Source organism: Macaca mulatta, chromosome 4, assembly GCF_049350105.2.
Source record: "Macaca mulatta isolate MMU2019108-1 chromosome 4, T2T-MMU8v2.0, whole genome shotgun sequence".
Taxonomy (NCBI): domain Eukaryota; kingdom Metazoa; phylum Chordata; class Mammalia; order Primates; family Cercopithecidae; genus Macaca; species Macaca mulatta.
Window position 1 is genome coordinate 146,952,038 of NC_133409.1, and position 1,145,132 is coordinate 148,097,169.

The following is a 1,145,132-nucleotide window of genomic DNA, read 5'->3' on the forward strand; positions in this document are numbered from 1 at the left end:
ACTTCTTTTGGATTGGCAATTTTGATCTGGGCCCTGGACCTCTTGCACATTTTTTTTCTTTCTTTTTTTTTTTTATAAGATGGATTCTCACTCTGTAGCCTAGGCTGAAGTGCAGTGGCGTGATCATAGCTCATTGCAGCCTTGACCTCCACACGCACCACACCTAGGTAATTTTTTTAAAAAAAATTATTTTTAAATTTTTTGTGGAGATGGGGTCTCGCTATGTTGCCCAGGCTGGTGTCCAACTCCTGGCCTCAAGGGATCCTCTCACCTTGGCCTCCCCAGTAGCTGGGACTCTAGGCACATGTCTCCACACCTGACTAATTTTTTTTACTTTTTGTAGAGACATGGGCTCACTATTTTGCCCAGGCTGACTTTGAACTCCTGGTCTCAAGTGATCCTCCCACCTTGGCCTCCCAAAGTGCTGGGATTACAGGCATGAGCCACTGCCTCCAGCCACCTTGCACATTTTTAAGATAACACGTAGTATTTTTCATCATTAATTTAAAATATTATAGTTACTGGCCAGGTGTGGTGGCTCATGCCTGTAATCCCAACACTTTGGGAGGCCAAGGTGGGTGGATCACTTGAGCCCAAGATTAGCCTGGGCAACATGGTGAAACCTTATCTCTACAAAAATACAAAAATTCACCAGTCTCATAACCCAGTCTCAAAATAAATAAATAGATTAAAATTTAAAATAAAATTAAATTTAAAAATTAAAAAAAAGAAAAACAAAAATCAATCGTTACAGAGGATGGATACAATTTCTGTCTTTTTTTGAGACAGGGTCTCACTCTATCACCCAGTCTGGAGTGCAGTGGCATGATCACAGCTCATTGCAGCCTCAACCTCCTGGGCTCAGGAGGTTGTACTTTTTGTAGAGATGGATTTTTTCCATGTTGCCCAGGCTGGTCTTGAACTCCTGAGCTCAAACAATCCACCCACCTTGGCCTCCCAAAGTGCTGGCATTACAGGTGTGAGTCACCGCACCTGGCTGCCTTTAATCTCAAATCCCAGCTTCTACCTAAAACTTCCCTTTTCTCTGAATTCCTACAGCACTTAGAGTTTGAGCTTCATGGCTCATCCTTGAAATCTGCATCATTATATTAGCAGCTTTGTTTCACGACACTTTAAATAGACTGTAATGAAGTTCCTTGCAATCAGGTTTAGTGTACTTGCAAAGTCAGGCACAGTGGCTCACACCTGTAATCCCAGCACTTTGGGAGGCTGAGGCAGGCAGATCACTTGAGGCCAGGATTTCGAGACTAGCCTGGCCAACGTAGTGAAACCCCGTCTCTACTAAAAGTACAAAACAACAACAAAAAAATGCCAGATGTGGTGGCACACGCTTGTAATCCCAGCTACTCCAGAGGTTGAGACAGGAGAATCGTCTGAACCTGGAAGGTGGAGGTTGCAGTGAACCAAGATCAGGCACTGCACTCCAGCCTGGGTAACAGAGTGAGACTTGGTTTCAAAAAATCAGATACCACATAAACTGCAGGAAGGCAGAGACTCTGTTTCTGTTCTGTACAATATAGCCAGAAGCTGGCATATAATAAGAGCTTAATAAACATTTGTTGATTGAGGGCAGAGTGCATTGGCTCCTGCCTGTAATCCCAGCACTTTGGGAAGCTGAGGCGGGAAAACTGCTTGAGCCCAGGAGTTGGAGACCAGCCAGGTTTTGTAGAGACCCTGTCTTTTATAGAGACCTGGAAAATGAATGAACTTGAATTTGAATTTCAGCTACTCCATAAATTTTTGGATTTGTGACACCTGAATTATTCACTTCAGAATTTATTCATTCATATATGTATTTGACAAATATTTGTTGCATGCCTCCTAAGAGCCAATCACCATGGCTCTTAGTTCAAGAAGATATGTCCCTGACCTTGAGGAGCTCAAGCATTTAGTTATGAAGGCTGTTACAAGGATGGGGGAAAGGAAGTCAGTGTGAGGCCTAGAGGGAGCTGCCAATAGCTCCATGAGGCAGAGGCATAGGAGGCCCTCCTGGGACAGATCGCCATGGGCCTCATCTGCCACATATGGTAATGTGAATTTAAATATCAAAACTCTAGGATACCACCAAGGGACTGGAAACTGGGAAGAGTGAAGGACAAATCTGCATTTTAGAAATCCTATCCAGGTGGCAATGGGGAGAGGGGTTGACAAGGAGACCTGGTTACTGCTCTTACCTAGTTGGGAAGTGACAAGAGCCAGAATAAGGCAGTAGCCATGACAGACGTGGCCTCAAAAGTGTGGATCTGAGAGTAATCAAGGAAATGCAATCAGTTGGACTTGGTGAGACAGGCAAGGCGGAGGAGGAGTTAAAGGTTAACAACCAGGTAGAAAACACAAAGGCCTCAGCCATGGCAGTAGCCATGGGCATGGAAAAGGAGGGACAGATATGAGAGTAGGAAGGAGAGAGGATCTATTGGATTTGATGATGGGTTTGGACGAGGGGCTGAGAGAGAGGACATGAATCTCCCAAACACCCAGATCTCTGTCTTGGGTAACAAGGTCAGCGAGTCAGAGATTACAGGAAGAAAAGCAAGTCTGAAAGGCTTTGGGAAAGTTACCAAATCTCCCCGAACCTCAATTCATCCATTTGTAAAATGCCAATGATGATTTCCAGTTCTGAGAGTTGTCATGAAAATTAAATCACCTGGAAAACTGTAGTACACACTTAATAAACACTTTTGGCTGATACTAATAATGGTGCTCGCTCATGTGCCAAACAGTTAATCCTCATATAACCCTATATGGTAAGTATAATCATTATCTGTATTTTACCAACATGGGAACTGAAACACAGAGATATAAAGAAAATTGACCAAAGTCAATCGGTTAGTAAGTAGCAAAGCCAGGTTCAGAACCCAGGCAGTCTAGCTGCAGGGTCTTTCCTAACCACTTTATTATACTTTTACTGCCCTTTGGAACCTATAACTGGGCTTGAGGGAGGAAGGGAGGAAGTGGCAGGAGAGATGGACAGACCTGAGCCAATAATTCATTCTAAGAGCAGTTTTTATTTAGAAATGTGCTTCCACAACTTGGTGGCCACCTGGGGGCAGGTGGCCCCAGCTTGCTTGTTCACTCTTTCCCAGCCCAGGGGTTGGGTCCTTGGGTCTAAAGCACAGGGCAAGTTCTCAAGGATCAACACCCCAGACAGTCCCCATGGTCTGGGGCTTGGAGCTGGTATGAAGGGTGAACCAGGTTCCATTCTGGACTGTTTATGGTTGGAGGCTGGGCCCCTGGCACCAGGACCTCAGCTCCCTCTCCTAGTAAGAGCTGGGATCACCCACAGGCCAGCTGTGGCCAGGTCCTGGTGGATATGACATTGGGAAGAACAAGGGGCTAGGAGAGGCTAATTTTCTGGTGCTGGATCCAGTTTATCTTCCTGAGGGGTGGAAGCCGGGACAGGAGCCTCATCCCCACCGTTGAGGGACTTCTGCTGCTCATTGCTGTTGGGCGAAGGGGTCCTGTTGCCCTGGGATCCCCAGCGGGTCAGGCGCTTTAGGGAAGAGTCACGGCGGGCAAGCAGAGGGGGCTGGAAGCCTGTGAAGGAGCTGCTGGTGACCGGACGCTTATCTGGCAGAGAGAAGGCAGGCAAGTAAGGAGAAAGGCATGCAAAGGCAAGAGGCAAGGGGCCTTGCCTCAGCCCTTGGAGGAGAGGGGAGCCTCCTGACTGCCAGTCCTACCTTTGCTGGCCCTAGGAGATCTGGAGGTATCCCTTTCTCCCTCTTTTCTCTCGCCCAGCTCCAGGGAAAGCTCCAGAGTCTATCCCTTCTCACCTCCAGGCTCAATTGGATGCATGAGCCGGTTCATCTGGACATTCCAGTGTTTCACATTGGTGCTGGCCTGGCGCAGTTTTCTCTGGGCAGCCTGTGGGGGCAGGGCCAGTGGGGAGTGATCAGAACCATCATCCATGGCATGGAGTCTTGATCTTTTCAGGTTCACAGGCTGCTTAAAATCTGACCAAGACTACTGATCATCTCCCCAGAGAAGAACCATGTATGCTCATGAAGAGTTATTAATATATACATGAATAGAGTTTGCCTCCAATTTCATGGGACTCATGGACCTCCCAAAGGTAAAATGTAACCATAATAATAGTTTCCAACCAATATCCCTGATGAACATCAATGCAAAAATCCTCAATAAAATACTGGCAAACCAAATCCAGCAGCACATCAAAAAGCTTATCCACCATGATCAAGTGGGCTTCATCCCTGGGATGCAAGGCTGGTTCAACACATGCAAATCAATAAACGTAATCCAGCATATAAACAGAACCAAAGACAAAACCACATGATTATCTCAATAGATACAGAAAAGGTCTTTGACAAAATTCAACAGCCCTTCATGCTAAAAACTCTCAATAAATTCGGTATTGATGGAACGTATCTCAAAATAATAAGAGCTATTTATGACAAACCCACAGCCAATGTCATACTGAATGGGCAAAAACTGGAAGCATTCCCTTTGAAAACTGGCACAAGACAGGGATGCCCTCTCTCACCACTCCTATTCAACATAGTGTTGGAAGTTCTGGCTAGGGCAATCAGGCAAGAGAAAGAAAGAAAGGGTATTCAATTAGGAAAAGAAGAAGTCAAATTGTCCCTGTTTGCAGATGACATGATTGTATATTTAGAAAACCCCATCGTCTCAGCCCAAAATCTCCTTAAGCTGATAAGCAATTTCAGCAAAGTCTCAGGATACAAAGTCAATGTGCAAAAATCACAAGCATTCTTATACACCAATAACAGACAAACAGAGAGACAAATCATGAATGAACTCCCATTAACAATTGCTTCAAAGAGAATAAAATACCTAGGAATACAACTTACAAGGGATGTGAAGGACCTCTTCAAGGAGAACTACAAACCACTGCTCAGTGAAATAAAAGAGGACACAAACAAATGGAAGAACATACCATGCTCATGGATAGGAAGGATCAACATCGTGAAAATGGCCATACTGCCCAAGGTGATTTATAGATTCAATGCCATCCCCATTAAGCTACCAATGACTTTCTTGACAGAATTGGAAAAAACTGCTTTAAAGTTCATGTGGAACCAAAAAAGACCCCACATTGCCAAGACAATCCTAAGCCAAAAGAACAAAGCTGGAGGCATCATGCTACCTAACTTCAAACTATACTACAAGGCTACAGTAACCAAAACAGCATGGTACTTGTACCAAAACAGAGATATAGATCAATGGAACAGAACAGAGCCCTCCGAAATAATACCATACATCTACAGCCATCTGATCTTTGACAAACCTGACAAAAACAAGAAATGGGGAAAGGATTCCCTATTTAATAAATGGTGCTGGGAAAATTGGCTAGCCATACGTAGAAAGCTGAAACTGGATCCTTTCCTTACTCCTTATATGAAAATTAATTCAAGATGGATTAGAGACTTAAATGTTAGACCTAAAACCATAAAAACCCTAGAAGAACCTAGGTAATACCATTCAGGACATAGGCATGGGCAAGGACTTCATGTCTAAAACACCAAAAGCAATGGCAACAAAAGCCAACATTGACAAATGGGATCTAATTAAACTAAAGAGCTTCTGCGCAGCAAAAGAAACTACCATCAGAGTGAACAGGCAACCTACACAATGGGAGAAAATTTTTGCAATCTACTCATCTGACAAAGGGCTAATATTCAGAACCTACAAAGAACTCAAACAAATTTACAAGAAAAAACCAAACAATCCCATCAAAAAGTGGGCAAAGGATATGAACAGACACTTCTCAAAAGAAGACATTCATACAGCCAACAAACACATGAAAAAATGCTCATTATCACTGGTCATCAGAGAAATGCAAATCAAAACCACAATGAGATACCATCTCACACCAGTTAGAATGGCAACCATTAAAAAGTCAGGAAACAACAGGTGCTGGAGAGGATGTGGAGAAATAGGAACACTTTTACACTGTTGGTGGGACTGTCAACTAGTTCAACCATTGTGGAAAACAGTGTGGCGATTCCTCAAGGATCTAGAACTAGAAATACCATTTGACCCAGCCATCCCATTACTGGGTATATACCCAAAGGATTATAAATCATGCTGCTATAAAGACACATGCACACATATGTTTATTGCAGCACTATTCACAATAGCAAAGACTTGGAATCAACCCAAATGTCCATCAGTGACAGACTGGATTAAGAAAATGTGGCACATATACACCATGGAATACTATGCAGCCATAAAAAGGGATGAGTTTGTGTCCTTTGTAGGGACATGGATGCAGCTGGAAACCATCATTCTCAGCAAACTATCACAAGAACAGAAAATCAAACACTGCATGTTCTCACTCATAGGTGAGAACTGAACAATGAGATCACTTGGACACAGGAAGGGGAACATCACACACTGGGGCCTATTGTGGGGAGGGGGAAGGGGGAAGGGATAGCATTAGGAGATATACCTAATGTAAAGGACGAGTTAATGGGTGCAGCACACCAACATGGCACATGTATACATATGTAACAAATCTGTACGTTGTGCACATGTACCCTAGAACTTAAAGTATAATAATAAAAAAAATAGTTTCCATTTATTGAGCAGCTAAGATGTGCTAAGCGTGCTTATTATCTTATTTAACTTCCAGAGCAGAAGTTAACAACAAAAAGGTTCAAAAGAGGTTAAGTGACTTGCCCAGGGATACACTTGAGCTCTAAGCCACTGCACTACACCACCTTTCCAGGACCTAATCCAAGAACCTCTGTTCAACATTTCACGGAGCCATTAGCAGTGGTTGTGAGGTCGGGGGGATCATGGAGGAACTTTCCCTTTCTATGTTACATATTTCTGTGTTTGAATTTATGGAGATTCAGGCTCCAAGGAGTAGAACCAAAGTACAAGGATAGCAAGACAGGGGCTTGGAAGGGTAGAAGGAAAAATTTTTGCCCAGATTAATAATAATGTGAACAAAGATAGCAGCAAATGTTTCTTCAGCACTTACTACATACTAAATATCGTGTATCATCTCATTTAATCTTCATAACAACGCTATTACCAGTTTCCTTTCCCAGGCGAGAGACTAACTCCAAGAAGTTTGGGAATTTGTCCAAAGTCGCACAGCTAGCGGCTGCTAGGGCCAGGGTTTCAGGGAAGGCAGCCTGGCTCCACAGTCTGTGCCCTAATGAGCTTACCCTGCCAGCCTCACCCCATCCCACTCCAGGCCTCACCTCTACATCCTCGTCGGCCCTCTGCCGGTTCTGCCGCACCTCCTCCAGCTGCTGCTGGGCCTGCTGCAGGGAGCGGCTCTGCTGTGCCATCTCCTGCTGCAGCTCTTCCTTCTCCTGCTGCGCCCGTTCGATGTAGCGCTCCTGCTCCTCCTTCAGCTGCATCAGCTGCTTCAGCTTCTCTTCCTCCTCTTCCAGCAGTCTGCCGGGCGAGTGTGTACTGTGTGGTCTCTAGTGCCAAGGCACCTTGCAGGTGCGCGGCAAGCAGGAAAATTGGGGTGGGTTCCACGAGGGGTGGTGGGAGAACCTGAAGAAGTTCCTCAGGCCTACCTGGTCTGAGCGAGTCGCACAGATTCCTCATCTCGCCGAGCTTTCACCTCTAGTTGCAGGGCCTCCTGCAACCGCTGCTGCATCTCCTCCAGCTCCTTGATGCGCTGCCGCTGCCGGGCAGCCTCCTCCTCCTTCAGCTCCATCTCAGCCTGCATGGAGGCCCGGGCCTGTGGAGTGGGGAGGTGGTGGACCCAGAGCCAGGTCAAAAGGGGCACGTGGGGGCAGGGGAGGAGGGGGTGGGCATGTTGCCCTTCTTTCCCCAGGACTCTGCTAAGCTGCCTAGGGGTAACAGTCTGGGGAACGCCTTCATGTTGGGGTTTCCTGATCTGACCCCTTTCTGAGAGCCTGACTGGAACAGATAATGGTCAGTGAACAGATGCCACTTGGGGGAAACGGGCTAAAGGTATTCCCTTTCTAGTACCAACCTTAATCATAATTATATAATATGTAATTAAACAACATTATATAATTAAATAAGATACAAAAATATAGTCATCTCCTTCCTAGCACTAGCTTAATAATTATTATAATATATAACAATATGTTATAATCATGGCTGCTGCTAGGAAGGAGGTGACTATAACCCAATTATAACAACGAAAAGTTACTGGACACTACTACAAGTGTTTCCTCATTTAACCCTCACCGTACCTCTGTGAGCAAAGTTCTATTAGCATTAGCATTTTACAGATAAGGCTCAGTAAAATGAGCCTGCCTGGCATCACGGGGCTCGTAAGAAGCAGAGCTAAGATTGAATCTACATGTTTCTGACTCCAGATCCAGGTTTCTTAAATCCTAAATCTAATTGCCTCTGCACGCTTAGTCCGCCTCCATACACGTCCCGCTTGCCTCTCAAACTGGTTTCACTGTAAACTCAGTTCAAGTCTAGTCCAAACTTGGTCCAATCTAATCCCCAATCACACGGTCTTCAACGGCTCCTTCTGCCCAAGCCCCAACCCACAGCCAAGGTCTCCAAACCAGGCCCATCCATCCACCGGCTTGGACCTCGCCCCACACCCCTTCCTTAGCCTCAGGCCCTGCCCCCGGCGGAAGCTCCATCCCAAATCTCTTTCAAACCCGCGGACTCTGTCCCAACAATCCCTCTTTCCAAGTCCCACCCCAGTGCGCGCCCCTCAACCCAGGAGCTCCGCCCTCTGCCCAGGCCCCGCCCCTGGCGCTCCCCCGCTGGCCCGCCCCGCAGCCTCCCAGCCCGCCGGTCCAGTCCCCCGCGCCAGGAGCGAACCCCACCTGCTCCGCCTCGCGCAGTTGGCCCTCGAGCGCCTGCTGCAGCTCGCGGTGCTGGCTGCGGCGCCGCTCCTCCTCCTCCTGCAGCAGCCGCTCCGCCTGCCGCTGCGCCTCCTGCAGCAGCTCCAGCTCCTGCAGCTTCCGCTCCTTCTCCTCCTGCAGTTGCTGCAGCCGCAGCAGCTCCTCCTCCTTGGCCGCCCGGCGCCGCTCCCGCTGCTCCCGCTGCTCGCGCCGTTTCTGCTTCAGGTCCTTATGTAGGGACTTCTTCCCCTCGGCCTGCAGCCGGATCGCCATCTGGATGGCTGCCGAGGAGCGGGAGCGGGTCAGTCGGATCCTCGCACACGGCCCGAGTCCACTCTCCAACCTCCCGCTGGACAAAGTATTATCACCCCCTTTTCCCAGATGAGGCGCCTAAGGACCAGCCAGACCCAAGCCACCTAGCGAGCACTCACCAGCTGTCCACTCCTGGCGCTGGCGCGTGTCTGAGGCGCTCATCTCATACGTGCGGGTGGCTGTCTTCACACAGAACATGCAGCGCTTTCCGTCGCGGTCTGGCAGCACCTGGGACAGGGTAGGTGGCAGCCAGGCTAGCCTCACTGGGTCAGGGCCACACCTGCCCCAAGGATGCTCCAGCTCAAGCCCCTAGCCCTCCTGGCTATCTTCCCTGGGGACCCCATCTGCCAGGAGCCTGCATGGCTTGCATCGTAAGTTATGGGGGACTTATGTCCCCACAACTCTGTAGCCTTTGCTCTTTGAAGGCTAGGTGGGTGCGTTTTCATCTTGTTATTATTTCACGGGGCCCAGTACATAGTCGCCACTCAGTGTTCATGCAGATCACGCTTGAACACTGCCAGTAACAGGGTCCTCACTATCCATGACAACGCACTTTGACATAGCCCTGCTTGTTAAGAGTTAATTCATTCATTCTGCAGATATTTTTGGAGTGCCTACTGAGTGCCACTCACTGCTCCAGGGGTTGGGATACTAAGGTGTGCCTAACAGACCAAATCTCTGCCTCCACTAAGCTTACATTCTGTGGAAAATAATAGCTACCACATTCTAGAGTCTGTACTAACATTTTATATGCATCATTATCTTCACTCCACCTATACAGCCTAGCCAGGCAGGCATTATTAGCTCCACTTTACAGAGGAAGAAACTGAGGCACTAAGAGCTCCAGGATTGTCCACCTCACACTGTTAGTCTGTTAGTGATGAGGCTGGGACTTCTGCGTAGATCTGCATTCCTTTACACAGTAACACCTTATGTGACAAAATTAGACGGATCCTAGGATGGCTATGATAATTTTTTTAAATGAAAAACAACTGTTGGTAAGGAAATGGAGAAATTGGGATCCTCACACACCATTAGGGATATCATCCAGCCTTAAAAAGGAATGAAATTCTGATATATTTGACAACATAGATGAAGCCTGAAAACATTTCTAAGTGAAAGAAACCAGATACAAAGGGACAAATATGGTATGATTCTATTTATGTAAGATACCTAGAAAAGGCAAATTCATGGAGACAGCAGAATAGAGGTTACTAGGAGCTGGGGTCAGGGAGTATGAGGAGTTACTGCTTGGTGGGTACAGAGTTTCTGTTTGGGGTGATGAAAAAGTTTTGGAAATAGATAGTGGTGATGGTTGTACAATATTGTGAGTGTAGATCATTCCCCATGATCAGATGGGATTCATCCCAGGAATGCAAGGATGGTTCAACATGCACAAATCAATATGCATGACACATCATAGTAACAGAACTGAGAGCAAAAACCATATGATCATTTCAATAGACCCTGAAAAAGCTTTCTAAAAAAATTCAATATTGTGTTATGATAAAAGCCCTAAAAAATTTGGGTATAGAAGGAACATACCTTAAAATAATAAAAGCTATCTATGACAAACTCACAGCTAACATTGTAATAAATGGAGAAAAATTGAAAGCCTTTCCTCTAAGATCTGGAACAAGACAAGGATGCCCACTTTTACCACTTTTATTCAACGTAATATTGGGAGTTCTGGCCAGAGCAATTACGCAAGACAAGGAAATGAATGGCATCCAAACTGGAAATGAAGAAGTCACATTAGCCTTGTTTGCAGATGGCATGGTCTTATACTTAGAAAAATCTAAAGACTCCATGGGGTGTGGTGGCTTACACTTGTAATCCTAACACCTTGGGAAGCTGAAGTGGTTGAATTGCTTGAGGCCAGGAGTTCGAGATGAGCCTGGGCAATACAATGAGATCCTGTCTCTCTCTTAAAAAAAAAAAAAAAAAAAAGAAAAAGAAAAAAAAAAGGCCGGGCGCGGTGGCTTATACCTGTAATCCCAGCACTTTGGGAGGCCGAGGCGGGTGGATCATCTGAGGTCAGGAGTTTGAGATGAGCCTGGCCAACATGGTGAAACGTTGTCTCTACTAAAAATACCAAAAAAAAAAAAAAAAAAAAAAAAAATTAGCCGGGTGTGGTGGCGGGTGCCTGTAATCCCAGCTAACTCGGGAGGCTGAGGCAGGAGAATCACTTGAACATGGGAGGTTGCAGTGAGCCGAGATCACGCCATTGCACTCCAACTCCAGCCTGGGCGATAAAAGTGAGACTCTGCCTCCTCAAAAAAAAAAAAAAAAAAAGGACTCCAACAAAAAACTGTTAGAGTTGATGAATGAATTCAGTAAAGTTGCAGGATAATTCAACATACAAAACTAGCTGGGCGAGGTGGCGGGTGCCTGTAGTCCCAGCTACTCGGGAGGCTGAGGCAGGAGAATGGCATAAACCCGGGAGGTGGAGCTTGCAGTGAGCTGAGATCTGGCCACTGCACTCCAGCCTGGGCGACAGAGCGAGACTCCATCTCAAAAAAAAAAAAAAACAAACCCAGTAGCATTTGTATACAATAACAGCAAACAATCTGAAAAAGAAGTGAAGCACAATCTCATTTCCAATAGCTACAAAGAATGTAAAATACCTAAGAATCAATGTAACCAAAGTGAAAGATCTATACAAGAAAAACTATAAAACTGATGAAATAAATTGAAGAGGATGCAAAAAAATGGAAAGATATCCCATCCTCATGTACTGGAAGAATTAATATTGTTAAAATAACACTATTACCCAAAGCAATTTATAGATTTGGTGCAATCTCTATCAAAATAGCAAAGGTAATCTTCATAGATATAGAAAAAAAATCTTAAAATTTATATGGAACTACAAAAGGCCTCAAATAGCCAAAGTAATCGTGAGTAAAAAGAACAAAGCTGGAGGCATCACACTTCCTGATTTCAAAATACACTACAAACTGGCCACAGTGGTGCACACCTGTAGCCCCAGCTATTCAGGAGGCTGAAGTAGGAGGATCCCATGAGCCCAAGGAGATTAGGCTGCAGTGACCTATGGTCATACCACTGCACTCCGGCCTGGACACCAGAGCAAGACTCTGTCTCTAAAATAAAACAAAATACCAAAATGTAATACAAAGCTATAGTAACCAAATCAGCATAGTACTGGCATAAAAAGAGACACAAAGACCAATGGAACAGAATAGATCACCTAGATATAAATCCATGCATTTACAGGGAACTCATTTTTGACAAAGGCGCCAAGAACACACAATGGGGAAGAACATTCCTTTCAATAAGTGGTTCTGGGAAAACTAAACAACCATATGCAGATGAATGAAACTAGACCCCTATCTCTCACTATATAAAAAAAATCCAATAAAAATGTATTAAATATTTAAACGTAAGACCTGAAACTATGAAACTACTAGAAGAAAACATTGGAGAACTATTCCAGGACATTGGTCTGGGCCAAGATTTTTTGTGGAAGACCTCAAAAGCACAGGCACCCAAATCAAAAATAGAAAAATGGGATTACATCAAGCTAAAAAGCTTCAGGACAGCCATGGAAACAATCAACAAAGTGAACAGACAACCCATGGAATAGGAGAAAATATTTGCAAACTATCCATCTGACAAGAGATTAATAACTAGAATATATAAGGAGCTCAAACAACTCTATAGCAAAAACCAAATAATCCAATTTAAAAATGGGCAAAAGATCTGAATAGATATTTCTCAAAAGAAGACACACAAACGGCCAACAGAGATATGAAAAAATGCTCAGTGTCACTAATTATCAGAGAAAAGCAAATCAAAACTAAATGAGATATCATTTCACCCCCAGTTAAAATGGCTTTTTATTAAAAAAAAATAGAGAACATCTTTTTTTTTTTTGGAGATGGAGTTTCACTCTTGTCGCCCAGGCTGAAGTGCAATGGTGCAATCTCGACTCACTGCCACCTCCACCTCCCAGGTTCAAGTGATTCTCCTGCCTCAGCCTCCCGATGAGCTGGGATTACAGGTGCCCACCACCACGCCCAGCTGAGTTTTGTATTTTTAGTAGAGACGGGGTTTCACCATGTTGGCCAGGCTGGTCTCAAACTCCTGACCTCAGGTGATCCACCTGCCTTAGCCTCCCAAAGTGCTGGGATTACAGGCATGAGCCACTGTGCCTGGTCAAGAATATCTTTTCTGTAAAAAGATGCTGGAGAAGATGTGGAGAAAAGGGAGCCCCGATACACTGTTAGTGGGAATGTAAATTAGTACAGCCACTATGGAAAACTGTATGAAGGTTCCTCAAAAAACTAAAAATAGAACTATCATATGATCTAGAAGTTCCACTGCTGGGTATATATCTAAAAGAAAGTAAATCAATATATTGAAGAATATCTGCCTTCCCATGTTTACTGCAGAGCTATTCATAATGGCCAAAATACGAAATCAACCTAAGTGTCCATAAATGGATAAATAGATTAAGAAAATGTGATATATATAAAGGAATATTATTCAGCCATAAAAAGAATGAAATCCTGTCATTTGCAGCAACATAGATGGCACCATAGGTCATTTTGTTAAGTGAAATAAGCCAAGCACAGAAAAACAACTATTGCAGGTTCTCATTTATATGTGGGAGCTAAAAAAGTGGATCACCATGAAGACAGAGAGCATATTAGTGCTTACCAGAGGCCAGGAAGTGTCGGGGGAGGATAAAGAGAGGTTGATGAATGGGTATAAACATACAGTTTGATAGGAGAAATAAGACCTAGATTTCGATAGATCAGTAGGGTGGCTATAGTTTACAATAATCTATTGTATATTTCAAAATAGAAGAGAATAATGTGAATGTTTCTAGCATAAAGAAATATTTAAGGTAAAGGATACCCAATGACATGATTTGATCTTTACAAAATATGTGAATGTATTAAATTATCACATGTACCCTGAAAATATGTACATCTGTTGTATATCAAAATAATTTTTTAATTTCATGAATGTATTTAATGCCACTGAATTGTATACTTAAAATAGTTAAAATGGCAAGTTTCATGTCACACACACACACACACATATATATATTATTTAAAATAGTAAAGAGGCTTGTGTTTTAAGCCTCTAAAATAGTAATGAACACAAGGGAGGAAACAGAAGGGGAAGACAGAGCAGAGGGGTGTGGAGGGAGAATAGGGAAGTATAGAGTTGCTAAAGAGAATGGAATATGGGTGAAGAAGAAAAACGTTTAAAAGGGATTTTTTTAGAAAGATTTGCTGTGTAGTATAGATATAAGCCACTTCCTCTGAAATATTGAGCAAATTCCATATTATTCACCAATTACTTTGGTGTTTGAGTTGCAGTTTTAGTTTTAAGTGCTGACATGGATGAGAATGGCCTTGAGGCATCCAGATATATTTGGGTCACACTAATCTAAGCAGAATTTGTGTCACCGTGGCTTTTCTCCATTTGCCCCTCTCCTGACCCCCTTGTCTTCTCATGCCCCTGAGGACGCTCTGGGCCCTGAGGTGTCCTCCACCCCCATCCTGCCCCTCACCTCCACGCAGCAGTGTGCATCCAGCGGGATAATGCCTCTTTTCTCTTTGCACTCTTCACTCCCAAAGTAGCAGAGGCAGCTGGGCTGCAGCTGGAACCAGCGTTCGGTCCAGTTCCTTCTCAGGTGCCCTCGCTTCCACAGGTAGCCCTGCCAGCCAGAGTTACGTCAGAGGCTTCCCAGGCCCCCCTTTGCCCTGCACCTTGTGCGCCTCCCCTAGTTCCCAGTTTGGCTGACCTGCTTCAGAACATCTTGGATGAGCTCCTGGTAGACCTCGTGGATGGCCATGCTGAGGGTGTCCCGGCCCACGCCCCGCAGGCAGCGGCCTGAGTTGAAGAGCTCCAGGAACTGCCAGACGCTGAGCCCCCCGGTGGTCTGGGCCACCTGGGCCTCCTGGGCCAGAAGCTCCTCCAGTTCACCCAAGCTCACCTCCAAGCTCATGCTGCTGAGTACCTTTTTCAGCAGGTATTCCACCTGGAGCAGGAGAAAGAAGGCCTGGTAGTTGCAGCAAGCGGTGTTGCCAGCACCAACACCAGGGAGTGCTCTATCTGGCTCCGAGAGCCTGGGCAGAGGGAAACGGGACAGACCGTTGAGGGGGCCAGAGGACCAAATGCTATGGAGACCAGGGAAAAGACCGGGGAGAGGATCCTGGAGCCCCAACCCCAACTCCGAATTTCTCTCCCCCTCCACAACCTCCCGTCCCACTCGTTCCTATCTTAAGGGCAAGGTGAAGGGGACCTGAGATCTGGGGTCCAGGAAGAGGCAATAAACCACAGAAAGTGTCAAGGGAGTGCAAAGGCCCTCTCATCCAATCACTCATTTTGCAGATGACAAAACCAAAGCCTAAACAGGGAAGTGACTGGCTCTAAGTCACACAGCAAACTGGGGGCAGCCAGAACCTGATTCTGATCTCCTGAATCCCATTCAGGTCCTTATTGCAAGCCCCAATCTCCAACCCTGGGGATCCTTCCCTTGTGGGAGGGGAAGGGGATTTGGGGTAGGGGTAGGTGGTAGGGAGTGGGGAGTAGAGGTAAGCTGGGCAGGGACAGGAAACCTGTTACAGAGGAACCGGAAGTGGTGGCTGGGGTACATCCTGCTGCAGTTGTTAACTCTGTATGTTGATCACAGAAGCAAGCAACCACCTGGCCTCCGAGAGGCCACCTTGCCCTGACTGGCAGGGGTCTAACAAGGGCAGCCAGCCAAGTGTCCGTGCAGATGGACACATGTCCCTCACCTGCCCCAGCAACTTTTTGGGACACTCTGTTTAGGACTTTCTGGGGGCTCCTGGGTCTTGTTTGGGCATTTAGTAGAGGGCACTGGTTCAGGGCTCAGATGGTTCCCTTCATCACCCTTCCCACAAACAGAAGCCAGAACAAATGTGAGTGGAGCTTGACATGCTAGGGCTTCTCGTAAGTACAGAGGTTCCTTCTCCTGTAAACCCCACTCTAGAGACCTAAAGTCACCCTGGCATCTCCACAGCCACCAAAAGGACTAAAGGGTCACAAGGCCAAATGGGCAGGGGAGGGAAATGAGGATAAGAGGGAGCGTGCAGGTGGATGGGAAAATGCCTTCCCTGGCTTCACCCAGGAGTGAGGAGGTAGGGACCAGATTCCTGGCCTTTTCTCCCAGGATGCCCTCCCCTCCCAGGATGTCCTCTCCCTGGGTCTTTTAGCTGAATCTGTCCTAGCTTTCCAGAAGAAAGGCAGAAAGGGAAAATCTGGAACCAGAGTAACCTCCTGTCTCAGAAAGGTCTCCCTTTGCCTTGTAAAGCATCCTTCCTGTCCTGGAAGAAGTGGCAAAAGGTAAAGGGGGAAAAAAAAGCACCCTTCCTAGATTGCCAGTAATGCTCAGTAATGTATCTGGCATTTAGACCTCTGTGTAAACAGAATGTGCAGATCATTTTCCTACAGTGAGGACCAGCAGAACCCTCATGAAAGTTTAATTTCAGTTTTCCTGGAAGAAGGCACAATTACTCTGACACAGGCAGTTCTAGGCATCTGGAGACAGCTGGGTGAGGACAGATACCAGCATGGGAAGACAGTGAAGAAAGAAAGGGATGTGGGAGGTACCAAAGGTGGTTTGGTCTCATTCATGGTTTTGCTTAGGTCTGGTCCCAAGTGATTCAGTCCCTGGGGCTGCCATCACCCTCACCTCATCAGGAACCATGATCAGAGGGTACTTGTCCTCAGACAGGAAGTTGAAGAGGCACCAGAGGCGGAAGGCATCCTGATTGGAGAGCATACTGTTCCCGTTGCTATCTGCCCGATAGTTCTTCTTGGCCGTCAGGGTCCAGCACAGCTCATCAAAGTGCTCTTTAACAAAAGCCCCCTCCTCCACCTGCCACCAGGGCTGCAAATCAGCTGGCTGCATATCCCTGCTCTACCACGACACTAGGCTCCAGCTGGGTTTCTGGGGTTCATCTATGCCCCTGCTCCCCACCTGGCCAAGTCCAGGGCCCTAACTCAAGGGATCCCTGAGCTGATTACCAGGTAACTAGCTGGTTCCAACCACTCCACCCCCCACAACACACCCACACCCCCCAGGCCCCCTGACAACAGAGTAACTCTAGTCTTTCAGCCCAGAGGAGAAAGGAAGAGAAACCCAGCAGGAAGCTAAGAGCCAAGAACCTGGAAAGACAGTGACAGATTGGAGGAGTTGGGGGGGGGGGTCAGGGGGACAGTCTGGGAAGGGTGGAGAACCCTTTATAAAGGTTATAGCTGGAAGCGGGAGGAGGGCCAGGCAGGTGTTCAGTGAACCCTTTGTAGAGGTTATAGCTGGAAGCTGGAGGAGGGCCAGGCAGGTGTTCGGTGGAAGGCTATGGGTAGGGTGCGGCCCACCTCATTAGAGATGAGGGACACCGAAGGTGAGTTGAGGGGGACAGGAAGGAGGCAGGTGGCTGGGATGTGAGGGATATGATGGGACAGCAGGCATGGACACAGCAGGCAGAAGTAGGAGCTTATGGCAGGGGCAAAGAGTTGGAGTGGCAAGGTATTGGGCTGCTGGCCAGGCTGGAGAAGTGGGGAGAGGTTACAGATGCCCCCTACAAGCTGGGCCCCACCTTGTCCAGGATGTACTTGTTGAGGTAGGGCATGTATCCCTGGCTGGACACAGGGCCGTCGTCATCATCTCGGAAGTGTTCCTCCAGGGCCACGGGGTCATGCGGGATGTGCAGGACCGTGTACAGGTTGTGGGACAGCACCTGAGATAGAGTAGTGGCAGTGTGTCTTTCTGTACCCCAACCAAAACTAGGCCAGAGGACTGCTCCTCACCTCTCTGCTTGTCCCTACCCCATCCTGGCTGAGTTCTCTACACACACGGTTCAGTTCAGTAATAACTAAAACTTAAATACTATGTGCCAAGCACTGGGCTAAAGCACTTTACGTATCATCTGCTTACCCACCATAAAAACTACTCACATCCCCATTTTACAGATGAAAACTCCTGCAGCCCTGAGATATTTCTCACCCAAGGTCACAACTGGCAGAACTGGAATTCAAACCCATGAAGTTATACTCTTAGCCACTTCATTAGGTATTGGTGTCCTCTTTCTACAGACAGGGAGACTGAGGCTCAAGGGATTCAGTACCTTGCCAAAAGACCCACAGTGAACACCTTGGAGTTCAAATCCAGCTCTGTCAGATTCCAAAGCCCAAGTGCTTCCCACAATGCTGGACAGTTTGCAGGGTTTGCAGGGACTTGGTCTGCTACCCCAGGGCAGAAGCTGCCAATTTATCATGGTTTCCATCAAAGACTCAGTGTTCTGGCTGCAGTGTGCCTATCACCTAAGTGTGTCTGCTCTGGGAGAGGAGAGGGCTCAAAGAAGGGTCATGAAAAATGGCCCATGACGTGGAGAGGGCAAGGCTTAGAAGGGATAGTGGTCATAATGGTGTGCAGGGGAAATTTGGGTTTGTTGAACAAATCCATGATATTAGAATAAAGGGGTTGAAATCTGAAATCTGGTGAAAATAAAATCGCCTTGGGGGTAATTCTATTATACCTATTGTCACAGGCAGTGTGAATGATTAAAAAGTCACTAGTCACTATTGCACACTCACCATATGCCAGTCACTGTAGGAGGTGGTTTTTTTTATTAAAATTTTTATTTTGTTTTATTATTATTATTATTTTTTGAGACGGAGTCTCACTCTGTCACCCAGGCTGGAGTGCAATGGCATGATCTCGGCTCACTACAACCGCCACCTCCTGGGTTCAAGCGATCCCCTTGCCTCAGCCTCCTGAATAGCTGGGATTACAGGCACCCACCACCACACTCAGCTAATTTTTGTATTTTTAATAGAGACAGGGTTTCACCATGTTGGCCAGGCTGGCCTCGAACTCCTGAACTCAGGCGATCCGCCCACCTCAGCCTCCCAAAGTGCTGGGATTACAGGCCTGAGCCACCATGCCCGGCCAAAACTTTTTTTTTTTTTTTTGGTAGAGACAGAGGTCTGGGTGTGTTGCCCAGGCTGGCCTTGAACTGCTGGCCTCAAGTGATCCTCACACCTGGACCTTCCAAAGTGCTGGGATTACAGGCATGAGCCACTACACCCAGTCAAAGCACTTTTTATACCCCATTTCTAGTCTTCACAATCACCTATATACACAAATACCATTAAGCCTGTTTTTCAGGTGAAGATACAGAGGTTTGGAAATTTTAAGAGTAAATGGCAGAGCTGAGGTTGAAACTAAATGTGCCTGGTTCACAGGTTGCCTTCCTACTAGAATATTGATGTCAAGTCTCCCTCCTCCATTGGATTGTGAACTCTGGAGACAAGGTCTCTGCTTATCTTTATGTCCCTCAGCATCTATGTCCTCTTCTGTACATCAAGTGCAACCAATACATGCTGTATTGAAGGACTTCTTCCATCTCCAGCAGTTCACCTTGGAATCAGTTCCTTGGAGGCAGGAGCTGGCACTGTCTCCGAGATGGTGTGTATGCTAAGCCTTCATTTTATTCTCTTTTCAGAGAGGAGGGGGAGAAAGTATTGAGACTTTGCCTCAGTGTTCTCCTGGGGCTCAGTTCTCCTTGGCAAACTGGGAAGTGGGAGATCCCAGGAAGGGAGCATTTCCTTTTTTTCCCTCATTTCCCTCTGGGCAGCTATCCCTGGAGTTTTTGGTTATGTGAACCAATAAATCCCCTCTCCCTTAAGCCATGTGAGTTTTTATCACTAATTCCAGGAAAGTCTTCTTAACACATCTGTGGTCACAGGATACCAATCCCTACTCTAAGGGGTGCCACTGGCTGAATGCCTAGTACTTAAAACCCAGGGTGACCACCTCAAGAGAATAATGCCAGCATACACTGACCACTTCTGAAGTGACAAGTGTTCAAGTTTTATATATTCTCATCTGCTGTTTCTTGGCCTCTTTTCAAACTACCCATGTCCTTATCTTTTTTTTTTTTTTTGAGATGGAGTCTCAATCTGCCGCCCAGGTGCAGTGGCGTGGTCTTTTGAGATGGAATTTCTCACTGCACGCCCAGTGCAGTGGCGCGGTCTTGGCTCACTGCAATCTCCACCTCCCAGGTTCATGTGATTCTCCTGCCCCAGCCTCCTGAGTAGCTGGGATTATGGATGCGTGCCATCATGCTCGGCTAATTTTTGTATTTTTAGTAGAGATGGGATTTCGCTATGTTGGCCAGGCTGGTCTCAAACTCCTGACCTCAGGAGATCTGCCCGCCTCAGCCTCCCAGAGTGCTGGGATTACAGGGCATGAGTCACTGCGCCCAGCCACCCCAGAATTTCTAATCATCCAACCCACAGACACCCATGGGAGATATACGTTACAAGAATGCTCATTAAGCATTGTTTATAGTATGAAAAATTGGAGACAAACTGAGGCTCCTTCAGTAAGAAACAGATATACTATGTCAGGAACCACTGTGTGTAGTTGGAAAGATTTCACTTTTCCCACTTGTGTGCTCGTGAGCAAATGTTTAATTCTCCAACACCTTAGTCTCCTCTTCTGTGAGGATAATGATAGGGTCTGCTCCAAAGGCTGTTTTGAGTGAAGAGTACCTGGTGCATAGTGCCCTGCTTAATAAAAGTTGTGGGTGATCTTTATTATGTTTGTATGAACAGACATTGAAAGATACACATACTACACTGGCATGTAAAAAAAGCAAGCTACAGAATGTTTGTCAAATACACATGCAAAGATTAGGTCGAATTATATAAAACTAGTATTTTAGTAGGTCAAAACAATCAAGTGTCAGAAATTTCATACGGTTCAACCTGTTTATTTGTATACAGAAAGAATCCAGAAGATTCGCTTACTATTAACAGTGATCACCCCTCCAGAGTGAGGGGAGGAATTTTCATCTTTTTTTTTTTTTTAAGATGGAGTTTCGCTCTTGTTGCCCAGGCTGGAGTGCAATGGCATGATCTCGGCTCACCCCAACCTCTACCTCTTGGGTTCAGGTGATTCTCCAGCCTCAGCCTCTTGAGGAGCTGAGATTACAGGCACCCACACCATGCCTGGCTAATTTTTGTATTTTTAGTAGAGACGGGGTTTCGCCATGTTGGTCAGGCTGGTCTCAAACTCCTAACCTCAGGTGTTCCGCCCGCCTTGGCCTACCAAAGTGTTAGGGTTACAGGCATGAGCCACTGTGCCCAGCCAACATTATATTCCTCTTTACTTCAAAAATTTTTGGGGCCAGGTGTGGTGGCTCAAGCCTGTAATCCCAGCACTTTGGGAGGCCGAGGCAGGTGGCTTACCTGAGGTCACCCACCGGGCCAACATGTTGAAACCCCGTCTCCACAAAAAATGCAAAAAATTAGCCGGGCATTGTGGCAGGTGCCTGTAATCCCAGCTATTTGGGAGGCTGAGGCAGGAGAATCCCTTGAACCTGGGAGGTGGAGGTTGCAGTGAGCCGAGATCGTGCCATTGCACTCCAGCCTGGGCAACAAGAATGAAATTCCATCTCAAAATTAAAAAAAAAAAAAAAAAAAATTGGCCAGGCGTGGTGGCTCACACCTGTAATCCCAGCACTTTGGGAGGTCCAGGTGGGCGGATCACTTGAGGTCAGGAGTTCGAGACCAGCCTGGCCAGCATGGCGAAACCCCGTCTTTACTAAAAATACAAAAATTAGCCGGGTGTGATGGCAGGCAGCTGTAATCCCAGTTACAGGGAGACTGAGGCAGAAGAATTGCTTGAACCTGGGAGGTGGAAGTTGTGGTGAGGCAGGAATGATAGTGCCACTGCACTCCAGCCTGGGCGGCAGAGTGAGACTCTGTCACACACACACACCCCCCCCCAAAAAAAAAGTTTACCACTAACATGTTTTAATTTTACAATAAATTTATTTTTATTTTTGTTTATTTATTTAGAGATGGGGTCTCGCTCTGTTGTCTAAGCTGGGGTGCAGTGTCATGATTTCTGCTCACTGCAGCTTCCGCCTCCCAGGCTCAAGCGATCCCCCAACTTCAACCTCCCGAGAAACTGGGACTACAGGCATGCGTCACCATGCTCAGCTAAGTTAAAAAAATTTTTTTTGTAATACCAAAATTAGCCGGGTGTGGTGGCACACTCCTGTAGTCCTAGCTACTCAGGAGGCTGAGGTGGGAGGATTGCTTGAGCCCACGAAATCATGGCTGCAGTGAGCCAAGATTGTGCCACTGCACTCCAGCCTGAGTGACAAATCCATACTCTCTCTGGGAAAAAAAAAAAAAAAAAATTTTTTTCTTTTTTTTTGTAGGGATGAGTTCCCATTATATTGCCCAGGCCATGGTGGCTCATACCTGTAATCCCAACACTTTAGGAGGCTGAGGCAGGAGAAGCCCTCCTGGGTTCAAGCGATCCTCCTGCCTCGGCTTCCTAAAGTATTGGGATTACAGGTATGAGCCACCACAGCCCAGCCCTGAATTTCTTCTTTAACATTGTATTCTTCTGTGTGTTTTCTTTTTTTAAACCAGGAGCATATATTGTCTTTAGAATAAAATTTAAAACAATAGGGATGAAAAAGGGTGCCATTAACCACAGATACTAATTTGTCCTATTAAGTTGCTCTATAATAATATTCTTTTGCTGTTCACTGTTTGTGTGAGCATTTCTGGGTGTTCTACATTCCTTGAGGGCAGCAATGAGTCTAATCTCAACCTTGACTCCAAAGGTAGTATAACGTCCCCCATTCACTGAATTTTTCTGACTCCTAAAGTCTAACTTGAATGTTCCAATGGTTTCCCATAATTTTCAGAGTAAAAGTTTGAGTCCTTCTACAGGCCTCCAGGCCCCATGTGACCTGGCCTGCTGCACCTTCTCTGACCTCATCCCTCTTGTTTACTTGCCTCCAGCCACTCTGCCTCCTTAATGTTCCTCCAGCAGGTCAGGCATATTCTTGCCCAAGGACGTTTGCACTTACTGTTCCTGCAGCCTGGAATATTTCTCTCCGGGTCACTGCATGGCTCAAACCCTTTCCTCCTCCCTGGTTTTACTTCGATGTCACCTTCTCAGGGAATGTGTATTCCCTGACCAGGTGGAATATCCTCTGATCACCTTACTTTTTGAGACTGAGTCTCGCTCTGTTGCCCAGGCTGGAGTGTAGTGGCACAATCACAACTCACTGCAGCCTCAACCCCCCTGGGCTCAGGTGATCTTCCCACCTCAGACTCCTGAGTAGCTGGAACTGTAGGTGTGCGCCATCACACCTGGCTAATTTTTGTGTGTATGTGTGTGTGTGTTTTCTTTTTTTTGCGATGGAGTTTTGCTCTTGTGCCCAGGCTGGAGTGCAGTGGCATGATCTCGGCTCACTGCAACCTCTGCCTCCCGGGTTCAAGCGATTCTCCTTCCTCAGCCTCCTGAGTAGCTGGGATCACAGGTGCCCACCACCAACGTCCAGCTAATTTTTGTATTTTTAGTAGAGACGGGGTTTCAACATATTGGCCAGGCTGGTCTTGAACTCCTGACTCAGGTGATCCACTCACCCCGGCCTCCCAAAGTGCTGGGATTACAGTCAAGAGTCACTGTGCTGGGCCTAATTTTTGTATTTTTTGTAGGGACGGGCTTTCACCAAGGTGCCCAGGTTGGTCTTGAATTCCTCGGCCCAAGCTATCCACCCACCTCAGCCTCCCAAAGTGCTGAGATTACAGGTGTGAGGTACCCTGCCTGGCCTGATCGCCTTATTTAAACCTGTAACCCAATCCTGCCTGACCTCCATGATTCCTACCCGTTTCTGCTTTATTTTCTTCCATGTCATGTATCATCTTTCATCATATTGTACATTTCATTTAGTTTATTATCTGCCTCCTCTGACTAGAATGTCAGCACTACAAGGGTAGAAATGTTTGCGTTTTTTTCACTGTGGTATCAGGGGGCCTGGCACCTAATGGATGCTCAATGAATATCTCTTGAATGAACTTAAACACTTCATGGGAAGAAGCAGACAAAATACAAAAGCCAGAGATTGACTAAATCCCACTGAGCATATTAGCCTTACTGGGCTTCAGTTTTCATCTCTCTAAAAAGAGAGTTCTAGGAGAGGATCTATGAATGCCCTCTCACCCCAGGACAGAACCTGCCACATAACAGCACAGTTGAGCTTAGTTCTGTCATCGTGTACTGTCCCTAAGACCTGCACCTCACCTGCACTTTTGCCACTGGATTCTGAAAAGCCCAGGGCAGAGACTCTGACCTCTGCGAGCTGTCAGATACCAGGACAAGGAAGAATTAAATGCCCAGACACTCAGGGCCTCTCTCCAGAGAGCTGGGCCGACCTCAGACTGTCAGCTTCCTGTTCCTGGGTGTGGTAGGGGTTGGGGGTGGAGAGAGGGTGTGACTAGGGGAGGGGTCATGCTGGAAAGGAAATGACAGTGACAGAGGAGTTGTGAGCAGGAGCTTGTTTGCAGATCTCCATCAATCCTCAGCCCTGGAGGAGGGCACTCTCATTATCCTCATTTTACAGATGAGGAAATCAAGGCTCAAAGACAGGAAGCATCTTGCCCAAGGTCTGACTCCAAAGTCCTGCTCTTGATCTCTATAGTGCACTGGCCCTGGCTGAGCACCACAATCACCCAGGGAGCTGGTGAAACTGAAACATGCCCGCCCAGCCCAGACCTACTGACTCAGAGTTTCCAGGGGTGGGGTCCAGGTGTAGTTTTCACAAGCAGCCATTCGGGTTTCCTCAGAGAGGACTCCCACAGTCTCCACAAACCCAGGGAGCCCCTGGCCTCTGAGTTGGCAGTCACTGACATTTGAGATGCTTCATCTATTCACTCTTTCCTCTGGAGGCATGTAGGGGAGTAGTTCTCCTCTCGGGACTTGAGGGATCCTCTAAAACTCAGATGTGGGGACTGGGGATCCTAAAAACTCAAGTGTGGGTGTCAGGTCCATGCTGGCAACAGTCAGCAAGAACTGATTCTGTAGTTTCCAGCCTTCAGGATCCCCAGGGTTTGGGAATCCATAAAAGCACCCAGCAATGATTTCAGAAAGATTTCGCTCCTAAATTGACTTTTTTTTTTTTTTTTTTTTTAAAGAAAGAATCTCACTCTATTGCCCAGGCTGTAATGCAGTGGTGTAACCACGGATCACTGCAGCCTTGACCTCTCCCACTCAAGCGATCCTTCCACCTCAGCCTCCGGAGTAGCAGGGACTATAGGCACGCGCCATCATGCCTAAATTTTTCGTTTTTTGTAGAGTTGGGGTCTTGCTATGTTGCCAGGGCTGGTCTCAAACTCCTGGACTCAAGTGATTATTTTGCCATGGCCTCCCAAAGTGCTGGGATTACAGGTGTGAGCCACGGTGCCCAGCAAGGTCTTTAAATGAAGTGACCCTTTTAAAAGACACAGATCCAGCCAGGTGCGGTGGCTCATGCCTGTAATCGCAGCACTTTGGGAGGCCAAGGCAGGCGGATCACCTGAGGTCAGGAGTTCAAGACCAGCCTGGCCAACATGGTGAAATCCTGGCTCTACTAAAAATACAAAAATTAGCTGGGCGTGGTGTGGGCACCTGTGATTCCAGCTACTTCGGAGGCTGAGGCAGGAGAATCACTTGAATCTGGGAGGTGGAGGTTGCAGTGAGCCAAGATCACGCCACTACACTCCAACCTGGGTGACAGAGCAAGACTCTGTCTCAAAAAAAAAAAAAAAAAAAAAAAAAGACACAGCTCCTTTTAAGAGTTACCAAATGTATTCTAGTGAGTTACTAGAAAAGCATAACTACTATCATGGAGTAACACTGGAAATTTTAAAAGGTGGGAATCTTTGGATTAGCTGTGCCACCTTCTGAGAGGGGGCTGGCGGGGTTGGGTGTGGGCGTCAGAGGAGACAGAGGCCCAGTTAAGGGAAAGGAGAGGCTGCATCACAGACCAATTTTACCTATTTGAGGTACAGAATTTATTCTTTATTTTTGTAGGCTGGCTGGATGACTTGGTGATCAATCCCCTGGTTTATAGATGAGAAACTGAAGACCGACAGTGACTTGCTTAAAGTCACCCAGATGGGGAGCAGTACGGATCCAAGCCTGTGTGGTTCTGAGTCAAGTGCTCTGCACATCATTAAATCATCCTCCCTTCCCTACCCACAAATCCTAGCTTGGAGAGACCAGTAGCACACAGGGGTCAGGACAAAGCTGATGATCCTAGCCAGCAGGTTTTTGGACTGGAGCTGTTCTTAACTTTTCCTCCATTAAGGAGAAGGTGGTTGTCCCTCTCCGGAGGCGGCAAAACCTGAAGCTCATTGACTCTCAGTGGGCAAGAGTCTCACTCTGGGCTCCAGGAATGCTCTGAATGTCAGCTGGAGGTGCAGGAGACTGGAAGGACCCTGTCTACCCTCCCTCCCTTCCCCCAGCTCCTGTCAGTCAAGGAGGAAGTGGTAGGCCTGGTGCCTCCTTAAGATCCTCATCAAACCAGAGACACACTGCTCCATCTACATACCCTTCACCCCACTGCCTGATAGTCAGGGGGGAAGGAGGCCAAATTATCAACTGATTCTCCACTAGTCCCGAAATCAAAACTGCTCCCCTGGGGAAGAGGGTGTGGTCAGTAGGACACACATCATTCCCAAAGGCTCCCCTCTTTACAGCCCTCTGTCAGGATGGCTACCTTTTAAATGTTTTTAGAAGTGGTTCTGGGGCCGGGCGCGGTGGCTCAAGCCTGTAATCCCAGCACTTTGGGAGGCCGAGACGGGCGGATCATGAGGTCAGGAGATCGAGACCATCCTGGCTAACACAGTGAAACCCCGTCTCTACTAAAATACAAAAAAAAAACTAGCCGGGCGAGGTGGCGGGCGCCTGTACTCCCAGCTACTCGCGAGGCTGAGGCAGGAGAATGGCGTGAACCCGGGAGGCGGAGCTTGCACTGAGCTGAGATCCGGCCACTGCACTCCAGCCTGGGCGACAGAGCGAGACTCCGTCTCAAAAAAAAAAAAAAAAAAAAAAAGAAGTGGTTCTGGGAACCTTGCAAAAACTCACAGCCCTCAACTCCTGGGAAGTTTTGTGTTCAACCTAAATCCATCCTGGGCAGGAGTGCCGTTCCTATTGGTTTACTTTCTCTGTTCTCAACCCAACTGGACGAAGCCATTGTGCTTTCTTCAAGAAATCAAAGAGAGGAAGAAGTATCTGTTTTTTCCCTCAAGCCTTCTCTTCTCCAGGAGAAACAACCCCACTCCTTGGGCTTTTCTCAGAGGACATGCTGTTCTTCCTCCTACCCTCTGGCCTCATCATGGGTTTGCCCAGGATAGCCACTGGGAGCCCCTCTACCAACACATTAGAGGAGAAGTGGCAAATGTCACCCACCGACACATCTTGCCCTGGGCTAGTGCAGGTCTCCTGCCAGGTCCCAACCCAGGACCCTACGGCTAGGGATGGTTTTAGTAACCAGCCCAGTGAGGTGGCTCAAGACTATAATTCCAGCTACTCAGGAGGCAGAAGCCGGAGGATCACTTGAGGCCAGAAGTTTGAAACCAGCCGGGACAACATAATCAGACTCAGGCTCTAAAAAATAAAAAATAAAAAAATTAGCGAGGCACGGTGGCATGTGCCTGTAGTCCCGGCTACTCAGGAGGCTGAAGTAGGAAGATCGCTTGAACCCAGGAGTTTGAGGCTGTAGTGAGCTATGATTGCACCACTGTACCCAGCATGAGTGACAGAGCAAGATCTCATCTCTAAAACAACAACAACAAAAAACCAGATTGACTCCAAGGTCTTTTCCCTCAGCCCCAAGTCTTTTCAGGGGAGAGGTGGGCCCTGCTTGTATAACTCTCTCGTCTGCTTCCTCCTTTGCCTTTTGACCACTTCTCTATTACTCCTTTGCTTTGCTGGAATCCCCACCCCTCGACACTATCACTACTTCCTCCCCTTCCAATATTCACTATTATGGGCTTGAACGGAGCCCTGCCATTTCTGCCCCACCCCCACTTGGCCCCTGAGACTCCCACTGTTAGCTCAGGCTTCCAGAGTGGACAACTTTTCTGTCAAGTAGGAGTGAACTCTATCATTGATCCTGTGTGACCACAGATGTTGCTGGCATTAGGCTCAATATGAGCTGTGATGAGGTACAGACAGTGGACAGTTCAAGCATGCAAGCTCTCCATGAAGTATTTCCCTAGAAATATGCAACCTATGGGGGTGAGGGAGTGGGTACTGGCCCTTTTAGAGGGCAAGACAGAGGCTCAAGCTAGGAAGTTTTACTGGCTGATGGCACCAGGAAAAGGGAAGCCAGTTAAAGGCTGTACCTTCCATATGTGAAGGGCAGAGAGAGCCTGGAGAGGTTTCGGGGCCACAGGTAATACGGAGGTGAAAAATGTTACCCTGGAAGCAAAGAGCCACGGGGGCTGGTATTGTCTGGCAAGATATTAAAGGGGCAGGGTGGGAGATAGGGATGGGATACAGAGTTTGCAGAAATGGATTTTGGATGATCGACTTTTTTCCATTTATACTGAGAACCCAACCAAATGACATGATCTACAATACAAGAGATTTAAATAGGATGTAAGGAAGAATCTGTTAGGAAGTTCTCCCCAGGTGACAAAAGATGGTAGTGGGCTCTCCTTCCTGGGGGAGTGAAATCATCTATTAGATTTTCGCAAATCCAGGTAAGGAACTGTAACATAGGACCAGTCTGGGATATTCAACAGGCAAGAACCCTGCCAGTTGCTCTGGCAGTGCTCAGAAGCTCCACTCCCTGCATGGGAACTGGGGACCAACTCTCTGAGAGAGGGAACCCTCGTTCTATATATTCAAGTCTGGGATATTCAAGTTCCTCACGTCCAAGTTCAGTAAAGTCGGGGGTTGGAACTGTAGTGGGGCACAGTAACTATTCTGTCCCATTCATCTCCCAGGCACCCTCTACCTCGGTCATTAAGAATGGAGATTTCCTTGAGACACACACATCTCCTTTGGAGGATGGGGTAGGGAGACACCAGGAGTTTAGTGCCTAGCCACATGCCAGGCACAGAGCCCCACGAGGGGCACTCAAGTACTTGCAGAGTGAATGAAGGCACCCCTATGGCAGGTCCAAGAGAGCTGAGGCCTACCTTGCTCCTTTCCCCCAGAGTTCACTGGTTCTAGTGGCTGAGGGCCTTGCTTCCTCCCCACTAACTAGGGTAGGGAAGGCAGCACTAATGGACGACTAGAGGAAGAGAGAGAAAAACTCCTCAGTCTTCCAGAAATTGTCTAGGCCAGATGACTGACTTCAGGACAATCATTGATGGGGATTTTCCTGGGCTTAGATTCCACCCCTTCCCTACCTGAGGTCTCAAGGCCTAAGGTAAGTTTACCAACCCGGTATGTGTAGGGGATAGGGGGGTGAGCTGGGTAGCAGTATAATAGGGTCCTCAGTCCTCACCCACTCCGCAGCTCTTTTCTACCTGGGGGGCAGGGTTAGGCAGGCCAGACTGGTTTGGGACTGGGGGCGGCCCCTTTGTGCCTCTCTCAGCTCCAAAGGAAATGACTGCCAAGTACTGGCTAACTGTTTCTCTTGAAAGTCAGGAGGAAGCGGCAAGAAAGAGCAGACTGCGTGCCCAAGCATGACTCTGTGGAGATGTGTGTGCTCATCACATGGAGTCTGGGATGTGGCCTGGCTCCTGGCCCTCAGAACCCCATGATGGCCCTCAGAAACCCCTGGCCTCCAGTTGTGGGGCCCAGTTCTGCACAAGGTTTCTGCGCATACTTCACTAGGTCTCTGGAGGGTGGGCAGCGGCATCGACCAGGCTATGTTGGCCCAGTTACCCAGGACCAACCCCCTGACCCTGGGCCCGGGACACTGGATGGCTGGGTGCCCCTGGAGTGGCACAGTGTCCACACCTGGCTCCCAGGCAGCAAGGGCTGGTGTGGTGCATCTGCCCTCCTCCCCTGGGCCCTGGGTGCCCCTCACCTTGAGCTGGGACTTGGAGACTTTGCCGCTCTTCTCCACGTCCAGCGCGGTAAAGGCGTACCAGATGGACTTGAGCAGTTCCTTGCGCAGGGCCATGGCTGAGGCGCCCGCCCGGCTGGGGGCGGCTCTGACACCAAGATCCGGTTTCAGGAAATGCAAACGGCTGCAGAGACCGCAGAGGGGCTGCGGTGGAGCGAGAGCTCCACCTGCCTGCTCACTCCGTGAGGCTCCGTGCTGGCAAGAACCCTGCCTGTTGCTCTGGCAGTGCTCAGAAGCTCCACTCCCTGCATGGGAACTGGGGACCAACTCTCTGAGAGTGGGAACCCTCGTTCTGTATCCACCTGGCTCCTGGGGCATGTGAGGCCCTTTTAGAAGCCTCCTCAGTCCTGGAGCCTTCTGGAGCCTTTTAGGGCTCCCAGAGGCAGCTTGCTGAGAAAAAAAGCAAGCTCATCCTGATATTGGAGTCAGACAGACTAAAGGTCCAGTCCTAGTTACACATAGGAGGCCTTGGGTAAGTTACTTAATCTCCTTGAGCAGTTTTCTGATTGGTAAAGCAGGAAAAATGCCTCCGTGTTGTAAGAATGTCTGAGAATGGATGTAAAGCACATAGTAGGCTCTGGGTAGAGCTTTTGGTGCTACTTAATATTACCACGGTGGCGGGACTCCATCCAAGTGGAAGGAAACAAAGGCAGTATCACAAAGCTGGAGAAGGAAATGGGCCAGGGCACCTCTCCAGGTCAGGATGTGGCACTTGACTTGCTGGCTCCCTGTCCCCTCAGCATTGGCTCTAAACAGTATTCTGAGCACTGCCCACTGTAGCCTCAGAGGCCCTGAAGACACTAGGGACTTTCGGAAACACGCAGTGGTGAGCCTTGTGGTGCACCTCAACTTTAAGGGTCCCAGCAGCAGCAGGCTTGGGATTCAGGGCCCTCCACGTCAGTGCTTCCATTTCTTCAGATCCAGTGTCCAAAAGGACTGGGACACACCCACACCAGGAATGGTGATCACAGATGTTGAAAACATCTGCTCAGGCCAATTCTGAGACACTTCCCCTTACCCCCCAATCCAAATAAACATCCCTCCAACTAAGGTTCTGGGAATACCCCCTGCCTGGAAGCATGCCCCTGCCCCTATCTTCCCAAGGAGCTGGTAGCAAGAGTAAATGGGAGCTTTCTAGGCATCCTAGGAGAGGATGCCTGGATCAGAGGAGGGGGTTCCAATCCTAGGAGGCAGGAAGGGGTTGGGGCATATCCATCACAGCAGAGAGAGGAAAAGAGGCACCTCTAATCCCTGCAATGTTCCTTTCTAGGCAGAGTCAAACCCAGAGCTTCTTCCCATCAAGTGCCTTCCCCTGTATCCCTTCCTCCCGCCAAAGCTGATCTGGTCTCACCAACTCACTTTTGGGGCGTGGTTGTGGCTTTGAAATCCAATAGCACAGTCCTAGATACCTAGGTGGGCACCCACAGAGCTGGGTAATAGAGCCAAGACCAGCTCCAGAGGCATCAGACTCTGCTCCTTGAACCTCAGTAACCTTGGCAAAGGTGCCCCCCAGCCTCACTCTAACCTGGGGCTTTGCCCTCTTGGAGAAGCTGACTGTGTGATTTGGGGGTGGCTGGGTTGGAGGGGCTCTGACTAAATTCCACAAGAAAAGGCAGGAAAAGAGTTCCTCCAGATTAATCACCTGAGGCCCGAGATTCAGCCAGAGCCTGGAAGCAGCGGTCATCCTGGTCCTGTTTGGCCACCCTGGAGCCCACCTGCTTAGCTGTGGGCAAGAAGCCACCAGCAGCTCCTCAGGGCTTTATCTTATACTGGGCTTCCTTCCCATCTGTGTCCCTGGCAGGCCAGCCCCACCACTCTGGCACCAAGGCTGAGTGGGGTTTGTGCCAGGGAGACAGGGCTGAGAGCCTGACTTGACCAACCCTGCCACCCGGGCCTAGAGCTGAAAGGATGGAGGACCCAGGTGGAAATTTGGAACTTTTATTAAATACTCATTCATCCATGTGCCACCACCACCCAGAGCAGGAAAAAAATTATCAAAATGGAATTTAAAAAAAAACAAATCAAACCCAATCCCCAGCAGTCTATGTACAGGGCCACTCCCTACCTCTCTGCCATAGAGAGGTTGGGGGGCAGCTGAGGAGTGGTGGGGGCTGGGCACCTTTTCTCCAGCCACAGGCCCCTGAGGAATTGACTGACTGTGGTGTCAGGAAGTCCCTGGTGCCAAGTACAGGCATCTCAGCTGGCCTCCAGAAAGGTGGTTATTGCTGGGAGGGCAGGACAGGGCCTGCTCTGCTGCTACTGGGCTGAAGAGCTGTCTGTGGCTCTCCCCTAGGGCCAGTTCCCATAGCAGCCCCAATCTCTACCTGAGAAGGAGAGCAGATGGAGGGCCAGAAGGGTGTTCTTTAGGAGAGCGGGCACCCAGCTGATTTTGAGAGGAGGGCACCCTGGTGTAGCTTGGTTTGTTGTCAGCTCCCGGGGATGATGCACTCCCGTGATTCCAGCTGCCTGGCCCCCATCTTGGGCAGGGTCCCCATTTCCTTCAGTTAGGCCATTTTCTTGCTGTCTTCTCACCCCAGAGACCTATGTGGCCACCTTCCATGTGTCAGCCACAGCTTGGGCCCTTGGGGGCAAGAGTGGCCATGCAGCATGGCACTTCCTCCAGCATGGTATGAGACCCAGCCCTCTTGGACTCAGCAGCCACTCTCCGACACTGTTGTCTCCAGGGTCACGGCCCCTTGCTGCATGGCCGCGGTGGCCACACTGATGGCCTCCTCTAAGGTCTGCTGTTCCTCCAGCTGTGGGGAAGGGGGTGCAGAAGGAAGGAGTGAGATCCTCCCTGCTAGATTCCAGTGTTAGTAGTATGTGGCCTACTTTTTTTTTTTTTACTCTCCCCCATCTATCCAGTGCCACACACTGAGCACTTAGTAGGGCTCCAATAAACATGAAGTTCACAGATGAAGAGTCCTATTAGGCTAGGCATGGCCAGGGCGCCCTGGAATAGTCAGGGTCAGAGAGACCAGCTTGCTCACGGAGGAAGGACTGGCTGAAGAGAACCGTGGTGATCATCTACTTCAGCCTCCTCAATTTCCAGATGAAGAAATAGAGACACAAAGAAAGACTTGGACCACAGGTAGACTGCCATCGGAGTTATCCTGAAGGCCAGAAGAGGCTTCAACATTCTGCCTCAGCCAAGAGTGAGCCTGAGACAGATGCATGGATGCAGGAGGAAAGGGATCTGTCCTCTGAAATGGGCTCTTTTTGAGTCAGATACCCTTCTCTTCAAGATCCTCATCTAATTCCCCTTTATTCCTTGTTGCCTTCTCTGGCCGTGGGATGCCCTTTCCTCCCAGATCTCTACTCACTTGCACTGCAATGTGCGTTCCGTTGGCTGTGGCCAACAGTGCCACCTGTTGATGACGAAGAGATGCTACACCTGAGTCCTCAGCCACCACAGCCCCAGAGGTAATGATTGTGACCTAAAAGGCAAAAGGAGGTCTTCCATTCCACCCGCAGTATACTCTCCCTCCCCACGATCCAAACAAACATCCCTCCAATTACGGTGCTGGGAACAACCCAGAAGAGAATGGATAAAACCATATGGGTCAGATTAATTAGCCTGAGGCTCAGATCTGAGTAAGGCTGGGTTTCCTCCCAACTTACAGCCCAATTTAATTTAGGGATTTTGAATCACAGGACAGAGCTGTAAAAAATTCCAGAGATATTTTAATCCTCTCACTTGAAGATGGACAGAAGTCCATGGAAAAGTGATTTGCCTAAGGTTGCAAAACAAGTCAGGGTTGAATTGAGATGTATAAAGTGTCTCTTAACCTCCATTCAACTGCTTTTAAAGATGAGAGCTGCTCATGGCCCAGGAACTGTGGGGAATCTTTGTCCTGGTAAGAAAGCTTGACTAGTTTAGAGTGCACTTTAATGCCCACCCCATGGAAAGGAATGACAAAATAAGAAACCCCAAGCAAACCCCCTGGTCATACGGGCTGCGTCTGGGTGCCATCGGCGCTGACCATGGTGACTGTATGTGTGCCAGATGTGGCCAGGTCGGCATCATGACTGGGGATGGTGAGAGTGGTGCTGCTGTGCTGGGTGACCATACTGATGGCACTCCCCAGGGCCTGGAGGTCTTCCGGGGACAGGCTGACCTGCCAACAGGAGGGGGAAGATGAGCTGGCAGTGTCAGTGGAGGGTTGTCTGAAAGTCCCTAAGGAAGATATACCTGCTCTCCCAGACAAGGTCAGCTTATTAGTTTCATGTCACAGTGGTGGAAGGGATGGGTGACAGGCAAACAAAATGGGTCCAAGGCTGCAAAGAGAGGCCACACTAGAAGAATTCCACTGCCTACTTCTATTTATCACCATTTCGCCTCTGGGCCCTGTTGTATGTAGCTCAGGGTCGCCACCTGATTGTGTCCTAACAACTCTAGAAAGCACAGATGCACTTTCTAACAAGAGTATGGTTAGGTTATGCAGCTGGCTAGTACACTGGTAGGACCAGACCCCAGCTTTCAGACCCCATATCATGTTCTGGCTGCTATACGCACATGCCTCTCTTGAGAAGGACATCCCATGTCCTGTTCAGATGAACAGGACCTGTCAGCCTCCAAGTAAAAAGAGAAACTACTAACTGTGCTCCAGAAGCCCCAGAGACTGAGCTGGAAGCACAGGAGAAGAGGTTGCGCTACAAGATATGGTCCCCTCAGCCTCAGCCTCCGAGGTCTATAAAACTGAAACAGGAAGCTGGGTGGCAGTGGGGCTGTCAGAACTTCAAGGCTCCCAGAGTCCCCAGAGAGAGTGGAGAGTGCCAGCTAGTGTGGCACCTCTGTACTCCAGGGCCTGTACCTGCTGGGCACCATCCTGAGTGATCAGAGCCACCTGGGGGGCCCCATCTTCTTCGGTCACCATGGCCACTTGGGCTGGGATGTCATCACTCTCTTCCTTCACCTCCGAAAGGTAAGCTATCCGGGGTCGTTTGGGTGGCGGGCTCTCCTCGGCTGCAGAGGCGGCTGGGAGAGGAGAGCCAAGGCTGACACCTGCTACCAGATGCCATGGGGAGGCCTGGCTTGTCCCCACTCTCACTCCCTGCCCACTCCCCTTACCCTCAAGCTGCTGCTGCTCATAGAGGGCCTGCTCGCTCTCCTCCGTGGCCTCCAGCTCACCGTGGGCGCTGCGCTTGTGCATGGCCAAGGTGGAGGTCTGCCGGTAGGTCTTGCCGCAGGTGCTGCAGGTGTAGGGCTTGCAGTGTGTGTGCACCACGTGGTGCTTATACAAGCTCGAGTACTCGGTGAAGCGTTTCCCGCAGCCTGGCACCGTGCAAACGTATGGCTTCTCCCCTGGGGACACTGGGCTGTGAGGGGGGTGGGAACTGGGGCTGGCAAGGGGGAAACTAAGGGGACAGGGGTCAGGGACAGGGTTGGTGAAGGGAGAGCCAGAGGGAGGGAGAGGGACTGAGACCTGAGACTCTGAATGGACAGGGTTGGGGAAGATGGCCAGTGGAACACAGAGAGGACAAGAGTGTTGAACCACTGAATCCAGAGACAAGGTGGAAAGGAAATGGGGGACAGGGCAAGGCTGGGGCTAGTGAAGGGGCTGGTGGGGGCACTGGGGCTTACAAGGTTGAGGGTGGGAGGGTGAGAGTGGTGAACAGCAGAGGCAAGAGGCAAGGATGACTGAAGTATCAGTTGTGATGGGAAAGAGGGGACACACATGCTGAGAGACAACACGGAAAGCTGGACGAGGGCACACAACACTGGGGAGGGTGAGGATACACAGGAGTCATGGACGGCGGATAAGGTGAAGAGTTGAAGGCAACAGTTCACTCTGCTTCTTCCCCACCATTCCTGACCCTGGCCTCTTTTCAGGAGCTCAGTCAGAGTTGGAGAGTTCAGGGTGGGTGTAGAGGGGTGGTAGAGAGCTGAGGGACCCCAGAGAGGACTGGCAATACCTTTCAGATTGGATCTAACTGGAAATGGAGGAACTGCTCACTGCAAGTGGAGTTGTTCTGGAGAAACCCCGCCCCCAGACCAGCCTGGAATGGCTGGCACAGAAGGGTTCTGGGCTGGGAGTTGGGAATGTGTCTTAGATGGGAAGACTACAGTAGAGGGGTTGGGGCCTGAGCGAGGGTAGTCCTCGCATGCCAGCTAGCCCACCTGTGTGGATGCGCACATGATTCTTATAGTTGGTGGCACTGGTGAAGCCGCGGCCACAGTGGGGCTCCGGGCAGGTGTAGGGCCTCTCGCCTGTGTGGGTGCGCACATGTACCTTGCGGATGTTGGACGTGGTGAAGGAGCGGCCACAGCCCTCAAAAGGGCACCGGAACGGGCGTTCCCCTATGCAAATGGTGGAATGTGAGGAGGGGTGTGGGAAAGAGGGCCATGCCAGAGCAAGCAGGGGATGGTACCGGGCTCCAGGTCTAAGTCTGAAAGGCAAGCTGAATTCCTTTTGCCCAGGGAATGGGGTTGGAGTGGGCAGGGCCCAGCATACCAGTGTGGGTACGGACATGCTTCTGCAGGTCTCCTGAGGTCTTGAAGGCCTTGCTGCACAGCTCCTCTGGGCACTTGTATGGTTTCTCACCAGTGTGGGTACGAACGTGGCTCTTCAGTCCATAGCCTGTCCACATGTGGCAGGGAGGGGTGAGATGAGCACCCAGTGGGGTCTCATCCTCCACCATCCACCTCATGCACAGGCTCTCCATCTCCTTTGGCTCAAGAAACCCATGTCTGCCTCTATCCCACCCCTGCCTGGGCAGGGGCTGGAAAAGCCCACTCTGCCCTGCTTCCCTCTCCAGGTGCAGTTGGAGCCATACCAGAACATAAGCATGAAAGAAACTTAAGAGAACTCGTGACTAAAGGTCCTAGTTTCACAGAGGGGAAAATAAGCCCAGAGAGATGCAATGGCCCACCCAATAATCCACAGCTGGTTGGCATCAGAGCTGACACAAGAGGCTGGGTCTCTCCACCAACCCTCCAGGCTCCTTCTGCTGGCCTGAACCATGCTGCCTTTCACTCCCGTAACAAGGTTTCCTCCAGAGAGAGCACCCTGCAAGTCAGAGTACTCTGACGGTAGTTTCTCCAGGAAAGCAGCCTGCTGTTGGGTTCCCTTCACGGAGATCCCAAACAGAACTAGAACCTTCCACCCTCAACTGGAAGCAGCCCACCAGGCAGGTTACCTGTGGCAAAGGCCTTTCCACAGCTGGGGAAGTCACATCTGTATGGACGGTCACCTGTATGAGCTCGTTCATGCACCTGTGAGGACAAGCGATCACATAATTCAGAGGAGCAAGAGTATGACCTGGGTTCTTTGGTTTTCTTTAGGACCCTGATTCTCTTCCCTCCTGTACCACTCATGTGTGTCAAACGCTCTGTCCTGACATTCCTGTGTACCCTCATTTCTTCCCTCCAGCAACTTGAGGGCAGGGACCAATTCCAATCAAAGTGGAAAGGTAGAATTACAGCCTGGAAGGGAAGACTGCAGAGCTGATGGCTGTCTACCAGCAACCTTACCTTTAAGTGATGAGCGGTGGTGTAGAGACGCCCACAGCCCTTGTAGCCACAGCGGAATGCTCTGTCTCCAACTTGCTGTCCTTTTCCATTATGCGGAATCTGGCTGTCATGAAGAACCTGGGGGAAAAATCTTGAGATCCCTATATGTATTCTCCCCAGTGAAGAAGGTGGGACACAGGGCCCTGCTGACAGCTTAAGACCCAATAGGCAGGGTTAAGCCTGTCAGGGGCCTCTGGGGCAGAAGAACATACCTAGACAGACAAGGAACAGATGCTGGGGCATGCTACAGAAGAAACAGGGTGGGCATGGGGAGTCACCACCCATCTCTGATGGGATAAAGGGAGACCTACAGGTTATAGTGGCTGTGACAGCTATTGAAGAAAGGATATCACATAGACAGCTAGGTAAGGTGGAAAGGGAGGTTGTCTGAATGGCCATGATTGCACTGGGCCAAGTGCCAGAAACCCTCCTTCTTAGCACACACGCCTAGGAGCCTGCAACTCTCAAGACCTCCATCTTCTGATGGGAGGGGTCCCCTTACTCCTGGCATGAAACTAGTGCTTAAAAAGTACATAAACAAGGGGGCTTGCTGTGGAGATGAGCTCACCCAGGTTCATCTGATAGGACATGGGGCCTAGAGTGAGGTGGCCACGACCAGAAGCACCCAGGGGAGTGCTGCAGTTCCCACCAGAAATGTCAGCTCTAATGACAGCACCCAGCTGACAAGTCCTCCCCTTTTGTCTCCTCTTCTGGGGATATTGCTGAAACCACCCATCTCACACCAGCCCCTGGATGCAAAGAGCCCTTATTGCTCTTTTGCTTGCCGGGGCAGGGTCCTGGTGGGACTGTTCCTTAGTCTTTCTTTCTGGAATGTTTCAGAATCACACTCTGGTCTTTCCAGGAGCTCCTGAAACTGAACTCTGCAAGTCACGGTGAGCAGGGGACACAGGGGTAACGCCAAATTCATGGCAAGGTCTGTCTAGTTAGGCTCCAGCTCAGGGGCTCAAGCAGCTGCGAGTTTCATAGACACTTAAGCAGCTTCTGGGTAAAGGGTAGGGTCAGAGGTGGCCAGACCTGCTTGGCGGGCTAACCCACACAGGCACTTGGATTTCATTCCATGTCTCACTAGCTCCTGGGGTAATCACGGGAATCAAGGAACATCGGGGATAAAAGTGACCTCTGAGATCATCTTGTCCCATCTTATCATATTAGGAATAAGCTGAGGTCTGGGAGAGGGACTGACCCAAGTTTGGACTAGGTAGCGGTAGAGCAAGCACAGATCTCAGGGCTCATGAGTTAAATAAAATCCACTTCTCTTTACATCAACATCGAATCTCACATTTGGTCTTTAAAATATACCTCAGGGAACTGGGGTGGGAGTGAACGTAGCCTGCTGTAAAATTTTGTGCTGCTGCTGCTTTTTTTTTTTTTTTTTGATAGGGTCCCCCTCTGTTGCCCAGGCTGGAGTGCAGTGGGACAATCTCAGCTCACTGCAATCACCGCCTCGTGATCCGCCCACCTCTGCTTCCCAGTAGCTGGGACCACAGGTGGGCACCACCATGCCCAGCTAATTTGTTTTTGTATTTTTTTTGTAGAGATGAGGTTTCACCATGTTGCCCAGACTGGACTCAAGCGATCCACCTGCCTCAGCCTCCCAAAGTGCTGGGATTACAGGTGTGAGCCTCTGCACCTAGCCTGTGCTTCATTTTGAAAAGACATAGGGACTTCCTTTTTTCCTCCACCATTCAGCCACACTGGTTTCGTTATAAATAAAAAACTTCCCCCATCTTCGCGTAAAACTGCTGGAAGGAAGGAACATGCAGGAAGCCCTGGTACATTCAGCCTGAGGCTCTGCAGTCATTCCAGGAAGGGAACACCCTGGTTTGGAAAGCTCAGAGATCTCTGTACACTTTTCCCCACAGGCAGGACCATGGTTCCGGCAGAAAGAACTTGGACTAACTGGTATTTGCAGAGCCAGGACCCTTATCCTTTCCAGCTGAGCTACTGTGTGGGCCTCATAATCCAGGAATCCCAGCTGTTCTGTTGCACATGCCCTTGTCATAGCTCACTGAGGTTAATTTTCCAAATGACTAAGTGAGTCACAGAGAAGAAATAAATACAATTACCTCAGTGGACTAGAAAGCTCATACAAGGCACTGGCAGGGCTTTCCCAGCTAGTGCAGAGGATTAGTACAGCAGCCAAAGTGAAGCTATGCCTAACTCCCCAGCATAAGGATGTCACTGTTTCTTATGGCAGCCTTCCCTCTGCAGAGACAGCGTAAACAAAAGTGAGCGTAAACAGCTGTCAGCAGCCAGGCCAGGCTGTGTTGCATGCCCTAGACAACGATGTGTGACAGGTGAGTTGGGGGAGCTGGGGTGGAGGGGCAAAGGGAATATCCCACATGGTGCCCAAGCACAGGGCTGCCCTTACCCTCTTAAGAGGCGAAGTTCTGGCAGGGCCAAGAGGCAGTGCACAGGCAAGGCCCCGTTGTCTAGAGAGTGACAGACTGTGTCAGGCTCTGCATGCTCACCTTGCTGGCATACTGCTCTAGGGCCACCACTGTGTCTGCACTGAAGCCCTCATCATCCTCTGCTGCCAGGTCCTCCAAGCCCACCTCTGTCTGTACGGCCAGGATGGTGCTCTCCGATGGCACAGCCACAGGGTGATGAATGTAGGCAGTGGAGCCATCTTCCAGCTGGACGGCTTCCAGGGTGCTGGGGTCATAGCCTTCTGCAGGGAACACGCGGTTAGCCCTGATGCCACACAAGGGGAAGAGATACAGCTGGGACCCTACCTTTAAGTTAATGAGAGATACATATACCAAGGAGGGTTTCAGCATCCAATTTCTCATGGTCCTTCACTTTGTGATCCACTCTTGCTGTTCCTCCTCCTGGGGCTGTCTCACCTAAGGACGAGGTCTCCTATGGTACACTAAATGGGAACTCACAAGCTCCTTGAGGACCTGACAGGGGCCCATGATCATCTTGGCTTAGATGACCACAAGAGCCTCCTGACCAGTCACTCCTCACCCCCTCTAGGTCCCTCCAGGCAGCACAACATCCAGAGGGATCTTTGCAGGACACAGTTGTGACCATGTCACTTAACTGCCTAAAGAGTTTAAATGCTTCCCACTGGTCTCATGATAAAGACCAAAATCCTCACCCTGACACTCAAACCCAGAGTGCGCCAGCGCTGTCTTTCTCTCTCCAGTTTCCTCCTGCTCATTCTGCCTTTGCTCCCAGGGCTCTTGCTCCTAGCAGTTCCTGGAATGTGCTGTTCTTTCTTCCCCCAGCTCTAGGCCTGCACATGCTATTCCTTCTGCCTGAAGTACTGAACCCTCCCTGCCATCCCTTTTCCCCCGGCTAAGTCTACCTCATTCTATACTTCTCAGCTCAAGCATCACTTCCTCAGAGAAGCCCTCCCTGAGCCTGATCTCTCTTTGTATGATCAGTTCATCACTGATGGCTTGTTTCACTTCTATTTCCCCCTCTAGACTCTAGGAGAGCAGGGACTATGTCTGACTTTGTTCTCTCTTGTATACTCTACACCTAACACAATGCCAGGCATGCAACAGTCACTCAAGAAACTACCTGCAGAAGGAATAAATTGTTATTCTTCAGCACCTTAGGAGCTTCATTCTTAAATACTAGTTTTTTATCCTCGTCTTGGATGATATCCTCAGGTCCTATTTAAAGCCCTAAGACTTTGTGGCTGTGCTGGAGCCAAGGCCACCATCAAAGTCCATGTGACTGATCCCCAAGGCTCACCTCCCGGTGGCAGACATAGCTGCTCCTGTGGTCTGCACCAGGGAAGGTGGGCAAGGCTGCTAATCCAGGTGAGCATGTGTGTACCGTGGAGATGACAGCTCCCATGTCTACACCCCAGTTGTGTGCCACCCCATCCTCCTGTCCGGCCTCCCATCCTTTCCCCAGTTGTGATGATGGTGACCCTACCTTTGGGTGTGCGGTGTATGTAAGCCATGCTGCCATCTTCCAGCTGCACAGGTTGACCATCCTCAAAGGAGAGAGATTCTGTAACGGGAGCAATGCCTGCTTTTCCCTGGGGCTCAGTGTCATGGAGGGGTCCCTTGGTGGGGGCTGTCAGGCTTCCCTCCACAAGGCATGGTGTGTTGGGGTGCCCTCACCTTTCTGTACCGTCACCTGGTGAATGTATGCAGTGGTCCCATCCTCGAGCTGGATCACCTGCCCTTCAAGAAGCTTTTCTCCTGTTAGGGTGAAATGGAGAGAAATGGGCCAGGACCAGAAGAGGGCTAATAAACACCTGCCTGTTTTTAGCTGAGATTTATTTGAGTCTCTAGGCATGAGGCTGCAGGTCTAAGCATGGGTAACATCTTCCTTGTTCCCTTGCTCCATCTCCCTAGGCCTGGGCCTTGAGACACTAAGGGTGAAGACACTTGCCTTGCCAGAACCCATCATCTCCCAACAGATTCCCTTCCAGTTACTGACAGGAGGAGTAACTTCATTTATTATTCTATCCATGCCCAGCCAAGTGGAAACTTCCAACCTAATAGTAAGTTGCTGAGACTTGAACTAATGGCCCTTAAACCTGGATGGGCCCCAATGGGTCAAAATTCAGATATACCTCAAACTAACAAAATCAAAACATATCCCCTCATCCCTCACTATGACAGTGTGCTAAGACCAGGAGTCCCTGTGAAGGCAGGCTACATCACTTAATGGTTAAAAACAATAGACTCTGGAACCGGGCCAGGCCTCCTGAGTTTGAATTCCAGCTCTACCTCTTAACAGCTGTGTGCTCTTGGACAGCCTATTTAACTAACCTCGTGCCTCAGTTTCCTTTTCGTAAAATGGGGATTGAAAACTGTGTCTTTCTTATAGGGTTTCTGTTAGGGTTAAATGAGTTAATGTATATAAAAGACTGGGAATTCCGAGTGCCAGGTATATATATATGGTCAGCCCTCAATAAATTCTAGCTTTTATTATAAGCCCAATATGCATTTTAGAAGAGATGGAAAGTAAAGCAATAGAGAACTATGTGAGTACAACTATTATGCTATTATGTGTCCATGTAGGTCTTATTCTACTGCCACTGTTGAGTAATGGTTCCTTCATTGATCTCTGATATTTTCATTTCAATTTTCTAGTAAAAAATTAGATCACCTAAGGCAACACAACAAGCAGCATAAAAATGAACAAGACTCCAGACTTCGAAGATATTACTCTTCTTTTACCTAACTGGAAAGCACTTCTAATAAGGCTCTTTAAATTAGAACTAGACGACCCTTCCTTGTGTCCAATGAGTCTGAGAGAGGGGGAAGGAAGAGGAGAAATGAGAAAGGAAAGAAAGAGAGATTGAAGAGGTAATGATGGTCAGATTTGGTGGCTTATGCCTATAATCCGAGCACTTTGGGAGGCCAAGGTGGGTGGATCGCTTGAGCTCAGGAGTTTGAGACCAGCCTGAGCTATGTGACAAAACCCTGTCTCTACAAAAAACACAAAAATTAGCTGGGTGTAGTGGTGCATGCCTGTGGTCCCAGTTACTCAGGAGGCTGAGGTGCGAGGATTGCTTGAGCCCAGGAGGCAGAGGTTGCAGGGAGCCATGATTGTGCCACTGCAGTCCAGCCTGGGTGAGAGAGTAAGACCCTGTCTCAAAAAAATAAAAAATAAATTAAAAAAAGGCTGGGCATGGTGGCTTACATCTGTAATCCTAGCACTCTGGGAGGCCGAGGCGAGCAGATCACCTGAGGTCAGGAGTTCGAGACCAGCCTAGCCAACATGGTGAAATCCTGTCTCTACTAAAAATACAAAAAAATTAACTGGGTGCAGTGGCGGTGCCTGTCATCCCAGCTACTCAGGAGGCTGAGGCAGGAGAATCACTTGAACCCAGGAGGCAGAGGTTGCGGTGAGCTGAGATTGTACCACCGTACTCCAGCCTGGGTGACAGAGTGAGGTCCTGTCTCAAAAAGAAAAAAAAAAAAAAAAAGTTAGGCTGGGTGTGGTGGCTCACGTCTATAATCCCAGCACTTTGGGAGGCTGAGGCAGGCGGATAACCTGAGGTCAGGAGTTCAAGACCAGCCTAGCCAAAATGATGAAACCGTGTCTCTACTAAAAATACAAAAAAATTAACCAGGCATGGTGGCACACACCTGTAGTACCAGGTACTTGGGAGGCTGAGGCAGGAGAATCGCTTGAACCTGGGAGGTGGAGGTTGCAGTGAGCCGAGATGGTGACACTGCACTCCAGGCTGGGCGACAGAGTAAGTAAGACTCTGTCTCAAAATAAAAAAACAAAAAACAAAAAGAAAGAAAGAAAAAAGAAAAAAAAAGTTAATGACAAGTGATTTGTCCTTTCCTTAGAAGACTGAGGTTTAGGAAACTGAGCACTCAGGTGGGAAAGACAGTTACTTCCAGTCCAAGTCTCTGCTGACATCTATCCTTTAGAGGAATACCCAAACTTGTTCCCAAACTGAGTCTTCTTGGGGTCAGTAACTAACAGTCCTACAACTAACCAAAGGCAGGTAAGGTGGAGATAAAGGTAAGAAATAGGAAAGGCAGCTGAGATGGGGGGAAGAGGAACCCATTTTCTTCCCTCCCACCCACAGAGCAGTAGGCTACCCTCATTTTAACAATTTATCTGTCCTGGCAAGGGCATCAGTACTTGGGGTTCTGAAAGCATTGGCAAGCTACTGCCAGCAGAGTGGGTACTACTTCAAGGTAGAAAACAAAATGTTGAGAAGAGTTGTCTGAAGAAAAAACTTAGCCTACTATTTCCTCAAACAACTAGAGACTACAATGGAGAGAGACAGTGGGGAGAACAGCTGACTGACAAGGGCCTCGTATCCCATTACAGAGGTGACCATATGCCCCAGTTTGCCTGGAACCATCCCAGTGCATTTATTAATAGCACACTCTTCCACTTTTAAAATGCTGTATTTGAATAATACATTTTATATTCATCCTAATTAAAGATAAGTCTCATACAATTTTAGGGTTTCCGGCAGAGAGAGACAAATGTGCCTCAGTCAAAAGCTTCAGAGGAGCTCACCAGTCAGAGAAGCCTTTCAGGAAAGTGTGGTTCTGGTCTCTGAAGGACAGCTCTACCCTGAGCAGAGGGAAAATCTGTTGTGAGTGAGTGAGTGCGCATGTGTGTAAGTGCACATTGCAACACCACAGAGTGGGCACAGAACAGCCAGGAAGACTGACACAATAAAGAAATACATAAGACAGACAGATATAGGAAAGAGTGGCTCTCTCAGGTCAGCTGTGGTCACTTCCTTTTTATTCATTCATTTGACCATTAATTCTCAGTGGAAGACTGAGGCATAGGAACTAACTGGGTCCAAGGAGTAAACACAACCCTAGCTAGAGTTCTAAGTTCTTCCATCCCACGGAGACTGCACTGGAGGGGCAAGACCTGGAGTGGGAAGTCTGCAAACAGAGAGTTTCAGGCTTCAAAAGTATTCTAGAGAAGTTGCATTCTCAAGAAGATGAAGCCAGCAAGAACCCACATGTCACAGACAGCTCTTGACAAGAAACCTTTCCAGAAGGGACCCCCACAGACTGTCATATGGAAAGAGCTTACTGATGAGATTAAGGGGCCTCCTTAGTCATCACCAGGAAACAGACAACTTAAAATGAAATCAATAAACAACTTATCTGTAAACACAGGAGCGGAAATATATTCTGATAGTGTGTTGAAATGGAGGGCAATGTTGCAATGACAATGCTTTATGAGGACAGTGACAATCAAGGAGTCCAGAAAACGTAAAATGAAGAGTAGGAACAAGGCAGTATTTGCCCAGTGCTGTCCAAGGAAGACATGAATGCTATCTGGCTGCCTGAGAACACTGGCAAGAAAGGAAGAGTGCCCCTGGCCTGCAGGCCTTGCCCTAAACACTTTATTCTGACTCCACACCTACCTTGATTTTAAGTACCTTGAGAGTGGGGGTAGGATTGCCAGATAAAATACAGGATGCCCAGGTAAATCTGAATTTCAAATAATACATTTTGTTTTTAGAACTTAGTATTATTATTTTAGTATTTTATAGTATTTAACACTCCCTACTTTTTTTGAGATGGGGTCTTGCTGTTGTCTAGGCTGACCTCAAACTTCTGGCCTCAAGAGATCCTCCCATCTGAACCTCCCAAATAACTGAGACTACAGGTGCATGCCACCAAGCCCAGCTTAATCCCATGTTTACATATGTCTATCCCTTATATGAGGTATATGTATGTCCCTCGTATGTAGTATACATATGTCCCTACAACATTTGGGACATACGTATCCTACAAGAGTATTCATTGTTATGTCCAATTCAGATTTAACTATGTGCCCTATATTTTAAATTCTGGCATCCCCTAGTAGGGATTAGGGCATGAGATCTCTGCTTGGGTGTTCCTCTCTGAATCTGGAAGAGTATCTTTTTAAAAAAAATTTTTTTAGAGATGGGATCTTGCTGTGTCACCCAGGCTGGTGTGCAGTGGTGCAATGATAGTTCACTGAATCCTCAAACTCCTGGGTTTCAGTGATCCTTCTGCCTCAGTCTCCTGAATAGCTGAGACTAAAGGTGCATGCCACTGCACCCAGATTATTATTTTTATTATTTTTTTAGAGACAGAGTCTTGCTATGTTGCCCAGGCTGGTCTCCAACTCCTGGCCTCCAGTGATCCTTTCATCTCAGCCTCCTAAGTGCTGGGATTATAGGCATGAGCCACTATGCCTGGCTTAGAAGAGTATCTTGTACATGGTAGATGCTTAGTAGTTTGAATGTTTGAATATACTTGAATTAAGATGATAAACTGCTTCTAGAAAGCACTAAAAAACTGTGACAGGGGATATGAAAAGCAGGGAGTCATAACTAACACTGTGTTCATTCCAGAAATATTTATGAACTACTCAATACATATTAGGAATTCTGTCTTTGAGAGGTACTGGTTCCTATGACTGGGATTGTCTGACTTGTAGCATTTTATTTTAGAGTTCCCTTTTCATCACGCACCACAGGAGATTCTAATGCAGAGCAAGTTGTGCTCGTGGGCAAGGGTAAGCAGGCGGGAGGGCAAGGTGATGGTGGGACTCTTAGAAATGGACACTCCTTTCCAGAGGCTGAGGGACAGGGCAGGATCCTGAGGTCTCCAGAAATACTCACCTTTGACAGCTTGCTGGACGTAGGCTGTTGTCCCATCACTAAGGGTCACCGTCTGCAGCCCCAAGCTCTCCATGGCAAACTGCTGCTCGTGCACTCAGACATGAAGTTGGCTTCTGGCCAGCACCAAGAGCCACAGCCGAGGTCAGAGATTTCCTTCTGGGTCACAAATCTAAGAAAATGAACAGTACCACATTATGAGTTAATCAGCTTTCTCCTACTGCAAAGATACTCAGGGAAGGAGTTACATGAGGCCAGCCAGCCAAGAAGAAAAAAGATGAATTCTTCAAAGTAGTGAACTATATTGGTTTTTATGAAAAGGGCTCAAAATATACATTATCTAAGAATTCTAAAAGTTGAGCGTAGAAGAGAAGCATGCCAATCAAACTGGTCATAAAGTAAGAAATCACTGATCAAAATTCATTTCTAAACTTTCTCCCCTTAGGAAGGAGCCCTGCTGAAGGCAGGCAGTCAACCCCACTGCTGATGGTTCTCTCTGCCTACTCCAACATCTCTCCTGTGCTCGGAGCCATCTATCCACTGGCCTTCCTCAGGGAACATCCCACATGTACCACACATGGAATAAGTCCCTAACAGAACTCACAATGTGTCCCAACCTTCCAGAACTATTTTACTTCCAGTATCCCCTATCCCAGGGATGGTATTGCCTTCCACCCAGAATTGGCAGGGGATCATGCTTGAGTCCCCCTTTTCCCTCAAAAGTCCAGATACTTATTTCAGGCAAGTATTACCTTTCACCTCCTGACTACTATAAGGAGTCTTCTAACTTATGTCCTCAGATAAACTTTTGTCTGTTTCCAATTCATTTCCTTTTCTTTCCTTTTTTAGAGACAAAGTATCACTCTGCCACCCAGATTGGAGTGTAGTGGCTCCATCACAGTTCACTGTAACCTCGAACTCCTGGGCTCAAGTGATCCTCCTGCCTCAGCCTCTTCCAACTATGTTCTAACATTCATGTTTATGCTGTCAGGGTGAATTTTTTTAAAAAGCTCTCTTCCTACCATCTTGGAGCCTGTAGAGGCCTGCTGAGAACAGGACTTCTAAAAGGCAAATATGAGCAGGGTGTAGTGGCTCATGCCTGCAATCCCAGTGCTTTGGGAGGCTGAGGCAGGAGGATTAATTGAGGCTAGGAGTTCAAGACCAATGTGGGCAACACAGCAAGACACTGTCTCTACAAAAGAAAAAAAAAATTAGCCAGGTGTAGTGGCACATGCCTGCAGTCCTAGCTACACCAGAGGCTGAGGTGGGAGGATTGCCTGACCCCAGGAGTTTGAAGTTGCAGTGAGCTATGATTGTACCACTGAATTCCAGCCTGGGTGACAAAGAGAGACCCTGTCTCAAAAATAACAGTAATAATAAGATAAATACAATACATTTGGAAGGCTGTAGTCCAAGGCCATTTTCTGCTAGCTGTAAGTCGGGCCTCCAGAATGAAAGGGAGGACACAGTTCTTATTAAAATTGAAGGTATTGGCTGGGTGCGGTGGCTCACGCCTATAATCCCAGCACTTTGGGAGGCTGAGGACGGTGGATCACAAGGTCAGGAGATCGAGACCATCCTGGCTAACGTGGTGAAACCCTGTCTCTACTAAAAATACAAAAAAATTAGCCGGGCATGGTGGCGGGTGCCTGTAGTCCCAGCTACTCGGGAGGCTGAGGCAGGGGAATGGCGTGAACCCGGGAGACGGAGCTTGCAGTGAGCCGAGATGGCACCACTGCACTCCATTCTGGGTGACAGAGCCAGACTTTGTCTCTGAAAAAAAAAAAAAAAAGAAAATTGAAGGTATTTATGCTCGAAATGAAACTGAATTCTATTTAGGCAAAAGATGTACTTACATGTACAAAGCAAAGAACACCACACTGACTGCTGGCAGCAAACTGAAGAAAACCAGCATAATCTGGGGAAAGGTAAACTCAGCCCTGTGGAAACAGTGGCATGGTTTGTGCTAAATTCCCAAGCAATCTTGCTAAGGCTATTGAACACAGAATCTGTGTGATGCTGTGCCCCTCAAGGACTTAAACTAATGAAAAGTAAATAAATAAAAGTGGGTTTGTAAGAAAAAAAAAGAGTATAAATCTAAACATACCACTTCCTTGACTAAAACCCTTCTATAGTTTCCTACAGCTCTTAGAGTCCACCTTGCAGACAAGGCTGGGTCCTGTTATAAACTCCCACAGCCTAGGTACCACCTTTTTCTAGCACTCACACCTCTGGGCCTAACCTACTTCAGTACTTATCACTATCTGTTTCATGTCTGTTGCCTTCACAAGGCTTTGGGCTCTAGTCTGGTTTCTGCGTCACAGTGGTTTCTGCAGCACCTCACACTGTGGGCTCTCCACAAATCCTGTGAGTCCACAAACCCTGGGTCCCTCATGTGCAAGGTGGGAAGCACTGAAGCTTCCTGCTGGCAGGACATCCTCTGTACCCACTGTGGTATGGAGCCTGCTCTAGCTGGGACCCCAACACTTGTGAAACCTGCAGGAAGCCCACGGCCTCTAAACTCAGTGCAGTCGTGAAGACTCTCTGACACCCATTCTCAAAATTCTCCTGGACTTGGAATCTGGATTGCCTACTGGATTCTCATGACTTACCAACTGATATCCTCAACTGGTACTACCCAAACCGTTTTCGTGTCAGGTGACCGAGAGAGACAGATATTTGTACATTGCATTGCAGATGCTGCTGCTTAAAGTCAGAAGTTCACATTGCAGATGTCACTGCTTGAAGCCAGAAGCGACCAACTGGGGCTTTCACAGCCCTGAGGGTTGAGCGGATCAGTATCTTGGCAAAACTATAGACCATCTGGGAGTTCAAGACCAGCCTGATCAACACGGAGAAACCCCATCTCTACTAAAAATACAAAATTAGCCGGGCGTGGTGGCACATGCCTGTAATCCCAGCTACTTGGGAGGCTGAGGCAGGAGAATCGCTTGAACCCGGGAGGCGGAGGTTGCGGTGAGCTAAGATCGTGTCATTGCACTCCCGCCTGGGCAACAACAGCGAAACTCCGTTTCAAAAAAAAAAAAAAGAAAAAAGAAAAACAAAAAACTGGCTGGGCGCGGTGTAATCCCAGCACTTTGAGAGGTTGAGGCGGGCGGATTACGAGGTCAGGAGATCCAGACCATCCCGGCTAACAGGGTGAAATTCTGTCTCTACTAAAAATACAAAAAATTAGCCAGGCATGGTGGAGGGCGCCTGTAGTCTCAGCTACTCGGGAGTCTAAGGCAGGAGAATGGCATAAACTCGGGAGGCGGAGCTTGCAGTGAGTCGAGATTGCGCCACTGCACTCCAGCCTGGGCAACAGAGTGAGACTCCATCTCAAAACAAACAAACAAACAAACAAAAAACCCCAAAAAACCTATAGACCATCTGCTACACGCTGATTGGCATGCTCTACCCCGGGCTTGGCATCTCAACTAGAATTATTCATTCATTCTGTCCATAAACATTTACTAAATAGGCTAAGGTCCGAGGGCAGCAATACTACTATTATATAGTGAACACTACTATAGAGTTAATCACGTGCTAGGAATGTCACACACATTAACTCATTTAATTCTAACAACCCTATAATCAAATGCTATGATTATCCTCATTTAAAAGTTCCCTCATTGAGGGAACTGGAGGCCCAAGACCAAGTTAAGTAACTTGCTCAAGGTTACACAGCTAACTAGTAAAGGAGGATTTGACCCTAGGCCATTTAATCCAAAGTGTGACCTTAATTACTATGCTGCCAAGCACAGAGGTGAAGCTGGGGGGGTTATGAACCTTGAAGCTACTCCAAAATACTTTTTTGGTGTGTGAGCTTTTGCATTTTCCAAGAGAGAGGGAAGTCCAAGGCTGTCATCAGGATCTGACAGGGATTAATAATGAAGAATCACTGGTCAAGGTGGGGATTCTGACATCTGACATCTCTGGTCTATTAGCATCCTTGCCCAGAGCCCTGATAACCTCCACATGGTCCCTATCTCGAAAGAGCTCTGCTCCTGGCCTCTCTTGGTCTGGTCTATCACCTTCAAATTTCACTCTCTTCATCAGGTAGATTCTTTGGGTAACCTGTTTTAGTGTAACTGCACTGTGTCAGAAGACACATAAGAGAAACCAGGTCTAAAAACAAAGCAGGCCGGGTACGGTGGCTCATGCCTGTAATCCCAGCACTTCGGGAGGCCGAGGCAGGCAGATCACTTGAGATCGGGAGTTCGAGACCAGCCTGACCAACATGGTGAAACCCTGCCTCTGCTAAAAAAAAAAATACAAAAATTAGCCAGGTGTGGTGGTACATGCCTAGCTACTTGGGAGGCTGAGGCAGGAGAATTGCTTGGACCTGGGAGGCAGAGGTTGCAGTGAGCCGAAATTGCATCACTGCACTCTAGCATGGGCAACAACAGCAAAACTCTGTCTCAAAAAAAAGAAAAAAAGCAAACAACAACAACAACAACAACATAAACAAATAAATAAAAATAAAAGCAAAGCAGATATAGGTTGAAAAAGGATTGCAAAATACCTTTACATTCCCTGGGCCCTGTGGCTCCTGCAGCTCACCTTTGTCAAATACTCACATGGTTTAATTGAGCACAACCGTACTCCACTGAGACTTTCTAAGGAAAATCAGTGGTGTGGTTAAGAGCACAGGCTCTGAAGTCAGAGGTCTGGGTTTTAATCCAGACTGAACTTCTCAGAAGCTGTGTAGCCTTGGGCAGGTAAATGAACCTCTCTGAGCCTCAGATATCACTTATAAAAAAATGGGGATAATAGTGGCATTTGCTTCATAGCCTGCTGTAAGGGATTAAATGAGGCCACATATGCCTGTACTCTAGAAATACCAGCTATAAGGAGGAGGGGAAGAGGAACCTAAAGGGAAATGCTTTTGAAGCAATATGGATTCCTAAAACAGCTAGGACTAGCGGCAACCACCCTGGACTAGAAGTCTACAGAATTGGCTTCTAATCTCAATTCTATCTCTATGTTTGCCTCCTTATCTGTAAAATGAAATGCTGGCCCAAATTACCCTAAGATCCTTTCTACTGCTCATGCTAATCTTTATTTTTATCACATATAAATGTGATTAATACATACCAGACACTTTTTAAAGCACCTTACCTATATTAACTCTTAAACTTAAAAATAACTGATGAGGAAGTAGGTATATTATAGCCATTTTACAGATGAGGCAACTGAGGTTTAGAGGTATAGTACTTTGTCCAAGCTTCCAACGCTACTATGTGTTGAAACCAGGTTTTAAAGTCAGGCTGGCTGCCCCAGAGCCCATACTTCTCAATGTCTGGCACACTTCTTCCTTCTGCTAATCCACTGTGACCGGCACACTGTCAGCACTCAAAACACTTGAATACGGGTTAACTTCCATCTCACCCACTGTAACTTAAACCCAGTCCTTCTTGGCCTACCCGCAATGGAAAGAGGAAAGAGCTGCTGCTAGCCACGCTTCCCAAAATAACCCCTCTTAGACTCAAAGAAAACAAATTTCCACTCCTTTTTGTGTTCTTGCATCCAGGCTAAATAACCTCAACTCATTCACATTTCCTTCCTAAGTCTCATAATACAAACCTTTAAGAGGCTACTGTTGTTCCCTGACCTTTCCGTCTCTGAAGCTGCCTTACCAAAAAGCCTGACTGCAGAGGGTGAGGAGGAAGCTTTGTGGCTGCCAGGCATCTACCAGTGCCCTGATTGCTGTTTTTCTCCCTGTACTTTCCTTCAATGGTGGTTTACTCTGAATCCTCCCGTGCTGGCACTGAACTAACAACAGTGACATGGGCAGAGCCAAAGAAAGGCTTGTTACTGCTTCAGGATGGCTATGTGTGAGTTCTGCCTGCACTTGACGGTTCAGACTCTACTCCTGCAACCCTCCGAGACAGGGCAGAGGGGCAGTGAGGGTGGCTGCTCTGTTTTCTCCTTGTAGGGTATAAGGTTTACTAGCTCTGCAATGACCTAAGCTGGGAATAGGTGAGAAACAGACTGGGACAGGGGAAGGTGAGAAAAGAGTGAAGACAGAAAGGAGCACTCTTGACTTTCTCAGAACTAGGAGCAAATCCAATTCTGTTGGCCACTTTTTTTTTTTTTTTGAGACGGAGTCTCGCTCTGACTCCCACACTGGAGTGCAACGGCGCCATCTCAGTTCACTGCAACCTCCGCCTCCTGGGTTCAAGTGATTCTTCTGCCTCAGCCTCCTGAGCAGCTGGGATTACAGGCGTGCGCCACCATACCCGGCTAATTTTTTTGTATTTTTAGTAGAGACAGGGTTTCACAATGTTGGTCAGGCTAGTCTCGAACTCCTGACCTCTTGATCCACCCTCCTCGGCCTCCCAAAATGTTGGGATTACAGGCGTGAGCCACTGCACCCGGCCTGCTGCACTTTTAAATAAACTTAACCCATTATTGGTCCTGATGCAGGGAAAACAACCCTTCACCTTTGCAATGTATCGATGTGTTTCTTAATGTTAAAACATAAATTGTAATTATTGAGGAGAGATAACATTTAGAAAAAACTTTTATTTATTTAGAGACAGGATCTTATTCTGTTGCCCAGGTTGGCGTGTAGTGATCATAGCTCCTGTAAACTCAACCTCCTGGCCTCAAGCGATCCTCCTGCCTTGGCCTCCTGAGTGGCTGGGACTACAGGTGTGTGCACTACTCCCAACTTTTTAGATACTTTGGATATTTAGGTCTCTCCATGAATCAAGATGTGCTTAAACTGCCTCCCCAAAGGAGAAAAATAAGGGATGTGAAAGATAGGAAACTAAAGAGTAGTCATGGTTTTTGTGTTTCTCCACTTTATCACAGTTGAGACCTACTGTGCTCCACACATGAGCTGGGCTGTGTGGACTACAGGCACCTGTTCGCTATTCTATCGTCTTCTGCCAACCAGAACTCTGGACAGTTGGAACAAGCTTTCTGTACTCTGCCTCAGCCAGCCCAGTAGGCAACTGTATTTAGAAGTCAAAAAAAGAGAACAAAAACATTTGCCTGAAAAGAATGTTCAATTTTGATTAGAAAAATAATTATGACTTAATCTTCACTCAGAAACTTCTTCATTTGTAAACACAGAAAACTTCACATGAGGACAAAGACACATTAGTTTGGGGATGAAGGCTGATGAAGATGAGTGGCAAACAAATTAGAACCAGATTTGGAAAACTTGCAGTAAAATGATTCAATGTTCACTACAGAAAAATACTTCACTACACGCAGAAAAACCTAGTGAACAGACCTGGTTCTGTGGGTTTCTAAACACTGATGAGAAAACAGGAAATTAGTAACAGAAACTTGCATTAACATAACACAAGTTTAACACAGCTAAACACATCTTTGCATAAATCATATTGATTAAAAAAATTTTTTTTCTTTTTAAAAAAAGAAGCGCCATTTAAAAGAAATCCCAGCACTTTGGGAGGCTGAGGTGGGAGGATCCCTTGAGCCCAGGAGTTTGAGACCAGCCTGGGCAACATAGTGAGACCCCCATTTATTTTTTTGAGACGGAGTCTCCCGGGTTTAAGCAATTCTCCAGCCTCAGCCTCCTGAGTAGTAGTACAGGCAAGAGCCACCAAGCCCATCTAATATTTGTATTTTTAGTAGAGATGGGGGTTTCACCATGTTAGTTAGGCTGATCTTGAACTCCTGACCTCATGATCTGCCTGCCTCGGCCTCCCAAAGTGCTGGAATTATAGGTGTGAGCCACTGTGCCTGGCCCTGACTTGGGCTTTAAAAATCAACGTCTGGCCAGGCACGGTGGCTCACACCTGTAATCCCAGCATGTTGGGAGGCCGAGGCAGGCAGATCATTAGCGGTCAGGAGTTCAAGACTAGCCTGGCCAACATGGCGAAACCCCGTCTCTACTAAAAATACAAAAATTAGCCAGGTGTGGTGGTGCACACCTGCAATCCCAGCTACTCAGGAGGTTGAGGCAAGATAATCGCTTTAATCCAGGAGACGGAGGTGGCAGTGAGCTGAGATCGCACCACAGCACTCCAGAGTGCACTGGGCAACAGAGTGAGACTCCTAGCCTACTGCAGCCTTGATCTCCTGAGCTCAAACGATCCTCCCACCTCAGCCTCCCGAGTAGGTGGAACTACAGGTGTGTGTCACCATGCCCGGCTAATTTTTTTTTTTTTTAATTTTTAAATTTTTGTAGAGACGAGGTCTTATTATGTTGCCCTGGCTAGTCTCAATCTCCCAGGATCAAGTGATCCTCCCACCTTAGCCTCAACAAAGTGCGGGAATTATAGGCATGGGCCACTGTGCCTGGCTGTATTCTTCAAACTGGGATGTGCCATGTTTCGTCTGTCTTGCGGAATAGTGTCACAGTGGGATCCCATGATTCAGTATCCTATGTTGATCTTCAGGGAATCTGCTATATATATATTTATCATTTATTTATTTATTTATTTATTTATTTATTTTTTTGAGACGGAGTCTCATTCTGTTGCCCAGGCTGGAGTGCAGTGGCGCAATCTCAGCTCACTGCAACCTCCACCTCCAGGGTTCAAGAGATTCTCCTACCTCAGCCTCCCAGGTAGCTGAGACTACAGACAGGAGCCATCACACCCGGGAAATTTTTTGTATTTTTAGTAGAGACGGGGTTTTGCCATATTGGCTAGGCTGATCTCTAACTCCTGACCTCAGGTGATCTGCCTGCCTTGGCCTCCCAAAGTATTGGGATTACAGGCATGAGCCACTGTGTGGCAGAATCTGCTATATTCTTAACTCGAAGCAATGTCCATGAGGCTATGGAGAAACAGGCACAGTCATACACTGCTGGTGGTGGGAGAACATACTGGCACAATCTCTATGGAGGAGAGTTTGACAATATCAACCAAAATTACAAATGTACATGTACATATTGTCTGACTCAGCAATTTCACATCTAGTCTACAGGTAGATGGACGTGTGAAAATGGCACATGTCTAAGGTTATCTATGGCATCCCTGCATGTAATAAAAGCAAAAAATTAGAAACAGCATAAATGTCCATCAATATGAAACTTCCATACTATGTAGACATAAATGAGGAAGCTCCTTACATGCTGACATGGCAAGATCTCCCAAATATAATGAATAAAAATGGCTAGGTATAAAACAGTGCCATTTATTTATTATTTTTATTTATTATTTATTTATGAGATGAAGTCTTGCTCTGTCGCCTAGGCGGGAGTGCAATGGCATGATCTAGGCCCACTGCAACCTCTGCCTCCCGGGTTCAACAGTGCTTTTTATATACTGTCACTGCATTAAAAAATCTGTGGGCTGGGCGCGGTGGCTCACACCTGTAATCTCAGCACTTTGGGAGGCTGAAGCAGTCGGATCACCAGGTCAAGAGATCTAGACCATCCTGGCCAACATGGTGAAACCCCGTCTCTACTAAAAATACAAAAAATTAGCTTGGCAAGGTGGCATGCACCTGTAGTTCCAGCTACTCGGGAGGCTGAGGCAGGAGAATCGCTTGAACCCGGGAGGTGGTTGCAGTGGGCCAAGACTGCACCACTGCACTCCAGCCTGGTGACAGGGCGAGACTCCGTCTCAAACAAAGCAAGCAAGCAAGCAAGCACGCAAACAAACAAACAAACAAACAAAATCTGTGGAAGCATAGTCAAGAAATTACTAACCAGGGTTGTCTGTGGAAGGATGACTGAGTGGCGATGATGATGGAAGGGTGACTTCTCAGGGAATATCCTTTATATTCCATGAAAAAAAAAGTGGCTGGGTGCGGTGGCTCACACCTATAATCAGCATGCTGGGAGGCCAAGGCAGGCGGATCACGAGGTCAAGAGTTTGAGACCAGCCTGGTTAACACAGTGAAATCCCATTTCTACTAAAAGTACACAAATTAGCTGGGCATGGTGGTACATGCCTGTAGGCCCAGCTACTTGGGAGGCTTAGGCTGGAGAATCACTTGAACCCAGGAGGCAGATGTTGCTGTGAGCCGAGATTGCACCACTGCATTCCAGCTTGGGCAAACAGAGCAAGACTTGGTCTCAATAAAAAAAAAAAAAAAAAAAAAAAAAAAAAAAAAAAAAAAAAAAAAGCTTTGAGAATGTGTTACCTATGCAACATAAATAAAAAACTAAAAATAGAAAGTCTAAATGCATGCTTTGTACTCCCTTTGTTGGTCATAGGAATATCTATGATTCTCCATACATAAGCAATGGAGAGTCCAGTGCTGATATGATGGATTCCATGTTACTGACCTATAGCAAAAGCACATCTGACAACTGAGCTTCGTGATTCATGGAGGCCATTCTATAATATCATATGGATGGCCGGGCGCGGTGGCTCAAGCCTGTAATCCCAGCACTTTGGGAGGCCGAGACGGGCGGATCACGAGGTCAGGAGATCAAGACCATCCTGGCTAACATGGTGAAACCCCATCTCTACTAAAAAATACAAAAAACTAGCCAGGCGAAGTGGCGGGCGCCTGTGGTCCCAGCTACTCGGGAGGCTGAGGCAGGAGAATGGCGTAAACCCGGGAGGCGGAGCTTGCAGTGAGCTGAGATCCGGCCACTGCACTCCAGCCTGGGCGACAGAGCCAGACTCAGTCTCAAAAAAAAAAAAAAAATAATAATAATAATATCATATGGAAAGCTGATCAGCTGAGCATGAGACAACAGCAAGTCTTTACAGGACCTGAGGACATGGTGGCTTCAATATGTGTGTCCCCAGCCTGGTCACAAGGGTGTGTCTGGATGAAGCGGTAGCCTAAGCAGGGACTACGTTTCTCCTTCACTGCTCCATGTGGCCGCAGGACAGTATTTCCTAGGCTGAGAAGATGATCTCAGAGAAAGAACTCTGGTCTTAGGCACACCTGCCAAATCCCCCATATCGAAGCCTCAGGTCAGTTCTACAATCTCAAAGAGCTCCCAGTTCCTTGGTTCTTATCTTAACTGTATGGGTCTCATGCTTTATCAACTATCCAAAAGTAGCAGGAACTCCCAACAAATGAAGTGGTGAAGTGAGATAGTACCAGGCTAACAAGTTATATCTGGCCTTCTTAGGGATGAACTATTCACCAGAGGGCCAGCTCTAGGGGAGTGTCAAAGAGGCACTAGAAAAGAAGTGCTCTGGCTTCCAGTAATGACAGTATAATGAGCCTGAGACCCTGAATGACCTGTCCAACATCACAAATCCTTCTGATTCGGAACTGGAAGTGAGGAGCCTGAGTACGCCTCTTACTTTTTTTTTTTTTTTTTTTTTTTCTGAGACGGAGTCTCGCTCTGTCACCCAGGCTGGAGTGCAATGGCACAGTTTCGGCTCACCGCAACCTCTGCCTCCCAGGTTCAAGCGATTCTCCTGTCTCAGCCTCCTGAGTAGCTGGGACTACAGGCGTCCGCCACCACGCCCGGCTAATTTTTGTATTTTTAGTAGAAATGGGGTTTCACCATGTTTGCCAGGCTGGTCTCGAACTCCTGACCTCAGGTGAACCGCCTGCCTCGGCCTCCCAAAGTGCTGGGATTACAGACATGAGCTACCACACCCGGGTTACTTCATACTTTTGCCAGCAAAAGAGACAACTGCATAGGATTTGTGAGACCATCACATTTCTATATCTTGACTGACAGCTGCCAGGGTAAAAGGCGTTTGAAGTTTGTTGGCAGCTTTGGGAAACAGCACCCAAAACAGGTTAGGGCCATCTGTTAAAGAAACTGGCTTCAGCTGCACTTGGATTTGTATCTCAGGGTTTTTTTCTTTTCTTTTTTTTGAGATAGGGTCTTGTTCTACAGCCCAGGCTGGAGAGCAGTGGTGCGATCTTGGCTCACTGCAACCTCCACCTCCCGGGTCCTGGTTCAGGCAATTCTCCTGCACGCCACCATGCCCAGCTAATTTTTGCATTTTTAGTAGAGATGGGGTTTCACCATGTTGGCCAGGCTAGTCTTGAATTCCTGACTTTGTGATCCGCCCACCTCAGCCTCTCAAAGTGCTGGGTTTACAGGCGTGAGCCACTACGCCCGGCCAGGTTTTTTTTTTTTTTTTTCTTCACTCTCCAGGACAAAATTTCCCATTCCATTATGTGGTAGATGCTGACTACGTCTCCTCTAAACTAGTTTTGTGGGTGACTAATTTTATCGATTAGGATGAGCTATATCTTATACTCTCGTTTATCTGGTCAAAGAGACTCTCCTCACGATATAATCGTAGACATCTAAATGACACAAGAATAAACACAGCCGCAGGGACAGTTTCCAGATGCAGTTAAAGGGATACACTGCCACAGAGTGTGTTTTCCTTAACACTTGACTCTTTTAGGGGAAAATAACATTCTTACTCTCTCTTATAGTGATTATAATTTAAGTTCCTGGAGAGCATACCTTTCAGCCTAATTAGCACCTAACAAAGAATGTGCCCACAGATACCAAATGATTAATACTATTAGGGTACATAGCTAACTGAGCTCTTTAGTTCAAATTTGAATCCTGATTCAGTTCTGCTTACTGTAAATTATCTAACTTGAACTCCTGAGACCAGATTTGAAACTCTTCATCTCCCACAGAACTGTGAGCTTCTAAGAGAAGCTCCTGGCAAGGAAGTACATGTTGAAAGAAAGAATGGAGGAGGGAAGGAAGTGAAGTCCCCATCACTCAACCCTTCCCAACCACTCCCAACTCTTCCCTAGCCCAGCTAAGTGGAAGACTTTTCCCTCATCTGGAATACCATCTTGCCTCATCTCTAACGTGCATGTTCACTGCTTCCATGGAGACCCAGGTCAGGAACAAGCTTTCCCTGGCTAATGTCACACTTCAGCCCCATGTGCTGTCTGCACTTGGCAGTGAAGCCACACCGGGAGGTTGTCTGAGGTGCTCCCCGAGGGCTCAGATTCATCTTCTCCATCATCATATCTCATGTGATATAGCACCCAGCACATGGCAGGCACTCACTGGGTATTACTTTAGCAAATGAAGGAAGAAATCTTATTGCCAATACCACTACCTGGTGTAGAACTTAACAGTTTCAAAAATGCTCTTAGATATACATATATTATCATGTTTATTCTAAGCACTTAATTCATCAACTCCCACCATAGGAGGGGCTGAGAAGACAGCTCATTTCTAGTCTAAAGTGGTCATTTTGGCTGGGTGTAGTGACTCATGCCTGTAATCCCAGCACCTTGGGAGACCGAGGCAGGAGGATGGCTTGAGCCCAGGAGTTCAAGGCCAGCCTGGGCAGCATGGTAAAACCCTGTCTCTACCAAAAATACAAAAATAAGGCAGGTGTGGTGGTGCCCACCTCTGTAGTCCCAGCTACTCAGGAGGCTGACATGGGAGGACTGATTGAGCGGGAGAGGCTGCTGCTGCAGTGAGCCTCCATGATTGCGCCACTGCACTCCAGCCTGGGTGACAGAACAAGACCTTGTCAAAGAAACAGATAATAAAACAAAATAAAATAAAGCAGTCATTTTGCAGATGAAGAGACAGAGGCCTGCGTTGCCAGAGGAGTCCCACAGGATCACATAGCTACCAGTGTTCTTCCCATACTCCGCTATCTCTTGCCAGGTAACAGTGTTCTTTAATTTCCTGAGAGTAGACATTTCCTAGGCTCCGACAGACTTGAATATCTAGCTGCTTACTCAACATCTCGACTCTGATATCCAAAAAACACTTCAAACTTGACATGTTCAAGAGTAAATTCCTTATCTCCTCCTTCTAACAACCTGCCCTCCTTCCAGGCTCCCCAATTTCAGTAGATTGGAATTCTACCATTTTGTTACTCAGGCCAAAAATGTGGGAGCCGGGCAGGTCACAAGGTCAGGAGTTTGAGACCAGCCTGGCCAATATGGTGAAACCCCATCTCTACCAAAAATACAAAAATTAGCCGGGCGTGCTGGCGTGCACCTGTAGTCCCAGTTACTTAGGAGGCTGAGGCAGATGAATCGCTTGAACCCAGGAGGCGGAGGTTGCAGTGAGCCGAGATCGTGCCACTGCACTCCAGCATGGGCGACAGAGTGAGACTGTCTTGAAAAAAAAAAAAAATTGTAGCCATCTTCAACTGCTATTTCTTTTACATATCACATCCAGTCTATCAGCAAATCCTGTTGGCTCCTTTCCAAATATATCCAGAAGACAACCACTTCTCACTTTTCCATTGCTTCACCTTGGGTTCAAGCCACCAACTTCTCTTGCTTAGACTATTGTAGTAGCCTCCTAACCAGTTTCTCTCCTTCCATTTTTACCACATTATAGCTTATTCTCAACACAGCAGTCAGAATGACCTTTTCAATATGGCAGGCCATGTTATTTATCTGCCTAGAATTCTCTAATGGCTACCATCTCACTCACAACTCACAGTAAAAGCCAGTGGCCTGTGTGATCTGCCCCCAATTCACCCTCACCGAAACATCTGCCGTTTCTTCTCTCACTAATATACTGTAGCCGTATTGGCTGGCTTACTTATGTTTCTTGAATATATAGGGCACATTCCTGCCTCAGGGCCTTTGTGTTTGCTGTTTTTCCTGACTGGAATAAACTTACCCTAGATGTATGCTTGACTTACCCCCTAACTTCCTTCAGGTCTTTGCTCAAATGTTACCTTTTTAGTGGGACCCCCTTCAACTACCTTATTTAAAATTTTAACACCCAGAATCCTGGCACTTTCTTCTTCTTCTTCTTTTTTGAGACAGAGTCTTGCTCTGTAGCCCACGCTGGAGTGCAGTGGCGTGATCTCGGCTCACTGCAAACTCTGCCTCTTGGGTTGAAATGATTCTCATGCCTCAGCCTCCCAAGTAGCTGGGATTACAGGTGCCCGCCACCACGCCTGGCTAATTTTTGTATTTTTAGTAGAGCCAGGGTTTTGCCATGTTGGCCAGGGTGGTCTCAAACTCCTGGCCTCATGTTATCTACCCACCCCGGCTTCCCAAAGTGCTGGGATTACAGGTGTGAGTCACTGTGCATGGCCTACTCTTGGCACTTTCCATCTTCCTTCTCTGCTAAATTTTCTCAATATATATTTTACTTATTTGTTTATTGTCTGTCTCTACCCTGTCCATTCCTCAAACAGTGAGCTCATTGCTCTATTCCCAGTACCTAGAAAAGTACCTGGCACACAGCAGATATTCACCAAATATTTGTGGGATGAATCAATCAGTGAATGAATGAATATATATACCTTTAGGATCTCCCAGTAACCTGAAAGCTTTAGGCAAGAAGGGGAAGACCCTAGTCGAGCTCTGGTCTCTCTCCAGCCTGGGATCCCTCTTTCCTCCTTACTGCCTCACCTGCTTCTCAGGTCCAGTCCAGCCCTATTCCACCAGAAACCACACCTAAGCTGAGAAGAAGGGCAACAGGTGCTTGATGCCAGGATGTTACAATTCCCAGGCCACCAGGTACAGAATTCTGCAGGGTGCTAATTTTTAAATTTAGCATCCTGATATCTTACAAACAGAAGAGGTCAGAGAAAGGTTAGGACTAAATATACTACTTAACCTAAATAACAGTACTGATTCAGAAACAGCAGCTTATTTGCTCTGAGGTGTTTTCCAAGGAACAGTGCTAAATTTGCACTTGTTCACCTAGCTGCCCCTTCCTTTAATCTTTTTATAATGGATTTCCAACATACATAAAAACAGAAGGAATGGTATAATGAACCTCTTGAACGCATTACCCAACTTCAAAAATTACTAACATTTTGCCTCCTTGGTTTCCCCTGTTTCTTAATCGTCTCTGCAACCCACACTAAATATTTCAAACTAGCTGTTTTCTGGAGAACAGATTTATATAAGACAGCCCCTGATGCTGTTACCACTGTATTTGAGCAACCACGTCAAACAATCTATCTTACCAGAAATAGAGCAGGGAAAAAAAAAAAAAAAAGCACTTATACCCATTCCCCTACCTGAGCAATGACTAAAAAAGGAAGTGTCTAGCCGGGCGCGGTGGCTCACGCCTATAATACCGAGGCCGAGGTGGGCGATCACAAGGTCAGGAGATCGAGACCATCCTTGCTAACACGGTGAAACCCCGTCTCTACTAAACACACAAAAAGAAATTAGCCGGGCGTGGCAGCGTGCGCCTGTAGTCCCGGCTACTCGGGAGGCTGAGACAGGAGAATGGCGTGAAACTGGGAGGCAGAGCTTGCAGTGAGCCGAGATCGGGCCACTGCACTCCAGCCTGGGCGACAGAGCGAGACTCCGTCTCAAAAAAAAAAAGGAAGTGTCTAAATTCCAGACTGTTTATATCAAGGGACATGCCCATTATCATGTTTGGAGAACTTTGGGGAGGGGTATTGTTGTGTCCACAAAATGAATGTAGACATGAACCGTTTTTACTTGTGTACATCTGATGCAGAATTTCTGAGTGAGTTTATTTAATCCAGCAAGTATTTACTGACTACCTGCTAAATATGAGGGATGAGATGAAGATAAAAGATAAAGAAAACCGGCCAGGCGCGGTGGCTCTTGCCTGTAATCCCAGCACTTTGGGAGGCTGAGGTGAGTGGATCACCTGAGGTCAGGAGTTTGAGACCAGACTGGCCAACATGGTGAAACCCCGTCTCTACTAAAAATACAAAAATTAGCTGGGCAGGGTTGCAGGCGCCTGTAATACCAGCTCCTTGGGAGGCTGAGGTGGGAGAATCACTTGAACTCAGGAGGAGGAGGTTATAGTGAGCCGAGATCGCACCACTGCACTCCAGCCTGGGTGACAGACTCCATCTCAAAAAAAAAAAAAAAAAAAAAAGAAAACCTAGTCTCTGTTCTCACGGAGCTCACAGGGTGGGGGTGAGACAGGTACACAAATAACTCAAATACAAGGCAGAATAAGTTCTGTGCCCTAAGTAAATAAATCTAAGGCAAGAGCTCCTTTTTAAAATCCACCCACAGCAGTTGTAGAACCCAGGGTATACCCTTTCCTCAACTCTAGTTTTAGTTTCTGTTGTATTTATTGCTGTAGAGCCAATAAGTACACTATAAGAGACCTGGGAATTTGGTGACCCATAGAATAGACTTTTGGATGTGGATCTTTGATGTCACATTTTGCTACTGACTCTCCAGACTTCAGTGGGTGGGGATTATCAAGTTTTCCCAGGGCTTGGAAAACAATGGGGCTAATTCAGTGCCTGCAGAAGCTGACACCCAAAGCATTCTACCCTGAGGGTATATACAGCAAGCAGCTTCATAACGGGATAGGACAGTGGGAGGGTGTCCAGGAGACACAGCTAGATTGATTCTGAAGGATATCCAAGGGCTCTCTCCCTGCCCTCTAAAAAACCGAGATCCTTTGGTGATCTATTATTAGAAGTCATCAGAAGTTCCCAGAGTAGAGTGTAGTTCTCTGGATAAACCGAAGAGACTGATGAAGTTTGGTGGGACAGTGCAGCATATGAAGGAAGCAGAGCTGAAAGCAGCAGGGGCATATGCATGGCCCTGGAGTTAGATGCACAAGAGAGTGGAGGAAGAAGGGAGCAGAGCTGAGATGGAAGGGAGATTTATATTGTAATTGGTTATCAAGATTGGTGAGGTGAGGATGGCTGAGGGGACAAATAAGAGGAAGGCAGGAAGGGGAAGGCCCTGTGGAAGGGTGAAAGACAATCCAGGTTTGAAAAGGTGATCACTGAGGGAGGAACCTGAGAGGCAGGATCTCGCAGGATACTGGGCAGGGGTATGAGAGGAGAGGCCTTAGAATGGGAGGGTGTGCAAGTTATACAGGATTGGTTCATGCTGGGATGGAAGGGGCTGATTCCATTGAAGCTAGTCACATCAAGAGGTCACTAAATGAAGTACAAATTATATGAAAGTTTCAGGTCACAGAATGTGGCTGAGGATGGCAGAAGGTGGGTTGGTGGAAGTAGAACACTGAGACTAAAAATAGGATGAAAGACTACTGGACTAGAGGGGTTTAGAGCATACAGACACGTGGATTCCTGGGGCTAAGGGACTTAACAAGATGAAAGGATTTGGGGTAAAGTGCCAATGAGGTGGGAGACACTGTACGGTGAGTGAGCTCATGGGGTAAGGGCTGGGAGCATCAAAGATTCATAGAACAAGAGATATTTGGGCAAAGGATGAAGAGAGAAGTTGACTGGGTTCAAGATACTCCAAAATAGGGCAACTTGAAAAAATGGCAGTAGGAAGGTCACTCTCTCTTTCTCCAAGGCTCTTCTCCCCTGAAGCAGATCACAAAACCTAGGAAGGATTTTTCTGACTTTCCCCTGAAGCAGGTCATAATACCCTCACAGAGAGGTGCCCTCCCTGCACTCAGAGGAAAGGAGTATCCTTATCTGTGAAGACACAGGGACGCAGACAGGAGTCTGAACAAACAGGCCTTGCTAAGTTTCTCCCAGTTTACTACTATTTGATATTACCCTTTTTGCATTTTTTTCCCACAACTATCCACTCTTCATCAAATCTAGTATAAAAATACACAAGTTTAATCATTTCTTTGGGTCTTCATTTCCTTATGAAGGCTCCTGTCACATAAAACTTACATTAAATAAATGTGTATAATCTTCTCATTAAATCTTTCTTTTGTTATAGGGGCCTAAGCCATGAACCTAAAAGGATACTTTCCCTCCCCTACAAGGTGCAGGGGTTTCAGGGGATATGAGATCAAAAGTTATGAACAGCAGGATGAGAAACTCACCAACTTATGTGGCAAAGGGTAACAGAAACCTTGAGGGTCAGGGCCAGTATCGGTGGCTCATGCCTATAATCTCAACTACTTGAGAGGCTAAGGTGGGAGGATCCCTTGAGGCTAGGAGCTCAAGACCAGAAACCTTGGGGATCAAGGAATGAGCTGATGTTGGATTTAGGAATTACTAGAAAATAAGGAACAAGGAGCTGAGGTTGAGTACGTTTGGGGGAAAGACAGGCAATGGAGTAGGGTTTGGTTTTGTTCTGTTTTTTTTTTTAAACTGTGGGTTCAAATCTTAGCTCTGCTACTTAGCTGTGTGAGTTTCTGGTTCATTTCTCTAAAACCAACCAACCAACCAAACAAAAATATGGGAAAATGGAAGACATAATAATAATAAACTCTTGGCCGGGCGCGGTGGCTCAAGCCTGTAATCCCAGCACTTTGGGAGGCCGAGGCGGGCAGATCACAAGGTCAGGAGATCGAGACCACAGTGAAACCCCGTCTCTACTAAAAATACAAAAAATTAGCCGGGCGCGGTGGCGGGCGCCTGTAGTCCCAGCTACTCAGGAGGCTGAGGCAGGAGAATGGCGGGAACCCGGGAGGCGGAGCTTGCAGTGAGCCGAGATCGCGCCACTGCACTCCAGCCTGGGCAACAGCATGAGACTCCGTCTCAAAAAAAAAAAAAAAAAAAAAAATAATAATAATAATAATAAACTCTTGGGGCTGTTGAGAGGTAAATTTAACTTATATATCCAGAGCTTGGCACACAGTAGGTATTCAGCAAGCCAATCGTTATTGAAGCAAAAATCAGGGTAAAGAACCACAGAAGTGAGGCTACAGCAGAGATGAGAAGATAGGGATTCCAAGATGTCAGTAGTAGCAATATAATGCAAGGTATGGGCCACATGTTCAGTCTGTTGAATCCCTAGCATTCAGGACAGAGTAAGATCCATAGGAGCATCTCATTTCTAACAACAGCTCATGCTGAGTTCCCATGTGCCAGGCATGGTGCCTGGTGCTTTACATGTGTTATGTCAGGCACCACTATTTTCCTCCCTTAGCAGAGGTGGGGACTGAAGTTAAGACAGGCTAAATAATATACCCCAAGTCCCATAGCTGGAGGGCCAGAATCAGACTGGAACCTAGGTTTGTTATGAACTCAATGCCCCCAAATGAAGCACTCTGCTATGCTGCTTTGCAAACATGTTAACTAATGGGGCCTGATCAAGGGAAATAGGTATGCACTATTAAGAGTGAAGAGGGTGATCTGGGAATGAGGGAGTAAGGTTCATGATGCAAGCAGATCCTGGGGTGAGGTTACAAGAGGAAACTTCCAGGGTGGGGTACAAAAATGATTGCAAAAAATTATTATCTTGACTGAGAATTGCAGAATTTCACAATTTCACAGATGGAAGGAAACTCAAAGATCATCTAACCCAACCTCATCACAGTCATTTTGAGAAACTAAGGTCCAGACTGAGGAGGGGACTTCTCCCAGGTTTCTAAAGCACAGCAGTGACAGAGTTGGGACCACACACTGGATTGACTGGACTCTGGATTGATCCAGAATTCTCTGATGACTCCAATTATTACTACTTCATATTAATCTCTACATCCTCCTCAGCACCAGAAAGGTGCTGGACGCTTGTAAGTCATGTGCTGATTGACACTGAAGGGCTGGGAGGGCAGAGAGAGATGCCAGTGGGGGTGATTTTAGGATAAAGGCAGACGTGGAATGAGGGTCATAGGGCTACAGGGCAAGGATACTGAGGGCTGTGTAGATGAGTGGGTGGAAAACTATTGGAGTAGGGCTTAGGAGTTGCCAGCAGTTTTGAAGGGAGTCACCGAGTTTGTGGGGAACACAGGGTCGAATTGGAGGGTTACCGGGCCAGGAGGGTCACCCAGGTTTGGGGGTCACTAAGGAGGAGTGTGGGGATCTTAGGGTCATGTGAGTTATCGGATTAAAACCGAGGGAGTCAGTGGTTGGTGGGTCTCTGAGAAGTGCTGGCGAAATTCCTGGGTTAGCAGCCAATGAATAATAACCAACGGTTACCTGGTGAGGTCTTGGGGTCAGTGGGTGGGGTGTGGGGTCACAGGGGTGGAGGCGGGCGCCGTCACGGGGTGGGGTTTGGGAGTCATGGGGGAGGAGCCGCAGGGCGGAAAAGAGGGGCAGGGACCCTGGGTGGGGAAGGGGGCCCGGCCGCGGTCCAGCGGCCAGGCCGCCCTGCTAAGGCCGGAGGGAGGTGGGCACGCCGGGCTCGGGACCTTCCCGGGGCCCTGCGCCCGCCCGGACTCCCGCCCTGGGCATGGTGGACCCATTCTTCCCGCAGCCACCAACCTGACAGCCCCCGAGGGCGACTCCGCCGACAGACCGCCATGCACCGGGCCCCGCCACCAGCGCCGGCCCCACAACCCGCCTGCGCCATAGCCCGCCCGCCCGCGCGCAGCTTGCCTCGCGCGATATCCAGGTTCCAGGGCCGCCGCACTTTCCTCTCCTCTTGGCGCGCCTCTACCGGGCCCCGGAACCCGTATAGAAAATACCGGGCACGCTCCACCCCGCCCCCCGCTTCGCCGCGGCAGCCATCCAACTTATCCTCGTTCCGGGGCTCCTGGAGCCCAGGCCGCCGAGATCTGAACCGAGCTCCTCGGAGCCCCGCCCCTCCCCCAGGCCGGGGTGACGCATGGCCAGAGAGGCTGAGCGCCCAGGGAAGGCGTGCTGACGTCACGACGCCCGGGTCAGGGCCCGGGCGCAGCTCGGAGCCGGGTCGTCGCTATAGCAATCGGAAATCGCTACCTGTCCTTTCCAAGGATTCGGTCCATCTGAAGCGTGAGGAGGTGGCGGAGGCCGCAAGGGCTCTGCGCTGTCACTTCCGTGGCCTGCGGGCGAGAAGGTGCGCTTCGGGAGTAGCGCAGGAGGACTGGAGGCGCAGGTTGTGAGGGACGCAGGCCGGGGCTTCCGTCTCTGTCCTCCGAGCTCAGAGCCCCCAGGCTTCTTCCCGGCCGCGCGCTCAGCAGTCACTGTCTTACGGTCCCGAAGCGCTTTAAGGTGCGCAGTCCGCAGGCCTTGCCTACTGATCTTCGAGCCACCCCTTGAAGGAAGCAGTTGCAGGTATTAAGAGCTCCTTATTGCAAAGGACGATATAGAGGGGCGGTGAGGGACTCGCCTCCTCAGGGAGGGCGCCCTGGCGGTCCTCTCAGGTTCTCTCTCATTCCCCCGTCAGCCCCACCGTCAGGCTCGCAACCGGCTACTCCCTTTTGTAGGCTTGCTTTGGGGTGAACATAAAAACCAAGCCCCTTTACTGTTTCCCTGCTAGGAGGGGCTGCGATTGGGAAATTTTCAGAAACCTGAGGGAAAATTAAAAGGGAGCGAGCTTTCAGTAAAAAATCAAATTAAAAGGAGGGGAGTTAGAGAAGGAACTGGTAAAGATTGCCTTTTAGGAGAGGAACTGGGTGCCTGGAGGAATGAGGTGAGAAACTTTCCCCTTTCTATCCTTTCAGAACTTCAACTGGTTTCTTTTGTGTCTTCCCCGCTCCGAAAACAATTTAACTTAATAAGAATAATTTTTAAAGGACGTAAACTAGACACAGTTACAAAGTACGGGGTTTGGGGCTTGTGGCAGCTAAAGATGTCTTTGGGGACACGGGCGTCCTTTTCCTCTCCTGCCTGAAGAGCTTAACTAGGAAGCCCCACTTTTAGTCTTAGACATCCCTTCTTCCTGATCTGATTTGTTCTGGCTGGGACCAGAGTTAAGTTTAGGTAGGCCAGTGAGTGGCAACTGATGGTTAGAATTCCTGTGATTAGAATTAATCCCTTCTATATCTCTCAGTGTGGAAATAAACTGCCTGGCCACTATGCTGCCCTCTTTCCATTCCTTTTTGGTGGAAGTTTGACAAGTTATTTACCATAGAAAATAACTTACAGGCCGGGCGCGGTGGCTCACGCTTGTAATCTCAGCACTTTGGGAGGCTGAGGCGGGCGGATCACGAGGTCAGGAGCTCGAGACCAGCCTGGCCAACATAGGGAAACCCTCTCTACTAAAAATACAAAAAATACAAAAAATGGGCTGGGCGTGGTGGCGGGCGCCTGTAATCCCAGCTACTTGGGAGGCTGAGGCAGGAGAATTGCTTGAACCTGGGAGGCCGAGGTTGCAGTGAGCCGAGATCGCACCATTGCACTCCAGCACGGGCAACAGTGTGAGACTCCGTCTCAAAAAAAAAAAGAAAAGAAAAAGAAAATACCTTATAGATACAGAGAGAGGATTAAGTAGCTCCTCTAATATGAATTGAGGGTTAGAAATACAGCAGGGAATAGAACTCAGGCTGTACCTGAGTTTGTCCCTTTCGAACCACCCTTTTTCCATAGCAATATATATATTGTGGATCCCGAGGTCAGGAGTTCGAGACCAGCCTGGCCAAGATGGTGAAACCCCGTCTCTACTAAAAATACAAAAATTAGCCGGGCATAGTGGTGTGTGCCTGTAGTCCTAGCTACTTGGGAGGCTGAGGCTGAGGAGAATCACTTGAACCCGGGAGGTGGAGGTTGCAGTGTGAGCTGAGATCGTACTCTAGCCTGGGTGACAGAGCAAGACTCTGTCTCAATAAAAAAAAAAGTATCCGGTGGATTCCAAGTACCGTAAAAATCTAATGCCTACCATCATCCACTTAAAAATATATGAACAAGTGCTTCAACAGAAATTTCATATGGTTCTCTTTCTCCTTAAACTTCTAATTCCATTCACTTCCTGTAATTATTAGTATATAATTTACTAAACTTTTTTTTTTTTACTAAATATTACTAAATATTTACTAAATTTTCCTAAATATTTTTAACATTTTTATGACTTGTGAAACCTAAAAAGTACAATTTTTATTGAAACTGCATCTTTTAATGAGAAATATGGTGTTTCTCCCCAATTAGTTCAGGTATTCATGGATTAATATTACCTAATGGTAGAAGGAGATAAGGTGCAACATCAATCCTTTACCTGTTTTTTATTTTTATAGATATGAGCATTGAGAAACCTTGTTTCCACAACTGGGAAAGGAAGAGATTTGTTACAATGATATTTTTTGAGTCTTTGAACTTCTAAATTATATGCCAACAATCACAGAGTGATCTATTAATATTATCAAATACTATCAAATAGAGTCTTTTAATTTTGTTAAAAGCAAAGGATTAGAAACCATTGAACTTCCAAAAGGATTTAGAGTCTCAGTTTCAGTTTTATTAAACATGATTATTAATTATCTGTGACATTTACACTCAGAGACACTTTGTTAATCAGATATTGATTTCCATACTTCTTTGCCAACACAATATTTTTTGATAAAATTCTTTTATTATTACATGTTTTCAAGATCTTTTTGTTAAACTGAAATGCAGATTCAGCTCATTCACTGTATAGAAAACAACTGCCATTTGTGGAATTGGCAAAGCCAGTTTTCATTTCAAACCAATCAGCCAAATCAGACCTACTTTCTGTTAGAAAAATGTCTGACTTTATTCTTCCATTCAGATAAATATGTTAACATTCATTTTGAGGAATATTATAACAATTATTAGGGAATAAATGATTATAGCTTATAAAATGGACCAGTAATAAACCAGTCAATATTAAAATTATTTAGACCTACTATTAACATAGTAAATGGTAAAAATGAGATAGTACTGTTTGTCATATAATTAGGAATAATGCTGTATAATGTATAGTTAAATCCATCAGTTTTGAGAAGTCATATAGGAGGCATATATTCCCTTCGTAAATGTGTGTACCTGCTGTCATCAAACTCTTGTTGTTCAGCTTTTGGGAACAATTAAATGAGAATCATGTCTAAAAATCAGAAATAACTAATAATCTTGTTACACAAATTTTTTTCTTCTGTATTTTTTAGAAAGGAAAGCTATATTTGCTAAGAAATAATTGAGCAGCTAGCAATTTCATTTTTTACTAGGAGGTAGAAAATAATAAACATTTTATAAGATAAAATAGGAAAACTGATTACAATGGGAATATTTTGATATGAAGTGGAAAATAATTGCTCCCTCCCAGCTCCCCAGTTTTTTACACCCTGGACCATGCATCAAAATTCAGTGTAGGGGAGAGATACTACCTCTTTTGTAAAGTAGGACAAGGACTATGGTGAAAGTGGGGGCAGTGGTAGAATGGAGAATGTGCATGAATATGTCAGCTGGCTCCCAAACGGATTGGTTTTAGATTTTTTTTTTTTTTTTTTTTGAGACAGAGTCTCGCTCTGTCACCCAGGCTGGAGTGCAGTGGCCCGATCTCAGCTCACTGTAACCTTCGCCTCCCAGGTTTAAGCGATTTTCCTGCCTCAGCCTCTTGAGTAGCTGAGTAGCCACCACGCCCAGCTAATTTTTGTATTTTTAGTAGAGATGGGGTTTCACCATGTTGGTCATTCTGGTCTCAAACTCCTGACCTCGTGATCTGCCTGCCTCGGCCTCCCAAAGTGCGAGGATTACAGGCATGAGCCACCGTGCCTGGCTTTTTTTTTTGAGATGAAGTTTCGCTCCTGTTGCCCAGGCTGGAGTACAGTGGCACGACCTCGCCTTAGTGCCACCTCTGCCTTCTGGGTTCAAGCGATTCTCATGCCTCAGCCTGCCAAGTAGCTGGGATTACAGGTGCCTGCCACCACACCCAGCTATCTTTTTTTTTTTTTTTTTTTCCTGAGATGGAGTCTTGCTCTGTTACTCAGGCTAGAGTGCAGTGGCCCAATTCAGCTCACTGCAACCTCCCCTTCCTAGGTTCAAGTGATTCTCCTGCCTCAGCCTCCTGGGTAGCTGTGATTACAGGTGTGCACCACCACACCCGGTTAATTTTTGTATTTTTAGTAAAGACAGGGTTTCACTATGTTGGCCAGGCTGGTCTCGAACTCTTACCTCAGGTGATCCGCCCACCACAGCCTCCCAAAGTGCTGGGATTACAGGTGTGAGCCAGTGCACCTGGCCTGGTTTTAGAAAATATTTTATAGGGAAGATGAAGATCTGGAAATTTATTCCTTTAAAACTCTCCTCAGACTGATTTGAGGCTATTGCCTGGGTATTCCTTGCAGTCTTCACATACCCTAGGAAAATCTTCATGTACCCCACTTGGAACACTTCTTAATATAGGAATATCAAAACTCCAGTGTCCCTGACTATACATTATTTTGAGACGCCAAAGCAAATGTCCTAGGAAGTAAGGAGGAAGACTTGTTGTTCTTGGAATAGAAGTGACTTATGAGAGAAGTCAAAGAGAATGGCTCCAAGTTCGTATAGTGTGAAGGTCATGGATACAGTCCTTGGCTTTGCAGTTCTAGAAGTGTGATTTTGGGTCAGTCCACACAAAGGTGTTCATGTTTTGTCACATTAAATCAAACTCATAGGAAGTTAATGTACATAATAGAATGCTAGTGCATTCTTTTATACTTATAGCCAGCAAGTGAACTGGATTATTGCCCCTGTTGGGGAAATCTTATCTGGGAAGATCAGTTATAATCAGAAAGTTACATGAGGAGTGTGGATCTTGAGCATGGCTATTGTCAATGAGCTGATGAGCAAGTGCTCACTACCTGGCATATAATAGGAGCTCAGTAATTATGGAATGAAGGTACTTCATCTATATCTTCATTATAGATGCTAAAGGGTAAGTTTAAGATTCTGATAGGCCACCCCAACATGTTTTTTGATTAGGTAGATTTTTCCTTGTTCCTCAAGTTATACTCTTAAATGGCTATATCATGTAGATATTAAATCCAATAAAATTTCATGTCAGGGAATTATATAATTGCGACAGCTAAGTTTTATCTATCATCTCTGAGCCTAGAAATTGGGACTGTTCATTGATAAAAGAGATTGGAGATTGCTTTCTTGTGCCCTGTAGAAGTAGTGATGGTGGTAGTAACCAAATGATCTGTATGTCACAATACTATTTGGTGGCTAAGAGTGTACTGCATACAAAGATTGACACTGGGTGACCCTCAGTGCTGGCGCTTTCCTAGAGGTGGACATCTTGACTAGGGAGGTGCTGAACCACCTGTGGGCTGGCCAGCTGTTGTGGACTATACTGTGGTGAGGCGGAACAATAAATTTCCCCCACTCCTTAGATTCCCCTCAGGAGATAATACTTGATACTGCTTTTAAGGATAGACAAAAGACAAGCCTTTTCAAATTTTAAAATCATTAGGGATGAGTTGCCAAAAATTTTGGGTTTTATCTGGAAGCTAGAAGACATTGTCTCCTCAAGGCTTTTTCTGGCTCTAGGATAAGCTATTGAGATAGAGGAAAAGATGCCGGGCTGAGGAGTTTCATTTAGTATTTTAATAATAATAAAAAAGACATACAAAATCCAAACATTTCTTTTTACAATTCAGATACATATTTTTCCCCAAGTGCAAAATACTCTATGAACTGCATCATTTGCTGTTTATTGTTGATTGTGTAGGAGATGCTTACTAAATTGGCAGCAGTGGAAGGCAGATATAAATACAATATTTTGAGATTTCTTCTGCATTTAACAAAAAGCCTCCCACATGGTGATGATTATTCTGAAACTTGAGTTCAGCTCACACAGGAGAATAAAGTTTTCAGTTTGTTCAAACTGCTACAGCCTGTGGTGTCTAAAAAAGCTGATGACCACTGGGGGTTCTGTTCCTTCTAATCATATATTTCCTTGTACAAATAATGGCACAAGGATAGGGTGTGCTACTTTTGAGACGGGTCAAATGTAAAAATATGCTTGTGTTGTTTGCTCCCACTTTTCTCTTACTGTGCTTAAGAAAGAAACCTGGAGAGTTAACATGTTCTGCTTATGGTCAGTTATACTTTGTCTTGGTACTCCTTGTTTGTGGCTGTAATATTGAGGTTAAACAGCAAATACAAAAGTTTGAATGCCTCTATAACGTTTTCTGACATTTTGAGATATGACCTCATAATCCATTCCAGAGTCACCTCAAACATGTATATAGAGAACATTTCTCATATATAAAAAGTTTCTCTAGGGCCAAAGACCAGGACTGTGTTACTGAACTTTCAGCAACGAATCTGAGTCTCTACCACCTCAAACTGACCAAATCTTGGGGGCTGTTAAAGCAGTCACAGCTCAGTGCCAGCCTTTGGGGATTTCTAGGCCTGGGGCAGGCAGCTCACAACCAGGATCTGGTCAGTTTTCTTCTGACTCCAAGAGTTGTCTCAGGTTGCAGGAATAGGCATGGCCTGATAATATAGAAAGAAGGAGGCAGAGAAGTAAAGAGGAACTGCCATGTTGCTGAGGATATAAGTGCCTTTCTGGTATGCATCACTTGGTGCGTGAAGCCCTCCCATTTCCAGGCTCAGAGCAGGTGAGGTTTTGGAGGTTTTGTATTAAGATGAATGGAGGCCCCACAGTACTGTAGCCCCACACCGTACCCTGCAGAAAGGCCTCTGGGTTGCTTCATGAAGGGTTCCTATTTATACCATCTTTCCATTTCCCTCCAATGGTAGAAACCTCTCCTGTCTGACCTGTAAAGACCTAGAACGTCCCTGAGCATTGACTCCTCATTCAATCCACTTAACCCCTAGTTTGATGTCCCAGGGCCAGCCTCCTCCATAGGTTCAGCAGCAGCTTTGCCTGGGTTCTGAACCCTCCAACTTGGAGGACCTAAATTAAACTTGGTGGACAATAGCAGGTTTTTACCTGCTCACCAAGATCTGCCTTGACATCAATTAAGAAGCCTAGTGGTCTATGCCTTCCACACTGTGGAACTCATTTGCAGGTCTCATAAACCATGGAATAAATGGTTGGAGGATGTGTATTTGTATATATGTATGTATGGTGTCACAGCAAAGGAAGGGAGAAAGGAGAAGCCAGACCCTGAAGGCATATGTTGAGAAGCATGGTCACTGTTTGGCTTTCCAAGAGATGCAAAACGGCTGGCAGAGAGGAATCAGAAAGTTATCCTAGGCTGGGCGCGGTGGTTCATGCCTGTAATCCCAGCACTTTGGGAGGCCAAGGTGGGTGGATCACCTGAGGTCAGGAGTTCAAGACCAGCCTGGCAACATGGTGAAACCCCGTATCTACTAAAAATACAAAGATTATCTGGGCTTGGTGGTGCACACCTGTAATCCTAGCTACTGGGGAGGCCAAGGCAGAATTGCTTCAGTCCGGGAGGCGGAGGTTGCAGTAGGCCGAGAGAGCACCATTGCACTCCAGCCTGGGCGAGAGAGCGAGACTCCATCTCGGGAAAAAAAAAAAAAAAAAAAAAAAAAAAAGGTATCCTAGCTTCTGGTGGAGAATTAGGATAGTCAGAGTTGATTAAAGAAGTTTTCATGGTGCTTCCTGGGAAGTACAGAGACACTCCTACTAAATGACCATTTCCCGTGTTTGGAAGCAGCCATTTTGCATCTTTACAGTGGCCCTCCTTGACCCAGAAAGACAAAGGTAGCCAGACACTTTACCCACAAGGGCCATGATGTTGGCTAATGGTTGTCAGGGAATCTAGCTGTGTCATTGGCTACCTACTGCTATGGCCATTTTGGCTGATGAATGCTACCGATGGGAGGGTAGGGGGTCAGACTCCTTTATTTAGTGTTGAGTCTCCTGGGGGAGCAGTAGCCTAGGACAGTCACCTAGAAATGAATCTGAGCTGTTCTGTGAGTTACCAGGGGAGTTAAAAAAATAAAAAAATTTTAAAAAGTAATGAACCTGAGGAGTCAGTTGGTAGCCTTTGATTGATTGGGACTACAGCTTTGGGGGAGCTAGGGTGAGAAAACAGAAAATAATTTTATAGGCAGCATTTGGATTAAGGGCAGAATGTGTGCAGGCTTTGGGCTTGGGCATGGACTTGATTCTTCTTCCATTTGATTCTTTCTTCATTTTGAAAAACAGTAGTTGAGGAAGCTAAGCTTGAAGTCAACTTTAAGAGGGAAGTGACCAGAGCCAGGCAAATAATCTGATGCCTTCTGTCTTATTCTTGGCTCCCACAGCTTTGTCTCTGGCCTCAGGACCCTGAGTCAGCCCATCCCCAGGTGGTATGTCCTGGTCCTCTTCCATGTGTACACCAGGGGATAACAGAATGAAGACAGGGAAAAGATGGAGGTTTTCCCTACTTGGGGTAGAGAATCACTGACCAGTTCCATTGGCCTCTACAATCATGAGGTCCATGCTGACTCCATGGAGAGGCATAGGGATAGCAGGATTGGTTTAGCAAACATAGGTCTCTCTCCTTCCTGCTCCATCAAATCCCCAGAATTACTTTCCTACACATTAGATGCCTCTGCACAATTACCCTGGATTACCACAGCCAAGGGCTCTAGGTGGCCAGTTGGTGGCACAGAGACAGATCAGATGCTCCAGCACTCAAGGTTCATGAGATTCAAAACCGATTTTCTTCCACTCCAAACATATACTCTTTTCTCTTGGGCAGCTATAAATAGGGTTTTGCTAGTAGAGGAAAAAGAAACAAAAACAAAAAACAAACCCAGAAAACAAAAACCCCTCCGTCTAGACAACATAGAAAGACTCAAAATGATTGCACTTATTAGGTGTGGACAGGGTGGGCAGGAGGCTCGCCAAGTGCACACACATTCCTTTTGCTGCCCACAGCCTGAGGCCAGAGGTAGGTGGCTCCAGGCTGGCTGCAGAGTGGGGTCCTCTTTGGTGAAGCCCACAAGCCAGCTGGGGCTACAAGGGAAAAACAACTGTAGGGCAAGGCCTAGGCTGGCTTCAGGTCAATAGCCATGTTTCTTTAAGGACAACATGTAGCAAGAGGAGTAGGGCTCCCCCAGGGAGCATCACATGGGGCCGAGGAGGTGGCTGGGCCAGGGAAGACAAGTAAGAAAAGGGATTGGTGTTTGAAGTTGACTTCCAATTGTTCTGTGTCTAGTCCTTTAGATGATACATTTTTTTCTTTCTGTTTTCTTTTTTTTTTTTGGCAATGCTTTAAAACCTGGTTTCTGTCCTGCAGAGCTACAGTCCTTCTCTCAGGGAGCTACAGCGGGGCATTTAACATGACAATGCCTGCTGCTTTTCCTCATTTAGCCGGTGTCCACTAACTCAGTGTTGTGGGCCATTTGTAAACCCTTATGGAGTAGACCCCAGGCAGACATGTGGGGAAAGAAAGAGAGGATCTGTATAGACAAGAAAGCTGGCCATGTGGGAAGTACAGAGCTCAAACCATGTGCCCCAGAGGACTGGTGCTGGCATTAAGCCTGTACATCAAAGGCTTCTTTGGCAGGACCCTGGGCTGTTAGAATCACCCTAGGGAGCAGAGCCAGGGGACATTTTGGCTCCTGACTAGCAAGGCACAACCCTATAATGGCAGAAGCCCTTCTTTCCCCTCCCCATTCCCCACCAGACCCACTTCCTTCATGGGCCTTTTAGCACCCTTCCAAGCTTATGGGGTCAGGAATGTGAGCTGGTAAAATGGGCAGTGGAAGGGGCTGTACTGTTTCTTTACTTCTCAGGGGGACTAGAGCCAGTACTGAATGGCTTTTCTAGGGAGCATGTTAGAAAAGGGAAACAGTAGAGAGGCAGGCAGAGAGAGACAAAGAAAGGAAACTAGAAGGACATAAAGGGAGAGTGCCTGGTCTGTGTAGTGATACTTTTTTTTCCCTCCAAAAAGAGAGGAGAGAGTTCCTTGTCTGAGAGTAGGGGGCTGCCGGCTCTGAGGGCTAAGGAGTCTGGGGGCTTAAAAAATTGGGTCTCTGAGCCTAGGATTACTATTTGTAGGGCCTCAGGAAGCTGGAAACTTTGGAGCGGAGCAGCTTGATGAAGGATTTTGGCAGCATCTCCTTGTGTTTCTCTGTGTACTTGAAGTAGTTCTGGGGGTGGGCTAGCACCTCAAAGAAGGCCTTGATGAGCTTCTTGTCCTGCAAAGGATGGCAGGGATCAATGTCAGCCTCAGCGTCGGGGGTGGGAAAGAGGAACACCATGACTCAGCAGCCCTTCTTGATGTCTACTAGGCATCCTACACTGAATATATCCAGAGGGCAACTCTGGATTCCCATTCCCAACATCTGCCCCTATTCTGGAATTCCGCAACTGAGTCAGTGGCAGCTCCATCCTTCTGTTGCTTAGGCCCCAATCCTTGGAGCCATCCTTGAATCCTCTTTCTTGCTTACAAGTATAGCAAATCCTATTCACTCTACCTTCAAAATATGTCTGGGTCTGACCACTTCTTATCATCTTCCCAAGCCACCATCATCTCTGACTTGGAGTACTGTAGTAGCCTCCTAACTGGTCTCCATGTTTCTGTCTTTGTCCCTCCACAGACTCTTCTCCCCACAGCAGCCAGAGTGACTTTTTGTGTTTTTAATTAGTTCATCTTTTTCCTGTTTGAAAGTCTTCTTTGGTTTCTTTTATCACTCAGAGTAAAGCTGAGTCCCTTGCATGGTCCATAGGCTGAATGTGATCTGTGTCTTGCTTTCCACCTCCACTCTTGCTCCCTCTGTTGAGCCACACTAACCTTCTTGAGATTTCTGAACACACTAAATTGCTCCCATGCTCCTTAGCTTGGAATGCTCCTCCCTCATCTAATGGGGAGCCCTTTTACCTCATTTGGGTCTCTTCTCCTTAGAAACCTTTCCTGACCACCCTGTCTGCAACAGCAGCATGGTATGTGGAGAGCCTACTAGGTGCCAGGCACTGTGCATTAAAACTCAGATCTTCTGGCTCCTAGGCTGGTGCTCCTTCCACGGCATCAGTGGATTTTTCAAATAAGAAGTAGGGGTTTCAGCCTCTTACCCCACTTTAATCAGAACAGCTATACTGCTTTATGTGTTGGAATTCCACAGTACATTTGATTTGAATGAAATAAGGGTTCAGATGCTTTAAAAATGTTTGAAAAGTATTGTTTAAAGTATATTCTTTGAAGTCTGCAAGTTCTAGGCAATTTTTGTTGTCAAGGCTTTTATTTTGATGATAATATAAAAAATTTTGCTACTACTTCTTTGCAATGATAATTTATGAAGGATAATTCTATGACTGTGACTATAGTTTCTTTTCTTTTCTTTTTTCTTTTTTTTTATTTTAGACTGAGTCTAACTCTTGCTGCCCAGGCTGGAGTGCAATGGCATGATATCAGCTCACTGCAACCTCTGCCTCCCCGGTCCAAGCGATTCTCCTGCCTCAGGGTCCCGAGTAGCTGGGATTACTGTAGGTGCCTGCCACCACGCCCAGCTAATTTTTTGTATTTTTAGTAGAGATGGGGTTTCACTACGTTGGCCAGGCTGGTCTGGAACTCCTGACCTCAGGCGATCTACCCGCCTGGGATTACAGGCGTGATCCACTGCGCCCAGCCAGACTATAGTTTCTTTGAGACGGAGTCTCGCTCTGTCACCCAGGCTGGAGTGCAGTGGGGCGATCTCGGCTCACTGCAAGCTCCACCTCCCAGGTTCAAGCAATTCTCCTGCCTCAGCCTCCCGTGTAACTGGGACTACAGGCGTCGCCACGGCACCCGGCTAATTTTCTGTATTTTTAGTAGAGATGGGGTTTTACCGTGTTAGCCAGGATGGTCTCAATCTCCTGACCTCGTGATCCACCCACCTCGGCCTCCCAAAGTGCTGGGATTACAGGCATGAGCCACCGGGCCTGGCCAGACTATAGTTTCTTAAGGAAGATTTTCTCAAATTGGGATTCACTGACCCAGGGCATCTAGTTCATTCTTCAATGTTGGAAGTATTTATTTTCCTTGTCAAGTCTGTACATAAATTGATTCTGAGAAAGCTGTGCTAGATCTGCTGCTTTTTTTGTTTTTGTTTTTTTGAGACAGAGTCTCACTCTTGTTACCCATGCCCGAGTGCAATGGCGCCATCTTGGCTCACTGCAACCTCTGCCTCCTGGGTTCAAGCAATTCTCCTGCCTCAGCCTTCTGAGTAGCTGGGATTACAGGCGCCTGCCACTGCACCCGGCTAATTTTGTATTTTTAGTAGAGACGAGGTTTCATCATGTTGGCCAGGCTGGTCTCAAACTCCTGACCTCATATGATCCACCCGCCTTGGCCTCCCAAAGTGCTGGGATTACAGGCGTGAGCCACAGTGCCCAGCCGATCTGCTGCTGCTTAATGGGGCCTGGGGAGGGCATAAGGGAAGGAAGGGACTTATGCAAAAGTATCTTTCTATACTTCATTTTCCCTATGTCTCTTGGAAGAGGTAGGTACATTTCTTCTCCTCACTTTCCCTTTTTCTTCCAAGTTTTCCCCAAGGTGTAATATAGTGTGGGTGACGCTGCAGTCGGATGGGTTTGGGCTCAAATCCCAGCTTTACCATGGGGCAGGTTCTTTAACTCTTTATGCCCCAGTTTTCTCATCTGTAATGAGGAATGGAGAAATGGAGGCAATGGAGAAAGCACCTACCTCATAGAGTATTGTGTCTATCAAATGAGAATATTCATGTAAGCACTTAGCATATTGCCTGCACATTGTTTTGTTACATGCTCATTAAATGTTAGCTATCATTATTGTTAATATTCACTCACCTTTAAAATCTCCTGGTGGTTTTCAGAGGCATAGAGCCGGCCATCTCGCACAATGTCTTCTACCAGCTGCTCATAATCTTCTGCAAAGTCAACCAAGGGGAGGGGCTCAGGGGCGGGAGCTCTTCCTGCTCTCCTGGTTCCCTCTCAAAACTGATGTACCTCCCCTTCTCACCCACCTCCTTGGCTCACCATCATAGGTAACATAGGGGATCTGGAAGCCACGGGCGCTGTTGGCCTCGCTTGTCTTGAAGTTGATCCAGAGCTTCCTGGAACGGGCAGTGAAGGCAATGGGGCGCTCGTAGGTCTGGCAGGTCTCATAAGTGGTAATGGAGGATGGGGATGCTGGGAAGGCAAGCAGCATGTCAGTAGAGCAGCAGGGCAGGCTACCCAAGCCCTCCTAGAACGTGGGCTGTAGAGCTGGTGGTGGGGGTATGGGGCAAGAGAATCATTCTGACAAAGGCTCCCCCTTCACATACACACACCCTACCCCACACCCTCTCCCATTGCCCACTGGGCTCATTCCACAATTCCTCCTTGATACCTGGGCGCTCACATAGTGTAATAAATTTGACATTTAAATGAATAGAATGACAAAAATGCCAGGATAGTAAAGTGACACATGTAACACCATTGGAGTTCTAGCTCCACTGCTAGCTTTCTTAACTCTGTTCTCTATCAAACATGTATCATTGCTGTTTTCCTTTGTTAGCTTCTCTATTCCCAAAGGCCTCTCACTGTTTCACCCTCATAGATCCGTGACTTCACTGCCCCACTTCTTCCTGTATCAGTCTCTCTGTCTCTCCACCTTAACCAGATTTGGACTGCCCTTCCCTGGCCCAGCTCTGCAAGCCACCCACAGTTCTTTCTCATGACGAGGACGTCCCCACACTCATCCTCAGATGGCAGGAAGATCTCGGGTACCACGATAAGGATCTTGCGCTTGGGTGGGGGGTTGATGTTCCAGATGCACTCCACACCAGCTGGGTAGTTGCCCGGGTAGTTGGGGGACTCAATATAGCCAGTGAACTCACCCAGCTCCCCACCACACTGACGATCTGCAGCCAAGCCCCAATAGATAAAATAAGAAAGAGAAGGGAAGTCAGTGGGGAAGTGCACTGGGGGAACTGAAGAGTTCTGAAGTAGAGGTCAGACATTTATGAGAAGACTGCATCCTAGTTCATCATTATTTTCCAAGCTCTGGGTCCATCTTCCTTCCTGCCCTTTTAGTACCTTCTCTTCTCACTTCACCTGTCTCTGCTTCCTCATTACCTGTCTCCAGGGAGAGGGTGCTACAGGGTCTAGCCTAGCAACTGGCCTTGAGATTGAGTGAGTTGGGGAGAGGTGGAAGGTGGGGCTTTCCTGCCCCTCCACCCCCCAGCCCTGCTCCCTGTTGGTTTCACACCCCTCCTTTAGATGTCCACTGCTCCCAGGCGCCTCTCCTCCCTTTTCCATAGCCTGGCTTGCCACGTACTCTTGCATTGGGCCACACTGGTAGAGCCATCAAAGTCTGTGCTTGTGTTTCCTGGACAGCGGGTGCAGAAGTTCTGACGGAAGTCGGGCTGATAGGAGCCCATGGCACAGCGAATACAGCGATGGATGCTGGTGTTATAGTAGTGCCCTGGGGAGCACTGGACTGCATGCAAGGGAGAAAGGCAGGAATCAAGATGGTGGGCAGGTGGGAGTTATGGGGCATGGGATGGACAGGATACATTCATCTTGGAGAATCAGGAGATCAGATACATCAAAGTTCTTTCTAGGGTCTCAACCTTTCCCAGTCATACCAGAATTTAAGCCCATGGAAAAACAGAGTTTACAGAGTGGTTGGCTACAGTGCCAATCCTTTTCTTTCAGACGCTGAGCACAGTGCCAAACCTAGATAGAAACTCATTTGGGATATGCAGGAGAATATGCCACCAGTTCTCCAAAGTGGAGGGGTAAGTGGGACTGTTAATTATCTCTCAGTTCCCAAGCTTGGAACTAGTGGAGGGGCAGGGTGGGTCCTGGAAGCAGGATGGTATGGTTGGTCAGGTAGCTGGGCCTATTACTGGTTTGGAGAAAATGGTGGGTCAGTGTCCACTCTGGGGACCTGGAGAGTTTTTTGGGAGTAGTTGGGGTTGGGGCATCCCCCACGGAGGTGAGTAGCTTACTCACCTTTGGTGTCACAGTCTTGGAAGGAAATGGCCCCTTCATGCTTGGTGGTGAGGCCCCCACCACAAGGGAAGCATAGGGTCCGTCCTGCTTCAGGTTGGTAGGTGCCACGTGGGCATGGCTGACAGGGCTTGAACCCATCTACAGAGTGTTGGCCAGGTGGGCACTGACCTGCAATGAATCAATGGCCCAACTCTGATGGGGATGGTCCTGAATCGTCCACATGGGGTCACCCGATCTCAGAGGGCAAAGGTATACAAACAGGATGTTGACTAAGAGAGTGGCCTGGAGCCTGGGCCTGCCTTTTGGGAAATCCCATGCCCATGGGCGTCCCAGTGCCCACCCTACCCCACTCTGTATTTGTTCCCCTGGCACCTGCACACGTGGTGACGTTGGTGGCTCCAAGAGGCCCGTGGGCATCACTCCCAGGGCAAAGGTCGCAGGAGAGCTGCCCTTCTCTCTCCTGGAAGGTGCCCGCTGGGCATGGCACACACTGCTCCGTCTGGCCGTGGTAATACGTTCCCTGCGGGCAGCTGACTGAGGGAGAGTCGGCCGTGCTAGCCACCCACCCCCGCAATTCCCACCACCCAGGCCTGGGACTCCCCTTCCCACTCCCCCCCACAACCCCTAATTCAGGGAGAATCTCTGGGAACAAACACAATCCTACTTGGGGGGATAGGAGGGCCAGAGCCGTGTGCAGGAGGATTGCCGGCCCCACCTGGCATCCTTCTAGATTTCAGCCTGGGACCAGGGAAGGGAGCATCCTGGCTGCCTCATAATTTGAGAAATGCAACTGAGGCCACAAAGGGTCCTGCTCTGAGCCAGGCCCAAACTGGGTCCTTCCTATATCCCTGCTCCCCAGTAAGCTCCCTTACCACACTTGGCCCCAGCACGGTGCTGCCCAGGCCTACAGGACTCCATCGGCTCTGCTCGCTCCCCGGCTACCAGGCCCGGCTTGTGGGCCAGCTCATAATCAAGGCCTGCCAGGCGCAGCAGGAAGCGGTCCTGGTTGATGGACTTTCTGAGCATCTTCAGGGATCCTTTCAGCCGCCGTTCCATTCGCTGTCGGAGGCAGGGCAGCCCACAGCTGGCTGGTGGTGGATGGCCATGTGTATTGGGGAGGAGGAGAAAGAGTTGCTGTGAGCAGGAGGGCAGGGGAGCAAAGCTGGGAGCTAAGAGGGGCATGGTAAGAGGGACTAGCTTTTAGGCTTGGCACCAGGCAGGGTCTGCCCCTAGTACAGGCTCCATCCCTTCTTTTTGCTGCTGAGGCCTGTGGTTTCCCCACCTCTGCCCTCCCCTTCCAGTCCTCTTCCCAACAGTGCCCCCAGTCCCACCTGTGGTTTCTTCGCTTCTGACCTCTGCCTCCAGTTCCAGGGTGAGCCTTGTGACCTCTTTGCCTGGAGGGGTCCGGGCTCGTCGGCCCTTGCCCTTCCGAGCGGAGTCACACTTAAGGTGGATGAAGGTGACCTGGCATTCAGAGCAGGGGGCACCACCTGGGAGAGATGCCTTGTCAACCCCAGGGACATCCCCTGGAAAGTTCTCATTCCCAGCCCAGACAGACCTCCCCAGATCTCTTAACTGTAACTATCTCTCAATCCTGTTTTAGTCTAGGGTCCTAATTAGTTGGTGGAGAGGAATAGCGTGGGACTTCCTTGGCTGCTATGCCTACAGCTGCTCTTTCCTCTGTTCTGCCTAGAGTTCAGGATGCTGGTGGGTTTTTGAAAGAGATCTCACTAATCAGAGGAGCTGAGGGGTAAGGAGGGTTTAGTGGCCAGATAGCCAATTGGAATGGGGTCCCCAGTCCAAACCTGGCCCTGCGATTCTGCCAGCCTCCTCTGTTTTGCCTTTGTTTCGCAGGTGCAAACGGCATTTGGCATCCTTGATCTTGAAGGAGGCCCGTTGTTTAATGGACAGCACTGCAGCCTCTAGAGGGATGGTAGAAACTCAGCACAGTATGGGATGCCCATGGAGGTCAGAGGTGCCATGGGGGATGTTGAGAAGCTGGGCAATAAGCCAGGGGCTTGGCTGGGGGAGTGAGATTATGAAAGCCAAGGGGATCAGCTGTTAGGGCAGAGGGAGTGAGGGAGCAGGGGTGGAGAATTACAGGGCAAAAAAGAGGATCCAGGAGAAAGGCAGGCCAGGGGATTGATGAAGAACAAAAATAAAGGATTAATGTTAAGAGAGTAGGGTGGGAACAGGGCTTCTGGGCTGGTGCTCACCATGGCATTGGTTGGAGTTCGTGCTGTTCCCATTGTGGCCAGCTCGGGCTGGAGCAGCCCTGGGGCTGGGGGTCCCACAGCTCACCGTGAAGCCATTCTCAGACTCTGAGAGAAAGAGCCTGTCACAGTTCTGACCTGCCTTCCCAATCCCCACTGGCTGGAGGAATCCAAAGGGAACGAAGGAGCTGCCTGAATGGCCAGTCCTTCCTCTTTTCTCCTCCAAAGCTCTCCAGCACCCTCCTCCCATGTACCTGGCAAAAACCGGGCCATGGAGGGACAGGTCAGGGCACAGGTATCCTTCTTGCCAGACCGGTTGCAGCTGAGCATGGCTTTCGAGGCCCCAGGACTGCCCTGACACTTCAGTGGCTCTAGGAAGGGGAGAGAGGCCTGAGCAAATGAGTACATTCCTTTCCCACCCTCTCCCTCAGTTGGGTAATTTGGAGGAATCAGCTACTTGCATAACTATTGTTGTACCCATGGAGACTGATGATGGGATTGTTTACTACAAATTTCATGTCTTTAACTCAAAATGGCTACATTCTCCACCCTTTCACACCTCACACCTTTCCCCAAGATGATACTGTATGTTTTCTAGAACCCCAACTGCCCCCTGAAACTGCAGTGTCATCTTTGGTCAGCAGAGGGCACTGCCCACCTGTGCAATCTTTGCCATTCCAGTGCAGCCGGCCCTGGCCTGCTGGGCAGGTACACTGGTAGCTGCCAGCAGTGTTGATGCAGCCAAAGCGGCAACCTCCCCGGTTGATGCTGCATTCATCCACATCTGGGGGAAGGAGTAGGGAGACAGAAAAACAACGATGGAGTTTGAGGAAGAGCCAGAGAGTGGGCAGTGAGTGAGGGCCTTTGGTTAGAGTTCCAGGTACCCTGCGTTATGCAAGATGAGTAAGTTCGAGAGATCTACTGTACAACAATGTGCCTATAGATAACAATACTGTAGTGTACACTTAAAAACTTAAGAGGGTAGATCTCATGTTAAATATTCTTACAATTTAAAAAAGTTAAAAAGGTATTCTAGGCACTGTAAGATGACTACTGGCTTGAGAAGAGCTCAAACCTCCTTCCGTTATCTCTGTCCCCAAAGGAATGATCGAGAAGGGGCCAAGCCGATAAGCTTTTTAAAGCCTTCCACTCCTCCCAGCCAGTGAGACTGTCATTTGGGAGCTGAGAGTGGGGTTTCAGGGACAGTTATAGGAATGGGAGATAGGAATTTTGGAGGCAGGATGCTGTTTCCCCAGTCTCCCAGTTCTTCAAAAGCTGTCTTAATTCCTCCTATTTTGTCACAGTGGATGAATACATGGTGCATGCACCAGGGATTGCCCATAGCCACAAGCCAACACAGGGACCTGTTCAGTTGGAGGGTGAAGAGGTGAGGGGCCAGGGTGGCTGGGGGTGCAAGCTTACTAGCTTACCCCCACAGTGGGTGACACCATACAACAGGTAGCCACGATGGCAGAGACACTGGAAGCTTCCTGGTGTGTTGACACATATGTGGTCACAGGTTCGATCAAAGGAACACTCGTCTATATCTGGAAGAGCAAAGATTCAAGCCACTGAATCTGTCTTGGAGCACTTGAGCCTTGCTCAGGTGAAGGACCCAAGTGAGGGGCCTTGGCTCTCCCCCTTGAACTGAAGAGTCCCTATTCACGTCCTTGCTCTAGGACCAGTGATTTAACAATGCCAGTCCATCTTCTCTGCCCCCTCTATTGGAGTCCTTGGAATTAGGAACTGCAAGATCTAGTGCCTTTAAGTCAGGGCCCACCATGTGTGGTTAGGTACGTCCTACTCTGCCAAGGATATGAATTGGGGTGAAATCCATCCCTCAGTCCTTGCCCAGCTGAGTGCTTTGATGTGGAGCTGGTCCGCTGAGGGGAAGGAGGGAGTACCATTTGCTAATTTGCAGGATGACACTGCCTATAGAGACTCTGCATGATATCTATTGAGTTTCTAAGACTTTAGTCCTCTGGCCTCCTTGAAGCTCTCCCATAAGAACCTCTCCTACAGCTTTCACCTTTGCCTGAGTCTGCTCACCCTGGCAGTTCCTCTCATTGATGAGAAGCTTATAGCCTTTCTTGCAACTGCATTCGAAGCTGCCCACTGTGTTCCGGCAAATGTGGTCACAGCCCCCGTTGTTTAAGCGGCACTCATCTATATCTGAAGAAGGAGGACAAAACAGGATAAAAGATACTATCAAAGGCTGAGAACAAACAAGGAGAAAGGTCCCTCCCTCACTGACAAGAGACATGCAAAAATGAAGGAGTCCTGGGCCTGCCTCTTCTTGATTCTCTCTCTCTCTCTCCCTCTCTCCCCCCTCTCTCTCTCCCTCTCTCCCTCCCTCTCCTCTTTCTCTTTCCTGTTCAGGAGATCTGTGGCCATTAGTAACACCCTCTCTTCTGGGGTTGAGTGTTCTTATAAGGGGACAAATTGGAACCAAAACTAGAATCAGGCCCTCAGGGAATTACCTAGAGGAGGGGGCAGGTGGGCATTTGACCTAACAGGCTAGCCCTTAGTCTCCAGCTGATGGCCATTCCCAGAAAGGCTGGTGGGTAGGGTTATCTCTTTCCTGTCTCTCAGGTTGGGGGGTTGCGGGCGTGCGGGGCAGGGAGAGGTGGAGAGTCAAAAGGGACTCACTGAAAAGGGGCAGCCTTTAGGGAAGAGGAGGAGCTGGGAAAGAGGCCAGGCAGGGAGGACCTCCAAGAGAGCCAGTGAGGCTGGGTAGCTGATGGGGGAGGGCTGGGGGCCAGGCAAGGGGCTGAACTGGGAGAGATCTGGAGAGACTCAGGCCTGAGGCAGCTTTCAGCACTAGTAAGGGAAAGGGGGGCTGGTGAATGGCTTCCTTCCTGAGGTCAAGTTCCCCAAGCTGGTGGCAGACAGGACCCAGGCTACTCACCCCTGGGTGGGGGAGGGGGCAGGGAGGCAGCCTTCCACTTCACTCTTAGCATACCTGTCAACAGTTCTTCCAAGCAGGAAACCTCTCAACTCTGGCTGGCTGACCTGCTGCCCTAGCCTCCCCCCTCGTCTCGCGGCTGTTGGGCCAAAAGACACAAAGAACGAGCCCAGTCCTCCTAGTCCCCACTCCTTGTGACTAGGGGATATGGACCTAATGAATCATCATTTTCAGTATGGCTACTCTTCCTTTTTCCTCCTCCCTTCCCCCCCATTCTTCCTCAGACCTGGCTAATTAAAAGGAAGGGAAACAGAATGGATAATGTGGGTAACTATACTGTAATAACAGTATAGTTACAGTGTATAAGTATACTGTAATAACAGTTAACACAAAGTGTTTCCATTTGCCAAGCACTATTCTAAGTACTTTTTATATAACAACTTTTTAAATCACAACACAGTATGAGGCGAGCACTATGGAAAACTGAGGCACAGAGACATTAAGTGACTTGCCCAGGATCACAGAGCTAGTAAGAGACAGGGCTGGGATCTGAACCCAAGTAGCCAGGCTCCAGCTTCAGTCCTCCTAACTAGTATCCTACTCTCCCTTTGACCAGTACAGCCTTTCGAGGGGGAAAGATTGTTTCCCCAGAGCCCACTGGGAAGGTCTGAAGAATGTGGGGTAAGAAGATTATGGAACACACCTGTGACCTCATGCACACACAAAGTCAGGGCTCAAATATCCTTCCAGACCCAGGGGCAAATGTGAATTGCATGTCCATTAACTAAGAGGGTTAGGGACCCATGGGGGATGGGAATGAGAGTAGGGAAACAAGGTTGGGTAGGGGAAGGGGGCACTAAGGAACTGGCTGGACGTCTCTGTCCCTTGAACTGAGATGGAACGGGCAGATAGGAGACAACCCTTAGCTATGTCCTAGGTTCTTCATAAGAAGGAGGCTAGGGAGGTGTTATTCCATAATAGGCACCCTATCTCTGGTCCCAACCTCAGGCCCTTACCAAAGGTCACTCTGCTTCTGTCCTCTCAAAGTCCTTACCTTTGCATGTCTTCCTGTCTGGCTGCAGCATGAAGCCCACAGGGCAGGTGCAGTGGACACCAGTCGCTGCATCGTGACACTTACTGTCACAGCCCCCGTTGTTGACAGCACAGGTCTCTGTTTAGGAGGGAGGTGGGGGATGGTAACGAGGTTACAAGCCTGGAGGAGTCCCAAACTCTGAGGGTAGTGGAGACCACAGAGGCCCAAGGGAAGGCCTCAGCTGCCTCTCTGTGCTTTAGAAGGAGCATTAAGCTGAGGGAGGCTCCTAGCCCCTTTCCTCCCATCACTCCCAACCCCCATCCCCTCACAAGTACAGCCAAGCAGTCCACTTCCCTGCCCCCTACTTGATTGAAACAAGGTGGACAGCAGTGAGGCAGGTACAAGCCAGAGCTGTCAGGCAGGAATGTGCCGAGGGGGTGGAGGAGGTTGCGGGGGGGGGGGGGGCAGTAGGGAGGGATGGGAGCTAAGTGAGGGTGGTTCTGGCCGCCAGGGAACCAGAAGGGACAGATAGGAGTTTCTTCCTCTTTCCACTATCTCTTTGGTGGGTGGGTGGGGATTGTGGTGGGACAATCTTATTGTAGGTGGATTGGAAAGAATGAGCCTGGCCATTCCTAAGGCAACTGAAGAATACCCATCAATTTATCTTCCTGTTCCCCGCTGCCTAGCTGTCTTAAGAAAGATCGCACTTCCAGGACCAACTGACTGCTCATCCTCAGAGGAGGTAGCACATACTGGGTTGGTTAATCTACCTTTGACTCCTCCCAAACCTTCCTTTTAGTTCTAGATGGAGACAAGCTGGCTGTTTTGTTGTTTTACTTTGCTAATGGGGAGATGTTATATAGGAGAGGGGAGAGTCAAAAGAAAGAGAAGAATCCAGAGGAGAAGGAAGGGTGTAAAAAGGTTAGTGAAAGAGAGAACCTCAGAGCTAGGTAAGACCTAAATCCTTATTTTGGCTAAGTCTCTTATGCTGTTCCCTTTTAACTAGTAAGTTTTCCCTATCACTAAAAGGTCAGAGTAGGAGGAGTGTGGATGGGTCACTCTCCCTATTTTCTGAATTCAGAGCAGGAGAAAAACAGGTTTAAATGGTAGCTTGGGAAAGTCAGATGTGTCCAAGGAAAAGCCATTAGTTCAAACAGTAAAGGCCCCTGATACAGAGACTGTGGAGGTGGTGTGGACTGTCCTCTTGGGGTGACTAGAATTCTCCCATTAGAGAGAGAGAATCCCAAGGCCTCCACTAGGGAAGATAGAAGAGTGGTTCTCAGAATCAAGGGAATTGAATAAGAGCAGTACTGGATGTACTGTCATCTTCTTGAGTCTCTGACTCCCCACACTCAGGCCCAACTCTTGTCACCAATAAGAACAGGAAGGCCAGGGCTCTAAAAGAAGCCTAACTCTACGTGTCCCTGGCCATACCCTGGTCCCTCAAATGCCCATGTGTGGAGCAGCTCAACGTGGAGTGGGATATCCTCTGTGCCATTTCCACTTTAGTCTCTCCTGAGGCTCTCCAAGACCATGGGAGGAACCTAGTAGGGAACCTTGAGTTCAGGTTCCAAGCCTAGCCACCCCCTTAAGAGTGCTCTTAGCATAAGAAGAGGTCCACTAAGCCCAGGAGCAGGGGGAGGGGCACGGATATCTTATGCCAAGGCCAGGTAGCTTCTGAAGGATGTAGGACAGGGAATAGCAGAGCTGGCACAATGTCCATCCCAGGCTGGACAGGAAGCTGGGCATAGCTGCCCACCTCTGCAGGATGGCATTCTCGAGAGCAGGGTGGGGCAGCAGGACCAGATAGTCTCACCCCTTTGCTCTCTAGGTCACCATATTAAAACCACAAGTTACTCTGTGCTTACGCTGTGCCAGGCACTTGCCAGGTAGATGCTCTACATGCACTATCTCAAGCATTACAACCCTAAGGGAGGACTGTTATTTTATAGAAAAGTAAACTGAGGATCAGAGAGGAAAGTAGCTTGCCTGAGGTCATACAGTTAGAAAGTAGTAGAGCCAGTATTCAAACTCAGGTCTGCCTGAACACACATGCCATGCTCTTAATCATTATGGTGGGAGAGAATGGTGAGTGATGCTAGGACTGTGAACTAATGTGCGTAAGAACCCAAGAAAGAAGCCCCAAGGAGGGGATGGCATCTAACCCTATCGCACCGCTATCTCAGGTGGCACAGTGGGCATGATGGGGAAGATGAGTCTGGTGGGTAGAGCGGGGGTGGGGAGCAGATAGCTGGGAGTGGGGTGGGGTGTTAGAAGGTGGGTGTGGGAGGAGACAGCAGAAGAGGAAGGGCAGAGGGAGAGTGACAGGAACAAAGACGAGACCAACATGAAAGCTCCCGGGCCAGCTCTTAGGGACTCAGGTTTCTTGTCACCCAGTGGGCCCAGTGCCCAGGCTGCCAGGATAGCCCTGATGGCAAGTTGAGGCCCAGTCAGGCCCAGCGGGCATGCAGTTAGTGGGAGCCCCAGCGGGTTAGCCCTTCCCCTAGCAAGCCAGTGAGAGCAAGCGGAGAGAGCAGACATATTTACCATTAGAAACGGCTTGAGTGGGGATGTGCTGCTCTAGCCGCCTTTCCCCTGTTTGACATTGTAAAAAAGCTGTTTAGGTGCTGGGCAGAAGCCACTGTGGCCCTCTGGGCCCCGGACCCCTCCCCACCCTCTCCTCCCCACTGCCAGCCCAAACCACTAGCCCCAAATGATGAGCCCTGGGACCCTTGTGACAGCTTCACTCCTCATCCTTATCCTGTCTGGTGGTATCCCCAAAGATGCCAAGCTCCCCTCAAGTGACTGAAAAACTGAAACGGTCTCAGAAAGGGGCAACCAACCATGGGCCCAATACCACAGAGCCTGCCCAAGCCTAAGCTGGGATGCACCCTCAAGTCTTACTAACCACAAAATCCCAAATCCCAAAGGGTGCCGCCCTTTCTGCTAAACTATATTGCCTTCTCAGTCTTCCCACCGAATCTGAATGTCCTGATGGTCCCAGGCAATGATGTTTCCTCTTACCAGGGATGGCCAGAAAAATTAGATATAGGGCAAGGTAAAATAAGTTCTATTGGAGAAGAGGAAGAGGAACTAGGAAAGAATATAGCTGTAAACTCAGAATTGCCTCATTTGCTCTTTTCTGCCTCATTTGGCCATGGCCCAGTAGTGGAATAGGTCTTGAGTTAGAGAAGAGCCCAAGCTCAATAAGGGTGTTTTCAGAAGCAACCATGTCTGGAACTCTGAACAGAAATAAATCAGAGAGGAATCAGACCTTCACATCCCTGGCCCCTGACTCATGCATCTTTTCTTTGGGGACTGCAAACAGTCTCTTTTGAGAGACTGGGGATGTGTGAATGTATCCAGGAGGTGGTGGGAAGTTTGAAAAGCAAAATAACTAGACCTATGAGTAAAAAATGAAAGGAGCTGAAACACACCAGCCCAAAGAAGGCATCGAGAAGACCTAAAAATGTTCTGGGGTCTCTGAAGAGTTAATTCAGAGGGAAATGTGGCAGGAGAGATTTTAATTATATAGGGACTGTAGAACTGGACATGCAAGTCTCTGGAGCAAGTGCCTGAGGGAGCCCTGTAAGAGCATCATCTGCTCTCCAGTTCCTGTTCCTGCAGTGAAAGGGACAGGTCTCTGGAGAGTCTAGTTCTTCAGTTAATGTCATGTCTCTGATATACATAACTTCATACACAGTGACCGGGTTCACATACCCCCATCCTCAGCATGCCATAGCCCACTAGATGGACAGTCATTCATAAACATCTATGCCCACACAGCAAGCTTGTGCCCTGCCTGGGTGAAAACACAGCCTCTCTCTCAGCCAAACCTCTTCATTTTATTTCCCACTTCTCCAAGAGGAAACCTTGTTCCATTATCTTTCTCAGCACTAAAGACCTAAAGGCTGAGGGAATTAGGAATTAACTTTAAGGAATTAAAGTCATCTAGGGTACCTGAAAATATATGAGATAAGGCCTAAGAATTCAGGAAGAGGGATCCAGGTTAAGAGGGCCTCAAATCAAAGTGAGAGATGGAAGGCTGGAGTTGGTGAGGAAGAAAGAGGATTGCTGGTGGAGCTGAGAGGGAGTACCACTGGTATCTGGAGGAGAGAGAAGGAAATGGGGGCAAGGGTGAGGTGAGTAGAAAGGGGAGTTGCAGGAGGAGAGTGAGGAGAGAAAGAATAAAGAGGAAAAAGATACCTGGAGCCAGGAAACCCCATCTGTCAGTTCAGGGATGGTTGTTCCAGGAAGGAGCACTCTGTCCCACCCTCAGGTGCAGAGTGGGGACACTTGGCTTTGACAATTCCTCTCTTATCACACTAGTCAACCAAGGGCCTCTGGTCAGGCCTAAGGAGATGCATTTCCCCAGCTCTCTTCCCAGTTCTCAACTACAGCCTTGGTCAATAAGCAACTCTGCTAATTATTCCCAGTTTGGCAACACTTTTTCCGGGGATGAAGAGTATGGTGAGGCTCCTGGAACAGGGTGGTAAAACCACTGGGTTGGGGAGGGGAAGAGGGCCAGGGAGCCCTTCAGTCTCTCTTAGAGTTGTCCCTTACTAGACCTGGCATTTTCTGGGTCTTAACTCCCTCACCAGTCCCTCTGTTCCCAGCACCTGGGCCCCATGCACTCCTCCACTTCCCCGGTTCCCAAGGGGTCCCACCGTCACCCCCATCTCAGGTGGACTGAGTTCTCCCCTGGCCTCACCCACCGATGCATGTCTTCCCGTCGGTATGGAGCACAAACTTGACATGGCAGCCGCACCGGGGACCCTGCTCTGTGTCATCACATGTGTGTTGGCAGCCGCCGTTACCGTAGTTGCATGTCACTGTGCACAGAGAGGACAGGGCCCTGTCAGCTTGCTCCTCCCTGGGTTCCACAGTTTTCTACAATGTGGGTACTGGCCCCCTTGCCTAGTTGCCTCCCCTATACTCCCTTTTCCTCCCAGCCCTATCCTCTTGCTCCTAAGCCCTATACCCCTCCTCTTTGTTTTCACCCCTGACCCCACTGCCCCACCTGCCATCCCAATTATCTCACATTTACAGTCCCGTTGGTTCTTGGTAAGCTCAAAGCCAGGACGGCATTCACAGGCAATACCCCCCTTGGGCGTCTCCCGGCAAATGTGGGCACAGCCATGGTTCTTGTTCATGCAATTCATTCCTTCTAAAAGAGAAGAAAGGGGGGTGAATGCTCTGTACCCCTGGATGTCTAGAAGAGGAGGACTACAAGGGGCAACTGGGGACCTAGAGACCTGGGAGAATTCCACTGAGGTTGAATTCAACACAAGGAGGGGACTGACTCTCCTTGTCCCAGGCCTCCTGTCTTCCCCACAGACCTGGGTGCTCATGAGCAGAGCTCAGAGCTGTTCTGAATGATGTATTAATAGCTAGCTATTGATACTCATCCGAACAAATGATCACCCTCTCCTTCAAACAACCAAAAAATTGTGTATAATAGGTATCCAGCACTGTGCTGGAGATGGGGTGGATTTAGGAAGGTCCGAAAAAAATACAAGGTGTGATTACTCCCCTCAAAGAGCTTACAGTCAAACTGAGAAGAAGATCAGTAGAAATCAGATCTACAATGCGAGTGGAAGGTAACTGGTATAGATATTTACTATGCAATTTTATTCAACAAACATTTATTAAACTCTCACTACATGCTGGGCAGTATGTTAGGTGCTGGAGATACAACAATGAATTAGACATAGTCCCTGCCCTCAGGGATGTCACAGTCTAGTGGGAGTGGGGGGCATGAGTCATAGAAACAGACAATATAAACCCATTATTCCTGCCTGACCCTCCCAGGCCAATACAAGGGAAAAGGTATTGGTGAGGCCCTCTCAGATAGGCAGCAGCTTAGAGAAGCTCAGCCACCTACAATTAGGGACAACATCCACCTCAGGTCTGGACACAGAGGATACTCCATAGTAGCCTTAATCCCATATTGACCCCAACCTCAAAGTAATTTCTCCAGATTTTGCCCTAACAGGGTGTCTGTTCCTAGATCCTTTGGGGTGTGATTGAATTGAAGGACAAGAGAAGGAGGAGCTAGCTGAGGTGAGAACAGACAGTGAGACTTAGGGGCTGTTGAGGGACAGCTGGGAAGAGAAGCCTGGGGAGGACAGGGATGGGGCCATCCCAGGTCATGGGCTGACCTTCTGGCCGCTGGATGCAGGTATGCTGGTTGTCGCTGAGGAAGAAGCCTTCCCGGCAGTGGCACTCATAACTGCCCATCATGTTGACGCAGCTCTGCTGACAGCCGCCGTTGCCCTCGGCACACTCGTCCACATCTGTGCAGGATAGGTAGTCGGTGGGGCCATGGGGTGCAGGCAGGGTCCAGGGTGTATCCCAAGACTTCAGCACCAAAGGCAGTCTTAAGAACTACCACCCCCTAAGCCCAGCCTTAAGCCAGGAAGTCCTCACACCCTTGTCAGCTAATATTCCACTAAGTTTTAAAAGGCTGCCCTGAGGGCAGAGCTGGGAAGCTAAGCAAGGGGGGGAAAAGGGGACCTTTGAACCTCACATGTCACCTAGGTGAAGCCATGCCTCCCTTTCCCTCACCTGTGTAAACTGGGTATGAGGACAGAGGATACCAGGAAAGAAGCCAGAGCAAGAGGAACAGTAATGAAGGTAAGGATGGAGATTGGTCACATTGGTTGGAGAGGTAATAGGGGGTCACAGCTGGTTGCAATGAGCAGCCAGGGAATGTAGGAACCTGGGAAGTGACTCTGGGTGCAGGCAGAGCTATGGCCATGGTGCTGAGGTTGGAGGGGCAGGGTGGGGAAAGGCAGCTGAGCCTCAACTCCTTGTGGGTCAGGGACCATTTCTGTGGACAGGCCACGGCCCCATCCTTCCTCCCCTCCCCCCTCTGCCTGGGCTTGCTGCCATATTTTCTAGCCTTTCTCCTATTTTGGTTTAACAAAACAAAGTCTGACAACTTGGCGGGGAGGGATCTGGGGAGAGCTGCCAGGCCACACCCTAGATGGTGGGGGTTAGGGGCAGGAAGAACAGTAGGCTCTCACCCCCAAATCACCACCCCTAGGTTCTAGAGCCAAGCTCACCCTGGGGCCCCAATTCAACACCTTGACTCCATCTCTACGCTAGCTACTGCCCTCCCAAGTCCATGGCCCTTCTCAGTTTGCCTTGGCCTGGGAGGCATCATGCAGATTGGTTGTCAAATGGAGCAGCTAGAATCTGGGCTCCTGAGGGCTTCATCTGCCTTCCCACTCTCTCTGCTGAGATCCTGAAACCCTCTCTTCCCCTTCTGGCCAGGGCAGAGGGACCCAGATCCAGCTGGCTCTTGCCTGAGAGGTACACCTGTTGGAAGAGCTAAGGTGTACCTTCCTGTGCTTTGCTCCTGTCTCCACCCTATCTTTTGCTATTCTCTTGACTTCTCCCCCATCCCTGTCTTCCTGCTCTTGCCACATCCTACATTCTATCCTTCTGTCTGCTCCCCTTACCATCTAACCTTGTGGCTTTGCTACTGTAGCCAAGCTCTTTCCTCCAATTCTCAGTGGGGAAGCTAAGTCCCAGAGCATGGACAACTTTCTCAAAATTCCCCTAAGAGCCAAAGGTAGGGGAACCCTAACCCTAGGTAATCTTTGTCCCTTGACCCTCTCTATACCTAATCATTCTCTTGTTCCTCTGGTTGGTTCTCCCCAAAACACTTATAGGGAAACAAGATATGGTGAGAATCAGGGGCCTAGAAAAGTCAAAGGCAGCCAAAGAACTCAAAAGCGTATGTGCATGTCCTGTAGGCAACTGTCCTGGTCTAACTGCCACAGTTTCCCTTCCCAATTGAGTTTCATAAGAGGCCCTCAAGGGTGATTGGGCAGATATGAGGCCCTTCCTTGGAAGCTAAAATGGTAGGAGAGGTGACCAGGGCTGGGATTAAGGGCTCAGCAGATACCAGGGTTTGGAGGCCTGGATTGGGTGTAGAAACCTATAGCCTGGGTCCAGTGATGGGTTATGACTAGGTTTGGAGGCAGCTCTGCAGTAAGGAGGTTCTTCTCAGCCAATAGGACTTCAGATAATTCATCTGTTTGGTCAATTGGTGGGTGGGGACCAGCCCAGCCTGCTTTTATGGGCATCATTCCTTTTGTTTCTCTTCCTTTCCTGGTCCTTTCTGCTGCTAGTGCCTGTTTTCTGTTGTGGCTACAGGGCAAAGGAATTTAGGAGAAGGCCCTGGGTTCAAATTTCAAATCCTTTTCTGCTATGAGCTTCAAATTTTCTACTTGGGGAAGAGTCAAAGTAATTTTCCAAAATGACAGAGACCAAAGTTGAGTTCAGTTCCTTAGAGATTCTCTTATCTCTGATCCAGCTCATGGGACAAAGGAGATCAGTGAGGAGAGGGTGAGACTGGAGATTGCAGGAAGAACTGGGAGAAAACAAGCCTGCAAGGGTCAGAGGCTCCCTGGGGCATACGGATGCCCTGTCATCATCATCAACAACATTCTTCCCATTACTGAGCTCCTACTACGTGCTAAGGATTGTACAGGGCTCTTTTCATATGTTGTCTTGTGGTGATTCGCACAGCAGCCTTCGAGTGAGTTATTACCACCCCATTCTATTTTAGTTATTTTTTGAGATAGGATTGCTCGGTCTGGAGTGCAGTGACACAATCACAGCTGACTACAGCCTCGACTTCCTGGGCTCAAGCCAAGGAAGAGCTCCCAAGTAGCTGGGACTACAAGTGTGCACCACCACGACTAATTATTATTATTATTTTTTGTAGAGACAGGGTCTCACCATGTTGCCCAGGCCTGTCTTGAACTCCCGGGCTCGAGCAATCGTTCTGCCTCAGCCTCCCAAAGTGCTGGGATTACAGGTGTGAGCTACCACACCTGGTCCCACCCCCATTTTAGAGAGGAGAAAGCTGAGATTTCCAGAGATTGGCTGATTTGCCCAAGACCCAAGGCTAGTAAGCAGCAGAACCAAGATATCTGTGTGGAGCCAAATCAGCTTCCTACCATGCCTCACCACTGGCTAAACCCCTTATTCCCATCTCCTGGCCCTTGCCCTAGGAGCATTTCATAGCAACTTCTCCTCTAATGTTTTTCATCCAGCAGGATTTTTCATTCCAAGTGGCCAGTCTCAAAGGGGAGGCTGACCTTATTCTCTTGTAAATGTAGCTCTTTTTGATCACTCGCTCCTCCTTCCCTGGGAAATAGGAAATGCTGAAAAGATCTCTTTCTCCACAAGACATCCCTCCACCAAATCCCCTCTCCTTTGCTTACCCAGACAGTTGTGTCCGTCATGTGCCAGGTGGAATCCATCATAGCAGGTACACCGGTAATTGCCAGGGATGTTGACACAGTCATGCACACAACCTGCATTATCCTCTCGCTCGCACTCATCCACGTCTGTAGGCAAAGAGAAGCTGAGACAGATGAACCCACCTGTGAACCCACTGTCCACCCCCCAGACTCAGCCTTATTGTTGTGTTTACATAGTAATGTTCATAGCCTATAAGCCATTTAGCATTTTTCTGTTTTCATTTAAACCTAAGTCATAAACGGGCCGGGCGCGGTGGCTCAAGCCTGTAATCCCAGCACTTTGGGAGGCCGAGGCGGGCGGATCACAAGGTCAGGAGATCGAGACCACAGTGAAACCCCGTCTCTACTAAAAATACAAAAAATTAGCCGGGCGCGGTGGCGGGCGCCTGTAGTCCTAGCTACTCAGGAGGCTGAGGCAGGAGAATGGCGGGAACCCGGGAGGCGGAGCTTGCAGTGAGCCGAGATCGCACCACTGCACTCCAGCCTGGGCAACAGCGTGAGACTCCGTCTCAAAAAAAAAAAAAAAAAAAAAAAAAAAAAAAAAAAAAAACCTAAGTCATAAACATTTTCAGGTCTCCAGTCATTCTAATTACCACTGTAGGTGGTTGCAGAATATTATTTTTCTATTCTTATAACTCTTTTTTCTCTATTGTTACAGATTTAGACTTATTTCATTTATTTTACAATCATAGATAATGCATCAAAGAACACCTTCTCCCATTTATCATTTTGTTTCTTTGAATAAGTTCTCAAGAGTAAAATTTCTGGATCAAAGGAAACACCTTTTAAGATTCCTGGTAGGTATTACAAAATTACTTTTCAATTTATAATGCAACTAGGAATTAACAAGTGTACCCTGTCCACTAAAGTCTCACCAACACTGAAGCTCATAAATTTAGTATCTCAAGGCTACTTTAATTTGCATTGATTTAATTATGAGAAGAAAATGTGTTTACATTATGAACTTCCTCTGAAGCACACTTTCTGTTCCCGTCCATTGTGGACGTGGTGTAAGGGTCTAAAGATAAAAGTTCCAATGCCAGGGAACCTCAGGCCTAAGTCTCATGATTTTCATGCTCCCACCCCAGCCGGGTTGTGGGCTGTAAACTGTCCCCACCAGGACCTCTGCTAGCCTGCATGGTGCCTTTGTGCAAATTAGAAAATGGCACCCTCTCTGGGAAGATGTAGTTGCCCCCCTCACCCCCCCCCCACTACTTGACCAGTGGAATTTCTAGCCTTGGTGTGATGGAGAGTGGCCAACTGAGGGCAGTGGCACTGGTGTGCCCTCTTCCACAGGTCCCTCTCCTCCAGGTGCCCTCCCAGCCTCACCTTTGCAGTGTTTGCCATCCCCTGTGTAGCCAGACTTGCAGATGCACTTGTATGACCTCGGGGTGTTCTGGCAGATAGCATCGATGTGGCAGTTGTCAGTCCCTTCCACACACTCATCCACATCTGGCAGGGGCAAAGGGGGCACATGAGAACCTCTTGGCACCCCTAAGGGGTGTCTTGAAGGTGGGCTTCCAAGGGCAGAATCCCCTCTAAAACAGAGGCAGTGACCCCTCCAGAAACAGGTGCTGTCCCACATCTCTCTGATTTCAGAGTGGGCAGACACTGATTTTGGGAATTCAGAAAGAACCCCCACTGCCCTCAAAAATACTTAATTCACAGTGACAGCTAAAACTCCATCATTCGAAACACTCCTTTTTAAAATTTGAAAACAAACAAAAAAACCCTTAGAGTGGGTAGTATACTTAACTTGATTAGGAATAATCAACTTAAAGTGAATGAGTTTACGAACGAGGCTTAGAGGGAGGGTTAAGGGGAAAGGCATGGGAACAGTGGCCTCTAGGAAGGTGGCAGGGTCCAGCAATCATTGGTAAAGGAGGAAAAAAGGGAGATGGGGCATCTGAGGGATCTTCATCTGTCTCATGATTCTGCTTGAGACCAGGCCTGCTTCCACTTGCCCACCATGGAGCCAAGAAGCTTTACAGGAAAAATGTTCTATCCTGGATGATTTTCCTCGGCCCCTGTGCTGCCAACAGTAGAGACATCCAGAGCTGGCAGAGGTTGGCACCAGCTACCTGAAGCCTAATAAGTGCAGCCCTTTGGGCCCTAATCCCCAGTGTTCCTCTGTCTCCTGGCCCTTGCTCTAACAATAGGTGCTATACACAGAGCTATACTTGAAGGAAGAGGCCACTCACAATCTAGCAAAAAGAGGATGGTTAAGAAAGGACATAGATGAGGCCGGGCGCGGTGGCTCACGCCTGTAATCCCAGCACTTTGGGAGGCCGAGGTGGGCGGATTAGCAGGTCAGGAGTTCGAGACCAGCCTGACCAACATGATGAAACCCCTAAAATACAAATCTACTAAAAATACAAAAATTAGCCAGGTGTGGTGATGCGCGCCTGTAATGCCAGCTACTCAGAAGGCTGAGGCAGGAGAATCGCTTGAACCAGGGAGGTGGAGGTTGCAGTGAGCCGAGATCACACTACTGCACTCCAGCCTCAGTGACAGGGTGAGACTCCGTCTCAAAAAAAAAAAAAAGAAAGAAAGGACGTAGAAAAGAGTCTTTGGGCAAAAGATTCCAACTTCTGAGGCAATATTATGGTGCCCTTAAATCTGAACTGAAATAGAGAAACATGTTATTCAGTTGAAAACGCCTTATTGCGTGTGTTTGTGAAAGGCGCCATAATAGCTGTGGAGGCTCAAAGGTGACTCAGCCCAGCCCAAAGGAGAAACAAAAAACATGGAGCAGGATGTGGCACATGCCCTGAAGGCATGAGACATAAGGTGAGGGGGTCCTCGACCCTGCACATCAGAGTCAACTCTCCTAGGAGATGTCCAAGCTGCAACCCCAGAGATTCTGGTCAAATAGTCTGGACTGGGCCATCAGTATTTTTCTAAAGCTCTTCCAGTTATTCTAATGTGTAGTCAAGGTTGAGAACCTGTGTTACAGGGCAGATCAGAGGAGAAAGAGACTACTTCCAGTTGTAAACTGGGAAACCCAAAATAGTGTCTTAAAGTAGCAGCCTGCAAGTGAGCGAGCACTGAATGGGAGGCATTACTCTCCTGTGATCCCACAACTGAGCACAGAAAGGAGATGAGATTTGACACCAAGACAATTTGATATCCAAGTGTGATCTATGGGCCATAGAATTGCCTGGGTTTTATTAAAATGCAGATTTTCAGGACTCATTATAGCCTTTTTGAATCCAAATCCTTAAGTGACTGATTATTTTTACTGAGTGAATGGATGCATGAACCAGTATTCTCTCCAATTTGTAGATACCCAGAGTCCTAGCTTGAGACAATTACCTGTCCTCTGGTTTTATGCTCTGAAGCTTCCTGGGGCTAAGAAGAGAACTGAAATCCCCAAACACCCTGCCTCAAATCTCACAGGTTTCCATTCAGCTCTGCATTCTACCCTTCAACCCCTCTGCAGCCAACCATCATACCAGTTGATTCTAAGTGCTGGGAGCTTCTGTCTACACTTACTCTCCACCTCGCTCGGGCTCCGTAGTCATGGTGTCTACCTGCTGGCCCATCCTGGGAAGTCATCTCAAAGTGAAAGAATGGAGAAGAGAGGGCATGGAAGACTAGTTCATAGGTAAGGGCAAGAGGGTCCTCATAGATGCTAAGGTGCTCTGTGGAGAATCAGTTTGTGCAACTGATGAACAGAAAACAATACAAAGAAGTATGCTATCACAGAACGATCATAAGTACTGGAACCAGTCAGTCCCAGATTCAAATCTAGCTCTACCCCTCTCTAGGGATGGTTTTCTTATTCTCCATCTCCTCCCCCTTAAAATGGGGATGATAATACCTCTTTATGAGAGGCTGTGAGTAGATGATGGGATAATTTGTGTAAACTGGCTAATAAATTATCTGGTAAACAGTAGGGTCCCAACACAGGAAGCTTGAGATGGTATTAAGTCACTGGTCAGGCAATAGATGCTCTACAGTATGACAGCCACTAGCCACATGTGGTTATTTAATTTAAAATTCACTTCCTCAGTTGCACTAGCCACAGGCCAAATGCGCAATAGCCACATGTGGCTAGTGGCTACCATGGTGGAAAGCATAGATATGGAACATTTCCAACACCACAGAACTAGCACTGCTATTAGCACACCACAGGATAGCACTGCTGTGGGGTTCTGAACAAGAGATGCTCCCTGGGTCCAGCAGCATGGATACTGGTCTGGAACTGCTCCCCTGGCCATATCAGAGGTATGTGACTGTCTCTGAATCAGCTGATGCTTCACTAGAGACTGTGTCAGACTATATGGGCTCCCAGTTCTTCCCTTTGCCTCCCATTCAGTGCTCATCAGTACTAGAGTGGATCTTGATGCTGATCACCACAAACCAGGCCTCCTAGCAGATTTTTTTTTTGAGACAAAGTCTCGGTCTGTCACCCATGCTGGAGTACAGTAGTGGTGTGATCTTGGCTCACTGCAACCTCTGCCTCCTGGGTTCAAGCTATTCTGCCTCAGCCTCCTGAGTATCTGGGATTACAGGCACGTGCCACCACACTTGGCTAATTTTTGTATTTTTAATAGAGACATGGTTTTGCCACATTGGCCAGGCTGGTCTCAAACTCCTGACCTCAAGTGATCTGCCCGCCTCAGCCTCCCAAAGTGCTAGGATTACAGGCACTGGGATTACATCACACCTGGCCAGATTCTTTAGACCCCTCCTACAGCCAGACCTCTGCCACCATCTAACCCCTCTCCCTCACCTCCCTGCTCACAATGCTTATCCCTCTCCAGCAAAGAGGCTCTGCTCTGGAAGACATTATCTCTTCCTGTTCCCTCTACAACGTCTAACCATCCTATTCCTTTCTATGCATTTGCATATTTTCATTATTCACATTGCAGATGCATTCCTCACTTTTCTGTTCCAGCCACACTATGCTCAGCTTCCCATTCTGGCTCAAATTTTTCTTCCCAAAAGCTATTCCTTGTAAGCCCCGTTCCTGGTGAGTTCCTGGTCCAAGGGGACTGTTTTCCTCAGTTCATTTACAGCTGTCACTGAATTGCTCTGCTAATACTTTGAGGCATATTCAGCTTTCCTTACTTGGCTGGGTACCTGCTGAGGAAGATGTCCCTTCAACGTTTGGTTGGAGTCTTTCCAAGCAGAACAGACCTAAGACAAAGCTGTGAAAGAGGGCCCCAAATTATACCCAGTATCTCCTCCTTCTATCAGTCATTCTTCCAGAGCTCCCTCCTACCATACATGCCCACCCAGAATTTGTCCTTGCAAGGACCCTTCAACACTCACAGCACAGTCTCATCTTAGTCTGTTCTCTCAGGATGCAGGTGTTACTAGCTGGAAAACCAGTTGATGCTACTGGGTGTGGACTGGTTTAAACCAGTGGTTCTCAACCCTGGGGCTGCACACTGGAATTCCCTGGGGGCTTTTGAAAAAATGTGAATGTACAGGTGCCCCCTAGACCAGCTGTATCAGGATCTCCAGGGTGAGGCTGGGGCCACTATCTGTCTTCCTTTCCCAACTCAGGTAATGCAAATAAACTATTTGCCCAAGCTGGGAAGAGATTAGGGGCAGCCACATGACAGAGTAGTTAAGAGGTTCTGGAGCAACATGGTCAGTTCAATTGCTTTCTCTACCTGTGTCTGTGTGGTCCTGGGCCAGCCTCTGAACTTACCTGTTCCCTCCTCTGTATGTGGGAATAATATTCATCATAGTACCTCCCATGGGGATTCCAGGAACATCAGGTGAGTTACCCATCAAGTACTTAGCACCACAGTGTGGGCATACAGCAAGTGCTCAACAAAGGTTTGCTATTTTTTTTTTCTTTCTGAAACAGAGACAGGGTCTTGCTCTGTTTGTCCAGGCTGGAATGCAATGGCATGAACATAGCTCACTGCAACCTTGAAATCCTGGGCTCAAGTGATCCTACCACCTCAGCCTACTGAGTAACTGGAACTATATATGTGTGGCATCATGCTCCGCCAATTTTTTAAAATTATTTTTAGAGGCAGAGTCTTGCTATGTTGCCCAAGCTGGTCTCAAACTCCTGGATTTGAGCAACCCTCGTGTCAGCTTCCCAAAGTGCTGGTATTACAGGCGTGAGTCACCATGCCTAGCCAAGGTTTGCTACTATTATTCCTTCTCTCCAACCTTCTCTTTGTATTCTTTCTGAACTCCCATTCCCTATCAAAGCCCCATTTCAGGCCTGGTTTGGGGAAATGCAGCACCAGTGAGCATGTGTTAGTGGGGAGGATTTGGGGAGACACATCCCCACTGCTTATTCTCCCTTTGGGCTGGGACGGCCCAAAGAATGGGGATGAAGTGGGTGAGAGGCCAGTTGGGAACCCAAAAGCTGTCCTCTGCAATTCTTTTTGAAGGCTAGGGAGATCCCACCCCTACTTCAGGCCATGCATTGGAACCAAAGTTGAGGTGGGGAAGAGTGGTGGCTGCAGAGATACCATAGACAAGCTAAGACCTCCCTGCCTCACCCTGTCCTGGCACAACGGCACAAGTCTGTAACTACAGCAGCTTTTCCCAGCACCATCTGCCATTTCTTCTGAATTTGCTTTCGCGCCTAGCAGAGCACTCCATAAACTCTCCTAAATGTAGGTAGAAAGGGTGGGGTGGGGTATGGGATATGAGGGTCAGAGGGTCAGACCAGAAAGGGTGGATTATTATAATACAAGTAGTCCTAAGATTCTGAAGATGGGCAGGTGTGCCCTAAAAGGGAAGCAGTGGGATTCCCGAGTAAATACTTCATCTACTTCACAAGTTTGCCTAGGCCCAGCTCAGGAACAGTAACAAATGGAAATGAGCAGGGATGCGGGCTGTGGACAAGCAGACCCCCTAGGTAGAGTCCACCCCACCTTCCCATTACCACAGGAATTATTACCTTACCACCCACAGGGGAGGGGGTAATTGTGGGCAAATTTGATGGGCCCAGTGAGACAGTCAGAAACAGCATGCCTAGAGCCCTAATGTACCCACCCACATGGCTGTGACATCCCCAGCCCAGCCACGCTAGCCCAGGATATATGGTGTGTGTACGGCACTCTGCTGTTTTCCTCTCCTTGAATATCCTTGAGGACCAAGTTCAGGTGCCTCTGCTGGGACACTCCCTGTGACACTACCAGCCTTCTCTGATCTACTCTTTCTCCTTACTCCTAAGACTTACTGTCAGGCTCTGTGGTCACCTGATCAATCCCAGGCTTGCGATACCTCATATGCTGCCTTGTACGATTATTTAACTTTTAATTCATGTGTATAATTTTCCTACTGAAGCAGTAAGCTCCTTGAGGCCATGGCTCCTAAAGCTTTGAAACCCACGCAGCAACTGGAATAGGGCTTAGCATTCATTCACTCACTCAATAAATAGTTATTGAGCACCTCCAACATGTGAAGCACTATGCTAGGTGCTGGGGATTTGGCAGTGAACAAGAGATGAATTCTACATTGAAGGCACTTAGTAAATATTTGTTAAACAGGCGAGTGGATGGAGACATGGATGTGTTAGTAGTGAGTAGATGAGGTCTCTATCTGTGGCATCCCTTCTGCTCTATGTTACCTCAGAGAAAAATCTCACTTCTTTACTCTCTGTGATTCCACAACTGTTCTGGGTGGAGGAAGTCCCAGGAAGTTTAGTCTCAAGTGAAGAGTAGGGAGACAGGAAACTAAACTCACAGAAGGGTAGTACCCACTTAAAAGTATCCATATGCTGAGTGCTGGGGCCAGAAGAGGCTGGGACTAATGAGTCATAGGGTCTCAGGGTCTTCAGACATCATGTGGGACTGCTACAGGGATCTTTTCAGAGCATCCCCTTCAACACATGTTCCTCAGCCTCCATGCTAACAAACACCCAATGATGGGGCACTTGAGACAGGCATTCCACTGCTTGCCCCTGGTGAGTTCCCTCATTCTCACCTCTAAGTTGCTACATCTAAGTGACATCCAAAATAAAACCAGCCCAGCCTTGGGCCATGATATCCTAACCCACAGCATGTGCACATGTACCCACACCTGTGCATATCTGCTCTACCTCCAGGTCAAAATAGCAACCAGGGAGATTGGCAGAGCCTGGAGTAGCAGGCTGTCTTCCCAGTTTGGGACTGGCCGAGGCACTCTGACCTCAGCTAGAGCCTGAGCCCCTCCTCAGTCTAGAAAAAGCTTATGCAATGATGAGGGTGGCCTAGAGAAAGTCCAGAAAACCACACAAATAACCACCTGTTGATTCCAAGGAGGAGACAGAGCACTTTCTCCTTTTAAAAACAGTATCCTCTCCTCTCACTCAGGCTTAGCCTGCTCAACTCAACAGCCAGGAAAAGCTGCTGGTGTTTGGTGATTTGAAGGGAAGGGGGTCTGAACCTCAAAAGCTTGTCACTTACTGGGGACCCTGAGGAGTTCCTCTCTGATGTCCTGCCTTACCCTTAATCTAGCTCCTTGATCATTTGAATGTAACCTTAATTGGACAAGAATTTTCTCCCTTTCAGTATGGACAAAATCAACAACCCTGAATCAGAAGCTTTTAGAGGATGGGTAGTGAAGTGGGGGAAGAACAGAACATTGTAGAGTGAGGGGCAGGGAGGCAGACAGTGGGCATAGGTAAGTTCTGGTTTTGTAATTAGTAATATTATCTCTTTAAATTAATTGGAAAAAACATTTCAGATTTGTATAATTTCACTAAGTGTACAGTTTTTTCACGCAGGTTGGTTCACTTGGTCTTCAGACTGTCCTCTCTCATTGAATAGATGAGGAAACTGAAGCCCAGTGAGGATACCTCAGGAAAGAGCAGATAGCTAGTGTACAGCAGGATCCAGGTCTTCAGACTCCCAGTCCAGTGCTCTCTCACTACCCACTGTCTTCTCTAAGCACTTGAGGGAGGAATCCACGCCTTAGTCATTAGTGTACCTCCCCCAACTCCAACTCAGCACTTAGTTCAGCATGAAGCATGCATCCAGTACATAACCATGGAGCAGAAGGAGCTGAAATGTGGATGATCCAGGGAGGAAATCAGCAGTGGGAATGCAGATGCTCTGAGGCTTTGGGCATGGGAGCAGCAGAAGAGAGCAGGGCTGAGTAGTGGGCAGGGAGGGTGCAGACACAGTTGCAATAAGGAAAGGGTGGGCGGTACAGCAGTGGGCAGGTGTTGCCTGCCCTTGGATTCACTATGCTGGGGCCAAGCAGCTGGTTAGAAACAAAAACAAACACCAGGGATACAGGTTCCTGCTGTTAACAGCTTCAAACCGCCAGAGGAAAACTCCAAATAAATATAATTAGAAACTTGTAAAAACGTCCTCTCTGTAAACCTGCTCCCCAGGGTCTACCCTTCAAGCACTCCCCTTCCCCAGCCCTCCCCCCAGTGCCCACATATCCCGATACTCCGCCCTTTCAGAGAGATTCCTTAGATGTGTTTCCTTATCCTGGATCTTCCCTCCAGCCCTGCAGCCCCTGCCCAGGTCTTTTCTCAGCTTGTTACCAGCAGTGACCAGGCCTGAAGAGCCCCTGGTGTAGGGCTCAGAAATCCAAACCCCACAGCTCTCTAGGGCTATGGTTATAGCCACAGGGAAAACCAGAGGTAAGAGCAAGGACCACTGTGCCCTATATAGGGGTCATCATCCCATTTGTGCAGCCAAAGCACAGCATCTAACAGCAACTACAAAGCAGTGCTTGATCTGTAGGGGGACATGTCTAGGCTAGGGCAGAATACAGACAGCTAGTCTCAGAGCTAGAAACATATGGAATCCTGGGGCCCAGCTCCAAGAATATTCAGTTCCCATAACACAGATATTTCAGCTCCACTTCCCAACTTTGTTTCATACACACATGCAGAAACACACACGTGTTCTTCAGGGGCTGTTTCCAGGGATAAATACCCACTTTATGGACACAGTAAGAACTATCAGCTACTTGGGGTTCCAGGAAACGGGTGGGGGAAGAAAGGAAGAGTATCCAAGTGACCTAGCCTCATGAGGCAGGCAGAAGTGGACCAGCATCCAGGGAGGAGAGGGCCTGAGATTTGGGTGAGTAACCTGTGGAGGCCCGGCGCCTTCTGCCTTCAGCAGGAAGGATTTCAGTGAGATGTGCAGAATCTCAGGGCTGCAAGGAACCCTACTGATATTTTACAAGTGAGGAGAGGGATTTCAGTGATTTCCTCCGAGGCTCAAATCCTTAGGCTCTGCATTTGTCTAAACCCACTGGCACCATATATCTCTATATCCGTGGTGCCACTTGAGGCTGGCATTGGGTGGGCATGGGAACAGGAGAGTAGCCAGTCCAGTGTCAGGTGGCTGGTGGGGGAGGGGAGTCTCTGTCCCCTCTTAGCCCAGGTGACTAGCTCCTGTACCCCCCAAACGTCTCTGGGTTGACCGTTGTTTCTCTTCTATACCCAAGGCCCAGCAGTCCTTCTGTTTCCAGACTCTAGTCTTCTGAGCTGAAGAAGCTGTCCCCAGGTCTGGGCCTCTTACGGGCACTGCCAGCCTCAGAGCAGCTCTGCAGTTTCCAGCCCTGACAGGGACTCTTTCTTATAAGTGGTCATGTGCTAGGGATATGGGACGTCAAAGGAGGCCCACGCCCTGACATTTGGGGACCAGAGCTGGGGGCAAGGACTGAGTGGGATCAGGCAGCAAGCTCTTCCAGCTCCATCTTCTCAAAAGGTCTGAAGCCCTTTGTTCCCTTCCCCTGTCCTCAGTTCAAGGCACTGGACCAAGCCATTCCACTTCTTTACTTCTCCAACTAAAACAAAACGCACATTGCCCCCACTTCCTTTTTTCTCTCACCAGAGCACTTCACACACACACACCCGCCCTGAGTCATGCATACACATTCACATGTGTGTGAATGCACACTTCACATTCCCAAACTCACACCCAGGACCAGCTCCTTTTACAACAGGTCCCAGCTGCTCACATCTCAAACCGGTTCTCATGCTCTCAGATTCCTGAAGGTTTCAGAAAACAATCTCATTTGAGGGCTGCTGATGACTGTCTTCTTTCTCTGCCTGCAGTAATTCTGGCCTTAGTGTCTTCCAGTCCCCTTTCTCTTATTCCACCCTGCAGAGACTCAAGGAGATGAGAAGGAAGGGGTTGAAAACAGGGAAGAGTCTCTGTACTCTCCCACCCTGAGGCTTTCCCCACCTCTGAGACATGTCATGAGAGAAGAGAGGTCAAAGGGATTCCTGAAGATTTTCTAAGCAGTCCACCCTCTTCTCCACCTTCTGGAAAAATGGGGGGTGGGCTTAGAGGGAACTGACTAAAGATTAGGTTCTGAGTGGGGACTCTCCCTCTCTCCAGTGTGGCCTGGATGGGGCACAGGCAATAGCCGGCTGCCCACGGGGCCACCCTTACCCGCTGACACGGTTATGGTTTTCATTTCATATTTTGGAGGGAGGGGCTAGGAGGAACAGTCCCCTCACTGTAAGAGCTGGCCACAGGAGCCCAGGGAAGCGGGGAGGAGAGGAAACAGCCACATTAAAGAGGAAGAGAAGGGTGGGGGAAAGAAAGAGACACATACACCCAGACAGAGACCCGGAGAGACACACCGAGACAGAGAGACACTGTTTGCCACCACACGAACGCTCTCAGTCCCAGGGATGGGGTTACTTGGAAATTCTAAATGCATGACTTTATCAAAACTCTATCCCTAACAAGGAGAGAAAACTACCAGGTAAACTAAACGGCCAGGCTGGCTCTCCTGGAGCCAGCCCTGGGGACAAGTTTCCCTGGAGGCCGAGAGACCTTTTCATTCAGCTGTAACCTGAGCCCTATGCCAGGATTAGGTCTTTTTAACCACTGCTTCCACCCCCCCCCCCCCACCAAACACCCACCCCCCGACCAAAAGCAAAGCAAATTAATGCTTTTAAGTTAACAATTATCTTGGTTATCCAGTCTGTCTACTTTAAAATATACAGACAAGCACTTGAAAAACACTCAAAACCATGTCCCCTCATGCTCCCTCCTTCCCAGTCACACAGGCTTACCCACCCACTCTTCCATACAGTTCTCACAGACACTAAAACAGCAGTTTACCCGTAGCAACTACGTTACAAGAAACACAGACATCCAGCTATGTTGCCTGTTGGTAATTGTGGTGAACCTCTCATGTGTGCACACTCGCACACTCACCTTTACACTTAGGGCTCCCTTCCTTGTCTCCCCCTTTTCCCCCTTCCACATGACTTTGGTTTTCCCACTGTGGGAATCACTGATGAAAAGGGACAGAAACCCAGATACCCCCAGAGGTATAGTAACTCTGTACAAGATACTTGCCAAGGGTATTTGATTTTAAAAACCTGCTAGTGCTTCATATAAAGCATGTGGCTGGCATTAAAGGCACACTTTCTGGCACTGCTGATAACCAGGAGATAGTTTGAAGGCATGTCCTCCCTGATGCTCACAGACTCTGTCTATGGGTAAGGCTGTAAGGCTGCCCCGCCTGGTCAGTACTAGTTCTTCCTGCAGCATCTGCCTGCAAATTTGTGTCCAGAGACATCCCTGTAACCCAGTAAACCTGCTATTAGGCAACCTCTGGCAGATGGGGTTTGTAGATTTCCTGAAGAGAAGGGTCAATGAAAGGCTTCCATTCTAGGCCAAGCTTAGGGATCAGAAGAAAAGGAAGATACCAAGCTAACTGCAGTCCAGTCACAGGAAGGGTGCCTGTGAATGAGATAAGCTGGAAACAAAACTACTCTTCTATAAGTTCCTTGAGGGCAGGGGCCTCCACTCTGGCAGCATGTTCCTCAGTACCCAGCAGGGAGTCCAACGAAAGGAAGCCCTGGAGTACCATGGAGGGATTCTGACTGCCGTTCCTGAATCACCGGTGAGCTGATCTCCCGTACTTGAATGCCTTGGCTTGATGGCACCTGTCCCTTGGAGGGGTCTCCATCTGCCCCTGGGCCCCCCTCGAATACACTGCTTCTCCTTTGGTCCGCAGCCTCACTAGGCCACTGCAGACACTGGCTCCAACTTGAAAGAGGCCCTTATCTTGTCTCGAGGTTACTTCATGAAATCTGTTCCTTCCTTCAGACTAAACTCCCTAGCTAATTCCATGTTATGAGTAAGTCAGCACACACTACAAAAGCCAGCTTTGTTTATGAAAACACAAATCCACAGTGAGGAGAGGGGCTGCTCCCAGGTTGGGGGTGGCAGTGGTGGTGGGCTGTCTGGAACCAGGACTGGAAAAGAGGCAGTGTGGGGTTGGAAGGTGTGGGGGTAGGGTCCAGTATTTGACAGCTGAGGGTCTCTAGTGTTTTAGTTCTGTGAAAGGACAGATTGGAGGGGGAAGAGGTTAGCTGAAGAGGCAGTGTTTGGGGAGAGGAAGGCGGCATTGATACAGCACCTTCCTTTTCACAGAGCAGGAGTCCATCCAATACAACAGAGCAGCTTAAGAGCCAAACGCTCAGGCTCTGGGACACAGTGACCTGTGTCGGACACTCAGGCTTCCCCAACTCCCAAGTTCAACTTTCCTTCTGGCCCAGCCACCTCCTCACCCCAGCTGGCTTCAGGAGTCCCTGGGACAACAGGCAGAATCGTACTCTCCTGGGCAAAACCTTGCCAGGGGGAATTTTCTTTTTGTCCATATAAATCTCTTGTCGGTGAGGACACGATGGGGGAGGGGTACAGCAAGAGGTCAAGGGGGAGGAGAAACTGTCCCGAGAGAACTGTGGTACATCAGCCTAGTCTGTGCCTGCACAGCCTTGGGACCTGCCAGGCGATGAGCTGGGGGTCAGGGACGGGGGCGGGAGGCCTCCCTGTCTCTCTTTAATTCCTAGAGGGATCTGTCAGAGCTCCCCAGCCTGGAATTCTACTTTGTTATTTTAATGCAATTCTGACCTGGATTTAAATGGAATTGGAAACCCGAGGCCTTAATAAATAAATATTATGATAAGAAATGAAAGCCATGCAAGACGAAAGAGATTTCCCCCCAAAGAGGCAGAAACGCAACATTCCTGTCGGGAGCCAGTCACAGAAATTTTCTTCTCTTCAGCCCCCTACCATCCGGTGAGAGATGAGTTGATTTTTCCATAAAAGATCCTATTTTTCTTCAACATTTTTCCACTGATAAGGCATCAACTTAGAAATGTCTAACTTTGCATGCGGGTTGGGGGTAAGGGAAAGAAATATACGGCACGGCTGAAAAGTTTTCATTATTCCCTTAGTCTCTCCAGGCCACAGCGTAAGTTTCTGGCAATGTTTGAGAGAAGAGAAAATTCTCTCTCAGATTTTGGAGGACAAGAAGTCTTTCGAAGATGCTGGGGGTGGATGAAGTCGGGCGGAATTCTGAGGCGCGTGGTCTCTTCTGCCCACCGCCCCCAGAGCTTCTCACTTCTCTCTGCCGCCCCCAGCTCGTCCGGCTTTTCGCTCGGGGCGCAGTGCCCAGCGGTCGGGCCCCTGGCCGGGGAGTCCGGGTGCACAGAGCCGGGTCCTGACAGCAGCACGCTCCCCAGCACCTGCCCTGCCCCTCGGGAATCACGCCTAGGCCCTGAGGCCCAGCAGCCGGGACAGCCCCCAGGCCGCGCGCCCCTCCTTCCTTACCTTGCGCGGCTTTGCTGTACTGGGCGGCGCGGGCGTGGACCAGCAGGACAAGCAGGCAGAGCCCGGGTACGCGCCCCGAGCCCATGGCAGGAGCTACTGGCGGCCCAGCCGCCGGGGCCGGTCTCGCGGCCAGGGGAGGGCGGAAGCCGGCCGGATCCCAGCGCGCAGGAGGGGGAGGGGAGGGGGCGCCCCGCCGGGGCCAGGCCGGGGGCTGCAGTCGCGGGGCGCGGACCGCGGCGCCCTCGGCGCGAGGCTCCCGATGCTACCGGCTCCTCCTGACCGGACGTCGTGGAGAGCGAGGCGCAGAGTGCGAAGAGGCGAGGGGCGCCCGGGGCGACTGACGGAGGGGAACCCCCGCCCTCTCCAAGCCGGCCTCTGCCAGCGGCGGCGGCGGGGCTGCTCCGTCTAATCCCACCCAATTCCCAGCTTCGCCGGGAGAGAGCTGCAGCCGGAGAGCGCGCAGAGCTCGAGCGAAGGACCTGAGAAAGGGGAGGGGAAACGCAGCGCCAGAAACACGCCCTTTCTGCCTCTCTTTCTTCCTCTCTCGCTCTTTCTCCGTCTCTCAGGCTCTTTTTCTTCGCCTTTCTCCTCCTCCTCCTCTTTCTCCTCCTCTCCTCGCTCCTTTTCGTTTTCTTCCTCCTCCCCCTCCTCCTCCTCCTCCACCACCTCCTTTTTTCGTGCCCTTTTTTCTTTCAAATGGGGCCTCGGCGCGGCGGCCGCTCCCCCTGCGCGCCCGGGCGCGGTGGCCCCCTCCCCAGGCTGCCGGGCCGCTGCCTGCAGGAATTTACAATCCGGCGCTGGGGGAGCGGGCCCGGTCTCCATGGAGACGGCTTCCCCGGGAGCAGAGAGGTCAGGCGCAAACCGTGCACAATCAATGGATCAATGCAAGCTCCGCTCGGCTCCAGACCAAACAGCACCGGGCTCCGACTCGTCCTCGCTCCCCTAGGAAAGAGTCGAGGAGCGACGGTGCGTCCCCGCGCTCACACGCGAGGACGGCCGTGCGGCGCAGGTTTGCACGCACACCTCCACCCGAGACAAAGAGGGAGCGAGGTGTTCGGGAGGCCAGGGCAGACGTGGACACACGGGCACTCGGGCGTGTCCACCGACACAGCCTGACAGGGGACATAGGACCTCGGAACACACCGCCTCCGACACCAGGCCGAGTAACACCCTCTTAACTTTTACACCTACCACACCCCTACTCTCAGGACTCAGTCCCCATTCCTAGATCCGAGTCCACTTTGAGGACCAAAAAGAAAGTAGCCTCCGCCTGCTGAAACTGCCAGCTCCAGGACAGACTCCCTTGCAGTTAGGGCCTTGGAGGTAAGCCCACTGAACCACCCTACCCATAGAGACTTGGACTCATATACAGACACTCTCGTGTGCTCAGCACAGGGGCAAAAGCTACCCAACAGAATCATGTCTATGTGTATAAACACAAAGACATAAAGACAGGTACAAGAGGCTCCTCCAAACCTGCACGCCGCTTCAAGAGGTGGTCCTGACTGGTCCATTCTTAACCCTTCATCCCTCCAATTGAAGGGGAGCAGAGGAAAGAGAAAGGATATTTTTAAAACAGGGGCAAACTGTGCAAAAGGAGCAGTGTCTTCCAAACATGGATGCTGCCTCTTGACTGTTCACCCACTCTGTATCTTCTTTCCTTCCATTGTAAGGGAAAGAGGAAAGACCTCTTGAAAGGTTGTGAGGACTTTCTTGGAGTGTGAGGCTGTGTTCAGAATGAGACCAGGCCAGGTTCAATTTTCTACAGGGAAGACGCTGCTAGGACCCAGACTAGCCTCACAGAGCCCTCAGCGTACCCAGGAGGAAGAGGCAATGACCAAGATCTCCTCAAAAGAGATTCAGTTCTGAGACCCTCAATATTGGCTGCCCACATCAGCTGGGGCAAGGGGAGGGCTTTGTTGGCAGTGGTCCTGTCCGCTGGAGGGAAGAGCTGAGCCCTTCCTTTCCTAGGGATTCAGTGGAAAAGTAGATGGAAACAGACTCAGACTTCTTATCCTGGGATGAAGATTACTTTTGAACAAGTCATATCTCAATGGGCTTCAGTTTCCTCAGAAAATGAGGGTGGTGGATTCACTCAGTGGTGGAAAGGGGGCAGTGCCCCAAGGAAGCCTGGGGGAGGAGGCCTGGAGAACCTTGCATAGCATCAAAGATGACCTTTGGGATGCGAGCACATAGATCATGGGAATGGTGTGGAGGCCACAGAAAGGCTGGGTCAGATGATTGAGGTCCCTCCCAGCCCTGTCACTCTAAGATGCCCTCCCTCCTTCATTCCACTGGCAAAACCCTCCCCTTGCAGCAGTTTTGCCTGCTGCCACCAATTATGTGTAGGGTTGGAGGACAAGTGTAAACTTGCCATCCTTTTTGCCCCAAACAAGAGAATGGTTTCAAAAAAAGAGAAAGAATTGGAGGTTGCCAGATGGTGCCTGTGATCTCCATGGGGGCACAGGGAGAGAGAGCCGAGGAGCCCCCCGCCAGGCTGGGAGGGGAGATGGCACGCTGCCTTGCTTTGCTCTGCCTGTGCCTTCTTTGGACACTAGTGTAGCTCCTCTGGGTCCCTGGGGGGATGGAGGGAGGGCCCCTACATCCTCCTTGAGGTGGGCAAGGAGGATTCTGTAGGGGAATTGTGGGTTATTTTGGGCCTTCAGTTCAGGGTGATTTCCTGGCCCTCTGAGTACGGATATTTCCCTGACTTTCAGGGAGGGAGGCTTAGGTGGGTTCTTCCACCTAAGCCACTATGTCTCTGGAAGATTGGTTTTTTTTGCCCCCTAGTTGCCTTTTATCTCATCCTACCAGTTTTCCTCTGATGATTTCCTCTTTTCCTCTTGGACCAGGTGAGCTCCTCCTCCACATCTGGGCAAAAAAGGCTGTTCCCTGCTCTTCTCTCCTGCTGCCACTCACCCAATCTGATTCCAGAGTACCCTCAGCCCTTCAGAATATTCTATAAGAGGAGAAGCAGGGCTTATATTACCAGGACACTGTGAATTGAGGTGCTGGTCCAATTCACATTGCCTTTTGCCCTGTCCTCTTCTGCAGGGACTCAGTTGGACAGTAGCTCAGGAAGATGACAGGGAAGGAATAACAAGATGGCACTTGCAAGTGGTACTACAAAAGCAGCAGCAGCACGTGCCATATCATAACTAGCAGGGGCAAAATGTCCAGTGGGCTCTGGGCCTCCCACACTCATCTCTAAGGTTGCAGTATGCTTTGGGGCTTCATTTTCCTTCAGGGATGCTTCTGACATTCGTTTCATTCTACTTGCTCCTAAAAATGTCTGGGGAGAGGACTGGCAGGGGTCAGGGATCCCATAGCTGATAGATCTTGGTTCAGGTCCTGTTTAGGGATCCTTCTGCCAGGGCCCACCAGACTCAGGGGTTTCCCCTCCCCTGCAAGGTCTCCTTCCATGAGCTTTGCTTTTTCTTTCTGCTCCTCAGTTTCCTCATATATAAAATTAGTCTAATGACCCTACCTTGATGGGCAGTGCCGTATAGTCTAATGGAGAGTACATACAAGCTAGAAGTAGACTGCCCTGAGATCAATGTTAGGCCCTACCATTTCCCAGCCATCTATTTTTCTTGGAGAGTTATTTCACTTTTCTGAGCCTCACCTTCCTCACCTGGAAGATAGATATGGTTATATGCCCTCAAAGATGTCCGACCATCAGTGTCTGTGTGGACTCTAAACAAACCTGCAATTCAAATCTCAGCTCTGTTACTTTCTATCTCTATGACTTCAGGCAAATTAATCTCAGGAGTTTCAGTTTTCTCATCTGACATAGGGGATAAAAACCTTATAGGTTAATGGTGCTAATTAAATGAGATAATAGGTGGAAAACACCTGGCACTGGCACATAGTAGGCATTCAATAGGTGGAGGCTATTGTTCTTTCCACTACTTCTCAGAAGAACAAAAGCCCAAGTGTTTGGGGCTGGGTGCAGTGGCTCACACCTGCAATTCAAGCACTTTGGGAGGCCAAGGTGGGCAGATCATTTGAGGTCAGGAATTTGAGACCAGCCTGACCAACATGGTGAAACCCTGTCTCTACTAAAAATACAAAAATTAGCCAGGTGTGGTGGTGCACACCTGTAATCCCACCCACTTGGGAGGCTGAGGGAGGAGAATCATTTGAACCCGGGAGATGGACGTTGCAGTGAGCAGAGATTGTGCCACTGCTCTGACCTGTGCAACAGAACTCAAAAAAAAAAAAAAAAAAAAAGCCCCAGTGTTTGATAACAAAGGTATAGTAGTGCCTGGTGGGAAGAAGCAGCCTTGTCCCAGATTAGACTTTGGTGCCACTGGGTGTGAGCACAGTCAACTGGGCTAGATTCTCACCACCCCCAACAGGTTGCTGTCTATCATACATTCCTACTGAGGAGGTTCCAAAAATTCCATGCATTCCAGCACACCGCCCTTGTCAGCCACACTTATACATTATGCAGTTAGAAGAATATTCACTTGCCAGCTAGGTAGCTCTGGAGTCTCTCCATCCCTACTGTCTTGCACCTCCTACTTTACCTTAAGAAGATATAGACACCCTGAAACACAAATTAGAGCTCATAGCTACCATTTACCGAGTGCTTTCTATGTTCCAGGGACTGTACCAGGCACTCCATCACGAGCCTATAAGGTAGGAATTGTTATCCCCATTTTATTGGTGGGAAAACTGAGGGTCAGGTAGATTAACTTGCCCAGGATGACATACTAAGAAAGAACAAAGCCAGGACTTAGGCCCAGGCCTGACTCTGAAGCTTGTATACCTCCTCAGCTGTCCACACTGCCTCCTCTGAATTCACAGAGACTTGATACACTTTTGCCACTCACACTCTAATCATTGGGATCAGGTTGAGGGTCACAGACCAGCACCTTCACATACAGGGCTCTTTACACATATCCTTGCTCTGGACAGTCATTTAGCAATAGAACTGCAGAAGAGTTTAGCCATCACCTGTCTGGTGATGGGAGGTGAAGTGGCTTGCCCAGAGTCATACAATATTTAAGAGACAAAGTGGCTAGGCACAGTGGCTCACGCCTATAATTCCAGCACTTTGGGAGGCCGAGGTGGGCAGATCACCTGAGGTCAGGAGTTCGACACCAGCCTGACCAACATGGAGAAACCCCGTCTCTACTAAAAATACAAAATTAGCCGGGCATAGTGGCGCATGCCTGTAATCCCAGCTACTCGGGAGACTGAGGCAGGAGAATCGCTTGAACCTGGGAGGTTAAGGTTGCAGTGAGCCGAGACTGCGCCATTGCACTCCAGCCTGGGCAATAAGAGTGAAACTCTGTCTAAAAAAAAAAAAAAAAAAAAAAAAAAAAAAAAGGACAAAATAGACACATAAACAAAAAATCAGTAATTGACAGATGGAGAGGAAAAGAGAACAGTCAGAACAGCAACAAAAAAATAGAAGAAGGGAGGGAGGGGATCTTACTAGGCTGGTGAATGGGCTGTTTTGTACTCCTTCAGGGTAGCTCAGGAGTCATTTTGCCATGTAGGCAGAGGCTTGGAGGTAACCATCTCTCAAAGTCTGTTTCTCAGCTCTGGGATTCTAGGGGTACCTTGTTCCCAGGTCCTTAGTGTTGGCTTTACAGAAAGGTCCACAGGCAGCCCTGCCAGGACATGGGGCAGAGGTAACCCAATCCAAGCTGCCCCACACCTGTTCCAGCCTCTCCTCTGGACACTTAGGCCACCTTCAGTTTAGCTCTCTTGGCCAAGTCACCCCAGTTTCCTCCCACCCCTCCTCTCTACCCACATCCACTCCTGAGTTACCTTGCCACCTGCTTCCTCTCCACCTGCGCCCAGCTGCTTTCACTAAGGAAACAAAAATCTCTACCCTGCCAACTGGCATTGTCACTGATGTGTGGTTCCAGATCCCTGCACATCACAAGGCAAGTCTCCAACCACCCCAGGCCTGCACCCTGACCCCTTCCACACAGCTGCCCTCCCAAACTTGTTTCCCTCCTGCCAACCCCAGCCCCCATACTTCTCCAATCAGTGTCCTCAATTCCTGTTTCTCCAAAAAGCCAAGAGCCGTCTAACCTGAGCCTCCTATCCCCTGCTCCCTTCTTTCTCCACTGCTGGGAGAGGGGTCCATCCTTTTGGCCAAGACTAATACCATGTACATGTACCAGGATCTCATCCCCTCTTGCCACTTCAGGGAGCTCGCTCTGTCAGTTATCCCCTCTTTTGCCTGAATGTCTCACCTCAGCTCCTCCTGTAAACACAATAAGATCTGCAGCATCCTATAGAACTTCCCAGCATCCCGCAGGGAAGTTCCACAGACCCTGCTGCCTCTCATCCTTCCAGGCTCCCAACTTCTCTGCCCTAGGTCTCCATGTCACTGCTTCCCTTTCACCCCTGGCCCTAATGCATTCTGTCCCAGGCTCCCTCTGCCACCCCTCCCCCAAAGTTTCCAACAACTTCCACATCTTCATATCCAGGGCTGTTTGCCAGTCCTTATCTAGCCTGACCTCTCTGCCTCATCCAAAACCTCTGAACATTCTTCTTCCCCTTCTTGGAGCACTTTCTTCTCCTGCATCTACTGCTGGCTGCTTTCCCTCCACTGGCCTCTTAATTGCTAGACAGTTTGGGCTTCTAGCTTGGCTTTTTTCACTTCTCACTCTACATGACCTCCCTAGGGGACTCTGAGGGACAGCAAGGGTGATGGAAAGAACATTGGCTTTGTGGTCAAATAGTCCCAAGTTTAAATCCCAGCCACGTCAATGGGTGAGCTTGGGCAAGTTTCTTCACCTCTTTGAGCTTTATCATCCTCATCTGGAAAATAGGGAGGATAAACTTCTGACCTTGCAGGTTGTTGGAGTGTTACTGATGATGACTCATGTGGAAGGTCACTCACAAAATAGGTGGACAGCACGTAGCGGGGCATTATGGCTCCAGGCACCACCAATATGCCAATGACCACCAAATCTATATCCCTAACCCCATTTTTCTCTTAGCTCTAATTCTGTATGTTCAATTTGCAGATCTATAGCTCTAGCTCCCTCCTCTCCTTCCTATCTAGTCCTACATTGCCACCTACTTATAGATACTTCCGATGGTATTTTTCAAGACCTCAAGCTGAACCTGCCCCCAACTGAACTCATGCCTCACAACACTCTCCCTTGACCTGTCCTCTTCCCATGATCTCCATCTTGAGGTTAATGGCTCATAACCTACTCAGTGGCCCCATTTGGATTCCTCAGAGTCCTAAGGACAGTCCTCTTCCCGATCCCTCTTGCTGCTGCCACAGTTCAGGTACTTCCTGTGTCTGCTGTGGGCCACTGCCTGACAGAGCTAAGTTCTAGCTGCCTGGCACAGTGTATGTGGCCTTCTGTGCTAGTCCTGAGCCTTTCTTTTCAATGACATTTCATGGTTGTCTTCTGACTTCACCATCACTACACCCTAGCTACACCATGCCTGGCACACACCATATTCTTGTCAGCTGGAGAACTACTGCACTTTAAAATCTTGTAGTGGCTCATGCCTTTAATCCTAGTGTTTTGGGAGGTTGAGGCAGGAGGATGACTTGAGGCCAGAAGTTCAAGACCAGCCCAGGCAACATAATGAAACCCCGTCTCTACAAAAAATTCAAAAATTAGCTGAAGTGGTGATGTGCACCTGTAGTCCTAGCTACTCAGAGGCTGAGGTAGGAGGACTGCTTGAGCCCAGGAGTTGGAGGCCACAGTGAGCTGTGATCTCACCACTGCTCTCTAGCCTGGGCTACATAATGAGACCCTGTTAAAAATAAAAATAGAAAAGATCCAGCTTCCATGGTACCTTGGTGGGGAAGTCTTTTTACTGCCCCAGCAGACTCGGAGCTCAGTGGTCCTTGAAACCTATCCCAGTGATGGCCCTGGCTATCTGTAATGGTCTGTTTACCTTCCACTAGTTCTATCAAACCTTTGAGGGCAAGACCCATTTGAGTCACCTCTGTATCCCCAGCTCTAAGCATATGCCTGGCAGATAGTTGTGTTCAGAGAATTATTTATTGAATAGCTGAAAGAATGAAGGAAGGGTGAGCTCACGCAAACCCCAGAGGAGAAGTGAAGCATTCCCTGACCTTGTCTCCCTGCCTCCAACCAGTCTGAGGATGCTTCAGGTTTCCTGGAGGACCTAGGGCAGCAGAGGGTGTTGAATGGAAGGGCAGTGAAACCCCCACTGAAGAAAGACCATGGACACAGAGGGGGCCTAGGAGAGGACTCCTGCTAGAGACTTTCAGTGTCTGGAAGACACAGATGCATATCTGGAACCTTCCAAGCCAGAGCTCAGGATATACCCGAAGGTCTGAAGAATTGGGTAATGGCAGCCTAGATAAAGCAGCCAGAGGTAGGAGACTGGGCAAGAAGAAGCCTGAGTGGTAAGAGGTCTGGGGCCAGAGCAGATGAAAGGGGTCTATAGGCAGCTCTCATATGAACTCTGGGAGGCAGGTCCAGGAAGGAGAACCCTAGGTGAGGCCACTTGAAGGTCCCTGGGGGATTCTCTGCCACCTCATCAAAGATCTTTCTGACTGATGCTTAACATGCCATTATTGGAGAATCACTCCTTTGAGCTAAACCTTATGTTTTTTGGCTCCAAATACAAATATTCCTGTGAGAGAGGGTGACGGCCTTTGCCAGTTAAAACTGTAGTTATCAGTTGACACCCTAACAAACATGTTGTGAATATCAGAGGAGGGGCTGTAGGAACACTCATAAGGAACTTCCTAATTTGGTTAAGAGGTGGCTTGCTTTCCCTCCCCCTACCCTATTCTTTATGCCTATCCTCTCTTAGATCCCCACTGGGTTCCCTCCTCAGAGGAAAAGATGGAGAGGTGGAGAAGGACCACTTCATCTACCAATACCACTCCTATGGATATCCCGGATTAAGGAAAGGATAGGTGGAAGTATTGGGGCAAAGTTCAAGGTATCCATGAACCAACTTCAAGTAGACCATAAAGCAAATTGTTGTAAAACAAAACTCAGTTACCCAATAGCTTCTATTACATTTTCAGAGAAGAGCTCCCATTGGGCTGAAAATCATTCTAGGAGAAACTGAAAACTTGCAATAAGGAAGGATCGTCGGAATGTTTGCCAGCTATGTGCTTGTGCTGAGTGTTGATATCCTTACAGAATTTTGCCTCCCTTTCACGGCAAGAGGCTCTCTTCGTCATGCCACGTCTCCACTTCCCAGCCAACTTGGCAAAGCTGAGGAACATCACAGTCAGGCTGAGATTCCTTGGTGCCCTGCTCTGGTCCTGCAAAATGTAGTCTGTAGGAAGCTGCAGTATGCTGGAGAAGAACGGGCTCTTCCCTGGGCCCCTGACCCGGACTCAGCGATGTTCCACCTCTTGATCAGCGTAAAGGCTACTGAGGAGGGAGAGGAGCTCATTTTTTCTTTCTTTTTTTTTTTGAGACGGAGTTTCGCTCTTGTTGCCCAGGCCGGGGTGCAATGGTGTGATCTCAGCTCACCGCAACCTCCGCCTCCCAGGTTCAAGCGATTCTCCTGCCTCAGCCTCCTGAGTAGCTGGGATTACAGGCACCCGCCACCACGGCCGGCTAATTTTTGTATTTTTAATAGCGATGGGATTTCTTCATGTTGGTCAGGCTGATCTTGAACTCCCGACCTCAGGTGATCCACCTGCCTCGGCCTCCCAAAGTGCTGGGATTACAGCTGTAAACCACCGCACCTAGCCCAAGAGGAACTCATTCTAATCCTTTTCTGTCTTCACCCTCTGTCCCCAGTCCCCGGTCCAATGCTGGGATTGATTGAGAAATTTGGTGGCTTCTCTTTGGTAGATCCAAATTGTAATGCCACCCTTTACCAGTAGGTGCCACCATCTAACATACCATCTTTCAGCCTTGGTGAAGTCCTGAAGCCAGACCTCTGGGAGTCTGTCTACTCAGGGAACCCACTGCCTCCAACAAATTTGCAAATAAAATTATTATATATGAAATAGGCCCACACTGGTGAAGTTAAGATGTGGAATTAATTGTATGTGTATTTCTTTGTAACCACAGACTCAGTGTTTAATGTTTGACATATATTGTGCACTTACTATGTACCAGGGACTTAAAGGATATGGGGATTCAAAGATGACATGGTTTCTCCTTTTACGTTTATAATTTGGTAAGAGAAATTCACATCTAAGTCATTGGAATATAAGGCAGAATGTGGTAAATGTCCAAATATGGAGGTGCCAACATAAAATTCTAATGAGGGCATAAACAGCACAGATTAATTCCAGCTGGAAGCAGGAGGACGACTCAGTGGAGGAGGAAAGGGTTTAAAGCTGACCTCAAAGAATATATAGAATTCTCATACAGGGAGTTGGGTGAAGAGAGTGAGGGCTTTCCAGGTGGCAGGAACAACGTGAGCAAAGACTTAGAGAGGAGAATGTCTTCAGGGAATTAGTAATGTGGCTCAGTTAGAGACAAGTATTTCAGAGAGTGTGGAGGAAGATCTGAAGGGTGGGATGGGGCCAGACAATAAAGAGCCTGTTGCCGTCAGATGCTCAGCGACTGACAGTGTTGCATAGGCTCCAGGAACCCGGCGACTTTACAGCAAAGTAGCAGCATGGCGGGCTCAGCTTCATGAATTAGCTTTATGTGTGCTGCAGGATTTCTTCAATGTGTTGATTTTTAGTGAATTTATTTCATCATGGATGCAGGAAGAGAACAGAAAGAAAAAAGGGAAAAAAGGACATAAAAAGAAATGGGCTGGGCACGGTGGCTCACGCCTGTAATCCCAGCACTTTGGGAGGCCAAGGTGGGCGGATCACGAGGTCAGGAGATCGAGACCATCCTGGCTAACACGATGAAACCCCGTCTCTACTAAAAATACAAACAATTAGCTGGCTGTGGTGGCGGATGACTGTAGTCCCAGCTACTCGGGAGGCTGAGGTAGGAGAATGGTGTGAACCCGAGAGGCAGAGCTTGCAGTGAGCCGAGATTGGGCCACTGTACTCCATCCTGGGCGACAGAGCAAGACTCTGTCTAAAAAAAACAAACAAAAAAGAAGTGACAGGGAAGGAAATAATGGACAGAAGGAAAAGAGAGATGGAGAAGGAAGAGAGAGAAAGAGAAGGAGGCAGCCCTGGAGGAGGCAAGGCAGAAACGCCCTCTGGCTTCTTGCCCTGGCCAACCACAGAGGACAATGTGAGGCGAGTTTGGTGATGTGTTTTCTGCTGGCCCTGTTTGTTTTTCGTTTTTCTGGTGTTGGACAGATCTGGGGTGAAGGAAGAGGGGGACAGGGTTGTGGCTGGCATTGATAGTGGTCCTTGGGCTGGGCTCTGGGCTGGTGGGATCCTTTAGTGGGGGCTTATAGGCATTGGAGCTGAACTTTTGAAGTCCCTGGGAGGGGGCCTCTTTGTAGGTGTCCAGAGCCAGGTGACCTTCCTCAAGCCTGGAGATGGTTTGCCCTAAGCTCTTTGTCTCTGTCTTTCCTGACCCTGGCAAGAAAGAATTAGTCCTTGAGGCCTGGGCTCCTTGCCTGTGTAGCCAGGATGTCGTGCTGGGCTGGGGAGCCCATGGGGGTAGCAAGAGCAGCTGCTTCCAGACTGGCGCTGGGGAACGCAGAGAGAGTCCATGAGAGCCAGACTGCTCCCCGGCCCCGATGATGAGTCTGGCTTTCTCTCCCATCCCATGGCCCTTGGAAGCCAACCTAACAAGCTCTATTAAAGTTAATGAAACGCAATGATTCCTCTGTTTGCTCGGTTACAACTCATTACGAGTTGCTCTTGCTTGCTCAGCTCTTGCATGCTCAGCTCTTGCAGAGGAGATTCATTTGAGTAGCCAGGGCTTGGCCTTTGTCCCCCTAATTTTTATTGGCCCATTAACAAGATCAGATACTTTGGCTGACCAGGAGTAAGTATCTAGTACCCAAGTCCCAACAAACCCCATTGGGTGGAGTTTCAGATGATCTTTTGAGTCTAAATTAGCCTAAAAACATGCTGTTGCCCTTCCTCCCTCTGTTGCTTCCCTATATCCAAACTGAGTTTTATATGTAGGTACAGCAGGAGTATGCAGAGATTTCAGAAGTTAGGAGATGCTTTTCCAGCCTCTTTAAAATGTATCTCAACCCACTGATTTAGAGAAGTTCCCTGGTAAGAGCTCCAGCTCCTTTGGTTTAAGGGCTTTCCTCCCCCATTTAAATGGAAATGTACTGAACATTGTTAGTCGTTTATACTTTGGTGTGAATTAGTTCATATTGTCACTTTAAGGGGATTTGGGAGTCTCCTAAATTGTATACAAACTTTTGTCCACACTATTCATTCTTCCAGAGAGAGGTTTTCTATAGCTTTCTTCAAAATTTCCATAACCGCCCTCCCCCGCCACACACGTACACATGCACACACGCACTCCTTCTCTCTCTCAAAAGGTTAACAACCTCTATGTTAGTAGAAGACTGGGCCGTCACTGGAATTACAGAAGACAAACTCTCCTTCCTTCACCATCTGCTTGGCCAGTCCTGCCTCTAAGGAGGGACCTTCCCCTCGTCCTTAAGTTCCTTATCCACAGACCTCCCATTGTCACCACAGCTCAATCATGTGCTTCCCAAATCTTAAAACCAACCTCAAGTTGGTGGGGAGGAGTCAAGAGGAGAGCCCTTGAACTCTATGTTGATTTACATGCTGAGGCTGTAAATGATAGGTTTACATGCTGGTGTAAATACTCATAAACTCACAGTAAGTGCAGGACATCACATGCTTTCAGTGTCCAGATCCTCTGCAGCCCGTACAGGCCTGGCATTCTCAAGGTCAGCAGGAGAGCACCGAGTTGGCAGCAGCTAGCATGACAGGAGCCAACTGTGACTATGGAGGAAAAAGGCGTGCTTGGAGTTGGTCTCTAAACCCTCATCCTCTCCTATACAGCAGGTGGCTTCTGCACAGTGATACCTTGGCATGACTCCCCCTGCTGCTCAGCCAGCCTGACTGTTCTTTTGGGTTAAAGCATTGTCTCCAGAAGGTCCCTGTTAAAATGCAAAGGGGCTTCTTGCAGGGTGACTTGGGCTGGTTGGCTGACTGGCTGTCACTCAACAGAAAGCAGAGACCCCAGATCAGGGAGGTTAAAGTTTGGGAGAAAGGTTCAGGTGGGTCAATACTATAGCTACATGAAGTTGATTTAAATGGCTTTCCAGGTGCTCTCCCTAATTCCACTCTTGGGGGCTGAGAATCTATCCTTCATATGGCAGCCAGAGTCATTTTAAGGCTGGGCCATACAACCTCAACACAATAGACATTTGTTGGGGGGCCATCCTATGCATTGTAGCATATTTAGCAGCATCCCTGGCCTCTACCCACTAGGTGCCAGTAGCACTCCCTCCCCAAGTTGCGACAGCCAAAAATGTCTCCAGACATTGACAAATGTCCCCTGGGGGAGGGGAGTGAAATCATACCCCCATCTCCCCTTCCCCCTGCCCCACTGAGAATCTCCATCATAAAGTATAAGTCAGCCCATGTTACTCCCTGATCAAAAATCCTACCATGTCTTCTCATTGTTCTGAGCATGAAATCCAGTTGTTTGGCCCAGCCTTCAAGGCCCTGTGTAGTCCAGCCTTGCCTCCCTCTCCTGCCCCACCTTGTACCCCTTTGCTGTCATCTACCATCACCCTTTAGCCACACAACCCTTTTTGACAAACCTAGATAAACCAAGCTCTTTCTTGGACAGGGTGGAAGATGGAGAGATATGGGCAGATTTGGAGTAAGTTTCAGAGGCCCTAATTTCTTTGGATTTTACTGGGAGGCTTTTTCTTTTCTTTTCTTTTTTTTGAGACGGAGTTTAACTCTTGTCGCCCAGGCTGGAGTACAATGGCATGATCTCGGCTCACTGCAACGTCCGCCTCCTGGGTTGAAGCAATTCTCCTGACTCAGCCTCCTGAGTAGCTGGGATTACAAGCGCCTGCCACCATGCCCGACTAATTTTTGCATTTTTTAGTAGAGATGGGGTTTCACCATGTTGGCCGGGCTGGTCTTGAACTCCTGACCTCAGGTAATCCACCTGTCTGGGCCTCCCAAAGTGCTGGGATTACAGGCGTGAGCCACTGTGCCGGCCTAGGGAGGTCTTTTCATATGCGCTTACAACAACTTGTAAATATTTAACTTACTGAGTTATTTACTTTTGTTTTTCCCTTCTCCCCAACAAGAATGTAAGCTCCATTAGAGCAGGGACCATGTCTGACTTGTTCACTATCGTGTCCTCATCATCTCTGGTACTGCCTGCCACATGGTAGGTCCTCAGTGACCACCTGTGGAATGAATGAATAAGGGTGGCAGGAGTTCAGAGAGGGAGAGGGACTCTTCTGGAAGGGTAAGGGAAGGTTTCCTGGGCACGCTGAGGCTTGAAGCTTGGGTGGGAGGCGGGGAGGGTAATCTGGGACAGAATTTAGGGAATGGAAGAAGCAAGGGCCTAAAGAATTTCACAGTGGCCCAAATGTACTGCAATGAACCCAGGTGACATACAGGCAGCACGAACTTGTCATGAGGCAGAAAAACAAGTCTGATGTGAATATGATTCTCAGTCTGAGTGGGTCCAAGGGGGTGAAGTAGTTGAGTCCCCTAAGTTGTTGGGGAAGTAGGGAGGGAAATCAGTTAGGCTAGAGCCTAGCAAAACCAGGGCCAAACCAGGAAGGGTTTGATTGCTGAGACTGGAGTGTGGAATTGGCTGAGCCACTGAAAGGTGATGATTATTCCTCACCTGGTATCTGATGTTGCTGACCTTGACTTCTCTGATCCCCTCATATCCCCAGAACCAACTCTGTGATCATAAGTGAAGTCAAGGGACTGACCAGACACATGAACCTAGATCTCTACAAAGAGCCCTGAGACCCAAATGGGAGAGGTCCAGGGCCTGGTTCCATCTTCCCTCCCTCTCTTGATGTGTGGCCCTGCTCAAGGCTTTGGACTGCAGTGGACCTCCATGTCCTTCTTTTGGAAAACAGAGTTAACAATACCTGCCCCGTTCAGAGGAGAAATGAGGTCATGTTTGTGCAGCATTGTGAGCTCACTGGAGACAATGAGTGTATTCTTCTTAACAGTAACAATAATAATCATTACTGCAACTCTAACCAGTAAATATATCTCCTCAAAGCTGGAGTTGGCCCCTCAGTAGGATAGCAATTAAAGTTTTTCAAAAAATCTCTAGGTGGGGAAATTTTCTGGCTGCATTTTGATCTCTGGGGTTTGCAGAGTTGATATCATTGTGGGAGGGAGAGAGGCCTGCAGCAATCATTCATCTCAAATCCATTCAGTTGTACTTTTCGTCTCTCTCTTGTCCTTGAGTTCTACCCAATGGGTTTTGCAATTTCTCATCCTCCATTAGTCCTAAGGGAAAGAAGTCCCTAAATTCCCCTTTTCCACACTCACCCACTGTCCCATTCACTGACGTAAATAGTGACCTGGCTACTGGAGATCCTGCGCATTTGAGCATTGGCCACAAACTATCCTGCAAAGAAAGTGGTCTGTCTTGAGTACTTGATTCTCTTTCCTGTTCATCCCACTTAGCGCGCCAGTGATTCGCAAGCTGAGCTGTGCATTCAAAGGCCCCAGGAGTGGGTCCATGGATTATCAAGTGATTCTAAGTTAGCCAGCCCAGCGCCTGTCTGAATTTGAGAATTGCAAGGTTTTCAACCATTAGTTGTGAAATGTGTGTACAAGGAGCAGAGTGGATATACAAAGGCATTTGTTGCAGTTTGGGTCAAGCTGGCAAAAGACCGTCTCTCCTGCTACAATCCACAAAATGACAGAAAAACTCTTGGAACAAATAAAATAGTAAATCCAATATCGTGTGATAAAACAAAAGAGAACCATCAGCAGATCAGAAATGTTGGATCTCTGAGAAAGATAAACAGCATCAAAGCTATAAAGAGGCCGGGCATGGTGGCTCACACCTGTAATCCCAGAACTTTGGGAGGCCAAGGTGGGCAGATCACTTGAGGTCAGGAGTTCAAGACCAGCCTGGCCAACATGGCGAAACCCCATCTCTACTAAAAATACAAAAAAAAAATTAGCCAGGCATGGTGGCATGCGCCTGTAATCCCAGCTACTCAGGAGGCTGAGGCAGGAGAATCGCTTGAATGCAGGAGGTGGAGGTTGCAGTTAGTCAAGATCATGCCACTGCACTCCAGCCTGGGTGACAGAGTGAGATTCTGTCTCAGGGAAAAAAAAAAAAAAAAAAAGCTATAAAGAAGTAAAACTGGAGGAAACCAAAGCTAAAACATGCAGGAGAAGACTGCTATGGAGAAAAGAGTGGTTTGGGGGTCTCCAAACCTGAGTCAACAGACTCAAAGAAACCAGAGGAGGTTCCAGGGGTATTCCTGAACACCAGTGTTCAACAGCTAGCAGCAGTGGATTTGCCCCAAGGTGCTGGGCTAGAGAAGTGAGCAATACTCCGAGTAGCTATTGACACTCTGGGAGAGGAATAGGGAGCACTGAGCCAGGAGAAAGGCTGTCTGCAGGTCACTCACCTCTCTCCCACTCCCCGTAGCAGAGACAGGCTACAGTGAACAGAGAGCTGGCAAATTAAGGATGAGCAGAACATCAATAATCACCAAAAATTTAATGAAAAATATAACCATGACAAGGAGTAGCTCTAAGCCAATATTGTCCAATAGAACTTTCTGTAATGATGGAAATGTTCTATATTTGAGCTGTCCAATATGTAGCTACATACCACATGTGGCTATTGAGCACTTGAAGTGTGGCATCTGCAACTGAGGAACTGAATTTTTAATTTAGTTTTAATTAAATTTAAGCAGCAAGGCTCTCCTGTATTGGATAGCATAGTTCTAAACATATGGAAGAGTTAATGCCCAAAGTAATAGAGATAATAGAGCAAACAAAAACAGAAACCAGTTTAGTTGAGGTATAATTGTTATCTTCAAGAGACGCAAAATAATATTAAATCCCTTTAAAAGAATCAGGAGTCTAAGAAATTTAAAAATTGATCATTGAAATTCAGAACTCAGTAGATGGTCTAGATAGGTTTAATGATCAGGAAGACTGACCTGAGAAAGTCTCCTTAAGCACAGTAAAAAAAACAAAAAGATGGAAAGTCTGAGAGAAAAAATTAAGAACCATCTGTGGGATAGGCATTACAGAAAGCTAGAACTTCAGAGAATAGAAGCGGGAAAATAATTAAAGAAATAACAAAAGAAAATTTCCCAATTGTTGAAGAAAGAAGTTAATCATTAGCTTGACCTTTCCCAGGGAGAAAGACTCACACCTAGACATATTATAGTAAAACTTCATAACAACAAAAATAAAGAAAAAAATCCAAGAAGCTTCTGGAGAGAAGAAAAGCAGGTCTTCAATAGAATAATATTAAATTGGCATCAGACTGGGTGTTAAAAGACAATGAAATATTATCTTCAAGGCCCTGAAGGGAAATGAAGTATTCAAGTGGGAGGAAAAAATTAAGATTTTTTTTTGTTTTACAAGAAGAAAGTTTGCCACTCTCGTATTCCTTAAAGAATTTCCAGAGGAGGTGCTTCAGTAGAAAAATAGTGAATTCAGGAAAGAGGAAGACGTGGGATGCCGAAACTGTGGTGAACAAAGAAACTAGTAAAACTTTTAGTGAAGTCTGAGTAATTATTGAGGCATAATGTAAACATTTTAAAAACAACAATTTGGAGCAATAATCTACCCAGATGATCTCAACTTGGGAGGTGGCAGGTGGGGGAGGAGGAGGAAAGTTAAATAATGCTATGGGAGAAAAAGTTCCTGATCAGCTCTAGTCATTTATAGAAAACTAGAAGTTAAAGGATTCATCTGCCTCAGAGGGTATGGAAGAAAAAAAAAATAGGATTCATATTTGAAGGTAATCAGCAGAAGATGGAGAATTGGAAAATCAACTTCTAGATCAATAGAGCAAGTTAAAAAGATGGGGAAGGGGGCAAAGAAAACTTGATCAGTCTAACAAAAAGCAGGGAAAGAGAGGAAAAAAATAAGAAGAAAACAAGGTAAAGAGGAAGCATAAAATAAAATGACAGGATAAGTCTAAAAATATTAATAATACATGAGAAAAGAGAAAATTCCCCATTAAAGAGCAAAATCCTTCCATACATATGCTTTTTACAGAGATGTATTGAAACTGACAAGATCATTTTGAATATGAACAGATGGGGGAAATATATCAAGCAAATAATAACAAAAAGAAAGGAAGTACGTTAGTATCAGACAAAATGAAATCCAAAGACAAAAAGCATTAAAAGAAACAAAGAAAGGCTGGGCATGGTGGTTCACGCCTGTAATCCCAGCACTTTAGGAGGCTGAGGTGGGCGGATCACTTGAGGTCAGGAGTTCAAGACCAGCCTGGCCAACATGGTGAAACCCATCTCTCCTAAAAATACACGCCTGTAGTCCCAGCTACTTGGAAGGCTGAGGTGGAAGGATCGCTTGAGGTTGGGAAGCAGAGGTTGCAGTGAGCTGAGATTGCACCACTGCACTCCAGCCTTAAAAAAAAAAAAAAAAAAAAAAAGATACAAACAAACAAAGAAGGAGATATATTGGTAAAAATTACAATCTTCCAAACACATACAATTTCCATGATTCTTTAGGCACCTAACAACCCAGCTTCAAAATATATAAAGCAAACACTGATACAAACAAAGGAGAAATGAACAAATCTATGGCTATGGATGAAAGTTTTAATACAGCTGTCTCAGAAATCTGTGGATCAAGTAGGCAAAAGTCATAATGAAAATAATAGAGGATTTGAGTGACACAATTAATCAACTTTAATAAATATTATATCCAACAAATTGAGAGACATTTTTTTCAAATAAACTTTTAGCATTCACAAAAAGAAATACTCAAAAAAATATGGAAACGATATTACATCAGCCATTTTCTCTGTCTATAATACATGAATATAAGAAAATAGCCTCAAAATGCTGGAGTGTGATTGCACTCCATATTTACCTGGAAATGTAAACGAATTTACAGGAAATTCCCTGGAACCCAAAGCCTGGCTTATCTCTGCTACAGCTTAGCTCTGGGGTGTACTTATGAGTTTAAGTCTCACATATGAATGTCACCTTCATGATATCCCAGTAGGGAGAACATTATCTCTGCTCCCAGTAGTACTCGGCCTGGTATTTAAAGCCCAGCCCCCACAATCAAACCCCAGTCTTTCCTTTTTCACCTCTCCTGCTTCTCCAACATGCAAAATGCCATAAGCTCTTGGTACACTCACCACCTCTTGGGTATTCCCAGGATATCTGGGAGGCTGTACTCTTGGTTCATGACACTCATTCAATTGCTTAACTCGTGCCCCGTTACTTAACTCTTCCATCTCTGTAAATCTCGCCTTCTCAAACAGCAAACTATGGATCAAGGGTCAAATCTGGCCTGACTCCTATTTTAATAAATAAAGTTTTATTGGAACACAGTCACATCCATTCACTTACATAATCTAATGGCTACTTTCCCCATAGTTGAGTAGTTACAAGAAGATAATATGGCCTGTAAAACCCCAAATATTTACTATATATGGCCCTTTATAGAAAAACTGCTGTGTAGAGATATTTTCTTCTTGTAGTCATCTTACCAAGCTGGGGCACAAGAAGAACCCTTATTGCTCACTACATGATGAATAAAAAATAACTGGTTAAAGGACTGGGTGAGGTGGCTCACACCTGTAATCCAGTACTTTGGGAGGCTGAGGTGGGTAGATTGCCAGAGCTCAGGAGTTCCAGACCAGCCTGGGCAACACAGGGAAACCCCATCTCTACTAAAATACAAAAAATTCACTGGGCGTGGCTGTGTGTGCCTGTAATCCCAGTTACTGGGGAGGCTGAGGCAGAAGAATTGCTTGAACCTGGGAGGCAGAGATTGCAGTGAGTTGAGATCATGCTACTGCACTCCAGCCTGGGCAACAGAGCGAGACTCGGTCTCAAAAGAAACAAACAAGCGAACAAACAGACAAAAACTGGTAAAGAATTGCCCGTGCAGGAAATAGCAAGGATGCTCATTGCGCCTCAAGAACACTGTCATGGGGAAAGAGGAGGCAATGTGAGCAGATAGGTATCACTTTGCCGAAGTGGCAGGAAAGCAGGCTTTGGAGCTGGCTGACTCGGGTTTGACTACTAGTGTGGCCACTTTGTAGCTGTATGACTTTAGGCAGATTTTATGCCCTTTCTGAATTCTCTGTAAACTATGAATGATAAAATCTACCTCTAGGATAGTTCAAGTCTCAAAAAATAATGAACAGAAAACACCTAAATCTAGAAGCCCTAATAAATGGTCATTCTTTTTCATTGTAGACACAGAGTCTGTTCCAGGATTGATCTCCAATTACTCCAGGCCAGTTTCAAATGCCCTCATCCAACCCTCACAAGGCATAAGTTTTTTATCTGGGTGGCCCTCCCTGTAGAAGACCACCACTTCTCCACCCCTTTCTTTCCATGGCTTCCCATGGCTCCCTTCCTTAGCCTTCCACGTTCCACACTAGTTGTTATCCAGCCCCAACCTCCCTGACTTCGCCATTCCCTCACCATAGCACTTAAACTCTTCCTTACTCTGTTTTTGTTTCTGTTTTTCCTTGAGACGGAGTCTTGCTCTTTCACCCAGGGTGGAATGTGATGGCATGATCTTAGCTCACTGCAGCCTCCGCCTCCCGGGTTTAAGCAATTCTCCTGCCTCAGCCTCCTGAGTAGCTGGAATTACAGGCACCTGCCACCACATCCAGCTTATTTTTGTATTTTTAGTAGAGACGGGATTTCACCATGTTGGTCAGGCTAGTCTCGAACTTCTGACCTCATGATCCACCTGCCTCGGCTTCCCAAAGTGCTGGGATTACAGGCGTGAGCCACGGTGCCTGGTTGACTGCTTTAAATGTCATTATTGACTTCCTGGAATCATTCTCTGGGTGTTTCCTATGAACCCAGATACCTGTCCACACCAATTTGTCCCCACCAGGGGTCTAGTGAGCCCTTGAGGGCTGGTCACTTGATTTGACAACAGTGGGCAGGGGCAGGCAATAAGCAGGCTCAGCCTTGCTCTGGGCTGAGTGAGCACAAACCCACTGGGCACCGCATCCTCATTCCAAGCCACCCCAGCCAGCTTTGCCTGCCTGGTGTCCCAGGGCTTGAAATTTCTGCCACCAGAGAGGCATTGCTTTGTGATTATTTTTATCCTCAAGATATTCCTCTGTTAAACTACAGGTAATTCCTAGAAGGAGGCCAACTGTGTCCAAGATCTTATCTTGAGTCACCGCCTGTGGGATCTTAACCTTTCAATGGTCAGCTAATCCCTGGGTTGTTGCAGCCTCAAATGAGATCATATAGCTGAAAATGATTTCAACATTATGAAGAAAAATATATAAGCAAAGGATTATTCTCAGTCAGTGTTGGAAGGTATTCACAATTGTCTCCCCACTTATTGAAAATGGCATTTGAAACAGGCCCCCAAAGAGTGAATCTCTAGTGATGGAATTCCAGACCACAAAGTAAGTCAAAGACATTTATGGTGCCAGGGGCAGGTACTTTCCCACCCAAAGCCTGCTGCCTAGGTGGATACCAACTCAGCCACTGCCCAAATTCTAGGCCAGTTCTGAACACTGGAGTCTTGGAGCAAAGAAGTGGCTGTTGATGTGACTGAGCTGTTGAGTCCAGAGGCACAGAACCAGGAAGTCTTGGAAGCCTCTCATTTTACAGATGAGGAAATTGAGGCCCACAGAGAGAAAGCTGCTCACCCATCCAAAGTCAGGGAGCCTAAAGAGAAAATTACGCCTGTGCCAGAATAGCTGGGATGGGACTGGGGGCCAGGAGGGAGCCAAAGACAGGAGGGGGCTGACCTCTCTCAGGGGCTGTCCCTATGCACACCCAGCACAGATGGACAGAGGACTCCACTCAGCCTCTCATTCAGCCCTCCTCCACCATTGCCCCACCCCCACCTCCCAGTGCAACCAACCTCTCCTTGCCTGGGGCCACTCGGCCAATAGAGGCCTCCCATCCAGGCCCTTGGCCCACAGAGAGAAAGTCCGAAACAATGCCTCTAAACTGAAAACATTTTTGTCTTTCTTCACAGAACAATGGCCATTAACAGGCATGGAACTGGAGCAGAAATGGAATGAACCCTAGGGGCCTGGGAGCCTGGAGGGGTGTAGGAGTGGGGAGGGGATTGGGGAGACAGCCAGTAGAGGAAAGCGCCTGCCCCCCCTCACCGTCTCCTCCCATCACCCCCTGTACCCTTGTCCCTAATGAGGTGCTTCTGGCAGCACCTGACTTGTCCATTGCAAACACCACTTGACCCCCGGCCCCTCACACTCTCATGAGGTTCTGAGGGGCTGTACACGTGCCTTCCACCCCAGCCATGCCCTGGGCACTCACCACACACCAGGAAGGCCAGGAACTGCAGCAGGGGGACGGCTTAAAACAGCCCCACCAACACCCCAAAGTGGTTCTCCCAGTTCCCCGGGAAGGCCTGGATGCCCTGCTGAAGGGTGAGCAGGGCCATGTGGGTGACCTGGAGGACCCAATTCCCTGGCCATGGGAACCCCCAGCCTGGGCTGTCTTTGGGGGTAGCTGAGACAACGAGCCCCCACCCAGAGCAGGAGATGACGCATTTTTTCTGTGGCCACAAGCCACTTTGACGGGTCCGCCCCACTGGAGAGCAACCGAAACCTCATCCCACCCAGCGCGGCCTTTGTCTGCACTACATATTTGTCTTATTTGGAAGATTTTTGTGGGTTTTCCTGTCTTTCTCCAGAGCTCACTGCCCTGAGGGGGACGAAGGCAATGGCGGAGCTGAGGGAAGGGAGTGAGAGGCATTCTTGGGGCGCTGTGCCTGGTGGTCTGCAGCACATTTGGGGGTGCGAGAGAAATCCGCTCCACACACCCGTGGCACCCCAGTGATGCCCTAGCCCCAGGCCACACTCTGGGCCTTGCCTGTCCTCTGTGGACTCCTCCGTGCTCTTCCTGGTCCTCCCAGGGCTGTTTCCTCTGCATCTTCTCTCAGCCTCCTCAACTCGCTCTCCAATACTCCTGTTTATTCCCTCATGTTCCATCCTTCTGGCCAGCTTGGCACCTCATCATTTCCTACCTCCCCCGTCGCCGGACCCTCCGCTTTCTTTCTACCTGTCTGAATTCTAAAGACTCTCCCAGGGCTTGTTCCCCGATCTTGCCTCCTCTTGGGAGCCTCGCTGGATTACTCTAGCGCTTGGCAGAATCTCCTCCTTCTGAAATCCAAAAGTTTGTGTTTTCTATCCTTTCTGTGATTCTAAACACACCCTGCCCCTATACCACCTGCCCAGCTAGACAGAGGCCAGAGGCCATGACTTTTGTTCCTTGGCCTTCAAGTCCTATCCTGCCTTGTACAAAGCAATTGCTCAACTAATATTTGTTGGTTTGAGGCTTCTTAAGGGCTACCTATGAGATTATCAACAAATTAGAGAATTTCAGTGATGGAAGGGACCTAAGAGCTTGAATTCTTGCTAAGGGATGTCTGGGTTCAGCTTACATGCCTCTAGTGACAGGGATCTTACCACTTCCTGGGGCAACCCATTCCCTCACCTGTAACTCTGACCATAAGAAAGTTCTTCCCCACGTTGAGCTAAAACCTGCTACCCTCTGACTTTCCCCACCTTACTCCCAACTAGGTCACATCAAACTATTCCAGTCCTCTTACCTCACGACCAACCTTCAGATATTTGAGGGCGGCAATCTCCTACCTCCGCAGTCTTTTCTTTTCCAGGGGGAAACACCTATAGTCCTCACCTTCAGTGCCCCAATGCCCCTGGTGGCCATGGACTTTGGGTATTCCCCCCACCCCCGTGCTGGGCCTCTCCCACATCCCTGCTGAACTCATTCTCCTCACAAAATCCCCCTTCTTTCTAGGTTAGAATGGATGTTACAAGCTTTCAAATGGGGTTTGCCTCCATGTAGTGATTTGAGACATCCTAAAAGAAGGAAATCACTCTGTCACGGGGTTTTTAAAAAAATAAGGAGATGAGAGGAGCCCAGCAGCTGCCCTCTCCTCTCCTGAGGTAGCAGAATCCAATAACCAATTTTACCTGCACATGTCAGTGGAGGTAAAATTGCCACACACTTCAAAGGTTGTCTTGTGGGTCATTTATGTACATTTTACTATGGCTATTCCAGAGGGACTACCAAATGTTTTAAACCAAAGGGGTGACTCATGGTGGCATTTCAGGCCAATGAAATATTTTGGGAGAAGCAGGTCTTGTGGTGCCTGGCCTGCCTCTGCCTTGGCTCTCTATGGGTGATAGAGCGCTTCCTGTCACAAGTATATTGGCATTAGGACCAGGTACTTCCCAAGAGGCTGCCCCCTCCAGACCCTGGCCCTCATAGCCTGTGCTAATTATTGAAACTTATGCTTTCCTGCATTGTAGAGTTGACTATCTTTCTTATGTATCTTATAGCAAATGAAGGACTCCTTGAAAGAAGTGGCAGGGATCTCAAAAATATTCTTTTTTTTTTTTTTTTTTGAGATTGAATCTCGCTCTGTCACCCAGGCTGGAGTGCAGTGGCTGGATCTCAGCTCACTGCAAGCTCCGCCTCCCGGGTTTACGCCATTCTCCTGCCTCAGCCTCCCAAGTAGCTGAGACTACAGGCGCCCACCACCTCGCCCGCCTAGTTTTTTGTATTTTTTTTTAGTAGAGACGGGGTTTCACCGTGTTAGCCAGGATGGTCTCGATCTCCTGACCTCGTGATCCGCCCGTCTCGGCCTCCCAAAGTGCTGGGATTACAGGCTTGAGCCACCGCACCCAGCCAAAAATATTCTTATCGATGTTCTGTATCTTGATCATAGTGGTGTTTACACAAGGGTATGCATTTATGGAAACTCATCAAACTGGACACTTTAAGTCTGGGGTACCCAACCCCCAGACCAGTACCTGTCTGTAGCCTGTTAGGAACTGGGGTGCACAGCAGGAGGTGAGCAGCAGGCAGGTGAGCATTACCACCTGTGCTCCACCTCCTGTCAGATCAGTGGCAGCATTAGATATTCACAGGCACTCAAACCCTATTGTGAACTGCACATGCAAGGGATCCAGGTTGCATGCTCCTTGTGAGAGTCTAATGCCTAATGATCTGAGGTGGAACAATTTCATCCTGAAACCACCCTCACCCCATTCCTGGTCCATGGAAAAACTGTCTTCCACAAAACCGGTCCCTGGTGCCAAAAGAGTCGGAGACTGCTGCTTTAAGTGATTGCATTTTATTGTATGTGAATTACAACTTGATTAAGGTGGTTTTTAAAAAATGTTTTCATATCCCTTAGAGACTCTGGAGTCACATCCTGCTGATACGTGGGTTCAATGTGCATTTCTGGATTGATTTTCTTAGTTAAGCTATACCCAGAGCTATAGCCAAGAGCCATTTTAGCTTTTATTCTCAACTGCTGACTTGACGTGGCTCCTCAAACAACCAGACAGAAATAGAGCTCTCCATTCACTGGCCTTGCCTCTGACCTGATCCTCCTACCTGGTGGCTCAGGCCCAAATCCCAGGAGACACACTTGATTCCTCACCCTGCCTGTCTTGCAGGATTGCTTTAATATGATTATTGGCAACACTAATACTGCTGTGATTACAGTTCCTTCATACACCTGCCCCTGGCCTAGTCTTGCCAACTGCTTACCTAGAGAACTGAAGGCTTCTTGTTGGCCTTCTGAATGCAGGGGCACTACTACCCAAAGGTGATTCACCAGACCATGACTGTTGCCCTGAGCCTTCCAGCTACCCTGTTCCAGAAGCCTGAGGGGCCACCACCTTTAAGGCAAGGTTCTAACAATCCTGTCTGAGCTTGGCTCAAGGTGTTTGGGCCCTCAGATGTAGGCCCTTCTGCCCAAGCACCTGGCTTCTTTGTCTTGTCATGAGTTTATGAGCATGTCCTTTAAAAAGAAGACAGTGGTTTCCTGTAGGTAAGAGAATGGGGTGATTGCCCACCAGACTGCAAGCTCACTGAGGGCAAAGACTGAGTCCTATCCCCCTTCATTACCCTCAGCTTCTAGTTGTGTGCTTGGCATGTAGGTGGTGTTTGATAAACATATGTGAACTGACTTAATGAATTCAATTTAGGCCAGGCACAGTGGCTCACACTAGTAATCCTAGCACTTTGGGAGGCTGAGGTGGGAGGATCGCTTGAGCCCAGGAGTTCAAGATCAGTCTGGGCAACATGACGAAACCCTGTTTCTACAAAAAAAACACAAAAAAACTAGCAGAGCATGGTAGCACACACCTGTAGTCTTAGTTACTTGGGAGGTTGAGGTGGGAGGATCACTTGAGCCTGGGGGCAGAGGTTGCAGTGAGCTGTGATTGCACCACTGCACTCCAGTCTGGGTGACAGAGTGAGACCCTGTATCAAAAGGAAAAAAGAGTTCAACTTTATTAAAACCTTTGGGGAATGTCCCACTCATCAAATAGAACCAAGTGATGGTGAGGATGTGGAATGACTTGGTAAAACCATTTTAGAGAGCTATTTGGCAATATGTCATCAATAGGAAGATACCTTCCTAAGTCTTTACTCTGAAGAAGCTGTCCTTTGTAGGTGCATAAGAATGTTCATGGCAGTGCTGTATGTAATCATGAAAAGCTGGAAGCAACTGACGTGGAGACTGGACCTTGTGGTAGTCACACAATGGACTGTATACAGCACAGAACCAATCACAGCTTCACTCATCAACCTGGGTGGCTCTCAGAAATACACAGTAGATTAGAATAGAAAGTTGCAGGTGAATATATACAGTATGATACCACTTGTATGGTCTTTAAATACATGCAAAACAATATTACATATTGTAAATATGGAAAAATAGTAAAAAACAGAGAAACACAGGGAGTGACAAATATCACATTCAGGAGAATGGTCACCTCAGTGGGGGGAGCAGAGAGATGGGATTGAGTCAGGTGCACAGCGGGATTCCCTGGTATTGGCAAAGTGTTATTTCCTAGGTTGGTAGGTACATGGTGTCTGTAATATAATTCTTTATTCTGTGGTCATCATTACTGTTGTTTACCAAGCATTTCTGGGTCCTTCCCCTTCCAAGCGCCTGGTAGGATAGTAATTTCAGGTTTTCTGTGGTTGGGAGAGGCCCTGTGACTAGTTCTGGTCAATGACTTGTGAGCTAGAGTATTAACTGCCTTTTTGAGACCGTCTAGATTCCTTTCTTCTTTTCTTTCTTTCTTTTTTCTTTTTTCCTTTTTTGCGAGAGGGTCTTACCCTGTCAGCAGACTGGAGTACAGTGGCACAATTACAGCTCACTGCAGCCTCCAAGTCCTGGGCTCAAGTGATCCTCTTGCCTCAGCTTCCTGAGTAGCCTAGACTACAGGTGCACACCACCACACCCAGCTAATTAAAACAAATTTTTTTAGAGACAGGTTCTTGCTATGTTGCCTAAACTGGTCTTGAACTTGGCCTCAAGTGATCCTCCTACCTTGACTTCCCAAAGTGCTGGGATTACAGGCATGAGCCACTGTGCCTGGCATCTCTTTTGCTTCTGACTGCTTCAGATGGTGGCTGTTCCACCAGCCTGGGTCCCTAAGTGATTTCAGTGGTCAGAGTCCCCTGCTTATCCACAAAGGACATGTAGCAGAAGTGAGAAGCAGTAAGTAGCAGAAGCAGAAGTGTGTGTCAAGCCACTGAGATACTGGGGTTTTTGCTGCAGCATAATCTAGACTATTCTGATATATATCTTTTAGTGTGCCTAGAATAGGCAAGTTTAATTGAATAGAATTCAATTAAAAAATTAAATGAGGAAAATATCCATAGCTTTCAGGCAAGTTCTAAGATAGGACAAGAGAAGGGGGCTTAAGAGAGTAGAAGGCTGCATTTCCATTGCTGTTTCCTAAAGAAAAAAAAAAAAAAGACATTTCCTAGCTCCCTTTTACTCCTTGGGTGGTAGCAGCAATGAGTTCAGGAAGACTTCTGACTGGGGTGTCCCTGGCATTTCATTACACCTCTCTTGGAAACTCATTTAGTGCCACCGTGCTTTCTCCTGGCCAGGCCTCAGCTTCAGAAAAAAAGCCCAGCAATCCCCAGGCATTAGACACCTGCAGGGCAGACTTGGTTTTGGCACATTGTTTGGGCTTCTAAGCCCCCACCTCCCCAAAGCTGCAGCAACATCAGCCAGAGCAGATACATAAGATCAGAGCAGACAGGATGTGAGGGAGTTCTCGCCTTAGGTGCCTGGCAAGAATGTGAGCCTGGGCTCCCAGGAGCATGGGGCTGGATGACTCCATCACACAGTCTACAGCCCACTGACACTTCAAACGCCAGCTTCCTGCCTTTTTGCCTCCGGAGGAAGCATTCCTGGATTACCTTGCCTGGAAGGGAGGGGAGGAGGAGCTGCAGGTAATACCTGGATTTCTATGGTGCTTTTCTTCCTAAAGGTTCAAAAGACATCGCTTCTCTGATCTCCTGTGGCCTCCCCCAGAAATAGGGTAAGGAGAGGAAGACTCTCATTTCCCAGTCCAGGTAAGGAAATGAGGGTCCAGAGAGGGTAAGCAAATGGCCTGAGGTCATATAGCAGGACAAGAATATGATTCTGGTGGGAAAGGGTGTATGTCTGCACACTCCATCTCTCCCCACCCACTACCCCAGACCAACCCTGCTGGGCTAGCTGGCCCCCATATGTGGACAGCAGCCTTAGTGCTCTCAGTTGCCTTTGCAGAGGGGTAAGCTGGGCCCTGAGCATCCATTCAGCTTGTCCTGGACCTGAGCAGAGAGGAAGAAGAGGAGGAACCAGGAGAGGCTAAGGTCAGCCCCCCCTCAACCTCCCAACAGAGCAGTGATGACAGGTTGGCCTTGAGCCCCGTGGTCCTGCAACTGGGAGGTCAGGCCAGGAGGCTGCCAGAACACCAGGGCTGAAGAGGCTCCAGATAATGCAAATGGAGCAGCCTCTGTGGGTGGAAATGACATTTCTTGACTTTAAATAGCTCCATCTCCGGAGCCTCGGCAGGGCTATTAATTCCTGGACTCCTGGGGCTGCCTAGCCCTGTCATTCTGTTTGCACAAGTTGTGTAAGATCTCAGGCATTTTTCCTGCCACCCGTCTCCCCCACCTCCCTTCAGGTTTCCTGTGCGATTTTAACAAGGGGTTAGTTTATTTCCAGTTGCAGTCCTGGGATTCGAGCTGACCACATACATATTTTGTCCTTCTTACAAGTGACACTGCTCAAGTCAACAGCAAACTCTTGAGGGTTTTCTTTGTAACCTGGTGTCTCTGTAATGAAAGGTAATATGTATGTGAATGGATGGCAAAAAGAGAGGCCATCTCTATGCGTGTGTGTGTGTGTGTGTGTGTATCAAGTTAATTAATCAATTGATTAATCAAACCCCCAGATTATTTTTGAGTGCTTACTATGTGTCAGGCACAGGGTTAGTGCTGGGTACAAAGGGTAAACAAGAGTCCTAACTGATTAAAAAAAAAAACTGTTACCACCCCCAGGGCCTGCCCCTGGTGGTGTCTCCTGGCCCAGCTGGGCATCCCTGACAATAGTTCCCAACATCTATGCATCCTGCCCACCCTTGCCAAGCCCCCGGTTATGTGCCATGCTGAGAATGATGCAGAGAAAAAGATGGTGGTGGGTGCAGGAGGTTCTAAATGCAGAAAATCAACAGGTCGTGGTGGCTGACTGGCTGGAGAAGTAAGAATCAACAATTAGTCAATGACAAGTCCAAAGTGTTCAGCCTGAGGACACTTAGACTATTGGACCTTTGAGGGCAGACATGGCAGCTCCTACATATGGGGAAGGCACCTAGTAGGTTCAGCATTCCCCATTCTCCCCTGTGTCCAGGATGGACATTTCAAGGACAGCCGCAGGGAAGACACATTTTTAATCATTATGACCGGTATGTGTGTGTATGTTTGTGGGTCTGTCTGTCTGTCTGCTATTGACATCTAGTGGGTGGAGAATAGGGGTGCCACTAAACATCCTCTGAGGCACAGGACAGCCCCACCCACAACAAAAAATTATCCCGCTCAAAATATGAATAGTGCCAAGATTGTGAAGCCCGAGTTTCTGTGAATCTGATCACTGGGTCCACAGGAAACTTAAATCATCCCGGTTTCACCCAGACCCATGCAATGTGAACTGACATTCAAGCTAACCCTAGGTCTCTAAAAGGCCTGTTTAACCACAGAGGAAAGCCTAAACCATGCATATCATACCTGACTTCGTTTATTGGCCATTTATGATGTCTCAGGTTATTTATATAAATTACTGCTAAGCTCTTCCACAACTGTAAAGAGACAGGTGGCACAATCATCATTAACTTTATTTCACAGATGAGCAAACTGAGGCTCAGAGAGGTTAGATAACTTATGCAATAGCACACAACTTGTAAGTAACCCAAAAGCCCACTCTATTCTCTATACTGTTACTATACATATAACTGCTTATAGTCTCATCTTTTGAAAGCTCATAATTGGGTGTAACAGATAAAAGAACTCTCTATTATCTAATCTTTCCATAAACTCCAAGCACCTCCTTCCCCAGCCATTCTGGGTGAGTGGGAATCTCTATGCTTAAAGCATGTAAAGATGTATCAAGAGGATGTGGTTCCCGGAAAAGCAAAGCCCATGGCCAGCAAAGAGATGAAAATTTGCTCAAGTTTATTAAGGGGTCAGGGAAATACAAATTAAAGTAACAATCAGATACCTCAGGGTGGTTTCAGAGGACTGAGAAATCACCAAGGGCTGTGCCACCTATTTGCTGCTGGGGTGTGGGGAGAAAAAGCACCCTCATTCATTGTTGGCTGGGACATGAACATGAAGTGTTAGACCTTCTGCAAAAGCAATCTGAAATATTTTCTAAAATTAAATCCGGGGACAATTCAGCCTAGCAATCCAACTTCTGGGCACACAAAGATATGTGACAAGGACTTCTATCACACTGTTGCTCATAGTAGCAAAAAACTGGAAACACAGTGGATGCCTGTCAGAAGGGGGTAGTTGAATAAATTATCCACACCATGGGGGTGAGGAGAGAGGATCTGCTGCAAAGAGGCAGAAGAACTGTTTAGGGTGAGGGAACTGTTCATTAAGTACAATTACCCAAATTCATGCAACTATAAACTTAAAATGGGTGAATTGTATGTAAATAATTTTTAAAGAAAAGACTGCTATGCAACCATACCAGTTCCTATGAGGTATTAATGGACAAGAAAAGATATAGAAAAATGTCTCTCAAGATCCCATTTATATACCTTTGTGTGTATGTAAATGTGTAGAGAGATGTTCGCATATGTTTATATGAACATGGAGAAAAAGAAAGGTTCATTCTAGGGTCTTAGTATGGGTTACCTGGAGATGGAGGGCAAGAAAAGTCAAGAAAAAAGAAAAGGAAAAGAAAAGAGAACAGACTTTAAAAATATGAGTGATATGGTTAAGAGATCGAGACCATCCTGGCCAACATGGTGAAACCCTGCCTCTACTAAAAATACAAAAATTAGCCGGGCGTGGTGCCCTGCGCCTGTAGTCCCAGCTACTTGGGAGGCTGAGGTAGGAGAATCGCTTGAACCCGGGAGGCGGAGGTTGCAGTGAGCCGAGATATGCCACTGCGCTCCAGCCTGGCGACAGAATGAGACTGTCTGAAAATATATATATACACACACACACACATATGTGTATATATATGTATATATATGAGATATGGAATGTATGTATTTATGCAACTGTTAAAAGTATGTTGGACCCGAGCTGGGGAGGAAGTGCGGGCCCTCGGGGTCCCCTGGGGTCCGCGGGCCAGAGACTCGCACTCCGGGCGGTGAGTCACAGACAGGCCCGGCTTGGCCGGCGCCTGCGGGCGCGTTGCAGCTGCACCTCATCGGGGGCGAGGAATCCCTCACCTCGAGGAAAGCAGACGCCCGCCGCCCGGGAGACCGACCGCGCGGGGGTTTTCCAGCGGGGGCGGAGGCTCCTGAAAGGCGCATTGTCAGCCTGGGGAGGCGGCGCGGCACGGGGACAGCGGGACAGCGAGGCTGGGGGTGGGGCTGGGGACCTCGGCTGGGCGCCCGTGGCTGCGTCTCAGAGCCCTGGCCCGCCACGTGGGCCCTGATTCTCCTGATGCTGAGTGGGAGGCCCACAAAGCTCCTACTCCGCGCAGAGGCGACTACCGCCTGCACGGGGTCTGGAGCTCAGTGCCCAGAGTGTCCCCGGATTTGTGCACAGTTTTGCCTCACTTTAGAGCCCAAGAACAGCTCCAGCAGGTCTTGGGATTTGTCTGTGTTTGTGGCTCCCTCCTTGGGGCCCAGGAAGGAGCCTGGCACGTTACGAGCGCTCAAGAAACATTTGCATGGGGAATGACAAGGGCCTTCGGCAGAAGTTGCCAGGGAACATCATCCTGAACTCTGGGCTCCACAGCCACACCCTCCCTCGAGAACCCTGTGCAGCCTTCTTGTACCGTTAGAATCGCCCTTGCTTGATGGGCTTGATCATTAGGCTTCCACAGCTGTGTCCAGCCTCCTCAGCCCTACAGGGAGGCCCTGAGGGCAGGGACTGTATCACACATGTGACCACTTCCCAGAGCAAAGCTGCAGGCCACCCAGCACACAGTAGGTGTCTTTCAGCAAAACACTGTGACAGGGCAGAGAAAGAGGATGCTTTGGGTCCAGTGGTTCTCTCTGTGTCCCTGAGTAAAAATCCAATTAGGTCTCAGAAATTCTGTTGTTTTTTTCCTACCAAGAGAGAAACTAAGAAATGTAGCCTGAGCTCTGGGCCACTCAGGAGGCTGGTGGCAGGAGGGCAGAAGTATGGCATAACTTTGTAGCTTAAAAAAAACAACAACCAAATGAGAGCACTAGTTTAAGGGCTGAGTCAAGAGGGCCAAGAAGCGTCTCTTGTTACCTAGTCCTGGGCTGTTTGCCAGGAGAGGGGAAAATGCTTCCAGAAAGTCCAAGTCCAGGTTTAGTGGCTCTAAGGGAAAGATTTTTCTACATGGAACTAAAGCAAGAACTAGGTCGTAAACCAAAATCTTCTAACTTCCTCCATGACCAGGGTTGCAAGAGAGAAACGGGAGTAATGGAAAGAATAAGGGACTTGAGGTCAAAAGGTCTCAATTTGAGCCATGGCCTCAGCCTCTTAGATCAGTCCCATGACTCTGGGAAAATTCCTTGGCTTCTCCAAGCCTCCGTTTCCTCATCTGTAGCCTGGGGATAATAATTCCGCTTCATTCACATGACACTCTACTAGTGAATGGGTGAGTACCTATCTCAGCTCATGACACACAGCAAGTCCTCAGTAGAAGTCTGTGGGTCAAACAGATAAGCATACAACAGTGCTTACTGCAGCATTATTCACAACAGCCAAAAGGTAGACACAATCCAGATATTCATCAGTAGATGAATGGATAAATAAAATGTGGTACTTCCATACAATGGAATGTTTTTCAGCCATAAAAAGGCATTAAGTTCTGATCCATAGTAACACACAGATGAACCTTCAAAACATTATGCTAAGTGAAAGAAGACACAAAAGTACATACATGGTATGATTCCACTTATATGAAGTATCTAGAATAGGTGAATTCATAGAAATAGAAAGCAGAGGCCGGGCGCGGTGGCTCAAGCCTGTAATCCCAGCACTTTGGGAGGCCGAGACGGGTGGATCATGAGGTCAGGAGATCGAGACCATCCTGGCTAACACGGCGAAACCCCGTCTCTACTAAAAAAATACAAAAAACTAGCTGGGCGAGGTGGCGGGCGCCTGTAGTCCCAGCTACTCGGGAGGCTGAGGCAGGAGAATGGTGTAAACCCGGGAGGCAGAGCTTGCAGTGAGCTGAGATCCGGCCACTGCACTCCAGCCTGGGCGACAGAGCGAGACTCCGTCTCAAAAAAAAAAAAAAAAAAAAAAAAAAAAAAAAGTAGATTAGAGGTTACCAAGAAATGGGGAGTCATTACTTAATGGATATAGAGTTTCTGTTTGGGATGATGAAAGAGTTTTGGAAATAGTTTATGGTGATGGCTGCACACACTGTGAATGTAATTATACCACCGAATTGTATACTTTAAAGATGGTTAAAATGGCAGAATATACATTATACATATTTTACTACAATAAAACATTTTCAAGGAAGACTATGGAATCTGATTGTGAAAAGAAAGTTCTGCTTTTGGCAGCACTTTTGTGGTAGCTCCCAAATGGAAACAGCCCAACATCCATCTATAGCAGAATGGATGAAGTGCCTTCTGGAGTGTTATGTGGTTGTGAGAGTAAATGACAACCATACACAACAAGCTGAGTGAATCTTAATGTTGAGTGAAAGAAGCCAGACACAAAAGGCATCCTGTATGCTTCCTTTTATACAAAGTTCAAAAACAGACAAAACTAATCTATGGTGCTAGAGGTCAGGACAGGGTTACCCTTGGGGAATAATTATTGGAAAGGGGCACTAAGGGGCTTCTGGCATTGGCAACGTTCTGCTTCCTGATTTAGATGCTGTGACCTGGGTGTGTGCACTTTGGGGAAATTCTCCAGCTGCTTTACACTAATGTGTGTTCTTTTCTGTACATGTTTACTTCCAGAAAACATTTTCTTTTTTTTAAGTTCTGGTTTGAGTCTTGAGTGAAGGGAATGGCAAACTAGAAAGTAAAGCTACAGAACCCTGATTTATATACACTTAACCTGTGCCAAGCCAAAGGGACTGTGAAACAAGACTTATTCTCTACACTGCTTGTAATTCATACTCCCCCTCCCCAGGACTCCATGAGCTGTAACCAATTAGTTTTTGGACTCCAAACAGCAGACTTTCTACAGCTCACACTGGGGGGCATAGGGGAAATGGGGTACACTGGCATCAAGAGAGGCCCTGATCCCAAGCTCACAGTCCCTGGAACAGAAACCTACCATCACCCTGGGCTTGCAGACAGGGAGTAGGCATTCAGCATATTTGTTGGTGGACTGTGTCATAAAAGGTCTTCAAATGTACCCCTGGTTTCTCACTGATCCCTCTCACTACCTTCATTCAGAAATGGGCTGTTTGCAGCCCCTTGGAGGTGCTGCTGTCAAGGACATGGGGCCTGGAGGCCTAGAGGAGAAGTTGCCCCTTCCCCTGACGTCGGGAGTCTGCCTCCCAGACACCCTCCTGGATGCTGTGGAGAAAGCCAGTCTGAAACATTGACTTGGCCTGGGCTGACCCAAGGTGAGGCCTGACACCAAACAACCCCGTGGTTGGGGTCGGGGGCAGGGGATAATTTTTAGTTTTGCTTGGTGGCAAACTGCTAAATAATAGATCTGGCTGGGGTTTCAGTTTCTCTCCCACTGGCTTGACCAACGTGTTTTCTGATTGACTCAATCAGCAGGTTATTTTGGCCCTGTGGGGACCCAGGCCTTGGTTTCTGCTCCTGGAGCCTTTCCCCTCTCCCCAGGGTGTTTGGGCTTCCCCCGCAGTGTTGGGTTTGTTTGCCTGCCTGTCTGGGGCCCTGAGGACTGAAGCAGGCAGCACAGGCCTTTGCCAGACTGTAGGTGTTTACATGACGTGGGCGTGTGGCGCTGGGGGAATAGACCCCTGTTGCAGAGGTGTTCCTCATGCACAGCTAAAGCAGCAGCATCTCCTCCCTTTTTTTACGTCCCAGTAAATGCCATCCTCCTTCTTCCTCCAGGCTCCTCTGCCTTTCTCCCTGCAGAGCACAGCCAGCTACTCTTACTATTCATGACAGCAGTAGCAAAAACAGTAATTCGTTACATGGGAAAAGTGCTTAATGGTTTAGGAAGCCCTTCCACAGCATCGTTTCATTTGACTCTCCCATAGCACTCTGTTTGAGGCTGAGGCTCAGTGAGGTTCTGAGACCCACTCAAAGACACAGACTCATCAGCAAGCTTAGAGCATGTCCTTTGATTTCTGGTCCCATCTTTTCTCTTCTGACCCGAGATGCCTCTTGCTTTTGGAGACCAGGGCAGAAGGTGCTAGTTGCCACTCCAAATCCACTTCTTCCTTAGCAACAGAACCTCAATTATATTCAAGGCAGCATTGTACCCAGGCAAAAGAAAAATTCCCAGACTTACTTGCTGTCAGTAATATGTAAGCAGAGACCTCAGGAAAACTTCTTAAAGGGGTAGAAAGGATGGACCCTTTTTACCTTTCCTCATTGCCTAGAATTCAGATGTAGGAGCTGGAGCTCAGCAACTGTCTTGGACAATACTTTGAAGATAAAAGCCACTAGGATGGTACAGCAGAAATATAGATAGGGCAGAGTCTCAGATGACCAGAAAGCCATCGTATCAGTCCAGATTCCTTACACTCAGACTTCTTTTACATGACAGAGGAGTAAACTTCTATCTAGTTTAAGCCACTGCAATATGATTGTCCTGTCGTTTGCAGCCCAGTTTAATCTCTTCAGAGGCAGGGACCTTGTTTCTGGTGACACACAGTCTCCTGTTCCCCTTCTACTCACCTGCATGGAATGCAAAGGGCCCTCTCCTCATAGTTCTCAGCTGTCATAGTTTCTACCTGCTGGACTCGGGTCATAAGGGCTATCCCAGGAAAGCACCTTTCTGGGTCCCTTAAACCTGCTGAGAATTCTGGAGAATGAGAATTGACATAGGGCACACTCTTCTGTGAGTTTCTTCTGTGAGTTTCTATAGCCGAGCAAAACTATTGGGGGAAAATAAGAGAATTCCAAGCACTTAGCAGTTTGCACAGATTGGATTCTTCTGAGAGCCAGTTTACAAGCCCACACTTCCAATCCCCCTGTCACTCCCCCAGCATTCCAGAGATTGAGACAGAGTTCATCATTTCGGGCCTATTCGTCAGCCCCCTGTACCCCAGAGCACAGCAGAAAATGGTAGAGTTTATAGTTTTGTGAGCCCTATCACATGAATCCATCCCAGTAAAAAAATCTGGGCATACATCCCTAAGAGATGCACATTTATAGACTCCTTCCTATTAGTCAGTCCGGATGCATGAAACTGCAAACAACTGAAAGCCCAGGCAGTAATCGTTAGATTTCTGAGGACCTTTACTGGTACCTAAAAAGAGATCAAGGAGAGGATCGTCTGAGGTCGTTTCATCAGATCAAGGATATCATTAAGGACTGGGCTCTCTCTCTCTCCAGCTTTCTGAAGTTCCTCCATCCTTAGTGTGTCGACTTTTGTTCTTAAGTCTGTCCCTTCAAAATCACAGGTTAATATTGCACCTGCCTTTTCAGCAGGAAAATGGGGGTGGCAGCAGTGCCAGCCGGTCATGCTCTGACACTTGTCCCCTTCCTAGGAAGCAAAATGTCTGTCCCATGATGGATGTACCCTGATGTCTCATTGGCTATGTTGGTCACATGGCTTCACTGGCCACAAAGGAGTCTGGGTAAATGTTAGGCAACAAGGAAAGTGGGACTGGGGTGGGCTGTTGTGAGGCTGCCCTGTAGAGTCTGCATACACATGAACTAGTGGGCTAATGTTTTGGGTACATTATAAAACCTACATAAAAAATAGGGATTTAGTCAGGCAGGATGGCACACACTAGTAATCCCAGCAACTTGGGAGGCTGAGGCAGGAGGACTGCTTGAGCCCAGGAGTTCAAGGCTACAGTGGGCTATGATTGCACCTGTGAATAGCTGCTATACTCCAGCCTGGGCAATATAGTCAGACCCTACCTCTAAAAAAAATAAAATAAAAATTTTTTAAAAACATAGGGATTTAAAAGGGATAAATAAAAAATAGACATTCTAATGTTACTTCCCACTCAGCTTCTGGGTCACAAGCACCCACTCTGGAAACCACTGGTACAGCATAAACAGTACAACCTCTGTAGCCAGAAGGACCTAGTATAAATCTTGTCCTGTTACTAGCTGTAGCCTTGGTCAAACTCCTTATTCTTTTTAAGCCTCATTTTTTCTAATCTGCAAAATGGGAATAGGAATAGAACCTACCTGACTGGTTTTTGTAAATTTCCTAGCATGGCACTCAGCCTTGTAAGAAACAATAAATAGTAGGTAATATGTCTCCTTTCAATAACGGCTTTCCATTTATGGGGCAAGAGATGGTGTGGGAAAGAGATAAAGTACTGAAAGCAATGGTAATCCCTCAAAGAACATTTTAATAATGCCCATCATTTAAGTATCCAGGTGTTTTTAATTTCTATAGCAACAGAAGCCACATCCTGAGGATTCCTGTCAGGGTACAGCATGGGATCAGGAGTCTTGCCAATACTTCCCCAGCTCTGCCACAATGAGTTGTGAGCCCCAGATCCTATTACTCCCCTCTCTGGGGCCCAATTTCCTGAGCTAGAACATGGGAGCTCCTAAGCCTGTCTCCTCTCCTTCGGTTCAGGGCACCCCATTGTCAGCCTCTACCTATGCAACATCTGCTCTGTCCCCGCCCCACTAGACTTGATTTCTGAGGTCCTGCCCCTTGTGGCTGGCTTTCCCTTTCTCTAACCTGTTTGCCTATCATTCTTCCTCCAGTAGTTTGGTCCTTTTGGAAGTGCTCTCTGTCCTGGTATCCTATGAGATTCCATGATCTCTCTAGGGAGGAAGAAGCATGAAGTTCTGGTCTCTGCTAGAGATCGGCCTGGTTTCAGATGTTTTCCCTAAACACATTTAGATCACTTTCAGTGTGCTAGGCCTTGCCCAAAGGGCTTTACATTTCAACTCACGTAACACCAGGAAGTAGATACTGCTATTGTTATCATCATCATCATCCCCATCTTTGAAGGGAGAAGAATGGGGCACAGAGAGGTTAAGTAATTTGCCCTAGGTCACACAGCTGGCAAGGGGTAGAGATGCATGTTTTTCCAGGCAGTCTGGCTTTACAGCCCATGCCCCCTTTTTTTTTTTTTGAACTGAGTCTCACTCTGTCGCCCAGGCTGGAATGCAGTGGTGTGATCTCGGCTCACTACAACCTCTGCCTCCTGGGTTCAAGCAATTCTCTACCTCAGCCTCCCGAGTAGCTGGGATTACAGGCACATGCCATCACGCTCGGCTAATTTTTGTATTTTTAGTAGAGACAGGGTTTCACCATGCTGGCCAGGTTGGTCTGGAACTCCTGACCTCGTGATCCACCCGCCTCGGCCTCCCAAAGTACTGGCATTACAAGCTTGAGCCTCTGTACCCGGCCTCTATAGCACGGCACAAAATAATAACAGTTTCTCAGTTATAAGAAAGGACAAAGTTAAGAAATTGATTATTATTTTGCTAAATAACTTGGGCAAGTTATTTAACCTTGTCATAGCTGTAAATGCTGAACCATTTGAGAGTATGTGGCAGACATCATGACATTTCACTCTAAATATTTCAGTATATATCTACCAAGAACAGAGACACTGCCCTATATGACCTGAGCACTATCATCACTGATCCTATCATCTAATACACTGTTTATTTTCAAATGTCTCTAACTGTCTTGAATCTAACTCTGTTGCCCAGGCTGGAGTGCACTGGCATGATCTCGGCTCACTGCAACCTCCACCTCTGGGGTTCAAGCAATTCTCCTGCCTCAGCCTCCCAAATAGCTGGGACTACAGGCGCGCACTACTACGCCTGGCTACTTTTTTGGTATTTTTAGTAGAAACAGGGCTTCACCATGTTGGCCAGGCTGGTCTCAAACACCTGACTTCAAGTGATCCATCTGCCTCGGCCTCCCAAAGTGCTGGGATTACAGGCGTGAGCCACCGCACCCAGCCTCAATAATATTCTTTATAGCCTTTTTTTTTTCTTTTTCAGTATAGAGTCCAATTAAGGACTACACATTGTATTTAGTTGTAATGTCTTTAAAAATTTTTTAAATTGAGATATAATCCACATTCCATAAAATTCCTTCCTCTAAAGTGTATAATTCAGTGGTTTTTAAAAAACATATTCACAAAGTTGTGGAACTATCACCACTAAATAATTTCAGAAAGTTTTTATGCTCAAAAGAAACCCCATGCCCATTATCAGTCACTTTCCATTCCCCAAGCCCATAGCAACCACTTACCTACTTGTTTCTATGGATTTGCATATTCTGAACATTTCATATAAATGGAATCATACAATATGTGGCCTTTAGCGACTTGCTTTTTCACGTAGCATAATGTTTTCAAGGTTCATTCATGTTGTAACATGAATCAGAACTTTATTCTTTTTTGTGGCTGAATAATATTACACTCTATGCATATCCATACAGTGGAATATTATTTTATGTTTATCCATACATCTGTTGATAGACCTTTGGGTTGTTTCTGCTTTTTGACTACTGTGAATAATGCTGCTATGACACTGACTTTTTGAGTCCAGGCTGTTAGTTGAGAACGTCCCTCTGCTCGGATTGTCTGATTGTTTTTCTTGGGATTAGTTTCAGGTTCATGGTACCATTTTTCATAGCCTGACAAATGACTTTCTTTTTCAGCTGAGCCCAACTATGGGCCAGCATCTCTGCTCAGCTATGTCTCTGGCAGGTGCCACAGTCTGGTGGAGGCAGAGCTTCTCACCTCCCCAACAAAGTGGCACTGTGCTCATTTCCACTGCCCGCAGTCCCTGCCCCTGCCCTCCTTGCCTCGTGGGCATAGAACCTCAGAGCTATTTCAGGCCCCTTCGTGGTAGACCTGGCCTGGGAAAATCTGAGGTCTGGCTGCTGGACACAACTGCCTTCCTCAGAGGCATGAAGGTCATTCCCTGGGCTTGGCTCCTTCAGTCTGGAGGCTTAGCCCCTTGTTTCTGGTTCCCACTGGCCCCCAGCAATCACCCCTGGCAGAGAGCAGGAGGGAGAGAAGATGCATCACAGGGATGGGCTTCCTGTTGACAAATGCCGGCTTGTGGCACTGGGTGTGGTTATGGCTCAAAAGAGCATCTATCTAAAAATGGGCCCTGGCTGCTCAATGGATCCAGAGCACGTGTGTCTTTGAGTCACTGCTATTTACTTCCCGCTGACAAAAACAACCGTTCTTCCTGGCTGGTTTCCTCTGTGCAGCCCCTAGGAGTCCCACCGCTGTGAAAATCTAGCGTCTCTTCCCTCATGGACCTCTTCCCCAGATGAACAGCTCAGCTTTCCTGGCAAGACCTGCAGGGTGGTGGAGACTGGCACCATAGCTGTTTGTTTATTTGTTAGAGCTGAGGGACAGGGCTTTTGAGTTACTTTCTCACTTGCTGTGTGGCTTTGAACAAGCCACTTGACCACTCTGTGCTCAGGTTTCCCAGCTGGCAATTATAGGAAGAGTGACTTCATTCTTTGCAGCATTTATCCACCGACTGAGACTGAGGTTTGTTTACTTAATGGAGATAGGGTGAACCTCCTTCCCAGGATGGGTAGACATTTAACAATAGGTTAGATCCCCTGTGGCCATTCTGGCAGATACAGAGGTGGTTGTGGGAAGAAAATGAGCTTTAGGGCCAGACATTCCTGAGGCCAAAACTTGTCTCATTGCATCTTACTAGCTGTGTGGCCTCAGGCATATTGCTTCATTTCTCTGATTCTTTGTATAAGGGCAATAACAGTTACAGCTTTTTTGTGGGGTTAATAGAGAGGTTGAAGGAGGTAACATCTATAAAGTGCTAAGGACAGTTTCTGAAATGTAGGTGCCCAATAACCATAGATATTGAGAAAGTCAAGCTGAATAGGGATAGTTTTACAAAATATATTAAAATCCTTACTCCTCTGTGTTGGTGTTTCTCATGCAGAGATTTAAGACAAGTAATTTACTGTTGCCAAGTGAGCACCCCCAAAATTTTACTGTTGTATTTTTCCTGAAAATTAAGGCCCCCTTATCTCTCACCCTCCTTTGTGGCCAGCCCAGATTTCACCTCCTTGGAAAACAGAACCAATCAGAAATGTGTTTCAAAAAGTCCCAAGTTATTGCAAGGAGAACCTTTTGGAAGGTGAACTGCTGCAAGGCCAGGCTTTGAACCCTGCCTGGGGAGCACTATCTCCCTGGGAGGCTTTGTGGGTTCTGGCCTCCCTGGTGGCTCTGGTGGGCCCACCCACAGGGTGAGATTTCAGGACTGGCCACCTGCAATCCTCGCTGTCTTGCAGGCTAATTCTTGATAGTCCATGAAGCTCCATTGACTTAAAGTTTTTATCCCTGCTGGAGAGAGATACCCCTGGGAAAATACATCATTTTAATCCTCTTCAATCATGTAACCATTAGTGTATGTAACTATGGCAGAAATTGCTGGTTATCCCCCGTACCATTTCTCTCCTTCATTTTGTAATAGAAGTTCTGGCTGCCCAGTTAGAGTAGGGTTCCTCAGCCTCGGCACTCTTAATATCTTGGGCTGGATAATTCTTTCTTGTGGGGGGCTGTCCTGTGCATTGTAGAATGTTTAGCAGCATCCCTGGGCTCTACCTACCACCAACCACTCTCCCAGTTGTGACCAAAAAATGCCTCAGGCCAGGCACGTGGCTCACACCTGTAATCCAGGCATTATGAGAGGCCAAGACGGGTGGGGGTGGATCACTTGAGTCCAGGAGTTCGAGACCGGCCTGGCCAACATGGTGAAACTCCATCTCTACTAAAAATACAAAATTAGCTGGACATGGTGGCGCATGCCTGTAGTCCCAGTTACTCGGGAGGCTGAGGCAGAAGAATCTCTTGAAACTGGGAGGCAGAGGTTGCAGTGAGTAGAGATTGCACCACTGCACTCCAGCCTGGGCAACAGAGTGAGACTCTGTCTCAAAAAAAAAAAACCAAAAAAAACCAGTCTCCTCAGTTGAGCATCACTGAGTTAGAGATACATTTCCCAACCTCCTTTGCAGCCAGCTATAGCCATGTCACCAAGTTCTGGCCAATCGCATGTGACTTGGAACACTGCGGTTGACGTGTACAAATGCCAGGTCAGGCCTTTAATGGGAAGATTAAGCCCTCTGCTTCCTGTCTCTCCTTCACACTGGCTGCAATGTGAAGGCAATGGCAGGAACTGGGGCAGCCATCTTAGGCCCTGAGATAGAAGCTGGGTGTTAAGGTGGCAGAGCAGTTACAGAGAAGGAACCGTGGTGCCCAACCTTGTGGAGCTACCATATCCAGCCTGTTGCTCAAACTCAAGCTGCTGTGTGAGAGAATAATAACCTGCTGTCTCGTTGGCGCCAATGCTACTTTGGTCTTTGTCACAGCAGCCAAACCTATGTCCTAATTAACATAATGAGTTCTTTTGCTTCCTTACCTGACTGTAGAGTCTGACACAAGCAGCAGGGAGGACCAGAATGAATAAAGGAAGGAATGACTAACTGGCCTCTATGGAGCCCCTCCTAAGTTTTAGACACTGTGGTGGGGGCTTTTGTGAATTCTCCAAGTAACTCTCCAAGGGAGGGACCATTATCCCTGTGTTTTCAGAAGAGGAGGCCAACGCTCAGAGAGGTTAAGTGCCTTGTCCACGTCATACAGCTCCCAAGAGACAGAGCCTGGATTCAGCCCTAGGCTTGAAAGACCGCCACCCCCCGCCCACCCCTACCAGGCTGCTCCTTTGATTGAGAGACTGAACAAACATGAGCCTCCACTAAGGATGCTGCTGCCGTCAGGATGAGCTGTCACATGAAGCCTTGCTCCCATCTCCACCCAACACTGTCTCTACCCCTTCACACCCCATGTTCCGTTTGTTCATCCCCTAGTGGCCCGGGCTTGTCTGTTCTTTGGTGACTCTGCATCTTGGCTTAGGTGACCCTGTGGCCTGGGATGCCTTTAATATCCTTCCAAATCCCTACCCCCCATACCTGCTGGCTCAGAGCCCTGCAGCAGGATTCTGCTCAGACATCCCCTGCTCCAGGAAGCCTTCCCTGACTATAACCTTCTCAGACCAGGTCCCTCTCCTCTTGCTCCCTCCACACACCTGTACCATCCTCTGGTGGCACCCACCACATGGTCTGAGGTGTAATGTTTACTGTGAGAGAGTTCCTTGAGGGAGGGATTCTGTCGTCTGGGTCTGTACCTTTGCTGATCCGCATGAGGTCTGAAACATGGTGCTCACTTGAGGATGGAGGGGTGGAGGGAGAGATGCTAGGATGCAGCAAAGCGAGGGACCAGCTCAGAACTGATCCATCCATTTATGCATACATAATGAAAAGTCAGCTGATCATTGCCATGAAGATTTTCGCAGAGAGAAAATGTCCTTGAATTTTCTCCTCAAAAAGCTAAGATACTAGAATGAAGCTAAGAATAATTCAAATACAGAACACACAAAAAGATGAACTGTGAAGGTTCTGCTTCTATCTATGGAAAGGGTCCCGTGGGGCCTCCAGCAGGCCCTGTCTCTCTTCACCCCATCAATTCCTAGGAAGGCCAACTCATTCTAACATCAGTCTGAGTCAGACATAGTTAGGAAGAACCATCTGCTGCCAGAGAGCAGCACACAAGAGATTCCCACGCTGAAGAGAAAGATCATGTCCCCACTGCCTTCCTGCCCCCACTCACTCCTCAGGTGGTGGGGGACTGGCTGTGTGTCTTGTTCTGGGGGACCTGCTGGCATTCAGGAGTAGGGAAAGCCCTTCTCCAGCCCTCTACTCTTGAGAAGCCTCCCTGGAGAACAAGGATGGGGCAACATGTAAGACAGGATGGCTTCCCTTTCTCAGGGGCTCTGGAAGCTCAGAGGGGTATCTAGAGAGCCAGAACACAGGCTGGGCACCTCAGGATGTCAGCCTGACCTCCCCTACTATGGGGAGCCACCATGGATCCAGAGTTTCCATAGGGTACTCTTAAGGTCCTCTGATCAGTGGATTAAAAGTCTGGGCAAGAAGTTCAGTAATGAGGCCACCTTTTGCTAGAGCAACTTTCCTGTCTCCCAGGGGAAGGGAGGAAGGGTAAGCCTTGCTGGCTGGATCAGTCCTGAGGGTGGGTAAGAACAATAGCTGTCCTGGTGATGGTGATGGTAATGGTTGTGATGGTGATGATGGTTGTAATGGTGGTGGTGGTGTGATGGTGGTGGTGGTTGTGATGTGTTGGTGATGGTGGTTGTGGTGATAGTGATGATAATGGTGGTGGTAGTGGTGGTGATGGTGGTGGTGATGGTCATGGTGGTGGTGGTTGTGATGGTTGTGGTAGTGGTGGTTGTGATGGTGGTGATGGTGTTGGTGATGTTGATGGTTGGATGGTGGTGGTGGTGATGGTGGTGGTGGTGGTAGTAGTGATGGTGGTTGTGATGGTGATGGTGGTGGTGGTGGTGGGGTGGTTGTGATGATGATGGTGGTGGTGGTGATGGTGGTCGTGGTGATGGTGATGATAATGGTGGTGGTGGTTGTGGTGATGGTGATGGTGATGTTGATGGTTGGGTGGTGGTGATGGTGATGGTGATGGTGGTGGTAATGATAGTGGTAGTAGTGATGGTGGTTGTGATGGTGATGGTTGTGGTGGTGATGGGGGGTGGTTGTGGTGGTGATGGTGGTGGTGGTGATGGTGGTGGTGGTGACGGTGATGATAATGGTGGTGGTAGTGGTGGTGGTGGTTGTGATGGTGGTGATGGTGTTGGTGATGTTGATGGTTGGATGGTGGCAGTGGTGATGGTGATGGTGGTGATAATGATAGTGGTAGTAGTGATGGTAGTTGTTGTGGTGATGGTGGGGTGGTCGTGGTGGTGATGGTTGTGGTGGTGATGGTGATGATAATGGTGGTGGTAGTGGTGGTGGTGGTTGTGATGGTGATGTTGATGGTTGGATGGTGGTGATTGTGATGGTGATGGTGGTGGTGGTGGTGGTGGTGATGGTGGGGTGGTTGTGATAGTGATGGTGGTGGTGGTAGTGGTGGTGGTGGTTGTGATGGTGTTGGTGATGTTGATGGTTGGATGGTGGTGGTAGTGATGGTGATGGTGGTGGTAATGATGGTGATGGTGGTGGTAATGATAGTGGTAGTAGTGGTGGTGGTTGTGATGGTGATGGTGGTGGTGATGATGGTGGGGTGGTTGTGGTGGTGATGGTGGTGGTGGCGATGGTGGTGGTGGTGATGGTGATAATAATGGTGGTGGTAGTGGTGGTGGTGGTTGTGATGGTGTTGGTGATGTTGATGGTTGGATGGTGGTGGTGGTGATGGTGGTGGTGGTAATGATAGTGGTAGTAGTGATGGTGGTTGTGATGGTGATGGTGGTGGTGGTGGTGGTGATGATGGGGTGGTTGTGGTGGTGGTGGTGGTGGTGGTAATGATAGTGGTGATAGTGATGGTGGTGATGATGGTGATGACAGAAGCCAGCCTTACTGAACCACAATTCTAAGCACTTATTTAATCCTCACAACAACCTTACAAAATTGATTCTGTTACTTCCCATATATTACCCAAGTGATTTTAAAGCCATTTTCCAGGGCAAAACACTTCCATGGAAGCATCCCACCTGCTCTTTGAGACCTTAGGCAGGTCAATTCACCTTTCTGGTAGACGCCCCATTAGCAAGACACCAGCCCTGATGAGTTCCTCCTGGTGTTATGGGACTCAGTTGAGAACAAAAATGCAAACGTGCTTTGAAAAAGTTGTGAGGACTCATCAGACTTATGCTGTTATCCTCCCCTCCTCAGCCAGCCTGGCCTGTGTGTGGACACCAAGGCCTGCCAGGCGTCCTCCAGGGAGGAAACTTGACCCTTCCATGTTTCCATTGTCCTTTTTATCTTTTTCCTCCCTGTCCACCTGCCATTCTGTATAGCACAGGGAGGGTCTAGCCAGTGTGGACAAATGTCCCAGCACTGGTTCTGCGCCTCACCAGCTATGTGACCTCAGGCAAGTTACTTCCCCTCCCTGGGCCTCAGTTTCCTCATCTGTGTATAAGGGGGTTACACTGAGCTATCCCTCTGAGCACCAAAATCCTAATGTCCTGTGATCAAAAGCCAGTGGAAGGCCTGGGGAACTCAGACTGGAAAGCTCAGCTGAGCCCGGCTCCGATTCCCATGTTGATGGCTTTGCCTAAAGGAGGCCCTGGCCATAGAAGCTGTTTTATCGAAATGTGTTCCAGCTCACTTAGATTACACTTCACTCCACTGAACTTCAAAAGGAGCATAAGAGCTCCTCTGCAGACAATTGCTTATGGAATGTCAACCCAGCCAGGCAGGCTCGAAGGGGTCACCTCATTGCGCAGCTGGGCAGGCTTTTAAGGACCCACAAGGCGGGAAAGCAGAAAGATGCAGGCAGGAGCCTCACACGGCTAAGTCTTTGTGGTTTTCACATGGTTATCGTCTTCCCCTGGTCTCCAGATCTCCAATCCAGAAGAGAGTCTTGATGGGCCAGAAAGATAGGCAGCCTCTAAAAGGATGAAAATAGTTCAGGGAGCTGCAAGCTCGAGGGGGAGAATGAAGCAAAACAAAATTGTGAGAGGACACATTAGGGGTGAAATGTGTTAGCAGTTGTGTATGTGAAAAAGGGACACAAGTTTTAGTTCATGATAAAAGTTGGTCATGTGATATGGCTTCCAGAGAAACAAAAACTTCGGTGCTGCATTTAGAGAAATACAGTATGAAGTTGAGGAAAAGGGAGAATATTGGCCTGGTGTGATGGCTCACACCTGTAATCCCAGCACTTCAGAGGCTAAGAAGGGAGGATCACTTGAGCCCAGGAGTTTGAGATCAGCCTGGGCAATACAGGGAGACCCATCTCCACAAAAAAACAATATTAGCCAGGCATGGTGGCATATGCCTGTGGTCCCATCTACTCAGGAAGCTGAGGTGAGAGCCTCTGCTTTGTTGAACCTGAGAAGGTGAGGCTGCAGTGAGCCATGATCACACCACTGCACTCCAGCCTGGGTGACAGAGGCTGTCTATATATTTTAAAAAGTAAGAATATTAATTATTCCCCTTTATAAGTGCTTACTCTGCTAGATCCTGGAGCTAGCCAGTAACGTAGATAATCTCATCATTTTGTGATCCTCACAAAACCCAATGAAGTAAACACTAAGCATGATCTCATCATATTTCTGATGAGTAAACTGAAGTTCAGAGAGGTTAAGTCATCTGCCCAAAGCCACACAGCAGATAAAAGGCAGAGGTAGGCTTCAGTCTCAGGTCTGACCATCTAGTCTGCACTCCAAATGCATATTGCAAGACAACATCACGTGAGGAACAATCAAAAGAGCGGCAGTTATGAATCTTCAACTTTAAGGGTGTGAAGAAGGGGCCCCAGACTTGCCCTGGACTGGGTGAAAGAAAAGCATCTCCCACTCAATAATCAGAAGGGATCTCTAGCAGCCAGTTGTCTGAAGACAGAGGGCCATCTCAGGAGAAGTGATTTATTTTACTTGGAGGTGTTTGTGCATAACCACCTGGCAGGGAGGTAGGTGTGTGGATTCAGTGGGTGGTTGAATGAAGGCCCTGCTGCTGATCCTGAGATATTAGCAATTGGGCTGAGGGACGTTTCACGCAGACAAATCTTGGTCTCTGGCATCCAAACATCATCACGTAAAGGCCTTCTCCAGGTGTATTACTGGAGGTCTCCCCATACTAAGTGGTCTCAGGCCAAAGTGGGAACTAATACAGCTTGAAACTAGCCTCAGAGTCAGGAGACCTGGTCTTTTGCCTTCAACTTTCAGCTGTGTGCTCTTGGGCAAGTCATTTGATGTCTCTGGACCTGAGTTTCTTCACCAGAAAAATGAGCTTGGATTGGATCAGTTCTGTGGTCCTGAAAAATAAATAGTTGTAGAGGAACTTGGGACACAGACAAATCCTCACTGGGTCTCAAGGCAAGTGTTAGAGAAACAGAGGCCGTGGAAGTCCGGACAGCTGAGGACCGGCCCCAGGGCAGTCTTCCAAGGAAAGGGGTCTTCTCAGTCAGGTGAAGTGGTGCTGGCCTAGGTTAGGGCTCGGGAGCTGGGCTGGTGGCCCAAATGGGGAAGCCCTATCTTGCATTTTTATTGTGGAGGAGCTGGTAGAAACGTGCTCAGCAGACAAAACAAACATAGCAAGGTGGGGTGCTGGTGAACATGTGTGGTTTGTCTGCTGAGCACTGACGCCACCAGTAGGCTCCTTCCTGCACAGAGAGACAATCAGACAGGCTTGGAGAGGCCCTCAGTGAAAGAGAGGAGGAGAGCAGGCACCCAGCTCCCAAAGGGCTGCTGAGACTTTGGAAATCATGCCCCTGAACCACCTTTGTTATTGTGAATGAGGAGAAATTGCCCTGGGGTCTGCTTTCTGAGCAGAGGAAAACCAGGATTTGAATTCCAATTCTGCCACTCACTAGTGGGGTGAATTTGGGCAAGTCACTTAACTTAGAATGTCCAAACGGGGCCCTTATGAGAATGAAGGGAAAGGCTATTACCAGTTATGCTGAGACAACAGCATAAATCAAAACTCTTTGGGGCAAACTAGGACATAGGTCACACTGCTTAAAACTCCCTAAGCCTATTTCTACATCAGGAAAATGGACATTGTGATAGTAATATGCACATGCTTCATGGGGATGTGCTAAAGATTCAGTGAATGACACACATTTATGCTCAGTAAGAGAAGGCTCCATGTGGCCCTCCCTCTTCCCCCATTCTCTGTGTTTCTGAGAGGGGCTCTGAAATGGGGGCTCACTGGGGTCCCAGAGATGTGTGCTAGGGCCTCCTTCCAATCTGTGTGTTCTTTCCTGGAGGGCCGGTGCCCAAAGCCAGTTAGGGTTTGGGCTTTCTTTTGGGATCTGTTTGCCTTTTCATAAGCACAGCCCCAGGATTTTTCTTGGCTGGGCCTGTCTGCTCACAGCTCACAGATTGTACCTTGAAGCATTTGCTCCCAGGTGATTTGCATCAGGATCTACCAGGAAGTTTGTTTTTCAAGGCCTTAGTCAACATGTGGGTGTGGAAACACCAACCAATTTCAATGTAGAGTCAACTCCTTTTTAAATAGGGACTTTCACATTAGTCAGACTTTTCAAAACAACATAATATTTAAACAAAATTCCATTTCCCCTCCTATCACCAGCAGCAGTTACTGAAGATATTTCTGTTCCGACCAGAGGCTTCCCCAACCCACGTTTCAGCTGGTTCCCTTCCTATGTCCGGAGCCTGGGTCGTGATGTCACAGTACTGGAGTATGAAATCATTCTTCTGTGGGTCTCAGTCTCCCTTCTGGCTCCTCAGGTGGATGCAGAGGACTGCTTGGGCCAGAGTCTTAATGTATGTTGATTCATTCTGATCCTTGGTTTGTTGATTGCCTGGAATAGCAACACTGCATACAGCACGATCCTCCACCGTAAGCCATGGCACAGTCCCAGGAGTTCCCATAGGTCAGCATTCAAACCTCATAGCTCAGATTGTCTTTGAGGTACCATGATTTGGTAGGAAAATTTTTTGACAAAGTATCATGGGTCCCAAACGTGGTCACCCTGAGCAGGCCCAGACTTATACTTTTCTGAAACCTACACGTTGGCTTGTTGCACATGGACCTGGTGACTTCCCCTAGCTTGGGGCCCCTGTCTGTGTCTACTCTGGTCCCTTCTCTCCTAGCTCCTATATTCCTGGCTGGGCAAATCAGGCAGTCTGAGAACCCCTCAAGCAACTTGTTTGTTGTGCACTCATGATGTGTCCAGCACTCTGTTAAGCATAACAGGCAGTATTCCATGTTGTGAGCAGTGGTCTGGCTAACCCTGAAGATCTCAGGCCTTGGGTAAGCTACCAAGTAATCTCTCTGTGCCTCAGTTCTACCATTTGTAGAATGGGAATAACAGTCCCTCCCTGGTGGGATTGGTGTGTGAGAGTTTAGTGAGTTCATGAGCATAAAATGCTTAGAACCTGTGTATGACATAGAGGAAATGCTTAATTGCTGTTAGCCATGTTTATGACAAATCCTTACCACAGACCTTCAAGATGGGGACTCTGACTATCCCCACTGGCAAATGAGGTACTGAGATTCAGAGGTTAAGTAACTTGCCCAAGTCATATGCTAGAATGAGAGGCAATAAGCATGATTTAGGAAGTCTGGAGCCCTGCTCTCTGCGACATGAGAGGCTAGGTTAAATTCTAACTCACTACCTTCTGCATATAGTTCTAGAGAACCAATGTACCAGGCTCTGTGCCAGGAGTCAGGGGAAACAGTGATGAGATCAAACGCAGGGGACCAGCGGGGAGCTCCACCCCGTTTTCAGTCCAGCCCATGCAGGCAGGCTCTGGACTAGGCACAGTTAATCTCCAGCCATCCCCACTGGCTTCACCTGGCTCATTAAAACCAGACACGTTATGAGTTTACTTAGCATCTGCAGAGAGCGTCTTTCATCTTCAAAGGCTTCCCGAAGCACGAACCAATTAATCCTTACAACACCCTCATCTCATAGACAAATATTTATCCTCATTTCATACCCAGGAATACTAAGGTGCAGAGAGAGAACAGACTGGGCAGGAGGAGGAAGAGTGAGTGGCAGAGCTAAGCAGAGAATTCCGGAGCCCCAGACCCCTCTGGCTGCCCAGTCCATCTGGAGGCTTCGGGGAAATTCTTCCCGTAATACTTTTTTTTTTTTTTTTTTTTAATGGCAGCAGAACCTTTTGCAAGTTCAGAAGAATTAGATTTCTTTAATAGTAACCTGCAGGAAATACATTAAAAACACATTCTATCAGTTACAAATCTTAATGTCACCAGCCAAGGATGAGGGAATTAATGCCGGGCCCAAAAATACATATAGTCAGCAACTCCGGGGCAAGGGCAGAGACAATTTATAGAGTGCGAGGTCTGGACGTCTGGAGCAGGCAGGCTGAGCTCAGCGGTGAAATGGAAACAGGGCTGTTTTCAGATGGGGCAGAGCAGGGGGAAGCTGCTCAGGGTGGCTTTGATTCAATCACTGTTTCCCATTTCTTCTTAATGTAAATTACTTTTTTTAATGCTATAAAAGCCAGGTTCCGGTCTGTCACGAGAAGACTGTTTTCATTAAGATAAGCGCCTATCAAGGGCATTTTTAAAAGAATCAATCCCCAAAAAGAAAGCCACCTCCATCAAAACAATCCCAACCCTGATTATCTCCTCGGTCTACATGGATTGAACAAAGGGTATATCCAAGCAATAGGCTGGCTGGAGAATCTGGACAATGAAGACAAAACATATGTATAATTTATAGAATTTTACTTCCTTTACAGCAGGTATTTTTCTTTATATTGTAAAATAAAACACAGGAATAGAAAACCATACTAAAAATGTGTAGCCTAAATTATGATAAGGGAAACAGTGGGTCTTTTAAATTGCTTTAATTTTTGGACTCAGTGCTCATTTTGCCAAACTTGAACACAGTCTTGGAAAAGTCAAGTTTCAGATCTCAGGGATATAATGTGCTTATTTTAGGAAGGAAAGTGATCTAAAGAGATATGTACAACACTCAGCTGGTTAGTTGAGGGCTGACACATTCCCACCCATGTGCTTCCTTCTCACAAAGAAAGAGCATTAAAGGAATCAGTGGACACCAAGGAGCTGAATCCCACAAGCAGGGATGGACTTTGGTCCCCAGTGTGTCCCCACGCTGTGTGTTTTGCCACTCATTGCAAAGCACACAGCATCCCCCCTGGGGCTGGGCAAGTTGATGGGCGTGTCTTTGCAGCCATGTCTCCTGGAGGAAAGGTGAAAAGGCATCATGTCACACCGCCTCCCTTTGCAGGTGAGGAAACTGAGGCCACGGGTCTGATCTGAAGTCAGTAGAGAGAGGCAGAGCCAGGAATGACAGCCTGGATCATAGGACTCCTTCACCTCTGCCACACCACTGCGCCCCTTTTCCTAAGATATGCCCGTGGTAGGTCAATAACTGCTTGACAGGAACTGTAGCCAGCACTTTCCAACCAGCCCAAGGACATGTTAGGGTGATCAACCATCCCAGTTTGCTTGCGATTAGGAGGGGCTCCTGGAACATGAGATTTTCAGAGCTAAAACGAGGATAGTCTAGGCAAACCAGGAAAAGTTGATTACCCTCCTAGGCTGTGTTCATGTAGCTGATGCTGAATGACCGTGGCTGTGTGGTGGGCACCCAACAAAAGTTAGACAGGAGGAAGAGGAGTATGGGGTCTCTCATGCTGAATGAGTTGGCTTGGAGTAAAATTATTCAAATAATTGATTTTTTTTAACTTACTGAAAGGCGAGTAGGGGTTTGTTCTTTATCATTTTAGTGCATTTCACGTTCCAAATCTTAATTATTTGGGCTTTAACGGCAATCAATTTTATGGAGTGGGAAACTGAAGCACAGAACTGGCCGAGCAGTCTAGGTTGGTCTGCCTAGCTGTGAATGGTGGAGCTTGGAAAACTCCCCAGTTTTCTAACCTTTGGTTGGTGCTGTCCTTCCAACTCTTCTCTGGTCAGCAACCCTGGCTAGAGGCCAGTTCTCTTTTTAATTGTTGGGAAACAGGAGGCCAGAGGCTAGGGGTTTCTAAATTCAATTACAAGGACCTTGGATTAATAGCAAAGTAATTCTCTTACTGGAGAAGGTTCTTAGCAAAGAACCTCAGTGGGGCCAGAGAATGATCCTGGTTTGATCAAGCAAGACTACTTGCTTACCTTTACCCTTCACAGTCTGAAAGCCAAGCTCCCTCTGAGATGACCCTAAAGCTTTCCCTCCCCCGTTGGTATTCAGACAGTCCCCAGCCCCAGTCACTGCTTTCCACTCACAGTGGAGCAGCTGGACTCCACACTTCTGAAATTGGAGCTGGAGGTGAAACACTTAGCTGAGCTTTGCTTTCCTTTCAGTGCCTTTCTTCTCTCTCTTGGGTTTAACTGCTTTTTCTGGCCTCAGGGAACCCCTTACAAGTTAATAAAACTTACTACATCAAAGGGCTCCACAGCCATTACCCAATTAAAACCTCACAGCACTCCTGTAGCAGGTAAGCATTATTAACCCCATTTTACAGATGGGGAAACTGAGGTTAAGTGGTTTGCCCCCAGCCACTGAGGAAATGAGTGTCTCAGCTGGCATTAGAACTGGTAGCTTGTTCAGATCACCCAGGGGTGCTTGTTTCTGCCTAAATCTGTTTTTCAAAGCACTTGGATTCTTAAGGATTTCTTTTTCCTCCAGGAAAACAATTCCTTACCAGCTTCACCAAGGATGACGGATTTCTCCAAAGCTGGTTTGTCAGAAAGCAGTAGCTCCTGCCTTCAACCAGAGAGGTGCCATAAAAACAGATGAAAGGTAAGAGTTCAATGTAGTAATTTAGGAAACAATTTAGGCCTTTCTGAAATTAATGTTATTTAAAGACGCGGATTCATCCATCCCAGCAGCCTCCTGGGAGTGCTTCCTGAACCATCTGGTTCAATCAACTCATTTCTTTCCTCTAATCCTCCTGGCTCTTGTGTGTGTATGTACAGCAAAGGCTCCTGGGAAACTCACAGCATGAATAAAAAACAAAGATCTTTCTCGTGTGCCAGCCACCTCTCCTCTTTTCCAAACAGCATAAAATTCCTAATCCTGTTTGTTCTTAGAGGGGGTATAAAAATTCATATCCCAACAGACCATGAGGAGATCCATGGAGGCTCCCTCCCAGGGCACCTGTCCTCTCAGTCCAGTCCAGATGATGGGGTATCTTCAGCCCATCCTCTGAAAGGACCTAGAAAACCTGGTGGTGTTTGGGAACAAATTTGCCCAGGCCTGCAGGAGGAGGAGAAAAGAATGTTTTTTTGGTCTGGTTAAAGCCATCCATGAGCCACAGGGAAGATTTCAAAGGCTCAGGTGAGTATTTTCAAAAGAAGGGTTTCAGTGCAGCCCCAACTGTGTAAGTCCCTGCTTCTTGCTGTTCAAGTCCAATTATAATCCACAAAGGCAGGATCCTGTGTTTACATAAATAATTACCAGATTTTGGATAGCCAGACGTGTTGTGGCACACAGGAGGCAAGCCCATAAATTACATTTAAGGAATTAAGGGTCAGATTGATCTTATCTCTGTAAATCCGGCCAAATTCCGGCAAGCTAAAGGAACATCCGGTTGACTGAGCCTCAGAAGGCAAGGGCCCCAGGAACCAGTGATCCTGAAGCTGTCGCTGCCCCCCATGCCTTCCTTTCTACCTCTCCCTGCTCCAGGTTGCTGGCTAGCTCTGAGAGCAAGGGGTGGTAGGAAGAAGAGCTGCCCCAACTTGTTCGCTGCCCAACCTGCAAGGGAGGAAGGCAGGAGAGGGGTGTGGGCATCTCACTTCCTAACCTCTTTTCCCTCCTGGACCACACAGGATCTTGCTCCTGAAACAACAGCAATGATGTGCAAGTAGTGATGGCAAACAGCAAAGCTGTAAGTGTAACAGAACAGGGCCTCCTCTGGAGGTTTCTCTCCAGCACAGGACAAGCCTCCATGTTTTCATTCATTCAACAAAGCTATATTGAGCAACTACTGAACACCCAGTGCCACGGCAGAGTGTAGGGGTTGAGGGTGGCTCAGGCTCTGCTCTCAGAGTGCGTGAGTTTATATCCTGGCTCTGCTAACTGACCCAACTCCCCTGGTCTTCTGCTTCCTTATCTGGAGAGTGGGATTGTAACAGCATTATCCCCTTTGAATGGGTGAAAGTTAACTGAAGTCATCCATAACAAGCTCTTAGAATAGGGCCTGGCATATGGTAAGTACTCAATAAATGCTGGTTATTACTATTATTATTATTACTGTTTTAGGCACTGTGGGCCTCCCGTCTGAAGGTGGTTACAAGCTGGTTGAAACAGATGCTCTGACTAAATACAAAGGGTATGACAAGGCAGTACAGTCGATTAGGCACCAGGTGAGTGGAAAAGACAATGAAGTTCTGAGGAGCAGGTAGAAGGACAAGATCACTGTGGCAGTAGGCGTCACAGAGGAAGGAAGGCTTAAGCTGGGCTGGAAGGATGCGCAAGGTTTGGCTGGGCCACAGAAAGAACTTGACGAGAAGGGCCTGAACCTCAAGATTCCACAAGAATTAAGCTAGAAGTCAAAGTGTTATGCAAGCCTGAAGTTTCCAAGAATATAAGCCAAATTTCTTCAATGAAGATTTCCAAATCAGAATGTCAGCCTGTCTTGTAGAGGAAGAAATATTGATTTGTCTTAACTTCATCTGACGAAAAATGTTACAAAGTGAGGGCTAACAGAGCACACTCTAAAGAGACCAGAAGAGACATTAGTCTATTAGAACTAGAGCTTCAATTTATAAAATGGAAAGAGGAACATCAGATAGAGATGTTATTGAAATAAAATTACATTGTTTGGTAAAACAAAAAGTGTTCTAGGTCAGGTGTGGTGGCTCACGCCTATAATCCCAGCACTCTGGGAGGCTGAGGCGGGCAGATCTCTTGAAGTCAGGAGTTCGAGACCAGCTTGGTCAACACAGTGAAACCTTGTCTCTATTAAAAATTAGCCAGGCATGGTGGCAGGCACCTGTAGTCCCAGTTACTCCGGAGGATAAGGCAGAACTGCTTGAACCTGGGAGGCAGAGGTTGCAGTGAGTCAAGATCACATCATTGTACTCCAGCCTAGGTAACAGAGGGAGACGCTTATTTAAAAAAAAAAAAAGTATCCTACCCATTCAAGCATTCTTTTTTGTTTTGTTTTGTTTTGTTTGTGTGTGTGTGTGTTTGGTTTTTGAGATGGAGTCTCGCTCTGTCACCCAGGCTGGAGTGCAGTAGCATGATCTTGGTTCACTGCAACCTCTGCCTTCCGCATTCAAGCAATTCTCCTGCCTCAGCCTCCCAAGTAGCTGGGACTACAGGTACCCGCCATCATGCCTGGCTAATTTTTGCATTTTTAATAGAGATGGGGTTTCACCATGTTGGCCAGGCTGATCTTGAACTCCTGACCTCAAATTATCCACCCACCTCAGCCTCCCAAAGTGCTGGAATTATAGGCGTGAGCCACCACACCTGGCCCTACAATTGAATTTCTAAACAAATTTTTACTTGGATATTATTACTTAAAAGATGAATGCACTCAAGAAGCATTCAATCAATGAACCAACCATGTGCCCAGCACTATTATAGTTGTTACAAAGGATAAAAAAGAATTTGAACAGAAAGGACTTTTGCTCCCAGCCAAGATGGAGCAATAGTGACTGGATTTCCTCTCCTTCCTGAAATGAAAGAAAGAAGGATGGAGGAAAGGAAGAAGTGAGGGAGGGAGATAAGGAAAGAATGAGGGAGATGAGAGAGGGAAGGAATGGGAAGAAAGAGGGAAGGAAGGGGGAAGAAAGAGGGAAGGAAGAAGGAAGGAAGGAAAGAAGGTAAGTTGGTTTTCAAGACTGTTTCAGGCAAGAAAGGACATTTACTGAGAGATGGAAAAACAAGGGAAGCCCCACAACTCCCCCACAGCTTACTGCTTTATGAAGGCTTCCAGGCTGTGGTAGAGGGAGAGAAAACCAGGCACATCTCAGCCAATTCTGAGCTGAAGAGACAGAGCTAAGAGTCCAAGGATACCAAGGTAGCCAGAGTTTTCAGGACAGAATACTAGACAGGAGAGAGCGACACAGTGGCCTGGAGTTGTGCAGAGGGTCTCCCCCAAGTATCTGGCATTATTGACCCATAGGGTGAGAAAACTACCCAAAGCTAGGGAGAGAACCTTCTAAGAGGATGAGAGAGCAATGTTACGTGTTCACACAGAGGTGGGAAGAGTGTTTCCACCAGCCAGACTGGAAAACTTCCTAATTCATGAGGCATGGGTAAAATACTCAAAAGGGTATTGCCTTGGTATTGAGGAATAATTACCCCAATACAAAACACTGCTTTGGTCCCACCTAATAACCCTTTTTAATTTTTTTGGAAACAGGGTGTCACTCTGTCATCCAGCCTGGAGTGTAGTGGCACAATCTTGGCTCGCTGCAGCCTCAACCTCCTGGGCTCAAGCAATCATCTCACCTCAGGCTCCCGAGTAGCTAAGACTATAGGCCCATACCACCTTGCCTGGCTGATTTTTATATTTTTTAATAGAGATGGAGTCTCACTATGTTACCCAGGCTAGTCTTGAACCCCTGGGCTCAAGTGATCCTCCCGCCTCGTCCTCCCAAAGTGTTCAAAGTGATGGGATTATAGGCATGATCCACCTTGCCTGGCTCCCACCCAATAACTCTTAAAAGACAGACCAAAAGAATCAAACTGTTGCCAAGTAACCTAATCTAATCCTATAACAATCCTACAACAAAGCTCAAGAATATTGTAGAAATACCAAAATATCCTGTACTCAACAGGTAAAATTCACATTAGGCATCTAATGAAAGAATACCAGGCATGCAAAATATAACCTATAATGAGAAGAAAGATCAATCAATTAAAATTGACCCAGAACTAGCCAGGCGCGGTGACTCACACCTCTCATCCCAGCACTTTGGGAGGCCGAGGTGGGCGGATCACGAAGTCAGGAGATCGAGACCATCCTGGCTAATATGGTAAAACCCTGTCTCTACTAAAATTACGAAAAATTAGCCAGGAATGCTGGCACATGCCTGTAGTCCCAGCTACTAGGGAGGTTGAGGCAAGAGAATTGCTTGAACTCGGGAGGTAGAGGTTGCAGTGAGCTGACATCGCGCCACTATACTCCAGCGGGGGACAGAGTGAGACTCTGTCTCAAAAAATAATAATAAATAAAAATAAAATAATAAAATTGACCCAAAACTGACAAAGATGTTAGAATTAACAGATGAGTATGTTAAAACAATTATTATGGCTGTATTCCATATGTTCAAAAACATGCATAATATTTCAACGATGCAAAATGAAGTTTTGAGATGAAAACTACAATTAGTAACATGAAAACTACAATGAGTAAGATGAAAATTGCATTGGCTAAGGTTGATAGCAGACTAGATGTAGCAGAGGAAAATTTTATTATTAGAAAGACACAACAATAGAAGCTATTTCAAATTAAACATACAGAGAAAAAAGAAGCTTAAAAAGTTAAAAGAGCACAGTGAGCTACAGGACAACTTCAAGCAGGCTCATATACCTGTAATTGGAGTCCGTGAAAAACAGGGAGTACAGAAAAATTATTTGAAGAAGTAACACTCAAAATATTTCTATTTTATGAAAACTATAAACCCACAAATTCAAGAAGCTCAATGAGTCCCAGCACAATAAGTCTGAAGAAAATTACACCAGTGCATATATAATCAAATTGTTCAATATATGTAATAAAGAGAAAATCTTAGAAGCAGCCAGAGAAAAAAGACATATTACATATAAAGGTACAAATATAAGGATAGCAGCAGATTTCCCGCTGGAAACAGGGCAAGTGAGAAAACAGTGCAGCAAGATTTAAGTGCTGAAAGAAAAAAAAATCTGTCAATCTGAATCCTATATCAGCAGAAATATCTTCAAAAATGAAGCTATAATAGAGACCTTTTCAGATATGCAAAAGTTGAAAAAATTCATCACTGGCAAAACTGTACTATAAAAAATGTTAGGCTGGGCACGGTAGCTCATACCTGCAATCCCAACACTTTGGGAGGCTGAAATGGAAGGATCTTTTGAGCCCAGGAGTTCAAGAACAGCTTGGGCCACAAGATTAGACCCCATCACTACAAAAAATAAAAAAATTAGCTGGGTGTGGTGGCACATACCTGTAGTCCCAGCTACTCAGGAGGCTGAGGCAGGAAGATTGCCTGAGCCCAAGAGGTGAAGGCTGCAGTGAGCCGTGATCACGTCACTGCACTCCAGCCTGGGTAACAGAGTGAGCCTGTCTCAAACAAACATACAAGAAATGTTAAAGAAAATCCTTGAAGCAGAAGGAAAATAATACCAGATTGAAACATAGATCTACCCAAAGGAATAAAGGTAAATATATGGGCAAATATGTAAGATTTATAAAATGATAATTGACTGCATCACTTTCAATGATAATTGACTGCTTAAATAAAAAATATGACATATTGTGTGGTTTATAACATATGAATAAGTAAAAGTATGATAATGAAAGCAGAAAGGTCAGGAGAGGAGAAATGGAAGTATATTAAAATTCTTATATGTAAAGTGGTGAAGGCAGACTGTGATAAGATATACAAGCCATAAACCCTGAAGCAACCATTAAAATAACAAAACAAAGAATTACAGCTACTAACCCAACAAAGAAAATAAAGTGAAATTATTTTTAAAAAATCCAAAAGAAGGGAGAAAAAGAGAAAACAAAGAAACAAAAAAGAAATGGAACAAATATAGAACAAAAAGAAGCTGATAAGCTTAAACTTAACCTGTCAATAATCACATGATAAGTAAATGGTCTATACTGTAGGATTCCACTTATACGAGGTATCTAGAGCAGAAAGTAGAAAGTAGAATGGTGGCTGCCAGGAGGTGGGGAGCAGGGAAATGGGGAGTTGTTGTTTAATGGGCAAAGAGTCTCAATTTTGCAAGATGAAAAAGTTCTAGAGATTGGTTGCAAAACAATGTGAATATACTTAACATTACTGTACTGAATACTTAAAATGGTTAAGATGATAAATTTTATGTTATATATATTTTACCACAATTAAAACAGAATAACCCGCATGTTTCTTTGAGGTGAGAAACAAAAGCAAGTGGTCTAAATGTTCTAATTAATAGGCAGAGATTGTCAGATTGGATTAAAAAGCAAGACATTATATAATGCTTATAAGAAACACAATATAGACACAATATGTTAAAATGTAAAAGGAGGTTGGAAAAAGATATGCCAAGCTAACATTAATCAAAAGATAGAATGGCTATATGAGTATCAGATGAAGATTTTAGATCAAAGAATATTACCAAGTGTAAAGATCATTTCATAATTATAAGTCAATACATCAAAATTCTAAAAGTTTATGCACCTAGTAACAGAGTTTCAAAATACATGAAGCAAAAATGGATAGAGCTGCAAAGACAAATAGAAAAATCATAATTATAATCAGAGATTTCACTACTCCCTCTTAATAACCAATAGATAATTGGGTAGAAAATAAGCAAGTATATAGAGGATTTGAATAACCCCATCAATCAACTTGACCTAGTTGACACTTATAGAACACTCCATCCAACAACAGCAAAATGCACATTCTTTTCACATGCACAAGGAACATTTAACAAAATAGGCCATATTCTGGGCCATAAAACAAGTCTCAAACATTTGAAAGGATTCAAGTCATAATAAAAAAGTTATCTCACCACAATGGAATTAAATTATAAATAGTGAATAATAGAGTCTTAGAAAATCTCCAAATATTTGGAAACTAGATAAGGCACTTCTTAATAACCTATCAGTCAAAAAGGCAGGAGGGATCAGAATGTATTTTGAATGGAATGAAAATGGAAACCCAACATACCCAAATTTGTGGGTGCCACTAAATCAGCACTTAAAAGGTTTCAAGTCAATAACTTCAGCCTCTACCTTAAGAAATGAGAAAAAGAAGAGCAAATGAAACCCTAAGTAAGTGGAGGAAAGGAAATAATGAAGATCAAAACAGAAATTAATGAAACAATACTGAAAAACAATGGAGAAAAATCAATGACACCAGAAGCTAGTTATTTGAAAAGATCATATTATTCAACTTCTAGGCATGGATCAGGAAAAAAGAGGAAAAAAACACAAATTAAGAATATCAGAAATAAGAGAAGTGACTTAATGACAGATTTTACAAGTAATAGGAGGATATTGTAAGGGAATATTATAAACAACTTTGCCCGGCCGGGTGCGGTGGCTCATGCTTGTAATCTCAGCACTTTGAGAGGCCAAGGTGGGTGGATGATTTGAAGTCAGGAGTTTGAGACCAGCCTGGCCAACATGGTGAGACCCCGTCTCTACTAAAAATACAAAAATTAGCTGGGCATGGTGGCAGGTGCCTGTAATCCCAGCTACTTGGGAGGCTGAGGCAGGAAAATCACTTGAACCCGGGAGACAGGGGCTGCAGTGAGCCGAGATCGCACCACTGCACTCCAGCCTGGGCGACAGAGCAAGACTCCACCTCAAAAAATATATATAGAAAATTAAAAAAAAAAAAAAAAGTTTGCCAATGCCAATTTAAACATGGGGTGGAGAAGGGTGATGAATAGGCAGAGCACAGAGGATTTTTAGGACAGTGAAAACTCTGTAAGACACTATAATGATGGACACACATCATTATACATTTGTCCAAACTCACAGAATGTACACCACCAAGAGAGAATCCTGATGTAAACAATATACTTTGGGTGATTGTGATGTGTCAGTGTTGGTTCATCAACAGCAACAATTTGCACCACACTCATAGGGGATATTGATAATGGGGGAGATCTACACATGTTGGGGCAGGGAGTAGATGAGAAATCTGTATCTTCCTCTCAGTTTTGCTGTAAACCTAAAACTGCTCTTAAAAAAAATAAAGTCCTTTTAAATTATTTTAAAAATATATATATTTTTCATAGAGATGAGGTCTTGCAATGTTGCCCAGGCTGGTCTCAAACTACTGGGCTCAAGCGATCCTCCTGAGCCTCCCAAAGTGCTGGGATTACAGGCATGAGCCACCACACCTGGCCTAAAGTCTTTTTTAAAAAGAAAGAAAAAGTGCAAAAGACTTGCACAGACACCACCAAATGAGACATTTGGTTGATAAATAAGTACATGAAGAGATGCTCAACAATTGGTCATCAGGGAAATGCAAGTTAAAACCACAACAAGGAACCATTACTTACTAGAATGACTTTTTTTCAAATTGACAGTCCCAAGCATTGGTAAGGATGTGGAACAACTGAAACTTTCATACACTGCTGGTGGAAATATAAAATGGTACACCCACTTTGGAGAAATGTTTGACAGTTTCTTATAAAATTAAACACAATATAATCCAGTAATCCTACTCCTGGATATTTAACCAAGATAAACTAAAATATATGTCCACAAAAAGATATACTAGAATGTTAACAGTTTTATTCATAATAGTAAAAAACTGGAAACAGCCCAAAGTCCATCAACAGATAAAAGGATAAATAAACTGTGATATATTCATACAATGGACTTCTACTCAGCAATTAAAAGGAACAAGCTACTGATAGATGCCATGGCATGGATAAATCACATAGACACGCTGAGTCATAGAAGTCAGACACAAAAGGCTACTGTTATGAACTGATTGTGTCCCTCGCAAAATTCATAAGTTGAAATCCTTTCCTACAACGTGACTGTATTTGGAGATGGGGCCTTTAAAGAGGTAATTAAAGTTAAATGAAGTCAAAGGGCCAATAAATCAAATCCGATAGGGACCTATTGAATTGGGGCTCTAACCCAATAGGACTAGTGTCCTTATAAAAAGAGGAAGAGACACCAAGGATGTGTGTGTCCTGAGAAAAGGCCATGTGAGGATACAGCCAGAAGACAGCCATCTGCAAGCCAAAGAGAGGCCTCAGGAGAAACCAAACCTGCCGACATCTTCATCTTGGACTTCCAGTCTTTAAAACTGTAAAAAAATAAATTTCCATTGCTTACACCACCCAGTCTGTGGTATTTTTTTGGCAGCTCTACCTGCCAAATACAACTACATATTGTACAGTTCTATTTATATGAAGTTTTAGAACAGGTAAAGCGGATCAGTGGTTGCCTGGGCCCTGGGATAAGGAGACAGATATTGACTGCAAATGGGGACAAGGAAACCTTTGGGGATGATGGAAATATTCTGTTTGACTGTGGTGGTGTTTTCACGAATATATGTATTTGTAAAACTCATCAAAAGGTACACTTAAAGTTGGCACATTTATGAAAATTATACTTCAATAAAGTTGATTTAAAAAAAATTCTCTGTGGAATGTGGATATCTGAAATTCAGAAAAAGAAACGAAATATTTGGTAAAAAGCATAGACAAACTATGGAATGGAATGTAAGGGAGTTGTGAAGTCTGCCAGTGCTTCATAACTTTCATTCTGCAATTTTGAACGTTTAGAGAGGTGCATTCCCAGCAAACAAGGCTTTGCATAGTCTCACCCCTACGTCCAAAGTGGGATGCAGATGCAGCTCTATATGCTAAAAGCCCCTGCAATCATAATCATATATTTCCTAAACTTTATTCATCAAAACAGCCAGCATTAAACATTAATCAACTAGTACAAAAATTGTATGTTCTTTAAAAAGAAAAAAAAAGAGGCTGGGCGCGGTGGCTCACGCTTGTAATCCCAGCACTTTGGGAGGCCGAGGTGGGTGGATCACAAGGTCAGGGGATAGAGACCATCCTGGCTAACACGGTGAAAACCCGTCTCTACTAAAAATACGAAAAATTAGCAGGGCATGGTGGCGGGCGCCTGTGGTCCCAGCTACTTGGGAGGCTGAGGAAGGAGAATGGCGTGAACCTGGGAGGTGGAGCTTGCAGTGAACTGAGATCGCACCACTGCACTCCAGCCTGGGCGACAGAGCAAGACTCCGTCTCAAAAAAAAAAAAAAAAAAAAAATTCTAAATACAAAATCTTGTATCTTTCTTCTTTCTTACCAACCCTCTATTTCTATCATCAACTGACGCTGAAGTTTTATTTAGTTGGATCCTCCTGGGTGTCCTGTTCTCCAACTTGAACCGGGCGTGGCATCAGAGCCCCTCTGGGATGCTTGTGTTACAGTGACCAAAGATCCTCATTATGGCACTAGAGAGTGCCCTAGTTAGGATAACTGTGTTCTAACACTGAGCTCCTGTTTCTTTTCTTACTGTAGAGTAGAAAAGAGAGATGTAGATTAGATTATTTTCAAAGTGTTTTTCAGCCAACTACCCACCCTGCCCCGCTCTGAGCTTATATTAGGTTCATTCATGACTTCACTCATTCATCATTCAGCTATATTATAAGGTATCTCTCGGTGCCCAGCTATGTATAAGGACTGGGGATGCAGCAGTGGAGACGGACAGGGTGCATGCCCTCATGGTGCTCACATTCCAGCGCGGGTGGGGAGCGGCAAGCATCCCAAAACAAGCTAGCTTCAACAAGAATGTACTGGTTGGATGCTGGGGAATCTCGGGCAGGATGGGCTTCAGTGGGCTCCCTGCCTCTCTCCGCTTAGTGAAGCCGGTAGTCAGGCGGCTTCCCACCGCAGCAGGACAAAGTCCAGAGCAGGAAGGACTCTCACAAACGCCTGAGGAAGTACAAGGAAGAGGGACGCTACCGGAAGCCGCTAGCTGACCTCTCCTTATGCCTCGTTGACCTGACTTGTGTCACGTGCTTTTATTTGACCCAATCACTGTAAGGGAGGCGGGACCTGTGGACCAATCAAGCTTCTCCATGGAACTGGGTGTGGTGGGAATCAGCTGGGCGTGCCTCGGGGGACCAAAAATTAGATACTGCTTATTCTAGTTGGCTTAAATTAACTCGAAGGTGCACGTAATAAACTTAAACAGTAGTTCAAGACAGCTGATAACCCTTTAGCAACTTCCAGAAGTACTGACTTCAAATATTGGCTTTAACTGCAAATCAGGGAGTATCTTAACACGAAACAAATCAGGAATGTCAAGAGGTTTCACTCCATGTCTGCTGTGAGAGGCCAGGAAAGACTGCTTTCGGGAGGCAAATCTTGAGCTGTCTTTGGAAGCACACAGCTTGGCTTTGAGTTCCCAGCTGGCTAAGTCCCTTAAGTTCTTGAAAGCTTCAGTTTCCTCTCCTGTTAAATGGGCACTATAATAGCTTTTATGCAGGATTTGTAAGACGACTAAATGAGATACTATACGTGAAGTCTTTTTAGTACAGTGCCTAGCACATAATGAGTGCTCGATATATTTTGGGTGTCATTACTATTTAACTTGTGCAGAGCCATCCCAATTGCCAGAATCGCTAGATAGAAGTGGATAGTTCTCTGTTTCTGACCCACACCTTCATCTTCTCAGAATCTGATTTTAGGTTGCAGTTGATCAAGTATAGGAGTACTTTGTTACAGGTATTTGTCAAGATTCTGTCCACTAGTATTTCTTTTCTCCCATGCTTCTCCACCACTGTAGCTTCAGAAGGTGATAGAAAAGTCAGACTCCCTGGGTTCAAGCCCCTGGCTTACCACTTACTCGTTCTATGGCCTTGGGAGGATATTTAAGTTCTCCTCATCTGTAAAATGGTGTAAAAATAGCATATTTGTCATAGGGTTGTTGTGTGTATGGTAGGAACACGTCTATGTGAAGGGCTCCCCAAGGTCCTGGCACATGGTAAGCACTTGATAGGTGTGTCTTGTATTATTACCATTTCATTTATCAACCATGACTCCTGACTCTTCCTGTTGTCAGTCCCAGTCCCTCTTCTTAACTCCAGGTGTTTATTTCCAGATGCCTGCTGAACAATTCCTCAGAAAGACACAGCCATAACTTAATTCTCAATCTATCCTAAAATACACCTAAAAACACCCATCCACTCTCCTCTTTCCCCAAATCTCCTCCTCCTTCTTACAACCATTCTTTCCATTAAGGTCAGCACCTATGGGAAACAAAAGGCTTTGTTCCCTGTTTTAAGAATTCCAGACATTAGAAAGCCTTGCTCCCCCACCCCCTCACCCCCAAATTCTCAGAGTTGCAGGGCACTTCCACTCAACATAAGGGAAATGAGGCCAGAGCTGTGACATGACTTGCCCAGGGTCACTAGCAAGTGGGCAGCAGAAGAAATCCATGCCTCCTGCCTTCGAGGTGACTATCCTTCCACCACCCCATGGTTTGCAGTTTCTCTGAGCCATTGAATCACCATGCCATGGTTGTCCTAAGGGCCCCCTCAGCAGGCTCACAGTCCTAGAAGTCGGGGAGGGATGACTGGGGGTGCCCAAGTATTTCTTGAAACAACCAAAAATCAGATTTTTCATAAACTGAATCTCTTGTTTATCCTGAGTTGTGTGAGGGTGGGGGAAGTGGGGGAAGTTAGCTCCTTTGAGAGTTTCCAAGCATTATGAGCAAAGTGAAACCCAAACTGAAGGATATGAGTCATTCTGAGTCTGCCTCTGTCGGCCACAAATGGGTACAAGAGATGTAAATTCTGCAGAGGTTGTGAGTAGCTTAGCCAGTGTTTTTCAATGAGAAATTCCACAGCCTGGAATTTGAGGGTGCCCAAGGGAGCTCTCTATGCCTCTTACTGCAATCCCATCTCTCTTAGCCCTGACAGATCTCAGGTGAGTAACTCTGCAACTGATTGGTGCTAAACGGGGGGGCCACATAGGCTTCAGACACCAAAACAACCATCTAGCTCATCGTGTTCCACTTCCTCAGACTATTGAAGTCAGAAAATTCCTGCCATTCCTGAGCTTGTAACACAGACTCAGACCCAGTGACCTCCTTTTGTTCCCGCTGGGGACTGCAGCCCCTCTGCAAGTTTAAACCTTTCAAATGAGCTCCAGCTTCATCTTAGAGACGCTGTCAGTGAAGGAAAGGGGAGTGGAGAGGAGGCACTGGGAAGGGCCTACAAGGTGAAAAAGGATGGCCACGACTTTCCCCATTCCCCTGCCACACTGTTGTGGGAAGAAAAAAAGTCCCAGAGAAAAACTGGAGTATAAAACTGTTCTCTCTTTATGGAGACAGAAAGTAAAATAGAGGTTACCAGGGTCTGAAGGGAGCAAGGGACGGGGAATTATTGTTTAATGGTTACAGAGTTTTTGTTGGGGATGATGAAAACGTTTTGGGTATAGATAGTGGTGATGATTACATACCATTGTGAATTTAATTTATTTAATGCCACTGAATTGTACACACTTACAAATGGTTAAAATGATAAATATTATGCTATGTACTTGGCCACAAACAAAACAAAACAAAACAAAAAAACTACCATAATGTCCCAAACACCCTCCCCCACATTTCTTTTGAGATGGACTTCAAATAGACTGGCCCTCAAATCTGTGGGGCTGGGTTCTTTGTCAGGAGATCATTATACTTTGCTTTAAGCTGGTGGTTCTAAAGAATTATGGATGACACAAATGACTGAAACTGATTTACTTCTCAAGTGTTTGAGGTTCCTTCATCCCTACCCAACAATGTCTAGTCAGGAAAAGCTTGTCTTAACCAAAGTCAGAAAAATAAAAGAAAATGCACAAGCCATCATCTAAAGTGGACCCTGGTTTAAGAAAATCTCAGATTTGGAAAACAAATTGGAGACTGATGATTTGCCTTATGAAAGATTGCATCCCTTAACAAAAGAGTTTACTCAAAAGTTCTTTCAGAAGAGAGCCCCCTGGTGCATTTAATGATATTATTGGATTAAAAAAATCATCTGGACCATTGAAGGGCACTGCACTGTAAATATATGAATACATTGTATTGTGTTGTAAGAGTGGGAATAAAAGAGTCAGGATTCTTTGACAAATGGAGCATTTTGGCCCGAAGTAACACAAAGAGAGAGCAAGATGAGTTTTCTTGGCCTAAAATCCTGGCGGCTTTCTGGAAAGGCTTTGGGAGTTTATGTGATTTATTTAAGACCAGCTAAGCACAAGGCCTGTGATATATCCATTTTGAGAAAGGGCCTGTGCCAAATTTAGGGTCAAAGTTCTAACGCTGCTCATGCTAACCCCCATCACCTGCCCATTTAATCATAAAGGTTCTGAGACGTGAGCTCAACTCTGTCCTGCAATGGCAGAAAAATATATCTGTTGCCAGAAAGTGGATTCTCCAGTGATGAAGAATGATCCTTATTTATGTCTGCATAGGTACATTCTGGGGCCCATAAAGGTTTAATTGTCCCTCTAACTAGTTTTTTAAAAAACCCACAAAGAGGCTGCCAGCTTTCCCCAGAGTTTAAAACCAACTGAATGCGGTTCTGTGGAAACTGCTTTAAGTGTGTAACTCGCGCCGTGTCCTGGGGCACAAGGCGTGATTGTTTTGGGGACTCAAAAGATGCAGCTCTTAGGAGGACTTTTAAAGTCAGTTTTTGTGGCTTTCGGCTGCTGCTGACCCTGGATTGCTCTGCAGAGAGAGAGAGAAACTCTTTCATCTAGGAGCCAGGCTCTAAGTTACTCCCATGGTGCCACTGCCCCCTGCTGCCACCTTCTGATTGGGGGTGGGAGGCACTCCAGTGTCACGGGGCCTCAAAAGTCTTTTTCTCTCAGACATTGTCTTTGCTGGTTTAAAAGGCTCTCTCAGGAAGCTAAGGACAGAGGAGACACAGAAAGAGAGAAAACATGTCTATGTGTTTATGAGACAAAAAGAGAAAGACGGACTCTGGTAACCAAGACTGCATCCAGAGAGAGACACTTTGCTTGACCTCTTGGGTGTGTGAGGGGAGCAGTGGCCCATTCTGTCACTCCCCTTACAATGCAGTCTCCCCTGTTCATTCATTCCATAATTATTGATTGGACGCCTACTATGTCCCAGGCACAGCAGTTAATAAAATGCACACAGTCCCTGCTCCCAGAAAGCTTAGTCTCATGGGAGAGTCACATCTCAATAAATGTTAAGTATGCCAACAAACACGTGATTACAAAATGTGATGAGTGCTATGGAGAAAACATGCAGGGTGTTGAGAGAAGCTAATGGAGGGCCATGGAAGGTCCTCTGAGGAAGTTAGGCCTTGTAAGCTAGTTCTGAAGGATGAGAGTCAGGGAGGCAAAAGGGGCTTTTAGAGCAGGGAGAAGCATGCTAGGTAGAAGGAACAGCATATGCAAAGACCCTGAGGTCGGAACAGCAGAGCCTGTGAGGTGTTGATAACGGAGTGAGCTGTGGCTAGAAAAGGAGGCAGTAAACATTGCTCCCAGAATCTTCTTTGTCTTCCGCTTTGAGCCTCCTCCCTTAAAGATTTTTAATGGTTTCCCCATCCATCACACTTCACATTCAGCTTCAAAGGACCACCTCCAGACTGCCCCCAGATCCTCTCAACCCTTCTCCTATTCTTGGGTTCTGTGGAGAAAACACATTTGTCAAAAGACTAAAGCAAATAGTTTGGACGTGCGGTTCTGTACCATAAGGGAGGCTATAATGAAGTCAGTCCCAGTTTACATGACTCCAAATGGTTCCATTTAAATGTCCCACCCTGTATTTATGTGTCCCTACCACTTTAGTTGACTGTTTATCTTCCAGTATACTCGACTGTACTTGCATCTTGGCCTTTATTTAACTTCATCCCTTACTTTCTCCATTCCATGCCCTATCATTTACATTTTTCTTTAGGAAATGTAAATATTTATTTACAGTATTAGCTTTTACTCTTGCGTACCTCTATACATTACAGAGTAAACAGATGGTGATATGGGTTCTAGTCCTGAATTTTCCATAAACTGGTGGTGACCTTAGCCAAGTCATTTAACCTCACTGAGCCTAAAATATTTCTTTGTAAAGTGAGGGGTTTTTCATTTTTGTTTTAGTTAGCAGATTTGTATCCAGGATTCCTCTTAAATTCTGTGATTCTGTACCTCTTACAGCCACCTCCAAGTATTTCGCTTGTATCTTCGTCTTTATACACTCCTCTTTCAGAATGTCTTTGTGGATAGGACTGACTTCCTACATAATGTGCTTTTGAGGGATAGTGTACACAGAATAGTATTTAATAACAAGAATAGATCACACTACTGGGCTTGAGTTAAAGCTCTCATATGTGAGAACATGGTTAAGGAACAGGAAAATTCTAGTTGCAGGCCTGAAATTACCATGAGCTGCTTCTCAAACTGGGTTGTAGGCACCCATAGGGATATACAGAGATGTACCAACAAGTACAGGAAGCCCTTCTTCTGGAACAAGAATTCTACTCAAAGATTTGAGGGAGGGGCCAGGTGCAGTGGCTCATGCCTGTAATTCCAGCACTTTGGGAGGCCCAGGTGGGCAGATTGCTTGAGCTCAGGAGTTTGAGACCAGCCTAGGCAACATGATGAAACCCCGTCTCAACAAAAAATGCAAAAATTAAGTGGGTGTAGTGGCACACACCTGTAGTCCCGGCTACTTGGAGGACTGAGGCAGGAGGACTGCTTGAACCCAGGAGGTCGAGGCTGCAGTGAGCTGATATTGTGCCACTGTACTCCAGCCTGGGGGACAAAGTGAGCCCCTATCTCAAAAAAAAAAAAAAAAAAAAATTGAGGGAAATAGACTTTAGTATTAAAACAAATGGATATATTATGAATAGAAGAGAAAGTCATACAACATCTTGGTAGGAAAAGGGAACCCTGGGCTGGACAGCTTTGGTCATACTTCAGTGTAAGAGGAAACAGGGCTTTTCTTCTGTTCCTGGGTTGCTTGGAAATACTTGCATTATGGGTCATTTGAGGTATGTGCACTTTAATAGGGCAAAGGTGTGAAGTTATCCAGGATGGGCATTCCTGCTAAATAATGGACATACGTAGAAACTTCAGTTTCACCCATTAGAAGAGTTTAAAGAGGGTCCTGAGGTTGAGGGAGAGCCAGGCCTAACATAAGCCAAAGACCAAATGAGTTAGAGAATCTTTTTTTAAATTTATTTTTAGTTTTTAATTTTTATTTTATTTTTTTTACAGGGTCTTGCTGTGTTGTTGAAGCTAGTCTCAAACTCCTGGCCTCAAACTCTTGGCCTCAAGTGATCCCCACCTGCCTTCCCTTCCAGGAGCGTTTTTTTGTTTCGTTTTTTTTTAGATGGAATCTCGTTCAGCTGCCCAGGCTGGAGTGCAGTGGCACGATCTCAGCTCACTGAAACATCCACCTCCTGGGTTTAAGCGATTCCTCTGCCTCAGTCTCCTGAGTAGCTTGGATTACAGGTGCCCACCACCATGCCCAGCTAATTCTTGTCTTTTAATAGAGATGGAGTTTCACCATGTTGGCCAGGCTGGTCTTGAGCTCCTGACCTCAGGTGATCTGCCCACCTCAGCCTCCTAAAGTGCTAGGATTACAGGCGTGAGCCACCGAGCCCGGCCAAGTTACAGAATCTTACTGAGGACCCTGGCTAAAGGCTAGGCTTGAACTGACCCAAACACCAGCAAGATCTTTCACCCTTTCTCAGTCCTCAGGTAGCACTGAGGTACTTACTGAAGTACTTACAAGCCCCAGCCCTGGTACTTCCCATGCCATTATATGTTATATTTTATTGTGTACATATAGATACCAGAGTCAAGGAGGTGGTGTGAATTAAGAGAAAGTATCTAATCAAGAGGCAAGACCTTGCTTACTGTGTGACTTTTGGTTACTCTCTGAAATCTCTTTGATCCCCAACTTGTTCACCTTTCAAACAGTACAATATGACACCTGCCTTGCCTACTGAATGGTATCGTGTGCAGAGCATATAGATCTGCGATGTAAAAGCATTCTGTAAATCATTACACAGAAATCAGTTATTAACTAAGACCCCAAAGGGAAGAAGTGCATATCTCTTACTTCATCTTTCTACTCCCCTCAACCTCTAACTTTTGCTTGGTTGGTTCTGATGACTGTTAACGATAAAGATCATGAAATGCTGTACCTGGGCTGACCCTGGGAAAACTAATTTTGTCTTTCTCTGCTACCTCCTCTCCCTCCTCTTCTGGCTTCAGTCCCCTCCCCCACACCCACTACCATGTGCTCCTGGACTGCTATTTCTTCCCACTGACCCTCCCAGACAATTTGGATATTAAGAGAATACTTAAATAGACAATTTAACATATATGAAAGAATTGTTAGAGGAATTTCAGACATCAGTAGGCAGTTTTACAGCAATGCAATTTTTGTGGGGGAAACGAACTGGTATTATTCTGGAAACTTTCTCCCAGAAATAAAAATGCCAGATGGAATTCCCAATTTGCATTTTTAAAGAGAAATCAGTAACCCAGCCTAAATATCTCCCTATGTAATAAGGAAGCATCATATTTCATTGAACTCTTTGCTGAAGTCACTGTGCAACTTCCTCCCACTTCTGGTGAGTTTAGGGTGAAGGCTGGCCTGCTTCACAGTTGGCATCCCTGAGGGAAACAGCAGGAGAGAGCAAGGAGGAAAGGGTGGGTTTGGTAGGGATGAGTCTGAGATGCTCTGGATAAACAGTAACTTGGCTAGGCCACTCCCCTAGTATCTGCCTGGGCCTCAAGGTGGAATGGACTTTTTTAAAGCACAGATGCTCTTGGGCGTCTTTATAATTTACTCCTCCAAACCCAAGAGTTGTGCAAGAAACATCCACACATCCACACTCCACACTAACAAGGCAAAGGTTGTCTTTTTTTGTTTTTGAGATGGAGTTTCACTCTTGTTGCCCAGTCTGGAGTGCAATGGCATGATTTCGGCTCATCACAACCTCTGCCTCCCAGGTTCAAGAGATTCTCTTGCCCCAGTCTCCTGAGTAGCTGGGATTACAGGCATGAGCCACCACGCCCAGCTAATTTTGTATTTTTAGTAGAGACGGGGTTTCTCCATGTTGGTCAGGCTGGTCTCGAACTGCTGACCTCAGGTGATCCACCCGCCTTGGCCTCCCAATGCCCTGGGATTACAGGCTTGAGCCACCGCGCCTGGCCTTGTTTTGTTTTTTTGAGATGGAGTCTCGCTCTGTTGCCCAGGCTGGAGCACAGTGGTGCAATTTCGGCTCACTGCAACCACTGCCTCCCAGATTCAAGCGATTCTCCTGCTTCGGCCTCCCGCATCGCTGGGATTACAGGCGTCTGCAACCATACCCAGCTAATTTTTTGTCGTTTTTAGTAGACCCGGGGTTTCACCATGTTGGCCAGGCTGGTCTCGAACTCCTTGACCTCAGGTGATTCACCTGTCTCAGCCTCCCAAAGTGCTAGGATTACAAGTGTGAGCCACTGCGCCCGGCCAAGGCAAAGTTAAGGATAACTCATTCAAGGCAGAGTTTCTTTCTTTTTTTTTTTCTTTTTCGGAGACAGAGTCTCGCTCTGTTGCCCAGGCTGGAGTGCAGTGGCGTGATCTCACTCACTGCAACCTCTGCCTCCCGGGTTCAAGCAATTCCCTGCCTCAGCCTCCCAAATAGCTGGGAATACTGGCGCCCGCCACCACGGCCGGCTAATTTTTGTATTTTCAGTAGAGTCGGGGTTTCGCCATGTTGGCCAGGCTGGACTCGAACTCCTCACAGGAGATCCACTCGACTCAGGTGTCAGCCACCGCACCTGGATTCTTACCGTAATACTTTCATCTTTTTTGTTTTGTTTTGTTACTGTACACTTTTATGGTAAGAAGTCAAGTGTAATAAAGAGGGACGGGAACAGGTGAAGTGGATACGCTTCCTTTCCATTTTCTCAGGCAGGGGCACTCCAGTTCTTCACATCACTGCAAGGGCGACAGAGTAGATTCAGAGTCAAGAAAGGCAAGGGCTGGAGCCCAGCAGGCGGAGGGCGGCCACGGGCGGAGACCCCAGTGAGCAGAGCCTGGCCCCAGCGCTGGCGGCTCCTCCGCTTCTCCTACATGGGAGGAAAGAGCGCGGCCCCTGCGCCCCTGTGGCGGTGGCGGAGGACACGCTGTGAAAACAACCCTCCTGGGTGTGGCTCCGCTTCTCGGCTGTCTGAACAGCCTGAAGAAAAGCCCCACGCATGCTCTCGCCTCGTCTCAGCAGTTCCAGGCCATCTTTCTCGAGGGGCGGAAGCTGACCGGCAGGAACCGGCCCCAGCGACCAGCTCGAGGCCTGGTTGGCTTCCAGCTCAGGAAGGACGCACCAGCCTGCCGCTTCCGGCCCTGGCGGGCCGCACGTGCCCGGCCCCGTTGCCCCGGCGACCGCGGAGGTTTGTTCTCAAACCCCGGCCTCTCGCACCGCGCGCCGCCCCAACCCGCCGCTCCGCCGCGGTGGTACGGTCCAGGCCGCTAGGCCGCGAGGCCCCCGGAGCGGACGCCAGTGGGCTTCCCGCGGCGGGGGAGGAGGAGGTGAGCAGGAGGTGACGGCCTGGGAGCCGGAGGCTGGCCTGGGCCGGCGTTTCGGGTGAGGGGGGCACCTCGCCGCGGAGGAAGAGGCCTTCCCACGCGGCCCGCCCTGCCAGGCTTCGGTGGCCTTAGTTTCCTCGTTGCCGCCCAGGGCTCCACTTCTGTCTCACTTCCTCCACACTCCTTTTCCCCTGTCTGCCGCTCAGCACCCCCAAGACCCTCAGGCCGCTACCCTCTTCCCGCCGCCCCCAGGGACCCCCTTGGCAGTTGGGGAGGCCCCTTCCCCAGCGCCAACAACACGCCTTTCTCCCTCACCCAGATACCATCAGCAAAATGCCAGACGTCGAGGAGAGTGTGCCCCCGAAGGACCTTGGCGACTCAGAGGGCAGGTCCTGTAAGCCCGAAACCTCAGGACCCCCCCATGAAGACAAGAGCGGCCCCGAGGACCCCCCTCCCTGTAGGTCCAGCTCGGCGGTCCCTGTGGCCTTCTAGGGGGGTGCTTAGTGTGGGGGGTCCGCAGACCCCCCCATCCCCCAAGTTTTCTCTCTTCACCGTCCCTCTCTTGTTTGTCCTTCTCCGTTTCTCCCCCACCCGCCTTTACTTACAGGCCCGAGGGCAGAGGTCTTCAAAGAGTTTTTGGTCTCAGAGAAAGAAGTGACCCAAGCGTGATTACTTTAATCTGACAAGATTTGAGACTGAGTCGGTTCAAAGCTCTCCTTTGTATTGTATTTTGAATATGTAGGGGGAATTGGCAGATAGATCTGGGGTTGATTTTAAAGAACCCAAATGATCCCAGACGGGAATTGGGTTTTCTCAGCACTTTGCTGACTCAAGAAGTAGTAGTGTCCTGGGCCCAGTCTCTAGCTCGGTTCTGTAGTGGATGTTCTTTCGTGTTCTTATTGGGGCACAAGGTCTTCTCCGCGCTTTTTGGTGGGTCCAGTCTCACTGGGACTCATGCTGTATTTCTCTTAATCTCCAGAGAACGTAACTAGTCATCAAACTGAAGAGCTGTCTGCGTGCAACAACTCGAGAGAAAATTCTTGACTATTGAAATGCGAAAAATTAGATTGAGGCTTTGAGGCTGAATTAGTTTCTCTTGTGGCCACATGGGGTCGCTGCTGGTTAACAGAATGGCACCAAAAGGCTTACTGGGGCCATTTTCAACAGCCATAGAACCTGATGTAGGATGAAAAGTCCATTTTTTTTGTACATACAATTTAAGTTTTTTAGGTGTCTATTTAAATAAGTCCATATATAAAACAACTCTCAGTAAAATGAAAAATTCCTTTTTTAAAAAATTTGAAATTTGGTATATTAGGTTGACTTGGTTGTTATATTACTTGAAAATGTCTTTGTCCTTGGGATGTGGATTTTTAAAATCTATTTCGGTTAAATTTTATCTCTGATTTCTCTTTGAGCTCTCTTCATTCCTGAATTTTAGTGCTGTTTTGGAATTGCTTAGTGCTATGTAACTTTTGAGCAACAGAACAGTCTTATCAAGGCAGGCTATGAACTTTGATCTGTTGTAGTTGGAAAGTGTTTCTGTGTCTATTTCCCGCCGTCCCTCAATAAGCTGCTGCAGCTCCATCCCCTTCTGAAGATTTTCTCTTAGCTCTCATTTAGCATTCGTGAATTAGCAGTGAATCTATTTACATATTTGATTGTGTTTTGCCATTTTGGCTGGAACTAAAGACTTCAGAGAGGCTGCAGAAATAAAGGGTCCACTTAAATCAAGCATCCACTTAAGGTCCAGTTCACCTTCATGTTTACCTAAGCAGGGACTCAGTGGATTTTTGCTAATGGTCTACAATCCCCTTAACTTTTTATTTTTAAATATCCTAAGTCTGCTGAAAAGTAAAAAATAATACAGTGAATGCCCACATTGTTAATATTCTGCCATATTGCTTTTTCTCTCTCCCTGTATTTCCCCCTCCTGCCTTGTAAAATTACAACGTCATGACTTCTTTTAATTTTTGTTGTTGGTGGTGGTCTTTTTTGTTGGTTTTTTGAGACAGAGTCTCTGTCACCCAGGCTGGAGGGCAGTGATGCGATCTCGGCTCACTGCAACCCTTCTGGGTTCAAGTGATTCTCCTGCCTCAGCCTCCTGAGTAGCTGGGATTACAAGCATGTGCCAGTATGCCCAGTTAATTTTTGTATTTTTAGTAGAGACAAGGTTTCACCATGTCAGCCAGGCTGGTCTCGAACTCCTGACCTCAGGTGATACACCTGCCTCAGCCTCCCAAAGTGCTGGGATTATAGCCAAGAGCCACAGCACCTGGCCTTGACTTCTTTTAATTTTAAAATTTTTGTGGGTACATAGTAGGTATGTCTATCAGGTACATGGGATATTTTGATACAGGCATACAATGTGTAATAATCACATAAGGGTAAATGTGGTATACATCATCTCAAGGATTTATCCTTTGTGTTACAAACAATCCAATTATACTCTTTTAAGTATTTTAAAATGTGCAACTAAATTATTGTTGACTATTGTCATTCTGTTCTCTCAAATACTAGATCTTATTCATTCTATTTTTGTACCCATTAACCCACCGTGCTTCCCTGCAACCCCCCAACCCCCCACCCAACTACCCTTCCCAGCCTCTGGTTTTCTGTCATTCTATTCTCTATCTACATGAGTTCAACTGTTTTAATTTTTAGCTCCCACAAATAAGTGAGAACATGTGAAGTTTGTCTTTCTGTGCCTGGCTTAATTCGCTTAACATAATGACCTCCCATTCCATCTGCGTTGTTACAGATAACAGGATCTTGTGTTGATTTTTTATTTTTGGCTGAATAGCACTCCATTGTGTATATCTACCATTTGTCTGTTGATGGACACAAGTTGCTTCCAAATCTTGGCTATCATGAATAAACATGGGAGTGCAGATATCTCTTTGATAGATTGATTTCCTTTCTTTGGGGTATATACTCAGCAGTGGGATTGCTGGATCATATGGTCGCTCTATTTTTAGGTTTTTGAGGAACTAAACCAAACTATTCTCCATAGTACTGATTTACATTCCCACCAACAGTGTACAGGGGTTCCCTTTCCTCCATGTCCTCAGCAGCATTTGTTATTGCCTGCATTTTGGATAAAAGCCATTTTAACTGGGGTGAGATAGAAAGTCATGACTTTACCTCTAAATATTTCATCATGTATCTAAGAACAGGGGCATTCTCCTATGTAACTTTTCTACAGTAACCTTATTTTTCCTTTTTACATTTTTAAATCTTTTTACTATAGAAAAATTACACATTTATATATTAGTAACACATAAATTACACATTTATGTATTACACACTAATATAATGAGCCCCCATTTATCCATCATCCAGCTTCAACAAGGATCAACTTGTGGCCAATCTTTGTTCATCTACATCTCCTCTACATGTTGGAGCCAAATAATTTTCTGTGAAAAATCATGATGCTTCATCAAAAGAGAGTGATAAAATATGATGTATTGTATACAGCTTCATTTTACCGACCAAGTAATCATTGTAACTACCATATATATCTATTATGTGTGAATGCTATGAGCTGTACTATAGTTCTGCACTAAAAACTTAGAACAGTGGTTGCCAAATGCCCATGCTGGTCTGTGACAAAATTCTTAGCACTATTTAGTGAAATTAAATCATAAAGATATTGTAATGAGTTTTCCTAAAGTTAATTCGATTTAAAGGACTGCTTTTTATTTTGATAATATTTCCTTTCTGGTTTTTTTTTGGAGGTTAAGCTATCTTTTCTTTGATGAAATTATGATTTTGGTAGTGGTAGAGGGATTTTTATTTGCTTGTTTCACTGTCCATACTAGACAAAACAAAAAGTTGGCAAGTTGTTTTCAGTTGCTTAAAATATTTTCGGAAATTTTATTAGTCTGTGAAATCCTAAAATCTGAGAACTACCGCTTTAGAAGACCAAATGACTTTGGCACTATTCAGTAACATCTGAGTATTATCTGTAGGGAGAGTTTAGCTTTCATCTGTGTAGCATCAGAGGCAGGAACAGGAACGTGGAACCTTAATACTTAGATAAATGTTTATTTTTGCAAATTTCAAATTATTGTTTCTTTGCTGCTATAAATACGATTTCACTTTTTAAGAGAAAGTTTTTCATCTGTTTCACTTCCTCCTTTTTTTATGAACTAGCTATTTGTCCTCTCTTCCCCCAGTGTGAGACTACTATTCTGAAAGTTTCTAGCGCTGGCGTGGGGCATACAGTGCAGAAAACATAAATCACTAGAATAATTGGGTGAGTCTGTGTAAGACCAGTTTGATTAATCTAAATTTGGGGCCTACTAGATTGAGTGAATCTCTGACTAAAATAGAAATTCAGACTTGCATGGGCTCATTGTTGTCCACCATCAGTTCTTTCTGTCACAGGTCTGACAGAAACCGTTAATGAAGTTTCCAAGCTGAGCAACAAGATTGGGATGAATTGTGATTACTACATGGAAGAGAAGGTTTTACCTCCAAGCAGGTATAGACTCTTCTTCTTTCTTCATGTTGCTCATCCTGGCTTAGGTACTTAGCACTAATGGCTTCAGATCAGACTTGAAGCATTTTTATTTAATGGTACAATCAGTATTTAAACTTGAGAGGTCTCAACAACTTAAACAGAAGAGTACTAAGTTGTAATTATTGGTACCAAAGAAAGTCAAGAAGCAAATGTTACTTAGCCAACAAATAAACCAAAGCAACACTTGTTGGAATAAATAGGATGGATTTCAGATCTCTGACAAACTTGGAGGAAGCAGCCTGTAGTACTTAATCTGTTGCTGCATAACAAATTACCCCAAAATTTAGCAGCTTAAAATAATATTTCATTTTTCCATTTTGGGTGGTTTTATTTTTTTGGAGGCAGGGTCTTGCTCTGTTACCTATGCAGGTATGCGGTGGTGTGGTCATGGCTCACTGCAGGCTCCACCTCCTGTGCTCAAGTGATCCTCCTACCTCATTTTCTGATTTTTTTTTTTTTTTTTAGAGATGGGGTCTCACTGTGTTGCCCAGGGTTATCTTGAACTCCTAGGCTCAAGCAGTCCTCCCGCCTCAGTTTCCCGAAGTGCTGGAATTACAGGCATGAGCCATTGTGCCCAGCACAATAATATTCATGATGTCATAGTTTCTGTGGATGAGAGCTATGGGCATGGTTTAACTGTATACCTCGGGCTTATAGTCTCTCATGGGTTGTAGTCAGTCTGCTGACTCTTGGCCAGAGGCTCCCTCAATTTCTTGCCACATGGGCTTTTCTATAGGGCAGCTCTAAACATGGCAGCTGGCTTTCCTCCAAGGGAGAGAACAAGAGTGTGTGTGAGAGATGGTGCCCATAACAGAAGCCAGTCTTTGTTACCTAATCTCAGAAGTGACATCCCATTGCTTCTGCTACATTCTTTTTTTTTTGAGTTGGAGTTTTGCTCTTGTTGCCCAGGCTGGGGTGCAATGGCGCGATCTCCGCTCACTGCAACCTCCGCCTCCCGGGTTCAAGCAATTATCCTGCCTCAGCCTCCTAAGTAGCTGGGATTACAGGCATGTGCCACCACGCCCGGCTAATTTTGTATTTTTAGTAGAGATGGGGTTTCTCCATGTTGGTCAGTCTGGTCTCGAACACCCAAGCTCAGGTGATCCGCCTGGGCCTCCCAAAGTGCTGGGATTACAGGCGTGAGCCGCCTTCTGCTACATTCCATTTGCTATAAATGAGTCATTAGATCCTGCTCACCCTCAAGGGGAGAGGCTTCCACAAAGATGTGAATGCAGTTGGCCCTTATATCTGTGGGCTCTGCATCCCGTGGATTCAACCAACTGCATATAGAAAAAATTAGAAAAATGAAATAAATAACACAATAAAAATAATACAAAATAATACAAAATTAAAAACCAATATCGTATAACAACCACTTACGTTGAATTAGATATTTAAGAGATGATTTAAAGTTTATGGGGCCAGACGCAGTGGCTCACGCCTGTAATCCCAGCACTTTGGGAGGCAAAGGCGGGTGGATCACGAGGTCAAGAGATCGAGACCATCCTGGCCAACATGGTGAAACCCTGTCTCTAGTAAGAATACAAAAATTAGCCGGGCGTGGTGGTGCGAGCCTCTAGTCCCAGCTACTCGGGAGGCTGAGGCAGGAGATTGAACCCAGGAGGCAGAGGTTGCAGTGAGCCAAGATCGCGCCACTGCACTCCAGCCTAGCGACAGAGCCAGACTTCGTCTCAAAACAAAACAAAACAAAACAAACAAAAAAGCTTATGCGTGGATGTGCATAGGTTATATGCAATACTATGCCATTTTGTATCAGGGACTTGAGCATCCGTGAATTTCCGAGGGGGATCCTGGAACCAATCCCTCTTGGATACCAAGGGATGACTGTATCAGGAAGCAGAGATCTTTGGGGCCGTCTTGTCAGCTGCCTACCATATAGCTCCTATCAACTACCCTTTTAAGTGGTTTCATACTAAACAGGCACAGATAAAGATTTTCTGTTAGTGGTGTTTTGACTCGGGATTTTTTTCCCCCCAGCTTCATAACTCAGCTTATTTATCAAAATCTGAACTCTGTTGATAAAGAATGCTTCCACACCCACACCAGGCTTTATTTTTATTATTCTTAGTTATATTGACATTGTGGTAAAGAAGAACCATTCAGTAAGTATGAATTGAATTGGCTCTGCTGGTTTATTGACAATTAAGTGGGTAAATTTTAGTGTCAGATTTTTTTTTTCTGAGACAGAATCTTGCTCTGGTGCCAAGTTGGAGTGTGCAGTGGCGCGATCTCGGCTTACTGCAACCTCGGCCTCCTGGGTTCAAGCAATTCTCTTGCCTCAGCTTCCCGAGTAGCTGGGACTACAGGCACGCGCCACCATGCCCAATTAATTTTTGTATTTTTAGTAGAGGCGGGGTTTCACCATGTTAGCCAGGATAGTCTCAATCTCTTAACCTCATGATCCACCCGCCTTGGCCTCCCAAAGTGCTGGGATTACAGGTGTGAGCCACCACACCCGGCCCAAATTTTATATTTTTAAGCAATTCTTGGTCAGGCACAGTGGCTCATGCCTGTAATCCCAGCACTTTGGGAGGCTGAGGTGGGAGGATCACTTGAAGTCAAGAGTTCAAGACTAACCTGGGCAACATAGTAAGACCTCGTCTCTACAAAAAAAAAGAAAGAAATATTTTTAAATTAGCAAGTTGTGATGGTGCATGGCTGTAGTCCTAGCTATGCAGGAGACTGGGGTGGGATGATTACTTGAGCCTGGGAGGTCAAGGCTACAGTAAGCTGTGCTAGTGCTACTGCACTCCAGCCCAGGTAACAGAGCAAGACTCTGTCTCTAAAAAAACAAATTGTAAATATTGTATCACAGATGAGGCTGAGAAAAGAAAACACAATTAAAAAATAAAATTGTTCTAATTTTCCACCAAAAGACAAATAAATAATGACAACTTGTGATTCATTTGCATCCTTAAATGCTTTTGTCAGAGGGCCACTGCGGGGTATCTGTTACTAAAGGGCCTTTCTCCATCACATGTTGCTCCTCTGGTCTTCATGCTCCTTTGATTTGTTCTTGACTGATGTTAGCAAGTTTCCATGCCAGGCACAACTCTGGGAACAGGTGTTTACCAAACTCGGGTCTCTCAGCTTCTCTCTCACTGTTTAGATATGTTTATTGCTCACAGGGGAGGAGAGAAAACTGAAACTGGGAGAATAAGGTCTGTGATAGGGTGGTGGTGAGGGAGTTGCAGGTGCATGGAGGTATAGAGGGGTATGGCAGGTAGAAGAAAAGAGAGAGGGAGAAATGAAGCCAGAGAAATAGTAGTATTGAGCTGGGTTTCCAGGTATGGTGATATAAAAAATTATGTTGGGAAAAAGGCTGAAATTGTTTGAGGTTAGTCATTATTGGCAGTTGGCTTTACCTTAGGTTCATAGGATGATTTTAATTACAATTGTAGGTTCCTAAGGGAAATTTCGTTCTCAGATATTCATTTACCAGGCATTTATTGAGTCCTTACTATGTCACAGGCAAAATGCTGGGTGCTAGGGATAGAGATACAGATAAGGCACTGTTTTTGCTGTCAAGAAGCTTTTGTAGGGGAGACAGTTGAATAATAGAAAATGACTAATTAGACTGATAAGTTCACTTGTAGCTGCACATATATAGAGTTTAATGAGAGTGTTCAGCTACCTATGGAGGATCAGGGAAGATTTGCCTACGGAGGAAGATTCGGCCTATGAACACTTGAGTTTTGGATGTTGAGTAAGTGCTTTCCAGGTGGTCTCGGTGCGAAAGGTTGCACCAGGTAGTGGTGACAACATGTCAGAGGCAGAGAATGGTGGTAGAACATGGTATGTTCTTTCCAACCAGCTTGCAATGACTGAGCACAAGGTGTTACAAGGTGGAAGAAAATACATTGGAAAGAGAGGGCAGAGTGTATGATATAAGGTAACATAAGACATTTATCTTGCTGGTGATGGGGGAGCCCCCAAAGGACTTTAAATAAGCATTACTTCATGTTGAATATGGCATCTTAGAAAAAGCATTGTTTTTAGAATGAATTGGTGGCAGCGTGGAAAACAGATTATAAAGGAACAAAACTAGAGGCAGGGAGACTAGTTAATTTAAGAGATGATGGTAGGAAGGGGCCGGGCATGGTGGTTCATCCCTGTAATCCCAGCACTTTGGGAGGCCAAGGCGAGTGGATCACTTGCAGCTAGGAGTTCGAGACCAGTCTGGCCAACATGGCAAAACCCTGTTTCTACTAAACATTTTAAAAAACGAGCCAGCTGTAAACCCAGCCACTCAGGAGGACTTTTCCAGGAAGTCGCGTTGTTGGAATCACACAGTATGGACCCTGTTCCGCTTAGTTGTTTCACTTAGTAATTTCATTTAAGTTTCCTTTATGTATTTTTGTGGCTTGATGGCTCATTTTTCTTTTCTTTTTTGTTGTGTGTTTGTTTGTTTGTTTGTTTTTTTGTTTTTGAGACGGAGTTTTGCTCTGTCACCCAGGCTGGAGTGCAGTGGCACAATCTCGGCTCACTGCAACCTCCGCCTCTCGGTTTCAAGTGATTCTCCTGCCTCAGCCTCCCGAGTAGCTGGGATTATAGGCGTGTGCCACCATGCCCCTGCTAATATTTGTATTTTTAGTAGAGACAGGGTTTCGCCATATTGGCCAGGCTGGTCTCCAACTCCTGGCCTCAGGTGATCCCCCCGCCTTGGCCTTCCAAAGTGCTGGGATTATAGGCATGAGCCACCGCGCCCAGCCTTCTTTTTGTTTTGAGATGGAGTCTCACTCTGTCGCACAGGCTGGAGTGCAGTGGCACAATCTTGGCTCACTGCAACCTCTGCCCTACTGGGTTCAAGCGATTCTCCTGCCTCAGCCTCCTGAGTAGCTGGGATTACAGACATACACCATTTCACCCAGCTAATTTTTGTATTTTTAGTAGAGATGGGTTTTTACCATGTTGGCAAGGCTGGTCTTGAACTCCTGATCTCAAGTGATCCACCTGCCTCAGCCTCCCAAATCATTTTTTTATCATTGAATAATATTCCATTTTATGGACAGTTTATCAGTTGAAGGACATTTTTGTTTCTCGTAAGTTTTGGCACTTATGAATAAAGCTGCTATTAACATTTGCATGCAGGTTTTTGTGTGAACATAAGCTTTCATTTATTTCGGTATATACCCAGGAGCGTGATAGCCAGATCATATGTAAGAGCATATTCAGTTTTGTAAGAAACTGCCCAGCTGCCTTCCAAACTGGCTGTACCATTTACATCTGACCAGCAGTGAATGTGAGTTCTTATTTCTCTACATCCTGGTCAGCAATTAGTGGTGTCAGTTTTCTGATTTTGGCCATTCTAATAGGTATATAGCGGTGTCCTTTTTTTTTTCTTTTTGTTGTTTTAATTTGCAACTCCCAAATGACAAATGATGTTGAGCGTCCTCTCATATACTTATTTGCCATCTGAACATCCTCTTTGATGAGATGTCTGTTAAGGTCTTTGGCCTATTTTTTAATGGTTGTTCATTTTCTTATTGTTCCATTTTAAGAGTTCTTTGTATGTTTTGGATACGTATCTTTGTCAGATATGTATTTTTCAAACATTGTTTCCTAGTGTGTGGCTTTTTTTTTTTTTTTTTTTTTTTTTTGTTCTCTTAACAGTGTCTTTCACAGAGCAGAAGTTTTTAATTTTAATGAAGTACAAGTTAGCAATTTTTTCTTTTGTGGATTATGTTTTTGGCATTGTATCTAAAAGGTCATCACCAAACTGAGGGTTACCTAGATTTCCTCCTATGTTATCTTCTACAAGTTTTACAGTTTTGTATTTTGCAGGTAGGTCTGTGATCCATTTTGAGTTAACTTTTGTGAAGGGTTTAAGGCTTGTGTTTAGATTCTTTTTTTTTTGTATGTAGATATCTAGTTGTTCCAACATTATTTGTTGAAATACTCTCATTTCTAAATTGAATTGCCTTGGCTGGGTGCAGTGGTTCATGTCTGTAATCTCAGCACTATGGAAGGCAGAGGCAGATGGATTGCTTGAGCCCTGGAGTTCAAGACCAGCCCGAGCAACATAGCAGGACCCCCATCTCTACTAAAAGTAAAAATAAAAAAATTAGCTGGCATGGTGGCTCATGCCTGTGGTCCCAGCTACTCAGGAGGCAGGGGTAAGAGGTTTGCTTGCACCTGGGAGGTTGAGGCTGCAGTGAGCCTTGATTCTGCCATTGCATTCCAACCTGAGTAACAGAGTGAGACCCTGTCTCAAAAAATAAAATAAAACAAATTTCCTTTGCTCCTTGTGTTTTTTTCAAGGTGAAAAAAATAGACTTCTTTCTAGCTTCCATTACTATGTAGATGGTAGTGCCACTGAAATTGAGAATACAAGAGGAGCAGGTTTGGATGAGGAAGATAATGAATTTAGTTTTAGATATGCTGATTTGGAAATATCTGTGGACCTTTGGTATTTTCAAAGAAGCAATACCCTTTCCTAGATTTCAGGAGTATAAGAAAATGAAAGATCATTTAGCTCAATGCTATGTGTATACACAAATTGAAATCAAGTTACATATCTAGGCTAGATGCACAGTCAGTGCTAAAAGTCAGCCTGACTTCTCTCCATTCAGGGTTCTTCCTACTGCAGAGGGAGGGCTGCTCTGGAACCACAAGGAGCCCTTCTGGGAGGTTTTGCCGTTACCCTTGAAATACAAATCTAACCCTAGCTTGTTCAACTCTGCTGCAGTTCCAACATAGTTCCTGGCCTTTCCAGGAAAGGCCTTTTATAATGGCCTTTTACCATACCAAATTCAGTTTGGGGTTTAGGAGGTTATGACACTGTAACTGTTTTTGGGGTTGAGAGAGTAATCTGCTCATTTAACCCTCTTATAGTCTGGAAGGCAAGGTCAAGGAGACAGTGCACAATGCCTTTTGGGACCATCTTAAAGAGCAACTATCAGCAACTCCCCCTGACTTCAGTTGTGCTCTTGAACTTCTGAAAGAAATTAAAGAGGTGAGTGACCTTCCATTTGTAAATGTAAAGTTTCTAGACATCTCCAGCTCATTGGAGTGTCAGTGACTAGCAAATCTTAACTGAACATGGTCCATGAATCAGTCAGAGACTAAGCAATAGACAGAAATCACACAGTAATTTCAGCATGGAGGGTTTCATATAAAAATTATTATAATAGGGAATTGGAGAAATGAGGGCTTGACTAGTAAGAGTAAAGAAAACTAAAGAATACTTGAATATCACATATAAAGGGCATCTATCATACCCTTAGGGCTGAGAGAGGCCAACCAAGGACCTCATTTGAGAGGGCATAGCTATGCCATGAGAAGTTGCTGGCCTGTGCATGCTGCTGACCACAGTGTACTGCAGGAGCCAAGCACTGGAGAAGCTATTCATGCTGCAGGAGCCAGAAACTGCAGGAGCCTACCGAGTGAACATACCAGAACCAAGAATAAAAGCTCTTGCCTTTGCAATGTCTTTCTAGTATGTGGCAGACATGCCTTAAGGTGACCCACAATGTTGGTACCCTTGTATAATCTTCTCCCCTTGAGTGGATGAGATTTGCAACTTCTAAGCAGTATGGCAAAAGTGATAGGATATAACTCCCATGATTACATTTCATCACATAATACTCTGTCTTAGGAGACTGGAGGGAGAGATTCTCCTGCTGGCCCTGAAGAAGCAAACAGCTGTGTTGTGAACTGCCTATCGAGAGGGCCACATAGCAAGGAACTACAGGTGGCTTCTAGGACTTAGGGTTAGCATCCAGACAATAGCCAGTAAGAAGCTGGGGCCCTCAAGTGTACAGTTGTGAGGAAATGAATTCTGCCAACAATCTGAATGAGCTTGGAAACAGAATCTTCCCCAGTCATGTTTCCAAATGAGAATGCAGCCCAGCTAACGCTTTGCTTGCAGGCTTGTGAGACCCTGAACAGAGGACCCAGCTAAACTGCATCTGTACTTCTGACCCACAGAAACTGAGATAATAAATGTGTGTTGTTATAAGTTGCTAGGATTATGGCAGTATGTTATACAGCACAGAAAACTAACACCCGCTGATGAAGCTTAAAATGTGCCATCTGGCAAAGGAAAGATATGGAAAGGACTTAGCTCCATTTTCACAGAGCAAAGAACAATGGATTTGGATCTGTGAGGCAATATATTAATAAATGGCACAGTCCACCCCTTTGGCTACTCAGCTTCCACATGCAGTCTTCTATACACATTTGAATTCCTGAAAAGAACTCTTACAAGACAAATAGCTATTTATTATTTATCCTCCTCCCCTGCAAATGAGGAGACATGGCCCAAATAGTTATTGTATCCATCACTGGTCACTCCTCAAATTCAGTCAGTTTCACTGAATATTCTGTTACCTGAAGGCTAAATCATAAAATTAACTTCTAACAACTTGTATATAAAATAACAATGGAAAGAAAGAAAGAACAAAATGTTGACATATATAAATAAACATACATATAATAAGCAAAGATAATTTTTATAGTCCTTGTTTCCATAACTGGTCACAAGGCTATAGTTGTTATCTATGGCTTCCTTCTTCCACTGTTCATTCATTCCATATTTCCCTTGTCCTTGGCCAGAACTTCAGCTGGTTGGGGTTCTTTATCTGGTGCAGTGACCCAAACCTTCATTGCCAAAGAGTCTGAGACATTTTGCTTTATTTGTTTGCTGTGGTTTTCCATTAACCTTTAATACTGAGCTTGGAAGTACTAAGAGGCAACTCAGAGAACCTCCTGGGTTTCAGGCATAGTCTTTCTTACCCCCATAGTGTGGCCACAGTCCAGTTTCTCATTGGTACTCAGGAGCAAGTACTGCAGCCAGTACAGTGACTCCTTTTTTAACCCTTTTGGTTCAGTGGTATAAGGAGCCCCCAATGGCCAGGTGACAGTTTCATCTTCTATTTCATTGGAACCAATGCAAGTATTTCACACAAATCAGCAGATCTCAAAGTTGGCAGGATGGGAAACAAAAATCGTGCAAGTGGGGTTATCAGGTGTACCAGTAAGAGGAACCAGTCCTACTTCTACTGCTTGGTTCCTGGACCCATGTATTCTGGCATTAGGGTACAGCACCATGGAATGGTCTTTGAAGCTGGGCACAGTGGCTTACGCCTGTAATCTTATCACTCTGGGAGGCTGAGGTGGGCAGAATGCTTGAGTCTAGGAATTTGAGGCCAGCTTGGGCAATGTGGTGAAACCCATCTCTACAAAAAATAGAAAAATTAACCAGGTATGGTTAATGCCTGTAGTCTCAGCTACTCAGGAGATTGACACGGAAGGATTGCTTGAGCCTGGGAGGCAGAGGTTGCAGTGAGCTGTGACTGTGTCACTGTGCTCCAGCCTGGGCAACAGAGAAAACCCTGTCTCAAAAAAAAAAAAAAGTTGTTGATTCAAAGCATATATTGCATCCTATAAGACCAGTTCCCTTCCTTTCAGGTATTGTTGCTCACCTAATGCTGTAATTGAGTCTAAAATAAGCCATTCTGCTTTTTCGTTAGGCCAGTTGATTCTCAGTGAAAGCTTTGGTCAGACCAGTTAATTTAGTAGGTATGAATTCACTGCATTTCTTTTGCTATGAAATGAGTTCCTTGAGCAATGCAATGGGGCATGCAAAGACCCAGGACAGCTGATAAGGCATTCTGTGATTATGTGGATGCTGGCACACACATATTCTGGATATGGCAACTCCATATGTGTTGGCTTCCACATGCAGTCTTCTATACACATTTGAATTCCTGAAAAGAACTCTTATAAGACAAATAGCTATTTATTATTTATCCTCCTCCCCCGCAAATGAGGAGACATGGCCCAAATAGTTATTGTATCCATCACTGGTCACTCCTCAAATTCATGTACCCTTGTATAATCTTCTCCATATTCAGAATATGTGTCTATCCAAGTAAGGATGAATCTCGCCGTCTCTAAACTGTTAGAGGTCCAGTGAAATCATCTGCCATAAGATGGCTGGCTGATCCTCCCTGGGTAATGGGCCATATTGTGGGCTTTTAAAAAATTTATTTAATTTTTTTTTAGGATTTGTTTTTGTTGTGGCAAAATATTCATAACAAAATTTACTATTTTTTAGTGTTACAATTTACTGGCATTAAGTAAATTTACAATGTTGTATAACCATCACCACTATCCATTTCCAGAACCTTTCAATCTTCCCTAACAGAAATTTTGTACTTATTAAAGAATAATTTCCCTTTCTCCTCTCCTGCTAGCACCTGTACTTTCTGTCTCTATGAATTTGACTACTGTAGGTACTTAAAAGTGTAATACAATATTTGTCCTTTTAGTTTTGGACTTGTTTAACTTAGTGTAATGTTTTAAAGGTTCATCCATATTGTAGCATATATCAGAATGTAAATCGTTTTTATGGCTGAATAATATTATGTGGATGGATTACATTTTGTTTATCCATACATCTGTTGATGGACATTTAGGTTCTTTATGGGTTCTTTTTGCCTTTTGGCTATTGTAAATAATGCTGCTGTAAACATTGTATAGAAGTATATATTTGAGTCCCTGCTTTTAATTTTTCTGGGTATATACCTAAAGGTAGAATTGCTGGATCCTATGGTAATTCTGTTTAACTCTTTGAGGAACTGCCAAACTGTTTTCTGTTGTAGCCATACCGTTTTATATTCCTACCAGCAATGTACCAGGGTTCCAGTTTCTCCACATTCTTGCCGGCATTTGCTATTTTCCATTTTTTATAATGGCCATTCTAATGGGTGTGAAGTGGTATCTCATCGACTTGCATTTCTCTTAATGGCTAGTGATATTGAGCATCTGTTCATGTGTTTGTTGGCTATTTGTACATCTTCTTCAAAGAAATGTTTACTCAGGTACTTTGTCCATTTTTAAATTGGGTTGTCTTTTATTGAATTTTATGCTTTTGGTGTCGTATCCTGCCAAATCCTAGATCATGAATATTTACACCTATGTTTTCTCCTAAGAGTTTTGTAGTTTTAGCTCTTATGTTTAGGTTTATTTATTTATTTATTTATTTTTTTGATACGGAGTCTTGCTCTGTCACCCAGGCTGGAGTGCAATGATGCGATCTTGGCTCACTGCAATCTTTGCCTCCCGGGTTCAAGCAATTCTCCCACCTCAGCCTCCTGAGTAGTAGCTGGGATTACAAGTGTGCACTATCACGCCTGGCTAATTTTTAGTATTTTTAATAGAGACGGGGTTTCACAATTTTGCCCAGGCTGGTCTCAAACTCCTGACCTTGGGTGATCCGCCTGCCTCGACCTCCCAAAGTGCTGGGATTACAGACGTGAGCCACTACCATTTTGAATTAATATTTTTATATGGGGGTAAGGTAAAGGTCCAACTTTGTTCTTTTGCATGTGGATATCCTCTTTTCCCAGCACCATTTGTTGAAAAGACTGTCCTTTCCCCATTGGTTCTTGGCATTGTTGTTGAAAATCATTTGACCATATATCCAGGTTTTATTTATCAGCTCTCTGTTCTTTTGGTCTGTGTATCTGTTCTTATTACCAGTATATGCTTGGTCTCTTATAGGCCATTTTCATTTGATAATAGATTGCTGCTGTGCATGTCCAGTCTTGTAGCTATGTAAGTTAGACAATACCTAATTCCTGATGGGAAGCTTAGTCCACATGGTTACCCAGTGTTCTATAGTAAGGTGTTTACTTTCTACCAAGGCCCAAGAAGTTGTTTCTCAAAAGGTGAATAATTATCAGTAAAGAAGGAATAGAGTTGCTTCCAATTCCTAAAGGTCCATGTGTGGTTCTCTTATTGGTGCTTGCAAGACATTCTATACAGCACCCTTATTTGCTATGGACACTTAAAGTGTCATTGGATCTGCAGGATCATAAGGCCCAAATGGTAGAGTGGCTTGTACTAAGTCTAAACTTGCTGCAGAGCCTACTCTTGCTCTAATTAGTTAGCACTCCCCTACCCCCCCCCCACAACAATGGGTAACCTGGAGTGATTGTAAATAAATCAAAATCACTCAAATGAATGTCAAAGTAGCAAACACAGATGTGGTGCATGTTGCCTTAAAAATCCAAAAAGGGGCTGGCTGTGGTGGCTCAGGCCTGTAATTGTAGCACTTTGAGAGGCCAAGGATGATAAGTTGCTTAAGCCTAGGAGTTCAAGACCAGCAGGGACAACACAGCAGACCTCCATCTCTAGAAAAAAATAATCTTTTTAAATAGTTGGGCATGGTGGTCATACCTGTAGTCCCAGCTACTTAGGAGGTTGAGGTGGGGGGATCATTTGAGCCCAGGAGGTTGAGGCTGCAGTGAGCTGTGATCATGCTATAACACTCCAGCCTGGGCAACAGAGCTAGACCCTGTCTCAAAAGAATCCAAAAAGGAGGACCAGGTGTAGTGGCTTATGACTGTAATCCCAGCACTTTGGGAGGCCAAGGCAGGAGGATAGCTTGAGACCAGGAATTTGAGGCCAGCCTGGCAACACAGTGAGACCCTGTCTCTACAAAAAAAAAAAAAAAAAAAAAAAAGGAAAGAAAGAAAGAAAACAAACTAACCTGGATATGGTGACATGTGCCTGTAGTCCTAGCTACTCAGGAGGCTGAGGTGGGAGGATCACTTGGGCTCAGGAGTTGGAGGCCATGATCATGCCACTGGACTCTAGGCTGAGCAACAGAGTGAGACTCTGTCTCAAAAGAAAAAAAAAATTCTAAAAGGCCTAAGTATTATGCCTTTTTTTTAATGGTGGGTGGTTCAGGTACAGCAATTTGTCCTTCACCTTGGAGGGCATCACTTGAAAAGCTCCTGACCACTGAAACTCTAGAAACTTTACTGAGGTGACAGGCCCCTGAATTTTTGTGGAGATCATCTGCTATCCTCAAGTTTGCATGTGTTTAAGGCATCTAAAGTACTTGAAACTTGCTGGTCATCAAACCTCACTCATGGTACCAACTTTTTACCAGAGTCCAATCAAGAGGCAGAAACCATGCAGTCAATTTGAACAAAGAGAAGCTTCCACAATGCAGGAACTTGCTGAGAGGAGCATACCAGAGCCAAGAAGGAAGGCCCTTTTCTCTTGCAGTTTCTTTTTAGCACCCTCTTTTGACAAAATCTAACATTGTGCCAGCTAGGAAAGGAAAAATAATTCAAAGGCCCAGCTCCGTTTTTGCAGAGTAGGCACTGAAGGGTAGATTTGGAGCTGAGAGGCTCCAAATTGGTAACTGGCAGAGCTTGGCAATTAAAATAGATAGTATGGAGCAACTTTGATTTTATTTGTTTAACATGAAGGTAAACAGTTGAGATCTTGCTATGACAACACCATATTCTATTCAATTAAATATTCATTGAATCCTATCCCCTAGGCCCCCACCATGTCCTGTGTGTTACAGAGGCACAGGGATGAATGAGTCCCTGTTTACCAGGAACTTATTTTGGGGGCTAATAGGCTATTTCAGTGACTTGGAACAGCTCCTATGCCTATTTCATCCTTGCCCTTTAAAGCAAAATAATCTAAAAACTGCCTCCCTTTTAAAGTTAAGAGACCTCATCACCATGTGATGGTGGGTATTTTCTATTTGTTGTACCTTGTATGTCTTTTTACCACACTCCTTGATTTTATTTATCTCTATATCTCATTCTGCCTAGAAAATGATATACTATTCCTGTAATTGATCCCCTTGAGCCTTGAATTATCACTAGCCTCTAAACAAAGATAAATAATATTCCATGGGAAATTTAGGGACCCAACTTCTTGATCCTTAAACAACATAGGCTGGTATGCCTTTAGCTAAAGGGGTTGCCCATTGGATAAAGTTTGGGGCTCTAAACAGATCAACTCCTTTGACTTTCTTTCCTGGGCAGATCTTGCTATCACTGCTATTACCACGCCAGAACCGCCTGAGAACTGAGATTGAAGAAGCTCTGGACACGGACTTGCTCAAGCAGGAGGCAGAACATGGGGCTCTGAAAGTCCTCTATCTCTCTAAGTATGTTCTCAACATGATGGCTTTGCTGTGTGCACCACTTCGAGATGAAGCAGTGCAGAAACTAGAAAACATTACAGATCCTGTTTGGCTACTGAGGTATGAAACTTGGTACTGCCCCCAGAAACCTGCTTTAGCCCCTGAGCCAGGAAAAGCTGGGCCAGACCTAGATTATAGCCATTGTCTTGACCAGCTCTTCCCTGCTGAAGACCTGACTAACACCTTTTCTCTCCTTTCTGGTCAATTCACTCTTCTTTTCCAAAGATGGCCCTGCAGGGCCTTTTGGTTATCCTGGCTTGATTGGACCCCCCCCCCCCCCCCCCCGTATAATACCATAAGACACTACAGTACATACTTCTTTCTTTTAAGGAGTTAAAATATCCCTTTCCTAGGTTTTCTTTCTTTCTTTCTTTCTTTTTTTTGAGATGGAGTTCCACTCTTGTCACCCAGGTGCAGTGATGAGATCTTGGCTCACTGCAACCTCTGCCTCCTGGGTTCAAGCGATTCTCCTGCCTCAGCCTCCTGAGTAGCTGGGATTACAGGTGTGCACCACCACACCTGGCTGACTTTTGTATTTTTAGTAGAGACAAGGTTTCGCCATGTTGGCCAGCTGGTCTCGAACTCCTGACCACAGGTGATTCACCCACCTCAGCCTCCCAGCCTCCCAAAGTGCTGGGATTACAGGCATAAGCCACCATACCCGGCCCTCGGGCTCTTTCCCAGGTTTTCTCTTCTTCCAGTTCACATACTATGAGGAGACAGTGATGGGTGGTCATCCCTATTTCACAGCTCTAGGAACCAAGACCCAGAAAGTTAAAAACAAAAACAAAAACAAAAACAATTGGCCCAATGAGTCAAAAATAGCATCACCTATAATCCTACTTCCTGAAGAGAATTGTTAGCATGCTGGTGTATTTCTTTCCACTGACTACCCTTTTTAAGAGACAGCAGAATGACCATAGTGAAGGAGATCTAGACTGAAGGCTTCAAGGTCCAGAGACTTAGCTGTTCCCAATTCTGCCACTGACTCACGCTGGGTATTGGGTTCTGGGCCACATGTCATCTTCTGAAAATGTAGGAGGTAAGACTAAGTTAGTCTTAAGGCCCCTCCTTACTCTAAAATACAGTGATTTAATGACTCCTTGGGTGGGTTTCTAGCTTACTAGGTTCCATTTCATAGCATAAATATTCTCTTTCCCCTTGTGTCAGAGGAATCTTCCAGGTTCTGGGCCTGATGAAAATGGACATGGTGAACTACACTATCCAGAGCCTTCAACCCCACCTGCAGGAACATTCCATTCAGTATGAACGGGCTAAATTCCAGGAACTCCTCAATAAGCAGCCTAGTATGTATATAATGTGAGGGCAGGAGTGGGAAAGGTACTACCTTGGGTCTGACTTTTATAATGTTAGAGAGTACTCTGTCTCTTTTTAGGAATAGAAAGTTGCTTATTAGGTGAGAGAAGGGAGCATTTATTTATTGACCAGGAGTATATCTTGAAAAGAACCTTGGTCTTGAAGCCTCAGAGATGAAGATGCTAAAGATGCTTACACACTCCCTTACCTGTCATAGGTCTCCTTAATCACACCACCAAATGGCTGACCCAAGCAGCAGCAGACCTTACCATGTCACCTCCGACTTGCCCAGACACTTCTGACTCCTCCAGCCTGGCTGGCCCCTCTCCCAACGAGGCAACCAACAACTCAGAGCCCCTCAGCCCCACAATGGTGCTGTGTCAGGGCTTCCTGAACCTCCTTCTCTGGGACCCTGAAAATGAAGAGTTCCCTGAGGTAGGAATGTCTGGGGGCATTGCCTTGTTTTGTATTCAGGGCTTCCATCGGGACTTCCCCTGACAGCCTATTCTTCCCTGGTTCCCAGACCTTGCTGATGGACAGAACCCGGCTGCAGGAGCTGAAGTCCCAGTTGCATCAGTTAACCATCATGGCCTCAGTCTTGCTGGTGGCCAGTAGTTTCTCTGGCAGTGTTTTGTTTGGCTCACCCCAATTTGTAGATAAACTGAAACGCATAACCAAATCCCTGTTGGAAGACTTTCACTCCAGGTGAGCTGCATAGTTATTTTTTAGAGCAGAAGGTGATATGTGGTATTTAGAACATAGGCAGGTAATGAACGATTGCTTACTGTCTACCACAAACCACAGAAAGGTCCTTTGGAACCAACTACAAAGATTGTTGGTTTCTTCCCATAAGTGGTCATAAGGCTTGTAACAAAAAAAAAAAAAAAAAAAAAAAACCTTTCTTCCAAAAAGGGTAGTGTGGAAGATAGTTTGCTGCAAAAGGGTCATTATCTAGTTGAGTGCTAACAGTGGGCTGGTATCATCACATATATCCAGGACTTGGTCAGTCAGTCAGCAATATTGATTAAACATTCCACTGTGTGCAAGCCATCACACCAAAGGAGAAAGAGGAATCAGAAGGCCAGGTTGTAGTTATAATTGATGAGGTGGGACAGATGATTCTGGAAGATACCTAAGAAAGTCTTAAACATGTATATGTAAAAATCAAGTCCATGGGACTAAAGAATGCTGAGCGGCAAGGGCACAACTAAACACTTTTCCAGAGTTGATTTTATTATTTACCTTGTTTGCTAAGAAGTAGAATACAAGGCCACATATAGAGAATAGCTGGTGTCTTGAGGGTTACAGTGAGGACATTGTACCTACCCACTGGGCCCTATAGCCTGCCAGGGGCTGGGGTTTGGGGGTGGAGAGGATGGCTGACATTCTCCCTCAAGTGGGCCTGGCATCTGGTATACAGCATGCTGGATCCTGGGCCTATGCCAGGGTTACCTGGTAGGTGCCAGCTTACTTTCTTTCATGGTCTAGGCCTGAGGAAGCTATACTGACTGTGAGTGAACAGGTATCTCAGGAAATCCATCAAAGCCTCAAGAATATGGGCCTTGTTGCTCTGAGCAGTGACAATACAGCATCTCTGATGGGACAGCTCCAGAACATTGCCAAGAAGGAGAACTGTGTCCACAGTGTTATTGGTGAGTATGCTTGTGGGGTAGTGAGAATGGTGAGGGAAGAGAGAGATCCCGACCGTGGAACCTCAAACTTTAACAACTTGAAGCATGGTAATTGGGTACGTCATTGTTTAGCCTTGAGTTTTTTCAAAATGCTGGTTGAAATCATATCCATTTCAGTTTGAAGACTAACTGTGGTTCTCAGCATGATTTGCACCCAGAAATTCATGACTTCTAGGCGTGGGATATATCCAGCCAACCTGGTTAAGTCACTTGGGCCTACAGGTCATTCTCTAACTGCACCCAAGAAATCTGACATTCCCCCATCTCCCAACAAGAAACTAGTGCTGAATTTAGCTGGAAGACATGTTCCTATAGTGGGGAATCCCCTACCCTCATGCTGGAGTGGAGGCCATGAACTTGGCCAGCTTGCTCCTAACCTTAGCCATCTGAAGGATCAGTCTAAGTTCCTCCTGCTAGGTCAGACACTCACTAGGATCTAACTGATGGCTACTTAAACAATCTTTTGAATAGTCTGAAATTTACTAACACACTAGGTTTTTATATTTGTCCTTGAGAGCAAGATAGCAGCCCCCTTTCCAAACAAAACAAATTTCCTTATCTATAGGTAAGTGGGCAGGTTGGTACATATCTGTTAACTTAGAACATGGGTGAGTAGAGCGCAGGGGGAATTTTCTCCCTGAAGTCTGTTTGCTCTTTCCCTTATCACTGTATTTTTCTGCTCACAGATCAGCGAATCCGTTTGTTTCTCAAATGCTGTTTGGTTCTTGGTGTGCAGCGGTCTCTGTTGGACCTTCCTGGAGGTCTTACTCTCATTGAAGCAGAACTGGCAGAACTGGGCCAAAAGTTTGTCAACTTGACACATCACAATCAGCAGGTGTTTGGTCCCTACTACACTGAGATCCTAGAAACCCTCATCTCCCCAACCCAGGCACTGGAAACAAAAGTGGAGTCTGTTTGATGGCATCGGCTCAGAGCCCTGGTACCTTGGACCCAAGAGGAGGCCTATCATCTTCCTGGAGTAACATCACCAGTGACCAGCAGACAGTGAGCTTCTATCCCAGGCCCTGCAGCCAATACACTAAGGCTGTAGGGATCAAGCATGTAAACACCAACTGGCCCAAACCCATTCACTAATAAACTTCTTAAGTGCAAGAAATCCTCCATTTTTCCTGTCCTGCAGGCTGAGGCCAAGCCCTATGACTTTAGCCCTCAGCTAGCTGAGAAGCCAGCAAGCCCTCAGTTTTCCCCTCTCTGGCTATGTGTACCTTTCAACATATAGAGCTGAGCAGCCAAGACAACCAGGTGCTAGCGTTATTTTCTTTAAGGGTAAAGCATTACTCTGAGGGAGCTCTTAAAACTCTGGAATTATCCAAATTGTGAATATAAGGGCTTCTTTGGAAGCCTTTGTTTTGTCCAGTTCACCTCAGGAGAGGACATGGTTTAGGGAAGTTAGCTCATTTCTAGGACCAAATTTCAAAGAATGCAACAAGAAGTCAAGGGATATTAAGAGCCTCAGTTTCCTCTTCTGTTGCATGGTCTGAAGCAGTGTGCAAACCCGGGGCTGGATGAAAATGGATGTTGGCTACAAGCAAGCATTCTGTTGAGGACAAGTTCAGAGATCATGGAACCTCTCTCCCAAGTTTTCCAGAGTTCAGACTTGGACAGTTAGGTCTGTGACTGACTTGTGTCAAGTTTATTCTGGTCCTGTTTTTTAGCCCAGTAAGTCTCCTTTCCCTCATCTCTAAGCTTAGAACACCTGGTTCTTCCAGACAGAGGTGATGTGGGCATTCAGAGGTGGAGCAGCCTCTATCCTTCTGGCTTCTCCATTCTGAGCAGTTGTGGTTGTAAGCTCTTGTTGGCATCACAAATGAGAGATGTTCTCGGAAGGATTTGGGCTTGTCTCCTGAGATTGTAGAGACCAACTCATTTTCAGACTGACTGTAGCAGACCACCTCCAACCTAGTATGCTGAAATGAAGAAAATGTTTGATTCAGATTTAGAAAATGGAAATTCAGTTATGTGTTCTCAAGGCAAGGTGAAGAAAAACAATGTTCTCATCATTTCAGGTGATGGAAGTTGCTGAGTGTTACACACCTAATCTAGGAAGAACAACAGAAGGGGGATTTGAGTTCCATTAGGCCCAGAGTTTCCTTCTAATTGATTTCCTTTTTTAGAGGGTCGATCCTAGGTAGGTGACAGAGCTAGGTCAACACAATGTGACTTTTACTATGACCAGAAAAGCTGGAGGGCCTGAATCATTCACATTTTTCCAGTCTTATAACTAGACAGCTTCAGGATGGGGAAGTCCAGATAAAGTGGTGTGTTTAATAAACAGTGAGGCTTGCCCAGTTGTATTCTCTGATTTGCAACTATTAATTTGAATTTTTAAAAAGTCCGCATTTTGGAAACCTCATTATTTTAGAGGCAAAAGTACTCTGAAGGGATTCCTGGGAAGAAGATTGTCCGGTTAGCAGGTGCAGACCCTGAACTGACAATGGAACCTTGGTTTGTACTTCACAATTAAAATTGGGACTCATCAGTACATTAGAAAATTTGAATTTATTTTCTTATGCTTTCTCATGGAGCAGACAGGGATCTTGTCCCTAAACAAGGAAAGATAGCTCCATTCAATCCTTCCCACTGGTTTGAGGGAATTTTTAAAAATGTGTATTTGTATTTTAAATTGTGGAGAAAATACACGTAATATGAAAGCTATTAGTGACATTGAGTACATTCAGAATGTTGTACAACCATCATGATGAACTAGTTCTAGAACATTTTCATCACCACCAAAGGAAATCCCATTCCAGCAACCAGTCACTGCCCATTTTCCCCCCTTCCCTTGCCCCTGGCAATCATTAATCTTTCTGTCTCAGTGGGCTTTCTGACTCTGAATATTTCCTATAAATTGAATCATATGTAGCTTTTTGTGACTGACTTCCTTCACTCATTTTTCAACATTCATTTGTGTTCTAGCATGTTCATTCTTTTTATGGCTAAATAATATTCTGTTGCATGAATATACCACAGTTTGCTTATCCACTCATCAGTCCATGGGTATGACTTCAACCCTCAACTAGCTGAGAAGCCAGCAAGCCCTCAGTTTTCCCTTCTCTGGCTATATGTACCTTTCAACATATAGAGCTGAGCATTTTGGCTTTTGTAAACAATGCCACAGTGAACACTTGGCATTATTTACAAAACTCATATATAAGTTTTTGTGTGAACACCTGTCTTCTGTGTTTTTGAGTGTCTACCCATATATCCAGGAATAGAATTGCTGAGTTCTATGGTAATCCCTGCTTAATTTATTGAGAAACTACCATTTTGAGTTAGTATTTGTATATAGTGTAAGGAACAGGTCCAACTTTATTCTTTTGTATTTGGACATCCAGTTTTCATAGCAGTTATTTATTGAAGAGACTGTCCTTTTCCCATTGATGAATGGTCTTGGTGTTTGACTGTTGTCAAAAATTGATTGACCATATATGCAAGGGTTTATTTCTGGACTCTATTTTATTCCATTCATCATATGTTTATCCTTATGACAGTAACACATTGTTTTGATTACTGTAAGCTTTGTAAGTTTTGAAATTAGGAAATATAAGTTCTGTAGCTTGGTTGTTTTTCAAGATTATGTGGCTGTCACTTGCATTTCCATATGAATTTTAGGATCCATTTCTGTAAAACAGGAAGTTGGAATTTTTGATAAGGATATATATATATATAAATTTGGGGAGTATTGCTATCTTGTCCTCCCATCCATGAACACAGAATGTCTTTTCCTTTCATTAGGTCTTTTATTTCTTTCAGCAACATTTTATAGTTTTCAGTGTATAAGCCTTGCACTTCCTTGGTTACATTTATTCCTAAGTATTTTATTCATTTGGATGTAATTGTTAATAGAATTGTTCTCTTAATTTCCTTTTCATATTGTGCATTGGCAGTGTATAGATATAAAACCAATTTGTTTGTTGATCTTGTACCCTGCAACTTTACTGAGTTTACTATATCGAATACTCTTTGTGTGTGAATTCTTTAGTATTTTCTACGTATGAGATCATGTCATCTGAGAATAGGAATAGTTTTGCATCCTTTTTTTCCTAATTCTGATCCCTTTTATTTATTTTTCTTGCTTAATTTCTCTGGCTAGAACTTCCAGTACAATGTCTAATAGCAGTGATAAAAGCACTTGTCTTATATCCTGATCTTAGGGGGAAAGCTTTCAGTCATTCACCATTGAGTATACAGTTAGCTGTGGATTTTTCATAAATACCTTTTATCATGTTGAGGAAGTTGCCTTCTATCTAGTTTGCTTAATTTTTTTTTTAAATCATGAAACAGTATTGAGTTTTTTGTTTGATTTTTTTTTTTTTTAAACATAGGGTCTCTCTCTGTCACCCGGGCTGGAGTGCAGTGGGGTGATCACGGCTTACTGTAGCCTTGACCTCCTGGCCTCAAGTGATCCTCCTGCCACAGCCTTTTGAGTAGCTGGGACTACAGGCATGTGCCATAATGCCTGGTTAATTTTTGTATTTTTTGCAGAGATGAAGTCTCACTATGTGGCCCATGCTCGTCTCAAACTCCTGGGCCCAAAAGATCCTCCCATCTTGGCCTCCCAAAGTGTTGGGATTATAGGCATGAGGCACCACACTTGGCCTTGGATTTTGTCAAATGCTTTTTCTGCGTCGATTGAGATGATCATATGCTTTTCTTCCTTCAGTCTATTAATGATATGTTGTTTGATTTTCTTATATTGAAGCAATACTGCATTCGTGGGATAAGTCCCATTTGATCATGGTGTGTAATCCTTTTAATATGCTGTTGGATTCAGTTTGCTAGTGCTTTGTTGAGGATTTTTGTATCTGTATTCATAAGACATATTAGTCTGTAGTTTTCTTACGGTGTCTGTCTGGCTTTGGAATCAAAGTAATGCTGGCCTCTTCTATTTTTGCAGGGAGGAAGAGTTCGAGAAGGATTGGTGTTAATTCTTTTTTTTTTTTTTTTTTTTTTTTGAGACGGAGTCTCGCTGTGTCGCCCGGGCTGGAGTGCAGTGGCCGGATCTCAGCTCACTGCAAGCTCCACCTCTGGGGTTTACGCCATTCTCTTGCCTCAGCCTCCCAAGTAACTGGGATTACAGGCGCCCACCATCTCGCCCGGCTAGTTTTTTGTATTTTTTTTAGTAGAGACGGGGTTTCACCGTGTTCGCCAGGATGGTCTCGATCTCCTGACCTCGTGATCCACCCGTCTCGGCCTCCCAAAGTGCTGGGATTACAGGCTTGAGCCACTGCGCCCGGCCTGGTGTTAATTCTTTAAGTGAGTGGTAGAATTCACCAGTGAAGCCATGTAGTACTGGACTTTTCTTTGTTGGGAAGTTTTGATTACCAAACTCTTACTTGTTATAGACCTATTTAGATTCTCTTTTTCTTCCTGAATCCATTTTGGTAATTGATATGCCTAGGATTTTGTCCATTTTATCTAGGTTATCTAATTTTTTACATACGGATTGTTCATAGTATACTCTTACAATCCTTTTTGTTTTTGTAAAGTTGGTAATAATTTCCCCACTCTTATTTCTGATTTTTAATTTTATATATATATATATATTTTTTTTTTTTTTTTTTTTTCCTGAGACGGAGTCTCATTCTGTCACCCAGGCTGAAGTGCAGTGGCACGATCTTGGTTCACTGCAACCTCCGCCCCACCTCCTGGGTTCAAGCGATTCTCATGCTTCAGCTTCCCGAGTAGCTGGGATTACAGGTGCCTGCCACCACCCCCAACTAGTTTTTGTATTTTTAGTAGAGATGGGGTTTCACCATGTTGGCCAGGCTGGCCTTGAAGTCCTGGCTGCAAGTGATCTGCCTGACTTGGCCTCCCAAAGTGCTGGGATTACAGGCATGAGCCACCATGCCCAGCTGTCATTTTGTTTTTTTTTTGTTTTTTGTTTTTTAGATGGAGTTTCACTCTTGTTGCCCAGGCTGGAGTGCAGTGGCGCAATCTCAGTTCACTGCAACCTCTGCCTCTCAGATTCTCAGCTTCCTGAGTAGCTGGGACTACAGGGGCATGCCACCACACCTGGCTAATTTTTTTATTTTTAGTAGAGACAAGGTTGCACCATGTTGGTCAGGTTGGTCTTGAACTCCTGACCTCAGATGATCCACCCACCTCAGCTCCCAAAGTACTGCAATTAGAGGCATGAGCCACCGTGCCCAGGCTCCAGCCTGATAATTGAGTAAAAACTATCACTTCCTAGCAGGCCCAAGAACCTTAAGACTATAGGTAAAATCTAAAATCTGCCTTGATTTGGCTTCTTAGCCTCAAAAGGTTTCTAAATCTGAAATTCCTATGTGACCAATGTAGATATTTTATCAACATTGCATAGTTTTTAACGTACAAGTCTAGTATATATGTTGTTAGATTTACACGTATGGATTTCATTTTTTGAGTGATTGCAAATGGTGTTTATTTTTAAATATTAAGGTTTGTTGAAGTATAACGGATACACAAATAATGCCCATATTTAATGGATACATCTTGATGAGTTTGGACATATACCCATGATACCTTCACCACAAAGTACCAAACACATCCGCCACTTCCAAAAACTTCTGTGTGTTTTTTTGTTTTGCTTTGTTTTTTGCTAAGAGCATTTAAGTTTTAGCCTCTTAACATAAAGTTCACAATACCATATTATTAACTGTAGGTACTTTGTTATACAGCAGATCTCTAGAACTTACTAATTTTGCGTAACTGAAACTTTACATCTATTGGATAATTCCCCATTTTCTTCTCCCCTCAACACCTGGCAACCACCACCTTACTCTCTGCTTTTATGAATTTGACTATTTTAGATACCTCATATAAGTGTAATCATGTCATATTTATCCTTAATGGTTTTTTATTTTAAATCATATTTCCACATATTCATTTCTAGTATAGAAATACAGTTGCTTTTTGTATGTTTGTCATGTATCCTATGACCTTGCTTAACTAATTTATTCTTGTTTTTCTGTAGTTTTTGTTTTCTTTGGAATTTTCTATATAGATGGTCATATAAGCTGCAAATAGAGACCATTTTCGTTCTTTCTGATATGAATGTCTTTTATTTCTTTTTCTTGCCTTATTGCACTGGCTAGAACTTCCAGCACTTTGTTTAATAAGACTAGTGAGAGTAGACATCCTTTCCCTGTTCCCAGTCTTAGGAGGAAAAACATTGAGTCTTTCATCATTAAATATAATGTTAGCTGTAGGTTTTCTGTAGATGCTGTTTATCAAGTTGAGGAAGTTCCTGTCTGAATTATCGTATTGCTATTATAACAATATACTGGCCAGGTGCGGTGGCTCACGCCTATAATCCCAGCACTTTGGGAGGCCGAGGCGGGTGGATCATGAGGTCAGGAGATCGAGACCACAGTGAAACCCCGTCCCTACTAAAAATACAAAAAATTAGCTGGGCGCGGTGGTGGGTGCCTGTGGTCCCAGCTGCTCGGGAGGCTGAGGCAGGAGAATGGCATGAACCCGGGAGGCGGAGCTTGCAGTGAGCCAAGATTGTGCCACTGCACTCCAGCCTGGGCGACAGAGCTAGACTCTGTCTCAAAAAAAAAAAAAAAAAAATATATATATATATATATATATGTATATATGTATATATACACACATATACATATATATACACATACACCACTAATTTAGTGCTTTAAGATAATGCAAATTTATTTTATAGTTCTGGATGTGAGAAGTCTGAAATGTGTTTCATGGGCTAAAATTAACGTACGGAGTTGAATTCCTTCTTGGGGCTCTAGGGATGGACATAAATGTTTGCTTTGGCTTCTGTAACAAATCATCACAAGTTAGGTAGCTTAAAACAACAGTAATGGATTATTTCACAGTTCTGGAGGCGATAAATCAGCTTCATCAGGCTAAAATCAAGGTGTTGGCAGGACCGTATGTCCACTGGATGCTCTATGGAAGAATCTGTTTCTTGCCTCTTCCAGCTTCTGGTAGCTGCTGACATTCCTTGATATGTGGCCCCATTATGCCAATCTTTGCCTCCATGGTTACATGGAAATCATATGGTTCTTTTCTGTGTATACCAAATCTCCCTCTGCCTTTTATAAGAATACTTGCAATTGGATTTAGGGCACACTTTATTCCTTGGCTTGTAGCCCTTTCCTCCATGTTCAGAGCACATCACTACAACCTTTGCTGACATCATCACTTCTCCTCTCTTTTCGTAGCCCTTGTGACTACATCAGGCTCTTCCACATAATCCAGGGCAAACCCTCGATCTCAAGATCTTTGATTTAATCACATCTGCAAACTACCATTTCACATAAGGTAACATATTCACAGGTTCTGTTGATTAGGATGTGCATACATTTGGGGAGCTTTTGTTCATCCTCTATTTCCATTTTTCTGAGAGTTTTTATCAAATAGGTGTTGAATTTTGTCAAACATTTTTCTGCCTCAATTGATATATTTTTGTTCTTCTTTAGTTTATTAGACTAGATGTTGGATTACATTGATTGAGCTTCAAATATTGACCAGCCTTACAGCCCTGGAATAAACTACTTGGTCATGATGTATAATCCTACACACACACACACACACACACATGCACACATACAAATTCTATTTGCTAATATTTTGTTAAGGATTTTTTTGGTGCCTATATACTTGAGGGGTGTTGGTTTGTAATTTTCTTTTTTCTATTTCCTTTGTCTGGTTTTGGTATCAGGGTTATGTCAACTTCATAGAATAAATGAATCAGGAAGCATTCCCTTCTATTTTCCAAAACAGATTACATGGAATTGGTTTTAATTCTTTAAACATTTGATGGAATACTCTGGTGAAATTATCTCAACTTGGAGATTTGTAGTTTTTTAAATTATGGATTCAGGCCAGCATGGCGGCTCATGCCTGTAATCTCAGCACTTTGGGAGGCGAAGGCAGGAGGATCATTTGAGCCCAGGAGTTTGAGACTAGCCTGTGTAACATAGTGAGACCTGTTTCTACAAAAAATTTAAAAATTGGCTGGGTATGGTGGTGCATGCCTGTGGTCCTTGCTATCCAGGAGGCTGAGGTAGGAGGGTAGCTTGAGCCCAGGAGGTCGAGGCTGCAGTGCCTGGGCAACAAAGTGAGAACTTGTCTCAAAATATAAAATGAGATAAAAAAATAGAATTATAGATTCAACACTTGTAAGGCTTGAATGATTTATTTCACACTGAGTTGTGACAGTATGTTTTTTGAGGAATTGGTCTATTTGGTCTAAGTTGTCCCATTTATGTATGAAGAACTCTGCATAGTATTGTCTAATTATTCTTTTTTTTTTTTTTTTTGAGACAGAGTCTCGCTCTGTCACCCAGGCTGGAGTGCGGTGGCGCAATCTCGGCTCACTGCAAGCTCCACCTCCCAGGTTCACGCCATTCTCCTGCTCAGCCTCCTGAGTAGCTGGGATTACAGGCACCCGCCACTACACCTGGCTAATTTTTATTTGTATTTTTAGTAGAGAGGAGGTTTCATGGTGTTAGCCAGGATGGTCTCAATCTCCTGACCTTGTGATCTGCCTGCCTCAGCCTCCGAAAGTGCTGGGATTACAGGCGCGAGCCACCGCGCCTGGCCTCTAATTATTCTTTTTTTTTTTTTTTTGAGACGGAGTCTCGCTCTGTCGCCCAGGCTGGAGTGCAGTGGCCGGATCTCAGCTCACTGCAAGCTCCACCTCCCGGGTTCACGCCATTCTCCTGCCTCAGCCTCCCGAGTAGCTGGGACTACAGGCGCCTGCCACCTCGCCCGGCTAGTTTTTTGTATTTTTTAGTAGAGACGGGGTTTCACCGTGTTAGCCAGGATGGTCTCGATCTCCTGACCTCGTGATCCACCCGTCTCGGCCTCCCAAAGTGCTGGGATTACAGGCTTGAGCCACCGCGCCCGGCCTAATTATTCTTTTGATGTTTGCAGGGTCAATAGTGACAGCCCATTTGATTTTGATATTGGTCATCTATGTTTTCTCTCTTTTTTTGGGTCAGTTTGGCTATCTAATATCTAAATATCTAAATTTTATTGATATATAAAACCAGCTCTTGGTCGGGTGCGGTCGCTCATGCCTGTAATCCCAGCACTTTGGGAGGCAGAGGCAGGTGGATCACGAGGTCAGGAGTTCGAGACTAGCCTGACCAATGTGGTGAAAGCCTGTCTCTACTAAAAGTACCAAAAAAAAAAAAAAAAAAAAATTAGTCGGGCGTAGTGGCACGCACCTGTAATCCCAGTGACTCAGGAGGCTGAGGCAGGAGAATCGCTTCAACCTGGGAGGCGGAGGTTGCAGTGAGCCAAGATTGCACTACTGCACTCCAGCCTGGGTGACAGAGTAAGACTCTGTCTCAAAAAAAAATAAAAAACAACAAAAAAACAGCTCTTTGTTTCATTGTTGTCTTTTTTTTTTTTTTGAGATGGAGTCTTGCTCTGTCACCCCAGGCTGGAGTATAGTGGCACGATCTCAGCTCACTGCAACCTCTGCCTCCTGGGTTCAAGCAATTCTCCTGCCTCAGCCTTCCGAGTAGCTGGAATTACAGGTGTGCACCACCACATCTGGCTAATTTTTGTATCTTTAGTAGAGATGGGGTCTCACCATGTTGGCCAGGCTGGTCTCAAACTCCTGACCTCAAGTGATCCACCCACCTTGGCCTCCCGAAGTGCTGGGATTACAGGTGGCAGCCACCACGCCTAGCTCATTGATTTTTTTCAATTATTTTCTGTTTTCTATTTCATTGATTTATTATTTTATCTTTAGTTTTCCTTCCTTCTGCTTGTTTTGAGTTTATTTTTATTTACTCTTCTTTTTCAAGATTCTTGGGAGAGGAGCTTAGATTATTGATTTGAGGCTTTTTCTCTTTTCTAATGTTTGCATTTAGTGCTATAAATGTCCCTCTCAGTGCTGCTTTGCCTTGTCCTGCAAATTCTGAAATATTTTCATTCATTTTAATGTATATTTTTATTTCCCATGAGATTGGCTTTTTGACCCATGGATTATTTAAAAGTGTGTTGTTTATTTCCAAGTGTTTAGAGACTTTCCTATCTTAATTGCTACCGATTTCTACTTTGACCCGACTGTGGTCGAAGAACACACTGTATATTATTTTAATTATTATTAGTATTATTTTTTTGAGATGGAGTTTCACTCTGTTACCCAGGCTGGAGTACAGTGGCGCGATCTCGGCTCAGTGCAACCTCTGCCTCCCAGGTTCAAGCGATTCTCCTGCCTAAGGCTCCTGAGTAGCTGGGATTACAGGAGTGTGCCACTACACCCAGCTATTTTTTTGGTATTTTTAGTAGAGATAGAGTTTCACCATGTTGGCCAAGCTGCTGTCAAACTCCTGACCTCAAATGATCCACCCACCTTGGCCTCCCAAAGTTCTGGGATTACAGGCGTGAGCCACCACATCTGGCCAGTGTATGATTTTAATTCTTTTAAATTTGTTGAGGTTCGTTTTATGGCCCAGGATATGGCCTGTCTTAGTGTATGTTCCATGGGCACTTAAAATGACCATATGTTCTGCTGTTGTTGGCTAGAGTGTTCTATAAATGTCAATGAGATCCTGTTGGTTGGTGGTGGTGGTGAATTTTTCTGTCTCCTTGCTTATTTTCTGTCTAGTTCTATTGATTGCTGAGAGAGGTGTGTTGACATCTCCAACTATGTTTGTTGTATTAGTCTGCTTAGGCTGCTGTAACAAAATACCATGAACTGGGTGGTTTTGACAACAGAAATGGATTTCTCACAATTCTGGAGGCTGCTAACTAACTCTCTGATGAAGGTCTGGCAGGGTCAATTGCTGGCGAGGGTCGTTTTCATGGCTTGTAGATGGTTGCTTTCTTCTCTGTCAACACATGGCCTTTCTGTAATGCATATGCATGTGTGTGGGGCCTTCTATAAGGCCACCAGTCCTATGGGGTAAGGACCTTATCCTTATGACTTCATTTAACCTTAAGTGTAGGGGATCTGTCAGAGTGGTGGGAAAAACTAGGGAAAGGATGCAAACCTTCTCAAAGGTCAGAAGGTTCTGCAGAGCCCTGGGGGAGAATAGCTGAAGGCAGCTGTTACAGATAACCCTGAGGCAGAGGACAAGGAGTAGGTATAAGGGAGTAGGGGGAATTTATCTTAAATAGGCTTGTTTACTTATGTTGACCAGAAACTGACTTTTTTTTTTTTTTTTTTTTTTTTTTGAGACAGAGTCTCACTCTGTCACCCAGGCTGGAGTGCAGTGGCTGGATCTCAGCTCACTGCAAGCTCCGCCTCCCGGGTTTACGCCATTCTCCTGCCTCAGCCTCCCAAGTAGCTGGGACTACAGGCGCCCGCCACCTCGCCTGGCTAGTTTTTTTTGTATTTTTTAGTAGAGACGGGGTTTCACCATGTTAGCCAGGATGGTCTCGATTTCCTGACCTCGTGATCCGCCCGTCTTGGCCTCCCAAAGTGCTGGGATGGAACTGACCTTTTATCATCTGCAAGAATGACATTCCCTGAAAGGGGAACAATAAATGTTAATTACCTGCAGGTTGTGTTGGCTCCCAGTTTTTGGCATTGTGCATGCGCTGAATAAAAGCAAACAGCTCCAGGGCTGGGTGCGGTGGCTCACACCTGTAGTCCCAGCACTTTGGGAGGCTGAGGCAGGCGAATCATGAGGTCAGGAGATAGAGGCCATCCTGGCTAACACGGTGAAACCCCATCTCTACCAAAAATACAAAAAATTGGCCAGGTGTGGTGGCACGTGCCTGTAATCCCAGCTACTCGGAGGCTGAGGCGGAAGAAACACTTGAACCTGGGAGGTGGAGGTTACAGTGAGCCGAGATCACGTCATTGCATTCCAGCCCAGGAGACAAAGTGTGAGACTCTGTCAAAAAAAAAAAAAAAAAAAGCAAGCAAGCAAGCAGCTCCAGCTTCTTGGGGCTGCTCTGTAGCCACTAGAGCCAAGCAGTCACCTAGCTGCTCTTAAACTGCACACCTGTATCTGAGTACTCGTTTCATCCATCGGCCAGGGTCTGTGGGACAGACCTGGCAGGTGGTGCCCCATGTGAGGAACACTGTAATGGATCGTCACAGAACCCTCGAGAACGAAAGTGAAGTGACTGTGCAGTAAGTAATTGGTGTCCGCTCAGGATTTCCAAATTTGAGGGGATTTTCAAGCTAGGGTTTCATCATGGGACAACAGTTATCCACTCAACAGCAACAGTATATAAAAGTATTGAAACAGCTGCTTAAAGTGGAGCCTTGGTCTCGGAGGCCCAATTAAGGGACCTAATGCAAACTGTCATTCTCCCAGAAGAAGGCACACTAGACCTAGAGCTCTGGGAACAAGTGGGAAGAAAGTTTAAACGACATCATGGACAAGGGCAACGGGTCCCAGTAACACCTTTAATGTTATGGGCCTTAGGGCTGCTTTGGCTCCACTCTACACAGAAGAGCCTAAAAAGGAAAGGGAGGAAGAACCATCATCTACCTTACCACCTCCTCCTTCTCCTCCCTCAGCCCTGCTGTTACCGGGTAAAGGTGCCACAGAGGAGACAGATTTTCCCTGAGCCCCCTGCCCCAGTAAATTGGAAAAAAGATAAGGGATACACTACAGTTATGGGACCCTGTCTGAGGCCAGTGGCATTAGAAGGGGAGCTCTTGGCCTGCCTGGTGATGCAAGATCAACAAGGCAATCAGGTACGTGAACCCATTACTTTTAACACTTATAAAGAAATAAGAAAAAGCATTAGAGAAAACGGAGCTGCTAGCCCATTTATGAAAGGATTGATTGAGGCCATAGCAGATAACTTCCATATGACCCCATGGGACTGGTCAGTGCTAGCTCAAACAACTTTAGAGGCCAGTCAATACCTACACTGGAGGGCAGAATATGATGAGTTGTGTGAACAACAAACCAACCAGAATCAATTGGCTGCGCAAAACATAACGAGGCTGCTATGCTCCAGGGGCGGGGTCCCTATGTCAATGTGCAATAACAGTTTTGTCCCCCAAGCCTATGCACAAGTGTCCTTATGCGCCTGCGGGGCTTGGGACCGAATTCCTGAAGGCAGAGTTCAACAGGGATCTTTTGTAAATGTTCGACAAGGGCCTCAGGAGCCATTTGTTGAATTTATCAATTGGTTAACCCAGACAATTAAGAGACAAATTAGTCATGCCCAGGCTGCTGATATCTTATTGTTGCAATTGGCTTATGAAAATGCTAATATAGAACAGCTGCCTTCAGCTATTCTCCCCCACCAGGGTTCTGCAGAACCTTCTGACCTTTCAGAAGGTTTGCGTCCTTTCCTTTCCGTATAGTTTTTCCCGCCATTCTGACTGATCCCTCACACTTAATTACTTCCTAAAAGCCTCGTCTCCAAATATAGTCATATTGGAGGTTTGGGCTTCAACATATGAATTTGGGAGGGACACAGTTCAGTTCATGACATTTGTAGATTTGTCTACATTTCTCTTATTAGTTCAGTTTTTCCTTCACATGTTTTGCAGCTCTTTCATTTAGTGCACACACATTTACGATCGCTATGTCTTCTTGATTCATTAACCATTTTATCATTATGTAATGCTCTTTATCTCTTATAGTTTTCTGTGCTCTGAAGTGTACTTTATGATCTGTTAATATAGTCACTCTTGGCTGGGCATGGTGGCTCACACCTGTAATGCCAACACTTGGGGAGGCCAAGGCTGGAGGATTGCTTGAGCCTAGGAGTTTGAGGCTGCAGTGAGCTGTGATTGTGCCACTGCAATCTAGCCTGGGTGACAGAATGAGATCTTGTCTCCCAAAAAATAATGAAGTTCCTCTTGCTTTCCTTTGATTAGTGTTTGCATAATATATCTTTTTCTACCTTTTTACTTTCAACCTGCCTATATTGTTGTTATTTGAGGTGAATTTCTTACAGACATCATATAGTTGGTTCATGCTCTTTAATCTACTCTGTCAATCTCTTTATTTATTTTTGAGACACTGTCTCACTCTGTTGCCCAGACTAGAGTGCAGTGGTGCAACCTCAGCTCACTGGAACTTCTGCCTCCCAGGTTCAAGCGTTTCTCATGCCTCAGCCTCCCCAGTAGTTGGGATTACAGGCATGCACCACCATGCCCAGCTAATTTTTGTATATTTAGTAGAGACAGGGTTTCAACATGTTGGCCAGGCTGGCCTTGAACTCCTGACCTCAAGCGATCTGCCCACCTGAGCCTCCCAAAGTGCTAAGATTACAGGCATGGGCCTCTGCACCTGGCCTCAATATCTTTTAATTGGTGTTTTCTACCAGTTACTTTTAATATAATTATGATATATTGGGGCTTAAGTTTGCCATTTTATATATTTTCTAGTTATTCTGTTTTTTATTCTTTTGCCTGCCTCCCTGTGAGTTACTTGACCAATTTTTAAAAACCAATTTTGATTTACCTAGACTGTGTTTGAGTATATCTCTGCATAACTTTTTAGTGGCTGTCTTGGGTATTTGTTTACACATATAAAACTTGTCAAAGTCTACTGGTGTCACCATTTACCAGTTGAGTAAAGCACAGAAGCCGTACCTCCCTGTATATCCCTTTATATCACGTTACCCTCTCCACTTAAGATATAATTGTCTTAAATATTTCCTTTACATACATTTAGAGCAACATTAGACAGTGTTACAATTTTTGCTTCAACCATCAAGCATAATTTAGAAAACTCAAGAGAAGGAGAGTCTAGTGTATTTACCCATATTTTTGCTTGAATGTTCATTCATCCTTCCTCATGTTCCAAGGTTCCTTCTTTTATTATTTCCATTCCTTCTTTTTCACCACTGGGCATGGTGGCTCACACCTGTAATCCCAGCAGTTTGGGAGGCTGAGGTGGGTGGATCACTTGAGGTCAGGAGTTCGAGACCAGCCTGGCCAACATGGTGAAACCCTGTCTCTATTAACACAAAAATTAGTTGGGCGTGGTGGCGTATGCCGGTAGTTCCAGCTACTCAGGAGGCTGAGGCAGGAGAATCACTTGAACCCGTCAGGAGGCTGAGGCAGGAGAATCACTTGAACCCGGGAGGTAGAGGTTGCAGGGACCCGAGATCACACCACTGCACTCCAGCCTGCGCAACAGAGTGAAACTGTGTCTCTCTCTCGAAAACAAAAAAAACCAAAATCTTTTTCACCAATGTTTTAGCGTAGATCTGCTGCTGACAAAGTTCCTTAGTTTTCCTTCATCTGCGAATGTCTTGATTCCCCTTCCTTCCTAAGGAATATTTTTGCAGGGTATAGGCTTTTTTCTTTCAGCACCTGAAAAATATTGTGTTAATTTCTTCTGTTCGCCACAGTTTCTGAGGAGAAATCCACTGTCATTCAAATTGCTTTTCCCATATAGGTAAGGTGTCATTTTTCTCTAGCTGCTTCCATGAATTTTTTTTTTTTTGTCTTTCATTTTCAGAAATTTAATTATGAGGTATCTTGGTGTGAATTTCTTTGGGTTGTCAACCTACATAATAACAGAGAGAGGTGCTCTAAAAGAAAATTATATTCATTCGGGAATAGGGCATTACAGTGAGAATATGCATGTGATAGTAAACTATGTGCATATTAAAAGAAGAAAAAGATTTCTAAAGGAAATATGAGGATTACAAAATCCTTTTAAGATAATTATCCTAGCCAGGTGTGGCGGCTCATGCTTGTAATCCCTGCAGTTTGGGAGGCTGAGGCAAAAGGATCACTTGAGTCCAGGAGTTCTAGACCACCCTGGACAATGTGGTGAGACCCCATCTCTGCAAAAATAAAAATAAATTAGCGGGGTATGGTGGCATGTACCTGTACTCCTAGCTACTTGGGAGGCTGAGGTGGGAGGATTGCTTGAGCCCAGGAGTTTGAGGTTGCAGTGAGCTATGATCACACCATTGCACTTCAGACTGGAGACAGGGAGAGACCCTGTCTCAAAAGGAAAAAGAATAAAATAAAATAAAAAAAATTATCCTTGGCTACAAGGGTCAATAACAAGGGTGTGCCAATTCAAGGTTGGACAGTCAGTTGTTGAGCAGATGTCCTCGCAGAAGTATTTTTTTGTGTGAGGTTGTGATGGCTTTTGTGTAATGTGGTTTTTGCAGTCTTTTGTAATAGTTTTTTTATCAGGCATATATGTATGACCCTTCTCTTCATGGCCTACCTTGGCTCTATTTTTCAGAGGTTTTTTTTTTTTTTTTTTGAGATGGAGTCTAGCTCTGTTGCTCAGGCTGGAGTGCAGTGGCATGATCTTGGCTCCCTGCAAGCTCCGCCTCCTGGGTTCACGCCATTCTCCTGCCTCAGCCTCCCGAGTAGCTGGGACTACAGGCGCCTGCCACCACGCCCAGCTAATTTTTTGTATTTTTAGTAGAGATGGGGTTTCACCATGTTAGCCAGGATGGTCTCGATTTCCTGACCTCGTGATCCGCCCACCTCGGCCTCCCAAAGTGCTGGGATTACAGGCGTGAGCCACCACGCCTGGCCACCAGAGATTTTTTTTTTTTTTGAAAAACATAAGTAACTCCATTTTAATTCTGACAACTTTCACATTTCCCCCTTTTGATTAAATTCTTCCTCTAAAAGCATCAGTGATCGATCATTCTGTAGTTAGATTTTGATATCCCTCAGTGCCGAGATGAACCTGTCCCAGGTTGCTGATCTGGTCGTACATTAGAAGGAGTTTTGGCAAGTAGGAGTCAATGGCAAAACCTTTTCAGCCACATTTGAGCAACAAGGGAGGTTTGAGGGAGTGGCTCTCAGGTTAAGTCTACCTGGAGTCCATTATTAAGTTCAATTTGTCTGTTCTGTGGTCTTGCTATCATCTCAAAGTGCTGGACCAGCATTTCTGGTTAGAAGCATATTATGTTAGGAGTTGTACTTCTGCAAAAATTTGACAAGTAACATAACAGATACACAGTTTAAAAAGGGAAAATACAAAGTAAAATTCATAGTAATGACAATCTCAGTCTGCATAATGGTTTTGAGCAATGAACCCCAGCTTAAAAAGGCAACCAATTGTGTAAATCAAATGATCATTATCCTGTCAAGTGAAAATGGCAGGCAGTAAGTGGGTAAGAGTCTCATGATGCTGACTCTTATAGAAAAGCTGTCTATAGTGTGAGAACGTCAACTTCTCATCTCAGTTTGTAATTTGAATGTCTTTGTCTTTGGTTATGGCATCAGGTGGTTTGCTGAACTTTTTTTTGTGGCCTATAAATCTGGCATGACATTTGTTCCTTAAAATTAATCTAGTTTCAGCTCATAGGGCTTTAAGAATAGAGTGGTAGAGTAGCTGGAAGAATTTTTAATAATTAATATTTTTTTAAATTCCATGGAAGAAAGTTAGATTGGAAGAATCTAGAAGAATTTAGGTTTAGGATCTAGTCTAGCTTATAGGTAGACAATAAGAACTTGAAAACAATGCATAGAGCTAGAATCTAATAACAGGTATGTTATAGCATTCTTTTTCTTTTTCTTTTTGAGACAGAGCCTTGCTCTGTTGCCCAGGCTGGAGTGCAGTGGTGCGATCTTGGCTCACTGCAACCTCTGCCTCCAGTAGAAGTAATTCTTCTGCCTCAGCCTCCCGAGTAGCTGGGACTACATGCACCTGCCACCATGCCCGGCTAATTTTTTGTATTTTTTAGTAGAGACGGGGTTTCACCGTGTTAGCCAGGATGGTCTTGACCTCCTGACGTCGTGGTCCTCCCTCCTCGGCCTCCCAAAGTGCTGGGATTACAGGTGTGAGCCACCACACCCGGCCTTTTCTTTTTTGAGACAGGATCTTACTTTGTCACCCAGGCTGGAGTGCAGTGGTGCGATTATAGCTTACTGCAGCCTCGGCCTCCTGGGCTCAGGTGATCCTCCCACCTCTGCCTCCTGAATAGCTGGGACTACAGGCATGCGCCACCATACCCAGCTAATTTTTTGTATTTTTGTAGAGATGAGGTTTTGCCATGTTGCCCAGACTGGTCTTGAACTCCTAGGCACAAGCAATTCACCTGCTTCAGCCTCCCAAAGTGCTGAGATTACAAGCATGAGCCACAGTACCTGGCTATAGCATTTCTTTAGAAACTTAACTTTTTTCTTTCTGCATTGATCACATAGGAATTTCAGATTTAGAAACCTTTTGAGGCTAAGAAGCCAAATCAAGGCAGATTTTACATTTTACCTATAGTCTTAAGGTTCTTGGGCCTGCTAGAAAGTGACAGTTTTTACTCATTAACTATCAGGCTGGAGGCTGGGCACAGTGGCTCATGCCTGTAATCCCAGCACTTTGGGAGCCGAGGTGGCTGGATCACCTGAGGTCGAGACCAGCCTGACCAACATGGTGAAACCCTGTCTCCACTAAAAATGCAAAAATTAGCTGGGTGTGGTGGCACATGCCTGTAATCCCAGCTACTCAGGAGGCTGAGGCAGGAGAATCTCTTGAACCCGGGAGGCAGAGGTTGTAGTGAGCCGAGACTGCACCATTGCACTCCAGCCTGGACAATAAGAGTGAAACTCTGTCTCAAAAATGAAACTGTCAGGCTAGGAACCCTTGAAGGGCATTCTGTGTTCTGAAATACAATGTTCCAGTCAAAACCTTGGTAATATAACCAGTATTTTCAATTGCATTCTATTAAAAAAGAGCAGATTTTTATTGAACTTACGCACATAACCGTGTTGCCATAAAAAAAATAAGAATACTCCCAAGTAGTTTCTAAATTTTGGAAGAATCAAGTAGGGAAGAAAAGAAAATGCTTCCATGTTTCTTCACAAAAGCGTATTTTACCAAACTCTTATAAACTATAGATAGCTTAAGAGAAAAAAATTTCCTTAAACTTGAAAATAAAACATTTAAGGAAAGAACTAATGATATTTTACATAAAAGTAAAAAAAAAAAAGGCCGGGTGCAGTAGCTCACACCTGTAATCCCAGCACTTTGGGAGGCTGAGGCAGGTGGATCACCCAAGGTCAGGAGTTTGAGACCAGCCTGACCAACATGGTAAAACCCTGTCTCCACTAAAAATACAAAAATTAGCCAGGCGTGGTGGCACATGCCTGTAATCCCAGCTACTTGGGAGGCTGAGGCAGGAGAATCACTTGAACCTGGGAAATGGAGGTTGCAGTGAGCTCAGATCGCACCACTGCACTCCAGCCTGGGCGACAGAGCAGGATTCTTGGGGGAAAAAATAAAAAATAAAAGGTAACAAAAACATTACCTTCATCAGTGTTACTTAATCTTACGTAATTAATTTTTTTCTGCTTGATCTTGATTAGCAGTTTCGTGAATTCAAGACTCTTCATTAGAGTTCTGAAAAAATTTTATTCAGTCTTGATCTTATAGTTATTAGTAACCTAGACTTAAGAGTTTTGTTACAGTCTTTTCTGTGAATCTGATTGCAGGTATCTTTAGAAAAAATCAAAACGGTTGATGACAGAGACTTATCATGATTAAAAATTGAATGGAAATTCATTATAATCAGCAATTGACAAGGAAATTTGACTACGTTCTGGCTTATGACATAATAACCAGATTTATGACTGATATATTAGATTTCTAAGAGTTTTATACAGTTTTGGAACATTCTTATCAATAACTTATCCATTCATGTAACTGAAAGAAGATCTTGCCTCACTATTTGACAAGGTTTCCCAAACCATTTTCCAAATAATCCTGATTTTAGTAGCTCCACAGGATGAGAGAGACATTCTTCTACCTTCTCTGTGGCCCAGTGGGAAAATCCCAAAGTTAAATCTAGCTTAGAAAGACTTAACTTAGAATTTTGATATTGGGGAAGCCCATCAAAGATGCCAAAAGATAGAAAGCACTTGATCAAAACAGGCACAGTGGAATAATAGTCATGCATTTAACCACAGTGATAATCAAGCCTTTGAAGAAATAGAGAAAATTACATGGATGTAAAAACAATCCTTTCAAAGCTCTGTTTTCCTAAGTAATAAAAGCTAAAACCTACTAAAGACAGCATAGGAATTTATCTTGGTAAAACATAATATCTTTAGATTTTATTTGTTTTTATTATTATTATTTTTGAGACAGGGTCTCACTCTGTCACCTAAGCTGGAGTACGATGGCACAATTTTGGCTCACTGCAACCTCTGCCTCCTGGGCTTAAGTGATCCTCCCACCTTAGTTCCCTGAGTGGCTGGGACTACAGGTGTGCACCACCGTACCCAGGTAATTTTTGTAATTTTTTATACAGATGGGGTTCCGCCATGTCACCCGGGCTGGTTCAAACTTCTAAGCTGAAGTGATCCACTCACCTTGGCCTCCCAAAGTGCTGGGATTACAGACGAGAGCCACTGCACCTGGCCCAAGATTCTTTCTCATACAAAATTATTATTTTTAACTTTCCTTACCAAAATTACTTTTCATACCTATAACTTTCTTCATCTCTCTCACCCCTACTTACCAGTTCCTTTCTATCTTGTTTCTAGTTCCTTTCTAAATTTACTTTTTGAGATTACCTTTAAATAATCTCCAAATTAGACAAAATTATTCTTTTTTTCTCAAAGAGAATCATTTTATAATTTTTAGAAACATGTTTCCCCATAACATAATTTTAAATGTGTACTAATGGACCAAAATATATTTAATCTTTCTATAAAATTTAAGAAGCAGGAACACAGATATTTATGTTCAGTCATTTGTTTCAGTTTTTTATCTTATTTGAAAATGACCCAGACATTTAATGAACATCTATCATTTCATTGAGCATAATTTTAAATTTCCAATTAGCCAGGTGTGGTGGCACACACCTGTAGTCCCAGCTATTTTAGGGCAGCTGAGGCAGGAGGATTGCTTGAGCCCAGGAGTTTGTGAACAGCCTGGCTACATAGTAAGATGCCACATTAAATAAAAAATAAAAATAAATACACTTTAAAAAATTTCAAATTACATGAAAAGTTTATTTATAAATGTTTATCCTCTTTATATTTACATGATATATTTATTTTTAACAGTTTACCTAGATTACTTGTGAAAACTGAGATATTAGACAAAGCTTGTCATCATTTCAAGTTATTTCTCTGTTAACATTTTTATAGCCTCTGAATATCAAGTGTTCACCTAAGAAATTTAAAGTTAAATATATGGGTATTTTGTTGATAACACAGGAGATACAGCTGATTTTATGAAACCAACAATATTAAATTAGCCTTATTTACCAAAGGGTTACACAAAGGTTATTCTGTTTTAAAAATGAATTTATAGTTTAATATCTAACAGATACCAGCATGCAGCTAAAAATGCATACCGACAGTTTTGAAGACATTTCTATTTTTATGTTACTAATAATTTAAAAACCAGCTTATTTATTAAAGATTTACTTCTAAAAGGCATGAGGGTTAATTACTATATATTTTCTATGAGTGCTCATTTATCTAAGCCAATCTGAATGGAATTCCCTAAGGGATTGCTGGCTGATTATGTCAGATTTTACCATGTAGACACAACATATTACATAATACATGTACATATGCATAAACATACCAGATGCTTACATATGCACACAAATCTTACAGCTTTCATTTTAAAATTTTAGTTATGAGAGAGTAATACAAACTCACCAGTCTATAAAAGATGGTTGGATCCAACTTCTACTTCTGACAAAATGGGACCTGTTCACATGGCTAAATTTTGCTCCAACAACTAATCCAGTGAAAGCTGTGGACCAAAATTTTCATAAACAGTTTAACTTTTTAAAATCTCTTTCATCCTTTTCCTTTTTTCTGTTTCAATGAGTTTGGGGTAACTCTTCAATGTTTACATTTTAACTAAGACCAACTGAATTGTATAAGAAAAACAAAGTCTCCAAGTGGCCTTGAATTAGTAGAAAATGTATCTTTTGTTTGCTGGTCTGGTTTACTTGAATAGTCAGTGGATGGGCAAGCATTTTGGCTGTGTGTGTGTGTGTGTGTGTGTGTGTGTGTGTGTGTGTTTTGTTTTTTTCTGGCGCCTTGTGTCAGACTAAGCAATTTTTATGCTGGACAGAGAAATATTATTGCTCTGAGCTCATGATTTTCACCTGTTTGGTCTAGAAGCCCAGCTTTTTTTTTTTTTTTTTTTTTTCTTTTGAGACGAAGTCTGGCTCTGTCACCCAGTCTGGAGTGCAGTGGTACGATCTCGGCTCACTGTAACCTCTGCCTCCTGGGTTCAAGCGATTCTCCCGCCTCAGCTTCTCAAGTAGCTGGGATTACAGGTGCCTGCCACCATGCCTGGTTAATTTCTATATTTTTAGTAGAGATGGGGTTTCATCATGTTGGCCAGGTTGGTCTCGAACTCCTGACCTCAAGTGATCTGTCTGCCTCGGCCTCCCAAAGTGCTGGAATTACAGGTGTGAGTCACCAAACCTGGCCCTGAGAACCTAACTTTTATAAACATTTACCTAGTTCTTTTTCTTTTAGACTATTAATCCTTCAATTAACTGTTCTATCACCTTAAGTGGTTGTTAGACAAACCTAAATTTACATTTACAAAAGGTATCTAGGTTGTTGGCTGCTATGAAGCTGTTGTAATTTGTAAAGCCATTAATTTGAAAGACCTTTAGGACCCCCCCCCACAAAAAAAAAAAAAATCTTGGCTGGAATGCCATTAGGAGAGAGTGTTATCTCAACACCAGGAGAAAAGTTAGCAGATTCAAAGTAGAGATCTTAGAAGGATCCATATGTTAACATTGTAGTTGGAGGGTTTGTGTGCTTTTTTTCTTTTTTAGAGAGTTTGACTAATGACTGAATTTTCCTTCAAGTAATTTGCCCATCATTTAAAAAACATGCATAAGCATAGGCCATATTATATAGCTGGCTGGAGTCTCAGAAAACCTGGCGTGCCTTAGCGTTTGTGAGTCCCATTCCATTTCTTATTAATCTCTCAAGAGCAAAGATAATCCTATAAATCCACCAGAGAATGTCAGGAGTCTGGACTGGTATTTTAGATCATGGCAACTGCCCTCATGGCTTTTAATTAGTCATCCACTAGTGTCTGCCATTTGGAATGTTTATTTTTGCTCTTGGAGGATTTCCAGAAATCAGCAAAGGAAAAGGGCCAAGTCACTTACAGACACGCATAACCGAACCAAAATGAGACCAAAATTAGTGTTCACAATACTTTTAACCCAGCTGTGCAGATTAAACGCACTCTTAAATTAGGCAGGCAGGAAGAACCAAAAGTAAATTCTCCAGAAAAGACTTGCCTCACAGATAGGATATAAATTCTCTAGAAACCAGAGCACTCAAACCAGAAGGGCACTTGTCCTCATCCCAGAAAGGACTTTCCAGAAAAGACAAAAAGGCTTTTATCATCCCAGGAGGATGTGATGTCCTTTATTAAAGGCAGACTTGTAACTGAAACAAACCCTCTATAAAGTGAAAAACAATTCACCAAAGGGAGGGAGTCTGAGAATCCTACAGGAGATTCACCCGGCTGGAAAAGGCAACTCATGAAGATGGAGAGCACAAAGGGCTCAGTCAGTATACACTCAGTTTCAGGGGCCTCTGATTCTTCTGAAGTGAGCTTGCCTCATCCCACTTCTGACACCATTTATGTCAACCTCAATAACAAACGGAGTGAGGCCCTCTAAAACAAAATGATATTTATTTGGTAATAAGGTATTGCAATGGGAATACATGTGTGATAGTAAACCATGTGCATATTCAGGGATTTGAAGGAAGACAAAGGTTTTCAAAGGAAAAATGAGGATTACATAATTGTTTTGAGATAATTATCCTTGGCTACAAGGATCAATAACAACAGTGGTGCCAGTTTGGGGTTGGACAGTCAGTTGCTAAGCAGATGTCCTTGCAGAAGTGTTTTTTTGGCATAAGGTTGTGACGGTCTTCATGCTAGGTTCTGGTTTTCACAAGGTTGTGGTCTTTTGGAATAGTTTTTGTTACCAGACATTTATGCATGAGAATGAACTCTCCAGTTCTTCTTCTTCTTTTTTTTTTTTTTGTAAACACAAGTGACTTTTTTTTGTTGTTATTTGTTGTTGCTTTCTTTTCTTTTCTTTTCTCTTTTCTCTTCTCTTTTGTCTTCTCTTCTTCTTCTCTTCTCTTCTCTTTCTTTTGTGACAGTCTCCCTCTGTCACCCAGGCTGGAGTGCAGTGGCAAAATCTTGGCTCACTGCAACCTCCACCTCCTGAGTTCAAGCAATTATCCTGCCTCAGGCTCCTGAGTAGCTGGGATTATAGGCACGCACCACCATGTCTGGCTCATTTTTCAGGGTTTTATCATGTTGGCCAGGCTGGTCTCAAACTCCTGGCCTCATGTGATCCACCTGCCTCAGCCTCCCAAAGTGCTGGGATTACAGGTGTGAGTCACCATGCTTGGCCAGAAATGACTTTTTTTTTTTCCATGAAAGAATTTAATAGGGAGTTGATTTTGTTGTAGAATCATATCTTCCTGTTCTGTGACACATTAGAAACGTAAACTTTAGGGCTTTTTCATCTCCACAGCATAGAGGTCTGATCGCTTCTGTCTAAAAACGGGGATTTGCTGGCGTATTTCAACCAGCTTCTTCAGGTCTATGTCTGAATACACGATTGCTTCTTCTGTGCCAGCTTTGGCTAGGACCTCCCCCTAAGGGTTCACCATGGTGCTGTGTCCCCAGGCAACGTAGGAGGCTTTGTCATCCCGGGCAGGAGAGGCTGTGGCCACATACACCTGATTATCAACAGCCCGGCTTCGCTGAAGCAACTCCCAGTGGGCTGGTCCAGTGGTCAGATTAAAAGCTCCTGGATATACCAACAGCTGGCAGCCTCTCTGTGCTAGATTTATGCAAGCTCTGCAAACCGCGTGTCGTAGCAGATGCCCAGACCCACTCTGCAGTAAGGAGTATCAAATGTGGAGAAACTATCACCCGGACTCAACGTTTTAGATTCTTGAAATGTAATTTTTCCAGGAACATCAATGTCAACAGATGGATCTTTCTGTACTTTGCTAGTAAAGTTCCATCAGGCCCAAACACAGCACAGGTGTTATATAATTTCCCAGCATCCTCTGCAGGGATAGAGCCTCCAATGAGATATATGCTGCATTCCTTTGCTACTTCAGAAAGCTTCTGTGTGGATTCACCAGGAATTTTCTCTGCATATTCAGGAAAATATTTCGTTCCATATGGAGAATTAAAGCATTCCGGCAAAGCGTTGCTGCCTCCTGGATAAAGCTACAAGCTCGAGTGACGTTATCTGATTTGATGGAAGAAATTTGAAGCTGGATGAGAGCCAAGTGGAAAGTGGCCATGGCTCTTCAGACAAGCACCACCTCCAGAAATGACTTTTAATTCTAACCACTTTCACAGAGTTTATCTGGTTTGGGATTTGCTCGGCTTCTTGAATCTGAAGGTTTATATTTATGTTTGTTGCCAAATTTTGGAAGTTCTCAGGCATTATTTTTTTGAGTGCTTTTTTTTTTTTTTTTGAGATGGGGGTCTCACTCTGTTGCCCAGGCTGGAGTGCGGTGGGGTGATCACAGGTCATTGCAGCCTCAACCTCCTTGGCTCAAGCAATTCTGCCACCTCAGCCTCCAGAGTAGTTGGGACTACAGGCACACACCACTACACCCAGCTAATTTTAAAGTTTTTTGTAGAGTCAGGGTCCCACTATGTTGCCCAGGCTGGTCTTGAGCTCCTGGACTCAATCTATTCTCCCACTACAGCCTTCCAAAGAGTTGGGATTACAGACATGAGCCACCGTACCCAGCCTCGAGTATTTTCTTAGCCTCCCTCTTTTTCCTTCTTGTTTGTTGACACAAATCTTAGATCTTTTGTTATGGTCACACAGACCCCTGAGACGCTGTTCATTTTTTTTTGTCTATTTTCTCTCTGTTGTTCTGATTGGGTAATGTCTGTTGTTTTGTTTCCCAGTTTATGGTGCACCTTTCCTTTCCCATCCACTCCACTCTTTTTTTTTTTTTTTTTTTTTGAACTCTGAACTTTTTATTGGCCTCCTGCTCCCCAAAGGGTGGCTCCTGCTGGCTTAATGCCTCAGAACTTTGGTGTCATTGGTCTCAGACACCACTTTGCCATCCACTATCCGGTGGGTGGTGGTCTTTTGGATGGTTTGCATGGAGTTGCTGCTGTCCAAGGCATCACCAAGATTGAATTCCTCGCCATCTTCCAGCAGGCGGCGGTAGGTGGCGATCTCAGCTTCCAGCTTGACCTTGATGTTCAACAGGGCCTCATACTCCTGGGCCTGGCGCTGTCCCTCTGCCCGGGTCTGTGCCATCTCTGACTCCAGGTGCAGCAGGATCCCATTGAGCTGCTCCATCTGCAGGGCATAGTGGGCCTCCACCTCCCTCAGGTTGTTCTCCAAGCTGGCCTTCAGATTTCTCATGGAGTCCAGGTCGATCTCCAAGGACTGGACTGTATGTCTCCGTTCTGTGAGCATCATCTCAGCAGCTCCAACTTTGGCAGACTGCGTGGTGACTGCTGTGGTGCTCTCCTCAATCTGCTGAGACCAGTACTTGTCTAGCTCCTCTCGGTTCTTCCGAGCCAGCTTGTCATATTGGGCCCGGATGTCTGCCATGATCTTGGCGAGGTCCTGAGATTTGGGGGCATCTACCTCCACGGTCAACCCAGAGCTGGCAATCTGGGCGTGTAGGCCTTTTACTTCCTCTTCGTGGTTCTTCTTCATGAAGAGCAGCTCCTCCTTGAGAGCCTCGATCTCTGTCTCCAGCTGCAGTCAAGTGACATTGGTGTCATCAATGACCTTGCGGAGCCCATGGATGTCGTTCTCCACAGACTGGCGCATGGCCAGCTCTGTCTCATACTTGACTCTAAAGTCATCAGCAGCAAGACGGGCATTGTCAATCTGCAGAACGATGCGGGCATTGTCCACAGTATTTGCGAAGATCTGAGCCCTCAGGTCCTCGATGATCTTGAAGTAATGGCTCCAGTCTCTGACCTGGGGTCCCTTCTTCTCCAAGTGCTCCCGGATTTTGCTCTCCAGCCTCCGGTTCTCGGTCTCCAGGCTCCTCACTCTGTCCAGGTAAGAGGCCAGGCGGTCGTTCAGGCTTTGCATGGTCTCCTTCTCGTTCTGGATGCCTCCCATTCCTGCCAGACCCCCGGCCATCCCTGAGGCCAGGCCCCCGGACCCCATGCCGCCCCGGAAGCTGGTGGAGCGGGACACGGAGATCCGGGAACCAGAACTCCCGGCGCCTGCATAGACACTGGCCGCACTGCTGACCGGCCGGGCGCTGTAGCTGGGCGCCTGGACAGAGCCCAGGGACCGGTAGTTGGTAGAGAAGGTGGAGCGAGTGGTGAAGCTCATGCTGTATGGGAGGAAGGCGAGACGACAGGACTCAGGCTTTGCCGACCTCCACTCCACTCTTAAGCCCATCTGCTGAGCTTTGTGGTTATTGTATTTTTTTTAGTTCTAAAATTTCCAGTAGGTTCTTTATATCTTTTATTTCTTTGCTCAGACTTTCGACTTTTTCATTTTCTACAAGTGTGTTTATAATTGTTTGTTGAAACATTCTTATCATGGCTGCTTTACAAATATTTTTCAGATAATTCTAATATCTGTGCCATCTTGGTGTTGATATCTTTTTTTTTTTTTTTTTTTTTTTTTAAGATGAAGTGTCGCTCTGTTGCCCAGGCTGGAGTGCAGTGGTGCAGTCTCAGGTCCCTGCAACCTCCGCTTCCCAGGCTCAAGCCCTTCTCCTGCCTCAGGCTTCCGAGTAGCTGGGACTACAGGTGTGTGCCACTATATCCGGCTAAGTGTTGGTATCTATTGATTATTGCCTTTTAAATTCAGATTGAGGTTTTTCTGGATCTTGGTATGACAAGTGATTTTCTATTGAAACTTGGACATTTCTATTTCTCATTCTTGTTTAAACCTTCTCTTTTAGCTGACTTTGACACCACTCTAGCAAGGGAAGAGGAAATAGCATATTGCTGCCAGGTTGGGGGTCAAAGCCCAGTTTCCCCCCCTGCCTCCACTGATACCTGAGGTGGGAGGCTGCTTGTTACTGCTGGGATGCCATGGGACTCCCAGCTGCCCCTGTGGTTTCCACTGACTCCCCAGGCGGGAGCAGCCGCACAATCCCTGGGTGCTGGTGAGCGTTCTGCCTCCTCACCAGGCCCCTCTGACACCACGCGTGAGGTTGTTGGGCACCTCATTATAGCTGTGTGAGGGTCGAGGTCTTGGCCTCTGCTGATCTGGGCGGGGCCTCATTTTTGCTGTGGTGTTCGGCTGGAGTAGAGCAGTTATTTATTGTCTGAATTTTCTGTCTTGCTAAGCTGCCCCTTTCCTAGTCCTCTGGTTGGAAAGAACAGGTTTTTGTGCCCACGGGTGTTTCCACTGGGGGTTTTAATTGTACTTAGTGGGAAGAACAGGGAAAAGAGCATCTACTGATCTTCCGAGACACAGGCGTTAGTTTACTTTTGGTAGCTGTTGTCAAGGTGTCCATGTTACATGTGGTGCACACGTTGCTTTCCATTGTTTCTTTTTCTTAAGGGTGCATTTTGCTATGCAGAAATGTTTGGTTTTTAGAGACTCAAATATATTAATCCTTTTTAAAAAATGGATTCAGGGTTTTATAACATGTTTGGAAAGGCCTTTCTCAAACCAAGCTTATATATTTAAAAAAAAAAAAACCTCCCATTTTCTTCTAGCTTTAAGGTTTTATTTTATTTTATTTTTTTACATTTAAATATGTGAGCCATCTGGAATTTATTCTGGCATAAGTTGGAACAGGAATCTCCCTGCACTCCCTCCCTCTTGGCTACCCAATTGTCCCAGCTCCATTTACTGAGTAATAAATATTTTACGGTGTTAGGAAAATTCTGTTTGGTAAATGGTTGTTTATAATAGCGTTCCTAACAGCTGAGTCCTGAAAAAAGTGGTCTCAAAGTCCTGGAGGCCGCACGGAGGAAGGCAGGGGTCAGCCTTGAGCTTTCCTCGTTGTTAGTTGATGACAGTGGGTGCAGTGTGAGCCCCAGGCTGAACTGCAGGACACACTAGATGGTCAGCCTGTCCCTATCTGTGGGACTTGGATACCCTCTGGGTTCAGGAAGCCAGGGGTGGCCATGGCTGACTAGAGGGTGTTTTGAGCTGCCTTGGAAAGTGCTCCAGCTTGAAAGTTCTTCCTCCTCTATGGCCTGGTCATTGCTGAGGGTTGATCTATCCCAATTTTCAGTAGTAATAGCCCAGCTGCCTAGGAGCCTGAGCATCTGTGAATGGGAGGCTCATGACGACGTGGAGGAGTATGACAGAAATGAGCCCTTGGAGGAGGAGAAAGGAGTGAGTGGAAGAGGCCGGGGATTCTGCCTCCCACAGAGGCAGGCAGAACGTGTAAGGTGGCCCCAGAAGGGATGATGAGAGCAGCGGTATGTCCTGGTGCCCTGATGACACTAGTTATGACCCGACCTTTCTCTTCTGGCTGTCAGGTTTCTTCTGCTTAGGAAAGAGCACCATAGCCAGGGAGCCAAGGGATGTGGGGATGAAGAACCCCTCTGGAATGTGAGGCCTTCCCCGACCGGGCCTCAGTGGACTTTCCCAATTCAATGCAGTGTGGCCTACAAAGCTCTAACTGGGAGTAACAACCTGGGATTTGGCGCTCTCTCTGCCATTTGCTGACAGGCTGGCTAGAAGAAAATCATTTTCCTAGTCTGGACCTTGTTTTCTTTACAAATAAAACTGGGTATTGAACTAGATAAGTGATTTTCTTTTTTAAGGCCCTTTTAAGAAATGGAAGAGTCCACAGAAACTCAGGAATAAAAGCGTTCAGTGTTAGGCAGCTGGGGTTGAAGCAGGCCTAGGAATAGGGGCTCTGGCAGCTGGAGCCACTGGACCAGATGGGGCTTAAGGTCCCTCCCGCTGGCCCTGGGACCTGCTTTATGAATAGAGGTGACAACACCTGTCTGGAAAGGAGGGGGGCTAATGAGATGGTTGCCTGGAAAGCTAGCAGAGCTGGAACATAGGTGCTCCATCAATGAAGGGGCTGCTATGACCGCTTGTACCTTCCCAAATTCTCCCCTCTAAATACAGCTCAGTCCTTCCTCTCCCTGCCACCAGCCCTCAGGGAACACTTTGCCCTCTGCATCCCAACCACAGCACGGCTTCGGGCTGGTAGCTAGTTGTTTATGTCTAAAACTTAACCACTGCAATCCAAGCAAGTTCCTGAAAGGAGACCAATTTCTTTCACAGCTCTAGATCCCCCAGGCTGCCCGGGAGGCAGATGTTCGACTCATGTCTGTGGGTGGACAAGCCCAGACCAGGATGCAGAAGAGATGCAGCTGCAGCAGTATCAGGATGTGGCCCTGGCTTGGTGTTCACAGCACGATGCTCCTAAGGAGGGGAGGTGAATCATGGGGCCCTTGCACCTCACAGGGCAGCTGTAACAGTTAGAGAGTGCGAGACAGAAAGCCAAACAGCGTAGGACGCGACTCACCGACCCTGAGCCTGCATCTCGCCTGTGCCCACGCCTCTGCCAGAAAACCATCAAGACGCTTTCCAATTCAAAGACTCAGAATTAAGGCTGCGTTCATGTCGCTTCTCATTTATTAATTCAGTCTAAGTTGTACAGTTATGAAAATAACAAAACCAAAGCTGGAAGCCCAGGAATATTTACACTCTCTTGGGTAGTGAGGTCAGTCTATGTTGTTGCACAGATTGGTTATGTTTGGTACCTCAAAATGTTTATAATTCAGACAAAATCAGACAGATTAACAATTTTATGTACAGTAAAACAAAAGGGGAAGTCATTCAAGTATCAAAATACAGAGACAAAGATTAAATAACATTTTTTATTACAGTTCAGTCCATTGCCACACCATGAGCAACAATACTTGTGAGCTGGCCTGGGTGTCTCACAGACAGCCCCCGTTCAGACTGGCTTTCTAATGTCTCTGCCTGCTGCCTGCTCCAACCTGAGCGTCTCGGGAACTCCCATTAGTGTCTGAAGCTGGAGGGCCCAGGAGGGACACGGAGCACTGCACACGCAGAGCCTGTCGGGAAGGTCTTATGCGCTGAGCAGCTGGTGGACAGGGAAGAAGAGGTGGACAAGAAGCCTGTGGCTGGAACAGGTACTGAGCCCATCTGAGGTCTCCCACCCTAATAGGCTCCTTCACAGTTCAGAAACGCAGCGACAGGGTCTGCCCCTGGTGTGACCTGCACTTGGAGAAGTGCAAAAGTAGGGGCCTTCCCACTTGAAGCCTGTCCTTAAAGTTACAATAACCCTTTCTAGGAAAGGGAGACTACCTGCCCCAGAGGAGAAGAAAAGAAAGGCCCAGTCATTTTCCTTTCTTGAATATTCAGAAATAAACCAATCTCTAAACAGAACCCAGGGCCACAGCAGACTAGCCAAGGCTTCCAATATGAAAATACCCTGAATAAATAAAGACGATATAGCAGCTTCAAGCAGAAGAAACACCTATGGATGATCTAAGCACAAAAGACAGCTTGAGGAGTGCATCGTAGTGTCTGCAGTTTCTTTCCGACCTGCCGCCCCCAACAGAGGCCCACTTAGACATGGCCTGGCCCCTCAGGAGGAAGACGGGCACCAGCATGTGCGCAGCAGCAGCGCAGTCTACTCTGGATGCTTTAGGGTTCCTGGTCAACTCTGGGAAGAAGAGGCCTAGTACTGTACAGCGTTAGCTCATGGGAATCCTCACAGGCCCTGAAAGGAGCAGGAAATGAAGTGAAACTGCAAGGTGTCGAGGTCTTCGTTTAGTACCAAGAAGTGGAGGGGGGCCCGCCTCTGCCGCAGAGGGAGCTGGGTCCCAGGCCCCAACCTGCTGGGCACTTAGCAGATGGAAACCCACAAGGCCTGGCCTCTAGCCAGCCAGAGACACAGCCCCACTTCTGATTTCTGGCCAACCACATGGGTTAAGAATGTGCCTAACAGTACTCCCTGCACATACACACCCACAAAGAATTTAAATTCACAGCCTTTGCGGGGAAAGAGGAGTGTTGCTGAAGCCTGGACTATTCATCCTGGGACCAGATTGACCTATGCCAGGAAAGCTCAGAGCCTGCTAAAGTGCCCACAGGAGGAACTGGGCACACAACTGAGCTGAGCCAACTTTGCCTCTCAAATCCACAGCAGTTTCCCCTGCATTTCTACTCTAGTTCAGAGGAAAGACTGCAACCCAAGTTACTTTTAAAAGCAAAGTGAGCAGTGGGAAAGCTTAAGAAGCAGAGGCGCACTAGGATGCCAGCCTGCCCCAAAGGCCACGCGGGGGAGCATTGATGATGCACTGTCACCTTATTTAGCCTTTTCCACACCAGGGGCCGGGGATGAGCCCAGCTGCCGAGAGTGTAACTGTCAAACCAATAATTCAGAGAAGCAAAATGAGCCCCAATCACACAGGCTGATTAGACAAATCACAAATCGGCAAGTAGCAACCTTAGCTGACCTACTCCAAACATTAACGCCCCAAAGCTGCATTTCCTGTTCTCTGACACAATGCAGGCAGTACAGCGCCGGCCAGCCCAGGGCAGTGCTCCGGTCACTGACGCGTAAGAGGCCAGGGAGAGGCCTGGCGCTCTGGTGCTGGCTAAGACTTCCCAGCACTAGAAACTGCACACTTATCTTCATTTGGCCACTGAACCTTCCCATCGGGAACCCCAGAAATGGACCGGAAACCTTTGAGTTGCTCAGGTGCCTCTAGGGCTGTGTTCTTACAAGAAGCCTGTGTCCAGCCCCTGAAGGGGACAGGAAATTGGGCAGTTCATAAAGAGCAGCAGCTGACATGGTCAGGTTTGAAAAGCAGACGCACCGTACTCACTTCTGCCCGAGCCTGCTCCGTTCCCCTCACCCACAGGCCACCACCTTCTCTTCAGACCTGCTGAGCTGCACCCAGGTCCCATCCTGAGGACAGAGGCTGTGCAGGCTGGCCTCTGAACCAACCTCAGCTCCCCTGTCCTCTGCCCCATGGCCATTTGTCTAAAGATTGGCAGTATGACCTAGAGGTTTGAGCCAAGTGTTAAAAGTTCACTTTATAAAAAGATTTTGTTTCTGTTAAAAACAATGTGTTCTGAACAAGTCACTTCTTGACCCTCTGGAATGCCAGTCCCATCTGCTAGCGGCCCGGAGTGCTTCCCCACAGCCAAGGCAGGGCTCGTTCTGCAAGACGTGGTGGTGGCAGGCCCAGGCCAAGTGGCCAAGAGGAGGTCCTGCAGGTGGAGGTGAGGCCTGGGTCTTCAAAGCTGCAGGTGAGGCGGCGGCGGTGATGGCAGTGGGAGCCTATGCCCCCACGTCTATGTTTCCGCAGCACAGTGTGGTTCCTCAGTGGCTCAGCTTGGCAGAAGCAAACAATGGGGGGAGGAAAGGGTTAACCAGTGGGGCCTGTGGACGGTGGAGGAAACGGAAAGGAAACACAGCAGGACAGAAGATCCCTCACAGCCTCCCCTGGGCACCCTCCACGCCTGCTTTGAGCACCCACAGCCCGCAGCCTCGGCCGCCTCTGGCTCAGCAACTCTGCTCAGGAAGGCACAAGGATGGGTGGGTGCGCAGGACCCACCCGGTTTATCGACTTGGGTTTGGACTGCCCTGGCCGACTGGCTTTCCTAGTGGACCCTGCTCTATGTGCACGGCTGCCTTCCTGTCTCCTGCCATCCAAACTGATCTGCCCACATTGGAGAACGGGGGCCTCTTCAAAGACTCAGCTCCACCATCCCAGCTGCTGAGCTGCTGTGAGGGAACGGCCTCTCCTCTCAGAGGAGTCAGGAGGCTGAGGGAGGTGTTCAGGGGCGCGCTGGACGGCGCTATCTGTGATCCCCCACTGTGAAGAAAGTCAGAAAGCTCCCAGAGGACAATGGAGGCCACTTGGTCCAGGTCCCTGTCCTCCAGCAGCTCTGCTCTGTGAGGGAAGAAGGTGCGCCGTGTGTGCAGGGCACAGGCCGCCTCCTCGTTGGTTCTACAGAAGGCTTTCCTCCTCAGTGAGCTAGACTCCAGAGCCAGGCCCAAGGCTGCCAGGGCTTGAGACTCCGTGGTGAAGATAGAGGGGCTGTCCACACACGTGCCACCCCCCTCCTTGGAGGGGAAGGCTCATCAGGACTGAGACACCTGCTGTGTGAGCCAGCCTGTGAGTGTTCAGATACCCAGAGCCCCAAGCGGGATAGTCAGCACGGACCCAAGGGCCTGGTGCGTATCTTGGGCCCTCACAGAAAGCAGTCTATCCCTGGTCCAGCCACATCACTGAGCTCAAGGTCTCACAAGGGCGCAGCCATGAGAGTGAGGCCAGCTTCGCAGAGGAGCAGAGGACAGTGGGGTGGGGCTGCAGGTCGGCTGTGAGCAGAGTGCTGGGGACTCTGGCACCGGGTGGTCACAGTGGTTGGTTGTTTCAGGAGAGGTGAGAATAGTCAGCTAGCTCTTGGCAATGGTGCCCAGCTGTGGCTCAGTACAGCAGACAGGAGGAGGGAGCCACACAGAGCCCAGCCCAACCCCAGGGAGCTATCAGTGCCATTGGGATTCTCTGGAGACTGCCCTGCCCGTCGGGGTTCACAGTGCCTGCCCGTGGAGGCTTCTGGGGTGCAACAGAACCCCTGAGCCCTCTTGGTGCCCACCTCAGAGGCAACTCACCCCCTCAAGCTGTCCTCAGCCCAAGGGGGAGAATTCACAGTGTTCGGTGGTAGTAGGTACGAGAGCTGCGAGTGTACAGCGTCTACGCTGCCGCCCGCCCAGGAGGAGCAGGTCCCAGTGCAGTTGGGGCCTTGGCATCAGCAGCTGGAAGGACAGAGTTGAGGACAGCAGAAAGATCGGATGGCAAAGGCACAGTGAGACTAGTGGAGACAGGGAGTGGGTTGTTTTAGAAGATAGTGGTCTCATACTTGGTGCTGAGGCTCCGCTTAGAGTCTGGTTTGGGGTCCACAACCCAGGAGACACTGGCATGGGATTGGGCATCTTGGTCCATATCGGGTGGTTCCAGCTGCCAAACAAGGAAGCAGTCAAGAGTCAGGGAGCTCTGTGCCAGGGCTGGAGGCGGCAGGCCCCTCCCACCCCCAGGCTGGGCTGTGGCCCCTGTGCTGGGAGCGGTAGCCCTTATTCTCCTCAGTCAAAGAGCAGGCCCCTGGGGGCGGGCGGAGGAGGGACACCCTCCCGGAGCATCTTGGCGAGGGCCACCTCTAGGCACAACCTCTCTCCAGGATTTCTCGGGATTGCTCAAAGGATCCCTGTCCTACCCAGGTCTCCTGCTCTAAGCCCCAAACCCGCTCACACTGGGCAGGAAAGGGATATGGGGCTTGGAAATGTCAAGCCTCAGGTCTCTCTGGTAGGGCCAGAGAGCTCACCCCAAGGCAAGACCACAGCAGTCACCCCAGACCTCTGGAGAGAGGACACACAACAGAAAAACAAAGAGGGCTGAAGCACACACAGGACGGGCAGAGGGCATCTCAGGAAGAGGGGAAAGAATGTCACAATGGCAGAGGGAGAGGCCACCAGAGGCTAAGAGCGCTCACGGTCACTTCGGGGAGACTGACACACAAGACAGCAGGAGGCGTAAAGACCTTGACTCCAGGACTAACAGACGGCAGCGGTAGGTAGGAAGGACGGTGGGTGGTGCAGGTGTGACAGTAACAACAGCGACTATCGGGGGGCAGCGGCACCTGGGGTGCAGAGCAAAGCAGACACAGACACAGGGATGGCGCAGTTACTGGGGGCTGCCTGCGGGCCGCTCTCTGCAGCCCCTTGATGGCCTTGCCCTTGGGGGAGCCCGGCGAGGGAGGGCATTGGGGGCACCAGAGGCCGGCCCAGGCCAGAGGAGCTGTTGCCTTTCCAGGGCGAGACCTGGCAGGGGTGGGAGACAATGAAGAGGGTCATTTCCCTGGGGGGCCAGCTTTCTGGAAGTGCCAGAAGACCCTCCTCGTGCTGGCCACCCCGAGCCCTTGAATCCCCGGGGCCAGGGAGGGGGGGTCTTGTCCAGCGGGGCCCACGTACTGCGGATTTCCTCACGCCGACCCGAGGCTTAGGCACCGGTTTGGAAGATTTTGTTTCAATCATCTCAGCTGCAGAGGCGCCCATTGCCCTGGACTTCTGGGCCTGCAGGGCCAACTGATAGGCCACCTCGAAGGCCTGCCCCAGTGTCAGGATGATCTCGTAGGTCAGGTTCTGGGAGGAAGCAGATCACCACTTAAGTGCCTGGTTCAGGAGCCGCTTCACCCTTGTCCTCACCCCCACCCTGAGCACACAGGCAGCATCTGGGGTAAGAAGAGAACACTGGTTTTGAAAAGACACAATTTGAGCATAACACACTGTTTCCTTCTGCAGGATTTCATGGGATAGAAACACCAGGCAAATGCAAAAACTGCTGCCAGCTGAACCAAGCCCCCAGGAGAGAGAGACACCCCCCACCCCACCACACCTGGTGCCATAGCTTCACACTGGATATGACCTTCCTCGCAGGGACCACGTGTTCCCCTCTAAGTCTACCTGGGAGCGCTCCTACCTCCCTTCAACTTTTCCCTCCTTTCCCTCCTTTCCCTCTCCCTAGGTCTCTGTTGTTCTCCCCGCTCTACACAGGATGTGGCCGGGAGCTGAGCTGTGGGGAAGGCAGGTGCACACTGCTACAAGCCCACGGCAGGTCTTTTCCAAGGCAGGGTGCCATGCCTGAGGTGGTACTTGGGTGTTTCTTAGCCATTTAATATAAGTGGTGCTAGTGCTTTTGTTTTTAATGTGTCACCGACAAAGTTTGTGAGTGCTGTGCCCCTAACTCCGTTTCCCCTTAAACCCTGTGGTTTTTAGTGTGTGATTTTTACACAGCACAGTGGTTAGGAGCACCTATGTGGCGTTACAGCAGAACTGAGTGTATGTGGGAAAAGTCAGCAACAGGTTAATGCCACTGACTGTGCTGTGTGGACCACCTCATCCATCTCACAGTGGCCCCTGAGGTGGGCCACGTTATATCCCCTCCAGACAGATGAGGAAGCAGGCAGACGTGATGTTTCCAAGCTCACACAGCTAGCAAGCGGCAAAGCCTGGCTCCTCCTAACCTTCACTGGCCCAGAGCAAGCAGAGGACTGGGATGGATGAGGTCCTGGGAGTGTGAGGATGCCCAGAGCTGCCTGTATTCCAGGAGCCACAGAGATTCTGGAAACAGCCGCTATCTCTGAGGACAGCAGAGACCTGGACCCCTCTGACTTCCTCCTGGGGTGAGGAGGCAGCCTGGGGCCACTCCCAGGCTTTGTTGTAGGTTACAGGGAACCCCTGCCTGTGGCTGTCATTTCTGGTCTGCTCCCTGTGGGCAGCTGTGTGAGGATGAACTCTCCTCGGCCCAGTGGCACCCAGAGCCGAGCCTCAGCAGGAATTTGAGGCAAGAAAATCTGCCAAAGAGGGCACAGCTGCCCTTAAGAGGGAAGTAGAGGGCATGTCTGGGAGGTGGCCCAGGCAGAGGTTGGAGAGCTAGGGCAGGGAGCCGGGGAAGACAATCGCCTTGCCTGACCTAAGAAAACACTCGCCGAAAACCTGGAAAGTCAGGGGCGGTGGCTCATGCCTATTACCAGTTATGTGGGAGGCTGAGGTGGGTAACTTGCCTGACCCCAGGAGTGCAAGGCCAGCCTGGGCAACATAGCGAGACTCCATCTCTTTAAACAAAACAACAAAAAAAAGCTGGAACCCCCTGTCCCTAGTGCCCTGGGCCGGTCTCTGTTCTTCTGTGCATCAGTCTCGTCACTGTGAAAGGGGACTGGCCTGGTGTGCTGCTGGGCTCCATTCATGAACCAAACATTTGCCAGGCACTGGCCAGGGGCCAGGACAGCGCGGCATCTGTGCCCTGCAATGGGGCTGGATGCCTCAGGGCTAGTAACCCAAGCCCGCCCCGCCCAGACCCAGGACCCCACCCACCACATCCACGGTGCTGAACACATGGCAGTAGTGGTGGCTGGTCTGCAGGTCCTTGGTGATGTAGGCAAAAGTACAGAGGTCCTCCGGGTCCTGGGCCGCACAGGAAATGTTCCGGATCTCGTGCTCTGCGATGACGTTCTGCTGGGCAAGGCCGTGCTCTGGAATTCTCAGGCTCAGGCATGCCTCTGGCACCCCCCACCCCAGCCTGTTACCATGTCACTGTTCTCTGTCCCAGCCTAGAGCATCAAGCGAACCCCTCTTCATCTTCTCATTTTGTTTATTGGTGGGGGTGGGGGATGGTATCTAACCTTCCCCGATTTCGGTTTGAGGTCTCCACCCTTGACCACAACAACTAAGGCAGTAAAATGTTCACACCCAACCACAAGCTCTCCCCAGCCTCTCCCACCTCCCAGGGTGGGGGCAAAGAGAGAAGGGTGTCAGGTAGGTGGGATCCCACGCGGTGGCGCACAGGGGGGTCCTTTGCTCACGGAGGGAATCACACCCGTGAAGACCTGTGAGCAGGCACGTGGCCAGCGGAGCCCAGGTGGAGAAGCTAACAGCAGTCTCCACTAGGGCGGGACGGGGCTGACAGCAGGCACCCAGGCCAACAGACGACAGACATGCTTCTTGGAGAAGTGGGAAGTAATAAGAGGACTGGGGACCCTCCAGGGAGATAAGGGATGACAGAAGGCAGCCAGATTGCTTGCCCTGGAGCCCTGTGGGTCTGATGGGGACGTGGGTCCCACTCCAGCCAAGAGTCCCTATAAGCAGCACACCTTGTTGGAGGCATCGATGAACTTGACACCTTTGTATGTGATGGACAGGATGATGGTGGGGATCTTCTTCATGTGCTCGGTAGATTTCTACAGGAAACAAGGAGTGGCCCTGTCAGTGCCCCTACTCAGGGCTAAGCCTCCTGGGCTTCCGCAGGTGCCAGCTTCCCTCCCATCCTTACATAGCACGGCAGGGCCCAGGCAACTGTAGCTACTGTCCCCATTGCTGCCTTCTGTCCTAGCCAGTCCCATGGCACCCTCCAGCCCGCACAGATACCCTCCAACCCATATAGGCACCCTACCCGCATCTTGGCACAGGCGTCTTGTGTGGATTCTGTCCCTCGCAGATCTTTGATCAGCATGGAACCCAGATACTGTGGGGATGAGCAGTGGCCAGGCTTAGGAAATCCTGCGTTTCCATGCAGGGGTGACCCAGCCAATTTGGGACTGTCCCACACTCAAGTAGTTACCCGTCCCGGTAACACCCCCTCCCCTGCCCCAGCTGGAGAGGCCCTCCATTCAACTCTGGCTAAAGGACCCAGAGGCCTCCACCCCTTTGCCTTAGCCACCAAGAGTGGCTGAAGAGTGGAGAACAGCTCGCAAGTCCTGGGCCTGGCTTTGTGGAGTCCCTGCTGGGACCTAGCCGCAGGTGCCTGGCCGAGAAGGAGCAGGGAGGCTGGCCCTGCTGGGAGGGTGAGAGCAACTCACATTGGCTTCATAACCACAGGACTCGAAGATGAGTTTCTCTGGCTGGTGTTGCCAACTCTGCACTGGGGCGTAGGGGGCTGCCAGGCTGGGGGGCCGCAGGGTCAGCTTGGCCTCGCGGTGCTCCTCCTGCAGAACACACGCAATTGGACACCTGCTCCTTGCTCCACAGGAGCACACCCAAGGGTGAGATGCCAGTGACCTCAGCAAGTTCAGGGGTCAAGTGGAGATGGCAGGGGGCAGATCAGCAATTCAAACCCACTGCGGGAGAGGGGAGGTGCTAGCCACAGCACCGCCTGAGAGCAGGGCTCGGGAAGGACAGTCTCTGTGGTGTCCGAGACGAGTCTCAAAGGAGATGGGAAATGACCAGAGAGGAGATGGCAGAGTCTGTGGGGAGGGCGGGGTACAGGCTGCCAGGCTGTTCTGCATATAGACCAAAGGAGAGAGCGGCGGTCATGAGACCCTGGGATGCCTTGGGGCCCAGCCCAGGGCCTGGGAGGGATCTTCAGAGCTGGGAAGCCAGTGAAGCCCCCGTGCCTAGGAATGCATTTCAAATGGATCCTTCTGGCAGCAGCTGGAGGGAGGGGGAGGCCACTGCGGTCCAGGCAAGAGATGATGGGTCCCTGCCCAGGGTGCTGGTAGAAGGAATGGAGAGGAAGGAAAAGATTTAGGAAACACTGAGGCCCTCCCTTCCCAGCAGTGTGCAGAGCCTCTCAACAGCCATCGGAATTGCTGGACAATGTGTTTTCCTTTAAAACTCATGGCTGTGCTTGTAGAAAGGGAAGGGAAGTCCCCAGAGCCAGAAGTGAAAAGTGAGAGTCAGAGAAGCAGGCAGGGGTGAAGCTGAAGTCACCCAGAGGGGCCTGAGGGACACCTGCCAATCCTGTGTCTGACAGGCCAAGAAGAGGACAAAGGACAAAGCCAGGGTCCGTACAAGGCGAGAGGCAGGACAGGCAGGTCCTGAGTAAATCCAGGACTCCTGGAAATGATGCCCAGAGGGTGAGCCAGGAATGTGAGACGGGCCCACCTCGGCCAGGGCTGGAGCGGGCACCGGGAGCACAGGAGGTGTCTCCAGAGGTGCCCCCATGGCTGCAGGCAGAGAACGGGAAGAACAGAGTCTGGTCTGCGGCGGTTTTGCTGGGCAGGAGGAAGAGAACGCTGCAGAGGTGAGGCTGCAGGGAAAGCAGTTCTCTGGGAACAATGCAGGTAAGCAGAGAAGGAAGGGGCCAAGAAGGAGCTCAGAGAGGCCAAGAGAGCACAGAGGGCTCTGGGGCCAGCAGGGCAGGATGCAGGAGGCCACAGAGAAAGAGTGGACACGGGATCTGAACCCCTGAGGGAGGGAAGTGCAGGCCACAGGAGTGGCCCTGGCAGCCGACTGCTGAAATGAGTTGTGCGGCCTGAGCTCAGCACCATGGGGGCTGGGTGAGCCTTACACGAGGCGGCTGGGTGTGGGTGAGCAGAGCAGGCTGGTGCCTCCTGACTCTGGTGCCAGCCCAACTGTGCTCGGGTACAGGGCAGCAGGTGGTTCTGGGAGGCCCTGTCCCGCCCAGAGGAATGAGGTAGACCCTGGCCGCTGCTCCACTCCCCACCCCCTACCCGCAGCTCCACTCCCCACCCCCTACCCGCCCTGCCCCACCTGCATCCTGAAGCGCTCGGCTCTGGAGGGGGCCGCGGGGTCATGGAGACTGTCATGGCGCCTCCTGCCTGTGTCCCCTGGAGGCAGCAGCAGGTCAGCCGACCGCCCAGTGCAGGAATCATTCTGGCTCAGCGGGGATGACGTCTGGGAGAGCAAATCTTGGCACTGTGGAGGGAGAAATCCAGGTGGAACTTGCAACCCTCGGCCCAGTGCCCGGCTACAGGTGTCAGCCAGCCCCGCTGGTCAGGACGGCACAGGGAGCGGCACCAGGAGAAGCAGCAGGGATCGAAGGGGCCAACGCCACAGGGGTGTCAGACAAGTGGCACCACGCAGCCACCGTCCACTAGTGTCCCCAAAGAGGGTGGGGAAGCCACTTTTGCGTTTATAAGAGATTAAATCTTCTGTCCTGATCCATCGCAGGCCTCTGCGCATGACCAAAGCACCCTCCTGAGAAAAAATGTAGCCCTGTCAGTCAGGGCCCTAAAGCCACTGTCCCCCACAGAATAAAGACCGGGCTTCGCAGTGTCTATATTTGAATGTCAGTTGTGTATTTGGTTCCCAGAGCAAGGCTGGGCCTCCACTTTCTCATCTGTAAAAGGAGGATGAACAGGACCCACTTCACGAAGCCCCTGAGGGTTCAATGGGGTGAGACCTGCCCAGTGCACCCGAGGGCTCCCTGCCCCAGTTACCGCCATTCCTGCACGCTGTGGCCTGGGGCTGGGGGAGAGCTCTTCCTCAGCCGCAGGCTCTGGGTCTAACCCGTTTCTGCAGTCAGGAATTACCGGCAGGAGCAACAGATCACTGGTGAGGTTTTTAAAATGCAGCTGTCTTAGCCACCTGAGCCTGGGAATTCGAACTCAGATCTGGGGGCTGCGCAGGAGGCTGCAAGTCCTGGCTGTTTGGATTTGTCTCAGGTGTTATCCGACCCAGCCCCTGCCTGTCCCCAGGCACAGAGCTGAGTTCAATGCCCAGGCACGGCCTGGTGTTTTCCTACTATCCCCCAAGTCTTATGTGTTTGACAGGCCATCCCCAAATAGAAATGGGTGGCGGGGAACTTCTCTAAACCCCCTCTCCTGTGCTCCTCTCTCCTTGTTGCAGCTGCTTTCTCCTACACTACAGCGGCGCAGTCTCTGAAGAATCCTAAAGAATTCTATGTAATTCCTACAAATACAGAGAACAGACAGACATTCCTTTCCATCCCTCCCTGACTCACCCTCAGCTGGGAGAATCTGGGGGGCTTCTGGGGCGGCTCCTCATATGGCCTGTCTGCGAGGGAGGCGATGATGCGCTTGCGATGGCCCAGCAGCTGGACCTTCAGGACCTGGGTGATGAGGAGCGGGGAGGTGACGGGTCAGGTGGCCAACTCACTCGGTCTGCTCCAGCCCCCAGCACTCTTCCGCTGGGCCAGGCTGCCCCTAAGGGAAGCTCAGGCTTCTGGAGGGTCCAGGCCGGGCCACGCAGGGGCTACTCACGTTGACGAGCTCCAGCTCCCAGAGGTTCTTCACGGTGTCGATGGAGCTGTAGCCACTTGACAGGAAGGAATGAACGTAGTCCTGCAGCCCCAGGGAGTCCAGCCAGGAGGGCACGGAAGGGGGGCTGTTCCCATCATAACCCAGAGCCTTCACCTACAGGGCAAGGTGGGAGGCAAAACTGACATCTCAGCACTCACTGAGATGGAGAGGGACCTGAGGACCACAGACCCAGCCAGCTCACACAGACTGTGGCCAAGGGGGTCCTGCATGTTTGGGGTCCTCAGCACCTTCGAGTCCCTCTCTTCACACAGCCTCTCCTATCACTCACTGGTCTCGGCTTCCCCATGGGGAAAGCAGGAGCCGCTGGAGCACCGACAGGGCTGGAAGATGGCCCTAGCAGACAAGCCTAGGTAGGGAGGAGGGTCTGCAGAATGCCTCCGCCCTGAGCTCCGCTGAGATCACGGGCCTGGAGGGACAAGAGGATAGTGTGTGCCCTCAGAGCAGGCACTTCCCAAGCTCTGGGCAGGTAGAAGGGGCGGGGCCACTGGACTCAGCACAAGCGCAGGGCACAGCCTCGAGCCCACCAGCTCCTGGCTCCCCAGGGAAGACGGTACCTCCCTCAAGCCCACCTGGGGAGGGGCCTGGTGCCAAGGCTCAGTGCAGGGTGGCCTGGGCTCCGGTGAGCCAGAGAGACCCTGAAGGGGGCTCTGGGTGAAAGGCCAAGCCAAGCTCCCGAGCCCGGCAGACCCCCAGAACCTCCTCAAGACCCCGAGGAGCCACTCCCTGCCCTAGGGCTCTGCTGGCTCTCCAAAGGCCTTAGGGTGTAGTGAGGAAGCAAACAGGGTTGTGTGCGGCCCTTCTGGAGCTCCTAGGGTGAGGGGTAGAGGCCCCGCCATGCCGGAGCCCTGCTCCTCCCCTGTTCATGGTGCAGGTGGTGCTAGGGAGGTGGCCCTGGCTCCACACAGGCTGAGGCTACAGGGCTGGCGACAGTCACCTTGGGCAGGGAGCGTGCCGCCTGGAGCAACTTCCGCCGGTGCTGTGGGTCACTGATGCCGATGTCCCGCAGGTCCTGCTCTTCCATCACATTAGACCCCTGAGAGCAGAAAGTGGATGTCAGGGCCCCTCTTGGATGGACAGCTGGTGGCCCTGAGGGGGTCAGGTGGGCCTTTCAGGGCTCCGCACCAAATTCTCCTTCACTGCAGGCACCAAGAGGGCATGGGGACAAGTCTGCCCAGACTGCCCACGCCCATCCAGGTGGCTCCCAGGGGAGCTGGGCAGAGCTGGGGCTCCAGAATATGCACAGGGTGCTGAGGCCGGCAGGGCACACAAGGGTGGGGGCGCCGCCTGCCCAGGCCCAGCCACAAGCCCTGGCCCCCCGAGTGTATGTCCATTTTTCTGGGGAGCAGGTTCCAGGTATCCAAGATAAAGAACGGGTGGACTTATCCCAAGGTTCCTCTTGGACAGGATTTTATAATTCTAAGGCTGTAACAACCACCTCAGGCGGACAGCTGGTGACAGGGGCAGCTACCCGAGGAGCCAGCCTCACCCCAAGAAGGAGACTGTCAGAGAAGGGCGTCCTTGTCCCAGGGAGAAGGGTGGGTCAGAGCTGAGCCCAGTCCGCGCTGTTCTCTGCGGCCTCCACTGGCCTCAATGGAGCAGCTGAGGGTGGAGAGGCACACGGAGCGCCCACCGGCAGCGCTAAGCACGATGAGAGGATGTGGGGATGGAGGCTGGTGCTCCTGCTGCTTTCTCACTCTATGACAGGGCTGAAAGCTGTCACCTGGTGCATCTCACTTCATGCTCACAACCTGCATGTTAGGGTCTCTGTTAATCCCATTAATCTGTTTTAATAGATGAGGAAACTGAGGCACACAGAGGTCAGAAATTTCTTGACATCACATATCTAGTGGTAGAGCTAAGATGTGACCCTGGGCAGCCTCTTTCCTTCATGCTCCTGGCCCCTGCAAGGACGTCTCTAATTACAATAGTCACAAGATAGTGTGAGCAGATTTAATTTTAAAATACACAGTATGGCCTATGATACAAAATTCACAGGTCCTGCCCATCCCTCAGCCACGGAGCCCCTTGCAGTTGCAGCTGCTGCCACTTCCTGGACGTCCCCAGAGCCCAGCTGGGCACAGACAGGCAGGTGCCTGCACACAGCATTTTCACACAAACGCCATTCTCGCACACGCTCGGTGCCTTGTTCTTATCGCTGAATAGACACAGGAGATTGCTCCGCAGCAGCGTATGTGGCCCACCTCCTCTGGACAAAGCTGCAGCATCATCTAGGTTAGGAACACGCTATAATTTACTCAGCCAGTTCCCTGTTGAAGGACATTTGCTTCAACTTCAGCTACTGCACACGGTGCCGTATGAGCACCTCCCTGCGTGGGTCGTGTCGAGGCCTGTTACGAGGAAGGGCTTCTGCTTGCTTGACGGGTGTGCGCACTTAACATTGACAGCTCTTTCTGCTCTTAGTGACGCCAGTGCTCGATCCCCCACACCGTCAGCAGCACAGCAGGGAAAGAGTCTATCACTGCGGTTTCAATTTACACATTTCTTACCGGCGTAGGATCATCTCATCCAGATGTGACGCTGAGCATCTTCCGACGTTTTATCTATCTAGCATTTCCAAAGCACTCCCTCCCTACTCCATGCTGGACCTGCCCAAGCCATTTAGTAATAGGGACTATTGTGGCGGGGCACGGTGGCTCACCCCTGTAATCCCAGCACTTTGGGAGGCTGAGGCAGGCAGATCATGAGGTCAGGAGTTCCAGACCAGCCTGGCTAACATGGCGAAACCCCATCTCTACTAAAAGTACAAAAATTAGCTGGGTGTGGTGGTATGCACCTGTAATCCCAGCTACTTGGGAGGCTGAGGCAGGAGAATCATTTGATCCTGGGAGGCGGAGCTTGCAGTGAGCCGAGATCCCGCCACTGCATCCCAGCCTGGGTGACAGGGTGAGATTCCACCTCAAAAAAAAAAAAAAAAAAATTGGGGCTGTTGTTATTCCCACCCTACAGCTGAGGAAGCCGAGGCCCACAAAGTTTTGGCGACTTTCTAAGGTCATATGGTAAGTGCATTTGGAGCCAGACTCAGCCCCAATGCTGTCCACGTGGCCCTGCTGCCACACACTTGGGGACACCCAGAGCTCCTTTTCCAGGAGTTAACTTGCTTACAGCCTCAGAGTTTTTCTATGAAGTTGTCGGTCTTTTCTGCATAGCTACGTAGCAGTTCTTTACATGGTAAGAAAACTGGCCCGTTGCAATGGCTCACGCTTGTAATCCCAACACTCTCGGAGGCCAAGGCGAGGTGGGAGGATCACTGGAGCCCAGGAGTTTGAGGCCAGCTTGGGCACCATAGTGAGACTCTGTTTCTACAAAAATAAAAAAATTAGCCAGGAATGGTGCTGTGCACCTGTAGTCTCAGCTACTTGGGAAGCTGGGTGGGAGGAACACTTGAGCCTGGGAGGTTAAGGCTACAGAGAGCCACGATTGCACCACTGCACTCCAGCCTGGGTGACAGTGAGCCCGTCTCCAAACAGAAACAACAATATATGTGTGTGTACGTACAACAAAAAATAAAGCAAATTAACCTTTTGGCCGGGCACAGTGGCTCACGTCTGTAATCCCAGCACTTTGGGAGGCGGAAGTGGGCAGATCACGAGGTCAGGAGTTCGAGACCAGCCTGACCAACATGATGAACCCCTGTCTCTATTAAACATACAAAAATTATCCAGGTGTGGTGGAGGGCACCTGTGATCCTAGCTACTTGGGAGGCTGAGGCAGGAGAATCGCTTGAACCCAAGAGGCAGAGGTTGCAGTGAGCTGAGATCGTGCCACTGCACTCTAGCCTGGGTGACAGAACAAGACTCCATCTCAAAAAAAAAAAAAAAAAAAAAAAAGAAAATTAACCTTTTATCTATGAAATGAGTTAGATATTTGTTTTCTGGTTTGATATTTATCTTTTGGCTTTTATGCTGGCTTTGCTCATGTAGAAATCTATTTTTTTGTAACTAAGTGTACCCAACTTTTCTTGTAGAGCTTCTCAGTTCTGTCAGGCTTAAAAAGATCTTGCCTGTCCAAGACTGTTTTTTACATTCTTCCTTATTTTTTCCTGTAATTTGTTGTTTTTTTTTTTTGAGACGGAGTCTTGCTCTGTCATCCAGGCTGAAGTGCAGTGGCGCGATCTTGGCTCACTGCAAGCTCTGCCATTCTCCTGCCTTAACCTCCCGAGTAGCTGGGACTACAGGACTCCCGCCACCGCACCCTGCTAATTTTTTGTATTTTTAGTAGAGACGGGGTTTCACCGTGTTAGCCAGGATGGTATCGATTTCCTGACCTCGTGATCCACCCGCCTCGGCCTCCCAAAGTGCTGGGATTACAGGCATGAGCCACTGTGCCCGGCCTAAGTTTCCTTTTTTATAGCTAAATCTTTAATCTATCTGGCAATTATTTTGATGTAAGGTGTAAGAGTCAAGATCCAACCTTATTTTTTCTCCGGCAGCAAGCTGTCCATTTCTTGATGAGCTATCTTTTTCCCCCATCTGGAATGGCCTCTATGGTATCTGAAATTCCTGTGTATTTCTGGGCCTCTTTCTGGACTTGTACTCTGTTGTGGTGGGCATTACTTTACACTTGGAAGGCTAAGTGACTTGGGCCAGCTCATGCAGACCATGACTTGCTTGGCCCCCGCCCCGTGTGGTGACTGCTGGCCACAGGAGTCTCCTCAGAGCCTGTGCATGGTGACATAAACTTTGTCCCACAGAGGACACTGCCAGCCTTAAGCTTCAGAGAGCCCAGGTGAGGAGAGCCCCGAAGCCAGGCTGGAAGCCCCCACTCCGCTGCACCTGCAGAACACACCCCGTGCTGGGCACAGGCGAGGCCTGGGCACCACTCCAGGTCTGAGCCCAGCCAAGCCACCCCCAAATCTGAGAGTCACCACAGAGTTCCTACAGCAGCTCTGGGACCAAATCTAATGTCTGCTGTTGCAGAACGGCAGAGAGAGGCAGCCGCCTTCCCAGATGTTTTTTTTTTTTAAGTGGAGTGCAGTGGTATGATGGCTCACTGCAACCTTGACCTCCTGGGCTTGAGTGATCCTCCCGCCTCAGCTGCCCGTATACGTAGCTGGGACCATAGGCATGTACCACCATGCCCGGCTATTTCTTTTTTTTTTGTAGAGATGGGGTCTCACTATGTTGCCCAAGCTGGTCTTGAACCCCTGAGCTCAAGTAATCTTCCTGCCTTGACCTCCCAAAGTGCTGGGATTACAGGTGTGCACCACTGCGCCTGGCTCTGGCCCAGACTTTCTACCTGATTATGAGGATACCAAAGCAAAGAGCTGAGCTGAGCCTGCCTCAAAACTCCAAGAGGACGTGAATGTCCAAGAGTGATTGCGGCACCGCAGTAATGTTCTAAACTCCTGCTCAACCCCAGCATTGACTCAGAAACCTTTGTAAGCTTTCAGGGCACCTGAAGGCCGACAGCCAGGAAAGCCAGATCCGCCGGAGACAGGCCCTTTGCTAACCAGACCTCGGCCAGCAGAAGGGCGGGCTGTGTGCAGTTTTGAGGAACAAGGGATGAATGGAAACACACAAAAATAAAGGAAATGACAGAAAAGAAAGGCGAACCGTTGCCAAAGTGCATTCCAGGACGGGTCCTCCCAATTCCTGAAGCAGCCACATCTCCGCACCGGGGGACGAGCTTGTGTGGTGACCACCCAGGGCCACAAATCCTCAAAGGGCAAGAAACGCTTCTGGAAGTTACCAACCCTCTTTACCCAGGGAGAAGGGACCACTGGCTTTTAGAAACCTCTTCACGAGGAGGGTCATGCATGGGGAAAAGAGATTTTCTACTTTACCTGCTACCACGCTAACATTTACTGAGTGCTTACTAGATGGCAGGAACTTCTATAATTAGGAAGCGAATAAAGTACAACAGTTCAGTGTCCTAGGGATTGTAGTTAACAGGGATTGTCTCAGCTTGGATAAAAGCTTCACAACTCCAAGTGACATCTGAAACACACAACTAGTCTTCCAGCCTTGCCTGGTTTGGGTCCGGTCCCTGAGGAAGAGGGGACAGGGCTCCAAGCAGCCAAGCTGGGACAGAGCACGGGTCTTCGCCTGGGATCTGGGCTTATCCCTGTCCTGACTCGCTCAGACCTCACATTGCCGGCAGGCGTCCAACTGCTCCCTGCTTTGCAGAGGAGAGAGTGCTCCCACGGAGGCGGCAGAGCCGGGATGGCCCCTGGCGGCCTGGCTCCTCAGCCTGGGATCATGGCCCCGGCCGGCTTTTGAGAACTCAAGGGAAGGGGACAGCAAGAAGTGCTCCCCTGGGTCACTGAGCTCTGGGCATAACAAGAGTTCCCTGGGCGCCCTCTGCGGGGCTTTGTGGGAGGTGATGCACGGCCTGTCCTGGCTCACCGTGAAGACGCAGGCCAGCGACACTGAGTTCTGACCACGGTCCAGCCTGTGCTGGGGGCTTCACACCCATGACCTGCACAAATCCGCCCAATAAACCTTTCAGATAGGAGCTGCCCACATTACACAGAAAGAAACTGAGGCTTGGAGAGCAGACTGGACTTATCCAAAGCCATGGTACTAGAGCATGGCAAAGGGACTGCTCAGGCCCCGTCTGACCAACCCCAGTCGTCTTCCTCGTCTCTTCCTGCTGGGGCAGGCAGGGTGTGCTGAAGACAAAAGCACAGTGTGGGGGTGCGGGCAGACCCTGCCAGAGAGCAGGAGCAGGACACCGCCCTGGGCTGGGGCACAACCCCTGCTGAGCTGAGCCAACGCTGCCTCCCTCCCTCTGTAGAATCCCGTCTCAGCATCACGTATAAATGCTTCTCCCAGGACCCCCCTCCTGGCCACCTCTTCTCCACCTCTCAGGGAAGGGACATTGTTCCTTTCTTTTTAACTGTACAGAATCCAATTCTTAGAGGTGAGTGGGTTCGAAATGCCAGGGCCTCCAATAAGGGAGAAACAGGGTCAGGATGTGGGCCCAGGCCTCTGGATACACAGCCTGGGCACTGTGCCGAGGGCCAGACCGACTCTGGGAGAAGGCAGCCTGGCCTGTTGGGGTTCGGTAAGGGGCTGGGTTTGTAGAGTCACCCACGATTGTGGCTGGGTGCCCTTCCTCGGTAAGGCACATGTGAAGCATCTACCATGGTGGCTGTAATTAGTGTCACTTTCCATCAACCTAAGCCATTTGAATGCTTTCTCCTTCCTGCCAGTATCTGTCACTGGGCTCCACCTGAAGATGCAGGAGGTGGCTGAAATCGTGGAGGCCCAGGCGAAGGGAGCACAGCAAGGGTCAGCCCTGGGCGTCCTGGGAGAGCAGGAGGCAGAAGCGGCAGGGCCACTGCAGGACCCACACTGCTTTCTTCCTCGCATTCTCCGGCCCTCCGGGGCTCTAACATCTTCAGAGTCTTCCTGCCCATGTGATTTTAGAAGGAAAATATCCTTTTGCATCTTGAAAGGCATCTCACTTGTTAATATTTTGCTTAACTGTAGGTGAGGTCTTCATTCAACAAAGTGGCAAAGGCCTAGGAAGGGGACTGTTCGGGGGTGGTAACGTACTGGTATAGCCCCTTTCAGCCAAAGGGGAAACAGGGGCTGTCCTAAGTTACCACTGAGGGTTGCAGGGCAGCCCCTGGATGGGGAGGGGCCGGCCTGGCCTTGGACTGCCTCTGCCTCCACACTGGTTGCTGGCTGGGCTGCTTCCTGCGGCCCTGTCTACAGGATGGGGCAAATGGCAGGGCCGCAGGAAGGCTCCATGAGGCCGGGGTAGGTAGGAGTTTGCTTTGGCTTTAACGGATCTTCTGGAAACAGGACCCTGACAAATCCAAACCGCAGAGAAGTTCTGATTGGGAGCGTGTGGCCAGCTGGGGCGTGTGGCTCTGCCAGAGACCATCTGTTGCCTCAGCGGTATGAACTAAAAATAAAACCGTCAGCCCCTCAGGAAACTGAATGGACCCCTCCTCTAGGCCAAGGGGATCCCACAGAAACCTGAAAAACTGGTTCAGGCCATGATGGCAGGGGGCATTGGATCCGCCTCATTATACCCTCCTCCCTTTGGAATTCAGGCACAACAGTCCCGCATTATCATTAAAGCAGAGATCCTAAGACTGACCAAGCAGACGCTGCAGCAACAAGACACTGAGTGCCAACCTGACTCCAGTTCAGATCGCATGACAGACAGCAGCCCCAAAAGAAAGCATTTTACCCCCAAATATATTTCTGTAGCATATTCTGAAATGGCCCTGCAAAGCCCCTCTTGTGGGGAAATTTACATTCTATAGAGGATTCTCTTCTGTTTGATTTCATACATTTTAGGGAGACATAAGACATCGAGTGCTATATGTGAGTGCTATATGTGAGTGCACTGGTTCGGTCTGGAAAGGAGGGACAACTCAAAGCTGAAGTTTGGGGGTGGCAGCCTTACAGGTCACAGGTGGATTCATAGATTTTCTGATTGGCAATTGGTTGAAAGAATTTATCTAAAGGCCTGGAGTCAATAGAAAGGGGTGTCTGGCAAATCAACCTCATTAAGGTTGATGACAACAAGAAACTAGGGGAAGGGGCAGGCCCTGTAAAACCGACAGAGGGGAAACCCCGTAAAGTGGTTGGTTGCAGTTGTGTAGTAGTTAAGGACTATGGCAAGGAGTCTCAGGCCAAGGATGTCATCAAGGAGTCCTTCAAATGCAAGAAATGAAGAAATAAATCTTTGGCTCACACATACACACACACACACACACACACACACACACATAAAAAAAAAAGAAAAGAAAAGAAAAAAAGAGAAAGGGGTGTCTGAGTTAAGATAAAGGCTTGTGGGCTGGACGCGGTGACTCATGCCTGTAATCCCAGCACTTTGCGGGTGGATCACAAGGTCAGGAGATGGAGACCATCCTGGCTAACATGGTGAAAACCCGTCTCTACCAAAAATACAAAAAACTACTGTGGTGGCGGGTGCCTGTAGTCCCAGCTACTCAGGCGGCTGAGGCAGAGGGATGGCGTGATCCTGGGAAGCAGAGCTTGCAGTGAGCCGAGGTCATGCCACTGTACTCCAGCCTGGGCGACAGAGTGAGACTCCATCTCCAAAAAAAAAAAAAAAAAAAAAAAAGGCGGTGGTTCACGTCTGTAATCCCAGCACTTTGGGAGGCCGAGGCGGGCAGATCACAAGGTCAGGAAATCAAGACCACCCTGGCCAACACGGTGAAATCCCGTCTCTACTAAAAATACAAAAAATTAGCCGGGCGTGGTGGCGGGCGCCTATAGTCCCAGCTGCTAAGGAGGCTGAGGCAGAAGAATGGCGTGAACCCGGGAGGCAGAGCTTGCAGTGAGCTGAGATCGTGCCACTGCACTCCAGCCTGGGTGACAGAATGACTCTGTCTCAAAAAAAAAAAAAAAAAAAAAAGATAAAGCTTGTGGGGACCAAGGTTCCTATTATGTAGATGAGGTCTCCTAGGTGATTCGCCCTTAGAGGCAATAGATGGCAAATGTTTTCTATTCAAACCTTTGAGAGGTGCTAGACTCTCAGCTAGTCTCTTCAGGATCAGAAAAAGACCTGGAAAGGGAAGGGGCGTGACGGGCAAGGAGGCTTTCTAGGAAGATGGGGGTTAAGCTGGGAAAGAGTAGGTGGAAGACCCAGCAGAGAGGCACCAGGCTGCAAGAGCTGAAAACCACGACACTGACACCAATACCAGTCATAGTCTAAACACAGGTGACAACTATTGATGGCCCTGTAGGGCCAGGCGCAATGGTTCAACGCCTATAATCCCAACACTTTGGGAGGCCGAGGTGGGAGGACTGCTTGGACCCAGGAGTTTGAGACCAGCCTGAGCAACATAGTGAGACCCCCAGTCTCTTAAAAAAAAAAAAAAAAAAAAAAAAAAGCCAGGTAGGGTGGTGGGAATGTGGTTCCAGCTATTTGGGAGGCTTAGATGGGAGGATCACTTGAGCCTAGGGGGCAGGTCAGGGCTGCAGTGAGCTGTGATTGCGTCACTGCACTCCAGCCTGGGCAACAGAGAGACTCTATCTTTAAAAAAATAAACAAAATTAAATTAAAAAAAATTATTGTCAGCCCTCTGTGTTCCAGGCACTAGCTAAGTGCCTTGCACTAATCTCATTTAATCCTCCAAACAGCTGCACTGTAGACAGGGGTGAATGCCCCATTTGACAAAGCAGGAAACCAAGAGACCAAAGTTACTTGCCCAGAGTCACCAAGCAGACTATGGCTGGAGCTGGGAGCCTGATCCAGAGCCTGCGTGCTGAGGCCTGTGGGTGGGGCAGGGACAAGGGATAAGGGACAAGGGACAATGGTGGGGTTTGGGGGACTGCAGGAGGGGGGTCCAGCAGATAAAAAGCAATTTGGGAAAGCAGGCTTCATTCATAGCCACAATCAGAAAGCCTAGCGTGTGGGGGACGTCACTCTTCCTGCTCTTGGCTCTCCAGAGGGAGCCTGGGAAAAGGCAGAGGGCCCAGAGCTCACCTACCCCGAACCAGCGGGAAAGGCCTGGGACCACCCTATCACCTGCCCCGCTCTGTCCTGGAGAGCCCGTGGAAGGAAGGGTTGGGTCTTGTGATGAAATCCATGGGCCGCGGTGTGGAGAGGCAGTCCTGGGCCTACCAATGGCTGGACGTCAGCCCTCTCTTGTGTCGGACCTTCACCCAAACCAAGGCCACTAGATTCTGATGGCAGAGTGACTTGGGGCCAGAGCTGCACTAGCCTGGACTCTGGCTCCAGACTTTACACTCGGCCCACAGCCCCCTCCAGCCTCCTTTCCGTGTTCAGTCTGCCCGTCTTTCCTCTGACGGTCACTTTGCCATTTCTGCTGACTGCCCCATCAGTCATAGAAAAGTCAAGGCTGAACTCTACTCTCTTGGAAGAGAAGAAACGAGACAGAGCTATGGTCCTGGTCTGACAAGGTGCTTCTCCCTGCAGCCCTCCAGCCTCTCCCCTCCACCACCCATTCCCTTTCTCAGACTCAGAGATCAGGGCACTGTGGGAAGGGACCCTCCCAAAAGGGGAGAGTGGGTATGTGGCAGGGAGAACCTGGACACACGAGAAATTGCAAATTACGGCCACAAGGGCAGATTCTGCTAACCAAGAGTAGGGAGGGTAGGAGGAGCTGAGTGGGGACAAAGCCACACCCTTGCTGGGCTGATTTTTGGGGCCTGCCCATTCTGGGAGAGGAGCTGCCAAAGCTTAGTAACAAACCGGGGCAGACGTGGGAGGCATGGCCGGCCCTGCCTTTCTCCCTGCCTGCTCCTCCCCATCCCCAGGCACGGGCTGGTTCAACGTGACACTGTGACACTGACGATGGCTCTGCCTCTAAGAACGTGATGGATTTCTCCTGGGCCCTCGATCTCTTCCCTACACTATAAGATTGAGTTTCTTGAATAATACAAGTTTATTATTAGAAAAATTTGAAAATAGGCCAGGTGTGGTGGCTCACACCTGTAGTCCCAGCACTTTGGAAGGCCGAGGTGGGTGGATCACTTGAGGTCACGAGTTCGAGACCAGCCTGGCCAACATGGTGAAATCACATCTCTACTAAAAATACAAAATTTAGCTGGGTGTGCTGGCGCCCGCCTGTAAGCCCAGCTACTCAGGAGACTGAGGCAGAAGAAATCGCTTGAACTGGGGGCGGGGCAGAGGTTGCAGTGAGCTGAGATTGCGCCACTGCACTCCAGCCAGGGAGAACGGGCGAAATTCTGTCTCAAAAAAAAAAAAAAAAAAAAAAAAAAGGAAAATAAAGTACAAAGAAAAACGTAAAAGCCACCCATAAGTCCATCACATCGGGGGAAACATAAGGCCACTCTCCGGTGTATCTTCCTAAGTTAATTAATTTTCTTAAAAAAGCAAGACTGGGATCACTTCTACCATTTTGGTGTATTTTTCTGAGCTATATATTAGGAAGAAAACTTTAGCAAAATTGGGGTTATAGGCTGAATGCAGATAGTTTCTTTAATTTTTCTTTTTCTTCCCCACCACTTGCCACCTGTTTCTTTAACCTGCCTCTTTTCACATGCCCATCTACTGCATGCGAATATCCCCCGTGACAGTTCACTGTCTTTATGAACACCTGTGGTGACCGCCCCAACTCAAGCACGCCCGTCACTCACCCTGCCACTGGGCACTCAGGCTTCTCCGGCCTTTGCTAATGCTGCCGCCTGCCACTGCAGGTGGTTTACGCAGTCCCCAGAACATGTTACTCGGCACATTTGTCTGGGGTGCAGGTGACTAAACACAGACCAGGTTTCTGTTCTCAGCCAGGACCAACTTCTGAGGCTGGGGCTATAATGGCCATGGTGTGTGGGCCTGGAGGGGAGGGGAACACATGCTTCCTCCCAGTCCCAGGGCATCTGCTGTGGGGCTGGCCTGGGGGTGGCCGTGGGGGGGCAGGAAGAACCATCGGAAGAGGAGATAGAAAGCAAAGAGGAAGGGACAGGGCTGTCTGATACTCACCACTATGGCCCCAGATCTTAATAATGATGGGAAATAGAAGCCATGCTCCCTGAGGCCTGCGGGCAGTCACCCACCTGGGGCGAGGGCTTTCCCAGTACCAGTTATTATGTAAGGCAGCTGTGGTAGAAAGGGCTTCCTTCCGGTTCAGCTGCTCAAGGTTTGTTTGTTTATTTATTTATTTATTTATTTTGAGACGGAGTCTCGCTCTGTTGCCCAGGCTGGAGTGCAGTGGTGTGATCTCGGCTCACTGCAAGCTCCGCCTCCCGGGTTCACACCATTCTCCTGCCTCAGTCTCCCAAGTAGCTGGGACTACAGGTGCCTGCCACCACGCCTAGCTAATTTTTTGTATTTTTAGGAGAGATGGGGTTTCACCGTGTTAGCCGGGATGGTCTCGATCTCCTGACCTCGTGATCCACCCGCCTCGGCCTCCCAAAGTGCGGGGATTATAGGCGTGAACCACCCCGCCTGGCCTTAAGGTTCTTAAGAAGGCAGGGCCTGCTCAACAAGAGTGGAGCCACCTGCCAGGCAGGGTTTGGTGCCCAGCATCAGCCTGAGGGCAGGAATCAGGCTCGGTGGGTGGCTGCTTTGTTCATCTGCTCTGCCGGGACTTTGCAACAGAATTTCCCAAAGTAGCCCCTCACTGACACCTCCCCTCAACGAACAGCTGGAGGAAGGAGCAGGAACCGCTTGGCCTGGCCCACCCACAGCTCTCTGCTTTCCTACCCATACCCCAGCCAGCCCTTGGCCTCACCTCAACAGATACAACTCAACAGTGACGGCCACCAGGAAGAGGCCAGTGTTACCAGTTCCCAAAGCCTCTGCAGGTGACTTCTGAGACCCTCGCTACCTGTCGTGTCATGGGAAAGGCTCTCAAGGATGGATGTGACAGCACATGGGTTTGGGAAACTCTTCCCCGTTTCATGAAAGCACCGCCACCGACCCCTGTTCTCCCAAGCAGGTCCTTGGTGCCCCCATTCTCTCTGTGGGCAGACACGGCAGCCTTCCCACTCATCTCCTGCCTGCCATCCTGAAACACCCTCCTCTTGGAGGTCTTGGCTGAGGTCAAGGTGCCACAGTCACCCCCAAATCAGCCGTGTAGATCTGCTGGGACCAAGTGAGTCTGGAGTCAGAGGCTTGGTCCCGAGACCACCCAAAGCAGCTTTAACTCATGGCTCTGAGGACAAGACAGAGACAAAACCGACCTCTGCGGCCTGCAGAGAAAGACTGCTGCCCACCGCCTTTGTCAGAGAAAGCACCACCTTCCCACCTCTCGTCCTTACATGCGGTTTTGCTGTCTGACACGATGTCACCACACGTAACGCTGTGTCCTCTTCGGAGTTTATGCCTCATAAAGTAAGTAGGTCAAAGGAAGGCCCGCGTGACAGACGACGAACGGTGCCCAGAAACTGCCGCAAGTCACACAGTGCGGGGGCCTGGAGAACCCGGCTCTCCCGACTCCTGCTCCAGTTCCCTTTGCCACTAAGTAGACTCTTGAGTTCTCTCTTAAGCTTCCCCCATCCAGTTTACTTAACTACCCTGGAGATTCACAGAGAGCGGGCTGGGGAGGAGGCAGAGAGAAGCAATGGGCCAGGCAGTGGTGGTGGCTGCACAGGCCCAGAAGAACCTGGGGGGCCTGAGTCAGTGCACGGAGACGCCCTACATCTCATTCCTTGCCAACTCCTTTCTCAGCCTTTGGTTGAATGGCTCCCAACAGGCAGTGGGTGGAGGTCTGACCTGGGCCAGCCTGGGGGTGATGCACTCGCCTAGCCTGACGGGCCCCGGGGCCAGGCTCCAACCCTGTGAGGGCACAGGGGCTGCACCTTCCTGGGAAGGGAAGACTGGGAGGTGGGAGCACCACTCCAGGTCCAGGGACGTGGCTTCCAGTCCCAGCTCCAGGCCGCCTGAGGGGTGACACTGGGCACATTACTGTACTGAGAGCCCTGGTTCCTCAGACCCCAGAGTTCTCAGATGATGACTGTGAACTGTTAGGTCTATAGCTTTGACGGAGAGACAGGGGCCCCGCTGCCCTGGCCCCTGGGCTTCACTCTCTGCCCGTGTACAATGCGGTGTTTGGCTGAGTGAGTACCTAGACATTCGAGACGCCACGAAAGACGCCTCTGCTGCTGCTCACAATGAGGCCAGCAATCAGGTGTGATGGAAGAGGGTCTGCCAGCCAGTCCAATTCCACTTTAAAGAGCAGCTGGTTAAACCAGCAGGCATGAAACAGGCATTCAGAATGTTCCCAAAGTTCCTTCTACTGTAAAGGGGACTGGAGAAGGCCAGAGCGGTACCCGGGGCAGTCAGAGGAGGGCTCCTGAGTGGTTCCAGCTGCGGTCACCCTGAACGCATGTGCTGCAGTCAGGCTGTGAAAGGGAGGGGGAGCAAGAGGAGCACTCGCTGGGAACAGGCCCCAAATGAGCCTGCCCCTTGTCTCACTTGCTAAAAGGGCTGCCCTGGGCCAGGCTCCCGAGACCAAGGGAGGGCCTGGCAGAGACGGTGAGGCCCTGGTGCAGCATGAACTCCTGGGATACAGAGGAATTATATTCTTAAGTGACTACAGAATTTAGCTAGTCCAGGAGGCCGGATCCACACTTGTCTAAGAGGATTCCTTTCCTTTCCAAGCCTCAGCTCCACTGATCCTCCTATTTACGGCTCTGCTTCAATTGGGCAGGCAATTCCAAGATAGCAGTCAGCTCATAAGCTGCTGTGCAGGGAGATGGGATGCGGGTGGAGGTGGAGGCTGGGGAGAGCGCCTCTTGGCCACGACCATTCTGATAATGGTGCCCAGTGGCAGCTCGCTTAGGCTGGCAGTGTCCTCTTGGGCCTGGGGTGGAAGAAGGCAAAAGGAGGGATGTCATAGGAGGTGATGACAGCCCCACTGTTCACGTGAAGCCGATTTAGAGGGCTAGAGAGAGAGGAGCAAATCCAGGGGACAGGAACAGAAAGGGAGCCTCAGGGGCTTGTGGACCTGGTTGGAAAGTTTCACAGAAGCCAGTAAAGAAGAAGCTTTTGGCCCCAGCTTATGCCTTTGGCCTCTCTTCACCTGTCATCTCTCTCCAACATGTAGGAACAAGCTGGCACCACCTCAGAAACAGACAGGAAGACAGCGGGGGCCTATCTGCCACGTGGCAGGAGCCTGCAGAGAAAGAAATTGACGGGAGGAGCAAGCGGCCTCCTGTCCAGCCTGGCTGACTCAGTGTCCATTTCTAACCCTTCCTGAGCCTGCTGCCAGCCTCATTCCCATCTTCCATTTGTCCAATGCCCTGAGCCATGACTGCCTGCTACACGTGGGCTCTCAGCCACGCCCTGGATGTCTAAGGTGCGCCTCTCTCAAGGGGCTTTTGCCCGGTGTGGGGCACTCGCAGAGACTGTCCCCCCATGCCCAGGGCTCAGAGACCTTGGGACTTCCCACATGTGGCTTTTGAGAGCCCTGAGGTCAGGCCCAGCCGTCTCTCCCGCCTGGTCAGGGCCCTGCCCGTCACTGCCCCCCAGCAGCCTCCTCACTCACCACATACAGGTTGGCCCCTCTCAACAGGCCTTTCCTCTCTCTGTGACCTTTTGAAGTCCCACCATCTCTACGAAACCCCTGGGACAGACAGCAGAACCCAGAGGTTCAAGGTTGGACTTGGCTCTGCACTTGGGCAGCAGCAGCATCTCTGCCATCCAGGCCTCCTCCCTCTGCTGGCAGCGCTTGCCAGCCTCCGCTGCACTTGACACTGGCTGCTCTTTTATGTGCTTCGTTTTCCCAGCTGGACCATCAAGTTCCTTAAGACACCTACGTTATTTGCTTTTCTGATTTCACATCTATTCATGGTGGGAAACGGAGAGAAACTATTACACTCCGAAGAGGAACTGAAGCCCCCGGAGTCCTCCTGAGACAGCCACTGAAAGCATCTTGGCTCACTCCCTCGCACCTCCTATGCACAGGTGTTTTCTTTTTCAGAACTTCAGATCATATTGTGAATTTGTGTCAGTTTCTTCACTCAGCACTACAAGGTGGACATTTCCCCACATTAGCAACTCTTTAAAAACGTTTTTAAATGTCTACTTAGCGCTCCAGCATCAGGACCACCATCGTTTATTCAATCAACACTTCTGTGAAGGGCGTCAGGCTGAGTCTTCACTTATGAGACCTGCGCTAGCACGCCCGGAGCTACACATTTGCCAACCACCAACTACCTTCCTTCCGCGCCGATTAAATGCATTTCCTCCCTTCTCCTAAGAAAGCCCATTTCCTGTGGATAAGATTTGTGGTGAAAATGGAACCAGCTATGATGCAGGTGCAGTGTCGTGGGCTTGTGGGCTGGCAGGCTGGCAGATGTGTGAGCCACGTTTCCCTCTCTCCCTGCGTCTGGTGTCAGTTCTGCCATCCTAGGGAGCACCTGGCAGCCCCCACTGCCCTGGCCCTGCCCCTCTAAATCAAAGGCCCTTTCTGTCTGCAAGCAAGAGAGTGTGGATAAAGTTCAAGTTGCCTGCCTGTCCAGCTCAATCACCACCTCACAGGAGGAAGAATAAGAGGGCATGGCACCTGGTGGCCAGGGCAGAGGTCTTCAATTTTCTGAAGGGCTTAAACATGTCCTATGTGGTCCCAAAACGTAAACCCGGGACCAAGAGACAGAAGCCAAAGGAAACAGATTTTGACTCAATATAAAGAACGCTCTACAGCAGCCAGCACAACGCAAAGAATGAATGGTGACTTCTTTACAAGGTAGTGAATTCCTTGTCACTAAAAATCTATCATGGCAGAGACTACCTGGAAGGGATTTGGGCAGAGAGGACGATCAGACCACATGACGCTACAGTCCCTTCCAGCCTGAGAGGGAGCTGTGTGATGTGCACAAACGCCCTGTACTTCTACGACAACTCGCGGGGGGCCCTATCACAGGCGATCCCACAGCAACACCTCGACCGTCAAACAGCCTCAGTATCCAGATGCTCCTCAGACACGTCCAGCCTGGCTTCCTGGAAGCTACTTGTGCATCTTGTAGAACAGCCTCCAGGGCATTTCAGAACCAAGGGAAACATTGTAGCCTATTAGACACCTAATCACATGGGATCCATCACAGCTAATGTGATGTAAATTATCCACATGCAATGAGGGAATATTTCAATAACAGAAACGCTCCCCTTTCCAGGTTTCCTTCTTTTTTCCAGGCTGCTAAAACATAATTTGCCTGACAGCCCACCTGGTCATTCACACGTGGTTACTCAGGATGCTGTGCGCAGGAGGCCACTCTAGGTATCTGACGTTCCAGCTCAACCGAGGCGTGCTTGACGTTCCTTCTTGTACAGACTCCACCTGCCAGCACTGAGAGCCCCTGGAAGGACTGAGCTGCAGGCCGCCCTCAGTGAGGGTCCTTCCAGCATAGAAACAGACGCATCTTACAGACGCCCTGCCCTGTGCATGAAGCTTTGGCCCAAGGCCACACTTCCTCAAAGGCCTGCTCAGCTGCTCTCTGCTCCAGTCCTACGGAGTCTCGGGCTATTCAAGGGGTAGGAACCCTGTCCTTTCCAAAATCAGCAGAAGGAGGGGTGGCAAGCAACAGCTCAGCCTCTAGCATCTTGAAGTACAGGGAGGAAACACCCTAAGACCACCCCCACTCGCCCATCTGACAGCCAGCCTGAGGAAGGGGTGAGCTGAGAGAGGGAAGGCCCCTCAACGCTCCGAGCCAGGGGCCAACCTGGGTCCCCACGCATGGCTTGAGCCCCCGCTCCGTCCTGAGTTTGTCATCCTTCCCCGAGGAACATGGTGAGTCTGGAGTCAGGTCACAAGAACCATAAATATTTTAAAAGAACCATAAATATACTCAGTTTAACTTTTAAAAGAACCATAAATATACTCAGTTTAACTTTTAACAAGAAAAAAAATGCTATTTTAAAACTTAAGATTTCTAAAAGCTGAAAATTAACTGTCCCAAAGCTGGCTTGGGAAGGGTGCTCTGTTGCACATCACAGTATCTTTTGCCCTGGAGCTGGAGATGGCTCTGGGTGAGGTGGGCCCCTCCTGGAAGCCTCAGGCCAGCTCCTGGGCAGGCCACTATTCAGGAGGCCCCAAACACAACCTGAGAACAAAGCGCAGGTGGTGCGAGCTGCGTGCTGACTCTGCCCCCAGCCCTCAACTGAGGCAGCAGAGCGAGGCAGGCAGAGGAGACAGATCCCCTCAGAGCGAGTGGGTCTAACTCAACCAAGATGACTAAGACTAGAAGGTGATGTAAAGCACATAGGTGGCCACACCCCCATCCCTGTTTCCATAGAGAAGAAAGAGGCTGTGCAGCAGAGTGGCTGGAGCCGGATCTCCAGATCCAGAGCACTGGACGCACAGTTCCACCCTGCCAATGACTGACAGTGTGACCCTGAGCAAGTGACCTAGCCATGCTACCTCATTTCCTTCATCTGGGCAATGGAGATTAATACAAGTCCACATCCCAGGGCTGCTGGGAAGACTCAATGAGCTAATTCATGCAAACCACTAAGAACGGCGCCAAGCACATAGTAAGCACTAGTAAGAAGTGTCAGTGACCAGCACTGAGAAGTGTCAGCGATCATGATCATTAACTTCGGCTCAAATGCCTGCTCCTGGGGGCAGGCCCGGCCCACGCAGAGGCCTCAGGAAGGGCTTTCAAGAGAGGGACAGTGACGGGTACCCTGCTCAGAGCTACTTTTCTGAAATGACAGAGGGTGCACCAGATCCTAAGCCAGGGTCCTAACTGGGTCCCTATTCTGTAGGGATCCAGATGAAACACCCTGGTTTCTCTTTTCTTTTTATTTTTGGCCCTTTGTGTTTTGTGAGAGAGCTTCTCAAAGCAACCAGTCCTCCAAGCCATCAACTCAGCCTTTCCTCTGGGCCATCTCTGAGGCCACGGGTACATAAGGCTGTGTAACTCTGGACTCTACCCCAGGCTCTGGGCCTTGGCTGGGCAGGGAAGGGGTCTTTCTGCTGGAGGCAAGGCCCCTTGCTTCAGTGACAACTCACTTGAGATGAAGTTTTGAGAAATAAATAAACTCCTCGTACCCAGCCTTGATGGGTACACAGCCAGGGAGGGGACACAGGGCTGAATCAGGGACCCCCTTCTTGGGATGCAGATCTGCAAAGAGAGCTCCTTCCGGGGCCGTTTCTGGGGCAGAGGGAGAGGGAGAGTTTGGGAAGAAGGCACATATCATCGGCTGACTTCCTGGTGTCTGAGTGACCTCAGTGAGCTGTCCCCGGGGTTTGGGTCTACGTACTGTTGCAGACTCCTGTGGGGCCAGAGGGGAGGCCAGGGAAGCCTGTTTCCACCGAGCAGCACCCTGCCATTGAGGAGGCCTGCAACCACTTACCAGGAAGCGGACATCGTCAAAGCCATTCAGAAGCAACTTGCTCTCATACTGCTGCAGCCCAATCGACTCCAGCCACTCCCCGACACTCTGCTCCAGCGTCCGCGAACCTGACGAGAGAGGAATCGGCAGACGCTTGAAAAGGGAAAAACCATTAAGGCGGTAGCAGCGGCACTCAGAGGAAGACAGATGGCATTGCCACATCATAGTCATTACCATGAAACAGCCAAACTATATACAAGAGACCAGAGAGCAGCGGACACGCAGCTCCTCTTCTGTGTACAGCCAAGGACAGGACGACCTGGTGCTGTCCACACACTGCCCAGCCTCGGGCAGCTGCTGCCCACTCACACCCCCAGGTCTGAGCTGCTCCAGGGCCACGGCTGCACATGCACCATCTCTGCCCACAGGTCGGGGGTGGGGGAAGCCAACCCCCAACAGTCTCCAGGTCAACTCCTCATCAGCGTACGCGCTGAGACAGTTCAGAAAGTCTGTCCCCACAGGCACTAGAGGGGGCTGAGGGAGCTCCTAAGTGCCCACAAGCCCCGCCGCTCCTCTCATCCATGCAACTTCTGGAGCCCCTGCGGGGCTGTGGCGAGGGGCAAGTTCTGCGACCTTGCAGCACAAACCAGTCAGGAGAGAGCACACATCTTCATGCAGCTGAGGGACACAGGCACACAGCGAGGGCTCCGGGAGGGAAGCAGCAGCGGCGGCTGTTCACCGGAACCCAGCACATGCAACACAAGCAGCACAGAACACGGCAGGGGGAGAAAAGAGACTTTTACTTGTTTTCCCCCAGCAGTCCCGGAATAAGCAAACCATGGCCACCGGCCCTTTGTGCTCAGAGGCTCAAGGCAGCAAGGGGCTGAGTGGGGCACATGGGCCGGGGCTCGGGGGTCGGGCTCAGGTGTGGCTCTGTTGGGACGGCAGCATCGCATTCCGCCGGGCTGCGCGGCCAGTGGGCCAGGAGCCTGGTCCACAGCTAGACTCTGGCAGCTGGCGAGCAGGGCGTCTCCTGGGCCAGCACGCCGTCTGAAGTGCTGCTTTCTTGGGCTGGGCTGGCTTTCAGGGGCTGGGCATTCATTTTCCTCTTCTGATAGCAGCTGTTCCAGTGACTCACCTGCCTGCTCAGGTAGAAAGCAGGCAGGCAAATTCAGTTCTTGGGTAAAGAAGACAAAACCCAACCAGATAAAAGAGAGAAAAAGGAAGTGGTCCTCTGTCAGCTGAGCTGTGGTGGCTTAAGTCTATTCACGTCCTGCGCTGTTCTGTCTTTGGCGGAGTGATAAAGACGGCCACAGTCGTCCCAGGGTCTCCGGACCTTGGCGCTCTCCTCTAAGGATGAACAGGGAAGGGAGGACATCTATTTGCTCCTTGGTCAGGATGGGGATCGTGGTGGTGCAGGGAAGACAAAAGTTCAGCCCCTTCTGGCAGACCTTGGATGTTCTGAGCTGGATGCCTGAACCCCAACCTACTTCTCTGATTCTTGTGGGCAAGAACAGACGAAAGAAGGAAAAAAGAGAAAAGGAGGAAAAAGAGGTACAAGGAAGGAAAAAGAAGGACCAACTATAAAAACATCACCTCCAGTGAACTCCTGACACGGTGAAAGTCATTCTGCCGTTCCCAGTACTTTCTGCCCCTTGGGGCAGGACAATGCCAACTTCCTTGGTTATCTACAAGACCCTGGTGACCAACTGTGCCAGCCTCCACTCCCTCTCCTCTGTCTCCTGCAGAACAGATGGTGGTCAGGGACCCGGCGGCCTTCTGGATGCACGCTGCCGCAGCGCTCCAAGATGCTGAGTCTCGGGGATACTTGAGCTCCCCTGCCCTTGAATGGGGAAGTCTGCTCCAGGAGCCTACATGGCGGGTTCTTGTATGCCCATGAAGTCAAGTGTCCCCGGGTGCTGATTCATTCTTGCTTGTAATCCCCCAGCCGGGCAGCTGTGGTCCTGCCTGCTGCCGGTGGATGTGTGCGCTGACAGAGCCGCAGCAGAATGCTTTGTCTAAAGGCTCCTGGGCTCCACGCTGCCTGCTGCTGGCTCCACAGTCCTTGCTCACTCTCGTAATGTCTGGCCCTCCCCTTCCTCCCCTCCTCACCCTCCCCCTTCCAAGCTCAGGAAAATACATCAGGGATCGGACATCACATCGGAGCAGAAGCGCCTGCTGCTGTGGCTGCTGAGGGAGAAGGAGACAGCAGCACTAGCATCAGAGCGAAATGACAGATTTCCCAATAGCCGATGTTGGCTGCACAAATGCATATGAAGGGCGGAGATGTGAAACTTTACCTCCAGCTCCAGGGGCTGGAAACAGCCTGTCAGGAAGAATAGAGAGGGACTGCTCCTAGAGCTTTGTTCGACAGTTTCCAGGACAGCCAGGAGAGGACAGAAGAATGACCAGACCCAAAGGGCATAGCCCACAGGTAAGTGACCCCCCCACTTGCCACAGTAGGAATGACTGTGCTTCTTATAAAAACAGGCAATAAGGCCGTTATACTTGATGTTCCTCAGGTGAGTATACCAAACCAATTGGGGACAGATTTCTCTTGGGGTCTGTTAGAGCCCAGGGGAAGTGCTCCATTCCCACAGCAGGCCACTCACACTCTGGGGGAGAAGAGCAATGGCCAAGGGCAAGGGGGAAACCAGGGCCAAATCCCAAGTACAGACGCAGACAGGCAAAAAGATAAAACAGGTACAGGGACACAAGTCCAGGGGTCACCCTCTAAATATGCTGGGAGATACTGGTATCCCAACAGGCTATAGATGAGCCCTGGCAAAGAGAGGGTTCTCATCAGGCCCCGGAAGGATCCTGCTTGACCAGCTACTCAACACCTAACACAGCTGGCTTTATCAGAAGACAGCCAAGCAAGTTCCCTTCTGCTTGACGGAGAAGGCCTTTGTTGACAGAGCCAGAGTGGCGTTGGCCAGTGGGGAGGCATACCCTCCTGGACTCCTGAGAATGGGAGTTGGCACAGGGATGAGTTAGCTGCAAACGCTTCTGTTGGGGATTCAGATAACTAGCTCCAGTGGTGGCAGCCCAGGGGCCTGTGGCCGTAAAACAGGACTGAGACTCCAATGCTGCGGTCGTGCCCTTCGGCTGGGGGTGCGGGCGCCTCTGCAAAACCAGTGGCGCTAAGCAATCCTACACTTTGTGCAGGGCTGCCTGCTGGAGGGCCTGCTCCTCCTCTACCCAGGCTAACCCCAGAGCCCAGATCTTTTCTCCCTGATCCTGACGCCCAACCCAAGGACAATCCGAACCCTGATACCGACCAGTCAAAATAAACAGTGATTCCGTTTTGGTCCGAGCCGAAGGCGGTACTCCCTGAGATCCTGGGGAAAGCCCCCTCCAGACCCATCAGACAGGATTCCCGGGCAGGCCTGGGCCCATCCTCTCCACGCTTCAGCACCTGGCAGTGGTGCAGACACAGCAGCCTGGGGCTCTGCAGCCCGAGCGGATGAACCCTCTGTTTAGGTGGTCCCCCACAGGTGCCTGTTCTTGACTTTTCCAAGCTGGACTACAGAGGATGGTTCAAGAAAACGAGGACTAAAACAAGACTGTGTGCTGGGATCCAAAAACCCAAGGGTAGAGACAGACTGCCTCTCTACACTCATATGGGTTCATGGGGGACAAAAACTGGTAGGCGGGCTAGGCGCAGTGGCTCACGCCTGTAATCCCAGCACTTTGGGAGGCTGAGGTGGGCGGATCACAAGGTCAGGAGATCAAGACCATCCTAACTAACATGGTGAGACCCCGTCTCTACTAAAAATACAAAAAATTAGCCGGGCGTGGCGTGGTGGAGGGCGCCTGTAGTCCTAGCTATTCAGGAGGCTGAGGCAGCAGAATGGTGTGAAGCCGGGAGGCGGAGCTTGCAGTGAGTGGAGATCACACCACTGCACTCCAGCCTGAGCAACAGAGTGAGACTCCGTCTCAAAAAACAACAAAACAAAACAAAACAAGAAAACTGGCTGGTGGGATCAGACAGAAGACCAGATATCAAGGGAAGAGCTCAGCATTAACCCTTCCAAGGGGAGGGCTCTTCCCAAGGTGCTGCCACATCTCCCGACTTATCAAATCCAAGAAGCAATGGCTGTTTCTGACTCAGTTCTCAAGCGCATGCAAGCGATTTTGGCTCCTGCTCCTTGGACACAGAAAGTAGAAAGCATCCTCAATGGAACTAACTGTTATCCCTCCCATCCCTGTTGTCAAAGCACAGCTTTGAAATGGTAATAGTGTTTGTCTCAGTCCTGAACATCCATTTCCTGCAAACACTGGACCCTTGGAAAAGCCTACAAACTACAACAGAGTGTGAGATGGCTTGACTGAGTTGTAAGCAACAGATCCTGAAAACAGATCCACAGATTTAGCCAGGAAAGCCACCTCTGCAGACTCCAGTGTAATCCAAGACTGACAAAAACAGACCAAGCTCAGCTCAGCCCTCTCTGCTAGCACCCAGGGAAACATTGCTGCTGGAGGGATGGTGGCTCTGGGAACCAGGACTGAAAACTGTGGAGGGAGGCCAGCCAGCGAGCAGAAGCCTCTGTTCTCTAGGTTTCTCGATATGAGTAAGTAATGATTTCATGGACAAAAGGAACACAGGGCTGGGCGTGGTGGCTCACGCCTGTAATCCCAGCACTTTGGGAGGCCTAGGCGGGCAGATCACGAGGTCAGGAGTTCGAGACCAGCCTGACCAACATGGTGAAACCCCGTCTCTACTAAAAATACAAAAATTAGCCAGGTGTGGTGTTACATGCCTGTAATCCCAGCTACTTAGGAGGTTGAAGCAGGAGAATCGCTTGAACCCGGGAGGCGGAAGTTGCAGTGAGCCAAGATTGTCATTGCACTCCAGCCTGGGTGACAGAGTGAGCGAGACTCCGTCTCAAAAAAAAAAAAAAAGAAAAAAAAAGGAACATCTTTTAACTGAAGTATTTGTATCTACTACTCATTCACAGCAAACCTGTGAGGTTGACACTATTATCCAAAGGTTGCAGATATGGGGTGAGGGGTGCAGAGACATTAAGTGACTTGCCAAGACACGTATGTCTCTAGAGCCAAGATTTGAACCCAGGACTGTGAGGCTCCAGAGCCCAGGCCATCCCCACCAGGCCCCACGGTCTATGATGCTCCTTTCTCCCTGATGTGCACACTCAAGCCCACCCATCAGACTTCCTGCCCAGGGCCACAGAAGCCCATGAAGGAACCAGAGGTGTCACTTGAGACTGACAGGTCAATCCTGGATGGAGCCTCCCGAGTGAGCAAGAATTTCCACCCCTTCAGTGCAGAGAGGCATTTCCATGAAGGTGAAGACAGGCCAGGCTCCCGGCTGGGCTGCTTTCAGCCTGGATGCCCGGGTGCCCGAACCATCCTCGAATGCTTGGGGGAAGAGGTGTGAGACCTGCTCTGAGAGGCACGTTCGAGAGCATCTCACCTGAGAAAGCAACACAGTACAATCCTATTATCAGATAAAACAGCTCAGATGGCCTCCCCGTTCCATGCTTCAAACAAAGAAAACAGAAGCTGACCTCACTACTAGGGCTTAGAAAAGAATGACCAAAGTAGCAGTGATACAGTGTAAGAATGGTAAGTGACGAAGTAAACTGAGTCAGGCACAAGGAGCTGTGGGAAGAGGAAACAGCACAGTCACCCTCCCAGGCAATTCACATGCATGCTACGAGTCTGAGACCCCGGTCTAACCCAGTGCTCTGCCACCATCACGGATGAGACCCTTGAGAGCCATCTCGGAAGCTGCAGAGACCAACGCTGAGGTGCACTCCGATTTAGGCGCATCTAAGAAAGTCCATAAAATAATGAATAAGTGACGATTGTTGATCTAAACATTTTTCCTAACAGGCAGCTTAAAATTCATTTTGTACCCTTTCCCCTCCCATAGGTAAAAGGAGTCACGGCTCTAAAAATAACAGCAAGATGGGGCTGTCTAGGTATTGGGGACTGTGAATTACAGGAGCATGACGTGGTCTGAAGCTGACCTCTCCCACCCGCTGAACATCTGTCTTCTGTGTGAGAGGCAGGCCTGAGCCAGAAAGGAGCCAGACTGCCGGGTCTGTGGGGAAATGGCCACTTGGTACGGTACCTGAGATCTTCTGCCGCTCCTGAGAAAAGTCAATCCCTTCTCCAATAGAACTCATGATTTTCTCAATCTGAAATGGAAGAAAGAGCAAAGAGGAGAGGTAGTCAGGCTTGGGGTGAACGTTGCCAGCTCACCACAGTGCCAGTGGGGGCTGACCTCCAGGTCTCTTTCAGATGCTTCCCAGCACCAGCACCAGCCTGCAAGGTATCAGCACTCTCTGCTGCTCAGGTCTAAGACAGGCCTTCTCCAGCCCCAGCCCACAAGGTCTGAAGTACTGCTCTGAAGGGAGTGTGACGGTGACAGTCTGGGCTTATTAGCTGCTAGAAACACCGAAGAGCCTCTCCTCCAAGGCATCTCTATTTCATTCCCCAGCAGTTCTCCCAGACCAGCAGAGACTGGGGAGAGGCCGCAATCACAGGCCAGGCCTGACCATTTCATAGCTCACGCTAACATTTCAATTCCATGAGAGTGGAGACTTTCCATGCTACCCTGAGTGCCCAGGGTAGTGCCTGGCAAGTCATCAGCATTCACCAGATAACTGACACTGTATGACCACAAGCTCTGGGGAGTGAGGATGATTTCCAGAGCGCCCGCACACAGAAACCGCTGAGAAGGAAAGACGAGGCAGGCACTGATGCCCAAACAGAAGACCTTTTGCTTCTTGGAGGCCAGCAGTCCTGGATGGAGCGCTGCGTTCAGGGGATGTGATGGGGCACAGACACCTGTCCCTCTTCTGGACCACATCAGAGAAAGCTAGTCTCAAAGCATCCAGTGGCTCTAGTACTGCCCCCAGTATGGACCACCTGTCCCAGCCATCTGGCCTTGGTCACTCTGGACCAGATCCAGCCCCCTTCCCCAGGAAACCTGGCCAGGGGCAGAACTAGGCAGTGGGGTGCAGCCACCTTCTCTTCTTCCCCTCCTCCTCCTTTTTGGGTTGCAGTGATAATGAGCTCATTCACTGCTCTTTTTCCAAAGAAATGAGAAAGAGGACCTTTTGTACCAGGGCTTGGATGCTCTTTCCTCTAAGTGCAAGTAAGGAGCCTGGGTCAGACAATCGGAAAAACAATTCTCTAGCCAGCCGGCTGGCAGACAAAGCCGTGCATCTGACACCCAGCAGAAGAGCAGAGAGCAAGCACCACCTGTCCTCGGGCAGCTGGGGGTTCGGGAAGGTATCTTCCTCCAGCCACAGAAGTGACTGCTGGCTCAGGCTGTCACCTGACCGTTGTTAACCAGACTGCAAGCTCCTTCCCCGAGCACAGCAAGGCAGAGGGAAACAAATCTGACCCCAGGAGCAAACTGAGGCTGCGTCTCTAAGCACTGGAACCAGCAGCCCAGAAGCACGGGAGGGACAGTGGCAGAGCAGGTTGGCTCTGCCCCTTGAAGAAAACGCCTCCCTCCACCCCCATCACTTTCTTTGGCCCTGTTTCAAGTGCTGCCTCCTTCAGCAGGGGCAGCATGATACAAGGGAAACTCCCCAGACCTCCCAAAGCGTCCATTTATTGTTATTTTTATTATTCATTTTTTTTAATAGAGAAGAGGTCGCCGGGCGCGGTGGCTCAAGCCTGTAATCCCAGCACTTTGGGAGGCCGAGACGGGCGGATCACGAGGTCAGGAGATCGAGACCATCCTGGCTAACACGGTGAAACCCCGTCTCTACTAAAAAAATACAAAAAACTAGCCGGGCGAGGTGGCGGGCGCTTGTAGTCCCAGCTACTCGGGAGGCTGAGGCAGGAGAATGGCGTAAACCCGGGAGGCGGAGCTTGCAGTGAGCTGAGGTCCGGCCACTGCACTCCAGCCTGGGTGACAGAGCGAGACTCCGTCTCAAAAAAAAAAAAAAAAAAAAGAGAAGAGGTCTTGTTATGTTGCCCAAGCTGCTCTTGAACTCCTCGACTCAAGTGATCCTCCCACTTTAGCCTCCTGAATAGCTAAGATGACAGGTAGGTGCCACCATGCCTTATTATTTTTAATTTTTTAATTTTAATTTTGTTTTTTGAGGCAGGGTCTTGCTCTATTGCCCAGGCTGGAGTGCAGTCATGTGATCACGGCTCACTGCAACCTTGACCTCCTGGGCTCAATTGATCCACCCACCTCAGCCTCCCTAATAGCTAGGACTACAGGCATGCAACACCATACCTGCTAATCTTTTGTTATTTTTTTGCAAAGGCGGGGTTTCGTCATGTTGTCCAGGCTGGTCTCAAATTCTTGGACTCAAGTGCTGCGCACCCTGGCCTCCCAAAGTGCTAGGATTATAGGCATGAGCCACTGTACCTGGCTATTTTTTCTTTTTTGTAGAGATAGGGTCTCACTATGTTGCCCGGGCAGGTTTCAAAATCCTGGGCTCAAGTGATCTTCCTGCTTTGGCCTCCCAAAGTGCTGGGACTACAGGCGTGAGCCACCGTACCTGGCAAGCTTCCATTTAAAATAGATAAAAATGAGGATGATACTGCCTTTGTCCAGGGTTGTATGGATTAAAGGCATCATGTACATAAAGCACTTGGCTGAAGGTCTAGCTCACAGTAAATGCTCAATAAAAGGTTAGTTTGTTTCCACTTCTCCTCTGTTGTCCTGTGAGTGCTCCAGCCCAGTAAAACCTATTTTTAAAGTTGTAAAAATATTTTTACTTACACTTATTTTTTGATACATTCACATGATTCAAAATTCAAAAGATACAAAATGTTATTCAGAGAAAAGTCTCCCTTACCCATCTCCCAGTTGCCTCTCCTGCATTCTTCTATTCTACTCACATACAGAGCTTACCACCACTGTAGACACCAATGAGGGTTGGCATCAACCATATTTTATTTGCCTTGTCACCCGCTGGGCCTGGCACATGGTAAATGGACAATCTATTGAATGAATCTGTGAATGAACCAAAGTGTAGTTTCCGTTTCTTTAGAGTCTGCACTGGAAAAGCTGTTCTCCACGGCCATGCAGCGTGCCGGGGGAGGAAAGGGCTGAAATGGTGGGGTGACTTCAAGGTATCCTTTGAAATAAAGTCATATTATATATTTCATTAGCATCATAATCACTTAACATCCGAAGCCCCAGCTGACCTGTCCAATCAGCATCCCTTGGTGGTACAATTTGTGAAATTTTGCCAAAGGGCCTTTTGGCATCAGAGTGAACAGAGTTGAGCACCCCCGCTGCTTCTCCGCTCCGCTCTTTCCTGCTTGCCCCAGGAGTCACCCACTAGTCAACTGACATAGGCCAGCAGAAGCCCAGGTTTTTAAAATTTTCTTTTTTTTTGAGACATAGTCTCACTCTGTCACCCAGGCTGGAGTGCAGCGGCGCAATCATGGCTCACTGAAACCTTGAACTCCTGGGTTCAGGGGATCCTTCCCACCTCAGCCTCCCAAAGCGCTGGGGTTACAGGTGCCTGGCCCAGAAGCCCGGGTATCCAGAGAGGTGTTCCAGGCTGCAGACAGGCTGGGAAATGCTAATGGACGCTCTCAGAACGATTTTGCCCAGGCTAGGAAGTTGTTTTATTGTTTCATGAACTGCCGTGGCTAAGTCAAGCTGAGCTGGTTCTAGTTCCAGAAGAACTCAGGGTCCTCGGCACTGGACTCACAGCCTGTAACCCTGGACTCCTTCCTCAGCAACTGGAACCTGTCTTGGTCGAAGCTCAGGGCCAGGAGGGACAAGGCAGCAAAGAGATCCTGTTTGGGCAGAGATTGGCAGGTCCCTGCCCTGGCACCAAAGCAGAATGTCTGGAGCTGTGGTCTGCCCAAGCCCTCAGCCTGAGCTGTGGAGATAGGGAGGAGCTGGAGCTCATCTTTTCTCCTTGCTTCAAACTCACCCTCACGGCCCAGAACCAGCAGAGAGGAAATATGATCATTTTAGTCTAGACAAAGAAGAGCATTCAGACACAGCAGATATCATTCTGATCTACACACTTCATGCAGTTTAACCTCCTAGGCTTGAGTTAAAAAACAATCTGAATAGGCAGCTTTCCCAGAAATGTTCTGCATTTCAGGGGAAGAGACAGGTTAGATGTAATGGAAGGGAACCATTTAGTGTTCTCCTCTTTTTCTGTGGTTTTGGATGAGTGACATTTTTGGAGAGAGATGAGAAATGGCCATGCTTCCTTACTACTGCACTTCACGTGAACTGACTGAAAACTTACACTTGTGTTTGTTAATATAAGGTCTTGAAAGTTATCACCATAATGGACTCTTGTCTTCACAAAATGCTTGGAAATACTCCATTTTCAGAAAGTTTTCAGGATGACTCTGTTTAGACTATTTTTCCCTGCCAGGGCTGTGAAAAATGGATTCCCCATATGGCTGAAAACAAGAACAAAAACAAACACTGGAGATACTGCTGCTCAGGCCATCTGACATCTGCTTGTTTAGACCACAGGATTCTGGTTGCCCACGGGCTGGTGATGGGAGGTGGAGATATGCATGGAGAGGCCTCCATCCCCCATCACCAGGCGGCAGAGCCATGCAGATGACACCCAGCTTTTTAATAAATACTGGGATTTGAAGGAGGGGGAAGAAAGAGTTTTGATGGGTCTTCTGTATGCCAGGAAGTGTGCTGGGCACAGGCAGACCTCAAGCTTTGGTGCAACTTGGCTCCAAGGCCCGTGGGAAACCTCCCTTTAAGGAGGCAGTACAAGTCACGGCTGTGTGCAGGGCTACCACACGGGGCCAAATATCAGGACAGCAGGAATCAGTCTGGTCAACATGTCTAGAAGTTGGGGCCCCACATAGAGGAGGATGGGAAAGGAGCCACTTTCCTTTTACTTTTCTTTGGTGTAAATGGGAGCATGAGAGAAGTTTCTACAGCTGACTTGGCTCCTGACATCAGACATTCCCTCCCAACACCCTTTCTGCTGCCTGGGAGTTGTTGGTGCCTTAGGACCCCCTGGCAGTTGGAAAATACACACGGGTCTCCTTAGGCCTGAGCCACTGAGCCACGGGGCCGGAGACACCTTCCACCTCGCCTCTTCCACCCAGCACTGATGACCTTATTGGGCCAGAAACACCTTCTGCTTTGCAGGATTACTTCCCTGATTAAGTGTTTTATGGTGTGTCCCAGAGACACTAAAGAACCATTGAGGGTAAGAACCCTGCGTCACGCTGTTTACTTTAGGTCCCACCATATGCCTTGTACACAGCTAGCACACTGGTGGTGTTCGATGACAAACGTTTGTTAGCTATCGCTAATACACCGGTCACTTTTACACTAACAGGGAAAGGGGGAAGGCAGCCAACAGTCTCCCTCTGCACCAGCCTGAATTCTCTAACTCCCTTTCCCTCCTCATTTTTACGTTTCTCTGACTCTCTGAGTTGCTGGCACAAGGTTGGCACTCCCCCAAAGCACCTCACACTCCAAAACTTCCAGCTGATCCCTTCTCTGAGCAATCCTGCAGAGCCTTGACTCGCAGCCAGCCAAACATTATCCCACTTTTCATGTGAGGAAACTGAAGCTCTCCTCCATGGGCACTCCCAAACTGCCCACAGAGGGCACTGCACTTTCACAGGTGCCACTGGCAACCGAGCCTGATTCCTGCTACAGGGGGGCAAAGTGGCAGACCCTCTCCTCTGGCCAGATGGCCTTGCTTGGACAGTGCTCCCCATTCCCAGGAGCAGGGGGCCGAGTGGCTGAGCCACAGCCTCCTCAGCCTCACCACATGCTCTGTGCCCATCCCATCAGGCGACTGCTGACGTCAAAATCGGTTCCTTAGGCTGTGCAAAGAACTCTAAAGACTGCTGACAGCTGCACTCCCAGGCCCAGAAACCACATAAGAATTCATCACCATCTCTGTCTTCTGCCTCTTAGCAGCAGACAGGCTCTCAGCCTAGAGTGGGCTTTGATTCCACATCTGAAAAAGGGTCACTGGCCAGGGTCTGGGTGATTTTTTTTCCTTCTCCTCCCAGACTGAATTGCGCATGGCCTCAGGAAAGACAAAGACGGATTGAAGTAAATTATTTGTCCTGATTTTCTAACCTTGTCAACTGCTTTTAGGAGAGGGAGGCAGAATGGGGTGGGGGAGGGGAAAGGCGCATGGCAGGGAATGAGTAACTATCTGCCAGCGGGCTCAGGGCTGTCCTTGCCGAGGCGATCAGACATGGCCGCTAACAATGAAGAACTCCTTTTCCACAGAGCGGGCTCGGTCTCCACTTCAGCTGTGTCTCACAGGGCGGCACTCAGGTTGTTACCATGTTCATTGCTGTGTCCCCCTACTTCAATCCCCTTTACATCTTCACCTTCTTTTTCAACTCCCCTTTTTCTACTAGGCTGAGAGACAACAGAGCTGTTTTGTTTCAAAAGTGCTTTGTCCGTCTTCCCTGACAAAGGCTCCTATTAAAGCCTGTCTTTTGTGTTTGCCCCAGGCTAGGCTGGTGGAGAGAGGAAAGCCAGGGAGCTCTGGCTTCCAGAGCACGGTCTCAGGCTCTCACCTCCTACCTGCCCCCTCATTTTTGTCTTTCCTATACCTCTTGGGTTGCTGATATTGGGTCTTGCTCCCTGAAAGCACCTCGCACCCCGCAACTACCAGCTGGCCCTTTCCCTGACCCAGAGGTCAGGGCTTAGACCCACATCTGCAACTTGACAGAAAGGAAATACATGGACATGACATGAACATGACCGAGAAGAAATACGTAGCCCTGACTTGCCATGACGTGAAGGAAACACACGGAACTAATACTTGCCAAACGACCTTCTCATACCAGAACAGCCTACTGTAAAAGCAATCTTTTACTCAAAGTGCCAAGAAACTGCTGAAAGAATAAAAAAGTTGGGAGACCTAGATTCCAATTAACTTTATTATTGCTTGCCACATAACTCTGGGTTATATGCCAAGTACTGGCTTTAATAAGTGGGTCAAGAATCTAAAAGATTAATGAGGATTATGTATTTGGGTTCTAGTTCAATGTACACAATCTACTTTTCATCGAGGAGCAGGCTTATCTTTTGGCATGGTGGGGAGGGGTGAGGAGGAAGTACACAAACCTCAGAAAGCCTGCAGTTACCTAAAAACACTGGTTAACCTGCCACTTGGTCCTTCAGGCACCCCCACCAGCCTCCAAGTAACCTTCCCTCCGTCTGGTTCTTTCACAATCTGAATGTCATTACGGCACACTGCTAGTCTGGCTATGGATAAAACCAGGCCAACGAAAACATCCTAAACTTTCACTCAGAATCAATTTCCTCAGTAGTGCGGCCAGGGAAACGGGTCTTAGCTCCTCAGATTCTACAGGGAACACCTGTCTTATAATATCAGGGTGGTGAGATGTAGGATTCTCAGCACTGAATTATATATACTTACGGTTTAATAATACATACATATATACTTAATACAAATACACTATCAGGATCCATCAGTTGCCTTGAGATTTCCTGCAGTTTGCCACTCCTAATTACCTCTGAACTTGCGAAACAGGAAGAAGGTGGGTAAACGAAGTTGACAGAGTCCCTAAACTTCAGTTTAAAGCACTAGTTAAAAGCTTTCAGATACGACCTACGAAAGAGCACGTGCCGCAAAGATTCCATTTATATGAAGTTCTAGAATAGGCAAAAGTAATTGAGAATGGAAAACTACCAGAAGAGGCTGGGTGAGGACTGGCTGGCTGGGGAAGGCACTAGGGAACTTTCTGGGAGCGATAGTAATGTTCAGTATCTTGATAGGAATTTAGGTTAGACAAATGTATGTATTGGTCAAAACTGATGGATTTCACTTTGTATAAATTTTACCCCCCCCAAATAACTATAAACAAACATCAAACTCCAGTTAATCATATATATGTTAAAGTGTTTGGGGATGGAAGTACTGATGTCTGCAACTTACTTTGAAATGCATCAAAAAATAACATGATTGCTAAGTGCACTGAGGGGTAGACAGATGGATAGATGCAATAAAGCTCGTACAGCAAAATGCTAATTATAGAATCCATGCCCTACGTGGTAGATATACAGGCATTCACTATTCAAGTCTTTCAAGTTTTCTGTAGTTTGAAAAGTCTCATACTGAAATACTGGAAACATCTTTCAGGATCAGATCTTTTAGAGGATAATAAATTGTAAGATTAACACTAGTCTGAGTTTCATTTGTGATGAACTCTGCTCAACATGCTAATAAGCAAAGACATGCCCGAGAGGCGAAGGAAACAAAGAGAAAGGAATGTGGGAAAGTCGATGGCACCATTATTCCCTGTCACAAAGCCTTCTGGGGTAAGGGCTCTCAGCACAGCTTCTGTGTTGTGGTGTGGCTTTCTCTATTTTGGAACCCAGGCTAACCCCAGTCTTGACAGTCTGAAAACTCAATTATCAGTGTTCCCAGGATGAGTAGACCCTGGGAAACTGGCTCATATTAATCAGGGTCAAAAGAAATTGATCCCTACATCTGAGAGTTCCTTTAGCATGGTAAGCAGCACATTAGAATACTTAGCTAGTAGAATATGTGTGTATCCTCTGTCTCCTGAAATCAAATAAAATTACAAAATCAAATACACCTTCAAAATTCGGGAGTATGTGAAAGCTGTGTGAACTACACTGAAGGCTCATTCATCTTTCCTGAAAATAGAATTCATGTGCTCACAGCAAGGTCGACCACCGACCCTGAAAGCACTTTTGTTCAACAATGTGAAAACTCAAGACTTGCACGGTGTGAGGTTCTGGGCTGGGTTCTTTCAGTGGGGTCCTTGCTGCACTAGGCACCAGCTGACTGCCCTCCTGGTGATTCAGTTCCTCCTCACAAGCACCCTGGTGGGGAGCTAGCATTCTTCCCACTTTAAAGAAGAGAAAAGCAAACATGAGAAAATCAAAATAACGTCCATGGGTCACAGCACTAGCCATATGTGGGCATTGCTCAATTCATTATCTACCTAATTCATGGTGTCCAGCTTGTTTCAAGCCTAGCTTTCACTCTATTAAAGCTCAGCGTAGGATTTCAAATGCACTGGATTGAGAACATTGGAAAGGCAGTGTGTAGGGGTGGAAAGAACAAGGACTTATGAATTAAAAACTTGAGTTCAAGTTCTGGTTCTGACACTTAATTAGCTGTGGAACCTTGGATAAGTCATTTAACTTTGTTGACTTTCAATTTCCTCTTCTATAAGGTGAAAAAGAGTCCTCACTCATGGGATCATTGCTATGGGCAAATGACCTGACTTCTCTTCCTTAAGATTCAGTTTCCTCAAACACAAAATGCACATACCAACAGAGGCCTGCTGTAAAGATCTGACACAATGTACAAGAGGTCTGAGTGCAGCCTTTGCTTTCAAGGTAGGGCTATAACGAGGAGTTAATTTATTATGACACAAGTCTGAGCAAGCTGTGCATTGCCTAAAAGACACAGTTTTGGTGTAATTCATTCATTCCCTGAATGACATCATCCTAAAAGGCAAGGTTCTTGCTGCTGTAAGCACGGATGGTGAGATCTGTTCCTCGTTCAAAGGCAATGCCTGTCCGCCTCTGTTGCTGGGGGATTTTAGTCCCTGCCATTTCCCAGGGCCATAGCAGGAGATACTGCGCCTGTTTCCCTCTGTAACTTGACCAGATGCCAGCCTTACTTACTCTGGGAAACATCTGTAGTCCTCGTAAAACTACAGATGCCAGGCAAATAGTCCACACCACCCTCCTCCCTTGCACGTTTCAGTTTACAGCGATTAGACAGGGCTTGTACTTGCCATTCACATTCATCTGGTTCCAAAATAAACAAAATTCTATCTAAAAAACAAGTTAATCAAAACCCAGGTTCCTTTGTTTTTTGTTGTTTTGCTTTAAAAGATACACCAGAGGGAAAGGGCTTCCTTCTGGCAGAGAACGTTTAGAACATGCTGTGTGAACAATAGCTCACTTCCTGGACACTCAGCTGGAGGCAGCTTCTCCATTCAGGACAAAACGTTTTCTGTGAGGGAGTGACGCCTTTCTCCAAGGCAGCTCTTGGGGTGCGAACCAAACAGGAGGATCCAAGACAATACTGAAGCGAGGAGAGGGAACAGCGTCTCAACTCAGGCCTGCTCCTTCTCATGCAGGCTGTGGGTCGCCTCCAGCCCCTCACCTCAGAGACAGCTGGCTCCCACAGGGCAGGGTCTGCAGGTAGCGAAATGCCTGAGACTGTGGAATCGGCTTTGCCGCTTTCAGCAGCGCTGCTGTGAGCAAGCAACTTGTTCTTCCCACACCTCCGTTTGGTCATCTGTAACAGGGATAACGACACCTACCTGGCAAGCCTGTTATCGACCTCCGCTTAAGTGACCTGCCAGCGAGCTAACTGCACGCCACCCCATCCCTCAGTAAGTGATGCCAGCGGACGGCTATGTCCACACTGGGCAGGCTCGCTCCCCACACCCATGGTCTTCTGCTTCCACACACTCAAGTGTTACCCTTACCAAGAGTCAGCTGGGGTCATTTCCAAAACTGCTTAGGATGGTTATATTTGTTGATGAAAATAGAAAATTTAATTAAACATTACATAAATTATGAAACCAGTGTAAAAGAACCTTTCTGTGACAACCAAGTAAGTACTTTGAAGAGACTTAATAATGAGATCATTTTTTAAAATGTGCTCTTGAATTAAGTGTGGTTGGGGAAGTTGTAAAAAATTCCAAAAGAAATCTATACTCAGCTTGCTTCACAAGTGGTCAAATTCTGGCTTTACTTTTAAGAAGCAAACTGGAAATTTTCGTCAATGGTATTTTATGGATGTGGTTCATGTAATAAAAGGAAGGCAGAGAACCCCAAATTAGCAGATCTACATTGGAAGAAAGGGCCCAGCTCCACATCAAAAGGGTACACATCGATCCATTTGGGGTTAAATTGTTTGATTCTTTTTAAAAAATGACTTCTTCCATTAACAGGGTTTTGTTTTTAACCAAACCAAACCACCCTCATCCCAAGTGGCCATGTAAGAGGCTTCTACTGGAACAATGGCACATGCGGAAAGCCTCTGGAGGAAGTGGCAGCAGCGTCTCATAAACAAGATAGTCGCTATGACTGCAGAAACTCTCAAACCACCTTCACCATCCAATAAGTCAACTCCCAGAGACACAGAACCCCTCTCTGGCTGCTTTTTCCTAAAAAGTCTCTCCCCTGCGGGGCGAAATTTTCAGCTCTTCTTTCTTCCTCATCGAGGTTCCTGTTTGAACAATGCCTTACACATTATTGATCACTGCCTCTGTCCAGGGCCAGCTAGCCAGGCCATGATCTCCAGGTTACAGACCACAGGCATTAGCAAGTCATGGGCTCTCATTGTCTGTCAACTCAGGTGACCTCACACAAGTCAAATTTCCAGCTTCTATTCATCTGCATATGGCAAGGGGTGAAAAGAAACTGCCCCCAGCCCACCTAGTTCACAAGCTGAGTGCACAGAGACAGAGGGTCACTCGGTTAACTAAGACCCTTCTCCCCAACACGGTCCTCCTACCTACCCTGACAGACCATAAAGCACGGAGGCAAAAGCAGGGGGAATCCTCCAAGTCTTGCAGACATATTCTGAGGCTCAAGGGCATCCAAGGTCATCCAAAAGAAAATGTCTGAGCTAGGAACCAATGCGTGCCCTGCCCCACCCACAACCCCATTACAGACAACAATTAATTATGGAAATGGCAACCTTATGTCCCCCATATATAACCATGGAGGATACAACGATTAGAAACATTCCACCGGAAGGAAAGGTACATGGAAGATAATTATTTTCAGTTTCCTATGTAACCCTCACCTGTGAACAGGGATGCTAATGCCTGCTTCCCAGGATGGTGTGGGGAGGATGAGATGACACAGGGAGGGTGGCTGGCACACAACAAGCACTGATGAGTACTGGTGCCCTACCTGCACCCTTTGTGGACTGACTGCATCTAGGGTTTGTGCTTTAGAATTCTTGCAGCAGAGGCAACCTGGCTGTACCGCACTGATGCAAACCTGCTCACGCATACATAAGGTCCGAGGACGGTTCCTGGTCTTTTGACACATGTGCATGCCTCTTCAGCTTCTTTTGTATTTCCCACTAGTGCTCCTATCAGGTAAAGCACTGGGTGGGCTCAGTCAACACCCAGTGGATAAAACAGACAAAGAGCTTTTAAAAGTGGTTATACCTTAACTGATTTTAGGGAGGGATTTGTTTAGGACATACATCTTTCTTGGATCTGAGATTTTTCCTGAAGAGAAAATGAGAGGGGGGAAATGTGGTGGCTAACCCAACAAATGTGTGGCATCTTCCCACCTGATATTCCTCCAACTGCATCCTTACTGCCTCACTGCCCAGTTCCTGTGTCAATATCCTTTTAGATCAGCCCCATGCTGACCTCAACGACAAGGAACTGTGTTCTTTCCTCTTTAAAAAAATGAAATGTTTCTTAAATTCCAAAGAACGTATTTTATAGTATTGTGATTTCAACAACAATAATAAATGACCCATTCACATGCCTCCTACTTGGTTTAAGAAATAGAAAATGCCCTTCCTAGGATCACTTCCCGCCATTTCTCTGCTCCTCTGAGACCACACCATCCTGAATTAAATGTTATTATCCTCTGGCTTTTCTTTAACCTACCATCTATGTCAGTATCCCTAAACCATATAGGGTTCTGTCTTTTTTTCTTAGCCAAGCGGACAGGAGCACAACTTGATGTCCTCAAAGTAGCCCAATAGGTTCTGGAACCAAAGTTCAGATTGGTCACCTCCCTCTGGCTGGCAGGAAAATGGGAGGCCACAGAAGAGCTCAGCATCTGAAGAAAGGGTGGTGCTGGCAGGCAGAGAGCAACAAGCCCTGGTTTCTTGTTGGGCTGGCAGTGTGAGGACTCCTGAGAAAATCCATTCCCTATATGGGCAGCAACATGCAACAGCTGGGGGCTAAATGTCAGGTTAAAGTGTACAACCCCATGGGATTACTAGAAAGAACACAGCCTTTTCAAAACAGGCCAGTGAAAAGTGCCTATTCCAGGAAAGGCCCTGTGGACTTACACTCTTGGGTTTGTTGGCAAGTGAGTCTTACAAGTTGCAATTATGGAGTGTACAAATTTTCTCAGGAAAGACATCAAGAAAAGTGGCATGAAGGGAGAGGAAAGGCAGAAAAGATGGCCATGCAATCCTCTCCACTTTGTGGGACCTTTGCAGTGGGAGACCCCCAAGCTGCCCACAATTCAAAGGCCATCTCCAATCTCAGCCTGCAAGAAGATTTCAGAGTAATTACAGCCCACCAGTCTCAGCTGTTTTGTAAGCGCTGATTGCTGCCAACAGCTGTTCTCTAGGGGCTTTGTGTATGTGCTAGGAGGTAGGGCCCTTCAGAAAACGAGTGGAAGCTACAACCTCAAGACAATATCTAGAGAGAAGGCAGTCAGAAGAGCCAAGGAAAGAGCTAGTTTATTAATGTTTGACCAAGACCCAGGACAACTATTATTTTTAGTATTTCTCATAACTTTATAACATCCCCATTGTTGGCTATTTATTGGCTATTTTTCGCAAACCTCTGTTTCCCATTTTTGTTTTAACATGCAATAAAATCTTAAAAAGGGGAAGCCTACTGGGACCCCAAAGAGTCCCTGGCTAACGGCCAGAGGGTCCCAGGCTGGGCTTCTAAGCTCCACTGTCAGTCAGGGCATAGGAATCTTATGTTCGAAAATTCTGCCTCTTGTAGAATCAAATGCTTGAGTAATAAGTGAACTGGTGTAGAGAGAGTCTGAGACTGAAGGAAATAATCAGTAAGAGCCTTGTTTTTCTCAAATACTTTTGTGCTCAGGCCATGTGTGTCTGTGTGTAGGCACATACATCAGAATCTCAAATATGCTTCTACATAACTGAAAATAAACAGGATGGCTCTGGTCAAAACTGTGAAGTTCAAAATCTCAAACTCCTCTTTTTTCCTTTGCCCCCAGAAGTGGGAATAAGTAAGAACAGCTGGTACAGGGATCAACAAACTCGGCCTTTGGGCTCTCACCACCAATCAGTGGAAATGGAGGAAAGGAAGACGAGGGTCACAGGAGGCAGGCAGCTGCAGATTCAGCAAGCAGGGCCTCAGACATCATCCACACGACTCTCTCAGTTTTGCAGATGAGAAAACTCAGGCTTGACGGGGCTAAATAATTTAACGAAGTTAACAAGGCTGGCAATACAGGGCCTAAACCTTTCTTGTTGCCTCTCTGCCAAGATACTCCACTGATTTTGCAATTGAGGAGATGGCAGAATATGGAGCAGCCCTTGATGAAGATACTTTCTATGGCCTGAGTTCTGTTCCCTCACATTTCATATACTGAGGCCCTTACCCCCACTATGAAGGTATCTGGAGATGGGGCCTTTGAGAGGTAATTAGGGTTAGAGGAATTCATGAGGGTAGGGTTTATAAGAAGAGGGAGATACATATATTTTGCCATGTGAGATTACAGTGAGAAGGCAGCTGTTTCTAAGCCAGGAAGAGGGTCCTCGTCAGGGGCCATGCTGGCTGGCATCTTGATCTTGGACTTCCCAGCCTCTAGACCTATGAGAAATAAATGTCTGTTGTTTAAGCCACTCAAACTATGGTATTTTGTTACAGAAGCCTGAGCTGTCTAATATATGACTTAGGCCTCTCGAGGGCTGAGTACTGAAGGAAAAAGACCTGAGAAAAATGATCTTTCTCACCCTTCCTTCTCTATAGCCCTGGGCAGAAACACACACTTGCCTCTTTCAGGAGAATGGCTTCTGTGCAGAGCACTGTGCTGTCCCACTTCAACAGGGACACAAGTGGCAGTGACCCCTTAATTTGGTAAGTTTTTGGGCCATTTTCCTTCCTAACTGGGAGAAAGAAATGTTATAAAGCTGTCAACTTTTTACCAAGGGAAATGACTTTAAAAATTAACAGGATGGGCCAGGCATGGTGGCTCACGCCTATAATCCCAGCACTTTGGGAGGTTGAGGCAGACGGATCACCTGAGGTCGGGAGTTCAAGACCAGTCTGACTGACATGGAGAAACCACGTCTCTGCTAAAAATACAAAATCAGCCAGGTGTAGTGGCGCAGGCCTGTAATCCAGCTACTCGGGAGGCTGAGACAGGAGAATCGCTTGAACCAAGGGGGCGGAGGTTGCAGTGAGCTGAGATCGCGCCATTGCACTCCAGCCTGGGCAACAAGAGCAAAACTCCATCTCAAAAAAAAAAAAAAAAAAAGTATGAGGGAGATCTTTGTGGTGAAAGAATAGTTCTGCATCGTGATTGTGGTGGTGATCACATGAACTTACACATGATAAAAATGCATATAACCCCCCCCACACACACACACACACAAGTACATGCAAAACTGGTGAAATGTGAATAAGGTGTGTGGATTGTTCCACAGTCAATCTCCTGGTTTTGGTATTGTATTAGAGTTAAATAATATAGTACCATGGGCAGAAACTAGGTGAGGGGTACTAAAAAAAAGGACCTCTCTGTACTATTTCTACAACTTCCTGTGAATCTATTATTATTTCAAAATAAATTTAATAGAGAAAAACATTTAACAATCAACACGAAAACTATTCCTTTGTTTTATAAAAGAAAGAACAACGGAAGCATAGAAAAAAGAAAAAAGGCCAGGTGCCATGGCTCGTGCCTTTAATCCCAGTGCTTTGGGAGGCTGAGGCAGGAGGACCTCTTGAGGCCAGGAGTTCAAGACCAGCCTGGGCAATACAGCAAGACCCTGTCTCTACAAAAAAACAAAAACAAAAACAGCCAGGCATGGTGGTGCACACCTATAGTCCTACCTACTGGGGAGGCTGAGGCAGAAGGATCACTTCAGCCCAGGAATCTGAGGTTATAGTAAGCTGTTGTCACACCACTGCACTCCAGCCTGGGCGACAGAGTGGGACCCTGTCTCTAAAAAGATAAAATTAAAAAAAGGGAAAGAATGAACATAATCAGAATAAAGGTGGTTGGCAATCAAATACCATCAGCACCATCACAGCACTCTTCACTGTCCTTAACTTTCTCCTTTCATCATGGACCGGTTGAAACTGTATTGAGGACTATCTCAGTAAGAATGCACAGTTCCAGTTTCCCCATCTTCACCACTGTGGCACGCAAACAACATGCCAGCAGACCCACCCACAGGGAGGCCAGGCATAAAGCTCCCTTTCTTCCCAGCCTGACTGGCTTCTGACAGTTCTCTCAACCTAGAGAAAATGGAAAACAACAGTAGGACAAGGTGGGGGTGTGGGTTGCAGTTAGAGGAAAGGCACAGGCTGGCAAGAAATTTAAGTTTCTCTTCTGCCTTCTATTCCTCTTACCAGTGCCCAGAACCCTCTGCTTTCCTTTTCTCCTCCCCCAGAGACAAAGAGACCTGATACCAGCCATCTGTGTGCCCCAGGATTTTTCATTCACTCCATCCTGCCCTGTCCCTGGCCCAGACTCTGAGACCCAGAGTCTATTCTCATAGTGCCCTCTCCCTTTTCTTGCCACCACCCTTGGCAGCTGCTCTCAGCCCCCAAGTGCTTGCCTGCCCATGTCCCCTCCAGAACAGGAACCCCAGGGAAAACCCTTCCTGTGCCAAGAGTGACAGCACTGGTGCGCCTCAAAGACCTGGGGGCAGTGTACACATGAAAGCCTGAGAAGCCCCAGCCCAGGACCACTAATGGGTGGTAAAGTAGACAATATGCATTCGTCATTTCTAAACCCTCCTATCTGCCAGTTTCCAACTGCAAGCACCTGTGACTCTGAGGATTCTCTCAGGCTGCCAGAGCCCTCTAGACCTACCTGTACACTGGGTAGACTAAAAGCGAGAGGGAATTAATGTCCTGTCCCTACTCCCACTAGGTGAGCAGCCCTCATCCAGACTGACTGGAAGTGGTAGATAAATACCCCAGCTCCCTTGATCTAAAGTAAGTTTCAGTCTCCCAGACTTCCGCAGCAGGTCTAAGCCCCAGGGCCCAAGGGGTAACCTGCTTGATAACAAATCCTTTATTGGTTTCCTTTCTTTCTCACTCCCCTACTCCCCTACCAGTGCTTCCTGGGATCACCTCCCAAATAAGCTATTTGCATTTAAATCCTGCTTTTGAGATTTTAAAACTCAACCAGAGATAGGTGGTCACAGGGAATCCTAACAATTGGGAAATTTGAGCCAGAATTTCATATATGAATGAGTATATTTCTGTGAGTGAAGAATGTACATCTGTGTAATTAGGGAAGTCACCAACAGTAATGACTGCTAGCAGATACTAAAAAGCTATAGGGAAAAACTATAAAAACTTGATTTGCCTAGGTAATATTCATTATGGCCATTTATATGAACTACTTTTCATTTGCCTAATTACCACTGGCACAGGAACTACCATGTATATATTAACTATGTCAGATAAAACTTGCATTACATTTTATTTGATTGCTAGTGTTATGTAATCCCATGCCTGGTTCTTGCGTGTTCATAACTGGGCGCTCACATGCACAGTCTATTCACGAGTAGAGGGAACACTGTTAGGACCTGGCTCTTAAAGCCTTGGTTCTCAAACCTCAGCCTTGGTTCTCAAACCTCCTCTCAAACCTGAGGAGCCTGTAAAAACATTACCGGGCCCCAGCCCCAGAGTTTCTAATTCAGAAGGCCTGGGGCAGGAGGGAAGAATTTGCATTTCTAGCAAGTTCCCAGGGACAGTGATGCTGCTGGTCTGCAATTGCCCTTTGAGAACCACTGCTTTAAGATACCACATGAGAGAAAGAAGGAACTATAGGGTTAAACTTGCCACTCAGCATTAGCAACATGAAAGGCTGACCAGTCTGTCTACTGTTTCTACAAAACCGGCGGAATCCTCTAACACCCTAGATCAGTCACTGAACCAAAACCAGATTTGGTATGTGGACAGTTTAAACCAAAAAAAAGTTGACATAACTGTTAAACAAATCTCGAGAGACCTGGGTTTGCTAATTTATTCAACAAGTGGGTATCAAGTACCCAGTCTGCGCCAAAGATGTTGCTATGCAGCAGAGGTTTGGACGCTGTCAAAGGTCTCATGAGACTCTGAGTAGGTCACATCCTTAATGGGCTCAGTTTCCTAACCTGTAACGAGAGAACTCACACTTAGGGAACCTTCTGACTCTGATGTTTTACAATGAAAACCAACGCAGCATCACAGCTCAAAGCAAAAATATTCTGCCTCGTCGCCTGGGCAGCATGAAGTCAAACGTGAGTAAGATCCTAGACGCCGATCCTAGATGCCCCAACAGGCCAACTGTGACAGGACAGGTGAAGCCCTGGCAGCAGTCCTCAGTCCCAGACCCTTCCAGCTGCTCAGAGTCCAATTCAACTCATGAATGCCCCAATTAAAGGTGCTGCCAAGGTAAGTTAGTACTATGCCCAACACCAACCAAAGAATGTAAAAGCACCCAGCATGAAATCCATGTTCATAATTGGTACTCCCTTGATATATTATGACATTTAATCACTCCAACTGCTGAAGGGAAAACCAGAGCCATTCACTAGAATTAAGGATGCTATGATAACCTCCTCAACTGGGGTTTTAAATGAACCTTGTGCTAACAGCTTTCCTGCTCTGAATGTAAAGCAGGAGGCAAGCGGAGAGAGGTGGGGCAGCCACCTGTGAAGGGCAGTCACTGAGGACACTGCTCTGTATTTCCAAGAGGCCTGGTTTCTGAATGAAGCCAACAAGCACTGGCCTGCCACACTCCACAGGGAACCGGCAGGAAACACTCTTGTTTTATTCTGTTTAACAGACAGACAAACTGATATGCAGGGATGACTAATAAATCAGCTGTGGAACTGAGAAGTGAGGCTGATTCCTGACTCACCCAGGTTGGCAACCTCTAAGCAGTTTGCAGCCAGGCTTGAGGTAGAACTCAAAACAAACATCTAGGAGACCCATGTGTCAATGTGACATGAGGGATAAACAGGTGGAAACAGAGGCCAGTAATGGCCATGTCAAGAGGGGTACCCAGGGGATGGGGCACATTTACCCACCTATAAGCTCAACAGCCTCCTGCCAAGCCAACACCAAAAAACAAAAACAAAAACAAAAAAACAAAAACAAATGCTTTTACATATAAACAACTAATGTTTTCTTAGTCTTATTTAAGGTATAAATAAACGTGTATTTTAGAAATTCTTTTTGTTCATCTAAGACATAAAACAGGTAAAACAAAGCCAAACAGTGAAGCACATCATTCAGACGAGCCCCCAGCCCCTACTTCAACCAGACTGCTTCTCTTAAGCCTTTCTTAGATAGAATTCAGGAGCCACTTGACTTCCTTCAAGGAAACTTCCTAAGAGAAGGAACTGTGTCCTTTAACTCTACTCCCTGCACCCATCACCTAGCACCAAGCCTGACACATAATTGGCACCTAGTAAATACCTGCTGATAAAGTAAAGCGCACGGTCCAGGCCAGCCCGCTCAGCCACTGGCAGTGCAGCTGAGAACAGGGCTCCAGGGAGGCCCGCCAGCGCGTTTCTGCCTGTTACTCAGGGCGAGGCCGTTCCCAAGCCAACATCCACCACTTACTCACGGGTAATGAGTCCCGCAGGCTATCACCACCAATGTCAAGAGAGCTGTTTCCCTCACTTGTTGTAAAATATCCCCTTCAAGTTTTTGCATCTGGGTTTTGGCTCAGGATGCCAGGATTCGTGATCAAGGCTGTCCTTAGCTCATGTGTCCTTCTGTGATGTCACAGGGATCAATCATCACTCAGCTCAGGCTTCCTCTCTTCAGCCTCACTTTTGTAGATCCGATTGCCTCTGACCATGCTCACTTCAGATTTATGATGTTTCATTTCCTTTTCTAGCACAACAGTGAAGAAATATAGACACAATTACCTTATTACATAAAATTTAGCAAATGATACAATGATACTGGCCTGAGTAATACCAAGCCTACAAAGGCTTAAAACTGTGTTTTAATTAATGTTAAGTGAGAGGCACTGTCTAAACTAAACTAAAAGGCACAGCCACAAATTTGACAGAGGTACATGGTGCTCCCCGGATGCAGACAGAACTTCCCATAAGCCGGGTCTAGACCCGGGAATCTTGTAATTTCTTGTTTCAGATGCTCTGACTAACGTCAATGAGTGCCCTGCAGGTCCACTTGCTTTCCCCAGTGCCACTTAGGCTGTCCCTGAGAAACAAGGCTGGCTGGGGCTAGTGACTGTGGGAGAGCTGATCCCACACTATTCACTTTCCAAGTCTGTCTCGGGTTTGACTCCAGACAGAGAACAAACATTCAAGAAAAAGAACCAAAACACTTACGGTGATGTCAAAATAGAAAAACACCCACAAAAGCTTATACACAATTTGCAGTGGATCGCTGCAATGAAACACACACACACATGCTATTCCTTAAAAAGGAGAAAGCAAAACTAAGTGGCAAAAGGTACCAAGGTAGCAAACTAATACACCTCTAAGAAATTCATCAGTAGACACACAGATACACCCCTGGTAAAAAGTACACAGCAAACCTAAACCTGCAACATTATGTTCTCATAATGCCACATACAGCAGTTGAAAGCCCGGTAATAGTGGGTGCTGAGGAAATGTTGCTTTGTGGAACCACTGACCAAAGGAACCTGAGTGTTAACACCACTGATGACTTCTAACAAGTACCTTAGTGGAGTTCTCTTCCAGGAACAGGACCCGATCCTGCCGCTGAATAGGCTGCAACATCCAGCCTGCTCAGGTCCACCTGGGGAAGTGAACCCCTTCCAGAGCACAGAGAGACGTTAATGCATCTCTGCACGAGGACCAATAGACTCGTTCTTCACTGAGATCAATCTGTGTTTCCATCCTCAAGGGGCTGGCAGATTTTACATTGAAATCTTTGTCAGCAGTGAAACAAATGCATCCATCACTAAGCTCCTGCCTTAGAAATGGGCAGTTCTTGAGTTGTTGCCCAAGATGAAAAAAGGCCAAAATCTAATTGAACCTACAGGAAGAATTTAGTACAGAGACACAGCGTTATCTGAACTGGAGCATGGCCAGACCTCTAGGTTAATACCCCAACAGGAGAGACTCATCAAAGACCTTATTTCAGGATCAGCAGTAATATTTTCGATTCTTAAAAAATGGGCCTTGGAAATTTTTTCTTTAACCCAATGAATTCCACCAGCATCCTACACGTCTGAGATGCTCCTCTACTACTAAATGCCTATAAGGCCCGTAATGGCTGTAAGCACATGGACCCAGCTGAGGATTTGTTTAGTTCTGCTTTGCTCTGCTACAGCAAGTCCTTCTGGAGACCTGTGGGAACATACGGAGCTACCCCAGCAGGAGCTGACATTTTAACAAAAATATACCATATCTGGTTTGGTTCTTTTCTTCTCTCAATCTAATTTGGAATAATAGGGGCCAAGAACTGTCCAAACTATTTCTGTTCTTGACTTACATATATGATACTTAGAAGCAGAAAGACTGTTAACACCAATGTGACATTATCAAGGGGAATTCTATCTGCATTCTTTATAAATGTTAATTATGTATGGAGGCAGGACCGGGCAGTGAATGAAGTTAGCTTAAAACATGCATTTGACATTTAAATGCCAAATTCATCTCCCCCTTTCCAAACCAGCTTGTTTTAGTGAAATATTTTTACCTTTAAAAAATGGGTGAGGGAGGATTAGTTTATTAATTGAGAAAGTCATAAGACATTCAGTATATGTCTCCCAAAATCTGCAAATTTCTGTGCTCACATCCATGAAGCAAATTATTCTGAATATGCTTTAGAATCCCTAAGTTGTGGCATAAAAGGGCTCTTTACCTTATTACTAAAGAAAGAAAAAGAAAATAAAATTCCAAATTTAAGGGCGAGGTAAAGGAGAAGGGCTTAATTATTGTATCTCCTTCAAAAAGAAGAAAAACAGGTATCTATCTATGCCCAAGCGGAGCACGTCTTTAGCAATCCATACCTTGAGTTCTTTGGGGGAAAACATGACATTTTAAGGACTCAGGACATCCCACATCCTTCTGAGGCCCTTAATCAAGGCCTTGCATTTCTAAGTACCCATTTAGGGCTGGGGAGCTGGAGGGCTTGTGAAAATGAACTGTGATTACTACTCTGGAAAAGGTCTCTCATCTGACTGGGGAGAAGGACCATGCACACAAACAAGAGTAGCAAAGCATGCAGTGCCAGCAGAAAGAGCTGCTGATGGAAAGACCTCTCAAGCTCAAAGTGCAAGGGGGCAGGTTTTACGGCAGACAGAGACTTGACCCCATCCTCTCCTGAGCCGCATCACTGTTTACTGGGCTACTGAGCTCCTTCAGTCTCCCTAAGCCTGACTGCAGAGAGGCCTCAGGGCCAGTCCGTCTAATGGGGCCTCACCGCACCTCCCACACCTTGCCCAGCACTCTGCTCTTTTTCTTCAAGAGCACTTATTTTTGCTTGGGGTCATATTTTTATTTGGACTTATTTAATACCTATCTCTCCCTTTAGGGTCTAAGTCCCTCAAAAGCTGCATGTTGGTTTACAATTTCACTTCTGTATGCCCAGCTTAAGCACACAGTAGGCTCTCCCTAAGTGTGGTGAATGAATGACTAAGCCTCTAATTAAGAGTGGAATTTCAACAAAAAGAAGTGGAGAAAGCCACCCCAGTAGGGAGAATAGTATAAACCAATGTGTAGGAGAAAACAGTGAGTATAGGAATTAACTGAGCTGGAAAAATAGGGTATGAGATGAAAGAGAAGGCCAGTTACAGAGGCTGGGCCATGGGCTCATTCTCTGGCGAATCACGCACTCCAGGCTAAGGAGTCTGCACTCTGAACCATAGCAATAGGGAAGCAAGGACGTTTTTTTGTTTGTTTTGTTTTTGTTTTTGTTTTTTCCCCCGAGACAGAGTCTCGCTCTGTGGCCCAGGCTGGAGTGCAGTGGCACGATCTCAGCTCACTGCAAGCTCCGCCTCCCGGGTTCACGCTATTCTCCTGCCTCAGCCTCCCGAGTAGCTGGGACTACAGGTGTCCGCCACCTCGCCTGGCTAGTTTTTTGTATTTTTTGGTAGAGACAGGGTTTCACCATGTTAGGCAGAATGGTCTCGATCTCCTGACCTCGTGATCCGCTCGTCTCGGCCTCCCAAAGTGCTGCGATTATAGGCTCGAGCCACCGCGCCCAGCTGCAAGGACGTTTTTAGTCAAGGGAGGATAACACAAAATATTTGAGGAACATGGTAAGGCAGCCACAAGTAAGAGGAGCTAGAGAAGCCCAGAGGCAAGCAGGGAGATACTGAGGTGGTGGCTGCTGAGGATCCCAGATAGGTGAGTGTGAATGGAGGGGAGAGATTTTGGAAGGAAACCCTGGTGACTGGCACAAAATGGAGAGAAGAGGAAGGGTTCTGGTCAAGAGCACAAGGGGACTTGAGTGACCCTTTACAAGGCCTAGCTCAGGGTCATTTAGACAACATAGGCTTTCCCAGGACTCATCTGTCCTATTGATTTCAAATGAAAAATTGGTACAAAAGCATCTTTACCTGCAAATTAAAGTTATGGTGAGTCATGTAGCTGCTAAAAAATGCCTGAGCAAGTCTCATGGGCCCAGAGCAGGCCATTATGCTGTTGGGTGGAGAGTAGGTAGAGTCACTGTTATGTGATGGGGCACAGGGAAAAGCTATATTGATTTTGCCAAAAAAGCACAACAGGGGAGAGGCTGAGCTGTATCTCCAGGGCAGAAACCACAGGATAAAGCTTTAAAAGGCAACAAGCACTTCCACTCCACAGAACCGCTTTCTGTATGGCCTCCTGATGGAGGTTGTGGTACCTCTGGAAGCATTGTGCACACTGTCTTTGACTTGGGCTCACTGACAGATTGAACCCTTAAGTTTTCAGGAGACTAAGAAGCCCATCAAACCCCTTGATGAAGCATTATCACGTGGCCTGCGACACGTAAATCTCATCATAGTGTACCATGCAATGTACATCATATACAAGCATCTGTAACAATGTCATACAATTTTAAGAGGATGTTCACCAAAGGGCCAAGACAAAAGCAGTTTGAAAATAAGCCATCTGAGGTGAGAGAGAAGAAACTGGGGTGCCTGGCAAGGAAATGAGAAGGTTTAAGGGTAGGAGGACATAATTGTAGCTTCAAATATCTGAACAACTATTATGGAGGACTGCGTGCATGACCTACCAAGAAGGTAAAACCAGAATTGATGGAGTGGAAGTCACAGATTTTAGGTGGATATGAGAAAGGATTTTTCATTATTTCATAGACGTAACGGTGGATGGCAGAGGGGGTTACTTGTGGTTTACAAGCAAAAGTTGGAAGATCATTTTTATTTATTTAGTTACTATTATTATTTTTAAACCAGTCAAGTATAGTGGTAAAGAAGATCACTTTTAGACAACACAGAAGTGACTTTGTTCATAAGGGAGCTGGACCACGTGGTAACTAGGATTCCTTCCAAATTCCGAATTTCAGAATTTGCTGGAAATCATCGCCTCACTTTTCAAGTCACAAAAGAAAAAGCTAACAGCCCCCCATCTTAGAAAGCAGTAAAGGGAAGAAATGCTTTGAGTCTTAATATTATAGTAAAAAGGAAACACATGCTTCTCCCAAGAGACGCCTTTCCTAAGTTGCTTTCCTTCGTAAACAAAGAGAAATATTTTTGTCTGCAGTTAGAGGGAAAGAGTAAGCTAATGCTGCAATAATTTGGGTTGAAACAAGAGGAAATGAAAAGTAACTGCTAATTAATGCCAAAATAAAGGTTTAGCTCACCTATATTCTAAATACAGTCTTGTGTATTAGAAGATGTAGTTTCAGCTGGTTTCCCTCATTTATCAACCCTAACATCGTAGGCAAGTCATTTCAGCTCTCAAAGCTTTAGTTTCTTCACCTGGAAAACTGAATCAAACAGTGGGCTGAATCAAATTGTTGCTAAAAATCAACAGGATGCCTAGCACGCCTCATAGCAAAATGAATTCCGAAGAAACAAAGATTTACACCTGAAAAATGAAACCACAAAATACTAGGAGGAAATTATGTGTTTGTGTGTGTGTGTATATATATAGAATGTGTAACTATATATATATAAAATATATTTGTAATCAAATAATATATATTTGTATATTACATATAAGTATATATTATATATGTAATTATATAGGTATATGTAATATATAATGTAATTATATATAATGTATATATACAAATAATATACATATATTTATAATCTTAGAGTAAGGAAAGTCTTCTTAACTGGGATGCAAAATGCAGAAGTTGGCTGGGCGCAGTGGCTCACGCCTGTAATCCCAGCAATTTGGGAGGCCCAGGTGGGTGGATCACCTGAGGTCAGGAGTTTGAGAACAGCCTGGCCAACATGGTGAAACCTTGTCTCTACTAAAAATACAAAAATTAGCTGGGTGTGGTGGTACACGCCTGTAATCCCAATTATTCAGGAGGCTGAGGCAGGAGAATTGCTTGAACCCAGGTGACAGAGGTTGCAGTGAGCCGAGATTGTGCCACTGCACTCCAGCCTGGGTGACAGAGCAAGACTGTCTCAAAAAAAAAAAAAAAAAAGCAGAAGTCATACAAGATTGATAGATTCAACTATAAAAATTCTAAATTTCTACATGTTAAAAAAAAACACATAAAAATGCCACAAGGCCAAAAGACAAATTATATCACAGATAAAGGGCTGATTTTTTCCAAATATAAAGATCTTCTACAAATTAGTAAGAAAGAGATCAATTCAATAACAACGTTAAAAAAAAAAGAGAGAGAGAAAAGGAATCTAGAAAATAGTGTTTTGTAAACATGTAAAGAGATGCCAGTGTCACTCATAATAAGAAACACACTTTAAAACTAACCCAAGATAACATTACCAATCTGTTAACCAAAAAGAGACTAAAAGGCTGACCACCCCCATGTTGATAAGGTGTTTACATGTTGTGGGTAGAAAAGTAAATTTAACACGCACAAACTCTTTCACACAGCTGTTCAGCTTCTGGAAACATCTTACAATGACTCTGTACAAGGATTTGCATTGCAGCAATGCTTTAATCAGTAAAAGCCTGGTAACATGTAGAATGTCCATCTACAAGAAACAAAAATAAATGATAGTATATGCACACCACGGAATATTATGAACAATAAAAAAGAAAACTCTTCATGTACTTAATTAGAATGATTTTCCAAAAATTACTATTACATGAAAAAAGCAAGGTTCAGAGCAATACACATGAGACAGCACCATTTTGTCTTTTAAAAAGAAAAATGCTTAACATGTCAGAAATGCTTCTATATGCAGAGAATATTTCTGGAAGGATATTCAAAACACCAAGGAGAAGAACCGGGAATCTGGGAGACTTATTTTTCACTATATAGTCTTTAGTATCTTTAAAATTTCACCTAGATTCAGGTATTATAATTAAAAAAATACAAAATCCCTAGGGCATAAACATTCCATTTCTAGGGTTAGCTTTGCCTAGATTTCTACATACAGTTAGATATGGAGTAAGATAAATATTCCCTCCAAGGACACAGAAACAGCCTAAGACCTTGAGGCTGGGAGATCTCCACCCCTGAAGTACAGTGTGAAGATGGGATGCCAGTCCTCTGCCACCGCACCCAAGTTCCATGGCGTTCTTCACTGTCCTTTGGCCCAGTACAGAGGGCCCCAGCTGCAAAACCAGGACTTTATGCCCACTGCACAACGGATATAAGGCTCTTCCATGCTTTTGGGGGAAGTTCTGTTGAAAATAACTAGATCCAAAGTGGACAGGAAAGGAACCAGAACATTTACACAAACCACAACTTTTTAGCTGAGTTTACAATGGCTTCCTGCCTGTTTAAATCAGGACAGCCAAGAACAGACTGCCAGACAAATTGTCATTTGTAGGCCCCTACTGAGCTTAGGCAGTTTTCCACCTGTCCAGGCAAATAAACAGGCCGCCTTGAGTTATGGACAGGTGGGCCCTGTGGCGCCAGAGACTGGGCCATTAAAGCTTGTGAGCAAGAGTAGGATGCCTGGGAAAGATACGCTCAGCATCTTGGCCCTGCCCAGCAGCTACAGGCCACAGGCATGCTTCTTACCCACTGGCTACTCACCTGATAGCATCAAAAGGAAACATCTATGGAGAAGAAAGCAGGACAAAGGAACCCTAGGCAGGGAGGGTAGTTGTCCATGAAAACAGAGTTGAGATCAGAGAGCACATCTTTGAGGATGTTGGCATAACACTGGGGGTCAGGAAAAGAGCCTGTGTTGTTTCTGAGGGTCACACATTTCAAAGGAAGTGAAAATGAGGTCCAGATTAATTGTTTTCTCAGAGTCCTATATAATAAAAAGCCTATCCCCCAATGTCTGGCTGCCACTCCGACCACATAGCACATCTCTAAACAAATTAAAGTTCTCTGGGATATATATACACACATGCGTGCACACATACACAGACCACCTTCGTATCTGTTCTCTAAGAAGCTTCCTCTACCCTGACGTCCCCGAAGTCCACTCAGGGTCAGAGAATGTCTGAGGCCGCCAGCATCTCCCTCTCTTACTGGTTGTAATTACCTATGGGTCTGGCTCCTGAGAGGATGTACTTAAGATTCATTGGGGCGAATTATTTGTGGTCAATGCTCTTTTAGGACATTAGCACCATTTCTGTGTTCCAAGTGGTGGTGGCATACCCTGAACTCACCTTCGCTGCCTCCATGAACACCCAGTCAGTCGGCCTCCCTCACTGGATCTCCCATTTCCGAGATTTCTGGCCATCTTCTGGTCTTAGCAATTTTGAATTCTCTTCCCTTTGCTTCACGATCCTGGTTTTCAGATTTTATTTCTGCCTTGAGTATGCAATGAGCTCATGGAAAGGCATTTCCTAAGACAATGACCTATAACCCAGCCCCTCCGCCAGAACTCACCCAACATCCTTGCCCAGGATGACAACAAGAACAATGATCAAGTTTGAGAAATTCTGATTTCACTCTAGTTCAACAGCTTTTTAAAAATGTGTGTTTTTTTAAACACATGTTTAAAAGCATGCACCCAACAGCTTAAAATAAAGAAATCAAGGGAAAAAACCAAGATGAGAAAGGCCACAGGTAGCAATCATGACTAAAGAAAAAGGAAGTTAAAAGTAAAAGTCAAGTTATAAGCTATATTTGTAAGACAATATTAAGTGTAGGGTAGAATTTTCAATTTCTCCTACAGGAGAAATTAAGAGAAAGTAGCCCAATAACCACTCCTGCTTCTCCCTCCCTACCCCAAGCACGCATGGCTTGCTCCCTCACGTCCTCCTCAAAGGGGCCTTCCTTGGCTGACTCACCTAATGGCAACCCTCCTCCCACCGCACCCTCTAATCCTGTTCTTAGCTGTATTGTTCTCATAAGCACTCCCATCATCAACTACATACTATGATTTTTACCTATTTATTCTTTTTAAATTCTCATTCCTCTCTAGCTTTCTAGAATGACAGCTCCATGAGGGCAAAAGGATTTGTCTGTTTTGTTCATTGCACTTAGAGCCTACCTGGAAAAGAGCAAGTGCTCAACAAATTAGCTGAATGAGTAACTGTAATACAAATATACTTCAATTTTATACTATTATTACTGATTATGTAAAATACCGCTACTTGTTCTTAGACACAATTGCTTAGAATAATATAAAATGAACTATTATTCCAAAAGTCATGTAAAGTCACGCACTCTGTATCCTACTGATACTTTATTAGAAAAACAAGATACGAAACCACAACCGAAGTATAAAAAGAATATACCAGAAAATGTTTCCTTCTGTGATTCTCAGCATTTGTATGGACTGAAATAAAGGTCAAATTCCTCTCATCTATATTCACCTACATTCATTGTCACCCAAACTTTCAGTCTGGGGTTAAAAAAAAAATGTAACAAAACAAAAAAGAGAGAAAAGGAAAATTCTCCTTTTGCTGGCGATTTTGCAAATACCCCAAGTCCCTCCCTGGGCTTGATGGTACCTTCTTGCTGCAGCTAAAGGGAACCAGGCTGTTTAGTGGGGGACCGAGGCTGGCGGTATGCGTGGTAGCCTGCCGACACCACAAGTGGTAGAAATGCTGGTGCAGAATAGAAATGTGAGTCAACCCTGGAAAAAATGTTAAAAAGAAAAAATAAAAGCAAAATCCCTCTGGCGCAGAGGGCTGAGAGGCTGGAAGAGAAGCCCATCCTTAACTCCACCTGTAAAAATAAGAATGAAAAGGAAAAATGAATGAGAAAAGTAGGGAGGAAGAAAAAAAGACAAAAAAGCATAAAAGAAAAGGGGAGAAAGAGCAAAGGGAAAAAGAAAAAGGGAAACGGATGAGTGACAGACAGGGACAGCAGCAATGGGGAGATGCATCGGTGGGAAGTGAAGTGGCAGCGGCAGGGAGGGCGCATTCCCCTTGCTTTCCAGCACCTGTCCAGTTAGAGGCATGATGGCAGCAAGGGACCAGCAAGCGGGAGAGAACACACCAGTTTTCTCATCACCAGTCAATTGCAGAGCCAGGACTAACTCCCGCTCATTCACAACACTGTGGAGTTTCTCCTGTTAGCATCAAGACCATGGAAATGCACATATACATACATATATACACACACACACTGCATATATATACACACACACGCATATATACACATCTATAATCTAGGCTAACAAAAATCACTTCGATAGAAAGGCCAAAACTGTTTGTTTACGGCTGCCTATAAAATAAATGAGATTATTTTTAAAATATGAACAAATTACCTCAATATTACCACACCACCTAAACCCAATGGAAATTTAAAGGGTGTTTCATCTAGGATAAAAGTTGTGACTACTGCGAATACTTGGAAACAACTTAAACAGACATTCCAGGCCCTAATCTTTCCCCAGAGGTAGGAGTGTCACATTCTTCTTCAGGGTGGGAGGGCTTTGCTCAGCACAAAAGACTACACAGCATGCTTGTTTACATAACGAGGAACAATGCACACTGCAGAATATGGCGTGGGAAATTTAGTCATCATCAGTGGAAATGCAAATCTCCTTATTTTACATTCTTCTTTTTGCACACCTAACCCCCAAGGGTTAAACGCAGCCAAAGCCTCTACGGAGTTGAACCAATCAGCTTGTCTCTTGATGACATCATGCCTCCAATGGGACAGAGCTGGAAAGGGCGAGGCAGCGAGGCCACTTCTGGACTTGGCCTGAAAGGGTGCCCTCCCAGTTGCTGCCACTTCACTTCTCAGGAAAAGGATTCAAGAGCCAAGGGTCTCCTCAACTACCATTTCAGACAAAGCCAGGACATTCCCAAAATCCTGTGCCAGAAATTATTCTCAGCTTATACAAAACGCATACAAAGCAAGTCCTTGCTCTTCACCCATCTCCCACTTATTTAATATTTATGAAAGCTGATTACAAAACACAAATTTATCATTTAAGCCTTTAGTCAAGTTTTAAATGACTCCAATGTTTATGCTAAGCAGAGAAACAGCCTTCTGTGGTTTTCTCTTTCATAAACTTCAATCCCATTCAAAGCAGGTGGGAGGCTGATCTGGTCATCACAAACTTTTTATCCATTCAAACCACAATATGACCAGAAAGACGTTTTTGTTCTTCCTACAAGGTATTTATCTCAGATGTTAATTGGTGCTGGTTCTGTGTGCTGTGGGTACCTCACACTGTGCAAGAGACAGAGGATGAAGACACACAAAAAAGAAATTCTGCCACAGGAGCACACAGCTGAGATGCCGAGGACACTGCCAGCTTGATGAAGGGAAAACAGGTTTCTTTCCTATAGTAGGAAGTGGGAAAGGCTTAAAGTTTTGGATTTTTAATTTTGTTAAATTTACATATTTTTATTTGGAAATATCTGTATCAGTGCAGAAAAACGAAGTTTTAGAGACACTGGATGCCATTACTTTATATATCATTAGTTTATTATAAAGAAAGAAAGTTTAAATAAAATTTATGAATTTATTATAAAGACAGACATGGAAATTATTTATATGATGAAATATTTCAGGACTTCAGTGGAAGGAGCAGCTTCACGTGATGTCATTTCAATAGTGATTTATTTCTGTCTGCATTCTTTCCAAGAATGTCACCATCTTTAAATAAGAAATAATCCTGTCACCTAGAACTACTTTGGTGCCTCTATATTCTGGCGGAAGAATTTTGTCTCCAACTTCCACGCTAATTGATCGAATCTTTCCACCCTTTCCTTTACAGCCTGATCCAACAGCTACCACTGCTGCTTGTGATACTTTTCTGTGAGACTTTCCTGGAGGCATAATGCCTCCTTTGGTCACAGTTTCAGCTGCACTCCTTTCAACCAATATTCAAAGAGTGAAAGAAACTTTCTACATGCTGGTCCCGCCATGACTCCACTGCCACAGCTTTGGTGCTTCCAGTTAAATGATGAATTTCTCCTGCTTCCCAGCACTCTCAATATCTAAGCCTTGCAGTTCATTTGCAAATGAAGATTAATTTACAATTTACATGCTAGAGCCATGTTTACTGCTCCAGCATACAGCCATCTATGCTTGCTCAGAGTTGATAGAAACAGTGCCAAAAACTGCTGTGTCACTCAGGGTCCCTGCAGGAAAAGATGGCACAAATTGTGCACCTGAAGGAACTTAATAATGGGATTATTTACACAGGGCGGGGAGCTAGTCACAATGTGGAGCCTTAGGTAAGGTGCAGGGAGGGGAGCTAGTCACTATGAGGAGCCTTAGGTCAGAAGGGTCAAAGGGAGGGACCATTTACTAGAACCCAGAGAGAACAGCTATTGGGAGAAGGTCCCTCCAGGAGTGGTGGCTTTCAGTAGAGGAACACAGCCAATCCAACAACCCCTTGGCCTATTAATGTACATAGGCAGATAGAAAAGGGTAGGAACTGGACCTGAAGGGCAGGTGGAAAATGACCTGTGCAGCATCTAATGGTTGGAGAACAGTTTCAACAACAACAAACCAACCAACCTTATGATATAGCCATACAAGAGAACACAGCCTTTTTAGAATGATGGTCTGAATCCAGATCTTATTGATGCTGTCATGGTAAAATATCTACAACATGCAGTAACTAGGTAAGAAAAGCAAATTATAATTAGTAAATACACTAAGATGCCAAATTTGGATATGTATTAAATGTTAACAGAGGTTAAGTGTGCATGGAGGGATGTAGGTGAATTTCCCACTCCTTATCTATATATTTTTAAAGTTTTATTTATGTACACCTCAGTTTGTCCTCTATAATGTCCCAAGCATCATTAAGGCAACAAAGAGTGCTTTGACTTGACTGGAGAACACAGAAAATAACTAGTGAAGCTTGGATTCAGATCTCCTCTTAGGCTGAGCTCTTTTAAAGGCAAACTATGACTTCTTTGTCACCAAAAATACAATAGAAAATAAGGAGAACACTAGTGTCATTAACAGATACGATCACAGAGGTTTACCTTAACCAGGCCATCTTTCAGAAGTCAAGTTGCTCAGGGTAGTTCACCAGGGCTGCATTAACCCACAATAAAGAGCAGTCTCTATTTGGAGAAAATGACTCCCAGATCTATTAGACATACATGTTCCCCAACTGGAGAACATCATCCCAACCAACCAACCAACCAACCAACCAGCCAGCCATTTGCTGGCCATTATGTGGAAGAATATATTTGAAAAATAAATTGTAGAGAAGGCTGCAGATTTCTCTCCAACCTCTCTTCTCCTCTCAGGGAGTTCAACAGAAAGCTCGTTAACTTCTCAAATGAGAACAATGGGGAAGGTGCCTGCCCTACTTTCTCAGGCTGGGTGGGCTCTCCCATCCCTGCAGTGAGGCAGAGCTGTGTAGGAGGATCACCAGTTGAAGGGTTTGAACTCCAGTGGTTCCCCATGACTCTGCCACCACTGCAAAGAACCTCCTGCAAAGAGCTCTGCCTTTTTGTTTGTTTTGAGACAGAGTCTCACCCTGTCACTCAGGCTGAAGTGCAGTGGTGTGATCTCCGCTCACTGCAACCTCCGCCTCCTGGGTTTAAGCAGTTCTCTTGCCTCAGCCTCCTGAGTGGGTGGGCCTACTGACACATACCACCATGCCCGGCTAATTTTTGTATTTTTAGTAGAGATGGGGTTTCACTATTTTGGTCAGGCTGGTCTCGACCTCCTGACCTCAGGTGATCCACCTGCCTCGGCCTCCCAAAGTGCCTGGATTACAGGCGTGAGCCACCATGCCCGGCCTGAGCTCTGCCTTTCTTAAGGTCTGAAGGCACTCCAGGCCTCAGTTCCCATTCTCAGAAGCTCCAAGCACAATAGTAACATTAATATCTACCACTTAGTCAACACTTCATGCATGCTAGGAACTATGCTAGGCAGTTAAACACAACTCTAATTGGTAAAACACTCTGAAACACAGATCTAACTGCCTCAGTTTCACAAATAAGAACAACAACAGTGAGCTTACTGAGGTCATCCATGCACCGAGGTGGAGATGGTGGAGCTGGGGCTCAAAGCTGGACCTGCTGACTCCCGAACCTGAGCCCATCTGCTGTCCTGCACTTCCTTCTAGGAACAGCGTGAGGGGCTCCCACCCCACAGCCTTCCTTCTGCCTCCCCAGGCCTCACAGTGAGGAGCTGAGCTAGGCCCAAGCACTTTCAGATCCTTCAGAGCAGAGTTCCCCACATCCCGGGGTCCAAGGACAACAAAGAAAAACATCAGTAAGGACAGGATATGGCAAAGCAGGCTACGGGCACTGGTCAGGGATAGGGTGGGAAGCAGCCATTAACTAATGCCCCATTCCAGGAAAGCATGCCAAGGCCCTGGGTTTAGGGCCAATCACTGGGGGAAACACTTTCGGAGTTTCTCTTTAGAGAGCGATATCCACAGACACCAAGTACAATATCACTAAGAAACAACACTGAAGGGTTACACATAAGGGGCCCTGTTAATGTTTAGGATGTAAGCAACCTTGATCTTCTGAATTCTTTCCAATAAGACCTCAACTGCCTTTAAGTTTTTTCAAATTTAAAATGTAGCAGGGCTTCTGCATTTCAGTCACACTAGAGAACTGGCCCACAACACCTAGATCTTGGATAGATCTAGATCCCTGGGCCATTGCATGCACCTGCAATCTTTATCTGCACAGGTGATATCAGCAAATGAACCTCCTCTCGATGCAAAGAGACACTGGCTTATGAGCCCACACAGCCAACCTCAAGCCCAGCTTTGCCCAGGTGATTTTGTATTTCTTGGCCAGGAGGAAACAGTGGAGCCCATAAGACTGCCCAGAAATGCTGCATGTTAACAGGACATAAATATCCTGTGAAGAATCGGCCAGCACTGCTGACCTCTCCGGGTGGGCATACGCTCAGAAGGAGCCATAAGGAAGAGGTGATTCATTGGACTGGTAAAGCTGATTTCCAGCCCGTTTAAAGGATTCTGAGATACTGCCTTGATAGCATATCTAGGAGTCATCCCTCAGTATCCACAAGGGATTGGTTCCAGAACACCATTTGGATATCAAAACCTGTGGATGTTCAAGTCCTTGACATGAAATAACATTGCATATAACCTACATACATCTTGTATATTCTAAATCATCTCTAGATTCCTTATAATACCTGATACAATGTAAATGCTATATGTAAATAATTGTTATACTGTATTTTTATTTGCATTATTTGTTATTGTTGTTTTATTTTTTTCTCCCAAACATTTCCATCCACAGTTGACTAAATCCACAGACGCAGAAAACCAGGGATATGGAAGGCTGGCCGTACTCATCTCTTGGCCTGATGCTCGAGGCCCTCTCACTACCTGGTGCAAATCTCGCTTTCTACCCTTATTTCTCATTCTGCCCTTACATACACTCAGCACCCTAGAGAAACCAAACGACCTGAGCTTTCCTGGCTCCATGCCTCTGCTCATGCCGCTCTCTCCACGCACCTCTCCTCGTCCCACCAGCTTCAATCTGGTTTTAACCATAAGACTTAGTCTTTTAATTCCATGTCAAATCCCACTGCTCTAGTGATCGTTCCTGAATCTCTTCCCACCCTCTCATACCTCCTGTCTCCACTCCCCCACCCACTGATTTTTTAAAAAATCTCAGACCTGGGTGAGAGTCACTGATGTTTTTCTCTCTTGACCTCTGCGGCCATTTCAGAGCACACTGCACTTATCTTCGCCCTCCTCTTAAATTTATCTTGAACTTTTCCTACAGCTGACTGTAAATTAGTAAAACTCTGTTTTAAAAAACAAAGGTAGAGCACACATTCCTACAAATATACATACTCCAGTGTGTAATCTCCTGGCACCCCCCTCCCCCAAGCTATCTCACTCATAGTGATTTTCCACGAGTGGCCAGGTATCTAGCACAGGCTCACCAAATCTTTGTTTACTAAGCAATGAAAATCTTCTGCACAGGATTCCTGTCTCTGCCTAATCAGAATCTTAAGCTTCATCTTCTACCTTATCTGGAGGTAGTGCTGGAAGCACAGCCCCCGCCCCCAACCCCGTTCCTTCACTGGAAACAGATTGGCTTTGGTTTACATAACTTTCCAGCACCTACCCAAATAGAGTTGGGTAGGGCATTAAGTCTACAGATTGTTCAAATGGACATGTCAGCTGTAGTGTTCGCGTCCTCTTGAAGAGCTAAATGCAGTTCTTGAAATTATTCCTCAGAGACAGACCCAGTCCACTTCAAAGGCAGCTTCCACTCAGTAAGAAGCTTGCAAGGGTGGTACTTTAACATTCCCAGGGTGTTTACCTATCTTTGAGAAACACATTCTTCTGCTCAGCGAGACATGCCATAGGTCACTGAGACATACTTCAGTACATATTTCCAACTAATAATGGCTATGAAAGAAAACTGGGCCTCCGACTCCCAATGTTTTCTACTCCCTAATCTTCGTTTCCCGAACCACTTAGTCCTCTTCTGCCTGACCAATCTGGGAATGTGGGATGGGCAGGACCCTTCTGCTGGAAGAAGTATTTGGCCTTCCAGGACAGCACAGTAAGAATAACCATGGAGAAGCAGGGACTAGAAAAGCCTTCCTCTTGCAGCTGTAAAAAAGAATGAGATCGTGTCCTTTGCAGGCAACATGGATGCAGCTGCAGGCCATTATCCTGAGTGAATTAACGCAGGAACAGAAAACCAAACAGTGCAGCATGTTCTCCCTTAAACATTGGGTACTCATGGACATAAAGATACAATAGACACTGGGGACTACTGGAGAGGGGAGGGAGTGGGGGCAAGGGCTGAAAAACTAACTACTGGGTACTATGCCCACTACCTGGGTGATGAGATCAATTGTATCCCAAACCTCAGCATCATGCAATATACCCATGTAACAAACCTGCACATGTACCCCCTGAACCTACAATAAAAGTTGAAATTATATATATAAAAAAAGAAAAGCCCCCTGTCCTCCCCTAAACACCGCATCACACCTCTCAACTAACCCTGGATCTTCTCTCTTCCTCCTGAAGGACTCATAGGAAGTACTCCAGCTCATCTTAAGCATCTCCAGGGTGAGCATGATTCTCTCAATGGGGCTGATGGGATCCAAATATTTCCAAACAGCATGTCATTTCTAGAAACTGCCCCTCCCTCAGCCCTGCTCTGCCGGGGCCTCCACCGGCTAATTTAACCATTAATGGACCTGTCCTCTGTGATCCACGCTACCTGAGGCTCGCCTCTTCCTATGATTGTCCGAAACACATTAGTTACAGAGTGAAGGAACCAGAGCAACCTTGCCCAGATCCTGGGCCTGACAGTTGGCACGCAGGGGAGCTGTGGTGGGCTGCGGCCAGCCTGGCTAGCCCAGCTCCCTGTGACGTCACGTCGGCCTTACCTCATCCCACTCCGAGGCGAAGGAGGGTGACTTCTCCAGCCTCTTCTTCCCAATGCTGCAGTTGGATAAGGACTCGCTCCGACTCCCCATGGTAGCGTCCTCTGTGGGTGAGCAGGTCAGGAGATCAGAGTCAGACTTGGACAAGCTGCGGCTGAGTTTGAGTTCAGCTTTGGGTTTGCTGGTGGGAGGGGCTCGGCTCCTGGTCCCACTCCGGTCTCCTTCCTCAGCACCGCCAGGGTGCGGAGATGCTGTGTGAGTCAAAGTTTCAGGGTGTGAGCGGCTGTTGGTGGTGGACAGGCCTGTTAGGTAGCCCACTCTCTTGCTCTGGTCCAGGGCACTGGGTTGGGAGGCTCCAGGAGCATGCACACCCGTCTCCTCCAGCTGCATGCTGGCCTTGTGGCAGGCGCCCTGCTGGGGGGACCCGTCTGGATGGCTCTGGCCAGCAGTACAGAGCAGCTGGAAAGGGTCCTGCCCCACCTCGCACACCGGGGAGGAGCCGTGGAGGAGGCCTGAGAACTGCTCTGGGACCTGCCCGTCCTGCCCCTCCGCAGAGTCCTGGCTCCGGCTGCTGCTGCTCCGCCTGTGGTCTTGGAGTGGACGGAGAGACAGAGAAATAAAAAATTAAACGTGGCAAAAATCAACAAAGTTCCAATGCAGCAAGCATACGGCAGAGCAGAGGAATTCACAGAGAAACAGGAGAGAAACTGGATAGGCTGGGGAGGGGGAGAGGAGAGAAGAAGAGAGAGGAAGGAAGACAGTTTTCATATTGTTCTTAATGTTCAATTTGTACCCAAAGTCAGAGCATTTATGAAATTCCAAACACTGGCCTGATTAATGCTATCTGGCAGCCTTCCCTGTTGTTAGATTTCTGTTAACATTAACGACCAGACCTTGCTATATAAGGCGAGAAGAGTGTTAACTATAACCTAGAGAAAGGACACAAGTCAGGACAGAGTGAGTGAACATGGAGTAAAAGTGAGAGCGCCAGTGAGCAAGCGCGAGCAGTGAGACTCACTCCTGGAACATCTGATACATTTCCATAAAGGCCAAAGTGTTATTTAAAGGCCACCCGCCCTCCCTTCCTCTGGCAAGCAGCAACAGAAAAAAAAAAAAAAAAAGAGGTCATGATCCACAACCTGCAACTTCTGGAATTCCTTAACAGAAACAAAACGGCAGAGAAATAACTGCTTCCTTCCTCCGAGGGGGCCATTCCGAGTTCCACGCCTCATCCTTCCTTCCTCAGGGAGCACAGACTTTTCTTTCTCTCTCTTTTTTTTTTTTTTTTTGAGAATGTGTACAACTTGCTTCTTCCAAAATCTCCCAGCTGCTCATATTTGTTTAAGTTTAACCTTAGTTGATCCACTGAAAACAAAATGGTCTAATTTGTCAATGCCAGGAGACATTTGCAGTTCTCTCGAGACTTCCCCAACATCCTAGAAATCTGACACTACTAGCTCATGAGGCCAACTACTACTGTACACTCAAATACCTCGCCCTGAAGTAGCATAAACAGTTGGCCAAATCAGAATCTAACATCAGCACTACACTGGCACACCCAGGGGGTTCCCTTGCATGAACTCAGTCCCATTAAAGATTTTAACCCACATCATCAAAGTAAATAATACTATGTCCAGCACTAGCTCACATTCCATAATATTCAACTTTATCTTCTCTATACGTGGAATCTGTTGCACCTACACTAAACAATTCCCTAGTCTGCTCAAAACTCTCAAGAACTATTCATGAGCTCAGAGAATCTTAGAATCAAAAGGGTCAACTATGTTTACAGATGAGGAGTCTTAGTGGTTACCCCAGGTGGTGGGGGAGAAGACTTTAACCCAGGAGCCTGAAGATCTGGCTCTGGTCCTGGCTGAGCTGTTCTCTAGCTGTGTGGCCTTGGTAGTGAGTTCATCTTATTGGGCCTCAGTGTCTAAAGTAAGTGGGCTGGGCTACATGATACTTAAAAATCCCTTTAATGTCACGATAGTGATGAGAATCCAGGTCTCCACCATGTCATGATGGTACACTTCTCCCACTTAGGGACGCGAGACCCCTGTTTGGGTACCTCTCCTGTTGCTGCCTACACAGTATCCACTCTCCCTCATCAGCACGCCTGAAGGCCCAAAGCCCCTTCTTGAGGTTCAGTTCTGCAACTGGAGAGGGTAGCCAGATGAGGAGAACTGCAAAATGAACAGTGCTTTATAAACACAATGTACTAAAACACAGTCTCCAATGCCCACGCATGACGCTACTGCCCTGTAACAGTGGTTCTTCCAAAACAGGCTTTAAGAAATAGTCTCAACAACCAGCTCTCACAGCGAGCCCAACTCGCTGAGGTCTGACCGGCGATACATTTCCCCCATCCCTCTCCTCTCCTCCCGGCTCCAGAAGAGCAGTTCGGTCTCCATAGTCTGTTCAGCTTTTCACGAGTCTAGAGAAGTGGCCAAGGGCAGCCAATTAGCTCCACTTTATAGCTCTGATTACTTATCCACAGGAGCACAGAAGCACCAACTTTGGCATGTCCCTCCTCTCTCTCTCTCTCTCTCTATATATATATATATATATTTTTTTTTTTGAGACAGAGTCTCGCTCTGTCGCCCAGGCTGGAGTGCAGTGGCCGGACCTCAGCTCACTGCAAGCTCCACCTCCCGGGTTCCCGCCATTCTCCTGCCTCAGCCTCCCGAGTAGCTGGGACTACAGGCGCCCGCCACCTCGCCTGGCTAGTTTTTTGTATTTTTTAGTAGAGACGGGGTTTCACCGTGTTAGCCAGGATGGTCTCGATCTCCTGACCTCGTGATCCACCCATCTCGGCCTCCCAAAGTGCTGGGATTTTTTGAGACCAAGTCTTGCTCTGTCACCCAGGCTAGAGTGCAGTGGCACACTCTTGGCTCACTGCAACCTCTGCCTCCTGGGTTCAAGTGATTCTCCTATCTCAGCCTCCTGAGTGGCTGGGAGTATAGGTGTGTGCCACCATGCCCAGTTAAATTTTTTTGTATTTTTAGTAGAGATGGGGTTTTGCCATGCTGGCCAGGCTGGTCTCGAACTCCTCAAGTGATTTACCCGCCTTGGCCTCCCAAAGTGCTAGGATTACAGGCGTGAGCCACCGCTCCCTGCCACTCCTCTACACTTGACCACTTTGAGACTTTCACACCCCAACTCAAAAATGCTATACCCCAAAGGTCAGGTCCTGAGCAATGAACAAGCCCTGAAAAACTTGAATCCTTTAGGGAAGAAGGAATGTTGATTACACAAGAGTTTTGCATAGCTTAACCGAGGCCCCAGGAAGCCACGACTCATGGCTATGAATATTACATACAACAACTGGCAGCCAGAACAGAGCTACCCAGTGGTGTTGCACGGTGGGGCTACAGTCAGGATGACACATGACCACTTAATGTGGCTCAGGTCAACAGTACTTCGTAGGAGAAACTGATGGGGACAGTTAATCAGGCTACAAAATTTGCCATCTCTGGGACCACATTCTAATGACCAATTTCCTACAGATCCTGGCCCATGGTACAATGTCCCTCTGCCTATATTTGAATGCAAGGTGACTTTGATAAAAGGAGCACAGACTTCTACTGCTTTGTATCAACTTCCAGCTTCATATTTAACAACTAGGAGCTAAGGGACCAACAATGAAAGAAAACACCATAGCTCAGAACTGGGGGCCAGCCTGGCTCACACTGCCTGGGTGGACCTCAGAACCCAGGCCACAGAGAATGTTCGAACTGCTGCTGTGGGAGCCAACAATGCAGGCCCTGTGAAACAGCCACCCATTCATGCTAGCTATCAATGATGAAAGAGAAACAGATGCCAAGGGCTCAATACCAGACACATGCCAGGGGGAAGGAAGTGGGCAGAAGGAAAGAATGGAAACTTATGGAGGAAGGAAATATGTGGTGTGGAGGAAGAATCTCTGAGGGTCATAATCCTATCGGAGAAGCCACAATCCACCAATATTGTGTGGAATATAAGAAATGATGGAAAGAAATTCTTATAATCATATGACTTAGCCAGGCAATTCCTAAGAAAGACACTTTGGTATCTGAAAAGCTTGCCGAGATCTAAGAGCCTAAGGCTGGTATTCTCGTTCCCGTTAAAAACTACATCCAAGGCCAAGAGGAGTTTTTTTGGCAGATCAATGGGTGGGAAAAGAATTACTCAATGGTTTCTTCCTTCTGCAAAGTAAGGATAATATAAGGTCTCTTAGGGACAAGGTGCTAACAATAGAGTACACTGATCAAGAAGCAGTTCTTAAGCAAATTACTTCACTTCTTTGTGCAATTCTGGGATCTTAATTGGGGGATTGTTGCGGTAATTAAACTATACGTGTAATGCATTAAGAACCATGTCTGGCACATGCCACACTCTCAATAGATGTTAAAATTGTTATTATCCTCCACACAGGATCTGTTACAACACACTTTGCTCACAGATGAGACCGACTACTTCTCCGTTCCTCACAGGTCTGTCACAAGGATCATCAAAGATAAGGCACATGAAAGTACTGTGTAAGATATAAAGCACTTCACAAGCATTCATTACCTTCACCATCCTCGTAACTCTGAACAGCAGAAGGAAGGGACAGAAGGTAATATGGTGAGAGGGCTGAAGCAGGGGGCACCCAGGTGATATGAGGATAAAGAAGCCGGGTGTGGTGGCTCACGCCTGTAATCCCAACACTTTGGGAGCCTGAGATGGGAGGATCGCTTGAGCTCAGGAGTTCAAGATCAGCTTGGGCAACATGGTGAGACCTCATCTCTATAAAGAATTCAAAAATTAGCTGGGTGTGGTGGTGCACACCTGCAGTCCCAGCTACTTGGGAGGTTGAGATGGGAGGATAATTTGAGTCCAGGAATTCAAGGCTGCAGTGAGCTATGATTATGCCACTGCACTCCAGCCTGGGAGACAAAGCGAGACCTTGTCTCCCCCAAAATAAAATAAAAATAAAAATAATTTAAAAAAAAAAAAGACACCAAGTCTGCCTCAATAGATGCTTTAAGACAGGCAAAAACCATATGCATGGCAGACAAAAAGGAAAGCCTGATTACTTTGAACCAGAAGGTTTCTCAGATGAGGTAGCTTTCGAGCTGAGCACTGAAGGAGAAGTAAGACCTTGTCAGGCTTACAGAGAAGTAAAAATACACTAGAAAAGGCAGAGAAGGGGCAGGTGTGGCAGCATATGCCTGTAATCCCAGCACTTTGGGAGGATGAGGGAGGAGGATCACTTGAGCTCAGGAGTTAAGAGACCACCCTGGGCAACAAACCTCATGCCAGGGACTAGTGAAGTTGCAGAAGAGACCCTTGGGCCTTTCTCCTACGCTACTTCCCATGTTCCCCGAGCTCTGTCCTTCCCACAGTCTGCCCTTCTAGGATAGAAACAAGGAGATAATGGCACACAGGGAGGGAGGCCTGTTTCTTATGCCACCCATACATCAAGGCCAGCTGCTCTACTCAATAAGGCACACCAGCATGCTAATTCCCAATCCCATCAACTTGTGATCCTCATTCATTTTCCTTTTACCCTGTGAGCTACCGAAGCAAGGGGTCTTCTGTGCTGCATTTTAATTACTATGGTGAGCTATGGGATCTCAAGGGCTTTTGAATAATAACATTGTAACATTTACACATTTTCATTCACCTCTGCCCACTTAAGGCTGAAGAATGCAGCTCATGTGAGGAGTTGCTAACTCAAATCAACCCTCAGGCCCAGAGAAGAAGGCTGGGGGACCCAATGTCCCATGTTGTTTTGTGTTCTCTGTATCATTAGGATTGGAATCCTCCAGCTGCGTAGTGACTACGGTGAGCGTCAAAAACCATGGATGTGCAGGAGAGCTCCCCCAAGTACATGGCTGCTTTCAGAGGGTCACCAGGCTCTCCCTGGAAGGAAGGTCCCGACTAGGTTATTCAGACATTTGCTGAAGACTGCAATTTGATAAGACAAATAGACTGAGAGTTCGTTTTGGTCCATGCAACATGAGAAATAGAATAAGAGCTAGATGGGGATTCAAGAAGCCCAGCCCTGTGACTTTTCCTCTTTAGGTCTCTTTCAAAAAATGAATGCCCGGGATGCATTCTCCAGGGCTTTGGGATTTAGGCTGGTTTGAATCTGTGATTAAATGACCTCTCTATGGTCCCTTCCAGTTCTGTGATGTCAAGAACATGAATAGCAGCAAGGCTTTTGATGAAATGGTTTTAGCCTCGTGGTTAAAAGTATAGGCTTTGGATTCAGTCACACTAGGGTTTAAGTCTCAGCTCCAATACCTAACCTTTTCTTCCTCAGCTCTGAAACAGGGACAAAAATAGCCCTACCCTGAAGATCTGTCACGAGATATACAATGACATAATCAACATAAATGAAATCAGCATGGCAGCTGGCCCGTGGGAAGCATTCAGTAAATGATAGCTGCTATCATTATCACCATTTTTCATTTACAGTCATTTCTGAACTCTTAGCTCATCATGCTAACACTGCACACAGAGGCTGGTTTCCCTTCTCCTGACTCTGCAAAGGAGACTGATTTCTTCTGAGTAGCCCTGTTAATGAGGCAGAATAAAATTTAAATGCCAGGGAAGGCCAGTATTTTTGCAAGTTTGGTTTGGGATTACATGTAACAGCACAGTGGAAAATCTTCAGACTAGGAGCCATCTGTACTCACCTTGGGGCCCGTAGGTATAGCCCAGCTTTGGGACTTAAGACTGTTTCACAGTGAGTTGGTCTTGATTATCTCATTACATCTCCCCCACCTCCCTGAACTCCTGAAGAGTCTGTTCTCTGCCTATCATTGGACCTCTGACCTCTGGCCCCCAAACTTCCCCAGTTTTCAATATACCAGCTTTGCCCGGATCAGCTTCCAACCAGCCATGATTTCTAACCATGCCTAATTTAATAGCACATTTGCTGTCTTTGCTCCCCTTGATCTTCTGCCAGTTCCTGTACTGGGTATTCATAGCCATTTGCTTTCTCTTCTCCAGTTGCTGGAATGTTGAGCCCTTTTAAATACTCAAGAAACAACTGACTTGAGTCCTCTACCAATTCACCTAACTCAGTTGGCTTCCAACAGCTACTACTTATTAAGTACTACTCCTTCTGTGCCAGACACTATGGCAAGCATTTTCTTTCTAATACTCACAACAACCATGAGGTAAGAATTAGTACCCCTTCTACATGTAGAAACTGAGGCTTAAAGAGGTTAAATGATTCCCTAAATAATGGTCACCATCCAGTAAGTGCTAGAAAAAGAATTCAAATGCCAGCCTGATTACCAGGCCCAGTAAGCTTTTCACTCATCTCTTGAAAACTATGTAAGATCGATTTCCTCATCTCTTCTGCTCTCTTTAAGCCATCATCTTTACCCACAGCACCTGTACTTTTTGGAGGACAATCACATCAATTTCCTGAGAAGACAGATCAAACTTTTTTAATGACTACTCTCAACACCATGTAAAAATTGGGGGGTAATTTCATCACTTCTCTCCTACCTTAGAAATTAGACCCCATTTAGGATTTACCAATGGTCTTCTAACTGCCTCTTTTTCTAGTTTTCATCCTTCTAGCTCTTTCTATAGCAATGGATACTGTTTGCCCACTGCCCCCAGTACCCATTCCACCCTTCCTGCCTTGGTTATGGGACTTTTAGACAGGTTCACAGCCACCTAGACTAAAGACAATTACTTCCTACCTCCTTTGTAGCTAGGTGTAACCACATGACCAAGTTCTGGCCAGCGGGTTATAAGTGAAAGTGGCACATGTAACTTGTGGGAACTATCTTTAAAGTGCCATTCTCCCCTTTCTTCCTTCCCATGCTGATGGCTTGAACTTGGATATCCATCTTGAACTATGAGATGGCAGAAAGGAGACTGGGTCCTTAATGGTCATAAACTGCCATTAGGCCCAGCACTCCCACTCTGGACTTCTATCTTGTTCAAACCACAGTTATTGAGGGTTTTCTGTCACATTGAGCCTTGGCTCCTAAGATATTGCGTTATCCCAGTTATCTTCCTACGTTTCTTTCCCCTTGTGCCTCTAAATATAAGCTCTACTCTTTTAAAAAAAAAATTACTATTATTTTAGAGACAGGGTCTCACTCTGTTGCCCAGGCTGGAGTTCAGGAGGCTTGACCACCTGGGCTCAAGCAGTCCTTCCACCTCAGCCTCCAAGCAGCTAGGACTACAGGTGCACACCATTACACCCAGCTAATTTTTAAAATTTTTTTATTTTCATAGAGGCAAGATCTCACTGTGTTGCCCAGGCTAAGTGCTGTTTTGGACCTCTTCAACCTCTCTCGTCTCTCAGCAAAGGATTCTTTTTTTTGTTGTTTTTGAGACGGAGTTTTGCTCTGTCACTCAGACTGGAGTGCAGTGGTATGATCTTGGTTCACTGCAACCTCTGCTTCCCAGGTTCAAATGATTCTCATGCCTCAGCTTCCCGAGTAGCTGGGATTATAGACGTGTGCCACCACACTCAGTAAATTTTTGTATTTTTAGAAGAGATGGGGTTTCACCATGTTGGCCAGGCTGGTCTTGAACTCTTGGCCTCAAGTGATCCCCCCATCTCAACCTCCCAAAGTGCTGGGATTACAGGTAAGACCCACCATACCCGGCCTGGATTCTCTTTTATGTTAATAATCACCTCAACTTGGATGATTCCTAAATCCGTATTTCTAATCTTCACATCTCTCATCAGACTCATATTTCCAAGTGTTTATGAAGTATCTTTACTTGGATGTTCTCTGGTACCTAAAACACCTCAAACTTAACACATTCGAAACCGGACTTAACATCTTCCCTCAAACACGCCCCTCCCTCGATTCTCTATTCCTGTTAGTCGTACATTATTTTCTCAATTAACTAAGCTCAAACCTCGGAATCATCCTGAAATTCCTCTCCTGATTCCTATACATTTTGTTCCATGGTCCTGTTAATTCTGCTTCTTCTATACCTCTCCCACTCATACCTCCCTTCCTATAACTTCCTACTCTTTCTCTAGTCTGGGCTCCAATTACCTTCGAGAGACTCTGTGAAGTCTCTTGACTTTAGGGCTTTCCCGCCTCCAGTCTCTCCCAGTCTAAGCAATCTAAGAGTCCACAATTATATATTTCTGAAGTGTGGCTCCTATCGTGTCACCCAATTCAAAAAGCCTCAACAACACTGCATTGTCTCGGAAATAAACAGTGACGCTGGAGATCCAATGCTCTATGACAAGTTCCCTTTGTTCCAGCCAAACCAGATTACTCTTACCATTCTCCAGACATGTTCTCTATATCTCCTCCCATCCTCTCACTGTTGTCTATGCCACTCCTCCTGCCTGGAATGCTCTCTCCTTATCAGGTATAACTCTATCTAGGTATAACTCTATCAGGTATAACTCTATCTAGGGGTTCAGCTCAACTGCGATTTCGTTAATAAAGCCATCCATGATCTCCTACATAGACATAATTTATCCCTCTTTTGGACACCAAAATTACTTTTGTACCACTTTTATATGAATTTAACATATTCTGTCATCTTTCAGTTATTTTACATATGTCTCATGTATATAAATGCATAATATACATGTATATAAACAGCTGTCAATACATTTGGTGGAGGAAAATTTAGAAGCACAGTTCATAAGGCTTGGACTTGTTCCACAATCAAATTGAACTATTCCAACTCAGAAACATAAATTAATAAGAAGATAGTTATACAGCAGGACTTTGGGCAGGAGCTCCTCTAATGCAAGAAGATGAGAAAAGTAAAGTGCAGTGGCTTGTGCCTGTGACCCCAGCTACATGGGAGGTTCAGGTGGGATTGTTTGAGGCCAGGAGTTTGAGACTAGCCTGGACAATACAGTGAGAACCCATCTCTAAAAATTTTTTTTAGCTGGGCATGGTGGCACATGCCTTTAGTCTAGCTATTCAGGAGGCTAAGGCAGGAGGGAGGATTGCTTGAGCCCAGGAGCTGGAGACTGCAGGGAGCTATGACCACACCACTGCACTCCAACCTAGCAATGGAGCAAGATCCTTGTCTATTTAAAAAAAAAAAAAGATGGCGAGAGAAAAGGAAGCTGCTGAAGATAAGGCTTAATTGTCAAACTGTCTCATTTATATGTTTTCCCTTTGGAAAAAGCATCCAAACGTACTCCTGGGTATTTATTTTGAAAATCTAGCCTGGACTTCTTGGTAAAGATGACAGATCAAACACAGGTACCTATTTTCTCTTCTTCCTGAAATCTCATTAAACCAACAGTAAAAGTGGGACTACAGTTGGAAGCACTGAGAAAACAATCCAAAACTGGCACAGGGAAAAGCCAAGACTTACACTCTAGAATTCCCCAATGGCTATGGAATTGGTACTCTGATGTAGGAGTAAAGGGAGAAGCTAAAAACCATTTCCTCCCCTTTGGAAGGATTAAGGTCTTCATACTGATGCATGAACTGTGTACAGACTCAAATGCGTAGCTCTTAGCAATTCTGAGTTAATCTCAAAAACTTCTGAAGTGTAGCTGCACGCCAAAAAGTCCACATGTATCACTGTCTTCAGATAATCATTCATCACTGTCCTCTGTTAAGTACCACTTTACCTGGACCCAAGCACTATTAGTGGATGCTAAAGCACCACAGAAAACAAGATGGCTTTTAGAGCTCTTGGCTACATTCCCATTTGCTATCAAACCTGGAAAGTTGTCCACTATTTCTCTGAGTGGCAATATGTCCAGAACATCCAGCGAGCAAAGAATTAAACATGAAGGAGAAATAAATGACTATGCTATACAAAACAGGAATCACTGTTCTTGGTTATGCTTGCCCTGTATGATAATTTCAGAAGACTTTTTCTACATTTGAAATAATTTAACAGGAATACCCAATTAAATAAAACTACCATAAAATCACATGGGCCTCAAGTCTTTTTGGAGGATGGGCTTTCAAATTCATAGATCTATTAAGGCTTCCCACTTCTGTCAGCTTTTGTCATTTCTATAGGCACAAATGGCATTTCTTTTTTTTTTTTTTGAGACGGAGTCTCACGCTGTTGCCCAGGCTGGAGTGCAGTGGCGCGATCTCGGCTCACTGCAAGCTCCGCCTCCCGGGTTCCCGCCATTCTCCTGCCTCAGCCTCCTGAGTAGCTGGGACTACAGGCGCCGCCACCGCGCCCGGCTAATTTTTTGTATTTTTAGTAGAGACGGGGTTTCACTGTGGTCTCGATCTCCTGATCTTGTGATCCGCCCGCCTCGGCCTCCCAAAGTGCTGGGATTACAGGCTTGAGCCACCGCGCCCGGCCAAATGGCATTTCTTGGTGGGAAAAGTATTCACTGTGAAGGACTGTCCCGCATAGTATAGGATGCTTAGCATTCCTGATCCCCAGGGGAAAAATGCCAGTAGCAACCCCACCTTAACCAGTCATTGTGACGGACCAAAACTCTCCCAAAACAATTCTAAACGCTCCCAGGGGATGGCAGCAACTCTGATTAATCACATAAAATTTATTCCGATAAATCATCTTATTATTAATTTTTAAAATCTCTTAATTTGACGTTATATATTCTTTTTTGTCTTTTTTTCTATTCTTTTTTGTGGAGAACAGGTTCTCACTATATTGCCCAGGCAGGTCTCAAACTCCTGGACTCAAGCTGTCCTTCCGTCTCTGCGTCCCTAAGAGTTGGGATTACAGGCGTGAGCCACTGTGCCTGGCTATATTCTTTTTTGAAGTTTTAATTTTAAAAACTTTTTAAAATTTTAATTTTTGTGGGTACATACTAGGGTACATGAGATTTTTTTTGTTTTGTGTTTTTGTTTGTTTTTTGAGACAGAGTCTCGCTCTTTCGCCCAGGCTGGAGTGCAGTGGCGCGATCTCGGCTCACTGCAAGCTCCGCCTCCTGGGTTCACGCCATTCTCCTGCCTTAGCCTCCCGAGTAGCTGGGACCACAGATACCGCCACCACGCCCGGCTAATTTTTTGTATTTTTAGTAGAGACGGGTTTTCACCATGTTAGCCAGGATGGTTTTGATCGCCTGACCTCATGATCTGCCCGCCTCGGCCTCCCGAAGTGCTGGGATTACAGGCGTGAACCACCCGCAACCTGCCGAGATGTTTTGATACAGGCATACAATGAGGAATAATTACATCATGGAGAGTGAGGCATTCATCCTCTCAAGCATTTATCCTTTGTGTTACAAACAATCCAATTATACTCTTACGTTATTTTAAAATGTACAATTAAGAATGTTCTTTTTTTTTTTTTTGAGACAGAGTCTCAAAAAAGAGGCGCCTCCTGGGTTCAAGCGATTATCAGCCTCAGCCTCCTGAGTAGCTGGGATTACAGGTGTGTGATATCACGCCTGGCTAATTCTTGTATATATATTTTTTTGAGATGGAGTCTCGCTGTCACCAAGGCTGGAGTGCAGTGGCGTGATCTCGGCTCACTGCAACCTCTGCCTCCCAGGTTCAAGCGATTCTCCTGCCTCAGCCTCCTGAGTAGCTGCGACTACAGGCGCGTACCACCACACCCGGCTAAATTTCTGTATGTTTAGTAGAGACAGGGTTTCACTGTGTTAGCCAGGATGGTCTCCATCTCTTGTCCTTGTGATCCACCTGCCTCGGCCTCCCAAAGTGCTGGGATTACAGGCATGAGCCACCACACCCGGCCAAATTCTTGTATTTTTAGTAGAAGCGCGGTTTCACCATGTTGGCCAGGCTGGTCTCAAACTCCTGACCTCAAGTGATCCAACCACCCTGGGCTCCCAAAGTGCTGGGAATACAGGCATGAGCCACCGTGCCCAGCCAAGAATATTCTTTATAGCATCCTCACGTGTAGTGGTTTTTTTTCTCTTTCTTGATCAAAATTGTCAGAAATCTTTAAAAAAATACAAATTCATTTTAATGATCAAGTCTCTCTTTTTGGTTTCTTTACTTCTACTTTTCTTTCTTTCACTAAAGTGTAGCACACATAACATAAAGTATGAGAAATATACTATCTGCTTTTATCTCAATAATTCCCTAACAATCTCTTATTACTCTCTGCTACTTTCTTTTGGTTACATTTTAATCTTTCTTGTTGTTTAACAAATGAATTTAAGAATATAAACTTCCCTCTGAGCACTACTTTGGCCAAATATTACAGGTATTTAAACAAAGTGTTTCTACTACCACTAATTTCTATGTAGAAAAATAGAAAAAAATAGGCAACTCATAGATTAAACACATAACGCTAATCAATAAGGTAAGTTGCTCAGTTCCAATGACAAATAGCACCTTTTTTGCTTGTCATGGTGGAAGACATTAAAGACTGATAATACACCACATTGGTGAAGGTATGAAGAGCGTATTTCTCTTCACCATTAAGGGAGGGCAATTTAGCTCCACCCATTAGATCTAGACATGCACATATACTCTGACCTGCTAATTCTACTTTCTATCAGTCTTTTTTAGAGACATACTTTTACATGTATTTAAGAACACATGCACAGAATGTCCACAGAAGCGTAATTTATAACAGAAATCCTGGCGACAACTTCAATACCCATGAACTGGAGAAGGAAAAAATGAGCTATGGGATATTTAGCTAGATTTTAAGAACCAAGATAAAACTGTATCTGTGCTCTATAGACAAGGCAAATACAAAATGCAAGTTCACAGAAAGTTTGTAAAACACAATCCCATTTTAGCTTAAATACAAACAAAGAATTTCACATAGTCACTTTTGTATAAAGATAACAAATGGTCTGAATCATATATACCACACTTTCTTTTTGAACTCTGTGGTTATGTTAGGATGGTATTATTTTGCTATTAAAAGCCAGTTACTTAAGTTTTTTGTTTTTTTGTTTTTTTTTTTTTTTTTGCATATATGGAGTCTCACTATGTTGCCAGGCTGGTCTTGAAACCCTGGCTTCAAGCAAGCCTCCTGCCTTGGCCTCCCAAAGTACTGGGATTACAGGTGTGAGCCACCATGCCCAGCCTACCACATTTTCAAACGATAGTCACCTCTAGCAACTGTGAGTAACAGGGAGGTGAGAAGAACCTCAGCATTTATTTATATTCATTTCTGTATTGTTGGAATTTTTTTTTCTTCCTCAGTGAGCACATACTAATAAGCTAATATAAAAATGTAAATTTTAAAAATTAAAAAAAATTTATTTTAGAGATGGGGGTCTTGCTATGTTGTCCTGGCTGGTCTCCAACTTCTGGGCTCAAGTCCACCCACCTCGGCCTCCCAAAGTGCTGGGATTACAGGAGTGAGCCACCATACCCAGCCTAAAAATGTAATTTTAAAAATTTCCTACCCCAACCCTTACACATTGTAGCTTTTTGAATTATACTAAGGCGGGGTTAAAAGCTCTGGTAGTCTCACTAACATGGCCTTTTGAAAACTGATCAATTAATTCATAAAAGCTGCATAAGACAAGACATTAAAGGAAATGTAGAAAAGATTCAGTAATACCTGCAACATGGTCTGCTGATGTGCCTCACTTATACCAACCTTAGCAGGCACTCCTTCTAGGCTAGCTTTTCCTGCCAGGCTGCCAAGATAGGCAAGGCTTCTGAGAAACTAGCAGAGCCCATTTTCATATTTAATGTCTCAGCTATTTTGTCTGAAAGCTCTTTGAGTGATCTAAGCAGCAAGCCTTGAGGCAGGCGCATCCCACAGTCTGTGGTTCAATTAAATCTGCTTCTATACCACCTACTCACAACACTTATCCCAATATAGAAGAGTTGGAAGAAACGAAAGCATAGGAGGACCAGATGTGTAGCCAAAACTCCTAATTGTTAGTTCCCTCCTTAACCTAATGATCTCTTGATATGGGGATACAAAATCCCTTTCAAGCACACTTGGTAGCTAAGGACACCAGCCCCGCTTATGAAATTAGTCTAACCTTCCACTCTTCTTTCTTCCAAAGGTTGAGTCAATTATCTTGTAGTGGTTCCAGATGAAACTTTTGAAAGAAAGAAAGAATTGGAATCTCCCTCCTCCATGAAGCTAAACATTATTCCTTCACTAAGAACCATTTTCAAACAGAGTATTAATTAATTGCTTGTTTTTTAAGGGTTAGTTTATTAAGTGTAATTTATTATCAATTTTATTATCAAATGACTAGAGAGGGCATTGGTGCCCTCTTCACCTTTTCTAAATGTTTTAATTAAAAATCTACCAATATGGCCAGGGTTGGTGACTCACGCCTGCAATCCCAGCACTTTGGGAGGCTGAGGCGGGTGGATCACCTGAGGTCTGGAGTTCGAGATCAGCCTGGCCAATGTGGCGAAATGCCATCTCTGCTAAAAATCAAAATTTAGCCAGACATGGTGGCGGATGCCTGTAATCCCCTCTACACGAGAGGCTGAGGCAGGAGAATCACTTGAACCTGGGAGGTGGAGGTTGCAGTGAGCCAAGGTCATGCCACCGCACTCCAGCCTGGGTGACAGAGCAAGACTCTGTCTCCAAAAAAAAAAAAAAAAAAAATCTACCAATATGATTGGAAGGCTCAATATAGTTATCAATTTTTCACTATCAATATAGATTCAATATAAACCCAATCAAAATCCCAGCTGGACTTTTTGTAGAAATCAACAAGTTGTGCACACTGACTAAGAACTAGGTGGTGGGGTGGGGAAGAAATCAATAAGCTGATTCTAAATGGGAACGACAATGGAACTAGAATGTCTAAAACAATTCTGAAAAAAGTAACAAAGTTGCAAAGACAATTCAATAGAGAAAGGAAGGTCTTTTTCAACAAATAATGCAGAAACAATTGGATAGCCATTTGTAAAACAATGAAACTTGATCCATACCTCACACCATATATAAAAATTAACTCATAATTGATCATAGACTTAAATGTAAAACCTAAAGCTATAAAATTTCTAGCAAAAAAACATAGAAAAGATTGGTGGCTGAGCACGGTGGCTCACGCCTGTAATCCCAGCACTTTGGGAGGCTAAGGTGGGCAGATCATGATGTCAAGAGATCGAGACCATCCTGGCCAACATGGTGAAATCTCGTCTCTACTTAAAATACAAAAATTAGCTGGGCGTGGTGGCGCGTGCCTGTAGTCTCAGCTACTTGGGAGGCTGAGGTAGGAGAACTGCTTGAACCCAGGAAGTGGAGGTTGCAGTGAGCTGTGATTGGGCCACTACACTCCAGCCTGGTGACAGAGAGAGATTCCATCTCAAAAAAAAAAAAAAAACGATTGGTGACCTTATCCATATTTTAAAAAAGGATAAATTGAACTTTATCAAAATTTAGAGTCACTTCTCTTCAAAAGACACTGTTAAGGGAACAAAAAGACAAGTCACAGATGGGGAGAAAATCATGTATCTAATGAAGAATTTGTATGTAAAATATATAAAGAATTCACAACTCAATAATAAGAAAACAATCTAATGTTTTTAAATGAGCAAAAATTTGATAGACATTTAATTAGATATTAAGGATGGTGACTAATCACATTAATTGATGCTCAACATCATTAGATATTAGGAAAATGCAAATTAAATCCATAATGAACTAACATTGCATATCTATTAGAATGGCTAAAATTTTAAAAACCTGACAATATTAAGTGCTAGGGATGATATATATAGCAAGTAGATGTACATCACTCTCATACACTTCTGATGGGAACGCAAAATGGTATAATCACTCTGGAAAATAGTTTGGCAGTTTCTTATAGAGTTAAACATTTTACATATTTCACGTGAAGTTAAACATCTATTGCTGGGATACCCAGCAATCCCATTCATAGGTATATATCTAAGTGAAATGAAAACTTCTGTTCACACAAAAACCTGTAAGTGAATGTTTATTATGATTTTATTTATAATTGTCAAAAACTGTAAATGACCCAAATATCCCTCAGCTAGGGAAGGGGTAAACTGAGGTATATCCATACAATGGGATAATAGCAATGAAAAGGAACAAATTATTGATATATGCGACGACGTGGATGAATTTCAAATGTATTAGCTAAGTGAAAGGGGCCAGGCTCAAAAGGCTACAGATTGTATGATTCCATTTATATGACATTCTGGAAAAGGCAAAACTATTGGGACAGACATCAGAGCAGTGGTTGTCAGAAATAAGGGAAAGGAGTGGGGTTGACTACAAAAGAACATGGGAAAATTTGGGGGATGAAACTGTTCTATATTTTTATTGTGATGGCAGTTATACAACTCCATCTGTCAAAATTCACAGAACTATACACAAAAAAGGATAAATTTTACTGTATCTAAATTACAATTTTTTAAAAGCTCAAAATGGAAACCATAAAATACAAAACAAAAAAAATCACTATGAAAATGACTACAATGTCTGCATGCAAGAGAAAACCTTTTAAATAGGACCATTAAAAATAAAGTCTACAATGTCATACGCATATGCACACGTTCTCTTTGCCACCCTCTAAGCACTGACAGATCTAAGCAAAGGGCATTTCAAAGGAAACCATCTCATCCTCTGTTCTTACCTGAACCATGGAATGTCTTAGGGTTGAAAGAAGGTACGCATACCCCATGAAGGCCCTAATACCTGCAAGCTGTAGAGAGCTGGGAAAGGTCACAAGAGTTCCTTCAAACTGCAGTGGGAACTGCATTGCCCCTTATTCTTCCTTAGAACAGGGGTTGACACAAATTCCCCAGCAGTGCACACTCACCTCTGTTGTGACTGCACTTATATCGACGGGCTGGATCTCAGTACTGCAGCGCTCACTCCCTTACAGAGGAAACTGAATTTTGCAGAGGCAATGAAAGTAGGCCAAGGCGACAGAGCACTCTAGTTACAGGGTGGCAGCCAATCACGGGCCCCTCCCCAGGAGTGCCTCACTCTGAGGTCAGGACTCAAAAGCAGAGTCTGTGCCGTCAGCCTGAACCCAAAGGGACTGACTTGTTGAGCTTGTTTTTCCACAGCATTAACTTGAGGGTTTATGATTTAAGACCCCAAATCAATCTCTGCCATGGGGCTGGTCTCTCCTCCCACAGTTTGCACCTAGCCTGACTTAACCTTCTCCTTGCTTCGCATGCTGAACGTGGCAGCCAACTCCAACCTAGAGCATATAGGTCACGTATTGGAAATGAAAAGCCATAATGTACCCACCATCCCAGACCATCATGAAACCCAACCGCCACAACCCAAAGAGTATCATAGTTACAACATCTTCCCCTTCCACTCAGGATCACAAACTTTAAAAATCCCTTTGGAGTTGGTTCTGCCAGGAGTTGTGGGGAACGTACCTTTTGTTTTTCCATCCACCGACACCACTTTCTTTGTCTCTGCTGTTAACAAGAGTTCATAAGGATGTTCGTCTTCTTCCTGGGCTGCACTTCCATGAATTCTAGGTCTCATGGACAGAACCTAAGGGAGAGAAACATCCAGTATATTTTGTGCATGTGGCTAATATCAAGACAGGAGTGTGGAACAAATTCGATTATTGGCTCTTTTTACATCTAAGAAGAAGAAAGGTGGAAAAGAGAAGGTGAATAATTCAAGTGTCACATAGAATCACAACTGCACTTCTGGATATATACCTGTACCTCTAATCTGAACGGCCTTTGACTAGAATATACCCTTTTCTGAGGATCACCTGAGCCTGGAAGTTTGAGGCTGCAGTGAACCAGGATTGTGCCACAGAACTCCAGCCTGGATGACAGAACAAGATCCTGTCTCTAAAGAAAAACGAAAACAAAAACAAAAACAAAAAAACAAAAAACTCCCCTTTCTTTGATTTTAGTCTTCAAAAAGTGCAAGTAAAATCCAAGATCCTTCCTTTCTTGCATCTCCCATGCCTACGGTGTTCTGCATGATCTCTTTTCTGAGGCTAATACTTGCCAAGCAGCTCTTAGCCATGCTCCATTGTGAAGGAAGACCTCTTCCTCTCTGTTTCTTTTCTAATATGCACATATACTATCCAAAGACTGGAATCCTTCCCACCTCCTCAAGAGGAAACCAAAATGACTTCCAACTGACCCTCAACACTTAATGTTTACTAGAAACAAACCTGTCGCTAAGTCCATCTCTATTTTTGTGAGCCTTTCTTCAGAGGTCCTGAGGGTTATAGGGAAGGATATCCCCAAAACTGGATTCCTATAACCTTTATGATAATACAATTTTAAATTGCTTCCACCAATCTCTGCTCTGAAGAGTCAAGTGGCCAGAAAGTTTGAATTTCAGTGAGGGGGAAAAAGCAGCTGTCTACTGAGAAATCCCTAATCCAGGCAGTCAAGTATCTCTGATGAAATAACGGAACCAGAGCTGGCTCCTCTACCTGGCAACTGTAAGGCTTTGACCAGCTGAGGGCCTGATGGCCACAGCTAGCCTTGGTACCACAGTAACCATGCTTTCCCTTGAATCAAGCTGCAGACACCACAATTAGTGCTACAGCCACTCTAGGAGAAAGAATGGATATCCTTACTTTAGAGGATAATTCTGGCCCAGCTGTCCTAAGAATCCAATCTGTTTCACAGGCAAAATAAGAAGAAAAATAAGAATAAGCTAGTGTTAAGACAAATCCTACTTACTAGAACAGCAAACCAAGGCTCAAGATCTCTTCTTGATCAGTTTGGATCGGACAAGTAAAGTATTACAAACAAGGGGGTGGGGCGGGGGGAATTCCCAATTCCATCTAACAAATAATGCTGCCCTACAAAGGTGATTCCTTGGCAAACACAGAAACTTCCTCCCATACTGACATGTCCCTCAGCCCACTGGAAAGGCATCAGGTTTGTGGTTCATCAGGTTTTTGCTTCTCAAGGCATAGCTCACTGTGTTATGGGCCTAATGAGACAACAAGGACTCTAGTAGCCTCAGACTAAATGAGAAACTGCAGCTCCCGTTTGTTAACAAGGCTGCCACTCTAAAGGCAAAAGGACTGTCTCCTTCCAAAATTCTGCTAAGCACTGCAGGAACCTCCACTTATAGCAAGCTATCTGGAAGCTAAAAGCTATTTCATTACAATGAGCCATTTACTCATATTACTTATTCCTTTGCCTCTTCATAGGAACACAATTAAAGGAACAAAGAGGGGCCATTAAGCAGTTCACATTGTGTCAACTTAATACCACAGGCAGTACAGACAGGATTTGTGTTCTGCAGGTTTACACACCTACAGCTATCACTTACACAGAGCCCTGGAAATCTGATTGAGTGTTCCACACACGGGAAGAGCTCTCATATAGCCTCAGGCATGCTTCCTTCAGAGGGAGGTAATTGACAGCCTGGATGCCCAGCCTATAATATCCTTTCTTCTCATGCAGGAGAGGGCTGATGACTTCCATGTGGAAAATCAGGCCCACTGGACCTGCTTTCTCTCTGTGCCTAGTTCTTGTGCAGGACAAATAGAGGCAGAGAACCATCAAATGCCAGAGCTGGAAGGGATCCTAACCATCACAGTAACATCCAGAGAGCACCTGGTTCTGCTCTTTCATTTGTAGATGACAAACCTGGTTCCCAAGAGGTCCAGGGACTTGTCCAAGGTTATACAGAAAGCTCACAACAGAGCTATGGCCATAAAAGTCAACTCTCCTGATTCTGGACCAGTTTGGCCTCATTCTCCCTCAACTTTCATGTTTTTCTTTATCCAATTGCTCATACCCAGACGACAAGCAGAGTAATATTTTCTTCTTGGTGCTGGCTTCTACCAGCTATGGGATTAAAAATCCTCACAATAAAGCAATAAACTGCTTTTCTTTGAGCCTTCCTAGCTCCCACTCCAGAAGCCCTATGTCACAGTCAATATGGCAATAACTGATTTTCAACAGAAAGGATTCTGCTCTTTACTAAATTACTCCTTAATCTTTTTTTTTTCCTTTCCTCCAGGACTGGCAATAAATCAAAGCCAAATACACATACACACACACACACACACACACACACACACACACGTATACACATATATATACATATATACACATATATATACATATATAATATATATATATATTTTCTGCTATGTGGAAAGCAACATTTCTGCTGCAGAGCAAAGCTAAGAGCAGTCACCACCTAACTGTGACCAATGGAATGTCCAGTTGGGGTGTGGGAGCCTTCTGGGAAGAGCTACTCCAGCAGCTGCAGCTTCCATGAATACTTAGCACATCTGAGCACAGAGAAGACAACAGCCAGTCCTGATGCAGCTGGCAGCCCCTTCTATGGGCAAAAACATCTATACAGCATGTGTATGTGCGTGAGTATATGTGTCTAATGTTTATAAGCCAGTTTCATGATCAGGTCATTAACCTGATAAGCACTCCTACGGCTAGGTATACTCTGGCTTCCCCTAAAGGCTTCTGTGAGTCATCTGACAATGACCAGGCTTAGGAATAGGAATACAAATATTGGGGCAGATTGCTTGCCAAAGACAAAAGCCTAAGTTTGATGAAGTCAGTGTCTCCTGAGATATGATATGGTCTAGGGTATTTAAGCTTTAACAGTATAAGGAAAAATGGTGAAAGACAACAGAGTCCAAAAAATATACATAATTGTACACTTTGAAGAAGACCATTCACACTACATTCAAACTATAGTATATGAACAAAATCTGCCTGGATCATATGCAGGCCATATACCCTCTATATTCAGGTACCTATAATCACCAGTAAATTAGCAAATTCAGTGTTTCACCATCTTCCAAATACTGACTATGCTGGTCCAACTGATCCAGAATTCCAGGCTATTCAGAAGCAAGTTTTAGAGAATGTATCTCAGCCGGGCGCAGTGGCTCACGCCTGTAATCCCAGCAATTTGGGAGGCCGAGGCAGGTGGATCACAAGGTCTGGAGATCAAGACCATCCTGGCTAACACGGTAAAACCCCGTCTCTACTAAAAACACAAAAAATTAGCCGGGCGTGGTGGCAGGTGCCTGCAGTCCCAGCGACTCGGGAGGCTGAGGCAGGAGAATGGAGTGAACCTGGGAGACAGAGCTTGCAGTCAGCTGAGATCACGCCACTGCACTCCAGCCTGGGTGACAGAGTGAGACTCCGTCTAAAAAAAAAAAATACATATATATATGTGTGTGTGTGTGTGTATATGTGTGTGTGTGTGTGTGTGTGTATATATATATCTCTCTCAAACTTTCCCGTCTAGGAGAGTAATATGAAGATTCCCCCTTCTCTCTTCCAGCCACCACTTCTTGACACTGTGTTACTGCCACATTGTATGCTTTAGAAAACCTTGGGAGAATAGAAAATTCTGGATATAATCCAGTGTTTCTTTAAGAGCTTTGCCCAAGCATTATGAATTTTAACTCAAGTCCTTGTTAAAGAGGGGCAGAAGGCATTTACAGAGACCCAGTCCCAACTGAATATGCTCCATATTATTAGGCTTCTCCTTGTTTAAAAAAAAAAAAAGGAAGGGGGGTAATGAGACAAACTTCTATTTATATAAAAGTATGGAAGGATTTAGTGCATGCACTTGGATCTACTAGAAATGTGTTATTATCCAGGGGTGGTAATAACAGGCTGCAAATCTAGAAACCCTTAGATGAGACATCATAATAAGCATTTTGTAATTAAAGGAAAGAATTAAGGACAGAATTTGTGCCTAGCATAGAAATCTTCCCCTATCTCCAACACTGACTTTTACATAAAAGGGCTTCCTGTATTTATACATTTTGTTAAACTAAAGCCATCTCTCTGGTTCCATGTGTTTATACTGAATAAAAGAATCTGCCATGGTCTGCGGCAATACCGTAAAAAAACCATTAACTCTAACTTCTAGGGATAAAGTGATGAGAGTAATTAATTATTTTATATTAGCTGATTTTTAAATTAGAGAATAGGGCATTGAATGAGCTACAAAATGACTATTAAAATTATATAATATTTTCAATAAATATTCCATAGATATATTCTCCTAATGGGAGGAAGTGATAGCAGAGAGTTTTTAAGATGAAAGATTAAAGACAATTCAATTTTTTCACACTTCTAAGTGAATGAGTTATTTGCCTCATGATAACATTTCCTTTTCAAAAGGGTAGACTATTCTTTTCAAATAAACTTCTTTGATCTTCCAGCCCTGGCCATCCCACATAATTCCTATGTCTTTTCTAATTGAGTCTTCATGGCTCAATTCATGTTTGTCCTGGTGTAGAGTCTTCATGTGAAATGAACAGGAAAAAATACAAAAACAGGAATAAGATGTTTGGGGCAGAAGCACTAAAGCTTGCTAATGAGGTACAGTCTAGGGAACAGTGATTAAAGGGAAGCACTACATCTTGTATCAAAAGACAAGAGGCTTAAAAGCAAAAAGTGAGACTGTTCAGCTTATTGGAGCCAGGAGAAAATGTACATTTTACTTTCCATATGGTGTGGTATGCGAGTGCTATATTAAAATTCTTTGTGAGTTTGAAAGGTCTTATTCCAGATTACTAGTACACATAATACAAATTTATAATCCAAAGAGTTGATGAGAAGATGAGAAAGCAAAGTCTTTTAAAGTACCCATCGATGCACTTTTCAACAAACTCAAATTTCAGCAATGGGAATAAACCCACAACCCTCTACCTCAGAAGCTGTCAAGGGAAAATACTTCTTATCTATGCGGTCTTCTTCCTCTTCATCCGGCGGTGGCTTTGCTGGAGGCGGTGGACGTTCCCTCTGCAGAAGAGAAAAAAACAAATATTTTGCTATCTCTTTTATCAAGTATCTAATTTTTTGGTTTGCCCTCATCTTAGCCCTTGGAAATGAAAAAGAATAATGTACAGAACTCCCCTGAGAGACTAAAGTCAAGATTTAGTCTCTGAACAGATGGAGAACTCTGTGCACACATACACAATTCAATTAGCATGCTTTACAGTTTTCGAAGTCTGTGGCAGAGATCATAAACACCTCTTTCATATCCTGGACCACAGTGAGAAATGCCAGTACTGAAAACACATAACTGCCTTGTTAGAAAATGTCCTTCATAATACTGATACATAAAACTTTACCTTAGGAAAATCAGTGGCTCACTTTTCAGTCTACTCTAGAAAGAGGAAACACTGGATCAAAAGAAATCAACCTGTGAAATTTGTTCTAAAGAATCAAAGTTATTGAAGAAGTAATGAGGAAAGTAATCAAGGACAAAAACGTTAATTCCTGTTGAAACGTTAATGCTCTGATACTGGTCTATTCCCATTTATTTTATTATTATTATTTTTTTTTGAGACGGAGTCTCACGCTGTTGCCCAGGCTGGAGTGCAGTGGCGCGATCTCGGCTCACTGCAAGCTCCGCCTCCTGGGTTCACGCCATTCTCCTGCCTCAGCCTCCTGAGTAGCTAGGACTACAGGCGCCCGCCACCGCGCCCGGCTAATTTTTTTTTTGTATTTTTAGTAGAGACGGGGTTTCACTGTGGTCTCGATCTCCTGACCTTGTGATCCGCCCGCCTCAGCCTCCCAAAGTGCTGGGATTACAGGCTTGAGCCACCACGCCCGGCTGGTCTATTCCCATTTATTAGCAAAAAGCTCAAACTGTTCTCTTATCCTTGGTTGCCTCCTTCAATAATAAGTATTATATGAAACTCTATTTCATCTAAACCCATTTAAAAAATTTTTTTTCTTTTGAGATGGAGTCTCACTCTGTCACCCAGGCAGGAGTGCAGTGGCGCTATCTCGGCTCACTGCAAGCTCCGCCTCCTGGGTTCATGCCATTCTCCTGCCTCAGCCTCCCGAGTAGCTGGGACTACAGGTGCCCGCCACCACACCCAGCTAATTTTTTGTATTTTTAGTAGAGACGGGGTTTCACTGTGTTACCCAGCATGGTCTTGATCTCCTGACCTCGTGATCTGCCCGCTCGCCTTGGCCTCCCAAAGTGCTGGGATTACAGGCGTGAGCCACTGTGCCCAGCCCATCTAAACCCATTTTTAAAAAGAAAAGAAGCTTTTTCTTTAAGGGCCATATAGTGAGTATTTTAGGCTTTGCAGTCAACTCTGCCATTATAATGCAAAAGTAGCCACACATGATATGTAAATGAACGAGTGTGGCTGTGCTCCAATAAAACGTTATTTACAAAATCAGACACTTGTGGACTGTAGTTTGCCAACCCCTGCTCTAGAATAAGAAAGCCACTGAAGAGGTGACACAGGATAAGTTAGATCATGGGTGAACAATTTCAGGAATGCACAGGAGGATCCTGATGAAGGAAAACTGAAAGCTGAAGAGATATTTACCATTGTACCTGCAGGGCCTTTAGCACTGTTTATATTCCAAAGCCCTGGTCATGCTTGAGAATCAGTGTTCCTACTAAAGGGAGTGGGGGACCCAAAACCAGAGCTGTCCTGCAGGCTCATTCCCTGGCTTGTAGGTTTGTTCACTGTGTTGTTAAAACAGGAGTATTTCAGAAAGTCAAAGCAGAGAATGCTGAGTTATGCGAGAGCCCAAGCAAAATCTGCATGGAAAGATGTTTCTCATGTTTTAGGAGCTACCCGCATTAGCATTTTGGCATCCATAATCTCTCTCTTAAAACAGGCTTCACTGTTCAGTGTTCTATCTTGATAAGTCAGTCATTCACATAGACCCTGGAACCAGATGGATGCCCAATGGCAACGACTTCAAAACAAGTCTGTATGTTCAAGCCAAACAAAGCTATTTATATCAGATGTCCCACTAAGTCCCACTTTCCCTACCCTTCTTTGCTCCAGAAGTGCAGGAACCTGGTCCCACTGTCACCTTATGAGGAAGGGAACAGCAAAAGGAGCAGGCCTGTATCCATCACCAGTTAACTAACCTTGGGACACCAAGTAACTGAGGGGAAAAAACAAAAAGGAAACACAACAACAAAAAGAACTCATCCTAGAAGCCTTCCTAATGCTAAAAAGGCCTAGAAAGAACAATATGGAAGCCTTTTGTGGAAGAAACAATCACCAGGGACACGGGAAGGAAACAGAAATACCTGTGTCTCTTTTTTTCTAAGGTGAAAACTTTGGAGCAGGGCCTAGAAGTACAGTGGTGATTTACACATACCATCATTCATTGTGTTTACCAAGAGGTAAACACGCCCTTTGCCATAGTTAATTACCAAGGGCCTGGAAGACAGCACAGCCACAACATACACAAGTAAAAATGGCAAAGCATCCACCCATTTCTGCTTAGGACCACAGCGGGGAGAGCAGGAGGCAACCAGGAGAGCAGGAGGGAACAAAGAGACCTGTGGAAATCAATCACAAGAACTCATTCTCAGCTTTCTTCAGTAACCCTGAGCAGCTTCTTCCAAAGACTCCAGCGCCCCCTAATGGGCATCACCTATAAGTACCAATTAAAACACCACCTCCCTCCAAACCTGGATTTTCTTTCTTCAGTTGTGCCTAAAAGCAAAATAAGTGAAAAAACTAGCTGTCTATAGAAGCGCTATACTGGTGGTGCTCGGCACATGCACTTGCTTTCATCACTCACAAGGAGTTTTGTCACAGTCCTTGATAACACCCACTCTGGTGGACTACCACTAGACTGCGGGCCTTTCCCAGATCCATACTAAAATGGTGTTTCAGGGCACAGCAGGGCACAGCAAGGAGTCTAACGAAAAAGAACACTCTAAGAATCATAAGGCCATTCCCAGGGCACACCTGCAAGAAACAAGAGTTACCTGCAGCCAAAGAATCATCAAAATGGTCACAAGCCAGATTCAGACCAAAAGGGAAAGGCCAGCCCCTCCAACAGGAAGAAATAACATAGGCCTGAAAATATGTCTCTAGATGGGCTTAGCACTAGGATCTCATTAGAGCAGTGGTCAGTTTAGCTAATGGGCAGTGCTCAGAACCTGAAATTGTTGTGCCTGGCAGTGGAGGAAGGTCAGTGGGACCAGTGATTCAGGCCTACACTCCCAACATAACCCTAGGGGAGAAGCCAGGGGTAAGCTATCTCAGGAACGACGCACAAGACTAGAAGTAAAAGCAGGTACAGACCGTCTGACCTGCGATTGTACAATGTTCCAACCTTATCATCGAGGGAAAGCAATACGCATTCAGTAGAAACTGTCCTTCCAAGGACTCACAGAACCATTCTGTTTTTCACTTTCAGTGCAGTATTCAAAAAATGATATAAGCTATTCAACACTTTATTATAAAACAGCCTTTGTGTTAAATGATTTTGCCCAATTGTAGGCTCATGTAAGTATTCTGAGCACATTTAACCTAGCCTAGGCTAAGCTATGGTGTTTGGTAGGTGTATTACCTGCGTTTTTGACTTATGAGATTTTCAACTTACGATGGTTTTATCAGGATATAATCCCATCGTAAGTCAAGGAGCATCTGTACCAGAGAAAGAAACAGAAAGATGGGAAAGTCGACCTTGAGAAGGGAAAATTCAGAGTTGTTCTCATCCTATTATCTCAATGGCTGGAGGCATTATAATTAGATAAAATAGGAATGTCACATACTAATAAATACAATGTTAAGCCCTGCTACAACCCTGCTGAATCTAGAACCTGCCCAAATCCAAATGGAGAATCCTTTCAGGGTAAGTGGATGGTGAGCATATGCTCAGGACAGATAGGAACTCATTTCAGTGAGCTTCTTTCACCATATGTTTCTGCTTTTCAGAGAGAAAACAGACAATATACAGCAAATATTCCAAAGACAGAAGCAACACTAAGGCTAAACAGAAATAAAATGCTTTAATTTGCTCTAAGGCCAATGAAGTCACGTAAAGATGCAAGCTGGTTATACTGAAAATTAAATTGGAAAAAATAAAACTCTACCTCAGTGTGATCTGTATAGTTTTAGGACACTCAGCAAGAGAGACCCAGCAGAGCCCCAAGAAGAAGAGAACAAGTGGGCTCCAGGCCTCGGAAACATGAGCTGGCACCAGGGATCACACTTCCTTTCCCTGTGCCCCATCACCTCACGGGCCAGCCTGCCAACACAGCCCCCAGAAGGTGCAGGCCCTGGGTCACATACAGGCCTCACTCCAGCAGGTTTCACTCCTGCTGCCTCAGCCTCCTTGTTCGTGGAGTCTCGGTCAGACGATCGCCCGCTGGCCGTGCTGTCCAACGAATGGCAGGAGACAGCGTTATACAGAGCTTCGTAGGGACCTTCTTCTTCAGCATTTGCGTCAAAATCGATAATCAGTTCAGTCACTGCTTTCTCCACGTCACCTGAGAGGAGGATGGAGGATGGAGGGCAAGAGAGTCACTAAAGGGGACCTGAATCTCAGGTTCCAACCAGTGCAGCAACCCAAAGCCTCTTTAGTCACCCGCGCTCACAAACACTAACCCAGAGCAAGAAAATGATTAGTTTGTTCCATGGACAAGAATACATATCGTTTCAGCTGTTCTTTATACCCTGAGATCTAAACAGATTTTTCCCTAATTCAGTATGAAAAACCATTGACATCTATAAGGGATACTCCCAAGACCTTTATAAAGTCCCAAAATACCTCAATACCATAATGACATTAACTTAACCCATAAAATATAGCAAGGTGTAACTGAAAAACTTAAGTTACCCTTTACATTCTTTAATAAAAGCCTCTACATGCTCAAACAAAATAGAAGACGGCAAAGGCTTTCTGAGCTGTTAGCCTGGCCTGTTTGATAACTATCAGCCTCGGAGCACCTGCAATCCAAACGTGTGACTCTGCAAAGTTACCAATGGTTAGAGCCCAGGCAACTCTGGGTTGCCTGTAAATAATCAAAACTATAAATGTAAAATCCTTGAAGAGGTTAGTGAACTACTAATCCCCTTACTAGCAGATTATGAAGTCAAGAAAAAAAGTGCATGTGGGAGGAAGACAAGGACTCCATAGTACAGAGAGCTGGGCACCCTTTAGCCCTTATCTCCCTACACCCCTCTGGGAAATCCCTTTCCCTTTTTTCACTTCTAACTTTGTTCTGTTTTTCTAGCCTTCTTTATTGTGATCCATATTGGGGGAAAGGTGTCAGTCTTTATTCTATCTTTGTATTCATCATATCAAGGACCCAAAAGTTTGCTAAATGCATCTGAAAAGGTGGATCCTGACTACTGATAGTTAGGCTGGACTCCCTAAGCTCCCATCCAGACCACATTTGTTGCTCATATGTTATATTATCAAAATCTGCCATGTACCCACCTACCAATCAGATGATACTTATTAAATATTGGCCAGGCACAGTGGCTCATGCCTATAATCCCAGCACTTTGGGAAGTTGAGGCAGACAAATCACAAGGTCAGGAGTTCAAGACCAGCCTGGCCAACATGGTGAAACCCTGTCTCTACTCAAAATGCAAAAAAATTAGCTGGGCATAGTGGTAGGTGCCTATAATCCCAGCTACTCAGGAGGCTGAGGCAGGAGAATCACTTGAACCCAGGAGGCAGAGGTTGCAGTGAGCTGAGATCGCGCCACTGCACTCCAGCCTAGGCGACAGAGTGAGACTCTGTCTCAGAAAAAAAAAAAAAAAAAAGAAATTATTACTAGTCAACTATGCACAAGGCACTACATTATGATTATGTGTTAGAAAAAGAAGGTTTCACTGATATTTGAGTTCATCTTGAGATGATCCTCCCTACTACACATCCCTGAATAGATCTCATAGAGCCAACTGGAAAAGTAGAGGCTAAAATAAAGTAGGAAAGAAGAGGCCCGGCCGGGCGCGGTGGCTCAAGCCTGTAATCCCAGCACTTTGGGAGGCCGAGACGGGTGGATCACAAGGTCAGGAGATCGAGACCATCCTGGCTAACCCGGTGAAACCCCGTCTCTACTAAAAAATACAAAAAACTAGCCGGGCGAGGTGGCGGGCGCCTGTAGTCCCAGCTACTCGGGAGGCTGAGGCAGGAGAATGGCGTGAACCCGGGAGGCGGAGCTTGCAGTGAGCTGAGATCCGGCCACTGCACTCCAGCCTGGGTGACAGAGCGAGACCCCGTCTCAAAAAAAAAAAAAAAAAAAAAAAAAAAAAAAAAAAAGAAGAGGCCCACAGGCAAAAGCATAAACTATGTCCAATAAAACTTCATATAGTAGTTGGCAAAAAATGAACTTAATATAAACTTACTAAGTAATCACAACCCCCCCAAATTATTATTTAAATTAAGATTTTTCCATTCTGCCCACGAATGTTCAACTCTTTCCAAGCTGAGCAACCCTTTACTGATAGGGGAGAGTTGCCTTACCCTGAGACTTCTGTGATATGGAGTCCATACTGGAGATGAGAGGTGGCTGGGGTGGGGGGGTCTTATCTACTTCTCTTGCACTTCTTTTTCCAGTCATGTGATCTACATGGCAAGATTAAAAAAAAATAAACAAAAAACTGCTGCACCAAATACAAATGCCTTGGTTCAATTCGTGTGTCCCCTGGTCACCCAGACAGGGAGAAAGGAGGATACCTTCAATTAATGCTGCTATCTGCTGGCTCTTTTGAGAAGGCAGTTCCCGAACAGTGTCTAGGGCAGTCAGTCCACGGTTATCTTTTATGTTGACATCAGTTCCTAGAAAGGCACACCAGGTGGACCAGGGGAGTGAGCATTTTCAAGCCAGCCTCCAAGAGGTCAAATTTTAGGACATTTAAGGCTGTCATCAGTATGGCCAACATTTTTCATCCAAAGCCATTTAATCCAGCTATTCAAGAATAGTTTACACACTTGTACTCAACCAGTGGAGATACACGTACATTGAGTTCAAACATGGCCAGCAAAACTCCCCCTAGGGGATGAGGGAGAAACAGTCCCAACCCTGGCATGCTGTGTAGACAAGAGCGCTGCCGACCTCTCACCTGCGGCCAGCAGGATTTGCACCACATCGGTCTTGCCAAACAAAGCAGCCTCATGCAAAGCACTGCCCATCTCCGTCTGGAAAGCAAACAAGAGCGCAGAGCAGGATGTCATCAGAACAGTTTGGTGCGGCTTCACATGACAAAGGGGACACAGACAAGAAAGGACACAAAATAAAACAAACCACACAAAGCCCTCTGTCATTATCTTTCCAGCTTTTCTTGTGTGGATTCCAAAACCATGATTGTGGCCCATACACCAAGGCCATGTCTGTGCCACCAACAGGCCACACGTGAATAACTGAACAGTTACTCTTAGAGCCATCTACTGGTGAAATGCCTCAGAACTCTACCTTCCTGGGTGGAAGGAGTAATGAGAAGAAAAGTACAAGAGAAACACCCTCACTTCAAATGTGGTTTGGTCAACACAAAACCTAAGGAATCATTCATCTGAATGGGAGAGGCTAACAAAGAAAGGAAATGTGGCATTTCTTGCTGGCAACGTCAAGCTGATGAGACTTTGGAGGCGCTAAATGGTGGCAGTGGGAACACATGGATAGGAAGATAATGAAACTTTTCTGGTTTTGAGAGCCAGTCCATAAGCACATCTTTTCAGGGTTTAATGACTACGGATTACCCCCTGAAAAGAAACAAAAAAATAATAGACTTGCTTGAGGAGTTCATTTGTTTTTGAAGTGTCACATTAAAATGAGTCAGCAAAAGGAAGCATTTGAAACATGATGTGAAACGTGCTAAATAAAGAGCACAGCCTAGGCCCAGCAGCATGGTCCTTGTGCCTTCTGCAAAATGACTGAGGCTCTTGAGATTGGAGGAGCCCCCACCCGCCCCGCTACCTGGTAGTTGCTGTCCATGCCAGCATCGAGGAGGACCTGGACCACGGCTTTGTGGCCATTCCTTGCTGCCAAGTGCAGAGGGGTGTGCTTCTTAGTGTTGCAGCTCAAGAGGTTGGGGTGTGCATTAAGGAGCATTTTCACCACCTCCAGTCGCCCGTACAGTGCTGCCAGGTCCAAAGGGGTCTCAAATTTGTTGTTGCGCATGGTGGGGTCCGTCAGCTCCTCTAAGAGCACCTTCACCACCTCTGTGTGGCCATACTGTGCTGCACAATGCAGGGCCGTCTCGTTGTCATTGTTCTAAAGGGTTAACAAGCAGATCACATCAGAAAGGTGACTGGCAGATGGGCACCTGATCAGGACAACCACACGTAAAACCACTGAAATTTAAATGAGAAAAATAGCAGCAATACTTGGGGGCTAATAAAAGTCGGAATCCAGGCATATTCCCCCACAAACAAGACTGACTGGTCTAATCAGCGACACCTTCCCCCAGTGATTGTGAGAAGGGAGAAGTCATCTCTTAAACACTGGCAATCCCCTGTGTGCCATGAAGGAAGGGTCTCCAGGTTGTAAGGAGAGTGAACAAGAAAATGTGGCAGGCATTTGGTAGAAGCCCTGGCAAGATGAATACCAGTAATATCACTGCTATTATTTCAGTTTAAACTTCAAATGGTTTTACAATTTGTATGTATTCAACCCTATGGTTCTGATTCTGGATTTGTCAACCATCCACTGCCTTACACATAAGCTTTTTAATAAAAGTTTTTCATCTGCGTAGCTTCTTGCATGCAAATCAATCAGCCAACAGTGAAAGTAACAGAGCAGACTAAAAATCGCCCAAGGTATCAGCCAAAAGCCATTTCCAGGGAAAGGGGGCACTCGGGCTTAGTCACAGAGAAATAGGGGACCCTGACGCTGCACTGTGCCTACTCCAGGAGCCTGCATCAAGCAACGCATGCAATATCTACTTCATTAAAATGGCAGCCAGCACAGGAAGATGTTTCTTACGTAAGAAAGAGGCAAACGCTGGCATGTTTTGTGTGAGAGGTGCAAAATATTCAGATGTAATATTGCTATCAATTCAAGCTCACAACCCACGGTCCTCTAATGCCAATTTTGTTTCAAACTAAAGACAGAATTTGGGATAAAATGGGAGAATTGTGTGCTTTATCAACCATCAGAGGCAAAATGTTAGTCATTCCAATTATGCTCTTTTACTACTGACAATGTCTAATTAGAGCAGAAATAAAGTAAGTCCCATGACCTCTCCTTTTTGAGAAGCACTGATGAAAATAATTCTCCCACAACATTTTGAGATTCCTAAATTTATCCAGGAGGCTTCTGCTACTTTTGGGAAAGAAAGCTTAAGAGGGGCTTTGTCAGTCAAGTCAATATTGTGCACCTTTCAGTGGTCAAAAGGTCGAAATTAAATGTTTCTGCAATTGCTTTAATTCTATTCATAACACTAAAAGTAATGGATTAGGAGTTACCCAAACATGCATATGCAATTCCATCTGCTTTTGATCTGGCATTTGACTGCATCATTTTTTCCAACTATACCAAGTATACCAGAAAGATCCACAGCTGCTGGGAGCAAGCCCCCAAAAGGTGAGGACAATGGCAAAGAAAAATTTTTACATGAAATAAGGACAGAAAAAGTAGTAGCAGGACACATGCAAAGATAAATGCACACAAATAAACAGAGGATGCAGAGGAAGCTGCACTGAGCTCAAACATAACTCAAGGAGAGCAGCTGCCAGGAAAGTGCCGACACCCTTCGCTGGCCAAAGGATACAGCCAGCCTGCCAGCCACAGCCTCCTATAATATGACTGGGCCCTAAGGGGCAAATTCCATGTAACCTAAAAGTCTGGAGGAAGGGGAAATGCTGGGCAGAAAGCAAGTCTTTGAGGTCCTCCCTGTGCCAAACAAACCTTTTAGGATACCCATTTGGAAGGCCTATTTCCTATTAAGCTATGGCATGAGTTTCCTAAGCAAACTTAGAGCTGTCCCTTCAGTTTCTCTCTTTTTTAACCCAACATTTCTCTGGTTGATTATCACTTTCTCTTGATGAACCAACACCATTAACAAAAACTCACAGGATCTTTCTATGGAGTAATTCTGGGGCAGAGTAGTAACCCAAAGTTTAAAAGGATTCTCCAGGTTGTACATCTCAAGATGAGTGTGATAGAAAGAGCCATGAAAGTCAGCTTATTCATATTAAAACTCCAATCCAGAAAAACTATTTACTCTGATGCAAATACTACTGTCTCTTTTAGATCCAAGTTGTCTCCCAACAAACAGAATAAATTGTCCTTGATTTTATAAAAAGTATGCCATTAGGGCTAAAGAACTGTAAAAGTCTAAACCATCCAGCAAAGAAAAAAAAAAAAATCTTCTCTATGTCTTCTTTGCCAGAATGAAAGCAGCTCTCACAAAGCTGCCCTGCTAAAGGCAAGGTCATAATCACTACTGGCAAACTTCCTGCCTCATGTTAAAAATACATCTCTGCAGAAAGTTACACTCATAGTCACAGTACAGGGAGCATCTTACTTAGGTTTCAGCCATGCCAGACATGGTCTGGTAACTATAATACCCAAGTTTCTTATATCTATGGTGATCACATCCATCACTGACACAAGCCATCACAATAAACTCTTATTACTGTAGGCTTTTTGAGCCTGACAACCATCAGGGCAAGAACTATCAGTGACTCTCAAACTGGCTTCATTTTGGAATTACATGGGAGCTTAAAAATAACTTGTAGGAAGTCCAACCTCACACTTGCCAAAGTAGTACCTCAGAGGGTAAGGCCCAGGAAACGCTTATTAAGTGCTGGTTAACACACTGACAAGAAAAGGAAGGATTCTAAGGAGCAGCACAGACTCCTGATCATCTGGAATGTTTCCCCGTCACACCTTCCAAATCTCACTACAGGTGTTCACAATACCTCCAGAGTTCCCAGAATCTCATTACTACGAATCTGGACTGAGAAAAGTGAGAGGAAATAGCCCAAATTTCCCCCAATGCTTTTGCACAAATTCTCCATTCCTACCCATCTTAAGACCTACTTCTGGCTGGGCGTGGTGGCTCATGCCTGTAATCCCAGCACTTTGGGAGACCGAGGCGGGCGGATCACAAGGTCAGGAGATCGAGACCATCCTGGCAAACACGGTGAAATCCCGCCTCTACTAAAAATACAAAAAATTAGCTGGGCGTGGTGGCAGGCACCTGTAGTCCCAGCTACTCGGGAGGCTGAGGTAGGAGAATGGTGTGATCCCAGGAGGCGGAGCTTGCAGTGAGCTGAGATTGCGCCACTGCACTTCAGCCTGGGCGACAGAGCAAGACTCCGTCTCAAAAAAAGAGAAAGTGTAGGCCCTAGAAAAACATACCATAATGGGAAGAAAGGAAAAACTAAGTCTGAGATTGAGAGGACACAGGAGAAGCATGAAAGCAAGTCCATCATGTGGAAGAAGAGTTAGATTTATTCTGTACTGTTCTGGAAAGCAGAACTCTAATCCAAAAAAAATGGAAGGTTTAGGAAGATAAATGCCAATCAAACTTAACAAACCAAAACTCAACAGAATCCAAAAACAGGCTGCCAAGTAGTAATGAGTTCTGTTTGTTATTAGGGAAAACAAGCAAATAATTAGAATAAGGGGTAGAGGGTCACCTTTCAAATGATAAAAAGATTCCTGCTCTACGTGGAAAGTTGGCCTAAATTGGTGGTTTTCAAATTAGTTTTATTTTGGAATTACATGGGAACAACAACAACAAAAAAATGCTAGTAGTAGGTCCAACCCCAGATTTGTAGGCACCGACTTCAGCAATCAATCATAATCATCAAGAATGAGACAAACCAATGTCATGTGCCTTGTTGATGCAAGGCACTAAAAAGGACGTAATACCACTTCCGTGGTGCTCCTGCCAAAAATGTACACCCAGAATCTAACCATGAGGAAATATCAAACAAAGCTAAACTGAAAGACAGCATACAAAACAACTGCCCTGTGCTCTTAAAAACCATCCAAGTCATGAAAGGCTAAGAATGGCCAAGGAACTGTTCCATACTATTAATATGTATGCTCCTGGACTGGATTCTTGATCATAAAAAAAATTGCTCTAAAGGGCATCTTTGAGACAACTGGTAAAATTTGAACATAGATTCTATATTAGATAATGGTATTGTATCAATGTTGAATTTTCCAAATGTAATAAATGTATTGTGGCTTTATAAGTAAATGTCCTTATTCTTAGGAGATTTAGGTCAAACAACTAACTAATACCAAAACGGAAGTGTTTAGGATTAAAGGGTCATAATGTCCATGACTTAATATCAAATATTTCATCAGTGACAACAATTAATGCATACACACACACACACACACACAGAGAGAGAGAGAGAGAGAGAGAGAGAGAGAGAGAGAGAGAGAAAGGAAAGGTAGCAAAATGTTAACACTGGAGTATCAAGAAGAGTGTACTATAGTTCATGGCATTATTCTTACAACTTTAAGTTAGAAGTTTTTTTTTTTAAATAAAAAGTTTTTTAGAAGCTTGCCAGGTGATTCTAATGCAACTGGAAAGGTTGATTACATTTGGAGGGAATTGGTCTAGATAAAATTCCAAGTCCCTTTCTGTTCTAAGACTGTGAAATAATTTTAAATGTACCAAAAAAATAGATGTGCCCTAATATTAATTTGATTGTTGCTCATTTTATGATACTCAGACTAAGGAAGAATTGTTAAGAGGGGGTAAATGAGCAATTTTCATTTGGCTGGTTTAAACTGACTTGTTGAAAAAGGCCCCAAATATCGAAGAAGAACATGAAAGCTCCTAAAAACTACTTCTGCTCCCAAAACAAGCCATCTGAGTCTTCTTAATTTGTACAGGTGCCTGACAGAACTTAGCACTCAAAAGTACTTTAACAAAACAATTCCTAGACATAAGCCAGATCTATAAAAATTCACTGAATCAGAACAAAACCTAGGGAGATCAGTTTTTGGTTTTTTTTTTTTTTAGACGGAGTCTTCTCTGTCATCCAGGCTGGAGTGCAGTGGCGTAACCTTGGCTTACTGCAACTTCTGCTTCCCGGGTTCAAGTCATTCTCCTGCCTCAGTCTCCTGATTATAGGCATGTGCCACCACGCCTGGCTAATTTTTATATTTTTAGTAGTCACGGGTTTTCACCATGTTGGCTAGGCTGGTCTCGAACTCCTGACCTCAAGTAATTCACCAGCCTCAGCCTCCCAAAGTGCTGGGGTTACAGGGGTGAGTCACCATGCCTGGTCAAGGGAGGTTAGATTTGAATCAGCTCAAGACGGGTTTGCATTCTCAGCACAACCCAAACAGCTTACCTCTCTGTCTCTCTCTCTCTTATTATTATTATTATTATTATTACTATTATTTTTGAGACAGGGTCTCACTCTGTTGCCCAGGTGACAGTGATCACTGCTCACTGCAGCCTCGACCTCCTGGGCTCAAATGATCCTCCCACCTCAGCCTCCCAAGAATTTGGGATACAGGCATGTACCACTATCCACTATGCCTGGTTAATTTTTTATTTTTTCTAGAGATGGGATCTCATTATGTTGTCCAGGTTGGTCCCACATTCCTGGGCTCAAACAATCTTCAGCCTCGGCCTCCCAAATTCTGGGATTACAAGTGTGAGCCACTACATTGGCCACCTTTACTTTTTTTTTTTTTTTTGAGCCTGTCGCCCAGGCTGGAGTGTAGTGGCACGATCTCGGCTCACTGCAACCTCTGCCTCCTGGGTTCAAGTGATTCTCCTGCCTCAGCCTCCCAAGTAGCTGGGATTATAGGCACACGCCACCACATGCAGTTAATTTTTGTATTTTTAGTGGAGACAGGGTTTCACCATGTTGGCCACGTTGGTCTTGAACCCCTGACCTCTGCTGATCCACCAGCCTCAGCCTCCCAAAGTGCTGGGATTACAGCTGTAATCGCAGCATCTGGCCTCAGCTTTACTCTTAATGTGGTTTGCAACAATTGGCCTTTCAGGGTAGAGGCAAAGGGAATTATTTCCAAAGAAAGAAGTATGTTCTTACTACATTTAAACAAATTTTATTTTATATGTGCAAAATTAAAGGATAGGAAAATGTACTTTCAAGAACCAAAGTCTTACCCTTTATCAAAGCTTTACAAGCTCACTACACTAACCACTATTGGGAAAACAATCACTTCAAGTTTCCTCCCCATAAAAGAAAACTGAATAGACTAACTGCATAATGTTTCATTAAGTGTCATCTACTAGTAACAAAAACAGATTCCAAAAATGCCTTTGCAGAAATACATTATATACACTTCAAAAAATTAGCATCTCAAATATTACTAGTTACCAGATATTTTTACTTTATATATGTTATCTTAAACTCCAAAACAATCCAGCAAGGTAGATGGTAGTGCCGCATTTTACAAAAGAGCAAACAGGTTCAGAGAAATTAAGCAACTTGCTCAAGTCAACAAAACTAATAAGTCGCATCCCAGAACTTAAATTCTGGTCTACATGAACGCCTATGATTTATGAGTTTTCCACTCTACTACTATACTTCCAAAACAAAAAACAAAAAAACTAAGAGTATCTTCCTATTCTGAAGACTAGAAAACACAATACAGAGAGCAGGCCAATCACTGCACTTCAGCCTGGGCAACAGAGGGAGACCCTTTCTAAAATGAAAGAAAGAAAGGAAAGGAAAAGGAAGGGAAGGGAAGGGGAAGGAGGTAAGAAAGAGTAAGCCAAAACAAAGCTGATGTGCTCCACTACCTAAGGTCAAATTGCTTCTCTACCATTAAGACCCAACAGCTGAACAAAATCTCCCACAGGGCCTTCCCAGGTCCAGCCCATAGGCGGCTTCCTTTGCTAAATCACTATTTCTCAAAAGCATGAAATATCTGCCTTGTTTGGAAACATACAGAAGAACCTTATGTTTCTCTTCCCCAAGGCAGCTGTTTCCAGAGCAAGTAAAAGGTAGCTAATGTGGATAATGCAGTGTCTTGAGCACACTCCAGACTGTTGCCAAAAAGCAAACTTCATCTGAATAAAATCTCTGACCAAAACCAGCGGGTGAGAGCACCAAGGAAAGAGACTAACACCATCACCCAATGAACAAGCTCTGCTGCTCAGAAGTGGTAAAGGCTGAGGGGCAGACAGGGCTGGCCTGTTCATCACCAGGCACATCAAACTATGCTTTGTCCCAGCCTCATGGGGAGGGAGACTAAGGCAGGTGCCCACCTTGGTCCTGCAACATCGTTTCCTATTTCAGAACCCTTCCTGGGTCAAGCGTGATCGAGCAGAGAGAAGCGAATGGCTGGAGATACTGGGTGTGGTTTTAAAGCATCAGGCAGAGATGCACAAACTCCAGGAAATCAGAGAGAGGCATGCAACCGCTTTTAAAGGAATAAAATGGATCACGCTTGTCCTTTCCTCCACATCTCCACCATTAGCTATTGAAACCTGAAAATCAGATTCCATTTCAAAAGACAAATAGAAAGTAGGCTAAAAATATTTTTTTAATTCCGGGAAGTACAACTGAATCACTTTTTCTATGCTTATTTAAAAAGTAAGATAATTTGACATCTCTTAACTACATTTAAAAATTTTTAAGAATCAAAATTGTAAATTAAGTATGTAATATGGTCCCTTTTATTTCCCCATTCCTGCCATTTCAAATATTCCAGAAAAAACCACCCACCGTTTCCCAAATTAGTATGGGTTTAAAAAATAAAGTCAAAACCCACTGCAGCTGCATTTTCCCATTCCCAGACAAGCCAAAAGCAGATGGGCTGAAGCAGACAACAGTCAGCGTGATGAGGAGGAGCCTGAGTGGACAAGAGTAGAAGCGGAGAGGACCAAAGAGGAGGTACAGCTTGGAGAAATGATGCAGAGAATTCCTGGCAGCAAAGTACACACCTTGGCATTGATATAAGGGTCAAAGGGGCCGTACTTTTTGAGTTCTTTGATCTCAAGAGCATTCTACAAAAAGGAGAGGAAAAGAAAAAGTGATGACAAAATGGATGAAATATATCAAAGCAATACACAGCCCTGAGGGAACCCAACCCTAGAACTTGAATCTGCCCTCTGGATGCCTCAAAGGGAAGTTAATAAGAAAGACAACCTCCAGGGCACCTTACTCTTACCCCCCTTTAATCTAAGCATCCTACTGGAACCACATTAATGGTTTTAAAATGAAACCATATAGTGCTTGTAACCACTAGCTAGATCCATTAAAGTCTTCAAGCCACTGCAGACATCTTGCCCAGCTCCTGCCCACCCACCTGCCTACCAGATACTCAAAGCACTGGGCTGGGGTCCCATCTATCAACTGATACTCCAGGCAGGAGGCAGCTGTGAGCAGGTTAAGCTAGCACACTCAAGTAGCTCAAAAATCCATGCAGCTGTGTTTCAAGGCAAAAGTGAGCAAAGAGGATTAGAAATGGTTGCTGAACATTTCTTAAATGAGAAGGACTTTAATGGGTGACCAGTCTTTCCAACGTTGAAGAATATTAGTTACAAGCACACTTCATTATGCATTTCCTCCAGAGAAGAGACACGACCACTTTAGCTAGGAGGAGTAAAATTGCACTTAGATTCTAAAGAGGTAATTCTAAACAGCTACTTTTCATTCCCAAATGTTATAAACAAACATCCTCATTGATGATTTCAAATGTCTGTTGCTCACTTACCCAAAAAATACAGCCCAAAAGGGGAAAGGAAGGCTGATTAACAGTTATATACACACAATCTCCAAATCAAGAGATTTGGGAGCACTACATTAATTTTCTCATGTCTCAGAATGAAGCTGCCCTTCTCAGAATCAAAGTCATGCTCTTAACAGCTAACTAAGAACTGCATGAGTCTCCTGACAGATGGACTCGCCAGGATAATTTCCTATTTTTTGAGGGAAAACCTTGATCTAATCCTACAGGTAATTTAACAATCCCCTCTCGGCAAAGTCATTAGAAAAACAGTCCCTAAGCTTACTGAGAAACATCAACATCTCCCTCCTTCAAGGAACTGAGAAGAGTATCTACTTCAGTTCAGAGCAGAGAGTGGAAAGGGGAGAATGGCTTATCATGTAAGGAACGCCCGTCTCCTCTCAAACTTGCACACAACCTCCAACTCAAATAACAGGGAGTTGTATTTGTAAGAGGCAAGTTTTAACTTGCATAATCCAAGTACAATTTTTTCCAAAGATATACATGTAAAGAAGAGGAAGTATATTCTCAGAGTAATTAAATCCATGGCCATTATAAGGTTATTTTTGCTCAAATCCAGCCTTTTTCATTTTCTAAGAATCACCTCTGCTTTTTCAAAGCATGCTCATTTGGAGGACATCATGGAAATGATCTTCATTCCACTGAATCACCTCTGCCCTCCACTCACATGTGTTTGATTTGTGAGTTCATTTTTTGGCACTAGCATGAGTACTTCTACTGCTGCAAGTTCTGATGTATGTAAAACAACAGCATGGTTTACACAGTACTGACAAACACTGGGAAAGTTACACTGCCATGTCAAAGGCATAAACACAATTTATTTCTGAGACAGGGTCTCACTCTGTCACCCAGGCTGCAGTGCAGTGGCATAATCATGGCTCACTGCACCCTCAAACTCCTGGGCTTAAGTGATCCCCCGCTCCCGTCTCAGCCTCCTGAGTAGCTGGGACTACATGTGTGTGCCACCACATCTAGCCTTTTTTTTTTTTCTTTTTTTAAAATTTTTTATAGAGATGGGGTCGGGGAGATGGGGGTGCCTCACTATGTTGCTCAGGCTGGTCTCAAACTCCTGGCCTCCTGGCCTCAAGCAATTCTCCTACCTCAGCTTTCCAAAGTGCTGGGATTACAGGCATGAGCCACCACACCTGGCCTACAGTTAATTAAGCTCACTAGCTTGAAACTGACTCCATGCAATTTTGTAGGGTTTGCATTATTTCAAATTTTGCACATAAAGTGAATACAGTTGGCCCTTCATATCCACAGGTTTCCATCCATGGTTGGTAAATCTGCACATGTGGAACCCACAGACAGCGCTAATGTTACTTTGCCGTTTTACTTTGCCGTTTATAAGAGACTTGAGCATCCTTGGATTTTGGTATCTATGGGGAGGTCCTGGAAACAAAGGGCTGACTGTGTATACATTTTTTATTCTAGTACTATCGCAAATATGCATGAGTCAAATGCATATAAAATACATCCTCACAGTATAAGATCTACTAAGAAGAGTACAACTGGGAAGAGGGGAGTCATATTTAGGGTATGGAAGAGGTGGTTCCATGCTAAGGAACTGATTATCAAAAAAACAAACGAAGAGCTGGTTCTCTGAGATTTGAATTGTGGGGCTAAGATGGTGACGGGGTTGCCACATCTGGCTACAGCTGAATGGAGGGAGGAAAGCCTCCCTTCCTTCCGACCTGTTCATTGACTCTGGTGTGTGAAGGCCCTTGATGGATGAGCAACCGCACTATCTGGGCATCTCCTTTCCAAGCTGCCAAATGCAGAGGGTAGCAGCCTTTCGAGTCAGCCACATTGGTCAGTGCATCGTTCCTCAGAAGAACCTCGACCACATCCCTAGAAGGTAAAAATCAATCATGAGTTAGTAGAACTCAGGAGTCTTTCCAGCTAACAGCTCTTTACACCTGTATGGCACAAAGCCTTTTCACAGATATATCTCATTTGGCTCCTGCGTCTCTACCTGACCTCACCGCCCAGGCTTTTCCTTTTATTCCATGAGCTACTTGTACAGCTGATGATACGCAGCTGAACCACCTTGAGCCATGCTATACTGACTCATCACCTCTCTGTTTAGGCTTTCTTGGTAATCTATTTTTTTTTTTTTTTTTTGAGACAGAGTCTCGCTGTGTCGCCCAGGCTGGAGTGCAGTGGCCAGATCTCGGCTCACGGCAAGCTCCGCCTCCCGGGTTTACGCCATTCTCCTGCCTCAGCCTCCCGAGTAGCTGGGACTACAGGCGCCCGCCACCTCGCCCGGCTAGTTTTTTGTATTTTTTAGTAGAGATGGGGTTTCACCGGGTTAGCCAGGATGGTCTCGATCTCCTGACCTCATGATCCGCCCGTCTCGGCCTCCCAAAGTGCTGGGATTACAGGCTTGAGCCACCGCGCCCGGCCCGGTAATCTATTTTCTACTACTTTGAAAATGTCTGGGCCGGGTACAGTGGCTCAAGCCTGTAATCCCAGCACTTTGGGAGGTTGAGGCAGGCGGATTCGAGACCAGCCTGGCCAAGATGGTGAAACCCCGTCTCTACTAAAAATACAAAAATTAGCCGGGCACAGTGGTAGGCGCCTGTAGTCTCATCTACTCGGGAAGCTCTGGCGGGAGAATCACTTGAACCTGGGAGGCGGAGGCTGCAGTGAGCCGAGATAGTGCCGTTGCACTCTAGCCTGGGTGACAGAGCCAGACTCTATCTCAAAAAAAAAAAAAAAATGTTTGGACTCTTTGTCCAAACCTGTTTCCTTGTTTATGATGTTTAAACATCATTCAGGTGTTGAATTTACATAAAAGTAATCATACAAGACAAATATAATTATTCACCACATTATTCAGAGCATGTAGTGATGTAGGCGCTGAAAGCAGAGAGGTCAAGCAGAATAAAAGTTATTGCAGTCTGGGCGGAGTGGCTCACGCCTGTAATCCCAGCACTTTGGGAAGCCGAGGTGGGTGGATCACCTGAGGTCAGGAATTCAAGACCAGCCTGGCCAACATGGCAAAACCCCGTTTCCACCAAAAATACAAAAATTAGCCAGGCGTGGTGGTGGGTGCCTGTAATCCCAGCTACTTGGGAGGCTGAGGCAGGGAGAATTGCTTGAACCCGGGAGGCAGAGGTTGCAGTGAGCTGAGATTGCGCCATTGCACTCCAGCCTGGGCGACAGAGCGAGACTCTCTCTCAAAATCAATCAATCAATCAATCAATAAAAGGTTACGGCAAAAGCAAGCCAGATACATATGTTATCATTTGATATCCCCAGAAAGAGGAACTTGCTTTTTTCCTGGTGACAGCACTAATTAAACAGATACCAGTATATAATTATCCCTATGAATGTGAGGTCAAAGAAAATCCCCACTGTAAATAGAAACAGCATCTGGAAATGAATTTGGCTAGCAAACTATAGCCATTTAAGTTCAAGATTCACTTTAATTCAGATATATTCAGATATATGGGAACAGTGTTCTCTATAGATTTCTTTTTAGCTATATCTAAGATGGCTACAGAAAAGACTTAACGATTATATTCAGTGTACTTTATAAATGTTTAATGCTGAAGGAAACAACCATTGCCTCTTTCTGGTATGTTGGAGTCAATCAGGGTGGGTCAAATATTGGACAAGTGACACAAAATACTCTAAGGGGGTGAGGGCTCTGGAGCTCCTTGCTCAGCAAAATCTAAAATGATTCCAATAATCCCTCCTCATAAAAACTACACTGGTGGCCAGGCGCCGTGACTCATGCCTGTAATCCCAGCACTTTGGGAGGCCGAGGCGGGCAGATCACCTGAGATCAGGAGTTTGAGACCAGCCTGACCAATGTGGTGAAACCCCGTCTCTACTAAAAATACAAAAATTAGCCGCGTGTGGTGGCAGGTGCCTGCAATCCCAGTTACTTAGAAGGCTGAGGCAGGAGAATTGCTTGAACCCAGGAGGTGGAGGTTGCAGTGAGCCGAGATTGTGCCACTGCACTCCAGCCTGGGCAACAAGAATGAAACTCCATCTCAAAAAAAAACAAAAACAAAAAAACTACACTGCTGCTACTTATTGCCTATAGTACTTGTTTTCCTTTAACACCACCTATTTTGTTACACTCTGGTTTACATTCTTTGACATCCTGGCAAAACCACTCACTGTGCGCCCTGACAATGCCTGCCCCTTTGCTGAGCAATCTGAAGGGCAGTGCCCCATCACTTAAGCCTCTGCCTTCTCTCTCAAATTCTCCCCAAAGCATGCCTTCTCCAGAGAATGTTGCACACAAATCCCACCCAGTTCCCAATAACTTCTCTATACTCGGGAGAATTACATAGGCCATTTAATGTATTTTTTCCCCTTAAAAAGGGTTCTTGTGTACAGGGCTAATTTTATGAGGAAAGAATGGCAGGCAAGAAGAGAGAGTAAATAAATAACTATTGAAACCGAAGACAGCTTTCTCATGACCACTCAGTCTATTTTCAGTTTATCGAGCAGTTAGTTACCTAATAGATTCCAGCCCCTTTATGTTCTGGCTGCCCCAAATGTGATCATCATACCTAGAACATTACGTAGCACTGGAACATTCCAGAGGGGAAAAGAACAAGCAGAAGTAAAGGTAAAACTTAACTCTTGGCTAAAGATTTTTTGGTGGATGGGGTGGGGAAGGATGTTTAAATAACACATGAAAGAAAGACACAGAAATCCTGAATGAACTGAACTTAGGTTTGTTTTTCTCTGTTTTTCAGTGCCACCGCTTAGCAAACCTTTGTTTTGTTTTCGTTTTTTACAGATAGGGTCGTTCTGTCACCCAGGCTGGAATGCAATGGCACAATCATAGCTCTCTGCAGCCTCAAACTCCTGGGCTTAAGTAATCCTCCTGCCTTAGCCTCCTGAGTAGCTAGGACTTCAGGCACGCTACCACGCCTGGTTAATTTAAAAAATTTTGTGTGTGTTTGGAGATGGAGGCTTGCTTTGTTGCCCAGGCTGCTCTCAAGCTCATTTTCATGTGATCCTCCCACCTCGGCCTCCCAAAGTGCTGGGATTACAGGCATGAGCCACTAAGCCCAGCCAGCAAACTTTTCTAGAAAATGAAAAGGCAACGTGAAGGCCTGGGTTCTGTAGGGTGAGGGCAGGGATGCAGTACATTGATACTTACTTATGGCCATTCAAAGCAGCATGGTGCAGGGGTGTGTAGCCAGTGCTGTCAACACAGTTCACATTTGGCCCTCTCCACATGCTATCAGGGAAAAAAAAAGAGAGAGAGAGAGAGACATAGATTTCACAGACTGGAGTTGCAAACCAAAGTTAGAGATAGCTAGCTAATTAGTAAAGATTTCTGTGTGGTGTTCAACCAGACCAGTTACTTCTGAATGACCCCTGATAACGTACAGCAGCTATACACTGCAGAGATGCATAGCACTGAGGGTACACTTCAATGGTTTGCTAAACATAGTCAAGTGTCAAGACAACAGTGTCATCGCTTAAGAGTTTGTTCTTCTAGTACTCCCATGATTGCAAAAACAGCTCATTGAAAGGTCATCAAAGACAGAACAGGTATTGAACACCCACTCCTGTGCTGGTGACTGAAGGTTTGAGAGAGACTTCAACACAGATCAGATAATCAAGATGAGTCACCGAGCAAGGACCAAGATCAAAAAAGCACCAGGAGATGTGTCTTAAGATGAAAGAGACAATTTTGCCTTTCTTTTGTAAATATGTCTTATTAGTAATTAAAAAAAAAAAAAAAACAGAATCTATAATCACAGTGTCTTATCTGACTTAAAAACACCATAGGAGGGAAGTTGAAATGTTACCTTACTTAATCCTCAAAGCCTTAGTTCTTATTTCTGTTTCTGCATTGGCCTTACTGCATTGACCAGAGCTTCTAAAATAATATCAAATAATCCTAAAAGCCTTAGTTCTTATTTCTGTTTCTGCAAACCTTACTGCATTGGCTAGAGCTTCTAAAAGAATATCAAGTAGCAGAGGGCAAACTTGTTTTGTTCCTGCTTCTAATAAAAATGCCTCCAATGGTTTGAGGTAGATACTCTGCAACTTGTAAAAGAAGTATCCTATTTTTTTTCCAAAAAGTGTTATTAGAGATTGTTGGTTAAATGTATTTTCTGCATATATGGAGATAATAGCTTTTCACATTTAACAACCTAATATGTTGTTATCAATAGGTTTCTTAATATTAAGCCATTCTTGGAGTAAACTTAATTGGCCATTTCCATTATAATTCTACTTGAGAGCATCTATTTGAGAGTAGATTACTTAGAATCTATATTCGTAATTGAGGCTGGTTTAAAGTTCTTGCTTTTGTGCTATTGTTACTGGATGGCATCAGTGTTAGGTTTAGGTCACAGGTCAGCTGGGCAGCTGTCTACTCATTTCCATATTGAAGAATCAATGACAGGCCAGGTGTGGTGGCTCACGCCTATAATCCCAGCACTTTGGGAAGCTGAGGCGGGTATCAGTTGAGGCCAGGAATTTGACACGAGCCTGCCCAACATGATGAAACCCTGTCTCTACTAAAAATACAAAAATTAGCTGGGCATGGTGGTGTGCTCCTGTAATCCCAGCTACTCGGGAGGCTGAGGCAGGAGAATTGCTTGAATCCGGGTGTTGGAGGTTGCAGTGAGCCAAGATCACACCACTGCACTCCAGCCTGAGAGAGAGAAACTCTGTCTAAAAAAAAAAAGAAGACAATGACAGAGCACTAAAATTACAAAGAATTACCAGTAAAACCATCTGAGCCCAGAGCCTGTATGCTCAGTGTTGGAAGCAATATTATTTATAAAATTTTGGCCGGATACGGTGGCTCACACCTGTAATCCCAGCACTTTGGGAGGCCAAGGCGGGTGGATCACCTGAAGTCAGGAGTTTGAGATCAGCCTGACCAACACAGTGAAACCCATCTCTACTAAAATATACAAAAATTAGCCGGGCATGGTGGTGCGCACCTGTAGTCCTAGCTACTCAGGAGGCTGAAGCAGGAGAATTGCTTGAACCCAGAATGCGGAGGTTACAGTGAGCCAAGATCGTGCCATTGCACTCCAGCCTAGGCAACAAAGTGAGACTTGATCTCAAAATAAATAAATAATAAAGTAAAATTTTAGCAATAGGCATCAATAGACAAATTATTGTAACTACAGTACAGAGTAGAATATCATATGCCAGTTATACTGCTATGTAATAAGAAAAAAAGATCATAATGTTGAGAAAAAAGAAACAAAATTGTAAATATTATAGTCATAGCTCAGAAAGGATGAAATTTATCAGGATAGTAGATTAAGTGCACAAGTTTACTCTACCCCCTGCCTAAAGTTCTCCGAAGTGACAGAAAAGATATCCCACCCTACACAGATAGCTACAGACAGATTCACACCAAGAAAATTTTAAAAAGATACCATCAAGTAACCGGCAATGTTGAGGAATTACTAAAAGGCAGAAAGTAGACAAGGTCAGATCTACAGAGACACAATCTAGAAGAATGCAAATTAAAACATTCATTGACAAAAATGAACATAATGACATCATCAAGTGTTTCTAAAGATTAGGAAAACAAGCAATCTTAAACACCACTGGTAAAGTTTAAACTGGTAAATTCCTTTGGGAAGATAATTTGGCACCATTGATCAAAACCAAAAATAGGATTCACTTTGAGGCAGCAATTCCACTTACAGGCAACTACCCAACAGAGATACTTATATATGTGCACAAAGACACATGTTGGTACAGGATTGCTTCATTGTAAGAGTTAAAAACTAAAAACTTAATGTCTATCCATAGGCAAGCAGTAAAATATTAGGTATACTCATAAAATAAAATACTACATAACCGTCAACAACAACAGTAATAACAAAGGAAAGAAAACAAATTGAACCTTTAAGTCCTGACATCAAAAGACTTCCCAAGACATACCGTGCTACAAGAAAGCGACAGAAGAAGTCATTGTATAATACACACCGCTGTAAATGGATGGTGACTAGAAGAGCACTCACCAAATGCTGACTGTGCTCACCTCTGGGGAAGGAAATCTGTGTGTTAGGGAGCACTGCAGATGATGGAGAGAGACTTTCCTATTGCGTCTGTATTCTACCACAGTTTAAAACGCTTACAGTGAGAATCTACTCACATAGTGCTTTTACAATAATAATATTGTAAAAGAAACAGGGGAATCATCTGTGCACGAGGAAAAGAAGAAAAAAAGTCAAAATGTTAATAAAACACAGCTGTATATGGGTGACAAGCCACTATAATGAGCATGTAGATATTAGGTTTACAATCTTAAGATACATTTTAAGTAGGAAAAGTGGGCTTCTGTACAGCAAAGGAAACCGCCAGCAGAGTAAAAAGACCACCTATGGAATAGGAGGAAATATTTGCAAACCATACATCTGCTAAGAAGGTTAATATCCAAAACATACAAAGAACTCAGAACAACTCAATAGCAAGAAAGCAAATAACCTGACTGAAACATTGGGCAAAAGATCTGAAAAGACATTTCTCAGAAGAAGACACACAAATGGCCAATAGGCATATGAAAAAATGCTCAAACCACTAGTCATTACAGAAATGCAAATTACAACCAAAATGATATATCACCTCATGCCTATTAGAATGGCTATTACCAAAAAGACAAAAGCTAAATGTTAGCAAGGATGTAGAGAAAAGAGCACCCTTGTACACTGTTGGTAAAAACAAAAATTAGTACAGCCATTTATAGAAAACAGTACGAAGTTCCTCAGAAAGTTAAAACTAAAACTACCATATGAACCAGCAATTGTACTACTAGGTATATCCAGAGGGAGTAAAATCAGTACCTGGAAGAAATGTCTGCACTTCCATGCTCATTGCAGGATTACTCCCAGTAGCCGAGATATGGAACCAACCTACCTGTCCATCAATGGACAAATGAATAAGAAGATGTGGTATATATAAACAATGGCATATTTTCCTTAGGAAAGGAAGGAATATCCTGTCATTTGTAATAACATTCATCAACCTAGAGGACATTATGGTAATAAAATAAGCCAGTCACAAAAAGACAAATACTGTATAATTTCACTTACATATGGAATCTAAAAATGTTGAACTCACAGAAGCAGAGAGTAGAACGGTGGTTACTAGGAGCTGGAGGGGGTGATGTTGGGGAGATGTTGGCCAAAGGAACAAAATTTCAGTCAGGAGGGATAAATTCAAGAGATCTACTGCACAATAAGGCAATTATACTTAATAACAATGTATTATAATCTTAAAAATTGCAGCCGGGTGTGGTGGCTCATGCCTGTAATCCCAGCACTTTGGGAGGCCAAGGCAGGCAGATCACCTGCGGTCAGGAGTTCGAGACCAGCCTGGCCAACATGGCGAAACCCCATCTCTACTAAAAATACAAAAATTAGGCGGGTGTGGTAGTGCATGCCTGTAATCCCAGCTACTCGGGAGGCTGAGGCAGGAGAATTGGTTGAACCCAGGAGGCAGAGGTTGCAGTGAGCCGAGATCATGCCATTGTGCTCCAACCTGGGTGACAGAGCAAGACCCCATCTCAAAAAAAAAAAAAAAAAAAAAAAAAAAAAGCACTAAGAGAGTTGGTGTTTTTTGTTGGTTTGTTTTGTTTTGTTTTGTTGTTGAGACAGAGTCTCACTCTGTCGCCCAGGCTGGAGTGCAATGGTGGAATCTTGGCTCACTGCAACCTCCGCCTCCCAGGTTCAAGCGATTCTTCTGCCTCAGCCTCCTGAGTAGCTGGGACTATAGGTGTATGCCACCATGCCTGGCTAATTTTTTTTGTATTTTTAGTAGAGATGGGGTTTCACCATGTTAGCCAGGATGGTCTTGATCTCCTGACCTAGTGATTCACTTGCCTTGGCCTCCCAAAGTGTTGGGATTATAGGCATGAGCCACTGCGCGAGAGTTGGTTTTTAAGTGTTCTCACCATAAAAATGATATGTGAGGTAATACATAGGTTAATTAGCTCAATTTAGCCACTCTATAATGTACAGCTATTTTAAAACATCATAATGTATACAACAAATATATAAAGTTTTGTCAATTAAAAATAAATTTTTACAAAGCAAGTTACATGTATTTTGATATCTAGGCTATTTGTTCATTGTCAACTAAGGATGGTAAAGACAAGGTGAGGAGCCTGAGGGACATCGTGATACCCCACCCTCCACTAAGCCTGAACTTCTACAGCACTTTCTAAACAAGGAGCTAAATGCAATTAAATCTCTAACACATTTGTACAATGATCTCATTTTCCAAACCAAAAAGTATATGACTATGCCTGACAATGGATCAGGGTGACGGCAAGTGACATGGATCTGGAAAATCTGTGAGGTGCAGTTGTCACACTTATTTTCAAATTGCCACACAAGAGGAAATATCACCATTACAGTATAGGTGACACTAAGAAGCTAAAAACAAATTATTTGCCCCAAATCACATGCCAAATCAGTGGCAGATCAAAAACTCTCTTTGATGGAGCTCATGGCATTTGGCCAAACAAGGACTGTCTGATCTAACTGGAACGACAACGTGAAGCGAATATGTAGTGGACATAATTCAGCAGCAAGGTGACTAGAATAACTAAGAGGAGCTGAGAAAAGAAATACTAAGGCCGGTTAAAGTGGCTGAGAGTGCGGGCCTATCAGCTACTAATTTAGTTCTATTAGAACTCAACTATCTCAGCCCTCTCAGTCCATGTCACCAAGAAACCCTGAAACTAAGATTTAAACTGCCTTTGATTTTAACAAAAAGGCAGGATCAAGCAAGCCTCTCATCATTTTCTAACTTTTGCCTCCATGACTGGTTTAAAGGTGATTAAGTTTGGACATCCTATGTCAGCACTAAAACTTCCTCAAAACAATCAGAAAAGGAAAAAAGATAGTGACTTCACTGCAAAAAGCTGCAACCTTTCCAACCACAGAGGTCTTTTTTCCTTCTTTTTCTCTACCTTCTCCTTCAAAAGCCCATCTAGAAGTTTTGGGGACTGGGGAACATATTAAACAAAATCTAAACGAAAATAGAGAACTATAATCTCCTTGTTTGGAATTTCAGCTTCAGACAGGATGGTAGTAACATCCCCCTCCACCCAAGTTTCTTCCTTTTTGGCAGCTCAAGAAAAGAGTTATTTACAATCTAGGTCTTCCTCCCTATCACGGCTGTCCTATTAGGTTTTCTAAAACTGTAAGCACCAGAGGGCTACTCACCGACAAACAAAAGCAGCATATAATGCACCAGGAACTAGGGAAAACAACTTTAACCACAGCCGAGGAGATTCCTAAGCAAAGTTTAACCTGTAGAGATTGTACAGAAATGCAATAGCTGCTCTTGACTTGCAGGACAAATGCTCAGACTGATCTTAATGGGTCCTGGAGCAGTCACAGCAAGCCTGCGTGATGAAGCTATGGAACCTAGGTTAGGAGCGTGGGCTCTGCGGTTAGCCGACCTGACTTCAAAACTCGCCTCCGCCACTTGTCACGTTTTTTGATCTTGGACAATTCACTTGATTCTCCACGGCACTGTCTCTGCATTTGTAAAGTCTACTGTGATGGGCTCCCCAGGACTTAAATCATCCATGGAAACTTCTAGAAGCTTGAGCAAGTATAATAGTATTGAGAGGCCTAGCATGTCAAAAAAAGCTTACCTGCTTTCACATGATGCTGAAACACAGCAAGCCTTGCCCTATGCGCCTCGGTGGCACCTACGTTTTGGAATGGCATCTAAAGCACTGCGGAGGGCACGGAAGAATATGACTGGTGAGGCCCTGTGGCTTTTGAATCCCCCCTCAAAGGCCTCTCTCCATTCCTTTAAAAACTGACTGTATGTGTAGACATGCTGGGCTCTGTGCTGAATTTGGAGGTTTTGATGCATAGAAACAGCCCACTCTATTTGGTGAAGGTGCCAAATGAGGTCCTGTTTGTGGAGCTACTCACGCATGTATTCAACAGACATGTGAAGTGCGCCTTCTAGGGGCTGGAGCTGCAGATGGAAAAAGACAAAGTCTCTGCCCTCATGGAGCTTGATTTCTAGGAGGAGGGAGTGAGTGAGTGAATAAGCAAACAAATAGATCCTATGACGCCTATGTGGTGTAAGGCCCAAAAGTGAGCAAAGCAAGCAGAGGCAGCAAAGGAAGGGGATAAAAAGGAAATGAGTGATATTTGAGATAAGGTCATCAGGAAAGACCTCTCTAAGAAGGTGACCTTTGAGAAGAGATCTGAAGAAAGTAAAGAGCCGTGAGGGTGTCTGAGGTAGACAGGCAGAGTAACATCAAACACAGGAGCCCTGGGAAGGAACGTGCCTGACATGTGGCTGGAGAGGGGAGTAGCAGGGAGCTCTGCCCACAGAGATGCCAGAGGACGTTACAAAGGACACCAAGGAGAGTTCAGTCCCACAGGCATCCGCTGAGCACCTATTAGTGCTCACTGCCCGGGGCAGAAAACGGAGGAGGACGTAAAGTCCACACTTGAAGGAAAGGGGAGCACTTTCAAACCAACGGGAGGTGCAGGCTCTAAAGTCTAAACTGAGGTGATCAGAAACCAAATCTCTTAACAGAGAATCAGGGTTCCTCCTACCTGATTTCAAAAATCCATCAACACTCATAGCTAAATTTACTTACCACTCTTCAGACCCAGCAACACTCAAGCGAAAGCTTGAGGTAAAATTGCTTAAAGACTCTGTGAAATCAAGTAAGAATCGCAAAAACAAGATAAATGGGATATTTATTCTGTCGAGTACAGAAAGTGGCCCAGCTCAAATGTCCCCTGATCCTCAACACCTTTCCTGATTACACTGGCTGGTATTAATTTCACCCGTCTCAGATCTTCCAGATCATCCACTGCACCTTCCACCACATTTATCCTATCTGATCCTGAGCCGCAGTGAATTCTTTATCCTGCTCATTCATACCATGTATTATAAGTCCTTTAGGAAATCCCTCATGTTTCCAAGAACAGAGCACTATGTAAGGAACTGGCCCAGGGCCACCAGGGTGCAACTTCTAACATTCAGTTTTCAGCAGCCTGCTCACTCCCTCTTGCCAGATCAGATTCTTGCCAACCCTGAACCAACACTACCCCAGTGTGACATGGTCTCTATGCAGTATAACAAACCTAGTCCATTTATATCCATTAAGAATGGCAAAAATCTCTTGATGGGACATACAAGAACACTGCATCTGAGATGTCTATACATAAAACACAGAGACAGAAGAACCATAAGTTAGAACCAAAGTGCCCAGGCCACTTTTGTGTGTGTGAGGTCAGATTTCTGGACCAAATGATACCCTAAGTGGCTCTTAGCTGGCAGTAAACATGATTCATGTGGTGGCCCAGCTACTTTATTGCTTACTTTACACAGACAAGTAATGGTATCTCAATGGGCCAGAAGACTGTCCAATCCAGTTCCATCCAATAAATGTTGATGCCACAGTGCTGGACAGTCCCTTCCCTTGAGTTCAGTGAGGAAATCAGACCAGTAAACAAATGACAATACTACACAGTGTGTGACATTCTGGGAAGGAAGTACACAAACTGGCTTAAGGGAAATGGGAACAGGGAGGTTTTACAGAAGAGGAGATACTTAAGTTGAACCTTAAAGTTTAGGAGGAAGCAGCCAGGCAGAAACGAAGAGGCAACATCCAAATTCACTGTCCCCTGAGTAGTCTCAGCAAAGTGGGACACCTGCAAGTAACTATGAGTGGCTGGAGCATACAACTGGAAGGATGGTGAATGCAAGGTTGAATAGGCCAGCAGAGTCAAATCAGAAAGGGTCCTGTATGCCGCTGAAGAGATTCAAGCGAGGAATGATCAGATGGGTGTTTTAGAAAAATCCTTCTGTTGACAGCTGGGAGGCAGGTACTCAGATGGTCCATTTGTTATTCGCTATACTGTTGTGATGGCCTGACATATTTCAGAATTTTTTTCATCATTATGCTGAGTGGGTGTGTAAATGATACACTAGGAGAAGTGTGTGACTAGATCCAGGGAGCCCAGATGAAGTTAGTAATTCAGGCATGAAGTGAACACCTAAATGACAGCAGTGCAAAGAGGACAGAGAAAAAAGGATAGATTCAATACAAAAGACAGGACCTTGTCAAATGCAGGTTGGGGTGCAGTGGCGGCTGTTTGAATCAGGCTACTCGGTGAGTAGTGAGAATTCTGGAGGAAAACCAGGGTTGCTTTGTTTTGTGATTGTGGTGACATGAGGTAGGGGAGAAGAGAAGGGAGCAGGAGGGAGTTTTATTTTGAATTTGTTGAGGCTGAAATGAATTTTGACTCCCATATGTAGATGTCTGGTCAGTAGGTCAATATGAAGGACAGGAACCCATAATCCTATGTTATATAAAGCCCATCCTTGTTTGTACCATGGTTATATACCAAATAACTTAAAGTGACAATGTCTAAATGTTTACATGCATTTGCATGCATGTTACCCATACTTGGCTCTTACAGGCACACTATGAAGAAGGAAAACAGATACCGGTATTTCCATTTCATAGGTAAGAAAACTGAAGTTCAAATGACTTGCTGATTGTCATATAGTTGGTTACATGAGAACAGAAATAAAATTCCACATCTGACTCTAGTGCATGTTCCTTCCAGTTTCTCCAGGCCCTTGACACTGAATGTTTACAGAAAACAATGTGCATCTCTGTGGGTCAAGGTCAACGACTCAAAGCATCAAGTCAGATAAAGGCCTTCTGGATCACAGACCCTGTAAAGAGGGAGCAATAAACTCAAGGGGAAAGAGAGGTCCTAGGCAACTCTCCAAAAATTCTTCATTAAATCATAAGGTCTAAACAGGAGTTTGTCTCATCAGCCTTTTTCTGTCAAAAGCTTTCAATGTTTTCTTCTTTTGGTTATCCTTGCAAAGGGAGATTTATCTCTGAACCTCAGGAAGGGCTGGCAGTTTTCCAACACAAGGAAACACTCTCTCAAATCAGTCTAATTTAGAAAAGATTTCATCTCACTCAAATGAATTTGACACATCCTTCCTAAAATGCTTTCTACATACTTAACAGTTGAGGGTAAAAGGAGAGATACAAGGAGTCTATGAAACCATCCCCACTGTCAGAGAAGCTTGTAATCTTCAAGGGAAGACAAAACATACAGACATGAAACAGTCAGACACAAAAGCCCCACAACAGTGCCAAAAGAGTTCAGTTAACTGGGCAAAACTGAGCATGTACTTTTATTTCTGCTCCCTCCTGAAACCCATTAAAACCAGAGTTAAATAAAAAGGGTGAAAGGAACAGAAGATAACTGAACATAAAATGTTGATCCTTTTTGAAAGATAAAAAGTAGGTAAGTTAGTAGAGCTGAGGGAGTGAATCTCTGCAGCCCGTGAAGGGGATGCCAATCCACACAGACACCCTTGGGAAGGCTCAGGGATTAGAGGCACCAGGTGGCAGAGGAGGCCAGGGATGGGGAGGGGCTGAAAACCAGGACTTAATACAAATTCTGTATAAAGAGGTGTTATACCACCAGGTTTGCTGTCAACATCCAGGACAGCCAGGGACTATCACTTCTCTACCTACACAGGAGAAGGTTGATTTATTCTGTAAGAACCAGCTCAGATCTAGATGCAGGAATATTAGGAACAGCAGAAGGTAGGGGAAGGAACTGTACTGAAATCAGAGGCCCTGATTGAAAGTCTCTATCTTGAAGGATGAGATCCCAGCCTCCCTAACCCACTTGGCTTCCAGAATGCTGGCAGCTCCACTCCCATCCCCACACAGGAAAGTTGAGGGATTCTTTCCTGGAGAAAACAAATGATACCACAGAAAAGTTCAACAGATGATGGCTTTGGAGGATTTCCCAACAAAACAGGGGTGCTCCTCCCCCATAACCCTATATAATACTAATATAAAGCCCATCCTTGACAATCTCTTCCCACCTCTATACAGAACATCCAATCAGCTTTTTAGTGTCTTATGCTTTAATACAAGTGACAACCAAGGATTGCCAGACATTTGAGGAAAAGCCTTTAACATGAAGACAGAACACAAAATAAACAGAAAAAAATGACTCAAAGAAATGAGACAAGGAGCCAAATAAAACCTCAAAAATCTATTATCACAGAATAGCATCCAAAAAAAAACCCCAAAAAACAAAAAACAAAACAAAACCAAAAAACAGGATCAGTGAAAAGTTCTTGGAAATTAAAAATAATAATATAAATAAAAATATAAATAATGATCCAGAAGATAAAAGTGAATAAATCTCTCAGAAAGTAGAACCAAAGATAGAGGTTGGAAATAGAAAAGATAAAATTCGAGGACCAAAAGTTCCAGAGGAAAGAGAAAAAGATCATCAAAGAAATAATTTAAGAAATTTTCCTTGAACTTCTGCTTATAGGAGTCCATCCTGTGCTCAGTATAAATGAATAAGAAATTTTTAAAAGTCACATTGTGAAATCTTATAATAAATGGGATAAAGAGAACACAGTTTGAGAGTAAAAAAACAGCTTGCATACAAAGAATTAAGCGCCACCAGAATTTTCAATAGCACCTCTGGAAGCCATAAGACAAAGGAGAAATGCTTTCAAAATTCTGAGGTGAAATGACTTCCAATCAGTCAAGTATAAAAAGAGAATGGATATTTTTAGACATGCAGGGTCTCCAACTTTACCTCCCACACACTCTTTTATCAGGAAGTGACTGGAGGATGTGCTCTACCAAACAAATGAGCAAACCGAGAAAGAGGAAGACGGGTATCCAGGAAACGGGGTGAAGGGAATCAGCTACGCAGCCTAGAGACCATATCTGGAGAATGCTGGGAATCCAGGGGGGAATCTGCAGGAGGAAACGAAACTAACATGATCAACTGATATATCTGCCTAGGATGTAAAAAAGAATACTTAAAAATTACAGTTGTGATTTGGGAAGTAAGAATAAGCTGGACGTAGAAAACTCAGAAAATGGTCGGGCACAGTGACTCACGCCTGTAATCCCAGCACTTTGGGAGGCCAAGGCGGGCGGATCACCTGAGGTCAGCAGTTGGAGACCAGCTTGGCCAACATGGAGACACCCCATCTCTACTAAAAAATACAAAAATTAGCTGGGTGTGGTGGCAGGTACCTGTAATCCCAGCTACTTGGGAGGCTGAGGCAGGAGAATCGCTTGAACCTGGGAGGTGGAGGTTGCAGTGAGCCAAGATCACGCCACTGCACTCCAGCCTGGGCGACAGAGCAAGAGACTGTCTAAAAAAAAAAAAAAAAAAGGAATAAAGAAAAAAGAAAACTCAGAAAATCAACGGGAAGAAAATTAATTAATTGTACAAGAAAAAAACAGAATTATAGCATAACTGGCTCAGCAGGTAAATAATCCTAACAGTCATAACAACATAAACATAAGCATTGAATACTGATGTAACTAAAAGCTGTGATACACTTGAAGGATGAAGGGGGAGGCAGTGGACAGAGAGTGTAAGAAGGCTAACAGTGACTAATGGAGGATGTTTAAAATTTTTAAATAAAGAAATAACAGCAGAAGCCTAACAATCAGAAATATGGAGGAAACACCAGAAGAAGAAAACACTAAGAACTGGAAAGGGTTGCTTTCCCAGGAAGGGAATGAGGTGTGCACAAATGGCCTTCCAGTGGGACTGATGCAGAAAGGATGCTGACACTGCGTGACAGGTGGGCAGGCCCTTGTCAACTATGAAATCTATAATTCTAGGAACCTTGTGGTTTTGTGTTTAAACACGCTCTGCAAAGCAGTGACTTTGAAAAGTTTATTGTCTCTTAAGAGAGACACAAGCAAGAAAGGTGACACTTCATTTTAATTGCACATGTGACACAAGTCACACGAGAAACTTGGAAGGATGGCCTCCTTGTTCCACAAAGTCAGCAAGGAGTTCCTTCTTCTATCCTGCCAAGGACAATTATCTTCAGGATAAACATAGCAGTTATATCCAATGTTGCTCTTCTCACTATTCTGTTCTAAGCCCTTCTGTTTCTTGTCCGCAATTTGAATGCACACACACAATACCACACACACACACACACACACACAAATCCACAGGTTTCCCAAGAGCAATGACGAACTGTTTGAAACCTCCGTGTACATTTGCTCTAAGGATTGTTATTTTAAGTTATCGCTATCCTGGTCAAGCGAGGCACTGGCTCCCTCTCAATCTTCATAACAGAAAGGTGGATAGTGAACAGTACATGAATGAGTACAGTGTGAAACCGTCATTCCAATATGGACACAGACAGGACAGCCTGAGAAGCACACCGCCACAAAGTGGACAACACTACAAGAGTTCTCTGCTGTAATCAGGATGTGTTCATGAGGATTAACATATACATCATATTTTTACAAGCCTTATTTCTCCAGTGCCTTCACTATTATTTGGGTGGCCTTTATCTTACTTCATTCGACTTACTTTATTAGTGGCTTCTTAACACTTGAGCATTGATTGTTTCTGTTGCACAACTGTAAAGAAGGCACAAAACTGCTGAAACTCTATGAAAATGGCCTCCAGAGTCCACAATTCTGATTCTAAGGGTGAATCATTCAGCGTATTTACTCAGTGAGCAAAACAATCATCACAGTGCATGCTCCATGACAACAGGCACTGTGCCTGTCTTGTGCCCCCTTCCCAAGGAGCAAGCACACAGTAAGTACCTGGCACTATGGGGAGAGGGAAAAAGAAGAAGAAAGGCTACTGTGCTTTTCTAAACATCTTACAATGAATAAATAAGACCAAGTCCCTGTCCTAAAGGATGTCAGAGACATGAAAACAAAAAAGTATACTGTAAAGTGATGATGGATGAATGGAATGCCATTAGCAAGAAAAGGGACAGCAAGGGCATTGCAAACAGCAGGAAGAGTGTGGGATCACAGTGGAGCCTCCCTGATTTTTCAAAAAACAGACATTTCCCAGTTTTCCGCATTCCACATACAGAACCTTTCCTAGAAGACCATGCTCCTTTCTGCCTCTTCCACAGCCCCCCATCCCATCTTGCCATTTTAAATTGACATTCAGTGTTGAGCACAACTCCCTTCAGGGAACTTCTTCCTCACCTTCCCAGGCCGGGTCAGGCTCTTCAAGAACTTCCTGTAGAACTCCTTGTACTTTGCCTTCATTACAACAAGCTCAGTTTAGAGCTCTGCATTTTTCATTACTTGATTGCCTTTCTCACTGGACAACAAGCAACTCAGGGGCAAATTCAAATATGTTTTGTTTACCATTATATCCTCGCCACCAATTAAGCATTGCACCTGGCACATGCTGAGAACTCAACAGGTAAGAAAAATCTACACCTAAAGGCATGAGGAGAACTATTTAAGACGTGTCAAAGTTATTGTTTTTAAATGACAGAAACTACTTATAAGAACTTAGGCCAGGGCAAGGTGGCTCACGCCTGTAATTCCAGCACTTTGGGAGGCCAAGGCGGGTGGATCACCTGAAGTCAGGAGTTTGAGACCAGCCTGGTCAACAAGGAGAAACCCATCTCTACTAAAAATACAAAAGTTAGCTGGGTGTGGTGGTACGGGCCTATAATCCCAGTTACTCAGGAGGCTGAGGCAGGAGAATCACTTGAACCCGGGAGGTGGAGGTTACAATAAGCTGAGATCATGCCACTGCACTCCAGCCTGGGTGACAGAGTAAGACTCCGTCTCTGAAAATAAATAAATAAATAAAAAGAACTTAAATATCTTCTTCAAAGCGATTTCTTGGGTAAACAATACTGCACAAATATTTAGTAAAATTTGTACAGACTCATATCACTTTAAGACATGTTACCTAGAAAGAAAAAGCAAAGTTTCTTCTGTGATTTAGCGAGTGAGTGAGTGTGTATTTGTCTATCTGTCAAAGAGTTTTTAAGAATGATTTGCTCCCTGGCTTGTCAAAGTCCAGAGGCCTAGCTTAATTGGGCTGAGGTAGGAAGGAAAGCTGCCTTAATCAGTCACAGTTTTGGGGGCACAGATGCCTCCCTCATTAGGGAAATAATAAATACTGGCTAATATTTGTCGTCCCACAATTATTAATAGCATCCTGGCCTGAAAAATACAGTATATGGTCATTTTACTGGATCCAGACTTTCAGACTCCTTTCTTGCAACTTTGCATCTAAAAAGCCTAGAAATAATAGCTAACATTGATTAAATGTTTACTAGGGGCCAAATATTCTTTAAGTGGATTAGATAACCCACTATTTACTTCTCATAAGAACTCTATAAGGAAACCCTAGGAAATTGACAAGTATGGACAGAAATAACTTACCTAGGGTCACAGAGCCAGAAAGGGTGACATTGGATTTAACTCAAAATCTTCACCAGCATGTCATACAGCTTCTTGAGAAATGGCTTTTCCCTCGCTGTTTTTCCCATTCCTGAATAAGGTGAATTCCCACAACTCATATTCTTTCATTTCCGCCCTGCCTCACATTCCCCACTCCTCATTCATCCTGTCTTGCCTTTTCTTTCTCTCCAGGGTCCCAGGAAACCAATAAAGAATACTGAGAGAGGTGTGATGTTCCAGGTAGGAAATGAGTCCCAGAGGGACATGAGTAGAGGTAGTTAACTGAGACACTTCCATTAACATTTTCAGAAATCCAATTAGCTGACTAAGTCTGTTACTTAAGTATTGAAAGTATTGCTACAAACTGACTGAATTCATTTAATCTTAATATTTGAGATGATTATTTTGTTGTTTTGAGGACATTAAAATGACAAGAATTTTCAATATAGAAATTAATAATACACGTAAAAGGGATAAACGTCTCAAATGAAATTTATTATCAGAGTCTAGGTACTACATACACCACATATATTTCCTAAAAGTCCCAAAGCACCACAGACAAAAACAGTATTCCACATGTGGTTTATATGTAAGCTGAATGTCAAAGATCTAAAATTGTTTTCATATATGCAACTGACACGTATGAATCCTGGACTTGACACATATTAGCTGCAAAGTCTCTAATAAATCATGTAACCTCTATGTAAAATGGAAATATTACCTGCCCTATCCCCACCCTTAGAGGATCATTTTATGGAACAAATGGGATAATGTATGTAAAAAAGTTATAAACTGGAATTTAAAATATAAATATAATTTATAATATAAAGTAATGAATATAATTTAAAATATAAAATATAAATTACTTCCAGTTTACAATTTTTGTAAATATCATCTAAAATGAGGCAAGGCATTCTAAAGACTGAGACCAGGGTATGCGTGCTGACATGAAAAACACTGAAGATCTACGATGTGGAAAATGCACCTGCATAACAGTATGTACAGTGTGATCTCATTTCTGTAGGAACAGAGTATTTTTCTAAGCTTATACTAACATATGGAAGGCTACATACCAAGCTTTGAAGACAAATTAGTTCTGGAGGTGAGGCATATATTACTTTTGTAATAAAACACACGCTGGCAAAGACTCTGCTTGACCAAACTTCAGTCAGGCTCCTCAAAGCCCTCTAAGGGCCTGACCTTGCCTCCACGCCACCTCACCTTTTATCTTTCACCTGCCCAGCCTGGTTTTAGCAAGAATCCCGCTAAGTAAGTTTGAGTCCCCGCAAACAGCCTCACCCACCACCTACCCCTATCCTTGATATCTGATCAGGTTCCTCATCCTCCACTGTTGATGTCTAAGTCTTTGGCCTGCCTTCAGCAAGAATCCCGTAGGTCAGTTTAGCCAGAATCCCCCTACCCTCGATGTTTCCTTTAAGTCACTTTCCACCCACTGACCCCTTCGCCTTGCTCCTTGGCTATCAATCCCCACTTGCCCTTGTCATATTTGGAGTTAAGCTGGATCTCTCTCTCTTATTGCAATAGTCTTGAAAAACATCTTCCTGGCCGGGTGCGGTGGCTCACGCCTGTAATCCCAGCACTTTGGGAGGCTGAGGCGGGCAGATCACCTGAGGTCAGGAGTTCAAGACCAGCCCAACCAACATGGTGAAACCCCGTCTCTACTAAAAATACAAAAATTAGCTGGGCGTGGTGGCGGGCGCCTGTAATCCCAGCTACTTGAGGGAGGCTGAGGCAGGAGAATCGCTTGAACCAGGGAGATGGAGGTTCCAATAAGCTGAGATCGAGCGACTGCACTCTAGCCTCAGCAACAGAGCGAGTCTCTATCTCAAAAAAAAAAGAAAAAAGAAAAAAATCTTCCTTACCTTTTTTTGTTTGTTTGTTTTAAGAGACAGAGTCTCACTCTGTCACCCAGGTTAGGGTGCAGTAGCATAATCATAGCTCACTGTAACCTCAAGCTCCTGGGTTTAAGGACTGAACCATTTTAAGAAGTGTCAGAAGCAATTTTTTATTTAACAACATACGCACAAACACTTTTTAAAAGTGAAGACAGATCTAGTCCAGAGAGAGAAAGGGTTCCGGTTATGAGATTTAAGAATCCTTTTAAGACGGAGTTCTGGAGAAAATTTATTTCTGGGTTTGGCCTCCTTTATAAAAAGCTTCCTGTGGTCCTTGATTTTTCCAGCCTCTAGAGGATGAACATCAATTACTCCCCACTGCTTCTGAATGGAGCTCTTCAATTACAGAGGCTAAGAACAAGCTTGCCCACACAACTTCAGTACCCATCCCCAGGGGAAGGAACCAAATGGCTCAGTGATCTCAAAGGCCAATGGACTTTACAAGACATTGTACGACTTGTACCTAACAGTTATGTACCCCAACCTAAACCAGCCATGGCTGAGGTTAGGGGAAATGAATGGGTCAATTTGAGGGTTACCAAATCCCAGATATTTATTTTGTATCCTAAAACAGCTCATAAATTTGTCCCTTCCTCTCTAAGTCACTGCTTTACTCTTGAAATAACTTCCAAATGAGCTTGACTGCCTCAAGTCTCTTCCTCCATGGAAAAAAAAAAACAACAAAAAAAACATTATCTATGATGCTGTCACTATTCTACTTTTTAAATGCTAACTAATCAGGTTTTCCTTCTACTTAAGAGCTTTAGAACTCTCTCTTACCAATGGGGAAAAACTTCTTAGCCTGACATGCAGTAAAGACCTCCCCATCTAACCCCAGGTACCTTTCTGGCTCCATCACCCTCCCCACTCTTATTATACCTTGGGTGTCAGCTATGCACCATCCATCTCTTGGTACATGCTGTTCTCTCTGCTTTCCCCCATCTTACTCTTTGTGAAATCTCAAGCATTCTTCAAAGCCCCACTGAGTTAACTATCACAGCTCTTCTTTAAAGACTCCTACTTAAAACATCTACAATACTACGTTTTCTTTGTTTACAACAAGCTTGTTTCCTTTATCAGAAACATCCTTGTCTTATTCATCTCACTAACCCCATGCCTAAAACCATCTTGTCCAAAACATTTACAGATGAGGAAACAGACACAGTGAGGAGAAAGGACACTGAATGGTTGAGCCAGACTGTAACCAAGGCCTCCTGTCTCCCAGTGAAATGTTCTTGTCACTACACCATGCCCAGGATAAATCCTCTTGACTTCCTTGGATGACACTTGTCCTCAGCTCTTCTCTGATCATCTTCCCTGCCCACTTCTCTTTATGAAGTGACCTACCAAGAGCCCTGAACATTCAGTCCACCAGACAGATAAACAAAACAGTTGTTTTGTTTACGTGTCACAGCTCAGAATCATTTTCATATTGGGTAAGTCTCTAAATCTGGGTGTGAGGAATGGTTTTTGGTAATCTTGAAGTTAGATGAAAGGAATGGGGGTGAGGTTACGTTTACAGGGTTTTTGCAAAGGACGCTAGAGTACTTTGAGGGGACTGATGAACAGCAAGTAACCCCTCAACTGGGGCTAAGCTCAGGCCTGCCTGGCACTTAATCCATGGCAAAGACTTCTTACTCAAATGTCATTATTTACTTTGAATCAAGAGAGCCAGGATATGAGGAGCTACCCGCTTCTCAATCCTTTTACTGGCCACCTCCTCTCTGCTTTAGTTCTATGTAGCCAAAGTGACTTCCCCAAGTGGATTCTTTCTTTTCTAAAAGTTATATTCAGTCCTTGAGGGAGACATTTTATTTCTGAAAATATATACTTATAGGTTATACAGATCAAATTTTGCTGCCTTAAAGCTTTTCTGCTTAAACTAATTTTTAAAAAGTTGTTTCTCCATAATTTAGTAACAAGCGCTGTAGCCACTTAGTTGCAACTTGTTAGTGAAAATAGTGAACAAAGCACATTACTTTGGAACATTAAAAAAAAAAAAAAAAAAAAAAAAACCTTCAATTTTAACTACGTCCAGGTTTTTCTCACTTTCTTTTGTCTCTAATTGTAATATGTTTAAATTTAGTTTAATCCCAGAGCCTGTCTCAGGACCTCTACTGAGATATGTATTTAATCAACCTCCCAAATCTGCTATATTTGCCAAATTCTTTTTCTGGTTTTCTCAAAAGGCACCCAATACCCTGTCCTTGGAGTAGTTCTAAAAATAACTACTCACTTGAGATGACTAAGAACCTAGAAAAACACCTAGCTAAAAGGCAATGCGATGGATGCTGCTACGTGTAACATCTCCCAACTGAGGAGTAAGAGACTTGACCCTGAGGGCAGAAAGGAAACCGGTTCTCAAACTAGAGGGCTTTTCCATAAACAGCTTTTTGCTTTCCAGATTTTAAATTTACAAGAGACAGCCACTTACAACAATCAAAATTCTATATGGGAAGAAATACAGCTTCATGTATCACAGAACAAGAGGAAAGTCCTATCACCTCCTAATGGCTTGATGGATGAAAAAATTCAGAGATTCTTTAATGAGTCTAATAGATATTGTATTTCAGAAGCACAAGAGACTCAACAGAGAGTCTACTATGTACAAGCTGAGCGTGGTGGCTCACGTCTGTAATTCCAGCACTTTGGGAGGCCAAGGCAGGCAGATCACTTCAGGCCAGGAGTTCAAGACCAGCCTGCCCAACATAGTGAAACTCCATCTCTACTAAAACTACAAAAATTAGTCAGGCATGGTGGCATATGCCTGTAGTCCCAAGCTACTAGGGAGGCTGAGACAGGAGAATCACTTGAACCCGCGAGGCGGAGTTTGCAGTGAGCTGAGATGGCGCCACTGCACTCCAGCCTGGATGACACAGCGAGACACCATCTCAAAAAAAAAAAAAGAAAAAAAGAGAGAGGTCTGAACAGATACCTCCCCAAAGAAGATGTATAGGTGGCAAATAAGCATATAAAAAGATACTCAATATCAAATTCAAATGTCATTTATGGAAATGCAAGTTAAAACTATAATAAGATACCACTAAATATCTGTTTGAATGGCAAAAATTCAAAACATAACACCCAACGACAGTGAAGATACGGCATAACAGGAACTCTCATTCATTGCTGGATGGGTGTACAAAATTATATAATTATATGTCCACTTTTTTTTTTTGAGACAGAGTCTTACTCTGTCACCCAGGCTGGAGTGCAGTGACATGATCTCAGCTCACTGCAAATTCTGCCTCCCGGGTTCACACCGTTCTCCTCAGCCTCCCGAGTAGCTGGGACTACAGGCGCCCACCACCACGCCTGGCTAATTTTGTTTTTGTATTTTTAGTAGAGATGGGGTTTCACCATGTTAGCCAGGATGGTCTTGATCTCCTGATTTCATGATCCGCCTGCCTCAGCCTCCCAAAGTGTTGGGATTACAGGCGTGAGCCACCGCGCCCAGCCTATATGTCCACTTTAAAAGACAGTTTGGCAGTTTCTTACAAAGCTAAATATACGCTTACCATATGGTTCAGTAATCGTGCTCCTGGGTATTTACCCAAATGAGCTTATGTCTACACCAAAACTTGCACACAAATGTTTATAGCAGCTCTATTCATAACTGCCAAAACTTGGAAGCAACCAAGATGTCCTGCATACAATGGGCTTATTATCCAGGGATAAAAAGAAATAAAGTGTCAAAGCTACAAAAAGACTTCCAGAAATCTTAAATGCATATTGTTAGGTGAAAGAAGCCAGGATGGAAAGGCTCCATACTGTATGATTCCAACTAGATATTTCAGTAAAAGCAAAACTATAGAGACGGTAAAAAGATCAGTGCCTGCCATGGGATCGGTGGGTAGGGAAGACAGGTGAATAGATGGAGCACAGGGCATTCTTTGGGCAGTGAAATTATTCTGTATGATATAACACTATAATGGTGGATATATGACATTACGTATTTGTCATAATCCATAGAACTATATAACACAGAGTGAGCCCTAATGAACTTTAGTTAGTAACATATCAATATTGGCTCATCAATTATAACAAAGGTACCACACATTAAAGATGTTAGTATCACACAGGCAAGGTGTTAATAATAATAGGGGAAACTGTGTGAGTGGGAGGGAGAAGAAGTATACGGGAATTCTTTGTACTTTTCGAGCAATTTTTCTGTAAAACTAAAACTGCTGTAGGCTGGATGCAGTGGCTCACACCTGTAATCCCAGCATTTTGGGAGGCCAAGGCAGGATGATCACTTGAACCCAAGAGTTTAAGACCAGCCTGGGCAAAGGAACAAGACCGCATATCAAAATTAGCTGGGTATGGTGATGCACACCTATATTCCTAGCTACTTGGGAGGCCGAGGTGGGAGTAGGCCCTGAGCCTAGGAGTTAAAGGTCATAGTGAGCTGTGGCTGTACTACTACACTCCAGTCTGGCCAACAGAGGCAGACCTTCTAAGAAAAGAAACAGGGGAGGGGATGGGAGGGGAGGGGAAGGGAGGGGGGAAGTCAGGAGGAGATGGGAGGGGTAAAAGAAAAGAAACAGCAACATCAACAAATACAACTCTAAAAAAATCAAGTCTAGGCTAGGCGTGGTGGCTCATGCCTGTAATCCCAGCACTTTGGGAGGCCGAGGCAGGTGGATCACGAGGTCAGGAGATTGAGACCATCCTGGCTAACACAGTGAAACCCCGTCTTTACTAAAAATACAAAAAATTAGACAGGCGTGGTGGCGGGCGCCTGTTGTCCCAGCTACTGGGGAGGCTGAGGCAGGAGAATGGCGGGAATCCAGGAGGCGGAGCTTGCAGTGAGCCAAGATCGCGCCACTGCACTCCAGCCTCGGTGACAGAGCGCGACTCCGTCTCAAAAAAAAAATAAAATAAATCAAGTCTATTTAAGAAATCTCACACTCCCTAAGAGTAAATATCAATGACAGAATTAAGTGTACAATACACAATTCAAAACACAGGAGAAAAAAAAAATCAGTATCAGGATGAAAAGAGACATGAATCAACAAGGTCAGCACAATTTACACATAAATCAAGATCCTAACTTTACATCCCCTGCCTGTAAGACCTCAGTTCTCAACTAAGGGACCAGTCTAAGAGAAGTGGGTGCATTCATACAAAATCAAACTCTCATAGAGCTCAAAGAAACTGTTAGCGATCATCCACCAAATCACTCACTCTTCAGATCTGGAGCATGAAACTTAAACATTGGAACTCCATCTTAGCTCCTAGAAGCCAGTAAATCACGCCATTTAAGCTACTAACCTCAAATCTAGACCTTAAACTCAAGTGAGTACCGAAGCTCTGGCTACTTGTGACGGCTGTTCACAGCAAACCTCCATTCCTCTGTCATACATTGCCAAGTTCACCAGTTGTTCTAGAGAGAGTTGGTAAAGTGGAGAAAATGTCCACTTCCTCGAAAGAAATAAGAGATGGCCAAGGTTTGGTCTAGTGCTCAAAAGAAACACAAGTAGTTTAACTGGGGAATCGTATGAGAAACTTCATCTGACTATTAAGCGATCCTCAAAAAACTATGACAGCAAATGAAACACAATAAGCCCCCAAAACTGAAGACAGTCAAAGCACTTTAAACCCCTCAGTATGCATAATCCTCAAGATTGCAACTAGGACAATGTTACTTTGAATCTAATACTTCGTAGGCTAATGATATTATTAACCTCTAATTAATAGCATCACCTCTAACAACTACAACCACATAGAGAACAGTTCCTAGAGGTGCTGGATCTCAGTATCATTTCCTCTGGCTCCAAACAGTACATCGTACATCGTCAGTCACATTCCCAGCGCAAGTCAGACCATGTCCCTCTCAGGTTTCCTAGCCCAGGTCGTATATTCTGCTGCTTTCTGACATCCCTGAAATGTTGACTAAAGTTATCCCCAAGGAATGTCAGGAGTGTTGACCATCAGAGAATCCAATGTACCCATTAATAGATTAAAGAAGAAAAGCCATATATTCCTTTCATTAGATTTTTTTAAACTGCTGATTCAACATTCATTAATTATAAAAACTCAATTAATGTCAAAATGTATTCAGTTTGGACTGGCGCAGTGGCTCATGCCTGTAATCCCAATACTTTGTGAGATCGAGGTGGGAGGATCACTTGACCCTAGGAGTTCAAGACCAGCCCAGGCAATGAAGGTAAATCCTATTTCTACAAAAATATTAAGCATTAGAGACACAAGAGAGGAAAAAAAAAAAGGGAAAAGCCAAGTTGTGGATTATGTATCATCATCAAAATAAAAATGGAACATATTTGTATAAGCATGGAAATAATCTAAAAAATATATACATAAAATTGTTAGGCCGGGCACAGTGGCTCACACCTGTAATTCCAACACTTTGGGAGGCCAAGGCAGACAGATCACAAGGTCAGGAGTTCAAGACCAGCCTGACCAACATGGTGAAACCCTGTCTCTACTAAAAATACAAAAATTATCTGGGCATGGTGGCCCCCGCCTGTAATCTCAGTTACTCAGGAGTCTGAGGCAGGAGAATCACTTGAACCCCGGAGGCGGAGGTTGCAATGAGCCAAGATGGTGCCACTACACTCCAGCCTGGGCAACAGAGCAAGACTCCACCTCAAAAAAAAAATTTTTTTTTTAGAGGGAGAGATACTACAGATTTTGACATTGACTTTTTTATCATGAGGATATACTATTTTAATTTTAATCTTTTTTTTTTGAGTTTCATCCTTGTTGCCTAGGCTGAAGTGCAATGGCACGATCTTAGCTCACTGCAACCTCCGCCTTCTGGGTTCAAGCAATTCTCCTGCCTCAGCCTCCCAAGTAGCTGGGATTACAGGTGCCTACCACCACACCCAGCTAATTTTTTTATTTTTAGTAGAGACAGGGTTTCACCAGGTTGTCTGGGCTGGTCTCGAACTCCTGACCTCAGGTGATCCATCCGCCTTGGCCTGCCAAAGTGCTGAGATTATAGGCATGAGCCAATATTTTAATAATTTTTAAATAATATTTTTGTCTTAGAAAAAAGTTAGACTCAATAGCACTACTAATCTTGGTTCACTTAATTTTGTATCAAACATATAGAAAAGATTATCTTACTAAGAATCATTAGAAAAAATATTTCTCCAGTATATGGACTGATGAAAATTAAATCATCTCTCATTTCTGTTTTTCTCCCAAATTCTCATCCTTGTTATGTGTGACACAAGCAGATTCCCACAGGTGCCTCAAGAACAAAGGTCATTCCAATTATATCGCCCTGAACACTCTGCACATTGGTTATGGACATTTTTCAACAGAAACAATGTAAAACATCACATTCCAGGTTTCCGGGTTCCATCTTCAGGTCAGTGAACTATATTAGTCAACACAGAGTGCTCCGCAAGATAAGGAATGTATAATTAATCTTTTCTTTATCTTCCGAATTTACCAGCAGTTGTTTTCCAAGGCTCACTATGTGGAATCTCAACTTCGGAGACACAATGTACTCATCAGACAGTGCAAAATACACTCTGTTTTTAAATCCATTGCTTATCTTGCAACTATTCTTGGCCTGAAAGACAAGTGAACAGTCTCTGAGAAGCTAACTCTGGAAATGAGAGTATTATAGGCCATCTAACCAGGACCAAGATGACCGAAATTCATTGTGCTCACACGACAGCGCTTCCCACAAAGCCACTGCCCACAATGGCTGGGAGCAGCAACCATATTTCTTAGATGAGCAGGATGTGAAAAAGCCACAGAAGCAGAAAATACTCCTGAAATCTTCAAGTCACTATTGTTGATTTTTGCACCATCATCTACTTTGCAGCTATTTCTAAGCAGAACAACCATTAACAAATACCAGGGGAATACTGCAAATGAAAAGCATTAAGTGTTCTTAGCATATTCTCAAATCTTTTTTTTTTCTTTTGAAGAAACAGGATCTCACTCTGTCATCTAGGCTGGAGTGCAGTGGCACGATCATAGTTCATTGTAACCTTGAACTCATGGGCTCAAGCAATCCAACCACCTCAGCCTCCCAAAGTGCTTGGATTACAGGCATGAGCCACTGTGCCTGGCCCCAAATACTTCTTATTTCCGATTACTTGAAAGCAAATAGCAGAAGGCAACTAATTACTTCACCATAGTGTATATTAAAGTATTGCTGAAACAAACTGCACTCATTCACAATAAAAATATTTACTGAATGCATACCACAACTAAGGTGCCTACTGAATCAACAAGATCTGCAGGCAAATTCCACAAACCTGATGAAATGCACAGGATCAAATTAAGTAAATTTACTGAGAAGACTTGTGAAATCACTCCAGTGAGGCTGCTGGAAAGGTTCCATTGCCCTGTCCACAGGAGGTGTGCATTCTGATCTGCTCCATCCTGTGAGGTAAAGGGCCTGACCCTGCAGGGAAGGGCTCCTAGGACAGCTGGGCTAGTGACCAGTCTGTAAGTGAATTGATTCCAGATGGTAAATGTTAGGGAGCTCATTTGGCTTTAGATCAAAATCCGCAACTGTCAGTCATTTTTATTGATAGTAAAAGTGGTATCTCTCCCTCCCTCCATCTGACTCTGTATTTCACTTTAATTATTTCAGAAACAATAAAGAAAGGTATTCTTTAATGGCTGCCTTATACCCCTTAAATGCTACCTCCAAAAGAGCCTAAAATCAGTGCTCTAAGCCTTATGTAATCTAAAATCAAATCTTTTTAGAAAATTCATAATTATTAGGACAGTCAAGTAATATTCGAATTTTGCAACTACTTACGAGACGAGTTTCAAAGAAATACTTGGGTTGGTTGGTTTGTTTTTCCGAGATGGAGAAACACACTCGCTCTGTTGCCCAGGCTGGAGTGCAGTGGTGCGATCTCAGCTCACTGTAACCTCCACCTCCCAGGTTTAAGCAATTCTCCTGTCTCAGCCTCTCGCGTAGCTGGGATTACAGGCGTGCGCCACCACACCTGGTTAATTTTTGTATTTTTTGTAGAGATGGGGTTTCACCATGTTGGCCTCTCTGGTCTTGAACTCCTGATTTCATGATCCACCTGCCTTGACCTCCCAATGTGCTGGGATTACAGGCAAGAGCCACCATGCCCGGCCCAGAAATACTTGTTTTATAAGACTTTCAAACTCAGAGATGAGAAAACAAACAAAAACAATGTGGGGACCACTGGGATATCCCAGAAATCAGAAAACAAATAAAACTTTAGTAAAAAATAAAAGTTCAAATGTGACCAAAATAGACATCTTGGGGGAGGGATGGAAGAATGAGTGTGTTCAGTTATGTGCATGGCACAGAGCCATGGCCATTAGTGGCACGTGACACACACACACACATTTATCCACTGAGGGGCAGAAGTCTATGTACACAAGGAACAGGCTGATTTGTGCCAGGGCCGGGGCAATGACACGGCCTCTTCCACAGAGCAATTTCACTCCATTCCTCAAAGGAGATGACAGCTGTCTTTGAGGAGGATATTGGAGACTCCTCCTGCTCTCTTATTCCAAAAAAGCCTAAATAAGATTGATTTTTTTAGGGCCAGTTGAATAGGCCTAAAAGGATTGTTCCCAATGTGCTTGATGCCTGAAATTCTTCTAAAGAAAACTCTTTTAAACTGCAATTAAAAATAAATGGCTTATAATGTGCTTTAAAATGGATGAGAAGTAATGCATTTGCTTTGGCTGCATTTTATTTAATTATGAATAAATGATGTATCAGACCCTTCCCAGCTTAGATGGAGGGAAAGAGAAAAGAACAGGTCAATAGGTGCCTTAAGTAGAAGAGAGGTCACTACAGAGGGACGTGTGGGGTGGGGTGGGAGAAGAAGATGTGGAAGCATCATTTTAAATCATATACTAGGAAATTCAATGACAAAACAAAGTGTCCATGATATAAACTGGACCAAGTTAGGCAGCAATAAATGCTATCAGGTAACTGACTTTGTCCTAATAAATTTTCCAACTATAGACACTGTAGACTGTTGTCAGATTAATTCTAATGCCAGAGTCTGATCATTACTTGCCCACTCCAAAACCTTCAGTGGCATCCTTCAATCTTGAGATGAGGTCAAAACAACCCAGTGAAGGATTTCATGCCTTGTGTGAACCAGCCGCAACTTTTTTTTTCTGATCTTACTATCTTTATCTCTCCTTTATACCCCACTGATTCACCAAAATTTAGCTATTCTCTAAACCAGCACAGTTTCTTCTGCCGTCCTCATCTCTTTCTCCCCACTGTCCCGTGCCTCAATCCTCCTCCTCCTTCAAAGGCCACAGCCTCCACAATAGCATGTCTGATCTTTCCACAGTAACAAGGCCCATTATATGCCGGGTGCTCCGCTAAGGGCCTTACCTACATTATATTGTTTATGCCTCACAATTACCCTGTGGAGTAGGTACTTATTATCCCCATTTACCAGATGAGGAAACAGTCTTAGAGAAGTAAAATAATCATCCAAGGGCCCTAAGATAATAAATTCTAAAACAGGATTTGAATCCAGGCATTCTTTTTTTAAAAAACTATACATAAATTTTTAAGATGGGGTCTCGCAATATTGTACAGCTGGTCTCAAACTCCTGGTCTCAAGGGATCCGCCTGCCCCTGCCTCCGAAAGTGCTGGGATTACAGGGTTGTGCCATTACGTCCCGTCAGAATCCAGGCATTCTGACTCGAGTCCAAAGCCATAATATCACTGTGCCTTTCAGCACTACATGTCCAAAAGGACTATCTTCTCTCCTCTGAATTCCCCTTGCATTTAGAGTAAAAATGATATAATATGTATGTATGTACAGGAATGTATACGGATGTATGTAACATGTATGTGTCTTTCTAGACTCTAAGCCTCTTGAGATCAAGGTTCACCCACATGAGATTCATCTTTGTATCTACTTGGTATCCAGCATAGTAGTGCCTTGCGCATAGTAGATACTGGATCAAATGTTTGCTGAATAGATGAAACTACATACCAGTTTCAAGCTTTATTTTGAAATAAAAGTAGTTTCTTATAGAATTTTAGCTCCCAATGAATTTGCTTATCTAGGTGTCATGGGGAATATATTTCACATGAATTATTAGCAAAGGGGCCATTCATCTTGTACATGTTGGAGATGGAGTGAATGAAAAGTGAGGGAACTGAATATCTTTGGGAGTTATCACCTACATTACAATGTATTAGAGACTTCTTGTAGGAATTAGAAACCCAGGGTTTGTTTAAAACTATGGTAGTACTTCGACCATTAAGGAAGGAAACATATTCTAAGCACTAAACATTCTCATAAAAGGCCTGGCAATGGAAGCAAATGAACTGTTGAAAGAAGACTGGACATGTTTCCCTCAGCCTGGGAGGAATATAGAAAATCTAAAGATAATGACCTCAGTACTATATCCTGAGCCATCAACAGTTGGAGGACCTTCACCAGCTTCTGCTTGACAGTCACAGACCTGAGTGTTCCCACCCACTACAAAGGCAAAAGAGGCCCTCCAAAGGCCCACCTCCACTGTGAGGACAGGCACAGTCAGTAACTTGCGCCCTCCAGAGTCTCTACCTCAGTGACAGTGGAGGTCTTTCTACTTCTGCTGCTGCCCTAGCCTGAATTTCTCCACTGAAGGTAAGAGCTGGTTGGCATAATACGTACTCTTTCAATGCACACGGCAGATTAGGGGGTTCTCTGCACTCTAAAACAAGTTCCTGAAATTCCCTTACCAGCAACTAGGGACATGCTAATATCACCACTTCACCAGGAGAGAGTATTTTAAATAAGTAATTTGCACCTTCTTTCTTTCAAGGTTCTCCTCATGCAGCTGGCAGCTTAACATGTTAAGTACCAATGAAGCTTTTAATATTATAAAGTTGTTGTGTATTTTATCCACTGGGCCTTTAGCAATATATTAATTTAAATGTTATGCCTTCAGCATTTGGTTTAAAATTGGAAACAACTAAAGCTACCGGAAAGAGAGCCCAAATATTTTAAGCAGTTCCCTTTCTCATATTTCAAGTACAGATGACAAAGCCCAACAATATCAGCAAGTCCTAGCTCTGCATAAATCTCATCTCAGCAATTTTTAATGCAAACTAACACCAGGGCAGTCCCAATTTTGATGCTGAAGATGGGCATTAAAAAATGTAAACCAGCCAGGCCAAGTGGATCGCCTATAATCCCAGCATTTTGGGAGGTTGAGGTGGAAGGAATGCTTGAGCCCAGGAGTTCGAGACCAACCTGGGAAATTTTAAAAATTAGCTGGGTGTGGCAGTGTAGTCCCAGCTACTCAGGAGGCTAAGGTGGGAGGATGGCTTGAGCCCAGGCGTTGGAGGTTCCAGTGAACTATGACCACACCACTGCACTCCAGCCTAAGCGACACATCAAGAACCTGTCTTTAAAAAACAAGAGGAAACCAGCCGATCACTGTCCAGAAGAATGAAAACAGAGTTAAATCTCCTAAGCATGTCCAACAGACAAAACTCAAAATGATTTTCTTATATTAGAGTAAATATGAATGGCTTCACATGGCCACTCTTCTAAGAAGGAAAATAAAAACAAATGAAAGAAGACACCTGAACAATCCAATGTTTGAAATAACTAGAAAAAGTGACCCACAACAGTCTTATAAAATAAAATGGGAAGGAAAAGGAGAAAAATAGGCTGGGGGTGGGGTGGGAGGTGAAGAGAGGGGAATAAGACTAGATTGTTTTAGCTGAGATGTCGACAGGTTCTTGGCCTTAGCCAAAAGAAACAGGTTTCACATGTGTAAGAGCAAGGGAAGCTTGGGTCAGAGCCAACCTGTCACGACGCCCACTTTCCAACACTTACTATGAAGCAAAGTTGCAAGGATTTCTTTTTCTTGCATGAGGTTCCAGGGAAAGGGATGTAGGCACGACCCCTGAATGATATGTAACTGCAAATGAGAAAATTGACAATAACCAGACAGGGTCCTAGAGTAATGCCAAAATAATTTAAAGCTAACCAAGCTCTTGGCAAGTTCAAAAGACTTCAGTGACTAAAAAACCAATTTCACCTAGTGTTATAAAGTACCTGGGGGTGGCCGGGCACGGTGGCTCACACCTGTAATCCCAGCACTTTGGGAGGCCGAGGCGGGCAGATCACAAGGTCAGGAGATGGAGACCATCCTGGCTAACACAGTGAAACCACATCTCTACTAAAAATACAAAAAAATTAGCCAGGTGTGGTGGCAGGCGCCTGTAGTCCCAGCTACTTAGGAGGCTGCAGCAGGGGAATGGCGTGAACCCAGGGTGCAGAGCTTGCAGTGAGCCAAGATTGGGCCACTGCACTCCAGCCTGGGCGACAGAGTGAGACTCTGTCTCAAAAAAAATAAAATAAAATAAAACAAAATAATAAATAAAGTACCTGGGGAACTAAATTGAGGGCTTCCTTCCACATCACTTCTCTGGAAAATGCTTTAATTTGTATGGAGTATAAGAGAAAAAACAAAGCTTTTAATTCTCCAATATGTACAGTTATCTGGTTGGTTCTTCCATTCTTCTCCTTTCTCCAATTCAGTCCTCCTAACATCATGGTATGCTGCTTTAGGTCCACAATTTTTGGAACAGCAGCCCTAAAATATCAGCTATTGACTCATATTCAAAGAAAACCACAAGACTCTCAAATAAAAATAATGTTTAATTGCATTAATTCCCTCTAATTTGTCAGTATTTTTTCAAAGGCATTAGCCCTGACAATTGTTTTGGAAGATGTCAGTCAAAGCCACAAAAGGGTTGGAAGAAACTAGAACACTGGTATGCTATCCAAGGAAGTCAGCTGTTTGAAGGAAGGGCAGTCGCTTCCAAAACACTGTTACGGTTTTTCCATGTATAAATTTATATCCAAACAGCCTTTTCCCTTTGGGAGGCTGAGGCGGGCAGATCACGTAAGGTAAGGAGTTCGTGACCAGCCTGACCAACATGGAGAAACCCCGTCTCTACTAAAAATACAAAATTAGCCGGACGTGGTGGCGCATGCCTGTAATCCCAGGTACTCGGGAGGCTGAGGCAGGAGAATTGCTTGAACCCGGGAGGCAGTGGCTGACATGAGCTGAGATCGTGCCATTGCACTCCAGCCTGGGCAACAAGAGTGAAACTCTGTCTCAAAAACAAAACAAAACAAAACAGCCTTTTTTCCATCATTCTATGCATTTAAAATCTTTCTATGCTTCCATTACTAATAGCAGGTGTCAAAAAAAAATCTATTTCGCCAATGACATTTAGTCCACAAAAGTAGTGATAGAATGATCACAGACATAAATTTAAATTCCAGACTGCCAAATAAAACTTCCAAAGAGGAACTAGTCATACAACTCAACAATAAAAAGGCAAGTAACTCAATTCAAATATGTCCAAATGATTTGAAAAGTCACCTTTCCAAAGAAGATACACAAATGGCTAAGCAGCACAGAAAAAGATGTTCAATAGTAATAGTCATGAGGGAAAGACAAATCTAAAATCACTTTATACCCACTAGGATGGCTAAAATAAAATGGACAATAACAAATGTCAGTGAGGATGTGGAGAAATTGGAACACTCATACATTTCTGGTGGGATTGTAAAATGATACAGCTGCTTTGAAAAACAATATAGCAGGTCCTCAAAAAGTTAAACAGAGAGTTACCATATACTCAGCAATTCACTCCAAGATAAGTGAAAGCATATGGCTACACAAAACTTTATATATGGATGTTCAAAGTAGCATCATTCACAAAAACCAAAACATGGAAACAACACAAATTTCCATTAACTGATGAATAGATGAACAACATATGGTATACTCATACAATGGAATATTATTTGGCAATAAAAAAGAAGTACTGCTGGGCATGGTGGCTCACGCCTGTAATCCCAGCACTTTGGGAGGTTGAGGTGGATAGATCACTTGAGGTCAGGAGTTTGAGACCAGCCTGGCCAACATGGTGAAACCTCATCTCTGCTAAAAATACAAAAATTAGCCAGGTGTGGTGGTGCACGCTTGTAATCCCAGCTACTGAGGAGGCTGAGGCAGGAGAATCTCTTGAACCTGGGAGGTGGAGGTTGCGGTGAGCCAAGATCGCACCACTGCACTCCAGATACTCAGGAGGATCGCCTGAGGTCAGGAGTTCGAGACCAGCCTAGCCAACATGGTGAAACCCTGTCTCTATTAAAAATACAAATAGCCAGGCATGGTGGTGGGCGCCTGTAATCCCAGTTACTTGGCAGGCTGAGGCAGGAGAATTGCTTGAACCCAAGAGGTGGAAGCTGCAGTGGGCCAAGACATGCGCCACTATACTCCAGCCTGGGCAACAGAGCCAGATTCCATCTCAAAACAACAAACAAACAAAAAACAATATGGTTAAAAGAGGAAAATTACTCTGTCCAAGGCAGATGTGAGGCTCAAACTGAAGTCAGGCTTACTCCTGTGCCAGGTCCTCCAATTTCTGTATCTTGAAATTTGTCAGAACTACCTCAAGGCCATCCAACTGGCCATTGACCACTGACCTCAGCCCCTAACAGTCCACCCCATCCCTTCTCTAGAGGCTATCAACTATTTTAAGGCAAATCTCTCTTGTATCTGTAATATATGCTCACTAAATTTTGAATACTGAAAGGAATAATCACACATTTATTAATCTACTATTTTGTACCTCTTACTCACCAACTTTCCTGCCCTTTAGATCTCTGGAAGTATCCTTCACAGAAAGGGGTGTTATTTAATGAGCCAACCTATGTGTTCATCTGGGCCTGAATTTTCCCAGACTTGCACCTAGATTATATAGGGTATCCTCCATGAAGCAAAGAGTGCTACACAAACTGGGCTTCCTCCCTTGCCCTAGACTGGCTGGAAGAAAAAGTACATCAATTTCCCTCGTCTAACCATTTTGAGTCCCCCAGCTTTTTGAAGTTTTAAAAACCATATAAGATTGTGGCTCCATGAAGTAATGCCATATGTAGGGAGTAAAAAAAGCAGATGGGGAGAGAGTAGGGGTCCTCTATGCAAAAATAAAACTTGCTTCTGAGAACTCTCAAAGCTAAGAAGGCAGAAACGGTCCAATATTGAAAACAGCCTTAGGCTGGGCGCGGTGGCCCACTCCTATAATCCCAGCACTTTGGGAGGCCGAGGTGGGTGGATCACCTGAGGTCAGGAGTTCGAGATCAGCCTGGCCAACATAGTAAAATCTCATCTCTACTAAAAAATACAAAAATTAGCCAGGTGTGGTGGCAAGTGCCTGTAATCCCAGCTACTCAGGAGTCTGAGGCAGGAGAATCGCTTGAGCCTGGGAGGTGAAGGTTGCAGTGAGCTGACATTGCACCACTGTACTCCAGCCTGGGTGACAGATTGAGACACTTTCTCAAAAAAAAAAAAAAAAAAGAAAGAAAAGAAAACAGCCTTGGGATGCCGAGGCGGGGGGATCGCCTGAGGTCGGGAGTTCGTGATCAGCCTGACCAACATGGAGAAACCCCATTTCTACTAAAAATACAAAATGAGCCGGACCTGGTGACACGTGCCTGTAATCCCAGCTACTCGGGAGGTTGAGGCAGGAGAATCGCTTGAACCCGGGGGGCGGAGGTTGCAGTGAGCCGAGATCACGCCACTGCACTCTAGCCTGGGCAACAAGAGTGACACTCCATCTCCCAAAAAAAAAAAAAAAAAAAGCCTTTTTGCAAGATAAAATTCTTCCCTCAACCCAAGTAACAAAGAAGTGTCATTTCTGATGAGCAGCTTACAAGCGAGGAAGGGGTCCCAGCTACATCAGTGGCTGTGGTAATAGAAATGAGGCAAGTTGATACTTCTTAGGAGATATAAAATTCCCAAGTTTACAAAAGTATAAATAATTTCCATGAGAGGAACTGCACAAAAACAGAGAAAATGGCTTTGTCAGAAACAAGCAGAACAGAGAGAAAAGATAAAGGGAGGAGGAGAGACAAACTAGAGCCCACCAGAGGACATTTCACTCAACCCTAATGCAACTCTATGTGGTAAACATTAGCATCCCTTTTTTACACAAAAAGCAACCTGGGATTTGGAAGAATAAGACAGCTTGTCCAGGTCACACACACAGAGAATGTGCAGCAGGGCCGAGTCTGAACCCCGTTCTGCTAAGGCTCCACAGCCTGGGCTGGCAGCACCACATAGACAATCCGTTCACCTTCCTTCCTGCTGAAGCTTCCTTCCCTCATTCCATCCCTCTGTGCTTCGTCCACTGACGTTGTTGGGCCTCCAAACACAGCCCAGGAGAGAGGTACCTACCACCTCTAAGTCCCCTCACAGTAAGGTAATGAGAAAAGAGTAAAGGTCAATATTAAAAACAAGATGATGAATATTCCAATAGACTTGGAGAGAGTTCAGAATCATTGGGAAATGATCACATTAGATGTGAAAACCTACTTCCTGTGCTGGAAACTACCCATTGGCATAACAGGAAGAAGACTAAAACCTTTTATTTAGTAAAATGGTCTTCTGGAATCCAAGGCGGAAGGTGTAACAGCTATCGATGAAAGATAACTGAAAAGAAAAATCCCATTCATGAATTTCAGATGTCATAGAGCCAGGACTATAGGGGAAATAAGTAAGACAGAAAGTAAGGCCTATGCAAGGGAGGATAGGAAGCAACAAAGCAAAAGAAAAGAAAAGAAAAGAAAAGAAAAGAAAAGAAAAGAAAAGAAAAGAAAAGAAAAGAAAGAGCAAGCGCGAGAGAGAGAGAAAGAAAGAAAAGAAAGAAGAGAGAGAAAGAGAGAAGGAAGGAAGAAGGAAGGAAGGAAGGGGGAAGGGGAGGAAGAGAAAGAAAGAGAGAGGGAAGGAAGGAAGGGAGGGAGGGAGGAAAGGGTAAGGGGAAGAAGAGAAAGAAAGAAGGAAGGAAGGAAGGAAGGAAGAGCAAGGAAAGAAAGGAAAGACAGACCTAATGGAAAAGGCACTTTTTAGGAGTGTGATTATGAATCTTCATAATTTGAAAGTCATGGTTAATCAGGATGGTCTTTACAATAAAAAGACAGGTAGAATATTTCAAAAGGATAAAGAAATAAGAACAAAAAATCTAAGCAAAGTGGCAGATAGCTAAGTATTCCAAATGACATTGATGTAAAACAAAACTGCTTACTAGAATAGATATCTGATGCCAAACTAGGCGCATGTGAACCACACAGGTGAACGGAAGGCAAGTCAAGTTCCCCACCTAGCATATCTGCAAATATGCTCGATAATGATGGGAGCTTTTCCAGGCAGATACTGCTAAACAGGGAAATCAAACATGGGTGGAATACATGTATTCATTCATCTATTATAATCTTATCAACTCCTACCATGCAAGGTACTTTTGCTTATAAGAGTCAAAAGTACAAAAAATGTAACCAAAAAGGACCAAATGAAACCATTACTACCACCACACACAAAAAAAGTACTGAAAGCCTGCTAGTACCAACAGTACTCATTCCTTACTCCATTCTAGATCTCATTCTAAGTGCTTTGTAGTAAAGCCCTTATGAAGATAGGCACTAGCATCTTCACTTTATAGAAGAGGTTGAATAACTAACCCCAAACCTCACAGCAGCTAAACATATACTTGCTCATTTTCCATAATATCTTTAATTCACAGATTTCTGAGAAACTGAGGCTTAAAGAGGTGAATAGACTTGCCCAAAGGTGCATAGCCAGTAAGTGGGCACAGCCAGTGTTCAAACCAGGTCCATGGGACTCAAAAAAGCACCTGCTCCCTCTTATGTTACCATGTGACTTTCCTAAAACAACTTCTTCAATAGAACTCAAAAGAGGAAACAGAAAATGCCACCTTGAAAATGGTGGCTCTGGCTAACTGAAGGGAGATGGTGAAACACAGTGAGTGAACAGAGACCCCAGACTCCCCTGCCAGGATTCAAATCCCAGCCACGCCAATAACCAGATGTGCAACTCTGGGCAAACTTAACCGTGCTGTGCCTCAGTTTCCTCATCTGCAAAATAGGGTAACAATCTACCCTCCTTATAGAGGTGGGCTGTGAAAACCAGAGATTAAATGGAAAGTATTAGAACAGTGTAGGACACAAAGCAGTGAGCAAAAAAGAAAAAAAAAAAAAAAGACTGCTCTAAAACTAATTGAGACAAAGCAAACATGGATAAGGTCCTTACCTCAATCCACCCTGCTGTGATAATGCTTTTACTTGTGAGTTTGGGCTAAAGCCTTGACCTGGGGGAAACCAGGGCTCTTTCTTATCGTAAAATTACAGCCTCCCGTGACAGAGTGCTCCTGACAGTGATTCCGAGCATGAAGCTCCAAGTCCTTTCAGAGGATCCTGTGAGGCCTGGGGCTCTAAAAGACTGCTGTCTTCTTCCACTGTGCTGCGTCTTCTAAGCAGAAGGGCTATGCAGAGATTGGAAACAGCAGAAGTCTGTGGTTCATGCATACAGAGATGGGAAGACAATATTCCCAATCTCCATCAAAGTTCACAGGCTTCCTGTGAAGGGAAAACAGGTTTGAAGCCCAAGTCCTACTGGACACTCTGGAAAGTCTGTGGCTCAAGAGGATCAGAGGGAGCTGGCAACAAGGTTGAACAGTAGCCACTAAGAAGCCAGTACTGCGTGTGGGGTACTGCATCAAGTAGACCTTGTGGAAAGTACACCCTGTAAATGAATAGGGAAAATGCCAGCCTTGCCTACTGCTCCTTGCCTACTGGGATTCAAACTGAAGCCCAAAAGAAGTAATCTCAGTTTGGAAAATGAGCTCCTCTTGGTTGTAAGGGATGGGTGAGGAACTGCTCTCCTGTTTATACTAAACCTTCCCTTAACCAGCTCCTCCTGCCCACTCTCCTCCCTCTGACCAGTTTTTCACACGGCCATTCACACAGGTTTAGAGGCTCAGGTCACCTTGCACTTGTCTCCCTTGCGCCTCCATCAGTCATCAAATCCTGTACATTACAGCACTGTTTCAAAACAATATCAAGACTTACACCTTCCTCTTTACACTCAAGCCTGTCACTGAGTCCAGCCCCAGTGAGGTAAACTATCAGAACGGCTTCCTGGCTGGCTTTCCGACTTGTGCCACTGCTCCTCACTTCAGCCCACCCTGAAAATCCACACTTGACTCATCTGCTTGAACTTCCAGTTCCTTTGGTCATTCCACAGCTCAGAAATCCCTAGTGGCCCAAACGAGCATCTGGTGCCCCTCTATAAAAACTAATCTTTAGTGCCCATTTATCAATATCCCTCACCTCCCATCCCCAAAATCACATACTCAATCCAATTTCGCATTACCCTAGTCAGTTTCCTTATAGAGTCTAGGACATAACAATTTCTTCTGCATCCTTATGCACATTGTCCCCTTGTGTGGAACACCATCTACTATTGTTCTCTCAGAGTCTGACTCAAATCTTCAACCCATTTCAAGCCCTACCAAGAAAGCCTTTCCTGACCACACATCCCTCAACTTACCTTCTCCATTTCTGAATTCCTCCAGCACTTATACTCTGCACCAGACCATTTTACATAATATGATTTAGTACTCTGTATATACCAGGTACCATTCAAAGTGTTCTACAATTATTTAATCCTTACAACTATCTGATGGAATTATTCTCATTTCACAAATGGACAAACTGAGGCACAGATAGGCTAACTGGCCCAAGGTCACATAGCAGGTAATTCTGGAGCCAGAATTCAACCTGGTGCCAGAGTCACACACCTAACCACTCTATAATTATAAAGTACTTCACACTGCACCATAATTAGCAGTGACTCAGTACCAGCATCCATGCTCCTGAGTCACTTATATTCCCCACAGCCAAGCCCCAAAGCTGCACACTATCTAATATTCCGTAACTGATGACAGGAAGCAAGCTCAAGCCCCCAATCGGGGACTGGCTCTGGTGCTCAGCAGCAGCTGAAAAAAGAGCTTTTCTCCTCCTGGAAGAGTGAGGGGCGCCCGTGTAACAACAAGGCTGCGATGAGCCATTGCACCTTTCAAATAACATGTACCTAATGTGAGTGTTCCAATATAAAAATCTACCTCAAGCACAGAGACAGAACACACTTTGTCTGTCTTTGTCTGCATACTTTGCACCTCAAAGTCCACAGCCCAAGGGTCAAGGATTCTACAATGAGAAATTGTTGTTTTAAGGTATTCAGATTAGCTGCATGCCAAGTCAGAAGGGGTCACCAAATACAAAAGTTTCCATTTTGGGAACTCTATGAATAAGAGAATCTGAAGGATTCTCTTTCTCCCTTAAACACATCCCATCACAGGCATGAATGGTACAGGGAAGCCTCAGATGGCCCTCACAGTTTCTCAGCCACCACAGGAAAGTTTCCCATGCTGCTGCCACCCAGAGAATGGAGGTTTGCCCCTGAAAGTCCAAGACCCCAGCATGCCCTGCCCTTCTCACAGGTGAGCATCCTTCACCTGTGTCCTCTGCAGGGTGGCACACTCATAGCTGGGAATGTCAAAGCTTCTTTACTATAATTTGTCACCATCAGAAAATACAAACCATACCAGAGAGAGAACTACACAAATCTGGTCCTATTTATAATTTTACTTCACGTTGGCCTAGGACAGGTTAACACATATAACAAGATCTGAGTCTTTTACAGCCTCCTCTCGTTTTACTTCCTAACTCAAATTCCATTCCTGATGAAAACTTCTCCAGACTCTCTAAAGGAGAGTGTGTCAACCTCGGCCTACTGACATCTTCAGTCAGATAATTCTTGGTCATGGGAGGCTGCCTTTGTGTGCTGTATGAAATTTACAGCACCCCTGGTCTCTATTCACTAGATGCCAGTAGCACCCCACTAAGTATGACAACCAAAAACATATCCGGACATCGCCAGTGTCCTGGGGTGACAAGGGGATGGGGAAGGTGCCAAAATTGCCCTCCCTGAGAATCACTGCTCCAAAATAACTAAAGAAAGCTCATTTGCGTCTGAATCTCAGAAAGTATCCCTCTCCGCACCCAGTATCAGACTAAAACCATTTTTCCCGCATATCCCATACACCAGTCTCAGGGTTCTATGGACAAAGTTTCCCTGAACTAGATTCTCCAGTTCCTGGCAAGGAGGCTCTTCCTCCATGTCTTGTCATCTAAGCCTCGTTCAGGCTTTCTCAGCTACTTCTCTAGAAAGGTTCTAAGTCGGCTACCCAGTTACCCCGGGTCCAACAGTTCACACTCCTCTCACATACAGAGCGTGTGAAGGCCTTTGCCCCAAGGCCCAATGACATGCTCATTTGCTGCTCATAGCCAGGGCCCACCCAGACTCTCCTTCCCCTTACCCTCGATGTCATCTGCCATAGAGGACTTGAGGAAAGCCATTCTATGGGCAGAGACTATGGGGAGGAATGACCCTACTTAAGGGAGAACACTGTACTAAAAGAGCATTTATAGAATGCCCAAAACAAAAAGATTTTTAATTAATCATTTACAGAAGATAGGAAGGAAAGAAAAAGCCTAATAAGATAGTCAAACCTGAGAAAAACAAGACGATAATATGAAACTATGGCTAATACAGACCAGTAAGGTGAACTAAGTCTCCATGTAAGTTAATTCAAGGAAGAAATATAAGAACACTTGAAAAGCCCAGTAGAAATAAATATTACAGCAACTATTGAGTTGCCTGTTTTAAAAAATTAGTCTTCAACAATAAAGAGACAAAAGATCTATATAATTAGGCAGGGGGAAAAAAGTCATAGTAGAGGCAATTAAGACTCCTGAAATCGGCCAGGCGTGGTGGCTCACGCCTACAATCCCAGCACTTTGGGAGGCCGAGGCAGGTGGATCACTCAAGCTCGGGGAGTCTGAGGTTGCAGTGAGCCAAGATTGCGCACTGCACTCCAGCCTGGGTGGCAGAGCAAGACCCTGTCTCAAAAAAGATTCAAAAAGGACTCCTGAAATCAGGAATCCTGAATATTCCGATGCTTGTTCTAATTTGTAAACAATGAATAAATACACTAACAGATTCCTCCATCTTTGTTTCTCCAGTCATTTTGTCTTCCTCCACCTCCTTTGTCATTTCAGACCGATTTTCTTGAAATGGCAGGAGCCACCGATTTGGAAATTGAAAAGCCCCTGTGCCAATAGTTGCCAAACCACCTACAGAAACAGTAGTGCTGCAGGGAAATGAGAAACTTAAACTAAACCAGTTACCCCAAAGAATATCTCCTTCAGATAGGGTTAAAGGCTGAGAAAAACAGGCAAATGCCTTTGTAGAAGCTTTTTGAAACACAGTTAGCTATGCTCACCACTGCAGAGGCTTTTGGAATAAAGAATGTATACAAATCTTCAACAGTTTTATGAGGACTATAATGACAACTGAGGGGTATAACATTCAGGTCTCTGGAACCTATAAATGCATAGTAACAAGAAACCTGAAGATAGTTGAAAGAAAAGCTAAAGGAAAACGTATTTAAAAACCAGACCCGGACCAACTTCTCTCAGCCTTCACAGACCTGGCTGGATGGTTCATATTAACACCCACAAATACAGGGGAAAAGAAAAATACACACACACACACACACACACACACGAAAAAGACCCCTCTATTCTATGCCAAGTGCAATAGATCCTGGGAGGCCATGGGGCCAGGCCCACATTCCCAGTGTATTCACTGTCCACACAGCTATTTTTTTTGAAACCTCCTCTAGATTTCTAAAGCCCCTGACTCTGCAAGAAGACTTGGCCATCAGAAAAAAAGTGTAGACATTCTGCAAACACTTTGCTGGCTCTTTGAGTATGCAGCAGTGAGGGGCCATGGGGAACAGTCCTGAGCAATGAGCCAGATATTGGGCACAATACATGCACTTAGAAAAGGGTCAAAGAGTTGGTCCATCTTCCTCTCTCCATCTGAATTCAGGGGTCGTTTCCTCCGGTCTCACAGGAAGAAAGGCACCTCTCTTCTCAGACTCTATCTCCCCCATAATTTGCTCACTCAATCGTATCTATGATATAGCTTGACAGACCTGAATTTAAAACTATACAATTTAATAGTAGTCTTGGCAAGTTGTTTAAACTCTAAGCTTCTGTTTCCTCATCTGTAAAAGGGGGTCTGGCTACCTACTTCCCAGGGTTGCTGTACAGATTGAATAAGATAGAACAGGAAATGCTCTTCTGCCAGTACCTGGCACACGGTAAGCATTCAATATGTGATAACTACTAACATTATTCCAGAAATCTTCGATTGCTCCCTTTCCATCGGGTTCTTCCATTGACTTTAGACATGGTCAGAACGGGGCTCCCAAAGATGAAAAAGGCTTCACTGGCCTCAAGGCCCCTCAACCTACCACCTCGTTTCAATTATTACTGACCTTGGAACACAAACTTTTGAAGTCAGTGTTCTATACTTGATACCCTGACAGTAGACTCCCTACCTGTGGCTTCACTGCAAAGACCCTCAAGGCAACACTGGCTTTTCCCCAACTTAATGGAACATAATCTCAAAGGCCAGGATTGTATTCAATCACAAAATCCAAATTCTGTTTTTGTTCTCCTTGATCTCTGCAGCCCTCAATACGGTTGGCCAAGCTTTCCTCTCACCCTTTCCTCTCACCATGCATCGTAGTCTTTCTAGACGTCTTCTTCAGCTCCTACTGGTTTTTGCTGTGGTGTCTTCTATGGCTCCTACCTTTGCCCCTGGGCTAAAGAAATGGCCTGGAGGCCGGGCACGGTGGCTGACGCCTGTAATCCCAGCACTTTGGGAGGCCGAGATGGGCGGATCACAAGGTCAGGACCATCCTGGTCAATATGGTGAAACCCTGTCTGTACTAAAATACAAAAAATTAGCCAGGCGTGGTGGTGCATGCCTATAGTCCCAGCTACTCGGGAGGCTGAGGCAGAGGAATCACTTGAATCCAGGAGGCGGAGATTGCAGTGAGATGAGATCGTGCCACTGCACTCCAGCCTGGCAACAGAGCAAGACTCCGTCTCAAAAAAAAAAAAAAAAAGAAAGAAAGAAAGAAAGAAAGAAATGCCTGGATTCGGTCCTCCGTGCTCTCTTTCTCTGCACAAGTTTGCTCACAGGGGACATAGTCACCCTCACAGCAGAACCTATCTCATCGTCATCAGGATGAATCACAGAGCTGTAAGGGCTTTTACGTTGTGTGGAGGAAAGTCTTCATCCTGCAAAGACAGATATGACCTCTGCAAAATTGCTTAAAAGGCAAAGCCAGGTGTGCTCATTGAGGTGGGAAGGCAATGTTTGTGACCAAAACAATGTTTGAAAACAATAGCTTGAATTGGTAGGTTTACAAAATCTCCAGCCCTGACAGTACAATGTAGTACTTGGAATGTGAACTCTGGTGCCAGAATGAATCCTGACTCATCCACTCAATAGCTCTATGACCTCAGACATATTACGCAGCCTCTCTCGCCTTAGTTTCCTCATCTGTAAAATGGGGTAACAGTGTCAATGCATATGGCTTTGTATGGGGTACATGTAAAGCATCAACACAGTGCTTAAAATATAATAAGTGAACAAGAAACTTTAGTTGCAACTGCCTTCTTCTTACTTTTATTTTCAGAGTCTTGGTCAAAAAAGTATGTCATCCCAGCCACTCAGGAGTCTGAGGTGGGAGGATCACTTGAGCCCAAGAGTTTGAGCCCAACACAGGAGGACCCTATCTCAAAAAAAAAAAAAAGAAAGAAAAGAGAAAAGAAAGAAAGAAAAAGAAAGGAAAAAAAGTGCATTAAAAAATAAAAAATTTTAAAAAAAAAAGGGAAGTCAATTAAGATGTCCTGGCCAGAAGCAGTGGCTCACACCTGTAGTACCAGTACTTTGAGAGGCTGAGGCAGGAAAACTACTTGAGGCCGGGAGTTCAAGACCAGCCTGGGTAACATAGCGAGTCCTGTCTCTCCAAAAAAAAATTTTTAAATTAGCTGCGCATGGTGGTGTGCACCTTAGTCCTAGCTACTCAGAAGGCCGACGTGGGAGGATTGCTTAAGCCCAGGAGTTCGAGGCTACAGTAAGCTATGATTGTGCCATTGTACTCCAGCCTGGATGACAAAGTAAGACCCAAAGTCTCATCAGCTGCTACATTTGGAAGCTCCTCTGAGCAGTCCTTGTGCCCCTCAGCTTGGGTGAGATACTAACGACAAACCAGATAGGGTGAAGATTCCTTTGGTACCAGGTAGGTCCACCAAGCCCACTGCACTAGAAATAGCTCAGCAGGTGGATGCTAATCATCTGAGACTGTGTCATTTCTAAGTTATTGTTTTCTAAATATGCAAATAAAAAATTAAAATGTAATGATGTTATAAAAAGGCTGGAACTCCAGCAATTCTTAGCATAGAAAGCAGACATCATATTGCTTCATCAGCTTATCCTACTACTCCAAAGGCTTTCTACAGGGAAAATAAACCCTAGTTTCCAAGCCCATGTATTTTGTTGCTTAAAAAACCATGTTCATCCACTAAGAGGCTTAATAAAAATAAAAAAACAAAAACGTGTTCAGAAGAGACTATGATTTGACCCAAAGGCATATTTTGATAAAGAAAGTCTTGACATAGGCTATCCTTTAGATATGAGGCGTAAGTTTTCTGTATCAATCAGAAATCCAAGTGGCCTACAGGGCATAGTTAATTCTATTTTTAACTTTTGAACAAATGAAGAAATGAAGCTATAAAAATGCAGCTCTCTTCTCCCCAAAGTTCCAATGCTTATTGTGTTTGTCCATAATCCTTATCTGCCTGCATGACAGTCTCATTGTTTTGTGCTATTCAAGTATTGCAACTGCACAAGATAAAACCATAGCCAACTCAGTACCTCCCCAGCAGAAAGAATGAATCCCTTTAATGATCATTTTTGAAGTTTAATTGTGCAGCTCCCTAGAGAAGAGGTAGTAAGGCCCTGGGACAGCAGCTTTGGGCAGGGAACCAGTCAGCCAACAAGTGCTCAGCAAGGCGGTGAGTGATAATATTATGTGCCATGAAGCCAAACAGAACCAGGTTAGAGCCAAATAACTCTGAGCACTTTACATCATTCTTTTATTTTTCTTTTCTTTTTTTAAAATACCAATAGGCATTCCTTAGGAACTTTACAGAATTCTTAAATGGGTATATTAGCACTCAACTCACAGGAGTTAGGAGGCAAATTCAATAAGAATGTATCTAAAAAGCCTACTTAACTCCTCACACAAAGTAGGCTTAATGAATGTTATTCTTCATTCCTAACACCTTGGTGCATCTTTAAAAACTGCCTTAATGAAGGCTGAGTCTATACAGGTGTAATCTCACACCTATAATCCCAGCGCTCTGGAAGGCCAAGGCAGGAGGATTTCTTGAAGCCAGGAGTTTGAGACCAGCCTGGGCAACACAGCAAGACCCCCATCTCTACAAAAAATTTAAAAATTAGCCTGGCGTGGTGGTGCATATCTACAGTCCCAGCTACTCAAGGGGCTGGGGTAGGGGGACTGCTTGAGCCCAAAAGTTCGAGGCTGCAGTGAGCTACGATTGCGCCACTGCATTCCAGCCTGGGCAACATAGCAAGACCTCGTCTCTAAAAAATAAAGAAAGAAAAACAACAAAAAAACTACTCTAATGAGGAGATGGGGAAACATACTTTTAAACCTCCGAACTCATGACAAAACAGGCAAGCAGACCCATTCATATTTAATTAGGAACTCTCAAAAAACAAAAACTAACAACAACAAAAAACCTACCCTAACATCTTCCAGCAGGTGAAAGAAGGAAACAAAGTCTGCCCAGCAAGGGAGATACGGCTGTGGCTGACAAACAGACCTTACCTACTTTCAAGGAGCTTGCTATCTAGAAGTGGGTAGAAATAAGCAAACAGGAAATGACAATACAGCATAATAAATGCAATGACAGGAGTTCTAGAACAGGCTCTCTGGGAGTACTTAGGAAGGGCCCCCACAAGCAGAAGCAGGAAGACTTCCTACAGGATGTGACACATAAAAATGATAATAGCTAACTAAGGTTGCCAAGAAGCTACTATGTGCTAAGAATATACTAAGTGCACTGTGGATTACCTTGTTTACTTCTCAGAACAACACTGTAAGACAACTACTATCGTTACCCCCATTTTAAAGATGAACCGAAGAGGTTAAGAAACTTGCCCAAGGTCATACTGCTAGCAAGTAGCGGAGCTGGGATTTGAACCCACACAGCCTCCAGAGTCTAGGCACTTCACCACCACCAACTGCATTTTCTAAAACGAGGCCAAAAGCTGTTAAAGACTGAAGCATGTGAAGTTTTATACGCAAAGAGGCAAGTGTAGAGGTGTAGATGCAAAACAGAGTAGGGCTCAGGTTCAAGGGAATTGCAAACGGCACTGCTGCTAGTACAGAGAAGGCACTTAATATTTGTTGAATTACAATTGAAGCATCCAGTGCAAAGCAGTGAGGGAAGAGAAGTGAGCCAGACTGCAAAAATCTCAAAGACACAGTAAGTTTGGACTCAAGGCAAGCCATGAGCCTGAAAAGGTGCTCTAGGTCAATATTTAATTTTCTGTTAGAAACAACAATCTCCTGGGGGAACCTTCACAAGGAACTGATTTCCAACTTTTTGAACTACAAACATTATGGTTTACCAACCATAACTAAAACTTATTCAGGATCAAGTGTTTTAAAGTGTATATAAGGCCAGAAGCAGCCGCTCATGCCTGTAATCCCAGCACTTTGGGAGGCCAAGGCAGGTGGATCACCTGAGGTCAGAAGTTTGAGACCAGCCTGGCCAACATGGTGAAACTGTGTCTCTACTAAAAATACAAAAATTAGCTAGGCATGGTGGCGGGCACCTGTAATCCCAGCTACTTGGGAGGCTGAGGTGGGAGAATCACTTGAACACGGGAGACGGGGTTGCAGTGAGCCAAGATGGCGCCACTGCACTACAGCCTAAGCGACAGAGTGAGACCCTGTCTCAATACAAAATTAAATTAAAAAAATAAAGTGTATATAAAGCTCAAAATGTAACAGTAACCAAAGTCACAGTCAATATGCTATAGTTACATGGTGTTCTGTAAAAAAAAAATTTTCATGTGTGTGGTCAGCTTTTTGCTTCAACAGATCAGAAGGCAAGAGAATACTTTTAATGAGACAATACAATTCAGGAAACAGATTTAGTAGCCATCCTTAAGGAGATCTTGAGACAATGTGCTCAATGTGGTAACTTCTGATGGAACTGATCCTGAGATACCTTTTGCTGCCTTCTTTTCTTCATCATGTTCTATACAGAATGCACAGAGATGCATTAGGGATGAGCTTGGTGGCAGCCATTTTATCAGCCCCGTAGCTTCACTCCTAGCACAGTCATAAAGTTAGCATTTAATAAGCACATACCATGTGCCAGGTGCTGTTTGGAACATCTTCATTTGTATTATTTCCTTTGACCCTCACGATGACTGTGTATGTAGATACTATTACCACCCCCATTTTGGAAGTAACTGTAGAAAACTGTAGCAAAGAAAGTTTAAATAACTTGGAGAGTTTAAATAGTTTGGAGAAACTATTTCTATTTAAACTATTTAAAGTTTAAATAGTTTGGAGAAAACTGTAGCAAAGAAAGTTTAAATAACTTACCACTAAGTGGAGAGCTGGCATTTGAACCTAGGCCAACTGGCTCCAGAAACCATACTCCGAACCACTACATGCCCCGCTTCTCCCACATCACACCTGCCTTCAAAATGGAATCAACAATCCACATCTGCATGGAATTCTACAGCCTTTGGTTTTCAACCAGAAGGTGTTCCACACCCACAGAATCTTAAGGCTTTGGTTTCAACGATGAGTAAAGTTAGTTTCTAGAAGGAACTAGCAGGGGCTGGTCCTAGGAACACGGCAGAGAGGGTAGAACAAGGAACAGAAAACACGTTTCTGAAGTGAGCCTGAGACAGAAAAAGTGACGGGGGCTGGGTAACGCTCTTTAGGAAGAGGCTGTGTGTGTACTACCAGGCGAAAGGAGGGCAGCTGGTAACAAGAAACAGCCTCTTCCTCTCTCCGGGGATTGTACAAGCCCAGAATTCTGGAAGCTGCTTATCAGGCCCCACTCTCGGCTCCTGCTCCTCCTTGGCCAGAACAGAAACATCTGTAATTCCCTAAGCTGGGCAGCCGTGCTTGGAGAGGTGAGACCCATCTGGGCCATAGGCCTTCGGGTCTTAGGTCCGGAGAAGAGGCCAGTGAGCATGGAGGACATTTGGAGCAGTGGCAGTCAGTTCTGTAGGGACAGGATGTCCTTTCCTCTCCACCCAGCTGGAAGGAAGCAAAGAAACTCTATTCAAACAGTGCTGTTCCCACAGCACATCATCAGATTTCAGGTTAGTTTAACAGACTGCCATTTCACTTGCACTTTAATACAGATTATCTTACAAAAATTGGTTTTATAACATCAAGTTGAATCTAGCTACACAGTGTTTATAGGAATTTTGACAAGTAATTTGGAACACTGTGGGGCAGTGGAGCTTGCTTTGACTTAAAGAGAAGAGGTCATCAACAAGGAAAGTCCCAAAAGAAAGCAATGCTGACTTCTAACTGTACCTTGTGGAGACACAAACTACACAGGAAGAGAGAGCCTCTCCACTCAGCCAAGAGCCTGCTGCCACCTCTCCACTGGTAGTCAGTCCTTCCACAGTGGGGAGAGAAGGACAACTGTCAGCAGGCTGCTGGAGCTAGCTCTTCAAAGCCTTCTTCCTTCTCTCCTGGCTCTTCCCCTGCCAGAGTATGTAGGCCCCATGAGGCCTACACAGGATGCTGGGATAGGATTAGTGGTGGACCAAATAAAGGACTAGGCAGGGCTGTTTTATGTTGTCCCCAAAAGAGAGATGCCCAGGACTTGTGTGTCTAACTAAAAGGGAGAGGTCCTCCCTGAAATATCAGCCATTCTACTCTGTTACACCACGTAAGACAGGACGACCATAGGGTAGAACATTAATGGGGACAACCACATTAAGGCACATTGCTGCCGCCTTAAAGAACAAGTCACAGTGTTTGTTCATAGCAGGTGCTCAACAAATGCTGAGTGACAGACCACGATGGACTACACTAAATAAATTAAGGAAATTTCCCAAAAGTCTGTAGTCCAACAATGTGGTTATTTTTTGCCTTTATTTTTATGCAATACAATTCCCAGCTGAATTACACAGAATTACAAATCCTGCACAGATGGAACTTTGAACAATCTGAAAATTTTATTTTTAAGTTACATAGGGACAGGGTATATTTCAGAGGCAAAAGGAAGACTTTTACAAGAGACCAAATGAGGAAAAATTTCCTTAAAATGAGACATCTGGCAAACCTGATAGTTCAGTTTTCATTTGTTGATGAAAATTTCTTGGACCTATGTTCCTCTCTGAATCATTCTTCTTAAAATAGAGGCTTTATAGAGAGCATTTTGTCTAATTTTTCTTCTACGGCAGTCTCCACTGAGAACACAAAGAAAGCAGCAGTCTCAATCCAAAGTAATTTTATTTTCACATTAACGAACATTTTAACTCCAATTAGCAATGTGTTGAAAAGTATACTGTGGTTGAGACTTGGTCTCATCCTTCCATAAATCTCCATGTCCAGACTTTCCTCAGTGTGTTAACAAGTAAGATGCAGACATGGGCTGGGCACAGTGGCTCACACCTGTAATCCCAGCACTTCAGGAGGCCGAGGCGGGTGGATCACCTGAGATCAAGAGTTCGAGACCACCCTCACCAATATGGTGAAACCCCGTCTCTACTAAAAATATAAAAATTAGCCAGGCCTGGTGGCATGTGCCTGTAGTCTCAGCTACTCGGGAGGCTGAGACAGGAGAATTGCTTGTACCCGGGAGGCGGAGGTTGCAGTGAGCCAAGATTGCACCACTGCACTCCAGCCTGGGCGACAGAGCAAGACTCTGTCTCCAAAAAAAGAAAAAAGATGCAGACATGAAGCCTCTTTACCTCCAAATTCTTCAGAGGCTTTTCGGTGGCTAAAAGGAAAACAGCTCTGACCTGAAACCAAATACTTTCTCTGAGAAGATGGGAATGCAGAGGACAGCTCTGCCTTAAACTAGGAGTGAACCTGAAACAAAACAGAGTGGCTCAAAGAACAAGGCTTCAAGAACATGATGGGCCACCTCAAAATGGAAGCACAGCAAGCCTTTTCTTTCACTTCATTACGACATTTTCATCAATCAAACTGAAGTAGAAGAAAGAAACCCTCTAGACATCTTGGGAATATGAAAACCCAAACTGTTACTTGTTAACCAAAAGAAGAAGAAAAAAAAAAAAAAAAAAAAAAGATACTACATGCCTGTAATCCCTGCCCTCTGAAAGGCAGATGCAGGAGGATCACTTGAGCCCAGGAACTAGAAGACTAGCCTGGGCAGCACAGTGAGACCCCATCTCTAGAAAAAATTTAAAAATTAGTCGAGTGTAGTGGTACACACCTGTAGTCCTAGCTACTTGGGAGGCTGGGGCAGGAGGCTCACTAGCCTAGGTGTCAGAGCAAGACCCTGTCTCTTAAAAAACAAAACAACAACAACAAAAGACCTACATAGGCCTAAAGCTCTAAGATGTTGACAAATACAGACCTGTGCTTATAGGCAGCGAGTCTATACTTTTTCCTGACAGCTGCAGTACGAATTTCGGGGATTCCTCCACTCGCCAGGTATCTGAGTACTTACTAAGCCTATGGCACTGACACAGGGGCAAGGAGACACAGTGAGAAAAACAAACAGACAAGGCCTTAGCCCTGATGGGATTTATATTCTCATCAGGTAGACAGACTTCAAATGACCCTGGAAATAAATATAAGTGAGGAGCTAGCTAATACTTCCTACTTCAAACAGAAGGATCTTCTATATATATGATAGGCAAAATTCCATTTTAGAATAAAATATAACCTTATTTTATAGCAGAAAAAAATCAGATACATTAAATAATTTGCCCAAGGTCAAACAATCACCTCAGTTTGGCAAGGCCTCAAAGTCCACGTTAAGCACAGCAGGTCAGCTCTGCCCTCTGACTGCTGCTCCCAGAAGCTCTCATGAGACCACCAGGAAGAAACAACGTTACTGCTGCCCCTGCTCCCACACTCACAGCCTTTGCACAGGCCTGTGTCTAATAAATACCATTTTAGGCATCCATGGTACAATGTTAATGCTCTTCTCACTTTACTCGGGGAAAATTTTCCTTCTAAGTTCTGCAGAAACTGAAAGGAGTCAGTAACACAGGAAGCCCAGAGGCCTGTTTTTTAATAAAATAAATCTAAAATGGTTACTGGGCCCTGGAGGATTTCTAGGTGCACAAGAAAAGGGGCTAACACATTCCTTTAACTCTGTTTCTCCCATCCTGGCCAACTCAGTATTAGCTAAGAATTTTCAAAACTGTTTCCTTTTCACCCTTAGAAATATCTTACTCACTACCTTCCAAAACAAAAAATACATTGAACAATGTCATCCTGAAAACACTAAATCAAATGATGATGGTAAGTGAGGAGCCAGCTAATACTTCCTACTTCAAACAGAGGGATCTTCTATATATATGATAGGCAAAATTCCATTTTAGAATAAAATATAACCCCATTTTACAGCTGAAAAAAATCAGATACATTAAATAATTTGCCCAAGGTCAAACAATCACCTCAGTTTGGCAAGGCCTCAAAGTCCACGTTCTTTTAAGCACAGCAGGTCAGCTCTGTCGTCCTGCATAAATCATTCATTAGGGTGATTTACTAAGTGATGATTATTTTTATTGGGCAAACAATGAGTCCTTAATTAATACTGTTTAAATTCTAATGTTTTTAATGATTTTAAAAAAATAAAATAGCCCAGTGTAAGAATCATTTGTATGACTTTTTAAAATGTCTACATAAATTTATTTGGATAGATGTCATGCTTCCTGATTGATCAATTTTAGATTCAAAAACTATTGGCCAGGCGCAGTGGCTCACACCTGTAATCCCAGCACTTTGGGAGGCCAAAGCGGGCGGATCACGAGGTCAGGAGATTGAGACCATCCTGGCTAACATGGTGAAACCTAGTCTCTACTAAAAATACAAAAACAAAATTAGCTGGGCGTGGTGGCAGGTGCCTGTAGTCCCGGCTACTTGGGAGGCTGAGGCGGGAGAATGACGTGAACCCGAGAGGTGGAGCCTGCAGTGAGCCAAGATCGCACCACTGCACTCCAACCTGGGCGACAGAGCGAGACTCCGTCTCAAATAAAAAAATACACAAACCTATTTTATTGGCTGGGCACAGTGACTTACGCCTGTAATCCCAGCACTTTAGGAGGCTGAAGTGGGCAGATCACTTGAGGCCAGGAATTCAAGACCAATGTGGCCAACATGGTGAAACCCCATCTCTACTAAAAATACAAAAATTAGTTGGGTGTGGGCACACGCCTATAGTTCCAGTTACATGGGAGGCTGAGGCACAAGAATCACTTAAACCAGGGAGGCGGAGGTTATGAGCCGAGATTGCACCACTGCACTCCAGCCTGGGCAACAGAGCAAAACTCTGTCTCAAAAACAACAACAACAACAACAACAACAACAAACCAACAACAAACTATTTTGTTTAGGCCAGGCATGGTAACTCACGCCTGTAATCACTTGAGCTCATGAGTTTGAAACCGTGTTGTCTCTACAAAAACTAAAATAATTAGCTGGGTATAGTGGCACATGCCTGTGGTCCTAGCTACTCGGGAGGCTGAGGCCGGAGGATTGCTTGAGCCAGGGAAGTCAAGGCTGCAGAGAGCTATGATCATGCCACTGTACTCCAACCTAGGCAACCTGTCACAAACAAACAACTCTACTTTGGTTAGGCTCTCCTAACTATTGCATAGGTAGGGGTGGGGTCAAAACACTAAGGCTTCAGCTCAGTCACTACTGAAATGTGTAACCTCAAGTCTGTTCATTTCTCTGTGACTACTTATTTATATTGCCGGGTACATGAATGGCCTTTTTCAATTTTACAGGGTCGCTAGTGCTACCTGAGATTAAAGTGGTAAATGTGAAAGGTATTATTTAAAGTCAAGATATTTGATCATCTTTCTGTACCTGGCTCCTAACACAGGGCCTAACACAGAACAGAAACTCAGTAAACATTTGAAAAGAAACGATAAAGTTCCCTTTTGCACAAGCTGACGACGTTCATAAAGTACAGGAAAGGAAACTCAACCTTAAGGAACCAAATGGTGGGTCAGGTTAACCACAATAAAAATAGGCAATACACACACAGCCAGCAGAACCACAATAAATGTTCTGCATCTAACCACCAAACACAGCCCTCCATTACTGCATGCCACACAAATATACAAAAGTCGGTCAGAAATGTCATCCAAAATCAATTTTGCTTCTCAATCCACCCAAAATGTATCATTTTCTTTTCAATGACGGTCTAACCACAGTATCAAAGTATCCCTACTAGTCACCCCTTTTTCTAACTGAAAATCGACTTTGTGGTAGAAAACTAATTCTGCAAATAAATGTCTATTAAAATCCTTACTATCTGTTAGGTGAGAAATGTTCAGTTATTTCAATCTATACAGTACTCTAAAATAAAATCTGTTGTTCATTCCTTCTCCGAGGTGAAGGGACCTCTCTCTCATCCCAACAGTGTGCTGTTCCACCTCTGGGCAGGCCACACAGTCCCAGGGTCTGGCGCTCCTACTCCCTGAAGACCCCACTGAGGTTGAGGTTGGATGATGAGAGAATAGATCCGAGGACCACCCATCCCTTCTAAAGGGCTGCTAGGGAGAAAACCTAGACTTGGTGTTTTAACATAAGGTAACCAGCAAGTGATGAGGACACAGTCTACACAGGTATCAATGCTGACAGTGATGCTAGTTACAGATGCTGGAGAACCAACAAAGAAATAAACAAGAAACTGTGAACATTTGATTTGGCCATGTAAAAATTAAAACTAATTATAGTTACTTATGTAAACTGCTTACCTAATAATCACACAGTACAACAATGATCACACAAATCATTCAAGGTGTCAGATTATGAGTATTTGATTTAATCACAACACTGAACAGAGGTCACACACTCAGCTTTCATAAATTATAGCATGCTTGTTTATTTACAATTTAATGCTGAAATAAACATCCCTGGATGAACAAGAACTTGTGTTATTGCAAAAGTATTAATGGTTCCTGAGCACAACCTGAAAACTAGAAGAGCAGAAACTCTTGGTGGCTCACAGCACTATTATAATGAGATTTCAAGGGCAAGAAACCTATCTTGTAGTTTTATTACGTATGACCCTACAGTCACACTGCCATTGCTCTCCTATGCATTTGAATAAGGATTCTCTCCCCTACACAACACCATCCTTCATTCTAAACTGTCAAGGATTTATAGTAACAGGAAATCTGGAGTTGGCACAGGCAGATACTAAATTTTGGCTGGCTGGAGAGAAAAGCTTCCTTTCAGCATAAAGGGTATAATTTGGGTTTTTTAATGACCTTGTTCAGGGTGAGGACTCCAGACACTGCCAGTCACAAAGCCTGGGGAACTTGTTTTGCCTTTTCTAGAAGTTTTCAATCCTATGCACACAGTCCTTGAGCCTCATCAGGAGACATTCTCATAGCCAAGAACCAGGACTCTCAGTGTGACTGAAGAAGCCCTGGGTGGCCAAATAATACCCCTGCCAGTTTAAGCATCTCCCCACTGTTATCCTGTGCACAAGGAAGGAGATTATTACAGCAGAACACAGGCCAAAGCAAAAACAGGGTTACCTTTAAGCTTGATAAAATCCTTTGAATTTAAACTATAGTCCATTTCATGAAAAGTACCAATTTGGCTTTCTGCACACATGTTGGTAAATAAATAACTACATAAATCCTGAAAGGAGTAGGAAGGGCCTGTCTTTTCTTCTTTCCGTATCACTAATTCCCATTCAGTTCAAAGGTTCACAAGTCTTTGCTGTGGAAACAAAAACAACCATTTGGAGACTTAGCTTTCACCATGAGAAACAACAGACTAAACCAAAAGACTGATTTATCTGCCTGCTTAAACTAGTTACCATACCACTCCAGGTCTCCATCTACAAACTCCTGTGCACACCAAAATAAGTAATGGGGCTGTTCTAAAATGAATACTACCCTTCTATCAGAGAGGGAAAAAAATGTTTCATTTCAGTTATCCCTTATAAAACTCCAGTCCTTCCACAAAACCCCACTCTCCCATTTTATGTTGTAATATCCTATTCATTCATTCTTTCCTACTTTCTTTCTTTTTTTTTTGAGATGGAGTTTCACTCTGTCACCCAGGCTGGAGTGCAGTGGTGCAATCTCGGCTCACTGCAACCTCTGCCTCCCGAATTCAAGTGATTTTCCTGCCTCAGCCTCCTGCGTAGTTGGTACTAAAGGTGCCCACCACCATGCCCAGGTAATTTTTTTGTATTTTTAGTAGAGACGAGGTTTTACCATGTTGGCCTGGCTGGTCTTGAACTCCTGACCTCAGGTGATCTGCCCACCTCAGCCTCCCAAAGTGTTGGGATTACAGGCCTGAGCCACCACACCCAGCCCATTCATTCTTTTTTGAGGCAGAGTCTAGCTATGTTACCCAGGCTGGAGTATAGTAGTGGTATGATCACAGCTCACTGCAGCCTCAACCTCCCAGGCTCAAATGATCCTCGCACCTCAGTCTCCTGAGTAGCTAGGACTACGGGCACCATCACCTCTGGCTAATTTTTTTAATTTTTTTTGTAGAGACAAGGTCTCCCTGTGTTGCCTAGGGTGGTCTTAAACTCCTGAACTCAAGCAATCCTCTCGCCTCAGCCTCCCAAAGTGCTGGGATTACAGGGCACGAGCCACTACGCCCAGCCTGTAATATCCTATTTAGACGCAAAGTCATAGGCGAGATCACCCACTCAACTGCAAATCAACAGTCACCAAGTCCTGTTCATTCCTCCCGAATATTTAAAATTTAGCTTCCTCTTCATACTCACTGGAACTGCCTTCTTTCAGGCCCTAATCATTTTGTACTCCTAGTTAACCTCAATTCCTTTGATCCATCTTCCAAAAATCTGAAGTCATCTTCCTAAATTGCAAATCCATAATTACTGTCAATGTAAAATCCAACTCCTTTACATGGGCATCTCACCTCTGCTAATACCCCATCTAATCTCTTCCTACCCCACAGAACCCCTCTCCCTCCTACGTATCAGGCAGTTACCTGCAGTTGTCTCAATGCACCATGCTTCCAGACACCCATTCTTTGCACACACTGTACACTCTCTCCAGCTTAAAATAACTCTCACTTTTCCTCTTCTTTGTCTGTACAAGTCCTATTAGCTCTAATACTCCACCCAGACCTCACCCCTTCAGGGAGGAACATTTCCCCAGCCCTGCCCCTTGTTTCCTCTCTGATGCTCCAGCATCCCTCTGTTTCAGAGCACTCATCACACTATTCTCTATCTCCCCCATCAGAAGATCACAAGGCTGGGATTGAGACTTCTTTTCTCTATATAACTTCATTGGCCAGCATGTGATCTTGCACAAACAAGGCACTCATTCAATGAAGAAACTGCCATTATCCTTTGGTTCTAAATCAACTGAATTCCTTCTGCTTCCCAAGAGAATTATGTTAAAAGCTCTTGACCATTTAAACACACTTAGAAATGAGAACTGGGTGTTAACTGATGTTCTTTGATCATGTAAACTACTGGCAAGGGTAAGATGACTTTTCATTAATGATAATGATAATCATTATGGCAAATGTCAGTTGAAGACACAGAGCATGGCGCAATGGAAAAAACACTGACTTCGGCATCAATGACATGGGATTGAGTTTAGGTAAGTTACATAAGCCCAGGTCTGTGTTTTAAGGGAGAATTTATTTAAGTCTGGGAATGTGTCTAGTGTAGCACCTGGCACATGCAGACCCTCCCCTGCTCCCACTCCACTGCTCTGCATGGGGCCACATTGTTATTGCAAAGGGTCAGCAAATGCATTCGTACACCAAGCACCAGCAGTAGGCAGAATAAATGTCTCAGAATAATATATTATGATGTCCCTAAGGTACAGAGAAGCTACTATATTTAATAAAACACAAGTTTATTTCAGAGAGTTACCGAGTTCATAATCATTCTGTCACAACGTATTTTCTCAATCAACAAACACTCAAAGTATAACTACAATCTTGCTGAAACTGAAACAATTTTTTTATTGTTTGAATTGTCTCTCTCAGGCTTAGAAATAAAGCACCTAGAGATAAAGTGGCCTGGAGACAAGGTCCTAGACTCTATCAAGCCAGCATCCAATCCCATGATGATTCAGTACCTTACCAACCTCACCTCCACTGACTCCTGCTGGATGGCTGCTTACTCACTGCTGGGCAAACAGGTCTTTCTTATTCTAGCTTCTCTACCTCTGCCCCTAGCTGTTCCCTGCCCTCCTCTACACCAGTCTTCTATCAACTATCTGAATCTCTGGCTTTCTTGAAAGGCAGGGCCCCACTTCCTAGGGGTATAAGTAATCTAGGAGAGGGTTATCCATACCACCCTACTCCATTACCATCGCCTCTTCCTCCAAACTCCTCCAGCACTATTTACATCCCTGGCTCAATGACTGAATAACTAAAAGGAGGCTTTCTCTGTATAAATATTAATATTAGCAGCTGTCATTACTACATTCCAGCCACTGTTCTCTTTTTTCCTTTTAAAATAGGGTCTTGCTATGTTGCCCAGGTGAGTCTTGAACTTCGGGCTCAAGCAATCCTCCCAACTCAGCCTCCCAAAGTGCTGGGATTACAGGTGTGAGCCACCATGCCTGGCTTGCCACTACCCTAAGTACTTCACATGAATTACCTCATTTAATCATTACACAACTTTATATGAGAAGTTCTATTATTATAGATGAAGGAACTAAGGCAAAGCAATTAAGAAAGCTATCTATACCTTCCAACTGGTAGGTGGCAGAGGCAAGATACGAACCCAGGCAGCTTGACTTCAGAGCCTCTATCAAATAGGCCCTTTGCTTACTTTTTATTTTGAAATAATATTAGGCTTTCAGAAGAGTTGCAAAGATAGCACAGAGCCCCGTGTCCCCTTCATCCAGCTTCCCCTTATGCTAACCTTTTACAGAACTATAGTAAAGCTGACCCTTAAATAATGCAGGTTGGAACTGTTTGGGTCCACTTATATGCAGATTTTTTCCAACCAAACGCAGATAAAAAATATGGCGTTTGTGGGATTCAAAACTTGTGTGTGTGGAGGTCTGACTTTTCACATACTTGGGTTTCTCACAGCTGACCTCAGGACTTGAGTATACAAGGATTCTGTTATACATGGGGGTCCTGGAACCAGTCCCTCACATGTACCCAGGGATGACCGTACAATGATCAAAACTTAAGAAATTAACACTGATTGAGGCCGGGCACGGTGGCTCAAGCCTGTAATCCCAGCACTTTGGGAGGCCGAGATGGGTGGATCACGAGGTCAGGAGATCAAGACCATCCTGGCTAACATGGTGAAATCCCGTCTCTACTAAAAAATACAAAAAACTAGCCGGGCGAGGTGGCGGGCGCCTGTAGTCCCAGCTACTCGGGAGGCTGAGGCAGGAGAATGGCGTGAACCTGGGAGGCGGAGCTTGCAGTGAGCTGAGATCCGGCCACTGCACTCCAGCCTGGGCGACAGAGCGAGACTCCGTCTCAAAAAAAAAAAAGAAAAAGAAATTAACACTGATAGCCATCCCATTACTGGGTATATACCCAAAGGATTATAAATCATGCTGCTATAAAGACACATGCACTCGTATGTTTATTGTGGCACTATTCACAATAGCAAAGACTTGGAACTAACCCAAATGTCCATCAACGATAGACTGGATTAAGAAAATGTGGCACGGCCGGGTGCGGTGGCTCAAGCCTGTAATCCCAGCACTTTGGGAGGCCGAGACGGGCGGATCACGAGGTCAGGAGATCGAGACCATCCTGGCGAACACGGTGAAACCCCGTCTCTACTAAAAAAAAAATACAAAAAACTAGACGGGCGCGGTGGCGGGCGCCTGTTGTCCCAGCTACTCGGGAGGCTGAGGCAGGAGAATGGCATGAACCCGGGAGGCGGAGCTTGCAGTGAGCTGAGATCCGGCCACTGCACTCCAGCCTGGGCGACAGAGCGAGACTCCGTCTCAAAAAAAAAAAAAAAAAAAAGAAAAAAGAAAAAAAGAAAATGTGGCACATATACACCATGGAATATTATGCAGCCATAAAAAAGGATGAGTTCGTGTCCTTTGTAGGGACATGGATGCAGCTGGAAACTATCATTCTCAGCAAACTATTGCAAGGACAGAAAACCCAACACCGCATGTTCTCACTCATAGGTGGGAATTGAACAATGAAATCACTTGGACACAGGAAGGGGAACATACACACCAGGGCCTGTTGTGGGGTCGGGGGAGGGGGAGGGATAGCATTAGGAGATATACCTAATGTAAATGATGAGTTAATGGGTGCAGCACACCAACATGGCACATGTATACATATGTAACAAACCTGCACGTTGTGCACATGTACCCTAGAACTTAAAGTATAATACAAAATTAAAACAATAATAATAATAAAGTTACCACTGTTCTCTATCCATATTCTATTATTTGGAAGCCAGTTTCTAAGTGTAGCCCACCCTCAAAAAAGGAAGAGAATTAAATTCCATCTCCTAGAGAGAGGACTACCAAAGAACAAGTGGACGTCGGTTGAAACCGCCATAGTAATTAATAAATATTTTGGGGAAGATACTTTGAAGCCATGCAAATATTGTTTCTCCTTCAACTTTCACCCACCAATTTTATTCTTCACTGGTAGATCTTGCCTGCAGCAATTATTACTATGGTATGCTAATGGTGATTTTCTATTCCCCTCATTATTCCTACATTTATAATTGGAATTCTTCTGTAAGAAAGACCTATCTGTTCTCCCCCACTTATTTTTTCAGTCATTGATAGTGTAAACTCACAGATAACCAAGCCAATTTCTTAAGGGAGTTGTCAAGTTTTGTGTTCCTAGGTTATCTGCTACAGTGGTATGCACAGCATACAGTAATTAGGCACTAATTAGTATTTGCTGATGAAAGTTTCATGGCAGAGAGCAACCTCCCACTCACACACTCCCATGGATGAAGGGAGAAGAGAGACCTCCTTCTCTTACTGACCTTCCGGACCAGCCATGTAAAAGGTCTCGCACAGCTCCTGGCACACAGTCAGAGGACAGTAAGCAGCCGTTCCTTTCCCCAGTCTAACTCTGCAGATGCTTTAAGACACGCCAAGGCACCTTTCCTTGGACCTCTGCCAGGAAACGCTAAAACCACTGACCCCTGCCACCCATTTTTTAATGGTAAGAAAACTGAGCTACAGGAAGAGTAAAAAATATTCCCAAGAACATAGAGCTAGATGGTGGTTGAGGTGGGATTAGGTGGAAGATCCCCGAGGGGCACTGCTCACTCATGCCCTTCCCCAGAGCCAGTGTGCACTCTAAGAGAGAGAAAAGTTCCTGGAGACAATCTTTCCTGCGTACTGTTTTTTTCTGTCTAGCCATGTCCTCTTCCCTTCAGAGTTGAAGCACAGAGAGACTAGAGGATAAAACTAAGAGAAATGGATACTTTCCAGACCCCAGGGATCCAGACAGACCTTAACCAAGCTAAAATCCTATAACAAGAACAGACGTAAGGCTTAACTCAAACTTAAGGATTTCGTTCAGGTATTTACACATCAAACAGAAGGCTAAAATAAAAATCAATGAAAGTGGGAGAGACAAGATTTTGCTCTACTCAAACCCTGATGGCCACACAAAATCAAAGACCAATCAAAGAGGTGAAAACAACGTTATTCACAAGCAAAACAATAACAAAAAGCAGTCAGTTAAGCTCTCTCTTAACTTTTGCTTCTTCATCTGTAAAATGGAAATAACAGTAATTATCTTGCAGGCAGGTTGTGAACGTAAACTGAGCAAATACATGTACGTAAAGTCCTTGGCACACACAGAGCAAAGTATTAAGTGCTCAAGAAACGAAACCATCCCACCCATCCCAAATACACACACACACACACACACACACACCCACAATACTGCCGGTAGCAATACCTCTGAGCTACTGAGTTACTGACTTCAAATATGGGCTTCAAATATGGGCTGGATTTTGCATTGAAGTTTGATCATGGCTGCAGGGCAACCTGAAGAAACAAGAATCAGGTGGCTGGCCCCACTGAGGACAAAAGTCAATGCACAGACTCCATCAGGCTGGATCAGAGGAAGAGTGACGAGCATGATGTGGTAAGTGTCAAAATCTCACAAGGCCCAGTTCCTGGTAATGAAGAAACCTAATGCCAGCCAGATTCATCATGTGATGACTCCAATAATCTCATTAAGTCATCATCCATAGAAAATCAGATGTTGGCCAGGCACAGTGGCTCACGCCTATAATCCCAGAACTTTGGGAGGCTGAGATGGGCAGATCACTCGAGGCTAGGAGTTCAAGACCAGCCTGGCCAACATGGCGAAACCCTGTCTCTACTAAAAGTACAAAAATTAGCCGAGCGTGGTGGCACACACCTGTAATCCCAGCTACTCAGGAGGCTGAGGCAAAAGAATTGCTTGAATCTGAGAAGCGAAGGTTGCAGTGAGCTGAGCTCATGCCACTCCAATCCAGCCTGGTGACAGAGCAAGACTCTGTCGAAAGAAAAAAAAAGGAAAAAAAGAAAAGAAAGGAAAAGAAAATCAGAATCAGGTGTTACCTTGAGCAACACGAAGTGCAAAACATATATATATTTTTTTGTTTGTTTGTTTGTTTGTTTTTCGAGACGGAGTCTCGCTCTGTCACCAGGTGGGAGTGCAGTGGCGAGATATTGGCTCACTGTAACCTGTGCCTTCCAGGTTCAAGCAATTCTCCTACCTCAGCCTCCCAAGTAGCTGGGACTACAGGTGCGCGCCACCACACCCAGCTAATTTTTGTATTTTTAGTAGAGACAGGGTTTTGCCATGTTGGCCAGGATGGTCTCAATCTCTTGACCTTGTGATCCACCTGCCTCGGCCTCCCAAAGTGCTGGGATTACAGGCGTGAGTCACCATGACCAGCGCACAATTTTTTTTTTTTAATTATAGGAAAGGCAATCTTAGTGGTTATTCGTTATTACATAATACAGTTAGCCCTTGATATCGATGGGTTCTAGATCTGTGAATTCAACAACCATGGACAAATAATATTTGGAAAACAAATGGATGGCTGCATCTGTATTAAACATATACAGGCTTTTTGTCTCATTATTCCCTAAAAAATACATTTTAATAACTACTTACATAGCATTTACACTGTATTTAGGGATCATAATTAAACTGGAGATGATTTAAAGTATACGAGAGAATAAGCACAGGTTATACACAAATACTATGCCATCTTATATAAGAGACTTGAGCTGGAATTTTGGTATCTTCGAGGGCTCCTAGAATCAATCCCCTCATGGAGACTGACGGACGACTGTATTCATATTTTTTTTAAAAAACCCAGATTTGTGGCCCAAACTCGCAGCTGATTCAATCCATCAGAAAATGTTTTTCAGCCACTGCTGTAATCCCAGCACCTTGGGAGGCCAAGGCAGGAAGATTGCTTGAGGCCAAGGGTTCAAGGCTACAGTGAGCTATGATCGTGCCATTGCATTCCAGCCTAGGCAACAAAGCAAGACCCCATCTCTATAAAAAATTTAAACATTAGGCAGACGGGTTGGGCACAGTGGCTCATGCCTGTAATCACAGCACTTTGGGAGGCCGAGGAAGGTGGCTCACGAGGTCAGGAAATCGAGACCATCCTGGCCAACATGTTGAAACCCCGTCTCTACTAAAATACAAAAAAAAAAAAAAATTAGCCAGGCATGATGGTGCGTGCCTGTAGTCCCAGCTATTCGGGAGGCTGAGGCAGGGGAATTGCTTGAACCCGGTAGGTGGAGGCCCCTGTGAGCCAAGATCACGCCACTGCAGTCCAGCCTGGCAACAGAATGAGACTCCATCTCAATTTAAAAAAAAAAAAAAAAATTAGGCAAACTTGGTGGTGCATGCCTGTAGTCCTATTACTCAAAAGACTAAGTGAGGTTGGAGAATAGCTTGAGCTACAATCCCACCACTGCACTTCAGCCTGGGCAACATAGCAAGATCCTCTCTTGGAAAAAAAAAAAAGTTTTTCTACATGATGATTTGCCTGTTAAACAGATAGAGGTTTATGGGCAAATTGGTGCAGTAGAATGACAACCAAACCCCACAACAAGCCAATTTGAAAGTACCAATATTAGGATAAAAAACACAGAAAAGAGAAGTTACAGGAAATGAGTTTTATGGATTACAGTGGGAATGCCCCACACATACATCCAAAAAATCTTGGGTTTAGCTTCTACTATATCATTCTGCTAGTACTAGTAGCATTATACCAAACTTATAATTTGGTAAATACATTCCTCTCAGCAAACACAGATATTTTTAAGTGACTGTGAAATTTCACCCAAAAGAATCAGGTCTTCATAAATATCTGTTAATTGAATGAGAAGACGCTAGGGTACCTGGACTGCTATTTTCATCAGTTTTCTTTGTAAATGAACTATAAAGTTTACAAAAGAGCATATGTTAAAGAGAAAGGTAACTGGAAATGATGGTAACTGAAGACAATAACAAGTCAAGTCTAACATCATAATGGATAAGGAAAAGGCATCTTTTTTGTTTGTTTGTTTTTTTGAGATAGAGTCTTGCTCTGTCACCCGGGCTGGAGTACAATGGCGTGATCTCGGCTTACTGCAACCTCCGCCTCAGCCTCCCAAGTAGCTGGGGTTACAGCCACAGTCCCCAGCCTGGAAAAGACATCTTTTAAAAAGACAGCTCTATCAATTTGGTTGACAAAACATAACTAGTAAAAGCACTGGACCTGATTTTTTATACACTCCTTCTTTTAAAAAGAAAAACTTAGGCCAAGTGCGGTGGCTCATGCCTGTAATCCCAGCGCTCTGGGAGGCCGAGGAGGGCGGATCATCTGCAGTCGGGAGTTCCAAACCAGCCTGACCAACACGGAGAAACCCCATCTCTACTAAAAATACAAAATTAGCCGAGAATGGTGGTGCACGCCTGTAATCCCGGCTACTCAGGAGGCTGAGGCGGGAGAATCACTTAAACCCGGGAGGTGGAGGTTGCGGAGAGCCGAGATCACACATTGCACTCCAGCTTGGGCAACAAAAGCAAAACTCTGTCTCAAAAAGAAATAAAAAAGAAAAACTTAAACCTTAAAATGAAGCATTAAGCCCTGGATCATTTACTTGAAAAGTCTTTTGAAATTCTGCTCTGGGTCTGCTAAAGATGGCAAGAGAGACTGCTGATGAGTGACTAGCAAGAAAACTATTCTCCAGCTGAGTCTTAAACACACAATTATGGAGATAGCGATAGATTAAAAAGTAACAAATGTGGAATCTCTGCCAATTTCAATATCTAAAGTATTTTCATTTGTAGGTAAAAAGTAATAGGCCTATTCTATCACTGTTAGGTATACAGGACCCATAGGTATTTTCAGAGCTACTTAGCTAGAATACTACCTTTTCCTTATACTTCCACCACTGGGGACGCAGACATCTTTTTGGTAGCCATGATTCCACATAAAATAGGACCCTTAAAGGCCTTGCAAACAGAACACCTCAATCCTGTCCGGGCGTGTTGGCTCACGCCTGTAATCCCAACACTTTGGGAGGCCAAGGTGGGCAGATCTCTTAAGCCCAGAAATTCGAGACCAGCCTGGGAAACATGGCAAGACTCCGTCTCTACAAAAAATACAAAAATTAACTGGGCATGATGTCATGAGCCTGCAGTTACAGCTACTCAGGAGACCGAGGTGGAGGATTGCTTGAGCCTAGGAGGCTGAAGTTACAACAACCTGTGACTGCATCACTGTGTTCCAGCCTGAGTGACAGACTGAGACCCCATCTCAGAAAACAACCAACCAACCACAAAAAAACCACCTCAGCCCAGTTTTAGGCCAGTCATTTAAACACTATAAAATCATCAGTAAAATGGGCACTAATACTTGTATTGAAGGATTGTGAAGATTAAAGTACCAAGGATTATGGAAAGTAATATTTCCCATCCCATAATCCTAGGCTTCAAGATAGCATCGACAATCATTTGAACCAGCCAGATAATACTGTCTGAAAATCATTTTATGGGCAAACTAATTATTATTTGAGAATGCAAGTTTTGGTTGTTAATCACTAATGAGGGAGGGAATTGTTTAAAAAAACAAGCAGAGTTGGAAATAACTTCAAATACACAGGCTTTTGGTTTCTTGCCAATTGTTTAGATTCACTTCCCTTGTACAAACTTTGGCCCTGGTAGTCCATCTGGCAGTTTATGTAGCTTATGGGTCCAAAACTAATTTTTATCATTTTGAACTGGTTGTGGGGGGCATGGGGACCACTTACATTTTCTCACAGGTAAAATTCATGAACACATGCACCTACATGAGATGAGAATTTTCTAGAAGTCTGAAAAAGCAATATGGGAGCTGCAGGGAAGTCCCCCACATTATCTAAACTAATATATTATTTGGCATAGACGTAAAGGCATTCTCCTTATCTAACTTTCCTGTATTCCAGGGAATTTGCCAATTAAAAAAAAAAAAATGAGCCTACCTCACTTTATGTAGTCAAAGTCTTCCCAAAGGACTTTGTGTTACATTCTTGGGTAAAAGGAAGAAGTCCCAGTTGCATAATAACCAAGAGCAAAGACTCTGGGGCCTGTCTGACTGGGTTCAAAACTAAGCTCTAACTTTTACTAGCTTATTGCACCTTGGCAAGCTACTTCATCTCTTTGTGCTTCAGTTTCCTCACCAGTAAAATGGCAATACTACTAGTGCCTTCCTCAAACAGTTGTTATGGCCGGGTGCGGTGGCTCACGCTTATAATTCTAACACTTCGGGAGGCTGAAGCAGGAGGATCGCTTGAGCTCCAGAATTTGAGACCAACCTGGACAACACAGTGAGATCTCATCTCTATTTTTCTTATTAAAAAAAAAAAAGAGTTGTTATGAAGACAAAATGAGTTAATATTTGTAAAGTGCTTAGAAGGGTATAGCATGAAGTAAGTGGTATAAAAGCAACCATTAAACTTAAATAAATCCCTAATTAATCTTCCAGTAAAATTTTATCTAAGCATATAGTAAGTGGTGGCTTAAGTCTCATCCAAAGAGACTGATTCTCCAAGTGGCCTAATGTAGTGCTTTATAAGCAAAAGTTTTGGAATCACAGAGATGCCAGGCTCTGCACTCCTCTGTGTGGCCCTGGCTTAGTCACTTTAACCTCTCTCTTAACTTTTGCTTCTTCATCTGTAAAATGGAAATAACAACAATTGTCTTGCAGGCATGTTGTGAAGATAAACTGAGCAAATACATGTATGTAAAGTCCTTGGCACACACAGAGCAAAGTATTAAGTGCTCAAGAAACGAAACCATCCCACCCATCCCAAATATACACACACACACACACACACACCCCCACAATACTGTCAGTAGCAATACCTCTGAGCTACTGAGTTACTGACTTCAAATACTACAGTATGGGCTGGATTTTGCATTGAAGTTTGATCATGGCTGCAGGGCAACCTGAAGAAGCAAGAATCAGGTGGCTGGCCCCACTGAGGACAAAAGTCAATGCACAGACTCCATCAGGCTGGATCAGAGGAAGAGTGGTGAGCATGATGTGATAGTTATGAGCAAAGCCAGGACTGGGGCTCTTCCCCAGGCACAGCTAAGAGTTAAAGATCTAAAAACCACATCAGAAAGTCTGAGAACCTTTCAGACACTCAGGTAAACAGCCCTGAACTGATCTGTTTTGTAATCTTTTCTGGCCATTAGTCTTTTTGTAAATAGGTCTCAATTATAATTTAAAAGAAAAAATAAATTTGCGACCAGACTGGGCAACAGAGCAAGACCTCATCTCTACTTTACAAAATAACAAAGCTTTTTTTCTAATTACTTTTTTTTTTTTTTAAATAATAGAAATTGGGTCTCACTATGTTGCTCAGGCTGCTCTCAAACTCCTGGGCTCAAATGATCCTCCGGCCTCAACCTCCCAAAGTGCTGGGATTATAGGTGTTAGCCACCATGCCAGGCCATAAAGCTGTTTTTATTTTATTCTGCTTGGAGCATATTGCTCTATGCATTTGTATTATTAATGGCCCTCTTCTAAATATTTGGTCTCTGAAAAAGAACCAGTAAAGCCCTAAGTTAACCATTAAAAGTCCTGGGCTTGCATAAAGTTTACTTTCTGAATATAAGTAGTATTTAGCAACCATAAATCAGTACATTACTTCCCAGTCAGAAGGACCCAGGAGATGTAAGGGGCTTCAGAATTATTATGAGTCCTCAAATTCAACAATATGTATGTTTCTTGTTGTTGATTTTGAGGTGTAATTTGAATATTCAGCTGTTGATTTCTGCAACGGCTGAATATTGAAACTACACCTACCATTCTACTGAATATATCAAATGTTATAAGCAGAATGTACACACTAACTTATCCACATGCGTGTTCATCACAGAGCTGTTCTAATAGCAGAAAACGAAAAACAAACTCATGTTCCATGTCAGGAAAGGGGTTAAATTAATTACAATTCATACACACCACGGATATCACATCCATTTAAAACGAGGTTGAGGAGGACAGAAAATATAGGAAAGTGGTTTCACAATATAGTTAGTGAAAACGTGAGACAAAGTATGCACAAAATAATGTCATTTCTGTTAAAAAAAAAAAAAAAGTTTGCACAGAAAAAAAAAACAAGAATGTACACCAAAATTTCAAATTAATTTCTGTAGGAGGTAGAATTATAACTGTTTTTATTTTCTTCTTTGTGCATTTGTCTTGCAATTTTTCTACCATAAAGGCAGAGGTTTACAGTCCCCCATCAACAATTCAGAAATCCAAAAAGCTCTGAAAATATATTTTCATAAGTTAGCAGCAAACTCATTTAACTGCAAAACCTGACCTACACTGATATGAAGCTGCTCCATACTTATCCTATTTAGTGAATATTTACAGGCTTTGCTGTAGAAATATAATGTTTCCAGGGTGCTGCCACAATCCCACTAGGGACTCAATATACAATATTGAGTCAGCACCCTGAAAACATATCTGGCCCCAAGGTTTCAAACAAAGGATTGTGGACCTGGACTGCTTTGTAACTTTGCCACCACTGCCAATTTTCAGAGTAGGACAATTTTCAGAGTCCTATTTTAAAAATAGGACTCTTCATAGTTTAAAACGTTGGGAGCTTCTGCTATGAATTATTATAAATGTTAAAATGGCAACATCAATAAAAGATACGTCCTTAACAGGGTCCTCACTCTGATTCGTCAAGGGTGGAAAGCATCTGGCTCCCATCAGATGATTCTAGTAGCCGAGGTTTACCAAGTTCTTGCCATGTGCCAGGGATTATATGCCTTATATCCTTTAGCTTATTTAATGCTGCTTTAGAAGATAGGTACCATCCCAGGCCCATTATACATATGAAGACACAGAGGCTCAGAAAAGTGACTTAATTTGCCTAAGTCACAAGGCAGAGTTGGGTCAGAGCCTGATCCTTAGCCGCCATGGTATGTTCTCACCACTTAAGCAAGCCAGGAGGCAGTTCTGCTTCCTGGATCAGTGGTAATAATAGCACAAACAGATACAACTATCTTATTTCAAAGCAGAGACAACTGACTTGTTTTAAAAACTCTTTTTTGATTTGTAAACTAAACAAACTTGATCTACAAATTACTGAGAAAGGATAAATATGAAGCCATACAATATAATTTCTAGTATTACTACCATTAACTCTAACCACACCAAAGTTATGTGAAGATGTTCTATGAATGTAACATATTATACGATATAATTTTCCCTACCACAGAAAATCTCCCAATAATCCTTCGGAAATCAGTGTGGGAAATATTTTCTGAGAGCTCTCCAAAAAAGAGACCAAGTTCCTACCCACAGGAGAGCCTGATTCTTCTAAGAACAAACTCTCCACTGTCTACTTCTGGGGTTTCCTTAGTGTTTCTGGGCTACAAAATCCAGTAATTTACTTTCCCTACGAAAGACTAGGGCAGAAATAGCCTGGACTTCCTTTCTGCAAACCAAAATTCACAGCTGTTTGGGGTGAACAATCCAATGTGGGAAAAAGAACCTCTTGAAGGGATTTTTCTGGCCAAGAATCCAACTTTCACTAGGACCATAACCTCCTATGACCCTTGAACATGCTGAAGCTACTAGATACAAGTCAAATTCTTCAGATCACAAGCTTGTTTCATTGTTTCCTGTCTCTAATTTTTGCAACTAAGAGAGTAAAAACTGAACTTCAGTTGGAGGATGTGAAAAAGGGAGACCACTGACTTTAAATCTTAAACTTTGTAGTAAATTTTTTTTTCACGGCAGCCTCAACCTTCCACCTTCTGGGCTCTAGCAATTCTCCCACCTCTGTGTGTCTGCCTCCTGAGTAGCTGGGACCACACGTGCATGCCATCACACTCAGCTAATTTTTTATTTTCATTTTTTTTGAGACGGAGTTTTGCTCTTTTTTGCCCAGGCTGGACTGCAGTGGCACAATCTCAGCTCATGCAACCTCCGCCTCCCAGGTTCAAACAATTATCCTGCCTCAGCCTCCCAAGTAGATGGGATTACAGACGCAGGCCACCACATGCAGCTAATCTTGTATTTTTAATAGAGACGGGGTTTTACCATATTGGCCAGGCTGGTCTTAAACTCCTGACCTCAGGTGATCCACCCGCCTCAGGCTCCCAAAGTGCTGGGATTACAGGTGTGAGCCACTGCGCCTGGCCTAATTTTTTTATTTTTTGTAGAAACGAGGTCTTGCCATGTTGCCCAGGCTGGGAAAATTATCTTTAATTCTAAGTAAATGCCTTATTCAGTTTAAGATTAGGCACCTTCTAGATTTTTACATATAAAGTAACTACCACAGAAGTCATTTCTAGGCATGTTACCTTTTTTTGTTTCTTTTTGTTTTTCAACAGGGGAACCACACTCTGCTTTAGAGAAAGCAAAAAATGTAAGTACAGCAATTCCAAAATGCAGGAACAGGGCTGCCATCCGAACAAAATCACATTTAAAGGGAGTATTTTAAGACATTCTTGGGCGGGCGTGGGGGTTCACACCTGTAGTAATTCCAGCACTTTGGGAGGCCGAGGCAGGCGGATCACTTGAGGTCAGGAGCTCGAGACTAGCCTGGCCAACATAGTGAAACCCCATCTCTACTAAAATACAAATATTAGCCAGGTGCAGTAGTGCATGCCTGTAATCACAGCTACTCAGGAGGCTGAGGCACAAGAATTGCTTGAACCTGGGAGGCAGAGGTTGCAGTGAGCTGAGATTGCATCACTGCACTGCAGTCTGGATGAAGGAGTGAGACACTGTCTCAGAGGGGGAAAAAAAAAAAAAGGCCAGGCACGGTGGTTAACGCCTGTAATCCTAGCACTTTGGGAGGCCGAGGAGGGTAGATTGCCTGAGCTCAGGAGTTCGAGACCAGCCTGGGCAACACGGTGAAATCCCGTCCCTACTAAAATACAAAAATTTAGCCGGGGGTGGTAGCATGCGCCTGTAATCCCAGCTACTCAGGAGGCTGAGACAGGAGAATCCCTTGAACCCGGGAGGCGGAGGTTGCAATAAGCTGAGATCGCACCATTGCACTCCAGCCTGGGCGACAGAGAGAGACTCTGTCTCAAAAAAAAAAAAAAAAAAAAAGAAAGAAAGAAAAGAAAAAAAAAGACAGTCTTGAAAAACGATTTTTAATTAATTTAGTTTAGTGGAAGACCCAGAAAACTGTTATGCTAGTGGATAGTTGCATTTTATCTTGTTTTTGCATTCTCTTAGAAGAGCAGGAACTTATACAAATCCACAAGATCTGTTTCCAGGCCCTTCCATTCTACAGTCCTTACATGCTCAGTGTTGCCCTCTGCCTTAAAATGTTAAAATCGGCCGGGCGCGGTGGCTCAAGCCTGTAATCCCAGCACTTTGGGAGGCCGAGACGGGCGGATCACGAGGTCAGGAGATCGAGACCATCCTGGCTAACACGGTGAAATCCCGTCTCTACTAAAAAATACAAAAAAAAAAACTAGCTGGGCGAGGTGGCGGGCGCCTGTAGTCCCAGCTACTTGAGAGGCTGAGGCAGGAGAATGGCGTGAACCCGGGAGGCGGAGCTTGCAGTGAGCTGAGATCCGGCCACTGCACTCCAGCCTGGGCGACAGAGCAAGACTCCGTCTCAAAAAAAAAAGATGTTAAAATCATTTTGCTCAAAATAGGCACTTTCGAAAGAAATCTGACACAGTAGTGGGCAAAAGTAAAAAGGTCAGCATGAGAAAAGGCTGTCATGCCATTATAATCTCCAAGCTTCAGATCCATTCTGGGAACGAATAAAGGACCATTTCAATAGAATGGTTATGCTAATCACTGTTTAAAAAATAATAACAATAACAAGAGGAAGAAGTCTAGTCTGGCATGGTGGCATGTGCCTGCAGTCCCAGTAGCTTAGGAGGATGAGGCAGGGGGATCAATTGAGCCCAGGAGTTTAAGGTCAGCCTAGACAACATTAGCAAGACTCCTGTCTCAAAAATTTTTTTAATTAAAAAAACAAAAATCAAAGTCCTTAAATAAGTATTAGGAAGCTTTCTTTAAAACAATGAATTACTTGTCATATTTTCTGACATTTGGGAGAATCTATTATTATCCTCCAAATGAGATCCATTTTTCAAAATTTTTCATGCTTCATTCCTTATTTCAGAACATTTTCACATCTTGGGAAATTCATATATGTTTTGGAATAGTTTTCTTTTTTCTTTTTTTCCCCCAACAAAATGGCAGCATAAAAATTAGTTTACAGCCACATTCATTGCTACTATCTATAAATTTTCAGATTCTCCAATAAGTCCCCTTGGCTTCCTCTTTTCTTATTCGCCCTTCTCACGCTTGAGAAATTAAGCATAAAATATTCCTAAACCATGACACAATCTCCTCAACCGTGATCTTTGGTTTAGTTTCTCTGTGCTTCTAAACCCTAAGAAGTACATTTCACTTTACTTTTCCATTCATATACTTCAGTATTTAGTTCATAATTCAATTTACAGTTTGAAGCTATTGTGACTGGTTTTCTTTCTTCTTCTTCTTTTTTTTTTTTTTTTTTTTTTTTTGCAGGGGGTGGTGGTGGGGGAATGTGGTCTGGCTCTGTCACCCAGGCTGGAATGCAGTGGAACAATCTTGGCTCACTGCAGCCTCAACCTCCCAGATTCAAGCAATTCTCCCACATCAGCCTCCCGAGTAGCTAGGACTACAGGTGCACACCATCACGCCCGGCTAATGTTTGTATTTTTTGTAGAGATCAGGTTTTAGCACGTTGCCTAGGCTGGTTTCAAATTCCTGGGCTCAAGTGATCCACCTGCCTCAGCCTCCCAAAGTGTTGGGATTACAGAGGCAAGCCACTGTGCCCTGCCATGATTGGTTTTAACATTTCCTTTTCTCAGATCTTTTTGGCCTTTTAGTTGACAGAATTTACTTTTAACCAAATCTTACTATATTCTTATACAGGAGTTTCCTTCTTGAAAATCAGTGTTTCACTATAACTCTAAACATAGCAAACTCTCTGTTACATGAGAATTTGAGTGCCTGCTACGTCCCCAGAGCTAAAAAATACTGTAAGTTAAGAAGTTTGATAGAATGCCTGTCCCAAGCTCCCAAGGTATAGACCAAAGGCATGCATCCATTAAACAATCAGAAAATGAGTTAGTATTATATAAAGTATGATCCATGCAATCCAGAGCCTCTGTAAGCCTAGACATTTTGGATAACTGTGCTTTCTAGATAATCTATTGCTTATCCTTTTAAGTAACAAAAATTATATTTAAACCATTTTGGATAGAAAACTATGTATTTTTCTTCTTTCACTAACAAGATATATTGAACATAATTTAATCTTTATTTGATGGTTAACAGTCATAATAAACATAAATCATAGCACAAAGATACAGTAAACTGATGCTTGGGGCTTACATAGGTATATAGGGCTATATACACTTATGTTAATAGCTGCAAACAGCCAGGAAGTAGGATAAATTATGCTAAATTTGTATGCTTTCTGTCTCCTTTTTGTTGACCTGTGACACAGACATAGCATACTACTATAAACTCTATCAGGGAACAGAACATGTATGAAGAGAGGGGCTAATTCTGATAGCGCACCTACAATGTCCCAGGTCTCAGACATATTTTGCAGTGCATCTAGCAATCACTTGGTCTGGCACAAAGTACATCATAGGTAAACATTGGGTATATGAATGATTCCTCTCCCTTATTTACTCTTTCTAATCTGCCATGCTTGGAAAACAGATCCCCAAGCATGAAAAAACACCATTTAAAATGTGTCAGGCAGGGCGCTGTGGCTCACACCTGTAATCCCAGCACTTTGGGAGGCTGAGGCAGGAAGACCGTTTGAGCCCAGGAGTTCGAGACTAGCCTGGGCAACATAGTGAGACCCCAGCTCTACAAAAATAAAAATAAATAATGTGTCTGGCATGGTACTTTGCACAGAACAGGTGCAACACAGCAAAACTCTATGTGCTAAACTGAGGATGACTAAGATTGAGGACTTAGAATATGCCAGGAATTATGGTAAGTCCCTTACACGCATTATCTAAGATGATACCTATAAGGCAGATAGTATTATCCCCATTTTACAGATGCAGAAATTGAGTATCAAAGTGGTTAACTTGAATAATGTCAAGCAGCTGGTCAGTGGTGGCAGTGGAATGTGAATCCAGGAAGTCTGACACAAGAACAAGTGGTCTTAAATATAATGCTATACTGTCTCTGAATAAATATCCAGTAAATAAGGAAGGCTGGAAGAACACAAAGTTTAAACAACATTTTTTTCTAGTAGAAAGTATTTGCTGACTTTCTGGTTCTCAGGTATAGTATCAATCAGTGACGGTTACTACACGTAAACATTATTCTGACAGGCCAAAGCAATCAACTGTGAAAGCTAGGCAAGCAAAGTACACTACAGATGATGTGCTCCAAAGACGTGGAAGCCTGAGAGATCTGTGTGTATTAGGGTCATCAGGAAGGGCTTTAAGAAGTTAAAACCTAAGCCCAAGCTGTGTAGGGGAAAAGGGATGGGTAAGAGAAGAGGGGCATTTTGTAGCTTAAGAATAAACACAAAGCCTTTGTGGAATATGGGGTGGGGGAACATAAACAGGTGAATACACAAACACATATGTGGTTTGGAACAATTATTCCACTGCAACTGTAAGCTCCTATTCCTGCCAGCTTTACTTCATTACTCAAACACCTGCACAAAAGCAAGTTACAGTTGGCAGTACAAGTAGGAGTAGAATATGGCAGCTAATACAAAGGCCAAATCTGAAGCTATGATTCCACAACTCTCATTAAATAATCCAGGGTCTTTAGGGGAGAGAGGGTTGGGGGTAGACTTTACTATGTCCAAATCTAAAAAGGGAGGACATACTGACCTAGGCACGGTCTCATTTGCTCAGAAATCTTTCACTAGCTTTAATCAGAGTCACCTCTAATTAGTGTAACTAGTGCCTCCAGATCCTCCCTGCCCCTAGGAGTCACAGGAATGAGAGGCTGGGAAGCTCTGAGGCATTTACCCTCTCTACAAAAGACATGGAAGAAAGTCAAGGGGAGCCAGCTCTCTAACTCTGGGGAACAGAGAGTTAACACCCACACTTTATGGCAGAGACGGGACACATCAGCAAGAGGCCCAAAGTAGAAGCATTGTGCTCAACAGGTTTCCTAGTATTGCTTAACTATATTAACTATACGGCAGTTAAATCCTCAGCAGAATTTCAACAGTCTCTGAGTGAGCACGCTAAGAATAACTTGACCTGAGGCTGGGCACAGTGGTTCATGCCTGTAATCCCAGCATTTTAGGAGGCCGAGGCGGGCGGATCACGAGGTCAAGAAATTGAGATCAGCCTGGCTAACATGGTGAAACTCCATCTCTACAAAAAATACAAAAATTAGCTGGGTGTGGTGGAGCGTGCCTGTAGTCCCAGCTACTTGGGAGGTTGAGGCAGGAGAATCGCTTGAACCCAGGAAGGTAGAGGTTGCAGTGAGCTGAGATAGTGCCATTGCACTCCAGACTGTGAACAAAGCGAGACTCCGTCTCCAGAAAAAAAAAAAAAAGAATAATTTGACCTGTACTTGAAGGTGGGAGATATGAGAAACTTCTCACTTTAGCAGGATATGCTGAGGGTTAAGATATCTCTGGAAAATCTCCAAATGCTATGTCATCAACTCATTAAAGACAGAGGCATCTCCAAACCTGTACAGTCTTGTCGCCTTTCAGACATCAGAACTGCAGAGTGGCAAATCCAGGTGAGATCCAAAACCCAATTCATGCATTCACTGTACATTTATTGAACACCTGTAGGTTGTCAGGCACTGATCTAGGGACTGAGAATATAAACATGATATATGGAAGTATACCCATCCATTATTATTTACCTTTATTATGCCCAACCTCTCAAGGGTCCAGGCAGGAAGTTCTTCTGTTGCCTCAGGAGCACCAAATAAGTTTCCGTTCTCATTTCTGTGCCTCTGATCATGGGATACCCACCTGGAACATGCCCATAATAACTCACCTACCCAAATCCTCACATCCTTCAAGACCAGCTTAAGTCTCCCTCCTTTCGGAAGCCCTGACCTCCACTCCATCCCTAAATGATGTCTGTTCTCTGACCTGCTAGCAATTACAGTGAGTGATACCATCCACCATCCATTTATTTAGAAATTTATTGTCCTCCAATTGATACTTTTATTTCTTCAACAAATCTTAAGTACCTACTTATACTGCTTTTAAAATCTTCCTGTAAAGACCTGGGTTGGTACTCAGTGCTTAATATCTATTAACAACAATTTATTAGCGCCTTAGGCTTCTGTGGTCCAAGCTCACTCAAACTGAAGTTACACAAAGTAATGGGGAACAAAAGCTAACGAAGCCATTTCTAAATGAACTTCCACTTCTTAAAAACCTCAAAAGAACAAGGAAGGAAAAAGAAATCAGGCTATGAAAGCGCTGCTGAACCAACACATTTAACTCACTGACAAAGCACCTCCAATCCCCCTTCGAAGCCACACAAAACTGATCTTTTCCCCTCGGTCCTTACAGTTCCAGATTGAAGCGTTTAACAACAGACCTTGGAAAAGTTTACAGCATTCCTCGGTTTCCTAAACAAGTGTCTCTGCCTTTATTTCTAGATGAATAAACCCCCGGATGAATCCTGCATATGCCACTTAGACTAATTCAATACGGTTCACTACAAGGAACTACAATTTGAACTTCAAGCACAAGAGAGGCTAAAAGACGAACATCTTGAAAATGATAAATCCAGAGGCAATTTTAATATAAACAAAAGTGAGGGGGCGTGCGCGGTGGCTCACGCTTGTAATCCCAGCACTTTGGGAGGCCGAGGCGGGCGGATCGTGAGATCAAGAGCTCGACACCAGCCTGGCCAACATGGTGAAACCCCGTCTCTACTAAAACACAAAAACTAGCCGGGTGTCGTGGCGGGCGCCTGTAATCCCAGCTACTCGAGAGGCAGCCGCAGGAGAATCGCTTGAACCCGGGAGGTGGAGGTTGCAGTGAGCCGAGATCGCGCCACTGCACTCCAGCCTGGGTGATAGAACAAGTCTCCGTCTCGGGCGGGGCGGGGGGGGGGGCGGGAAAAGCGAGGTCCTGCGTAGCCTGGTGGAAGGTTCCAAGTTCCTAAGAGAAAAAAATCAATAGAATTTCCTCCAGAGGAGCCTCGAGATTCTACAAGGCGTGGGAGTTTCTGCAGGAGGTGAGGGAGAGCATATGTATATATATGATATACATATTTGCTCCAAATTGGCTTTTGTGGGCTACGACAGCTGGCACCCTGTAGCGAGCGAGGGTGAAGCCCGGCTGTGCCATGCGGCGGAGGCTGCCACCTGGGCACTCCCACCATTCTTCGCAGCCGGCTCAGAACGGGAGACCAGGCGAGCCCGGAGCAGCGTGGACTCGGACCCGCGCGCCCTCCGGTATCCTGGCCCGTGCGCCGCCTGCCTCGCCCCGGGCACGCCACAAGCCCACCCCGCCCGAGTCTCAGGACCCCCGATCTCTCTGGAGACCCAAGAGACGGGTGGGGGAGAAGGGGTCTGCAGGCAGCGGCCCGGCCCCGGCGCGTACCCACCTGAGCAGACTGGAGAGGGGGTGGCTGGAAGAGCCGAGGCCGCCGCCGCCGCCGCCCCCAGAGCCGCCGCCGCCGCCGCCGCCGCCGCCCCCAAAGCCAGAGGAGAGCCGCTTCCCGGACAGCAGCTTCTCCACCGCCGGGAGGTGCCCGGTGCGGGCCGCCTCCAGCAGCTCCTGCTCCTTCCCCATCCCCAGGGCCGCCACCCGCTGGACCCCCCTCCCCGGGGCTGCAGCCGAGCCTGCTCGGGCTCCCAAACTTTCCGTCTCCGGGCAACGCACCCCCCAAACCGGCTGGGGACACCACCCCCCCTCCCTGCCTTTTCTCCACAAGCGCGTCACTTCCGGGATCCGGCGTCACGCGTCACCGCGCCCCCGCGCCCCGCCCCCTAGCTCACCTAGCTGGGCGGGGCTCCGCGGACCAGCGCAGGTGGATTTTGCTGTGCCGAGACAGGCCTCACGGGTTATGGGGACAGCGCCTTGTGGGTCCCCATTATATAGGTGGAAAGGGACAAACAGGCCCACCTGTACGCGCCTCCCGAAGTGCGCTCCTTCCCTAAACGTTTTGGGAGCTCCTGGGACAGGAAATACGGCAATTCGTCCAGGCAGCGCAGAAACAAAGAGATAAATATGGTAACGCGCACCTACATTTCCAAGGACATTCTTTAAGCACGCATAAATTAAATATGTAATAGGTGCTGGGACCTAGTCATACCCAGGTGAATAAAACGCCCTCCCCCTCGTATCTCTATGAGGGAAGAGAAGAAAATTTTAAAATAGAAATATCCTCACCACTTCATCCTCCCAGTACATGAACTAGTTCGTTAAAGTGAAACGTTCGAAGGAGACACCTTCCTCTCTTTAGGCTTTCCTCTTAGTTTTGGTAAGATTAACCAAAATGATAGAAAAGTGTCAGACTTGTAGAAACAAACCTCAATCTTGAATACTTGCGAACTGAAAAAAAATCATTTAATTGGATAGAAACTATGTGTGTTTTGTTCCCTGGTACTAGCACTGTTTCTAAATCGAAGTACGCAGTCAATAGTTGTGGATGAATAAATGAATTGGATAAATTCTGCTCAAGCTAGATGACTTTTTGTTGTTAAGGTGCTTGCTGAATGGAGCGGAAATGCTAGCAATTCCACGTACACACAGACCCGCGGTTTCGGGCCAGTTGAAATACACAAGGTTGAGTCTTGCCTGAAAGTTTACCAATCCCGGGTAGCCTCATTCCACGACACCGCCATACAACGGAACTGAGTTTTCTCCCGATCCCCCAACTTTACTCTGAGGGGTTAACGAAGGGATTAACTGGTATTGAATTTTTAGACAGGCGAAAAGGAAAAAGTTATTTAGTAAACAAAACTGCGCTCCTTCACAAGTGCTGGTTTCCTAGCTAGGAGGATCCATAGTCTGAGCTCTTTACGTCCAATTTTCCCGCTTCCCACTGTCGCCAAACCAAAGTTAAAATGAGTCCTCTAGTCCTCTACGCGCGCCTCAAAATGACCCCTCAGGAGAGCGGTAGGGGTGATGTCATCGCTGCGCGACGACAGGAAGTAAGATACTGTCCTGTGCAGCTCGGGGTTCCGAGCTTCTGCCTCAGACATCGCCGCGATCTCCTCTCCCCTCCAATCCTATCCGTGATGGACGATGCCCGCGAGTCGCCCTCCGACAAAGGTGGAGAGACAGGGGAGTCGGATGAGACGGCCGCTGCGTCCGGGGACCCGGGGGCTACCGACACGGATGGAATCCCAGAGGAAACTGACGGAGACGCAGATGCGGACTTGAAAGAAGCTGCAGCGGAGGAAGGCGAGGTAGGAAGAGATGTATCGATGAGGCTGAAGGAATACCCAGAGATCGTGTTACTGGGTGCTTGCCGGGCTTCTGGTTAGTCCCTCCCAAGTTACGAGAACTCGAACTCACCAGAACTCCCTCCAGATCGTTAATCTTGAGGGGGAAGAGAGCGGACGACCAAACAGAACTCCAGTGCTGGTTCCGTTCCAGAGGCTCAAGCACTGCGTTAATATTTTTAGTCTTGTCAAGGGATTAAAGCTACTTCTAAGGGAGTTTTAATAGCCTATTGGCTTTAGTGGTGAGGAAACTGGGATCCAGTGTCACACTGAGACGCAGTGCAAGAGCTAAAACCCAGGATTCGTAGCACCCCTTTCACCGCAATATGGTTCGTCTTAGATGTTAAGACAACTTTGTTTCTTTATAGGAAGGAGGGTCGATCAAACCTGTCAAAGGGAGATAGACTTTTATAAAAGTGTCGCCCGGGCTGTAGTACAATGGCGCGATCTCTGGCTCACTGCAACCTCCGCCTCCCGGGTTCACGCGATTCTCTTGCTTCAGCCTCCCAAGTAGCTGGGATTACAGGCTCACACCACCATGCCCGGCTATTTTTTGTATTTTTATTAGAGACGGGGTTTTACCATGTTGGCCAGGCTGGTCTCGAACCCCTGACCTCGTGATCCGTCCGCCTCGGCCTCCCAAAGTGCTGGGATTACAGGCGTGAGCCACAGCACCCGGTGATCAGGGACCCATCAGTTGGGTCTGGTGTTTTTATGCTACAGAGAGTTCAGCAGTGTTGCCTAGCTGAACATTGGTCAGGACCAGAAACTCATCGTTCTCTGGATTACATTTCTGGAAGTAGAATCTTGGGGTCTTAGAGCTAGAAGGGATTTAAGAGATCGTGGGGTGAACAGTAGATTAGATGGAAATAGCCTTTCAGTGTATAAAGTTGCATAAAAATGTATAAAGTAAGAACTTTTAGAAAAAGAGAAAATTTGGCCGGGTGCAGTGGCTCACGCCTGTAATCTTTGGGAGGCGGAGGTGGGTGGATCGCCTGAGGTCAGGAGATCCCCAATATGGGGAAACCCTGTCTCTACTAAAAATACAAAAATTAGCTGGGCATGGTGGCAGGCGCCTGTAATCCCGGCTACTTAGGAGGCTGAGGCACAAGAATCGCTTGAACCTGGGAGGCAGAGGTTGCAGTGAGCCGAGATCGCACCACTGCACACCAGCTTGGGTGCCAGAGTGAAACTCCGTCTCGAAAAAAAGAAAAAGAGAACATTTGACAAAAGTATTTTAAGGCAGGTTTCTTTTTTTGTTTTTGTTTTTGTTTTTGAGACTGAGTACTCGCTCTGTCACCCAGGCTGGAATGTGCAGTGGCGCGATCTCGGCTCACTGCAAGCTCCTTTAAGGCAGTTTTTGTTGGTTTGTTGAGACAAGGTCTCACTCTGTCACCCAGCCTGGAGTGCAGTGGCACAGTCTCTGCCTCCTGGGCTCAAGCAACCCTCTTATCTCAGCGTCCGCAGTAACTGGGATTGCAAGCATACTGCACCACGCTCAGCTGAAGTTTTTGTATTGTTTTGTTTTGTTTTGTTTCGTTTTTGAGACGGAGTCTCGTTCTGTTGCCCAGGCTGGAGTGCAATGGCGCAATCTCGGCCTACTGCAACCTCCGCCTCCCAGGCTCAAGTGATTCTCCTGCCTCAGCCTCCCCAGTAACTGGGATTACAGGCACGTGCCACTGTGCCCAGCTAATTTTTGTATTTTTAGTAGAGCCAAGGTTTCACCAAGTTGCCCAGGCTGGTCTTGAACTCCTGACCTCATGATCCATCTGCCTCAGCCTCCCAAAGTTCTGGGATTATAGGCATGAGCCACCGCACCTGGCCAGCTAAAGGTTTTTTAAATATTGTTTTGGTAGAGACAAGGTCTCATTATATTGCCCAGTCTGGTCTCCAACTCACTGGGCTGAAGTAATCCTTCCGCCTCAGCCTCCCAAAGTGCTAAGATTACAGGTGGGAGCCACCATGCCTGGCCAAGAAGGAAACTTTAAAACAGGTGTCAAGGACAGCAAGGATTTGAATAATTAGCTTGGTACACTAGAGAGCTCACTACATATATAAATTTGCACCGAACAGAGGATAAAATTATGTTGTTTCTGAAACACTTTTAAAAATCAATCATGTACTAGACCATGAAGAAAAATATGAATTCTTAAAAGATATCATAACAGGCCACATCTTGTTAATGCAATGCATTAAACTTGAAATTAACTACAAAAAGCTTCTCCCCCACCAAAAAAGAACCCCCTGGAAATTTTAAACTACTTTTTAAATAGCCTTTAGACTAAAGAAATTAACAGAACACTTTATCAAATGATATGGGATTTGGCCAAAGCTTTATTTAAAGAAAAATGTATAGCCTTACATATTTTTATTAACAACCAGAAGATACTGCAAATAAGCACCTGACTCAAGAGACCAGATAAAGGGCCTAGTGGAGTGGGTCACACCTACAGACCTAGCTACCTGGCAGGCTGACACAGGAGGATCGCTTGAGGCTGCAGTGAGCTATGATCCAGCCTGGGCAACAGAGTGAGTCTGGGGAAAAAACAAACAAACAAACAAACAACAGATAAAGAACAAAATAAATCAGAAGAGTGTAGGAACAAGGAGTTAATAAGGATACAAGTAGACACTAATGAATTAGCACATTAAAAAACATAAATGATAAAATTAAAACCTGATTACTTAAAATGTAAATGTACATTACAAAATATGAAAGGCTATAGGCACTAATATGGAGATCTTTAAAGCTATAAAAACATTTAATGTTCAAGTTTAGGCCAAATAAATGGGAAAATCTGAGAAAAACAGGTGAATTTTTAAAGAAAATACAAACCACCAAACTTGAAGCGCAAAGAAGTTAGAAAACTTGTATAAATCGGTAAGTAAAAAGAAATTGAAAGGATTGTCAAAGATAGACTACCTTAATCCCATCTATTCCCATATTCCTGTATGAGTTTAAATTTGAATTCCTCTTTAGGAACAAGTTAAATCTCAATGAGTTTTGTAGTATACTTACGATTCTACATTAAGTCAGAGGGGGTGAAGTTTGGATTTGATTTTTATTGTTATAAACAGGCAGTTTTTTAAGTTTGGGGGTGCATGTGCAGGATGTGCAGGTTTTGTTACATAAGTAAATGTATGTCATAGGGGTTTGTTGTATAGATTATTTCATCTCCCAGGTATTAAGCCTAGTACCCATTAGTTATTTTTCATGATCCTTTCCCTCCTGCCACCCTTTACCCTCCCATAGACCCCAATGTGTGTTCCCCTGTATGTGTCCATGTGTTCTCATCATTTAGTTCCCACTTATTAGTGAGAACATGCAGTATTTGGTTTTCTGTTCCCGCATTAGTTTGCTAAAGATAATGGCCTCCACCTCCATCCATGTCCCTGCAAAGGACATGATCTCCTTTTTTATGGCTGTGTAGTATTTCATGGTGTATACTGGAAAATACATTTTCATTATCCAGTCTATCATTGATGGGCATTTAGGTTGATTCCATGTCTTTGCTATTGTCAATAGCACTGCAATGAACATACGTGTGGATGTGTCTTTATAATAGAACAATTTATATTCCTGTGGGTGTATACCCAGTAATGGGACTGCTGGGTCAAATGGTAATTCTGTCTTTAGGTCTTTGAGGAATTGTCACACTGCCTTCCTCAATGGTGAACTGATTTATACTCCAACCAAGAGTTTAAAAGCTTTCCTTTGCCTCCACAACCTTGCCAGTATCTGTTATTTTTTGATTTTTGAATAATAGCCATTCTGACAGATATGAGATGGTATCTCATTATGGTTTTGATTTGCATTTCTCTAATCAGAGATGCTGAGCTTTTTTTCATATGATTTTTGACCACAGGTATGTCTTCTTTTGAGAAGTGTCTTTGCCTACCTTTTAATGGGGTTTAAACAGGCATTTATTAAACATCCAGCATAAGTAAAATTGTGTTAAATGCTGATGGGGGAGAGATATAAATAATAAGAGACAAATCTATCTTCAAAAAGACTAGTAATGTGAAATAAACATTTGCATGAAACAGTAGGATTGAAGGATAAGAACAAAAGAGCACTACCTGTGAGAAGCTCACTTGAAAGTCCCAAAGTGAAATAAACACTGTTTTAATGAGAAGGGGCCTCCTTTTTAATATTCTTTCCATATGGAATCATCAGCAGTAAAGAGATCTGTAGATCTAGAAGCAGAAGAGCTGGCTGGATGGAGGGGACTTTGCTGACATCCCCTCTAAAGAATAAGGTCAGAAGAGCGGGCCCAGAGGGAGGGCAGTTTTCATGATCCTTGGCATTTCATCACCCTCGTAAACAGATACTGGAGCTGTGCTCATAGCCGAACTGGAAAACTAGATTATTTAGCAGGTTTTCTTTCCACGGCTGAGCCATAATCTTCCCTTAGGAGAGATACTGTATCTTATCCTTGATGGTACAGTCAGTGCCTAAAACTGAAAAACTACTCAATAAATGGATTTGTTGTTTTGTAATAAGGATAATGCCTTCTCACTTTGCCCAAGCCTCGAAAGTAGGCCAAATATGTAATAGAGTTTCTTTCATCTTCCCAGCCCAAGAGTCAGGATGTCTCAGATTTAACAACAGTTGAAAGGGAAGACTCATCATTACTTACTCCTGCGGCCAAAAAACTGAAAATAGATACCAAAGAAAAGAAAGAGAAGAAGCAGAAAGTAGATGAAGATGAGATTCAGAAGATGCAGTAAGTCACTTTCTTATCATTCCCCATTTCAAAGCTCTCACTTGACCACACAAATTTAATAAATTTTTCTTGGTATTTAAATTTTCTTTTATAAACTCAAAAGAAAATAAAACGATTAATACATTATGGCTGGGCATGGTGGCTCACGCTTATAATCCCAACACTTCAGAAGGCCAAGGTGGGAGGATTTCTTGAGGTCCAAGTTTGAGACCAGCCTGGGCAACATAGTGAAACCCTATCTCTAATGTTATGTTACAGTACGTTACGGTGGTTTTTTTTTTTTTTTTTTTTTTTTTTTGGGACAGAGTCTTACTGTGTTGCCCAGGATGGAGTGCAATGGTATGATCTCAGCTCACTGCAGCCTCTGCCTCCTGAGTTCAAACAATTCTCATGCCTCAGCCTCCCGAGTAGCTGGGACTACAGGCATGTACCACCATGCCTGGCTAATTTTTGTATTTTTAGTAGAGACAGGGTTTCACTATATTGGCCAGGCTGGTCTTGAACTCATGACCTCAGGTGATCTGCCCGCCTCAGCCTCCCAAAGTGCTGGGATGACAGGCATGAGCCACTGCGCCCGGCCTCTATTTCAAATTTTTGTTTGTTTGTTTTTGAGATGGAGTTTCGCTCTCATTGCTCAGGCTGGAGTGTAGTGGCAGGATCTCTGCTCACTGCAACCTCCACCTTCCGGTTTCAAGCGATTCTCCTGCCTCAGCCTCCCAGGTAGCTGGGACTACAGGTGCCCGCCACCATGCCTGGCTAATTTTTGTATTTTTAGTGGAGACAGGGTTTCACCATGTTGGCCAGGCTGGTCTCGAACTCGAGACCTCGTGATCCGCCCGCCTCGGCCTCCCAAAGTGCTGGGATTACAGGCCAAAAAATTTTTTTTCAAACAATTATGTTACAGCATAGAAAATATAAATAGATAAAAAGATGTCCGGGAGCGGTGGCTCACACCTGTAATCCCAGCACTTTGGGAGGCTGAGGCGTGGGCGGATCACCTGAGGTCAGGAGTTTGAGACCAGCCTGGCCAAGATGGTGAAACCCCATCTCTACTAAAATTACAAAAAATTAGCCAGGCGTTGTGGTGGGTGCCTGTAGTCCCAGCTACTCGGGAGGCTGAGGTAGGAGAATCACTTGAACCCAGGAGGCAGAGGTTACAATGAGCCAAGATTGCACTACTGCACTCCAGCCTGGGCAATAGAGCCAGACACTGTCTCAAAAATAAATAAATAAAAATAAATAGATAAGAAGAAAAAAGAATCACCTTACCACAGAGATATATCCTGCTTATGTTAAAAGTTTCAAGATAGTTTCTATACATATATATCTATGAATTGTTTTTTTCACAAATGTCAAATACTGTTTCATAGCCTATTTTTCACATTAGATATGATGAATGTTTTCCATGTCACTAATTATACATCTAGGTCATAGTTTTCTTTTTTTTTTTTTTTTTTTTTCTGAGGCAGAGTCTCGCTCTGTCGCCCAGGCTGGAGTGCAGTGGCACGATCTCGGCTCACTGCAAGCTCCGCCTCCCGGGTTCACGCCATTCTCCTGCCTCAGCCTCCCAAGTAGCTGGGACTACAGGCGCCCGCCATCACGCCTGGCTAATTTTTTTTTTTTTTTTTTGTATTTTTAGTAGAGATGGGGTTTCACTGTGTTAGCCAGGATGGTCTCGATCTCCTGACCTCGTGATCCACCCACCTCGGCCTCCCAAAGTGCTGGGATTACAGGCATGAGCCACCGCACCCTGCCTAGGTCATAGTTTTCTTAAAAATAGAAATAGCTTTATGACATTTTCTGATTGTAAAAAGTAGTATGGGCTCATTGCAAATAATTCAGAGAATACAGAAAAATAGAAAAAATTACCCATAAACTCACCAGGCAGAGTTCACTCTAAGTATATAGTTGGGTATAGTGTTTGGGTATGTACCTTTTCAAAGTTTTTTTAGATGTTTGATATGTATAGCTAAATATTTTCATGTCAGTAAATTTGCTCATAAATCATAATTTTTAATGGCTACAATCGAATCCCATTATGTTGTTGAACTATAATTTAACCAATCCCTGTAGTGGTTCTGGTTGGGTATTTGTACTTTTGACATTATGATGAGGATCTTTGGACATATCTTTGCATACTTGTCCATTACTTCCTAAGATAAACTCCTAGAGGTATAATTGCTAATTCAAATAGTATGAACATTTTCAAAGGCTTTTCATATGTATTTCCAAATTTCTCTCCAAAAAGGTGTTGCAGTTCACTCTGCCAGCATGTGTGAGTTTGTGTCCCATATTCTAATACCATTCTTTTTTTAATAGTGGTCTGATTTATGAAAAATGTTATCTATGAAAATAATATTTCCTTAGTTAATAATGTTGTTCCCCCATGTTGGTTGACCATTGGTATTTTTGTAAATTTCCTGTTCATATACTTTGTTCATTTTCAAAAATTGATATGGCCCCTTTATTTGTTTGAAAGAATTATACATTAGGAGTATTACCTGTTTCCACATATTTTGCAGATATTTCTCCTAAATCTGTTAATGTTGAAAACTACTGGTTTGATCGTAAATTTGTATATTAAACACCATCAGTGTGAAATTCAGTAAGGTAGAGTCTAACGCTGAAAACACAGTCTGTATAGTAGGATACAGTGACCCAATGTTGTTCTTTTGTTCACAGGTAAGAAAAGAAGTTTTTATTTTATGTTTTCTCAAATTCCTTTGGAGTAGAAGTATTTTATCTTCATTCCTCAAGGCACCAAGCCTAATGCTATTGACCCCTTAAGAATTCATTTTTGAATTGTCTGAGACTTTTATTGACTTAATAATATCTTTAGTATTCATTCTTACAAGTTAACTTAGTTACCTGGATCTTTGTTTAGAATCCTGGTTTCTTCTTTTTCTGAGGAGCAGCTGAACCGTTACGAAATGTATCGCCGCTCAGCTTTCCCTAAGGCAGCCATCAAAAGGGTAAGGATAGACCACCACACTTCATCTCCATTATGTTTTAGAACTGAACCCAAGGGCCATGTCCATTGGCATTTGAAGTGAGGTGTTAGACAAGTCAGTGGATTATTTAAGTGGGGAAAAAAAAATGCACCTCAGTTATCTTACCTTTTTCTGTGAATTATTTGGTACTGTGTTCCAAAGCCAGTCTTTGACTATTGTAGTCACGGAGTCTTTCTCCTTCTTTCAAGCTGATCCAGTCCATCACTGGCACCTCTGTGTCTCAGAATGTTGTTATTGCTATGTCTGGTATTTCCAAGGTTTTCGTCGGGGAGGTGGTAGAAGAAGGTGAGTAGTGTTGGTTACAAATACTGCGGTGGTCTTATTTTTAAGAATATCTATACAAAGGAGCTTATTAAAGCACCTGTGGGAGTTCTCATTTGCATTTGAAGTTGAGCAAGTGGGGAGCCCTGTATTCAGGAGAAATGACCATTATTCCTTGCAAGTTTCAATAACAGATGGCAAGGAACCATCTGGGACTCCCCTCCCTGATTCCTTTCCTCAGCCCAGGGTGACAGAAGTAGACTTTGTATTTTCTGCAGTGGACTTTGCTCATTTCTGCTGCCACAAGTAAAGATACAAGAAAAGCAATCACAGGGCTGACCTGTGTGGGATGGTGAGTTGTCCCTAATGTTGTGCTCCCTGGGAACTGCCTGCCCCCTTTATTGAGTAAAAAGCCTGGCTGTTTCCCATTGCTACTCTGACTGGTGAAATCTTTTTTTTTTTTTAATTTATTTTTTTAAGCAGGAGATAGATACTTTTAAATTATTATTATTTTTTGAGACAGGGTCTCGCTCTGTCGCCCAGGCTGGAGTGCAGTGGCGTGATCTTTATTTTTTCTTTTAATATTTTTTATGTTTCCTTTTACAAATCACAAATTTAGATGGTGTACAAAATGAGATGGTAACAGTGGTGTGACCATAGCTCACTACCACCTCAAACTCCTAGGCTCAAAGGATCCTCCTGCCTCAGCCTCCCAAGTAGCTGGGACCATAGGCATGCACTACCACACCTGGCTAATTTTTATTTTTATATAGTTATTTGAGACAGGGTCTCACTCTGTCACCCAGGCTAGAGTGCCTTGATCATGCGATCACAGCTTACTGCAACAGTGAGCTCCTGGGCTCGGGTGATTCTCCTGCCTCAGCCTGAGTAGTTGAGACCACAGGTGTGCACCATCACCCCTGGCTAATTTTTAAATTTTTTTGTAGAGACAAGGTTTTGCCATGTTGCCCAGGTTGGTCTCAAACTCCTGGGCTCAAGCAATCCTCCTACCTTGGCCTCCCTAACTGCTGGGATTACAGACATGAGCCACAGCATATGGCCTATAGGAAATATATTTTAAACTGTTGTCTATGATAAAGCCTGTTATGAGATGTTATACTAAAAAAAATCTTCTCTTAAAAAGGAAAAATGTTTTGGTTTATTTCCTTAGCAAGCTTAAGAAAAGTTAACGAGAATTACAGGACTCAAAAGGATTATGTGATTAGTAAATTATTGTATGATAATCAGACTTTCTCCTTACCCTCTGTTTAGCACTGGATGTATGTGAGAAGTGGGGAGAAATGCCACCGCTACAACCCAAACATATGAGGGAAGCCGTTAGAAGGTTAAAGTCAAAGGGACAGATCCCTAACTCGAAGCACAAAAAAATCATCTTCTTCTAGAGCAAAGTCTAGAAAGGCCTGTATTACTGATGGAAGAAGTATTGGTTCCAGACTTCCTAGAAGACTGTCTGCACTGGTGCTTTAGTATCTCAGGCCTCCAAGGATTCCATGATGATTTTAACATCTTTCTCAAAACTCTGATATTTGTCACACCTAGAAAGTATGTAGCCTGATTGATACTTGCCTTGACTAAATTTTGGGACCTCTTGGGGGCATTTTGAAGTATTTAACTGTCTTGGCCAGTTGGAAGAAGATGTATGGGCCATAGGCATCTTCTGGACAGAACTGCTTTCAGAGAGAAAACCTTTCCAAGAGAGTTTTGTTTTGTTTGAGATAGGGTCTTGCTCTGTCACCTAGGCTGGAGTTCAGCGGCATGACTACAGCCTTGAATTCCTGGGCTTAAGTGACCCTCCCGCCTCAGTCTCCTGAGTAGCTAAGACTGCAGGCACGCACTACTGTGCCCAGCTAACTTATTTTTATTTTTTTATGGAGATGGGGTCTTGCTTTGTTGCCCAGGCTGGTCGTGAACTCCTGGCTTCAAGCAATCCTCCTGCCTCAGCCTCCTAAAGTGTCGAGGGCTTTAATGGTTTCACATTGAAGTCTGAAGTTGCTAAGACTCAGGTTGTTTCTTACATCTGATTTTAAGTAGATGAAACAACCAGAAACTTACTTGTGATACTCTGCCATGAAGGATGCGGCGATGGCAGGAATAACGGAATAATTGGTGCTTGTAAACATTTAAGATTCTCCTGTGGATTCTGGTGAGTGATCATTAAACTGTTTTCCAACTTGCCCTAGGTGTATTCATTTTCTGTCTAGCTGGTTGGAATGGGAAGTTGATCATTCTTTTTTGGTGTTCCAGTACAACTGGTTTTGGCTATTTTGTGGAAATTTGAGCCCTTTTTCTAGTAGAACCATTAAAATTTTATCTCATAAAAGAGTACTTCAAGCACTGTTAAAAACAGTGTAATAATCTTCTCCCCCAAGAGTGAAACGAAAATAAACAATATAAAAGCCCATATATTTCAGATTCTTATCAACAGATACACGACAACCATTATGGTTTAATACATTTAATTTGTTTTTTCAGGTGGTTCACAGAACCAGTACACTCAAGGTTTGACTAGATATTGCAACATTAATATTTCCCAATACTGACCAGGATTCTAGTTCATCAGATACATTCTCATTGTTTTCCTCAAATAGAGGTGAATGAAGTGACCTTTTCTGACAGTGATTAGCAGTAATAAGGCTACGATATGTAATTGGCAATCCCCAAGAATTCTTTCCTCTCTACCATTCAGTGTCATAGGGAGAAGGATTTTGAAGCTGTTCTCTTGTGAAGCTTTCCTGAGCATGTCTTAGTAAAGATTCTAATTCTGTTTAGCACCCTCAGTGGGGGAAGCAGAATTAGATACTAAAAGTGTCTTACATTAAAACCCATGGCTTTAAACATGTACTTAGCCAATGGAGAAGACACTTCAGTGGGGCATTCCACAAAGAAATGCTTTAAGACTCAGGCTACATCTTGAACAAAAATTAATAAACAAAAAAGATACTCTCTCAGCTCTAACAGGAATTTTTTTAGAAGTCGTAGGAACTGTATCTATGGCAGTTAGAGATACTGAATAAGGCTGAAACTTAATAAATACAAGTGAGGAAGATCAAATCCCAAGTCTGGCCACTTAGCAAAGCCTCACTGTTAAAGGTTATCCAGGAGTGTTTCCCCTTGTGCCATGGGGAAGATAATCCCCATTCAATAGCCACTACCTATGCCTACCCAGAGGGGCACGGGAATACTCCTATTCTGACAGAAGGTAGGGGAGCAACTAGGTAAAGGCCTTAGTCTCTGAAAGGATAGTGCTTCACACCAGATTCTCTCCGAAACCCTTAGTAATGACTATGACAAATCATGAGGCAATGACACACCTTTTACTGTTCTCAAATCACAAGATGTCATCGAACTAACTTGTGTACCAAAAGTTCAGTTGTTTTCATAGTTTTATGATCTTACTATAACTGATTTCAGAAGTTTAGGCAAATATTAAATAAGAGAGAAAAAAAAAAAGCGAGAGTAAAGGTTTGGAATGAAAAGTTCCCATATTACTATGGCAATATTTCAAACTACCTTCTTTCCACTACCACCCATACCCCAACCCCTGTTTACCACTACGGGGAAAGTAATGTGAGTTACATGGAAGCATTTAAGTTACAGGGGTATGTGAGGGGTGGTGGTTATCCCTTGGATATTCCATACACGGGAGCCATTCCTTTCAGAACCATAAAAAGCAGACATAAAGGTTGAGGCCCATGGCAAAATGAGGTTCAGATGAAATATATGGTAAAGAGCAGCCATCATGTGAATAGAACCCACCTGTTTTATATCAGGAAAACCAGGTTAATTATTCCAGTGAGTTGAAAACACAATTTGATAGCCTTCCTTGCAGCCCAGTTAAAGAAAAGATTTAAACTCTAGTCCATACACACTAAAGCATATCCCCAGCACATGCATGTAAACAGGAAATGTAGACATCACAGATAATACATAGTTGTAAATGCTTCACAGCTGAACTGGTAATGTGCAGTGGCTGAAGTCTTTGAGGGACAGTGGTGCTCTCTCTCCAAACATTTTCTTGAGGTATTGTTATTTCTTGTTCCAAGTCTTGTAGCTCTAAGGCAGAAATCATAAGCAGTCCAAAAGGGCTGACACTGCTTTTTCCTTGCATATTTTCCTTTATACTTATCCTGAGGACTACCACCACTTCACATTTCTTCATTATGAACAGGAACATGAAATTAGGCAAGCTGATTTTTACTAAAATCCCATGGGATAATAACCCCTATCACATTTCCTGAGGGAGAATTTCAAGACACAATGGCCAAAGCTGCCACATAAGGAAAGCCAGAAATTCTAAGACTCCATTTGTCACATGGACAAGAGCTCTGGACTCCTTTAGAGAGCCAGAGACGTAACTGAGCTCCAGCCATTAAGAGGTTGGCCTTGGTACTTAACTGGATATGTTTTTACTCCCTGCCCACAAGCACAAGTGTAGGTACAAGTATACCAAGAAATGCCTATTTGACATTTTCTTTGCATGGAGGGATGCCAGAGGTATATGGTGGGTGAGGGGAGGAAAGGGTAAGAGAATCAGAATATGATTTTAAACCAATTCAGGTGAGCCTAAGATGGAATAATTATATTTTCCAGCTACCAGATCTCCTTCCTCCCCCTTCAAGAACATTAGAGATGCCATACTTAAGACCAGTGATCCATTCGGATCAACATTCTGCCTTTGAAAGAGGCACTAAGGAGTAGTTTGTCGAGGGACACAGTTACCCTCTCAGTTGTATATTACCAAGTAGCCCTACTTTTCTCTAATTCCTTGTAGAAGGCTGTCATGCAAGGATTCCTCATAAACCTGCACCCATGTATAGTGTCTGCTGGCATCACTTCTTAGACAATGAGCTCCTTACATTTCTGATTTGCTATGAGAAGTGCTTTCTTTACTAAGGCTATGAGATAGAGCCCTAGAGCTACTAGTACAGGCCCAGGTCCTTGCTCTCGATTGGATATTTAATCTAACTCCCCTCTGCTTTCATCTTTGCAGGATAGAGTCTATATTTTAAAGATGTGTCCTCATATGGATATACCTCCACCCCCTGATAATTTTGGCTGTTCTCTGGACCTTTCCTCCCTTCATCATGTATCTTGTAAATAAGGTCACTAGAAACACAGATAATTCGATCAAGACATATCCATGGTTTTGTATAAAGCTCTGTTCTGTTATCTCCAAAAGCCCTTCCTGATGATGCCCACAGGGCAATTACGCTTTTGGCCACAGCAGCATGTTGATCTCTCCTCCCCCTCAGCAATGCTTCAGTTTCTTCCCTGAGTTCTAACAGTGTTCAGGTATATCAGTTGATAATTCTTCCATAAATACATTTCCTTATATTATGTTGAACCTCACCTGTCAGTTTTCTGAGTATTCTCAGCCCTGCTTATTGTAACCCTTCTGTGGTTTTGTGTTTTTTTGTTTGTTTGTTTTGAGATGGAGTCTCACTGTTGCCAGGCTGGAGTATAGTGGCGCGATCTCGGCTCACTGCAACCTCTGCCTCCCGGGTTCAAGTGATTCTCCTGCTTCAGCCTCTCGAGTAGCTGGAACTACAGGCACCTGCCACCATGCCCAGCTAATTTTTGTATTTTTAGTGGAGACGGGGTTTCACCATGTTGGCCAGGATGGTCTCGATCTCCTGAATTTGTGATCTCCCCGCCTTGGCCTCCCAAAGTGCTGGGATTACAGACGTGAGCCACCGCGCACAGCTGGCTTTGTGGTTTTTAAACCTCTTCTAGTCTACCTTTCACTGCCTGGAAGTAGTGACATTTGATTTCACTGTAAAATCCTACTTTTAGGTCATTTATAAGAATTTTAAATAAGGTTGAACCAAGCATCAAGCCTTAGGTAACTTCCCATTAGCATTTTCTCCAGAAAGATGTTTCTTTGTTCCTAAGTCTCTATTTCTTTTTTTTTTTTTTTTTTTGAGACGGAGTCTCGCTCTGTCACCCAGGCTGGAGTGCAGTGGCCGGATCTCAGCTCACCACAAGCTCCGCCTCCCGGGTTTACGCCATTCTCCTGCCTCAGCCTCCCGAGTAGCTGGGACTACAGGCGCCTGCCACCTCGCCCGGCTAAGTTTTTTTTTTGTATTTTTAGTAGAGACGGGGTTTCACTGTGTTAGCCAGGATGGTCTCGATCTCCTGACCTCGTGATCCGCCCGTCTCGGCCTCCCAAAGTGCTGGGATTACAGGCTTGAGCCACCGCGCCCGGCCCTAAGTCTCTATTTCTTAAGCATGAAAAATTCCCACCAACCCATAGTAACTGGTGTTTCAAAAATTGCCTTAGTAAAGAAACTTAACAAAAGTCTGAATTGGGTCCTGTTCCTTGGTGAATACATTTTTTCTTTCTAGTCAAATGAAGTGTTGAGAGTGGGGAAGGAACAAAGAAATCTATGATTGGTTGTGATCAATTGGTTGTAAACACCACTGCAATTACATGTTTCTTTTTATCCTCATCAAACTAGAGTATGCAAGTCAAGCTTAATTTCCCATAAAAGAAACCTTTTCACTTTTCCTTCAATATGGAAAGGTGAATGGTCAAGACTTCAGTAACATCACTAAATTACTATTTCACCATCTTGCCAAGTAAAGGTAAGTTAACTGATCAACGTCTGTCCAATCAACACAGCTTCAAGTGTATCACAGGGCAGTATGAATGAAGGGATAGAATTGGAGAAGAATTCAAAGGAAAGAAAGAGGGTAATAGCTATTTTATAGGGCAGGGGGCAAAACCTAGCTGGGATGAAGGATTTTTGTTTTTTTACTTCAGTCAAAATACATGATTTTTAAAAGCCACAGTGATGGAGGGAAGTGAGAGGCAACAGGTTGAGTTGTTTATGTAAAAGTTTAAAACACATTTTTAGCTCCCAGACCACCAAGTGCTGAGGAGAGAACTGGTAAGGTCACAGAGCTGGGAAAGCAGATGTGCCAAGGACCCCAGGGAGACAGAAGAGCCACTCAGCACAGCTGGGGAAGACAAGCAGGACTCCAGGTGGACAACAGGGGGCTCAGAAGCAAGCTCCCCCACTGACCCCTGGCATAGCATGCCACCAACCGAGCTCAGAGTCAGAAATTTTTTCTTGATTTAAATTTCAAATAAGTTGTATTACAGAGGGGAAAGATTAAATGACTGAGCCACTACTGTTGTTTACTTTCTACCACAGCATCACAATGATGAAAGTATAACAGAAAGGAAGCTTAACCTGGAAAAGTCTGATTGTGTTATCAGCCAAATTGATATGGGCTTGGTTCCTTTTCCCAAAAAGGCAGAGTCCAGGTCTCCCTTATTCTTGAATCTCTCCTGCCCCCTTCCCCCACACTCCTCTGCTGGGCTATTTCCTGTTCCACTCCACTACCATGGCCAAAGCTCAGGCCAAGGACTTTTCAGGTCTGCTATGGGAAGCTCTGGGACATGGAATCTTTGGTGGCTCTGTGGGTGACCGAAGAGGTGGGTACTTTTGCTTGTTCACACAGGCTTGTGAAGGAAGCAAATGTCCCTGCCATGAAACCATGAGGTGAAATGGCCCTACAGTGTTGAGAAGATTCCACCTAGTACACAGAGGGCCAAAAGGCTTCATACAGGCAAGACATGATGCTTGTGCCACACACAGGGCAAGCCCCAGTTTCCTGGGATACAGTCATGCTTTGCCCTTGTCCTCCATCCAAGTAAGAACAGCCAGTGGAAAGCACAAGTGAAGTGCGTGCTCCCCAGTCCCTCTGGCATCCGTAGTGACTTATTCAGCACTGGACAGTGCCCTCTGTCCTAGGTGGTGCTACTGCTGGTGATAGCCTCTCTCCTTGGCACAGATGGCTGAGCCACTGGTTTCAGAGCTCAAAGAAGGGGTTATATTTCCTAATCTCCTGAAGAAGTTTTTCTTTATCCTGGTTGGCATTGGCCAATGCTTGTTTAGTTTCTATAAGTTCTTTTTGTAGGATAGGCAGTTCTTCCACCTGAGGAACAATAAGTAGTTCACAGTTACATATGGTAATACCATCTTGCAACATCAGCCAGTAAAGGGAACAGGGAGAAAGAGTTCAAGGAGAAAAATCCACAAGTTAGGTCAATGATCAAGATGACCATATATTTTCTAAGAGCTTGATTCCCTCTTCATAGTTCATTGGCAGGTGCAGTACGTCCTCAGCAACCATTCCTCTCCAGCTCCTGACATTTACTCTCTAGTCAGCACTTCTGGAAGCCGCTGCTAGGTGACAGGAACCCAAAATACCCACATGCAGGCAGCACACGCAACCTTCTTGCCCCCCAACCCCGGGTTTTACCAGCTTCGCAAATGTACCCCCAAGGGTTATGGGTAGGTACTGTTCTGTTAGGTCCTCACCTGCTGTTCAAAAACCTCTCCTGTGGGCATCAAAAACACCTGTTCCTTTGGGGGCTGTCTCTTCTCACTTTTAAGTACTTCAGCTGATGGTTTGTCCTGAGCAGCAGCTAGAGAAAACAAGTAAAGGTTCTAAGTGACAAACTGCTGCCAACTCCCAAACAGTTCCTAGGTGTCACCTATTCACTTTTAGGAGAAAAAAGAGGCAGAGAAACCAACAGGCTGACAAGCCTGACTCACCGCCTATGTGGAACACACCATCATCACTCCTCTTCAGCACAACATGTTCCATGGCCAGAGTGATGGGGATGGGGCCTGGAGATGTTGGATAGATGGGGGGGATATCATCCTGCAGGAAAGAGGGAAACCACATGATGCCCCCCACCAGCTCAGAGCAATTTAACACAACCCATGCTCCCATCATTCAGCTCGAAACAGCTTTATGCCAGTTTCTCCATACATTCTTGGAAGGTTGAAGAGGCACAGCAGATTCTCCTGTCTAGAGATGGTGAACTGAGGATCAGATAACCTGATGGCTTCCACGTGGTAATGCTGCATGTCAAAGACAGGGTTAGCGTTACAGAAAAGGTCTCCTCACCTGAACCCTGGCTTTTCTGATAGCAACACACATTTACGTACCACTATAACACTGACAGAGAACGCAAATGTGTATCAGTATTTCCTCACTTGATCCTCATCATATTTTACAGTGAAAAGGGAAGAGGTTAACAGGTGTCACTGCTTCCTTGCTTGACAAAGTCCAGGGCAAAAACCAGTGCGCCCTTACACTGGCAAAAACCAAAGGTTCCTCACACCTTTAGGGTGATGCTGGAGTTCAGAAGCTCAATCTGCATGGGGACTACCACCGGGATCTCCTCATCCTCCAAGAAGGGCCCCAGGCCATTGAGCACCGAAGTGAGCAGCTCGAGGTCACAGCCATGAAGCAATAAATGTAGGAAGCCATTTTGTGAGGCCAGGGGGGAACGAACGGCCGCTCCAGGCCCCACCTCAAAGCGAAGGCCCACAGCTGGCCTGATGTAGCCAGTCTTCAAAGCTGAGGATTCCTGAAAGCAGGTACCTTTGCGAAGAAAGACAAGAAAGATGACTAATTAACTGCCAGGGAGTCTTCTAAGCACTTTATACACCAATATTCATAATAACCCTATGTCAAAGGAATATCATCATTCTCATCTGACTGAACTAAGTCACAAAGAATAACTTGCCCATAATTACATAATTAGTAAGTAGCAAGGAGACGATCTGAACCCAGGCAGTCTGACTGCTAAGTCCATGGGCTTAGATACTTTGCTATAATGCCTTGCAAAGTGCAAGAGAGATTAAGGACTGGCCTTGTTATGAATGTGAAGCAGTGGGCTAATGGCCAAGGAAAAGCTCTTAAAACATAGGACCCCCAAACTCTACTAAATTTGAATGTCTCCTCCTTTCTCTAAGTCTTCGTTTTCTCATCTGTCCCTCATAAAGCAAAGCAGGATCTATGCTAATCTCTCCAAAACTCCAAACAGAACAATCTCAGGTGTAGCCAAGGATCTTGTGGAACAACTTACATATTTATGGAACTGCAAATTGGTGCAAACATTTTGCAAAACAATTTGGTATTATCTAGTAAAGTTGAAGTTGTGCCTACCCTAATGATCTAGAAATTATACTGTCAGAAATACAACCCCGGGGAAACTCTCAAACATATATTCCAAGAGACACGTACAAGGATGTTCACAGCAACCCTATTTGAAATTGGAAAACAAAACAAAACAAAACAAAACTAGAAACAACCCAAATGTCTGTCCAGAATAGAATAAAAAAGTAAACAGGATAATGGGTACAAGGATATTTTGGGGGTGATGGAAATGTTCTAAAATTGGGTTGTGGTGATGGTTACACAATTATAAAACTGTACACTTAAAATGAGTGAATTTTATGCTATGCAAATTATACTTCAATAAAGCTGTTTTCAAAAAGCAAACTGTGCTATGCACAGTGGCTCATGCCTATAATCCTAAGACTTTGGGAGGCTGAGGCGGGTGGATCACTTGAGTTCAAGAGTTCAAGACTATCCTGGGCAACATGGTGAAACTCGTCTAAAAATACAAAAACAATAAGTCAGGCGTGGTGGCGGGCGCCTGTAGTCCCGGCTACTGAGGAGGCTGAGGCACGAGAATCACTTGAACCTGGGAGGCGAAGGTTGCAGTGAGCTGAGATCACAACCACTGCACTCCAGCCTGGGCAACCCAGTGAGACTCTGCCTCAAAAAAAAAAAAAAAAAAAAAAGTGTATGTATACAATAACATTATATAGTAATGAAAAATGAATGAATTATAGCTAACTCAACAACCTAGAGGAATTTACAGAGTATCACGTTACTTGAAAGACGCAAATCACGAAAATAGTACAATATATTATTCCATTCAGAAAAATGAAAAAAACTAAATAATACATTAATATAAACAAGCGTACAAATTATAAAGTAAAGCAAGATAACAATGAATACAAATTCAGGATAGTGATTACCTATGACAGGTGAGGGACAGAAGGAGGTTCAGAAGAGGGACTCCCAGAGACTTCAAAAGTAATGGTACTGTTGTATTATATTAATTAAACTAGGTGGTGGGGCCAGGCATGGTGGCTCAGGCCTGTAATTCCAGCACTTTGGGAGGCTGAGGTGGATGGATCACTCGTGGCCGGGAGTTTGAGACCAGCCTGGTCAACATGGTAAAACCCCATCTCTACTGAAAATACAAAAATTAGCTGGGTGTGGTGGTGCGTGCCTGTATTCCCAGCTACTCAGGAGGCTGAGGCAGGAGAATTGCCTGAACTCAGGAGGCAAATGTTGCAGTGCATCGAATTTGTGCCACTGCACTCCAGCCTGGGCAACAGAGCAAGACTGTGTCTCACAAAAAATTTTAAAACAATAAAACAAACTAGGTGGTGGGTACACAGTTTCACTGTATTGTTATTATTTTATGCCTTACATATATCTTATAAGTGTTCTTCAGTATCTACTCAATATTTTAATTTTTTTTTAAGAGACAGGGTCTCACTCTGTTCCCAGGCTAGAGTGCAGTGGTGCAATTATAGCTCACCGTAGTCTCAAACTTCTAGACTCAAGTGATCCACTCACCTCAGCCTCCCAAGCAGCTAGAACTATAGGCATGCACCGCCACGCCCAGCTAATTTTTTTTTTTTTAAAGACAGAGTCTCGCTCTCTCACCCAGGCTGGAGTGCAGTGACGCAATCTCGGCTCACTGCAACCTCCACCTCCCAAGTAGCTGGGATTATAGGTGCCTGCCACCACGCCCAGCTAATTTTTTTGTATTTTAATAGAGACGGGGTTTCACCATGTTGGCCAGGGTGGTTTCAAATTCCTGACCTCAAGTGATCCACCTGCCTCAGCCTCCCAAAGTGCTAGGATTACAGGTGTGAGCCACCATGCCGGGCCTGTATTTTTTGTCGAGATGAGGTCTTGCTATGTTGCTCAGGCTGGTTTCCCACCTCAGCTTCCCAGTGTGCTGGGATTACAGGCATGAGCCACCATGCCCAGCCTAAAAAAGATACATATATATATATATATATATATTTTTTTTTTTTTTAAGACAAAGTTTCACTCTTGTCACCCAGGCTGCAATGCAATGGCACGATCTCAGCTCACTACAACCTCCACCTCCCGGGTTCAAGCAATTCTCCTGCCTCAGCCTCCCAAGTAGCTAGAATTACAGGCGCCCACCACCACGTCCAGCTAATTTTTATATTTTAGTAAAGACAGTGTTTCACCATGTTGGCCAGGATGGTCTCAAACTCCTGACCTCAGGTGGTCCACCCACCTCAGCCTCCCAAAGTGCTGGGATTACAGGCATGAGCCACCATACCCAGCCAATAATTTTTTTTTTTTTTTTGAGATGGAGTCTCGCTCTGTCGCCCAGGCTGGAGTGCAGTGGCGCGATCTCGGCTCACTGCAAGCTCCGCCTCCCGGGTTCACGCCATTCTCCTGCCTCAGCCTCCTGAGTAGCTGGGACTACAGGCGCCCACAACCGCGCCCGGCTAATTTTTTGTATTTTTAGTAGAGACGGGGTTTCACCGTGGTCTCGATCTCCTGACCTTGTGATCCGCCTGCCTCGGCCTCCCAAAGTGCTGGGATTACAGGCGTGAGCCACTGCGCCCGGCACCAGCCAATAATTTTTAAATGAAGTATGTAACATAAGCCCAGATTTTTCCTGTCATCTTTTATAAATGATAATTCACATCAAAGGACTGAATCTGAATGACAGAAGTTCCCTGATCAGATAGTTTTATGTTAAGAGACACACAAATGAAGTGGATGCTGTCCTCATGTATAAGCTCTAGGAGTACCTGGAAGTGAAGATGGAGACTAGCACAGTGAATGGAAAGCCCCAGAAAGCTCTGAGAGGCTCCTTGCAAAAAAGGCTTCAGTGGAGTTTTTCCTCCCCCAGTGGCTGCTGGAGAGAACTTGGCACTAGCAGAGTGGCTGCCCTTAGAGCCCAGTGACAAGTACAAGTTAAACTGTGGCTGTCCTAGACAAGTCCCACGATCCGTCGTGGAATGACCACCATCCTTACCTGGGCACTGTCCACGCAGGAACTGCCAGAGTCCCACGGTGCCCAGCTGCTGGAGGGTCAGTTCCTCTGCTTGCAGGGCCACGGTCAAGTCCTCACCACGTACCTCAATCCCAAAAGACACCTCGTTCACCTTCAGGACCACGACTGAGACCTATCAAAGGAGATTCTCTTAGTTTTAAGTCCCAAGCTCCCAGCCCAGAGCCTACCCTCTGCAGAGAAGAAAGCAGAGCAGCTGACCGGGTGCAAGACGAGGTCTTCTCCACTGGGTGAAACCGAACTGTTGGCTGCTGGTGACCCCTGGCCATAATCATTCACAAGAGGACTCCCTTGAACACCAGCATTATCTGGGACATTGGAAAGAGATCCTGGTGGAACAGATTCGGGACCAGACTCTGCATGAAAAAGAGGACAAATGAGTTCAAAAGTCAAAATATTCTGTTCAAATCCAACCTCTACAAACAATGACAATTGTAAAAATAAAACAAAATATTTATGGCATTCATGAGACAACTAGAAATTTGAGGACTAACTAGATATTTGATGAATTTATGAATTACTGTTAATTTTTTAAAGTGTAATGACATTTGGTCCCATTTTTAAGTCTGTAAACAGAAGCAACCCAAGCGTCCTTCCATGGATGCAAGGATAAGCCATGTGGTATGTAAATAAATACAATGGAACACTATTGAGCCTTAAAAAGGAAGGAAATTCTGAAACACGCTACAAAATAGAAGAACCTTGAGGATATTATACTAAGTGGAATAAGCCAGTGATAAAAGGACAAACACTGCATGATTCCATTTATATGAGGTACCTAAAGTAGTCAAATTTATAAAAGAAAGTAGAATCATGGTTGCCAAGGGCTGGGGGGAGGGGAAATGAGGAGTTACTGTTTCATGAGTACAGTGTTTCTGTTTCGCAAGATGAAAAACATCCTGGAGATAGACAGTAGTAATGATTGTACAACAGTCAGAATGTACTTAATGTCACTGAACTATCCGCTTAAAAATGGTTAGGATGGCAAATTTCATATGTATTTTACCACAATTTAAAAAAATTTAAGTCTGTATTTTCTAGCAATGTATAACTATTTATGGACAAAAGGATATGTTTGGGATTTGCTTCAAAATAACATGGGATGAAGGAAAGTGGGCAGTAGTGTATATGGAACAAAAATGTCCATGAGTTTTTTTTTGTTTTTTTTTTTTTGAGATGGAGTAGTCTCGTTCTGTCGCCCAGGGAAGTGCAGTGGTGTGATCTCGGCTCACTACAACCTCCACTTCCTGGTTCAAGCAATTCTCCCACCTCAGCCTTCCAAGTAGCTGGGATTACAGGCGCACACCACCATCCCTGGCTAATTTTTGTATTTTTAGTAGAGATGGAGTTTCACCATGTTGGCCAGGCTGGTCTCAAACTCCTGACCTCAAGTGATCCACCCGCCTTGGCCTCCCAAAGCGCTGGGATTACATGTGTGAGGCACCGTGCTGGCCTTTTCTTTCCTTTCAGACTGGATGCTCCCAAGGCAGAAATCCAGTCTCAAGTTTAATTGCTGTCTAAGGTGAATATATAAGAACCCCAGGAGATTTTTCAGAACTTTAATGTGATTAATTTCAGAATTAGGTTTCACCTCAAGTGATCCGCCCACCTAGGCCTCCCAAAATGCTGGGATTACAGGCGTGAGCCACTGCACCGGGCCTGCCATGAGTTCTTAGTTTCAAAGCTAGGTAATGGGTGTATAAGGGTTCATTATTTGATTCTGTCTACTTTTGTATATAGACACGAAATCTTCCATAAGAAGTTAAAAATAGTAACAAAACAAACATAACCAGTATACAAAACAAAAATAGTAACAAAACACCACCCAGTTTAAGAAACAGTGCATTCTCTTAAATTAAAACCACAGTGAAATATTAACTCACTCCTGTCAGAATTGCTACTCTCAAAAAGATTAAAGATAACAAGTGTTGGCAAGGATGTAGAGAAAAGGAAACCCTAGCACCCTGTTGGTGGAAATGTAAATTAATATGGGCATTACGGAAAACAGTATGGAGGGTCCTCAAAGCTAAAAATAGGTTACCATATCCACTTTGGGGTATATATCCAAGGAATATGAAAAAAAAAGTGTATCAAAGAACTATCTCCACTCCTGTGTTTACTACATTATTCACAATAGCCAAGTTATGGGATCAACTTATGTGTTCATCAACCAATGAACAGATAAAGAAAATGTGGTATGAATACACAATGGAATACTATTCAGCCTTGTGAGAGGGAAATCCTGTCATTTGTGATAATAGCTGAATCTGGAGGACGGACAATATGCTAAATGAGATAAGCCAGGCACTGAAAGACAGAAACAGCATGTGCTCCCTTATACATAGAATGTAAAACAACTGTACTCATCAAAGCAGAGAGCAGGATGATGCTTAACAGAGGCTGAAAAGGGAAATGGGAGGGGATAGGAGGAAATGTTAGTGAAAGGATAATGTTTCAGTTAAACAGGAGAAATAAATGGTAAGTATTTGAGGTGGCAGAGATGTTAATTAGTTTGGCTCAAAAATCCCACACTGTATGTGTGTGTGTATATATCATAGGATCTCTTAGTATTAATACCACACAGATACAATTATAATTTGTCAATATAAAATAAATAAATAAATAGGACATCCTTTCTTTTTTTGAGATGGAGTCCCGCTGTCACCCAGGCTGGAGTGCAATGGCACAATCTTGGCTCACTGCATCCTCCACCTCCCTGGTTCAAGTAATTCTCCTGCCTCAGCCTCCCGAGTAGCTGAGATTACAAGCACCTGCTGCCACGCCCAGCTAATTTTTGTATTTTTAGTACAGACGGGGTTTTTACCATGTTGGCTAGACTAGTCTCCTGACCTCAAGTGATCCACCCACCTCGGCCTCCCAAAGTGCTAGGATTACAGGTGTGAGCCACCGTGCCCAGCCTAGATACTCTTAAGGGATCATTTCATAAGTTTCTATTTCAATAAACTGAAAGAACCAGTATAACATATAAAGGTATTCCTAAAAGTTTCTCATTTTATTAATAGATAAAAAGCTCCTATTTTCCAGTGACAACACAGGCCAAAAAAAAAAAAAAAAGACTATAAACACATTCACACCACTGATAGCAACCATGAAACTAATCCTGACTTAGCTATACGGCTGTAAGACTAGTACTCTCTCCTTTGGTTTGAATCTCTTTCTGTGATATAAAGTCAGTTATTAACCAATCACCTAGAAATGTGGAATTAAAACCAAACCCACAAATCCACTAAAATTTCTTTTTCTCTCTTTTTTGTCTTGGTTAAGAAAATGTCTACATTGTCCTCTCTCAGCTCCTCTTTAACCCCTGCCAGTCTGACACAGGCAGCAGAGACAACCCTTTCTGGAATTCTGCAACTTTGCCTGGCTCTGCTCCCACATACCAGACTCCAAGAGCATCACAAAGCTATCACTGCCATCACTGTCCACTGAAATCCGGTCTTCAGGGCCACTGCTATCCAATGAGACACCATCAAATGACTGTTGAGATACTGTCCTCTTCATGGAGAAAAATCGGAGTCGTGCAGCACCTCCACTCACTGGGGCTGCCACCCCCTCATCTGTCTTGGCCATGGGCTCCCTGTTTAAAAAAACAAAAACAAAAACAAAAACCACAAATGTGGCTTTGGAGACATGTTTGTTCCCATCCACTTACAATACCCATCCCTTTCCGCTCAGACAACTGGATAAAGTTCCCAATATTGGGAACATGCAACTTTGACATCACCTATTACTGGCTGTAAAGAGATCAAGTCATTTTTCAATCACTGGCCTTTCTGAATCTTTTTATTCCAACATTGCTAACTGCATACACAGCGCTCTCATATCAACATTAAATGTCAAGGTTATTCAAGGTCATCCCAGACTCAGAAGAGATCAGCTACCTACTGCTCTGGTGCTGATGAATGGCACCTGAAGCCACCTGCATTCATTCCATAAGTATTTAGTTGCTTCTGTATGTAAGGCACCATACTAGGCACTAGGCAGGAGTGGGAGATGGATCAATTGATGAGTAAGACATTCCCAGTTCTAGACAACATCAAAGAGGAAAAAGGACAAGGAGAAGAGGATCAAGAGTGGCTTCGTGGTAGGAGATAACATTTGAGGTGGTCCTTGAAGGATTGTGAAAGTGAGAAGAGGGTATCCTATAGACAAGAAATGGCATAAACAAAGGCATAGAGCCAGAAACAAAAAGAGAATGGTAAGAATAATAGCTCTGCCCAGCTGAAGCATAGGTTTTGTCAGGGAGAGCAATGGAAGATAAAGTTAAAAAGGCATTAACACAGTGAAAAGCAACCTTTAAGGACCTTTTAATACCACCCTTCCACTTTACAGATGAAGAAACTGTCCCAAGGTCATAGTTAAAGGTAGAATTAAGAAAAACTCAGGCCGGGCACAGTGACTCACGCCTATAATCCCAGCACTTTGGGAGGCCAAGGCAGGCAGATGGCTTGAATCCAGGAGTTCGAGACCAGCCTGGGCAACATGGCAAAACCCTGTCTCTACAAAAAATACAAAGATTAGCCAGGCATGGTGGTGCGCGCCTCTAGTCCCAGCTACTGGGGGCTGAGGTGAGAGGATCACCTGAGCCTGGGAGGTCAAGGCAGCAGTGAGCTGAGGTCACACCACTGCACTCCAGCGTGGGTGACACAGTGAGACTCTGTCTTAAAAATAAAAGACTCAAGTCTCCTAACTTCACATTAAGTGATTTTTCACTTTACCACAAGAGTGGCAGCCAAATTATAGAAAACCTTGAATAAAAAATTATTTATTAAAATGCTTTGAAAACTATAAATTGCTATATGGATGTATCATAATAATTGATTATGCCATACTTAAGAAGTTCAGGCCGGGCGTGGTGGCTCAAGCCTGTAATCCCAGCACTTTGGGAGGCCGAGACAGGTGGATCACGAGGTCAGGAGATTGAGACCATCCTGGCTAACACGGTGAAACCCCATCTCTACTAAAAAATACAAAAAACTAGCCGGGCGAGGTGGCGGGCGCCTGTAGTCCCAGCTACTCGGGAGGCTGAGGCAGGAGAATGGCGTGAACCCGGGAGGCGGAGCTTGCAGTGAGCCGAGATCCGGCCACTGCACTCCAGCCTGGGCGACAGAGCGAGACTCCGTCTCAAAAAAAAAAAAAAAAAGAAGTTCAAACTAAATTCAGGGGGTATGAGGGAAAAGCATGAAGGTTTTGGAGTAGGGAAATAACAAGATTATACCTATGTTTTAGGATGTTTGGCCTGACTTTTTCAAACAAGCTGGAGAGGAAAAGACTTTTAGCAAGTAATGGATGTCTCATAAAATAAAATAAAATACCACCAATATAGAAATCAACCATACTTTTTATACACTAAAAAGTCTTCATGTGGGAACAGACATGGAAAACTGATGTGAGATCCCCTAGAGCAGTGCTCTCAAAGTGTGGTCCTGGCAGGAGCATCAGAATCAATGGGGAACGTGTTAGAAATGCAAATTCTTGGGCCCGGTGAGGTGGCTCATTCCTGTAATCCCAGCACTTTGGGAGGCCAAGGCAGGCAGGTCACCTGAGGTCAAGAGATCGAGACCATCCTGGCAAACATAGTAAAACCCGGTCTCTACTAACAATACAAAAATTAGCTGGGCGTGGTGGCACATGCCTGTAGTCCCAGCTACTCGGGAGGCTGAGGCAGGAGAATTGTTTGAACCCAGGAGGCAGAGGTTGCAGTGAGCCAAGAATGCACCACTGCACTCCAGCCTGGGCAACAGAGTGAGACCCCGTCTCAAAAAAAAAAAAAAATGCAAATTATCAGGCCCCATCTCATTCCATGAATGAGAAATAGGGCTCAGCAAACTATGTTTTTGTTTTTTTTTTGAGACGGAGTCTCACTCTGTCACCCAAAATGCTGGGATTTTCTCAATCGCTTGAGCCCAGGAGTTTGAGACTAGCCTGGGCAACATGGCAAAACTCCATCTCTACCAAAAATATAAAAATTAGCTGGGCATGGTGGCACATGCTTGTGGTCCCAGCTACTCAGGAGGCTGAGGCAGGAGGATCACTTCAACCTGGGAGATCGCGGCTGCAGTGAGCAGAGATCGCAACACTGGGCAACAGAATGAGACCTTTCTCAAAAAAAAAAAAAATTAAAAATTAAAATTATGACAAAAGTGGTCAGAATATGGACAGCCTAGCCCTGTGGATTATTTACACCTATAGGATAAAAGGAAGAGAGCAGTCAAGGAAAAAGAAGACTCCTTCAGAGAAGTGAGAGTAACTGGGTGGGGTTACAAATGCTCAGAATGAATGAACTGATCAGAGAAGGGGGACTGAGGAAAAGGCCACAGGCTTGGGCAGTTAGGAAGTTGCTGTTGATGTTTTAAAAGGGCTAGGCCGGGCGCGGTGGCTCAAGCCTGTAATCCCAGCACTTTGGGAGGCCGAGACGGGCGGATCACAAGGTCAGGAGATCGAGACCATCCTGGCTAACATGGTGAAACCCCGTCTCTACTAAAAATACAAAAAAACTAGCCGGGCCGAGGTGGCGGGCGCCTGTAGTCCCAGCTACTCGGGAGGCTGAGGCAGGAGAATGGCGTAAACCCAGGAGGCGGAGCTTGCAGTGAGCTGAGATCCGGCCACTGCACTCCAGCCTGGGCGACAGAGCGAGACTCCGTCTCAGAAAAAAAAAAAAAAAAATAAATAAATAAATAAAAGGGCTCATTTCACACAGCTTTCTTTTCTCTTTTTCACCTCTGCTCTTTTTCCATTTCCCTTACTTCTCTCCATTTAGAAAAGGCAGCACATTGGGTGATTAGGAGTGCAGGCTTTTAATCCGTGTCCCACCACTCACAAGTTGTGTGATCCTGAGCCTCAGTTTCCTCATCTGTGAGATGGGGAGTGATATTAATACTAACTTTATAGGGCTATTATAAAAATCCAGTGGACCAATATTATAAGTATTTAGGACTGTGTCTTGTCAGGTACAGAAGGCACTCAGTAAATGCTGATTAGTATTATTATACAATTCCACCCTTGAAGTTTTCCTCTCCTTCCTCCTTGCTGTCTGTCCTAGCAGGTACTAGCTCACCCATAGGCATTACTTAGAGACCCACTTAAGATAATTCACTTAGACAAAAGCTCTAAATGCACTGGTTTTCATACCATGGTCTCTAAACCACAAAGTGTTCCAGGAAAGACTTCCCTTAGACTCAATTATCTTTCCTAAAACCACGAGGCACCCATGGGAAAATCCATACTTTTCCACTCTTCTCACTGTGCATTTCTGTGTTTTTCTGTTTACTCCCTACTCTATCTCCGCTGCTTAACACAGAGCCCAGCATACAGAAAGGGCTCAAAAGATATTTGCTGAATGAATGAAATTCTTCCTTCTCTATTACCGTGGCAGACACTGATAAGGTACTAGAAAAACAAGTCCAAAGCCACAGCTTTTCTATTTACAAGATATAGGATATCTATGAGCTCATCCTCTCTAAAGCCTCAGTTTTCTCAGCTATAAATTGGGGATACAAATGTCTAAGGCCACCTTCCCCAGCTGCTGTGGGGATCAAATCAAACAAAAAAATTACATGAAAGCCCACTGAAAATAATATACATATGCCAGTATTATTATTCTGATATAGCATATTTGTATCAATAATAGTGAAGCAAGTTGAGTACAGTGGCACGTGTCTATAATCCCAGCTACTCAGGAAGCCAAGGCAGGAGGATTGCAGAGCCCAGCAGTTCAAGACCAGCCTGGCTAATACAATAAGGCACATCTTGAGGGGAAAGAAAAGTGAATCAGTGAAAAAGGAGATAATCTGATTCTAAGAAGCAATAAATATTGACTTGAAAACTGCCCATTAAATAAGCCATTCTATGCATTCTCCTGGACTATTTGGTACTTCCCAATCTAGAAATGCATACAGTAAGAGGCCTTAAATCCAATGATTAGAACTAGGAGAAGGAGATGGAATGATTGAAGGAGGCACAGAACCACTTACTTGGCTGGCGGGAGGGACAACATCTTGTGCATGGTGGAGGTCATTCGATCTCTGCCCAAACTGAAGGCATCCTTAGTCAGGGACACAGCTTCCTTGGTGAGGTCCATGGTGGCATGTAGAGCCTCCTTGGTGGCATCCTTGGTCATGTGAATAGCACTTGACAATTCTCCCTCAATGTTCTTCAAGGGGATGAGCTCACCCTGTCCATTCACAGCAGTCTCCCTGCCAGCCGGGGGCTTCAATGCAGCTGGTGAGCTGGAGGCTTGGGTTCTGCTCAGTTTTTTGGCCTGTAGGGACTCTACTGCCTCATGGCCCTTCCCTGCCAGCTGCTGGTCAAGTGGACCTGAGTCCTGCAGTTCTCCATTGCTATGTGGCCTCTCCTGGGATACATCCTGATTTTCAGTGATACTTTCCTCCAGGACCTTCTCAGGGCTTGCTGGGCCCTGGTCTGATGAGGCATCAGACTTCAGTTCCCGATCCTCTGAAGGAGATAGCTCTGAATCTACGAGGCTAGTGCTATCTGAGCCTGCAGAGTCAGCATCGACAGCACCGGGGGCAGGATGCATAAGCAGAGCCACCTCAGCACTAGGAAAGAGAACTCCAATGCAAGCTGTCTGGTCCTGCAGGGGAGACCCAGTCATTGACTCTGTATCCTTAGTCAGCTGCTCCTGAAGCCTCTGCAGCACCTCCTTCAGGCGAAGCAGAGCCAAGTACTGGTAGTGGTCAAGTCTCACGCGGACATGGGCCGGGGAATGTACAAGCATATGAACATCTGCTACATCCTCCAGCTCTGTCAGAGGCCCTTTGTTGTCCACACCACTACTGCCTTCTTTAAAAATTTCCATGACTTCTGTAAGTCCTGATAAGCTTTTCAAGTCATGCTCAGTCTTTGACCGCTGATGGGACATAGAGTCAGGGGCAAGAGCCTCAGACTGGACAGGACTTCCAAAGCTGGCTGATGGTTTCAGCCTCCCCTCTGAGGCCAAAAGGAGCTTCTGTGCCTGGGCTTGCTGCCAGCGGAGGGGTAGGCAGGCCCAAATAGACAGGGGGAAGGGGGCTACAAAATTCAAGGTATGGCCTTTGAAGTTTTCTGTTCCCTCAAAGTCCAAGGAGATCTGGGTAAAGTGGACAGACCAGAGATCCCGGGAAGCCTTAGGCCTCTGGGGAGGGAGGGTATTAGGCTGAGACAGGCAGGAATCCATCTGAAAGGCATGATGCAAAAAAAGCATGTGCAGAAGGCTAAAGCCACCCGGAACCTTAGGAAAGTGATCATAATTGGAATGAAAGAACTCAGCAGCAGCAAAACCCCGGAAGAGACTCTGGAGGTCTGAACAACTACAATGTGGGGCATGACGTGTATTGGTGGCAATCATGCCTGATGCAGAGAAGACAAGGGCCTGGGGACGATGCAACTCTGCCCGCTCTCTCTTTTCCAGTGGAAAGCTCACCTTCACAGAGAAAATGAAACACAATTCAGAATGGTCATCTGAGTATCTCAGCATCCCGCTATTAATACACATGTAAAAGATCATTTGGGCTCTGAAACTATTTTCTTACTTCCACAAAATGGACACAGCAAAATCATGGATTATGTCCATTGAAAAAATGCAGCTGTGGCTACCAGCAGGGGATAAAAGTCATACTCTCCCCTCACCTTCAACCAGAATGCATCTAGTCGGATGTCCAAGTGTTCATCTTTCTGACTTGAATCTTCCAGCTTGTAGATAGCTTTGAACTGCTCCAAGCTGCGGTATAAATCCAGGCAAAAGAGGTTTCCCCAGAGCAAACTGACAGGATCCATAGTAAATGTCAGACCATTTAACTGAATGTAAAGATTAGGACAAGGGACTGGAAAGCAGAGGAAAAAACAGAAACATAACTGTAAACAATTCTGTAAAAAGCAATAGCGAGGCTCTTACCACCTAATATTAACTATATTATGAACAGAGCAAAGGTACACATTTATACAGGGCACAGTGTTTAACAAAAGTATGCTAAATTTACTCAAACACTGAAAACTCCTAAAAACAAATAAAAATGTAAGTAGTGGCCCGAAAGCTGACAAATGGGAAAAGCACAAGCTAGACAGAAGAAATAGCCAGCCTAGATGCTTACCTGGAAGCTTCTGATTATCTGGGAAGTAATACTCCGTGAACTCAAGATGAATGGCAGAGACCTGGGTGGGGAGGTTGTGAAGTTTCCGACTGCAGGAAAGGAGGGTAGATGGCTTTTTACTTGGCTGTCCAGCGGTGGAAACCTAAACAATCACAACTTACTGTTAGTATCAACAATCAAACTTAGAGCAGACCTCCATTTCCACTTAGGAAGCATAAAGCCTCTACCGTCCCTCCAAAATCTGTCACGGGGAACACAGTGCATTTCACACATATTCTAGGCATTCTCACACCTGCCTCACACTCTACACGAGTTAGTTTTTTCAGCGGGAGGTTCAAAGCAAAGCAGTCACAGTAAAACTGGGGGAATTCCCAAGTCCTGATCTCACCAGCCCTGCTCAGAAAGAAACAGACCAAACTATTAATCTTCCCAGAAGTGAGGTAAATAGTCCCCAAATTCCAAAACTTTGTTCATACTGTTCCAGTTGCCTTCCACGTAAACTGCTCCACCTCTTTCCAACCATGTCCTCACCTGGTGGATGTCCAGGTCATCCACCCGTACCACCAGGCAGCTAGAGCGTAAGCGGTTCCATGCTGGAGGCCGAAAGGCAGCCTGTCTGCCCTGAGAGGGGCTTCTCTCAAGAGGGTGCTTTCGAGGACTGGAAAGAGAATCTAAATAAAAATAAGGTGAGAAAAAGAATCAGATACATTCAACTCTCATTATTAATAGAGTTAGGAAAGTAAAAATCCTAAGATCATTAATGCTATATGTAGGAAAGATAGCTTAACACTGTCTAGCTCCTAGATGAACTCAAAAATATTATTCTTAAGACCAAGACAACAGTCTACTGAATAGAGATGATGACATCAACACTGCGGCTATCCCTGGGGTCAAAGAGGTCTCCGTAAAGAAAAAAGTCACTGATGTCTCTTCATTAGATACAGTTGGGATAATCAGCTAGTTCTTGCTTTATCTTCACTGTTATTCAAAGATAAATGGCAAGAAGCTAAGCAACTGGAGTCTTCCAGTTCCTCATAACCCACCTGCTCTTCTCCGAAAGGGAGAGTCTACTCCCAGGTGCCAGGGTGGTTTCAGACCTGTCTCTTCATGCCACTTCTCCATTTTGCTCTGAAATTCCATCACCAGCTTCTGGGCCCACTGGCCTCGGGTCTCCATGGCCTCACAGTGGCGTACCCAATGTTTGCAGCTATCACCTGTGCAAAGAAGAAGTGAAAAGATTTTAGCCGAAGATCTTGATGAATGTTCCAATTTTTCCTTTCCATCAGGATAGTCATAGTTCAGAATCTGATTCCTTACCCATAGTCCAAAAATCTCTGGGATAAGGAAAAATTATTCAATGATAGGTTGCACATTCTTCTGGATTCCATATGTGATTTTTCCCAAAGGCTCCCTAAAGGCAAGCTGTTGACTGCTGCCATATTTGACTATGGACTACTGGAGAGGCTCTAATACTAGTGGAAGCGAGGGGCTGAGAGTAGAATCAAAAGCAATATCTCAGGCCCTAGATATCTCCCCTACTCACTTTCTCTCATTACTCATAAAGAATCATCAACAGTGGAAGCTGCAAGTTTCCAGATGTCCTCTTGAAGAGGGGTATCTCCAACACCCCTCTGAGCATGCACTGCAATCTCTGGCAACCTCCTGTTAAGCAGTCAGGGATGAATCCAGGAATCTGCCCTCAATGTTTTGGGCTATGCTAGAATTGGCCCCATTCAGAGTTTTCCTAACCTGCCCAGTGGAAAGGGTAATAGTCAAACGCCATCTTGCGGAAGGTAAGCTGCATGGCACCACCCATGAGTCTGTTTGCAGAGACACCTATAAAATAAAAATACAGGTGAATGGCAGCGGAAGGAACAAAGAGGCCAAAACACCAACTAAAGCATGCAGAAGTCCTCTTAAGGACCGGCTTCAAAGCCCGGCTGATAACACAGTACGGCCAAGAGGCCACGATGCGAGGTGATTTGCAAGGCTGAGGCCCTCTTTTGAGTTACAACAGCCAATGGACATGCTCTAAAAGATCCAAAAGAAAGTATATTCCATTGTATCTGTAAATGGTTGCCAGACTTCCAGAAAGGCAAAAGAAACCACCAAACTCAGGATTCAGAAATTGCAGTCCTAGGTTTCCCAGACATACTCTACAGCCTTGACTGTTTCTCCAATCCCAGTTTTATTTTCCCTCAATACAACACACGAAGAGGCAGAAGCCAAATTCCCCCAAAACATAACCTACATTATTTCCTTTCATATCCTGGCCTCAGAGCTAAAGCTGTTACATTAGACAATGATTATATACTATACATACAAAGTACCACGGAATGCTAAAAACACTACACAAACAGGGACATTATAAAACAAACACATAGAATATTATAGGTAAACTGAAATTTTTAGCAATAAGCCAAACATTACACTATGTTTACCATGAATTTACATTTAATTCTTACTAAATGAATGAATTTTCCATGTTTCTATCATCTCTCTCCAATTAAAGAACTGTAAAAGTAGAAACGATGTATTCCACATGTGTGTATTGTCTGGGTCACCCTATTCAACTTCCAGCCTGTCTCCTACTAGTATATCTAGCATAGAGCCTTGTAAGTAGTAGATGCTCAAAAATATAAGAGAAAACACCACAGAAATGAGTGAAGGGAAATACCATGGAACTCTCTAGGTGTAAGCTTGCATACCTTCAACCAGTAAGGTCATTTCCATCCAATCGACATTTTGCCATCCCAAATTCTCCTAACAAGAGAGACCCCTATACAGCGTTTCTGTTTCTCAACTCTTCATAATCACCCCAAGTTGGCTTTTAAGATATTTTTTTCCTAATTGCCCTCTCCCCATGAAATGTTAATACCACAAATACATGTTAATGTACCATATGTATATATATATATATATATATGCTTTAACATTTTAAAAAGAGTATGTATAAAGCATGCTCTTTTTATTCATTACTGGGTTACAAAATGCGAAATAATTTTTAAGTTAAAAGTTAAATTAACATTTTAAAAAGATATTAATATTTAACTTCACAACTGTATTTGCTAAGTTTTAGTTTTATGTATATATTATAATGTCTCAAGTTAAACCTGCAAAAGATCAACTTATATAAATATATAATAGCAATATAATCAAAATTTTAAATATTCTAATTTTTTTCAGCAAATGAAAAACAATTAAAAATTTTTAATTTTTTTTTTTTTTGAGATGGAGTCTCACTCTGTTGCCCAGGCTGGAGTGCAGTGGCACTATCTCGGCTCACTGCAACCTCCGCTTCCTGGGTTCAAGCGATTCTCCTGCCTCAGCCTCCTGAGTAGCTGGGATTATAGGCATGCACCACCATGCCCTGCTAATTTTTCTATTTTTAGTAGAGACGGGGTTTCACCATGTTGGTCAGGCTGCTCTCCAACTCCTGACCTTGTGATCCACCTGTCTCGGCCTCCCAAAGTGTGGGGATTACAAGCATAACCCACCACACCCAGCCAAAAATTTTAATCTCTTAAAATTATTTTTAGTGAACATAACCTTTAACTTTTGCTTGATATAAGAAAATACCTGGCCAGGCACTGTGGCTGATGCCTATAATCCCAGCACTTTGGGAGGCCGAGGCGGGTGCATCACTTGAGGTCAGGAGTTCAAGACTCAGCCTGGCCAACATGGTGAAAGCTCATCTCTACTAAAAATACAAAAATTAGCAGGACTTGCTGGCACATGCCTGTAATCACAGCTACTCAGGAGGCTGAGGTAGGAGAATCACTTGAACCTGGGAGGCAGAGGATGCAGTGAGCTGAGTGAGATGGCATCACTGTACTCCAGCCTAGGTGACAGAGCAAGACTGTCAAAAAAAAAAAAAAAAAGAAAGAAAGAAAAAAAAAGAACTTTTAGAGGAGGAGGTAGAGCAAGATGGCCAAACACATCCCCTCCAGTGATTATCCAGCAAGAACATCAAATTGAACAACTATCCAGGCTGGGCATGGTGGCTCATTCCTGTAATCTCAGCATTTTGGAAGACTGAGATGGGCCTGGAAAACAGGGCAAAACTGCTCCCCCTGCCACAAAAAAAATTTTTTTAAATAGCTGAGTATGGTGGGGCATGCCTGTAGTCCCAGTCGGGAGTCCTAGCCTCAGTCAGAAGGCTGAGGCAGGAGGATCCCCTGAGCCTGAGAGTTTACTGCAGTGAGCTGTGATTGCACAACTGCACTCTAGCCTGCTTGGCAATGGAGCAAGACCCCGTCGCAAAAAACAAACGAAAAATAACTATCCACACAGGAAATCATCTTCATAAGAACCAAAACTCAGATGAGTGATCACAGTACCCAGTTTTAACATCATATTACAGAAAGATGCACCAAAGAAGGTAGAAAAGACAGTCTTGAATTGCCAACACCACTCTACCCCCAGTCTCCTGGCAGTGGCCTCATGGCACAGACAGCATCCGTGTGCTTCGGGGAGAGACCTCATAGTAATTATGGGACTTTGCATTGGAACTCAGTGCTGTCACAGCAGAAAGCCAACACAGGGCAGAATTCTGCCAGTGCCCACAGAGCATTTAGACCAGCCCTAGTCAGAGAGGAATCATCCATCCCGGAGGTTATTAGAGGTTATTACCTGAGTTCTGGCTAGCCCTACCACTGCATGCTAAAGTGCTCTAGGATCCTTAAGAAATTTGAAAAGCCACAAGGATTGTTAATTCCTGAGCAACTATTGGTGCTATGCTGGGATCAGAGCCAGTGGACTTGGGGTGCAAGTGACCTAGCGAAACATCAGCTGGGATAGCCAAAGGAATGCTTGCATCACCCCTCCCGCAACCCCATGCAGCACAGTTTGCAGCTCTGGGAGAGACTGCTTCCTGCACTTGAGGAGAGGACAGGAGAGGGGTGGATACAGAGGACTTTGTCTTGCGATTTGGATACCAGCTCAACCATTATAGAACAGGGCCCCAGGCAGAGTCCTGAGGCCCCCATTCGAGGCCTCTAGCTCCCAGATGACATTTCTAGATACAACAGATCCTGGGTCCGAATGGAACCCACTGCCTTGAAGGGAAGGACCCAGTCCTGGAGGGATTCATTGCCTGCTGACTAAAAGGCCCTTGGGCCTTGAATAAACATGAGCAGCACCTAGACAGTATTCGCCATGGGCCTTGGTTGAAACCCAGGGCTATGCTGGCTTCAGGTGTGATCTGGTGCACTCTTATTTGTGGTGGCCACAAGGAGAGACAACTCCTGCTTGAGGAAAGAAGAGAGAAGAGAAAAGGGGACTTTGTCTTGCAGCTGGGTACCAGCTCAGCCATAGTGGGGTAGTGTACCAAGTAGGCTCCTAGGGTCCCCGATTCCAGGCCTTAGCTCCTAGATGACATCTCTGGACCTGCCCTGGGCCAGAGTGGGGCCCACTGCCCTGAAAGGAGAGACCTAGACCTGAGAGCATTCACCACAAGCTGACTGAAGAGCTCTTGGGCCTTGAGTAACATTCAAAGGAGCTTCAATATGTCTGGCAGCAAACTTCTCAGTCTGCTAGGAGAGAGAGGCATGACATATTTAAAGTGATGAAGGAAAACAACTTTTTTTTTTCTTTTGAGACTGAGTTTTGCTCTTGTTGCCCAGGCTGGAGTACAGTGGCACGATCTCGGCTCACCACAACCTCCGCCTCCTGGGTTCAAGCGATTCTCCTGCCTCAGCCTCCCGAGTAGCTGGGATTACAGGAATGTACCACCATGCCCAGCTAATTTTGTATTTTTTTTTTTAGTAGAGACAGGGTTTCTCCATGTTGGTCAAGCTTGTCTCGAATTCCCAACCTCAGTGATCTGCCTGCCTTAGCCTCCCAAAGTGCTGGGATTACAGGCATGAGCCACTGCGCCAGACCAGGAAAAAATTTTTATCCTAGAATAGTATATCCATGAAAATATGCTTCAGACATGAAGGAGAAATACTTTCCCAAACAGAAAAGACTGAGGGATTTCATCAACACCAGATGTGTCCTACAAGAAATGCAAAAGGGAGTTCTTCAATCTGAAAGAAAAGGACGTTAACGAGCAATAAGAAATCATCTGATGGTATAAAACTCACTGAAAATAATAATTACAGAGACAAATACAGAATATTATAACCCTCTGATTATGGTGTATGAACTACTCATATCTTGAATAGAAAGACTAAAAGATGAACCTATCAAAAATAACTACAACAACTTTTCAAGACACAGACAGTATAATAAAATATAAAGAAAAACAACAAAAAGTTAAAAACCAGGGAGATGAAGTTAGAGTTTTTGTTAATTTCCTCTTTGCTTGTTTGTTAGTTGGTTTGTTTTTGTAATCAGTGCTAAGTTGTCATCAGTTTAAAATAATGGGGTATAAGATGTTATTTGTAAGCCTCGTGGTAATTTCAAATAAAAAACAAACTGGCTGGGGGCAGTGGCTCACGCCTATAATTAGCCAGTTGTGGTGGTGCATGGCTATAGTCCTTTGGAAGGCCAAGACAGGTGCATCACTTGAGGCCAAGGGTTTGAGACCAGCCTGGCCAACATGGCGAAACCCCGTCTCTACTGGAAATACAAAACTTAGCTGGGTGCAGTGGTGCATGCCTGTAATCCCAGCTACTCAAGAGGCTCAGGCACAAGAATTGCTTGAACCCAGGAGGCGGAGGTTGCAGTGAGCTGAGATCATGCCACTGCACTCCAGCCTGGGTGACAGAGCAAGACTTTGTCTCCAAAACCAAAAAAAAAAAAAGAAGAAAGAAAAAATCTACAACAGATGCACAAAAAAAAAGCAAGAAATTAAAATGTAGCACTAGAGGAAATCGCCTTCACAGAAAGGAAGACAGGAAGGAAAGTCAGAAGGAAAAGAAGACCAGAAAACAAATTAAATGACAGGAACAAGTCCTTACTTATCAATAATAACATTGAATGTAAATAGACTAAACACTCCAATCAAAAGACATAGAATGGTTGAATAGATTAAAAAACAAAACCCAATGATCTGTTCCCTACAAGAAACACAATTCACCTACAAAGACACAAATGGACTGAAAAATAAAGGGATGGAAAAAGGTATTCCATGCAAATTAAAACTAAAAAAAGAGAAAGAAATAGTTACATATATATATACACACACACACACATCTATATACACATATATATATACACACATATACACATATATCTATATACATATATACACACACACACACACATATATATTTTTGAGACCGAGTCTCACTCTGTCACCCAGGCTGGAGTGCAATGGCACGATCTTGGCTCATTGCAACCTCCACCTCCTGGGTTCGAGCGATTCTCCTGCCTCAGCCTCCCAAGTAGCTGGGATTACAGGCACCTGCCACCACGCCAAGCTAATTTTTGTAGTTTTAGTAGAAACAGGATTTTGCCGTGTTAGCCAGGCTGGTCTTGAACTCCTGACCTCAAGTAATCTGCCCCCCCACCGGCCTCCCAAAGTGTTGGGATTGCAGCCATGAGTCACTGCACCCAGCCCTGAATTTTTTTTTTTTTTTTTTTTTTTGAGACAGGGTCTTGCTCTGTTGCCTGGGCTGGAATGCACTGGTGCAATCATGGCTCACTGCAGCCTTTACCTCCCGGGCTCAAGCCTATAATCCTAGCATTTTGGGAGGCCAAGGCAGGCAGATCCCTTGAGTCCAGGAGTTCGAGATAGGCCTGGGCAACACGGCAAAATCTCATCTCTACAGAAAAAAAAAAAAAAAAAAATTAGCCTAGCATGGTAGTGCATGTCTGTAGTCTCAGCTAGTTAGGAGGCTGAGGTTGGAGGATCATCTGAGCCCAGGAGGCAGAGGATGCAGTGAGCCGAGATTGCACCACTGTATCCAGCCTGGGTGACAGAGTAAGGCTCTCTCGAAAAAATTTAAAAAAAGAAGAAGAAAGGAAAAAAAGAAAAGTAGAAAAATTTCAAGTACATAACCTCTTGATACATCTTAAAGAACTAGAAAAGCAAGGACAAACCAAATCCAAAATTAATAGAAGAAAATAAATAATAATAAATAAAAAAGATCAAGCAGAAATAAATGAAACAAAAACAATAGAAAAGATCAACAAAATAAAAAGTTTTTTTGAAAAGATAAACAAAATTGACAAACTTTTCCCCAGACTAAGAAAAAAGAGAGAAGACCCAAATAAATAAAATGAGAGATGAAAAAGGAGACACTACAACCAATACTGCAGAAATTCAAAAAATCAGTAAAGACTACCATGAGCAATAAATTGGAAAACCTAGACGAAAAGGATAAATGCTTAGCTATATACAGCCTACCAAGATCAAACCACGAAGAAATCCAAAACCCGAATAGACAACAGCAAGTAATGAGATCAAAGGTATAATAAAAAGTCTCCCAGCAAAGAAAAGCCCAAGACCCGATAGCTTCACTGCTGAATTTTACCAAACATTTAAAGAAGAACTAATACCTATCCTATTCAAACTATTCCAAAAAAACAGAGGAGGAAGGAATACTTCCAGAATCATTCTGTGAAGCCAGTATGCTCCGATAACAAAATCAGACAAAGACACATCAAAAAGAAAACTTCCTACATGAAAGTGTTCTTGGGGGAAAAAAAAAAAAAAAGAAAAAGAAAAGAGAAAACTACAGGCTAATCTTCCTGATGAACACTGATGCAAAAATCCTCAAAAAAATACTAGCAAATGGAATTCAACCACACATTAAAAAGACCATTCATCCTGACCAACTGGGATTTATCCCAGGGATTCAAGGATGATCCAAATATGCAAAACAATCTATAAGATACAACATATCACAGAATGAAGAACAAAAAATATATGATCATTTTACCTGATACTGAAAAAGCACTTGATAAAATTCAACATCCCTCATGAGAGAAAACTTCCAAAAACTGTGTATGGAAGGAACATAACTCAACATAATAAAACACATATACAACAGACTTGTACCTATTATCATACTCAATGGGGGAAAACTGAAAGCCTTTATCTAAGATTTGGAACAAGATAAGGAGGCCCACTTTCACCACTGTTATTTGACATAGTATTGGAAGTCCTAGCTACAGCAACCAGACAACAGTAAGAATAGAGTATCCAAATTGGAAAGGAAGAAGTCAAATTATCCTTGTTTGCAGATGATATGATCTCTTATATTTGAAAAAATCTAAAGACTCCACCAAAAAACTATCAGAACCAATAAACAAATTCAGTAAAGTTGTAGAATATAAAATCAACACACAAAAATCAGTAGCATTTCAATATGCCAACAGCAAACAATCTTAAAAAGAAATCAAGAGAGTAACCCCATTTACAATTCCTAAGTTTATAGGAATAAACTTAACCAAAGAAGTGAAAGATCTCTATAACAAAACTATTAAAACACTGATGCAAGAAACTGAGGAGGGCTAGGCTCATGCCTGTAATCCCAGCACTTTGGGAGGCCAAGGCAGGTGGATCACTTGAGGTCAGGAGTCCGAGACCAGCCTGGCCAACATGGTGAAACCCCATCTCTACTAAAACTACAAAAATTAGCCAGGCGTGGTGGTAGGTGCCTGTAATCTCAGCTACTCCAGAGGCTGAGGCAGGAGAATCGCTTGAACCCGGAAGTGGAGGATGCAGTGAGCTGAGATTGCACCACTGCACTCCAGCCTAGGTGACAGAGCAAGGCTCTGTCTCAAAAAAAGTGGAAGCGAGGAAAGCAGGGAGGGGAGGGGAGGGAAGGGGGAGTGAGGGAAGGAAGGAAGAAAAGAAAAAAAAAACTGGACACAAAAAAATGGAAAGATATTCCATGTTCATGGATTAGAGAATCAACATTGTCTATACCACCCCAGCAACCTACAGCTTCAATGCAATCCCTATCAAAATACCAATGACTCCAGACTGGGTGACATAGGGAGACCGCATTTCTATAAAAAATGTAAAAATTAGCCAGGCATGGTGGTGTGCACGTGTAGTCCCAGCTATTCAGGAGGCTGAAGTGGGAGGATCACTTAAGCCTAGGAGGTTGAGGCTGCAGTGAGTCATGATTGTACCACTGCAATCCAGCCTGGGCAACAAAGCAAGACCCTCTCTCAAAACAAAAATAGATACCAATGATAGTCTTTGCAGAAATGGGAAAAATAATCCTAAAATGTATATGGAACCACACACACAAAAAAAGAAAACAGAACAGCCAAAGCCAGCTGAGCAAAGAGAACAAAACTGGAGGAATCATGTTACCTGACTTCAAATTATACTACGGTGCTATAACCAAAACAGCATGACATAAAAACAGACATTCAGACTAATGGACAAAATAAAGAACTCAGAAACAAATCCATGCATCTACATCTACAGTGAACTCATTACTGACAAAGGTATTAAGAACATACATTGGGGAAAGGATGGTCTTTTCAATAACTGGTTCTAGGAAAACTGGATATCTATATGTAGAAGAATGAAACTAGACCCCTATCTCTTGCCATACATGAAAATCAAATCAAAATGGATTAAATACTTAAGTCTAAGGCCTCAAACTATGAAACTACTACAAGAAAACACTGGGGAAACTCTCCACAACATTGGTCTGGACAAAGATTTCTTGAGTAATGCTCCCAAGGTACAAGCAACCATCACAAAAATGTACAAATGGGATGACATTAAGTTAAAAAGCCTCTGCACCGAAAAAGAAGCAGTCGACAAAGTGAAGAGACAACCCACACAATGGGAGAAAACATTTGCAAACTATTCATCTGGCAAGGGATTAATAACCAAAATAAATACGGAACTTAACAGGAAAAAAAAATCTAATAATCCAATTAAAAATGGGCAAAAGACCTGAATAGACATTTATCAAAAGAAGACATACAAATGGCAAATAGGCATATGAAAAAGTGCTCAATATCATGGGTCACTAGAGAAATGAACATCAAAACCACAATGAGGCTGCGTACAGCGGCTCATGCCTGTAATTCTAGCACTTTGGGAAGCTGAGGCAGGTGGATCACTTGAAACCAGGATTTCAACACCAGCCCAGCCATCATAGTGAAATCCTATCTACTAAAAATACAAAAATTAGCCTGTCATGGTCATGAGTGCCTGTAATCCCAGAGTCAGAGGTTGCAGTAAGCTGACATCTTGTCACTGCACCCCAGCCCGGGCAACACAGCAAGACTCTGTCTCAAAAACAAACCAGGCTTGGCGCGGTGGCTCACGCCTGTAATCCCAAACACTTTGGAAGGCCGGAGTGGGTGCATCATGAGGTCAGGAGATCGAGACCATCCTGGCTTACATGGTGAAACCCCGTCTCTACTAAAAATACAAAAAAAATTAGCCAGGCATGGTGGTGAGTACCTGTAGTCCCAGCTACTCGGGAGGCTGAGGCAGGAGAATGGCGTGAACCTGGGAGGTGGAGCTTGCAGTGAGCTGAGATTGCGCCACTGCACTCCAGCCTGGGCAACAGAGTGAGACTTTGTCTAAAAAACAAAACAAAACAAAACAAAATAAAACTACAATGAGATGTCATCCTACCCCAGTAAAAATGGCTTTTATTCAAAAGATAGGCAAAAACGAATGGTGGCAAAGATGTAAAGAAAAGGGAACCCCTGGACACTGTTGGTGGGAATGTAAATTAGTATAACTACTATGGAGAAGAGTATGGAGGTTCCTCAAAAAACTAAAGATAGAACTACCGTATGATCCAGCAATCCTACTACTGGGTATTTTTCCAAAGGAAATGAAATCAGTAGCCCAAGAGATATTTGCACTCTCATGTTTACTGCAGCACTATTCATAATAGCCAAGACTTGGAAGCAACCTAAGTCAACAATAATTTATTGTACATTTAAAAATAACTAAAAGAGGCCGGGCGCGGTGGCTCACGCTTGTAATCCCAGCACTTTGGGAGGCCGAGGTGGGTGGATCACAAGGTCAGGGGATTGAGACCATCCTGGCTAACATGGTGAAACCCTGTCTCTACTAAAAATGCAAAAAATTAGCCGGGCGTGGCGGCGGGCGCCTGTGGTCCCAGCTACTTGGGAGGCTGAGGCAGGAGAATAGCGTGAACCCGGTAGGCGGAGCTTGCAGTGAGCCAAGATCACGCCACTGCACTCCAGCCTGGGCGACTAAGCTAGACTCCGTCTCAAAAAATAAAAAATAAAAAATAAAAAAAAATAAAAAACTAAAAGAGTAAAATTAGAATGTTTGTAACACAAATAAATAATAAATGCTTGAGGTGATAGATAACCAATTAACCTTGATGTGATTATTACGTATTATATGCCTGTATGAAAATATCTCCTGTATCCCATAAACATATAACCTATTATCCATAAAAATTAAAAAGTAAAAAGAAAATAACTTTTAAACTATTACTCATTCAGATAGTGTCAACATTTTTTCAGCACTTGATTAACTTAACGATGAATTGAATAATTTTTACAGAATTAAATAATAAAACATAAACTATTTTCTGAATTGTATACAGACATGCGGGCAAAAAAAAAAACAAAAACAAAAATAAAAATAACATAGACCAGGTGCAGTGGCTCACACCCTTAATCCCAACATTTTGGGAGGCCGAAGCAGAAGGATAGCTTGAGCTTAGGAGTTCAAGACCAGCCCTGGTAACATAGCAAGACCTCATCTCTACAAAAAATACAAAAATTAGCCAGGTGTGGTGACACATGCCTGTAGTCCCAGCTACTTGGGAGGCTGAGGTGGGAAGATCGTTTGAGTCTGGGAAGTTGAGGCTTCAGTGAATTATGATCATGCCATGACACTCCAAACTGGGCAACAGAATAAGACCCTGTTTCAAAAAAATAAGTAAATAAAATTTTAAAATAAAGTATTTTCATGTAATACTCAAAGTTCAAATCACAAAAGTACTGAGGATCAAACATAAGTAACACTAGCAAAGCAGCCAACGGCAGCCAACAGGCAGTTGCAGGCCACCTCTCACCATATAACTTTGAGATGGAGCAACTGATTGAGAGAAAGTCCTCTAACCACAGCCATCTGCTTGTCATAGTTTGTAACACTGATCTTCCACACATTTTGTGTATCTTCCATGAACTCACTGTCAATGCTGCTCACGTAATACCCAAGAAAACTCAGTGAGATAAATTAAGTACTAAGGAATAAAATTTTGTCAGTCAGGTTAAACTTTTTCACTTTTTAATTTTTTTTTTAAAATAGAACACCTGGGCTCAAGCAATCTTCCCATCTCAGCCTCCCAAAGTGCTGGGATTACAGGTGTGAGCCACCATGCCTGGATGGGTTAAGCTTTAGAGGGCCACAGATGATTGTTCTATCTAAGATCCCCACCGCACCCCTGAAACCAATTTTTGATTTCCAGACTAGGCAAATATCAAAAATAGATTAGTGGTTGCTTAGGAATTCGAAATGGGGTGTGACAGCAAATGGATACAGGGTTTCTTTTAGGAGAAACAAAATGTTCTAAAATTAGATCATTGAGATGGTTATACAACCCTATGAATATATCAAAAAACACTGAGTTATATATTGTAAATGGATGAACGGTATGGTATGAGACTGCATCTCAATACAGCTTCAAAGAAAAGAGCCAATTTTCACCTGTTTGGGGTGATATCATCTCAGCTGAAAATGCATAACCTAGGCTACTGGAGGAAGAAGGTTCCACAACCACGCTTCCTCTGCTGGAGCTGCTTAGAGCTAAAAGAACAATAAACTATATGGAATGAGCATATTATAGTATGGTGTAGAATTGGAATCAAATATAATTAACAATTATCGACATATCTAATTGTAAACACATAATCATATATGAGACATAAATGGTAAATAATGTATATAAATGACTATAATTCTCTAGTGAACTAGTGGGAAGAGGATAGCCTGCCCTTAAAAAAGAAAAATAAGGAAAGTTTTTGGCTAACAGGCTTTACCCTAAGAGAAAACAGTTAAAAAGCAGGTGGTACTCTCTTCCCTATCAACCACCAATCTTCTCTCAGAAGCCTGAAATGTGAGCTCCAGTTTGATTTTTTTCTTTTTTTTATTTTCTGGGGGAAGCCTTACTTCTATCTTTGCCATCCCGTTTGATTTTAAAAGACAGTGCTGTCCCACCTCAAGACAGTGCTGACCCCAATGACCCATCCAGTTTCCGATCATTTCACCTCTAATACCAAGGGATAGGTGAGCATGTTAGTCAGCAGCTCCAACATCCAGGCCATCATACCCCTTAATTTTAAAAAAGCAGCAGGTGTAGCCTTCAAGTAGTCTCTAGAGCAGCACTGTCCAAAGAACCTTCTGTGATGATGGAGGTGTTCTATGGCTTATAGACTATACTGAGCAATTGAAATGTGGCTAGAGCAAATAAAGAACTAATTTTAATTTTAATTAACATGAAAATGAACTTTTAATTGTAATTTTCATTTTAATGTAAATAGCTGCATGTGGCAATTTAATACCATATTGGACAGATAATTCTAAAGTAATGATATCTAATAGAAATATAGACTGGGGCTGGGCGCACTGGCTCATGCCTGTAATCCCAACACTTTGGGAGACTGAAGTGGGCGGATCACTTGAGGTCAGGAGTTCAAGATCAGCCTGGCCAACATAGTGAAACTCCACCTCTACTAAAAATACAAAAAAATTAGCCAGGCATGATGGCAGGCGCCTATAGTCCCAGTTACCCGGGAGGCTGAGGCAGGAAAATGGTGTGAACCCGGAAGGCAGAGCTTGCAGTGAGCCGAGATTGCGCCACCGCACTCTGGCCTGAGCAACAGAGCGAAACTCTGTCTCAAAAAATAAAAATAAAAAGTGAAATTAATGGTAATAATATTTATTTATTTATTTATTTATATTTATTTTTGGAGACGAAGTCTCGCTCTTGTCCCCCAGGCTGAAGCACGATGGTGCAATCTTGGCTCACTGCAACCTCCGCCTCTTGGGTTCAAGCAATTCTCCTACCTCAGCCTCCTGTGTAGGTGGGATTACAGGTGCCTGCCACCATGCCCAGCTAATTTTTGTTTTTTTGTTTGTTTGTTTTTTAAGTGGAGACGGGGTTTCACCATGTTGGCCAGGCTGGTCTTGAACTCCTGACCTCAGGTGATCCACCGCCCTTGGCTTCCCAAAGTGCTGGGATTATAGGTGTGAGCCACCAAGCCTGGCCAATAATATGTATTTAAACCAATACACCCAAATGTTATTTCAACATAGAATCAACATGAAAATAATTATTGAGGTGGTTTACACTCTTTTTTTGGTACCATATTGTAAAGTACACGGATGTGCTTTGGTCAAGGAATATGCCTAGGCAGATGTCCAGGCCTGCATGACTCAGCAAGTTTAGAGCACCGTATAACTCCACCTGTTATCACAGCCATGTAGCCATAACATAGGAAGGCCATCCCTTGGCCCTGTACCACTATTGTCTGTAAAAGGCATAACTGCCCTGCTGATGCTAAGCTCTTGGGGCTCAGTTTGGCACAGCACAGCATGGCACGGCTCTTGTGCAGGCGCTGGCGCCCAGAGAGAGTGAAGCTACTGACCCCTGTAAGGGAGCAGGCGCTGGCGCCCAGAGAGAGTGAAGCTACTGACCCCTGTAAGGGAGACTGGCTGTCTGGCAGACAGGCAGGGGAGAGCCAGGAACTGGGTTGTGCCCAGAGGGAAAGAGTTAAGCTGCTCACCCTGAAGGCAAGGGAGAGCCACCCACGCAGCTCTATGTATGGGAGCACCCGGAACAAGCAGCCAGGACAGTGTGAGAGAGCTGTTGATGAGAGCTAGCTGCTAAATAAAAGTACGTTTCACCTGCCTACCCCCCGATCCGCACTGCCCCCCCGACCAAGTGTTCTTTCAGCTATCTGCCCATCCACCCACTCCCCTCAACCTCAGCACGGGCTGGAACCTAACCCTGGGCATGACATTTGGCATAGTCATGGACCTCACACATATCTTTGAAATCCAATGTTTATTTTACCTTTACAGAACATCTCAATTGGAATCAGCCACATTTCAAGTGCCCAGTAGTCACATGCGGTTAGTGGCTACTGTACTGGACAGAACAACTCCAGAAAGTCTTGAAGCCCTTCCTATATTACCTAGTTATCCCTTCCCCTCTCTCCCCAAATCCCAGACAGAGTTACAAGAACTCTCCCTGATCTCCGCCCCACACCACACCTGGGTATGGCAGGCTGCGAATTATTCCCGTATTTTAAAATGTCTCATCTAACACTTCCTCAAATTCCACCAAAAAGATCAACATAGTTTAATAAATGAATGGTAAAGCTACAGTCATTCACATCTTTGTATGGATTACAGAACTCTGGCACTTGAAGAGAACAGTACTAAACATTCCTCATCAAGTGACAGGGTGAAACTCAATCGTGTACTCTTAATTAGGACTTCTGAAACAATTAAAAACAAAATCTAAACAAACAATCAAAGCAAAAAATACCCAAAGCCTTTAGGTAACACTTGGAAGAAAAAACTAAACAAAATAATACTTGTTTTAGTAACAAACTTCCAAAATGAGTGAGTGGCAAATTATTTTCTGTGGTGGCAAAAACAATCTTTGCACTGTCATTGCTCCTTTCTTTCCTTTCAGAATGAGAGTAGAGGAGGGTTGAAATAACTTCAAGACCAAGGAATAGTCAAGCAGGAGAGGCAGTGCTGCTTGATGCCCCAGAAGAAATGAATAGGCAGGTCACCCAAGGAAACTGAGTCAAGATTTTTTTTTTGAACCAGGATTTCACTGTGTCACCCAGGCTGGAGTGTAGTGGCACAAATCATGCCTCACTGCAACCTCGAGCTCCTGGGCTCAAGCAATTCTCCCACCTTAGCCTCCTGAGTAGCTAGAACTACAGGGACACACACCACCATACCTGGCTAATTACTTTTTTAAAAGATGGAGTCTCACTATATTGCCCAGGCTGGTCTCAAACTCCTGGGTTTAAGCGATCCTCCCACCTCAGCCTCCCAAAGTGTTAGGACTACAGGTGTGAGCCACTGCAGCTGATCTATGGCTAATTTTTAAATTTTTTGTAGAGAAAGGTTTTGCCATGTTGCCCAGGCTGGTCTCAAACTACTAAACTCAAGCAATCCTCTCACCTCAGCCTCCCAAAGTATTGGGATTACAGGCATGAGCCACTGTGCCTGGCCAGTGAATCTAGATCTTATTATAAGGTAAACAAAGCCTTCAGAGAAGATAAGCCAGCAAGAGAAAAATCTATTTAATACCATATGTAAGCATCAAAAACCAAGAGCTGATGGCAAAGGAGAGCTTAAAGGGAACACAGAGATAGTTTTGAAGAAACAAGCAGCAGTGTAATAAAACTTAATATTAGCCTATAATCAAGGTCCTCCAAATTCAGCATATTGGCTCATTTGAGCCTGACAACAACTTTTTTTGTGTGTGTGAGACGGAGTCTCGCTCTGTCACCCAGGCTGGAGTGCGGTGGCCGGATCTCAGCTCACTTCAAGCTCTGCCTCCCGGGTTTACGCCATTCTCCTGCCTCAGCCTCCCAAGTAGCTGGGACTACAGGCGCCCGCCACCACGCCTGGCTAGTTTTTTGTATTTTTTTAGTAGAGACGGGGTTTCACCGTGTTAGCCAGGATGGTCTCGATCTTCTGACCTCGTGATCCGCCCGTCTCGGCTTCCCAAAGTGCTGGGATTACAGGCTTGAGCCACCGCACCCAGCTGACAACATCTTTTGAGGTAAATGAGTGAGACATGATTTAACTCAGTTTCATGAATGTGGAAACTCAAACAGGTTAAGCAGAAGATTAAGTGATTTCCCCACGGCTCATAAAGGAAAGCAATGAGTCAATTAGTTTTTTTCATTCTGAATAAATGTAAACATATACATAATGCCAGTTGTTCTAAGTATGTCGAGATTACAGCATAACCTTGCTTGGGAAGAGAACATTTACACACAATAAATATTTAAACTGATCCCACATCTAAAAATTCTGAGGTTTCCTATAGTTGAATTTACTTACCTAAAATCTCACCCCAGTCGTTTTCAACCTCTGATAAGCATTAAGATTGCCTAAGGAACTTTGGTGAGGGGGGAAAAAAAGTTTACACTGCTTGAACTCTACCACAGAAGACTCTAATTTAGAGGTATTTGGGGACAGGCCCAACATCTGTATTTTATTAAGTATGACATGTGGTTCTACTGCACCCTAAAGGCTGAACAGCCCTCAAACAAACAGGGCTACCACAGGAAGGCTGAGGCCCAACGAATGCCTGTGATTAAGGGAAGCCAACCAAAGTACTCCACAGTCTTTTAAAAAGAGCCTTCATCCCCAGGCTCTGCCCAGAACTAGACAGTAACGTGGACCACCCAGCCCAGGCTCAGGCCTCATGGGGTACCTGGCTCTCGGGACTGGCTATCATCACAAATGTGCAGGTCCAGGCGGGAGATGAGCAGATGGTAGGAGGACTCTTTCACATCAAATTTCTCAAAGTACTGGCTGAGGCGGCTGCTGCTGCTGTTGCTGTTGCCCTGGCTGCCACCAAATGCCTGGGCCCAGGACTGCTGGGCACTGGGAGCTGGTGGGGTGATCTACATGTGACAGAGAGAGAAACAGGAAGTCCAGACCCTGAAAAGATCCTTTGTAGGCTTTCTTTAAGCTTTGGTCCAGCCTGAGGAAAACCACAGTTTAGCAAGATGTTCCTTCCCTCTCATAACTGTTGGCCTAGTAGCTCACTTAGGTCTGTTTCAATTCTATCACCCAAACTCCCAAAGCCTAATTATAATTAATCTAATAACTGTTGGAATACAGTTCATAGTTCTGAATTGCCCTCCCGGCTCTCGCCCACCAGGTCTCAGTGGACTGATGCTAAAACATTTCCTCTCGGATGTCTTCCCTAAATGCTCTCTTTCAGCCTGTGTAGTGAGATGCCTCTTCTTTGTGCTCTCATGGCATATTGTTTATTCTGTTACAGCATTTATCACACCATACTGTAATAACTCATTTATGGTCCATCTTTCAAGACAGTGAGACCCCCAAGGACAGGAACAAGAGGTGTATTCCATTTTTCTTCTCCAGTGGCCAGCACTGTATACTTAATACACTGGAGGTACTCAGTGAACAGAATAAATAAAAAATCAGAGGTGCAGGCAAAGCCTATGAATACCCAGAAGTAAACGACAAATTTCCCAAATAAAGTCTAGATTCCACCTACATTAGTATGAGTTAGGTCTGGCCTACTGAGTCCCTAGCACACCAAGGGTGTCTGTTTTATCTCTAACCTGTACAGGTTCAGGGGCCAGGCTCTTTCTTTGCTGGGCTGACTTCTCCATGGCTTCACTCAGTGACTCTGCATACTTCATCATAGCCTTGAGCTGTGAGTCAGTTAGCACCCAGAGCAGGTCATCCAACAGGAACATCAGCTTGGAGGATATCACATTGCAATCTTTGGTCTGAGGAAGCCACAGACAACATGGGGTTTATTACCTTGTTCATTCCAACTTTCAAAGTGTTGCCCAATCAGTTTCAGAAGCGGCTTTTCAATCTCCAATATGTGAAAGTATCAAGCACTTTGGAGAGAGAATTTCTTACAAAACTACTAAAGTTTCCTTCATTTAAAAAAAAGCAGCAATAGTCAACTGCCAGGTGCCTATGTCAGTGTCCCTACATATGGGTAAAAACTGCAGTTTCCAAAACTAAGAAAACAGGGAGGTAGAAACATTCTATTACTAGAGCATGTTGGGCAACACTGAATTATAGGCCTTCCCCTTTCAACTGCCATTCCAGGGGCCAGTAACATTCCAAACAATAAGGGAATACCAAATCCAGGCTGTCTCATAGTATAAGAGATGGAAGTTTTCATGAGGCCAGAGAACACACTTACTCTTCTTTTGAGGGCTATTTGGATCCTGCCTTGGTTTGTAATAAGCCTCAATGGAGTGGTGACTGGGTCTTGATCACCATTGTCTGTAGCATCTGCCTCAATTCGGAGTGTTTGCCAAGTTATTTCCTTAAATGTTAAAACCTGGAAGGAGAGAAAGTAAAATCCTTCATCCTGTGAATGAAATTAACCAAGAAGCAAGAAGTCCAAGGAAAAAAAACTGGCAAAGCAGAGACTCCCAGCACTCTCAGTTGGGATCCCACCAAGAAAAAGCAGTGAATTGGGGATCCATAATTAAGGAAAGGATGTAGCAGTAACACTGGACAGAAAGGCCTCTGGGCTCCCAGGAATGGGGAACATTTGAGGAAATCCACAAAGTGGGAATAATATCCTTTAATTAGTCCGACTTTGAATCTCTCCCCATTCTCTCCCCTCACAATGACGGGGCTGTCACCTCTCCTCGGCGGGGGTCAGTGATGCGGGTAAGGCGAAGGTCACTCTGCTGCCAGTGGGGGTTGACACTATAGCCCTGGAGCTGCCACAATTCAAAAGAAGCGTGGAAGGCCTTGGAGTGAATCTTGATGGTGATAGAATTGACGATGATGAACATCCCTTCCACCACCTTTTCGGCAAAGCCATATTCACTACAACAAATGAGGCAGACCAACAATCAGAATCATGGGAGACTTTCTGCACAGTCTTTACGCGGATTTTTTTTTTTTTTTTTTTTTTTTTTTGAGACGGAGTCTTGCTCTGTCGCCCAGGCTGGAGTGCAGTGGCCGGATCTCAGCTCACTGCAAGCTCCGCCTCCCAGGTTCACGCCATTCTCCTGCCTCAGCCTGCTGAGTAGCTGGGACTACAGGCGCCCGCCACCTCGCCCGGCTAGTTTTTCGTATTTTTTAGTAGAGACGGGGTTTCACCGTGTTTGCCAGGATGGTCTCGATCTCCTGACCTCGTGATCCGCCCGTCTCGGCCTCCCAAAGTGCTGGGATTACAGGCTTGAGCCACCGCGCCCGGCCCCGCGGGATGTTTAAATTATTTTATAATGATAATACAGTAGTCTTTTTTTATTTTTCTGAGACAAGGTCTCGCTCTGTTACCCAAGCTGGAGAACAGTGGCATGAGCACAGTTCACTGCAGCCGTGACCTCCTGACCTCAAGTGATCCTCTCATCTCAGCCTCTGAAATAGCTGGGATCACAGGTATGAGCCACTGTGCTTGGCTGCAGTACTTTTTTTTTTTTTTTTTTTTTGAGATGGAGTCTCACTGTGTCGCCAGGTTAGAGTGCAGTGGCGTGATCTCGACTCATTGCAATCTTCGCCTCCCAGGTTCATGGTATTCTCCTGCCTCAGCCTCCCGAGTAGCTGGGAGCCACGTGCCACCAAGCCCAGCTAATTTTTGTATTTTTAGTAGAGACGGGGTTTCACCATGTTGGCCAGGATAGTCTCGATCTCTTGGCCTGGTGATCTGCCCACCTCGGCCTCCCAAAGTGCTAGGATTACAAGCGTGAGCCACCGTACAAGGACAGTACTTTCTTTAATGATAAATTTTTTTTAAAGAATGGAATAAAAGAGAAAGAGTTGACCTTGAAACAATCTCCCTCCTGTTAGAATAAACTGATAAATCTTTTTATAGACCACAAACTATCTAATATTTAGATAATGTCTGTGAGGGGAAGTATAACTACAGAAAAGAGACATAGGGTTTCTACAAAATCTTCAAAGACACGACAGCAAGACCTGGTCTCAAAAAAAAATAAAAAATAAAAAAAAATCTTCAAAGATGGAGCATACTCTGCAAAGGTAGTGGAAAGAAAAGCAGTACAGCCAGGTGAATAAGAGGTTCAAAATCAGTCCCACCTTGACCCTGTCAAATACAGTCATCCCTTGGTACGTGAAAGTACTGGTTCCAGGACCCCCCCAATACCACCTCATGTACCAAAATCTGCTCAAATCCCACAGTCAACCCTGAGGGACCTACATATATGAAAAGTCGACTATCCATGTGGGTGGCACCCTGCAATATTTTTGATCTGCATTTGGTTGGAAAAAATCTGCATATGCATGGGCCCATGCAGCTCAAACTTGTGCTATTCAAGGATCAATTGGCTTCCCAAAGAATATAGCTATACTTCCACAGTGAGAGGACAGAAATGGCAAAAGGAGAGGAATGAAGGACATAAAGTCCCTCTAGATGTGAAGAAAACAGCAATTCTTGACATGTAGGTGAAATCATTGCTCATTACAAGAGATAAAAGGAGGTCTGAAAATTCAAAGTGAAAAAAAATATATATATTTGGAATTGATGTCATCAAGAACTAGTATCCCTAATGTATAAAGAACTTCAAAAAACAGAGAGAAAAAAGAGCAAGAGCCTGACAGAAGTGGGACCAAGTATGGACAGGTCACAGAAGAAATAAATGCAAATATATATTAAACATAAAGAGGCTGTGTACAGTGACTCACACCTGTAATCCCAGCACTTTAGGAGGCCAAGGTGGAGGATCATTTGAGCACAGGAGTTTGCGACCAGCCTGGGCAACAAAGGGAGATGCCCTCTCTACAAAAACTCTTTACAAAAACATTTAAAAATTAGCCAGGTGTGGTGGTGCATGCCTGTAGTCCCAGCTACTTGAGAGGCTGAGATAGGAGAATCGCTTGAGCCCAGGAGACTGAGGCTGCAGTGAGCCAAGATTGCGCCACTGCACTCCAACCAGGGTGACAGAGTGAGACTCTGTCTCAGAAAAACAAAAAAAAAAGAAAAAGGAGAAAAGAAAAAACGCTGGGCACAGTGGCTCATGCCTGTAATCCTAACACTTTGGGAGGCTAAAGCAGGCATATCACTTGAGCCTAGGAGTTTGAGCTCGGCCCAGCAATATAGTGAGACCTGGTCACTACAAAAAATAGAAAAAATTAGCCAGGTACGGTGGTACATGCCTTTGGTCCCAGCACCTTGGGAGGCTGAGGCAGGAGGATCACCTGAGCCTGAAGAGGTCTAGGCTGCAATGAGCTGTGATCGTGACACCGCACTCTAACCCGAGTGACAGAGTGAGATCCTGTCTCAAAAAAAAAAAAAAGAGAAAGAAAGAAAAAAAGGCCGGGTGCAGGGGCTCACACGGTAATACCAGCACTTTGGGAGGCAGAGGTGGGCAGATCGCGAGGTCAAGAGATCAAGACCATCCTGGCCAACATGGTGAAACCCCGTCTCTACTAAAAATACAAAAATTAGCTAGATGTGGTGATGCACACCTGTAGTCCCAGGTACTCAGGAGTCTGAGGCAGGAGAATTGCTTGAACCCGGGAGGCGTGAGCCGAGATCACGCCACTGCACTCCAGCCTGGTGACAGAGCAAGGTTCCGTCTCAAAAAAAAAAAAAAAAAAAGAAAGAAAGAAAATGATCCTCAACCTCACTCATAAATCAAAAACTATGCTGAGAGTCACTAGATTTATGACAAAGGTGACAGTGCAGTGTGAAAAAGATAGTTTTTTCAATAAATGGTGCATGGTCAGTTTGCAGCTATCCATAAAGAGAAAAATTAATATTGATGCCTACCTTCACCAAACAAAAAAAAAAAAATCAGTTCCAAGACGGACTAGAGATTTAAATGTGAAAAGCCAAACAATAAAGTTTTTAGAAGAAAATATAGGAGACTCTCTTCCTGCCTTAGGATAGAAAGATTCCTTAAACAAGATACAAAAATTGCTAACCATAAAGTGAAAAAAAAGATACACTGGACTACATCAGAATAATTTCTGTTCAATAATTTAAAAAATTAAGAGTGGGCCGGGCACAGTGGTTCGTGCCTGTAATCCCAGCACTTTGGGAGGCCGAGGCAGGTGGATTACCTGAGGTCAGGAGTTCGAGACCAGCCTGGCCAACATGGTGAAACCCCATCTCTACTAAAAATACAAAAATTAGCTAGACGTGGTGGCAGGCACCTGTAATCCCAGCTACTCAGGAGGCTGAGGCAGGAGAATCACTTGAACCCAGGAGGTGGAGGTTGCAGTGAATTGAGATTGTGCCATTGCACTCTAGCCTGAGTGACAAGAGCAAAACTCCGTCTCAAAAAAAAAAAAAAAATTAAGGCCGGGCGCGGTGGCTCAAGCCTGTAATCTCAGCACTTTGGGAGGCCGAGGCGGGTGGATCACAAGGTCAGGAGATCGAGACCACAGTGAAACCCCGTCTCTACTAAAAATACAAAAAATTAGCCGGGCGCGGTGGCGGGCGCCTGTAGTCCCAGCTACTCAGGAGGCTGAGGCAGGAGAATGGCGGGAACCCGGAAGGCGGAGCTTGCAGTGAGCCGAGATCGCGCCACTGCACTCCAGCCTGGGCAACAGCGTGAGACTCCGTCTCAAAAAAAAAAAAAAAAATAAGAGTGATCAGTATCTTAGTATTCCATACAGAGTAGAAGATATCTGCAATACACGTATCTAACCAAGTACTTGTTTTCAGAATATACAAAGAATTTCTACAAATTAAGAAAAATACAACCCAAAGATAATTGAGCAAAACACTTACACAAGTGCTTTATGAAAGACAATATCCAAAATTCCAATAAACCAGTCATTGGAAAAATATAAATTAAACCATAATGTGATACAACTACACACCCACCAGGATGATTAAAATGAAAAGATAGACAATACCAGATATGGAGCAACTAAAACTTTTATGTAATGCTAGAGGGAAAACTGGTGCAATCACTACGAATAACTATATAGCAATATTTACAAAAACAGAACCATAACCCAGCAATTTTACTGCTAGGTATATAAAATAGAAACGTATATATATGTTCACAAGATATACATACAAGAAGGTTCACAGCAGCACTATTCTCTTTTATTACATATTTTTAACTTATATGCAGGAAAACTCATTCTTTGTGGTGTATGGCTTTGTGGGTTTTTTTTTTTTTCCCCCGAGAAAGTCTTGCTCTGTCGCCCAGGCTGGGGTGCAGTGGTGTGATCTTGGCTCACTACAACCTTTGCCTCCCAGGTTCAAGCAATTCTCCTGCCTCAGACTCCGGAGTAGCTGAGATTACAGGTGCATGCCACCACGCACAGCTAATTTTTGTATTTTTTTTTAGTAGAGATGGGGTTTCACCATGTTGGCCAGACTGGTCTCGAACTCCTGACCTCGTGATCTGCCCACCTCAGCCTCCCAAAGTGCCGGGATTACAGGTGTGAGCTACTGCACCCGGCTGGCTCTGTGGGTTTTGACAAATACACGGAGTCATGATTGACCACCAAACTCATCAGAGAGAAGAGTTCTACAAGCCTGTAACCCCGGCATTTTGGGAGGCTGAGGCAAGTGGATCACCTGAGACCAGGATGAGACCAGCCTGGCTAACATGGCAAAACCCTGTCTCTGCTAAAAATACAAAAATTAGCCAGGAGAGGCCAGGCATGGTGGCTCACGCCTGTAATCCCAGCACTTTGGGAGGCCAAGGCAGGCAGATCACGAGGTCAGGAGTTCAAGACCAGCCTGGCCAACACAGTGAAACCCAGTCTCTACTAAAAATAAAAAATAAATAAATAAATAAATAAATAAATAAATAACTAGCGAGGCGTGGTGGCAGGCACCTATAGTTCCAGCTACTTGGGAGGCTGAAGCAGAAGAATCACGTGAACCTGGGAAGCAGACATTGCAGTGAGGCGAGATCGTACCACTGCCCTCCAGCCTGGGTGACATAGTGAGACTGTCTCGAAAAATAGAAAAAGTAGCTGGGTGTGGTGGTGGTGGCACATGCCTGTACTCCCAACTACTCTGAAGGCCGAGGTGTGAGAATCGCTTGAACCTGGAAGGCAGAGGTTGCAGTGAGCTGAGATCGCACCATTGTACTCCAACTTTGGCAACAGAACAAGACTCTGTCTCAAGAAACAAAAAAAAGAACCAGAAACTAGAAACGTCTACAACAAAACGGATTGTGGCATATGCAGGTAATGGAATGGTATACAGTAATGAGGAAGAATGAACTACAAATATATGTAACAAAATGGATGTCTCTCACAAACATAATGTTAAGCTAAAGTAGTAAGACACAAATGACTATACATTTACATAAAACAGCCATGCTGTAGCATATAACAGTACTTTATTCCTTTTTAAGGTTACAACATGCCTGAACCTTGAAAACATTATGCTAAGTGAAAGAAGTCAACCACAAAAGACCACATAGTATATTATTTCATTTATATAAATGTTCAGAATAGACATAGACAGTAGATGAGTGGTTGCTTAGGGCTAAGGCAGGGAAGAATGAGGAGTGACTGCTAATACGTATGGGGTTTCTCTTGGGTGATGAAAATGTTCTAAAATTGATTGTGGTCATGGTTGTACATCCCAGTGAATACAGTAAAAACCACTGAATTGTACACTTCACATGGATGAATGTTATGGTATATGAATTATATTTCAATAAAGTGTTTTCTAAATTATGCTGATTGTGCTGGCTTGGATTCTTTGGTTTTCTTTCTTTCTTTTTTTTTTTTTTTGAGACAGAGTTTCGCTCTTGTTGCCCAGGCTGGAGAGCAATGGTGCAATCTCGGCTCACTGCAACCTCTGCCTCACAGGTTCAAGCGATTCTCCTGCCTCAGCCTCCCAAGTAGCTGGTACTACAGGCACGTGCTACCACTCCTGACCTCAAATGATCCACCTGGCTTGGCCTTGAATCCTCAAACATCTTATTCTACCTAAAAGCAGAAAGATTACTGGGGTCTTGTCAAAAGGACACAGGAGCTCACCTGGAAAGGCTCTAACTGGCCAAAGACAGGGAGATATGAACATCAGGAAGAATAATGACTGTAAAGGTACGACATACAAAAAAATATATAGAAAGAGTAAATGTAGGATATAAGGCCAGTCACAGTAGCTCACATCTGTAATCATCCTAACACTTTGAGAGGCCAAGGTGGAAAGAATGCAAAATGTAAAAAGAATATAAAATGGTAAGCCACTCTGGAAAAGTTTGACAGTTTCTGAAAAAGTTAAATCCTCCCCTAAATACCATAACTAGGTATTTACCCAAGAGAAAGAAAAGCACACATGACCACACAAAAACTTGTATACAAATGTTTACGGCAGCATTATTCATCATAGCCAAAAAATGGAAATAAAATGACCATCAACTAGTGAATGGATAAACCAATTGTGGTATACCCATACACTATAATGTTACTCAGTGCTATGGTCTGAATGCTTATGTTTCCCCAGAATTCATCATATGTTGAAATCTAATAGCCCAATGTGACAGTTTTAGAGATGAGGCCTCCAGAAGGTGTTTAGCTCATGAAGGAAAAGTCCTCATTAATGGGATTAATGCCTTTAGAAAAGAGGCCAGAGACCAGGCTCAGTGGCTCACGCCTGTGATCCCCGCACTTTGGGAGGCCGAGGCAGGTGGATCACCTGAAGTCAGGAATTTGAGACCAGCCTGACTAACATGGTGAAACCCCATCTCTACTAAATACAAAAAATTAGCTAGGCATGGTGGCACATGCCTGTAATCCCAGCTACTTGGGAGGCTGAGGCAGGAGAATCGCTTGAACCAGGGAGGCGGAGGTTGCAATGAACGGAGATCGTGCCATTGCACTCCAGCCTGGGCGACAAGAGCAAAACTCCATCTCAAAAATGAAAAAAAAAGAAAAGAGGCCAGAGAGAGACCTTTCACCCCCTTGGAAGTATTCTTACCAAGAAAACAAAAGCAAACAAAATGAATCAGGGCAAGCCTTTAAATCTACCAGATTAAATGAGAAACATTTTCAATGACACCTTGATGATACAATCAGTCACAATACAAAACAAGGGAAATTCTTTAGAAAAGATTATCTAATTCCTACAAAGAATAAATAGTATATTTAAAAATGTGTGTGTGGTGGGATATAATTAAAGAACTTTAAAAGGCCTATCACCCAAATATAAAGTATGGACTTCTTTTGATCCATATTGTTCTGTAAAAAATATATATATTTAGGTCAGTCACAGTGGCTCACACCTGTAATTCCAGCACTTTAGGAGGCTGAGGCAGGTGGATCACCCAAGGTCAGGAGTTCAAGACCAGCCCGGCCAACATGGCAAAACCCCATCTCTATTGAAAATACAAAAATCAGCCAGGTGCAGTGTCAGGCACCTGTAATTCCAGCTACTCAGGAGGCCAAGGCACAAGAATCACTTGAATCCAGGAGGTGGAGGTTGCAGGGAGCCAAGTTCGTGCCACTGCACTCCAGCCTGGGTGACAGAGTGAGACCCTATCACAAAACCAAAAAAAGAAAAAATATATGTGTATACATATATATATATTTTAGAGATAATTCAGGAAAATTGATTATGAAACAGGCATTAGATGATATTAAGGAATTCTTGTGAGGTTTTTTGTTTTTTGTTTGTTTTTGAGATGGAGTTTTACTCTTGTTGCCCAAGCTGGAGTGCAATGGTGCGATCTCAGCTCACTGCAACCTCCACCTCCCGGGTTCAAGCAATTCTCTTGCCTCAGCCTCCTGAGTGGCTGGGATTACAGGCACCTGCCACCACAGCTGGCTGGTTTTTTTTTTTATTTTTAGTAGAAACGGAGTTTTTATTTTTAGTAGAAATGGGGTTTCACCCTGTTAGCCAGGCTGGTCTCGAATTCCCGACCTTAGGTGATATGCCCACCTCAGCCTCCCAAAGTGCTGGGATTACAGGCGTGAGCCACCACACCCGGCCTGTTATTTTTAATGTGCTAGCAATATATTTTTTTTCCAGTCCTTGTCTGTTAAAGACATGATATGAAAGTATTTGCAGGTGCGTTAATAACCAGCCGGGCAACATGGTGAAACCATCTCTACCAAAACTACAAAAAATTGGCCAGGTATGGTGGGGCATGCCTGTGGCCCCAGCTACTTAAGAGACTGAGGTGGGGAACCACTTGAGCCTGGGAGGCAGAGGATGCAGTGAGCCAAGATCACACCACTGCACTTCAGGCTGGGTGACAGGGTGAGACCCCATCTCAAAAAAAAAAAAAAGTTTTTGCAAGTGGAATCATATGGTTTCTGAGATTTGCTTTCAAGTACTATAGTGTCCACATGCACATACATACACATACACAAACTGGCAAGAAAAAGAAAAAAGAATGACAACATTGGGCATGGTGGTTCACATCCATAATCCCAGGGCTTTGGGGAGGCTGAGGTGGGAGGATCGCTTAAGGCCAGGAGTTCAAGACCAGCCTGGGCAACATAGTGAGACCCTATTGCTATGAAAAACTAGCCAGGCATGGTGATGTGTGCCTGTGGTCCCAGCTACTTGGGAGGCTGAGGCAGGAAGACTGATTGAGCCCAGGAGGTCGAGGCTACAGTAAGCTGTGATCACACCACTGCACTCCAGCCTGGGTGACAGAGCAAGACTCTATCTCGGGAAAAAAAAGAAAAAAAAAAAAGAAGAATGACAAAGTGTTGATAATTGTTGAAATCAGATCTTGGGTATATGGGGGTTCTTATACCATTTTCTCTACTTTAGTGTAAGTTTGAAAATTTCCATAATAAAAAGTTTTTATTTTTTAACTAAAAGGGGATCTAGAGCAATTAATATGTTGGAAATAACAGGATTCAAAGCAACTAACCTCTGTCCTGAAGCAAGGGCAATGGGAGACTGTCCATTGGGGGGCCGAGGATCCTCACATGTCTTCATCTCCACCTCTACCTTATCCAGACACTGAAATAAAAGTCAAGGAGAGCTAAGCATTTACACAAATACACACATAGCACAATGACAGCACAGACTGTGTCATTCATCTCTGTGCTCCAGAGCCTAGTCAAGTGCTATACCCACAGTGGGCAGACAATCAATATTTACTGAATGAATGAATGAATGAATGAATGAATGAATGAATGAACGAATGAACGAACAAACTAAAATGCAAGGAGAGTCCTCATTTTCCCCCTTCCATTTCCATTAGCAGCAGAACCTCATGACAAGTACGGGATGAACTCAGAGCAAAAAGATAAAACACAAATCCAAGTTGCAGGAATATTATTGTTCCTGGGGATTCCAGTTTTGGGGATAAAGACACACATTGTCCAGCCTCTGAAGGACCCTCAACTGATAATCGTTCAACAGTCAATCCAAACTAAACTTTTTTTTTTCTTCTTCTTTTTTTTTTTTAAGACAGAGTCTTACTCTTATCGCCCAGGCTGGAGGGTGATCTCGGCTCACTGCAACCTCCACCTCCCAGGTTCGAGCAATTCTCCTGCCCCAGCCTCCCGAGTAGCTGGGATTACAGGCACCCGCCACCACCACACCTGGCTAATTTTTTGTACTTTTAGTAGAGATGGGGTTTCACCAGGTTGGTCAGGTTGGTCTTGAACTCCTGACCTCAGGTGATCTACCCACCTCTGCCTCCCAAAGTGCTGGCATTACAGGCATGAGCCACCACACCCAGCCCAAACCAAACTTCTAATTTTTCCTCTGTCAAGATTTCAAGGAGTGCCAGGCGCGGTGGCTCACGCCCGTAACCCCAGCACTTTGGAAGGCTGAGGCGGGTGGATCACCTGAGGTTAGGAGTTCGAGACCAGCCTAGCCAACATGGCAAAACCCTGTCTCTATTAAAAATACATAATTAGCTGGGCATGGTGGTGCATGCCTGTAATCCTAGCTACTTAGGAGGCTGAGGCAGGAGAATCGCTTGAACCCAGAAGGCAGAGGTTGCAGTGAGCCAAGACCATATCATTGCACTACAGCTTTGGTGATAAGAACAAAACTCCATCTCAAAAAAAAAAAAAAAAAAAAAAAAAGATTTCAAGGGAAAATAGGAAAGTCTAAGGTTAGAGCCTAGGCAGCCATAATTGTTACACTAAAACCGAGAAAATAACTGAGAAGTCCTGGGTCTTGTGTCCCAGTGCTAATCTTATACCACACAGCAGTTCCAGAATAAGCCCAGACAACAGTCACACTGTCTCAGAGAGAAGCTCACAGGGACATAAGGAGACACCCCCCAGTCCTAAAAGGGTTAGCCTATCATTTTCTCCCTCATCTTCTAAAAGCCTACCCTGGCCACCCCCCTTTGATTACTTGCAATCAAGAAAGGTCATTACCAAGCAAATTGGGTGTGTCTTCAACTTTGTCCACTGGATCTGAAAGAGGAAAGCAAAGTCTCAGGGCTGTGGTAGCTGACCCTCCAGAAGGCAGGCCTGCTGGCCGAAGAGAACAGCAGCATTCCGACCCTCATTCTCACCCGGATGGAGGCCCTGTTGCAGTAGACCCGAGTGATGGCTAACCAGGTGGGCAGCTCCAGTACATTCTGTAGAACCTCTTCATCCAGCTCCAGGTTGGTCAGCTGACCCTCCCCTTTCAGGGTGCTCAAGTTGATTTTGTCTGGGGAAAGATTCTTAGTGAACCTGAAAAGAGTAATGATAAGAAGCTATTATTTCCATGGGAATCTGCTAACTGGGTATTACGGCCAAAACACTTCTGAATCTAGAGAAAAGAAAAAATTAAAGAACATTTGTTAAGGCTAGTCAAGTGAAGCAGTGGGAGTGAAGGAACACAGAAATCTGTAACTGGTTGTGATCAATTAGTTGTAAACAACACCGTACTCAGACCAGCCAGAACAAATGTACTTGGACCACACTATCTCTACACCATAAAAGATGTTGTGAGACCTATGATTCTACTTATGATTGTGTCATCATCCTACTAAAGAACCTACGATGAGCATTCTGGGGCAACAGCTGTAGCAATGGCAATGTAGTCTTTCGATATTTCTGAACCCTCACATAAAAACAGACAGAGGGAGCCAGGCACAGTGGCTCACGCCTGTAATCCCAGCACTTTGGGAGGCCGACGCGGGCGGATCACCTGAGGTTGGGAGTCGAGACCAGCCTAACCAACATAGAGAAACCCCGTCTCTACTAAAAATACTAAATTAGCCAGGCGTGGTGGCGCATGCCTGTAATCCCAACTCCTCCGGAGGCTGAGGCAGGAGAATCGCTTGAACCTGGGAGGTGGAGGTTGCAGTAAGCTGAAATCATGCCATTGCACTCCAGCCTGGGCAACAAGAGCAAAACTCTGTCTCAAAACAAAAACAAAAACAAAAAAAAACCAGAGGGCCAGGCGTGGTGGCTCACACCTGTAATCCCAGCACTTTGGGAGGCTGAGGCAGGAGGATCACTTGAGCCTAGGAGATCAAGACAAGCCTGGGCAACATAGCGAGACCCTATCTCCACAAGAAAACAAACAAAAATTAGGCACGGTGGTGCATGCCTGTAGTCCCAGCTACTCAGGAGGCTGAGGTTGAGGCTACAGTGAGCCGTGATCACGACACTGTACTCTAGCCTGAGATGACAGAGCAAGACCCATTATAAAAACAAACAAACACCAGACAGAGCAACTAGATAACAACACAGAAAGTCCATGAATAACATTTAAAACAAAATAGAAGATGAAGTATCCTCATAAATCCCCATAGACAAGTGGGTAGGGCAAAAACATCAACAGCCACAAGACATTAAGTGCTATCCAGCTGTCCAGAACAAAGTGGAGGGAAGCAAAAGGGCATCTGACAACTGAGAACAGAAGAATCCCAAGATAACCAACAACTATTAAATGAAAAGCAATGGGGGCTGATTTGACACAGTAACTGACACTGTCCATTGCAAGGGATCCCTAGTGAGACCCCAAGGAGCTGGAGAAGTCTAGTCCTATAAACTCATGAAACTAACCTTCCCAAGCTCCTTCCTCGGAAAGGACTCCCACACAGAAAAGAATTAAAAATGAGCAAGATAGGGATGACAGAAATGAAGAAAAGAGGTGGTCTAGATAAAAGTAAGGGAGGGGAACAGAGACCTATTATCTCAGGAAGCAAGCTGTTATATTTTTTAGCACTACTTGAAATAACAGAAGAGAGAGCTACATGAAGTTAAGGATGTGAAACAGTAACAGGCTAATTATTGGCTTATTAAAGCAGGGCAAAATGAAATCCCAGACCCCTACACATATCTTTACTGATATGAAAAAAGAACAACCAGTTCTATAGTCTTCCCAAAGAGACTAAACTTGAATGTCATCAAGCCACTGCGTCCGGCTGCTAATTTGAAGGAAATACTGAGGACAGACGAAAATTGCTGAACTACACTGTAAGTGTGCAATCAGCAAAATCTAGACCACAGGAAACTCTATCGGTCAAATGGTCTTGAAATAAAATATTCGCACAGGCCAGTCCTCTCACTGTTCCTCACTGCTCCAGTCCTCCCTCCTGTGCTCTCACCAGCCATTCCCTTTCCCTCCACACCATTATCTGCCATGCAAGGCTGAACTGGAGACTTCTCCCTGAGGCCTTCTTTCCCTCACTGCTGTAACTCACATTAAACTCTTTTATTCTCCATTCCTGGAATCTGTAAGGCATGTTTAGTTCATAATCATATGACAGAGTCTTGGGATGTTCTCTGATTCTCAAACACATAATATAACCACTCCTGCTCAATTAGATTAAGCTCTTCAAGGTAAGGGGCTTAGTCTTGGCCATTCTTCCTAATCCAAATGGTGACCCAACAGAATGCTGGCCCACCTATCTCTTAGCTAACTGCCCTGCTGGCTAACTACTCCCAGTTCCCTTCTCTCATCTTTGTGGCTGGATCAATTTAAGACCAGTTCCTCATAGCATAACCCTCTCTCCTGTAAGACCAACTGTCTAAATTAATCTCACTCCTGTAATTCACTGCTGCTGCCTCTCATAGTCACTATTTTCACCCCAATTATGAATTGTATTTTGTCCACCAAACTTAACTATACTTTGTGTTTACATATATTAGATGCTAACAGTTTAGAGTTACATACCTATATATTTACCAACTTTTTTCACTATATGTATCTTTTCCTTTTACTAAACTGTGTTTTAGTGATTTTGCTTTTCCTTGGACCATAAAATCATGACGTGCCAAAGTTTATCTTTGCAATGTTTTTCTAAAGTGCTTAAGAAGGTACTATGAAAACAGCTCTTTAACAATTTTTAAATGATAGTAAAAATCATTTTTAGAAGTTTGTGAACATGCAAAACAATACTGTATGATATTAAGGGATACACAGGAATGCACTGGCATGATGACAAATTTAGGAAAGTGCTTACCTGTGGGGTAAGGAGAGGGGTCGACAGGAAGCTTCAACTGTATGGATAACGCTTATTTCTCAAGTTGAGAGGTGACTGTATGGCTTTTCATTATGCTACTCCATACCTTTTTGTAGGGCAAATATTTTATAACAAATTTTTCTAAGATTTCTATCAATTGTCTATTTACGTACTTAGTGTTGGGAATGCTATTCCTCCACTAAGTCTCTTTTTTTTCTGAGACAGGATCTCACTCTGTCACCCAGGCTGGAGTGCAGTGGTACCATCATGGCTCACTGCAGCCTCGACCTCCTGGCCTCAGGTTATCCTCCCACCTCAACCTCCCTAGTAGCTGGGACTACAGGCACACATCACTACGCTCGGCTAATTTTTATATTTTTTGTAGAGACAGGGTTTCGCCATGTTGCCCAGGCTGGTCTCAAACTCCTGGGTTCAAGTGATCCACTTGCCTCGGCCTATCAATGTGCTGGCATTACAGATGTGAGCCATTGTGCCCAGCCCCATGGGTCTCTCTTAATCCTACACATCTTGCTGGGCCTGTCAATAATGCATGGTCCTAACCACTTCTTACTCAGGCCTCTTCTCAGGATTGTGTTTGCAGAGAACAGCTTTGAGTAAGGAAATAATCTCTCCCACTAGGACAAAGAACAGGCCTGCTTACCATTTACTATAAAAGCAGTGGATTCCCCAAGCTCAGTGTTCTATTCCTATAACACATATGCAGGCATCCATCTGGACCCATTCGTGTCACTCTCATAGGACTCTGGGGGCAAGGAATGCTGCTTGCTGGGCCATGAAAAATAGGCTGTGAGTAATAAAGTCCTTTGTCTCTGATCCAGAAGTCTTGTGTGTTCTGCCAGCATCCATGAAACAGTAGGAGTTAATAATTAGCTTCTAAATACGGTAAAATAAAATCCCAGGCCCTTATACATACTTCTGCTGATTTTAATTCACTTAAAAAAATTTAATCTACATTTACTGAGTATGAACTAACTCTATTCTCTGAACCAAAAAGACAAGTTTTCAATATATGGTTCTTTTCCTCTAAAAACAACTTGCCACAGAGGGAAGGTGATTATTTCTCTTCCGGAAAGAAATGGCTTTTCAGTCCTTTTCCTAAACAAATGGCTATCTACAAGAAAATAGGACTGGGGTACAAAGGAGAAATAAACTCATCTACATACTTCCTAATAAGACAACAACAAAAGGAAGTAAAGGAAGATAGTGCATGCCCTTAAGAACTCTGAGGAGACAGTCCTGAGAGAAGGGAAAGCAGAAAACAGAACTCAACATTATTTGTAATCACTAGGCACAGGCAGGCTTTCAAGTCTCTTATGTATTTAAATAAAATATTATAATTATTTCCTTCTACTGTCCTAGCAATCCTTCCTCTAATCTTAAGCGGTCCAGAGAAGCCGTTATCAATCCAGAAATTGGGGCGGGACATACTTCAGAAGTACTACTAGTCTTAGAAAGATAAGAATGTTTTAACAAGCAGAACGAGTTTTGAAGACTACAACTACATGTCTCCTCCTCTCCAACCACACAGATTCTGATAAGATGTTACCTTTCTACCCCAGCTGAGAATTCTTGCAGAAATGAGCCACTGTCAGGGATGGGAGTAAGGATCCCTCTGAGAGGCAGGAGTAAGGAGAAAAGGCTGAGAACTACTAAGATAAACTGCTCTTTCGTATAATAAAAAGCCATTTTTATTTTATTTTTTGAGACAGTCTCACTCTGTCATCCAAGCTGGAGTGCAGTGGCGTGATCATGGCTCACTGCAGCCTCAACCTCCTGGGGCTCAAGTGATCCTCCCATCTCAGCCTCCAGAGTAGCTAGAACCACAAGTGCATGTCACTATACCCAGCTAATTTTTTTTTATTTTTTGTAGAGACGGGGGCTCCCTTTGTTACCCAGGCTGGTCTGGAACTTCTGGGCTCAAGCAATCCCCCCACCTCAGCCTCCCAAAGTACTGGGATTACAGGTGTGAGCCACTGTGCCCAGCCACTTTTAAAGAAAAGAAAGTGAGATGGACCTTTTCAAACTGACTACTTCTCTGAAAAAAGAGAAACATACTTCAGATAAAATAAAACATAAACACAGTCAAGAATAAGTTATACTGTTAGCTAGCACTGACATTCTTAGAGTGATTATACTAAGTGCTACGTATCTAATTTCTACGTTGTGTTCTTTGCAAAATCTAACTCTATTTACAGTTCCATATAAATAAATGTATTTTTCAAGCCTTAACAAAAAAAGTATATCAGATTGTATTACATTTCATCCTAACCTTGCCAGTTTTTAGGGCAATGCGTCTCAAACTATGGTCCTCTGATCACATGGATCTTAATTACTTCGGAATGCTTATTTTAAAATGCAGGCCGGGCACGGTGGCTCACACCTGTAATCCCAGCACTGGGAGGCCAAAGTGGACAGATCACTCGAGGCCAGGAGTTCGAGACCAGCCTGGCCAACATGGTGAAATCCCATCTCTACTAAAAAATCACAAATAAAATTAGCCAGGCCAAGGTGGGGCATGCCGGTAATCCCAGCTACTTGGGAGGCTGAGGCATGAGATTCACTTGAACCCGGGAGGCAGAGGTTGCAGTGAGCCAAGTTTGCACCACTGCACTACAGCCTGGGCAACAAAGCGAGACTCTGTCTCAAAAGAAACAAACAAATAACAAAATAATAATTGTATGTCTTTTTGCCCCATAGGCTGGACCAGATCAATATCCTTTTGTCAGCTAAAAGAAAATTTCATTTTTAAAACATAATTTGGCCAGGCGCGATGGCTCACACCTATAATCCCAGCACTTTGGGAAACCAAAGCAGGAGGATCACCTGAAGTCAGGAGTTCGAGACCAGCCTGGCCAACATGGAGAAAATCCGTCTGTACTAAAAATACAAAAATTAGCCAGGCATGGTGACACATGCCTGTAATCCCAGCTACTAGGGAGGCTGAGGCAGGAGAATCACTTGAACCCAGAAGGCAGAGGTTGCAATGAGCTGAGATTGCACCACTGCACTCTAGCCAGGGCAACAGAGCAAGACTCTGTCTCAAAACAAACAAACGAACCAATAAAAAACAACTTATTTTGTACACCCCAAGCGGGAAAAGGCATTATTCTCTGGCCTGGACCAGCAAAACCAAACAACGAATAAAAATGACATTTTACTTTGCACCAGGCACTGAATAAAGGGTCTTCATAACATCTCAATTAATCTTTGCAATATCACACATGAGGTATGCATTATTATCTCCATTGCTCAGAGGAAGAGCATGAGGTTCAGATATGAAGCAGTTTGCCCCAGATGACAGGGCAAGAAGAGGTAGTATGAACCCAGGTGTGCTCACTGGTTTTTACTTCTATTAATATTTTAATATTATGAAGTTTCCCCAAAACACACTTGGCACAGAATAAATTTATAAGGTATCTCAGACGTGGTTGGAGGACATTCTTTCACTTTTTATAATCTACCATACACTGCTTAACCTGTGTAAGAGGAATACATCTAAACTTTTTTGGTAAAGTTAATAGTGTAACTCCATCAAAAACCTTTCTGCACTTCACCAACTCAACCAGATTAACAAACTTTTTCTTAAGTAGGTCCAGGGCTAATTTACCACCATTCCAGCAGTGACACCCAGTCTCTAGCAACATGCTGACAAGAGACCACAGAGGATACTGTGCCATCAGGTCTAAGATTAACAATACAAGCAAGTAATCACCAAAAGCTGAACAACACTAAACAACCAAGAGTTCTTCAAGCACTCGAAGGACTGCTGATGCTGCATGCATGTCTGCTGGACCACCATGAGCGGTTCTCCTGTGACTGTAATAATGATATAACATATATATGCTTTTTCACTTATGAGTTTACTTTTAGGAGTCAACAAAAAATGCATACTGCCTTATTTAAGCTTCTCAAAAAAGGCAGTAAGAATTCTTTAACTGATTTTGCCTGCATTTTAGAGCAATACCAAAGAATAGGTTTTAAAAAAAATAAAAGATGGCCGGGCACGGTTGCTCACGCCTGCTAGTCCCAGTACTTTCGGAGGCCGAGGCAGGTGGATTGCTTGAGCCTAGGAGTTTGAGACCAGCCTGGGCAATGTGGTGAAACCTCATCTCTATTAAAAATACAAGGACTAGTTGGGCATGGTGGCACACCTGTAATCCCAGCTACTTGGGAGGCTGAGGCACGAGAATCGCTTGAACCCGGGAGGTGGAGGCTGCAGTGAGCTGAGATCATCCCACTGCACTCCAGTCTGGGTGTCACAGCAAGACTCTGTCTCAAAAAATAAAAATGATAAAAATAAAAATAAAAGATTTTTTTAAACATCACGTGATCTGTCTGCTTCGGCCTCCCAGTGCTGGGATTACAGGTGTGAGCCACCACGCCCGGCCTGCTTTTTAAAAAATGGGCCTGACTGTTGTTGGGTAGGGTTGGGGAGGTTTGCTTAGCCAAGGAAACCACAGATCTGAGAATTATACAAGAGGCCCAAGTTTCAGCTCTCTCATCACCTGGAGGGGGAAAAAAAAGCTCAAACTCTCTGCCTATAATGGAGTACAACTGGGTTAAACTGCAGCAATGTGATGATAAAACCAATTATTCCAAGTCACCTTCAACTGCCAGTCTAAAATTCACAAACTGCAACCGGATACTGAATTCTTGAGAATCATTATGTTGTATACTTCTCTTTCTACACCCAACAGTCCCTGGCAAAAAAAAAAAAAAAAAAGCATTTGTGTTCCTAATTGAGGACAGTATCATTGAGAGTCCAAGGGCAGCTAAAAAGGCTAATGGCAGCCTGCTATTTATTCCACTTAAAGTATGTGGGAAAACATTTTCTGGCCATCTGTTACTGTTACAGAGTGTAAAAGCTAAGATGAAATCAGGTTGGAAAAACAGATTTTGATCAAGTTTCATTTCTGCCAGAGGACTGCAATCTGCCAAAGAGACTACAGGGAAAGGCTCTCAGATATCTTTGTGAAAATGTACCACAATGTTGGGAAGTGAAAATTCTTAGATTTGCAGATTCTCAGAATTTCAGAGCTAGAAGGAATCTTAAACAATTGTTTAGTCCAAATCTACATTTGCCAATGAGGAAACAAATGGCCAAAAAGTTTAATGACCAAGACTCACAGCTAGCCAGTGGTAAAGATGGAACTAAGTAAATAACAGAAATGGGACTCAACCCAGCATTCACTCAACTCTCACAACACCCTGCCCTCTGTAATTCAGAATCTTTTATTGCGAATAATAGGGTCAATAAGTTGCAACAGTCAGGCGGCTTCAGCTCTGAGAAATTGAACCCTCCTGGGAGAAATAAAAAAGTTCACAAATACACTTTGCTTCCTTCACCATTTTTTCCATTGAGGAGGTGATCACAGCCAGAGCCTTGGCTTCTAAGCTTCCTACCCAAATCTACAGCAAAATATTTTCACTGCTAAGCCACACCACAGGCTTCTCTTTAAACAAAGATATAACACAACACTGAAGCAGTTGATTTGGATAGCAGGATTCTCTCCATCATCCAAACAAAACAAATCAATCACTAATATAGCTAATGCTATTTCATCCCAGATAATCTGATAGAATAAGCCATTCAATCTCAGAGATTTGTCCTAATAGATTTTACTCTCAAAACTTCTTCATTGGCCAGGTGCAGTGGCTCACACCAATAGTCCCAGCACTTTGGAACTGCTCGAAGCCAAGAGTTCAAGACCAGCCTGGACAACAAAGCGAGACTCTGTCTCTACAAAAAAAAAAAAAAAAAAAATTTAATTAGCTGGATGCAGTGGCTCATGCCTGTAGTCCCAGCTACTCAAGAGCTGGGGTGGGAGGATCCCTTGATCCTTGGAGGATGTAGTGGGCTATGATGGTGCCTCTGCACTCCAGCCTAAGCAATAGAGTGAGACTGTGTCTCTAAAAAACACTGCGTGACAATATTACATGCCTTTCTTAGGAGAAAATTCTTTACTTCTAAATTTTCATTTGTTGTTTACAATGTTGGGTTTTTTAACTGTTGTGTTATTTAAGGTGCAATTTCCATACAGTGGCTCATCTTTCATCTTTTTTTTTTTTTTTTTTTTTTGAGACGGAGTCTCACTCTGTCGCCCAGGCTAGAGTGCAGTGGTTCAATCTCAGCTCACTGCAACCTCCACCTCCCTCCTGAGTTCAAGCAATTCTCCCTGCCTCAGCCTCCCAAGTAGCTGGGATTACAGGCACCCGCCACCACGCCTGGCTAATTTTGTATTTTTAATACACATGGGGTTTCACCATGTTGGCCAGGCTGGTCTTGAACTCCTGACCTCAAGTGATCCTCCTACCCTGGACTCCCAAAGTGCTAGGATTACAGGCGTGAGCCATTGTGACTGGCTTAACTCTTTTTTCTTTTTTTAAGAGCTAGAGTCTCACTCTGTTACCCAAGCTGGAGTACACTGGCACAATCACAGCTCTCTGTAATCTCAAACTCCTGAGCTCAAGTGATCCTCCCTCAGCCTCCCAAGGAGCTAGGACTACAGGTGCACTCCACTACACCCAGCTGAGTTTTTGTTTGTTTACTTGTTTTTGAGACGAAGTCTCACTCTGTTGCCCAGGCTGGAGTGCAGTGGCACGCTCTTGGCTCACTGCAAACTCCACCTCCTGGGTTCAAGCAATTCTCCCGCCTCAGTCTCCTGAGTGGGTGGGATTACAGGCCTGCATCACCATGCCCAGCAAATTTTTATATTTTTAGTAGAGACGGGGGGTCTCACCATGTTAGCCAGGCTGGTCTCGAACTCCTGACCTCAAGTTATCCACCCACCTCAGCCTCCCAAAGTGCTGGGATTACAGGTGCCTGGCCTTTTTTTTTTTTTTTTTTAACATTTTCGTAGAGATGGTCTCAATATATTGCCATGGCTGAACTCCTGGCCTCAGGAGATCCTCCCATTTCAGCCTCACGAAATGTTGAGATTACAGGCGTGAGCCATCGCACGTGGCTATGACTCATATCTGAACTTTCTATTTTGTTCATCTGACCTATATATACTTATGCCAATACCACACTGCCTTTAATACTGCAGCTTCATTTTAAGCATTAAGAAATCCTTTGTGTTCATTTGTTCAGATTATTCTGACCATTCTAGGTCCTTTTCATTTCCATATAAAATTTCAAATCAGCCTGCCTATTTCTGTTTTTTAAAAAATCTGCTGAAACTGATTGGGATTGCAGTGAATCTTAGCTCAATTTAGGGAGACCTGACATGTCAACAATAATGAGCCTGTCCCTGTCCCTGAACATCATACATATTGAATGTTTATTTGCATTTCTCTAGACTGCCAATGTCGCCACGTACAGTCTATGTTTGTGTAAGTTTCAATAAATTTGATAAAAGTTTGGAAAAACTTTTGGAGATTTGTGACAACTTGAAAAAACTTGCAGACAAACCTCATAGCCTAGAAATATTTTTTAAATTAAGGTTAGGTACATCATGAATGCATAAAATATATGTAGATACTAGTCTATTCTATCATTTACTATCCTAAAGTTTATACAAATCTATTTAAAAAGTTGAAATTTATCGAAACTTAAGTGCACAAATACTTACAGAACATACATGACACCATTTGCAGTTAGGAGAAATGTAAACAAATATAAAGATGCGGTACTAAATGGTAACTGGCCAGGCACAGTGGCTCACACCTGTAATCACAGCACTTTGAGAGGTCCAGGCAGGAGGATTGCTTGAGCCCAGGAGTTTGAGATCAGCCTGGGCAACATAGTGAGACCCGTCTCAACAAAAAAACAAAATAATTAGCTGGGTGTGGTGGCACATGACTGTGGTCCCAGCTACTCAGTAGGCTAAGGTGGGAGTATCGGTAGAGGCTGCAATGAGCGATGATCGTGGAATGCACTCCAGCCTGGGTGACACAGTGAGACCCTGTCTCAAGTAACTACTAAATAATCATAACTGCATAAAATTAACTGTAGACGGCCGGGCGCGGTGGCTCAAGCCTGTAATCCCAGCACTTTGGGAGGCCGAGACGGGCGGATCACTAGGTCAGGAGATCGAGACCATCCTGGCTAACACAGCGAAACCCCGTCTCTACCAAAAACACAAAAATTAGCCGGGCGAGGTGGCGGCGCCTGTGGTCCCAGCTACTCGGGAGGCTGAGGCAGGAGAATGGCGGGAACCCGGGAGGCGGAGCTTGCAGTGAGCTGAGATCTGGCCACTACACTCCAGCCTGGGTGACAGAGCGAGACTCCGTCTCAAAAAAAAAAAAAAAAAAAAAAAAAAATTAACTGTAGAACATACTATACTGCTGTAATAATGTTGTAGCCACCTCCTATTAATACTGCAGTGAGCTCACGTGTTATGAGGATCTGCTTAAAACGTTGTCTTATGTCATCTCAGCAGAGCAGTTCATCTCTCCAATAAATTGCATATTGCAGTAAAAAAGTGATCTCTTGTAGTTCTTGTGCACATTTCGTGATGCTTAGTGTAATACTGTAAACCCTGAATAACATCATGGGACCCACACGAAGTGCCACTAGTGATGCTGGAAATGCTCCCAAGAAGCAAAGGAAAGTCACGACATTATAAGGAAAAGTTTAATTGTTTGATATGTTCTATAGATTGAGATCTGCAGCTCCGGGTACCTGCCACTTCAGAAAGATGATTCATCTTGTAAACAGATGATGTAAACTTGTGGAATGCATAGATTTAGTATAGTACTGTAAATGTACTTTATCTTCCTTATGATTTTCTGAATAACATTTTCTTTTCTCTGGCTGACTTTATTGTAAAAATACAATATATAATACATATACAAAATATGTGTCAATGAACTGTTTGTCATCAGTGAGGCTTCCAGTGAACAGTAAACTATTAGTAGCAAGTTTTTGGGCCAGGCACAGTGGCTCATGCCTACAATCCCAGCACTTTGGGAGGCCAAGGCAAGTGGATCATATGAGGTCAGGAGTTGGAGACCACCCTGGCCAACATGGTGAAACCCCATCTCTACTAAAAATACAAAGATTAGCCGGGCATGGTGGCACACTCCAGTACTCGGAGGCTGAGGCAGGAGAATCGCTTGAACCCAGGAGGCGGAGGTTGCAGTGAGCTGAGGTCGCAACACTGCACTCCAGTCTGGGCAACACAGCAAGACCCTGTCTAAAAAAAAAAAAAAAAAAAAGTTTCTGGAAAGTCAAAAGTCATACATGGATTTTCGACTATGCATGGCGACTGGTACCCCTAAACCCCACTATTGTTCAAGGGTCGACTGTCTTTCATTAAGAACTTATTAATCTTTGTTCACAATGAATATTGATCTGAAGTTTTTGTTTTTGAGACAGAGTCTTGCTCCATTGCTCAGGCTGGAGTGCAGTGGTGCAATTGCTGCTTACTGCAGCCTCAACCTCCTGGGCTTAATCAATCCTCCTGCCTCAGCCTCCTGAGTAGTTGAGACTAGTGGCATGCGCCACCACGCCCAACTAATTTTTTAATTTTTTGTAGAGACAGGGTTTTGCCATGTCGCCCAAGCTGGTCTCAAACTCCTGGGCTCAAATGATCCTCCCTCCTCAGCCTTCCAAAGTGCTGGAAATACAGGGCTGAGCCACCAAACCTGGCGGTCTGAAGTTTTCTTTCCTTATAACATCTTTGTCATGTTTTTCTTACCAAGGTCATGCTGAATTTATCAAACAAGTTTGGAAATATTTATTTCCTAAAATAATTTCTGTAAAATGGGTATTATTTATTTCTTAAATGTTTAAAAGAAATCACCAATGAAACTATATGAGCCTTTATTCAAATAATTTTGTGCGTTTCACTTAAGTTATTGAATTTATTGACAAAAAGATGTTCAGGCTAGGTGCAGTGGCTTACACCTGTAATCCTAACACTTTGGGAGGCTAAGGCAGGATGGTTCTTAAGTCCAGGAGTTTGAGGCCAGTCTGGGCAACATGATGAAACCCTGTCTCTAAAAAAAATTTAAAAATTAGGCATGATGGCATGCACCTGTAGTCCCAGCTACTGGGGAGGCTGAGGTGGGAGGATCCCTTGAGCCCAAGGGGTCAAGGCTACAGTGAGCAGTGACTGTGTCACTGCACTCCAGCCTGGGCAACAGAGTGAGATCCTGTTTCAAAAGAAAACAAAAAGATGTTCATCATATCCCTTAACATCTTTTTAACATCTGTAAGATCTATAATGATATCCCCTCTTTCACCGCTGACAATATTTATGTTTTCTCTCTTTTTTCCTTGATCAGTCTTGCTAAAGGTGAACTAAATTCATTAATCTTTTCCAGAAACAAAACAAGTTTTGGTTATATTAATTCTCTGTTTGCCCTGCTTTTAATTTCACTGATTTCTTTTTTTTCTTTTTTTTCTTTTTTTTTTTTTGAGACGGAGTTTCAGTCTTGTTGCCCAGGCTGGAGTGCAATGGCGCGATCTCGACTCACTGCATCCTCCGCCTCCCAGATTCAAGGGATTCTCTTGCCTCAGCCTCCTCCAGAGTAGCTAGGATTACAGGTGCCCACCACCATGCCCAGCTAATTTTGTATCTTTAGTAGAGATGAGGTTTCACCATGTTGGTCAGGCTGGTCTCGAACTCTTGACCTCAGGTGATCCACCCACCTTGGCCTCCCAAAGTGCTGGGATTACAGTCGTGAGCCACCATACCCAGCCCACTGACTTCTATTCTTATTATTAGACAGAGTCTCACTCTATTCCCCAGGCTGGAGTGCAGTGGTGCCATCTCAGCTCACTGCAACCTCTGCAGCCCATGTTCAAGCGATTCTCCTACCTCGGCTTCCCAAGTAGCTGAGATTACAGGTGCCTACCACCACACCCAGCTAATTTTTTCTATTTTTAGTAGAGACGGGGTTTCAACACGTCGGCCAGGCTGGTCTCGAACTCCTGACCTCAAATGATCCGCCCACCTCAGCCTCCCAAAGTGCTGGGATTATAGGCGTGAGCCACCACACCCAGCCTACATTTTTTATTTTGACAGATATTCCCATATTTCTTTCATAGACATGATATGGATTTACATTCTCAACAAATCTAACTCATTGCATATATTTCCCACACCCATGGCAGCTGTCTAGCCCATGACTTGCAGCACTCTCATTTACCGCCATTCCAATACTGGGCCAGTTGAAAGGACAAGGATTCCCCAGAGGTTCTCTTTTCTTAATTCTCAACAGTAGCCTTGCTGAACATTCTAATTCCCTCCTCTAAGCACAAAGACTTGCTAAAACCTACCCTGTTTAACTGAAGTCCTAATAACCTGTTTGGCTTGAGCCAGTCTTCTTTCCTAGAAGTGAATACCTTCAGGCCAGGCGCAGTGGCTCACACCTGTAATCATTCTAGAATTAGAACTCAGAGCTCCTCAGTGACTCTATCTCAGAGATAGCAACCCTCTACCCGCTTTCAATTATTTGACCATTCAGCTCCCATAGTGGTTAGGGCCCAAATTCTTTCCCTACACTAGTCCTGAAGATACTATACCTCTTGACTCACGTATTGGCATGTCTCACTTTGTTAGGAACATTTCTTGTCATCCTAACAGTTCCCTTAACTTCCTTTACTTCCATTTCTTGACAATTCCTAAACCTACATCTAGGACAATAATTGATAAACTGTGAATATTAGACTCCTAGTGTTAAAACCTACATGCAGGCTCTAGATTACCCCAAGTGAAAATGTACTTGCTAATGCTCAGAAAAGGAAGGCCTATTCCACTAACAGGCATTGCTTATTATTCACTATTGGATAAGAATAAGTTATCTGCCAGGTGCAGTGGGTCATGCTTGTAATCTCAGCACTTTGGGAGGCCGAGGCAGGTGGATCACTTGAGGTCAGGAGTTCGAGACCAGCCTGGCCAACATGGTGAAACCCTGTCTCTGCTAAAAATACAAAAATTAGCTGTTTGTGGTGGCAGGAGCCTGTAATCCAGCTACTCGGAAAGCTGAGGCAGAAGAATCGCTTGAACCAGGAGGAGGAGGTTGCAGTGAGCCAAGATTGCACCACTGCACTCCAGCCTGGGTAACACAGCAAAACTCCATCTCAGGGGAAAAAAAAAAAAAAAAAAGAATAGGTTATCCATGTTACTGCCTCAAACAGCTATTTAGAGAAGTGTAGCATGTATCTTTGAAAATTGCCCAAGGAGGCCGGGCGCGGTGGCTCACGCCTGTAATCCCAGCACTTTGGGAGGCCGAGGCAGGTGGATCACAAGGTCAGGAGATCGAGACCACGGTGAAACCCTGTCTCTACTAAAAATACAAAAAATTAGCCGGGCGCGGTGGCGGGCGCCTGTAGTCCCAGCTACTCAGGAGGCTGAGGCAGGAGAATGGCGTAAACCCAGGAGGCGGAGCTTGCAGTGAGCCGAGATCGCGCCACTGCACTCCAGCCTGGGCGACAGAGCGAGACTCCGTCTCAAAAAACAAACAAAAAAAAAAAAAAAAGAAAGAAAATTGCCCAAGGAAGAAACTGAGGATAAGAAAATTCACAGAGTAAGGCTGTCGTTAATTTCTGAGCGGAACCAACCCTAACTTTGACCAACATGTATGCTTATGTTAAGAGGCAAAGACTGTGCAAAATGAGCTCTCTTTTACACATGGTGGTGAAAGAAACGCCCTGTCAGACCTCTGAGTTGTTTCACCTGGGCAAATGATTGCATGAACACATACCTGAGAGCAGCACACTCAACTGGCTAGAGTAATGGCCTCAAACCATACAAAAGAACTGTGGAGGATACAAAACAGAATTTAAAATAAAAACAAAGGTCTCTAACCCTAAGGACTATGAGATCCTTAAGAGCAAGAACTGGGAAATTTAGTCTATGTCAAACATAAAGTCTAGGAAAAGGATGCTCAATTAATACTTAATGACTTGATAATAATACAAAGCAAATAAATGATAATTGCCAAATAGGTGGAATGAGCTATCCATCAATCCATCTACATTCTTCTACACATTGCAAACCAACTCTAATATGTCTGATTAACCAGACTTGTTAAACCAGGTTTAAGACTATCATCTGTAAATATGAAAATAAATCTCTTCATGAGGTTGAGGTAGAAGGCACACTCTTCCCATTAGAGATAATTAGGTGTGCAAAGTGCTTAAAAATGTGACAGAGAAATAAATACATTTTAAAAGCCCAGTCTAGAAGTTTTATAATAAAATTAGGTCGGGCGCAGTGGCTCAAGCCTGTAATCCCAGCACTTTGGGAGGCTGAGACGGGCGGATCACGAGGTCAGGAGATGGAGACCATCCTGGCTAACACGGTAAAACCCTGTCTCTACTAAAAAATACAAAAAAACTAGCTGAGCGAGGTGGCGGGCGCCTGTAGTCCCAGCTACTCGGGGAGGCTGAGGCAGGAGAATGGTGTAAACCCGGGAGGCGGAGCTTGCAGTGAGCTGAGATCCGGCCACTGCACTCCAGCCTGGGCGACAAAGCGAGACTCCGTCTCAAAAAAAATAAATAAATAAAATAAAAATAACATCCAGGAAAAATGAAAAGGATGCTATTGTGCTGAGAATAAAAATTGTTTTTAAAATAGCTAATATTTAATAATTGCTTACTTTATTCTAGATACTGCTCTAAGCACTTTATACTTTTTCTTTTTCTTTTTTTTTTTTTTTTTTTGAGATAGAGTCTTGCTATATCACCCAGGCTGGTCTTGAACTCCTGGGCAGGCTCAAGCAATCATTCTGCCTCAGCCACTTGAGTAGCTGAGAATACAGGCATGCACCACCACACCCAGCTTATCTTTTTTTTTTTTTTTTTTTGAGACAGTCTTGCTCTGTTGCCCAGGCTGGAGTGCAGTGGCAGGATCTCAGCTCACTGCAACTTCCACCTCCCAGGTTCAAGTGATTCTCCTGCCTCAGCCTCCCAAGTAGCTAGGATTACAGGCGTGAGCCACCATGCCTGGCTAATGTTTGTATGTTTAGCATAGATGGGGTTTCACCATGTTGGCCAGGCTGGTCTCAAACTCCTGACCTCAAGTAATCCACCTGCCTCAGCCTCCCAAAGTGCTAGGATTATACGTGTGAGCCACCATGCCCAGCCATCCAGCTTATATTTATACTTTTTTTTTCTTTTGAGTCACGATCTCACTCCGTTGCTCAGGCTGAAGTGTAGTGGCACAGTCACAGCTCACTAAATCCTTAACTTCTCGGGCTAAGGTGATCCTCCCAAGTAGCTGGGACTACAGGTGTGTGCCATAATGCCCAGCTAATTTTTTTTATTTTTTGTAGAGATGGAGTCTTGCTATGTTACCCAGGCTGGTCTGGAACTTCCGAACTCAACCCATCTTCCCACCTTGGCCTCCCAAAGTGCTAGGGTTACAGGTGTGAGCCACTGTGCCCAGCCTATACATTTTAAATTAATGTATTTCTCTCAATGACCTCATAATGTAAAAGATTACTATTATCGCCACTTTATATATGAGAAAACTGAGGCATAGAAAGGTTAAATAACTTGCCCAGGTCATAGAGCTAGTAATTGACAGAGCTAAGATTCAAAATCTGGCAGTCTGGCTCAAGAACCTGCAGCCTGGACTAAACCATACAATCTCCCTGACTTTTAAAAAAGTCAACACAGGTGTAGAGGTTTGGAGATGTTTCAGTTGCCTCAGATCAAAGGCAGCAGCAACTGAAGACAGCAGGGAACAAGCTGAGCCCTATCTAGATGTCTTGGCATAGTACAAAAGGCCTCTATGATCTAGTTTCTGTCTTTCCAATATCATTTCTAGCTGTGTTCCCCCCTCGAACCCTACATTCGAGTGACACAGAACCATATGCAGTCTCCTAAATGCACCCTGCTGCTTCTCAACTCAGTACCATTGTTCATGTGGCTCCCTCTGCCTGGCATCACCTTCTTCCCCTGTCTGTGCCACTCCCCACTCCAACCCCCCAGCTCTGCAGATACTTCTTAATGCATTACTGGGCTTTTTGCTTACAGACCTACTGGCAGTTAGGTCCTTTAACAGAAACCTTTTCTCATTTGTCTTTGAGTTCCTACTGCTTGGCAACCAATGGCAGATGGGCAATAAAGTTTGCCTAAATAATTAATGAATAAATAGTCTCCAAAACAGAGTCCTCAAAGGTAGCTCAGGGTCTGGGTCCAGCTGACAAAAAGGATACACTACCTGAACTCTCCAGCCCAGGCATCTGGGAGGAGCTGAGACACTACCTACAGATGTGTATCCAATATTCCTGCAGCAAACCTTCCTTAAAGAGGCGAGGAACCTCACCTGGGCTCAGGGGACTAAGGAGCCAGAGCCTGCCTGAAAGGAAGACAGTGTGGGGATTTACTGAGGCTCAGCAAAAGGATACACATACTACTATATACTGCAAGGCCTCTAACTTCGTATCAGCCTCTGTGAAGACACTTTCTCAAATGAAATGTGTTCCTCAACTGCAGCCCCTTCTTTCATCCAAGTTTAAAGAAACATTTAAAAAAGAAAGAAAAAGAAAAAGATTTACCTGAGAAGGAAAAATGAATGTTTTCAGCATTGCTGAGGAAAGCACTGAGACAGATGACCAGAAGCAGTCAGCTTGGATTAACTTATTCCCTCCTTATTTGGATTTTCTACATATTAGAACTCTTCAACTTTCAAATGACTGATACATACCATGCTCCCCAGACCCATGTCCTGTCCTCACTGCCACAGAAACCATTTTGGAAAAACAAAACAAACTGGGAACTTTTGGAGTATCTGTGGATTCAGAAGCTGTGAAAGTAAGGGCAGCTTAGGAGAGCAAACCTAGTAGGACATATTCTGAATTAGATCTGGTTATTTATTTGGTGGCATTCCTGCTCCAACATATGTTCTCTACTTTTCCTCTTGACTTAGTTGAAATCTTATATCCTAAAGATTTGAGGATTCTGGTGAAAAAGTAAGGAAAACTGAGCATGCAGACCTGAGCAGGTTGGGGGTACGGTAGCAAAGCACTGAGGGCAAAATCAGAGCAACTGGGGGCATGAGAAAAGAGACCTCCAGAGGTGAGGAAGAGACATATAGTAGGGAAAAAAGAGAGTGTACAAGAGCAAACTTCAGCTGTTTCAAAATTTCATACAAAAGAAATTTCATACTAAGTCAGCAGTTTTCAACCCTAACAGACTCAACTCCTTAATTTTTTTTTTTTAACTTTACAATGCCTCTCTTAGTTACTAAAATTATTATTCTTTCTTTTTTGATACAGGGTCTTGCTCTGTCGCCCAGGCTGGAGTGCAGTGGCGCGATCACAGCTCACTGCAACCTTGACTCCCAGCTCAAGCAATCCTCCCATGTCAGCCCCGCAAGTAGCTTGGACTACAAACACATGCCACCATGCCCCACACCCAGCTAATTTTTGTATTTTTTGTAGAGACGGGTTTCACCATGTTGCCCAGGGTGGTCTGGAACTCCTGAGCTCAAGCAATCCGTCCACCTCAGCCTCCCAAAGTGCTAGGATTACAGGTGTAAGCCACTGTGCCCAGTCTCTCAGTGATTTTTTTACATATAATATAACCTACTTACTTACATAATTTCAAAAAAAAGTAAAATGCAATGTCCAAAGTATAATATAAAAGGAAAATAATTTACAATAAAATCATTTGTATTTCAACATGTATGTGCTCCAACACCACTGCACCAGAAGACAGAGTTGTCAGATGTTTGCATGCAAATGTGGTATCACCAGGATTTGAACTACTAAAAATGCAGTCAGGCCGGGCACGGTGGCTCACACCTGTAATCCCAGTACTTTGGGAGGCTGAGAAGAGAAGATCACCCGAGGTCAGGAGTTCAAGACCAGCCTGGCCAACGTGGTGAAACCCAGTCTCTACAAAAATAAGCTGGGTGTGGTGGTGGGTACCTGCAATCCCAGCTACTCGGGAGGCTCAGGCGGGAGAATCGTTTGAACCCAGGAGGTGGAGGTTGCAGTGAGCCGAGATTGCACCATTGCACTCCAGCCTGGGTGACAGGGCAAGACTCTGTTTCAAAAAAAAAAAAAATTAGCTGGACTTGGTGGTGGGCACCTGTAATCCCAGCTACTCAGGAGGCTGAGGCAGGAGAATTGCTTGAACCCCAGGAGGCGGAGGTTGCAGTGAGGTGAGATCGCACCATTGCATTCCAGCCTATGCAACAAGAGCAAAACTCTATCTCAAAAATAAATAAATAAATAAATAAATAAATAAATTTTTAAAAATGCAGGCATACATAACTTTATCATATTGGTGATTCCAATACCAAGAGTAACAGCATTTTCCAAAATGGTGACAAACTCTTGGTAAAGTTCAAAACAATCTTCCCTCATGGTAGTTTCCTAAAATATTCACTATGGTTTAAAGCTGTGCAATACTTTGTGCTTTTATGTAAAATAGAGTTAGATTCTAAGTTCATTTAATCTATACAGTTGATTCAGCTACATAAACATCTAATGACATTCAAAAGTCAAAAAAGACAAGGGACAATCCTTCTTTATGTGAGATTATTCCATATACTGCAGGACATGGCCCTCCACTCACCAAATGCTAGCCACAACCCTCAATCACTGTGACAACCAAAAACAGTCCTTGATGAGATACAATGATCTAAAGGACCTTACTCCAAGGAATGGGGATAAAAAGTATTTTTCCCCCTCTCCCCAGCTCCTTCAAATACAGTTCCCTAACAACCAAGACCCAGAACTTCATACAGTAAGTTTATGTGGCTTTTGCAGGCTAATGTAGGGAACTATTCAACATTACGTCACTATTTCTACTGGACTACACACTCCAAATTTCAAACTTAGAAATAACTGTTGGGAACACAGTAACACAGTACTTCTGTCAAGTCTGACTTAAATACATTGATTGCCATCAATGCCTCCACAATTTTTTAAAACAATAGGCTGGAATCCAAGCTACATATAACCAATGTACTCTAAAGACCAAGCATACATGTAAAAAGACTGCTGTGTAGGCAAATGAAACAACAGTCAATTCAACAAATATTTTATAAGATATCTAGGCCTAGCCAGGTGTGGTGGCTGTAATCTCACGCCTGTAATCCCAACACTTTGGGAGGCTCAGGTAGGTGGATTACTTGAGGCCAGGAGTTTGAGACCAGCCTGGCCAATATGGTGAAACCCCATCTCTACTAAAAATACAAAAAATTAGCTGGGCACAGTGGCATGTGCCTGTAATCCCAGGTACTTAGAAGGCTGAGGCATGAAAATCGCTTGAACCTAGGAGGCAGAGGTGGCAGTGAGCCAAGATCGCATATTTATATATATATATATATATGCCTTATTTTTGTGACAAATAGATACTAACTACATACCCTTTACCTAAATTACTAAGATGTATTATTATTTTACACTTTAGTTTTCTGCTTTACTGTAGATACTGATTGATACTACTGCTTATAGATACTGGGAAATGTTCTTTTCCAGTATTTATCTGTATTCAGCACCAGTACTTTAATGTGTGTTCACAACCAGTAGCAAATACTTGCCCTCACCACACAGAGTTAAAAGGTCCCTTAAAGATATGGGATGAGGCCGGGCGCGGTGGCTCAAGCCTGTAATCCCAGCACTTTGGGAGGCCGAGGCGGGCGGATCACGAGGTCAGGAGATCGAGACCATCCTGGCTAACACGGTGAAACCCGTCTCTACTAAAAATACAAAAAGAAATTAGCCGGGCGTGGTGGCGGGCGCCTGTAGTCCCAGCTACTCCGGAGGCTGAGGCAGGAGAATGGCGTGAACCCGGGAGGCGGAGCTTGCAGTGAGCCGAGATCGCGCCACTGCACTCCAGTCTGGGCGACAGAGCTAGACTCCGTCTCAAAAAAAAAAAAAAAAAAAAAAAAAAAAGATATGGGATGAACTGGATTTCCTTGTCCTCCCCTCCCTACAACCGCCATTACTCCCCAAGTCTAAGGTTCTCCGAGTTCTGAATTTCAACCATGCATTCTCACTACATATATCTTCTCCCACTTCACCCACTCAACGCATCCTCAAACTCTCCCATTTCAAAGCAGCCAAGACACACAATCCCTGCTATTTTAGAGGACACACTACAGTGGGTATAGAGAACTCAGCTTTCTTTTCAGTAATCAATGCCATACTCAGATTATTCAACCAGGTTCTGCATTAGGTAAGGGTACCTAAATAACCTCTAATATTTTTTCACCCTAATAAAGTATGTTATCTTCTTAGACTTCGTATAAGTAAATCCTCTAAAGGACCAACCCAGTATATATATTTCAGCTATTTCAGCTATGCTGAGGTCAAAGTTTCCTCCTTGAGGTATGCCTTGCCATGGAAAAAAAAAAAAAAAGATAAATAGGAACAACTTTGGTTCCTTCTCTGCACAAGCATCAGTGCAAAAGCATTAATCTCAACCTCTCTGTACTGAAAGACTAAGAAATGTAATTTCCAAATATTTAAATGTCTAAAGAATTAGACATCTGGAAAAGTCTGGCATAACCTTGAAGATGATGGAAAAAAAAAAAAAGCATTATCTCCAAAAAGTAACAGTTATCTCTCTTAAGCTACTCTAATAAGATAAATAGTAATGGTTATTGTTTATGGAATACTTTTCTGGGACCAAGGAGATCTATACATTTCTAATTCCCAAAACATTATGCATTATTATGCCCATTTTACAGATGAAGAAACTGAAACTTGGAGAAGCTAAAAAAACTTGCTGAATGTCTAGCTTAGAAGTAGCAGAATCAAAATTCACAGCCACCTTTTGGAATCCAAAGCCTGGTTCTTTCTGCTATATTGACATGCTTCTCAATTTTTCAAAGCAGGTAATTTTCATTACTGTAAACCATATATTATGCTGTTGTATGTCAAATACATACTACAGTACTGCTTTGAAAATTTTATTGCTTTTAAATACTTTTTTTTTTTTCCCAGACAGGGTCTCACTCTGTCACCCAGGCTGGAGTGCAGTGGCATGATCTTAGCACACTGCAGCCTCAGCCTCCCAGGCTCAAGTGATCTGATCCTCCTGCCTCAGCCTCCCAAGTAGCTGGGACTACAGGTGCAAACCACCAGGCCTGGCTATTTAAATTTCCATTTCTTTAATAAAGATAAAATGTTATGCTAATGGGGCAAGATTACAAAGCAAGTATGAAACTATTTCATTAATATCTAGGGTAGCCTAGGCCCGGCATGGTGGCTCATGCCTGTAATTCCAGCACTTTGGGAGGCTGAGGTGGGCGGATCACTTGAGGTCAGGAGTTCGAGACCAGCCTGGCCAACATGGTGAAACCCTGTCTCTACTAAAAATACAAAAATTAGCCAGGCCTGGTGGTGGGCACCTATAGTCTCAGCTACTCAGGAGGCTGAGGCAGGAGGATCACAGGAGCCCAGGAGGTGGGGGTTGCTGTGAGGCAAGATCATAGCACTGCACTCCAACCTGGGCAACAGAGCCAGACCCTGTCTCCAAAAAAACAAATAAACAAAATCCAGGGTAGCCTAAATATCAAATATTTAACAAAAACCCAAATGCCTGGAGAACAGGCCCTCCTTTCTCTTAATCTATGTGATTGTCATTTTGACAGAGGGCTGAGCATTACATCCAATCCAAGTAAGAAATGTTATAGTTAATGGTGAGAAATAACCCTAATTATTTTCATTGTACCTTTGTAATGTGAACATTACTCCAAAAAAGATCTTACGTTTTCAAGGTTCTGATATCTGCTTGTGACTAAAATTTTAAATACCTCAGAATCTAAAAACTGAACTGACAGCAAAAATAAAATACCTACCTGGTTTACCACAGACAAAGTGAAAAAAAAAAAAAAAGAAAGAAAATTAAAAATACATTCACCAGAATGGGTACAATGAAAAATGCAAAGCACTGGGAAGGATATAAAATAATCAGATCCCTCACACACTTCTGGTGGAAATGTAAATTGGTATAGCCACTTTCGAAAATGGTTGTGTATTCATTAAAGCTGAACATATACATATTCTACAACCTAAAAATTCTACCCTACATGTATTTCCAACAGAAATGTGTACATTTGTTTAAAGGACATGTACTAGAATGTTTCTAGCAGCACTGTTCATAACAGCACTAAACTGGTAAACTATCCAGAATTCCATCAACAGTAAAATGTACAAGTAAACTGAGGTATTATCACACAATGAAATGCTATACAGCAATGAAAAATAGAGTCTACAACTTGATGCAAAATATGGATTAATCTCACAAATGTTGCACTAAAGAAGTCAGACATAAAAGTATAAATATAATTCCACATAAAATACAAAATTGACAAAACTAATCTATGCTGTTAGAAACCTGGACACTGGTTACCCTTCGGTGGAGGTAATGACTGGAAGGAGACACAGGGCAGGGTGGGAGGCTTCTCAGATGCTAGTAATATTGTTTCTTCAGGTGGCTGCTAGTGACATGAGCATCCTCAGTTTGAAACACTCAATACATGAGAGGCATTACGGCAGCAGAGTGGTTGAACAGCACAGCTCTGGAATTGGAATGCCTGCATTTGAATCTCTCTATCACTTACTAGTTACAACTTTGGGTAGGTTATTTAACTTTTCTGTGGCGCGGTGGCTCACGCCTGTAATCCCAGCTCTCAGGGAGGCAGAGGCGGGGGGATAGCTTGAGCCCAGGAGTTCGAGACCTGCCTGGGTAATATAGCGAGACCCCGTTCTCCACAAAAAGGAAAAAAAAAAGACAAAAAAAAATAAAATATGCCTAATATGTACCTCACAGGCTATTACGAGGACTAAATTGTCTTAAGATTTGTAAAGTGCTTATTAGCCCAGTGGGTTATTATTAAATACTTGCTAAGTAAATAAAAGTGCTTTATTCTGAAGCAACACAAGAAAATGAGAAAGGGAAACAGAAACACAGGATTTAACTATTACTAGAAAATGCATGAAATAATTATTTTGGAAAAGAGCGTGATAATAACTACAGTCTAATGTAAAAAGAACATGACCTGGAAGCTGTGACTAGTCCGACAAGTTTCCACCTAAGTGGACCTTGGAAAAGTAACAGCCTCTCTGAGCCTGGAATTCCTCACTGTCAACCGGAGCCTGGCCCTGATGATCTCTAAGATCTTTGCGGCTCCTCAGTGCTCATCAAGGTGATGAACGGAGGCAGTCATCATGAACTAAGAGGGCTAAATTTGCAGTCAGGCTCTCTTATTCTCCAAAAGAAATGCTGAAATCTTCTATACCTCTGAATTTCGTCTAACATGTTTTTAAAATATCTATCATGTCTATCAGCCGTGTCTCTATCACTGAGGTTCACATTTCCTGCCGTCATTTAAATAAATAATTAAGGCTCCTGATGGGTTTTTTAAAAGAGCCGGCTGGGTTTCTGTCATCCATGCCATCACAGTGGCCCGAACTTCTTTGGCTTCGTTATATAACGACTCTTTATTAAACATCTATTTATATGTCAGGCACTATAATAAAAACTTTATCCCAAATGTGCCAAAAAAAATTGGATATGTATTATTCTTCCTCCTTCTTATCTTTTACAGATAAGAAAACTAAGGCTCAGGGCCGGGCGCCGTGTCTCACGCCTGTAATCCCAGCACTTTGGGAGGCCAAGGCAGGCGGATCACAAGGTCAAGAGATCAAGGCCATCCCAGCCAACATGATGAAACCCCCTCTTGGTGTTGGCAGCCGCTGCCGCGCCGCCCTCGCTCTCCAACGCCAGCGCCGCCTCTCCTCGTGGAGCTCCAGCCGAAGGAGAAGAGGGGGTAAGTAAGGAGGTCTCTGCACCATGGCTCCTACAAAGCAGACTGCCCGCAAATCGACCGGTGGTAAAGCACCCAGGAAGCAACCGGCTACAAAAGCCACTCGCAAGAGTGCGCCCTCTACTGGAGGGGTGAAGAAACCTCATCGTTACAGGCCTGGTACTGTGGGGCTCCGTGAAATTAGACGTTATCAGAAGTCCACTGAACTTCTGATTCGCAAACTTCCCTTCCAGCGTCTGGTGCGAGAAATTGTTCAGGACTTTAAAACAGATCTGCGCTTCCAGAGCACAGCTATCGGTGCTTTGCAGGAGGCAAGTGAGGCCTATCTGGTTGGCCTTTTTGAAGACACCAACCTGTGTGCTATCCATGCCAAACATGTAACAATTATGCCAAAAGACATCCAGCTAGCACGCTGCATACATGGAGAACGTGTTTAAGAATCCACTATGATGGGAAACATTTCATTCTCAAAAAAAAAAAAAATTCTCTTCTTCCTGTTATTGGTAGTTCTGAACGTTAGATTTTTTTTTTCCATGGGGTCAAATGGTACCTAAGTATATGATTGCGAGTGGAAAAATAGGGGACAGAAATCAGGTATTGGCAGGTTTTCCATTTTCATTTGTGTGTGAATTTTTAATATAAACGTAGAGGCGTAAAGCATTAATGCAAGTTAAATGTTTCAGTGAACAAGTTTCAGCGGTTCAACTTTATAATAATTATAAATAAACCTGTTAAATTTTTCTGGACAATGCCAGCATTTGGATTTTTTTAAAACAAGTAAATTTCTTATTGATGGCAACTAAATGGTGTTTGTAGCATTTTTATCATACAGTAGATTCCATCCATTCACTATACTTTTCTGAGTTGTCCTACATGCAAGTACATGCTTTTAATGTTGTCTGTCTTCTGTGCTGTTCCCATAAGTTTGCTATTAAAATACATTAAACTATTTTAAAAAAAAAAGAAAGAAACCCCGTCTCTACTAAAAATACAAAAATTAGCTGGGCATGGTGGTATGCACCTGTAGTCCCAGCTACTCGGGAGGCTGAGGCAGGAAAACCACTTGAACTCAGGGGGCAGAGGTTGCAATGAGCCAAGACTACACCACTGCAAAAGGCTGCCCTGCTGATTAGTGGCAGGACTGGAAGGTGAATCTGGCATGTTTGGCTTCAGAGTCCATGCTCCTTCCATTAACGATAGACGCTTGACTTTCTTTACAATCTATCATATTTCTTCTTACTTGTATAATGAAAGATCATTAGCTTAGGTAATCTAAAACAAGAAAAACCTAATTTAGTGAAAAATCAATTTTGAATATTTTTTAAATGATTACTTTGTGTTTCTAAGAAAAGGTTTCTTCTAAGGTCTATTTAAATGAATGCTGGGCATTAAAGCTATTTGCATTGAGCAGCAGTCATGCAAACCATGAGTTAAAGCCTTTAAAAGACATTTATATTTCTTCCCTGCTGCATCCCCAGTGCCCAGATTAGTGCCTGGCCTAGGGTAGGCATTTAAGAAAAACATATTGAATACCATTCTCTTCAAATCTTGTTTACCAAAATACTCTACTACTAAGGAAGGTGCATTCCAACAAGATACTTTATCATCTGAAAAACTTCATGCCCCAAATCAGCATAATATGACTAACTGGTATATCCTCTCTGCTGTGGGCCATTCTCCTCTAAGTCAAATGGCACTGTCATCACCATCAACAAGTAACTACCAAACACCTACAGTATTTATTTAATACAGTATATGTTTATTTAACTTGGTATGCCTTCCCTTCTCTCTCTTTCCCCATCACGCTTGGGAAGCCACAGAGTCATAGTTCCTCCCCAGGCAGGCCAGCCTGTATGTGGTAAAGACTACACAGAGACACAAATGTCACATGTGATTAGGGAGCTTTTCCAAGCTAAACAAACACAAAAGCCCCAAGAGTTTGGCCTTTCCCCCAACAAAACTCATAACTTACCACCTCTTCCTGCAGCCCTGAAATTGCAACTGTAACGTGACCTCTTCCTCAGTCCCCTGCCCAATGCTGAGAAAATCAGAAATTTTCCCCAATGTCTGTGATACTTATTCCTACTTCATCTATTATTTTAAAAAGGCACTGTGTTCACCAAGGAATGTGTAAGAATATACTACTAAAATTTTTCTTTACAAACTGTATGTTCAGGCTGGGCACAGTGGCTCACCCCTGTAATCCCAGCACTTTGGGAGGCCGAGGCAGGACCTCTTGAGGCCAGGAGTTCAAGACCAACATGGGCAACATAGCAACTTGGTCTCTACAGAAAATTTTAAAAATTAGCCAGGGGCATGGTGGTGCATAGTCTCAGCTACTCAGGAGGCTGAGGCAGGAGGATCATTTGAGCCTGGGAGGTCAAGGCTTCAGTGAGCCATGATCGTGTCACTGCACTCCAGCCTAGGCACAAAGCAAGATTCCGTCTCTAAAAAACAAAAACAAGGCCGGGCGCGGTGGCTCAAGCTTGTAATCCCAGCACTTTGGGAGGCCAAGATGGGCGGATCACAAGGTCAGGAGATCGAGACCATCCTGGCTAACATGGTGAAACCCCGTCTCTACTAAAAATACAAAAAACTAGCCAGGCGAGGTGGCGGGCGCCTGTAGTCCCAGCTACTCGGGAGGCTGAGGCAGGAGAAAGGCGTAAACCCGGGAAGCGGAGATTGCAGTGAGCTGAGATCCAGCCACTGCACTCCAGCCTGGGCGACAGAGCGAGACTCTGTCTCAAAAAAAAAAAAAAAAAAAAAAAAAAAAAAAAAAAAACAAGGCTGAGCGCGGTGGCTCACGCCTGTAATCCCAGCACTTTGGGAGGCAGAGGCAGGCAGATCACGAGGTCAGGAGATGGAAACCATTCTGGCCAACATGGTAAAACTCCATCTCTACTAAAATACAAAAAAAAAAAAAATTAGCTGGGCATCATGGCACACGCCTGTAGTCCCAGCTACTCAGGAGGCTGAGGCAGGGGAATCTCTTGAACCCGGTAGGTGGAGGTTGCAGTGAGATGAATTCGCACCACTGCACTCCAGCCTGGCGACAGAGTGAGACTACATCTCAAACAAAACAAAACAAAACAAAACTCTATGTTCATAGGAGTGCACAGAATATCTGTGCACTACAGAGAAAAGTGTACCAGAATTAGGTTCTGTTCCATTACCTTACCTTCCTATGCAACTTGGGCAAGTCACTTAACTTCTCTAGGCTTTGGTTTCCTCAGCCATAAAATGAAGTATGGAACTAGATCAGGGATTATTCATCTAGTTCCAGGATGCCTTGAGGGATTCAGGCATGTGCTTCAGAAGTTTATAACTGCTCCTTCCTCTCAAACTTATATAAAAATCACCTGTTTGCATATATGAATTTTTCCAGAGACAAGATCTATAGCTTATATCAAATTGTCACACAAATTGTGATCCAAAAAATAACCATACCTGTTTTATTGAGCACATACTGTATGTTAGGCACTGGGTTAAGTCCTTACATATATTAATTCATGTACTACAATAACCTATTTTAATTTTTAATTTTGTGGGTACACAGTAGTGTATATATTTACGGGGTACAGGAGATGTTTTGATGCAGGCATGCGATGTGAAATAATCACATCATGGAGAACGAGGTATCCATCCTCTCAAGCATTTACCCTTTGAGTTACAAACAATCCAATTACACATTTTATCTTAAAACATACTAATTTTTTTTTGAGACACAGTCTTGCTCTGTCACCTAGGCTAGAGTGCTGTGGCACAAGGCTCACTGCAACCTCCACCTCCTGGACTCAAGCGATCCTCCTGCCTCAGCCTCCCAAGTAGCTGGGATTACAGACGTGCACCACCATGACAGACTAATTTTTGTATTTTAGTGGAGACAGGGTTTCACCATGTTGGCTGGGCTGGACAAATAGTAGGTCTTATTATTCTTTCTTTTTTTTTTTTTTTTTTGTACCCTTGAAGTAGATACTGTTCTTATTCCCGTTTTAGAGAAAGTAAATCAGAAAGAACCCAGGCTCTTAAACAACAATGCTATGATAAGTGAGATCATCTCTAAGCTCTAAAATTCTGTGTCCTTTCAAATTATACAATTCCCTATTCCATTCTGCGATCTTTGGTCATGCCCCAAATACTACTATATCTTTACACAAAACAACCAGACTCATGGAACATCTAGATTACTATTACCTGAAAAAGAATATATTACGTTAATCTGAGTAAAAGGTCCAAAGGCACTTTCCAGCACCAGCCTCCAATGTGCAATTTTTCTTTTACTACGTTGTGATTAACCAAAAGATGGATCTGAGTCTAATTACTAATTAAAGTCTCAGATCAAAGTAACAGTAAATAAGCTAGAGTGTCAGCCAGGAAAAGGGGATGCAGTGGCAGGAATAGCATCTCACATACCGCTTACCAAAGCAATGAGAAGACACAGAAAGAAACATCAGTGCAAGCCTGGGTGTCCCATGTTGACCGACATCTCCCCTCACCCCTACCTCCTGAAAACCACTGACCACTGTGCCTCCAAGCCCTGGATCACTCTCCATTTGAGATACAAAGGCTGATTAAGGTATTAACCATCACCAACTCCAGCATGGAATAAGGAGTGAAAACTAAGTAAAACCTAGCTTCCAATTTTTGTGGCCACTGGTTCTGACAACCAGCCACCGGAACACGGGGTTCAGCAGTCACTCGGCTACATCTGAAAACTGTTTTGCCGGCCAGCCTCCTCATGCCAAATTACTCAGAGACATAACATTGCTTAATAAAAGGCTGCAAAGCTGAAGCGGACGTTGTTGGTTCTTTTCACAGGCTGTCAAAAAACCTCCACATCTTAAAGGGAAGGTTGCGGAAACTTTATCCCCAACTCTCATGACCTTTCTCCAATTAGGCTGTGTAATGAAAAGAAAAGCAAAAGAGGGAGAAAGAAGTCCAGAGGAACGGCCCTGGGTGCTGGGCTTTTCCAAAGGTGATGCAACAGGGTCAGACAGAAGAGGAGGAGGTGGTGGGAGCTCCTGGGAAAGAAAAAACCAGTCTTGGTGTTGGAAATCTAAGGGGAAACGGCTTAGCAGGACTGGTGGCAGCGTTATTTAGGACGGGCAGGGGCACAGGATCTGGGAGAGGAGGGCGGTCAGAGGCCTGGAGGAAGGGGCACGGGCCCAAAGGCAGGAGGAAGCAGAGAGAAGACAGCTGGTTCGGGCAGGTAAGGGTGGGCTTCGTGGGGGCCTCGGAAAGACGGTCAGGGGAACACAGGATGACCTGCTCGGAGGTGTGGGAGGTGGGGACAGCAGGCCAGGAAAGCCCTTGAGGTGAGAGAAAAAGTCCAGGGGGCTGTTAGGGTGGGAAGAGACTAGCGGCACCCGCGCCAGGGCAGGAGGGCCCAGCGCAGGGGAAACACAGAGCGGCGACAACGGTGGGTGCCGGCGGGCGCGGGGTGCAAGCTGTCCGGGCTCGAGTTAGGCAGGGCTGCCACGGAGTCCCGGCTCCGGGCTGGAGAGAGGGAGACTGGGCCCGGAGCGCGGCGTCAGGGAGGAGGTCGGAGAGGGTTAGGAAGGGCCCGGGACCGCCGGGGACCGACGCTGGCGCTCTCACCGGGACAGGTGTTTCAGGATCTGCTTCTTAATGATCCCGGCCATGCCGGAGCCGCGGCCCGCGTGGAAGGCGGGTGGGCGGGCAGCTGTGGCCTCCTCAGTAGTGGAGAAGAGGCGGCCCCCTCACCTCGCAGCGGCGTGAGCACCGGACACAGCCGCCGCAGACGCCATGGCGCTTTCTCGCCCCTGTTTGGGCGCCTGGCGCTCCGCCACGATCCCACCCACCTGCGCGGCGCCGCGGCCGCCGGCCCAGAACGACGCGAAGATCGCGCGCCACCCGCCGGCCTTGCTTGCGGCGGCCAGAGGCGCTCGCGGTGAGGGGCGGTGGCGCGCGCAGCGCGGGGGCGGGCTGGCTGGAGCCTCCTCCCTCCGCGCTCCCATCTGCCTCTCCGGTCTGAAAAGCTTCTTTCTCCTCTGAGGGGTGTGCGGTTCCTTTCGCACCCGGCAGTCGCCTTGAAGCCTAGGAGAAAGGCGGGGTAGTTGTAATTTTTGCAGAAATTCGTTAGGTCATTGCGCAGCTCCCGGATGCCAGCGTCCGCCTCTCCTTTATTTCCCTCACACATTCACTCAGTATTTGTTGAGCACCAGCTGTACTCCAGGAATCAGGCTGGGGACTAAAAAGTAGTATGAAGGACCTCACAGACCCGTAGATGGGAGACGCGAACCAACCGCTGCGGTCAGCCGCGAAGGGCTTTGTGCTGCAGAGCTGGGAAGGGGGCGCCGTCACCCTCTTGGTGCCTCCCTTAGCCTCGGCTCCTGAACCGATGGGTAAAATATATTCACTCAAGACCTGAGCGGCGCACTGCAGAAGCACTCCCTCCCAAATATGGGGTCAGAAGAAAATGAGACAGTCAGTTGTTAAAACGACCTAGGACTTTAGAGATGAGCATCTTCACTGTGCAAATAACGGAAACGGAAGCCCTGGGAAATAAGAGCTTTCCCAAGGTCACCTACTTAGGGCCACCCAGGACTAGAACCCAAGTATTCTGACTCCCAGTCAAGTGTTACGTCCACTCTATTTCATCCATACGCTTAAAAGTGTAACCCATGGCCGGGCGCCGTGGCTCACGCCTGTAATCCCAGCACTTTGGGAGGCCGAGGCGGGCGGATCACGAGGTCAGGAGATGGAGACCATCCTGGCTAACACGGTGAAACCCCGTCTCTACTAAAAATACAAAAAAATTAGCCGGGCGTGGTGGCGGGCGCCTGTAGTCCCAGCTACTCGGGAGGCTGAGGCAGGAGAATGGCGTGAACCCGGGAGGCGGAGCTTGCAGTGAGCCGAGATGGTGCCACTGCACTCTAGCCTGGGCGACAGAGCGAGACTCCGTCTCAAAAAAAAAAAAAAAGTGTAACCCACATGCCGGCGACACCCGTAGACCCAATGGCAAAGATGGAAAGGTGACAGTTCTCTGGACTTAAGCCTTCAAGCAAAAACTTGGGGAAAAAAAAGAAAGACAAAAACCTCTTGAGACAGTCTTATTCCTATAATATTAGCTGGTCTGGCCACCAGCTAATATTGTATTTTAAATGTAGTCATTCATTCTTTAATATAAAACCAAGGACATTGAACCATGTCTCTCTGTCTCCCAAAACAATTGTTTCCCTCAAAACAATAACTCCCTAATTCCAGAAATAGTCTAAGCACGGTAAATCATACAAATGTTAAATTTTAAAAATAAATAATCAGGCCAGCCGCGGTGGCTCTCCCCTGTAATCCCAGCACTTTGAGAGGCCGAGACAGACGGATCGCTTGAGCCCAGGAGTTCAAGACCAGTCTGGGTAACATGACGAAATCTCATCTCTACAAAAAATACAGAAATTAGCCGGGCGTGGTGGCACGCGCCTGTAATCCCAGCTACTCGGGAGGCTGAGATGGGAGGATCCCTTGAGCCTGGGAGGCAGAGGTTGCAGTGAGCTGAAATCACCCCACTGCACTCCAGCCTGGTGGACTGAGCGAGACTGTCTCAAAAATAACAGACCATGCATTCCTATGCCTATCCCTTAGTCATAGTAAGTTCAATTTTCCCCAGAAGTCCCCAAAATACTCTATAAAAGGGAAGCAAATCATCTTCGGTCTGGGTGCTTTACTACTCACTCCCCTCCAGTAGGATTGAATATCATTAATTGTCCCTCTGCCCACCTCTCACCAGAATATATAACAGGGACCAATAGGGCCTATAGAAGAGGAGGTTTCTTGCCAATGTTATCGGCCATTATTACTTTTTCCCAATTCAGTCCTCAGCCACAGGGGCCTCACAGCAATTTTTGCATTTCAGGCTTCCTTTGCTGGAGCACCCCAGCAAAGAAGATTAGACATCTGAATCAGCTATGTAAGGCAAAACCTACCGCGTGCTCAGAGACTCAGCGTCCTCACTGAATGCGTCATCACGACTGGTGAATGAGTTATTTTTGTTGAATGCAAAAATTCGTGCTCTACAAAAATATGGCCTCTTTAGGGACCAGGAAATAGGAGAGTTGATATTCTCACCGACAGTATTAATGTGTTTATCCTGCCTTGCAATTCTAAGAATCTGAGACATATAAAGACAAAAGGAATCTGAAGCCAATCCATACATTTTTTTCGAATTAAACATTTTATACTGAGATGATTATAGATTAACATTCAGTTGTAAGACATAATACAAATAGGCCGGGCGCGGTGGCTCATGCCTGTAATTCCAGCACTTTGGGGAGCCAAGGCGGGGGGGATCACTTGAGGTCAGGAGTTCGAGACCAGCCTGGCCAACATGGTGAACTCCCATGTCTACTAAAAATACAAACACAAGCTGGGCATGTTGGCGGGTGCCTGTAATCCCAGCTGCTCGGGAGGCTGAGGCAGGAGAATTGTTTGAACCCGGGAGGCGAAGGCTGCAGTGAGTGATCATGCCCCTAACTGGGTAACAGAGCGAGGACTCTATCTCAAAAAAAAAACAAAAAAAAAACAGAGAAATAATACAAGTAAGTCCTTGTATCCTTTACCTAGTTCTCCCCAATAACATCTGGCAAAACTATATTGCAGCATCACAACCAAGATATTGACATCAATAGATAATATACAGAACATGTCTATCACTGTTGCCCTTTTTTTTTTTTTTTTTATAGCTGGAGTCTTGCTGTGTCGCCCAGGCTGGAGTGCAATGGCGTGAACTCAGCTCACTGCAACCTCTGCCTCCCAAGTTCAAGCAATTCTCCTGCCTTAGCCTCCAGAGTAGCTGGGATTACAGGCGCATGCCACCACGCCGGGCTAATTTTTCTATTTTAGTAGAGAGGGGGGTTTCACAATGTTGGCCAAGCTGGTCTCAAACTCCTGACCTCAGGTGATCTGCCTGCCTCAGCCTCACAAAGTGCTGGGATTACAGGCATGAGCCACCGCGCCCAGCCACTGTTGCCCTTTTATAATCACCCCAGTCTTCCTCCAGTACTCACCACTTCCTTAACCCCAGCAACCACCAATGTATTCTCCATTTCTATAATTTTGTAATTTTGAGAATGTTATATAAATGGAACCATACAATATGTAATCTTTGGGGATTGTACTTTTTCTTATTATTTATTTTTAATTTTTATTATTATTTTTAGAGATGGGGTCTCGTTCTGTTGTTGCCTGGGCTGGAGTGCAGTGGTGCAATCATAGCTCACTGTAGCCTCCAACTACTGGCCTCAAGGGATCCTCCACCTCTGCCTCCTGAGTGGTTGGGACTACAGGCACATGCCACCATGCCTGGCTAATTGTTTTATTTTTGGTAGAGACAGGATCTTGCTATATTTCCCAGGCTGGCATTGAACTCCTGGGCTCAAGCAGTCCTTCCACTTCAGCCTCCCAAAGAGCTGAGATTACAGGTGTGAGCCACCATGTGCCCGGCCTGAGGGTACTTTTTCCATCAGCATAATTCTCTGGAGATTCATCCAGGTAGTTATGTCTATGAATAGTTTGTTCCTTTTTACTTATGAGTAGTATTCCATGATATAGATATACCACAGTTTGTTTAACCATTCACCTGCTGAAGGACATCTGAGCTGTCTCCAGTTTTTTATCATTATAAATAAGCTTGCTATAAATATTTGTGTACAGGTGTTTGTGTGAGCATAAGTTTTTCATTTTGCTGGGATAAGTGCCCAGGAGTGCAATAGCTGGGTTGTATGGTAGTTGAGTGTTTAGTATATCTAAAAACTGCCAAACTGGTATTCAGAATGACTATTTCATTTCATGTTCCCACCAGCAGTGTGTAAGTGATCCAGTTTCTCTGTATCTTCACCATCATTTGTGTTGTCATTATATTTATTTTAGCCATTTGATAGGTGTGTAGTGATATCTCATTGTAGTTTTGATTTGTATTTCCCTAATGGCCAATGACATTGAATACCTTTTCATGTGATTTGCCATCTATATATCTGCTTCAGTGAAATCCTTCTTCATGTCTTTTGCCCACATTCTAATTGGATTTTCTTTTTTTACCCTTGAGTTTTGAGAGTTCTTTATATATTTGAAATATTAGTATCTTGTTAGATGTGTCATTTGCAAATCTTTCTTTCTTTTTTTTTTTTTTGAGGCGGAGTCTCGCTCTGTCGCCCAGGCTGGAGTGCAGTGGCGCGATCTCAGCTCACTGCAAGCTCCGCCTCCCGGGTTCCCGCCTTTCTCCTGCCTCAGCCTCCCGAGTAGCTGGGACTACAGGCGCCGCCACCACGCCTGGCTAATTTTTTTGTATTTTTAGTGGAGACGGGGTTTCATTGTGTTAGCCAGGATGGTCTCGATCTCCTGACCTCGTGATCCGCCCGTCTCGGCCTCCCAAAGTGCTGGGATTACAGGCTTGAGCCACCGCGCCCGGCCTTTTTCTTTTTTTTTTCTGAGACAGGGTCTCACTCTGTCATCCAGGTTGGAGTGCAGTGGTGCAATCACATTCACTGCAGCCTCCACCTCCAAGGTTCAAGCAACCCTCCCACCTCAACCCCCTCCCACCCCACCGAATAGCTGGTACTAAAGGCATGTGCCATCACACCCAGTTAATTTTTGTATTTTTTGTAAAAATAAGGTTTCACCATGTTGCCCAGGCTGGTCTCAAATTCCTGGGCTCAAATGATCCACCCGCCCTGGCCTCCCAAAGTAACGGGATTACGGGGGTGAGTCACCACGCTGGGCCTTGCAAATATTTTCTCACAGGCTGTAGGTTGTCTTTTTTCCTCTTTTTTTGTTTTTATTTTTTTATTTTTGAGATGGAGTTTCATTCTTGTTGCCCAGGCTGGAGTGCAATGGCACAATCTCTACTCACTGCAACCTCTGCCTCCTGGGTTCAAGTGATTCTCCTTCCTCAGCCTCCTGAGTAGCTGGCATTACAGGCATGTGCCACTATATCCAGTGGCTTTGGGAGGCATGAGATGGAGTCTCGCTCTGTCACCCCAGCTGGAGTGCAATGGCATGAGCCACCACACCGGCCTTTGTCTTTTTTCCTCTTAATAGGTGTTTTGTGGCCAGGTGTGGTGGCAATGGCATGATCTTGGGCTCAAGCAGTCTTCCTACCTTAGCCTCCCTGGTAGCTGGGACTACAGGCCCATGCCACTCCACCCAGCTATTTTATATATATATATATGTGTGTGTGTGTGTGTGTATGTGTATATATATATATGGGGTTTTTTTGTTTTTTTTTTTTTTGTTTTTTTGAGACGGTCTCGCTCTGTCACCCAGACTGAAGTGCAGTAGTGCAATCGCGGCTCATGGCAACCTCTGCCTCCCAGGTTCAAGCAATTCTCCTGGCTCAGCCTCCTGAGCAGCTCAGATTACAGGCGCCCACCACCACACCCAGCTAACTTTCATATTTTTAGCAGAGATGGGGTTTTGCCATGTTGCCCAGGCTGGTCTTGAAATCCTGGACTCAAGTGATCTCCCCACCTTGGCCTCCCAAGTGCTGGGATTACAGGTGTGAGCCACTGCCCCTGGCCCAGTTGGGCATATTTATGTGGATCTATTTCTAGGATCTCTATTTAGTTTCATCGATCTATGTCCTTCTCCCAACACCACGGAGTCCTGATAAGTGTATCAATGTAGTAAGTCTTGAAATCAGGTAGAATCCTCCCACTTTATTACTTTTTTGTTTTTAAGAGACAGCGTCTTGCCCTGTACCGAGTACAGTGGTGTGATCATAGCTACAGCCTCAACCTCCTGGGCTCAAACGATCCTCTTGCCTCAGCCTCTGCAGTAACTGGGACCACAAGTGTGTGCCACCATACCCGGCTAATTTTTATTTTTGTAGAGATGGGGTCTCAGTATGTTGCCCAGGCTGGAGTGCAGTGCCATCTCCAGGTGTTCCAAAGTGTTGGAATTACAGGCATAAGCCACCACACCTGGCCTATTCTCTCTCAAAATTGTTTTTGCTATTCTAGTTTCTTTATCTTCCCACTTAAATTTTTTATTTTTATTTATTTTTTTATTTTTTTGAGACAGAGTCACCCAGGCTGGAGTGCAGTGGGACGATTTCAGCTCATTGCAACCTCTGCCTCCTGAGTTCAAGTGATTCTTATGCCTCGACCTCCTGAGTAGCCAGGATTACAGGTGCCTGCCACCACGCCTGGCTAATTTTTGTGTTTTCAGTATTTTCGTATTTTTGCATTTTCAGTAGAGACAAGTTGGCCAGGCTGGCCTCAAGCGATCTGCCTGCCTCAGCCTCCCAAAGTGCTGGGATTACAGGCGTGAGCCACTACACCTGGCCCAACCATTTAACTTGCAGAATAATCCTGTCTGTATCTACAAACATCTTGCTGGAATTTTGATAGGAATGGGGTTAAAAGTATATATTTAATTAGGGTGAATAAATATATTTATTATGTTGAGTCTTCCAATTTATTTATTTTGATCTTCTGTGATTTATTTCATCAGCACTATGTACTTTTTAACATACCCAGCCTATACTAGTTTTATTAGATTTACATCTATTTTTTTCTTTTGGGCAGTTATTTTTAATGTATGTGTCCATGTGTTCATTGCTAGTATACAGAAAAACCATTATTTTTGTATGTTTATCTTGTACCTTGAAACTTTGCTGAACTCACTCATTAGCTCTTTTTATAGGTTGAAGCAGTATTTTGTAGTATGAGGTCGTTTTGTAGATTCTTTGATTTTTTCTTTTTTTAATGAGATAGAGTCTTGCTCTGTCACCACCCAGACTGGAGTGTAGTGGTGCTTTCAAGACTCACTGTGACTTCGACATCCGGGACTCAAGTGATCCTCCCACCTTGGCCTCCCAAAGTGCTGGGATTACAGGTGTGAGTTACCTTCTTGGAATTTTTTATGTACACAATGATGTCATATGCAATTGGGACAATTTTTTTTCTTCCTTTCTGATCTGCATGCCTTTTAATTTTTTCTGGTAGCTAAAACTTCAGGTACATTGTTAAAAAGAGTGCTAAGAGTGGACTTTTTTGTCTTATTCCCAAACTTAGGGGCAAACCATTCAGTTTTCACCAACACATAGATCAGCTGTAGATTTTTGTGGATGCTCTTTAACAAGTTGAGGAAGTTGTCTATTTTTCTCATGTTGAATTTTGTCAAATGCTTTGTCTGCATGAAATGCTATGATCAAGAATTTTTCTTATTTAGCCTGTTAACATAGTGGATTAAATTTAACTTTTTTTTTTTTTTTGAGGCAGAGTTTCGCTCTTGTTGCCCAGGCTGGAGTGCAATGGCACGATCTCGGCTCACTGCAACCTCCGCCTCCCAGGTTAAAGCGATTCTCTTGCCTCAGCCTCCCAAGTAGCTGGGATTACAGGCAAGCGCCACTGTGCTCTGCTAATTTTGTATTTTTAGTAGAGACATGGTTTCTCCATGTTGGTCAGGCTGGTCTTGAACTCCTGACCTCAGGTGATCCACCTGCCTCAGCCTCCCAAAGTGCTGGGATTACAGGCGCTAGCCACTGCACCCAGCAATAATTTTTTTTTTTTTTTTTTTTTTTTTTTTTGAGACAGAGGTTTGCTCTTGTTGCCCAGGCTGGAGTACAATGGCATGATCTCCACTCACTGCAACCTCCACCTCCTGGGTTCAGGTGATTCTCCTGCCTCAGCCTCCCTAGTAGCTGGGATTGTGGCATGTGCCACCACGCCCAGCTAATTTTGTATTTTTAGTAGACACATGGTTTCTCCATGTTGATCAGGCTGGTCTCAAACTCCCGACCTCTGGTGATCTGCCCGCCTCAGCCTCCCAAAGTATTGGGATTACAAGCGTGAGCCACCATGCCTGGCCTAATGATTCTCAAATACTGAATCAGCCTGCATCCCTGAAACAGATCTCTTTTGCTCATGGTATATAATGTTCATATATTGCTGAATTCTGATTACCAATATTTGGTTAAGGATTTCTGTGCATTTCCTAGATGGCTGATGTTGAACACCTTTTCATAGGTTTTTGGCCATTTGTAAATCTTCTTTGGAAACAATGTCTGTACAGATCTCTTGTCGATTATTTAATTGTCTTTTTGTTGAGTTATATTTCTTTATACATTGTAGATACAAGTCCGTTACACGATATATTATTTGCAAAAACTTTCTCCCATTCTATGAGCTGTCTTAACTTTCCTGATAGAAAAATGAAGTGCAGGCTGGGCGCGGTGGCTCATGCCTGTAATCCCAGCACTTCAGGAGGCCGAGGCGGGCAGATCACCTGAGGTCAGGAGTTCAAGACCAGCCTGGCCAACATGGTGAAACCCCGTTTCTACTAAAAATACAAAAAAGTTAGCCAGGCGTGGTGGCGTACGTGTGTAGTCCCAGCTACTCAGGTGTCTGAGGGAGGCGAATCGCTTAAACCTGAGAGGTAGAGGTTGCAGTAAGCTGGGATTGTGCCACTGTACTCCAGCCTAGGCAACAGAGCGAGACTCCATCTCAAAAACAAACAAAAAAAAAGACAAAGAAAAATGAAGTGCAAAAAAAGTAGATGATATCCAGTTTATCTTCCCCCCACTTGTGTTGCTGTGCTTTTGGTGTCATATCTGGGAAATCATTGCCTAATCTGAAGACATGAAGATTTACATCTATATTCTCTTCTAAGATTGTATAGTTTTAGCTCTTACATTTAGGAATATGATCCATTTTAACATGACCCATATATAATTTTTATATATAGTATGATGCAGGGAATCGACTTCATAATTTTACATGTGGATATCCAGTTGTCCTAGCAACATTTGTTGAAAACATCATTTTCCCCATTGAATTGTCTTGGTGAAAATCAACTGATGACAGATGTAAGGGTTTATTTCTGGACTCTTAATTCTATTTTATTTATCTATATGTCTATTCTTATGCAAGTACCACAGTGTCTTGATTAATGTAGTTTTGTAGTAAGTTTTAAAATAAAGAATCTATCGGCTGGGCGCATGGTTCATACCTGTAATCTCAGCACTTTGGGAGGCCGAGGCGGGCAGATCACGAGGTCAGGAGATCGAGACCATCCTGGCTAACACAGTGAAACCCCGCCTCTACTAAAAATAGAAAAAAAAAAAAAATTAGCTGGGCGTGGTGGCGGGCGCCTGTGGTCCCAACTGCTGAGGAGGCTGAGGCAGGAGAATGGCGTGAACCCAGGAAGTGCAGCTTGCAGTGAGTCCAGATCGTGCCACTGCACTCCAGCCTGGGCAACAGAGTGAGACTCCGTCTCAGAAAAAAAAAAAAAAGGATAGCTGCAAACAATACATTGTTAGGTGAACCAATGTGTAGAACAATGTGTATCTTGGAGATCTTTTCCTATTGGTACACAGAACTTCCTTATACTGTTTTAACATGCTTAGTATATGGAACTGTGTATTGATGCATGTATATGCAACATGGTATATGCAACTGTATTATACTTAAATCAGCCCCCTATCATTGGACATCTATATTATTTCCAATCTTTTGCTGCAATACATAATACACATGTCAGTCATTTCATACACGTGCAAGTCTACCTGCAGGATAAATTTCTAGACATGGAAATACTAGGTCATAGATACAGTTATTATAATTCTGATAGATACTGCCAAATTGCCTTCCCAGAGGGTATTCAATAGTTTTCATTCCCACTTGCAATATGAGTTTTAAGTTTTTTTGTTTTTTTCTCAAGACGGGAGTCTTGCTCTGTCACCCAGGCTAGAGTGCAATGGTGCGATCTTGGCTCACTACAACCTCCGCCTCCTGGGTTCAAGCAATTATCCTGCCTCAGCCTCCCGAGTAGCTAGGATTACAGGCGCACACCACCACACCCAGCTAATGTTTTGTATTTTTTAGTAGAGACGGGGTTTCACCATGTAGGCCAGACTGGTCTCAAACTCCTGACCTTGTGATCTGCCCACCTCGGTCTCCCAAAGTGCTGGGATTACAGGCATGAGCCACCACGCCCAGCCGAGAATTTAAGTTTTACACTTCACTGAATATGAACAGTGCCAATGGCTTCCTTTCTAGATGCTTCCCTGAAAATATGCTACTTTTACAGCCTACTTATGTAACAAACAGAATTCTAAAAACACATTCTGGCCAGGCACAGTGACTCACCCCTGTAATCCCAGCACTTTGGGAGGCCAAGGCAGGAGGATCACTTGAGCCCAGGAGGTCAAAGCTGTAGTAAGCTATGACTGAGCCACTGCACCCCAGCCTGGGCAATAGAGACCCTATCTCAAAAAATAAACAAATAAAACCACCTTCTGTAATATAGAAATCTGTGTAATTTTACCAGTGCTACAGAAAGTTTTCAGGCCAGGTGTAGTGGCTCACGCCTGTTATCCCAACACTTCAAGAGGCTGAGGCAAGAGGAATGCTTGAAACCAGGAGTTCCAGACTAGCCTGGCCAATATTGTGAGACACTATCTCTAATTTAAAGTTGTTTGGGTTGCTTTTTGGTTTTTTTTGAGATGGGGTCTTGCTCTGTCGCCCAGGCTGTAACAGTGCAATCTCAGCTCACTGCAACCTCCGCCTCCCAGGCTCAAGCGGAATCCTCCTACCTCAGCTTCTAGAGTAGCTGGGACTATAGGCGTGTGCCACCACACCCAGCTCATCTTTGTATTTTTTTGTAAAGACAGGGTTTCCCCATGTTGCCCAGGTTGGTCTCAAACTCATGGGCTCAAGCAATCCACCCGTCTCAGTCTCCCAAAATGCCGGGATTAGAGGCGTCAGCTATCACACTTGGCCCTTTAGTTATTTTTATTATTATTATGATTATTATGTTATTATTGTTTTGGTTTTTTTTTTGAGACTCTGTTGCCCAGGCTGGAGTACAGTGGCACAATCTTGGCTCACTGCAACCTCTGCCTCCCAGGTTCAAGTGATTCTCCCACCGCAGCCTCTTGAGTAGCTAGGATTACAGGCACGTACCACCATGCCTGGCTAATTTTTGTATTTTTAGTAGAGATGGGGTTTCACCACATTGTTCAGGCTGGTCTGGAACTCCCGACCTCAGGTGATCTGCCTGCCTCAGTCCTCAAACTGCTTGGATTACAGGCGTGAGCCACCACGCCTGGCCTTAAAGTTATTTTTTAAAATAACTTTAAATAAGTTTTTTAAAAAGGAGAAACTTTTCACATTATTTGAGCCCAAGGAAGAGGGGAGCTGAGAGAAAGGAGAAGCTGAGTTTAGGGCAATTCTTGCCATTCTTAGCTGACATGCACACAACAGGAACTATTTTCCCTTACTTCAGCATAAAAGACTTAAAATTTTCCACTTACTATACAAAGTGTTATTCATGTGAAAAATTAACGGAGCTGTTGATTGTTTTAACCAACAAAAGCTCTGCAAGTGCTAGATTTAGTGCTGTACAAGATGACTTTACTAATAAAGGGAGGATGCCCGAAGAGATTTACTATATAGCTAAGGAAAAATAATCTCACGCAGAGGATATGCTGAAGAGGTAATGAGCTAGAGAAACAGAACTGGAATGTTTCATTTCCTTTATGATACACAGAGAACACGGAGAGGAGGAAAAAGGGAACACACTTTTAATTGAAAGAGTTGACAATTTTATTTTCACATTTCCCAATATAAATGAAAACTGCATCTTTTTTGTCCCACTTCTCCCCTCCAAAACTATTCTCTCTTTGATAGGACAGGGGAGCAAGTCTTCCCTATGCTGTTTAGAAAACTCAGTATCACAGCAGCATGATCTCCTGGTGAAGCAGAACAGGTAATATAAAACTGATACAATGAAGCCTCCCCTCTATCCTTATCTGTCTGGTCGAGTCATTCCGGGCCGAGTGGGCACCATCATGGGACGGGCAGGAGGTCTCATCATTGGGGGCCCAGGCATCATTGGCATGTGGCCTCCCATGGGCGGCCTCATTCCAGGAGCTGCAGGACAAAACAAAGAAGAGGGAAAAAAAGGGAGTCAGAAAATATTATTTAGGGAGAGTTTGATGGGACTTCAATTAAAAACAAAAAACGTAGCCCCCCTTGCAAAATGCTGGAAAAAAGACATACGTGACAGAAGAAATGCAACAAATTTATCACATCTGTAAATTACTTAGACATTCTCAGACAAAAAAACAAAAAGGTCAACACAAGAACCATATGGGAATCATGATCTAATGATAGCAAGGGGGAAACTATTAATATATTGCTTTCCAGAAATCACCAGGGACAGTAGTTCCCTAAACTGACCTTTTTTTCTCACTCAGGGAAATTCACAACTAAGTCACATGTTTTTCAGTCAGCTCTTTTAATCAGTGATATCCACCATATAACCAGGAGCTATTTCATGAATGTACACAGGCACAGAGGACAATCTTACCACTAAGCGTTTGTTCGGAGTTGTAGGAAAGGTGAGCAGGAGGCCCATGCTGGGAACCTGTTAGTAACCATACTTAGCTCAAGTCAAGAAAAATAATAGGCAATAACGTGATTTATAACAATTAGTGCACACAAAAATCTGATTTTTCTAATGCATTTCAGAAACTATTAATGAATTTTTTTAAGTGTCCCATCAATAAACCAGCCAAATAAATGAGCCAGGGAGGGGAAGGCAGGCAGAGGGGTAGGGGAGGAACACAGGTGGTTTCAATGGAATCAATAATGTTCTACTTCCCAGCTGGGTGGTGGGTTCATGGATATTAATTTTACTATTATGCCCCATAATTTCATGTTATCTATATTCTTTTTAAACATCAAATTTTACCAATTTATTTTTAACTAAATAATTTGGATTAAAGGTTTGCAGCAAAGGGTTCAAGAGAAAAGTATATTCAAACTTGAATACAGCCTTATCACAAATAGTGAAACACAAGAATATGCAAAGACACAAAATCCAACAGGTACAGAATTTAAGACCAATTTAAACAGGAACAGAGAATACTACTAACTTCTAAATACCACATAAAAGCCCATGCTTAACCTATATTTAAGAATTTCTTAGAGGAAATGGATGGACATAGACCAAAGATTAAAAACTGGCAACTTGTTTTCTTTGGTCTCCATAGTGGATTTACTTTGAATCAGTTGACAACATTGGGATTTCATACGAAAGAGTAGATTCCTTTTTTCTTTTAAACTTCTTATTATGGAAATGTTCAAACATACACAAGAATAGTAAAGAGGAGTATAATGAACATCCATGTATCCATCATCCAGCTTCAACAATTACCCACTCATGGACAACTTTATCTCTACTCCCCACCCATTCCTATCCCTGTCCACCCTCTAACTACTCAATTATTTTAACACAAATCCCATAATCTTATCATTTTATCCTGGCTTGAAAAAACAGAAAACAAAAAGCAAACTCAGGAGAAAAGGCAACACCAAGCCTGTATTCTCGAATGTCAACCACAGGCTGAAGCTGAGTTCTAGAAGCCTTCTTTAGACGAATCATGCATTCCCCAGTTCACCACATCCCTAAAACCTCTAAGAATTTGAATTTGTGAGCCTGGGTTAAGGATGCTAAAGTCAATGAAGTCATTTTGATTGTTTTGGGCTCACAAGTCAGTAAGGCAGGAATTCTCTTTATCTATACTCTCCCCCTCCTCTAAGTGATACCCACAGCAGACATACTGATACTTCTGCCTAGGAAGCTACCCTAGTAACTTTGCAGCTTGTTTTTCCAGAGGAGTTGGAGGTGTCGGTCACATCTGTTCCCAAACCTGATTATGTCAGTTGTAGTTATTACTCTAATTATATATATATAATTTTTCTGCAAACCAATTAAATGAGTGTGAAAAGAGAACAGCTTCTATGAAAACTAACTTAATACTTAGGAAGACTCAGATAAACTATCACCAAAAAATGCTCAACAATTTGGTAGGCAAAATAATCATAAAAGATTGGAACTAGATTATATCACAAGGTTTCAGACCACTTCAAAGAAATGAAACTAAAGTTGGTAGAGGATGTGTTATAGTTATGGCTTAGTGGTTAATGCAATAAATACACAGTGTTCCAATCATTAGACACACTCTTAAAGCAAAGGTCCTGCTCATGTATCAGAAAGATTTGCAAATTAACGTATGTTTAAATTGACATTAAAATAAAATGTTTGAAGTGTAAGTTTTTTTACCCCTCCCCAAATAAAAAACCAACTACCAGGCTGAAAGCTTTTTAATATAATGATGTGGCCAAGTTAAACTGCAAGATTCAACAAGCAGCAAGAGGTGGCTCTGCTCCAAATCAAAACTGAGAAAATGTATCTATAACCTTCCCCCTCCCCACAAAATGGAACAAGTTCATCAACCCTTCTCTTCCGTATAAATGGCCAAAAGCCAGGGTGAGGCAAGGAAACAGAAGAGAGGAAAATAAAAACAGATGCAACCTATCCTGCTTTTAGTAGCACAAGGTCACTGGATACCATCCAATTATAATGATAAACCAAGTATTTCTTTTTCTTTACCATTAATAATTGACCAAATTTAATTTGTTACAATAGTACATTTAGACAGCTAATTAGACAATTTATGTAAGTATTCCACCCTCAGAAGTGGAGCACAACTCCCCATTTTCAAGCTTTGGCTACACATACTAACTTCCTTCCATTAAGTGTCAGTTATGCATAGTGACTAAACTAAATGGAGCACACTAGAAACACAAGGGAGCAAACTAGAAAGACAAGACATTCAAACTTACCAGGTCCCACTGGCATCATCCCAGGAGGAGGAGGGCCCATCATTGGCATCATGGGAGGGCCCCCCATATGGGGTGCTGGCATCATACCAGGGCGAGGAGGACCCGCTGAAATAAAGAATGGAGCCTGTGGTTAAGGTGTGCTCACATATTAACATTTTCTCTTCTCTATTTTTTTTTTTTTTTTTTTGAGACGGGAGTTTCATTCTTGTTGCCCAGGCCAGAGTGCGATGACACGATCTCGGCTCACCGCAACCTCCACCTCCCAGGTTCAAGCGATTCTCCTGCCTCGGCCTCCCGAGTAGTCGAGATTACAGGCATGTGCCACCGTGCCCAGCTAACTTTGTATTTTTAGTAGAGACAGAGTTTCTCCGTGTTGGTCAGGATGGTCCCGAACTCCCAACCTCAGGTGATCTGCCCACCTCAACCTCCCAAAATGCTAGGATTATAGGCATTAGCCACTGCCCCTGGCAACATTTTCTCTTCTTAATCAAACTAAAAGGATCTCATGAACTCCTTCGAATTCTGAAACAATATCCCTCTTATGGTTTCTTTTTATAATAGCAGATCCACAAAAATCACATGCCATAAAACATTAATAAAAAGCAAGAACAAGTCTGCCTAGACAGAAGAATAAAATAAAGTCAGATTCCCTAGGTTAAGAAAAATTGAGATTTTGATTTAAAAAAACAAAACAAGGGGGTGGAGAGGTTGTACCTTCTATAGGGCTCGTGACAAAAAGCTGATGGACTTAAGCCACAAGCATTTAATTTCAGATCCCTTTGTAAAAAATGAAAACATGGTTTTAAAAGATTCTTTGGAAATACAAAGACTTATATACAGGGATATTCCTGACAGTATCATTTACAATACCTAAAATTTGGAACAACTTAAATATCCAATAAGAAAATAGTGAGGCAGGCTGGGGATGGTGGCTTAAGCCTGTAATCCCAGCACTTTGGGAGGCCGAGGCGGGCAGATCACAGGAGGTCAGGAGGTCAGGAGTTCAGGACCAGCCTGGCCAACATGGCAAAACCCCATCTCTACTAAAAATACAAAATTAGCTGGGCATGGTGGCATGCCCCTGCAATCCCAGTTACTTGGGAGGCTAAGGCAGGAGAATCACTTGAATCCAGGGAACCCAGGAGGCGGAGGTTGCAGTGAGCTGAGATCACGCCACTGCACTCTAGCCTGGGCGACACAGCAAGACTCTATCTCAAAAAAAAAGAAAGAAAGAAAGAAAATAGTGAGGTAAATTATGGTAAATTCATACCATAGACTATTCTGCTATCAAAAATAATGGAGTTGAGTGCTAGCCAGTCAAGGTAGAAAAGGAGAGAGAAGTAACCTTGGAGTTGCTATGGGCTGAGGCCTGACCAGGTCCTAGGATGGCAGGTGCCCAGAAAAGGTTTGGCAGGACATTAGTGGTCCACCTACATTAGTGTGCAACTATTACAAACAGCCTACTTCTCTGAGTCTATACTTGTGATTGTGTGCAAGATTGAGTCTAGGTCCTGTATGTGATTTCATTCTGACTGCTCCCAGAAGAGCCACAGTACAGTATGATCCAGTGCAGCACTCAGTCTCCTCTTGTCTGTCACACAGAAACAACAAACCTTCCCAGAAAGCTGGGCCCATGATCCACTCTCCTTTCAATGATCTCATTCTTACCTTTCTTTTTTTTTCTTTGAGACACAGTCTTGCTGTGTTGCCCAGGCTGGAGTGCAGTGGGGTAATCTCAGCTCAATGCAACCTCCACCACCCAGGTTCAAGCAACTCTCCTGCCTCAGCCTTCTGAGTAGCTAGGACTACAGACGTGCACCACCACGCCTGGCTAATTTTTGTATTTTTAGTAGGGATGGGGTTTCATGATGTTGGCCAGGCTGGTCTTGAACTCCTGACCTCTGGTGATCCACCTGCCTCAGCCTTCCAAAGTGTTGGGATTACAGGTGTGAACCACCACGCCCAGCCTAATTCTTATGTTTCTAAGACATAGATTTTGGTATTAGGTGGGTTAGAAAATAGGGCAAAAGACTAAGGAGTTTATCAGCTATTTCAGTCCTCTAGTGCTGTGCTCATAGAGTAAATAATTTAATGTACCTAGCAACTCCTATTCATGTATTAGCTCATCTAATCAGAGGTTCATTCTGAGCTTTCTTTCCATTTAAATCTCTCTTAGATCCACACTTGGGATGCCACAAACACAGTACTTAGTGACAATGCAATCAAAAGTTAACTCCGAAGTTATTTTAGAAATTATGCCACTAAAGTTGTTTTCTATTACTACACACATCTATATTCAACATTTATGTATTTATACATTTATATTACTATCTACATACAAATGCAACAGTATTTGAAAGCCAACGGTGAGATAATGTAACCTAATCAAAGGACAGCCTGCCCCATCACACCCCTTAAGATTAAAACTTTAAACTTACGAAGGCTGGGGGGAGGTGGTATCATCGCCCCTGCAGGAGGAGGAGCAGAGAATGGAGTAGGAGGTATCTTTCCTTGTTGAAATGCAGCCGCTTCGGAGATGAGGGTGAGAAAAGAAAAAAGATGAATAAGAGTTCAACAACCCAGTAACTAAAATAACCACTTTCTTTTAAGTCTTTGATGGTTCCAATTACTTTACTCTTGCTAGCTGTCCTCTAAAATTATTACATCATGGTTCTACAGTTTAAAAATCATTTTTAGGTATTCACCGGCTAAAATTGCAATTAATTGGTTTATTGATTCATGTTTTCTAATTAGCATTTCTTTTTTTTTTTTTGAGACGGAGTCTCGCTCTGTAGCCCAGGCTGGAGTGCAGTGGCTGGATCTCAGCTCACTGCAAGCTCCGCCTCCCGGGCTTATGCCATTCTCCTGCCTCAGCCTCCCCAGTAGCTGGGACTACAGGCGCCCGCCACGTTTTTTGTATTTTTTAGTAGAGACGGGGTTTCACCGTGTTAGCCAGGATGGTCTCGATCTCCTGACCTCGTGATCCGCACATCTTGGCCTCCCAAAGTGCTGGGATTACAGGCTTGAGCCACCGTGCCCGGCCTCTACTTAGCATTTCTATGGCTAAATTAAATATGGGAGACTGGAGTAAAAATTTCCTGCCTATCAATGTCTTTTCTTTTTGAGACAGAGTCTCACTGTCACCCATGCTGTAGTGCAGGGACACAATCGCAGCTCACAGCAGCATCGACCTCCCGGGCTCAGGTGATCCTCTCACTTCATCATCCCGAATAGCTACAGGTGCTTGGCACTATGCCTGGCTAACTTTTGTATTTTTTGTAGAGACTGGGTTTCACCAAATTGCCCAGGCTGGTCTCAAACTCCTGAGTTCATGCAATCCACTCATCTCAGCTTACCAGAGTGCCAGGATTATAGGCATGAGCCACCATGCCTGGCCCTATCAATGTCTTTTACCAAAGAGGAAGAGTCATCTTTAATCTGTAGATATAGTTTATAACCAATTCAAGCCATTCATAGTTTTGTTTGAAAACGTGTAATACATGCCCAAAAAGCTAGGCTTTATAAAATTTCTATCCTTCCTATGTATGCTGTCCTAGGTCAAAATAATACACTATGTTGGTTTACCAGTTTGGAAATCAATGCACTAACCTAGGATTTTCAAAACATACAAAGATTTCAAACTATAAGCCTGCCCCAAAAGAGTTATGATTTTTAAGAAAATCTAATACAATCAATTTAATTTTTTTTTTCAGATGAAGCATAAGAGAAAACAAGAGAAACTGAAGATCATCTATATTTGGTTTTAGCAAAGAATCACAAATAAATATTAAAATACACACTCATAAAGTCTATTCCTGACATAAGCTGTCTATAGCCCATCCCACTCCACTCCAATGCAAAGGAAATCAAATTACTCATCAATTACTGGTAATTCATGGGATCAGATCAAAAAAGTGACCTAAGTGGAGATTTATGAATAGCTTATTATCCATATGCCTCTGAACAAAGCCTGTGCGATCTCAGGGATTATATCCCAATATGGACTTTTTCAATCAAAAAGGCCTCTCTCACATCTTTTGTAGGAGGACAGCTTGTAAAGCCTGAAGTGGGGGAAGCAAAGTCACTGACTTAGTAGCAGGCTCTATATCAACATAATCACGGATTTCATGAGTGTGTCCCTGAGGGGGTCCCCTACTCTTCTCAAAAAGTCCCCCACTAAAAATGTTTATTATTCTGACTAGCCTTAAAACAAAAACAAAAACATGTACTCAAGCCGAGTGCAGCGGCTCCTGCCTATAATCCTAGCACTTTGGGAGGCTGAGGCAGGAGGATCTCTTGAGTTCCAGAGTTAAAGACTAGCTTGAGCAACATAGTGAGACCCCGTCTCTACAAAAACTAAAGATTAGCTGGGAATGGTGGTGTGCACCTGTAGTCCCAGCTACCTGGGAGGCTGAGGCAGGAGGAATGCTTGAGCCCAGGAGTTCAAGGCTACAGTGAGCTATGATTGGGCGACTGCACTCCAGCCTGGCTGACAGAGTAAGACCCTATCTCTACAAAAGTTAAAATTTAAATTAAAAAAATGTTTATTCATCCTAAATTATTTTGCTGCCTATGGAAAGTAACTACAGAATATACTGTAAATCTTTTAATGCTAAGAAATTTCTAACATCTTTTCAAGTAAGGGGAAAAGATTACATCATGGTTTATTTTTTCATATGAAATGGGACAATGAGGCAGGTGTGGTGGCTTATGCCTATAATCCCAACACTTTTGGAGGCCCAGGCAGGAGGATTGCTTGAGGCCAGGAGTTCAAGACCGGCCTGAGCAACAAAGTGAGACACCATCTCTATACAAAATTTTACAAAATTAACCTAGCATAGTGGTGTGCACCTGTAGTCCTAGCTACTCAGGAGGCCAAGACCAGAGGATCACCTGAGCCCAGAAATTTGAGGCTGCAGTGAGCTTTGATTATACCACAGCACTCCAGTCTGGGCAACAGAGTGAGACTCAGTTTTTTTTGTTTTTTTTTGTTTTTTTTTTGAGACGGAGTCTCGCTTTGTCGCCCAGGCTGGAGTGCAGTGGCCGGATCTCAGCTCACTGCAAGCTCCGCCTCCCGGGTTTACGCCATTCTCCTGCCTCAGCCTCCCGAGTAGCTGGGACTACAGGCGCCCACCACCTCGCCCGGCTAGTTTTTTTTTTTTTGTATTTTTAGTAGAGACGGGGTTTCACCATATTAGCCAGGATGGTCTCGATCTCCTGACCTCGTGATCCGCCCGTCTCGGCCTCCCAAAGTGCTGGGATTACAGGCTTGAGCCACCGCGCCCGGCCGAGACTCAGTTTTTTTAAAAAAATCGGGACTGGGCATGGTAGCTCACGCCTGTAATCCCACCACTTTGGGAGGCCAAAGCAGGTCAATACTTGATGTCAGGAGTTCAAGACCAGCCTGGCCAACATGGTGAAACCCCATTTCTACCAAAACCAAAAAAAATTAGCCAGGTGTGGTGGTGTGCGCCTGCAGTCCTAGCTACTCGGGAGGCTGAGGCAGGAGACTCACTTGAACCCAGGAAGCAGAGGTTGCAGTGAGCTGAGATCGTTCTGGCCTGGGCAACAGAGCAAGACTCAATCTCAAAAAAATAAATAAATAAATAAATAAATAAAATCAATTTTAAAAACTGGGACAATGTCTGAGGTTTGCTCCATAATAATCCAGGAAGGAGAAGGAGTAGGTGACAACATTCAGTGGCTCTCTTGGCCAGAAACAATTTTGCCTTCCAGGGACACTGCACAATGCCTGGAGATATTTTTAGTAGTCACAACTGGAGATTGGTACTGGCATCTAGTTAGCAGATGCCAGGCATGCTGTCAAAAATCCTGCAACGCACAGAAAGATCCCCACAGCAAAAGATTATCCAGCCTTAAATGACAACAGTATCAAGGTTGAGAAACCCAGAATAAATGCAACAAGAGTGCTACAGCTGAGTGATGAGAAATGAAGGGTGAGGAAATTCAGAATGGGAGGTTCATTAAGCTTGTCGATTTTTTTTTTTTTTCAGACAGAGTCTCGCTCTATCGCCCAGGCCGGAATGCAGTGGTGAGACCTTGGCTCACTGCAACCTCCGCCTCCTGGGTCCAAGCGATTCATCTGCCTAAACCTCCCCAAGTAGCTGGGATTACAGGCATGCGCCACCACACCCAGCTAATTTTGTATTTTTCGTAGAGACAGGGTTTCTCCACGTTGGTCAGGCTGGTCTCTAACTCCTGATCTCAGGTGATCCACCCACCTCAGCCTCCCAAAGTGCTGGGATTACAGGCGTGAGCCACCACACCCAGCACCCGCTTGTCTATTTTATTTGAAAATTTTCACAAGTTTTACCTTTTTATTATTTATTAATTATTACTATTTTTTTGAGACAGAGTCTCACTCTGTCACCCAGACTGGAGTGCAGTTCAGTGGCGCAATCATAGCTTGCTGCAACCTCCGCTTCCTGGGTTTGAGCAATTCTCCTGCCTCAGTCTCCCAAGCAGCTGGGGCTACAAGCAGGCGCCACCATGCCCATCTGAATTTTTTGTATTTTTAGTAGAGATGGGGTTTCGCCATGTTGGCCAGGCTGGTCTCAAACTCCTGACCTCAGATGATCCACCACCTCCTCCTCCCAAAGTGCTGGGATTACAGGCGTAAGCCAGTGTGCCCGGCCAGTTTTTGCCTTTTTATTACTTTTTAATTTGAAAAAAACTTTTTGGCCGGGATTACCGGCGTGAGCCACCACGCCTGGGCTAATTTTTATATTTTTAGTAGAGATGGGGTTTCACCATGTCAGCCAGGATGGTCTCCAACTCCTGGCCTCAAGTGATCTGCCCGCCTTGGCCTCCCAAAATGCTGGGATTACAGGCAATTAGCCGCTGCACCTGCCCTACTGCTTTTTTAAAAAGTCACATCACAAAACCCACATTTGCTTGCCAGCTTGGAGTACAACGAATGATTAAGAAAGGCTGTGATTCAAATACACCAGGATGATCTAAACTAAAAATGCAACATCTCCTTCAGTTAGTGTCCTGGACCCAATAAGCCAGAACAAAATGTTCCTAACAATAAGAGCATGGGATGTACAACAGGGGTCCGAAACATATTCAGACTATTTTGTTACATCAAGTAGTTTCTTTTTGACTAGTAGTCTGTCAGGACTACAAATAAAACATCTAAATATAGTCTCAAACTACTTGGGGAAAACCACAAACCCACTCCTGATCTGCTCCTATTAGAATAGGAACACACTTCTAAAACCTGTGGATTAACTACAAAGGGGCTTTATAGAAATTTGCTATAAAATATGGTGTTAATACATAAATATTAAGCAACTCCATTCTTCTCTGCCTCACTTCCCCATCTAACCTTATTGCTGTCTCTGATTGCTCTATCCTCAATAATAAATATTAATGTGTTCTTATATCCTTGGGAAACCAATGACCTTCCACTTCTTTCATTCAACATATCCAAATGCTCCTATTTATCATTCAGAATGAGTTGCCTCTGTGAAAAACACCAGAGACAGGGACAAGAAAGAATAGGACCATTTTACCACATCAGAACAAGAGACTGAAGCATACTTGTTTTGTCAATCAGGCTCTGAGCCTGCTCTTCCATCCATTTCTGATAATAGTCTTTCACATTCTCTTTGTGTTTCCTTCCACTGCAGTGTGTCTTTCTCACAGATGGCTGTAAAATAAAAAGATCATATCAGACATAGAAACAAATGTCCAACACTAAAAATTTAATAAAGTTTTGCCTTTATATAAGTAACGTGTCTAGTATCAGCAGCATTAGCTGGCTGCTACAGTATTACTTAAAAACATTATCCAGCAACATACTGTGGTAATTTTTTTACTATATTATCTAGACCAGAGGTCAGCAAACTATGCCCCATTGGCCAGCCACTGGCTTTTGTGTTTAAAAAAAAAAAAAAAAAGTATTGGAACACAACCACATTTATCTCTATCTACCTTTTTTTTTTTTTGAACAGGGTCCTGCTCTGTTGCCCAGGATGGAATGCAATAGCACGATCTCAGCTCACTGCTGCCTCAACCATCCGGGCTCAAGCAATCATCCCACCTCAGCCTCCTGAGTTGCTGGGACTAGAGACACGAGCCACTATGACCAGCCAACTTTTAAATTTTTTGTAGAGATGACGTCTCACAATGTTGCCCAGGCTGGTCTCAAACCCCTAGGCTCAAGTGATCCTCTCACCTTGGCCTTCCAAAGTGCTGTGATATTACAGGTGTGAGCCACAGAGCCCAGCACATTTATTTATATATTGGCTACACCTTCTCTCTACAAGGGAAAGTTGAGTAACTGCAGCAAAGGTGGTGGTCCCAGCTGCTTGGGAAGCTACGATGGGAAGGACGTTTGAGCGTAGGAGATCAAGGCTACAGTGAGCCAAGATCACTCCACTATATTCCAGCCTGGGTGACAAAGCAAAATCCTATCTCAAAAAAAAAAAAAATTGTTCCTGGCTGGGCACAGTGGCTCCAGCCTATAATCCCAGCACTTTGGGAGGCCGACGCGGGTGGATCACGAGGTAAGATTGAGACCATCCTGGCTAACATGGTGAAACCCCGTTTCTACTACAAATACAAAAAATTAGCCAGGCATGGTGGCAGGTGCCTGTAGTCCCAGCTACTCAGGAGGCTGAGGCAGGAGAATGGCATGAACCCAGGAGGCAGAGCGTGTAGTGAGTCAAGATTGTGCCATTGCACTCCAACCTGGGAGACACAGAGAGACTCTGTCTCAAAAAAAAAAAAAAAAAAAAAAAATTGTTCCTTGTCCTCCCAACCACTGCTTACATTAACACAACAATGATGCCTTAAGCCTAATAACAAAATCATGACTAGCAGCCAGTCGCAGTGGCTCACACCTATAATCCCAGCACTTTGGGAGGCCAAAGTGAGCGGATCACCTGATGTCAGGAGTTCAAGACCACCCTGGCCAACAAGGTGAAACCCTGTCTCTACTGAAAATACAAAAATTAGGCCGGGCGCGGTGGCTCAAGCCTGTAATCCCAGCACTTTGGGAGGCCGAGACGGGCGGATCACAAGGTCAGGAGATCGAGACCATCCTGGCTAACCCGGTGAAACCCCGTCTCTACTAAAAAATACAAAAAACTAGCCGGGCGAGGTGGCGGGCCCCTGTAGTCCCAGCTACTCCGGAGGCTGAGGCAGGAGAATGGCATGAACCCGGGAGGCGGAGCTTGCAGTGAGCTGAAATCCGGCCACTGCACTCCAGCCTGGGTGACAGAGCGAGACTCCGTCTCAAAAAAAAAAAAAAAAAAAAAGAAAATACAAAAATTAGCTGGGTATGATTGCACGCGCCTGTAATCCCAGCCACTCGGGAGGCTGAGGCAGGAGAATCACTTGAATCTTGGAGGTGGAGGTTGCAGGGAACTGAGATCATGCTACTGCACTCCAGAATGGGCAACACAGTGAGATTCCATCTCAAAAAAAAAAACAAAAAAACTCATAACTAAAAATCAACCAAAGTCCAAAAGTTACAGCACTGAATGTTTTTACACATTTCTTTCTTTTATTTGGGGTTTTTTTTTTTTGAGATGGAGTCTTACTCTGTCACCCAGGCTGGAGTGCAGTGGCGAGATCTCGGCTTACTGCAACCTCTGCCTCTCAGGTTCAAGCGATTCTCCTGCCTCAGCCTCCCAAGTATCTGGGATGATAGGCGTGTGCCACCACACCCAGGTAATTTTTTTTGTATTTTTGGTAGAGATGGGGTTTCACTACAATAGCCAGGCTGGTCTTGAACTCCTGATCTCGTGATCCGCCCACCTTGGCCTCCCAGTGCTGGGATTACAGGCGTAAGCCACCATGCCCGGCTGTTTTTACACATTTCTAAGTCCACTATAGGGATCTGTAAAATCAATCACCATAGAAATGTTCTATTTTTGCAAGACATCATTTTAGAAGGAACAAGCGTTCATGACATTTCTCATGAAAAGACATTTTTAATATAAAGAAATACTTTTCAGTTCTCTGAATTCTGGCATTAGCAAGAAAGTGAATAATAGGTATATGAAACTATAATGCCAAAAAAGGGCAGAAAGGCACAGCCCCCTCATTCACAATTTCAGAAAATTATCTCTAGCGGGTTTTACCTAGAGAGGGGGTAAAAAAAGGACTGGGGATCTATAAGCAAGAACCGACTAGCTATTAAAAATACCAATTTATCAGAGCATTCTACTCCAGGACAATGTATGAAAATACACAGAACTTGGCCAGGCACAGTGACTCACTCCCAGCACTTTGGGAGGCCAAGGTGGGACTGTTTCTTCATGGCGAAACCCCGTCTCTACTAAAAATACAAAAACTAGCCGAGTGTGGTGGTGCAGGCCTGTAATCCCAGCTACTCGAGAGGCTGAGACAGGAGAACTGCTTTAACCCGGGATGCGGAGGCTGCAGTGAAACAAGGTCATGCCATTACACTCCAGCCCGGGAAATAAAACAATACTCCATCTCAAAAAAAAAAGATAATATACAGAACTATAACAACGTCTTCAAGAGGAACCACCCAACTTAAATGTTCCACATCTCTATTAATGCTGTACTACATCTGACCACATTAGAAAGAATTCCAAATAAAGTGACAATAGAAAAATCACTGGCCAGTTTCTTCCAGCTACTATTCAAGATAATCAAGAGTTATAATTTAGACCAGTCTGGGAAACACAGCGAGGCCTCAGCTGTAAAAAGAATTATGATTTAATCAGATTTCTACAGAGGCAGCAAAGCATAGAGCTGCAGTGTTCAGGGCATGGTTCACAGACATCTAAGGGTCTCTGAGACTCTTTCACAAGGTCTGCAAGTTCAAAGTGTTTTCATAATACTACTAAGCCATTACTTTCCTTTTTCACTGTATTGACATTTTCACTGATGATGCCAAATTCCTGGTACTTCAGAACGAATCAAGGCAATGGCACCCGACTGTATTAGTGATCACTGTATTCTTCAATGTATGTACTCATAGGGGAAAAAAAAAGCTAGTTTCACTGAGTGAAATTAATGAAGCAACAAAATTATTAATTTTTATTAAATCTCAACCCTTAAGTTCAAGTCTTTTTAATATTCTCAGTGACAAAATGGGAAAAATAGACAAAGCACTTATGTTGCATGCCAAAATATGATGCCCTTTCAAGGAAAAGCAGGCATGTAATTGTTCAAATTATGAGCTCTACTAGCTGCCTCTCTTGAAGTCCTGGGCTCAAGCAATCCTCCTTCCTCGGCCTCCCGAAGTGCTGAAATTACAGGCATGAGCCACCATATCCAGCCCAGCTGCCTTTTTGATGGAACACCATTTTTATTTGAGAGTGACAGACACAAACCGTATATTCAGACTTCTCAAAAATGAATGGAGTGAGCCTGTCACTTCAAACAGAGCAATGGAAAGTATTGCCAGTGATAGAATTTGAGCTATTAAGCAAAAATCAGAATTTTGGAAAATCTTATCTGCCACCATAAGCTTGACAGCTTCCCAATATTTAAAGATGGTTCTGATTAGATTGTGACATTAATTAATGTGGGTTTTCATTACATAATCAAATGTGTCTACATTTGAAGCCTGGCACTAACTCAAGTCAATCAACTTTTCCAAATAACCAATGCACATTACAAAATCATGCAAGGCAAAGATCCACTCAAGTGCTCTTTAGACCACTAAATTGTTTTTTAAGAGGCGGGGTTAGCTGGGCATGGTGGCTCATGCCTGTAATCCCAGCACTTTGGGAGGCCAAGGCAGACAGATCACCTGAGGTCGGGAGTTTGAGACCAGCCTGACCAACATGGAGAAACTCCGTCTCTACTAAATATTCAAAATTAGCCGGGCGTGGTGGCCCATGGCTGTAGTCCCACCTACTCGGAGGCTAAGGCAGGAAAATCACTTAAACCCGGGAGGTGTAGGTTGCAGTGAGCCGAGACAGCGCCACTGCACTCAAGCCTGGGCAACAAGAGCAAAACTCCGTCTCAAAAAAAAAAAAAAAAAAAAAAAAAAAGTACTAACAAAACATTCTACTTTAACTGCTGTATTATTTGATAAGCAGTTTTTTTTGTTTTGTTGTCCAGGCTGGAGTGCAGTGCCTGATCATGCCTCACTGCAGCCTCAAGCGATTCTCTCACCTCATCCTCTTGCGTAGCTGGGACTACAGGCACACCACCGTGCCTGCCTTGTTAAGCGGTTTTTAATCAAAGTTACTCTAGGGTGGGAAATAACCTCCAACTATTTTCTACAAGCAGTAGACCTTAAACCTCAGCAGGTGGGAAAGCACAACTTGCATCTTTAAAAAAACACAAAACTCATTTAATTATTACACATAAGGCTTTTTGAAAGTATGGATACGCCACTTACAGAGTCATGGGTGAGGTATGTATCGCAGTAGTCACAATAAAACCTGAAAAGAGGTGAAAGAAAGAAAAAAAGAGATGACAACCAGCTAGATGCCCATCCATGGAAGCGCTGTTCATGGAAGATAAAAACCAAGAAACAAACAAAAAGCCCGACCTCCTCACGACTCAAAAGCGTCAAAGCGTCGACATATAAACCAGGCTTTTTTTGTTGCCTTAAGCGGGATCCATCTCCACTCTAAGAAGGGGTGTCTAGCGCTCTCCATCTCCCTATCTCCGTCCACCTGTCCCAGATACTCTGCCATCCCACGAGGTTTCAGAAACCAGAACCCGCTCTCTGCTCCTGCATAGGGGCCACAACTAGTGACTACGATCACCCTCAGATTTCGGGGCCCCACTCACTTGGGCATGTTGCTCTGCCGGCCGTTGGCCACTCCGTTACGTGACGCCCGGAAATGACGCGCACAGTCAGCGACGACACCGCGGAACCCCACGAGACTAGCGAGAAGACCCGAAGCCCTCGCCACCAGCAGCCGAGCGAGGGGCGGGGCTTTTCCATTTCTTCCTTTCATCTAATAGGATGGCGGGAAGGGGGAGTACTACGGGTCGCTACGAGGTTCAACCCAAGCTCTTTTAATCTTGTTTCTCGATGCTTCCGGAAGAGCGTATTTAATCTTTTTGTAAATATCTAATGATTCTCTGCAAAGCGCATGGGGCTGCTATAAATGCTGAAAAAACAGCAGTGAACAAAACGGATAAAAATTCTTGCCCTCGTGGAGTTGAGATTCTAGTGAAACAAGACACATATTAAAACCAACAGGAGCCGGCGCCGTGGCTAGCGCCTGGAATCTCAGGTACTCGGGAGGCTGAGGCGGGAGGATCACGTGAGCCCAGGAGTTGGAGACCAGCCCTGGGCAACATAGCGAAACTTGTCTCTACAGAAAATTTTAAAACTAGCCGGACGTTGGCCCGACGCGGTGGGTCACGCCTGTAATCCCAGCACTTTGGGAGGCCGAGGCGGGCGGATCGCCTGAGGTCAGGAGTTCGAGACCCGCCCGGCCAACCTGGTGAAACCCCGTCTCTACTAAAAATACAAAAATTAGCTGGGCGTGGTGGCGGGCGCCTCTAATCCCAGCTACTCGGGAGGCTGAGGCAGGAGAATGGCTTGAAGCCGGGAGGCGGAGGTTGCAGTGAGCCGAGATCGCGCCATTGCACTCCAACCTGGGCGACAGAGCAAGACTCCGTATCAAAAAAAAAGAATTCGCTGGAGGTGGTAGCGCGCGCCTGTGGTCCCAGCTACTCGGGGGACTGAGATGGGAGGATCGCTTGAACCCAGGAGGTCGTGGCTATAGTGAGTCGTGATCGCGCCACTGCACTCCAGGCTGGGTGACAGAGTGGTACCCTGTCTCAAAAAAATAGTAAATATTTATAGTAGTCGGTTAGGTGGAGCAAAGTGAAGGGGGGAAGAGGGGAGTCCAACTTTACAGATGATAGAGAAAGGTTATCTCTTGCCTTTTTAAAATTTTTTGGTTTTGTTTTGTTTTGTTTTTTGAGACGGAGTCTCGCTCTGTCGCCCAGGCTGGAGTGCAGTGGTGCTATCTCGGTTAACTGCAAGCTCCACCTCCCGGGTTCAGGCCATTCTCCTGCTTCAGCCTCTCGAGTAGCTGGAACTACAGGCGCCCGCTACCACGCCCGGCTAATTTTTTGTATTTTTAGTAGAGACGGGGTTTCATCGTGTTAACCACGGTGGTCTTGAAGAACTCCTGACCTCAAGTAATCTGCCCGCCTCTGCCTCCCAAAGTGCTGGGATGACAGGCGTGAGCCACCGCGCCTGGCAGGTAATAATTCTTGTAGGGTTCAAGGAAGAATTACATGTGAAGATCCTTGTAAGTGTTTAATACAATGTACACACTAACCCCTCCACAAAAGGTAATTATTAAATAGGAAGAAATTGATAGAAGTAACTTTTGTAGAAGAAGTAACTTCTACCCTATGTTCTCTGATGGTAGAATTGCAACCAAATAATAATAATAATTGCTAGTTTATTTGAATGTTTACTATGTCATAGGTTCTTTAAACGCATTGATTTACTTAATCCATTCAACAACCCTATTTCGGATGAGGAAACTGACTTTTAGAAATAATAAGTACCACAAAGATTACTTCCTGGTCCTAAGAGGAAAGTTAATTGTGTAATGAAGTTATCAGGCTCTTACCACCCTAATACCGTGGTAAATCTTAACATAATTAGTGGCAGAACAACCACATATTACATGTCTCCTGCTGGGATGACAACATTAAGTGGATACCATCTACTATGACATATTCTTTTTTTTTTTTTTTTTTTTTTTGAGAGAGGGTTTCACCCTGTTGCCCAGGCTGAAATGCAGTGGTTCCATCACAGCTCACTTCAGCCTCAGCCTCCCGGGATCAAGCAATCCTCCCTCTTCAGCCTTCCAAGTAGCTGGGACTACAGGCACATGCCACCATACCCTTGTTAATTTTTTTAATTTTTTGCAGAAAAAGGGTCTCAAACTCCTGACTTCAAGAAATTTTCCCACCTCAGCATCCCAAAGTTCTGGAATCGCATGTGTAAGCCTCTATACCCAACAACTATGACGTATTATAAAGATGTTAAGTACCCACAAAAATTAAAAATATTTTTAAAAAAATGTTTAACTTAGATCTAACCAAGTTAACAGGATAGGCTATAGGATCAGCTAAAGGAAAGCAAAAGGCAGCAAACAAATTCTGGCAGTAGGACAACTGGCCTCTTTCCTTCACCAATTTAGGAAAAGGTATTTTTCTAGATTTAAATATTAAGAGACATAACAACAGGCCGGGCGCCGTGGCTCAAGCCTGTAATCCCAGCACTTTGGGAGGCCGAGACGGGCGGATCAGGAGGTCAGGAGATCGAGACCATCCTGGCTAACATGGTGAAACCCCGTCTCTACTAAAAAATACAAAAAACTAGCCGGGCGAGGTGGCGGGCGCCTGTAGTCCCAACTACTCCGGAGGCTGAGGCAGGAGAATGGCGGGAACCCGGGAGGCGGAGCTTGCAGTGAGCTGAGATCCGGCCACAGCACTCCAGCCTGGGCGACAGAGCGAGACTCTGTCTCAAAAAAAAAAAAAAAAAAAAAAGAGACATAACAACAGATGTAGTGTATTATCTAGATCTAGATCCTAGTTTCGACAAACCAGCTATAAAGGACATTTTGCAGAAAATGCCTGGGTCTTGATATTGCAGTTCCAGAAACCCACCTTTGTCCAGGTACCTTCAGTTGATTTTCCTCAAGGGAATGAATTCATCAGTTATGTTGTTTATTTTGTTTTGGTTTTCGGTTTCTTCTGAGACACATTCTCACTCTGTCACCCAGGCTGGAGTGCAGTGGCACTATCTCAGCTCACTGCAACCTCCGCTTCCCGGGTTCAAGAGATTCTTTTGCCTCAGCCTCCCGAGTAGCTGGGATTACAGGTGTGCGCCACCACGCCTAGCTCATTTTTTTGTTTTCTTTTGTTTTGTTTGTTTTGAGACAGAGTCTTGGTCTGTCGCCCAGGCTGGAGTGCAGTGGCCGGATCTCAGCTCACTGCAAGCTCCACCTCCTGGGTTTACGCCATTCTCCTGCCTCAGCCTCCCGAGTAGCTGGGACTACAGGCGCCTGCCACCTCGTCCGGCTAGTTTTTTGTATTTTTTAGTAGAGACAGGGTTTCACCGGGTTAGCCAGGATGGTCTCAATCTCCTGACCTCGTGATCCGCCCGTCTCGGCCTCCCAAAGTGCTGGGATTACAGGCTTGAGCCACCGCGCCCGGCCTAATTTTTTTGTATTTTTAGTAGAGACAGGATTTTACCACATTGGCCAGGTTGGTCTCGAACTCCTGACCTCAAATGCTCTGCCAGCCTCAGCTTCCCAAAGTGCTGAGATTACAGGCATGAGCCACCATGTTCAGCCCATCAATTATGTTTTGATTTCTTTCTGATTTCCCTCTGTGCTGACCCTAGCCTTTTTTGCTTCCAAGTCTATTCTTCACTTTTCCCCTGCTCTTTTCAAAATGGCAGTGGAAGCCAGGTGCAGTAGCTCATACCCGTAATCCCAGCTACTCAGGAGGCTGAGGTAGAAGGATCATTTGAGCCCAGAAGTTGGAAGCTACAGTGAGCTATGGTCTGGTCACTGCACTCCAGCCTGGGTAATGGGGCGAGACTCCATCTCTATTTAAAAAAAAAAAGGTCGGGTGTGGTGGCACACACGCCTGTAATGCCAACACTTTGGGAGGCTGAGGCGAGCAGATCACAAAGTCAAGAGATCAAGACCATCCTGGCCAACATGGTGAAACCTAATTTCTACTAAAAATACAAAAATTAGCTGGGCATGGTGGTGTGCACCTGTAGTCCCAGCTACTCGGGAGGCTGAAGCAGGAGAATGGCTTGAACCTAGGAGGTGGAGGTTCCAGTGAGCCGAGATCACACCACTGCACTCCAGCCTGGCGACAGAGCGAGACTTTGACTCAAATAATAATAATAAAAAAAAGTCCGTGGCGGACTGACTCCATGAAGGCTGCATGGGCTGGACTTCTATACTGGTTGACTTCCAAGCTGAATTGCTGGGCTCCATCAACTGGAGGCATTTTCTGGAGACTGGAGAGATCAAGGAAAAAGTCAGGGTATCTTCTACTGTGACACCACCTCCAAGCCAGAGTATCCATCCTCTCCCTACCCCTCAGCATCAGGGTGTCTCCTATAACCTACTTGGGTCTAACTTGCAGTTGGTCCTAGACCCTGAGCTCTGGTAGCACAGTGTTGTCCTTCTGTCCCTCCAGTATAAGGGTGGCAGTAGCTTCTTGCTGTCACTCATCTCTGTCTGGGCTATTTGACTATTCTCTGTTTGGCTTTTTGTCTCTGCCAATACCTGTATAAACCATTTATCTGGATTAAGTTCCCTGGGTTTTAAAGACTTAGAATGGTTTTCCAGGTTGGACCTTGACATATAGGTATATATACATATATATATATGTGTGTGTATATATATGCTCAGAGTGACCTTATCTCCAAGTTCCAAGGGGTATCTCCATCATGTCCTGACCATGGGCCCTGTTATCTTGTAAAGCAGTGCTTTTCACACTTTTTCTCTGAATGTTCCAGGCAACTGAGAGAGTTCATTTGTCACCCTCATTCCTCTAGGTCTGTAGCCAAAATCCCAAGTGCCTACCTGAGCTTGAAATGCCCTTGAACTCTTGTGCACTTGTGTGGTGTCTTAAAAACTCACAATGTTAGTAATCTACTTCATAACACATCTATGTTGGTCTTAAGGTATTTTACATATAAAATTTTTTTACTTATATTTGAATAGGTAGTATATACACGGTAGAAAATTAGAAAACCACAAAAATATTTCCCAGCCACATCCTTGTTCCCAGTTTCCTTTCTTTTTCTTTATTTCTTTCTTTTTTTTTTTTTTTTTGAAACAGAGTCTCGCTGTCTCCCAGGCTAGAGTGCAGCGGCGCGATCTCGGCTCACTGCAAGCTCCACCTCCTGGGTTCACGCCATTCTCCTGCCTCAGCCTCCTGAGTAGCTGCGACTACAGACGCCCGCCACCACGCCCGGTTATTTATTTATTTATTTATTTATTTTGTATTTTTAGTAGAGACAGGGTTTCACCATGTTAGCCAGGATGGTCTCGATCCGGACCTCGTGATCCGCCCGCCTTGGCCTCCCAAAGTGCTGGGATTACAGGTGTGAGCCACCGTGCCCGGCCTTATTTTTTTTATTTTTATCTTTTATTTTTTTAAGACGGAGTCTCACTCTGTCTCCCAGGCTGGAGTGCAGTGGCGCCATCTCGGCTCACTGCAAGCTCCGCCTACCGGGTTCATGCCATTCTCCTGCCTCAGCCTCCCGAGTAGCTGGGACTACAGGCGCCCGCTACCACGCCCGGCTAATTTTTTGTGTTTTTAGTAGAGACGGGGTTTCACCGTGTTAGCCAGGATGGTCTCGATCTCCTGACCTCATGATTCGCCCGCCTTGGCCTCCCAAAGTGCTGGGATTACAGGCGTGAGCCACCGCGGCCTGCCTCTTTTTTGTTTTGTTTTTTTTTAAGAGAGACGGAGTCTCACTCTGTAGCCCAGGCTGGAGTGCAGTGGTGCGCTCTTGGACCACTGCAACCTCCGCCTCCCGGGTTCAAGTGATTCTCCTGCCTCAGCCTCCCCAGTAGCTGGTACTACAGGTATGCACTGCCACGCCCAGCTAATTTTTCTATTTTTGGTAGAGATGGGGTATTTCACCATGTTGGACTGGTCTTGAACTCCTGGCCTCAAGTGATCTACCTGCCTTGGCCTCCTAAAGTGCTGGAATTACAGACGTAAGCCACTGCACCCAGCCCTTTGTTCCCAGTTTCTTACATATCTTTCCAGAAAAAGATTATCCATATGCGAACAAAAATATGTTTCCTGGTTCTATTATACAGATACATAGTATTTCGTTGTGTAGATGTACCTCCATATATTAATCAGTCCTTTATTGATGAGTGCTTAAATTGTTTCCTGTCTCTTTCTAATTCAGTGATGCTGCAGTACATCATTAATTCACAGACATGCAAACAGACATGCAAGCTAAAGTTTGGGCTGGGTGCTGTGGCTCAGACCTGTAATCCCAGCACTTTGGGAGGCCGGGGGTGGGGGTGGGGGGTGGATCACCTGAAGTCAGTAGTTCAAGACCAGTCTGACCAACATGGTGAAACCCTGTCTCTACTAAAAATAGAAAAATTAGCCAGGTGTAGTAGCATGCACCTGTAATCCCAGCTACTTGGGAGGCTGAGGCAGGAGAATCGCTTGGATTCAGGAGGCGGAGCTTGCATCGAGGGAAACCTGCGCCATTGCACTCCAGCCTGGGCAACAGAGTGAGACTATGTCTCAAAAAACAAGCAAAAAAAAAGATCGACTGGGTGCGGTGACTCACGCTTGTAATCCCAGCACTTTGGGAGGCCAAGGTAGTTGGATCACCTGAGGTCAGAAGTTCGCAACCAGCCTGGCCGACATGATGAAACCCTGTCTCTACTAAAAATAGAAAAATTAGCCAGGCGTAGTGGCACACACCTGTAATCCCAGCTATTAGGAAGCTGAGGCAGTAGAATCACTTGAACCCAGGAGGCAGAGGTTGCAGTGAGCCAAGACTGTGCCATTGCACTCTGGCATGGGCAACAAGAGCAAAACTCCATCTCAAAAAAAGAAAAAATAATAAAATAAAATTCTAGGAGTGGAATTGCTGGCTTGAAGAGCTTTCTTTGCATTTGTAATTTTGAAAAATAATGCTAGATCGCCCTTCACTGTGGTTATATTTGAGAGTGCTTTTTTACCCTTTCTATCTAATAAATAAAAAATGGCATTGTAAGTCGGGCACGGTGGTCACGCCTGTAATCCCAGCACTTTGGGAGGCCGAGGTGGGCGAATCACCTGAGGTCAGGAGTTTGAGACCAGCCTGACCAAAATGGAGAAACCCCGTCTCTACTAAAAATACAAAATTAGCCAGGCATAGTGGCACTCGCCTGTAATCCCAGCTACTCAGGAGGCTGAGGCATGAAAATCGCTTGAATCTGGGAGGCAGAGGCTGCAGTGAGCCGAGATCAGCCACTGCACTCCAGCCGGGGTGAATGAGCAGGACTCTGTCTAAAAAAAAATGAAAATAAAAAAATAAACAAATAAATTTTCCCACATATTTTTCTTTTCTTTTCGAGACAGGACCTCTAACTTCATCTCACTAAAAGAGGAAAAAAAGAAAGACAGTCTCACTCTGTCACCCAGGCTGGAGTGTGGTGGTGTAGTCACAGCTCACTGCAGCCTTGGCCTTTTGGGCTCAAGCAATCCTCCCACCTGAGCCTCCCAAGTAGCTGATACTATAAGCACCTACCACCATGCCTGGCTAATTAAAAACAATTTTTTAAGAGACAAAGTCTTGCTATGTTACCCAGGCTGGTCTTGAACTCCTGGGTTCAAATGATCCTCCTGCCTTGGCCTCCCAAAGTGCTGGGATTTTAGGTGTGAGCCACTATGCCTAGCTCATTTTTTCTAATTCTTTTATTATTTCATTTCTTTTTCATGTTTATATCCTTTATCCATCTGGAACTTATTTTAAAGTAAGGTATGGAAGAGGGATCTATGCTAATTTTTCTTTTCACAAACATCAACCTAGTTATCCTAGCACCAGTTTTTGAAAAATCTACCATTTTTCCTACTAATTTGAAATCCTATTTTATTATAGGCTAAGCTCCTCTATATATTCTATTTCATCTCTGGGCTTTCTGGTCTGTTTCATTGGTCTATTGATGTGCCTCTACCAAGTGTTTTAATTATTACAACTCGTATCTGTTATTTTAATATAACAACCTATGTAAATTAAGCAGTTGAGTTACTTAGTTTTATCCCTTCCTAAAAAATTCTTCCAGTAGGCCGGGTGTGGTGGCTCATTCCTGTAATCCCAGCACTTTGGGAGGCCGAGGCAGATGGATCACCTGAGGTCAGGAGTTCAAGACCAGCCTGGCCAACATGGCAAAATCCTCTCTCTACTAAAAATACAAAAAATTAGCTAGGCATGGTGGTATATGCTATAGTCCCAGCTACTGGGGAGGCTGAGGCAGGAGAATTGCTTGAACCTGGAAGGTGGAGGTTGCTGTGGGCCAAGGTTGTGCCACTGCACTCGAGCCTGGGTGACAGAATGAGACTCTCCCAAAAAAAAAAAATTCTGTTAGGTTGGGCATGGGGGCTCACGGCTGTAATCCCAGCACTTTGGGAGGCCGAGGCAGGCAGATTACAGTGTCAGGAGTTTGAGACCAGCCTGGCCAATATGGTGAAACCTCGTCTCTACTAAAAATACAAAAATTAGCCGGGCATGGTGGCAGGCGCCTGTAATCCCAGCTACTCGGGAGGCTGAGGCGGGAGAATGGCTTGAACCCGGGAGGCAGAGGTTGCAGTGAGCCGAGATCGCACCACTGCATTCCAACCTGGGCAACAAAGTGAGACTCTGTTTCAAAAAAAAAAAAAAAAAAAAAAAAAAATTCCTCTAGCAGAATTGACTTTTGTGTTTTTCATGTAGGTTTGGCACATCTGCTGGCACAATGTGGTATAACCCTATGGGGGAACAGTTGCCAATTAAATGTACAATGTCCTGTTAAATTTGAATTTCAGATATGCAATAATTTTTAGTATAAGTATGTCCCATGTAATTATTTTTTTCTAAATCTGGAAACCCTACTATAGGGTACTGTATTAAAAAGAAATTTTCTAGTTGCAGATGACAAAACCCTACTTAAACCTGCTTAGGTAAATAGGATATAGAGGCTCAGAAAGCTGGGACATTGAAGGGTAGATTTATCCTCAGGTGTGATTGACCTAGGGCCTGAAATAATGTCACTTGGTCTCTTTCTCCATTTCTCATCTCTGCTTGTCTACTTCTCTTTGCCCACTGGCCTCATCGTCCCACGTTGCAACCTGGTTTCCTCCACACAGATGAGACAGCCTCATATATCTCCAAACTTCCATTCTTCTAGCACATAATGCCGGAAGCCAGGGAAGGACCTAAATGGGCACACTTATACATCAAGAGTCCTTCTTGGTTGGAAATGAGTGGAATGCAGGGGCCTTTGAAAACAGTATGCTGAGAATAGATAGGGCTCAAGGACAGTATCTGCAATTGAACTTTTAATGAACTCCCGTAGGCGCCAAGAAGGCAGGCAGATAAGGAAGAGCATAGAAACAAAGAACCGAGTAGAAGGTTACATCTGGGAAAAGAAAGTTTGTTTTGCATTGCATTCTTTCTGCTGACGTGGGGTTTATGGAGTATAAATAAAGTGAGGCGGAGGCTCTGAGCACGGCCGCCATGTTCTCTGTGTGTCTTTGTCTTTTGTGTGTTCTTTCATTCTCCACCACCCCCGGCACGGACCCCAACAAGTGGTGCAGCGAGCAGGGTCAGCACGGGTGAGTAGGGGAGAACAAGAAGGGGAACCCCCTAGGGGCGGGTAAGGCCCAGATATTGTTAAGGGGAACCTTCTTAAGTTTTCATTATGGGGAATTCCATCTCTCTGGCCTCAGAATATTTACGGCTGTTTGAAGGACTGTTGCTGTCTATAGGAGTAGAAGTGAAAGAAAAAGACTTTCAAGTGATTGTTTGCCCATGTTGAACAACATTGTTACTGGTTTCAGTATCAGACTAAAGTGCAGCTGAATCGCAGAGAATGGTTACAGGTAGTAAAAACTCTGCTTAGGGCCGGGCGCGGTGGCTCAAGCCTGTAATCCCAGCACTTTGGGAGGCCGAGACGGGCGGATCACGAGGTCAGGAGATCGAGACCATCCTGGCTAACACGGTGAAACCCCGTCTCTACTAAAAAATACAAAAAACTAGCCGGGCGCGGTGGCGGGTGCCTGTAGTCCCAACTACTCGGGAGGCTGAGGCAGGAGAATGGCATGAACCCGGGAGGCGGAGCTTGCAGTGAGCAGAGATCCGGCCACTGCACTCCAGCCTGGGCGGCAGAGCGAGACTCCGTCTCAAAAAAAAAAAAAAAAAAAAAAACTCTGCTTAGAGCTCTCCAGTTAGGGGATATTATGCCTCTAAAATTGTGGACCTTGTGTGACTCTATCACTCAGACATTAGAGTTACTTGAGACTGATTCAGAGTGTGGTAATGTAGCCACAGGAGGAAAGGTATCTGAGGATTTGGAAAAAAAATAAATCTGAAATGAAGCCCATTTGTGCCAGGATAACAGAGGATGGGGGGGTAGCAAAAGGGGGAGAAGAGAAAAAGCCAGCTCTTCCTTCTTCTAAGGGAAATTCTGACATGCAGAGTATTATGGAAATGCTTCAACAAATATTACAGATATATTCTTCTAATTCACCTTTGCGAGCTTTCCCTGTTTCTTTTCCTTCTGCCCTGTTAAAAGAGGATTTTCCAGAGCCTCCAATTCCCCGGCTTCCTTATCTTTGCCTTTGTTTGGCAAGGTTGAAGCCCTGTTCACATCAGACATACTTTAAATTTATACTAAACACCTGTTTAATATGTTAAAACCAGTGTATATGTATATCTTGTTGTTTGTTAAAATATTATGAGTATTTCAATAGTCAATAAATAAACACATTAATATTAACTATTAATATTAATATAGTATTAATAACCCCAGCTAGGAAATTGTTATGTTATAGGGGTGCATAGGTTCCACCAATTTACACTCCAAACAGAAGTTGAGTATTCGAGTTGCTTAACACATTAACTACCTCTTGATATTTTCTCTGTTTTTAAATTTTAACCATTGTATTGTGTATGTAATGATTCTCAATTTGGTATTAATATACATATTTCCTAGTGAGTAATGATGTTAGACATATAGGTTTATTGTCATTTCTTTGTTCTGCTACTTTTGGTTGGGTTATTTACCTTTTCCTATTAATATGTTGGGATTCTTTATATTTGGGGATATGAGTATTATTATATATTATATATACTTTTAATTAAAAAAAAAAATTTAAGGAGCTGGATCTGTTTCCAATTATTTGTGCTTCTTTTGCTCCTAATGCTCAGTTTTCAAATGGTGGCAATAATGTCCAATTTAATGCCTTACAAATTAAATTTTTAAAAAGAAATGAAAGCTGCCATTTCTAACTATGGATCTCAATCTCCTTTTATCCTTGGTCTTCTTGATGTTTTTTCATCAGAAAATTTGATGATTCCTATAGACTGGAAGACTTTGGGGAAGGCTTTTCTTGATCGTTCTCAGTGGTTACAATTGCACAGCTGGTAAATGAACAAGGCACATGTACAGGCTAGGAAAAATATTATGTGTGATCCCCCTGGACCCACTGAGGAACAACTCACAGGCACGGGCCAATATGCTACTCTTAATGCTCAGGCTGGTCTAGATGATGTTGCCCTTACTCAAATCAAGACTTTGTTTTTAAGGGCCTGAAATAAGGTAGAGATAACAGGAAAATGTTCCCTTTCCTCTGTGAAGATTTTATAGGGCACAAATGAACCATATCTATATTTCGTAGCCCGTCTTCAGGATGCTGTCTTCAAAATTGTGGGTGCTGGCCTTGCTTCAAAAATTTTGTTACAAACATTGTCTTTTAAAAATGCTTATGCTGACTGTTAAAAATTGTTAAAATCGTTAAAGGCCAATGGGGCCAATTTAGATAAATATATTAAAACTTGTGTTAGTGTTGGAGGGGCTATTTATGATGCTCAGTTATTTGCTGGAGCTTTGTCTAAAGCCTTAAAAGGAAATAACAAACAAGGTGTTTGCTTTCAGTGTGGTAAACCTAGACATTTCAAAAAAGAATGTCATAAAAATTGAACACTTTTATCCCTCAAGGCAGAAAGCTGCCTTCAGAGGTGTACAAATATTGTGGTAAAGGTCGACATTGGACAAATAAATGTCGTTCCAAAACTGATAAAAGTGGAAATTTACTGTCTCCTCTCCTGGGAAACGGGAGTCGGGGCCCACAGGCTTGGGGCCCCAACAATTACAATACAAGTCTACTACAATATTCAGTGAGCAATGGCCTACAACATTAAGGAATAAATTCAAGTCCTCCTTAAGGATCCCACACCTTACCCCAGTTTCTCAGCTTTATGCGGCAACTAAGCAGAGCGCCGCTGCTGACTTAGCTATTACTCAGCCTTATACTTTGTCTCCTAATAGAGGAATATATAAATTAGCTATTAGAGTGTGTGACCCTTTGCCAAAAGGACATGTAGGACTTTTGTTAGGTCAAAATGACAGTGCTATACGGAAGTTAATGATGATTCCAGAAATCATTGATCTTGATGTTACTAATAAAATTCTTATTATGGTACAAGTTTCACAATTTATATGCCTAGAGGCAGAGGAACGTATTCTCAATAGGGAGGATTTGGTAGCACAGAAAAAACTGTTTTTTGGGAAACTTTAGTTTCTAATTAAAAGCCCTTATGTTCATTGCATATTAATGGAATAGTTTTTAAAGGGTTAATTGATATGGGGGTGAATATGTCTATTATTTGTTTAAATTAGTGGCCTATACAATGGGAAAAAAGACAAGTTTCAGTTATACTCACTGGCTTGGGTGCTGCTTCTGTGATTTATCAAGACGTAGAACCTTTAACCTGTGTTGGTCCTAAAGGTCAACAAGGTCAAGTGTTTTTTTTTTATTTTTATATTGTTCCTATCAATATTAATTATTGGGAACAAGATCTTTCACAACAATTTGCTGCTTTTTTAAACATTCCTCATATTTCCTCAGCTGCCAAAAATATGATGTTCAAAATGGGCTACAATCCTTTAAACTCATAGCCACCACTCCTATTTAGGTGAAACAGTGACCATTATTTAAAGAAATACTTAGGACTCTAAAAGAGTAAGTCAAAAAACAAATGGCCAAGAGGAATATAAAGCCACGTATTTCTGCATGGAATTCCCGTCTTTGTCTTGTCTTAAAACTACAAATGTTTACATTAAACCTAGGGAAAGTTTACAGCCTGGTCTTCCTAATCCTGCCCTTATCCCACAAAGCTAAAACCAGAGAAAAGCAGCAAGATGCTTTTGTATCATTACAAACTCAGCTTTCTTTCTACTCACTTAATATTGCCACAGAAAAAATTTAACTGGATTTTGTTATTCAATATTTAGGTTATACCTTGGGGGCACAAAATATTCGACCCCAAAAAATTCAAATTCGACGTGATCATTTAAAAACATTAAATGATTTTCAAAAGTTTCTAGGAGACATTAATTGGATGCGTCCTGTTTTAGGAATACCAACATATCAGTTATAACATCTTTTTTCTATTCTAGAAGGAGACAGTCACTTGGACAACTCACGTCATTTAACTCCTTTGGCTTTACAGGAACTCCAACTTGTTGAAGAGCAACTTCAAAAGGCCCTTCCTTTTGTTTATTTCATACTTTACCTTCTCCCACAGGAATGATTCATCAAACTAATCGACCACTAAAATGGATCTTTTTGTCCAATAAAATATCTAAACGCTTGGCTACTTATATCGATCGTTTAGCTGAACTGATCATCAAAGGACAGCATCACTGTGGACAACTTTGGGGAGGAGATCCTTCCTTAATTATCTCTTAATTCACTCATAGTCAGATCACTTATCTTCTTGCAACTTCTGATTCTTGGCAAGAAGCTTCATCAATCTTGAGTTACAGTTTATCCTTATCCCTCGGTGCAAGAGGGAGAATTGTTTGCTGTTCTGATGATCTTGATTTCCCTACTACTGGTTGTAACATTGTTAGTGATTCTCAATACGCCGTTTATGTTACTTCTTATATTTCTCCGGCCACTTTACCTCTTTGTGCTACTTCTTCTCTTCAGAAATTCTTTTCTTTGTTATCCTTTACTTTGAGCCAACGTCGAGCTCCTTTATTCATCACTCATCTTCGTTCTCATTCTCAACTTTCTGGACCATTAGTTCATGGTAATACTCAGATTGATTTGCTTTTAATTGGCCACCTACATGCTGCAGAACAAAAATATACTCTACATCACACTAATAGTTCTGGCCTTCAACGATGGTTTCATTTAACTCATAAACAAGCTCGTTCTCTTATTCGAGCTTGTCCTTCCTGTGCTCCTTTGAGCATTCCATCCTTCCATCCTGGGGTTAATCCACGAGATGTCCCTTCTTTTGGATGATTAAAATGTTCATCATACCATTGATACCTTTTCTCATTTCTGTTATTACTCATCTCTTAGTTTGTTTCACCATCATGGGCATTCCTCTTATACTTAAAACTGATAATGCCCCTGCCTATGTCTCTCGTAAATTACAAGTTTTCTTTTTTTTTTTTTTTTTTTTTTTTGAGACGGAGTCTCGCTCTGTAGCCCAGGCTGGAGTGCAGTGGCCGGATCTCAGCTCATTGCAAGCTCCGCCTCCCAGGTTCACGCCATTCTCCGGCCTCAGCCTCCCGAGTAGTTTTCTTACAGCAATACAATATTCAACATATCACCGGTATCCCGGGCAACAGTCAAGGTCAAGCCATCATTGAGCGCACAAATTTAACTTTAAAAACTTAACTATTTTTTTTTTTTTTTTTTTTTTGAGACGGAGTCTCGCTCTGTTGCCCAGGCTGGGGTGCAGTGGCCAGATCTCAGCTCACTACAAGCTCCGCCTCCCGGGTTCCCGCCATTCTCCTGCCTCAGCCTCCTGAGTAGCTGGGACTACAGGAGCCCGCCACTCGCCCGGCTAGTTTTTTGTACTTTTTAGTAGAGACGGGGTTTCACCGTGTTAGCCAGGATGGTCTTGATCTCCTGACCTCGTGATCCGCCCGTCTCGGCCTCCCAAAGTGCTGGGATTACAGGCTTGAGCCACCGCGCCCGGCCTAAAAACTTAACTATTAAAACAAAACAAAAAGGGGGAAATGAGCCCCCCAGAAACCAGATTTTGAAACCAGATTTTGAAGGTTCTTTTTACCTTAATTTTTTTGAATCAATGGAGACAATTGCAAGACTCTGCTGTCGTAACCCATCTTTCCTCAACTCCCTCGGTGATAGTCCCCGCTGACAGTTTAAAGGTTTGGTATCCTAATGAAGAAGGTAAGTATGTTCAAGGGCAAGTTCTAAAACAGGGACGGGGCTATGCTCTTGTCCTTACAGGGAGCGGACCTGAGTGGTTTCCTACAAGATGATTGAAACCCTGTTGAAAAGAAAACTGGATTCAGCATGCATTTCTTCCTTTGTTGGATGTGCCTCGGCGGGGGACTTATTTCTCTTAGTGAGGCTTTGTATGAATATTGGACTTATATTCCCTTTCCGCCCTTGTATCAGGGAGTCGCCTGGGGAGAGGCGGAAATTAAGGTTTTCACCAATGACACTACTTGGATGCCGTCCCCCTATATGGACAAGGACAACATAGAACAGGAAACAGCAATTATAATCAGCACATACCAATTTGGAGTGGAAGGAGTTCCAATATGCATGGGAATAGTCCTCATTGTCTCCGAAAATCGCATGAAGCTTGGGCTGTTCGTTATAATCATAGTCATGTGGCTGCTAATACTGTTATTATTGTAACTAGAAGTTTTTAATATAATCATACTGTATATAGTAATGAAACTATTCCTAGTTCTTTACTTTTTTGTCCTATTCTAGAGGTTTCTCCTAATATTGAGGTGCTGGAGTGACAACAATGTCGGGGAACTAAACCCCGGATTTTATTAGAATACAATGGGATGCAAATAACTGATTGAAGTGTGCACGGTGATTTTCAAACAAAATTTAGTCACATACCTTTGAAATGACACTGGGTAAATAAAAGTATTGCTGCTAACAGTAATGAAACCTTGGTATGGCGTGAAGGAGGCCTGAAGTACAGAGTTATTTTTGGAAGTTGTTAGTTGCAGGCGATGCCATTAGCACTTTTGTGGGGAATATGCCCCTTAATCTTTCTAACCCGAATAACTCCTTTCATATTCAGTTATATCGGAATACCTCCTGATATATTATTGCTTGTGTCCGTAAGCCCTACCTATTATTAGCAGGAAATTTGACATGGGATAATCTTACGGGGATTGTTAATTGTACAGATACGTGTACATTTTTGTCTTGCCTCAATCATTCCTGGTGGCACAACTTTACTGGGGATATTTATATGCTCAGGGCTCGTAAGGAAATTTGGCTACCTGTTAACCTTACGCGACCATGGGGGGCATCACCTCTTGAGACTTATATTTGGACTTCTCTCCAGCGAACCCTCTGTGCCCTTGGACTTATAATTGCCTCGGTGATGAGCCTTGTCGCCATCGTCTCCACTGCGGCCGTAGCAGGGCTCGCTCTTCATCAAAGCATACAAAATGCTGAATTTGGGCCGGGCGCGGTGGCTCAAGCCTGTAATCCCAGCACTTTGGGAGGCCGAGGCGGGCGGATCACAAGGTCAGGAGATCGAGACCACAGTGAAACCCCGTCTCTACTAAAAATACAAAAAATTAGCCGGGCGCAGTGGCGGGCGCCTGTAGTCCCAGCTACTCAGGAGGCTGAGGCAGGAGAATGGCGGGAACCCGGGAGGCGGAGCTTGCAGTGAGCCGAGATCGCGCCACTGCACTCCAGCCTGGGCAACAGCATGAGACTCCGTCTCAAAAAAAAAAAATGCTGAATTTGTGCAGCAATGGCACGAGCAATCTCACCGGTTATAGCTTCAACAACGAAACATTGATTCTCAACTTGCTGAAAGATTGGACAACATGGAACAAGCCTTGACATGGCTTGGAGATCAGCTCACTGTACTCAGTACTCGGATGACATTACAATGTGATTGGAACTCCACTCAATTTTGTGTAACGCCTGTGCCTTTTAACATCTCTCAAAATTGGACTGTAATCCGAAAATTATTAGTAGGCCATAAAAATATTAGTTTGGACATCCAAGAGCTCACTCAGAACATTTCCGAAGCATTTCGACAACAATTACATGTGTTGTCCGGAACTGTAACCCTTTAGGAGCTGGGTCAGCGCCTTGCTGCCTTTAACCCATGGACCCAGATGAAGACATGGATTTCTACAATCTCTGGAAGTATATTGCTTTGGGCACTTGGATTGAGTCTACTTCTTTTGGTGATTTGATGCTCCCTCCGTCACCTCCAAAAACAAAAGAAAACACAAGAACAAATATGGGCTACCTTTTTAGGATTGAGGCAAAACAAAAAAAAAGGGGGGGAAATGCAGGGGCCTTTGAAAACAGTATGCTGAGAATAGATAGGGCTCAAGGACAGTATCTCCAATTGAACTTTTAATGAACTCCCGTAGGCGCCAAGAAGGCGGGCAGATAAGGAAGAGCATAGAAACAAAGAACCGAGTAGAAGGTTACATCTGGGAAAAGAAAGTTTGTTTTGCATTGCATTCTTTCTGCTGACGTGGGGTTTATGGAGTATAAATAAAGTGAGGCGGAGGCTCTGAGCGCGGCCGCCATGTTCTCTGTGTGTCTTTGTCTTTTGTGTGTTCTTTCATTCTCCACCACCCCCGGCACGGACCCCAACAGTGGAAAATTGTGATTGCCAGTTCCACTTAAACCTCAGGGAGAGAAGGAGGATACCCAAAACTTCAGGGAGTACTGTTGTCAAAGAAGAAGTATAAAAATGCATCCTGGACCCAAAATGGTATGTACAGCTGCAACCATTGGTCATGCCTAACCCAGTCTGCAAAGCCTAACTCAAAGGAGGTACCAGTTTAAGGTGGTAATTTCCATTGTCACCACCAGAAGACTTGGGTCCTTAGTTCCATAGTAACCTACACCTTCCTCAACTCTCCTGTATCTTTCCACAATGCTGAAACACAAAAAGTAATACTCAGTTATTCAACAAATGTTTACTGAGCTTTCTCTTTGTGTTCAGGTCTCTGTTGGCCATCATTAATAGGAAAATGAGTAACACACTGTGCCCATCATCAAGTTTAGTGTGGGATATAAGCATTTAAACAAAGAATTACAACATTTTATGGTAAGGACTATAATAAGACAACTATCAAAAGGCAGTAGCACAATGGTCATGAGCACAGCCTCTAGATCCAGTCTGCCTGTGTTTGAATCCTAGTACCACCACAAGCTGCTGCTTTGATCTTGGGAAAGTTGCTTAACCTCTTTGTGTCTCGGCTTTCTCATCTGTAAAATGCAGATGATAATAGTACCTCCTTCAGAGGGTCATGGCTGTGAGGGCTGATTAAGATCATTCTCAAAGCACTTGGCTGGGTGCGGTGGCTCATGCCTGTAATCCCAGCACTTTGGGAGGCCAAGACAGGCTGATCACGAGGTCAAGAAATTGAGACCATCCTGACTAACACAGTGAAAACCCATCTCTACTAAAAATACAAAAAATTAGCCAGGCGTGGTGGCGGGCGCCTGTAGTCCCAGCTACTCAGGAGGCTGCGGCAGGAAAATGGCATGAAACCGGGAGGCAGAGCTTGCAGTGAGCCGAGATCAGGCCACTGCATTCCAGCCTGGGGGCTCAAAAACAAAAACAACAACAAATAATAAAGCACTTAGCACTGCGTGATAAGCATGCAGTAATTGGTGGACAGTGTTGGGACTGTCAATAAGAATAAGTACCCAAAACCCAGGTCTCTTGAATTCCAAATCCAGGAATCCCTCCAAGCCTCTTCAGGGCCACACAGGGGATGAGCTGTGGAACTGGAGAGGCATTTTTCTCCCAATAAGATACTTCAGCTTCACTTTGTTGTTTTGTTTGTTTTTACATCTTGTTTCTACTCCATCATATCAGCTTCACTTTGTAGCCATCGTTGCCTGGTGACTCCTCCATCAGTTAGGCACTCTTCAAAATCTACAATTCTTAGTTCCATTGCCAGACCTCAGGGCCGTGAAGTGCAGGGGAGAGACTGAATTCCAAAGACAGACTTGCCTCTGTACTCTGAGTGATGCTTCCAGAACTGTTGATCTGTTTGTTGATGGATGTCTCATTGAGAAAGATTATACCGTTGTGGCCTTCCCTGCTAACTTTTAATTTTGACCTGAGAGCTTGTGGCCATGAAGTAGACTCGGAAGGATAAAACTGGATCTTTCTATTTGGAAACAACAGTGGGATATAAGGTTGTAAAAGCTCATGCCAGGCCTCCCAGGTAGGTGTAAACATAGCTGTGGCTGGGAACTCGTGACTGTGGCTGGCAATCTTCATCCCACTTTACCCTGCAAGTGAAATTGCTTGGGAGGTGACCTAGCTGCTGCTTTCCAAGGCCATGGGTATCTGGAGACAAGGCTTTATCCACCTAGCCTGGGCAAATGAGAACAATGCTAAGACTACGATGAGGATGCCCATCTGGCACCTATAAGGTGGTAGCAGACACCATCCATCTTTGCCTGGCTATGTGGGAAGGAAATAATTACTCATTAGTTCTGCTGTTATTGTCCTGGCTCCCGCACAGTAAACAGAGGGCTCACTACTGGGAATAGAAAAGGCCAAAGTCCCAGGGCCTGGGGAACATGTTCTTTGTTGAACCTCTTTATTAATCTAAAGCTGTTGGACCAACAGGTTGTGGTGTTAGGTGGAAGCTGGGCAGGCACTAACCACTAAGGCAGAAGAACTGGTTTGGCAGGGTGGTTTTGAGTAGCAGCTTATCGAAAAGGTGTTATTACTCCTTTTTTTTTTTATTTTTTGAGACAAGGTCTTAATCTGTCACCCAGGCTGGAGAGCAGTGGTATGATCTCAGCTCAATGCAACCTCTGCCTCCCGGGCTCAGGTGATCCTCTCACCCCAGCCTCCTGAGTAGCTGGGACTACAGATGCATGCCACCACACCTTTTGCATTTTTTGAAGAGACGGTTTCACAATACTGCCCAGGCTAGTCTTGAACTTCCGGGCTCAAGCTATCTGCCCGCCTCAGCCTCTCAAAGTGTTGGGATTACAGGCATGAGCCACCCCGCCGGCCCTATGGCCCACTCTTGAAATGTCTTTTCTTAGATAGATATGATATTTGGTCAGGGACTATTCTATTAGCACAGGAAGCGTGAGTCTGACTCTAGGGGCGCCAAGCTGGAAACAGGAACATAAGTGGCCTCTGTATGGCTTCCTACTCCAGTAGAACCTGAGGTTGTGGTTGGGAATGAGACACATACAGACACACCCACACACTCACACACATGCGCCATTCCGCTGCCCTATGGCATGTTATCTTTTAGTGGCTTGGCTTTTACTGGGAGAGAAGGGAAACTAACATTTATTAAGCACCTAGTTTGTGTCAGCACTAGGCAATGTGCTTTCATTATGTTATCTGATGGGATTTGATTTTGAAGCTTTTTTTACTGATAAGGAAACTGTGACTGAAGGAGATGATGTAATCTGAACAAAATTGCATAGTTAATACGTGGGAAAAATATAATTTGAGCCCAAATAGAGTCCAGTGCTTACCCACTTTCCATTGAACACACTGCCTGTACACCTGAGACCTCCACAGTCCAGGCCCAAGTGCAACCTGCCCCAAGTAACTCCTTTGCTGCAATGCCTGAAGCTCATTTTTTCAGAGAGAGACTTCAAATCACCAACTTGTAGCCCCCAGCTGGAATGCCTTCCACATAAAAGGGATAGCTCCCCTAAAAGGTGTATCTTTTATATCTTTTTTTAACATTTTTTTTTTAAAAGATGGGATTTTTATGTTGCCCAGGCTGGTCTTGAACTCCTAGCCTCAAGTGATCCTCCTCCCTCAGCCTCCCAAAGTGCTAGGATTATAGGAGTGAGCCACCACACCTGGCAAGTGTATCTTATTGTATGTAAGTTATACCCCAATTAAACCTGACTTTTTATTTTTATTTATGTACTGATTTGGAGGCAGGGTCTCATTCTATTGCCCAGGCTGGGGTGCAGTGGCATGATCATGGCTCACTGTAACTTTGAACTCCTGGGCTCAAGCAATCATCCCGCCTCATCCTCCCTAGGAGCAGCAGCTAGAACTACAGTCACACCACCATGTTTGTTTTTGTTTTTTGTTTTTAGGATTTTTTTCTCCTTTTTTGAGACATGGTCTCACTCTGTTGCCCAAGCTGGAGTGCAGTGGTGGGATCACAGTTTACTGCAGCCTCAACTGCCTGGGCTCAAGGAATTCCCCTACCTCAGCCTCCTGGGTACCTGGGACCACAAACATGTGTCACCATGCCCAGCTAGTTTTTTTAATTATTTGTAGAGATGAGGTCTCACTGTGTTGTCCAGGCTTATCTTGAACTTCTGAGCTCAAGCAGTCCTCCTGCCTTGGCTTCCCAAAGTGCTGGGATTACAGGAGTGAGCCACCACTCCTGGCTGGACATCTAGTTAATTTTTGAATTTTGGGGATTATAGGCATGAGCCACCATCCCAGTCTATTTATTTAAGTGTAGTCAAAGCAGTGAGGAAGGAGGAAAGAGTAGAACAGCCAGGTGCAGTGGGTCACACCTGTAATTCCAGCACTCTGGGAGAATCACTTGAGCCCCAGAGTTAACCAGCCTGGGCAACATAGAGAGATCTCTTCGCTACCAAAATGAAAAAAAGAGTAGAACAAGGAGTTTGATCTGTAACTTGGAGCAATCGGTTAAGATAACTCACTACCTTGGGACTAGCCTGACTTTTCTTTTCTTTTCTTTTTTTTTTTTTTTTTTGAGATAGAGTTTCACTCTTGTTGCCCAGGCTGAAATGTAATGGCATGATCTCAGCTCACTGCAACCTCCACCTCCCGGGTTCAAGCGATTCTCCTGCCTCAGCCTCCCAAATAGCTGGGATTATAGGCGTGCACCACCATGCCTGGCTAATTTTGTATTTTTAGTAGAGACTGGGTTTCTCCATGTTGGTCAGCTGGTCTCAAACTGCCGACCTCAGGTGATCCACCCACCTTGGCCTCTCAAAGTGCTGGGATTACAGGCATGAGCCACCGCACCCAGCCAGGACTAGCCGGAGTTTTTAAAAGATGTTGAATATATTATATAAAGAGCTCCTACAAAATAACAATAAAATTACCATCAACTCAATAGAAAAATACAAATGAAAAGGAAATATATATATATAAATGTCCTTTATACAGCTGAAAAAATACTCATCCTCACTATAAGATGAATTTAAATCAAAAATTACTGAGATACCATTTATCACTTACTGGATTACTGGATTAGTAAAAATTCAAAAAATTGATATCACTTTGAATAGCCATGCCTATAGGTAAATAGGAACCACCATACATGTGTAAATTGAAACAGTTCCGTTGAAGACAGTTTGACAGAGTCTACGAAAATTCCTTGTGTATATACCTGGTAACTCACCAATTCCATTTCTAGGAATTTATCTTACAGTTATAGTTACAGGAGTGCAAAATGATGTGTATACAAGATTACTCATTGAAGCACTGTTTGGAAAAAAGAGCAAAAGTCTATAAACTTAAATGCCCATCAACAAGGGCCTGGTTAAATACATTATGGGACAAGCATACAGCAGAATAGTATGCACCTATAGGAAACAATGAGAAGTAGCTGTGTATACTGACATGAAGAACTCTCAGAGATATATTAGTTGAAGAAAGCAGGGTGCAGATCAGTGTTTATAGTAGATACCATTTATATAAAAAAGAGAGATACTACCTATTTATATGATTTTATAAATGCATTACAAATCTCAAAGGATCACAGAGCTTTGGGAGGCCAAGGCGAGAGGATCACTTGAACCCAGGAGTTTGAGACCAGCTTGGGCAACATAGAGAGACCTTCATCTCTACAAAAAAGTTTTGGGTTTGTTTTTGTTTTTGTGTTTTTGAGACAGTCTCGCTCTGTCGCCCAGGCTAGAGTGCAGTGGCACGATCACAGCTCACTGCAATCTCTGCCTCCTGGATTCAAGTGATTCTCCCACCTCAGCCTCTCAAATAGCTGGGATTACAGGCACGTGCCACTACATCCAGCTAATTTTTTTTTTTTTTTTTTTTTTTTTTAAGTAGAGACTGCGTTTCACCATGTTGGCCAGGCTGGTCTGGAACTCCTGGCCTCAAGTGACCCATCTCCTTGGCCTCCTAAAGTGCTGGGCTTATAGGTGTGAGCCACTGCACCCAGCCCAAAAAAGTTTTTTGTTTTTTGCTTTTAATTAGCTGGGCATGGTGGCACATACCTGTAGTCCCAGCTACTTGGGAGGCAGAGGTAGGAGAATCACTTGAGCCCAGGAGTTCAAGATTACAGTGAGCTATGATTGGACCACCGTACTCCATCCTGACCCTGATCCAGTGAGACCCTGTCTCAAAAAACAAACAAACAAACAAACAAAAACTCTCCAAGGAGCTAAGAAACTAGAAACAGTGGTTATCTGTTGTGAAGGGTAGAGGTGGGAGGGATATATTTCACTCTATACTTTTTCAAAAGTTTGATGTTTAAACTATGAATTTTGCCGGGTGTGGTGGCTCACGCCTGTAATCCCAGCACTTTCGGAGGCCGAGGCGGGCGGATCACGAGGTCAGGAGATGACACCATCCTGGCTAACACGGTGAAACCCCGTCTCTACTAAAAATACAAAAAATTAGCCGGGAGTAGCGGTGGGTACCTGTAGTCCCCAACTACTCGGGAGGCTAAGGCAGGAGAATGGTGTGAACCCGGGAGGTGGAGCTTGCAGTGAGCCGAGATCGCACCACTGCACTCCAGCCTGGGCGACTCAGCGAGACTCAAAAACAATCAAAGAAAAAAAAAAACTATGAATTAAAAAAATTAAGTTAATCATTGTTAAACAATAAAGAAAGGAAATAAAAAGAAAATAACATGGTGGGAGGGGCCCACCACATGTCATGGTTGCCATTATGGGACCATTTCTTAGAACCACACCCTACAGGCCCAGTGTGGTGGCTCACACCTGTAATCCCAGCACTTTGGGAGGCCGAGGTGGGTGGATCACTTGAGGTCAGGAGTTCAAGATCAGCCTGGCTAACATGGCGAAACCCCATCTCTACTAAAAATAAAAAATTAGCCGGGCATGGTGGTGTGCGCCTGTAATCCCAGCTACTTGGGAGGCTGAGGCAGGAGAACCGCTTGAACCCAGGAGATGGAGGTTGCAGTGAGCTAAGATGACGCCACTGCACTTCAACCTGGGTGACAGAGCGAGACTCCGTCTCAAAAAAAAAAAAAAAGGAAAAGAAAAGCCACACCCTACAAACTGCCTTATTCGTCAGACAGGCTCATCACTGGAAGAAGTGACATGCAGTCTCCTAGACTGGCAACCTTGTACTCACTCCCAGACTGGCAACCTTATAGTCACTCCCAGACTAGCAACCTTGTAGGTACTCCCTGCTCCTCCCAAATCCTTCCAATTGTGCAATGGGCAGGGCTGCTTCGTTGGGTCAGCACAGAGTGCAGGTGATTTGGCTTGGTTAATGACTCTAATCTAGGCTGTGTCAGTGACACTTGAGGATTATTCTGCTTGGGAAAGGAGGCAGTGAAATCAACCTTAGATTTATGTCCCAAGAACCCCAGGCTATTGTTCCTAACCTTCTTGGATATCCTTTAAAATCCTTCATTTGCTCGCCAAAGAAGTCTGTTTGGACTTCTCGACTCCTGAGTTTAAAGAAGTGGGTGCTTGTTTGATTCGACACTAACGTGAAGTACTAGGGACCTGTAATCTGGGAGTAAGCAAAGATTTCTTAGGACATAGAAAACAACTGTCATCTGAAAATTGGATAAATTAAACTTCATCAGAATCTATTAATAAAACTTCAGCTCATGACATAGACTGAGAAAATATTCATAAACATTTATTTCATGAAGGAGTTGGATCCAGAATATATTTTTTAAACTCTTGCAAATCAATGAAAAAAAAAAACAAAAAGTTTTTAATGGGAAAAGACTTGAACAGGCCGGGCGGAGTGACTCATACCTGTAATCCCACCATTTAGGGAAACCAAGGAGGAAGGCTTACTTGAGCCCAGGAGTTTGCCATCAGCCCAGGCAACATGGTGAGACACCATCTCTACAAAATAAAAACAGAGGGGAAGATTGTTTGAACCCCAGAGGTTAAGGCTGCAGTGAGCTGTGATTGCGCCACTGCATTCCAGCCTGGGTAACCGAGCAACCGAGCAAGACTCTGTCTCAAAAAAAAAAAAAAAAAAAAAAAAAAAAAAAAAAAAGACTTGAACACTTCACAAAAGAAAATATACAAAAGGCCAAAAAGCCCATTTAAAAAGCGCTTGAAAATAATATTAATCATTATGGAAGCACAAAGCAAAACCACAAAGAGATATTATCACAACCATAATGGCTACAATTTTAAAAATAGAAAGTAGGGGCTGGACATGGTGGCTCACGCCTATAATCCCAGCACTTTGGGAGGCTGAAGCAGGTGGATCACCTGAGATCAGGGGTTCAAGACCAGGCTGGCCAACATGGCAAAACCCTGTCTCTATTAAAAATACAAAAAATTAGCCGGGGGTGGTGGTGCGCATCTGTAATCCCAGCTACTAGTAGGGGCTGAGGCAGAATTGCTTGAACCCAGGAGCAGAGGTTGCAGTGAGCTGATATTGCACCACTGCACTCCAGCCTGGGCGGCAGGGCAAGACTCATCAAAAAAAATAAAAATAAAGTAGGGCTGGGCATGGTGGCCACTAACTATGTCTGGGCTGTCAACTGGGAATGAACACTAGGGAAATCGCTGGGGTAATGGAAATTGTGGCAGTGTCCTATTGATAAGAGTATGGATTACATGAAGGTAGGCATTTGTCAAAACTCAACAAATTGTGCACTTAAGGTTTGTGCAAGCAGGCCAGGCCCGGCGGCTCACGCCTGTAATCACAGCACTTTGGGAGACCTAGGCAGGCAGATCACCTGAGGTCAGGAGTGTGAGACCAGCCTGGCCAACATGGTGAAACCCTGTCTCTACTAAAAAATACAAAAAATTGGCCGGGCACAGTGGCTCACGCCTGTAATCCCAGCACTTTGGGAGGCCAAGGCGGGCAGATCACGAGGTCAGAAGTTTGAGACCAGCCTGGCCAATATGGTGAAACCCCATCTCTACTAAAAGATATAAAAATTAGCCAGGCATGGTGGCATGTGCCTGTAGTTTCAGCTCCTCAGGAGGCTGAGGCAGGAGAATCGCTGGAACCCAGGAGGTGGAGGTTGCAGTGAGCCGAGATCAAGCCACTGCACTCCAGCCTGCTCAACAGAGCAAGTCTCTGTCTCAAAAAAAAAAATTAGCCAGGCATGGTGGTGGGCACCTGTAATTCCAGCTACTTTGGAGGCTGAGGCAGGAGAATTGCTTGAACCTGGGAGACAGATGTTGCAGTGAACCAAGATTGCGCCACTGCACTCCAGCTTGAGCAATAGAACAAGACAGAGCAAGACTCGGTCTCTGAAAAAAAAAAAAAAGAAAAATTCAACATTTTGGGAGGCTGAGGAAGGAGGCTTGAGCCCAGGAGTTCCAGACCAGCCTAGGCAACATAGTGAGACCCTGTCTCTACAAAAAAAAAAAAAAAAAAAAAAGTTTTAAAAATTAACCAGGTGTGCTAGTTCACGTCTGTAACCCCAGCTACTCAGGAGGCTGACCAGGGAGGGTCACTTGAGCACAGGAGGTTGAGGCTACAGTGAGCTGTGATCATGCCACTGCTCTCCAGCCTGGATGACAGAGCAAGACCCTGACTCAAAAATAAACCAAACCAAACCAAAATAAAATGTTACTGGAAAAAGTGTCCAGGTCCAGACCACAAGAGGTCTGTATCCTGCACAGAAAGAATTCAAGGTGAGTTGCAGAACGCAGTTAGAAGAGATGGTTTATTGACAGCTACTGAGTTACAGCATGCAATGCCCTCAGAGAGCAGGAGGAACTTCTGGTCGCCCAGGCTGGAGTGCAGTGGTGCAATCTTGGCTCACTGCAACCTCCACCTCCTGGGTTCACGCCATTCTCCTGCCTCAGCTTCCCGAGTAGCTGGGACTACAGGCGCCCGCCACCACGCCCGGCTAATTTTTTGTATTTTTAGTAGAGATGGGGTTTCACTGTGTTAGCCAGGATGGTCTCAATTCTGACCTGGTGATCCGCCCGCCTCAGCCTCCCAAAGTGGTGAGATTACAGGTGTTAGCCACCACACCCAGCCTTTTTTTTTTTTTTTTTCTTTTTTTGAGGAGTCTCACTCTGTCACCCAGGCTGGAGTGCAATGGCATGATCTCGGCTCACTGCAACCTCCGCCTCCCAGGTTCAAGTGATTCTCCCACCTCAGCCTCCCAAGTAGCTGGGATTACAGGCACCTGCCATCATGCCCGGCTAATTTTGGTATTTTTGTGGAGATGAGGTTTCAACATGTTAGCCATGCTGGTCTTGAACTCCTGACCTCAGGTGATCCTCCCACCTCTGCTTCCCAAAGTGCTGGGATTACAGGCACAAGCCACCATGCCTGGCCTAAACTTTTTTTCTTTTTTGGGGGACAGGGTTTTGCTCTGTCACCTAATCTGGAGTGCAGTGGTGCAATCACAGCTCACAGCAGCCTTGGCCTTGCAGGTCCAAACAAATTCCCCCCTTAGCCTCCTGAGTGGCTAGGACTACAGGCACATGCCATCAATGCAGGAATTTTTTTTTTTTTTCAGACGGAGTCTTACTCTCTTGCCCAGGCTGGAGTGCAGTGGTGCCATCTCGACTCACTGCAACACCCGCCTCCCCAGTTCAAGCAATTCTCCTGCCTCAGCCTCCAAAGTAGCTGGGATTACAGGTGCCCGCCACCATGCCTGGCTAAGTTTTTTGTATTTTAGTAGAGATGGGGTTTCACCATGTTGGCCAGGCTGGTTTCAAACTCCTGACCTCAAGTGATCTGCCCGTCTCGGGCTCCTTAAGTGCTGGGATTACAGGCATGAGCCACTGCACCCAGCGTAGGAATTTTTTCAGGGTCGCTCTGCAAGCCGGGGACCTCTGGCCGGTGATGCCCCGGCCAACCCTTGCTCCAGCACACTACCTGCTGCAGGAGGCTGCCCGCTCATTTGGCCCATCCAGGCCAGGTCTGGCCTTGCACACTGGTTTGCAACTTCTTGTCCTGTGCCCAAGAAGAATGAGGATGCGCTGACATTCAAAGAGTGAGCAAGGTGGGGAGTTTTATTGAGTGATGAAACAGCTTTCAGTGGAGAGGGGACATGAGGGTGGTCCCCCTACCCAAAGGCAGGAAAGTCCCCTGTGTAGCTGGGTCTGGGGCATTTTACAGACTTAGAAATGGGAAGTGCATGCAGATTGGTTTGTGAGCATGCAAAAAAGGTTAAAGTGAAGACACCACTCACAGATGGGCGCAACAGTGTAGAAAACCAATTAGGAAAGGGTAGATATATGTAAAATAGGTGAAGGGTGGAGATCAATCAAAGGAAGGCGCACCAAACTGGAAGACAAGCTCTCAATCTGGTCTGAGGATTTCACTTGTAGATTGACTTTCAGACTTTAAACTGTCTTCAGGTTGGAGGTGGGGTTTCACTGGGAATCCGCCCCTATCTGCCTAGGCATTTGGCTGCCTCTTGTTGCTATCACCACCACACCTGGCTAATTTTTTTTTTTTTTTAAAGATGGGGTCTTGTCATCTTGCCTAAACTGGTCTTGAACTCCTGGGCTCAAGAGATCCTATTGCCTTGGCCTCCCAAAGTGCTAAGATTACAGGTGTAAGCTACTGCGCCCAATTTTATTTATTTATTTTTAATTTTATTTAAAATTAATTAATAAAATTAATTAAAATTAATTTTATTTATTTATTTATTTTGAGACAGAGTCTCACTTTGTTGCCCAGGCTGGAGTTCAGTGGTGCAGTCTTGGCTCACTGCAACCTCTGCCTCCTGGATTCAAGCAATTCTCCTGCCTCAGCCTCCCAAGTAGCTGAGGATTACAGGCACCCTCCGGCATGCCCAGCTAATTTTAGTATTTTTAGTAGAAATGGGGTTTCACCATGTTGGCCAGGCTGGTCTTGAACTCCTGATCTCAGGTGATCTGCCTGCCTCGGCCTCCCAAAGTGCTTGGATTACAGGTGTCAGCCACTGTGCCAGACCTATAATAATAATTATTATTATTATTGTTATTGAGATGGAGTCTTGCTCTGTTGCCCAGACTAGAGTGCAGTGGCACGATCTCAGCTCACTGCAACCTCTGCCTCCCGGGTTCAAGCTATTCTCCTGCCTCAGCTTCCTGAGTAACTGGGATTACAGGCGCCTGCCACCATGCCCGGCTAATTTGTATTTTTAGTAGAGACAGGGTTTCACCATTTGGTCAGGCTGGTCTTGAACTCCTGACCTCATGACCGCCCACCTCGGCCTCCCAAAGTGCTGGGATTACAGGCGTGAGCCACCATTAACAGGCGGATGGAGTCAGTTTTTAAAGTGGTGTCACCTTGGCTCTCCTATGCTCCTGCTTCCCTAACATAATCCAAAAAACTAAAAAGATTTCTCTACCTCATGTCCATCTGCCCCCGCAAAAAGACCCTGTAAATAAATATTGACTATAGTTGGTAGATTAGGCTTGAGTAAATGAGAAGACATACTGAAGGTAATGGAAACCAGTGTTCCTACTGTTGGAAAAGGAAGTTACAAAAATGGGGAGGAGGAAAGTACTATGCGATGTTGGATTAGACTTGGAGGTATCAATATGAACTCTTGGCTTTATACAAATTTCCTGGCTTTGTCCACTGAGAGAGCCTACAGAAGTAGCCACAGAGCATACCTAGCTCCCAGATCTTGGTTTCTGAATTCCATTCTCCAACAAAAGGAACCAGGGCTTCTGGGAGAACAGACTGCTGGCAGAGAAAGTGTAAGATGAACCTGAAATATCTTCTTATGCTACAAAGTAAGAAAATGCTCAAAGAATATTGGGGATATATCAAAAGAAGAAAGAAGCCAGTTTAAGGGGCTCCTGCTGGCCAAATCTGGGACAATCTGGCCATCAAAAATCCAAGGCTGGGTGCAGTGGCTCATGCCTGTAATCCCAGCACTTTGGGAGGCCAAGGCGGGCAGATCGCCTGAGGTCAGGAGTTTGTGACCAGCCTGGCCAACATGGTGAAACCCAGTCTCTACAAAAACACAAAAATTAGCCAGGCATGGTGGCGGGTGCTTGTAATCCCAGCTGCTCAGGAGGCTGAGGCAGGAGAATTGCTTGAACACGGGAGGCAGAGGTTGCAGGGAGGCAGAGGTTACAGTGAGCCAAGATTGTGCCATTGCACTCCAGCCTGGGTGACAGAGCAAGACTCTGTCTCAAAATGAATAAATAAATAAATAAAATAAAAAATAAAAGACAAGTACCTGCAGTGGTTCATACCTATAATCCTAGCCCTTTGGGAGGCCAAGGTAGGAGAATCCCTTGTGCCCATAAGTTCAAGATGAGCTCTGGCAACATAGCAAGATTCGCTCTGAACAAAAATTTTTAAAAGTTGACTGGGTGTGATGGCTCATACCTGTAGTCCTAGCTACTCAGGGTAGTTTGGGAGGTAGGTGAGGTGGGGGATCACTTGAGCCAAAGAGGTCAAGACTGCAGTGAGCCATGACTGTGTCACTGCTCTCCAGCCTGGGTGGCAGAGCAAGAACCCTGCCTCAAAAAATGAAAAATAAGGCCGGGCGCAGTGGCTCACGCCTGTAATCACAGCACTTTGAGAGGCTGAGGTGGGAGGATCATGAGGTCAAGAGATCAAGATCATCCTGGCTAACATGGTGAAACCCATCTCTACTGAAAATACAAAAATTAGCTGGGCGTGGTGGTGTGTGCCTGTAGTCCCAGCTACTCGGGAGGCTGAGGCAAGAGAATCGCTTGAACCCAGGAGGCAGAAGTTGCAGTGAGCTGAGATCACACTACTGCACTCCAGACTGGCAACAGAGTGAAACTCTGTCTCAAAAATATATATATAATAAAATAAAATAAAAATCAATAAAGATGGTAGTGAATTATAACCAATTAATAAAATATAGATCTACAAATCTATAATGATATAAATAAACAAAATGAATACATAAATAAATGGCGAACAAGGAAAAGATCTTCCTTATGGTAGACTTACACCTACTAAATATTGAAGAAACAATGGAGTTAGAAAATTAGCATGGAGGCCGGATTTGGTGGCTCATTCCTGTAATCCCAGCACTTTGGGAGGCCAAGGCAGGCAGATCACCTGAGGCCAGGAGTTCAAGACCAGCCTGGCCAACATGGTGAAACCCCTATCTCTACTAAAAATACAAAAATTAGCCAGGCCTGGTGGCACACAGCTGTAGTCCCAGCTACTCGGGAGGCTGAGGCTCGAGAATCACTTGAACCCGGGAGGCAGAGATTGCAGTGAGCTCAGATCCCTCCACAGGACTCCAGTCTGGGTGACAGAGTCAGACTGCCTCAAAAAAACAAAAGAAGAAAAAATAATCATGGATGCTAAAACTTAAGTGTTAAATCATAATGAGGAACAGCCTCAAGGCATATCCTCACAAATTACTTTTTAATTATATGGAGGAAATTAATAACTTTACAGAGAGCATTCTGGTAGCCCCACCATTAATCAAGTGATTAAAATCAACTATCAATTTTAGGACAAACCAACTTTATATACCTCCTGAAATGATATTATAGTCCTGTATAACTGCATAATTTGAACCTAACGATGAGGAAACATTAGCCAAACAAAAATCAAGTGACATTCTGCAAAATAAATAGCCGTACTTTTTTGTGGCAGGGTCTCGCTCTGTTGCCCATGCTGGAGTGCAGTGGTATGATCATAGCTCACTGCAGCATTTACCTCCTTGGCTCAAGCAGTTCTCCCACCCCAGCCTCCGGAGTAGCTGGGTCTACAGGTGCTCACCATCACGCCCAGCTTTTTTTTTTAGAGATGGGGTCTCACTATGTTGTCCAGGTGGGTCTTGAGCATTTTTAGTAGAGACGGGGGTTTCACCACGTTGGGCAGGCTGGTCTGGAACTCCTGGCCTCAGGTGATCCTCCCTTCTCAGCCTCCCAAAGTATTGGGATTACAGGCATGAGGCACCACCCCTGGCCAATAGCTGTACTTTCCAAAAATGTCCATGTCAAGAAAGACAAAGTAAGGCTAGAGAACTGTTCCAGGTTAGACTAAAAACACATCATCCTGAATTGAAAAAATATGATCCTGAACTGAAGATTATCTCGAGAACAGAAATGGGTTAAATGAATGCTATTTAGACAATTGCTGAAATTTGATTATGGACTATATTTGTTTCCTACGGCTGCTATGGTGAATTACCACAAATTTGGTGGCTTAAAATAACACACATTTGTTTTCTTATAGCTCTGGTCAAAGGTTGAACTCCCTGTGTACTGGCAAAGCACACATTGTCTCCAGTTTACTGTTTTTTGTTTTGAGACGGAGTTTCGCTCTTGTTGCCCAGGCTGGAGTGCAATGGCGTGATCTCAGCTCACTGCAACCTCCGCCTCCGGGGTTGTGATTGGATTATAGACATGTGCCACCACGCCCAGCTAATTTTGTGTTGTTAGTAGAGTTAGTTTTCACCATGTGGGTCATACTGGTCTCTAACTCCTGACCTCAGGTGATCCACCCGCCTCAGCCTCCCAAAGTGCTGGGATTACAGGTGTGAGCCACTGTGTCCAGCCACCAGTTACAAAATGGGGCAAAATATAAACACATGGGAAATCTAGGTAAAGGTACCATTTTTGCGACTCCTCTGTAAGTTTGAGATTATGTTAAAATTTAAATGGATCAAAAGAATAAGTATTAGCAATAATATAGGCAGGGATATAAGCATAAATGTTCAGGTCAGTTCTAAAGTCAGTGGGATAAGTTCCTAACTAGAGTCAGAAAACTTAAATAATAACACTTCTTTGCATTTGGAGGATGCTTATTTTCCAAATCATTTCAGAGCTATTGCCTTATTTGCTTCTTGCAATAACCACAGGAAGTCAGAAGAGCAGATATTTTTATTCCTATTGGACAAATGAAAAAACTGAAGCATGGAAGAGTTAATTGAATCACCTAAGATTCCACACATGTAAGTGGCAGAGTTCGAGATTAGAAACTCTCTTCTGATTTTCCTATGCTAGGTGTAAAAGAGTAGTCAAGAGTGGTTATAGGTACAGCTTAAGACAGACCTGTACTGAAATACACTTGAGTCCTGGCTACAACTTGTCTAGCTGTATTACTCAGTGTAGGCAAGGTTAGGTAGTGGTGACAAATTAAACCCTGAAAAATCAACAGCTTAACAGAACAAAGGTTTATTTGTTGCTCCCATTTACAGTGTAATGTGGGCCAGTCAGCTTTTTTTTTTTTTTTTTTTTGGGACGGAGTCTCGCTCTGTCGCCCAGACTGGAGTGCAGTGGCGCGATCTCAGCTCACTGCAACCTCCGCCTCCCAGGTTCATGCCATTCTCCTGCCTCAGCTTCCCGAGTAACTGGGACTACAGGCGCCCACCACCACACCTGGCTAATTTTGTGTGTGTGTATGTGTGTATTTTTAGCAGAGACAGGGTTTCACCGTGTTAGGCAAGATGGTCTCGACCTCCTGACCTCATGATCTGCCCGCCTCGGCCTTCCAAAGTGCTGGGATTGCAGATGTGAGCCACTGTGCTCGGCCTCTTTTTTTTTTTTTTTTTTACAGGGTCTCACTCTGTAGCCCAGGCTGGAATGCAGTGGCACGATCACAGCTCACTGCAGCTTCAACCTCCCAGGCTCAAGCAATCCTCCTACCTCAGCCTCCCAAGTAGCTGGAACCACAGGTGCACACCACCTCACCCAGCTAATTTTGTTATTTTTTGTAGAGATGTGGTCTCCCTGTGTTGACCAAGCTGGACAGTCAGCTCTCTTGAGAGGCTCTCCTCCAAGCAGTTACTCAGGGATCTAGGCTCTGTCCTTAGGAAGAGTGGCTGGGATGGATCCTTTGTTTCCAGCTGTGCAGATAAGGAAGAGAAAGTGGAACTTTGTGTGGAATGTTTTCAACCTGGAAATGGGGCATAGCACATCTAAAATCTATGGACCCGAATTCAGTCACATGGGTCCACCTCCAAGCATGGGGTTCTGGGAAATGCAGTCTTTCTGTGTGCTCGGGGGAAAATAAAACTGTTCGGGCCAGGCGCAGTGGCTCACGCTTGTAATCCCAGCACTTTGGGAGGCCAAGGAGGGCGGATCACCTGAGATCAGGAGTTCGAGACCAGCCTGGCTAACATGGTGAAACCCCATTTCTACCAAAAATACAAAAAATTAGCTGGGTGTGGTGGCGCATGCCTATAATCTCAGCTACTTGGGAGGCTGAGGCAGGAGAATCGCTTGAACACGGGAGGTGGAGGATGCAGTGAGCTGAGATCGCACCATTGCACTTCAGCTTGGGCAACAAGAGCGAAACTCCATCTCAAAAAACAAACAAACAAACAAAAACCAGTTCAGTGCATGCCTAAGTTTGACTCTGCCATACTAGCTATTGTAAACTTGAGTAATTTATTTAATCTCTTAAATATTCTCATTCATCAAACGCAGGCAATAATACCACAAAGAGTAGTTGTATTGACTGAAGGACAAAATGTACATGGCATGTATAGCACAGTACCTGTCACTGTAAATCATAAATGGGAGTTATTAGTTTTTGTTTGTTGTTATTAAGACAGGCTCTCCCTCTGCCACACAGGCTGGAGTGCAGTGGCATGATCACAGCCAACTGCAGCCTTGACTTCCCTGGCTCAAGTGATCCTCCCACCTCAGCCTCCTGAGTAGCTGGGACTACAGGCACACTCCACTATGCCCAGCTAATTTTATTTATTTATGTATTTATTTATTTTTGTAGTGACGGGGTCTCACTATGTTGCCCAGGCTACTCGTGAACTCCTAGGTTCAAGCCATTCTCTTCTCTCAGCCTCCCAAAATGGGGGAATTCAGGTGTGAGCCACCATGCCCAGTCAGTTATTAGTATTATAGAATTTTTCATGTCTCTTACAGTCCTGGTTATGTCAATTCCCTGGCCAGTAGTGGAGATTACTCATGCCAAACCTGTCCACGTGGTATTTATTTGTTCCTTGCTCTCTGCCCACAACGTAATGTACGTTGGTTTCATCAAAAGGAAAGACTAAGGCCTTGGAGCAGGGCCCACTTGGCAGGATGTAATATGAAGAGCAGTGGGTTACAAGTGTCATTTTGCAAGATATGCCCTAATGCAGAGGCTTGGGAACAGTGGAGGCAGCCATGAACGCTCCGGGGGTGGCTGAGATGGCCTCTCTTGTTCTTAACAACAGGTGTTGGCAGACTTCCAACAACGCTGCCAAGGAGTCTATTCTGTCTAGAATTTAAAGGGAGAGGACAGGGTGGTGTCCACAGGAGGTGAGGGGCAGCAGCTGTCCAGAGCTTACAGCTTTCTCCATACTCAATGCCATTGTAATTTAAGTGGCTCAACTAAGGCCTGTCCATAAAGGCCCGCATAGGAACACCCGGCACCTCCTGAAACACAGAACATGGAGATTCATGAGCAGGATGTAGGGTAGACTCCCTGCAAAGAGTCATGCATGACCATTTATTTTCTGCTGGGTAGAAATGTCCCTTTCAGTTTGGAAATGGGGACTGAGAGCCAGAATTTGGAAACCGAAGCCCTCATAGACCTTACTCCATTCCCGACACGCAGCCAAACCATGATTTGGCCCCCAACACAGAGGGCTGCTTAACTTTCTAGTTCTTGACCAGAGTTGAGAAGTTCAGCACATTTGGCAAACAATGTAATTCATGCTGATGTAGCCAAATTAATCCTCTTTTAGGTTAGCAGATGTCCAAGTTTTCTTTGTTTTACATACTAGTAGATTTGGGCTGGGCGCGGTGGCTCACGCTTGTAATCTCAGCACTTTTGGAGGCTGAGGTGGGCAGATCACGAGATCAAGACCGTCCTGGCCAATATGGTAAAACCTCTTCTCTACTAAAAATACAAAAATTAGCTGGGCGTGGTGGCGTGCGCTTGTAGTCCCAGTTACTCGGGAAGCTGAGGCAGGAGAATCACTTGAACCCAGGAAGCAGAAAAACTAGCAGATTTGGGAACACAGTAAAGTAAAAACTCAAGATTCTAGATCCATTTTAACAAATTAATTTATTCATTTATTTATTTTTGAGACGGAGTCTCACTCTTGTCACCCAGGCTGGAGTGCAATGGCACCATATCAGCTCACTGCAACCTCTGCACCCCGGGTTCAAGCGATTCTCCCACCTCAGCCTCCCTAGTGGCTGGGATTATAAGTGCCTACCACCACACCTGGCTAATTTGTTTTTTTTGTTTTTTTGGGGTTTTTTTTGACACTGAGTCTTACTTTGTTGCCCAGACTGGAGTGCAATGGCACGATCTTGGCTCACTGCAACCTCTGCACCCTAGGTTCAAGCAATTCTCCCACCTCAGCCTCCTGAGTAGCTAAGATTACAGGCGCCCGCCACCATGCCCGGCCAATTTTTGTATTTTTAGTAGAGACGGTGTTTCACTATGTTGGCCAGGCTGGTCTCGAACTCTTGACCTCAAGTGATTAGCCCACCTTGGCCTCCCAAAGTGTTGAGATTACAGTACAAGCATGAGCCACTGCTCCCAGCCTTAATTTTTATATCTAAAAACTTTTTTTTTTTTTTTTCATAGAGACAGTGTCTTGCTTTGTTGCCCAGGCTAGTCTCAAACTCCTGGGCTCAAGCTATCTGCCTGCCTCTGCCTCCCAAAGTGCTGGGATTACAGGCATGAGCCACCATGCCCAGATTGCCTAGCACTGTTTTTATATAAATAGTTCGTTTATTTGGAACAGCTTGCTGCATAGGTAGATTAAAGCTGTCTCCAAGTCACCCCATGGTGCCACTGCTACCACCCATGACCAGGCATGAAAATAAATGTGTGGAAAGCACTTGAAATCAAAGGTTGTGCTGGGCACGGTGGCTCATGCCTGTAATCTCAGCACTTTGGAAGGCCAAGGTGGATGGATCACTAGAGACCCGCCTGGGCAACATGGTGAAATCCCGTCTATTAAAAATACAAAACTTAGCTGGGCATGGTGGCACATGCCTGTAATCCCAGCTACACTGGAGGCTGAGGCAGGAGAATCTCTTGAGCTTGGGAGGCAGAAGGTGCGGTGAGCCGAGATTGTGTCACTGCCCTCCAGCCTGGGTGACAGACAGCCACTCTGCTTAAAGAAAAAAAAAATTAAATATACAATTTTAAAAAATTAAAAAATTAAATTAAAGGTTGTGGCAGACTGCAGTTACCACCAGCATTTTCTGAAGAGTCAAGAAGCGATATAGCAGAAGTTGAGACTACAAGGAAAGCGAGGAAAGTTAAGAAGAAAGAGGACGAACTTGCCAAAAGCAAATCTACATTTAAGGGCACTGATTCCCTCTCTACTGGTTCTGGGGAGACTGGCTAAAGAAACCCTGTTGTTAAAAAGGTTTTTCTCGGAGGAGAGTGCAATATGCAGCCATGACTCCAGTGACCCAACTTCACGTTCTAAGACCTTCACTAGAAGGTCTTAGAAGGTTCCATTTATGTAACCCTATGAACATTTCTTTTTTTTTTTTTTTTTTTTTTTTGAGACAGAGTCTCACTCTGTCGCCCAGGCTGGAGTGCAGCCGCACGATCTCCCGAGTAGCTGGGACTACATGTGCGTGCCACCATCCCTGGCTAATTTTTTGTGTTTTTAGTAAAGACGGGGTTTCACCATGTTAGCCAGGATGGTCTTGATCTCCTGACCTCGTGATCCGCCCACTTCGGCCTCCCAAACTGCTGGGATTATAGGCGTGAGCCATCGCACCCCGGCCTCCTAAGAACATTTCTTAATAGTGACTCTCCTGATCTATCCATTAGGTCCAATGACCCAGACTACCTCACAGGGTTGTTGTGCGGTTCAAATGAGATAAGGATGTGAGTGTATAATAGGTGCTTTGATTTAGTTTGGTATTTTAATTTCAGTTTAACTAAAAGCTTCTGAGCTTGGAATTTCCGATAAAAAGTTTAGGGAAACAGACAATAATTTCAAATCCAGCTTACTCCTTTCTGACCTCCACTTCTTCTTCCCAACATATATCCCTGTCTAGAAAGTCCCTATAAGTTCTCTCTTATAATACAAACGCCCCTGGGGAAAAGACAAGAGCTGACATATTTCCAGATAACACCTTAATCGTCCATATATGCTTCAGTTAAGGACTGGGATGGCGTATGAGTTGGGCCCTTGAGAAGGAAGGGAGGACCCCCTGGAGGCTTAAACTCTGTAAAGAGATACAGAAAGCTGATGGCAGACTAAGTAGAAAGCAAACTTGGTCAACTTCCCAATTTTTCTGAGGGAAAAACCTGACAGAACAGGGCCATGTTTCAACAATTTTGTTGTATGTGCCAATTCCTATCTAAAGGGTTAGAATTGTTTGTTTTCCTCTCTTGTAAGATATACATAATTTATACATGTAAATGTCTAAATTATTTTTAGGCTGGACATGGTGGCTCACCCCTGTAATCCCAGCACTCAGGGAGACTGAGACAGAAGGATCCCTTGAGCCCAGGAGTTTGAGACCAGCCTGGGCAATGTAGGGAGACCCCGTTTCTATAAAAAATACAAAAATTAGCCCAGCATGGTAGAGTGCACCTGTAATCCCAACTACTTGGGAGGCTAAGGTGGGAGGATAGCTTGAGCCCAGGAAGTTGAGGCTGCAGTGAGCCAAGATCATGCCACTATGCTCCAGCCTGGATGGACAGTATGAAACTCTATCTCAAAATAATAAATAGGCCGGGCGCGGTGGCTCAAGCCTGTAATCCCAGCACTTTGGGAGGCCGAGACGGGCGGATCACGAGGTCAGGAGATCAAGAGACGATCCCGGCTAACACGGTGAAACCCCGTCTCTACTAAAAAAATACAAAAAAATAGCCGGGCGAGGTGGCGGGCGCCTGTAGTCCCAGCTACTCGGGAGGCTGAGGCAGGAGAATGGCGTAAACCCGGGAGGCGGAGCTTGCAGTGAGCTGAGATCCGGCCACTGCACTCCAGCCTGGGTGACAGAGCAAGACTCCGTCTCAAAAAAAAAAAAAAAAAAAAAAAAAAAAAAAAAAAAAATAAATAAATAAATAAATAAAAATGTTTTAAAAATCAAAATCCAAAAGAAAAAAAAAAGAAAGTAAGAAAGAAAAAAAAAAAAAAAAGAAAGCAAAGCAAGGATGGATGATAATAGTCCCTCCCTGAAACTAACTCCCTCCTTGCTCAGGAATCAAAACCTCATTTTGTAAGACTAATGAAAGGTTGCAAGAATAGGATTATGGGAGGGGCCTGAACTCTGCTAAAATATGGGCATAGTTTCTACGAGCCCTTACTGCTCACGGGTCATGTGGCCAGAAGTCACAAGATTTGTGACTTTCCCAATTGCTCCTACAGATAACATCACTATTGTAGAGCCTAAGAGTTTGTTTGTTGTTTTTTTTTTTTTTGAGATGTTTTTCAGACTGAACCTATCCAGAATTGTGATTCATGACTCACCAGATCCTGTGGCCCCCACTATCCAGGGGTACACTTAGCACATGAGGACACCTGTGATTCCGCCACCTATGAGTTCATCCCCAACCAGTCAGCAATACCCATTCCCTAACCCCCTGCCCATCAAATTGTCTGGGAGACTGATTTGAGTGATAACTCCAATTCTCTTGTGTGGGCCAGCCACATATCAATCAAACTCTTTCTCTACTGCAATGCCATGGTCTCAGTGGATTGATTTTGTCTGTACACTGGGGCAGGAAGAACCCATCAGGCAATTACAATAGTATTTTGATGAACTGCTTTTCTTAGTTTTAATATAGTCCAATCTATCAATTATTCTTTTTATACTTGGTATTTTTTGTGTCCTGTTTAAGAAAACTGTGGCCTATTCTCACTTTGGTGTTTTTTTTTTTTTTTTTGAGACGGAGTTTCACTCTTGTTGCCCAGGCTGGAGTGCAATGGCACAATCTTGGCTCACCGCAACCTCTGCCTCCCAGGTTCAAGCAATTCTCCTGCCTTAGCCTCCTGAGTAGCTGGGATTACAGGCTTGGGCCACCGTGCCTGGCTAATTTTGTATTTTTAGTAAAGACGAGGTTTCTCCATGTTGATCAGGCTGGTCTTGAACTCCCAACCTCAGGTGATCCACCCACCTTGGCCTCCCAAAGTGCTGGGATTATAGGCATGAGCCACCATGCCCAGCCTATTCTCACTTTTTTAAAAATAGAAAATTATTATTTTCCAAGGTAAATTGTACTTTGGTGGACTGAGGTGAAAGAATTGCTTGAAGCCAGGGCAACATAGTGAGACAAAAAAATAGTCTCTACAAAAAATTTTAAAAATTAGTCAGATGTGGCGGCATGGGCCTCTGATCCTAGCTACTTGGAAGGCTGAATTGGCAGGATCACTTGAGTCTGGTGGTTGAGGCTGCAGTGAGCCATGATCATGCCACTGCATTCCAGCCTGAGTGACAGAGGGGAAAAAAAAAAACAACCAAAACCAAAACCAAAAACAAAAATTGTAAAAAATGTAGGGCCTGGCCTGGTGCCTCAATACCTATAATCCCAGCACTTTGGTAGGCTGAGGTGGGAGGATCACCTGATCCCAGATGTTTGAGACCTGCCTGGGTAACACAGTGAGATCTTATCTCTTCTTAAAAAAAAAAAAAAAAAAAAACTTACAGACTTATAGATTATCAAAAAGAAGAAAAATAATCACCTATAATGCAGCATCCAGAGACAGAAGCTTTATAAACATTTTGGTGCATGTTCTATTATTTATAAATGTTTATATACATACTTTTTTTTTCTCAAAAAAAACATGACCTCTAATCCCCAGCACTTTGGGAGGCCAAGTTGGGAGGATCACTTGAGGCCAGAAGTCCAAGAACATCCTGGGTAACAAAGCGAGAGCCTGTGTCTCCAAAAATAAAAATGGAAAATTAGCCAGGTACAGTGGTGCACACTTGTGGTCCAAGCTACTAAGGAGGCTGAAATGGGAAGACTGCTGAAACATAGGAATTAGTGGCTGCAGTAAGTTGTGATCACACCACTGCACTCCAGTCTAGTAGACAGAACAAGACTCTGTCTCTTAAAAAGAAAAAAAAAAAAGGATGAAACTATCCTTGCTTTTAGTAAACTTTTTATTTATTTTTTATTTTTTTATTTTTTAATTTTTATTTCTATTTTTTTTTGAGATGGAGTCTCGCTCTGCTGCCCAGGCTGGAGTACGGTGGCTGGATCTCAGCTCACTGCAAGCTCCGCCTCCCGGGTTTACACCATTCTCCTGCCTCAGCCTCCTGAGTAGCTGGGGACTACAGGTGCTCGCCACCTCGCCTGGCTAGTTTGGTTTTTTTTTTTTGTATTTTAGTAGAGACACGGTTTCACCATGTTAGCCAGGATGGTCTCGATCTCCTGACCTCGTGATCTGCCCATCTCGGCCTCTTTTATTTTTAATTTAATTTAAAAATTTTTTCATTTAGAGACAGTCTCACTTTGTCACCCAGGCTGGAATGCAGTGGCGTGATCTTGGCTCACTGCAACCTCTGCCTCCCAGGTTAGCAATTCTCCTGCCTCAGCCTCCCAAGGAGCTGGGACTACAGGTACCTGCCACCGCATCCGGCTAATTTTTGTATCTTTAGTAGAGAGGGGGTTTTGCCACGATGGCCAGGTTGGTCTCAAACTCCTGACCTCAGGTGATCTGCCATCCTTGGCCTCCCAAAGTGCTAGGATTATAGGCGTAAATCTCTGCGCCCAGCCAAATTTTTTTTTTTTTTTTTTTTTTAAATAATAGACACAGTCTCACTATATTGCCCAGGCTGGTCTCGAACTCTTGGGCTCAAGTGATCCTCCCACCTCAGCCTTCCAAAGTGTTGGGATTATAAGCATGAGCCACTGCACCTGGCCTAGTTAATTGTTTAAAATTAACATTTTATTTAAAAATACTTATCTTCATAAATTTTAATGGTTGTATAATACTCCATTATAGGGATATACCAAAAGTATCAGGCCAGGTGCTGTGGCTCACGCCTGTAATCCCAGCACTTTGGGAAGCCAAGGTGGGTGGATCACCTGAGGTCAGTAGTTCAATACCAGCCTGGCCAACATGGCAAAACCTCGTCTCTACTAAAAAATGCAAAAAATTAGCCGGGCATGGTGGTGGCATGTGCCTGTAATCCTAGCTACTCGGGAGGCTGAGGCAGGAGAATCACTTGAACCCAGGAGGCAGAGGTTGCAGTGAGCCAAGATCGCACAACTGCACTCCAGACTGGGCAACAGAGAGAGACTCCATCTCAAAACAAAACAAAACAAAAACAAAAACCCAGAAGTGTCCTTTTTAACTAGTAAATTTTACATAGTAAAATGTAAGCAAACAACATCAGTAACACTAAATGGAACTCTTTAGGAGTTTCCTTTGATTGAGGATCATTTGAGAAATCCACCAAGCCACTTGTATATAGTGTCAGAATTTTAGGCTCAGGTATACTTCTGATTCCACAGCCATGGGAAAGTCACCTAATGTCGCTCTACCCTGGAATTCTCCATGTTAGATAAGAGGTCTCAGAGCAAATAAACACTGAGGTTTGCTCCAGCTCTGAATGTCTGAGGATTCACCCATAACTGAGGCTGTTGCAATGTGTCTTTTCCTTCCGTAGTGTTTTTGCTGACTCACTTGTGACCCAAATGCTCCATCAGGTCAGAGGAAACATGTATACATAAGAAAAACCCTTGGGAAACTCAGTGGCAAGGTAATCATGTCCTTGGAGCAGAATAAGTGCAAGGGATAAACAACACAGCTTTGCTTAAAACCAGCTGCCCTTGTGTGACCTGAAGGGGCTTCCCTAGAGAGGAGCTAAGAAGTGAAACTTTGCTTTTCGTCAGAAGAAAAGTGATTTGAAGAATTAAGGACTTTCAGGAAGGAAAATCACTGCTATGTTTAACTCTCAAAAGTTGAGGAGGCCAGACGTGGTGGCTCATGCCTGTGATGCCAACAATTTGGGATGCCAAGGTGAGAGGATCGTTTGAAGTCAGGAGTTCAAGACCAGCCTGGGACACATAGTGAGACATTGTCTCTATTAAAAAAAACGAAAAACAAAAAAAACGGCGGCGGGGGTGGTGGTGGGGGAAGAATCTCAAATTTAAAAAGATGCCATAAAAGGTACAAGGGTAAGGCATTGCAAAGACCATTATTAAGGGTGTTGAGGGCTGGCACAGTGGCTCATGCCTGTAATTCCACTTTGGGAGGCAGATCGCTTGAGCCTAGGAGTTTCAGCCCACAGTGAGCTGTGATCGCGCCACTGCACTCTAACATGGACGGTGGAGTGAGACTCCATTTTGGGAAAAAAAAAAAAAAAAAAGGAGTTGAGCAGAGGAAATACTAGGTGAACTCCACTCACTCAGAAATGTCACCTTGAATTACCAGGATGATAGTCGAGGGTCTGATTTGGAAAGCGAAGGTCAGAAATCTGAATTTTGGTTGGTATTTATTTGCTCACCACATTGCTGTGGACAAATCACCTCTTTGAGTCTGTGTCTCCATCTGTACCATCTGTAAAATGAAAAAATGATAGTATCACATAAGCTTGTCGAGATAATTATGGAGATAAGCGGCTTGAGGCAAGTAAAGTTCTTAGCCAGTCCTGGCATGTGGTAAGCGCTCAGGTTTTTTTCTTTTGCAGTTAAAAACATTGAGGCCAGGCGTGGTGGCTCACGCCTGTAATCCCAACACTTTGGGAGTTCGAGGTGGGAGGACTGCTTGAGCCTAGAGTTCAAGACCAGCCTGGGCAACACAGAGAGACCCTTGTCTCTAAAAAAATAAATAAATAAAAATTATTTTAAAATGAAAATAAAATATCGAGATAAAATTCATAATCCAGGCCAGGCATGGTGGCTCACGCCTGTAATCCCAGCACTTTGGGAGGCTGAGGTGGGCGGATCACAAGGTCAGGAGATCAAGACCATCCTGGCCAACATGGCGAAACCCCGTCTCTATTAAAAGTACAAAAATTAGCTGGGCGTGGTGGTGCGTGCCTGTAATCCTAGCTACTCGGGAGGCTGAGGCAGCAGAATTGCTTGAACCAGGGAGTCGGAGGTTGCAGTGAGCCGAGATTGTACCACTGCGCTCTAGCCTGGTGACAGAGTGAGACCCTGTCTCAAAAAACAAAACAAAACAAAAAAATACTCCGTAAAATTTATCCTTTGAAACTGTACAACGTAGTGATTTTTCATATATTCACAAGACTATGCAACCATCACCACTAACTCACTCCAGAACTACCCAATTTTCATCACCCCAGAAAGAGACCCTGTGCCCATTAACAGTCATTCTTCATTACCTTTGTTACCCCTAACCCCTGGCAACTACTAATCTACTTTCTATCTTCATGAATTTCCCTATTCTGTACGTTTAATATAAATGGAATCTACAACATGTGGTCTTTTGTGATGGGCATCTTCCATTACCATTGAATACTGGATATCGTTGTTGTAGTTATTCCTATTTCCTATACATTATTTAAAAAAAAAAATAGAGGCCAGGCGCAGTGGCTCACGCCTGTAATCCCAGCACTTTGGGAGGGCGAGGTGGGCAAATTCCGAGGTCATTAGCTGCGAGTAGTGGCAGGTGCCTATAATCCCAGCTACTCAGGAGGCTGAGGCAGGAGAATTGTTGAACTAGGGAGGCAGGGGTTGCAATGAGCCGAAATTGCGCCATTGCACTCCAGCCTGGGTGACAGACAGAGACTCCATCTCGAAATAAATAAATTAATTAAAATTACTTTACTTTTGTTGTTGTTGTTGTTGTTGTTGAGATGGTCTTACTCTGTCGCCCAGGCTGGAGTGCAGTGGTACGGTCTTGGCTCACTGCAGCCTCGACCTCCCTGGCTCCAGCAATCCTTCCATCTCAGCCTCCTGAGTAGCTGGGACTACAGAGATGGGTGCCGCCACACCTTGCTAATTTTTATATTTTTGGTAGTGACAGGGTTTTGCCATGCTGCAGAGGCTGGTCTTGAACTCCTGGGTTCAAGCCATCCACCTGCCTCGGCCTCCCAAAGTGCTGGGATTATAGGCATGAACCACCGTGCCTGGCCCCAACAAATCAAATAGCATAAACTTCAAATGATATAATAGATAAAAAACCTCCTTGCAAGGAAGAAATTGCTACAGAAATGTAAGAATTAATTTACCCATTGGGGAATTCACTCTTTTGTGGGACTGGAGAGGTGCCCGCAGGAACTCTCCAGAGGGAAGATAAAATCATAAAATTCAGAAATATGACAGGACTGAAAATATCCTATTATTCAAAAATAGATTACCCATTTAAAAAATGTTCAGTTGACTTTTCTCCAAAAGCTTTTTACTTGCTGGACTAAGTTCTCTTTGTCATGAGACCTGCCACTACTCTGTCCAAGTCTATGGTTTCCCCTAAACCTTGGAGCCCTGCTGGCTCTGGATGTGAAACACAGAGTCAGAGCCATGGAGGATCATAAAAGAAGGACACCAGCCTCTCCCTTAGGCCCAGCCACCAACAGTGGTCTTTGACGCGCCCCAAAGACACACGCTGAATCCACCAATAGATCTTCCGGAGGCAGAGATTACATTTGATTTCTAGTCTTAATTTTGCTCTTTTGTAATATAGAAAGAACAGAGTTAATTTTTATCTTGTGTGTGGGTTATGACTCATTGGGGATTTGCCCATGCAAATGGTCCTGCCTAAATGTAGATAACAATTTAACAACAATCATAACCCTCAGGATTATTAGCTCAGACTCTAAATGAAAAACTCTCTTCATTCACGGAAGTAATTATTCTCCTCTGCATTGACTTCCAGAGAATTTCGCAAAGCCTTGAGAAGAGTCTTCTCAGTTTGCTGTTTGATTTATCCTTCTCATCACAAGTCACAGGTATGTATGACTCTCAGAAACAAAAGAAGGTTAGGAAAGATTGTTGAACTGCCTTTTTGTCATACAGCCTGTGTGATGCTAGACAATTTTATCTCCCTGCTCAGTACTGCCCTCCTCTTATATTCTTAGAATTTTGAAATATTTGAAGAGGTAGTAGGATATGGTTGTTAAGAGATGAGACTCTTGTTCTGGGAGTTACCAGAGAGAAAAAGAAATAAAGTTAATAAGTAGAAGATTTTTAAAAATAAACAAGAGAAAAATTATTATTGTTATTGTTATTATTGTAGAGACAGGGTCTCACCATGTTGCCCAGGCTGGTCTCAAACTCTTGAGCTCAGTGATCCACCTGCCTCAGCCTCCCAAAGTGCTGGCATTACAGGCATGAGCCACTGCACCCAGCCCAAAAAGATAAAAATTAAAAAAAAAAAAAAAAAAAAAAATCAGACTCTGAAGCCAGACCATCTTCAAATCCCAGGATCACCACTTATTAGATTTGTGACACTGAGCAAGTTTCTAATCTCTGTACTTCAGTTTTCTCATCTGTAAAACAGACATAATCATAGTAACCGTAGGGTTGTAGGGTTGTTGAAATGATTACATTAGTTAATACACGTAAAGAATCTTAACAGTGCCAGTCACATAGTAAGCGTTTTCTGCTTATATACGTATGTATACATATACATATACGTATGTATGAATAATAATATAACAAAATCTGAGTCTTTACACATAAATCCTAACATTAAGCCATATGTGCTTTAGCTATTTTTTAAATAACTAAAATATGGCCAGGTATGGTGGCTCATGCCTGTAATCCCAGCACTTGGGAGGCCAAGGTGGGTGGATCACCTGTAATCCCAGCACTTGGGAGGCCAAGGTGGGTGGATCACCTGAGGTCAAGAATTCAAGACCAGCCTGGTCAACATGATGAAACCCTGTCTCTACTAAAAATACAAAAATTAGCCAGGCTTTGGTGGTGGATGCCTGTAATCCCAGCTACTCTGGAGGCTGAGGCAGGAAAACTGCTTGAACCTGGGAGGCAGAGGTTGCATTGCAGTGAACCAAAATTGCGCCATTGCACTCCAGCCCGTGTGACAGAGCAAGACTCTGTCTCAAAAAAAAAAAAAAAAAAAAGAAAAGAAAAAAAAAAGAACTAAAATATTACAGAAACAGTTACACCCTACTAGTATCCCTCTTCTATTACATTTCTTCTTTTTCTTTCCTGAGATAACCATTATCCTGAATATTGATTATCCTGAATGTATGATTTATTATGAATCTATTATTTATCTTTTTTTTGAGACAGAGACAAAGTAGTGTCATGAGTGTGTACATATGTCCAAACTCATCAGAGTGTACATAATGAATATATGCAGGCTTTTGTGTATCAGTTACACCTTCATAAAGCTATTAAAAAATAATGGTATCGCCACTGCACTCCAGCCTAATGACAGAGCGAGACTCTATTTCAAAAAAAAAAAAAGGTATCATATTGAGGGATCCTTTTGCCACCACTCTTTTCATTCAACTTTATAGTATTTACTCATGTTGCCACATGCAGCTACTTCAGCCAATTTAATTGGTGTAGATGTTTCATTCATGACTATATCACAATTTATCTTCCTTGACTATATCACATTTTCTGTACTATTGGGCATTTAGACTGCTTCCTATTGTTTGCTCTCATAAGCATTGTTGCAGTGTACATGTTTTTAATTTAAAATAAAATTTTTTTTGAGACAGGGTCTTGCCCTGTCACCCAGGCTGGAGTGTAGTGGTACAACCACAGCTCACTGCAGCCTGAACCTCCTGGGCTCAAACAATCACCCTACCTCAGCCTCCTGAGTAGTTGGGACTACAGGTGCATACTACTATGCCTGGCTAATTTTTTTATTTTTTATTTTTTTGTAGAGGGGGGTCTCATTATGTTACCCAGGCTGGTCTCAAACTCCTGGGCTCAAATCATCTTCCAGCCTTAGCTTCCCAAAGTTCTGGCATTATAAGGGTGAGCCACCACACCTAGCTGCAATATACATTTTTTTTTTTTTTTTTTTGAGATGGAGTCTCACTCTGTCGCCCAGGCTGGAGTGCAGTGGTGTGATCTCGGCTCACTGCAAGCTCTGCCTCCCAGGTTCACGCCATTCTCCTGCCTCAGCCTCCCAAGTAGCTGGGACTACAGGTGCCACCACGCCAGGCTAACTTTTCTGTATTTTTAGTAGAGACGGGGATTTCACTGTGTTAGCCAGGATGGTCTCGATCTCCTGACCTTGTGATCTGCCCTCCTCAGCCTCCCAAAGTGCAGGGATTACAGGCGTGAGCCACCGCGCCTGGCCTGCAATACACATTCTTATATGTCTTCTTGGGTACACGTGTGAGAGTTTTCTAGAGCATATACCTAGAAATAGAATTGCTGGGATGTAGGGGAAAACACCTCTTCTACTTTCCTAGATACTGCCAAATTGTGGCTGTGCTCAGTGGTTGTCCCAATTTTCACTTTCCCAGTAGAAAATGAGCAGTTCTCTGTCTCTCCACTGTTAGCAATACCCATTAATGTTGTCAATTTCTTTGTATGTCAAAGGGAAATCAATATTTATGGTTGTACTTCCTAAAGGTCTTCTATAAACAAATGGAATATCTTGTGAGATGTTGTTGCCCCCCCCCACCACTATGTGTTAGACGTCATGCTAAGTGCTTTATATACATTCTCTTATTTAAGTCTCATTTTTTTTTCTTTTTTCTGTCCGAGATGGAGTCTTATTCTATCTCCCAGGCTGGAGTGCAATGGCGTGATCTTGGCTCACTGCTACCTCTGCCTCCTGGGTTCAAGCAATTCTTCTGCCTCAGCCTCCTGAGTAGCAGGGATTATAGGCACATGCCACCATGCCTGGCTAATTTTTGTATTTTTAGTAGAGATGGGGTTTCACCATGTTGGCCAGGCTGGTTGTGAACTCCTGACCTCAAATGATCCGCCTACCTCAGCCTCCCTAAGTGCTAGGATTACAGGCATGAGCCACCACGCCCAGCCTAAGTCTCATGTTAACTATAGAAGGCAGGTATTAGGAAACAAGACTTAAAAGGGGTAATTAATTTATCTGATGTCACATGACTGGTAGGTGACAGGGAAGGATTTGAACTCAAGTCTATTAGACTTTAAGGGTCCTTTTGTTGGCCCAATGCTGAGCTGCATACATAATCTGTAGAAATTGCACTATATCAACTTTTTGTTTTTGTTTTCGTTATTTTGGAGAGAAGCAAGAATATTATTAATATTAGACTTTAATTTTACATCAACAACACTGTGTAACCAACAGCACAGGGAAGAGGTAGTGGACAGAGAAGATGGTCTGGCTTCCTGTTCCTTAACTAGCCTTGACTTTAACAGCAGAGCCCAAGCAACCTAAGAGCGCCTCACCTAGCCTCTTCATGAAGTGGGGAGAGATGGGAATTGGAAGTCAGAGGCTCATAACTTAAAGAAGGCTGATGGCAAGCCTGGGGAGAGGCCTGGAAATGAGGCAGGGGCTTTGGGCTGTGAGGAATCCCCTAGAGCAGGTCTTCGGCAGAGAACATGCCCCTGGCCCTGCCCAGGATGGATTCCTTGGTAGCATCATATGGGTGCTCCTTGGAGGGGATCTCCAGGATGACTGGGATGGAGCACTGGTAGGCATCCAAGGCGTGCCTCACCATCTCTGTAATGTACTGGTTGACGAAGATGATGCCAATGTCGTCCTGTTTAGAAACTGCTGGAAAGTGTCTTTGATCTCACTGATGGTTGTATGCTTCTTCACCACCAGGAAATTGGGATGGTAGTTCTTGTTAAGCTCCCCTATGCCACCTGGCAGGAAACCAGTCACCGTGTCCTGGTCTCCGAACTGTCTTTTTAGATGAGGAGTTGAGAACTGGAATGTACTTTTGTGTACATGAAAGTTATAGAGCTTGGCCAGGCACAGTGACTCACACCTGTAATCCCAGCACTTTGGGAGGCCGAGGCGGGCAGATCACCTGAGGTCAGGAGTTTGAGACCAGCCTGGCCAACATGGTGAAATCCTGTCTCTTCTAAAAATATAAAAATTAGCTGGGCTTGGTGGCGCGTGCCTGTAGTCTCAGCTACTTAGGAGGCTGAAGCAGGAGAATCACTTGAACCAAGGAGGCAGAGGTTGCAATGCAATGAGCCTAGATCGTGCCACTGCACTCCAGCCTCAGTGACAGAGTGAGAGCCAGTCTCAAAAAAAAAAAAAAAAAAATTTATAGAGCTCAACTAAAAGTCTGGCGCTATGTTAATATGGGAGAGGTTGGGAGTGAGTGGGAGGTGTAGACAAAACAAGGTTGGCTGTCAGATGATAATATTGAAGCTGGGTGACGCATACATGGGAGTGCGTATACTGTTTTATTCACTTTTTTGTTTGTTTCTTTGAGACAGGGACTTGTTCTGTCACCCGGGCTGTAGAGCAGTGGTATGATCACAGCTTGCTGCAGCATCAACCTCCCAGGTTCAAGCAATCCTCCCACCTCAGCCTCCTGAGTGGCTAGAACTACAGCTGTACACTACCGCACCCAGCTAATTTTTTTTTCTGTAAAGTTCTATTGAGTTAGTAAATTTTCCTTTTTCTTTTTTGTACAGATGAGGTTTCACCATGTTGCTCAAGCTGGTCTTGAACTTCTGGCCTCAAGCAATCCACCTGTCTTGGCCTCTCAAAGTGCTGGGATTACAGGCATGAGCCATTGTATCCAGGCTACTTTTTTTTTTAAATAAAATTTCTCTCTGTGCTCAGGATGGAGTGCAATAGCATGATCATAGCTCACTGAAACTTTGAATTCCCAGGCTCAAGTGATCCCCCTGCATCAGCCTCCTGAGTACCTAGGACTATAGGCATGTACCACCACAACTGGCTAATTTTTTAATTTTTTTTTTTTTTTTGGTAGAGACAGGGTCTCTCAGCGGGGTGCGGTGGCTCACACCTGTAATCCCAGCACTTTCAGTGGCCGAGGCGGGCGGATCACCTAAGGTTAGGAGTTCGAGACCAGCCTGGCCAACATGGTGAAACTCCATCTCTACTAAAAATACAAAAATCAGCTCAGTGTGGTGGTACACACCTGTAATCCCAGCTACGTGGGAGGCTGAGGCAGGAGAATCACTTGAACCCCAGAGGCAAAGTTTGCAATGAGCCCAAATTGCGCCACTGTACTCCAGCCTAGGAAACAAGTGCTAAACTCTGTCTCAAAATAAATAAATAAATTCCATAATAAAAAGTAACATATAATTTTTTTTAAAAAGGCTAGCATCATGTTTAATGACATATTCACAGATTTAGGTATTGAATGAATTTGGGTCTCTGATGTGAAAATCAAAACTTAGTAATACAGCATCTTTATAAAACACTTTATAGTTTGCAAAATATTTCCAAACTTTATCTCACAACTACTCTCAGAGGTAGATGGAGAGTACCTCTGAGATGATAATACTCCATTTCAGAGAAAAGTGAAGTTCAAAGCAGTAGATCTGGGACTTTAACCCAGTTTTTAAACATGGAATTCAGTGATCTGCTCCTTTTATTCAAAATGGTTACAGCCCTATGCTTTTTCTGATTATAACAGTAAGCCTGGGAAACAGTGAGACCGTATCTCTACTTAAAAACAAACAAACAAAAAATGTAGCTAGGCATGGTGGTCTGCCCTGGAGATGGGAGGATCGCTTGAGCCCAAGTGTTTGAGGTTATACTGAACCATGATCATGCCACTGCACTATGGCCTGGGGGACAGAATGAGACCCTGTCTCTAAAATAATAATATATGTATATAATTTTAAAACAATTTAAACAAATTACAAAGAAGAAAAATGTGACCCCACCACACAGAGATAGGTATTGTTAACATTTTGTATATTATTCTTCAAAATTTTGTTCTTAATTATTTTTTTTTTTTTTTGAGATGGAGTCTCTCTGTTGCCCATGCGATTATTCTGACTCAGCCTCCCATGTAGCTGGGACTACAGGTGCACACCCCCATGCCCCACTAATTTTTGTTTTGTTTTGCTTTGTTTTTGACAGAATCTTGCAGTGTCGCCAGGCTGGAGTGCAGTGGCGCGATCTCAGCTCAATGCAACCTCTGCTGCCTGGGTTCAAGCGATTCTCCTGCCTCAGCTTCCCAAGTAGTGGGGACTACGGGCACAGGCCACCATGCCCAGCTAATTTTTTTATTTTTAGTAGAGACAGGGTTTCACCATGTTGGCCAGGATGGTCTCTATCTCTTGTCCTCGAGATCTGCCTGCCTCGGCCTCCCAAAATGCTGGAATTACAGGTGTAAGCCACCATGCCCGGCCTGTTTTAAATTTCTTTTTACAAAAATAAACATATGACATAGTTTTGTAATCTTCTTTGTCCCTTGAACAATTATGTAGTTTAAACATGTGGCTGTGTCAATAAATTCAGATCTGCATTTATTACATGGCACTCTTGTAACTAGTTTAACTGATCTCCTTTTGTTAAGCATTTAGATGGTTTCCAATTTTTCAAAATTATGAACAATGGCAAAATAAACTTTCTCGTATCTTGGCTCATTCATTATTACCTTGGCTCATTCATTATTACATTAGGATTCATGACTGGGAGTGGAAAATCTGGGTGAAAGCATTTAGAAGAATTTTGTAACATATTGCCACCAATCTCAGAAATGTATGGATTTATATTCTCAATCATCCAGTGGGGTATTTTTCCCCACCAATTCATAGTTGCTTTTCTTGAGACAAACGGAATTCAAACACACCAGTGAAAATACAGAGTTTAATTTGCTGACCTGTAATCAAGTTGAACTATTGAGCAAACCATTAATAAACGATTAACTGTGTTTGCTTAAAGTAATGATCATCTGCCGGGCTCAGTGGTTTATGCCTGTAGTCCCAGCACTTTGGGAAGCTGAGGCAGGAGGATCGCTTGAGCACAGGAGTTCAAAACTAGCCTGGACACAAAGTGAGACCTTGTCTCTACCAAAAATCAAAAACTTAGCCAGACACGGTGGTACGCACCTGTGGTTCCAGCTACTTGAGTCCAGGAAGTGGAGGCTGCAGTAAGCCGAGATCGTGTCATTGCACTCCAGCCTGGGCGATAGAGTAAAACCTTGTTTCAAAAAAAAAAAGAGAAAGAAAAGAGAAGAAAAGAAATGGTAATGACCTTCAAGCTTTAACGTGCATTAGAATCACATGGTGATTCCTGGGCTCTATTTCAGACACACGGACTTACACTGCAGGGGTCTGGGACCCAATAATGGGCTTTTTTTTTTTTTTTTTTGAGACAGAGTCTTGCTCTGTCACTCAGGCTGGAGTGTAGTGGCCCAATCTCGCCTCACTGAAACCTTCACCTCCCGGGTTCAAATGATTCTCGTGTCTCAGCCTCCCAAGTAGCTGGGATTACAGGTGCCCACAACCATGGCTCATTTTTTAATGTTTGTTTTTAGTAGAGACGGGTTTTCAACCATATTAGCCAGGCTGGTCTCGAGCTCCTGGCCTCAAATAATCCACCCACCTCGGCCTCCCAAAGTGCTGGGATTATAGGCATGAGCTGTTGCGCCCGGCCAAGAATGGGCTTTTTGTTGTTGTTGTTGTTGAGACAGAGTTTCACTCTTGTCTCCCAGGCTGGAGTGCAGTGGCATGATCTCGTCTCACTGCAACATCCACCTCCTGGGTTCAAGCGATTCTCCTATCTCAGTCTCTCAAGTAGCTGGGATTACAGACGTGCACCACCACACCCAGCTAATTTTTGTATTTTTAGTAGAGAAGGAGGTTCGCCATGTTGGCCAGGCTGGTCTCAAACTTTTGACTTCAGGTGATCTGCCCACCTTGGCCTCCCAAAGTACTAGGATTACAAGCGTGAGCCACCATGCCTAGCCAAGAATGGGCTTTTTTTTTTTTTTTTTTTTTTCAGATGGAGTCTCGCTCTGTTGCCCAAGCTGGAGTGCAGTGGCGTGATCTTAGCTCACTGCAAGCTCCACCTCCTGGGTTCACGCCATTCTTCTTCCTCAGCCTCCCAAATAACTGGGACTACAGGTGCCCGCCACCACACCTGGCTAATTTTTTTTTTTTTTTTTTTTTGTATTTTTAGTAGAGGTGGGGTTTCACTGTGTTAGCTAGGATGGTCTCGATCTCCTGACCTCGTGATCTGCCTGCCTCAGCCTCCCAAAGTGCTGGAATTACAGATGTCAGCCACCACGCCCGGCCAAGAATGGGCATTTTTAACAAGACCCACCGGCTCCCAAGTGACTGAGATTTAGGGAATTAGACTCTTGAGATACTAGCTTAAGGATACACACAAGGATAGATGAACAGTGTGCTGATTATGGACTTATTTAGCTTTTGGCCACATGAGGTCTGGTGAGAGAAAGGAAATATTCACTTATTCTCTCTACTCTTGACCTCTTCCACCTCATTCTGTCTCTGTCTCTCTGACACACAGAGACACACACACAGACACACACACACACTCTTTTTGGAGGAAATGAACATTTTACTTTTGGGGATGCCTTTACAGCAGGCTGCTATTATCAGTTACAAAGAGTTGCTTTCTAGTGATTCCTGTTTAGGGCTTTCTGTTTTGTTTTGATTTGCTTTCTTTTTCAAGCAGGCATCTTTGATGTTCCTAACCAGTTAAGCACCTGACAGTCAGTTGATTTTTCCTTTTCTGTAGAAACTCACTTTAAAGTATCCCAGAAGTTCTGCAGTGTGAGATTCGAGGAGATTGGAGGCAAATGAGTTCAGTGAAATTCTACGGGGCCTCTGAAAGGAGGCCCCTGGGTTGTCATCACTTGTTAGCATGGCCCTTCAAAATTCAAACTGGCTTTCCAGGCATTTTCCTTTCCAGGATAGCTCCCCTTTGCTAGCTTCAGGAAACAGCTTTTTAATTTTCTCCTTGAAGGTCTATTTTTGACACAAAGGCTTCATTTTTCATAGAACCCTGCAGATTTTCTATGTTTGGAGGCCTGGCAAAGGCATCAGACATGTGACCCTCCTAGGCAGGTCTGCCCTTGAAAAATGTATGCTAAGGGGAGGGCTGAGCCCTTCTTTCTCCCTACCCAGATGCCTGCCTGGGCCCACTGCCGAGGACCCCGGCCAGCTGTCGCATGTCCAGCCAGAGCAGCATTACCCACGGTATGTAGAGCCGACCTGTGTCTCATCTTTTCAGGGTCAAGCTCATGCAGACAAGTTATTTTTCTGATAAGTGACTCCTATTACTGGGAAAGGACCAGATGAGTGCCATTCATCCTTAAAAAAAAACCCATATATATATATATATATATATATATATATATATATATATATAAAATTATTCATTCACAGACATTTTTCATTTATGCCAAATATTTGTCTCTACCAGACGCAGTATACTTCATGGTAACAAAACCAAAGGGCCAATTAAAAAACAACACTTTGTTGAAATACAATTTACATGCAATAATATTCACCCATTTAAAGTGTACAGTTTGGCGGGGCGTAGTGGCTCATGCCTGTAATCCTAGCACTTTGGGAGGCAAAGGTGGGTGGATCACTTGAAGTCAGGAGTTCTAGACCAGCCTGGCCAACATGGCAAAATCCCATCTCTACTAAAAATACAAAAAAATTAGCCGGGTGTGGTGGTGTGCGCCTGTAATCCCAGCTACTTAGGAGACTAAGCCTGGACAATTGCTTCAACCGGGCAGGTGGAGGTTCAGTGAACCAAGATTACACACTGCACTCCAGCCTGGGTGACAGAGCGAGACTCTGTCTCAAAAAAAAAAAAAGTGTACAGTTTGATGAGATTTGATAAATGCATATATCCATGTAACTGTTACCACAATTCAGATATAGAACAATTCCATTAACCCAACCCAAAAGATCCACTCATGCCCCTTCTCAGTCAATTCTCTGGGCCCCCTTCAAGCTCCCCTACAACTCCAGGCACCACTGGGGTCACTTTCCATCACTATAGCTCAGTTTTACCTATTCTTGAACTTCAAATAAGTGGAATTACACAGTGTATATTCCTTTGTGTCTGGCTTTTTTTGCTCAGTATGTTTCTGAAATTCATCCATGTTGCTGTACCTATCAATAGTTTACTCCTTTCGATTGCTGAGTAGTATTCCATTGTATGGGCATATTACAATTTGTTTATCCATTTGCTTGTTGATGAACATTTAGGTTGTTTCCATTACTTGAATACTGCAAATAAAACTGGTATGAATGGGCCGGGCTCAATGGCTCACGCCTGTAATCCCAGCACTTTGGGAGGCCAAGGCAGGCGGATCACCTGAGGTCAGGAGTTCAAGATCAGCCTGGCCAACATAGTGAAACCCCATCTCTACTAAAAATACAAAAATTAGCCAGGTGCGGTAGCACATACCTGTAGTCCCAGATACTTGGGAGGCTGAGGCAGAGAACTGCTTGAACCCAGGGGGCAGAGGTTGCACTGAGCTGAGATCGCGCCACTGCACTCCAGCCTGGACAACAGAGCAAGACTCCATCTCAGAAAAAAAAAAAAACCCTGCTATGGATGTTCAAGTATTTGTATGGACATATGCTTTCATTTATTCTGAGTAAATAGATAGGAGCAAAATGTCTGGGTTTTATCATAAGCATATGCTTAACTTTTAAAGAAATGGGGCATCAAAGCATGATGTAGACTGATTAAAAAAGGAAATAAAAAGAAATGGGACAGTTAAAAACATCTCATTTTTTGTTGTTAATTCTATATTATATGCCAAGAATGTCAACTCCTATTATATGTCAAGAATTCCAACTTTCTATTCTTATAGTTCATTTGGAAAGAGAACTGTTTTGAGTAAGAAGTCTGGGCCAGGACACCTTGACCTCAGGAGTTCAAGATCTGCCTGGGCAACATAGTGAGACCCTGTCTTTAAAAAAAAAAAAAAAAAAAAAAGAGTCAGAAATCCAGGGCTTGGCGCAAGTAGCTTAGCTCTAGACCTGGATTTTGAAAAGGGGGTCATTTAGCTTTTTCAGAGCTTCGATTCCCTAATCTTTAAATTAGGGCTGATAATTTCTTATGACAATCAAAAATTGGAAGTAGTCTCAAACGTCATCAATAGGTCACTGGTCAAGTGAAACATATGCTTAAATTGGAATACTATATAATCATTAAAAATAATAATGGAGCTGGGTGCAGTGACCCATGCCTGTAATCCTAGCACTTTGGGAGGCTGAGGCAGGAGGATTGTTTGAGCATAGGAGTTAAAGACCAGTTTGAGCAACATAGTGAGATCTCATCTCTACAAAAAAATTAAAAAAGTAGCTGAGCTTGGTGGAGTGTGCCTGTACTCCCAACTGCTCTAGAGACTGAGGTGGGAGGATCGCTTGAGCCCAGGAGGTCAAGGCTGCAGTGAGCCGTGATTGTGCCACTGCACTCCAGCCTGGGTGAAAGACCAAGATCCTGCCTCAAAAACAAAAACCAGAAAATAAACAAACAAAATTAAAATAAATATACATAATGACATAAATATATATTTACTGATGTGGAAAGCTGTTGTCAGTATACTCTCAGTGAAAAAAAGCAGCCTAGAAAGGCAGAGTATGATCCCATTTAGTCAAATTATACAAATGGAGAAACGGATGAAAAACATATTTACTCAAATATTAACAGTGGTTATCTCTGAGTAGCAGGATTTAGGGTGATTTTTACTTTTTTTTTTTTTTTTTTTTTTACAATTTCTATATTGCTTAATTTTAGTTGCAACAAGCATGTATGAGTCTTTCAAAAAAAAATAAAGCTACTAAAAAACAAGCCAATGTAATTTGTTTTTCCTGAGAATGAGATAAGAGAATATATGGATATATTGAAAAACTATAAGGTATTACTAGTGACATGGCCAAAGAAAATAAAACATTGAAACAATGAAAAAATAAGGAAGGCCGGGCATGGCAGCTCACGCCTATAATCCCAGTGCTTTGGGAGGCCGAGGCGGGCAGATCACTTTAGGTCAGGAATTCGAGGCCAGCCTGACCAACATGGAGAAACCCCACTTCTACTAAAAATATGAAAATTAGCTGGGAGTGGTGGCACGCGAATCCCAGCTACTCAGGAGGCTGAGGCAGGAGAATCGCTTGAACCCAGGAGATGGAGGTTGCGGTGGGCTGAGATTGTGCCATTGCTCTCCAGCCTCGGCAACAAGGGTGAAACTCCATCTCAAAAAAAAAAAAAAGAAAAAAGAAGGCAAAAAGTAAACTGTCAAGTGTTACATAAATTTAAGGTATTGGTATTTTTTTTTAAGTTTGTTTTGTTTTGTTTTTTGAGACAGACTCTCACTCTGTTGCCCAGGCTGGACAGCAGTAGCATGATCCTGGCTCACTGCAACCTCTGCCTCCCAGGTTCAAGCAATTCTCCTGCCTCAGCCTCCTGAGTAGCTGGGATTACAGGTGCGTGCCACCATTCCCAGCTAATCTTTGTGTTTTTAGTAGAGGCGGGGTTTCTCCATGGTGGCCAGGCTGACCTTGGCCTCCCAAAGTGCTGGGATTACAGGTGTGAGCCACTGTGCCCGGCCAAGGTATTGGCATTAGTATTTATTAGCTTAGTCTCCTCTAAAAGGATCTTGAAAATCATCAACGTAATCCCATAAAAGAAAGTAATGATGGCTCCTTACAAACACAAGTAGGCTGAACATAGTGAAAATGTAAAATCCTTAGGATTGAAAGAGGCTGGGTGCAGTGGCTCATGTCTATAATCCCAACACTTTGGGAGGCTGAAGCAGGAGGATTGCTTGAGGCCAGGAGTTCAAGGCCAACCTGGCCAACATAGCAAGACCCTGTCTCTATTATAAAAATAATAAAAATTAAAAAAAAAAAAAAAAGGACTGAAAGAAATCTGGAGTAAAGAGAAAGGCACAGGTTTCTTTCTGACCCTTGGGTTAAATCTTGGCTTTCTCAACATCTGTGTCTCTTTGAACAGGGTATTTAAACTTTTAATTTCTATTTCCTGATCTGCAAATTGGAAAAATAATAATAATCTCATTTTGCTGTGAAGATTAAATGAACCAAAGTACTTAATGTGATGGACTCTGACACATTGGAGAGTTCATTAAATATTTGTTCCCTTTTTTCTCCTTTCGTTTCTTAACTTTACCTGAGATGCAGACAGCAAGATGTTGTACACATTGGAACCCAGCTGGTAAAAAAGAGTGAAGAGAATGATTATAATAAAAGGGGAGAGGCTCTGGGTTTTTGTTTTTTTAACATGAGGGAGGGATAAGGAGTTCATGTTTACTTGGAGGATATTTGACTTGGCAAACTAAAGGGGCCAAGAAGAGAAGGGGAAAAAAAAGAAAAGAAGAATGGACTACTTCTGGATGTATCTAGGCCAAGGGACATGAGATAAAGACAGTCAGGTTTTCGTCTGCATTCTCCCATTCACCACAGTAGGAAAAAAGAGACCCAGGGTCTCATGCTTTACCCAGAAGAAAAAATAGTACAATAGGCTGGTGCCTGCCATTTGAGTATCTCTTGAGTAGGGCAGTAGGGTAGAAGAACTGGAAAAACCCCAAATGTGGGGGTCTGGTCCTTTCCCATCATGCTTTGGGAGGATATCGCAAGTGGAGGGTTGCTCTTCAACCTCACCTATTCACTTCCCAGAGAAAATATGCCCCCTCAGGGACAACTTAGACTGCATTAGCTTTTCCTGGAGTGACTTCTAGATATATTTTTGCATTCAGTACGGAAAACGGGAAGCAGCAAAAAGAGCCAGGGACTTGGCCAGGCGCAGTGGCTCATGCCTGCAATCCCAGCACTTTGGGAGGCTGAGGTGGGCAGATCACTTGAGGTCAGGAGTTTGAAACCAGCCTGGACAACATAGTGAAACCCTGTCTCTACTAAAAATACAAAAATTAGCCAGGTGTGGTGGCAGGCGCCTGGAATCCCAGCTACTTGGAAGGCTGAGGCAAGAGAGTCGCTTGAATCTGGGAGGCAGAGGTTGCAGTGAGCCAAGATCGCACCACTGTACTCCAGCCTAGGCGACAGAGTGAGACTCTGTTTCAAAATAAGTAAATAAGTAAATAAGAGCCAGGGTCTTGGAGAGGTTCAAAGCTTCTAAATGACTTTGTCGTAATGCTTTCCCTTACTATCCTGTTCCTCAAACTCTGTGGAGGATCATCCAGGCCTCCTGAGTCGAGTCTCCTGGAAGGCATCTCTGGGCACCCCAACCTACCCTGTACTCTTCCCTCCTCCCAAGTCCTACAGCCTCGTTGTCTACTTCCCATTTGGCACTTGAACATATGCAGCTTTGCATGGTTGCCTGCCTTTATGTAGTTATTTATAGAAATGTATGTCCTTGTCTCTCCCAATGTCATGTAAGACTTTAATATTTTACATTTACAAATGCTTATGCCTACCTCATTGAAACCTCCATTCCTGGGAAACAAACACAGAATGGAAAGTTTGGCTTGTGCTAGTTGTAGCCATACATTAAATTCCAACCTTTTTTTTTTTTTTGAGATGAGTCTCGCTCTGTCACCAGGCTGGAATGCAGTAGCATGATCTCGGCTCACTGCAACCTCAGACTCCTTGGTTCAAGCGATTCTCTTGCCTCAGCTTCCTGAGTAGCTGGGATTACAGGCGTGTGCCACCACGCCCAGCTAATTTTTGGATTTTTAGTAGAGACAGGGTTTCACCACGTTGGCCAGGATGGTCTCAATCTCCTGACCTCAGGTGATCTGCCTGCCTTGGCCTCCCAAAGTGCTGGGATTACAGGCGTAGGTCACTGCACTCGGCTGGGTATCTTTTATCATTTAAGAATACATTGCGAGGCTGAGTACGGTGGTTGATGCCTATAATACCAGCACTCTGGGAGGCTGAGGCAGCAGGACTGCTCAAGCCCAGGAGTTCCAGCTGGAGTGAGTTATTTCGCCACTGCATTTCAGTCTTGGAGGAAAAGCAAGACCCCAAGTGTTTAAAAAAAATTGACATGCAATTCTTACTTCCCAAATAAAAGCTTTAAAGATCGTCCACGTTAACGGAGATAATAGACATAATTCTGTCTCATTATTCTTTCTTTTTTTTTTTTTTTTTGAGATGGAGTCTCACTCTGTCTCCCAGGCTGGAGTGCAGTGGCACAATTATGGCTCACTGCACCTCTGCCTCCCGGGTTCAAGCAATTCTCCTACCTCAGCCTCCCGAGTAGCTGTAATTATAGGTGCGTGGCACCACACCCAGTTAATTTTTGTATTTTTAGTAGAGATGGGGTTTTGCCATGTGGGCCAGGCTGGTCTCAAACTCCTGACCTCAGGTGATCCGCCTGCCTCAGCCTCCTACAGTGCTGGGATTACAGGCATGAGCCACCACGCCTGGCCTCTGTCTCATGATTCTTAGTGGACCAGCCAGTTGAAACATTTTTATTTTATTTTATTTTGAGATAGGGTCTTGCTCCATTGCCCCAGGCTGGAGTGCAGTGGCACAATCTCTGCTCACTGCAGCCTTGACCTCCTCTGTTCAAGAGATCCTCCCCACCTCAACCTCCCGAGTAGCTGGGATTACAGGCATGCACACCGCCCCCAGTTAGTTGTTCTTATGTTTTATTTTTGTCTCGATATGTTGACAAGGCTGGTCTTGAGCTCCTGAGCTCAAGTGATCCTCCTGCCTTGGCCTCCCAAAGTGCTGGGATTATAGGCGTGAGCCACCTTCCCTGGTCCTATTTATTTATTTGGAGATGGAGTCTCCCTCTGTTGCCCAGGCTGGAATGTAATAGTAGGTTCTCAGCTCACTACAATCTCCGCCTCCTAGGTTCAAGCGATTTTTCTGCCTCAGCCTCCTGAGTAGCTGGGATTACAGGCACACACCACCACGCCTGATTAATTCTTGTATTTTTAGTAGATACTAGGTTTCACCATCTTGGCCAGGCTAGTCTCAAACTCCTGACCTCAGGTGATCTGCCTGCCTGGGTCTTCCAAAGTGCTGGGATTACAGGCATGAGCCACTGCACATGGCCATATTTATTTATTTAAATACAGGAAAGTATAAAAAAGAAAATTAAAATTATTATTAATAATTCTCTATTAATATTTCCAATCTCTTGCTATGTGGATAAGTTCATATAGTGTACTAAATTACATACTGGTTTTTTTTTTTTTTGAGATGGAGTCTTGCTCTGTTGCCCAGGCTGGAGTGCTGTGGCCGGATCTCAGCTCACTGCAAGCTCCGCCTCCCGGGTTCCCGCCACTCTCCTGCCTCAGCCTCCCGAGTAGCTGGGACTACAGGTGCCCGCTACCTTGCCTGGCTAGTTTTTTGTATCTTTAGTAGAGACGGGGTTTCACCGTGTTAGCCAGGATGGTCTCGATCTCCTGACCTCGTGATCCGCCCGTCTCGGCCTCCCAAAGTGCTGGGATTACAGGCTTGAGCCACCGTGCCCGGCCCATACTGTTTTCTTCACTTAACATAGCATAGGCAAATCGTATGATAAAAATTCTTCAACACATGCTTATTGTCAAAACTTGGAAAATGTAAAACAAACAAACAGGGCCAGGTACAGGAGCTCACACCTGTAATCCCAGCACTTTGGGAGGCTGAGGCAGGAGGATAGCCTGAACCCAGGAGTTGGAAACCAGCCTGGAGAACATGGCAAAACCTTGTCTCTACAAAAAATACAAAAATTAGCTGGGGGTGGTGGCATGCACCTGTCGTCTCAGCTACTCTGGAGGCTGAGGTGGTATGATCGCTTGAGCCCAGGAGGTGGAGGATGCAGAGAACCGAGACTGCACTGTTGCACACTGCACACTCCAGCCTGGGCAACAGAGCTAGATGAAAGAAAAGAAAGAAAAAAAGAGGCCGGGCGCGGTGGCTCAAGCCTGTAATCCCAGCACTTTGGGAGGCCGAGACGGGCGGATCACGAGGTCAGGAGATCGAGACCATCCTGGCTAACACGGTGAAACCCCGTCTCTACTAAAAAAAAAAAAAAACAAAAAAACTAGCTGGGCGTGGTGGCGGGCGCCTGTAGTCCCAGCTACTCGGGAGGCTGAGGCAGGAGAATGGCGTAAAACCCGGGAGGCGGAGCTTGCAGTGAGCTGAGATCCGGCCACTGCACTCCAGCCTGGGCAACAGAGCGAGACTCCGTCTCAAAAAAAAAAAAAAAAGAAAGAAAAAAAGAAAGAGAGAGACAAAAAGAGAGAGAGAGAGAAGAGAGAAAGAGGGAAGGAAGGAAGGAGGGAGGCAGGGAAAGAGGGAGGGAGGGAAGCAGGGAAAGAGGGAGGGAGGGAGGGAAGGAAGGAACGAAGGAAGGAAGCAGGGAGGGAGGGAAGGAAGGAAGGAAGGAAGGAAGGAAGCAAGCAAGCAAGCAAGCAAGCAAGGGGAGGAAAGCTGGGCACAGAGGCTCATGCCTGTAATCCCAGCACTTTGGGAGGCCGAGGCGGGCGGATCACTTGAGATCAGGAATTTGAGACCAGCCTGGCCAACATGGCGAAACCCGTCTCTACAAAAAATATAAAAAGATTAGCTAGGCATGGTGGCTAATGCCTGTAATCCCAGCTACTCAGGAGACTGAGTGAGGCAGGAGAATTGCTTGAACCTGGGAGGCGGAGGTTGCAAGTTGCAGTGAGCACAGATCTTGTGACACTGCACTCCAGCCTTGGCAACAGAACGAGACTCTGTCTCAGAAAAAAATAAAAAATAAAGTAATAGTAAATAATAATTAAAGGTGGGCCTGGTAGCTCATTTCTGTAATCCTAGCACTTTGGGAGGACGAAACGGGTGGATCACCTGAGGTCAGGAGTTAGAGACCAGAGATGGTGAAACTCTGTCTCTATCAAAAATACAAAAAAATTAGCTGGGCGTGGTAGCAGGTGCCTGTAGTCCCAGCTACTCGGGAGCCTTAGGCAGGAGAATCGCTTGAACCTGGGAGGCAGGGGTTGCAGTGAGCCGAGATCAGGCCACTGCACTCCAGCCTGGGCGACAGAGCGAGACTGTCTCAAAATAAATAAATAAAAATAATAATACTTATTATTTTTTGAGACACTCTTGCTCTGTCGCCCAGGCTGGAGTGCAGTGGCGAGATCTTGGCTCACTGCGACCTCTGCCTTTTGGGTTCAAGCGATGATTCTCCTGCCTCAGCCTCCTGAGTAGCTGGGATTTCAGGCGCCCGCCACCACGCCTGACTAATTTTTTTCTTTTTTTTTGAGAGCAAGTTTTGCTCTTGTTGCCCAGGCTGGAGTGCAATGGCATGATCTCAGCTCACTGCAACCTCTGCCTCCCAGGTTCAAGTGATTCTCCTGCCTCAGCCTCCAGAGTAGCTGGGATTACAGGCATGCACCACCATGCTGGGCTAATTTTGTATTTTTAGTTGAAACGGAGTTTCTCCATGTTGGTCAGGCTGGTCTCGAGCTCCTGACCTCAAGTGATCTGCCCGCCTTGGTCTCCCAAAGTACTGGAATTACAGGCGTGAGCCACCAGGCCTGGCCAATTATTTTTGCATTTTTTAGTAGAGATGGGGTTTCACCATGTTTGACCAATAGCGATATAATTTGACCTCACCAATAACATTTAAAGAAAATCATTGAAAATTTTATCCTTTTTTTTAAATAAAACAGTCTGCTTTCATGGGGACAAAAAATAAAAATTAAAAAATAAAAAATAACTACCAAGTTAATATACACTCACTGTAAACATTCAAGCAGTATAGAAACTTAACATAAAAGTAAACATTCCCCAAAGTTTGGGTTGCCAGAATTAGCAAATAAAAATAGAGGACGCAAGTTAATGTATAGGATATATTTATACTAAAAAACCTTGTTTATGTAAAAATGTAAAAATATGTAAGAATGATATTGTATCTTTGTTTTAATTTGCATTTCTTATTCATGGAGTTTAAAATATTTTCATTCATTTTCCAGCCTTTTATATATTTTTAAGAGACAGTCTTGGCCGGGCAGGGTGACTCATGCCTGTAATCCCAGCACTTTGGGAGGCCGACGGCAGATCACCTGAAGTCAGGAGTTTCAGACCAGCCTGGCCAACATCGGTGAAAATCCGTCACTACCAAAAAACACAAAATTTAGCCGGGCATGGTGGTGCACACCTGTGGTCTCTGCTACTCGCGAGGCTGAGGCAGGAGAATTGCTTGAACCTGGGAGGCAGAGGTTGCAACAAGCCGAGATCTCACCACTGCATTCCACCCTGGGCAACAGAGCAAGACTCCGCCTCAAAAAAAAAAAAAAAAAAAGGGAGACTGAGTCTTGCTCAGGTGCCTAGGCTCCAGTGCAGTGGCACAATCACAGCTCACTGCAGCCTCAAACTCCTAGGCGCAGGCTATCTTCCTGCCTCAACTACCTGGAGCAGGTGGGACTACAGGTGCGTACCAGTTAACCCAGCTATTTTTAAAAAGTTTTGGTAGAGATGGGGTCTTGCTACATTGCCTGCCCAGGCTGGTCTCAAACTCTTGGCCTCAAGTGCTCCTCCCACCTTGGACTCCTTATTGATCTTTTTATTTTTATATGTAACTTAAAAAATTTTTTTGAGACAGCATCTCCTGTCACCCAGGCTGGAGTGCAGTGGCAGGAACATGGCTCACTGCAGCCTCAACTTCTTGGGCTCAAATGATCCTCCCTCCTCAGTCTCCCATGTAGCTGGGACCATGGGTGAGCACTACCACGCAGGATTAATTTTTAAATTTTTTGTGGTGTGGTGGTCTCACCATGTTGCTCAGGCTGGTCTCGAATTCCTGGACATAAGCTATCCTCCCACCTCCTCATTGATCTTAATAGCTTTTTATTTATTACATAAAAATATTAGGGCACAGTGGCTCACGCCTGCAATCCCAACACTTAGGGAGGCCAAGGGAGGAGGATCCCTCAAGCCCAGAAGTTTGAGATCAGCCAGGGCAACACAGTGAGACCCTGTCTCTACAGAAGGTTGAAAAAACAACATCAGCCGGTCATAGTGGCGCCCACTTGCAGTTCCAATTTCCTGGGGGAGCTGAGGTGGGAGGATTACTTGATCCCAGGAGTTCAAGGCTGCAGTGAGCCATGATCCTGCCATTGCACTCCAGCCTGGGCAACAGAACAAGATCTTGTCTGAAAAAAAAAAAAAAAATTGAATTATGTAGAGCGTTTAGGTGTGGGTTAAGACCTTAGTACTGTATGCGACTGACCGAGAGTTTTGAATTTTTCCCTAAATCAGCATTCTAATGGAGTCACCAGGTTCCAATAATATCGTCTTTTGGATCCTTGGTCAACACAATTTTCATCCATGGATACTGCAAGTTAAAACACTTTCTAGAAGTCTATGGTGCTAACATCAAATTAGTTCTTCGGTCAACTTTTTAATTTTTGTGTAAGGTCCCAATTGAACTTAATGTAGAAAGGGAATGTAGCAGGGTATAGTGAATGGAGTGCTAAACTGGGCGTTTGGAACCCCCTTTCCAGCTGTGTAATCTTGGGTGAATCATTTCCTCTCTCTCCATTTCAATGTCTTCATCTGTAGAATGGGGAGGTTGGACTCGACAGTGTCAGTTCCTTTTAGTTATTGAGATTTTTATAATCGTTCTGTCTCTATTGCACCATCCAAAAGATTAGGACAAAACATGTTCATCTCTGAGTCCCAAATATGCATGGCTCCAGAACCTTAAAAAGTCACTGTAGTTTACTCTCTTTTGGTAGTGGGACAGAGGAATGGGTTCCCTTTCCAAAACATCCTGGCCCCCGACACATTACTACTTATTCCAGCTGTTTTTGAAATTGTGGAAAACACACTTCATAAGGAACTACAAATCTGGGTTCTAGTTTTGCTGCTCTGTATTTCTGGACAACGCACGTAAGCTTACTTCCCTGCAGAAGACCATTTCTCACTCATCCCCCCCACCCCTCCCCGCCTTGGATCTAGCAGTGCTGGGCAATTCGCAGTGTTTCAAAAACATTTCCTAACAGAAGAGGGCAGACAAGACAGTCTCTTTACTTCCTTTCTCATTCTTTGACAGACCTTGACCGGGAAGGTGTACAGTATATACAGAAATACTTTGTCTTCTATTTTAAATATAGAACAAGGCATGCTAAATTCTCATGACTTTATTTTGATAGGGTTGTTCCTGACAGAGTGGGTGGAAGGTTATGTGTGGTGTTCTTTTAGACCTGTGATAGATGTTTGTATCGAGACCTTTTTTATTTTCCGGAGACACGATGCTACCGTTGCATAACACAAACAGAACCGATAAACGGTAGTAATAGCAAAGAGTGCCCGGGAACCAAGGCTTTAAGGCAGCATCCCTCTGGGAAAGCGGCTCTTCAAACCCGTCCTTCAAGCGTGAGTGGCAGACTCCTGGCTGGGAGGGTTGAGTCGTGAGTGCACTTTGCTACTTGACCTTGCCACTGTCTCCCTCTCCCGTGACTTCAGTTTTCTCACCTGCAAAATGGTAGAGTTGTCATAAACGAAAATCCCTGAACTTCTCCCGCAGCCCCAGGCTTTAACAGCTCTCCTTGAAGGTGGGGACGGGGCGGAGTAATGGTCTGGACAGAAACTCCCGCACACGGCTGGACCATCTCTTTCCTCCTTCCTACTTTTCGCCCCCTCGCCCCGCCCCGGTGAGGTCACGCGGGGACGTCACGAGTTTGTGACGACACTAAGGGACGGGCCTCCGGGAGAGGAAGGGGCGGGGCCTAGGCTGGCGACGCTTGCGCAGTGGGCGCGGCGCGGGAGGAGGCGGAGGCGGCGGAGTGGCGAGAGGCGAGAGGCGGCGGAGGCGGCGGAGCTGGGGGGGGTGGGAGGGGGGGGAGAGTGAGTGAGTGGCAGAGTGAGTTTACCCCTATGAGACTGTGAGAGGCCCGGGGCCTACCTCAAAGGAGCGGGGTCACGACGCTAGCTAGCAGCGGGCCCCCTCCCGGTCCCCGGGCCCGGCGGCGCGGCGGCGGCTCGGTTGTGAGGAGGCGGGGAAGCGGGTGTCCGGGCCCCGCCATGGAGGGCATGGACGTGGACCTGGATCCGGAGCTGATGCAGAAGTTCAGCTGCCTGGGCACCACCGACAAGGACGTGCTCATCTCCGAGTTCCAGAGGCTGCTCGGCTTCCAGCTCAATCCTGCCGGTTGCGCCTTCTTCCTGGACATGACCAACTGGTGAGCCGGCCCCGCCGTGCCAGCGCTGGCAGCGGCCTCGGGGCCCCTAGGGGAAGGGAAGGGACTCTCGAGCTCGGCGGCAGGGCGAGCCAGGCGGGTACTGAGGGCCACCCCCTTCCCGGGACAGGTAGGACAAGTGGGGGAGCACCGGGGGCATAGGAAGAATTTGAGGGCTGAGCAGGGCTAGAGGAGAGTTAGGGGCCACGGAGGCAGAAGGGGCGGAAGGGAGATGATGTGGGCAGCTCCTGAGGTTTTTCGAGGATTAGGGGCCAAGGGCCAAAGGACGTGAGATGTGAGGAAAAGACTTAGGCATTCAGGCATAGTGGGTAGACTTGGGAGGAAAAGGGTTATGGTATTGGCTAAGAGTAAAAAGCACAGGAGATTTGGATTTGGGGAGTGGGGAAAAAGGTTGGGGTTTGGAGTGAGGGGCTGAGGATGCCAGGATTGGGCGGAAACTATAGGGAAGGATTAGGTGCTGTGGAGCAACCTGAGCACTGGAGAGGCTTGGGAGTTAGGAGCTGAGAACAGATTAATTTGTGTGTCTGTCTCTTTCCAGTTGAGGATAGATAGGGAAAAGGGGGTGATATTATGAGGGAAGACAAGGGGGTATGGTGAGGAAGATGACTTTCTTAAGAGTTATGCCAGGGAGGAGTAGGATCTACTAGTAAATCGACACATGGAGGACTGGGAGTGTTAGACTTGGGACGGGGCCTGGGAACCACCTTAGGAAAAGTGGGGGAAATGAGATGATCTTGGGGAAAGGAACTTTCTGAAGGGACAGGACTCCTGGCAGAGGGTTCATCTGGGGCCACCAGAATGCTGGGAATGGAGAGGGGCTTATCTGAAAGAAAACTAAGTTGACAGATGTTTGGGAAAATGGAGAACTTAGGCTGGGAGCCAAGTGTTTTTGTGTTCACCTTGTAGAAGACTGAATTGGGGCAGAAGACTATCCGACGTAAAGGAGTGTTTCTTGGCTTTGGAAGTAGCACTTGCTGTTATTGACAAGCAAGGCTTCCCCTTGTACTCTGAATAGAGGTTGTTGGATTCACTCAGAGGCAGAGTTGGAGCGGAGACGATTAGACTTTCTTTGAAAGGATTTCAGGTGAAACAACTAATATGTCTTTGGGCAAAAGGCAAAAGGTTCAGTGCCCTTTGCTCTGTTGGGCATTCAGTCTCCTGACATGTGGAATCTTGTTTCTTTTGGCATCACTTGCACAACCAACCTCTCTTTTATTCCTTGTACCCTGAATGCCTCGAGCAATGATGGAAAAGAGGCTGTAAACCTACTTTTTGTCCCACTCCTAACCTAGTCCTACCCTGGATGATGCTCATCTGTTAGTAGGAGCCTTGTAGCCGTGGCTGCACCAAAGGTGATGTGTAAATTTTTTTTTTTTTTTTTTTTTTAGACGGAGTCTCGCTCTGTCGCTCAGGCTGGAGTGCAGTGACGCAACCTCGATTCACTGCAACCTCTGCTTCCCAGGTTCAAGCAATTCTCCTGTCTCAGCCTCCCCAGCAGCTGGGACTACAGGCGCACACCACCTCGCCTGGCTAATTTTTTTGTATTTTTAGTAGAGATGGAGTTTCACCATATTGGTCAGGCAGATCTTGAACTGACCTCAGGTGACCCACCTGCCTTTGCCTCCCAAAGTGCTGGGAACATGTGTGAGCCAATTTTTTTTTTTTTTTTTTTTCCCCTGTGTATCATCTTTGATGGGTCTTACTATTTTATCTTTAAGGTCGATTATTACAGCAAGAGCAGGTTTAAATTTCTAGATGTTTGGAAAACTCTTTGACTGGATGCAGGAGACAGCCTTTAGAATTAATCGTTTGTAATCTCCATTTGTATCTGTTACATCTGATGATCTCAGGCAGGGAATATAGCCTACTGTAGTTTTCTGACAGCTAACCTGAGGTGTTTAGTCAGAGAGACATGGGTTATTGAACACACTGAGAAGAGCTATTACTCTGGTGAAATTTAGAAGTAAAGTTATATCTTGAAGAGAGTTGTTCTCTTGCCTGACTGCTTCCCACCTCCGGCTCTTTTTCTTCCTTGTTTACACTAGTTCAGCATAGGAAACTTGGCATATTGTTGCTGCTAGTTTGGTAGGAGAGGATCATTATTTCTCCCAACCCCTTGTGAATTGGACTATTTAAACACTGCCCTAATAAGTTTTAAGTTCTTTAGGGTCAGTCTTTATTAGTGTAATTATTATGGCTACAAAAGCAGTGTAATGAATTTTATATGTTTGAGGTATGTATTTAACGTCTAAGATTTTTCTTAGGTGTTGTGGAAAGTGAATAGGTGAGGCCCAGTGTGGATAAGAAAAAAAAAACTTAAAAGGCTGCACGCCTATAATCCCAGCACTTTGGGAGGCTGGCTGAGGCAGGAGGATCACTTGAGTCTAGGAGTTCGAGACTAGCCTGGGTGACATAGTGAGATCCTCTCTCTACAAAAAATACAGCAAAATGAACCGGACATAATGGTGTGCGCCTGTAGTCCCAGCTACTTGGGAGGCTGAGGTGGGAGGATCACCCTGGGAAGTCGAGGCTGCTGTGAGCTGAAATCGCACCGTTGCACTCTAGACTGGGTGACAGAGTGGTGAGATGCTGTCTCAAAAAAAAAAAAAATGTGTATGTATATACATATATATATATATAGTTGGACTATAAAAGTTGTATTTGAGTTTTTACACGAAAAACTTAAGTTCAAAGCCATGGAGTAGCATATATGTTGATGACATGTTATTTCTGTATAAAAACAAGTTACATATATAAGCAAAGGAGTGAGCTGTTAAGAAAATGTGTTCTGGGCCAGGTGTCGTGGTGCATGCCTGTAGTCCCAGCTATCTGGGAGCCTGAGGTAGGAAGATACCTGAGCCCAGGAGATCGAGGCTGCAGTGAACCGTGATCATGCCACTGCCCTTCAGCCTGGGTGGCAGGATAAGACTCTGTCTGGGGGAAAGAAAAAAAAAAAGTGTTCTGGCTTTAGAGAAATTGAGAAGTTGGAAGTCAGTAGCTTAGAAATCCATGCAGTTAAGTGATAATTCAACTTTAAGTCACATTACCTTATTTTTTGGCTGTATAAGGCATGTTCTTTATTTTCTTTGATTATAAAATGAAAAATCACTTGTGAACTAAAAGCAGGAAGGCTTTTCATTTTTTTCTTTCTTATGAAAGATAGCGCCATAATCTAATACTGTGTTTTTTGATTCCTGTGTTTACCTAATTCATCTTGACAGTTTTGTATTTTATTTTTTGAGACAGGGTCTTATTCTGTCGCCCGGGCTGAAGTGCAGTGGCACAACCATGGCTCACTACAGCCTCCCAGACTCGAGCAATCCTCCCGCCTCAGCCTCTTGAGTAGCTGGGACTACAGATGCGTGCCACCATGACTGGCTAATTTTTTTATTTTTTTACTTTTTATTTAATTTAATTTTTTTCCTTTTTCTCATGTCAGATGAGTAATGTGCGCGTGTTATGTAACAGGATTCAAGGTTGGCACATGTCACGCATGCATGTAAACCACCCAATCATCACACATACGAATTGCAAAAGGATCAATTTAAAAATTTCTTTAGAGATGGGTTGCACTGTGTTGCCAGACCTAGTCTGGAACTCTTGGGCTCAGTCCTGCCTTAGTCTCCCAAAGTGTTGGAATTATAGACGTGAGCCACTGTGTCCAGCCAAGATTTTTTTTTCAAACATCCATCATAATTAATAAAATCTAGGTAAATATATATACACATAGTGTGCATGCATGCACATATCACAGTATTTGTATGTGTTGCTCAAGTAGAAATCTAAAGTCTAGACATGTGTTGTTTTAAGCATCATTTAATTTCTAACTGGGCAACTGTTGACATAGTCCTAATACAAGTTGACAAAAAATCTCTCAGCTTGCTGTCATGATTAACCTGTTGAATTGAAGATGATTAATCTTACTGTGACTTCATAAGTTCCTGCTTTGGGTTGTAATAAATACCATTCAGTTGTCTGATGTCTATTAAAAAATAATGTGGTAAATTAAAAATCATTGTTGAAAAGCGAAGACCCTCAGTCTTCTAAAATTAAACCTGAGTGCAGTAGCTCACTCCTATAATCCCAGCACTTTGGGAGACCAAGGCAGTAGGATTGCTTGAACCCAGGAGTTTGAGACCAGCATGGGCAAGATAGTGAGACCTCAATCTCTACAAAAATAAAAAAATTAGCTGCTCAGGGTGGCGCTCACCTGTAGTCCAAGACAAGTGGGAGGCTGAGGTGGGAGGATCAGTTGAGCCTGGGAGGTGAAGGGTGCAGTGAGCCGTGATTGTGCCGCTGTACTCCTGCCCGGGTAACAGAGAGAGACCCTGTCTCAAAAATAAAATAAAAATAAAACCTGAGTTGGAAAGGTTATGCTCTTGTGATGAAAAGTAAGAATTTTGTCATTGTTGAAAAACTGACTAAATGGAATGTTTTGGCCTTGTAGGTCTTCTACCTTGTTAACACATTTTTTTTTTTTTGGTCTTAGGTTGACAACATTGTGTAGATATTTCTTTTCTTTTTTCTTTTCTTTTCTTTTCTTTTCTTTTCTTTTCTAGACGGAGTCTTGCTCTGTCGCCCAGGCTGGAGTGCAGTGGCACCATATTGGCTCAATGCAACCGATTCTCCTGTTTCAGCCTCCCGAGTAGCTGGGACTATGGGCACCCACCACCACAACTGGCTAATTTTTGTAGTTTTAGTACAGATGGGGTTTCACCATGTTTGGCCAAGCTGGTCTCGAACTCCTGACCTCAAATGATCCACCCACCTTGGCTGGGATTATAGGCGTGGGCCACTGCACCTGGCTTCTGTTTGTTAAATTTAGAACCAAATATTGTTTTCAGTTGAGCATGTTTGTAGCATTTATACCTGAGCTGGCAGCCATGCTGCTGGAGATTGATGCAATTGCCTGTTAACAAAAGTAGTCAATTTTCAGTTCCTAAGTGAGTATGTAAAGTGAATAAATGGTATGGTGAAAGTAAACCCAATATCTAAACCAAATTGAAATGACTTGTAGATTAATATCTGCAGTGTTCTATAGGTGGAATGTCTTTCAGAGATACTATTGGGCTGTGAATACAGAACTTGGAATTCTAAAACTGGAAACTGACTTAAGAGATTCTCTAGTTTAGGCCAGGCTCAGTGGCTCATGCCTGTAATCCCAGCACTTTGGGAGGCCGAGGCGGGCGGATCATGAGGTCAGGAGATTGAGACCATCGTGGCTAGCACGGTGACACCCCGTCTCTACTAAAAATACATTTAAAAAAATTAGCCGGGTGTGGTGGTGGGCGCCTATAGTCCCAGCTACTCGGAAGGCTGAGGCAGGAGAATGGCGTGAACCCAGGAGGCGGAGCTTGCAGTGAGCTGAGATCGTGCCTCTGCACTCCAGCCTGGGCCACAGAGCGAGACTCCATCTCAAAAAAAGAGAGAGGGTCTCTAGTTTATTCCAACTTTTCCTGCAGATTTGCGTCCAGCCCTTCTAAGATAGTCATCTGTCCTATTCTTGTATCCCTACATGCAGAGATTTGCATGATACCTTATTATAATGTTTAATTACTTTCCAGTTAGAATTATGTTAAAACTAAACCTTCCTTGCTACGATTTAAGCCTTTTTCGTTTGTGTATGTCCTCCTTGGAGATGGAGGGAGGATATCTAATAAACACTCTGTTAAGACATCAGAAAGCTTCTATTAATTGAAATTACTAAAAATTTTCAACTATGTAAAAGTTAAACATGTTCAATTTAATGGGTTCATGTTTTTTAATGTAGTCTAATTGGCTTTTTTTTTTTTTTTTTTAAATGGGAAACCAACAAGATTCAGAGGAGAGCTTACCTCACTTTTTAAGAATTTGTGGTAAAATATATGTAACAAAATTTACCCTTTCAATCAATTTATTTATTTATTTATTTTTAATTTTTTTTTTTTTTTTGAGACACAGTTTCACTCTGTCCCCCAGGCTGGAGTGCAGTGGCGCATTCTTGGCTCACTGCAACCTCTACCTCCCAGGTTCAAGCAATTCTTGTGCGTCAGCCTCCCAAGTAGCTGGGATTATAGGTATGGGCCACCACCTCTGGCTAATTTTTTATTAGTAGTAGAGATGAGGTTTTGCCATGTTGGCCAGGCTGGTCTCAAACTCCTGACCTCGGGTGATCCACCTGCCTCAGCCTGCCAAAGTGCTGGGATTACAGGCGTGAGCCACCACGCCCACATTTAAATCAGTTTAAGGTGTACAGTTCAATGTTACATTAGGTGTTCATTATGAGTTGTTTAGCATTAGTGACAAGAGTCAAATAACTCTTCTAGATTTTTATACGACATTAACTTAGGAGTTAGTACTGGCCTTATTTCTCAGTATAGCAGTAGATAAAATATCTTTTAATAGCATATAGACAATGTTTCTCTACCTCCTAATTAGGCTAGTGCTGTGCAGTTGTGGTATTGCAACATCCTAGGTTGCCTGCAGGTATCTTCAGGGAGCAGTGTGTATGTTTTGGAATTCTACTTGCGTCCTCTATGGATGGAATAGATGTTTTCTAGAAAAGTAACTTAGGGCCGGACGTGGTGGCTCAAGCCTGTAATCCTAGCACTTTGGGAGGCCGAGACGGGCGAATCACGAGGTCAGGAGATCGAGACCATCTTGGCTAACACGGTGAAACCCCGTCTCTACTAAAAAATACAAAAAATTAGCCAGGCAAGGTGGCGGGCGCCTGTAGTCCCAGCTGCTCGGGAGGCTGAGGCAGGAGAATGGCGTGAACCCGAGAGGCGGAGCTTGCAGTGAGCTGAGATCCGGCTATTGCACTCCAGCCTGGGTAACAGAGTGAGACTCTGTCTCAAAAAAAAAAAAAAAAAGAAAAAAGAAAAGTAACTTAGGAGAAATATTTCCGTAAAATATAATGTCCTATTAACTTTCTCAACATTGTCAGAAACACCCTACTAGATAAAGATATAACCACAAATCAATGAAATGAAATTAGAATCTAGATGTGAAAATCAGTTGTACCTCTTATCGCACAGTGCCTTCTCTGCCTGTTAATCCGTTTCTTAGTCACCCATGCTAAATGAGTTTCTCATCTACGCCGTGGTTTATATGTGTAAATCTAGGAAAACGTTCCTTTATGATAGAGATAATACTTGCTATTAATATTGGTTTCCTTAAATAAATGTGTGTCAAACAGTAGTTATAGGAAGAGGGCAAGGAAGGGCTACATAATAGCCGTAGAATATTTTGTACTCTATTGCATTTTTTTAAAAGGTTGAGAGTTCTTTGGACATTCTATCGATTGATTGATTGATTGATTGATTGATTGATTGATTGAGACGGAGTCTCTCTCTGTTGCCCAGGCTGGAGTGCAATAGCAGGATCTCGGCTCACTGTAACCTCGCCTCCTGGGTTCAAGCAATTCTTCTGTCTCAGCCTCTCGAGCAGCTGTGATTACAGGAGTGCACCATCACACCCGGCTAATTTTAGTATTTTTTATAGTGATGGGTCTAACCGTATTGGCCAAACTGGTCTCGAACTTCTGACCTCAGGTGATCTGCCCACCTCGGCCTCCCAAAGTGCTGGGATTACAGGTGTGAGCCACCACGCCTGGCCTATTTATTTTTTTTGAAACAGGGTATCACTCTGTCACCCACACTGGAGCAGCACAATGGTTCATTCATAGCTCACTGCAGCCTGGACTTCTGGGGCAAAAATGATCCTCCCACCCCAGCCTCCCAAGTAGCTGGGACCACAGGCATGCACCATCATGCCCGGCTAATTTTCCTTTTTTTTAATTTTTGTGGAGACTGGACCTCCCTATGGTGCCCAGGCTGCACTTTTTGTTTGTTTGTTTTTTAAAGAGACGAGGTCTCACTATTCTGGCCAGGCTGGTCTTGAACTCCTGGGCTCAAGTAATTCTCCCACCTTGGCTTCCCAAAGTGCTGGGATAACAGGTGTGAGCCACCGTGCCTAGCCTTTTTTTTTTTTTTTTTTTAAAGAGACTAGGTCTTGCCCTGTGGCCCAAGCTAGAGTGCAGTGGTGATGTTAGTTCATTGTAACCTCAAACTCCTGGTGTCAAGTGATCCTCCCACCTCAGCTTCGGAATACCTGGGACTACAGGTCTGCGCCACCCACACCTGGCTAATTTATTTTGTTTTGTAAAGAGATGGGTCTCATGTTTTCCAGGCTGGTCTTGAACTCCTGGCCTTAAGCAGCCCTCCTGCCTCAACATCCCAAAGTGTGGGGATTATTTTCCAGTTTTTTTGGTCTTTTTTTTTTTTTTTTGGCACATGCACATTGGGACTCTTGGTATAATGTAGAATAGTTTACAAATAGAGCAGCCAGGTTCACTTTATTTTTAAAGGAACACAGTAAAAAGTACGTTGCTATCCTGCAGAAAGTCTTCTTTTTGCTGTGCTGTTACTGTAGGACTTGCATTTCTGAGCATACATCATGTCAGAGCTAATCACCATTATAGCCAGAGTGGGCAAAGGTGGTTTCTTTACCACCTCCCATTTCCCATTAAATGTATCTGTCACGTAATAGCAAAAACTATCAACCAGGCAATATTAAACAAATGTATTTTGGTTAGATCCCTAGCAGATGGTGTAATGCAAAAGCAGAGGACAGCCCATATCATAATTTTCTTTCTAATGGGAAACTCACATACCTGAGACTATCAGAGAAAAGTTATAGGATAATAAGAAGAAACATTCATAGCTTAATTCTGTATTAACAGTAAACTTTCAGAACAGATAGGAGTGGACTGAATTGAATAGAACCAGCAATTCACAAGGATTGAGTGCCAGCTATGCGCAAGTTGCTTATAAGTTAAGTTTTCTGTCATCCTAGCATTTTGGGAGGCCAAAGTAGGCAGATCTCTTGAGACCAGGAGTTCGAGACCAGCCTGGCCAACATGGTGAAACCCTAGCTCTACTAAAAAAAATACAAAAAATTAGCCAGGCATGGTGGTGTGCACCTGTAATTCCAGCTGCTTGGGAGGCCGAGGCAGGAGAATCGCTTGAACCCAAGGGACGGACGTTGTAGTGAGCTGAGATCGCACCACTGCACTCCAGCTTGGGCAACAGAGCAAGACCCTGTTTCAAAAAAAAAAAGAAGTAAGTTTTGAAATGGTTGGGGGATTAGAATTGATGGAAAAGCAGCATATTATAGTCAGAAGATATTTTCTAGGTGAAATAAAGGAAGAGCAGGTGGAGCAGGAGCCATATAGAAGATTGGCTTGTCTAGAATGTGGTTAATGAAATAAAGGCATGACAAGATGCGGAGCTCACTTTTATTTTTGATTTGGAATATTGCTGATTTTTAAAATAAGATTGTGAAATTGATACCATGTAAAATTAGCTATTTTATTTTTATTTATTTAATTTTAATTTTTTTAGAGACGAGATCTCACTGTGTTGCCCAGGCTGGAGTGCAGTGGCTGTTTACAGGCATGAGCATGTAGCACATTACAGCCTTGAACTCTGAGGCTCAAGTGATCCTCCCACCTCAGCTACCTGAGTAGTTGCGACTACATGTGTGCAGTACTGTGCCTGGCAAAATTAACTGTTTTAAAATGAACAATTCAGTGGTGGTTAGTGCATTCACAGTGTTGTGCAGCCACCACCTCTCTCTTGTTTCCAGACTTTTTCATAACCCCAAAATGAAACTTTACACCCATTAAGCCTGTGTAAAAGACTATTCTCTCCTCAGCCATTGGCAATGAGCAGTCTGAGTTCTGTCTCTATGTATGTACCTATTCTGGATATTTTCTTTTCTTTTCTTTTTTTTTTTTTTTGAAATGGAGTTTCACTCTTGTTGCCCAGGCTAGAGTGAAATGACATGATTTCGGCTCACTGCAACCTCCGCCTCCCAGGTTCAAGTGATTCTCCTGCCTCAGCCTCCTGTGGATATTTCATGTAAATAGGATTGTACAGTATTTGTCCTTTTGTGTCTGTGTCTTTTTGTTGTTGTTGCCACCCCAGGCTGGAGTACAGTGGCGTGATCTCAGCTCACTACAACCTCTGCCTCCCAGGTTCAAGCGATTCTCTTGCCTTAGCCTCCCAAGTAACTGGGATTACAGGCATGCAAGATCACGCCTGGCTAATTTTTATATTTTTTGTAGAGATGGGGTTTCACCATGTTGGCCAGGCTGGTCTTGAACTTCTGACCTCAAGTGATCCATCTGCCTTGGCCTCCAAAAGTGCTGGGATTACAGAAATGAGCCACTGTGCCCAGGCTTTTTTTTTTTTTTTGGTTTCTTTTAATGAAGCCTATGTTTCTTGCCATGGCATCTTTCATTTAGCATAATGTTTTCAGGGTTCATCCATGTTGTAGTATGTATCAGTACTTCATTTTTTTTTATTTTTTATTTTTTATTGAGACAGACTCTCATTCTGTTGCCCAGGCTGGAACGCACTGGTGCTATCATGGCTAAGTGCAGCTTCGATTCCTGGTCTCAATCCATCCTCCCACCTCAGTCTTCCAAGTAGCTGGGATATAGGCATGTGCCACCATGCCCAGCCAATTTTTGTATTTTTTGTACAGACAAGATTTTGCCATGTTGCCCAAACTTGTTTAGAATTCCTGGGCTTAAGGGATCCACCAGCACTGGCCTCCCAAAGTTTTGGGATTACAGGCATGAGCCACCCCCCAACTCCCACCCCTGGCATCACTCTTTTTTATGGCTGAATAGTATTCCATTGTATATACATATCACAACTTGTTTTACCTGTTCATTCATTGGTAGACATTTGTTAGACATTCTGTCTTTTGACTGTTCTGAATAGTAAAGTTTTGAATATATGTGTGTACCTGTATTTGTTTGAGTACCTTTTTTTAGTTCCTTTAAGTATGTGTCTAGGAATGGAATTTTTGGATCATATGGTCATTCTGTTTTTGAGGAATCACCAAACTGTTTTCCACAGTGGCTGAATCATTTTACATTCCCAGCTGCAATGTATGAGTTGGTCCCAATTTCTCCACATCCTTGCCAACACTTGTTATTTTTCTTTCTTCTTTTAAACTTCCAGTTTAATGGAATATATATATGTATATGTGTGTGTGTGCATATATATAAGTTTTTGAGATGGAGTCTTGCTGTGTTGCCCAGACTGGAGTGCAGTGGCGCAATCTTGGCTCACTGCAACCTCCACCTCCTGGGTTCAAGCAATTCTCCTGCCCCAGCCTCCCAAGTAGCTGGGACTACAGGTGTGTGCCATCACGCCCGGCTAATATTTTTTGAACTTTTAGTAGAGACGGGGTTTCACCTTATTGGCCAGGCTGGTCTCAAATTCCTGACCTCAGGTGACCCGTCTGCCTTGTCCTCCCAAAGTGCTTGGATTACAGGCGTGAGCCACCACGCTCAGCCAACATTTTTCTTTTTAAAACTATAGCCATCCTAGTGGGTATGGATTGGTACCTTATTATGATTTTGGTTCTTATTTTTCTAATTACTAATTATATGAACATATTTTTATGTGCTTGTTGGCCATTTGTATATCTTCTTTGGAGAAATATCCATGTAAGTCCTTTGCCCATTTCTTTCCCCCACCTCCAGAGGAATTTTGTTGATGGCTCTAGTTTATTCCCTCCCAAAAGACCAACAGCAACCAGATGAAGTGAACTTAACCATAGGATTGTATTGTCTTCATAATAAAATTAAAGATGACATTTAGAACTGGATCACTTGGTCTTTTCTCGTCTTATCTCCTCCCAGTTCAGAATACTTGTATGTCTTAAAAGCAAGCATTCTTTTACATCTGCAGTTGGGTTCAATGCACTCTAGCCTCAGCACAATCTTCTTTATAGTTATAACCTTTTTCTGGAAAATTGGCTTAGTCTGCCCACGATAGCCACCCTGCTTCCTGTCATAATGCTGCTTTCTCTGGGCATACAGAGAATCCTTGCCTTTCTTATACTGTGTTACTTTGTGGGGTTGTTGTTTGCCATACTTCTTATAGAGAGTCTGGTGGCTTTTAGGAGTGTTCATTATGTTTGCTGGAGCACTGTCAGCACAAAAAGGCTTTGCCCATTTTTAAATTGGGTTGTCTTTTTGTTGTTCAGTTGTAAGAAGAAGTCTTTATATATTCTGGATATTAAACCTTTATTGGTTATATAAATTGCACTATTTTCTCCCATTCTGTAGGCTGTTTTTTCACTTTGTTGACAATGTCCTTTGATGCACACATGTTTCTGATGTGCTGAGGTCCATATCAACTCTTTTTTTCTTCACCTGTGTTTTTGATGTCGTATCTTAAAATTCATTACCATGTAATCCCAGCACTTTGGGAGGCCGAGACGGGCGAATCACGAGGTCAGGAGATCGAGACCATCCTGGTTAACACGGTGAAACCTCGTCTCTACTAAAAATACAAAAAACTAGCCGGGCGAGGTGGCGGGCGCCTGTAGTCCCAGCTACTCGGGAGACTGAGGCAGGAGAATGGCGTAAACCTGGGAGGCGGAGCTTGCAGTGAGCTGAGATCCGGCCACTGTACTCCAACCTGGGCGGCAGAGCGAGACTCCGTCTCAAAAAAAAAAAAAAAAAATTCATTACCAAATCCAAGGTCATGCTTTGTTTTCTTCTAAGAGTTTTATAGTTTTAGTTGTTTATATTTAGGTTGTTGGTCCATTTTGTATATAGATATCAGTTTTGTGTAATTAATTTTTGTGTATGGTATGAGATGGGGACCAGCTTTACTCTGTGGAGCTTAATTTTGATCATGTTTCTGCTCTGGGACTGGCTTCTCATTAGCTCTGTACTAAATATATCCTTTAAGTGTAGTAAATATATATTTTGCTCTCTTTAGCCATCACTAAAAGTTGGGCCAGAAAAAAAGTGTGCAGAATTTTCTGGTCGGGTCAGAAAACTTATGAATGTTCCGTTGATATTCAAAACTGGATGTGTTTAAAAGGTCAATTTGCCAGGTGCAGTGGTGCACGCTTGTAGTCTTAGCTACTTGGGGTGCTGAGGCAGGAGGATTGCTTGAGCCCAGAAGTTCTGGGCTGTAGTGCGCTATGCTGGTTGGGTGTCTGTACTAAGTTCGTTATCAATATGGTGATCTCCTGGGAGGGAGCAGGAGACCACCAGATTGCCTAAGGAGGGGGCGGGCCAGCCCAGGTTGGAAATGGAGCAGGTCAAAACTCCCGTGCTAATCAGTAGTGGGATTACGTCTGTGAATAGCCACTGCACTCCATAGCAAGACCCAGTCTTTAAAAAAATAAAAAATTTAAAAATAAAAATCATTAAAGGTCAATTTATCCTTTTCCTTACTCCAGCCAGTTTTTCTTTCTAACTTTTCCTTGTTCTGTTTGTAGCTTCAGTGGTCTCCCAGAAATTAGACTTGAACTGAGTTATCTTTAAGGTCCTCTCTTTCCTGGAGACCCCAGTTCATTTGCCAAATCCAGTTAATTTTCACCTGGATTTGGTAGTGTACTTCCCAAATGTCTCTTTTTTTCCATTCCCACTGCCACTGCCTTAGTTTGCAGATTATGTTACTAGTTTAACAGAGTAACATTAGGCATAGTCCAAGTCGGTTTTCTACATGTGGCTTTCTTCCTTCCAGTCTTATTTTGTGGACATACCACTACTAGATCAATATTTCTAAATCACAGCTTCAATCTAGGCCCTTCTTAGAAACCTCTAGCAGGGCCTTGTTGCTTACCAGATACAGAATAGCAAGCTTTAGCTTGACATTCATTCAGGACTCTGCAAAGACTGGTCCCAGTTTACCTAATTCTGCCTTTCCTGGCATATCTTTGCAATGAATGTTCTGCTTTTCTTTGCTTTATTCAAACTAGGCTGTTGCTCATTCCCACATAAACTTTTGCTCTCCCAGTTTTAAACTTGTTTCTCCTACTTAGAATGCTATTCTTTCCTTTCTCCCTGAAGAAGTCCTATTGTTTTTCTGAAATTGACATACTGATCCTGTTCCTAGTAGTGTACTCTTATTTGAACTCCACTCTCCTTTTTATAGTGTTTATTGTGTATAGAAACACACTTTTAAGAGGACAGCGCCCCCTAACAGCCTTTGTTTCTCCCTAAGCCTTTTATGCACTGCTTTGTACATAGTAGGTGCTCAGTAAACATTTGTTGAAGTAATGTGTGAGGGTAGATGGGAGAAAAGGCTTAATTTTTTTCTTATGCCTATGTTACTCAGTAATTTAGATGTGAATGGACAAAAATATTTTGTAAGCTCTCTAAAGTTCTCTTAGATCATTGCTATTGCGTTTCCATTGAGAAGCTTTAAAAAGTCATATAAGTGCATAATAAGTTCAAATAGTTTAGAATAGTCTAAACAGGGGTTGCAAACTAAAACATGTTTAGGTGCCAGATGGGTAACAACTGAAGGTGTATGAACTGGAAAGCCTTGCCTTTGTAAAAAGCATGTCTGATACTTGCCTTAAATATTGCCCTGCTAGAATGGGGGCCCAGTGTTAGATTTTTCTATTTTTTTCAAGAGAAGTAAAAAATATAGGTTTTTATAGGAAATGTCCTGGTTCTGTTATTTTTTTTGGGGGGGGGTGGGGTGCCAAGTCTCGCTCTGTCACCTAGGCTGGAGTGCATTGGCAGGATCACTGCTCACTGCAACTTCCAGTCCCCCATACACCTCCCTGGTCTCTAAGTGATCCTCCCACTTCAGCCTCCCAAGTAGCTGGGACCACAGGCACCTGCCACTATGGCCAGTTAAGTTTTTGCATTTTTAGTAGAGACGGGGTCTTGCCATGTTGCCCAAGCTGGTCTCAAACTCCAGAGCTCAAGCGATCTGCCCACCTCGGCCTCCCAAAGTACTGGGATTACAGGCATGAGCCACTGTGACCGGCTGAAATGTCCTGATTTTTAAATGTTGGCAATATATTCAGGTATTTTTAACACACTGAAGACCAAATATGAAGCACATCTGTAGGCAGAATGTAGTCCTTGGGCTACTCCTTTGTAACCCCTGTACTAAAGATGAGAAGCATAAACCACTCCTGTTTCCAGATACAGCCACTGCTAACTATTTCTTCTGACCTTTTAGAAAATTTCTGTGCACTATATTCTGAGCTGAGATTGCCCCATTGCACAGAATATTCTGTGCAATATATATATGTGTGTATATATATAACATAAAATTTTCTATGCATGTGTATGTAAAACTATATATATAAACTTTTTAAACAGCTGTAGTTACTGCTGTTGATTATCTTTAATCTTCAGAGTAGTAGATACCAAGGCCCTTATACCTCCATTGTTTGAGTGGGAACTGAATTTAGTTGTCAAGGTACTTGGATAGGCTGATCATATATACATATATATACACATACATGTATATACAAATACACAAACACGTGTGTAAAAATACACACGTGTGTTTGTGTGTGTATGTATATATATATTCTTTTTTGAGACAGGATCAAAAAGGTAGGTTTTTATACGAAAGGTCTTGGTTTTGTTTTTTTTTTGTTGGGGTAACAGGGTCTTGCTCTGTCATCCAGGCTGGAGTGCAATGACGTGATCATGGCTCACTGCAGCCTCGACTTCCCCAGCTCCAGCAATCCTCCCACCTCAACCTCCCGAATAGCTGGGACTACAGCTGTGTGCCAGCATGCCTGGCTAATTTTTAAAATTTTTTGTAGAGATGGGGGTCTCCCTATGTTGCTCTGACTGGATTTTTATTTTGTTTTATTTTATTTTCACATCAGAGAGATAATGTGCAAATGTCATAACAAGGTTTGAGGGAGGCACATGTCTCACGTAAGTGTGAACACCCAATCATCACGCTTATGAACTACAAAAGGATCAATATTTTAAAAAATTAACAATGTTCTGGGTGTGGTGGCTCATGTCTGTAATCCCAGCACTTTGGGAGGCCGAGGCAGGCAAATCGTATGAGTCTAGGAGTTTGAGACTAGCCTGGGCCACATAGGGAGACCCCAACTCTACAAAAAATACAGAAATTAGCCAGGCATGGTGACATGAGCTTGTAGTCCCAGCTACTCGGGAGGCTGAGATGAGAGGATCACTTCAGAAGATGGAGGTTGGCCGGACACAGTGGCTCACGCCTGTAATCCCAGCACTTTGGGAGGCCAAGGCGGGTGGATCACGAGGTCAGAAGATCGAGACCATCCTGGCTAACACGGTGAAACCCTGTCTCTACTAAAAATACAAAAAAATTAGCTGGGTGTGGTGGCGGGTACCTGTAGTCCCAGCTACTCGGGAGGCAGAGGCAGAAGAATGGCGTGAACCTGGGAGGCAGAGCTTGCAGTGAGCCGAGATTGTGCCACTGCACTCCAGCCTGGGCGACAGAGCAAGACTCCGTCTCAAAAAAAAAAAAAAAAAAAAAAAAAAGGATGGAGGTTGCAGTGAGCTGAGATTGCCCCATCGCACTCCAGCTTGGGTGAGAGAGCAAGACCCTGTCTTAAACAAGGCTGGGCATGATGGCTCATGCCTGTAATCCCAGCACTTTGGGAGGCCGAGGTAGGCGGATCATGAGGTCAGGAGTTCGAAACCAGCCTGCCCAACATGGTGAAACCCCGTCTCTAGTAAAAATGTAAAAATTAGCTGGGCGTGGTGGTGTGCACCTGTAATCCCAACTACTCAGGAGGCTGAGTCAGGAGAATCGCTTGAACCCGGGAGGCAGAGGTTGCGGTGAGCTGAGGTCGCACCGCTACACTCCAGCCTGGCAGACAGAGCAAAACTGTCTCAAAACCAAAAAAACAAAAAACAAAAAACAGTGTAGTGGTGGACTTTGTCATTTGAAATATAGTAAAATCGCTTCTCATTAAGCAACAAATTCTTATCCAGTAATTATGTATAATTTTATTAAAACTTAGTTTTGCTTTGTTAAGAAGTAAACTAGTAGTAAGCTCATCTGACAATACTATTTACATGATATTGTCGGAGAACAAGAAACCCAAAATGCAACAGGACTAAAACTGAAAAGGTTTAACTCTTTATTTTTATTTTTAAAATGAGACGGGGTCTTGCTATGTTGGCTGGCTGGTCTCAAACTCTTGAGCTCAAGCAGTTCTCCTGCCTTGGCCTCCCAAAGTGCTGGGATTTCAGGCGTGAGCCACTACACCCGGTGAAAGGGTTTAACTCTTTCTAAATCACCTTGTGCAGAGAAGATGAATACGTTTTTCACTTGTTGGAAGGGTAATTGATTTAGTAAATGGTGTTCTCATTTGTTAAAGTTAATGTTTGTCTTGGGAGTGGGAGCAGTTTATTCCCAAATATAGAGGATCAACCCCACTATGTACTGAGGTTTTAAAAACCTACCTTTTAAAATGAATAGTTGTGCTTTTTTTAGTGTGTTTTGAGCCTCAGGTCGGTCAAGTGTTTCTGAGGGTTCACACTTGAATTATTGTGCTTGAGGTCAGTGATTCACAGCCTCTTATGAAGCAGCCACCTTCTAATGATTGATTGAATGATACATGATGTGCTTCTAAAGTGCTTTCCGGTCAGCATTTTATTTTCTAAAGTAAATTTTATTTTTTACTTTTTTTTTTTTAAAAACACTTTGATAACAGGCCTTGAGTAGAGTGGAAACGACTGGCTAGGGGTTGGGGTTTGCATACAACTATGACAGGGAAGCCCTACCTTATTTTTAAATTTTTAAAATAATTGTATTTTATTATGACATAAACAGCGCTTATACTTCAAGTTGCCCGCTTGGGTCTCTTCCAGGTGTACTTTTTCTTTCTTTCCTGTTCTAAAGCCTTTTAAAATAAACTTCCAGTCTTGCTCTGAAGAAGAAAAATTGTTAGAATCTGAATGTTGGCAAAAAGTTAAAAAAAAAAAAAGTTAAAAAAATAGAAAGAAAGAAAAATAATAAAAAATAGGCCAGGCGCGGTGGCTCACACCTTTGAGAGGCCGAGGCAGGCAGATCACTTGAGGTCAGGAGTTCGAGACCAGCCTGGCCAACATGGTGAAACCTTGTTTCTACTAAAAATACAAAAATTAACCAGGTGCCTGTAATCCCAGCTACTCAGGAGGCTGAGGCAGGAGAATCACTTGAGCCTAGGAGGCAGAGGTTTCAGTGAGCTGAGATCGCGCCACTGCGCTCCAGCCTGGGCATCAGAGCGAGACTGTCTCAAAAAAAAAAAAAAAAAAGAGACATGATTTGTGTTCATTGCAGATAAATTAGAAAGTTCTGATAAACAAAACAAAACAAAACACAAAAAAGCCATAATAATGGGACCCAGAGATAAAAATGTTAACCTTTTGATATATGTATATTCTAATAACATATTTTGTGTGTTGTACCTGTGCTTGCTTTATAAAAGTGGGGCATTTACTATATTCTAGATACTGTTTTAAGTGGTTTATATTTAATGTATAATTTAATACAATAATTCTAGGAAATGAATACTGTTATCCTCATTTTTTACAAAAGGAAAAGAGGCTTAGAGAGGTTAAATAAGCTAAAGTCACATGGGTGGAAATGGAATTCAAACATAAGTAGCCTGTGCTTCTGATTACTGTGTTTCACACATTGTATGAGTTTCCTAGTGTTGCTTAAGAAATAACACAAACTGGGTGGCTTAAACCTACAGAAAGTAACTTCCTTGTAGTTTGGGAAGCTAGAAGTTCCAAATTGAGGGTGTTAGCAGGTCCGTGATCCCTCTGAAGTTTCTAGGGCAGCATCCCTTCTTGCCTCTTGTTAGCTTTTGGTGGCTCCTTCCAATCTTTGGCCTTCCTTGGCTTGTAGCTGTATCACTCTAGTGTCTGCCTTATTAGTCACGTGGCTTTCCTTGTGTGTCTCCAAATCTCCTTCCCCTTATAAGGATACCAGTCAGCTGGTTGTAAGGCCCACCCTAATCTTGTATGACGTCATCTTAACTCATCTTAACTGATTACATCTGCAAAGACCCTGTTTCCAAATAAGGTCACATTCTGTGGTTCTGGGTGGACGTGAATTTTAGGGAGATACTATTGAACCTATTGCCCACCTTGTTGTGCAATCTGTTCTTCACTGAATGATATCTTATAACCGTTTTCCCAGTCTTAATAAATACAGTTCAACACTTACCTTTAAAAGTTTTGTAGTGTTATATAGATATGATTAATAATCTTTTCATTGGATATCTAGATTGTTTACATTTTTTTCAATATAAATTCAGTGTTGAACATTTCTCATAGTTAAATCTTTGCTTGCATCCCTATTTCCTTACAATTTATTCCTAGAATTAGATTGCTGGGCTGAGGATTGCTGGGCTAAATATAAACATGGCTTTTAATGCTCTTAATACTTAATTGCCAGATTGTCTTACACCTCATAAAGATTGGACGCATTTGTGTTTCTGCCATTACCGTAACGAGTGACTGTTTCTTTGACCATCTCATCAATGTAACACATAATATTTTTTTTTTCCAGTTTCATAGGTAAAAAAATGTGATCCTGTTTTAATTTGTATTTTGCCATTCCTTTTTTTTTTTTCCCTCCCAACTTTTAGGTTCAGAGGTACACGTGCAGGTTTGTTATACGGATAAATTGTGTGTCATGGGATTTAGTGTACAGATTGTCGCCCAGATAGTAAGCATAGTACCTGACAAGTAGTTTTTCGATCCTCACCCTCCTCCCACCCTTTTTTGTCATTTCTCGTGCGTACTTTCATGTGCTAAAGGTCTGTTGTATTTATCTTATGAATTTACTGAACTTGCACTTTTGTCTTTTTTCCACGAAGAGCTTTACCTTTCTGGGAAATGAAATTTCTTTCTTTTTTTTTTGAGACGGAGTCTGGAGTGCAGTGGCGTGATCTTGGCTTACTGCAAGCTCTGCCTCCTGGGTTCTCACCCTTTTCCTGCCTCAGCCTCCCGAGTAGCTGGGACTACAGGCGCCCGCCACCACGCATGGCTAATTTTTGTGTTTTTGTATTTTTAGTAGAGGTGGAGTTTCACCGTGTTAGCCAGGATGGTCTCGATCTCCTGACCTTGCGATCCGCCCGCCTCGACCTCCCAAAGTGCTGGGATTACAGGCATGGGCCACCTCGCCTGGCCAAAATTTCTTTTTTTTATACTTGATTATAAAAGTAATAATGCTGGATATAAAAACCCAACAAATTCAGAATGAAGCCCTATCGGGTAGTACTATGCTCTCTTTCTGAGTGATGAAATCATTTGTATACCAAACCCCAGTGACATGCAATTTACCCATGTAACAAACCTGCACATGTTTGTACTCGCTGAACCTAAAATAAAAGTTGAAAAATAAAAATAAATTAGGGCTGGGTGTGTGGCTTATGCCTGTAATCCCAGCACTTTGGGAGGCCAAGGCGGGTGAATCACCCAAGGTCAGGAGTTCAAGACCACCCTGACCAACATGGTGAAACCCCGTCTCTACTAAAAAATAGAAAAATTAGCTGGGCATGGTGGTGGGCACCTGTAATCCCAGCTACTGGAGAGGCAGAAGAATCGCTTGAACTGGGAAGGCGGAGGTTGCAGTGAGCTGAGATTGCACCATTGCACTCCAGCCTGGGTAACAGAGCAAGACTCCGTCTCAAAAAAAAAAAAAATTAAAAATGTAAAATTAGGTAATATTAAATATGTCAGTTATCAGGCTGGACGCAGTGGTGCTCACCTGTAATCGCAACAATTTTTTTTATTTTTGAGACAGGATCTCACTGTGTCGCTCAGGCTGGAGTGCAGTGGTGTGATCACAGCTCACTGCAGCCTCGACCTCCTGGGCTTAAGTGATCCTCTGACCTTAGCCTGTCAAGTGGCTGAGATTAAAGGCATGTGCCACCACACAAGGCTAATTTTTGTATTTTTTGTACTTATGGGTTTTGTCATATTGCCTAGACTGGCCTCGAACTCCTGGGTGCAAGCATCTTCCCACCTCAGCATCCCAAAGTTCTGGGATTATAGACATGAGCCATGGTGACCGGCCTGTTTTGTTTTTAATAAATGGCATTATACTTTGGGGAACAACAACAAAAAACAGTAAAGCTGCTTGTAATACTAGAAGCTAATAACTTGTCAGTTTGTGTTCATATACATACATACATAGCTATTCGTATGCATATTATATATTTCAAATTGAAATATAATTGTGTATACATACTGCTTTATAGCCTACTTTTTAACTTATATTTATCTTTCCATATCTGTTTTTCATAACTCCTAGCATCCCTCTATTTGAGTATTCTGTAACTTAATCTGTCATTTATTGATTTTTTTCACTATTATAAATATCTCTGTTCACTTCATTATTTTCTTTTTTTTTTTTTGAGACTGAGTCTGGCTCTGTCGCCCAGGCTGGAGTGCAGTGGCCGGATCTCAGCTCACTGCAAGCTCCGCCTCCCGGGTTTACGCCATTCTCCTGCCTCAGCCTCTGGAGTAGCTGGGACCACAGGCGCCCGCCACCTCGCCCGGCTAGTTTTTTGTATTTTTTAGTAGAGACGGGGTTTCACCGTGTTAGCCAGGATGGTCTCGATCTCCTGACCTTGTGATCCGCCCGTCTCAGCCTCCCAAAGTGCTGGGATTACAGGCTTGAGCCACCGCGCCCGGCTCACTTCATTATTTTCATCTCTCTCTCAATTCTCTCTCTTTTTTTTTTTTTTTTTTTCCCTTTGAGACAGAGTCTCACTCTGTCACCCAGGCTGGAGTGCAGTAACGTGATCTCAGCTCACTGCAACCTCCGCCTCCTGGGTTCAAGTGACTCTCCTGCCTCATCCTCCCTAGTACCTGGGATTACAGGCATATACCACCATGCCTGGCTAATTTTTGCATTTTTAGTAGAGACGGCTTTGCTGTATTGTCTAGGCTGGTCTTGAACTCCTGACCTCAGGTGATCTGCCCGCCTCGGCCTCCCAAAGTGCTAGTATTACAGATGTGAGCCACCGTGCCCAGCCTTCAATTCTTTTTTTTTATTGTGACATAAAACCCATGTATTTATTTAGGGCAAATTCTGAGAAGTGGAATTGGCAGGTCAAGGTATGCCCTTTTGAAGGTTCTTGATAAACATTGCCAGATTGCCTCCAAGAAGTATGTACCAATTAATTTTAACAGGCAGTAGAAAGCCTGATTTTGGATAATTATGTTTTTATCTTTACCAGGTAGATTTATCTGATAGATAAAAGGTGTTACTTGTTTTATTTTGTGTTTCATTGATTGCTGGTGAAGTCTTATGTCTTTTGTGTGTGTGATGGCTATATTTTATATATGTACTGAAATTTTTGTTTTGAAAATTATATTTAGCTGGGCGAGGTGGTGCGCACCTGTAGTCCCAGCTACTTGGGAGGCTGAGGCAGTTGGATCACTTGAGCCCAGGAGGTCGAGGCTGCAGTGAGCTGAGATCGTGCCACTGCACTGGAGCCTGGGTGACAAAGTGAGACCTTGTCTTTTAAAAAAAACTTGCTCTCTCTCCATATATGTGTATATATATATGTATATATATGGAGAGAGAGAAAGGGTCTTGCTCTGTTACCCAGGCTTGAGTGCAGTCCTGGAATCATGGCTAACTGCAGCCTCAACCTCCCAGACTCAAATGATCCTTCTGCCTCAGTCTCCCTAGTAGCTGGGACTACAGGAATGTGCTGCCACGCCCAGCATTGTTTTTGTAGGGACAATGTCTTGCTGTGTTACCTGGGCTGGTCTGGAACTCCTGGGCTCAAGTGATCATCCCACCTCAGCCTCCCAACATACTGGGGTTACTGGGATGTGCCACCTGTGCCCAGCTCTATATATGATGTTCTCAAACTTGATTTTTAAATTTCACAGTATGTTATGGACAGCATGTTTTTTGTTTTCTGTTTTTGTTTTTTGAATGGGTGCATGGTATGTCCATTGTGGTTGGTCATATTTTATTTAACCACTACTTTGTTGATGGACAAGAGTTTTGCTACACTCTTAACTAACTGAAGAGTTATCTGTATCTTTACCTTGTTGTTGGCCTAACGGGTTAACATGTATTCATTTTAATTTGTTTTTCAGTTTTTATGAATGAGATTGGATATCTTTCCATATCTTTATTGGCCTTTTGTAGTTTTCTGTGACTTGTGTATTTTCCTCTCTACCTCTCTCAGATTGTTATTCTTTTCTTCACTGATTTATGTGAGCTGTTTGCATATTAAGGAAAATAGTTTATTAGATTCTTGCGGTTCCTCCAGTTTGTCTTTTAACTTGGTTTATAATGTTTTTTACTGTGTGGCACTTTTTGGGTGAATTTTTATGACATTGACTCCAGCAGTCTTTCTTTTTTGATTCCTGCTTTAAAGTGCGGTGGCAGTGTGTGTGGGGGGGCGTGGTGGGAGGTGGAGAAATAATTCTTTCCCTAACTGTTATATAAAATTCACTTATGTTTTCTTTATGACTGCATAATTTACATATAAATATTTTATATAGCTGAATTTTTTCAATGTTAGTATCTTAACGTTTTCCAGATGATTAGTCAGTTTCCCATTCATTGAAAAATATACATTTCGGGCCGGGCGCGGTGGCTCAAGCCTGTAATCCCAGCACTTTGGGAGGCCGAGACGGGCGGATCACGAGGTCAGGAGATCGAGACCATCCTGGCGAACACCGTGAAACCCCGTCTCTACTAAAAAATACAAAAAACTAGCCGGGCGAGGTGGCGGGCGCCTGTAGTCCCAGCTACTCGGGAGGCTGAGGCAGGAGAATGGCGTAAACCTGGGAGGCGGAGCTTGCAGTGAGCTGAGATCCGGCCACTCCACTCCAGCCCGGGCTACAGAGCGAGACTCCGTCTCAAAAAAAAAAAAAAAAAAAAAAAAATACATTTCTCTGATGATTTGAAGTGCCATCTTTATCATATATGAAATGCTTATATATATTTGGGCTTGTTTTGCACTTTTTTTGTTGTTGTTTTTGCTATTTATTTTTTTGAGATGGAGTCTCGCTTTGTTGCCCAGGCTGGAGTGCAGTGGTGCCATCTCAGCTCACTGCAACCTCTACCTCCCAGGTTCATGTGATTCTCCTGCCTTAGCTTCCTGAGTAGCTGGGATGACAGGTCACCACCACCACGCCCGGCTGATTTTTGCATTTTTAGTGGAGACAGTGAAAGTAGAGGTAATAGAGACAGTGAAACTCACCATGTTAGCCAGACTGGTCTTGAACTCTTAACCTCAGGTGATTAGCCTGCCTGGGCCTCCCAAAGTGCTGGGATTACTTGTGTGAGCCACCGTGCTCGGCCTGTTTTTTTTTTGTTTTTTGTTTTTTGTTTTTTGAGACGGAGTCTCACTCTGTCGCCCAGGCTGGAGTGCAGTGGCGCGATCTCGGCTCACTGCAAGCTCCGCCTCCCGGGTTCACGCCATTCTCCTGCCTCAGCCTCCCGAGTAGCTGGGACTACAGGCGCCCACAACCGCGCCCGGCTAATTTTTTGTATTTTTAGTAGAGACGGGGTTTCACCGTGGTCTCGATCTCCTGACCTTGTGATCCGCCCGCCTCGGCCTCCCAAAGTGCTGGGATTACAGGCGTGAGCCACCGCGCCCGGCCTGCTCGGCCTGTTTTTGCACTTTTTCTTGAGTTGCATTGGTGTGCATGTCGTTTTTCAGGGCCTCAGTCAGAGTTAAAAAAATTTTTGTGTGTGTGTGTGTGGAGATGCAGGGGGTGGTCTCACCAATTTGCTCATGCTGGTTGTGAACTCCTGGGCTCAAGCGATCCTCCTGCCTGGCCTCCCAAAGTGCTGGGATTACAGGTGTGAGCTGCTGTACCCAGCTGAAAGTCAGAGTTTTAATGTTTACTTAAAGGTGTTTTTAAAGGGGAAGTACGTTTCCTTATTTAATTTTCATTTTATCCAAATTACAAATGTATGGTTTAAAGAGTAAAGTAGTTCTGTGGGCTTGTTAAAAGCAACAGGGGGTTCTAGTTCTAGACCTTTTTCCTTCCTTAACTCCCCAGAGGCAATCTGTTTCAATCCTTTCAACTGATTTTTGGGTTTTTACCTCTCTCTCAATTTTTTTTAACCTTTAATCATTATCTGTTGATTTTACACAGGGAGATAAGGATTTTGCTTTGTAATAGCCAGTGTTGTGGTGAAGAGCAAAGTTCAAAGCCTCTGCTGTGTGACATTTGGCACGTTACTGTCTCTGTGCCTCAGTTTTCTCATATGTAACATAAGGGCACCAGTTGTTAAATGGGAATTAGGTAAATTGATAGTATAAAGATTTGGGGGCCGGGCCCGATGGCTCACATCTGTAATCCCAGCACTTTGGGAGGCCGAGGCGGGCAAATCACCTGAGGTCAGGAGTTTGAGATCGGCCTGGCCAACATGGTGAAACCCCGTCTTTACTAAAAATACAAAAATTAGCTGGGCGTGGTGGCGTGTGCCTGTAATCCCAGCTACTCTGGAAGCTGAGGCAGGAGAATTGCTCGAACCCGGGAGGAGGAGGTTGTGGTGAGTCAAGATCGCACCATTGCCCTACAGCTTGGGTGACAGAGCAAGACTCTGTTTCAAAAAAAAAAAAGATTTGGACCTCTGCCTGACCCATAGTAATTTTCAGTTTCACTGACCCCATTTCCTGTTCTCCCATTTTAGTTATTTGTAATTTGGCTAAATCAGTTTTCGTGTGTGTGTGTGTGTGTGTGTGTGGTTGTTACTGTTTTTGAGACAGGATCTCTCTGTCACCCAGTGGCACGATCATAACTCACTGCAGCCGTGACCTGGGCACAAGCGATCCTCCCACCTCAGCCATTCTAGTACCTGGAACTACAGGCGTGTGCCACCATACTCAGCTAATTACAAAAAAAACTTTTTGTAGAGACAGCTTTGCACTGCATTGCCCAGGCTGGTCTTGAACTCCTGAGCTCAAGTGATCCTCTTGCCTTGGCCTCCCGAAGTGCTGGCATTATGGGCATGAGTCACCAGTCTTATTATTTATCTCATTATAGTGTTTAAATGTTTATCAACGCTTGAGCCATTAGTGTTCTTGGATTACTTTTCTCTCAGCACAATATTTTGCTGCCCTGAGCGTGATACTTGTCTTGATTTTTGGTTTGTTCAGTCTTTTTTTTACTATCCTCAAACTCCTTACTAACTTTATATATATATATTTTATATATATATATATTTTTTTGAGACGGAGTCTCGCTCTGTCGCCCAGACTGGAGTGCAGTGGCACGATCTCCACTCACTGCAAGCTCCGCCTCCCCGGGTTCCCGCCATTCTCCTGCCTCAGCCTCCCGAGTAGCTGGGACTACAGGCGCCCGCCACCGCGCCCGGCTAATTTTTGTATTTTTAGTAGAGACGGGGTTTCACCGTGTTAGTCAGGATGGTCTCGATCTCCTGACCTTGTGATCCGCCCGTCTCGGCCTCCCAAAGTGCTGGGATTACAGGTGTGAGCCACTGCTCCCGGCCAACTTTATATATATATAAAATTTATTCTCAGTAGTAGGTTCTGACACTGTAGATGTTCTGTCAGTTTTATCTTTTTGAAGATTCTTTTCCAGAACGTTGGACCTACTCTGATCTGGACTGGTTGAGCTCTGGGTCTGCACAGATCTCACCCCTGGGGTTTCTTTCAGCCTTTGTGGGAACCTTTGTTTCCTGGACCCCGTGTTTTTTGTTTTTTGTTTTTGTTTTTTGTTTTTTTTAGCTTCCTGAGACGGTAAGGGAGATAAAATTTGAAACGTTTGCATTCTGAAATTTTTCTTGCTTTGATACTTAGCTGATATCCCAGGTTTTGCTGGGGAGCAGTTTTTTAAGTTTGGAAATATTTTTCTCAGAATTTTGAAGACACTGATCCTTTGTCTTGTGTTTTCAGTGGTGATGTTGAAATATTCTGACTCTTTGTTCTTTGAATGAATCCTGTTTTCTTCCCTCTCTGAAAACTTTTAGTAACTTTGCTGCGTCCCTAGTGTCCTGAAATTTGATGGTGATGCATTTCAGCATTCATTTTCATATATTTTGTTCAGCTTTGGTGAGCTCTTTCAGTCTGGAAACTCCCTTCTCTTGTTATTGGAAAATTTCTTGAATTGATCCTTTAATTTCCTCTCCTTCCTTTTCTCTGTTCTCTTTTATTGGAGCTCCTGTTTTTTCAGATATTGAACTTTCTGGTCTGGTTCTGTAATTATGTTTTCTTTTTACCTTTTGACAAAATGTTTTCTTTGTTTTCTGGGTGATCTCAGCCTTGTTTCCTTCAAATTGTGTTTGTTTGTTTGTTTATTTATTTGTTTATTTATTTATCTGGGACGGAGTCTCGCTCTGTCGCCCAGGCTGGAGTGCAGTGGAGCAATCTCAGCTTACTGTGAGCTCCGCCTCCCGGGTTCATGCCATTTTCCTGCCTCAGCCTCCCTAGTAGCTGGGACTACAGGCGCCCGCCACCACGCCTAATTTTTTTTTTTTTTTGTATTTTAGTAGAGACGGGGTTTCACCGTGTTAGCCAGGATGGTCTCGATCTCCTGACCTCGTGATCCGCCCGTCTCAGCCTCCCAGAGTGCTGGGATTACAGGCGTGAGCCACCGCGCCTGGCTGTGTTTTTTTATTTATTTACTTTAGTTTTGTTTGTTTCATATTAGATGCTTTACCATAAATATATTGTGGTTCTTGACTACATACACCTATTAAAAAATTTTTGTTTTAAAGAGACAGGTTTTCTCTTTGTTGCCCAGACTGATCTTGAACTCCTGGGCTCATGCAATCCTCACACCTCAGCCTCCCAAAGTGCTGGGGTTAGAAGTGTGAGCCACCACACCCGGCCCACCACATACTCCTGTTTAAGAGTGGAACACAAAAAGAGGATTTGAGTTGGGCACAGTGGCTGACACCTGTAATCCCAGCACTTTGGGAGGCCAAGGTAAGTGGATCACCTGAGGTCAGGAGTTCGAGACCAGCCTGGGCAATGTGGTGAAACCCCCATCTCTACTAAAACTACAAAAATTAGCCATGCATGGTGGCGCACACCTGTAGTCCCAGGTACTCAGGAGGCTGAGGCAGGAGAATTGCTTGAACCCAGGAGGTGAAGTTTGAAATGAGCTGAAATTGTGCCACTGCACTCCAGCCTGAAAGACAGACCGAGACTCCATCTCAAAAAAAAAAAAAAAAAAAAGAGTGGAAGCTATGGGCATGACTATGACTATAGGGTTTAACTGTGGGCTTAACAGCCCCACCCATTTCCTCCAGGGTGGGGCGGTCACTGGGCTATGCAGTGTTGTGACTACATTAGGGGATCTGAGGCCTAACTAGTGGGTTTAAGCAGATGTATAACCTCTCCTGTTTTTGTACATGTGGTTATTCCTGAACTGTTTTGGGATACTTATTGTAAACCAGGTTGCTGTTCTACTTTTCCCACTGCTGGCTAAGGAAGATTCAACTTTTTCAGGTTGGCTAAGTAATTTACCACTTGTCTGCTTCCCAGTTCCCTTAATTAAGTTGCCTCAGTTACCATTTTGTCCTAGTGAATTCACGCCTTTTTCCCCATCCCTGTATTTTAGGAGGGCTTAGGAAGGGAGCTGAGGCTAATGCATGCATTCAGCCTTTAGTCTTTAACTGGAAACTGAAAGGAAGTACTGGATTTGCATCTAAAAGTTTTTATTCTGCCTTTCATTCTTACAATTTATATGGTTTTTTGGATATGATGTAACCTTTTGGTATACCAGTTGAATGATCCATTAAGTTTTGACAGTGTTATTGCCACATATATTATACAGATAACTTTCTCCAAATGGACTGAAAGGCTAAAGAACAAACTGTAGATGGTTATCTCTGGTTGATGGGATTAGTTGTTTTTGTTTCTTTGTGCTTTTACTTTATTTTTGCGTTTTTTGGGACAGGATCTTGATCCTCACCCAGGCTTGAGGTGCAGTGGTGCAATCATGGCTCACTGCAGCCTCCACCTCCCAGACTCAGTTGATACTCCCACGTCAGCCTCCTGAGTAGCTGGCTCTATAGGCACATGCCACCACACCTGGCTACTTTGTGAATTTTTTGTTGCCCAGGCTGCCTTGAACTCCTGGGCTTAAGTGATCCGCCTGCCTCAGCCTCCCAAAGTGGTGGTATTACACACCCAGGGCCCCGGCCTTTGTGCTTTCACTTTAATTTATAAATTTTTCTATATTAATATGCATTACTTGTATAATTGGGGAAAATAGTATTTAAGTAGAGAAAAAATTGCTAGTTAATCAAATCCTTGGATGAAAGTTAGCTTTAGGGATCAGTGTGCTCCTCTGTTACATAATCCTAAATCTATCAAGAGTTGTGCTATGTCTTTTACCTCTTTTAGGTAATCTGCAATTAGAAACACTAATTTTAGGGGGTGTGTATATCATTTCTCCTTAACTTTTCTTTTCTTTTTTTTTTTTTTGAGACGGGGTCTCACTCTGTCATCCAGGCTGGAGTGCAGTGGCTCACTGCGACTTCTGCCTCCCAGGTTCAAGTGATTCTCCCACCTCAGCTTCCTGAGTAGCTGGGACTACAGGCACATGCCACCACAACTGGCTAATTTTTGTATTTTTTTTTTTTTGTAGAGATAGGGTTTCACCATGTTGGCCAAGCTGGTCTCGAACTCCTGACCTCAAGTGATCTGCCCACCTCAGCCTTGCAAAGTGGAAGTGGGTGGGATTACAGGTGTGAGCCACCGTGCCCGGCCCTATCCTCATCTTTTAATTTTGAAGATTTTCTAACAAAAGAAAAGTTGAGATACTAACACAGTGATTTTGTATACTCTTCACATAGGTTCGCCAGTTATCACCATTTTGCCACATTTGCTTTATCTTGACTGAAGTATAATTTGCATACCATAAGTTAACCCATTTTAAATGTATAATTCAGTGATTTTTAGTAAGTTTATCTGTCTGCAACCATCACCCCAATCCAGTTTTAGAACACTTTCATTAATCCAGTAAGATTTTTTTTCTGTTTACAGTTAATCCATACCCACCCCCCCCCCCAGCCTTAGGCAACCACTAATCTTTTTTTGTCTCTAAAGATTTGCCTTTTTGGCCAGGCGGGGTGGCTCATGCCTATAATCCCAGCGCTTTGGGAGACCGAGGTGGGTGGGTTGCCTGAGTTCAGGGGTTCAAGACCAGGCTGGCCAACATGGTGAAACCCCGTCTCTACTAAAAATACAAAAAATTAGCCAGGCGTGGTAGTGGGTGCCTGTAATCCCAGCTACTCGGGAGGCTGAGGCAGGAGAATTGCTTGAACCCAGGATGCCAAGATTGCGGTAAGCCGAGATTGTGCCACTACACTCCAGCCTGGGCAACAAGAGTGAAAATCCATCTCAAAAAAAAAAAAAGAGTTGCCTTTTCTCCACATTTTTTTTTAAGTGGAAATCATGTAATGTGTAGTCCTGTATCTGACTTGTTTCTCTTAGCACAGTGTTTATGATGTTCATTTGTGTTTTAGCATATATCAGTATATCATTCATTTTTGCTGAGATGTGGTATGGATATACCACATTTTGTTTACTTATTTATGTTATGTTAATTAGCTTTGTATCTAGGTGTGTTAAGTCTGAAGTCAGATGACTCAGTAGTCAATTTTATGTATGTTTGAATTTATGGTTAATTGTGAGGCCTTCACACACAGTTGTTCATGTTATTACACAATTATTACAGGCAGTAATAAAAGTAACCACATCGATGGTTCCGGAGACCAGTGCACAAGTCATGTGGTTCTGGAAGTCTTTTGACTGGCAATTGGTGGGAGGGGTGTTTGTCGCTGTTTCTCTTGGGCAGAGCCTCCACAACAGCTGCCTTGTCAAAAGAAGGCCTCAGACTGGGCGTGGTGGTTCACGCCTCTAATCCCTGCACTCAGGAGGCCAAGATGGGAGGATCACTTGAGCCCAGGAGTTTGAGACCAGCCTGGGCAGTAAAGTGAGACCCTGTCACTACGTAAAAAAAAAAAAAAAAAGCTGGGTGTGATGGTACACACCTTTAGTCCCAGCTACTCCGCAGGCTGAGGCAGGAGGATCACTCGAGCCTAGGAAGTTGAGGCTGCGGTGAGCCATAATCATGCCACTGCCTTCCAGCCTGGGCAACAGAATGAGACTGTCTCATAAAAACAAGACTCATGCCTGTAATCCCAGCACTTTGGGAGGCCGAGAAGGGTGGATCACCTGAGGTCAGGAGTTCCAGACCAGCCTGGCCAACATGGTGAAACCCCGCCTCTACTAAAAATACAAAAAATTAGCCAGGTGTGGTGGCGGGTGCCTGTAATCCCAGCTACTCGGGAGGCTGAGGCAGGAAAATCACTTGAACTCAGGAGACGGAGGTTGCAGTGAGCCGAGATTGCGCCATTGCACTCCAGCCTGGCGACAAGAGCGAAACTCCATCTCTAAAAAAAAAAAAAGAAAGAAAAAAAAAATTAGCCAGGCATTAATTTTTTAAAATAGTAGCCCCAGCTACTTGGGAGGCTGAGATGAGAGGATTGCTTGAGCCCAGGAGTTCTAGGCTGCAGAGAGCTATAATCCTGCCACTGCACTCCAGGCTGGGCAACAGAGTGAGACTGTCTCCAAAAAAGAAAAAAGAAGGTTTCAGAGTTCTCACAGGTAGCCTCTGAAGGCATCTTGGATAAGGCTGAGTCTTGACTGTTTTTGTGATCTTTTGTAGATGGGTCTGTTATTATTATTTTAGCCGCTTTTTACTTTTTATCAGTTTATTTTAGGTCTTGGGTGGCACCATGTAACAAAAGTAGGTGTTATCATCTCAGTCTATTACGCATGTGTTTATCAATTTGAGGGGTGAACATCACTGTGGGCTGAATGTTACTTGATGTGAGAGAGTATTTTGAGACATTAGGATCACAGATCATTATGTCAATTTATAAGTTGATGTACATTTGAATTTTTACTTACTGGCTATATTATGAATAAAACTGCTGTGAACATTTCACTTGTGAGACTGTGTGGACATATTTTTAAATTTCTCTTGGGTAGATACATAGGAAGGGAATTGTTAATTTGTATGGTAAAGTTATGTATAGCTTTTAAAGAATCTGCTAAACTGTTTTCCAAAGTAATTACCATTCTACATTCTTAGCAGCATTGTATGAGAGTTCTGTCAAGCTTTTATACTTTTTTTTTTCTGAACCATTTGAGATAACTTGCAAGGATTGTGAGATTTCACCTTTAAGCCCTTCAGCAAATACATCCTGAGAGAACAAGAGCATCATCCTACATGACTACAGTATCATTGTCACCCCGAAGGAGTTTAACATGGAAACAAAAGTTTTATCCAATATATAACCCAGTTTTAAATTTGTCCCCAGAGTGCTCTTTACAACCTTTCTTTTTTTAATGCAGGTTCTTCTCAGGGATCCTATGTTATCTTTGGTTGTCATGTCTCTTTAGACTTCTATCTAGAACAGTTCCTTCGCCTTTTGTGGGTATTCTATGACATTGGCATTTTTAGAGTTCATGCCAGTCAGAGCGTCCTATGTTGTTGGTTAGTTGTGATTAGAGTCAGATTATTTTGTTGGAAATAATACATAGATGATGCTGTGTCTTCTATTGCATCACATCAGGAGGCATATTATGTTAGTTTGTCCTACTATTGACTATGCTAAAATTGAATGTTTGGTTAAGATAGTGTCCACCTGTTTTTCTTCTTAATAATTAATAAGTAATCTGTGGGGATGACTCTCAGACTGGGAATATCCTGTTTTCCCAACAGTCTTCCTCCGCACTGTTTTAGTATCTATTGATAATCCTTGACTGAGTTGATACTGCATAGGTGGTTGCAAAAAGATTATTATCTAATTTTGTTGTTCCATCTTCATTTATTATTTGGCATTCCTCTGTGTATATATATTAATTTTTAAATAGAACATATTAAATTAGAGTTATGAAAGGAATTCATGATGAATAAAGCCAAATTTTGGTCATGTGTTAGTTTAACATTGTGAGCCTAAGTGTATTTGCCTTACCTTCAGCTATACAGGATCCAAAGAAGGGGTATTGAGAAAGATCTCCTTGACCTTTGTAAAGCTTGAACTACTTAAACACCTTCACCATGTTTACATTATTTGGGGATGTGTGCTGCTTTTCTGTCTTTGAGAGACCAATCTTTCTTTAAGGAAGAATCAGAATAAACTATAGATTTTGTTTTTTCCTCTCAGTTTTTAGTATCTTTTTCTTTGTAAACCAGATTGGATAGGTTTTTTTTTTTCCCCATGTATATTTGGATGGCTTTATGATTTTTTGATGGGGGGAGCTGGTAATTTTACTGGTGATAATTATGCAGTGTCATGTAAAGAAGCTATTTTTAAAAGTCCTTTTATTCTGGAGTGCATAAGAAATGCCATAGTTGGATGAGCTATCTCAAACCTGTTTGGTTGTCATCTGAAGAGTTGGTTGCCCAGAACATGAAAACATTAACAGAATACATGAGATCGTTTGTAAGTATAACAGGACTTTCACAGGATATATTCTGTAGGCAACCTCTGCCTCCCGGGTTCAAGCGATTCTCTTGCCTCAGCCTCCCGAATAGCTGGGATTACAGGCATGCAGCACCACACCTGGCTAATTTTGTATTTTTAGTAGAGATGGGGTTTCTCCATGTTGGTCCGGCTGGTCTTGAACTCCCGACCTCAAGTGATCTGCCTGCCTCGGCCTCCCAAAGTTCTGGGATTACAGGCGTGAGCCACTGCTCCTGGCCAAGTATATGGCTTTTTAAAGGTACCTATGTACCAGAAAGCAGCCAAATATGTCTGCAGAGTACTTGGAGATATTGGCTGCAGAATGAGTGGAGTTGGGGGTCAGAGTTTAAATGCCATGTGGTATTGTTTGGCAGAGATGAAACAGAAGATACTTTGAAGCACACTGTCAGGAAATCTCAAAGACAAGAATTATTAGACAGTCGTGAAGTATTTTAATCAAAGGTGTATGCAAAAGTGTGGCATTTCTTTTTAAAGCCTGTGCATTTTTCACTGTATACAGAAACGAGGTTGGAATGTTGTGTCATAATTTCATTTTTTTGGCATTTTTTTCCTTTTTAAAAAATGAAGGCTGGGCGTGGTCGCTCATGCTTGTAATCCCAGCACTTTGGGAAGCTAAGGTTGGAGGATCACTTGAGGCCAGGAGTTCGAAACCAGCCTGTGAAATGTAACAAGACTCTTTCTCTATTATAATTAAAAAATGTATTAAAAAAAATCAAAAACAGCCGGGCACGGTGGCTCACTCCTGCTATAATCCCAACACTTTGGGAGGCTGAGGTGGGAGGATTACTTGAGGCCCAGCATTTGAGACCTGTGTGGGCAACATAATGAGACCCCCATCTCTCTCCTTCTCTCTCTCTCTCTTTTTTTGAGACAGCGTCTTATCGCCCAGGCTGGAGTGCAGTCGTACAATAACAGCTTGCTGCATTCTTGACCTCTTGGGGTCAGGCCTCCTGAGTAGCTGGGACTACAGGTGTGTGCCACCAAGCCTGGCTAATGTTTTTATTTTTTTGTAGAAAAGGAATCTCCCTGTGTTGCCCAGGCTGGTCTTGAACTTCTGGGCTTCAGTGGTCCTCTTGTCTCAGCCTCCCAGAATGCTGGGATTATAGGCGTTGAGCTACCATGCCTAGTTTGAGACCCCCATCTCTATCAAAAAAAAAAAAAAAAAAAAAGATAATAAAATTAGCCCGATGTTGTGGGGTGTACCTGTACTCTTACTTGGGAGGTTGAGGCAGGACGATTGCCTGAGTCTAGGAGTTCAAACCTGCAGAGCTGTGAGTGTGCCACTTCACTCTCCAGCCTGGGTGACAGCACAAGACCCTGTCTCTCTCAAAAAACAAAACAAAAAGTTGCAGATATTTTTTAGAAACTAGCTCTCTGACCATGATGAGATACACTTGACTGCTGCTGGTTTATTGTAAGTTCCCTGTTAGGTAACAAACTTTTGAAAGCCATACTTCATTATAGATTTATCTGATCATTTCGTAACTGCTATTTTAAATCATATCCTAAAGTTTCATGAGCAACAACAAACCATAGATACTTTGTTTCTAAAGATAGCTCTTTCTCAATCACATTTTGTCATTCTGGGACTTTTTGGGTATCATATATTTTCATGTCTCTCCCGGGCCAGTGTTCCAGCATTTTCAAAAATTTCAGTTAACACTGAACCTAGGGATTGTTTCCCATTTCGGGAAGTATCCGTAACAGTTAAATTCAGGGGGCAACAAGAATGGGAGTTATTTCTAAATATGTATCTTTGATGGCAAATTGAGTTCTTGGAAGCAGAGTTATTATGAAGGCAATGACTCAGCAAAAAAACAGCACCATTTTGATTCCGGTGCTGTGGCATGCTCCTGTAGTCCTAGCTACTCAGGAAGCTGAGGCAAGAGGAACGCTTGAGGCCGGGCGCGGTGGCTCAAGCCTGTAATCCCAGCACTTTGGGAGGCCGAGGCGGGTGGATCACGAGGTCAGGAGATCGAGACTATCCTGGCTAACATGGTGAAACCCCGTCTCTACTAAAAATACAAAAAACTAGCTGGGCGTGGTGGCAGGCGCCTGTAGTCTCAGCTACTTGGGAGGCTGAGGCGGGAGAATGGCGTGAACCCGGGAGGTGGAGCTTGCAGTGAGCCGAGATCACGCCACTGCACTCCAGCCTGGGAGACACAGCGAGACTCCGTCTCAAAAAAAAAAAAAAAAAAAAAGAGGAACGCTTGAACCCAGGAATTAGAGACCAGCCTGGGCATCATAACGAGGGCCTGTCTCCAAAAAACCCACAAAACCCCACCATTTTAATTGCAGTCTTTATTCTGCTTTCATGTTCATAGTTTTTTCTTGTTATGATAAACATTTTCAAATATACAGTAAAGTAGAATAATACAATGTGTAGCCATTATATTAGTTTTTGGTGCTGTGATACATTACCACAAACTATGTGACTTAAAAACACACACATTTATTATTTTAGCAGTTCTGGAGGTCACAAGTACGAATGGTCTCCGCACTAAAATCATGGCGTCACCAGCACTCTGTTCCTTTTGAAGAATCTTTTCTTGCCTTTTTCTGCTTCCAGAGGCCACAGGCATTCCTTAGCTCGTGGCCCTGTTTCTCCTTCAAAGCTGAGTGCTTCTTACACTATTTCTCGGTTCTCTCTTTAAATTCCCTCTTCCACTTTTAAAGAAGTGATTGCATTGGTTTCATCTGGATAATTCTGGATAATCTCCCTATTTTAAGGTCAGCTGATTAACACCCTTAATTCGTCTTTGCGATATAACTTAACATATTCATAGGTTCCAGGGACTGGGAAATTATTAGGATGACGAAAATGTTCTGAAACCTGATATTCTAAACGTGGTGATGGTTGTACAATTCTGTAAATTTACTAAAAATCATTGAATTGTACAATTGAAATGGGTGGATTTTATGCCGCATAAATTATACCCAGTAAAATTGCTTTTTAAAGAGACCTTAGCTGGATGGGGTGGCTCATGCCTGCATTCCCAGCACTTTCGGAGGCCAAGGCAGGTGGATTGCTTGAGCCCTGGAGTTCAAAACCAGTCTGGGCAACATAGTGAGACCCTGTCTCTCTCTCTCTCTCTCTTTTTTTTTTTTAAGTTTAAAATTTTAAAGACAGAAATTTTAGAAACTTTTAGGTGCTCTCCTTTCATTTTAGATGTAAATCTAGATTTCATTTTCTTTTTTGAGACAGACTCTCATTCTGTCACCCAGGCTGGGGTGCAGTGGTATGATAACAGCTCACTGCAGCCTCAACCTCCTGGGCTCAAGTGATCTTTCCCCTTCAGCCTTCTGAGTAGCTGGGACTATAGGCACGTGCCACTATATCCGGATAATTTTTCAATTTTTTTGTAGAGACAGAGTCTCACTTTGTTTTGCAGGCTGATGTTGAACTCCTGGCATCAAGTACTCCTCTTGCCCCAGCCTCCCAAAGTGCTGGGATTACAAGCATGAACTGTTATGGTCCTTTAGTGGTAAAATATACTTAACATTTCCCATCTTAATTTTTTTTTTTTTTTGAGACAAGATCTCACTCTGTCACCCAGGTTGGTGTGGAGTGGCATGATTAGGACTCACTGTAGCCTTGAACTCCCGGGCTCAAGGGATCCTCCCACTGCAGCCTCCCAAGTAGCTGTGACTATAGGTGCACACCACCCTGTGTAGTCCCAGCCTGGCTAATTTTTAATTTTCTTTAAAATTAAAATTAAATTTTGTAGAGACGAGTTCTCACTGTGTTGCCCAAGCTGAACCAATCTTGGGCGCGAGCAATCCCCCTGCCTTGGCCTCCCAAAGTGCTGGGATTACAGGCGTGAGCCACCATGGCCAGCCCATCTTACCCATTTTTAAATATACTATTCTGTAGGGTGTTAAGTATATTCACATCATTTTGCAGCCAATCTCCAGGATTCTTTCATCTTGCAAAACAGAAACTATGTACTCATTAAACAGCTACCCACTTTCCATATAAGTATTTGGCCTTTGTGATGGACTTATTTCACATATCATAAAATCCTCAAGGTTCATCCATAATGTTATGTGTTTCAGAATTTTCTTCCTTTTTAAGGCTAAATAATATCCCATTACATGTATACACCACATACTGTTTATCTGTTCATTTGTCAGTGGACACTTGGGTTGCTTTCACCATTTGACTGTTGTGAATAATGCTGCTCTGAACATGCATATTCTTTTTTAGAACTGCTTTCAGTTCTCTTAGATACCCAGAAGTGGAATTGCTAGATCTGGGTAAGTTTTAACTTAGTGCTCCAGCTTCTCTTCTGTGTCTTTTAATTGGCTTTGTACCTTCCATTCAAACTCTCCCTAGAAGCCATTATATACTTTTGAACTAATTCGTACCTATTATGTTGAAGGTAACAAACTTACTTCAAACTAGATAATGATAAAAGGGTTTATTTAAGGATATTTTTATGTTACACAGAATCCAAAGACAGAAATGTGTTTGTGCTTCAGGAACAACTAGACTCAATGACTTGAAATACCTTAGGTTTCTTTCTCTATGTGTTTTATCTAGATGTTTGCAGTGGTCTTTTATCTCTGTGGAAGAGAGCCATGACTGTCCAGAGCTCTCAAATGTGTAGTTATAGACCAGATACTATAAGAGAAACTTTCTCGGTTCCTGTTCCAAATTTCTCAGTACCCCACCTCCATGAGCCACCGTGCCTGGACCTTACAGAACATTTTAAAGAATTGTAGAGTGTATAGCCTTGTGCCTACCACCTAGATTCCACAATGGTTAACATTTTTGCCATATTTGCTTTCTTTATGTAAGATTTTAAAAAAATCATTTGAAAGTTGTAGACATTATATGACCCTTGATCCTTAAATGTTTCTGCATGTGTCTTTTAAAAACAAGGATATTGTCATACATAACTATGTACTATTACCTAATACAATAATAAAACAATGCCACCACTTCCTTTCTCTTTTGTGGCAGAGTGCTTATTTTTTATTTTCTACTTGTAAAATGGTATAGCTGCTAAAGACACAAGGACCAGTTCTAAAAAGTAATAAAACTAATGGATCAATAAATAGCCGGGAAAAGAAGAGAGGTGAAACAATTTTAGACGCCATAGGGCTAAATATTGGGTAAAATATTGATGTTAACTTTGTCCCTCCTCTGAATGTGATTTTCCACAAATTCTTTTTACTAGTTGTCTTCACATATTAAAGAGTATCTACGAGTATATTTTTAGGTTGATAATATTGACAGTTGCCTTTAGCCCAACCCGAATTCCCTATTTGCAGTCATCTTTCTGTTTCAGTGAAAGTCTTAGTTTCTTTCCAGGCTTTAAAATTCATAGTAGTTTGTAATGTTTGGCCCCTCTTTTTGGTGTTCCATGTTAGATTCCTGTCACAGTGATGTTGGAAGGCCCTGGTTAAGAACATCTATTTTGCTGAGCCTTTTTCTGGCCAAATTATCTTTCTGGTCATTCAGAGATAGTAACGTCTTCTTGATTCTTGGTGGGTACATGGCTTTAGTAGCAATATTATTGGCATACCCCCGGTGAGGAAAACCCCTTGTGGTTCAGGATAACTATCTCTTGAAGCCCTAAGATGCTGCTGTTCATGCCTAATAAGATGGGTTCATTATTCTGTTTCCCATTTTAATTTGTGTCCAAATAAGGTTGGTAGTTTTCTTTTTCTCATAAATAATTTGTATTCTTTTGAGTTTCTCACTTGTTCAGAGAATGGAAAGAAAAGAAATCTAGTTTTTTGTTTTTTTTTTTTCCTTGAGAATCTGAGCTGATGGCATTCCTTCTCTATTTCTGATTTTATCTATTTTTTTTTTTGACAGGGTCTCACTCTGTTGCCCAGGCTGGAGTGGTGCAATCTCAGCTCACTGCAGCCTCACCCTCCTAGGATCAAGTAATCCTCCCACTTCAGCCCCCTGAGTGGCTGGGACTATAGGTGTACGCAACCATGTCTGGCGATTTTGTTTTTGGTTTTTTTGTGGAGATGGGGTTTCGCCATGTTATCTAGGCTTGTCTCGAACTTCTGGGCTGAAGTGATCCACCTGCCTCTGCGCCTCCCAAGGTGTTGGGATTATAGGTATGAGCCACCACACCTGGACTGGTTTTCTTAACTGTTTTCTACCGCCATATTTTTGAATGATGTTTCTGGCCACATATAAATATATAGGTGGTTTTTCTTCATAAGACTGCCTTATGGGCCGGGCGTGGTGGCTCACACCTGTAATCCCAGCACTTTGGGAGGCTGAAGCGGGTGAATCACCTGAGGTCGGGAGTTTGAGACCAGCCTGACCAACATGGAGAAACCCCGTCTCTACTAAAAATACAAAATTAGCCGAGCGTGGTGGCACATGGCTGTAATGAGGCAGGAGAATCGCTTGAACCCGGGAGATGGAGGTTGCAGCGAACTGAGATCGCACCACTACACTCCAGCCTGGGAACAGAGCAAGACTCCATTTAAAAAAAAAAAAGAAAAAAAAAAAAGACTGCCTTATGTAAGTATATATACAACAAAAATAAATGTTCTATGTTTATGAATATATGCAAGATTAATTCTTTAAATAATTCAGTTTAATGGGGGTTACAATTCATTTATAGAATTCATAATGGTAATTAGTATGTTAAGAAAATCAGATGTTCAGAGTGTTATATAATTGGAAAATTCTGGGTAAGTTAAAACTTTTGAGTAGGTGTGGCTCCGAATGCTAATAATTGCCTAGCCTAGGGCAAATTAACCTCACCTGTCAGTGCCTCAGTAGCCTCATCTATAAAATGAAGGTTGAACAGAGTTGTATTTCATCAGGAAACATGTCAGTGTCACCAAATTCTTCTCCAGTTCAGGTTAACTTCATTGTCCATGCAGTTGAAACTGTGCTGTGTACCAAGCCCATCTTTCACCCTAAGAAGGAAAAGCTGCTTTGGGCCCATAGCCTCTGTGCGAGAGGCATTTGGAGTTACCTTTGTTTGAATGTCCCTGGTTAGCTATAGACTATAAACACTGAAGGCAGGGACCATACCTGTCTTGTAATTTGCTGTATCCCTAATGCTACAGGCCAGGTGCCTAGCACAAGGGTAAATGCTCATTCATTAAATATTTGTTGAATGAATGACTGCCAACCAGGACCTTTGCATACATTGCCTCTGCAGTCTTCACAGCCAACATTATAACGAGATAGGTGGTATCAACTCAGTGGTTTCTTTTTTTGAGACGGAGTCTCGCTCTGTCGCCCAGGCTGGAGTGCAGTGGCCGGATCTCAGCTCACTGCAAGCTCCGCCTCCCGGGTTTACACCATTCTCCTGCCTCAGCCTCCCGAGTAGCTGGGACTACAGGTGCCCGCCACCTCGCCCGGCTAGTTTTTTGTGTTTTTTAGTAGAGACGGGGTTTCACCGTGTTAGCCAGGATGGTCTCGATCTCCTGACCTTGTGATCCACCCGTCTCAGCCTCCCAAAGTGCTGGGATTACAAGCTTGAGCCACCGCGCCCGGCTCAACTCAGTTTTGCAGATGAGTAAAACTGATGAAGAGAGGCTTAGCTGCTTGTTCAAAGCCCCAGAGCCAAGAGTTGGAGCTGACTCTAAAGATCAGTCTTCTTTTTCTTGAGATGGAGTCTCGCCCTGTTGCCCAGGTTGGAGTGCAGTGGCGCAATCTCAGATCACTGCAAACTCTGCCTCCCGAGGTTCAAGCGATTCTCCTGCCTCAGCCTCCCGAGTAGCTGGGATTACAGGCACCCACCACCATGCCCAGCTAATTTTTGTATTTTTAGTACAGACAGGCTGGTCTTGAACTGCTGACCTCAGGCGATCTGCCCGCCTCGGCCTCCCTAAGTGCTGGGATTATAGGTGTGAACCACTGCGCCCAGCCTAAAGACCATACTCTTAAAAAAATAAATAAATAAAAATTATTTCATTGTGGTAAAATCTGCATGACATTAAATTTACCATTTTAAGTATACAGTTCTGTGGCATTAACTATATTGGCAGTGTGCAACTATTACCATCATCCACCTTTTTTTTTTTTTTTGAGACAGAGTCTCACTCTGTTGCCCAGGTCGGAGTGAGTGTAGTGGCACAATTTCGGCTCATTGCAACCTCCACCTCCTGGGTTCAAGCAATTCTCCTATCTCATCCTCCCAAGTAGCTCATTACAGGCATGCACTACGCCCAGGTAATTTTTGTATTTTTTGTAGAGATGAGGTTTCACCATGTTGGCCAGGCTGGTCTCGAACTCCTGCCCTCGAGTGATCTGCCTGCCTCTGCCTCCCAAAGTGTTGGGATTACAGGCGTGAGCCACCGCATCCGGCACCAGCATCCATCTTAATCTGTGCTTTTTTTTCACTGTTACATTGCCTCTGTTTGTTCTTCAGGGTACTTTTAACCATCTGAAATTAGATTTAAAACTTTTTTGAAAAGAAACACTGAAGGAATCTGGAGGTTTAAACTTTTAGACTGCACCAAATGCTGGGTCAATGTTTTCCCTTTCGCATCACCTCAGCCAGCTCCATTTCATGAAGAATTTCTTGTTGGCTAATAATAGCTGAGTATGTTGTTTTGAACAAGAATACCTGCTATCATGTCTACTTTCTGACACTGAATTGGAGCTGTTTGATCTTATGCCTGCTGTTGCTCAGCCTAGTGGGCCAATAATTTAAATGCTCTGAACTCTGAGAAGCTGTGTACCCCAAATTTGTGACTGTGTACCTGCTTTATGGGTTAGCTCACTTGGGCTAAAGTCCACTTTCTGCCTTGTACTTGGGAAATGAATTTGCTTTGTCATCCTCCTCTCCACCTTCCTGCCAGGATTCCAGTTCGCTGCTTTCAGTTTCAGTTTGGGATTTAAAAATGGTTCTTAATCTTTCTTTGGCTGAATTACCTGTGTAATACACATACAAATAAGCTTTGACTGTAGGATAAGTTGGAAATGTGAAAGGAGATTTGAGGATAGGAATGGATCTGCCTGAGTTGGGTAGCTTGACTTTCCCATTTACTAGTGTTCCTACTGCAGTGGTCTTGAAGTCCTGTCCTGATGGCAGAGCCAAAGGTTGAAATATGACACAGCCTGGGGATGAGAATTGGCAGTTGTCCTAAGTGCACAAATAGTTTCTTCCCTCCAAAACACATTTTGCAGCCAAGTGAACAGAAAACAATTCAGCAGGCTACTTACTGAAGACCTGCTGCAAAAAAATTCTCTTTTCAAAAAGGTAGACATACAGCTTTTCCAAAATGTTTTCAAAAGAGCAAATTGCAAACCAGGCTTATTTTTCTCCCATATTCTCCCTGATCCCTAAGTGTAATGCTAATTCCAGATGTACTTCTAAGCCTGTTTGTGGATGGTAGGGGCTGGATTTCCCCAAGTTTGGCCAGTCACAAACATCCTTCACTTTAGATCACTGTCAGCTAGATAGGAAACTGCTGAGAAGACTAAAGTCCAAGCTTTGTATTGGCTAGTCAAGCAAACAGGTGCAGTTTGGCCCCAGCGAAGCTCTCTTTATGTAACTATTATCAAGCACATGTATCATAGGCAGGCCATTGGTATTGTAATTTCAGTCATTACTGACTAATATGACAGGCCACCATTGCGTGAGGCTTGACCTCAGGTACCTGCTCTAAATATAGCCTTCCTTTCTGGCAGTTGCAAGCACCTGGAGGAGCAGGCAGGCCCCCAGCAGAAAATTATTTGCTGCTATTAGCATTTCTGTTGATCAGTTGTGTACTGTCAGAGCTTGTTTCATGCTATGTTTATGTATAATTAAAAACAGCTCAGTGGATTCGTCAGTTTATGGTTGAATTATGTTTAGAAACATGCAGTTTGGATTGTTGTATAGTGTGGGAAGTGGAGATGATGTCATTGGTTTGAGTAAGACCAGAAGAGAGGCAGTTAATGTAATTACTAACAATTTCCTTGATCTCTGTAATGAACACAGCTTACTGAAACCCTTTAGTGGTCCTTGGTTTCTGGCACTGATAACCAAACTGACAGTCATGCGCTTCTGCTCAATTGCGAACTCTGGCTTATGTACTTGGTAGTTCCTTCTGTTGAAAGGGGATTTGTGAGTAATTAAAAAGAACACCAACATTTACAAAATGATACTTCCGAAAAAGAAACTACAAATGACTCTTTTTTGTTGTTGTTCTTTATGAGACGGAGTCTGGCACTGTTGCCTGGGCTGGAGTGCAATGGCGCTATCTCAGCTCACTGCAACCTCCACCTCCCGGGTTCAAGCGATTCTCCTGCCTCAGCCTCCCAAGTAGCTGGGATTACCCAGCTAATTTTTCAAGATCAGCCTCCCAAGTAGCCTGCCACCATGCCCAGCTAATTTTTTGTACTTTGTTTAGTAGAGACAGGGTTTCACTATGTTGGCCAGGCTGATCTTGAACTCCTGACCCCATGATCCGCCCACCTTGGCCTCCCAAAGTGCTGGCATTACAGGTGTGAGCCACTGAGCCCAGCCTTTACAAATGGCTCTTAAACCTGTAAAAAGATACTCAGCCTCTCAAAATCTCACTGAGATATATATTTTTTTAACCTATTAGATGGGAGAAATCCAAAATGTTAGAGAAACAGCACTGATGAGCAAGTGGGGAAAATAGGCACACTCCTATATTCTTGGTGGGATCATTAGTGTATAACTTTTATTGAGGGAAGTTTGGATATATTTATTAAAACCACAAACTCTGTCACAGCAGTATCACTTACTAGGAATTTATCTCACAGATACACTTACATGTATACAAAACTATGTGTGCTTGAACATATTTATGAAAGAGTTAATGACTGGAAACAAACTCAAAAGTCGACTGGTTAAATATGATCCATCTGTATAGTGGTTACAGCTGTAAAAAACAATGAGGATGCGCTTTATGTACTAACAGAGATGTTTCCAAGATATAGCATTAAGAGAATAAAGCAAAGGGCATTGTATATTATGCTACCATTTGTATAAAAAAGAGGGAAAATAAGATTGTATATGATGTTTGCTTGAATGTAAGAAAGTTTTGGAAGGATATTTAAGAAAGTAATACGAACAGTTATGTCTGTGTGTGTGTGTGTGTGTTGGGGAAAAAAGAGAACATGGTTTTCTTTGTATGAAACTTCAAATTATGTGCACATATTACTTTATTTTAAAAAGTGGAGCTTCTGGCTGAGCTCAGTGACTCATGCCTGTAATCCTAGCGCTTTGGGAGGCTGAGATGGATGGATCGCTTGAGCTCGGGAGTTCGAGGCTAACCTGGGCAACATGGCAAAACCCTGCCTCTCTCTCTTTTTAAAAAAATATATTAAAAAATAATAATACAAAATAAAAAGTTGTGCTGCTTTGAATTCCATAGTTATAGAGATCTCTTTTAATTGATTTCTTTACCCATTCTTGTTTTCCTGTGGGTAACAAGGGAGATATCCTCATACTGTTGCTGATGGTACTAATGTTTGTTACTTTCTATGTGGGAAGAAAGTCATACACAAATTTGTTGGTCCTGGTGGTTTTCCTGTTGTTCCTCAGCCAGAATACAAGGCTTTAAAGACTTGTATGCCAGGAGCCTCAGGTTCTGTGACAAACCCTAAGAAACAGGCTTTTTCCTTTTGTTTAACAGGATAATATCGTCTGGACGGTACTGAAGTCTGTTGCCTTTTCTCTTTTTTCTGTAGGAACCTCCAAGCAGCAATTGGCGCCTATTATGACTTTGAGAGCCCAAACATCAGTGTGCCCTCCATGTCCTTTGTTGAAGATGTCACCATAGGAGAAGGGGAGTCAATACCTCCTGACACTCAGTTTGTAAAAACATGGCGGATCCAAAATTCTGGTAAGTACATAATGGGCAATCCTCCCTTGCCTAGTTTTCATTTTCTTAACAGTTAAGTAAGAAGGAAATGTTTTAGCTTGTGTACGTGATTGTGTAACTGCGAGCTTTCTCCTACACATGATATGTAGCATTTTCTTGTACTGGTGTGATGACCAAACATTAGTGAAGTATCTCCTGCTCTAAAGTAGGAAGAAGAATTTATGTCTCATGCTTCTAAGCCACCTATAACTTAATGGGATCTAAACACAATCCAATATTGGTTTTGTTACTAGGAACTAGACTTGTATATGATGGAGTATTGTCTCCACCTGTACAGTTTTACTTCATCACTTTATTTCTGCTCTAATTAATCTTCCAGCAGGCTAGAGGAGGTATATCCTTGAATAGAACAAGGTAGTTGGAAAGAGCTGTGAGCATCTGCTCTTCTGAAAGCTCTTTTTTTTTTTTTGCAACCAGAAGGATGATTGTCTCTGAAATTTCATTAGGTTATCTGAGACATTAATACCACTTTGAAAAATAGGATAGGAAATATGGGAATTTGCTCAAAATGGGAGACAGAAATTGTTGGTTAAAAAAAAAAAATACAGGTTGGGTGTGGTGACTCACACACAGAATCCAAGCACCTTTTTTTTTTTTTTTTTTTTTTTTTTTTGAGACAGCAGCTCGCTCTGTTGCCCAGGCTGGAGTACAGTGTTGTGATCATGGCTCATTGTAGCCTTGACCTCCTGGGCTCAGGCAGTCCTCCTGCCTCAGCCTCTCCCGAGTAGCTGGGACCACAGGCATGCACTACTGTGCCCAGCTAATTTTTTAATTGTAGAGATGGAGTCTTCCTGCGTTGCCCAGGCTGATCTCGAACTCTTGGGCTCAAGCTATCCTCTCACTTGGATAGCTGAGATTACATATGTGTACATTGCACATGGCCTCCCAGCACTTTTACAGGTCAAGGCAGGACAGGAGGATCACTTGAGCCTAGGAGTTTAAGACCAGCTTTGACAGTGTAGTGAGATCCTGTCTCTACAAACAAGAAAAAGAAAAAAGAAAAAAATACAAGAAAAACATTGTTTTGATGTGCTGCAGCCTCTTTTAAGACACACTAGAAATAAGCTAACCATAGGCTGGGCATAGTGGCTCATGCCTGTAATCCCAGCTTTGGGAGGCTGAGGTGGAAGGATCACCTGAGGTCAGGAGTTGGAGACCAGTTTGGCCAACATGATGAAACCCATTCTAAAAATACAAAAATCAGCCAGGTATGGTGTTGGGCACCTTTAATCCCAGCTACTTGGGAGGCTGAGGCAGGAGAATTGCTTGAACCCAGGAGATAGAGGTTGCAGTGAGCTGAAATCATGCCACTGCACTCCAGGCTGGGTGACAGAGTGAGACTCTGTCTCAAAAAACATTAAATAAATAAAAATAAATACATAAATAAGTTAACCATAGTTCTTTGAAAATAGTGTCTCTGTGTCTAAATCTTTCCTTCCCTTTCCCTTTTCCTTTCCTTTCCTTTCTTTTCCTTTCCTTTCCTTCCTCTCTCTCTCCCCCTCCTTCCTTCCTTCCTTCCTTCCTTCCTTCCTTCCTTCCTTCCTTCCTTCCTTCCTTCCTTCCTTCCTTCTTCTTTCTTTCTTTCTTTCCTTTTCTTTTCTTTTCTTTTCTTTTCTTTTCTTTTCTTTCTTTCTTTCTTTCTTTCTTTCTTTCTCTCTCTCTCTTTTCTTTCTTTCTCTTTTCTTTTCTTTTCTTTTCTTTTCTTTTCTTTTCTTCTTTTCTTTCTTTTCTTCAAGGTCTCACTCTGTCACCCAGGCTGGGAGTGCAGTGGCGCAATCTTGGCCTCCTGGGCTCGAGTGATCCTCTTGCCTTGGCCTCGTGAGTAGTTTCGATTGCAGATAGGAGCCACCGCACCATGCCTGGCTAATTTTTTAAAGTTTTTGTAGAAATAAGGTTTCATTATTTGCTCAGGCCGTTCTCAGACTCCTGGGCTCACACTATCCTCCCACCTTGGCCTCCTAAAATGCTGGGATTACAGGCATGAGCCACTGCACCTGGCCTTAAATTATTTTCTAATGACTTTTGGGAGCAGGCGTTGGGTTTAGTATTTCTCGTCACATCTAATGACAATTTATGTTGACTGATGGAGGGTGTTTTAACTTTCTTATTATTAATGAGTACTTCAGAGAAATTCTGAGAGGTGGAAAACTAGGCAAAAGAGAGTATTTAGCTAAAAATATGTGGTTGTGGGGGTGCCCTGTCTAGCAAGTTAATTTGATGTGAGATGATTTAAAACTCTGGGGACTCAAAGCTATAAAAGTGACCTTTTATTGATTTGGTTTACTTTTCAGTTCTTTACAATTCAGTTCTTTATGATGGAGAAAGACTGGCTAGACCAGCTTTTTATGTAAGAATGTACCAAATTGAATTGTTATTCTTAGTTTTTCTGGCATATTTAGAAGTAACTCTCCTTTGGAGGAAAGTTCAGTGTGTCATTGACCAAACACATAGTTTGGACTAACGCAATGTTGTGGATGACTCAGGACACCTGTGGCTTTGTAAAATTTCATTTGCCCCTTTCCTTTTTAGTTGTAACAGTGGTGCACTGTTAGTTTGGGAGGTACATGGTAACAGAGGAAAATAGCCATATTTTCTATTTTTCTTGAAATTCTTACTTGTTCAAAGTCTATTATACTTTGCGTAATTTCTTTCTCACCTTGCTTAATTTTGCCTGCTTTTAAAAAATATCAAGACAATTTCTTCATTTTATAGTAACTTTTATTTGTCATGTTTTTATTCTGAATTTAAAACCTGCTGTGTTACTGATCAAAAATGCTTTCAGAGGCTGGGTGCAATGGCTCACACCTGTAATCCCAGCACTTTGGGAGGCCAAGGTGAGCAGATCACTTGAGGTCAAGAGTTCAAGACCAGCCTGGCCAACATGGCAAAACCCCACCTACTAAAAATTCAAAAAATTAGCTGGGCATGGTGTTGTACGCCTGTAGTCCCAGCTACTCAGGAGGCTGAGGCTTAAGAATCACTTGAACCCAGGAGGCAGAGGTTGTAGTGAGCCAAGATTGCACCGCTGCCCTCCAGCCTGGGCAACAGAGCCAGACTCCATCTCAAAAAAAAAAAAAAAAAAAAAAAAGTTTTTTGGAGTCTATATATATATATATATTTTTTTTTTAAATAAATGAGGTTTGTTTGGAAAGTGTGACTTATTCAAGTTTTATTTGTTTATTTTAAAGTGAAGCCAGTACCTTATTTACTTATAGTGAAAACAGTGAAAATGGCCTGGCTTTCTGTGAGCTTGTCAGTGTTTTTAAATACTGAAAGTTGTTAGAGTATTGTTGAAATGTTTTAAATACCATCTTGTGGCAGAATGACCATTTTATATTTCAGAAAGCCTCTTGATATATCTGCTTACTTACTAGACTGTTACTTGGGCTAATGGGGAGCTTGGGGAGGTTGATATGCAGTAGTTAGAATGTCAAATCAGAACCCCCAAAGCCTACCTTTCGTGTTGACTTACAAAAATCTCTATTGGTGGGCCTGACTGCTTTTCCCCTCTGCATTTGCTTTGTAACCCCAGTTTAAAACAGCCTCTGAATCTCTTTCCTTGTGTGAAAGGGCATTCTTGTGCCTGAACAGATCTTGAAAGGTGAGGTAGCAGTTGCTAGAGATTTTATCTTTCAAGGTGCTTTGAATAAATAGGTTTTCTCTTCTTCTGGAAGTTGTCCACCCAGCTGTAGAGTAGTTTTATATCTATAAATTGGATGTTTTCCATTTGGTTAAGCAGAATCCGGCCACCCATAACTGAGTATCAGGCATATTATTTGAGAGAGGAAGAACATGCATGTGCACAGGTTCTTTGGTGTCATCCTAATCTGGCCTGAGTTCTTTCTGTAAATAGAGTAGTAACATAGAAGTAGGGCAGGCCCTGGCAATTTTTCCTCTGGCTGTCTTACTCTCATTCATAACCTCCCTAAGAAGTAAGCACTCACTGAAAGAGCTACATAAATAATAATTTTCATGCACTTCTGTCTTGTCATGTTTTAGGCGTGCTGGGCATTCAAATATACCACAGATGAGACTGATAGGAACTTCATACAGTTGTCCCAATAGCTTTCCCCAAAGAAGGCAAACGTCACACGCTGTTTAAAATTAAATTCCTGGCCAGGCGTGGTGGCTCAACCCTGTAATCCCACTACTTTGGGAGGCTGAGGCGGGTGGATCACCTGAGGTCAGGAGTTCAAGACCAGCCTGTCCAACATGGTGAAACCCCATCTCTACTAAAACTACAGAAAAATTAGCCAGGCATGGTGGCAGGTGCCTATAATCCCGCCTATTCGGGAGTCTGAGGCAGGAGACTTGCATGAACCTGGGAGGCGGAGGTTGCAGTGAGCTGAGACCGCGCTGCTGCACTCCTGCCTGGGTGGCAGAGTGAGACTCCGTCTCATAAATAAATAATAAATAAATAAATAGAAATAAATAAACTCCTAATATTTTTTAAGTCCTTTATTAGATTTGCAAAAACAGAACTGAGACATTTAATAACATAGATGCAGAATTCTAGGATTCAGACTTCTGTCACTGTGGAAGCGTTGGAAGCTTAGTAAACCTGAGCAGGAAACTTGGGAGTTAAAATGAAAATTTGAAACTGTCCCTCTAAAAATACGAGTAGACAGAATTCTCTTTACCAGCACCTAGAGCTTCTCAGTGCTCTGTTGTACAATTGTAGTGAATATTAAGCCGAGCATGTTACAATAACCCTAGTGTTTCTCTGACTTTGGTGAAATTTTTGTGATTGTCATATGAGAGGGTATCTTGGGCATATAGATCCAGAGTTGTCATTATTTTTTGAACTTCATAGAAGTGAATTAAAGGGATGGGAAAAGAACTTGAGAAAGAACAATTATTTCCTCCATTTTTCTTTTAGTGCATTAAAATAGTTAGCTTTCTGCCTTTCTCTTCTTCAGTATGATTCTAGAGAAGATAATTTTGCTTCTTTCATTCAACACATTTTATTATGTTCCAGTCACTTTATTAGGTACAAGGGAGAAATGGTCACAAGATTGATGAAGGTTTCTGCTTTCATGGAGCTTAATATGAAATGCAGTGTCCACACTTATAAGGGTTAAAAAGGAGATCATCATTAAGGTTTGTCTTCTGCATTGCTATTTGGATATTCCTTACTGTCTCCAGACTATTTCTATAATTGTATATACTTACTAAGTCCCAGGATTTCTGGGACTGTTGGACTTTTGATTTTTGTGATGCTTGCTATCATCTCAAAATTGTAACATGACAGGTTTTTTGTTTTGTTTTGTTTTTACTTTATTTTAAAAAATAAAGTGATATTTCATATCTGGAGAATTACAACCTTAATTATATACTTGATTGTGATACTTAACTAGGAATGTCATAAAACATGGATTAGTTTTTCTTTTCTTCTAGATAGAAATCTATCCCCCATTAATCCAGTTTGCAACTGAGACTTAATTTGGAGCCCAGTTCTATTATACTTCTCGAATTCAGATTTCAGGTATGCTTAGTGTAGTCCAGACAACTCACTGTATTTCCCTTCCTTCTGTATCAAACATCAATATCTTTGACCTTTTCAGAGTTACTTGACCTAACAGTTGTGACTATAAGAACTATATGTATCATTGATAATGCTCAGAAGGCAGATGATTGGTTTTTCACTTCATAGCCAATGAACACTTCAGAGTTGTTGGTAGATAACTCTTCCAGTTTTTTTCCCAGAGGCTCTTTAAATACTCCACTGAGAACTGATAGGTATCTGGAGTACCAAGAAGGGCAGGACCCTAGCCAAATGCCAGTGTTTAATGTTACCGACTTAATGTTTTACCGACTAACTCAGTTTCTCTGGAATATAGCAGCACTCCTTTTGCACAGCTAAGATGACCCAATCATCTCAGCTGCTTGTGGTTGTGCCTAGGAGAGCTAAGTCTTTTTCACACCCAGTCTTGGTTTACCTTATTTTCTTATAAGTTCAAAAAACAGACATATTTTTGGGTTTTCATAAAAACAGACATTATCTTGCTGCAGGTATATGTGTATGTGTATGTGTGTGTATGTGTGTATCTTAAAGAATAACTGTGGATTTAGCCCCATGATAGTAGTATAGTTTTTCTCTTGGATTTTGGTCTTTAAAGAGACTGACATTTTGTAAGGTGCTTCATGTCAGCTACTATTCTGTTTGTTGTAAGACAAATAGGCTTTTGCCAGACCTCAGAAATGAAGAAGATAAATTGCATGTATTGTCAGTGTGTCATCCACAACCTTTCCACCAGCAGTGGTTGCCCTTTATAGGGTTAACTTAGGACATTTTGTTGGCAAATTTTTTTTTTTTTTTTTTTTTTTTTTTTTTTTTTTTTGAGACGGAGTCTCACGCTGTTGCCCAGGCTGGAGTGCAGTGGCGCGATCTCGGCTCACTGCAAGCTCCGCCTCCCGGGTTCCCGCCATTCTCCTGCCTCAGCCTCCTGAGTAGCTGGGACTACAGGCGCCCGCCACCGCGCCCGGCTAATTTTTTGTATTTTTAGTAGAGACGGGGTTTCACTGTGGTCTCGATCTCCTGACCTTGTGATCCGCCCGCCTCGGCCTCCCAAAGTGCTGGGATTACAGGCTTGAGCCACCGCGCCCGGCCTGGCAAATTTTTTAAAAAGAAGGTATGCTGAAACATAGTGGCCACTGCTTTAGCTGCTACCCCTTAAGACCCAAGGAGCACAGAGGGTGCCATTCATAATGGAGCTGAGATTTCAGGAATGGAACTCTGGTTTCCTTTCTCTGTCTGGTTTCTTTCCAGTAGTGAGCCATCAGGTATGTCAGAACTGGGCACTTAGAGAGCAAGGAACTGAGGCATCTTAGAGTACTGATAGGAGATAAATGACAAGCACCCTCTGTTCTGAGAGTCCTGCCATGTTCAACTTTTCACAGTGGTGTATTTTTATAATGAATGTATATATTCCAAAAAAAGATATATAGAGGTTTCTGTCTACAGTTAGAAAGGAGTTTATCAATTGCTGCATATTGGAGAGACTTCACAGGAAAGATCACATCTAGTCACTGTGTGGCTGCCTATACTGCTTGACTAGTGGGAACTAGTCAACACATAGATTTCTCATGAATTAGTTACATGAAAATAGGTACACAAGAGTGGGTACTGGCCGGGCGCCATGGCTCATGCCTGTAATTCCAGCGCTTTGGGAGGCCGAGGCGGGCAGATCACCTGAGGTCAGGAGTTCATGATCAGCCTGGCCAACATGGTGAATCCCCATCTCTACTAAAAATACAAAGATTAGGCCAGGTGCGGTGGCTAACACCTGTAATCCCAGCACTTTGGGAGGCCGAGGCGGGCGGATCATGAGGTCAGCAGTTCGAGACCAGCCTGGCCAACATGGTAAAACCCCATCTCTTGTAAAAATACAATAATTAGCCAGGCGTGGTGGTGTGTGCCTGTAATGCCAGCTACTCAGGAGGCTGAAGCAGGAGAATCGCGTGAACCTGGGAGGCGGAGGTTGCAGTGAGCCAGAGATCACGCCATTGTACTTCAGCCTGGGCGACTCTTTACTCTGTGAGAGTTACAGGTTAAATCGTGTTTGATTTAACCTGTAACTCTGTAAAAATGTATCTCCCTTTGACACGTCTGATTGACCCTCCTTCCCATCCTTTCCGCAAGTACCTCCAGCTGGTGCCATTGTTCTTGCAACCACAGTTCATTGATGTTATCAGGGGAGATCACCCCATTATTTATATTTTCATCACCACCTGAGGTCTAAACTTTTACTGCCTTTTATATTCATGTGATCTCTTGAGCTCTTGAGAATTTTATAGTTATGGACCCCAGAAGAAAAGTCATACTTCAGGCAAAAAGCAATTTTAAGTTGAGAATAATACCATTAAAATTACTCCTTGTGTGCTTCATCCTCTTGTTTCTGTGGAAAAACTGGCAACAATCAGATATACTGTGAAAATGGACATATGTTACCTTTTAGTAGACAGAGCTGTCCCCTAAACGTGGGCCTGTGTTTCATCTCCATGGCTCTTCATGGACATTATTCTTAGGTTCTACAGATTCAGTGTGATGTGTGGCCTTCCCTGGAGTCACCTGAAACACTCATTGTCTTGAGGAACTGCCTTGCTTTTGCCTTATGTGCTTCTTCATAGGGTTAGATTATTGGTCAGAGGTTGTTGGTTCTGATAATTCCTTTTGATCAGTTGTGTGAGACAATATATGGCTCAGGTGTATGTGGTTAGGTTTACGTATGTATGTGAGAAAAAGAAAGAGGCCTCTTCTACAGTTTCATAATAAACTGCACCCGGCATAGGACCATTGATTGCCTAACATTTTTTTCTTTTGCTTGAACTCAGGGGCAGAGGCCTGGCCTCCAGGGGTTTGTCTTAAATATGTCGGGGGAGACCAATTTGGACATGTGAACATGGTGATGGTGAGATCGCTAGAGCCCCAAGAGATTGCAGATGTCAGCGTCCAGATGTGCAGCCCCAGCAGAGCAGGAATGTATCAGGGACAGTGGCGGATGTGCACTGCTACAGGACTCTACTATGGAGGTGAGTATGTCCTTGTGCAGCCCAGGGTGAAAGAACTAAGGTAACATCTTACAACATCCCCAGTGTTGCTCACGGAGCCTGTCAAATTGCATAACAGGGCATGGCCTCTTTTTAACAGTCACCCCATGCAGGTAAATGATTTGCATTTTATGACTAATTGATTTAGTCTAGTGCTCTTTCTTTTATCCTAGGAATATAATTTAGTGACCTGTACGAGGTATTATATTTTGCATTCTAAATAAATATTTAGTAGTGCTATTGTTTTTATTATATAAGCTGGTAGATGCTATAAGAGTACTAAAGGCAGTCCTTATTCTCAAAATCTCTAGACACAAGTCATATAAAACAGATAATGCACAAAATGTGCATACTTCTTCCAACCTACTTGTCAAACTGCTAACATATCTCACTCCCTTCTCTTTATTGCCAGACTTTTTGAGCAGTGACCTGTACTCACTGTCTCTTCTTTCACATTTTCCATACACTCTTCATCCCAATTTATCCTTTATCCTCTCCCCACTCCAATGAAAGTTAATCAGTGACTACCCTGTTTCCAAATCCAATAGCCTGTTTACAGTCTTCATACCAGCTGACCTTTTAATGATCATTGGCACCATACTACACATGTTTTTTGAAATATGTACTTTCTTAGACTCATAGGACATCTCTCCTGTTTCTCTTCCTCTTCTCTGTTCTTTCTCTGTCTCTGTCTATTCTCAACTTTACCCTGGGATTCCTAGATTCTCAGTTGAGCCCCATTCATGGTTGGTGACCTCATCCACCCATGTGGCTTCAGCTGTCACCAGTATACCATACACGGCGATGCTCAAATTAATATCTATAGCTGTGGCCTCTTTTCAGAACCCCACACCCGTGTTTTAACTTGTTGTGGGCAGAACTTTTAACATCTCCCAGACAGAATTTATATTTGCTGGACATGGTGGCACATGCCTGTAATCCCAGCACTTTGGGAGGCTGAAGTGGCAGAATTGCATGAACCCAGGGGTTCGAGATCAGCCTGGGCAAAACAGAGAGACCTTGTCTCTACAAAAAATAAAAATAAATTAGCCAGGCATGGTGATGTGAACCTGTCATCCCAGCTCCTTGGGAGGCTGAGGTGGGAGAATTGCTTGAGCCTAGGAGGTCAAGGTTGCAGTGAACCATGATCATGCCACTGCACTCCAGTCTGGATTACAGAGTGAGTCCCTATCTCAAAACAAAACAAAACAAAACAAAAAAACCAACCTTATATCCTTCTCATTGGCATGATAATCGGGTCAGAAACCTGGGAGCCATCATTTGTTCTGTCATTCCTAATCACAAACTGATTCCTATTGATTGCACTATATCCTATGTCCTGGAGATCAAAAACAAATAAATAGTACTTGCCTTCAGGGAGCTCTTAACTGGACTCATGGCCTGTAGGCCAGTGGGACCTTTGGAGTTATTTCTAGAAGTCCTAGAATTAATGATCTCATATATGTTTTTGCAGCCAGTGGCAACTTTAGAAATGTTAATATTAGAAAGAGTCTCATAGTGCTTATGTGATATCATTCTTTGCCTAAAGCTTTTGTACCTACTGTAATGAAGCTAAACTTCTTGGCACAGGATATAAAGCTCACGATCTGGCCTGGCCTCATTTTCACTCCCATATTCAGTTATCCCCTAATTCCCCAACAGTCAGTCCCCAAAGATGCCATATGCTTTCACTTCTCCATGCCCTTGCTCATTTCTCTCATTGCCTGAAATAATCCTTTTATTTCATCAAATTGCTGCTCATCCTCAAGGCCCTGCCCAAGTCACCTTTCCTCCTTGCTTCCTCCCCCTTGCCTACTCTTTCCACTACCCTAAGAAAATTCATCCCTCCCCCTTCATTAATATCATGCACATGCTTGTTACTATATTTAACACATTGTATATTAGGTATTTGTTTTGCTTATCCGATTTTTATCCCATGAAATTGTGAACAATTTGTTGAATAATTGAATAATCACATATCAAAATGCAGAGAGATTATTTGTCCTGTAGGACTCCTATAGTCCCTGTAGGACTCCATTTTCAGGCAGTGTCTGATAAGAATCCCCTCACCTGGGGTTGGAAGTCGTTTCTCCCACAGCTGAGCTCCTTTATATTAGCTCCTCACTTCTCACTCCTTTGTTTCTTCTCTTGGCACTTTACCTCTTTCTACCCATTTAGTTTGATAAATGTCTCATGTCACCTTTAAAACTGAAGGTGACACATGTCTGATTTATCTTTGTAACTCTCAGAAATGTTGAGCTTAATGCAGAATGGAGAGTGGCTACTTAGTAAATTTTTTAAATACATGCCACCATTTTTAAGGGGAGAAGAAGACAATATACATGACTTAAAAATAAAAAAAAAAATCCCTTTGATGAAAAAATACTACTTATCAATGTTCCCTAGTGGTTAAGAACACTAGTCTTGTTTTACGTGTGTGTGTTTTTAGTGTTAAATTTAAAATAATTATCACTGTGTGGGACATTACATTTTATACTATAGCAACTCTCTCAAATTCAGAAGTAGTTGGAATATAAATATGAGGGGACTTTAAAAAGATCTTGGAAAAATGGAATTAAAAGATAAAAGTAAAGGCTGGGTGCAGTGGCTCAAGCCTGTAATACCAGCACTTTGGGAGGCTGAGGCAGGCAGATCACTTGAGGTCAGGAGTTCAAGACCAGCCTGGCCAACCTAGTGAAATCCCGTCTCTACTGAAAATATAAAATTTAGCTGGGCAGGTGGCTCACACCTGTAATCCCGCTACTCGGGAGGCTGAGTCAGGAGAATCGTTTGAACCTGGGAGGCAGAGGTTGCCGTGAGCTGAGATTGCGCCACCGCACACCAGCCTGGATGACAGAGTGAAGGCTTCATATCAAAAAAGAAAAAGATAAAAATAAGATATGTAAACTTTATTTCTCAGCATAAGCTTCATCAAGTTCAAGACACTTTTGTAGGCCGGGCGCGGTGGCTCAAGCCTGTAATCCCAGCACTTTGGGAGGCCGAGACGGGCGGATCACAAGGTCAGGAGATCGAGACCATCCTGGCTAACACGGCGAAACCCCGTCTCTACTAAAAACACAAAAAATTAGCCGGGCGAGGTGGCGGCGCCTGTGGTCCCAGCTACTCGGGAGGCTGAGGCAGGAGAATGGCGTGAACCCGGGAGGCGGAGCTTGCAGTGAGCTGAGATCTGGCCACTGCACTCCAGCCTGGGCGACAGAGCGAGACTCCGTCTCAAAAAAAAAAAAAAAGACACTTTTGTAAGTCATGATAACAGCCATTTAGTCCATCCCCAAAGAACTGAGGGTCCTAGGAATTTAACCATGTAAATGCAGGTTTTTTTACATTATTATTACAAGAAAACTGGGTGTCCATTAAAGATTTTTTAAGACTAGGAAACAAAAAGAAGGTAGAAGGAACCAAATCAGGACTGTAAGGTGGATGCCTAATGATTTCCCATGGAAACTGTTAGAAAATTGCCTTTGGTTGATGAGAGGAATGAGCAGGAGCTCATAGTGGAGTAGATCTTTTTCTGCTAAAGCTTTGGCTGACTTTCTTAAAACTAACACACACACACGTACTTTTTTTTTTTTTTTAAGATGGAGCCTTGCTCTTGTCGCCGGGCTGGAGTGCAGTGACACGATCTCAGCTCACTGCAACCTCTGCCTCCCGGGTTCAAGCGATTCTCCTGCCTCAGCCTTCTGAGTAGCTGGGGTTACAGGCACTCACCACCACACCCGAGTACTTTTTTGGTATTTTCAGTAGAGGCAGGGTTTCACCATGTTGGCCAGGCTGTTCTTGAACTCCTGACCTCAGGTGATCTGCCCACCTTGGCCTCCCAGAGTGCTGGGATTACAGACGTGAGCCACTGCACCTGGCCTCTCTTTCTTTCTTCCTTTTTTTTTTTCATTGGTCATCCAGGCTGGAGTGCAGTAGAACGATCATAGCTCACTGGACTTGAAGTCCTGGACTCGAGCGATCCTCTTGCCTCAGCCTCCCAAACAGCTGGGATTACAGGCATGTGCCATCATACTTTTTTTTTTTTTTTTTGGTAGAGACGGGACCTCTCTATGTTGCCCAGGTTGGTCTCAATTCCTGGACTCAAGTGGTCCTCCTGCCTCAGCCTCCTAAAGTGCTGGGATTACAGGCGTGAGCCACTGTGCCCCGCTCTCAAAACACTTATTAGTGTTCTTCGGCCCTCTAGAAAGTTGACAAGCAAAATACCCTGAGGAGCCAAAAAAAATTGTTGCCATGACCTTTGCTCTTGACTGGTCCACTTTTGCTTTCACTGGCCCACTTCCACCTCTTGGTAGCCATTGCTTTGATTGTGCTTTGTCTTTAAGGTCACAGTGATAAAGCCGTGTTTCATCTCCTGTTGTAGTTATTTGAGAAATACTTCAGGATTTTGATCCCACTTGCTTAAGGTTTCCATTGAAAGCTCTGCTGTTGTCTGCAGCTAATCTGGGTTCAACAGTTTTGGCACCCATTGATTGGAAAGTTTGCTCACCTTTAATTTTTTAGTCAGAACTGTGTAAGCTGAATCAGTTGAGATGTCTGTGGTGTTGGCTGTTGTTTCTGCTATTAATCATTGGCTCTTGTTCAGTTAGAGCACAGACAAGATTAATTTTTTCCTCCAAAATTAATGTGAATGGTCCGCTGCTATGGGCATCTCCAGCGTCATGTTGTCCCTTCTTAAAACAGGTTATCCATTCATAAACTGCTGATTTCTTTGGGGCATTGTCCCCGTAAACTTTGTGTGTGTGTGTGTATGTTTTTGAGACGGAGTCTCACTCTGTCGCCCAGGCTGGAGTGCAGTGGAGCAATCTCGGCTCACTGCAAGCTCCACCTCCCGGGTTCACACCATTCTCCTGCCTCAGCCTCCCGAGTAGCTGGAACTACAGGCGCCCGCCACCATGCCTGGCTAATTTTTTGTATTTTTAGTAGAGACGGGGTTTCACCGTGTTAGCCAGGGTAGCCTCGATCTCCTGACCTTGTGATCCGCCTGCCTCGGCCTCCCAAAGTGCTGGGATTACAGGCGTGAGCCACCGCGCCTGGCCCCCGTAAACTTTTTGGAAAGCATCAGTGATCTTCCATAGTGGATTCAAACTTCACTATGAATTGGATGTTTGCCCTTGCTTCAATTTTAGCAAAATTCATATTGCTCTGATAGTGTTTTTTTTTTTTTTGAACTGATGTCTTCTCCTTAGTGCCTCAAACTAGATGCTGTTCAGATTTGTTATAATAAGCTAGTATGAGTTTATTTGGATGCAAAAAAAGATTGAAATCCATACATAGTTTTTTCATAATACTCATTTTCCATGAATTTTTTTCATTTTCTTTTTTTTAAATTTAATTTTGTGCTTACCCACCATGAACTTTTTGAAGATGATTGGGGCAAAAACATTAAATTTTTAACTTAAAACTCCTAATTTTAACTTAAAAACCCTTTTTTGGTCTTATAGTCTGTAAGTTGTTTCTCAGGACTTTGTGGAATCTAATGCCTTCAAGGGATTTTAATAATTCATTTGATTTTGTAGTTTTCAAGCATTTTTGTTAAGCTATGGAACCTTTTCCTTGACAGAAGTATATATGAATGCCTTCTTGTAAAATGGGAAAGGATAAAAATGAAATGTTTCATTGAATTGGAGGCCTCCGTGGGCCTATGTTTCCCAGTCCTTGTGTGTCTGGGGTGACTGCTGGAGCTCTGTGCGGTATAGTTTGCCAACCTTTATCTGCTCCAGTGAACAGTTTAGTTCCATTTTATAAAGCACTGTATTTCATTGAATTCAAATTATTATTGGTTATAAAACATACCCTAGTATCAGTAACAGAAAGGGAATAGATTATGTATAAAACCTTAGCCATAAGCACATGGAAAAAAATAAACTGCCGTTATAACCATGATTGGCTCGCTTGGCTTACTAGCTTATTGAGCGTAATATAGTGGTTAAGAGTATGGACTGTGGGACTCTGTTGCCTAGGCACAAACTTGGACAAATTTTCTGTTTTAACAGCAAAACATTGCTTTTTGGAGGTTTCTGTTTTTGGTGGGGTGGTTGTTTCTATAATTCTTTTTTTTTTTTTTTTTTTTTTGAGATGGAGTCTTGCTCTGTCACCCAGGCTGGAGTGCAGTAGCGTGATCTCGGCTCACTGCAGCCTCCGCCTCCCGGGTTCAAGCGATTCTCTTGCCTCAGGCTCCCGAGTAGCTGGGATTACAGGCACCTGCCACCATACCCAGCTGATTTTTGTATTTTTAGTAGAGGTGGGGTTTCACCATGTTGAATAGGCTGGTTTTGAACTCTTGACCTCGTGATCCACCTGCCTCAGCCTCCCGGAGTGCTGGGATTACAGGTGTGAGCCACCGCACCCAGCTGCTTCTATAATCTTTAGATAGTCTTCTTTAGAAAGAATCCACTCCCTTTATTTATTCATTCATTCATTCATTGATTTATTTGAGACAGAGTCTCCCTCTGTTGCCAGGCTGGAGTGCAGTGGCGTGATCTCAGCTCACTGCAACCTCTGCCTCCTGGGTTCAAGCGATTCTCCTGCCTGAACCTCCCGAGTAGCTGGGACTACAGGTGCATGGCACCACACCTGGCTAATTTTTGTATTTTTAGTAGAGAAAGGGTTGCATGATGTTGGCCAGGGTGGTCTCAATCTCTTGACCTCGTGATCTGCCCACCTCAGCCTCCCAAAGTGCTGGGATTACAGACATGAGCCACTGCGCCTGACCCACTCCCTTTATTTTTGTAATAACTCTTAGATTGTTTCAGTTCACGTTTCCTCTTAGAAAGAATTTTTGCTGTATTCAGTCATTTACAGGTCTCCTGTAAAAGATCTCCTCCACCCTGTTTCAGCTTCGTTGTACTCTTTCAGAGTTTCTCAGTGGGCGTGCTTTCGGCATGTGATGTGGACACTTCTTTATTGTGTGGGGCATATTACAAGATCTCTGGCCGCCTCCCACTAAAGATCTGTGGCTTCACCTGTTTATCTTGGTAATAAACACTGTCCCCCACCACACAAATTTCTAGCTTGCTAGGTCCAAGACTAATAAATATCTGATTTTTGGCAGATTTATTTTCAAACCCTAGCATTTTATCTTTTTTTTCCTCGACTTTGATACCCCTTCCCACTCCACCCCATCAAAGGATTAGCTTCGTAGCTTTTATCTAAGTAGCAAATACTAACAAATAGTAGAAAGTTCTAACAAAGTCTAGTACTTACTATTTGTCAGGTATTATTTTGGGCTTTTTGCATATGTTACCTTGTGAAATATTAGCTGCATTTTATGGATGAGAAAACTAAAGACCAGAGAGGCTTAAGGTCTAGTAAATGTTGTAAATTAGTTATGAATTATAGTTATAAATTAACAAAAGTGATTTTATTATCTTTGTCATTAATTTGGCTGTCACTACTATTGGGGTTCAGAAGGAAACTGGTTCTAGGATGTTAATACTTGTTAGAGTTTAGTGAGGGTGGAGTATATGGTCCCGAAGTCCTCTCTCTACTTCCAGAGTGAGTGGGCATTGAGGTGAAGTTGAGATTGACAAGGCTATTCTTAGGTAGTTGGGTGTCTGTTTTCCCCAGAGAGTTCCTGCCTGCTAGAAGATACTCAGTTCTATAGGACGTTGGACTCTGGGCAAAGGGTGAGCAGCTTGAGTGATTGTCCCTGTTTTAGCCTGGATGCCAATAGTAATATGCTTCATCTCCTACTAACAGAGTGCCGCCTTCCAGATTTCCAAAGGAGAGATTTACCCTGTACCATGATGGTTTCCTCTAACTCTCAGAGTCCTAGTTGTGAAATAAGCTAAGTCAAGTGTAGTCTGGTTATCTCGTACTTAAGGGGGATTCCACTACTTGAAGTAGTTCTTGTTAAATACCTCACACGAGTCCCTAGGGACATTTCACATGTCGAGTAAATAACCTATGCATTATTCATTTGGTTTCTCAGAGTTTAGAAATGAAGCTCCCCTTATGAAGGTCCTAAACCACAGTATGTCCCACATGTTAGGAAACTTATTGGGTGCACTATGTAAGCTACACTGTTTATTTCCCAAACCGTTGTAAGTTCTTCCTTTACTTTCTCCATTTTGTAGCATGTCCTCCCTAATCAGGTAATATGAGACTTTCTTTCCTTATTTCTTGCTTATGTTTTACTTAACATCATGTTATAAAAGGAGCTGTGGTTTCATACAAACTTCTTCATACTAGAATCCATAATGTCTTCTACTCATATGCTATTCTGCCTGACATTTCTCCCAGTTATCTTGCCCTTTTGCTTATTAACCCCACATTTAGAACATTGTTCTTTTATGTTGAACTCAGAAAGGCTTCATCTTCTAGAAGATCCTGCATAAGATGCTCACTGTTTCAATTCTGATCTCTAGAATTCTCTAATACCAGAAATATGAGTAGCCCTTGAAAATAAGATTTCATTTTTGAGTTTTTCTTTTTTGAGAGAGTGTCTTGCTTTGTCACCCAGGCTGGAATGCAGTGGTGTGATCATGGCTCACTACAGCCTCGACCTCCTGGGCTCAAGCAGTCCTCCCATCTCAGCCTCCCAAGTAACTGGGACCACAGGCATGGGTTTTTGTTTGTGTTTTTGTTTTGTAGAGACAGGGTTTTGCCAAGTGGCCCGGCTGGTCTTGAACTCCTGGGCTCAAGCAATCCTCCCACTTCAGCCTCCCAAAGTGCTGGAATTACAGGTATGAGCCACAGCAACCTGCCAAATTTCATTTTTGATAAGTGAAATGCTCACCTAAGCTGTGACTTATATGGAAAATGTTTTAGAAGGAATGTTTCAAAATGTAAATGAGATCTGAAATTCTAAAATGTTATGTTACAAGATGATAGGCTATTTCAGCTTTGAAGAAGGAAACCTGCCATTGGTTGCACTGCCACCAGGTGGTGATGATTGGTTGGTTGGTGGTCATTTCCAGATAGTTCTGTGTGAGTCAAAGGCAGTATGAAGGCCCAGTATGGTGGCTCACACCTGTAATCCCAGCACTTTGGGAGGCCGAGGCAGGTGGATTGCCTGAGCCCAGGAGCCCAAGACCAGCCTGGGCAACGTGGTGAAACTCCATCTCTACCAAAAATACAAAAAATTAGCCGGGCATGGTAACACACACCTGTAATCCCAGCTACTTGAGAGGCTGAGGTGGGAGGACTGCTTGAGCCTGGGAGGTGGAGGTTGCAGCGAGCCAAGATCGTTCCACTGCACTCCAACCTGGGCAACAGAGTGAGACCAGTTTCAACAACAACAATGTGGAATGGCTGTACTGTTCAGATTAACCTCTAAAGTGCACATATGTGGGTCTTGAACCTTCTATGGGCCGTCAAAAATTTAAAAATCAGATGAAATAGTGATCCTTTGTAAAGTGTAGTAATTAACAAGATATTGCATGTCCAGGCAGTAAAGCATCAAATGTTTACACTGCCTTGTCACTCGGCTGTGAGTAGTGTTAATGTGTGCTGTTAGTGCTAATGATGTTTGCTTTATAATTAATTTTCTTACTCCTCAACACACCATACACATGTATAGAAAAGGATTTGGTAGAGGGCAAAAATATAATTTGAAGGCTGCATCTTTTTTACTCACAGTAGCCAGCGCCCTTCTGTTAAACAGAAGCTTCTTTAGTCTGAAATGTTGGATTCCAGAAATTCTGAATTTAAGGGAGTAGTGATATTTCCTTAAAGATTTTTAAAAATCAAGTACAATTCTATATTAAAATACTAGCATACTTACTGTTAAAAGGAAAATAAATAGTTGTAAAGCCATTGACCATTTTAAAGATTACATATTTCAGCATAATTTGTATCTTAATATAATCCTTAACTTTTTTGTATATATGCATTAGTAAGGACTATAGCTTAGGCCAGGTCTAGTTAAAGTGTTTTACTTATTTAGGGAATATAGCCCTGTCAGAGTAAAACATTTGCAAATAGAACTTACTGCACTTCCCCAGTTCTGAAGTGACAGTAATTTTAATATGCATCCTTGGTTTAATGATTACTTTCCTTGTAGGGGACAGAGGTAGAGCCACTGCCATATTAAATGAACATATTAATTAGATGATCCATCTTGATTTCAGAGATATTAAAAATGAATAAAAAAGTAATATTTAAAACTTAGATATGTGTGTTTTCTCTTTACAAAAAAACAAAATATGTTGACATATGTGCTGAAACCATTTCAGGTAAGAAATTCTTAAGATTTCACTGAATTGTTATGTGATGGGAGTTTTTAGTAAGTGACATTGTGTACACTTGCCCCTAGATCAGACCGGAATATTTTTCTTATAAATGAGGAAGTAAGCATAATTGACTTTTATTCAAATTATCGGTATATGCTATAAAACTGTGTGGTTATTTTTTAACATAATGGTGATTGGTATCTTAATGTATAGGGCGGGCTTTTAAACTTTTATCCAATAGCTTTGTTTTTGATGCAGTTTATATTCCTTAATTACTGTTCAGAATGTAGTCATAACTTCATTCTTAGAAACCTCTCATTAGCCTGGGGATCTTTGAAGAGGATAATCTCTCATTGAAAAGCAGATTGCATTCTGTTCCTGTAATGATGGTTTGACATCAGCCTTATAATGATGTAAGGGGTTTTACCTTGAAGTGACAAGGATATTTTTTGGTTAGAAATTCATTAGTTTGTTCTGTGATTTTTATTTTGAAAAAATATTTCTTTAGCTTTTTATTTTTCTCCTTTTATTGTTAAAGAGCTTATACTTTCCTTTATTTACAAAGGAAATGTCAGTATTGGACATTCAGCCCCAAGAAGGAATGTTGTGAACCTACTGGCCTCTGGATTTTTTAAATTTTGTTTTGTTTTTATTTTATTTTATTTTATTTTATTTTGTTTTACTTTACTTTACTTTATTTTTTAATTTATTATGAGATAGAGTGTCTCACTCTATCACCCAGACTGGACAGTGTCAGGATCATAGCTCACTGTAGCCTTGAACTCCTGGGCCCAAACAATCTCCCACCTCAGTCTCACAAGTAGCTGGGACTACCTACCTGGCTAATAGTTTCTTTTTTTTTTTTTTTTTTTTTTTGAGACGGAGTCTCGCTCTGTTGCCCGGGCTGGAGTGCAGTGGCCGGATCTCAGCTCACTGCAAGCTCCGCCTCCCGGGTTTACGCCATTCTCCTGCCTCAGCCTCCCGAGTAGCTGCAACTACAGGCGCCCGCCACCTCGCCTGGCTAGTTTTTTGTATTTTTAGTAGAGACGGGGTTTCACCGGGTTAGCCAGGATGGTCTCGATCTCCTGACCTCGTGATCCACCCGTCTCGGCCTCCCAAAGTGCTGGGATTACAGGCTTGATCCACCGCGCCCGGCCCCTGGCTAATATTTTCAAAACCTTTTTTGTGGAGCGGGGGTCTCACTGCATTGCCAGGGTTGATCTATAATTCCTGGCCTTAAGCAATTCTTCCTGTTTGCCTCCCGAAGTGCTGGGAATACAGATGTGAACCACTCTGTCCAGTCTGGATTTCGCTTTGTAGTAACTAATATCCTGCCAGCTTCCTCTTAAGATTTCCAGGCCCAGCGTGGTGACTAACACCTGTAATCCCAGCACTTTGGGAGGCCAAGACGGGTGGATTACCAGAGGTCAGGAGTTCAAGACCACTAGCCTGTCCAACATGGTGAAACCCCATCTCTACAAAAATACAAAAATTAGCTGAGCATAAAGGCAGGTACTTGTAATCCCAGCTACTCGGGAGGCTGAGGCCAGGAGAATCACTTGAACCCAGGAGGCCAGGAGGCGGAGGTTGCAGTAAGGTGAGGTTGCGCCATTGCATTGTAGCCTGGGCAACAGAGCGAGACTCTCTGTCTCAAGGAAAAAAAAAAAAAAGATTTCTAAGAGTTTCGTTTCTTTCTTTCTTTCTTTCTTTCTTTCTTTCTTTCTTTCTTTCTTTCTTTCTTTCTCTCTCTCTCTCTCTCTCTCTCTCTCTCTCTCTCTCTTTCTCTTTCTTTCTTTCTTTCTCTCTCTCTTTCTCTCTTTCTCTTTTTTTTTTTTTTTTTTGAGACAGGGTCTCACTCTGGTTGCCCAGGCTGGAGGAGTGCAGTGGCACGATCTTGGCTCACTGTAGCCTTGACCTCCCAGGCTCAGGTGATTCTCCCACCTCAACCTTTCAAGTAGCTGAGATTACAGGTGCGTGCCGTTACACCCAGCTAATTTGTATTTTGAGTAGAGACAGGGTTTTGCTATGTTGCCCAGGGTGGTCTCAAACTCCTAGACTCATGCAATCCACCTGCTTCGGCCTCCCAGAGTGCTGGGATTACAGACGTGAGCCACCGTGCCGGCCAGATTTCTAAGAGTTTTGCTTGTAGTTTGTTTTGACATGATCTTGAAAGCAATGTAATTCTAAAGTGGTTTGGTTTTGGTTCAGTAGATTTCACAGTCATTTTTACTTTTTATTTTCATAATTTCTCTTATATGTTTAGAAATCAGAAGTGATTATGAAAGTAAATTTTATTTCTGACCTGAGCCTTATTTGAGGACTTAAAAAATGTTTAATAATACATTTTATTTAGCTGAATATAGCCAAAATATTTTTTCAACATGTGATGTAGCTACATCCCAAGTACTCAATAGCCACATGTGGCCAGTGGCCTGCTTTTTTGGACAGTGCAGCTCTGTGGATGCTGGCTGATATGTTGTACCATTTTTTTCTGTAAGAAATTGTATAGAATTGGTGTTATTCTTCTAAAGAATTTCCAGCAAAACCATTTGAACCTGGAGGTGTTTAGGTTTTCAGTTACTAGTTCAATTTATTTTCATAGTTATAGGTCTATTCGGGTAATCTATTTCATCTTGAGTGACGTTGGGAAATTTCAAGGAAGTTGAATTTATGTTCATAGAGTTGTTTGTAGTATCATCTTATTATACTTTTAACATCTGTGTTTGATGATAATCCCTTTTTTCATTCTTGATATTTTGTGTCTCTTCTCTTTTTCTGTCTTTTGATAGATTTCCCAATTTTCTTGGTCTTTGCAAAGAATCAGCTTCTGGTTTCATTGGTTTTTCTCTATTCTGTGTTCAATTTTATGGATTTCTGCTCTTTATTAATTCCTTCCTTCTTGATTTATTTCGTCATTTCTTAAGGTAGAAACTGAGATTATTGCTTTGAGACCTTTCTTCATTTATAAATGTTTAGTACTATAAATTTTCCTCTAAGTGTTGCTTTTAGTTGAATCCCACAACTTCTGAAATGTATTTTTTAAAAATATTTAGACACTGCAGTGAATGCAGAAATGTGTTTTTATTTTCATTCGGCCGAAAATATCTTCTAATTTCTCTTGAGACTTCCTGTTTGACCTATAGATTATGCAGAAGTGTGTTGTTTAGTTTTCAAATGTTTAGAAATTTTTATCTTGTTTAATGTTAGTTTCTCTTTTAAAATATATTTTTAATTTTTATTTTTACTTTGTAAAGATGGAGTCTTGCTAGCTTGTCCAGGGTGGTCTCATTCCTGGGCTTAAGCGATCCTTTTGCCTCTGCCTCCCAAAGTGTTAGGATTACAGGCATGTGCTCCCAGCTTTGTTAATAGTTTCTAGTTTAATTCCATTGTGGTCAGAGAATATCCTTTGTATGATTTCTTTCCCTCCCTCCCTCCCTCCCTCCCCGCCTCGTCTCTGCCTCCCCTCCCCTCCCCTCCCTTCCCCTCTCCTATTCTCTTCTTTTTTCTTTTTCCTTTCCTTTCCATTCTTTTCCCTTTCCTTTCCCTTTCCCTTTCTGACAGGGTCTCACTCTGCCCAGCTTCCCAAGTAGCTGGGACTACAGGTGCACACCACCATGCCTGTCTTGTTTTTTACTTTTTATTTTTTGTAGAGACAGGGTCTTATTTTGTTGTCCCGGTTGGTCTCAAACTACTGGCTTCAAGGAGTCCTCCCACCTTGGCCTCCCAAAGTGCTGGGATTACAGACTTGAGCTACCACACCGGCTGATTTGATTTTTTGTTTCATTTATTAAGGTGTTTGTGGCTCAGGAGATGTTCTCTCTCTTGGTGAATATTCCATGTGTACTTCAAAAGCATGTGTATTTTGCTTTGTTGAGATGAGTTTTCTATACATGTCAGTTCAATCCAGTTAGTTGATTTTGTTGTTCAATTCCTTTATATCTGTTGATTTTTGTTGTTGTTTACTAGTTCTATCTGTTACTGAGAAGGGAGTGTTAAAAGGTCCAACTACAATTGTGAGTTTGTGTTGTTACTTTTTTTCTCCTTTCAGTTATCAGTTTTTAATTTATGTATTTTGAAGCTCTGTTGTTAGGTATATAACATATTAGGATTATCTTTTAGGTGAATTACCCATTTATTAATGTGTAATATCCCTTTTCTTCCCTGATAATTTTCTTTGCTCTGAAGACTTTTGATAATAGTATAGCCACTTTAACTTTCTTTTGACTAGTGTTTACAAGGTCTTTATCTTTTAACTTTCAACCTACATGTATCATTTTATTTGGAGTTTCTTATAGATAGCACGTAGTTGGATCTATTTTTTCCTCCATTCTAACAATCTGTGTTTTCTAATTGGTGTGTTTAGACCATTCAATTTAATATAATTATTGAAATGTTGAAATTATTGCATTTAGTTGTATCACTTTATGTTTTGTTTTCTTAGTTGAAGACTTAAATCAGTCACATTGCTAAACTTATTAGTTACTTGTGATTAAATTGTTTTAAAAATGTATTTGCTCCAGCCAGGCACAGTGGCTCACACCTGTAATCTCAACTCTTTGGGAGGCTGAGGAGGGCAGATCACGAGGTCAGGAGATCGAGACCATCCTGACAGTGAAACCCTGTCTCTACTAAAAATATACAAAAAAAAAAAAAAAAATTAGCCAGGCGTGGTAGTGGGCGCCTGTAGTCCCAGCTACTCGGGAGGCTGAGGCAGAAGAATGGCGTGAACCCAGGAGGTGGAGCTTGCAGCAGTGAGCCGAGATTGCACCACTGCACTCCAGCCTGGGCGACAGAACAAGACTCCATGTCAAAAAAAAAAAAAAAAAGTATTTGCTCTGATAAAAAGAAAGACATGATTTATTATAGAAAATAAAGTCTAAAGAGAAAAGGAAACATTTGTTCTGCCATCCCAATATAAACGCTTTTAGTTTAGTCTAGTCTAGTTTAGTTTAGTTTAGTTTAGTTTAGTTTAGTTTAGTTTAGTTTGAGATGGAGTCTCGCTCTGTCGCCGAGACTGGAGTGCAGTGGTGCGATCTTGGCTTATTGTAACCTCCGCCTCCCAGGTTCACGCTATTCTCCTGCCTCAGCCTCCGTAGTAGCTGGGACTATAAGCGTGCACCACCACGCTTGACTAATTTTTGTGTTTTGAGTAGAGACGGGGTTTCACCATGATGGCCAGGCTGGTCTCGAACTCCTGACCTCAGGTGATCTACCCGCCTCAGCCTCCCAAAGTGCTGGGAATACAGGCGTAAGCCATCGCGCCCGACCTAAACACTATTAATGTATGCATTTCCACATAGTTTTTAAAAATCCATGTATTAAAAGCAAAAAACTTTTTTGTTGTTTAAATATGATATTGTGCTATGTATCCTTATGTAACCTACTTTTTTCTGCCATTCACTAATGTTTTAGAACTTCTTCCCCTTAACATTAAATACTTTCAAAAACACAGTTTTTAGTAATTCCATACCATTCCACTAGATTACTATTAACTATAAACTATTATGGATGTTTTTTAATTGAGGTAAAATCCACATAATAATAAATCATTTTAAAGCATGCAGTTTAGTGTTACTTAGTACATTTATGGTGTTGTATAACCATTATCTCTATTTCATTCCAATGTATTTTATCACCCCAAAAGGAAACCTCATACCTGTTAAGCGGTCGTTCCCCTTTCCTCCCTTCCTACAGCCCCTGACAGCCACTAATGTTCTTTCTATTTCTCTGAGTAGATACTTCTTTTTGCTGGGATAGGGCAAGATATATAAATAGTAAGCAAATAATAAAATGTATTAGGCCATGCATGGTGGCTCACTCCTGTAATCCCAGCAGTTTGGGAGACCGAGGCAGGTAGATCACTTGAGGTCAGGTGTTTGAGACCAGCCTGGCCAACTTGGTGAAACTCTGTCTCTATCAAAAAATACAAAAATTAGCTGGGCGTGATGCTACATGCCTGTAATTCCTGCTACTCAAAAGGCTGAGGCACAAGAATGGCTTGAACCCAGGAGGCGGAGGTTGTGGTGAGCCAAGATCATGCCACTGCTCTCCAGCCTGGGTGACAGAGTGAGTCCCTGTCTCAAAAAAAAGATGGGGGGATGGGGGACTGAGAAACACTGGTGAAGTTCATAGTCCAGGAGTGTAGGTTCACCAAAAGACTGAAACCTAATCACACATTACCATTATGTTACTACTGGCTTCTTTACTACAGTTTCTTTTAGCCAGTACATCCTGTCTACCTTTCAGCAGGGCATACTAAAAAGCAAGAAACACAGTTTGGAGAAATTGAATAGCATCACAATCAGTTTTGGCAGGCATGTTGGCATTATTAGGCCAGGAATTTTAAAAAAAATCTGTAAATAGTATGCTAAGTTCTTCAATGGAAAAAGTAGACAACATGCAAGAACAGATGGATAATGTAAGCAGGGAGATGGAAATTCTAAGAAAGAATCAAAATGCTAGAGATAAACATTAACAGAAATGAAAAATGACTTTGATGAGCTTGTTAGTGACTGGACACAACTGAGGAAATCTCTGAGCTTGTGGATATGTCAATAGAAATTCCAAAACTGAAAAAGAGAGAAAAGGCTGAATAAAAATAGAACAAACCAGGTACAGTGATGTGTGTCTGTAGTCCCAGTTATTTGGGAGGCTGAGGCAGGAACATTCCTTGAGCCCAGGAGTTCAAGTCCAGCCTGGGCAACATAGTGAGACCTCATTGCTTATAAAAACAAACCCAGGGCCAGGAGCTGTGGCTACGCCTGTAATCCCAGCACTTTGGGAGGCCGAAGCAGGCAGATCACAAGGTCAAGAGATCGAGACCATCCTGGCCAACATAGTGCAACTCCATCTCTACTAAAAATACAAAAATTAGCTGGGCATGGTGGTACACGCCTGTAGTTCCAGCTACTCGGGAGGCTGAGGCAGGAGAATTGCTTGAACCCAAGAGGCGGAGGTTGCAGTGAGCCAAGATCACGCCACTGCACTCCAGACTGGCGACAGAGTGAGACTCCATTTAAAAAACAAAACAAAACAAAAACCAGAATACAGTAGCCTTCGCACCACCCTATCTAGAGTTTCACTTTCCATGGTTTCAGTTACCCATAGTCAACCACAGTCTGAAAATATCAGATGGAAAATTCCAGAAATAAACAATTCTTAAGTTTCAAATTGCATTCCATTCTCAGGGGCATTCCATCGTGCCCAGGATATGAATCATCCCTTTGTCTAGCATATCCACGTGTATGCACTATTCACTTGTTAGTCACTTAGTAGCCATCTTGGTTATCAGATCAACTGTTGGGATATTGCAGTGCTTGAGTTGAAGTAACTCCTGTTTTACTTAATAATGCCCCCAAATGCAAGAGTAGTGATACTAGCATATTGTTGACATTGTTCTGTTTTATTATCAGTTATTGTTAACCTCTTACTGTGCCTAATTGTAAGTCAAAATTTATCATAGGTATGTATGTATAGGGAAAAACATATATATAAGATTTAGTACTTTCCATACTTTCAGGCATCCACTGGGAGTCTGGGAACTTATTTTCCATGGATAAAGGAGGACTGCTGTATCCACGAACTATGGGACAACTACAAAAGGTGTAATGTAACGCATAATGGGAATAACAGAAGGAGAATAGAGAAAGGAACAGAAACACTATTTGAAGCAGTATGGCCGAAAATTTCTCCAAATTAATGTCAGACATCAAATCACAGGTCCAGGAAGCTCAGAGAATACCAAGCAGGATAATGCCCAGAAAATGACATGCCCAGTAAATGACATCTGGCATATCATACTCAAACTGCAGAAAATCAAAGATAAAGAAAAATCTTGAAAGAAGCCAAAGGGAAAAAATACCTTACCTATGGAGGAGTAACAGTAAGAATTATATATGATTTCTCCTCAGAAATGCAATTAAGAAGAGAGTGGAATGAAATATTTTGAGGCTAGGCACAGTGACTTACGCCTATAATCCCAGCACTTTGGGAGTCTGAGGCAGAATGATAACTTGAGCCCAGGAGTTCAAGATCAGCATGGCCAACATAGGATAATTAAGAAATATTATGAGCAACTCTGTGCCCACAAACTTGATAATCTAGATGTAATGGAATAATTCCTTGAAATACACAATTTGCCAAAGCTTGCTCAAGAAAACACAGACAACTTGAATAGGCTTTTTTGTCTGTTAAAGAAATTGGATCAATAATTAAACTTCTGCAACAGAAAGCACCAGGGCCAAATGAGTTTTCTGGTGAATTCTACCAAACATTTAATGAAGAATTATACTAATTCTCTTTTTATGTATTTTTTGAAACAGAGTCTTGCTCTGTTGCCCAGGCTGGTATGCAGTGATCTCAGGTCACTGCAACCTCCGTCTCCCAGGCACAAATGATCCTCTCACCTTAGCCTCCCAAGTAGCTGGGACTACAGGCCTGTGTCACCACACCTGGCTAGTTTTCTTTTGGTAGAGATGGTATTCTGCCATGTTGTCCAGGCTGGTCTTGAACTCCTGGGTCAGGCAATCTTCCTGGGATTACAGGTGTGAGCCACCACACCCAGCCTATACGAATTCTCTGCAATTTCCTTCAGAAGATAGAAGCAAATGGAATACTTCCTAACTCCTTCTGTGAGACCAACATTACCCTAATACCCAAACCAGACAAAAATTACAGGAAAACTATAAAACTATTTCTCATGAACGTAGATGCACATATCCTCGACAAAATATTAGCAGATTGAATTTCAAAAATGTGTAAAAAGGCCAGGCACAGTGGCTCACGCCTGTAATCTCAACACTTTAGGGGGCTGAGGCAGGCAGATCACCTGAGATCAGGAGTTCAAGACCAGCCTGGCCAACATGGTGAAACCTCGTCTCTAGTAAAAATTCAAAAGTTAGCTGAGCATAGTGGTGTGCACCTGTAGTCCCAGCTACTCGGGAGGCTGAGGTAGGAGAATCGTTTGAACCCGGCGGGTAGAGGTTGCAGTGAGTCAAGATTGTGTCACAGCACTCCAACCTGAGTGACAGAAACAATATTTGGAGTGAGATTCCATCTCAAAAAAAAAAAGTGTGAAAAGAATTACATGCAGGCCTGGGCGAGGTGGCTCACACCTGTAATCCCAGCACTTCAGGAGACTGAGGCTGGTGGGTCACTTGAGGTCAGGAGTTCAAGACCAGCCTGGCTGACATGGCGAAACCCTGTCTCTACTAAAAATACAAAAATTAGCTGGGTGTGGTGGTGCATGTCTGTAATCCTAGCTACTCAGTAGGCTGAGGCAGGAGAATAGCTTGAATCAGGGAGGTGGAGGTTGCGGTGAGCCGAGATCGCGCCATTGCACTCCATCCTGAGAAACAAGAGCAAAACTCCCGTCTCAAAAACAAACAAACAAACAAAAAAACAGTTAAACAGTGGGCCAAAGACCTGAACAGACATCTCACCAAAGTTGCACAGATGGCATGGCATATGAAAACTTATGAGAAGATATTCACCATTATATGTTTTCAGGACAATACAAGTTAAAACAACTATGAGATAATCACTATACACCTATTAAGATGGCCATAATCCCAAACGCCAGCAATACCAAATGCTGGCAGGAATGTGGAGCAACAGGAATTCTCATTCACTGCTGGTGGGAATGCAAAATGGTACAGCCACATTCTCTTACCCTCCCATCAGCAGCTGTGCTCTTTGGTATTTACCCAGAGATGTTGAAAACTTATATTCACACAAAAACCTGCACACACATGTTTATAGCAGCTTTATCTATAATTGCAAAAACTTGGATGCAATGAAGAAGACCTTTAGTTGGTGAGTGGACACATAAACTGTGGTACACCTGGACAATGGAGTATTACTCGGCGCTAAAAAGAAATGAGCCATTAAGCCACATGGAAGAACCTTAAATGCATATTACCAAGTGAAAGAAGCTGATCTGAAAAGGCTGCATACTGTCGGATTCCAACTCTATGACATTTTGGAAAAGATAAAACTACGGAGACAGTAAAAGGATCAGTGGTTGTCAGAACTGGGGGCAGGGAGAGATGAATAGGCAGAATACAGATTTTTAGGGCAGTGAAAAGTATTCTGAATACCACTTTTTTTTTTTTTTTTGAGACGGAGTCTTGCTCTGTCGCCCAGTCTGGAGTGCAGTGGCGTGATCTTGGCTCACTGCAACCTCCGCCTCCCGGGTTCAAGCAGTTCCCCTTTCTCAGTCTCCCGAGTAGCTGGGATTACAAGTGTGCGCCACCACACGGCTTCTTTTTATATTTTCAGTAGAGATGCGGTTTCACCATTTTGGTAAGGATGGTCTGGAACTCCTGACCTCGTGATCTTCCCACCTCGGCCTCCTAAAGTGCTAGGATTACAGGCGTGAGCCACCACACCCCGCCTGATATATTAATATAATAGGGGATACGTGTCATTGTACTTTTGTCCAAACCCATACAATGTACAACATAGAGTGAGCCCTAACATAAACTATTGATTTTGGTGATAATGGCATGTCAGTGTTGGCTCATTGATTGTAACAAATAGTACCACTGTGGTGCATTGTGGTGATAGGCAGGTTGTGCATATGTGGGGGAAATATCTGTACCTTCCTTTTGGTTTTGCTGTGAACCTAAAACTGCTGTAAAAAAAAATAAAATACGATCGGGCAAAATGGCTTATGCCTATAATTCCAGCACTTTGAGAGCCTGAGGCAGGAGGATCGCTTGAGGCCCAGGAGTTTGAGACCAGCCTGGGCAATATATCGGAAGACCCCCATCTCTACAAAAAAATTTAAAAATTAGCTGAGCATGGTGACATGCACCTGTAGTCCTAGCTACTTTGCTGGCAAAGGTGGGAAGATTGCTTGAGTTCAGGAGGTCAAGACTACAGTGAGCTGTGATAGCACCATTGCACTCCAGCCTGAGCAACAAACAGAGACCCTGTCTTGGAAAAGAGAAAAATAAAGAATCTGTTAAAAAATGCCTCTCAGCCGGGTGCAGTGGCTTACACCTGTAATCCCAGCACTTCAGGAGGCCAAGGCGGGCGGATCTTGGGGTCAGGAGATCGAGACCATCCGGGCTAACACGGTGAAACTCCGTCTCTACTAAAAATACAAAAACTTAGCTGGGCGTGGTGGTGGGTGCCTGTAGTCCCAGCTACTCGGGGGGCTGAGGCAGGAGAATGGCGTGAACCTGAGAGGTGGAGGTTGCAGTGAGCCAAGATTGTGCCACTGCACTCCAGCCTGGGTGACAGAGATTCCGTCTCAAAAAAAAAAAAAAAAAGCCTCTCAATAAGAAAAAATAATGAACAGTAAGAAATAATAACCTTTGAAGTAGGATAGGCTGGAAGGGCTTTCCCAAATATGGGAAACTTTACCAGATTTAGTCTTTTAACTAAATTAGATTCATGTTTGGTGATTGGGAGAAGACACTTCATTTCTAAATTGAAAGAAGGTGGGCAAAAGCACAAACTCTGGTTAAGCATGACTAGTACACTTTTGGCATTCTGCGGGAAAGAATGGGAGACAGATTGGAGATCACAATACTCTTTGATGAAGATTAACACCCACTGGTCATCTGTAAGAGAGTCGAGTAGCTAACCATCACCGATCAAGGTGTACAACTTCAGCATGTCTGACCAAGAGAACATGTGTATACTCTGCACCTCAGATGTGGGTGAGTGGTTTGACTGCCTTTTGTAGGACTGAGATGTCCAGATGGCCATGAGGGAGTTCTAAGTAACCCCATGAGAGATGTTGATAGAGATGTTAATTCAGCACCTACTCAGTCTGGTGCTGAATTAATGTCCCCAAAGCTCTGTGCTCACATTTGAACCAGGAAAATACCTTGGCCCATGAAGGGCGTGTGGTGGAGATGAAAAAGAAGGGATGCTTGGTAAAGTTGGATAAGACCAAAGAAATGAAGAAGATAGTGGGAAGAAATAAGAAAAAAAAGGGGGGGAAGGGAGGAGGAGGGAAAAAGAAGAAACATTTAGGAAGTTCTGCTTTGTTGCTATATTCAACTCTGACTTCTGTCAGTGAATTTGATGACTAAAGAGCTAGTGTAGTTCTTTTTGGAGAGAATGCTGAGGGGGAAAGGTTGCTGTTTTATTTGTTCTGCTGGTTCTTGCAGTGGTCCAGCTAGGTTTGTGATATAGATGGGGAGCAGTTTCCTTGAAGCCAGAAACAAAGACCATCCTCTTTCAGGAGGAGAGGGAAGAGAGAGCAGAGTTAACACAATGTATTATCTAAGATCTCTAGGAAGCAAAAGCTTTCACTAAGAGTAACTAGTTACCATCAGTAATGATGTCTTATACTTTTTGTTCATAATTGTATCCAAGATAGGGTTTGAGTTTCTTTTAAAAGACCAATGAGGCTTATATCTTACTTTGTTTTTAGTTGTTCAAAACTAACACATTAGCTCTGTAGAAGTTAAACCTCACCTTGGAAGATGTACCAGAGGAATGGGTGGTTGTTGTTTTTAAATGTTGGAATTTAAAGTTGAATTAGGTGGCCGGGCGTGGTGGCTCACACCTGTAATCCCAGCACTTTGGGAGGCCCAGGCAGGTGGATCACCTGAGGTCAGGAGTTCGAGATCAGCCTGGTAAACGGTGAAATCCCATCTTTACTTAAAAAAAAACAAAAAAACAGCCAGGTGTGGTGGCGCATGCCTGCAGTCCCAGCTACTTGGGAGGCTAAGGCAGGAGAATAGCTTGAATCCGGGAAGTGGAGGTTGTCGTGAGCCGAGATCATGCCATTACTCTCCAGCCTGGGCAATAAGAGTGAAACTTCATCAAAAAAAAAAGTGTGAATTAGGTAATTAGTTGGTAGTCTAGAATTTGACTTTCTGGTTATTTAATTAATAAATACTTGGAAGTATTTCTTGAGTATCTTATTCTACATTTTACCTTTTGATGAAAATCTCACGGGTATCAAGATGCACCAAGTATGTCCCAATTATACTGGTTGGTAAATTCACCAGAACTGGTGAAGGAGGCTGGGCACGGTGGCTCATACCTGTAATCCCAGCACTTTGGGAGGCCAAGGTGGGCTGATCCCTTGAAGTCAGGAGTTCAAGACCAACCTGACCAACATAGTGAAACCCTGTCTCTACCAAAAATACAAAAATTAACTGGGCGTGGTGACAGACACCTGTACTCCCAGCTACTTGGGAGGCTGAGGCATGAGAATCGCTTGAACCGAGGAGGCAGAGGTTGCAGTGAGCCGAGATCATGGCACTGCACTCCAGCCTGGGCAACGGAGTGAGACTCAAAAAAGCAAAACCAAAAACAAAAAGAAGTGTTGGAGGAGTAAGAATACCAGCCATTTGTCTTCCTATTTGCATACAAAATGGACAATATTTAAATGTTAAGCCTTTTTATCCAATGTTATATTTAAGTGCTTCTCAACATTAATGCCAAAATGATTTTATGCCAGCTGTGTAGATTTGCCTCTTAATGTACTGTAGCTATCATTTTGATTTCCTGCATATCCTTAAACACAATTATACTTTGAAATTTAAATTAGTAATTAAAATTCTTAAGTATAGTTTCATGCTATATTACGTTTTTTTGCGGTAGTGCTATTACCCACTCAGATTATGCTTTTTTCATAGGCTATAGAAGTTTAAATTATTAGGATAGTATTTCCATCTTTTCTGCCAGGAAATATTTTCTCCATGAGTATTAATTATTTTCTGATTAGTGGAATCCCAAAACTGACCGGGGTGGGGTGGGAGTGTTGCAAGGTATCATCAGTAAGCACTAGACCAGGAGTAAAGAAGATCTGACTTCTAATTCTAATTCTGCCACATAATAAATTACTGATTGGCCTTCAACAAATAACAGAATCACTAGGCCTCTGATGTTTTTGTTTTTGTTTTGATTAATTGTGGTAAAATAACACGTACAATTTATTGTAACCATTTCTAAGTGTACAGTTCACTGGCAATAAGTATATTCACAAGCATCACCATTATTCACCTCTAGAACTCCTTTCATCTGCAAAACTGAAACTCTGTACCCATTAATAATTCTCCATTTCCCTTCACCCCAGCCATTGGAAACCGCCATACTACTGTCTCTGATTTTGACTACCTTACATACCTCACATAAGTGGAATTATATAGTATCTGTCCATTTGGAACTAGTTTATTTCATTTAACATTATCAAGGTTCATCCATATTATAGCATGTATCAATTTCCTTACTTTTAAAGGCTGAAAAATATTTTGGTGTATGTATATACTACATTTTGTTCATTGATCTTTTTTTTTTTTTTGAGACGGAGTCTCGCTCTGTTGCCCAGGCTGGAGTGCAGTGGCCGGATCTCAGCTCACTGCAAGCTCCGCCTCCCGGGTTGACACCATTCTCCTGCCTCAGTCTCCTGAGTAGCTGGGACTAAAGGCGCCCGCCATCTTGCCCAGCTAGTTTTTTGTATTTTTTAGTAGAGACAGGGTTTCACCATGTTAGCCAGGATGGTCTCGATCTCCTGACCTTGTGATCCGCCCATCTCGGCCTCCCAAAGTGCTGGGATAACAGGCTTGAGCCACCGCGCCCGGCCTGTTCATTGATCTTTTACTGGACATTTGGGTTACTTCTACGTTTTGGCTATTGTGAATAATGCTACTGTGAATGAACATGGGTGTACAAATATCTTTTTGAGACTTTGTTTTCAGATCGTTAGGTTATATACCTAGAAGTAGAGTTGCTGGATCATTTGTCAATTCTACGTTCAATTTTTTGTGGAATCGTATTGTTTTCCATAGCAGCTGCACCATTTACATTCCCAGCAGCACACAAGGTTTCTAATTTCGCCACGCCCTCACCAACATTTGGCATTTTCTGATGTCTCTAGGAAGCAAAAGCTTTCACCAAGGGCAACTAAGCATTTTTTTTTAGTAGTAGCCATCATAATAGGTGTGAGGTGGTATCTCATTGTGATTTGGTTTGCATTTCCCCAGAGATTAGTAATGTTAAGTATCTTTTTAAGTGCTAATTGGCCATTTGTATTTTTATAGAAATGTGTATTCAAGTCTTTTGCCCATTTTGAAATCAGGTTGTGTTTTCTGTTGTTGAGTTCTAGGAGTTCTTTATATATTTGAGATACTAACCCCTTATGACATATATGATCTGTACATATTTTCTCTCATTCCATGGGTAGCCTTTTCACTCTGTTGATTGTGTCATTTGATGCACAGTTTTTGATTCTGATGTCCAATTTATTAGCTTTTGGTGTCATATCCAAGAAACCATTGCCAAATCCAATGTGATGAAGCTTTTCCCCTATGCTTTTTTCTAGGAGTTTTATAATTTTAGCTCATATGTTTAGGTCTTTGATCCATTTTGAGTTAATTTTTGTATATGGCGTAAGGTAAGGGTCCAACTTCATTCTTTTGCATGTGGATATGCAGTTTTCTCAGCATCGTTTTTTGAAAAGACTGTCCTTTCACCGTTGAGTTGTTTTGGCACCCTTGTTGAAATCATTTGACCATATACACAAGGTTTGTTTCTGGGCACTTTCTTCTATTCCGTTGGTCTATATGTCTGTCTTTCTGCCAATACCACACTAGTTTGTTTGTTTGTTTTTGAGATGGAGTCTTGCTCTGTTGCCAGGCTGGAGTGCCGTGGCGCAATCTTGGCTCACTGCAACCTCTGTCCCCACTGGGTTCAAGCGATTCTCCTGCCTCAGCCTCCTGAGTACCTGGGACCACAGTGGTACACCACAATGCCCGGCTAATTTTTTGTATTTTTAGTAGAGACGGGGGTTTCACCATGTTTGGCCAGGCTGGTCTCAAACTCCTGACCTCAAGTGATCTGCCCGCCTCGGCCTCCCGAAGTGCTGGGATTACAGGTATGAGCCACCGTGCCGGGCCACCTTGTGATAAGTTTTGACATCAGGAATAAGTTAGTCTTCTTTTTCAAAATTATTTTGACTGTTCAAAAATTTTTAGCTCTTAGTGATGCTAAGATTAAAGGATTCAGGTGGTAACAGGCTGATCCCTCCATTGCAGAGGTCTTACCCATCAATCAATATTTTGCATAGCAGTTTCATCAATTTGTGATGATTGCCTAAATCATTTCATTAGAAGTTACAAAATAGTGATTCCTTCTACTTTTATTAGCTGGAATTCTTTTGAAGTGGAGGAATCCTTTTCTTCATCAACAGTGACTTATCTTGAAATTTAATTTCTACCAGAAAGGCTGGTTAAATGCTTAATTCTTTACCTTTAATTTTCAATTGTTAGAGTAAGAACGTGATGCTCTCGTTGCTTTCAATGAAATTAATGAAGAAGAAGAATTAAAGGTTTGATTTGATTTCCCCCTTTTTGTAGGTGTTGTTATAAACTCTTAGATTCTATATATGAAACCTGTTTTAGTTCATTGCAGATAGTGGCTAAGGAATATGTATTTTTAACACATAAACCACATGATCTTGATGGAGGTGGTTGGTCTGCAGAGCAGACTCCTATAAAGTAGTGTTACGGATTTTAAAACCGTTACTGTTTTGTTGTGTATATCTTCCCTACCAAAGATGGTGTCCATTAAGAAGTTAGTGTCCAGTCTTATCAAAGGCAGATGTTATCAACATAATTTATCATTATTTTAAAATGTATTATTGTATTTGAGACAGGGTCTCACTTTGTCATCCAGGCTGGAGTGCAGTGGCACAATCATAGCTTACTGCAGCCTCAAACTTATGGGCTCAAGCAGTCCTCCCACCTCAGCCTCCTGAGTAGTTGGGACTACAGGCATATGCCATGATGCCCAGCTAATTTTTAAATTTTTTTATAGAGACGGGGTGTAGCTGTGTTGCTATTCTTGTGGGCTCAAGTGATCCTTCCTCCTTAGCCTCCTGAGAGGCTGGAGACAACAGGCATGAACCACTGTGCTCTACAATAATTTATATTTAAATTAGCAATATTAAATGTTAACATATCTTAGTAAGGAGGTCTCTTCTGCCTTCAATTTACTGTCATTGTTGTAGTTCTCCAGGTTAAATGAGACACATCTGATCCTCAGACGTTATCCTTAACAGTGACTCTAACTTCCAACAGGGCAACACAGTAAACAGTTTTTTAATGCTACTTATGTTGCTAAGTACTTTCGCATTAACAGTTTGCTCCTTATTGAGCACCTGCCTTGTGCCAGTCACCATCCTAGGGAATTTACTTATCTCCATTTTTACGGTGTCCCACCTTGACCTAATTTGATTTTTTGAATATGTGAAACATTTTATGATTCCTAAGTCAAAACTTATTTACATAATACATTTAGATGGATATATGTCCATCCCTGCCCCCTTCAGCTAGTCCCATCCTCCTGCTATAGGGTACTCATTTTTATTCATTGTTTTTTTCTTTTAGCACACACTATCAAATGTATATAAATTTGTTCCTTTTCTAATAGAAACTTATAACTACAGATATTGATCTTCATCTTACTTTTTTTTTTTTTTTTTTTGAGACAGAGTCTTGCTTTGTCACCCAGGCTGGAGTGCAGTGGTGCTATCTTGGCTCACTGCAGCCTCTGCCTCCCAGGTTCAGACGATTCTCCTGCCTCAGCCTCCCAAGTAGCTGGGACTACAGGCCCACACCGCCATGCTTGGCTAATTTTTGTATTTTCAGTAGAGATGGGGTTTCACCGTGTTGGCCAGGCTGATCTTGAACTCCTGACCTCAGGTGATCCACCCACCTCGACCTTCCAAAGTATTACAGGTGTGAGCCACTGTGCCTGGCTACTTTTTTTCACTTAATATGTATATCCTAGAGAGCACTCTTAAAAAGTGATAGAGGCCAGATGTGGTGGCTCATGCCTATCTTCCCAGCACTTTGTAATGCTGAGGCAGGAGAATCACTTCAGCCCAGGAGTTGAAGACCAGCCTGGGCAACAAAGGGAGACCCCATTTCTACAAAAAGTAAAAAATTAGTCAGGCAGGGTGGCAAGTGCCTATATGTAGTCCCAGCTACTCAAGAGGTTGAGGTGGGAGGATCACTTGAGCCTGGGAGGTCAAGGCTGCAGTGAGCCATGATTATGCCACTACACTCCATCCAGCCTGAGTGACATAGTGAGACTCTTTGTCTCAAAAAAAAGTTAATGGAAATCCTGATTTGTTCTGTGATATAGAAGAAATGAAGATCCTTCTATGTCTATATTCTGTGTACCTACTGATGGACATTTGAGTTGTTTTAAATTTCTTGCTGTTAACGAATAATGCAGTATTCTTAATTTTCCTCTAATAGCTTCTTCCTCATCTCTCTGCCCTCGTAGCAAAACTTCTTTGCAAATGTACCAGTAATAATTGTCTCCACCTCCTGATCTCTCACTCTCACAAATTCTATGTAGCTCTCTGTCCCCAGTACTCCACTGAAACAGACTGCTCTTTTCAAGCTCTCCAGTGACCTTTGTGTTGCTACATCCAATGGTTTGTCCTTAGTGATCTACTGACTTGACTTACTAGCAGCACTGGACCCAGCTGGTGACTCTGTCCTCTTGGAACACTTGTCACTAGGCTTCTAGAACACCATAGACTCCTGGTTTTCCTGTATTGTCAGGGTCGTTCCTTCTCTATCTTTTCTGATGCCCTTATTATTGAATGAATACATTTCTTCTCCTTCCTTATGGCGTCAGCTGATGGCTGAGCTGGGTGGGCCCATTTCAGGGGAGGGCAGTCATGCAAGAGGGAAGACTGTAAGGAAAGGGGTGATGGGGTCTCTGCATCTATGAGCTGGGAGGAGGAGGAGGAGGAGGAGGAGAGGAAGGCATCTGGGTTCAAAGATCACCAGGAACAAGCCTGTAGTCTTGACAAAATCAGATTATTGAAATGATGCAGTGAGTGAAGGCACTTCAGAGTAACTGTGGAATGCCGTGGAACAGGAAGGAGGAGGGAAGCATCTTTTGTAGGGCTTGGGTTCTAGCTAAAGGATTCTGAGGAAGCTTTAAGGGATGCTTGGTGGGACAGGGGTCAGTTCTGGATTGGTTGCTGTTTCTGAGACAGGATTAGGTAAAACAGGAATAATTAGGGTTTAGGTGTTGACATGAAGCAAGGGCAGTTTAGCAACTGGGTATCCTCAGTAGTAGATGGCTATAGCAAACCAGGTCTGGAAGCATTATTGCTACTAAGGCAGTAGCCACACACAGAGAGGGTCATTAGGACATTTTACTGCTGCTGCATGACCTTGGGAGAAATAATATTCCCTCTTAACTTTGTACTTGTCTTTATCTGTGTCTGTCCTCCCAGTCCAATTATGGGAGAGTTGCTTTTTCCTTTTTCATTCTGAACAGATTTTCATTTTTCAGCCCCAGCCAGGTTTTTACTCTTTTAATTCCATGGCACTGATTTCCTGGATTTGGGAAGCAGGGATCCTTGTTTCCTAAGATTTGAGGGAAATAAATAAGTGATTAAATGATTGCTGTACTCTTCCCTCCCCGTGTTTAAAGGAAAACCTCGTATTTTTTAAATAGGGCATAATGTGGAAAAATTGTGAAATAGGAATAGTTTCTTTGTTGTTTCCCCTTCAGTTCTCCTTTCAGTGCGTTTCTTAGGCTTATCTTCTCTCCTGTGTGAAATTGTGCCCATTGGTTGATCTGATTTGTTGCTCTGATGATTAGATTTAAGGTTTTTTGAGGGGCATTTGCATTTTAAAAGGAAATTCCTGGGTATAATACTAAATACTAAGGAACAAGTTTCTAATGCACATTTGAGGCAAGAGGTGGTAAAGTGAGAATGGGTAAGGATGCGAAGTTTCCAGAGGTTGTCCTTCAGCAGTGCTCTGCTGCTGGTGGGGTCTAAGCCTCAGAAATCAGAAGTCACTGAGAAGGTAATGAACTGGAGCCTGTCTCTACCCTTTTCCCCTTTAGGTGCTGAGGTGTAGGTGGCATGTTGATAGATGGGGTGAAAGAATCTGAGTGCCCACACATGTGTCAGGGGAGCGTGGCTACTGTGCTGAGTAAATTATGTGGCAGTGCAGACTAGAAGTTGAGACTAGAGATCAGCACCAGGACAACTGGAAGTTCCTTCTTTTCACAATGGTATGCACACACTGCTACCTTAGCAGTTCTAAGAGACACACGGAAAGATGTCAAGACCTGCTCATGATACTGACTTTTTTTTTTTTTTTTTCCAATTTGAGAGCATGTACTGTTTATTAACTGGCTATATTAGAAAAATAATCATGGTAGATGCCTTAGTTCATTCTTCTAATAAGCCTGTTGATCTGGTCTACCCTGTTTCCACCATCTCCACCTTCTACAAAATGGGTAGTTTTTTCTTCATTCCACTTCATGCAGAAGATAATTTGAAGGGCCACAGGAAGTTATTTGCTTCTTTGAAGCATTTTCCAACAGTATAAATCTCATGATCAAATCCTCCATGCAGGTGATGCCATATTTACCAAGAGGTCGAGCAATCAAGGTGTTGTCTGTCAGAGCAATTCACTTCTTACTGATTTTGCCATAACCATGCTTGTAGATTAGTTCATTTACTGACTTCAGATTTGGGTACTCCTATGCAGTATATGGTTCTGCAATCCTCAGCATGTTAATTGAAGCCTGTTGAACTTCACAAAGGTTCCATTAAAGATTTGATGAAGGCAAAGAAGCTGCAACATGTTTCAGACCTTTGGGTTCACACCATTGATACCTCTGATCCTGATGATAAATGCCAGTTTGGGTTCTGCAGGTACATAGAAGTTGCTAGCTTTTCTTGCTATCCTCGCCATTTGAATTTCAGTTCTGTGCATCTGCCTATATTCCTTGTGACAGTGCTTTGCTTTTTCATAGATAAGCTTCCTCCTTGCCTTTCAAAGCATCTTTTGGGCAAACTTTTTTCTCAAGCAATTGATCTTCAGCTCTGCAGAATTCCTTCGCTTTTTCTTAAGAGTTTCTGGCACAGCAGGAACCTTCTTCTCTTTGACACCCTCCGTGGTTCAAGCCTGAAAAGAGCATAATACTGACTTTTGCACTGCCTACTGTTGGGACATGTTTCAGTCCACTTTCAAGCCTTTCTCACTGAAGCTAGACAGTACATAGCCAGCTTTTCTATAGAGATGAAATATGAGCCTGCAGCTTATAGCTCAGCAGTGGACTGCAGCCAGACCCCTTTTGTTTCTTAATCCTCAGGGGAAATATGAGGTTCCTGTTCTGCTTTGAAGATCGGTTGATCTTCCTTCCTAAAGGATTTGAACCCACAACCTCCAAATCTGGAAGTGGCCTCCACCATAATCTTCATGTTGACCTTCACCAGGCTTTGCCTTCTGACACCAGGGCATTCATGTCTCACAACTCCCAGGCACAAGGAGTGGTGGTTGCTCTAAAGATCAGAAGCGTCCGGGAGTTTAGTCTTAGCTATACCTTTAACTACTGGGAGATGTCCATGTACATTAGATTTTTGAAAGTGGTGCTTTCCCAAGTCCCCTGACCTTTCCCCTTGGGAAGCCCAGAACCAAGTGGAGGCCTGTTGATGAAGCAGTGTATTGTTTGGTTTAAGTGGTTTCTCTTTACAACTGCTGGTTAGAAGCAGGCTCTGGGATTAGTCAAGCAGCCTCAGCCCAACATCCACATCAAGATGATGGTGGTTCAGTTGTACGGTCATTGATGTAACCCTAGTATGAAGACTGTTAACTGACCTGTAATGTTTTACTGGGAAAGGGAGCGTTTCCCTGCAGATAGGACTGGCTTCTGTCTTCAGCTGATAAAACAGTGTTTTTGAGGCTTCTGAAGGACTTGGGCACATGATGGTTCCCTGTTTTTGCCCTACTACAACCTTGTTCTACCCCTTGCTAGATATCAAAGCACTCTCTTTTGCTAGTCAGTTCTCTCCATAGAGAGTGGTCTTCATCTCTTTTGCAGTTTTTGTTTTTGTTTATGTTTGAGATGAAGTCTCGCTCTGTGTTCCAGGCTGGAGTGCAGCGGCATGATCTCAGCTCACTGCAACCTCCCCCTCCCAGGTTCATGCGATTCTCCTGCCTCAGCCTCCCCAGTAGCTGGGATTACAGGTGTGTGCCACCATGCCTGGCTAATTTTTGTATTTTTAGTAGAGACAGGGTTTCACCATGTTGGCCGTACTGGTCTCGAGCTCCTGACCTCAGATAATCCGCCCACCTCAACCTCCCAAAGTTCTGGGACTACAGGTGTGAGCCACCATGCCTGCCCTCTATTGCAGTTTTACCTGTTAATTTCTGAAATATGATTTTCTAATACTGCACCAATTTTTTTAGTGGACTTTATATTTTGTAATCATTAGGTTTACAGAGAAGTTGCAAATACATTCTTATATACCCAGTTTTTCCTATTGTTATCACCTTATCATAGTACACTTGTTAAAGACATCAACATTGGTATATTACTATTAATTGAACTCCAGACTTTATTTGGATTTCACCAATTTTTTCACTAATGACCTCTTTCTATTCCAGAATCCAATCTAGGCTACCACATTACACTTAGTTGTCATGTGTCCCCATCTCCTCTAGTCTGTGACAATTTCTCAGTCTTTCAGTGTTTTTCATGACCCTTGACTGTCTTAAGGAATACTGGCAAGTATCCTGTAGAATGATGTGTAATCTGAGCTTGTCTGATGTTTTCCTCATGATTAGACTGATGTTATGGGTTTCAGGAAGAATACCACAGAGGTAAAGTACCCTATCAAGGATGCTTGATATTCATCTAATATCATTGGTGATGCTAATCCTAATGGCTTGGTTAAGTAGTATGTTTGCTGGGTTTTTCTATTGTAGAGTTACTGTTTTTCCTTTTCCCTATTAAATTTTTTGGAAGCAAATTGTAAGGCTAGCCCACTCTCAAGGAGGGAATGGGAGATGTATGACATGTATGGAATTAAGCTCTACCTCTTGGAAACAGGGAGTATCTACATATATTGTTTGGAATTCCTCTGTGAGGAAGTTTGTCTCTTCTCTCCCACTTATGTGTATAACACATGTATCTTATTTTTTTGGAATGGAGTCTCGCTCTGTTGTCCAGGCTGGAGTGCAGTGGCGCGACCTCTGCTTACTGCAAGCTCTGCCTCCTGGGGTTCCCGCCATTCTCCTGCCTCAGCCTCCCAAGTAGCTGGGACTACAGGCTCCCGCCACCATGCCCGGCTAATTTTTTGTATATTTAGTAGAGATGGGGTTTCACCGTGTTAGCCAGGATGGTCTCGATCTCCTGACCTGGCGATCCACCTACCTTGGCCTCCCACAGTGCTGGGATTATAGGCATGAGCCACTGTACCCAGCTAGGATTCATGTATATTTATTTTATACTTTGGATTGTGACTTAAAACTATGTTATTTATTATGTTGCTCAAATTGTTCCAGCTTTGGCCAGTGGGAGTTCTTTCTGGTTGGTTTTTATGTGCCTGTGATATGCCCTTATCCTTTTGTTCTTTGACCACTTTCTTTCTGGTACTATAGGATGTTCCAGATTCATCTTGTATTTTCCGTGCCCAAGCCGTAGAATCAGCCATTTGTCCAAGGAGCTCTTGTGCTTTTTATTGGAGAATCCTATATAGAAACCAAAATCTGGGCACTGGGTGTGTTCATTGCTACTGGGGTGTCATAACTTCTAGTCCTTCTTGGCAAACAGAGCCAGATAATACATGTATGCACACTGACTTTTGTATATAGACATATCTACAACTGATTCTGTATTTCTTCATCTATCATAACCAGGAACTTATATTGACATCTCTGACTTTAATTCAGTACCACAGCATTCATTTTTATAATGCCTTCCTTTCTTGCTTATCTATAATATCTTCAAAAGTGAGAAACCTTGTTCCCACTATCTAACATCCTTTTACTTCTTTGTTCAGCCCCAGTACACATGGACAGCAGTTTCAGAATTATATCCCATCAGAAACAAATTTACCATTTGGGAATGTTGCACTGATTTTTACAATTTTATTTTACTGGAGAAATTATGGATGTGTGTATATGCTGATTATGATGTGATTTGACCGTGATGCTAGCTTTTACATGTATGCAGACATTTTTTATCTGACCATAATCTATAATGTCTTTGTATGTCAGTATGAATCATTAAGATTTACGGATGTGGGCTCCAAGTTAAACATTTTCCTTTTATTCTCTTACATTTATTTTAAAAATTTGATTGGTTTTGGTTTTGTTGTTGTTGTTGTTACTTTTTTTTTTTTTTTTGGAGACAGAGTCTGACTCTGTCATCCAGGCCAGAGTGCAGTGACACAATCTCAGCTCACTGCAACCTCCACCTCCTAGGTTCAAGTGATTCTCATGCCTCAGCATGCTGGGTAGCTGAGACTACAGGTGCACACCAGCACGTGTGGCAAATTTTTGTATTTTTAGTAGGGATGGGGTTTCACCATATTGCCCAGGCTGGTCTGGAACTCCTGACCTTAAGTGATCCACCTACTTTGGCCTCCCAAAGTGCTGGCATTACAGGCATGAACCACCGTGCCTGGCCTCTTTTACACTTATAGTCCAAGATTAAGAAATAGGAAAGCTATGTTCTCTCTTTAGTAATTTATGATGTATTTCTGCAAAAGGAAGTTTATACTATAATAAGGAGGTTTTGTCATCTGTAAAAGGGACAAGTTGAATGAGATAACATTTACAGTACTTTCTAGCTCTAATGTTCTGTCTCTGATGCTTTTTATTTTTATTATTATTATTTTTTGAGACAGGGTCTTACTGTGTTGCTCAGGCTGAAGTGCAGTGGTACAACCTCGACCTCCCAAGCTTAGGCTATCTTCCCACCTCAGCCTCCCAAGTAGCTGGGTCTACAGGCATGTGCCACCATGCCTGGCTAATTTTTGTATTTTTTGTGGAAACAGTGTTTGACCATGTTCCCTAGGCTGGTGTTGCCATAGGCTGGTCTCAAACTCCTGAGCTCAAGCGATCTGCTCACCTTGGCTTCCCAAAGTGCTGGGATTACAGATGTGAGCTGCTATGCCTGGCCTCAGGTGCTTTAAAAGAAAATCTCCTTCAGGCCAGACATTTTAAAATCGGGGTCTCCGTTTGCTTTCTGAGTCCTCATTGTGTTCTCATGGCACATGATTCTACCTCCTTGGCTACTTCTTTGGGACATTTTGTGGTCCATTCTTCCTGTTGGTGCCAAAGATCATATGTCTGTGGGTAAAGATAGTGTGGCTTGTGAAATGGGACTGATTTAACCATAGCTTTAGCTCCCTGGGTACTTGGGTTCCCACATTCCTGTTAGGTGTGAGTTTTTAAAGCTATACTAAAAGCTGGGTGTTCTCAGTCTGCTTTAACTTGAATTATGACCTTGAGCCCATCACTTTTACCTCTAGACTTCACATTTTTAAAATCTAGAAAATGAAGCAGTTTCACTGGATGATCTCTTACACTTGTGGTTTTATTATAACAGATGGTAAAATATCTGGCTAGCAGCCAGTTCTTATCTCAGTAATCAAAGCATTCTGGTAAGAATTGGGAATGGTCATTGTCTGTGAAACAAGCTTATTAGGCCATCTTTACCTTTTCTTTATTTTGTCATTTGTTTGATTAAAAATAATACAGTAGGCAGGGGGTGAACACATTCTGGAATGTAAGGTCTGGAAGTGGTACAGGATGACTGAGATTGTACCATGTAGAAGGTGTATTTTGCTGTTCATGATAACCCATTGCAGCAGTAACTTAGGAGGGTCAGAACTGATATTTATTGTTGGTATTTATAAATCAGTGGCTTCTCAAATGACTTTCCTTTTATAGCAACTATGTAGATCGTGTACAGAGCTGAGCAATAGCCAATGCAAAGAGAGGGGGAGGTGGCTTAAGTATGATAAGTTCTGGTGAGTCATACTAAAGACATTTTTGGCCAGTGCAGTGGCTTATACCTGTAATCCCATTACTTGGAGAGGCTGAACCAGGAGGATCGCTTGAGCCCAGGAGTTTAACAACCTGGGCAACATAGTAAGACCTCATCTCTACTAAAAATTTAATTAAAAAAAAAAAGACATCAAAAATAAAGAAAGAGAGAGACAGAGACAGACAGACAGACAGAAAGAAAGAAAGAAAGAGAAGGGAGGGAGGGAGGGAGGGAAGGAGGGGAAAGGAAAGAAAGGAGAGGGGGAGAGGGAAAGAAGTCTCACTATGTTGTCCAGAATGGTCTCAAACTCCTGGGCTCAAGTGATCCTCCTGCCTCAACCACCCAGAGTGCTGGAATTACAGGTACTAGCCACTGCACCCAGCCTAATGATGCTTTAGTTCTAAAGAGGGAAAAGGGGTGGTGGTAGGTCATTAGTCTTATTTATGGATAATAGCTTTCTCATAAGCATTTAGTTTCCTGAGCTAAGAAAATGAAGCATATGACCTGTGGCTGAGTAGCTGTGTGCCAAATGTATCGTGTACTTACAAAAGAATTTATTTTTAAAACAGATGGGTGGTAGACGAGAAGTAGGAGTAAAACTACAGGTTGAGTGAGTATCCCTTATCTGAAATGCTTGAGACCAGAATTGTTTCAGATTTTAGATTTTTTTTGATTTTTGAATATTTGTGTTATATCAGTTCATCAGCCCTAATCCAAAAATCCAAAATCTGAAATGAATCAATGAGCTTTTCTTTTCAGTGTCAGATTGGTGGTCACAAAGTTTTGGATTTTCAAATTAGGAATACTCAGCCCGTATTGTAAGACAGGGCATATCTGTTTGGGAAAAGCAAATAGTAGAATGAAGGAATGCTATCTTTTGTTGGAAAGCTAGGATAGGAGAGCATGGAATGATTCGTCCTCAGACTGCCTGCTATTGGATTGACCCACTTCATTGGATTGATTTATGAGATTGAGCTTTGAACACAGGTCCTCTGATGCACTGTTCCTAGCACTGTCCCAGATTTTCAAGGGAAGTGGCACACTACACGTGCAGTGTTGTCAAGAGGTTTAACTTTTATGATGCTAGTTTACATGAGGATTTATATTTTCTTTAATGATAAGTGTATCTGGAATGTGAGTCATGCTAGTGCTGCTGGTGGCTTTAATTTCTTCTTCTCAGAGGAGAAAGAAGTTGCTAATTCCAGGAGTGAACAGCAGATGTCACTGCATCTCCACTTACTAGGGCCTGACTCTTAGCTGTTTGGATACAGCCAGTTCTTAATACAGCTCCCAAACCTCTAAGTTTTTATGGTTGTGTGATACCCTGAGATTCTCTTTTTGTTTTTGTTTTTGTTTTTTTTGAGACAAGCTCTCACTCTGTCATCCAGGCTGGAGTGCAGGGGCACAATCTTGGCTCACTACAACCTCCACCTCCCAGGTTCAAGCGATTCTCCCATCTCAGCCTCCCGAGTAGCCGGGACTACAGGCATGCCCCTCCACACCCAGCTAATTTTTGTATTTTTAGTAGAGACAGGGTTTCGCCATGTTGGCCAGGCTGGTCTCGAACTCCTGACCTCAACTGATCCACCCACCTCGGCCTCCCAAAGTGTTGGGATTACAGGCATGAGCCACCATGCCCAGCCAGGCTGCCTTCTTCTGATATACAGCCCAAATTAAAAATTTAGAATAAGCACAGCCTAAGAGAGTTTTCCTTAGTTTCCTTCACTACTTGTTTTTAGTGTTTGTTCTAGGATTATATTATCTCTATTTCTAGGTAGCTAACTGGTGGAATGTATTTGCATTTTTCTATCAACCTTTCAACAGTTATTTAGGAGCCTAGACAATTTTTTGTATTTGTTTTGAGTAGGGTTCACACAGTTAAAAGCTTCTTGGCCTTTCTGTGTTTTGCTTTTTGAAAACCTTCCAGCAGGAATGTGTGTGTCTCTGTTCTCTGGAGTGAGGTGCTGAACATCAAAGGAAACTGCTACTTTCTTATTTTATTTGAACCCTTAGCTTTGGCACTTGAGCAAATCAAGAACTGAACTATGACCAAATGTCCTATGGTGCATCTATTTAAAAATACATGTATGGTTTAATTGTGGATAGGTGGTAGGGTTTCCCTCTATAGTCATGGACTGCATAATGATGTTTTGATCAATGATGGTAGTCCCATAAAATTATAATGGAGCTGAAAAATTCCCATTACCTAGTGACACTGTAGCTTCCATAACATTGTAGTTTATTTTTTTAATGAATTTGGTGTAGCCTAATTGCACAGTGTTTATGAAGTCTACATTAGTGTTCAGTAATGTCCACATTCACTCGCTGACTCACCCAGATCAACTTCCAGGCTTGAAAGCTCCATTCATAGTAAATTCCCTAGACAGGTATATCATTTTTTATCTTTCATATCATATATTTTATTATTCTATGTTTAGATTTTTGTTGTTGTTGTTTGTTTACTTATTTTGAGATGGAGTCTCGCTCTGTCACCTAGGCTAGAGTGCAGTGGCACAATCTCGGCTCCACCTCCCAGGCTCAAGCAGTTCTCCTGCCTCAGCCTCTTGAGTAGCTGGGATTATAGGCACCTGCCACCACGCCCAGCTAATTTTTTTTTTTTTTTTTTTTTTTTTGAGACGGAGTCTTGCTCTGTCGCCCAGGCTGGGGTGCAGTGGCCGGATCTCAGCTCACTGCAAGCTCCACCTCCCGGATTTACGCCATTCTCCTGCCTCAGCCTCCTGAGTAGCTGGGACTACAGGCGCCCGCCACCTCGCCCGGCTAGTTTTTTGTATTTTTTAGTAGAGATGGGGTTTCACCGTGTTAGCCAGGATGGTCTCGATCTCCTGACCTCGTGATCCACCCGTCTCGGCCTCCCAAAGTGCTGGGATTACAGGCTTGAGCCACCGCGCCCGGCCGCCCAGCTAATTTTTAAATTTTTAGTAGAGACGGAGTTTCACTATGTTGGCCAGGCTGGTCTCGAACTCCTGACCTCAAGTGATCTGCCTGCTTCCACCTCCCAAAGTGTTGAGATTACAGGCGTGAGCTGCCACACCCGTCCGTAATTTATTTATTTATTTTTTTTAAGACAGAGTCTTGCTGTGTTGCCTGGGCTGGAGTGCGTTGGTGCAATCACAGATCACTGCAGCCTGTACCTCCTGGGCTCAAGCAATCCTCCCACCTCTGTCCCCCAAGTAGCTAGGACTATAGGCGAGCACCACCACAGTCAGCTAATATTTAAATTTTGGTAGAGACAGGGTCTGTCTCTACCAGGTCACCCAGGCCAGTCTCAAACTTCTGGTCTGAAGTGATCCTCCTGCCTAGACCTCCCAGAGTGCCCGCGATTATAGGCATGAAAAATTGCACCTGGCCTTAGATATGTTTAGATACACACATACTTACTATTGTGCTACAGTTGACTACAGTATTCAATATAGTAACGGTATAGTAACATACTGTAGAGATTTGTAGCCTAGGAGCAATAGGCTATACCATCTAGCCTAGGTGTGTAGTAGGCTCTACCATCTAGGTTTGTACACTCTATGATGTTCACACAGTGATGAAATTACCTGATGATACATTCCTCAGAACATACCTTCTTCATTAAGCAATGCATGACTGTATGACAGAAAAGCAAAGCAGGTGTTAAATTGGGTATTTTAGAAATACATCAAATTCTTGGTGGTTTTTGGTCAAATTGCCAGGGTGATAGTATCTTCCATTTTGTCTAGAGAAGTGCTGGTCCTGGCGTAATTATTAATAGGTCCCTCTTTCACTCTCATTTGTCCTAGTTTGGACAACCTATGGTCATTCTAAATTGCTCCCAAAGGGAAGAGCGTTGGTAAAGTTGTAATTCTCGTAATTGTAAGCATTTTAAAACTCCAGAACTATGCCAGTCCTGAATTTTCTGAGTTAAAAAATACGTGTAAAATAAAGTGAAAAACCACAAAGAGGTATTAATTCTAGGAAGAGTAACTTTTGATTTCTATCTATTGATCGTTCTCTGGAATAATGATTTCCAAAGATGACGGTGCATTGGCATCAACTGGTAAGCTTTTTATAAATAGAGTTTCATGGATCTTACCACAGACCTCTGCTGAATTTATACTAGAATTTGAATTTGACATTACCAAAAATGTAGCTATGCATGCAATGCAAATGTACCAGGCAGCTTTGTTAGCAAGCTTTTAAAACTAGCATATAGAAGAATGTTTCATTCTATGGTTTGGATAATGTTTGGAGTTTTTGGTGGTGGCTATCTTGGGCCATAAGGGTAAGCCTAGCATTGACATGAGTTATCTTTTTGTTTCAGATGTCATCTGGGTGATTCTCAGTGTGGAGGTGGGTGGACTTTTAGGAGTAACGCAGCAGCTGTCATCTTTTGAAACGGAGTTCAACACACAGCCGCATCGTAAGGTAGAAGGAAACTTCAACCCTTTTGCCTCTCCCCAAAAGAACCGACAATCAGATGAAAACAACTTAAAAGACCCTGGGGGCCCCGAGTTCGACTCGATCAGCAAAAACACTTGGGCTCCTGCTTCTGACACATGGGCTCCTGCTCCTGACCAAACTGAGCAAGACCAGAATAGACTGTCACAGAACTCTGTAAATCTGTCTCCCAGCAGTCACGCAAACAACTTATCAGTAGTGACTTACAGTAAGGTAGGTGCCCTTGGAGAAGAGAAGGGGTAGGTGGTGGGCCTTGGGACTTGTGATACCCCTTCATGGCAAACCTAGAATCCTAGACTGCCGCTCCCCAGAGGAGGTTCTTTAAGACTGCTCAGCTCTCCTGCCAACAGCAACAACGCAAAAGCTCATCCCTTCTCCCCTTTCCCCACCCCCATCTTCATGTCCTGTGGATGTTGCTTCATCCACATTTATAATTTACTCCTGTCTCTCTGCTATAGTTTGGGTGTTGAAAGAGTGAAGTTCTTTACCTTTAGTATTTAAAAAAAAAGAAAGAATGTTGCTCAATTATTTATTCTAAATATTGTTGTTGGGCTTTGCTTTATTTACCCTGTTGGCATGTCTTCTTGTTGATGTCTTTTCAGTCTTTTATGGCCCATCGACTTCTTATCCACAATCCAGAGAGGCCCCAGTGATATTTTGACTTTTCAAATATGGTGAATAAGTGAGAGAATTGTTTGTAGAGTTAACTGTGATTTTAAATATTCTGATTGTTGTGAGGCAGTCTTCTAGGTGTTTGATTTCTTGATCTGTTTTCCTCTATGCCAGTTGATTAGTGTCTTCCATAGTTTGCTAAGGTGATGATGGTTCCTGGTTGTTGATTTTGGTTGGTTGAATAAAGCCCTGATGCTGGGAGTTCATTGTTGTAGGTGGTTCATGTGGTGGAGTCCTGTGAGCATTCCTGTGTATTCTTCTCTGAATAATAATGCTGCATATTAAGCCTAGCATCCTACCCCTATTACCTCATAAACTGTTATGTCTGTCCTGGCTTCAATTCATGTTGGCATTCACCTTAAATTTTAAAAATAAAGTTTATGTTTATTTGAGGGGCAAGTGACTATGTTGTAAGAATGATATTTTTCTGACCGGTAGTTTTATTTTATTTTTATTTTTATTTTTTATTTTTTCCAAGATGGGGTCTTGCTCTGTCACCGAGGCTGGAGTGCAGTGACGTAATCTTGGCTCACTGCAACTTCCGCCTCCCGGGTTCAAGAGATTCTCCTACCTCAGCCTCCCAAGTAGCTGGGATTACAGGCACCCACCACCATGGCTGGCTAAGTTTTGTATTTTTAGTAGAGACAGGGTTTCACTATGTTGGTTAGGCTGGTCTCGAGCTCCTGACCTCAAGTGATCCTCCCGCCTCGGCCTTCCAAAGTGCTGGGACTACAGGCATGAGCCACAGCACCTGGCCCTTTTTTTTTTTTTTTTTTTTTGAGACGGAGTTTTGCTCTCATTGCCCAGGCTGGAGTGCAATGGCGTGATCTCAGCTCACTGCAACCTCTGCCTCCCGGGTTCAAGCGATTCTCCTGCCTTGGCCTCCCAAGTAGCTGGGATTACAGACATGTGCCACCACGCCCAGCTAATTTTGTATTGTTAGTAGAGACGGGGTTTCACCACGTTGGTCATGCTGGTCTCTAACTCTTGACCTCAGGTGATCCACCCACCTTGGCCTCCCAAAATGCTGGGATTACAGGTGTGAGCCACCATTCCCGGCCTGACCAGTAGTTTAAATGTGGTCTAGATCAAGAGACAAATTAAGAAAACTAGGTGATGTGAGTCCTCTTTCACATGCTCTAATAGGAAAGACTTCTTTCAGTAGTAATAACATAATGAAGGATTGATTTATCCGTTGATTGGGTGGTCATTACAAAGGATTTTGTGGATTAGTGTTAATTGTATAGGATATAAGAGAAGTAAATTGGCAAGAGAGTAAATTGCCTGTATTTGAGGAAAGACGTTTCACATCTTAACGCTCTAATAAATAAAATGTTTTCTTCTAAGCTCCTATTTCTCTAGTATTTTTTCTTGAATTTAACCCTCCAGAGTCTGTGACTGTTCTGAGTGGTAAATGGGCCAGCCCTGGGCTAAGCATGCTTTGTTAGAATGAGAACTTGAGTCTGTTGGGTTTAATGGGAAGACTAACGTTGATTGAGGCAAAACAAACCAATTGCTCCTGTGCTTTCTCTAATGGAAGCTGCCTCACCCAACTACAAGCTTTCTGGCTTGGCCATCACTGCAGTTTTAGGAGAGAGCTGTGCTGTTCCTGGCCAGGGCACTGCACTTGTCTTCCTGAATTGAGAGACCATTAATTGTTTTCCTCTTTAGGGACTGATGCTTTTTAACCACCTCTGTGATGGTTGCACACAGTCATCACAGAAGGTTGGGAATGTTGGGCTGGTGTTTTCTGCCAGCGTTAATTGAGGTCCTACCAGGGGTTGCTTCTTTTGGAAGGACTGGACTAAGGTGAGGTTATTGACTTATTTCTTGAAGTTGATGAACTCCTGGTATTAATATGTTATCTAGTTTTTTTCCTGGACTTTGTAGGACCATTTAGAAGTAGCATTTGCAAGAACTGTAGAGAAGAACTTCCCATTAGAGATAATATCCAAAAAGACTATTGACTGTAATGCATTGAAAATGTGAAACCTAGATGCCAAAGAGAAATTGGAGTCTCCTTTTTTTCTTAATCTAAGCAGAATCCTAGAAAGCATTTATATGAAGCATCGAGCAGGTTCTCTGAAGGCATTTCTGGCTAAAGTTGAGTCAGCTCCACTCTAGCTCTTAGGGCTCCTTAGGAATAGAATAGGGTGTAGGAGGTAGTCATCAGTAAATATTCATACATCTGGGCACTGTTCAGAGCAGTGTACATCGTACATTAGGAGACTTGAGGAATAAAAGGATCCCTACCTACTAGGAGCCCGCAGTACAGTAGGGGATATGAAACGTGCACAAAGCAATTAGAGAGCAATTCAGTCAAAATGAAGTATGAGTTTGGTCAGTAGAGAACAACATAGTCCAAATGTATAATCTGTGTTTTGGGTTTTTTTCTGTGTGTGTGTGTGTGTGTGGTTTTTTTTGAGATAGAGTCTCACTCTGCCACCCAGACTGGAGTGCAGTGGCACAATCACAGCTCACTGCAGCCTTGACTTCCTGGGCTCAAGCGATCCTCCCATCTCAGCCTCCCGGGTAGCTGGGACTACAGGCTTATGGCACTACAGCCGGCTAATTTTTAATTTTTTTTGTAGAGATGGGATCTCTCTATGTTGCCCAGGCTGGTCTTGAACTCTTGGGCTCAAGCGATCCTCTTACCTTGACCTCCCAAAGTGCTGAGATTATAGATGCAAGCCACTGCTCCCAGCCTATGTTGTATGTAATGGCTAAAAGGGTGCAATAAGAGTTAGAGAAGCAGAGATGAAGTGGAGATGGAGTTGAAGGAAAGGGCTTTTCAGAGGATGGGTGAGATTTGGAAAGATGGACAGACAGCAAGGACATGGAGAACAGTTGAAGTGCCGAGGGCAGAGTGAGTAAAGAGATGAAGTGGAGATGGAGTTGAAGGAAAGGGCTTTTCAGAGGATGGGTGAGACTTGGAAAGATGGACAGACAGCAAGGACACGGAGAACAGTTGAGGTGCCAAGGGCAGAGTGAGTAAGGGGCCTGCAGTCGCGAGGTATGGGTGATGGACAATGGGAGATAGGTTCAGTTGGTTGCAGTGTGTTTTTTTGATGAGTAGGGATTAAATAATTATACAAATGACGTTGAAAAGAATTGGTTAAATGGAGGACATCTGTCATAAATATGAGTGGACATCTATCATAAATCTTTGCTAAATGTGAGCCTTAAATGCAGAGATAATCCTAAACATTTATATTTGGCTTGAGAATATGTAGTTTATTTATTTATAAAGGCAGGCATGCTTGAGGTTCTGAAGTATATACCTGAGGAAGTGATGAGATCAGGTATATATCAGAGTTATTTTTTAACTATTTGTATGGGCTAGGCATGCTGCTAAGTACTTTACATGTATCGTCTCATTTTTAGATGAGGAAACAAAGATGTAAAGATGATACATTACATGTATCTCATTTTTGGATGAGGAAACTAAAGCTTAGCTGGCTAAGTAACTTGCCTAGTATCACACAGCCAGTGAGAGGTGGAGCTGGCATTCAAGTCCCGGTGCCACATTACTAACAGGTGTTTGATGGTAGGTGAACCTGAGCTTTCCCTCGATCCTCCTGTTGGGCTGGAGATTGTGTTGGGGGAAAGCTTGCATTGAGTTGATGACTGGTAGTATCAAGGTGTGAATGAGGAGTTGTTTAAATAAGATACACAACCCTTATATAATCTGATCATTGACTATGGCATCTTTTGAAGAGCTCCAGCGTTTGCTGGGTCTTTAAAGTAGTGACTTCTTTTTCTGGTTGATAAAAAAGATAAAAGTATTTTTACACTCAAGGTACCCAAGCCATGTGGTGTTTATAGTAAATTAGCACCCTTTTATTTGTGAATGAGTGGAGAGGAAGAAAGAGACCTTTGGGGCTCTGGAATTGGGAAGTGTTTTCCGTTCAGCCCAGGGGCCATTTTGTTGTTGTTTGTTTGTTTGTCTTTTGAGACGGGAGTTACGCTCTGTTGCCCAGGCTGGAGTGCAGTGGCACAATCTCAGCTCACTGCAACCTTCGCCTCCTGAGTTCAAGCGATTCTCCTGCTTCAGTCTCTTGAGTAGCTGGGATTACAGGCACGCACCACCACGCCCAGCTAATTTTTTGTATTTTTTGTAGAGAGAGAGTTTCACCATGTTGGCCAGGCTGGTTTCGAACTCCTGACCTCAAATGATCTGCCCACCTCGGCCTCCCAAAGTGCTAGGATTACAGGCATGAGCCACCGCGCCTGGCTCAGGTGCCATCTTTATCGGCTAGGTAGGAGGGGTGCCTGAGGTGCTAGTGTCAGGGATCCTGAGTTGGCAGTAGATCTGATTAACTCCAGAGAAGTCCCTGCTTGCCATCAAGTCTGGGAAAGAACGTGATGCTCTGGAAGCCTATGACCACAGTTTTAGCAGGCAGGTAGTTTCCTACTGCCTCCATAGTTACAATTTAACTTGCTAAGGTTGGTAGGATGAAGGTAAAAGATTGCTTTAGGCACCTGCACTATGAGGGCTGGGTGGATATGTCAACAGAATGGCACATCTGTCAGTGCCAGGAACTGGACACCCTGGAGTCCTTCCCAGCTGTTCTTGAGTCATCGTAAGCTCCCTGAACTCAGTGCTCCGTCCCTGGGGGGGAAGGCCTGCCCTAGCTGCATCCCACAACCCAAAGGGGTTTCTCCCTGTGGGGAGCTGTCAGAAGGAGTCAGAAAAGTAAGTATATGCTGACTCACCTCAAAGATTCATAAATCTGGCTCCCTGCTTTTGTTAGAATTTGGCTGGCCTTATTGTCAGCTCAGTTGTGACTGAACTATCTGTCCCAGGTGAACAGTGAGATCAAATACTGGTGAAGGCTAGAAAGTGTTTTAATTATCCCTTGTTATGTGATTAGCTGAAGAGCTTCTGACGATCAAGTCAGAGTAGGATGGGTGCTCACTCTGTTGACTCAAGGGTAACCTTGCTGTGAATTCTAGCACTGTGACTCATCTCTGGGGGGCCAGAGTAGCTTCTGTTTGGACAGTGTGAAACTGATGAAGAACAATTCACAGAGGTGTGGAAAGAGAAAAAAAAAGCCCTGTTAAAGTTACATACACCTTTTTCTTATATGCCAGTAATTTTTAAGATTTCACTGTTTTCTAAGAAGGCCTTTACAGGGCAGTAAGACCCCAAATGACCTGATTCAGGACAGCTGGGAATAAGAGTATGGCTGGCAGAATCGAGGGGCTGTTCTTTAGGACAGCTACATGCTTTGCTTTCTTTCACTACAGGAGTAATGATTTACACTGGGAGCTGAAGAGGACCCCAAATTCACTTATTTTGTTTCTTGAAATATGGCTCTTATATTGTGTTTGTCCTTTCTTCCAAAAAAAAAAAAAAAGTGTTTGAGGCTGGTATATGTCATATATTCCCCCTTTAAACTGGATTACAGTCTGAGCCACTGTTATTACTTCCATCAAATGCTGGTTCAGAAGGAGAAACTTATTATTATCTTTGTGGGGAGGTTCATCCCGCTCCTCCAGAGCCAGCCCTGCCAAGTGCCATCTGCTCGCGCGCTCGTGCTTGCCGGCTTGCTTTTGTGCTTATTCTCTTCCCCCACCCCCACCCCTTTCCTCTCTTAACAGTCATCCTGTAAAGCATTTTGTATCTGGAGCTAGCAGGACTCAGTCTGCTTCTGTTACATCAGAAATCAGCTCTTTTTCTCACCTGCTGCTATCTGTGTTGACTAAGGCATAGAAGAGTTTTTTTCTCTCCATCCAGGTGAGGGTTTAGAAACAGTAGTGGGGGCTGCTGGAGGAGGTTTGGAAAAGGCAGATCTTTTGTTCTATGGGCCTGGCAATGTAATGGCTTGTGGATCTATTATCTACTTTGAAATGGCCAAAAAGTTTAACGTAATAATAAGGGAAGGGTTTGGGGTGATTTCGTGGAATTGGAACCAACATTTGCCTGGGTAGTTTGATCAGAAGGCAGGTAGTTGGTGTCCTCAACTGGGCTAGTGCTTATGTGAGGCATTAAGAGGGCACCAGTGTAACCTTCCCACTGCCATGAAACCCTAGAATTGTCTTCATTCTCACATGCAGATCCTCTCCATGAAAGGTTCAAAGATGGTTCAAAGAGAAGCTAGATGGAAAATTGGTGTCACTTGGCCCTCTGGCAAGGAACAGGTAGTAAGAACACACTATTCTCATGCCAATGAAAGTACATTAATCAGAGCTGTAAAACTATCATTGAGCACTTACGCACCAGGCGCTGTGCTGAGGACTTTTTTAAATTTAATTTTCATTATTAAAATTTATCAGTGTACGTAGTTTAAGGAACCAAGTAGTTCTACAAAGCTTATGGCAAAAAACACCAGTCACCTCCCTGCTTCCCAGCCTCCAGTTTTTATTCCCCAGAGACAATAGACTCAGTGCTTGGCATGCATTACTTCATGTAGTCTACAAACAGTACCATAATAAAAGTGTTGTTATTATCACTCCTTTACAGTTACGGAGACTGGTTCAGTAATTTGCCCAATGTCGTGTACCGGGGTGATAAGACCAGGATACCAACAAAAGCAGTTATTTTGACTCCTAAGCATGCTCTATTCTCTTAACATTGCACTGTGTTGCTTCCCAATTGCAGTGTTCGAGTGCACATTTTTATTAGCTGGGCTGACAGTTGTGGGCTTTCTGTAATGTACAGCTACATTTTAAATGAGGATCAAGGCAATCGTTGACCAAATATTATGTGACTTTTCTACTATTAAACCTCTTCTCCCCACAAACTATTGCTTTCTCTCTAGCCTCCAAGAAGGGAAAAGATTACCTAGAAACCTTCATAGTCACTTGGGTTTAGGTTTTTGTTGGCATTGAAATTTTCATTAACTCACTCTTGTTACAGCAGATCTGCATTTTTGATGTCATACACACAAAAACCAAACCTGTCTATATTCCTTGATAGTGGCCACAAGATACAGTCTGTGGAGTCTTATTTTTCTGGGACAAATTAAAAATCTCTCTTTGAATGTACTGAGTATTTTAGAATTAGAACATACGTAAGGGCTGTCCTACAGTTCCTTTAAAGTCGAGTTTTGTTTCTGTAAAGCCTATATGGAGAAAGAATATTTTAGGCAGAGGACAACCAGTGCAAGCCCTGAAGTGGAAGTTTGCCTGGTGTGTTCAAGGGATAGCAGGGAGGCCAGTGCCTGGAGCAGAACCACAAGAGGGAGAGTAGAAGGAGATGAAATCAGGGGACAGAGACCAGATCGTGGAGCGTTTTGTGGGTCCTTATAAAGTTTTGGGCTTTTGGTCTGAGGGTAAAGGGGAGCCTTAAAAGGTTTTCAATAGAGGGATAATATGTGTGACTTAATGCTATAAAAGGAGCACTCTGGCTCTTGTATAGTAAATACAGGGCAAGGGTAGGAACAGGAGGCCAACAGGGAAGTTAGTGCGGTCATCCAGGCAATGAGTAAGAGTGGTTCAGATCAGGCTGGTGGCAGTAGAGGTAAGAGAAGTGGTCCATGTCTGGATCTATATTGTGTAGTTAGAGCTAACAGGATTTGCTAATAGGTTGGAAGGGGATATAAGAGAAAATAAAGGATAACACCAGGGTTTTTGGCCTGAGCAATTAGAGGGATGGAGGTACCATCAATGGAGAGGGGAAAGGATGTGGTAGAAGTAGGGAAGAGATCAGGGTACCATTTTGGATACGTTGGATGTTTATATAAACATCTAAATGGAGGTGTCAAGTGGGCTGTTGCATTTCCAAGTTGAATATAGAGTGTAGGAGAGAAGTCTAGGTGGAGATATAAATTTGAGAGTTATGTCACATGGATGGTATCTAATGCTATAAGACTGAATGTGATTCCCTAAATGATGAGAGGTTAGGGTTTCTTAGCTGACTAAGACTGTTGACATTTTGGGCCAGTTAAGTCTCTCTTTTTTTTTTTTAACGAGGCAAGGGTATATGTGTCTTATGTGTTGTACAGTGGTTAGCAGCATTCCTGGCCTTTCACCCGCTAGATGCCAATAGTACCGCCCTCCCTCCCCACAGTGTAACAACCAGAAATGTTTCTTGACATTGCCAGATGTCCCCTGGGGGGCAAAATTCCCCCACTGGTGAACCTCTGGCATAGAGGTCCAAGGACTGAGCTTAACACTGTCTATCTAACATGTAAACCATTTCATACTATCCATAGTACCTTTACTGCTTTCATTCTTATTCTTCATTCACAACACACTTGTGACTTTCATAGTTATAATCCTCATTTGAAAAAATAATAGGGAAGTATTATAAGTAACTTGCTCACATTCACACAGCAAATTGAAGGTGGGCTGCAGGCTGGAACCCGGGGATCCAGTTTGAGTCTAATGTTCTAGACCACACTACAATGAGGTTTGTTGGCAAGTGAAGTTTGTTGGCTATTCTCTGGAGGTAGTTTATACACTTAGTGTCAGGTCGTAGAGACCTCTTCGTTCATTGTAGGAACTGCAAAAGAATGTGAGGCCGGTAGGAAGCAACACAGAGCAACCAAGGGACCTGTCCCAGTTGGCTGGCAGATTAGCACACTCTGTACCAGAAGGGACTTGCCAGAAGACTCTGGGCTTAATATTTTGATGATTCTCTTTTGAAAACCCAGAAGAGCCAGTAAAGCCCTCCCAGCTTTGCTGGTGTTTACATTGGCATGAATGTTGTGTGCATTTTTTAAATAAATTAAGCAAACACTATGGGCCTTAGAAAATGTCTTTTGTTGTTTGTAACATTACTATCTGACTGAGAATAAAAAGTATCTCCAGGAACTTTCCTTTTTGTACCTCAGTAGCTTCCAAGCTGTCCAGCTCTATTTTATTTGCTTTGGGCTCTGAGCATTGTTTTAGATTGTTCTAATGCTATGCACTCTTGTAGCTAAAGCAGAGCTAATGTTCCCAAGATTGCCAGCATATTTTATTTTGGCTATAAGGGCTCATTCTCTTCCCCATACTCTGAATTCAGCATTTTAATTTCTGATGAAAGTTCTCAAAGTAGGACTAGTGAAATTATTGGTTCAAACAGATAAAGTATAATTCAAAAGTGTAAGAATGGCTCCTGGTATAGATGCTCAGGTTTCAAATGACTTGTTCTCAGCTAAGTCTGCTTTAATTGTATTCCAGCAGGACCAGAACAAAATGTAAGGTTAAGAACTGTTGTATCTCAGGAAAAATGGGAGCTTCCTTAGAGCTGTGGGTGTTCCCCTGCAAAGGTTTGAGGGTCTTGAACTTTTTGCTGTGATTTCACTGCCTAAGGGCCAGTTAAACCCGTTTGCTTTACACAGTCAATAATATTGACTGATATTTTTTCAGTCAGTAAGTGAGGTCTCCTGGGTGCTCAGCCACTAATCCCTATCTTCAAAGAATTTACTATCTGATAACATAGATGTGACTAATCTATAGGAAAGAAGAAGAGCCAGTGAAGATCAAGTATGTTGAGTTCTAGTTGACTTTTAAGTGATCATAGGAATTTGGGGACGGCCAAAGCAATAAGGCTTGGAGTAATCAGGAAAGCAATCCCTTGATGGAGGATGGATTCAAACTGAATTGGAGGGAAGAAGAACCACATGCGGGAAGGCTCAGAGGCAACCACAGGCAGGGTGTGTTCACAGGACACTGGCTAGCTTGGCCGTGGTGAGTGAGGTGTGCTTAAAGAGGGTGGGGTGCATTTTGGAGGAAGACCTTTAAAAGCCAAGCAAAGGAGAGTTAACATTTAATATGAAAGGAGAGAGTGCCAGTGCCAGCAATGCTTTTGAGTAGGGGAGTGGCAAGACAAAACCAAATATAGCTGAAAGGAACCAAGAAGGAGAGAGAGAGCTTATTCTCTTCCCTTAATCCACCAGCCATTATGGGAGCTGATGCCTGTCAATTAATTGTAAGACACACAGTGGAGATGATGGCTTGTAAGGAAAGGGTAGTTGACAGAAAGTTACAGGAACTTGAATGAAAATTCTGAGAGAAAGTTGGACCAGCAGCCTCACCCTGTGTCCTAGCAGGGTGGCTACATGACTGGGAACTTGAATAAGCTTCTCTCATGTGGGTGTCCTCCCCAGTGAGACTCTTACTGATTCTTTCTTCCTTTTTAGGAATTTCCTCTACCCTAGGAGATGACCGTGAAAGAGTTCTGTATAACAGCATCCCACTTGGATTCTAGCACGCTTGCTATTACATCAGATCTTTGGAGCTAGAATTCTGAATCACAAATAGCTTTTTTCTGAAATCTTTACTAAAAGGGGAAGTCACATTCAGCTAGGATCCTCTACCTCCATGTAGAAACTTTGAATAATGTGTTTTCATTCACAATTATGTTTGAGTTTTATTCTTCATGGTTTTTAAAAAATTTGTAAGGGGAGTAGGGGTGGGTGAAGGCTGTGGAAGTTGCCTTTTGCCGTGGGGGACTTTGGATGGATAGGAGGATGGATGCCAGGGAGGATGTATGGAAGGATGAGGGATGGAAGGATGGATGATAGAGGAAGGATGGAGGGATAGATGATGAAGGGTTGGATGAATGGGTGAAGGGAGGATAAATGGGTAGATGAGAAGTTCCCCAACAGGACTGTAGAGATAAGAGCAACAGAAAAACTATTACAGAGGCAAATAAAAAAAGTTGTATTTAAAGAGCTTTAAAAATACATTCAGCACACTAATAACTGAGTTAAATGTTTCAGCACAATCAGAAGGCCTGGTTGAACTGAGCTTGCCCTGTCATCAGCCCTTGAGCATAAAAGTAGGGTTTTTTCCTATTCTTTGACTGGTTCTCGCGCTCATTCTCAGCCAGTGCATCAAATACATCTTTGAATTTTGGGAGACTGTCACATGAAAGTGACTTGAACAGGCCAAGTGTGGTGGCTCACACCTGTAATCCCAGCACTTTTGGGAGGCTGAGGTGAGTGGATCACCTGAGGTCCGGAGTTCTAAACCAGCCTGGCCAACGTGGTAAAATCCCATCTCTATTAAATAAACTACAAAAACTAGCTGGGCATGGTGGTACCTGTAGTCCTGGCTACTTGGGAGGCTGAGGCAGGAGAATTGCTTGAACCCAGGAGGTGGAGGTTGCAGTGAGTCAAGATCACGCCTGTGCACTCCAGCCTGGGCAACAGAGCGAGACCAATGTTAAATCATCTACAGAAGTCCTTCTCTCATGCTGATGTGGCCCTGCTCTGCCAACCAGCAAGCCTCCCGGAGGTAGTCAGAAGGCACTAAGGAAAGGGCCCTGGTTTGTACATTCCTGAGAGAGTGCTCATTGCCCTGCTCATTACTCCAGTACAGACTTAATTTTATTTCTAGTTAATGAGAGACTAATGGGTTTGATCAGGGCCTAGTCAGTTTCTGGCCCTTGCCAGCCAAGCCAGGCCTGTGAGCAGGGCCTCACCACACAATGTTTGCAGTACACAGTCAGGACAGGACTTAGTACTAAACCCTGTATTCTTCTGTGTTTGCATTCAGTGTACATAACTGATACAAAAGGAGCACTAGGCGGGAGAAGCACTGACCAGGACTGACCCAGGAAATGAGGAGGAGGAGGGTCCTCATGGTGTTATCTGATAATGCCATCAGTATACACCGAGAGAGCATATTATTTCTCAGCCATACAGCAAACGTGCTTGTCTTTTTATTAACCTGTGTGAACCTTCTTATTTATTTAAATCAAATCACAAATAAAAGCAAAATAAAGACAGGTATGTGAAAGTCCTGTGTTGTGGTGATTTATCTAAACAACAAGCTTTCATATAGAGAAAGAGTAACGCAAAAATCTCTCAACAAGACATCCTTTTTTTCATTAGGAATTTCAGCCTTCTTTTTTTTCCTAGAATGTTGAAAAACGGGCTGACTCACCAGTCAGTGTATTTTATAATTCATTCATTCATTTTACTTGAGTCTACTGTGTGCAAGGCAGAAATAAGTATCAGGAACAGCTTCTGTCCTCAGAAGGGCAGCCTACTCTTCTGATAGCACTGCCCTGCCTACTGATGAAAATAGGTGAATGCAGGTTAAAAAAAAAATCTAACTGAAATAGAACGATTGCCTGTTTTTTAGTACTTTGGCATACAGTTAATGTTTTCTATCAGTGATACTTTTTTAGTACTCCTTTTTGGAAAGGTTATTTTGACTTCTGTATAATTTTAGGAAGGACTCTAAGATATTGCAGGTTTACTCTCACATAAGATAAGTGATAACCAAGTCACTGGCTAGGAGTGATTCTTGCTATTCGACAGACACAACTATAAATGATTGTGTAAAACAAATCAGGAGAGACAGTTATTTTTAGGTTTGCTTTGAGGACAGGATTATAAGTACTAGATCTTAAATTTTCCTTTTAGGAGATTGTTAAGGATGAGACTGAGCTCATCTTTGTGTCTCTGAATGTTCGCTAACAATATTTTAGAGCTGAGCACAGTGGCTCATGCCTGTAATTACAGCACTTAGCCAAAGTGGGAAGATGATTTGAGGCCAGGAGTTCAAGACCAGCCTGGGCAACATAGCAAGGACCGCTCCCCCCCTACCCCCCCCAACCAAAAAAAAAATTTTTAATTTTAGGAAATTAGCCAGATAATGGCTTGCAGTAGTTATTATTGCATTGTGGAGATACAGTTCAGGACTTGGCCCAACTATTGTAATCATTCAGCTGGCCTAAGGCAAAAGTCTGTTTCCCAACACTGGCGAGCAGGAGGCGTTGCTGCCTTAGCTAATGACTGTGGAACTGTGGAGCCTCTGTGCTTTAAGAAGGCTTGTCTGCTCTCTAGCCAAGTTGAACTTAGGTCCCCATGCTCGTTCCTATGATAGCTGGTCAGTGAAAGCTTAGGGAAAGCTGAGGCAAAACAAGCAATACCTCAGCCCCTATGGACCAGAACAGTTTCATATCCCCTAGCACGTATAGGGCTGTTCAGTGTAGCCTTTGGAAACCGATTTCTGTGTAAGTAGTGTATGCCCTGAGCAACTAGCCTTTAGACCTGGAGTCAGATACCAGAGTTTTTTTCTGGGTTTGAGTATTTATAGTCTCCATTAGCGTGGATAAATCAGTCTTGCTGCTAGTCCCTATGTGATAGGACATGATTCTTCCTAGAGGGGAGTGACTTTCTGCATCAAGCTCACTGGGAGTTTTTTTGTTTGTTTTTTATTTGTTCGTTTGTTTTTTGAGACAGTCTTGCTCTGTCGCCCAGGCTGGAGTGCTGTGGCGCAATCTTGGCTCACTGCAAGCTCCACCTCCTGGGTTCACGCCATTCTCCTGCCTCAGCCTCCCAAGTAGCTGGGACTACAGGTGCCCGCCACCACGCCCGGCTAATTTTTTGTATTTTTTAGTAGAGACGGGGTTTCACCGTGTTAGCCAGGATGGTCTCGATCTCCCAACCTCATGATCCACCCTCCTCGGCCTCCCAAAGTGCTGGGATTACAGGCGTGAGCCACCATGCCTGGCCTCACTGGGTTTTATAATCAGGATGATGGCTTCGATTTTTGCTTGAGTCAAAGTTGAATTCAGGGTCCTGTGGTACCATCTAATGCATCTGCCCTTTGATCTGTTTTCCTTATTAGTAGTGGTACAAGTGTAACAAGAGGTATTTCATTGATTCCAGGTTAGCTAAAATATTCGGCATCTGCTTTTACTGCAGATAAAAGTTGAAGAGTTGCTAGGCCCCAGAAGAGAGTGAATGTTACCTGTATTGCCAAATCCTAATTTTAGGCTGGGATTGTCGTTGGCTACCAGAACCCATTATACCAGGTCTTAGAACTCCAGTGGAGGCTGGGCATGGTGGCTCAAGCCTGTAATCCCAGCACTTTGGGAGGCTGAGACGGGTGGATCACGAGGTCAGGAGATCGAGACCATCCTGGCTAACACGGTGAAACCCCGTCTCTACTAAAAATACAAAAAACTAGCCGGGCAAGGTGGCGGGCACCTGTAGTCCCAGCTACTCGGGAGGCTGAGGCAGGAGAATGGCATAAACCCGGGAGGCGGAGCTTGCAGTGAGCTGAGATCGCGCCACAGCACTCCAGCCTGGGCGACAGAGCGAGACTCCGTCTCAAAAAAAAAAAAAAAAAAAAAAAAAAAAACCAGTGGAATCTGAAACGTGGATGGGCCTCCCATATTGAAAGTACCTCCATCCAGAAGGTACCGCCATGGTCTTCCCACTTGGCCTACTGCCATAGGACTCCCCAGACAAGCTGTTCTTGGAATCTTTGCCAGGTTTTTCCTCTACAGCTGGTGTTATGTTGCCTGTGTTCTGTGATCCACATGAGACACCTATGATCCTGCGTGTGGGGAGTCTAGATTGTAAAATAGGTTCCAAATAGAGTCGGCACCCTCTCTCTTCCTTGAAGTGATGGTAATTAATTTGGGGGTAAGGAAAATAGAGCTTGTTTGTCAAACCATTTTTCTGTTCCAGTTAACAACATCTCTAATACGTAGTTCACTGGGTAAAGGAGAATTAGGTAGCATTTTTCTTCATAAAAGGCATGGAACATCAGTAAATAGAGGATCAACAATAACGATAATCTAAACTAGTTAAATACCACACTGAATGGTCTGAGGGCCAGGGCACCCAAACGGACATCTGAAAATGCACGTGTCTTTATTCCTCTTGCTGCCAGTTGCATAGAACCTGCTTTATTTATCTGTTAAATGGGAATGTACAACAGCTTTTTAGCAAAGTCATAAACTCCCTTCTTCAAGTATTCTAGACAAATCATAAGGCCAGTACTTGCTTTATAAAGGCCCACATGAAGTGTGTAGAGCTTTGAACTGGAAAGCAGTTACATTTAGGGTAAAGGAGTAAATATTTCATAGGAAACATGCTGTTTGTTTTTTGAGTTTTCTCTTTTCTTTATTAAATGTATTATTTTTTTCCTAACCCTCAGAACCTGTGACTTTGTTTTATTTTTAAAAGGGAAGGTCTTACTCTGTCTCCCAGGCTGAAGTACAGTGGCATGATCATAGCTCACTGCAGCCTCGACCTCCTGGGCTCAAGTGATCCTCCGGCCTCAGCCTCCTGAGTATCTGGGACTCCAGCCATGCGTCGCCATGTCCAGCTAACTGAAAAAAAAAATTGCATGTGGAGATGGAGTCCACACTGTGTTACCCACACTGTTCTCCCAACTCCTCACCTCAAGCAGTTCTCCCGCCTCAGCCTCCCAAAGTGCTGGCATTGTAGACGTAAGCAACCATACCTAGCCAGGTTTTCTTTTTGCGGTGCATTTTTTTTCCTGCACAGAGACCTTTGAGCATTGTATTGGTTCTAACCCTTCAGGGAATTGAAGCTTTTGTTGCTTTTCTTGGGTAGTTCCAGATGAATGATTGTTGTTGGGAGCTGCTGAGTCAGGGCAGCTTGTTTTAAGCTGCTTTACTTTCTATTAGGTTGGTGAAAAAGTTAGTGCATTTTTTGCCATTAAAAGTAATGGCAAAAGCCAGACATGGTGGCTCATGCCTGTAATCCCAGCACTTGACTCTGTCTCGAAAAAAATAAAAATAAAAATAATGGCAAAAACTGCAATTACTTTTGCACCAACTTGATACCTCTGATGTATGTTACCCCCCTACTAGGCCTTGCAAAATGGAATCTGAGAGCCCTTTGCTGCCCCAGCCCACGCTTGCTTGAGTGAGTGGATGCTGTGGCTGCTGAGATGGTTGGAGCCATAGCTCATCTGCTAGAGGCATGGTTGGCTCGGGCTGACAGCCATGTGGCATTTTGGCAAATGCCAGCTGCTTCCCTCACCAGTGCTGCTCCCTTAATCAGGTTGCCTCACCTCTCTGAGCTTTGAGACCATACTTGTCTCCTTGGATCTTTGTGAGGGTTAAAGAGAACGTGTTAGGTGCTGCTGTAGCACCTGGCACGTAGTGGATGCCCCATTGGTGTTGGCCTGTCCGTTCCCCAAATCATCTCCTCAGGATTTTTTGTTTAGTTTAGTGATACCACCAAGCAACTAGAGACGTACTTCTGGTTTTGGGAGGCTTTATATGGAAAAACAGAAAGCAGGGATTGGGGAGGAAGCACACGTCATGGTCCAGCATGTTCATGGTTCGTGCAGCTGCTTTTGATGTTGGCATATCTTGGTGTCTCATTCTTATGAGGGGAAGCAAGACTGTGAAGCCTCTTCCGCTCAGCCAAGCAGCACAGAAAGTGCCTTTGGCAGGTTGGAATAAACCTTATCATGTGGCAAGGGAGAGCCAGTTTGGGGAGAAGTAATACTGCAGTCCGTCCGATTTGGTTTTGAATCTTGGCTCTGCCTCTTACCACGTGATTTTTTTTTAAAAAAAATGAGACAGGATTGGCCGGACACAGTGTCTCACACCTGTAATCCCAGCACTTTGGGAGGCCGACAGAGGCGGATCACAAGGTCGGGAGATCAAGACCATCCTGGCTAATACGGTGAAACCCCGTCTGTACTAAAAATACAAAAGATTAGTTGGGTGTGGTGGCGGGCGCCTGTAGTCCCAGCTACACGGGAGGCTGAGGCAGGAGAATGGTGTGAACCTGGGAGGCGGAGCTTGCAGTGAGCCAAGATCGCACCACTGCACTCCAGCCGGGGCGACAGAGCAAGATTCCGTCTCAAAAAAAAAAAAAAAGGCCGGGCGCGGTGGCTCAAGCCTGTAATCCCAGCACTTTGGGAGGCCGAGACGGGCAGATCATGAGGTCAGGAGATCGAGACCATCCTGGCTAACACGGTGAAACCCCGTCTCTACTAAAAAATACAAAAAACTAGCCGGGCGAAGTGGCGGGTGCCTGTAGTCCCAGCTACTCGGGAGGCTGAGGCAGGAGAATGGCGTTAAACCCGGGAGGCGGAGCTTGTAGTGAGCTGAAATCCGGCCACTGCACTCCAGCCTGGGTGACAGAGCAAGACTCCGTCTCAAAAAAAAAAAAAAAAAAAAAAAAAAACTGAGACAGGATTTCGCTCTGTTGCCCAGCCTGGAGTGGTGCAGTTGCGTAATCATGGCTTATTGCAGCTTCGACCTTCCAGGTTCAAGTGATCTTCCCACCTCAGCCTCCCAAGTAGCTGGGACCATAGACATGTGCCACCATGCCTGGCTAATTTTTAAAAAAAATTTTATAGGCATGGGTTCTGACTACATTGTCCAGGCTAGTCTCGAGCTCCTGGGGTCAAGTGATCCTCCTACCTTGGCCTTACGAGGTCCTGGGATTATAGGCGTGAGCCACCGCACTTGGCCTAACCACATGACCTTGAACAAGTCTTAGTCTCTGCAGTAAAATGGGTATCAGTGAAACAGGTGTTATAATACTCACCTGGCTTTTAGGGCAGAGGTGAGGATTAAAGGCAATGTAGGATTAGCCCCTGGTACTGTGCCTGGGACCTAGGTGCTAAATAAATAGTTGCTGTTTCTGTGTTTTTGCTGATATATGTGTTGTTAGCTAGCAGTAGCCTTACATCTGAAGTTAAGGTGCATAGAATGGCATATAAGGATCTTTAGCAGAGTGGTTGAGACACTTTTGTCAAGAAGAAAATAGGAAAGCTTTGTGGCCTGGGTGAAGGAAGGTTGGCATTGACTGATCTACCATCTGAAAGACTGGGGAGTTATCTCTCTACCGTCCCCTCTCTTTGGATGGTGTGATTCAGTGAGAAACTTAGCAACTTGAAATGTACTGATCTTTGACCTGCTGAGGTTTTGTATGGCAAAGGCCCTCAGGCCTTGTCTGTGAATTGGGGCTTCCTTGTGACTCACTGGGAACCAGAGATTCTTGCACTTGGTTTGGTTGTCAAGTTGCACTGCTATGTCTACCATCACTGACTATCTTCACTCTCTTCCAGGGGCTCCATGGGCCTTACCCCTTCGGCCAGTCTTAAACGGGTGTCAGCAAGAAGAAAAATTAACAAAAGACAGAAGGCCTGACTTTGGGGGGTTAGGGCAAGGGGTTCCTCTGGATTGCAGACCACATCGCACAGACCCCTGGCTCTGACCCCCTCTCATCCCGGAAGAAGAGGAAGAAGCAGAACAGACTAGTTTTGAGTAAACTCAGTATGCATGTGTGAATGCTGAATCACAGGAATGGTGTTGAGGCTACCAAGAAGAAATCCATGCAGCCACTTTGGGTTTTGTTATAGGCATCAGTCTAACAAGTCATTAGGTCACTTGGGAAGGGGGAAAAAGTTTAAAATGGGGGAAAAAAAGCCATCTTTTTAAACAAAAATTATTTTGCCTACAGAGAGGTTGTAGTTTTGAGCACATGTTAATTTTTTTCCTCTTTCCCCACTTTTCTTTTTTTAAATAAGGGATAACATATTCTTTATAGAATAGTGCTTGCTCTGGAAGAGATTCAGGTGAAAAGTTGGCGTGGCATGTTTGAGGACTCTGCGGATCAGTGCTACAGGAGTACATCTGCCGTGCCACATGACTCCAGAAGTCTCTGACCCCATTTGTTTTTAATGGCATCAGCCAATGAGTTATCACCCTTTTCCTCCTCTTTTCTCTTAATCTTCTGTTGATTTACACCTTTGACATTTGTATTCATCAACCCTGTGGCTTGTTAGCATCAGAACCTCTCTGAAGACCAAACTTCCCTGTGTGGCCAGGAGAGGAAGCCTTGAGGATAGATCTCGGGTGACGTGGGATTTTCTAAGCCCGAGAGGTGTCCTTCTGCACACCCTTGTAACAATTCAGATTGCTTTTCTTCCATGTTTCTCTTGGCAGAGAGAAATGCCATCATGCTTACTGCTCTTTTGGATTCTTCATGCAGTAGCTTCCCATTTGCTCTGGGAACAGTGCCTCTGTGCTGGTTATACGTATGCACCACGTGTGCACGCACGGGTGTTGGTGCAACTCGCCAGCAGGTGTGCAGCAGGCAAGCTTGAAGGTGGCCCATGCTTCTCTGTTGTCACACAACTCCTTTCCCTGTTTCCCTTCAGTTGTCCTCTGTGATATTTTCACAACCTGTTAGTGGAGGCTGAGCTGTAGAGGTTGGAAAATACAGCCCCAAAAGGGGAATTTGTCATGGGGAAGGGCCAGCCACTGACTACTTGATCTTGGAGACCACATTTAGATGGAAATGAGAGGACCTCCACAGCCCTGCCTCCCTGCCAGGATGCTAGGTTATTGGCTGGGAGGTGGGCAAGTGGCAGCCCAGCTGAAGCAAGAGGCTGATTGGCTGGCTGCTCACTCAGGCAGGTGGCCCCCCTGGCATCCTGTGGATTCTGAGCAGGTTGAGATGTGGATATCTCCATGGGAAGCTTGAACCAGGCTAGAACAGCTGTCTGCCAAAGATACAAGAATATGCAAAGTCCCTCTTCTCTTCTCACCCCCCTCCATCCCTCAAGTCTTAGTTGGTTTGAGAGCCAGGGATATGGATCCAGGGTGCTGTTGCAGGGTCACCTGCCTGTTACCACACCCCCGTCCAGCTGGGTGGTAGGTGAGGGTATGAGACAGGCAGGGAGACCAGGTGATGAGTGGCTGCAAGGAGTCATATAGCCTGGGTGTGGGTGAGGGTCTGCCTGCCTGTTTCTGTCTGGGTGTCTGAGTTCCAAAAAATGTGTGTTGTTTGTTCCTCCTCATCCTCTTCTGAGACTGTTGTTTTTTTAAAGCTTGATTGTGGGAGAAAAGCTTGTGTGAAATTCCCTCTTCACCTCCCCACTCCCCCCCAAAATAAAAGGGGCATAAACTTTATTCCACTGGAGAAGCCCTGGGGGTGGGTGGAGCCAGCCTGCTGAGAAGCGTGGTGCAGCTGGGTCTGGGACTCGACTAGAGCTTACTCTGGAGCACCTACTTCCTGTGTGCATGGGAGTGTTCCATTCCCTAGCAGAGCAGAGGGAAGTCTCTGCCAGGTGCCCGCGCCACAGGCCTCAGGATGGCTTTTTGTCTGAGGGCCTCATTAGGCCCAGACTGCTGCTGCTGGTACCAGTCTCCTGAGACACTGCCTCCCTGGACCCCATGCATGCCCAGCTGTTCTTACTGCTTAGAAGCCTTGAAGCAGCACATCTCCACTGTCCCTGGCAGGATTGTGGGAGGCTTCACAACCCCTGCTTTCCTGACTTCCTCATCTGCCCAACACTGGGTGCCCCTTCCCAGTTTCCCAGCAGGGGCTTCATGGGCCACCATCAGTGGGTCTGGGTCTGCCAGAGTCGTCTTGCTCTTCCTCTTGCTTCTAGGCAACCACACTTGGCAAGTTAAACGTTCCAAGCACCTTGTCTCTCTTCCCAAGAACAAACCATTTATGTGCACATCCTTGGAGGTGAGGTGAGCTCCTTGCAGAGGGCCAGAGTAAGTGCAAGTCATGGAGTGCAGGCAGAGGGGTCCATGGCTTCCCCAGCCCAGGGACGGTATCAGTAGCTTTCATTCTCTTTCTCCTCACTGGTATGGGTTCAGAGCAATGCCTAGAGCCCCTCTCTGCTCCCCTGCCTAGTGGGGTGGTAGTGGCTACCTCTCAGCCCCAATAGTCCCTGCTCCTCTTAGAATCTTCACCAAGTGGCAGGCCACCTCTGGGCGGGACCACCTGCGTGTGGCACCCAGGAGGTGAGGCAGACACCATGGTTAGGTGTCTGAACCCAGTTGGGGAGACAGAGGGGTTCAGACTTGGGAAGAATCTGTCAGTGTGCATGGAGTGAGGTGTGTGTGTGTGGATGGATGTGCACGTGTGCATGCCTTTTTTCTTTTTGCCATGAGGACAGTTGAATTTGGGGCGTTTTTCTACAAGAAGCAGTCAGCCTTCTCTCCCCCGTAAGGACTGGCTGTAACCTTAAGCCCATCAAAGTTACTTCCAGCCTGGAGAGAACCTCACCAAACAGCTGGTGTGGCCTGAGGGTGGTCATGGTGGGAAATGGGCATGAGAATAAATACCTCCCCAAATTCAATCTGAGCCCAGCAGGAGAGGATGGTAGGGTTGCCAGGGCTCAGAAGTGCAAGCTGGTTCCCCACCCCACCCCGCCTCACCGCACTTTTCCTTTGTTTCCTTGGGTGAATGCAGGAGCAGCAGTGGCTGCCCTTCCCACCTGGACAGTGGTGTGTGTAGAAAGCCAGCTGGATGTTTGTGGTGGGGCCTCATGGTGCCTAGGAGGAGATAAAGATGAGGAGGTTTTTCCTTATTGTATAAATGAATATTTGTATGATTAAATTAACACACACACCAAAAAAAAAAAAAAAAAAAACTGTTTTCATGTGTGTTGGTGAGTTTTATTGAACCCTCAAGCCTCCTGTAAACTTGTGTGGCCCCATAATGGCTCCGTGATAGGTACTATTTGGCCTCTGGGCCTTTCCCTTTTGCAGATGGGAAAACTGAGACGCTGAGGTTCATCATATGTTTGGGAAATTAGTCCTGGGTTTATAATGGGATCTCCTGTGCTTTCTGGTGCCCAGTGACCAGGAAGGTAAGGCACCTGCCTCCAAATGACCTGTAGGTCACCAGGGTGCCATGCCTCTGTTGATCACTACTGTATCTCCAGCACAAATAAGTATCAGCCAAGTTAGCACTGATCAGCCAGCAAGCATTGTTTGGTTCCCTGCCCCATGGGCCTGAATGCAAGACTCTTCTTTCTCAGGGAGCACCCTGATACAGAGCCCAGAGTGAAAGAGCCTGGGGGACTGGCCCAGAGACCCCTGGGGTGAGTGCCCTCACCCGTGACAGTGTACCTGCATCCTGCTTCCTTCCAGGTGCCCACAGCTGTTTGTTCTCTGTAGGGGAGCCCACCCCCCACTTCACCTGGGTCTTCTGGCAACTTCAGACCCACTCCTAGGCCTTCCCCAACACCCCCACTGCTGAACAGTTATTTGCTTGGCAGAATCTGTTTGTCTTTGGGGCTGTAACCTGTCAAGGAGTCACTAGGCCCTGGGAGAAAGGAGCTAGTTTGATGGTAGCTCCTGGCCTGAGCCATTCCCACGGGGGCTGGGTGACAGGGAGGGGGCTCTCAGCTGAGTCTGGGAGATGGCAGGGAAGCAATTGCAGTGGTCTGGGCCCAGCCCTTCTGGCAGAGCAAACAGGTACTCTCAAGTCTCCTCTGTGCCTCAGCCCAGACTGTATCAGGGTGCTTCCCACCCTGTTCCTGAGAAGGTCCCTCCCTCAGGCTCTTCTCACGCAGGTTCCTGAGAAGGCCACCTGCTTGCTGTGACCCAGCCATTTCCCTGACATCACCTGGTGCCCAGCCCTGTCTGGTTGCCAAGAGGATAGGTACTGAGGGCACTCATGGCAGCCCCAGATTTTGGAAATGGGGAAGGAGCAGGCAAGACTGCTTAGAGATAGGAGAGAATATATGTGAGTTCGGTGGTCAAGGGTGTTCAGAGAATGGATTCTGGCCAGTCAGCGTGACTGAAGATGTATTAGTATAGAAACCAGAACCTGAAACTTAAAAAATACCTATATATATCCTTTTTAGCCCTTAGTTCTGAGACACTGGGATCTGGGGAAATGCTTTCCAATCTTGAATGTGTGAAAATGCGGATTCTGATTTAACAGGTCTTAGGGAAGGGAGCAAGATGCCGCATTTCTAGCAAGCTCTCATGGATGCTGCTGGTCCAACCACACGGGAGGTCCAGCCCCCACCCCACACCCCAAAATCCACCCAGCCTGTGGGATACTAGCCAGGGATATGTTGGCCAGGCCCACTAGGACTTGAAGGAGCCGAAGTCATCGGGAACAGTAATGTTTAAAATGTGAGCAGTGGTTCCCCAGCATTTCCCAGGGTTGATTCAGGCTGTGATTTTTGACTTAATCATGATTTCTGGTGTGCTGCCCTTCTGTCACAAACAACAAATGTCTGAGTATCCACTGTAATTGTGGCAATATTGCCTGACCATTATTGGCCGATTCCTGTTAAACAGTTTATGGATATGAATCACCTAATTTAATCCACAGCCGTCCAAATGAGGCAATCAAGAGCAGATAAGCCTGGTGCTCAGTTTGTGAGCAACTAACATCTCTAAGTGTCTGGAGTCCTGTACAAGTGGCAGTAAAGCTGCCTTGGGGAGCATGGAGTAGACCTTAACTTAGTCCAAGGGTGTCTAGGAGACTTCTCTGAAGAAATGACACTGAAGCTGAGACCTGAAGAATGGGAGGATGGGACAGAGCTGGAGGAAACAGCCTACAGGAAGATGGGAGAGGGCAGTGTACTGGAGAGGCCGAGAGGAGATCAGTGCCTCAGAGAATAGGGGCTTCCCAGTGATTGCCCCAGCCCAGCCTGGGAGAGCTCTGCCACCCTTGCTCCTTGGCACTTCGTTAATTCATTCACTTATTGAACATCATTTATGTGCTAGGCACTATTCCAGGTGCATGGGATATAGCAGGAACCAAAAAAGAAAGCACCCTGCCGTCATGGAGCTGTGTTCTAGTTGGAGTAGACACACAAGGAACACAAACGTAGTATGTCAGGAGGTGACAGGTACTGTGGAGAAAAAGGATAGGAGTTCTGATGAGGGAGAGAGGATAACTATTTCATACAGGACAGTTGGGGAAGCCTTACCTAACACGCAGAGACTAAGCCTTATGAATACCTGGAGTAAGCAGAGCACCGCAGGTGCAGAGGTCCTGGGTAGGGCCAGGAGATGAGGTCAGAGCGCTGAAGAGGTCAGATTGTGTGGGGTCTTGAGGTGACTGAAGTGGCCGTGGCTTTCATCCTGGGTGAGATGGGAGCCATTGCAGGTTTGTGAGCAGAGGGAGGAGTACATCTGGAATCCCCCTAGCTGCTGTGTTGAGGATAAACTGTGGAGGAAAGGGTAGGTGCAAATAAACTAGTAAGGTGGTTCCTGGGGAGTGACAGCGAAGGAGGTGAGAAGTGGTTGGATCCTCATTACGTTTTGAAAGTGGAGCCAACAGTATTTGCTGATGGGTTAGATGTAGAGGAGCAGAGAGAGAGAGAAATGACCCCTGAGATTTGGGCCCAAGCAACTAAGATCTACTTACTAGATTGACAAGTTACTGTTAGCTAAGAGGCAGGACCACATGGGGAGCAGACTTGAGGGGAGAAATCAGGAATTCTTTTTGGACTTGTTCAGTGTGAGATGCTCAGCAGGCATTCAAGGAAGGGGCCAGGCTGGCAGTGTGGATACACAAGGCTGCAGCTTAGAGGCGGGGTGGGGGAGTCCTCAGAGCGAGATGGAATTTAAAACCTCGGCACTGGTTGAGGTTATCAAAGGAGTGAAACGTTGGACCTTATCTGTTGCTCCCTCAAAGCCTACTTTTTGCCCCAATTCCTTCTGCAAGGATCTTCTCTGACCAAGAAGACCTCTCCTCAGACTCAGAGCTCTGTTGACTGCAGTTGACGTCTCTTCTGTCCTTTTCCTTAGACTCTTGTGCCCCCACCCACTCCCTGCTGGTCACAGCAGACGGTTATGGAGTGGATGAGGGAATGGATGGTGTCCAGGCCAGGGGTGACCCCATCCAGGAACCAGGCTGCAAGGGCAGGGAGGAGTGGAACCACAGCCCCAGTAGGGCCTAGTTTAATTCCTGTGGTCCTTCCTCCCAAGCTCCAGTCTGGGGCCCTGGAGCCAAATCCTAGAAATTCCTCCTGCTGGGCTGTGAGGGAGAACCCTGAGAAAAGAGGGGGACTGTGTCTGCCTTGGGGCCTAAGAAAAGAAGCCCTGCAGGGGCCATGTTCACCTGCACCAAGCCCCCGCCCTGGTCAACAATCGAGACACCCTGGATCCCTGATGGGCTGGGGTGCCACGGCTCAGTGCCTCTGAGCAGCCAAGGCATCCCCCTCTGCACCTTATTCCCACCTCAGTCATGGGGCAGTGGGACACAGCAAGGGCCAGAGAGGAATTTCAGCCGAGCTATGAGGAAATCCTTGTCTCAGGCTGTGGCTGCTGATCCACGTTGTGGGAGCATGAGTGGTCCTTGGGGTGCTAGGAACATGGCCGCCTCAGCTGGTGTGGGGGTGTGTTTATGGCCAGCAGAGGGTGCCATGGGGCCCAGACCTCACCTCGAAAGGATGAACACTGCCCTGGCCTGGCCTCCCCTGCAAGGATTTCCCAAATTCCCACCCCTCAAGGGCGAGTGTTGCCTCTGCCCTCCACCCAGGTCGTTGAGCTTCAGTCTGAATCTAGGCTTTGCTGTTTATCAGCCATGTGACTGTGGTCAGTATATGTAGGCTTCAGAACTTCAATGTCCTAATCTGTAAAATGAGGATAGTTTCTACCCCAGAAGTGTCATAAGAATTAAAACCATCCGGCCGGGCGTGGTGGCTCAAGCCTGTAATCCCAGCACTTTGGGAGGCCGAGACGGGCGGATCACGAGGTCAGGAGATCGAGACCATCCTGGCTAACACGGTGAAACCCCGTCTCTACTAAAAAATACAAAAAACTAGCCGGGCGAGGTGGCGGTGCCTATAGTCCCAGCTACTCGGGAGGCTGAGGCAGGAGAATGGCGGGAACCCGGGAGTCGGAGCTTGCAGTGAGCCGAGATCCGGCCACTGCACTCCAGCCTGGGCGACAGAGCGAGACTCCGTCTCAAAAGAAAAAAAAAAAGAATTAAAACCTGCTTCCTCCCACCTCTCCCCCACACATTTCAGCTTCTTGACAGTTGAGCACACTCTAACCAGGGGCCCATGGCCATGGAGATGAAAGCTTGGGGTCGGGGATGCCTGCAGAGAGGTGGTGGGTTTGCAGGAGTTGTCAGGGTGGGTTGGGAGGGAATCTCTGTGTTGAACCCCTGCTGGGTCCTGTGATGTACGTCATCCAGGGCTGATGAAGAAACATGTTTCTGATGGGGAGATAGGACCTAGGAGATGGGAAAAGTGAGCACCAATAGGGAATCCAGGCTAAGGGTCCTGTGAGTGAGGCCCACAACGAATATGCCAGGCAGGAGGGTCTGGGAGAGCCAGGCTTTGCCCCAGTGCTTTGGGATGGTAGTCGCCATTGAGAGCATCCCCAAAGATGAGACAGCACTACCTTCCCCACAGTCCCACAGTCTGTGTGGACCACTCCTAGCCCAGGCTTTCTCTACAACACCTGAGCCATCAGGGAGAGCCAAGGCACCCCAGGGGGAAAAACATCAGTGACTGGTTGGGAAACAGGAACCGACTCCAGCTGGCTCCCATCCCCAGGCTGGGCAGCCAGGGTCTAGTGGGGTCCAATCATAGTGGTGGTGGTTGGGCCTGAGGGGAAGCACCCTTGGCTCTCAGGACTGGTTTGCATGGAGGAGAGGGTGATTTGCATCTTTGAGGAGTTTGCAGCTGTGGGAGGGGAGGGGGCGCTGGGAACCTTTATCCAGGCCTTCAGTCTCCTGCTTCCTTCTGGGTGAGGGGGAGGCGAGGAGCATACCCTGCTGCTGGCCAGTCCCTACTTTACTTCATGTAAGGAGCACAGCTGGGTCCTAGAGCCACTGTCTTGAGATTCAGGCTCTGTCTTGTGTAGAACATGTGGATTCAGAGCACAGAAGCCTCCACATTACCTGCACATGCACACAACCATTCACAAGCATGTAATCCAGCATACCTGTGCAGTTCCGTGCACTGCTCACATGGGGACATAGGCACATGCAATACATGTGCATCCACATACTGACACCCAGGTGCACACTCATTACTGTTACCTTAGTTCATATGCAGACACATCACACCCACAGGGTCACATAATCTCACACCAACCACACACAAGCTTACACATTCACATTCACACTGTAGAGTCATTTTAAAATTGTTTTTCCATAAGTCAGGCATAGTTTACATTCTTTCTATTCCATCTTCACAACCTCCAGAAGTAAGAACTAATTTTTCCTTGTGATTGAGGTATAATTTACATACAGTAAAGAACACAGAACTTACAGGCCCAGCGTGATGACTTCTCTCCTATGCATGCCCTGCATAACCATTGCCCAGGTCAAGATCTAGAGCATCTAGAGCATGCCAGAGCCCCAGCAGCTCCTGAGTGTGCCCTCCTGGTCAACAGCTCACACAAGAGGAGCTGTTATTCTGATAAGGTAAGTGCCACGGTTATTCCCATTTATTAGGTTAGAAAAACTGATGCTCAGCCCCGTGGTCATCCACTAAGTGGCCAGACTGAAGCTCTCTGACTTCAGACCACTACATAACATAAATATCCAGTAAATACCTCACAGTAATAGAGGGCCACGATCACAAAGACTTGGAAAAGCAACCTTTGTTTTTTCTACAAAGAAAGCAGCAGAGAAAATTTAAGCTTTGTAGAGTGTTGCGAACCTTGGAATCAAAACACAGGTTCCATTCTGTGATAGGAAACAGCACATCACAAAGCATTTTCACACAAGGCTTGTTTATAGTTTTTAGAGCGGGATATTCCATTTTTCCTTATAGGCCTCACTCCTGAGCAAAGATGTCTTGCTAGCTCCTCTCTAAGCAGATTTTCTTTTAGAATTCATAGCTACTTTTGAGTATTTGACAATGAATAGAAACCTAACAGCAGCACCCGTTTTGTCAACTGTGCCCTTCTGAGGGTGCGTATTGGTTCATAAAGGATCAGCAAGGTCTGTGAGCTCAGGGGTTGCAGCTCCTGTCCTGGGGCAGCGGATACAGGACTCGACGGGCACACACAGCACAGTGTGTCCATGGGGATGGGTTATGCGTTCAGGGACACTTCTGCACTAGAAGAAGCCACTCAAGCATTTTCATTGTGCCCTTCACCTGTGGTAACGCTATTGGCGAAGGTTGGTATTTATTTGTTCTGTTAATAAATATATATTGAGGACTTAACCTGCCTTGTGCCCAGTAGTGCACTAGGTGCTAGGGATACAGCAGTGAAACAGACAAAAAAAAAATCCCTGCAGCATGGAGCTGATGTTCAGTAAACCATGGTGAATCAGGTGACGAAAGATGTTAGGGAGAAACAAGAGGAGATAAGAAAAGGGGAGTTGGGAGTGCAACTTTAATTATTTATTTTACCTTTTAAAAAAATAGAGTCAGGGGCTAGTCGTGGTGGCTCCTGTAATCCCAGCACTTTGGGAGGCCAAGGTGGGCAGATCATTTGAGGTCAAGAGTTCAAGACAAGCCTGCCCAACATGGTGAAACCCATCTCTACTAAAAATAACAAAATTAGCTGAGCATGATGGCACGCACCTTTAATTCTAGCTACTCAGGAGGCTGAGGCAGGAGAATCGCTTGAACCCAGGAGGCGGAGGTTGCAGTGAGTTGAGATTGCGCCACTGCACTGCAACCTGGACATTAGAGTAAGACTCCGTCTCAAAAAATAATAAAATTTTAAAAATAAAAACAGTTGGGTTCTCACTATGTTGGCCAGATAGCTCTTCAGCTCTTAGCCTCAAGCAATCCTCCCACCTCGGCCTCCCAAAGTGCTGGGATTACAGGAGTGAGCCACCACATCTGGCCAGGAGTGCAACTTTAAACGAGAGGTCAGGGAGGTCCTCACTGAGAAGGTGATGTTTGAGGTGGTGTGTGAAGTAGCCGAGGGGAGCGATCATTGTGGATATCTGGGAGAAGAGCATTTCAGGCAAGAAGAACAGCCAGAACAAAGCAAAATAGGTGTCCGTTGTATTCAGATGCCAACTATGGATTTTGTACACATTCTGGCACCTGTCCTGCCTTTAGTGCTGTGTGACTTTGAAGGAGCCATTCGCCCTCTCTGGGCTGTCTCTTCACCCACATGATGTGAGGTTTAGGTAAAGAGCTTCCCTGTCCACCTGAGCCCTCTCTGTCCTCGCAGGCCTGTCCTTACCAGTGGGGGAGCCTCTGTGGCCATCCCTCCCCAGAGATAGGGAGCCACAGACCACTTCTGTAGTCTGGTCACAGGGCGTGACAGTTCCATAGTAATGCCTCTGGCCTGATCACCCTCACCCCAGGGCCATCACAGCCTCAGTCCAGGGCTCTAACCCAAGGGTGGCAATAAGGAAAACTCTGGCATGGTTTATGGACATTTGAGCATTTTCTTTTTTCTTTTCTGTTTTTTTTTGTTTTTTTTTTTTTTTTTTTTTGAGCTGGAGTCATGCTCTGTCGCCCAGGCTGGAGTGCAATGGCACGATCTTGGCTCACTGCAACCTCTGCCTCCCGGGTTCAAGTGATTCTCCTGCCTCAGCCTCCCAAGTAACTGGGATTACAGGCATGTGCCACCACGCCCAGCTAATTTTTGTATTTTTAGTAGAGACCGCGTTTTGCCATGTTGGCCAGACTGGTCTCAAACTCCTGACCTCGGGTGATCCACCTGCCTCAGCCTGCCAAAGTGCTGGAATTACAGGCATGAGCCACCATGCCCAATCAAGCATTTTCAAATATTGGCTGTGTGTACTTGGGAGGATAAGTAACATTACTGGAGATCTAATTGTGCCTCGTATGTTACATGTTCACCTGCAAATTTATTTTTGAGGGGAATAGTGGATGAGAGCTGAGTCTGGGGTCCCTCTACCTTTCCTGGACACTTAAGTGGGAAGCCTGGGTCATCTCTGGAGGACCTGTCTCCTAAGTACTCTGGACCTCCTCTCAGGGTTGGCTCCATATCTCAGCCACTTCCCTTCCCTTTGTTCAGTTTGCTTCTCAGAAGCCTCTCAAGGAGAAATGGTCACCTAAGACCATCTTGGCAAAGGAGAGGGCAAAGAAGGAGATATTGACAGACCCTCTTGAGTCACTTGGGAATTGCATTCAGCTGCAAGTAGCATGGTCCTGAGTGATAGTGGCTTAGACAAGATAGGGATTTATTTTTCCCTCATTAGATGTAAAGTCTGAGGATATGTACAGGGCTGGCTTCCATCCTTAAGACAGCTACTGCAGCTCCAGACATCACATCCCCATTCCAGACACAGAAGAAAGACTGAATCAGCCCCCTTTGTAAGGAACTGCCTTAGAATCCCCACCTGATGACTTTCATGTATATCCCATGGGCCAGAACTTGGCTACTTGTTCCTTCTATCTGCAAGAAATGCTGTCATCATCATGTCCATAAAAGGAGGCCGGGTGTGGTGGCTGACACCTGTAATCCTAGCATTTGGGAGGCTGAGGAGGAAGGATCACTGGAATCCAGGAGTTTGAGACCAGCGTGGGCAACATAGCAAGACCTCATCCCTAATAAAAATTTAAAAATTAGCGGGACGGGATGACACATGCCTGTAGTACCAGCTACTCAGGAGGCTGAGGCGGGAGGCTCACTGGAGCCCAGGAATTAAGAGGCTGCAGTGAGCCATGATGGTGCCACTGCACTCCAGCCTGAGTAATGGAGCAAGACCCCATTTCTAAAAAAATAAATAATTTTTAAAAACAGAAGAAGAAAACGGATACTGGGGAGGCAACTAGCACTCTCTTCCCTACACATGTGCTGTACTCTTCCATCTCTGATCTTAAAAACTGCATGCTGGACAAATGCCACAAAGAGGAAACTGTTGAGAAAACGAAACTACTGGGGAAGGGAGGGCCCACTGAGAACCATCCGAGTAACTGACCACCGCTGGTCTTCGCTGGACACCACGAACCACACTGTCCAAACGTTCTTCTCCCCTGTCAGCAACGGCCAGCCCCCCAACTCTGAGGTGCTCAAGGAGGAGCACGAGGTGGCTGTGCTGAGGGTGCCCCACAACCTGATCCCCGCTGTCCACCATGATCCACATCCGCAGCGAGACCTCCGTGCCCGACCGTGTCGCCTGGTCCCTGTTCAACCCCCTCTTCATGAACCCCTGCTGCCTGGGCTTCATAGCATTCACTTACTCCGTGAAGTCTAGGGACAGGAAGATGGTTGGCGGCCTGACTGGGGCCCAGGCCTATGCCTCCACCGCCAAGTGCCTGAACAACGGGGCCCTGATTGCGGACCTCCTCATAAGCATTCTGCTCATCGTCATCCCAGTGTTGATCTTCCAAGCCTATCGATCGATCAGGAGGCATCATCCAGGCCAGGAGCTTTGCCCATGACCTGAATCCCACATACTCCACCTTCCATTCCTTGCCCTGCCCTGGAGCCCAGTCCTGTGTCAGCCCTTTATCTTCACACACTTTTCTACAATGGCATTCAATAAAGTGCACGTGTTTCTGGTGAAAAAAAAAAACCTGCATGCTGGCCCGGCACCGTGGCTCATGCCTGTAATCCCAGCACTTTGGGAGGCCGAGGCAGGTGGATCGCCTGAGGTCGGGAGTTCATGACCAGCCTGACCAATATGGAGAAACCCCATCTCTACTAAAAATACAAAATTAGCCAGCCTTGGTGGTGCATGCCTGTAATCCCAGCTACTCGGGAGGATGAGGTAGAATAGCTTCAACCCGGGAGACGGAGGTTGCAATGAGCTGAGATCGCGCCATTGCACTCCAGCCTGGGCAACTGAGCGAGACTCGAGACTCCGTCTCAAACAAACAAACAAAAACAAAACTCATGCTGTTTTCTCCACCTCTGGGGCCTTCCACCCTCAACCCACCCCAGCTAGGTAAGGAGCCGGCAGCTCATTATCTCACCTGCTGGGGTTGCCAGTAACAGAAACTCGCCAGGGTTGCTCAGGTGAAAGGAGGAGGGTGGAGAACTCAGAACACCAACGCATTGTATCCTTCAGAGGGGGGCGGAGGGGTGGGGCCTTGCTACCGCCCCCACCCCCCACTCAGCAGGGACTGGAAGCAAGTGTGGATTCTCTGGGAAGCTGACTTGAGGGGCAGCACTGCCCACAGCTGGAGACAACAGCGAACAAGCCAGGCCTAGTCCCTGCCCCCAGGGTGCTGACATTCTGATGGGGGAGAGACAGGCAGCACACAGACCAAACCTAAAGATCGTTTCAGGCTCTTGGTGCCAAGAAGATGAACAGCTTAGCGTGGGAGAGAGAAAGCAGGTGTCTAGGGAGCACCAGGCGCGCCGCCAGCACTCGGGAAATGTGTACTGAAGGCAGCCCTCAGGAAGGGGGCCCGGAACCCAGGGCTGTAGACCCTCACGGCGCAGGGGAGGAGCCTTCAGATCACAGCTCCGATGGAACACTCCAGATGTCAGGGACCGAGGCCCTCAGCCTGGGGCCTCACCCAGGCCTGGAGAAGGGAGGAGAGATCCTAGGCTGTGGGGGAGTCCTGCCCTAGTCCTGCCCTAGTACCGGGATTTCTCAGAGGAGCTGCTGGGTCCAGAGACCCAGCAAATGCCAAGAGTCCAGGACTGTGGCCCCCTTCACAGTTTTCCCTAGTGGTCTGGGTGGGCCCTGGGTGTGCAGATGAGTGGTAAACTCCAAGATCTACTGGGGAAGGCAGGTAGGGCCCCCCCTCAACATTCCGTGCCCAGGACAGGCCCTCCGGGCAGCTGCCTGGGCTTGGAGGGAAACCAGCCCTAACCCCAAACCGATGATGTGGGACGAGCAACCCTTTCACCACCAGGGCACAGCCGCTATGCCCTGAGCATCCTTCTTGGTGGAGAAAGACGCCCAGGGTGCTGAGGAAGAAAGGACGCTGGCCGGCTCCCCAAATTCTCCTTCTGCAAGTCCTGCAGCTCCCGACCTTGTCTCTGGACACAGTACCTCGAGGCCCTTAGGAAGATGGAATGAACTCACTGTTGAAGGTGTTGATGCTGTTATCACGAATTAATGCCTCACCTCCACAGGCCATGCGTGTTCTCAGGCAGGAGCTCCCTGGAGCTTCACACGGACAGTCTATAGAGAATGCTCATCCCCACCTGACCCTTGAGAAGACTGAGACTCAGACGGGAGGTAAATTGCTCAACCCCCCGCCCCTGCCCCGGGAAAGGGGCAGTGGCTGGGGTTGGATCCTGCAGCTAAGGGTCATTGATGTCGGCTGAGGACTTTGTCCCATGGCAGCAGTGAGCGCTGTGGGGGTATCATATATATCCCCATGATAAAAACCAGCAGCCCTCTCTCACACCCTCACATCCGTCCCTGGGACTACTGTCTATCCTGAGAGTGTGCACAAATACAATCTCCACTTTTCTCCCGTCTGTCCAGAAGCTGTAGTACGTTATCCCCCTTCTACAGCACAGGAAACCGAGTGCCAAGGAGGCTGAGACCCTACTCCAGGCTTCAGGGTGTCTGGGCTAGGTCCTCTGCCCCACACCTGCCCTTTGCCCCATCACCCATGTATGGCAGTGCTGAGAGGTGGGTAGGACATAGGCTCTAATGTCACTTACACCTGGCCTGAGTTCGTACCTGCTGGCCAGGTATGAACTTGGGCAGTTTGCTGATCTGCTGGGCCTCAGTGTTGTCACCCATGAAATGGAGCTACTTCCTGCTTCACAGGGTCAGACTATGCTGGACTTAGGCTCACTGAGGCCCCCGCCCTCCTCTGGGGATACAAGACCTCCCCAACCCTCACAGCTCTACTCTGGGGGCTGAGCAACAGCTGGAGGGGTGGGGCAGCTCCCCACTGTGCCTGGTGCCCCCTTCCCTGTCCTGGCCCTATGCCAGCTAGGCCCGCCCAGGCCTCATCTTCCAGATGGCACCATAAAGCCATCCCCGAACCTGGCCCACACGGAAGCAAACAGCCCCTCCCAGGAGACCACACCCTGCTGGCGACCACAGCAGCATGTTCCCGTTGAAGGATGCCTGGGGACAGGTGTGAGGGGCAGCAGTTCAGAGCGGGCTCCTCCTTTCTGGGAAGGGGGAGGGAAGCCAGTCTGAGCAGGGAGCTGTGAGAGCTGGGAGGTCCTGAGACCTCAGCCACCCCCTCGCCTTTCTCTTCCTCATCCTCCTTCCTCTCTCAGTTCTCTGGTCCTCCCCTTCTGGAGAGGCAAACTGACCCTCTTCCAGTCAGCTGTGTGACCCTGGGCAGGCCAATCTGTCTGAGCTTGAGTTTTTCCCTCTGAAATGGGGATAAGCGCTCGGCAGCCCCTTCCTTGGCTGGCTGTGAGGGCTGAAGGATGCTTTGGGAGGCATCCCTAGTGGTGCAGGAGTGATACAAGGCCTCCCCAGCCCTCACAGCACTCACCCCGTGTTCTCTGCTGTCCACGTGTTCGCACAAAGGTTGATCTTCGACCTAAGAGGTCAGCAGTGTTGTCTCCGTGCCTGAGGAAACCGAGCCCGGGGAGATGAAGGGGCTCCTGAGGTCACAGAAGTTGTCTGTCCACCCGCCTCATTCATGTATGTGCCTCACAGGTGAGAAACCCTGCACAGAAGGCTCGGCACATGCTTGTTTCCTTCCCCTTCCTCACACCTCTCCAAGGCTTGGCCCAGGCTTTACAGCCCGGCTCCCAGCCTGCCTCTGCCTCCCAGCCTCTCAGACCCCACGTGGCCCCTTTTCCCACTCCTGGGGTTCTTCCTGTCCCTGTTTCCCTGACACTTGCCAGGTGCCAGGTGCTGTTCTCACCTCCCTAGTCAGACCGTGAGCTCCCAAGGTCACAGTGGCTCACACCTGCAGTCCCAGCTACTTGGGAGGCTGATGTAGGAGTTCAAAACCAGCCTTGGCAACATAGCAAGACCCCATCTCCACCAAAAAAAAAAAAAAATTTTTTTTTCTAACTAGCCAGGGGTGTGTGTACCCATGGTCCTAGTTACTTGGGAGGCTGAGGTGGAGGATTGTTTGATCGCTTGAGTTGGAGGCTGCAGTGAGCTATGATCACGCCCCTGCACTCCACCTAGGTGGCTGAGTGAGACCCCAGCTTGAGAAAAAAAAAAAAAAGGAACTAACGAATGACTGTGTGAGTGAGGGAGCGAGGGGGTGAAGGAGGGTGGGGTGGTGTGTGAGGTTTCCTCACCTGCCGGTAGGGACACCTGGGAGGTTTGTGAGTGACACCTGAGATGCTGGGTGGGTCCTGCTTCCTGCAGCTGCTGCCAACTGTGTCCCAGACTGGGTGCGGGGATCCTGGCTTCTCTGACATGACGCAAAAGCCGTGTCAAGAGGGCCAGAAGAGTTTAAGGGTCACCGGCCAGCGGGGGGTGGGGGCGGGCAGCTTCTGAGGTCACGCAGGGCTGCTGGGTCCAGTGAAGGGCACGGATGACAAGAGGTCAAAACCAAAAGTGGAGAAAAGGGCTGGACAGAACAGCCCTCCTGGGACCGACTGACCCTGGGATCCCTCATTCAGGTTGGCCCCTGTATGGGCAGGACAGAGTCATGGCCTGGCTGTTTCTTATCAGCTGTGCATCCCTGAGCAAGTTAATGAACCTCTCTGGGCCTGTTTCCTCATCGGCAGATGGGAGTATGATACTCTATAGGGTTATTTTGAGAAGTAATATGTAGAAAAGCATGAGTCCACAGTGCCTGCACCACATAAAGTTTCGATAAATTCAAATAGTAATATTATTATTACATTAATAAAGGCACAGAGATCATGAAAGACCAAATTGAAGGCACTCAGCAGGCAGAAGCCAAGGCGAGACCAAGACTCCTACTTGGTGACTCCAGCTAGAGGCAGCAAAGCATGGGGTTGTGCACCAGGCTCTGGAGCCAGGCTGCCTGGGCTCCCAGATAGCTCCGCCTCACTCACAGGATGTGTTACCTCAGGCAACCTCCTTAACCTCTCTGTGCCTCAGCGTCCCCATCTGTAGAATAGAGATTATAGTAGCGCACCTGCCTCATAGGGTTGTGCAGAGGATTCTGGAGTTAGTATGTGTGAAGCACGTGGAAGAGTGCTTTGTACAAAGAAAACACTCCATAGGCTCAACAGACACAGTGCTGTGTGACCTTGAGCAAGCCTCTCTCCTCTCTGGGCCTCCACCACATCCCTGTAAAATGAATCATTAGACAGGTTCAGCCTGAGGCTCCTCCGGGCTCTGAGGTCGGTAGTTCTGGGGAAGGGAGTCACACTGGGTGCAAACACCCCCTCCTATTTTTATAGTTCCCACATGCCTGAGGACAGGGTCCCCCGCAGTCTCTGTCCTCCCTCTCTCTGTCTCCTTTCCCCTCCTTAAGGCTGGCAGCCGAAGGAGAGCGGCATCCCTAGTAGTGAAGGAGCTGGGTAGTGGGTGTCAGTCATACGGTTGGGACAGTAGGGTTGGGAGAGGAGAGGTGATGAATTTCCTCTTACCAGCCTTCCGTCCTGTTCCTGCTTCCGCTAGTACCCTCTGTCCTCACAGCTGGGCAGCTGGGCCAGGCCCCTGCTCATCTCCAGGTGGTGCCCTCACAGGCAAGCCTGGCTTGCCCCTCCCTTGGGAGGGGACCCTCAGAGAAGCCCTCTCCCCCTCCTTGGCCCCGTAGAGCTGGGCAGGTGCTGCCTGGGAATGAAAACAGAGTCTATGAGTCAAGCCCTGACCCTGCTGTGTGACTCAGGCAGGCCCCTTACTCTCTCTGAGCCTGTCTTGGGGTCCGAGCGCAGGGCAGGCCATGTCTCAGCCCCTCCTGTGGAACTGGTGATAGGAGTCACCACCCAGGGAAGTAAGAGCTCAGTGTCCCCCAGCCCCAGGGCCTGACTTGGGTGGTCTGCATCACCCTCCTCCCCTTCGCCCCTCCTACTCAACAAGGCTTGAGTCACTTCAGGGAAGTGGTGCCCCTGACTGGAACCCCAGGGTGAGGTGGAAGCGGGTAGAAACCCCACACCAGGAAGCAAACCCTATTCCCCGTCACCCCTCCCCATCCTCCTCCTCCCCACAAGCCTGTGGCCATTGTTGCCCAAGGCGATCAGATCTTACATGGGAACCGGGAAGAGGGAACCTAGCCCACACCCTCTGCCCTCCTCAGGGACGTTTTCAGACCCACCTCAGCCCCAGCCCCAACTCACCTCCTGCCTCTCCATTGGTACCCCCGACCCCAGCAAAGTCCGTCCATCCTGTTCATTCCTTCAGTCCACGCACAGCTATCTGCCAGGCACTGCACTGGGGTCCAAGGATGCCAGGCACATGAGAAAGAACCCTGTGTCCATGGGCTCCCAGACCACGAGGCCAGCAGACAAGGAGGACTGTTGAATAATGCCGGATATGGCCAGGCACAGTGACTCACGCCTGTAATCCCAGAACTTTCGGAGGCCGAGGCAGGTGGATCACTTGAGGTCAGGAGTTTGAGACCAGCCTGGCCAACGTGGTGAAATCCCATCTTATTAAAAAAAAAAAAATACAATAGTTAGCCACGCTTGGTGGCGTGCGCCTGTAATCCCAGCTACTAGGGAGGCTGAGGCAGGAGAATTGCCTGAGGCAGAGGTTACAGTGAGCTGAGATCGCACCACTGCACTCCAGCCTGGGTGACAAGAGCAAGACTTCATCTCAAAAAGAAAAAAAAAAAGTCTAGAAGCAAGAACCGCTGTCAGCCCTACAATGGCAGGGCCTGTTTTGTTGACGGTTGTATCCCCAGTGCCTAGAACATCTCGGTAAATGTTAGAATAAGTAAATGTTTGGCGGGAGCTGCTGGCAGCCTCTAGGGCTGAACCAACACACATGGTTGTAAAGTGAAGCAAAATGGGCAACTGGGGCAGGATCACAAGGGCCTTCCTGCCCTAAAACTCCTCGTGCTTTCTCACGGGGCGGCGGGAGCCATGGGAGATGGTTACCAGAGGGGCAGCCCCCACCTCACCCTCCATTCCCTTCCCCTGACTCTGACTTGATCCAGCGCATGGTCCCCCCCAGCTGTCCTTTCCTTCATCCAAGAAGTCAGTATCTGTTGATTTGTTGAAATAGGCACATAGTAAACACCTACTGCATGCCATTGTTGTGCTGTAGCTGGAGGTGAGTCCAACAGTCCTGCCCACACATTACCCACAATCCAGGACGGGGACTCGGAATGTGGGGTTTGTGGAGGTGCTTCAGCTGGTGGGGGGCAGTCTGTGAACCCCTGGGATTGCGCAAGCACGCGCGTGTGTGTGTGTGTGTGTGTGTGTGTGTGTGTGTGTGTGTGTGTTCTGAGGTTCCATAGCTCTTAAGCAGATTCTGAAGTGACCAGAACCCACTCATACAGGTCAAGACCCACATGTGTGGGGAAGAGGTTGCTTTCCCTGGCATTGCATGTGGACCCCAACCCCACCCCATTCCCAGCAGCAGGTGAGGGCACCAAGCACGTCCATGTAGCGGTGGTGCTGCTGTCTGGCAGGAGCGTCCTGCCCAGCCCAGGCCCTGTGGGGCAGCTTCAGCTGTTTCGGCTTAGGATGGTTCCTGGGAACTCTGGCTGTCACTCTGTCTGGGAAGTCACTGTGGCGGAGGGGCAGGTCTCAGGCCAGGGACAGGGCAAGGGCAGTAGGATCAGTGGGTCAGACCAACACAACCAAAGGGGCACAGATGCTCCCTGAGTGTGGCAGCTGGCAGAGGGGCATCTTTCAACATAGTCCCGCCTTCCTTCCTTGCCCACCCCAGTGCTCAGAGCCACGCAGTGATTTTTTTCCTTTAATGTCCCTTTCCCCTTCCACCATCCTCATTCATTTGTTTATCTGTTTATTATTTAAGACAGGGTCTCACTCTGTCAACCAGGCTGGAGTGCAGTGGCGTGATCTTGGCTCACTGCAACCTCCACCTCCTGGGTTCAAGCAGTTTTCATGCCTCAGCCTCCTGAGTAGCTGGGATTACAGACGTGCACCAGCACGCCTGGCTAAGTGTTGTATTTTTAGTAGAGACGGGGTTTCACCATGTTGGTCAGGCTGGTCTCGAACTCCTGGCCTCATATGATCTGTCTGCCTCGGCCTCCCAAAGTGCTGGGATTACAGGTGTGAGCCACCGTGCCTGGCTCATTTGTTCATTCATTTGATTTTTTTTATTTCTTTCTCTCCCTCCCCTCTCTCCCTCCCTCCCTCCCTTCTTTCCTTTCCTCCTCCTTTCTTCCTTTCGTTTTCTTGCTTTCTTTTTTGAGACAGGGTCTTGCTCTGTAGTGATCATAGCTCACTACAGCCTCAACCTCCTGGACTCAAATGATCCTCCCACCTCAGCCTCCAGAGTAGCTGGGACCCAGGCCACCACATTCAGCTCATTTATTTTTTAATTTTATGTAGAGATGAGAGTCTCACAATGGTGCCCAAGCGGGTATCAAACTCTTGGCCTCAAGCTATCCCCCTGCCTCAGCCTCCCAAAGTGCTGGGATTACAGGTGTGAGCTGCCACCCCTGGCCCCACATTTATTACTTTCATTTATTCTTGGGCACCACTTAGAAGAAAGACGTGAGAGTGTTAGGAGCACCAAGCTCTTGTGTCACTGAGCAGGGTTGTGAGGTCACTGGGGGGCTGAGAGGAGCCAGGGGAGGCCCAGGCAGGCAGGGAGCACAGGGCCAGGCAGGCTCCTCCCTGAGGTCCCCTCACCCCAGGGGTCAGCGTTGTGGAAGGTGGGGCCCTGCAGGGGGAGAGGGGCTGGGTGGGATTTGAAGGTGCTACAGAACATGGCAGGATGCAGTGGAGGTTATATGATGATGTTATTCCTCAGGGTTCTGTCTGCCTGGAGCCCAGAGCAGGAGGAGTTTGTGGGAAGAATGTACCCAGTGCATCTCAGCATCGTCCAGCAGAGAGGATGCCCCGAACTCTCAATTATGCCTCAATTTCCTCTTCTGTAAAATGGGGACAGTGTAGACAGAAAACTATAAGGCTGAGGACAAAAATAAGTGAGTTGATCCATGTGACATTACTGGTAATAATTGTGATCTTGGGGCCGGGCACGGTGGCTCAAGCCTGTAATCCCAGCACTTTGGGAGGCCGAGACGGGCGGATCACGAGGTCAGGAGATCGAGACCATCCTGGCTAACACGGTGAAACCCCGTCTCTACTAAAAATACAAAAAAAAATAAGCCGGGCGAGGTGGCGGGCGCCTGTAGTCCCAGCTGCTCGGGAGGCTGAGGCAGGAGAATTGCGCGAACCCGGGAGGCGGAGCTTGCAGTGAGCGGAGATCTGGCCACTGCACTCCAGCCTGGGCGACAGAGCCAGACTCCGTCTCAAAAAATAAATAAATAAAAAATAATTGTGATCTTGGGCTGCCAGTGGGTTCCCAGTATTCATTATATTATTAAAAATTAAGAGGTGGCCACACGTGGATCCTGGGGAGTATGTGTCATAAACCAAGGGTTACGGTTAATCCAGTGTGCACCCGAGGTCCTGAAAAAAGCCTCTGAAGTGCTTGTCACCTGCTGAGTGCCCGTCTGCATGGCCCTAAACTCCAGCCATAATCAGTTGAGGGTGAGACAGAGGTCCCTGAGGGGAGAGAGCCCGCTGTTGACAGAGTCCCGGCTGCGTGCCAGGCGCTGCACTTCTCCTCATTCCCTCCTTACAGTATCCCTTTGAAGAAGGGATCCTTGATCCTCTTTCACCAATAAAGGAAACTAAGGCTGAGAGGGGAAGTGACTTGCCTGAGGACACTCAGCAAGAACACAGCAGAACTGGGACTTGAACTCAGTCTCCACACTCAGTGCTCTTTCCCCAACAGCCTAACTACCTTAGGCTTCTCCAACTCCATAGGAACATTGCCCTGAGGGCCTCTGAACACCACCACCTCCCCGGGGCCCAGAGGTGACAGCGCGAACAGGAGCCTATTAGCGAGCTCCCTTTAGCACCCACTTCTCATCTGTCTCCTGAAAGCTCATCCAGCAGGAGCCAGGCTCCTGGGGAGTGCCCATCCATCCTGGCTCATGACCCCACCCTCCACCATGCCCAAGGCTGCTCCCTTCTCCCCTCCAGACAATTCATCCCTTCACAGAAGGGCAGGTACATACTGGGAGTGAGAGGGTGGGAGACAGGAGGAAGGGGCCATAGAAAGGAGCTTCTCCTGGAAGAACAAGCCCTCGAGGTCAGGCCACTGGTGGACCAGAAGTGAGGGGAACAGAGGACTGACACCGGGCAGGGACTGCTGAGACTCTGAGGGAGCTGGGGTGCTGAAGCCAGGCCTCCCAGGTCGTAACGCCATCCATGTGCACTCTGCAGTCCCTGCACCAGCACCTGAGCCCCAACTCTCAGCTCCAAACAAGTCCTGCCCACCCCGCTAGGCTGCAAAAGGCGGCCAAATGGCTGTGGATATTTGTACCCCCATGCTCAATTCCCCCACCCCTCATCCCGAGATAGCCAGAACTGTCTTGCCCAGGGCCCTGACACTGCCCCAGCCTGGGGGTAGCAGGAATAGAGGGAAGAGTCCTGTCTGGGCCACTGAGGTCCTGGGCTCTAACTCCTGCTTGGTTCTGCTGCCATCATGCTGTGTGGCCTCGGGCAGCTCGCTGCACTCTCTGAGCCTCACTAAAAAAAAGAAAAAAGGAAGCATGTTAGACTGGTGGATCTCCATCTCTTGGCTCTTCCCTCCTGTGTTTGTGATTCTAACTCCACAGTGGGACAGGGCTAGACTCCTTCGGGTCTTGAATCAAATGTCACCTGAAGGCCAGCGCGGTGACTTATGCCTGTAATCCCAGCACTCTGGGAGGCACGTGGACCACCTGAGGTCAGGACTTCGAGACCAGCCTGGCCAACATGGTAAAACCCCGTCTCTACTAAAAATACAAAAAAAAAAAAAAATCAGCTGGGCGTGGTGGCTTAGCTGGGCGTGGTGGCGGGCACCTGTAATCCCAGCTACTCAGGAGCCTGAGGCAGGAGAATCGCTTGAACCCAGGAGGCGGAGGCGGCGGTGAACTGAGACTGAGATGGCACCACTGTACTTCAGCCTGGGCAACAGAGCAAGACTCTGTCTCAAAAAAACAAAACAAAACAAATGTCACCCCCACGCTCCACCCAACACACTTAAAATTGCCCTCAACACTTCCCACACTCCTTTCCTGCTTCATTCTGGCCCTACCGCAGCAGTTCCCACCTCCCAACAAGCAATATCCACTTCTTTGTGTTTATTTACCCCGTTTCCAGCACTAGCACGTCAGCTCCATGGGAGAGCAAGATTGGTCTGTCCTGTTCACTGCCATGTCCCCCGTGCCCGGAGTGTAGTAGGTGCTCAATAAACATTTGCTGAAGGTGTGACGGGGCTGAGGGGGGCGAGGGGTGCTAGAATCAGGCCTGAGTTTCTGAGCAAGCTGGATAGGGGCATGAGGAGGGGGAGGAAGGTGTGCTCACCGCTTGGCTGAGAGAAGGATGAGAGTTGGGGGTGCTGCAGGCTTAGGGTGGGTGTGTATTGTTCAGGGTAAGGAGGGAAGGAGTGTCCGGGAAGTGCCCACGTGGCAGTGATGGGGCTGCCGAGGTCCATGTGTGTGAGTGCAGGGGCCCCCTTAGGGGTTGGAGGGCCAGGCCTTCCTTCCCTATAAGTTCCCACCACTTCCACCCCACTACCCTCCCTACCCCCAGACGTAGTCCTCTCTGAGCTGAGGCGGAAGGCAGCGGCTGGACACAAAGGCATAACAGCCCTCCCTCCGAAAGCTGGAAAGCTCGCACCTCTGATAAGTTGGGTAAATTTCAAAGGGGCTAATGGGCGGGGGGAGAAGGCTACTGATAACGGGGCCAGAGTGCTGCCAGCAGCCTCCCCCCAAACTTCCCACCACCCGGCGGGCCCAGCCCCCTAGCCGGCCTGTGAGCAAAACAGGTTCCGATTGTGCTCTTATCTGGGCCTGCGGTTTTGTAAGGCCTGGCTGGCTGTGCATTAATGGGGGAAAGGCAGCGGTCAGCTCTAGGGTGTGAGCAGTGATGTGGGGCCCCTCCACCCCCCACGACGGGCCTGTTGGGCTGGGGGTGCACCTGGTGCTCTGTTGAGGGGGGTGGGTCAGGGAGGGGCAGCAGACACACCAGACCCTATGCAGTGGTGGCTAAGAGTGGGGCTTTGCACCAGATCCTGGCTCCTCCCCTCATTGTGCAAAGTACTAAGCCCCTCCCCCCCGTGTCTCAGTTTCCTCCCTGAGGTTAAAATAGGGATGCTAACGATAGGGGTGCTACCTCAAAGGGCCGTTAAGATAATTAAATAAGCTAACTGCTCTGAAGCAACCAGCATGGCGCTTGGCTCCCAGTGAGCACGGAGAGGTGAGATGCTTGGCCAGGGGACCCGGGAAATGCGCGGCCAGGGCTTCAAGGCCCCCACAATCTAACTCCACCGTGCCTCCTCACTTCACCTCCCGCCACCTGGAATGCACACAGAGACCTGCAGAGCTCACACCCTCGCCTCCTTTGTGCCTCGCTCAAATCCCACCTCCCCAAAGGGATCTGCCCTGACCACGGTATTCAGCGCTGCTCCCACAGCCCACCCACCGCTCCAGGCATCCTAGGCCCTTCCTGTCATGCACGCATCACCCTCCAGTGTACTATGCAATTTACTCATTTGCACCTTTCCTGTTGACAATCCTTCTCTAGAATGTAAGCCCAGTGAGGCTCTGCTGCATGCAGTGAACTGTGCCTGGCCCCCAGTAGCCCTCCAGCACATGCCTGTGGAGGGAATGGATTCATGCGGGCAGGCGCAGGCCACCCTGCTCCCCATCATAGGGTGGAGGTGGTAAAGACAATGCCATCTGTGTGTCCTGTCTGTCCCCCAAGCTAGGGCTGCAGGGTTCTCAGGCTTGGCGCCTAACTCTGGCAGGAGCCCTGCCTGGCTGTGTCAACACGAGAACTCTGAGGACCCCAAGGGCTGAGGCCCTGGCATGGGATGAGGCCTCTTCAGATGGCCTCCCAGGTGTGAAATGGCAATGGGGGTGGGTACAGTTAGCCCTTGGCTACTGGAAGAAACGGTCCATTTGCTCAGCCCCTATCAGAAGCTTGGGGTCCATTCGCTCAGCCCCCGTCAGGAGCTTGGGGTCGCTCTCTGAGGAGTCAGTCTGTGGAAGGGTAGGAGATGGCATTGATGGAACGAGGCCTGAAGCCCTTCCACCTGTCATTTTTCCCTAGAACGGAGAGGGTCACTCACTGGGACTGCATCTAGTAGGTGTTCATGAAACTAGTAAGCCCGCAGCTGGCTACCCTTGGGAGTCATCACCGCCCTCCGAGGCAAGAAGACCCTGAGCAGTTGTGGCCACCAGGCCTTGAACTATCCTCAAAGGCAGGCTGTGCCCAGCCACTGTGCCTGGCCACCCTGGCCCCAGTGCCTATATAGGGCCTGGCGGCACAGAGTAGGTGCTGGTCTGGGCAGAGCAACGTGTCGTGGCCCAAGTGTGCCCAAGGGGAGCCCTGGCATGCTGCAGTTGCTGAAAGTACCTCATTGTATGGCCCTGAGAACACAGCCACCACCTCCTGGGCTATTTCCCAGTCCTTGTTCACCATCCAGCTGCAACATGGTGTCCTGGAAAGAGGATTCCAACAGATCCAGCCTGAATCCTTCCTCTGCCCTTATCCAGGCTTGACTGGGAATGTCAGTGAGCCTCTTTTTCCTGTCTGTGAGTGAGACAGGCAGTGAACCCTCTGGCAGTGGACTCGCTAGGATTGAATGAGATAACGCATGCCATGTGGGAGCACAGATTGGGGTCTGGATTCAGATCCCAGCCCTGCTATGTGTCCTTGGGCCTGGTGCCTGGCCTCTCTGGTCCCAAGGTCTTTGTACCACAAGACAGCTGGGTGGTTTCTGGGATCCCACCAACCAAGCTTCCTGCCCATCCTGTCCCCTCTGACCCTGTCTAGGTGACCAGCCTCAGGCTCTCCACACCCCAGCAGTGGGCACTCTCCCCCAAGCTGTCCAGCCTTTTCGCAGCTAGAGCCTGGGTCTGGGGGTGGGGCCTTGTGTCAGTCGGGAACTAACTGGCAGCTGCATGTCCCTGTGGCTGGCATGCGTGCCAGCTTTGTCTCTGCCACCATCCCCAGTCTGGCTCATCAGAGAGCAGGACGCAGCGAGATGGGAGCGCAGACAGATGGAGGCAGAAAGAAAGCTAGGAAGGCAGGAATCCGACCAACAGACTGGCTCAGACAGACTGCCCTTTCCAAAGCGTGTCCACTTCTGCTGCCAGTTGACATTCGCTCATCACAGTGCTCCACCCGCAAGGTCAGCAGGGCAAGTGTTGTTATCGCCATTCACAGAGGAGGCGAGGGAGGCCCAGAGTGCTGGAGACTCGCTCGTGATCCCGCCGCTCGTCAATGACAGCGCTGCACAGAAACCGAGACGTGGGCCTGAGTTCCACCTGGTGCTCTCCACACTGGCCTCTGATGGGCCAGCGGTCAGAGAGGACCAATGTGGGGAGGAAGCTCAGGCCAACCGCTCCAGAAATTGGTGTGTTGGGTCTGCTGCTGCCAGCTGCCCTAGAATCCCTGCCTTCAAGGAGTTAGAATCTCGGGAAGAAAGAAATAAGAAGTACTGGGGAAAGAATTAGAGAGCAAAGACTTGGGACACCTGAGGTCTGCAAGGACTCGGGGGGACAGGGAAAGGCTTTCTGGAGGAGAGGGCTCTTGAAACGGGCCTCTGAAGGATGGAGAGTCTCTCCACCAAAATAGGAGGGACTCAAGTCCATTTGAACGACAGAAAAAGGGAATGGCTGCTTCATCCAGGTTTTCCCACAGCGACGTCAGGAGGGTGTCTGGCTCCCGCTGGCTCCTCCTCTTCTGGGCTGTCCATATTCTCCCTGGGGGTAACAGCTCCTGACTTAACACGTCAAGGCTTGGAAACTCTAGTGGCAAGAGAGAATTTGTTATCTAAGTAGATTGGAGAAACGTTCCAGGACAGAGTCACACTGGGCCAACTGGGGTTGTGTACTGGACCCCAGATCTGGAAGGGGTGGACACGGAGCAGCCATCGCCCACAACAGATGAGTGGGGTCTGGATGGAGGGCAAACAGGAGGGGGCACATTTAACCAGCTGAGAGCTGGCCAGAGGAGGATTAGAGAGGAGTCCAGCCCAGGGAGCTGGAGGCAGGAAGCCTAGTGGACCCAGTGACCTGTTCCAGGGACCCGGGACTTGGCCCTGAGAGGACGTGAGAGTAGCAACAGGGTTTTACTGCGCATGGGGCAGTCATGGAAATTAGGGATTTGAGTTTGAATCTGCTTCCCAGCTATGACCTTGAGCATGTACAAGCCTGAATTTCTTCACTTGAAAAATGGGCATATGCCTGGCCCAGTGGCTCATGCTTTTGGAGGCTGAGGCAGGCGGATAGCTTGAGGTCAGGAGCTCAAGACCAGCCTGGTCAACATGGCAAAACCCCGTCTCTACTAAAAGTACAAAAATTAGCCAGGCGTGGTGGTGCGTGCCTGTAATCCCAGCTACTCGAGAGGCTGAGGCAAGAGAATCACTTGAATCCGGGAGGTGGAGGTGGCAGTGAGCTCAGACCGGGCCACTGCACTCCAGCCTGGGTGACAGAGTGAGACTCTGTCTTAAAAAAAAAAAAAAAAGAACAAAAGAAAAGAAAAATGGGCATAGCAACATCTACCTGTAAATGTTGCTGTGAAGAGTAAGATGGCATTTATCAAACACGTGGCCGGGTTCGTGGTCAGCAAGGCACTGGAACAGGGCAGCCAGGCTCATGGAGCACTTTGACCGGCATTGTCTCCCTCCTCACAGTAGCTTCAGGGTTCTCTGGATATGGGAGGTGACTGTTCAGCAGATTTCAGACACTTTCCTCAAGTCACAAAGCTGGAAAATGACAGAACCAGGACATGTACTTGATCAAATCCCAAGCTGGTGCCAAGACACCATGCCCAGTGGATCAGGGTATCAAGAGGATGTGTCACCCAGAGTTCCCTCATTGGGAAAGTTGGTCTTTCCTCCCCTGAAGCCCACCAGCATTGCCTTAGATGGGCACCCAACCCACCTTGGGCACATCACTGACGTCCACCCCAGGCAGCCTCTTGGAGGCTGGGCCTGTGTGAGTCCAGCTGAGCAGATGGAGGAGCCCTCCCTTGCTCCCTCTTCGTGGACCTTTTCCAGCTTCCAGAGGCAACATTTGTTTCCCTACTCCAGGCTTAAATGGGTAGAGACCCTGTCCACAGCTGGTACAGCTTAGCTGGGCCCATCCATTCAGGAGACCCCTGTGAAGTGCTCCCTTGGGCCTTGAGTGAGGCCACACCAATAAGAATTCCCACTTAATAAAAGTGAAAAGTCCATTTCTCTCATAAAAGTCCTGAGGCAGGCAGTCTGCAGCTGGTATGGAGGTTTTACATAATCCTGAGAGACCCAGGCTCCTTCTAGCTCGCTGCTCTACTATCTTGTCCTCATGGTCTAAGATGGGCAGCCAGAATGCCAGCTATCACAGCTGCATTCCACCTAGCAAGACGGAGGAAGGATAAATAAGAATGGAGTAAATGGTACATGCCAGCTTACTTTTAAGAAAGATTCCTAGAAATCTTGGCACATAACATTCTGCTTGGTCATATAGTCACATCTAGCTGCAAGGGAGGCTGGGATAGTCTTAATTCTAGGCAGGCTTGTGCCCAGTTAAAAACCAGGCCTTGGCCAGGTACAGTGGCTCATGCTTATAATTCCAGCACTTTAGGAGGCCAAGGTACAAGGATTGCTTGAGGCCAGGAGTTCGAGACCAGCCTGGGCAACATAGGGAGACCCTGTCTCTACAAAAATAAATAAAATACAAAATAAAAATCAAGCCTTGTTTACTGAGGAAAAGGGGAGAATGGACAGCTATGTCTGACACCTTATCCACTCAATAAACAATTTTTTTTTTTTTTGAGCTTTGCTCTGTTGCCCAGACTGGAGTACAGTGGCACGATCTTGGCTCACTGCAACCTCTGCCTGCTGGGTTCAAGCGATTCTCCTGCTTCAGCCTCCCAAGTAGCTGGGATTACAGGCACCCACCACCACGCCCAGCTAATTTTTTTGTATGTTTAGTAGAGACGGGGTTTCACCACGTTGGACAGGCTGGTTTTGAACTCCTGATCTCAAGTGATCTGCCCGCCTCGGCCTCCCAAAGTGTTAGGATTACAGGCATGAGCCACTGCGCCCGGCCTCAATAAACATTTAATTAGGTATTCATCATACTTACCCACATTATAGTGCTTATAGTATGATTAACAGCTTAGCATCTCATGAGTACCAAACAGTGCCAGGCATACAGTAGGTGCCTGTTAAGCAGTGGCCATTATTATTAATGCATCAGAATGCTGTGATATAAGCCAGGCTTCTGTGAGAAGAGGGAGGAGGGAGGCCTGGCCGGCAGAGAAGCAGGCACAAAAACGCACTCTAGGGGAAGGAGGTCCGCCTGGAAACATAGCGTGTCTTTCTTTATTGACCCTGGAGGGCTGGACCACTGGGGATTAGGAATGGTCGAGTGTACCATTTCAGGACCTTGTCTTACCTCCCCTTCCTCCACTCCGTCCTACCTCAGACTTTTCTGGGGAGTGACTGATAACTGATCCTCAACCAAGGTGCCAGTGACGATAACAGCCAAGTACAGGGCACCCTGGGGGTGCAAAGTGCAACCTTACGTTGGAGAATGTGGATATTGGTGAAGGTGAGGGGCTAGTTCTAAAGGCCTTGGGATCCCCTGCAGTCCCAGAATCCTCATGCTGTGGGCAGTTACACAGTTACTCCTGAAACAAGGGAAGAATCAGCATTATCTAGAACTTTCTCCCCTGTCAGAATGGAGGTAGCAGGTACATGGAGCCCTTCTGAGATGATTTGGAGAAAGGAAGGCCCACCCTCCAGGGACAGCCCTCAGCCCACCTGGCAGGACATGGAAGAAGCCAAAAGCTGGAATGTGTGGCCCCTGCTGGGCTCAGGGAGGTGGAGGGGCTAGGGCAGCAAGCACTTGGTGGTGGGTACCCCTGTCCTGCGTGGTGTCCCTGCCATCACCCTTTGGGGCGGTGGGAGAGTAAGTTGCTGCTGGCTGGCCCCCCACTGTGGGCCTTGGAAAGCGAGCTAGGAGTCCTTCCTCACCACCACTGCGTGAGGACCCTGTGGGGCATGGAGAACACAGTTCCCACCAGGTCGTGGTTGGCCCACAAGCCTCGGGACCCCTCCCCAGGGTTCTCTGAAGCTCTCTCCATCCCTGGCCTGAGTAGCCAGACAGTACCTCCTCCAGGAAGCCCTCACTGATTTCCCTGGTTGGTGCCCACCCTCAGAGTCCCCTCAGCCCTCCATCAGGGCATGGGTGGCTCTGAATCTCCACTGCTGTTCACTTCTCTGTCCCTGGTCCTCAGCTGATCCATCTTAGAACTCCAGCCCTGGACCCACTTGACGTATCTCCGGCACCTTGCACATAATATGAGCTGAGTGGCTATGCAGCAACCAATGAACGAGTGAAAGAGCAAGTGAATGAATGAGTCCGCTGGCTGTCAGGGCATGAATCCCCCAGCAAGGAGGGGGAGACCTGCAAGGGTTAACCGGGAGCCTGCCTGTGGTCTGAGGTAAGCAAGGAGTGTATTTGTTCAGGTAAATAAGGAAGGATTACTTATAATGGGAAATCAGGCCCTGGCCAACTCTTCATCTCGCGGCTGTCTGACTTCCTCCCAGCACATTCCTGCACTGTGCCGCGTCCACACTGCCCCACAGACCCAGTCCTCCAAGCCTGCTGCCAGCCCCCTGCAAACCCCTCAGGTTGGCCTTGCCACAGTGCCAGCAGGCAGCCCTGGGCTAGGAGTAGGGGACTCTCTACAGGCACGCAGCCCTGAGACCTCAGAGTGCCACCCTTTAAGGGTGGCCAGGCCCTCAGTGGCCAATCTGAGTGCTGCCTCTGCCACCAGCCCTGCTGGCCCCTGGTTCCGCTGGCCCCCCAGATGCCTGGCTGAGACACACCAGTGGCCTCAGCTGCCCACACCTCTTCCCGGTCCCTAAAGTTGGCACTGCAGCAGACAGCTCCCTGGTCACCAGGCAGCTAACAGGTGAGTCTGACGGGAGGTGTGGGTACCCTGGCATGGGGTCTTTCCCTGCCACCTTAGGGGTGGGTGACTGCAGGCAGGACTTGGAGGGGGCGCACTTTGCCAGCTCAGAGCTCATCTCCCTGTCATCAGTGACCCTGTGACCTGGGTCCCTTTACCCTCAGAATTCCCTGCCCCCTCCTCATGCTTCCCAGACTGCTTCCGTGGGCCAACTCTACATGCTGGGTGAGCCCCCTTGCCTGGCAAGGCCTGGGGTACCCCACACTGAGCCCAGTTTGCCCAGCTTGAGGGGAGGCCACTATGCAAATGCAGAGCCGCAGCCCCTGAGACCCAGCCAGTTCTGCTTGGCTGGCAAAACACAAGCGGCTTTCCTGCTGCTGCCAGCCCGGCTGCCCTGCTGAGGGAAGGGTCTTCCTGGTGCCAGGCCACCAGTGGGCAGGGGCTTGCTGGAGCCTGATGGGTCAGCACTGAGGCTAAGGCCGGGTCCAGGGCGGGGCAGGGGAGACAGGTCCAGAGCCCAGGAGCTAGGCTGGGCAGAGACGGGCACAGGAAACGGGGCGGGGGTCACTGCCGAGCACACCGTCTGAGCCCTTGGACACCGGGGGAAGCTGAGAGCCTTGGGTCCCGGTCTTGGCACACAAGGAAAGCAACAGTAGCGGTCCCTCGAAGGTGCTCATTTCTAAAATTTGCCAGATTCCTGCAGTAGAGAGAGGAAGTGGGTGGTGGGATGACAGGGTGGCAAGCTGAAGGGCTGGGGCGACTGGGTGCCCCCAAGGCTGGCCAAGGTGTGTGTGCGCATGTGCATGTGTGTGCATGTGCATGTGTGTGTGTGTGTGTGTGTGTGTGTGTGTGTGAATGCATGTTGGGGATGGGCAGACCCAGATCCCTCACCTCACCTATCAGCTGGGGCCACCCAGCAGCCCACACCCAGGCCATGAGCCCCGCGTAGCCTGTGTCCTTTATGATGGCCATGGGCTTTCTCCTCCTCCTCAGCCAGGGCTGGGACTTGCCTCATTTCCTGCCCCAACCTCCCCAATAAAGCTCCATCTCCCCATCACCAGCTGCTCAGCTGAGTAACAAAGCAAACAGGCGTCCAGGCTGCCCCAGGCCCAAGCTGGTGGGCAGGGATGGGGAGGAGACACCCTACCAGGCAGGTAGGCCCAGGCCATGGTTCAGCCAGGCCAGCTGGGCTGAGCTTCACTCCACCCACCTGCAAGAAGGGCCAGAGCCAAGGACCCCCAACTTGGATTCCCACCACCCCAAATTCACAAACAAATGGTGGGGGGCATCCTTGGAGCTCCCAGGCAGGTGGGGCTGTGTGGAGGAGGTGGTCTTACTGCATAGGGGACCCACCCACGCCTTTGAGAGGCTGACAGTGCATGTACAAACATTTCCTCTGAGCAAGGCCCCATGAGGGGGGATCCAGAGCTGAAAACTACCAGACTTGCTTATTGCACACTGTCAGCTGTAAAACACTTCGGTTTTCACAAGGACCCTCTGAATTAGACGGACTTCTCTGTCAACCAAGTCTGAGGGAATAGGGCTGCACTCAGTAGTGCTCAGTCGATGTTCAGAAAGTGTGATGCTGGCAGGAGCAAAAACCGGGAGAACCCACTTTTTACCACTGAGGTCGTTGCAAGTATGAAGTGAATAGCCCTGAAACCATTAGAGCAGTTTTGTGCTAAATGACTTGTTGCAGCCTGAGTGTAACCTGGGGAAGTTAATTTAGGCTGACAGGGGGACAAAGACCCTCTAGGTGGAGGGCAAGAAGCAACAGGTGAGGTCCCGCCATATGGGACCGTGGGTGGGTCACTTTTCCTCACTGTACTTGCAACACCTTGTCTGTGAAACAAGAAGCTTAGACAAGGCTATTGTCTATTAAAGCAGGCTTCATGGAGGAGACAGCCTGGAGCAGGACCTTGAAGGCTGTGTAGGAGTTGGATTTGCCAGCCTGTCTCCTGGGCATTGGGCAGTGGGGGAAATGGGTGGGGCAAGAATTCTTGGTTCTGGCTCCTCCTAGAGGGCAGGGAGGGTGAGTGAAGCCTGCAGCTGCCTGGACTGGGCTAGAGAGCAGGACAGGGCCCCAGCCTCCCTCATCACCATCCTCAGCTCCCCCTAGACTCCACCCTCTGGCCCACCCCCTCTACTCTCCATCACCTCCTGCTTCTTCCTTTGCTCCCCAGTTTCCTCACACCATTCCCTCTCTGTTTCCTCTTCTCCAGCTGATCCCCTCACCTGCGCCCAGGGCCCCCCTCACATACGCTCAGCCCATCATAAATGATTTCCATTCACCCTCCATCTCAATCTCCACAACCCCTTTAAGACATGCTCTTGACACCCCATTTAACAGACAAGACAACTGAGCCTCAGAGGGGGCCGAGTCACTGGCCCCAGCCCCAGAGCTAGAGAGCAGTCAGGGATCAAACCTGGGCTGGGACCCTCTCCTAGTCCCCACCCCCACCCCGTTCATGCCCCACCCTGTGCCCCCAGCCAAGCGAGTGGCCTGTCAGGTGGAACAACTCTTCCCAAAGCAAACTTTGCACAAGCCGAGTTGCCCTGGGCTCTTCCTGACATTTAATGCCAAGCTCCTTCTGCTGGCTAGTTTGCATGTTTTCAGCCTGGGAGGCGCCCCCTGCCAGATTCTGCTCTCCCACCTCTCAGCGGCTGGGGTTGGGGGTGGGTAGAAGGGGGCCTCCAGACTTGGGGAGGGAGAGGCTCATCCTTCCTCCCCAGCCAGGGACCTTAGTGTGACTCTGCTGGGGGTCGGATGGGACCAGGACCTCCCCAGGATTATAACGGGGCACCACCAGGATAAAGGCCCCCCTCCTTCTCCCTCTAGCTCTGGCACAGGAGAGACGTGGCTGGAGGGACTGCCCAGCCCGGGGCTCCAGCACCTGAGACTGGTTGGGGCAAGGCCCAGGCCTCTCTGCTGCTGGGGTAGCAAGTTGCTCTGAGGGCTGCTGGGACCTGGCTCCTTCTGCCCCACCCCACCCTCTGTGCCAGGACAAAAGGGGGATGTGTCTCTGCTGACACTTCACAGGTGGGAACCAGTCCTGATAGCCCCTTAATAACCCACTCCCGCCCATCTCAACCTTGTTTGAAGCAATTTCTGTTCTTAGCCTGTCAGGACAGTTCTTTCTGGACTTTTCTCTTCTGTAATGTTGGAGTCCTTCACTTTGTCCTAACACCCCTCTCCAAGCCTGGAGGTGTGCTCCAGGGCCTGAGGATCAGGGCACAGGAATGTTTTTTCCCTTCAGCCCATCAAGATTTTACAGATCAACAACCAGGTGTGTGGAGGGCCTCTGCCTTCCCTGGCCTGTGCTGGGTCTGGAGGGGGCCGCAGAAACACACAAGATAGACAGCAGCCACCACTGTGGACACACACCTCTTGGGAGATGGTGAAGCCTTCTCACATCGCTGTCCTGCCTGGTGACTTCAAAATCCAGACACACAGCTGTCTTTATGAGTCCCCATTTCGCTGTTGAAGAGGCTGAGGCTGAGAGGATTAGCCAAGGTGCCTCAGGCAGGAGCAGCAGAGCTCTGGTGACATCCATGTGTTCTCATGCCCTCAGTGACCCGGCTGCCTGGCTGGGCAGGGCTGTGGGGAGCAAGAGATCCAGGAAACCTCACGGCCCCTGTCCGGTGGCAAGCTGGGAGGTACGGCATATGCGGGGCTGGAGGAGGGTAGGGAAGAGGGAAGGTGTTGTGGCCGGCCCTTCAAGGAGTGGGGATGTGCAGGTAGTGGGGGCGTGGCAGCCTTGGTGGGGCCAAGAGGCCTGACTGGGGCGCTGAGAAGTGAAATGTGTTTACATACACATGGGCTCAACCAGGGCTGAAGGAAGACATGAATGGCAATTTCTGGAAAGCCCTGAAAGTTGAACAGAATTGTACTTGCTATGGTGGGAAACTGGGTTCTGTCCCCGCCCCGTCAGCACGACTCACTGCAAGCCCCAGGTTTGTCTGGGCCGGGGTCCCTGCTGGCTGGAGGAGGCGGGGAGGTGCTGCTGCTGGGGTGGGAGCCAGGCCTGACGGCAGCTCGTGAGGTGCAGGACAGCCTGAAGCCGGCTCTGCTTCTTCAGACGGGTGGGCTGAGTCTTTCAGAGCCTCCAGACACCAACTCCAGGGACAGTGGGGGACACCCAGCCACACCCCTCATCCTGCCAAAAGTGTTGGCTGTAAATGGAGTATGCCTCTGCTTACAAGGGGAGCCCCAGGTGTCCACCTCTGTGTCCCCACCATCCTCCTTTAAGTCCCCAAAGCCAAAGCCAGGCTGATGGCAAGATTCATGGATCGTAGAATCCAGATGGTGCCTGGGCTAGAAAAGTCCTCACAGATGACTTGGCCTACAGAGCAGGAGACTGAGGGCTGGAGGGACCAGGGACTCACCCAGGGTCTCGCCTACAGAGGGAATAGGGCTGGGTGTCACCGAATCTCCTGAAGTGGAGGTCTTCAGTTCTTTCCAGTCCACATCCCCCTTTGGAGCAAACTCAGCCACGATGGTCCACTTGGGGCTGCATTGGACCTCTGTACCTCCAGGCTGCGGGCACCTGTGCCACCCACACCCCACCAAGGCGACCGCTGTGGGGCTGGGTTGGCAGGTGGCCTGAGCAGAGGCAAAGGGGATGGTCAACAGGGGCGACCTTAGGAGCTAGAAGGTGCCGGGTCTGTCAGCACCAGCAGAAAGGAAGGTGGAGCCGAGTCTTGAGTTCGAGTCCCTGCTCGCTCACGCATGGACAGGTGCCCCATAGCAGGTCACAGCGCCCTTGTCCGTCAAGTGGGAATAATGCTGGCTGCCCCAGCTGGGAGGGCCCGGCAAAGCAGTTTATTCAGTTTGACCTTCCTCCTGTCCCAGCAAGCGCTGGACGTGGTGTCAGTGAGGGTGTGTGTGGACACCCGGGCTGCCCACGCAGCACGGCACAGAGGAGGCTTCACCGATGCAGATGTGTTCCTGCTGCCCGTGGGAACTGTGGGAAGAGCAAAACCACTGGGGTCCCCTGGCCCTCCACTTTGGCTTCCTGTGCCCCGTCCTCCTGCTACGTGGCCCCGCCCCCAGCTTCCCACCCCACAAAGCCTCACCCACTCCCCTGTACTTCCCCCCACAGAACCCAACTCCTGGGCCCACTAGCTAGCTCCCCAAGGTGAAACTCACACAGATCAGGGCTCCTGCAAAAGTTAGGGGGACAGGTGGCCTGGACAGGCCTGTGCCCAGAGGAGGTGGGGAAAACCAGGAGGTCTAGAAGAAACCCACCTCCTCTACTCTCATGCTGAGTCCAAGACAGCAAGGTGTCTCTCACTCAGCCACCGCCCCGCTCCCTTCTTCTGCCCTTGGAGACCCTGGGGAAGCAGGCGCTTGGAGATGGCCACAATGCAGTGCTTGACAGGGCAGGAGCTGCTGGCCCAGAGGTGGCAGCCTGGGCCCCCTTCCTGGGCAGAGGAGTGGTCTGTCCAGTGGGCAGAGGCGGTGCTCTGGGCAGTGAATGGTGGGCCATGAGGAGGGGGTCTGGCACTTCTCTTGGGTCCAGCTAGTTTGAAGAGCAGTTTGAAGGGCGAGGTTGCGGCGAGGTCCTCCCTATGGGAGGGTTGGAGGAGGAGAGAAGGGGTGGGAGGAACGGCAGGGCAAGAGAGAGGCAGGGGCCCTGAGGGGATGGGGTAGGGCAGGGGTCAGGGGGTTCAGAGAAGCCAGACATGCTGCTGTGGCTGGGCCTGGTCGTGGCCTTGGCTGGGACTTCCTGCGGCCTGGGTAGCCCAGCTCTTCTCCAAGGTGCTGACCGGGGCAGGCCCGTGTGGCCCCTGCCCACTCTGCATGGCTCCTGGCCAAGTCCTGGCCCCACCTCCACGGCCCCTGACTCCAGCCCATTTAAGGGGGCCCAGAGGCTTGGATGGGTGGAGGGAGGGGCTGACAGCCAGCTCAGCAGGCCACGTGGGAAAGCCAGAGGAGGTCTGTTCCCCATCAGACCTCTTCCTCCTGGAGTGACGCTGGCTGGGGGCTGAGCACCAGGGCCAGAGTGACTATCTCTGTCGTTCCCTCAGCGCTCTTCTCAGTGGGGACTAAAGCCGGGGTCCTGGGCTCTGGGTGGGCTGGCATTGGGTCTCAGGATTGAGGTGGGGGCGAGGGTACATTTACCCCACACCACCCCGCCAGGAGGTAGGGCCTGAGAGCTGGGACCAAGCAGGATGTGGAAGACAGGCTCCAACCCCCACAGCAACCTGGGTCCTTAGCAAAGGCCTCCCAGGTGACTCCATTCCCGGAAACCGTGTTTCGGAGCTGTCAGGGAGGGCATCTTTTGCTAGTGCCACTTGGGGTGTGGGAGTGAAAACCTGGGAGGCAAAGGGTTCAAGGGGCACATTCCTAGCCCTGAGGGGTGAGAGTAGGCAGAGGGTAGTGGCAGGAAAAGCTGCACTAAATCTCTCATTTTGGGTCCCTCTGCTCTCTTTCCTTAATCTTCCTTCCTGGGGGAATGGAAGGCGCTGAGAGAAGGGGCCCAAGGTGGCTAATCCCCCTGGCCGCCACCCCACCAATCTGCTCCTGTCTCTGGGCCTTGGCCTCCACCAGCTGTTACCAAACTTTCTTTGTCTGGAGTGGGATCCGGGGCCTCTGGAGCAGGAGGGAGCCAGGACACGCTGAGCCTTAATCCAGACATGTGGCTTAATCCAGAAGAGATCAACTCGAGGTTTGGGAGCTGGAGGCATCGCTCAGGAGACGGCAGCCCATGGGGCTGGCAGGCCAAGGCTGTAGGAACGCTGGGGCCTGCCATCTGAGGACCATGGACATGGCAGACGCCTGGCACGTCCCAGGACCCTCGGCCTACGGAGCAGTGGCCTGAGTGTCAGGAGGCCTCTGGTCTGGCCTTGGCTGTGCTGTGTGACTATGGGCACCTCCCTGCCATTCTTTGAGCCTCAGCTTTTCCAGTGCAGATGTGTCCCCATGGGCAGACCGTCACTGATGGATTTAATCCTGGGCTGAATTGCATGGCACAGATGAGGTGAGCCTGGAAAGTCACAGGAAGGAGCTGTTAGGAAGGGCTTGCTGGGACAGGAGGGCTTTGGGATGAATTGTGATGAGAAGGAAGGGGCGTCTTACAAAATAGCCATGTTGTGCCCACAGCACAGGGGCAGATATGAAATGCCATTCTCGTTAGAGCTTGGATTTGCGGTCACTATGTCAATCCCTGGTTCTGGTCTGGACCCTGCTGCTAAGAAGCACACGAATCGCTTCCCCACTCTGAGCTTCCTTGTTCCCATTCTATGAAACAATCACATAATATGTGACCCCTTCCAGCTCTGATTATCTGGGCTAGGTAGGAGGCGGACTCAGAGGTGGGCGCCAGCCACTGGAGTGGGGCAGGGGAGGCAGTGGGGAGCCATGCGAGGTTCTTGAGCACAGGGGGGTCTGATGAAAGGGTGCTGCAGGGAAGTGAACAGTGGGGTGGAATGAACAGCCAAGAGCTGGGGACAGACTTTAGAGCATCAAGGAACCCAGTCAGGAGGTGGGCAGATCCCCTAGGAAGATGGGACTGGCCAGAGCCTGCGCCTCAGAGAGAGTGTGGTCCAGTGAGCAGAACCCACGCCTGGTCAGGAAGAACCCCAGGCAAGCTGCACAGACTCCCTGAGCCTCACTGTCAGCATCTATAAAGCAGGGCTCTGGAGTCCATGTCACGCTGGGGCTGTGGGTAGGAAAGCGGGTGATGTGGGTGAAAGCCCTGGACATGGCACTGGTGCTCACTGCCAGGGGCTCGCAATGCTGTCCTCTCTTCTTCCCTCCAGAGGCCAGCCCAGAACCTGGAGATGCCTAGTTGTAGGTTGGGCACACCAGCCCTGGCTCCCTGACCAGTAAACCGAGCCCCCCTACTCCAGGCCTGGGCTGCCCTGGGGACGGAGCATTCCCCACCACCCGCAATCTGCGGAGAGTCGAACCTTTCCTCCGGCCACACAGTTAACCATTAACTTATTTTTCATCAGGGAAGCGTTGGAGCTAGGACTGAGGCTTGGTGGGGAGTAGATTCCTTGGCATTTAGGTATAGGGCAAGGTCAAGCTGGAATGTGGGGTGTAGAGGGGGAAGCAGCCTGAGCCAGGAGTCAGAAGACCTGGATTTGGGAATTTATCTCTCTGCACCTTGACTTCCCCGTTAGCAGAATAGGGATGAGAATAAGAGCTGGGCCAGACGAGGTAGCTTGTGCCTGTCGTCCCAGCACTTTGGGAGGCTGAAGCGGGGGGATCCCTTGAGCCCAGGAGTTCGAGACCAGCCTGGGCAACGTAGTGAGACCACGTCTCTACAACAGATTTAAAAAATTAGCCAGGCATGATGGCGCACGCCTGTAGTCCCAGCTACTTGGGAGGCTGAAACAGGAGGATCACTTGAGCCCAGGAGGTCAAGGCTGCAGTGAGCCATCATTGCTCCCCTGCATTCTAGCCTGGGCAGCAGAGCGAGACCCTACCTCAAAAAAAAGAGAATAAGGCCTGTGCTGCCTTTCTACTGGTGAGGGGACGGATGTGAGGGCTTCGCACGCACTCAGCAAATGTGTCAAGGATGTGTCATTATATCCCTTCCTGGCAAATGCTGCCACCTGCCCTGCCCATTCATCCCCACCAACCCCTCACACAACCATGCCTGAAACACAGAAGCTGCCTCCTGTCCTACCTGTGGCTGAGGCCAAGCAAACAGGAGGGCCGCAAGGGAAGCGAGTTCTGCTTCTTGGAAAAGTTTCTGTCTCCCTGGCATGGCGCCCAGGGTCTTGGCACAGACTGTCCTAACGTGGCAGGCATGGGGGCTCTGGGGATGTGGACGGGGCGGGAGGCAGGCAGGGGGTGATGAAGGAGGGGCGGGGGGCTGCAGGGGGGAGTCCCCAGGGGTGGAGCCACCTAGCGGGTAGGGCATGGGCACCGGCCAGGGTGGGGCCCAGGGGCAGAGCGAGCTGTTGGCACTGCCTGAGTCAATAATGTGAGCCCACAGCACACATGAGTGTTTGCACAGAAGGACTTGACATGATTCCAGGTCTGCCCTCTGTCCCCCACATCCCCAGCCCCGCCTCGGTCTCTGCCCACCCCACCCCACCCTGACCTTTCCTTCCTTGTCACTTAAAGGAGCCCTTGAATGGGAGAGTTGAAATCAAAGGGAACACCCTTCCCTCCTGCTGGCATTTTCTCCCCCACAGGAAGCTGCAGGGCTGCCATGTAACACTGGGAAGGTTGCACTGTACAGGAGGGTGGGCAGAGGGAGCTGAAATTCTACCCGGGCTCCATTCGTCAAGCTATCCAGGGGGAAGGGATGTCATTTTCTCAGTTGTGTGAAATTAAATGGGCTAGCTGTGGCCCTACCAAAGGGGAGGTGTCTTCCAAACTGGCTTCTTTCCCTTGTCCCACCTGCAGAAGCAAATGTCAGCTGCATACGGAGGCTGTGCGGGTCAGTCCCACAGGGTAACTGGAGATGGATCGGGGAGCCCCCTTCCCCGCCCGCTGTCCCAGTAGGGCACCATAAATGTCACCGTTAGAGAGGATTTCAGTGTTTTGATTAAAGCCTTCCCCGACACTGGCCAGTTGCCTTTAAAGCAGTGATCCTTAAATTTGAACATGCGTGAGAATCACCCAGAGGCCAGTTAAACCAGACTGTGGAGTCTTCCCGAGAGCTGCTGATTCAGTGGTTCTGAAGTACCTGAGAATCCAGGTTTCTAGCAAGCTCCCAGGTGGCGCTGGTTCTGCTGGCCCAGACAGCACATTTTGAGAACCACCGCTTGAAAATATAAATAACCCTTGAGAAAGGACACAAATTAACTTGCCCTTAACAGGTTGATCTGCTCCTTTCCTCCTCCCTAACTGGTTCTCTGTATTATTAGGAGTGTGTATCTGTTGGTAATCGTCTGCCTCTGGCTTGATGTATTCTTTGTTTTGTTGTTGTTGTTGTTGTTGTTGTTGTTGTTGAGACAGAGTTTTGCTCTGTCGCCCAGGCTGGAGTGCAGTGGCACGATCTCGCCTCACTGCAGCCACCTCCTGCGTTCAAGCCTCCGGAGTAGCTGAGACAGGAGAATCAGGCACCCACCACCTGCCCAGCTAATTTTTGTATTTTTAGTAGGGACGGGGTTTCACCATGTTGGCCAGGCTGGTCTCAAACTCCTGGCCTCAGGTGATCCGCCCGCCTCCGCCTCCCAAAGTGCTGGGCTTACAGGCGTGAGCTACTGTGCTGGGCCTGTCTTGATGTATTCTTAAGTCTCAGGTCCCCACATCATTACCATCCCAGAATATCCTGGGGTATCAGTTCTTGCGCACCTCTCCAGTCCCCCTTCTCACCCAAACTGTGCACTCTGATGGGGGTTCAGGGAAAAGGGCCTGGGCAGCCCTTGGGGAACCCGTGGGGAGCAAGGCCTCTGACTGCTTGTGTTGAGGCCAGATGGTTCCCCCTGGAGGGCCTTGGGGCAGCAGTGAGGAGCAGGTAGCTGAGTTGCTAAGGGTTTTAGGTGTTTCCTGGAGCCCTGCCCCATCTCGCCACCACCGCTGCTCCCCCTGGAAAGCCTGGCATGTGGCACTGCCTCCGGGTGGCCACATGCTCCTCCAGGCATCGGGGATAGTAGAGGGCTCTGGGAGCTGGAAGGGGCCCTGGGGGCAGCACCTTCCAAGGGAGGATAAGGGGAGGTGGGTACCATGCACCAACCCGGGGTATGGGGAGACGCACACCCGTGAGCTCTTGCTCAGAGGCCACCTCGAGAGTGCTGAGTTTACTTAGATCCCCCAGATGGCCCCGTGGGAGGGCAAGGGCTGGTCAACTGCCCGGCGTGTGGGAGGGTTTCTACCCCATCACACCCCCGCCTTGTTCCTCTCTTCTTTCCCCTGCTGGTGAAGATGATGGCCACCTTTAGGATGGTGGCCTCTGCCTGCCACCTCCACTCCTATCCTTGTCAAGGGCAGAAGAAAAACAAGCTTTGCTACAGCAGGAAAGATGTGGACATTGAGGGCCCCTTGTCCCCACCTCAGTTTGCTCATCTGCCAAATGGGGCAATCATGCCTTCCATTGTGAGGGCTGAATGAGGTCAGGAACCTCAGAAGGCTGTTCTAAGCACAGTATGTGTGGAGCTTTGCTGTCCCAGCCAGCCTGGCTTCCTTGGGGATCGAGGGAGCGATCCATTTCCAGTCCTGCGCCCGCTCCTACCTCACTGTCTTTCCCAGACAGAAGGCCTGTCTGCCCAACCATGTCCTGGCTGCCCAGTGACCCGGAAGCCCCGAACTCTGTCCCAGGCCCAGCCCACTGTCCACAGGGCCCCTCATCCCCATAACCAGCTTAGCGGCCCCCACAGGGATGGAGAAGCCATCAAACCTGAGTCCTCTTTCATTTCCGTAGACACAGCCGCCAGCCCGAACAGCAGCGGCATGGGCAGCGCCAGCCCGGGTCTGAGCAGCGTGTCCCCCAGCCACCTCCTGCTGCCCCCCGACACAGTGTCGCGGACAGGCTTGGAGAAGGTGGCAGCGGGGGCAGTGGGTCTCGAGAGACGGGACTGGAGTCCCAGTCCACCCGCCACACCCGAGCAGGGCCTGTCCGCCTTCTACCTCTCCTACTTTGACATGCTGTACTCCGAGGACAGCAGCTGGGCAGCCAAGGTGCCTGGGGCCAGCAGTAGGGAGGAGCCACCTGAGGAGCCTGAGCAGTGCCCGGTCATTGACAGCCAAGCCCCAGGGGGCAGCCTGGACTTGGCGCCCAGCGGGCTGACCTTGGAGGAGCACTCACTGGAGCAGGTGCAGTCCATGGTGGTGGGCGAAGTGCTCAAGGACATCGAGACGGCCTGCAAGCTGCTCAACATCACCGCAGGTGAGCCCTCTCCCTGTGCCCGCTTCCGTAAGAGGGGTCGCAGGCAAGGCTGAGGTTGCTGGGGTGGGTGGGGGTACTGCTGGATGGACTCTGGCCACCTCTGGCCCAGCCACGGGCAACTTCAGGGATGCTGGCACTTCTACACACAGTCAGCTGTGAGCCAGGGCTGGGAAGGTTTCTATCCATCTCTAGTGTCCCAACCATGCCAGCCTAGTGTCCCCGCTGGTAGGTGCTGAATGATATGAATTCAAGCTCTGTGCCCCCCCACCTCCTCTTGGACTCCGCTCTCCCCTCATTCACTCTGCTCCAGCCACACTGGCCTCTTTGTTCCCACAACACTCACTACGCTGCTGCTTCTTCAGCCTAGAACGCTCTTCCCCCAAATATCTGCGTGGCTCACTTCCTTCAGGTCTTGGCTCAGATGGCACCATCCGCCTGAGGCCTTCCCTGACCCCTCCATTAAAATTGCTGCCCATGAGCACAGGACATGGTAAAGAAAACAAACAAAAAATGGAAAAAAAAAAAAAAAGAAAAAGAAAAAAGAAAGAAGAAAAATTTCTAAAATTTCTGCCCACACCCCTACCTCCTGTTCCCACCTGCTTCCTCTCATAGCACTTACTCTCCTCAGTCGTGCTGCACCATATCTATTGACCTCGCTCACTCTCTGTGTCCTCTACTGGAATGTACACTCCACAAAGGCAGGGATTTTCATGTGTTTTGTTCATCACTCCATCCCCAGATGCTAGGATAGCACCTTGAACATAATTGATGCTCAATAAACAGTTGTTCAATAAGAAGCATTTCTTCCTCCTTCTTCCTTCTTCCTTCTTTCTGAGACGGAGTCTCGCTCTGTCGCCCAGGCTGGAGTGCAATGGCGCAATCTTGGCTCACTGCAAGCTCTGCCTCTGGGGTTCATGCAATTCTCCTGCCTCAGCCTCCCGAATAGCTGGGACTACAGGTGCCCGCCACCACGCCCAGTTAATTTTTGTATTTTTAGTAGAGACGAGGTTTCACCGTGTTAGCCAGGATGGTCTCCATCCCCTGACCTCGTGATCCGCCCACCTCGGCCTCCCAGAGTGCTGGGATTACAGGCCTGAGCTACCGCGCCCGGCCTCTTTTTTTTTTTTTTTTTTTTTGACAGGATCTCCGCTCTATCACCAAGACTGGAGTGCAGTGGCGTGATCTCAGTTCACTGCCACCTCCGCCTCTGGGTTCAAGTGTTCTCCTGCCTCAGCCTCCTGAGTAGCTGGGATTACAGGTGCCCACCACCACACCCAGCTAATTTTTGTATTTTTAGTAGAGACGGGGGTATCACCATGTTGGCCAGGCTGGTCTCGAACTTCTGACCTCAGGTGATCTGTCTGCCTTGACCTCCCAAAGTGCTGGGATTACAGGCATGAGCTGCCTCTCTGGGCCAAAAAGCAGTTCCTAATATGCCAAGCCTTATTCTAGGACTGGGGAATTGAGTGGTGAACAGAACACAAAGTCCCTGTGTTTGTAGGGCTGACATTATAGTGAGGGAAACAGATCACAAATAAATAGAGAAATGTGTCACTGGTCTGGTGGGATGGAAGGCCCTGATGAGGAGGGGACGTCCCAGGGCCTGGCATACATGTGTCTATCAGCCAGACCTGGAAGGCGTGATTATGGAGCTGATGCTGTGGGCGGGGGGGTTGCTGAGTCTCTAGTCCTCTGTCCTGCCGTCACCTCTCCAGCTTCAGGCAGGCCTGACCCATGTCCCTCGGTCTTCAGGCCCTGACATTGCAGCACTCAACTCTGTGCACCTTTCCCTGGGAAGCAGGGGTCTTCATGCATTCCTCAGGCCTGGTCCCTGTCCCCAAAGCTGCCCCGTTGATGTCCTCATTTGAAGCTGCTCCTGCCGATGCCCCAGTCCTCCAGTTTCCCAATGCCCATGCCAGGCCGACTCCAGGAGTTCTCCCACAGGCCTCCTCCCCACCCACAGGGCTAGGGAGGGGAGGGCCCTGCTCCCTGAACAATGGGAACAGGAACAAATGGCTTTGACCTCGGGGAGGAAAATGGGCTTATTAAGTGGGGGCAGCCCAGCCTGCAGGTCACTCAGCTGGGACACTGGCTGGACCATGGTGTTCACTTGGAGGCCCTATTGTGACCATGCCCACCAGCCTATCCCCCACCTGTAGGCCTATGAGGCTCACCTCAGAGGAACACCCTAGGGGGATATCTAGGACCTAGCCGAGGGCTCCCGTCCTGGCCTCTGGGGCCTGTGGCTGCCCCATGACCATCCTGTGCCCTGCATTTACTTATTTAACACATGCACGGAGCAGCTCCTGTGTGTCCAGCCCTTTATTCCGTGGAGGACAAGGGGATAGAGTGCCCTGTGCCTCAGTTTCCTTATCTGTAAGATACAGGGGCTGGAGGGAATGGTGGGGCTCTAAGACTAATTCCCAGATGGGTGTTTCTCTGGTTCCTTGAGGGGTTTGGGAAAGGCAAGAAGTACCTGATGGAGAAGCCCAGGTGTTTCCGGTAGAGTGTCACTGTCCCTCCGGGGCTGGGGCTCCCTCGAAAGGTCCTTTGGAGAGGCTGGAGGGATCTGGGAGGACCCAAGGCCTGAGTGAGGCAGGAAGTACAGATGCACCAGGTTACCCTGCCCTGAACCAAGTTCATTTTTTAGGGCCCTGGTTCCTTCCTCTCGCCCCAATCTCTTCTTGGGTACCCACTTCCACAGGGGCCCTCAGGGGCTGACCTACCTCCACCCCCAGGAGCACAAGGTCTCAGGCCACAGGTTCCCGTGGGTGCCCCATCACAGCAGGGGGGGCTGTATTTGGGGTGGTGCTCTCAGGCTGCCCCTGAGCTGAGGGGATGCCTCTTGCCCAGATCCCGTGGACTGGAGTCCCGGCAATGTGCAGAAGTGGCTCCTGTGGACAGAGCACCAATACCGGCTGCCCCCTGTGGGCAAGGCGTTCCAGGAGCTGGCGGGCAAGGAGCTGTGCGCCATGTCGGAGGAGCAGTTCCGCCAGCGCTCGCCCCTGGGTGGGGATGTGCTGCACGCCCACCTGGACATCTGGAAGTCAGGTAGGATGTGGCGTGGGTGGGAGCAGCCCCTCCCAGGCTCCAAGCCAGGGACAGGATGCTGGCCAGGAGTTTGCCCTCTGCTGGGGCAGCAGCCCCTTGGCCCCCAGCTGGACTCCACTCTGAATCTCAGCCCCAGTTTCAGCTGCCTCCTGGATCCTGGTGCACTCCTCACCCCAACCCACTCCCAGTCCTGGTCAAGGCCCCAGAGCTTTGGGACAGAGCACCCGGGAGGTTAAAAGGTAGAAGTCAGACTGTGAGGATGCAGGGTGTCAGAGCTGGGGACAACCGTGGACGCTAGGAAGTCCTTTTTCCTTTTAAAATTTTGTTTTCCTTTGTTTTTGTTTGTTTGTTTGTTTGTTTATTAAATAAGTAATAAACGTGCATGTTATAAAATAGACCATAGTGAAAAGTAGTGTACCATAAACAGTTTCTCCCTCCTGCTCCCGACCCCCAGCTTCCAACCCCCTCCCTAGAGGCAACCACTTTTACCAGTTTCTTGAGTATCTCTCCAGGGAAAGTCTATGAATATTCAAGCACATATACATATATGCAGTTCTTCTTCTTCTTATATTTTTTTGACATAAATAGTAGCAGAGTATTACACTGCTCTGCATACCACAGTATGTCTTGGTATTAAAAACACAGTATGTCTTTAATTTTATACTCTGCTAAAATTAAAGTGGCCCTGCTTTAATTTTAGTTTTTGTTTTTTGAGACAGGGTCTTACTCTGTTGCCCAGGCTGGAGTACAGTGGCACAGTCACAGCTCACTGTAGCCTCGACTTCCCGGTTTCACTGGATCCTCCCACCCCAATCTCCTGAGTAGCTGAGTCTACAGGTGCACCACCACACTGCTCACTTTTGTATTTTTTGGTAGAGACGGGTTTTCACCATGTTGGCCAGGCTGGTCTCAAACTCCTGGGCTCGAGCAGTCCACCCACCTCGGCCTCCTGAAGTGCTGGGACTACAGGCGTGAGCCTCCGGGCCCGGCCTGCCCTAAGTTTCTAATGGCTGCGTGTCAGCCCCTGAGTGTCTAAATTGTCTCAATCTCATTGGGCACCCACTGCTGCCTGCACAGGGCCGGGTGCTTTGGAGGAGATGGTGCCTGCTCGATGAGTCAAGGAGTAAGAAGTAGGGCCCACTCATATGACCCTGTCAGAGACCAGTGCCCTGCCCCAGCCCCGGCAAGCCCCCATGTCAGATGTCCTCATCTGAACAAGCGGATGCGTGCAAGCCCTCTATGGCCCCTCCCAGCGCTGAAATCCTGAATTTTCGTCCAGGAAGCAGCTTCTTGTAACCAGCTTGCCTCCCCAGGTTGGCAGGAGGCAGGGACTGTGGCAGGGAGCCTCAGGGGCAACCCCCAGCCACAAAGGGGCTCCTGTGGCCCCACAGTCCCACCCAAACGCCTCCCCTCCTCCACCTCTCCTGGGTCCCCAACCCCCTCTCCTTGCCCTGCAGCGGCCTGGATGAAAGAGCGGACTTCACCTGGGGCGATTCACTACTGCGGTGAGCCAGGCAGGGGCAGGGCGGGGGCGGGGGCTCGGGTAGGGTGGAGGGGTGGCTGCCACTGAAGCAGGGACTGGCCTCCCCTTCCCACTCACTGCCCCCCTCCCTGGCCACCCAGCCTCGACCAGTGAGGAGAGCTGGACCGACAGCGAGGTGGACTCGTCATGCTCCGGGCAGCCCATCCACCTGTGGCAGTTCCTCAAGGAGCTGCTACTCAAGCCCCACAGCTATGGCCGCTTCATTAGGTGGCTCAACAAGGAGAAGGGTGAGCAGGGTGCCCAAGGGGCACTGCAGGGCCAGTGAGCATGGAGGTTGTGGGGGCTTCTGCCAGGCACTGTGCATGGGGGCAGGGGCGGGCAGAGGGGGGAAGCTGATCTCCACCTTTGTCCTGGATGCCAAATACACAGCTTTCATGAGATGGCCCTGGGGGGTCTGTGTGCAATTTGTGTCCATATCTGTCTCCTGCTAGACTCTGTCTCACTTAGGAGCTTAGTACAGCACAGCTCCTGGAACGAGCTCCAAATCGACTCTCCCTCCACCGTCTCGTATTAATTAATCCCGCCAGAAAGGGCTGCGCAGGCCAAAACTGCCTGGGAATAGCAAAGATGTTGTTTCAGGCTTGGGAACTACAGGGACACCTGTAATGGGGGAGGAGTGCTCTTGCCAAGTGAGCTGTGGGCACTGCTGGGAGCCACACAGGACTTTGGATTAGGGCACGCAAACCCCACACAGGAGCAGGGGCTGGCAAGGGCCAGGCCCGCAGGGCCCCAGAGAACCCACTAAGGTACACAGACTCAACTGTGCCGGGAGGTTTGTGACTCCAGAGTATTCTCTGCCATTCACTGGGGCCTGTGGCACCTGCTTTGCACACATCTCTTTAACCCTCACCACTACTGCACCTTGGGAGTAAGCATTCGGGTCCCTGGTCACCCCGCCCCACCCGAGCAGAAGGAGGCCTCTGCACAGGGTCTCTTGGTTCGCCCCGAGGCTGACCTGGTGGTCTGCGTCTTTCTCCTTCCTGCCGACTCACTCATACCGCTGGCTCTCTCGGGGCCCTCCTACTCTTCCAGGCATCTTCAAAATTGAGGACTCAGCCCAGGTGGCCCGGCTGTGGGGCATCCGCAAGAATCGTCCCGCCATGAACTATGACAAGCTAAGCCGCTCCATCCGCCAGTATTACAAGAAGGGCATCATCCGGAAGCCAGACATCTCCCAGCGCCTCGTCTACCAGTTCGTGCACCCCATCTGAGTGCCCGGCCCAGGGCCTAAAACCCGCCCTCCGGGGCCTCCCTCCTGCCTGTCCTGCCTCAGCCAGGCCCTGAGCTGGGGGAAAATGGGCAGTCTGCTCTGCTGCTCTGACCTTCCAGAGCCCAAGGTCAGGGAGAGGCGGCCCGCTGCTCTCAGGGGGAGATGGGCCTTCTGGGGCCTTCGGGACCCCAGGGCAGGGGTGCTTCCTCCTCAGGCCCAGCTGCTCCCCTGGAGGACAGAGGGAGCCAGGACTGCTCCCCAACAAAGGACCCCTCTACCTGCCTCTGACCCCAGCATTTCCAGAGCAGAGCCTACAGAAGGGCAGTGACTCAGCGAAGGCCACAGGCAGCCCAGGGCTCTCTCTGCTCCATCCCCCTGCCTCCCAATCCGCACCACGCCTGGCATGGTGCAGGGAGACGTCTGCACCCCTGAGTTAGGGAGCCAGGAGTGCCCCCGGGAATGGATAATAAAGATACTAGAGAACTGACATGTCCCCAGTGTCTGCGCAGTGAATGGCACAGCCCCGAGGTCATCAATGGTCAAGTGTGGTTGTGGTCACAGGGCCTGGAGTAGTCAAGGGAGGCTTTCTGGAGGAGGCGGCTTTGGGCTGAGCCTAAAGGGAAAGGGATAATTGACTGGTAGATGCTTCTGGGAGAGAGATAGTGAGGCTTCAAAGTCAAGGAGGGGCTAGAACAGCCACCTTATCTTCCCTATCCCTGTTCGGGCTGAGAGGCGGGTGGTAAGGCTGGTGTTAAAGAGGTTCTTCATGCAGGACCCGAATGGGGAAGGTATCTTTCGCATCCTTTTGCTCTGTTGCAGAGCAGGGCTTTGCAGCTAACAGGGTGGAAGAGAGGTTGGTTGGCTCCCGTTTCTGTTTCCTGAAGGCCTCAGCAGTACCGTCTGTGAAGATGTGAGCTCCTGTGAGTGGGTGTGAGACCCCCGTGCGTGATGGAAGAGGGTGTGCATTGATGTCTGTGGGCATGCTGGGGGTGACCAGGACCCGCCACCCACTCTCCCGGGCAAAGCAACTCATCCAGCTTCCTCCCACTTCCCTCACATTTATCACCCGGCTCAGTGTCCTTATGGTCTACTGTGTGCCAGGTGCTTTGTCATTTATCTTCCCAACAAAACTATGAAGTAGGGGCTACTCCCCCATTTTGCAGATGATGAAACCGAGGCTCAGAGTGCTGCAGTGACTTGCTGATGGTCACACAGCTGATTGACAGAGTAACTCATACCTGTCTTTCCACAAGAACAGGGCTCTCTCTGCCCCTCCAGCCCTCCGGCTTCCTGACTGGTTAGCACCCTTGGTCCTCTTTCACCCTTATCCTCTGAGGCCTGGCTTCCAGGAAACAGCAGGGGAGCCAGCACCACCCAGACCACCAAGGGTTAATTGCTACCCTGTACTGCTGCCTTCCGCCCTCAGCAATTTTGTTGTCCAGAAGAAAGTTTGCTCCTAGCAGTGAGCAAATAGCACCTTGGCATCTGTCAGCTGGGCTTGCACTGCAGGGAGGAGGGGGCCCTGCCCCAGGCCTGTGCCTCGCTGGGCCCCTGCTGTCTCTCACTCCCTTGGAGGGAGGAGTGCCAGGGGGAGCCTGGGACCCTGGCCAGAACCAGGCTCTGCTGAACTGGTTTTGTCTCCAGCCAGCCTGGCCTGCTCCTGACTGAGTCCCTGGAGCCACTTGCTTGTATGTCCCCAGCTGGGCCTGGGCCTGGAAAGGCCTCAGATCTCAGTCAGGGTTTGGACAAGAGGATAGGTATGGGCAGTGGATGCTAGGAGTACAAAGGTGGAGCAGCTCTGGAAAGGGTAGATGTGGGGGCCCGGGTGAGGCAGCTCCCTGCCCATGAACCTTGGCAGGCACATGCCCATCCAGTGACACCTTGTGAGCCGGCAGCGATCTGCAGATTCCTCTCCCTCCTCCAAACACCTCCCCAGCAGAACCCCACCTGGCTGGGGATTCTCTGACCCTTCTCCATGGGGGCCCCACCCTCAGGGCCCCTCATCACTAAATGGAACAGCCTGTGCAGGTAAGACAATACAACAACCTTTTGTCTTTATTTGAAGATTTCTCTGTTTGGCTAAAACCGGGCTTCACATGGAGGTAGGTTTGGAGGAGTAAGGAAGATGGGGTGGCTGATAGATTCAATCTCCATCTCAACCTTTTTCCCTGCCTGGCACACCCTGAGGCTGGGGCACGGGGTGTCAGGGAGGGGCTGGGGTATATTTGCCCTGAGTAATGGGCTTGTGTGATGGCCCTGCCAGGCTGCCAGGGCCAGAGGACCCTGAGAGAGACATCTCACCCGACTGGGGAAGCTGAGACCCGGGTGAGGGTGGGAACACAGTGAGCTGATGGCAGAACTGGGACTGGCCCTTGGACTCCTGCGCTGCCCCAGAAGAGATCCCCAGAGGCTGGGGTGCAGGGGGAGTCAGGGAGCCGGAGCAAGAGCTGGGCCTGGGGCTGGAAGAACAGCCGAGAACCCAGAGCTCTGGTCCTGCCTATGCCCCTGAGAAATTCTCCCCAAGGAGCCCTCCCACGGGTCCCACACAGAAATGCCTTCAGAGCCAGGTTGGGTGCAGGAAGGTGTGGCACGGCCCAATGTCACCACACAGGGAGCTTGGCACTGAAGTTGTGGACAACCAGGAACCATGGGCCTCAGCGGTCACTTTTAGAATTCTGCTTTAAAAAGCAAAACCTATTTGAGAGCTTCATTCACTCTTAATCCATGAGTGTGGAAACCTGAACGCCCCAGCTCTCCTGGTCAGGGCCTGTCACCAGGCACCCGGAACCTGAATGGGCCAGAGCTCCAGGAGCCTCCAGTATCACCCTCCCCAGTCCAGACAAGACCCAGGCCCCTGCAGGATGAAGGGACCAGGCCTCAGTGGCCCAGTCTATGGATGGTCGGCCAGGACAGCACCCAGCCCTGCTCAGGCACCACCCCTGCCCTCCTGCATCCCAACCACAAACAGCTCTCAGAGGGCTCAGAAACCCCCAGGACTGAAGAAGGCGCACAAGACTCAACATGACAATGCGCAGCCAGGTTGACACAGTTCTGGATTTTATCCACAGTCATACAATCACAACTGATATATATATATATTTGTATTTATATACCTTTAAATTACACAATCATGTACAAAACAGGTGCATTGCTGAGACCACAGCACTTCTCGGAGTTTCACAAGTGTCGGAACTAATGGGGTCAGGAAGCCTAGGGCGGCAGACGGCGGGTGGTGGGGCAGCCCCGGTTCCTTACAGAACCAGGCCGCAGAATGGTGGTTAACTCGGGACAAAACACATTACTCGCCAAGCCCCGCCAGGGCGGGCCCGTGCAGCATCGAGGATGCGGGCAGGGGCTACAGGAGGAGGCCGTGGGCATGGCAAGGGGCGCGGCACCCACCCTGGGTGTTGAGTGCCCTGACACCAGCACTGGCAGGTAGGGTTGGGCCCTGGAGCTCAAGGGGACTTCCAGGTAGGAGACCCTCCTGCTCTGGAGCCCTGAGGAGCCTGGGGACTGAGAGAGTGGTCCCAAACAGGGCCCTGGAGGTGGCTGCTCAGGATGGAGGGGGTTTCGAGTCCCTGTCCTGGAGTGGGCAGCTGGAGTGCTAAGAGGGACAGGGTGGAGTCCAGCTGGGGCTGCAGCCCCTCCGCAGGTGCTGGGAAGCTGCTGGCACAGAGAGGGGGAGCCCAGGCCCCAAGATGCAGATCGCCAGCTTCCCACCTTTCCAAGGTAAGTGATGAGGGACAGACGCCCCTACCCCAGCTCCTGCCTGGGGAAAGGCTGGACTTCTGCGCTGGAGCTGGGAGGACTGCAGGCTTCCAAAAGCTTGCTTCAGGCGCTGAGGAGCCCAGGACACATCTCAGGCTTCCAAAAGCTTGCTTCAGGCGCTGAGGAGCCCAGGACACATCTCAGGCTTCCAAAAGCTTGCTTCAGGCGCTGAGGAGCCCAGGACACATCTCAGGCTTCCAAAAGCTTGCTTCAGGCGCTGAGGAGCCCAGGACACATCTCAGGCTTCCAAAAGCTTGCTTCAGGCGCTGAGGAGCCCAGGACACATCTCAGGCTTCCAAAAGCTTGCTTCAGGCTCTGAGGAGCCCAGGACACATCTCAGGCTTCCAAAAGCTTGCTTCAGGCTCTGAGGAGCCCAGGACACATCTCAGGCTTCCAAAAGCTTGCTTCAGGCTCTGAGGAGCCCAGGACACATCTCAGGCTTCCAAAAGCTTGCTTCAGGCTCTGAGGAGCCCAGGACACATCTCAGGCTTCCAAAAGCTTGCTTCAGGCGCTGAGGAGCCCAGGACACATCTCAGGCTTCCAAAAGCTTGCTTCAGGCGCTGAGGAGCCCAGGACACATCTCAGGCTTCCAAAAGTTTGCTTCAGGTGCTGAGGAGGCTCATCTTGGCTTCAGGCTCATCTCAGGCTGCAGCCAAGGCCCAGAGACCAGACAGTGATAAGGAAGGGGGTGCTGGCAGCAGGAAGGAGGTCTGCCTGTCCCTGGGATGCCATTGCCCCTGGCCCTGAGGGAGGCCTGCCCCAGCTCAGGCCCCTGCCAGAGTGTCAGGACCCTCCGTGCCCACACGGAGAAGGTCAGAACCTTGAGGCTGGGCTCTACTACCTCCTAACAGTGGGCTGTTGGGAGAAGCAGCAAGAGCAAAGGAGGACTGAGGGGGAACAGGGCTGGGCTGGCTCTCTCTCTTTACCTGGAGGCCCAGGAGGCCAGGTGTGCAGGAGGAAGGAGGGCATCTGCGGTCCAGAGGCCTAGAAGTGGCATCCACCGTAAGCAAGTCTCACCTGGTGCTGCAGGACTTCTCAGCTCCTTGCTCCAGAGGTCCCCAAGAGACTTTTCTTCCAGCTCCCCTCCCTCATGGGGTTTTGTCCAACCCTGGTCTGCTTCCCAAGCCCCCGTACCCTCTCGTGCGGGAGAGGCTGGTACCTAGCACTCCGGCACTACTGCTCACCAACCAGCAGCTGGGCCCTTTGCTTCCACCCACCCCCGAAGGTCCTTTCACTCTGACCCAGGCTTGGAGAGATGGAAGGGCTGCCAGCAGGGGGAATGTTGTTCCGGGGACTGTGGGGACAAGGAAGAAATACATGATGTGACTATCTTCCTCTTGAGGGCCAGGGTTCCTCCTTTCTGCCAAACTCAGCTGCAGGTTCTCCCCTGATGTCTCAGGCTGGAGGCACCCAAGGGGCCCTTGCAGGCTCCCCAGGCAGGTCAGAGAAGAGGAGAGATGGTTAGGCCAAGAGCTTTGCAGGTACAAGGCTTGGCCTCATGGAGGCTGATGTGGAACCCAGTGATTTTATGGTTTTTGGATGGACATGGGGGGAGCGTGGGGGGCCAGGGGGACAAGATGACCTCCTCCCCAGCAAATAGGAGGAGGCTGCTACTGTTGCTGGCTTTGCCATCAGTTTGGGGGTCCCCACCCTAGGCCAGGGGACTTATGAGAAGGGACAGGTCCTCTGCAAGTTGCTGAGGGGGTTTGGATCTGCTGAAGAGCCGATGCTCAAAGTGCTGATGGCTGGAAAGAAGGGCCTGGGTAACAGGGTCTTGGTCCCTCAGATGGGCCTGGGGCTGGGAGGGCTGGCACAACCCGGGCTGAGAGCCTGCATGCCCTTCATTCACCCTCCTGTACCCCAGTGACACCATGACTTCCTCCAGCTCACCCCTCTTTCATGTCTGGGGGACCCCTGGGAACCTCCAGCGGGGAGGAGGGTGACTGTTCCTCCTCCAGTCCCACTGGGCCCAAGGGACGCAGCTAGGAGTAGAGGATGCTCCCCAGGGTAGAGTGGAAGACTAAAGATGGGGAAGCCTCCCTCCCTGGGGTCTGGAGAGGAGGCCTTTGAGGGCAGGGTGGTGGAGGAAGGGAAGCAGGGCAGGGGAGGAAGAAAAGGTTAGGAAACCAGGCCAGGGAATGGGGCAGGTGCCGGCAGCCTGGAGTGGAGTGGGACAGAAGGAGTGAGGCAGGGTGGAAGGGTCAGGAGACATCTCTCAGGGCTCAGGAGTCTCTTTGGTGGAACCTAAAGAGCAGATGTTGTGATGTTGGGCTAAGTCCTAAGCCTGTTACCTACCCTGGGACCATCATCCCAAGCCCCAGCACCGCAGCCTCCAGGTGGCCCTGCAAATGCTCTGTCTCTGTATACTTTGTTTTGTTCTGTTTTGACTTTTAAAAAAATAAAAGCTTGATCGGAAAATATGTCTGGAACTCTATGGCGAGGGGAAGGAGACGAGAGTGGGAGGGGAGGGGAGGCAGTGGGGAGGAGTGAGGGGAGTATGGAGGGAGGGCCTCTAGATAGCCTCCACGTAGTTGGCAGGGTAGAGGCCCAGCTGCCCGCTGTCCAGCCGCCCACGGCACCAGCCCTGTTCATCCTCCTCGCCCAGCTTCGTGAGTTCGTCTCCTAGGGAAAAGAACACGGGGCGGGGCGGGGGGGAGGGCTCAGAGAGAAGGCTGCCCCTCCCTCAACACACCAGTTGCAAAGGGAGCCCTCCAATACCCCCTCCCGGTTACTGCACTGGGTCTTAGATTCTTAGGCCCTGCCCCTGGAGACCAGCCCCAGTTCCATGCCAACATTCACATGCCACCCTTGGCATAGGGGTCCTGGCCTACTTCAGCCACTCACCTAATCTGGGTGTCGGGTCCGCCCCCAAAATCAGACCTCGCATCCACCCTATTCTCAGGTTCTGACTCCGCCCCTGGCACCAACCAATCTAAATCTTGCTCCCACTCCCATCCTGGGCCCAGGTCACGCCCACAACCCAGGCCACGCCCCATTTAGTTCCCTGCAAATCCTCGTAACCCGTCTTCAAATCCTGTCTCTGCCCCACCGCATACCCAGTCCAGGCCCAAGCCTCTCTTTCAGGCACCGCCCCTGCCCCACCACACACCCAATCCAGGCCCAAGCCTCGCTCAGGCACTGTCCCGCCCAGCCGCCCTACCGGCCTTAAAGCTGAGCTCATCCTGCTCCTGGCCGTCATAGTCGTAGAGTGCCCGCACGCGCACTCCCTTGGAGTCGTCCTCAAAGGGGTTGGCACCCCCGTTGGCCTCACTGCCCCCAAAGGGGTTTCCACTCTCGTCGTCTGACCACTCGGTGGCGTAGGGTTGGCCTCTGTCGTAGCTGCTAACACTGAGACGCGGAGGGAGGACCCAGCTTCAATGTCTCCCCGCACCACACCCCGAGGGCTAACCACTCCTAATCAGAGCTCTGACCCTGAATTCTACCAAGTCTAGAGCAAGGATTAGCCACATAGGAGGGGTGACCCTCATGAGCTCTTTAAACAGATGTTTAAATGCAGGGCCATTTGCATTATTATTCAGCCCAAGAGGGAGAGGGCATTTAAGGGGACCCCAGGGCAAGTCTGAGTCTTCATCCGGGAGGAGGAGTACCACCTAATGATTAAGAGCAAGGATCCTGGAGTCAGACCTCCTGGGCATCATATCTGGCTCTGAGGTTTATTAACTAGCAATGTGACCTTGGGCAAGTCACTTAACCTCTCTGGGTTTCAGTTTCTCCATCTGTAAAACGGGAATATTTACGCACTTGAACCGCGCCACACACAGCAGGTGCTCTAGAAGGATCCGCTACCACTATCTTTTAGAGAGGAGGCTTGGTTCCTATTATCTAGACCAGGGATCCCTAATCCTGGGGCTGCAGACAGTCCGTGGCCTGTTAGGAACCAGGCAGCGCAGCAGGAGGTGAGTGACAGGCAAGGGAGCATTATCGCCCGAGTTCCACCTCCTGTTAGATCAGCCGCGCCGTTAGATTCTCGTAAGAGCGCAAACCCCTATCGTGAACTGCACATTCGAGGGATCCAGGTTGCACGTTCCTTATGATAATCTAATGCCTGATGATCTGAGGTGGAACAGTTTCATCCCAAAACCACCCCGCTCCCATCGGTGGAAAAATTGTCTTCCACAAAACTGGTCCCTGGTCCCAAAAAGATTGGGGACCGCTGCTTTAGAGTGATGAACTACCACTCTCCTTTAGAGAGGAGACATAGTTGCTATGATCTAGATCATTTCTTGTCTTCTGAAGCACAACTCAGCTGCCCCAGAGTGTGGGTCCCTCTTGGCCCCAGGAAGCTCCACAGGAGGCACTCACCTGCCTCGGTCCCCAGCCTGGGATGTGGACTCTACTGCCCCAGTGGCATTGGTCAGCGCCACTCCCTCTGCCTTCTTGGACTGTTTCTCCTTCTTGGTGGTGGTGTGAGGGAGGTCTGGGTTCCACTCCTGGTGGGGCCAGTGGAGCAGTCAGGCTGGGGGACTATGCCCTGAGGCACCTTTCAGCCTCTTCAGGCTCCCCTTCCCATCCCCACATATCCTCACCTCAAACTGGGGCCAGTTCATGGGCATGCCGGGGCCACTGGTGCTGCGGAACCATCTGAGGTCTTCCTGGGCGTCAGCCCCCCGGATGGCCTGCTCCAGCTCACGATACACATGGATGTAGCTGTGCTCAGGGAAATGGGGGAGGTGGAGGGCACAGATTCACCATGGCCCCTTCTCATCCTTGGTGAGGGGCCGGAGTCCACTCAGGGAAGCAGGGTGCTGGGCATGCTGCCCAGCCAGGAATCATGTGGGCTTTGCAAGAAGCAGCTCCGGGCATGCTCAGTGAACTCCCTTCTCCCTCCCACCTTAGCCATTCACCCATCACCCTGCATGTATTTCTAGAGTACGCAGTGTGCGTCATCTTGCACCCAACAGCCGCTGTGTTTGAAGCCTCATCCCTCTTGACCCCTGCAGCTCTGCCTCCCCTTCCCGTCACTATGATGTAGGGCTGGGATGCCCTGCATGCCAGTCACACCAACTGCTGGCTGTGCCTGTGCCCTCGGTGCTTGCCATGCCCAGGTACCTGCTGTTCTCAGCCAGGTTGAGGTGCCGTTTGATATCCAGCAGCACCTCCTTGAGGAAGACCAGCCGCTTTTCCTCGAATTGCTGGCACTGCTCAAACACCTGCTCCATGTTCTCCATGTACTGGGGTGTGGTCTTGCCCACGTCTTCCAGCACTTTCTCGTACTTCTCCTGTGTCTGTGGGCACCAGAATGGAGAGAGGGTGACACCTAACCAGGCCTGCAGCTCCCAGCCACCATCCTTTGCAAGGGGACCCCCAGACCCCCTGCTGCCATCCCGGCCCGGCCAGCACCTTCTGCACATCCTGCTGCCATCCCCGCCCGCCAGCACCTTCTGCACATCCTGCTTGCACTTGTCCACTTTGTCCTGCAGCTTCTTTTGTTGCTCAGGTGTGACCGATTGCTCTGTCTTGCTGTTCATCTCCCGTGTCATGGCCAGCTTCTCCTCTTTGCAAGCCAAATGGTAGGCCTTCTTGGCTGCCTCCAGCTGTGGGAGGGGGGAATAGGGAGTAGGGTTTTCATCTGTGACCAGCAGCAAACATGGTCATCCATCAACTCCTCCCCTGCCCACTCCCTGGGAGCTGTGAGCCCACACTCTTTTTTTTTTTTTTTTTTTGAGACAGAGTCTCGCTCTGTCGCCCAAGCTGGAGTGCAGTGGCCGGATCTCAGCTCACTGCAGCTCCGCCTTCCGGGTTCCCGCCATTCTCCTGCCTCAGCCTCCCGAGTAGCTGGGACTACAGGCGCCTGCCACCTCGCCCGGCTAGTTTTTTGTATTTTTTAGTAGAGATGGGGTTTCACCGTGTTAGCCAGGATGGTCTCGATCTCCTGACCTCGTGATCCACCCATCTCGGCCTCCCAAAGTGCTGGGATTACAGGCTTGAGCCACCGCGCCCGGCCGAGCCCACACTCTTAAGAGCCAGAAAGGATGCAAGCCCTGGCTCCAGATGTTCAGGAGCAGCACTCCTCCATTTGTGGCTTTGTCTCTGCTTAGCACTGCCTGCTCCCCTGCAGATACCCTCCTGTCAGACAGTGCAGTGCCCACCCCATCTGGGGAGCCAGGGGCCAATGTGCCCGTCTGCGCTGCTGGTATCTTTCCTGGGGACAGTGCCCTCTTGCCCATGGGTTTCCTTACCCAGTGGGCACTGCCCACCCATCTGTGAATATTTCTTCCTGGAAGGCAGTGCTGCTCCCCTGTGGGCACAATCCCGGAGGGCAGTGCCCAGCCCACCCATCCATAGATGCCCTCCTTGGGATCAGCACCCTCTGATCAGACGGGCCCACCCCACCCCACCCGTGGCAGCACCCACTGAGCACCTCTTTCATCTTCTTGGCCCAAGGCTTCTGGGCCTTGCGGAAGCCATCTTCAGCCTCCTTTGTCTCCTTGAAGCCACCCATGATCTGCTTGTGATAGGCGTCCTTCTGCCAGTTCTTCACCTTCTCCAGGTCCTCATTCAGCAGGTTGTTCTTCACCTCCTGGTGCAGCTCGCTCACCTTGTCTGCCTCCGTCATTATGGCACCCCAGGCCCGCTCCAGGCTGCCATACTGTGGGCCTGAGGGAGTGGCAATAGGTCACAGGAACCTCACTGCCCCCTGCCCAGAGGCCCCCCTCACACCTCCCTTCTCTGAGGCTTTCCCCTTCCTGCCATAGCAACAGAAATGCCCTCCTCTGCTCTACATGGCCCCATCCTCTAGGGCCCACATCAACCACTATCTCCAGGAAGCCTTCCCTGACTGCTCTACCCAACTGCCACGGCCTGCAGCCCTTGCTGCATTCTTCTCACAGTATCTGCAGCTGTACCTCCCTCCTCTTTATCTCTCCCGTCAACGTGTGAGCCCCACAGAGTGGGGTCAGAGGGGGGCAGCCTGGACCCTGTGAGTTCTGACAAGCCCAGCACAGCGCCAAGCACACAGTAGGTGCTCTAGGAATGTTAGCTGAAGCTTGTGACAGATGCCAGGAGGCCACTGGGGACCAGTCATTCCACATTGACTTGTTGTTTGTGTACTGGCACCAGCTCTGTGCAGGGCACTGTGCTAGGTGGTGCAGGCCCAGCCCCTGCTCTCATGGGGTTTAGAGTATACTGCAAGAGAATAACACGAACAAGTATATGTAAACCGCAACTTGAAACTGTTCTAGATTAAAGGAACCTGAAGACACGATGCATAGAGGCAATGTGCGACTGCGCTAGATCCTGGACTAGCAAGCACAATTGTTATGGTAAATCTGTGTATGAGTTGTATTCATGTCCCAAATTTGGTAGTTGAACTCTGGTTACATAAGCAAATGCTCTTGTTCTTAGGAGATAATGAAGAATTTAGGGGTAAACGGATAATGACTCCAGCTTACTCTCAAAAGGTTCGGAACATATGCGTATCAATAAACAGTCGGTGAGAAAACAAACGTGGGGCCAGTGAGTCTGGGGGAAGGGTGTGTAGGAATTCTCTGTGCTACTGTTGCAGCTTTCACACAAAGTTTGAATTATTTCAAGATAAAAAGTGTTTTGCTTTTTTTTTAATCCAACCTAAAGTTGTACAAAATACAGATGAACAGGTAAGCCTGGTTTGATCTAGGAGGGAACAGAGCCTGAAAAGGTCCTATGGCTGGTAGATGCAGGGCATGGTGCATGCAAGTATCCAGGGCTCCCAGGACCCAGACCGAGGGGGCGGGTGATGGCCTGGGGGCGCGCAGGATGTGAGCCTGGGGGAGCACCTTTCTCGATGAGCTGGCGCCAACGCTTAGCCCAGTCCGTGAGCTGCTGCCCGTAGGCCTTCTCGATCTTGGCGCGCTCCTGCACGCAGTTCATCAGGTCGTTGCATAGACGGTGGCCGTCATCGATGCGCTTCACGGTCCGCTTGTAGTTCCCCACCTGGCGGCCAAGCAGCGAGCACCACTCCCGCGGGTTCCTAGCGTCCCCTGCCCCGCCCGCCGCAACCAGCACGGCCACGCCCACTGTCTCCCGCCCCGCCGTCCCGCCCACGGCCTCCGGTCCCGCCCCCGCCCCCAGCCCCGCTGCCCAGCCGCAACGCAGCAGGGAAACTGACTTTCGGAGGCTCCAGCACCCTGCGTCAGGCCCCACCGTCTACACGCACCCTCACCCCAATTTAAACATGATTTCCTCGCTGCCACAAAATGCAGAAGGATTTTTAGAATTTGGACTTGGGCTGGAATGAATTATTCATTTTGTTTTTGCGAGTTAAATCTATTATATTTATATAGAGTCATATAAGCGTTGAGTTGAGCTGCAGCTTCTTGACATAATATTATGTTTTGTAGACATCTCATTAAACGCTTATTAATTTAGGTTTGGCAGTTTTCGTCTTGGGTTTCAGGAGCCAATAGCAATTTTTTTCCTCCAGGTCTCAAATATTTCCGAAGGCTCTGAAAATGCTGGCTTCTGGCCGCGCCTGAAGGGGCCCCGTGGGGCTCTGGGAGCTCACTCCCTCTCTCTGTGTCCAGCGCTCCACCCCTGCCCACCTCAGCATCGGGGGCGAGCGAGGGAAACAGAAACAGCTGGGAAAGGCTGTGCTGTACCTGCCTGATGGAAGTGCCAGAGTCACAAAGGGCCTGTTCCCACATTGTGAAATGCCACAGGCTCTCTCTGGGGGCAGCTGTGGGGAGAGAGGGGCTCCTGACTCAGTGGGCAGTGCTCTTGGGCCACTTCATGGCTACCGCTGCCTGTTGGACACCCAGGGCTTTGGAGGGGCCTGGGGGACTGGGGAGTGGGGCCTGAGGTCATGGGGTGAGTAATAGGGGAGCCTGGCCTCCAAACAGCCAGGCTGTCTGGTCCCCAGAACCTGGAGATCATGAGAGCCTCACCTCCCAGAAGCTGTCGGTGGTCTCCTCTGGAGCCAGTGAGGCCTCATCGTAGGAGCCGGACATGGTGTAGCCGCAGGGGGATGGACAAGTGCGGAGCTGCGGTTAGCAGGCTCAGCTGCTCATGCACTGGGAGGGCAGGAGAGAGATCCATGGAGATGAGAGAAGGGCCTTCCACCCTTTGCCCCATTCCAGTCCTGGGTCCCCAACCCGATGGGATAGGGGCTCCATGGGAGGAGGCTTGCATTAGGATGTCAGCTTCCTGTCCAGAAACTAGCTCACCAGACCTAGGGTAACCCTAAGAGTCGCCCTGTAGCACCCTCATGCCCAACTCCCCATCCCTCCTCCTTCCCCCTCCCTCGAATCCATCCTCTAGCTCCAGTATGAGCACCGCCACTCAGAAGCCAGCCCCAGCCCCAGCCCCCAGAGCTGGTTCTGTCTCCTGAACTGTTGGAGCCCAGGCTCAGCGCCTCCTCAGTTATCTGAGCCCCGGGACCCTGTAAATGCCCTTCTGGCTGCCCTTGCTGCCAACCTCAGCAGCCCCCATTAGCTCCTTACAAATCTCCTGGGAATCCCAATGTGTGGCGTCCTGGCCCACAGGTCACACCACCGAGATCTCACAGGTCACACCACGGAGATCTATGGGAGCATCTGGGGTGGCTGTGTCTGCCCTGGATCTGTCAGCAGGCATCACGGTTATCCAATCTAGGCCGTGCGCTGCCCCAGGGCCAAGGTGGGTACTCCCCTCCTCCCCTCCCCAGCCAGCCCTCGCTGTTACCCCAGGCAAGAATGGCTCAGTAGTCAGGAGCCAGGACTCAAGAGGGCCAGGGGCCTGGTTTTCAAAGAGGCAGCAGAGTCCAGGCTGGGCCTGGCCCGGCTGTGAGCTGCCAGCCGCTAGCTGGATCCAGGCACCAGGGGACACCTTCTTGCTTCTGCACTGCAGTCCCAGGACTATGAACCCTGATAGTGTGGATGCTCAGGGAGGGCTGGCCTCTGCAAGATTCAGCCCAACCTGGGGGTCCAGGGAACCCCCAGCCGTTACCAGCAGCTGGCTCTCAGGCTCAGGGCAGGGGCAATAACATGTAAGAATGGTTGGCTGAGGATGTCCCTTCCCCTAGGGTTCCCCATCTGTCCAGGGCCTGGGGCTCTTTCCCAGTAATAACCCCGTATTGCCTCTTGCACCCCTCAGGCATCTAAACATATTTTGTTCCCTCCCTTTTAGAAGAACCACAGACAGACTTTCCCATAAACTCGCGCACAGTGGGGGTGGGTGAGAGGGAGGATGGCTGGATTTCATCAAGGGACAAAGAAATGAGTCTGAATTTTTCTTTTCTTAACTTGGCACTTTTCACTCATAAAGCAGTACTTGCTTCATAAGGAACATTTTAAATTTAGATACAGAGAAGTAAAAAGCAGGGATGTTTAAGGAAGCATGGTCAGCCAGGTGAGCTAGGTATCCCTGGGGCCACAGTCCCTTCTAGAACCCTTAATGTCACACAGAACTCTGCCCCGACCCCTGGTAATGCATAGCTGCCAGGGGGCTGGTGGGGGGTGGGCAGGAGTTGGGTGGAGGGTACAGGCATTCCCTTGTGGGAACAAAGGTAGAACCTGAGCCATTTGTCTCTCACCCACGGTAATGGGAAAGTAACTTAATACCATATAATTGTCATTGATACAATTATGGGGTACACACCCTTCACCCAGCAATACCACTTCTAGGAATTTACTTCCAGTCAGTCAGCCAGATGATGCACAAGATTATTTACTACAGTACTGCTTGTAAACGCAAAAGGCTAGAAACAGCCCAAATACCCGTCCACAGAGGGCCGGGTCAGTAAGGTATGGTGCAGGGCTGTCTAGGAAGCTCTGTTCCTGAATGGAACCTTCCCCAGACCACATCACTAAAGCAAAAAGAGCAAGGTGTTGACCCGTGTGGCTGGGGAAAATACATAGGTAGGGAGTGTTTTGGGAGGACCACAAGAGAAACTGGTGATGGCGACCGTCTTCAGGGAATGGGGTGGCCAGGGTACGCAGGGGGAGGGAAACTTTTCTCTGTAGGTCCTTTCGTGCCCTTTTAATTTTGCCTCATGTGCATGAATTTTTTAATGTGCCTCGTGTGTATATTTTTGAAACCCTCCGGCCTGTGTTGGGGGAGAGCTGAGGGAGCTGGGAACCAGGATGGAGGGTGCTGTCAGCATGGAGGGAAGGGACAGTGCAGCTGAGACCTGGTATGTCAGGCCAAAATGCCCGACGGCTGAGACCACTCTCCACCTTGTGCAGAACAGGCCAGGCTCAGGGCTCTTGGAACTTGCTGGGGTCCACCCTTGGTGTTGGCAGGTAATGTGTCTCTCCAGCTTCCAGCTGAGGGAGCATGCGTAGTGGAAACAGCTCCAACCTCGGGGTCCCTGCTCTGCTACCAACCTGCTGTGCGGCCATGGGCAATTCGCAGGCCTTTCTGGGCCTTGCTGGGAAATGAGGATGATATGACTGACTTAAGGATTAGATGAGGTGGTTAGTGTCCAGCCCATGGCAGACTCCAGGCCCTCCCAACTCCAGCCTCAGTTCTGACCCACAAAGGGGTGGGCTCAGGAACAAGAGCCAGGAGACAGTGTGTGAACCCCCCATCATGTGACTAGACACACGTTCCCACCCCGCCTCTGCCTCTTCCAAACTAGCCTCACACCCCCACCCTGGGGGCAGGCAGGAGGCTCAACTCGGGACAAATGCCATGTCCTTCTTGAAGGGCAGTCGGTACCTGCTGTCACTAAAAAGGCTGCATCTCTCACCGTCAGAAAGGGATGTGGCTGGCACCTGGCACTCCCTGTGGGCAAACTCGACATGCTCTTAACCTTCCTCAACCTTTCAAAGGGGCACGAGGCCCATCTGCCTTCTCTCACCAGTGGCTATGAGGCTAACTCAGCCCTGAAGACCCTTTAGTGTCTCAATAAATGACAGCTGGCATTGATTGGGCACGTACCATTCACATGTCGAATCTACCTCCTGTAATCCTCACCACAATCTGACCAGGCAGATTCTGCTGTCACCCCACACTGTGGCTGAGAATCCAGGGACTCAGGGATGTAACAGGGACAGAGCTTGTCCAGGTACCAAGGGGAGAAGTGAGCCCAGGGCATCACAGCATCCATCCCTGCGTGATCTTATGATTTAAGGCTGTCACAGCAATGACGGTGGCCAGCAGGCAGTGAGGGCTGAATGTCCCACACACGGTGCACAGCACTGCGTGTGGGAGCTCAATGAATAGACAATGGCCATGTGACATGGGAACTGCTGTTATACTGAGCAGCGAGGTAACCTGCCAGAGGTTGCTAATTGTGATGATTAATTTCAGGGGTCAGCTTGATGGGATTAGGGGATACCTGGAGAGCTGGTGAAGCATTATTTCTGGGTATGCCTGTGAGGGTGTTTTGGAAAGAGGATGGCATTGCAATCAGTGGACTGAGGAAGGAAGATCTGCCCTCATGCAGTGTGGGCGGGCACCACCCAGTCGGCTGAGGGCCCAGAGAGAAGGAAGAGGCAGAGGAAAGGTGAGTTCTGACTCTCTTCTGGAGCTGACACGCTCCTCCTGCCCGTGGACATCAGATCTCCAGGTTCTGTGGCCTTTGGACTCAGGGACTTTGCATGAGCAGCCCCTGAGGTCCTCAGGCCTTTGGCCGCAGATTGAGAGTTACCCCACTGGCCCCCCGGTTCTCAGGACTTTGGACTTGGAGCCATGGTACTGGCTCATCTGGCTCAGCAGCTCACAGACGGCGTAACATGGGACTTCTTCACACTCATGTGAGTCAGCTCCCCTACCAAATCCCCTCTCATCCATCCTTTTCTACCTACCTATCTATCCATCTATCTTCCATCCATCCATCCACCCACCCATCCATCCAACTGGTTCTGTCTCTCTGGGGAGCCTAATACACACAGCTAGGGAAAGGTGCAACTGGGATTTGAGCCCAGCGTCCAGATCCAGAGCGCACACTCCTGACCACCATACTATCATTACATAGAGAGGTGTTGACATTAACATTGGCTATCACTAGCTAGCGTTTACCGAGTGCCTACTGTGTGCTAGGTACTGCTCTAGATGCTTTATGTGTGCCTTATTTTCATTTACAGATGGGGAAACTGAGGCACGGAGTGATTAAAATAGTGCACCCATGGCCTTTGAGACAGTAAACAGCGGAGCTGGGATTCAATCCTCGCTCCAGCCAAAGCCCCTGCTGCATGGCCCCTGCTGAGCCTCATTCCCCGGGAGCCCTGCGGGAGAGCAGAAGCAAGGCTTACTGAGCACTTCCTCAGGACAGGCCCTCGCACCAGCACCGCATTCATTCTCGCAGCAGTCCTCACAGGGAGGGGCTTCCTCTTTTTCTTCTTGCGGAGACCACACTCAGAGAGGTAAACCAAGATCACACGGCTACAGGGTGGCAGAGTGAGGACTGACCCTGGGGCCTGTGCAGCACAAAGTAGGATTACAACCCAGACTCTGGAGCCAAATAACCTGGATTCGAACCCTGGCTCTCTCATGTATGGGCTGTGAGACTGTGCGTGGATCTCTTCCTCTTCCCAGGCCTCAGCGCCCTCATTGGTAAAATGGGCTGTTGCAAGGATTAAACGGAGCACTAGACCTTGGGCCACCGGACCGCGCCTGACACACAGTGAGCTTTCCACAAATGTCGGCGCTCACTATCCATCCACCACTGCCGTTGCCTGTAGGCAACAGCTCCATCTCAGGGGTAGCCCTCTCTTTCTGTGGAGCCAGGAAGGGTCTTGCCTTTCTTGTCCATGAGGATGATGCAGCCTGTGAAGTGCAGAATGGGGGGGTGCAGGGCTCTGGAGCCAGCAACCCCAACTACTACCAGTGAGATGTGGGCCAAGTCTGTAATGGAGGCCTCAGTGACAAAGGAGCCCCAGGGTGAAAAGCGTCTCTCCTCAGGCCCAGGCATCTCCTGACAGCTGCCTCTAGGAGAACCCGGAAGGCAGGGCCCTCAGCTGTGTTCCACCTACTCCTGGCTTGAGGAAGGGAGAGAGGAATTAAGAGCATGAGCCTGGAGAGGCCAGGCCTGGTGTGGACCAAGGCGCTGTGTGGATTCCTACCTCAGTGGTCACCAACCACAGGCCTGGGAGTCACCCAGCTGCTCCCAGACACCGGCAGGTCCTGAGCCTCCACCTCCTCCCTGTCCTTGCTATATTATTCTCCACAGCCCTCGTCACCACCAGACACGCCATCCACAGCACGGCATTCATCACGTTGCATGTCCTCCTTCCCACAGGAATGTCACTCAGTCCGGTCAGCGGTGTTTATCTGTCTGGTTCTCTGCCGTATTCCCAGCATCCAGTGCAGTGCTGGCCACAGAGTACGTGGTCAGTGCACTTTCGTTGAATGAATGAATGAATAAATGCCAAGGACCTTCTGAACATTGACTTAATAAACCGCAGAAATGATGAATTTCTATCCCAGAGCCAGACACAGCTACCTGCACACAGTGGGCACCCAGCCAATGTTGACAATGATGATGATGACACAACCAGAGCCAGGAGCCAGGAGGAGGTCCCGAGTCCCACCCACCCTCTGTCTCCAGGCCGGGCTTCTCCTGGAGATCCCTTCCCTCCTCTTGGCCAGCCCTCAGGGTCCGGTTCCAGGGTCTCCTCCTCCCTGTGGTCCTAGGACCATCCTGCCCTCAGCATGGCGCCCTCCGTCCTCAGGGGTGCTGCAGCACGCAGGCAGCATCAACGACACAGCAATTTTGAGTGCCTACTGTGTGCCATTGTGAGCACCTCCTCACACGCTTTATCTCCAAACCTCACAGCCCACTGAGATGGCTGTTGCCTTCCCTAGTCTACAGACGAGTACCTGAGTCTCAGAGAAGTTAGATAACTTGTCCAAGGTCACACAGCAGGGAGGAGGCAGAACCAGACTCAGACCCAAGGGTGGTCTTTCCCCTGCCCCTGCTCCCAGCTCTCTGTGGGTGTCACTCCAGCCCTCCTGGCCTAAGGCCTTCTCCCCTGCCCGGAACAGGCTCAGCTCAGGGACAGGGCCATGGAGAAACCAGAGCTGCCTGCCTCTTCCCCAGGGTCGCAGGTCCCACAGACATTCCCAGCAGCGCCCCCCCAACCCACCCCTCGCCTCACCCAGAGATAGACCGACAGGCTCACAGCGCCCGGCCTGGGCCACACAGCGCCTCTGAACCATCTCTGGGAGCTGGGGCTCCGAATGCAACGGGGAGGATTCAAGTCAGCTGAGATGCACCGCGTCCACTAGAGCCTCTGCCCCTTTCTCATGTCTCCCCATAACCCAGCCTAGGGCATATGCCATCCTCCCTCCTGTCACTCACCCCTCCCCCAGAAAAAGCCTGCTTCCCTTCAAGGGCCAGCTCAGTCCCTGTCCCTCCAAGAAGCCTTCCCCAAATACCCCAGCCCTCCCCTACCCCTCCCCTCATCTGACACCAACCCTGTGGTGCCATTCTTAGGCATGTTCTGCCCTAAACAGTCTTGCTGGTTCAGGAGTGGCAACCTGCTGTCCCAAAAAGTCGATTAGCACAATAGCTAACAGCACCAAGGGGCCAGACAGAATGTCTGGAGATGAGGTTCAAATCCCGGCTCTGCCACTGACCTTGGCAAGTTAGTTAAACTCTCTGTGCCTCAGTTTCCTCATCTGCAAAATGGAGGTGATGATAGCACCTACCCCGTGGGATTGGTGTAGGAGGAAATGAGTGCACATAAGGTCCAGAGTTCACCTGCAGTATTATGGGTATTAACAGGTACAGAGTCTTCATGACAGGAGCCTCATCTCTCTGGATCACCTGGCTCCCCTTCTCCCCTCCTCAGCTAACACCCCCAGAGTCCTTCCAGGACTGTTGGGCCTCACCTGGGACCTTCAGATCTCCAGGTCCCCCATGAAAGGAAGATCTCAGGCCTGGCTTCCTCTTGCTTTCTCTTTAGGTCTGAAAACCAGTCCCCTGGACTGCCATCCCTTCTAACCTGGGGTGTTCCAGGCAGTCCCCAAGGGGCCTGCTTATTAGAAATGATGATCCCGAGGTGAGGAGGAAGGAGGAGGATGGAAACACAAATAGGGAGACTCAGGGAAGCAGAGCTCAAACCTTACTCAAGTTTGGAAGGCTCCAGAGAGGCCCAGGGCAAAGGGGACCAGGTGGGTTCATCCCAGCTAGGAAGGGACCCAAGGTACCCCTTGGTGGTCCACCTGTGAGAACAGGTAAGCCTCAGACACAGCCTCAGGCACCCCAGCCTCTGTGGCTGGCCCTTCCTCCTCCCTAGCCCACTCCTGGTCTGACCTTTCACCCTTCACCATCCCTGTGCTCTCCTCCTCTGGCCACCCTCTTAAGAGCCCAGACCCTCTCTCTCCTCCTGAAAATCACCCCAAAAAGCTCACATCCCTCCCCTGCTTTCAAGTCAAGTAGACAAGACACCATTTTGCACAGCCCACATCTTTAGAGGGCCTCTAAGCCTGTTTCAGGTGGGGCAGGTTCATCAGGGAATAAGACCAGCCCTTCCCTCATGGAGCTTACACTCCAGCACAGGCAAAAAGCCAAGAAGCAAATATAATAAATATCACCACATTAGGTGGTGACAACAGTTCAGAGAAAACTCAGCCAGCGTGAGGGACAGGGCAAAGGGTAGTGGAGAGCCGCTGGAAGGTGGTGTATATATACCCCAGCTCCCCTGCCCTCCTGGACTGAGTCAAAGGTGTGTTCAAAATGTCTCCCAGAGCTCCCCAACTGGAGTGAGCTGAATTACCTGCAGTGGTAACTTGCTTGGTAAAGCAACCTGTTTTGGCCGCCTATTTCCCTATCTCATTTCCCCACCCTCAGTGTTTCTGTGGGCCACCTCCTAAATGAATCATATCCTTGTCTTGGGGTTGGCTTCTGGGGGAGCCCAAAGTGAGATGCCCACAGATGGGGAGGCAGGGGCAGGAGCTTGTTGGGAAGGCAGGGCCCCCTGCTGTCTGCTCTGGGGCATCTCTTTTCTCAAGACCAGTCAGCACACACTTGGCCGCTCTGCAGGGGTGTGTCTGTCCTGAGCCCACTGCCTCTGTGGCTGCCTAGAGAGCAGGGGCCACGCCGCCCCCTCTGTGGGCAGCCCTCCTGGTGGGAGCGCAGCACGTTTTTGCAACACAGGGAACACAAGGATGAGTTCCGACCAGGAAGAAGCGGCCGTGGCCCTCCCGCTTCAGTGGCTTGCGTTGGGATGCTTGCGGCTCGCTCTCTTCCTGGGCCTGGCCTGGCAGAGCTGCTGTGGCCACAGCTGGAGTGGAGAAAAGGAAGACGTGCGGACCCAGGGCAGGCCCAGCGTCCTGTCTGACCCAATGTCCCTGAGGCAATGGCCCAGGTAGACGGGCATCATCTTCCCCTGTGAGGATGGAATCATAGGCCCCCACGACAGCACAGACGCTGAGCCAGCCCCCAAGGGAGACACTCCTGGCTTTACACTGCAGCCCTGATTCTCAGAGTGCGGAGCTGGGCTACAGCAGTGAGTAAGACAGAAAACCCCCTCCCTTGTGGGGCTGACATTATAGAGGGGCTGAGCAGGCAAGAAACGAGATAAATAAGTGGTAATCAAGGATGTTAGAAGGTGACAGGCTGTGAAGGAAAGCAAGGCAGGGGAGGGGACAGGGAGGGAAGATGGGGGACAGGAGTGGTGCTTTTGTTTGCAGAATGGTCACAGAAGGTCATTCTGAGCAGGTGGCCTTGGAGCAAAGGCCTGAGGGAGGTGGGAAGAGAGCCAGGCAGAGCACTCAGGCAGCCTGAACAGCCCGTGCAAAGGCCCTGGGGCAGAAGCCGGCTGCCAGGGTTGAGGAGCAAGGGGGTCATGTGGCCTGCGAAGATGAGGGAAGGGGAGGGGTGAGGCTGAAGAGGTTGAGGGAGGGGACTGGGGAGGGCCTTGTAGGTCAGAAGTAGGCCTTTAGCAGAGTGAGATGGGAGCCACTGCAGGGTTTGGGAAGAGGTGGGATGTGATCTGGCTTCTGTTTTAAAGGATCTATGGCTGCTGGGGGAAGAGCAAACCACGGTGGGGCAGAGTGGGCAGGGAAGCTCTAGGAGGTGGCTGCTGTCCACCAGGTGAGGGAAGATGGGGGCTCAGAATAAGGAGGTAATGTTAGAAGGAGTGGGAAGAGGCTGGAGTCCGGAAGTGCTGTGGCATTCCAGCCAACAGGATCTGCCGATGGTTTTGGATGTGACGGTGAGATGAGAAGTCAAGGATGGCTCCTGCCGGACCAGCTGGCAGATAGAGCTGCTGTTTACTGAGCTGGGGATACTGAGGGAGGAACGGTGTTGGAGGGGATGGGAGCTCAGTTCTGGAGCCCTGAGATGCCCATGGACAGCCAGCTGGAGATACCTCCTCACCCTTGCCAGCTCCTGCACGGGGGTCAAGGGCAGTGAGGAGGGACCAGCCAGGAGCCAGATTGTTCCTGTGTCTCAGGCCCCAGCCCCTGCTGAGCTCTAGGCCTCTCAGTGCTCCTGGGGCCTCCCTCAAGCTCCCTTTCACATGAGAAGGCCTGCCAGGGGAGGTCAAGTCTCAATCCGGCTTCCAGGTGGGTGCCCTGGGCTGTGGGTGCGTTGTGTGCAATGAAGTGGGGCAGGGAAATGTGTCCCAGAAGCCCATCCTGGTGGACTCACTGCCCCAGAATCTGGTGGCAAGAATGTGGGAGAAAGACAGAGCAAGCACAGGCAGCCCCAAGCCGACCTGTGAAGCAGCAACCTGACGGGGAGGGGCCTGGGCCCAGAGGAGGCAGGCCAGGGGTGGGAGGTCGGGGCCAGGCCTGGAGGGCCTGCTGAGTGGACAGACACTCCTTCAGCTCTCACCCGAAGAACCTGCCCTCCAGGCCTCACCAGCCCCTGCTCCGTGGAGGTGGGGGCGGCTGCTGACAGGCGACTGAGGCAGGAGGTGAGGCAGGGCAGATACCAGCTCCCACCCTGGTCGGGGAGGAGGAGAGTGCAGGGTTCGGAAGAGCAGGGGCAGGCAGTGTCAGTGCGCACAGGCGAATCTGCATCCCATTTCTGCCAACCCGAGACCTGCCCTTCTCCCTCCTAGGCCCTTGATCCCAAAGTGGGAGCCCCCAAGTCCAGCACTCTGTGGATGTGCATCTAACGTTTGCAGAAGTGAGCAGAGCCACACCAGCTTCTCAGTGTGTATTCCCTTCCCCATCATGCGACCCCCTCCTCAGCCCCTGCACCAGGCCCTCTGACCCGAGTGCCAGGGGAAGGGGTCACCCCACACTGTGGTCCAGCAAAAGACCCAGCTGGGCTCTCAGGGGGTGCAGCAGAGAAAGCAGGTGGAGAAGGGCAGGACCTTAAGCACGCCCATAGTTGCACACATCAACCTTCTGCCCCCTCTCAGGCTAGCATCTCCTCCCTATGCCACCCAAGGAGGCTCAGCTCCAACCAGGGCAAACCTGGACCAGGTGTGCCCCACCCATGCACTCCTGTGGGCCCCCTCCTGTCCCCTCCCTGCCCAGAGTTGGGACAGAGGGCCCAGCTCCTCCCCTGCACCCCACCCCGCCCCCTCCTGAGCAGCTGGCAGAGGCTCCTCCGCAGTGGCAGTGCCGGAGAGCTCCCCCAGCAGCAGGAGTCTGTCCCCAGGATCACTGCAGCAGAGGGACGGAGAGCGCAGGAGGGAGGGCCACAGGCACTCTCACCCCATCAGAGGCCTGCTCCCTGGTGCCCCAACTTGGAGGCCCTGGGCTTGCTGGGGATGGGCACGGAGGTTCTTTGGGAGATCAAGGGTTGGGGAGAGTTCACTAAGTCTCCAGGGAGAACGAGGAAGGGCAAGGGCCTGAGGATGGGGCAGGAGGTAGATGCCTCTGGCCTGACCAGGGGGCTCTAAGCCCAGTGCCTGAGACCATCCAGGGCCAGCAGGGAGGCTCTGGCGTCATCGGGAGATGGTGGGAGGTGAGTCTGCTTATCCCAAACAGCCAGAGCCTAGCAGTGCCTTGAGTGGGACTGGGGCATCCTTACTCCTCCCTGCCCTCTGCCGCCTACCCTGTCTAGCTTCAGACTGTGGGTCCCTGGAGGCTCCAGCCTCCGTCGGCCTGCTGCCCCAAGGAGGGGGCATGGCTGCAAAGTCAGGACCTGTGGCGGTGGTGGAGACAAGAGGTACAGAGGAGGAAAGGCAACAGGGACAGTCCCCCGATGAGGAGGATCAAGGTTCTGACAAGACCTCTCAGGATGCTGGCTGCACCCCACAGCCCACTCCCCAGCAGGTCCCTGGCCCAGCCCCTCCGGATGGCCTGTTTGGCTCCTACCAGGTGCCGCCGGTAGGAAGGCAGGGCAGTCCCGTTCCCCACTCTCCACACAGCCTCTTCCAGCCATCGAAATGCCTACCTGGGCCCGTGTGGGCACCAAGCTGCGGGCAGGTAGGAGCTTACTGCCCCCGCTGGGCCAGGCCAGGGCCGGAGGGGCTGGCTGTCCTCCTTCTCCTCCGTGGTGGCGGGCGGAGAGGGGGCCTGGCGCCGGGCTGGGGGCTCTGTCCTCTAGGGTTCCCTCCACTGCTCACTCAGGAAGGCAGCAGCGCCAGAACTGCAGGAGCCAGCTCCCTCCACCGCTGCCTCCTCCCCACTCCCCCCTCCCGACCCGCCTCCTTCTCCAGCCACCCACCTCCTTCTGCTCGTTTCTATGGCAACTGGGCAATGCTCTGCACAGACAGCCTCCCTCCCATGTACAGCAGGGGACGCCCGCCTCCCGCACGGCGCCGCATCAACATGGGCGCACACGCACACACCTCACGGCCACAGGCAGGCTGGTGGGTACACGGGCTCAGCCGCCGCCCTCGCCTGGGGAGCCCTGCTCCATCCCCTTTCTCCCCTTTCTCCCCAAGATCCCACCTCCCAACCGTCCTTCCAGACAGCTGCACATTTCCATGCACTTCGCTTGGGTCCTTAAAATCTCAGCGCATGCTGCTCTGTGAGGCATTTCTATTTGTTTAATCATTTATTCTCTCATTTGATGAAAACTCAAGATTTTGAGTTTTTTCTAGGCCAGGCTGAGTGTGAGAGACGCTCATGCACAACCTCGTGCCATGAGACCTCATACCCATTTTACAGATTGGAAGCTGAGGGCCACAGCGGTAAAAGAATTTGAGTGTCCAAGGTTCCTGGGCTAGCTGTCGGCACTGAGACCTTGTGATGCCAGTTCCGACGCTTCTCCCACAGGCCATGGCTGCCACACACCAGTCAAGCGCACACAGGGGTGGCCCATACACACTCATGTGTGTCCAGGACATGTGCACCCCAATGACACACTTACAGATACAAACACCCATTACATATATTTGCACACATGCATTTCCACAAGTCTGTGTATCTTCCTACACACGCACCTATAACACACACACGTAACTGTGACACTAATATCAGCATATGCACATCTTGAAGACACGTGCACACACATCTACATGGATTCAGAACCTGTAACACACAAACCCTTCCTACACAAACTCACCGTGGCACACACAAGCCCTGATGCTAGCCTCATGGGCGGGGTTCAGTGATGGGAGTAGAAGTGTCAGGATCAAGGGGCTGAATAATGAGTGGCCTCCCGGGGAGGATTTGCCTGTCTGCTCCGCCCCACCTGGGGATCAGGCACTAATCTGATCTCAGCAGTGTCTCAGCTCTGCTGCTGAAGGGGAATGCAGTGGGGGTGGAGACCGGGCCCACCCTCCCTCACTCTCATTCTGAAAATCCACTCTAGATCCCCCCTAGAGCCCCCTCAGCCTAGGGGGCTCACACATATCCCTACTCACCCCTCTAGCATCGGTACTTGGAGTTATGACAGGGCACAGTAAAATGACTCTCCCCAAGAAGAGAATTCCAGGCTTCACACAGGCTTCTAGACTTCTGCCACCCCCCAGGAGGGACAGTGTGGGTGGTGGGTGGCAGGAGACCAGAGTGGGGACTGGGGCCCCGGACACACAGCATGCCCCACAGGACGTGCTGTCCCCAGCCCAGCACCACCGCAGGGCCTCAGGCAACGGTCACTGCAGCCCCTGTGCCCCAGGGTAATTTTCAGGGACCCCACGCTCCCCAGAGAGGGCAGATACAACAGAAAGGAACCAGAAGCCATCACAAATTAAGAGAAAGGCCCTCCGGGCGCGGTGGCTCAAGCCTGTAATCCCAGCACTTTGGGAGGCCGAGACGGGCGGATCACGAGGTCAGGAGATCGAGACCATCCTGGCTAACACGGTGAAACCCCGTCTCTACTAAAAAATACAAAAAACTAGCTGGGCGAGGTGGCGGGTGCCTGTAGTCCCAGCTACACGGGAGGCTGAGGCAGGAGAATGGCGTAAACCCGGGAGGCGGAGCATGCAGTGAGCTGAGATCCGGCCACTGCACTCCAGCCTGGGCGACAGAGCAAGACTCCGTCTCAAAAAAAAAAAAAAAAGAGAAAGGCCCTCTTTTAATAATAATGATAGCTCCTCCGTATTCAGCACTTCCAAGACCCCTCTCAGTCACAAGGCTGCTGCTGGTGAAACTCAGACATAATTGCATGACGCATCCCAGTATTAGAGATGTCAAGAGATAAGAGAAAAATCATCTCTGGATAGAGAAATGGGGCATTTCATCCATCCAACAGACACTGACTAGGCATCTACCATGTGTCAGAGATGGTTCTAGACACTGAGATATAGCTGTGAGCAAAACAGAGTCCCTGCCCTTGAGGAGATGACGAGCTAGTGGGTTCCCGGAAAGCCTGGGCCTGTCTCAGGGGCTCTCCCACAGTCTTTGGCTGTCACAGGGCCTTGCATGGTGAGGCTACTGGACTGATTAGGAAATAGGCTCTGAGAGATTGAACAGTTTGTCCACAGTGACAAAGGCAGCCAGTGGCTAGGCTGGGATTCGAGCCCTCGGCCTGCCAAGCCTTTTCCAGTGCCTCACGTGGATTCCATTAAGAAAGATCTGATTGGGAAACACGGCACCAGCCACTCAGTTTCTAAAAGTTTCATAGCCAAGTTCGCTTCTATCCTTAGATCAAAGGTAGGATGAGATCGTAAGTACTTGAAGTCCCAATCAAGTGGTGGGCACAAGGACCCCACAATCAACCTCAGAAGTGACTTCCATCCTTGCCTTCCTTGGGCCAGAAGTCTGATGTCAGCCATCCCCAGGCCTGGAGGTCCTTGGCAGGGAGTTCAGGTCAAGGCCTAGGCCAGGAGGGTGGGGACTCCCAGTGCCCAAGAGCAGAGGCTTCCTAGAGAGTGAGAAGGCCTCAGCTGGGGAACAGGGAGGGATTGAGTTCCCAGGTGCTGTAAGCAGAGCCCCCTGCCCACCTGCCGGCCCCCAGCCCTGGATCATCTTTCTCCTAAAGAGCCGGGCTCCATCCAAGGATACCAAAGACAGCTGCCCTCCCACCCACCCCTCCGTCAGCCTGATCCGGCCCCATCTGCTGCCTAGCAGACCCCACGTCCTGTCCTCCCACACTCACGGATTCCAGACAGGCCCTGTGGAAGAAGCTGACCCCTTCTGTCTCCCCCTCCTTCCCCAGCCCAGAGAGGATCCACCCCCACCCCACCCCCACTGGCAGCCTAATCTGGCCCCATCTGCTGCTGGGAATGAAGGCCCTCTACTCTCCCACTTGCAGGTCCCACACTGGCCCAGGGACACCCCCTACATTATGTATACACACACACACGTATGCATACACACACACACGTACACGCACACACACAATCCATGCCCAACCTCAGCTCCTGTTCCTGAACCTTAGCCATGCTCCTGTCCTATAGGCGAGATCAGAGGAGGGTGTCTGGCCCACGCCACAAGGCAGCGGCCCTCATGCCCGTGGGAGATGCCTACTCCTTCTGTCAACCCCCTCCTTGCCTCCTTATCCAGCTCCCCAAAAGCATTCATTGCCCCCTCTCCCCAGCTCGGCACAGTTATCCCACGTGTTCCCCAGAGCCAGGGAAAATGCAATCAGTGCTCATTAGCTGCTGCTTTGCATCTCATCTGCATAATATTCCCATGACTGTCAAAATGCCAGAATCCTCCCCAACCCCAGCCCACAATAGGCAGGGCTGGCCAGCTCTAGAGAAAGAAAATGGAAAGGCTTTAGTGGGATTCTGTGTGGGCGGCTGAGCACGTGGAGTGGGTACTTGGGAGGGGGAAGATCAGGGGAGAAAATGTCCAGTGGCCCTGGCAGGCACCCGGAGGAGGAGCAACAAATATTACAATCACTGAGTCCCTGCTACATCTAGGCACTGTGCATGGTGCTTTATACCGTATCCACTGTTTTTTCACAATGAGCTATTTTACAGGTGTGGAAACTGAGGCTCCGGGCAGTTAAGGCCTGGCTATCCAAGGCCCAGCGGCCTGTGCACCACCTGGAAGCTGGTCAGAAATGCAGCATTTCAGGTCCCACCCCAGACTTCCCGCATCAGAATCTGCATTTTCACAAGATCCCAGGTGATTAGAGTGTGAGACTCCTAGGTTAAGGGGCTGGCCCCATACTGTAATACACAGCTGCAAGATGAAGCTGGTGTCAATACTGAGGTGTCTGACTAAATCCCATGCTAGTTTCTTCGTGCATTTAACAAGCATTTCCTGACTGCAGCTATGTGCCACACTGCTCTAGGGTTGAGCACGGTAGATAAACAGACGACGTCCATGACCTCAGGGAGATTTCATGCCAAAGGGAGACACATCATAAATAAATATGTTCAAATGGTGAGCAGTGCTACCAAGAAAAATAATGTGGGCTGTGTGCAATGGCTCACGCCAGTAATCCCAACATTTTGGGAGGCCGAGGCGGGCAGATTGCCTGAGTTCAGGAGTTCTCGACCAGCCTGGGCAACACGGAGAAACCATGTCTCTACTAAAATACAAAAAAATTACCCAGGCGTGGCGGCATGCACCTGTAGTCCTAGCTACTTGGGAGACTGAGGCAGGAGAATTGCCTGAACCCGGGAGGCAGAGGTTGCAGTGAGCCGAGATCACACCACTGCACTCCAACTCGGGTGAGAGCGAGACTGTCTCAAAATAATAATAACAATAATAATAATATTAATAACGTGGGTTAAAGAGACAGAGAGTATGAAGCAGGAACATTTTAGAATCCCCCTTTGAAGAGATGACATTTGAACAGAGATCTAAATAAAGGGAGAAAGGGAGGTATGTGATGGTTTGAAGGAAGAGTATTTCTGGCAGAGGGAACAGCAAAGGTAAATGTCCTAGAGGTGGGAGTAAGCTGAGCACAATGAAAGCAGCCCACAGCTGAATGGTTGGATGGGTGGATGGGAGGATGGATGAATGGATGGTAGGTAGAGCAAACCAGACAGAGAGAGGTGGCAAACGAGGTAGTGATAAAGAAGAGGCAGGCAGGGGCTGGCTCCCAGAGGGCCTTGTAGGCCATGGTGAGGACTCTGAATTTTATTCTAAGTATGAAGGGAAGCCATTGGTACTTTTGAGCAAGGGGAGAAAGGGATCTAAATTATGTTTTCAGAAGATCACAGTGGTTTTTACATGGAGAAGTGATTAGAAGGAGACCAGAGCAGAGGCAAGGAGACCAGTTAAGAAGCTTTTGCAATATTTAGTGCTAATAGCCATGAAAACGCATGTCCAAGAATGTTCATAGAAGCTTCATTCTTCATATCTCCAAACTGGAAGCAACCCAAATGCCCACCCACAGAGGGGTTGACAAACAAATTGTGCCGTTTACTGCATGTAGTTGAGGTAGTTTGCTGTGTGGGATTTCACTGTATAAATTCTACTGTGTGGTTTGTTCACATAGTGAAATACTACACAGCAATGAAAAAAATCCCACTATACATAATCACATGGATAATCTCAAGACATCATGCTGATTCTGTACAATAATAACAAAGAATTTCTGACAAATTCTGAAAGTTTTCTAAAATTTCTGAATTTCTGAAAAAAATTTAAGAAACCAATTCTATTTATAATAACATCAAAAAGAATAAAATACTTGGAATAAAGTTAACCTAGGAGATGAAATACTTGTAAACTGAAAACTATAAAATATTGATGAAATAAATAAGAAGACACAAATAAACAAAAACATCTCATGTTCATGGATTGGAAGATTTAATATTCTTTACTTATTATTTTTTTTTAGAGACGGAGTCTTGCTCTGTCACCCCAGTTGGAGTGCAGTGGCACAATCTCGGCTCATTGCAAGCTCTGCCTCCTGGGTTCCCGCCATTCTCCTGCCTCAGCCTCCTGAATAGCTGGGACTACAGGCACCCACCACTGGTTTCACCATGTTAGCTAGGATGGTCTCAATCTCCTGACCTTGTGATCCACCTGTCTCAGCCTCCCAAAGTGCTGGGATTACAGGTGTGAGCCATCACGCCCGGCCCTTAATATTCTTAAAATATCCATACTACCCCAAGCAAACTACAGATTCAATGTAATCCCTCTTAAAATCTTAATGGCATTTGTATAGCAATAGAAAAAAAAATCCTAAAATCATAGGAACCACAAAGACCCCCAAAATAGCCAAAAAAATATTGAGAAGAACAAAACTGGAGGCCCCATACTTCCTGATTTCAACACATATTACTAAGCTACAGTAATTAAAACAGTATGGTACTGTCATAAAGACAGCCATATATGCATATTATGGTCACCAGCAATAAATAAATAAATAAATAAATAAAGACATACAGACCAATGAAACAGAATGAAGAGCCCAGAAATAAACCCACAGATATATGGTCAACAGATCTTCAGTGAGGGTGCCAAGCATACACAGTGGGGAAATGATAGGAAAGATAGTTCTTCTTCAACAAATGGTGATGGGAAAACTGCTTTCTGCATGCAAAAGGATGAAACTGAATCATTATCTTACACCATAGACAAAAATCAGCTCGAAGTTGATTAAAAACTTAAACATAAAACCAGAAACCATAAAATTCCTAGAAGAAAACATAGGAAAAAATTTCAGGACATTGACCTTGGCAGTGATTTCTTAGATCTGACACCAAAAGCACAGGCAACAAAAACAAAAATAGACAAATAGGACTACCTATCAAACTAAAAAGCCTAAGCACTGCAAAGGAAAAAGCAGAGTGAAAATGTAACCTGCTGAATGGGAAAAAAAAAAAATTGCAAACCACATATTTAACAAGGGACTAGGATCCAAAATATATAAGAAACTCCTATAACTGGATAGCTTGAAAAAATTTAAAAATGAGCAAAAAGCTTGAACACACATTTCTCCAAAGAAGGCAGACAAATGACCAACTGGTATATTTAAAAATGCTCAGCCGGGTCCGGGCGCAGTGGTTCACGCCTGTAATCCCAGCACTTTGGGAGGCCGAAGCAGGCGGATCACGAGGTCAGGAGATCCAGACCATCCTGGCTAAGATGGTGAAACCCCGTCTCTACTAAAAATACAAAAAATTAACCGGGCGTGGTGGCGGGTGCCTGTAGTCCCAGCTACTCGGGAGGCTGAGGCAGGAGAATGGCGTGAACCTGGGAGGCGGAGCTTGCAGTGAGCCGAGATCGCGCCACTGCACTCCAGCCTGGGCGACAGAGTGAGACTCCGTCTCAAAAAATAAATAAATAAATAAAAATAAACATAAAAATAAAAAAAGCTCAGTCGGGCGTTGTAGCTCACGCTTGTAATCCCAGCACTTTGGGAGGCCGAGGCATGGCAGATCACGAAGTCAGGAGATGGAGAACATCCGGCTAACACGGTGAAACCCCGTCTCTACTAAAATACAAAAAATTAGCCGGGCGTGGTGGCGGGTCCCAGCTACTCGGGAGACTGAGGCAAGAGAATGGGAGGCTGAGGCAAGAGAATGGCGTGAACCCGGGAGGCGGAGCTTGCTTGCACTGAGATCGCGCCACTGCACGATAGACAGTGTAGCCTGCGCGACAAAGCGACACTCTGTCTCAAAAAAAAAAAAAAAAAAAAAAAAAAAAAAAAAAAAAAAAAATTCAAAAAAAAAAAAAAAAGCTCAATATCACTAATCGTTGTGGAAAGGCAAATCAAAACCCCAATGAGATATCACCTCATACCTGTCAGGATGGCCATTATTTTAAAAGTGTTATTATAATAAAATAACAAGTGTTGGCAAGGATGTGGATAAATTTGAACACTTGTGCATTGTTGGTAGGAATGTGTAATGGTGCAGCTGCTATAAAAAACAGTATGAAGGTTTTTCAAAAAATTAAAAATAGGCTGGGCATGGTGACTCACGCCTCTAATCCCAGCATTTTGAACGGCAGAGGCAAGAGGATTGCTTGAGCTCAGGAGTTCAAGATCAGCCTGGACAACATAATGAGACCTCATCTCTACTAAAAATAAAAATAAATAAAACTTTAAAAATAACTACTGTCAGGCATGGTTGCTCACACCTGTAATCCCAGCACTTTGGAAGGCCGAGGTGGTGGATCACCTGGCCACCACCTCCTTGAGGTCAGGAGTTCAAGACCAGCCTGGCCAACATGGTGAAACCCCATCTCTACTAAAAATAGAAAAAAATGGCCGGGTGTGGTGGCACATGTCTGTAATCGCAGCTAATTGAGAGGCTGAGGCAGGCGAATTGCTTGAAACCGGGAGGTAGAGGTTGCAGTGAGCTGAGATTGTGTCATTGCACTCCAGCTTGGGCAACAAGAGTGAAACTCCGTTTCAAAAAAAAAAAAAAAGAACTACCATATGATCCATCAATACCACTTCTGGGTATTTCTCCAAAAGAATTGAAATCAGAGTCTCAAAGACAAATTTGTACTGCTATGTTCATCACAGCATTACTCACAATAGCCAAGATATGGAAACAATCTAAATGTCCATCAATGGATGAATGGATAAAGAAAATGTGGTATATACACACAGTGGAATAGTATTTAGCCTTAAAAAAGGAAATCCTATCTCATGCCACAAAATGGGTGAACTTTGAGGATATTATGATAACTTAAATAAGCCAGTCATAGAAGGACAAATACTGCATTATTTCACTTATTTGAGGTATCTAAAGTAGTCAAATCCATAGAAACAGGAAGGAGAATGGTGGTTGCCAGGGGCCGAGGGGAGGAAGAAATGGGGAGTTGCTATTCACTGGGTATAAAGCTTCATTTTTGCAAAATGAAAAAGTTCTAGAGATCTGTTGCATGACATCGGGCCTATAGTTAATACTGTACATTTAAGATTTTGTTAGAAGGGTAGATCTCATGTTATGTGGGTTTTTTTTTTTTTTTTTACCACAATAAAAGTTTTTTTGAAAAGACATCATGCCAAGCAAGAGAAGCCAAACTTAAAAGAGCACACACAGTAGATTCTATTTATGTGAAGTTCAAGAATAGATGAATCTGGACTTCTGATTCTGAACAAGATGGAGTAGACACACTTCTCCCCATTCCTCCTGCTAAAGCCACCCCTATATATAAAACAAACAGAAGAAGACTCTAAAAGGTAGAGAGAAGGCAGACTGACTAGAGACCTCAGGACCAAACAGTGGCACAGCAGTGAGTTCCCTGGGTTTTCTTTTTGCCCAATACATGCCAGATTTGGAGGTGGAAGAAATCAGCAACCCAGAAATACCAATAAACATAGACAAAAACAGCCCCAAGAAAAACCTGCTCTTTGCTTCCTGCTGACGGGTCTAAAACATAATAAAAAAGAACAAAACAAAAATAAAAAAGAGGAAAACCTGCTCTCTTTAGCCAAAGGATCAGCAGAGACCCAGCCTAGCAAGACGAAAACCTTTAAAACAATGACCTCCCTACTCTAGCCAAACAGCATGGAAGAAACTACAGCCCCAGGCCCGTGCTGCCCTGTGAGGACAGGCCGGGTGGGGAGCCCTGCCTGGCCATAACAACGAGCCCCATCCCCCAGCGCCAGGGCAATAACAGTGAAGAATGAGGGAGAGCCAGGACTTCCACTCCACCCAGCAACAACAAGGTGCCCCTCCCTCTCCATGCTGGGTTGACTTTCACCCCCACCCAAGAGTAATCAGGTCAGTGGAGACCACATAGGAGCAGTAACAAGGCACCCTCCCTTCCCATGCAGGGAAGGATCATTGAAGCCAGACCTCCCACCACTGCCCAGAAGTAAGGAGGTACCCCTGACCCCCACCAGGGTGTCAACCAAGGTCAAGTAGGGGACCTGGATTTCTACCCCCACCTGGCATTAATAAGGCCCAGGGCTAAAGGAGGCCTGCTGAAATAGATTACAAGAGGATCCAGCATCTCAGAACATAATACCCCAAATGTCCAGGGTATAATACAAAAATAATTTGTGGCCATGAGCAATGGCTCACACCTGCAATTCTAGCACTTTAGGAGACCACGGCAGGAGGATCGCTTGAGGCCAGGAGTTTGAGACCAGCCTGGGCAACATAGTGAGACCCTGTCTCTACAAAATGAAAAAATTAGCCTGGCATAGTGGTGCATGCCTGCAGTCCCAGATACTTAAAAGCTTAGGTGGGGGGATTGCTTGCGCCCAGTAGGTTGAGGCAGCAATAAATTGTGATTGTGCCATTGCACTCCAGCCTGGGCAACAGAGCAAGACTGTCTCAAAAAAATAAAAAAGGAAAAACTTCTCTCACACCAAGAACCAGGAAAATCTCAAATTTAATGAGAAAAGGCAACCAACAGATGCCAACAACACCAAGACACAAATACTGGAATTATCTGAGAAGGATTTTAAAGCTGCCATCTTAAAAATGCTTTGGCAAGCAGTTACGAACATGTTTGAAACAAATGAAAAATAGAAAGCCTAAGCAAATAAATAGACACTACAAAGAAGAACCAAATTGATAGAATTTTAGAAAGCTGACTAGATGGGCTCAACATCCAGTGAGCTTTGTAAATAGAATGGAGGCTGGGTGTGTTGCCTCACGCCTGTAATCCCAGCACTTTGGAAGTCCAAGGCAGGCAGATTGTTTGAGGGCAGGAGTTCGAGACCAGCCTGGGCAACATGGTGAAACCCCATCTTTACTAAAGTTACAAAAATCAGCCAGGCACGTTGGTGCACACCTGTAATCCCAGCTACCGGGGAGGCTGAGGTACGAAAATCCCTTGAACCAGGGAGGCAGAGGTTGCAGTGAGCTGAGATTGTGCCACTGTACTCCAGCCCGGCGGGTGACAGAGTGAGACTTCATCTCAAAAAAAAAAAATAGTACGGAGGTATGAGATAAAAAAAAAAAAGTCGGCCGGGCGCAGTGGCTCAAGCCTGTAATCCCAGCACTTTGGGAGGCCGAGACGGGCGGATCACGAGGTCAGGAGATCGAGACCATCCTGGCTAACAAGGTGAAACCCCATCTCAACTAAAAAATACAAAAAATAACTAGCCGGGCGAGGTGGCGGGCGCCTGTAGTCCCAGCTACTCGGGAGGCTGAGGCAGGAGAATGGTGGGAACCCGGGAGGCGGAGCTTGCAGTGAGCTGAGATCCGGCCACTGCATCCCAGCCTGGGCGACAGAGTGAGACTCCCTCTCAAAAAAAAAAAAAAAAAAAAAAAAAGTCATTGAATTTGAAGATAGAACAATAGAAATTACCCAATCTGAACAACAGAGAGAAAACAGACAAAAAAAAAAAAAAAAGAAAAGAAAAGGACAGAACCTCAGGAACCTGTGGAACTAAAATAGAAGCTCTGACATTCATGTTTTTAGAGTCCAAGAGGAAGCGGAGAAAAAGTGGGGGCTGAAAAAATATTCAAAGAAATAGTAGCTGAAAACAATCCTGAACTTGGCAAAAGACAAACAATGGATTTAAGAAGTTAAGTGGAAGAGGTAAAACCCCAAGAAATCCACTCCAAGGCACGTCATGGTCAAACTCTTGAAAACTAAAGACAATGAAAAAATCTTGAAAGCAGAGAGAGAGAGAGAGAAATGACACTTTATTTAAAAGGGAAAAACGGGCCGAGCAACATAGCAAGACACTATCTCTACAAAAAAATTTTTTTAAATCAGCTGGGTGTGGTGGCGTGCACTTGTAGTCCTGACTATTTGGGAGGCTGAGGCCTCCTGGGCCCAAGGATTACTTGAGCCCAGGAGTTCAAGGCTTCAGTGAACTATGATTATGCCACGACACTCCAACAGAGTGAGACCTCATTCCTAAAAAAAAATCTAAAAATAAAAAATAAATAAAAGGAAAAAACAAATTACAGCAGATTTTTTTAAACTCAGAAACCATAGAAGCCAGCAAGAAGTGGCAAAACAGTTTTCAAGTGCTGAAAGAAAAGAACTGCAGAGCCATATATCCAGAGAAAGTATCCTTCAGGAATGAAGGAAAATCAAGGTATTCTCAGATAAAGAAAAACTAAGAGAATTTTTTGTTAGCAGATCTACCCTAAAATAATAATTAAAGGAAGTTCTTGAAACTGAAAGGAAAGATAAAAGAAGGAATCCTCCTGGAACATTGGGGAGGAGGAAAGAAAAATGGAAAGAGTAAAAATAGGGGTAAATATGATCAACTTTCCTTCTCTTGAGCTTTCTAAATTATGTTTGAGGGTTGAAGCAAAAATTATAACATTGTGGCCGGGCGTGGTGGCTCACGACTGTAATCCCAGCACTTGGGGAGCCCGAGGCAGGTGGATCACTTGAGGTCAGGAGTTCAAGATCAGCCAAGCCAACATGGCGAAACCCTGTCTCTACTAAAAATACAAAAATTATCTGGCCTCCCAAAGTGCTGGGATTACCGGTGTGAGCCACGATGCCCGGTCTATAATTAACTTTTTAATGAATCACCAAACTGTTTTCCACAGTGGCTGTACCAGTTTACATTCCCATCAGCAATATACAAGTGTTTCAATTTCTACACTTCCCTGCAACACTCGGTTTTTTATTTTATTTTATTTTTATTTTTATTTGTGAATCAGGCAACCTCTCAAACCAGAGTAGGCTCAGAGACGCCTAACACTTGTTATTTTCTGTTTTTATAGTGGCCATCATAACGGGTGTGAAGTGGTATCTCACTGTGTTTTTTATTTGCATTTCACTAATGATCAGTGATGTTGAACATCTTTTCATGTGCTTATTGACCAACTATACATCTTCTTTGGAGAAAAGTCCTTTACCTGTTTTTTAACTGGGTTGTTTGTGTTTTTTGCTATTGAGTTGCAGAAGTTCTATACATAGTCTGGATATTAACCCCTCATTAGATACATGATTTGCAAATATTTTCTCCCATTTTTTGGGCTGCTTTTCACTCTTTTGATAGTGTCCCCTGATGTACAAAAGTCTTAAATTTTAATGAAGTTCAATTTATTTTTTTCCTTTTGTTGCCTGTGCTTTTGGTGTTATATCCAAGAAACTATTGCCAAATCCAATGTCATAAAGATTCTTCCCTATATTTTCTTTTTTCTCTTTTCTTTTTTTTTTTTGAGACAAAGCTTCACTATGTCGCTCAGGCTGGAGTGCAGTGGTACCGTCTCAACTCACTGCAGCCTCCACCTCCCTGGTTAAGCAATTAGCCTCCTGAATACCTGGGATTACAGGCGCCCGTCACTATGCCTGCGTAATTTTTTTGTACTTTTAGTAGGGACGGGGTTTCACCACATTGGCCAGGCTGTTCTCAAACTCCTGACCTCAAGTGATCCTCCCACCTCAGCCTCCCAAAGTGCTGCGAATACAGGCGTGAGCCACTGTGTCCAGCTCGTCCCTGTGTTTTCTTCCAAGAATTTAAAAAATTTAGTTCTTATATTTATGTCTTTGGTTCATTTTGAGTTAATTTTTGTATGTAGTATAACAAGAGTCCCCAACCCCCTGTTGGAAACCAGGCTGCACACCAGGAGGTAAGTGGTGAGCAAGGAACCTTGTATTTAGCCACTCCCCCTCACTCACATTACCGCCTAAGCTCCGCTTCCTGTCTGGCAGCATTAGATTCTGATGGGAGCGCAAACCCTACTGTGAACTGTGAATGTGAGGGATCTAGGTTGCACGCTCCTTACGAGAATCTAATGCCTGAGGATTTGTCGCTATCTCCCATCACCCCGAGATGGGACTGTCATGTTGCAGGAAAAGCCCAGGGCTCCCACTGATTCTATATTATGGCCAGTTGTATAATTATTTCATTATATATTATAATGTAATAATAATGGAAATAAAGTATCCAATAATTGTAATGTGCTTGAATCATCCCCCAAACCTCCCCCAACCCTGGTCTGTGGAAAACCATCCCCCAACCCCAGTCTGTGGAAAAACTGTTTTCCACAAAATCAATCCCCGGTGCCAAAAAGGTTGGGAACTGCTGTGGTACAAGGTATGTATCCAATTTCATTCTTCTGCATGTGGATATCCAGTTTTCTTACCTGGGACACTTATTTTTTTTCTTTTTTAGACAAAGTCTTGCTTTGTGGCCTAGGCTGAAGTGCAATGGTGCAATCACAGCTCACTGCAGCCATGACCTTCCTGGGGTCAGGTGATCCTCCCACCTCAGCCTCCAGAGTAGCTGGGACTACAGGTGTGTGCCACCATGCCTGATTAATTTTTTGTATATTTAGTTAAGACAAGGTTTTGCCATGTTGCCCAGACTGGCAATCCACCCACCTCAGCCTCCCAAAGTGTTGGGATTACAGGTGTGCCCAGCCAGGACACTTTTAAAACTCCTCAAGACCAGGCTGTTGCATGGGAAAAAGTACTTGCAAATCATATATCTGATGATATATCATATGATGAGGGATTAATACTCAGAATATATACAGAACTTCTACAACTTAATAACAAAATACCAAACAACCCAGTTAAAAAACACGCAAAAGGGCTGGGTGTGGTGGCTCGTGCCTGTAATCCCAGCACTTTGGGAGGCCGAGGTGGGTGGATCACAAGGTCAGGAGATCGACCAGTATCGTGAAACCCCGTCTCTACTAAAAATACAAAAATTAGCCAGGCGTGGCGGCACACACCTGTAGTCCCAGCTACTTGGGAGGCTGAGACAGAAAAATCGCTTGAACCCAGGAGGCAGAGGTTGCAGTGAGCCAAGATCATGCCACTGCACTCCAGCCTGGAGACATAGGGAGACTAAGTCTCCAAAAAAAAAAAAAACCCAAAACAAACAAACAAACAAAAAACAGGCAAAGGACTTTTCTGCACCCCAGAATCTCTGTGGTGGGGCACAGGCATCAGAACTCAAGGTTTCCCAGGTGATTCCCATGGGCAGCCCGGAATAAAACCATTGTCTATGACACTGAAATTTTAGTCCCAGTTGTATTGGTCTCTGTATTCTCAGTTTCTAGCATGAGGTGTGGCCCATGGACACACAGAATAGGGTGTACACTGGGCCCCGTGGGGACTTTGGGAGATTCTATTCCTAGAAATTATCAAATAAATGGGCCCCCCAGCACCATGCCATGCCCACTGCTTTGCCAGGTGCATTCAAGAAGATGAACAATGGGCCGGGCGCGGTGGCTCAAGCCTGTAATCCCAGCACTTTGGGAGGCCGAGACGGGCGGATCACGAGGTCAGGAGATCGAGACCATCCTGGCTAACACGGTGAAACCCTGTCTCTACTAAAAAATACAAAAAACTAGCCGGGTGAGGTGGCGGGCGCCTGTAGTCCCAGCTACTCGGGAGGCTGAGGCAGGAGAATGGCGTGAACCCGGGAGGCGGAGCTTGCAGTGAGCTGAGATCCAGCCACAGCACTCCAGCCTGGGTGACAGAGCGAGACTCCGTCTCAAAAAAAAAAAAAAAAACCATGGGTTCAGTCCCAGCAGAGTGTGGGAGGGATCGAGAGAGACTATAGAGTCAGATAGCAACAGAGTGATGGACAGTGTGGGGCAGGGTGTCTGTTCACAGAATCAGAGAGGTGTGGTTGCCTGGGGGCAGAGCTGGGGCACACACACCCTTGGATGGGATTGCAAGAAGGAGGAAGAGCTGGAGGTGAGCCTGCGAGGAGCCTCCTTGGAGAAGCTTCCCAATTGTTGCAGCAGCTAACTTCTGCAAAAGCCTGTCTGCCCATGCTTTCCACGGTGCCTCCTCATCTTTAACCAGGGATGAGAGCAGCACCTACCTCACCGGTCGACTGGGAGGATACCTGAGCTAAGGCATGAAAAGCACCCGGAACGGTGCCTGACACACAGGAAGCACTCAATATTGTCAGTTATATATTCCATCATTATCTCCTTTAATCTCAACAACCCTAAGAGATACATACCATTGGCTGGGCGTGGGGCTCAGCCTGTAATCCCAGCACTTTGGGAGGCCGAGGCAGGAGGATCACCTGAGCTCAGGAGTTCGAAACCAGCCTGGCCAACATGGTGAAACCCTGTCTCTACTAAAGATAAAAAAAAATTAGCCAGGCATTGTGGTGGGCGCCTGTATTCCCAGCTACTTGGGAGGCTGAACCATGAGAATTGCTTGAACCCGGGAAGTGGAGGATGCAGTGAGTCAAGATTCCACTCCAGCCTGGGCAACAGAGCAAGATCAGACTCTGTCTCAAAAAAAAAAAAAAAAAAAAAAAAGAGAGAGAGAGAGAGAGATGCATATCATTATCTCTCTTTTTTTTTTTTTTTTAAGTTGAAACTGGAGCTCAGAAAGGTGAAGTCAATTGGCCAATGTCACACAGCAGGAATGAGCCAGGATTCAGACTCTATTGTATCCAGCTCCAAAGCCCATGCACAAATCTTCCACAAAACTTGGGGACCAGAGGCTGGAGTCCTGGAATCCAGGAATCCAGAGTTGGAAGGGGTCACTGAAAGCCATTTTGTCTGGTCTAACCATTTCATTTGTAGAGAAAGATGACCAGAGAAGAGAGCATGTCAGATTGAGGAGGGTACAGAGCTCAGGCTTCTAAACAGACTGACAGGCAGGACAAGCCCTGGCCTTGGCCTCAGCATCAGTCTCCCCACGAGTCAGCAAGCTCTGCCTCTCCCATCTCCAGCCAACACAGCTGAAGGCATACTAAGGAGCTGGGGTACCATCCAGGAGGAGGAGGACGAGCAGCCTCTGCGCCAAGAGCTCACCATCTGCCTCCCGCCCCAGGCTGGCAGAGATCACCCCAGAAGCCCCCAGCCCCTGTCCCTCTCAGCCTGGGCCTGCAGCCCAGAGACCCTCTGACAGGCCCCCACCGCAGCCTCCTCCCCACTGTGGGGAGGAAGTCAGGCAATTACAGATGACCTTTGCAGGAGAGCAGAATGTAAACTAGAATCCATTTTCCTGTGCAATCTTCATAATTACCACGGCAATTATCCCCAATGAGCCACTGTGACCAAGGCTTCACTCAGCCCAGGTGCTGAGCCTCTCCAGCCAGGTTTTGGTCCCTCACCCTTCCCATCATAGGCTGCCTTTAGTCCCGTGGCACAATCACCTGCACAACTGCTGCCTCTCTGCTCTCCAGCTACAACCACACAGCACACAGGGAGCTGACTTCATCCCTGTTGTAGGGATGGAGAAACTGAGCCTCGGCCTCACCAAGGATAAGGGGTCTGTAAGCAGTTGAGTTCTGATAGGAGTTAGACCTTAACACCTCACCTACACCCCATTTCTTCCCACTCTACATTCTCCTGGGCCTGGGCGACACAGAGGGACCCTGAGTAATCTCTACTTCAGAAACACTGGGGAGATGGAAGCACAACTAGTACGATTTAGGAAAGTAGTTTCTAAACCTGTATGTGCAACAAAATCTCCTTTAAAAAATGCACATTCCTGGCCAGGCACGGTGGCTCACACCTGTAATCCCAGCACTTTGGGAGGCCAAGGTGGGTGAATCACCTGAGGTCAGGAATTCAAGACCAGCCTGGCCAACAGGGTGAAACCCTGTCTCTACTAAAAATACAAAAATTAGCCAGGTGTGGTGGCGGCGCCTGTAGTCCCAGCTACTCAGGAGGCTGAGGCAGGGGAATTACTTTAACCCAGGAGGTGGAGGCCGCAGAGAGGCAAGATCGTGCCATTGCACTCCAGCCTAGGTGACAGAGCGAGACTCCGTCTGGAAAAAAAAAAAAAAACATATTCCTGATCCCCACGTTGGAGATTCCGATTCTGCTGATCTAGGGTAAAATCCAAGTGTCCCTGTTTTGGTTTTCACTTATAAAGTTCCTTCATGTGATTTCAATCATTAGCCCATATATGGGAAATGTTAGGTGATAAAGGAAAGAATTCCTGAATATTTCTTGTTCTTTCCCTCACTGTCACCATCTCCAACAACCAAAAGCTCCTTCTTTTGCACATCTAAATAACCACTGAGAGAGTTAAGGGAAGAGATGTGAGTCATTCACACTTTAGTATAAATAAGCTCACTCAGCTAGCTTTTTGCCTAATGCCTAGCTGAGATCCTGCCCATTTTGGGGGAGGAGAGGATAAGAATTAGGAGTGTTGATGGAGGAGGAAAGAGAAGAGAGCCGGAAGAGGGAGGGAATAAAGGTGCTTCTGAGAGAGGTGTTAAGAGTGAGGCGCCTTGAACTGAGCCAAATGACTTGAATGGTAAATACCGTAATGGGAAAACCAGAGAGAGGCTTGGACTTACAGTAACTAGCACTAGTGCCAGAGTTCAGACAGCAACTAACCAGTGTTTGCTGGAGCTCTGAGGGAGAGGATGAGCACAGCATAAAAGCCTGCCTATACAGCCGATAGCTGGGGGAGTGATCTAACGCCTCAATACTCAAAGTATGGTCCAAGGACCAGCAGTACTGGCATCACCTGGGAGTTTGTTAGAAATGCAGGCTGTGGCTAGGCTCGGTGGCTCATACCCTAGCACTTTGGGAGGGCAAGGCAGGAGGATTGCTTGAGCCCAGGAGTTCAAGAGCAGCCCGGGCAACACAGCCAAACACCGTCTCTACAAAAAATTTAAAAATTAGCCAGGCATAGTGGTACACACCTGTGGTTCCAGTTATTTGGGAAGCTGAGGTGGGAGGATTGCTGGAGCCCAAGAGGTTTAGGCTGCAGTGAGCTGTGAATGCACTGCTGCACTCAGGCCTGGGCAACACAGCAAGACTCTGTCTCAAAAAAGAACAAAGAAAAGAGGTCGGGCTCGGTGGTGGCTCACGCCTGTAATCCCAGCACTTTGGGAGGCCGAGGCGGGCGGATCACGAGGACAGAAGATCAAGACCATCCTGGCTAACATGGTGAAACCCCGTCTCTACCAAAAATACAAAAAAAATTAGCTGGGCATGGTGGCAGGCGCCTGTAGTCCCAGCTACTCGGGAGGCTGAGGCAGGAGAATGGCATGAACCCGGGAGGCGGAGGTTGCAGTGGGTCGCGATAGCACCACTGCACTCCAGCCTGGGCGACAGAGCAAGACTCTGTCTCAAAAAAAAAAAAAAAAAGGCCGGGCGCGGTGGCTCACGCCTGTAATCCCAGCACTTTGGGAGGCCGAGGCGGGCGGATCACAAGGTCAGGAGATCGAGACCACGGTGAAACCCCGTCTCTACTAAAAATACAGAAAATTAGCCGGGCGCGGTTGTGGGCGCCTGTAGTCCCAGCTACTCGGGAGGCTGAGGCAGGAGAATGGCGTGAACCCGGGAGGCGGAGCTTGCAGTGAGCCGAGATCGCGCCACTGCACTCCAGCCTGGGCGACAGAGCGAGACTCCGTCTCAAAAAAAAAAAAAAAAAAAAAAAAAAAAAAAAGAACAAAGAAAAGAAATGCAGGCTTTTAGGACCACCAGACCTACTGAATCAGAATCTTTTAAAAAGGTCCCCAGGAGACACCTGTGTGCATTAAGGTTGGAGAAGCTCTGGTCTAACATTTAAGCACAGCGAGCTCTGGGAATGACCTGCTTCGAAGAGGACATTGATGAGCAAGAGGTAGGGGCAGACCATGAAACAAAGAATGGGGGTGGGCACTGGGGAACTGGGCAGAGCAGGTTAACTCTGCCAAGGAGCTAGCCTGAGTTGCTTTCTAAAGGAAGGGGAGGGTAAGATAGGCCAATAAAACTAACAAGTAGCTAAATTTTGTGTCCTGGACTTGGAATCTACAGCTTGGTTTCAGGGTCAGTTTTACTGATTTCTGTGTGACTTTGCCCAAGTAACTGACCTCGGTTTTGTCTTCTGTCAAATAGAGCTGATATTCTATTCTCTTGCTGCCTTTAGAGATATTATGAGAACCAAAGGAGCTAAGATGAGAAAAAGTGCATTGGAGGCCATGAAACGCTGGACAGAGCAAGTCAAAGCGGCTGCTTCCTAGTGTCCACAGAAGCCTGACCTCCCAGGCAGCAAAGCTTACCCTTGCTCCCTTCCCACACCTGACAGCTGGAATCCCATGCTGAAAGGAGCCGGACAAGCCTGGGCACTTGAGGATGTTATGATCTCACAATACTTTAATGTGTCTGCCAGGATTTGGTTTGGAAGACCCTTGGGATTAGAATCAGGTAGCCAAGTGAGGGTGGTCCAAGGGCTCCCCATATCTCACATCCTCCTACCCACTGGGGAGCATTGGTTCCCCACCAGGCTGCACAACAGAATCAGTGATGTCTGGACCATCAGGGTGACTAAAATGAAAAGACAGATAATAACAAGCGTTGGTGAGGATGCAGAGTAATCAGAACTCTCAAACACTGCTGGTGGGATTGTAAAATGGGATCAGCCATGTTGAAAACTATGCAGCAATCTCTATTGAAGTTCAGCACACATACCCCTTAGACCAGCACTTCCACCCTTGGGCTTACATGCAGCAGAAGTGAGTGCCCAGGCCACCAAAAGACATACACATGAATGCCTGCAGCAGCCATATTCATAGTAGCCCCCAAAAATCCACATGTCCCCCAATAGCTGAAAGACTAAGCAGATACACTGTGTCCAGTGCTATGCCCTGTGCCACCCCAAAGCCCAGCATCAGGGTGAAGACCCTCCATCCCCCAGCTGCAGGGGGTATTTACTGCTGACAGTTCTGAGAGTTCTTTTCCGAGAATTCCCCTCCTCTTGCTGGCCCCCTCCCAGGGGCAACTCATATCCAACAAGTGCTTGACCCAGGCCTGGATCCCTTGCTTGATTCAGGACAACTCTGAAGCGCCCTCCCAGCCCCAGCACTCCATGTGGGATCAACTGAGGCCTGTGTTAAAAGGGCATCTTAGCTCACCCTCTCCCACTCTCTGCCCTGTCCCACTTCCCTATCCTCTTTTCTCATGTGTGTGGTTTTTATTTATTTGTAACTTTTATTTTAGATACAGGTACATGTGCAGGTTTGTTACATGGGTATATATTGCACCCAGGTAGTGAGCACAGTATCCAATAGGTAGTTTCATGACCCACAGTTCCCTCCTTCCCTCCTCTAGAAGTCCATGGTATCTACTATTCCCATGTTTATATTCTTGGATGCTCAATGTTTAGCTCCCACTTATAAGTGAGCATGCACTGTTTGGTTTTCCGTTTATGCGTTAATTCACTTAGAATTATGGCCTCCAGGCCAGGCACAGTGGCTCGTGCCTGTAATCCCAGCACTTTGGCAGGCTGAGGCGGGTAGATCACTTGAGGTCAGGAGTTCGAGACCAGCCTGACCAACATGGCAAAACCCCATCTCTACAAAAATACAAAATTAGCCGGGCATGGTGGCGCGTGCCTGTAATCCCAGCTACTCAGGAGGCTGAGGCAGGAGAATCGCTTGGACCCAGGAGGTGGAGTTTGCGGTGAGCTGAGATCGAGCCATTGCACTCCAGCCTGGGCAACAAGAGCGAAACTCTGTCTCAAAATAAATAACAGTAAATAAAAATTAGCTGGGCATAGTGATGCGCGCCTGTAGCTACAGCTACTGGGGAGGCTGAGGCAGGAGAATTGCTTGAACCCAGGAGGAGGAGGTTGCAATGAGCAGAAATTGCACCACTGCACTACAGCCTGGGCAACAGAGTAAGACTCTGTCCCCAAAAAAAAAAAAGAATTATGGCCTCCAGCTCCATCCATGTTGCTGCAAAGGACATGATTTTATTCTTTTTCATAGTTGCATAATATTCCACAGTGACATACCATCTCACACCAGTCAGAATGGCTATTATAAAGGTCAAAAAAGAACAGATGCAGGCAAGGCTGAGGACAAAAGGGAACACATATACACTGTTGGTGGGAATGTAAATGAGTTCAGCCACTATGGAGAGCAGTTTAGAGATTTCTTAAAGAACTGAAAACAGAATTACCATCTGACCCGCAACGCCATCACTGGGGCATATGCCCAGAGAAAAACACATCATTCTACCAAAAAGAACATGCATTTGTATGTTCATCTCTACACTAGTCAAAATAGCAAAAAAGGGAATCAACGTGGTGGATTAAAGAAAATGTGGTGCATTCACACCACGGAGCACACAGCCCTCTCCTTTTATACGTGGTGTTCCAACGAGCACTTCCTAGCGACCCTCCTGCACAAAAGTCTCCAAGTCAGAACCTAACCTACCCCAGTTGGTATCAGGACTGATTCTAGGAAGCAGCCTCTGAACCCTGGGACCCAGAAGCTGGGTCGCCCACTGTCGCTGGTGCTAGGAGAGCTGGCACCCAGCAGGTAGCAGGGAAGAGACCGCACTGCAGGGACAAGAGCTCCCGAATTGGAGAGGCCGGGGGAGTGGTAATTAATTATAAAGTCTGTGGAAGGGGATGGCTGTGCTGGGGCCCGCGTGCACTAAAGAAAGACAACGCAAGGCTGAGTGTGACTCAGCACTAATTTAAGGCCAAGTGAGAAAGCCAAGGGCCTCCTTAGCAGCAAATAAATCCTCCTCTCCTGCAGCAGGAGGGGAGGAAAAAGCTGAGGAGCAGGCCAGGGCGTAGTTATGAGTGGAGCGTAAAACAGAAGTTCAGTGCTCAGCCCACGATGAGTTGGCTGCGTCAAGTGCAGAACCTGCTTGGGAAAGAGTGAGGTGCGGAAGTGACCCCCGGCGAGCACTCCCCCTGCTTGAAGACTATGCAGATAGGCTCAGGGGCTGGCCCAAGGCCGGGGTGGGACATCAAGTGGGATAAAGGAGAGTCAATCCCATAATACGAGGATTAACACCCTGGCAAGAGGGCTTAACATGCTGCTTGGAGAAAACGAAAGCCCACAGTAGAAGTCAGCAGGGATGCGGTGTCAGGCCGCGGAAGAAAGCATCCAAAGGCCTGGAGAAGAGGGCATGCTTGGGTGTCTGCCGTGTCTGGCCAGAAACCCACTCACTATCCGTCTCCTGCAGGAAGGCCGGGCAGCCACCTCATTTACCAAGGCCAACGGGAAAGCCCTAAGAAGCCCAGGTGAATGTCCTTTGAAGACCTGCTAGTTGGAGCTGCAGTTACAGAACTGGGCGCCCTGACAATAGCGGGGATGACAGGATCCCGAAGAAAGAGGCCAGGTGGCGGCGCCTGGTCATCAGAAGCGCAGGCTCAGGAGTCTTCAGGTGGAGGCAGTTACCACCGCTAGCAGCCAGGTCAGAGCTGCTGGACCCGCCAAGCCATGGAAATGGTTCATCGACTCCGTGTCCCAGGGCAAGCCAGATGGGCAGCCAACAAGGACACTGCCCACCCGATGCAATCAAAAGAGTCCAAGGGCTGGGCGTGGTGGCTGACACCTGTAATCCCGGCACTTTGGGAGGCCTAAGTGGGAGGATCCCTTGAGCCTAGGAGTTCAAGATCAGCCTGGGCAACACAGGGAGACCTTGTCTCAAAAAAAAAAAAAGTTTTTAAATTAGCCAGGTGTGGTGGTGCATGCCTATGGTCCCAGCTACTCAAGAGGCTGGGGCGGGAGGCTCACTCGAACCCAGAGGTCGAGGCTGCAATCAGTGAGCCCTGATCACACTACTGCACTCCAGCCTAGGTGACAGAGTGAGACCCTGTCCCCCAAAAAAAAACAAAAAAGAGAGAACATCCAAGGCTTGATGATGGGGGTTGACAGCAGTAACCCAATGAAAAGTCCTGATCCTTTGAGAAGTTTCCAGACCTGAGGAAGGTTTCACATCCAACTGACTGAAGGAGAGACCAGGTCCCCAGAAGGAAGGACCCTGCAACCCCCGAATCAGCACATGTGATGATGATTCCATCATCCTTCCTGAGAAGGGCGTACATGCCTTTTACTTGAGTAACCATATGTGGGAGAAAGATGAGTACTCAGGCATTTCAAAGACTGTCAGACACAGGGTCCACATGGACATTGGTCTGGGGACCCAAAGAGGCATCATGGCCCCCTGTTAGGGTGGAAGCATATGGGGGCAGGTGATGAGTGGAGTCCCAGCCCGGCTTTGGCTTATAGGGAGTCCAGTGGATCCACAGGACATCCAGTGGTGGTCTCGCTGGTCCCTGAGTGTATAATTGGAATAGACACACATTGCAGAACCCCCACACTGGTGCTTTGGCCCGTGGGGCAAGAGCTACTATGATAGCTCTTGGAAGCCTCTGAAACTACCTGCCATCAAAGGAAGTGTGGCTGTGGGTTTTCGACGTCGAACCTGCCGGTCTCACCACACACAGCACCACCCAGCACTGCCGCTGGATGGGGTGATGTAACAGCCCCTTGAATGCAGCTGACCAAGAGCTCTACTGTACAGGATGGTGGCTGTAATTCCTGACAATGTGCTGTATTGTTGAGCATTGCTACAACAATAGATTTTAAGTGTTCTCACCATAAAAGTATGTGAGGTCATGCATATGTTAATTAGTTTGATTTAGCCATTCCACAATTTCAAAACATCATGTTTCACACCATAAAAATATACTTTTTTTTTTTTTTTTTGAGACAAACTCTCACTCTATCAACTCTCAGGCTGGAGTGCAGTGGCACCATCTCAGCTCACTACAACCTCCACCTCCCTGGCTCCAGCGATTCTCCTGCCTCAGCCCCCCAAGTAGCCGGAACTACAGGCACACGCCACCACACCTGGCTAATTTTTGTATTTTTAGTAGAGACAGGGTTTCACCATGTTGCCCAGGCTGGTCTTGAACTTCTGAGCTCAAGTGATCCGCCTGCCTCGGCCTCCCAAAGTATTAGGTTTATGGGTGTGAGCCACTGTGCATAGCCAATACAGACAATTTTTACTTGTCACTTTAAAAAATAATAGGCCAGGTAAGGTGGCTCATGCCTGTAATCCCAGCATTCTGGGAGGCCAAGGCGGGAGGATTGCTTGAGCCCAGGAACTCAAGACCAGCCTGGGCAACAAATCAACCAACCAGTCAATCAAATAAATAATAATAAAAAGATGCAGATGAGGTGTCAGCTTGGAGCTGATCCCCTGCAAGGGTGGTGAGCTGTCTTCTGGAACACGGCGCACACTGTAATGACTACTGCATGGTGCTGAGTCCCTAATGGGACCAGAATAGATGCGTCTAAGAACTACAGAGTAGAAGTAGGAAGAGCCCCACTCACCATCACACCCAGGGACAACTCTGGGCACTGCGAGGTTAGAAATCCTGGTTCCCAAAGGGAAAATAGTTCCACCAAGAGACAGCAAGAGTCAGATTAAACTTTCAGCTATAACTACCACCACTTCCCTTCAGGTCCCTTGTGGCAAGAAACCAGCAGGGAAAAAAAACCAACAACACAGAGTCACCATCCTGGCAGGAATAACTGGCCCTGATCATCCACAGGCGCCTTCTGTAAAAGCCTCACACTGTTTGTACAGCAAGGGCCAGGGAAGAAGAATAGCACTGGCAGCCAGGCAATTCCCTGGGACATCTCTTGGTGCTCCCTTGCCTGGTATTGATGGGAAATGGGCAAGGGCAATGGTCATGGTTTGAGAAGAGCAGGAAGGTCAGAGACTCAGACTCCCTCAGACATGAGGGGCCGGGTCCCCTCACATGGTAAGCCACCTAGACCAACAGAGGTGCTAGCCAAGGTCAGGGTCACTGAGGAGGGAGATTACAAGTGTCTGTTGTGGCCCAGAGTCCTGCTGCAGCAGCAGGACTGTCGCTCGTCTCACTGACCTTCCCCTTATTAGCTTCCCCAGGAAAAGAGACTCTGAAGAAGCTGTTCCCAGGTGGGATTAATTATGATAAGGGCTCAGATTTCCAAGTAGTGCGAGGGGCAGGCTGCGGTGGGTGCTGTAGGTTTGCCACCTCCTCAGGGTGAGGTCGCTTTTGACCCCAGCTGTTGGGGGTGTTGCCTGCTGATGGCCCACGCCTGAGTCCTTCTCTGGGCATTGCCCTGGGCTGAAGGGAGCCCCCTCGTCCAAGGTTATGCCTCCTCCCCAGAGACAGCCTGCACTGACCAGTGACTGCACTGACCAGTGACTGGTCAATGCAGGGGTGCAAAGCCCTGGCCCCTTGCCTTAATATGATATGATGTTCAAGAGTCACCCCAGCTTCAGGGCTCCATGTGGGGTCAGCTGAGGCCTCTACTGTGACTTCTCCTTCAGCCCAGTCCTCCATCCTTCAATCCTGTTGATTCCAGCAGCAACCTCCTGAATCCAAACCTCCTGCATCCAAACCTTCAGCTCAGACTATTTTTTCCAGAGACTAGACCTACGCCAACTACACAGTGGTGGAGAAGGGCAAACCACTCAGCCCACCGGAGCACGGCGGACTCTCACAGATGGAGCCCTGAGCGTCAAACAGCACATTCCACGTGATTCCATGTCTATGAAGTTCCAGAACAGGCAAACCTGGTCCTGACAGGAGAGTGGTTACCAGGGGCAGACATGAACTGGGAAGGGGCAGGAGGGAACCTTCCGGGATGCGGGATCCTGTTCTGTGTAGTGGCTCATGTTCACTGACATGCACTTTGTACTTTAATTAATTAACTGATGGATTGATCGAGACAGGGTCTCACTCCATCGCCCAGGCTGGAGTACAGTGGTACAATCATGGCTCACTGCAGCCTCAACCTCCCTGGGCTTAGCTGATCCTCCCACCTCAGCCTCCTAAGCAGCTGGGATTACAGGCGCACACACCCAGCTAATTTTTTTTTTTTTTTGCGGGGGGTACAGACCAGTGCCATGTTGCCCACACTGGTCTCAAACTCCTGAGTTCAAGTAATTTGCCTGCCTCAGCCTCCCAAGGTGCTGGGATTACAGGCGTGAGCCACCACACCCAGCTATATCTCAATTTAAAAAATACCAATGCCCAGGCCCCAGCCCAGTTAAATCAGAAAATTCTAATGTGCGGCCAGGGTCCAGAAGACCCTAGGCTGGGGTCTGCTGCAGCGGAGACAGGCGCTGTCCCGACATGCAGAGCGGCTCCAAGGCAGGAGGAGAGAGAGGAGCCCACGGAGCAGGGCCCCGGAAGGCAGCCTTACACGGCTGACAGGGTAGCGGTGGGAACAGAGTGGCCCAGGTGTGTTGTGCCCATAGAGCTTAGGGGAGGGAGGAAGAGGACCAGCAATGACAACGTCACCTTCTCGCTGTCTGGCCTTGGGACATCACTTTCCCTGTCTGGACCCCAGTGTCCTCCCTGCTGGTGCAGCACTGGACTGGAATGGGAGGCGGAAGGGACAGGGTGTAGTCGAATCCCAGTTCCATACCCCATGCCCTCCAGGCCCCGTTCAGACCTCAGTCCTGCCCTAGCTGGCAACTTACCTGGCCCCCTTCCTGTTTTCTCATCTGCAGAGCGGGGGTGATGGCGCCTACTTCACCCGGTGGCTGTGAGAACTGCATTGGAGACAAATATTTTACAACACCTCCTCCTCCCTCCCTCTCAGCTGACAGCTGTGCCGCTTATTTCTCTGAGAAAAAGGGAGGCACCTAGAGACACTGCGGCCCCACACCCACCTCACCCCACCCCTAGGCCCTGCCGCCCTCCCCCTGGGTTCCCAGGCCCCCTGTCCCTCCACCCCTCACCCCTTAGGCTGGGCACTCCTGCTGCCGGGCTGGGATGTGCTCTCCCCTCTCCCGAATGATTGGTTTTCCCTCACATAGAATCTGTCCCATCCAGAGAGAATCATGCTGTTGTTTCTCTCATTTAAGAGAAAGTCAAAAGGGTCCCCTAGACCGCCCAGTGCCCCCCACGTTGTGGGCCCATGTGTCTCCTCCCTCCGGTGGCAGAGGACACTCCTGGAAAGGCCCGCCCATCCTCTCCACCTCCACTCCCTCCGAAGCCTTTCCAGTCGGCCTCTGGCCCTCACCAGCCACTGCTGACCCCCATGGCCAGTCTCCAGTCCTCCTCCTTGGCAGCACGCTGTCCGCCCTGGCACCCGTGCCTCCGGGCTCCTCAGACACCACACTCCCACTCTGTGTCGCACCTCCGTCTCCCTGGGTGGGCCCTCACAGGGCCAGGACTCAGGCCTGGGGCCTCTTCTCTTCTCCACTCATGTCTACTCCCTCTGGGATCTCATCAGAGCAGTGGCCTTAGATCTCCCTGAACTCCAGCCTCACACATCCACCCACCTCCTCAACAGCCCCACTTGGATGTAGGCACTTACCATGTCCCCATCTGACAGCCCCCAGCCTGCCCCAACGCTGGCCTTTGCCATCTCAGGACATAACACCACTGTTCACCCAAGAACTTAGGAATCTCCCTCACCCTACACCCCGCTGACTCTCCCTTCAAAATATACGCAGAATCCAGCCACCTCTCATCTGTCGGCCACAGACGCCAGGGTCTGCCCCAGCCCCCTCTCCCACCCGGAGGGCTGTGTGGCCTTCTAATGAGCCCCCCTGCTTCCACCCTCGCCCCCTACTGTCTATCTGCCAGACGGCAGCTGCAGTCATCTTTTTAAAACATAAATAATGTCACTAAAGTTGATACACAACCCCCCACTGCTAAATTTGACTGGCTTTTTTTAAAATTGAAAAATAAAAACACAAATATAATTTTGACACATCACACCCCTGCCGAAACCCTCCAGCGAGTGACTCACCCATCTGAGAACAGGTTGGCTGTGCCTCCGGGCCCCAACCTGTTGACTCATCCTCCCCCACTCCCCACGACCACTCTCCACGCCTCACTCCACCCCAGACCCCCTGTGCTTCCTCTTCCCTGCCTCGGAGCTAGCACCTGCGGCTTCCTGTCCCGAGATCCTCCTCCCTTGATATCTGCAGGGCACATTTCCTTGCGTTAAGTCTCTGATTCATGATCCTGACCCCCACTTTTGCCCCATCCAGAACAGCCAGCCCATGCCCCACACCCCTTACTTAAACCCTCACCCTGCCTTATTTTTCCTTTGTAACACTTGTCACTTCCTAATATATTTGTGTGTGTATGTGGATATATATTTTTTTTAATTAATAGATTTTATTTTTTAGAGCAGTTTTAGGCTCACAGAAAAATTGACTAGAAAGTACAGAGAGTTCCCATACACCCCCTCCCACCCACACAGTAGCCACCCTTACTGTCCATACCGTGCATCTGTGTGGTACATTTGTGAGGACTGATGAACCTACACTGACACATCATTATCACCCAGAGTCCATAGTTTACATTAGGGTTCACTCTTGGTGGTGTGTATTCTATAGGTTTGACTATAGGTTGATGACAGGTAACTACCATTGTAGTATCATACAGAAAAGTTGCCCTGCCCTAAAAATCCTCTGTGCTTTCTACCTATTTATCTCTCCCTGCCCCACCCCAATCTCTGATAACCACTGATCTTTTCACTATCTCCATAGTTTTTCCTTTTCCAGAATGTCACCTAGTTGGAATCACACAGTATGTGGCCTTTTCAGGTTGGCTTCTTTCACTTAGTAAAACGTATTTAAGGTTCCTCCTTGTCTTTTCATGGCTTGATAGCTCATTTATTTTGAACACTGAATAATATTCCATTGCCAGGGTGTGCCACAGTTTATATAACCATTCGCCTACTGAAGGACATCTTGATTGCTTCTAAATGTTGGCAATGAAATGTCTTGACATTCACAGGACACAGCAGCATGATAAAGGCCCTGATGGGCCGGGCACGGTGGCTCACGCCTGTAATCCCAACACTTTGGGAGGCTGAGGCGGGTGGATCACGAGGTCAGGAGTTCGAGGTCAGCCAGACCAAGATGGTGAAACCCCATCTCTACTAAAAATACAAAAATTAGCCAGGCACGGTGGCAGGTGCCTATTATCCCAGCTACTCAGGAGGCTGAAGCAGGAGAATCGCTTGAACCAGGGAGGCAGAGCTTGCAGTGAGGCGAGAATGTGCCACTGCACTCTAGCCTGGGCGACAGAGCAAGACTTCATCTCAAAAAAAAAAGGCCCTGATGAGGCCTACACTGAAGAGCACCCTTTACTTGGGTTGAACCTAAAAGTAAATTTCCCAAATTTGACCACGGACAATCTGTCCAGGTGCTACCTCCCACCTCCTGGGTGCCACAGGAGCTCACACTAGGATGACAAGTCCCCTCTCTCAGCTGGGGCAGCCCATAAAGTCCTTGAAGGGGCTGAGCGTGGTGGCTCACGCCTGTAATCCCAACACTTTGGGAGGCCGAGGCAGGTGGATCACCTGAGGTTGAGAGTTCGAGACCAGCCTGACCAAAATGGAGAAACCCCGTCTCTACTAAAAATTAAAAATTAGCCTGGCATGGTGGCACATGCCTGTAATCTCAGCTACTCGGGAGGCTGAGGCAGGAGAATCGCTTGAACCCAGGAGGCGGAGGTTGCAGTGAGCCGAGATCACACCATTGCACTCCAGACTGGGCAACAGGAGTAAAGCTCTGTCTCAAAAAAAAAAAAAAGAAAAAAAGTCCTTGAAGGAGAAAGACTGTGGCTAAGAGCCACAGAGCAGGGCGCCAGAACCCACGTAAAGGGAGCGGTGGAATTTGGAGGTTTGGAGCACGTGTGCCCAGCTGGGGTGAGGACCCCTAGAGGAGCAGTAGGAACTAAACTGCGACCCAACTCTGGTGCCCACAGGCTATGTGGCCCTGCGCAAGCCACTCCCCTCCTCTGTCCTGCAGCATTACTGCAAGATGAAGGGGCTGAGCAAGGTTGGTCCTACAGCCCAGGGCCCTTTGTCCAGAGCTTCAGGGGCTCTTGGATGGGACCTTAGGTTGACTTCTAGAATTCAAAAAGTCTGGGTCGGGCATGGTGGCTCACGCCTGTAATCCCAGCACTTTGGGAGGCCAAGGTGGGCAGATCACTTGAGCCCAGGAGTTCGAGATCAGCCTGGATAACATGGCAAAACTCCGTATCTACTGAAAATACAAAACATTAGCCAGGTGTGGTTGCTTACACCTGTAGTCCCAGCTACTTGGAAGGCTGAGGTGGGAGGATCCCTTGAACCCAGGAAGTCGAGGCTGCAGGGAGCCATGATTGTGCCACTGCACTCCAGCCTGGGCAACAAGAGTGAGACCCTGTTTCAAAAAAAAAAAAAAAAAAGGTTAAACATGGAGTTGGCCAGGCACTGTGGCTCACAACTGTAATCCCAGCACTGTGGGAGTGGGAGGCCAAAGTGGGCAGACCACCTGAGGTCAGGAGTTCAAGACCAGCCTGGCCAACATGGCGAAACCCTGTATCTACTAAAAAATACAAAAATTAGCCGGGCGTGGTGGCAGGCACATGTAATCCCAGCTACTCAGGAGGCTGAGGTAAGGAGAATTAATTGAACCCAGGAGGCAAGAGAAGGTTGCAGTGAGCCGATGTCATGACATTGCACTCCAGCCTGGGCAACAGAGTGAGACTCCATCTCAAACAAAAAAAACAAAAAAACAAAAACATAGTTACCATACGACCCAGCAATTCTACTCCTAGGTATATATCCAAGAGAAATGAAAACACATGTTCACAGAAAAACACGCATATAAATGCTCTTAGATGCATTATTCATAAAAACCAAAAAGTGGAAACAACTCAAATGTCCATCAATGGATGAACGGATAAACAAAACGTAGTATATTCACACAAGGCAATATGAATCAACCATGAAAAGGAACGCAGTAGTTGCACGCTACAAAGAGGGGTGACCCTTAGAAACATTATACTAAGTGAAAGAAACCAAGGCCGGGCGCGGTGGCTCACGCCTGCAATCCCAGCACTTTGGGAGGCCGAGGCAGGCAGATCAGCTGAGGTCAGGAGTTTAAGACTAGCCTGCCCAACCTGGTGAAACCCCATGTCTACTAAAAATACAAAAATTAGCCAGGCAGGGTGGCACGTGCCTGTAATCCCAGCTACTTGGGAGGCTGAGGCAGGAGAATCTCTTGAACCCGGGAGGTGGAGAGATGGCAGTGAGCTGAGATTATGCCACTGCACTCCAGCCTGGGCAACAGAGCAAGACTCCTTCTCAAAAACACAAAAACATAGGCCAGGCGTGGTGGCTCACGCCTGTAACCCCAGCATTTTGGGAGGCCAAAGTGGGCAGATCATCTGAGGTCAGGAGTTCAAGACCATCCTGACCAACCTGGAGAAACCCCATCTCTACTAAAAATACAAAATTGGCCAGGTGTGGTGGTGCATGCCTGTAATCCCAGTTACTCGGGAGGCTGAGGCAGGAGAATCGCTTGAATCCAGGAGGCAGAGCTTGCGGTGAGCCGAGATCACACCATTGCACTCGAGCCTGGGCAACAAGAGCGAAATTCCGTCTCAAAACAAACAAACAAACAAAAAAAGAAGCCAGTGACAAAAGGCTCATATGATTCAATTTATGTGAATCTTCCAGAATAAGCAAATTTATAGAGACAGAAAGTTGTTTGGTGGTTTCCAGAGCTGAGGGAGGGGGAATTAGGAAGTAGCTGTTAATGGATATGGAGGTTTTTTTGGAGTTATGGAACATTCTGGAATTAGATAGTGGTTACCCAACTTTGTAAATATACTAAAAGCCACTGAAGTGTACATTTGAAAAGGGTAAATATTATAGTATATGAATCATATTTCAATAAAAAAATATGTTTATATAAAAGATCCACAGCTCCTTGGAGAGCTGGCTGAGTCCAGCTCTGAGGAACATGGAACATCTTCACACCAGAAAGCACGGGCATTTCCAAAGACTGGTGTTAACATAAGAAAAGGATGTCAGAAGCCGGGCGCAGTGGCTTGCGCATGTAATCCCAGCACTTTGGGAAGACAAGGTGGCTGGATCATTTGAGATCAGGAGTTTGAGACCACCCTGGCCAACATGGTGAAATCCCATCTAAAGATACTGAAGATCCAAAAATTAGCCAGGCATGGTGACGCACACCTGCAGCCCCAGCTACTCGGGGGGCTGAGGCAGAAGAATCACTTGAACCCAGGGAGGTGGAGGTTGCAGTGAGCCGAGATCACACCACTGCACTCCAGCCTGGGCAACAGAGTGAGAACTTGTCTAAAAACAAAGAAAAGAAAGAAAGAAAATGATGTCAGAGTCCACTTGAAGAAGTTCCCACTGGCCAAAGATGAGACAATTTGAGCATTACTGAGAATAATGAGTGCAAGTGCTAAAATACATCAAATTTATAAAAATCCATAATGATAATGAAAACCAAATTCCAAAAAAAAAAGAAAAAAAGGCTGCGAGTAACCACATATCTGCAAGAATGTGGGCCACTGGATTCTGCACACACTGCTTTGTGTAGGTGTGATTTGGTACAAGCACTCTGGAAAACAGTTTCACATTATCTATAAGGTTGAAGATCGCATACCCCATGACCTAGTGATTCCATTCCTTTGCATAAACCCTGAAGAGCTGCATGCATATGTTTACCTGGGGATATGTATAGAGCAGAAATTTTTTTTTAAGTACTTTTTATTTTTTTTTTTTTATTTTTTATTTTTTTTTTCTTTTTTGAGACGGAGTCTCGCTCTGTCGCCCAGGCTGGAGTACAGTGGCCGGATCTCAGCTCACTGCAAGCTCCGCCTCCCGGGTTCACGCCATTCTCCTGCCTCAGCCTCCGGAATAGCTGGGACTACAGGCGCCCGCCACCTCGCCCGGCTAGTTTTTTGTATTTTTTAGTAGAGACGGGGTTTCACCGTGTTCGCCAGGATGGTCTCGATCTCCTGACCTCGTGATCCACCCGTCTCGGCCTCCCAAAGTGCTGGGATTACAGGCTTGAGCCACCGCGCCCGGCAAGTACTTTTTATTTTATGCCTTCATGGAAGCCAGCAGAACTTTTCCTAGTAGACAGAAATCAGAAAAAAACCCTGATGTCTGTAAACAGACTAGACAAGTATATCATGGTTTATTCACATATTAGAAACTATTATATATAAGGAAAAATGAGATGCCAGGTACAGTGGCTCATGCCTGTAATCCCAGCACTTTGGGAGGCCGAGATGGGCAGATTGCTTGAGCCCAGGAGTTGAAGACCAGCCTGGGCAACATAGGGAGAGTCCCATCTCTACAAAAAAAGTTTAAAATTACCTGGGTGTGGTGGTGCACACCTGTGGTCTCAGCCACTTGAGAGGCTGAGGTGGCAGAGGTTTTGAGCCCGGGAGGCAGAGGTTACACTGAGCCATGATGGCACCACTACACTCCAGCCTGGGTGACAGGGTGAGATCCTTTCTCAAAAAAAAAAAAAAAAAAGAAAAGAAAAGAAAATGAAAGGACTGATGCTACAAATAACAACCCAGATGCCTGGTAAAAAGAAAATGTTAGTTTAAAAAAAGAACAAACTGGCCGGGCGCGGTGGCTCAAGCCTGTAATCCCAGCACTTTGGGAGGCCGAGACGGGCGGATCACGAGGTCAGGAGATCGAGACCATCCTGGCTAACACAGTGAAACCCCGTCTCTACTAAAAAATACAAAAAACTAGCCGGGCGAGGTGGCGGGCTCCTGTAGTCCCAGCTACTCGGGAGGCTGAGGCAGGAGAATGGCGTAAACCCAGGAGGCGGAGCTTGCAGTGAGCTGAGATCCGGCCACTGCACTCCAGCCTGGGTGACAGAGCGAGACTCCGTCTCAAAAAAAAAAAAAAAAAAAAAAAAAAAAAAGAACAAACTTTAGATTCCAGGAGTGGAGGCTCATGCCTGTAATCCCAGCACTTTGGGAGGCCGAAGTGGGTGAATCACCTGAGGTCAGGAGTTTGAGACCAGCCTGGCCAACATGGTGAAACCCCATCTCCATTAAAAATATAAAAATTAGCTGGGCGTGGTGGCATGTGCCTGTGGTCCCAGCTACTATAGAGGCTGAGGCAAGAGAATCACTTGGGCCCAGGAGGCGGAGGTTTCAGTGAGCTGAGATTGTGCCACTGCATCCAGCCTGGGTGACAGAGCAAGACTCTGTCTCAAAAAGTAATAATAATAATAATAAAATTAAAAATAAAATTAAAAAGAACAGACTTTAACGAAATACATAATTCATTACTTAAAATTTAAAAAGACCAAGTGTGGTGGCTCATGCCTATAATCCCAGCACTTTGAGAGGCCGAAGCAGGATGATCACTTGAGCCCAGGAGTTCAAGGCCAGCCTGGGCAACAGAGGGAATCCTCATTTCTCTAAAAAAAAAAAAAAAGAAAATAAATTAAAAAGACAGCTGGGCATGGTGGTGCACTCCTGTGGCACCAGCTTCTCAGAAGGCTGAGGTGGGAGGATTGCTTGAGCCCAGGAGCTTGAGCCTAAATGGGCCAAGATCACGCTACTGTGCTCCAGCCTGAGCAAGACTCTGTTTCAAAAAAGAAAGAAAGAAAGAAAAATCAGAAAATTCAAAAAGAAACAGAACTCTTTGGTTTTGGATGCATACTTAGGTGATAAAACCAAAAACAAAGCAGTGAATAACCCTAACGATCTAGAATGGCGGGTTCCAATTGGGGAGGCAGGGGCTTGTGATGGGAAAGGGTCTGAGGGGGTCCTTTGGTGCTGTGGCAATGTTCGGATTTGTTTTACCTACATGATGGAGACACTGGCTTTATATTAAATTTATTAAAATGTTGCTGTGGTTTGAGTGTGTCCCCTCCAAAACACATGTTGAAATTTGATTCCCAATGTGGCTGTGTTGGGAGGCAGGGCCTAGTGAGAGGCATTTGGATTACAGGGCACTGTCCTCAGGACTAGAATAATGCCACCTTGCGGGAGCGCTGTGGGAACGGATTAGTTCCCATGAGAGCACGCTGTTATAAAGTGAGCCTAGCCTCTTGTCTGTGTCACTTCTGCATTCGCCCACTGTCGCTCTGGCACCTGCTCCTGTCATATTAGAATGCAGCCAGGTGGTCCTCACCAGAAGCCACGCAGACCCGACGCCATGCTGCCTGGACTTCTCAGCCTCCAGAACTGTGAGCCAAATAAGCTCCTTGTCCTTTTAAATTACCCAGGCTCAGGTATTCTGTTATAGCAACACAAAAAAGACTACGACAAATGTACAACCTATTTTATATATGTTTATATTTTAAAAAAGGAAAAAATATTCATTGGTCACCATTGGAGGTTGCTATAGCACCAACTCATTTCTTTAAAAATGGATAAATAGGCTGAGTGCGATGACTGACACCTGTAATTCCAGCACTTTGTGAGGCCAAGGTGGGCGGATCACAAGGTCAGGAGTTCGAGACCAGCCTGACCATCATAGTGAAACTCCATCTTTACTAAACACACAAAAATTAGCCAGGAGTGGTGGCGCGTGCCTGCAATCAGCTACTTAGGAGCCTGAGGCAGGAGAATCACTTGAACCCGGGAGGTGGATGTTGCAGTGAGCTGAGATGTTGCCACTGCACTCCAGCCTGGGTGACAGAGCGAGACTCCATCTCAAAAAAAAAAAAAAAAAAAAAAAAGATAAATAGGCTCAGCGTGGTGGCTCACGCCTGTAATCCCAGCACTTTGGGAGGCTGAGGTAGGTGGATCACAAGGTCAAGAGTTCAAGACCATCGTGGCCAATATTATGAAACCCCGTCTCTACTAAAAACACAAAAAATTAGGCCGGGCGCGGTGGCTCACGCCTGTAATCCCTGCACTTTGGGAGGCCGAGGCGGGCGGATCACGAGGTCAGTAGATCGAGACCATCCTGGCTAACACGGTGAAACCCCGTCTCTACTAAAATACAAAAAATTAGCCGGGCGCGGTGGCGGGCGCCTGTAGTCCCAGCTACTCTGGAGGCTGAGGCAGGAGAATGGCGCGAACCTGGGAGGCGGAGCTTGCAGTGAGCCGAGATGGTGCCACTGCACTCCAGCCTGGGCGACAGAGTGAAGACTCCGCCTCAAAAAAAAAAAAAAAAAAAAAAAAAAAAAAAACACAAAAAATTATCCAGGCACAGTGGCACGCACCTGTAGTCCCAGCTACTTGGGAGGCTGAGGTAGGAGAATCACTGGAACCCGGGAGCCAGAGGTTGCAATGAGCCAAGATCACACCACTGCACTCCAACCTGGGCGACAGAGCGAGACTTTGTCTCAAAAAAAAAAAGGATAAAGGGGCCGGGCTTGGTGGCTCATGCCTGCAATCCTAGCACTTTGGGAGGCTGAGGCGGGAGGATTACTTGGGCCCAGGAGTTCAAGACCAGCCTGGGCAACATGGGGAGACCCTGTCTCTACAAAAAAAAAAAAAAAAAAAATAGCCAGGCTTGGTGGCACAGAGCTGTAGTCCCAGCTACTGGGGAGGCTGAATTGTGAAGATCACTGAAGCCCAGGAGGTTGAGGCTGTGGTAAGCTAAGATCATGCCACTGCTCTCCAGCCTGGGCAACAGAGTGAGACCCTGTCTCAAAAAGCAAATCAAAAAAAGGATGAAGGGGAGGAATGGAGCCTTTACCCTTCAGTATGCACCATGTTTCAGAATAACAAAATAGGTGAAGAGGAATAGTTCTTCGTAGAAGTCTAGCTCATAAATACAAACAAAATGATCAAATTAGAAAAAAAGTAACCATCTGGAGAGGAGAAAGTGTGATGGAAATCGGACTTGAGCTTGCAGGAAAGATGAGATGGCCAGAGCCCTCAGGGGTCCTCATCTTTCTGTGCCCCTGGTCCCCCAGCTGTTGCAGGGAGTGCCTGTTCCCTGCAGACCACAATACCCCAGCAGGCCACACCCACAGTGAGACGGACATGATTCTCTTTCTTTCTTTCTTTCTCTTTCTTTCTTTCTTTCTCTTTCTTTCTTTCTTTCTTTCTTTCTTTCTTTCTTTCTTTCTTTCTTTCTTTCTCTCTCTCTCTCTCTCTCTCTCTCTCTCTTTCTTTCTTTCTCTTCTTTCTTTTCTCTTCTCTTCTCTTTTCTTTTCTTAATAGAGACAGCATCTCCCTATGTTGCCCAGGTTGGTCTTGAACTCCTGGGCTCAAGCAATCCTCCTGCTTTGGCCTCCCAAAGTGCTGGAATTACAGGCATGAGCCACCACGCCCGGCCTGGACATGCTCATTTGCCTATGTTTCACATACTATTTCATGTCCAAAATTCACACAAATATTCCTGAAGTTCTGCCAAGAGAGGCACAGTCCCTCAGTGCAGCCCCTGGAGGAAGCCCACAGGGCTGACGTTTGGAACAGAGTGCTGGCCTCCTCTGCCACAGCCCAAATGAGCAACGGTCAGAGAGGCCTGAGGGCCAGGGAACGAGGGGGTCCTCGGGAGAGAAGGGAAATCCCAAGCTGACACAGGCCTGGAGTGCCCATCCCCGAGCTACTGCCTCATAGACGCCCATTACCAAGGCAGTCCTGGGGGGGTGCCCTCTCCACCCTTACATTCCTCAGGTGGCAATTTTGTGATTTGGTTGCTCCCTGTCCAAATTGTCTTGGCCCTGTTTGGCAGGAAAGAAGGAAGTCCCCTGTGATTTGCCACCCGCCCCCGGCCCTGTCCAGGGGCCCCCAAGCTGAGCCAAGCCAGCTTTGCAGCTTACCAGGACAGCTGGTGCAAGGGGGAGGGGCTGTCAACACCCAGGCCATGCTGGGGCTGGCAGAAAGGTCCACCCAGCTGTCAGGGCCAATGACAAGGGGCTGGCAAGGGGGCAGAGGCAGGGATCCTGGGCCCTGTAGGGTAGGGGAGGCCTCCTATTAGAGGTGCCCCGTCTGGGGCAGGGCCAAGTGGGGCAGGTGAGATGGCGGCCAGTCATCCAACACCTGGGGAGCAGGCAGCAGTGGCAGCCCAGTGTCCGATGAAGCTGATGATAGAGGTGACACCAGATATCCTGCTGGTGGTGGCGGGGGAGCGTGGGGAGGGCTGGGGAAGGGGCTGCAGGAAGCGGGAGAGCCAAATTTAGCCCCATGCTTTCGAATCCCAGCTCTATCACACGCTCACCAAGAGACCTCGGCAGGGAGCTGCAAGTCCCTCCGCAGCCTCAGCTTACCCATCTGAAGATGGAGTGCTATGAAGGCAAAGGGGAGCCTGGCACAGTGCTAGCACATAGTTCATGCTCAATAGACATCGTGTTGTCATTATGGAAGCTGGGACTGCTGAGGGCTCAGTAGGGGTAACCACGGTGGTGGCGGCTAAATACTGGGCAGATCCACTGACTGGCAACTCCAGGGACAAGGACACAGTGTATGTCACTCACTGCTGAATGGCCCGACGCCTAGTTCAGCACACAGCACACCACACGCAATACATATTCATTTAACATTCAAAAGGATGAATGCGTGAGAGTAAAACTACAAACCAGCAGCCACTAAGACGGCTTGTCAGCTAATCAGAGGATCCAGAGTAAGAATCTGAGCTTAAATCTAACCGCTTCCTGGCTGTGCAACCTCAAGCAAGTCATTTCAGCCCTGAGAACCTCAGCTTCCTCGTCTAGGAAATGGGAATAATGATCATTAATAAATACCATCCCCACAGGCTTGTGGCAAGGCTCAAAGCAGAAATGGATATGGAAATAGAGGGGGTACTGCCAGTGTCATTCTATCAGGTGGGGTACCCATCTCTCAGCAGCTGTAGGTGCTGGCTGCCAACAGCTCACAGCTGCCCCCTTCCCCTGAGAGCTGCCCTCAGCTTATAGAAGCTGCCTCATCTGGGGATGCAGGGGGAGGCTAGGCCCTTCCCTGGGAGCAGCTTGCAGACAACGACCACCCGCTAAGGGGTGACCAAGGTCTGGCCCCTTGTCTGGAGTAAGGTAACCCTGTGAGACTGGCTGTTTATAATCTAGAGCTCTCCGTGGGATCCTAGCTGTAAGCACATCTTTTCCTGCTCTAATATGAGCATGCCTGCAATAAATCATTTGCCCGGGAATTCTTGTCTCAGCTCTGCTTCCAGAAGACCAGACCTGAGACAGGAAGTATTTTGTAAACAATGACACACTAGGCACAAATATGTGTTTTTAAATTTTTTTTTTTTTTTTTTTTAATTTTAGGAAACATTGAAAGTAGAGGAGTTAGCCATGTGAGAGGAGGAGGCGATCAGCTCTGTGGGCAGGGTTGAGGGGCAGGGGAAGGCCAGTCATGCTGTTCTGCCCCCACCCAAACCCTGCCTTCATGGAACGCTTGGGCAGGTAAGGGAGACAGACAAGAAACCAACAAGAGCATAATGTCAGGGATAAGTGCTATGAAGACAATAAAGTAGGATCAGAGGATGGGGGACAACGAGGACTATTTTTTATGAGACGGTCTGGGAGGCCTCTCTGAGGGGGTGATGTGGGTGGAGATGCGAACATCATGAGCCATGCAGGCCTTTGGGGAAGAGAATTCCAGGCATAGGGAATAGGAGTGCAAAGGTCCTGGGGTAGGGTGTTTGAGGGGCCCAAGAAATGACCTGGGGATCAGTGAGGCTAGGATGTACAAGAGGAGGTCTGAGGTACTGGGCAGCCGGATCACATAGGGCCTTGTAGGCAATTATAGGGCTTTTTTTTTTTTTTTTTTTCCTGAGACAGAGTCTTGCTCTGTCACCCAGGCCGGAGTGCACTGGTACGATCTTAGCTCACTGCACCCTCCACCTCCCAGGTTTGAGGGATTCTCCTGCCTCAGGCTCCCGCATAGCTGGGACTACAGCTGTGTGCCACCATGCCTGGCTAATTTTTGTAATTTTAGTACAGATGAGGGTTCACCATGTTGGCCAGGCTGGTCTCGAACTCCTGACCTCAGGTGATCCACCCACCTCGGCCTCCCAAAGTGCTGGGATTACAGGCATGAGCCACTGTGTCTGGCCTGTTATAGGACTTTGGGCTTTATTCGGAATGGCAGGGGAGTCATTGAAGAGCTTTAGCAGAGGAAGGATGTGATCTGATTTAAGTTTTAAAGGACCTTTGGCTGGTGAGGCAAGGACAGGGCAGGAAGACCAGGTAAAGACTGCTGCAAACATCTAGGAGAGGATAGTGGAGGCTGAGAAGGGAAGGCAGCAATGGAGGTGACAAGAAGTAGGTGGATTCTGGGTGTTTTGAATGTAGAATTGAAGGACTTACTGATGACAAGATGAGGTGTCAGAGACAGACAAATGCAACTCCCAATTTACAGAGAGGACAGAAGAACATACTAAACAACACCAAAGGGATGCAATCAACAAAATCCAGTCTGCAGGAAACACAGCAGGACAAACCACCTGCTTTCTCCCATAGATAAACTGCAAAAGAATAAGAAAAGATGGAGAGGAGAACTATGGATTGAAAGAAACTAAGACATATCAATCGATCACAATGTGTGAACCTTACCTGGAACTTGATTTAAACAAACTATTTGAAAAACAAGAAGACATACCTCAGACAACAGGGAATGTGAATACTAAGTGAATATTTGACTATATAAAGGAATTAATACTTATTGAGCATAATAATGGTATTGTGATGATGTTAGAAAAGTCCTTATCTTTTACAGAAATATCTTGATTGAGATGAGACTGGGCATGTGTTGGTATCTGTTGATGCTAAGCCATGAGTCTATGACTGTTATATAACATTTTCTCTACTTCTGTAAATGCTTATGATGTTTCGCAATAAAAAGTTTGCAAATAAAAGAAGAGGAAACAGAATCCAAGGGAGGGGGTTGAGTGGCCCTAGGCCCCTCAGTGAGTCACTGTCAGGGCCAGGACCTCAGCCTAGACCCCCAACCCCCAGCCCTCCAGCCCTGCCTCGGCTGCCCCTCTTGTCCTCAGTGGCTTGTCAAGGCTAGGCTCCGGGAACCCAGGGATGAAATGTGTGACCTCAGGGAAGGCCCAGATTGGGCAGAGTGGGGCTGAGGTATGCAGGGTCTTTGCCAGGCCCTGCAAGGAGAAGCAGGCCCTGGGCCACCTGTCCCAAAAGGTCCAATGAGGTGGACCATTTAAAATGCCCTGCAGCAGCAATCCAGGCTGGCTGTCCCACCAGCCTCACCGCCCATGTCCGCTCTCGTGTTCCTGTGCTGATTTCCTCCCCAGCCCCTGAGCCCACCACTCACATTCCACCTTTGCATCTTGTTCCCTGCTGTCGCTCTGCCTGGAATGTACCCCGCACTCCCCCCATCTCTGGATCTGACCATCCTTTCCTTCCAGGTCTGCCTTCTGCAGAAGACAACCCTCCTTCAGTCTTCCAGAACACACCTGGCTCCAGTCTCTGAGACAGGAGATTATCCCCACTCCTTGACGACAGGTGCTGAGACACGGAGTCTCACAAGCACAGCTTCTGGAGTCAGACTGCATGGCTGTGAATCTGGCTCAGCCACTAACTCACTGTGTGACCTCAGGCAAGTCACTTAACCTCAGTTGCCCCATCTGTAAAATGGGGATAACCGCATGAGGTTACTAAGAGGACTAAATGAGTTAATAAATACGGATAAACAAAAGAGTGCCTGGCACATGTCAGGGATCCCTGGCCCCTCCTTTGTGTCCCTACAGGACTCCCCAGTGGTACGCAACCACCACTTTGCCAGATACCCCACTTCCACCATACTCCTTCTGCAACCCTCCTGATACCCAGATGTTACCTCACCTTACCCCCGTTCCCATCCCGCCAGGTGTCAGGCACCACAGGTCTGGGAGGAGGGAGAGGGGAAACAAGCTCAGGAGGGGACCAGTTAAGAACCAGTCACAAATAAAAACTCTCCAAACATACGTGGCAGTATGTGACTCAAATGCCATCAGATTAAGGGGAATGCAGTTTACGTGCTCATTTTTTTAGCTTTCTAAGAAAAAAATTCCCAGTATCATCAAGTGCAGTTTTAATTTGTTTCCTCATGAGTAATGATATTTGTTTATAAAATGCAGACAGCACAGAATGGCTGAAAGAAAGTGGATGCATTCTCCCTCCATCCCGGCGATAGGCTTCCCCCGCAGGTAAGCTCTAATCACAATCAGGTATGCAGCCTTCTACGCATTGTTATGTAAATATGAACAGAGAGGAACACATGTACATGTACTTTAAACATTGAATCATACTACACACACTGTTCAAAAAGCCACTTGCTTTAACTTATCAGTACGTCGTGACCATCTTTCCACACTGGTAATAAGCTCCGCCCTGTCTTGTCTCAGTGTCCCCAAGCACCTGAAGTGGTGCCTGGCAGGGAGCAGACATCCAGAGAGATCCGTTGACTAAATCCCAGAACGAACAACTGCCTGAAATCACAGCACACAAAGAGGTCTTGACTTTGTCACTGGTCCCCCTGACAGACATCTAGTTTCGCTACACTGACTGTCTCTGCTCAGCTAATCTTTGCACCCTGCTCAGAGTGTACCTGTGGGATAAGTCCCAAAAAGTGGAATTGCCAAGTCAAAACTGTGACCACTGTTGCCAAAAACACAGTGCTAACGTATGCTCCCTGACTGACGTGAGAGTTCCAGTTTCCCACGCCCTCTGCCAGATGAGAGCTTTCTTAGATGAGGACTTTTATTTCTTAAATGGATTAACCCTATTTAGCGATTCCACCCTTGATCACCACATCTCCCTTTGTCCCACCTGCATAAATGAGAAAAGTACTGTTTTATTATTTCTCAGCATCAGTAAGGAGCCAAAATCCACAAATAAGGGGCTACTCTCTAGCCAGTATAGAAAGTTAACAGATGGGAAATTTGGAACATCTCACCTGTTTCTAAAAGTGGATGTGTTAATGTTTTAAAACTGTCAACTTCAAACAAGTATCTATTGATTCTTCCCCCACACTCAAGAAGAGAAAATTCTCACCCTCTCTCTCCACTCCTCCCTATCCCAGCCTACACTGGCCACATTTAGTCAATAAAAATTCAGGGCCAGGGACGGTGGCTCATGCCTATAATCCCAGCACTTTTGGAGGCTGAGGCGGGCAGATCACTTGAGGTCAGGAGTTTGAGACCAGCCTGGCCAATATGGCGAAACCCCATCTCTACTGAAAATACAAAAATTAGCTGGGTGTGGGCATGGTGGCAGCCACCTGTAATCCTAGTTACTCAGGAGGCTGAGGCAGGAGAATAGCTTGAACCTGGGAGGCGGAAGTTTCAGTGAGTTGAGATCGTGGCATTGCACTCCAGCCTGGGCAACAAGAGCAAAACTGCGTCTCAAAAATAAATAAATAAAATAACGGCCGGGCGCGGTGGCTCAAGCCTGTAATCCCAGCACTTTGGGAGGCCGAGATGGGCGGATCGCAAGGTCAGGAGATCGAGACCATCCTGGCTAACCTGGTGAAAACCCGTCTCTACTAAAAAAAAATACAAAACACTAGCCGGGCGAGGTGGCGGGCGCCTGTAGTCCCAGCTACTTGGGAGGCTGAGGCAGGAGAATGGCGTGAACCTGGGAGGCGGAGCTTGCAGTGAGCTGAGATCCGGCCACTGCACTCCAGCCTGGGCGACAGAGCAAGACTCCGTCTCAAAAAAAAAAATAAAATAAAAATAAAATAAAATAAAATAAAATAAAATAAAAAATTCAGGACACCTAGTTAAATCTGAATTTCAGATAAATGACGAATATAGTTTTTTTTTTATTATTAAAAATATGTCCTGTGGAATGTTTGGGACATACTTAGACTAAAAAATAACAAAAACACATCTGTCGTTTTTCTGAAATTTAAAATTCCCTGAGTATCCTGCATTTTATATAGAAAGACTACCCTGGCCCCTACCCAGCATTTTAATATCAAGTGATTTTTAGCCTGGACAATGTAGTAAGACCCCAGCTCTACAATAAAATTGAAAAATTAGCCGGGCATGGTAGCACATCACCTGTAGTTTCAGCTACTCAGGAGGCTAAGGTGGGAGGATCCCTTGGGCCCAGGAGGTCAAGGCTACAGTGAGCTATGATGGTGTCACTCACTCCAGCCTGGGTGACAGAGCAAGACTCTGCCTCTAAAAATAAAATAATAATAACAATATGGAGTGATTTTAAAATAATAGCCAAGGTAGGCCGGGCACAGTGGCTCACGCCTGTAATCCCAGCATTTTGGGAGGCTGAGGCAGGTGGATCACAATGTCAGGAGTTCGAGATCAGCCTGGCCAAGATGGTGAAACCCTGTCTCTACTAAAAATACAAAAATTAGCCGGGTGTGCTGGTGGGCACTTGTAATTCCAGCTACTCAGGAGGCTGAGGCAGAAAATTGCTTGAACCCAGGAGACGGAGGTTGCAGTGAGCCAAGATGGCGCCACTGCACTCCAACCTGGGCAACACAGTGAGACTCCATCTCAAAATTAATAATAATAATAATAATAATAGCCAAGGCCTCCTCTGCCCTCCCAGTTTTCAGGTATCCTGCAGCCCTTCACACCCAAGGTTGAGGTCTTCAGAGGCAGCACCCAGGGGAGGGTGGAGGGGAGCCCCCACCCCAGTCCCCAGCCCAGCCCTCCCCTCCAGGCCACCCTGCCCCTGGCTGGAAACCAGCCACAAAGTGTCCACAGCAGGTGGGTCTGAAGTGGCTAATGGGTTTTCTTCATTTGGCTTTCCAGTACATTCTAAATTGCTCCCCACAGACACGCTCCCTTTCTGGAAATGGCACCAGCAACTTCCCTGGCATTAGAGGTCCTGTCTCCCCAGAGCCAGCTGAGGCCAGGCTCCAGCTGATCTTGTCCCTTCAGCCCACCTCTGGGTTCCTCCCAACCCATCTTTCCTGGTGGTGAACACTATCTGTTGCCCCATGGGGTGGGTGCTGTCAGCAGGCGACCTCAGTGGGCAGATGCTTCAGGGACTGCTGCTGCCACAGAGTCACCTGCCAGAAGGCATGCCCAAACCCAATGCCTGATGGGCACAGGATGCTGGGGTCTAGGGCCTGACTCTCCCAAGAAAATGGGCATGACCTGAAAGGCTACTCTAGCCCCAGGGCACCCTGTTGCCTGTTGGGACTGCATCAGAGTCCACTTCCGCTTCATCCAGTCCCACTTCCTTCCCTGCTTTCCACAGTGAAGCTCTAGGACTCCTCCCCTACCTGCCTGCCAATCCTCATGGCTACTTCCTGGGACCCTAACCTGCCCCCAGGTCCGCAGCCCAGCCCTCCCCTCCAGTCCACCCTGCCCCTGGCTGGAAACCAGCTATGAAGTGCCCATGGTGGGTGGGTCTGATGTGGCTAATGGGTTTCCTTCATTCAGCTTTCCAGTATATTCTAAATTGCCCACAGCAAACCCATATTATTTTGGTAATAAGAAAAAATAATAAAAGCTACTTTTCTTTAAGAAAAATGTAAAACCAAACCAAGCAGCGTCCTTCTTATCTGGTATACCCACTCCTCCCCCAACTCCTCCACCTGGTTCCCCAGGGAGGGCCCCCCAAATCAGTGAATGCCCACACCCCTAATGTCCTCTCCTGTCCCTTCTGTCCTTCCAGACCTGTAGCCAGTTTCACTTCTCCAGGGAAGGCTTTCTACCACCAACTCATTCTTGCTGTGGGGATACCTGCAAACTTCCGAATGGGTTCCTCATCTCCTAATGGGAGAAGAGTGCAAAATATGTCCTGATATTGGTGAGGAGAGAAAGTAGATGATAGGACCAACAGTCACTCACTCAGTCCACAAGCCAGAGCTGGGTTTACTCTGTGCCAGGCCATGGGGCCACCGGAAACAGCACACAGACTCTGCCCCCACAGACCCCACAGCCCAGCAGGGAGAGGCCATCTACGTGATGGGAGAAGCCCGAGAGGACACTACGTGATGGGAGGGTTCCTAGGGGAGGCAGCCAGGCTGTGGGGAGGGGATTCATGGGTGGGGCTCCCAGCCCACTGGGGAAGCCTCTGGAGGGAAAAGGAGCCTCAGTGGGCTCCCGAGGGTGAGAGATTTGGGTGGGAAGGAAGAGGGAGAGGAGGAGACAGGAACAGCCTGTGCAACGGCCTGCAGGTGACAGAAGCCCCACTTGCCTGAGGAACTGAAAGCAGCTCAGGGCAGCCGGGGGCAGAGGGAGGGCGAGAAGGGAGAAACGGCCTGGCTGTGGGAACGGTGGCAGAGCCATGCTAGGGAGACTGCATGGCTGTCAAATAGTAACGCGGGCCATTGTGGAATGAATGAATGATTGAGTGACTGAATGTGAACTCTGGGAAATAGCTGGCACCCTAAAGGAGAGGATTGAGTCCCCTCTTGGGCTTTCCCTCTATTCCCCAGGACCAAAGAGCCACCCAAACCAGACAGTTCTCTTTAGGCCCTTCCTAAGCCTAGAAATGTTGACGTCCTTCACAGACACAGGCCTGTGGCTAGGCCAGAACCCTTGGTGGCAGCCTCTTCCTCTGAAGTGGGTTTGCTCCTCCACACACTAGGGTCATGAGACCCCTGAGAGCTTGCTATGAAGACCCCAGAGGCTGAGGACGGCCTGGCTTGGGCCTTCCCAGCTTCCCTGATGTTGACCTGGATTTTCCCAAGGACTGGGACAGAGGCAGAGACCCTGGTCTAAGGTTGGCACCCCAGGAAGAAAGTGCCAACCCAGCAGCCTGAGGAGAGCCAGACCTTCACATCAGGCCTTCCCCCAAGCCAGGACCAGGCCTGGACACTCAAACCAGGGGCCCATAAGACTCTCTGGAGCCAGCAGGTTGCAAGACTATCTCCAAAAGCCATAGATGCCCATCAACTCCAGGCTTAGGAAGGGCCTAGCCAGGCATGGTGGCTCAGGCCTGTAATCCTAGCACTTTGGGAGGCTGAGGTGGGCAGATCACCTGAGTTCCGGAGTTCAAGACCAGCCTGACCAACATGAATAAACCCCGTCTCTACCAAAAATACAAAATTAGCCGGGTGTGGTGGTGCATGCCTGCAATTCCAGCTACTTGGGAGGCTGAGGCAGGATAATCGCTTGAACCTGGGAGGCAGAGGTTGTGGTGAGCTGAGATCGCGCCATTGCACTCCAGCCTGAGCAACAAGAGCGAAATTCTCTCTCTCAAAAAAAAAAAGGAAGGGCCTAAAGAGAACCGCCTGGTTTGAGTGGCTCTTTGGTCCTGAGGAATAGAGAGAAAGCCCAAGAAGGGGCTCGACCCCCTCCCTCAGGTTGCCAGCTATTTCCCAGAGTTCACATTCACTCATTCAATAAGTCATTCATTCCACAAATTATTTACTTGGTGCCAAACCCTGCTTTGGTGCAGGGGCAATGACAGGGATGAATCAGACAGATTCCCAGCCTGAAGGTACTTCCAGTCTAGAAGGAGATGAACAAAACAAATAACCCAGCCACAAGGCAGTCCAAGAACATAGGGCAGGGGGCAAGGATCTCACCTGCGGTATCAGGGAAGCTGCTGGAGGCGGTGGCTTGAGAGTGGTGATTTGGACATGTGATAGAAAGGCCAGGATGGAGGATGGAAGCTAAATCGCTGACAGACAGTCGTGTTTGCACCCCAGCTGTGCCAGGGGCTGGGGCAATGTGGGTTATTTATGGTTGTGCCTAGAAATAAGCGGCCATATGTGTCACTGCCTATGTGGTGCAGAGCTGGGCTGTTGTGGGTAGGGGCAGCTGGGGCTTGAAGCTGGGTCTGGCCAAGCTCCCGGGTTTGCCACCATGTCCCCTACACCCTGATGACCCTTTAACCTTTTCACAGCCTCTTGTAAGGTGAAAATAAGGGACAGAGACAGCTCCAACAGGCAGCAAGTGACCTGGGGCTTGCAGGGAGGGCAGTGCCCAGCAGCCCATGGCTTCTGTATCTGCGGGCCTTTTAGCATCATCACCTCCTTCTTGCCTCCTCCTCCCTCCCCGCTCCCATCCCAGCTGTGGGGGAAGGGGTAGGGGACAGAAGGAAATACCTTTAACCATAAGCCAGACAGGCATCATCTGCTGTGTTTCTCCCCAGCCCACTCTGATCCATAAATAGCCTACGCACCAAGCTGACACCAGCCCACCCACCCCTTCTGGTAGCAGTCCAGAGACCCGGACCGCCCGGGCCCAGGCCCCAGCTTCCCAAGGAACCTATTTCGGGCGCTTTTCCTGGGGTAAGGGCCTCCGTTGCCGGCTCGCTCCCCCAAGGGACCCAGCGCAGGGGCATCCTGACACTGCCTGGGTGATGCCCGAGAACTCTGTCCCCTGAAAGCATCCCCGGACGCGCACCCACTTCTCTCCAGGCAACTGCCCAACCCTTCCCGGGCTCTGGCCCAGGGAGATGTCAGTCCCGGCGCCCACTTCCAACACGCACTCCCTAACTGGACACCCACACACACAACCCCCCCGCCCTCTATTCAAGGGCCAGACCCCCTACCTGGGGGCAGGACAGCCAGGCACCATCGGCGGCGCCTCCGGGCTACGCGGGACGTCTGGGGCTCGGCCTCAAGCCCGGTCGACTTCCCGGGGGAGGAGGGGGCTGGCGCTGCCGCCGCCACCGCGTCTCTCTGGGATGTCGCCGGGGCTGCGGGAAGGAGGAAGGTCAGAGCCGAGGCGGAGAGGGGGGAAGGATGAGGAGGAGGCGTGCACAGAGCAGCGCAGATTAGAGAGGCATTTTTAGCGAGCCAATGGCAGCGCGGCAGGGCGGCGCGGTGGCTGCGCAGGTGGACGCGCGGCTGCTGCCTGGGAGGCAGCAACCAGTTTGGCAGGCGCCGGGGGTGGCGGGTGGCGGGTGGCGAGTGGGGTCCGGCTCCTCGCCGCTTCAGCGGACCCCTGCCCCAGCAGTCTTGCTTGGTTCCCTCCTCCGGGGGCTGCCCGCGGCCCCGCGCGTGCTGGGATTCCTCCCGCGCGCCCTCCTCCCTAGCCCTCCCAACTGGCGCGCTCGGAACCCGGGGTGTTGCTCCCCGCCTCTTTCCCCATCTCCCCACCGCCCTGGCCTTTCCTCCTCTCCCGAGCCTCGGCGTCCCTTGGTGCGTGCGGGTGCCTGTGTGGTGGCTGCGCCACTGCCCACCGATGCCCACCCCCTCCCGCAGCTTCTGCCCTGTGACCCCATGGGGCAGGGTCGCTAACCCTTATGTCCTAGTTCCAGCAGGACCGTCTGCCGCCAAGCAAACTCCAGGCCATGTCCTTGGGGCTCTCTAGGGAGCTTGGGGCCTAACAGGGGACCCTCAACGGCCTTCACTCTTCCGAACTTGAGCCCTGAATGCTGCCTGGAGCCTGGACGCTGCAGGGGGGAGCGGGGCACGTACCTATTGAAGGCCTGTTCTGTATCAGGCACTGATGAGGAGCTGGACTGCAGCAGAGGACAGAACAGACCAAAACTCTGCCGTCTCATAGTTCACACATGTGAGGGAAGATGGATATTCAGTATCAGCAGCTAAGAGTGATTTTTTGTTTTGTTTTGTTTTTGAGACGGAGTTTCGCTCTTGTTGCCCAGGCTGGAGTGCAATGGCGCGATCTCGGCTCACCGAAACCTCCGCCTCCCGGGTTCAAGCGATTCTCCTGCCTCAGCCTCCCGAGTAGCTGGAATTACAGGCGTGCGCCACCACGCCCGGCTAATTTTGTATTTTTAGTAGAGATGAGGTTTGTCCATATTGGTCAGGCCAGTCTCGAACTCTCAACCTCAGGTGATCCGCCCACCTCGGCCTCCCAAAGTGCTGGGATTACAGGCGTGAGCCACTGCGCCCCGCCCAGAGTGTATTTTAAAGTGGTATGCACAGAGTAGAAAAATAAAGCCGGAGGAAGGGAAAGGAAGTGAGATTGCTCAGGACCAGAATGGGTCCCTGCCCTTTACATGTGTAGGGATTGGGGGCTGGGGGTGGTGGCTGAATTTGAATGTGAGCCCCTCAGGTAGGCGTGCAGACTCTAGTTTGCCACAGACCTAACTACTCCCTATTGTTTGAGCCTGGAATAGTCACATGTTTGTATTTCCTGACTTCCCTCTCCACGCACTTCACCAGAGGCACTGAAATTCATGCCCCAGTGACCCAGGGGAATGCCTGAATGCAGTATTTATTCGTGCAATAAGAATTCTCTGAGCACTGGGCCGGGCGCGGTGGCTCAAGCCTGTAATCCCAGCACTTTGGGAGGCCGAGACGGGTGGATCACAAGGTCAGGAGATCGAGACCATCCTGGCTAACCCGGTGAAACCCCGTCTCTACTAAAAAATACAAAAAACTAGCCGGGCGAGGTGGCGGGCGCCTGTAGTCCCAGCTACTCGGGAGGCTGAGGCAGGAGAATGGCGTGAACCCGGAAGGCGGAGCTTGCAGTGAGCTGAGATCCGGCCACTGCACTCCAGCCTGGGTGACAGAGGGAGACTCCGTCTCAAAAAAAAAAAAAAAAAAAAAAAAAAAAAAGAATTCTCTGAGCACTGATTGCATGTTAGGTGTTGAAGTCTGGGGGAACTCAACACCTAGCTGGGGAAGCCAGATGGTAGTATGTACCTCAAGGCTGACTAGGACGGCCAAGTGAGTGGACAATGTTCTGGAGAAGGTCAGTATAAGATTCTGGTTTAGGGCCATCCAGGAAGGCTTCCTGGAGGAGGCAGCATTCCAACAGGGTGCCAAAGGTTAACTGGGATTCTGATGAGCCAGACAGGGCAGGAGGCAGGGATGAATTGCTGGGAAAGGCCAGCAAGGCCAGGGGACATTTGGCAAGTGGCTAGGGCTGGGTCGTGGAGCACTGCTGGACACCCTCTATGCAAGAGGTATGCTGTTTGTCTTGGGTTGGTGAAGCCCCACCCTGCACTCCCACTCCAGCAGTTCCTGGTCCTAGCTGCCCTTACCCCAACCTAGAATTTCCCAGTAGCCCCAGAAGGAGGTGTAATGAGCATGTGGGTAGCCGTGGGGAGGAACATCAACTTCACTTAGTTGCTTGCTTGCTGGGTGAACATGGACAGGTAACTCAACCCCTTGAGATTCAGCCTTTTCATCTTAATAGCCATGCGGCAAGTTGCTTACTTGATCTGTTCCTTGGTTCCCCGGCTTGGAAAATGGGCATGGCAACAGCACCTACCTCACAAGACAATTAGGTGAACTGCTTAGCACATACATACTCAGTTAATTTTGTTGTATTTATGATGATGATGATGATGATGATGATGATGATTACACTTGCCTCATAGGGTTATTGCAATTAGACAAAGAACGTAAGTTACCTAGCATAGTGCCTGGGACTTAGTAGGTGTGCCAAAATAATGATATTATTATTATCACCAACTACATGCACCCCAAAATTTCTCCCTTTCTGGTCTACCACAGTGGTATGAAACACTCCTCTTTAGACAAAGCTTTATTTTCATTTTTATTTTTTTCAGACAGGGTGTTACTCTTTCGACCAGGCTGGAATAAAGTGGTGCAATCACAGTTCACTGCAGCATCGACCTCCTAGGCTCAAGCAATCCTCTTCCACCTCAGTTTCCCGGGTAGCTGGGACTACAGGCGCATGCCACCACACCTAGCTAATTTTTAAAAATTATTTGTAGAGACAGGGTCTCGCTATGTTGCCCAGGCTGGTCTCAAACTCCTGGGCTCAAATGAGCTGCCCACTTCAGCCTCCCAAAGTGCTGGGATTACAGGCATTAGCCACCGTGCTTGGCCTACCAGGACTTTTTTTAATGTAAAGAAGCTAATTCCCCAAGAGGCTCTTAAAGGACAATCTAGGATGGATAGACTAACAATTGGCCCCTCCCCTACTAATACATTAGCCTGGCTCAATGTGTCGTCAGGAGCTTTGATGTAGATGGAATGGAGCCCAGGCCTGGAAGGTTTTGAAAAGGCAGTGAAGTCCAGAGCACAGGACACTGACTGAGAGAGGACACTGACTGAGAGAGGACACGCGATGTTCCTCGGCCGCAGGCAGTCGGTGGAGGATGGCGAGAGCAGGAAGAGGACATTCACAGGGAAGGGGGTGTAATGCAGAGGGCACAGGGAGGACTCTGCCTTCGCAGGGGTGGAGCCACTTGGGGACAGTGTGGAAGGGCAATGGCTGGGCAGACCTGATTGGGCAGAGGTAGGGAGAGGGAGGAGGTGGGTGGGGAAAGGGGTGAGAGAGAAGACTGAGCTGGGCTTACTCCTTTAGGAGTTGAGGCTTCCCTAAAGCTGAATTCAGGCCTTAGCAGCCTCAAGCCCTGAAAAAATGAGAGTGGAATACACACACATGCACACACACACACCCCTGTCCTGTGTAATCTAAAATAAACTGTTATTTTAGGAATTGACACAACTTCCATGCCTCCTAAAATTAAACTAGCTTTCTTCTAGATTTTCTGTCTGCAAAACTTATGTTCATCAAAGATGAACTTTCTCTCTCTCCATCTCTCTCTCCTCTCACCTCTTTCTCTTATTGTTTTGTGCCCCTGCTCAGAGAATAAGACTTTCTCCCTTTTGCACAGCACTTTTCACTTTTCAAAGTGCTTTTCACATCTTTCTTCTCCTGAATGCACTTTTTTTCTTTTTTCCGAGACAAAGTCTTGCTCTGTTGCCCAGGCTGGAGTGCAGCAGCACAATCTCGGCTAACGGCAACCTCCGAACAGCAACCTCCGCCTTCCAGGTTCAAGCAATTCTCCTGCCTCAGCCTCTGGAGTAGCTGGGATTACAGGCGCCCGCCACCACGCTTGGCTAATTTTTGAATTTTTAGTAGAGACAGGGTTTCACCATGTTGGCCATGCTGGTCTCTAACTCCTGACCTCATGATCCGCCCACCTGGGCCTCCCGAAGTGCTGGGATTACAGGCGTGAGCCACGGTGCCCGGCCTCAGTGCACTTTTTCTCAGTCCCATTAAGATCTGACCAGCCTCAGTTTCCATGGTACCTTCCTTCCCACTGAGAGCTTCGAGCCCTCCCTCCATCAGCAGCCTCCTCCGTTAGGCTGTCTGTACCATAGAGGGCAATGAGGCAGGCCTACAGACCTCCCCAGAGGATTTTTCACATGCAGACATAACATGTGGAAAGGACAGACCAGCACTGGACAAGCCTGTGAAATCAACCAACCAATAAATGAATAATGGATGCTAATTAATATTGCATGCTTAGACTAGGAGAGCAGGAGGGTGGTGGTAACACTGTGGGTTCCCTTTTGTTCCATCCAATATAAAAGGCTTCAAGGAGGAGGTGGGGTTTTAACGAGTTTCTCTATTCTTACCACATCTCCGGGTAAAAAGAAAGGACATGGATTTTTTTCCCTAATTTTGGCAGAGCAGGACTCTGAAGCCCAGAGAGGGAAAGTGACTCATTCAAGGTCACACAGCACATCCGTGACAGAGCTGGGGCTAAAAACAGATCTCCTGACTTCTGGTCAGGTGCTGTCTTTGCCACATGATTCCTCCCCCACAAACCTGCATGGAGGTGGGCAGGTTAGAGCATGGAAAGCAATTGGCCCAGTCGCCCAATGTGGTGGTGTATTTTCTGAGCTGCCTTTCTGCAGCACGCAGGGGCGTGAGCAGGACACCCCCAAGGCACAAAAGTACTTTAAAAACAGCCTCACAGCTCCTTCTGCCCTCGCCTTATCCTCCCACCAGCTGGCTTCACACTGGCAAACTGAATGCCATCACCTGCCTGGTGGACAGAGGCTGTTGCCAGCTGTGTCCTGAATCCTGAACCAGGATATCAGGAGCCTCAGAACTGTGCCTTCCTCAGTCCATGACTCATGCCTGGGAGGTTAAAAACTCCCTGAAGATGACGTCTCACCTTGACAAGGCCCTCAGTCTTGGGAGGTGCCCAGAGTTAAGACCCAGACCCAGCCTACTCACCCCAGGACATACAGACACTGTGGCAAACATAGCCCTTTTCCTGGACCAGGTTTCTTTCTTTCTTCCTTCCTTCCTTCCTTCCTTCCTTCCTTCCTTCCTTCCTTCCTTTCTTTCTTTCTTTCTTTTTCTTTCTTTCTTTCTTTCTTTCTTTCTTTCTTTCTTTCTTTCTTTCTTTCTTTCTTTCTTTTTCTTTCTTTCTTTCTTTCTTTTTGAGATGGAGTTTTGCTCTTGTTGCACAGGCTGGAGTGCAATGTCATGATCTCGGCTCACTGCAATCTCTGCCTCCTGGGTTCAAGCTATTTTCCTGCCTCAGCCTCCTGAGTAGCTTGGATTACAGGCACGTGCCACCATGCCCAGCTAATTTTGTATTTTTAGTAGAGACGGGGTTTCTCCATGTTGGTCAGGCTGGTCTCGAACTCCCAACCTTAGATGATCTGCCCACCCTCAGTTTCTCGAAGTGCTGGGATTACAGGGGTGAGCCACCACACCCGGCCTTGGTACTTTCTAAGCTTTACACATAGAAATTACAGGGATTACCAGCCCCCATTTCACAGACAGGAAAATGGAGGCCCACAGAGGTTAGGCAACTTGCCTGAGGTCACAAAACTGGTAGGTGGTAGAGCTGGGATTCAAACCCAGGCAGTCTGGTTCCAAAAGCCATGTTCCTAATCATACAGCTAGGAAAGAAGCAAATATTTACTAAAGGCATTACTATGCACAGGAAGAGCTTACATACTTGCCCTCATGTAGGTACTCTTATCTTCATTTTACAACTGAGGAAATTGAGGCTCAGTGGGTCCTTCGGGGGTGCCTGTCTCCAAGTATAAAAAGAAAGGACACTTGAGATTGTCCTGAAGGTAATGGCTCTGGAACAAGCCTCTATGGCCCAGATACCATCGCCACCTAGTGGCACTGTACCTTAAACGCAAGCAGAATACCTAAGCGAAGGCTGGCCGTCAGGTTCAACACGTGACAGATTTTGCAATTTTTGTTTGCTTGTTTGGGATGCCAGGTAATTTTAACTTTCTTTTCTTTTTTTTTTTTTTTTTTTTTTTTTTTGAAACGAGGGCCTGCTCTGTCTCCTAGGCTTAAGTGCAGTGGCACAATCGTGGCTCGTTGCAACCTCTGCCTCCCAGGCTCAAGCAATCCTCCCACCTCACCCTCCCGAGTAGCTAGAATTACAGACGTGTACCACCATGCCCGGCTAATTTTTGTATTTTTAGTAGAGACAGGGTTTTGCCATGTGGGCCAGACTGGTCTCGAACTGACCTCAAGCCATCCACCCGCCTCAGCCTCCCGAAGTGCTGGGACTACAAGTGCAAGCTACTGCGCCCGGCCAATAATCATCTTTTGTATTTAAGATATGGTCTTGGGCAGAATTCATCATTAGTAATGTCATCCTCAAAATTAATGGTGGGGTTGCAGGGGAGGATCTGTACAAAGTATTGATTTTTCAGTTTTCCAAGAGCCTCCACATGCATTGTTTCATTTGACTCTTATCACGCCAAATATTATTTGACTCCTACTTTTTTTTTTAATGAGAAATTGACTCTTCCAAGGAGCATCAATTGAGCTAGTCTTTGAACCCAAGCCTGATGGCCAGAATCTGTATCTTGTAACTGGAGAGGCCCCATTGTGTCAAGCTCCCATGTCCCAGGCCCAGAAAAGCTGGGTGAGTTGCCCAAGGGTTCCAGTGAGTCTGTGGCAGGCTTAGGCCTCAAGCCCTGGTGTCCAGAATTTTAGGGCTGAGTTCCTCTGCAATCCTGGGCTGTGTTTCAGCTTCTATTTCCTCCAAAGCAAATGCACCTAAGAAGAAAACAAGAGTTAAGCAGAGGCACTGCCATGAGGCTGTTGGGCTGAGCAAACAATACCCCAGAGTATGACACATTGGCAGGTTAAGTACTTAGAACTAAAGGGAAGGCCTCCAAAGTAGCCTCAGAAACAAAGTCTCTCACCTTTCTCTCGTGCCTGCGCTCCTGTCTCTCGCCCCTCTTTCTCCCCGAGGGAAGTCATAGAAACCAGAAGTGCTTTTCTCCAAGGTGAGACATAGAAACTAGAACCCCTTTCCCCCAAAGCAAGCCATAAAACCTAGAAAGATCACTCTCTCCCTTCTCTCCTGAAGACCCTCATTGCAGAAAGGTCCTGCCCCAGACCCTGGGGAAAGGAATGCTACACAGAGAGACCACGATGAATCTGAACAGAAGGCCTGGCTGGGCCTTGCTGGTATTATAGGATCTTTGGGGTGTCGATTTTCTGGCCAGACACAGTGCCTTTGCCTGAGTTCTCATCCTGCAGTACATAGACAAGTGAAGGTGAACAAGACGAAGATGAGCTTTACCGAGTGTTACAACAGCCCAGAAGAGACCGGCAGTGGGTAGCTCCTCTCTGTAGGCAGGGCATCCCTCAGTCAAGTGTTCAGTTCTCAGCAGAGAGGAGGCCCTGGAGGGGGTAGCTGATCGTCCAGTCGTCTCCAGCTATGCAGCTTTCAGCAGAGAGAGGAGCACCTCTCTGCAGCTGGTCATCCAGTCGTCTCCAGCTATCAGCAGAGAGGGTAGTTCCTCTTGTCTCCAGCTATAAGTAGAGAGGGTAGCTCCTCTATGCAGCTAGTTGTGTCCCATTATCTCTCTGCCCTGTTTGTCCTCTGGACATCCTCTGCCCTGCTCTGGCTGAGCCCAGGGCTTTTATGGACCTCAGAGGGGAGGAAATGTCTGCCGATTGGTCCAAGGGTGGCCATGGGCGGGTCAAAAAAGGCACCATGAGACCCCACTCCAGTTTGCTGGGACTGGCAGCCCAGCCGCCAGCTTTCAGGCCCTCCCTGGCCTGAAGGTAGGGCCTAGGAACCTGCCTCCTTCTGCCCAGGCTTCCTGCATGGCCTGGGCCCTAGGGCTCAGCCCCAACCCTGCTCTGAGATCGGAGCAGGTGCTGGGAGAGGACAGAGGCCAGGCAGTGGAAGCAGCAGACACCCTCGAGCCTGCAGGGACAGGGTGATGTTGGGGGGCCGTCCTGGGGCCCCTGAGGGTGCAGGCTGCAGAGACTCCCAGGTCCTGCACCTGCAGCTGCACCCTGGGGCTCCCACCCCACCAACTCGGAAGGGGCAGGGCTCCTGCTCATCCCCAGCTCCTGCCTGCTCCATGGAGCAGGAGGCCCAGGTCTGCAGCTGTTGGTCGGGGGTGGCAGCTGCACCCAGGAGGGCAGATCTTACCTGCTCCTGGCCCCCTCCAAGAGCACAGGGAGGCTGGCATCCACAGCCGCAGTTTGGGTAACTGCAGCCCTGCTCAGGAGAGCAAGGGCTCCTGCCTGCTCCATAGAGCAGGAGGCCTGGTTCTGCAGCCATGGTTTGGGCAGCTGCAGGGGCACCCAGGAAACCCTCGCCCCAACTCAGAAGGGGTGGGACCCCCACTGGCTCCATAGAATGTGCAGCCCCAGCCGTGCCTCCCTGCTACAGCCAGTGTGAGGGCAGCAGGCACTGCCATCACCGGGCTTCCCCTTTCAGTCTGTTACCACTAGATCATGCCCTTTTGGCCAATTCCATTTCTACATGGCTGTCCATTTTTCAACCTAAGCTTAAAAACAGACCATTTCCCAGGGGTCTTTGGCCCTTCATTTCTGAAGGCTTTGTCACTTTATGTGACAAAGTTTTATGTCACATAAAACCTTGATTAAATAAATGTGGTATGCTTTTGTCTTGTTAACCTGTCTTTTGTTATAGAGTGTTGGCATGATCCCTAGGATGGGTGAGGAAAGAGATCACACCTGTCTGCTCCTACAAGGCTCACAGCTGCAAAGCACCCCTTCCAGCCCACAATCTCTTTGCTGCTTTTCAGTCTAGGAGCACAGGGTCTTCTTTCCTGCTGGGCCTCCTTCATCAAGTAGCCAAGCATTAGGCCAAGGAGGAGAAAACCATAGTTCAGGCAGATCAGCCTGCGTATGCCCTGGCCCTCCTGCCTTCTGTCCCTTTTTCATGCTCCCCTTCTTCTGAGAGCCAGGAGGGCCCAGGCCAGATGAGATGGAATACATCACCGAGTTTAGAGCCAGGGACTGCATCTGATTCTGGTTCCGCCACCAACTCACCATGTGACCTGGGATGGGACATCACCTCTCAGCCTTGGTTTCCTCACCAATGCAGTGAAGATGGTTTGCAGTATGGTGTGTTGGAGCTGAAGCCTGCAAACCACCCAGGGCCGGGTGTGGTGGCTCACACCTGTAATCCCAGCACTTTGGGAGGCCAAGGTGGGCAGGTGACCTGAGTTCAGGAGTTCAAGACCAGCCTGGCCAACATGGTGAAACCCTGTCTCTACTAAAGGTACAAAAATTAGCTGGACGTGGCGACACACACCTATAATTAATCACAGCTCCTCGGGATGCTGAGGCAGGAGAATTGCTTGAACCCGGGAGGCAGAGGTATTGCAGTGAGCCGAGATCATGCCATTGCACTCCAGACTGGGCAACAAGAGTGAAACTCAGTCTCAAAAATAAATTAATTAAATAAAAATAAAAATGACTCACTTTGGGCTGGGTGTGGTGGCTCACGCCTATAATCCCGGCACTTTGGGAGGCCGAGGTGGGTGGTTTACCTCGGGTCAGGAGTTGGAGACCAGGCTGGTCAACATGGCGAGACCCTGTCTCTACTAAAAATACAAAAATCAGCCGGGTGTGATGGCACACACCTGTAATCCCAGTGACTTGGGAGGCTGAGGCAGGAGAATCACTTGAACCCAGGAGGCAGAGGTTGCAGTGAGCCAAGATTGTGCCACTGCACTCCAGCCTGGGCAACAGAGTGAGACTCCATCTCAAAAAAAAAAAAGGCGGGGGAGGGTCTGTTCTCCATCTTCTTCTTTCAAGAAGGGTTTGACCAACAGAAGATGGCAGAGTGATGTGCTAGTTCCCAGCCTAGCCCTTAACCGGCCGGCAGTTTCTGCATCGTGTGGATACTCCTCCTTTCAGCGGCTCTCTGACAGCCACCACCAACCCACAGCTGTGACAGACAGAGGGAAGTCCTAGACTTGCAGCCCCATCAGGCCTTCAGAGACTCCAGCCCCAGCAGTAAACCAACTGCAAAAACACAAGAGACTCCACCCAGCCGAGCTGGGTCAATCCACAGAATCAGAAGAGATACTCATACATTGTTGTTTGATGCCACTAAACTTTGGGGTGATTTGTTATGCAGCAAGGGACAGCCCAGATGGAGGCTTTAAAGTGAAGTGGCTTACCCGCCATGGTGGCTCGCACATGTAATCTCAGCTACTCAGGAGGCCGAGGTGGGAGGATCACTTGAGCCCAGGAGTTCGAGACCAGCCTCGGTAACATAATGAGATCTTGTCCCTAATTTTTTTTATTTTTCTTTCTTTCTTTTTTTTTTTTTTTTTTTTTTTGAGACAGAGTCTTGCTCTGTCACCCATACTGGAGTGCAATGGTGCCATCTTGGCTCACTGCAAGCTCCGCCCCCCGGGTTCACGCCATTCTCCTGCCTCAGCTTCCTGAGTAGCTGGAACTACAGGCGCCTGCCACCACGCCCAGCTAATTTTTGTATTTTTAGTAGAGATGGGGTTTCACCGTGTTAGTCAGGATGGTCTCGATCTCCTGACCTCGTGATCCTCCGGGCTCAGCCTCCCAAAGTGTGGGGATTACAGGTGTGAGCCACCACGCCCGGCCCCCTAAATTTTTAAAAAAATGAGATCACTCATTGTGGGTCCCAGGTCTTGGCTGTGGTTCTGTTGGTTAATAGTGTTCAACTGGGCAAAATGGTGGGAGAGAAGGCAGAGACCCCAGCCAGGCTGTTCAGTGTCAGCTCCAGCAACAACAGCTATCGTAAGGTGCTGGCTCAAACGCTGTCAAAGCTCCACCTCCTTGTCTGTTTTGGTCTCTCCTTTTGCCCTGATGGTCTGTGTAGCACCATTAACACCATTTCTGATCATACTGACAATGTTCTCTGCTGCCCTTAAGCCATAAGTCACCATTTTTTAGCATCAGTAAATCAAATACAAAAGCCGAGGCTGCTCTGCTGGCTACCTGTGTCTCCCTGGCAAAACTGGAACTCCTAGGAACTTGGCTCATCCTCAGTGTGCAGTGGGATGGCTTGGCCCTATCATTTGGGCCCTGGACTCTTCTCTGTCTGGCATTGTTTCTCTCTGTGTGTCTAAGAAGGTTCCTCATGATTTTACCCATGGACCAACCAAGGGACAAATTCAGACCATCAGTGTTCTATCCAAGCTATACTTCATTCCTTCAGTACATTCTTTCCATGTTGAGAGCCCCCTGTGTCCCGGGCACTGTTCTAAGTGCTGGAAATATGGCCATGAACAAGACAGACAAAATCCCTGCCCTCATGGGGCTCAAAGACTGGAAGGAAAGGAAGATGATAAGCAGATAAACACGTAAATATAAAATAACATCAGCTGGTGATAAATGTTACAAAGCATAACAGGGGATTGGAGAGCTAGAGAATATTAAGAGATATTCTTTAGAGGGGAAGTCAGTGAATGCTCCCAAGAAATCATCAATACAACATAAAAATGACTGGAAGAGCCGGGCGTGGCGGCTCACGCCTATAACCCCAGCACTTTGGGAAGCCAAGGAAGGTGGATTGCCTCTGAACTCAGGAGTTTGAGACTAGCCTGGGCAATATGGTGAAACCCTGTCTCTACTAAAATACAAAAAATTAGCGGTGTGTGGTGGCACACACCTGTAATCTGAGCTACTTGGGAAGCTGGGGAACAAGAATCGCTTGAACCTGGGAGGCAGAGGTTGCAGTGAGCCAAGGTAGCACCACTGCACTCCAGCCTGGATGACAGCACAAGACTCTGTCCCCAATAAATAAATAAATAAATAAAAGCATTAAAATTGAAAATGGCCAGAAGAAAGAATCAAAACATCTCAAAGAAATTCGAATCTGCAAAATTTGATTGGAGAAATGATACCTGGTAAAAAGTAATGGCCACAAAAAAATACTCACAATTAGAGGAAATTTAAACAATGAAACTTGCTGTGTAAGTTTGAAACTCCCCCAGACCCCCTAAAAAGTCAATAAGTCACATGGGATTTTAAAATTTGTTACAAAAGAATTGATCCCAGTGATAATAATCTCAGCAAGGTAAAAATCAAAATGGCATAAGAGCTACTGCATGCTATAGAAAATTACTTAAGGAATTATCTTGTTTAATACTATTCACTCCAGAAAATATCTTCTCAATGAAAATTGATAATGAAAATAAATCTGATTAAAATTCTATTTTTAAAAATAGGGTCAATAGAGCCCGGGCGTGGTGGCTCACGCCTGTAATCCCAGCACTTTGGAAGGCCGAAGTAGGCGGATCACAACATCAGGAGCTTGAGATCAGTCTGACCAACATGATGAAACCCCGTCTCTATTAAAAGTACAAAAATTAGCCCGCCGTGGTGGCGCATGCCTCTAATCCCAGCTACTCAGGAGGCTGAGGCAGCAGAATCGCTTGAACCAGGGAGGTGGAGGTTGCAGTGAGCCGAGATTGAGCTACTGCACTCCAGCCTGGGCAACAGAGCGAGACTCCATCTCAAAAAAAAAAAAAAAAAAAAAAGGAGGGGGTCAGTAGGCAAATAGGCAAATCCATAGAGACAGAAAGTGGATTCGTAATTGCCAAGGGCTGAAGGGAGGGGTGAATGGGAAGTGACTGTGAATATGGGGTTTCTTTTGGGGGGATAGAAATGTTCTGGAATTAGGTAGTGGTCATTGTTGCACAACATTCTCAATGTAATAAACGCTACTGAATTGTACACTTTTTTTTTTTTAAGACAGGACCTCACTCAGTCACCCAAGCTGGAGTGCAGCGGCGCCATCGTGGCTCACTTCAGCCTCAACCTCCCTAGCTCAAGCAATCCTCCTACCTCAGCCTCCTGAGTAGCTGGAACTACAGGTGCGTGCCACTACGCCCAGCTAATGTTTTCCTAGTTTTGGTAGAGACAGGGTCTCCCTATGTTGAAGTTTGTGGCCTCAAGAAGTCCTCCCCGTTGGTCCCCCAAAGAGCTGGGATTACAAGTGTAAGCACCATCCTGGGGAATTGTATGCATTTTAATTTAATTAATTTATTTTAATTTATTTTTTTATTTTTGAGATGGAGTTTCCTCTGTTGCCCCGGCTGGACCTGCAGTGGCACTAATCGTGGCTCACTGCAGCCTTGATTTCCTGGGCTCAAGAAATCTTCCCACCTCAGCCTCCCTAATAGATGGGACCACAGGAGCCTGCCACCATGCCTGGCTAATTTTTTTTATTTTTTATTTTTGTAGATACGGGATCTCCCTTTGTTGCCCAGGCTGGTCTCAAACTCCTGGGCTCAAGTGATCCTCCTGCCTCAGCCTCCCAAAGTACTGAAATTACATGCATTAGTCACCACACCTGGTCCTGTAGTTTTGAAATCAGGAAGTGCGGTCAGGCGCGGTGGCTCATGTCTGTAATCCCAGCACTTTGGGAGGCTGAGGCGGGCGGACCACAAGCTCAGGAGATAGAGACCATCCTGGCTAACACAGTGAAACCCTGCCTCTACTAGAAATACAAAAAATTAGACGGGCATGGTGGCACGTGCCTGTAGTCCCAGCTATTCAGGAAGCTGAGGCAGGAGAATTGCTTGAACCCGGGAGGCAGAGGTTGCAGTGAACTGAGATCATGCCACTGCACTCCAGCCTGGGCAATAGAGCCAGACTCCATCTAAAAAAAACAAAACAACAACAAAAAAAAAACCAAGCCAGACCAGGGGTGTGCTGTGGCTAAGTTCCCAGACCCATCAGACCCCAAGGGGCCAAGACCCATCAGATCCCACTGTGCTTGACTGTGCCCCCATCACAAGCACCAGCAGCAGGCTTGCAATACGTGTCCACCACTCCAGATGCACCTCCAAAAGTGCGGCCTCTGATTCACCCTGTTCCAACCCCATTCCTCCATGCTGTGGAGTGAGCCTCCCTCCTGAGGCCTCTCCTCCTCTGTCCGGGGCATATACTAAGAAGCACAGGGACCTCAGAGTCTGTGCATCATTTCCCAAACTCATGCAACAAATATCCACCGACCATCTTCACCTCTGAATGCAGTTCCCTCATTTGACAGCCTCTATCATTGCCCCTACTTCACAGAGGAGGATGCCGAGACTCAGGGAAGTAAAATGCCTTGCCCAGAATCAATAAAAACTTTTCCAGATGTGATGAAGTGAAGGATTCTGATATGGGGAGATTATCCCAGATTATCGGAGCAGGGGCAGTGTAATCACAAGTGTCCTCATAAAGGGAGCAGGGGGAGATTGAGTACAGAAGAGAGGATGGCAATGTGACAACAGAAGCAGAGATTGGAGTGATGTGGCCTGTGCCCAAGGAATGCAAGAGGCCTGTAGAAGCCAGAAAAAAGGGCAAAGAACAGATTCTTCCCTGGAGCTGCCAGAAGGAGCCAGCCCTGCTGATGCCTTGATTTTAGCCCTGTAGGACTTATTTTTGGACGTCTGTCCTCCAGAACTGTATGAGAACGAAGGTATGATGTTTCTAGCCACTGAATTTGTGGTAATTATTGTAGCAGCAGTAGGAAATTAATACCTGCTGCTAGACTCTTAACTGTTGCATCAGCCTTGCAAGGTAATGGTTATTTCCATCTAACAGACGGAGAAACCAAGGCTCAGGGAAGCTAAGTGGCTTTCCCAAGGTCACACGGGTGGTGAGTAACATAGCTGGGGTTTGGACACAGGCCATTCTAATAGACCTCACTGCACCCCTACTCAAGGTAAAGATGGAACCCAAACCCAGGCCTCAGGATGCCGCCCAGGCTTATTGCACTTTACCAGCTTTATGGCTTGGTGTGAATTGGTTAAACTCTTTGTGTCTCAGTTTCACCATCTGTCAAATGAGATTATAAACATAACAGAGCTGGCATATAATAAACAGGAAACCTGTTCTATCTGCTATTGTTCTTAGTGTTATACTAAACCTTTATTAGGTTGCATTTGTTTGTACAGTTATTCCACAGGACCAGGGACCCTCCCAGAAGGCTGTGCTCCATATACTTCTGTACCAGTGCCATCCCATGCTGCTGACACCATCCCTAGTAGCCAGGACATCAGGCAACATACCCACAGCTCCTCCAGCCCCACCGCCAGTGTCCCTGACTTTTCTAAAGTAAGCCCTTGCCCTGTCTGCCAGGGAAATGGGCTAATGCAGCGTTACTTTGGAAACATCCTGGGGAAAGGCAGGTGAGTTCAGTTTGTGTCTTTCTGCAGTTTGTCATTGTCACCACCCAGTCCAGGCTGGGCCCTGAGGGACTGAGGCCCGGGACAGCACACATGGCAGGTGAGCTGGGCACCTGACCTGGGTCTGCGCCCTCCTCTGACTCTGGCACCACACTGATGAGAGAACTTAGACAGGCACGGCCCCTCTCCCAGCCTCCTCCTTCCGCCTTTGGACAAAACAAAGTGCTTGATCATCATAATTATAATATATGATTGTTATCTACATTTAACCCTCTCCACACTGTGGGTAGGTGCTATTATCATCCCTGTTGTGTAAATTAGAAAACTGATATACAGAAAGAACAAGTTGCTTTTCTTTTTAATATATATATAACTTATTAGTTAATTAATTTATTTATTTTGTTTGTTTGTTTTTGAGATGAAGTTTTGCTGTTGTCGCACAGGCTGGAGTGCAGTGGCGCAATCTCAGCTCACGACCAACTCCGCCTCCTGGGTTCAAGCGATTCTCCTGCCTCAGCCTCCTGAATAGCTGGGATTACAGGCATGCACCACCATGCCCAGCTAATTTTGTATTTTTAGTAGAGACGGGGTTTCACCATGTAGGCCAGACTGGTCTCGAACTCCTGACCTCAGGTGATCTGCTCGTCTCGGCCTCTCAAAGTGTTGGAATTACAGGCGTGAGCCCCCACACCTGGCCTACTTATTATTATTATTATTTATTTATTTTTTTTAGATGGAGTTTCGCTATTGTTGCCCAGGCTGGAGTGCAATGGCACGATCTCGGCTCACCGCAACCTCCATCTCCCAGGTTAAAGCAATTCTCCTGTGTCAGCCTCCAGAGTAGCAGGGATTACAGGCTTGCACCACTACGCCTGGACAAGTTTGTGTTTTTAATAGAGACAGGGTTTCTCCATGTTGGTCAGGCCGGTCTCGAACTCCCAATCTCAGGTGATCCGCCTGCCCCAGCCTTCCGAAGTGTTGGGATTACAGGCGTGAGCCACTGTACCCAGCCTATTTATTATTTTTTAAATGGAGACAGGGACCTCTGTATGTTGCCTAGGTTTGGCTCAAACTGCTGGGCTCAAGTAGTCCCCCTGCCTTGGCCTCCCAAAGGGCTGGGATTACAGGCATGAGCTACCCGGCCACACAAGTTGCTTTTCTAGGCTCGGTTTGGGTGCTAGGCAGTTTGGTTTCGGAGCCCATTTTCTTTTCTTTTCTTTTCTTTTCTTTTTTCTTTTTTTTTTTGAGACGGAGTCTCACCCTGTTGCCCAGGCTGGAGTGCAGTGGAGTGATCTCGGCTCACTGCAAGCTCTGTCTCCCGGGTTCACACCATTCTCCTGCCTCAGCCTCCGAGTAGCTGGGACTACAGGCACCTGCCACCACGTCCAGCTAATGTTTTTTGTATTTTTAGTAGAGAAGAGGTTTCACTGAGTTAGTCAGGATGGTCTTGATATCCTGACCTCATGATCCGCCCGCCTCAGCCTCCCAAAGTGCTGAGATTACAGGCTTGAGCTACCACACCCTGCCTCAGAGTCCATTTTCTTAACAACGCCATCAAAGACAAGAAAGGTTAAGGAATCGCCAGAGGGCTCGTTTAAAATGCAGTTTCCAGCATGCCTCTTCTCTAGGGATTATGATTCGGCAGGTTTTGGTGTAGCCCAGGAACCTGCCATTTTTTAAAGCTTCCCCCAGGTGATTCCCATGAGACTCAAGCTACACTTTGACAATCAGAGCTCTCAAATGTTCCCCTGTTCAAAAAAATGCAGTGACACTGAATGCAGGGAGAATGGGGACCACGAGATGCCAGCAGCACGGAGCTCTCAACTTCCTCCCTCACCCTCTCTCATCTTTGCACCCTCTGATCCGCTCTGGCTCACTGGGAGCCTGACGGCAAAAATATCTGGGGAGTTCTGGCAGGCGGAATTCCCTGTTTCTGCTTCCTAAGGATAAAAGGGCAGCCTGTGGAATTTGACCTGAGGCAGAAAGTCAAATCTCCACCTTGAAGGGAGACAGTCAGGTACAGAAGACAGCAGGAGTGAGGCTCAGCGCCTGCTCTCCAATTTGCAAAGATCCAGTTCCATGGCTGAGGAAGCGGGACCGCCATATGGCATCAGCCTTGCCAGTGCTCCGAGCCAGCCCCAGAAAAACAGCTGAGGCATCAGAGAGGAAAATGCCTGCCCTTCGGTCCATCAGAATGTCAAGGCCCCAGGCGGTGGCTCTTCCCCACGCAGCCAGCCCCATGTACCTCCCCCCCGCCAGGAGGGAACAAAAGAATGGCTTTTGGAGTGGCCCTGATACGTCAGATTATCTGCCTTCCCCTTCAGCTGTCCTCCCCACCGCAGGCTGCAGGGAGCTGTTATGCCAGGCGGATTAAGACTTTCAGGCCAGAGACAGGGAGGGCTGAGGCACTGACACTCCACGGCTGATCAAATGGGCCTGCAGAACTGCCACCCACACCCAGGAGCATTATTTATGGTGCCGGCCACAGGGCTGATTTGTGCTTTCCTCCTTCTCCATCTGGCCCTCCCTGGCAGGGCTCCCGGCTTGACTTACCACTGACAGGGCCGTATGCCCCGCCAGCCCTGGGAGGGCCTGCAAGCGACAAGGGTGGAGAGGAAAGATGGGAGTTAATTCTTTTCCACAGTGCCAGTCCTGTGCCACCCCCTGTGCTCCCCATAGCCCGAGGTGGAAACTCCATACCTACGTGGAATCCCGTAGTGGAAACAGCAGGAATCCTTTCCCTCCCTCGCCCCACCCTTTATCGACAGCTAAGGTACAGTGTTCATTTGGCCTGCAGCAAGCTTCCTAAGGGGGATGGCACCTGCTTGGGCTCTGGGTCAGACAAGGCTGAGCTGGCATCTCTGAAGATGACACTATCCACCCCTTTCTGCCTGTGTGCACCTGCAGCTCCTCCCACTGAGAGGCGGAGTCTGTGTCCCTGCCCTTGACTGCGGGCTGGTCTTGCCACTTGCTCTGACTACCAGAAGGTGGAGGGAGTGACGGCCTGACCTTTAGGAGACCTAGAAGCTTCTCCTTTTGTGCTTTCTGGGAAAGCCACCACCATGCCTTTAAGAAGCTCAGATTACTGCATGATAGGGAAAGCTGAGTGAAGTTTTTGTGGCCCTTGAAGCTTAACCCAACGACCAGCTGAGTGAATGAGCCTAGCCGTCTCCAAAAACCACTGGACAAGGTTTATAACACAACTGGTGACAAGCTATGTCCGTGAAGCCTAAAATAGGAGTGAATGAGGACAAAACACTGACAGTCACAAGACTTGTGGGGGAGGAAGGAGAGGGAGGCAACCAGGGTAGCACCAGGTGGACCTGAAAACAGGAGGATCCTGAAATAGGCAGCAGACATTGAGGAGAAAGCTGGGCAGTGAGTTTGAGAAGAGCAGCTGAAACTGCAACCAAGCGCAGGGAGCTTGGAGGGGCTGAGGCAGCATATGGGGTTGATCAAGCTTCTCCACATCCTGAAACAGACCCTCCAGGGCTCCCTGTTCTGTGCAGACAGGACCCGGCAGAAACTGCTGGCCATGGAATAAAATTAAGCAGCAGAATGGGGACCACAGAAATGAAGGCCAGAAAGGCCAGAAAAGAATGGATGTATCAGTTATTTATTGCCTCTCGGTTTCAACCTCTCCCTCTTCTTCCTCATATCAGATGAGCTCCCAAATAATTACATTATATATGTTTCCTACTTTTTTTTTTTTTTTTGAGACAGAGTTGCCCAGGCTGGAGTACGACAGTGTGATCTCAGTTCACTGCAACCTCTGCTCCCCCAGGATTCAAGTGATTCTCCTGCCTCAGCCTCCCAAGTAGCTGGAACTACAGGTGCATGCCATCACATCCCACTAAATTTTGTATTTTTTTCGTAGAGATGGGGTTTCTCCATGTTGACCAGGCTGGTCTCTAACTCCTGACTTGAGGTGATCCTCCCACCTTGGCCTCCCAAAGTGCTGAGATTACAGGCATGAGCCACCATGCCTGGCCTTTTTTCCTACTTTTGTCCACCAAAAAGGCTAATGCAGTGACAGTAGCATCCCCAGAGCCTGGATTGTGGTCTTGAAATATTGTTTCAATTGAGGGCTGGGTACAATGTCATGCCTGTAATTCCAGCACTTTGGGAGGCCCGGGTGAGAGGATTGCTTAAAGCCAGGTATTCAAGTTTGCGGTGAGCTACAAGGTCTTAAAGCCAGGGCAACAGAGCAAGATCCCATCTCTTAAGAAAAAAAAAAAATCAGGGCTTCTTGGCAAAATGCTTTGCTTCAAGACTAGAGTAGGACCACCTTTACATACCAGCTTACAAGGCAGCTCTCAAAGACTAATAGGATAATGTCAAAAAGACTCAGGATCCAGTTTGAATAGGCTCCCACTAGACCATGTGAGCTTTAGTAAGGACAAGAATTGCAATGAGTTCAAATCAATCAAAGAGGTTTAAATCTATGGGTTCATAATACTGTTAAAAAACAACTGGTCACCAATATATTTATCTCAGAAACTGGTAAATAAGTGAATCAAACATTTATCCTTCCTTCCCTATATGAACTAGACTTAAATAATAGATGAAGGAAAGCATCATCTTATGAAAATATTACAGGCTGGGTGCAGTGGCTCATACCTGTAATCCCAGCATTTTGGGAGGCCGAGGCGGTGGATCACCTGAGGTCAGGAGTACAAGACCAGCCTGACCAATATGATGAAACCCCATCTCTACTAAAAATACAAAATTTAGCTAGGCATGGTGGTGTGTACCTGTAGTCTCAGCTACTCGGGAGGCTGAGACAGGAGAATTGCTTGTACCCGGGAGGCAGAGGTTGCAGTGAGCCAAGATCACTCCACTGCACTCCAGCCTGGGTGACAGAGCGAGACTGTATCCCAAAACAAACAAATAAATAAATAAATACAATGAATAAAAGAAAAAGAAAGAACGGAATTAGAATACCATAATTTTGCTGCCCCTAGTTAATTAATTAATGTAGGCATTAAGTCTCAATAGCCAGTAACATCACCAAAAGACAGATGCTATGTGCCTCCTGCGTGAAGACCACACATCACTACCTAAAATGTTGCTAACGGGATCCAACCTGAGCCTGATCAATTCTCTGTGTCCAGCTGCCAATTCACCAGAAATGCAGAGAACAAAGGAACATGCTGAATTGCACCAGGAGTGTACAATTAGCAAAATCCAGACTATAGGAAACTCTGCAGGTTACACAGCCCAGGTACTTTGACAAATTTGTTGTAAAGAATGAAGGGAATGGAGAGTGTGGCCAGCACACCCTAACTGACCCCCAGTGGGTCCTGCCCTTGTGTAATTCCTTCCTCTTGAGTGTGCGCAGGAACTGTGAGTTGCTCCTGGCCCACAGAGTAGGGCATATGTGATGGGATGTGACTCACCTGCTGTTTTTTTATAGATTTCATCTTAACCAACTGTGGGGAGAGATGCTACTGCTAGTCTTGAAGAAGCAAACAGCCATGCCATGACCAGCTTATGGGGAGGGCCATGCAGCAGGGAACTGTGGATGGCTTCTAGGACTCTGGGACCTGAAGGTAGCCTCCAACCAATAGCCAGCAAACATCTGGCTGTCATCAGTCATCCAACCACAAGGAAATTCATTCTGCCAACAACCTGAATGGGTTTGGAAGTGGATTCTTCCCCTCGTGAAATCTCCAGATGAGAATGCAGCCCAGATAACAGGTTAATTTCAGCCTATAAGCTCCTGAGCAGAGGATCTAGCTAAGTTGTGCCATAGCCTTTTGACCCATGGAAGCTGTGAGATGACAATTGTGGTTTTTTGTTTTTGTTTTTGTTTTAAATTCAAACAGGGTCTTGCTCTTTTGCCCAGGCTGGTCTCCAAGTCCCGGGCTCAAGTGATCCTCCCACACAGATCCCACAAAGTGCTGAGATTACAGGCATGCTCGGCCTTGTGAATTTCAAAAACTTTATTTGAACGAGTTGTTTGTTTGTTTGTTTGTTTGTTTTGAAACAAGGTCTCTCTCTGTTGCCTAGGTTGGAGTGCAATGGTGTGCTCTCGGCTCACTGCAACCTCTGCCTCCCAGGTTCAAGCGATTCTCCTGCCTCAGCTTCCTGAGCAGCTGGGATTACAGGCATGTGCCCCACACCCAGATACTTTTTGTATTTTTAGTAGAGCCTGTTGGCCAGGCTGTCTCCAACTCCTGACCTCAGGTGATCCACCCGCCTCGGCCTCCCAGAGTGCTGGGATTACAGTTGTAAACCACTGTGCCCAGCCTGAACTAGTTTTTAAGTTAGAGAAAAGTTGCAAACATAGTAGAGTTTTCTTGTATCTTTCAACCTGCTTGCTTAGTATTAATAATCTTATGTAACAAAAAATAGGAAATTAATATTAGTACATTATTATTGTTATTATCATTTGAGACAGAGTCTTGCTCTGTCGCCCAGGCTGGAGTGCAGTGGTGTGATCTCAGCTCGCTGCAACCTACGCCTTCTGAGTTCAAGTGATTTTCTTGCCTCAGCCTCCCAAGTAGCTGGAATTACAGACGTGTGCCACCACACCAGGCTAATTTTTGTATTTTTAGTAGAGACAGGGTTTCACCGTATTGGCCAGGCTGGTCTTGAACCCACCCTGACCTCATGATCTGCCTGCCTCGGCCTCCCAAAGTGCTGGGATTACAGGTGTGAGCCACCATGCCGGGCCAATATTATTATTATTATTGCAACAGGATCTCCCTCTGTCGCCCAGGCTGGAGTGCAGTAGCATGATCTCAGCCCACTGCAACCTCTACCTCTCAGGCTCAAGCCATCCTCCCATCTCAGCCTCCTGAGTAGCTGGGATTACAGGCATGTGCCACCATGCCCACATACTTTTTATATTTTTTATAGAGATGGGCCCTCTCTATGTTGCCCAGGCTTGTATTGAATTCCCGGGTTCAAGCAATCCTCCTGCCTCAGCTTCCCAAAGTGCTGGGATCACAGGCATGAACCACCTCTTCCGTCCTCAATATTATTTTTATTTTCAAGACAGGTGTGCTCTGTCGCCCAGGCTGGAGTGCACTGGTATGATCTTGGCTCATTGCAACCTCAACCTTGTGGGCTCAAGCAATTCTCTCACCTCAGATTCTCAGGGAGCTGGGACTACAGGCACACGCCATCACGCCCAGCTAGTTGTTTTTTCTATTTTTTTCTAAAAAAGACAGGGTTTCACCATGTTGCTCAGATTGGTCTTGTACTCCTGGTCTCTAGCGATCTTCTCCCCTCATCCTCCCAAAGTGTTGGGATTATAGGCATGAGCCACTGCTCCTGGCCAACAATATGATTAATTAAACTGTAGGACTTGAATTTCATGAATTTTTTACTAATGTCCCTTTTTGGTTCCAGGATGTGATCTGGAATCCCATTTTGCATTTAGTTATTATTCCTCATTAGTCTCCTTCAATTGTAAGTCTTCCTTTGTTTCTTATGACACTTAGCAAGCTTTGGGGTTTTGTTTGTTTGTTGTTTTGTTTTGAGCAAGCCAAAATGATTTCATGATTTCTTAAAAAGAACAAAGTTGGAAAGCTTATACCACCTGATTTCAAGATGTTCTGTAAAGTTAGTGTTAAGAAACTGTGCTATTCGGCCAGGTGCTGTGGCTCACGCCTGTAATCCCAGCTCTTTGAGAGACCAAGGCAGGTGGATCACAAGTTCAGGAGTTTGAGACCAGCCTGGCCAACATGGTGAAACTCCGTCTCTACTAAAAATACAGAAATTAGCTGGGTGGTGGCACGTGCCTGTAATCCCAGCTACTCAGGAGGCCAAGGCCAAGAATCGTTTGAACCTGGGAGGCGGAGGTTGCAGTGAGCAAAGATCACACCATTGCATTCCAGCCTGGCCAACAGGAGCGAAACTCCATCTCAAAAAAAAAAAAAAAAAAAGAAACTGTGCTATTCATGTAAGGATAAGGATAGATCTGTAAATCAATGGAACAGAAAAGAGAGTACCAGAAGTAGATTCACAAATTCATGGTCTGTGGTCTCTTGATTTTCAACGAAGGTGCCAAGGTAATTCGATGTGATAATTCAATTTCTTTTCAACAAATGATGCTGGAAAAACTAGGTATCTTTTTTTTTTTTTCTTTTTCTTTTTTTGAGACAGAGTTTTGCTCTTATTGCCCAGGCTGGAGTGCAGTGGCATGATGTTGGCTCGCTGCAACTTCCACCTCCCGGGTTCAAGTGATTCTCCTGCCTCAGCTTCCCAAGTAGCTGGGATTATAGGCATGCTCCACCATGCCCGGCTAATTTTTTTTTTTTTTTTTTAGACAAAGTCTCACTCTGTCGCCCAGGCTGGAATGCAGTGGTGCAGTTTTGGCTCACTGCAACCTCCGCCTCCTGGGTTCAAGAGATTCTCCTGACTCAGCCTCCCAAGTAGCTGGAATTACAGGTGTGTGCCACCACGCCTGGCTAATTTTTGTATTTTTAGTAGAGGTGGGGTTTCACCATGTTGACCGGGCTGGTCTCGAACTCCTGACGTCAGGTGATCCGCCCTCCTCGACTTCCCAAAGGGCTGGGATCATAGGCGTGAGCCATCCTGCCAGCCTAGATATCCGTTTGAAACAAAAAGCATCTTGAGCTGGGCATGGTGGACAGCACTATGTGGGAGGCTGAGGCCAGCAGAATTCTTGTGCTCAGAAGTTTGAGACCATTGTTGGACAACATAGCAACACCCCATCTCGAAAAAAAAAAAAATCTTGGCCGGGCGCGGTGGCTCAAGCCTGTAATCCCAGCACTTTGAGAGGCCGAGACGGGAGGATCACGAGGTCAGGAGATCGAGACCATCCTGGGTAACACAGTGAAACCCCGTCTCTACTAAAAATACAAAAACTTAGCCGGGCGAGGTGGCAGGCGCCTGTAGTCCCAGCTACTCGGGAGGCTGAGGCAGGAGAATGGCGTGAACCCGGGAGGCGGAGCTTGCAGTGAGCTGAGATCCGGCCACTGCACTCCAGCCTGGGTGACAGAGCGAGACTCCGTCTCAAAAAAAAAAAAAAAATCTTGATTCTTATCTCATACCATAAACAAAATTTAATTTGAAATGAATTGTGGCATAAAAGTCAAAACTAAGGAATTTCTAAAGGAAAACACAGGAGAAAGTCCGTGTAACCTTGGGGTAGGCAAAGATTTCTTAGGACTTGGAAAGCATGGATCATTTAAAAAAAAAAAAAAAAAAAGGCCGGGCGTGGTGGCTCACGCCTGTAATCCCAGCACTTTGCAAGGCCGAGGCGGGCGAATCACGAGGTCAGAAGATCGAGAGACCACAGTGAAACCCCGTCTCTACTAAAAATACAAAAAAATTAGCCAGGTGTGGTGGCGGGCACCTGCAGTCCCAGCTATTCGGGAGGCTGAGGCAGGAGAATGGCGCAAACCCGGGAGGCGGAGCTTGCAGTGAGCCGAGATGGCGCCACTGCACTCCAGCCTGGGCTGGGCGACAGAGCGAGACTCCGTCTCAAAAAAAAAAAAAAAAAAAAAAAAAAAAAAAAAATTAGCTGAGGCAACACAGAGACTCTGTCTCTACCAAAAATTTTAAAAATTAACCAGGCATGGTGGTGCATGCCCGTAGTCCCAGCCACTCAGGAGGCTGAGGTGGGAGGATCACTTGAGCCCCGGGAATTTGAGGCTGCAGTGAGCTGGAATTTTGCCACTGCGCTCTTGCCTGGGCAACAGAGTAAGACCCTATCTCAAAAAAAAAAATTATAATAATAAAAAATAATAAATTTGGCCAGGAACAGTGGCTCACGCCTGTAATCCCAGTGCTTTGAGAGGCCAAGGCAGGTGGATCACAAGGTCAGGAGTTCGAGACCAGCCTGACCAAGATGGTGAAACCCCCATCTCTACTAAAAATATAAAAATTAGCCGAGCATGGTTGTGCGTGCCTGTAATCCCAGCTACTCAGGAAGCTGAGGCAGGAGAATCGCTTGAACCCAGGAGATGGAGGTTACAGTGAGCCGAGATCACATCATTGCACTCCAGCCTGGGTGACAGAGTGAGACTCCATCTCAAATAATAATAATAATAATAATAATAAATTAGACTTGATCAAAATGTAAAACCCTGGTCTTCAAAAGACACTGTCAAGAAGATGAAGAGCCACAACGTAACAGAAAATATTCATAATACATATATCCGAAAAAAGAACGGATATCCAGATTATATAAATAACTCCTACACTCAACGAAAAGACAAATGACCCAGTTTTTAAAATGGACGAAAGACTGAAAAGTAGGCTGAACGCAGTGGCTCACACCTGTAATCCCAACACTTTGGGAGGCCGAGGTTGTTGGATTGCTTGAGCCCCAGGAGTTCAAGACCAGTCTGGGCAATGCGGTAAAACCCTTTCTCTACAAAAAATACAAAAATAGCAAAGTGTGGCGGTATGCACCTGTAGACCCAGCCACTTGGGGGGCTGAGGCAGGAAGATTGCTTGAGCCCAGGAGGTCGAGGCTGCAGTGAGCTGTGTTCATGCCACTGCACTCCAGCATGGATGACACAGTGAGCCCCTGTCTCAGGAAATAGAATGACAGAAAGAGAGAAAGAGAGGAAGAGAAGAGAGGGAGAGGGAGACAGGGAGAGAGGGAGAGAGAGAGAGAGAGAGAGACTTAAACATGATTAAGATGGTACATTTTATTTTATTTTATTTTATTTTATTTATTATTTTATTTTATTTTTGAGATAGAGTCTCACTCTGTCGCCCAGGCTGGAGTGCAGTTGTGCAATCTTGGCTCACTGCAAGCTCCACCTCCCAGGTTCACGCCATTTTCCTGTCTCAGCCTCCCTAGTAGCTGGGACTGACTACAGGTGCCCGCCACCACGCCCAGCTAATTTTTTTTTTTTTTTTTTTGTATTTTTAGTGGAGGTGGGGTTTCACCGTGTTAGTCAGGATGGTCTAGATCTCCTGATCTTGTGATCTGCCTGCCTCAGCCTCCAAAAGTGTGGGGATTACAGGCGTGAGCCACTGCGCCCAGCCTTTATTTATCTATTTATTTATTTATTTGAGACAGATTCTTGTTCTGTCGCCCTGGCTGGAGTGCAGTGGTGCGATCTCAGCTCACTGCAATCTCTGCCTCCCGGGTTCAAGCAATTCTCCTGTCTCAGCCTCCTGAGTACGTGGGATTACAGGTGCATGCCACCACTCTGGGCTAATTTTGTATTTTTAGTAGAGTTGGCCAGGCTGGTCTTGACCTCTTGACTTCAGGTGATCTGCCTGCCTCGGCCTCCCAAAGTGCTGGATTACAGGCATGAGCCATTGCACCCTGGAGCTCTTATATATTGCTGGCGAGAATGTACAATGGCACAGTGTGCTGTCATTTTACATATATATATTAATATGTATTGGCTTCCTCCATGGTTCCTGGTTTGTAACTCCCATAGCCCTTGTTACAGTCTTTTGTTATAATGATGGGTGCTGTAGGCCAGGCCCGGTGGCTCATGCCTGTAATCCCAGCACTTTGGGAGGCTGAGGCAAGTGGATGATGAGGTCAGGAGTTCAAGACCAGCCTGGCCAACATGGTGAAACCCCATCTCTACTAAAAATACAAAAGTTAGCCAGGCGTGGTGGCAGGCATCTGTAATCTCAGCTACTTGGGAGGCTGAGGCAGAGAATTGCTTGAACCCAGGAGGCGGAGGTTGCAGTGAGCTGAGATCGCACCTCTGCACTCCAGCCTGGGTGACAGAGCAAGACTCCGTCTCGAACAAGATATGTATAAAAAATAATAATGCTGAGTGCTGTGGGCCTCAGAAGCAGGCCTCATGAAACAGAATCTCTTTGATTTTTTTCCTGCCCTTCTTTCACCTGCCCCATGGCAGAACTCTAATCTTCCTCCACCTTTCTGATTGTGGGACACAGGACTCTAATTCCAGAGAGGGTCCCGCTCCATACCCTGGAGACCTTCATTTCAACAAGGTTGTCTATAAAAACCCAAGAGGACAGGGTTCAGAGAGCTCCTCGATAGCTGAACATATAAAGATTCCTGGAAGGTGCTGCATCTGGGGAGGGCCTAGAAGCTCAGTGCACCTTCCCCCAGTACCTCACCCTACACATTTCTGTCTGGAGTTGGTTCCTTCCGGTGGGTTCTTGGTCTCCCTTACTTCAAGAATGAAGCTGCGGACCTTCGCAGTGAGTGTTACAGCTCTTACAGGTGGCACGGACCCAAAGAGTGAGCAGTAGCAAGATTTATTGTGAAGAGCGAAAGAATAAAGCTTCCACAGTGTGACAGTGTGGAAGGGGACCCAAGCAGGTTGCTGCTGCTTGCAGTGGGGAAGGCGAGGGGTGTGGCCAGTTTCTATTCCCTTATTTGTCCCCACCCATGTCCTGCTCATTGGTCCATTTTACAGAGTGGTCCATTTTACAGAATACTGATTGGTGTGTTTACAATCCTTTAGTTAAACACAGAGCGCTGATTGGTGTGTTTTTACAGCGTGCTGATTGGTGCATTTACAATCCTTTAGTTAGGCACAGAGCACTGATTGGTGCGTTTTTACAGAGTGCTGATTGGTGCATTTACAATTCTCTAGCTAGACACAGAGCGCTGACTGGTGTGTTTACAATCCTCTAGCTAGACAGAAAAGCTCTCCAAGTCCCCACTCAACCCAGGAAGTCCAGCTGGCTTCACCTCTCATATTCACTGGTATCTTTTGTAATAGCCTTTGTAATGTTACTGGAAAACCAGACTCTGTAAAGTATTTTAAAGAGGTTTATCCTTAGCCAATATGATTGTTCCCCATGGCCTGGGGAAAGTGAGAAAGTGTACCCAAGGTGGTCATGTTAGTGTAGATTTATACATTTTAGGGAGAGAGGAATTGTAGGTAAAATCATAAATCAATACATGGAAGGTGCACATTGGTTCAGCCAAAAGAGCTGGGACATCTTGAAGGAGAGATGAGTTTACAGGTCAGTGTGTCTAGAATTGGTTCCTTCTGGTGGGTTCTTGGTCTCACTGACTTCAAAAATGAGGTCACGGACCTTGGCGGTGAGTATTACAGCTCTTAAAGGTGGCATAGACCCAAAGAGTGAGCAGCAGCAAAATTTATTGTGAAGAGCGAAAGAACAAAGCTTCCACAGCACAGAAGGGGACCCAAGCAGGTTGCCCCTCCTGTGAGGTATGGGGGCTGGTTTGGGGGGGCAGGGGGAGGGCAGCTTTTATTCCCTTATTTGTCCCCACCCATGTCCTACTGATTGGTCCATTTTACAGAGCACTGATTGGTCGATTTTACAGTGTGCTGATTGGCACATTTTACAAACCTCTAGCTAGCCACAGAGCGCTGATTGGTGCATTTTACAATCCTAGCTACAGAGTGCTGATTGGTGCATTTTACAATCCTCTTGTAAGACAGAAAAGTTCTCCAAGTCTGCACTCCACCGAGGAAGTCCAGCTGGCTTCACCTTTCATTAGGTATATTCAAATATTTTTCTGATTGGCAGTTGGTTGAAAGAATTAAAGCTTTGTCTAAAGACTTAAAGTTAGCAGAAGGAAATGACTGAGTTCAGATAAGGGGAGTGTGGAGGCCAAAGTTTTTTTTTGTTTCTTTTTTTAATGTGGAGTCTCACCGTTGCCCAGGCTGGAGCGCAGTGGCATGATCTTGGCTCACTGCAGCCTCTGCCTCCCAGGTTCACGCCATTCTCCTGCCTCAGCCTCCTGTTCACCTGGGATTACAAGCCTGTGCCACCACACCTGGCCTCAGGTGATCCGCCCACCTTGGCCTTCCAAAGTGCTGGGATTTACAGGCGTGAGCCACCGTGCCAGGCCCAAACTTCTTGTTATATCGATGATGCCTCATAGGTAGCCCCTTTCAGAAAGAATAGATGGTAAATCTCTTTTAAGAACTTAAACGTGTCAGATTCGAATTTAATCTCTCATAGGTTCCAGAAAGGCCTAGAAAGGGAAGCCTGGCTGCATTAATGGAGATTCTCTACAGATGAAAATTTCCCCCACAAAAGATGGCTTTGCAGAACTATTTCAAAATATGTCAATGAAATATATTTTGGGGTGAAATATTGTTATTTCCTTTAGGGTCGCTGTTTGTCCCATGATGCTATACCAGAGTAAGGTTGTAGTTTGGTATCCTATTGCCCCGAAGAGTCTGTTCTGCCAGTATTAAGTCTTACTTCTCTATTTTCATGTTAATGCTGGTCGGTTGTGCCTAAACTCTAAAAAGGAGGGAGCGTGACCTCCCTTCCAGTCTTGGTCAGGAATTCAGTTTTTCAGGTTTCTCGGGTGCTAGAAGGGGTCTGTTCAGCAGTTCAGAACTTAGGATTGTATTTTTTATTTATGGTAATAAATCAGTAAACATAAGTAAATGTTTCCCCGAGTTCTGTGAGCTGCTTCAGCAAAGTAATTGCACTCAAAGTTGGGGTTGTGGGAACCCCCCAACTTGAAGCCAGTTAGTCAGAAGTTCCTGAGGCCCAGACTTGCTACTGGTATCTGGGGGGGCGGGGCAGGGGCAGCGTTGGGGACTGAGCTCCAAATCTGTGGAATCTGACACTATCTCCAGGTAGATAGCGTGGGAATTGGCACCCAGTTGGTGTGTGCTGCAGAATTGATCGCTTGCTTGCTGGTGAGGAGAAATCCCCATATATATTGGGGTCATGGAAGTCTTCTACGTTGACTGTTGTATTGATCCAAGAGTGGAAGATAAGCTCAGTTTGAGAGTTTTTCCTGAACACACAGCCATTTTGGAAAACAGTTTGACAGTTTTGTATAAATTTTAACACATACCTCCTATAAAGCCTAGTAATCCCACTCCTAGGTGTTTATTTACCCAAGTGTATTAAAGTAGATGTCCATACAGAAGTCTGTAAGCAATGCTTGTAGCAGCTTTATTGGTGATAGCCAAAAACTGATCACAACTCAAATGTCCCTCAAAAGAAGAGTGCGTAAACAATTTTGGTATATTCATTCAGCGGAATACTTCCTGGCAATACAAAGGAAGGAAGGCCAGGCACGGTGGCTCACACCTTTAATCCCAGCACTTTGGGAGGCTGAAGCTGGCAGCTCACTCAAAGTCAGGAGTTCAAGGCCAGCCTGGGCAACATGGAGAAAGCCCGTCTCTACTAAAAATGCAAAAATTAGTGAGGCGGGGCAGCGTGCGCCTGTAGCCCCAGCTACTTGAGAGGCTGAGGCAGGAAAATTGCTTGAACCCAGGAGGCGGAGGGTGCAGTGAGCCGAGATCACACCACTGCACTCCAGCTTTGGCAACAGAACGAGACTCCGTCTCAAAAAAAAAAAAAAAAAAAAAAGGGAAGGAAATACTGAACAGCGATAAATTTCAAAACCATTAGTGAAAGAAGCTGTACCCAAAAGAGAATGTAACATGATTTTAGTTATATAAAATTTTAGAAAAGGGAAATCTAATCTATAGCAACAAAAAGCAAATTAGTGGTTGCCTGGGCCCAGGACTAGGGGAAGGGGAGTGGGTATAAAGGGTTACAAGGGAATTTTGGGAGTGATAGAAATGTTCTTGGATCAGGATTGGTGGTTACATGATTGTATACACCTGTCAAACTCATCAAAATTGTGTCCTTAAAATGGATGGATTTTATTAGATGTAAATTATACCTGAATAAAGTTGTCTTTTTAAATCTGTAAGACTGAAGTATGGTGTCTAGAGAGGCACTCTTGGGTGATGAACCCCGCTGCAAGTGAGTCCTATGAGTCAGGATGGTGGGCTCAGTTGGAGAGAGTCAGGGACTATAACTGGGATGCGGCAGGGAAGGGCTTCTATGAGGGGAGAGTGGGGGGATGTCAAAGTTCTAGTTCTTGGGTGGTGATCACAAGGGTGTCTGCCTTATGAAAGTTTACTAAGATGAATAGGCACGGTGGCTCACACCTGTACTCCCAACACTTTGGAAGACAAAGGGGGCCAGATCACCTGAGGTCAGGCATTCAAGACCAGGCTGGCCAACATAGGGAGACTCCGTCTCTACTAAAAGTACAAAAAATTAACTGATGATGGTGCACGCTTGTAATCCCAGCTATCTGGGAGGCTGAGGCAGGAGAATTGCTTGAACCTGGGAGGCAGAGGTTGCAGTGAGCCAAGATTGTGCCACTCTACTCCAGCCTGAGCAACAGAGTGAGACTCTGTCTCAAAAAAAGAAAAAAAAAGGTGGGGGGGGTGCCGGGGGCAGTGGCTCATGCCTGTAATCCCAACACTTTGGGATGCCGAGGAGGGTGGATCACCTGAGGTTGGGAATTTGAGGCCAGCCTGACCAACATGGAGAAACCCCGTCTCTTCTAAAAATACAAAATTAGCTGGGCATGGTGGCGCATGCCTGTAATCCCAGATACTTGGAAGGCTGAGGCAGAAGATTCACTTGAACCTGGGAGGCGGAGGTTGCAGCGAGCTGAGATCGAGCCACTGCACTCCAGTCTGGGCAACAAGAGCAAAACTCTGTCTCAAAAAAAAAAAAAAGTTCACTAAGCTATATCTTTGTTTTTTGTAGTTTCTCGTATCTGATTTTAGCTTATAATTAAATGTTTACAAATAAATTTTAGGCTGGGCGCAGTGGCTCATGCTTGTAATCCCAGCACTTTGGGAGGCCGAGGCGGGCAGATCGCCTGAGCTCAAGAGTTCGAGACCAGCCTAGGCAACACAGTGAAACCCTGTCTCTACTAAAGTACAAAAAATGAGCCGGGCATGGCGGCGTGTACCTGTAATCCCAGCTACTTGAGAGGCTGAGGCAGGAGAATCACTTGAACCTGGGAAGTAGAGGTTGCAGTGAGCCAAGATCGCGCCTCTGCACTCCAGCCTGGGCAACAGAGCAAGCCTCTGTCTCCGAAAAAAAAAAAATAACAAAATAATAATAATAATAATAATTATGGCTGGGCATGGTGGCTCATGTCTGTAATCCCAACATTTGGGAGGCCAAGGCAGGTGGATCACCTGAGGTCAGGAGTTCGAGAGCAGCCTGGCCAACATGGTGAAATCCCTCTACTAAAAAAATACAAAAAATAAAATTAGCTGGGCGTGGTGGTGGGTGCCTGTAATCCCAGCTACTTGGGAGGCTGAGACAGAATTGCTTGAACCCGGGAGGTGGAGGTTGCAGTGAGCCGAGATAACACCATTGCACTCCAGCCTGGGAGATAATAATAATAATAATTATTATTATATGTCTCAAAAGAAAAGAAAAGACAGTTAAAAAGAATCTAAGAAGTAGGAGAAATGCTCAGAGGTTTATACCTTGAGCATAGACCTTGACAATAACGTGATGGCCTCCAATGTGGACCACCTCCACAGCAGTGTGGATCATCTCCCCAAGAGCGAGGCCTAAAGCGACAGATCCAACAGGCTATAAATATGTGACATTCCCTGGACTCTGTTTTCACTTTGATACTGGTCATAATCAAATAATTCAGGAAAATAATCACAGCAGCATCAGGAAGGTGAGGTCAGAGGAGCTGCTGCAAACCACAATAGGAAAAGAGGTGGCCCACCGAAGGGGAGGGGACATCTCATGTGGAGGGGAGCAGGTGCCATTTAGAGGAGAAAACAGCCCTTCAGCCCATGGCGTCAAGTGTGTGTATGCGCGTATGTGTGTGTGTGTGTGTGTGTGTGTATGTGTGTGTCCGGGAATGCATCAGTAGCCATCTACCTACATCCGCAAACTCACATATGCCGTGCAAGCTACACATGAAGATTGCAGCACAGATGGCTCTTTTGAAGGGGTTTCTGGATGAGTGGGAAGAGGTAATGTTCCACAGCATTAGGAAGCTATTTTAGGTGTGGTGCCAGGAGATGCGGGAAGAGGTGAGACCCAGGGTGTCTCTTGAGGAATGTCTGTTTCAGTGTTCTTACAGCCAGTGCATCGCTGTACTGGGGCCATGAACTGGTGTCCTCCGCCCCATCCCCAGAGCCTGGGAAATAGAAAAATCTCCTGGCTGCAGTGCTGGCCACAGAGGGCACTGCTCCTCTAGGTCTCCCTCCACTCCTGCTGTGACACCAGAGATTTTATGAAAGACCCAGGAATCTCAAAAGGCAAGGGACTGCAACTTGAAAATCTTTAGAAACCACAGTTTACTTTTTTCCAACCTGAGGAGACCCCCAGGGTCACTGGGGACCTAAACCCTGGCTTCCTTTGGTGTTCATAGGTTCCTCAGAGTCACGAGTTCACAACTTTGGCTGCTTTAGAAATAGTCATTTAGGCCAGATACGGTGGGTCACACCTATAATCCCACTCTTTGAGGCCGATGTGGGAGGATCACATGAGCCCAGGAGTTCAAGACCAGCCTAGGCAACATAGTGAGACCCACCCCATGCCCCTTGTGTCTCTACACAAGTTTAAAAGCTAGTTGGGCATGGTGCACACCTATAGTCCCAGCTATTCGGGTAGCTAAGGTAGGAAGGATCGCTTGAGCCCAGAAGGTCAAGGCTGCAGTGACCTGTGATCACACCACTGCACTCCAGTCAGGCGAAAGAGGGAGACCCTGACTCAGAAAAAAAAAAAAGAAAAAGAAAAAGAAAAGGCCATGCACAGTGGCTCACACTTGTAATCCCAACACTTTGGGAGGTCAAGAAGGGACAGATCACCTCAGGTCAGGAGTTCAAGACCAGCCTGACCAACATATAGTGAAATCCCATCTGTACTAAAAAAAAAATACAAAAATTAGCTGGGTGTGGTGGCATATGCCTGTAATCCCAGCTACTTGGGAAGCTGAGGCAGGAGAATCTCTTTTTTTTTTTTTTTTTGAAATGAAAGGCCTCACATATTTATTACTGAACCCAGCCAACCAACCCAACGCATTCATAATAGATTCAGAGAGGAAAATACGTCGAACTCTCCAGAGTGTGGTGACATTTTCAGTTTGATACGGTAATGTGATCATGACCTTCAGACAGCACAAATATATGTGCCATCTCATGTGCAATTCCTTATAGACCCAGCTTGGTTCTTCTCCAGTGTCTCCTTTTGGAGTTGTACCTTATTTTATTTCCAGTTTTCATCCGAATCCACTGGGGAATGGGACGATTTTGCTTTTGTTTCTTGGCCAGGAATCGCTTAATCCTGAAAGTCTTGTGAGAAGACATGGCGAGAAGTGGAGGCAAGAACACACCACGATGGCGGAGAAAGGAAAAGAGAGAGGAGAATCTCTTGAACCCAGGAGGCAGAGGTTGCAGTGAGCCAAGATCACGCCCCCACCACACTCCAGCCTGGGCAACAGAGCAAGACTCCATCTCTTAAAAAAAAAAAAAAGAGAGAGAGAGAGAAAGAAAAAAAAGAGAAAACAGCTGCTGCTCAATACCTATGTCCACCAAAAGCCACACATAAGAACATTCTTAGCAGTTTTATTTATAAATAGCTAAACCCTGGAAAAACGTAAATGTCCATCAGCTGGTGAATGGATAAACAAATTATGGTATAGCTTTACGGTAGAACACAGCTCAGCAGCAAAAATTAGCTACCAACATGCATGATCCTCACAGAGAGGGAGGGGCAGATCGCCAGACGCCAGTGCATACTGTGGCCATATCGGTCAGAACGTGCCTTTGGGAATGCAGGTGGGGTGGGCTGTCTGCACAGGGGATTCTTGCGGTATTAGCCATATTCTATACCTTGGTCTGGATGGTAATTAACATGGATTTATACACACACATACATATATGTAAAAATGCATTGAGTTGGCTGGGCAAGGTGGCTCACACCTGTAATCCCAGCACTTTGGGAGGCTGAGGTGGGTGGATCACAAGGTCAGGAGATCAAGACCATCCTGGCTAACACGGAGAAACCTCGTCTCTACTAAAAACACGAAAAATTAGCCAGGCGTGGTGGTGGGTGCCTGTAGTCCTAGCTACTCAGGAGGCTGAGGCAGGAGAATGGTGTGAACCTGGGAGGTGGAGGTTGTAGTGAGCCAAGATTGCACCATTGCACTCCAGCCAGGCGACACAGCAAGACTGTGTCTCAAAAAACAAAAAACAACACAACAAAAGTAATTTTTTGGCCGGGCACAGTGGCTTACACCTGTAATCCCAGCAATTTGGGAGGCCGAGGTGGGTGGATCATTTGAGGTCAGGAGTTCAAGACCAGCCTGGCCAACATGATGAAACCTCATGTCTACTAAAAATATAAAAATTAGCCGGCATGGAGGCATATGCCTGTAATCCCAGCTACTTGGGAGGCTAAGGCAGGAGAATCGCTTGAATCCAGGAGGCGGAGGTTGCAGTGAGCTGAGATCGTGCCATTGCACTCCAGCCTGGGTGACAAGAGTGAAAGTCCATCTCATAATAAATAAATAAATGAAAGTAATATCTTTAAAACATACATTGAATCCTGCCATTACTGCTTGAAACCTTTCCACGGCTTTTCGTTGCACTTTGAATAAAATCCTGATGCCTTCCTGAGGCGAGGTCGATGTGCGGTCCAGCTTCACCTTGTTACCATGTCCTAACCATCCTGGCTGCTTTTCAGCTCAAGCTGTTTCCTGCATCGGGGACTTTCAGAGGCCCTGTTCCCCCTTCCCAGTTCTCCCAGTTCTCTGTAGGTTTCACATCAAACATCACCTCCTCACTCGCCATTACTCTCCATCACCACAGGCTGATCATTTTCTCCATAGCTCCCAGCACATGACAGGTATACATTGCTTGTCGTGGGATCCCTGTGTGCTCATGTCCCCAGTCAGCCCCATCATCTGGCCCAGGACTAGGGACCCAGTGCCTAAGTGCGGAATGGAATTTGGCGAACTCCATGAAGTGCTGGCATCTCAGAAGGCTTTGGTAATGGCAGAGATAGTATTATTCACTTCCTTCCTCAGTCAGTCATCATCCCTTGTTTCCTCCACTCACCATGCGGTTACTGTTAATTTTGAAACATTTATTAACTAATGTGTGAGACATCATGCTAAATGCTGGAAAGGACACTGAGAGAGGGGAAGCCGTGGTTCCTGACCTCAGGGAAGTGCCATCCAGGATGGAGATACCAAGGGAATGCTGTCATTCAAGGGTGAGCTGGGCAGTGCTGTGGACCTCCTCCTCACTCCTTATCCTTTCTAGGTGACCTCAGAACCTCACAAGGTCTTAGATGATGCCCTTTCCTCATCTGACCCAGCTCTTCCACAGGACACATTCAGAACCCTTTATCTGAAATTATACTGTGCATTTGCACCAGTGTGTCTCATGGGAACCTCAAATGCAACAAAATCTAAAACTGAATTCATCTCTCATAAACAATTCAGTGGTATTTCAGATAAATAGAAGCATAGCTCATTGGGGAAATGGTGTTGAGATAATGGCTAACCCTTTGGAGGGAAAATGCTTTACATCAGACAACATTCCAGGAGAATAAAAGATGTAAACATAAAAAATGAATCCAACCGTGCACAGTGGCTCACGCCTGTAATCCCAGCCCTTTGGGAGATCGAGGTGGGAAGATCGATTGAGCTCAGGAGTTCGAGACCAGCCTAGGTAACATGGAGAAACTTTGTCTCTGCTAAAAATACACACACAAAAAAAATCAGCTGGGCTTGGTGGTGCATGCCTGTAATCCCAGCTACTTGGGATGCTGAGGCACAATAATTGCTTAAGCTGAGATCATGCCACTGCACTCCAGCCTGGGTGACAGAGTGAGATTCTGTCAAAAAAAAAAAGGACTGAGTATTTTTTCAAGTGAGCTGGGGAGCCATTAGCGTGATTTAAGCAGGGAAGTGACATGGTTTGATGTTGCAGCAGGATCGCCATGGCTCTAGGAAGGGAAGAGAACTGGGAGACCATATTTCAGTTGACTGCATCCCAGCGTTGCTGCAGGGAAGTGGGCAGTCACACCTGTCTTTTCTTGCTGGCTGCTTTTAAGATTTTCCCCAAAATCATCCCTCTGGCCAGGTGCAAGGGCTCATGCTTGTAACCCCAGCATTTTGGGAGGCCAAGGCGGAAGGATCACCTAAGGTCGGGAGTTCGAGACCAGCCTGGCCAACATGGTGAAACTCCATCTCTACTAAAAATACAAAAATTAGCCAGGCGTGGTGGCACATGCCTGTAATCCCAGCTACTTGGGAGGCTGAGGCAGGAGAATCGCTTGAACCCCAGAGGCGGAGCTTGCAGTGAGCCAAGATTGTGCCACTGCACTCCAGCCTAGGTGACAGAGTGAGACTGTCTCAAAACAACAAACAAACAAAACCTAAGTCCTGTCTCTGGTCACTGAGATAAATGTGTATCTGATTGTCTCCTTTGGAAAGGCTAACCAGAAACTCAAAAGAATGCAACTGTTTGTCTCTCACCTACCTGTGACCTGGGAGCCCCCTCCCTGCTTTGAGTTATCTCACCTTTCTGGACGGAACCAATGTTCATTTTACATATGTTGATTGATATCTCTTGTCTTCCTAAAATGTATAAAACCAAGCTGTGCTCTGACCACCTTGGGCACACGTCATCAGGACCTCCAGAGGCTGCATCGTGGGCTCATCCTCAACCCTGGCAAAATAAACTTTCTAAATTAACAGACCTGTCTCAGATTTTCAGGATTCACATTGTCTTCCAGTAATTCTAGAAAATACTCTGACAGTGTTTCTTCCCTACTTTATTATTTTCTTGTAGGACTTCACCTAGAAGACTTTCTCACTCTATCCCTCATGTCTCTTCCTTTCTTTCAAATATTCTATCTCTTTAGCTGGGTATGGTGGTGTACACCTGTAGACCAAGCTACTCGGGAGGCTGAGGCAGGAGGATGGCTTGAAGGTCGGGGCTGCAGTGAGTCGTGACTGCGCCACTGCTCTCCACCCTTGGCAAAAAAGGGACACCCTGTATTAACAAAAAAACAAAAAAACAATCAATCAAATATTCTCTTTCAGTCTCAGGACTACATTGTGTATATCTGTATATATATTTTCATTTCTACTTTTAATCTCACTGACTTTTCTCTTCAAGTGTCAGTTTGTCAAATCTATTGTTCAGTCTTTTGGGCCTTTTTTTTTTTTTTTTACTTTCTTGGAGTTGTTTTTTTTTTTTTTAGAGAGGAGGTCTTGCTATGTTGCCCAGGCTGCTCTCCAACTCCTGGGCTCAAGTGATCCTACCACCTCAGCCTCTTAAGTAGTTAGGACTACTACAGGTTCACAGCACACCTTACCTGGCTATTTAGTCTTTTTTTTTTTTTTTTTCTCTGAGACGCAGTCTCACTCTGCCGCCCAGGCTGGAGTGCAGTGGCAGCAATCTGGGCTCACTGCAAGCTCCGCCTCCCAGGTTCAGGCCATTCTCCAGCCTCAGCCTCCTGAGTAGCTAGGACTACAGGCGCCCGCCACCACGCCCAGCTAATTTTTTTTCTATTTTTAGTAGAGGCGGGGTTTCACCGTGTTAGCCAGGATGGTCTCGATCTCCTGACCTCATGATCTGCCCGCCTTGGCCTCCCAAAGTGCTGGGATTACAGGTGTGAGCCACCACGCTCAGCCTTTTTTATTTTATTTTTTTAATGACAGAGTTTTGCTCTGTCACCCAGGCTGGCCAGGCTGGAGGGCAGTGGTGCAGTCTCGGCTCACGGTAGCCTTGACCCACGGGCTCAAGCGATCCTCAAAACTCAGCTCCATGAGTAGCTGGGATTACAGCTGCCCGCCACCACGCCCGGCTAATTTTTTATTTTATTTCATTTTATTTTTTTGAGATGGAGTCTCGCTCTGTCACCCGGGCTGGAGTGCAGTGGCCGGATCTCAGCTCACTGCAAGCTCCGCCTCCCGGGTTCACGCCATTCTCCTGCCTCAGCCTCCCGAGTAGCTGGGACTACAGGCGCCCGCCACCTCGCCCGGCTAGCTTTTTGTATTTTTTAGTAGAGACGGGGTTTCACCGTGTTAGCCAGGATGGTCTCGATCTCCTGACCTTGTGATCCGCCCGTCTCAGCCTCCCAAAGTGCTGGGATTACAGGCTTGAGCCACCGCGCCCGGCTAATTTTTTATTTTATTTTATTTTATTTTTGAGACGGAATCTTGCTCTGTCACCCAGGCTGGAGTGCAGTGGCGAGATCTTGACTCACTGCAACCTCTGCCTTCCAGGTTCCAGCGAATTCTCCTGCCTCAGCCTCCTGAGTAGCTGGGATTACAAGTACCCACCACTACGCCCAGCTAATTTTTGTATTTTTAGTAGAGAGGGGGTTTCACCACGTTGGTCAGGCTAGTCTCGAACTCCCGACCTCAGGTGAACCGCCCACCTCGTCCTCCCAAAGTTCTGGGATTACAGGCCTGAGCCACCATGCCAGGTCCACTTTTCTTTTCTTTCTTTCTTTCTTTGTTTCTTTTTTTTTTTTTTTTTTTTTTTTTTGAGACGGAGTTTCGCTCTTGTCGCCCAGGCTGGAGTGCAACGATGCAATCTCAACTCACTGCAACCTCCGCCTCACTGCAACCTCCGCCTCCCACGTTCAAGAGATTCTCCTTGCCTCAGCCTCCCAAGCAGCTGGAATTACAGGCGCCCGCCACCATGCCTGGCTAATTTTTGTTTTTTTTTTTTTTTAGTAGAGATCGTATTTTGTCACGTTGGCCAGGGTGGTCTCAACCGCCTGACCTTAGGTGAGCCACCCGATTCCGGCTCCCAAATTGCTGGGATTATAAGCGTGAGCCACTGCGCCCAGCCCCACTTTCCTTTTCTTTCTTTCTTTTTAGACGGAGTGTCGCTCTGTCGCCCAAGCTCTGGAGTGCAGGGGAGTGATCTCGGCTCACTGCAACCTCGCATACCGGGTTCAAGAGATTCTCCTGCCTCAATCACAGGCGTACACCAACACGCCCGGCTAATTTTTTGGAATTTTTAGTATAGATGGGGTTTCACTATGTCGGCCAGCTGGTCTTGAACTCCTGACCTCGTGATCCGCCCACCTCGGCCTTCCAAAGTGCTGGAATTACAGGCTTGAGCCGCTGCGCCCGGCCTCTTTTTCCTTTCTTCTTTTTTTTTTTTTTTAAATAGAGCCAGGGTATTTCTCTGTCACCCAGACTGCACTGCAGAGGCATGAACCCGGCTCACTGCACCCTCCACTTTCAGGGCTCAAGCGATCCTCCCGCCTCAGCCTCGTGAATAACTGGGACTACAAGCGTGCACCACCACAGTCAGTTAATTAAAAAAAAAAAAAAAAAAAAAAAAAGGCCAGGCGCGGTGGCTCACGCCTGTAATCCCAGCACTTTGGGAGGCCGAGGCGGGTGGATCACGAGGTCAGGAGATGGAGACCATCCTGGCTAACATGGTGAAACCCCGTCTCTACTAAAAATATAAAAACTTAGCCAGGCGTGGTGGCCGTCGCCTGTAGTCCTAGCTACTTGGGAGGCTGAGACAGGAGAATGGCGTAAACCTGGGAGGCGGAGTTTGCAGTGAGCTAAGATTGCGCCACTGCACTCCAGCCTGGGCGATAGAGTGAGACTCCGTCTCAAAAAAAAAAAAAAAAAAAAATTGTAGAGATTAAGTCTCACGGTTGCTCAGGCTGGTCCGGACCTTCTGGGCTCAAGCAATTCTCCTGCATCACCCTCCCCAAATGCTGAGTCAACTTTTTTTCTTTTTTTTTTTTTTTCTTTGAGACGGAGTCTCACTGTCGCCCAGGCTGAAGTGTAGTGGCATGATCTCGGCTCATTGCAACCTCCACCTCTCGGGTTCAAGCGATTCTCCTGCCTCAGCCTCCCGAGTAGCTGGGACTACAGGCGCCTGCCGCTAAATTTTTTTGTATTTTTAGTAGAGACAGGGTTTCACCATATTGGCCAAGCTGGTCTCAAACTCTTGACCTTATGATCTGCCCAGCTCGGCCTCCCAAAGTGCTGGGATTATAGGCGTGAGCCACCGCGCCCGGCCTCTGTTGTTTTATTTTATTTTATTTTTTTAAAAAGTCTACTGGTGTGAGTGCATATGAGTTTGGAAAAATGTATACCACAATGTTAATAGTGATTCTCGGCTGGGCGCGGTGGCTCAAGCCTGTAATCCCAGCACTTTGGGAGGCCGAGACGGGCGGATCACGAGGTCAGGAGATCGAGACCATCCTGGCTAACACGGTGAAACCCCGTCTCTATTAAGAAATACAAAAAACTAGCCGGGCGAGGTGGCGGGCGCCTGTAGTCCCAGCTACTCGGGAGGCTGAGGCCGGAGAATGGCGTGAACCCGGGAGGCGGAGCTTGCAGTGAGCTGAGATCCGGCCACTGCACTCCAGCCTGGGCGACAGAGCGAGACTCCGTCTCAAAAAAAAAAAAAAAAAATAGTGATTCTCTTTGGTTGATGGGAGTACATTTTTAGTCTTTTATTGTCATCTGATTTGTATGTTCTCTCTCTTTTCTTGCTCCAAGAGCATATATCACTTGCATAATAAATTTTGGGCGGGGAAAAAAAGAAGCGTTTCTAAAACGTCAGCCCAAAAATAGGTGACCCTGTACTGATAAAGCACGCAAGCTCAGAAGTTCCCGACGGCGGTTTCCTAGTGTGTGCGTGCGTCCCTCAAGCGGTCGGGCTCTGCGGTCAGATCCGCCAGTCCTTCAGGCACCGCCGAGGCCACCCCAGGCTCCGCGCGGGTCCTGGCGGGGGGCGGGCCCACGCCAGCCCGGAAGAGACGCAGCACCGCGCATGCTCCTTCCTTTCCAGCCCCGGCCCCGGACCCTGCAGCTGCCGAGGTGAGTTTCTGTGGAGTTCGAGTTCCATCGGCTCCCATCCGGGCCATCTTGCCGCCTTAGCGGCTGCTCCTTCCCACAATGCGGGCAGGGGGCCTCTCTCCCACTCCCCACACACCCATTTCTGAGTAGCGACAGGGGCTGGAGGTTTATTTTATGGGGTAGGGGGCCGCTGGTAGGCGAAGATTGTCCGAGGGAAAGGGGGAGGATGAAGGCAGTGCGTGGCGGAGACCTGCCAGGTGAGACTAGGGAGACAGTGTCCCGCCGACACGCTTTTTCCTTGGGGACAGGACTCCCCCGACTGCCTGCTTGCCTGGCACTGGAGCTCTACTTTGGGGGAGGTGTGGTAGGAAACGAGGGTGCGAAGGCCTTAGCCCTTCGGTTTGGGGTCTGCCGCCTTCAAGAAGCGGGGTTTTACTCCTCCGGGCCTTCCCTGTGTACCTTATGGTACAGCCGCGCGATTCCGCGCTGGGTACAGTCGCTGATGGCCTCCAGCTGCTCCCGATAATACAGGGTCTGCTCCTCTTACCCCGCCATCGACCTTTGTAATTGTGATAACTTAAGGAAGTTTGGCGCGAATGTGCACCACTATGCTGGTTTTAACATGCTGACAGCTTTTCCACCTGAATTGTTTTTGGGGATGGGGAGGGACGGAGCTGGCCTCTGCCGAATCTGTTTTGTGAAGCTGAGTCCTCCCACCGGCATGTTGTCTACGGATTTTTGTGGGTGACTTTAGGGTCACGAACTTGATTACTGGGCCCCGGCCTCGTTACTCAGAAGTGCTCTTGACAGTCATCTCCTTTTTGCAGATGTTGATGCCTAAGAAGAACCGGATTGCTATTTACGAACTCCTTTTTAAGGAGGGAGTCATGGTGGCCAAGAAGGATGTCCACATGCCTAAGCACCCGGAGCTGGCAGACAAGAATGTACCCAACCTTCATGTCATGAAGGCCATGCAGGTAGGAGGGTGAGGAGGAAGACTGGGACGGGATGGAGGGATCTTCCCCTAACGTTCAAGGCAAGTTCCAAAGGGGAGGTCAGGACTGCCGGGGCTGCTTGCTAACTTGAAGGACTGGGACTGGAGACTTGTCTAGGATGATCCAAGTTTCTACTTATGCCTTAACAGTAAGTTTTTTGCCTTACAGTCTCTCAAGTCCCGAGGCTACGTGAAGGAACAGTTTGCCTGGAGACATTTCTACTGGTACCTTACCAATGAGGGTATCCAGTATCTCCGTGATTACCTTCATCTGCCCCCGGAGATTGTGCCTGCCACCCTACGCCGTAGCCGTCCAGAGACTGGCAGGCCTCGGCCTAAAGGTATGGTGCCCAAACAAATGCCTTCAGCTATTTGAAGATAGTTTCTTTTGTGTAAGGGACAGAAGCATTCTTAGCTGGTGTCAGCTTTAGAGGGCTCTGGCCTGCAGGCATTTGGTCAAGTGCTAGAACCCTTGTCCCGTGACTTGGGACTTGGAATAGAACTAGACTCAGTTCTTCAGGCCATCCATGAGATGGCCTTAAGCACAGATAGTCAGTCGCTTTCTTCACCCATACCTGTACAAACATCCAGACACATGTGGTATAGAACATTGAGTAACTTTTCCAGCAGAGTGTGTTGTACTCTTCCCAAAAAGTCCAAAGCAAAGCCATTTACCACCTTGAAAGAAACAAGAGTTTTGTAGTTTTCTTGCCAGCAGGGGAAAAAATTAGAAACAGTGGAGTGGAGAACGGATGGTGTATACCACGATGTGAAAGGATATGCACGCATGTGTAGTGCGAGGAGAATTATCTTTTGATTCTTGAGATCATTGCTGGCTTACAGTTGCTTTTTTTTTGAGACGGAGTCTTGCTCTGTTGCCCAGCCTGGGGTGCGGTGGTAAGCCACCGTGCCTGGCCTGTATTTTGTCTAGGTTATGGTTCTTTGTTATGAAACTGTAGGAGCTGCAGAGAGCGTAGGTTGGAGTGACAAAATGCACAGATTCCTAAACGTGATCATCAGAGGGTCCAGGTTCCCCTGGAGAGTTACTTTATGGAGCTTAGGAATTTGTTAGGAAAGTTCCCCAAGGGATTCTGGTGATCAGGTAGACATCTGTGGCCAAGGCTGGAGTGCAGTGGTGCGATCTCAGCTTACTGCAACCTCCACCTCCCAGGTTCAGGCAGTTGTCCTGTCTCAGCCTCCCGAGACTGGGATTATAGGCGTCCAGAACTATGCCCAGCTAATTTTTGGATTTTTAGTGGAGATGGGATTTCACTCTGTTGGCCAGGCTGGGCTCAAACTCCTGACCTCAGGTGATCCACCCACCTCAGCCTCCCAAAGTGCTGGGACTACAGGAGTTAGCCACCGTGCCCAGCCCATAATACGTCTTTTTAGCAAGAGTTCTCTACTACATCTTGGAATCTTCTGGGGGGAAAAAAATGCCATTGCCTATCTGTGCTTGATATATTCTGATTTAGTTGGGCCTGACATTTATTTTTGCCACTCATTACATGATTTATTTCTGCTTTGAAAGCAGTTCATTCTGCCTGAGTGCAGTGGCTCATTCCTGTAATCCCAGCACTTTGGGAGGCCAAGGCAGGAGGACTACTTGAGTCCAGGAGTTTGAGATCAGCTAGGGCAGTATAGTGAGACCCGGTCTCTACAAAAAAATAAATTAGCCAGGCATGGTGGTGCACACCTGTGGTTGAGCCCAGGAACTCCAGGCTGCATTGAGCTGTGATTGGCCGTTGCACTCACCCTGAGCAACAGAGCAAGACCCTGTCTCGAAAAAAAAAAGAGACATAATTCGTATTCTAATCACACAGACTCCGGGTAAGTTCCAAGGTAACTGGGTAGAGGAAATACTTGATTAAACTGTTACTTAATGTGTGTGTTTGTTGTTTGTTTATATTCTGTCACCCAGGCTGGAGTACAGTGGTGCGATCCCAATTTACTGTAACCTCTGCCTCTCAGGTTCAAGTGATTCTCCTGCCTCAGCTTCCTGAGTAGCTGGGATCACAGGCGTACACCACCACACCTGGCTAATTTTTGTAATTTTAGTAGAGACAAGGTTTTACCATGTTGGCCAGGCTGTTCTTAAACTCCTGGCCTCAAGTGATCACCTGCTTTGGCCTCCCAAAGTGCTGGGATTACAGGCATGAGCCACTGTGCCTGGCCATTTATGATTTTTTTTGTTTGTTTTGAGACGGAGTCTCACTCTGTCGCCCAGGCAGGAATGCTGTGGCACGATCTTGGCTCACTGCAAGCTCCGTCTCCTGGGTTCACGCCATTCTCCTGCCTCAGCCTCCTGAGTAGCTGGGACTACAAGCACCTGCCACCGCGCCCAGCTAATTTTTTTGTATTTTTAGTAGAGACGGAGTTTCACCATGTTAACCAGGATGGTGTTGATCTCCTGACCTTGTGATCCGTCTGCCTCGGCCTCCCAAAGTGTTGGGATTACAGGCGTGAGCCACCGCACCGGCCTATGATAATTTTTTAAAGGTAGCTCTTAAAGTTTGTGCCTTAGGGTGTGGTGGCTCACAGCTGCAATCTCAGCACTTTTGGAGGCCAAGGTGGGAGGATCACATGAGGCCAGGAGTTCAAGACCAGCCTGTCCAACATGGTGAAACCCTGTCACTACTAAAGATAACAACCAAAAAAAAAATTGCCTAGGCGTGGTGGCTCACGCCTATAATCCCAGCACTTTGGGAGGCCAAGGCAGGCGGATCACTTGAGGTCAGGAGTTGGAGACCAGCCTGGCCAACAGATTGAAAGCCCCTTTCTACTAAAAATACAAAACTTAGCTGGGCATGGTGGCACGTGCATGTAATTCCACCTACTTGGGAGGCTGAGGTGAGAGAACTGCTTGAACCCAGGAGGCAGAGGTTGCAGTGAGCTGAGATTGTGCCACCACACTCCAACCTGGGTGACAGAGCGAGAGTCCGTCTCAAAAAAAGATAATAATACAGTTTCCACCTTAATATGTATCCCGCAGCCTAACAGGTATGTGAAGAAGCCCAGGAGGAACTAAAGGATTCTTGGTAACCCGTAGATTATGTACTTAATATTGGAGTTGGGACTTTCAGCTTAGGATGCTTCCTTTTCCATTTGCATATACTAAGTTTTCTACTTAACGTGGGTCAGGTTCAGAAGTTTGGCTATTCAGATGTTCATAGAAATAGCTGGATGTCTAGATTGGTCCAATAATTGGAAAATGGTTTTATGTCGAAACAAAATGGAAGGCTTTTTTTTTTTTTCTTCGCAGATTTGCAGCCACGATTGTCAATAAGTTTCTATGGAGAAATAATTGTTTCTAGCTGACGTTATAGGTTTAAGGAGTTCCTGTCCCCATTAACCCATCTTAACCAAGTGGTTGCTCAGTGAAAACTGGAGAGCAATGCCAGTTTTCTTGGCTTTAAGGGACAGAGTTCCCAGATTGCCCTATGTTCACAGTGTGTTTTGATTTACATAGGTCTGGAGGGTGAGCGACCTGCGAGACTCACAAGAGGGGAAGCTGACAGAGATACCTACAGACGGAGTGCTGTGCCACGTGAGTAAATGCATCACCTATATTAGGGGTGTTGGGGTGAAATATCTGGATTCTCACAGCTGGCTCTGGCTGGGTGGGGCTCAGCCTTTGATGCTGACAAAATGACCAGGAAAGATTCATGGTTTAATTCTGCAGAGCATCAGAACAGCTGGAGTCCTTTGTGCTTCTTTCCTTATGCAGTGATTTAATAGATGAGAATTAGGAGGAAAGCCTTCTGAGTTAGGGACTGGAATTTTTTAAAAAGCAAAACTCAGGCCAGGCTCAGTGGCTCATGTCTGTAATCCCAGCAGTTTGGTGGGGGTCGAAGTGGGCAGATTACTTGAAGTCAGGAGTTCGAGACCAGCCTGGCCAACATGATGAAACCCTGTCTCTACTAAAAATACAAAGATTAGGGTGGTGTGGTGGTGGGCGTCTGTATTCCCAGCTGCTTAGGAGGCTGAGGCATGAGAATTGCTTAAACCTGGGAGGCAGAGGTTGCAGTGAGCCAAGATCATGCCATTGTACTCCAGCCTGGATGACAGCAAGACTCTGTCTCAAAAAAAAACAAAAAAAACACTTCAGTAAGATGAGGAGCCTTTGTTAGTATTTTTGTAAAGGAATAATAGGATTCAACTTGTTTTGTTTTGGTTTGGTTTGGTTTTGAGACAGTCTTTGCTCTGTGGCCCAGGCTGGAGTGCAGTGGCACAATCTTAGCTCACTGCAAGCTCTGCCTCCTGGGTTCACCCCATTCTTCTGCCTCAGCCTCCCAAGTAACTGGGATTTCTCCAGCCCTTGGTTGAGAGGAAGTTGGTGATATTGGAAGTTTAATGATTATGGGCCAGGCACAGTGGCTCATGCCTGTAATCCCAGCACTTTGGGAGGGCGAGGCAGGTGGATCACTTGAGGTCAGGAGTTCGAGATCAGCCTGGCCAGTGTGGTGAAACCCCATCTCTACTTGAAAAAATTAGCCTGGTGTGGTGGTATGTGCCTGCCTGTAATAATCTCAGCTACTCGGGAGGCTGAGGCAGAAGAATTGCTTGAACCTGGGAGGCGGAGGTTGCAGTGAGCCGAGATCATGCCACTGCACTCCACCCTGGGCAACAGAACAAGACCCTGTCTCAAAAAAAAAAAAGAAATTTAATGATTACTGAAACCATATTCGTTATTGGCATTTGCTTTCCTCCCCCTATCCTTGTGCCCAATGTGAGCCATAGATCTAATACAAAATTTCCTGGTAGCCACACTTGAAAAAGCAAGTGGAAACAGGTTATTTGATTACTAATGTCTTTTTTTTTTTTTTTTTTTTTTTTTTTTTTTTTTTTTGAGACGGAGTCTCGCTCTGTCGCCCAGGCTGGAGTGCAGTGGCCGGATCTCAGCTCACTGCAAGCTCCGCCTCCCGGGTTCACGCCATTCTCCTGCCTCAGCCTCCGGAGTAGCTGGGACTACAGGCGCCCGCCACCTCGCCCGGCTAGTTTTTTGTATTTTTAGTAGAGACGGGGTTTCACCATGTTAGCCAGGATGGTCTCGATCTCCTGACCTTGTGATCCGCCCGTCTCGGCCTCCCAAAGTGCTGGGATTACAGGCTTGAGCCACCGCGCCCGGCCTACTAATGTCTTTTATTTAATCAAATATGTGTAGAAGTGAGCTGGGAATGGTGGTATGTGCCTGTAGTCCTAGCTACTTGGAAAGCCAAAGCAAGAGGATTGTTTTGAGCCTAGGAGTTTGAGATACAGTGAGCTATGATCTTGTTGCTACACTCCAGCCTGGGCGACAGAGTGAGACCCCCCCAACTCAAATAAGTCAGGGCCAGGCGCGGTGGCTCACACCTGTAATCCCAGCACTTTGGGAGGCTGAGATGGGCAGATCACCTGAGGTCAGGAGTTCGAGACCAGCCTGGCCAACATGGTGAAACCCCATTTCTACTTAAAATCCAAAAAATTAGCCGGGCATGGTGGTATGCACATGTAATCCCAGCTACTCAGGGGGCCAAGGCAGGAGAATTGCTTGAACCCCAGAGGTGGAGGTTGCAGTGAGCTGAGATGGCACCATTGCACTCCAGCCTCAGGAACAACAGTGAGAGTTCATCTCAAAAAAAAAAAAGAATAAATAAATAAATATAAATAAATCGATTTTTAAAATATCTAAAAGTGTTAATTTAACATGTAATCAGTATAAACAGTATTGAAATATTTTACATTCTTTTTTTCCTTAAGTCTTTGTAATTGGCTGGGTGCAGTGGCTCACACCTGTAATTCTAGCACTTTGGGAGGCCGAGGCAGGCAGATCACTTGAACTCAGGAGTTTGAGACCAGCCTGGGCAACATGGCTGAACCCATCTCTACAAAAAATATAAAAATTAGGGCCAGATGCAGTTGGCTCATGCCTGTAATCCCAACATTTTGGGAGGCTGAGGCAGGCGGATCACCTGAGGTTGGGAGTTTGAGACCACCCTGGAGAAACCAACATGGAGAAACCCCGTCTCTACTAAAAATACAAAAAAATTAGCCATGCATGGTGGCACGTGCCTGTAATCCCAGCTACTGAGGAGGCTGAGGCAGGAGAATCACTTGAACCTGGAAGGCAGAGGTTGCAGTGAGCCGAGATCACGCTGTTGCACTCTAGCCTGGGCAACAAGAGCAAAATTCTGTCTCAAACAAACAAAAAATATAAAAATTAGCTGCCTACAGTCCCAGCTGAGGTGGAAGGATCGCTTGAGCCCATGAGGCAGAGGTTGTAGTAAGCTGAGATCGTGCCACTGCACTCCATCCTGGGCGACAGAGTAAGACCCTGTCTCGGGCCAGGCGCGGTAGCTCAAGCCTGTAATCCCAGCACTTTGGGAGGCTGAGATGGGCGGATCATGAGGTCAGGAGATCGAGACCATCCTGGCGAACACGGTGAAACCCCGTCTCTACTAAAAAATACAAAAAACTAGCCGGGCGAGGTGGCGGGTGCCTGTAGTCCCAGCTACTTGGGAGGCTGAGGCAGGAGAATGGCGTAAACCCCAGAGGCAGAGCTTGCAGTGAGCTGAGATCCGGCCACTGCACTCTAGCCTGGGCGACAGAACGAGACTCCGTCTCAAAAAAAAAAAAAAAAAAAAAGACCCTGTCTCAAATAAGTATAAGAAAACTGGTGAATTTTGCATGACTCCATTTGAGCTGTGACTGGGATATAGGACAGGGCAGCATCTTGTCTGCTTTTCTCCCATGGTAATTAAGGCTTTTGTGGGCCCTTGCCCCTTTACATGTTAGTTCTTCCCTAATTACGCTCCCTTTGTTACCTAGATGCTGCTCTGAAGTGGGTAAGTCAGTCAGTGTGATCGGAAGTGGGAATCCTTTGGGAGGATTTGTAGTTCGGGCTGTGAGTATTGGAAGGCTGAGAAGGTGTTCCCCACCACTGGTGTAATTTGCTTATATTTAATGGGGTGGTGCGTGGCTTTTCCTGCAAGATTGGAGTCGGTGAGTTGTCTTCCCTTGTTCTATAGTAGATTGGATAATATGATGATTCTAAATCGAGTTTCACTTTCTAGCTGGTGCTGACAAGAAAGCCGAGGCTGGGGCTGGGTCAGCAACCGAATTCCAGTTTGTGAGTATCTTCCTATTTGTTTTCCATGAGCCATCATTTGTTCTGGCCTCAGTCTGGTTGCTCGGCAAGTTGTGGGGATGTCGTATAGTATGGTCCTGTCAGCCAGTTCCCTCCTCCCGCTTTTTTCCAAATTCCAAATTTTACATTGAGATGTAGCATGCAAACTTTTGTAAATATGTAAATTACTGAAATGAGTCTCAGAAATCAGTACATGTGGCCTGCTGTTACTTTGTTTTGTTAATGCTTGACATTGAACTAAACACTGGAAGGTGAGTGGGCTTAAGAACCAAGATGGTATGAAATCAGATCCTCCCATCTTTTTTCATATGATGTTTCCCCATCTATAAAATAGAGGTAATTACAGCTACCAAGGAAATGGGCCTAGACGTTGGATATGGCCCCACATCCAGTAAGGGGCAGTGCTGGGATTTACAGCCTGTACTCAGCTCTCTCCCAGCAGTTTACATTTGGGGGCCTCTGGAGTTATAATGAGGCTTGAAAGTTAGCAAAACCACAAGGTCAAACCAGAGTGCTGCTCATGCTGATGTGATGTGCTTTCTCTTACAGAGAGGCGGATTTGGTCGTGGACGTGGTCAGCCACCTCAGTAAAATTGAAGAGGATTATTTTGCATTGAATAAACTTACAGCCAAAAAACCTTAATCTTGTGTCCATTTTGTTTGCTTTGTGCAGCCTGAACAGGAACGTTTTAAGGGTCAGAGTGTAAATGGGACAGTACTGGCTTGGTTTGGGGGGTTGTCGTTGTCCTGGGTGACACCGGCTGCTTCTGTCCTTGGCTTTGGCATGTGCCCTGCTTTCTCTAGCCAGCGCCTCCCTGCAGAGTGGTGTCCCATATGGTGCTGCACCTTGGAGGCAGTTGGAAAACTGGGTTCCTTCTCCAGACCAGCCATGCTGCCTCAGCTCTGCGTGGTGGGAAAGTTGCTGGTTGCCTGGGAGTTGTGATTTGTGCCTGCTGTCGGGAACTATAAGAAGTGCTGGGCAGGGAGGATGAAAGGTAACCAAGGAAATGGTTCTCCTTCAATTTATGGGGAAGAAGCACAGGAATGGTGTTTAGGCCAGCATTACTAATATGTCTTCAAGGGTCGGCGTTTGTTGACAATGCACAAAAACCACTGTTCACAGTGACTAAGGCCTGTAGTCCCAGCTACTCAGGAGCCTGAGGCAGGATTGCTCGAGGCTAGGGGTTTGAGACCAGCCTGAGAAACATAGCAAGACCCTGTCTCAAGGACCAAAACATTTGAAACTCATCTGAAAACTTTTTTTTTTTTGAGACGGAGTCTAGCTCTTGTCGCCCAGGTTGGAGTGCAATGGCGCAATCTCAGCTCATTGCAACCTCTGCCTCCCAGGTCAAGCAATTCTCTCTCAGCTTTCCGAGTAACTGGGATTACAGGCTTCTGCCACCATGCCCGGCTAATTTTGTATTTTTAGTACAGATGGGGTTTCTGCATGTTGGTCAGGCTGGTCTCGAACTCCTGACCTCAGGTGAAATGCCCACCTAGGCCTTCCAAAGTGCTGGAATTACAGGTGTGAGCCACCATGCCTGACCAGCGTTTTTATGTCTTAACATAATTGGAATAAATATTGGGCAGTAGGAGCTTTGCTGTCCAGGGTTCCTTTAAGGAAGGAATAAGAGTTGTAGTTTTCCTTGGTCTCCGAGTGGTGATCCATCATGGCATGACTAAATGGACTAGAGATGTGTATATAGTCTTCTGTTGATCAAGTGTGATCTCAGCATGGATGCAGGAAAGGGACTGCAAATATACTATATACCTGGCACAATGCTAGAAGGGAAACTTGGCATAGCCCAGTGAGAGCTGAGACAATCCTGCAGACTTGCTGAGTAGGACACCAACCTTGGCTTGCAGATCAGTCACCATGACTATCTGCAGTAAATACGAGTTACTGGGATGGAGGTGGTTAAAGCATTTGAGGTAACAGCTCTGAACCAACCAGTGGCTCAAGACAGGCCCAAGGTAGTGTTTTTCAGCCAGAAAAACTGGTAGCTAATTGGAAGTGCATCTTACGGGTTTTGGGAACTTAGGAATCATTTGTGGAGTACCGTGGTCTAAGCATTGTATAAAAATGGACAATAATTGGTGAAATGGGGCCCGGCATTGTGGTTCACACCATAATCCCAGCAGTTTGGGAGGGCAAGATGGGTGGGTCACTTGAGTCCAGGAGTTAAAGACCCGGCATGGGTAACAGTGAAACCCCATCTCCACAAAAAAAAAATACAAAAATCAGCCTCGCATGGTTGTGCTCACCTGTAGTTCCAGCTACTTGGAAGGCTGAGTCAGGAGGATTGTTTGAGCCCAGGAAGTAGAGGTTGCAGTGAGCTGAGATTGTGCCACTGCATTCCAGCCTAGGTGACAGAGTAAGACTCAATAATTATCACTGATCTCATGAAGCTGAGCACTGTGGCACACACCTGTAGTCCCAGCTACTCAGGAGCCTGAGGTAGAAGGATCACTTGAGCCCAGGAGTTGAAACCATCCATTGAGACCCAATCTCAAAAAAAAAAAAAAAAAAAAAAAAACTTGGTCAAATGAGATTTGTGACAATTCTAAACTACACAGATGAGAATTCTAAACCACCTTCAGTATTGATAGGCAGTTGTAATGTAGACCACGAGGTGGCAGCTGATGGTAACTCCAAATACGCACTTAACTGTTAGTCCTGGGAAGTGAACTTTGGAATCTGAGCCACCAATAAAATAGAAGCTTGCTTTGGCAGAAAGCAGCAGTGTTTGGGGAAGCTCGTTTCAGCACGGCCTTGGCTCGTTTCAAAGATTGCTTTTTATCCAATTTTTCTGCTGGCTCGAGTGATGTCAAGTGGTTTGCCCATGTTCACACGCTTTGTGATTGTTTAACCTGGATTCCACTGTGAAATGTTAGGAGCTCCTGCCTTTCTGTTTCCCACAGGCCAGCTAGTGAATAGGTTTCCTCTACGACCTTAGTGATTTTCTGGCCCTAAAATGTTACTTTTTCAGCTAGGGCTCTTTGCCAACTTCTTTCCTCGTGATTCAGATTAGTTTCATAATATATACTCCAAGATCACCCATGGACTCTGGGGAAACCCGAGGAGTCTAGAAAAGAGCATGTGAATAAAAACATGCAGGTAGAAGTGGATCTTGGTGCCTGCCAGCTCTGTCCCTACCTTGGTAGATGAAAACAGCCCTTCCAATCAATAATCATTCATTAGCTGCTCAAGGATCATTGCGAATAAGAGCTCTGAGAAACAAGGCTCAAAATTTGCCCTTAAGCACCTGACAGTCGAGTTGGGAAAACAAAACCAAAGCTATACATTAAGAGTCCAGAACAACAACTATTCTATAAGTGGTAAATCGCATCCAGACTGAATTCTAAGGACGTGTAGGGCAAGGGAGATGAATGAAGGCTGAAGTGGCCCAGAGGTGAGTTGCGGGGCAGGCTGCATGGGCCCAGCCATCACTCGGGAAAAGCTTTGAAGAGGTTTAACCCATCTTCCAGGGTTGGTCTCCAGGTGCACCTTAGCCTCAAATCTACCCACCAGCCCAATGGTTCATCAGATAATCCCAACCACCACTACTGCTACCTACCAAAGGGTTTTTCAAGGGATTTGGGAAGCTGATAGCTGAAGATACATTTTCCTAACTTAACATAAACTTCCTGATAGGGACACAAATCCCCTTCCCTGAAAAACAGAATCCCCTTGCAGCCAGTGCCAACAACAGCTTTAAGTCTCAGTGACTCTTTTGAAGCACCACTTCTGTTTTGATTAATAAACAGACCAGGAAGCAGCTATCATGTAGGCATGTTACATGCTTGGAGGCAAGATAGAGCAGCTTAAAAGATCCCCTAAGAGGCTGGGTGTGGTGGCTCACGCCTGTAATCCCAGCACTTTGGGAGGCTGAGGCTCACCTGAGGTCGGGGAGTTTGAGATCAGCCTGACCAACATGGAGAAACCTGGTCTCTACTAAAAATACAAAATTAGCCAGGTGTGGTGGTACATGCATGTACTCCCAGCTACTCAGGAGGCTAAGCCAGGGGAATCGCTTGAACTCGGGAGGCGGAGGTTGCAGTGAGCCAAGATCGCGCCGTTGCACTCCAGCCTGGGCAACAGAGCAAGACTCTGGTAAAAAAAAAAAAAAAAAAAAAAAAATCCCTAAGAGGTTGGGCGCAGTGGCTCACGCCTGTAATCCCAGCCCTTTGGGAGGCTGAGGCAGGCAGATCAAGAGGTCAGGAGTTCAAGACCAGCCTGACCAACATGGTGAAACCCTGTCTCTGCTAAAAATACAAAAAAAAAAAAAGTCCCAGCACTTTGGGAAACTGAGGTGGTCGGATAACGAGGTCAGGTGGTCGGATAACGAGGTCAGGAGTTCGAGACCAGCCTGGCCAGCCTGGTGAAACCCTGTCTCTACTAAAAATGGAAAAAATTAGCAGGGCATGGTGGTGTGTGCCTGTAATCCCAGCTACTCAGGAGGCTGAGTCAGGAGAATCACTTGGACCCAGGAGGCGGAGGTTGCAGTGAACCAAGATCATGCCACTGCACTCCAGCCTGGGCCATAGAGCGAGACTCTGTCTCAAAAAAAAAAAATAAATAAATAAATAAAGATCCCATAAGATACTTGTTTTTGAGGAGGTAGCTCTGTAGACATGAGGGCTCACTAGAACGCTCCCTACCTGGTGCCTGGCATGGGTGGGCCCATTGAGGCTAGGCATTGTTAGGATAGTTTGTATTTTCTAGAGTTTTATATAAATGGAGTCATACGGTATGCATTCTTTTTAGTCCAACTTCTTTTGGCATAATTGTTTTGAGATTCATCAGTACTGCGTGTATCAGTAGTTCCTCCTTAGTGCTGGGCAGCATCCCATTGTGTGGCTATACCATGATTTGCTTATCCATTTACTTGTACTTGGGCATTTGGGTTGTTTGTTTCCAGTGCTTGGCTATTGTGACTAATGTGAACATTTGTGTACAAGCTTTTGTGATGACATGTGTTTTCAGTTCTCTTAGGTATATACCTAGGAGTGAAGTTGCTGGGTCATGCGGTAACTCTATGGTTAACACTTAGAGGAACTGCCAAACTGCTTTCTAAAGTAGCAGCATCATTCTACACTCCCTCTAGCAGTGTGTGAGTTTCAGTTGCTTCTCATCTTCACCAACACCTGGTCTGGCCAGCCTTTTCATTTTAGCCATTCTAGTAGGCATGAAGAGTTTGGATTTTATCCCACAGGCGATCATGAGCCAGTGAACAATACGAAGGTGGGAGGCGGACAGTGGACGGGGAAAGGGGAGATGTTGGTCAACACGTACAAAGTTTCAGTTAGATAGGAATAAGTTTTGGTGTTCGATTGCATAGCACAGTGACTCTTGTTAATAACACTGTATTGTATACTTCAAAATAGCTGAAAGAGAGGTTTTTACATGTCCTTACCGCAAAGAAATGATAAATATTTGAGGGGATGGACATGCTAATCAGCCTAATTTGATCATTCCACAATATGTACATCACATTGTACCCCATAAACACATACAATTATAAATAAAACTTAAAAGCAATATGGAGGGGAGGACTGACACAACCAAGAATGCTGGATACTTGGGAAGTACTCGACCCCACACTGCGGAATACTGTAGGCTGGACTGGGTCTGCGCCGTGACCACACTGGGGCAACGAGTGTTCATGGGTAAGCCCCTTGGTCAGTGGTGACTACAATACACATTCAGGCTGCTACCAGGAAAGGGAGGGGACAAAATCCATCATTTGATTGCTCAGTTTTTGAAAGGGAAACTAGGACAGAATGAGGGCAGTAGCGGGGGGAATGAAAGGAATTGTTTAAAAAGTTACAGCCCATAGAAAGCAGGGAGCCCATTTCTATTGAAAAGTGCTTTATTGGAAGCCCGTGATAAATGCATGGCACCAGACCAAGAGAACAGCCACTTGAAAAATAAGCCCTGCATGGTTTACTGACATATCAAAGAGCCCATTGTGAGGAAAAGGGCATCTTTAAAAATGAAGAAATATTAAATGAGAGAGGATACCCAAGCTAAGGGAATTAAGGAGGCCTCAAAATGGGGCAAAATTTATGAAAGTTACAAATCAAATGAGAGTAAGAAATTCTGAAGAGTATCTGCAAGAAATGTCAAAGCAAATAGTTTATTTAAGTTCTAGTTTATTTAAGTGTGTGAAAAGCAGAAGGTCAGTTTCAGAATCTAGGGGCATCCATTTATTAATGTGCAAAAAGTACACTGGGAGGCTGAACAGTCAACTGACTGTTTGACATCTTTGCCTCCATTACACAGAGATTTCCCCTTCCACTAAAATAAAAAACATTTAGTATAGAAAACTTCAAACATATAAAATAAAAATAAGTATAATAAACCAAGGTTGGGCATGGTGACTCACACCTGTAATCCCAGCACTTTGGGAGACTGAGGCGGTCGGATCACCTGAGGTTGGGAGTTCGAGACCATCCTGACCAACCTGGAGAAACCCCATCTCTACTAAAAATACAAAATGAGCTGGGTGTGGTGGCGCATGCCTGTAATTCCAGCTACTCGGGAGGCTGAAGCAGGAGAATCGCTTGAACCCGGGAAGTGGAGGTTGAAGTGAGCCGAGATCGTGCCATTGTACTCCAGCCTGGGCAACAAGAGCAAAACTCTGTCTCTGAAATGAAATGAAATGATGAAATGAAATGAAATGAAATGAAATGGACCACAGTGTACCCATCACTGAGCTTTAATAGTCATCAGCATTCTGCCATTCCTTTTTTGTTTGTTTTGAGATGAAGTCTCACTGTGTTGCCCAGGCTGTACTCAAACTCCTCACACCTCAGCCTTCCAAATAGCTGGGACTACAGGCATGGCCTCTGCCATTGTTGTTACATTGATACCTATGCCCACTCCCACCCCTAATTTGATTATTATTTTAAGTCAGATTTATTGAGGTACAATTTACATACAGTAAAATTCACTTTGTTTTTTCGAGACAAAGTCTCACTCTGTCATCCAGGCGGGAGTGCAATGGTACCATCATGGCTCACTGCAGCTTCTACCTCCCAGGCCCAAGTGATCCTCCCACCTCAGCCTCCCAAGTAGTTGGGACCACAGGTTGCACCACCATGCCTGGCTAATATTTTATTTTTATTTTTGTAGAGATAGGGCCTCCCTGTGTTGCCTAGCTGGTCTCAAACTGCTGGGCTCAAGTGATCCTTCCACCTCAGCCTCCCAAAGTGCTGGGATTACGCATGAGCCATCACATCTGGCCAAAATTCACTTTTTAGATATAGAGTTCTGAGTTTTGATAAAAAGATATACATCACAGTGAAACAATGGAGCTTTTCCATCACCCTAAAAAGTGTTTCCACATGCTGCCCCTTTGTGGTCAACCCCCTGGCAAACACTCTTCTTGGTCTTTAGTATAATTTTGCCTTTTCTAGAATGTCAGATATGTGGAATCATATTGTATGTACTCTTGGGACTGGCTTCTGTTGCTCAGCATGGTGTTTAGGGATTCATCCATTATGTTGCATGCATCATGCATCAGTAGTTTGTTCCTATTTATTGCTGAGTAGTATTCTGTTACATGGATGTGTTACAGGGTTTTTTGTTTGTTTGAGATGAAGTCTTGCTCTAGTTCAGTGATGCGATCTCAGCTCACTGCAACTTTCTCCTCCTGGGTTCAAGTGATTCTCCTGCCTCAGTCTCCTGAGTAGCTGGGATTACAGGCACCCGCCACCATACCCAGCTAATTTTTGTATTTTTAGTAGAGATGGGGTTTCACCGTGTTGGCCAGGCTGGTCTCGAACTCCTGACCTCAAGTGATCTACCTGCCTTGGCCTCCCAAAGTGCTAGAATTACAAACATGAGCCATCGCATCCAGCCCACAGTTTGTTTATTCTTTTTTTTTTCTATTTTTTTCTTTTTCTTTTTTTTTTTTTTGAGACAGAGTCTCACTCTGTCACCCAGGCTGGAGTGCAATGGCACAATCTCAGCTCACTGCAAACTCCACCCCCTTGGTTTGAGCAATTCTTCTGCCTCAGTCTCCTGAGTAGCTGGGATTACAGGTGCCTGCCAACACACCCAGCTAATTTTTGTACTTCTAGTAGAGACAGGGTTTCACCATGTTGGCCAGGCTGGTCTCAAACTCCTGACCGCAAGTGATCTGCCCACCTCGGCCTCCCTAAGTGCTGGGATTACAGGCGTGAGCCACCGCACCCGGCCTGTTTATTTATTTTGTATATAGGCATTTTTAAGTCAAATTGACATTGAAATACACAAATATTAACTCTACTCTTGGATGATGGATACAACCATGTAACTCATACCCCTGAGAAAGAGAAAAGCAGCCCCTAATGTCAGGAACTGACCTGATCCTTATAGCTAGGCCTTGGCATGTTTGAAGCTGGCCTGGCGCTCACAGCGAGGCCATGCCATTCTCCTGTGGACATAAACAACATCATCAAACATCAACAATCAGACAAGGTCACTTTGTGACCCTGATAAAGTGTACCAAAAATACCAAGACTGCCAGGTGCGGTGGCTCGTGCCAGTGATCCCAGCACTTTGGGAGGCTGAGGCAGGTGGATCACATGAGGTCGTCCAATCCAGAGCAAAGCCTCAGTCCCTTAACCTTCCCCAAAACCACCTAACACAAGTCCAAATCCTAAATCCTTCTTATTACCCTCTTTGAGATACGCTATGCTTTTCCACGATATGTATTCTCTTTCATGACAACCAGCAAAATCCTAACTTTGTTCAACTACAAATATGTTTCTAATCTGTGCCTGGAAGGCATTGATCATTGATGTCCCTGTCAAGATACAAAATATTTCACTTTTTTTTTTTTTTTTCCGAGACCGTGTCTCACTCTGTCACCCAGGCTGGAATGAAGTGGCTCACTTTAGTTTCAAACTCCTGGGCTCAAGTGATCCTCCCACCTCAGCCTCCTGAGTAGCTGGGATTACAGGTGTGCACTACCATGTCTAATTTCTTTTTTTTTTGAGACGAGTCTTGCTCTATTGCCCAGGCTGTGGTGCAGTGGTGTGATCTTGGCTCACTGCAGCCTCTGTCTCCCGGGTTCAAGAGATTCTTCTGCCTCAACCCCCCAAGTAGATGGGATTACAGGCATCCGCCACCACACCCGGCTAATTTTTGTATTTTTAGTAGAGACAGAGAGATGGGGTTTCACAAAGCTGGCCAGGCTGGTCTCAAACTCCTGACCTCAAATGATTCGCCTGCCTCGGACCTCCCAAAGTGCTGGGATTACACATGTGAGACACCACGTCTAGCCCCAATTTTTTTTTGAGACCAGATTTTTGAGACAAGACCTCACTCTGTTGCCCAGGCTGGAGTACAGTGGCATGATCTCAGCTCACCGCAGCCTCCAGCTCCCCTGGCTCAGGTGATCCTCCCACTTCAGCCTCCTTTTTTTTTTGAGACAGGGTCTCTGTTGCTCAGGCTGGAGTGCAGTGGCACAGTCTCAGCTCACTGCAATCTCTACTTCCCAGGCTGAAGCGATTCTCCTACCTCAGCCTCCCAAGTAGCTGGGACTACAGGCGCACACCACCACACCTGGCTAATGTTTGTATTTTTTGTAGAGATGGGGTTTCTCCATGTTGTCAGGTCTGGTCTCGAGCTCCTGGGCTCAAGCAATCCTCCTGCCTTGGCCTCCCCAAGTTATGGGATTACCTGTGTGAGCCCTTGGGCCTGGCCACTGATTTGTAAATTTTTAGTAGAGGTGCGTTCTTCCTATATTGCCCAGGCTAATCTTGAACTTTTGGCCTGAAGCAATCCTCCTGCCTCTGCCTCCCAAAGTATTTGGATTAAAGGTGTGAACCACGATGCCTGGCCTCATCTCCTTGTTTTTTTGGAAGCAGGGTCTCTTTCTGTTGCCCACGCTGGAGTGCACTGGTAGAATCACAGCTCACTGCACACACTGGAGTGCAGTGGTGTGATCATAGCTCATAGTAGCCTCGACCTCCCAGGCTTGAGTGATCTTCCCACCTCAGCCTTCTGAGTAGCTGGGGCCACAGGCATACGCCACCATGGCTGACTAATTAAAAAAAAATTACTTGTAGAGACAGGGTTTTCCTATGTCCTTCTCTACCTTTTAGTCATGAAGAGACGGCTTATGTTTTCCACAAAAGTCTTGGTTTTAGTTTTTATGTTAAAGTCTATAGTCTAAAGTCTTCAGTTTCATGTTAAAGTTTATAATCCATCTCGAATCAATCTTTGTGTATGATGTGAGGTAGGAGTCATGGTTCATTTTTGTCCATACAGATACCCCTTTATTCCAGCACCATTTGTGAAAAAGCACTTGTCCTTTCTTCATTGGATTGCTCTGGTGTCTTTGTTGAAAATAAATAACCGGCCAGGCGAGGTGGCTCAAGCCTGTAATCCCAGCACTTTGGGAGGCCGAGACGGGCGGATCACGAGGTCAGGAGATCGAGACCATCCTGGCTAACACGGTGAAACCCCGTCTCTACTAAAAAATACAAAAAACTAGCCGGGCGAGGTGGCGGGCGCCTGTAGTCCCAGCTACTTGGGAGGCTGAGGCAGGAGAATGGCGGGAACCCGGGAGGCGGAGCTTGCAGTGAGCTGAGATCCGGCCACAGCACTCCAGCCTGGGCAACAGAGTGAGACTCCGTCTCAAAAAAAAAAAAAAAAAAAGGAAGAAAATAAATAACCATGAAGTGTGGGTCTATTTCTGGATTCTCTATTCTGTTCCATTGATCAATTAATCTATCCTTACACAAATGTTACACTGTCCTGATTACTATTTTTTTTTTCTTTGAGACAGAGTCTCTCTCTGTCACCCAGGCTGGAGTGTAGTAGTGCAACTTTGGCTCACTGCAACCTCCGCCTCCTGGGTTCAAGCGATTCTCATGCCTCAGCCTCCCAAATAGTTGGGACTACATGCGAGTGCCACCACACACTGATTGCTGTCATTTTGTAGTATTAAAAATAAGTTATATAAATCCTCTGACTCTGTTCTTTTTCAAGTTTTTTTTTTTTGCTGTTTTACATCCTTTTCATTTTCATATGCACTTTAGAATAATTTTGACGACTTCTTCCCAAAAAACTGCCAGATTTTTCTTTTTTTTTAAGACGGAGTTTCTCTTGTTGCCCAGGCTAGAGTGCAGTGGCATGATCTCTGCTCACTGCAACCTCCACCTCCTGGGTTCAAGTGATTCTCCTGCCTCAGACTCCCAAGTAGCTGGGACTAAGGCACCCCCCATCACACCTGGCTAATTTTTGTATTTTCAGTAGAGACAGGGTTTTACTATCTTAGTCAGGCTGATCTCGAACTCCTGACCTCATGATCCACCCGCCTCGGCCTCCCAAAGAGCTGGGATTATAGGCGTGGGCCACTGCGCCCGGCCCAGAATTTTTATAGGAATTGTGTTGGATCTGTATGACAATTAGGCAAAATGGATGTCTTTTTAATACTGAGTTTCCTAAACCATGAATATAGAGTATGTCTCCATTTGTTTAGGTCTTCTTGAATTTCTCTCAGCAACATTTTGTAGTTTTCAATATACAGATCTTACACAATTCTTTTTTTTTTTTTTTTTTTTTTTGAGACAGAGTCTTGCTCTGTTGCCCAGGCTGGAATGCAGTAGTGCGATCTCGGCTCGCTGCAAGCTCTGCCTCCCGGGTTCACGTCATTCTCTTGCCTCAGCCTCCCTAGTAACTGGGACTACAGGCGCCAGCCACCACGCCCAGCTACTTTTTTGTGTGTGTTTTTAGTAGAGATGGGGTTTCACCACGTTAGCCAAGATGGTCTCGATATCCTGACCTCGTGATCCGCCTGCCTCGGCCTCCCAAAGTGCTGAGCGTTTCTAAATTTTTTTTTGAGTTAGAGTTTTGCTTTTGTTGCCTAGGCTGGAGTGCAATGGCATGGTCTCGGCTCACTGCAATCTCTGCCTCTCGGGTCCAAGCAATTCTCCTGCCTCAGCCTCTCGAGTAGCTGGGATTACAGGTGCCCATCACCATATGTGGCTAATTTTTGTATTTTTAGTAGAGACAGAGTTTCACTAAGTTGGCCCGGCTGGTGTTGAACTTCTGACCTCAGGTGATCTGTCCACCTTGGCCTTCCAAAGTGCTGGGATTACAGGCTTTGTAATCCTAGCCTTTGGGAGGCTGAGGTGGGTGGAATACCTGAGGTCAGGAGTTCAAGACCAGCCTGACCAACATAGTGAAACTCCATCTCTACTAAAAATACAAAAAATTAGGCCAGGCACAGTGACTCACGCCTGTAATCCCAGCACCTTGGGTGGCTAAGGTGGGCAGATCACCTGAGGTTGGGAGTTTGAGACCAGCCTGACCAACATGGAGAACCCCCGTCTCTACTAAAAATACCAAAATTATCTGGGCATGGTGGTGCGTGCTACTCAGGAGGCTGAGACAGGAGAATTGCTTGAACCCAGAGGCAGAGGTTGCAGTGAGCCAAGATTGTGCCATTGCACTCCAGCCTAGGGGACAAGAGTGAAATGCTATCTCAAAAAAAAAAAAAAAAAAAAGAAGTTAAGGTGAAAGGACTCACAGTCATAAATAAAAATAAGGTATATATACACTAGCAACAAACAATTGCAAAATTAAATTTAAAACAGAATGCTATTTATAATAGCATCAAAAAATATCAAATACCTAGGAGTAAACCTAACAAGAATTGTGTAAGATCTGGCCAGGCACGGTGGCTCACGCCTGTAATCCCAGCACTTTGGGAGGCCGAGGTGGGTGGATCACCTGAGGTCAGGAGTTCAATACCAGCCTGGCTAACATGGTGAAACCCTGTCTCTACTAAAAATACAAAAATTAGCCGGGCATGGTGGTAGATGCCTGTAATCCCAGCTACTTGGGAGGCTGGGGCAGGAGAATCACTTGGACCCAGGAGGCAGAGGTTGCAGTGAGTCAAGATCATGCCATTGCACTCCAGCCTGGGCAATAAGAGTGAAATTCTGTCTCAAAAAAAAAAAAAAAAAAGAAAGAGTCTCGCTCTGTCACCTAGGCTGGAGTACAGTGGCATGATCTCAGCTCACTGCAACCTCTGCCTCCCGGGTTCAAGCCATTCTCCTGAGCCACTGTGCCCAGCCTAATTTCACTTATTAATACTACTATTTTGGGTATTTGGCTAGTACCTACCTTTGGATTTTCTACTTAAAAAATAGGTTGTCGGCCAGGCGCGGTGTCTCATGCCTGAATCCCAGCATTCTGGGAGGCTGAGGTGGGTGGATCACTGGAGGTCAGGAGTTTGAGACCAGCCTGGCCAACATAATGAAACCCCTTCTCTACTAAAACTACAAAAATTAGCTGGGTGCAGTGGTGCACGCCTGTAGTCTCAGCTACTTGGGAGGCTGAGGCAGAAGAATTGCTTGAACCCGGGAGGTGGAGGCTGCAGTGAACCAAGATTGTGCCACTGCATTCCAGCCTGGTTCATGGAGTGAGACTCTGTCTCAAAATAAATAAATAGATAAACAAATAAATAAATAAATAAAATAAAAAATAGGTTGTCTGTGAATACTGACAGTTTTACTTCCTCGCTAGTCTTTATGCCTTGTATTTATTTTTCATGTCTTATTTCACTAGCTAGGATCTCTAATATAATATTTAATAATAGTGGTGAGAGGAGATATTCTTGCCTTGCTTTTGATCTTAATGGGAAAACATTTATTCTTTCACCATTTCACCTGTTGTTCATAGGTGTCCTTTATCAGGTGAGGAATGTTTGCTTCCATTCCTAGCTTGCTGAGAGTATTGACTGTGAAATAATAATTTTATTTAAAAGTGAAGTGCTTTTCTAGGATCAAGACAATCATATAGTTGTTCTCTTTTATTATGTTGATGTGATTTATTTCACCGTTTGATTTTTGTAAAGTTAAACTAACATTATATTCTTGTATTAAACTTTTTTTGGTCATAATATATTTCACTGCATATATTGCTGGATTCTATTTATTGATCTGTTCTTCATGATTTGTGTGTGTGTGTGTGTTCATGAAGGATACAGGTCTGTAACTTTTTTCTTGTAATGTCTTTATCAGATTTGCATATCAGAATTACTTCAGCTTCATATAATAAGTTGAAAAGTATTCTTTCCACCTCTGTCTGTTGAAAAAGCTTGTGTAGAATTTGTATCCCTTCTTTCTTGGGTATTTGATAGATTTTACCAATGCTACCACCTGGCACTGGAATTTTCTTTATGGCAAGTTTTTTTGAATAGACTTATTTTAGAATAGCTTTAGGTCTATAGAAAAGTTGTGAAGATAGTAGAGTTCCCATGTTCTCCACACCCAGTTTTCCTTATTGTTGACATCTTACATTAATATGGTACATTTGCCACAACCAATATCAGTATATTATTATTATTATTATTTTTGAGACAGGGTCTTGCTCTGTTGCCCAGACTGGAGTGTAGTGGTGCAATCTTGGCTCACTGCACTTCTGCTTCCAGGGATCAAGCTCTCCTCCCACCTCAGCCTCCCAAGTAGCTGGGACTACAAGTGCACACCACCACGCTTGGCTATTTTTATTTTTTACAATTAATATTTTCAAAGAACCAACTTTTGGCTTTGTTGTTTCTATTGTTTGATTTATATTTCATTGATTTCTTCTCTTTTATTAATTTCTTCCCCTACTTAATTTGGGTTTGCTTTTTTTCTAGCTTATTTTATTTATTTATTTACTTTGAGACAGGGTCTTGCTCTGTTCCCCAGGTTGGAGTGCAGTGGTGTGATCTTGGCTCAGTGCAACCTCCGCCTCTCAGGCTTAAGTGATCCTCCTACCTCAGCTTCCTGAGTAGCTGGGACTACAGGTGCCACCACACCCAGCTACGTTTGTATTTTTCATAGAAATGGGGTTTCACTATATTGCCGAGGCTGGTCTTGAACTCGTGGGCTCAAGTGGTCTGCGTGTCTCAGCCTCCTAAAGTGCTAGGATTACAGGTGTGAGCCACTGCACTCAGCCTTTTCTCGCATCTTAAGGTGGAAATCTATATTATTGATTTTAAACTTTTCCTCCTTTCTAATACTAGTTGAATATATTTCCTTCTAAGCACTGCTTTTTTTTTTTTTTTTTTTTTTTTTCTGTAGAGATGGGGTTTCACCATGTTGCCCAGGCTGGTCTCCAAACTCCTGGACTCAAGCAATCTGCCTGCCTCAGCCTTCCAAAGTGCTGGGACTACAGGCGTGAGTCACTGCGCGAAGACAGCTTTAGTTAAGCCTCATATATATTGATATCAGTTAGAAACATTTTATCTTTTGTGACTTTTGTTTCATGGGTTACTTGGAAATAGATTTAATTTACAAATATTTGAGGCTTTTCTAGATATCCTATTATTGGTCTTTTCTAATTTAAGTCCTTTTCCCCATGAACATATTCTATGCAACTTCAGTCCTTTGACATTTATTGAAGCTTATTTTATGGACAAACTTATGGTCTATGTTGACAGATGTTCTTTTCTTTTTTTGAGACAGAGTCTCGCACCGTCCATCAGGCTGGAGTGCAGTGGCATGATCTCAGCTCACTGCAACCTCTGCCTCCCAGGTTCAAGCGATTCTCCTGCCTCAGCCTCCTGAGTGGCTGGGATTACAGGCACGTACCACCATGCCTGGCTATTTTTGTATTTTTAGTACAGATGGGGTTTCACCATGTTGGTCAGGCTGGTCTAGAACTCCTGACCTCGTGATCCACTTGCCTCAGCCTCCCAAAGTGCTGGGATTACAGGAGTGAGCCAATGTGCCCGGCTCTTTTTTTTTTTTTTTTTTTTTTGAGACAGTCTTTCACTGTTGCCCAGGCTAGAAAGCAATGGTGCGATCTTGGCTCACTGCAACCTCCCCCTCCCACGTTCAAGCAATTCTTGTGCCTTAGCCTCCTGAGTAACTGAGATTACAGGCACTATCATGCCTGGGTAACATTTTGTATTTTTTAGCAGAGATGGGGTTTCACCATGTTGCCCAAGCTGGTCCTGGACTCCTGAGCTCAGGCAATCTGCCTGCCTTGGCCTCCCAAATTGCTGGGATTACAGGCGTGAGCCACCACACCTGGCCTATGTTGGTAAATATTCTATGTGTACTTCAATTGTGTATTCTATACTCGTTGGTTATAGTGCTCAATAAATGTCATTTGGGTAAAAATGGTTGATAATGTTCAGATCTTTAATATTCTTCCTTTTTGTTGAGCTGTTGTATCAATTACTAAAGAAGGGGTAACAATCTCCATCTAAGACTATGGATTTGTATATTTCTTCTTTTAGTTCTGGTTTTTACTTTACGTATTTTGAAGCTCTATTTTTTAGCAGAAGGAACTACATAGTGGTAAATACAGTGGCATGAAAGTAGACGGGAGGCATGGGCCAAAACTTCTGACTGAACCCTGGAAGAAATAAGCATGTCCAATTTCCCAACTCTATTTAAAAATCTCTTCTTAGGCATACCCTGGGACTTAAAATATATTTATTAGAGCTTTATCCTAGACGGCTTTTGGAAAATTGGGCATTTTTAGTAGAATGACATTTGGATTCATTTTTTGACTTAATCTATTATGATCCACTCTCACCTATGGAAGGATACCCTCTTCCCCCCAAGAATTATCTTTCACCTCTGTTGAGAACATTGTTGGGTATAGGGAAAATGGATGACTGAACCACAGACCAAGTAACTTTTATGGGAGGTGTGGTAAGAAGGTTCTAATACGGCTCCAGTGATCCTTGCCTGCTGGTATTCATGCCTTTGAGTAATCTCCTCCCACACTGAATCAAGGCTGACTTATGTGAGCAATAGAAAGCTGTAGAATTGATAAAGTGTGACTTTCAAGGCTAGGTCATAAAAGGCAGTCTAGTTCAGTCTTGGAATCTTGTGTCATTCACTCTGAGGAGAATCCAGGCACCATGCTGTAAGGATGCTCAAGTAGCTCCATGGAGAGGCCCACATGCAAAGGTACTACAGCCTCTTGCCAACTGCCAGCCATGGGAGAAGCCACCTTGGAAATGGATCCTCCACCTGCAGTCACAGCTTCAGATGACCGCAGCCTCAGCCAACACCTGACTACAATCTCACGAAATACTCTAAGCCAGAACAAACCAGCCAAGCTGCTTCACGATTCTTCACATTTCTTTCTTTTTTTCTTTTCTGAGACAGAGTCTCACTCTGTCGTCCAACCTGGAGTACAGTGGCATGGTCTTGGCTCATTGTAGCCTCAACTTCCCAGGCTCAAGTGATACTTCCACCTCAGCCTCCCGAGTAGCTGGGAGTACAGGTATGTGCCACGACACCCAGCTAATTTTTTGTTTTGGTAGAGGCTGGTCTCAAACTACTGGGCTCAGGTGATCTACCCTTCTTGGCCTCCCAAAGTGCTGGGGTTACAGGCGTACACCACCATGAATGGTCTTTAGAGATAGGGTGTCACTTTATTGCCCAGGCTGGACTTGACCTCCTGGGCCCAAACAAGCCTCCCGACTCAGCCTCCCACATAGTTAAGACTACAGGTATGCACCACTGTGCCTACCTCACCCCAGGATTCTTAACCTACAGAAACCATAAGAAATAACAATTCATGGTTTAAGCCACCAAATTTTGAGAAAGATTTATTATCCAGCAGTAGGCAACTAATACAAAAGCAAAGATCAGAAATAGAAGGTGCTCCTGGGGGACTTGATGGGATATAGCAAGGTAGGCTGGGGGAGGCGGGAGCAGTGAGAAGCATGGTAAGGGAGCAAAGTGGAGTAAAGAACCTGTGAAATCAATTTGTATTTTACTTACCATTTCATCCAGGATTGGCTCTAAGAGGTTATTACAGATGGTCCCTGAAATGTAGGATCAAGAGAATGCTGTGTGATCTTTATTTGGAAGACAGATTTTAGGTTGTGTCAGGTGGGGGTGTTCCTACAGACAAGTTAGTCTCATTTCATCCTGAACAAGTGATTGGGCTTTACAATAAAGATCAGGTTCTGGAAGTGCAATAGCTTTTCTTTTATTTTTTATTTTTTGAGACAAAGTCTCACTCTGTTGCCCAGGCTAGAATGCAGTGGCACGATCTCAGCTCATTGCAACTTCTGCCTCCCGGGTTCAAGCGATTCTCTTGCCTCAGCCTCCCGAGCAGTTGGGACTACAGGTGCCCGCCACCACGCCCAGCTAATTTTTTTGTATTTTTGGTAAAGACAGGGTTTCACCGTGTTAGCCAGGATGGTCTCGATCTCCTGACCTCATGATCTGCCCGCCTTGGCCTCCCAAAGTGCTGGGATTACAGGCATCAGCCACTGCACCCGGCCTTTTCTTTTTTTTTTTTAAATAGAGATGGGGGTCTCACTATATTGGCCAGGATGGTCTTGAACTCCTGGCTTCAAGCAATCTTCCTGCTTCGGGCTCCCAAAGAGTTGGGATTACAGGCGTGAGCCACTGCACCAAGCCAATATCTGTTCTTTAACAAAACATTTTTTCAATTGTTTTATGCTAAGCCCTGGGATAACTGCTGGGTGAACTAAGCAAGGATAAGTGAGTCACAGACTCTGCTTTCAAGAAGTTTCACAAGTGTAGGGGAGATTATCAAGAAAACAATGACAATACTATGCTACAAATAGTATGATAAGGCCAGTCACAGTGGCTCATGCCTGTAATCCAAGTGCTATGGAAGGCTGAGGTGGGCAGAGAGCTTCAGCCCAGGAGCTCAACACCAGCTGGGCAACATAGTGAAATCTTGTCTCTATGAAAAAATTTAAGAATTAGGTGGGTATGGTAATGTGTACCCGCAGTCCCAGCTACTGGAGAGGCTGAGGTGGGAGGATCACTTGAGCCTGGTGGGGGACCAGGGGTTGAAGCTGCAGTGTGTCGTAATTGCACCACTGCACTCTAGCCTGGGTAACAGAGAGAGACCTTGTCTCAAGGTAAAAAAGAAAAACCATATAATTAATCAGGACAAACCCAGACCACTAGGATGAACGGAGGTAGTCAGGGAGAGCTTTCCGGAGGAGGTGACTTTCGAGTTTTGAAGGATAAATATGATTTGGCCTCTCTCTGAGTGAAAGGAAGGGATAGGACAATGGAGTGTGGGATGGTCTTGGAAGAAAAGCCTTCTTGACACTAAAAAAAGCATATATGGAAGGTTCTCTAAAGGTTCAAGAAACTGTAGGTATTTCTGAATGCCTAGAATATAGGAAATGAAGGGAGGGGTGAGGTCGGCAGGGACCTAGTTCCTGCAGTCTTATATTTTCTGGTAGGGTTTTAATTTTTGTCTTCAAAGCACTGAGGAACAACTGCAGTGTTTTAATCAAGGGCTTGACCTAATCAGATTTGCATTTGGGAAGGATTTCTCTTGCTGCAGTGGGTGGATGGGACTGAGGAGGGCTGGACAGGAGCCAAGATGACCAGATGGAAGGTCACAGTTCAGAGGGAAGAGTCCCAATGAAGTAGTGACAGAGGGCAAGGCAGGAAAGGGCTGGGCCCAAGGATGTTGACAGGTAGAAGCAGTGAAGTTTATTATCAACTGGATGGTGGGAAAGAACATGTCAACAACGCCTCCCAGTTGGCTGGGCGTGGTGGCTCACACCCAGCACTTTGGGAGGCTGAGGTGGGTGGATCACCTGAGCTCAGGAGTTCGAGACCAGCCTGGCCAACATGGTGAAAACCTGTGTCTACTAAAAAAATACAAAAATCAGCCAGGCATAGTGGCACACACCTGTAATCCCAGTTACTTGGGGAGGCTGAGGCAGGAGAATTGCTCGAACCTGGGAGGTGGAGGTTGCAGTGAGCCAAGGTTGTGCCACTGCACTGCACTCTAGCCTGGGAGACAGAGTGAGACTCTGTCTGAAAACAAAAAAGACAATGCCTCCCAAGTTTCTGGCTTAGCAAAATGAATAAATAACCTATTGGTGTTTTCTCATGTGACTTTTTTTGTTTTTAAGAAACAGAGTCTTACTCTGTCCCCCAGGCTGGAGTGCAGTAGTGGCATGATCATGGCTCACTGTAGCTTTGAACTCCTGGACTCAAGTGATCACCCTGTCTCAGCCTCCTGAGTAGCTGGGACTTACAGGCAACTACTACCACGCCCTGGCTTTTTGTAGGACTTCTGGAGAGGTATTTAAGTGGAATAATGTTAACTAATTTTTTTTTTTCCAGACAGAGTTTCGCTCTGTTGCCCAGGCTGGAGTGCAATGGCATGATCTTGGCTCACTGCAACCTCCGCCTCCCAGGTTCAACCGACTCTCCTGCCTCAGCCTTCCGAGTAGCTGGGATTACAGGCATGCGCCACCATACCCAGCTGATTTTTGTATTTTTGGTAGAGACAGGGTTTCACCGTGTTGGTCAGGCTGGTCTCGAACTCCTGACCTCAGATGATCCGCCTGCCTTGGCCTCCCAGAGTGCTGAGATTACAGGCTTGAGCCACTGCACCAAGCCAAGTATAAGTTTTTAAAACAAATTTAAACATAGTACTTACCCATTGTCTTCAAGGAAAGGACAGAATCCCTTGGTTAATGTTCCCTCAACAAAGACAAAGTAATTATTACTCAGTCAAGGAATCTGGGGGTAACCTTTTTGGCTCTTGAAACTAAACATGCCCATAGGCTGGGAGCAGTGGCTCATGCCTGTAACGCCAGTACTTTGGGTGGCTGAGGCAGGCAGACCGCTTGAGCCCAGGAGTTCGAGGCCAGCCTGGGGAACATGGTGAAACCCTGTCTCTACAAAAAAATACAAAAGTTGGCTGGATGTGGTAGTGCTCCAGGCCGCATGACAGGTGCCTGTGGTCCCAGTTACTTGGGAGGCTGAGGTAGGAGGATTGCTTGAGCCCACGAGGTCTAGGCTGCAGTTGAGCTGAGATTATGTGCACCTTAATAGACACAGCAAGACCCTGTCTCCAAAAAACAAACAATCGAATAAAAAATCCCAAACAAAATCATGCCCATAAAAAAGCCAGGGTAAGGAATTAGAAACCAAAAGAAAACCTCCAGCTATCTATTCATTCAACATTTACTGGACTCTAATTCTCTTTTCTTGAAGAAAGGAATATTTAATAAGCAAACAAACTATTAATAGCATTTGGGGTGCCCTGAGTGCCTACTATGTGCCAGGGCCAAGTAGGTTTATCTTTATTTTGCAGAAGTTAAAAAATGATGTAATCGGGTGGTATGAACATTAAAAAAATGTAATTGAGGTTACAACCAAGGTGTATTTGATTTCAAACCCAGATCTTTTTGACTATGCTAAATGCAAGCAAATTCAAAAAGGGTGATTAGCCGGCCACAGTGGCTCACCCAAGTAATCGTAATCGCAGCGCTTTGGAAGCCCGAGGGTGGATAGCTTTGAGGCCACGAATTCCAGACCAGCCTGGGCAACAAAATGAGGCCCACCCCCAATCTCAACAAAAAATTAAATTAAAAAAGTAAAAAAACCAAAAAGGGTATTAAGCAATTCACAGACACTGCACAGGATTTTTGGTACGTTTAGGGCATCTGCATGGTACTAGCTTTGTTCTGGGTTGCTGAGAACATTCACAGGTCATACACCAGTTTTCCTTTCTGGAGAGCTTCTGTCTGTGTATCTTTTTCTGGAGAATCTGTTTGACATTCACAACACACACTCCTCATTTATTGCCAGAAATGATGATGTTTTATGATTTACATTATGTGTGTAACACACGCACACGCGCGCGTCTTCCTTTCTGGACCTCGTTTACCGTAAGAGGAAGCAATTGCTTTTAGCATCAATAAAGGATTGCAGGATAAATATTTGTTCTTTGTAATGGGCGACATGCACCAGCCCATAAGACATCCAGAGGTTCAGGTTATCAACGAAAGTGCACACGCCTCCCACGCCCCGTTTCCGTGTAGTTCCAAATCTCAGGTGTTTCCAGCTGCAGCTTCCGTTGCCTTTAACTACATCCTGCCTTTTCCTTCAAACCTTCCTCCTCAACCCCTTCGAGACCTACAGGCACGGCCCAGGGGCAGGTGGCATGACCTTGGTTCATCCTCGGCCGCGGAGACGCGGCGTGACCTTGGCCAAGTCCCCGCTTCCCCATCCGCTGACTGGCGAAGCTGGACCGCTGGGTCTCCGCTCCAGCCGCTAGGCGTCCTGCGCGGGTACCCGATCTCCCCCGGCTTCTTCCGCGCGGCCCCCCCCCAGTTCTACGCCTACGCTGGCGGCGTAGCGGCCGCCTGGAGTCGCGCGGCCAGCTACTTTCAGACGCTGGTTTCCGCCGCGCGGATTGGGAGGGCGCGATTCCCGAACGCGGCCTGCGCTGCGAGCGCGCGGTCGTCCCGCAGGCCGGTGCGGCCTTACGCCGCTGACGCATCGCGCCCAAGATGGCGGCGCGGTCGTCGTCGGGGGTGGCGGTGGCAGAGGGGGCGGCGGCCCTGGCGGCAGCGGAGACGGCAGCCGTGACGGTGGCAGCGGCGGCGCGGGACCTGGGCCGGGGGGAATGAGGCGGCCGCGGCAGGCCAGCGGCGGAGCCGTGTAGCGGACAAGCTCCCCCTCCCTGCTTCCCTTGGCCGAGCCGGGGGCGCGCGCGCACGCGGCCGTCCAGAGCGGGCTCCCCACCCCTCGACTCCCGCGACCCGCACCGCACCCCCACCCGGGCCCAGAGGATGATGAAGCTCAAGTCGAACCAGACCCGCACCTACGACGGCGACGGCTACAAGAAGCGGGCCGCATGCCTGTGTTTCCGCAGCGAGAGCGAGGAGGAGGTGAGGCGCCAGGCTGGGCTGGCCGGGGTCGCCGGGTCTCCGGCCCCTTCGGGTGGAGGCGCGAGGGGCGCCGCCGCTGGAGGAGGGTGTGCCCGGGCCGCCCCGCTGGTGCAGAATGATGTTCCGACGGAATTTCCTGAGGCGAAAAAGGGGGGAAGGACCAAGGACGTTGGGGCTGAGGGGAAGCGGGTCTGAGTGTGGCCGCACGGGACGCGCCGGGCGGAGGGGGTGACCGGCTTGCGGCCGGAGCGCTTCGGTTCGGCCGCCTGTTACCGGGGAGAGCGGCCGCGGGAGAAGGCAGTGGGCTGGGAAGAGTGCGGCTTTCGGTTCAGGCCAACGGCTTTGATCCAGGAAGAGCCGCTCCGCACTTGTCAGCCAGGCACATGTGTGCGGAGGCTGGTGTGCACGAGGCGCGGGCCGGCCTTTGTGGCAGAGAAATAGTGCGCTTCATTGGCAGGTTTGGGGTTTGCCGAAGGATTAGGTGTCTGTGAGCCCAAAGCCGAGGGATGGGGGTGGGGGTGTCTTCGGAAGATTTAGGGCGTTGTGCATAAGCCACAGCCAGCTGTTTATTTTACAGTGCGCTGGGTAGCCTTTATGGTGTAGTCTGAGAAGAAAGGACATTTGATATAATAATCTTTGTGTGCTGACAATGTTTCATATTAATTGGGAAGACCAAAAGCAGGATTTAATATTTTTGCTCTGACGTTCCTCCACTGCCTTGTGGGAAGAGCCTTAGAATTAAATTAGCTAGGAAAATAAAAATGTTTTAGAATCAGTTTCTTTTTATAATAGATAGGGTACTTTAAACAAAAATCTCGGCTTCCCAAAGCCGTTTCTGTGGTGATGAAGGGAGTTCAGAGAAGCACATGTTTTGTAAATCCACAAAGAATAGCTGCTTTGGAAATTCATAAGATGCCTGTGGGAATGCATTTCTCTTATGTGCATTGTGGTAAAATGGCAGTTAAACTGCAAACAGTGAAGGACAGTGAAATCCAATATGTTATACTCCAGCATTCAGCAGTGGGCTATGGTGGCAGGGCCGCAGTACAGTGCATGGTGTCGAAATGGGGAAAGGAACTTGACCCGTTAGTTATGAAAAGAAGCTGTGGCGAAAGAGACAGATGGATTGCCAGGAGGTGCTGTCCAGAGGTATTTAGGAGGAAGTGGGAATTTGAATTACTGCCTGAAGAAAATTAGTTAGTGAATTGTGCTGTTAAGGGATCCCATGTGTGCGCCCTTTCAGCAAAACAGAAAGAAAGGAGATTTGGAAACGTATGCTTTGTATCCTACCATATATTGTAAAAGTCCCCAAAACAGATGCATTGTAATAGCTAACCAGGGCCGTGCTGTAAATTATACACTGTTTTGGAATGCATATTTGAGTAAAGTAAAATTATTCGTGGTGCTTACTGCTCCAGAGGCTTTATTCTCTTCATTATCATATCATGTTATGGGAAATCAGATGGGATCACAGGCTCTTAACTGAAGGGAAAGCTGATTAGCATAATAGCATGTCTTACTACACTAGTATGCCTGAATCTGTGAGCACCCCAATTATAAGTATAGTTTAGTTGCACAAATGATGCAAGACTATTTGTTTTGAAAAATCACGGCCGGGCGCGGTGGCTCAAACCTGTAATCCCAGCACTTTGGGAGGCCGAGACGGGCGGATCACGAGGTCAGGAGATCGAGACCATCTTGGCTAACACGGTGAAACCCCGTCTCTACTAAAAAAAAAAAAAAAAGAAAAATCACACCAGGCCGGACGCGGTGGCTCACGCCTATAATTCTAGCACTTTGGGAGGCCAAGGTGGTGAGGCCACGAGTTCGAGACCAACCTGGCCAACAGACCCCCATCTCTAAATTAAAAATAATAATAATAAATCATACTAGAAATAGAAAACGTCTTTTTGATAAATTGAAAACTATAGATCATAAGCAAACTAACAAAGGCTTAATTTTCCATTTTCTGTTAAATGTTTTATTATGCACTGACATTAGGAACATTAATGTTGAAAGCTTACTTGTCTGTTTAGGCTACCTCATGGCATCTTACAAGTCAGACCAGGCATAAGACTTGCCTTCTAGGGCTTACTTTTTTTCTTTTTTTTTTTTTTTTTGAGACAGAGTCTCGCTATGTCGCCCAGGCTGGAGTGCAGTGGCCGAATCTCGGCTCACTGCAACCTCCGCCTCCCAGGTTCAGGCGATTCTAGGAGCTTACATTTTTATTTTTAAAAATTTATTTATTTATTTATTTATTTTGAGACGGAGTCTTCCTCTTTCACCCAGGCTGGGGTGCAGTGGCTTGATCTCAGCTCACTGCAACCTCCACCTCCCGGGTTCAAGCAGTTCTCCCTGCCTCAGCCTCCTGAGTAGCTGGGATTACAGGCGCCTGCCACAATGCTTGGCTAGTTTTTATATTGTATTTTTTATTTTTTATTTTTTTTGAGACAGAGTCTTGGCTCTGTCTCCCATGCTGGAGTGCAGTGGCACGATCTCAGCTCACTGCAAGCTCTGCCTCCTGAATTCACGCCATTCTCCTGCCTCAGCCTCCCGAGTAGCTGGGATTACAGGTGCCTGCGACCACGCCCGGCTAATTTTTTGTATTTGTAGTAGAGACGGAATTTCACCGTGTTAGTCAGGATGGTCTCAATCTCCTGACCTTGTGATCCACCCGCCTCGGCCTCCCAAAGTGCTGGGATTACAGGCATGAGCCACCGTGCCCGGCCTTTATTTATTTATTTTTTTGAGACAGGGTCTCACTGTGTCACGCAGGTTGGAGTGTAGTGGTGTGATCATGGCTCACTGCAACCTCAACCTCCTGTGCTCAAGCAATCCTCCCATCTCAGCCTCCCAAGTAGCTGGGACTACATGAACAAGCCACCATACCTGGTTGATTTTTAAATTTTATGTGGAGAAAGGGTGTATTAGTCCATTTTCACACTGCTATAAAGAAATACCTGAGACTGAGTAATTTATAAAGAAAGAGGTTTAATTGACTCACAGTTATACATGGCTGGGGAAGCCTCAGGAAACTTACAATCATGGCGGAAGGCAAAGGGGAAGTAAGAACGTTCTTCACAAGGCAGCAGGAGAAAGAGAAGCGAAGGAGGAACTCCCAAACACTTATAAAACCATTGGATTTCGTGAGCACTCACTAGCATGAGAACCACATGGGGGAAACTCCCCATGATCCAGTTACTTCCCTCACTCAACACATGGGAGGGATTACAGGTCCTTCCCTCCACAGGTGGGGATTACAAATCGAGATGAGATTTGGGTGGGGACACAGAGCCATACCATATCACAGGTTCTCCCTTTGTTGCCCAGGCTATTGTCAAACTCCTGGGCTTAAGAGATCCTCCCATCTCAGCCTCCCAAAATGCTGGGATTATAGGCAAGAGCCACTTTGCCAGTCCAGGAGCTTAAAATTTTAAACTGTTAAAATGAAGTTTCTTTAATGCATTGAAACATTTAGTTTCCTTTATTGAATTTCTTTTTGAATGTTGGTTAATGAGCAGAGGAATCATGCAAAGCTTTCAATTACAGATGCAGTGGGTGTTATAGCTAAAGCCTGGGAAGAAAAAGAAAATGAGTGAAATACGTCCATTTTAGATTTCTTCAGTTCAACAAATGTGTATTAAAAACAACAAAAAGCATGTATTAAAGAGCCTACGATGGCGGCAGCACTGTGTCATGGGGAATCTAAAGATTAGCATCCCTTCCTGTGGACAGAGTTGAGTAGTTTTAAATGAGATTCCTTAATCGGAAGGGATTTTGGACCACAGAATAATCTCTAGGGTGCTTTTCAACTCTCAGATTATATAATTGTGTTGGAAGGAAAGTAATTTGTTAGTTCCAGGAGAACTTTTATGTTCTCAATAGATGTGCCAGAAGCATTAGCTGCCACACATTGTGGGAATGTAAAATTCAAACCGAATAGGGCATTCAACCCAATTAAAAAAAATTTTTAATGGGCACTGATGGCCTTAATCAAGATGGAATAGTTTACAGAATATTATTAGCATTAATACGATAGTAATATAAGTATATATAGGACCTTGATTTATAAATTTAAGCAATGTCAAGAAGCATACATGCAATGTGAAGAAAAAGAGATGAAAATACAGCCGTGTGTTGCTTACATTGGCGATACATACTGAGAAATGCATCTTTAGGTGATTTTGTTGTTGTGTGAACATCATAGAATGTACTTACACATACCTGGCTGGTATAGCCTACTGCACATGTAGGCTATATGGTATATAACCTGTTGGTCCTAAGCTGCAAAACTGTACAGCATGTGACTGTACTGAATAAATAGGCAATTGTAATGCAGTAGTATTTGTGTTTCTAAACATATCTAAACAAGCAAAGTACAGGAAAAATACGGTACAAAAAATAAAAAATGGTTCACCTGACCAGGACACTTACTATGAATGGTGCTTGTGCAACTGGAAGTTGCTCTGGATGCGTCAGTGAGTGAGCGGTGAGTAAATGCGAAGGCTTAGGGCATTACTGTACACTACTGTAGACTTTAGAAACACTGTACAGCTTAGGTTGCATTAAATCAAAAAATTATTTTTTTCAAAAATTAACAGCTTACTGTAATTTTTTTACTTTATAAGTTTTTACATTTTTTAACGTTCTGACTCTTGTAATATTAGCTTAAAACACATTGTACATCTGTATAAAAATATTTTCTCTTTTTTTCCTGTCACACTAAAATCACTTTTTTTTTTTTTTTAAAAGAGTTGAGCTCTTGCTCTGTTGCCCAGGCAACAGCCCAGGCTGGTCTTGAACTCCTGGGCTCAAGTGATCCTTCCACCTCAGCCTCCCAACAGCTAGCTAGGACAACTGGTGTATGCCACCATGCCTGGCTAATGTTTTCTTCGTTATATCTTTATTCTAGAAACTTTATTTAAAGATATTATTTATTATTTATTTGTTTTACTTTTTGTTCCTCTGCCTACCCATATTTTACTTTTTTTTTTTTTTCTTTTTTGACACGGAGTCTCGCTCTGTCACCCAGGCTGGAGTGCAGTGGCGTGATCTCAGCTCACTGCAAGCTTTGCCTCCCGGGTTCACGCCATTCTCCTGCCTCAGCCTCCTGAGTAGCTGGGACTACAGGCGCTCGCCACCATGCCCGGCTCATTTTTTGTATTTTTAGTAGAGATGGGATTTCACCGTGTTAGCTAGGATGGTCTCGATCTCCTGACCTCGTGATCCGCCCGCCTTGGCCTCCCAAAGTGCTGGGATTGCAGGCGTGAGCCACTGTGCCCGGCCCATATTTTGCTTTTTAAGCTTTTTCTTTGGTTGAAAACAAAGACACAAACACACATTAACCTAGGCCTACACAGGGTCAAGGATCGTCAGTATCACTGTCTTCCACCTCCGCATCTTATCCCACTGGGAGGTCTTCAGGAGAATAATAGGCATGGAACTGTCATCTCCTACGATAACAATCCTTTCTTCTGAGACTGTTTTACAATTAACTTTTTAAAAAAGTAAGTAAGTAGAGAGAATACACTCTAACATAATAAAAAGTACAGTATAGTAAATACATAAACCAGTAATACATTTACTATCAAGTATTATGTACTGCACGTGATTGTATGTGCTACATTTTTTTTGTTGTTGTTGTTTTGAGACAGGGTCTTACTCTGTTGCCCAGGCTGGAGTATAGTGGTGTGATCACGGCTCGCTGTAGCCTTGACCTTCTGGGCTCAAGTGATCCTTGCACCTCAGCCTCCCAAGTATCTGGGACTCCAGGCACGCGCCACCATGCCTGGCTAATTTTCGTATTTTTTTGTAGAGATAGAGTTTTGGCATTTTACCCAGGCTGGTCTTGAGCTCCTGGACTAAGGCAGTCTGCCTCCTCAGCCTCCCTAAGTGCTGGGATTACAGGCATGAGCCACCGTGCTCAACTGTGCTAGACTTTTATGTGACCGGCAGCACGGTAGGTTTGATTGTGTACTCACCATAAACACATGAGTAGCACATTGTGCTATGACACCACAGCTACGATGGGATAGGAATTTCTCAGCTCCATTATAATCTCTTGGGACTACTCTTGTATATGTAGTCTGTAGTTGACTGAAATGTTATGTAGTACATGACTATATTAGAAGATAATATCTCATGAGTAGCCAAACCTATCATTCTAGGTTTTTTTTTTCCCCAGCTCCAGAAAACTTTATTTATAGACCAGCAACGAGAGGCTGAAATTCTGATCCAGGTTAAGATGTGTCAACGTAGTAAGTTTATTGAACACTCATTGAGTGCCAAGTTCTGTGATACCGTTATGAAGGAGACAGACATGCAGGGAGCTTAGAGTCTAATGGGAGAGATGGAACAACAAACAGACCCAACAGCGTGATGAAAATGATTCCCTTTTCTCTTTCTGGCTCCTCTTCTTGTTGATAAACAAAATTTAACAGAAAAAAATCTCCCACTTAACAAGTTCTACTGATTGTTATTGATATGTTGATAACATCTTTAAATTGGGTATTTGTGGTAACTAACATTTATTACAGTAGGTTGAACCTGATACACAGTTTCTTAACCAACCACTACTTTAACCAGCTTGGTACACTGAATGCTTGGCAGTTACTCAGCAGGCTTCTGGGTCTGGTGTACCCCAACCAGATGACCTCCCAGCTGCCAAATTGTGTGATTACAGTTAGTTACCTTTATTCCTGTATCTGTTTATGTTCATTGTACTTGTTATTGTAATTGTGCAACTTAACCAGCGAAATTTGAGTTCAGAAAAGAATAAGGCTGGGCATGGTGACTCATGCCTGTAATCCCAGCACTTTGGGAGACCAAGGTGGGCGGATCATGTGAGCCCAGGAATTTGAGACGAACCTAGGCAACATGGTGAAACCTCATCTTTACTGAATACATAAAACTAGCCAGGCACGGTGGTGTGTGCCTGTAGTCCCAGCTACATGGGAGGCTGAGGCACAAGAATTGCTTGAACCCGGGAGACGGAGGTTGCAAACGGCACGCCACTGCACTCCAGAGTGAGAGTCTGTCTCAAAAAAAAAAGAAAAAGAAAAAGAAAATAAATTACTGCTCACTTATATGGACAAATAAACTGGAGAAGATTGGAGAGGGGATCTTAAAAGTCTAGGACTCTGCTCATAGATTACTTCATGAATGTTTTTAGGTTTTTGTTCTTTATAGAAACTAAGACTGGGAAACATAGATCATTTATTATGGGTGTGGCATATGAAAGAAAGACAACTTACAATTCAGCAATAGACTCATACTCAAAACAAGATCTTGGCCCTACAAAGATTAGCAAATAAATACATGTTTATATGCATATAAAAGATTTATTTGTATAATATTTTGTATAATGTATTTGTATATACATTTGTATAATGTATGTATATAATATGCATACATATACGTATTATATACATACATTATATGTATGTATATACTATATACATACACACTATAGGTGTGTGCCACCTTACCTTGCCTGTATATGTATATGTATATGTATTTTTTTTTTTTTTTTTTTGAGACAGAGTTTCGCTCTCGTTGCCCAGGCTGGAGTGCAGTGGCACAATCTTGGCTCACCGCAACCTCCACCTCCTGAGTTCAAGCGATTCTCCTGCCTTAGCCTCCCAAGTAGCTGGGATTGCAGGTATACACCACCATGCCTGGCTAATTTTGTGTTTTTAGTAGAGACGGGGTTTCTCCATGTTGGTCAGGCTGGTCTCGAACTCCTGACCTCAGGTGATCCACCCACCTCGGCCTCCCAAAGTGCTGGGATTACAGGCGTGAGCCACTGCACCTGGCCATATTTTTTATTTTTTGTGGAGATGAGGTCTCATGTTGCCCAGACTGGTCTGGGACTCCTGGCTCAAGTGATCCTCTCTACTTGGCCTCTCAAAGTGTTGGGATTATAGGCATGAGCCATCACATCTGGCCTGTTTGATTATTTAATATTTTCATTTGCTTTTTGCAAATAATATATAATTAATATATGAAGTATGTACATATAAATGTATATTTATCTGCTAATCTTTGTTCTTAGGGCCAAGATCTTGTTTTGAGTTTTTTGTTTTTGTTTTTGTTTTTTGGAGGCAAGGTCTTGCTCTGTTGACCAGGCTGGAGTGCAGTAATGCGATCTCAGGTCACTGCAGCTTCCACCTCCCAGGCTCAAGTGATCCTCCCACCTTAGCCTCCCAAGTAGATGGAAGTACAAGTGCATGCCACCTTGCCCAGCTAATTTGTGTGTGTGTGGCGACAGGGTCTCACTCTGTTACTCAGGCTGGTTTTGAACTCCTTAGCTCAAACGATCTTCCCACCTCAGCCTCCCAAAGTGCTAGGATTACATGCGTGTGCCACCACGCTCAGCCTACATTTATATTTTTTAATCAACAGTATCCTTTACTTGAACTTTAGCATAAACTGTATAGAAGACTAACTTCTTGAGTAAGATTTTATTATCCTAAATTGGGTAATATGATATTCATCTGTCATATTGTTCAACTTTGGCCCTCCTAAAGTACTTCCAGTAAGATTATCCTTCTTCCCCCAGTCTTTCCTTTTTTAGAGCCTCTGTGAGGAGAAGTGAGAGACAGGGGTGGGCTTGTTTGTACTCTTAGAAAGGCCAGATGATACAGAACATACAACAAATGACATCACAGTGCCTAGGAAAGTTAAAGCTGCTCCTAACGGGTCTGTTTTTACCCAGGGAGAAAAATGAATACTAATAGGATTGTGTGAGTTAGATTTCCCTGTGCCTTAAAGCTGTTTTAATAAAGAAAGGATGAAGCTGTTCCTAAGATGTTAGGTTTGTTTGTTGTACTTTTCCACTAGAAGCCCTGTGTCTCTTGGCAAACAGGGAGCTGCTTCACATTTTCTCAGATCCTTCAGCTCACCAGGTTGGAATGGAGAGATGATTGACATTGGAGCTCCTCAGTGGGCAGAAACTGGTGGCCTGTTTGTCTGTAAAATGCCCCAGAGGAGCAGGTGAACCGACAGCAGGCTCTAGAGAAGGGAGTAAGACACAAGGAGCAATCCCAGAGGCAATAACCATGACAAAGGGCTTCCGGTAGATCCCAAGGTGGTCAGGGAGTCCTTTTGTAACACATCTTGGTCGCTGTTCAATATTAACATTGCTCTAAGATCATGATGGGTTCATTGATCCAGTCATGACTGGACATTTCTACTCCTCATTTCTCAAAATCTTTCCTGGAAGCTTTTTTCACCTGCTTCCCCTTCTGTTTGCCTAATACCAGTTAGTCATTTCTTCCATTACATTATTTTTTGCCTCCTTCCCAAGGTGTGAATTCTGGTCTAAATTCATACTGCAGTCTCCATTCTTTTAACTCCTTGCCCCAATCCTACTTCTTTGCTTCTGCTTTAATTCTCATTTCTCAATAAAAATAGTGCTGCACATCTACTGTGTGCTGTGTGAAGCAATCTATATCTTTCTTCATAGCCTAGTACAGAAAGGAAGGGCCCTTTTTCAGGAATACGATTGTTTATTCATTTCTTTTTTTTTTTTTTTGAGACGGAGTCTCGGTCTGCCACCCAGGCTGGAGTGCAGTGGCCAGATCTCAGCTCACTGCAAGCTCCGCCTCCTGGGTTTACGCCATTCTCCTGCCTCAGCCTCCCGAGTAGCTGGGACTACAGGTGCCCGCCGCGTCGCCTGGCTAGTTTTTTGTATTTTCTTAGTAGAGACGGGGTTTCACCATGTTAGCCAGGATGGTCTCGATCTCCTGACCTCGTGATCCGCCCGTCTTGGCCTCCCAAAGTGCCGGGATTACAGGCTTGAGCCACTGCGCCCGGCCCACTGCTTATTCATTTTTTCAGCACACATTTTCAGAGTGTCTGTGTAAGACCGTGGGAATACATGGATAAATAAGACTGTTTAGCATTTTGGGAGGCCTGTGTGGGAGGGTCGCTTGAGCTGGGGATGTCTAGGATGCGGTGAGCTGTGTTTGCATCATTGCACTCCAGCCTGGGCAACAGCGAGAGAGACCCTGGCTCCAAAAAGAAAAAATAAAAATAAAATAAAATAATGAAATGATTCCTTAAATAGGCTTTCTTTGTATACAATTAGTTAATCTCTTTGTTCATAAAACAGTAAAGTCCTTTTAAAGAACTGCTTAGAAAATCTTTTCTTTGACTTGGTTTTTTAACATATTTCTTTTTTTTTTTTTTTTTTTTTTTTTTTTTTTTTGAGACAGAGTCTCACGCTGTTGCCCAGGCTGGAGTGCAGTGGCGCGATCTCGGCTCACTGCAAGCTCCGCCTCCCGGGTTCCCGCCATTCTCCTGCCTCAGCCTCCTGAGTAGCTGGGACTACAGGCGCCCGCCACCGCGCCCGGCTAATTTTTTGTATTTTTAGTAGAGACGGGGTTTCACTGTGGTCTCGATCTCCTGACCTTGTGATCCGCCCGCCTCGGCCTCCCAAAGTGCTGGGATTACAGGCTTGAGCCACCGCGCCCGGCCTTTTTAACATATTTCTGATGTGTTTTATAAGAGCAGCTTAGCAATGTTGAATAAAAATGGATATGAACTCAGACATAGTGCTTATACTTTTCTTAAAAGGAAGAAGGATTGTGATTTTTCTTTTTTTGGAAATGGAGTCTAGCCCCGTCGTCCAGGCTGGAGTGCAGTGGCACAATCTCGGCTCACTGCAACCTCCGTCTCCCAGGTTCAAACGATTCTCCTGCCTCAGCCTCCCGCATAGCTGGGATTACAGTCGCCTACCACCACACCCGGCTAATTTTTGCATTTTTAGTAGAGATGTGGGTTTCACCATCTTGGTCAGGCTGGTCTCAAACTCCTGACCTCGTGATCCACCCTGCTCGGCCTCCCAAAGTGCTGGGATTACAGGCGTGAACCACCGCCCCGGGCTTTCGTTTTTTTTTTTTTTTGAGACAGGGTGTTGCTCTGTCATCCAGGCTGGAGTGCTGTGATGCAATCATGGCTCACTGCAGCCTTGACCTCCTGAGCTTAAGCGATCCTCCTTCCTCAGCCTCCTGTGTAGCTAAGATTACAGGCATGCACAACCATGCCTGGCTAATTCAGTTTTAGTAGAGACAGGGTCTTGCTGTGTTCCTCAGACTGGTCTCAAACTCCTGGGCTCAAGCAGCAGCCCCTCCTGCCTTGATATTCCAAAGTGCTGGGATTACAGGTGTGAGCCACTATACCTAACCATGATTTTTCTTTGAATATTTAGGAATCCTAATAAAATACACATTAAGGGAAGTTACAAAACAAACAAAACAAGAGAAATCACATTGTGCTTATTATACTTGGAAATTTGTTTGTGTTTTGAGACAGGGTCTGGGTCCACCACCCAGACTGGAGTGTAGTGGCATGATCATAGCTCACTGCAGCCCCAACCCTCCGGGCACAAGTGATCCTCTCACCTCAGCCTCCTGAGTAGCTGGGACTATAGGCATGTGCTGCCACACCCTCCTAATATATATTTTTTATTTTTTGTAGAGGTGAGGTTTTGTTATGTTGCCCAGACTGGTCTGGAACTCCTGGCTCAAGTGATCCTCCCTCCTTGCCTTCCCAAAATGTTGGGATTGCATGCATGAACCACCACATCTGGCCTGTTTGATTATTTAATTTTTTTTTTCTTTTTTTTTAGAGACAGAGTCTCACTCTGTCACCCAGGCTGGAGTGCAGTGGCGCCATCTCGGCTCACTGCAAGCTCCACCTCCCGGGTTCCCGCCATTCTCCTGCCTCAGCCTCCCGAGTACCTGGGACTACAGGCACCCGCCACCACGCCCGGCTAATTTTTTTGTATTTTTTAGTAGAGACGGAGTTTCACCGTGTTAGCCAGGCTGGTCTCGATCTCCTGACCTCGTGATCTGCCCGCCTCGGCCTCCCAAAGTGCTGGGATTACAGGTGTGAGCCACCGCGCCTGGCTTTTTTTGATTGATTGTTTGTTTGTTTGAGATGGAGTCTCACTCTGTCGCCCAGGCTGGAGTGCAGTGGCACCATCTCGGCTCACTGCAAGCTCTGCCTCCCGGGTTCCCGCCATTCTCCTGCCTCAGCCTCCTGAGTAGCTGGGACTATAGGCGCCTGCCACCATGCCCAGCTAATTTTTTGTATTTTTTAGTAGAGACGGAGTTTCACCGTGTTAGCTAGGATGGTCTCGATCTCCTGACCTCATGATCCGCCCACCTCGACCTCACAAAGTGCTGGGATTACAGATGTGAGCCACCGTGCCTGGCTTTTTTTGTTTGTTTGTTTGAGATGGAGTCTCACTCTGTTGCCCAGGCTGGAGTGCAGTGGTGCGATCTCAGCTCACTGCAACCCCCATCTCCCAGATTCAAGTGATTTTCCTGCCTCAGCCTCCCGAGTAGCTGGGGTTATAGGCGCCCACCAGCAAGCCCGGCTAATTTTTGTATTTTTAGTAGAGTTGGGGTTTCACCATGTTGGCCAGGCTGGTCTTGAACTCTTGACCTCATTATCCGCCTGCCTCGGCCTCCCAAAGTGCTGGGATTATAGGCGTGAGCCACCGTGTCCGGCCTATTATTTAGTACTTTTATTTGCTTCCTCTTGCAGAAATGATTTGATTGCTAGACTTATATTCAGCCCTCATTAACCAAATGTGCGGAGCCCTGACTCAGAGCTTTTACACCTATGACTGGTATTGATTTCTTCCTAAGAAGCTTTGCAGTTTGGGTAGTTTGCCTTTAATAATAGTAATACAAAACTTTTAGATTTTATTGCCAATATAAGTTAGGAAAACAATCCAGAGAGTTCCTGTATATGATAATTGTATTTCTGTGGGGTTTTTTTGTAGGTTCAATAACTATTTTATGAGGAGCTAGCTGGGCACGATCGTCCTTTTGCCAGGGTGTGTGGGTCATTTTTTTTTCAAAAGGGAATTATTATTTTTGGTTACAAAAGTAATTGTATTGTGATATCTATAAAGAATACTTCAAACTGAGGAGTTTTTAAATGTGTAGAATACAGAATCTGAGCTTCAGTCTACTGGCAAGATGGAATTTAGGCCGGGTGCAGTGGCTCACACCTGCAATCTTAGCACTTTGGGAAGTGGAGGGGAAGGATCACTTGAGCTCAAGAGTTTGCCACAAGGCTGAGCAATGTAGTGGGACCCTGTCTCTATAAAAAAAATTAAAAATTAGCCTGGTGTGGTGGTATGCGCCTGTGGTCCTAGCTACTTGGGAGGCTGAGGTGGGAGGATCACTTGAGCCTGGGAGGTCAAGGCTGCAGTAAGTCATGGTTGTGCCATTGCACTTCAGCCTGGGTGACAGAGTAAGACACTGTCTCAAAAGAAAAATAAGATGCAGTTTGGAGTGTAAAATAGAGAAGTGTGGAGAGTTTATAGGAGGTGTTTATAGGAATTGGAGAAGCCTGTGAAGAAAGATGGGCTAGAGTGTCAGGGATGACTTTATGGAGCAGGCTAGACCTGAACAGCTTGGTCGAGTATGGGTAGTTGAAGAATATCCTAGGTGAAGGACACTGGGCCAGCTAGACCACGGAAAGTCAGAGGCCCAGATATGCTGCCTTTGGAAGCCTGTTTGTATCAACGTATTGTGGATAAAGAAAGCTCTTATGCCCTGTCTGTCCCCCTAATCTGTGCTGGGAGAAAGAGAGAAAGTAAGAGGGCCCAATCCAGTGTCTGAGAGAGTGATGACCCTTTTTCTCATCCCCAAGGACATGAAAACAAAGATCTCAACAGAGAATTCTATCCATTTTGAACCCTGTAACTAACAGTGAAATCAACCAGGAAAATCCGTGATTTCGATTTCACCTACTTTTCATTTCATGGTATGAATACTATATACCACTAAAAATTAGTACTTTAACTGGCTGCAGTGGATCTTGCCTATAATCTCACCTACTCGGGAGGCTGAGGCAGGAGGATTACTTGAGACTAGGAGTTTGAGGCTGCAGTGAGCATTGATCTTGCCACTATTCTCCAACCTGGGTGGCAAGATCCTTTCTCTTTAAAAAAAAAAAAAAAAAAAAAAATAGGGCTGAGCATGGTGGCTCACGCCTGTAATCCCAGCACTTTGGGAGGCCAAGGCGGGTGTATCACCTGAGGTCAGAAGTTCAAGACCAGCTTAGTCAACATAGTGAAACCCTGTCTCTACTAAATATACAAAAATTAGCCGGGCATGGTGGTGGGTGCCTGTAATCCCAGCCATGGAGGCTGAGGGAGTAGAATCGCGTGGACCTGGGAGGCAGAAGTTGCAGTGAGCCGAGATCGTGCCACTGTACTCCAGCCTGGGCAACAAGAGCGAAACTTTGTCTCAAAAATAATAATAACAACAATAATAAATAAATAGATAAAAATTAGTACTTTACTGCATAAAAGAAAATTGATTTAATATGTATTTACTTTTTTTTTTTTTTTTTGAGATGGAGTTTCACTCTTGTTGCCCAGGCTGGAGTGTAATGGCTCAATCTCAGCTCGTTGCAACCTCCGCCTCCCAGGTTCAAGGGATTTTCCTGCCTCCACCTCCTAAGTAGCTGGGATCACAGGTGCGTGCCACCACATCTGGTTAATTTTTGTATTTTTAGTAGAGATGGGTTTCACCATGTTGGCCAGGGGATCTCAAACTCCTGACCTCAAGGGATCTGCCCACCTTGGCCCCCCAAAGTGCTGGGATTACAGGCATGAACCACCGCGCCTGGCATAAATTTTAAAGTATGATCTCTGTGCCAGGTGCAGTGTCTCAAGCCTGTAATCCCAGCACCCTGGGAGGACAAGGTGGGATGATTACTTGAGGCCAGGAGTTCGAGACCACTCTGGGTAACATAGCAAGACCCTGTCTCTACAAAAAAACTTTTGTGGATTACCTTTAATTTTTTTTTTTTTTTCTTTTTTTGAGATGGAGTCTCTCTCTGTCGCCCAGGCTGGAGTGCAGTGGTGTGATCTTGGCTCACTGCAACCTCTGCCTCCCAGATTCAAGCGATTCTCCTGCTTCAGCCTCCTGAGTAGCTGGGATTACAGGCAGCTGCCACCACGCCCAACTAATTTTTATATTTTTAGTAGAGATGGGGTTTCGCCCTATAGTCCTTGCCACTGCAATATTCTAAGCGTTTGATATTTTTTCCAATAAATTATTTTTGGCTTCAGACAGCCAGGCTTCGTTTCTTTTGCTTGCAACCAAGAACTTTGTCTAATATCACTTCAGTAGTTTTTAAGGTAGACTCCTCAACTAATCCAATGCACCAGAAGAAACGTATACATGTTGAGTCAGAAATTTTTTGTGTGTGTGGAAGAGCTTTTCATTTTATTTATGAAGCAAACTTTAACATTTTTCCTTTTTTTTCCCCCCAAGTCAGGATCTTGCTCTGTCTCCCAGGCTGGAGTACAGTGATGTGATCGTGGCTCACTGCAGCCTCATCCTCTTGGGCACAAGCAGTTCTCCCACCTCAGCTTCCCAGGTAGCTGAGACTACAGGTGTGTGCCACTTCATCTGGCTTTTTGTGTGTGTGTGTGAGAGAGATGAGATCTTGCTGTGTTGCCCAGGCTGGTCTCAAACTTCTGGGATCAAGCAGTCCTCCTGCCTAGACCTCTCAAAGTGCTGGGATTACAGGTGTGAGCCGTTGCACCTGGCCATTTTTCCGCTTTTTGTGGTAAAAATTTCTTCATGCTAAAGTTTGTAAAATTGATTTTAAATGGCAAAAAAGTAATTCAGTCAAATTAGAGCAAATCAGAGCACTGTAACTAACAGTAACCTGAACGCCAGTGTTTTTATAAAATGCTTATCAGCATAGTCATGCTCTCTCCACACTTTTTTTTTTTTTTTTGAGACAGAGTCTCGCTCTGTCACCCAGGCTGCAGTGCAGTGGTGTGATCTTGGCTCACTGCCACCTCCGCCTCCCAGGGTCAAGCAATTCTCATGCCTCAGCTTCCCAAGTAGCTGGGGTTCAGGGGTGCACCACCACACCTGGCTAATTTTTGTATTTTCAGCAGCAGTGGTGTTTTACCACATTTGCCAGGCTGATCTCAAACTCCTGGCCTCAAATGACCTGTCTGTCCCAGCCTCCCAAAGTGCTGGGATTACAGGCATGAGCCAACGTGCCCTGCCCTCTCCACGCTTTTTAAATTCTCTTTTTAGAATTATCCTAAATAGTATTTGAGAATGTGTGAATTCTTAATGTTTTAAATGTTGGGGGTATCAAGAACCAGATTTTTTTAAATGAATTTTTGAAATCCAAGTTTATGAAAACTGTATGATGCTGCTTAAAATACACATATTGTAGTCTCCAAGTACTGTCTTGGTTAACAGGAATTTATTGAGTCTTCACTTTTTGCAAAACATTATTCTTGATGCAGTGATGGTTTTAAAACTGTGGACATGTCCACTGCTCTCCAGGAAGAATGCTTTTCTAAATTGATGAATTAATTAAATTACCATTAGGCATTTCAGTACAGTTGAACAAGTGGCCGCACTATGTGCCTTGGGTGGGATCAGATAGAAAAATTAAAGAGGTGGGACATAAAGTACATGGAGCAGTTAGAAAAAATGTAGGAAAGTCTGTGCTTCTGGAGTGCTTCATTTTGGATGCAGAATACAGAAATAGTCAATCTTGGGCTATAAGAAGTTGATAGGACTTAGGTACAAAGGGGAAAGAGTATGTTAGGAGAAGGGGACCCAGCATGACTGAGGGTGGGAATGAGTTTGTTGCATGCCAGAGACTCTGAGCATATGAACCTGGGTCTGGGATAGTGGTGTGGCAGGGTATCTATGGGGAGTGATAGAGGATGTCAGCTGGCAGGGAGCTAAAGGTATAGAGTCTTGATTTGAGATAATGAGGAGTTTGGGTTTGATCCCACAGTGGGGAACCACAGTTGTCCTTCGAAGGGTTGTGGAAAGGTTTGTGTGAGAGAGGAATGCAGGGTGAACTTAATGGGGGCTACCAGAGGGAATGGTTGGGAGAATGATGTTCTCTTCTGGAAGTGAGAGCCATGGTAGCAGGAGAATGGAATGAAGTAGTGAGTTAAATGACAATGCAATCAAAGGGTGGACAGGTTTGGTAACAGGTGATATGTTAAAGATAAAGGAGGCCATGCATGGTGGCTCATGCCTGTAATCCCAACATTTTGGGAGGCGGAAGCAGGAGAATCACTTGAGGCCAGGAGTTCAAGACCAGCCTGAGTAACATAGGGATACCCCGTCTCTACAAAAATAAAAAAAATTACCTGGGCGTGGTAGTGCATGCGTGTAGTCCCAGTTACTCTAGAGGCTGAGGTGGGAGGATCAGGCTGCAGTAAGTGCCATTGCACTTGAGCCTGGGAGGTCAAGTGGCATGATAGTGCCACTACACTCCAGCCTGGGTGACAGAGTGAGACGCTGTCTCAAAAAAAAGAAAAGAAAAAAAAAAAAGATGAAGGAGCTTATGGTTGAAGATGACTTTTAAATTTTGATCCTGGGTGACAGGAAAAATGGAAATTTAGAAGAGGTTGGTTTCATAGAGAAGATGGAACTTTGGTTTTGTCATATCGAATTTGAGGTGGTGAACTGAATTCAACTGATGATAGTTGGAGATGTGGGACTAGAAGGGGAGTAAGAAGTTAGGACTATAGATACAGTGTGGAGTGTCAGGGACCTTGGAGAGGGAGAATAGAAAGTTAGCACGAGAGAAAGTAACGCAGAAAGCAAAGACCCTGAGCTTTGGGCATCATCACAGTCAAAGAGGCACTATCATAAAAGCGGAGGTGGAAGAACATTTCACAAAGATGTGATGGGTGATAGGTCACACCTAGAGCCGTCAAGTATAATGAAGATGAGATGTAGCAACAGATTTAACGATGACTTTATAAAACTGTTAGAAGGATGGTAAGATGGACATGTGGATTTGGGTTGATTAAATCAGGAAAGAAGCGCATTTTCTTCTGAGATTGGAAGGTGGATAAATGAAAAAATCCAAGAGCCTGAATTATATTGACATGAATTCGAGAAAACTCCTTCCAGATGGATCTATTTTGAGAAGGAAAGAAGTTCACCGTATTTGCTCTTCCAGTCAATATACTGATCTGGTGATTTGAGAGGCAAGAAAAAGTCTAGCAGAGTTACTGTGGTGTGGTCAGGATTGAAGTGATAGTTTTATAAGGGGGTACATTTGGAGGCTGAATGGTATTTATCCTTACACACAATTGTGGGCCTTCTGTGTACAAAGCAGCATGTAGACTCCAAGGAGGATAAACTATGAGCAGGAGAGACTATTTTAGAACTCTGGTAACTTTTTTTTTTTTTTTTAAATTTTTTTTGAGACAGAGTTTTACTCTGTTGCCCAGGCTGGAGTGCAGTGGCAGGATCTCAGCTCACTGCAGTCTCCGCCTCCTGAGTTCAAGCAATTCTCCTGCCTCAGCCTCCCAAGTAGCTCGGATTACAGACGTGCACCATCATGCCTGGCTAATTATTGTATTTTTTAGTAGAGATGGGGTTTCACCATGTTGGTCAGGCTGGTCTCGAACTCCTGACCTCGGGTGATCCCCTGCCTCAGCCAAAGTGCTGGGATTACAGGCGTGAGCCACTGTGCCCGGCCGAACTCTCGTAACTTATAACCTAGTGGGCTCAAAAGGAGATGGAATTTATATTGTTTAAGTTTTGTATATTTCCTTATCCCTTTGCATATAGACACTGGAGAGGGGAAAGAGAACTATAGAGATGTTCCTAGATTGGGGACTGATTCAAGAGCATGGTATAAGGTCAGAGGAATCAGAAAGTAGACTGAGAGTCAGTTGTTTTATTTGTAAAATGTGAATAAATAATACCTAATTCATGAAGTTGTTGTGAGACTTGAATGAGGAAAGTAAAGTGCCTCCCAGATAACATAGTTGGTACTGTAACAAAGGCCAGAACCACAGAAGGAATCGCACTGGCCAAGAAATGATGATGATACACTGAAATGAGTGCTGTAAAAGAACCGTCTCCTAATGCTTTAGGAATGGAAGAGTAGACAAACGCTGGATTGAGAAGTCAGACATAGTGGAAAAGGACTAGATCTGAGTGTTGAAGGATGACTGTAAATTTGCTGCTACTCCAATACAGATTGTGCAGGCATTAAAAAAAAATCAGATGCTGATCATAACAGCGTCACAAAGACAGACTGATATGTGATCTAAAAAATATAAGAACTGAGAAAGGAAGGAAAGATTCGATGCAGTAAGTGGTGCTCTGAATTTACAGTGAAAGGGCTTTTATGGAAAGAGAGGAAGACCTGAAGCTATAGAATCTTTACATTTGTAAACCTGGAAGTAAACATAGACATGATCTATCCAGCCACTTCAGTGAAATAAGGGAACTGAAACCAAAAGAGTGTTGAAATCTGTCTACTGTGATACTTCTGGTAAAATAATAACAAAGATAAAACAATACAAAGATAACACAGTTTTCTTCTGACAGATCCACAAAAGGAGTTAAACAGGTAGAATGCAATAATTTTTTTTTTTTTTTTTTTTTTTTTTTGAGAGGGAGCCTTGCTCCATCACCCAGGCTGGAGTGCAGTGGCGTGATCGCGGCTTGCTGCAACCTCTGCCTCCCGGGTTCAAGTGATTTTCCTGCCTCAGCCTCCTGAGTAGCTGGGACTACAGGTGCATGCCACCACACCCGGCTAATTTTTTGTATTTTTTAAAGTAGAGATGGGGTTTCACCATGTTGGCCAGGCTGGTCTCGAACTCCTGACCTCAGGTGATCTGCCTGCCTTGGCCTCTCAAAGTGCTGGGATTACAGGCATAAGCCACTGCGCCCAGTCAAATAAAAATATATTTCTAAAGCAGACTCCGAGTACCAGTATTTAAAAGAACAAAAGCAGGTGGAATGAAAGGCTGTACCACAATTATAGAAGTGTAATCTATACCAACTTCAGCAGCATCTATTGCTGTTGTCACTGTTAGCTGAAGCTGATCACGAATCCTAGCACCAGTGCATGTGTGTTGTAGGAAGAAGCTGAATTTGTCAGAAACGTGGATATTTTTGGCAAATTTTGAATGCCATAAAATACTTTTTAAGGCAGTTTTAGTAGTCTTCCTTTCGTTATAAAGATGTTCCACATTCACCATAGCAAATTTGGAAAATACCCTCTTTTTAGCCCATTAGGTTATAAGTTACCAGAGTTCTCTCCTGCTCATAGTTTATCCTCTGTGCTGCCTACATGGTGCTTCATACACAGTAGGCCCACAGTTATTTATGAAGATAAATATCATGCAGCCTCTAGTTTCCTCCAAAATGTATGAAGGAAGTTATTCTCTTTAATCATTCTGGCTTTAAATTTTATAACATTGTGTTTAATTTATATACAATTCCTCCCCCCCAACCCATGGGACATTTCTTTGTTGCCCAGGGTGGCCTCGAGCTCCTGAGTTCAAGTGATCCTCCCACCTCAGCCTCCTGAGTAGCTTGGGCTACAGGTTTAGATTATATACAGTTTTTTTTTTGTTTTTTTTTTTTGAGATGGAGTCTCGCGCTGTCGCCCAGGCTGGAGTGCAGTGGCTGGATCTCAGCTCACTGCAAGCTCCGCCTCCCGGGTTTGCGCCATTCTCCTGCCTCAGCCTCCCGAGTAGCTGGGACTACAGGCGCCCGCCACCTCGCCCGGCTAGTTTTTTGTATTTTTTAGTAGAGACGGGGTTTCACTGTGTTAGCCAGGATGGTCTCGATCTCCTGACCTCGTGATCCGCCCATCTCGGCCTCCCAAAGTGCTGGGATTACAGGCTTGAGCCACCGCGCCCGGCCATATACAGTTTTATAATCTGTTTTTTCACATATAATATGCAATTTCTCCTAATTTGAATTCTGTATACACATTTTTAATGGTTACATGCCCATGAAAATGATGAAAGAAGGTACTTAAATGTTCTTCTCTTATTGTAGATGACAGTGTTTATATATATATAAAAAATATATAAAAATATATAAATATATATGTAAATATATATAAATATACATATATGGCTGGGCACGGTGGCTCACACCTATAATCCCAGCACTTTGGGAGGCCAAGGCAGGTGGGTCGCTAAGTCAGGAGATCGAGACCATCCTGGCTAACACGATGAAACCCCGTCCCTACTAAAAATACAAAAAAATATATATATACATATATATATGTGTATATATATGTATATATTTAGTATACATAAATTGTGTGTATATATATTCCAGCCTCCCAAAGTGCTGGGATTACAGCCGTGAGCTACCGCACCTGGCCCAAAGCATTTTCAGTAGCCATAAAGTTGTACTTTAAAGACACAGCAAAGCAGTATTAGACTTTTTTTTTTTCTTTTTTTGAGACGAAGTCTTCCTCTTTTGTCCAGGCTGAAGTGCAGTGGCGCAATCTTGGTTCACTGCAGCCTCTGCCTCCTGGAGTCAAGTGATTCTCCTGCCTCAGCCTCCCGAGTAGCTGGGATTACAGGCATGCACCACCACACCTAGCTAATTTTGTATTTTTACTACAGATGGGGTTTCTCCATGTTGGTTAGGCTAGTTTCGAACTCCTGACCTGAGATGATTCCCCCGCCTCGGCCTCTCAAAGTGCTGGGATTACAGGTGTGAGCCACCACGCCTGGCACAAAGTACACTTAAAAAAAAAAAGTGACACTTGGCCATCAGAGAAATGCAAATCAAAACCACAATGAGATACCATCTCACACCAGTTAGAATGGTGATCATTAAAACGTCAGGAAATAACAGGTACTGCAGAGGATGTGGAGAAATAGGAAGACTTCTACACTGTTGGTGGGACTGTAAACTAGTTCAACCATTGTGGAAGACAGTGTGGTGATTCCTCAAGGATCTAGAACTAGAAATACCATTTGACCCAGCCATCCCATTACTGGGTATATACCCAAAGGATTATAAATCATGCTGCTATAAAGACACATGCACACATATGTTTATTGTGGCACTATTCACAATAGCAAAGACTTGGAATCAACCCAAATGTCCATCCGTGACAGACTGGATTAAGAAAATGTGGCACATATACACCATGGAATACTATGCAGCCATAAAAAAGGATGAGTTCATGTCCTTTGTAGGGACATGGATGAAGCTGAAAACCATCATTCTGAGCAAACTATCGCAAGGACAGAAAACCAAACTGCATGTTCTAACTCATAGGTGGGAATTGAACTATGAGAACACTTGGACCCAGGGTGGGGAACATCACATACCGGGGCCTGTCGTGGGGTGAGGGGAGGGGGGAGGGATAGCATTAGGAGATACACCTAATGTAAATGACAAGTTAATGGATGCAGCACACCAGCATGGCATATGTATACATATGTAGCAAACCTGCACGTTGTGTACATGTGCCCTAGAACTTAAAGTTAATACAAAAAAAAAAGTGACAGCCAACCGTCTTAAAGAATTATAATTCTCCTCTTACCAGTCTTATTTCCCCAGTGCTCAATAAGAATTAGTGTGATTCTCTATTCTTCGAATCAGTGAACCACATAAACAGACTGATATCTCTGATGGTTTCAGAAAGGATCTCGTATAGATTTATTTGCAGTAAGGAATCAAAAACAATTTAGTAGTGATTGTACTTTCCTGTTTCCCATGTTGCATATGCATCTGCTGAGTATGAGACTTGCTATCTTCAAAGCATTTTTTCTTTTTTCTTTTTTGTTTCTTTGAGACGGAGTTTTGCTGTGTCACCAGGCTGGAGTGCAGTGGTGCAGTCTCAGCTCACTGCAACCTCCACATCCCGGGTTCAAGCGATTCTCTGGCCTCAGCCTCCCGAGCAGTTGGGACTACCGCCATGCCACCACGCCCAGCTAATTTTTGTATTTTTAGTAGAGATGGATTTCACCATGTTGGCCAGAATGGTCTCAATCTCTTGACCTCATGACCCGCCTGCCTCGGCCTCCCAAAGTGCTGGGATTACAGGCCTGAGCTACCACACCTGGCCCAGAGCATTTTCAGTAGCCATAAAGTTGCTCTTTAAAGACACAGCAAAGCGGTATTAGACTCTTTTTTTCCTTTTCTTGAGGCAGAGTCTTGCTGTGTTGCTCAGGCTGGAGTGCAGTGGCGCGATCTCGGTTCACTGCAACCTCTGTCTCCTGGGTTCAAGCGATTCTCCTGCCTTAGCCTCCTGAGTAGCTGGGATTACAGGCATGTGCCACCACGCCTGGCTAATTTTTGTATTTTTAGTAGAGACGGGTTTCACCATGTTGGTCATGCTGGTCTTGAACTCCTGACCTCAGGTGATCCACCTGCCTTGGCCTCTCAAAGTGGTGGGATTACAGGTGTGAGCCACCGTGCCCGGCCAGTATTAGACATTTTTAATGCATTGTTTTCTTTGTTGGTGATTGTCATTAACAGTACAACACCTGTAACAAAAACTGTGTTTATGTTTTAGCCAAAGAAAACACGTGAGAATTCACCCAGAGGTGCTGGACTTCACTGGCTTGATGGTCAGCTTAGTCTAAAATTAACACCATTGTTCAACTTGTCAAGTCCTGTCCAGGGAAGGAAGTTGGACATTGGTTTCCCATATTTGGCTCAACCAGTGTGTGACAGACACTGTTGTTTGGCTGACCCCACATCCTGAACCCTCTTTTCGCTAAATACTCATTTCCCAGTTTTCTGTGCAATTAGGAGTGGCTGTCTGACCCAGAAGCAGAAGTTTGCTGAAGAACAGATGTGACTGGCACTATTACTTCTGTCATCTGCCTTGAACGTTGAAGTTGTATGTGGAGTTGTAGCAGCCACTTTGAGGCCATGAGGAGGAATGGGAGAGTGCAAAGATACAGAGTCTGGGCCTTGATGGCATCAAGTGGTCAGACCAGCTCCAGTAGCAGTCTTCCTCAGATTTCTGTTAGTGAGAAAAGTTAAGTTCCTATTTATTTTAGCCAGCATTATGCAGGTTTAGATTCATAGAGCATAGTGGATATGACTTGCAGAATGGTGCCAAGAAGGCAGCAGAAACCATTAGGGCAGGTGCAAATGGTCATAAATGTTCTATGGATAATCTGTTTGGATTTTGAATAATAACTTGCCATATTCTTAAAAATAAATCAAGAAAAATGTAGCGTTTTCTAAATATTATGTTTCGGGGCTTTATTCAAATGTAACTTAAAAAAAATTTGTTTTCGGCCAGGCGTGGTGGCTCATGCCTGTAATCCCAGCACTTTGCGGGGCCGAGGTGGGCGGATCACGAGGTCAGGAGATTGAGACCATCCTGGCTAACACAGTGAAACCCCGTCTCTACTAAAAATACAAAAAATTAGCCGGGCATGGTGGCGGGCGCCTGTAGTCCCAGCTACTCGGGAGGCTGAGGCAGGAGAATGGCGTGAACCCGGGAGGCGGAGCTTGCAGTGAGCCGAGATCGTGCCATCGTGCCACTGCACTCCAGTCTGGGCCACAGAGTGAGACTCTTGTCTCAAAAAAAAAAAAAATTTATTTTCAGGTAATAGACATTATAAACTGCCTCTAGGAAACCTCAGTTTTGTCTCCAAGATTATGAATATTATGTACCTTTCACGAGTGGCATGTGTTAGTCATACCAGGAAGAGGTCAGGATTAGTGTCTCTGGGTCCTTGGAGTTTCTACCAGCCGGTTGCCTAATACTGCCAAGTTTCCTGAGAAGACCCTCCAGGCACCTGCTCTGTTTGTGGCTTATTCAGTTAAAATAAGTTGTAATATTCAGTGGAATTTTAAAAAATCTTTTCATTGTACCGAGGTGACGTGGTAAATGACTTTAGATCAATATGTTGATTTTTCTTAGACAAAGACTTCCCTGTCTTTGATGCTGCCCTCTTAAGCCACACATTGTCACATCATGGTCTTTAATTTCCTTCCAGCACCTATCACTGTTTGACATTATCTTACTTACCTGTTTACAAGACCCCGTCCTTAACTGTGACTTCATCAGAGCAGCTGTCTCCTATGTCTTGCTTACCATTGTAGCCCCATCGCCTAGACAGAAGTCTGACACACGTCTTTTTTTTTTTTTTTTTTTTTTTTTTTTGAGACGGAGTCTCGCTCTGTCGCCCAGGCTGGAGTGCAGTGGCCGGATCTCGGCTCACTGCAAGCTCTGCCTCCCGGGTTTACGCCATTCTCCTGCCTCAGCCTCCCGAGTAGCTGGGACTACAGGCGCCCGCCACCTCGCCCGGCTAGTTTTTTTTGTATTTTTTTTTAGTAGAGACGGGGTTTCACCGTGTTAGCCAGGATGGTCTCGATCTCCTGACCTCGTGATCCGCCCGTCTCGGCCTCCCAAAGTGCTGGGATTACAGGCTTGAGCCACCGCGCCCGGCCCACACATGTCTTAATGTTTGGAATTTTTGCCTTTCAACTGTAAGGCAACTACTGGTTTATTTCATATTTTTAGATTAATTTTATTTCTGAATGATGAAAGAAGAGAGATTTCAGGATGCTTTTTGCAAGTATCCTTTTGTAAATAATGTTGTAGCTATGAGTAACTTAACCCCCAGTAAATAAAAAGTCAAGACAGAGAAAGTCTTCATTATATATTTTTCTTTTATGTAGTCATTTTGGTGAGTTGAATTTAACTCACAGATCTGGTAGAAATCATTTCGAAAGAAATTTGCAGAATTGTATTTATGTTCCTTGTTAACATATATTTCTATACAAGTTTTCCTTCTATATCTTGTGTTCAACCAGTGATCTATTACAGGTACCCAATAAACAGTATAGAACTAAATCAGAATCAGCTAGGCTGCTAAGGGAGTTGAACTGTGAGGAAGCTTCTCAAGATCCACTCCAGAAAACAGACAGTGAATTGCTTATAAAACAGAGCTACTGTTGGGCTGGGCGCGGTGTCTCTTGTCTGTAATCCCAGCGCTTTGGGAGGCCAAGGTGGGCGGATCACGAGGTCAGGAGATCAAGACCATCCTGGCTGACACGGTGAAACCCCGTCTCTACTAAAAATACAAAAAATAATAGCCGAGTGTGGTGGCGGGCACTGTAGTCCCAGCTACTCAGGAGGCTGAGGCAGGAGAATGGCCTGAACCCGGGAGGCAGAGCTTGCAGTGAGCTGAGCTCGCACCACTGCACTCCAGCCTGGGCAACAGAGTGAGACTCCATGTCAAAAATGAAAAACAAAACAAAAAGAGCTACTGTTTCATACATTGATGCTTAAACCTGGGAGTTTGTGAGCTACCAGTTGAAAATTGCTGTCTGAGATTCATCTATACTGTGTTTTTGTTTTTCCCCTGTAGTATGTTTTGATGATATTTAATGACAGCCAAATAAACAAGACTTTCTCTCCACGCCCTAGAGCCCAGAGGATTGTATGCTGCTGCGCTTCTTTGCTTTATGAGGTCTCCTGGCCTGTGCCTTTCCAGATCAGTTATTCCTCCAAGAGTTCAGGTCCCTTCTCAAGCTTGTAAAGAGGCTAGGCCTTCTCAGGCCCCAGCTACTTAGTAGGGAAGAAGGAGAGGGAAAAAGCAACTTGAAGTAGTCCTAATATGAAAACATCTCAAGGAACAAACACCCGAAAACAATATTCTTTATGGAAGATGCAGTTTTCTTTTTTTGAGTTGGAGTCTCACTCTGTTGCCCAGGCTGGAGTGCAGTGGCACAATCTCGGCTCATTGCAACCCCCGCCTCCTGGGTTCAAGTGATTCTTCTGCCTCAGCTTCCCGAGTAGCTGGGACTACAGGTGCAAGCCACCATTCCCGGCTAATTTTTGTATTTTTAGTAGACACGGAGTTTCACCATATTGGCCAATCTGGTCTCGAACTCCTGACCTTGTGATCCGTTTGCCTCGACCTCCAAAGTGCTGGGATTACAGGCGTGAGCCACCGCGCCTGGCCAAGATACAGCTTTTAACCTCTCCATTCTTTTGGCAGTCCCCAGCTTTCCCCACTCCCCAAAATGGTAGCCAGTTTTGCCCGTGGCACAGCTCTTTCTTCTCCATCTTTTCTTCCTTCTAGGGTATGAAGTAATGCTCTGAACTTCCCTTAGAGCAGCAGTGTCCAAATGCAAGGCTAGGAGCAAGTTTTTATTTTATGGTAAAATGAGAAAAAGAAAGCCAATGTATGTATAAGTGCTTTGGAAAGTTGCCACTTTTGTTCTGAAATTAGGTTTGTCCTAGTGTTTTTGGTACTAAAATGTTCCTTATGAACTGGATGGTCATGCTGGATGGTACTTATGTTTAATCTTTTATTTACTTACATTACAAAATATGATAATGGCAACTACTAGTACCTTATTTATTTTTTCTTTATTTTTTTTTTAATGATATGGAGTCTTACTCTTGTCACCCAGGCTAGAGTTCAGTGGTGCAATCTCGGCTCGCTGCAACCTCCACCTTCCAGGTTCAAGCAATTCTCTTGCTTCAGCCTCCCGAGTAGCTGGGATTGCAGGTGCACACCATCACACCTGGCCAATTTTTGTGTTATTAGTAGAGACAGGGTTTCACCATGTTGGCCAGGCTGGTCTCGAACTCCTGACCTCAGATGATCCACCCATCTCAGCTTCCCAAAGTGCTGGGCTTACAGGCGTGAGCCACTGTGCCCGGCCAATTTATTAAAATATTTTTAGGTCGGGCATTGTGGCTCACACCTGTAATCCCAGCATTTTGGGAGGCCGAGGCGGGCGGATTACTTGAGGTCGTCGGGAGTTCGAGACCAGCCTTGCCAACATAGCAAAACCCTGGCTCTACTAAAAATACAAAAATTAGCCAGTTATGTGCTCGCCTGTAATCCAGCTGCTTGGGAGACTGAGGCAGGAGAATCACCTGAACTCGGGAGGCAGAGGTTACAGTGAGCTGAGATTGTGCCACTGGACTCCAGCCTGAGTGACACAGTGAGACTCTGTCTCAAAAAAAAAAATTTTTTTTAAATTGTGGTAAAATATATGTAACATAAAATTTGCACAACTTTAGCTATTTATAAGTGTACAGTTCAGTGGCATTAAGTACATTCCAATTGTTGTGCAGCTATCACTTCTGTCCATCTCAAGAATTTTTTCATCTTCACAAACTGATACTCTATACCTATTAAGCAATAAGTCCCAGCCAGATGTGGTGGCACACCTTACAGTCCTAGCTTCTTGGGAGGCTGAAGTGCAAGGATTGCTTTAGCACAGGAGGTAGAGGCTACAGTGAGCTATGATCATGCCACTGTACTCCAGCCCAGGCAACAGAGTGAGACCCCATCTCTAAAAAACAAAACAGTAAGTTCCCATTCTGGCCTCTTCTGTGCCCCTGGCAACTACCTTCCCTCCTTCCCTCCTTCCCTCCCTTCCCTCCCTTCCCTCCCTTCTGTCCTTCCGTCCTTCCTTCCTTCCTTCCTTCCTTCCTTCCTTCCTTCCTTCCTTCCTTCCTTCTGTCCATCCTTTCTTTCTTCCATACTTCTGTCCTTCCTTCCCTCTCACTCTTTCTGTCTCTCTTTCTCACTCTCTCTCTCTCGCTCTTTCTCTCTCTTTCTTTCTTTCCTCTCTTTTCTTTTCTTTTTTCGACAGGGTCTTGCTCAGTCACCCAGGCTAGAGTGCAGTGGCAAAATCATGACTCACTGCAGCCTCAACCTCCTCAGCTCAAGTAATTTTCCCACCCCAGCCCTCCCCAGCAGCTGGGATTATAGGCATGCATCACCATGCCCAGCTAGTTTTTTTTTTTTTTGGTAGAGATGGGGTCTTGCCATGTTGCCCCGGCTGGTTTTGAACTCCTGGGCTCAAGTGATCTGCTGGCCTTGGTCTCCCAAAGTGCTGGGATTACAGGTGTGAGCCTGACCCATTCTACTTACTTTTTAAAAAATTTTATTTATTTATTTATTTAGACTTTTTGAGACAGAGTCTCGCTCTGACTCCCAGACTGGAGTGCAGTGGCATGATCTCTGCTCAGTGCAACTTCTGCCTTCAGGGCTCAAGCAATTCTCCTGCTTAAGTCTCCTGAGTAACTGGGATTACAGGCTTGCGCCACCACCTCTGGCTATTTTTTTTTTTTTTTTTTTTTTTTTTGAGACGGAGTCTCGCTCTGTCGCCCAGGCTGGAGTGCAGTGGCACGATCTCGGCTCACTGCAAGCTCCGCCTCCCGGGTTCCCGCCATTCTCCTGCCTCAGCCTCCCGAGTAGCTGGGACTACAGGCGCCGCCACCACGCCCGGCTAATTTTTTTGTATTTTTAGTGGAGACGGGGTTTCATTGTGTTAGCCAGGATGGTCTCGATCTGACCTCGTGATCCGCCCGCCTCGGCCTCCCAAAGTGCTGGGATTACAGGCTTGAGCCACCGCGCCCGGCCATGTTTTCTAACTTTTTATAATCATGTTACATGTTTCTTCATTCTTAATGCCCAACATAGGTAGGTAAAAACAGCCCTTGTTACATAATAATTTGACAGCAATAGAAAACACCAGCAGAAAAATTTGTTGCTTAAAACAGAGCATGGTCAGGTTTAGTCTTACTTGAGAGCTTGACACTGCCTGGTTAGTTAGCAACTAGCTTACTTGTTAGCATCTCTGGAACAGAGGAGAAGCAGACGTTGGGCGACAACCATGGTGAAACCCTGTCTCCACTAAAAATACAAAAATTAGCTGAGCTTGGTGGTGGGTGCCTGTAATCCCAGCTACTTGGGAGGCTGAGGCAGGAGAATCGCCTAAACCTGGGAGGCGGAGGTTGCAGTGAGCTGAGATCGCACCACTGCACTCCAGCTTGGGTGACAGAGCGAGACTCTATCTAAAAAAAAAGAAAAAGAAAAAAAAATTACTGCTGGGCACTGATTATGATTATTTCTATTGTGAGGATGATTGTGGGGGTAGAAGGAACTTTTCTGACATATCAGAAGACTGGCTAGCTTAATGTTGAACTGGACATGGGAAAGTTACAAATGTGCAATTACTAAAAATATGTAGTGATCAGAACTCTCACCTAGCCCATGCTTAATATGTCTATTTTGGGCCCTCTTTCTCACTGCCAAGACTCTCTAATCTCTCACAACTGCTGAGTTTGCTGCTTATCCTTAAATGACAAGCCTGCTTCCCTTACTCCCCTTCATGAGTTAGGATAAAAATTCAGTTATTTTTGAGTGCTGAGGTGGATGAGCAGTTAAGTCTGCCCTTTATTTACCTTGGTTATTTGCCATTTCTGCTAATCTCTTTTGCATAGTTACCTGCCTCAAGTGGAAGTGACTAAATGCCAATACTTGTTAACTTGCAAAGGAACCCAAGCAATCTTTTATCCTTCATGAGTTGATACGGATCTGGAGGACCCCCAAGCTCTGCTGCCCTAGAACCCAATAAACTTTGGTGTGGCTGCTAGCATTTTATGCAACCTCTCAGTTCATAAACCAGCTATGAATGTCTGTTAGCTGTTTTGGTTACCCAGCAAAGTAGAGGGGAAGACCACGTCTTGGCTGATTTGAGTGTTGTGCTCAATCGTTAACTGTATATTCTGAGCACATTTTACTAGTCTAAGTTGTTAGAATCCATGTGCCGTATAGAACTGAAGCTACCAAAAGCTTTTATTCAGATGTAAATTCTCAGGACTATCATGAGTGTTAGCTCATGGAAGCTAGTGCTGTAGCTGTCAAATGGAGACAGGTGGTTTATGGAAATAATGGCTTTAGAGTCACGTCTGAAGTTCAGGTCTGAATTATCCTCTAAACCAGTTTCCTCCAGTGTAAAATAGAAATACATCCACTAATACCATCTGATTCCTAGGGTTACTGTGAGAATTTAATTAGGTTATATTTACATGAATAGAACTTGGGGCCGGGCACCGAGACTCACGCCTGTAATCCCAGGACTTTGGGAGACTCAGGTGGGGGAATAACTTGAGGTCAGGAGTTTGAGACCAGCCTGGCCAATATTGTGAAACCTTGTCTTTACTAAAAATGCAAAAATTAGCTGGGCATGGTGGCAGATGCCTGTAATCCCAGATACTCAGGAGGCTGAGGCAGGAGAATCACTTGTTACTAATAATTTTTTGAGTTTAGATTGAACCCTTAGTGATCTGTTGAGGTAATCTAGCATATAATTTAAAAATATTTTTAATCCACGAGCTAGCCCACTAGCTCATACCTGTAATCCCAGCACATTGGGAGGCCAAGGCAGGAGGATCTCTTAAGGCCAGAAGTTTGACACCAGCCTGGGCAATGTAGCAAGACCCCATCTCTACAAAAAATAAAGTTAGCCAGGTGTGGTGGCATGCTCCTGTAGTCCCAGCTGCTCTGGAGGCTGAGGTGGCAGTGAGCTATAATCATGCCACTGCACTCTAGCCTGGGGTACAGAGCAAGACCTTGTCTCTGTGTGTGTGTGTGTGTGTGTGTGTGTGTGTGTGTGTGCGCGCGCGTGTATGTGTGTGTATATATATATAATAAATGTATACTTAGTACTTTTAAAAATAAACTTTACTTTTTAGAGCAGTTTTTGGTTCATAGCAAAATTGAGTATAAAGTACAGAGTTCCCATAGGTCCCTGCCTCCACAGGCAGTCTCCCTCACTATCAGCATCCTGAACACAGTGGTACATTTGTTACAGTCAGTGAGCCCACCAAGACACATGATTATCACCCAAAGCCCATACTTTACATTAGAGTTCTCTCTTGGTGGTGTACTTTCTATGGATTGGACAAACGTATGCACCATTACAGTATCAGACAGAGTAGTTTCACTGCCCTAAAAATTCTCTGTTCTGTCTCTACCCGTTCATCCCTCCCTCTCTGCTCACCCCTAACAACCACTGATCTACTGTCTTCATAGTTTTGCCTTTTCCAGAATGTTACCTAGTTAGAATCATACAGTATGTGGCCTTTTCATGTTGGCTTCTTTCATTTAGTAATATGCGTTAAAGTTCCCCTATGTCTTTTCATAGGTTGATTGAGTACCAAATAATATTCCTTTGTGTGGTCGTACCACACCTTATTTATCCATTCACCTACTGAAGGACATCATGGTTGCTTCCAAGGTTTTGGCAATTATGAATAAAGCTGCTATAAATATACATGTGCAGGTTTTTGTGTGACTTAAGTTTCTGACTTTTTGGGGTTAATACCAAGAAGTATGATTGTGTTATCATAGGGTAAGAGTATATGTGGTTTTGTAAGAAACTGCCAAACTGTTTTCCAAAGTGGCTCTACCATTTTGCATTCACCCCAGTGAGCAAATGAGTTTCTGTTGCTCCACATCCTCACCAGCATTTGGTGGTGTTCAGTGTTCTGGATTTTGGCTTTTCTAATAGGTGTTAAGTAGTGTCTTCTTGTTGTTTGATTTGCATTTCCCTGGTGACATATGATGTGAATCATCTTTTTATATTTGTTTACCATCTGCATATGTTCTTTTACAAATTATTTTTTGGAGACAGGGTCTCACTCTGTCACCCAGGCTAGAGTGCCAGTGGTGCAGTCATAGCTCACTGTAACTGAACGCTGGGGCTCAAGTGATCCTCCCATCCCAGCCTCCCAAGTAGCTGGGACTGCAAGTGCACACCACCACACTGGCTAATTTCAAAATTTTTTATAGAGATGGGGTCTTGCTATGTTGCCCAGAGTGATATCAAACTCCTGACCTCAGGCAGTCCTCCTGCCTCAGCCTTTCAAAGTGCTAGGATTATAAGTATGAGCCACTCCTCCTGGCCCCATATGTATATGTTTCTTCATGAGGTGTCTGTTCACATCTTTTTCTCATTTTTATTTTATTTTATTTATTTATTTATTTATTTTTGAGACGGAGTCTTGCTCTGTTGCCGAGGCTGGAGTGCAGTGGCCAGATCTCAGCTCACTGCAAGCTCCGCCTCCCAGGTTCACACCATTCTCCTGCCTCAGCCTCCCGAGTAGCTGGGACTATAGGCGCCCGCCACCACGCCCGGCTAGTTTTTTGTATTTTTTAGTAGAGACGGGGTTTCACCGGGTTAGCCAGGATGGTCTCGATCTCCTGACCTTGTGATCTGCCCGTCTCGGCCTCCCAAAGTGCTGGGATTACAGGCTTGAGCCACCGCGCCCGGCCTTTTTCTCATTTTTTAATTAGGTTTTTATTTTTATTATTTTATTTTATTTTATTTTTTTTTTGAGACGGAGTCTCGCTCTGTCGCCAAGGCTGGAGTACAGTGGCCGGATCTCAGCTCAGCTCACTGCAAGCTCCGCCTCCCGGGTTCCCGCCATTCTCCTGCCTCAGCCTCCCGGGTAGCTGGGACTACAGGCGGCCGCCACCTCGCCCGGCTAGTTTTTTGTCTTTTTTGGTAGAGACGGGGTTTCACCGTGTTAGCCAGGATGGTCTTGATCTCCTGACCTTGTGATCCGCCCGTCTCGGCCTCCCAAAGTGCTGGGATTACAGGCTTGAGCCACCGCGCCCGGCCTAATTAGGTTTTTTATTGTTGAATTTTAAATGTCCTTTGTATATTTTGGATGAATCCTTTATCAGATAAGTCTTTTGCAAGTATCTTTTTTTTTTCATCCTGTGGCTTGTGTCTTCTCATTCTCTTGGTATTTAGTACATTTTAACTTATTTTCCAGGGGAAAAAAAATCTAGTTATTTGAACTTTTTCTGCATGTGTGTCTATGGGGGAGGGAGAGAGAATAGGAGTAACATTTTCGAGTCTTACTAAATGGTTATTATGCTTTCCTTCAAAAATTAAGTAATTGTTATAGACAATCTTTTTTTTTTTTTTTGAGATGGAGTCTTGCTCTGTCGCCTAGTGGCACGATCTTGATGATCTCGGCTCACGGCAACCTCCGACTCCTGGGTTCAAGTGATTCTCCTGCCTCAGCCTCCTGAGTAGCTGGGATTACAAGCCCCACCACCATGCCTGGCTGATTTTTGTATTTTTAGTAGAGACAGGGTTTCACCATGTTGGCCAGCCTGGTCTTGAACTCCTGACCTCAGGTGATCCACCCACCTTGGCCTCCCAAAGTGCTGAGATTGCAGGCATGTGCCACTGTGCCCGGCATTTGTTGTTTGTTTTTGTATGTTTGTTTGTTTCTGAGACAGGGTCTCACTTGGTTGCCCAGGCTGGAGTGCAGTGGCACAATCACCACTTACTGCAGCTTTGCAGCCTCGACCTCCCCAGGCTCAGGTGATCTTCCTTCCTCAGCTTCCTGAGTGGGTGGGACTACAGGCACATGCCACCATGCCTGGCTAAATTTTTGTATTTTTTGTAGAGATGGGGTTTTTCCATTTTGTCAGGCTGGTCTCCAACTCCTGGACTCAAACAATCTGCTTGCTTCAGTCTCCCAAAGTATAGACATTCTTAAAACTAGTTTTAGCATATCACACCCACTAGAGTGGAAAATAGCAAGTGTTAGTGAGGATGTGGAGAAATTGAATACCTCATACATTGCTGGTGGGAATGCAGAATGGCTCAGCTGCTGTGGAAGATTTGTGGGTCCTCAGAAGCTTAAATGTAGAATTATGTTTGACCCAGCAGTTTCACTTTTAGGTATGTACTTAAAGGGATTGAAAAGCTTGTACTCAAACATTTGTAGAGGAATGTTCAGCACTATTTACAATAGCTGAAAGGTAGAAACAACCAAATGTTAACCAGTAGATGTGGATAAACACATTGTGGTATATGGTGTATACATAAATTGGAATGTTATTCAACTATAAGGAATGAGGCACTGATACATGCTACAATGTGGATGAACCCTTCAAATATGCTAAGTGAAAGAAGACAGACACTAAAGGTCACATATTTATTGTATGATTCCAGTTATATGAAGTATGCAGAATAAGCAAATCCATAGATACAAAAAACAAATTGATGGTTGCCAGTGGGAGGGCGGGGACAGGGAATACCTGCTAAATGGGTATGAGGTTTTTTGGGGTTTTTTGTTTTCTTGGACGAAGTCTTGCTCTTGTGCCCCAGGCTGGAGTGCAGTGGCACGATCTTGGCTCACTGCAGCCTCCACCTCCCAGGTTCAAGCAATTCTCCTGCCTCAGCCTCCCAAGTAGCTGGGATTACAGGCGCCTGCCACCACACCCTGCTAATTTTTGTATTTTTAGTAGAGACGGGGTTTCACCATGTTGGCCAGGCTGGTCTCGAACTCCTGACCTCAGGTGATCTGCCTGTCTCGGCCTCCCAAAGTGCTGGGATTACAGACGTGAGCCACCGCACCCAGCTGAATTCTCAATCTTAATGTGGTTATTACCTGTCTTTTTCTGTGATTTCTTGTGATAACTCCTTACCTTCCTGAATTGAGTAAATGTTATTTCTAGTAGGATAAAGCAGTCTGATGGTTAAATTTAATTCATTTCAGAACACAAAACTTTGTGAAATAGTACTTGAAATTACTTAAAAATATTTTCCCTGCAATAACTATCTTTCTATCTTAATTTTCTCCTATATAGTTAATGTTTTATTCCTGGCCCACCATATGATTGGCTCTTTTTTTTTTTGTTGTTCTCATGTTTGTAAGAACAATAAACTTGAATTCATACATCTATGAAGAGCTGTTTGTGCCCTATCTACTCTCTGGTTATTGCTCCTCTGCCCAGCCCTAGCTCTGGCCCCCCTGTGAGGCATGGGTTTTATATATCATGGCTCTAGCTGGGCATCAGGCCAGGCTATCATGGTTTACAATCTATTGGTATAAAATAAAAATTTCTTTTTTACTTTAAAAAATAATTTCCACATAATCACTTGATTGTGCTTATGTGTGGAATTAGTATTTTAATACTAACCTGTGAAAATTTTCTGTGACTCCTTTGAAATAATACGCCATAGGATGGAGTTAGGAATCCATAATAACAGTAACAAAAAAGAATAAACTTAAGACATGGATAAGGTCAGTGAAGATAAAACTTTTTTTTTTTTTTTTTTGAGACGGAGTCACCAGGCTGGAGTGCTGTGGCCGGATCTCAGCTCACTGCAAGCTCCGCCTCCCGGGTTCACGCCATTCTCCTGCCTCAGCCTCCTGAGTAGCTGGGACTACAGGCGCCCGCCACCTCACCCGGCTAGTTTTTTTGTATTTTTTAGTAGAGACAGGGTTTCACCGTGTTAGCCAGGATGGTCTCGATCTCCTGACCTCGTGATCCGCCCATCTCGGCCTCCCAGAGTGCTGGGATTACAGGCTTGAGCCACCGTGGAAACTTTTTAAATGTTATTGAAAAAACTTGAAAAAGTATTTTGCTCTTAGGTGGGAAGTTTCAACATCCTGTCGATTCTTGTAAATTAGTCTATAAATTCAACTTGGTTCTTGTAGAAATTATAAGGGGTGTGTGTGTGTGTGTAAACCACTCATGCAGTTTCTGATTTCAAATGGATAAGAAACCTTGGAGGAAAAGCCAGTAAAACTCTGAAAAAGAAGAGTGAAGGGCAAGTATGGTGATGTTAGCCCCATGAAACCATGTTGCAGACCGTGGTACTTAAAATAGAATGCTACTAAACTGGATCATGAATTGGCAAATGAATCAATAGAACCAAATAGATAGTCCAGAAATAGACCTCAATGCATATGGGAACAACTGACAAATTCCTGGAAAAAAGTATAGTCGGGTTCCTTCCTCATATTTATAATCAGAATAATTTTTACATAGATAGGAAGTACAAACATGAAAAACTACAACCATAAATTACTAGAAAAAAACCTGGGATAATTTCATTGTAATCTTGGACTAAGACAGGACCTTCTAATTATGCTAATTTGAGTCATAGAAGAAAGGATTTGAAGGACCTACATGAATGAAAAGCTACACCTTGCTTATGGATTAGAAGACATACAGTTTTTCTGAAATCTATTTGGTTTTACAATACTAATCAAAATCTCAGCAGGTTTCTTCTTTTAAAAAAATAATATTTTCATTCTAAAATATATGAAAGTACAAATGGCTAAGGATAACCAATGCATTATTATTATTATTATTTTTTCTGCAGGGTGCAGGGGATATAGGGTCTTGCCCTGTCACCCAGGCTGCAGTATAGTGGGATGGTCACGGCTCACTGCAGCCTCAACCTCCCAGGCTAGGCGCTCCTCCCACCTCAGCCTCCCTAGTATTGCTGAGACTACAGGTGCTCACCACCATGCCCCGCAAATTTTTTAGTTTTTATAAAGATAAGGTTTTGCCATGTTGTCCAGGCTGGTCTAGAATTCCTGGGCTCAGGCAGTCCACCTGGCCTCCCAGAGTGCTAGGATTACAGGCATGAGCCACCATGCCTGGCCTTAAAAAAACCTTTTGTTATGGAAAACTTAAAACCTGTTCCAAAGTGGGCTGAATAGTATAGCGAACCCCTATGTACTCCTCAGTCAGCTTCAACTGTTATCAGCTCATGGCCAATTTTGTAGGATGTGTTCTTAATCACTCCTCCCCCTCCACTATTATTTTGGGTCCAGTCTCAAACACCATATAATTTTATTTGTAAATTTTCAGTAAGTACTTCTAAAACAATACTGTCTTTAAAAAATAACCACAATTCGGCTGGGCACGGTGGCTCACACCTGTAATCCCAGCACTTTGGGAGGCCGATGTGGGTGGATCACAAGGTCAGGAGATCGAAACCATCCTGGCTAACATGGTGAAACCCTGTTTCTACTAAAAATACAAAAAATTAGCTGGGTGTGGTGGCGGGCGCCTGTGGTCCCAGCTACTCGGGAGGCTGAGGCAGGAGAATAGCGTGAACCCGGGAGGCAGAGCTTGCAGTGAGCAGAGTTGCGCCACTGCACTCCAGCCTGGGCGACAGAGCGAGACTCTGTCAAAAAATAAAAGATTAAAAAAAAAAACAAAACACAATTCCATAATTATACCCAAAAATAATTATATAGAAAACACAAAATAAATGATTGATTTTTTTCCCCCTCAATTTGTCATTATTCCCCAAATTAGTGAGTTGGTTCATTGGCATCCCTCAGTGGTTACCAGTTCTGTTTTTATTTTTTAAAAATTATCAATATAAACTCATGGATTTAAATATATTTGATATTCTAATCTGTTACAGTTATTCTTACTGGCCTATTTTTGACCAGCGTGAGCCTTTTCAAGTTAAATCCTGAATCCTTTTGATACAGTCCTAGTGGGTTTTGATAGCTTCTTCAGTATCTGATTTGACAAGATGTTTCAGACTTACCTTGTATATTTCCTGTTGGTCATGGAATCAGCCATATCAGGAATGAAAGTACAGCATTCTGTACAAAGAATCACTATTGGTTTTACAGATATAGAAAGGATAATAAGGGAATATTGTGAATAACTATAAGGCAATCAAATCAGTATTTTCAATGAAATGGGCAAATTTCTTTTTTAAATTTAATTTTTAATTTTTGTGGGTACATAAGATATTTTGATGCAGGCATACTATGAGTAACAGTAACATCAGGGTAAGTGGGTATCCATTACCTCAGGCATTTATACTTTCTTTCCAGGGCTTTATTTCTTACATTGTTAAGCATCTGGTTCCTAAGATGTCCAGTATCACAGACACAGCCAGGAACAGTGTGTCCTGCATTTAAAATACCCAGTCCCTTCGTGGCTCCTGTCATGCTTTTCTCTCTTGAGATTGTCCCATTCTACTCCTAAGCAGGGTCTTATGTTTACTGGTTTATTGTAAAGGATATTTCAAAGGATACAGATGAAGAGATGCATAAGGGAGGTATAGGGGAAGGGGACCGAGCTTCTATGCCTTCCCTGGGTGCACCACCCTCTAGGGACCTGCACATGTTCAGCTGTCTGGAGTTCCCCAAACCCTGTCCTCTTGAGTTTTTATCCAAATTTCTTGAAAGATACAAGCTACTAAAGCTTCCTTAAGAAGAAATAAATAAGCCTATGTCTATTAAAGAAATTGAATTTATAGTTAAGCCCCCCCCCCAAAAAAAAAGCTGTAGGCCCAGGTGGCTTCGCTGGTGAATTCTAACAGATATTTAAGAAAGAAATAGTGCCATTCTACACAATTTCTTTACTTTTTAGAAAATAAAAGAAGTATAATTTCTTTATTTTTAGAAGAGGAAACATTTGCCTGTTTTATAAAGCCAGTATTACCTTGATACCAAGATGGTACACTACAAAAGAGAACATCAGACACTGTATCCTTCCTGAACAGAGACCCCAAAACCCTAAACTAGACATTAGCAACTTGCAGTATACAAAAAGAATAACACTTCATGACTAACTGTGATTTATTCCAGAAATACAAGGCTGGTTTAACATTTAAAAACTGGTCAGTGTACTTTACCACACTGACAGACTAAAAAAAAGAACCACCATATCATCGTATCAGTAGATTCAGAAAAAACATTTGACAAAATCCAATATCCATTTATAAAAAAAAAAAACAAAACAGCCGAGCGTGGTGGCTCAAGCCTGTAAACCCAGCTACTAGGGAGGCTGAGGCAGGAGAATGGCGTAAACCCAGGAGGCGGAGCTTGCAGTGAGCTGAGATCCGGCCACTGCACTCCCGCCTGGGCGACAGAGTGAGACTCCGTCTCAAAAAGAAAACAAAACAAAACAAAGCAAAACTCAGCACTAGGAGTGGAACTTCGTTAACCTGATAAAGGACATCTGTGCCAAACAGCTAACATCATACTTAATATTGAAAAAATGAATACATTCCCCCTAAGATTGGGAATAGATAAGGTTGTCTCCTCTTACCACTGCTATTCAATATTATTTTGGAAGCCCTAACCAGTACAGTAAGGCATGAATGAGAAATAAAAGACATAAAAATTAAAGGGGAAGAAGCAAAACTATCTTTATTTGCTGATAACATGATCATCTATGTAGAAAAATCCTAAAGAATCCACCAAAAAGCTGCTAGAACAAATAAGTGAATTTAGTATGGCACAGAATATAAAGTCAATATATAAATATTTTATATATATATATATATATATATATATTTTTTTTTTTTTTTTTTTTTTTCTCCTGAGATAGACTCTTGCTCTGTCGCCCAGGCTGGAGTGCAGTGGTGCGATCTTGGCTCACTGCAACCTCCGCCTCCTGGGTTCAAGCAGTTCTCCTGCCTCAGCCTCCCTAGTAGCTGTGTTTACAGGCACCCGCCACCACGCCTGGCTAATTTTTGTGTTTTTAGTAGAGATGTGGTTTCACCATGTTGGCCAGGCTTGTCTCGAGCTCCTGACCTCAAGCAATCTACCTGCCTCGGCCTCCCAAAGTGTTGAGATTACAGGCGTGAGCCACTGCTGCTGGCCAAATGTGTGTGTGTGTGTATGTGTGTGTGCACGTGTGTGTGTGTGTTTATTTGAAATGAAATCTCACTGTATTGCCCAGCTGGAGTGCAGTGGCTGTTCATAGGCATGATCATAGAGCACTGCAGCCTCAAACTCCTGGCCAGGCCCAGTGGCTCATGCCTGTAATCCCAGCACTTTGGCAGGTTAAGGTAGGTGGATCCCGTGAGTCCAGGAGTTCAAGACTAGCCTGGGACCAGGCGCAGTGGCTCACGCCTGTAATCCCAGCACTTTGGGAGGCTGAGGTGGGCGGGTCACCTGAGGTCAGGAGTTTGAGACCAGCCTGGCCAACATGGTGAAACCCTGTCTCTACTAAAAATATAAAAATTAGCCGGACTTGGTGGCGGGTACCTGTATTCTCAGCTACTTGGGAGACTGAGGCAGGAGAATCGCTTGAACCCGGGAGGCAGAGGTTGCAGTGAGCCGAGACCACACCATTGCACTCCAGCTTAGGCAGCTCTGTCTCAAAAAAAAAACCAAAAAAAAAAAAAAGACTAGCCTGGGCAACATGGCGAAACCCTGTCTCTACAAATAAGTATTAGCCAAGTATGGTGGCAGGCGCCTGTAGTCCCAGCTACTCAGGTGGCTGAAGTGGGAGGATTTCTTGAACCCTGGAGGTCAAGGCTGCAGTGAGCTATGATGCGCCACTGCACTCCAGCCTGGGCGATAGAGCGAGATTCTGGCTTAAAAACAAGACCAGGTGTGGCTCATGCCTGTAATCGTAGCACTTTGGGAGGCCAAGGCAGGTGGATCACTTGAGGTCAGGAGCTCGAGACCAGCCTGGCCAACATGGTGAAACCCTGTCTCTACCAAAAAAAAATACAAAAATTAGCTGGATGTGGTGGCATGCACCTTTAATCCCAGCTACTCAGGAGGCTGAGGTGGGAGAATCGTTTGAACTCTGGAGATGGAGGTTGTAGTGAGCAAGACTCTTGTCTCAAAAAAAAAAAAAATACTTTGGGGTTGTGTATAGGTAAGTAAAACAAGATTGGCAAACATTGATAGTTATTGAAGTTGGACTACTTAGGAATTCATTATATTTTCTCTCTATTTTTATGCATGTTTGAAATTTGTGTATAATAAATAATAAGTTTTTTTTTGTTTTGTTTTATTTTTTTTGAGACGGAGTCTCGCTCTGTCACCCAGGCTGGAGTGCAGTGGCCGGATCTCAGCTCACTGCAAGCTCCGCCTCCCGGGTTTACGCCATTCTCCGGCCTCAGCCTCCCCAGTAGCTGGGACTACAGGCACCCGCCACCTCGCCCGGCTAGTTTTTTGTATTTCTTAGTAGAGACGGGGTTTCACCGTGTTAGCCAGGATGGTCTCGATCTCCTGACCTCGTGATCCGCCCGTCTCGGCCTCCCAAAGTGCTGGGATTACAGGCTTGAGCCACCGCGCCCGGCCATAAATAATAAGTTTTAAAAACATACCCTGTGGTTATTTTAAAAAAGGAAGGGGCTCTCAGAGTGTGCTGATAAAATGATCTCCAAGATTTAAGTGAAAAGGCAAAGTAGAACAATGTGTATAATGGGTTACTATTGGGGTTGACAAAGAGGAAAGAAAAGAATAAATATGTATTTATTTATACTCATACGTTAGAATATCTCTAGAAGTCTTCACAAGAAGTGCCTCTTGGGACAGAGTTAAGAGAAGGCTTGCTATGTTTTTTTTTATGCCCTTTGAATATACACATTATGTACTATTGAAAAAATAGTTGTTTGAAAAGAGTAGAATTAGGAAGACAAATTCTAGACACATACACCTGTATAAATTTAGAATGATAGAATATTAATGCTGAAAGAATTTTATAGATTTGGGCCATCTCATTTTAAAACTGAAAAAGCTGAAGTCTAGAGAGAGTTAATTTTTTCATTGCATTTATGTGACTGGCGTCAGAGGCAGACCTGTAACCCAAAGTCTCCTGACTGTCCTCCTCTATAAAGATGACAGTATACATTTGTGGTTTAAACTTTGACATCTTAAAATAGACTGAATTGTGGTTAATAAGTTGATGCTACCTCGGGAACACAATAGCTGCCCTTGAGTTTACAGTGAATGTCTTCTGTTTGAGCACGTATTATGGAGGCGATAATTTGGTACATGGCTTGGCAAAATCAGCATATTGATGAGCAGGAATTTTACAGTATATTCCTATAGTTCTAAGACTGTGGGAAAATTATGCAATTCATGGATATCAGGAAATGCTGTTACTGTGACTTTGTTTATTAAAATAACCTCAAGGCCAGGTGTGGTGGCTCATGCCTCTAATTCCAGCACTTTGAAAGGCTGAAACAGATGGATTGCTTGAGCCCAGGCGTTTGAGACCAGCCTGTGGAACGTGGTGAAACCCTGTCTCTACAAATAATGCAAAAATTACCCAGGTGTGGTGGTGCACACCTGTAGTCCCAGCTGCTGGAGTGGGTGGGGGGTATTGAGAGGATTGCTTGAGCCCAGGAAGTTCAGGCTACAGTGAGCCAAGATGGCTCCAGTGCAGTCCAGCATGGGCAACAGAGTGAGACCCTGTCTCAAAAAATAATGATACAGTAAAATAACCTCGAGAAACTGGAGCATTTTAAATATTTCATTCACTTTATTTGGCTTTCATAAATTTCCTAAGAAATAGTGTTTGGCATTGTTCTTGGCCAATTGTAAGATTTTTTTTTTTTTTTTGTAGAAACGGGACCTTGCCTTGTTGTCCACTTGGTTCTCAAACTCCTGGGTTCCCACAGTGCTGGGATTACAGGTGTGAGCCACCATGCCCACCTCCATTTATACATCTTAAATACTTGTTCTGAAATATTCAAGCCATACTCAAGGTTTTAAAGTAAAACACTTCCTCCTTAGCACTGCTGATTGTACTGTACAGAGGCAATCTCTGTACACCCTGGGGACTCACTTAAGCATGATACATCTGTGTGTATATATAGTTTTTCTATTTTTTTTTTTTTTTTTTTTTGGAGACGGAGTTTGACTCTTGTCGCCCAGGCTGGAATGCAATGGCACGATCTCAGCTCACTGCAACCCCCACCTTCCGGGTTCAAGCAATTCTCCTCCCTCAGTCTCCCAATAGCTGGGATTACAAGCACCTGCCACCACACCCAGCTAATTTTTGTATTTTTAGTAGAGACACGGTTTCACCATGTTGGCCAGGCTGGTCTCGAACTCCTGACCTCAGGTGACACGCCCGCCTCGGCCTCCCAAAGTGCTAGGATTACAGGCATGAGTCACCACACCCGGCCCTCTAATTTTTTTTTTGTTTAAAGACAGGGTCTTGCCTTATTGCCTAGGATGGAGTGCAGTGCACAGTCATAGCTCACTGTAACCTCAATCTCCTGAGCTCAGGTGATCTTCCTGCCTCAGCCTCCCAAATAGCTGGGACTACAGGCATACACCACTAGGTCTGGCTAATTTTTTTTTTTTTTTTTTTAATAGAGACAAGGTCTCTCTCCATGTTGCCCAGACTGGTCTTAAACTCCTGGCCTCAAAAGATCCTGCCATCTTGGCCTCACAAAGTGTGTGTGGGTTTTTGTTTTTTTTTTTTTTTTTGAGGTGGGGGGTGTAGAGATGGGGTCTCAGTACGTTATTCAGGCTGCTCTCAAACTCCTGGGCTCAAGTGATACCCCCACCTCAGCCTCCCAGAGTGCTGGAATTACAGGGGTGAGCCTCTGCACCTGGCCACCAAAGTTTTTTTTTTTTTTCTTTTTAAAATTTCTGTCAGTGTGCATCCCAAAGTGTTGAGATTACAGATGTGAGCCACTGTGCCTGGCCCCGATATCTGTGTAATAGTTTGTGTCTGTGGAAACCTTTTCATATTGTTCTTAAAATAATCTTGTTGCTCCCAAGGTAAAAACTGTCAGAATATCTGTTCATAACACAGTATGATGTTTCTTTGTACTAGGCAGGGAATTTCCTCTTTGGTTAAATAAGCGGCCTGATAAGCTAACTAAGGTGAAGCAATGTTTATAAGGCATTTTGTAAATTGACTGTTTATGTCTAGTGGTTCCTTCTTTGAGCATTTTTTTTTTAGTTCCTCTGTAGCTAAAAAAAAGAGTTTTAAATTTTTAAAAGAGTTGTTAAAAATAGTAAAATGCTTTAAAGCTGTAGAAACTGAAACTTCTGTGCTTGGCCCTATGATAATTTATTGATTTACTTTCAGCAAGTTATTTAACCTCATACTCAGCTTTACTCATCTTTTAAACATTTTATGGGATCATCATGCACAAGAACTTGTGACAGCTGTTCTTTAAAACATTGTGTAAAATATAGTAAATGTCCATTTATCTGGAATCCAAACAAGTACAGATAGTTACTCACTTTTACAGATAATTACTCACTTTTATCTTGGCCTTGTTTTTAAGAAGGGACACATAAATTATTTAAAGGGCTCATCTGAAGATGCAATTTGCAGAGCATATCACAGATTTGATAGGATATGGTCCTGGTGCCATCTGGGGTACCAGCAGAGCACTCTGGCAGTATTGGCAGTGTTGAGGGGCTTGTAAAATGTCACGGGAATTGCATTGTTGGAAACAAGATCATGTTGAGTGCTTTACTGCATGCAGTTGATTCTCCAGAAATCAGTAACATGTCTAATCATGTAGTTTGTTAATCACGATTTCCTATGGCATAGATTATCACCGTAATTAATCTCTTTTTTTTTTTTTTTTTGAGACGGAGTCTCGCTCTGTCGCCCAGGCTGGAGTGCAGTGGCGCGATCTTGGCTCACTGCAAGCTCCGCCACCCGGGTTCACACCATTCTCCTATCTCAGCCTCCCGAGTAGCTGGACTACAGGCACCCACCACCATGCCCGGCTTATTTTTTGTATTTTTAGTAGAGACGGGGTTTCGCAGTGTTAGCCAGGATGATCTTAATCTCCTTACCTCGTGATCCACCCGCCTCGGCCTCCCAAAGTGCTGGGATTACAGGCGTGAGCCACCGTGCCCGGCCTAATCTAATTTCTTTAAGGAGAGTATTTCCAGAACTTTGACCTAGGATCTCTGGAGTGTATCTATGCCCACTTTACCCTTGGCAGTAGGAATGGAGACTTGGCTGATACCAAGGTGGATGGTGGGTGGATAGGGAGAAAGGGGTCAGATCCTCTGGCCAGAGCTTTGCAAATGCCCATGTTCCCCTTATGTTAGTCTTATTCTGGCTGGAAGATTCTGATACCATTGTTTACAAAATCACCGTCGGTTTCCCTCTTAACTCCAGTCCCACATTCATACAATTTCTCACCAGAAATACTCATTAGACGTCTCACTGAACCCTCAAATTCATATGTTCAGAGGATGATTTCACAACTCCTCCCTGTGGTTCCCTCCTCCACTGACGCCTCCATATTCTCCTTGGAAGGCTGCTACACCATTGATCCAGCCCATATCCAAGGAGTCATATTCCCACGTCCTGTCAGTCACTTGGCCTTATAGACTCTTCTTTCTATGTATCTGGAAACCTGTCACTTCCTTCCGCTTCCCACTCCTACTGTCTTAATCATTTCTCAACCTGCATTACCGCAGGAACCTGCTCCATTAGCATGCTTTCCCATCTCCAACATATGTCAAAGTTACCTTTCTAAAACTCAAATTGGGTTTTAGAGGCCAATTCAGGAGGATCCCTTGAGTCCCGGAGTTCAAGACCAGCCTGGACAACATGGCAAAACACCATCTCTACAAAGTAAAAATAAAAAGTATTAACTAGGCTTGGTGGCACATGCCTGTTGTCCCAGTTACTTGGGAGGCTGAGGCAGGAGGATCACTTGAGCTCAGGAGTCCAAGGCTGCAGTAAGCTATGATTGTACAACTGCACTCCAGCCTGGGCAAAAGAGCGAGATCTTGTCTGAAAAAAAAAGAGAAACCTTCCCATATCATTTCTCAGTCATGATCCATCCCCTACTCCCTGAGTCTGAGTTGTTGTTTCTTTTTTTTGAGACAGAGTCTTGCTCTGTCACGCAGGCTGGAGTGCAGTAGTGGGATCATAGCTCACTGCAGCTTCGACTTCCTGGGCTCAAGCAATCCTCCCACCTCGGCCTCCCCAGAAGCTGGAACTGTAAACATGCACCACCACACCTGGCTATTTTTTTTGTTTAGGGTTTCTGTTGTTATTGCTTTTGTTTTTTGAGACAGGGTTTCATTCCCATCTCCCAGACTGGAGTGCAGTGATGTAATCTTGGCTTACTGCAACCTCCTCCTCCTGGGCTCAAGCAATTCTCCTGCCTCACCCTCCTGAATAGCTGGGGCTACAGGCTCACACCATCGTGCCTGGCTAATTTTTTTTTTTTTTTTGTAGAGATGGGGTCTTGAACTCCTGAACTCAAGTGATCTGCCTGCCTCAGCCTCCCAAAGTGCTAGGATTACAGGCATGAGCCACTGCACCTGGTCTAATTTTATATATATATACACACATATATATGTATGTGTACATATATGTGTATATATATAGATTGATTGATTGATTTTGGTAGACATGGGGGTTTCTCTATGTTGCCCAGGCTGGTCTTGAACTCCTGGGCTCAAGTGCACCTCCTACCTCAGCCTCCCGAGTAACTGGGACTACTGGGTTTACAGGCATGAGCCAGTACATCCGGGCAAGTATCTCTTTTCATTATCACTGTGGTATCCTCAAGCTACGTATTTCTCAGTCTGTATAATTACTCTTTTTTGGTCTTCCACTAGATACTCGGTTCCTTTAGGGCAGGGACTATGGGTTTCTTTTATATTTTAAAAATTTATATTAAGCACTATTTAGCAAAAAACCCCACAACAATTTCTAAGAAATAAAACAGTCGTGTTCCTGCTGTATTTCTCCCTCCCTTCATTAGGTATATCATTCCCACAGATTTCTTTATCATTTCACTGCACACATGTCACAAATCAATACAATGTTTTTTCTGCTGTGCCCCTGTGGAAAACAAGTTGTCACTGCGCCACCTGTTGATTTCTGCCTGCTCTACAGAGCCACCTGTATCATGAATCCAAGAGTCTGTTTATGGGTGGGTGTGTTCTGTGGGTCTCTTTATCCACCTCTGCATAGATATCACCTGTCTCAATGACTAAAGCTTCAAAATGGTCTGATACCTGGTCAACTGGTTTCCCACTTTGATCTGCCTGCAAACTGCAGTGTATTTAATCTCTACGTCTCCAGTTCCTGGCTCATGATGATACTTAATGAACATTTGTTGAATAGGTAATTTTTCCCCCTTAGTGTGTTATTTTCAGAATCTTTTTGGAGCTTTTGCACTTAATTCCTTTTCAGATAATTGTATATGTCAAAATCAAACTTCAGAATAAGAATTTACTGGCCAGAACACCATTTAGTACTTTATATGATAGGAAGGAGTAAAACCACTGGCTAAAGTGAAAAATTTTTTGTGGGTGGACACAGTGGCTCATGCCTTTGATCCTAGCACAATGGGAGGCCAAGGCAGGAGGATTGCTTGAGACCAGGAGTTCAAGACCAACCTGGCCAACATAGTGAGACCCCCATCTCAAAAAAATGAAGTTTAAAAATTTTTTAAATTAGCCGAGCATGGTGCTGTGTACCTGTAGTCCCAGCTACTCGGGAGGCTGAAGCTGGAGGATCCCTACAGCCCAGGAGTTTGAGGCTGCAGTGAACTTTGATCCTGCCCCTGTACTTCAGCCTGGGCAACAGAATGAGACCCTGTCTCTACAAAACACAGAAACAGAAACTTTTTTTTTTTTTTTTGTAGTAAATTCTCAATAGGTTGTCAAGGAAACTTACCGAGGAGAGCTATTTACCAGTAACAGTGTTTGCTTTGAAGTGTGGCTACAAACTAATGAGGCTTGCTTCCTTCAGCCTCATTATTGTAGTCTTAGTTCATATAGTCATGGTTGAATGTGCAAAGCAGTAACACTTGCTAGGTTTACTAATTAGTGTTTCACATTGATTGAAATTTAGAAATTGAATGCTTATACTTTGTCAGAGGTTTCCTTTTCTTTGCTTTAGCTTTGAAATATTCCTGTAAAGGTTTTTCTTTTGGACTGTAACTTCATTGCATGGCCTTAGTCAGCCTTTGAAGCAATGCGTAGGTTTATAATGGCTGGCAAGCACTTTACCGGGAAGTGAGGGAAGAAAGACTATGTGTTGTTATTTATACAACAAGTCAGTGGAGGATTAACCCATTTTACTACTTTTTCTTCCTGAATCTTTTTGTAGTTGGATAAATATGACTTAAATGCCTTTGTCTAGAGTCTTTGGAGGGCTTTTTTTTTTTAACCTTGTAATTTGAATTAACCTACATGCTTATATTTGGGTTTATTTTCTTTTGATAAGGAATGTTTTAAAATGTAAGATTGGTCACAGTTATTGGTCACAGGCACTAGTTTTATGATTTAGTAAATCACTGGCCAGGCGCAGTGGCTCACGCCTGTAATCCCAACACTTTGGGAGGCCTAGGCAGGCGGATGACCTGAGTTCGGGAATTCGAGACTAGCCTGACCAACATGGAGAAACCCCATCTGTACTAAAAATACAAAAATTGGCCGGGCATGGTGGTGCATTCCTATAATCCCAGCTACTCAGGAGGCTGAGGCAGGAGAATCGTTTGAACCTGGGAGGCGGAGGTTGTGGTGAGCTGAGATCACGCCATTAAACTCCAGCCTGGGCAACAAGAGCGAAACTCCATCTCAAAACAAAACTAAGGATAACCTGGAAGCTTACTCCATTGAGGTATAGACTCTGGGGGAAAAAAAGTAGCACTGACTCCCTTCAGCTTTTAAAAAATGACTGTGATTGGCTGGGCGTGGTCGCACACCTGTAATCCCATCACTTTGAGAGGCTGAGGTGGGTGGATCACCTGAGGTCAGGAGTTCAAGACCAGCCTGGCCAACACGGTGAAACCCCATCTCTACTAAAAATACAAAAAACTAGCTGGACATGGTGGCGGGCGCCTGTAATCCCAGCTATTCGGGAGGCTGAGGCGGGAGATTCACTTGAACCCAGGAGGCAGAGGTTGCTGTGAGCCAGGATTGCACCACTGTACTCCAGCCTGGGCAGCAGGAGCAAAACTCCATCTCAAAAAAAAAAAAAATAATAATAATAATAATAATAATAATACTGTGATTGCAAAACTAGTATTTTTTAAATTGAAATGAAATTCACATAACATTAGCTTTTTTATTTTTTATTTATTTATTTTTTTGAGATGGAGTCTCGCTCTGTTGCCCAGGCTGGAGTGCAGTGGCCGGATCTCAGCTCACTGCAAGCTCCACCTCCCGGGTTTATGCCATTCTCCTGCCTCAGCCTCCCGAGTAGCTGGGACTACAGGCGCCTGCCACCTCGCCTGGCTAGTTTTTTGTATTTTTTTTAGTAGAGACGGGGTTTCACCGTGTTAGCCAGGATGGTCTCGATCTCCTGACCTTGTGATCCGCCCGTCTCGGCCTCCCAAAGTGCTGGGATTACAGGCTTGAGCCACCACGCCCGGCCACATTAGCCATTTTAAAATGAACAATTCATTGGCATTTAGCAATCACCATTTCATATCTACTTTCTGAATACTTTCATCTTCCCCAAATAAAGCCCTGTACCTGTTAGGCAGTTGCTACTCGTTTTCCCCTTCCTCCAGTTCCTGGTAACCACCAATCTGGTTTCTGTTTCTCTGGATTTGCTTATTCTGTGTATTTCATATACATGGAATCATACCATATGTGACCTTCTGTGCCTGGCTTCCTTCACTTAGCATGTTTTCAAGGTTCATCCATGTTGTAGCATCTGTCAGCAATTCATTTTTTTAATGGCTGAATAATATCCCATTGTATGTATAGGCCACATTTTGTTTATTCATTCACTCTTATTGGATATTTGAGTTTTTACCTTTTGGTTATTGTAAATAATGCTGCTATAAACATTTGTATGGAAGTATCTGTTTGAGTACCTGTTTTTAGTTCTTTTGGTTACATACCTAGCAGTGGAGTTACTAGATCTAATGGTAACTTTATGTTTAACTTACTGAGGAACAACCAAATTGTTTTCCACAGTGGCTGAATGAAGCATTGTACATTTCTATCAGCAGTGTACGAGGATTCCAATTTCTCTACATCCTTGCCAGCACTTCTTATGCTGTGTTTGGTTGATTGAATTATAGCTATCCTAGTGAGTGCGAAGTAGTATCTCATTTTGGTTTTACTTTGCATTTCCCTAATGACTAATGATGTTGAGCATCTTTTCATGTGCTTATTAGCCATTTGTATATCTTCTCTGTAGAAATGCTGTTTATCTTTTTGTTGTTTTAGATACTGGACCTGTATTAAATATAGAATTTGCAGATATTTCCTCCTGTTGTGTAGGTTGTCTTTTCACATTCCTGATTATGTCCTTTGTTACACAGAAGTTTTTAGTTTCAGTAAAGATCAATTTATCTTGTTTACCCTTTTGTTGCTCATGCTTCATATCTAAGAATTTGGCATATCTTGCCAAATTCAAGATCATGACAGTTTACTCCTGTGTTTTCTTCTAAATGTGTTATAGTTTTAGCTCTTACGTTTAGGTTGTTGGTCTATTTTGATTTCATATAAGGTCTGAGATAGTCCAATGAGAGGATTTTTTTTTTTTTTGAGTTGGGTGTCTCACTCTGTGGCCTAGGCTAGAATGCAGTGGCTTGATCATAGCTCACGGCAGTCTCAAACTCCTGGGCTCAAGAAGTCTTCCCAAGTAACTGAGACCACAGGTGTGCACCACTAAGTCTGGGTAAATGTTGTATTTTGTTTTGTTTTGTTTTGTTTTTTTGTAGAGACGAGGTCTCATCATGTTGTCCAGGCTAGTCTTGACCTCCTGGGCTCAGGCAGTCCTCCTGCCTTGGCCTTCCGAAGTGCCAGGATTACAGATGTGAGCCATCACACCTGGCTCTTATAGTACCTTTTAACTGAGTATATGTACATATCAACCAAAAACTGTGGATTTCATAGTATTTTAAATTATTTTGCATTGTATTAATCAAAGCAGAACTTAAAATATATTTGAAAAATAGTACTTGTAAATTTAAGACAATTTTTCCGTCCATGGCTTATACACAAGTGACTGAATATGGATTCATGGATTTCCTTCCCATAACACCATGATCTTCTATGAATCTACAGATCACATATTTTGTAGATGAGCATCAGAAGAATCTCTTATGACAGGGAAAAGAGAGACTGAGGATGAAGGTAGAGTTTCCAAGGGTCCATAGCCGCAGAGACCTCAAGGAAGAAGCTGGGGATAACCGGAATGTCATTAACTAGAAGGCAGTGGTGGAATCTGTAAGGGCCAGAGAGGAAGTAGCATTTCATTTGAGGCAACAAGGATGGTTGCAGAGTTTGGTTTGTAGGCTCACAGGTCATCATCAGAAAGTAATGGTTTAGGGAGCAGTTGAAGATTCCTTTATTTCCTTTGGAAATAATGCCAACTCAACTCAGCCTCCAAACAGGGAGTCCAACTGACTTTGTTTAGCATCTTTCCTACAGAGAGGGATAAGGAAGGAAAGGGAACTAGGCAAATTCTAGATTTTTATTTCAACTCTGACCAGAATGCTGGCTGAGTCTTTAAAAAAAAGTCCGGTTTTATTTTAGCTGAAAATGTGATGAAAGGAATTTTTCTACTTCTCATGTGGCCAGGAGAATTAGGGTCCCTTAGAGTCTAGGGTGGTGTATTGTATTGGCCTGTGGCCATCTGATGGAGCAGGAACTGGGATACAGCTCCCAGTTCATGAGTGAGAAACTTGGTGGGGAAGTGTTGGATCACAATGGCAATCATGGTCAAGGGCCTTCTGTCTTCTGGCCAGCTTTTTCAGTGCTGACAGGCTCATCAGTGACAATCTTCTTTTTTTTTTAAGTCTTTTTTCCACCTTGTCAGGTCTGTGTCCAAAGGGCAAAAGGAACAAGGAGGGGATAAATGAGCAGGTGATTGAGTGTCTGAGGGGAGTGTAGAGATAATGGTCTTCAGATGCCCTTCTGCTTTTACTGGCTGATTGCCTACTTTTTCAAATAGAAACGAAAGCTACTTTGCAAGAAGTGATTTGGGAAGGCATAAACAAAGAATGGGTCTTGGTTACTTTGATGTTTGTGGTGTTTAAACTCTGAATTTGTGTGGATGTGTCTTTTTGAATTTTTAACCCCCCCATGCAACCTTTGTGACTTAACAGGTGCTACTTGTGAGCAGTAGTCGCCATCCAGACAGATGGATTGTCCCTGGAGGAGGCATGGAGCCTGAGGAGGAGCCAAGTGTGGCAGCAGTTCGTGAAGTCTGTGAGGAGGTATGCATGGAGAAGAGAGGGCACAGCTATGCCTCGTCATCATGAACCTGTCCTATCTGTGTAGTTCTTTAATAAATCAGCACTCACTGAATAAATGTACAGTCATAGAAAAAGGGCAATGAATGGTTACCCGGTCCCTCCTTTATTACCGGATGGGGTTGTGACATGGTAATGTTAACCAGGCACTCTATGCCAGACTTCCCATGACTTTTTATGCCAGACTTTTGTGACTTCCCATGGATTTCTTCCAACACTGCCTATTACCTGTGGCACAAAATCAAGAAGCAAATCGTTCCTCACCTCTAAGGAGTAAGAGGAACAGGCAGCATTAGTATAAATGACTTATTGTCATTAAGCTTTGGAGGAGGCCCTTGTTTTCATGTGCTTACTGCATCCTAGCCATGGAACTGTGGCTAAAGCAGTGAATCTGTTAGCTAGATACTATGGTACAACTTGAGAGATAATAGTATCTTCTTTTTTATTTAGTCACAAGATGTTCCACATACATGTGTTGAGTTTCTGGGCCATGATATCCTACTAGATACTCCAGAATAAATAGAAGAAATAAAGTCATGGACCCTTAGTTCTCTTATTTCAAGCATTTACAGTCTGGGGGAAACTGAGAAACCCAGAGAAACGAACTATTGTTTTCCCATAGCCTCTTGTGGTGACATCATGCTCTGCTCTTCTTGTTATCTCATTTAGGACTCATAACTCAGTTGTGTAAGCTTTATTGCCACAGTTTACTCACCCTGGTCACATAGGTAGTGCTTTTGAAATCCATTTCCTTGTTCTAGAGGGAATTTAAGATTGATTCTAAGAACATATAAAAAAGCACTTACAACAAGTCTAATTTCTATGTTTCTTTTGGATCCAGCTTTTGGTGAAGTGCACTTAGAATAATCTTACCCTTGGAATATCCAAGGAAGTCTTGATTCTCGCTCTGAATTCCTAGACTTACATTGGCTTATGTTACTGTCGTTGTAGCATCTATCTTACTCCCATAACTAAATTGTTCTCTCTGAGGGCAAAAATCACGTTTCCCATCAAAAATCCTTACTTTCTGTGCCTATTACACAGCTAGGTGAACAGAAAGTAATTAATATATGCTTCTTTGATAGATGGAACAATGGTTGGAACAATGCAGATCCTGAAGAAATACCCTAAATGGAAATTGTCAGAGTATAGAAAGTGATAAACATTGACAGAGAGGATATGAGAAGGCATTCTTACAGGAGGCTAACCTGGGTAGAACCAAATGGAATCAAGAGAGGGTGTAATGAAGAGAACATTGACGTGGGAATCCTGGTTTCTGTTACTGTCAGTTAATAACTGTGTGACCTATGAGAAAATAACTTTAAACACCCTGGACCTTTGTCCGTCATTTGAATATCTTCCTTTTTACTCCATCGTGGAGGGAGGGAGGGGAATATGAGGTTCAAATGAGAACATGAGTATGAATATCCTTTGTGAATTATGTATCACTCTACCACGTAGGATGTATGCAGCTGAAAATAATATTATGCCCATTACTGTTCCGTAACAGGCTTATTATATCACATAATAAGTCGTCCCAGGTTGGCTGACTCAGCAGTATTAAGAACCCAGGTGCTTCCCGTCTTTCTGTTCTGCCATCCTTGGTACATTGGCTTTTGTTTGCGGGCTTGTCTCCTGTGGTGACAAGATGGCTATCACAGCTCTATCCTTACACATTCTTTTCAAATGTAGGGCACACAGTTTTACCTCATGGGTCTCTTTATTTGAGAGAAAAGAAATTTTCCCCAGAAGGTCCCCAGCGGACTCTTTATGTTGGTGTTCCAGAGTTGCTTCGCATGCTTGTGCTTAAACTTCCTGGCAAAAGGTATATCAGTTCCATGTTTAAACTACTAGAGCCTTCACCGTCTAGGATTTGACTTTGAGAAACCTCTTAGACTTTAATTTAAAGCAATTGAAAAGCATGACCAATAAGAGAAGATAAAATGTTTATTTTGTTAGAAATTTAACTTATATTGGAATGTGCCAATACATGTTTACTCTAAAAAAAATGAATAGATAATATATAATTTTAGAGTGAGAAAAAATTTATTATACAGGCCATACAGTCTCTGTCACAGCTACTTAACTCTGCCATTATAGGGCAAAGGTAACCATAGACAGTAAAATACATAAACAAATGGGCCCGGTTATGTTCCAGTGAAGCCTTATTTATAAAAACTCTGGTGAACCATAGATAATGCCTGGTTTAAGCTCTTGCTACTCAGAGTGTAATTGATGGACCAGCAACATCAGCATCAGCCAGGAGCTTGTTAGAAATGGAAAATCTCAGACCCCAACCCAGATCTACTGTATCAGAATCTGATTCTAATAGGACCTCTGGTGATTTTGAGATCCTACTGCCTTAGAGTATTGAATTCTTACCAATGAGTGTTCTGAGAATTCTTCCTGATGGATCTGTGGAGAGAAATGCTCTTTGAGGGATGGACTGTGGTTTAGTGGTCTCCACACCCATTCCAATGACTCTTCTGACATGGAGAGATTAGAAAGCTAAAAAGTACTTTTCCTAGACTCAGGTAAGGAATGCAACTAAGTCTCCTTGATGATATTTAGATATCCCCAATACAAAGCACTTGTACAAGATTGCTGTACTCACGAGGAGGTCATGTTCTGAGAGCAGCGGGCCCATCTGTTTTGGTGGCACACATTTAGACAAAGGAGATATGGTTTTGGAATTGGCAGCTATAGTGTCAACTTCCTGATTTGGCTGGTGGCTTTTATTTGGCAGCTTCCTGATCCATCCCAGAGACAGCAACTCCCTTGGCAGTCCAGTTCTGCCATGTGGTTTTAAGAATTGTTCTTGGAACCTTGGTCTGTGTTTCTTGAACTCTCCTAGTGATTTTGTAAACTGTTTTTATCCCTTATAAACCATTATCTTAAACTAATCAGGTGGAATTCTGTTGTCTGCAATTAAAAATCTTGACCCAACCAGATTCCCTGTGAATGTTAACAGCTGCTTTAGTTGTATCAGACGTTCTCCTCTGCTTGGCCATGCTAACCCATCAAGGAATTGAGGTGTCTTTGCAAAGCATCCCCCTCTAGAGAAGAGTGTCCAGTGGCCCGTGAGAGAGGTGTCTGATCTACAGTGTGTCAGTAGTTTAATCAGGCAGACCTGTTTCTGTTGGAAAATGAAGCTGTGACAGAATCCAGTTCAGAATCTGCACCTTCCTCATAACTGTTTACTGATTGAATGTTACTTGTCTGTTCAACAGATATTGAGTGCCTATCCATCTTGCACAAAATACCGAGCCACAAATTGGGGATACAGAAATTTGGGTTCTACCATCATCACATGAGCTTAACGTCTCACTAAGAATACAGAGTTAATAGGAAACTATAATTTGAAAATTCAACTTTGAGGGAACAGTTTGTACAGCATGCTGGGGCACTTGTTGGCAGAGTAGCCAACTCTGGCACAAAGACTGGCTCCTAGGAGAATGTCTGGATGGTTATAGACCTGCTCATTTAAGATTTTTCCATTTTGGAGGGACTTTGGGGATACAGTAGGTAGTGTGATGGTGGTCTTGTACATGATATCCCCACATAAGGGAGATTAGATAGAGGAGGGATGAAGTAGCTGGTGAGCTTTTCTTTACTGTGAAGCAGAATTGGGTTCCCACTTTCCTGTCAGACCTGGGATAATGCAGAATTAGAAGGGTGTAGACACACCCTGAAGGCCAGGTATGATTCTGTACTTTGCATCCCTAGGCCTGAGGGCACCAGAAGCTTTGCCTAATTCTTTCTGTAGGAACTCGAAGTTTGACTGTTCAAATAAGTGGTGTGGTAGGGCCCGTTGGTGGACCTAAACTGAATAATTTTGATTTAAATCCAGTTGGCTTCTGTAGGTTCTAAGGTGCTTAAGGCAAAAATAGTATTTGAGAGTGACCATGCAGTTGTGGATTCAGACAGATTGTTACAAGACCTGAAATGGAGTGGTGGTTCTCTAGTAGAGAGAGAGGAAAAGGTTCAAAGACCTTGTGCAAAGACTTGATACTTGGTTTTGGGAGTTGTGGTTGGAATATCTCTGGCCGTTCTACTTTTGTAGAGCACATTTGGAATTTGTGTCTCTTTCAGGAAAGCTTACCTTATTTGTTGTCACTGTTGCTGTTCTGTGTTTGAGTGTTACAGTCGAGTTGTCCCTCGGTTATACAAGTGCAGCTAAGATGTAGAAAACCAGATGTTTGCAACAGGAAATGCATTGAGGGAGTAGGAAGGATATAGGGTACTGTACTTTTGTTTCCTGGAAATTGCATACTATCCTTCTATAGGTAAAAGGGAGAATAGTGTGAAATAGGAATAAAGTGCTCGTGAAACAAGGAAATGAAAAGTGCAGCACAAATAATTAAACTACACTCCTCATATGTTTAGTATCTTACCTAGCTCCTCTCTTGAAAGAATCCTGATCTTGAAACTTTATTCTCTCAGTAATACTAGAATAAAGTATGGGATATGATGATGTGATTCTTCTTTGATTGTAGGCAAGCTCTGCCTGCCATTCTCAGCCTTAAAGAATCCTTCCTGACTTTAGATCGAGACCATCCTGGCTAACGTGGTGAAACCCCATCTCTACTAAAAATACAAAAAAAAAAAAAAATTAGCCGGTCGTGGTGGCGGGCGCCTGTAGTCCCAGCTACTCGGGAGGCTGAGGCAGGAGAATGGTGTGAACCTGGGAGGCGGAGCTTGCAGTGAGCAGAGATTGCACCACTACACTCCAGCCTGGGTGACAGAGTGAGACTCCGTCTCAAAAAAAAAAAAGAAAAGAAAAAAATAATAATCCTTCCTGACTTTGAGCAAATTATTTTTTCTGCAGTCAGAGGAGAATCATCTAATCTTATCCCATATTTTATTCCAGCATTATTGAGAGGATAAAAAAATGTCTGTGAACTGCTTTGAACTTTAGAATAAGTATCCAAATAAATAAAATGTACACACAATAAAAATAAAGAGAACATGTCATTACAAAAACAGAAACAGTTCAGTGGCTTCCATCAAAACAGAATGAAAGAAGTGGATTTTCCAGTTTTATTAACAGAGAATTAGACTTGAAATCAGAGACTTGAAATATTGATAGATGTTTTTTATTGTCCTTGAAGGGAAGCTTTTGTAAACAAAGCACTATTTAGAGGTTTATTTAGTTTTCAAGATGTTTATGCTTTCAGATCTGATTTTTCATTTGGAAATGTAGGAGATTTTAATAGCCACTTTTTGAGGGGCTTTGTGGATAATACCTCTATACCAATTAGTTGAAAACCTTCAGATGTTTCAGATTCCATTTATAAATTTAATATATTTGATTTTTTTTTTGAGAATTTCAGTTGTCCTACTTAAAAAAAAAAAAACTTCATAAAGCTCTTCAATGAAAAAAAGCCTTGTGAAAAACTACTACAAGTAAACACAGGGGGAAGCATTTTAGGGCACTGGTCTGGACAAAGATTTCATAGGTAAGACCTCAAAAGCACACGTGACAAAAGCAAATATAGACAGATGGGATTGTATCAAACTAAAAACCTTCAGCACAGCAAAGGAAAGAATCAACAGTGGAGATATAGTCTACAGAATGGGAGAAAATATATATGCAAAATATTCATTCAACAAGGGATTACTATTCAGTATACAAAGAACTCAACAGCAAAAAAAGAATCCAATATTAAAATGTGCAAATGATATGAATAGACGTTTCTCAAAAGAAGACAAATAGCCAAGAAATACATTGAACAAGGCAGGGATTAGGGACAGCAACACCACTCCCAAACTCCCCCACCCCACTCAAAAGTGTGTATATAACCTTTTGTTTGTTTGTTTTGAGACGGAGTCCCGCTCTGTCATCCAGGCTGGAGTGCTCACTACAACCTCCGCCTCTGGGTTTCAAGCGATTCTCCTGTCTCAGCCTCCCAAGTAGCTGGGATTACAGATGCCTGCCCCCATGCCTGGCTAATTTTTGTATTTTTAGTAGAGATGGAGTTTCATCATGTTAGCCAGGCTGGTCTCAGACTCCTGACCTTAGGCAATCCACCCGCCTTGGCCTCCGAAAGTGCTGGGGTTATAGGCATGAGCCACTGTGCCCAGCCCTTATATCACTTTTGACTCTACAAAAACTTAACTGCTAACAGTCTAGTGTTGACCAGAAGCCTTACTGTTAACATAGTCAGGTAACACATATTTTGAATATTGTATGTTATATATACTGTATTCTAGAGAAAAGAAAATGTTGTTAAGAAAATCATAAGAGAGAGAAAATACATTTACTGTTCATTAAGTGGAAGTGGATAATCATAAGGTCTTTATGCTTGTCATCCTCACATTGAGTAGGCTAAGGAGGAGGAAGAAGAAAGGTTGCTCTTGGTATCTCAGAGATGGCAGAGGTGGAAGAAAATTCATGTATAAATGGAGCCACATGGTTCATACCTGTGCCGTTCAGGGGTCAAGCTGTATATGAAAAAATGTTCAACATCACTAATCATCAGGAAAATGCAAATTAAAAATACAGTGAGATATTATCTTCCCCTAGTTAGGATGGCTATTACTTAAAAAGACAGTAACAAAGCCAAGGATGCCGGGCGTGGTGGTTGATGCCTATAATCCCAGCACTTTGGGAGGCTGAGGTGACCAGATCACCTGAGGTCAGGAGTTCAAAACCAGCCTGGCCAACATAGTGAAACCTCCTCTCTACAAAAAATACAAAAAAAAATAAAAGATTAGCTGGCCTTGGTGGTGGGTACCTATAATCCCAGCTACTTGGGAGACTGAGGCAGGAGAATCACTGAAACCTGGGAGGCAGAATTTGCAGTAAGCTGAGATCACGTCACTACACTCCAGCCTGGGTGACGAGAGTGAAACTCCGTCTCAAGAAGAAAAACAAACAAACAAACAAACAAAAACAACACCAGGGAGGCTGCAGAGAAAAGGAAACTCTTATATGCTATTGGTAGGAATGCAAATTAGTATAGCAATTATGGCAAGCTGTATGGAGGTTCCTCAGAAAACTGAAAATAACTTTGGGAGGCTGAGGTGGGAAGATGACAAGATAAGGAGTTCAAGACCAGCCTGGCCAACATGGCAAAACCCCGTCTCTACTGAAAATACAAAAATTAGTCTGGCACAGTGGCATGTGCCTGTAATCCCAGCTACTTGGGAGGCTGAGGCAGGAGAATTGCTTGAACCTGGGAGGCAGAGCTTGCAGTGAGCCAAGATTGTGCCACTGCACTCCAGCCTGGGTGACAGAGCAAGACTCCATCTCAAAAAAAAAAAAGAAAAGAAAACTGAAAATAGAACTACCATATGATCCAGTGATCTCTCTGGGTGTATATCCAAAACAAAGGAACTCAGTGTATTAAAAGTCTGCACTTCCATGTTCATTGTAGAATTATTCACAATAGCCAAGATATGGAATCAGCCTAAGTGCCCACCAACTGATGAATGGATAAAGGAAATGTGATATATATAAGTATACACACACACAGCACTCACACATATACACACAAAATGGAATAGTATTCATCTATAAAAAAGAGTAAAATAATGTCATTCATGGCAGCTGAACTTGGAGGACATTAACAGTAAGCGAAGCCAGCTGGGTGACTCACACCTGTAATCCCAGCACTTTGGGAGGCCGAGGTGGGTGGATTGCTTGAGGTCAGGAGTTCGAGACCTTCCTGGGCAACACAGTGAAACCTCCCCTCTACCAAAAATACAAATATTAGCCGGGTGTGGTGGCACACGCCTGTGGTCCCAGCTACTCAGGAGACTGAAGTTGGGAGGATTGCTGGAGCCCAGGAAGTCGAGGCTGCAGTGAGCCATGATCATGCCACTGCACTCCAACCTGCATGACAGAGTACGAGACCTGGTCTCAAAAAAATTAAAATAAAGGAGAAATAAGCTAGGCACAGAAAAGATGAACACCACATGTTCTTTCTTGTATGTACAAGCTCTAGTGTTCTATAGCACTGTAAGGTAACTATACTTAATACTTACTGTGTTATTTTCAGATGAGATTGGGCACGTTCATGGTGGTATGGCCATAGAGAATTGTGTGTTTTCAGATAGCTACAAGTAAGGATTTTGAATGTTCCCAAGACAAACAAATGATAAATATTTGAGATGATGGATATGCTAATTACCCTGATTTATCATCATTTGTTTGTTTGTTTTGAGATAGAGCCCTGCTCTGTCACCCAGTCTAGAGTGCAGTGACACGATCATGGCTCACTGCACCCTCCATCTCCTGAGTTCAAATGATCCTTCCATATCAGCCTCTTGAGTACCTGGGACTCCAGGTACGCGCCACCATGCCCAGGTAATTTTTATATTTTTATAGAGGCTGTATTTCACCATGTTGCCAAGGCTGGTCTCCAACTCCTAGGCTCAAGCCATCTGCCCACCTTGGCCTCCCAAAGTTCTGGGATTACAGCCATGTTATGCCCAACCAGATTTATCATTATATATTGTATACATATAGCAAAATGTCACTGTACTCCATAAATATGTACAATTATTATGTGTCAATTAAAATTAATGACAAAAATATTTATAGCCAGGCCTGGTGGTATGGGCCTATGGTCTCACCTGCTGGGGAGGCTGAGGCAGGATGATCACTTGAGCCCAGGAGTTCAAGACCAGCCAGGGAAACATAGCAAGACCTCATCTTAAAAAACAAAAAGAAAAACAAAACACAGCATTTTCAAAGAAATACAAAGTTTTATAAAACACAGAGAAACACTTTTTTTTACAAACTCCTGTGACTCTCATATATTACTCTTAGAAATAAGATGTTTTAGAGTCTTTAAATATTCCCATGCTATATATAAGGTTTGTAAGATTTTTAACTTAAAATCATGAGTCAGAAATAAATTATTCAACTATATTTTTGAAATTTGAGGCCACAAGACTGCCAGCCAGAATAGATAACATTCTTGTAAGCATTACAAGATCTTAGATTATGTCTGGTCTCCTTAACACAGAAATACTTAATGTGGTAATAAACATTATAATATTTAAGACTAAAGTATTATAAATTATAAAATACTTATTGATTCCCTTGAACATTTTTATATTTAATTCTAAATCTTTCTAGGATTGAAAGATGCTTACCTGCTGAAGAAACTGAGTCTTCCTATTAAATGAGGCCACAACTCTTAGGTGACCTGATAGGGCATGACTCTGTTCACTTTTGCTTCATCAAGACTCCATAACTTCACAAGGCTGGGGGTCATGGAGTTCACACAGCATGAATCAACATAGCTAATTTAGTGCATCAGCGTGAAGGTTACTTCATTCATGAAGCCTTTGTGATTCCTCCTAGTAGGTTCACTCATGCTATATGTTTCCATTGCAGTCTGTATTTCTAGCACTGTGGTATTGTTCATGCTTTATTGATGTTGCTTGTTGAATTATCTGTCTTTTGTGCTAGACTTTATACTCTGTATAGTCTCCTTCCTTCTTTCCTTCTTTCCTTCCTTCCTTCCTTCCTTCCTTCCTTCCTTCCTTCCTTCCTTCCTTCCTTCCTTTCCTTCCTTCCTTTCTCTCTCTTTCTTTGTTTTTCTGTCTCTCTCTGTTTTTCTTTCTCTCTTGCTCTCTTTCCCTCCCTCCCTCCTTCCCTCCCTTCCCTCTCTTCCCTCTCTTCCATCCCTTTTCTTCCTTCCTTCCTTCCCTCCTTCCCTCCTTCCTTCCCTTCCTTCCTCTGTCACCCAGGCTAGAGTTCAGTGGTGTGGTCATAGCTTACTGTAACCTCAAACTCCTGGGCTCAAGCAATCTTCCTGCCTTGGCACCCTGAGTATCTGGGACTACAGGTACATGCCACCATGCCTGGCTAATTTATTATTATTATTATTTATCAGAGACAGGGTCTTGCTATGTTGCCAAGGGTCTCCTAGCTTCCAGCCCCTCCTCCCTCAGCCTCCTAAAGTGCTGGGATTACAGGTGTGAGCCATTGTACCTGGTCCCCATTTTTTCTTTTTTCTTTTTTTGAGATGGAGTTTCACTGTTGTTGCCCGTGCTGGAGTGCACGATCTTGGCTCACTGTAACCTCTGCCTCCTGGGTTCAAATGATTCTCCTGCCTCAGCCTCCTAAGTAGCTGGGATTATAGGCGTGCACCACCATGCCTGGCTAATTTTGTATTTTTAGTAGAGACGGGGTTTCTCCATGTTGGCCAGGCTGGTCTGGAACTCCTCACCTCAGGTGATCCACCTGCCTCGGCCTCCCAAAGTGCTGGGATTACAGGTGTGAGCCACCGCGCCCGGCCCCATTTTTTCTTGCTCGTTGTTGAATCTCCTGTGCTCAACACATATTTCAAGTGCTTCATAGAGTGCTACAATTATTGACCTAACTATTGGAACAGCTGCAGAAATGCAACTGCAGTATATCCTTTTAGGTTGTCAGAAATAGACATATTCTCCAAATGCATCAGTTAAGTGAGGAAGAACATGACGTTGTCACAGCACCTGCCCAGCCAAGGCTGTACAAAGCTGGAAACTTGGGTCACACTGCACAGGCAGGCATCACTCGTGGCAGGTGGAACAACAGTGGGAATGCAGAGTGGCTCAAGGAGCCTGGTCACATGCCAATGGCTCAGCCCCTCTCTTCTACTGCGGAGGACCTGCCTATCTCATCTCTTCTCAGCCTCCTCGCTTACTGCTTTTATATTGTGTTTTTCCTCTCTTATGCAAAACTTACTGGTCTGTTGACTCTGTATTCAGCCTTCCTAAGAGAGGACCTGATTGGTTTTGCCTAGTGACAACTTCATGTAGTATGCCCCTTTAGGCAGAGCTGCCAGGCCACATCGTCAGCGTCTGGCTATTTTGAAAATGTCTACCTTACCTTTGCATCAGTTGCTGATATTTAATTCTCTTAGCTGTGCTCAGAGTAGTGAAGTCACATGCTATAAAAGCATGGCAACCCATGGTTAAGTACCATCTGCAGCAGCTTTTCCAAAGGTCCTGTGTATGTAGTAGGAACTGTTATTATCTACATTTTACAGGAGAGAAAAGGCTGAGGTTGAGTGATTTGCCCCAACAAGTTGTGTCCAGCCTAATGTGCTCAAGATAAGATTTGAATCCAGGACATCTTTCGTCCCCAACACTCCTAATGCTATAGCTCCTTGAAAGATGTCCACCAAAATGTTTGCAGTGGTCATATTTATGTTAGTTTATAGGTTATCAAGTTCTCTGCATTGAGTGTGTGTTTCTTTTATTACTAGAAAAAGTTTCCATATAAACATGAAAGGATTGAGATTATTCAGTAGTTTATCATGGCATTGTCAGTCCTAGGTCTCATTAAATTCCACCTGTTCTAAAGCTTTGTTCAGCCCATCTTAAAAATTGTAGCATTGGCCGGGCGCGGTGGCTCAAGCCTGTAATCCCAGCACTTTGGGAGGCCGAGACGGGTGGATCACGAGGTCACAAGATCAAGACCATCCTGGCTAACATGGTGAAACCCCGTCTCTACTAAAAAAAAATACAAAAAACTAGCCGGGCGAGGTGGCGGGCGCCTGTAGTCCCAGCTACTCGGGAGGCTGAGGCAGGAGAATGGCATGAACCTGGGAGGCGGAGCTTGCAGTGAGCTGAGATCCGGCCACTGCACTCCAGCCTGGGTGACAGAGTGAGACTGTCTCAAAAAAAAAAAAAAAAAAAAAAAATTGTAGCATATTGGCTGAATTTCAGAAACAGATAAATCTGAAGCAGTTGACACATTAGCAACCACATTTAAGGGGAGGGCTAAAATATTCCCTTTTGCAAATTAGCCTCGATTTTTTAGCTGCTCTTGGTCAAAATCCCATTAGAGTGACCCCTTACAGGGTTAGGGGAACAGGCTTGCTCCCATGGCCTGCCATGGGCTTTAGTAACAGTGCCTATTTAGACCAGGGCAGCAAAAGCTGTGTGAGCCAGCCATGTGATAGTCTTTCTGTAATAAAAAAGGAAAGCACCTCTTTGTATGATCTCAGAGCTATTCTTTCTTGCTAATTCAGTGGGAAAGGTAAAACTCTGGGCTGACAGGGAAAAAAGGGAAGCTGTGTCTGAAACTGTTCTGTTTTCTGTTTGTCTTACATTCCCATTTCCTTTACCTTTTCTCACCTCAGCCATCCCAAGAGTATTATCACAAAAATAGAGAACATCCAAAAACAGAAAAAGGAGGAGAAAATTGTGGGCCTAAGTATAGCCATTCATTAGTATCCATTCCTTCATATTGGTTTCAGGACCCCTGGTGGATATAAAAATCAGCAGATGCTCAAGCCCCTTATATAAAGTGGCAAAGTATTTGCATATGACCTACACATACCCTCCTATATACTTTAGATCATTTGTGGATTACTTATGATACCTCATGCAGTGTAAACACTATGTAAATACAGTTGACCCTTAAACAACAGGGGATTGAACTGCACGGGTTCATTTATATGTGGATTTTTTTCCAGTAAAAGTTACACTATTACACTGAGTGTGCTTGCCTCTCCTGCTTCCTCTTTTACCTCCTTCACTTCTGCCTCTGAGGTGGCCCCTGAGACAGCAAGACCAACCCCTCCTCTTCCTCCTCTTCTTCCTTAGCCTACTCAGTGTGAAGATGATGAGGATAAAAACCTTTACTGGACTCCACTTCCACTTAATGAATAGTAAATATATTTTCTCTGCCTTATGGTTTTCTTAATGACATTTTCTTTTTCTAGCTTTATTATAAGAATATAGTAAGGCCGGGCGCGGTGGCTCAAGCCTGTAATCCCAGTACTTTGGGAGGCCGAGACGGGCGGATCACGAGGTCAGGAGATCGAGACCATCCTGGCTGACACAGTGAAACCCCGTCTCTACTAAAAAATACAAAAAAACTAGCCGGGCGAGGTGGCGGGCGCCTGTAGTCCCAGCTACTCGGGAGGCTGAGGCAGGAGAATGGCGTGAACCCGGGAGGCGGAGCTTGCAGTGAGCCAAGATCACGCCACTGCACTCCAGCCTGGGCGGCAGAGCGAGACTCTGTCTCAAAAAAAAAAAAAAAAAAAAAAAAAAAAGAATATAGTAATAGTACACACAACATACAGAATATATGTTAATCAGCTGTTATTAGTAAGGCTTCTGGTCAGTAGTAGACTATTCGTAGTTAAGTTTTGGGGGAGTCAAAATTATATACCCACCAGACATGGTGGCTAGGGCTAGGAGTTTGAGAACAGTCTGGGCAACATAGTGAGACCCTATTGCTACAAAAAACAAAAAATTAAAAAAAAATATTAGTTGGGCATGTTGACATGTACCTGTAGTCCCAGCTACTTGGGATTCTGAGGAGGGAGGATTGCTTGAGCCCAGCATCAAGGCTGCAGTGAGCCTTTATTGCGCCAGTACATTCCAGCCTGGGTGACAGATGAAGACCCTGTCTGTTAACAAAAAAAAGTATACACAGATGTTTGACTGCGTGGGAGTTGGCACCCTACCAACTTGTTCAAGGATCAACATTGTTCAAGGATCAACTATAGTTGTACTGTATCGTTTAGGAAATACAAGGGAACAAAGTCAGTACCTGTTCAGTACAGATACAATTTTTTTTTAAATTCTTGATCTGCAGTTGGTTGAATCCACAGATGTGTAGTGCACAAACACGGAGAGCCAACTGTATTTGCAGTCAGCCTGATAGTTTGTGATACAGCCGTTGCTTTTTTAAAAAGTGTGATTAGTTCTCTGTGACTTCCTCACTTATGTTGTAATAGTAGTTCTGTGCTACTCCTCTGGCTCATGCCACCTGTTGCTTTGCTGTAGAAACAGTCCATCTTCAGGTTGGTGATGTCTGCTTAGATTTCCCTGTATCTTTGCTGCACTCCCTCAAGTTTTTGTACAAGTTATGTATGTACAGTATCATACATAAAATAATAACTCCACAGCATGTTTTACTTAATTAACCTTCATTAAAGAACGTTTGTTAAAAAAAAAAAAAAGAAAAATCCAGCAGGTCATGGACAACTTAAAAAGAAAGTTTGAAAGTCTGAATACCTTAATGTAGAATAATTGAGGTTGCCTTCCTAATGGCACTGCAAGAGTTCAGATCTGCTCAATTATCTCTCACTTTGTTAATCTATCTTATAGCAGCCTGTCAAGAAGTTATTTTAGTCCAGGCGCAGTGGCTCACCCTTATTATCCCAGCACTTTGGGAGCCCAAGGTGGGTGGATCACTTGAGGTCAGGAGTTCGAGACAAGCCTGGCCAATATGGTGAAACCCCATCTCTACTAAAAATACAAAAATTAGCTGGGCATGGTGGCACATGCCTGTAGTCCCAGCTGCTCGGGAGGCTGAGGCAGGAGAATTGCTTGAACCTGGGAAGCGGAGGTTGCAGTGAGCCGAGATCGTGCCATTGCACTGCAGCCTGGGTGTCACAGGGAGACTCCATCTCAAGAAAAAAAACACAAAAAGAAAAAAACGAAAAGTTATTTTAACTCTTGATTCTGTTTATATTCTCTTTTCTTCTTTCTTTTTTTTTTTTTTTTTTTTTGGAGACAGAGTCTTGCTCTGTTGCTTAGGCTGGAGTGCAGTGGCGTGATCTCAGCTCACTGCCACCTCCACCTCCCTGGCTCAAGTGATCCTCCCACCTCGGCCTCCTGAGTAGCTGGGACTACAAGTAAACGCGCACCACCACACCCAGCTAATTTTTGTATTTTTTGTAGAGCCGGGGTTCTACCATGTTGCCCAGGCTGATCTCGAACTCCTGAATTCAAGTGATCTGCCCATGACCTCCAAAAGTGCTAGGATTCTAGGCATGAGCCACCACGCCCGGCACCATTTGTATTTTCTAATAAGAACATGGGAAATGCCTTAGTGAACTTTATTTTTAAAATATGTGTCTTCTTATCCTAATTCCTGTACCGTGTATTCCCTGTCCCTACAAAAGAATAGTTGTTCTTGGCCAGGCACAGTGGTTCACATCTGTAATCCCAGCACTTTGGGAGGCCGAGGCAGGCAGATCACCTGAGGTCAGGAGTTCAAGACCAGCCTGGCCAACATGGTGAAACCTCGTCTCTACTAAAAATACAAAAATTACCCAGGCGTGGCAGCAGACACCTGTAATCCCAGCTACTTGGGAGGGTGAGGCAGGAGAATCGCTTGAACCTGGGACGTGGAGTTTACAGTGAGCCGAGATCGCACCATTGCACTCCAGCCTGGGGGATAAGAGCGAGACTTCATCTCAAAAAAAAAAAAAAAAAAAAAAAAGGTTGTTCTCATATTCTCGTATATGTATTATATATATATAAAATACATATTTGTATATATGTGTGTATATGTATATATGTATTTATATGTATATCTCTCTCTCTATATATACACACACATAGCAACCAGAAGGCTCCATATGGTATCTCCGAACAGTCTCTAACAGGAAAGCAGAATTTCATGTTTCATTTTATACAAGAATAGAACATTTTTATTTTTAGAGACAGAGTCTCTCTCTATTGCCAGGCTGGAGTGCAGTGGCGTGATCTCGGCTCACTGTAACCTCCACCTCCCAGGTTCAAGCGATTTTCCTGCCTTAGCTGGGACTACAGGCGCATGCCACCACGCCCAGCTAATTTTTTGTATTTTTAGTAGAGACAGAGTTTCACCATGTTGGCCAGGATGGTCTCGATCTCTTGACCTCGTGATCTGCCCACCTTGGCCCCCCAAAGTGCTGGGATTACAGGCGTGAGCCACCGCGCCCAGCCTGTCTTCAATCTTTCTGATAAGTGCATAGAAGAAAACGCTGATGTATGCTGCCTTCCCTCTCTCATTCGGCTACCTATAAGAGAAGGGCCCCCGTCCTATGATCACATGATTTGCTTGACCTTATCAATCACTTGGATGACTCACCATCCTTACCCTGCCCCCTTGTCTTGTATACAATAAATATCAACGCGCCCAGCCATTCGGGGCCACTACTGGTCTCTGCGTCTTGGTGGTAGTGGTCCCCCAGGCCCAGCTGTTTTCTCTTTATCTCTTTGTGTTGGGTCTTTATTTCTTATGATCTCTCATCTCCACACACGGGGAGAACACCCGCCAAACCCCTTAGGGCTGGACCCTACATCTCACACCTGTAATCCCAGCACTTTGGGAGGCCACAGCAGGTGGATCACCTGAGGTTAGGTTCGAAACCAGCCTGACCAACATGGCGAAACCCTGTGTCTACTAGAAATACAAAAATTAGCTGGGCATGGTGGCAGGTGCCTGTAATCCCAGCTACTTGGGAGGCTGAGGCAGGAGAATTGCTTGATCCTAGGAGGCAGAGGTTGCAGTGAGCTGAAAACATGCCACTGCACTCCAGTGTGGGCGGCAGAGCAAGACTCCATCTCAAAAAAAACAAACAAACAAAAAAAAATGGATTCTCATGTAAGATCTTCTGATCTTTCAATGTGGACAACTCATTTTAAAAATTGGCTTTTACAAATGTTAGAGTAATATCTGCATATGAATTAAAAAGACAACAACAATAGTAGGACTGAAAGGCTCATAGTGAAAAACAACCGAAGTATGTGTTAATTAAATGAATGAGCTGTGTTTCGAATTTTAACTTTATTTTAAACTGTAAATTGATAAACTCCAACCTCTTAGAAGATAGTTTTTGTTTTTGTTTTTTGTCTCCGAAAGCAAATAAAGGTTTTTAACCTTGGGAATATTTTACTGTTAAATAAAAATATTAAAATTAGAAAGTGTATCTAGATGTAAATTGCTATAAGAGAGACTGTGAGTTACCCCGTTTGTTTAAAAGCAGGCTTTATTTAGATGGAATTCTTGAACTTCCATTATTTAATTTTTAAAGGATTTTAAATCACATGAATATGAATTCCTAATAACAATGTACATGTATGGCCTGTGGCTTTATCTTTAAAATCAGAACTAAAATAGGCAAGTAATTTTTCTGTATGTTTGACATTTTTCAAAATGAAAAGTTGAGAAAATAAGCATAAATTCTTATATACCAACTACATTCAAGATCTGAGCTGGAAGCTACAAAGGACAGTGATGTGATAGATGCCACTTTCCCTAATATAGAGTGTGTGTTTGTCAGTATTGCCATGTCTGTCAGCACTACCGTGTCTTTATTTTTACTTGGTAAGAAGACAGATATTTTTAGCTCCTTTGGTCACAGCACTACAGTATATAAGAATCATCGTGTCTTAGTACATTATATGTGAGGATCTTATTCTGACAATTTATTCTTTTTAAAGGATTTAGTGGGAAATGTGGATCCGTAATAAAAATTGCAGGAAGGCCGGGCGCGGTGGCTCAAGCCTGTAATCCCAGCACTTTGGGAGGCCGAGACGGGCGGATCACGAGGTCAGGAGATCAAGACCATCCTGGCTAACACGGTGAAACCCCGTCTCTACTAAAAAATACAAAAAACTAGCCGGGCGAGGTGGCAGGCGCCTGTAGTCCCAGCTACTCGGGAGGCTGAGGCAGGAGAATGGCGTACACTCGGGCGGCGGAGCTTGCAGTGAGCTGAGATCCAGCCACTGCACTCCAGCTTGGGCGACAGAGCGAGACTCCGTCTCAAAAAAAAATAAAATAAAATAAAAAAATAAATAAAAATTGCAGGAAAGCCTTTGTTCACCTAACATGAACATACATTTTTGTGTGAGGAAGCATCTTTATTCCGCCCTCCTAGGAAAACTCATACACAAAAATATAGCAAAAGAAGTTAAAAGCTTATCCTTAGAAAAATAATTTTGTCTGGGTGCAGTGGCTCACGCCTGTAATCCCAGCACTTTGGAAGCCAAGGTGGGAGGATCACTTGAGCCCAGGAGTTTGAGACCAGCCTAGGCAACAAAGGGAGACCTTGTCTCTATAAAAATTTTTTTTAAATGAGCCAGACATGGTGGCTTACACCTACAGTTCCATCTACTCAGGAGGCTGAGGAGAGAGGATCGCTTAAGCCCAGGAGTTTGAGGCTGCAGCAAGCTATGGGCAACAGAATGAGTCTCTTTAAAAAAAAAAAAAAAGAAAAGAAAGAAAGAAAAAAGAAAAAAAATTGATTATATAAAGTGATCAGAAAAAGCATATCATGTTTTAATGTAGAAGGTGGTGTGAGGCAGTTTTACATTAGAGGACAGAATGAATCCCATAGATGTCTGGCATTACCTTTCAGACCCTTAAGTAAATTGGTGTTGAATCCCATTTCTGGCAGCTGAGAACTTAGAAAGGGCCTTCCCTCTCAGTTACAGTTCAGGGATGAAGGCAAACCTTGGCATAGACATAGCCTCCAGTGAAGGGCCTGGCTGAGATGCAATTGCGATGATTCCTGTACTCAGCTTTTGCTCTGTGCTCACGTGGCTGAGTGTAATTCAACACTGGCCCCAGAGCCATGTTCCTAGTAGAACCGCCTCTCTCTCTTTTCAGAGAAGCGTCTCTGCTCTGAGGCTGTTACAGAATGGTAAATGGCTGCCCCTGGATTATTTCCATGATTACTTCTAGAGTCATCCTTAAGATGATTGGCTTTTTAGTGACTGTCATTCTGGTTTTTGCAAAAATTCATGGTAGATACTATTGACTGTATGAAAAGTGGTATTCATAATGTTATTACATATTTGTGTTAGTGACCATTTTAGCTTTAAATATATAGGTGCTTTTGACTAAGACCATTAGAGTGATTTGTAAAGTTTTAACCCTAAAAATGGAGACACGCTGGGTGCAGTGGCTTATGCCTGTAATCCCAATACTTTGGGAGGCCAAGGCAGGAGGATCACTTGAGGCCAGGAAGTCAAGATTACAGTGAACTATGATCATGCCACTGCACTCTGTCCTGGGCAACCAAGTGAGACCCTATCTCAAAAACAACAGCAATAACAATAACAAAAAACTATATAATCTGAACAAGACTTTTATTCTGAAGGCTTTTTTTTTTTTTTCGAGACGGAGTCTCGCTCTGTTGCCCAGGCTGGAGTGCAGTGGCCGGATCTCAGCTCACTGCAAGCTCCGCCGCCCGGGTTTACGCCATTCTCCTGCCTCAGCCTCCCGGGTAGCTGGGACTACAGACGCCCGCTACCTCGCCCGGCTAGATTTTTGTATTTTTTAGTAGACACGGGGTTTCACCATGTTAGCCAAGATGGTCTTGATCTCCTGACCTCGTGATCCGCCCGTCTCGGCCTCCCAAAGTACTGGGATTACAGGCTTGAGCCACCGCACCCGGCCTTTTTTTTTTTTTTTTTTTTTTTTTTTTTTTTAAGCGGAGTCTCGCTCTGTTGCCCAGGCTGGAGTGCAGTGGTGCAATCTCAGCTCACTGCAACCTCTGCCTCCTGGGTTCAAGCCATTCTTCTGCCTCAGTCTCCTGAGTAGCTGGGATTACAGGTGTGTGCCACCATGCCAGGCTAGTTTTGTATTTTTAGTAGAGACGGGGTTTCCCATGTTGGCCAGGCTGGTGTCGAGCTCCTGACCTCAGGTAATCCGTGCACCTCGACCTCCCAAAGTACTGGGATTACAGGCGTGAGCCACCACACCCAGCCCATTCTGAAGGTTTTTAAGTGCTCCTTGTAAGCACTTAGTGATGCTATTAATATATTAGTGTAGCCAAGTTTGATCACTTGATTAAGCTAGTGCCCACTATAGCTTACCATTTTTTTCTGTTTATAAAAATAATACATGTTCCTAGTAGAATGAAAAGACAGAAAGTGCAAAGAAGATTATATAGTACCCTAATTCCATGGCTAATTATTTTTTCCCAACTTTTCAATCATGAAAATTTTCAAACATGCAAGAAAAATTCAAAAATAGTAAAACAAACACTATACTTCTTCTAGATATAATATCTTTTGACCTTTTGCATACTCGCTTTGTCTTTCTATATTGTTAACTTTTTTTGGCTATTCCATTTGAATGTAAAGTTGTAGATAGTGTGACACATCACTCCTAAATTCTATTCTTTAGCATGTATTTCTTTTCCTTTTCTTTTTTTCTCCTCTTTTCTTCTCTTCTCTTCTCTTCTCGTTTCTTGTTTCTTTTCTTTTTTTGAGACAGGATCTCCCTGTGTTACCCAGGCTGGAGTACAGTGGCGCAGTCTCTGCTTACTGTCACCTCCACCTCCTGGGCTCAAGCAGTCCTCCCTCCTTAAGTAGCTGGGACTACAGGCACGAGCCACCACACCCAGCTAATTTTTGTATTTTTTGTAGAGATGGAGTTTCACCATGTTGCCCAGGCTGGTCTTAAAATCCTGGGTTCAAGAGATCCACATGCCTTGGCCTTCCAAAGTGCTGGGATTATGGGCCACTGTGCCCAGCCTGTCTTTCTTTGTGCCCGCCCACCCTTCCTCCCTCTCTTTCCGTATTTCCATTTTAAAATTTAGATTTGGGGGATACATGTGCACATGGGTATGTTTGCATGTTGCTGAGATTTTGACTTCTAATGACCGTGTCACCCAAGTAGCAAATATAGTACCTGATGGGTCGTTTTTCAACCTCCTCCCACCCCACTTTTAGAATCCCCAGTGTCAATTGTTCCCATGTTTGTGTGCACGTATACCCAGTGTTTAACTGCCACTTATAAGTGAGAACATGCAGTGTTTGGTTTTCTATTTCTGTGTTAATTTGCTTAGGATAATGGGCTGCAGCTGTAGCCATGTTGCTGCAAAAGGCATGATTTCATTCTTTTTTATGGCTGCATAGTATTCCATTTTGTATATGTACCTTTTCTTTATCCAGTCCACCATTGATGGGCACCTGGGTTGATTCCACCTCTTGGCTATTGTGAATAGTAGCAGGCATCTCTTTGGAATAAGGCCAGTTTCCTGCATAACCGCATACCATTGTCACACCTAAGGAGGTTTATAATAATTCCATAATATTATCCGGTATTGATTCTATATTCAAATGTCCCCAGTTATCATGAAATGTTTGTTACATTTGTTTCCTCACTAGGCCTTAACTTAGGTTCACACATTACTGTTGATTGTATGTCTTTTTAGGCTGTTTTACCATAGAACTGTATTTCCATTCTTTCCATATGCCTAGCCCCCGTGATACTGACTATTTTATAAGAATCCAGGGGCTGGGCACGGTGGCTCAGGCCTGTAATCCCAGTACTTTTGGAGGCTGAGGCAGGTGGATCACGAGGTCAGGAGATTGAGACCATCCTGGCTAACAGTGAAACCCGTCTCTACTAAAAATACAAAAAATGAGCTGGGAGTGGTGGTGAGCACCTGTAGCCCCAGCTACTCGGGAGGCTGAGGCAGGAAAATGGCGTGAACCCATTAGACGGAGGTTGCAGTGAGCCAAGATTGCACCACTGCACTCCAGCCCGGGTGACAGAGTGAAACTCTGTCTCAAAAAAAAAAAAAAAGAGTCCAGGGTAGTTGTCTTATAAAATACCTCACATCCTGGTTTTGTTTGATTGTTTCTTCCTGGTTTCCTTTAACTTTTTCCCCCATCCTCTGTATTTCCAGCAGCTTAGTCTAAAACAGTGCCATCCAATAGAACTTTCTGAAGTGAAGGAAAAGTTATATATCTTCGTGTTCCATATGGCAGCCACTAGCTTATGTGGCTCGTTAAACTAATTAAGGCTTTCTGGGCACACTGCCTATGGGATAGTTCTGCTCCACGAGAAGCAGTAAAGCAACAACAACAAAAACAAACTAATTAAAATAAATAAATATAAAATTCAGTTTCTTAGTTACACTAGCCACATTTCAAGTGCTCAATAGCTACATGTGTATCATGGTCACCATTTTGAACAGCCCAGGTTTGGAGGCTTGATTAGATTTAGGATAAATATTTTTGGTGAGTTGCACATAGGTATGCTGTATGCTTCCTGATGCTCATGTCACTTGAGGAGGTTCTAGTACCTGGGCGCCTTGGTGAGAATGTAGTACTGCTGAGTGACTTGCATACCTGTGGAATGGATTGGGAAAGATAGTGATGGTCGATCTTCCCTGAGATTTGCCACTTCTAAGCAGAGAAGAAATAATAAGTGAAAAATATATATATTATACCTCACTGATTATCAGATAAATGCAAATTAAAGCAAGCTGGTATCTTGCTCTTATTAGATTAGCCAAGATTTTAAAACTAATTCTATTAATGATGAAGGAGACAACACATATTATTATCATTGTTATTATTATTATTATTTTTTTGAGATGGAGTCTCGCTCTGTCACCCAGGCTGGAGTGCAGTGGTGTGATCTTGGCTCACTACAACCTCTGCCTCCCAGGTTCAAGCAATTCTCTTGTCTCAGGCTCTTGGGTAGCTGGGATTACAGGTGCGCACCACCAGGCCCAGCTAATGTTTTGTATTTTAGTAGAGATGGGGTTTCACCGTGTTGCCCAGGCTGATCTTGAACTCCTCAGTTCAGGCAATCCACCTGCCTCGGCCTCCCAAAGTGCTAGGTTTACATGCATGAGCCACCGTTCCTGGCCTGAGATAGCACATATTATAACCTTAAGGATGTCTGTGCTATCTCGGACCCTATATGCCATTCTAACTGCTTTCCCTTCCAGGACCCCACACATCTGACATAATGCATGTGGTTCCCTCCTGTCCCTCCTTCTAGAAACCCTACCCTATCCTCTTGCCACCTAGAGACACCTCTTTCGGTTTTCAGCTTAGTCACTACATTTTATCAAAGCTTTTATGACTTTCCGTGCTGATACATAAGTGCTTGTTTCACCATTTCATTGTAATGTAAATTTCAAGTGTTTTTCCTATATATTTAATGTGGACTATTTATTTATTTATTTTGAGACAGGGTCTCACTTTGTCCAGGCTGGAGTGGAGTGGTGTGATCATAGCTCACTGCAGCCTCAACCTCCTGAGCTCAGGTGATCCTCCCACCTCAGCCTCCCAAGTAGCTGGGACCACAAGTGCATGCCACCATGCCTGGCTAATTTTCTTGTATTTTTTGTAGAAACAGGGTTTCACCGTGTTGGCCAGGCTGGTCTTGAACTCCTGGACTCAAGAGATCCACCCACTTTGACCTCCCAGAGTGCTGAGATTACAGGCATGAGTCACTGTGCCCAGCCTAGTGTGGACGTTTTAAAAGCAGAAAAGTAGGCGCTGGATGCAGTGGCTCACGCCTGTAATCCCAGTGCTTTGGGAGGCCAAGGCGGGCGGATCATGAGGTTAGGAGTTTGAGACCAATCTGGCCAACATGGTGAAACCCCATCTCTACTAAAAATGTAAAAATCAGCTGGGCATGGTGGCAGGCGCCTGTAATCCCAGCTACTTGGGAGGCGGAAGCGGGAGAATCGCTTAAACCCGGGAGGTGGGAGTTCCAGTGAGCCAAGATCACACCACTACACTCCAGCCCAGGCAACAGTGCGAGACTCTGTCTCCAAAAAAAAAAAAGAGCAGAAAAGTAAAAAGAACAAATTTAAAATTTTCATACTCGCCACCAGTAACATTTTGATGTATTTCTTTCTGTCTGAGTTTTGGCCTATTAACAGCCCTCCTTCTTGACTGTGGGCTTTTCAAGAGTATTTTCAAATATTGGATACAGAAGTGAATTAGGAGGTTCATATAAATTATTAAAAAGGAGACAGAAGTTTCTTTACTGTTGTGATATTGAAACATACATATATGTTTTCGTCTCAGGTTCCCGGCTTCTAACTGTCATAGCCTTTTGGAGTTAACAGTGTTTTGTTATAATGTTGGAGCACTTTAGGCTTCAGGAGCAGGCCTCAGAAAACAGAATCTCTGTCTCTGACTTCCTCCTGCCCTCCTTTTACCTGCCCAAGACAGGGCTCTAATCTTTCCCTGCCTTTCTAATTGTGGGTCACAAGATCCTCATTCCAGAGAGGGTCATGCCCCATATGTTGGAGGAAGAAATCCTGCACAGAAAGGCCAAGAAGAATCTGAACAAACAGGCCTTGTTAGGTTTTCCTACTCAGTCGATTAGTATTAACTCATACCCTTTGTGTTCAATCACATTTCAATGTGGTTGTCCAATCATGTCTATCCAGTGAAATCTCCGTAAAAGGCCTAAGAGGACAGAGTTCAGGGAGCTTCTGGGTAACTGAACACGTGGGGGTTCCTAGAGAGCAGCACACCCAGAGAGGGCATGGAAGCTCTGTGCAGCTTCCCCCAACCTCACCCTGTGCATCTCTTAATCTGTATGGCTTATATTCATTGTAATATACCGGTAAATGTGAGTTTCCATGAGCTATGTGAGCTGCTTTAGCAATTGAGCCCAAATAGGGGGTCGTGGAAATCCCAACTTGAAACTAGTCAGTCAGAAGTTCCAGAGGCCCGGACTTGTGACTGGTAGGAAGGAAGGAGGGTCTTGTCGGACTGAGCCCTCAACCTTGGTTTCTGAGGCTGTCTCCTGGCAGATAGCTTCAGAATTGAATTGGATGACACCCTGCTGGCATCCCCTGCAGAACTGATCCCTGCTTGGTGTGGGAGAGGAAAACCCCCACACATTTTGTTACAGAAGACTTCTGTGTTGATTGTTTGGTGTGAGAGCACAGAAAAAACATGGTTTGAGTTTTCCCTGCCTCACAGCTGTCTTTTTCTACCATCCCAGCCCTTTTTTCCTAGAAGAGCCCTATCCTCTCTTGCCACAGGCTTGGACACATTGACCAAATCTTGTAACTTTCTGTGCCTTTTGGTTATATCTCACCCCAGCATTTTCACTTCTAAGTATATGCTGAGAAATGCTTATTTATGAGCAGAAAGAAGCATGTACAGGCTAGGCATGGTGGCTCACACCTATAATCTTAGCACTTTGGGAGGCCACGGTGGGAGGATCATTTGAGTCCAGGAGTTTGAGACTAGCCTAGGCAACATAGCGAGCCTTCATTTAAAAAAAAAAAAATTTTTTTTAAAGAAGCATATACAAGAGGTTCATCACAACTTTATTTGTAATAGCAAAAAATTAGAAACAGTAAGTGTCCACTGATAGGAGAATGGTTGTGTCAAATATGACACATTCATATTTTGTATTATCCAGCAGTTTAAAAATAATATAGGAAATCTATATATCCCAACATAGAGCGTCCTGTAAGACATATAGTTAAATGTTCGTTGAAGATAAGGTTAGTTGGCAAGTGTGATCCCATCTGGGTAAAATAAAATGTACGAAAACATATTTGTATGTGTTCATATATATGTAAATATATAGAGTGGAATCTGGCAGGGAAAATATTAAACTGATTAGAGTGATTACCTCTGGGGAAGGAATTGGGACTAGAAGGAAGCCATGGAAACTTTTACTTTATCTAAAGTTTAAAAAAATTTTTTACAACCCCGTCATCTTTTCCAGAGTCTGGGCAGAAATGTGAAGCAATCGTGCAGTTGTAAAGTTAGTATTTAAAGTGCTTAAGGATACAGCCACCCTTTCCCCCAAGAATTCTAAAGGGATATATCTGAGCTTAGAAAAGTTAAAATTAGAATTGCTGAAACTCTGTTCTGTGTGTCTTCTCCTTGGGTACGAGGAAATGAAAGCGAAGGTGTCTCTGGGGGCAGATGGCAGAGCTTCAGTTAGGCTTTTGCTTTTGATGCAAGTTTATTTTCGGCTTTTAAACCTGACCTTGCTGTTCTTAGAGTTTTAACTTTTTAAATTTAAATTAAAATGTTTTGTTTGTGAGGATAAGATTAGTTGGCAAAGAGGTGGTTCACATGGAGATCACTGAGATAACTGACTATGTTTCCAGAGGACTGGGTTAATCTTTAAAGGGGTAAAAGACACTTTGACTAGAAGTAATCCATGAAGAACTATCAGATGTGTTAATCAGCCTGAGAACTAGAGAATATTGCTCTTGTATAAATTTATGCTTTTGTGTATTGAGAAGCGATGAGTTATCTGTTGCTACCTAATAAAACTTAAAATAAGGATAATCATTTGTTATCTCATGCTTTTTGTTAGATATGAATTCAGACAACGTACAGGCATGTACCATGTTGTCTGGAGCCTCAGCTGAAAGAATCAAAGGCTGAGAGCAAAATACTGTGGGGGGAGAAAAGCTTGAATGCCTTTTCCATAGGCTTCCAGTAAGTTTTTCTCCTACATCTGAGTTGTCTTTGCTCACTTTTCTCTCTCTCTGCACCTCTTAACATTAGATACCTTAGGATTAGGTCCTTTGTCTTTTTTTTCTTTGTCTGCTTCTCATTTATTCCTTGATGATCTCTCCCAATCTGGAGGCTTTAAATACAGTAAGTAGGTGGTTGGATTAGTGGGTAAGTAGGTAGTTGGGTGGATGGGTGAGTAATCTATCCCCATCCACTGCTATTCTTGTCCTGCCTACTTGGTGTTTCCATTTGAATGTTCAATAGCCATCTGAAACTCAATATGTATAAACCTTGATTCTACTGCCTTCCCACAAACCTGCTTCTCCAGCAGTCTTCCCCATCTCAGTAAATGGCAGTCCATCCTTTAAGTTACTTAACCCGAAAACCTAGAAGTCATCCTTGATTTTTGTTCTTTTCTTACACCTAATACCTAGTTCATCAGCAAATCCTGTTGGCTCTACCTTCAGAATACATGTGTCTAGAATTCAACCACTTCTCACCATCTTTTTCACTATCCCCCTGGTCCAAGCCACCATCACCACTCACCTCAATTCCTTAGCTATACCCCCTGCACTCTTGCCTTCTTCACTCTGCTACTTTCAACACAGTAGGCAAAATGATCCTGTAAAAAGAAACCAGGTCAGATCATGTCACTCAAAGGCTTTCTAAGCTGAAGCCCTTAGACTGGCCTGTGATCTGTCTGCCTCTGGGACCTCAGCTCTCACTCCCCTTTTCTCACTGTGCTCCAGCAATACTGGTAGCCTCCTTGCTGCTCCTCTAATACCAAGCCTTTTCCCTCTCAGTGCCCTTGTGATTGCTGTTCCCTCTGCCTAAATCACCGTGGTTGGAAATAAGACAGTCTCACATTAAACCTGGAGGAGAGAGACTTCATCCTGTTGCTTTTTTCAGTGTTTTATTAAGTGCCTTTTATTGGTGAAGAAATGCCATGGTACTGAAGATGAGAAATTAAGTTTCAAATAACAGAATGTGTTTATACTAGAAGTAGCAGGTCCAAGCATTCACACCTATGCCACATGAAATACTGGTTTTCATCTACCTACCTGCCATTCTTGCTCATTCATTTCTCTTCCATATGAAGCAGTCCTGTCCTTCAGATGAGGCGGGAATTTCTAGGAGACTCTCTTTGCCACTGAAGTGTTCATTTCATTTGGCTCCATTGTTCCTCTTTACTACCTTTTGTGATTGGGGGGAATTTGAGGGCAGTCTGGGATGCCATCTGAATAACTCATTCTGTCAGTTAAGAGACTTGGTAGGGGTCCACATCAGGCCCTAAAATAGATACGGTTTTAGTTTCAAAATAAGCCATAAAAACTCTCTCAAAAGAGACAAGCTTTTGGGCCAGGTGTGGTGACCGACACCTGTAATCCCAGCGCTTTGGGAGACTGAGGTGGGAGGATTGCTTGAGGTCAGTTCAAGACCAGCCGGGGTAACAGAGAGAGACCTGTCTCGACAAAACAAAGCGAAAAGAGCCAGGCTTTTGAAGTGGGTTTCTAGAGTGGAGAGTAAGGCAGTCAAAGAGGGGAAGAGATTGTTTTAACCAAGATGACGAGAGCTCCTCCATGACATGCTTTAGCAGAGATTTATGAAAGCAGGAAGAAAGACGATCAGCTATTTCTGGCTGTGTGACCAGCAAAGCTCTGGGTGTCAAACTGAATTGAGGACATCACTGAGAAAATCCTTAAACTTGAGAAGCCTAAGGTAGTATGCCTGTCATATATAGGGACTGTGATATTAAGTGGAATTTATTTTTATGGGGTCATAGAATCACATTGTTGAAAGGACGTCAAGAAGTTATCTAGTTTAGTATACTTTTGGTCAAACAGAAACCTATAACTATGCAGGCCTTCAGTTTTTTCTTTTGAATACATATTTATAAAAGATATGTCTGTACATGATCTAAATGAGTAAACTCTTTTTGAGACAGGGTTGTGCTCTGTCTAAAAAAAAATTTTAATGAAATAAATTACCTTTAATGCCATTGAATAGTGAGATGCCACTACATACCTATTTGTATAAAATTTAAAAATGATGTCATTTAGAAAATTGAGAATAAGAAAGGTAGATGCAGCTTACTGCTGCTTTAAAATAAACTCTTCATCTCTCGTGAGTGAATAGATGTGATATTAAATGTTTCAGAAAGAACAAGACCACGTTTGTAGTGATATTTGGCAAAGTTGAATTTTTTTGTCATTTCAAACTGAAACTGCCAGTTCTGCCTTTAAAATGAAAGCTAGAAAATTGAGGAGGCTTTTGGGTAGTAAGAGAACCAGAATCACTTAAGACTGCAAAACCAGTTTTTCTTAAGTGTTTGTTCCCCCAACTCCCTTTTTAAAGCTGGCCCTTCATACGGATTTTTCAGGTAGTCTAAAAGGCAAAATATTTATGTAATACCCCAATAGTAACTGCAAATTCAAAAAATAGTTTAATATTCCATTTAAATAAACTTATCTCCCCTGCAGAAAGTGTCCTGATTTATTTTCCCAGCAGCGGAGATGAGGAGGTTGGTACGTGTATGTGCTTTAAAATCGAAGACACCTAGGTTCTAGTCCTGGTGCTGATTATCATCTCTAGATACCAGTTTTCTTGTGTGGAGCATAGATATCATGATATAATACCTGCTTCACAGGTAGACATTTAGTAAGAACTCAAATGCTAGGTATTATTCTTACTAGAAAAACAGACTAATTTGCCCTGAATCCCACAGTGACTTATGACCTGAACCCTCAGGACTGTCTCCCAAAGTCCTGGGCTTTCATGTTCCCTTTTCCCCTCCCATCACCCTATTAACTTTGTCAGGAGTATGCTAATCAAGTTAATGAACTATATGAATAATTTTAGGCTTCTTTACGTAGTTAGGAAAGAAACTACTTTTGGCCTTAGGGTTTAATGTTTTTTGTTTTGTTTTATTTTGTTTTTTGTTTTTTAGACAGAGTATCACTCTGTCACCCAGGCTGGAATCAGTGGTGGGATCTTGGTTCACTGCAACACCCACCTTCCAGATTCAAGTGATTCTCCTGCCTCAGCCTCCCAAGTAGCTGGGACTGCAGGTATGCACCACCACGCCTGGGTAATTTTTGTATTTTTTTTTTAGTAGGGACAGGGTTACACCATGTTGACCAGGCTGGTCTCAAACTCTTGACCTCAGGTCGTCCACCCACCTTGGCCTTCCAGAGTGCTGGGATTACAGATGTGAGCCACCGCGCCCGGCCTTATATTTTTAGTAGAGACGGGGTTTCACCATATTGGCCAGGCTGGTCTCAAACTCCTGACCTCAAGTAATCTACCTGCCTTGGCCTCCCAAAGTGCTGGGATTAAAGGCATGAGCCACCACCCCCAGCCAGGGTTTATTTAATTTTTCTATGCTCACTTTTTTTTTTTTTTTTTTTTGAGTCTGAGTTTCACTCTCATTGCCCAGGCTGGAATGCAATGGTGCAATCTCAGCTCACTGCATCCTCCACCTCCTGGGTTCAAGTGATTCTTTTGCCTCAGCCTCCCAAGTAGCTGGGATTACAGGCATGCGCCACCATGCCCGGCTAATTTTGTATTTTTAGTAGAGATGGGTTTCTTCATGTTGGTCAGGCTGGTCTCGAATTCCTGACCTCAGATGATCCACGCACCTCGGCCTCCCAAAGTGCTGGGATTACAGGGGTGAGCCACCACTCTTGGCCTAATTTTTTGTGTTTGTAGTAGAGATGGGGTTTCACCGTGTTAGCCAGGATGGTCTCAATCTCCTGACCTCGCGATCCGCCCACCTTGGCCTCCCAAAGTGTTGGGATTACAGGCGTGAGCCACTGCACCCGGCCTAAACTTTTTTTTTTTTTTAAGCCGTTTTAGGTTTGCAGCAAAATTGAGTGCAAACCACACAGAGTTCCCATATATCTACTGACCCTACATGTGCATAGCCCTCATTATCAACATCTCACACCACAGCAGTACATTTGCTTCAATCAATGTACCGACACTGGCCAGGCGCAGTGGCTCACGCCTGTAATCCCAGCACTTTGGGAGGCTGAGGCGGGCGGATCACGAGGTTAGGAGATCGAGACCATCCTGGCTAATACAGTGAAACCCTGTCTCTAGTAAAAATACAAAAAATTAGCCGGACATGGTGGCGGGCGCCTGTAGTCCCAGCTGCTTGGGAGGCTGAGGCAGGAGAATGATGGGAACCCCGGGAGGCAGAGCTTTCAGTGAGCCGAGATTTTACCACTGCACTCCAAAAAAAAAAAAAAAACCAACACTGACACATCATAATCACCCCGAATCCATAGTTTTCATAAGGTTCCCTCTTGGTGTACTTTCTTTGGATTTGTAGAAAGACATAATGACATGTATCCAGAATTATAGTATCATACAGAATAGTTTCACTGCCCTATAAAAATCCTCTGTGCTCTGTATATTCATCCCTCCCTCCCCTAAACCCCTGGTAACCACTGATCTTTTACGGTTTTCATAGTTTTGCTTCTCCTAGAATGTCTTGTAGTTGGAATATACAGTATGTAGCCTTTTCACATTGACTTTTTCCACTTAGTAATATGCATTTAAGATTCCTCTATGTATTTATTTATTTTTCTGTTTTTTTCTGAGACAGGGTCTCGCTCTGTCACCCAGGCCAGAGTGCAGGTGTGCAATCTCAGCTCACTGCAAGCTCCACCTCCCAGGTTCAAGCAGTTCTCCTGCCTCAGCCTCCCGAGTATCTGGGACTACAGGCCTGTAGTTGTGCGCCACTATGCCCAGCTAATTTTTGTAATTTTAGTAGAGAGGGGGTTCCACCATGTTGGCCAGGCTGGTCTTGATCTCCTGACCTTAGGTGATCCACCCACCTCAGCCTCCCAAAGTATTGGGATTATAGATGTGAGCCACCATGCCCGGCCCCCTCCATGTCCTTACATATATAACTTGATAGTTCATTTGTTTGAGCACTGAATAATAATCCTTTGTGTAGATGTACCATACCTTATTTATCCATTCACCTACTGAATTCACCTACTGAAGGGAATCGTGGTTGCTTCCGAGTTTTGGCAGTTATTAATAAAGCTGCTATACAGTAATCAAGACAGTGTAGTTTTAGTAAGAGATAAATAAATAAGTGGAACAATAGCGGGCCCAGAAATAGACCCACATTTATGTGTAGGTTTTTTCATGGACATAAGCTTTCACCTCCTAATTTAGGTAAACACCAAGGAGTGCAGTTGCTTTATCATCATATGGTTAATAGTATGTATAGTTTTGTAAGAAGCTGTCAATGTGGCTGTGTCATTTTGCGTTCTTTCCAGTGAGCAAATGAGAGTTCCTGTTGTTCCACATCCTCACCAGCATCTGGTGTTGTCAGTGTTTTAGATTTTAGCTATCCTTTTTTTTTTTTTTTTTTTTGATGGCAGAGTCTCTGTTGCCCAGGCTAGAGTGCAGTGATGAGATCTCAGCTCACTGCAACCTCCACCTCCCAGCTTCAAGCAATTCTCCTGCCTCAGTCTCCCAAGTAGCTGGAATTGCAGGCGTGCACCACCACACTCAGCTGATTTATGTATTTTTAGTAGAGACGGAGTTTTGCCATGTTGGCCAGGCTAGCCTTGAACTTCTGACCTCAAGTGATCCACCCGCCTCAGCCTCCCAAAGTGCTGGGATTACAGGCATGAGCCACCCGTGCCCTGCCAATTTTAGCTATCCTAATAGGTGTTTTCTATTTTAATGAAGTTCACCTTATCAATTTTTTCTTTCAGGTATTCTGCCTTTGGTGTTGCATCTAAAAATTCATTGCCAAACCAAAGGTCACCTATATTTTCCCGTGTGTTATCTTCTGGGAGTATTATAGTTTTGTATTTTACATTTAGGTCTGTGATTCATCTTGAGTTAATTTTTTTGAAGGGTATAAAGTTGTGTCTAGATTGATTTTTCTGCATGTGGATGGCCAGGCAAAAATGCCAGCATCATATGTAGAATAGACAATTTTTTTTTCCATTGTGTTGCTCTCATTCCTTTGTCAAAGATCTGTGTACTGTATTGATGTGGGTCTATTTCTGGGCTCGCTATTTGTCCATTTATTTATTTATTTGTCTCTTACTAAAACCACACTGTCTTGATTACTATAGCATTATAGTAAGTCTTGAAGTTGGATACCCGTTCTCCAACTTTGTTTGTTCTCCTTTCTTACTGAGTTGGCTGTCTGGGCTTTTGCATCTCCTTATAAACTTTAGGATCACTTTTTCAATATTCACAAAATAACTTGCTGGGATTTTAATTGGGATTATGTTGAATCTGTAAATCAAGTTCGGAAGAACTGACATAATAATGTTGAGTCTTCCTATTAATTAACATGGATTGTTGCCATTTATTTAGTTTTTCTTTGAAATCGGAAAGTTTTGTGGTTTTTCTTATATAGATCTTGTACGTGTATGTTATAAATTTATACCTAATTATTTCACTTTAGGAGGTGCTAATGTAAATGATACTGTTTTTAATTTCAAATTCTACTTGTTTATTCTTGGGATGTAGAAAAGCAATTGACTTTTGTATATTACCCTTGTGTCTTGCAGCCTAAAAACAAGCTAATTGTTTTAATTTCACAATTTTTTTGTCAATTCTTTTGGATTTTTAAAAAATTAAAATCATGTCATCTCAAACGAATACAGTTTTGTTTTATTCTAGTTTCTCACCATTAAGCTTCTGGTTTCTCACCATTAAGCATGATGTTAGCGATAGTTTTTTGTACTTATTCTGTATCAAATTGAGGAAGTCTCCCTCTGTTCCTAGTTTGTTAAGAGGTTAATTTTTTCCTTTTTTTTTTTTTTTCTGTGTCCAACTATGATTGGAGATTGAGAGATTTTTTTATCATGAGTAGGTGTGATTTTGTCACATGCGTCTTCTGCATCTGTGCCTGACCATGTGACTTTTAGCTTGTTGATGTAATGGAATACATTAATTGATTATTGAACATTGAACCAGGCTTGGGAGAGATAAATCCCACTTGGTTGTAGGTATAATTCTTTTTACACATTGTTGGATTTGATTTACTACAAGATATTGGTCCGTAGTTTTCTTGTGATGTATTTGTCCTGTTTTGGTATTAGGGTAATGCTGGCCTCATAGACTTAAGTTAGGAAGTATTCTTCCTTCTAAAAGAAATTGTAGAGAATTGGTATAATTTTTTCCTTAACTTGTAGAATTCACCAGTGGCCCATCTGGGCCTGGTGCTTTCTGTTTTGGAAGGTTATTATTATGGTTATTGTTGTTGTTGTTGTTGTTGTTATTATTATTTGAGACAGAGTCTCAGTTTGTCGCCCAGGCTGGAGTGCAATGGCATGATCTCAGCTCACTGCAACCTCTGCTTCCTGGTTCAAGTGTTTCTCCCGCCTCAGCCTCCTGAGTAACTGGGATACAGGCATGTACCACCGCGCCCAACTAATTTTTTGTATTTTTAGTAGACACAGGATTTCACTATGTTGGCCAGGCTGGTCTTGAACTCATGACCTCAAGTGATCCTCATTCCTCAGCCTCCCAAAGTGCTGGGATTACAGGCATGAGCCACTGTGCCCTGCTCTTGTTATTATTTTTGAGACAGGGTCTTGCTCTGTCACCCAGGCTGGCGGGCAGTGGCACAAACATAGCTCACTGGAACCTCAAACTCCTGGGCACAAGCAGTCTTCCAGCCTCAGCCTCCTGAGTAGCTGGGACTACATGAATAGGCAACTATGCTAAGCTAATTTTTTTATTTTTTGCAGAGACGGAGTCTCACTGGTTTTGCTCCTCCTTGTCTCAAACTTCTGGCCTCAAGCAATCTTCCCACCTCAGCCTCCCAAGTTTATAGGCATGCAGCAGGATTATAGGCATGCAGCACCACACCCAGCCAGTTATTTATTATTGATTTAATTTCTCTAATAGATAGAAATTTATTGGGATTGTTTTTTCTTGTGTGAGTTTTGACAGATTCTACCTTTCCAGGAATTGGTCATTTCGTGTAGATTGTGAAATCCATGGGCACAGGGTTGTTCATAGTTTTCTTTTATTTTCCTCTTTTTTGTTCATGGCATCTTTAGTGATGTCTCCTTTTTCATGTCTAATATTAGTAATTTGTGTCTTCTTTTTTTCTTAATTAGCCTGGCTAAAGGCTTATCAATTTTTATATGATTTTATTTTTATTGTATATTTTAAACATACATTTGTATACTTTTAGGCTTTTTAATTTTACTGACCTTTTAAATAACCAGTTTTGGGTTATGTTCATCCTCTCAATTGATTTTCTGTCTCAATTTCATTGACTTCTGTTCTCATTTTTAATTATTTTCTTCTGCTTACTTGGATTTAATTTGCTCCTTTTCTAGTTTCCTAAGGTAAAAGCTTAGATTATTAATTTTAGATCTTTCTTTTCTAATATATGCATTTAGTGCTAAAGTTTTCCTCTAAGCACCACTCTCACTGTATCCCACAAATTTTGATGTTATGTTTTTATTTTTATTCAAAAATTTTCTTGAGATTTCTGTTTTGATTCATATGTTATTTGGAAGTGTGTTGTTTAATCTCCAAATACTAGGGGATTTTCCAGCAATCTTTCAGTTACTGATTTCTGTCTTTTTTTTCTTTCTTTTTTTTTTTTTTTTTTTTTTTTTTGAGATAGGGTTTCATTATGTTGCCCAGGCTGGTCCCGAACTCCTGAGCTCAAGCAATCCTGCCATCTCAGCCTCCCAAAATGCTGGGATTACAGTTGTGAGCCACTGTGCCCAGCCAAGTTAATTGATTTCTTAACTCCATTGTGGTCTGAGAGCATACATTTTTATGATTACTGTTCTTTCAGATTTGTTAAGGTGTGTCTTGTAGTTCAGAATGTGGTCTGTCTTGTTGGATGTTCCATGTGAGCTTGAGAATAATGTGTATTCTGCTGTTGTTGGATAAAGTGGTCTATAGAGGTCACTTATGACAGTTTGATTTTCTGCCACCTAGATCTGCCTATTTCTGATAGAGGGGTGTTGAAGTCCCCAACAGTAATAATGGATTCATCTACTTCTCCTTGCAGTTCTGTCAGGTTTTGCCTCATATATTTTGATATTCTGTTGTTAGGCATATACACATTGACGATTATTACATCGTCTTGTAGAACTGATCCCTTTATCATTATGTAATGTTTCTCTATTCCTGATAACTTTCGTGCTCTGAAGTCTGCTTTTTCTGAGATTAATGTAGTTACTCCTGCTTGCATTAGATTAGTGTTAGCATGGTATGTATCACTCTCTATCCCTTTACTTTCAAGGTATGTGTTTTTATACTTAAACGGGGTTTCTTGTAGACAACATATTAAACGTACTAGATGACTCTTGTTTTGTGATACACTCTGACAGTCTCAGTCTTTTTTTTTTTTTTTTTTTTTTTTTGAGAGAAGATCTCACGCTGTCTCCCAGGCTGGAGTACGATGGTGCAATCAGTGCTCACTGCAGTCTCGACCTCCTAGGCTCAAGCTGTCCACCCACCTCAGCTTCTTGAGTAGCTGTGATTACATGTAGGCACACACCGCTATGCCTAGCTATTTATTTATTTATTGTAGAGACAGGGTCTCCCCATGTTGACCAGGCTGATCTCGAAATTCTAGGCTCAAGCAGTCCTCCACCTCCACCTCCCAAAGTCTTGGGATTACTGGTGTGAGCCACCGCACCTGGCCTTTTTTTTTTTTTCTTTGAGACGGAGTTTCTTTGTATCTCCCAGACTGGAGTGCAGTGGCACGATCTTGGCTTACCGCAACCTCCGCCTCCTAGGTTCAAACGATACTCCTGCCCCAGCCTCCTGAGTAGTTGGGACTACAGGCATGTGCCACCATGCCCTGCTAATTTTTTTATATTTTTAGTAGAGACGGAGTTTCACTGTGTTGGCCAGGCTGGTTTCAAACTCCTGACCTCAAGTGATCCATCTGCCTCGGCCTCCCAAAGTGCTGGGATTACAGGCATGAGCCCCTGCGCCTGATCCTGTCTTTTAATTGATGTATTTAGACCATTGATGTTTAAAGTGATTATTGATGTAGTTGGATTAATATCTCCCATGTTTGATAGCTTTCTATCCATTGCCCTTTGTTTTCTGTTCCTGTTCTTGTCTTCCATTCTTTCTCTGCCTTTTGTGGGTTTAACTGAGCATCTTTTTTTTTTTAATTTTTTTGAGACGGAGTCTCGCTCTGTCACCCAGGCTGGAGTACAGTGGCCGGATCTCAGCTCACTGCAAGCTCTGTCTCCCAGGTTTATGCCATTCTCCTGCCTCAGCCTCCCGAGTAGCTGGGACTACAGGCGCCCGCCACCTCGCCCGGCTAGTTTTTTTGTATTTTGTAGTAGAGACGGGGTTTCACCGTGTTAGCCAGGATGGTCTCGATCTCCTGACCTCGTGATCCGCCCATCTCGGCCTCCCAAAGTGCTGGGATTACAGGCTTGAGCCACCGCGCCCGGCCCAACTGAGCATCTTATATTATTTCATTTTTCTCTTTATTTTGTTCTTATCCTTCATTTTAATGGGTTCCTTGGAAGAAGAGATAATATACATAGTCTCCCACTACATTTTTTGTTAAAATTTTTAGAGACAGGTTCTCCCTCTTGCCCAGACTGGAGAGCAGTGGTGCAGTCATAGCTTACTGCAGGCTCAACCTCCTGGGCTCAAGCGATCCTCCCACCTCGTCGTCCTGAGTATCTGAGACTACAGGCGTGCCACCGTGCCTGGCTAATTTTTTTATTTTTGTAGAGATGGGGTCTCACTTTGTTTCCCAGCCTGGGCTTTAACTCCTGGCCTCAAGCCATCCTCTTGCCTCAACCTCCAAAAGTGCTGCATTGCAGGCATGAACCACCACACCTGGCCTTAACTTTTTTAAGTTTTAGAATTATTATTGTTTTTTATTATTTTTATTATTTTTAGAGACAGGGTCTTGATATGTTGCCCATGCTGGTCTTGAACTCCTGGGCTCATGCAGTCCTGCTGCCTAGCCTCCCAAGTAGCTGGGATTACGGTTGTGTACCACCACACCCAACATTTTAGAATTATATCTCTTTTTTTTCCTTTGACTTGAAAATAATGATATAAATGTTTTTGTTTCTCTAAGATACTACACAGGAGTATCTTGCTTTTAATAGACTACTCTTCACAAATTGCACATAGGCCACATTTGTAAATTCACTCATTTCTGTGTATGATTTATCTCAAAAGCTAGTAGCATTTAAAAAAGAATTGCTCCTTAGTCAAGGAACTGGTATTTTAAATTGACTAATTTAAAGGTATTTTGCTGTTAGCATACTTTTAGTACAAATAACTACCCTAAATTAGTTTTTAACCACTTTTTAACAATTGGAATGAAAGATATCTTTTTACTCCGTTTAGTGGTCTGTGTTATAACACACATTCAATGCTACCTGTTGACGAATAGTAAGCTTAGTGGCTAAGTGTACAGATTAGAATGTGCCCTGTTAGAGAGAATATAGTACTGTATTTGAGCTGGTTTGTGTTGGAACCCTGAATAGAGGTGGAATTACTGGGACAGGAGCCAGTCGCCTTCTGCGAAATGAACTGAGTCCAGAAGAGTCTTCCAAAACAGTTGTGTTCGCTTTCCCATCCAGCTCCACATTCCAGGAAAGGATTTTTAGTCATTAGGAAATATATCCACAGCTTACTTTCCATTGACTTCAATATAATTAACAGTGGTTTCAGCAAACACTAAATGCAACCCTTGCCTCTGGAGATGCCACAATCATTAAACTACCAACAGCTGCTGGATTTAGACAAATCTAACTTATCCGGCCGAGTTGCCACTTAACAGCTTTCTCTTAATTCCATGGACTTACAAATACAAGCTGCTTATCACAAAGCTTGCTACACAGGAAGCAAATTTAAGGACTGCCAAGACAGTATGGTAGTCATGAACTTATGTACATCTAGTAAACCTTCATCAATATAAAGTAAAAATTATCAGAGTTATGGGGAAAGTCGACAACTCAATAGCCATATTGAAGACTTCAAAACATCTCATTTTGTGCTTAATAGTCCCTATGAAGAACAATAAAATCTCATTTAGAAAGTGATTGAAAAAGTGGCAAACAGAAAAATAGAGGTTAAATAACACCATTAACAAGATTGAGCACGTAGCTATGTTGAGAGATAAGTTTCCACCCAACGAAGATTATGTAATTTTTTCAAGCATGCATGGAAGGATAAGAACATAACCATATGTTGTACAGGAATTATTACAAATTCCAGAGCATCAGTATTTATAGACTATGTATACTCTGATAGAATGCAGTAAAATTAGAAATCAACAAGAGAAGAAAGAGAAATCAAAAGAGAAACATAGGTTTGGAAACAAAAAAAAATGTTCTAAATAATCCATGAATTAATCATAGAAATAAGCAAATAGAGCTGAAGAACTATGAAAGGCCGGGCGCGGTGGCTCAAGCCTGTAATCCCAGCACTTTGGGAGGCCGAGATGGGCGGATCACGAGGTCAGGAGATCGAGACCATCCTGGCTAACACGGTGAAACCCCGTCTCTACTAAGAAATACAAAACATAGCCGGGCGAGGTGGCGGGCGCCTGTAGTCCCAGCTACTCGGGAGGCTAAGGCCGGAGAATGGCGTGAACCCGGGAGGCGGAGCTTGCAGTGAGCTGAGATCCGGCCACTGCACTCCAGCCTGGGCTACAGAGCGAGACTCCGTCTCAAAAAAAAAAATAAATAAATAAAAGAACTATGAAAGCACTTCACATCATGACTTAGGGGACACAGCTCAGTCAGTTCTTTGATGCTTAGATGCTTATATTAGAAAGTTAAATGGACATTAAATAAATTAAGCCATCAACTCAAGCTGGAAAAAATAAGAGCAAGCCCAAAGGAAGTAAAGGGACAGAAATAATAAGGAAAGGAGTAGAAATTAATAGAAAAATAGAAATGATCAACAAAACCAAAAGTGGGTTATTTTTATTTGTCTGATAAAATAGATAAAACTTCTGGCAAGACTGATAAATAAGACAAAAATAAATGAAGAACCAAAAAGAGAAATAACCACAGATTTATAATAGAGGTTTTTAAATTATAAGAATGTTACAAAGAGTAACAAACAGAAAGATTTGAAAACTTTCATATAAATTTTCCAGAAAGTCCTACCCAAATTTACTTTTAGAATAATCCAGGCCAGGCGTGGTGGCTCACACCTGTAATCCCAGTGCTTTGGGAGGCCAAGGCAGTTGGATCACTTGAGGTCAGGGGTTCGAGACCAGCCTGCCAACATGATGAAACCCCATCTCTATTAAAAATACAAAAATTAGCCGGGCATGGTGACGCGTGCCTGTAGTCCCAGCTACTAGGGAGACTGAGGCAGGAGAATCGATTGAACCCGGAAGGCGGAGGTTGCAGTCAGCCAAGATAACACCATGGCACTCTAGCCTGGGCGACAGAGCAAGACTCCATATCAAAAAAAACAAACAAAAATCAGACCAGGCACAATGGCTCATGCCTGTAATCTAGCACTTTGGGAGGCAAAGGCAGGAGGACCACTTGAGCCCAGGAGTTCAAGACCAGCCTGGGTGACATAGTGAGACCTCATCTCTACAAAAAAAAAAAAAAAAGTTTTTAATTAGCTGGGCATGATGGTGAACCCTGTTGTCCCAGCTACTCAGGAGACTGAGGTGGGAGGATTGCTTCAGCCTGGGTGGTCAAGGCTGCAATGAGCCATGATCTGCACCACTGCACTCCAGACTGGGAGACAGAATGAGAGGCTTTCTCAAAAACAAAAACAAAGAAAAGGAAAAAGAAAAATTTGAAAACCTACATGTAGATCATTAGTCCTTAAAGAAATGAAGTAGTAAGCACCTTCCTTCCTGCCAAAAAATACCAAGATCAGACTAGATTAATTTTACTAAAAATTTTAAATATGTATATTCTTGAAGACTATTTAGAGGATAGTTACATACCTTTTGTAAGACTGGTAAGATCTTGATTAATGATTAGCAAACTCTTTCTTTCTTTCTTTCTGTCTGTCTGTCTGTCCGTCCGTCCTTCCTTCCTTCCTTCCTTCCTTCCTTCCTTCCTTCCTTCCTTCCTTCCTTTCTTTCTTTCTGTCTGTCTTTCTGTCTGTCTGTCCGTCCTTCCTTCCGTCCTTCCTTCCTTCCTTCCTTCCTTCCTTCCTTCCTTCCTTCCTTCCTTCCTTCCTTCCTTCCTTCCTTCCTTCCTTCCTTTCTTTCTTTCTTTCTTTCTTTCTTTCTTTCTTTCTTTCTTTCTTTCTTTCTTTCTTTCTTTCTTTTCTTTCTTTTCTTTCTTTTCTTTCTTTTCTTTCTTTATATAAGGGGGTCTCACTATGTTGCCCGGGCTGTTCTTGAACTCATGGGCTCACAGTCTTTCCACCTTAGCCTCCCAAAGTGCTACGATTACAGGTATGAGCCATGCCCAGCAACAGCAAATTTTCTCTTTTTTTTTGAGACTGAGTTTCACTCTCATCACCCAGTCTGGAGTGCAGTGGCGTAATCTTAGCTCACTGCAACCTCCGCCTCCCAGGTTCGAGCGGTTCTCCTCCCTCAGCCTCCCGAGTAGCTGGGATTATAGGCATGCACCACCACACCCGGCTGATTTTGTAACTTTAGTAGAGATGGGGGGGTTTCACCATGTTGGCCAGGCTGGTCTCAAACTCCTGACCTCTGGTGATCCACCTGCCTCGGCTTCCCAAAGTGCTGTGATCACAGGCATGAGCCACCGTGCCTGGCCTCATAGCAGACTTTCTTTGAAGGGCCAGATAGTAAATATTTTAGACTTTAGAATTCATATGGTATCTCAGCTCTCCTGTTGTAATGTGAAAGCAGCCATAGACAATACTTAAACGAATGACATAGCTATGTTCCAGTAAAACTTTAATTGTAAAAACTGATAGCAAGATGGATTTGGCCTGTAAGCCATAGTTTGCTGACCCCTGATCTTGATAATTAAAACTAGAAGGGAACAGTAAATTGTCATTTATGAATGAGAATTTGCACAAATTCTAAGTAAAAATTTATTAAAATTCAACAACTATTCATTATAAAAACTATTAGCAAGCTAAAAATAAAAGGAACTCTCTTAACCTGATAGAGCATCTAATAAAACCAAGAGCAAACATCATATTTTTGAAATGTTCAAAGCATTCCCATGACAGATAAGAATAAGACAGTTCTGCTTGCTCTTATGCTAACATTTAATATTGAACTGTGATCCTAGCCACTGCAATTAAGACAATAAAAATAAATACAAATTGTAAAGATTCCAAAGAAACGGCCGGGCACGGTGGCTCAAGCCTGTAATCCCAGCACTTTGGGAGGCTGAGATGGGCGGATCACGAGGTCAGGAGATCGAGACCATCCTGGCTAACACGGTGAAACCCCATCTCTACTAAAAAATACAAAAAAACTAGCCGGGCGAGGTGGCGGGTGCCTGTAGTCCCAGCTACTCGGGAGGCTGAGGCAGGAGAATGGCGTGAACCCGGGAGGCGGAGCTTGCAGTGAGCTGAGATCCGGCCACTGCACTCCAGCCTGGGCGGCAGAGCGAGACTCCGTCTCAAAAAAAAAAAAAAAAAAATTCCAAAGAAACAAAATTGTTATTTACAGAAGGTGCGATTATTAACTTAGAAAATGAAAGAAAAACAACAGGAACTCTAGTATTAATAGAATTAGTGAACACATTTGGAAAGATTGCAGGAGGTAAGATTGATATGCAAGAAAACCAGCTGAGTATTGCTGCTTCTGACTAGCCTGGGCAACATAATGAGAACCCCAATTCTACCAAAAAAAAAAAAAAATTGCCAGGTATGGTGACAAACATCTGTGATGGCGCTACTCAGGAGGCTGAGAAGGGAGGATCACTTCAGCCCAGCAGGTCAAGGCTGCAGTAAGCTGTGTTTGCACCACTGCCAAAATATCTGAAAAAACTGATTTTTGGCATTTTATATGTAAAGGTACAAAAATGGCTTAGAAGTTTTTGTTAAAGAAGAGCAGAAGCCGGGCGCAGTGGCTCACGCCTGTAATCCCAGCACTTTGGGAGGCCGAGGCGGGTGGATCATGAGGTCAGGAGCTCAAGACCATACTGGCTAACACGGTGAAACCCCGTCTCTACTTAAAAATACAAAAAATTAGCCAGGCGAGGTGGCATGTGCCTGTAGTCCCAGCTACTCGGGAGGCTGAGGCAGGAGAATGGCGGGAACCCGGGAGGCGGAGCTTGCAGTGAGCCAAGATCGTGCCACTGCACTCCAGCCTGGGCAATAGAGTAAGACTCCGTCTCAAAAAAAAAAGAAGAAGAGCAGAGAAGGGTATTCAAAGTATTAAGATAAAGTTGTATTAGTTAAAATCATCAGCATATGCTATTAGTACATAAATTAACAACTAGATTAGTAAAACAGTAATATCTATGGCTCTATTCTGGACTCTCTAGACCATTGGCTATTTGGAAATAAATTACAGATGGATCATATGATAAAACTCTCAGATAATTAGAAAAGATAATGTGACTCTAATTTTATGCCATAGGAATAGGGATGTGTTACCTTTTTTACTGAGACAGAGTCTCACTCTGTCACCCAGGCTGGAGTGCAGTGGTATGATCTCGGCTCACTGCAATCTCTGCCTCCTGGGTTCAAACAATTTTCCTGCCTCAGCCTCCCGAGTAGCTGGGACTACAGGCACATGCCACCACGCCCGGCTAATTTTTTGTATTTTAGTAGAGACGGGTTTCACCATTTTGCCCAGGCTGGTCTGGAACTCCTGAGCTGTGGCAGTCCGCCCACCTTGGCCTCCCAAAGTGCTGGGATTACAGGCATGAGCCACCACACCCAGCCAGGGATGTGTTTCTTAAACAAGATAGCTAACACAAAAGGTAAAGATAAGTAAAATAAACTGTGTCTAATGAAACATGCTCAGGAAAGAACATTGTAAACAAGGGTAAAAGACAAGTGCCAGATTGGGAGAAAATATTTACCACAGAGCGTAAAGCATAAGTATCAAGAAGGAAGCTGAAATGGGAGAATAGTCTGAGCCCAGAAGTTTGAGACCAGCCTGGGCAACATGGCAAAACCTCATCTCTACAAAAAAAAAAAAAAGCCAGTTGTGATGGCATGTGCCTGTAGTGCCAGCTACTCAGGAGGCTGAGGCAGGAGGATCGCTTGAGCCTGGGAGGTTGAGGCTGCAATGAGCCATGATTGCACCACTGCACTCCAGCCTGGGCTACAGAGACTGGTCTCAAAAAAATTAATTAATAAAGACACAAAGAACTGCAGATTCATTATGATGGTCACCTGTCAAATAAGAATATGAATATATAATTCTCCAAAGAGGAAATCTGAATGTTCACTGAAGTAGGAAAAAGCACACAGTTTCAGTTAAAAAATTAATGTAATACAATTTCGCGCTCATTATATTGACCCAAAAGTGGGGAGGGAAAATGGCTAACAACAAATACTAAGTATTGAAGAACAAGAGTGATGGCACCTCATACACTGCCTGTGTACTTTGGAGAGTGTATCAGTTTGCTGTATAACAAACTATTCCAAAATGCAATGGCTTTAAATAGTACATATTACTACTTACAAGCCAAGGTCAACTTCTGGTGTCAGCTGGACTATTCAGGTATCTGCAGCCAGCTCTGAGTTGAGTAGGCAACTCTGCTGATCTTGGCTATGCTCTCACACAGTTTGGAGGTTAGCTGGCTGTAGGCCACTCAGCCTAGACAGCTGTGGTCTTTCATCCTTTAGGAGCCTAAGCTCAGGCTTATTCATATGCCGATGGCAGAGTTCCAGGAGGAAAAGTGGAAACTACAAGGCCTCTTGAGGCCTAGGCTTGGACCTGGTAAACCATTCTTCTACATTCTGTTGGCCGAAGCAAGACACAAGGCAAGCCTAGATGTAGGGATGGGCAAGTAGATTCTATCCCTTGATAGGAAAAGCTGCAGAATTACGTGTCAAAGGATGTGGATGTAGGGAGAGGTGGAGAGTGGTCACCATATCTGCAGTTGACCTACCAAAAGAGACCAGCTTGAAATTATCTGGAAGTATCCTCTGTGACTGAGAAATTTGACTTTTAGTGTAAATCTCAGAGAAACTCTTTCACTTGACAATGAGGAGATAGATTAGATCTACAAGAGAATTTTTTGCAGCATTTTTAATAATAGCAGAAGTAAACTGACAAGTGAGTGGATTAATAAATTATGGTAAATTCATAAAATAGATAACTGTTCAACAATTAAAATGAATTACCTAGAACTACATGTGTCAATATAGCTAAAACTCTGAAACATAATACGGAGGGAAAAAGTTATAGAAGGTAAAATACCTTTTCTTAATTCAGTAGAGAAACTTGCACAAATACTGTTAATAGTGGATACAGGGCCGGGCGCGGTGGCTCACGCCTGTAATCCCAGCACTTTGGGAGGCCGAGGCGGGCGGATCACAAGGTCAGGAGATCGAGACCACGGTGAAACCCCGTCTCTACTAAAAATACAAAAAATTAGCCGGGCGCGGTTGTGGGCGCCTGTAGTCCCAGCTACTCGGGAGGCTGAGGCAGGAGAATGGCGTGAACCCGGGAGGCGGAGCTTGCAGTGAGCCGAGATCGCGCCACTGCACTCCAGCCTGGGCTGGGCGACAGAGCGAGACTCCGTCTCAAAAAAAAAAAAAAAAAAAAAAAAGTGGATACATACCCAAGTAGTAAAAGTATAAAAACATGCAAGAGAATGATAAACACCATTTTCAGGTGAGTAGTTGCCTCTTGCAGGGAGTGGGGAATACAGTTCTTGGTCTTCTCAGAGAGCCGCCTTGTAAATCAAGGGAAGAAGTGCAGGAACCTTTCAGCTGCGAGTAATAACAGAACACCTGTCTAAAAGTGGCTTCAGCATCATCAGTTATGTGAGAAACATGAAGGGCCCAGACATTGGCCGTTATTACCTCATTGCTTCACAGCTCCCCAGCATCAGGGCGCTGGGTCAGCTTCTCACTAGATTTCTTTGGCCTTCCCCTTATGATCAGATGATGATAGCAGCTCCAGCTTTCACATCCCCACTTGACAAGGAAGTACAGGGTTTCTTTTTGTGCAGTCTTTTTATCGTGGTGGGAGATCTTTTCCAGAAGTCCCTGAGAGACAGCCTCTAAGGAGCTGTTGAACATGCAACACCCGTGAAGCAGTCCCTGCAGAGGGGAGCAGAATTTCCTATGCCTTGCTTAGGTATGCCTTCTGAAAGTACGCCACAGCCCCACCTGGACAGAATCTGGGTCTCCCTGGTAGCGGCAAGGGAAGGGGAATGCCTGTGGGCTGAGCCAACATCAGTTAGTCAAAATGTCTACTGTAGAGTGAAAAGCTGGTTACAGAAGATGGCGGTCCACTTTGTGCCAACAAAGTCAGGATTCCTTGTGGTAGATCATTTTAGACACAGGTTCAAAGGGCCATCACCCACATTAGTGCCTCTGCCTAAGCTTTTGTACATATACAGGGAGACTGCCACAGAACAAGATGAGATCCAGCCCTTTCCAGAGAAATACCTCAATCCCAGTAGAACACCTCAAAGGAAAAAGAGACACTTGTGTTTTTTTTCTCTTAAAAAAGCAGGGCTGGGCAGGTGGCTCACACCTGTAATCCCGGCAGTTTGGGAGACCAAGGTGGGAGGATCGCTTGAGACCAGGATTTCAAGACCAGCCTGGGCGACACAGCGAAACCCTGTCTCGCTGTGTCACCCAGGCTGGAGCGCAGTGGCACAATTTTGGCTCACTGCAGTCTCCGCCTCCTGGGCTCAAGTGATTCTCCTGCCTCACCCACCTGAGTAGCTAGGATTACAGGCGTCTACCACAACCCGGTAATTTTTGTGTTTTTAGTAGAGATGGGATTGCGCCATGTTGGCCAGGCTGGTCTCAAACTCCTAACCTCAGGGGATCCACCCGCCTCAGTCTCCCAAAGTGCTGGGATTACAGGCGTGAGTCACTGCACCTGGCCTTACAAAAAAAAAAAAAAATTAAGAAAGTATCGGTTGTAGTGACACATCCCTGTAGCCCCAGCTACTTGGGAGGCTAAGACAGGAGGATCACTTGAGCCCAGGAGTTCAAGGCTGCAGTGAGCTATGACCATGCGCCCTAGCCTGGGTGACAGACTAAGACCCTGTATCTTAAAAAAAAAGAGAAATGGTAGGCAATTGTTCAGATTATTTTTGTTAACCAGGCCTAAAGTACTAGAAAAGGGTGAAAGAACTATCTCTACTAAGATGGACTTTTAAATAAAGACTCCCTCTCCAGATTAGTGGTTTTTGACATATAGATTGAAATTGTAACTGCTTTCATATGATTTTGCAAAAGACAGATCCATACCAGCATCCTTATGGAACCGAATTTAATATATCCCTGAATTTAATCTTATCCCCAAATGTGTGAGCCAAATATCTGTCAGATGTGGCCCTGACACATATCCCGACCTGCATGCAGGCATCATGTGACAGATAAAAATAACTCACTCTCAGATTGCTTGTGGCAGCATTTGAGAAAAAACTAGGAGATGAAAGTTGGACTCTGAGTCTGGGAAATTTGTGAAAAAGTAAGATAGCTAAGGTAAACTGGGAGAACCTTTGCCTGTGAGAAATTTTTCTTTTTTGTCAGCACTATGACCTTAAAGAACTGAAATCCTTTTACTAAAGGGGGAACCTCTTGCTGAGAAAAATGCTGAATTCCAATATCTAAAATTGGTAAATAGGGAAATATTTATTTGCTTTATGGTATAGAATTATTGGTAAGATCACATTAAATAGATTTTGCTAATTAGATCCCATAAATACTATGAAAGAAAGGCTAAGGGACAAATAAAAAATATCTTTAGCCCTGTGTGGTAGCATGTATCTGTAATCCCAACTACTCAGGAGGCTGAGGCAGGATAATTGCTTGATCCCAGGAGTTTGAGGCCAGCCTGGGCAACATAGACACCACCTCTTTAAACAAACAAGTATCATTACTTTCTACATTCTACAAGTTGGAAGACTAATTGGAAGTGAAAAATACCACTGAAATGTTGGTGCATAAATGGCAGCATAATTTGACTTACACTAGATTTTACACATTTGTGTCTATTTCAGATAGGTACTTTTACATTTTTCTTTTTTTTTTTTTTTTGAGACGGAGGTTCGCTCTGTCACCCAGGCTGGCGCGCAGTGGCCGGATCTCAGCTCACTGCAAGCCTCCGCCTCCCGGGTTTAGCCATTCTCCTGCGTCAGCCTCCCGAGTAGCTGGCACTACAGGCGCCCACCACCTCGCCCGGCTAGTTTTTTGTATTTTTTTGTAGAGACGGGGTTTCACCATGTTAGCCAGGATGGTCTCGATCTCCTGACCTTGTGATCCGCCCGTCTTGGCCTCCCAAAGTGCTGGGATTACAGGCTTGAGCCGCCGCGCCCGGCTACATTTTTCTTAACTGCATCTGACACAGAGTGAATCATAGACACATGTTGGTGTCAAATGCAGAGGTACTATTACTAAACGAAAGTTTTGTGTTTTGAAATTATTTTGTTTTGTTTTTTTTGAGACAAGGTGTCTCTGTTGCCCAGGCTGGAGTGCGGTGGTGCGATCGTGGCTCACTGGAGCCTTGACTTTCTGGACTTGGGTGATCCTCCCACTTCAGCCTCCTGAGTAGCTGGGACTATAGGCATGTGCCACCATGCCCAGCTAATTTTTTGTATTTTGTAGAGATGGGGTTTCACCTTATTGCTCAGGCTGGTCTCGAACTATTGGTCTCAAGCAGTCCACCTGTTTCGGCCTCCCAAAGTGCTGGGATTATAGGCTTGAGCCACTGTGCCCAGCCAAACAAAGGTTTTAAATGAATTATATTGAGTTGTCATAATATTAAGTTGATATGTGCCCTAAAAATTTGGAGATTGTTTTATAAACTTCTAGTTTCTTTAAGAAAAAAATAATTGGATAGTAGCTGCTAAAGAGAATGCTTTCTCTCTCTCTTTCTCTCTCCTTTGCGGAGGAGAAAGGTGAATGATGGCCTCTTAAATCTTTTCTCGGGCCGGGTGCAGTGGCTCACGCCTGTAATCCCAGCACTTTGGGAGGCCGAGGCGGGCAGATCATGAGGCCAGGAGTTCAAGGCCAGCCTAGCCAATATGGTGAAACCCTGTCTCTACTAAAAATATATATTTTTTAATTAGCTGGGTGTGGTGGTGTGCACCTGTAATGCACCTGTAGTCCCAGCTACTTGGGAGGCTGAGGCAAGAGAACTGCTTGAACCTGGGAGACAGAGGTTGTAGTGAGCCGAGATCGCACCACTGCACTCCAGCCTGGGCGACAAGAGTTTTAAAAAAAAAAAAAATTTTTTTTTCTTACCTCTGTCCCCCAAGGCCCTCATCTGCCCCAACAGCTCTCCTCCCAGACCCTCAGTGGAGGCTTGTGGCAGGAGCACAGGTGACATGTCTCAGGAGATGAGCGGAGTGTGTTCAGGCTGCCTGGGATCAGAGTACAGAAATGGCTTTCCAACTCAGGCTGGCCTGGCAGCTTGTCCCACTTGTCAGGCAGCTTCATTGGTTAATTCATGATGTATAAGCTAGCTAGTTTTAGCTGACTGTGGAGGGCAGTTATTTCTAAAAATAGAGAGAAGCAACTTACTATTTTCTTATTTAAGAAAGGCAGACATTTCCATTCAAGTAGACCAAAAGCCACGTGGGTAAATGAATATAAAATGGTAGAGAAAGCAGACATGTTGGCAAGAGAAAAGAACAGAGTTCATTGACAGATAATTAGCAAAAATTAATTTCAAAATATGTCATCCAGGCCAGGTACAGTGGCTCACAACTGTTATTCCCGTACTTTGGGAGGTCATAGTGGGTAGATTACTTGAGGCTAGGAGTTTGAGACTAGCCTGGGCAACACAACAAGATCTTGTCTCTACAAAAAAAAAATTTGTTTGATTAGCTGGGTGTGGTGGCATACGACTGTAGTCCCAGCTACTTGAGATGGTGAGGCGGGTGGATCACCTGAGGTCAGGAGTTCAAGACCAGCCTGGCCAACATGGTGAAACCCTGTCTCTACCAAAAATAGAAAAATTAGCTGGGCTTGGTGGCACACACTTGTAGTCCCAGCTACTTGGGAGGCTGAGGTGGTGGAATTGCTTGAACCCGGGAAGCAGAGGTTGCAGTGAGCCAAGATTGCACCACAGCACTGCAGCCTGGGTGACAGAGTGAGACTCTGTCTCAGAAAAGGAAAAGAAAAAAACAAAAGTATATATTAAGAAGGCCTAGGCCGGGCATGGTGGCTCACGCCTGTAATCCCATCTCTTTGGGAGGCTGAGGTGGGTGGATCACAAGGTCAGGAGTTCGAGACCAGCCTGGCCAACATAGTGAAACCCCATCTCTCCTCAAAATACAAAATAAAAATAAAAATAAATTAGCCTGGGCCGGGCGCGGTGGCTCAAGCCTGTAATCCCAGCACTTTGGGAGGCCGAGACGGGCGGATCACTAGGTCAGGAGATCGAGACCATCCTGGCTAACACGGTGAAACCCCGTCTCTACTAAAAAATACAAAAAACTAGCCGGGCGAGGTGGCGGGCGCCTGTAGTCCCAGCTACTCAGGAGGCTGAGACAGGAGAATGGCCCGAACCCGGGAGGCGGAGCTTGCAGTGAGCTGAGATCCGGCCACTGCACTCCAGCCTGGGCGACAGAGCGAGACTCCGTCTCAAAAATAAATAAATAAATAAAAAATAAATTAGCTTGGCGTGGTGGCGGGCACCTGTAGTCTCAGCTACTTGGGAGGCTGAGGCAGGAGAATCGCTTGAACCTGGGAGGCGGAGGTTGCAGTGAGCCAAGATTGCACCATTGCACTCCAGCCTGGGTGACAGAGTGAGACTTCATCCCCCCATTCAAAAAAAAGGTCTGACCACTGAAGTTGCCCCTCTCCCTGCCACTTCTTGTCATCACATCACTCTGTGTATTTCTGTCATGATACTTACCCATAGCAGAATTACCATGTTTATGTTCTTGTTGATCTAGGCTTTCCTGAGTTCTTGCAGGGTGCTGAACTCTCTTCCAGCATATTGTATATGGACAGCCAAGTCAGACAAGGGTCTTAATCTTTTTTTTTTTTTTTTTAAGTACAATTTCCATTTTATTTTTCTCCAGAGAATAGTCTGTCTCAGTCTTTAAGGACTCAGCTCCTTACATGGGCTTTGGTGGGGGACGTGGGGCAGCACCCGCAGGTCTAAATCGGGGAGGGGGTGTTCGGTCCTTGCGGGCTTCACGAGATCGATTCCTGACTACTTTGCTGTGAATTGCACAACTCACACAGTAATGCAGCTTCACATACAGCTTGGGAAGCACATAGGCATCAAAGACGCTCGCTTCAGAAATGTCCCTGACCGCTGCGGCCTCCACTATGTTTCGAATGACGAATTTCTTAATGGCCTTGTCCTTGGGCACGCATCGGGCACAGTTAGTGCAGCGAATAGGCTGCACATGGCCGCGGCCCTTTTTGGCACGACCGTTGTTCCTTCTTTTCTTTGTCATTTTGGACCTACGGACCGAAGAAAGGGGGTCTTAATCTTATGGGATCTTGCATTCTAGCTGATTCATTGTTATACCTCTGGCACATACACTGTTTTCTGGTTCAAATTAGGCATTTAGTATATATTTGTTGAATTAATAAGTGAATGAAGTAATCTGTGTGTGTATGTATGTATTTAGAGACAAGGTCTGGCTCTGTCACCCAGGCTGGAGTGCAGTGGTGTGATCTCGGCTCACTGCAACCTCCACCTCCTGGACCCAACAACCCTCCCACCTCAGCCTCCCGAGTAGCTGGGACTACAGCTGTGCACCATCACACCCAGCTAATTTTTGTATTTTTTGTGGAGACAGGGTTTCACTATGTTGCCCAGCCTAGTCTTGAGCTCCTGAGCTTAAGTGATCCACCCGCCTCAGTTTCCCAAAGTGCTGGCATTACAGGCGTGAGCCGTAGTACCTGACCAATTAATTAATTAATTAATTTTGAGACATGGTCTCACTTTGTCACCCAGGCTGGAGTGCAGTGGTGTAGTCATAGCTCATTGCAACCTTGAACTCCTGGGCTCAGGTGATCCTCTCACCTCAGCCTCCCCAGTAGCTGGGACTGTAGCCACATGCTGCCATGACTGGCTAATTTGAAAACAAATTTTTAGAGGCAGGGTCTCACTATGTTGCCCAAGTGGATCTTGAACTTTTATCCTCAAGTGATCCTCCCAATTCAGCCTCCCACAGTGGCAGTGCCTGACCTGAAGTAATCAATCCCTCAAAATATTTTTGGTATGGTGGCTTCATGGCCTTGATTATCTTGCTAGGTTTAGCTAGCTTTGCAGTAGGGAGAGAGACCAGAAGAAATGAAAGGCATTCTGACTTCCCAGAGCATACACTGCTGTTAGCAGTCTGTGACACATAGGAAACACTGGTATCACTTCACAGATGTGAGTCTGCCCAAGCTGTGTCCTCTTGTTTTTTGTTTCTATTTTATAAACTGCTTAAGAAGACTGAGAATGAGACCAGCAATATAATACTATCAGTGCATTAATTATTCTTTTCACTTTCCAGGCTGGAGTAAAAGGGACATTGGGAAGATTAGTTGGAATTTTTGAGGTAAGTCTGTTAAAATCTTTGGTACAAATGATATGTATTAATAACCACACAGATATTAACATAGGAAAAATGCCATCTCTGTTTCAGCGAGTTTTTGGGTTTTTTTAGTTATTTTTAACTTTTTGAGACAAGGTCTCACTGTGTCGCCCAGGCTGGAGTGCAGTGCCACAGTCATAGCTCACTGCAGCCTTGAACTCCTGGGTTCAAGCAATCTCCTGCTTCAGCCTCCCAAGTAGGTGAGACTACAGAAACACACCACCATGCCTTCTAAATTTTCAAATTTTTTTGTAGAGACAGGGTCTTGCCAGGTTGCCCAGGTTGATCTCAAACTCCTGCGCTTAAGCAGTCCTCCTGCCTCAGCCTCCCAAAATGCTGGGATTACAGGCGTGAGCCACCGTGCCCAACCTCGGTGAGTTTTTTAAAGAAAGCAGCACCAACAGAGGATAACATGCTTTAAAACAAAAAGAAAGAAAGAAATCCCATAGTCTTGTCCCCTAAACTACTAGAATTATTTGTAAGTATTATTTTACCCCATTCCTACCTTTCTTCCTCTCCTACCAAGGTAGGAGGAAGGGTAGCTGAGTGTAGCGAGACAAGAAAAATAGAAGATAAGTAACAATAACAAAGAGAGGAAAAACAAGGAAATAAGCTGTGATACAAATTTGAAACAAGGCAGGAAAAAAAGTGAGAAATCAGGAGAAATAAAGATGAGCAGATGCTGGGCATGGTGGCTCACCCCTGTAATCCCAGCATTTTGAGAAGCTGATGCACAACAATCTCTTGAGGGTAGAAGTTCAAGACCAACCTGAGCAAGAGAGTGAGACTCTATCTCTACAAAAAGTTTTAAAAATAAAAATATCAGAAGAAAGATCTCTAATGAAAAAATAGCTATGTAAATAAATAATTTTTTTTTTTTTTTTTGAGACAGAGTCTTGCTCTGTCACCCAGGCTGTAGTGCAATGGCACAATCTTGGCTCACCACAACCTCTGCCTCCTAGGTTCAAGCGATTCTCCTGCCTCAGTCTCCCAAGTAGCTGAGATTACAAGTGCCCGCCACCACATCTGGCCAATTTTTGTATTTTTAGTAGAGACAGGGTTTCACCATGGTGGCCAGGTTGGTCTGGAACTCCTGACCTCAGGTGATCCGCCTACCTTGGCCTCCCAAAGTGCTGGGATTATAAGCATGAGCCATCGCCCTGGCAATAAATAAAACTTTTTAAAAGGTGGCTGGGCACTGTGGCTCATGCCTGTAATCCCAGCATTTTGGGAGGCCAAAATGGGAGGATCGCTTGAGCCTAGGAGTTTAAGACTAGCCTGGGCAACATGGTGAAATCCTGTCTCTACAAAAAAAATACAAAAATTGGCTGGGCACGGTGGCTCACATAGGTAATCCCAGCATTTTGGGTGGCCTAGGCGTGCAGATCACTTGAGGTCAGGAGTTTGAGACGAGCCTAGCCAACATGGTGAAACGCTGTCTCTACTAAAAATGCAAAAATTAGCCAGGCATGGTGGTGCATGCCTGTACCAGCTACTCAGGAAGCTGAGGTGAGAAGATCACCTAAGCTCAGGAAGGTCAAGGTTGCGGTGAGCCATGATCATGCCGCTGCGCTCCACTCTGGGTGACAAAGGCCCTCTCTCAAAAAAATAGGTAAGTGGGGTTAGTGGGAAAAGGGGTGGGTGTGTGTGTGTGTGTCACACTCAGCTTGTTTGCCTTGCTGGGGTCACTGAAGTTTGAGACCTCTGTGGTGGCCCACCCATCGACAGTGCTTTCCCTGGTGTTCTAGCTAAATTTACATGATGCCTTTTTCTTAAGGAGTCACAGTATTCCTGTGAAGTGTGTTTAGGGGAAGGGGAGGAAAAAACAATATAAATACTTGGTTTTAGAAGTCCAGGCAAAGAGCACACCCTCAAATTCAAGTGTGGCCTGTTTTAAATCATGTAGGACCATAAAAAGTAAAAGTTTAGAATCTTTGTGTCTAAGCTCTCCGGACATAATGCTTAAGAGTGTGTTTCATTTAAGTAATTCCAGCTTTCTAAGGAAAAACTCTCTCTGTCCTTCTCTCTTTGCCCTTCAGAACCAGGAGAGGAAGCACAGGACGTATGTCTATGTGCTCATTGTCACTGAAGTGCTGGAAGACTGGGAAGACTCAGTTAACATTGGTAAGCCATCTTCAGACAGCCTGGAAAGGGCTCCTCACAACCAGCCCTTGCCATGCCACAGGTCATTACCAGAACCAGAAACAAGAGCTTACCAGGCTCAGTGGCTCACACCTATAACCCCAATACTTTGGAAGGCCAACACAGGAGGATCACCTGAGCCCAGGAGTTCAAGACCAGTCTGGGCAACCTAGTAAGACCTCATCTCTACAAAAATCAGAAGAATTAGCTGGGTGTGCTGGCACATGCCTGTGGTCCCAGCTTCTCAGGAGGCTGAGGCAGGAAGATCATTTGTGCTTGGGAGGTTGAGGTTACATTGAGCCATAATCATGCCACTGCACTCCAGCCTAGGCAACAGAGTGAAACTGTCTCAAAAACGAACAACAACAAAAAACAAGAACTGGATAAAAAATAGAAATAATTGAGGGATGTGTATAATAAAACAAGCATGTACATTTTGAACCCGATAGTATTTTGAAATGTTTAAATGGAATCTGAAGTGAGTATATGGTCCACAAATAGAAGCATGACCCCTAAAAATAAGAAATGTTGCCTCTAAAATCAAACTGAGTCCTTCCCAAACGGGCTATACTTCTGCACCTCCTGAGCAGATACTGATTGAGGGCCTCCGCCATGCCAGGCTCACTGCTGGCCGTGGGGACCGTAAGTGAGAGCAGGACCCTGGTCTTGTTCCTATTGAGAAAATTGTTTGTTAGGTAGTGTGAGTCCCTCTAGAAATCATTTAGTAGATGCAGAATAGTGCAGGTAGTTTCTAGTTTTATTCTTATATATCTACAATATATATTTTTATATTTTTCATGTTTTATATGAATATAAAAATGATAAAATTTATGAATTTTTTTTTTTTTTTTTTAAGGCAGAGTTTCACTCTTGTTTGCCCAGGCTGGAGTGCAATGGCACGATCACGGCTCACCGCAACCTCCGCCTCCCAGGTTCAAGCGATTCTCCTGCCTCAGCCTCCCTAGTAGCTGGGATTATAGGCATGTGCCACCACACCCAGCCAATTTTGTATTTTTAGTGGAGACGGGGTTTCTCCGTGTTGGTCAGGCTGGTCTCGAACTCCCAACCTCAGGTGATCCACCCTCCTCCGCCTCCCAAAGTGCTGGGATTACAGGCGTGAGCCGCCGCGCCCGGCTTATGAACTTTTATAAAAGGGTGCTGAGTGCACTCTTTAGGTACACCCAGCTTTCTCCCAAAGGAGTCATTTTCTTTTATCTCAGATGGCCATTATGTTTACATCTTTTGAACTATAAACTGTGGTGGTGCAAAGGTTGGTTCACGGTTTGATTATTTACCTCTGAAGGAAAGTATATTCTAGAAAGTAGAACACTAATTTCCGTTACAAATTGGCAGACAGATAAAATTTACTTGCCAACATTCTCCCTTTAATGTTAGTGTTTTCCTTGCTGCCATGCCCCTCACATTGTTACTCTGGGCAGTTCGTAGCCCTTTGGCTCTTGATGGCTTTGTATCTAGTAATAATGCAGGGTGCTCAAGGAAATAAATTCATTGTGGATATGCTGAAAACAGACTCCCTGACAGCTGTGCTAGCGCCAGAAAAGGACACAGCAATGGATGTGTGGTGTGGCCCTATCCTCAGAGCACTCTGTCAGGCAGGAGTCACACACTTGGGATACTAATTTTTTTAGGTACCGTTGCTCTATTAATATTCAAACAAACCTTTCACCTTGTACTCCCACTTCTGATAATTGACCCTAATGAAATAATCTAAAATATGACAAGCCTATGGAGCCTTCCTTCAGATGATCTTACTACCATTTTTCTTACCGGTTAAAAATTGCATCTTAAATGTATAACTCAGTGAATGACAAATCAATGAATGACATGTGTCTGATGGAATGTTATACAGCTGTTAAACACCATAGTTTAACACCACCTGGTGCAGTGGCTCACGCTTGTAATCCCAGCACTTTGGAAGGCTGAGAAAGGCAAATCACTTGAGGTCAGGAGTTCGAGACCAGCCTGGCCAATGTGGTGAAACCCTGTCTCTACTGAAAATGCAAAAATTAGCCAGGCGTGGTGGCACACACCTGTAATTTCAGCTACTCAGGAAGCTGAGGCAGGAGAATCGCTTGAACCCGGGAGGTGGGGGTTGCAGTGAGCCAAGAGTATGCCAGTGCACTCCAGCTCGGGCAACAGATAAAGACTGTCTCAAAAAAAAAAAAAAAAAAAAAAGTCAATGTTAAAGAAAAGCTAATATTGGCGGGGATGTAGTGAGACTGACATCCTGACAGACACAAGCAGGACTCGGGATCAGTGTCGCCTTTCTGTAAAGCACTTTTGCAGTATAAATCAGGAGCCCTTGAAAGTTCAAAAGCTCTATTTTTGTAGTCCTTGTGCTAGATATCTTTCCCTAGATGGTTAAAAAGAAAGAAAAAATGGGGAACATTTTTTAAAAACAGGATTATTTATAATAATTAAAATCACTGGGCATGGTGGTTCATGCCTGTAATCCCAGCACTTTGGAAGGCTGAGGCAGGCAAATCACTTAAGGTCAGGAGTTCGAGACCAGCCTGGCCAACATACTGAAACCCCATCTCTACTAAAAATACAAAAATTAGCTGGTCGTGGTTGTGTACACCTGTAGTCCCAGCTACTTGGGGACTGAGGCAGGAGAATTGCTTGAACCCGGGAGGCAGAGATTGCAATGAGCTAATGCCACTGCACTCCAGCCTGCATGACAGAGTGAGACTCCGTCTCAATAAATAAACAAACAAAAATTAGCTGGGCATGGTTGTGGGTGCCTGTAATCCCAGCCACTTGGGAGGCTGAGGCATGAGAATCGCTTGAGCCTGGGAGGCAGAGGTTGCAGTGAGCCAGGATCACATTGCTGCACTCCAGCCTGGGTGACAGACTGAGACTCTGTCTCAAAAATAATAATAATCACAGACAATTGATGTCCAGTGATGTGGAAATGGTTAAATGAATGATAGTACATCCATTCTAGATATTAAGATATAACGCAGCCATAAATGTCTGACCAAAAAAAGACAGGGTCTCACTCTGTTGTCCAGACTGGAGTACAGTGGATCACAGCCCACTGCAGCCTCAAACTCCTGGGCTCAAGCAGTCCTGCCTTAACCTTCCTAGCAAGGCAATGTCATATTTTTTTCATAACATAGATTGCTTAAGAAACAGTGTGACGTAGGATAGGCGTGGTGGCTCATGCCTGTAATTCCAAGTACTTTGGGAGGCTAAGGCAGGAGGATCACTTGAGGCCAGGAATTTGAGACCTCATTTACACCAAAAAAAAAAAAAAAAGCAGCAGCAGCAGGTGTGGCGTGTGCCTGTAGTCCTAGCTACTTGGAAGGCTGGGGCAGGAAGATTCCTCGTGTCTGGGAGCTTGAGTTTGCAGTGAACTATGATCATACCACTGCAATCCAGCCTGAGATCCTATCTCTGGGGAAAAAAAAGAAAAAAGAAAAGAAAAAAGAATGTGAAGAAAAAAAGAACCAGTAACAAAAATTAAAAAGCAAATTCAGTAGTACATACTTTTAGCAGCCAGGTACTCTTCAGGTGCTTTGCATACTAATCGTCACAACAAACTTGTGAGATAGGCCCTATTTATTGTCTGTTTTATAGATGAGGAAAATGGAGCAGGAGCACAGCTATCTGAGGCTGCACAGCTCATTGGAGCCATTTATGTGATTGGAGCCCAGCACTTTGGCTTCAGAGTCCTTGTTCCTGACCATAACACTCTAGCAGAGCTGGTCAGGATTCGGAGCACCTGAAAGCATGATCCAATTTTAGTTATCTCAAGATTGTTTCTTTTTCAAGTATATGCAAAAAAGGCAATTGTGCTAGGGTATTGAGAGTGGTCTTCTCTGGTTTACAAAATTATGGGTACCTATTACTTTTATAAGAGAAAAAATATAAAGGATTTTAAAGCATGGACTAGAAAAGAGTAAGAAAATAAACTGAAAAATAAAAGTGTGATTGTATTGAGATTGTTTTTTCTTATTTTAAAAAATATTTTCTGGCTGGGGGTGGTGGCTCACGCCTATAATCCCAGCACTTTGGGAGGCCGAGGTGGACAAATCACAAGGTCAAGAGATCGAGACCATCCTGGCTAACATGGTGAAACCCCATTTCTACTAAAAATACAAAAAATTAGCCAGGAGTGGTGACGAGCGCCTGCAGTCCCAGCTACTCGGGAGGCTGAGGCAGGAGAATGACATGAACCCGGGAGGCCACTGCACTCCAGCCTGGGCGACAGAGCAGGACTCCGTCTCTCTCTCTCTCTCTCTCTCTGTCTCTCTCTCTCTCTCTATATATATATATGTAAAAATTTTTTTTCTATTATGTCAGTACATTCACTCTTAAAAGAAAACTTTTAAATAAATTAGTGATTACAAACCAGCCATCCTAGTAATTCTGGAAGCTGATGTTTGTGTTGATTTTCTTTTTTCCCCTGCTTGGATCAGGGTGTCACTCTGTCACCCTGCCGGAGTGCAGTGGCGCAATCACAGCTCACTGCAGCCTCAACTTCCCGGGCTAGGGTGATCCTCCCACCTCAGCCTCCTGGGTAGCTGGAACTACAGGCTTGTGCCACCATGCCCAGCTAATTTTTGTATTTTTTGTAGAGACAAGTTTGCCATGTTGCTCAGGCTGGTCTCAAACTCCTGGGCTCAAGCGATCTGCCCACCTTAGCCTCCCAAAGTGCTGGGATTATAGGCATGAGCCACCTCGTCAGGCCCTCATGTCAGTTTTTTACAAGAGATGGGGATGCTGCTGGGCTTTGATCCCTATGTATGTGCAAGCAAGGAAAGCTCAGAGACCCAGGAGGGCAGGAGGAAAACACTAGCCATAGTTCTCTCTGGAGGGCAGGTTTTACACAATTACTCTTAGCTCTTCAGTTTTCAGGTTTCTCGCCTATTTTCTACATTAGACATTTGTATAATATTTGAAGCATACGAAGTGCGCTTGAGTTACTTTTGTAAGGAAAAAAAGTATTAAGAAACATTGCTTTAACGTTTTCTACATTTTCTCAAAAGTTCTAGGCTCAGAAACCTTATTGCTCTTGTACTAGTTTCTTTTCTCTCTGCCTCCACAGGAAGGAAGAGGGAATGGTTTAAAATAGAAGATGCCATAAAAGTGCTGCAGTATCACAAACCCGTGCAGGCATCATATTTTGAAACATTGAGGCAAGGCTACTCAGCCAACAATGGCACCCCAGTCGTGGCCACCACATACTCGGTTTCTGCTCAGAGCTCGATGTCAGGCATCAGATGACTGAAGACTTCCTGTAAGAGAAATAGAAATTGGAAACTAGACTGAAATGCAAATCTTCCCTCTCACCCTGGCTCTTTCCACTTCTCCTCACAGGCCTCTTTCTTCAAATAAGGCATGGTGGGCAGCAAAGAAAGGGTGTATTGATAATGTTGCTGTTTGGTGTTAAGTGATGGGGCTTTTTCTTCTCTTTTTATTGTGGGGTGGGGGTTGGGTGTGTAATTTGTAAGTACTTTTGTGCATGATCTGTCCCTCCCTCTTCCTACCCCTGCAGTCCTCTGAAGAGAGGCCAACAGCCTTCCCCTGCCTTGGATTCTGAAGTGTTCCTGTTTGTCTTATCCTAGCCCTGGCCAGACGTTTTCTTTGATTTTTAATTTTTTTTTATTAAAAGATACCAGTATAAGATGAAATCTTTCAAGAATTTGTCCTATAATATGCTGTACAGTTCAGTAGAGTGGTCACTTCCACTGCAGGATACATTTATCTACACATTATATATCGGACATATAATATGTAAATAAATGACTTGTAGAAAGAGAAATTTGTTTAATTTTTCAAGATTTTTTTCTCTTTTAATTTGGGCATTTCTGGAATTGAGAGCCTCACAATTAATATACCTTTTCATTTTTGATGCTAGTGGCTGGGCAGGTTGCCCTGTCCTCTCTCTATTTCCCAGTCGTTGACTGTAGGTATGGGAAGTGTTTAGCTACCTTCATAGTGCTCCCAGGACTCATGGCCTTTCCTTCTTTAAGCTGTATTTCCATACCAAGAAAGAAACAGGAAGAAACCTTTATTTTATTATTATTTTTTTAACCAAGCTAGGAACAAATGTCTCAGCCCAGATCTGTAAAAACAATGATAGAAATTGAATTCTGCCCCACATGTTGACAGTAGGGTTTGAACTGGATTCTTGGGATTGCTTATCTAAAAAACTGGAGCATCAGGTACCATTTCTGTCCTGCTGGTTTGGAATCTTTTCCGTAATGCTACTTATTACCGACAACGACCTCTCTTTGTGTCCGTATATGCCTTACACCGTGCTGACCTGGATATTGTCCTTGTGCTCTGAAGCATCCAACTGTACTTTGCAGGTGCATCAATGTAGTCCCGTCCCCGAACTGGGTAACCGTGTTCCTGAAAAGTACACTGGGGAAATTCACCTGCTTGCTTGTCTTTGTAATGGCACGACACTTGTGATTGCACCATGAAGCATGCTCAGAGCTATTAAACTGGTCTCCCATCTCCCACCAGGATATGAAAGGTCCATATGGGAAGCCACATAATCACTTATTACAGTGGTTACATAATACACTGGCTCACTGCAGAGTTTTGTTGTTTTTTGATACAGGTTTCGTGCTGGCTTCATTTGCCAATTGTGTTGTTTAGTTCGGAAGTAAGAGGGTCTTGAGATTGAGGGATAGGGAGGAGTACACTGACTGATCCCTGGCTTAGAACAAGAGATTATCTCTGTACCCCAGTGTCATCTCCTTAGCCAAGATGTGAAATTAAAATCGTAGTTCTCCTTATTTAAAAATTCTAATAAAGCACTCAAACTTTGAAAAACTTTTACTTTTCCCTCCTACTAAAAGAAATGTATGTACTTCATAGGCCTGTGTCATTTAGTGTTCAGCACTTTTGGGAACATCAGTTGGTGAACTTTAAATTTTGTTGTCTACTCACCAGGCATGGTGGCTCACACCTGTAATCCCAGCACTTTGGGAGGCCAAGGCAGGCGGATCATCTGAGGTCAGAGGTTTGAGACCAGCCTGGCCAACATAGTGAAACCCCTGTCTCTACTAAAAATATAAAAATTAACTGGGCGTGGTGGGCGCCTATAATCCTAGCTACTTGTGAGACTGAGGCGAGATAATCGCTTGAACCCGGGAGGCAGAGGTTGCAGTGAGCCGAGATTGCACCACTGTCGTCCTGCCTGGGCAACAAGAGTGAAACTCCATCTCAAAAAAGAAAAAAAAAATTGCTGTGTACTCTTAGTTTACATCCTCTCTCCCAATCTTGAAACACAGAGCCAAAGAGCAGTTGTATTCTTGGGATACCATGATACCTCTGGGAAAGGAATTATATCCCCAAGGAGAGGTCCCATTGGAGAAGAACACCACTGTGGAACTTGAGTCTGAATGCCAACTTCCTATTCACATATCCTTCTTAAAAACGAACACACTGTTTCTTATCCTGACCTAGAGCATTCTAAAGTTCTGTTCAAATAAAGAGCAAAATAAAGTAGATTTAACCAAGTGCTAAGTGGAATTCAAGAAACACATTCTTCCAGATAAATACTACCTTTATGATATGGATTTGAAAGTCCTTTGCAGGAAAACAGTCAATACTCTTTAAAAAAAGGAACTGCAGGGCCGGGCATAGTGGTTCACACCTGTAATCCCAGCACTTTGGGAGGCCAAGGCAGGTGGGTCGCTTGAGGACAGGAGTTTGAGACCAGCCTGGCCAACATGGCAAAACCCTGTCTCTACTCAAATACAAAAATTAGCTGGACGTGATGGTGCACGCCTGTAATCCCAGCTACTTGGGAGGCTGAGGCATGAGAATCACTTAAACCTTCCTGGGAGGCGGAGGTTGCAGTGAGTCAAGATCATGCCACTGCACTCCAGCCTAGGTGACAGATCGAGACTCTGTGTCAATAAATAAATTAGAAAATAAAACAGACCTGCAGTGCTAACAGTAATGTATACATTTGTTAATGGTCTGAGTGTGTTTTGACTGGGCTAGTGTAATAATATACTACCCTGAAAGGGCAGTTTTGATTGTTGTTGGTGTCTTTGGGTCAGGAAAGTGAACTGTGCCAACAAGTATTTTTCAGTGACATGAATGGATTCCTGTTAATGCAATTAACTGAGACACTGTGCTTATGCTTTCTTAACTGACAAAAAGAGGCTTTGTCCAACATCAGAATTGTTGAAACTGGTGCTGTTTTCTGTTGCATTGGGATTCTGATGATCGGGGATTTTCCCTCCCTGGCACTGTAAACACCATGGCCGTCTTTACTGAGAATATCATCACAGTCCTTTAGTGATACATTAGTTAGACCCATGGTTGCAATACCTTTATCTCCCCAAAGAAAAGAATCAAAAGAAAGCACAAAAACTACCCTGTTTGCAGAATATTTCATTGACATTGATTTGTCATTAATTCTACCAGTGCTGACCTCATTCAGACTTGGTAGAAACAGATTCCTATGTTTAGGGCAGATCCCTAGCCTCTTGCTCACAGTGAATTTGCATGTCCTAGATTCTGGTTATTGCTAGAGCATCCATTAAAGTCTACCAAACTCAGGACAGAAAAAGATAGCAGTGGATTTTTAAAAATTTTTAGTTTATAAATTACAATCATTGGGGAAACACTAGTAAGGTCATGTGGTCTTTTGGACCAGGATTTTCTCCTCTCTTCTGTCTCTCTCTGTGTGTATATATATATGTGTATGTGTGTGTGTGTGTGTGTGTGTGTGTGTGTGTGTGTGTGTGTGTAGGAGGACAGAAGGGCTACCAGGAGGTGTCAACCATGTTAGATTTTCTGTAGCCTTCCAGAAACAGTGCAGCCCATGAAACAGGAATCTTAATTTTCCTCATTGCAAATATAACAGGATGGAACAGTTAGTGAATTGACTGTTTTGTTTTTGCAAGTGTCCACCACTCCATCCGCCCTGCATGGAGAGGGCTCTCTCACTGCTAGGTCTAGGCTGAGCCATCTGGAAGGATCAAAGGGTGTGGGAGTATCACTGCCTCTCAGGCTGCAGAAGGTCTCGAGGGTGGTGTCACAGCAGGATTTCCGCCTTCTGCATTGCGCTGCACAGCCCCATGGAACGTGAGGCACTTGAGGCCTTGCTTCTTGCAGCCTCTGGGGAGCAGAGTAGGTCACTGCCCTCTGGGAGTGTTTTGCAGTAGTTTTGTAAATGTGTTGCTACATAGTCAAGTTCCTTTGTGGCAAAGAAATATTTTGTTTTGATATTAGGAGCCAGCCCATGTATTGTCTCTTAGGCTTGCTTGCTTAGAAGAAAAAAGTCACCCTCTGTGGTTTTTAAAAGAAGAAAAAAATTCTGTGCCAATCCGTTCCTCCCCCTGCTCCTTCCCTTTTCTCTACATACAGTGCTCATTGGGGGCTCTTGCTAAACCTTCTTAACCAGAGAAGTAATAGGTACTTGTTAGACCTGAGTGTACGTTTCACATGTTATCCTTCACCTATTTCTCATTTCATCTAGTACTTTCTTAATGCCTTTGTTGGAGTCCCCATCCTCATCTTTAAAAAAAAAAACAAAACAAAACAGCTGAGCCTAAGCCACATGCACATTTTTTAGTTCACAAAAAAGGATTTAATAGCCACATTGTGATTTTTGCCACAACTGTGTGATTTTAATATTCTCTAATATCAAGGGTGGATTTAGAATTAAAGGAAATACCTGGAGAAATCACAGTGGGATGAATTTTTGCTTTAAGAGAAATGAGAGTTGGCTGTAATTGATAATACAGCTTTATCCTAGTCTCATCTGCATTTCAGAAAATAACCCTCATCTTTACAAAACATAGGACACTTGTGAGACAGTTAACTCAAGCAGCTATGGGGAGGGAGGACATTATTGAACGGTGATTAAATAATGCAGATGGCCTTTCTGTTTCTTAAAGACGGTGGAAGAGGTCAGACTGCCCAGTTGAGGCGGCAGGCATTTATTCGGAGTCCTGTTGGATAGAGCCTGTCTCCTCGAGGCTGCAGAGGCTTCCAGGATGTGGAGCTGTGCATGTTAGTGACTCAGCCTTGCCTTCATCAGGGCACCCACCTAACTTGGAGCAAGTGGGAGAGGACCCCAGAGTCATCCTCTGTGCTGTTTGGTGAGTTTTGCAGCGGAGACTTCACCATCCAGGAGAGCTGTGTTTCTGTGTCACTTGGAATATCACCTAAAAATGAAACACTTGATATTTTAAGGTATTAAAACAAAAAAAAGTGAATTGGGGAGCATTGGCTGCAATCCCTAAAAGATACTGTTATCTGTGCATCAGGTTGACTTGAGATCACCACAGGTCCTGGGAGCCCAGAGAGTTTAGGCATGCTGTCCTTTGGAGGCCAGCAGCCTTTCACAAACCCTGCCTCTAAAAGGGTGGTTTCACATTTGACCATGTTTTTGCATTAGCCTCAGAAACTCTTGTCTTTAGCTAATAACCTTTGAGGGATGTGAGAAGCCTAGTTGGAGCATCTGAGAAAATGATACCTCTCACCTTCAAATTAATCAAATAGTTTGTCCTCCTAGTCCCCTTATAAATTAATAAATGGAGGACCAGGCACGGTGGTTCACGCCTGTAATCCCAGCACTTTGGGAGGCCAAGGCGGGTGGATCACGAGGTCAGGAGTTCAAGACCAGCCTGACCAGTATGGTGAAACCCCGTCTCTACTAAAAATAGCAAAATTAGCCAGGCGTGGTGACACACTCCTATAGTCCCAGCTACTCGGGAGGCTGAGGCAGGAGAATCGCTTGAACCTGGGAGGCAGATGTTGCAGTGAGCCGAGATCCCGCCACTGCACTCCAGCCTAGGCGACAGAGCAAGACTCTGTCTCAAAAAAAAAAAAAAAAAAATTAATAGGAAGAGAATCCCATTTTGTGATGATTTGGGCACACTACTTGAGCTGAGGCTAGCAATCATGTGATTTTGGCTGTCTCTGACCTGAAGCTTTTGAAGTAAGAGTTATGTCTCTTCCCTGAAGCTTTGTTTACGGTGATAATTTGGTGAGTTTGAGCTTGTCTTAGAAAATAAGACTGTCCACCTGGGGAGGGGAGCTTATAGGGAACCCATGTTAACTCAGAATGCTGAAGAAAGTGCTTTTAGCCAAAAAAGTAAGATTACGGGGCCGGGCGCGGTGGCTCACGCCTGTAATCCCAGCACTTTGGGAGGCCGAGGCGGGCGGATCACAAGGTCAGGAGATCGAGACCACGGTGAAACCCCGTCTCTACTAAAAATACAAAAAATTAGCCGGGCGCGGTTGTGGGCGCCTGTAGTCCCAGCTACTCGGGAGGCTGAGGCAGGAGAATGGCGTGAACCCGGGAGGCGGAGCTTGCAGTGAGCTGAGATCGCGCCACTGCACTCCACCCTGGGCGACAGAGCGAGACTCCGTCTCAAAAAAAAAAAAAAATAAGATTACTACCTAGAAGGTAGAAGTCATTGCTTCTGTTCCTCCAGCAGTCAGTTGTTTAATAACTCTAGGTTTCCTTTCGTTTTTATCCCCAGTTCTTACTACTAAAACTTATTTGACTTCCTATCAGGAAGCAGACAAAACGCCATTTAAAACCCTGGATAGAGGCTTTAAAGGATACACAAACAGCAGCATTGTCATTTTGTTCACCATTTTGATGTGCTACCCATTCTTCCACCCTCCCTTTCCTGCCCCCAAGCCTCCCAGCCAGGCCAGATGTGAAGATTATATTAATCACTGATTCAGAGAACATTAATTCTTGTCTGGATTAATTATCTACTAAATTGCTTATTATCTGTGACTACCTTGCAGAGAATATCTCAACAGTGCAGTAAATTAGCTCTCCTAGACTTGAGCTTCCAGCCAGGCATTTAGATCACTCTTAAGCCTTTGTGGAATTCTGAGGGAAAAAAGCAAGATGCCTCAATGCCAATGCTGGGCCTTAAGACTCTACTCCCCTCCCTGTAGGGTGGGGCAAGTGGCTCAGCTTTGGAAAATCATTTTGCCAGTAAGATTGCCTGTGAATCCCTTTTAAGAAGTTGTCCTGATCTGAGCCTGTCTTCCTGAGCACTTTGGTGCTAAATTGAAAATGGTAAGCTAAAGCAGTGACAGATCCACATAGCCTCTTTAACCTCTTTATTGTCTTGCCAAAAAAAAAAGTTTCTCAGGTTAAACCTTGGTCTTTAACCTCCCTTTGTTGTGGAGAAAATGTGTCACTAATCAGTGGTCCAAAGGATATCTAGCTTTGGTTGCTCAGTTCCTGCAGCATAACAGATACGACTTATGCCAGGGAAGGTAGAGGCTGATTATGGAGACACCCAGGAGCAGGAATAAGAAGGGATAGGTCTGTTCTACATAGAACCTCCCCAGATCTGAAGTTAAGTCTTGGAGAGTTTCCAAAGTGCTGAAGTAAAAAGGAGACTTGGAGGGCCTTTGCTTAATGAACAAGAGGCTTGTGTCCTCCCAAGAACATGGAGTTCAGAAGGGAGTAACAGGTACCTAAGCTATATAGCTCACAGACTGAAACCTGCCCGCTCACCCCGTCCCTGGTGACTGAGAGCATTTTTGCTCAGAATTTTCTAAGAGGACTCTCCCTTCAGAAATCCAATTTGCTACCAGAATTTTGTTTAGACTCTGAGAATCTCACCCTTTCACTTCCATCTGTGAATGGACATAGATGTGTTGCTCAGGGATCAGAAACATCAGAGTCTAGGGCCCAGTGGCATGGTGTTGCATTAATAGTTAGAAAAGTGATTGGTCAACTCTACTGTAAAAGAAGTAAATAGTACAATTTTGTAAATGTCAGGTCTGTTCTATTGTTTTATGATCTGAAGACTATCAAACTGGTTGATAATCAAAGAAAAGGTTGGTGGTTAGAATAAGTAAAATTTCAGTTAGAAAGATAGCTTACCAGTTTTCCCTGTGCTTAATTAAGGAAATCAAGAGTATTTCAGGATGTTGAGAACTGTTGTAAAATGGAATTGAAGTAAGTGTCTCTCACCTTCTTAGGTGTATCAGAGAGAGGAAGTGGAAGGACAGTAGTAGCATCTTCATACTTACTTTTGCCAGCCCAGCCTCCATTTCAAAGACTTTGTCTTCCATCCTGTCCAATGATGTGGTCAGGGATGGGCTCTGAGGTGGCAGTGAGGCCCCACCTTGGTTTGCTCAGCTGTGATGTGTAGTCTCCACACAGCTTAAGGGTTTTTAAGGAGTTTTCTCACAGGATTACCTCCACTCCACTCATCTACCATCAGCATCAGAAAGGTTAATATCCCTGGGACCATTCCACTTATAAAAGAGATGAACTAGTGTGCTTTCTCCCCTTTTCCAGGTGTGCCATCCATATACAGTCTCCTCTTGGCCAGGTTCAACAAGTGTTTCCAGGGAACCCTGTGACTTGAGCCTAAGTAGCCAAAATGTATTGAGTTTACGTTTTTCCAGAGGACAAAAGTATTTCTTGTCCCTTTTCCCTCATGCTCATATGTTTTAGCTGAGGCTTAAAAGGCCAAGTTGAGTAATGTCTCTGGAACTGAGACAGAGCCAGGGACCCATGTACCCAGGGACCAGTCCCCTGGGGAATCACACAGTGGCTCAGACTAGACTGCTCTGTCCCACCAGAACTCTGCTGCTGTTCATTTCCCTCAGGACCACCCAGGAAAGCAAGTAAGTTGGCCTTCTCATCATTCGATCACCTAATCTCTTGGGCTGCAGGATGACAGCATATATAGATCTCCTGTTTAGACAGTGTGTTCATAATTGTAGAAAGGGATAGAAAATGGAACCACCAAGAGGCTGCGTCATTTTTGAAGAGGATGGCAAGGATGACCCCAAATGAGCTCAACAAAACTGGGAATCCAAGGAATGGTGCTTGTAGGGAAAGAGAGGTCAGTTTTGGTCCTTAAACCTCTTGGCACCTGGTGTGGGTTATAAAACAAGGAGCTGGAGTAAAATTGTCCTTACCTCCAATCCAAATGCTGTCCAGGATTTGGGAGCTACCCAACCTGTGGGTATATGGTGTTGGTTTCCATTTTTTGTTTGCGTGTTTCCAAAACAATCTTGCTTGGTACTGCATGGAAAGTTGAAGCTTTTCTTCTTGCCCGCTCAGGACCACCTGTCTGGGCTGGCCTCTTCCCCGTGTCTTCACAGCGTTCCTAAGGAAGATTTTTGCAGCGCTCTCTGGAGCTGAGGGGAGTGGAATTTGGTCCAGAGAAGGCAGAAGGAAATAGTTTTCCTGTTTCCTTTTCTCGAGGCAGATGTTCTCAGGCTTCCTTCACACCTCCTTCCCATGGGTGCGGCTGGCAGTACAGTCAGGTTGTGGAGGAGGGCTCAGAAGAAAGGGGCACTGGTTCAGCCCCAGGTTTGGTCTGAGACAGGCACACAGCAGATACTATCCCACCTTCCTCTCTTAAGAACAGGCCAGCCACACATATAACCCTTTCCCTACTTTACTAATATGTCCCTTATGTGGTATCAGCAACGGAGGACAGGCAGACTTACCCCCTGCCATCTGGAGAGAATGTTGTTACTACCCGTAAAACTTGACCACCCCCATATCCCACTCCTTTTTGTAAAAACAAATGCTTAAACCTGTGAGCCTGCCATTCCTTTCTATGTGTTAATCAGTTTCCTTCCATTTGAGCTGTGTGGGAGGGAAGGGCATTGAAACTGTAGATTGTAATCTTGTGCCAACCAATAAAAACCAGTATTTCACACATATCCCTTTTAGTGTCTGGTGTCTTCTTTCCAGAGGTTTCCCTTGAGTCCTTCATGTCAGTCTTTTGGTTTCCCCCACTCCTCTGCTGGATTCTTGGGAATTGCCCTAGAGGTCAAGGGTGATCCCATGGAAGATTTGGTGTGCAGGGCATTCAGGTGAGAAATGCAGTGGAGAAGCCAGAGGCTATTAAAATCAGCATGTTGTTGTATCTTGCCATCCTTGCAACCAGGTGCCCAGAGAGAGCCCTGGTTAGACGGTCAGTGCCCAGTGCTGAGGAGAGGGCCTGTCCCCCTTAGCCAGGGAGGCTTTCTAGGGGGCACAAAGGAGCTGGAAGGGGAAAGAGGTGAGCCACTTTCAGAATAAGGAAGCGTCGCAAGAAGTTGCCTTCCTCTGTGTGGGGTGGAATCAGGAAGGGTGGAGCCATTTTTGAAGTTGTGTAGTGGTAGGGCTTGCAGGCAGAGAATGGGTGAGTGTCTTCAGTGGGAGAGCAGCATTAAGTGAGCTCTGTCCCCTGGTCCCAAAATGGAAGGAACAGTTTGAGCTGTAATGGAAAATAAAGTCTGATGAGATCAAATTATGGAAAACCACAGAAGCCAGTCCAGAGAGTTTGGTTTTATGCATGGGCGTGTTCCTGAACAGGGCAGTCATGTGGTATCAACCATGTCTGAGGAGGAGCCAGCAGGAGAGTTTGGAGTGGAACAGTCTGGAAGCCGTTGTGATACCATGCAAGGAGTGCACTGGAAATGCAGTGGGGGATATAGAAACAAGAATGAACAGCATATCACAGAGAAACACCCATCCGCCAAGACAAGCTGGCTTCTCTAGGATGGGACTTTGTTGGCATCACCACTGGTCAAGTATTTTAAGCCAAGAAACCTGATGGGGTCAGTGGAAGAGAGTCACTTCCAGGAACAAGACTCACACAAATCTAACTCGTAAGAGACTAATGTATATGCCCAGGTGCTAATCAGTTCATTTATATGATGGTAAACATCAAAGTTACCTGGTTTGTGTACTGGCTGGCTGTATGGGAGGCCAAAACTAGGCAGAAAGTGGGTTACTGAGCAATAATAATAACCTGTTGACCATTCTACCACAGGACGAATTCCCTTTCAGTTGGTCAGAGAACTCTCCCCCTAAAATTCTGATTCTGCAGGCTTCCTTTGTCCATTCCATGATGATCACCCTTCATTCCTCCATCAAAGGATTCTTCCTTTTGCCAGATTTAGTGTGTATGATGAGGCTATGAGCTCATACATGCTGATACAGGTGATGTACTCAGGAAACCACCAACTGGCCACCTCTAATTGGGATTTGAGTGTTCTGGAAACTCCCCACTCGCCCATGTCAGATCATTATGGACCATTCTAAAGCTGATCCATCATCACATTTACTACATGATTCTATTTCATTTGCAGAGGGTAAATTGCAAAGTTCAGGATTACCTTTCTGCAGCCTAGTCTTCCAATGGCCTGCAGGACTTGTGGCTAGAGAGAAAGAACTCTAAAGAGACACCCCAAAACTTCGGACATGGGTGGAGAGAGAAAAATCAGCCCTGAGGACACCATTGCAGCTCCTGTCATTGTGGGGACCAGCATTGCACTTCCTCCATCCTTTGTTGACATGCCGGGCGGTAGCACTGACCGTCTAGGCCAGTTTGAGTTGGTAGAATAACTGCTCATCCCTAGTCGGGGTGGCTTCCATCTCTGGACACCTGATAACTGTTCCAAGAAAGCCTGGTGTTACAAGCCATGGCTTTGCTTGCTTTCTGGTTTCCAACAGATTGAGGCTGTGAAGGGTTTATTTTATATCCTTGATCTTGTGACACCAAGCTAACATCTCAACATCTGAGGATGTAGCCATGAGGTTCCATGTTCTATGTTCTGAATACCAGCAATGTGCTAAACCTAGGACACACAGTCCTCACAGAGGCACCTGCTTGGGTGACAGATGGCATGAAATGGGAGAGGTGACAACCTGGGAAAAGTAAGTCTCGTGGGGGGGTGAAGTAGAAAGGACCAATATCAGAGAGAGCTCAGGTGGGAGGACCATGGAAGGATGAGATGGAGATAAGAAATTGAGAAAAGGGAAGAAGGACAGTCATCCAAAGGCTACCTGCTGTAATAGAAGATACAAATGTTGGGAATTAGCCCAGGATGCAGGTCTCTGCTCCTCTGCTGACAAGCTCTTTGATCTTGAACAAATTACCATCCCTGCTCCCTCCTGTTCAGTGGGGGAGAAGTCTACTTCGCAGGATTATTGTGTTAAATAAGTGAAGGAGTGTGTGTGACACCAAAGTCAGGGTGTGATTATCAAATGGTGGCACCTCTTTGGAAATGCCAAGGCCTGTGCTGAGTTCACTAAATAAGACACAAAGTCACAACAGACGCAAGTAATCACAATGCAAAGCGATACATGCAATACAAGAAGCCCGAGGGAGTGCCTAACTCCTCAAAGGAGGCATCGTCTGAGAGGATCCATGAGGGATGCGTGGGATCCCAGCGTGAAGGGACAGCATGTTCGAGGGCAGAGCACTGTGTTCAGGGAACATGATAGGGATAGTGGGCAGGGAGGAGGGAGAGGCAGGTGGTGCCATGGGAAAGGTTAGCTGGGGTCAGGTGGCTTAGCAGGCTGTGTTTGAACTTTACTCTGCATGCCTGGGAAGCCAACAATGTTTTTAACAGAACAGTGACTACATCAGGTTGGGCATTTGGGGAAGATGATACTATCTACTCAGTGTTTCTTGTGTTCCTGGCCAGGTGGTGTTCACTGTTTTACACTTAAGTCTTTGCAGTCCTATGAGGCATAGGTCATGGTAAAGGAAATGGAGGCTTAGGGAAGCTAACTGTTTTCTAAAAGACCTAGACAAACTTGTCTAAAAACCACAGGGTAAAGCACCAAGGATGTCTAAGACAATTTGGAGAAACTGCCAGGGAAAACACAGGACTACAATGGAAGTCCTATGTTCAATCAGTATCAAGACTTAATATAAAGGTACAGTAACTAAATGTGATAAATGGAATAGCTGGATAGAAATAGAAGTGAATTAGACAATAAAAGTGAGCAGGGGACCAAAACACAGACCTGTGCATACATGGGAATATGGTAGGAGCCAGAGGAACCATGCACCTGAGTGGGGAAAGGAAGAGATCTTTAGCAAGTGGTGTTGGGACTATCAATTAACCAAACAGGAAAAAATGATATAGCGGCCAGGCACAGTGGCTCACACCCGTAATCCCAGTGCTTTGGGAGGCAGAGGCAGGAGGATTGCTTGGGCCCAGAAGCAGGGGGCTACAGTGAGCTATGATTGCACTAGTGCACTCCAGCCTAGGACACAGAGGGAGACCTGACAAAAAAAAAAAAGGCACAGTGGCTCACGCCTGTAATCCTAGCACTTTGGGAGGCCAGATCACCTGAGGTCAGGAATTCAAGAGCAGCCCGGCCAACATGGTTAAACCCCATCTCTACGAAAAATACAAAAATTAGCTGGGCATGGTGGTGGGTGCCTGTAATTCCAGCTACTCATGAGACTGAGGCAGGAGAATCGCTTGAACCTGGAAGGCGGAGGTTGCAGTGAGCCGAGATCACGCCACTGCACTCTAACCTGGGCAACAGAGCAAGACTCCATCTAAAAAAAAAAAAATCCCTACCTCACACACCATATGAAAATAAATTCACGAATATGAAAAAAGACTCATAAAAACGTTTAGGAGAAAATGTGGAAGTTAAGTAACATATCCAAGGTAATAGAAGAACTGCAGTTCAACATGGGGGTCTGGCTCGCCAGAACCTGCCCACTTGGCAGTTCTTTCTTGGTCACTTCAGACTGTAAGAAGGACCAGGGCAAGGATAAATTGAAGGTGGGGAGGGGTGAATGAGGGCTGGATGTGCACCTGGTCCCTACATACCTCACAGGAAGGGTTGCAAGGGAGGCAGAGGGAGGGACTTCCTCATGACATCGCCATCACTCAATAAACAGGCACTGGTGATGGGCCTAGATGCTGACAGGGTTCTTGTGTGAGAGAGACCATCAGGTACTCCACAAACATCTATTGAGGGCAGATGGGTGGTCATTATGCTTAGGTAGGTGTGAAGAGGATGCAGATAAAGCAATAGCAGTGAATCCTTGCATGATAGAGCAGGAAGGATTTTAGGGATCATCTAGTCCAATCCTCTGTTTCACAGATTTAGAAATAGACACAATGAGAAGGGATTTCACTAGTATTCTAGTTTGGAACTCTTAAGTGAAAAATACAGATCACTGGCCATGCTGTAAATAGCTGCTCTGTTTCTATTGACATGAAAATCTTTTTTAAAAAATGGTTATCCTGGCTGGGCATGGTGGCTCACACCTGTAATCCCAGCACTTCAGGAGGCCAAGGCAGGTGGATCATTTGAGCTTGGGAGTTTGAGACCAGCTTGGCCAACATGGCAAAATCCCATCTCTACTAAAAATACAAAAAAATTAGCAGGGTGTGGTGGTGCATGCCTGTAATCTCAGCTACTCGGGAGGCTGAGACACGAGAATTGCTTGAACCCAGGAGGCGGAGGTTGCAGTGAGCCAAGATCGCACCACTGCACTCCAGCCTGGAAGCCAGAGTGAGACTCTGTCTCCAAAAAAAGGGTTATCCCACTCTGGCCACCAAACTCTATCAGCCAGTGCCACATCAAGACCCATGCCCGTGACTTCATCACTCATTCACCATTAATTACTCCATCTTTCTTGTCCCCATGTTCTTCCAGTGTAGTCTCCCTCAGAATCCCAGACCTGAATTAATCCATCTTATTTTATTTTATTTTATTTTTTTCTGAGATGAAGTCTCGCTCTGTCACCAGGCTGGAGGGTAGTGGCGCAATCTTGGCTTACTGCATCTCCTCCTCCTGGGTTCAAGCAGTTCTCCTGCCTCAGCCTCCTGAGTAGCTGGGACTATGGGCGCATGCCACCACAGCCAGCTAATTTTTGTATTTTTAGTGGAGACAGGCTTTCACCATGTTGGCCAGGATGGTTTTGATCTCTTGACCTCGTGATCCGCCCGCCTCGGCCTCCCAAAGTGCTGGGATAATCCATCCATTTTCATCCCCTCCTATGTGAGAGCTGAGCCTGCCCAGAGAAAACCATATATACCATGGGGTCACTATGGGTTCATGTCTCCCCTCCACTCCACCTCCAGTGCTTCCCATCAATAGCCAGTGACTATCACATTGACAAGTCCAAAGGTCACTTATCAGTTCTCATCTGACCACTGGCCCCCAAATCCTGTGGTGTCCTTGGCAATATTTCTTGTTCTCTTCCTACCCATAGCTTTTAGGTGAGGTTCCACCTCCTTAGATTAGTACCCAATACCTTTTGTGAGTTGGCCCCTGCCCACCTCACCAGACTAATTTCTTGCCACTGTCTCATCCTTGTTTTCCCCTGGCCTCATAGAACTTCTTACAGTTCTCCAAATGCATGCTACACCATCACACTGTTTCACAATTCACATGTTCTGTACCCTCCTTTGGGAAAGATCTCTGAGATACTTCTTCCTATGCTGGACTGTGTGTCTGCTTGGACATGCCCCTGTTCTGAAGGTGCCTTCTGAAGGAAGGAAAGAGATTTCTCCATTGTGGTATCCAGCTAAGTGATGCAGAGCAGGTACCCTGGAAATGAAATATGGGTTGGAACAAGCAAAGAGCCAAATGACATTTTGGGGATGTCTGCCGCACAAGAAATGTGTGCTAGTGTCACCGGGTCCCCTCAACCCCCTCCCTCCACATACCCCTTCACTTCCCCCAAACCCTGGAAGCAAATGCAAGGTTCCCTGGGACCCGGTGCCAGAGACGTTTGGAGCAGGTGGAGGAGGTGGGGAGAGCCAGGTAAAGAGGCTCTTCCCTTTGGGGCAAGGGTGACATTCAAATAGTGTGGCACTCACTGACCAGTCAGAACAAACACGCGATGGAGGCTTCTCCTCTGAGGCCCCTTCCCCAGGTTTCTCTTCCTGCCTTGAGTCTGGAGGGCAAGGGAGTAGGAAGAAGAGGTGCTTTTCTAGGATAAGGAAACCCTCAGTTCCTGCTGCTCCTCTTAGCTCAGCTCAGCAGCCTGTGAACTCTCCCAGACCTGGGGCAAGAGCTAATGGGAGGCTGGTCACTTCCTGCCAGGCTTGTGCCCGGGCAGAGGAAGCCAAGTTTGGGTGAGCCTGGAAAGGAGGAGAAGAAGAGGGGAAGTTTTGGGGGCTTGCAGTTTATGGGGTGGAGTTGAGGAAAATTTGTTTTGCTTGGGGCAAACTCCATCTGAGGAAGTTGAGTGGACCAATTATAAGAACTAATATTATTTTCTAATGTTTTTCAACTTATAAAACACTCTCCCATCAATTCAGACCATTCCTTGAACACCTACTACCTGCACAGGCCCAGGACCCAGACCTTCACATCTACCTTGAGGGGCAGGTACTTCCATCCCCGCCTCGCTGCAGAGGCAGCTGAAGCCTGCAGGGAGCTGGAGGACAGGAGGGAAAATCAGTTGAATGTGGAGCAGGTTGGGAAGGTGAAGGAAGCTGGGGACGGAGAACAAATATCTTGCAAGTCAGGCCTCTGGTGTTCTCAGGGGCTGGTCAGTGAGGGGTTCTCTCCGTTAAATCTTCAGGACTCACTCAGTCCCTGCTCACTTGTCCCTTGCGGGTATGCAGGCCCGGCATGGGCACCTCTTCCTCCCTCCCCCTAGCCTGGGCCCTGCCCAGCCCCGCTGACCCCTTACCTCAGAGTGGGGTGGGAGCCCAAGGCCGACCTGGCCCCAGGTCCAGCCTCCCACAGGAGACCAACAGGCTTCTTACTGGCTGAGATGGTGGGAAAACCGCTCGAGCGAAGGCAGGAAAGTGGGAAAACACGGGCTGCACAAGGAACACCAAGTGATTTCACAAAGAAGTGAGTCAGTGTAGGGAAAAGCCTGGAAGGAGGCGCCCCTGGGGTCAGGACACCGTGGGCTGGCCTGGCAAGGCTGGGCCTGTGCAACAAAATGGCAGGCAGGAAGAGTCCGCGGGCAGCCTCAGCTCTTCTTCCTTACTGTGTCCGCCCCTTCCCAGTCCTTGGAGCTTGGTCTGTGGAGTCGTCAGTCATTCATTCCACTATTTAATTTTTAAAAGACTCTTTAAGAAACAATATTTTTGGCCAGGCTCAGTGGCTCACACCTGCAGTCCTAGCACTTTGGGAGGCCGAGGTGGGAGGATGGCTGGAGCCCAGGAGTTAAAGACCACCCTGGGCAACAAACTGAGACTCCTTTTCTACTAAAAATAAAAACCTGGCCAGGCATGGTGGTACGGGCCTGTAATCCCAGCTACTTGGGAGGCTGAGGCAGGAAGATCCCTTGAGCCCAGGAGTTCGAGGCTGCGGTAAGCTATGATGGTGCCACTGGGTGACAAAATGAGACCCTGTCTCTAAAAAAATTTTTTTAATTAAAATTAATTAATTAGGCCGGACGCGGTGGCTCAAGCCTGTAATCCCAGCACTTTGGGAGGCCGAGACGGGCGGATCACGAGGTCGGGAGATCGAGACCATCCTGGCTAACACGGTGAAACCCCGTCTCTACTAAAAAAATACAAAAAACTAGCCAGGCGAGGTGGCGGGCGCCTGTAGTCCCAGCTACTCGGGAGGCTGAGGCAGGAGAATGGCGTGAACCCGGGAGGCGGAGCTTGCAGTGAGCTGAGATCCAGCCACTGCACTCCAGCCTGGGCAACAGAGCGAGACTCCGTCTCAAAAAAAAAAAAAAAAAAAAAAAAATTAATTAATTAAAATATTCAAAATAAATTTAAAATAATTTTAGGACAGGCACAGTGCCTCATTCTAGCACTTTGGGAGGCCAAGGCAAGAGAATTGCTTGAGCCCAGGATTTTGAGACCAGCTGGGACTAAAGGCACACGTCACCGCGCTCAGCTAATTTTTTTTTTTTTTTTAAGTGGAGATGGGGGGTGTCACTATTTTGCCCGGGTTAATCTCCTGTTTCCTAGCTCAGGCAGTCCTCTTGCTTGGTGTCACAAAATAATGGAATTATAGGCATGAGCCACCCCACCCGACTTTAAAAGGCATTCTTTATTATTATTATTTTTTTTTTTTTGAGACAGAGTTTTGCTCTTGTCACCCAGGCTGGAGTGCAATGGCACGATCTCGGCTCACTGCAACCTCCACCTCCCAGGTTCAAGTGATTCTCCTGCCTCAGCCTCCTGAGTAGCTGGGATTACAGGTGCCCGCCACCACACCCAGCTAACTTTTGTATTTTTCGTGGAGAGGGGGTTTCACCATGTTGGCCAGGCTGATCTCGAACTCCTGACCTCAGATGATCTGCCTGCCTTGGCCTCCCAAAGAGCTAGGATTACAGGTGTGAGCCACTGCTCCCGACCTCTTTATCACATTTTTTTAAAAGTTGTATTGAGGCCGGGCACGGTGGCTCACGCCTGTAATCCCAGTACTTTGGGAGGCCAAGGCGGGTGGATCACAAGGTCAGGAGTTCGAGACCAACCTGGCCAACATGGTGAAACCATCTCTACTAAAAAACACAAAAATTAGCCAGGCATGGTGGCTAACGCCTGTAATCCTAGCTACTCGGGAGGCTGAGGCAGGAGAATCGCTTGAACCCAGGAGGCAGAGGTTGCAGTGAGCCAAGATTGTATGACTGCGCTCCAGCCTGGGCAACAGAGTGAGACTCCATCTCAAAAAAAAAAAAAAAAGTATTGAGCTATAGAGCTATAATTAACATACAATAAGCTGCACATATTTAAAATGCATAATTTGAAAGGTCATGACATGTTTGCCTATGAAACTATCACTGCAACCAAGATAATGTACATATCCATCACTGCCAAAAGTTTCTTTGTGCCCCTTTGTGCCCTCTCCCCTGGCCCTTGGCCCCCTAACCCCAGGCAAACACTAATCTGCTTTCTGTCACATTACATGAGTTTGCAAGTTCTAGAGTTTTCTATAAATGGAATCATACATAATAAATGTTGTATATGTTGTGAGGTATAGAGCCAAATTGATTTTTTTCCATGTAGATATCCAATTATTCAACACCATTTGCTGAAATCCTTTTATTCCTAGTTTGCTGATTTTTCAATCATAAAAGGGTGTTGAATGGTCAAATGCATTTTTTGGCATCCATTGAGATGATCATGGCTGGCACAGTGACCCACGCATGTAATCCCAGCAGTTTGGGAGGCCAAGGCTGGAGGATTGCTTGAGCCCAAGTTCAAGATCAGCCTGAGCAACATAGTGAGACCCCCTATCTCTACAAAACATTTTTTTAAAAAAGTTAGCTGGGCATGGTGGTGTGCACTTGTAGTCTCAGCTACTTAGCAGGCTGAGGCGGGAGGATCACTTGAGCCCAGGAAGCTGATGCTGCAGTGAGCCATGATCATGCTACATCATCCCACTGCACTCCAGCCTGGGCGACAGGCGAGATTTTGTCTCAAACATAAATAATATAATATTTTTATTAAAAAAGAGATGATCATGTGGACAGTCTTGTTTCCCACCGTCACACTGCCTGCGCTCACCCTTGCCAGGTTGGCATGGAGTACCCTGACCCCACTACTCACTACCCTTGGAGCCTCCAGTCACTTAGTACCTTAATCTCAGTGTCCCTAGCTTCAAAATGGAGATAATGACAGCTACCTCATAAAGATTATTAGTAGATTGAAAGAAATAACATACATGGGATATGCTATTGTCTCACTGTCCTATTAATGTGGTGTATGACATTGATTTTCTGGTGAACTACCCTTACATTCCTAGGATAAATCTTTGGTCATGGTATATAATCCTTTTTGATATGCTATTGGATTTTTTTTTTTTTTTTTTTTTTTTTTGGAGACGGAGTCTTGTTCTGTCGCCCAGGCTGGAGTGCAGTGGCGGGATCTCTGTTCACTGCAAGCTCCGCCTCCCGAGTTCACGCCATTCTCCTGCCTCAGCCTCCTGAGTAGCTGGGACTACAGGCGCCCGCCACCGCATCCGGCTAATTTTTCGTATTTTTAGTAGAGACGGGGTTTCACCATGGTCTCGATCTCCTGACCTCGTGATCCTCCCGCCTCGGCCTCCCAAAGTGCTAGGATTACAGGCGTTTTATACTAGTTTACTAGTAGTTGGTTGAGGGCTTTTTGTTTTGTTTTGTTTTTTGTTTTTTTAAGGCAGGGTCTCACTCTTTTGCCCAAGCTGTAGTGCAGTGGCGCTCTCACGGCTAACTGCAGCCTCAAGTGATCCTTCCACCTCAGTCTGGGCTCAAGTGATCCTTCCACCTCAGTCTCCCGAGTAGCTGGGACTACAGGCGCATACCACGATGCCCAGCTAATTTTTTTGTATTTTCTGTAGAGATGGGGTCTCACCATGTTGCCCAGGCTGGTCTTAAACTCCTGGGCTCAAGTGATCCTCCCTCTCAGCCTGGCAAAGTGCTGGGATTACAAGCATGAGGCACCACATCCAGCCTCAAGCAACTGTCTTGGCTCAATGTCCCAAGTGGCATGGGCCACCACGTGTGGCTAAAAAATTTTTTATTTGATTGATCGATTGATTGATTGATTGGTTGATTGCAGACAGTGTCTCACTCTGTCGCCCAGGCTGGAGTACACTGGCACAATCATAGCTCACTGCAGCCTCGAACTTCTGGGCTCGAGGGATTCTGCTGCCTCAGGCTCCTGAGTAGCTAGGACTATAGGTGCTTGTTGAGGATTTTTGAATCTATATTCATAAGGAATATTGGTCTATAGTTTTCTTGTGGACTCTTTCTCTGGCTTTGGTATCAAGGTAATGCTGGCCTAATAGAATGTGTTAGGAAGTGGATCCTCTTCAATTTTTGCAAGAGGTTGTGTAGGGTTGGTATCCATTCTTTTTTTTCTTTTCTTTTTTTTTCTTGAGGAGTCTCACTCTGTCGCCCAGACTGGAGTGCAGTAGTACAATCTCTGCCTCCCTGGTTCAAGCGATTCTCCCACCTCAGCCTCTCAAGTAGCTCGGATTACAGGCATGAGCCACCACGCCAAGCTAATTTTTGTACTTTTAGTAGAGTCAGGGTTTCACCATATTGGTTAGCCAGGCTGGTCTTGAACTCCTGACCTCAGGTGATCCAGCTGCCTTGGGCTTCCAAAGTGCTGGGATTACAGGCATGAGCCATCGTGCCCAGCTGTTGGGAGATTTTTGAGTACTGATTCTATCTTTTATTATAGGTCTGTTGAGATTTTTTATTTCTTCTTTAGTCAGTTTAGATAATTTGTGTGTTTCTAGGAATTTTTTCCATTTCATCCAGATTATCTTATTTGTTGGCATACAATTGTTCATAGTATTTGCTTATAATCCTCTTAATTTCCGTAAGGTCAGTAGCAATATTTCTGTGTTTATTTCTGATTTTAGGTATTTGCATCTTCTCTCTTTTTCTTAAAGTTTTACTTTTTCTTTGGTCTTTTCAAAGAACCAACTTTGGTTTTACTAATTCTACTTTTTTTTTTTTTTTTTTTTTATTGAGAGAGGCTCCCTCTGTCGCCCAGGCTGGAGTGCAGTGGTACGATCTCGGCTCACTGCAACCTCCACCTCCCGGGTTCAAGCAGTTCTCCTGTCTCTGCCTCCCGAGTAGCTGGGACTACAGGCACATGCCACCACACACAGCTAACTTTTTTGTATTTTTAGTAGAGACAGGGTTTCACCGTATTGGTCAGGCTTGTCTTGAACTGCTGATCTCAGATGATCTACCCACCTCGGCCTCCCGAAGTATTGTAATTATAGGCGTGAGCCACTAAGCTCGGCCAATTCTATTTTTTAAAATTCTCGACATCATTTATCTGTTATCTAATATTTATTGTTTCCATCCTTCTGCTGGGTTTAGGTTTTGTTTGCTTTTCTTTTTCTAGTTCCTTAAGGTGTAAAGCTAGGTTGTTGATTTGAGATCTTCCGGTGTTCACAGCTATAAATTTTCCTCTGAGTACTGCCTTTACTACATCTCATCAGTTTTGGTATGTTTTCATTGGTCTGAAAATATCTTATATTTCCCTAGTGGTTTCTTCTTTGACTTGCTGGTTTAAGAGTGTGTGGTTTACTTTCCACATATTTGCAAATTTTCCAGTTTTCTTTCCACATGTGATGTCTAGCTTCATTCCACTGTGGTCTGAGAAAGTACTTTGTGTGAGTTCAGTCCTTTGAAATTAATTGAGAATTCTTCCATGGGCTAACACCTATGTTAGTAAGGGATGTTGACCTGTAGCTTTCTTTTGCACCTTCGTCTGCTTTTGGTATCAGAGAAAAACTGAGTCAGAATGAGTTAGAAAATATTCTCTCCTCTCAATTTTTTGGAAGAGTTTAGGAGAGATTGGTATTAATTCTCCTTTAGATGTTTGGTTACAAAAAAAAAAAAAATTCACCAGTGAAGTCATCTAATTCTGGGCTTTTCTTTGTTGGAAGGTTTTTAAGTTTATTAAGATCTGTTTTGTGGCCTAACATACCATCTATATGGGAGCGTGTTCCATGTGCACTTGAGGATACTGTATAGTCTGCTGTTGCTGGTGGAGGGCTCTGTGTGTGTCTGTTAGGTCTAGTTGGTTTATACTGGTTTTCTTTTCTTTTCTTTTTTTTTTTTTTGAGACAGAGTTTCACTCTTGTTGCCCAGGCTGGAGCGATCTCGGCTCACTGCCATCTCCGCCTCCCAGGTTCAAGCGATTCTCCTGCCTCAGCCTCCCGAGTAGCTGGGATTACAAGCATGTACCACCATGCCCGGCTAATTTTGTATTTAGAGATGGGGTTTCTCCATGTTGGTCCAGCTGGTCTTGAACTCCCGACCTCAGGTGATCACCCACCTCTGCCTCCCAAAGTACTGGAATTACAGGCGTGAGCCACTGCGCGCGGCCTGGTTTATACTGGTTTTCAAGTCCTCTGTTTCCTTATTGATCATCTCTGTAGGAATGTATTCCACCCATTATTGAGAGTAGGGGATTGAAGTCTCCAACTACTATAGAACTGTCTATTTCTAAACAAATACCTCATGTTCCTACTTATATGTGGAAAATAAAACAATCAAACTCATAGAAGCAAAGAGTATATTGGCCAGGCATGGTGGCTGACGCCTGTAATCCCAGCACTTTAGGAGGCCAAGGCGGGCGGATCATGAGGTCAGGAGATCGAGACCATCCTGGCTAACATGGTGAAACCCCGTCTCTACTAAAAAATACAAAAAATTAGCCGGGTGTGGTGGCGGGCGCCTGTAATCCCGGCTACTTGGGAGGCTGAGGCAGGAGAATGGTGTGAACCCGGGAAGGGGAGCTTGCAATGAGCCAAGATCACGCCACTGCACTCCAGCCTGGGCGACAGAGCGAGACTCCGTCTCAAAAAAAAAAAAAGAAGCAAAGAGTATGTTGGTGGTTACCAGAGGCTGGGGGTAGGGGGAATGGAGAGATGTTGGTCAAATGGTATAAAGTTGCAGTTAGACAGGAGGAATAAATGATAAGTATTTAAGGAGATGGATATGTTAATTAGCTTGATTCAATAATTCCACACTATATACATATATCATAATATCACTTTGTACCCCTTAAAGATGTAAAATTATAATTTGTCAAAAAATTAAAAATTTTAAATAGCAACTAAATAAAATAATGCTGCACAGGCCAGGTACCGTGGTGCACGCCTGTAATCCTAGCACTTTGGGAGTCCGAGGTGGGAGAATCACTTGAATCAAAGAGTTCTAGACTGGCTTAAGCAATATAGTAAGACCTCACCTCTACAGAATTTTTTTTTGTTGTTTTTTGAGACGGAGTCTTGCTCTGTCGCCCAGGCTGGAGTGCAGTGGCACGATCTCAGCTCACTGCAAGCTGCAAGCTCCGCCTCCCAGGTTCACGCCATTCTCCTGCCTCAGCCTCCGGAGTAGCTGGGACTACAGGCGCCCACCACCACACCAGGCTAATTTTTGTATTTTTAGTAGAGATGGGGTTTCACCGTGTTAGCCAGGATGCTCTCGATCTCCTGACCTCATGATCTTCCTGCCTTGGCCTCCCAAAGTGCTGGGATTACAGGCGTGAGCCACTGAACCTGGCCAAAAAAAATTTTTTTTAATTAGCCAAGCATGGTGGCACACACCTGTAATCCCAGCTACTCAGGAAGCGAAGATGGGAGGATCACTTGAGCCCAGGTGGCGAAGGCTGCAGTGAGCCAAGACAGCACCACTGCATTCCAGCCTGAGTGACAGAGTGAGACCCTGTCTCAAAAAATAATAATCTGCTATAAATATTCTTGTACACATTTGTGAAGATATATATTTTCATTTTTTTCTGGGAGGGCACTTGTTGTGTCATTAGGTAAGTTTATATTTAAAGGTATAAGAAAATTCTAAACAGTTTTCCAAAGTGATTGTACCATGCCACACTACTACCAGCGATGCATGAGAATTTCAGTTGTGCCATATTCTCTTAAAAATTAAGTATCTTTATTTCTTTTTTTGAAAACTCTATTTCTCCCCTCAACTCTGTCAGTATTTGCTTCATATATTACGGGATTCTGTTGTTCAACATGTATATTATTATACTTACTGTATCTTCTTGATGAATTGACTCCTTTATCATTATAAAATGTCTTCCTTTATCTTAACAATTTTTTACTTAAAATTGATTTTGTCTGATATTACTTTTTTTTTCTTTTTTTTTTTTTTTGAGACGGAGTCTCACTCTGTCGCCCGGGCTGGAGTGCAGTGGCCTGCCATTCTCCTGCCTCAGCCTCCCGAGTAGCTGGGACTACAGGCGCCCGCCACCTCGCCCGGCTAGGTTTTTGTTTTTGTATTTTTAGTAGAGACGGGGTTTCACCGTGTTAGCCAGGATGATCTTGATCTCCTGACCTCGTGATCCGCCCATCTCGGCCTCCCAAAGTGCTGGGATTACGGGCTTGAGCCACCGCACCCGGCCTGTCTGATATTAGTGTAGCCATTTTTGCTCTCTTTATGCTCTTCATGGGATACCTTTTCCATCCTTTCACTTTCAATTTATTTGTGTCTTTGAGTCTAATGTAAGTTTCTTATAAACCACATATACTTAATGTACTTAGATTTTTTTTTTCTTTTTCTTTTCCTTTTTTCTTTTTCTTTTTTTTTTTTTTTTTTTTTTTGGAGACAGAGTCTCACTCTGTTGCCAGGCTGGAGTGCAGTGGCGTGATCTCAGCTCACTGCAACCTCTGACTCCCTGGTTCAAGCGATTCTCCTGCCTCAGCCTCCTGAGTAGCTGGGATTATAGGCACGTGCCACCACGCCTGGCTCATTTTTGTGTTTTCAGTAGAGATGGGGTTTCACCGTGTTGGTACGGCTGGTCTTGAACTCCTGACATCAGGTGACCCACCCACCTCAGCCTCCCAAAATGCTAGAATTACAGGCCTGAGCCACCGCACCCAGCCACTTGGATTTTAAAAATCATTTCAAGGCTGGGTATGGTGGCTCAGAAAAAATACTTTTTCTGTTTTTTTAAACAGAGCAAGACTCCATCTCAAAAAATAAAATAAAATAAATAAAAATAAAAATAAAAATAAACATTTCTGGCCAGGCGCAGTCGCTCACACCTATAATCCCAGCACTTTGGGAGGCCGGGGTAGGCAGATCATGAGGTCAGGAGTTCGAGACCAGCCTGACCAACATGGTGAAACTCTGTCTCTTCTAAACAAAATACAAAAAGTAGGTATGGTGGCACATGCCTGTAATCCCAGCTACACAGGAGGCTGAGGCAGGAGAATTACTTGAATCTAGGAGCGGAGGTTGCACTGAGCCAAGATCGCGCCACTGCACTCCAGCCTGGGCAACAGAGCGAGGCTCCATCTATAAATAAATAAATAAAATAAAATAAACATTTCAACCATTTTTCAGTCTACAGTTCAGGGGCAGTAAGGACATTCACATTGTACAACTATTGCCACCATCCACTTCTGGAATCTTTTTCCTCTTCTCAAACTGAAACTCTGTACACATTTAATAATAACTCTCATTCTCCTCTCCTCCTAGTCCCTGGAAAGTCCTATTCTTTCTATGAATTCGCCTCATGAGTGGAATCATACCGTTTTTGTTCTTTTTTTGATGGGCTTATTTCACTTAGCACACTGTCTTCCAGGTTCATTTCTGTTGTGGCACGTGTGAGAATTCCATTCTTTTTGAAGGCTGAATAAAATATTCCATTGTGTGGATACACATAGTTCGTTTATTCACTCAGTTGTTGAGGAGCACTTGGGTTGCTTCCGCCTTTTGGCTGTTGTGAATGCTGTGAACGGGGGTGTACAAATATCTGTTCAAATCCCTGCTTTCAGTGCTTTGGGTATATACAGATATGGTTTGGCTGTGTTCCTACCCAAATCTCAACTTGAATTGTATCGCCCAGAATTCCCACGTGATGTGGGCCCAGAGAGAGGTAATTGAATCACGGGGGCCAGTCTTTCCCATGCTATTTTTGTGATAGTGAATAAGTCTTACAAGATCTGATTAGTTTGCTGCAGGGGTGGGGCCCTCATGGAGAACTTCTGCTAAGGCAGTGAGGAAGGGAAATGTGGGGTCGGAGCCCCCACACAGAGTCCTTCCTGGGGCACTGCCTAGTGGAGCTGTGAGAAGAGGGCCACCGTCCTCCAGACCCCAGAATGGTAGATCCACCTACAGCTTGCACTGTGGACCTGGAAAAGACACAGACACTCAATGACAGCCTGTGAAAGCAGTGGGAAGGAAGCTGTTCCCTGCAAAGCCACAGAGGTGGAGCTGCCCAAGACCGTGGCACCCCCATCTTGCATCAGCATGACCTGGATATGAGACCTGGAGTCAAAGGACATCATTTTGGAGCTTTAAAATTTGACTGTCCTGCTGGATTTCAGACTGCATGGGCCCTGTAACCCCTTTGTTTTGGCCAATTTCTCCCATTTGGAACGGTTGTATTTACCCAATACCTGTACACCTCATTGTATCTAGGAAGTAGCTAGCTTGCTTTTGATTTTATACGCTCATAGGTGGAAGGGATTTGCGTTCAGATGAGACTTTGGACTGTGGACTTAAGGGTTAATGCTGAAAAGAGTTAAGACTTTGGGGGACTGTTGGGAAGGCATGATTGGTTTTGAAATGTGAGAACATGAGATTTGGAGGGGCCAGGGACAGAATGATATGGTGTGGCTGTGTCCCCACCCAAATCTCAACTTCAATTGTATCTCCCAGAATTCCCATGTTTTGTGGGAGGAACCCAGAGGGAGATAATTGAATCATGGGTACCGATCTTTTCCATGCTAGTCTGGTGATAGTGAGTAAGTCTCACATGATCTGATGGGTTTATCAGGGGTTTCCCCTTTTGCTTCTTCCTCATTTTTCTCTTGCTGCCACCATGTAAGAAGTGCCTTTTGCCTCCCGCCATGATGCTGAGGCCTCCTCAGTCATGTGGAACTGTAAGTCCAATTAAACCTCTTTTTCTTTCTAGTCTTGGGTATGGCTTTATCAGCAGCGTGAAAATGAACTAATAGAATATCCAAAAAAGTAGAATTGCTGAGTGATACGGTAATTCTATTTTTTTTTTTAAAGATGGGGTCTTCCCATGTTGCCCAGGCTGGTTTCAAACTCTTGAGCTCAAGCAATTCTACCTCAGCCTCCCAAGTAGCTGGGACTATAGGCACACACCATAACGCCTGGCTTATTTTTAATTTTTTGAGGAACTTCCATACTGTTTTCCTTAGTGACTGCATCACTTTACATTCCCACCAGCTGGGTACAAGGGTTCTAATTTCTTCACATGTTCATGAACACTTTTTCTGTTTTTTTAAAATATATTATTTTAAAAATGTATTATTTAGAAAATATGCATCCTAATGGGTAGGAAGTGGTATCTCATTGTGGTTCTGAATTTTATTTTATTTTTTGGTAGAGATGGGGGTCTCACAACATTGCCCAGACTGATCTTGAACTCCTGGGCTCAAGCAATCCTCCCATGTCAGCTTCCCAAAATGCTGGCATTACAGGCACAAGCTAACATGCTTGACCCATTATGGTTCTGATTTGCATTTCCCTAATTATTAGTGATGTTGAACATATTTTTATTTGCCATTTGTCTTTCTTCTTTGGATAAATATCTGTTCAAGAATAGATGGATCATTTTAAAATCCATTCTGCCAATCTCTGTCTTGTATTCTGAGTGGTAAAATATAAATAATAGGGCGAACATGGTGGCTTACGCCTGTAATCATAGCACTTTGGAAGGCCGAGGTGGGAGAATCATTTAAGGTCAGGAGTTCAAGACCTGGCTGGCCAACATGGAGAAATCCTATCTCTATTAAAAATATAAAAATTAGCCGGGCATGGTGGTGCAAACCTGTAACCCCAGCTACTTGGCAGGCTGAGGCACAAGAATTGCTTGAACCTGGGAGGCAGAGGTTGCAGTGAGCTGAGATCATGCCACTGCACTCCAGCCTGGGTGACAGAACAAGACTCTCAAAAAAAAAAAGTCTCAAAAAAAAAATATATATATATATATATACACACACGTATGTATACATGTATATGTGTGTGTGTGTATGTATATATATATAAAATATAAAATTTACCATTTTTACCTTTTTTTTTGAGATGAAGTTTTGCTCTTTTGCCCAGGCTGGAGTGAAGTAGTATGATCTCAACTCACTGCAACCTCCACCCACTGGGTTCCAGCGATTCTCCTGCCTCAGTCTCTCGAGTAGCTGGGATCACAGGCGTGCCTGCCACCACACCTGGCTAATTTTTTGTGTTTTTAGTAGAGACAGGGTTTTACCATGTTCGCCAGGCTGGTCTCGAACTCCTGACCTCAGGTGATCCACCCACTTCAGCCTTCCAAAGTGCTGGGATTACAGGCATGAGCCACTGCACCTGGCCCATTTTAACCATTTTTAAGTGTAGAATTCAGTGTCATTAAGTACATTCACTGTCTTTTAATTGGTTAATTTAATCCATTTACATTGAAAGTGATTACTGATCCCGAAGGACTTACTTCTGCCATAGTGTTGTGTTCTATTGTCTTACCTCCCTTGTTTTTTTTTTTTTTTTTTTTTTTTTTAAGAAAGGGTCTTGGCCAGACATGATGGAGCATATCTGTAATCCCAGCACTTTGAGAGGCCAAGGTGGGAAGATCACTTGAGGCCAGGAGTTCAAGAAAGAGAGAGGGTCTCACTGTGTCACCCAGGCTGGAGTGCACTGGTGAGATCATGGCTCACTGCAGCCTTGAACTCCTGGGCTCAAGTGATTCTCCTGCCTTAGCCTCTTGGGTAGCTGGGACTACAGATTCATAACACCACACCTGGCTAATTTTTTTTTTTTTTAGAGATAAGGTCTCACTATGTTAGCCAGGCTAGTCTTGTACTCCTAGCCTCAATCATCTCCCACCTTGGCCTCCCGAAGCATTGGAATTACAGGCATGAGCTACTGCACCCATCCTGTCCCATCTTTTTTGTTCCTCAATTTCTTCATTACTGCCTTCTTTTGTGTTTGGTCGATGTATTTTTCTACTATACCATTTATATTTCATTTTCTAGATATTTCTTAGTTGTTTTCTTTTCTTTTAAATTTATTTTTGTAGAGACAGGGTTTCACCATGTTGCCCAGGCTAGTCTTGAACTCCTGAGCTCAAGTGATCCACCTGCCTCAGCCTCCCAAAGTACTGGGATTACAGTCATGAGCCACTGCGCCTGGCCCTATTTCTTAGTTGTTTTCTTAATGGTTACTATGGGAATTACAGCTAACTTACCAATATAAATAGCCTGTTTGTCATAAACAACTATGGAGGCCAGAAACCAATGGGCTGGTATTTTAAAGTACTAACAGAAAAAAATTTTCAACCAGGAATTCTAGGCAAGGCATGGTAGGTCATGCCTATAATCTTAGCACTTTGACAGGCTGAGGCAGGAGGAATGCTTGAGCCCAGGAGTTCAAACCCAGCCTAGGCAACACAGTCAGACCACATCTCTACAAAAAAACAAAATTAGCTAAGTGTGCTGATGTGCGCCTGTAGTCCCAGCTACTCCAGAGGCCACGGTGAGAAGACTGCATGACCCCAGAAGTTCAAGGTTATAGTGAGCTATGATTGCACCACTGAGCTCCAGCCTGGGTGACAGAGTGAGACCTTGTCTCTAAAAAAATAGAATTCTACATCCAGCAAGACAATCCTTTAACCTGAAGTAGAAATTAAGACATTCCTGAAAAACCAAAAACTAAGGGAATTTGTTTCTGGTAAAGAAATGCTAAAGGAAGTCCTTCAGACTAAAACAAAAGGACACTAGACAATAACTCAAATCTATACAAAGAAATAAAGGTCATTGGTAAAGGTAACTACATAGGTAAATATAAAAGCTAGTATTAGTGTATATTTGGTATATAATTCCTCTTTTTGTTTCCTGTATGATTTAAAAGACAAATGCATAAAACAATTATTATTATTATTTTTTTTTTGAGGCGGAGTCTCGCTCTGTTGCCCAGGCTGGAGTGCGGTGGCTCAATCTCGGCTCACTGCAAGCTCCGCCACCTGGGTTCACACCATTCTCCTGCCTCAGCCTCTCAAGTAGCTTGGACTCCAGGCACCCACTGCCACATCTGGCTAATTTTTTGCATTTTTTAGTAGAGACGGGGTTTCACCGTGTTAGCCAGGATGGTCTCAATCTCTTGACCTTGTGATCCGCCCACGTCGGCCTCCCAAAGTGCTGGGATTACCCGCGTGAGCCACTGTGCCCAGCCCAACAATTATTATAAATCTGTGTTAATATGTCCACAATATATGAAGGTAAATTTTTTGTTTGTTTTTGGGTTTGTTTTTTTTTTCTTTTTTTGAGACAGGGTCTCAATCTCTCACCCAGACTGGAGTGCAGTGGCACGATCTCAGCTCATAGCAACCTCCACCTCCCATGCTCAAGCGATTCTCCTGCCTCAGCTTCCCAAGTAGCTGGGATTACAGGTGTACGCCACCGTGCCCAGCCTGAAGATAAATTTGTAACAATAACAGCATAAAGGGAGGGGCAGAATTGAATAGGAGCTGTTAATGTACATTATTTATGTATTTATTTTCTTTGAGATGGAGTTTTAATCTTGTTGCCCAGGCTGGAGTGCAATGGTGCGATCTCGGCTCACTGCAACCGCTGTCTCCCGGATTAAAGCGATTCTCTTGCCTCAGCCCCCCGAGTAACTGGGAGTACAGGCATATATGCCACCATGCCTGGCTAATTTTGTATTTTTAGTAGAGACGGGGTTTCTCCATGTTGGTCAGACTGGTCTCGAATTCCCGACCTCTGGTGATCCTCCTGCCTCGGCCTCCCAAAGGGCTGGGATTACAGGCATGAGCCACCGTGCCTGGCTGTTAATGTACATTATTAAAGCTGAGGTGGTATCAGTTCAAACTGATTATGATTATTCTAAGTTTATCTATATTTTTCTTCTTTTATTTTTTAGACATGAGGTCTTGCTATATTGCCCAGGCTGGACTTGAAACTATTTCTTTTTAAGTACACTTTAGCAGTTGGTGTCTTTCCATGTATTCTCCACTTAGCCCAAACTGCCAAATGTATTGGCATAAAGTTGTTCCTAATATTCCCTAATTATTCTTTTATTATTATCTGTGGAGTCTGTAGTGAAGTTACCTCTCTCTCTCTCTTTTTTTTTTTTTTTTTTTGAGACACTCTGTCAGCCAGGCTGGAGTGCAATGGCACAATCTCGGCTCACTGCAACCTCCGCCTCCCAGGTTCAAGCAATTCTCCCACCTCAGCCTCCTGATTAGCTGGGACTACAGGTGCGTGCCACCACTCCTGGCTAAGTTTTGTACTTTTTTAGTAGAGACGGGGTTTCGCCATGTTGGCCAGGCTGGTCTCAAACTCCTGACCTCAGGTGATTCCCCCACATTGCCTCCTAAAGTGCTGGGATTAGAGGTGTGAGCCACCACGCCCGGCCCTCATTTTTGATATTAGTGATTTGTGTCTTTTTTCCTCATCAATCTGGCTAGACTTTTATACATGTTGTTGATCTCAAGAAGCAGCTTTTGATTTCATTGATTTTCTGTATTTTTTTATTTTCTAATTTTTTTTATTTCTGCAGGTTTTTTTGGTATTTCTTTTCCTCTTCTTACTTTGTTTTTAGGTGGTAGCTAAAGTCATTGACATGAGACCTTTCTTTTTTCTGTAATACAGGCATTTAGTGCTATAAGTGTCTCTTCATTTTAGAGGCATCCCACAAATTGCGATATGTTGTTTTCATTTGCATTCAGTTCAAAATAAATTCTAATTATTCTGTGATCCAGAGGTGTGTTAATTCAGTTTCCAAGTATTTGGGGATCTTCCAAGAATCTTCTTCTTTTTCTTTTTTTTTTTTTTTTTTTGAAACGGAGGCTCACTCTGTTGCCCAGGCTGGAGCGCCGTGGCGCAATCTCGGCTCACTGCAAGCCCCGCCTCCCGGGTTCACGCATTCTCCTGCCTCAGCCTCCCAAGTAGCTGAGACTACACGCACCCGTCACCACGCCCGGCTAATTTTTTTGTTGTATTTTCAGTAGAGATGGGGTTTCACTGTGTTAGCCAGGATGGTCTCAATCTCCTGATCTCGGATCCGCCCGCCTTGGCCTCCCAAAGTGCTGGGATTATAGGCGTGAGCCACCGCGCCCAGACCCAAGAATCTTTATGTTATTCATTCCTAATGTAATTTCATTGTGATCAGATAACATACTTTGCGTTTTTTTGTTGTTTGTTTTTTTGAGATGGAGTTGAGCTCTCGTTGCCCAAGCTAGAGTGCAATGACACGGTCTCCGCCCACTGCAACCGCTGCCTCTTGGGTTTAAGAGATTCTCCTGCCTCAGCCTCCTGAGTAGCTGAGATTACAGGCACGCGCCAACATGCCCAGCTACTTTTTGTATTTTAGTAGAGACAGGGTTTCACCATGTTGGTCAGGCTGGTCTCAAACTCCTGACCTCAGGATTCACCCACCTCAGCCTCCCAAAGTGCTGGGATTACAGGTGTGAGCAGCCACACCCACTCCATACTTTGTATTACTTGAATATTTTTTAATCTTTGGAGACTTGTTTTATGGACCAATATATTATCTATCTTGATAAATGTTCTCTGTGCACCCATTATTAGGTGGAGTGTTTTATAAATGTCAATCAGGTCAAGTTGATTGATTGACAGTATTGTTCAAGTCTGCATGTCCTGGCTGATTATACTCTCTACTTGTTTTATCAGTTACTGAGAGGAGTATTTAAATCTCTGACTATAATTGTGATTTTTTTTTCCTTGCAGTTCTTCTTTTTAAAAAATATTTATTTATTTATTTAGAGACATGGTCTTGCTGTGTTGCTCAGGCTAGAGTGTAGTGTGTATTCGCAGACACTATCATAGTGTCCTGCAATCTTCAGCTCCTGGGCTCAAGCAATCCTCATGCCTCATCCTCCAAGTAGCAGAGACTACAGGTGTGCCACCACACCTGGTCATTTCTTGCAGTTCTATCAGTTTTCGTGGCATATATATATATATTATATATATATTTTGTTGTTGTTGTTGTTAGAGAGAGTTATGCTCTTGTTGCCCAGGCTGGAGTGCAATGGCGCAATCTCGGCTCACCACAACTTCCGCCTCCCAGGTTCAAGCAATTCTCTTGCCTCTCCCTCCCGAGTAGCTGGGAGTACAGGCATGTGCCACCACGCCAGGCCAATTTTTGTATTTTTAGTAGAGACAGGGTTTCTCCATGTTGGTCAGGCTGGTCTCCATCTCCCGACCTCAGGTGGTCTGCCCACCTTGGCCTCCCAAAGTGCTGGGATTATAGGCGTGAGCTGTTTCATATGTTTAGAAGCTCTCTTATTGGGCACATGGACATTTAGGATTGTTATGTCCTTGATTAACATTTTTGTTATTATGAAATTACCTTATCTCTGGTAATATACTCTGCTCTGAAATTAACTTTGCTTGATATTATCATAGCTCTTCCAGCTTTCTTGTGATTAATGTAAACATAGTGTAAGCATCTTTCCACCCTTTAAATTTTAGCATATTTGAATCTTTACATTCAAAATGTATTCTTGTGGGCAGCATGTATTGAATCTTGCTTTTTATCCAGTCTAAAAATCTCTGATATTTAAATAGGTTGTTTAAACCATTTACTTTATTATTTTTTTTTTTTTATTTTTATTGAGACAGGGTCTCACTCTGCTTTCCAGGCTGCAGTTCTGTCGTGCGATCCCAGCTCACTGCAGCCTCAACCACCTGGCCTTAAGTGATCCTCCCACCTTAGCCTCCAGGTAGCTAGGATTACAGGCATGTGCTACACACTGGCCTTTTTTTTTTTTTTTTTTTTTTTTTTTGGTAGAGACAGGGTCTTCCTATGTTGCTCAGGCAGGTCTTGAGCTCCTGGGCTCAAGCAAATCTCCCACTTCAGCCACTCCAAGTTCTTGAATTATAGGCAAGTGCCACCACGCCTGGCCTCCCATTTACTTTTTTTTTTTTTGAGATGGAGTCTAGCTCTGTCATCCAGGCTGGAGTGCAGTGGTGTGATCTTGGCTCACTGCAACCTCTGCCTCCTGCAGATACTCCTGCCTCAGCCTCTTGAGTAGCTGGTATTACAGGCGTGTGCCACCACACCCAGTTAATTTTTGTATTTTTAGTAGAAATAGGGTTTCACTGTGTTGGCCAGGCTGGTCTTGAACTCCTGACCTTGTGATCCGCCTGCCTCGGCCTCCCAAAGTGCTGGCGTGAGCCACCGCATCTGGCTCCCATTTACTTTTTTTTTTTTTTTGAGACGGAGTCTCACTCTGTTGCCCAGGCTGGAGTGCAGTGGCGTGATCTTGGCTCACTGCAAGCTCCGCCTCCCGAGTTCACACCATTCTCCTGCCTCAGCCTCCTGAGTAGCTGAGACTACAGGTGCCCACCACCACGCCCGGCTGATTTTTTGTATTTTTAGTAGAGACGGGGTTTCACTGTGTTAGCCAGGATGGTCTCGATTTCCTGACCTCATGATCTGTCTGCCTCAGCCTCCCAAAGTGCTGGGATTACAGGCGTGAGCCACCGCACCCAGCCCCTGTTTACTTTTAATGTAATGGTTGATATAGTTATGTTTCATTTTATCATCCTATTTTTTTTTTTTTTTTTGAGATGGAGTCTTGCTCTGTTGCCAAGGCTGAAGGGCAGTGGCATGATATCAGCTCACTGCAACCTCCTCCTCCCGCGTTCAAGTGATTCTCCTGCCTCAGCCTCCCGAGTAGCTGGGATTATAGGCACCCCCCACTATGCCTGGCTAATGTTTGTATTTTTAGTAGAGATGGGGTTTCTCCCTGTTGGCCAGGCTGGTCTCAAACTGTTGACCTCAGGTGATCCACCTGCCTCGGCCTCCCAAAGTGCTGGGATTACAGCGTGAGCCACTGTGCCCGGCCTTTGCTATTTGTTTTATAGTTGTCGTACCTGTTCTTGGTTCCCCTGTTCCTCTTTTTCTTTTCTTTTTTTTTTTTCTTTGAGACGGGGTCTCACCCAGGCTGGAGTGCAGTGGCGCGATCTCGGCTCACTACAAGCTCCGCCTCCCGGGTTCACACCATTCTCCTGTCTCAGCCTCCTGAGTAGCTGGGACTATAGGCGCCCGCCACCATGCCCAGCTAATTTTTGTTATGTTTTTTAGTAGAGACAGGGTTTCACCATATTAGCCAGGATGGTCTCGATCTCCTGACCTCGTGATCCGCCCGCCTTGGCCTCCCGAAGTGCTGGGATTACAGGTGTGAGCCACCGTGCCCCACCCCCCCGTTCCTCTTTTTCCACCTTTTTTTTTTTTTTTAAGATTTCTTATTTTATATTCCACTTTATTTTCTTTGTTGGTATCTATAACTCTTTGTTACTTTATTAGTTACTTTAGGGTTCATACTATATATATCGTCAACTCACCACAGTCTATCACTAAGTGATATTATACAACCTCATATATATATGAATATAGTAGTATATTCCCATTTCTTTCCCAACCTTTATGCTATTAAAGTAATACATAAATTGCATCCTTTATATTTATTGAGACTTTTTTTGTTTTGTTTTGTTTTTTCTGAGATGGAGTTTCACTCTTGTCACCCAGGTTGGAGTGCAGTGGTGTGATCTCTGCTCACTGCAACCTCCACCTCCAGGGTTCAAGTGATTCTCCTGCCTCAGCTCCCAAGTAGCTGGAATCACATGCATGTGCCACTACACCTGGCTAATTTTTGCATTTTTAGTAGAGACGAGGTTTTACCATGTTGGCCAGGCTGGTCTGGAACTCCTGACCTCAGGTGATTCACCCGCCTAGGCCTCCCAAAGTGCTGGGATTACAGGCATGAGCCACTATGCCCGGCCAAGACTTGTTTTGTGGCTCAGAATATGGTCTGTCTTGATAAATGTTCCATGTGCAAAAGTCCCACAACACAATATTGGGTTTTTTGTTACAATCTATTACTTTTTTTTTCTTTTTTTTGAGATAGACTCTTGCTCTGTCTCCCAGGGTGGAGTGCAGAGGTACAATCTCGGCTCACTTTAACCTTCGCCTCCCAGGTTCAAGCAGTTCTCCTGCCTCAGTCTCCCTGAGTAGCTGGGACTACAGGTGTGCGCCACCACACCTGGCTATTTTTAGTAAAGACGGGGTTTCACCATGTTAGCCAGGCTGGTCTCAAACTCCTGACCTCAGGTGATCTGCGCACCTTGGCCCCCCAAAGTGTTGGGATTACAGGTGTGAGCCACCGTGCCTGGCCTCAATTACCTCTTTGAAAAGATTTAACTAACAAGACGGGGCAAGCTGGGCATGGTGGCACGCATCTGTAATCCCAGCTACTTGGGAGGCTGAGGCATGAAGATTGCTTGAACCAAGGAGTTCCAGACCAGTCTAGGCAACATAGGGAGAACTGGTCTCTAAAAACAAATAGGCCAGGCGCAGTGGCTCATGCTTGTAATCCTAGCACTTTGGGAGGCTGAGGCGGGCGGGTCACCTGAGGTCAGGAGTTTTATTTTTTTTATTTTTTATTTTTTATTTTATTTTTTTGAGACGGAGTCTCGCTCTGTCGCCCAGGCTGGAGTGCAGTGGCGCGATCTCGGCTCACTGCAAGCTCCGCCTCCCGGGTTCACGCCATTCTCCTGCCTCAGCCTCCCGAGTAGCTGGGACTACAGGCGCCCACAACCGCGCCCGGCTAATTTTTTTTTTGTATTTTTAGTAGAGACGGGGTTTCACCGTGGTCTCGATCTCCTGACCTTGTGATCCGCCCGCCTCGGCCTCCCAAAGCGCTGGGATTACAGGCGTGAGCCACCGCGCCCGGCGAGGTCAGGAGTTTTAGACTAGCCTGGCCAACATGGTGAAACCCTGTCTCCATGAAAAATACAAAAATTAGCTGGGCATGGTGGTGGGTGCCTGTAATCCTAATTACTCAGGAGGCTGAAGCAGGAGAATCACTTAAACCAGGGAGGCGGAGGTTGCAGTGAGCCGCGATGGCACCATTGCACTCCAGCCTGGGCAACAAGAGTGAAACTCTGTCTCAAAAATAAGTAAATAAAAGCAAACAAACAAAAATGGTAGTGTGTGGGGGTGGGGGGAATATATGTGTATATGTGTGTGGAATATATGAGCATATGTGTATGTACATATATACACACTGACACATATAAATATATTTACATATATGTTTACTCACATAACTACCATTTTCAGTACTCTTCATTTCTTTAGGTAGGTCCATTTTTTTTTTGTTTTTTTTAAGTAGGTTTTTGGGGAACAGGTGGTGTTTGGTAAGTTCTTTAGCAGTGATTTCTGAGATTATGGTGCACCCATCACCTGAGTCATGTACACTGTACCCGGTGTGTAGTCTTATATCCCTCACCCCCTCCCACCCTTTCCCCCAAGTCCTCAAAGTCCACTGTATCCTTCTTATGCCTTTGCATCCTCATGGCTTAGCTCCTACTTACAAGTGAGAACATAGGTGTTTGGTTTTCCATTTCTGAGTTACTTCACTTAGAATAATGGTCTCCAACTCCATCCAGGTTGCTGCAAATCCCATTATTTCATTCCTTTTTATGGCTGAGTAGTATTCCATGGTGTGTATATATAAATCACATTTTCTTTATCCACTCGTTGATTGATGGGCATTTGGGCTGGTTCCATATTTTGGCAATTCCAATTTGTGCTTCTATAAACATGTGTGTACAAGTGTCTTCTTTCTTTCTCTCTTTTTTTTTTTTTTTTTTTTTTTGAGACAAGGTCTCGCTGTGTCTCGTTCTTTTGCCCAGGCTGGAGTGGAGTGCACTGGCGTGATCTCGGTTCATTGCAACCTCCACCTCTTGGGTTCAAGCGATTCTCATGCCTCAGCCTCCGAAGTAGCTGGGACTACAGGTGTGCACCACCATGCCCAGCTAATTTTTGTAGTTTTAGTAGAGACGGGGTTTCACCATGTTGGCCAGGCTGGTCTCAAACTCCTGACCTTAGGTGATCCGTCCACCTCGGCCTCCAAAAGTGCTGGGACTACAAAGTGCTGAGCCACTGAGTCCAGCTGCAAGTGTCTTTTTTCATATAATGACTTATTTTACTCTGGGTAGATACCCAGTAGTGGGATTGCTGGATCAAATGGTAGATCTACTTTTAGTTCTTTAAGGAATCTCCACACTGTTTTCCATAGTGGTTGTACTAGTTTACATTCCCACCAGCAGTGTAAAAGTGTTCCGTTTTCACCACATCATGCCAATATCTATTGTTTTTTGTTTCTTTTTTTTTTGAGGCGGAGTCAGTCTGGCTCTGTCGCCCAGGCTGGAGTGCAGTGGCACGATCTCAGCTCACTGCAAGCTCCACCTCCCAGGTTCAAGTGATTCTCCTGCCTCAGTCTCCCAAGTAGCTGACATTACAGGGGCATACCACCACACCTGGTTAATTTTTTGTATTTTTAGTAGAGATGGGGTTTCATTGTGTTAGCCAGGGTGGTCTCAATTTCCTGACCTCATGATCCGCCCGCCTAGGCCTCCCAAAGTGCTGGGATTACAGGTGTGAGCCACCATGCCCGGCCTGTTTTTTGATTTTTTGATTATGGCCATTCTTGCAGGAGTAAGGTGGTATCACATTGTGGTTTTGATTTGCATTTCCCTGATCATTAGTGATGTTGAGCGTTTTTTCTTTTTCTTTTTTTTTTTTTTTTTTTGAGACGGAGTCTCGCTCTGTTGCCCAGGCTGGAATGCAGTGGCCGGATCTCAGCTCACTGCAAGCTCCGCCTCCCGGGTTTACGCCATTCTCCTGCCTCAGCCTCCCGAGTAGCTGGGACTACAGGCGCCCGCCACCTCGCCCGGCTAGTTTTTTGTATTTTTTAGTAGAGACGGGGTTTCACCGGGTTAGCCAGGATGGTCTCGATCTGCTGACCTCGTGATCCGCCCGTCTCGGCCTCCCAAAGTGCTGGGATTACAGGCTTGAGCCACCGCGCCCGGCCGAGCAATTTTTCATGTTTGTTGGTCACTTGTATATCTTTTTTTTGAGAATTGTCTATTCATGTCCTTAGCCCACTTTTTGATGGGATTGTTTTGGTTTTTTTCTTGCTGATTTGTTTGAGTTCCTTGTAGAATCTGGATATTAGTCCTTCGTTAGATGTATAGATTGTGAAGATTTTCTCCCATTCTGTGGGTTGTCTGTTTGCTGATTATTTCTTTTGCTGTGCAGAAGCTTTTTAGTTTAATTAATCCCATCTATTTCTCTTTGCTTTTGTTGCATCTGCTTTTGGGTTCTTGGTCATGAAGTCTTTGCCTAAGCCAATGTCTAGAAGGGGTTTTCTGATGTTATCTTCTAGAATTTTTACGGTTTTAGGTCTTAGATTTACGACTTTGATCCATCTTGAGTTGGTTTTTGTAAAAGGTGAAAGATGAGGATCCAGTTTCATTCTCCTACATGTGGCTAGCCAATTATCCCAGCTCCATTTGATGAATAGGGTGTCCTTTCCCAACTTTATGTTCTTGTTTGCTTTGTCAAAGATCATATCATCGGCAGTGACAGTATGACTTCCTCTTTACCGATTTGGACGCACTTTATTTCTTTCTCTTGTCGGATCATATTTTTATTTGGTACAATTACCTTTTTGCCTGAAGAATTTCCTTTAACAGTTCTTGTAGTGCAGGTCTGCTGGTGATGATTCCTTTCAGTTTTGTATATCTGAAAACATGGTTTTCAAAAATTTTTAAATTTTATGGTTCAATTTTTATCTATTTATTTATTTTGAGACCGGGTTATGAGACTGGCTAATGTTTGTATTTTTAGTAGAGACAGGCTTTCACCATGCTGCCCAAGCTGGTCTCAAACTCCTGGGCTCAAGTGATCCACCCGCCTCGGCCTCCCAAAGTGCTGGAATTACAGGCGTGAGTCACCACGCCCAGCCTGAAAACATCTTTATTTCTTGTTTTTGACAGATTTTTTTCGCAATATTCTAGACTGAGAGTTTTTTCTTTAAGTAGTTAAAAGATGTTGCTCCACCATCTTCTCACCTGGATTGTTTCCAGTGAAATCTTATGTCATTCTTTGTTCCTCTGTGTGTAACATCTTTACCACTGGCTTTGAGCAATTTGATTACGATGTGCTTTGGCATAGTTTCTTCATGTTGCTTGTGCTTGGGTTTATCGTGCTTCCTGGGTCTGTAGGTTTATAGTCATCTTTAAGTTTGAAAAGTTTTGTGTTGTTGTTGTTTTGTTTTTTTGAGACAGAGTTTTGCTCTTGTTGCCCAGGCTGGAGTGCAATGGCATGATCTTAGCTCACAGCAACATCTGCCTCCCAGGTTCAAGCAATCCTCCTGCCTCAGCCTCCCAAGTAGCTGGGATTACAGGCATGCACCACCACGCCTGGCAAATTTTTGTATTTTTCAGTAGAGATGGGATTTCTTCATGTTGGTCAGGCTGGTCTTGAACTCCTGACCTCAGGTGATACACCTGCCTCGGCCTCCCAAAGTGCTGGGATTACAGGAGTGAGCCACCACGCCTGGCTCAAGTTTGGAAAGCTTTTGGTCATGATTTCTTCAAATATTTTTCTGTTCTTTTTTTCTTCTCCTTTTGGACCTCTAATTATCCATATATTAGGCCATTTACGGTTATCCCACAACTCACTGATCCTTTTTAAATTTTTCTTTGTTTTTTTTTTAATTTTTTAATCTTTGGGTTTCATTCTGGATAGTTTCTATTGCTATGCCCTCAGGTTCACTTGTCTTTTCTTCTGTAACATCTAACCTGCCATTAATCTTGTCCAGTGTAATTAATCCTGTCCAGTATGGTTTTTTTTTAAAAAATCTGATATTGTAGTTTTCATCTCTAGAAGATCACTGGGATATTTTTCATACATTCCTTGTCTTAAGTGTTGGGATTACAAGTGTGAGCCACTGCACCCAGCCAGGGCCCTTTTTTTTTTAATTTTTGAGACGGAGTTTCACTCTTGTCACCCAGGCTGGAGTGCAATGGCGTGATCTTGGTTCACTGCAACCTGTGCCTCCTGGGTTCAAGTGATTCTCCTGCCTCAGTCTCCTGAGTAGCTGGAATTACAGGCTCCCGCCACCATGCCCGGTTAATTTTCGTATGTTTAGTAGAGACGGGGTTTCACCTCTTTGGCCAGGCTGGTCTCGAACTCCTGACATCAGGTGATCCACCACCTCGGCCTCCCAAAGTGCTGGGATTAGAGGCGTGAGCCACCGTGCCCGGCCACCAGGGTCCATTTTTTAACGGATGTCAGATATTATAAAAACTGGGTATTTTTGCCTTCCTATAAATCTTCTTGAGCTTCATTCTAGAAGTTAACCGAAAATAGTTCAATCCTTTCAGGTCTTGCTTTTTTTTTTTTTTTTTTTTTTGAGACGGAGTCTCGCTCTGTCGCCCAGGCTGGAGTGCAGTGGCGCGATCTCGGCTCACTGCAAGCTCCGCCTCCCGGGTTCACGCCATTCTCCTGCCTCAGCCTCCCGAGTAGCTGGGACTACAGGCGCCCACAACCGCGCCCGGCTAATTTTTTGTATTTTTAGTAGAGACGGGGTTTCACCATGGTCTCAATCTCCTGACCTTGTGATCCGCCCGCCTCGGCCTCCCAAAGTGCTGGGATTACAGGCATGAGCCACCGCGCCCGGCCAGGTCTTGCTTTTTTGGTTTGTTCAGTGCATCCAGAGCTGGAGGACACAAGGATGAGTGAGGCATTAGCTGAAGTGGGCAGACAAGTCCAGGCAGTAACCACAGCAGCATGGATAAGGAGGCAGTCAAAACTCGAGCAGCGGAGCACAATGTAGTCTCAGCCCCACCCTAGCCTCCCGCTTCCTGAAATGGCAGCTGCATGAAGAGGGAAGGCAGAGCGGCAGTTTTCCTGGCTATACTTGGAGGTACTCTCATCAGATATGAAGCTTGAACACAGGAAGACACCAGGCCTCAAATGTAGCTCTGGGGCAGCTGTCAGCAGAGAGTTGTCCAAGAAGAGAGGCCCACCTGTCATCTCGTCCCACTCTGCCGTTAATGATCAGGCCAAGGGCCCTGAGAAGTCATCACACTGCTTAGGCATCAACTGACTCATCTGCAAATCGCGGTTGCTCCACCTGCCCTGCCTAGCTCACAAGGGTGTTCTCTCTTAGGAGTAAAGAAAGTAAAACCTGGCCAGGCGTGGTGGCTCACACCTATAATCCCAGCACTTTGGGAGGCTGAGGCAGGTGAATCATCTGAGGTCAGGAGTCAGAGATCAGCCTGGCCAACATGTTGAAACCCCGTCTCTACTGAAAATACAAAAATTAGCCAGGCATGGTGGTGCACACCTGTAGTCCCAGCTACTCGGGAGGCTGAGGCAGGAGAATCGCTTGAACCAGGGAGGCAGAGGTTGCAGTGAGCTGAGATCGTGCCACTGCACTCCAGCCTGGATGACAGAGAGAAACTCCATCTCAGGAGGGGGTGGGGGGAAGGAAAAGAAAGTAAAATCTTTACTGGGTCTCTGGCCCTGAGAGTGGCTTTCTCCACATACCCCTCTAAGCAATGTGACCACTGGGCCTGCTCATAGAGGGCCCTCAAGATTTGTGGTTAGAAGGCCTGAGGAACTGGACAAAAGTTGAATGTGTGGGCAGTCATAAGGGCCTAAGTTCTCAAACCCCATCACTTACCCCCAACTTGCTTGCAAGGCGTGGCAGGCCCAGCTCTGTCTGACAGAAGCCTAGGGTGAGGGGTCTCCCTACTCTCCAGACTCAAAAGCTTGAGAGCAGTAGGAGATCCAACTGGAGCTTCCAGACTCACGCATTTCTTTCAATCCTTTCCCTCCATCCTTGATTCCCCATGACAGTCAGATGGTAGTGTCTGGAGACAAGGGATCAAAGTTCCCATCTGCCCTCTGACCTCTGCACCAGACCTGCCCTCATCCAGCCTTCCCTGGAAGGGCCTGAGGAAACCTGTAGCTGGACCAGACGAAGCAATTCACCCATGTTGGCACCACTGGCTGCCTCTAGCTAATAGGGCCTGGGCTCCCAGAACCTCACATCTGCCCCTAAGGGTTCCTCTGGCAAGAACAGGGTGACCTAGATCATGCCTTTTGCCCATTACCACCTGGTGATCCAGGAGGGCTTTAGCCTGGTTCAGCTGCCAGAACCTTGATGTTCTTGGGTGGTTTCCATAATCTGCCAGTCAGTTTTCCCAATCGTGTGTGATTTTGGGGGGGTAGAGGAGGGTCTGCTACAAAACTATATATATAAAAAATATATATGCATATGTATACACACACATACACGTTTGACGTAACTGTAGATTCATATATAGTTGTAAGAAATCATACAGAGAGGGCTGGGTGCGGTGGATCATGCCTGTAATCCCAGCACTTTGAGGGGCCGAGGCGGGCGGATCACGAGGTCAGGAGACTGAGACCATCCTGGCTAACACCGTGAAACCCCGTCTCTACTAAAAATACACAAAATTAGCCGGGCGTGGTGGCGGGCGCCTGTAGTCCCAGCTACTCAGGAGGCTGAGGCAGAATGGCGTGAACATGGGAGGTGGAGCTTGCAGTGAACCGAGATCGCGCCACTGCACTCCAGCCTGGGTGACAGCGTGAGACTCCATCTCAAAAAAACAAAAAAAGAAAAAAAAGAAAAAAAAATCATACAGAGAGGCCGGGTGCAGTGGCTCACGCCTGTAATCGCAGCACTTTGGGAGGCCGAGGTGGGCGAATCACCTGAGGTCAGGTGTTCGAAACTAGCCTGGCCAACATGGTGAAACCCCGTCTCTACTGAAAATACAAAAATTAGCCGGGCATGGTGGCAGGCGCCTGTAGTCCCAGCTACTTGGGAGGCTGAGGCAGGAGTATCACTTGAACCTGGGAGGCGGAGATTGCAGTGAGCCAGGATCGTGCCACTGCACTCCAGCCTGCTTGACAGAGCAAGACTCCATCTCCAAAGAATAATAATAATAATAATAATAATAATACAGAGAGATTGTGTACACTTTGCTTAAATTCCCCCAATGCCTGTAATCCCAGCACTTTGGCAGGCCGAGGTGGGCAGATCACGAGGTCAGGACATCGAGACCATCCTGGCTAACACAGTGAAACCTGTCTCTACTAAAAATGCAAAAAAATTAGCCGGGCCTGGTGGCAGGCGCCCCTAGTTCCAGCTACTCCCACTCCAGCCTGGGTGACAGAACAAGACTCTGTCTCAAAAAAAAAAAAAAAAAAAAAAAAAAAAAAAAATCCCAGAATGATAACGTTTTACAAAACTGTAATAATCACAACCAGAATATTGACACTGGTAAATTCCACTGGCCTTAGTCAGATTTTCCCAGTAAATGTGTGCCATTTTAATGATAAGACCACAAAAGCTTTGACCCAAGTTTACCAACTTAGCAAGTTGCCTTTGACCCAGGGGAACCTCACCCCGCCGCTTCGTGTGTTCCCTAAAACCGAAAACAGGTGAACAGGAGTAACTTAACATTTCAGGGGATATTATGTGGTAAGCTCCCTGCTCATGTCATCATTTAATCCTCACAATAGGCCGGGCACGGCTGCTCACGTCTGAAATCCCAGCACTTTGGGGGGTTGAGGCAGGCAGATCACTTGAGGTCACAAGTTCGAGACCGGCCTGGCTAACACGGTGAAACTCTGTCTCGACTAAAAATACAAAAAAATTAGCCGGGCGTGGTGGTGCGCTATAATCCCAGCTACTGGAGAGCTGAGGCAGGAAAATCACTTGAGCCCAGGAAACGGAGGGTGCAGTGAACCAAGATCGTGCCACTGCACTCCAGCCTGGGCGACAGAGCCAGACTCCATCTCAAAAAAAAAAAAAAAAAAAAAAAAAGGCGCAGAGAGGGTGGGCGTGCCAGGGCCCCCGGTAGCCCAGTCCTGCCGCACTCTACCAGTCGAGCACAGCCCGAAGGCCAGGGAACAAACACAGAAGGAGGCCGAGAGGGCCCGGAGCAGGGTCCTGCCGCGAAGGGCCTGGGCTCAACGTTAGAGTGCGGCGCGACCCTACTCTGGCTGCAACGAGACGGGTGAGTGAGGTGGTCGCCCGGGATCTCCCAGAATCCGAGCTCCTGACGCGGGAGGGCCAGGGGCCTCCGGAAAACTGCGCGCGCCCCGCCCTGCCCAATCCTGCCCCGAGCCGCCCGCTCCTCCCCCGCTGCGTAGCCCTCGGCTGCCCTCTGCCGCCGCGGGGCGGACCCTGCAAGCCCCGCTGTCCCCGCCTTCGCACCGCCCACCCCCGCCTCCGGATTGGCGGCTCCAGAAATCTCCAGGCCACCCGCTTTCCGCTACCGGATTGGCTGCGCCCGGGCGCTAAGGCCCGGCCCATTTCCCCGGGTCCTTTGATCACGCGCCTGACGGCTTTTCCGGGGCCGGGGAGCCAACCGAGGGCGTTCCTGTCGGGGCTGCAGCGGCGGGAGGTAAGGCATGGCCAGGCCGGCTGGGCTGCAGAGCGCCGGCACGGGTCCACGCCTCGGGGTGCCAGGCTTCCAGGATGTTCGGGCGCGGGGCGGCTCATCCGCGTCCCCCAACACCCCCCACCTCCGGCCTGAGCCTCCCAGCGCCGTGGGAACCACCTCCTGTCCACTGTTGCTGGCCCGCATCCTAGCAGCGGCCTGACGCCCTCCCCACCCTGGCATGCCCCCTTGGCCTGGGACGATGAGCATACGACTGGGTAAGGGCAAGCTCGATGCCCCGTGCCCTACGGACACGGGGGTAGGTCGTTCATACCTTGCCCTCTGATAGAGACTCAAGCGAACCTGGGTCGCGGACCTTGGGCCATCAGCGTGCAAACCGCCCCAGGACGATCTCTTTGCTTCTGTCGATGGGGACTGACCCTCTCCACCTCTGCCTGTCAGCCCAGGCCAGGAGGGGAGGGACCTGGGCGGAGCCCTGGGTGGAGACAAGAGGAAGGTGACATCATCTTGAAGATACAATCCAGCTTTACCCACTCGTGTCCACCCTGGCACACGAAACCGATGGGGCAGAGGGTGTTCGGGCTGTATGTCTGAGGTGACACCAGGGACAAGGGCATAGAACTCAGGCATGGAGCCCATCGCTTTAAGTGGGACTGGACCAGAATGGAAGCGGAACTCCTTCAGATGCTCCCACCTCACCCCTGGCTGCAGTGCAGGTCCCTCCTTTAGACCTCATTTATCCATTTTGCTCCACTGGACAGGTACTGGCAGCCCAATGCCCCAAAAGGGCTGGGGCAGGCACTGGAAACCTGCACTTCTTTCCCCAGAAGTTGAGACTTGTAAATGTCTCTAGCTGGGCCCCGCCCTGATATAGGGATAGGAGTTGGGCAGGACTCAGCCCTGGATCCAGGCCTTCCCTTGATCCCCTTTCCTGCCAGGATTTGCCAAGACTCACTGGAGGGTTATACCCGGTACATCTACCTGGAGGATCCCTCCTCCCAGGATTTGACCTGGGACCAGTTTTCATAGATCTCCAGCTCTGGGGGAGGGATCCAGAGTCTGGATGTCACCTGGGTGCAACTGATAACCTCCCTTCCTCCTCCCCAGGGAGCCCAGTGGAGGCGCCCTCCCGAAGTGCCACTGCCCATGCTGACCAACCACCCAGCCCTCCGGCTGCTGATGTCATGAGTAACACCACTGTGCCCAATGCCCCCCAGGCCAACAGCGACTCCATGGTGGGCTATGTGTTGGGGCCCTTCTTCCTCATCACCCTGGTCGGGGTGGTGGTGGCTGTGGTAAGGAGCCCTCATATACACACAGACACCCACAGCTTTGCTAAGGCAGGGGCTGGGTGGGCCTGGTCCAGTCTGCACAGAGTCCCCACTGTCCTGTTGAGGGAGTGAAGGGTGTAGAGGTGGGCCTCTCTCTGCTTGTGGGCCTTCCCCGGGCTCAGCAGCCCCCACAGTGCTGTGTCTCTGTTGCAGGTGATGTATGTACAGAAGAAAAAGCGGTGAGTGTCCCTGTCTCCCCACCTGCCCTATCCCCACACCCATTCTGAAATTCCTGCTCATAGGCTCTGAGTTTTCTGTAAGAAGCCATCCTGATACAAGCCTGAATTTTGTTTTCCTTGCCCCAGCCTGAGGTTACTCACTGGGGAAAGTCCCTTTGTAGAATCAGGGTTGTATTCTTGGAACTATAGTGTGTCCCAAAAGGCACCCACTGGAAGTGCCCCTGCCTGGGAGAGGGAGGCGAGATGGGGCAGCCAGGTGTTTGATGAGGGTTGGGGGGCCTCCTAGGCTGAGTCCCCTCCCCTGCTCCCCAGGGTGGACCGACTGCGCCATCACCTGCTCCCCATGTACAGCTATGACCCAGCCGAGGAACTGCATGAGGCTGAGCAGGAGCTGCTCTCTGACATGGGAGACCCCAAGGTGAGCACTTGGGCGCCAGGGGGAGAATGAGGCAAGGTGGGGGTTAGCCCTGTTCCCAGCCATACTCGTCCACACTGAAACCAGAGCCTGGTTCTGCTTACTTGGGCTGTAACTGAGTGCTGCAGACTCCCAGGGAACACAGCCCAGCCTTGTGGTGTGGTCTCTTGCCCGACAGGTGGTACATGGCTGGCAGAGTGGCTACCAGCACAAGCGGATGCCGCTGCTGGATGTCAAGACGTGACCTGACCCCCTTGCCCCACCCTTCAGAGCCTGCCGTCCTGGACTGCCTGGGGCCCTGCAGTCAGCCTGCTTCCCCTGGCTCCCCCTGCTGGGTGCTGGGTCTCCATTTCTCCCTCCACCCACCCTCAGCATCTGCTTCCCATGCCCTCACCATCACCTCACTGCCCCCAGGCCTTCTGCCCTTTGTGGGTGTCGAGCTCACTGCCCACCCACAGGCACTCATGGGAGGTTTTCCTTCTGGGATGGGGGCGGCTGGGAGACACCTTTGCTTTCTCTAGCCCTCCTGGGCTTGGCTTGGGCATAAATCCCCAGGACGACTTTGGAGTTGTTTCCATGGTGATGGGGCCAGATGTATAGTATTCAGTATATATTTTGTAAATAAAACGTTTTGTGGCTAGGGGTTTTGTTGATTTCATCAAGAAGCTTAAAATGACCTTCCTCTGAGGTGATTCCAGTGCTGTTTCCCCTCCCTTCCCACAGCCTGAAGGACAGGGCCAGAACCCAAGTGTCACCTACCCTACCTGCCCCAGGCTTTAGGGGCACACACCACAGTAGACTCCAGTCCAGAAAAGGATATTTTTTTTATTCAAGTAACTGCAAATAGGAAACCAGAGGGGGAGCCCCAGGCTGGGACAAATCACGGCTACCCCTCCCCAACAGAACAGGGGGAGGCGGCGGCCCCTACACCCTTTATGGTCGATTTGGGCCCCCTTGCTCACTCTGCTGCAGCATCCTAGGGGCAGGGCCCCACCTTCCCTGGGACTGGGGTAGTCGGTCACCCAGCCTGCCATGCCCCAGCCCCTCTTCCCCACAAAGAGTATCTTGGGGGAGGGGATCGTGGGCAGAACAGGAGGCAATGAGGATGAACATTTGGCGCTGGTAGCAGCAGCAATGACGGATGTCGAAGAATGGAACATTGAACAAAAAACAACACAACTGTCCAGAGGTAGTTTGTGAACAGAGGAAAAATGGAACCAGAACCTTGGGGGGCAGGGAGGAGCAGGAGGGGGGTTGGGAGAGGGCAGGGTGAGCTCCTTGTTATTGGTGCCCCATCTGAGGAGGGGGAAATGGCTGAGTGGCGGAAGCAAAGTAGGGTGAGGGGAGCAGCCCCAGCCCACCTCAGGTGACGGCCACAGGGCTCGTGGGCTTCACCTGGACAATAAGCGACTGCATCTCCATCACTACCACATGTACTCAGATCCCAGGCGGAGGGCAAGGGGGCTGTGGCCACAGTGAAGCGGGAGTAAGGACACACCCCTCCTGCCTTCCTGGAGCCAAAGGGGGCTGCCCAACCTAGTGCAGGGACTAGGGAAGGTGGGGAAGGATGAAAAGTGTGAGCCCCATGTGATGACAAAGACAGTTTGGCTGGGGGAATCCTGGGGCCAGCACCCCCTCCACTGGCCACACCTGCTGCTGCCAGGGCAGTGGAGTAGGGCGGGCCAGGATGAGATGGGGCTTGGGCCCCTTTTAAGGCCAGGGGAACCCTCCCAGGTCCCACTACAGGAAGCCAGAGGGAACAGTGAAGGAGCAGAGAGAGCGCCCCCAAACCAAAAGCCCAGAGAGCAATGTCCCCACCACCAAGGGAGTGGGGACGCAGCAGGTGCAGGGTGCGGCTAAGTGGGATGTTAGCCTTGTCCAGGAGGGCATGTGTGTATGCGTGGGTGGGCAGGGGGAGCTGGGAACTGAGGCCAGGGGAAAACTGCTCCCCACTCAGCCCATGGGAGCCCTGCAGCGGCTGGTGTGCTGTGTAGTGTGGTGGTGAGGGCACAGGTGGAAGATGGGGGTGGCGGCCAGAGTCGGTGGTGATGGTGGGTCTGGGGAAGGGGCGGGGGCGGTGGGAGCGGAGCAAAGCTGTCCAGTCCCAGAAGGAAGCTGCTCCTCCAGTGAGGGGCAGGCGGCACGCATGGGTCACTGCTCCTCCTCCGAGGATTCCTGCGAGATGCCCTCCTCTTCCTCCTTCTCCTGCGAGGTGGGCAGTTGTTGGTGTGAGCTCTGGCCTGGCCCCCCTCTTCCACCCCCAGAGGCTGGCCCCCACCCGCTCCCTGCACTCCCTGGCTCTCCTGAAGAGGGATGAGTCAGGGCTGAGTGTGTGGGTGACTCAGCAACCTCCACGGCCAGGCTTCATTCATAAAAAGAATTTAAAAGGAGGAAAAAACCCCACACACATGCTGCTGTCACCCAGAGCCAGAAGCCAAGCCCCCTTGGCCCCCAAGCCCATGGAGCACAGGAGGGCAGAGCTCAGGGCAGCACTGAGCTTCAGGACGTGACTGGCTCCCTAGGGGAGAAGAGGTGGGGAGGAGGTGGCTGGGGGAGGAAATGGGAAGGGGTGGCTGGAAGGTACATGAGCCCTCTGGTGGGTGCAGGGGAACCAGGTCCTTGGCCCACAGGGGCAGATGCTGCGCTGTGGTGCCCTGGCCCTCGGGAGTGGCCGAGGGCTGACCCCAGGCCGGGGTGGGGAGGAAGGGGAAGTGTGTGCCGCCGGGGCTCACTCACTGGGCGGGAATGTCGGGACACCACACGGGGCTACAGCCCCCGTGCCAGGCACAAACTCCAAAACAACTTGTTTCCTGTTACTCACTCTTGGGGCCTGGCCAGCAGCACCCCCTACCCCCCTCCACCCCAGCAGTGGCTCAGCTCGAGGAATGACAGCTTCAGGGATTTGAGGGGGCAGGCTGGAGGTAAGAGAAGGCCAGGAGCTGGAAGGCTGGGGTGACCCTAACTGCAGTGGCCCCCTAGAGGCAGCCTCCTGACTCAGCCCACCGAGCCTTTCCACCAGCTGTTTGAGGGCCCAGAAGTGGATGGTGCCCTTCAGTGCAGTGTGGTGGGTCACATCAGAACTCCAGCACTGACCCCTCCCAGGGCCCAGCTCCTTCACTGTTTCTCTTCTCCAGAGGATGATAGGAAGGATAAACCTTGCCCCTGTGGCTTCCTTTCCTCATCTCTAATTGAGGGGAACACAGGCTAGATGACTTCCCAGATTTCCCCCAGAAGTTCTGAGGATTCTAGGAGCAGGAGAGGGACCTCCCACACAACTAGGGCAGGGCAGGGGGATGTGGTCTGGTTTGTACCTGGGACCCCTCACTTCTCATGGGCACAGCCCAGGCCAGGCACCCTCCCCGCTCTGGACTTGTATAAAATCTGATGTCCCAGCAGGTCAGGGACAGCCTTTCCATAGGGGGTGCATAGCATTAGGTACTATGTACTCTTAACACCCTCACTCAAAGAGCCCACGAGGTAAGCAGCAGTCTGCTTCTTCACCTACCAGTTTTTTGGGTCTGCCCCTTGGTTTCCTTCCTGGAGTTGTGGTGGTTTTCTAGAGGGTTAGAGAAAATATCTCCTAAGTCCAAAATGCTCAACAGTGCTCACCTGATGCCCAATGGTGAGGGAGGGGCAGACCTACCTGCCTGTTCAGGGCGGCCCAACACTCTCACCCAACAGGCCCACCCAAGTCCAGCTAGCGATGACTGGCCAGCCACATTTGCCCCCTCAACATACACACACGCCCCCTACTCCCATCTCCACCCATGACTCAGAGGATATGAGTCGTGTCTTAGAAAAAATAAAATAAAAAACAAAACAACTTTTCTGAAAGGCTGATGCCACTGTGAATCTGGCCTTTGCTGCCTGTCCCCACCCCTTCAGGCTCCAGGGGACCCCAAGAGGAGAAGGTAACATTCTCAGCCCAGGGGCTGGCAGGGACCCTCCACTCTCCCCACTCCGCCTTTCTCTAGATCAGGAAAGCCGTGGGACTTCTGACCTCATCTCCGCATTGTCCTGGGCAGGACCAACCCCACAGAAGTGAGACCTTAGTCACTGCCCCACTCTCCCCAATTAGCAAAGACTCATTGCCACCCCTGTACCAGGGAAGGGGGTGCACAACTGGGATGACTGAGCCCCTTCCCAGACCTCCCCACAGCCGTGGCCATGGAGCCAACAAGGGGATCCTCTGCTGGTCATCCACCCAGGGCTGGTCCCATCTCAAGTCTCACCCGGGTCTTGGCAGCACCCTTGTTTTTGCTTCCCTTTGGTCGGCCCCGAGGTCTCTTAGGTGTTGGCACTTCGCTGGGCTCCTTCTGTAAAGACAGAGAGGATAGTCAGGGACAGTCACTACCTGTGTTTCCATCCCCTTAGAAGACACAGCCCTCTGCCTCCTCAACAAGGTTAAGTCAGCAAGAACCAAGAACCACCTCTGACCCAGGAATCCCTTCAGGATCCAAAGCTCCAGTTTGAGCATCTTTGCAAAGTGCCTCCCATCCCTCCCCTTGCCTCCCTGCAGATTTCTAAGACGCAAAATGACAAGAGCCCAGAAGACCCCTAGGAAAAGCATTCTGGGGACAGAAAGATACTGTTAGGTGGCTCTGCCCAAGTGTCAGTTCTGACACTGATCCTGGGCAGGATACGTAATGCTGGAGCCTCAGTTTCCTCATCTATAAATGGTAAAGACTTCCCTCGCAGGGTTGTCATGGAGATTAAATGGGTAATGTATGGTTATCTAGCACTGTCCCGTGATCACTGCCCACCCTCTCAGATGACCTATGCTGGACACACACTCCCTGCCTGCACTTACAAACCTGGAGCCCATCCAGGCTGCCCCCAGAGAAGGGGAATTACAGCCGGACTCCAGAGATCCCTGCCATCATTCCCACTGAAATTTTAATAAGCCCTAAATAGAATAAAAAGCTGCTGCATAATGCATAGAAGGTACACGGTGAAGGTGCGCCAGCTACTGTTTCCTAGGGGGCTGCCCATGGCCTGTCTATAACCAGGATCCAGTAATCCAGCACCCCTCTTGACACCTCCCACTGACCATGGCTAACAGCTGGGATAGGAGGGGAGGCTGAGGGAGCTAGGCTAAGAGGACAAATGATCCCACCCCAGGCTCTAAAGGTGGCTGCCGAATTCCAACACAGCAGACTCATCACAGCTCGTGTCTCCCTAGGCCCAGGTCAGCACAGACCACTCTCCACCTTATGGACAGGGAAAACCTACAGGTGAACAACCTACATCATGTTTAAGGGGCAAAGATCAACCTCAACTCCTCTTACCTCCTCCCCAGGGAAGGGAAGTAACTGGGCTTCACCAACAGCCACCCCTCACTTGGGTGACAGCTGCCTCTGTAAGAGGCCAATACGGTTCCCCCCCCCCCAGCCCAAGTGGCCATGCTCCCTAGGGTGCCCCACAGTGCCAGGCTGGCAGCCTCATCCTTCTATGAGGACCTTGTGGGGAGAGCAGCACCAGGGTTCTGAGGGTCACTGACACAAACTCCCCAACATTTTGACTTCTTGGGCTTCAATTTCCATCTACAGTGCCAGGGGCAATGCCCATTCCAGAACTACTCATAACATGGCCTGTGCATGAACAGGTGCAGGCCCACGCAGGTACCTGTTTCTCACCTGGGATGAGGAAGTACAAGAATCAACCATAAGTACTCAGAAACTTTACAGCAAATTGACAAAAATCATTTTACGTGCACTGAAACTAATTATTAAAAACCCTGAGCTTCTGTGTGTTTTTATTTTTGTTCATTCATCTTTTTTATTTATTTTTTTTGAGACAGAGTCTCGCTCTGTCGCCCAGGCTGGAGTGCAGTGGCATGATCTCGGCTCACTGCAAGCTCCACCTCCCAGGTTCAAGGCCATTCTCCTGCCTCAGCCTCCAGAGTAGCTGGGACTACTGGTGCCCGCCACCAGGCCTGGCTAATTTTTTGTATTTTCAGTAGAGACGGGGTTTCACTGTGTTAGCCAGGATGGTCTCAATCTACCTAGTAATCCGCCCACCTCTGCCTCCCAAAGTGCTGGAATTACAGGCGTGAGCCACCGCATCCGGCTGTTCATTCATCTTTACTACATTTTAAAATCACCGGTCCACAGTAGACTGGAAATTAAGAAAAAGGTGAATGTTTTAAGCAAGCACTGGGTACATGACCTCTGGGGTGCTTTAGGTTTGACTTTCTGCCATTGGCTTCAGAATTCATCTTGAATTCCTCGGCCCCCCGTTCTCTCCTGGTGGTCTCTAGAGATCTGAGCAGAGTTGCAAGTGCGGCAGGAGTACACACAGGTGGCAGGACACACCCACATGCTTACTGCACGGAATTATTCTGCACCCTCCATGCATGTTCTCGCCTGCTGAATGAAACTCCAGGCACCTCCCTAGCCCCAAAGGGTAAACCGAGTGAAGGAAAGGTTTGGACACCCACCTGACTCCCTACCAGCGCTGTCCCGGGACTCACCGGAGGCTGCTTGCGCGGCCTGCCCCGGCCCCGCTTCTCAGTGCCGTCCTTTTCCTGCTTGGAGGCCAAGGGCTGGCTGGACTTCGAGCTCGACTCGCTCATCTTCCCTTCTCTAAGGAGCAGGTGGAAGAGTGATGGCTGGGATGCTGGGAAACAGAAAAGTGCTTTTAGACAAACATCTCACTTCAGCCACTTTCTACCTCCTCATCACCCATACCTTCAAGGCACACTGCAGAAAACTGTGCTCCCAGGGGCCCCGAGGCCTCCTACTCTGCCCAGGATGGAGGGGTCTGCCCACCCCCAGATGCTGCCAAGGGCGGGGAAGGGCCGTTGGCCCTAATCAGCTCCTTATCTATCTCCTGTTAAGAAGGGCTCTTTGTTGTCCTGCCTTAACACCGCCCCAATGGAGCAGGGTGGGGGGGTCCCAGGAGGTACAGCCAGCCCAGACCTAGCTACGTGGGTGAGGCCGCCCTGGGACAAAGGTGTGGGGAGGTGGGGTCTGACATATTGCCAGCATCCCCTCCTTCTGTAGCCAACTGCTGCCCTTTGCCTTTAAGAGAAAACCCAGTCTACGCAGTTCAGTGGGGACTAGGGAAAAAATGGAAAGAATGAGACCTTGCGATCTGGCAGCTACGGACATTGATCCCCTGCCCACCTCACTGACAATATTGCCTATCTGGCAAGGTCCAAGACTCAGGACCGAAAAGAGCCAATCACATAGCTAGGGGGTGCCCACCCATCAGCTCTCTTCTCTGTTCTCACCCAGGGTAAATCCCTGGACGATTCAAAGATTGGTATAATTGAGGGAGGGAGGAGATGGTTGAAGCTACAGTGTGGGTGAGGTGGTGGAGGAAAGGAAGCCCAAAGCCAAAGGCCATCCTCTTTCCCCTTACCCCTTCTCTGCCCAACTGGAGTCAGATGGGACTTTGTCAGATGGGCAGGGAATTCTCCCAACTGAAATGTACCGTCTAACAGACCCTAGCTGGCCCCCTGGCAGGGCTCATCCTAAAAGCTTCTTGGTCATTTTCTAGCATCTTCCTTCTTCTTAAGGGTCTGTTGGGGTTTAATTAACCCTATCAATTTTTAGTTTTCCTAAAACTTCCCATTGGAAGGATGGCCTGCAACCAGTATTTTGAACACCCTGTACTACAGGCTTAGAAACGACAGTTCTCCACATCTTCATCCTAGTTCTTATCATCCACAGGCTACAGATAGATGAGACGCCGGAGGCCTAGGCTACACATTTTTCCAGTAACCAATCCCTGCCTGCCCACGGTAAGGGGTGGGCCCAAGCGGCTCCACTTCTGAAACCCTCTCAATCTGTAAGATCAAGGTAATTATAAGGTACCTGCCTGAACTACTCCTGACTGCTTCAAGGATCAAACTAGGTAATAGTTTAGAAAAACTTAAAATAATGGAAAGAAATCTTCACTCTAACCAAAATAAGAACTAGACCATTTGAAAATGATTTATGGGCCAGGTGAGGTGACTCATGCCTGTAATCCTAGCACTTTGGGATGCCAAGGCAGGAGGACTGCTTGAGGTCAGGAGTTCGAGACCAGCCTGGACAATACGGTGGGACCCCCGTGTCTAATTTAAAAGAAAAAAAAAAAAAAAGAGTTTTTACCCCAATGAGAGGAAAAAAACGTTTTTCCAAACTTGTGATTTCTGGAGGGCCCAGGACCTCCATTCTCAAGCATCAAGAGACCCTCCAGACAGCGGGACTTTGCTAATTATTCTATCTTATAATGTTTCAGACTTGGAGACCCTTTTAAACAAGGTGGTTGGTGATTTATCCTGCTCCATCATTAGTGGCTTGGCCTGCTATGCAATTACAGGCAATGATTAGAATCTTATATTACACCACAGGTCCCCCTTCAAACTAAACATCAAAATTAATCAACTAAACGAGTGCTGACCTCATATAAGGTCTGCCCGAGGCCCCCTCATCGAGGGGGTTCCAGTTGGGCGAAGCCAGTACGGAATCCCAGAGAGCCTGGCCCGGCCTGCCTAGAGATCTTGGCGGGTCTCCCTGGAAGCTCTCATACCATCTGGTGCCTCCCCCACCTCTTGCTGCTGGGGACCCTTTAATCCCCCTCAGCCAACCCCCCACGAACTAAACGAAGGCCCGAGGCCCTTTCCAGTGAGGCCAAGAAACGCTCGTCTCTTCCACCTGTTTCGGAACATCAGAGGCCTGTCTTGTAGGAACTACATTTAGGGCCTAACCCCAATCCCTCACTTTGTAATAAGCCCGCTTGGGCCTCAAGCCTGTCTCCTCCATACGCTGTGCACGCAAAGTGTGCTCCTCGAATACTTAAGGACTCTGCAGCAAAGGCCCTAGGAAATTATCTTGGGGGTTCCCTTATTTTCTTCCCCGTCCCCCGTAAAATGGTGGCCCAGAGAAGCCTGATGAGTTGCCGAAGGTCACACAGCAAGTTGGCGAGCAGGAAAAAGTAGGTTCCCGGAGACCCTTTCAACCCGCCACTTTGCCTACCCGCCTAGCGGCTAGGGCTAAGCCCCCGAGGCATCAGGCTCCAGACCCGGCCCCAGGGTGACTCTGCAAGTGTCTGCGCCTGGCCGTTGCAGGCCGGCCGGCGGGACTAGGGGCCAGGGCGCGCGGGGGGAGGGGCGCAGGCCGCTCCTGCAGGCGCGGGAAAGCAGCGCACCCCGACCGCATGCACCGCCACGCGGGTGCACCCGGCCCCACTTCCTGCCAGAGGGGGCACCCAAGCCCGCCTTGGGGCAGGAAACCTGGCGCGCGCGGGAGCGGGGGAGAGGAAGAAAGCCCCCTCCCTCCGTCCCCTCCCCGCAAAATAAAGCCCCAGAAGAAAATAAAATAGAAACGGGGAGTCAAAGGGACTAGTTCCAACAGAGCCCAGCAAAGCAGCGAAACCAGTTTGTGGGGGCGGAGGGCAGGCCCGGCCCCTGGGGCTGAAGAGGCGCAGGCCAGGCCAGAGGTGGGGTCGGGGTGAAGCCCCAAACCCAGGCCCGCGCTCCGGCCTCATCTGCGGAGGGGGCGCGAGAGAAAGGCCGAGAGGGCGTAGGGCCGAATTTCGGGGTTCCTCCCCATCCCCCTCACTTCCAGAACTTCCCTGGGCTGCGGGGGGCGCCCGACCCCCCACTCTCCCGCCGCGCCGCAGCCCGTGTCTCTCCTCGTCCCTCACCCGGGCCCGGGCTCGGGCTCCGGCGGGAGCGGCCGCCGCGCGAGGTGCGCCGGGCTCCTCCGGGCTCCGCCGGGTGCACAACTCGCGCTCGCCGCAGCTGCGCGCCCCCTCCCCCACCGCGCGCCTTTCCCGGGTCCCCGCCCCCCGCAGGGCGCCCGCGGCGCGGGGGAAGGGGTGCGGGCGTCCTCCCCGCGCCGCCGGGCCCCGCCGCCCGCCCCCGCGCCGCGCGGCCCTCCCCCGCCGCCGGCTCGCACCGCCCCGGCCTGGGAATAAAGCCGGCGGCGCGCGCTGCAGCCCCGGGCGGCTCGCAGGAGGGGCGGCGTGCGGGCGGGGGCGCGGGCGCCCCCCTCCGCCGCCGCCGCCGCGGGCCCCGGGGACGACTCACCGCGAGCTCGGCCGCCGGCCTGCGGTGCGCGCTCCGGGTTGCCGGGAGCGGCGGTGCTGGGCGCTGAGGACCGGCCTGGCTCCGCCGCGGCCGCCGCTGGTAGCAAATGCGGATCTGAAACCGGGAGAGAGAGCAGAGGCGCTCAGAGACCGCCGCCGCCGCGTGCTCGCCGCCCAGGCCCCCGCGGGGTATTTATGTGTCACAGCCAGGCGGGGGGACAAAAATATTCCCCCTCCCCCGAAGGATGGCGAGGGGCAGGAAGCTGGGCACGGCCCGTGCGCGGCCTCAATAAATAAATAATTTAATTAAATTATAGATATAAAAAAAAGAAGCCACCGGAGCGGCCGCGAACTCACGCCTTCTTGGAGCCGCGCCAGCGCCAGAAATAGCCCCGGCTCGGAGTCCCAATTAGAGGAGCGCAGCACCGGCTCAGGGGAGCTTAAAAAGAGCGACCCAGGGGCAGGGGGGACGGGCCCGCCCGCGCCAGCCGTGTCACTCAGGGGGCGGGGCCATGCAAATGAGCCCGGGGATTTAAAAGGGCGGCCGCCCGCCAGCCGCCGCTGCCGCGCGGGTGGGTGCTGACGGCGGGGAGGGGCGTGTGGGAGGCCTGGGCTGCGAACTCGAGTCGACCGCCCACTCCTCGCAGTCCCGGACGGAGGAGGTGTGGGAAGGCACGCACAGAGGAGTCACGAAGGAGCTTCTCGCGGGGGGTGGTGACGGGTGGCGGTATCCTTCCTCCCTGGTACAGTGGTCCCAGGGAGAGTCACCTCTAGGGGCTTCCTGGGCGTGTGGGCCAGGCCCCCCCCAGGGTGTGCGGGGGTGGACGGGGGTCCACGCGGGCCGAGGGGGTGAAGAGAAACGCGCTCGTTAGAGAATTCCGCGGCCTACACGCCGCCCCCTCACTGAAATAGAGGGCTGGTAGATTTCCCCTGGGCGGACAGGTGTCAGCATGTGCCTTTCAGTGTCAACCCGCGTGTGGTTGATTGGTGAGATACAAGTCTTGTGAAATTCAAACGTGAAACTTGTGAAATCCAAAGTGTTTTATTAATGGCCACCAGCGAGCCATGATCAAGGTGGAGCCTTCCAGCGAAACCAACGATTGGCTCGTTGGCAGGTACACCCAAGGGAAGCTTCATGCCTTGAGGTGACTTAGATGGTGTTCTGGAGATACGCAGGCCCACTTGGGGACCTGGGCTCTTACGCTGGGACTGTAAATAAAAATAAAACGTGGGCCAGAGGTCGCCTGGAAGCGCTTTGAGGGCAGGGGCCGAGCACGCAGGCCATCTCCGCCACGCCTGGCCCGCCTGGCGCCCGGCTTAACAAAGACTTGTTGCACCGAGCGAGAAGGAAGCCAAAGGGGAAGATGGCGGGGAGGGCGGTGGGGGAGGAAAGGGCGCAGGCGGAGAGGCGCGCCCTGCAGGCCGGCCCGGGGCCTTCTCGGGCGCACCTCCCGCGCCCGGTCCCCGAGGCGGCCTTCCACACCTCCTGTGATGCAGGGAATTGAAATGCGCTCCAGTGACACACGGCTGTGACTCATGTTTTTCTCTGCTCCCCTTCTTCCCGGTCAGCCGAGGCCCTGGCCCAGCCCCCTCCTCAGGGGGCGAGCCGGCGGTGGAGGGGACGCAGGAAAGCCCTGGGCCCGGCGCGGAGGCGGGGTGGGGAGCGGCGGGCTGGGCCTCGCAGTTGCAGGAATGTGGCAGGAATGTTTCCGGTGGGGGTGGGGAGCGTGCGGGGGGTGGGCCCAGCCCCCACCCGTGCGGCGGGAAGCGCTCGGGGCCCGGGCAGCACGTGCTCGGCCGGGTGGGGGCGGGGGCGCCTGGGCGGGAAGGCGCCAGGGGCTGGGAGCGCGGGTTCAAAGGGGAGGGCGCGGGCCTGGGGCCGGCCCGGCCTAGGGGTGGGCCCGGAGGCCGCCCTCTGCGCGCCGGCTCCCCGCCCCGCGTCCAGGTGAAACGCAGTTCCTGAGAAGTCCCGGGGCCGCCCCTGGAGGGGAGAGGAAGTCACCAAAGGGCGGCCCGAGGGGAGGGGAGGAGAGGGCGGCGGGGCCCGCGAAGGAGGCTGGGGGAGGGGCGACCTGCCCCTTTGTCTGGCGGGCGGGTGGGTGGGGGTGGGGCCGGTGGATCGCGCCGCTCCCTCCATCTTTGTGCCTTGGGCCCCGAGCCCACGCTTAGTAGGCCGTGAGTGGTGGTGGCTGGAGGGCGTTCGGTTTCGAGCGCGGGAACCTCTGCGGCGTGGCGTGGAGGCGCGATCCCTCAGCCTCCAGCACCCCCTCCCAGGTCACAGGCTCCCCGCCAGCACCCTGGGACCCAGGTCTGGGCTCGGGCTGCCCCCAAGAGCCGCGCGCCTTTCCACTTCGCGCTCTCCAAGGCCGCGGAGGCTGCTAGGCCCGGCCCCGGGTTGGCGGCCTGGCGGCTGGGGAGGTGCGGAGAGGGTCCTGTCGGTCCCCTCTCTCGGGTACATCTCTCCCGTCCGTGTGGGACGCGCGGCCGCCCCTGGGACGGGGAGGGGAGAGGGACTTCCGCCTCGAGTGGGCTGTGGGAAAACTTGGCCAACTTTTTGGCCCACTTCTAGCAAGGCGACTCGATCTTGTTTTTCCTACTCTTATTTTCCCCTCGGCCTGATTTCCTCAGCGACTTGTTTTTTACCTTGTATTGTGTGTATTTTTGTAAGCCACCTCAAACCCTCTCTGGAAGGAGGCAGGTATAAATAAATTCGTAGGCAAATAAATATAGTAGTTTGTTCCCCTCCAGGATTACCCACACCCTTGAAATCCAAATAACTCGACTCACTGACCCCCACCTCCACGCTTTCTGGATTGTAAATGCCCTGAGTTCACTGCCTTGCCTTTCTTTTCCCTTTGAAAAAGTCTTAAGCAGAGGAGCGAGTGGTAGGGATAAAAAGATGAGTAGGATCTAGTCCTTGTCCCAGCGAATTTCACGTCTAGAGAAACCAGAATCAAGCCTGCACTAGAGAAAACTGAATAGCAGTACAGGAGATGCCATGTTAGAAAACATTTCATTCAGTAGTTATTGAGAACCTACTGTGTAGCAGGAACTGGGCCCAGTTCTTGGGGTACAATCAGTGAACAAAGTCCCCCGCACTCTTGAAACTTGGACCAAGGGGTCAGGCGCTTAAAGACTTAGAAGGAACTACAGGAGGAGAGGATGGGAGCCCAGGGTGGTCAGGGAAGTCCTGGAGGAGACGGGCTTGAGCAGGCCTTCATGAGACTTGGATAGTTGGGTGGCTGAGGAGTTGGGGACAGGGCAGGCAGGAAGAGGGAGCTATTCCAGGTCAAGGACCTGGTCAAGGCCTGGAGGATTGAGGGGTTGGTCGATACCAGAACCTGTCTTCCCCACAGGAAGCATTTTCGGTTATTGGAGTCAGCCTGTACAGTTTCCTCAAGGACGACCCAGTGAGCTTCAGTGAACCCAACAGGAATGTCCAGGGAATGGGGAGTTCGAGTCAACTTTACATACATTGGGACGCTGACTCTTAAGCTCATTTTCTAGTTGAGTAGGTGAAAAAACTAGTGTGGATGTTTCCATTTAGTTCTATTAAGTATTTGGCTTGATGCATTTTCACAAAGTGAACACTTTGTGTCACCAGCATGCAGACCAATAAATACAACATCTCCAGTACCCCTATGTAACCACCATCCCAACCTTAAGCAGCGTTTCATTTCACCTGTTTGTGCACACGTAGAGATATGGAGTCTTATATTTTGTATTCTCCTGGGTTAGTTTCCTTGCTCACCCTTATGTCTGTGAGGTTCATCCATGCTACTGTGTGTGGCTGCAGAATGTTCATTTTCAGGACTGCTTAGTGATGTGATATGAATGTACCACAATTTTATATCCATTCTGTCGAAGGACATTTGGATAGTTTCTGGCGGGGGTCTATTGTGAATAGTGCTGCCATGAATGTTCTAGAATATATCTTGGTGAGTAGATGTGCAAATTTCTGTTGGGTACGTGCCTAGGAGAGGAATTACTGGATCACAGGATATGTATGCTCAGCTTCAAAAGACGAGCAGGGCACTTCAGAGTGAAAGCGGCACTATTAATACTTATGACCAGACAACAGGCATAAACCTGACCTGGCCCCTATCAACCAGGACTGACCCAGGCCGGTAGGAGGTGGGGCTACCCTGGTACACAATGTTTGACCACTCTCCTCGAGAGTCACCCAGCTACTAGTGCATCTGGTCATCTGGCAGGATCAGGCCTCCAGGCTCTGCTGACCACAAGTTCTGCTGCCAGCAAGGCTGGCAGGCCTAGAAGGGGAGGAGGGCCTCTGCTGCTTCCAACTTTCGAGGGAAAAACTCTCAAGTGAAAAGGAGGGCCCAGGAATCAGGGCCCTCTCCACTTTCCTACTTGAGCTAATAACCCACCTTGCATGGCCCCAAGATGCCATGGACTTTTTAGCTTACTTCTTCAGGGCTTTACCCAAGGAAACCCAGCTCCTCTCCAACCCCTGAAGAAATCTAAGGAGAGGGTGGAGTTTATGAGCATACACTGAATGCATATGTTCTCTTACGTCCCTACTGGTGAGTGATGCTATTGCCCCATTTCACAGGTATTAAAACCAAGTCTTGACCAGGCGCGGTGGCTCACACCTGTAATCCCAGCACTTTGGGAGACCGAGGTGGGCAGATCACCTGAGGTCAGGAGTTCGAGACCAGCCTGGCCAACATAGGGAAACCCCATTTATACTAAAAATACAAAAATAAGCTGGGCATGGTAACACATGCATGTAATCCCAGCTACTCAGGTGGCTGAGGCAGGAAAATCACTTGAACCTGGGAGACAGAGGTTGCCATGAGCCAAGATGGCGCCACTGCACTCCAGCCTGGGCAGCAGAGTGAGACTCCCTCTCAAAAAAATAACCAAACAAGTCTTGGGGCAGTTAAATAGCTAAGGATTTTGCCTCTTTCCCCTCTACTGCTTCTATTCCCAGGCTGGGTGGGCTTGCTGCTTCCTCCCAGCCTGGCCAGATGGATCCTTCCAGGTACCACCACCACGGGTGTGGCCTTAAAATGGGTAGCTACATTCCTGTCCTCAAGGGGCTTGCATTGAGTGGGGTGCATGAGGGAATAGACAGGCACACAGGCAGTTCCACCAATGTGATACATGCTGTAATGCAGGCCTGAGGAAGCACAGGGCAGGGGCCCAGGGCATGGGTGGAGCATCCCAGGAGGCCTAGGAAGCAGGCAGGTGGGAGCAGTAGTTTGGCATGGGGATGGGCTTGGAGCTGTGAGAGATGTGGTGGGCAGGTATTTGGTATGCACCATGCCCTACGTTCCTTTGAAGCAAGTTTTGGATATGAGTTGGGTTCCATCAAAGAAAGAAATTTGGGGCCAGGCACAGTGGGTCATGCCTGTAATCCCAGCAGTTTGGGAGTCTGAGGCGGGAGGATCATTTGAAGTCAGGAGTTTGAGACGAGCCTCAACAACATGGTGAAACCCCATCTGTACTAAAAATACAAAAAACTTAGCCAGGCATGGTCTCGCATGCCTGTGATCTCAGCTAATCGAGAGGCTGAGGCAGGAGAATTGCTTGAACCCTGGAGGCAGAGGTTACAGTGAGTCGAGATCACGCCACCGCACTCCTGCCTGGGCAACAGAGTGAGACTCCGTCTCAAAAACATAAATAAATAAAATAATTAATAAAGTGGCTTGGCGCGGTGGCTCACGCCTATAATCCCAGCACTTTGGGAGGCCGAGGCCGGTGGATCACCTGAGGTCAGGAGTTCGAGACCAGCCGGACCAACATGGAGAAACCTCGTTTGTACTAAAAATACAAAATTGGCCGGGCGTGGTGGTGCATGCCTGTAATCCCAGCTACTCAGGAGGCTGAGGCAGTATAATCGCTCGAACGCGGGAGGCAAAGGTTGTGGTGAGCCGACATCGCGCCATTGCTATCCAGCCTGGGCAACAAGAGTGAAACTTCATCTCAAAAAAAATAAAAATAATAAAGTGAAATTTGGTGGGAGGAAGCACAGAGGGAAATTCTGCTCTGTGGGCTATGGAGATACGGGTTTTCTACAAGACATCCAGCATCTAGTCACCAGCTTCGTTGTGTTCAAGAGGCAGGTGCAGTGGCACAAGGCCTCCTGACCCTAGGTCAGATCTCAACCATGCTGGTGGGGCCTCCTGATTCCCTACCCTCCTCATCAGGGCAGAGGGCAGGCCGGCAGTTCAGTCCTGTTGTTGCACAGGGCCTAGCATGGAGCCGGCTCCTCCAGTTCTTGCAATGGTTTTGTAAGCACCTAATTCCTGGCATTCAATCTCTCTACATGAGACCTAAGGCATGTTTCTCCTCTGCTCAGATTCCTCCAGGGGTTCTCATCTCATACAGTAAAAAGAGAGGCCTTCAAGGCCCTGCAGTCTGCCCTCTGACCCCATCTCCTACCCGTTGCTCTCTCTGCTTCAGCCACATGGGCCACTTGATGTTCCCCAGGCCTGCCAGGCATGAGCCCACCGCAGGGCCTTTGCACTTGCTGTGTCCTCTGCCTGCTTTTCCCCTGATGTCCTCAGGGCTTAGTTTCTCACTGCCTTCAGGTCTCTGTTCAGTATTACTCATCTACACTATTTACAACTGTACATCTCTGGCCAGGCATGGTGGCTCATACCTGTAATCCCAGCTCTTTGAGAGGTCGAGGTGGGCAGATCACTTGAGACCAGGAGTTTGAGACCAGCCTTGCCAACATGATGAAACCCCGTCTCTACTAAAAATACAAAAAATTTAGCCAGGCGTTGTGGCGCATGCCTGTAATCCCAGCTATTTAGGAGGCTGAGGCACGAGAATCATTTGAACTCAAGAGGGGGAGGGCACTGCACTCTAGCCTGGGGGACAGATAGAGACTCTGTCTCAAACAAACAAACAACCTGTACATCTCCCGTTATAGTCCACCATCTCTTTGACCATGCTTTATTTTTTTCTTGTAACACCTGTCAATTTCTAACATAAATAAACTCATCTATTTAACTGCTATCAAGTGTAAATATGTGTGGTATTTTCTGTGCAGCTCCCTCCACTGGAAAGCCAGCTCCATTAGGTTATGGAATTTTATCTTTTGTGTTCCTTGGGGTATCCCTAGGGCCTAGCGTAGTGTTCAAACTCACACAAAAAAATGCGTTGAATGAAGAATGATTAGCCAGAGTGGTTATCCGCAAAGGCCGAGCCACAGGGCTTCTGTCCCCAAACCTCAAGGCAAAGAAGAGGTCAGGGAACTCAGCAATCATCATGGGAATGGCAGGGTGGCCAAGCCTGAGACAGGTGCAAGGGCTTTTGCACCTTCCAGAGGTAAGTGCTTTTTTTTTTTTTTTTTTTGAGGTCGAGTTTCTCTCTTGTTGCCCAGGCTGGAGTGCAATGGCGTGATCTTGGCTCACCCCAACTTCTGCCTCCCAGGTTCAAGTGATTCTCCTGCCTCAGCCTCCCAAGTAGCTGTGATTACACGCCCGGCTAATTTTGTATTTTTAGTAGAGACAAGGTTTCTCCATGTTGGTCAAGCTGGTCTCGAACTCTTGACCTCAGGTGATCTGCCCGCCTCCGCCTCCCAAAGTGCTGGGATTACACGTGTGGTGGCTCATACCTGTAATCCCAGCACTTTGAGAGGTCGAGGTGGGCAGATCACTTGAGACCAGGAGTTTGAGACCAGCCTTGCCAACATGATGAAACCCTGTCTCTACTAAAAATACAAATTTTTTCACTTGATCTCAGGTTTAGTCACAGGAGCTGGCAACCATTTGACAGCAACCACTTTGTCCCTTTCTTGGGGCAGACTGGCTGGTTTGCTTGTTGGTGACCAGGCGTGGTGGCAGCTCACCAGACTGTGAGTTGGCCTGGATGAGTGCAAGATTTTGGCTTTCCGTGGAACAAAATAGTTACCCTTTGGTCTGAGTAACGTGCAGCCCACAGTCCAATGTTACAGGGTCTGCAGGTAAAATGCCCCCGAACACAATGCCCCTTTCCACCCAGGACCAGCTGAAAACACATGCACTACTAAGCTGCGTAGCCTGTGAAAGCCGCGTTCGTGTGAGCCGGTAGAAGAAGGCCTGTTAGGATGGCTACTGCACACACATGTGACCCCGTTACCCAGGTGCTGGCGTGTTTTCTGGAATCCAGCTTGAGGCCTGGGCTGGGTTTGCCTCCCAGGCCACACACCAGGATTGGAAGTCCATGTCAGCTCACTAGCCAGCGTTAGGTTGTAGGGGGTCAAGTCCTGTAACTTTAGCCACTGCTGCTACCCGTGTCACACCCGCTGGGGAACAGGCACTGACTGAAGTTTCAGGGGATTTTCATATGGTCTTTATTTCTCTTGTTTCTATTTCTTGCCTGCTTTTTTTTTTCTTTTTTCTTTTTTTTGAAATGGAGTGGTGCTCTGTCACCTAGGCTGGAGTGCAGTGGCACGATCTTGGCTCACTGCAACCTCCACTCCCAGGTTCAAGTAATTCTCCTGCCTCAGCTTCCCGAGTAGCTGGTATTACAGGCTCACGGCACCACACCTGGCTAATTTTTGTATTTTTAGTAGAGACACGGTTTCACCATGTTGGTCAGGCTGGTCTCGAACTCCTGACCTCGTGATCTGTCCACCTCGGCCTCCCAAAGTGCTGGGATTATAGGTGTGAGTCACCATGCCCGGCCTCTTTGTTTTTTTGAGACAGAGTCTCACTCTGTCACCCAGGCTCCAGGCTGGAGTGCAGTGGCATGATCTTGGCTCAGGGCAACCTCTGCCACCTGGGTTCAAGCAATTCTTTTTTTTTTTTTTTTTTTTTTTTTTGAGACAGAGTCTTGCTCTGTCACCCAGGCTGGAATGCAGTGGTGCGATCTTGGCTCACTGCAACCTCCACCTCCCGGGTTTGAACGATTCTCCTGCCTCAGACTCCTGAGCAGCTGGGACTACAGGCGCATGCCACCACACCCAGCTAATTTTGTATTTTTAGTAGAGACGGGTTTCACCATATTGGCCAGGCTGGTCTCGAACTCCTGACCTCGTGATCCACCCACCTAGGGCTCCTAAAGTGCTGAGATTACAGGCATGAGCCATGGCGGCTGGCTAGGATTCAAGCAATTCTTATGTCTCAGCCTCCTGAGTAGCTGGGCTTACAAGTTTACGCCACCATGCCTGGCTAATTTTTCTGTATTTTTAGCAGAGATAGAGTTTCACCATTTTGGCCAGGCTGGTCTTGAACTCCTGACCTCAAGTGATCCACCCACCTCAGCCTCCCAAAGTGCTAGGATTACAGGTGTGAGTCACCACACCCTGGTCTCTTTCCCGCTTTCTAAGCCAAGTGGGAATGTGTCGTGGGCTGTGGAGGGGGAACAGTGACCCCAAGGCTGGCTGTCCTGAGCCTCCAAGCCTGACTGTTCTCCATCATTAGCTGTGGGCAGGCTCCCTCCCACTGCAGTCTGGGTTTGCATGAGTTTTGGGTCATTTCCTTCTGCCGCTACAGGCTGCACCATTTACCGAAGGTGTGTCACAGCTAGGGGACACTGCCCTGATTAGGGAGACATGTGAGACCAGAACTCCAGGCCACCCTGCGTCCTTAGCCCGAATCTTTTTCAAGGCTGAATGTGGTAATGGGGTCCCCGTCCTAGAAGGGGCAGGAGGGTATGCTGCCTGCCGGAAACCAGAAGCACAGGGGCGCCTGGGGCGGGATGTACAGCCTCACAAGCTGTGGGCCAAAGTCAGGAGATGGAACTGAGAGCAGGGTGGAGGTCGAGGGGCGGGGGTCTGGGCTGGGGAGGAGGTGGGCTGGGGGAAAGGGGCCAACACCACGCTGGAGATTCGTGAGAAGCCTCTAAGGCTTTGTTTTGTTCTTCTCCACACCCACAAGCTTCGCACCAGGGCCTAAGGGGACCTTGGCGCTCAGCAAAAGTTTGGTGAATGGATGGTTGAATGAGAGTGAAAGGGGCTGGGGGAGGGGTAGAGGAAGTGGGTAGCTGGGGGAGGGGAGGAAAGCAGAGTGGGGGAAGGGAGGTAGCCACTGGCGGGAGAGCGGAGGAGGGAGGCAGGCTGAGCTGGGCAAGCCTGCTGGTCTGGAATCTGGCTAGGAGATGGTGGCGGGGAGCGGCCCAGCCGGCTCCCGCTTCCACGCCAACCTCCTCTCCTGCTCCCTGCTCACCCAGTCCTCAGGCCTTTCCCCCACCCATAAATCCTAGGGGTCAATATGCCCTCTAAGACCTAGTTAGTCCTTGCTGTAAATTGGGTTGGAGCCTCTTTATACCTGAGTGGCCTAGGAGGTAAGCAGCGTAAATCTGGTGGCCAGCCCAGGCTGGGACACCTCCCAACTCCTGGCTTCTCTCTGAGGTCTGCTGGATGGTGGGAAATACAGCTACTGAGAACTGGGCATGCTTTGCAGTCTGGGATGGAATCTATAGGGCAGACTGGTAAGCTAGCGAGCAGAGAAACCCCAGGGCCTGCCCTGCTGGCAGCTGCCAGGGACTCCCCAAAAAAGCAGTGGAGCTCGCCATGGGTAGTGTCAGGCTGGAGCTGCTGACAGTCAGGTTTCTGTGTCATCATACAGGGGGCCTGTTGACTTCCCCAGCTTTTGGTGAGGGGCAAGGGTGGGTCTGCATCCCAAGGCCGGTCCTGTTGCCTCTTGTCTGGGCACTTCTGGGCCTGCTCTCATCTCCCACCTCCAGCCTTGCTGCAGTCTCCATCCTGGACCCACAGGTCCCCCAGGAAGGGCTGGCTGTTGATCCCAGTACTTCTCTTGTGTTTGTGGGCCTGTTGCTACCAGCCCAGGTGGAGGTGGAGTGTGTAACAGTGATCAACAGCTCCTTTCGAAGCAGCTTCTTGACTTGGGGCCCTCTCCTCCATCCCTGCTCCCTGGGATCTGTCCGAATTTCAGACGCATCCTTTCACATCATTTTTGCCCTTGGCTGGAAGGGGCTTTGAGGGTAGGATGGCTGTTGTGGGCAGAAAAGAGGGCCCGTCTTTGTTTTTTTGAGAGGGATTTTCACTCGTTGCCCAGGCTGGAGTGCAATGGCGCGATCTTGGCTCACTGCAACCTTAGGAAAAGAGGGCCAGTCTTTCTCCCTCTTCCCAAAGAAGTGTGGTGGGGTTGGCACCTGGAACCTGGTGGCCCTACCCACCTCGGCATTGGCCTGAGTCCATCTTAAGAGGGTGGCTTGGTCTTCTGGAAGTCTACAATGCTTTTCTTTGACGAGCTTAAAGCACCTACTACGTAGTGAAACAGAAGCCTGAGAAGGTTAAGTATCTTGCTGTAGCAAGGAGTAGAAATGGATAAAAGACGGAGGGTCTAGGGGTGGGGTGGGGCCTAGGCCACTTTTGGTGGACATAAGAGTTGGGGGTGGGCCAGGCGCGGTGGCTCACGCCTGTAATCCCAGCACTTTGGGAGGCCGAGGCGGGCGGATCATGAGGTCAGGAGATCGAGACCATCCTGGCTCACACGGTGAAACCCCGTCTCTACTAAAAATACAAAAAACTAGCCGGGCGAGGTGGCGGGCGCCTGTAATCCCAGCTACTCAGGAGGCTGAGGCAGGAGAATGGCGTGAACCCGGGAGGCGGAGCTTGCAGTGAGCTGAGATCCGGCCCCTGCACTCCAGCCTGGGCGGCAGAGCGAGACTCCGTCTCAAAAAAAAAAAAAAAAAGAGTTGGGGGTGGGCCAGGCGCGGTGGCTCACGCCTGTAATCCCAGCACTTTGGGAGGCCGAGGCGGGCGGATCATGAGGTCAGGAGATCGAGACCATCCTGGCTAACACGGTGAAACCCTGTCTTTACTAAAAATACAAAAGATTAGCCGGGCGTGGTGGTGTGCACCTGTAGTCCCAGGTACTTGGAGGCTGAGGCAGGAGAATGGCATGAACCCGGGAGGCGGAGCTTGCAGTGAGCCGAGATCTCGCCATTGCACTCCAGCCTGGGCAACAAAGCGAGACTCTGTCTCAAAAAACAGAAACCCCATCTCTACTAAAAATACAAAAATTAGCCAGGTGCGGTGGCGGGCGCCTGTAGTCCCAGCTACACGGGAGGCTGAGGCAGGAGAATGACGTGAACCCGGGAGGCAGAGCTTGCAGTGAGTGGAGATCGCACCACTGCACTCCAGCCTGGGCGACAGAGGGAGACTCCGTCTCAAAAAAAAAAAAAAAAAAAGAGTTGGGGGTGGAGAGGATGTGACTCTGAGATTGGGGGCCTGTGTCCTGCCTGCTGCTGCAGATAGGTGAGATAAGGCTAACATTTAATGAGTGCCTTAGAGCCTCAGATGCATAATTCCAATCCACACTGGAGGAAATGCCCTTATTCAGCAAGGTCAGGTGACTTGCGAAGGCCAGTGGCTGAGCCTGGATTCAGATTGCAGATATCTGCAGGTCTTACCTGTGGCCCAACTCCTGTCCTCACCACCCCATCAGGGCTGCCCAGGGCAGACCACCCCCACTTAGCGCTTCCTATCCCAGCCCCTTTGCCCACCTCTACTTTCCTTATATTCTACAGCCCACATCTAACATCAAGACTGTGCTGTCCATTGCTATAGCCATTAGGCACATGTGGCCACTGAGTGCTGGGAATGTGGTCAGGCTAAGCTGAAATGTGCTGGTAGCATAAGTACTCACTGGATTTACAAGGCTTAGTACAAAAAAAAAAAAAAGAATAAAGAAAAAAGAAAAAAATAGTTTTTTGTATATTGATTACATGTTGAAATGGTAACATTTGGATATACTGGATTAAATATAATATATTATTAAAGTTAATTTTGGGGCCGGGCGCGGTGGCTCAAGCCTGTAATCCCAGCACTTTGGGAGGCCGAGGCGGGTGGATCACGAGGTCAGGAGATCGAGACCATCCTGGCTAACATGGTGAAACCCCGTCTCTACTACAAATACAAAAAACTAGCCGGGCGTGGTGGCGGGCGCCTGTAGTCCCAGCTACTTGGAGGCTGAGGCGGGAGAATGGCGTGAACCCGGGAGGCGGAGCTTGCAGTGAGCCGAGATCGCGCCACTGCACTCCAGCCTGGGTGACACAGTGAGACTCCGTCTCAAAAAAAAAAAAAAAATAAATAAATAAATAAATAAATAAAGTTAATTTTGGCCAAGCCCAGTGGCTCACGGCTGTAATCTCAGGGCTTTGGAAGGCTGAGGCAGGAGCTTCAGGAGTTGGAGGCTGCATTGAGGTATGATCGCACCACTGCACGCCAGCCTGGACCACAAAGTACAGACCCAGTTTCTTAACAAACCCTTTAAGGAGACTTGGTTCCTTAAAAAAAAATTAAAATTAAAATTGGCCGGGGCCGGGCGCGGTGGCTCAAGCCTGTAATCCCAGCACTTTGGGAGGCCGAGACGGGCGGATCACGAGGTCAGGAGATCTAGACCATCCTGGCGAACACGGTGAAACCCCGTCTCTACGAAAAAAATACAAAAAACTAGCCGGGCGAGGTGGCGGGCGCCTGTAGTCCCAGCTACACAGGAGGCTGAGGCAGGAGAATGGCGTAAACCCGGGAGGCGGAGCTTGCAGTGAGCTGAGATCCGGCCACCGCGCTCCAGCCCCGGCGACAGAGCGAAACTCCGTCTCAAAAAAAAAAAAAAAAATAAAATAAAATAAAATAAAATAAAATAAAATTGGCCAGGCACTGTGGCTCACGCCTGTAATCCCAGCACTTTGGGAGGCCGAGGCAGGCGAATCACCTGAGGTCAGGAGTTTGAGACCAGCCTGACCAACATGGAAAAAACCCGTCTCTACCAAAAATACAAAATTTGCTGGGTGTGGTGGTGAATGCCTGTAATCCCAGCTACTTGGGAGACTGAGGCAGGAGAATTGCTTGAACTCGGGAGGCAGAGGTTGTGGTGAGTCGACATCATTGCATTCCAGCCTTGGCAACAATAGCGAAACTTGGTCTCAAAAAAAAAGATTAATTTCATGTGTTTCTTTTTACCATCTTAATATGGTTACTACAAAATTAAACATTACATTCGTGGCTTCCCTTCTATTTCTATCGGGCAGCACTAGCCTAGATCATTTGCTTATTTTTTGTTTATCATCTCCTTCACCTAACCAGAATGCCAGCTCCTGGAAGGCAGGGGTTAATATATTTTGTTTACTGTCCTGCTTTGTTTACCGTCTTGTACCAGGATTTTATAACTTGGCATATAGTCGGTGTTTAATAAATATTTCTGTAATTGAATCGCATCGATTGATTCTAGGGCAACCTTAGAGGATGAGGAGGAGAGGCTGGGGGAGGGACGGAGTTCATCTCTGGTTCCCCGGGGCGCTGCAGGACCTCAGATTGGCCTCCTCCTTCTGCCATACCCCAGGAGGCTCCACCAGGTGACGTGGAAGACCCTCAGGGGGTCCTTCTTGACACCTCGTGGGAGAAATGGGTCTGGGGGTCTAGCCGTAGGTTAGCAACGCTAGCTTCTGGAAGCTGGAAAGGGACTGCCCTGTGGAGGCGCCGGGTCCAGGCTGCTGGACCCTCGATACTCTGCTCGCCCATCCCCACAGGGACGCACAGGCCCAGCCCGGGAGTGCGGGCAACGGCCGCGTACCGGGAGCCGGCCGGGGGTGTGCGTGCTTCTGTCTGCGGGGAGGGCGTGGGTGGGGGGTGTGTGCAGCTAGGGCTCACACACGGTCACTGTGTCAAAACAGCGTTTCGAACACTTTCTCTTTCCCTGCGATTCGACTGCGGCTCCGAAAGCCCCTTCCGCAGGGACTTCCCTCCGCGCCTGACTCACGCTGCCTCATGCGTGTGACTCAGGCCGGCGCCGCGCCAGCCCCGGCCCCGCCCCCGCCTGCCACCCGGCCAGCCGCCCAGCGCAGGGGAGGGCGGCCCGGCAGGGGCGGGGCCACGGCGGGCAGAGGGGGCGGAGCTCGGGAGTGGCAAAGAAACTGAGCCTTAGGAGGATGCACCCTTATGAGCCTGCTATAGGGAAAGACTGAGGGAAATGAAGACAGCGACTGAGTGAGGGAGACAAGAAGACTGATAAAAAAGGGAGAGACAAAGTGGGGAAGCACACAGAGGAAAGGGGCCATAGCCTTCCTGAGAGGAGGCCAGGGGAGGTCCAGCTAAGGCAGACAGAAGGTGGGAGGGTGGGAGAGCTGAGCAGTGAGGGGAGGGAGGAGAAATAGGGAGACCGGGAGCATGGGGTGCTGGCCTGCTCCGCGCTCTGCTCGCGCCTTGGGGGCTGGGACTGTATTAGGAGGCTGGGCGGAAGGCCTCAGAGCCTGGCTCTCCTCTAGCGCCACCTTCCCAGCTCTGTGGCAGCCGGGGTTACTTCATGTCTCTGGGCCTCAGTCTTCTCATCTGCGAAATGGCATGGAGCAGGATAACCCTGCTTCCCTATGCTTGTTATTCTTCCTTCGCCCCGCCCCTTCCCCTCCCATACCGACTTCTTGGTCCGGGCTCCCTTACCAGCTGGCTTCCTCTTGAGCAGCACCCATGCAGCCGACCTGAGGGGTGGCGAGAGAGAAGTCAGGGTACTCCTGGCCCTGTTTTGGTCCTTGGTCTGACTGTGGCTATGCTCCTCCATGGTGGCAGCTCGGGAACACTGCATTTTCCCATTACCCTTTCAGCCCAGAAATTGCAGTGGCTTGTCATCATTGCTGGTCCCAATACCCAGGCTGATCTCCTTCACCCTGCTCCCACCCCTGTCGTCCTTCCATTAAAGCCTCTTGTACCTTTTAGTTGCATTCCATTTCCTGCCTGGGCCCTGTTTGCTATACAGCAGGGTGAGCACTAAGTGAGGTAGCACAGGACTTAGCATCCAGTGAGTGCTCAATAAATCACAGCTCTTAACATCATCATCCTGCTCCTTCAAGAATACGGGTGTGGGCAAAAATGATAATCATGAGGGGAATGATGCATAGCTTTAAAAAGCTCTTTTTTTTCTGAGGCAAGGGTTTGCTCTCTTGCCCAGGCTAGAGTTCAGTGGCATGACGGAACCTCACTGGAACCTCAAACTCCTAGGCTCAAGGCATCCTCCCACCTCAGCCTCCCAGGTAGCTGGGACTACAGGTGCACACCACCAGGTCTGGCTAGTTTTTTATTTATTTTATTTTTTTTGAGACGGAGTTTCACTCTTGTTGCCCAGGGTGGAGTGCAATGGCTTGATCTCGGGTCAGCGCAACCTCCGCCTCCCAGGTTCAAGTGATTCTCCTGCCTCAGCCTCCCGAGTAGCTGGGATTAGAGGCATGCACCACCACGCCTGGCTAATTTTATATTTTTTAGTAGAGACTGGGTTTCTCCATGTTGGTCAGGCTGGTCTCGAACTCCCGACCTCAAGTGATCAGCCCACCTGTTTTAAAATTTTTTGTAGAGACAGGGGTCTTACTCTGTTGCCCAGGCTGGTCTTGAACTCCTGACCTCAAGCCATCCTTCATTGTTTGTAATGCTATCTGTTATGGGTTGACCTGTGTCTCCTGCCAAACTCCTGGCCTCAAGCGATCCTCTCACCTTAGCCTCCCAGAGTGCTGGGATTACTTCTGCGAGCCACTGTTTGTGGCCCCCATAAATCTTTAAATCATCACAGTTAGTGTGTGAAACAGGTACGGGTTATTAGTCATTTAGACGTGCAACCTCTGCCTCCCAGGTTCAAGTGATTCTCTTGCCTCAGCCTCCTGAGTAGCTAGAATTACAGGCATGTGCCACCACATCCGGCTAATTTTTGTATTTTTTAAGTAGAGATGGGGTTTTGCCATGTTGACCAGGCTGGTCTCGAATTCCTGACCTCAAGTAATCCAATCGCCTGGGCCTCCCAAAGTGTTGGGGTCACAGGTGTGAGCCACCACACCCGGCCCCAATTGGCAGAGTTTTTAAATGACCAGTCTCAGTGCTGGCTGTGTTTCAGCCCACTGAGTCCTCTCACATGTTGCTGATGAGAATGGGAAACATGCTTGACCTTTCTGGCAAGCAGCTCAATCGTGTGTAGGACTTGAGAAGGGTTCAGCTCTTTGGCCTGCTAATCCCATTTCTAGGAATCTCTCCTCTGACATAATTTAAAAAGGGGTCAGAGGTTTATGTCCCAGCATCTGAAATTTATTCCATCATTATAGTAATAATAATAACAGCAATAAAAGAAAACAACATAAATGCCCAACAGGAGGCAATTGGTAAAACATATTAAGAGTGAACGGCAGGGCGCGGTGGCTCACGCCTGTAATCCCAACACTTTGGGAGGCCAAGGCGGGTGGATCACAAGGTTAGGAATTGGACACCAGCCTGGCCAACACAGTGAAACCGTGTCTCTACTAAAAATACAAAAATTAGCTGGGCATGGTGGTGTGCGCCTGTAGTCCCAGTTAGCAGGAGGCTGAGGCAGGAGAATCGCTTGAACCTGGGAGGCGGAGTTGCAGTGAGCCGAAATGGAGCCACTGCACTCTAGCCTGGACCACAGAGCCAGACTCTGTCTCAAAAAAAAAAAAAAAAAAAAAAAAGAGGTCGGGTGTGGTGGCTCACTCATGTAATCCCAGCACTTTGGGAGGCCAAGGCGGGCGGGATCACAAGGTCAGAAGTTCGAGACCAGCCTGGCCAATATGGTGAAACCCTTTCTCTACTAAAAATACAAAAATTAGCCGGGTGTGTGGCAGGTGCCTGTAGTCCCAGCTCCTTGGGAAACTGAGGCAGAAGAATCACTTGAATCCAGGAGGCAGAGGTTGAAGTGAGCCGAGACAATACCACTGCACTCCACCCTGGGCGACAGAGCGAAACTCCGTCTCAGAAAAAGAAAAGAAAAGAAAAAGAGTGAAGGATGATGGAATTTTTTTTTTTTTTGAGACAAAATCTCGCTTTGTCACCCAGACTTGCTTTCAGTGGTTCGATCTCAATTCACTGCAACCTCCACCTCCCGGGTTCAAGCTGTTCTCCTGCCTCAGCTTCCCAAGTAACTGGGATAACAGGTGTGCGCCACTGCACCCGGCTAGTTTTTATATTTTTAGTAGAGATGGGGTTTCGTCATGTTGGCCATGCTGGTCTCCAACTCCTGACCTCAAGTGATCTACCTGCCTCAGCCTCCCAAAGTGCTGGGATTACAGGCGTGAGCTACTGTGCCTGGCCAGATGATGGAATGTTTTATAGCAATGAATATAATTTTTTCAGAGTAAATGCCATTAGGAATGCTGGACACCTATTATGGAACTCCTAGAACTAATAACTGAGTTTCTCGTGGCCACAGAATACAAGATCAACACATGAAATTCAATTGTGTTCCTATATGTTAGCAATGAGTAATTGGAAGCTGAAATTAAGAACACAATACTATTTATCTCTAAAAAGAAAGAAACAAAAAAGGAAATATTTGCGTATAACTAAACCTACACAACATACACAGGATGTTCTAACATAACATACACAGGATGTCTATGCTGAAAACTACAAAAAATGCTGATGAAAGAAATCAAAGATCTACACAAATGGAGAAACATACTGTGTTCGTGGACTGGAAGACTCAATGTAGTAAAGATGTTATTTCTCCCCAAACTAATTGAATTTAGTTTCTTAGGGCTGTCATAACAAAGTGCCACAAACTAGGTGGTTGAAAACAACAGAAATTTTTTGTCTCACAGTTCTGGAAGCCAAAAGTCTGAAATTAAGATGTGGGCAGGGCCGTGCTTTCTCTTAAGCCCCCAGGGGAGGATTCTTTTCAGCGTTTTCCCAGCTTCTGGTGGCTTGCCTGCAGTCACTGGTATTCCTTGGCTTGTGACAGAAGCACTCTAACTTCGCCTCAATTGTCACCTGGCGTACTCTCTGTGTCTCTGTGTCTCTTCTCCTCCTATAAGAATATCAAACATATTGGATTAAGGGTTGACCTCATCTTAACTACATCTACAATATGCCTATTTCTTCTTCTTTTTTTTTTTTTTGAGACGGAGTCTCGCTCTGTCGCCCAGGTTGGAGTGCAGTGGCCAGATCTCAGCTCACTGCAAGCTCCGCCTCCCAGGTTTACGCCATTCTCCTGCCTCAGCCTCCCAAGTAGCTGGGACTACAGGCGCCCACCACCTCGCCCGGCTAGTTTTTTGTCTTTTTAGTAGAGACGGTGTTTCACCGTGTTAGCCAGGATGGTCTCGATCTCCTGACCTCGTGATCCACCCGTCTCGGCCTCCCAAAGTGCTGGGATTACAGGCTTGAGCCACCGCGCCCAGCCCTACAATGTGCCTATTTCTAACTGAGGTCATATTTCAAGGTGTTGAGGGTTAGGGCTTCAACATATCTTTTTTTCTGTTTTTCTTTTTTTGAGACAAGATCTCCATCTGTCACCCAGACTGGAGTACAGTGGCACAAACACAGTTCAGTTCACTGCAGCCTTGACCTCCCAGGCTCAATCGCCTGCCTCAGCCTCCTGAGTAGCTAGGACCACGGGTGTGGGCCACCACACCTGGTAAATCTTTTTTTAATTAACTAATTTATTTATTTATTTTTGAGACTTTTTTTTTTCTTTTTTTTTTTTTTGAGACGGAGTCTCGCTCTGTCACCCAGGCTGGAGTGCAGTGGCCAGATCTCAGCTCACTGCAAGCTCCGCCTCCCGGGTTTACACCATTCTCCTGCCTCAGCCTCCCGAGTAGCTGGGACTACAGGCGCCCGCCACCTCGCTCAGCTAGTTTTTTGTATTTTTTAGTAGAGACGGGGTTTCACCGTGTTAGCCAGGATGGTCTCGATCTCCTGACCTCGTGATCCGCCCGTCTCGGCCTCCCAAAGTGCTGGGATTACAGGCATGAGCCACCGCGCCCGGCCTGAGACGTTATTTTTGAGACGGAGTCTCGCTCTGTCCCCCAGGCTGGAGTGCAGTGGCTCAATCTAGGCCCACAGCAAGCTCTGCATCCCAGGTTCACGCCATTCTCCTGCCTCAGCCTCCCAAGTAGCTGGGACTACAGGCTCCTGCCACCACGCCCAGCTAATTTTTTTTGTATTTTTAGTAGAGACAGGGTTTCGCTGTGTTAGCCAGGATGGTCTCGATCTCCTGACCTCATTATCCTCCTGCCTTGACCTCCCAAAGTGCTGGGATTACAGGCATGAGCCACCGCGCCCGGCCAATTTATTTACTTATTTATTTATTTAATTTTATTTTTTGAGACAGAGTCTCGCTCTGTCGCCTGAGCTAGAGCGCAGTGGCGCGATCTGGGCTCACTGCAACCTCCGCCTCCCAGGTTCAAGTGATTCTCCTTCCTCAGCCTCCTGAGTAGCTGGGACTAGAGGCGTGCGCCACTATGCCCAGCTAATTTTTGTATTTTTAGTAGAGACAGGGTTTCACCATGTTGGTTGGCCAGGATGGTCTCGATCTCTTGACCTCGTGATCCACCTGCCTCGGCCTCCCAAAGTGCTGGGGTTACAGGCGTGAGCCGTGCCTGGCCAATTTATTATTATTATTATTTATTTATTTTTTGAGACAGAGTCTCTTTCTGTCGCCCGGGCTGGAGTGCAGTGGCGAGATCTTGGCTCACTGTAAGCTCTACCTTCCAGGTTCAAGTGATTCTCCTGCCTCAGCCTCCTGAGCAGCTGGGATTACAGACATGCACCACCACCCAGCTAATTTTTTGTATTTTTAATAGAGACGGGGTTTCATCATGTTGGCCAGGATGGATTCAAACTCCTGACCTCAGGTGATCCACCCGCCTCGGCCTCCCAAAGTGCTGGGATTACAGGCATGAGCCACCACGCCCGGCCCAACATATCTTTTTGGGAGACACAATTCAAACCATAACGCTGATCTGTCGATTTAACACAATTCCAATAAAAATGCCAGCAGGAGTTTGTATACATATGGACAAATTAATTGTAAAATTTATATGGAAAGGCAAAGAATAGCTACAACAATTTTGAAAAAGAAGAATAAAGTTGGAGGAATTATGCTACCTGATTTTAGGATTTGCTGTATAGCAACAGTATGGTATTGTCAGAGGAATGGACACATAGATCAATGAAACAGAATAGAGATTCCAGAAATAGACTCATGTAAGTATGGCCAATTGATTTTTTTTTTTTTTTTTTTTTTTTTTTTGAGACGGAGTCTTGCTCTGTCGCCCAGGCTGGAGTGCAGTGGCACAATCTCGGCTCACTGCAACCTCCGCCTCCTGGGTTCACGCCATTCTCCTACCTCAGCCTCCCGAGTCGCTGGGAGTACAGGCGCCCACCACCACACCCGGCTAATTTTTTGTATTTTTAGTAGACATGGGGTTTCACCGTACTAGTCAGGCTGATCTCGATCTCCTGACCTTGTGATCCACCCGCCTCGGCCTCCCAAAGTGCTGGGATTACAGGCGTGAGCCACCGCGCCTGGCCGGTCAATTGATATTTGACAAAGGCGCAAAAGCAATTCAATGGAGAAAGGATAGTCTTTGCAACAAATGGTGCTTGAACAAGTGGACATCCACATGCAAAATATGCATGACTCAGGCCGGGCGCGGTGGCTCAAGCCTGTAATCCCAGCACTTTGGGAGGCCGAGACAGGCGGATCATGAGGTCAGGAGATCGAGACCATCCTGGCTGACACGGTGAAACCCCGTCTCTACTAAAAAATACAAAAATCTAGCCGGGCGAGGTGGCGGGCGCCTGTAGTCCCAGCTACTCGGGAGGCTGAGGCAGGAGAATGGCGTAAACCCGGGAGGCGGAGCTTGCAGTGAGCTGAGATCTGGCCACTGCACTCCAGCCTGGGCCACAGAGCGAGACTCCGTCTCAAAAAAAAAAAAAAAAAAAAAAAAAAAAAATATGCATGACTCACGTCTGTAATCCCAGTACTTGGGGAGGCCAAGGCTGTAGAGCTGCTAGAACCAAGTGTTTGAGACCAGCCTCGGCAAAATTGTGAGACCCTGTCAAGAAAAAGGAAGGAAGGAAGGGAGGAAAGAAGGAGGGAAGGAAGGAAGGAAGGAAGGAAGGAAGGAAGGAAGGAAGGAAGGAAGGAAATAATAATTAGATCTAATATACAACATCTGGAGGAATACATAGGAGAAAATCCTCACGATCTGGGGTTAAAGAGTTCTTAAACATGACACTAGGCCAGGCGCTGTGGCTCATGCCTCTAATCCTAGCACTTTGGGAGGCCAAGGCAGGTGAATTACCTGAGGTTAGGAGTTTGAGACCAGCCTGGCCAACATGGTGAAACCCTGTCTCTACTAAAAATACAAAAATTAGTCAGGCGTGGTGGCAGGTGCCTGGAATCCTAGCTGCTTGGGAGGCTGAGGCAGGAGAATCACTTGAACCTGGGAGGTGGAGGTTGCAGTGAGCTGAGATCATGCCACTGCACTCCAGCCTGGGGGACAGAGCAAGACTCTGTCTCAAGAAAAAAAAAAAAAAAAAAAGTCCGGGATTACAGTCACACCTGTAATCCCAATACTTAGGGAGGCCGAGGCGGGCAGATCACCTGAGGTCAGGAGTTCAAGACCAGCCTGGCCAACATGGTAAAACCCTGTCTCTAGTAAAAATACAAAAATTAGCTGGGCATGATGGTGGGCGCCTATAATCCCAGCTACTCAGGAGGCTGAAGCAGAATTGCTTGAACTCCCAGGAGGTGGAGGTTGAGCCAAGATCGTGCCACTGCACTCTAGCCGGGTGACAGAGTGAGCCTCCATCTCAAGAAAAAAAAAAAAAAAAAAGACACTAAAAGCTGGATCCAGAAAAGAAAAAATATTGATCAATTGGAGTTCATCAATAGTAAAGCCTTTTGCTCTGCAAAAGACACCATTAAGAGAATGAAAAGACAAGTTACAGGCTGAGAGACAATATTTACAAGTCACATATTTGACAAAAGACTTGTATCCAGAATATATTTTAAAAACTCTGGCACGGTGGCTCACGCCTGTAATCCTAGCACTTTAGGAGTCCAAGATGCGTGGATCACTACTGGAGGCCAGGGGTTCAAGACCAGCCTGGCCAACATGACGAAAGCCCTGTCTCTACTGAAACAAAACAAAGATTAGCCAGGTGTGGTAGCGCGCACCTGTAATCCCAGCTACCCTGGAGGCTGAGGTTGCAGTGAACCAAGGTCATGACACTGTTCTCCAGCCTGGATGACAAAGCCTCTGTCTCAAAAAACAAAAACAAACAAAATAAACAAAAACAAAACCTCTTCTTACTACTCAGGACACTGAAATGGGAGGATCCCTTGAACCCAGGAGGGCGAGGCTGAAGTCACTCCAGTCTGAGCAACAGAGAGAGATCTTCTCTAAAAAATAAAAGAAAAAGAAAAAAACTCTAAAAACTCAACAGCAAGAAAACAACCAAATAATTTTGTTTGGGAGGGGGTTAACCTCCACAACCCCTCCTTCAACCAACCAATTTTAAAATGAGCAGACACCTCACCAAAAAGAATATGCAAGTGTGCAGAATATAAAGCACGTGAGAGACATTGCCCAGGTGTGGTGGCTCACGCCTGTAACCCCAGAACTTTGGGAGGCTGAGGCAAGCTGATCACTTGAACTCAGGAGTTCCAGACCAGGCTGGGCAACATGGCTATACTCAATATCTACAAAAAATACAAAAAGTAGCTGGGTGTGGTGGCGCCTGTAATCCCAGCCACCCAGGAGGCTGAGGCAGGAGCATTGCTTGAGCCTGGGAGGTGGAGGTTGCAGTGAGCTCTAAAATTCATAGAGTTATACACCAAAAGAGGTCATCGCACTTCAGCCTGGGCAACAGAGTGAGACACTGTTTCAAAAAAAAAATTAAAAAAAGAAGAAGAAAGAAAGATGCTCAACATCATTAGCCACTGGATGAGTGTAAATTGAAATCACAATGACCCACCTTTCACACTTCTGTTATTTACCCTAGAGAAATAATTTATGTTCACACAAAAACCTGTATAATCTTTTTTTTTTTTTTTTTTTTTTGAGACAGGGTCTTGCTCAGTCACCCAGGCTGGAGTGCAGTGGTGTGATGATGGCTCACTGCAGTCCCGAACTCCTGAGCTCAAGCAATCCTCCCACCTCAGCCTCCTGAGTAGCTGGGACTACAGGTCCATACCAACACACTCAGCTAATTTTTAAATTTTTTGTAGAGATGGGGGAAGGGAATGTCTTGCTGTGTTGCCCAGGCTGGTCTCAAGCTTCTGGCCTCAAGTGATCCTCCCACCTCGGCCTCCCCAAGTGCTGGGATTACAGGCGTGAATCATCATGACTGGCCTTATATGAGAATGTTGAAGCAGCTTTATTCATAATCACTGAAAACTGTAAGCAATCGCAATTGGGTGAATGGACAAATAAACTGTCCATCCATTCACGGAATACTGCTCAGTCATCAAAAGGAATGAACTATTTTGATACACATAACATTATGGATGGAAGAAGTCACACTGAGAAGTTTACATGCTGCATGATTCCATTTTCATAACATTCTAGAAAAGACAAAACAATGGTGATGAGAGCAGATTAGTGCTTCTCAGGGTTTAGGGATGGAGGAAGGTGTGGCCACAGGGAAGAGCAACTAGGGAGTTTTTTGGGAGTGATGGAACTGTTCAGAATCTTAATTGTCAGATGGTTATGTGCATCTGTACAAGTAAAATTCATAGAACTACACACCAAAAGAGGTCAGCACAACTGTATGAAAATTCAAAGGAAACCGGGCCTGGTGAGGTGGCTCACACCTGTAATCCCAGCACTTTGGGAGGCCAAGGTGGGTGGATCACGAGGTCAAGAGATCGAGACCATCCTGGCCAACACAGTGAAACCCTCCCTGTCTCTACTAAAAATACAAAAATTAGCTGGGCGTGGTGGTGCACGCCTATAGTCCCAGCTACTTGGGAGGCTGAGGCAGGAGAATCGCTTGAACCTGGGAGGAGGAGATTGCAGTGAGCAAGATGGCGCCACTGCACTCCAACCTGGTGACAGAGCGAGACTCTGTCTCAAAAACAACAGCAACAACAACAAAACCCAAAACAATAAAAAACCATATCCAGTTGGATAACTGAGTAATAAAGCAAGTGCAAGTTTAGAACAGTGTTAATGGGAGCATCCAGGTGGTGGGGATGTGTTCAACAAACGTTTCTTTTAGCTTTGCTGTTTGAAAATTTTCATAATAAAATGTTGAAAAAAATCTATATCCACAGTGGCACTGAGTTTGTTTTAAAAATCTCTCTTTCGGCCTGGTGCGGTGGCTCACCCCTGCAATCTCAGCACTTTGGGAGGCTGAAGCGGACAGATTACAAGGTCGGGAGTTCGAGACCAGCCTGGCCAGTATGATGAAACCTCGTCTCTAATAAAAATACAAAAAAATTAGCCGAGTGTGGTGACAGGCACCTGTAGTCCCAGCTACTAGGGAGGCTGAGGCAGGAGAATTGCTTGAACCCAGGAGGAGGAGGTTGTGGTGAGCTGAGATCACGCCACTGCACTTTAGCCTGGGTGACAGAGATCAAGATGATTTCATCTCAAAAAAAAAAGAAAAAAAGGTCTCTCTTTGTTCTCTCTGCTTATCTACACCTGTATGTGTAGGGAACACAGTGAAGGCATTATGCCAACGTATTATCAGTGGTGATCTTGCTGAAGAGTGAAAATGCTGGTGATTACAAATATGTTTTTGTATATTCATGTGTTTTATTTTGTTTTCCTTTTTTTTTTTTGAGACGGAGTTTCGCTCTTGTCACCCAGGCTGGAGTGCAATGGGGTGATCTCGGCTCACCACAACCTCTGCCTCCTGGGTTCAAGTGATTCTCCTGCCTCAGCCTTCAGAGTAGCTGGGAGTATAGGCGCCTGCCACCATGCCCAGCTAATTTTTTACTTTTTTTAGTAGAGAGTACTTTTTTTTCACCAAGTTGCCCAGGCTGGTCTCAAACTCCTGACCTCAGGTGATCCATTCGCCTGCCTCAGCCTCCCAAAGTGTTGGGATTACAGGCGTGAGCCACTGCTCCCAGCCTGTATTCATGTGTTTTCTATAATCAGCATATATTATTTAGGGAGATTATAGGCTATATTTTTGAAATGCTTTTTAAAAAAATTTACATGTGCAATGCATGCTTGTTGTAAAGTTCAAACCATACAGAAATCTGTAATCCCCCAAGGGCAAATCCCTTGTGCTCACTCCCGACACTGTTAATAATCTCTGTATATTCTAAGGGCTAAATATACATGTTTTTTCTTTTTCTCTCCTTCTTTTCTTTTCTTTTTTTTTTTTTTTGAGACAGGATCTTGCATTGTTGCCAGGCTGGAGTACTCTGGTGCCATCACTGCTCACTGAAGCTTTGATCTCCGAGGCTCAGGTAATCCTCCCACTTCAGCCTCCCAAGTAGCTAGGACCGTAGATGTGAGCCACCAAGCCTGGCTAAGTTTTGTATTTTTTTGTTTTGTTTTGTTTTTTTGAGACGGAATCTTGCTCTGTCACCCAGGCTGGAGTGCAGCGGTGTGATCTCAGCTCACTGCAACCTCCACTTTCTGGGTTCTAGCAATCCTCCTGCCTCAGCCTCCTGAGTAGCTGGGATTACAGGTACCTGGCATCATACCTGGCTAATTTTTGTTATTTTGTATTTTGTATTTTTTTTTTTTTTTTGAGACGGAGTCTTGCTCTGTCACCCAGGCTGGAGTGCAGTGGCCGGATCTCAGCTCACTGCAAGCTCCGCCTCCCGGGTTTACGCCATTCTCCTGCCTCAGCCTCCCGAGTAGCTGGGACTACAGGCGCCCGCCACCTCGCCCGGCTAGTTTTTTGTATTTTTTAGTAGAGACGGGGTTTCACCGTGTCAGCCGGGATCGTCTCTCGATCTCCTGACCTCGTGATCCACCCGTCTCGGCCTCCCAAAGTGCTGGGATTACAGGCTTGAGCCACCGTGCCCGGCCATTTTGTATTTTTTTTTAGACAGAGTCTTGCTCTGTTGCTTAGGCTGGATGCAGTGGCGTGATCTCGGCTCACTTCAACCTCCCCCTCCTGGGTCATGCGATTCTCCTGCCTCAGCCTCCTGAGTAGCTGGGATTACAGGCACGTGACACCACACCTGGCTAATTTTTGTATTTTTAGTAGAGACGGGATTTCATCCTGTTGGCCTGGCTTGTCTCGAAATCCTTACCTTGTAATCTGCCTGCCTTGGCCTCCCAAAGTGCTAGGATTACAGGCGTGAGCCACCGTGCCTGGCCAATTTTTGTATTTTTAGTAGAGACGGGGTTTTGCCATGTTGGCCAGGCTTGTCTCGAACTCCTGACCTCAGGTGATCCACCCGCCTCGGCCTCTCAGAGTATTGGGATTACAGGCGTGAGCCACCATGCCCAGCAATGTTTGTATTTTTTGTAGAGGTGGGGTTTCACCATATCGCCCAGGCTGGCCTTGAACTCCTGGCCTCAAACTCCTGGCCTCAAGTGATCCGCCTGTCTCAGCTTCCCAAAGTGCTGGGATTACAGGCAGGAGCGACAATACCTGGCCCTAAAGGCTAAATCTTACATTCAGGTTTGTTGCTTTCATATTTTGTCATCTTTTCAACATTAAGCAGCTCTTATATATAGTTTTTGTCAGTTAAAACAAGTAAAATTAAGTCGAGTGTGGTGGCGCATGCCTATAGTTCCAGCTATTCAGGAGCCTGCGGTGGGAGGATCACTTGAGCCCAGGAGTTCCAGGCCAGCCTGGGCCACACCAAAAGACCTGAGACCTCCTCTCTAAAAATAAATAAATAATAAAAAAGTAAAAAGCAAGCAAACAAACAAAACCAAAAACTAGGCAGCTCCGACATATTTTAGTTTTATTTCCCATTGTTAACATCACCTAGCAATAAGTTTTATGTTTAAAGAAAGAAAATGGCTTCTTCTTTTTTTTTTTTTTTTGAGAAGGAGTCTCGCTCTGTTGCCCAGGCTGGAGTGCAGTGGCGCGATCTGGGCTCACTGCAAGTTCCACCTCCCGGGTTCATGCCATTCTCCTGCCTCAGCCTGCCGAGTAGCTGGGGACTATAGGTGCCCGCCACCACGCCCGGCTAATTTTTTGTATTTTTAGTAGAGACGGGGTTTCACCAAATTAGCCAGGATGGTCTCAATCTCCTGACCTTGGCCTCCCAAAGTGCTGTGATTACAGGCGTGAGCCACCACACCGGCCAGAAAATGGCTTCTATTCTACAGGTTCAAGGCACAGATCCTGAAGTGAAGAGAAAGTAAAGTGCAATAACTTCTCCTGGTTCTGAGAACTGGACCAGGAAAATCTGCCTCCTTGAAACATGGAGTCACCCTTTTTTGTATTTTATTTTATTTTTACTTTATTTTATATATCTATTTTTTGAGACAGAGTCTTGCTCTGTCACCCAGGCTGGAGTGCAGTGGCATGATCTAGGCTCACTGCAACTTCAGTCTTCCAGGTTCAAGGGATTCTCCTGCCTCAGCTTCCCGAATAGCTGGAATTATAGGCATCCGCCACCACGCCCGGCTAATTTTTTTGTATTTTTAGTAGAGACGGAGTTTCATCATGTTGGCAAGGCTGGTCTCAAACTCCTGACCTCAGGTGATCCACTTGCCTCAGCCTCGGCCTCCCAAAGTGCTGGGATTACAGGCGTGAGTCATCGCACCTGGCCCTTTTTTGTTATTTTAAAATATATAACTATAAATACTCACTTTCAATTTCTTTTGTAACATGGGTCAAAACCTCTTTTGTTGTATGTTTGTGTGTTTCATCTCCCTGATTATAAAGTAATACCAGCTGAGGAAACTAAGGCCAGAGTAGGGAGGGACTGCAGGGGGCAGGATGTACTTCTGGCCCAGCCACCAACTCTGTGACTTCTCTCTGGGCCTCAGCCTTCTAAACTGCAATATTTTATAATGAAGAATAAGCAAATGAAAGTAATAATAAAACCCTGTTGCTGGGCAGCAGCGTGGAGAACACTGCAGACTGTCCCTCATGCCTGATCTCCTTTTCTTCCTGAGTACTAAAGCTTTGTATTTTTAGCTGAGCACATGACACATTTTGACCCTCAAAATAGACTGCTTTTCCTTGCCTCCTTTGCTAGATATGGTTAGTGGAAAACAAGCAAAATGTTTTTAAAGGGAAGGCATGTTTTATGTTTCTCCAGTTACTCCTTTCTAATGGCTAGAGTGTGGACATGATGGCTGGCATACATGCAGCTATTTTAGATCATGAGGTAGCCTTGGGGATGAAAGCTGCCCACTGCAGAGCAACCAGATGGAAGGTACCCACCTGGCTTCCTGGCACACTGCAGCACATCATACCAGCTCTGGACTGCCTGCCTTGGGCCTTCTCAAACAGGAGAGAGAAATACACCTCTGTCTAGCAGAATCTACAGATATTGGGGGATTTTGTTCTTTGCAGTTGTATACAAGGCAAGAAAATTGATGAGGAGGCTGTTTCAGTAATTGAGGGAAGAGACCAGGGGCCTGAACAGTGGCAGAGAATGGATTGAAGAGACATCTGTCTGGGACATGCCAAGCTCCTAGGGCCTGAGGGCCTTCATGAGGGCTGCTGATTGAGTTGATCTGAAGTTCAGTAGAAAGGTCTAAACTGGAGAAAATAGATATGTTCAGAGAGGTAAAGATGCCCCTGGTAATATGACCGGGAGGGCTGAACTCTGAATGGAGTGCGTATTAGTTATCTATTAAAGAGTATCACATTACTACAAAACCTTAATGAGTGGGGGGTCAGAAATCTGAGATCCGCTTAGCTAGGTGGTTCTGGCTTGGGAGGTTTCTCCTGAGATTGCAGTTAAGATCTTGGCCAGGACTGCAGTCATCTGAAGGCTTGATTGGGGCTAGAGGAGCCAGTTACATGATGGCTCACTCACATGGCTGTAGGCAGGTGCCCTAGTTCCTCACCACATGTGCCTCTCCCTGGGGCTGCGTGGGCCTCCTCATGACGTGGTGGCCGGTCTCCCTAGAGTGAGTTATCCAGAGTGCGAGCAAGGCAGTTACTGTGATGCCTTTTATGACCTCCTTGGAAGCCACACATTGTCAGTTCTGCTGTATCTTGTTGGTAGTGCAGGTCACCTTATACAATGTGGAAGGGACCACACAAAGGTGTCAGTGCCAGGAGGTGGGGACCCTTGGGCCTAATCTTGAGGCTGGCTCCTACATAGGGAAGATCAGTAAGGGCTGGAGGAGACAGGAGCTGACTTGTTATGGAGACCTGCCCTGTGCTGAAAATTTCATGGGAGCAAAGATTGATGCCACTTCCTGGGCATGTGTCACATGGTGGTTAGACATGCAGGCGGGGCTTTTGAAGGCTATGTGGCCTCTGAGAAGTTTTAGCATGGGCAGTTTTGATGATTAAGAGAAATAATGTGTATAAGGCACAAGGCCCACAGGAAGTACTCACTAAATTTCAGCTCCTGAGGCCAGGTGCAGTGTGGCTCACACCTATAATCTCAATACTTTGGGAGACTGAGGCAGGCAGATCGCTTGAGTCTAGAAGTTTGAGAGCAGCCTGGGCAACATGGTGAAACCTCATATCTACAGAAAATACAAAAATTAGCTGGGTGTGTGCCTGTAGTCCCAGCTACTCAGGAGGCTAAGGTGGGAGGATCAAGCCCAGGAGGTTGAGGCTGTAGTAAGCGGAGATCGTGCCACTGCCACTGCACTCCAGTCCCGGTGACAGAGTGAAACCCTGTTTCAAACAACCGCAAAGTCAGCTCCTGGTGAGGACAGTGTCGGAAAGACTGAGGATCAAGTCCCCACTTCGTCGCTTGGTAGTTGCAGTGCCTTAGCCATCAAATGGGGATGCCAACATCCGTCTTACAGGGCGTTGTGAGGATTGAGAGAGGAAATACATGTAAAATGCCGACACAGTGCCTGGCACATCAGAATTACTCAAATAAAGCTTTCTGACGGTTAATTTCTCTGCTCAGAATTCTCTGCGGCTTCCCCTAGCCTGCATCACCAAGGGCATTCGAAGCCTTCCCTGACCTACCTTTGCCAGCTGAATTTCATCTCCACGCCTGTGCGACCCCATTCTCGCCACCCCACAGGCCATCCCCCTGCCCAGCCTCTTCCTTCTGTTCATCTCTTCCCCAGGCTTTTCCCCCCGGGGTCTCCCAGATAGGGCCTCACCTGCTTTTTATCCCAGAGCACTCTATATCTCTCAGGCGTGTCCCTGCCTTGTTCCCTGTGCCTGGAGACACGCTGGGCACAGCCTGGGGTGGCGGAAATCCACCCAGGGACTGTGTCAATGACTCAGCTGAGATGAGGGCCACCAGGGGCTAACTGGGCTGACTGGGGAGTAGCGGGGTAACCCACTGAGATGGGGAGCAGCGAGAGAAGGAGGAAGGGGAGAGCTGCCCAGGAAGGCTGCCCGGAGGTGATGAGTGGTGTCCCTCCCTCCCGCCCCTCCAGGATGTCCAGCCAGCAAAGGGTGGAAATTGAGTCTTTTTCATCTGCACCCTTTAGGTGCTCAATAGTTAAATTAAAATTTGAATTTAGTTGGGAGAAGTGTAATTTAAGCATTTGTGGAGTAACAAAATCCCTGCCTTTCCCCCAAATAAACCCCACACCAGCTTGCTCAAGGTGCCTGAAATCTGCCTATTAGAATCATGTCCAGCTTAAAAGCTGGCATCTTCAGAAAGCTCCCGTTCCAACCTGCACCCAGCGTGCTCCGTGGGAGGGCAATAAAGGGCCCATGAGTCCTGATTAACTGATCTGACAAACCACCTGTCACCCACAGCCCTAAGCCACACTGTGAAACTGCTAGGGTGGCACCAGCTTTTTATCTTCCTCAGGGTCCTCCCCTCAGGCCCCCAAGCCACCCCCTCATGGTCCAGATTCTCCCCAGAGTGACTCCGTCCCCATGGTCACCTCCCCTCCTGAGCCTCCCGCTCTGAGGGCCAAGGGCTGTCCTCAGGGTCCTCCTGGGGCTCCCTGGTGGTTAACAGCCTGAGGCAGGATAAGCTCCTGTTCAGAGCGTTGAGAGGAAATTGCCCCTGCCTCCACTCCTCTTCCCACACACTACCTAGGCAGAGATGTAGGGCCCTGTCCTGAGCCTTCGCCCATGGAATGCAGGTGCAGCTGTGCTGGGGTGGAGTAAGGTGGGGTCATACAGCCACAGGGCTCAGAGTTGCAAGGCACCCCAAGAAGTCAGTTGGCCCAGTCCCCTGCTGTTAGGCAGGCGAGGGACTGTTGATTGTCCACGGTTTTGAATGAGGTATTTAATTGGTGGTATTATCCACCTCCCTGGATAATACCAGCATCTCTCCCATGGGGAAGTGCTTCTCACTTGGGGCTTTTGCATTGGATGGTCTCATAACACGCCCAGGAGGGAGGGAGGAGTGCTGTACTGGTGAGCAGGATTCAGGTTGCCTATCCCTGGACACCTTGACTCAAATGGCTCCAACTATGAGGACATTTATACTCTCTGGTAACAAGGTGACCAGAGTCGGGTGTTTCCGTGCTGGTTAATTGAGTGACTCAACTGTGTCATCAAGGACTGAGGTTGTTTTTAGCTTTCATTTCTGCCATTGCCAAAGGGTAGGCCATGTTTTTTCTCATGGTCACAAGATGACTGCCTGTCACCAGGCACTATGTCTAGACACGACAACATGCAGTGAAAAGACAGCAGCCTTCCCAGGAGCTGCCAACAATATGTCCTCCTGTTTCAGTGGCCATAATTACAGCATTGCTCTCATAATCTGATATTAGTGCCATGTTGGGAGACAATTACTTCTCCATGATTCTCTCATGTTTCCACATATCAGGTGAGCAGAGATTGTCTTTTTCTGTCTTTTTTGTGTTTTCTTTGGATACATAATAGCGGTACATATTCTGACTGTCTTTTTTCTATCTTTTCAAGGAGGTTTATATAGTCAACAGCTTTGGAAGATAATGTTTTCCTCCGACCGAAGGGCAGGTTTGCTTAGGTCCCGTTACAAAATATTCAGGTTCCTGGCGGGTGCGGTGGTTCATGCCTGTAATCCCAGCACTTTGAGAGGCTAAGGTGGGCAGATCATTTGAGGTCAGCAGATGGAGACCATCCTGGCCAACATGGTGAAACCCCGTCTCTACTGAAAATACAAAAATTAGCCAGGCGTCATGGCACACGCCTGTATCCCAGCTACTCAGGAGGCTGAGGCAAGAGAATCGTTTGAACCCAGGAGGCGGAGATTGCAATGAGCTGAGATGTGCCACTGCACATCTTGCTTGTGATACAGCTTGCTGGGTGATACAGCAAGACTCTGTCTCAGAAAAAAAAAAAAAAAAAAGAACCTAAGTCTTTTTTTTTTTTTTTTTTCTTTTTTGAGACGGAGTCTCGCTCTGTTGCCCAGGCTGGAGTGCAATGGCCGGATCTCAGCTCACTGCAAGCCCCGCCTCCCGGGTTCACGCCATTCTCCTGCCTCAGCCTCCCGAGTAGCTGGGATTACAGGCGCCCGCCACCTCGCCCGGCTAATTTTTTTTGTATTTTAGTAGAGACGGGGTTTCACCGTGTTAGCCAGGATGGTCTCGATTTCCTGAACTCGTGATCCGCCCGTCTCGGCCTCCCAAAGTGCTGGGATTACAGGCTTGAGCCACCGCGCCTGGCCGACTTAGGTTCTTTAAGCTCAGGGTTCCTCACTTGTAATAGCCCACTTCAGTCACATGACCACACCTCACCACAAGGGATGCTGGGAAATGTAATGTTTAGCTAGACAATCATGTGCTTAGCTACAATTTCCATTTCTTGTATGTATGTGTGTGTGTGTGTATGTATGTATTTTTGCAACAGAGTCTTGCCCTGTTGCCTAGGCTGGAGTGCAATGGTGCCATCACATTTCACTGCAGCCTCAACTTCCTGGGCTCCAGCGAACCTCCCACCTCAGCCTCTCAAGTAGCTGGGACCACACAGGTACACACCACCATGCCTGGCTTTTTAAATTTATTTACTTATTTTATTTTATTTCTTTTTATTTTTATTTTATTTTTTTTTTTTGAGACGGAGTCTCGCTCTGTGGCGCAGGCTGGAGTGCAGTGGCCGGATCTCAGCTCACTGCAAGCTCCGCCTCCCGGGTTTACGCCATTCTCCTGCCTCAGCCTCCCGAGTAGCTGGGACTACAGGCGCCCGCCACCTCGCCCGGCTAGTTTTTTGTACTTTTTAGTAGAGACGGGGTTTCACCGTCTATTTTATTTTATTTTATTTTTGAGTTGGAAATTCACTGTTGTTGCACTGGAGTGCAATGGCACGATCTCAGCTCACCACAACCTCTGCCTCCTGGGTTCAAGCAATTATCCTGCCTCAGCCTCCCGAGTAGCTGGGATTACAAGTATGCACCATCACACCCGACTAATTATATATATATAAATATATATAAATAAATAAATAAGTATATATATTTTATATATATATATATATATTTTTTTTTTTTTGAGACGAAGTCTGTTGCCTGTTGCCCAGGCTGGAGTGCAGTGGTGCAATCTCAGCTCACTGCAACCTCCACCTCCCAGGTTCACGCCATTCTCCTGCCTCAGCCTCCCGAGTAGCTGGGACTACAGGCGCCCGCCACCATGCCTGGCTAATTTTTTGTATTTTTTAGTAGAGACGGGGTTTCACTGTGGTCTCGATCTCCTGACCTCGTGATCCACCTGCCTCAGCCTCCCAAAGTGCTGGGATTACAGGCGTGAGCCACCGCGCCTGGCCTAATTTTATATTTTTGGTAGAGATGGGGTTTCTCCATGTTGGTCAGAATGGTCTCAAACTCCCGACCTCAGGTGATCTGCCTGCCTCAGCCTCCCAAAGTGCTGGTATTATAGACGTGAGCTACTGCACACAGCTACTTAAATTTATTTTTTAAATTAATTATTTTTTGTTGTTGTAGAGATGAGGTCTCACTATGTTGCCCAAGCTGGTCTCAAACTCCTAGGTTCAAGCAGTCCTCTCTCCTCAGCCTCTCAAAGTGTTGGGATTACAGACATGAGCCACTGCACCTGGCCTAAAATTTTCATTTCTACCTAAGAATGGAGAATGTATACTGGGGCAATTGGTGGTCTGTGCCACAGTTACCCCATTAAATCTGGGATTCTACTAGGGAGTCAGGAGGAATGGTGTTGGAGGCAACAGCAGTATCTGCCATGGTAGGGTTGGTGCTGTGTTCCCATTTTATAGATAGGGACTGGGTTCTGAGTGGGTGGTGTTGCTGCTGGGTCCAGAAGCCAGGCCGCTGACTCCTGACTTTAGTTTTCTTCCATTCTTCTCCTGCTTCTGCAGCAATACAGATCAGGTTAGGCTGTGGGCAGGGGGAGCCTCCCACCGGCCTTGGCATGCAGGGCCACATCCTCTTCTCAAGACACTCAGTCCCCTTGGCTTCCTGAGTCCTCTCTCTCCTGCTGTTCTTCAGGTCTTTGACCTCTGTTCCTCAGGCTCCTCCACTTTCTTTTCTTTTTTTTTTTTTTTTTTTTTTTTTTGAGACGGAGTCTAGCTGTGTCACCCAGGCTGGAGTGCAGTGGTGCGATCTCGGCTCACTGCAAGCTCCGCCTCCCGGGTTTACGCCATTCTCCTGCCTCAGCCTCCGAGTAGCTGGGACTACAGGCGCCCGCCACCACGCCCGGCTAGTTTTTTGTATTTTTAGTAGAGACGGGGTTTCACCATGTTAGCCAGGATGGTCTCGATCTCCTGACTTCGTGATCCACCCGCCTCGGCCTCCCAAAGTACTGGGATTACAGGCTTGAGCCACCGCGCCCGGCCTCCACTTTCTTTTCTTTCCAGCCTGTCACTTCCAGAGTTCCCCAGGTGCTCACTTGCACCTGTGTTCGCTGGTCCAAATCAGATATCATCTCTTGCCATGTCCCCACACTCCTGGCAGTGGCTGCTGCCATCATGCCGGCTGCAGCAGGGAGGTACGGCTGGGGCTGCACACTCCATGGAGCCAGTGGGAGCCCCGCCCCTTCTGAGTTGGGGCAGGAGCGCCCTGGGGTGCCGCTGCAGCCACCCAAATCGTGGCCACCCAAACCAAATGGAGGCAGACCGGGCCTCCGGCTCCATGGAGCTGACAGAAGCCCTGCCCTCCTTGGCAAGGCTACAGCCACCCAAACTGTGGCTATGGATCTGAGCCTCCCTGTGCTCTTAGAAGGGCCAGGAGCAGGCAGGAGCTGCCCTCCTGGGTGCAGCTGCAACCACCTGACCGTTGGCTGCAGACCTGGACCTCTCGCTATATGGAGCAGGCAGGAGCCAGGACAAGAAGGAACTGAGCCCCTTCTGAGCTGGTGGAGTGGGAGCTCCCAGGTGCTATTGCGACCACCTTCCCTGGTGCAGGATCCAGGCATCTCTGCAGCCTGCACCCTCGGGGTCCCAGGAAGAACCCACCCCGCTTCTGTCCCTGCAGGCTCGGGGTGTCTGCTCCTGCTGCCTAGCTTCTCTCTACTCCTGGGGCCTGCTTGGATCTTGGAGCAGGGGTTGGGGCAGAGCCCCAGGGGCCATGAATGGCAGTGGGAGGCTGATTGATTCCTGAGTAGAACTCCAGTAAGGCCCCACCTTCAGGCCAAGGAGAGCCTGAAGTCTGGGGGCCAGGCTGCCGGTCCTGAGGACTGGAGTGGGAACTTGTGGTGCCTCTCTGGGCTGCCCATAGCCACCCATGGACCAATCAGCATGCACTTCCTCTCCTCTGAGGTCCATAAAAGCCCCGGGCTCAGCCAGAATAGGGCAGAGGATGGCCAGAGGACAAACAGGGCAGAGTGATGGCAGGATGACCAGTTGCAGAGAGGAGCTGCTCTCTCTGCTGATAGCTGGAGCTGACAGAGTGACCAGGTGTAGAGAAGAGCTACCTCTCTGTTGAGAGCTGCAGAGACAACCCACCAGCAGAGAAGCGCCACCCTCTCCAGGGCCTCCTCTCTGCTAAGAACTGAAAACTCGAGGGATGACCTGTCTACGGAGAGGAGCTACCCACTGCTGGTCTCTGAGCTGTTGTAACACTCAACAAAGCTCATCTTCATCTTCACGCTTCGCTTGTCTGCATACCTCATTCTTCCTGGGGGCACCTGGACACAGGACAAGAACTTGGGCAAAGGCGCCAGGGTCACAGGGGTTTCCGGCCTGAAACTGACATCCCAAAGACCCTATAACACTCCTATCTGCCTAGACCTCTCTGTGTGCTCTGGGCTTGTGAATCCAGCTGCCCATCTGACACCCCATTTGGGTGTCATACAGGCACCCTGATGTTATGTTTAAAAGTGAACTCATAGCTGGGCATGGTGACTCACACCTGTAATCCTAGCATTATGGGAAGCTGCGGCAGCAGGATCCTAGAGCCCAGCTAGGAGTTTGAGACCAGCCTGGGTAAAATAGTGAGACCCCTGTGTCCACAAAAAAATAAAAAATTTGCCAGGCATGGTAGCATGCATCTGTAGTCCCAGTTACTCAGGAGCTGGGGCAGGAGGATCCTTTGAGCCAAGGAAGTCAAGACTGCAGTGAGCCGTGATCTCTTCGGTGCACTCCAGTTCACCACAGACTGAGACCCTGTGTAAAAAAACAAAATAAAACAAAACAAAAACTCATGACATCACCCACAAACTTGCTTTTCCACTCTCGGCAATCTCAGTAACTGCTTCCACCCTCCAACTAGCAATGTTGGCACCTTCGATGCCTTCCTTTACCTCTTCCTCCACATCCATCCCCCTGCATACTGGATTATTGCCATAGCCTCCTACTCTGCCTCCCTGAAGTTACCCTGACTTGCTTGCCCATCCATTCCTTACTATCTTTTTTTTTTTTTTTTTTTTTTTTTGAGAAAGAGTCTCTCTGTGTTGCCCAGGCTGGAATGTAGTGGTGCGATCTTGGCTCACTGCAACCTTGCAACCTGCACCTCCCCGTTCAAGCGATTCTCCTGCCTCAGCCTCCCAAGTAGCTGGGACTACAGGCTCGCACCACTTTGCTAGGTTAATTTTTTTGTTTTTAGTAGAGACAGGATTTCACCGTGTTGGCCAGGCTGGTATTGAACTCCTGACTTTGTGATCCACCCACCTCGGCCTCCCAAAGTGCTGGGATTGCAGGCGTGAGCCACCGCGCCTGGCTCTTTACTATCTTAAAATGCAAGTATGATCACACTAATCTTAAAAATCTTCAAAAATATCTTCAATGGGCCGGGCGCGGTGGCTCAAGCCTGTAATCCCAGCACTTTGGGAGGCCGAGACGGGTGGATCACGAGGTCAGGAGATCGAGACCATCCTGGCTAACACGGTGAAACCCCGTCTCTACTAAAAAATAGAAAAAACTAGCCGGGTGTGGTGGCGGGCGCCTGTAGTCCCAGCTACTTGGGAGGCTGAGGCAGGAGAATGGCGTGAACCCAGGAGGCGGAGCTTGCAGTGAGCTGAGATCCAGCCACTGCACTCCAGCCTGGGCCACTGAGGGAGACTCCGTCTCAAAAAAAAAAAACAAACAAACAAACAAACAAAAAATCTTCAATGGCTTGCCATTGCTTTTAGGATAAAGACCAACATTCTTTAAATGATGTGGCAGAACAGTTGCCCCTCCCTTGTCCATTATTTTCAATTTGTAGCTGGGCACAAAGTCATTTAAATAAAGATGCCGCTTCCCAGCCTCCCTTGTGACTGGGTGGGACCACGTGACTAAATCCTGTCCAGTTGAATGCAGACAGAAATGTGATGTTCTTAGGTAGGGAGGGGGCAGGGCTTCTTTTGACCTTTCCTTTTGCCTGCTGATGAGAATGAAGACAAGATGGCTGATACCGTAACCCCCATCTTGGACCAGCAGGAGGAAACGATTGCTGAGGCTGGTGCAGCGCTACCTTAGAAGAACACACATTAGCCTTAAATCAGGTACCTACCTTTGGGCTTTGGTTATGGAAAACAGTTAAGCGCTGAGCTTGTTTGAGTCACTATTTTGCATTTTCTCACAGCCCAAACAAATCCTACCTGAATCATATGGCCCTGCTGGGCCCTTCCCCTTGCTTACTCTGCTCTAGCCACAGCGGTGGTGTTGAGTTTCTTCTGCACACCCACCTTCTTGACTCAGGGCCTTTGCATATACTCTTTCCTCTGCCTGCAGCACCCTCCTCATCACACTTTCCTGGTCATCTCCAACCCACCCTTTCAGGTGGGATGTTGCTTACTCCAGGAAGCGTTCCTTGACTGCAAGGTCATACCTACAGTATTTTATACCTAGAGCATACTTTTCTTAAGGTTTTTTTGGACAGCATAGAGCAGGTTTTTTTTTTAACACCTCTCCTTTATTCAACATTACCTTCAATAATAATCATGACTTGAATAATAACAACCAATAAAAATGCAGTAAAAAAAAAAGTTCTTTCTTTCCTTTTTTTTTTTTGTTCAGACAGGGTCTCACTCTGTCACCCAGGCTGGAGTGCAGTGGCACAATCCTAGCTCACTGCAGCCTCAACCACCCGGGGCTCAACTGATCCTCCCACTTGAGCCTCCTGAATAGCTGGAGCTACAGACGCACTTATTTTTATTTTTACTGGAGACTGTGTTGCATTATGTTGCCTGGGCTGGTCCTGAACTCCTGAGCTCTAGCCACCCTCCTGCCTCAGGTTCCTGGAGTGTTGGGATTACAGGTGTCAGCCACCACGCCTGGCCAAAAATTTTCTTTTATTGAATTCCATACATATACAATTATCCTAGTAAAAAATAAAACAAATATGATAGAACCAAAAAAAAAAAAAAAAAAGAAAGAAAGAAAGAGGCCGGGCGCGGTGGCTCACGACTGTAAACCCAGCACTTTGGGAGGCTCAGGCGGGCGGATCACGAGGTCAAGAGATAGAGACCATCCTGGCCAACATGGTGAAACCTCGTCTCCAGTAAAAATACAAAAATTAGCTGGGCATGGTGGCGTGTGCCTGTAGTCCCAGCTACTCGGGAGGCTGAGGCAGGAGAATTGCTTGAACCCAGGAGGTGGAGGTTGCAGTGAGCCAAGATCGCACCACTGCACTCCAGCCTGGTGACAGAGCGACACTTCGTTCCAAAAAAAAAAAAAAAAGAAAAAAGAAAAAAGAAAACAGTATTAGGTTAATATTTTTAAATTATATTAATGCGTTTTTTGACAAAAGAGAAAAATGAATATCTAGATCTATTGCAGCAATGAACAACGTTACATTTTGCTTTCCAGCCTTCTGCAAATTTGTCAAAGACTTTGTCAAAACTGATCTTTGCATATTCGTGTCCTAGTGTAGGCAAATTTGTCATAGAAGATTTGTTTATCTTCTATCATAGTTGACCGAAAAACACTTCTTACTAATTTTTATTTGGGGCCGGGCGTGGTGGCTCACGCCTGTAATCCCAGCACTTTGGGAGGCTGAGGTTGGAGGATCATGAGGTCAGGAGATAAGCCTGGCCAGCATGGTGAAACCCTGTCTCTACTAAAAATACAAAAAATCAGCTGGGCATAGTGGCGTGTGCCTGTAGTCCCAGCTACTCAGGAGGCTGAGGCAGGAGAATTGCTTGAACCCAGCAGGTGGAGGTTGCAGCGAGCTGAGGTCAAGCCACTGCACTCCAGTCTGGGTGCCAGAGTGAGACTCCATCTCAAAAAAAAAAAAAAAAAAAAAATTGGAAATGTTTCTTTTCACATGAGGCAATAGATACACAAAGAGTTAGGGAAAGCCTTAAACATAAGGGTAAGTTTGGCAGAAATTCAGAAAAAAATTCATTTTACACTAAATTCCAGAAATTACAGTACTGTCAATATCTGTGTTTCTTTGAGATTGATTTTAAAAGCTTTCGAGTATCTTCCCAGTGGAAAAACTTTAAACAAATAAAACTCCCAGGTGACCGCATAAAATTATGCTACCAATGTTTATTCCAAATCCAGTGTTTAAACGCAGAACAATATAGTACAACAGGGATTCTAGAAGCAACTTTTCTCTGCAGTGAGTGTAAATAATTCTGAATCCATATGGACAGGGGCAGCTGGGTCCTCCTGTGCTGGGGATTGGCTAAAATAATAGAGAATTCTCTCAATTAACTTTCAGGTAAAATCAATGTTTATTAAATAATAAGTAACAAAAATGTGTTAATTTGAAACTTACATATAGGTTATTAAAGGTCAACAGTAAGGGAAGCAATTGTTGAGGTTTTAAACCACCAAAATAATTTGCGGGTGAGAACGTTGTTTAGAGTCGCTTGGGTGTAGTGATCCTGAAGAGCAGGGTGGCTTTTAGCTTGTTCTTATTGTTTGAAAATGTGTTACCGTCACTCCCCTTACTGCTGGCATCAGTGCAGACGCGCAGCCACCTGCCCCTGGTGCGCTCTCTGAGGTTCTGACTCCCGACGTTTCCCGTCGAGGCACTTGCCTCAATTATGAGTTCAGACTGTGTTTGTGTCATAACTTCTTTTTTTTTTTTTTCATTTTTCCCCCTCTGTTCTTTATTTTTAGGGAGGATGTCATGAATTCTTTGAGATCTGTTCCCCACTAGGCTGTCTGCTCGACTCCAAGTGGGTGGTCCCCGTTGTGTATGGCTATGCCCAGCTCCCAGCAGAGTACCTGGCACTCAAAAGGGCCTCAATACCTATTTGTTGAATGAATGTAGGTGAAGAACCTGGCACAGAGTATGCGCTCCATAAAGGCAGTGACAGTGACCGTCAGCTGCAGCACATTCAAGGTCAACACCCCTTCTTGGTTCCCCTCAGGCAAACCCATGTCTCCCTCTCTTGGATCGCTTTATCTCTGGAAAATAACCTTATCTTGGCCAACAGTCCTTCCTGGAGGGCAGCAGTCACATCTCATTCATCTCTGGGGTTCCCTGAACCCCAGCAGAGGGCCTGGCACAAAATAGGAGTTAATCACTACTCCTGGAATAATCATAGTCTATTGAGCGTCCACACACACCAGGTATTTTATATCACGCGTATGGTTTCACTTCTCCAGGGGGAGCATAAGGAAAGTTGAATGACATGTCCAAGATCACACAACCAGTAGTGATAGAACCCGTTTTAGTCCAGATCTCCAGATCTCTGGGGCTCCAAAACCCCTGTGCTTTCTATGATTCCTCTTCCCAGGACAGGGAGCGTCAGGGAGGTGGGTGGGGGGGAGAGTGTGAGGAGGGTGTGTGTGGGGGTTGATGGGGAGGACTCCAGTACTGGGGTGGGCCTGTCCTGGGGACCTGGCTTGCTCAGGCAGGCGGAACCTGGGCTTCCGGTCAGGCACGTGCCAGGTACCTGGGGTGATTCCTGGTCAGCACCTCTGCCTTTCCATGGGGTTGAGGAGCCCAGGTGTGGACCGGGAGCTCCAATGCCAGCCCCACCACTGGTGAGCTGTGCAGCCTGGGCAGGGCAGAGAATCCCTCAGGTTTTGGTTTCTCCACACACAGAACGGCAAGCCACAGGAGCACCCCAATCAAGATGGCCAGTACTGTACTGCCTAAGGCATCGGCCCCAGGCGGAGCTCTCCCAGTGCCAGTGTCTTTGGGTCCATGTTCCGTTCTCCCCACTCCCTTTCACAATGCAGGAGGAGCAAGGTGCACTCCGACGGGCCGGGCACGGAGGGCGTGCGGCGCACCTGATGGGGCGTAGCGGTCCCCAGGCTCCTTCCACGAGGACGCCCCTGCGGCAGCACCGGGATGCCAGGCAGCCGGCTCCCCTGTAAACTGGGGTCCCGGGCGGGCAGGAGTTGGGAGGGATTCGACCTGCAGCAGTCAGCAGCGTGGAGGCAGGGGGGCCGTGGGTGCCGACTTGGGGAGCGGAAGAGTAGTGCGGCCGGTGGCCCGCGTGGGCCTGACCCTGGGAGTCTCGCGTGGCTGCCTGGCGCCACCTCGCGGTCGTGGCCCGCGTCGCCGCGCCTGCTCTAAAAGCAGAGCTGCTGGAGGGCGCAGGTGAACTGGGATTGGGACAATTTGGGCTCTTGGGCTGCGATACTGCGACAAACTCCCAACCCCGTTTCCTGTCTTCCGAGGGAGGGAAAACCAAGGCTTTGAGGGTCTTCTAAGGCCTGCGGCGAGCTGGGAAGGCTGGGAAGGAAACACCGAGTGAGGCAGATTGGGGCCAAGGACGCTCCTGGAGCTCAGGAGGCCGCCGGGCGTCCACACCATGGCTCAGGTTCCACCGTTCAGTCCCGCAGCCTTTCAGTTGTAAACCCCTTACGCCGGTGGGTCACACTCTCTTCTCCACTCTTTTCTTCTTCAGCCAACATATAAACCTAAACACTTCAATCATGAAGACTTTGCACATAAATGAATGAAAAAGCGGTCAATATA

General features: G+C 46.0%; 17 protein-coding genes, 28 long non-coding RNA genes, 2 other non-coding genes and 6 pseudogenes across 152 annotated transcripts; 24 read left to right on the forward strand and 29 right to left on the reverse strand.

The window, feature by feature from the left end:
- Positions 1-3,006: 3,006 nt before the first annotated feature.
- DEF6 (DEF6 guanine nucleotide exchange factor) lies at positions 3,007-31,030 on the reverse strand. Its single transcript, XM_015136191.3, has 11 exons — positions 29,963-31,030; positions 17,717-17,857; positions 16,810-16,995; positions 14,896-15,132; positions 14,662-14,808; positions 9,236-9,344; positions 8,787-9,085; positions 7,539-7,705; positions 7,212-7,410; positions 3,792-3,882; positions 3,007-3,588 (listed from the first exon to the last, which is right to left on the reverse strand). The coding sequence occupies exons 1-11, from the start codon at positions 30,317-30,319 to the stop codon at positions 3,365-3,367; spliced, it is 2,157 nt and encodes a 718-aa protein (XP_014991677.2). The 5' UTR covers positions 30,320-31,030; the 3' UTR covers positions 3,007-3,364.
- An 895-nt stretch (positions 31,031-31,925) lies between these two features.
- ZNF76 (zinc finger protein 76) lies at positions 31,926-67,933 on the reverse strand. 16 transcript variants are annotated; one of them, XM_078000195.1, is made up of 15 exons: positions 67,641-67,901; positions 46,606-46,774; positions 41,621-41,701; positions 41,430-41,507; positions 40,298-40,381; positions 40,007-40,206; positions 37,476-37,592; positions 37,142-37,217; positions 36,457-36,582; positions 36,123-36,302; positions 35,073-35,306; positions 34,816-34,979; positions 33,985-34,119; positions 33,325-33,438; positions 31,926-32,757 (listed from the first exon to the last, which is right to left on the reverse strand). In XM_078000195.1, exons 2-15 carry the CDS (start codon positions 46,676-46,678, stop codon positions 32,653-32,655), a joined length of 1,767 nt encoding a protein of 588 aa, XP_077856321.1. In that variant the 5' UTR covers positions 46,679-46,774; positions 67,641-67,901; the 3' UTR covers positions 31,926-32,652. The 16 variants fall into 16 exon arrangements, 15 of the variants coding, with proteins under 15 accessions (XP_077856321.1, XP_014991679.1, XP_077856319.1 ...); XM_015136193.3 differs by having other exon boundaries at positions 33,955-34,119; XM_078000193.1 differs by having other exon boundaries at positions 67,527-67,650.
- LOC144340436 (uncharacterized) lies at positions 58,586-63,300 on the forward strand. Its single transcript, XR_013416543.1, has 2 exons — positions 58,586-60,524; positions 63,223-63,300. It is a non-coding gene; the product is annotated as an uncharacterized LOC144340436 (long non-coding RNA).
- On the forward strand, positions 67,913-211,061 carry TCP11 (t-complex 11). Of its 24 annotated transcripts, none has more exons than XM_078000232.1 (11): positions 67,913-68,234; positions 147,650-147,822; positions 166,495-166,608; positions 191,416-191,527; positions 198,422-198,542; positions 205,390-205,610; positions 206,721-206,857; positions 207,085-207,302; positions 207,391-207,572; positions 208,356-208,519; positions 209,245-211,061. In XM_078000232.1, exons 3-11 carry the CDS (start codon positions 166,602-166,604, stop codon positions 209,475-209,477), a joined length of 1,395 nt encoding a protein of 464 aa, XP_077856358.1. In that variant the 5' UTR covers positions 67,913-68,234; positions 147,650-147,822; positions 166,495-166,601; the 3' UTR covers positions 209,478-211,061. The 24 variants fall into 24 exon arrangements, with proteins under 24 accessions (XP_077856358.1, XP_077856357.1, XP_077856360.1 ...); XM_078000235.1 differs by lacking the exons at positions 67,913-68,234; positions 147,650-147,822; positions 166,495-166,608 and adding exons at positions 186,910-187,044; positions 187,361-187,498; positions 188,021-188,222; XM_078000238.1 differs by lacking the exons at positions 67,913-68,234; positions 147,650-147,822; positions 166,495-166,608 and adding exons at positions 186,910-187,044; positions 187,361-187,498; positions 188,021-188,222 and having other exon boundaries at positions 191,431-191,527.
- SCUBE3 (signal peptide, CUB domain and EGF like domain containing 3) lies at positions 73,484-113,497 on the reverse strand. 8 transcript variants are annotated; one of them, XM_028847645.2, is made up of 23 exons: positions 112,737-113,497; positions 99,550-99,672; positions 98,182-98,307; positions 95,101-95,235; positions 93,981-94,106; positions 93,655-93,771; positions 91,487-91,534; positions 88,961-89,077; positions 87,051-87,173; positions 86,432-86,548; positions 85,660-85,785; positions 85,256-85,372; positions 85,005-85,109; positions 84,594-84,710; positions 84,120-84,278; positions 83,661-83,876; positions 83,161-83,322; positions 82,789-82,956; positions 82,109-82,270; positions 81,495-81,692; positions 80,827-80,979; positions 80,638-80,717; positions 75,370-78,032 (listed from the first exon to the last, which is right to left on the reverse strand). In XM_028847645.2, the coding sequence occupies exons 1-23, from the start codon at positions 112,819-112,821 to the stop codon at positions 77,883-77,885; spliced, it is 3,030 nt and encodes a 1,009-aa protein (XP_028703478.1). In that variant the 5' UTR covers positions 112,822-113,497; the 3' UTR covers positions 75,370-77,882. The 8 variants fall into 8 exon arrangements, with proteins under 8 accessions (XP_028703480.1, XP_028703481.1, XP_028703478.1 ...); XM_028847646.2 differs by having other exon boundaries at positions 93,981-94,103; positions 112,737-113,346; XM_028847647.2 differs by lacking the exon at positions 91,487-91,534 and having other exon boundaries at positions 73,484-78,032; positions 112,737-113,463.
- Positions 211,062-214,121: 3,060 nt separating the features above from the next.
- LOC144340445 (uncharacterized) lies at positions 214,122-255,786 on the forward strand. Its single transcript, XR_013416553.1, has 3 exons — positions 214,122-214,399; positions 231,831-233,728; positions 255,549-255,786. It is a non-coding gene; the product is annotated as an uncharacterized LOC144340445 (long non-coding RNA).
- On the reverse strand, positions 233,846-234,761 carry LOC718788 (omega-amidase NIT2 pseudogene; annotated as a pseudogene). Its single transcript, XR_013416491.1, has one exon. The product of XR_013416491.1 is annotated as an omega-amidase NIT2 pseudogene (transcript).
- Positions 235,466-236,836, reverse strand: LOC703915 (keratin, type I cytoskeletal 18 pseudogene; annotated as a pseudogene). Its single transcript, XR_011451.5, has one exon. The product of XR_011451.5 is annotated as a keratin, type I cytoskeletal 18 pseudogene (transcript).
- Positions 239,986-436,175, reverse strand: ANKS1A (ankyrin repeat and sterile alpha motif domain containing 1A). 9 transcript variants are annotated; one of them, XM_078000106.1, is made up of 27 exons: positions 435,805-436,175; positions 359,694-359,774; positions 356,257-356,413; positions 353,757-353,819; positions 345,833-346,129; positions 344,982-345,057; positions 344,596-344,697; positions 344,383-344,484; positions 342,198-342,394; positions 337,831-337,923; positions 332,569-332,689; positions 314,363-314,949; positions 277,743-277,809; positions 277,346-277,438; positions 271,664-271,770; positions 252,867-252,965; positions 251,873-252,025; positions 251,614-251,721; positions 250,401-250,565; positions 248,768-248,893; positions 248,352-248,433; positions 248,063-248,151; positions 247,287-247,424; positions 245,385-245,555; positions 244,955-245,053; positions 244,280-244,377; positions 239,986-242,747 (listed from the first exon to the last, which is right to left on the reverse strand). In XM_078000106.1, the coding sequence occupies exons 1-27, from the start codon at positions 435,990-435,992 to the stop codon at positions 242,744-242,746; spliced, it is 3,663 nt and encodes a 1,220-aa protein (XP_077856232.1). In that variant the 5' UTR covers positions 435,993-436,175; the 3' UTR covers positions 239,986-242,743. The 9 variants fall into 9 exon arrangements, with proteins under 9 accessions (XP_077856232.1, XP_014991659.3, XP_077856238.1 ...); XM_015136173.3 differs by lacking the exon at positions 244,955-245,053 and having other exon boundaries at positions 248,063-248,149; positions 248,362-248,433; XM_078000112.1 differs by lacking the exon at positions 244,955-245,053 and having other exon boundaries at positions 248,063-248,149; positions 248,362-248,433; positions 344,975-345,057.
- On the forward strand, positions 272,273-280,613 carry LOC144340417 (uncharacterized). The gene is made up of 3 exons (XR_013416524.1): positions 272,273-274,076; positions 277,542-279,277; positions 279,591-280,613. It is a non-coding gene; the product is annotated as an uncharacterized LOC144340417 (long non-coding RNA).
- LOC144340413 (uncharacterized) lies at positions 287,654-291,188 on the forward strand. Its single transcript, XR_013416520.1, has 2 exons — positions 287,654-287,977; positions 288,542-291,188. It is a non-coding gene; the product is annotated as an uncharacterized LOC144340413 (long non-coding RNA).
- LOC144340443 (uncharacterized) lies at positions 300,389-307,901 on the forward strand. The gene is made up of 2 exons (XR_013416551.1): positions 300,389-300,477; positions 303,090-307,901. It is a non-coding gene; the product is annotated as an uncharacterized LOC144340443 (long non-coding RNA).
- LOC144340399 (10 kDa heat shock protein, mitochondrial pseudogene) lies at positions 308,356-309,056 on the reverse strand (annotated as a pseudogene).
- On the reverse strand, positions 386,846-393,331 carry LOC144340421 (uncharacterized). Its single transcript, XR_013416528.1, has 3 exons — positions 393,137-393,331; positions 389,891-391,621; positions 386,846-387,290 (listed from the first exon to the last, which is right to left on the reverse strand). It is a non-coding gene; the product is annotated as an uncharacterized LOC144340421 (long non-coding RNA).
- LOC144340453 (uncharacterized) lies at positions 403,626-415,194 on the reverse strand. Its single transcript, XR_013416561.1, has 2 exons — positions 414,387-415,194; positions 403,626-405,263 (listed from the first exon to the last, which is right to left on the reverse strand). It is a non-coding gene; the product is annotated as an uncharacterized LOC144340453 (long non-coding RNA).
- Positions 430,719-435,356, reverse strand: LOC144340449 (uncharacterized). Its single transcript, XR_013416557.1, has 2 exons — positions 433,649-435,356; positions 430,719-430,892 (listed from the first exon to the last, which is right to left on the reverse strand). It is a non-coding gene; the product is annotated as an uncharacterized LOC144340449 (long non-coding RNA).
- Positions 436,176-437,358: 1,183 nt separating the features above from the next.
- TAF11 (TATA-box binding protein associated factor 11) lies at positions 437,359-447,845 on the forward strand. Of its 2 annotated transcripts, NM_001261556.1 has the most exons (5): positions 437,410-437,614; positions 442,229-442,377; positions 445,262-445,349; positions 445,577-445,673; positions 446,922-447,807. In NM_001261556.1, exons 1-5 carry the CDS (start codon positions 437,444-437,446, stop codon positions 447,050-447,052), a joined length of 636 nt encoding a protein of 211 aa, NP_001248485.1. In that variant the 5' UTR covers positions 437,410-437,443; the 3' UTR covers positions 447,053-447,807. The 2 variants fall into 2 exon arrangements, with proteins under 2 accessions (XP_028702705.1, NP_001248485.1); XM_028846872.2 differs by lacking the exon at positions 445,577-445,673 and having other exon boundaries at positions 437,359-437,614; positions 446,922-447,845.
- A 267-nt stretch (positions 447,846-448,112) lies between these two features.
- BLTP3A (bridge-like lipid transfer protein family member 3A) lies at positions 448,113-531,293 on the reverse strand. Of its 2 annotated transcripts, none has more exons than XM_015136171.3 (21): positions 530,957-531,293; positions 499,758-499,920; positions 499,618-499,656; positions 498,147-498,238; positions 489,006-489,195; positions 488,555-488,695; positions 487,953-488,123; positions 487,070-487,262; positions 470,481-470,567; positions 469,775-469,945; positions 469,263-469,402; positions 468,732-468,873; positions 468,271-468,464; positions 466,617-468,064; positions 462,024-462,220; positions 458,824-458,978; positions 458,587-458,737; positions 454,813-455,075; positions 454,238-454,346; positions 454,001-454,107; positions 448,113-453,614 (listed from the first exon to the last, which is right to left on the reverse strand). In XM_015136171.3, the coding sequence occupies exons 1-21, from the start codon at positions 530,998-531,000 to the stop codon at positions 453,489-453,491; spliced, it is 4,323 nt and encodes a 1,440-aa protein (XP_014991657.3). In that variant the 5' UTR covers positions 531,001-531,293; the 3' UTR covers positions 448,113-453,488. The 2 variants fall into 2 exon arrangements, 1 of the variants encoding a protein (XP_014991657.3); XR_013416470.1 differs by having other exon boundaries at positions 452,356-453,614; positions 454,238-454,312; positions 454,811-455,075.
- On the forward strand, positions 523,418-525,941 carry LOC114677623 (histone H3.3C-like). Of its 2 annotated transcripts, none has more exons than XM_078000307.1 (2): positions 523,418-524,195; positions 524,323-525,941. In XM_078000307.1, exon 2 carries the CDS (start codon positions 525,385-525,387, stop codon positions 525,793-525,795), a length of 411 nt encoding a protein of 136 aa, XP_077856433.1. In that variant the 5' UTR covers positions 523,418-524,195; positions 524,323-525,384; the 3' UTR covers positions 525,796-525,941. The 2 variants fall into 2 exon arrangements, with proteins under 2 accessions (XP_077856433.1, XP_077856434.1); XM_078000308.1 differs by having other exon boundaries at positions 523,419-524,187.
- LOC114677624 (uncharacterized) lies at positions 530,434-549,799 on the forward strand. Its single transcript, XR_003728998.2, has 3 exons — positions 530,434-530,567; positions 533,232-533,349; positions 549,720-549,799. It is a non-coding gene; the product is annotated as an uncharacterized LOC114677624 (long non-coding RNA).
- SNRPC (small nuclear ribonucleoprotein polypeptide C) lies at positions 542,896-558,811 on the reverse strand. The gene is made up of 6 exons (XM_001111611.5): positions 558,763-558,811; positions 558,365-558,407; positions 553,573-553,681; positions 548,445-548,534; positions 546,007-546,111; positions 542,896-543,246 (listed from the first exon to the last, which is right to left on the reverse strand). Exons 1-6 carry the CDS (start codon positions 558,768-558,770, stop codon positions 543,122-543,124), a joined length of 480 nt encoding a protein of 159 aa, XP_001111611.4. The 5' UTR covers positions 558,771-558,811; the 3' UTR covers positions 542,896-543,121.
- Positions 548,762-552,828, reverse strand: LOC144340419 (uncharacterized). The gene is made up of 3 exons (XR_013416526.1): positions 552,476-552,828; positions 550,410-551,103; positions 548,762-548,892 (listed from the first exon to the last, which is right to left on the reverse strand). It is a non-coding gene; the product is annotated as an uncharacterized LOC144340419 (long non-coding RNA).
- A 9,332-nt stretch (positions 558,812-568,143) lies between the features above and the next one.
- Positions 568,144-574,562, forward strand: LOC144340401 (uncharacterized). The gene is made up of 2 exons (XR_013416494.1): positions 568,144-568,317; positions 573,979-574,562. It is a non-coding gene; the product is annotated as an uncharacterized LOC144340401 (long non-coding RNA).
- LOC144340428 (uncharacterized) lies at positions 568,216-577,909 on the reverse strand. Its single transcript, XR_013416535.1, has 2 exons — positions 577,152-577,909; positions 568,216-568,691 (listed from the first exon to the last, which is right to left on the reverse strand). It is a non-coding gene; the product is annotated as an uncharacterized LOC144340428 (long non-coding RNA).
- LOC144340424 (uncharacterized) lies at positions 570,207-576,298 on the reverse strand. Its single transcript, XR_013416531.1, has 4 exons — positions 575,471-576,298; positions 573,718-575,177; positions 573,308-573,399; positions 570,207-573,160 (listed from the first exon to the last, which is right to left on the reverse strand). It is a non-coding gene; the product is annotated as an uncharacterized LOC144340424 (long non-coding RNA).
- A 2,501-nt stretch (positions 577,910-580,410) lies between the features above and the next one.
- Positions 580,411-583,629, forward strand: LOC144340439 (uncharacterized). The gene is made up of 2 exons (XR_013416546.1): positions 580,411-580,523; positions 582,456-583,629. It is a non-coding gene; the product is annotated as an uncharacterized LOC144340439 (long non-coding RNA).
- LOC144340402 (uncharacterized) lies at positions 583,543-626,117 on the reverse strand. Of its 3 annotated transcripts, none has more exons than XR_013416505.1 (4): positions 625,940-626,101; positions 611,618-611,708; positions 602,194-602,246; positions 583,543-583,770 (listed from the first exon to the last, which is right to left on the reverse strand). It is a non-coding gene; the product is annotated as an uncharacterized LOC144340402 (long non-coding RNA). The 3 variants fall into 3 exon arrangements; XR_013416504.1 differs by lacking the exon at positions 583,543-583,770 and adding an exon at positions 600,048-600,243 and having other exon boundaries at positions 600,960-602,246; positions 625,940-626,117; XR_013416503.1 differs by lacking the exon at positions 583,543-583,770 and adding an exon at positions 600,048-600,234 and having other exon boundaries at positions 600,952-602,246; positions 625,940-626,117.
- Positions 626,118-626,173: 56 nt separating this feature from the next.
- ILRUN (inflammation and lipid regulator with UBA-like and NBR1-like domains) lies at positions 626,174-741,041 on the forward strand. 4 transcript variants are annotated; one of them, XR_013416486.1, is made up of 5 exons: positions 626,174-626,646; positions 671,602-671,756; positions 680,130-680,327; positions 720,642-721,977; positions 722,284-722,793. XR_013416486.1 is itself a non-coding variant. In XM_001116543.5 (5 exons), the coding sequence occupies exons 1-5, from the start codon at positions 626,489-626,491 to the stop codon at positions 739,226-739,228; spliced, it is 897 nt and encodes a 298-aa protein (XP_001116543.3). In that variant the 5' UTR covers positions 626,174-626,488; the 3' UTR covers positions 739,229-741,041. The 4 variants fall into 4 exon arrangements, 2 of the variants coding, with proteins under 2 accessions (XP_001116543.3, XP_001116536.1); XR_013416485.1 differs by having other exon boundaries at positions 720,642-721,952; positions 722,258-722,793; XM_001116543.5 differs by lacking the exon at positions 722,284-722,793 and adding an exon at positions 739,193-741,041 and having other exon boundaries at positions 720,642-720,991.
- Positions 626,812-639,888, forward strand: LOC144340416 (uncharacterized). Its single transcript, XR_013416523.1, has 2 exons — positions 626,812-627,060; positions 639,107-639,888. It is a non-coding gene; the product is annotated as an uncharacterized LOC144340416 (long non-coding RNA).
- Positions 630,098-630,204, reverse strand: LOC114677912 (small nucleolar RNA U13). The gene has a single exon (XR_003729338.1). It is a non-coding gene; the product is annotated as a small nucleolar RNA U13 (small nucleolar RNA).
- LOC114677896 (small nucleolar RNA U13) lies at positions 642,325-642,428 on the reverse strand. The gene has a single exon (XR_003729322.1). It is a non-coding gene; the product is annotated as a small nucleolar RNA U13 (small nucleolar RNA).
- Positions 675,099-695,361, reverse strand: LOC144340452 (uncharacterized). The gene is made up of 2 exons (XR_013416560.1): positions 695,233-695,361; positions 675,099-675,945 (listed from the first exon to the last, which is right to left on the reverse strand). It is a non-coding gene; the product is annotated as an uncharacterized LOC144340452 (long non-coding RNA).
- LOC144340433 (uncharacterized) lies at positions 679,283-682,711 on the reverse strand. The gene is made up of 2 exons (XR_013416540.1): positions 679,368-682,711; positions 679,283-679,330 (listed from the first exon to the last, which is right to left on the reverse strand). It is a non-coding gene; the product is annotated as an uncharacterized LOC144340433 (long non-coding RNA).
- On the reverse strand, positions 710,613-711,468 carry LOC100427323 (large ribosomal subunit protein uL30 pseudogene; annotated as a pseudogene).
- On the forward strand, positions 732,460-736,902 carry LOC144340429 (uncharacterized). The gene is made up of 2 exons (XR_013416536.1): positions 732,460-734,579; positions 735,440-736,902. It is a non-coding gene; the product is annotated as an uncharacterized LOC144340429 (long non-coding RNA).
- A 10,404-nt stretch (positions 741,042-751,445) lies between the features above and the next one.
- Positions 751,446-752,319, forward strand: LOC718597 (interferon-induced transmembrane protein 3 pseudogene; annotated as a pseudogene).
- An 18,001-nt stretch (positions 752,320-770,320) lies between these two features.
- Positions 770,321-788,800, forward strand: SPDEF (SAM pointed domain containing ETS transcription factor). Of its 3 annotated transcripts, XM_078000293.1 has the most exons (7): positions 770,585-770,720; positions 782,045-782,509; positions 785,363-785,560; positions 787,018-787,065; positions 787,184-787,330; positions 788,136-788,314; positions 788,389-788,800. In XM_078000293.1, exons 2-6 carry the CDS (start codon positions 782,074-782,076, stop codon positions 788,312-788,314), a joined length of 1,008 nt encoding a protein of 335 aa, XP_077856419.1. In that variant the 5' UTR covers positions 770,585-770,720; positions 782,045-782,073; the 3' UTR covers positions 788,389-788,800. The 3 variants fall into 3 exon arrangements, with proteins under 3 accessions (XP_077856420.1, XP_077856419.1, XP_077856418.1); XM_078000292.1 differs by lacking the exon at positions 770,585-770,720 and adding an exon at positions 773,014-774,374 and having other exon boundaries at positions 788,136-788,800; XM_078000294.1 differs by lacking the exon at positions 787,018-787,065 and having other exon boundaries at positions 770,321-770,720; positions 788,136-788,800.
- Positions 788,801-791,353: 2,553 nt separating this feature from the next.
- Positions 791,354-861,067, reverse strand: PACSIN1 (protein kinase C and casein kinase substrate in neurons 1). Of its 4 annotated transcripts, XM_028847659.2 has the most exons (11): positions 860,904-861,067; positions 839,250-839,321; positions 800,964-801,089; positions 799,857-800,013; positions 798,464-798,699; positions 797,481-797,636; positions 797,152-797,327; positions 796,629-796,749; positions 796,405-796,532; positions 795,242-795,429; positions 791,354-794,703 (listed from the first exon to the last, which is right to left on the reverse strand). In XM_028847659.2, the coding sequence occupies exons 3-11, from the start codon at positions 801,024-801,026 to the stop codon at positions 794,594-794,596; spliced, it is 1,335 nt and encodes a 444-aa protein (XP_028703492.2). In that variant the 5' UTR covers positions 801,027-801,089; positions 839,250-839,321; positions 860,904-861,067; the 3' UTR covers positions 791,354-794,593. The 4 variants fall into 4 exon arrangements, with proteins under 4 accessions (XP_028703492.2, XP_001116508.3, XP_014991653.2 ...); XM_001116508.5 differs by lacking the exon at positions 839,250-839,321; XM_015136167.3 differs by lacking the exons at positions 839,250-839,321; positions 860,904-861,067 and adding an exon at positions 812,303-812,499.
- Positions 832,932-843,907, forward strand: LOC144340444 (uncharacterized). The gene is made up of 3 exons (XR_013416552.1): positions 832,932-833,411; positions 833,583-836,559; positions 843,777-843,907. It is a non-coding gene; the product is annotated as an uncharacterized LOC144340444 (long non-coding RNA).
- A 34,075-nt stretch (positions 861,068-895,142) lies between the features above and the next one.
- Positions 895,143-895,547, reverse strand: LOC144340747 (large ribosomal subunit protein eL39). The gene has a single exon (XM_078001336.1). It carries the CDS (start codon positions 895,494-895,496, stop codon positions 895,341-895,343), a length of 156 nt encoding a protein of 51 aa, XP_077857462.1. The 5' UTR covers positions 895,497-895,547; the 3' UTR covers positions 895,143-895,340.
- A 7,425-nt stretch (positions 895,548-902,972) lies between these two features.
- Positions 902,973-911,752, forward strand: RPS10 (ribosomal protein S10). 4 transcript variants are annotated; one of them, XM_028846871.2, is made up of 6 exons: positions 902,973-903,246; positions 903,817-903,966; positions 904,153-904,324; positions 907,453-907,530; positions 911,036-911,091; positions 911,659-911,752. In XM_028846871.2, exons 2-6 carry the CDS (start codon positions 903,817-903,819, stop codon positions 911,698-911,700), a joined length of 498 nt encoding a protein of 165 aa, XP_028702704.1. In that variant the 5' UTR covers positions 902,973-903,246; the 3' UTR covers positions 911,701-911,752.
- On the reverse strand, positions 907,371-909,628 carry LOC144340410 (uncharacterized). Its single transcript, XR_013416517.1, has 3 exons — positions 909,117-909,628; positions 908,530-908,787; positions 907,371-907,966 (listed from the first exon to the last, which is right to left on the reverse strand). It is a non-coding gene; the product is annotated as an uncharacterized LOC144340410 (long non-coding RNA).
- A 21,598-nt stretch (positions 911,753-933,350) lies between the features above and the next one.
- NUDT3 (nudix hydrolase 3) lies at positions 933,351-1,045,759 on the forward strand. Of its 3 annotated transcripts, none has more exon segments than NM_001194714.2 (5): positions 933,351-933,764; positions 985,934-986,044; positions 1,037,560-1,037,604; positions 1,039,680-1,039,764; positions 1,044,857-1,045,759. In NM_001194714.2, coding segments are annotated over 5 exon segments (519 nt in total). In that variant the 5' UTR covers positions 933,351-933,665; the 3' UTR covers positions 1,045,036-1,045,759.
- LOC144340418 (uncharacterized) lies at positions 944,522-951,128 on the forward strand. Its single transcript, XR_013416525.1, has 3 exons — positions 944,522-945,106; positions 949,584-950,407; positions 950,990-951,128. It is a non-coding gene; the product is annotated as an uncharacterized LOC144340418 (long non-coding RNA).
- On the reverse strand, positions 993,243-994,765 carry LOC144340434 (uncharacterized). The gene is made up of 2 exons (XR_013416541.1): positions 993,835-994,765; positions 993,243-993,560 (listed from the first exon to the last, which is right to left on the reverse strand). It is a non-coding gene; the product is annotated as an uncharacterized LOC144340434 (long non-coding RNA).
- On the forward strand, positions 1,008,776-1,010,101 carry LOC144340437 (uncharacterized). Its single transcript, XR_013416544.1, has 2 exons — positions 1,008,776-1,009,039; positions 1,009,488-1,010,101. It is a non-coding gene; the product is annotated as an uncharacterized LOC144340437 (long non-coding RNA).
- LOC144340420 (uncharacterized) lies at positions 1,021,352-1,027,599 on the reverse strand. The gene is made up of 2 exons (XR_013416527.1): positions 1,026,684-1,027,599; positions 1,021,352-1,021,931 (listed from the first exon to the last, which is right to left on the reverse strand). It is a non-coding gene; the product is annotated as an uncharacterized LOC144340420 (long non-coding RNA).
- On the reverse strand, positions 1,036,074-1,036,531 carry LOC718588 (40S ribosomal protein S26-like; annotated as a pseudogene).
- A 3,589-nt stretch (positions 1,045,760-1,049,348) lies between the features above and the next one.
- Positions 1,049,349-1,090,718, reverse strand: LOC106997914 (uncharacterized). Of its 9 annotated transcripts, XR_013416500.1 has the most exons (7): positions 1,090,557-1,090,652; positions 1,088,107-1,088,272; positions 1,061,187-1,061,553; positions 1,060,370-1,060,442; positions 1,059,946-1,060,093; positions 1,052,800-1,054,994; positions 1,049,349-1,049,951 (listed from the first exon to the last, which is right to left on the reverse strand). It is a non-coding gene; the product is annotated as an uncharacterized LOC106997914 (long non-coding RNA). The 9 variants fall into 9 exon arrangements; XR_013416499.1 differs by lacking the exons at positions 1,059,946-1,060,093; positions 1,060,370-1,060,442; positions 1,088,107-1,088,272 and adding exons at positions 1,070,120-1,070,240; positions 1,070,477-1,070,676 and having other exon boundaries at positions 1,090,557-1,090,718; XR_013416497.1 differs by lacking the exons at positions 1,059,946-1,060,093; positions 1,088,107-1,088,272 and having other exon boundaries at positions 1,061,187-1,061,319; positions 1,090,557-1,090,718.
- On the forward strand, positions 1,078,704-1,079,889 carry LOC144340440 (uncharacterized). Its single transcript, XR_013416547.1, has 2 exons — positions 1,078,704-1,079,423; positions 1,079,776-1,079,889. It is a non-coding gene; the product is annotated as an uncharacterized LOC144340440 (long non-coding RNA).
- On the forward strand, positions 1,085,474-1,087,278 carry LOC144340412 (uncharacterized). The gene is made up of 2 exons (XR_013416519.1): positions 1,085,474-1,086,187; positions 1,086,488-1,087,278. It is a non-coding gene; the product is annotated as an uncharacterized LOC144340412 (long non-coding RNA).
- On the forward strand, positions 1,089,718-1,092,808 carry SMIM29 (small integral membrane protein 29). Of its 9 annotated transcripts, none has more exons than XM_015136125.3 (5): positions 1,089,718-1,089,856; positions 1,091,351-1,091,538; positions 1,091,728-1,091,753; positions 1,092,066-1,092,171; positions 1,092,347-1,092,808. In XM_015136125.3, the coding sequence occupies exons 2-5, from the start codon at positions 1,091,428-1,091,430 to the stop codon at positions 1,092,410-1,092,412; spliced, it is 309 nt and encodes a 102-aa protein (XP_014991611.2). In that variant the 5' UTR covers positions 1,089,718-1,089,856; positions 1,091,351-1,091,427; the 3' UTR covers positions 1,092,413-1,092,808. The 9 variants fall into 9 exon arrangements, with proteins under 9 accessions (XP_014991611.2, XP_077856428.1, XP_014991610.2 ...); XM_078000302.1 differs by lacking the exon at positions 1,089,718-1,089,856 and adding an exon at positions 1,090,171-1,091,004; XM_015136124.3 differs by lacking the exon at positions 1,089,718-1,089,856 and adding an exon at positions 1,090,171-1,090,500.
- Positions 1,092,809-1,092,973: 165 nt separating this feature from the next.
- On the reverse strand, positions 1,092,974-1,102,638 carry HMGA1 (high mobility group AT-hook 1). Of its 17 annotated transcripts, none has more exons than XM_077999010.1 (6): positions 1,102,548-1,102,636; positions 1,102,190-1,102,303; positions 1,098,641-1,098,786; positions 1,096,401-1,096,484; positions 1,095,674-1,095,724; positions 1,092,974-1,094,373 (listed from the first exon to the last, which is right to left on the reverse strand). In XM_077999010.1, exons 3-6 carry the CDS (start codon positions 1,098,740-1,098,742, stop codon positions 1,094,320-1,094,322), a joined length of 291 nt encoding a protein of 96 aa, XP_077855136.1. In that variant the 5' UTR covers positions 1,098,743-1,098,786; positions 1,102,190-1,102,303; positions 1,102,548-1,102,636; the 3' UTR covers positions 1,092,974-1,094,319.
- Between the last annotated feature and the right edge of the window lie 42,494 nt (positions 1,102,639-1,145,132).

What these genes read in the sequence shown, in the direction of transcription:
- DEF6 (XM_015136191.3), bottom strand. Translation starts at nt 30,319, where the DNA reads ATGCCCCAGGAGCCAGGTGGATACAGAACGAGGGTTCCCACTCTCAGA. An exon ending in GTGCGACTCGCTCAGACCAG is followed by an intron (nt 7,411 to 7,538) that starts GTAGGCCTGAGG and finishes CTCGCCCGGCAG; the next exon opens with ACTGCTGGAAGAGGAGGAAG. An exon ending in GCATCCAATTGAGCCTGGAG is followed by an intron (nt 3,589 to 3,791) that starts GTGAGAAGGGAT and finishes TCTCTCTGCCAG; the next exon opens with ATAAGCGTCCGGTCACCAGC.
- ZNF76 (XM_078000192.1), bottom strand. Translation starts at nt 46,678, where the DNA reads ATGGAGAGCTTGGGGCTGCAGACGGTGACCCTTAGTGATGGGACAACA. An exon ending in GGATGCTGAAACCCTCCTTG is followed by an intron (nt 40,207 to 40,297) that starts GTATATGTATCT and finishes TGTTCCCTGCAG; the next exon opens with AAGGCTATGACCCCAGCACC. An exon ending in GAACGCACATTGCAGTGCAA is followed by an intron (nt 32,758 to 33,324) that starts GTGAGTAGAGAT and finishes CCTTCCCCACAG; the next exon opens with CTGGAGGAACAGCAGACCTT.
- SCUBE3 (XM_028847645.2), bottom strand. Translation starts at nt 112,821, where the DNA reads ATGGGCTCGGGGCGCGTACCCGGGCTCTGCCTGCTTGTCCTGCTGGTC. An exon ending in TGACGGACACAACTGTCTGG is followed by an intron (nt 95,236 to 98,181) that starts GTAAGCAAAGGA and finishes TATCCTGCACAG; the next exon opens with ATGTGGACGAGTGTGCCGAG. An exon ending in GAACCAACGGGACTGTAAAT is followed by an intron (nt 93,772 to 93,980) that starts GTGAGATAATTG and finishes CTCTGTGCACAG; the next exon opens with TGACATGCAACTACGGTAAC.
- TCP11 (XM_078000229.1), top strand. Translation starts at nt 187,375, where the DNA reads ATGCCAGACGTCGAGGAGAGTGTGCCCCCGAAGGACCTTGGCGACTCA. An exon ending in CCCCGAGGACCCCCCTCCCT is followed by an intron (nt 187,499 to 191,415) that starts GTAGGTCCAGCT and finishes GTCCACCATCAG; the next exon opens with TTCTTTCTGTCACAGGTCTG. An exon ending in CTGTGTCCACAGTGTTATTG is followed by an intron (nt 208,520 to 209,244) that starts GTGAGTATGCTT and finishes TTCTGCTCACAG; the next exon opens with ATCAGCGAATCCGTTTGTTT.
- ANKS1A (XM_078000106.1), bottom strand. Translation starts at nt 435,992, where the DNA reads ATGGGGAAGGAGCAGGAGCTGCTGGAGGCGGCCCGCACCGGGCACCTC. An exon ending in GCATGGACAGCAACTACCAG is followed by an intron (nt 345,058 to 345,832) that starts GTAGCGGGGCGG and finishes TTTGCTTTCCAG; the next exon opens with ACGGAGATGGGCAGTGCTTT. An exon ending in CAAGATGCGGGTAGGGTGCC is followed by an intron (nt 248,152 to 248,351) that starts TATATGGGTTGG and finishes CTTGTTTCCTGT; the next exon opens with AGAAATCTACCGAGCACATG.
- TAF11 (NM_001261556.1), top strand. Translation starts at nt 437,444, where the DNA reads ATGGACGATGCCCGCGAGTCGCCCTCCGACAAAGGTGGAGAGACAGGG. An exon ending in CTAAGGCAGCCATCAAAAGG is followed by an intron (nt 445,350 to 445,576) that starts GTAAGGATAGAC and finishes CCTTCTTTCAAG; the next exon opens with CTGATCCAGTCCATCACTGG. An exon ending in CGGGGAGGTGGTAGAAGAAG is followed by an intron (nt 445,674 to 446,921) that starts GTGAGTAGTGTT and finishes CCCTCTGTTTAG; the next exon opens with CACTGGATGTATGTGAGAAG.
- LOC114677623 (XM_078000307.1), top strand. Translation starts at nt 525,385, where the DNA reads ATGGCTCCTACAAAGCAGACTGCCCGCAAATCGACCGGTGGTAAAGCA.
- BLTP3A (XM_015136171.3), bottom strand. Translation starts at nt 531,000, where the DNA reads ATGGCCGGGATCATTAAGAAGCAGATCCTGAAACACCTGTCCCG. An exon ending in TCCCTTTCGGAGAAGAGCAG is followed by an intron (nt 469,403 to 469,774) that starts GTGGGTTATGAG and finishes ATTTTTATTTAG; the next exon opens with ATTCTCTTTCCAGTCCTCGA. An exon ending in AGATAATCAGAAGCTTCCAG is followed by an intron (nt 468,465 to 468,731) that starts GTAAGCATCTAG and finishes TCTGCTTTCCAG; the next exon opens with TCCCTTGTCCTAATCTTTAC.
- SNRPC (XM_001111611.5), bottom strand. An exon ending in GAGCCTGATTGACAAAACAA is followed by an intron (nt 548,535 to 553,572) that starts GTATGCTTCAGT and finishes TCATCTCCGAAG; the next exon opens with CGGCTGCATTTCAACAAGGA. An exon ending in ACCACCTCCCCCCAGCCTTC is followed by an intron (nt 546,112 to 548,444) that starts GTAAGTTTAAAG and finishes TCTTTATTTCAG; the next exon opens with CGGGTCCTCCTCGCCCTGGT.
- ILRUN (XM_001116543.5), top strand. Translation starts at nt 626,489, where the DNA reads ATGGAGGGCATGGACGTGGACCTGGATCCGGAGCTGATGCAGAAGTTC. An exon ending in ATGGCGGATCCAAAATTCTG is followed by an intron (nt 671,757 to 680,129) that starts GTAAGTACATAA and finishes GCTTGAACTCAG; the next exon opens with GGGCAGAGGCCTGGCCTCCA. An exon ending in CAGTAGTGACTTACAGTAAG is followed by an intron (nt 720,992 to 739,192) that starts GTAGGTGCCCTT and finishes ACTCTCTTCCAG; the next exon opens with GGGCTCCATGGGCCTTACCC.
- SPDEF (XM_078000293.1), top strand. Translation starts at nt 782,074, where the DNA reads ATGGGCAGCGCCAGCCCGGGTCTGAGCAGCGTGTCCCCCAGCCACCTC. An exon ending in TGGGGCGATTCACTACTGCG is followed by an intron (nt 787,066 to 787,183) that starts GTGAGCCAGGCA and finishes CTGGCCACCCAG; the next exon opens with CCTCGACCAGTGAGGAGAGC. An exon ending in GTGGCTCAACAAGGAGAAGG is followed by an intron (nt 787,331 to 788,135) that starts GTGAGCAGGGTG and finishes CTACTCTTCCAG; the next exon opens with GCATCTTCAAAATTGAGGAC.
- PACSIN1 (XM_001116508.5), bottom strand. Translation starts at nt 801,026, where the DNA reads ATGTCCGGCTCCTACGATGAGGCCTCACTGGCTCCAGAGGAGACCACC. An exon ending in GCGCCAGCTCATCGAGAAAG is followed by an intron (nt 798,700 to 799,856) that starts GTGCTCCCCCAG and finishes CCACTCCCTCAG; the next exon opens with GCCCACAGTATGGCAGCCTG. An exon ending in GGGCCAAGAAGATGAAAGAG is followed by an intron (nt 797,637 to 798,463) that starts GTGCTCAGTGGG and finishes CCCCTCCCACAG; the next exon opens with CTGGAGGCAGCCAAGAAGGC.
- LOC144340747 (XM_078001336.1), bottom strand. Translation starts at nt 895,496, where the DNA reads ATGTCTTCTCACAAGACTTTCAGGATTAAGCGATTCCTGGCCAAGAAA.
- RPS10 (XM_028846871.2), top strand. Translation starts at nt 903,817, where the DNA reads ATGTTGATGCCTAAGAAGAACCGGATTGCTATTTACGAACTCCTTTTT. An exon ending in TGGCAGGCCTCGGCCTAAAG is followed by an intron (nt 904,325 to 907,452) that starts GTATGGTGCCCA and finishes TGATTTACATAG; the next exon opens with GTCTGGAGGGTGAGCGACCT. An exon ending in CAGCAACCGAATTCCAGTTT is followed by an intron (nt 911,092 to 911,658) that starts GTGAGTATCTTC and finishes TTTCTCTTACAG; the next exon opens with AGAGGCGGATTTGGTCGTGG.
- NUDT3 (XM_077999013.1), top strand. Translation starts at nt 933,666, where the DNA reads ATGATGAAGCTCAAGTCGAACCAGACCCGCACCTACGACGGCGACGGC. An exon ending in TTCGTGAAGTCTGTGAGGAG is followed by an intron (nt 986,045 to 1,037,559) that starts GTATGCATGGAG and finishes TTCACTTTCCAG; the next exon opens with GCTGGAGTAAAAGGGACATT. An exon ending in TAACCCCAATACTTTGGAAG is followed by an intron (nt 1,039,899 to 1,042,272) that starts GCCAACACAGGA and finishes GCACTTTGGAAG; the next exon opens with GCTGAGGCAGGCAAATCACT.
- SMIM29 (XM_078000305.1), top strand. Translation starts at nt 1,091,428, where the DNA reads ATGAGTAACACCACTGTGCCCAATGCCCCCCAGGCCAACAGCGACTCC. An exon ending in GGTGGTGGCTGTGGTAAGGA is followed by an intron (nt 1,091,546 to 1,092,065) that starts GCCCTCATATAC and finishes CCTGCTCCCCAG; the next exon opens with GGTGGACCGACTGCGCCATC. An exon ending in CTGACATGGGAGACCCCAAG is followed by an intron (nt 1,092,172 to 1,092,346) that starts GTGAGCACTTGG and finishes CTTGCCCGACAG; the next exon opens with GTGGTACATGGCTGGCAGAG.
- HMGA1 (XM_077999002.1), bottom strand. Translation starts at nt 1,098,742, where the DNA reads ATGAGCGAGTCGAGCTCGAAGTCCAGCCAGCCCTTGGCCTCCAAGCAG. An exon ending in CAGCGCTGGTAGGGAGTCAG is followed by an intron (nt 1,096,485 to 1,098,607) that starts GTGGGTGTCCAA and finishes CTGTCTTTACAG; the next exon opens with AAGGAGCCCAGCGAAGTGCC. An exon ending in AGGGTGCTGCCAAGACCCGG is followed by an intron (nt 1,095,725 to 1,096,400) that starts GTGAGACTTGAG and finishes CTAACCCTCTAG; the next exon opens with AAAACCACCACAACTCCAGG.